This window comes from Falco rusticolus, chromosome 5 (assembly GCF_015220075.1).
Source record: "Falco rusticolus isolate bFalRus1 chromosome 5, bFalRus1.pri, whole genome shotgun sequence".
In the NCBI taxonomy this organism is placed as follows: Eukaryota; Metazoa; Chordata; class Aves; order Falconiformes; family Falconidae; genus Falco; species Falco rusticolus.
In genome coordinates, this window is record NC_051191.1 from 17,019,018 (window position 1) to 18,172,450 (window position 1,153,433).

The window sequence follows — 1,153,433 nt, forward strand, 5'->3', positions numbered from 1 at the left end:
CCTCCAGGACCCGCCGTAAGGCGCCGCATCCCGACCACCCGCACCCCCCAGAAGCGGCTCCCGGGGGCGCGGCCCCTCAGGCCCGGGGCCTCCCCCGCCGGCTGCGGCCCGGCCCCGCCCGCCATCGCTCGGGGCGGCTGCCTACCCTGCCCCCGCCTGGCGGAGCAGGCCCAGCGCCAGGGGCAGGGCACAGGAGCCGCACCGGCTGAGCACCCTGTCCCCGTCCCTGTCCCCGTCCCTGTCCCCGTCCCCGGGCAGCTGCGCCCGCCCAGACAGCAGCCCGCACCCCCGCCTCGCCTCCGCTCTCCGACTGCGCACTCAGCCGAGCCCACCGCCCCCAATCCCCTGAGAACCCGCCCCCTCTTCGCCACGCGATTGGCCGCTCACGCTGTCTCTCCGGCGCCTCGCCTGCCCATTGGGCGAGGCGGGGGCACCCTCCGCCCCTCCCCGTTCTGTCGGTTGAGACGAGCCGTGAGTAAATAGAAGCAGGAGCTCAAAATGGCGGAGCCGTCGAGCCCGATTCGCGGTGCGGCGTCGCCCGAGCAGGAGCCGTTCAGCACCAGACCAGCCCCAGATGCGAAGGTGTCCCGTGGGTCCCAGCCAGCCGCCAAGAAGATGAAGGGAGCCGATGAGAGGAGCCTGAAGGGTACTAAGCGCGTCAACGGTGAAGGGGGCGGCGGCAACGGCGGGAGCGGCAAGCAGTCGCTGCCGCTGCCAGCGGTCGTGCCGAGCTACAGCAGCCCCGCGGCGTGGGGTTTCCCCGCGCTCCCTTCTGGCCCCTCCGGCAGCGCGGGGGGCTTCGCTTTCCCTTCTCCGCTGCCCCGGAAGCTGCTGTCGCCCGCCGTTTTGCTGCCGTCGTCCGCCTCCCCCTCCTCTTCCTACCAGCAGCACCAGCACCGCCACCACCGGCACCGCCTGGCCCTGGCCGGCGAGGCGGGAGGCTGCAGCGGCGGGGCGGCCGGCGCTAGCGGCGGGAGCGCCAAGGCGAAGAGGCCCAAGGAAAAGCGGGACAAGGAGAGGAGGAAGCACGGAGCCCTGCCCGTGGTCGCGGCGGTGGGAGATGGCGGCGGGGCCTTGAGTGCGGCAGGCCGGGAGGAGAACGGCGAGGTGAAGCTGCTGCTGCCGAAAGGTGAGGGGCGGGCGCTGTGCGCGGCCCGCGGGCGATCGCTCGGCGCCCGCAGCCTGAGGGGCGGGAAGGAAGGGCTGGGAGAAGGGGCGAAGGCCGGAGGGGGTTTGGCAGGGGCAGCGAGCCGCGGCCGGGCCGGCTGGGCTCGGGTGCTGTGCCTGAAGGTGCGGGCAGCTGCGGCAGCTGCCGTGGGGGAGCAGGAAATGGTTGTGATGCGGGGCTCGGGCCGTTAGAATGGCTGCCTGCCCCCGCCCCGCCTCAGCGCGCTGGCCCCGGGGCAGCGCCGCCTCACGGGGCCTTACCTGGCTGCCCCGCCGCCCTGCCCGCTGCAGGGTCGGGGACAGCCCGGGATAGCCGGGGGTAGCCCCTGGTAAGGGGACCGCTGGCGTTGTGTAAGTTTGTGAAGAAGGCAGTGGCGGCTTAGTCTGCCGTCAGTCCTGTCAAAAAAGGGGGTGTGGAATTAGCGATGGCGTCAGCTAGAAGCTGCCAGAGGCCTTAGATTTTCTTACCTATTAGGGAAATCAGGGTGCCTGGTAATTTACTAGAGATCTGCCGAGAAAATCGAATTTCTGTTGTTAGGGGTGGGGGAACAGAGAAGACCACGTTACAAAAAACCCTTCCAGTTTTAAAATTAAATCCTGAGTAATCTTGTTTATTAGGCTGTTAATTTTTACAGGCTAAGTCATCAAGTATTAGGGAGCGTGCTGTTAAAATTCAGATACTTAGACTTACAAAATCTCATTTAGTAGCTGCTTCAGGTTTGCTGTCTTTCCTGAAGATCCCTGGGCTAAAATGTTCCAAGAAATGCTGGAGGCCTTCAGAAGAAGGGGAGGAGGGCTGGGTTAGTTATTTAATGGGGCTGGACAAAAATGGCCATACCGGGCAAGACAGGATATTAAAGTAGATTCTTGCTGACTGTGATCAGCAGTAGATGCTTAGTAAGTAAAAGATAATATATCAATACAATACAAGAATATATGCTTTTGTTTCCAGCGTATGCTTTCTCAGTCTCCAGTGACCTTAAACCAGATGTTGATGCTTTTGTGTTTACACTGAAATACGAAGAACTGGAAACATTCACCCCATCACCTAGTTCAAGCAAGTTTCCTTTCTTTCAAAGGAAAGATAAATTACAGCTGTTAATAGGCTTAGGTTACTTTGATTGCGGTCTGCACCTGTACTTGCAGGATGAGCCAAGCTTGTAAAGAACACACATTAATATTAATTAGCCTTTTTGTCTATTGATCACGTTGTCTTTCTGCCTTACTGCATTTTCCACTAATTTCCACTAGTATCTTAGTCTTGGATTCATTTACCTGTGAGTATTTTTTTTAATTACTTGTTCTTTTTGGTCAGCATGTTGCATGTACCATTTTGTTCTTGGGATCTCAATTGCTGGTGTACAAGTGGGCTTTGAGTTTGTCATTTCAGTCCTTTTAAGTATTTATTTTTTTTTTGTTCCTGTCCAAAAAATGACTTAAGAAAAGTCTGCAGAAATGATAAATTGGTGCATGTTTAATGTTGGTGAAGCTGCCATGTCTTCACGTATATCTGCTAAGAAACTCACCCTTTTCTTTCTAGCAAAGCCATGCAAATCGTAACTGTATTCATTCAGATTGTCATACTGTCCTACCACTGTTACGTAATCATGTTAATGAATCTTTGAGAGCAATATTACAATAACAGGGTGAAATGGTTTTTGCACATTGGTAATAGAAATGGTGCCAGCTGGATATAATTAATTGAACTCTCCTGGAAGCAGTGATTCATCTTTAAAAATTCTGCACCTTGTATCTTGAAAAGACATTTTCTTTGAACTTGTATACTGACAGGCACAAGTACTTGACTTTTTAGTTGCTGTTTGCTCAGAACAGATTTTTCTTAGCTTTCATTTAGTTCTTGAAATCCTGAGTACAGGCAACAACATTTTCCAGGGCAAATGATACCTGTGTGGCAGCTGGGTCTCCACGTTTCTGTTTAGAGGAAGTTGTTTCTGTAGCTAAAATTTTGTGGCGTAGTTTCCTTTATTGATGAGAAACTTTATATTCATTAAACTGTATTTATGCATCCTTCACTTTCTTACAGCCTTCTCTGTAAAGAGTCCTGCTGAGAGCAGCCAGCCTTTTTAAAGTGGTTCTGTATTTGCCTGTAGATCAAAGGGCAGGTTTGTGCTGTTAATCTTGGGAATAATTTACTTTTCAGAGAGGAAAGGAGAAATACAGTAATGATGCAGGGAGAATGACTTGGGCGGGGCGGGGGGCGGGGGAAGGCATGCAGAGTCCTAAGTATGGAGGAAAACTAAGAATGATACATTAAGGGGAGGGGTGGAATAGGCAGAACTTGTGCATTGGGATTGCTGGGACTATGGCATAGACTAGAAGATGATACCGTAGGAACTCTCATTGCAGCAGTGAGGAATGAGTGAATTTCACATTGATATGAAAGAGGGAGGAAATAGAATGCAAAAGCTGCACAAGAGGGAGGAGATTCTGATCTTGTTTTGTGGCAGAAGACACATGTAGGTACTGTAGAAAAGGCAAGGAAGGTTAGAGGAAGGGTAGGATAAAAGGCAAGTGAAAAATGCAGGCAGCCTACAGATAAGACATCAGGCTGAATTTTGAGAATTTTGTATAATAAAAAAACCTGAGATGTTTGTACACACAGAATATATAGGGGGAAAGTAGGAATAAAATAAGCTTCTTCAGGTGTACTGAGTTGATTTCACAGAAGCAGTCATATGTGCAGCTGGTAGTACTTTCTAAAAATCAGCCCAATGCAGGCAAGTGCAGTCTCCTTTTCCTGGAGTCTGCAGTTAGATAACCTTTTTGCTTTTGTGCTGTGGAAAATGAGCAGCTGCATGGAATTGACAATATTGACTGTTTTTCTCTCATAGCGTTCAGAACTGATACGCAATCAGTGTTGCACCTGCCAGAAAGGAAATTGTGCAGATGAATAGAGGTGCAGAAGCCTCTAAAAGAGGCAAAAGTCTCTAAAGACAAGCAGTTGGAATGGGTGTGATTTCCTTGACCACTTTCAGGATGGATAAACTCCATCCAGTGGAGATGCATTGCATGTGAGTGCATGGGATGGAGTGGAATTCCCAGTTGAACTTTGTACTGGTAAGGGTGCCAGTGTCCATGAATTGGGAGGAGTCATCTTTCTAATCAGTGAGCTGTGTGCATGCTCTGCTACAAATAGCAGTTATGACACTAGGATAAAAAGTAGTATGCTGGTGTGGGAGAGGGAGGGCCAGCACAGACCATAGTACTAGAGAAAATGAGGATTGAAGTTAGGGGGATTAGGGGGAAGAAAGGCAAAATTTGTCTCATGGGATTGCTGGGACTGTGATGTACACAAGATGATACAAGGAAACGGGGCATGCAGTGACAGAGTAATGGGAGAGCTGGACTTGGAAAACTGTCATCATAGGAGTTGGTATGGTACCAGTAGCATTTACCTAGTTCCAGTTTAATTGCTGTGATGATGCTAAGGGATATTGACACTGAGGAGGAAACTGTGAGAAGATTTTTTTCAACCAGTCAGAAAAGCTGATTATAGGAGCTTCTGTTTGTCCTTTGTTTGCAATAGTGATTACTAGATAAGAGAGCCTAGTTTTGAAGCACCTTTCTTTCCGAAGTCATAGGAAGATGTTAAGTTTGCTTATAGCCAAGATGGATGATGTGTTTGTAGCTCAACAAAATCTTCCTATTTTCTTCCTTGGATAAGTCTTCATTTATAGATTTCTCTGGTTTTCTGATTCATTGGAAAGACCATTAACTTGCAGAGTCATAACCAGGCCTTACAGTTTGTGTTTCAATTAAATCAATGGAGTAAAGTCAACACTTCTGAGATAATGATCTAGCATGCAGAGAACGTAGAAGAACATTTTGCCACATGCGTGATTTATCCTGCAGATACGAGGCTTACGCTGTTGAAAATCTTAAATTTCACTTGTCAACATCATTCTGGTAGTGGGATTAGAAGATCTGTAACTATTTTTGGTTTAAACCACGGTGTGAGTCTGAGATTGCTGTTCCAGTTTATGACTATACTGATTCAGTTAGTCATTTAACTGGTTCTCTGCTTTAGCAGTTGGTAGTTGAAATTGTTTTCTTAACAGTGCAAAGCTCAGCCTCTCCCCACTTCATGAGATTCATCAGCATTTTTTGGTTTGGTCCATAGAGTTACTGTAAGGTGTGATCCAGATAGATGAACAATCTTTTCTGTTTTTCTTGGCATTTCTGTGTGCATTTCCCGTTCCCTCCATTTTTTTTTCCTTCAACGATCCATTTGCTGGTAAGATTACCAGAGTGTGCAAGCAATTACAAAACTGGTATTTTTAACTTGGAGATGGGGGTTTCCCTCATGAGCAAGAAAGCTGAACATGGTACTGTAGCTCTTGGTTTTACTTCTAGTTTTGGTTTTGTTTGTTGTGTTTTTTCTGTCCTTTCTCCTGCTGTCTTGGACAGATTAGATCAAATTTCAGGTGGGCAGTTGCCAGTGGTTCTTCTGATAACTTTGTTGCTTTGCGTTGCATGACACTTCTGGGTTTTAAGCTTCCAAGAAACTGCACTTTTCAGGCTGCTGAAGTTTGATTTGTTACCTGGGATGCTCATTTAGTAGTCTGACTTAGCAAAGTAAGTTAGAGAAAGTTTTGGATAATCTTTTCCCACTTCTTCACGGCTGGGACCATGTTTCTTGCTAGTTAGGTTGTCTTTTTTTTTTTTTTCTTCCTGCTAAACATTCTTTTCTTCTGTTTATTTCTATTTCCTTTGCTTTTTTTTTTCTGTGTGGCTTGACTCACTTCCGCCTCTCCCCCAGCCAAACTCCTTACATTTAGCAGTCATTTTCATGCTTGTGAGGCTCTTGATCACGGTCTTCTGAATTCCTATTTAGATACCCAACTGTAATCAATAATGTCTAGAAAGTGCTTTGATTTTCAAGTCTGGTACACAAGAGGAAGAAGGAGTTACCAAATGTCTTCGGATATTCAAGATTTATATGCAGTTTAGTTTGGAGAGCTGTTAGTGTAAGCATCAGATGTTGAGATGAATTTGGAGCAGTGGATCTTTCTCCTGAGGGACCCTCTCCCCTTTTTGTTTCCATGAAATAACCATGAAGCTCTGCTAGGCAGAACAAAATCTTTCACTTTCTAAGCTGGAGAACAAAGCAAGCCCCTCCTGTACCCGAGAATCCAGCTGTGTGAAATCTACACAGCAGAAACTTACTCTGATTACAGAATAATAAATAAATTTTCTTAATTGAAACAAGATCAGTAGGCTGAAACACCAGATCTGAAACCTCTTGCAGAGGTCTTGTTTGCAGCTGTCACGTTCTCCTCTACCGATTTCTGATGCAACTCCCCAGTGCTCGAGCTTAAACTTGGCTCATTCAGTTCTGCACGTAGAAGGTCTCCTTTAGAAGTGCAACGCTTAGAGGAATTGTAAAGGTTAGATTTGAATTTCTTCTAAGTGTTTTGATTCTTAAAGGGGTCTGTCTTCCCTCCTGTTCACTGGAGGGGTTTGGGAAATGTTCTCGCCTGCCAAGGGGATTTCTTTTAATCATGTCTTGGATTTTAAACTTTAATTACTGAAAGGGATGTCAGCCAAATATTCCTCGTTATTGGAATGAAAAAGCTATTGTGAAACTTTTTTTGGGGTGTATGTGGGGGTGTGTGTGTTTGCATCAGAAATACTATATGGGTTTTTTGAATGTTCATTAAGTCACAAAGCCTGCTCTCCAGCATACCTTGTATGACTTAATAGAAGTGCCAGTGTGAAAACTGGTAACATACTGGTGTTAGACATGCTTTGTGTATCTGTGTAACCAGATAAACAGGGCTTCTTGAGGTTTTATTTTTATGGGTATTTGTACAAAGGGAGAAGAGTGGAAGGGAGGGTGACTGATATTCTTGTCCTCCCCTCCTCCTCCCCCTTCCCTTCAGTTACAATACTGTCGGTGTTGTCCCATAGCAGTAGTTTGTAAATATTTTGCCTGATGTGCAGTGACAGCCTTTAAATCAAAGGGAGGAGGGAGAGGCAGAATACTTTGAGCATAATCTGTGGCTGACTACTAATGTGTGTTACCATCTGGAAAACTGATGCAAAGCAGCTGCAGCTTTTGGCATCTGACAAGGTTGTAAACCTCTCCTCTTTCACTTCTGAAACAGACTTGCTTGACCTCCTGCATTGGTTTCAAGGTGTGAATTTCACAGTGTGACAGTGACCACGTTGCACATAATCCGCTACAGGGCATTTCACAATTCACTTGTACTCTGTGCACTCAGTTTACTTTTGTGTCTGTAAAAAGCTTGCAATAGAGGTGAAGATCATCTTAGATTTCTGAAATCTGAATGGTGTGGTCTGTAAACTTGTGTTTCTTTATGTGTTCCTTAGGAAATCACTGTAGTCATTATGAGAAGGTACCTACCTAGTTAGGGAATAAAAAAACCTTTTTCTATGGCTTTTAGCTGTAAATGGCTATTTGCTGTATACATACAGTATGTATTAAATTTCTTTTATTTATGTAATTAACTCAATATCCAGAAAAAGCAGAAGCTTTTGGATTTGAGGAGGAAGTACGCATATGACTCTGAATTAATTCAGTTAGTCATGTGGATTTACTGTAAAGTGAAAACATTCTTCAGATGCCATTTAAGAAGGTGAGGTTGAACACTTCTTCATAATTGGATTATTCCTGTCTGTATATAGCACTTGTTAAATATACTGCTGTTGCTGCGTTTCATTCATGGGTGAACTGTTCTGTGACATTAAAACCAAAGAATGTGGACTTTGTGGTGACGCTCATGTTGTGAACTTGAATGAGACATCTAGAAACCTTTTCATGTCTTGCGGGTTGTATTGTTTCCAAACAGGGATACTTACTCCTACAGAAGTCTGTATTTTAAATAGCATACACGTGGTATTTAGTAGAATTGTAGTGGATTTGCGTGGCAAGGTTGTGGTGGTGGGGCCGGGGCGGCCGCTGTGCGCAGGTGCCCGCAGCCCCCCCTGCCCGCCAGCCCGTGCCAGCCGGCTCCAAGGCGGCCCCGCCGCTGGGCAAGGCCGAGCCCTCAGCCACGGCGGCGGCGCCCCCGGGGGGACAGATCGCAGCGGGGGGGACCCCGGGCCGGGGCAGGGGGTGCCCGGAGGGGGCCGTGCCCCCGGGGGCGGGCAGCCCGCGCCGCGCCGGAGCAGCTCCCGGCAGCGGGGAGCGGAGCCCCGGCCGGGGCCGGGCTGCGGGCAGGGCCGGTGCCCCCGGGGGCGGGGGGCCCGGGCTGGAGCAGCCTGTGCCTGAGGGGCTGCGCCCCGCGGGAGGGCCCCGCGCAGGAGCGGCCCGGGCAGAGCTGCAGCCCCCCCGCGGGAAGGGCTCCCGCTGGAGAAGGGCCTGGAGGAGCGTCTCCCGCGGGAGGGCCCGGGCTGGAGCCGGGCGGCGTGTGAGGAGCCTCCCCCGGAGGGGGCCGGGGCGGCAGAGAGACCTCAGCCCCCATTCCCAGGCCTCCTGCACTGCTCAGGGGGAGGAGGTGGAGAAAATTGGGAATAAACTTACGCCTGGGAAGAGGGGAGGGGTGGGGGCAGGTGTGTTAAGATTTTATTTTTGTTTCTCATTACCCTACCCTGATTTGATTGGTAATAAATTAAGCTAATGTTTTTACCTCACTCAAGTCTGTTTTGCCTGTGATGGTAACTGGTGAGTGATCTTTCCCTGTACTTATCGTGACCCATGAGCTTTTCATCATATTTTCTCTCCCTTGCCCAGCTGAGGAGGGGAGTGACAGAGTGGCTTTGAGCCCCCAGTGCCCAGCCAGGGCCAACCCACCACAAGAGTAAAAAATGATAGAGACTTCCTTTGCTCAGGCAGTAGAACTTGAAAGCTAAGGCGTGGGCCTGACTCTCCTGGACCTTCTATAGCTGATGCCTACTGTGCTTGGAATTTCTTAATTTATTATTTTTTTTTAACCCTAGTAGGGAGTATTTACAAACTCAGTTTAGTCTGTGACTGGTTATTTCCTGAGCAGTGTGTTTCTCTGTCAGAAGCATATAGAGCAAAAGCACATTTTAATATGGGAAAAACTTCATTAAAAGATACAGAATTCTTCCATCTTTTCTCTGGGATACAAATTACTTCAAAATTTTGGTTTCTAGTGTATTTAGAGGTACATAAAGGAATAGGAAGCTTGTGTGAGCAGGAAGGTCACCTAGTACAATGAACAATTATGTGAGAAGACTCTAAAGGTTACTATGCTATAGTAATGTTTGTATGTATGAGAAATGTGTATGTAATTACTGTGTTTTAGTCATAGTTGTTCCCAATGTAGTTGTTAAGAAAACAGTGGGAAATATGGATTAATGTGGAGAGACCTAAATACATAATTTGCTCTTTAGAGCTAGTCCCTAAAACTCATCAAATGAACAGTAACATAATGTTTTGAGGAACAGTGACTTCTTTGGTGTTGTATGTCACAAGGAAGCTATTACAACAGTAGGAAACATTGGGTTAAGGAGAAATCGTTATTGGCTGTCTCAGCGCAATATAGCGAGTAGAAACAGAGGCATCAGTCATCCAGCTGTGTTCTGAACAGTTTGAGAATTAGTGCATTTCTTTAGGTTTTAGATGATTTTAAGACTAAGGATTTTGGTATGAGTGATGTGCTGATAAACCAGAAAGTGTTAAATTAAGTTTATAGTAGAGGAACTTGTATTTTCCCAGAGAAGCTTGTTCTGTTGCTGTTTTTGTTTTTTTGTTTTTTTGGCATCTTACTGGGTATTCTTTTCTGTCACTTGAGAAGTGATTCGTGTCATGATTGACTTTTTCTCCCAGTGGAAGAATGGAAGAACTGCGGTATGAACTTTTAAGATTTGGTGGTTTCTCCCTTTTCAAAGTAGAGTAGGCATAACAGGAATTTTGTATCTGTTTTGATCCAATAATAAATAAAAATTAATCCCCTCTCCCCCAACCAGATGAAATGTTAGACATTAGTAATAGTAGTAACTAAAAGACAATCTTGTGATTATCCCTTACCAGAACAACTTTGTTAAAAGGGAGAGAGACAATAGATCAGCTTCAATAAAACTGAAGTTTGTTGTTTGGCTGCTATTTTTAAATATCTACTGAAATGGAAAAGTAGTTATTGGACTTAAATATATTTGGATGGCTTCACAGAAAAATATGGTATAATTTCGATAAATTTTAAAAGGGTTATTATAAATGTTTTTGTGATTTCCTGCAGAAGGTTTGTTGGGCCTATTAATCTTTTTTTAAATTAACCATTCATTTAGACTAGGACTCTTTTTTTTTTTTTTTTTCTCTTCCCTAAAAATCCACCAAAACTCCAAACACACGCAGTCCAAAACAAAATACCCTCACCCCTGGGGAAAAAGTTGGACCACAACTGTTTGAGAAGTTGTTCCTTTAACTTGTGCCTTTGTTTACCAAAAAAGAAAAAAAGTACTATGATTGTGGACTAGGAATGTCAGACTTTGGCTTTAGTCGCTAGTACATTGATACATGTTGGCTTTTTAGAAGAAGACCTTTTATTAAAAAAGTTGCCTTCCCTGTTTGAGTCAAACTGCCCCTTCACCTTACTTTGAACTCAGATTATCTTCTTATTAGCATATTAAACTTAAGTTTGTTAATTGCATTTCTGAAGCTTTAGTTTTTTATAATTTTGAAAATTGAAACTATTTGAGTGGCAGTTGCAGTGCTGTGACATAAGGAGGTAATAGCTGTTGGTACTTAAAGGTCTCTTGTCCTGACCGTGGCCATTTAGGTTATGTTATTTCCCTGGGGACTCATTTCATCCTGTTGTCTCAGCAGCTCACACTTTTTTTTTTTTTTTTTTTCCTCTTAATTTGTTAGGAGTAGTACTGGAGCAATCTAATTGCAGACTATTCTGTGGACATGGCAAGATTAGTATAAACATCCCTACTTTTTACTGCTTTGAAATGCTGTTGTCCTACAAATGAAGCAGACACCTAAGGTTTTGGATCAGTGGTAGCTGCTACTAGTAAACCTCAAAAAAGCAGTATAAGTGTTCCAAGTTTTCTTAACTTGTTCAACAGAACAAGTTTTATCTTGTTTTTTTTCTTGCCAGCCTCACTTGCTGGTTGTTTATTCTATGACACATAGATTGTAAATTGCTTAATGTTGGATGCATTCATTTTAAAGCAGTATTTTCATGAAGAATTTTCACGTTTGTTGGTTGAGAAAGTGGGATTTGGACTGTTATTATGTATGGCTGGAGGGGATTGATACCTTATGTTAGAGAAGATACTCAGAGGAATACTGATCTGTGACACAATGGAAGGTCCTGAAGAGCCCTAGTCTGTATCTGTATGAGCTTTATTGTGCAGCATTATATGGTAGCAGCGGTTAGCATGGAGACTGTAGTTGGAGAATTGCACTTGCCCGCCCTTGTTAGGTATCTGTGCCATATGCATATTTTAATCATGTTTATTGACTACTGACTACTGGGTGCATCTAAATTTACTGACTTTGCAGAGCTAAGTTGCAATAGATTTAGTGGTAGACTAACTCTTAAAATAATTTGGTTGATTTTATCTTTGCATCCCATTGAAAGTTGTGGAATATCTATCACTGAGGAGAGTAATTTCCCAAATGTTGTTTGAGAATTGTGTTTGGGTTCTGCCAATCCAGACTAGAAGATACTTATTTTCACTCAAAATGAAGACATCTGAACTGAGAATTAAGATCAGATGTTAATCTGTGGAATGACTCTCATTTCAACTTAATTTTATTTTTTATTATGTTCTGTCTTCATGTCAATATTTAATTATGCTTTTGTTAAGGAGAACTCTTACCATCTATTACTTATGTATTCTGTGGGCTTTGAGGGAGGAAGCCTGAGGATTTGTGCATTTAAACTGTGATTCTCAACTGTTCTTTACTTGCCTCAGGCAGTACGCTGGTTTTGTTACAGTACTGTGATTTCTAAAAGGAAGATAGTTAAGTTTAATTTATTTAAAACCTTCCTCAACTGCACTTACATTGTACTTGCAGTCCCTTCGGGGATATGATTTGCTTGTGGCTGTTGCTGGAGGAGGTCACTGGACACTTCCATTGTTACTTTTGTCTGGAACGTTACACCATTGACTGTTAATTGCTTTCTAGATGTGAAAATAAACTAGAGGCTCTTTAAAAGGTTTCGGCTTGTTCTCTGTCCTTACTGATGTGTTGCTTCTGACAAAACTGGGAGATTGATTGGCCTGTGATGCTATTCATGAGCCTGCAATAAGGGATTCTTTCAGTGTTTTCTCTCATCCTCTTTCAACAGGGCTTAGCATTTGTATATGCTCTTCAGTTTTTCTTTGATTTGTAAGTGATAGCAGAAGTCAAGTATGCCTCTTTACAGTATGCAAATGTTGAGATAAAATCTAGGTCTTCCCATGATAATTATAATCCTGGCTGAGTTGAACATTCAATGCAGGTTACAAATCAAGCCTGTTGTTACTGCCTACTTGCCTACCGAGCGTCTGTTACTTAAACTCACGTTGTATAATTTATTTCCTACTTCATACTCTTAAATTGCAGGGGACTTAGAATTTGGGGGTTTCTTTTGGGGGAGAAATAGGAGAGGAAAATTAATGTCTGCTTAACCTATTCTTAGAAAGTACAGGTTTCTGTTGCTTGGGAAAACTTGTCTGGATTCCATGGTCTGCTATAAAGATGAATCTGCTTTGTCGTACCTTCTTACTAAACTGTTAGAAAGCTGTTCTTGGATGAGATTCAGTCACTTAGAACTAAGACATCCAGACAATTTTAAGCACAGCTACCTGATTCCTTATAATTTTTTGTGCCAGCATAGTTTCTGTCCTCTCCCCATTGCTTATCTTGATCTGCAGATAGGCAACAGACATACCTCAATTGCTATCTTTTTTAGTTTTTATTTTCTTTCTTAGACTTTTCCCAAAATACTTTCTTCATCCTGACAACTGCTAGGGTTCAAGTTCTGTAGCCTTACCGGAAGACTCCTAAAAGTAAAGATATGAATGCTGTGGACTCATTGTTACAGAATTCATTTATGTGGATTACTGTCAACCCTTTTCCCTTTTTTGTCTCTTAGCATGCTTCATAAATAGAGGACAGTATAGAGCGTCCCATAACCAAACTAGAATTGAAGGCTTTCTTTGGCTTGGTTCTGAGGAATATTTCTGATTTGTTAATAGTGAAGGTGCCCGCTGCTTCTATTTTATATGAATGCTTGAGGAAAAGTAATTGGATTCCTCTTTGCTTCCACGGGAGGTTTATAATGCAAGTACCGTAAATAAAACATCAGGATTGTCTCTCAGCTGTATTATTGAGAAAGCGTTCTGAAGCTTAACATTATGTAGAAGCTTGAAATCAGATTTTCTCTTTCCTTGTGGAGGTTAAAAAGCCCAGTAAACTCTTGGGGCAGGTACTTGGCCTCAGACCAAGAAACTAGTCCTATGAAGTGGTGGCTGCAGTGCATCTAAGCCTAGTAAAATCTGACTTGTCTAAATGCTTGGTCTCAAAAGTAAGTCTAAACTTGGCATGAAAAGATTACTCCATGAAATTATGAATTCCTTTGGGTCTAGTGTTTTTCATGTAGAAAGCATGCCTAAAGGTGCTGCTTTTGTATGACAATGATCTAAAAACCTGGAGTGACTTGACAAGAAAGTAAATGAAAAATGAGACTGCTCAGGTAAGCTGTTGCTGATTGTAGGTAAGCAAGGGAAGCACCAGTGCATTAGATCCGCTGTGCAAATACAGCGTTTCATGTGTTTCTAGTAAGTACGCGATTAATTGCTTTTAATGTGTTAGTGTAGCCTGTGAGCTTCATGTAAAAGATTTTGCAGCTGACAGATTGTCATCCTTCCAAGTTACTTGCAAAACCCTTTAAATTTTTAGCCTATGTGAAGGCAGTTGTTACATGAGGTTTCTGGTGTGTCTGTGCACCCAGGAAAATACAAACTGTGCTCCCCCCCTCCCCCATTTCTTATCTAATACATGTAACTTGAATTTCAAGAAATAAAAGCAGACTGCAGATGCAAAATAAGAGCAGACGGTAGTAGGATTAAGGAAAAATTAAGTGTATACAGTTAACATGTTGAGTTGTCGCATACAGTTCTAACATAATAGAAATGAAACTTGTCTGTGTCAAATAAGCTTATGTTGGATTATGCAACAGGTAAATATTAGCTTTTCATATTGTAAGTACTGGGATTTCCTTGTAACTCCTTCTTTTATCCTCTTAATAGAGCTTACATAAGAGTAATATGAAACGTGCATGCAACAATTAGTTTTCCGTTCCTACTTAATTGTAAAATATTTGCTTTTCAGCTCAAATCAAAGACAAAATTAAAGAAAGGGAAAAGAAGCAAAAAGAGAAGAAGAAGCACAAAATAATGAATGAAATCAAGAAAGAAAATGGAGAAGTCAAATTATTGCAAAAAGGTATGTTCAAACTATGTAGTAATATTTCATTTTGGTGTTTGAAAATTTTTGTTGTTAGTTATGATACGGGGTTTTAATACTGTGTTTTTAATTTAAATGCCATTTCCCCCAGTTAGTTGGTATGAGGGTTGTAAATTAAAATTTAGCTATAAATGTTAATTTTTTTGTCGACTGTGTTTGGTAGTGGAGGTAAAAAATACAGCTGTTACCACAATGTTGCTTATACAGTAGTAGTAAAGACTAATACTTTGAGTAATAATACTGGTGATACCTTATCTTCCCTGCAGTTACTGAAGAAGGTTATAACTTTATGTATTGTGAAGAAGAAAAATGAATCCATGTCACATCTTATATCTGACATTAAATGCACAAAACCGAGTGAGGAGAATAATTCAGGAACTTTGTCAAATAGTGAAAAACTGTGCAACAGGCAGCCTTAATTCTGGCTGATTTCTTCAACTTCATTTACTGTAATGGGATGTAATTAAGATTGTGCTGTCACACTTGCTCGTACATCCACTGAATCTTGGAATTGCACAGTAGTTTAGGTTGGAAGGGAGCCTGACTGGCAAACCCAGAACTTGATGTGATATTCTGGATGTCTCAGCAGTGGTGAGCAGCGGGGGAAGAATCATCTCCCTCAACCTGCTGGCAGTGCTCTTCCTAATCCTGTCCGGGAGGCTGCTGGCCTGCTTTACCAGGAAGGCACGCTGGTGGGCTTACGGTCAACCTGTCATCCACCAGGACCCCCAAGGCCACCTCTGTCAGGCTGCTGCCCAGCCAGCTGGGCCCCCAGCCTGTGCTGGCACACAGGGCTGTTCCTCTTTGCGCGCCCCTGTGATGACTTCATGCGTCCACAGAGTTGACCCATTCGTACAGCCTCCCGAGGTCACTCTCGCTGGCAGCACAACCCTGTGGTGCATCAACAGCTCCTTCTGGTTTTGCAACACCTGCAAAGTTGCTGAGGGTGTGCTCCGTCCCATGATGCTGGTCGTTAATGATGATGATGAACAGCATTGGCACAAGGTATCAATATCTGAGTTACTGCAGTAGCATCTGTCCTCCAGCTGGACTTTGTGCTGCTGATCGCAACCCTTTCAGCAGAGCAGTTAACCCAAGTCTTGAACCACCTCACTCTTCACTTGAGCAGGTCATGCTGCATGGCTTTTTCTGTGAGGATGTCACTTACTGAAGTAGACCAACTATTTATTTTTTAAATGTTATTTTCAGACTCAATGCTTTTGAAGTTAGGAACAAATTCCTTATATGTTTTTCTGTTATCTTGTCTGCTGTAGGATTTAATTTACAAACAAAAACCTGAACCCCCCCAAAACAAACCATTGTATTCAAAATACTTATAGGTCAGAGGCATGGAACCCTGTAATTACAGCGTCATGTATTATACTTTAAGCAGAGCTCTGAGTAACTGTATTAACAACTACAACAGCTTAAAACCTGTGGTGAACAATTGGCTTAGACAATGAGGAATGTGTAAGCTGCTGACTTCCTGTGAAAAGAACAGATGTGGCTTTTCTTTGCTGAGCATGAAAGGAAGTTGGTGGTTGTGATACTGGGCAACACACAACTGCCTCAACGGTGAGCTCTTCAGGTTTTGTTTGCCTGTGCCTGCCAGCCTTTTGGGGTTTTTTACACTGTGTCCTCTTTCTATTGTCATTCAGCTGATAAGGTGGAAGCTGCAAAGACAGCAAGTCTTGTTACACAGATCTAATTATGATACCTAATGGGGATATTTGGCCTCAAATGGTGCTTTATTTTCAATTAATATAAAAAAAGCCTATGTAGAGGGGCTCTGTTAGAACTCTTCTGGTGTTCTGAGCTAGTTGAGTAGCAGAATGGGTTCTTCTCACAGAACAGCGTTACAGCTTTGGGTGCCTTATTTCATAGATGTGATGTTATCAGCCAAGTATCATGTTTTAGGTGTTCTTTATGGTGTTGGTGGGAATTGTAGAGGCTATATTTGATTTGCCTGTATCCTGCAAAATTCGCTGCTATTTCAGGGAAAGAAGGGAGTGGTCAGGAGAGCAGTTGTTTAGAGCAGATGATACAAACCCAGTGGAGAGGATCCAATTCAGAACAGCAGCTCTGGATGTCTTCTGTGGGCCTCCAAAATCTGACTGATGTGCTTGTATGTGCTGTGAAGTTTGTGTAACGCTTCCTGATTCCTTCTGCTGATCTAGTTTTACATCCTGGAAGCTGAGGGCAAGGGAACAAAGGCAAAAGTGCTTTAAGATGAGACTTCTTGCATGTATTAGTGGTCAGTGCCTCTGACCTTCTCAAACGTTATTATTTCTTCATCTAATGTTATCTTCTTCCTGGGGAATAACAGTTCAACTCGAAGCCCTTTTATTCTGAGCTCAGAATTCCCTGTGTGGGCTTAGGAACAAAGGTTTCAAACTAATCTACTTTCCTCTTCTTTGGGTTTTAGGTTTTGTGGTTGTTTTTTTGTGCGTGTTAAGAGACTATACTGCTGGTCTCTACATACAGCTTGTTTCTTTGTAGGCATTAGATCTGTATCTTGTGAAATGTTACTCTTGACCATCTGCTGAATGCTTTTCTTCCTATGTTGTAAATCGTTAGTGTTTTGGGCTTTGTCTGTTTTGGTGGTTTGTTTTTTTTTTTTTTTTTTTCCTGGTAGTGACTTTCATTGAGGAGGTGGAGGTAATAGCCTACTTGACTTCAGGCAGTTAAACTAGCTGTCCAAGATAAAAGGTGGCTGTTTATAGAAGATTAGGTCAGTACTGAGGGACTGATCCTTTTTGAGGAAGAGTTGGTGGATAGAGCTGGTCTTGGTGCCTTGAAATGAGTGTGGAAGATTTGACTTGCACTGGGAAGCCTAGGGATGTAAGCTGTTCATCAGCCCAAACTTGAATTGTGGTTCTATTGAAAGCAGTGATAAAACCTGCTCATGCTGGAGAAGGGCAACCCCCCAAAAAATGGGTATTTTTGCTGTTCCTGAGGCTGTTAAAGGAAATATTTGGCTCTGATGGCTTTTTTATACATGCAGAATAAAAAGAGTTTTTGTCGTCCTTTTCTACTTGGAGCTGTGTTCTCTGTAGAATAAGGCTACATAATTGCTCCTTTTTCTCTTAGTTTATGTGGAAGGAAGAGCTCAGTTTTTGGAAAAAAGCTGCTTGGAACGTGGTTATTGTTAAATCACTTAGTTCCTGATTTTGTAAATTTACTTTTCAAAATCTGCATAATGAAAACATTACCTCTTTAAAAAATTGAAAGTTTCATTACAAAATTTCACAGCAGGACATGGCTGAGGGTTACTAGAGGTCCTGCAGAAAGAAAAAGGATTAATAGGCTTATCTGTATACAGTCCCATTTGTATTTCCCCTTTAAAAAGAAAAAATGGTATTTTTCTCATTATTATATCAGAGCACAGTGATTTCTAAAAAAGCAGTAGGAGAAATGCCTAGTGTGTGTTTCGGCAAGATTGAATGCCTCGGTTTATGGAACGCCAAAATGCAGGGAAGAAGGGAGAACCAACATCTTTATTGTGCTGGTATGAATGTCTGTAAGTATGAATTGTTTTCTAAAGATTTTTTTATCCTTCTGGGAGAAATTACACTTAATTGTACATTCTTAGGAACCTTTTAAATTTTTTTATAGGTGTGTTTTGCACAGAAGTAATTATAAAACCTGGTATATTTTAAGACGAGACCTACCTCTGAGTCATGCTGCATGCTTTTTTCTATCTGCTCTATTTTGTCTTTGTGTGCCTTTAGAGAAAACACTGAGGGATTTGTATGCAGTGTGTTTTAGTTGATGAGACATTGATAGGATGGGAAAGACTGGTGTAAGGGTGCAGGGGACACAACCCACAACACTGATTTGCCTGTAATACTGACTTTGCTTCACAGCCCTTCAGCAGCAAGTTATCAATTTTTACTAATAAAATACGTGAGTAAAACACAGGCGGAATATGTGCTATGAGATCACTAAGAGCAGAGCTGTTCTAAATTCCAGTGGGCCTCCAACATTTGTTCAGGAAGAATGTATTAAATTTCTTTACCTTTTGTGTAGCTGGTGGATCGCTTTTCCACATTTTCTGGAGCTGTTTGCTCTTGGTTCCTTCCCATCCCTTTACACAACTGATTAATTTCTACCCCTGAAGCTACTGCAGCCTCCATTACTCCTTCAGTTCAGCTAGTCCTTTCAGTTGGCTCCATAAATCTTTGAAAGCTAAAATGAACCAGCAGTGTTGGACTTGAGCAGCCTCTGCTGTTGTCTGGGCAGGGTGAGACACTGTCAGTGCCAGCTGTGTTGGGATGGAGCAGGTGGTAGCTGGATGGAGAGCTGTGCTCTAATAGCTTTGAAGTGTGCATTGCTGGAGGTGGGGATCTGGAGCTTGTAGCAAGGACTTCTGGTACTGCAATGAAGAACAAAACTCAAGTCTTTTTCTACCACTGCCTACAAAATCTATGCAGGTTAAAAGGTTTCCATATGTGTGACTGTTTTGTGTGTGTGTGGTTTTTTTAAGAATCTGAAATACTGATCTGAAGGCTGTGAGTATGAATTATGATAGCCTCTGTGTAGCGTATGCACATGTATTATTTGGTACTTCTCTTTATGGTGAAGACTGTGGAAATAATTGTAGTTTAATTACCTTACTTCAAAGACAAAGAATTAAAGACTCCAGAGAGAATTGCAGTGCTGTCACATTTATAGGAACTCTTTGTTTGAGAATAGTGTTTCTAACTCCAGCTTCTTGCTTAGTATAGGTAGCTAGGCTGGGTGCACAATAAATATTTTTTTTTGTCCTGTGCTTGTGTTGTATATGTAAAGTGGGTTTCAGTTCTGACTTCGATGCCACAGATAAAATACTGTCAGTCATTTAAAAAAACCATCTGCTTCTAATGTGGGTTACTCAATCGTCTTTAAAGTTCTTCCATAGGAGGATGAAAAATGCTGGTCAAGGAATGCATTTACTGCCTTTGCTGCTTGAAGTTGAAGGCTTCATTGAATTGAGATGATTAAGTTAGCATTTTTCACCCCATAGACTATTTTAAGATCCACACATGTGGAATTGCACAAAAAATTTTGCCCTGATTCACCTTATAGATTCTTATTGTTATACGCAGACTTATTTTGAACAGAAATATGCTGTTACACCTTCCCCTTCCACCAAGTTTCTATCCTTGTTTTCAGTCTGGGTGGGTTTTCTGTTACGGTTTTTAATTTGAATCTTAACTTATTTGGAGAGTAGAGATTTAGCAGTGTGGAAGGAATAATAGTTTGCTGTTTTTTTGTGTACTTTGTAAAAGTATTTTAAAGAGTCAATCTGTAATTTTACATACATGTATTTAATGTGGTAACTCTGGTGACTGGACTCTAGAGACTGCAAAGTTTACAACAAACACTATGAAAGTATAGAATTAACTGAAAGTATTTTAAACTTTAGATTTTTTAATTAATCACTTTATAAATTTCTGCTTATCTTACGATATCCCATTGAAGCTTTCATAAGTGCAGTTGTTGGAAAGAGTATGGGGCAAAGCATATTAGGATTTTCCTGTGTGGCTCTGGGTAAGAGGCAGTTATGTTAATGAGCTAAACATGGTAGGAGTCAATGTGTATCCTTGTAGCAGCTTTTAGGACATCCTGTGTTCTTATGTCTATAGGTGCCACTTTCTGAAAATCATGAATTCTCCAGGTCATTGTGACTATTCAACTTCCAGGAGGGCAGAAACAACATAAAATAGGATTATTTGATGTATTTCAGGCTTGACTCTTCTGATGTTTTATAGTCAAGCTTTCAAGCCTATAAATAGAACAAGATAGCTGTCAGTTCTCAGTGGTACTCCTGCTGTTTGGTTTGTTTCCTGGGCTGTGTAGTGAGACACCTTGAAGTTATACCATGTGCTGAAAACAAACATATTATCTTTTCAACCTGTCAGCAGTTGATCTTGCTCATTCTCCTTATTTGCAGAGTGACTGCAGAATTCTGTGTGCATGTTTTAACTCTATTGTTAAAGGTTGTTTTAACCCTTTTGAAAATCACTGAAAAAATTTCATAATACATGATGATATGTTAAAATCAAAATGGAAAATTCTGTCCGTTAATTATCTGGCTGCTACCAGCTTGAGGGCTTTTTAGGATCTAAAGGGCTTCTTGTGGTTTTTCTTGTGCTGGGTGGCTTTTTTTTTTGGTGTGGGTTTTTTTTTCTTTTTTGCTACTGTAAGTGGCAGTGCCTCCAAGAACACTTGCGCTGTCTATGCATATTTTATTTACTGGTTGGTGGATGGTGTCTTGGCTGCTCGTATTCTAAGCTATTTTGTAGTTGTTTGTGGTTATGAACTTTAAACTCATTGGAAGATCTGGGGGGACACTTGTGGTTTGAACTGGGATTTCTGTGTTGGCTATTTAAAGACTTAGCCTGGAGAGCTGTAGCAAAGCTGGGTTGTCATAAATTTCTAATATGTCAGTAGCTTTAGTCTGAATTGCAGTGAGAACACTAGAAAATGCTTGAGTCGCGTGTCTCACCTTGTGAGCCTATGGGAGGAAGGTGAAGATCATTAGTTGGAAGTTACTTTTTACCTATCCCCTTACTGGAGAGTACTAGGTAGAACTTCTTGTAGTACTACAGTAGGAGATAGTTGGTACAGGACCAAGCTAAAGATTTAAATAATGTCTTGTAGCTGGTGACAAGAATATTCAGGCTGATCTCTCACTGCAGAACAAGTAGTGTAGCTGCAGTTAGTTGATACTTCTGTGACTTTTTGTGTGCCATAGAATGAGTAAGATGCTATGCTCAGTTGAAAAATGTAGGAAATGTGGTCCTGCTTAGGGCTCCTCTGCACTGGTGTTCTTCCCTTTGTGCTCCTACACCACCACCCCCACCCCCCGCAGCTGCTGCCCAGCTCTGTTAAACTTGGGTGACAGAGCCCTCCTAAAGTGAGGAAGTAAAAACTGACTGGTTACTGGCTGTGTTTAAAAAAAATGTATATCCCTTCTCCCTTCCTGCTACTAGCTGTTAGCTAGAAAACTGTGGGAACAGAACAATCTAGTGTTGTTGCTAATGTTGGGGTGTGGTGGTTTGTGTTTTAGTGTTTTTTTAAACTTCTAAAGTTCCTAACCCTTTTGGGACTGTGACCTTGAAGTTGAGAAACACTGCTGTAGTTGAAACAACTGAAGTAAAAGCTTTGTGGCCCCTGCTTAAGTAAAAGTTCAGATCAAATGATCTCATGGACAAAACACAACATAAAATCAACTTCAGGTAATTTCTGAGTTTTCTTCTTATAAAAACGCACACTTGGAAGGAATCTTTCCAGGGTTTGGGCTGTCTAGCACCAATTTAAATTACAAGTACATACCATCTAGTAACAATGGAACATTGGCTTATTTGCGTAAAATTAGAACAGTTCTGAGTCTCAGTCCTTAATGATGAGTCTTGCCCTGTGAGTGACAGGGATATTGTGGCACCACAAGAAATAAATTTACTGTGTCAACCTTGAAACATCTACCCATCATGTAGATGTGTGCAGCAGCAGAACTGTTTGTGGTATATAAGGCCTGACTTGCCTAGAAGGTGGTTAAAAATTGTTTTGAGGTAGTTCTGTTATTGCTGAGTGTGTGCATGCACGAACAGAATGAACACAGGTTTCTATTCTTACGTTTTACTTATAAATCTTGCACTGTATTTTTAACTTCATCTTTGTGCAGATATTGCTAGCCAAATAAAAGAATAAGCAAAATTTTATTTTGCTGTTCTTTGGGCTTTTACACTCGGTGAAGTGTGAGCTCAGTCTGCTTTTTAACATTGGATCAAGGGGAAAGTTCCTGTAGATGTCTATGGGTGCTGAGGGTTTTTCTACCCACCCCTGTTACTCCTCATTCTTGGAGTCCCAAAGCAGTTCTCTCACTCACCCTAAATAAAAGACTTTTCTAATACAAGTGAAAATTCTTACTGCTCTTCTGTGTTTCTGAATCATGCAGCGAAATAAGGTTTTCATCTTGTTTATAGGTGTTTCCAGTAGCTGTGCTTGTCTAAATGCATCTGAGACACAGGATGTCGTGCATTGCAATATGGCTACTGTCTTGGCTGAAATTTAGATTCTAGCAGTTCTATGTGTGTGTATGTGTGCACCTTTATGATTGCTGGTGATGACTCTGAAACGCCTGTTTTGAAAGTTTTGGGTTGTGAGTGTGTGCCTGAATAGTAACAACTTAAGAGGTGGAGCAAGTTATCTTGCATGAAGTGCTGCGCTACTGCTGCCAAATCTTGCTTAAAACAAAGCTAGTTTGAGTATCTCAGTCTTTACAGTGTTTGGATTTTTATTTAGCCTTCTGGATTGCTTGCTTAAGTTTTCAACAAGTTCTGTATGTCTGCTGGGAGGTAACTTGATTACTGTCCTAGGGAGAAATTGAAGGTGACATTGAAGGCAGCTGGTGTGTGTGGTTTTTTTTTTTGGTGTCTGTCAGCCAAGTGTCAAAGCAGCATTACTGGTTTTGGAAGAAGCAGCACATTTTGCTTTAAAGTATTTTGATATATGCAGCAGAGTGGTGACTGAATGAGTGTATTTCTGCTCCTCTCTACAGCTAATGCAAAAGAAGGAATAAGATGAAAGTACTTTATTGGGCATTGCTGATAGCAATCCCAGTATTTCCGCAAATTAATTCCTTTTGCTATTGAAGTCTTTGCAATTTCTGAGCAGCTTGAAACACCTGCTTAAGAGTGGATCTTTGAAATTCAGCAGAGCAGAACCCTTAGGTAGAGATGTGCAGGCATTCTGTGAAATTCTATTAAAGCTTTGCTGGTAAATACTACTAGAAATCAGTTTTCCATTTTGTGTTTGTATTTCTTAGGAAAACTTTGCTGTATGCAAAAATAATTGAACACAAATATTCTATGTTTGGGTATATGTTGATATCAAAGCAGTATTGGGAACAAGCATTGTACAGCACCACCCACATGCTCACTGTAATAAGGAAAGAGGGAAGAAATTGCAGTCTGATCTGTATTACAGTTAAATGTACTGGAATGCTATCTTTAAAAAGGTAAATTGTGTAACTTTAACCTTAAATGTGAAAGTTCAAACTTTTGGGTTAGGAAGGTTTCTGTTAAGGTTTGATAGGAACTTGGTCCTACCTCATATACATGCTAAGTTAGTGTGGGGGGTGTGTGTATTTTTATTTTACCCATAAAAAATTCAGCCTTCAATGCTTGGGGTGGGCAGATGAAGGTGTAGTGGGGAATGCTGCTAAGTAGATAACGGTTTGCTGCCACTGTTGAGGGGTGGGTTCTGCTGTTCCTCATTGCCTGCTGTCGGTGCTCTCCCTTCTCTAGTTCCTGTCTGACAATACAGGGAACCAATTCTGGTCACTAATCTAGCAGCACGGTGAATAGTTGTCTGCTGAGCCATTAAGTCAGTTTACTGTGCAATCAGATGAGCATCAGTCAGTACCAGGAATGGTACAGGACTGTGTGCCAGGAGCACTGGCAGAGTGGGAAGTTGGACTTTTCCCATCTGTGGCACTGAGCTCTTAGATTGCTCAGCTGTATCATATAGCCACGTTTGAAGGCTGAACAAATAATTATGAGTTTTAACATTTTTCCAGTCTTCCAGTATTCAATTTAATATTGCAATCTAATTTCCTCTGCAATGTACAGTGCCTACAGTATCTAAAAAATTTTTCCTATGTACATCATTTACTGCCAGTGTGAAATGGAGTTCTTGACAGAACTTGTCCTGTGTAGGCAGTAGTGTAAGCTTGTGTAAATGTGAAAAAGTCTCAAAACTACTAATTGGTTTTTGAAGTCATCTTTCAATTTTTGCTTCAAGTGCTTTTAGGGAACTGTCTGACTCTTGTTGGTATATATATTTTTTTAAGTCTTTAATTCTAGTAATTTTTTAAAAGAATCCCATTTGAAATACCTTTTTTCCTGACTTCCATAGTTTAAGGCTTTTTTTCTCTCCAGCGGCATCAGTAACTCAGACCCTTGGAAGAAGAGATTACTTTGTCTCCTAAGGATATACACTCCCCACTGGTTTTTCTCTCTTCCCAGTTGCAAGTAGTAGTTCAGGGGTTTCTGCTACTTCCCATCTTAGATCTTCTGGTGATGTAGGTTTTGGGTTGTGTGTTTTTGTTGTTTTTTTTTTTTTTTTTTGTTACACAGCCTTTTGTTCTTTCAGTGATTGCTCTCTGGTTTCCAGGTGCTTCAGATTAACAATGGCCTCAGTTCTATCCTTGTTGACATGCAGAGATCCAAAACTTCTGTGGAAAAGAACAGAACTGTGCTAAGAGATGAGAGGCTGCTAGCAGATATTTATTTGGTTCTAAATTGTTGCACTGTTTTTGCAAGTTCTTACGATTTGGGAAAGTGTGTACTGATCAACTTCAATACTTGATATATGTGTAAATAGCATAACCCTTGTATTCTGTGGTCAAAAGTAGGAAGAGTCTATAGTATTAAAATGTTTTTACTTAAAGCTGAAAAAGAAAATTTCTTCTCAAGCTTGAAGGAGGACTGGGGTGGACACTGGAAAAATAATTTTTTTATCTTGTGGTTACGAGCATTTTTCCCTTTTGGAGATTTCATGGAGGTGATATGAAAACACAAAATTATAAATGTTTTTCACTTCAAAAATGTCTTAGTGTAATTCCTCCTAAAATATATAATAAACATTTATAAAAAGTTTGTACTCAAAACCAGTTGTAATCATATGTTTTATGTGAACTTCATATAGTTAGACACAGATTTAAACTCTGTCTGATTTTAATTTGATGTTATATTGGGTGGGTTGTGTTGTTGTTTCTGTCATAGAAGTGCTGCTGCTTTTGAGACCTTGGCTTTGCTCTTTTGAGTGCTGCTTATTGCTAAGCAGAATAAATAACTTTCAGCTGAAAAGTACCTACCACATCTAGTCCAACTGCTTGATCACTTCAAGGCTGACCAAAAGTTAAAGCATGTTAAGGGCATTGTTGAAATGGCTCTTAAATCACAGGTTTGGGGTATCGACCACCTCTCTAGGAAGCCTGTTTTGTAGTTTAGTAGTTTTGTAACCTTAAAAGGGTTTTGTTGTGGTTTTTCTTTTGTTTGTTTGTGGGTGGTTTGGTTTTGTTTTGCTATTTTTTTTATTGGCGTAGCTGCATCTGTGAAATACATTAAATGATGGATTAAAAAAATCAGCCACCACGTATTACCAGAGTTGTTGAATGAAATTGAATGTTAGTGAAACTTCTTGGAAGATACAATCAAAGGCAGGGAATGGGACAGATTGAAAGGGGAAATCGGATACTCTTCCTTCTTGTAATGTGGAAACAAAGTTGCAGTTTTTGAGGTAGTTTTGCACAGATACAGTTTCATACCCATATTGTATTTAAGTACTTTACATTTCAACTAGTAATAATGGAATGTAATAGCTGGATGTTCAGCAAGGGCATATAGATGCTCATCTTCAGTCTCTTTAAGGTTTTCTTCAGTGATTATAGACGTGGTAAACTATGAGAGAACAATTTGGCTCTTGCCATAGCAAATAGCTTCTTGCTTAGAAGCTGTTGTATTTATTGCCAGTTACATTACTGCTAATTGTACTCCAGTGAACATAAATCTGCAGCCTTTCCCAGCCATGCAAGAAGTCCCAGATCTGAGTGACCAGTCCCTACAAAAATCTGAACTCCATTTGAGAACAAGTCCAATGGGCTGACAGTTAGCCCCCCTGCTTCCCTCTGCCTCACGCTGCTGCAGCATTCAGTGCTATAATTCTGTATTTTCTATATTCAAACTGATAGAATATCTGAGATGTTTGACTTCTTTATGGTATCTATCACTGTAGCAACAAATTTTCATGTGTAGAGTGAAACAATTTTTAAAGGTAAAGCATTTTTAGGAGTTTGAAATGCCTTTAGACTCTTGGATGCTCTCTAGTTGTATGTTTCTGCAGTCAAGAGGTGGAAAGAAATGTCTCTGTATTTTGGTGTTTGGGTTGGGATTTATAAGCCCGTAATGCTGAACTCCCTACCATTGTAAACCATTTCTTTGTTTTTGGAACTGGTGCCATAATGACATCATTAGAATACCCCAGAAAGGAAGCAGTAGGTGATTTTCTTTGTTTGTTTTTTATCAGGTGACAACATTGAGGGTGCCAGGGCACTTGAGTGCAATGAACTGTTTTCAGGACTCCTCTAAGGTTGAGGTGGCTGGTTTTGCACGTGTTGCTGCTTTTTCTGGCCTGCCCGTGCCCACTAGATTTAGAGACTCTTGGGGCAGAAGGAAGAGGTTAACCAAGTAGTGAATATTGCATATACCAGATGAAGCAGTCCAGTTGCGGAGGTCCATGCTGGTTTTACATTAAATTGAGCCTAATGAAAGGACGGATTCTCATGAGGATACTCTGCCTTTTGGCAGTTGAACTTGGTCAGCTAAAAGTGAAGTTGTGCTCATAGAGTATGCCAAGACACATCTACTTTAAAGTGAAGGGAGTCTTTGTAGCTCTTAACTGTGTGGATAAGGTTAAGAAATCTTAGAGCCCACTTCCTTGTTTGGGCTAAATAAGAATTGAGTGACCCCAGGGCACACAAACCACCTCTTCCCCCTGCAGGATGAGAAGGTAGAAGCTAGAGAGATAACTAGCTCGACTGCCTCAACTTTAGAAATCCCAGAGGTATGTAGTTGCTGTCGTGAACCTCAAGAGGCTCAGACACAAATGTCTTCGTTGCTTGCTCTGCTTTCTAGTACCTGCACCTTCCATATGTGAACCTCTTAATTATCACTAAGAATATGTGATTCTATGCACCAACAGTTGTGAGTGGTTGGTTTGTTTGGTATTTTTTTAGGACTCTTGTGAATTACTTGGGCTGAAGATTGCAACCTGAAATTGGTCTACTACAGCACAGTAGTAGAGACTGGCTAACTTTTGTGAATTTGTAATTGTGTTTCATTGCAAAACTTAACTTCTAAACAGCATCTGAACTTGCTGATCTTGAATTCCTTGTTGTGAATATAATTTTGCGCTGTAACGTGACCAGTAATTTGATTTATCAAATTGTGAAATTATCTCAACTGCTAGACTTCAGGGCAGTGTAGTGACAGAAGTTTTTCTGGCTACTGCATTTATTACTTGCAAAACAAAACAAAAACCCCCAACCAACCCAAAACCAAGGGAGAATGTTTGCCTTGGGAATTGCTTGAACATGTTACCCCCAAATGAGTACTTTTTGCCTTTAGGCTATTACAGTTTGTTTTCTGTTCAGCTTGTATATTATGTAAACTTGAAGCTGATATCTCTTTTGTGAGGTTTTGGGTTTTGGTGATGGGTTGTTTTTTGTGTGGCTTTGTTTTAAGTTGTTTGGTTTTTGTGGTGTTTTTTTAGTATGGGGTCAGTTTTCAGATGTTTCCGCATACATCTTAAAGTTTATTTAGTTCTGGGAGAATGACCATGTAAAGCCATCTGACAAGGTAAGTTTTGGCAGTGGCATCTTGTGAACAGCTTGCTGATGATGGTTGATATTTGTTGACTGTAAACCCCTTGTTTGGTCATGTTTGACAGCTGTCACATAATGTGTCTCAACTTTCTGGCACAGTGATTGCTGATAATCAGTTAAAGGGTGTGATTAAGGATTGTGACTCATCATGAAAGCAGCCTTGGGAAACTTTTTTTTACCCACCCCCCCCAGCTTATTTCTCTGGCATAATGTGAATGTGGCAGGTGTCTCTTACTACTCATTTTCAGTAAGATAAATGTTGTGACCCTTGATACTGGTCTCTGGTCTGTGTGCCACAGTGAGGGTATTGGTAACTTTGAATCCTGATCTTTAAGTATGTAGTTTGTATATAAAGATAGTTAGATCTTTTTTTTCCTCTCAACAGGTGGGAAGGAGAAACCAAAAACCAGTGCAGAAGAGCTACAGATTAAAAAAGTTAAGAAGAAAAAGAAAAAGAAACATAAAGAGAATGAGAAGAGGAAGCGTCCAAAAATGTACAGCAAATCCATTCAGACCATCTGCTCAGGATTGGTTTCCGATATTGAGGATCAGGAAGCCAAAGGCATCATAGATGATCATCTTAAGGATTTCAGTGGGAAAAATATGGATCCCAAGAAGGACTGTGAGTCCAAGATACCAGAGAACAGTGAGTTTCCATTTGTCTCGTTAAAGGAGCCACGGGTTCAAAATAAACTCAAAAGGTTGGACACATTGGAGTTCAAACAGCTGATTCATGTTGAGCACCAGCCTAACGGAGGTGCATCAGTTATCCATGCCTACAGTAATGAACTCTCCCACTTGTCTCCTGTGGAGATGGAGAGATTTGCAGAAGAGTTTGTGGGTCTGGTTTTTAGTGAAAATGAAAACTGTGCAGCTTACTATGTAATGGGTATTGTTCATGGGGCAGCTACTTATTTACCTGACTTTTTAGACTACTTTTCATTTAATTTTCCCAATTCACCAGTGAAAATGGAGATTTTGGGAAAGAAAGATATAGAGACAACGACTATGTCAAATTTTCATGCTCAGGTAAGAGGTTATACATTTTACTTTCAAACAACTGTGGGTTTTTTTCAGAATACAGTTACTATTAGCTGTGCTGTATGGATGTTGCAGAACACTAGAAACAAGGAAATTCTTGAAGTAATAAGTTCTGTAATATGAAAAGATAGGGACCCTATTAACTGAGATAAAAAATTGCATTTTATGGGGGAGGGGAAGTGTCTGCATGCGTGTGTGTGTAGGTTTCGCTGCATTTGTTTCTTGCAGCTGAAGCTTAACTGAGTTTTGGATGGTTAAAATGATTTAGCTGTGGCTATCTGGGTGTTTGAACTCTAGTTTATCTGTATGAACTTCTTCAGAAAACTGAAATGTTTTAATACATTAGAACTATGTTATCCATAAAGTCTCTGTGGGTCACAGTTAATGAGTTGTTGTATTTGTACCTTGAGGGTTCTAAATTCATCCTTGACCACCATTAAGTTCTCCTTTAATGTAGCTCCTAATTTGATCCTTACCCCTCCACATTTCCCCCCAGTTAGTTGTATTCTCCTGACAGCTGTTATGTGGCAAAATGGCAGGCAGCTTTTGAATCTTTTTATTATTTTTGTTGGGTTTATTTTTTATTTACTGGAGAAATGACTGTATACTCTTTTAACAACAGCTGCTAATTAAACATAATTTCTGCTATCTATTAACTTGCTGTGGAAGATAACATTACTGTTTCATATAAATTAGTTCTATTTCAAGCCTTTTAAATTCAGGGGCAAAAAAAGTAGATTGCCACCTTGGTGATGAGGTTGTTGTGTAAAGCCCATACAGATATTCTGAAACCACTTACGAAGGAACTCAATCCTGTTTGGTTTTTTTTATTATATCAACTTTTCTCACGATTGTCTCTGTAACTCCCTAGTTGTAAATTTAGAGGTTGTATGAAGCACCTTTAAACTTCTAGTCTTTTAAGGTGATTATGAAGAGTTCAAGTGTAAGTTGTCATCTTTTTGATGAAAAACGTGTTTCTTTTCCTTCAGCTATGTAAACATTTGAATGGAATGCTATTGCATTATTGACAATTTTGAAGTGTGTGCTATCCACAAGGATATGCAGAACTGAAATGTTGCTGCAAGAGAGCATCTGCAGTGGTGGTTAAAAATCCATCCATTGCCATGGAATATGAATATTCTGTGAAACATACTCACTTTTTTCTTATTGTTTTCAGTACGAGTCATTACATTAATATTAAATACCACAGAACTTACTATGGGCAGGTACCCAGAGCCACCCTGTCTTAGGTAATTTATATATAAACAGCTGTATCTTTTCTTGTATGTTGTCCAATCTGTTGTCTTGGGCAATATTAATGCAAGTATAGCTGTGTGCTAGTATCTGCCCTAAAAGAACAGTTTAGAAACCCCCAATTGTAGTTTTGTGGATTACGGTGGATTTATTTTACAGAAAGGATGGATTAACTTGGTATTGCAATGGTATTGCTGTTATCTGTAGTTAAATCAGTCCTGTGGTCATTTGGGTTGAGATCATAATTTCCCATTTTTCTGTGAGTGATGGAGGAATGGTGGGAGAATGTAGTAGATAAAGAAGCCAAACTGTAGTGTTATGGCATTCAGCTGGTCACCTTCATCATCTGTTTTACAACCTGTATTTTACTTGGCTGGATGCTTAGTTCCTGTATCTTCTTTTCCTTTGTTTTCTTTCAGTTTTCCAGTTAGTTTTCGTAGCATTTTATCACCTGTCAGTTTGGTTGGTTGACAGAAAATGCTTGGCTGCTTGTATTTTTGCTAACGTAAAGTGTAATGTGTATAAATAATGTATGCAGATGTACACCAGACTTACTCTGGCGTAAGATCTTCCGTGCAGCATCACTGTTGCCTGAAATATTTAAGTCAGTATCTTGGTTGCCTAGCTGTTAATTCTGTTTTTCCTTATTTCATTATATTTTTGGTTTAGGTGATCTGCTACAGTTGAAAGGCTTTGTTAGCTTAGTATCTCCATTCTGACTGGAGACAGTATCAAAGATGTCTAGGAAGGAGTATGGGAGTCTAATAGTCATAGTGATGCTGTGTCAGAATGCACATCCTCCAGGGATATGACAGGACCATTTCGAATCGGAGTTGTGAATTTTGTGGTTTTAACTTTTCAGCTGTATTTTTTGCCGTGTGTGTAAATTTGCGTCATTAGTATGAGTTACCTCTGTTTTCTGCCTCTACCTTCCTTTATGAAAGGTACTAAACGATTGCATAACTGTTACATTTTGTGCAGATGGACAGTATTCTGTCTCTGTGAGATTCTGCGTGAATCTTTTAAAAGGGATTCTAATGTGCTGTTGCAGCGCATTTCAGTGACATTTTAAATGTAGTTTTCTGTTCCTACATGGCAAAAGCTGTGCTCAGTGTTGTCTCGAGCTGCCTGAGCAATGTCTAGCAGTTGTTATATAGTCTCAGTTGAGATGTGAGTAATTTTCTAATGTCTAAATAGGAGCTCAGTTTTATCGAGTCTGCTTTGAGTATCTATCTCAACCTTCTTTAGCCTTAAGAAACCTGGATATTGCTTCGCTAATTTTAACTAAAATACTGAAATGAGGCTCCCTTCAGTACATGGTGTTCTTTGGTTGTTTTTGAGAACTGATTGTAGCACATGTAATGTCTGACAAACATAAGCATTTAAAAAGTATTAAAAAAATAAAAAGGATAGATGAGCTAACCCTGAAATGAAGTATTATGTTTTATCAGGCTTTGTATTTTTCAAGGTGATTCTTTCAGTATTACTCAATCTTTCACCCAGTCTTGTGGCAGATGAGGTTTTTTTTTGGTTTTAAGTAACGCATATTTTCAAATCGGTGAGTTCTGGGATAAGAAGAAAATTCCACAGTGAATTCTATTGGCAAGATTAAACCTGTTGGGGTCCTCCTAAGTCTGCCTGGAAAGTCTGTATCTCTCAAGTAATTTACTTAGTTTTCACAATTGTGGAGTTGAAAATGAGCTCCTTTGAACTTCCTTCCCGATGTACCTGTGCCAGACAGAAGTAATGTAGTTTCACTTGTGAGGAGATCAAAAGTGGGCAGAAGCTTATGAGAATAGTTAACAGCTGGCACAGGAGAGAGGAGTTTGTGTTGGACCTGGTTCTGTCTCATCAGAATTAGCTTTTAAGTTGGGGCAGGGGGAGTGGAGTTTTGCATCACCTAGTTTGGGCCTATGTTTAAGTAGTCCTTAATTCTTTAAATTCTTTAGGTTAATGGAACAGTTCTGTTTCTGTGAACTGCCTACGGTAAGGCTTGGTCAGACTGTTTCAATAATAAGGCAAAATGGAATTGGTCTGAGTATCCTTGTAGCCAGTAGTCACTCTTTCAGGTGATGGAAAACTGTTTGCTCTAGGGACACCTCTGGGCTCCATCATTTTGTAGATGGTAATAGCTGCCTCAGTTACCTGATAGCTATGAATCTTACTTGCCAGTTTCTTACAAGGATTTCAAAGAACATAATCAGCTTTTACCACCTGCTTGCAGCTTACATCAGTTCAGTTAAGCTAAGCTGTTTGGTGTTGAGGCAAATGCTTCTAATATCTTGAATCCATTACTGTGCCCTCATGCTGGCCAACTGTAAATTTTTATTGCCTCACTGAAACCTCAAAGCACACATTTCATATTTAACTGTAAGTGTGGAGTCGATTGGATTCACTGTGCTTCAGTCTTGTTCCAGAGGCAACTTTTTAGTATATGTGAACAAAAATGCCCAACAGACCCCAAAATTTCTGTGCTTCAAGACAAGATTTGACTATTTTAAAGCTGTATCTGACAAGTGCTTGTCTGACTTGTTTGCTGGAGATCTCTAGGTGGTTTCACACTTGCCAAAGAAATCTGTTGAAAAATCTTTTTTTTTCCTTTGTCCTCTTATCTTAATCCTCCTGCGAGTCTGTTTATTCTGATCTTTAGTGGATAAGGCAAACAGTTTATGCCTTTCTGTCCTGTTCTCTTTATTTGAAGATTGCTTAACAGCTGCCCCGCGCGCGCCGCCCCCCCCCCCCCCCCGCCAGTTTGAGTCATTTGAGTTATTTCAGTCTACCATTGTGTTATATCCTTATCAGTCTTACTGCTCTCCCCTTATGCTCTCTTCATTCAGCCTTATTTTTCTTAAAATGTGCTACTGAAAATGGACAGTGTCTGCCTGATATATTGTCAAGGAGTACGAGAAGATTGCTTCAAGTCTCTTGCAAATTATTGCTCTGTTATCTATTCCTGCCTTTTTCAGAGTGGTTGAGGATCTGCTGTAGCAGCAGATCCTGCTAAGCTGAATCACTCCCTTTTTTGTGTTTATGTGGTTCATTATATATTGCTGGGTGTAGTTCTTTGCTTTTATTCAAATTGAATTATATCTTATGTATTCAGAGCCCTTCTCCGTTTTATCTAAGGTCTTGTTAGTTTTGATCCATTCCTGTAGTGGTCTTGCAGCTTTGTGTTACCTGCAGGTTTCATAAGCATATGTTGTGTTCAAAGGTAAGATCCTTGCTGCGTGCCCCACCGTTGGCCCTCTCATATTGATAGTTACGTGAACACAGACAAATTAAAACTGCCAGGGGTTTGCTGTTACTAGACCATGTTTCTGTAGCAGTTCTGAAGCCATAATGCAAATGTCAAATGACAAGGTGTGTACTGGTCTTTTGAAGAAGCCTATCCTGTCATAGAAAGAAAGGTTAGTTTGACTTGATTGGGATACTTTTTTGACGTTTCCATACTTATTAGCTTTTACAGTCTTAATTTCTAGGGGGTTAGGATGGGAGTATCTAGCAAACTTTTTTTCTGGAACTTGAAACTAGGCTAAATGGTGTCTGTGTCTTGCTTCTCTTGATACCTGCTTCTTTAAGATGGTATGCTTATCCTCTTTCAGCTTTGAAGAATCTGTTCCGTGTTTTTGAGTTGTCATTGATTTATTAAAGCTTGCTTACTACCTTCGTACTATGTGAGGATACTTGTCATTAAGCCTCTTCAGTTTAGGAAAAGTCACTTGTATTTTGCACTGCTCATTGTGCAGTTAGACAAATTGTCAGAGCCAGTCTAGCACCTGTTGCTGCTAAAAGAGAATGTCCTTGCTTCTTTCTACCCAGTTGCGTGTTCTTGTGCAAAGCTGTTGTGCTTCTCTAACTGGTGACCCAGTTTGTTTTGTGAATCCAGCAGAAAACTTAAAACCAGTCACTCAGGAGCAGGTTATTACTGAGTTAGAAAATTTTATTTACTATGCTAGAGGTAACTCAAGGATGAGTATGGGACTACACAATCCGCCCCATTCAGTAACAGCAGTTAATTTGTATCTTCAGAGAAACAATTTCTGTCGTTTGTTTCCTCGTCGGAAGTAATTTATTCCATGTTGCCTACGTTAACTGCGGTGAACACTGGATATTCAGATAGCATAAAGAATAAGTGTTTTGGAGGAAGAAATGCAATAGTAGTGATAGTGCATGTTTGTGTTGTGACTTTCAAATGAGTGGTTTTCCTCACTTCTTGAAGTTTGGGGGTAAAACTCTTTATCAGATAATTCATAAGACTATGTGTAAAAGACTTTATTGATAGATAACAGCAGCTTATTGTTTTCCAAGCAAAGAAAGTTTTCAGTTACTGGATACCATTCAACAAGGAATCAATTCACATGGAATGCCATTAGAAATCTACAACACATGCTCATTTGTTTTCCACTTGGAGAATAGTTATCTTTCTAGATTGCTTTTTGACAGTCTCAGCCACTAAATATGAAGTGATAGTTCTATGTTACTTTTTTGGTTGTATAGTTTGTATTAACAAAAAAACAAACCTAAAAAACCTCCTAGAGGTTTGTACTGGCAGCTTGGACAGGATCTGAGACTGAACCCTGTCCTGCTGAGTGAAAAGAGCATGATAGCTACTCCACTTTCACAAGATTATTTCCTGTGAAGGTATCTAATTGATGCTATTTTTTTTTTAAATTCCTTATAGACTGCTTCACTGTTTGTGTGTCATCAGAATTCAGAATAATAGGTTATCTTGCTTTTAAAAATGTCTGTCCATCCACTGCTTTACTCGAGCATTTCATCTGCAAGCTGAAATGTGAAGTGATAAACTACAGTCATAAAAGGGTACTGGTGGAACTATACTGCAGTAAAAACACTAGGGTTGTATTTCCAGAAACTTCCAATTGGGTAATTGTATATTTATTGAAATTGAAGCTTAAATGACAATGAATCACCTTGTCACCTTGTGATTAATGCTGTAACTTTAAAGGCATCTCACTTTGATATGAAAACCCTGACTTAAGCAAAAAAAGAGGAGGGGGGAAGTAGTATGAATTATATGTGGTTTAAAAGTAAATAGTAGCAAGTACATTTGCAAGTATTTTTAAACTCAGAGCCATTTTGATGAATATTTAAGTGAAATTTTGATGTTTCACTATCAGTTCCCATTTGGAACTGAAAATATATGTAAACATTTTAGGATTTGAAAAGAGTTGGCAAGGAACAGAAAACCATTTGGCACTTTTTTCAAAATGTTCCAGATAAGAAAATAATGCTACATTGCTTCTTCATGACTATAGCATTTGAGATACCAGATTTAGAGAAATAACAGTGAATGTGAAGCTGGATTTTTTTGGTTCTATGAAACATTGCTTGTGCACTTGCATAGTGAAATGAAACCTGCTATTTCCTCTGATCTCCCAGCATATTTTTATGGTGATTATGGTGATTTAATGGTTTTGTTTCTTTTGTTGGTCTTTGGGGCTTTCTTTGTGGGTTTCTTGATTTTTATTTTCCTTTCAGTGGGTTTGGATATTTTTTTGGGTTTTTCTGTTAGTTTGTTCTATGAAGGCTGCTTTTCCAGACCTCCTGGTTTTAAAGCTAAAAAACTGAAAGAAATTTAAATTTTAAAATTCTCACAAGAAAATGTTAGAACTTCAACTGAAAAAAACCCACCACCCTACTGTATTAAAAATAGGAATTCAGTTGTAACTTGCCCTAGTTCATGCGTGGGTTTTGGGGTTTTTTTGGTTTTTTTTCTGTGTGTGTGGTTTTTTTTTTTTGTTAAAAAAAAATCAGTCTACTGAAATGCTTGCTTTCTCTGGACACTTCCTTCCAGTTTGTTTCTCTTCCAAACAGAAAATGGAAACATCTTTAATATACAGTGTCTAAAATGTTTGCTATTTGTAGAATGATAATGCTAAAATATATTGTTGTCAATATTTTATGTGTATATATTCAGATTTAGTCTTCAGATTCTTTTAGGCACAAAGATGTTTATTGCAAAATATTTGCTTTTTAGCACTCCTTACTTAAAACTGAGCAAGTTCAGTTACACTAAAAAAATCCGTTGATGCAGTACTAGTTGTACAAGCAGGTAATTCTCAAGTTTTACTAATTCTAAATTCAGTGGTGGTTCTACTGTCATAATTTCCCGTTACCTTGATGCAAGAGAATGACAGTCTCCTTTTGTGTGCTTTTAGGTGACATACTTCAAATTTAAGCTATGCAAGAAGAAAGAAGTTAGGCTATGTTGTATTTATTTGGTTATATGTTTCTATTTTACTTGTCCGTTGTATTATACTGGATTTCATTCATGTTTTTTTTGCATATGTGTATTGATTCTGTTCACAATGCCTGCATGCTAGAAGAACTGCATGCTGTTTATTTGAGCACATTTATAACATTCTAAAAACATAGGCATACAGTAATGTAAAACGACATTGAGGACGATTATTTATAGAAGTTGTATAATATTTGATTTTTGTGGTCAGCACATAATATATAGAATTCAGTGAACAAGTACTGGTTTTGGTACATCAGTATTGTTTTTGTGAGTTCAGAAAAATACAGAGGAAACTTCCCTTCCTATGAACAAAGCAGCCAAAGGATGCTGACAGTAAAAGGAAAGTGTTGCTGTTATCTGATATGCCATAGATTAGACTTAATTTGTTGTTGTCTTTAAGAGGATTAATTTTATTTGTCATGGTCAAACAGTGGAAGGTGTTCAGTGTTTTCACATTATTACTTAGTAGCAGTCTAATTTTTGAGTGAGTGAAAATTAATTTTGTTTGCTAGCTAGTTCTTCCCTCCACAAATGACCTTACCTTTTTATATGTTTTTCTAATTCTTTAAGATAGTGTCATCTAAACAGCAACTCCTGATCTGAGTCTAGAGTTCAGGGTGCTATATTCCATGGAAGATAAGAGATAGGAGTTACTTTTCATTGCCAACAGCTGCCTCCTCTTCCAGATTCCCTCTTGCTCTCTCTGGCCAGGCATTAGTCTTTATCAGCTATGTCTTTATTTAATTCTTATTTACATAATGTTCTTAAATTCAAGTAATTGTGGGTTAAAGTCAGATCCATTCCCTAAGATGGCTCCCAGTCTACCTTTTGAAGACAGTGCTAGCAGGAAAGAAGGGAAAGAGAGGGAGCAGACCTTCCCTTTTTTCATCACCAGCATGGATTTATTGTCTGTTTGTACTAGGTCTGCATGGATTAAAATTAATTTTCTTCATAGTAGCCTATTAAGGGACTGTGTTTTGGATTGTGACTAAAACTGTTCATAATACATCGGTGTTTGAGCTATTGCAGAGCAGCACTTGCACAGCATCAAGGCTTTCTCTTTTTCCCCATTCTGGACCCCCTGGTGAGTAGGCTGGGGTGGACAAGAAGTTGGGACAGGACATGCCTGGTACAGCTGACACAAATGGGCTGCAGGAATATTCGATGCCATGTAACGTGCTAAGCAATAAATGGAGAGGGCCAGGGGGTGCATTTGGTTTGGAAAGTGGCTGTTGCTGGGAGACTGGCGGGATGTCGATCTGCTTGTGGGCAGTAGTGGGTGATGAAGAACACCACTTTGTGTTTTTCCTCTCTTATTCGCTTTCCTCTCTTGTTCACTTAGTAATCTGTCTTTATCTGGACCCATGCATTCCTTTGCTTTCCCTGTTGTCTCTCACTGTTGGGAGTGTTGAGTGAGCAAGGGGCTGTATGGTACTTTGCTGCTGCCTGGGGTTAACCCACCACAGAGTTCTTGAAACACTCAAACATTTTATTCTCTTTGCAATGATACAAATCTGAATATGGTCCCAGAAGAAACCATTTGTCCTGTAGCTCTGACATTCTTAGCATTATTTTTGGCATTTCACCTCTCCAAAGCTGGATCTTGAAAAGGAATCTGCTCTGCCTGTTGAATGAGGGGAACATAACTGGTCAGGAGAGCTAGGAGCGAATTGGGATGGACCAATAATGCTTAAAAAAAGTTGAGCTGATCTTTCAGTTTTAACTTTCACTGACATGGTGGTTTTGGGCCTATATAAGAAATTTCTTAATTGATTTACCTTAAGCAAGGATTATGTTGCACTTAAAAAACTCTGCTGATTTCATGCTTCACTGCCAACACCTAGTACATAGGCCAGATGGGTGAGTTGATCAGCTGAAAGCTGCGGAACCTCTCCTAACTTCAGTTCGTAATTTTGGGTGAAGTTGTAGAGTTTTCAGTTGGAGTAGTTCCACAGCTAATTTATCATATGCTGTGTGAATCCTAGAATCATTTAGGTTGGAAAAGATCTTTAAGATTGTAAGAGTCCAACTGTTAACCTAACACTGAAGTCCACCACCACACAAAGATCTACATGTCTTTTAAATACCTTCAGGGTTGGTGACTCAACTGCTTCCCTGGGCAGCCTGTTCTAATAATGCTTAAGAAACCCTGTCAGTGAAGAAACTTCCTAAGACCTGATCTAAACTTCCTCTGGCATAATATGAGGCAGTTTCCTTTTGTCCTGTCACTTGGTACTTGGGAGAATGGTAGTGGTAGCAGAAGAAAGCAACGGAAAAGATAGAAAAATGGTTCCCTCTAATCAGGAGCGTGGATGAAAACAGCAGCTTAACATCCTGGCCTGGAGTGGTGGAATACTTATGCCAGTAGAAGAAGCATCCTTTTGCATCTTAAATTTATCAGTAAACAGTTAACAGATTTATGACTATCTGTAGCTTTAGAAAGTGGGTTTTAGGGTACTTTGGAATTGGTCTATCCAGTAAGCCAATGATGTAATATAAGTCACACAAGTGAGTGTCCCTTCCTTGTCCCAGTGCTTTAGTTGTGTGACCTCCTGATGCTTTGCGCCAGTGCAGATAGAGCTGAGGACTGAGCTAGTGCAGATTTGGCAAAAGTGAATGCTTTCTGATGTTTAATCATAAAATCACCAGATGTCCATGCAAAAACGCTACAAGAATGTATGACTAAGGGTTTGGGGAATAGAGGAGTACTGCTCTTTTCAGTATGTCTGTGCTGACTTGCCATTACACTAGCTCAGACATTTTGTGAAATCCTACTTTTAGCCAGTCCTCACTTCCCTGGGTGTGTATGACAACTGAGATGATCTGAAGAAGAGTATTTAGTTCTGTGTATCTGGAATGAGTCAGGTTACCTCAGTCTAGCTTCTCAGCAGGGCACAGTATTGTTCCATGTTGTACGATTTAGTCCTGTTTTCAGAGGAAAGGATGCTTATTCTCCTCTGTCCTGCCATAATTACTAGGAATTTTAATGGTTTGTTTGGGTGAGGACCATAGCTAAACAGTACTTTGTTAACTGTTTTTCTTCTACCTTTTTTCTTGCTTTGAATGCAGAATGTCTTAGAGATGCAGTGCAAGAGCCTTACTTGAGTTGTGCAATAAACTATTTTCTCTTCCCTCTGTTCTGATCTGGTCATGCTTCATCTAATACCACTGTGTCTTTCAGCCTATTAAATAGGAGATTGGAAGCTTAAAGGGAAGTGATCCTCATCAATCTCATGCCTAAGTATTTTGTTGATGTAACACAACAAGATCAGATTATTGAAAAAAACCAAAACAAAACCAAAAAACCTGACGAGATGTTTCTGTTTAAGTTAAAAAGAAAAGAGTTTTCATGAGGTGAATTTTATAGCTGTTAAAGTTCTAAGGGAGTGTGAGGTGTGTTAGCACAGCACAGCAAAAATGAAGGAATAAGTGTAATTCTTTTCCTATACTAACTTGTAATGAGCCTTGTTTCCACTGTAATAAATTAGCTCCAGTTAACGTGCTCACACAGAGGTCATACTGGAGAAGATGATTAACAGAGTAAAAGTTCAGATGCTAATTACTTGTAACTCAGGGCTCTGCGTAACTGTTACAGGAAAAAGGTAAAAATTCAGCCAGTAATCAATTCAGTTGAGTAATCCAGGTAAGAATCCTTATTTACTAGTCATTGAGCAGACCATATGTTAATACCTTTTCACAGTTTCTACTTCCAAATGTTATTTTTTTGAAAGGCTATAGTTACTCAATCTTACCTTCAGACTTCAAGTAAAATAGAAGTTGTCTTGTGTCTTTAAGAGGTTTTGTCTTCGGTGATGAACTCATATTAATTGACTTCATAATAATCGGAAGTACACAGAAGACTGTAGGACTAATATCAGTCAGAAAACACAAACATGGAGATTAAGAGTGTTTACTGAACGTAGACTTTGAACAGTAGTGGACTCGGTATAACTTTTGTTGTCATATTCTACTTGTAGGTAAAAAGAACATACTCTCATGGTACGTATAGAGCTGGCCCAATGAGACAGATCAGCCTGGTTGGAGCAGTTGATGAGGAAGTGGGGGATTACTTCCCTGAATTCCTTGATATGTTGGAAGAATCACCCTTCTTAAAAGTAAGGACAGAAGGGAATGGTTGGGAGAAGGGGGACAATATACTGCTGTTCTAATAAAACTGAGAGTATGTGATCTTGCTTAGATAATTGAGTGGTCTAATAAATGTTTCCATTGCGACAGATAGAGGCTGCTTTTAAAATCTTTTTAAAGTAACTCACTTCAAAATTGTGGCTTGTATTTCCCATTAGTGTACACTGCCATGGGGAACACTTTCTAGTTTAAAATTAGAGAGTCGTAAAGACAGTGATGATGGTCCCATTATGTGGGTACGTCCAGGAGAACAGATGATCCCTGTGGCTGACATGCCAAAGTCACCTTTCAAAAGGAAGAGGTATGTTGAATTATTTTGCTTAAAAAATGTCTGGTTAGTATTCTTTCTCTAAAAACTAATTTTGTCCCAAACATTTTTACAGGTTGATACTGTATCTAAATATAAATTCCTGTAAATCTTCATCTCAACATATGCTTTTAAGTTACTTTCTTTTGTACGGATGTGGATTTTTTTGAAAATGTGTTTACTATCTAGCCAAGTAAGGTGCTGGATCTCTTTGGAGCTGTAGTAGGAATTTAAGGGGAAAACTGCAGGGAAATATGAACAGGCAAACAACTACTGATGCATGCCATGAGACTGGAATTAATACCCTGGTTCTTAGATGTGAGTGGATGTTTAAAGATCTTAAGGGACAAGGGCTTCTCTCTCATCTGAAAATTAACACCTCCAACATTAAATGACATCATTAAGCATTGCAGTGGTATGGGGTATAAGTACCAGCTTAGGAGTAGGGATGTTCTCTGCAGAGCTTGAATATTATGTCTTCAAAGTTCTCTTGTTCAAACTTCAAATGTAAAATAGGAGCATACAAGCAGTGGAAGCAGTCAAATGCTTCAGAAGAAGTATAGAGACGCTCCCCAGCCACGAAGGCAATACAGTTAAAGCCAAAGACCATCTGGTGCTGAATTTGGCAAGGGATGTGAAGGGCAGCAAGGACTTTTACAGGCATATAGACAGCAAAAGAAAGATTAGGGAAAGTGTAAAACGTCTGCTGAATGGGGCAAAGGGTCTGCAGGCACAAGGCAAAGAAAAGGCAAGATAACTCAATGATTTCTTTGCCCTTTACTCATGGGATATACCTTCAGGAATGCCAGGCCTTGGAGACATAGGAATATATGGGGCAAGGACTACTCGTCTTCAGTGGAGGAGAATCAGGTTAAGGAACATATGAGATGTACAATTTAGACAAAATCCCCATGGGACCTGATGAGATGTATCCACAAGTGCTGTGGGACTTGGCCAGTATCATTGCAAGGCTGCTCCTGATCATCTTTGAAAGGTCATGGCAATGGACAAAGGTTCGTGAGGACCTCAAGAAAGCAAATGTCACTCCAGTTGTTTAGAAGGATATGAAGCAGGATCTGGGGAACTGCAGGTCAGTCGGTCTCACCTTCATCTTCAGAAGGACGCCATTTCAAGCATGAGGGACAAGATGATCATTTGGAGGAACTGTTATTTATTTACAAAGGGGAAATCATACCTTATCCACCTGATAACATTCTACAACAAAATGACTAGTTTAGAGGATGAGTGCCAGGTGTGTGGTTTATCTTGAATTTAGCAAGGCTTTCCACACTGGACACCTATCTCCTGTAAATCGTAACAGACAAACGAATGAAGGACAAACTGGACTGGTGGACAGTGAAGTGGTTCAAGACTTGGGTTAACTGCTCTGCTGAAAGGGTTGCGATCAGCAGCACAAAGTCCAGCTGGAGGACAGATGCTACTGCAGTAACTCAGATATTGATACCTTGTGCCAATGCTGTTCATCATCTTCATTAACGACCAGCATCATGGGACAGAGCACACCCTCAGCAACTTTGCAGGTGTTGCAAAACCAGAAGGAGCTGTTGATGCACCACAGGGTTGTGCTGCCAGCGAGAGTGACCTCGGGAGGCTGTACGAATGGGTCAACTCTGTGGACGCATGAAGTCTTCACAGGGGCACGCAAAGAGGAACAGCCCTGTGTGCCAGCACAGGCTGGGGCCCAGCTGGCTGGGCAGCAGCCTGACAGAGGTGGCCTTGGGGGTCCTGGTGGATGACAGGTTGACCGTAAGCCCACCAGCGTGCCTTCCTGGTAAAGCAGGCCAGCAGCTTCCCGGACAGGATTAGGAAGAGCACTGCCAGCAGGTTGAGGGAGATGATTCTTCCCCCGCTGCTCACCACTGCTGAGACATCCAGAATATCACATCAAGTTCTGGGCTTGCCGGTCCAAGACAGACATGGGCATACTGGAGCAAGTCTGGTGGTGTTAAAGGTGGGCATGGGAGATCTGGGATTTACCCTTGAGAAAAGAAGGCTTGGTGGGATCGTATCCATGTTTATAAGCACTTGATGGGAGTTTGTAAGAAGGACTTTTCAGCAGTGCTCAGTGGTGTGACCAGAGGTGATGGGCACAAACTGAATTACAAGAAATTCCATTTAAAATGAGGAAGAAGAGAGTTTACTGTCTGGAAGGTTGAACACTATGACAGGTTGCCTAGAGAGCTTGTGGAGTCTCCATCTTTGGAGTTGCTCAAAACTGGACTGGGCACAGTCCTGAGCAACCCACTTGAGCTGAGTTGGGGCAGCTGGACATGTACCTTCCAATCTTGGCTGTTAGGATTATAAACAGCTCTGGGAAAAGTGTGGCAGACAATGTTGGCTCCAGGCGGCCAAGAAAATTGTCTTGTGGCTCTGTTCCTGCTCTGCAGTGTTTCCTTCACTTCCATTAAACCCTGAAGAAATAATCTTTTTGTGCTTCTCATGCCCCATTCTGTGACAGAATGAAATGCATTTCCCAGCAGCTTGACAGAAACACAAACGATGAAGAAGGACTTTAGGGACAGTAGAAATGTGTATCTAATAGTTGGGAAGTGGGAAATGTTGGCAGTTCCCAGCCAGGGGCTGATCACAGTAGGCCCCAGTTTCACAGTGCCTGGGGTGGGGCGCGGGCAGGTGGGGAAGGCCTGGGGGGCCAGGTTCAGCCCAGACTCCCACGTGTGGTGATGGGCATGTCTGAGTTCAGGCCAGGAAGCTGATCTGACAGTGAGGATCAGGTCCAGTGATTGCCCGGCAGATCCATAGTGACAAAGCTGTCTAGAGGTCAAACTGGGAAGCAAGTCTGTGGCCCAGCACACCTCTGGCTGAGGTCGAGACCAGCGTGGCTCAGGCCAGGACTGAAGGCCCAGGCCTGAGATAAAATGAGTCTCCTGGTCTCTGTGCCTGCATTTGTGGGTGGAGACTGTAGGTGAGGCTGCTCAGTCGTTAGGGCCTTCTAGTGCATTCAGGGCCCTGATGCTGTGCTCTTGTTGGTGTTGCTGGGGTTTTGTTGGTGTGTTTGGTTTTTTTGTTGTATAGGTGTTCTGATTTTTTGCATAGTTCATTAAATTTTTAATTTATACTAAGTGTTACTGCTCATCTCATTTCACTACATGTTCTCGCTGAACAGAGAAAAACCTATTGGCTATGGTGTGGAAATTAGGTAATAAAGAAAAAATTCTGTGTCACTAATACTGTTTTTTGTATACAGAACTACCAATGAAATAAAAAACTTGCAGTACCTACCTCGCACCAGTGAACCCCGTGAAATGCTATTTGAAGATCGGACACGAGCCCATGCAGATCACATCGGACAGGGCTTTGAACGACAGACTACAGCTGCTGTGGGAGTATTGAAGGCTGTGCGCTGTGGAGAGTGGTATGTGTTGATTGACTTACCTAGGTGTTTGAAAAAATTTGCCTGCATTTCATTTATAATTAGCAGAAGGAGCAGAGAATAGGTTAATCTAGTATTGGAGGTTTAATGAAGACATAATAGATACTGGACTTTTTTTTTTCTCCTCTCTATCTCTGTGGACTAGATGTGTTTGCCCTCTGCTAGACTGCATACAGGTTTGTTTTGTGGCTGAAACTAGTAAGGTGTTTTGCAATGAGTGTAATAGCTGTAACTGAGTTGCTGTAACAGAGTGAGTTAGATGTAAAAACACTTCACACTTGTTTTGCTTTAAACATTGCAAATGAACTGACCTGAGTTTCTGACTCAGAGGTGCACATGAAGACCTTTTGGCACTTCTTTGTGTTATCTGGAGATGATCAGAGTTTTTATGCTTCTGCTTCAAAGTCATGGCTGTTATAACCCGGATATACTTATGGTGGATCACCTAGAAAGAATCCTGTTGGAGGTTGTGTGATGTTTTTTGGTGTCTGTGTTTGGAATTCTCATATGAGAGTTAGGAAATTAATGTGTCTCATTTGAAGCTCTTTGCATTGTAGCCAAATAAAAAAAGCCCCTAATTATATGGGCTTCCTGGTCCAAATCTAGGAAGTGGTGTTCAGGATGTTCTGACCTTGGTTTGGGGGAATGACCTTAGTTTTGGAGGTTAGTTTTACATATGTATACAGTAAAACCACTTTTTGCTCTTTGTCTAGAAATTAGAAGGGTGAATTCCCTTTGGATGAAATTATGCAAATTTGTGTTACAGTGCAGGAGTTCATTGAGATAGAAAACTGAGTAATTACCGTTGGGGAAGAACTTGATTGTTCACATATTAATGTGTGTGCATTTTGGGCTCTGAGGTTTTGCAGTTTACTTCCTCTTCAGGTTGATGAAATCTGGAGCCTTAAACTTCCTCCTTTTTCTGATTATGAGAAGCTGGAGTGAATTAAGACTGAGCAGTGGTGGCAGTGCAAGAGCCGAGATACTGGGGCGGTGGCGGGAGGGAGAGAGAGAGAGCATGTGCTTTATCAAAGGAAGTAAAAAAAAAAACCACCAAAAAAACCAAACCCACAAACAAAAAAAAAACCCAACCAACAAACAAAACAACAAAAACAAACCACAAACAACTTACCAAAATAAAACAAACCCCACCAAAACCAAACAACAAACAGACCAAACAAAATTCCACTCCCCAAACCTCTGTGCCACTGGAAATTAGTAAGAATTTAAATTAATAGCAATTTAAATGTCTGTGGGAAATTCCCATTCTCATCCTGTATGTTCATAACAAGATCCTGCTCCCTTGGAAGTCATTACCTGTTCATTTATGTTCTAAAAACAAGTTTCCTTATCAGATCTAAACCCTCATCTTTTCTCGTACATTGGGACTTCTGGAAAAGCGTGTCTCTTCAACTTCAGTTAAAACTCCTATTAAACTTGAAAAAAATGAATGAAATCAGTAAAAATAAAAATTGTGTAGATTAAAGTATGATCTGAAAATAGGCAAAGCTAGGCAAAACTGCCCAGTTGGGGGAGGGGTGGGGGGGAGAGTAACTGTCAGCATTTCACTTCAGTGTAAGGACTGAAAATGTAGCTTTTAATGCAGAATAAAAAATGCTGGACTGACGTATGTGGAAGAGGAAAATATATAACACAACACAATACAAATAGTATTTCAAGTTTGATTTTTCAAAAGTTATTTCACTGTACTTACATGAAGAGAGATTATGATAATGAAGCATTATTAATTAATGTTACACTGTAATAATTTCATTGCTTTACAGTGAAGTTAATGTAAGCTGTGGGTAGGTGTATTTTAAAGGAAACAACATGCATGGAAGTTTTGAAAAAACTGGGTGGTGTTTTAAAAATCTTTAGTCAAACAAAACTGGAAGCTGGAGATATTCCAGGGATGACTACAGCACTATGGCAGTAAAAATGCATATGCTTTAATGATGAGATCATATATAAAAACCATGTTTTCTGTAAGGAGATAAGAAATAAATTCCTAGACTTGCTGAACCGAGTTGCTTCTGTTTACTTAGTATAGAAATGAATTGGATGTGCAAAAAAAAAAGTTTTGTAATCAAGTTGCTGTGCGTTTAAAGAAAATGGTATTTATTTAGTAGTTGAGCATAGGATGCTAATGTTAAATAGGATAACTGTTGTCTTTCAGAAATGACAGGAACAGAATTGCTGAAGGGCAAAACGCAATTTTTTGGGATAGAGGACAGACTTGGAAACAAAACATAGTTATTTGGAAGAACAAAAAAACTAATTTTTGCATTCCAAATATGACAGGCCCCTGATTTGAGATGTTTTTTAAAATTACGGGTTTATGATCTTTATTTCTGTGAATAGTCACAAATGGTAGAAGAGCTCTGGCTGTTGATAGCAAATGTTTTAAAAGACTGCACTGCATTGAAGTCTGATAAACGCTAGTGTTGTGATTATGCTGATTAATTAGTACCATTTTTGTAGGTGTTACCAGGTGTACTTTAGAACTTAGGAAATGCCAGTGAAATTTTAAATTATGGAAACAGAAGAATTTTATGTGGGAAATTTGGGTGGGTTTTTACAGGGACAGCAAAAGATACTTTATGGCATTGTTGCTGGCAAAATTAAACCCCTCTGTCCTGTGCCTCAGCAAGCACCTTTCGAGTCTGTGTTCCAGAGTGTGAAGTTGTTAATGCTTCTCTATATGATCACAGGAGTTAGTTGTGTTGCCAGACTTTATACGTTAGGTCAGAAACACTTATGGTAAAACCTGTAGTCTTGAATCTGTTATGAAAAGCTAGAGCAAAAAAAGTGCAGTCCTTCTGAAGAATGAAGTTGGAGAAAAATTTTTTTGTCAAAAATAATTGTAGCAGTGCTTTAGTAGGGACTTACAGATTTTTCTGGAATTATCTTATAGTTCTGTTTGCATTTAATGGCCTTTTGGACATCTAACCAAACTATTGTGTTACTATTTTGCTGTGGTGTGTGTGTCTGTAAACTTCAGGTTTTACAAAATACAGTCTCAAAGTTGTGCTAAACATCAAATCTGTGAATGCAGAATGAAAAATTATCTGCCAATATTTTTTCTCTGGTGTGTTTGCAAACAATGCCATGTTTTTTGATAGCAGCACAGAGCTGGTAATGCATACTGTTGCACATATATAGGGACTGAGAAAAGGAACGATCCAGAAATCATCAACTATACTTTGTCCTGCATAATTATAAAATGTAGAGGAGACACTGCTGTGAAAACATTGCTTTGGATTGAATTAGTTTTAGGATGTAAATATTCCTTATATTTTGATTCTTAATTGAATTTAAACATATTGTTAACTCCAGATGCAGGTACGTATTTTTTAAAAAATAAAACAACATACCTGCATTATAAAAATATTAATGCAGCTAATCTTTTTTTATGCTACTGATGAGACGTTTCTGTAAGCTTTTTGCTTTCAGTGTTCAAATCCTCTTCAAGAGTATATAGATCAAAACATAGGGAGACACTTTAATCTTTGTAAAATTGAGAGAAAAACATATGGTCTGCAGATTCCCCCCAGCATACTTTCAGTAGTTGAGCTGGGACACTTTTTTTTTTTTCCTTCTCTCTCTCTGGAAATAGCCTCAGACTGGTTATTTTTTGCTTTATTGAGGTCGTGACCTAAATAAACTAAACATGTCTCCTCAGTTTAAAAAGCCCAATAAACAGTACATCATTGCCTGCTTTGTTAATAACACTATATATAAAAAACTGATCTTGCTTTTAAGAGCACGTGAACATCCATTACATAAATTCTGGCATGTACCAAAGCGTTTTGCTGTATCGGCTTCTCCCTTGGGCCCCCGTAGATCTGAACTTGCAGCCTGGTTTGATGCAGGGGTGGTCCAGGAGCCAGCTGTGCCGGGCGGGTGGGAGGCAGGCAGGAGGACACCCGCTTGTTCCTAAGTCCTTTCGGCAGCACTTGGACATGCAGCCTGTGGTGCTGTTACTGCACAGCAGCCAGCTGTGGGGGGTGGTGCGGCACTCCTGTCAGCCCTGGGAAAAGTGCAGAGGATGAAGGAAGAAAGTCATTAACCAGCTCTTCCTGGCTGATAGATTTGCCTTGCAAAACCACTTCAAAGTGAGCTTGATCCTATATAAATTAAACCTTCATATAACATCTTCACATCTTTGAAAAACCAAACATTATCAAAACCAAACACATGGAGCTTAATTTTATGTTTCCATCGAAGAACTGTGTTTGGCTTTTAGATCAGAAAGTAATAAAGGACTGTAGCTGGTTTTACCTTTTGTTAGCTAATTCTAGATGTCTCTAGAGGAATCATATAAATGATGTGCATTTCCTTATGGGAGATGTTGGGGGACAAGAGGTGAATTCTCCTCACACTTTGAATATGGAGGCAAATTAATTCAGATCTTGCTCTTCTGTAGGTCTCTAGTGAGCACAAATAAGGAATGTTTTGTGGAAGATGCCAGTGTTTGCTGCTTACTAGCATTGTGGCAGCTTAATGTCGATTCAGCTTTACTACTAACTGAACAAAGTGTTTGAGGCAAAGATACTAAGCGATATTTGCTATAATAGTAATCAGATTGCTGCTTACTTTGAAGTACCTGATGGGCCGATCATGTTGACAGAGGAAGCCCGATGTATCTGGGGCATCTGTCTTTCAGTATCAAGGCAGGCAGAGGTCAAATAAAACTAAAAATTAAAATGGTGACCTTTTACTGCTTTTACTGCCACTTGCAGAGAAATTGTTAAACAGTTTAGTGAGGTTGTATTTGAGAATTAGTCATTTCAGTCAGCCTTTTTTCAAAAGGTAGGTAATGCTAGGATTGTTTTGTTGGCTTTTTTTTGTCATTTGCTTTATCTTTACTTGCAGATTTTCTTTATTGTCTGTTGCATGTTAGTTTCAGCCTCTGACTGGGCAATTCTTACTGTTCTGTAGGTCTGAGCAGCCTCGTATAACCAAAGATGTAATTTGTTTTCATGCTGAAGACTTCTTAGAGGTAGTTCAACGAATGCAGTTAGATTTGCATGAACCTCCACTCTCACAGGTAAGCATGCTATGAACTGTTGATCAGGTGTTCTCTGAGCCCTAATTCAGATTTCTCACTCTTTTTCTTTTGCTTCCCTTTTTCCTCCAGTGTGTCCAGTGGGTTGATGATGCAAAACTTAATCAACTGCGAAGGGAAGGCATTCGGTATGCCAGAATTCAGTTATTTGATAATGACATATATTTTATCCCAAGGAATGTTGTACACCAGTTCAAAACAGTTTCAGCTGTGTGCAGTTTGGCTTGGCACATCCGGCTCAAGCTATATCATTCAGAGGAAGAACTTTCTCAAAATGCAAGTACTGTTGAAGCAGAGACTTCTGCAGACACCAAGTCTTCGGTTGTTGGACTTCAGACTGACAGCAGAATTTGTACGATGAGCAAAAATACCTCCGAAGACACCAAATTTTCAGACGCTCTGCAGACGAAGTATCTGCAGCAGGAATTTATGCCGATAAAACACGAACCTATCGCATCTCACAGAATAAAAGAGGAACCCATGAATGTTGATCTTGCTGAAAAGACAGTGGCACCTAAGGACGTCGGGGGCCAGAATGTTCAGACTAGATTGGATCATGTTGAATTGACGGCATTTAAGTTGGAAGTGGATTCTAAATGTGAACCTGGCAGCAAGGACTTACAAGGCAAGTTATGCTCTGGAGGTCACGTACATCCAGATGATGCAAGACAACATAGTGCATCATATCCAAAACTGCATGGACAAAGAGAGGATGATTTTTTGTGCTAAATTTGTATATATGGTTTTAAATTCCTTTTTAAACTTAATGATGTAATAATGTAAAGATTCATAAATTCTGTGAGGCAAGTTTGCGACTTGCCTTCGCATCTGTTACAGAAAATAGTTATGTAGCTTTGTAACATTCCTCAGTGCCTGTCCATAACTGTGAAGTATCAAAGCACTTAGGGCCAGATGCACTGTAAACACTGCAGGTTTAACATAAAGAAGTCTTTAAATAATTTTGAGTTGTAGGTTTTAGAGTAGAGCTGACATTTAACATATATATTTTTTGTAAGATGAGCCAGAATTCTTTTTGACAATTCCAGGCTTTTCCATAGAGCTTATTTATACCAATTTTTTCATTTTAAATGTGTCAGCACTGTAGTGTAAATATCTTTTTTAAAAATCTTTTTAGTGTGATTTATACTGAAATGTGAGCCGCTTAATAAAGGTTCATAATAACAGATCGGTTTTATTTTTGGGTCTGCAAAAAGTAATTCAGTTAAACTGCCTCTCTAAACGGTTATGTTTCTACCTGCACTAGTGCATAGGGTGCCCTTACGCCATTGTGGGGTGAGGAGCTGTAGCAAACTGAGATAGAGCTGAGGCATTCTTTGTAAATCGACTTTGTAAAGTCAGAATGCAAAATCAGTCCTCCTTTCGCAGGATTCCTTATAGCTGCTCATTAAAGGCACTCCCCAAACGCCTGCTGTCAGATGTTAATGTGGGACAGACATACAGACCTTCTTCCCCTGTTGCAGAGGGCCCTGGACACCCAGTGGGCTCCAGGAGTGCTACCAGTAACTGTGTGCATCTCTCTTGATGAGGGGGTGCAAAGAGCAAACTCCTTTCTGTTTGCCTCTTCCCTCAGCTCAAGCCACTATCATTTCACATGAAAAGAAAACCCAATGAAACAACCAACCAACCTCCCGCCTCACCTTAAATCACTTACCTGACTAAAATTAAAGCAAAGAATATTTCAGTAGTTACTTACCAAATTATAAAGGCCTCAACTTCAGCAGTGACCTGTAATTCACAGAGACGCATCTGGATCTTGATAGCACCCTAGGGTGGTAGTGCTGGGCAATAAAAAGATACTTGCCAATGTGTCTGGTAGGAAGATTCCACATGAGTCCCAGTTTGAACACAAGAATTGTTTCATTAAGAAAAAAGTGGTGTCCAGGTTAACTGTTCTCCCCTCTCCCAACATACGGAATGCTTGAATTCCCTTAAGCTGTGTTCTGAGGGAAGAGGATTTCAAGGCTAGCTAGCACCTGATATGATAATGGCAAAAATTCTGTCATGTAACTTATTTAATTATTTGTGTAACATTACTGTATAGTTCAAACACCTCTGAATGGTATTTCTTTTTCAGGTAGCTACAAATAGCAGTAAACTGCCCTACAGCCAGTCCTTCAACCAAGTCTTTAAAACTCAAGATCCTAGGCCTGTTGTTATTTCCATAGCCCTCTGTATCTCTGTTTTTTCTATTTTTCCCTGCAACTTGCTGAAAGTTGTACGTCCTTACATACCCAGCTTATAATGTTTGATGCACTTAAGTGATCACTTTGGCTTCCTTTGTAGCAATAGAACAATGTGATTTCCAAGTGATGTCTAATTCAGCTACCTGAGGCCCTTCTGTTGCAAACATATTTTTTTTGGCTTATAGGTTGTTAAAATTCAGACTGTTCCTGTGTACTTATGCCTGGCACTAAAGTTAGCCATTTAACAGATGGATGCCGTGATCTGTTTAAAATGGGTCTGTCAAGGAGTTGCTAATTAAATCAATATTTTAACTGCTAAACATTACTCCTACATAGCCATAATTACATATTAGAGAAGCAATAGAAACACAAATCTCTTGAATGTGGCTAATATGTCCTCAAGTTTTACTGCTATTTTTTTGAATGCTGGCTAAGAGATTACTACCCGTTTTGCAGCCTCAGGGATCTTGCTTTCCCTTCCATGCCATGAGCAAATGATTCATGTATGACGTGGTAAGTTATTACTCTAGCAGATTCTGATTTGAAAAATTAGTTCGTTCGTGTAAGAATTTGAGCCTTTCTGATAGAAGTGTGGTCTCAGCTCCCTTTGTTTTCTGGATTATCTGGAAACTTCCACCCATAATCTCTTCTGCTTTATGAACATCCATGCACAATCACATAGCCTTCCGTTCCCGTTCTGTGCCAGCTGTTAGAATAGGAGCAGAGAAGAGCTGCAGGTTGTTTGCACCAAGCGTGTGGCTTTTCAAGTGCATTAGCAGAAGGCTCCAGCTTTATCCAAGCCAGCCTTGCCAGATACTGCTTTTAAAAAACCAAACCCCAATGTATCTAGTTTTCTTAAAAATAAACACACATACACACATCCCCCCCCAACAAACAAACAATTTTATTGGTGTGCTGGTGATCCATATGGTGATCGTTCAAGGATTTTTTTTTTTAAACATCTATCAGATTTTACTAAAGTTTAGATCCTCCTTAATAGCAAGCAACTTTCTGCACCATAGGCCCTGTCCAAAGTGGAAAAAATGGGTCTTTGAAAATGGCTTAGCAAACACAACTTTACATGTAAGAGTAAAACTTTATTTACTTTTGTGAAGACCTGCTCAGTGGTCTAGGCTGCTACAGCCTCAGGTTTCTGTTCAGGTATGTTTTGGTTCTGAAATTTTGCTTCTAAACTGCCTACACCTTAACCACCATCCCCCCCTTTTTTTTTTTTAGGTTAAAAAAAGTGGCAGTTTTTACATTTTTTTATGCACCCTTTCTGATTTTTGACACAGCCTAGATTCTCATTTTTAGACGGAATTCCTTGCAGATAATATGAACAGTACTGGGATTACCAATGACTATCAGAACTCTTGTATTCAAAGGTGTAAACAGTCTAGGTTGACTGGCTGTGTTAGTGCATGTATCTTATTTTGCTTTTTGCAACTACAAGATGCTTTTGTCTTCTCCCTATGGTGTACTCATTTTGATGCTGTTGCTTTTTAAGAGGGGAGTACCTTTTCTGAGAATTTCAGCTCCCAAATTGTTCTGTAGTCTGATAACGGTCTAGCTTTGGTTTCAAGTGGTCCTATGCGATGTTATATTCCTGCCGCATACAACTTCATATTCAGACTTCTGCTTTAGCAATAAATCTTTCATGCCTTCTGATGTACTGAAACCAGTCTTTGCTTATTGCTTCCTTCCCCCCCCGCCCCCCTTTCATTTTTTATATATAAGTATTTCTGTTATTTTGGCTGAAATCTCCAGTGTTTTAGTTGTCTCTCTTGGCCCTTGTTCTTCTGCAGATTGGAAAAGTCTGCGTAAGGCCTGTTGCCTGTTCTGCAGTGGTATTGACATCTGTGCGTTTGCAGTGGTGTTCCAGTTAATGACATGCTGTGCAGAAATGTAGACACGTTTTCCTAGATACTGGTACCATATTTGTGGGTAGCAAAGAAATTGCATTGTTACTGTTACTACCAATAGCTTTCAAGCTGGTAGCTACTTTTTTTTTTTCCTTTTTAAATTACTGGATCTTTTGCATTTCACTGGCAACTGACTTCATGTGTTACATACAAGTGTTACTCGGTGTTGTGTCATCCCCCAGCCCTTGAAATGCCTGCAAATTGAGTCTGAAACAGCATTTCATTACAGGTACTGCCGGCATGCAGATTTTCCCTTCCTTGTTACTATAGTGAATATTTCAATACTACTTTAACTGAAATATTAATTCTATCTAGTATTAGAAATAAAGATTATTTCAGAGGGTGATGATTTAAGTATTCATCTGTGAAAGAATTCCTTGGTGATAAATAAAATTGATTTTTAAGCAGTTATACATGTGCACAGTAAATAAGTTGGCATTGCGAATGATGTAGGAAATGGAAACAAAATAGCAGAATGCTGTGAAATGGATCTGAACGTTACAGATTTGGAAAATTGAATAAGTCTTCCAAGAAACACAGGACTGGTATTCATTGGTCAAAATGACTGTTTTCCAATATCTACATGTGAATAAGGATGCTGAATTGATTGAAATAAATCCATGTCTCTTCTATGCTCATTGGCAAAGTAAACTGTTGTGAGATAGTCAACTGCCACGTGATCCTACTAAGATGAAAACTGTACTAGTTGTGCTCAAGAGGTAAAACAAATTTGGAGGCTTCTTGCGTGTAATTTTATTATTTTTTCCTAGTGGTCATATATGCAGAGAAACCTTGTCTTTAGGCAGACTAGCGCCTGTTACCACCTTACTGTGAATGTATAGAAGTTGGATAATGGCAAGGACAGATTTTCACTGATGTTTGCTTTGCTGGGAATGATGCTGTTGGATGTTTTCTTTGATTGTGAGTCACTGTGTTCAACTAATTTTTTTTATTACTTTCTCAAACAGATGAAATGCACTTTAAGAACTGTGTAATAGGCGATACTGATATTTTGTGCAGATCCCACTGAATCCACAGCATCCATGGGAAGATTTGGGAAACTGATTCCCATCTGTCACTCATTTCATTTTTTGTAGAAGTGCAAATTATTTGGTGTTCTGTTCAGAAGCAGTGATTAACTTCACAATATCTAGGTTGCTATTCCTTTTACGATCATCAGGGATACTGACTTTGAAAATTTAGTGTATGATATTCTAACCACTGTTTTTCTCTGTGCTATGACGCTAATATTTCCTCTGCTTTGGAGCCGTGCTGTACTTGAGTGCCAGCTAAACTTTGATCTTATGTTCTGGTCACGCTGATAATGAGCCTACTGATGAGGGCATTAGTCCTAAGTAGTCCTTTAATATTTGGTGTACAGTTATGGTAATCTGATACAAACATTGATTAAAACAGCAGTTTAAACTTCTATTTTTATCAAGTTTGATTTTTCAGTAGCTTTTTTTAGATTTTCTTCTGCCAATTAATTTCCAGTCCAGCTGAACAAAATTGCAGTGTTTGGTAGAGCTTAGGCCTGTGTTTTTAAGGACTGTCCTTCTTAAGGCAGTTTTTTAAACGCTGGTTGTATTGGGATGAAATAGGGCAGTTAGCAAGAAAGCTATTCCCTAAGTGTCTCAAGAAGAATAAGAACCTTAAGAATTATATCTGTGTCTGGATCTTGGGTACTTGTCTAACTGATGCAGTTGAGAGCTTTTGTTAATCTCAGAAATGAAATTTTTAGACTAAAAACCACCTTTGAGCAGTGATTTTTTTTTTTTTTTTTATAAACTTCAGAGGGGACACAGAGATAAAAGCTAACACAGATAAACTAAGCTTGGGTTCTCTTCCCTGTTTCTTGCTCTTACACTCCTGTGCTGTATGAAGAATTTTCTTACATTTGCCTGCTTGTGACGTTGGTTTTGTTAGAAAAGGCAGAGTGAAGGAAACAGCGATAGAGAGTTGCAGGGTTTTTTTACTCTTCATCCAGCTTCAGTACAAGTAAAAAATGCTGAATTAATATTGAATGGTATCTAGTGGTCCAACTGCAGCGATTCCTTAAACTGCTGTAGTCCACAAAGCCTGAAGCTGCTCAGCGGCAAGTTGATGCTAAGGCTTCTTCAGGTCCTGAAGGCTCATACAGGAGACTACCTCTATCCAGACCTTAAAATAATAAAGGTACAATGAAAAAGGTACAAACACTCTTTTCTCCAACCCAGCATAGTTATTTTTACCTCAATCTTAATTAAATAATTTCTGTGCTAATAAATTCAAAGAAGTTATTTCTGAGCATGCAGTTATTCAGCAGCTTTGTTACTGAAAGGCAATTAGTTGTTCCCAAACCATAGTTTTGTTTCCAAAAAAGAGGTAACACCTGATGTTAGAATTCTGAGTTTCTGGGAGTCTCATAAATTTCATCAATACTTTGTGTTACCTAACTTTTATACTGGGCAAATGTGAAAAATTCTGTGAGGTTACTTTTAAGATTATTGGGGTTTTTGTACTACTATGCATATTTGTCAGAAAAATACTGCTTTCATTTCTTAAATCATTGTTTAACTTAGCCCTGTGCTACCTTTTTTTTTAGTAGTCACCTATGCCTAGCAGCGCATTTTGGGTGCGTGTACACGTGCTTAGAACACTTGGGTTACTTTGCTGAAGGTGGGGATGTGTATGTTGCATAATGGTATTGTTCAAGTATAAAAAGAACAGAAAACTGGATGCTAGTCTGAAATGGTGACATACCAAGAAGGCAGTATCAATAGGTAATTGAAAATTTTAGTTTCATGACCTTTCACACTTGCGTGTTGAGGTGTTTTCCTTAATCAGACAGAAGTAGGTACTCATCTACAATGCATGCTTAAGTGTTCAAGCTTGTATAAATGATTTGAAGAGAAATAATGATGTAGATTATGTATCTCCATATGCAGTATATATTAACTATATATAGCTCATCAATATATGATAAATATTTCCAGTTTCGTTTCAGAACAGCAAGCTTTTGATTTGCATTTTAAACCAAAGCTGGTGAAGGCAAAGCTCTCTGCTCCACATCCCCCATCAGCTTGGGCAGATAACGGAGGTGAGGGGCTCTCCCGTGCACTGGGTGCTTGCAGCGTCATTTCCTTCTCGGCATCAGCTTCCCTTTTTCCCTGCCAACTTCATCATAGCTGCTTTTCACTTCTTTTTGTTCTACGGAGTGAACATCAGTTGATCAGTCTAAACTTAAGAAAAAGTGTAAGGACAACTCATTCCATTTCAAAGCTGTGAGCAGGACTGCTGAGAACAGAGAACAGGCTCATTGCAAGTAGAGGTAGTTCCTGCAGCAGCTTCTGGAGGTCAGTGGGCTACAGCATAATTTGTATCGTAAATCCTTTTGAATGAAGTTCTGATACCACAAAAGAAGTAAGATTGCGTATACAAAGGTGTCAGTGCAGTTAGGTCAGTTAAATCTGATACAAACTATGAAGTCAAAAGGGATATTCTTCTTATCAAAGTATCTCTGTAAGGACTAGGAACTTGCAAACAAGGCTGAGAACTGACAAATGGCTGTGTCCTAGAAATATCTTGTGGTAAAGACAGTCAACTTGTGTGTGACTTCTGTAGGACACCAGAAAGAAACGTCTGCTTCAGCTTTAAAAATCACAGTTCTATATTCCAAGGTTAGTAAGCCCTTAAAAAAAAAAAGTGCCAGAATGCTGAAATTGTTGATCTTTTTCTATTGAATTGGAGGCAGCAATTAAAGGAGATTTGGAACAACTGTGTTTGATTCTAGTTAACGGGTGATGCCAAACTTTCAGATAATTGTTAGATCTGCGGAATGGAAGGGGTTTGTTAAGGGGGCAGTCACCATATGTGGCCCATCTTGCTAATAATACAGCAAGTCCTAATGAGGCTAGTTCTTTTTCCATCATTTGTTAAGTTATAATCTGTTAACATCATCATCTTGACTGAGGAAGGCTGCGGTGCTCTTCGGAGCGGTATAGGGGAAGGTTTTGGCATCAGCTGAACAAGGCTTTTATGCTTTTTATTCTGTGATAAGCATTGCATGGGCAAAGACTATAGGCACCCAGTTTTACATGTGGTGCTGTAACATACCAGAGGTGTGTATGTAAAATATATATGTGTGTATATATATCTGTCTTTTCCACAGTGCTTAAATGCACATTATGTATTTGCATCAGTTTAAGTGGTTCATGGAAGTTTACCTTCATTGGCGGTAGGTCTTGAGAAACTTTTTCCTTCATAAATTTTTTTAAAGCATCCACAAGGTCTAGCTTGCTTGCTGTGGGACACAGCTGGAACACTGCATCCCCTAGGAAGCTGAGTGACCCTAGTTTCCATGTGGCAGAACTGAAGAACTGCTTGAGACACCTAAATTGGATGTACAAATTAAGCATATTCTGTGCCATACATATATACGTATATGTGTACTTACATACAGCATGTAACTGTGCATGCTTACTCTTGCATTTTCTATATTCAGCAGGCCCAAGAGTGTGCACTGAGATGAACATTCTTTGCCCCTTCCCCACAGCTGACCCCAAGCACAAGCACCATTCTAACTTGAAAAAGCACAAAGACTGTGACAGAAGCCTGTTCTTCACAGGAACCTGGGCAAAAAATTCTGTCAAACAGAGCAAGGTCCTTCCATTAAGGATTTTTCAGAACCAAGCGTATGGTATAGATAAACCTCCCAGAAAAAACTGTTCCATATAGGCACTGAAGGGAAAAAGGATCTCTAAATGGTAGTTTCAGCTCCCCATAAATTATGTGATGTATTTATAATATATTTAATTTATAGGATGTTTATAAACTGGGGCTTAGTATGTGGAATTGCTTATTAAGTTGATGTGTAAATTTTATTGTAATAAAGGGGTTATAAATACTCTGCATTTTTTTAACAGGTATAGATCAGATATTTTTTTTGTCATTCCTTGCTTTCTTCTTCAGCAAGGCAGAAGTCAACCACAAGCATGACAAACTCTTTGTAAATATTGTTACCTGATGTTCTGAATAGAGAGCCCTTGCCTTAGAATGGAGCAGGTTTTCTTAGATAAAGCCTTTTCAGCAGTCTCTGACTGTATTTATGCCCATGTCTGTGACTGAACAGCAAGCATAAATCCAAACACTTCAGGAAGATTTTTTTTTCAGACAAGTACAGCTAAATGTACATAATTAAAATTTTATTTGTGAGATGCTTTGATGTAGTCACCTCCTGTTACCTTACACTTTTTTTTTCCCCGGGCTCTTGTCAGTCACTAGCCATTCTTTTGTACCTAGGAACTGTAAATGGATCAGTATCTCCAGCATGTTGGTTATGTCTTAGACAGCTTTTACATTTGAATTACTGTAGCTCCTGGAAGAGCATTTTCAGTCCAGAAAAGATGCTCATGGTTCCAGCTCTTTCTCTTTCCAGAAGTCCCATTCATTGAATTTTTCACTTGAAAAAGTTCATTTACTTGCATTTGAGTTTGCCAGTACTTCATAAAGCCACAGCTTCACCTCCAGAGATCTAATATACTGGAGCATTAAAAACCATCATCTTTGTTATACTGCTTCCTGCAGGTACAAATGCATTACAGAGCTCATCCTGTAGCTTCTGTACTTGGAAAGGTCACCATCACTGTCCCCCCCTTTTCTGGATCCTAGACTGCTGGCACCGTTCAGCTAGTAACTTTTTCCCCCTAGGTAAACACACTGGTTAATATCTGTTTCAGCAGCTTAAAAACAGTGCTTATTTTTTCCAGTTCTTCAGACTGGAAGTGGATTCTCACTGTCAAAAGTCACTTTTTTCCTTTTTTGCTCTTATTTGGCAGCATCAGTTGTTGCTGATTCTTAAAGCACATTTAGCACCTTACCGAAATGACCATTAACTGGTTATTTCTTCAGTGACAGCTTAAGTAGTAGAAAACTTGCATGCTCTTTCCAAGGATTGCCCCATATGCCAAATACTCTGGGGTAGAACATCTGCGGCTCCTTTCAGAAGAGCATCTACCTGCCTGTGAAGAGCCTGTATCTTGTTCCATGTAACATAATCGTATTAGAACAGCTTACATTGAACAAGTACTTTTATTTACAAGAGCATATGTGACAATTTTGAAATAAAAAAAATAGAACAAATCTACTTCAGTCTTCAGCCTGGTTTAGATAAGTCTCCATCTTGACTGCTTTCTTATTTGGCCTTCTAAATTAGAGATCAAGTTGGTAGCAAATTCCTGGATTATTACCATTTTGCCACAAATCTGTGTTGAAAACCATGTAGTATGGCTTAGTCTCTTCGTACGTAGAAGACATTATATCCAAGTTCAACCATACCCCCAATAAGCAAGGCCCACAAAGGGATAAATACATAGGCTAGTTTCATCGTAGTAAATCGTTGCAGTTTAGCACAGAGGGCAAGGCAGAAGGCTAATTTAAGTAGCATTGCAATGAGATACCAGGTTTTTTTCTTGATGTTTTGGGAGCCATTACGAGGGTCAAAGCCAGATTTACAGCGTCCAGCCATTTTTACAATTAGCATAACTAGAAGAATAGTATCAAATATCCAGACAGGAATAAAAATGAGGAACCAGTTCCATGGTGCTTTCTCATCCAACTTTAGCACCAGCATGATCAGGAAGAGTAATGTAAAAAGCCATGTCAGTAGTACTCTTTGTGCCAGGGACATTCTCATTTAAACAGCTTTGAGAAGAAGTCTTTCACTGTCAGCAACAACCTAACAAAACAAAAAGGGAGGAAAAGCATCAAAAGATGTCACTACACAATTATTAGGCATATTCCTTACAGGAGACGAATGTCTTGTTCTTGTTTTCCCACCCCTTCTAACCTCACCTACATAATGCTTCCCAGCATTCCTTTATTACTACCATTCCCAAAGCACTCTATAGTTTAGTCCTGTCCACCACTACTTAAGTGCCTGAAGTCAGCTGTGTAAACTGCCTTCATCTAAATTTTTTCTGTGAAACAAGTTGTGCTTTAATCCTAAACTGGCTGTCAAACTCATTTAGGGATTTTTTTATGCCAAGAATATGTTTAGATCAATTTTCCTCCAGTACTGAGGCACTCATAGTTGAACACTTGAAAATAAACCTAACAATTCTCTCTCTATAACAAAAAAGCCCAAACATAGTGAAGTGTGAACCAACCAACAAGCACAAGTATCAAACCATCTGAAAGATCCTGTACTCTACAGAGCTGCAGCTCAAGTGACCAGACCATAGGCACTACTGCTGCTCTCTGTCAAGCAGCAGTCTTAAAACTACTGAACACTACAGATGATGTTTGCTTTCTGGCAGGTATCTAAAGTATGCAGGCGCTAGCTGACAGGAATGCTATTTAGGTTTATTGGCTTGGTAGTGTATTTAGATTTCTCTGTAGTCATGACAAAGGAAAAACAAGGATACGTGCATCTGCCACTACAGCCATAAAAGTTTTTATATTCCTAACAGAAAGGCTTTTACCACTGCATGTGCCAGAAGATTTTCACTGGAAGTATAAAAGGCAGGGGTGAGAAGAACTTTGATCTTCCTGAAGATTTCATGCCACAAAGCTAGATAATTAATATATACCAGCAGAACAGTGCTAGAATAGATTTCTTAATTGAGATTTTTATAAGTTTGGTATTTCCCTTTAGAGCACTTATATTCTTTAACTTGAAATAATAAACTGAGTTTTGATTTGTTCCAGATTACAAAAATATTTAAATTACTGAAAGTGAGATGATATGTTCTGAAGCATCTAATTCTCACCATCAGCCACCACAAGAGAAGGACAAGACTTGCTTCCCCTCTCCCCTCTGTGTCCCGGCCACAAAGCTGCTGCTTCTTCTACTCATGCTCACAAGATCACCCGATTAAGCCTGTTAAACTCACTGAACAAGCAGAACTCTATTAGCACCTTTTTCTTTTTAACCGAGTTAGTGTTTTTTTGCCAGGTTTAGCAAGTTGAATCAACTGTGTGCTCAGATAAACATCAGAACCAGACAGGGAAGTAAAAGCTGTTGGCTTAACTAGTTAGGAGATGACCTGCTACATTGGAGCCAAGGGATAATAATTTTGTACACAACTAAAATTACCCTACAATGTAATTCTTATCTTCTGATACACAGCTCAACAGACCTCCTTTTTTGTTCAGTCTGGGTTTGAAGTTTCAATGGATTTGATTTTGTGGATAGCAGTGGGATTTCTCTTAAGGAAGAGATGCAGTTTAGCCTAATCTAAACTTGAGTTACTGTCAGCACATCCCCTCCCTTGTGACAGGGCTGACACCTGCATGACCGAGAGCAGGCCAATTCCTTGAGCTGAACTAGCCAAAAAAAAGTTTAAAATAGGTTTTCTGTAGTTTGCTTTTTGCTGTCTCAGTTTGGCTCTGATCACCAAAGGGTCTGGTGAAAGCCTGTTGGTGAAACCAGAAGGGTGGAACCCAGGCCACCTCCTTAGGGAAGGGGTGAAGCTTAGCAGTGATGCTCAATATAAGAGTTAATTACCAAGTAGAAAAAAAAATATGGAGGAGGTTTAGATAGCATTGCTCTTTGTTATAAACATACCTAAACCAGCTGGTATGTGCAGAGGATTACAGAAAAATTACTATCACCTGCCTCAAGGATTTCCAGGATTTTGAAAACATTCCCAATATTCTCAAGTACAAGTCTGCAGCTAAAGTGAAGAGTAGTTATCTGAAACAACGTTTCAACATTCCTTTCATGAGAAAGTTTTTGAAAAGTAGTTCTAGAAATCAGTGCTACAGATACGCGATTCTCTTTCTTGTAGTACTGGCAAACTGGAGAAAGTGGAAACCAAAGAAACAGCCTGGGAACTTGGGCCTCAAAGGAAAAAAAGGAATTCAACACTGTTAGAAGTATTACGTTAGCACCTTCTTTGAGTATCTGATATCAACTGTCTCTGGAAGACATAGAAAGCTACCAAAGACATATTAGATGTGGCTGCTCAATTTGAAGGTTGCTTACTTGATGAAAAAAGATTTTCAGTTTTCCTAAGTGTTCAGAACCACTTTGTAGCAATTTTAAAGAGCACAGGCAGAAAACTCAGCAGGGGACCTTATGCTGCCTTTCTCTGACCTGATTAAGAGCTGTAACTGCAAGACTGGGCAGGACTGGAAGGCTCCATTCAATTTTAGAGGCTTTTCTTCATGAAAACTCAAGAAAACCTAAGTGTACTTTTGAGATTTTATAGTCCACATAAAGGAAGCTAACAATTTTAAAGACTGGCAGCTGGGGATACAGCTGACAATGATGAAGGATTTGATTACACAGAGCACTTGACAATGTCTCACTAGAAAAGAAAAGTGATTACGGGCAGATTCTCAGTTAGAGCCCAGCTATCACAACATGATGGTTAACACTGGAAAAAGGATGCATATATGGCACGAGTCTTGAGCTAGCTCTTCCATGAAAACACTTGAAGGAACATCAAATGCAGTGTAAAAATAAAAAAAAGCGCTCTCAATTCCTTATAGAACTCACACAATTAGTAGGAAGTGAAAATTTTCAGTAATGAGAAACGCTAAATAGCATTACTGACCTTGATGGGATGAACTACGTAATTAGAATATGATAGCTAATTATGTCCTTTTTAGGAAGAAAAAAATAAAGAGGAGGGAAACTTACACATAACATTCAGCTCAATATTAATAACACAGATCTATACATTTAAATTTAGACCTTGAACATTGCCTAACAGAGTTCAGAAAACTCTATTATACAGAAACCAAATTAAACTCTCTCTTGAGTAAATGACATTTTAAAGCTAGTTCAGGAGGTATGAGTAATTTATCACCTAGAAAGAAATATTCCAGCAGCCCCACTTTAAAACTACATTTAAACTAGTGCGATTCGAATACAGGTTAGGTATTCACAAGTTTTCCTTGCAATTGATGCATTCTCAGTTCAGGTTGCCTACGTAGATTTTAAAGTGTAAATAAAGTCAAACTACAACGTCCCCTTCACTTGAGCGGTTGTTTTACCGCTTTTCAGCGAAACGGACTCCCGAGTGCTGAATCTGGCTGAAAAAATACGTATTGGGAGACTCTTCAGAAGAACAGGCCGAGGAAACCGGCAATCCAGCCGAGAGAGCCGGGCTAAGCAAAGCCGCCACAGCGATCTAACAGCCCCCTCCCGTCCTCTGCAACAGCCGGGCGGTTTCCAGCACGGCCCGGGCCGGCCCCGGCCGCGATCCTCCGCCAGGCAGCCCGGGGATGGCCCAGTGCCTACTGCCCCGGGCGGCGACAGCGCCTCCGGGAGCCCGGGCCCAGCCCCGCGGGGCCACGGCTGGAGCGGCTGCCGAACAGCCGGTGCCCCACAGGCCGCCCAGGCCTCTCGCCCTTGCCCAGCCACCAGAGGCCGACCCCGGGCAGCCCGGCCTCCGCCACAGCCCCGCTCCCACCGGCCTCGCCGCCTCGCTCGGTTCCTCCCGTGGCCGAGCCGACCGGCTCCCCCCGGGAAGCCCCCCTTCCCCCACCGTGGCGGAGGCCTACTCGCCTGAGCAAGGCCGGGCGCGGTGCGGCAGCCTGAGGTAGAAGCCCCCTATCCCTTCCCTTCCCTTCCCCACCCCCCCGCCGCCTACCGCACGGGCCCGGGCCGCCCTGCGCCACCGCCCTCCTCGCACGGACCCGCCGCCGCGTCCCCGCGCAGGGTCTCGGCGCATCCCCCTCCCGCCCTGCTACGCGGGGCCAGCGCGCAGGTGAGGGGGAGACCGGGCTCTGCCCGCTCCCTCTGCCGTAGGAAATCTACCGCCTCCCGCCCCACGGCCCCGCGCCTGGCTATTGGGCGGCGCGGACGCGCGTCCTACCGCGCCCTGCTGCCACTGGGTAGAGGCGACGTCGCTCAAATTCGTCCCCGCCTCCCCCCCTCAGCTACTCGGTCGTGAAGGCGTTCATCAAGGTAAGCCAGCCCCCTCGCGGCCGGCGGCGGTCAGCCTCGAGCCCCGCCCTCCCCGTTCTTTTCGCCGCCAATTCGTGCAGGAGGCTGCCTGTTACACCGGCCCCGCCCCTGCCCGGGATCTGCCCGTTAAGCCAGCCCCACCTTCCTCGCTCTCTCATTGGGCAGCGCCGCCGCCAGTCACGCCTGGTTCCCCACCCTCGGGGCGGAACGGGCGCCGTTGGCCACCGGCCCGCTCGCAGCTCCGCCCCCGGCTCGGCGGCGCGCGCCCTCTCGGGTGGCGCGCTGTTGCTGCTGCTCTGGCGCTGCCGCCGCTCGGGCGCGCGCCTCCTCATCCTCCCCCTCCTCCCTCCCCCCCGCCCCCCCCCCAGCTGTTGCCTCGCGCGCGCCCGCCGCCTCTCCGCCGTCTCGCGCTCCCCTCGCTGCCGTTGTCTGCGGCGCGCGCTGGCCCGCTCCGCCGCCTCGCCGCGGCACCGGGCGACCGGTAAGGTCGGGATCCCCCTCGGTCAGCGCGGGAGGGGCGGGGGCTGGGGTGGTGCGGGGGCATCGCCGCCCCGGCGGGAGGGGAGAAGCGGGGCGCCGAGTTCCCCGCGCCGCTGGGGAAGGGGCCGACCGGCCCGGCGGGGGCGGGGGGGCGGGTGGCCGGGGCGGCTGCGGAGCCGCGGCCGGGGCGAGGCGGCGGTGCCCGCTGGGTGAGGGGTGACGGGGCGGGGGGCGGCGGTGCGCGCATCACCGAGGGGGCGCGGCGGGGCCGCCTGCCGCGGCTGACCCTGGCCCCGGAGCGGGTCCGCCGGCGGCCCGCCGCCCCCCGCGGGGGAGCCTGCCCGGGGAAAGGGCGGGAGGCCCGCGGCCTCTGCCGCGCCGAGGTTCCCCTCAGGCGGGAGGCGGCGCGGCGCCCCCCGGCCCTTCCCGCCGGGGGTCCGAGGGCGGCCGCGGGGCGGGCCCTTCCCGCCACGCCGTGTCACCGCATCAGGTGCGGGCCGCGCCAGCCGCTGGAGGGGCCGCGCCGCGCCGGGGAGCCGCCGGGAGCCGCCGGGAGCCGGGCGCGTTGGCCTCCGATGGCCAAGTTTACGGGGTGGTAGGCGCTCAGTTACGCCTCCCAGGCTTGAGCTGCCGGCCGTTTCCGTGCGGTTTGTTCCTGCTCGCTGGGTCTGACTCCAGCTAAAACGCACCTTTTCCTTGGGAAGTTCCTGTAATGCATCTTGAGCTGCTTTAATACCCGTGCCAGGTGATAGGACCTTTTTTCTCCTTTCCTTTGGAGGTCCTAAATTTCGGCATCTTCACCTTCATCCCGACCTCCTCTCCCGTTTTCTTGTTTTTCACATGCCACCACCTTCTTTTGGTTCGTTTTTTCTTATTCCTTATCCCATTTTTTTCCCTTTTCCACCCTAACCCAATGACAACCTGTCTACCACTTCTGTGTTGTCCTTGGTTTTCACTTCGGGAATCTAAATGTTAGGCTACTTCCTCTAAGTTAAAATTTCTTCTGTCGTATTCGTTTCTCTGCTGTTTTATCTGCTCTCTTTTCTATGAGAAACCGAGGAGAGGGCTTTGGGAGAAGATGATTATGCTGTAGCAGAACTGTCCAGGTGTTTGCTTCTTTTACTTTTGTTTTTCATACGTGCTTCCTGAGTGTGTGTGACTCAGGCGTATCAGATTCAGTGGTAGGTTTAGTCCACGTTCTCAAACTCTATGCTTTTGGTATTCAGTCTTTCATTACTTTCACATGTTATTGGTCGCTTGGTAAGTAATGCTGATGAGTCTTGCGTTTTGCTTCAAATTTGCCAGTGTCTTATCCATCAGTCATATAATTAACTGAAAAAAGTAATTAATTGGAAAACCTGACTTGTTGAAAATACTTTAATTAATGTTCTGAAATTCTTTGTGATGAAACATTCCTACAGAAAATACAGCTGGTTTTACAATTCTGACACACGAGTGCTCTAATAGGAATGAGACTAAATACAGTGTGTCATCAGTAATTTACCCGCTTATATCTTCCTGTTGATGCTGTTAAACAGATGGCGGTATCTGTTTTATCAGGGAGAAGCGCATCACTTGAAATAACCTGTTAATCCTAGTAAGTGAATCCTCGTATCTTTAGCTGCACTTAGAGTGGTCCCTAAGTGGCAGAAGGATATATTTCTGTTATATACATTAGCACTTGGCATGAGACGTTTTTGTTTTCCTGGGGTTAGAGGCTAAAAGTGTTGTGTGAATATATCTCTGAGTTATAAATAGCTGTATGTATTTGGCTGTTTCTGTAACTCTGAAGGTTTTGGTGATCATCTTTGACATGTCTCTTTATTTGTGACTCCCTGGAAAGGATAATCCTCTTCTCAGAAGTCTTATTTTGTTCCAATAAGGTGTTTATGAACTGAGGTATGTATGCACATCAGACTTCTGCCAGTTTTGACTTCACCCCCCCCATCTCAGAGCCCTACTTTACAATATTTGCAAGCAATTTTTATTTCTGAAGGTGAAGGTTGAGAGCAATACTTGGAACTGGTGTGTTTAAGATCCTGATCCTTGTTTGAAGTGGAATGTTTGTGCGGTTGAGTTTTCTGTTGCTATGTTTTGCTGCCAATGTATGTTTTTATTCTGGGTATAAATATTAGAAAGGATAAAATACGAGCCTGAGTCATCTGGAAAATAATTTGGAAACCTAGTTAGTTTAATTCAATGCTTGTAGTAGAATTTTTTTTCCTCAAGTATTATGTGGAATGTGACATACAAATAAATTGTCAGTAATTGCTGGGAACTCCATGGAGTATTTCAAGTATTCTGGTAGTACTGGATTTCTCCCAAAGCAGAGTTAGCTCAGCTTGTCTCGTAAAGTTGGTCCCAGCTGTATTCACCATAGCTCCTGAATATCGGTGTGAATTCTGGGAGAACTCAAAATCCTGTAGGCCTTGAAATAGGAAACAGTATTGATGCTTTATTGGAAGGGAAGCATAGGTGCATTAAAAAGGCTTCCAGTCAACTTTGTTTGAGGCAGTTAACCAGGCACCAAGGGTGGAGCAGCTCTTGGAGTTGAACAATGCTGTTCCTTTCACAGCTGGCAGGGGTCACTGGAAAGCAGTGGACATTTACTTCTTTCCCAGTTCTCCCCAAAGTCACATATACCGTCTTCCCAGGCTTTTTCTAAATAATACAACTTCTACTTGTTTATAGTAGAAATCTTATTAAAGAAATAAAACCATCATTTTTTTTTCCTTTTCTGAGGACCCCTGTGAGTGAGAGTGATGACAGTCACAGGGTTTTAGTTTTTTTTGTTTTTGGTTTTTTTTTTCTCTGAGGAAGTTCTTTTCATAATAAACAGCATGCTCTACAGATTGATCGCTGAGCAGTTTATGTGAATTTTCTTCCTAGGCTTACCAAGGGCACAAAGCTTGTACAGTTACTTTCTTTGTGTTCTCCCATTTGAGTAAATTTAGTCGGTCAGATCACGAAACCGAATATAACGGCAACTGAAAGACATTAAGTACCTACACATTGGCAGATTTTTATAAAACTTGTGACAGGTAGTGACCGAAGTTAATATTCCCACCTGAAGAAAAGCAGTTATAATTGAGTCCTTTCTTCAAAAAGAGAGCAAGGGCTGGCCAGTGTCTGTGCTAAGCTCTTTGAGCCATTGTGGTGTGGTACTGCTACTGGCCCAGCCAAATAGTTGGGGCAGTTGGTAACATGGGTGGGGGGCAGGAAAAAAATGCAGGGTGAGGTGGAAGAGGACAATAGGAAGCCATGGGACACTGGTAAAAGCAGACAGACTTAATTGCTTCTGCCCACGGAACAAGGTAGGCCTGTTTATTCTGTAATGTGGTTTTTTTTTTTGTTTACTAAGGAAACAAAACAAAACTCCTTTAGGATACCTGGGTCAGAGGTACTGCCTCTGACTGTTCAAGGACCGTTGACCACTACTTACTCTAAGATATGTAGTGGTGTGAAAAATAAAAGACTTTGAAAGCTTTAGATACCATGTTTTCTCCCTTGAGTTTACTGTGCTGTTATTTATAAAGGTCCTTCTTGCTGGGTACAGAGGAAACTGTTAAGTACTTGAAGAAATTATATTCAAATTTGTAGGGAGAATACCAAGAGCTTAATAAATTGCCTATAGGGGAAGAAAGAGTTAATAGTAATTAGGGCTGTAATGTCTTACTGTGTAATGTTTGGGTATGCTTTGCATGTAATCATAGAATAATTCAGGTTGAAAAGGGTTGCTGAAAGTCATCTGTCTGGTCCAACCCCATCTCAAAGCAAGGCCAGCTTCAAAGTCAGAGCAAACACATATACAGTATGTAGAGATACCCATTATATTGTTAAGAAATGCAGAAATATAGCTTATGTTTGTGGTGTTGGTTTTTTTTTTATTATTTGAGGGGAGCATATTATAGTTCACAGAGCTGTTCTCTTGTTTCTTAATTTACATGTGTAAAGGGGATTTTTTCCAAGTTCATTTCTGCTGGGAATAATCTTTAAGTGAGACATGTAGTGTTCAGTGTTTAATTCTTTGTTCATTTGAGGTGGTCTTGGTAGATGTGCTCCAGAGAGACTAGATGGCTTCCTGGAATGAGTCCAAGCATTGGATTGAACTCCTATTTGCAAATACATTTGTGGTTCTTGTTCTTAAAAAATAAAATACAATTGCAAAGTGGGAGAAGAAATTAAAGTAATATAGCATCAAATATGAAGTCACGCAAGCCCTGTAATTTGGAAGTTGGCCAGCGCCAGATGCTTTTGGGGGTTAGGTGGTTGGCAGATGCCAGCCTGGCAGCTAAATGCTCTTCGTGTTCGGCTGTCTTAAGGGACAGTTTGTTCTGTGCTTGCCGTGTTGCTCATATTCTTTCCTTGGTATTAGCTACTGGCCGTTGTGGGGTGGGGTTGGGTAGGGTATTTGGGTAGGGCCAAATACAGCCCGAATGTCTCTTTGGACATTTTCTTGCATTCTGTGTTATGAAGCTTAAGATTCCCTCAGCCGAGTGTTTATAATTTTTTTTTCTTCTTATTGTGTGTTTAAATAGCTGCTTTCTTTTTGAATCTGAGTAAAATCTTGGCTTCAGTGGCATCCTGTGGTACTGAGTTTAACAGTCTAATTATGTGTTGTAATATAATATTTCTCTGTTAAAAGCTTGGCTTTGCTATCCTCTAAGCGCAGTTAATGAATAAGGTTCGCTGTATTTTCGGAAGCTGTTGTTTTCTTGACTGTGTTTTCTGTATATTTATTAAAGCTGCATTTAATTTATAATTCATTATTTTTGTGTTCATTTGTGCCTGTCTCAACAGGCTCTGTGCTCTTCTGACTGTAGTATATTGAATGGAAGAGCTCACTGACCTGTCAGCTTTCCTGTTTTTAAAGCTTTGTGGGGTGCACACAGTTCACCAGGCCCCCAGTATCATTGAGATTATTGGTACTAAATTCTGTTTATGTTGCCTAGTTACTGTTAAAAGTGATTCAATTCACAGTTAAAGTTGATCCATGTTCTTAAACTTTGCTAATGTAGGATTAGTTGTTACCTGGAAATGTTCCTACTTCAGGTTTTCTTTTCTGCTGTGATATATGAAAGATGAATATAGTGTGCGCTGCTGGACCTATTTACAGAAGCTTGAAGTTTGGAATAATAGGGCAGGGCTCAGTTCACACCGTTTAAGGACTTAATTTAGGCAGTACTTCATAAAAACTCTTAAGATACTGGTCTAAATAGAGGGAGGAGGCAAGGGGACAACAGTGTTAATGGCATTTCAGAAAGCTTGCTGATGGAGATGCAGTGTTCAAGTTGGCTTCTGTCAGAGCTGCCTCACTATAGGTGGTGGCATTAGTACTGTGGCCCATAGATCTGTGGAGCTAATTCAGGTGAAACTGCCCATTTACTTAGTAATGGTAGTCAGTCAGGTGAAGCCGTCTCCTGTGTGATAGGCTCCAATTCTGGTAAAAAGAGCGATGGAAGCTGGTGACTGAGGAGGAGGGTGGTCTGTAGTAATACTGGTTTAGAGTAGTTAAAACAGTTGCAAAGCCTTACTAGGCCACCCTGGTCTTGTCCGTCGGCTCTGTGTGGACATTGTGTGTCTAGTGAGTGATTTCTGCTGGAAGCTCCCCCTTAAGAGCGCTGGGAGCCAGGAGGAATGTGGGGCATCTCTGTTTGTAAGCTAGTGTTAGCTGTCAGCACCTGATGAAGCAGTGGCGTGATGAGTGTCTGTGTTCATCTTTCTCGTAGAGGTCTAATGTTAGTGCGCTTAGGAAGTTGGAAGTTGTAGTCCCAAGTGCTCTCATCCTGAGTAGCTTTAACGTCAAACCTCCAGAAAGAGCTAGCCACTAAGGCTTGTGTATGCTGAATGAGATCCTGAGTGTCGACCTCTGTCACTACAGGGTGGTCAGGTATGTGAAACCTAGTGGAACATAAAAGAGTGCAAATTAGGGAGAGTTGTTTCGAGTTTAGTTTTGGGACTAGGATGCTTCTGTATGCAGAACAGGGTTTTGTGGGCACTTTGCCTTGCACTGACACTGGGTGGAAGAGCTAGCAGGCCAGTGGTGTGCGGTCCAAGGAGCTTTGAGGCACCTGAGCAGACAATAAATAGGCTATTTTATTCAGATGGGATGCTGCTATTAACCCCTATTACCTGATGAGCCTGTTGCAATGAAAGATGTTGGCCTCAAATTTCTTTTTCAATATTCTGGCTGGTTTTTGATCTGTGGCAAGGTTCGCTTTTCACAAACAGCAGTCTATTTAGAAGTCTTTGACGTGTTTCCAAAGGCTTTTTGAAAGTCTGCGTCTTATCACTTGCTTTTGTTTATCAGTTTGATATGTTCAGAAGTATTGATAGACTAAGACGTGATCTTCCTTTGTAGAAACTGATTAGACACTATCAGATAGTCTTTCAGGTGTAATGGCATTCTTTTTTTAATGATTGTTTTGGGGATCTTGCCAGATACCCATGTAAGGCTGCAATTCCTTGCTTGATTCAGTCCAAGCAAGAGAGACTTTTTAAAAAATATAAGCTCAGCATTTGCTACTGTGTTCCCAGAACAGTGGCTGTTTAAAAAGAGACTGCAGCCTTTTCCTGACAGCTCAGCTACTTCATGCCTCAGCTGCTTCTAAAACTTGCTGGATAACTATTTGTAGAACATGATGCAAACTTGGTCATTTAGGAGTGGTTTTCAGCTTCCTGACTGTACTCATCGAGAAGCCACAACTCTGCTGTACATTGCCTGGTGGCAGATAAACACGTCTTCCTAAACACCAAGTCAGTATTTTCAGTGAGCAAGATTTATTGTTGCAGGAAATTACTGTTGTGTTTAGAATCACGAGGAGGAGAAAAGGAGCATAGCATTCTGTTTCTAAGTGGCCACTATGTTTGGCATTGGGTTTTTTTATTTTTTTAAGGGTTTGTTAAGAAGAATGTGTATATATAAATGAAAAACATAGTATTTATAGAAATTCTGTTCCTTAATAAAGTTGTTATGGTTCTAAGAGCGGATGTATACATGCCATATTTCAGAGGTTTCTCATTAGAAGGTTGTATATATGTTTAATGAGGTATGTATGTGTGTAGTATTCAGTACAAAACCCCAGGAATTAAAAAGAGCAGAACTTGAGAGCAACCATATATTGTGTTTCCTCTAATTTTTATTTTTTTTTTTAAAGTGCAGCATTTTCGGAGGTGTCTTGGCTTGTAGATCTAGCATGCTAACAGCAATTACATTTGGATTGACGGGAATTTTGAAACCAACATCTCTTATAGAAGAGGATTATAGTCCCCTTTAAGGGCTTAAATTTTTTACACTTCATTAAACAGTAGAATATGTGTAAATATTAGGAGCTTTTTGCTAATTAATAAATACTGCAGCAGGCTCAGAAGTAAATTACGAGAGGTGTAGAATCCTGAACTTCTCAGTAGAGTCCTTCCACCCGCCTCCCTTATTTTTGCAAGTAAGGTATCTGTGAAATCGTGTCATGTCACTTCAAATGGAGCCATGAACAGAAACCAGTTATGTAACAAAATTAGGAAATTTGCACAGACCTTAAGGCTGAGGGCATAGATTCCAGAAATGGCTAAGAGCAGTTGCAACAACTGCACACAATGTTCTTTTCCCAGAACTTGAAATAAACCTCAGAAATCTTGGTGCTCGATATTTTGCTACTATTTCAGACAGTTGTGTAATTCACTGGCAAAGCAAGTATTCCTTGGGAGACAGTTATTTTCTGTGGTAGTTCCTTGCTAGTTTGTCCTTCAGATATTGGTGTTTTTACTGTGGAAGTTGAGGCGGTAAAGTCAAGCCTGCATCCCATCAGAACTTGAAAACTGATTCTTGCTGCATGCTCTATGCTGCAGCTGCAACTGTGAGAGCTTCCTGCTTGGGATGGTGAGTGATAAAGGGCATAAGCTTATAAGGAAGAATAAATACACAGCGGCAGAAATAGGATCAGATACCATGGTTTGTGGGCAGAATACAGAGGCCTGAGAAAGTATGTTTGTTATTCAGTAACTGACAGCTTACTGGAGGCAGAGGCAGGTATGGACGTGCTGCCAAATGTCTGTATTTGTCATGATATATCATGTTTGGTACATCTGTGTTTGTAAAGAACAGGGCTTGATACACAGCAGCCAGCATAGGGTCTGGTTTGTATTGTATTGTTGCAGTTGTCTGCCTGATGAACTCCTCAAACAAACAACAAAACTCCCCAAATGTTTATCTAGGGATGTTCAACGTTTTTTTTCCACCAGTTGTTTGAGGGTGATGGTTTTTGGGGTGTTTTTGTGCGTTTGGTTTGTTTGTTTGGGTTTTTTTTGAGATGAAGAACAAAGTTTGAAAATTCATTCTCTTTCATGAGCAGTGTCTTAGGAATGCTGGTATCCAATTTTAGCAGTTGTTGGTGTTCTTTGGGGAAAGCAAGTATGTTAATTCCATTTTATTTACAAATTATCATGCTGTTCCTTTGGGAAAGAAAATATGTTAATTCCTTTTTATTTACAAACTATCATGACCTTGCATTGTAAGGCAACAACTTGGGGGGGCCTTGGCTGGCATGGCAGCAAGAGTACTTCTGCTGGTTGCTGGATATGATCCTTAGGTTTGCAAGTGTCTGGTTATGTTTTTCTTAAAAATTTATTTTTTTCCCCCTTTCCCTTTGGCTGCTTCAGATTTTCTTAAGGCTAGCTGAAAGGAACGAGATAAAATTTCCACTTAAAGGTGTGAACCTGGGAGTGACAACTTTCTCATTTGCTTGTATACAATTTGCAATTCTGAAATGCTGTTTTGAGAACAGCGATGCATAGATAAAGTACTTAAACAGAACACTGTGTGCATTATATAGTATTTGATGTTCCTCTAAAAAATGAAATGTAGGTTTAATGGTTTATTTGTAACGCACATGAAAAGAATGTGTCTTTTGAAACATTGCTTCAAGGGTTTAATCCTGTTCTTGGTGGCAGTGGAAGAATTCTCATGGATCTGAGCATAGGAAGGGTGACTCGTCTTAAGTTTTAGTGGTGTATCTGCATTACATTGATAGCTGTGTTGGTTTGTTTTGTCATGGCAGAAGCAGCTTTCTAGTCAATAGCAGATGCTTAATATGACTAAGTTGTTTATTTGGCTCATTTAAAATGAACTTAAAGTATCAAACAATATCAATGATTTGATGATAAAGTTAACTTCTATTTTGATCCTAGAAAGTGAGGGTTTTTTTCCTCATTAAAGTTACTTTCTAGCTATGCGTCAGCAGATACAATGTTTTACTTTTAAGTGAGTTTGTGCGATTACAGTTGTTGCTAGAAAATTATTAGTTTAGGCCATAGGCTTTACTCTCTTCTTACTCTTCGTATCAGGAAATCTTAGTGAAATTGTGCAACTGTAGTATAGATGATCTAATGTAATGGTAAAACAGTTCTGTTGTGGAAAGCAGTTGAAACCAAGTTCTAGGATTCTCACGACTTTACGCAGTAACTTTTTAAAAACTGCCTTTAATTTGCTGCTTCTTCTGAAGGTAATAAAAATCAATGGCGTTTTTAAAAACACGTTTGAGACAAACACCACAACTCTGCAATTTTACTCCTAATGGTGTCTAGCAAACATCTCAACTCATTATGATCATGGAGTGATGAAGTTGGCAAGGACGTTCAAGTCTTGACTCAACATCTGGATGGTATCCTGGCCATTCAGGTTGGGATTGTTATAAAGGAAACAGGTTCCTTGAAATTCTTAGTGATTCACAGTGTTTACAGGCAAGGAAAGCAACTATCTGCCTATGTTTCCTTGCTTGTGTTGTATTTTTGATTATGCCCTTTTGCTAGTTGACACTGCTTACACTTGTATATTCTTCCAAAAATTGTAAATATTTTTGGCCTTTGTCACTATGAGGAGCACAGTTTTATTCTGAACTTCTGACAGAGTTCAGAATATATTTCATTTTCTGTAGAATGTCATTTGGAAATGTATGTGTTTGTCTTGGATCGCCAAAACTCTGTGGAAATGAGTAAAATATTTTAAAATATACTTAGTCTGAATTTATTTAAATCTGTACTGTAGTATTTAATCCTATCTTATGCAATAAGCACTACATTGCTTAAATAAGCATTTAACTACCTGAAGCCATCTAAATATAGATTTCTGTGGCTTTTGAAAAACTGCTTATTTGATTGCAAGGTGTAGCATGTACTTACTTAAAAAGGAATATGATTATGCTCTGAAATGGGAAAAAACAGCCAAGAAACACCACTTTGGAATAGGGATCACTGAAACTGGGTAGTCATCTATTTTCAGTTTTAAGGAATTAATGAAGTTTTGATCAAAAAATGTTGCTTGTTATTCATAGTATTAACTGTGAGTTTGGTGAAGATGTAGTGAATGGCTCTGTTGAATGTCAGAGATGTTGTGATCAAGCTTTTATATTTGGATGTTCTGTCTGATCTCTGAAGTTGGAAGTATTTTTTTGTGTTGCTTTTAAATCTCCACTAGTTAAGATTAAGTTAATCTTGCTGTGGTTATTCTGCGCAGGAGTGCAAAAGCTGGTGGCTGTCCCAGATGCAGGTGTTCGACACAGAACGTGAAACAAATGGCTAGCTCTGGGCAGGATGGGAGGAGAAACAGGCAGAATAGGCAGTGCTCGCTTATGCTTGTGGATGTGTATCAGCTGTTTTGATTTGTTCACTTTACCCGTTTGCCCTTAGAGCCCAACTTGTACAGTCTGACTTCAGGATCAATATCAATACAAATTGTCAGCTGAATAACATGTTAACTTATAATGAATATGCAGAGTTCTGAAATTGTTGCAATACTTAGTCTCCTGGCTAGGTATTCAGTGAGCTGTGGGCAGATACAGAGTCAGAGCCAGGGCTGCAGCTTAGGTGCCTTGAATTGTTACCATCCATTTCTCATCCAGGTAAGGTAGCTTCAGGCCAAGTGTATCAAATTCATTACGTTGTCTCAAGAAAAACCACCCCAGAAACCCAAAGCACCGACAAATCCCAGCCCCTGCAAGCAAAAAACTGTCCCAAAATAATTAAACCTTTTCCCCTCCTTCCATTTTAGTGCTGTCTTAGAAATTGTTGTGTCTCTTTTGAAGAAAGCATGTTGCTATTTCCTTGTAGAGGTATTTTTGCTTGGTGCACCAAACTCTGTAAAGTCTTTTGAGACATCCATCCTGTGATTTTGTCGTAATTACTTTTGTAAGCATCGTCCTTGTATTCGTGTATGCAAACGTGCATGCAAATATACTTTAAACACCACCAAAGTAGACTCTGTGGAGGATTTAATGTAGAGAGTTCCTTAAAAATATGAAAACTCTGGGTAGTCTAAATAACAGGCTTATTGATAGAAATTAAATTAATTAATAATAAACCTACTTCATTATACTTACAGTCTAATTGTTTCTTGAGGCAAAGGGTTTCTGAGTGAATCTGAGAACTACTGCAAAAAAAAAAAGTCTGCTGCCTTTAAAATGGCTTGTCCAATTTTAGCTGTATTTGACACAGTTGGAAGTCTTGGATTCATAAGTTAGTGCTGGTTTTCTGAAAAATCATTGACCTTGGGGAGAGAGGGATCAAGTTATTGTAGCTGTTGAGGCAAAGGTTTCTGTGCATGTTCAACAGTTAGTTCTTTACTACTAATGATGAGTTTCTCCAACCTTTTTCTTATCCTGTCATTATGGTGGTAGGGAGCAAGGTACGTTGTATGTGAGAGTGGGTGTCGGCTTAAGAGAAATAAGGAGTTAAAGATCCTCCAAGATGAGTTCACAAAGGAGAGGATGTTGAGGGGTGCAGGTGTGATCAAAACCTGTACGGCATCCTTCCTACATCGGCCCCGCTGCGAGCACTGGGCCTGCTTTTGTTGTGACTGTGTGATGTAGGTCATATTATGCGTGAAGGCTGTGTATGGCTAAGGGTTTTATGTCACGTTGAGTCTATTGTCCATGTAGCAAATTACTTTAAATTTACTTAAACAGATTTTCAAATGAGAAAGCGAATGCTATTTTTAGCTTTGTATGGGTGAGAAAGAAGGGTAACCAGTCTGTGTAATATGCCAAGTTATATCAAAGTCTTTGTTGGGCTCCATGCTTTATATGATAGAAATATTTTTATATTTGTTGTGCCAGTGAATTCTTAGTAATTGATAGTTGCTCTTAGGAAAACTGCTACTATTATCAGAAACAAATAGGTCAGAAACAATTACAGATGTTGACACAGTCGTGGCTGCTAGCTTTAAAGCTGATTTGGTGTGACTTACACAACGGTATTATCAACAGTGGAAAAATTGCAGTGTTCGTTTGCTCAGTTGTACCAAAAGTCAGTGTCCTAATATTTCTGAAATTTGTTAGTGATTGTCTAAGCTCTTTCAAAGACATTTTTTTCTATTGTGTAGTAGTCTCTGTTTTATCTGAAGTTGTATAAATGATATTGGAGTGACACTTAGAAATCTTAAATAGTATTTCCTTTTGGGTATTTAATTTCTCTTATTTTTTGAAAAAGCTTTCGGAAACATGAAAATGAATGGTATTACGTTTCTTAGAAATCCTCAGGAGCTGGTATAGAAGCAATCTATTTGCTAAATCAGTCTGTATTGCTACATACATATTTGTGTGTGTGATGCGTATCCAGACATTAAATACAGTGTCTTTAAAATAATGCAACGCATAAAATATGAGTACATCCTTACACGAGTCAGGGAAGACTGAATAAACAGGTGTCAGTGCAGAACTGAGTCTTCTGGAAGGTCATCTTTTCTTTCCGAGAAATGTCTTGGAAGATGGCAGTGTTGATAAGGCTTTTGTAGAGGGAGTATCTGTGATTTTTGCAACAACAGCTGTTATGATCATGTAATCTAATATCTGCTTTTTTAAAAAAAATCTGAGATATTTGGTGATTAACAGTGTAAAAGTGTCACGAGTTATTCTAATGCTTAGGCATTTCATAAAGACACTTATTTTAATTTATTGTTGTTTCAGTTTCCATCCCATCTGTTGGATGTTGTATTTTTCTTTGCTATTCTTATCTGTGCAAATGCTGTAAACAAATGTCTTTTCTCTTTGTTTTGAAGACAAAGATCAGCTTTTATCTTTCACTATAAAACCTGCCTGCAGATTAATAATTCTTGTTTCCTTTCATGAAGAAATATAGGGTGCAGTATTGTTGTTGATACTGACAATGTTATGATGTGATAATTTTATCAGAAATATACCCCTTAATCATGTTTTTTTTCTGAGATCAGTCAGTCTTGGAAGTGTGCTTGATGCATGGCTTGGTGTTTGGGGGCTAAACTACCACTACTCCTCCTCACCACTGGTGAGGCCGTACCTGGGGTGCTGGGTCCAGTGCTGGGCTCCGCACTACAAGAGAGACACGGACATACTGGAGAGAGTCCACTGAAGGGCCATGAAGATGAAGGGGCTGGGATGTCTCTCCTGTGAGGGGAGGCTGAGAGAGCCGGGACTGTTCAGCCTGGATGGGGATCTGACCAATGTATGCAAATACCTGCAGGGAGGGTGCGGATTGGACAGAGCCAGGCTCTTTCCAGTGGCGCCTGGTGACGGGACCAGAGGCAACGGGCACACGCTGAAACACAGGAGGTGCCATCTGCACATCAGGAAACACTTTCTTACTGTGGGGGTGACCGAGCACTGGTACAGGCTGCCCAGAGGGGCTGTGGAGTCTCCATCCTTGGAGACACTCAAAAGCCGTGTGGACATGGTCCTGGGCAGCCTGGTCTAGGTGGCCCTGGTTGAGCAGGGGGTTGGACCAGGCAACCTCCAGAGGTCCCTGCCAACCTTAGCCATCTGATTCTGTGAAACTGTGTTTACAAAGTTTTGTTTAAGAAGTCTTCTTGTATTGACTTTATCAATTATGCTTGATTCTGGAATTGTTCAGATAGTAAGTCTGGAAAACTTGTTTAATATTTTGAAGTCACTTGTACTCACTTTTTCAAAGCCTTTTGCATAATTTGTTAGGAATTTATAGCTTTAGAGAACAAAATAGGAATTTCCTTGCATGCTGAATATTTGGTGCAGTTATATAAAAATAACATTCTTAAACTTTTCGCAAAAACCCAGGAGGGATGCTGACTCGTAGGTAGAGCTGAAGACTTAAGCTTTTACCAACTGATGTTAAATGTGCACCATTGACTTTTTATTTTTTTTTAATTGGACTTAAGGATGGCATATTTATTTACATACGTATATTTTTAAAGGGAATCAATGACGCAAAAGACTATTAAACACAAAAGTATTCAGATTTTTTGGCAAAGATTTTAACAGGTTTTTTTCATTCTTTCTTTTCTTCCACTGGCTGTGTCCTGCCTTAATTAACTGTTTGAAATGTAGGTACTAAACTAATTTAAATGTTATTAATCAGTTAATAGCTGAAGTAATTTATTTATGAAATATTTGAGGTTTTTAAATGATAATACATTTATATATGGAAAAACTTGCATATTATAATGAAATATCTGGAAAGGGTTCTGTAATTCTCACCTAAACTTTCCTTTGATTTTACAGAATGTCCAGCATGAGAGAATATACACAATTTTGTATAAAGACAATATTTCTAAATCTGAAGGTGTTTTTATATTTTTTTCTTTATTCTTACATTTTTTTTTCCTGAACTAACTCTGTCTGAATGATTACACAAAAGAATACTTTTAAAATTCATTTTCATAGTGGGAATGTTTTATGTAGGCTGAAAGGTTTTTCTTTAAATATTTTTTTCTTCCACATTGAAACTAATGATATTGACTTCAAAGATTAACTAGCACTGCTGCTATTTTTTACTGTTAAAATGAAAATACCACTTTTCCTTGGTTTTCCTCCTTTTGTCTTAGTTTTAGTCCATTGTTTTCGTGAGTATATTAACTTTATAAGTATTAGAGTTCTAGCACTGATTTTTTTTTTTTTTCCTCTTGAAATATATCTCATAGTCTGTATGACATTTTCTTGCATTTTATAACACAGTTATTCCAGGACTTCAGAATACTGCACTGTGGTAATAACTGTAGGTTGCTTAATTGTCAGAAAAAAAAAAGGCAAGAAAAAAAACCCCTCTCATGTGGTTCTCATGAGACAGTAACAGATCATCTCTGTGGCACCTGTATTTTACTGGGAAGACTGGACAAAACTGAGGCTTCTGATTTCCTGTAGCAGCAGATTTGTAGGTTGTTTGGGTTTTTATTTTTTTATTTAGAGGAGAAAAACCAAACTTGTACTAAAAAAATAATGAGACAAGCTGTAAAGTAAATATAGCTGTTCAATGCTTTGCAGGTAATGGGAGTGTTTATACATTCCCTGTTTTGTCCTTCATAGGGAAAGTGGAAGTAAAGTTCTGTCTTTTTCTGTTAACAGCCTAAAATGACTCTGTGAATTCAGTGGAATAAATGGCGTCCAAAGTAACTGATGCTATAGTTTGGTACCAGAAGAAGGTAAGTTTTCTATTTGTTTTTATGGTGGCTTAAAAAAAAAAGTTGGCTTATTGTGCATTATGTGTGAAGTATGATAAATACTACTGCATTATTGGTTAGCATTGTATGAGAGTGAGTAGCTTGAAACTTTTCTTCCAAAAGTAAATAAATATTTAGTGACTGTATCTAATAAAATAGTTTTTTGTCTATGTTCTGTGTTGAACTCCTCGCTTCCTTGGCTACTTGTGCTGTGGGGAAAAAAAGAAAGAAAATTTCCGTTCTTAGTAGAACGTTAATTAACCTATAGGAGAATGTTGTTTCTATAGCACGTCAAAGAATCCTTGTATTTAAGTAGAAAGTAAGAGCTGAAACATCTTTTCTGTCAGTAACAAGGAACTGTGTAATTGGTATCCAAAAGAAATAGGCTAGGGCTTTTTAGGAGTTAATACAAATAAAAAAATGGGGGGGGGGGGGGGGGGCGCAGGACCACAGGAGGAACGGGAGAGGAAAAAGGTCTAATTTGGAGATACGGTATCAGGTAATATAATAACTATGTATCTGTTGATGCATGTTTGCCCATAGAAGTGCCGATGGCTCGTTCTGATCTATTATTTACACCATTTCAAATCATAACTTCTTGATGTTAGTATGCCAGTTAGCTTATTCAGTTAAATTGCTTTTAAAAAGCTGAAAAATTTGCTAAATTTTGAGATGGATGTTCTTCTTTACTAAGATATAAATAAGGTGTCATGATTCCTCTTCCCCCCCCCCCCCCCCTTCCCCTTGGATTTCCAAGATTCAGTAAATTTCTCTAACTTACTGTTTTCCTTGAGCCTATGGCAGTCTTTTTAAGAGGGTACATCTTGTCCTCAGGAGAATGATGGCAAAGGTCTTCAAAACAGAAATTCTGGTTAACTTCTAGCTAAGTAACAATTGATTTCTAGAAATAAGACAATACTGGTATGCTTTGCTGAGGCCTTTACAACTGTGAATTAAAGGTACAGTTGGAAGAGCAGAAAATGAATTTTGCTGACTTAATTTATACCAAACATTCAATTACATATTAGAAGATTGAAAATAATTCAGAATTTAATGAGGGTTTTTTTTTTTTGTACTCTGTACTCTGCTTTCTCCTATCCAAGCTTTACAAAAAGTATTTTTGCAGAAGTATCAGTGGAATTACGCTGTGGTTTTGAACTGTGTCTTGTTTGAAGGTCCAATCCCATTTTTTAAAGATTTGGAGAATGACTTGTAGAAGAAAATTCAGCATAGGATCTTATGGAAGGGGAAAGTGATGCTGATTTTACCTTCCACTCATTCTGTTATAATTTCATTCTCTCACATGTTGTACTGATAATACTTGCAGGCACCGAGTTGTGTGCATATTTGTGCTGGCCAGGACCTCTTTTGTGTAATGCAAGAGATGCTGGCTATCAGATCCTCACCACATCCCTGAGGCTTTCTCATTGAGGATGATGAGCTAGTCTTTGGACAGACCTTTTAAGGTATTCAGATTTATATATAAATGGTCCTTTGATGCAAGAGTCTGAAGTCTCCGTAAATCCTAAGTGTCTCAAGTGAAGTTCATGCTTGTTTCTGGGTTGATTTTTTTTGTTTGTTTTTTAAAACTACATGTCTGCTTTCCTGTCAGTCATACAGGAAAATGAATGTCATATGTGATATGCTCCAACTTTCCATCATCCAGATGTTACAGAGGCAGGAGCTTCTGCTGATGAGTCACTGTGCTGTGATCTTACAGAGGGCAGGCCTTCTGGTTTTGGTATAAACAACCCATTCCACGGTTGTACTTCTCTCAGGACACTGGTCCTAACAGGATTGCTCATAATCAGTACAGGTCATTCTTTTAACCCTTGTTCTGTTTTTTCCAGTGATTTCACATGTTTCCATTCATTTAATTCATAGCAACAATATTATTTCTGCTACGAGTCTTTCTGCAGGCTTTTACAGAGGTCTGCTCAGCCAGAGATTGCATGCTGCCTTAATGGCAAGGTGTTGTGATGAGGTGATCCCTGTTACTTCATGAAAGACTGCGCTGTCTTCAGGAAGGGTAAACCAGATCTTGCATAGACCAGTATTTTTCCATGGTGTGAACTAAATTTAATTCAAGTCGACCTGTGGACTGGGGTCTGCCAAATGAGCAGGTTTTGCTTCTTTCTGTATGAGGAAGCGGAGTCTTATTCTGGGACGAATGGCTGCACTGCAGAAATGTTGCATCTCCTGCAAATGTTCATGATAATTAGGTGGCTGTTTCTTAAGTTCCATTTATTTGAACGTTCTTCTGGATCAGGCTGATAACGTAAAGGGGTTTTTATCTTTGTATGACTGCAGTGTGTGATCCTTTCCTGGGAGCATCTAGGCTTTTTCATCCATGTCCTTGAGTTTGTTGCTTATTTATTTATTTATTTACTTATTTATTTATTTATTTAAATCTCTTACATGGCACAGTATTTTTTTCCCCATGAATGTGTCCTTTGCACCAAAGATTTCAATTTGGGGGACAGGAAGAGCTATCATAGTGGTTAGTGGGTATCAGACATTTTTTTGGTCCTTTCTGGACCAATACTATGGACTTGTTTATGATGGCAAAGTACTCTGAACTGGTAGTTGGTTTCAGTTTTAAATCTTTATTTCAGACCTGTCAAAGTTGTCCCACTTACCTTGCTTTTTGGATCTGCTGATTCCTCACAATAGTAACTGAAATTGAAAGTGGGGAGGGATCAAAACAGCACATTCTGGCAGTAAAACATTGTTTCTGGGGTAAGAGAGCCAGTGTCGCAGTCAGTGTTGATCAAATCAGTAAGACTTGCCTATATGATAGAATGAGGAAAATAAAGTGTTATTTTGGGGCAGTATTTTCAGACTAATGAATTGGAGCATGAATGCCCTAAGAAAGAACATGAAGAACTCCTGATATTTCTAGTCATACATAAAGACGAAAAATATATTTGAGTAGGTGGAGGCTTTGTAAGAAATACTGAACAGATAACTTAGTCCTTGTGTTTCTTTGTTTTCAAATTTTAATGTATTTTTTATGTGTTTATTTTGTCTCTACTGAGTTTCAAAGATCTGTTAGGTTTCTCAAAAGTAAGGCATTTTTATATTTCTTTAGTGGAAAGAGTTAAACGATGGAGCTCTTCCAACCCTACTTAGGCAAGTTTTCCAAACACAAGTTTACTCAAATGACTCATACTATTGTCTGAAATTGAGCTCCTCACATGAGGATGATTTAGTAATGCACTTAATAGTTTAAAAGGTCAGACTTTTTATTACGTAAACTTGTTTTTTGTTGTTGCATTAGATTTAATCTGCTTTTAGTGCATCTTGATTACTGTCATGTAAAACACAATAATCTATTCTTAGTTATTTTAAGTTGGATTGTAAGATATCAGGTAGTGTATTATACCAGCTTGAGATATAAGATTGCCTAGACATCAGCTTTACTGCTTCCAGGGATAGTTTGTGTTTCCCAGCTGGTACAAATACTTTTGCAAGGCATGAAATCTGAACAGATAAACCTGGCTAGATACAGGTTGGCTCTGTAGAAAGCAAAATAAATTAAACCTCTGCTGGGTTTCTGGATGCGCTGGGGAGTGCAGTGCTGTGGTATTTGTGTGTCAGATGGGGTTTGTCCAGCTTGTTTTCAACACTTTCAGCTGCACTGGTTCTTGCAATGGAAGGGTGTGGCGAGGGTGTCTGCATTGCTGTCTGGAGTGGCTCATTACTTTGGTCAGAGACAGCTACTGAGCTAATAGTCACATATATGCACTTTGTTAGTTAATATCCTTAGGAGTATGTGCATTTATGAGAATGTTGACCTTGCTTCAGTTTTGGAATTGATGAACTTTATGGAGAAACCAATCATAATGTTTCCTCTGAAGAAATCTGACACCTCCATAATTATTTTAAAAAAATTTGGTATCTGACGACATACCTTTGTGATACTGATATTTTACACATACTTGAAGCATTGCTGCAGTAACAGTAACTGATGTGAAAAATAATGAAATTGTTGATGATCTAAAATAGTGCTTGAATTGCTTGTAACTTAAGCTTTTCACATTAATTTCTTAAAATACTTTCGAGTTTTACGGATAATAGTAGATGTGCAGTTTTTGGTTTCTAGTTTGGAGACTACATGTAAATTTACCATAAGAACTTCGTGATTTTTCAGTCCTCACAGAAGCTGCTAAAATGGGGAACTTTATACAAATTTGTTGGTAATATTGCAGAAGAGGATTATGTTGTTCCTTCTCTTGGGAATGATTCTAGGGGAAGGCAGGATGGAACTTAATGAATTGAACCCGAGTCTTGCACCTAATTGCATATCGGTTAATTTTGCCAGTGCAGCATTCTGCTGTTTTGGGTGTCCCTCCGGTATGGCTGTTAAAGGGCACAGTAAAACAAATGAGATGTTTTCTCTCTCATGGCTTTAAAGGGCAACATTAGAGTTCTAATTGCATTGCTTTAAGATCTGTAATATTCAGTGTTTTACAGCTCATTAGTCTAAGATTATACTTGCCAAGTTAATAAAGGAGGAAATAAACCAAAAATCATGTAATACCCTGAAACCACCTGATTTCCTTGTTGGCATTGAATTCATGTGAAGCTTCGATGACCCTGGCATCAAAGCCAGTTTTTGCCAAATGGTCGGGCTGTATGGCTATATTACCTAAACCTTTAGATGCTGTAACTGCATCAGTTTAAAAAGGGTCCACCTTCAAGTGCCAGAACTTGACAAGTGTTGCATCTGGCTCTTTCTGAAAGCACTGAAGAAAAAAACCCTGTATATTTTGAAGAGTTTCCTTCCATATAGTGCTGGGATTTGGTACTCAAGTTGTCATCTGACCAAATAGTGGGGATTGCCTTCAGCACCTCGTTTTGGTGAGACAAAACTCAAGTTTCTGAATCTTGTATGTAAGATCTCTGAAAAATTGGTGCTGTGGCTGAACGAAGCAGGCTTGCGTTTTACTTGCCTGTTGTCTCCCATGCCTGCTTTGCCTTCCCACAGACTTTCATATACTTATCTGGTGAATTTGGTTAAGGGACTATGGTTGAAACTAAGACTGTGAATCTATAAGGAGCTGGTGGGGTAGGGAGAGAAGAGCTGAAATCCCTCTGTCTTGAGAGAGATTCTCTGAGTCTTTGTTTCATTATGCCTTTTGAAACTTTAACCTACCATTTTTTTTTCTCTTCCTAAGGGATCTGATAATCAGTCACCCAGACGAATGCACTGACGCAAGGGAAGTGTGCCATGGGAAGTGGAAAAGATCAGGGGTGCAAAGGCAGTGCTGTTTTAAAATCTTAGTTGCAGTGCTGGTAATTTTCAGTGCTGGATTTTCAATGGTCTTCAGGGAATTACACTAAATAATGGGGCTGTCAGAGTGGTTTTCTTTTCCTAGTTACATTTTGAGGCTGCTTTGTTTTGTGCAAGTACATAATATAAAAAAAAATAATCTGCAGAGGTCTTAAATCCTTAACACTTGGTGAGTAACTGGGCTGTGTTAGCAATAGTGTAGCCAGTGGATCAAGGGAAGGGACTGTTCCCTTCTGTTCAGCACATGCGAGACAGCATCTTGGGTGCTGTGTCCATCTTTGAGCTGTCTGGTATAAGAAAGGCATTGGCATTCCTTGGGAAGCCAAATGGAGGGCCACCAAGATGGTTGTGGGGCTGAAGCATGTGATAGAAAATGACTCTAGGAGATCACGGTTTGCTCAGTCTTGAGAGAGCTTATTGCTATCACGATTACTGCTTTGGAGGCTGTGGAGAGGATGGAGCCAGGCTTGTCTCAGAGGTGCACAAGGATTGCATGAGAGGCAGTAAACACAAGTTGAAATGTGGGAAATTCTGCTGAGATATAAGGATAAACATGTTTAACGTGAGGTCTGGCAAGCACTGAGATAGGACCCCAGAGAGGCTGTGAGATGTCCGGTCTTTGGATACATTTGGAACTCTACTGGATAAGTTCTTGAGCAATCTGCTGTAACTGGACATCCTTTGCACGGGATGTTGGGTTAGATGACCTCCAGAGGTTCCAACCTGTGCAGTTCTGTGATGACTTTAGTTTGAAATTTTAAGATGAGTGAACGTTATCATAAGGGATTTTGCTGAATTGTGATTAATGACAGAGGTGGAATCTCATGCAGTTTGTGCTTCTTTTTAGGTTTTGCTCTGTAGTCCACTGAAGCCAAAGAAATGGTGCCTGACGTTATGCATAGTGTCCAGTTCATGTTACTAGGAAATGTCTTAGAGTAGGTGTTGGGTATTCCTGTACTTTCATTTACTTTAACCTGCAAACTGTTTCTAACTGTTCTTATGTATGTAATTTTCCTTTATATTTAATTGTGCAATGAAAAAATATTTTTTGTTTTTAGTAGATGCTAAAATTCATAAACCATTATTCGGGGTAATATGTAGGGCTGACTACTGTTACCAAGAATTAATCTGTAAAGAATGACACAAGAAAACTTAATACATAGTTGATTAATTATGTACTATTGTCCTCTGAAGGGGATGGTATCTTTGAAGTAAGCTTTGATAAAATTACTCTTCAGTGAAATGGCAGCAAGTCCAATGCTGTTGCATTTATTGTCAGAATTTAAGCAGGTCATTAGTTGGTCATTCAAACAGCTAACAATAAATAACTCTTGAAGTTTTGAATTGCTTCATTTTAATCTAAATAGTTTCAGCTCTCCCTTTGGTGCTGAACAGAAGGGAGGGGAATCCCAGAATGTTTTCGTAATCAGAGGTAACAATTCAGCAGTTACAAATCCAGAGCTCCGCACCTTAGGTTATGCAGCTTTTATCCCTTAATTGTCCTTCTCCATTTGAGTAAGTTACTGAACTCTTCACTGTTAGCAGACAGTGTACAACTCTTAGCTAATAAACCATAGACAGAAATCACTAAATAAGTTTTTCTTAGCTTAGCTTGTCTGGTCCACATATCCACCATAAACAAAACTGAAAAAAAACCCATCACCCTTGAAAATGAAAAACATCCTGAAAAAAAAATCAGCCTCCAACAGCGATAATTACACTGCTGATCTACTAGATTATTGCCTTTGCTGCAATAGGGATCAGTTCACGTGATAAATAAAACTGGATTTAAAATTCTTCATAATCCTGTTCTGAGTTTTGAGAAAATGAGAAATGATCTGTCTAATACCTCAAACTGTATACTTAAACATGAACTAAATACGAAGAATTTTAAAAGATATTTTAAATTAATAATGTTACATGTGTAGAAATTACTTATATGTAATATTAAAATTGATACATAAAATCATACAGTTTTTTGAGGAATGTTGGACTGTAGAAGTTAATAAAGCATATTAGCTGATATTCTACCACTGAATATTTTAATAAGGTGTTACACTCTTAATTTCCTTGATAGGCAGTCCAAGGAAGCAAATTTGTTTTTCATTTACCAAACTCTGTATCTTGTATTATTTGGATTTGTAATACTAATGTGACGTTGCTTGTAAAAGTGTGTAGACGATTTAAAGAGCAAAGCCTAGAATGCAGGTTTCATTATTGATAAACATTAAAGTTTTAAGATCCAACAGGAAATACTATGTATTCTTAGGATTATAGTCTTTGCTAGTCTTGCGTGGTCATAAATTATGAATGCCTCCTGAAATATTGATCGATTCCATTAGAATCAGAAGGCCTTGTATTGGGCTACAGGTTGATACCATCACTACATTAGCTTAAAGTGAATATCAGTGTCATTCACAAAGCTCAAATTCAATCTTGATGCACATATGGCTTGTTATGAGAAGACACTGGGAAGAAATATTGTGCAGGGCAGAAACCCTTCGTACTGGGCTTTATTTGAAGTAAAAATAACTGTGTTTCCAGTAGCTTAACTTTTTACTTAGACTAATTGCTATTAATGTTATAAAACCAAGTTGGACAGGTGCCAAACAAATTTTATATATAGAAAGATGTGATCAAATGCTTTCTGAGGTATCTGATTGTGAAGGAGTAAGTGCAATTATTTTAGGTAATTTCAAGGAAAAAAAATACTAGCTGCTTGAAGAATAGTTGTTAATTCTTCTGCAAATACATAAATGAGCAGAACTCCTTTCACCTTCTTTACTTGGTGTTTATTGAGGCATGATGTCTTTGAGAACTGAACATTTTAGAGGTAACTTGTTTGGATAGACTGGATAGAATCTTGGCATTGAGGAAGCCTGGGATGCATGATTTAAACTAAACGTATACAATAACATGCTGCTAGTTTATCTAGTTCCACTACAGGTAGGTTATACTGCAAATTTTTATATCTAACATATTACTGACAAGTTGCCTGCAACAGGGTTGGGTTGCCGTTGGTGCTTGGTGATGAAAGTTACATTTAAAAATGTTAAGATTGACTTGTTTTCTAACTTGAATTAACAAATAATTTAAGAAAGATCAAGGGAGATTTTTTTTGTTATTTTCTGCCAAATCTTAATGAATAAATACGTGCTGTAGAATACAAATTTCAGACCTTGTGTGATTACTTTTCTAAATTAAATCAGAATAAATTTCTGTGATAAATGGGATTAAAATTGGGGCATTGTGTTGTATAGTTTGCTAAAAAAACAACTATTGCCAGTTGTAGACTGGACTGATGGATTGAAAGGATCAGTGACAAGCTATTAACCAGTCTTAGCACTAAGTCTCGAAGAGATTTTAAAAGCATTGCTTATTGTTGTGTGCTTAAAAATTGGACAATCTTTGGACACTTGTATCACGGACTTTAAATTGTCTTTGAGGAATACTGCAGAATTTACAGCTATATTGGATAACATTCCAGGTGGAGTTGGGGGGTTCAGAAATATATAGGTACTTGAGTTGACTGGGGCCTTCATGTTGGCCTGACAGTTGCAGGCACAGGAAGCTAGAACACCTGCAAAGGGGCCCTGGGGACAGTTGCATATTGAGGGAAAGCTTGCTTTGATCAAGTTTTGTGTATATTTAAATTCTTTGGATTGGAAGCATGAATGATCTTATCTCTAGAAGGTTATTCCTTCATTTTATTTGCCCTTAGAGCAATTTCTTTGGCATTGCTAGATGCTAGGCTTTTTTCAGTATCCTGCAGGTATGTACAGTTTTAAAGAATTGTATGAATAGCCAAAGGCTAGAGCCTACATGCAAACATTTGACAACTTAATATTTAGATTTAACATAAAACATAATTTAGATGCAAATACTTGTAAATCTTTGAAGATGGAATTGACTGGTGCTCTCAATAATTTAAAACTGGGAAGGTTTGCTAGTATTAACTTACGTTCTTGAATTCATTCAGTAATTACATTCTTGAATTTAATTCATACAGGTGTCTAGCATTTCTGGTAATAGTTATATATTTAGCTTGTTGTCAATGAAAAATACCTTTCAATATATTCTGCAAGATACGTTTCACAAACTGTAAATATGTTTTCCTGACATAAGGTAGAGAAGAAAAAACCCCAATGCCTATGGTTTTTACTTGCCTTATTTCAGTAAGGCTCGTTCCACCTACTTTTGTTTAATTTGAGAAATGAAGCATGCCAATATGCTACTTTATAACGATGCCTTTGTTTTCATGTGTTTCCTTCACATTTGCAAGAGAAATGGAGAGGGAAGCTTATGGAAATTGAGTGAAGGGAAATTGAGTATCAGATCTAAATTGATGTGCTAAGCACATGTGCCTGCTCCGTAAAGTGCTTCTAAAACTTTCTTAAAACACAAAGAGATGAAATTAGGTAGTTTAGAAAAAAATAATTAAAAATCATGAGAGATTGTAATGATACTTGCTGCCTGTAATTATCCCTTTAATTCTTTTCAGTTTGCAGTAGTATGCCTGTACTTAATAGCCCTGTGCTCAGATTTTAATAATTAAAGTTGATCAGAGGTGACTGGCCAGATCCAATAGTCTAATAAAACAGTTGTAAAAGACCATCTCCCTTAAAGTTGTTTTGGGTCTCTCATTTACCTCCTGCTGGAAGAATTGCTTTATGGGGCAATGTTAAAAGAAAAATGTGAATGGCAAATTCTGTACTTGTCTTTTTGTTGAGACAGAAGCTGCTACCAAGCCTTGAGGGAGAAGAAGTGTTTGTAGGAAAATGTAACTAAGTCAAATTTTGAATCGGTCAACTTCCTTGCCTCCCATGTCTTTTAAGATCTGTGTTTCCCAGAATTCCTTTGACAAACAGTCCGTTATTTGTCTAAAAGAAGGACGCTCTTTTAAAGTCTCTTTCAACTCTACACCAGTTCTGGCTATGAATGGAATTAGAAATACAAAGTTTGCTTTGCAGCTTTATTGGCACAAAGGCTTCCTTCCACACTTGTTTCTTGTGTGATTGAGAGGGAGACAGGCTTGCATCCCGTTTTCTGTCTTTGTAGAAAGAAATCTTTTTTGGAAGTGAGGAGGGGAGGACACAATATTATGCAGCACAAAAACATCGCTTGGGGCTCTTAGTAAATTTCATGAAAACCAGGAAGGCCTGAAATTTCATTTAAACATATTTAGAGAAAACCCCAGAACAATTAGATATAAAAGTCTGGGTGGAGTAGTTATTCAACATACTGACTTCTTAATTGCTGGCTGTTATCCAGGTAGAGTTAGCTCTTGAACTTTGCTTGGTTTAATTACTTTAATTATAGCAAGTGCTTAATTCTGCCCAGTACAGTGCCTGGCTTCCTAATTATTTTCCATAGTCTAATGTTTTGTTTTGTTTTGTTTTTACCAAGTGAGAGGTGCAAAGTATTTATTGTTATTACCAAAAAGCCAATAGATTATTTTATTTTATTTTTTCAGGGGTTTAAGGTAGCAAACTATAGAAAATATTTGGGTGCTTAGCTGTTGTGAATGGGAAATATTATTTAAATTTGAATTCACTGTTCTCATGTTCAGTGTTAGATATGCTTTGGACTTTACTGCTATAAATTAGAATTCCCCCCTGCCTTGATGGGTCAAGTTAAGAGGCACAGAAAATGCCCGTAGATTTTCTGTTCATGGATGTGCTTCCCTGGATATCTTTTTGCATTTATGTTGGCTCCTTGGTTAAAAGATCCTTTTTAACCAAGAAAGACCTTTTTTTTTTTTTCCTTCTTCTTTTTCTTTTATAATGTCTTCTAATTTAACACTTAAGACTGAAATAGTAAAGGACAAATCAGAACAATGTTTTCCGGTTTCATGCTTGGGCCTGTTAAGTCTGTTGCAGTTTGTGAACTGGAATGAGAAGTCACACTCCCTGCAGTGAGATTGAATTTAGCGGATTCACTGAAATGATGGGGGTTTCTCTTGACTCTGTCTGGTGTCTGGTCTAAGCACCTTATATCACAGCCGGTAAAGGGACTCTGAATCTTGGGAAGTGCGTCTGTGTCTCCCTTGTGACCTAAAAGTGATCTTGCACTTAACTGCTCAGTTTGTGGTATGAATCAAACTCCAGATATCTAGCGGTGTGTGTACATGTCTAGGTAGAACTGATAGCATGGAAAAGTTTTAAAATTGACATAGTAAAAGGGATCATTGCTGAATATTGTATAGAAATACTATTTGTGCAGAATTCAAAGCAATCTGATGATCTTTGATAACTTTGTACAAAACCTTGATATATTGTCTCTTATATTGACTTGTTGTCACTATCTTACATGGAGTTTACTGAAGTTTGTTTGCCCTTCTTCAAAATATCTGACAGTCATAAAATGGCTTTCTTATATAAACAAGTACACAATAATTTCTTAAATTAACTGTAGCTACCCATATTGATGGCTATTTAAAATTACATAAATCATAAAAAATAGTCTTAGTGCTGGGATTTTAATAAGTGCTTGCAGGATCAACCTTTAGTCTTTCCGTGGTTCTGCTCTTATAAATAGACAAAGTTTTCTACAGTGTGGTGGTGAGGTTAGAGCCGGGGAGAAAACAATCCCCTTTTATTCCAATTTTTTAACTAAAAACTTGCTCACATTTAGACAAAACTAAGATCTTTAGAAGAGTTTCATGATTAAGTAGACTAGCAGCTTAATGAGAGTGAACGATTTGGGAATAGGTCTACTAGGAACATTTTTTCGTCAGTGCTTCAGTAGGGAAAGTGCCATTTCCCAATAATCTTTGCATTTTCCCTGGCCTGTAACCTAGCTGATTACCAGCCTGACCGTGTATGTTGCTGTGCATTCTGAAGAGAGAAAGCTAAAGACAATGTAACTGTAAAAGTTGGTGGAATGGAACAGGTAACACAGAGGGAGGTGGTTTAAAAAAATAATACATTAATTGAAGGTATGGGTCCAACTAGATGTACGTGGTATTTTCTCTAAAGTTAACCCGAAGACTGTGTCAGTGTTGCTGCTGTAGGTCTGTTCTCTGTCCGTACAGAGACTGGAATCCTGACCTGAGATGGGAGGGAGCGTGGTCTTCCCAGTTCTGTGACTTGCACAAGTCGTGCGATGAGGCTGAGGCTATCTGCTTGCTCACCTCTCCCCTCTATCACAACTCGCTTAAAGATTAGCTAGACCCAGTCCGATCAAGATGGAATGGAGAAGATAAAAGATTTCTTTGTATAGAACTCTACCCAAGGAAATAACCTGCTGTCTTCCTGCTTGTCTTGTTGAAGATTCACTGATTTTGTTTGATCAATGTCTTTTAAAACCTAATGCAGATTTTCTTTTTGTGTTCTTTTTAGATTGGGGCATATGATCAACAAATATGGGAAAAATCAGTAGAGCAAAGAGAAATAAAGGTAATAATACAGCATTTCAACATGCGGGGGGTTTTGGCACTTGCTAGCAGTGCTGTCTGTGGTTGTGTGTGCTGATGTAATATACAGTGTGTGTGGTGGTATTTAATACTGCTAAAGTAAAACTAGACTTCTGGAGCATAACCAGATGTAACCGGCATACAATTCTCTATTTATTTTACATAATTAATAACTCTGCAGCATTTAGTGTGCTGTATCTTTATGTATCTTAGTACATGTTTTTTCTTTTCAGTTATCTTAAGCCAGGGTTTAGTTGTTCTCCTACCTGTCTTTCACTTTTCTTTGTGATGAATTCTCACGTCAGTTATCTGAGCTCTCTTTACTTTCAGTTAGTTACCTTATACCTGCAGTTTACTTTTCCTCCTTTATGATGCTGTCATTGTTTTGTACAGTTTATTAGACTGGTAAGTACCTTCAGGCTTTGTTTCTCTGAACAAGCAGTTTAACAGTGTTCTTTGCATTTTGGTTTAACTAACGGTGCCATCAATGTCTGCCACATTGCTAAATTGTTTTGGAGAAAAAAAAATAATCCTATATGTAATAGTTTTATGGATTGTACATTATGTCATACTCCATTATGTTAATTAAATTAAACATTTTCTTGCAATTAACCTTTTTTTCTTCAAATACTGCACACAAGGAGTACGCTAGTGCTGCATGAGTTTGAAGACATTGCTAATTCTTAACATTAGCAGAATGTACCTTGCTTCAGTTTCCTTGTGGGTGTGTTTTTTGGTTTGGTTTTTTTTTTTTTCCTCCCCAGTGCTTAAATAGCTAAACAAAATGTGATGGTGGGGCGTGTTTTCATTGCATGGAGACTGTTACGGACCTGCACTACAGTGTTGCCGTATTGCTGTACAAAAATTTACACTTTTAAGTCAGAGCTGACAGTTTTTATGGAAGCGGTTCTGAACCTGATGCCTGAATCTTTGTGCTCCTGCGAATCCCCATCTGGCTGACCGCGCAGCAGGCCCCCCCAGCTGTGGGTGGCTGCCTGTCCCACTCCGCCGAGCCCTGGGTGGTGCGGTTGTGCCAGCCAGCTGGGGTTACTGGGAGATGCCTGGTGGGCCTTCAAGGGAGCACCCTTCCGAGCACGGCACTGGCGGGAGCCGGACGGGTGCTGTTAGTGCCAGCCCACATCTGTTGCGGGAAGATGGTGTCTTGCGGGGCTGTGTGGCTGAAGGTTCCGGCGAGCGCTTTCGGAAGTGTTCTTGACAACGTCAGTCTTAGACCCTAGTGTGTTATCCATGAAAACCAGGCGCTGTTACGGCAGAAGTTCTCGTAACTACTGTGTAGCAGGAGATGATTGAAATAATTTATGGCAAATAATGCCTTGTGCTTATTTGAAATGCATCTCGTTTGGCTTAGGAGTCCAGTAACTAACAAATTAACAGTGGTGTCTATATGTGTTGACTGAGTTCAGTGTAACACTGAAACAGACTGCTAAGATCTAGTATTGCACATCAGTGCTTTAACCTTAAAGCCACTACAGTACTGAACTTTACTAAACATCGAAAAAGTTACTGTTTTTCAGTAAAGAATCATTCTGATACTATAAATTTATAATTCATTTAGAACTATAATAGAATCTATTGAGATTAATTTTAAAGTTTGTGCAAAAGAATTTTTACAATAATAGCAACTATTTTTAAGCATTTTTATTTAATTTTTATTTTTGCTATTAGTTAGCTGAAATGTTTGGTGATGAATAGAAATTAGATGAACTAACTGGATGGGCTTGAACAGTATAAAACACTATGAATAATTTTTTAAATTAACCTTAGTTTGAAACATTGCTCTTTTCCACATACAGTACAGATATTTGTGATGCATTAAGGGAGTGGAGAAACTGCATCTTAGTACATTGATTTCTTTCACTGCATGTGGCAAGAATCATTGTAGTCTGTGGACGCTGAAAGTGTTTGAGATTTAACCAATGGAATTTTTAAAGAATATGTCACCACTTCTTTTCCTATGAAAGATGCATCAAGTTATACTGTTGACTTTTTTTTTTTCAGAATTCTTTCTTTAAAATGAAAATATTATTTTAGCCACAATGGTAATTTTTTCCTAGGATTGTGCATGTGTTTCCAGTGGATTATTGCTTCTAAGGAGCACATACATCTTTATTCAGACTTTCAAGAAAAATCTTGTGGCCCATTAGCAATAATACATTTGAACATTATTGTATCATTCAGCATTTTATTTTTAAGCTTTAGATCTTTTTATGAAGTAGAGTGGCTCACTTATGCAAGATTTCACAAGAATCTGTAGCCGGTTCTAGAATTATAATAATTTCCAATTCTAATTATGGGCTTGTTTTCTCATTCCACATGCAATTACTGCAGTTTTAAGACTGCTGTTCTGTACAAATCTTGCACATTAAGCTCTTCACAGTGCTTAAGTCTACGATACAACTGGTTTTCTGTATTTGTTGTTCTCGGAGCACATTTTGTCCTATCTATGTTTCAGTTTTATGTATTTTGTTTCAATCAAACTCATTTTTCTAATAGACAAGTTAGGTGATGACTATATACCTAGTCCATTGTGAACAGTTTGATTGCTTTTTTAAATTTTTATTTCAGCGTGAAAAATAAATCCAGTTGAATTTACATGTGAGGGATATTTTGAGCTGCACTCTATGTATTTGAACAATTTGTTTGATATTGTTCTTGTAAAAATGAACATTACCAGATTTCACTGATCTTTCATTGGTAATAATTTCATTTTTATGCTGAATTTAATGCTTCCATTTAAGTAATAAATGTTTTTACATGTGCATGAACTATGACAGTGGTGGAAATCTACAGTTCACCGTGAGTTCAACCGCTTTTTGAATGAAGCCAGTTAAATAATTTTTATCATAATTCCATTTGTACCTGAAATATTTTTTGAAATACTGTGGTTTACTCTTTATGAATCTGTGGAACTCTGTGTGAAATTCTGTGGAATCATCATTGGCTGATGTGACCAAGAGCCTAATCTAAAGGGATCAGAATAAACTCACTGCTGTCTCTGAGGCTTGAGAGTACAGCGTCACACTCTAGCATTAAAAACAAACTTGAAACTGTTGCAAGATAGCTTGGGTCTTCACTGAACGAAGATACTTTTTAAAAAAACAAAATAAGCTTGTTTCTTTCCCTGTTGTGTGGGGTTTTCCTCCCTTCCTTTTAGTAGGCTAATCTATATTCACTGTTAAGAAAAATTCAGTACTTTTCTAGAATTTGGATTTTGACAGTGGAACTTCTGATTAGTGGCTCTTGCCTTACAACATGATTTGCTATCTAGGTTTGGAAATAAGGAGTTACAATGTAAGCATTTTGTGAATTTTAATTACACATCTAAGGAGAAAAGAGTTTCAGGAAAGTAATTTGTTCCCAAAGTTCTGAAAACCTAATATAAATATATTACTAATTCTTGCAAGTGTGTGCATATGTTGTGTGTGCAATCCCAAGCCATGGGAGATGAGTGCTCTAGTCCTTAACTATGTTTGAAAAATTACCTAATGGGTCAGTAATTGGCTGGGTTTTGTTTAGATAGTAAAATGTGTAAAAGGCATTTATTATGCCTTGTTCCTTGGAATGTTTACTTTATAGTACTTTAACTCTATGAAGTTGACGTATTTGTCTGAAGTAGTATTTTCAGTATGTATTTTCAGTAGCAGTATAGGTTAAATGCAGTTACTGACCACATCAGTATTTTTTCTTTTGTAATGTCTGTTATCTGCATGACTGTATTTTGATAGTATTTGCCTATTGCAGGGTTTGAGAAACAAACCAAAGAAAACAGGACATGTGAAACCAGACCTCATAGATGTTGATCTTGTAAGAGGTAGGTCCTGAGCTAGAAAAAGCAGGATTTCTCAGTATAAAAATAATTGCCATCCTGTGTCTGGTTACAAGAATGTATTAATAGAGTTAAAAAACCCAAACAAACATAAACCCAACCCTACATAACTTTTCTCTAAAGAAGGTGGTCAGGAAATACTGTTAAAAGATATAACCTGTAGATTAAACTGAAGGCTTGATTTAAATTTTGTTCTATAGATTTAGCTTTTTAAAAAAAGAAACACATGGATTATTGTGGATCAGAGTTTTGGAGTTACTAGTTTGGAAGTCTCCTATTGCCATACATTCAGACTTCTTCCAAATCTTCTGACATCTAGAGGGAAGGTTGTGTTGAATTTTCTGGAGAGCAAAAATGGTATAGGCCTTGGAATATTTCTTGCCTGTTTTAAATAATAGAACAGTAACAGAAGGTCAGATGATATGACACTTTACAAAAAGTTTCTTTTTAGTCTTAATTTATTTTTATCTTTCCCTCATGCCTCATGAAGGCTAGGGAAAATATTATTTAGCTCTTTTTTTCCATGAGCCCAGCAGCCAGCACAGTCTTCTGAATCCGTTCCAGGTAGTGCTCTTTGAATTCAGTCTTGAATTAACCGAAGCGCCCTGCTGTGCTCTCACCCTCACAGATACATACGCAGGCACCTTCACACCTAGAGCTGGTTAGAGACCCGCTCACCCCCTTGCACCCAGATCGCTTCACCCCTTCACCAGTTAGTCTGGTTTGATCTTCGTTAGTGCTCACGTGCTCACTTTGCACACCTGCTCAGGCTGCTGGCACCACCACTGCCACATAGCCCCTTGACTCATGCTCCAACATCTGACTCCTGTTGCTGGCACTCAGCCCCTGGTACGCATGCGTGCACACAGAGCAGACCGCCCCTTGCCCATGAGAGTGTTAGAGGAATTTAATAAGATAGTACAGACTGCACTGATCAGGAGCGTGGCATGGCCAGACAAGCAGCATACTGAGCAGCAGCTATTTACGCAGGATCAGTCCCTTTTCGGCCCTTCCCTCTCAATTTCCCCACACTAGTTCCTCCCCAAATCACCTAAACCCCTCCTTTCTCCCACCCTTGGTTTCTTCTCTAAATATCCCCTGGTAAGTCCTGTGCAATCTGAGCTTCTTTTCCCCTGCATCCAATAATGAGCCCCCCATTCCTGAGCAGCAATCACCTTTTGTGTGACGGGTGATCTGAAGAGCAGCTTCCCATGGCTTATGGTGATGGTTTCACACCTGGACAAGGGACCTGATGGCAGTGCATGGACAACCCTGGGAAGGGCCTGGTCAGCTTGTTCCTTCCATGATTTGGATTCCCACCTGCCCTTGTGCCTCTGTCCTGCTCTGGGCTTGTGGAGATGGGCCTTCAGTGGGCTGATGGCTCCAGTGAAGGGGCGAGAACAGGTGTCCTCAAACTTTTTAACCAGGGGGCCGGCGCGTGGATGCAGTGGCAGGCAGCCATCTGTGGCTGCTTGGTTCCCCCCCCCAGCCCCCAGCGGGGGGATCTGTAAATACCAGGGGCTGGATTGAGGACCCTGGGGGGCTGGATCCAGCCTGCGGGCCATAGTTTGAGGACCCCTGGTCTAGAAGAACCCTAGCAGGGCATTTTTGGGGCTTCCCCTCCTGCTACTGTGTCTTTGATCTCTGCAAGCGTGCAGATAAACTTTTATCACATCGCCTAACAATCCAACTTTCTAGAAATGAGAATGTGAGAGAATGAAACAAAATCAAATAACATTTGAACTTTAAAGAAACAGAACTGAAAACTAAATGATTGTAGGAATTAGGGAGCAGCGGTAGACCACTTCAATATAGTGTTATATATAAGTAGCATTTAAATGACTGCTCTGCATGGACGCCTAAGTTGGCATTAAAGTAGTTCCAATACAGACTGTTTTACCTGTGCTGGCACAGAGCTCGCTAAAGCCAGTTCTGCTTGTAAACAGGATGGAGATGGTGTAGCAGCATGCAGTGGTTGCCCTTTCCAAGCACTAAGCTTGCAATAATTTAAGTCACACCCCCGTTAAGTAAATGTTACACAATTTTCTAGCTGCCAGAGAAGTGGGAATTTGCAGGAAGGAAAAGGAAATGGAGAGGTATGAGAGAGAAAGGATATTTGAATGAATGAGATGAAAAATTGTGTAGGAGGAGAGACAAAGATAAATTATTCTTTGGGTGGCTTCCCTGCTCCTGGAGCTAGTTCTCAGTTGCCAGATGCTCCTCTATACTTCTCAACCTTATTCCATTTTCCTGAATGACATGACTGGAGCAATTTATAGATGTTGATGTTTTAGACACTCTTGCTGTATTGGGAAAGGGCTCTGCCGTGCTTGCCCAGACATGTGGAGTTTTCATATGGCTTTCTGTTGCTTTCTGTCAAGGTTCAGATACCTCAGTGAAACAGAATAGGTTGTAATAACATTTAAAAATAATTTTGACATAGTGAAAAATGGCAATGTTTTGTTATTCACACATTCCAAAATCTAGTTATTTGCCATTTGTCAATGGCACCAACAGCGTACACAAATTTTGGATTGAGGAGATAGTGAAATGGTGAAAGTGATTCAAATAATTGTTTAATAATTGCTCCTTTAAATAACTATATTAACTACTCTGCTCTTAAACAACTGAAATTATTAACCATTGCAATGAAATGTATTGGACTTTATTTATTTATTTATTTATTTATTTATTTATTTTTTTTTTTTTTTTTTAAAGGATCTGCTTTTGCTAAAGCAAAACCTGAAAGTCCTTGGACATCTCTGACCCGCAAAGGAATCGTGAGAGTTGTTTTCTTTCCGTTCTTCTACAGGTGGTGGCTACAAGTGACGTCAAGGGTCATCTTTTTCTGGCTGCTTGTTCTTTACCTTCTTCAAGGTAGAGTTGGATTACAAGAACAGCTTCAAATGAATGCCTTATTTTAACCATATGGAAGCTGCCTTATGTTACTTGGTTCACTTTATGCTTTTAAGGTTCACTCCAATATTTTCAGAAACTATTGGAATGTCACTGTCCCAAGGATGTGTCTTTTGGTTAACGTTTCTTTTTACTTAATAAAGGAGACATACTGAAAAATTAAGGATTTCCTCCCAGGCTTTCTTCAGCATTTAGCACATGTGTTAGTTTCTCATGTCTATATATAATTTATGTTTTCAGGACTTTCTAATTTAGTTCAGGACTGAGCAATATCAAAGATGCTTTTGGCCTAGGCATTATGTTTTGTCTTGGGCTTTTGGTCTTTCTGGTACTTGTGCAGATCAAGAGCTCTGATCAAGAAGCAAGCAAAGCCAAACCTGCAAAGGTGTGTGCAGCTCGGTAGGATGATCTGTTTGACCAGTTTCCAGTTGTCCTTCCATGTGTTATTTTGTCACATCAGAGGCAGTGAACTTCTAGCTTATGCTTTAGTCAGACCTCAGCCATGCTCCTGAATGACTGGCAAATGGGAGGGCTACTGTCCTATGTGCCTCTACTATTTTTTCTGTTGCAGCGGGGAGACTATGGATCTTAATTTTATATTTTCTAGTTTATAGAAGGACTTTTGGGCAACTGTTAACAAACAGAAGGCAATTCACAGCTTTCAGGATGCTCAGTCTTGAGTTCTAGTAATCTGACTTTGTGCTTCTCTTAATGTAATATATTATTACATTATGTAATATTTTGTGCTTCTCTCAATTAATGTAATATATTATTACATTTCTTCTTAATATCTAATATATTAGAGGAAAATTAGAAAGGGAAGAATGTAATATACTGTGTCAGTATCTGACAGTTTGGAAGTCATCAAAAAATAAGTGTATTCAAAAGCATGTACAACAGAATGGAACAGAAAGTTAATGAAAGCTGAGAGCAGTTTGAGTACCCTGAAAATCTAAATGACTGATTAGGTTTTCCACTGAAATCCAATTAAAAAACAATATTACTTTTTAAATTTTGCCATCTGTCCTTTGTTGCTGATCACTGTATCCTTTGGAAATTGTATTTAAAGCAAGAAATTGAGTTTAAAAAGAAAAGACAGCAGTGCCTCTTGCGTGGTGGTGTTAGCAGCTATAAAATGAATTTCACGGTACCAGTGCCCTAAAGCTGGAAATGTTGACAAATGTTCACGTGGTGTCCTGTCAAAAACTTGTCCTTAACCACATTTCTGAGATACGTGCTTAAGAAGTATTGTTGCATATGTTAGCATTTGTATAAACTATGGTAAGCGATTCCATAGTGTTAATAATTTTAGTTTCATTTGTAGTAATATAGGTCATAAAATAGACAAGTTACAGTACATTTGTTACCATGTTCATAAGTGGCTTATTCTGCGACACACCATTATAATAATTTTTGATGTTCCCATTCTTTATTTAAAAAACATACCCACACTTCAATTGTGCAGCCTTCTTAAGACTTTAAAAGCAGCAAAATAGTAAGACAATGCGGGTTCTGAGTGCAAGTAGGTTTTTTAGGACATTCATTAGAGAGCTGTCTTGTAATTAACTTTTCCCCCCCTCAGGTTTCTTGTGATCTGTGATTTACTAAAGTTATGGTTGGAATGCATAATTTCCCTAATCTATATAGTATGTAATGTGACAAAATATTTCTGATACTTCTGAGGTTGTGAATTAACAAATAATGGAAAAGAATTAATAATATTCCATATTATACTACAATCCAAACACTTGTCATTTAAATTGTGCTGAATTAACTGCAGAGTTTTTGACGTTTTTTGAAATAAATTGAAAGACAACATACATGTATATGAAATTGACAACATTTTTTATTGGAAACTGTTTATAATAACCCCCCTTAGACCTTTTCCTTTAGCACTTCTACAGAAGTTTTGTTTATATTTTACTCAGAAGGTGTGTTCAGCTATTAATTTCATAGAAAAATGGTAAGGCAACACCAAGACATCAAGGATCTATTATGAAAACTTAACAAAATACTTTGATTCCTGTGGTGATATTTCTGCACTGAATCTGAATTTTGTATTGTAGCTGGGACTTCCTGTCATCATGACAGATTCTTCCTGACACAGTTGTATAATGTTCTGACTTTATTTTGTTTATATATGTTTAGTTAAATGATTTTATTTAATTATGAAAGTATTTTTTATAGCTTCATGAACTGCATTACTTGGAATTATTGCTTTGAAATTGATTAGCTTTAGCAGAATACTTGCTAGCATTTATGTAAGTCTGCAGAAAAGAGTTCTTCCCTTGGCTGTAGATTTAAATTCCAGATTTTATTTGCATTGGTTTCCTTTAGTACGTATGATTACCAAAACGTGTGATAAGAGAACTACAGAGAAATGTTTTTGTTCAAGGTCAAGGAACAGGCCAGTGAATTAAGGTAGAAGTAAACCCTTTTTCTTCTGTCTCCTTATCCATCTAGTTTATAGCATTGCCCCATTTTTACTTTTAAAAATGTTTCTATTCTCTAATAGGAAATTTATGTGTGATATTATAGTGTGTATCTCTATTGTGTATTTCTAAAGTATAAGACAAGAAACTTTAATAGTGATATAATTATTGTTTATTGCGGTGAGATACATATATGTGTATGTGTTTTTAATCTTGGTAATACAAGTATTTCAAAGCTTTAAATGCTATAAAAATAAATGATTGTTGGTCTTTGAAATGTACAGTTGCTTTCTTTGATACAGCTTTTTGCTCTGTGATATAATTTTATTTGTGTCTGTTTCACAAAATAAACCATTGTAATTTTAGAAAAATACAAGTCCAAATACTACAAATAAGTAAAGAAGTAATTAAAAGCAGTGTGAGAAATTATTTTCCAAGACCTAGCTGTTGGTAGGAGCATCTCTAGGATTATCTGAACACGTTGCATGTTGACAAACTTTGCAAAAAGTTCTTGGATTTCCCTTCCATCCTACTGAAAAGATCAGGAGATTGGTAACATTTTCTTAAATCTGTGTGAAACTTCATGATGGGAATCTGCAATCTACAGATTTGTATCTTCTGGAAGAAGATGATTTCTTCTAGATCACGCTGCTTTGCTAAATGTTTTTGAAGTAGCAGAAGAAATCTTGTGGTGATGTTTGAAATTATTTTGTGGAGGCCTACTTGTGCAAATCATTTCACTGGATCTGTGGAGCTCTGTGTTCTCAGAAGTGTATGTTTATACAAATTGTATGATAGGAGTCAAAAGTGGCTACCTATTTACACTTTATACCTTATGAAGCTATTTGTATGTGTGAGAAACTCAGATAAGCTCATTTAGAAAGAGGTATTTTTACCTGTACCTTTTACTATCTGTACTTTTTTTGGTTTATTTTTTAAGAAGTTGTATTTCTAATGCAAATTGTCCTTCTGAGAGACCTCATATCGCAAAAAATTAGTCCACGTATAGTAATAAAAGATACCCTATGTGTTTTATGTAAGGCTTCTGTGCTTTAATTTAGGAAAAAGACTGATGGGAAATTAGAAATAGATTACCACATCCAAAAAGAATGCCATTGTTTTGTGCATTCATTGTGTTTCTAATACTGGTTACCTTGCTAAGGATGATTACATGAAAAACGCATCTAACCTCTTTTCAGAGGAAAACGTCACATCCAGGTATCTGCTGTGTTAGGCCTGGCTTCATTTTAGCTGTTTGGATGTGGCACATAGATTTGCATGTGGCTGTGTTTTTTTCAATTAATTTCAGCAGAGAACTGCTGAAAGCTCTTGAACTTGTACCACGTATTTCTTGTGCCAGGAGTAGGTCTAAGTTATGGGAGTTTCACTTATTTGTGGCACAAGAATGAAACCAAGTTCTCATGGGATGTGCAAATGTTAGGCACAGAGACGACTTCCCCTGTTCTGTTTCTGAATTGTTTCTTGGAGTTTGTTTTGGTGGGTTTTTTTTTCTTGATATGTTCTCTCAGCTGAGTTAGATATCACAGCAATTCTAACCATAGAGGCAGAGCAACAAGAACATACAGTAAGCAGAGGAGACGGATTGCCTCTTCTGTCTGCTCCCATGCCTGTTGAATGTGTTTAGATTGTCCTGAAGCCTATAAAGACATTTCTGAGTTGTAGAAGTGGTCGGGCTCTGGGAACAGGAGCAAGAAGAGCTCCCTGGATGTTGGCTATATAGGAAAAGGTGGTTATAGGGTGAAAAAATGAACAGTTAACTATGGAATTGGAAGCTGCCCCTTTTCCAGCCACAACTGCTAGTTGGAGTCCTGGTCACTTCAGCTGGACTACCTTGTAATTTACATGGTTTGTCTTTGATCTTTTCTCAATGCTAGAAAACACACTTACAAATATATATTAAACGTCTACAAGATTGCACTTAATGCATGTCTGTCTAGCCGTATGGGCAATTTTGCCCTTTGACTGGAACACGGAGTTTAAAATACATTCTTCTAGAGAATATAGAGTTTCTAGTCTCAAGTCTGTTGGTCCTTGCAGAGAGAAATAGAACTATGGTTTCACAGAATCAGAGGCTACTTGAGGTTGGCAGGGACCTCTGGAGATCGTCTGGTCTGAACCCCTGCTCAAAGCAGGGTCAGCTAGAACAGGCTGCTCAGGGCTGCATCCAGTCAGGGTTTGAATACCTCCAAGGATGGAGAGACTTCAGTCTGGCTGGACAACCTGCGTCTAGTCTGGCTATGCTCACCTAACTTGTTGGATTGTACTGCTTCATTATAGGTGATACAGAATTAAATTTATTTGGGCTGCTTTAAGGATGACTTTTTTTTTTTTCCCTGCTACTGAAGTTTTGCTTTAATTGAAAGTTGTTTCATGACAGATGTAGCTTTCCAAGTGCCTTCCTCCACCTCCCCTTACTTCATTCTGCCACCTTTTTTTGAGCAACAGCTATAAGATCACAAGTGTAAAAGAAGATATGGATATAAAGACAGTAGGCAACTGTTTAAATCTTTATTACTGCCTATTTTGTTACAGTTATGTAATGCCTTCCTTTGAATTACGTGGGTTGGTTTAAAATGCAGGTAAAGGACTATATCTGACTGTTGTTTTTTTAACAAAAGCCGTGTAACAAATTGGCCATTTCAGACATTTGAAACATTGAACTCAACTTCATTTCCCTTCTTTTCCAGTTGCTGCTGTAGTGTTATTCTATACAGCCCAAAGCCCACATAATATACCTCTGACTGAAGTAATTGGGCCAATATGGCTAATGTTGCTACTTGGAACTGTGCATTGTCAGATTGTTTCAACACGAACTCCTAAGCCACCTCCCAGCACAGGGGGTAAAAGAAGAAGGTATAGTCTATGTTAAAGTTTTTATCATTTAGGATTGTTAAACTATTCTGAAGAACACACATGAAAAAATGTAGGGGTTTACAGTCTCTGCTTTGTAAGAGATGAGGAATTTGGTGCTCTGTTTTTATCTGAAACTTCAAAACGGGTGCTTAATTTTATGCGTTGACTAATTTATGCATTGTTTTGTTTGAATTTTGATGCAACGCATCTGACATTTTGTCTCAAAAGTTTGTATCTGAATAGTGGTGGAGTGACAGTATGTATATTACTGCAAATTTAGTCAGTATCGCAGAGTTCTAAAACTATCTCTGTCAGTACCATGCGTTAAGGGGAGGCGCTACTGGAAGCGTAGAACTTAATTCTTCCAGCGCTTCACTGAGTATGGTTTGCCACAGTGAATTGTCCCGTTAAAATGGGAGAACCTGCAACAGTTAATTTTGCGGGTCTAAGCCTCTGATGATGAGATGAAATGTATTTTGGGTTTAAGTGTTATGATAATAAGTGTTATGCTTAGTTTTATCAATTTGAGTTTATTAAATTGACATGATAAAGCTTTAATAAAATATTTTGAAATCTTGCTTGGTTTTGCATGCTTTAATTGCTGAACACATTGTAGAACAAGTAGATTGCACTTATAAAGCTACCTTCCAATTTTAATCTCTTCTGATGAAGGAAATTAAGGAAAGCAGCACATTTGGAAGTACATAGGGAAGGAGATGGCTCTAGTACCACAGATAACACACAGGAGGGAACAGTGCAGAGCTACGGTACAAGCACCTCTTGCAGTATTGGCGCTGTCTTCAGAGATATCTGGCATGCTGCTTTCTTTTTATCAGGGTTTGTATTTATTCAAGGCTATGTATGTGTTTGAGATGCACTATCCCTTTTCTAAATAAGTAAACATTGATGTAATGATTAAACTTTTGTTGATCTAGGTTTTTTTCCTAATAGTAAACTCATTTCAGTATTTGAACATGTACTAATGTGTTGTTTCTTGACTCTTGCAAATGCTGACGCAATAATTTTTTTAATTATTTAAATATTTAATTGAATTTTAGCTAAACTATGTTTTGATGTAGGAGTACTCTGTGTGGGCTATCAGGAACTAACCAACTCAGTTTCTCAATTTTAATGCAGTGAGAAAATTTGACTCTTTAATTTTACTTTATTACATTTTCTGCTTATTACTCTGAGAGAATGCTTATTGAACTCTTATCACTGTCATGAAATCACACACTTTTTCTGAAGAAAAAGCCTTCAGGATTCAAATAGGCATAGCATTTAGTTTAAAAATAAGCATCAAAGATATATTTTCTAATGATTGGAAGAAACTCCTAACCCTGTTATATTCTAGAGCTATTTCGCAAACGTTCGCTCTGCTAATGCAGTACTCTGGGCAATTTAAAAGTGTTTTAAAAAAACAGTCTGTAGCAGTCTGTGTTCAAAATATGCTATACACACAGCATTGTGAGTTCTATATATCAGCATCTATTAACAAGAGAAAATATGCTTATAAAATAGTATGAAATTAAGGAAAGGGATACTGCAAGTTATTACATTGATGCTTTGTTGTGCATGCTGCATCTTAAATATGGGTAACACTAACATGTCTGTCATACTTGTGGTATGTGCTCTTAACCACTGGTAAAGCTTAACCACTGGTAAAGCTTATCTTATTTACATTCTGGGAATATCTAGTTGAAATCCTGAATCAGTTTTAAAAATGTTTAAAGATATTGCAAGAGGAGAGCTCATTTGACTTTTTCTGTGTAGATTAAGCTACCTTTGACAAACTGTAAGACATAGCAGTAGATACCACTGCTGTTCTTTGCGTCTGTATGCATTACTTTCTGGTATGTTTGGTATGTAATCTTGTAAATTTTTGAATGTTTTCCATTCATTGAAGGTACTGATCTGCAATAAGTAGTGTTGGAAGATCATTTTTTTTTCCTTCCCTTCCCTTGTATTGGGCTCAGGGTGTTTTCAGTTGAGAAGGGCTGTGCGGGACTTGCTCTAAGGACTTGTTTAAACCATTTAATGAGATAGTGTATATATATATATAGATGTTAAGCCTTATGATTACTGCTTAGTATATACAGTATCATCAAAGGATGAAGAGCACAGAGTGACTGAGAATGCTGTAAGTAGCCCTTAGTCATTTTGTTACGTCCTCAATTGCAGAGGCACAGTTGTTTGTATGTCTGGAGCTGTACAAACAATATCAGGAACTTGTCCAGCTGAAAAATAACCTTTTTATTCCCAGGAGATCATGCAGATCAGTTTCTTCATGTAATTTTTTTCATGGTAATGCAAACAGTTTTGTCAGCACAGTGGGATGGCAGAGTGGGGCTTGAAATGAGTAAGCAGGAGCACTGACTACTTTACTTAGTGGTGTTGCTGGAGAAAATCTTATGAAAACTCAGTGTGAGGAAGCTGTATGGTGACATCTGACCTGTCTTTTAAGACATATTTTGAAGCTCTTTAGATAAGTACATTAGAATGTCTTGTTAGTGTTTATTTACAGCAGTTTTCCCGCTTATATTAAGCTTTGAGATACCATTTTCTGGAGTCTTAAATACAGATCTTAAATTCACGGTTTCAAAATTAACCTCAGAAATTATGTTCTTTGCTTCAGGGCAGGACCCTGTGTACCTAGACCATTTGCCTACGCTGGGGTCATTGGTAATCTGGAACTGTGTTTTTGATAAATATCCTTTTGAATGGAAGAACTCAGTCTGACTAATAAAATATAATTCTAAACTTTAATCCAGCACAGAGACAATTTTAAAAATACTAATTATTAATTTCACTGGAAAGGAGGGCAATATCCCAATAGGTAATTTATACAGAATTTAGTACTAATTTTGGACTTTGCTCTGTGTGTGTGTCCTTACTCCAATAATGGAAATCTCACAATTGTAACTTCTTTAAAAGTTTTGCAGTATGAAGAGGGAGAAGATTGTTTTGACCAACCCCAGTGAAAATACATGAGAATAGAATACTTGACAGTGAAAATATAGTCTTGCAGAAACTTGATTTAAATCTTCCTTAGTATTTTCCTTGGCTAATGCATGAATAAGATTGAACGTTATTCCTGACTTATCTTTTGCATTTGTTTGAGCTTTTTAAGACCTTGGATTTATTCATGGTGTTGTCCTGTCTTGCTCTTAAATAGTTCTAATTCTAAAGCATGAAACTTTAAAAGTGGATTAATTATGTGTGTGTGTGTGTGTGTGTGTATATATATATAGTGATTCTAGGAAACTATACATCTCTGTCATCTAGGGAAATGTTGTTCATGTTTATTCTTCTTCTTTTTTCTTTTATCATGGTGTAGTACACGAAAGCCTAAATTTAAGCCCAAACTTACGCTCTTCTGGCTTGAGGCTTACATTTAAATTTTGGGATTCTTACAAAAAATAACTGATTTCTACATTAAAAACAAATGAAAGACCTCAGTTAAGTTACCTGTTTTCCAAAACGAGCCTTAATTGGTAATCGTACTAGTGTTTGTTTTGCAGTTTTTACACTTCAATATTGCTTCAGTAGTGAAGTCCTATCTGAACAAATTATACGTACATACATACATATGTTCTTTTCTTCTCTTACCTGTTCCTACTCAAGTGTTTGAGGCTATTTCTTCCTAGTAGCTTGCAAGTTTCATGTGAAATGTGTAAAAGCTTCTCAAATCAAGGAAGAGTTGTCCTGTTGCTTCGCTCATAAAGCTTAGTAACTTGCAGAGTAAGTCTCTCTGACTAGATGTGTGTGTGTGTGTATATATGTGATGAGAACTGCATTCTCTTTTTCATTGTTAAAAAGAGATTTTTTTAAAAGTGCCAACAGTATATTAAAGCATTAAAAATTGGCCTCTGTGGTTCCTGCTTATTGCAGATAATATTAGTACTAGTTCGTTAGTGCTCACAACTGAACTTACTGAAACTATTTTACAATGAGTTGCCACTGAAAGTTTAGTACTTGCTTTATTGCAGTAGTGAAATGGCAAAATAAGCTTTCTCTTTCTTCAGTTGTCTTATCTTCATTAACTTAGTTAAATAACAACATTATGGAATGGCACAGAAATGGAGGTCTGACAATTTTAGTGTTGATAGTTTGACGTTTTTGATGAAAGCCTCAGTAATGTTTTAATGATCTTCTTAATGGTCCTAGAAAACTAAAAAACTCTGTGATCTAGCATGTTGGTAATCTACAAACAGGGGGCTTACTAACTGCTTCACTGCAAAACAAGTGCTAAAGCATCTTGCTATCACTTTACCTTTGTAAGCTTATAATAAAAAATAATTAAGGCAAATACATAATAATTGCATAAAATGTTTCTGCCAGTTTTGTGCTCATATAGAAATAAAGTCGGCTAAGAATTTTGGGAATAGGTCAGGGAATAGTAGTTGAGTTCTGTAGCTTCTTACAATTAGAGCAGCAGTTACTTTGTGGGTTTTGTTTTTTTGGTTTTTGTTTTTTTTTTTTTAAATGCTGTTAGCTTTTTTCCAGGAAGGGCTGAGGGAAGGTGGAGTGAAAATAAAGATGGAAAAGGAGGATGAAAGAGTTTAGTAACATTGTCTCTTCTCTTCATTATTTTGTCTGCATTTCAACAGATGAATTGTTCCTTTTTGGATTTTTCCATTTCATGCAGCACAACCTAGCCATTTTTTGTGTTCAGGTCTCCACTATATATGTGGGATACCTTATCTTGGGAGGAATGTGAGGCGACTATTCCAATTCTCCTGATTTGTTCAATGTACATATTAAAGAGGAATTTAATCCTCTGCTGTGTAATCCAAGCTCTCACAGAATACCTTACTCCTTAAAGAGAAAGACAGTGCATATTCCCCCATTAGGAGCACAAGACCAGTTGAACAGATTCTTGATAGTTTTATGAAATATGTCCAGTGTTCTACTTTTATTAAAAATAAAAAAACAAACCTGGAAACTTGATTCATAACACTTACCCACCCTGCCCACCCACCCCCCCACCCCCCCACCCCCCCCCCCGCCAATGTTCTGGGAATCTTAATAAACAAAATATAATAAACACAAGATATTCATTGCTTTTCTGATTCCTTCCCCCCCCCCCCCCCCCCATGTTATTTACTTTGAGAATACAGAAAACTTAAGTGTAGGCTTGAAGTAGCCTCTATGGATAAAGTAGCAAGCTGCCATTTCTTTTCATTCCTTCATCAATTGCACTTTCTAATTTGGAAGTGTAATCTTCCAAATGTTTGCTTTGAAAGAGCCTTTTTCTGGCATTAGATATTCTTGCTGCTACATCTATTGACTGGATAAGGGCCTTGACATCTAGAGACTGTTACAGAAGACTGTTCATCAATATTAAGTCTTAGTGATAATTAGTAATAATACTGAAGCTTCGTTCGTAAACTTATTTTGTGATTTGACGACCGGCTTAATTAGTGTATTTGTAAGGTAATTCAAAATATATTGCTAGGGGTGCTATTGGATAATAAAGTAAATCACCTTCTATTTAGCAGAGTGGTCAATAAGCAGAGTGTATTTAAAATGACAACAAAAAAATATCAGTGTACAGCATACTAAACAGCATGTTTGCAGCTTCAGGAGGTGGCATACTTCCTTTGAATTAATAACACTTAAAGAAACTTCTGGCACACCTCTTTTTTTGTTACAGTAGAATACAGAAGTTTCTCATTTAAATTTGAGGCTTGTGTTTCTTCTATTGCCAAAGTAGCTGTAAAGTTTTAGTTTTAAAACATAGGTTTCCTTTTCTTTCAGTAGCTAACGATGTAACTTTCTTCCAGACACTGTCAGTTTCTTTTGTAACAATTTTAGGAAAGGATAATGGGTGTTATTTAGAAGATGGAATAGTTACAAATACTGTATCAAATGAAAATATTCATAGTTTGTGGTCATCTTAGTAATAAAACTAAAACATGGATTGAGAGGGATAAGCAGGATTTAGACTGGGGGGGAAAATTTGAGAGGCTCATCAATTTAGTCCATATATTTGTTTCAAATACAGATCTAAGAAAGCAAAAAACTCAATAGATAAATCCACTGAGACTGATAATGGCTACGTGTCCCTTGATGGGAAAAAGACAGGTAAAAGCAGTGAAGAATGTGTGCAGGCCCAGGAACGTCGGTGTGAAGTGATTAAGCCAGAAGAGTCAGGGTGGAGCACTGCAACAGTGAGAGATGCCTTCAGCAATTACAGTCATCACAAAGTAAGTGTGCTTCCTTGCTTTCAGAGCAGGGTTGTTAATTTGATATGTGAGGTATAATTTTATGCTGCTTTTCAAGCATTCTTGCCTACCTAAAAATGTTTTTTAAATGAAGCTTTGGCTTGGGGTCCTGGGGCCAAAAATTATGTCAAGTCTTTTCATTTCATCCTCATATTCCTAGCCTTTCCTTTTTCTTGTAGGAGGATCCTTACTGACATCTAAACATTCTTTGCCATTTTGTATTTCAATGCACAAATTTGTGTGCTGTCTTGTATCTGTGGGGTTTTCCAGACAGCTAAACACACTGTACCTTTTCCCCTCTCAGTGATACTTGGGGCACAGGCTGTCTCTATGCTGAAATGGAACAAATTTTGGATTACTGACAGTGTAATTTTGAGGTCACTCTGAGCACTTCCCTGTGAATCATTTTCTTTTCCCTTTTTTTTGATTGGTCTCTGGAGAAGATGTAGAAGCACGATTTCCCTCTCAGCAAAGTAGGCAGGATTCTATAGTGAGGAATAAGGATGAGGTGGAAGCATAGGAAGTGTTCATGAAAGAAAGCAGAACTTTTAATTTGGCTGCGTCTGATTATCTCCTGGGTATTCTATTTTCATCTTATTGTTCTATGGAATAGCTTTTCCAAAATGTTTTTGCTGGCTCTTTTATCATTGGCTTTTGAACATATATTGACTGCTATTACAGCTCTTAAACTTGATTCTGTCTCACTAGTATTTGCCATCAATAGTCATAGAAAGGAATTTTCCATGATAGTATCAAAGGGAAGGGTTATTTACTGGAAGTCTGCAAGTATACATTTTTATAAAGGAAAGGTATCCTTTGTGGATTTTAGCTAAATTATTTAACAACCCCTTAAAGATCCATATGATTAAGTCAGAATGAAGGTGATGAGGGTTCATCTCAAGGCAAAATCTTAACTCTGTTGCTCTGCAGGAGGTGCTTTCTCAGCAGTGGTTCAGCTATCTTTAGCAATTCCAAGCATTTTGCATTCTTGATGAAAGCAACAAATCAAGCATTTTTAAGAAAAAGTAATTTTAAAGAGTTTTAAATGTCTTTGATAGAATGGATGAGGTTGTCTGTGTTTAGCTTGCTCGGTGAGTACACACCCACATTAAAGAGAAATTGGCAGAGGCTAGAATAGGCTCATCTCTTCCCCCAAAGGCGATCAATACATTTCAGTGCCACTGCAAAAGTCAGTAAATAAGACACCCCAAACTATTCTGCCTGTCCCTCTTTCTCTATGCAACTCAACTGTTGCAAAAGCGAAATGACCTGACCTTGAAGCACCTCAGAAAAGAGTTCAATTGTGGAAGGGAGAATGATGTCTGAGTTACAGAAGGGCAAAAGGTTTTGTTGTATTTACGGAAAACAGCTTTGCTATTTTTGTCCTTCTAGCATTTCATTGATGATAGAAAGACTCCAAAGGAAACATTACAGCATCCTGTCTGGTGATCTCACAACAAATGAGAATCTACAAAAAAAGTTTTTGACAGCTGAATGATCCTTTGCTGCGCTTTTTTCTTTCTGTTACTGTAAGGGCTACTTTAACTTTAGTTTAAAATCAGGGAAACGGAAAGCAGAATATATTAATGATCTCAGTATTCTACGTGCCATCTGTAGCACTTTATTGTTGGAGGACAAAGCAGTTGTACTGTATATGTTGATAATTCAATGCTATAGTGCCTGCTGTCTCAGTTTTGGTGGTGGCTTTTTTTTTGGTTCGTTTGATTTTGGGGTTTTGGGTTATTTTTTTCCCCAAGTATTCTGGATATATTGCCTCTAAGACTTTCTTGGTAGGTTAGATTTAAACAAAATCACATTTAAAGTAAGAATGTCGGAACTGTTCTTTAGTGTAGTATGAATTAGCCCTTCATCATGTGAGAAATGTCTATTTTGATATTACAATATCTATTTTATGATCTGTGCTGTACCACTTGTTTTTGACAATTGGAAATGCGTTAATATCTGACTTAAATGAGCATAGATGATAATGTTGCAGCAAGAAATTTGATTTCAGTAGTTGAGAACAAGGCCTCGTAAGCATGAGTGTATGTCTTACTAATACTGTATTTCTTGCACTAGGATACTCACAGGACTGTGACAAATTTATCAGATGAAGTTTCTAGTGAGGAAGGGCCTGAAACTGGATATTCTTTACGTCGCAATGTAGAACGCACTTCCAGTGATTGTACACTTCGAAACAGGAAATCTCACCATTATAAGAAGCGCTGTCCTCTGGAGGTATGTTCTTTTCCATTGCTGCTTTTCTGTAAATTGTTAAAACATCTTGGTTTCTTATTGAATAGATAAATTTTTCCTTAAACCCTTTTTCTCTTATAGTGGATTTTAGGAATCTGTTAATTGGAAGTCATGCTAGTGGGGACAGTGTTTGTTTTCTTAATGACAGCATTTTGAAATTAAGAGTTTCTTATTTAGCTGGTTTGAGCTTCATAATACTTCTCAGTTTTTTGTAAGGAGCCTAAAATATTTTCCGTAGATGTTGCATCAGGTTATGGCCAACTCTGTGGCTGCCTTTTGACACCAGATATCTCCTCTGGTGTTTCTCTCCATTTAGTTAATATTTTGGATTCCCTAGCCTTCTTGTGGAGAAGTCTAATTGATGCTGCCTCTGAGTTTTCATTCTCTTATGTTTATTGAAACAATCCTTTAAAATATTTTCATGAAATCTCAACAGATTTGTTAATGCCTAAAAATACTGAAATCAAGAGACTTGATGATATCATAGCTTAGAAGATGGGAATTTATAGATTTCATGTTACCAGAGTCCTTAATCATCCCTCAGATATTGAAAGAGAAAGGGATATGTTATTGTGTTTTCATTAATTTATTTATCATTGTAAAGAAATTGTGCTGCTCTTTTGCTAATGATATGCAACTTAAAAAAAAAAAAAAGTTCAATATATATATGTGTTAACGGCTGTATTGCCATTTTTTCACTAGCACTGAGAAAAGAGTGTAGAGTAATTTCAGTTCTGACAAAAGTCCACTTACAGATGAGTTTAATAATCAGAGCCTTGTGAGTAAACTTTCTACTTGATATAAGAAGCATCTCCTTAGAAGAGTTCTGATATTGCTTTCTCTGATTAACAATTGCAAAGACTTGAAGTTGATGCTTTTGCATAAGAACATTATTAGATAATCTTCTATTCCTTTATTTCTCACAGGCTTCGGTTAAAAAGATCCAGAAGGCTAACTGATTTGAGTGTTTAATGCCTTATGCATGTTTAGTTTAGGAGAAGTGAACAGGTCAATACTTGGAACCCTCTGCTTCATATTACAGAAGATGTCTTTTGACTTGTGCAGCTGGTAGTGCTTGACAAGAGGAAGCAGAAAGAGATGATTACAGTCAATTTTTTTTCAGCTTAAATACATCTTCTCTTGCATAGAATGCTTCAGAGCTAGGGAAGACTGTGTTTAGATAGCTTCAGAAACTGAAGAGACTAAATTTGCTCTGTGTGTAGCTTTGGCAGTAATATTTTACACTTGCTCCCCATTTGCTTATCTGACTGATGCCGTGAAAGAGGAAGCCTTTCTTTGTTGTTACCAACTCGCCTCCCCCACATGATTACAAAGGAAATGAAACAATAGTTTTCAAATCTGTGAAAGCTTTCTTTGTATTTAAAACAAAAATAATAGTGAAGTCAGTGGATATACTCTCAACTTCTGTCGTACGTTTTCTTTTATCTTCATGTTTCCTTGTCAACTTAATTGTTGTTTGAGCAAGCTTTTTGAACATTCTTACTTTATTAACTTCAGGACTCAATGGTACCCAGTAGTGACTACCTTCTATAAATACTATTTATTTTTTTTAAGAAAAAAAAAAAATAGTTCAGACTCTTTCTGCATTGATATTATCCCTTACTTTGTAAAAGAAAGGGAAGGTGTTCAGACCAATTTTTTTCTAAATATTTCTTTACAAAATTGCTTACATGAAATACATTAGGCATGATTTTCAGGAAGAACAAAGAGTATGTCTTCAGATAATAATGCATTACAAATCATATTAAATTAGTAGGTCTCCTGAAACATTGCTTGATTTTTATTTTTGTTTTTTTTTAAGTGTAAAAAAAATGTGTATATTCTCAAGAGAAACTAGTAGAAAGAAAGAAATTTTGTGTGAAGAGGGAAAGAAATTGCCAGAGGATGGTGATGAGTAGGATGGTACTGCTTTTAAGACTATCTACCTATCTTGCAGGATTTGGATTCTGCTTACTGTAGAAAGTAGTTTAAAGCTCTGCATTCTTGTTCTGAAGATGTTAGATTGTTTCATATGTATGCATGGGGAGATTTGAATGTCCCAAACTTAATATCTATCTATCTTTCTATCTATCTTTCTAAGGTAACAGTAAAAATTGAACATAATAAGGCATGGTTGTTTCTCAAGTTTGTTGGAAATAATGAAAAATGTCATGAATGACTGTGTAGATTACACATACACTTAGCATTAGCTATGTATGCTCTTTGTTATTTTTCTTCTCAATGCCTGCTGCCTAACTCTTCAAACAGGTGGGTGCTCTCTTTGTCTTTGAGAAGGTATGTTAGTAGTAACAGTGGGGGGATGTGATTTGTAGGGGACTTTGAGATTCAGTTCCTCTTTTATTACAGGCTCTTACATTTAGAAATGTCCTGGAACACATCAAACTTTTTTTTCAAAACTAGTTAATTTGTGTCCACACTGCTTGCTTGAAAGGCTATTTGAGTGCTTCAGGTCTTGAATGACTAGAAATGTGTGTCCCTTCCTCCAGGGCCTTGCCCTTTCTAGAGGAAGAATTCCTGATTACATGGGGAAGTTAATAAGTAGCTAAAGTACTTCGGTTCAAACAGATAGAGACAGAAAATTAAAATGTTGAATTAAAATACTTTGTGAACAATGCTTTTTTTCACTCCGACACATTTCTGTATTACAATTTTAGTCCAGTGTATAGCCTTGCTTGTCTTTCATATTTTCACTGAGGTATTGAAGCTGTAAAGTGTTTCGAAAGATGCTTAACTTGTAGCTTATAAAATCAGAAGTTTGAGACACAGTTGGAGTCTGTGGCTTGATAATTGCCGTTAAAGTTCTTTGTGACCCTCTCCCTGACTAACCAGAGACCATGGCCATGGCCTATTAACTTGTTTATACTTTTAAAGTGTAACTTTGAACTTGTTTTGTCTAAAAACCTATGGCCTTTTAGACATTCCTTGATAAACATGTAGTTCTTTCAGATGAGAAATATAATGGATTGGAACATAAAAAGCAGATAAACAGGGATTCACTAATTTGAACTTTATATCCGTTCTGTCAAGAAACAATGTAGAATTAAAAAAGCTGCATTAATTCCAATGCATATTTTAATTTCAGGACACACCTAAATCAGGTACTAGCTGCAGTTCTCGATGTTCAAGCTCCAGACAAGATTCTGAGAGTGCGAGACCAGAATCAGAAACTGAAGATGTGCTGTGGGAGGACCTCTTACACCGTGCGGAGTGCCACTCTTCCTGTACCAGCGAGACAGATGTAGAAAGCCCTCAAGTGAATCCATGTGTGAAGAAAGAATACAGAGATGACCCATTTCATCAGGTTGGTATCCACCATTTTTGATTTTTTTTACACTACACACAAATTCAGTATTATCAGCTTTATCATATGTAAGAAGGCCTGGGAGAAAGAACCGTATATTAAATGAAAGTAACAAAGCCAAAGTGATTTGATAGAATTAAAACAAGTAAAATTTGATTTCTGCTACTCAGTCATTTGTCAAATGAAAAGGATATGACAATATACTGAAATAGCTTACAGAATAGCAGAAAGATAACATACATGGTATCTAATGTTATATATATGGATATGAATTATTACATGTGTATTATATATGTCTAAATTTTATTTAGATATAATATTTTTGTTTTTACCTTAAAACTAATAATTTTATTTCACTACTTAATGCTATTCCGTAGCAACATATAGGCAGTAATTTCTGAAAATTTTAGTGTTTGTCGTGCAGCACTTCAGTTGCAGGCTGCCTTAGGTTGACATTGGACAGAATCCATTCATTGTTAATACTTTGATAAAATCCATTCAGATGTCACAGTGCCAGTTATATTTGTAGTACAAGTCTTATCTTTATATTGCATGTTAATTGCATTGTTAATTTGAACCATTTAAGTACACAGATGGAGAATGTGAAACATTCTTCTGGGTACACACGTCATATGTGTTGGTAGTGCACCATCAGTATGAGGAATGCCATTGAAGAGATGGTGTTAATACTAGCTGAGGAAAAGAATTTCAAAATTAGGTTTTTCATTCATAACCAGAATTGAAAATTATGTATTTGTTGATTTTAAAAAACACCCCCTTCTCCCAAAAATAAAAAACCAAACACAACAACAAACCCAAAAGTGATAGCAATTTGGATTTCACATGGTCTTTGCTTTTTTATTTTTATTTCTTCTTGCTTACATTCTATGTAAACACAGAAATGGAAGCCTTTCAATAGGGAGTTGAATTGCAGTATATGCACTGACTTTGTTTTTCTGTAGTTGAGTGTTTTTTCTGTTACAGATAGGTTATAGATTGTGAATTTTTGAGTTTCAGCTGCTGGTGTTGACACTCTCTCTAGAGGGAGACCTTGGAAATCTATGACTAAAAAAGTCCTGCAACTGATATTTGTGTTGTTTTAGTAATATAAATCGATGTTTTTCATCCAAGGGGGGGGGGAAGAAAAAATTGAATACTTAGCAAAACACATAGAATTCAGAAAAATACTGATAAGGTAAATAATAAAATAAAAAGCTTTAGTTTTAATCAGTGATAAATTAGATTTTAAAAATAATATTGTGCCCTACTCCCTGTGGTTTGATGCATGTAGTGCTAGGTGACCAGGCAGAGTTGAGAGCAATTCTAATCACCTGAATCGAAGAGGAGTGAGACAGGGATGGAGGAAGTCAAGAATTGGCCGCAGCAGAACCTGTCTCAGCATTTTTCCAGATCCTTCCGTTCTCACTTGGTGCTCTGTTTAGAGTAAAGGTGCCTCAGCCATAAGTGCATTCAGTAGATTAGGCTGGGATTGCTTGGCTTTTGGAGCAGCATCTATTGAGACTCCTACCACTCACTGAGTCTTGCCAGATACAGTTAGCATAGCGGGGGCTTTATCCATAACAAGGATTGTGAAGTACACAAATATCATTAAAAGCAAATAAAAAAAAATGTTGGCCTTAGGCTTAAGGTGAGAATAGGACTTTTCAGAATGTTATGGAAAGAATAATAATAGAAAAGTAAAATATTCCGTTAAACATATGGTAAATTAAAGATGGCTTGTAAGTACTTTTTTGGTTTTGTGTATCGCTCTTCTTTGATATGTTTGAGCAAAAAAGAAGCCAATTAATCCTCAACCACAATGTCGACACTTCTTAGAAAATGAAGTATGGGGAAGGAGAGATCTCTGTACTCACAGCTGTTCCTTGGAAAAGAATTGGATGATTTTGAGGAATGTGGTTAACATATAGTAGAAGTAAATGCTATATAACAATATTTGTGTTAGTCAAGTGTGGGTTTTTGTCAGCATATTGCTGAAATGGCAATAGATTTTTATCTCCAATGGAATGTATTCCTTGCCTTCCCCAGAGTCATTTGCCTTGGATCCACAGTTTGAATCCAGGACTAGAAAAAATAAGTGCAATTGTATGGGAGGGTAATGACTGCAAGAAAGCAGATATGTCTGTGCTCGAAATCAGTGGTATGATAATGAACAGAGTGAGTATTCTTTTTACTGTATGCAAATATTTTATTTAGGAGTCTAAGAACTACCAAAAATAAGCTTATTATGTGTAGGGATTTGTATGTTAGTTTGGGGTTTGGGACTGCTTTTTTTGTTTGTTTTTTGGTGTTTTTTTTTTTAAAGCCTGTTACTGACATTGTTGGTCCATGGCTTACATCACTCTGATTTACTTGTTACTAATAGATAAAAGAGCTACCAAATCTTAAGTGTTGTGGCAATAAAATGTGTTTGCATTGTTAGGTACTTGCTAACATAGCCAACCTCTGTTTTATTGTTCCAAAGTGATGTATGCTGTGAATATTCTTACTTATCTCCTTGATTTTGATGAACAACCAATGTGTTAGGTTAGGAATATACAGATCTGAGTATTTGAATCCTAATATTAAGACTGGAAAAGAAAGCTTTCCTATTTAGGAAACAAATATCTAAGACGATGAGTGGGATGTCTCACTAGTCCTCCCTTCTTTTTCCTAGTACTCCTCTTCAGGAAATGGTTGGAAAAGCATTTAATTGATGTAATACTTTTTTTCAATACCGACAACATAGGCATTTTGTAGAGTTGAACATAAAATCCTAGCATAGTTGAAGAAAACTATCACTAATTCTGACAAGTTGATACTTACTGTCTCCAACTTGTTAAAAAGCAGTGTATTCACGAACTTGGTTCAGGTCTCTGTACCTGACTCATGAGATGATACAGTTTTCGGTGCAATCCACAGCAGAAGTAAACTTGACAAAGCCATATCCAGGACAGTAGAACTCCAGTCCTGTCTGAACTGTGAATGCTTTGATTCCTTTAAAAAACATATAACCAAAAAGCAAAACACAAATAGGAGCAACATACAGGATGTGAGCAACACAGTCTGATTGATACACTTTGTTAATTCAGCGTTGAATGAATTTTTAATACAAGAACATGCACTGGAGTCTTTTAACTGCAGTATTATATTGTTGGGGTTTTAAATGTGATTTGTCATATTTAGTTCCTGTGCATTAAGTCCTTGTTGAGGAGTTCCTTTTCCTTAATAGTAAATTGTGAAGATGCTTAGTTCAAGTTTTCATATAACTTAGCAGGTTATAAAGTGTTCTTTGTGATGGTAAGACAGGAACATTAATAATTTATTGACTTAATTCAAAAGTAATTCCAAAATTTAAAATATCCCTGGTTTTCTTTTGTTTTTAGGTGAACAGCTATATACCAGGAATTGGTTATCAGATTTTTGGAAACATCATATCTTTAATCTTGGGTTTAATGCCATTTGTCTTTCGACTTTCCCAAGCTAAAGACTTGGAACAACTAGCTACACATTCTGCCACTGAACTTTGTATGACTGCATTTGGATCAAATGGAGATATTCTGGTTCTCTCAATGGTGGTTATAAGTTTTGTGGTCCGTGTCTCTCTAGTGTGGATTTTCTTTTTTCTGCTGTGTGTAGCTGAGAGGACGTATAAACAGGTATGAACAGCAAACCAAGAGGTTTCATCCAAAGCAAAACAAGGTTTACTGTTTGTGGGTTTTTGACTTTGTGGCTATTTTAAACTTGTTTTCTTCAGCGGACTACGATTCATAGATCAATGATGACAAGTACTTCAAAGGGCTTATAGTTTAGGAGATGACTCAGTTGCAATGGACTGAAGTCTGTACAGTCTCTGTAGATAACCTCTTTTCTTGGAGAGCATTTCTGAGGGAAAACTTCAATATTTTCTTTCAGATTTCTGGCTCAGTGCATTAACCTGGCTCTTAGTCACATCCAAGAAGAAGTTGTTTCAATAAAAGAACTCTATAAATGTCTAATTTGTTCTATCAGTCTGTTTCATTCAAAACCTTCAATTTAATTCAAAACAGTTCAGTGCAGAGCCTAGCCAAGGGCCCTGCCTGCTTTGCTAGCAGATCGGTCCCATGGCTGGAGTCAGCCAGAGCTGCTATTGAAGTAAGATACTTGTTAATTTATTGTTTGTTATTGCAATTTAAACTTTTAAAAGAATATCAATATCCCTTACTATCAGCAGAGTATAGATACTTACTAGTCTACAAACCAAAAATTTTTAAACTTTCTTTTCTCAAATTGTAGCCAAACTAGGCAATTTAGTACAGTAGAATAGTATTAACCTGCTTCTAATAATCATTTCTGTTGGAATGACCTTCTGTGATACAGGCACTCTCTAATGCAAATGATTGGCAGGTTTGATTTTCTCCCACATTTTAAAAGCATAGTTGATCTGTTGTCTGAAATTTAAAGAAAGGAACTCAAAGTGTAGCTAAATTTTGTTTATCATTTGACTATGAAGACTTCTAAAACTTTTTAGTGTATCTCCTCTTTTCAGTAACATGCTACTCGTATTTCTGCACTGTATTAACATATTTCAGTTTTAAGTGAAGCCTTTTCTCGATTGTCTTTTTAGTGTCCTTGAAAATCAATTAACAGTTAAAGCATTTTTTTTTTCTCTACAGAGGCTACTTTTTGCCAAACTTTTTGGTCACCTAACATCTGCCAGAAGGGCAAGAAAATCCGAGGTTCCTCACTTCCGTTTGAAGAAAGTACAAAATATAAAAATGTGGCTTTCTCTCAGGTCCTATCTAAAGGTAAAATAATGTATATTTTTGCTAACACTTTAAAATACCTTATAGGCTCTTGATGGAAGGTTGGTATCCTAGTCTGAATTTTTCCTCCTGTGCACTTACTGCTGTTGGTGCACATGCCGTATATGCTTCATTTTAGTGACTCTGAGCCAGCAGTGTCTGCAGGCAGCCAGATTGTAAGAAAGTAAATGCTTAGTTTTTAGCTTGGAGTAAAGTATGAGTGTGTTTCAGAGTTGGAGTCTTATGTTACTAATGCTAGCAGAAAAGTCTCTCAGGTGAGTATGTTGGGTAAAAATAGTGACTTTTAGTATAACACACATGATACCTTATTGTAAAATACCCACCGCTTAGTGTCATTAACACAGAAGGTATCTATAAAGCAAGACAGTTTATGTGCGTGTTTGTGCTGTGTTTATGTGCCAGTTGAAGCCAGAAATTATGCCCAAGTATTATCTGTAAGACATTCTGATCCCTCTATTGTATGTTCAGCTCACATTTGAGTAATCTCTTTATATCTCTCTAATGATCTTTTCAAGCCAGAGCATTTTGATGTTTCTTTGTAAAGGGATACATGTTCTCTAACTCAGGTTTGGTATTTTTTGTTTGTCCCCCACCCCACCCCCCACCCCAAGTTTTAGTCCATTTTTCTCCCTACATTAGGTAGTTCAACTCAGATGAAGCTAGGGTTTTCCCTATTTGGCTTCTATAGCAGCAGGTTTTTGGTCAACAGCAACTAAGAATCTCTTGCTAGTGGTGGTAATCCCCTTATTTCCATCTATGCTTTCCAACAGCAATTAAGAAAGGTTAGATGAAATTTGCTATCAATAATTTTTAGAAGTAGGTAAAGGATTATGAAAACATAAAGCAGTTATGGTGTAGAAACTGGGGAACGTGGAAAGCAGGAACTATAAACAGGCAAAATTTTTAATGTAAAGCACAGTACTAAATTTGAAAGTGCATCATTTTAAGAGGAAGTGAGGCAATTAATTGACAACACCCCTTGTGTTATGGAAGTATCTGTTGGGGCGGCTGTGAAAAAGAGGTACCCTTTACATTTTACATTTGAGAGACTCCTTTTTCCTTGTAGTCTGTAATGTGTTGCTGGCTGGGAGGAAAGGAGGATAGCATCACTTGGACAATAGAATGTAGTTTTGATGCTTTAAAGACTGCATATGGTAGCATTGTTGCGGAGAGAGTGTTGCCTTCTTTTGTCACAACCACAGCTTATATATTCCACTCTTTCTTATGCCACCAGAAACACTTGTATAGTTATGTGACTAAGGAAAAAAACAATCAGTGGTCAGAGGCAGGGGCGTAGAGAACTAACCCAACTGAAAAATACCAGTCAAGAACACTAACTTTCACCTCTATCTCTTGCTTTACTTGGTTCACTGGGCACATCTGTAATGCCTGTGCAAGCACAAGGAAAGGAATGGAGACAAGCAGCTAAGCAGCAGGGCTGCCTTCTTGCAGCGGTGCTGCTGGCATATACTGCCATAGCATCTGTCCAGAATACACTTGCATGTTACCTATCTGTATATATGGCCACCTGTGAAGATGTGGGCTGGGGTATATACACATCTCAAGTCTAGCAGAGGCAAAACTCTCTGACTCAATATAGAAGTAGTACGTGTGTACCTGCAGTAGTAATTTGTACTTCTCCCCCATACCCCAACATTTAAACTTCCTGTCTCGTTCTCCAAATTTTAAGGTTATATCTTGCCTATGTACACCTCCCATTCTTGTCGCATTTGTATAGTTAGTCCTATGTTTAGAGAACAAAGTTGAGCAATGAATGTCTGTTACAACTTGTACATGCTTCAATGCAGCACAGGACATATAGTTCTTTAAAAATAAAGAGGGGAAAAAGCTCAGTGGGTAGAAATATTTCATTGTACCAGTAAGCAAGAAAAAAATGTCTGAAAACAGTGTGGTTGTACCTTTCAAGACAAGCATGTTTTCCTCCTCCTCCTCCTGGGTGAGAGAATTATATTATTGCACCTACCACAATGGGACAGTGATTTACAGCTACAATTTTTATGTGTCAAAAAGAGGCAAATAATGGAAAATACCAACCATGTGAAATCATATTTTGATATCCTGTTGCAATCTGGTGTCCAAAACACACTTGTTAGTACTGGTTCAATACTTGGGGTTAAAGCCCAGTGCCATATCTGATTTTTTACATCAGAGAATGCTGCTGAAAGTTGTGTCATATAATGAAGCAGCTGACTGAACGTGTGGTGAATATTTTCTTTCTCATAATTACCTTTAAATCCTTGCATCTGAATTAATCTTGCACGCCTTTAGGGGTATTAAAATGCAGTGATTTTATTAGGATCTAATATTGTGTTCGGAACTTAGATTGCCGAATCGTGAGCCGTGATGAAACATAGGTTCAAGGTGTGATTCTAACTGGATATGCTAAATATCACCGTTGATTGGGTAGGTTTTCACTCACATATATCCATACCCTTTATTTTCAGCGTCGAGGTCCTCAACGCTCAGTTGATGTAATAGTTTCATCTGCTTTCCTACTGACTATCTCAGTTGTGTTTATCTGTTGTGCACAGGTAAGGAAATCTTGTATAGAGATATTTAAGTCATGGCTGTAAAATAGTTTTGAGTGCCTTTTGCATGGTGATTCCTATTGAGTTAAAAGACCACGGTGAAAAATCAGTAACAGCTGATACAGCTTTTCAGAAGATTAAGCTGCATTTTGTATTGTTCATTTTACCTACTTCAGAATATTGTTCTCTTAAGAGAGAAACTTATTGATAGCATAATTCCTAACATGATAAGATTTTTTTAAAATCTATGTCCTCTTTCATTTTTCATCGTGTATTTTGGAACACGGTGGGGGGTTCTAACTTTGCATCAAAACACATGTTTGAAAACTGTTGACCTTGGTTGATGATTTTTGTGAGAAACAGGATTGCTGGCTATATTAGCTTGCCCTCTAGTGGAATATCTTTTTGTAAGCAAATCTACGTTTAAGGATTTTTACCACTTAGATTTTTCCTTGAGCTTCTGTTTCAGAATACAGGAAAGCTTCTGAATGGCTTCTGGTTGTATTTTCTTTCCACTTTCTTCCCTAGTTAACACTAATGTGTTTCCCTGGTAGCTAACTATAAATATTTTAATCAGAATGTAATGTATCGGTAACTCTGCTTGGATTAAATTTTCTATATAATTCAGTACATTTGAGGGTATGTTTTGGTTTTTTATCCTGTATAGTGTCTTTGCAAGTTTGAACATGGGTTTAAAATTGGCTTAGAGTGGATAGTTTTTTCTATTGCTTTGAAGAGATGAAAAAAAATGTGTCTAAATTCTGAGCCTTTCAAACTTCATATATTTGACACACTGCTGATTTTCAATTATGATTCAAAAATATTTAATGCCTAAAACCAATCCCTGTACTGATTACTGGGGTTTTTTTCTTTGAGTTGGGGAGATAGGTTATTTTCTTATGTCATAATGTAATTATTAGTTTGATTAATTTTTTTCTCTTTTGTTTTCAGCTGCTTCACATGCATGAGATCTTCCTTGAGTGTCACTACAATTGGGAACTCATAATTTGGTGCATTTCACTAACTCTTTTTCTCTTAAGATTTGTTACTCTTGGATCTGAAACCAGTAAAAAGTACAGCAATACCTCAATATTACTTACTGAGCAGGTGAGAATTTCTATAGACCTATATTTTTCTATCTAAAGTATTTGGTAGGTCTCAGGCATGCATTTGAGATGTATTAAAATAGTTTGGATTAGGGAGTTAATTAGGGCGTAGTGGAACAACACTTTACAACATGAAGTTCGGTTTCTGTGAGAAGTGTATGACACTGTTTAAAAGTTGTATGGAAGATTGAGATGGCCATATCTCAATTGAGTGAGTGGACTTGGAGATATCAGTATATGTCGGCTGATATAATTTAAAATCTAACAGAACACAAACATAAAAAGTAGCTTTTAAATAGGAAAAAGACACCTGAACTCTCAAAGTGTGGGATGGGAGAATAAAAGATTTGAAAACAAACTTGCTCCCTACAAAGTGGGTCACTGTTTCCAGTCTAATAATTTTGACTGCTAGGTTGCATGAATTACATTTAGTCTCCTGTAGACTCCTTGGAGACTTCTTCTTTCAGCCGTCTGTCAAGCTTGGCTTTGGGTCTACCTACTTTTCTTCTCAGGAATGTTCTGGTTGGTGTTTGTACTGCAAACCTCCTTCTCTGCTCTGCCTGGCACTGATGATAGTTTTCCAAGCTAAGCATGTTCAGTTAGCATTAGGCAAGAAGCCATCTTTTCCTGCTCAGAGAGGTTTCACAATGGTGCAAGATACAGCATTCAGGGCAAGGTAAATAGGCCGTTCAAGAAACCTTTACACATTTCCTACAGGAAATATGTTCAAGTTGGAGAACAAAATCTTCCAAACTGTCTCCCAAAGTCAGGATGTGAAACTTAATGACAGATGGTATAAATGACTGCTTACCTATATTGCTCAGTGAGAATTCATTCTGTCTTTACTAAAGATGACGCAGCTCGACACTGAGAAGACAGACTGCCTATTTACCTTGCCCTGAATGCTGTGTTTTGCACCAGTGTGATACCTCTCAAGAGTTCCCGAGCCTGGAGAGCTTTGTATTGTTTGGTTGATCCTCAGAGTCCTGGTGAAGTGTATGTCCTCTGTTTCTGGAATGAAAATGAAGGGAAATGTTTCTGATAAGGATTAGAAAAAAATTATGGAGAGCAAGGCGCGCATGAGAGAGAGAGAATGTCAGGCCTTTGTTTTGCTTTCATAGGTTTCTATACTACGGTCTTCATGAGAGTCAGTGTTTAAATATTTTAAGCCAGCATACCCATTGAAAGAAGCACACCCTCTGTGTCCCCATAACTTAAAAAAAAACCCAAACAAACAACAAAATACGCCCAAAAAGAAATGCGGAAAGTACTGTCATCAGACACCTAGCTTTGTATTGAATCTACCTTATCCTGTTACAAGTAATTTCCCTTAAAAATGCCTGAGAGCTTTATGAAGTGAAAACCGGAATAGAATTCACTATTGTTTCTCAGAAAATAAAAAGGATACACGTCACCCTGAGTAGAACTCATTTTGGACTGGTTTCACATACTAGCTGGATACCACAGCATATTTACAGTGTTCTTAGACACTCATGAAAGTCTTAATATTTTGGCCTTTCATGACAGGTCAAACCCGAACAATTGACTGACACTCACTTGATCTAAAGGAAGCACATATGAACTGGTGTCCTTGAAAATCACATACTAATGTTATTAGGCTTACTGAGAAGAGAATGAAGCTTTAAAACAAAACAAAAAACTACAACAAAAACCCAGAAAGGACAAACAAGCCTCAACCCCCAGATTCAATATAAATGCTTCAGGGATAAGATGAAATTGCAAAATCTACTTTTTGTTAGCCAAGTTGCAGCCACATCTGTGTGCTTTATATTAATCTGTGAATTTCCCTGCCTGAGGACAGACATAAGCCCAGCCTTGGCTTATTGTGAAGGCTAGTGCATGGTAAGGGATGTAATCTAATCAAATTTGCCAGGCCTCCCCATATTTAAATTTCAGCCATTGTTCTCCATACCAGAGCGGCTTTAACGGCTTGGCTTTCTTGATTGTAGTACGTTTCACATTCATGGGTAACCTGTGCAATAGCATCCATGGTCAAGTTGACCTCTCAATGACAAGTGCATCTACATGTTGCATCTCTTCCTTGTTGGCCAGAGGTGTCACGGGCCCAAACAAACAAACAACTACAAGAAAAAACCCAAAAGGACAAACAAACCTCAGTCCCACATTCAATTTAAATGCTTCCCAGAAAAGATGAAATTGCAAAGTCTAGTTCCTGTAGCGAAGTTCCATCCGTTTCTGTGTTCAACCTATGAATTTCATGATTAGGAGTTATGATGGGAAACTAAAAGATCAATCATTTTACATCAAGGGATTTTTTGACTGCATGCTGTTTGTCTCTACTTTTTCAAGTCCTTCTGAAAGTGTTTCTAATTTGTCTTGTAAATGAAGTGCCTCGGTGGTTCCTTGTTGAGTAAAATATGACGTATGGTCTGATCAAAGTGGTCTTGCCAGTTTTAAACTCTCAGAATGGGTATGGTAGGTGGCTGTGCATATATATACATTCAAACTTCCCTCCTGATTCAAAATTTGTTATTGACTGTTGGGTTTTTTTCATAAATTAATGACAACATAGTAGCTGTTAAGAGATTTGAACCCTCCTAGGGTTTATTGCCTAGCGTTTTTTCAGACTTTCTAAATAGAGCTGTGGTGGTTTGACCCTGGCTGGATGCCCAGTGCCCCCCCAGCCTCTCTGTCACTCCCCTCCTCAGCTGGGCAGGGGAGAAGAAACACAATGAAAGGCCCGTGGGGAGGTAAGGGCAGGGAGAGATCACCGTCACAGCAAAATGGACTAAACTTGGGGAAATCAGTTTATTACCATTCAAATCAGAGTAGAATAATGAGAAATAAAAATCAAAACTTACAAACACCTCCCCCCACGTCTCCCTTCTTTCTGGGTTCAACATCACTCCCAGTTTCTCCACTGCCTCCCCCTGAGCAGTGCAGGGGGACAGGGAATGGGGGTTACGGTCAGTTCATCACATACTGTTCCTGTTGCTCCTTCCTCCTCACACCCTTCCCCTGCTCCAGCCTGGGGCCCTCCCATGGGAGACAGTCCTCCGTGAACTTCTTCAGCATGAGTCTTTCCCACAGGTTGCAGTGCTTCGCAAACTGCTTCAGCGCGGGACCTTCCCGCAGGGTGCAGTCCTTCAGGCATGGACTGCTCCGGCGTGGGTCCCCCACAGGGCCACAGGTTCTGCCAGCCAACCTGCTCCAGCATGGGCTTCCCGCGGGTCACAGCCTCCCCGGGCTGTGGGGGCACAGCCCGCCCCGCCGGGGGCTGCTGGGGAGCCTCTGCCCCGGGGCCTGGAGCCCCCCCAGCCTCCTGCTGCCCAGCCCGGGGGGGTGTCTGCAGAGCTGTTGCTCTCACATACTCTCACTTCTCTCTTCTGCTGTGATCGTGCAGATTTTTTTCCCCCCTTCTTAAATATATTATCACAGATATATTTATCCGGGCTCGGCCTTGCCCCGTGGTGGGCCGCCTTGGGGCCAGCTGGCACGGGCTCTGTCAGACATGGGGGAGCTTCTAGCAGCTACTCAGAGAAGCTGCCCCTGCAGCCCCCCTGCTACCAAAACCTTGCAATGCAAATCCAACACAAGAGCCTTTTTTTTTCTTAGTTTATTTCTGTTTATAAACACTTGAATTGTTGAAATCAGTAATTTTATATTAAAAACTGGAATCTCTTTGCCTCTAAAAGCATAATTTAAAATGAGTTTGGTAGTTCAGGAGCTTGATATGCCTTGGAATATATGAGGCATAGTTTTTTGGGTTTAACTTGTATAAGAAACAGTGACCATTTTAGGGAGTTACTTTGTTCAGATGTCCATGGCCCTTATTTCAATAACCATCTTAAACAAGGTGGTTAAATATATCATGGCATCATATAGCATCACTTCCTTTCTGCAACTTCACTTCTGTTGCTTGGTAAGAGTTTCTGTCATCTGAAGGATGCTTCAGCGTATTGCTGAATTGTTAATTTTTTTTGTTGATGAAGGTCATCATCCTAAAATAGTAAGTTCACAGCTTTTCAAGATATTTTTCCTTTGATTTGCTTTTGTTATGCATTACAAAAGAAAAACTAGCCTTCGCCTGGTCTAAGATATCAAAGATAGGTTATTTGAGAATGAAAGCTGATGTTTCAAAATTGCTGGAAGGGCAAAAGAGAGTTAATGTGTACTCTTAACTAAACTTTCTCAGAAACAATGACCTAAAAACATCTGGAACACAGAAGTGTTCAATGATGAATATACTGTTCTTCTACAGCAATGAAGAGTTTAATTAATTTTTCAGATATTTCAAGGCACTAGAAAGATTGATTTTTCTGCACTCAAAAGTGCTCATGAAGTACTCAATTACACTAAAATCTTTCAAAAGAAATTATACTTTAGCAGAATATTGGTTTAGCATTTCAGTCTATTCAGTATCTTTTGGAGTTGTTAAGCCTTTAAAGTCTACATGCTAGTATAAAGACCTGGAAATGAATTGACAAATCTCGGGTAATTATTGAAGGAGGAAAAAGAAATTATGCAAACCTTAACATATGGGGTTGGTTTTCTTGCCTAATTTGTGGACTGCATTGAGCTTTTAAAGTTGTTGCTGTAGTAGTGTCAAATAGATTTTGTTGTATCATAAAACATTGTATTTTCCTATGGCACTGGACCAGTATTTGCTCTTAAATATTAAAAAGGAAGCAAAAAATTTGCTTCCTTGCAGAAACGTCATCACTGTTCTGTTATATGACTGCTGACTAATCATTTCATTTTATTGTTAAATATTTCCGAATTCCTTTAAATTCTGAGTAAGTGGTGATACTCTTATTTTATTTAAATCAGATAAACTTGTACTTGAAAATGGAGAAAAAGCCTAACAAGAAGGAGGAGCTGACACTAGTGAACAATGTTTTAAAACTTGCTACTAAGTTATTGAAGGTAAGAATTAAAGCACTATTACAATATTATATGTAACTAAGAAGCAGAATAGATTGCTTAATGGGTCGCTTGGGTTAATTTTTGCGGGCAACGCGGTATGTTTTGGTTTAAATCTGCTCTGTAACTCTTTCACAGCAATGCTACTTGTTCACACGCTACAGTCTTGTTATGTTGCTATCATTGTGGATTACAAATTATTACTATATACAATAAATTTTATTCTTTAAACTATATGAGCAGCCCGAGAGAAGGTACTTCAGGATGGACAGGATGATGAATGCTTGAGAAATAAATGATGCAATGTTGTTGGGTTTTTTGGAGTGTAAATATCTGGTTCTAGTAATAAGCTGCTGGGGGATTTGTGCTCTTCCACAAAAGTAATTCCTCTTAAAAACTGTCAGTGGTTACCATTTCAAATTAAAACTAGATTATCCTTGATGTCGTCTTTACTTACTGTGATAGATTAATCTTTTTGGAAGACAGAGAGAAACTGTTACGTAGGTCCATTTATAAGTGAACTAAAGGTACAGATTTCATTTAATGTAATTCAAATGTCAGCTGTGCCCTTGAACTATTTGGCAATTATTTTTTGCATGGAATTTTAGTAGAGAAGTTTTTCGCTTATGCAATAATATCCTGTTTGTCAGGGAACTATATTTGGTGAGTAGAAGGTACTTCTTCATGGTGAGAGAACATGAATTTTTTTATTACTTTCCGTTTCTAGAATTCTGCAGAAGAAAAATCATCTTTCTTTCACTCATCTGGAGCTAGAGCATGGACCTGCTTAGGGCTTTTATAGAACAACTTCTTGTTGTTAACAAAGCAGTGGTTGAGGTTCTCGGGAAGACATTTTTGATCCTAAATTGCCTCTGCTGAGTTTGTCTGTTCTTTCAGACTCACAGATCTGTCATAATTTGGGAAGCAAGTTGTTTTGTTCTTTCATTTGTCTGGGAGCTTAATTCTTGGCCCAGAAATGTCTCATTCTCCTTCAGACTAAACATTTCCTTAGTCCAAAACTTACTTAAGGGTTACTTGAATGCCAAATGAGAGTAATAAACGTAACACTTGAAAAACTTATTTTATTTTAGGTTTGGCTTTTATGAACAAATAAGATCAGTTAGATTTAGTATTCTTAATGTGTTTATACACTAAAATTAACAGTATATAACTTACAGTTGACTAAAGTAGGCTTTCAAAGAGGAAGCCAGTTCTGATACTACAAAAAACAAACTCATGACTTGCCTCCTCACCTCTCTCGGCATGGTGTTTCAGTGCTTAACCACTTTGGCTGTTGTGAAAGCTTCAGCTTTCAGCATTTGGATCTTGTTATACATTCTGCTGTCATGGTAAAGTTCTTAAAGAGGCGCTACTGATTTGTTACTCTTGGACTCAGAAGTGAGGTAACAACAGTATTGTGATTTCTCCTTCAGGGAATCAACTTCCTCCTTTAGTCCAAGATAGAGTGGTCCCGTAGAACAGTTCCCCAGGAATGACTGGCAAATACAGAAGTGTTTTCCTCCCCCTCAGATAAACTTCCTTCAGTTCACACACCCCTCCCACCATGTTCGAGTATAGCACGACTGATACCGATTCCATGTGCAGAGATCCCTGTAAGTAGAGGGAATGGCTGGATTATCGTGCAGTAAACTTGAACCATATCTTTCAATGCCTCCATACCTTTCCGCTGCAGTCTGGAAAATTCAAGCCTCTTAAGAGAAACAATTGGAGGGGTTTGCGTATGGTGGTGCTTTAAGACCTTGCTGCCTTATTCTACCGTATGTAGAATTCTAGCCACTTACCCCATTGATTCCTGTGCAAGAAGGAGCAGTTCTTAAAATGAAGTTTAAACTCTGTTTAAACTAGTCAGTTAGAGGCTGAGATGATGGGGTATTTCTGCTAGTGTGTGTGGTCTCATCTCAAAAAATATGCAGCACTTTCATGAGAGGGCTGACAGAGTCAGGAAGAGTTCAAAGCGGACAAAGCAACAGCTTAGGTTGAGAGTTATGCTATAACGATGTGGAGAGCCTGGCTAAGTCAGTTATGAACTGTTTCTTTTGGTATAAGAATAAGGAATGGCAAAGCTTTTACGACCTGGTTTTGGAACAAACAAAAGGAAGTGTTCTCTGTGTGTCAGGTAGCAGACTTGTGCAGCTGTTGGTCAAAGGACACTGGATGCAGAAAGGTTATCTGGATTCAAGGAGAGACTGAACAAGTAGACTAGACAGATTCAGGGTATCACATGTGTTGAAATGTTTGTGTGCTGTGAGAATGTAGGTAGGGTAAGAAGCAGCTGCTGTTGGTGGCAGGATGCTGATCAACCCTTGATCTGATTCACTTCAGTCTTTTTCATGCTTTTCTCAGTGTTTGCAAAAAAACTGTTCGTGTTTTACTCTTTTCAGAAATGTGTCAACTGACATGACCTTTCCAAAGGGGACTTGACTTTTGTGGCACAAATCCCAGACCCAGGCCACCACTTAGTTACTGTGAGAATGTGCCCAAAAGTGAGATGGATTTCCAAGCCATCTAGTATGAGCTTTCAATGAGTTTTTGGTAGCTAGTGATCAATGCAATTACGTATTTCATGCCCATTAGCTAAATGGAATTGGTTTTGTTTGGTTTTTTTTTTTAATTTGGTTTTGGATGTTTTTGATCCTTAAGCTTTTACTGAAGACTATATTATGTTGAATAGTCTTACTGTTTTCTTACTCCCAAAATTGGTAAGATGAATCCAAAATCTAAAAACTTTTTCCTTAATGGATTTCTCTGCTGTTCTCAGAATCATGCCTTTTATAGCTTTTGTATTTGCAGCAGTTTTATACCATGTTACATCTAAATGAAAAGGTTGTTCATTCTTATGTAACCTCTCTTGAAGGAAGAGTCAGAGCTCTGACATTCTTCTTTATTAAAAAAGGGTTTATAAGGCGTTGTGCAAGGCACAGGATGTAGTGCAGGGGAGGGATGAAGATTAATTTAGAGCTAGAAAATATAAATGACCAAAGCAGTGATAGTTGTTATGCTTTATATAATCCACTCATATTTTAAAACTTTTTTTATTCCTTTATTTGACATATTTGTAGGCCAGAAATGTGTGGGTGACTTCATTAACACACCAGTAACTGAAAATTGGTGAAATAGCCGTTTTGTTCAAGTTTTGTTGCAGGTTAATTTTGGCTAATTTATTTGATCTTTCCAATAAAAAAAAAAAAGTAAATTATTAGCAGTTAAATGATTATTAGTACTTTTTCCCTTCATCTTCCTTTTCTGGCTGTGTTCATCAGTAATTATTCTCAAAATTAATGGAAAGGGAAATGCATTAGGAAAGACATTTTTGTTAATTTTCTATAGTAGTGAGGTAGCCTTCTGTCACTGTGGAAAATCTTTTCTTTTTTTTTTTTTTTCTGTTTTTTGTGGTTCTGCTGTCTGTCAGCTGTTTTAATACTGAAGGTGATTTCTGGAAAATTATAAGGAATTCTAAAATGATGGCACCTTAGGAAAACTAGTTCTCTATTTTCCTGGCTTCATGAGCAAATTGGTAGATGCTTTAGCTGGGTAGCCTCCAATTTTTTGAAGGGTTATTTAGACATCAGTAGTCAGTTAATGTGATGGGTATTTTCTTGCTCATTGTTTTTCCTGTGCAGAAGAATAGGAGGATGTTTTACTCAACTGTGACTTGAAGACTTCTTAAGCTATCGAATATCACTCAATACATATATGAACAAAAACATCTTTGTGTAATTTTTGCTTTTAATGTCATTGTTTTGCATTACTAGGAACTGGACAGTCCCTTCAGGTTGTATGGGCTTACAATGAATCCACTGCTTTATAATATCACCCAAGTTGTTATCTTGTCAGCTGTTTCTGGTGTCATCAGTGACTTGCTTGGATTTAATCTAAAGGTAACTACTTGTTAAGCATCCTTTTTTTTCACCATGGGGTTCAGAATATTATGATAGATGGATCATACGTTGCAGACTAATGTATTCTCAACTGTATTAACTAGAAGATCTATTGTTTGAAAATGGTTATGGCATTTAAGCTGTATCAGAATAGTGATGTATTTGTTCATATGCGCCAAGAGAAGAATCCAGGAAGACCTTATAGCAGCTTTCCAGTACCTAAAGGGGGCCTAAAAGAAAGCTGCAGAGGGACTTCTTACAAGGGCCTGTAGTGATAGGGCAAAGGGGAATGGCTTTAAACTGCAAGAGGGTAGAGTTAGATTAGATCTAAGGAAGAAATTCTTTACTGTGAGGGTGCTGAGGCACTGGCACAGGCTACCCAGAGAAGCTGTGGCTGCCCCATCCCTGGCAGTGTTTCAGGCCAGGCTGGATGGGGCTTGGAGCAGCCTGGTCCAGTGGAAGGTGTCCCTGCCCATGGCTGGGGGGCAGCTGTTTTAACTCTTTTTTTTTTTTTTTTTTTTTTTTTTGGTTTTTTGTTTGTTTGTTTTGGTTGTGGGGTTTTTTTGCATTTTTGTGGCTTTCTAACTTTATGTAGGACACATAATTACCAGGATTTCTTAGACATACAGACACATTCATACACATAAGTACTATACCTTATTTGACTTTTCTTTGTATCCCAGATCTGATTTCTGCCTTGAATTCCTCACTGTTGACTTTGTAGCTCCTTAAGGAATGCAAAAAGATGCAAGCTATCCTTGTCTTGCGCTGCAGTGAAGTATTATGGTAGATAGAGTATTACTGTGACCAATATTACACAGTGTCGTGTCATCGTGGCTGAAGGGCTACCTTGTTAGGCCCTACTCTCTGCCCCGCTCTGAACTGCAAACTCTGGAAGCTATTTCAAGATTCAGGTTAAGAGGCACATTCGTTTTGACAGGCTTGTAGCACGGAGCCCTTAATCCGCCACTGAGTTTGCTTACATCTGTCCGTTTTTTTCCCTGTTAAACAAATGTAAAATTTATTTTGCGTATTATAGAATATGCAGCAAATGCAGTAGGAAAAAAGAAAGTGGTGGTATTGCAGTTCTGGTAAACGGAAGACTGAGTTGAAAAATAATACTGATTTACTGCTTGAACTTTTCCAGCTCTGGAAGATCAAATCTTGACAATACATAAAGAAGACGAGATAACACAGTGTTATAGAAAAGCTCATTGATTGACAAAACTGCCTCAAAGCAGCCACTGAAATCTGTATTTCAGATGCTACAACCTCTTCAAGGATGTAATTTGGAAAATTGAAGTGTTTACATCTGACTGTCTTGTGCAATCTTTGTATTTATTTCAACTTCTCACTGTTTATGTTCATTTTAGTTGACATTTATATTTTCTTTTCAAAATTACTTGTTTAGCTTTGGAAAGAGTCAGCTTTGAGAAGGGTCAAAAATTGTGTGTCTGAGAACTTCTGTTGTTAAAGTTGAAGCCAGTGCTGAACATTTTTAGTTACGGTAACACTATAAGGAAGTCATTTGATTGTTGATAATGTGGTAAAATTGCTTAGAATATTTCATTTGCACCAATCATTTATGAGGACAACATAACATCAATAGATGTTTGGTTGCAATAGAAAAGTGAGACATATACAAAAAATAAAGTACTGACAATACAGTATGACAGGTAGCATAAACATTTTATATTAATATTAGATGCAAATGGGAACTTTTAATATTTTGAGTAATTCCAGGATCTAAACTCGTATAGGCTGCAGTTTAAATATCCTGGGATATTAATCAAGGTATTATATAACAAGTCAACAAGTGCTCTTTGATAACACTTTTATTAGAGCAATAATTGTAAATGGTTACCATGCTGTATGATATTTTGATAAAATTAAATATTGTATTTATTTGAAATACTGGGCTGTTCTGCGCAGCTCTGACTGTGCATGCTCAATATGTGCACTTTTTATTGTTACTTTTAATGAGAAACTTTATATATATACATATAAATGTATATTAATTGGAATATATTATGGTGAACTATGGAGCAGTATATATTGTATGTTGAAGCTGAGTATTTAAAGAAGCCGAAGATTTACTGGTGAAAGGAGTGCTATGAATGACTGAGCATAAGATAGATAGATGCTCTCCTCTTGTACACTATAGTATATGCCATTCATACCACATTGAAGTTTAAGAACAGCTTAACACAGAAAAGTTCCTCTGGTGAGCAGCAGAGCTCATGAAGCCTGGTAGTCAGCAGATTTGTGTCTTCAGATAACCTGCTCTCCTCCTGTTCCTCCCCAGCAGGTGTCATTCCCCAGCGCTTTCCTGGCTGGGGTTTCCCAGCTCTCCCTCTGCCTTCTGTCCCCTGCCTCCCACACGGACCAGTCATATTGACTCATGGTTCTTCAGCGTGACAAAAATTGATGTTCACCCATGTAGACTTAAGTTACCTGGAACAAACTTCCCATCTACAAATTATGTGGGAGGATTAATATCGCCAGGTGCAAGTATTCTTACATTTTGTGGTTCCAAAATAGTGTCTTCATATTGAAAAATGACAAGTAAGTAGATGACAAGAGTCTGGACATTGCACTACGCTTGCTAATCTTCAGAATCTTGAAAGATTTGAAGTAATGTACCTTAAACTTATGTGGTATAAAAATATTTTTATATATAAAGCAACACAAACAAGCATTTTGTATTTTATTTGCCTCTGTACTAACGTTTAATAATGACCAAAGTGCATTCTGGTTTTTGAAAGAATGTATTACTGGAGCTTTAAGAACATACTGTATTTAGTTTCTCATATGAAAACTTCAGCTGCATCTGATCTGTTTCTTCTTTCTCTGTTGTTTGATGTTGGGATTGTTTTTAAAAATCAAGTACATTTTATATACAGTTTTTTCCAAATTATGGTATAGACATACACAGAACTTAATTTTGCACAAAATGTATTTTAAGAAAAAAAAAGTACAGCAGGAGTTCTATGGGTGATAAAAGATAAAGCTATTGCTTTTTACAGCTTGTCACTATTACAGAACCATTCTTTGCTCTAGAATGGAATTACTTTTAGAAATGTAAAATGCTGAATATATGGCTTTTGTTACCTGAAAAAAAAAAAAAAAAAGAAGAAAAAAAAAAGAGGGGGGAGGGAAAACATTGCGGTTTTGGTCAGAGGTGAAATTAGTTTAACCACGTATACCTCAGCAACTAGCACTGTGCTGGATTGTTGCACTAACAAGTGGCAGCTTGGGGAGAGTAAAAGATTCACAAAATGAAATTAAAAATAATAAACCCCAGTATTTCCTACTATTAGGTATATTCATTATGTTAAAAATGGAAGAGGTTTATTTTCCATCCCTCAGGGTGGAAAACCCAGTATGAGAATAGAGGCAAGTAGAAATATGGCAGATCTTGTGTGTTAACTGTAATTTTTTGCCACCTGTTTTGTAACTGAAAGTGTGATCAGGCTTGGAATAAAGCTTTCTATGGTTGATGGTAAAAAAGAAGAAAAAACAATGGGTCAGATATGTCTTTTAGTAATATCCAGCATATTTCTGAGTCTGCCTGTTTTGATTTAAATCCATATATTCGATTTAGATTAAATTAAAGCATATTTGGTAGACAAATCCTGCACATGGAATGCAAATGATGGTTGTCAAAATTGCACTTCATTGCAAGAACACAAACTTTCAGACACATTTAGTTATGCGAAGTAGTTTAATCTTATTGACTACTGAACATGTGGCTTCTAAATAACTGTTTCTATTGGAAAAATATTGAAACGGAATTTAGTTCTATTTTACCAGGATTTAAGGGATTAATTTCAATCATCATTTTGGCTGTTTCTGTTTTGTTATGTCACAAGAAATACTTCCGTGTAAAAATCAAAATACAAGCAAACTAAAGTACATATTGAAATTAAAGTTAAATGCTTCAATAACATGTTACGGAATATTTGGACAGAATTAATGTGTGATAACATGTATTAGCTATTTGTTTACTGATTAGTGAAATAGTTTCTAACAGAAAACTGTTCCATTAATGGCTTTCAAACACCCTTTTTTATTAGCTTCATTTTGGCTTTCCCACAGCGTATTCTTTGGACTTTATAAACAGGTTTGGCCAGTGTTATCCCCAGGACTGACCTGGCAGTAGGTTACACTCCACACTTGCGTTCATTTGCTCACTTCCTAAACTTACTCTAAATGTAGGCTATTTACAGTTTAAAATTTGTTTTGATGGTCATGGAAGACACTACATGTATTAAGAAATTAATAGCTCCTGAGAGCCATCCATCTCTAGGTGATACCTCAGTGTGCCAGAATTCTTAGACGTTGCCAGAAAATGTTATGCACAGTGCAAGTTTCCGCAGTCCATACCCCATCTGTGTCTGAGTACCTGCCGAAATAGTTATGGAGCTGAAGATGATGGGATCTGACCGATGTGTTGCTGCTTGCTGGCTTGCTTCGGATCATGGGCCATTTTTTCCAGTCCTGATAGTCTCAAACCCATCCCGTCCAACAGAAAAGCGTACCTGGAACTGAAGCGGCTGTGGGTGATCAGGCATGAATTCAGCACGTGCTGAATGTGGCCTCTGTCTTACACCGATGGTTGTGATTGGGAAATCTTGGTACCTCCTACAGAGAGTTGTATTTCTACAGCTCATAGCATGGAGCTAAATTTACATGTATCCTCCCGAGTGCCACGTTTGGAATCTGAAGGGGTGCAAGACCTTTCAGGAAACCGAAGAAGTGAATTTTAAGAGGTTTTGTCGGTGTGCTGCTTGCTTGATATATGATTGCAAACCTATTTGTAAACCTGCTATCTCTGGTAGGCTCCAGTGAGCCATCCAATGTGTAGATTACGTGTATTGAAAAAAAAAAATAACTTACAGCTCTTTTCATGTTATCTTCTGTGGATAGGATATTTAAAACCCTTTGGGTGGATATAAAATTTAGTAACTTCCAAAAGCTTCCGTGGATTGCGAGCACATTTCATTCTAGGTAGTGCTTATTACTGGTTCAGATTTCAGAGGTCGATCTTTGGCATCCAGCAGTATGTACTAGAGAGACATTTTTTCTCTCTTTCTAAAGATGGTGACGGTGGGCTGATGCTGCTGTCTACTGGATACTTCAAGCCCAAAGGCATCCAGCTTACCTGTTGGAGGGGAAGGGAGGAAGGCGGCTGTTGGTAGTGCTGGTATACCCGCTGCTGCCTCCCTAAGTTGACTTTCGTTACCAGTTTCTCAAGCAGTGAATTTGCTGCAACATGAGAGAGAACTGAAGGAAAAGGAACACATGATACTTTTTTCTTGGTCCACAGAGCAATCTCTTTTTTTTTTTTATTGCATGACTGCACAAAATATATCTGTATTGGTACAGGAGATGGGAAGCAAATCTTTTAGTCATAAATAGCAACTGACAAACTCTATGGGGAAGGCAGTCTTCTTCTAATGCCATTACTTGCAAGATAGCAGAGGAAATAGTCTTCGGAAGGTACCCATGTTGTTTGGGTGGGTTTTTTGGTTTTTTTGTATTTTGTTTGGTGTGTTTGCGTGTGTGTGTGTGTGTTGTTGGTTTTGGGTGGGTTTTTTTTTAAAACAACAAAAACCAAAACAGCAATACACAAAGAACCTAAAACAGTCTTCACTTGGTCTTTGCCTTTCTTGTCAAATGCTGTCTTCTTACCTCGTCAGTCTTAAAAAAACTAATCAGGCCTTGCTGGGGTGTTTGGATCCTGCTTTGCTGACACTCTTCCTGAAAATCACCACCTTCTAGTCATCTGTGGTGGATGGAGCCTGGAGATGTCCTCTGAAGTTCCTGTATGAGGTATGCTCAGCCAGGGGGTGATTTTGGCAATTCTGCTGGGCCTTGGGGAATGTCTGGCCCAGGAGTCAAAAAGAGTGCTGCAAAACATCTGGAAGATTTCTGTACCACCCATATTCATGGCTTGGTTGATAGAGGTGTTTGTGGTAATACCTGTCAGCTCCACTCACCGTATCTGCTCGTATTGCCTTGCTAGTTGAGCAGGTAGACCCCACCGGTGCAGCACCCAAACAATTCTTCTGGGAAGGGGGAAATGTCCAAGGCTGCAATGGGGCAGTTTGTGAGGAGGATAACAGGAAAGGAAGGGAGTGTGATTTCTCCGTTATCTGGACCTACTGCACCCTGCCCCACTTCTGGTGACAAGTCTTCTGTCAGAGTTGGATATCTGCATTATGAAATATAAGCTGTGAGCCCAGCATTGCCTGGGGCTTGGCAGGGAGGGATTTCCTCCTTATTGCCTCAAGCAGCCAGTCACTGCTAACCTTGAATTTGGCATGTGGTGCGTGTTCTCTAGATGTACAGGCAGCTTTGAGAAGGGCCTTCTCTGTTAGGGACTCCAGGATCTTCCTCGTAGTTTGTTGCTAGTTCTCTTGATTAGGATTGAGGCAGAACTTGCAGTGAGTGGCAATGGGCAGTTCAGTGGCAGTAACGCAAAACTACAGAAATCACCGAGGAGGCTGCAGCTGTCGGTCTGATCCTTGTCACTTAGTCTTACTGTGGATTCAAGATGGTTATCTTGCAGGCTGAAGACGCTTGTCAACCTGTGGCTGTAGATCCTGTGGCTTACCCAAGTCATCTTGGGGAGGATAAATCGTGTGGAAAGATCTGTTGTAGTGGTAGAAGATCCCCATGGCCTGCAACCAGTCTCAAAGCTGGTCAGCTACTGCCACCGAGTGTTTGTCCTCTTGGTCATTTTGATCCTCACAAATACTGTACCCCACGGACTTCAATAGGTATGGGCAACTACAGTAGTCTTGAGGATGCTGTAGTCTATTCCTTGGTACAGGGGATGTTCCGGTGAAGGAAAACTTCTCACCCATCTTCTGGCTGTATCAGTAGTTGAATCTGCTTCTCCAGCCTGAGGCCAGCGCCCTGCAGAGAGCTCTGCCTGGGGCCGGTGGGGGAGCACACTGCTACCTCCACAGCAGCCTGGACGCGTGGCCGGCTGTTCTGCACTTCAGCTGATGCTCCATCAGGTTTAAGGCAGACAGGGCTTTCTGGCCCCTAAGGTCTTGCTTAAGGTCTGGCCCTAAGGTCTGGCAGGTCTTGCTTTAGTGCTATCGTACCAAAGATGCGACGGAATTTTATCTAAGCAGGTATGTAAGACCATGGATTTTAATTGTTATATATTAATGTAAAAGCCTGGGTGAGAATCTAAGTCCCATCTTGGTTTCACCAGGTGAAAACTTGCAGCATGGCAACAGGATTAAATGGGAAAGGGCAAAGACAACCATGTGGCTGATGCCGGCTGCATTAACTGTCAGGTTGCCAGTATGAGCTCATCATATCACCTTGAGAACTTCCCACTGTTAACTTTGGTACACGTCCTTACGGAATGGTGTAATTATTGAAGGACAAAATATATGTATAGAGTTAGTTTAGGTTAAATGTTGAAGAGTAAATATGTTACACCAACATGTTAAAAATAACTCTCCCAAAGCATTACTATGAAATAATACAAAATTAATTTTAAAAAAATTATATTGTTACCTTTTTCTTCCCTGTTCTTTTTCACTTTTTAAGCATTTTATGTTTGAACTGACACTTGCCATCTTTAAACAAAATTTCAGAAATCTGAAATTGCCGCAGATTGGGTTTCATGTTAAAAAGTCAATTCTCTGGGCTGTAAGCAATGCCACGTCTGCTATCAGTAATGGGATTCTCCGGAGAGAGAAATCGTAATTTTCTTTTCGTTTCTAGCTTTTGAGCGAGGAAGCTACAACCTTCAGTATGGACACAAGCACCACTGATAAAATAAACAGCAGTGATTGCTGGGGAGATTCAATTTTTCCAGTACAAGTTTGTCTAAGTTTATTATCTGGAGTAAGAGATGAGGTCATGCTGCAGAAAGATGTATTCTTTTTACTTTTGTTTTGTCCTATGTTTGACTAATGCATTCGAGCAAAAGAAAGCACATGCCGATTAGGGACAGGCTTCCAAAATTATTGCATTTGTTACTCATTTAATTTATTACTTTAGTCTTTATGTTTAAAAATTACAGTACTTCATGTTTAGGCATGCTCGTGTTCTTGAACGCTCACCCACCTGACTTTTTGCTTCTAGCCCTTACTTACAAACAGCTCCTGCCCCCTGAGTATGGTCTTACTGGTAATTAAATTTATCAGGGATTAGGTGGCTGCCTCCTGACCATATCACGATCCAAGCCCAAGCTTCTAGACGTGTGGTTGTAAGTTAAATCTTTTGCTTTTGCTCTATCTCATGCATGTGAATGAATGGGAAGTGAATTACTTGGCTAATTAAAAAATGTCGTTAAACACATGGAACCTAAGTGGTAGATGGCATTAAAACAGTGAATTTTGGGGAAACAGTAGTTTTCCTTTAGCATATTAAGGAGTGCTCTAATATTTCATTAACCCATCTCTACAGTAGTGTTGATTGGGGTCAAAGACCACTAAACCAGCTTAGGGATTAGGGTTTGACCCTGGTGAGGTGGTTCTCCAACAGCTCTGCATGCCCTGCTCACCACACCTGTGGCCATGGTCATATGCTTTGCATAGGGTCCGTTGGTCCGAGCTTCATCTGTCTGTAAGTTAGATGCTGAATTGACCCAGGGCTTCCTTTGCAGTCACTAGAAACACACATTTACCTTCAGAGGAGGGTTCATTCAGCTGATCGTTGACACTAATTTTAGTGATCCTTTGGCATATTTCTCTTGAGTGTAAAAGGGAAATAGTGTGGATAATTCTGAATCAGATGGGAAACTTTTAGCCAACTAAATTAAGGCAGATTAATTGTACTTGGCTGTTTGTTCTGCAGTGAGGCCTTCAGTGTTTGCAGCTGTGTAATTTGTTCAGCTGCCACTTTTTTTTTTATTATTTTATTGGTTTGTTCTTAGATAAAAAGATGACCAAACGTGAATTCCAAAATCCTACACCAGCGGTCAGAGCTGCGGTGCTGGGGGTGGTGAGCTGCCCACCTCTGCCCAGCCCCTGCTCCACAGCCTGGAGACAGCACAGCGTGGGCATAGGAACAGCACCAAGCAGACACAGCCAGCACTGGGATAGCACACAGGTGACCCAAAGAGATCTGTTTCTTTATTACTAAAATGCGTAATGTGAAGGTTGGGTAAGATCAGCTCTAAGCTTGACCCACTCATGGGGAAACACTGCTCCAGTTTGCAGGGAGCTGTAGGGGTGACGCTGCTTTCATTCTTGGCCTGTTACACTGAAAATCCTTTATGGCAATGCTGCTGCCAGATGTATAGATGGGATGTCATCGAGCTCTGAAACCTATCCAGAAACACAGAGCCCTCCCTGCTTGGCAAAGCTCCTCTGTGCAGAGTAGACACTGTGATGTGCATCCTCCGAGCAGCTGGAATCGAGGGTACCCTGTGCTCAGAGGAGCAGAGGTGGCAGAGACAAGGCTTTCCGTATGTCTCCTGTGTTATCTTCGGGCTGTAGTTTTTCAGCTAAGTCAAAGATACTCCTAGCAGGCCTCCACTGGCTGGCCAAATGATGTTTGCAGGGCAGATAAAAATAGTACAAAAAAATCTCCAGCTTGCAGAGGGGGAACCACTGACATTTCACCCCTGTCCTCCAGCAAGGTGTTCTGGTTCCAGTCTTTTGTAAACCCATGATGTGAAGCTGGGCTGCTTCTAAGTGTATTTGGGAAGTTCTGGCCTATGTGGATGGCAGAAATAACTGCAATGGCCACCGGAGGCTGGCACTGGGGCCCTGTTTCTGCACCAGGCTGTGGCCCTGGCACTTGGTGCTGTTGCTGTGCAGGCACACACACAGCGGGAAGAGCAAAGTACAGTCTTTAACCTGCATTTCTCGCCTCTCCTTTGCTCATCGTCTTTTAGAGTAATAGCTCTTGATAGCAGATATCTGGCACTGAATATAATGAGGTGAACCTATCCCTAGTCTTACGAATGTGATTGCTACCGTGGGGCGAGGTCTCTGGTTGTCTTTTGACTTCTGTGCTGTTGAGGGGTCTGGCGGTTCATGGCTCTTGCTAGTTTGTGCTGTGACTTGTTTTCTCTGCTGATGAAGCTGGCTTAAGCAATCCCTGCCTTCCCTGAGTGCAGCTGCATGTTTTTGCTGCCATGCTGTTTGCTGCTGCAACCCAGTTGTGGTTTTCTTGTAACGTGATTTATTTCAGTGGCGGTTATACCACGAGCGTTGGTACCGATACAGCGGCATGAGCAATGCACTGCGGTAAGGGGGTGGAAACTTGAAGCTGGCTTTTTGGCTGAAGAAAGCTATTGTGTAGCTACAAACAATAGCGATTACTGCCGTCAACCTTGGAATAAATAGGAGCCACTGAAGCTGTTGAAATGGGATTAAATCCCATTGTGTATAGAGTGGAATTAATACAGTGAATGCAAATAATGTAGATGGCCAACAATTTTGGCCTTGAGGTGACATAATGCTGCAGTTAAAGGCCGCCAGTATTTCCTATTCTTCTTTTCCTGCACATGGGCATATTGTGCATTTCAATTGCACCACAAATCCTGGCTTTCTGGATAAAAAATTAGAAATTCAAATTACACAAAAGAACGATTGTGAAATGATTGTTATAAGTTGGAGGAAGCAACAGATGTTTCACTTGTTGCTGGAACTCTCTGAAGAACAACTAATTTTCCAAGCATATCGAGTACAGCTACTGTACATGCTAATCAGAAACATTTTTCTCTGTGCGGCAGTGTAATGGTATTCCTCAAAATGTTCTTTGTGTTAGCTTAATAATGCACAGCCAAAGGATGCACTACTGGGACCAGCATAGCAGGTTTTGCCACTACCTTTATATTTTATTTCTTTCAAATTCTAGTCACTGGGCCAGTAACCTTTCTTGAAATAAAAGGCAAAACAGTTTATTAATGCTTGAAAATAACATTAAAAAACCCCAAGACCCGGCTGTTAAAAAAAAAATAAATTCAAAAATCTATGGTTTTACTGAAGATAAGGTCGATGCCTTGTTAAAGTTACTACTGATAACACAGATGTAACACCAGGAGCTCACAGGTGGGGAATATACTGAGAACCAAAATGCTTTTTTCTCCAGATCTGATCTTTTGGACCAACTCCTTCTAACAACATCTGTGACTTTCACTCATCAAGCTACCAGCCCTGCTCTACAAAACTAATAGCTATCATTGCAGTACAAGCAAATGATGTAGATTAGATAGCTTGGATTGTAGTTGTGGAACTGAACATTTAAAAATTTCTACTGACCTTAGATGTGGACAGACTGGAGAGGATCCAAAGGAGGGCCAGAAAGATGATCAAACCACTATCTGAACCTGCCCTATGAGGAAAGACTAAAGGAGTTAGGTCTCCTCTCCCTGGAGAAGAGAAGGCTCCAGAGGACCTCATCACAGTATTCCAGTACTTAAATGGCAGCTACGAAGGCGATGGATATTCTCTTCACCACGAGCCACATGGAGAAGACAAGGGGCAATGGGTACCAATTGCCTCTTTCAGCCACAGAAGATTTCCTTGCATACACAGATCTATGTTCTAAAAATGCAGACTTTCATTGTATCAGAATACAAAGTAAACCAAACGACAGTTGGGCGGAAAGGGACCTAATGAAGTTACGCAAAGGCAAGTGCAGGGTCCTGCGCCTGGGGAGGAATAACCCTGTGCCACAGGGCTAGAGGCTGACCTGCTGGGAGGCAGCTCTGTGGAGAAGGACCTGGGAGCCCTGGTGGGCAACAAGTTGCCATGAGCCAGCAGTGTGCCCTGGTGGCCAAGGAGGCCAATGGGTCCTGGGGGGCATCAGGAGGAGCGTGGCCAGCAGGGCGAGGGAGGGGATCCTGCCCCTCTGCTCTGCCCTGGTGAGGCTGCACCTGGAGTGCTGTGTCCGGTGCTGGGCTCCCCAGTTACAGAGAGACAGGGAGCTACTGGGGAGGGGCCAGCACAGGGCTGTGAAGAGGACAAAGTGGCTGGAGCATCTCCCTGATGAGGAAAGGCTGAGGGAGCTGGGCCTGTTTCGCCTGGAGAAGAGCAGACTGAGAGGGGATCTTATCCATGCATACAAATGCCTTAATGGCGAGTGCCAAGAGGACGGGGCCAGGCTTTTTTCAGTGGTGCCCTGTGACAGGACAAGGGGCAATGGGCACAAACTGCAGCACAGGGAGTTCCATGTGAATGTGAGGAAAGGCATCTTTACTGTGACAGAGCACTGGCAGAGGCTGCTCAGAGAGGCTGTGGGTCTTCTTCTCTGGAGACATTCAAAACCCACCTGGATGTGACTGTGCAGCCTGCTCTGGGAGGAGCTGCTTTAGCAGGGCATTGGACTAGATGATCTCCAGAGGCCCCTTCCAACCCTGACCATTCTGTGATTCTGTGATAAAAAACAAGTAAGACTACAGGACTGTTAATTCCCTGTGATGCTCCTTATCAAATGCAATTAATATTTGAGAAAATATTTCCAGAGCCTTTGGGATGTAGTTGTGAGCATAAGCCCAGACAAGACGCTGCTCTGACTGGGACTGCTACTGGTTGTGTGCAAGGCATTCTGAGGTTATTCAGAGTCTACAGAGTTATCATCCGGGAGCACCATTTCTTCTCATTGTTTAGGATTGTTCTGTGCTGTACTAATATACTTTATTTAATACCAGCAGCAAGATTATCTGGTGAACATGCCTGTGATACCACTGTTTTCTGTTGACGTGGCAGAGGAAAAAATCTTAGAATTACAATCAGGCTGAAGCATTTATAGAAAATTTTTGCTTGAATGTACATTGGAGTCCTGCCTTTTTCACTTAAGATGTCAGTTAGATTTAAGCAGCAGTAAGTTACTGAATCTTTGACTACAGGCAACTACTGTGTCTCTAAACTTTAGTGGCTATGATTTTGCAAATAGTTTAAAAGAGCTTCAATATGATCAAACTGAAAAGATCAGAGATACCCTGTGTGCAAGTGTCCACAGCCTGATTTACATCAGGATGCCCTAATGTTTGACAGCTGTTCAGGTGAGTGTTGTATCAGACAGTGGTAAATATACAAGATTGTACAGGCTATTTAGATGCGCCACTCATTAATATGTGGATTTTTTCCAATATATTTAGAAATTTTGAGAATCCACACTCTCCTTTGAATTAACCATCATCAGCTGACAATTTTCTTTTAAGATTTGCAGGAGATGCTGGCTTTGTGATGGATGTGATGGTATCTTGTTTATGTGTGAATGGACTTGGGAGCAAAGAGAGAGGAATTGTGACCTGGTTGGGAGGAGCGATCAGATTGCTGAGACATGGGGAAGGAGAGCAGTGTGTGCTAGGTGCACAGAGGGAGAGGAAAGACGTGGGACAAGACCAAGCATGACCAGCTAGGATCTTGAGGAGAACATGTTTTCCCTAGAGAAAGATGGCATTGCCTTTTTAGTTCAAGGCCGAGTACATGGAAAACTGATGGGTTTTACATGCATGTAGTTTCTGCGTGGTGTAGGGAGGCATAGGAGAGAAAAGATGTCAAGCTGAATGGAGCACAGGTGGTTTCCTTTGAGTCCTGGTGCCCAGGATTTCTTCCTGTGTTTCACAGGTGGTAGGAGGAGAGGGGGATGTCTCTCCCTCAGTCTTTTCTCCATGCAAGGCTGAGGTGGCTGCCGTGCACTCCTGGGCCTGGGTGATAGGAAATCGTAGAACCAGAGAATATCTCAAGTTGGAAGGGACCCATGTGGGTCATCAAATCCGACTCCCTGCTCCTTGCAGCACGATCTAAAACTAAACAATATGACTTCGAGCATTGTCCAGATGCTCCTTGAACTCTGACTTGCTTGGTGCCATGACCGCTTTCCTGGGGAGCCTGTTCCAGTGACCAACCACCCTCTCAGTGAAGAACCTTTTCCTGTTGTCCAAACTGAACTTCCACTGACGCAGCTTCATTCCGTTTCCCTGTGTCCTACCACTGCTCACCAGGGAGAGGACATCAGCACCTCCTCCTCCCCTGCCCGCCTTGAGGAAGGTGCAGACTGCCGTGAGGGCACCCCTCAGCCTTCTCTTCTCCGAGCTGAACAGACCAAGTGACTGACCTCAGTTGCCCCTCCTGAGTCTGGCCCTCGAGACCTTTCACCTGGTCGCCCTCCTCTGGACATGCTCTAATAGTTTGATGTCCTTATACTGACACTGGGTGCCCAAAACTGCACCCAGTACTCGAGGCGGGGCCACACCAGTGCAGCAGAGTGGGACAGTCACCCTTGACCAGCCGGCTGTGCTGTGCTTGATGCCGCCCAGGACACAGCTGGCCCTTTTGGCTGCCAGGGCACGCTGCTGACTCATAGTCAACTTGCCACCCACCCAGACCCCTGCATCGCTTTCCCTGGTCCCAGGGCTCTAGCAGTCAGGGAGAGCTCACGTGGCTACAAGCACAGAGAAGGTACCAAGTAGACAGCTGGTATTTGTTTTAAAAACAACCCTGGAATGCTCCACCCTCTCGTTAGTGTATTAGAGAGATATGGGCAGCATTTCTTGCTTTTTTCTATTTGCAGCGTTAGCAGTAGTACATCTCCGGGTACTTGTGCCATGTACTAAAACATATGGCAAATTACTTGCCCATATGGGTTCGAAGAGCTATGTGTGTTCGGCAAGATTACACCCCAGAACAATCAGAAGACGAGCTTTGCATTCCAAGCTGGAGAGCACAGCAATCATCTCACATTGTCTAGACTTTCCTCTCTCTGTCATTTTTACATATTTTGCAGCGATTACATTCATTTCCTTTGGCTTCCTTTCTGCCAAGATCCATCTGCAACTTAGAATAGGTTAAGATAGCTTTTCATATTCATGGTATTAGTCACTGAGCGTATTTGGAGCAAGCCCTTCTGATGCTCCCATCCATTTTTGTTATACTAAATTACTCCCGTTCTGGGAGGGTGAAGGAAACTGTTGTTTGGGGTTTTTTTATTTTTGGGGGGGTTTACTTATCGATGCAGATATAAATGAAATGAAAAAAAAAATCATAAAGCCAATGTTTTAAAATGATTAATCTCATTTTTTCTTAGAAGATATATTATCAGACAGATATGATAGAGAAAACTCATTACTTTGGCTGTAAAAATGTATTAATTAAAGGACTGTGACACAACAAAAAATGAAGACAAACTTATTACAGAGTAATTTTCATTAGAAATTAATGAAAGTGCAGTTCTTAACTAGGGGCTAATATTCCCCATTCTAGTTTGCTGTTGTTGATGGGATTTTAAATGGCTTGTGACAAGTTTGAATAATATTGCATACATTAGCAAGCTGTCCATCACCATGCGAGGAAGAGTGCTTAGGTAATGGTGAGACCTCCAAACATGAGGAAAGGCTGGAAGGTAGACCTTAATCAAAACCTCCAGGTTCCTTGTGTTTTCTCAGCTAAAGGGAATATTCTCTTACCTGAATTGAGTTGTACTTTCCTTTAGCCTTGGGCTGAAGCTAAAAACCTTGCTCTCAGTCACTGCTTCCCAAAGTAGGCAGCAAGGAAAATTTGCCTTTAAGGTATTACTGCCTTAGGGTTTGGGTCCCAATTTATCAAGCAGACGGTTTTTGGTGTAGGCAGGAGCTTGGTGGTTATCCATGTTCGAGGGAGCAGTAAGCCGCTGCACAGGTGCTACGGAGCATGCAGCTCACCTGTGTGCACCCCTCTCCCCAAATTCTTCATGTGTGTAGCCCTCTCCTTGAGCTGGGAATCTGGAATTCATCTGGTTTTGCTCATGCAGTTAACATAAGTAGCTTTCTGTGCAGGTAGTTTGCTTTCTTCTTTCAGCTGTTGTGAAATTCCAGTCTGGCATGAGACTTGGGAAGCTGCTGTGGTTTGAGGGGTGCTTGGGGTCACCAGAGCACTTGCTGCAGTCCCCCAGTTTCTGCAGGGCTTTGCACTGCCCTTCTCTGTGTCCCTGATGCTACCCCAAAGTATTACGCACTGCCACCCTCGTGCCTGCTCTGTCCCGTGAACACAAATGTGATACCCATCTGTGTATAGCTTTTTCCTCCTTAATTTTAGAATTACTGTTTTCTGCTATTTTACCAGAATAGGTGTCTATGCATATTGCAAACCTATACTTATGCCCCAGCCTGACTCTGGCAGAACTACAGAATAACTATTTTCTCATTTATAGCCACGTAAGGATGCCAGACCCCTAAAGCGTTGGCTGTTTCAATTGTGATTAAGCGATGAATAGTAGATAAGATTTTTCTCTGCAGATCACTGCCGTAATTTGCACGCAGGGATGGTCTTCATCCTGTACTGTAGTGCCAGGGCTTTGCCCTAGCTCAGCCCAGTGTCCCTCAGCCCAGCTGGGGTGCTGAACTGCTCTGCTCCATCCTGCCTGCAGATGGGGACTGAAAACTACATTTTGAAGGCACAGATACTCTGAGTGCTGCAGCTCGCTTCCAGAAGGCAATTACTCATCCCCTGCAAGCCAGGCTCTGCCTCCTCCTGAGACTTGCATTTCTTGAAGAGGGGTGCACAGTATTTAAAGCGCAGCAGTCCTTCCCCTTCAGTTGACTTCCCAGGTCCCCTGCTGAAAAACAGAAGGAACCTGAAGAACCAACAATGGATATAATTTATCAGTGCAGATGGCCGTAAGAAATTGGTTCAAACCTCTGTGACTGCATACAAATATACACGCACATATATGCATTTAGTATGCCCTCTTTTACAGACAATGCTAAATAGAAATTTTTCAAATAGAAGATGGTAGATAAACAAAACCATGGCCGAAGTGTCTCTCATGTTACCTATGCTGGGGCGCAAAGCAGCAGGGAAAGGCAGCTTGGCAAGCCTGCATTTGATTCTCTGGGAATGGGTTATTTGGACTGCAGATGATCCAGCTTGCCTTTGTTACACTGATAATCAGGAATGGGTGCTGTGCATCGCTCTGCTTAGCTGAGGCATAGTGCTGTGTGACTGTGGTTACACATATTCCCAGACCAGTTTAGCTTTGGGGATAATGTGGCAATGCATGGCCCAGCACCTCGGTGGCTCTGCCTGGAGGTGTCCTGGTTCCACTGTGGCAGGCCAGAGCAGTCCTGAAGCACCCAGCACTCCTGCAGTGCTTGTTTCGCTTTGGATGGAGCAAATCTAGACATTTGCATTCCAGAACATGCTGAAATCTTCCATGATATGTAAGAATTACTTGTCATTTTGGAGAGAACTGAACCAGGGGACTCAGCACCAGCTCTCTGGCTTTTATGTTCCTTGTAAAAGGCTTGAAGTGCTCGAGTAGCCCAGTACTCTGCTGGGGGTGCTTCCCCCTGTGCTAGAATAAACTGGGCATAACAGACAATTTATCTTCCAGGTGTTATATGAAATTCTGTCTACTCTGAAATCAGAGGTTTATGTTTGATTTCAGTGGAGCCAAGCTTTCATTTTTATTTCATGGGGAGTTTGCTCTGATTTATATGATTAAAAGTTTTATAAAACTTATTATTCTTGTAAGGATACAATTTTTGCCCCTTTAGAAGCTTCCTAAGCATGGAGGGACAGGCATACTCACAAATTGTATCTCTAAGGTGAAGGTGGTTTTGTGGCTGTAAGCAGTATATTGATAAACAGGGAGAAAACCATGACAGGCTGGTGTTGTGTATCGGGTCTGGCTGAGCCCCACAGCAGCCCCCGCAGCGCCGTGCTCTGTACTGGTAGCTGGAACAGCGGTGCTAACACACCAGGGTTCTGGCTGCTGCTGAGCAGGGCTCGCACAGCACCAAGGCTGCCTCTCCAGCCTTCCCCCCCTCGGCACCAGGATGGGGGTGGGAAAGATCTTGGGAGGGGACACAGCCAGGACAGATGGCCCAGAGTGACCACCGGGGTATTCCATACCATATAACGTCTGCTTAGATATGAAAGCTAAGAGAAAGGAGGCGGGGGGGGGCACTCGTTATTTATGATGTTTGTCTTCCAGAGCAACCGCTACGTGTACTGAAGCCCTGCTTCCTGGGAAGTGGCCGAATACAACCTGTTGATGGGAGGTAGGGAAGTAGAAAAATCTTCTGTTTTCCCTTGCTCCCACACGTGCAACTTTTGCTATTGCTTCGTTAAACTGGCTTCATCTTACCCACCAGTTTTTTTTCATCTTAGTTTTGGAGCCGGCTGGCACGTGCTGGCGGGCAGGGGGGGCTGCAGGCACCTGTGCACAACGGCCACACCTGGCCCCCATACCCAAACCTGCTGCACCAACTCAGTACAGTAATTGAATAAAAAATATAAATATATTTATATAAATATAAAATATAAAATATAAAATCAGATGCATACAAGCCTTTTTTGTGTTCATGCTATAGACAACCCCAGAAGGAGCAATGAACCTTTGCTTCAGCTTCCACAAAGCTGCTGCTGGATGGTGTCATCAGGGTGCTGCAGCTGCCCTGAGGTTCCTTACGAGCACGGAAACCCCATGTTCATCATCGGTTCTCTAAGGTTTGTGACTCCTGGCTTTACGATACACCGCATGTACTTGTATTGCAGGATGTAGGTCTCTGAACTCTGGTGGTGTCAATAGTTCTTGTTCCAGAGGAATAACATTACGGCAGAGCCCTGCAGGGACACAGAGTGCCACCGCTCATCCCACAGGATGGTGCTCATGAATGTCGATCTTGTGACTCGCCCCAGATTCTCTTCCTTCCCTTTCTGTCTCTTTGGTGTCTGAGTTCCCACCTGCATCACCTGTGCTGGGCTGCACAAGCTTTACAATGTATTTTGTTAAATATTAAAACCTTTTCCATCACTTTGTTAGCTTTGACAGGTTCCTGAGAGACTGAATTTCCAAAGCATTTTTTGTTGAACAGCCCAAACTTTCAGTCCCAGCAGTCCCTCCAATTTGTAGTCTCACTCCACCAGCAGTTACAGCCTTTGATCGTCAAAATTTCTATTATGCTACTTGATTAAAGGTATTCAGAACTCAAGGTGAGAGCAGACAGAGATTTATATTTGAAGTGATTTATTAACCCGCTGTAATTTAAGGTCATGCTAGTTTCAGAATATTGTTAGTCCTTAACTTCTGTCTTTCTTTGTGCTATCCACTAATAGACAACTAACGTTAGTTTAATTCAAAGGGGTTTTGCTTCCTCGGAGGAAATATTAGAAGGAAATAAAAATTCTAGTTCGTAAAAGGGATTAGAAAAAAAAGGTCCTTTTGAATTCCTGTTCTCAAAATCCCTAGGCTACAAACACAACTGATTAAGATACCACCTAGGTAAGAAATAAAAAATTACCTCTGGTGTGTCCCAACTCGTACACCACCCTTCGTGTCACCTGCTTAGTAGCAACAGTTTCAAACTGAGCCATGAATGGTGCAAATATATTGTAGCTACAGTCATTGCTTGGTAGTGCTACCATCTCCTTTTTCGTACGATTTGAATAGTCCTGGATGGGTTAATTCTAGAATAGACAAACATAGTTCAGCTACAGTGCTCAGCATATACTGACTGTAATATCCCACTCTTCCAGCAGCGCCACTGTATGGTGCAGGAGAGAGGGAAGTTTTAATTACTTTGTCTGTTAACCATCCCTCAGTCATCCTTCAGAAAACTGAGGAGTATCTTGGGATTCAGGCATGGTACAGACAGTGCTCACTAAGCACTCTCACTTCATTGTTTTCATATGGGTCACCTTTTATTTCCTTGAGAATGGAATAACCGTGTGATATGCATAAATACAAGTACATGATTAACCTAAGAAAAATAGTCGAATGCAAAATTCAGGTTTCATGATGGAAAACCAAAATGATCCCAGTACAAGAGAGCTTCAGGCCTGAATATACCTACGGACTTTACTGGTAAAACTCTCGACTGAGCAGAGCTGCTGGTGCAACTGTTGGGATGTGGTTTTGTGAGTGTGCATGCATGCAAAGACCCTCTTTGTCATCTTCTGTTTGGGCAGGAAAGTTTTGCTTCATTTTCTGTTCCTCACCAATCATACCACATGAGCAATGAGGTAGAAATAATTTCTGCTTCTGCGTCCCAAAAGGAAAAAGGGAGTACCCTGGTACTGATTTCCTCCATATCCTGCAAGGACCTGGTCCTATTTATTTGAGAGGCCTGGGCTTATATTTTTAGAATATCTGGTATTCTTTTAAAACAGGAAAAAAATTAATAGGGACTTTTTTTTTTTGGGGGGGGGTGGGGGGAGGGAATGCAGACCAACAAATGCAATAATTCAAGACATTTGCAAAAAGGAAAGGTAAACATGTCGGGGGTAGTTAGAGTTGGGACAGTGGACTATGTGTCAGCAACAGACCCATCGACAGGTTCTAGGCAGAAGCACCTGAGAGAAAGGACCTGTGATGACCCGCACGGGAATTGCACTCGGAGGAAATGGTGTGTGTGGTCTGTTGGAAACACGCATTTTTACATCTAACAGCTGTACACCGAACCCTGAACTGCTGTCTCTAGACACTTGAATGCACATCACGGTGCAAAGCAGTGTCATCTTGTTGGGAAAAGGACATGGGGTATGCGATGCAAATGTGAACTTTTGGAAGAGACACTTTAAGTTACCAACATGACACCTTTGCAAACACATTAGTAATTACTTGCTAGTTAGATGCACTGTGAAGTATTTGTTCTTATAAACCTGTGACATCTGCAGTTACTCATTTTTGTGTTACTTTCTGAGCATTGCATGTGTGTTCTGGGGCAGCAGCAGGCAGCGGCTGCACAGGCAGCGCGAGGAGTGCAATAACAGACACTGGGAGTCTCAGCTTCAGCAAGACTATCTGGGTAGGAAGCTCCTGATTGTCAGAAAAGCCTGGTCACCTTCCTGCCTTAGTACCGGTGGCAATAACTGAGATTGCCCTGGATCAGTAGAGCTGCAGCTCAGCTACCTCCACTAACCGCCCATGGGGCTGAGTCGCTTCATAGCTGTGGGCACCTGCGTGGAGACGTTGCACACAGGTAGTATAGCTCAGGCTGAACCCTCAGGGTTTCCCTGCTTATCTCCTTTGTGTAGCCTGATCCTATCGATACACTCAGAACGCGTCTGAAATTGAAGGCACGCGGGAACATCTTAGCAGGGATATATCTATCCTGACTTCAGAAATTGAGACTTCAGACATGGCTCAGAAGTAGTAACCCTACATGTTCTTTCTGTGGAAAGATTTAGATGCTTCTGCAGGACAATTAATTTCATCCTAAAAATGTCAGACAAATCTCTTTGTAAAGGTGCCTATTGGTCTCCTTTGTAAAAAGCCTAGCATGAGTAAGAGTTATGTAGATATCTAAACTTGGATGAGATGAATCCTGCGCTACATTTGTATTCCATCAGTCTCTGGAGCAGGGACTGAACTTGAAACACTAACATTCACCTTCCTAACCATTGGGCTACGGAGTACTCTGTCTCACTTGCTTTATATTGTATAAATGTTTACAATGAGTTAGGCAAGCTTTTAATCCATAATGACTAGTTATGCATCTGAGCACTGCAGCATCACTGAGTCATGGCGGAAAGCTGGAGCAGAAAGGACATGTGCACACACATACATTGCTCTTAAAATCCTGATTTCCTTTACCTGGTGACATAGTAAAAGATATCCTTGTACAGATGACTGCTGAGCTGCAGTGGCAGAATGTGGCAGATGGGAAATCTATCAGCAGAGCTCTTTGTCTGCTGGAGGTGATGGAGGAACTGCTGCAGATATGCAACAATGCTGATCATGTGTTCCTCCCAGCTTTTGAGGTCACATTCTTTTTTGGCCCACTAATTGGTAATTTGTGCTTTGTGTTCATGACCTTGGGAGCCCAGTGTCATCCTGCTCCTGTAATGCATCTTTTGAGGAATTCCTCTGCTGCCATCCTACGTTTATGCTTTCAGAGCTCCTTGCTATATAAGAGCAATTAGGAGCTATATTAGTGATTCCCAATATTTATTAAGGCTTGAGTTCTTGACTGTGACCCACTATGCAATGGTTGTCATGCTGGAAGAAACAGGAAAAGTCAAAAAAGTCTGTTTCAGAGTGGTAAACTGATTAAAAAGACATTGTATAATGAACACACAGAGAAGAAATTAGAGATTTTCTTGGCTGAAAAGCCTTATTCTTGTAAAGCTGACCCCAGGTGATGTTAGGCTGACCAGCACCAGGGAGACACCAGCCTGGGGGAGGATATTTCCTCTCTGCCAAAGAGTTGGAGTTTGACTCTTTTTTTTTTTTTTTAAAAAAAACAAACAAACAAACAAACCAAAAAAATCCAACAACAACACAAAACAAAAAAAAACCACCCTTGAATTTTTCATACCATCTTTACAAGTTTATGTAGTTGTAATTTTCTTTACTGTTTATGGATGATATCCATTTGGTTACTTAAGCTATAGGTCAGTCTATGTAACTGTGTTGCTGTGATTTGAGTTCTTATGACTTGGTAGTTTCTTCTGTGTCACTTTTATTCCATGTTTTCATGCCCTGATTCTGTTAGACAGCATAAAATATCTGGTAGTTCCCCTAAGGCTACATACTTACAAGATAATTTACAATATTTTTTTAAATGGTGCAATACTAGCTAATTATAAGAATTCTATGACTATGTATGTTATTTATGATTTAAAGAACAAAATTGTTTCCTCCCAAAGTAGTATGTTTTTTATTATGCTGGTGAATCACTTTTCTACTGAAGGACCATAGTAGAAAGTACGATGTTTGCATTTTCTACTAATGCTTACTGCTGAAGTTCAGAAGATCAGCGCTGGGTTGTAGAGTCTATTTTCTCTTGCCTATAAATACTGCACATAGAGTAGAAGACCTTTAGCAGGGCCATGCCAGTATGGCTGGCATACCCTGTATGCCAGTGGCATGGTCCCAAGCAACCCAGTAGCAAACCTGCTGTGGGCTGGAGTGCCATGAAGGTCACATGTCCGAGTTGTCCTTCCCCGGTTGTGAGGCTGCAAGGAAGAGTCGGCACGAGCAACAGAGCTGCCTGCTTCTCTCCGCTTTGGACCCACGTGTGTGAATGTGCACATGTGCTGTGTTCACAGGCCCAGAGCAATGCCAGCAGCAGTCTGTTTTGCCTGACTTTTCCCCTCTTCCCCATAGAGCGGCTCCCACCGTTTCTGTATCCTACGGAGGCTGGCCATGGGTGGCTCTTTGACATACAAAAACTATCTCTAGCTGCAAAAAAATACACTGTCCTGCTACCGGCTGGGATGGAGTTAATTTCCTCCTTAGCAGCTGGTGCAGCGCTGTGCTTTGGATGTGGTGTGAGGACACCGTTGGTGGCACACGGATGGTTTGGTTGTTGCTGGGTGGTGTCTGTACCAAGCCAAGGACTTTTCAGTTTCTGGGGCCCGGCCAGCGAGAGGGCTGGGGGGGCACGGGACACTGGGAGGGGACACAGCCAGGACAGCTGCCCGAACCAGCCGAAGGGATGTTCCATACCATAGCACGTCATGCTCAGTGTATTAACTGGGGGGAGCTGCTCAGGACCTGGGGGTCACTGCCTGGGGACTGGCTGGGCATCGGTCAGCGTGTGGTGAGCAGTTGTATTGTGCATCACTTGTTTGATTTTTTCTTTCATTCGGATTTTATTCCTGTATTCCTCCTTTTTATTACAGCTTTTGTTGTTGTTATAATTATATTTTATTTCAATTATTAAACTGTTCTTACCTCAGCCCACAAGTTTTACCTTTTTTGAGATTCTCCTCCCTGTCCTGGTGAGGCAGGTGGAGGAGTGAGCGAGCAGCTGCATGGTACTTACATACTGGCTGGGGTTAAACTATGACAGGGAGTAAGAGATGCCATTAAAATGAGTGGGTCAATTCATACTTCATATTTCACATGCTGCAACTGCCTCTTGGCCTTTTTATCTATTACTTCAATACAATCTTTTATAAAAAAGATGTAAAAGTACCTCACTGTCCCCCAGGCTATGCTGGCCAAGGTTCCTGCACTCGGTAGCTTGATGTGAAAGTAATTGCTGCTGTTGTATAGCGACAGCTTATACCACCCTGCTTTGACTCGTGGGGCCCATTTATTCCATCTGAGCTTGCGATGTTTACGTGGCCAGTCCTGGATCAGAGGTCCCCAACCACTTTTCTATGTTGGACAGGCCACCAGGAGGCAATCCAGACCTGGATGGTGAAAATCAGCATCTGATTTTCCAGGGTGGTTTGCCCCAGGCAAGCCTGCTCTTAGGTTGATGGTGGCAGAGCTGCATGCTGCTGTGCATGTTATTTACTGTGTCCTCCTCGTGTGAGGAAAATGCTTCAAATGAATGGTGAAATCAGGGGGGATTTGTCACTAGGTTGGTCCATCTTTTACTCCAGCTGGACTTCAGCAGCAGCATAAGCCATGGGGAGTGACAGATCCTGCAGAGCAGAGCATGGACACCTAAGTGGGAAGGTCTGACAAGGAGCAGAGAGCTCTGGTGGCATCCACACCCAATGCACTTGGCCTCTTGTCACCTCCAGTCCCATTGCTGGAGTGCTTGCTGGCATTTTGCTGTAGGTAATGAAGCTTAGGGATGCTAGTGCTTATAAGTAGGGATGAAATATGAACAATTTCTACGTAACTTGCAAAACACTTCAACAATCGGCCTTAAAAACATTAGCTATCAAACCTGAATTTATTTCAAAGCCATTTAGTCTGGGAAGGAGCTGCTAATCAAAGAACATAATGGACCTATAAAACTGTGAAGTAGAGACCTATTTGTTAACCTCAGGGGACCTAAGGTATGGAGGGGATCAGTTCAGGCTGCATTTGCATTTGTATGCCAGCATGAAAAACATTCAACATGAAGAGAACAGGATGAGAGAGAAAAGCCGGGAGCTGGGCAGAGGCTGCTTGAGGAGTCTTCCTACAAAGGGTGAGGTTGTTGATCCTCCAGAGATGCTTTATGAGCCCAGCCTGGGGCTGGGCTTTTTCAGCTTTGTTAAATGTGAAGCCTGTCTTGTATTTGGATGTGAAGTCAGGGCAGAAGCATCGCTGAAGCTGCCCTTTCTCAGGAAGAGTGTCTTGCTATAATTCAATATGGCAAATGACTAAGCAGCCAGGTTAAGGAGGCTGTATGCCCCAAAACAGGGTCTCAGGACATTATCTCAGGATAAACTGTTGCAGTTAGGGAAAGAGCTTTTGCTCCTTGACACAGGGCTGGTCTGGGGGCTTGTGCTGCTGGGTGCTAGTTGTTGGCAGGTGTCGCAATGTAGGACTTAGTGCCGTATGCCCAGGGGTGCAGAGCTGTCCGTGCAGCCCCATGGCCCAGGACTGTGACTCCCCTCTCAGCGAGGTGCCACGCAGGGCAGCTTTCTGTGCTCCTGGGTGTCAGGGGTGGGGTGGGGGATGCTGCAGTGCTGGTGTGGCAGTTGGGTGGGAAGGTGCCTCCAAAGAGCTGTGTGACCTGCTGCAGCTGCCACGGCACTCAGGGCATGTCTCTAGCCACAGCCACCCTGAAAAGCTGTGCAGTGCCAGGGACACCGGAGACAGGAGTCATTCGGGAGGAGGCACATGCTTGCATTCATCTTCCCTGGGGTGATACAAAAGCGTAGTCAATCAGTATTGTTTGTGATGTTCGAGGTTTGAGAGGTACTCTGAGATATTCTGTACTGACACATGACAGTGCTCTGTATTGCCTGCTGGGCTTGTTTTTTAAAACCTTCTGGAGTGAGTGAAGTGCTAATTAGAATAGGTGTTTTGCACATGGTGAGCTTTGTGGACTGTGCAGGGAAAGGTCTGATTTTCTTCCTGAATTAAATAGGTACCTAAATGTAGCTCCTTGTGCTTGCTGGTTTAGAGACAGGGTGAACAATTCTCTAGTTTATGGACTGCAATTCTTTAAGTACTTTAGTTAAAGCTCTTGGCGTAGTTTTAAATCACCTTGCAGAAGTACAAACACTAAAATTCATTACTGTCATACATATATATGAATAGAAACTTCAGAGCCATGGGCAGCCCTGATGCCTGGTGATGGCAGGAGGGGGTGTTTTGGGCTGGTTTGGTTGCCTGTTGCTTTTCACTACTTTTGAGCAAAGGGCAATCCAGGAAGCAAAACCTACATTTTTTGTGCAGTGTTAGAAAAGCAGTGTAAAAATTCAGGTGCCTTCAGTGACAGCAACATCCCAGCTTACTGGGTGGGGAAGGACAGGAGCATGCCAGTGCCCTGGTCTCACCCCGGCTGGGTCTCCTGCTGTAGCTGTGGCTCTGCAGTTGCTCAGAGCCTTTCTTCCAACTTAGAGCCACAGCAGGGCTCTCACTGTAAGTCTGGATTTGGCTTTCATGTTTTAGTTACTCCTCCCACTGCTTTCCATACCTACAGCATCTTTGGGTGGGCCACAAGGCTGTTGCTTGATGGTACACAGCAGCCCTGGGGCACAAAGGTAGAGAGGCATCATAGGGGTTGGATTCCCAGCCTTCTTACATTACAGGGAAGTAGCTGCTGCTGCGGGCCTGTTACTGCAATGCCAGCATGCTGCTGAGGCTGCCCAACACGGCTGCAACCTTTGGAGAAACTGGGGGATTAGGCTGTGTTGGAAGAGCCCATCAGCACCCCGGAGTTGCCCCTGCATGGCAGAGGACAGTGTGCATTCCTCCTCTCTGGCACCATCCCTCTCCTTGTGTTTGACCAGGCCTTTTACCTAAACAAATTATTTTTTTTTCAGACATGTAATCACTAAATATCCTTTCTTGCTATCCCTCAAATTTGCAGTGCTTTGTTGCAGCATTTGTCATGCTTGATAGGTCACCTTTTTTCATTTTTAAGCTTGAAGAAGTTGAAAATAGAGCAGGTCAGCAAGTGGTCACATCACGGAAAGCCCAGTCACTCCTCCTCTTTTTCCCTGCACCCTGTCCAGCCAGTTTTTTCAGTTTAAATATCTTCTAACTTGAAAACACTTACAGCAGTTCATCTGTGGAAGAATGATAGGTTTCTGGATCAGTTTGCATGCTTGTTGTTTTTTTCCGAGAGGGACAGCCACCCATCTCAGGCATGGACAGTTGGGAATCTCCTGGGTGCTCCATGCCCCTGCGTGTGCAAGTGGGAGTGGGTATTCGTGCACTGGTGTTCCCCCAGCAGTTTAAAAGAGATATATTTGTACCTTGTAAGCAAAACTCTCCTTATCAATTAATTGAACTGGCAAGAGTGACTTACTGCCGTAGAGGCAATAAAAGCAGGAAAGGACTGAACGTTATTTTTAGATTGGCTATAATTCAGAGATATGGCTTATGTTACTGTGTCTTGACAATATATTTTTAAAAAATTTGCTCTAAGCTTAGGTGCCAGCTATGAAGATAGGTGTACAATTATGTCATTGCTGTTATAAATACCGGGAAAATATTCTGGGGACCCTGAAGGCTGGACCGAGCATGCCTGTGCTGGCTCCGGGATAGTGATGTTCTATGCAGAGCCTACGGATACTTATTCGGTGGTAGGGAGGGGCTGTTGCCCCAAGGGAGAGGCCGGTTTTGGGTGCTGAGCAGGGGACCTGTGGGCTGTCCAGCGAGGGGCTTGGGGCACTGGTGATCTTTGAGTCCTGGCCCTTCCTGAAGCACGGCTCTTTCTCTCCAGATGGTGCACTAGATTTTCCTTTGGGAGAAATGGCTAATTAAAAAGGCTCACTGTTTTGATGACAGCTGGGAAGGTAAAGGTGGTGTTTGGCTCTGACGTGATAGATGGAGAAAGAGCCTTGGGGAGCCCTCTAGTCTAATAGACATGGAGGTGGGAGCTCTGCGTGACACAGCCATGGAGATTTTCTTCAAGTCCTCTATTAGTCATGAGAGTAGGCAGCCTGCCTTGCCTGTGCAGCCTTTTTAGCAACAATTACAGAGAATATCCTAGGTGTTGAGGGGACAAAAGAGGGAAAGGACTCTTTTGGAGACTTACAGAAGTGAACTCTGAAGTAAATCCCTAACGAGATCAGTCATTTCTGGACAAGTCCAAAGCCTTCTCTAACTTTGAGCTCCATGGCAGTGTACCAAGAAACTCTTCCCCTTCACAGCAAAGCGTCCCTTCAAGCAAGGAGAAACGTGGGGGGTGACATCCTCATTAGCTGAGGTGTGCTCTTCTGCTTACGCCTCTGCAGTTCTGGCCCCAGGTTTGTGCTACAGCAGCGGTATACAAAAAGAGTGTAGCATCTAAGACAGAAATGTGCCTTCAGCTTTGCCTGCCCTTGCCTTTGTAAAATGAATTTGGAGGCTTCCAGTAAAGATCATAGCATCTTGCAGCCACAAAACCTGGCCTGAATGCTTGAATAATTATCAGTACAGACATTTAGCTATAATAGCATTGAAGAAAAAACAGTATTAGTACTTGCAAAGGGAGTTACTGGCTGCATGTAGAGTTAGTATGTCTAATCAGTAACCACTGCCAGCTTCTGAAGGCCAAGGCAGAGGATTTGGGCTGGACTTCAACACAAGGTGTTGGGTATGTCTGTACATTTATATGACACCCAGGAGAATGTTAATGGCTTGTCCAGTCTGAGTAACTGGTCATGATGACTGTCATCAGAGGTGTCTAACGTGGAGCTGCTGAGACATGTAAGGTAGAGATGGAGAGTAGCAAATGATGTCACCTGGTGAGAGGAGGCCAGCAGGAAAGAGCAAAAAAGAGAGAGAGAAAATTCTGAGGGATAGAAATGGAAAACGGAGAATGGAAGATTCAATCCACTGCAAGACAGCAGCACTTAGTGGTAGGACTAAGAACAAGGGCAGTAGGGAGCTGTGAAGGAGAAGAAGAGATTCAGGATAGCTCTGGTGGTGCTGAGGGCACTTGAGCTGTAGAGGAGGCTAAATATGAGATGCTCATATTCAGCAGAGACAGTGCAAATCAGGCTGAAGCTGAACTTTGATGGAGATGAGAAATTCTTGGCCATTCTTGGTGGTTGGCTGCACATTCAGACGGGAGAAAAAACGTATCGGGAAAGAAGTGGGGTTGTGCTTGAACTTCTGCATCAATTCCCAGCAAACAGCTATCCACACTGGCAGTCTTAAGCCACAGAATAGGTAGATATACGGGCTGCAAACGTCCCTCTTGTTTATGGTGGGGTAGTGTAGCAAAACTAGTGCAGCCTGTGCTCTGTTGTACCTAAATGAAGAGTGCTGCTGTCCAGCAGCTTTCTGGGAGAAAGGATGTCATCTTTGGTGAGACCTTGTGGGAGCTGATAAATTTTCCGGCTTTTTATTTAAACTTATTTGAAGATCTGCTCTTCCAGGCTCTGCAGTTTGTGTGGACTTCCTAAAGCTACTGAGCAGAGAAATACCTGGAGAAAGAGAGAGTGAGATTCAGAGCCAGCATTTGCCCCTGATTAAGAAAAGGGCTGCACCAACATCTGCCTGCAAGGTTTTACCATGACTCCTCCCAAAACGTGCATTGCTGGTCACATGCAGGCAAGTTTATTTACACTGATGCACTGGAGCTTGGAGCAGAGAATCTGCATCAAAATAAACATCCAGATTCCTGTGTTAAGGCATAGGTATGAAAAAGTAGATAACAAGTGGTCATAACAATGGCAATGCATTGCAAATACTGTACTGCTATGTTGAAAAGAGAAAGGACATGTTATTAACAGAAAAAGTTAGATTGGGTAAGGCTATATAGCTTCGGCATGCTTCCCTGGGATACCTCTGGGTCTGAATCAGGCCCATACTCAGATTTCCAACCATGAAAATGTTGGCTATTTAAAAAGCAGCCAATATTTTTTGACTATTAAAGACACTTCAAATTTGTTGTGTGTTTATTGTAATGAAAAATGATGTTATTAGTTCAGCTGGTTGTAATTTTTTATGTGGAAGGTTAATCTTCTGAAAAACAAGGCTTTGCAGAAACTGACTCAGGGTGTATAAAGGCAAATTATTGTACTTTGAAGAAAATGATGTTTTAAGGGAAAAGGAAATAGTTACCAAAAAAATCAACATATTTGTGTGAAAAATATAGGTAGTTTTCCAGGCAGCACATCTTACAGTGCCTACAGTCTGTAAACTGGTGATATATTTTGCCTAACCGAAGGTAAGGAGCATTTTTCTGCTTTGTTCAACATGGGATGGATCAGGCCCCAGAAAAGACTGACAGGTTACCATTATTTTTACACCCTTTTGATGTTTTCTGAGACATTGTTTCTGTAAAGTGAACTGGAAATCAAATTATGGCCCCTTCACTAAGCTTGTAAACAAACCTTTCTAGGGCAAGTTGGGCTGCCCAGTTCCTTCTGTATACGTTGTGTGTGCTCAGAAGTTCTCCCTCGGTGCCGGGACATTGGCCATCCTGATCCCGTGTCTCCTGGGATTGGAAGTTCATGCTTCTCTGCCAAGGGAGAGATTTCCCTGAATCTGTGTAGCCTCATACACCTTAACTTGCCTATATTGGTCACCTACATGTATAATCATAAACTGAACCCCTCTTTGGAGTAAGAGGGAAAAACGGAGCACTCCCTTTTTTATAACACAGTAGTTAATTATATATAAGAATATAATTATATATTCTACTTATATGCATGTCAGTGATTAATTCTCAGTGTAAAACTGAAGCCTATGATTCAAAATTAACACAGACTATGTACAATTGGAAAAAAAAAGATTTTTGGATATATATTTTATTTGACAGTGGTTTAGAATATCATACAGTAAACAAGATTTCTGTAAAAGTTAATTTATCCATAGTGGTGCGTTTCATAAAAATAGTTGCTCACTTACAGCCTTTCTGTGACTATTAATACATGGAATTATATTTATAGAGATAGAGCTGTACAGGGTAAATTCACAGCTAACACTACACAGAAATATTATTTGGAATGGGGTTTAGATGATGTGCTGTCTTCACAGGTTATCGATTATAGCTGCATAAAGCAATTACTGCACAAGGAGTAGCTGTGATCTGTGCAAATTAGAGTTTATGCAAGCATAATCTCAACTGTTTTTCAGATTTCATTGTTTGCTTTCTTTATACATAAAAATAAGATACTGGGACATGCATCTACACTACAGAAGCATTGTCCAAAATCAGATTCAAATAAATTAATGGCAAATTATATTGGATTCTAGTTCAGGGGATAAAGATTTTTTTTTTTCCCATTAAATAAGTTTTATAAACAGCTACATGGACTTGTGCTTTTTTAGAAATTATAAATGGGGTTTTCTTTCTAAAAAAAATTGTTTGAAAGCTGCAAAATCCTTGACTTGAGGCTTTTCAAATAATTGGACAGGAAGAAACATGCCTATAAATTTCTCAGTCCAGTGCAATGTTTAAGACATACAGTAATGTGCTAATTTCTTGGAAGAAAGCCAATCTCAATCTAATTTTTCAGCAGAGCATGTGAGGAACTAAGATTGTTAGAGAATAATAATTTTTTAAGTACAAATTTTTGACAGTACTTAGCTTTATGATTTTTTTTTAATTACCAATGTATTATTGCCCAGGATTTTGTTTTGATTTTGACAGACAAATAAGCATATGCACACTTACACAGACACACACACATCTTTTTGAAACAAGAAAATGACTGATTGACTGAACTTGGAGTTATTTCCTGTGAAGGCAGACTGGAATGTTTACCTGGCACTTAAGGCTTGAAATTCAAAACAGACAAGCAAGAAAGATAAAACTAAGACAAAAAAAAAAAAAAATGGAGGTAGGGAAGAAATGATAAAATGGAAACCATTTAACCATTTAAAAAATGGAAAGATATCGAATTTACTGAATGAGAACACCGACAAGTGTATTTCAGAAACCAGTCTAATTATTGTTAACATGTGCCTGGAAGGCACCTGCTCTGCCAGACTGAAGGGATGAAAGGTGAGAGTGTCCTAACTAAATGCAGATGGGCGTGAAACATAGCACTGTTGATAAGTGAAGCTATCATCTTCTGCAGGAAGGAAAGGCCTTTCCTTAAGGAAACTGCAGCTTTTTCTCTGTAGCACTCTTCCTTTCATTGCAAGGGCCTTGCAGACATCTGGGGTTTGAGCCTGACCAATTGGTTTGTGTGCTACCTCGCAGGATTTGGGGAACCTGTAATAAATCGCTTTTGAGAATAATTTGCAAATACAACTCCACCCTAACTCCTTTCCAATGTACAGAAACATGGTTTGTTCACAAAAATGGCAGTAGAAGTGGTATCGCAGAAACTAATCCACTGGATTCCCCACTCCTCCCGTGTCGCCCAGTGAACTATGCTACAGGGGACCACGTGGACTATCCCAAAGCATTAACAGTGGAGATGTGTCATGGGTGTACAGTTCCAAACGATGCTTCAAAGAAACCCTTTAACCCCTGTCTAGATATGTCGAGAACAATTTATTTACAACATTTTTAGCTCCATGAAACGATGCTTTCTCGGTTTCAGCTTGCTCCGTGCAGTTTTATTTAAGGCGATGTTCCAGTTTGTGATTGCTCTAACTTGTTCCAGTTTCTTGATAGAAAGTTTGAATGAAATCCAGGTCCTTCATGCAGTGGGAAAAAAATGCTAAAGCTACACTGCACTATCCTTCTCTGATGTACTGTCCTTCATATTGTTTTGGTTTCTTCCATAGCTGCCAAAGTCCCTAAAATGGATCTGGGACTTTAGGGTCAATTTTAAATCTCCATGTTGACTATATGCTTTTGAACTTATTAGATACTGTGCACATTGTCATGGAATTACACACGAATGTTTTCATTCCTCAATGCTTTGTGTATATGTGTGATAGTTAAAATAAATTAAAACAAACCAATGTGAGACAAAAACTAAGAAGAATGTTCTGCGTCAGTTTGAGACAGTTAGAGGGCAACAGTCCCTTGCTTATCTGCTCATGGCAGAAGTACCAGACTTCAGTACGCTAGGTAGCTTATCCGAGCCAGGGATTTTCCACGGCCCTGGGGAGACCGTTGCCTTTCGAACTGTGGTGTTGGTGCTGCGAGTGCTAATGGAGTGGAGATGTCCCTTCCTGGGGAACTCGCTGGGTTTCCCGTCAGGGTCCCTCTGGCTGTGGTCCATATCACTTCCAGGTGAGCTGCAGCGGTTGCTACTGTATGTCTTGGTAGCACCTGTATCGAGCTTGACATGGTCGGGTGCTGCAGCTGACTTCTTCTCACTGGTATTTGCAGATTTGTGATCTTCTCTTTTGCTAAGAGATCCTCCTCTCTTGCTTTCTGGCTTCCTCAGCCTCCCAAACTGTTCATCACTGGTTCCAGCACACACATGCTCTCTTGCACCAGCCTCGATTGTGGGAATGCTGTGTCCCACCACTTTGCTTTCTGAGGTGGGCCTGCCACCGTCAGTGGTCTTATTTTTACCTTCTGAATATCCTTTCCAAGAAGCTTCTTCATGCTTTGACCTGTCTACCTTTTTAGGACTTGCCGACCTTTCTCTTTGTTCTCCTAACCTTTTCTTTTTGTGACCATTCACTGAAAGCTCCTTTGGTTTCCTTACATCGTGTTCCCTCTTGATATCCCATGTTGGCTCTGGGCTTATCTGGTGAGAAGGGTCAGAGGGTGGGGCTATGTGTGATGAAGATAATGGTGAGATTATGTCGTCGAGGGAAAGAGCTACTTCCGACAGACCTGGGGAGGTGGCAGAGGGAGCACTCCAGGAGTTTGGTTCGTCTGTTGTAACAACAAAGAGAAGAGAGTTAGGGGTGTATTCAGCAGCACAGGGCGCGCATCACACAGGCATCTGTATTCCGAGCAACGCCAATACCCAAACCACGTATCAGGCTTCAACTCCTCCATCTTAGGTGGGGTGAAACTCCCAGTGGAGTCAAAGGGGAAGAAAACAAAACCAACCAACCACCTCCCTGCCAAAAGAAACCCAAACAAACAAAAAAACCCCCGAGTTCAGAGGAAGCAAGAACCGCAGGACTGGTAACCACAAACGCTAGAAACCCCGGTATTTTTTCATACAGATTCTGCTTTCCTCTGCTTGCATTAAATTATTCTTAAAATAATAAAGGCACGTGCTCATGAAATCAAATTGCCTCTTTTGTAGCTGTATAATGTATTTCTGGGCTAGGCAATATCAGCACTGTCTCTGAGGACAAATGAGAAGGACTTTCTGCCATCTATTAAACATGTCCCTACAAGCATATAATAATTGACAAGAATCTGTAGCTCAGATAAGTTCATCATTGAATTTTGTCTCATATTTTTCTAAACAGATATAATATTGCAGTGTTTATGGCCCCACAATTCTTACAGGATACTTAGAAAGCTCTGCCTTTATATCATAGCATCAGCTGCTGAGGAGCTTGGCTGTGCATTTTGAATTTTTCTCCTGGTTACTTGGCCTCAACACAATACGGTTGGATGGTGTAGATCCTGTTTAATTTAGCTAAACAGACATCTCTTTTGCTGAATCATGATGATTTTCCTAATCCATTGGTACAAACCAGAATATTCTGAGATGCCTTTCTCTTGCATACACGGTCCTCATTTTTTTTGATTAACGTTCCGGCAGACAATGAATCCATCATGACTAATGACAGCCTGACTCCTATTTTTACCCGTCTGCATTGAGGTTAGAGAAATCACTGAACTTGGCTAATGTCATTCCCTATTTAGCACCACTGCCTGGCTCTGAACGGTATGAGCAATAATCCGTCAGAGATGAAGGACTATCTCAGGAATCCATGGAAACGAGGTGGAACTCATCGTAAGAGCTGCATATTTCATGGGGGAGAAAATGTAACCTCCTAGCTGAAAAACAAGCATGGACTTCTGCAGGTCAGGACCACGACAGCAACTGTCTTTTAAAAGATACATTTATTTTTCTTAGTGCTCTGGCTGCTTTCAAATTATCATGAAGATGTACATCATCTCGAAAAATGGAATGGCTTTTACTGCCCAGCCCGGGATCTGCAGCTTGGTTCACTGAGACGGCACTTTTAAGTTAATAGCTTGATTGAGTGATTGCCGTCTTGCAGATAAAAATAGGGGAGACAATAGTGAGGTGGGTGACGTAAAGGGAGGGAGCAGCGTGCTTGGTTGAGGAGCTATTTATTTTCCCAGATGGTGTTTGTCATATGCTTTTGCATAATGAGCATATGTGTGGAGAGGATTAGCATTTGAGAGGGGTAGAAAGTACAAGTTCTGTGTAAGACAAATAAACTTTGAGCTGAGGATCTAAATGGGCTGAGGGTCTCAACTGAATTTATTTTTTTTTTTTAAATCACACTTTCTTACCCTCCAGTTAAGGCTGAGTAATGTACCATCTGCTCCCTGCTTGGCACTTGAGGAAGAAAAAATAAAAGAAAGCCTCATGCATGTAGAGTGATCAGCTTTTAAGAACTTGCCTCCAAAAAGCATCTGCTTCGATGGGCTTGTTCCTTACTTCTGCTCTTCAGTGCCGCCCCCCCAGTACAGGGCCACGGGCTGATGGGGGAGGCTCTTTTGAGATCTGAAATCCAGGGGATCCTATTTTGGTTAACACTTGAATCAGGGACGTTGCATGGGGTCCAAGTCGCTTTCTCTGTTTCTCTGAAACTGTCCTGGGACTCTGCTGGGCAGCATGGAGCTGCTTGTGTGCACCAGCAAGGTGCCTGAGCTCACACTAAACAAGCCACCTCGGGCCTTAGAGAATTAAGTTTGTGCTTTCTGCAGCGTTGTTACACCTCCCCAGGACAGGGGTGGTGCTGAGTGTTAGCCTGACTAACTATTTGCCTTAATTATGGTCGTCTTCCCCAGCTGTTCATGAGATGATTGTGTTTCACTGAGTGGCAGTGAGGAGCAGCGGGCCATTACCAGAGCTCTGAGGGCACCTGAAGTTAGAGAAATAGCTTGGGAAGTATCAGCTGGACACCAGTGGAAACATCAAATGGCCTGGAGAGGCAAGATGCTTTCCGCTAACAAGATTGCCTCTGTGCAAAATGTGCCACTATGCCCACATCAGCTGTTTCTCCTGCAGGAGGACAAGCCAGGTGGCCACCATTCAACACCAGGGTGACAAACACCTCTTGCGGTTCCTCTGAGGCACTAAGGGCGATATTGTACCGGTTATTTGTGAGACACTCAGGGGAGGACACCTGACGGTGAGTGGCCTGCTGTTTGATTCCCTAGAGAGAACTGATTTGTTAATGGACTGTTCCCCTAGATGATTTTTTTTTTCTTTTTCTATTTTCTTTCTTGGCGGGGAGGGAAAAATCAGCAAACGTTGCCATGAGAAATCGTAGTGCGTTAGAATCTACTTCATCAAAAGTGAACCAATGTATTTGTTACATGTGATTATATATAGATATCTGTAAACTAGGACGTGCAATACTATATGCATTACCAGATTTCTGCCTCTCCCCCAGAAAACCCTCAGGAAAAGACGACTTGGCCAACTAAGCCAGAGGACTTGTAGCCATAGCTTAAAGGGAAGGTTGGCTTGGGAGAAGCCCAGCTGGGCTGCAGTTTGCTTGATATGCAGTGCCTGGCTGCCCGGCTGGGGAGGCACCTATATAGGCTGTGTTTCCAGTGGCTGGGGGAAAAAGCTGCCCTGCAATGAAACTGTGTCATTGATATTCTGTGGCCATATAGTACTTGCAAGTAAGAACTTGACAAAATTACTTTCTATAAAGTTTAAGTACCATCAATTTGAGATAGCCAAAACCCAACCTAAACCACTTTTGCCTTCAGATGAAATGAGTCATCCTCAGCCTTGGTAGATGTTAATGTCAACAAGCCCTTGCTGCAGTATGTCACCGGCTAGTGAGGAGAATACTGATCTGAGGGCATTGGAACTGACTTTCTTCTAATGTTTGAACATTATGGGAAAAATACCAAAATTACTGGAGTAGAGCAAAGTGCAGTAATGTATGTAATTTGTTGCTCAAAAGAAAAACCTTTTAAAGAGCTGTGTTCAAGCCATAAGGGTTCATTTGGACTTGATCAACCAGCAGTAAAATGATTGCTTTTCCATAACAAATATAAACAGGAGGAAAATGCAAAATTTTATTCTGTAGAGCAACTAAACTAATGATTTCTCTTTTTTTGCTTATTCCGAGCTTGTAGCTGCATTTTGGAGAGAGTTATTAATACTTTCAAATACATTTTTTTCTGTCATTTCTAAGCTTTACATAAAACCTATGTGTTAATTGTGAACATAACCTGCTTTTACTGTCTGTTATTTCAAAGTATCTCAAAACATTTTGCAAACGTACTAAACCAGGCAGAGCATGATTTTACTTTTTTCTCCCCCCACCTCTGGGATGAACGGAAGACAGCATTTGTTTAATAGAGTGTGAACTACTAATGCCCAAACAATTTACAAGCAGAAGTGAAGGACACTGCATTCAGCTGAAACTGCTGGAGACATTTAGTGATGTAGTTTTAAATTTTTTTCTGACTTCATCACTATGGATATCCTTACAGTGGGAGAAATTGTTTTCCAAAGGTATACATCTCACTGAAGGCTACTAGATGCCTTCCTCCCTTCTTTGAAGGGAGAAAATTTCCCTTGACCTACTAATTTAGACAAGATAAACGAGCTGGGACCAGCACTATAATCTATCACTGTGGTGGCATTTGATTTGTGTAATTTAGTAGGTGTTTTCTGGGTGGCTTTTAGTTTCCACAAGCTACTGTCATGCAGGTTGGCGGCACTTCTCCATGGAATGTGTAAGAGTGACTCACCTACAACCTGTTTTGCATAACTCCCAGGCAAGGAGCAAATTGCTAACTGAGTAAGAGACACCACAGACACTTGAGTGTGTAGGAGGACAAGTAGGAGATGAAAGCCATTTTGGAGGACGAGTGACAAGGGGAAAACATCAGGAGCAGAAGTTCTCTGTCTAAATGTTTTTTTGTTTGAGGTAGAACTGCCATTTACGTGAATTGTTGGCTTTGCTACATCAGCTTACACACGTTCAATGGAGTGGAAATGAGGGTACTACTCTCATGTGTCTACTTGCTCTTACAAAGCCTAGTCTTCCACCTGGATCCAGTGCTTGCTGATGGCTGACACCTGAACCACCAGCAAATGAAACCTGGCTTTACTGCTAATGGAGAAGAAGGATCTGCCTGTCTTTCTGAGCGCTGCCTAGGTACTAAGTCAGGGGAAAGAGCTCAGCCTACTGATACATTTAATTTCCTGCAACGCTCGTGTTTTCTTTACAGGTTGCCCTTGTAAGGGTCTGTCAAGTCTAGTCTCGCTGTGCTTATCTGCTCTGCCAAGATCTCAGGTCATGAGAGGTTAGACCTTGGATTTGTGACTAGGTTCTCCTTTCGCATCCAAACATTTTAAATAATAATGTGGGATTTTTCATCAGATAAAATTAACCATAAAGTACTAATATTAATTTAGTTTATATTTAGTAGTAATGTGAAGAGTAAAAAAGGCTTCACATTTTATTACTTAAGTACAATAAAATCTCAATGCCTTTTTAATTTACAAATTATGTGAAAAATGAACATTATATTAAAGCTTTGAGCACTTTCAGTAGTCTGAATTAAACATTTCCTGAAACGTCTAAGCAGCTGTTTTCATATCTTCCGAGAACTATTATCCTAGGGAATCAAAGAGTTTTTGATTAAATAAAAAATATGGTGCTTTATTTCCCCCCCTACTTTTTTCTGAAATTACGTATTGCCAGAAGGTGGCAAACAGTTCTTACAGATGCTGCTAATAACAAAAATGGGACAAATTGTCCCCTGGTGAGTATTCACTAATGTTGGCAGTGTTACACCAGGAATGCATTTGGCTCTTTCTCATTATAGCTTGACATGTCTGTGATGTTCCTGATTGCATTGGTCTCCTGCAGCTTGTCTTTAATGCTCTCTAAGGAGGGATATTTCAGAATATTTAAAGAATCTTTAATCTTTCATCCTGGAGCCTCCACAACCCAGGCATGCAGCACCCTTTGTCTCCTGAAATAAATGATTCTCTGAGGTTTTGATGGTTAGAAAAGCTCTTGGTACCTTCTGTCCAGCTGTCAGCCTCATGCAAACGTGACATGCTATTGTCACCCTTTTCCCCAGCCTCTCCTGGAAAGTGAGTGGCAAGGGGCTCTGCCTCCACCTTACAGGCTCCTTCTACTTCTGGCTATAAACTTGCACTTCTTGTTAAGTATTCAACAGTGCCATGCAAATACTTTCTCACAAATTACACTTTCTTGGCACAAAATTGCACTTTGATTGGCTCCCCTTCCACTGCATTTATCCACGTTCAGATCCCTAGACACCAACAGCTCTGGAAATAAACGTCAATGGATTTAGGCTCCTTCTGCTGTGATGTGGCCCTTTCTTTGCTCAGTCACCACGGCCACATGCAGGTGGGATAGCCTTTTCATCGTTAGCACTGCCCTTATGATTTTTTTTTTAAGCTATGATAGCAGTGTGCTATAGGTGAAAAATGTTGACCCTGTGTACAGAAATGATATACATGCCATATACATTTACAAAAATAAATCCAGGCTATACTCAGACATTTTGGCATCTGAACTACTTTTCCATTCTTACTCATGCAGTTAAGTGATCTGTTTGGTACTGTGAAGTCTTTTTTCTGATGCAATGAAAAACTAATCTAATTTCTTGCTATCTTAATTTACCCACATTCATTATACTGCTTGCCTGTTTGTACTTGGTATTGTCACGGTGACTCTGACTGTTTAGAGTAGCCTGTAAATGTAACTTTGCTTAAGAGTGGAATTTTCCTGCTTTCTAGTATAATTTGGTTTTTTGGCTTTGCACATTTGTTTTCGCAAAGGTTGAGGATGGTTGGTCAGGGTAACCAGAGTGAGTTAGCAAAGTCATGAAACATTACAGGAAAACAAACACGCATCTGAGAGTCCCTGCATCTTTTACTTCTGAATTTGGTACTTTGCATTTTCAGAAAAGTAGAATGATTAGTTAAGAAGGACTGATGTTTGGAGTGTGAAACAATGGCAAGCCTAGTCTCTCTGTCACCAAAGTCATTGTGCATTTCTATTTTTGTCACTGGTCTAATATTGGAAAAGGGGAGCACTACTGGGAGCTATTGGTGGCAGGCCTTCTGCATGTATCTGCAAGAACTGAAGAGATGTGACTGTAAAGGAGGGTAAGTGAGGAACTTCTCTGTAAACTTCAAACATTTAATTTTCATCCAGAAAATTCAGTCATTGACCTATTCCAATGACCAGGAAGCACAGCTCTACTTCCTATTTTATTCAGTTCCCAGTGCCATCGATACTCTGATGCTCTCAGAGTACTCTTTTCATGTTACTAATCATTACTGATGAGCTACAATTTAGTTCCTTTGGGTTCATTATATCCATCTTCCATTGCATACTTAACCTAGATATTATGGAAGACTCCTGAAATACTTTTACAGCAGAGATGGTGTCATAGAGTCCTTGCAAGGGCCGTCTGATGAGACTTTGAATGATCTTATGTCAGGTAATGTTCACTTTCATCACCATTTCTCTATTCTGTATGGAGGTTTGTTAGAAAAAGTGCTTTCATGTCCAGAGATCTAATTTGAGAATTATTGAAATGCACTTCAGAAAGAGCAGATTGTTAGTTACGCTTGGAAGACCAAATCTGCAGAAGCGCAGGAGATGATATCGCTTGGTTTTGGAGTTAAGGGAACAGAGAGAAAGGGAAAATTTAAACTTGGGGCAGAGAGGGCAAAACTGTATATTGCAAGGGAAAAAATTAAAAAACCCTTTAGAAAAATGCTGAACGCTTTCTTGAAACAAGAGATTCACACACATTGATTTGTGTTGGCTTTAATCTGTAGAAAGTACTATGGATGAAAGCACTTTTCAATTTTTGATGTAATGTATTCTTTAAAAATGGTTAACAAAGAGACATGGGAAGTGACTGATCTGACTTGAAGAGTTCCTATTCTTATTCTGCATTGTTCCTGATCCTATGCTATACCCAGTGCATCCTCGTAAATCCCTTCCCCTCAGTTAGCTGTTTAATTATGGCACTGCTTCACCACTATTTTACTGTCCTAATCACTTGAGATAATAATTTAATAGCCTTACAGAGTCAGAGAGAGGTGTCTCAGAAGACCTCTGGAAATACATGTCTGCTCTTCTGTTGAATGTGTGCACGACCAGTGTTGGGGACCTCCTTCCAGAAGCCCTTTTGAAGGCTGGGTATCAAAGCTGGACGGGTGGACACAGAGATCTACACTCACCGCCCCACAGCAGGCCCATTTTAGCAAGCACAGGTCACTGCAAGTAGCCTGAGACCTTTCAGGTTAATACGGGAGATAACTAATGAATGCAGAAGCAGTCCGAGTTTCTGCCCTGGAGAGCAGGTGAACTGGATTGTCTCCAGGACTTGGATGTTCTTGGGGTGCTGCTTTAGTCCTCTCCTGGTTACCCTGCCATTGTTCACCCTTAAATACGAATCACTGGCATAAGCTATTCACTAGGATTTTGTAATAATGCCTAAGCTCTGCATCATTTGGCACTCTCCAGCGTCAGTCACATCTTACAACAGGACTGACAAAATTTTAACACTGCCCTTAAAAGAGCAAGAATAAAAAAGGGTAATTTTTCTATGCAGCAAAAAACTACTTAAAGTCCAGAACGGGAGAGGGGAAAAATAACCAAAATCCACACTTAAAACAGGTTATATTTCAGACCTGGAAAAGGTAAATTGATTTAGTAAATCAGTTTACTAATTTACTGTAATAGTCCTCTGGCTATCTTAAGGTCAGATGATTATGAGTACAAATTTATCACTCATTTTAGCTTATTCAGTAGATATGCATCTAGTAAACAGTCTTATCCATAATATTTAAACCAATTATCATGATCACTAATCTAAATGAACGTGGTAAATTTGATTTTTCCTTGAATCAAGTTAATGTATCTGCATAAATGTTACAGGATTACTTACTAATAATGTAAACATCTGAAATGTACAGTGCTTTTATCCTCCACAGCGAGCTCCTCACTGCTGCCTCAGTGCTAAGTCTACGGACACCCTAAGCACTGGTCTTGAGTGACGTTGCTCTAACCACACATGAGCTTTCACCAGGTCCTCCAGGCAGTTTGGTACCCTTTTTGAAGTGTTGAGCACCTCGCATTATCTATCAGATCAGAGCTACTTAGGCAAAAGGACCTTCAGTAAAGAAGGTTTTATTTTTCCTGTGTGGTCAGGCAGTAAAGTAGAAGCTGCAGAAACCTCAGTTCTCTTCCAGAGCCATGCTGGAGCTGGAAAATCTACACTGCAACTTACTGTATAATGAAAAAAGATAATGACTTTAAAATTAGTTTTTATTAATAGAATTAAACCACATTAAGTCATAAAAGGTGTTCATAAATATGTTAATAGAATGTGTGGTATTAATGAAAAACATTCTGCAGAGACTGAATAATTTAAGAGTTGGATATTACACACTTAATTAAACTTAAATATTAAAATTATTAATTGTCACAGCTAAAATGGGCATTAACAGTCAGCATCACATCCTGTCTGATCAATAAATAGCTGTCATTATTAAAGGTATGTAGATAATATATAAAATGTATTTAATAAGTGAGGAATTCAGAGCATTTTGGCTGCATATGAAATTCCCCTAGAAAGTTGTTTCTGGCAGGCGCCAAGTGTTGGCGGTTCTCACTTAAGATCTCAGCAGGATCTTAAGCAAAACACATAACTTGGTTGGAATGCATCCTTATTTACAAAGCTCATGAATAAGTAATCCCATCCTGCTTAGGGCAGAAGCTGTAGAATTAGTTTAGTCTCTCTTTAGCAAACTCTTTTCAGACTGGAGGCTGCTGGGCACTGAAGGTGCAGCACTGACCCTGGGACCACGCTTACTGTGGGGGATGTTGTGGGTACCCAGTATCTTTTGGATGCTGAGACAATTTTCTCTAAAATCTGTATAATGAGAAGTGCACGAATGAATGAATGTCACATTGTAATATTCAGCTCCTAATGAGTAAACACAAACTACATGTTGTTAGAAAACCCAGATGTTTAAAATTCAGGGTTGCATATGTGTTGCTGTAGCTCAACAAAATACAACATGCTCTAAGGTCATGTTTGTTAAGCGTTGCCTGGAGAGTGACAGTTACATCATATTGTCAAAGTGAAAAAAATGCATTTCATTTTCTGAGGGATTTTTTTTTTCCAAGCAAGGAGTAACAAGCTGTAAGAAATCTGACAGGGGCCGTGAGCTCTGCTAACCTCTCCCTGTGGTCGGGTCACAAAGCAGCAGCCGGGAATTGCACCAAGGGATGGCAGAGCGAGAAGAGCAGAGGCGGGATCAACTGCAAGTCCCTCTACGGACAACGCTTGCCTTCTCCTCTCTAACGGTTAGAATAACAGCTTTTTTATGTCATTCTCTATGTGATCATTTAGACTTATCGAATTTCTGATGCCAACGATGAGGGTCATAAAAGGCCCTGTTAGTTTAATTTAGTCTTGGGTATCATAGCTCAGGCTGCTGGAAGACTTTTCTGATACAACTTGATTGCTTCTTGTTGTACTTTTGCATCATTTTTTTGTACTTTCATGGCTGTGCTTTTGTCCCTAAAAGAGCTGATGGCTGTTTATGGATTCTTCTAAGCAAGCTAAAAAGCCAGAATTTTTACACCTGAATAATCACAGATCAATTAAAAGATCACATACATAAGTTCAAAGCCATGATATCCGAAGTTCAGCTGATATTCTTGGAGATGGAGCCTTTGCTTGTAGGTGTGCAGATAAAATATTCTTGTTCATGTCACGCCAGAGGAGGACACACAATAGTTTCCACGTCCTTCTAAAGGGTATGAAGCGTGACCTCAAACCACAATTTACTTAGAAATATAAGAGTGGCTCTGCTCTCCTATGGAGAAATGCACGCCATTGCAGAAAACCGACTGTGCTGAAGAGATTGTCAAGCACTGGAACAGGCTGCCAAGGGAAGTGGTGGAGTCACTGTCCCTGGAACTATTTAAAAGATGTGTAGATGTGGTGTTTAGGGACATGGTTCAGTGATGGACTTGGCAGTGATAGGTTAATGGTTGGACTGGATGATCTTAAAGATCTTTTTCCAACCTAAATTATTCTACAATTCTACGTGGAACTGGTTTTAGATCCCTTAGAGCCTAGCCATTGAAGCGGTTATTGCACAGCCTTCGTGGTGAGAATTACTGGGACAGGCTACAGGAATAATGGTTTGTGCCTTCATACTGTTCCCTTTGATCTGTAGGTCTATACTGCACGGATACCACCATCACAGATGTGTAGGGAAGCTAACGCTGTTTAAGAACAAGTTGGAGCGATGCAGTCTTGCCATCAACTGGGGAACCATTGCAAATTTGCAAATGAGAAGGACTGCAAAATGAGCGGCAGGAGAGGGATTTTATGGGCTGGTACACTGCAACAGCAGGAGACTGTGCTTAATCCTATGGTTACTGAACTCCCAGATTTCCTATTTATCCGGATTGTATGAAGAAATGAAAAACTGATGCTGTGGAGACAGAGGGATGGCTGCGTTCTTTCAGGCCCTGTCTTTTGGGTGCTCGTCTTCTAATATTGTCAAGTGGATGGAAATACAGGAAGCCACAAAAAAAAGTTAGAAAAAGTTTTGTGGGTGGAACTTTCCCTCCTTGGGCTGGTAAGTCTGCTTGCTGGTTTACGTGAACAAAACCAGGGACAATGTTTGTTCATCTGTTTTATTCACTGTAGTTTAGCTGTAATTATCTACACTTTACACCATATTAGTAAATCTACTCGAGAATATTATATTATGATAATTAAGCCTTAGTAATAAGAGAACTTGCTCAACAGCCTTATTACTAAATATTTGCTCAGATGTGGGAGGACACTGCCAATTTTGGTGTGGATTAGAATGCGTGCGGATTAGTAAGGTTCTGCTTTAATAATAACATTGAGTAGTCGACTAGGAATTTTAATCTTTAAAGTGCTTTTCAAGCATTAAATAATTAATCCCCATAACACTCCCATGAGATATGTAAGTAAATATTACTATCCCTGTTATACAGATGGGAAAGTGTGGGTTAGGGAATTCAGCTGGACTGGCCAAGGCCACTGGGAGTGTAATTGCAAGGCAATGTTTAGGACTATGGAAAGGACTCAGTATTTTGCATTTAAAAAGTAAGGAAAAGGTCTCACTTCCCTGAAGCTCAAAAACATTGCCACAAACCTGAAAAAGTCTTCTCCTGTGTCCCTACTTTCTTTCAAAACTGTGTTTTCTATTGCTATATCAAAGGATACCTATGTAAAAGGTCTACATATCTTTTAAAATAGAAATTTGCTGTAAGACAGAAATAACTATACATACCCACATATACATACACTTAGACTGTTATTTAACAGAAGGATGTTCTACTTTCCTGCCAGCTGCTACATATTTATTAAATACTAAAGACATGTTTGTAAAACAAATTTTAATATTCAATTTTGTCCTTGAATAGTTTTTACCCATAGCAATAAAACAGCTAGAACCTTTGGGAGCCCATATTCAAATTGCCTGATGGTTTTAGACCAATTTTATTAACCACTATATTGATTCATTTTATCAGGTTTTTTTGTCTGTCTTTTTTTTTTTTTTTTTTTACACACCACAGGTTCCTGAAATTAAGTCGGTATTGCTAGAAATAAGAAAGTGGTGTTAGATATGCAGCAGGAATATGAATGAATGTTTGCTATTCCACCAAGGTGGTCACAAAAAGAAAGGGCACTTTTCCAAAATGACTATTGATTTTTGCACTCACAGCAGATGAATGATACATGGGGTGGTTCAAGTTTCAAATAACACCCAACCTCAGCTCTAGAGAGTTATAAAATAAGCATTAAAAATAGGATGAATTGGATTATCTGATCAGTAGTCTGAACAGGTAGGAGTATCTAGCTTAAATGTACAGGCCAAGATGCTTTTAGACATTTATTAGACACACATAAGAACTTCAGACATAGTAACAGAGTTACGAAAAAAGTTTCTGAAGGATTTAACTGTATTCAGTCAATAAAACCACAGTAAAAGCTCCCAATTTTTCATCTATTACTACAAATATAAATGCAGCGGTCACTAGTAAGGGCTACCAAACCCACGGTGCAAGGAAGCACAGGCACGTATCTCTTGATCTGGATGTACTTTCTAAACCACCTTCTAGCATCTGCACCTCTGTCTATCTTCAAGTAAGCCTGCTGATCATCTTCTGTAAGTGATTATTTATACAAAATGGAACAATTCCTGTGGGAGAAATGCAGACTCATAACAGACTGCACTACAACGCTCTGGTAGGGGTCTCTCCTAAGGCATGCTAGAATGGTCAATATACCTGTTCTACATCAGGAAATTTGACTTATATCCTTGGTTAGTGCTCTAATGAATGGTAGCACAGCCACAATTTTGGTGGGGAAAAGCCCCATTGCAAAAACCGGCTTTTTAGGAAAATCCTTCCCCTCAAAACTCTTTCATTAAAACCACCTGAAATGGAAACGTTGTATAACACATATATTTTCATTTGATGTGATGCTATTTTTTTATCAATCAGGTATTTCAGTTTTGGTGTTGACCCAAACTAAATTGCTTTTGATTTTCTGGATATATTTCACTGGGAAAAAAAAATCTGTCCTAACACTTCCTGCCAAGTAAATAATCAGAACCATTCACAGCTGAGTGACTGTGCAAAACTAACTGTTGCTGTATTTATAGAGAATTTATTTTTCTACTTATTTCAGGAAAAAAGGCTTATTTCCTTTGTCCATTATGCTATAGGAGGGGAAATGAAGATGATGCATAGAAAGCTGTGGTTATAAATATACTAACACTTGTAGTGGAACTGCAGTTCACTGAACTTCCTATGCTTGACAATTGGGACTTCAAAATGGCCCTAATGTCAGCCTGGATTTTTAACCTCATGATCTCTCTGGACTACTATAAGTGAAGAACAAAGCAGAAGAAAGGTGAGAATACAAGGAATGATCAATTCAGATTTCTAGACAATGCAGGAACTTCTTTGTTGCTAGGAGGTCTCCAATGATGACATAAATGCTTGAACCGCACAGGTACTGTTTTTAGCACAGTACTGTTTTTAGCCTCTAGATGGGTCCAGCTCTGCACTTGCAATGTATAGGGACAGGCCTGTGTTCAAAAAGTTCTTGTTTATAGACACAAATTGGAAATGAGCTGTAACTGGAAACACATGCAAGCAATTGATTAAACTACCCAGATTTGCACGCAGAAGACTGATAAGTTAAGCATAGCTTAGTGCCTGGGTGCTGGAGGCAGGAATTCTGTGGGCGTCACACTGGAGGAGCTGCTCAAAGCTCAAAGGCTAGCAGGATACCTTTGGGTATAAACTCCCTATTTCCAATTTGTGTACTTCAATAGTGTGAGACTGGCCTTATAATTTTAGCAAATAAACTACATTGTGCAAAGTCAACAGCAGACAGGCTGAATGCATCTGAATGCTTCTTCATTTTCTGTGATGACAGCAATCAATAAAAAAATAGGAAAAATAAGCTTTTCTTTTCCTTTGCTTTCCAGGTATCATTTCTGAGCCATGAATCTGTATTACAAATTTGATGTATCTGAACAATCTGTGCAGTTGGATCTGATTTATGTAGAAAATAGCACTTTGCACTTGATTTCAAGCTATGTGTAAATTCAGGGTAACCGCTGGGTTTAAAAAACGATTATTGCCTTACAGCATGTTCCAAAAAGTCTTCAATTTTACATTAGTTATTTCTTCAAGAGGCTGCATATAAATACTCTTTAAAATCAGCACCTAACTTCCACCTTCACATTACTAATATTTTTGCAAGACAAGTGCCGTAAGAAGGTGGGAAAATACAGCTTTGATTCTCAAAATTTTAAGGTTTTCTAACAGAAAAGTCATATTAAGGGGATAAACTTTTGTCACGAGGAAAAGCAGATATATAGCAGACCTATGGCTGCGTTTCTTGCACTAGCAGCAGTGTAACATGAAGAACCAGTTATCTGGGATATTAAAAGAGATTTGTAAAATGCATAGCTGCTTTGACAGATATCTAAGACCATCAGTTATGAGAGAAAAGCTGAATACTGCAGAAACTATTAAGTGAGCTAGCATGTAAGAAAAAAGTTGGAAAAGACTATTAACAGTTGTAAGAAATGAAAGCGTATTAGAAAGATAAACATGCAGAGTTTACAAACCGTGTCTTTAGGGTGGCCCAATAAGTAGAAATATGGGGACCCATGCTTGTCACTTTTCATGCACATGGAGAGACTGGAAGGTACCATTCCTAAAGGAAGGGGAGGAACAGCCTAGGACCAATCATTAGAATTAACAGAACCAGTGACATACAAATATTTTACTATTGTTAGAGCAGAGAATTCTTAGTAAGTTTAGAACAACTGAGTAAAAAGCTTATATGTAAACAGGAAAGAAGTATTTCTGTAAAGCTAAGACAAGTAAGCATGCTGTAAGTCTAAATATTAGTGGATGACTGAAACTACTGGGCATATATATTCAGAACATAGATTCATCTGGACTATGGATGTGGAGTACATCTTGAGGTGCTTTCTGAAGGAGTCATAACAAATCAAAAGCAAAAGGTTTAATGCATTTCAGAACTGTTCTGATTTATTTGTTTGAAAAATCCTTGTATTGGTATCAACTCTGACATTTTCTGGTTTTGTTGGTAAGGTAGTGCTGAAACATGAGCAGAGAGTTTCTTCCAGGCTCTTCAAAAATACCTTACTGCTAAATAACTTGCAGCTTTTATTTGTTAACCAGCAATTATTTTGTGCATACTGAAAGCTTATCTTTTGCATAAAGAACTCTTCCTCCCTTAAATATCAAAAACTGAATCTAAAGTCTCGTTCTGTAACACTACCTGAATGTCATGAACCCACAGGGTGAGTTTTGTATGTAATTTAGCATCATGTGAAGCAACAGAAATTCCAGAAATGCAAAATGCAACCCCAGGACATGTCTTTTAATGAAGTCAAGCAAGATGGGGAAGGGAAGGAAAGATCCACCATTGTGTAAATCCATAAAGCACCAACCAGCCCTGTAACACAGCTTCCTTATTCATCAGACCTCACTGATTCTGGTTCTCATGGCTCTGTGTGTGTTAGCACCACACCGTGACCTAGCACGCTCAGGGCCAGACCCAGGTTTCCAAGACAGGGCAATGGAAAAGTTTTCCATAATCTCAGGACGCATGGGCTGTAGTATCTAAAACTTACAACATTCTACAGGAGCTCTTTAGCAACTTAAAGCTAAGTGAAAGCACTGGAACAGGCTGCCCATGAAGGTGGTGGAATCACCACCCCTGGAGGTGTTTAAAAAACATGTAGATGCGGTGCTTAGGGACATGGTTTAGTGGTGGAGTTGGCAGTGCTGGGTTAACAGTTGGACTTGATGATCTCAGGGATCTTTTCCAACCTGAATGATTCTATGAAAAAATACCGAACTTGATAAAAACGATGATTCTGAAGTCCTGCTGTGGAAGCAGGAGGGGAAACATGTTAGCTTTCTTCTAGATGTTCCTCACAGGTGAAATCCAGTGTTTCCACTCCCTTTGCAGTGCCAGATGGAAAGCATCTGGGGCAGGAGGCTGTGCCTTGCTGGTGGGATGGAGACCATCCACAAGTGTTAACTGTGCCTCTGCCTCCTCCACCTTTATGCCCTGTTTGCAATTATTTGGTTATAAGACCCAGTGCTCTCAGGTCCTTCTAGGAACATACATATTTTAAGGTAGCTTTGAGTAACAGAAGCTCCTGTTGGGAAAGGCTAAGAGTAGTACGCCAGAAGCAAGCCGACAGGACTACTGGGACTGCAAACGAAACATCCCAGGCTTTCCTAGGGACCTTCTTCCACAAATAATTGCAGAAAACTGTGGTTGTTCTCAGAGAAAACTGTAGCTTCCTGGGGCTGATCCATCATTAGAATTTACTTGCCTCATGCAAAACTCCTTGCTAGATGGAGAGGCTGTGATTTGTTAGGTTTACTTCATCTTTAATGTTACTATTTTGCAATTTTGTGAACAGTTTCCCTGTGTTTTGCCTATAGGGATGCTGCTTCATTCCAACGTTCGGCTGTGCAATGTACATGTCTTTCTGGTGGTGTTTATACAGCTATGGCTAAGCCTGAAATACATAAGCATCTGTAATGAGGTTCCCACAGTGTGAGCGACAGATCTTCTGAAGTGCTGTGCACCCAGTAGCTCCTGCTGAAGTCAATAACCTTTTAGGCAGACGCAGCCACTGCAAGAAAAATCTTGGTCTGTCATCTTATTCAAATTGTATTTTATGCCGGTCTGAGGAGTGCTCAGTGCTACAGCGATGACGTGAGTTTTGTGTCCTGTGGCATGTACGGAACCACACAGTCCCCCCAGCCAGGCTCCCCATGCATTAAGTGCACTTCAGGAGCAGGATTCCCAGCAGTACTTCTAGTCTTTTTTGCGCAGTAATATGATTTCTTACTCTGACTTGGTTCTTTGGAGAATGTGGTTGGCAGACTGTTTCCTATGAAACATCACACTGATGTTCTTCGGGTTTGGATGCGCTGTGATAATTCACCTTCAGTGGAAGCACAGCTCCTCTGGCTAGTCTTAGCCTCAGCAAACATGTTCTGAGATGCTGAGTGATAGAACTTCTGTTTTCTAAGCTTCTTTTGCTGCACCCTGCCGGGAAATCAGCTATCGTTTTGGAGCATTAATCATATCCATGTGCCTTCCCACGAATTCTGATGCTACCATGCATGCTACAAGGGGATTTCTCCCTATGATGTGCTCTGGGATCTTTGGCATTTGTTTTCAAGCAAAATCAGCAGCTGGAGTTGAGGTAAATGATGCATTTGCAACACACTTCATTTTTTCCCCTCGGTTTGAATAGTGCTTCAGCCCAGCCAGAATTTTCTTAGATGTGCTTGCAGGGACAGATTTCCAGGGAGCATAAACTGACATAACTCATTCATGAGATTTACATCCTCCTAAGGAGCTTGTTCTTTGCTTCTTCATTGAGCGCTTTCTTCTTTTCAATACCCATTCTTTTCTTTTGCAGATCACTTTCTTACCATTGATGGTTTTTCCTTAACACTGCTTTTACTGGTGTCAATCACATCACCATTCAAACACTGATAGTTCTTGCACTTAAATGTACACCGCCATATTTTGTACTAACAGAAACATGGCTCTAGAATTTAAAAAGCATTGATTATATTGCACAAGGGAAATAAAAAAGTTGAAGACTGAAAGATGCTGTGTGACAGATTTTGGCTGGTTGGTTGAGTTGTTCTAGGTAATCTTCCTTCTTTTTAACACTATGAGTCTGAATGCCACTGCTGTTGGAAAGGTCTTTTAACACAGCGTTACTACAACTCACTTGGGAAGTCCCTGACCATTTTTCTTGACAGAGAATGAGAGAGAATATCCAGGAGAGGACCCTGGTACACTTGCTCTGTTTTTATATTTCTCCCTAGGCTTCTGCTGCACACCACCGTTGCAATCCAGATACCAGCTCAGTCCTCCAGCCTTGCATTTTTACACTCGACTAAGTCTTACTTCCCACTGATGGTCTCCAGAGCTGAGCCCTGGTGAGAATAAGAAATATTTCTGACAGGTACTTGCAAAAAGAAAAAAAAAAGAGAGAAAAAAAGGCTGATTATTTCAGTAAAAAAAGCTCCAATTACTCTTGCTACATCTCAACTGTGCAATTCTGGTGGGAAGAAGAAGGAACTACTAAATATTGACTAGTTTATCTGCTGTCCTCAGGATCTCTTTGTCCTCAAGCTTACTGTCACAATCTTCTCTGTGTTCAGTTTTCCATTATTCGCAATGGATATTCTTTCTGGCTTCTCTGTTAATACTCTGACCGACGTTCTTTGTGGCACAATGACTTACCCTTGAGATGTGGCCTTCTCAAGACTTGCCCTCTGGTTTTAATAATTTCTGTTAATTTCTGTTTTTAACTTCCTAAGCAGGCTGCTGTTGCTTTTTATGTGCACCTTATATTTGTTCTTAGAGTATTTCTTATTGCTTTGGGAAATGACCTATGAAGGACTTTAATATCTCAGCTAATTTCAACAGGCATCTTATTTTGCTTCCATTCTGCCCACAGACTGGATTCAGCACTAACATTTCTCTGCCTGCATAATGCACATATTAAGAATTGCAGAAATGTGGATGATATCCTTCGCTGTGATGCTTTCTATAGGTTGTGTGTACATTCCAAAGTAACTCCCGAACAGTTTTTCTGCTTTTTCAGTGCAGTAGGATAACACAGCTTTTTCAAGCACAGCTACTTAGTCCTCCTCCTGTACAGAGCAGTAAAGTGGTGATGCAGCTAGAAAAATGATCTGATTAACCAGCACTTCTTTGTAGTAACTTCTATTTTGCAGTAATCTGCATTTTTACAGATCTAATGTAAGCATTTCAAATGCTTCTCCAAATGGTGAGCATGGCTTTAAAGTGTCCTGTGAAGTTGTCTTGTTTCTTTCTGTTAGCACTATAGACTATGTCTGTCTTTTTGGTTGTTTATGTGTATTTTTTACCTATGTTCTTCTTGGGAAGGGGACGCCTGTGCACATTTACACCTTTAAGGAGACTTCCCCCCACCCCCAAAAAATGCTATTTACACTGAACATGTTTTTGCAGCTATTTACATTTTCTTATGATTCTGGAATAAGGTACAGATTTATAGGATTACATAAATATAGAAATCCATTCTGGATCTCCTGTAAACCTAGGTTTAAATGCCACCCAGAACTAGGATCTTAAGAAAGTCAGATTTGGAATGGGTCTGAACTGCAATCGATTCTTTGCTTATAGCAGCCTCCTGTGACCCTCCTGAGATTAAACTGTTTCCTGAAGAACCAGAGAACTGCTGGTATACAATTCTGCTGTTTGAGAGGTATTACTACCACTATACCAGTCCTGGTTGTTTGTTTGTTCTTTCCTTAAAATTGATTCATTTCCTCCTACAAAATAATTTTGGAGCTGATCTGAATCTCTGTTGGAGGTCTCTCTGAAAGGATGATACACTGGTTCAAATTGATATTAAATGTCTTAGTACCGATTCATCATAATCCCTGAAAGCCATTTTGGCTTTGTTCCTACTCACCAAAAGACAACTCACTAACTTTATCACCAGATGAGTGGACTATGGCCCATCCTTGCTGCCCTTATTCAGAAGCTCTTGAAAGCTGGAAAAAAAAGCAGCATACGCTATCCCGAGTATTGCCTCAGCCACAGAACTGGCTCCAGTTTAGAGAAGAAAATGGTGCAATTACCATGCATACTGACAGCTGGCAAAGTTCTGACTTTCACTAGAGCTGAAATTTAATGTCTCAAAGAGAGGTAATGAATTTATGTTGCTAACAAAGATTGACCTGAACCTACAGTTAAGACTAAGTCTTACTTCGAATTTTCATAAGCTACAGCAATTTCTGATTCTAATGGGAAATGTTGCTGGAACTTCAAAAGTATCATTACAAAAGTTTAATAGAGTTTTGGACCTCCTAGCATAAAGAAGTCAAGATATTTTCATTAAAAAGAACCCCTTTCCTGTGAGATTTCAGGCCCAGCTGTGCATATCATAGAACTTATGTAAATATATGACATTGTCACATCATACTTTAGAGTAAGCCCTGGTTTCAATTTTCAAAAAGAGCTTTTTGTCTTTGAAATTACCTTTGGATAATTTATTTTAACTTCTTGTCATTTCAGTAGTGAAATAAGGTTTCTATATTGTCTAAATGACTCACACTTTTTGAAATACTTAAAACAGTCTCAGAAGTCCTTCTGAAACAAAACATGAGAAGAATGGATCCTGCTTTCTCACGGCAATGAGCAAAGTCTCCTTTTTTATTCAGAGTGGCTTCTACTTGATCATCCGTGTGTATTGTCAGAGATAATATAAAGGGTGAGGTTGTCAAAGAAAGAAGTACATTGTTGTTAATGCTTTGAGTTTAAACCTGGGCCATTGCATTGCATGGCAACAAGATCATCTGCTGTGATTGAAAATGTGCAGAGAAGTACCAATCGAGGAAGAAAAGGACAGTTTATGGACAAATCAGCAACTCCCAGCACACTCAGAGATGTCCCCTAAAGGGTTCAAAGTGCTTCCTCCAGTGCACATCTTATAAGCCATTGCCTGTGTTGGGAGGGCAGCAGATGAGAGTGATGTACACACATATATCGTCTCAAGCCAAGGAAACAAACATGAATAAGTCCACCTCTACTCAGGTAAGCACTTACGCCCATACTTGACATGCCCCAGGACATCACAATATATAAATATCTGCAATTGCTACTTAACTCAAAAGCAATATAATTAATTTATATAGGCTCATGCACATAGAAAAACGTAAAGATGAAAACCCACCATATTCTGGGACCTGGCCTGTTCCACGTTTCAACAACAGTCGCACTCTCCTGCCACCAGACTTGATTAGCTCTATTGCTCTGGCATGTGTCATGTCCCTTGTGCTTTCTCCATTGATTTCAATTATTTGATCTCCTACCTGTCAGGTAAGAAGAATATTGAGTCAGACAGAATTGCAGTAAAATGAGCGTTTCAGAAAGAGACATATTCAATGGATCACAGGTTACTTGAATGACAGACAGACACATCAAGGTAAATTTGTTCCTGTCTGTCTCAGGGATATTACTGGCAGATTAAATAACCTCCAAAGTGGATTCTGCCTGTGGTGTATCAAATGTTGCTCGTCTTCTGCTGAAATCGGTGTAATGCATTTGGAACTTGCCTCACATCTTCTACACGTAAGAAGTTGATTTTTTAATTGCTTGATATGTTGGAATCACTGGAAACATTGTGCTACACCTTAACTTGTGGTCTTGTGTAGGTGCCAGAAGACCTTTGCTGCTTTTAACTTGCTATTTTCATAGAGAAAAGAGAGGTTTGAAGCACAAATACAAAGACCCAACATTTGCATATCTAAACCTTGGTAGTAAAGTTTCACACCAAATTAAGAGTTGTTATGAAACAATATATTAAACCAAGAAAGGTTAGTGCTATGGCACGGGCCATGTGTGTTTGCTGGAGTTCTTACAAGAGCATGCTTTGCACTATTTATCCACAGAAGGTTTTTTGGTCAGAGTAAGCAGAGCCCCTGGCTGCGCTGTCTAGTTAGAGCAGCCGACCTCACGGCTCTGGTTACAGATTGCTGCCACTCGCCTCCTGGCTGGCTTTCCAGTCAGAGTTAGCTTCATTATGATTTTTTTCTGCCTCTATTTCTACAGCGGTAAAGTGGGGCACTGATATCTGTGTCTCCCACTCACCCCAGCCTCCCTCCCAGCTTTGCCTCCCACTGGGATGCTTTGGTTTTGCTCTTCTCTCCATGGGGAGAGCTGGCTTTTGATGCTGGAAACCTTCTCCATGACCAGGGGAGCAGCTGCTTTCTGCTGTGCCCGCTCGGCATGGCATACGGCACGTGTAGGAAGCAGCAGCTGTACAGCTTGGTTGGTGCTGCGATACCGCAGCTGCTCACTTCTTTTGGGAGCGGGCTGAATGAGCAACAGGGTGAGGTGACATGTGAGCCTCATACCAGTGGCACCACAGCCTCTGGAGCTCATGCCTTGCAGGTGCGTCGCAGTAGCCTCCCAGCCCCGTCGGAGGGGTGTCCCAGGTGGAGCCCAGCAGGAGGGTTGATCTCCTGGTGCTGGTAGAAGTGTGGGGCCAGGTGATGGGCAGCCAGGAGGGGTGCACGAGGGTCTCAGTGCAGTGGCTCCAGCAAACTCGTTTATCAGTGCTAGAGGAGCACATCTGCACAAAAGGATCACAACTGCCTCGGTCTGCATCGACGGTTTCTTCACTGTGTGTATCCACTGCGCTAAAATAACAATGCCTATACATCCTAGAGAGGCTTTTAAGGGGACTGTACAGATTCCATGATGACGGGCAAATCCTTTTCCTCACACAAGCCTGTCTTGACAAAACCAGCTCTTAGCTGGCCTTGGACATTGAAATGTTTTCTGTTTTGTATGTTTTCTTTGCTACTATTGTATTTCTGTCAACTAAAAGTGTAATCCTTCAGAGGCTTTCCTTCCTTCCTGAGTTTGAAATATAGTATTTAACAAATAAATGTGCATAATATGAAATGTCAACAAGACTCCTAGCATCAAAGAAAACTGGAAGGGACGTCAAGAAGTTATCTAGTCCCTACTTTTGTTCAGAGACAGAATGCTACTAAAAGGGCTATGGCAGTGCTTGTCAATAAGAATTCATATTCTGGCAATAGGAGCTGCAGTGTATTTTAAGAATTCTCCCAGGATCCTGTATGCAGCCTATGCCAGTACTTAACTTAAAAGCATTGATCCGAATAAAACCTCTCAGTCTTGCTATAGCACTTTGTAAATGCGGCAGACTGAGCAGGGGGGGCAAAAGAACAGGATTATTTTGTGCAAAAAGGCCTTATTTTTGAAGTAAATTTCCCCCTTAGTGGATTTTCTCTGTTAGGAAGAACGCATTTGGTCATACCATGCAGTACACATTTTTAGACATTTCTGATGACCTGTAGGCCACAGTGACACACAGCGCAGGTACTCTCTGGGCTGTGGAGAGATGCCCCCAGGTTTGGCCATGCAAGGCTGTTTGCATCACTCTGACTTTTGGTAGTATGTAGTGGCTGCACACACTCGGAACAAAAATAGAAAATCTCTCTTACCACTTCCGTAACACAGACAGAAGATGGATTTGTAGCATCCCCACAAGGATACTTAGTCAGTCAAACAGACAAAATTCAACCAGTTTGGGAAAACGTGTTTCTAAATGTCATGAAACAATTAAACCCTGGTAGAAATGCTATAAAAGCAAACTCAGAGTTTCCAAAGGCTTAATGACAGTTCTTTCTTGTGTTATGTTGCCTGGATAGAACATGTTTTGCAGAAGGTATTTAAAATGATCTTGTTAGCATGTTTTGAGAGAAGTGCCAGATTAGATCAAATGAAGGAGGTGTTTTTAACACTCCTTGATAAATAGCCTTTAAAATGAGTACGATGAAAGCTGTGCAGAGCATGTACAGTCCTTCAAATAAAATCCTTTGCGCTCCAGAGCAGAAAGACAGGAAGAGATTTTAATACAGTTTAATATGTAAAAAGGTTAAGTTAATGTCACATTTTCCCCTTGCTGTTTGCCTTTCTTCTGTTCTCATTGGTCAACATGCAGGAATTCTCTTGTATTAATGTAACCTTTTCTGTATTTCAGTGGATTAAAATTTTTTTCCTCTAAAGGAAGCACGTAGCTGATTTGATAGTTCCTTTTATTATAAAATCCTATGTGCAAATAAACTGGAACAGCTTAAAAAAGGCCAGCATCTTTGTTATGCGACCAAAGGAAGGGAAAGAAACAAGCCTGCAAAAATTAGGTGTTCTGAAATTTACATCAGAGAGTGTGAGACCAGAGGTAAAACAAATAGTTGCAGGAGCAGTGGGTTAATTGTATTCCATGCATGTGTGTCTTGTGGCTGACTGATGTATAACTGAATTATACTGCCTTTGCAGCCCAAGACCAGCTCTGATTAGATAAGAAAAACAACAAGGAAAAGAAATATTGCTAACACTTTTATCCTGAGAAAAGCTTCATTAGACTTTACACTCGTATCTCGGGAATTCATACAAAAGAGAAAACTTTGTCTGAGGAGTGGTTCCCCATGTGCCTAATAAGGTAAAAATTCCTATTCTTATTTTGTCTGCAGTTAAACATTTATAACCTCCCCTTCTTTCCCCTTGCCAATGTAGATTCTGTTATGTCTGATATGGGAGAAAACCACGCTGTACGCACTGTCTCTGTCCAGGAACTCAAATGTGCTTCCTCTCCCATGTTTGCTATTGTGAAACAGATTTTTAGGTATCGTGAGGCTATTTCTGTCTCTTTTAAATCCAGTGATTGTATAAGAGCAGCTTAAATATACCCACATATTGAAGATACACCAAGGTGAGGCCAAAGGTCATGGTAAGCACAGAAACAGGTCTGAAAAGAAGCCAGTGCTTGTTATATGAAATCATCATTACTCTCTTTTCAGGATCAAAAGTTGATTCCTGCAGTTTTATACCACACATGACATTTCTCTATACTTGTGTTCTGGATCCTTCCAAGTCTGTCCACAGTCTCTAAACTGGAGATATTACTAAAAGGTGCGGAGTAGGCAGAACGGATCAAAATGATAACATTCTTCCCATGTGGGAGAAACACTTATTAATAATCTTTCCAGAATGAGACCTTCGACTTTTTTTAACACACGAATAGCTTGGATTCCAAGATTATCCCCAGCAGTATTGTCTAGACTGTTATCCCTCATTCTACATTGTACACATTGTGATTTCTCTGTCCTAAACCGAGCCTAGTGCACCTCAGTGAATTTTATCAGATTGACTGCTTTAGTATGAAATTTTCATTTTGAAATCTAAGTCAGTTCCTCAAAGTCCTTTTAAATCCTTTAAGAATAGAGACATCTTGGCATCAGCAAATTTTATTTTATTATTTATCAATAGGTCTCCAATTATTAATGAAATCATTGAATTGAGCTGTTTTCATCCTAGACCTCTCAAAACCACACTTGTAATTACTGTTCAGAAAATCATTGAGAGCAGCCTTTAAGAGGCTACATTTTCAGTAACCACATTACAGTGATTCCACGTAGAGTCTGTTTCCTCTTCTTCTGCAAATTTCATACAAGGTAGTATTGAGAGGTGAAAAGAAGAAGCCTTATACATTCTACTTCCCCTTTTCCCACAAAAATATAAAAATGTAAGCCCAAAATAAGAAATGAAAATTAGATGGGTATGACAAGGTTTGCTTTCCTAAATTTACATGTTGGTGGACTTTTTCAATTTATTGATAACCTGTCACAGATTATTTCTGGGAATGAAAGTTTAAGGAACTTTTCTCTATTATTTGACTTCAAAAAGAGGGAATATGTTTTCCTTTCTCTAGTCTGCTGCTAACCTTCTTGTCCTTGAATTCTTGGACATAATTACTAATAGTCTAGAAATTACTTTCTCATATTCATTGAGCATACATGAACATCAGCACGTTCAGCAGACCTGAATCCAAGTACACTTTAAGCATTTTTTTCCTTGTTCTGATTTATACTAATTTGTCTTTGTTGAAGTTGATGTAAGTTTACGGTCCTTCTGAACATCTCAGTGAAGACTGATACAAAGAAAGCATTGAATATTTCAGCCTTCTCCACATTCTCAGCAAGCAACGGACCTCTTTTTTCCTGTTCTTCATATTTATTTTAATATATTTGTTACCTTTTCTTGTTACCTTTTATACTTGCAGACTGCTTGGATATCATCCTTACACATTTAATCTTCCCTCTGCATCTAGCAGGACACCAGGCACCTAACAGGTGTTGCAGCATCAAGCTTTGACTCCCCTTATCTTTTATTGGGTATGACCCTGTGGCATTAGCTCCTGTCATGGACAGTGAGACATTTGAATATCAGACCATTATTTTTGAGGCATTTCGGCAAAGCTGCCTTCTATGGAGATATACAGCTTTTCAGATGAAATACCAGAGTATTGTAACAGATAAACTTCAATATAGCAACATCGTTGTTTTGCATGGCATTTAGGTCCTCTGCTATGTTACATTTTACGGATTTCATTTTTTTCAAGAAATTGACAGAAAAAAGTTCCCCAGATCTGGAGAGCTACCCATCCCTAAAATAACACCTTCAGCTCCCATGCCATTCAGGCACAGTTTTCGCATGACAGCCTGAGAGGATGCATGCATCCTAATCACCAAGTTTTAAATCCACAAACGGCAGGGAAAGCGTTGGAGAGCACAGCCCTTGAAATCCAATATTTTAATCTCACAAAGCCAAAGATTGCCTTCGGCTTTTTGGAATCAACTTTAATTTCAAGGTGTCATTCCGCAGGATCCGTGCACGGGGCTGCAATGAACGCAGCCCTTTGCAAGCCTGGCAGCTGTTTTGGTGGCCAGGCATGCGGAACAAATGGATGGACCCCTTCCCGCTCCCAACAGGCAGGCCCTGCATTGTGGGACACCCCCGAGACTGGCATCACCTCTGATTTGTAACCTTCCTGGCAGTCTTCAGCAAAGACTACAAAGCTGGAGGGATAGACCTCCACACCCTCCAGACGTTCTCACTGGCTTAAGGTTGAAGCGTGTTGGCAAGCCAGCCTGGGAAGCTTGCACGGCTGCTGCCTGAGCTGTATTTGTTTCTGAAGAAACGTGCTCTTCACAGCTATGAATCCGGCAATTTTACACACATTGATTTTGCATTGTGTTTCTTTCTTTCTGCAGAACGTGGCCCTGGCTGAATTTCCATGCTGTTTGGGACAAACGCCTACCCACACCCACTGCTTCTCCTTCTGACCTAGTGGCATGTGGTAAACAGAATGCTCCTCTATTTTATCCTTACAATGTGCAAGCACAAAGTAAACACTGAATGCTTCCCCCCTTCAATGTTTTTAAATTTACATATTAGTGATTTAAGTGTAATTATAAAAAGTAGTTTGTGTGTATGGCAAATGTCTCTGAAAAAGATCTGCTTCAGTTCAAGTTAATTCAGATGCTCCATTCATGCATAAGAACAACTGAGCTATAAAATTGGGCAGCATGTTTTCTGGCAATAATGAGAAGATAATATTCCTAAAGAATGTTTAAGTGACATCACTATTGATAGGTTAATTAGAAATAAAATTGTAAAGCTTCTCCGAAACATTAGAATAAAGTGCCTCTAATAAATGTGAGTTTATCTGCAGAGCCTTTGTTCTGGCTATATTTTATAGTAATTATTACCTGTCTCATTACAAAAACCCAACATACATATAAACAGAATTTCAGAAAAAGGCTAGATCAGAAGGAAATACATATAGCGTTAATGTAGTAAAGAGGCTTTTCCTTTCTCAAATGTATTTTTAAATTACTGATGATAGTCCTGTGTACATTTGCCTCTGACAGCACGTGAGGAACGGTGTCTAAGCAGGTGTCTAGTTCCCAGTTACACAAAATGAAAGTAATTGTGTATGCACATTTTAATTCTATGCTAAATGAGGAAATGTAATGATAAAAGCAGCCTCAAATCATTTGTGCAGAGGGCATTGCTGTCTGTCAGTTTAGAAATGCATTTTATAATTAAACCTCAGGAAAAAGACTAATTACGCTTAATTCCTTTTATATGGGCATCCTATTTTTATAACTGAAACATTTCTTGCATATTATTTGTTGCTGTTTTTATTGCTAATGAGTCCAAAAGGCTGAGAGATTGTCTGTACTTGGAGACTGAATAGCAACTCCAGAATATCTATTTTGGTGAATTTCCAAGTACTGTCAAGTCCTAATATCTTTGCCTGGAGTCAGGCACAGGCTGGATATCTGCTGTGCAAATTTCCTCACAGCAGAGAATCTGTACTGTCTGGGAATCCCAGGTGTAATGCATATCCTGAGCAAAGCCAGGGCATATTTTTAGTCTAAACCAGCTGTTTAAGCAGCTGTGGCTTCTTACCCCTGGCCACCCTGGGCCCTTTGCTCCCACAGAGAGCTGCTCTCGCCCCCTGCCCGAGAGGGGAGGGTGGGCTGCAGGGAAGAGGGGACCCACAGGACATGGGCTGAGGTGGTGCAGAGCAAAAAATGCCTTTCACACCACTCCTCAGCAGGTGCTCTACCTTTTTTTTAATTTTTTTTTCACCTTTTCCTGAAGGAGGGAGAAACATTATAAGTGCTATTACAGAAAGAGAGCTTGGTAAGTAGAAAATGTGTATGACCGAGTGTCTGTAGAGAATGGGGGGTGAAGGAGAAAGAAACGGAGTTTGCAGCGGTGGGTGGCTAACAAGACAGCAAAGCCGACTTCTGGTACTACAGTAGACTTTTTTTTTTTTTTTTCCCACTGCTGCAAAATATTCTATGTATATATGAATTAAAAGTGTCAAAGATAACGGAAAATTCATTATCTTATTGCAGTTAATTGATGCACCATTACTTTTTTAAAATAGAGATATGATGACTCAGTGCAGCATCATGTAATATTAATAGCATGTCCTTCATCCCTACAATCATGAATGAAAATGAGTAAAGGCTGCTAAAAAGGAAGAAGAAAATTTTCTGGTATCTTCTTGGTGGACTCGGGCAGTTCTCATTAGGCAAAACCAAAGCAAATTCCAGATTTTACAAGCTGATTTTATAGACCCTACATAGAAGCCTGGGCATGCAGACTGCTTCACTCAAAGCTGCATCCAAACAACAAAACAGAAAAGAACATGAACTCTGACAAATTAAAGGTAAAATGACAAAAAGTTTTTGAGGAGGAAAAATGCTAAAATATAAGACCTAAGAATATACTTTCAAAGATACCAGAGGTGTGGAGCCTGTCAGAGAACGAAGATCTCAAAAGATAGTTTGGGAGCAAGGTAGAAAAGACCACAGAAAATAGATTAATTCTTTGCTTCAATGCTCACTAAAGAGGAGGGCAGCAAAACTCCTGCAGAGGGTCTGCTCACCACAGGGTGCGTCTCAGGAGATGACTCCAGCTGCAGGGTCAGTGGCAAAGATTTTATAACAAACTGATGAAATGGATAGTAAGAAACCATCAGAAGTAGACAGCTTTCATCCTCAGCTCTAAAGGAATTCAGATATGAAGCTGCTGAACTAGTAGCTACAGGATGTAATCTACTGCCTCAATCAGTAAATTGCTGAACAGCAGCAGAATGGGAAGCGGCAAGTGTGACACCAGTCTGTAAGAATGGGGCTGGAAAGTAAGCAAGTGAGCCTCATGTACAGCTGAGCAGATGGAAGGAAGCAAAAAGGATGGTGAGTGTTAGCTGGCACATAGATAGTGACGTATAGCAGGGAAGGGTCAGCGTGGCTATTGTAAAGGGAAGCCATTCCTCACAAATTTACTGCAGGTCACTGGAGCTCCTGATGACTATATAGACAAATGCAAGCTGGTCAGTATACTTATGTTTTCAGAGAGCTTTTAACAGTAAAGGCTTCAGTAAAGGCTCTGCTGTGGGATGAGAAAGAATAGGGTCTTCTAGGTAAGAGATTAAAATCTAGGGAAAACATGCTTTAAATAAGTGCTCAATTTTCACAATCGAAAGACCTTACCGTAGTGACTATTCTGTTCAGCATATTTGTAAATGGCACGGTGAAGAGGTTGAAGATTGGGGTGATAAGATTTGCAGGCAACACAATAGATTGTCAAATAGATTGTCAAAGCTAAACTTAGAGTTAAAAGCTGTAAAAAAGACAGCACAATACCGTGTGTTAAAGCAGCAGGTGAAATTCAGTGGTGCTAAGTGCTAGGTACGGTACATGTGGCAAATTAAATGCACAATCACTCTAAATTAACCATTACCTTGAAGAGACAGATCTCATAGCCCTTGTGGTTAGTTTGCTGACAATGGCCGCCCAGTCCAAAAACCAACAGAATGTGAACTGAGAAACCATCATTATGGCATTTAAGAGCACCAATATCTTGAACATTGCAGATAGTTCGGGTGCTTCCACCTCCAAATGAACGTGGTAGATTGAGAAATGGTTCAGAGGAGGTCAGTGAGGCTGGGTGGGGTAAAGGAAAGCTCCCTTATGAAGCAAGATGAAATAGACTGGTAAGCGTCAGTGGGAACAAGGTGGACACGATATAGGTCAATAGAATAAGGAACAACATGGAGAACGAGGAAGAAATCATAAGATTATTATGTTGTAGCTACAAACAAAAAATGAAGCTTTTTTCAAACAATACAAGCATTTAGCTTTGGAATCCATTGACATAATATATCAAGGGTGTCAAAAGCATAAGCATATTCAAATAAATGGTTAAAAAACAGTCCTAGATACAAACTATGAAAATTCTAGCATTAAAAAAAAAAAATAATCTGTAAACTGCTGATTGCTAGGGGCTTGGATGTTGTTATATCCAGTGAAGAATCATTTCGTACTTGTCCTATATTCCTTTCCTAAGCATCCTCTATTTGTCCTTGTTGGAGTGAGGATACTGAGCTGAGTGGGCCATAGGAATGGGTTTAATATCTGTATTCTTTTACCTTCACAGGTGATCTCTCCCAGTTTCTACTTGTTGCAGTTTGGGAAAACACAGAACAGAGCCTGCCTCTGTCGTTTCTATTGCAGGACAAAGTGTTTCAATTATCCAAGCAGCATCATTTGGTGTGTTTAAAAAAAAAAAAAATTCTAACACTCTTGATTCTTCATTTTTTAAGTTAGGGCTAATTACTTTTTTAGACCTGAAAACTGCTATAAATCTTCCATAAAATACAGATTTAAATACGGTGTCTGCCTGCCAACTAAGTATTTTAGTCTTAAAATTTCATACTAAGGCGTTTTTAGCAAGATTATTAACTCGTTCTTTTTCACAGCTGTCTTGAATAATTTTGCTATTAGGCACAGAGTTACAAAGATGCTTTGAATGTGTCAGATTGAGTACATTTTTGCAAGAATGATGCTAATTACATGTGTGAGGGGAATATTTTTTTCCCCTTACCTTTCTGCAAACAAATTCTAAAAAACACACAGACCTGTTTGGAGAAATGCTGAATAATAGTTCACCTACAGTTAATTCACTCTTGATTTATTAAGCTTTCATACTGTCAAAATACATTCAGGATCCCTGAGGACCTCGGTTTGCAATTCTTTGTTGTGCAGACACAAGAATGTTGATCAGCTTTATGTCTGCATGTGAATATATTCTTCCTTGAGTTCTGCCAATTACACTAACCTGGCATTGAGCTCCTCTTGCCACAGGCTGGCATACAGCTCACACGCTCGAGTATCTCAGCGGAATTCCCAGAGTTCAGATCAATCACACCTAGTCTCACTACAAGTTAGGTTGGACAGTGATGTATGTAGTAGGGAATTGGCGTGTGAATGGGATTAGCCCACTGGGACGTGCAATTGGGTGGGAAAGCATAGATAACATCTTCCCCTACTGTTCAGATGGATCACAAATCACAGAATAAATGGATGGCACTAAGAATATCTTCGGGTTTGTGCCCCACTGTAATGGCAGTGTCGACATTCACTGAATGCTACTATGAAGGTAAGATTTATATTACTGCATAAAGCAAGCCAGGCATGCCGCAGGTTTTAAGAGTAAGTGCTACTTATGTAGAAAAGATTGGCTGCTTAACGGACATGAATCACTCTGTAGGCATTTGTCTTTTAGGTGTGCGCACAAGACCTGAGTCAAACAGAGGCTGGTGGAGCACTGTATGCTCCTGAAGTATACTTCTGTCCCTTATGTATGGGTGTAACATCAATATTTTATATCTAAATATTGACAAGTGTTCAGTGGGGTTTCTGACAGCCTTCTCAAGCCCTCACTCCTGTCAAGTGCTCAGCGGCTGACTCCCTGCTGCTCCCATCTGGAGAAGACCTTTTTGGCTCTTAGGACCTACCACTGCTCCTTGCACCTTTATGTTTGCTGTGACTAGAATAAACTTGCAAGAGGGTTTCCAACAGCAATATCCACTTTTCTCCTATATTCTCAACATAGGTTTCACTGCCTTTTAAGACCTGGAGATTTGCATAAATCATTCAGCAGTATATCTCAAAGTCTTCAGCTTTCTTTCTGATCCAAAATAGGAGTCCAATGTTTGCTGTGGCAAAAAAATAAGTATTATGCTGGTCAATCCTTGGTTTATTTTTGGATACAGTGATTGCCCTAAATGTTTGTAAGAAGGTCATGACTGATCAAGCCATTCTTGCCGCCTTCTCATTGCCTTGCTGCAGCTTTCTTATTGGAAATGTCTGTGTCTGTCATCTACTACCTCTACTGTGTGACAGCTGCTTGCCTCTTATTTTTAATACTTTTTGCTCTAATCACCATCAAGTGGAGATGAACTACTTTTTTTACTGTACTTACTGATTAGAACCTCAGGTGTATTCCACTGAAGACTGTAGGAAAGAACCCTTTAACATTGGGCTAATCAACAATGGAGCACCCCAAACATGCTCCGTTCCTCATTAACAAGAAATCTAGCAGAGGCTCTACACCAGCGAGGAGGCAGTGCAAATTGTGGGGGCTGCATGGCAACATGCTCTTAAACATTTCAATTTACTGTAGAGTAAGTAATCATACATTCTTCCTTTTGAGCTTTTATTGGATGGTCTCTAACAGTAAATCATCAGTCCTGTTGATGATCAGTGCTTTTTCATATTTACACCTTTCCTTTGGCAATAGGTCTACAAAAAGCTGAGAGAACCCTGCAAAGACTCTGTTCTGGAGGGATTGAATATAGTAGTAATGTGTGGAGAGCAGAATCACAAAAATTTGGAGAATGTATCTGTGTGCGAAGCTACAGGAGCTGCATGTGACTTCTGGTCCAAAATTTGGCCATAGAATGGGAATCTCACAAAGAGTATATGTGGTAGTCCAGCCATTTCTGTGTGGATTTTGTCTTCTCTGAGATGCAAGACAACAGCTACTAAAAGTACATTTAAAAAAGAATCCTGATTACACGTGGTGATATGGACTTAAAAGAAGTGCTTGTGGAAGCTATATTATGTTCAAACCTCAGACAGGGAATGATTCCTCAGTTGGTGGAGACAGATGACTTTGATCTTTTAAAAACCTAGAAATCAAGGTCTGCTAAAAACAGATATAGTGATAAACTGACTAAATGAACACCCAGCTAAACGTGTGCAACAACAAGCAATCAAGAAAGCAGAAATGGAAAAAACCCACGATGAACACAAAAGCCAAAGACTTCTGCTTTGCGTGGTATAAAAGCCTTTCCAAATGCTGTAGGGACATAATTAACTAAAGCTGCTGTAAACTTTGCCTACTCTTCAGCTCTGCCTATCTACCCATTGAAGCCAGAATAGCTCAAGTGATTTCTTGGTGCCTGACTTGAGATATTTGGGAGCGTCCTTCTCCGGGGAGATCGGTTTATATTCCCTTGTTAAACTCCACTGTTTTACAGCATCTACAGAGCCCAAATAGGTAGCTGTCTACACACTGCCTGTTCCTTTGAGAATCCTGAAGAGTTAGTCTTGATCCTAATTCATTTCTTCTGGGAGACACAGTTAGTAAGCCAGCTATTATATGACTGTTCAGAAACCTAGCCTCTATGCTTTCAAAGGGGACTTAGAATTATGTCTCCTATGGCTCAAGAGTGGGATTTAGTATCAGGGTATGAGTTTCACAGGTGCTGTCCCTCTTACTGCAAACATGAATGCACACATATTGTCAGAAGGAAAAAACCAGAAGAAGTTGCCTGACCTTGTGTTTAGGACAGTTAGAAAGAGGGAAATGTCATTTTTGAATGCTGTTGAGTGCTCATACATGGGTTTTGGACAGCAGTTTCAAGAGTATGCTTATGCCTTCCATGATTTGAAACTTCAGTTCTGTTTCCTTCCAGAGACAGACTCCTTTTGTCTGCCTGCCTTTTTTGACCCTTGGCTCTTAAATACTGAATTCTCTCTTTTTTAGCTAGAAATAGTTACTGCTGTAGGTGGATGAAGTTTCCTGAATAACCACAAATAAAGTCGGTGCAAACTGTTATCATGGGAAAGGACAAAATACGCAAATTGTGTGAGTTTGCAGAATGCCGTGAACCTGTCCACAGCATAGGTTGGTTACTGCTGTAGATCTCATCACTCTGCTGCTCACTCCACAAGCTAAAACAGATAAAGCAAGGCCGCACAGATTCCTATGCAACAACACAGGAGCTCATAACTGACCCTGTAGGAGCTTCCTGTCCTGTGTGCCTGTTTTTATCTCCAGGTGTGAAACAGAGAGGGGCACAGACCGCAGGAAAAGCAACAGGGAAAAGGACTGAAGAGTCAAAGGAGGACTGCAAAGCATGAAAGATATAAAATTCTGCAGTGCCTGTATTTCAGATATCTGTTCTGCAAATATGTAAGAAAAAATATACAAGCAAATGAGAAAAAGCATGCAGTATTAAGAGATACGAGGGAGCTAGAGGGAGGACTAACTGGTGTACATGGACTGAGAAAAACACATTGACAAGATAATAAAACTAGAAATGTCAGGGATGAGAAGTATGACCTTCGTGGAAGATGTGAAAAAAGGATGGAACTCACAAAGTGACAAAATGACACAGATGCACATTGTGTATAAAAATGCACATTTCACCCTCATTCTTCATGAGTTTCACATTCACTAAACCCATTTGCACAAGATACTCTGTATCTTTGCAGCCTGCAGCCACAGGCTCTTTGTTTGATGATGGTTTCAATAAACATGCTGGCTACAGGAGATATCATTCAAGGCCGTAAGAAATCTGTTGATCACATCTCACACGTCTTACAAACCCTACGACCATCCTTAACAATTCTGAGAGCAGTCAGTAGTTCCCCATCTTTAAGACGGGAAGGGATAGAGATCTGCTGGCAGAGCTCTGCTGATCATTGTCCTCAACTTGAGACAAGAATAAAACATGAGTTATCATCAGCCTTATCTAAATAGATCTATAAAATTTTTGCCAGTAGGGTTTGAATCTTCAAAGGCTGTGGGGACTGTGCTCCACATTGACTGTGTTAAGTCCCTCATCTCAGGTGACTGATTTAACTTGGTACTACCATCATGGATAGTGTGTGCACCGTATCCTTGCCCTACTCTGAGACTAGGCCTTGTAGCTGTATTTTTCAATATTGCCATCCCCAACTAGTCTCATCCCCCCCCCCCCCCCCCCCGATATTAGGATTGCTTGAGAAATGGAGTCCTGATATGCTCAGACCTCTGGCCAGGTTGGGATAAGTTATCAAAGGCATGAATAATTCTCCAAACTTTTCTTGTGGTTCTTCTAACACCTCCTAGTCTTACACAGCACAGACATGGTCCTATTCAGCCCTTTTTTGCCATGGTGTGGACAGAGTCTTGTATTTCTGGTACTCCCTCATCCTGAGGAAGAAAGAAGGGTGGAGATAAATTTCTAGAACTCAGAGCTCTCAGTGAGTCTGTCTGCCTTTTAGTCTTGTTTTCCCTTGTAGTCTTTTCCTTAGACCTAATGAAACTTTTGTTACTCCCAGTTTGTAAGATGTCTTGCTCTTTGTGAAAATTCATTTAGTTTAAGTATTGAGTCAAACGTTTCAAGTTCTGTAAACCTCTGTGGTGGTAGGCTTTTCAGAATTAACTGTTGCAGCTTGCTCTCTGCTCAAATGTCCAAATTAGGAGGGATCTATATTTACTTCCAGTGTAGCGATGAGGTTCCCCCCTAGAGAAGTCTTCTGTGAGGCATGTCCGTTATGTCTTATCCATGAATTAACAGTAAAATTCTGCTGAAGTTATTTGTGGTATATGACCTGACATATGGTTTTGTATGAAGTTACACACTTAAGGCTGTGGCTACCCAACACTGGTTGAGAACGATTTATCAACCATGCAGGCAGTGGACACATGAGAAGAAACACTTCTTCCTGTAGACTTCTGGGTCCTTTGATGGACATCTCCTTCCCATGTCTAGTGACAAGAATCCAAGTTAAACTAGGATGTATGCTTTGGCTTTCTGCATAGTCTATGAGCCCAAAGAAAATTCTCAATGCATGTAAAAGTGCCACAACTAAGAACAGAGTAATAAGCCTGTGAAAGCTTTAAGGGAAGAAGTTGTTGAACCTGAAGACATAACGCAGTGTCTATATAGGCTGGCAGAAAGGGATCCTTGAGTAGAAAAGCAATATGCTGGTGAGACTGATGAACTCTGTATGACATCAGCTCACTTCTCTCCCACCTTTCTGGTTGCCAGAACAATTCCACAGAAAATCAAAGTAAAAAGCTCCAGCAGTCATGAAGGGCAATTAAAGACTATCTTAGATCTCTTAATCCTGAAATGGAGTGTTCCTCAGTGGATTTGTTTCCAATAAAAACACAAAGTGCCTAGCATGCCATTCCCAGTGGGAAGGAAGATCAGGACTTCTGATTGGAAATGGTGGCGTGGCAACAAACTTCGTGAAAGCTTATTCTCCCTTCCATCAATCTTTTCAAGTTCAGGTGTTCTGGCAGAGCCAGTACTTCCAGTATTTGTCTATGAATCTGTACGCTCATCTGCTCCCAAGCTTCACTGGAGTTCATAAAAGGCTGAAACTCAAACTGAAAGTTTCATATGGATGCCCCAATTTTGGTTTCACTTTCTTCATGTTGTTTCACCATTGCCTTTTTCTAACTTTCTCTTTGCTCCTGCTGTCGGTATATTGTATTCCTTTCACACTTACCTTTCTCAGTAATGGATCTACTCTGCTTTCTTTTACGAGAGACAATTCCATACCGGTTCCTTATTTACATCTGATTTCCTATAATCTTATCTTTTACTTCTTTAGATGTATACTCTGCGTCTGTAATGCATAACACTTCTGCATGTATTTAGATCTCAGAATCTTTTGAATGTGTGCTGATAGACTTTCAGATATTTTAACGTGTATCCAAGTGGAATATAGCTGCTGGGCTCAACCTATCACTACGGTTCTGCAGTGCCCACTAACAGAGTACAACATGCAGACTTCTACTTGCCTGGAGCTGTTTTCAGTTAGAGATTGCATTGCTTCAATTACACAAATTTATAAACTCACTAGCATAGATGTAGCTCTATTACTTTAAAGTACTTTCTATCTTTTTTTATTACTATTTCTGTAAAGTAGGGAGATTTATATCAATGTGAATCTGCATTTAGCAGGGCTTTTGCTGGCTACAACTGCACTGACAGCAAAAACGTTATTTGTGGAATACGTTTACTTATTACATCTAAATGCCTTACAGGTAACATGTTTCATTGTATGATCTACTTTTAAAATCTTAACTGCTTTAATTTTTCTCTGCTTGGCTTGGTGAGTGGGATTAATGGTGGAGTTATGTGCATTATTTCTTTCTATAAGCATGATCTGCACATTGTGTTACCTGTTTCATGTTTTCCTGTAAGGCTCCAGTTAAAGAAGGCTGTTCAAGAATGAAGAAACAGGAAGCAAAACAATAACAGAGATAAGCAGATCGTGAGAAGAACTATTAGCTGCAGGTGCTCCTGTTAAGATCCTACCATGGTTTACAATCCCCAGTGATGAAAGCCTAGGATCAGATAATCTGATCTTTAAAGACCATGTGAAGTGAGAAGCCTTTAACAGATTTTTGCATATTTTGCTATAGAGATGCATCTGCGAAACAGAGATACAGAACTGCAGCAAGCAGACTGGTAGTGCCAGCCAATAAATAGGAATAAACCTGTATTATTAGCAGCAGATCTAAATTTAGGACAGGAGATAGGTGTACAGAGCTCTGCTTCCTTCGCTAGTCTTCCTATATACTCTATTCCTTTCAGCAATTATTATTTTTTATTTTGTTTTTCTATTTTTCTTTTGAAGAAGCTCTTTCTTGGGCTTCTGCTGTCCATCAGTTACAGGTCACTGGAGATAGAAGTCTTGCAAGTTCCAAACCCATCTGTGACTGACAGATTAAAATGGCTGTTAAACAGAATACAATACAAGACTCAGTGACAAGGCTGGAGGGTAAAACTGATTCCAAAGAACAACACTTTTAAAGGGGAGAAAAAACCTAGTTACAGCTATCTGGTCAGAATAACACTTGGCTATGTATTGTGGCTACATCAACAAAAAAGTTTTAAAATAAGTTCTTTTGGAAATATTAACATCTTTCATTGTAAAATTTGTAAAAAAAAAATTTGCACACTTTTTATATTTAGACTATTTACAGAGTGGATAGTGCAGCTTTATTTTGTGGTTTAATAGGTTAGTTTTCTGCCCAATACAGGTTATTATTGGAAAAGAACCCTCTCCAAAGGCATTGTTCTTCTGTTGTTCTGTATTCTTAGCCATGTGTTTCCAAATACAAGATTCCAGAGCTTACTGAAAGCACAACTTTTTCTCCAGCTTTAATCACATTACGGTTGCTAATGTACATCTTGCTGACTGTGACAGTGCAGTAATAGAGGAAGGTATGAAACCATTAACTGGAGAAGACATTCTTCAGTTAAAGTTCTAGCTGCAGCATGAATTAATCTCTATTTCAAACAACAAATACTCTGGGAGTATTTCTCAGTTACCAGTTGCCTGTCTGCTTGCCAACCTGGCTACCTGGTCCCAGGGACTGTTTATGCCGTGGCTCCCTTACTCCAGCTCCCAGTGCCAGGGGCTTGCGCTCCATGGTATGCCTGAGGACTAATGGAATGCTACAGCTCTACAAAGCGAGCAAGTTACGAGTGACCTGAAGCAGTCTCTGACTGTATATTTAGATGGGTGGCAATGCTTTTCTGTATTAAGTCAAACTTGATGAGACTCTTAAGATCTTGAAATGGAACCTGAGTAACAACCATGACATTTGCAAGATCTGCCATTACTCCTGTACAGAACACATTTTCTGTTGCCCATCTTTATAATTAAATATTGGTTCAACAAGGCTGCACTGATTAGATACATAAACAATTTTTTATGTTGACTCTTGGCAGTCTCACCTATGTTCTCTCCTTCCTTTTGTGTACTCTGTATTCTGCAAGCTATCACAACCCTTGATGAGTTTTTACCTCCTTTTTAGCACAACTGGAGATATTAAACCCACCTATTTTTTATTAGTTTTTTTTCTACACAGAACACATTTTTTTAATCATGGAATTTCTAAAGTGAATGCTTTTAGATTCAGTATTTGAACATAGTGTTACTATGACTTCTACCAATACAGGACTCAAATGCACTAAGACCTATGCAGACAAATAGTGACAACTGATCCCTACAAACAAGGCTGAATAAATAAAATTAGGAAACAACATGAAGGTAATTTGATTAAATTAGTAAAATAACACAGACCAAGTCTTAGGTTTCATAGTAGTCCAATAAATGTCATATAGCTATCCCTTTGCTTTTGTGATTAGAGACGTAACTGTTAATTATGCTGATGTTATTATCAAAGAAACATCAAAATTTTTGTCAGAGATTTTTAAGTTGCTTAGATATGAGTGAAAGAATAAGGAGAAAAAATGTATAATACAGTAAAAGCTGTTATCAACAAGAAGTAATATATTTATTCTGCAACAAAACTACACAGACCTACTGCTACGTGTTTCGACTACTTGAACTCCTACAGAACAAGTATATATAAAGAGGTATGTGGCATTGGTTCCTTAAAACCTGATTAGAGATGAAAACACTACTTTCCCTTTGACTCCATCACCAAACATATCTGCGAATGTTTAAAAAAATTGTTGCAATGCATTTTACTTACCCTCATCCTTCCATTTCTTATTGCTGGTCCATCTTCTGCTAACCTCAGCACATACAAATCCATTTTGTACTCCCTTCCTCCTCGAATACTAAACCCAAAACCTTTGGCTCCTTTCTCCAAATCAACGGTGAAATAATCAAAGTCCTGTATAGACAAATACAAAATGAAAGACAATTAACCATATGAATGTCATGGTATAGATTCCAAAAAAATTCATCTGTCCAATTGATATAAGCAATGGGACCTTCAAAGTGCACTTCTGCACTGACAGACTTTGGCAGTTTCTGAAAAGTGACTTTAGCAAAATGTAAATGCCTAAGTCCAAAACCACCCTGAAAGGGCAACTTCCAGCAGCTGCCTGACACCAAAAGCTCTCTAGATGGTTTCCATATTCACCCTCAATACTTTCACGGCACCCGAGTATAAGTGCTTATGTCTACGCAGAAGTGCTGATTTGGCAAGTGAAGTGACAGGCAGTTCCTGTATAAACATCATCACGATTAAAAATTAGTAAGAGAGACACTTCTTAAATTCCCAGCAGAACTTGACGTGATCAGCATGCTGGACTGCATGGACTCACAAAGTACAGCGACTCTTTTCACTCTGGTTAAAACATGTGCCTTGAGGAGGAGGGAAGAAGTAGATTTGTTTCACCCTTTCTGTGTCCTGCAGAGACTTAGATTTGTCTTTACCATTTTCCCTTGGTGGACCCTAACTGCCACCCCGTAGAGGGGTCTGGGTGGAAACTTGCTCTATTACTTCTGATCCGTTGGCAGCCACGAGCGCAAGAGCCATGCGACCAGGAGAAAAACAAGAGCAAGCCTGGGCTGTGTAGACCAGTGGTTAGAGAATTAAACTGGAGATGGTGAGAAACAAGCAGTCTAGGCATCTCTCCAGATGCTAAAAAGCATCTTATAGGGTATGCACATGGGGATAGGGATTTGCTAGTTAGATGCTAAAATGCATAACGTTTTCAGGGTTCTCTGGATCCCACTTAAGAATTTGGATATTTTCATTGATATGGTTTGTGTGTCTGGCTTCAAAAATATGGACATAGAGACCATCTATATATGGTTCCATCATATAGTGTTCAGAATTTTACAGTCTCTTATTTAATATATTTTTGACCTATGTTTTTTTCTGCCTTTATGTAAGGAGAAAGGAAGATTTTTGAAAGTCTGAACTTCGGGTTAATTCTTCAAACCTTCAGAGCTGTCAGTAAATATTTGTCATCAGCCGAGTCTTGTCCAACTTAACGTAACTCTTCATCTGCTGTTTATTTCTTTGAATTTGTAAGATCATGCCTGATGTCAAAGAAACTTGTTGCACAAGCTAGTTTCTCTTCATCCAGGCTATTACCAACAGAAATGTGTTTTTATCGGTAAGGATTCACAGTTATTTATCTATTTATTCAGATGAGCTAAAATCTTTGTTTTCAGCTATGCTGTAGAAATGCAGTCTGACTTAAGCACATACAACTGTTTGATGACTGTAATGTGTTCCTAGGAACAAAAAAATTCCTCTGGTGATGCAAAGACAGCTTATTTTAGAACTTTTATTTTAACTCTCTATTTAACTCTATCTCTCTATTGAGAGAGATAGTAACTCAGAGTAAAAAACAAGAAAGGTGCCTTTTTCTTCTATAATGTAGTATTTTTTACTGATATACATGATCTCTCCCTATGGATCCTAACACTTTCTTTTTATGCTCTAAGTATTTCAGTTTGTACCTGGGGCTGCCGGTACTCTGACAGAGGGTACTGCCTAGTGTCGGGTGAATGCTGCCTGTAATCCATCAAGGGTGGCTGCCTGTAGTCCAGAGGAGGTGGCTGCTGGTAGTCCATCACCGGAGGATGCCGGTAGTCCAGCGGAGGCTGTCGGTAGTCTGTTGAGGACTGCCTGTAGTCTGTAAATGGAGGTTGCCGGATATCAGGTTTCACATCCTGCCTGGCTTTTACTTCTGACCTATAACTGAGAAAGGCAAAATGATGTCGTTTCAGAAAGTGGCAGAACATAAAGAATATGTGTTACACACCGTATCGAGGAGTTAAAGCAAACTGCCTGACTACAAAATCGCATAAACCAAATTTTCACAGAGAAGCAAAAACTTTCAAGGGTAAATAGTTGAGGCATCCAAAAACAGTGAGTGCTTTTGAAACCATGAACATAAGCCATTTTCCCGCAGGTCATACGGTGCAATTTTCCAGGTCGTATCAGTGAGATCAGGATTAGGCTCAAAGGAACAGGAAAAGCATCTTGATTCCCACTTATCTTGCCTACTTGGAATACAAATGTGCATGTGAGAACACCCAAAATACTCGCTATGAAATAATGCGCTGAGTTTATAAAGTGCTTTTTTTCCAGAACTGAGATTGCTAGAGAGTAAATAAAACATCAGTGCAGACATTTAAAGCCCCTCCGTTTCATTGACAAACTATTCTTGTGAACTACTTAAGGTTAAAAAAGGATACATTCTTTGTACTAGTTATCAAAGAAAACCTTTCATTAAAATATCACATCTGTTAATAAAACAAATCCAAAAAAATAACTCCATCTCAGCCAAAATGAGCACAAGAACTGATAACAAGAAAAATATTGCTTTAATTGGTAACTGGTTACAGGAAGATAAGGCCTAATATTTCAAAGAAAAAGTGACTTTCTGTGACACAGTGACTACTTAACTAATTCACTTAGATGGGAATGAGTAGCTTCCTTACCACTAATCAGTGTGTAATGTCATTTCACACTTCAGGGTGAAGTAAGGACTATTTCTTACTGCAAACCTCTGTACCTCAGCTGTGTAACCTGCTGAATGGGCACGAAGGAAGTCCTGAAGCTTTTTAGCAAGGTGATTCTATAATAGTGGTTTGAGTTAGATTTAACAAAAGTTTTCACTTAGCGGACATTTTTACATTCTTGCCTAGGTGCCAAAGGAAATGTTTTTTTCCTATACAGGAAATACACATTTCAAACTCCGCTTTAATAATTGTCTGAAAGTTTTCAGTCGATCAAGTGACCATGTACATGTACATATGCAGGTACACGGACACATACAGACTATGAAAGGGGTTTTGAAATGTACTTAGTATTAAAAAAAATACATTCTGAAAAAAATTAGAGCATTGTTTTTGATCATGCTAATTTATTTTATGAAAAGATAATCTAAACATTTCAAAATATTTCAGACAGGTTTCAAAAATTCATTACTTTATTAGTGCAGTTACAGTAACACTATGGCAAATCTTCCTACACACTAGCTTTAATTAGCTGAATGTCTAACCAGACACAAAAATATCAGAACTATTTCCATTTGACTCTTCTGAGAAAGCAGCCTGCTGCCACATGTTCTTTTAAAACCTCTACATGACATCTATAATAAGACCTGCATGTATACATGCAATCCTCTTTCTTTACTCAGTATCATGGTGCTATTAAAAGAAGATGGAGAACAAACAGGCTTACCGTGATACTGAGCCTTATTCATATTTGAAGTAAAAATACTAGCTAGTATGCCTAAGGGTTGTAGATATCTAATAGCATTTTGATTCAGAAACAATGTACATGGCTATATAAACAAGCTGTAATCTGACATAAAATCTATTGAATAATGATACTATATGAACTAGCAATAACGGACCTTTTTCTGGCATAAAAGTCATCCTTAGGCAGGTTCCCAATACACCACCACAGCAGTATCTCAGAAGATGCTTTTATTTACACGTGGAGGCACTATAATTTTTGCTAAATATGTAAGTGGTGACATGACCAATTATAGCTTATGCTTTTCAGTCCAACTATTCCAGAATTTCTTTTTGGAACTTTAATTAGTAGTTTACTGGTCCTCTCTGAAAGTTCCCAATTCAACAGACATTTAATACTGACTTACAGCTGCACAGAGAGATTTTTGTCAAAGCTTTGCATTGGATTTTGTCAGAAACATATGTCTTCTAGGAGATGACGACTTTTGGAAAATTTACTCGATGAAATACAAGGCAAAAAAATTTGCCAAGTGTGACTAATTGAGAGAAAATGATTTCGGGCAAGTAGAAGTGGTACATCTGTTAAGCAAGGAGAATTAGAGGGCATAGTGTCTACATCACAACTGAACTCACGTTTATCTCCAGAAGCAAAAAGTTACAATCCTGTAAGGAGCATCTATTATTTGGGGAAAATGTTCTTGATTAAGTATGTTGGTTATTCAAGGTTAGCATAAAGACAGTCAGCGTAATCAGCCTCATTTAACATGCCCAAAATTAATGCAAATACTAAATAGTGTGGATTGGAGATCGCAGAAAGTTGTATCATCCCACAGCCTGAGCATGCTTTTTATATATACAGCTTTTAATACCAGCTGGTCAGATTTCTATCCCCCTACCATTTAATTTCCATTACTGATAAATTTATCAATGCATATGCATAAATTGCATATGAGAAATTGGCTGGGAAATGAGAAAATGACAGACTATAGACAAAACCTTTAATAAAAATATCTTCCTGACCTCGGAACTCTAATAGGGAAAAAAAAAAAAAAGTAAGATAATGAAAACAAAGGCTATCTCACAATCAGGTACTGATATACCTGTATTTTGTAAGTTGTAGTGATATATGAAAGTAGTATGTTCGCAACGAAACTTAGCAAGGAATACTGCCGTATTTAGTTCCTTGGCAAGCATCCCGATGGATGTTTGAGAAAGGTTGGCTAGACTCTTGTCATAACAACGTGTTTCATACCTGAACAAGACTTGCAGATCACCCTGGCACACACAACTCATGCCCTGCAAGTGTAATCATGGGACCGTGGCCTCTCAAAGCCCCGCAAGTGATGGCTCACAGCTGCCAGAAACAGCATAAAGACCCAGCACAAGGGTGTCCTGTGGTCCTTACAGGAGGCAGAAGCTGGAGGAGCTGCTCTTACCTGTTTTCATGCCCCTGCAGCTGGAGGGGCTGCGGAGGTGGTGGCTGGGTGACGGGGCTGTGCTGGGCGACGGGGCTCTGCTGTGCCAGAGGGCTCTGCTGGGCCAGGGGGCTGTGCTGCTGGGCCATGGGGCTCTGCTTCTCCGAGCTGGGGGCTGAGGCTGGGCTGTTCAGCTCTGTGTAAGGGGAAGCTGGAGATTAAAGACCTGTCACAGCACGGCATTTAATAAAGGGCAAAGGTAGACAATAATAATTTCTGGTCACATACTACCTCTGAATATTTATGCTTTGTCGCTTTTACTCTCTTGGGTTATAATTAGATTTTAAGACATATGAACCTAATGTGCACCTTTTGATAGTCCGTGGTATCTGCAATCTTGGTCACTTCTATAACTCTGGTTGACACCTCCATTATTTAAAACCCAATTGAACAAGGCAAATTGCTTCCATGTTTAATGTTTTCTTTTAAAGCTTAGAAACACTGATCATAGAATAGTTTGGGGTGGAAGGGACCTTTAAAGGTCATCTAGTCAATCCCCTACAGTGAGCAGGGACACTTTCAGCTAGATCAGGTTGCTCAGAGCCCCATCCAGCCTGACCTCAAATGTTTCCAGGGATGGGGCATCTACCACCTCTCTGGGCAACTTGTTCCAGTGTTTCACCACTCATTGTAAAACATGTCTTCCTTATATCTAGCATGAATCTACCCTCTTTTAGTTTAAAACCATTACCCCTTGCCCTATCACAACAGGCCCCCCTGAAAAGTTTGTCCCTGTCTTTCTTACAAGCCCCCTTTAAGTACTGAAAGGCTGCAACAAGGTCTCCCTGGAGCCTTCTCTTCTCCAATGCACTCAATCCCACTGACTGTCATTGACGACGGTATTATGTTGCAGCACTCTCAAAGCTAGCCAGCTGCAACAAGGCTTTTACCACCCCATACCAGGTTAACTTCAATAAATAGTTCCCGTGCCTTGCCTCAGCACGGCCACCAATCCCCCACAAGGTTTGAAAAGTTCATCTACTGTCCGTGCTGTTTCTTCAGCCTCTTCAAGCCAGTCCACTCTGCTTCTTGTCTCTTCTACATCCAGGGCACTCTCTCTCCTCCCTCTGCTTCTCCCAGTGCACTCTTCATCCCATGCTCCTCTTCCATACCCCTTAGAGCTATTTAACTACTTAGCAGGAACCAGCCACAGCTGCACATTATCCACGTCAGCCAACCCACCGCCCCTGAAGCCAGCCCACAGCTGTATATTATCAATGTGAATTAACCCGCCTTCATTCCTCTGTAATTCCTCTACAGTATCAAACAGCACGGGTCCCAGTATGGACCCCTGCGGGACACCACTTGTCACTGATCTTCATCTGGACACTGAGCTGCTGTCCACTATCTGCTGGATCAACCAATTCCTCATCCACTGAACAGTTCACCCATTAAATTTGTATCTCTCCAATTTACAGGGAAGAATGCTGTGGGGGACTGTGTCAAAGGCCTTACAGTAGTCCAGATATGTGACATCCATAGGTCTTCCCTTGTCTACTGATGTATTCACTCTACCATAGAAGGCCACTAGGTTGGGCTGGCAGGACTTCCTCTTGATGAAGCCATACCGGCTGTCTCAAATCACCTCCCTGTCCTCCATGTGTCTTAGCATAACTTCTAGATACTTGAAATACTTTTCATTTTGAAAAAAAATATTTAAAAAAATTAATATAATTTTTACTGTTTTCACCACTGTTATGGGATGACAGACTGTCGTCACAAAAGTTAAAACACTGGTGTGCTTGTGTTAGCTCCTGCTCTCTTGGAGTTCAGCAAGAGTTTCCTATCTTTTTTAAATCTTTGGCAACTGTGAACAGTAAAGCCAATCTCAATAAATTCTGACTAACCAGCTAAACCGATGTTTTATTTCACTGTATTGTGCCAAATGACGAGGGTTTCATATTGAAACACTGCAGAAAACCAGAATCCTTCTTTCCAAACAGCATAAAATTAAAAAAGACAGAGAAGCTGGGGTAGGAAATGTGGCCTTGTTACAAATAAAGGATGCCAATCTTCCTTCAGGCTTCCCACTGCACTTGGGGGAAGACACATTTGGCACTGGGCTCATATTGAATATATTTCTCCTGACACACTGGCAGTTATGTTGCTCATCATTTACCTGTTAAGAAGCGTAAATGAGAAAGACCCACCCACAAGAAGACAGAGCACTGCAGAAGTAATTGCTCACACATTATCAACAGCAAAGGTACACATTATATTTTTTTATTCCTGCTTGCAACAGAATGAGTGAGGCCAGTGTGGCATAGTGCAAAGCATCCAGAATGGACAGGCATATGGCTGAGCATCCCTAACAGCAACAGCGATGTGTGATCCAGATCTTGCCTAGTTTAATATTTGAATCTAGTTTGGATTTTGAATTATTTTATTTTTTAACATGTGAGTTTGTCCCCTATGACTGCACATTTCTAATGGCTCTCTACTTATTTAATTTATGCTCATAATAATTTTAAAAAAATTTGGTTACTTTATTAAAAATCTTTTCAAATTAGGCTTAATTGTCAAAAAACCTTGTATATTTGCACTCAAACCATTCCTCATGTAGACATAAGCAATACTTGTCTGTGTAATTACTATACTTAAGGCTTTAATTGCCCATTTTGCATCTGTGAGTCTCTTTTGTATTGCAAAGTTTCAGAGATGAAGACTGGGAATGTTGTCCCTCATTTCTACATTACTCTCATAACTATGGATGAAATAGTCAAATCCTAAGCTCTTCTAAAACTGCTTTGCATTTATATGGTATTTTTCACCTGAAAGTACATTACAGAGGTATTAGATTTTTTCCTCTAATTTTATAAGCTGGGAACCTAATATCAGAAGGCAAATGAGGTGTCCAGTGTCACATAGTCATGCAGGGAAGCCATGCCTTGGGCACAAATCGTTTCCCACCACTAGCACCCAAGAACATCTTGTAGCACTGCATCTCAACTGCACCTCTGCTTTCCTTGTAACTTAATGTATTCCTCTCTAACACTGAACTACTAGCAATTTGCTAATGAGTTAATCCAGGTTCCAAGGAGACAGAAACAAGCCGCACGGACTGCATGCAGCATCACACTTTGTAGATGCTTGCAAAATGGGCCTCCAGAGATTATAGAGCAGCCAGCTCTTTAGTGTGAATCCTGAACTTGTGTATGCTTGTGTTTTTGCCTTCACTGAATTCATTTAACGGAGTAGTTAAGTTCCCCCAGTGGCAGTCCCTGGCCAGTGTCAGGCTATTTCCTTGTCCTGTCGCTTCCTTGTCCTGTTGCTAGATGCAGCAGCAGCAGGTGAAGGTCATCTAACTGGAGCATGGATCATTAAGTAATTACATTACTTGCTGTGTGACATTCCTAGCTCTATCAGTATTTGTTGCTGAGATATAAAGCCACAGCCTCATTAATATGGCACAATTCATACACCAGCATGGCACATCGCTAACCTAAAAATAAGTCCTGAAATCAACCCTGAAACCCATGAAACCAACATCAAAGGATATTCACTGATTGTCTGTGGAGTAATGATCAGAATAACGAGTCTGTCCCCTTATCCTCACCCTACAAATGAGATAATTTAGCGTTCAGTTCTTTCCTGCCTTGTGCATTTACGGTGATACACGTGGAGGAAATTACCAAATTTGAACTATTCTTTCACATCACTTTTTGTCACAGTTAGCTGGTAGCTCAATGTGCCTGGTGACAGCCTTTGCAGTCTCTCTTTGCAAAACTTTTGGTTGGTTTATAGCAGGATATAAGGGAACAAACTCAACCTGGCTCTCTTGTCAGGTGCTTTTCCATGTAGAAGGCAGTTCTTACAAAAGACATTAACACTGACTCCAGTACTCAGCTTTCTCCGGGTTTGTTTTAAATACCCTTTTCATAACTAGAAACCTTTTCAAGAATTCAGACGTTATTTGAGCTGGTTCTAAGGCTGTAATTTTGGTGTGCTGTACATTACAGCTGAGAAAGCGAAACAAAAGATGTTCTTTCAAGCAGTGACATAATTCAAGCTAATTGGAGGCTACTTAAAATTTTCTTCCTGTTTTTAAGGGCCATTGACTTACCCTCCTGAGGAATGATGCGAAGAGTTACACTGAGACCCGCATCTTTAATTAGCTTCACAATATCTGCATGAGGCATGTTAATAATAGACTGGCCATTCACAGCTAAGATCCGGTCTCCAACTTTAAGTTTTGCACAGCGATCCGCAGGACTTCCATCAATTATCCGCCCTATTTTATGGGGTACGGCTAGACAAGGAACAATAGTCACAGTTAACATATGCTGAAACAAGTTGTGATGTTCAAGCAAAAGAAAATGTTTTCATTTTGAAGAAAGTTCTACATGAATTAAAAACAAGTTTGTGTATAAATATAGAAGAATATAAATTCTTATACAATGTCATTTGCATTAACATAGTACAGATTTCACTAAAAAATTCAGAATCCAGATGTGCATATATACGTGGCATATACATATGAAGTCCAAAATCAGTTTATACTTCAGCTAGTTTGCAAACCTGGCACGTAAGTAGATAATAAACAGATCAGGAGAACAATAAGGCATCAAAAGAGTGAAGGGGATAAATTTGCACATGAAGTAGTAGTCATAAATTGTCTCCCACCTCCTGGTTTACAAAATTTCTTTATTTGTATGTTGCAATAGAGGCGCTAGAAACACCATTTATTTTATATACAAATAGGTGTTGTTACTGAAAATGCCCAGGGTTCACTAAATTGTCCTCCTACTCCATTCAGATATGTTAATTGATAAGTAGAAATCATACTGAAGATTTATTGAGATGCTCAGCTTTCTAATTAGATACATACCAGCATGAATTTACAGTTAATTTTGAGTGCATAGACGCATTTATTACATCAAATAGACACACACTCCCTTCTTTACACATTACAGATCAACTTTGCTTCCCCTTTTGCTCTTGTCCGTGGTTCTCCACCTCATCCATTCTCTTGCTCTGTCTTTTCACTCATCTTCCATTGAATTTTCTCAATATTACTCGATCTTTCTCCCAGTGTTTCTTCCCTGTTCTCCTCTGGTTTTTAACTAAATGCATATACCATAGCTAACTCTTCTTTTCTCTGTATCTAGGGTCCCCCAAAAAGCATGTTATTTTTCTTCCTCCTACTCATAAATATGCTTGTCATAATTAAATTTTACTATATATTCTATTAATATCCTAATGGTAGAGTATCCCTCGCCAATCCCACACTTCAGTCTTGGTAAACTTAGCACAAAGCAGCTCAGCCTCACTATCTACCTGCAACTAGTGTTTAACAACAGTTGTGTGTGGGGGGTTTTTTTTGAAAAATAACATATCCTTAAAATTCTAATATCTAAAAAGAACTCAGAAAAGGTGAAAGAAAAGATTAATCAAACTTTTTTTGGCAAAAAAATATGCTATCAATGCTGAAAAAAAACAAAGCTCTACTAGGAGATGTGCTCAGAATACATCACTGCAGAACAAAATTCTCAGCCCTCTGATAAACATTCACTGAAGGTGATGGTGGCAAACACAGATTGCACATCTCAAGCAAAGTCACAATACACATACCTCAAAGTGACTTCTGTTTCTAGTATGGACGCAAGTGTTGTTTACAGTGTTAAAAATTATTTTTTTTTAGAACTAAAAATATAAGTAAGTACTCTGAAGAGCAAGCCATAATCAAACTGCATGTTTCTTTACCGCCATAGTTCAGACAAGAATATGAATTAAATTGTGGCTTTAGTAATACAGACAGAAGGAGCGTACTTCAGAGATGTCTTGCTGCTTAGGAAAAAAGCACCTAATTTATGTCACAATGCCTAAACCTTTCTATGTTTTAAAATACACTAAATATGAATAGCCACACTTTGCACAAAACCTGCATTTATTTTGCCCTCAATGCAGATATATAATTGCTGTGCATGCATTTCAATAAGTAAAGTAAAAGAATAGCTCAACACTGAAACAGTTTACATTCACATAGCGCCCTTCGCATTGAATCAATTCTTAAAGCACCACCAAGAATCATTTATGCTAAGACTAAAACTTGCCTGTTTCTGGTATATGTAATAAAAGATCTGTCTGAAATTACCATGTCTGTACTACACATCAATGGAGATCTGAAAATGAGACTGTCTTATATGAAAAAGCAAGAAATTTAGTAGGAAGAAAGAAGGGGAAGCATGATGGCCGAGATGCCATAGTTAAAATTCTCATGCTTGCCATTTCTAACTCTAAAGAAGATGTTTTTACTAGCCTAAACAATTAAGTAGAGGCATCCTTTCAGTAGTGAGGGGCGTGGGTGGATGGGTGGGAAATCCTATTAATTTGCCAGAACAATTTTTGTTAGACTTCTTGCACCTGACAAGTGAATACAGCAGATGTCTGCATGTTTGAGATATCTACTAACATCAAAGCTGGAGGTGGGAGAGAGTCTGATTCTGCTCCAAACCCTGAGAAAAGGGAAGGGAGGGAGAAAGAGGAGGAACTCTGTATTTAATTTTTCCTTCCATTTAAGCCTAATGGCCTTTACCTTCCTGACAAAGGTATCTAGTCTAAATGTTTTGGTATCACTGCACTCCCTTCATGCTGCCAAGCTAGAAAGGATCAACACTAGGTGACCTTCAGAGCAAACGTTGTGTCTGTCAAGGTACCTACCTTTTCTACCACACTTTGGTTTTCACGGATTTAGTGCTCCTCTTCTGAGGCTCTATTGGTGCAATGTGCTGTCATATGGTCTTGCTGCAGAGTGGGGTGTGGAAAGCTTTTGCAGAAGGAACCTGACTGCAAAGGAGACCACTGGTATGCTGTATCAGGATTTTACGGGCAAGTCCAGTGAGTTGGTAATGGAACTCAGAGCTGTTCAGCAGTAATATCCCAAAGAGTTTATGGTCTCTGCTTGCTTTTCCCAGTGGAGTTCTGCCTGAGTCTCCTCCTAAGCCACAATATCCTGGCCACTGTGGTCCCTGCTGCTGCCTTGGGAGGGGAGGATATATTTAAGGATTTATTTACAAGCATGAGTGCTTCTAAGGGATGCGGGTTATTTGATGTGCGGGTTGTTCACAAAAATATGAACATGTTAGAAAACTTACAATTTATAAGAGCCTTTGGAGGTGAAATACTTACTGTGAAGGGATAAGAAGGAGCTACTCTCATAGGGGATTCATTAGGTAAAAGCTAAGGAACAAGGGTAGGAATGAACTGTGAATTTCTGTAATGGAGAATTTTCATCATTCAGAACGGTCACATCTAAAACTGGTGTGGCAGAGCTGCAAAACTGCCAGTACTGAGTGGGCTGAGTGAAGTGGCAGACAAGACACCATGAAAAGAAATGCAAGATGATGCGCATGGGGAAAAAATAACCCTGCCTAAGCTTAAGCAGAGATAAGCCCTAAATGAATTATTACCGCTCAAGAGATCTTGAAAAATATTAACTCAGTAAAACAGTAAATAGAATTTTAAGAGTTAGAATAAGAACAGCAAATGAAACAAACCGTTGCTAGTTACTATGTGAACCTAAAGTCTGAGTATTGCTGATAGCTTCAGCGTTCTCATCTCAAAAATCATAGCGCTGAACAAGCAAAGATTCAGTGAAAGACGGCACGGCAGTCAGAAGCAGAAATCAGCCTCTGCTCCAAGGAGCAGCCCATCAACTTGCTCTTTGCAGCCTGGAAAAGAGAAGGTGGGGCAACGTTCTGGAGGGCCAGAAGAATTAAAGGATTAAAAAAGGGATTAGACAAATTCACAGGGATGGATCCACTGTTGATTAAATCAGAAAGCTGTGGTAGTGAAAGCTGAGGCGATGCCTGGGGAAGGTCCCTGTCTGCTGTAGGTGCCACCAGTCACGGCCACAGACAGGGCGGAGCTGTGTGGCTCTGATCTCTCCCAGCTTCACAGGTCTCTTCTTGGGAAGAAACCTCCTATGTTTGGCATTTAATTAGGGCTTTATTAACACATCACATTTTTTTCTTAAATTGCATCCTCAGTGCTTTATTTTTATCTGAGCAGGTAATTTAATAATGTAAACTTTTAAAGGAAGTCCCACATCACTTGATTGATGGTAAACGATTCCACTCACCCTTAAAAATTTTTACTAATCTGTTCACACCTCTTTTAAGAATTCAGTACAAGCTGTTCTCCAAACATATGTACGTTTTGAACAGTGGCAGCACGTGCCTGCATTAGACTGCAGAGAATTTGATCCATTTATTTGAAAACACTGAGTTACCTGAGCAGCATTAAATATTAGCAAGCTATACACAAAGACTTGGATTTTTGGGTTTTTTGTTTGTTTTATTTTTTTTTTTTCAAGAATCCTATTATTAATGCTAAGAGTGAGCACAGAAACCAGACTGCCCCTTTGCAGGACAATTCATTTCTCAGTTCCCTCAGACTACACAATGGATGAGACTGTAAGGGAAAAATATTATGGTAAAGAGGGATTTATAAAGATTTTTTTAACTGTTAAAAATATGAGAAATCAGTAAAATACAGTTTCTATATATATAAAACATAGAGTCATAGAATAATAGAATATCTCAAGTTGGAAGGGACCCATAAGGATCACGTCTAGCTCCCTGCTCCTTGCAAGACTACCTAAAACTAAACCATACAGTCCCTCAAAATAGCTATATAGGATTTTTCCCTCTAATACTATCAAGTTATCTAAAAGATGGTACTCGAGAGTGATATATATGAATAGCTGCTTTAAGAAAAAATAAATCTTTCCAGTCTAGCAGAGAACAGCAATGCTGCAGAAGCATTTCCTAATAACAGATCTTATGAGGGGATCTAAATTTTCTGCAGTGTGGTTTGTAAAAAAATCCTGACTTCAGGAAGACTTGAATCCTGAGAGCACCAAAGCTTCTAAGATACTTGAAGCCATCAACCTGTCCCTCTAAATCTCTCAGATATTTACAGCATTTGTGTCAGGAACACAAACTGACCTAGCACTGGCACCTAGCAGCTGATGCTTTCCCAGAAGGTAGTTAATTGTGCAATGATCAGCTGTAAGCTCATTATCCAAAGAGAACTTATATTAAATTAAATTAGAAAAAAATGATTCAAATGAAATCTTTGCATTTAGAAAGTGGATAAGGTCTGCTTTCAGAAACTTGCCGATAACATCAAATTCACATTTTTCTCTGTATTATTATTTTTTCTTGATAAAATCATCCACTTTTGCTCTCCATGATCCAAATTAACACCCTTCCCATACCTTCATGTCATAGAAAAGAGAGACTAAATCCTGTGGCGTTACATCTGAGGGTTCATATGCTTGGGTCAGCTGTACACAAAGCCAGAGCAGTTACTGAATACAGATACTGCTTTTAATACTGTATAGATCTATCAGCCTCTTGCTTTTTGGAAATAAAAATGATTTCTCCTCACTTGGGAGACCTATATGCTAGAAATAGCTGATTCTAAGAAGATGTTACCAACAAATAATGTTTTTCTGTTTGACATCAAGATTTTTTTTACATCTATTCAGTACTTTTAGACATTAAGTGTTGAGGCTGTATGTTGTAGAAAGCAACTTTCCTGTTTTTTCCCCTTTATAGTAGCTAAATGTCAAAAATGATCAGTTTAGGGAAAAAAACTGAACCTCTACTTTACCTATTAAACCCTCTGGCAGACAAATTCTTGCAATCTTTTCTAATGTTAACGGATATTGGTAGTAAAACAAGCAAATGAACCTTCCTGAGCCAGCTGTCCTTTTCAGTTATACAGCTGATCACATGAATATTTATCATATCCTCAATTCTCAAAATGTACAAGTGCTTTCATTCAACCAGAAGGCTCCAGCATATCAGATTTTAATTGGGAGAATATATTAGATGTAAACATCCGTAATTTCATTGCTACTGAATAATCCAAAATTTGGGAAGCTTGAGCGTGGTGGACTGTCTATCAGGGCTAATATTAGAATCAAGATAAAATATTTTCCTGAAATTGATGGGCAATTTTATGTGACACTCATTTAGAGAATGGAAATCTGTGGCATGCTGCATACTTGCAGATGACAATAATCCCTTTTGTTTATAAGGCTGATGACCCTATGAATTGAAACATCCCACTGTGTGCTGATACAGAGCATACTTACACGAATAACACAGGCATAAGAAGCTAGGTGGGAAGGAGGGCACACACCTTAGAAATCTGAAGATCTAAGAAAAGAATAATGGAATTTAGGCACTTTAATTCGGGATTCTCATGAAAGCAAAATGGGCCTCGTGGAATCATTAGCAAAACCTTGATTCTCTTCCCAGGTTTGTGCTAAGAAAACTCACAGAATCTATCTTTTGAAAACTCAAGAGCAGCACCACTAGGTTAAATGACGTATTCAGGAACGTCTGGAGGGTAGAAGTCATCTAGAGAGGGGAGTGATGTGGTTAAGATGCTCCATGCTCTATTTTCCAAGAAATATCAAGTAGCCAATTGAGTATTTCATGCCTGCAATCTGCAGCTATGTGTTTTCAGTGATATTAAAAATCCCTTCCACTTGTTAAAGTTAGTTCACAATTATTAGTTTGCATATATTGATTTGAAAAACTAAATCATGTAACAATTTCTTTGAGCTCCAAATTACCCTGTCAGTTAAACAAGGTTAGAAAGTGTGTTTTTGTAGCTGAACAGGCATAAGAACAGCTCAAACCTGAATATCAAAGCTAAGTAGAAATGAGAAACCAGACTCTTTGCCCACAAGTTGCAAGTACCTTCCACAGGGGACTCAGGCTACAGGTGGCTTTTCACTGCTCTGTTCCCAAGATCTCCAAGGTGGGGCAGACAGACATACCCATTTCCTAAGCTCTGTTTTCTTTAGAATTTGCAGATTGGTCACAGAAAATTGTGTCCCCAGGCACCATCTTACCCAGGAAGAAGCACGGGTGAAATCGCAGCACAAATAACTGTCTCAGATCATACAGTTATCATTGATCAATAAGCTGTTTTTTATCTCTAAACTGCAAGGCGTTCAAAGAAACTCTGCGGCTGAATGGGACTTATTTCAGAAAGCTGTTTTCTGCAGTCAGCAGAGGCTTATCAAGGATTTCTGGGTTTTATTTAAGACTGCACATTTTGAGGAATGAGAGAAACTTCTTTCATTAGACTCCCTTTTATCACGTTTCGAATATCCAGTAGTCATTAGTATATGCAGTGCAGGGGCAAATTAAATCTACAACTCCTCCTTAGATAAACAGGAGGAAGATCATAACAAGTACGTATAATCACCTGCCTTTAATTTTTTTTTAAAAAATGTTTATTTATTATGCTTGTATTTTCAGTTTGTTTACACTTCATAACTGTGCTAATTGACAGTACCTGCTACAGTAAAATTGATGGAAATATTGCCACTTTTCCAATTTCACTGGAAGTTGCCAGTTAATGAGATCTGTTTGCAACACATGGTTTCTTTCTACAGAAATTAGGGTGTTAAGAGATTTACAGGGGATCACAAGTTCTTCTAGACGAAGCTACGTCCCAAACACATGAAGTAAAAGCAGCAGGAAGATATAAAGTAGGCAGGAACAAGTATAGTCCATAAACATCTGGGACAAATGCACCCAGCAATCTCCTTTTGGAAATTTCCAGCTGCCTCCAAGTGCTTTTCCATGGGATGCAGATAGTGAACTTATCTTGATACCCTAAAAAGCTCCACAAGAATGGGGTTTTTACCGCAGAGGACACACACTATTGAGTATTATCCTAAATGTAATGTGAAGAGTAGGTTAATTAATTCAGTTTCAGTATTTTGGCTGCAATGTGCACAGTACTGTTGTGTGAGGCAATGCCACCCCGGGCACAGCTGTACTTCCATAGCCTCGCGTGCTGCTGCAGGATGCTGGGGACTCGGAGGGGACAGTCCCAGGAGGAGCCCTTCCTTGCAGAACCACACATGCTGCAAGTATTTTTATTGGGGGAAGCATGAAGGTATTCCTCATGACAGGAGTTCAGAAATGGGCTGCAGTTTGCTCATTTTCATTACTTGACTCTGCAACTGAACCAGGGCGTCTAAAAAGTGTTTGTAATTTGGTGGGCAAAGGCAGTTGCCTGAGAAGATGTCCACAGAGCTGTGAGGTTAAATCAGTCCAGATCCACCCCAAGCTAAAAGTGCAAAACCAGAGTTAGCTTCCAAGCATTCAGCTGGGAACACGACACTGAGTCCTCTGAAGAAATCCCACTGGAGAGGACAAAATTTTGATAAACTGTGTGTGGCCTGCATAGAAAAAGAAAGCATGGAGTAAGATCAAATTTAGGTGGCCTGTCTGGAGAAGGGATGAGAGCCAAAGCACCCTTTAATGTTGGGACAGGGTCTGGGGGAAAGTATGATAATATGCTCTAGGGGCAGTGGAAGTTAATCCTTTCATTAGGAACAGGTCAGGAGCCTGGCCAGGTGTTCTCAATCTCTTCGCACTCCAAGTTCCTCTGCACTCTGCACCAGCCAAAATGACTTGCTCCTGGATGTACGACCTCAAACAGTTTTTTATTTATTCACTTTATCTTTTTTTACTGGAACAATTTTGAAGCATGTCTGACCTTGTCTTTGCCCCTGCTTTGCCCTGTGAAATCTCTTCATTCAATCCTTGTCATTCATTTTCCATTCCAGATCTGCCCCACATCTGAACGGTAGTTTGGTGCAAGATAATCCCCTGTGCTGCGTTAGAGAACATTCCAAGCAATGCTTTGACAAAGGGGAGACAAAATTTCTACCATTATAGAGCAGAGGAAAAGAAAAGTGTCACAAGAATTGGATGTTTAAGCAAGTACCAGCAAGTAAAAATTGCATCCAGATCTAAAGGCTGGCTCCAAATTACTTAACAGCAATTTATTAAAATGACAGCTACTACAGTGCTGCCTGTATTTCAGAAAATGTGAAAAAAATAGTCTGCCCCCTAATCACGTCTGTAGTCTGCCCTCACTCTGTGCCTGTATCAAGCCTAAAAAAATACACAGTATTTTGAAATTTTCTGCAAGGCAAAGGCAGGTCTGTAAATCAACAGTAACAACAAATTCCTTGCAAAAGCATGTCTACAGAAAAGTTGACCAAGACCTTAAGCCTCTTGATACAGGAATGACATCCTTAATTTTGGGAGTTCCTGAGTCTTTCGTGGCTCTTTTCCCAGTCAGAGGGAGCATGAAGCACTTGTAATAGGCTACGTAGGAGCAGCGCAGCACATCCCCCCTCCGAGTTTGGGAATGGGATACGAGACTCAGCTAGAGCACTGCTACTCTGACTGCATGGGGTGGCCCTACAGCTTCCCAGCCAGAGCAAGTGTGAACTCTCCTGGCAAACAGAGGGTGTGCTTTTGTGCACCCCCTTGAGCTTTAGACCAACTGCAAAGCAGCAAACCCATGAACCTGTGGCTCTGAGGCTAGCAGCAACTGTTGGAATGATTGCCTCGATTTTAACAGTGCGTGAAGCACAAGTACCCAGTGACACAAGGTTCCTGCTCCTGTACTCAGCAAGAGCAGTTGTAATTTGTTGGATTATAAACCACTGTTTATAAGTGTGATTTCAAGAACAAGGGAAATACTTTCAGCGCTCAATTAATTGCCTTCTTGAATAAAAGCGATGATGATACTTACACTTCTAAGACTTCAAACCTTTTGCTTTTACAAGAAAGTAGAGAAGGGAATAGAATTATCAAAATAAATGTTCTTAAATCAAAGGAACTCTTCTTTGCTTTGCCCTGAGGATACTCCCAGTGAGCTGACTTCTTAGGGTATGCTATTCCTAGTAGTGTCTGGCACTACAAGATATTTCGTTTTCTGTCCTATTTTGCCCATTTTGATTCTTTCAGAATTGCTTTACAATTACAACATCAACATTTAACTATGTATGTTTAGCACAGGTCTGCGCGGCATCATGCTGTGCCACATAGGGATATATGAGCTGGCACCAAGCGCACAGTCTCCAAAACCAGAAACACTGGAACTATAGTACATTTCACCCAATTAACATACTGCTGCTATGAGTGACTACCAAGGTGCTTGACATGGTGCCTTGCAGATCTGTATTTCGATACCGATGTAAGCTAGATTTTGGACATTACACGTCCTACATCCAGTTGATGCTTTCCTACTGTTAATATGCTTTCTACCCCGACTGTGGATTTTAATCAAAATATTTCAGTTTTTTTCAAGATGGAAGGGACCTGAGGAGGTCTCAGTGCCTGCTGCTAAAGTTTTTCTGGTCTGTCTTCTACCAAAAGGCCACAAACTTGGATGCTGTTTTCAGGTCCTAATGAGTGCTGAGTAAAGTGAGATAATAATTTCCCCTCAATCTACATGCTATGCTCCTGTTAATGCAGACCAAATTACTTCACTCAAATAAATATTAAGTAAAGAAAATGAACCTTCCTTAATCTACAAATAGTCAAGGATTTTTAGACTGTTTTTATTACTGATGACAGATTATGTGACTTTCAGCTTATTTTTTCTACTACAGTTTTGAAACAGAATTCACATACAAAGGGTATTTTCTTCTCCGTTCTGCCACTGTTTAAAGCAAGTGTAATTTTTTTTTGGTTCATTGCTGTTCTTCTAAACTTAGGATTTGGGTGCTCTTTGGGATCACTGAAATTCATTGCAGTTATTATTTGAATAAATTTGCTTGTCACTTCCACAGTAGACTGTCATTTTCCTTTACTATTGGAGATGTTCAGCTGAGGTTTAACAGTGGCTACCTGTGTAGTTGCCTGGGGAGAAAGAGAAGTCCCACAAGAACAGGCTGGGGGGGGGGAGACAGAGCAGAATCTTTAACCTGGGTCTGTTGTCTCCATCAGAATACTCCAGTTGCAGAACATTTGGTTGCTTGGGCATTTTGTCTTTCTCTTCCTCTCCTCTTTCCTTCTCTGACTCCCCTAAGCACAAACCCTATCTGTGAAATAATTTTCTTGAAAAATTCATGACTGACTTAACCAATTAATATGTATGTATCCTGATGTCCTCTATGCATTATTTTTTCCCCTGTCTGATCTTTTGCAAAGAACTTCCAGTTGGCTATTACATTCAATAAAGTGAAAACTCACGAGTTCCAAGAGACTAATTATCCATGAGTTTGTTACAATTTTAAATCTGGAAATAATCGAATTTTACAATTCGGCTGAGGTGATATGAAAAGCAACTCTTAATAACTGCATGATCATGAAATACTGCAAAAAGTTTCTGGAGTTGATTTGGTATTGTGATCTATGGCTTTGACAGTACTCTCTTGGTTGCTTTTCTGTTACGAATTTAGAAGTGTGAAGTTTGGCCCTAAAGGTTGAAATTGTGGTTTTATTTCCTCAGGAACCAGTTTTAAGTAAAAGAACAGTTCCATTTAAACATGTTTTGAATGCAGGGAAAGGACTGCATTAGGTTGCAACTTGCAAAATGACGAACGTTCTTGCTTATCTTGGTTTTTCAGCAGTGGTTAGCATTCACAATTGCAGATGGGCTTGGTGGAAGATGTGAATGTCTCACAACATAAAGCCTTTTATGCTTCCTCCTTCCAATGGGCTCAGCTCTCAGCTGGTTAAATGCCATTTGAAACATCCAAGGGTGCCCCTGTGCCTGCAGCTGCCACTACCAAAGGGTCTGAGTCTCCTGTGGGTCCCATGTCACATCTGCCTGACCTCTCCCCAGACAGGACATCTCAAATGGCACCAGATGTCTATATTAAAGCAATAAAGTTGAACCCCAGGAAACATTAGTTTTCTGGACAGAAAGTGAGCTATAATTAAGGGCAGATCCTGCCACTATATACGGCATCTCCCTGTACTCAGTTGCAACTTTTATACTATCTATACTCCAGCCAGTTAAAAAAGATCAACCTCTCTGCACCAGCATTTAATCAGTTTTCCCATTTTCCAGTTGCTCTGCAGTGCCCTACCTGGACAGCTGCTGTCATGGGGTTTGCTGTGATCCAAGTTTTTATTTCAACTTCCTGAACTCCATCTTGATTAAAGTATAATTCAGTTGTGTGTGGGGGAATCATTTATTCATGTAACCCTATTGGTTACCTGCAGAGTGTCTCTTCGGGACACAGGAAAAGAGAAAATCTACTTTATAGGTGAATCCTGTTGTACTCTGACAGCCAAATGAGCATGAAGCACAGAGCCTCAGAGGCCAGAATAACCTTTGGTTTTGTCCAAGACACAACAGACATACAAATAGTGCCCCTGGAAGCAACCTTGAGAGTCTCTTCAATTTTAATCTCTGCAGCAGATGAAATTTTATTAGCAGATGTCATGGTTTAATTAATTAATCATTTTAAAAAATTTGGGGCAAACTTGGAAAAATATAAACCAAAAAATGTGTTTTACTTACTTATGGTGGACCCAGATTCGGGCCTGTTCAGTGAGCTGATGATAACAAAGCCAAAGCCTTCGTTCTCCTTGCGGTGGATCACCACGTCATTGGTTTGCAGGCTGTGAGAAGTGAAGCCCTCGGGGGGTGTAGCATTGCTACTAGATGCAGCGTGATTACTGTTAGCATAAGTAGCATAGTCACTTCTTGGAGAACTGTGGTGCGTAGACACCGAGCCTGGGCTTCTGCCATTCTCTGGGCATGGTTCTCCTACAACATAAATCACACTGGTATTACAGTCTGCCTTGCCCAGTGGCTCTGTGACTTACAGTACATTTGCTAATGCAACATGAATACAGTTGACTGTCCATAGCCCAGACTACTGCAAGTATTCAACTAGGAGCTGTAATAGATGCAGAGAGACAGAAATCTACACAATTATGCAAAACATTCAAGGGCAATCAGATAAAGCGAGCAAGAACACTCACTGCTAAGCTATCTTAGCTTAGAGGAAAGGAAAGTAAGAAACAGTGACTATCTGGATTGCAAAAACATTAGCAAGCGCTATTCCCTTGTCTGCTGGTTGATCTGTCATCAAGAGGAAAATGTGACCGTCTAATCCAATATGAAATTATTTGTGTCTGGATTAAAAGAATTCAAGCAGGCAGCTAACATACAGCAATTAGGATTAGCTGCATAATGTTCTTCTTACAAGTTGATTAGCACACTCAAAAGCTGTTCATGGAACAGAGCAGTGATACAATGAAAAATAATAATCACAAATAGTTCTTCTGTGGGTGTCGTGACAAAAGCAGTGGTCATTTAAAGGTTTTGAAGATGCTCTTGTATGGTGAGTTTGAAAGGGCAGAAGTGAGAATGGAGTCCATCTACACTTCAGTATCGCTTTGGAATAACAAGAACAGGGAGTAAGTTAAATCCTGTGGGATCACACACTTTTTTAGGAGAATCATTTTGGCAACTGAAAACAGTAAAGTTATTCTTCCAGATGGAAAAAAAAAAATTATATTCTTCACAGATCTAAGTTATTTACACAAATCAGCATTTATTGATAGTTTTAATACAGAACTTTCTGATGAATGTCAGTAATATGCTTTCTGTTCAGAGCAATGAGAGTGGCAGGGTCATTCTACTGAACATGTGAAGAGTTTATGCATACACACATACATCCTAGGAAGAGAGCTTGCAAATTAGACCTTCAGTGTGTATATATTAATAAAATAAACATCATCCAAGGACAAGCTGTTGTTTTCTCAGTCAGGTGTGTCCTTTAGCAGTCCTTCTGCAACTATGAAATAAAGTGATTAGAGAGAATAAAGAGGAAGAAAAACAATTATTATATTCCTGCATTAGAATTGAAAATCTCCAAGAGTTATTGAACCAAATCTGCAACTAAATGCCATAGTCAGTGACAAGAGAGATCTCATTTTCTGGCTGTCATGTTTCAGAAAGCTGAATAGTGTTTATGTCAGTGTGGCTGCAACAGAAAGGAAATTATCTTACCCTGCAGAATGACCAAGAGCTGGCTTGGCCACAAAAGAAAGCAACTGGATGCTATTAAGTGTAGGAAAAGAAAGATAAAGGAGGGAAAGTTTAAATGGCTATTCGATTGTCAGCTGTGAAATAGGTATTTATCAGGAAAATTCCATTTGGCTTCTGCCTGTGAAAAAATGGCATTTTAATCCTCATTGTTCTGAATACCACATTTTCCTAATCAAATTGTTTTCCAGAGCATGTGAACAGTGATTTTCTGTTCCAGATCTGGGTAAACATCTGTGCAGAAAGGTGATTCCAGGCAAGGGCTAAGATAGGTACAACGGCTGTCAGGCAGGTAAGGAACGCCCCAGATCCCCCTGTTGTATACATTTGCGCTAGCGAGAAATTCATATGAAATCAATTGGCCTGATGTGTTAGTACAACATTTTTCAGTCGTGCCCAACACCAGAGATTTTAAAATCTTTTTAAGCTTATGTCGTAACATGCTAAATTAAAATCCCGTTCAGCTCCTGAAATGCTTAAACATTAACGAGTTACACACTATACTCTCCCGTGCGGCACTCTCAAGGCCCAAGAATAACTCCAGGTGTTTTACCAGCTTGCCTCATCTTCTGTGCCAGGAGACCAGACTCTCTAATAGACCCTTTTATTTAATATTCAACAAGCAGCAGTGAAGGCTGGCATCCACTCTGTGCTAACCCTCTTGCTAATTTTGCCTGCAGTCTGTACAGCCACCTGACCCGGGAAAGGTGCTAACCGCAAGCACTCGGCGGATTACCTTGGTTATTGGCCATTTTCCTAGTGCTGGGGGAGCTGCGAGGGGGCGTCGCGCCGGACGGAGGGGGACCTTTCTGGCTGGAGGACTCTGGAGTCAGTAACAGAAGAAAGTCAGTCCCGCGAGAGTGCGGCTGGCAGGGAGCTGCGGCGCCGCAGTGGGAGGGGGACTGCGAAGACGAAGGTGAGTGGGAGGGCGGCTTTTTGGCAGGGGAGCGAAGGGGAACGGTGCAGGCAACGACAGCGGATCTAGGGCACGGGGAGGCAGGAGACAGGACAGGCTGGGAACGTGGGGCTTTTTTGCTCATTTCTGGTGCCTCAGTGAAGTGTACTCGCCACAAACATTTTAGAAGTTCTTAAATAAACTTCTTGCCTGGAGTAAGCCAAGGTTGCAACGGAACGGCAGCAAATTCTCCCAGTAAAGCCTCAGTAGATGCTGCCACACGTTTTACCGGGTTCCAGTGTTTTTTGATAATTGAGACCGAGCTAGTTTAAAGGTTTAATTTACTTCAAATTCTTCATATTGTTTTAGGTTTATTTTCTGAATGTAGCTGCTTGAAGGGAGGACCCGGCCCTGCTCCTAGGAGCCACCTGTGCCATACGAAAGGTTTTCAGCTAGCTTGTGCTGCTCTTGGAGGGGGAAACTCCAGGTGACATCAGTGAGACCAGAAATGGGCTTTGAACACATACGAGAGTGAAATGAGGTCCTGCCCTAAACAGTTAACAATCTTTTCAGCCTTTCTCTGATTGCTTATTGACACACTGAGCTTTAACAGCTTTAACTTAGGTGAATGCTTTGTCCCAAAAGAGAACAAGAGGAGAACAAGCACAGACCAAGACAGCATGGAACAAATCCGGAGCACTCATGAACACCACACTGGCATTGGCAGTATTGTTTCAACTTCCAAAGGAAACAACAGTCATCTATAGTGTTTTTGTCACAGAAACAAGGCACACACATACAATTATTCTTGCTTCAGAACAACACAAACATTCACTTTGATTTTAATTTTCTCTATTTTTTTAAAAAGAGCACCTCTTTGTGCTGCCAGCAGCGAGATCTGATTTTCCTTTCACCTTTCCCAGCCTTCACTCACCTGTGGGTAGCACCTTTCTCCTCACAGTAAGATTCACTTGCCCGTTTCGGGCAGCATTATGCATAAGATCAATCACATATCGGTGGGTTTTGCCAGCCACTGGAATCCCATCTACATACACCAGCTCATCACCAGGATGGAGACGCCCATCTCGGTCTGCTGAGCCCATGGCAATTACTGCTCCGATGAGAATCTAGGCAGCAAAGAAACAAAATCCTGTCATATATACACGAAGCTTCCAACTTAGTGCCGTGGATATTGCCATGATTTTCCCTTTCTTTGGAAATTAAGCTAGTGATTCAGTGCAGGTGAAGAGATCTGTGTGTGTCTGAAAGCTGTGCTCCTCCTCTGTAGGCATGGTGGAAGATGCTTCCTTGCCTTTTGTAAGAAGGCGTTTCCTACCTGTGTAGAGTGATACACCTGAGAATCCTGACCTAAGCATGATCTACCTGATACCTTCAAATCAAGACAATCGGTCTATAAAGAGTGTTGAATTTATATAGACTATGCTATGCAGGAGATCAAAACAGATTAATTCCACCTAAGGGTCCTTTTGACTTAAAATTAGTCAGTCTGCATATTTCTTATCAAAGGTTCTTCGCTGCTGTGTGATTTAAGCACCTGGACTAATACACTTGAGGTCAGTAGTGGAAGTGACTGAACTACACAGAGTTTACTTTGGGACTCTTTAGGGGAAAAGAAATACTCTATTAAATGCTGTTACTCATAATTAATAATTGCTCAGGTAGTGGTTGATTAACAATATGGAAAAAGAGGGAAAATGTCAGCTTACTCTGGGCAGATGTTGTTTTCCCAAATCAACATTTAAATGTGATTTGTATGGGACATAAGGTGGTAAAAAAATCTGTTCAAAACCTTTTAATGACTTTCTCCACTTTCTATGCACATAAATTCACATAATTTATTGGAAGAAGACATATATATTTTCCCTGTGGAATAACTGGTAGAAGAGTTGAGATTGATTCAAACAAAACCTGCTTTCTTTGAAAGAATATTAAAGCATTCACAAAGCATGTTCCAAATTTTCCTTTCTCTTGTTCAGAGTGAGAATGAGCACAGAATGATGGATATGACACACCATGTGACAATCTGCTTTAAATAATAAAAGATAAAAGCTATCAAGTATTTCTTTTCATGAGGATCTGCAAAGGCTAGATGTAGTAGTCATGCAGGTGGTCTGGTGGTTTTTTGTGGTCTTAGCTGCAGAGCTGCAAGTATCCCAGCAGCGCGTTTAAATGAAACCCCATGTGAAGCCTGGAGAATTTTGCGCAGTTTCTAGCCTCCCTTTGGCTCACGATTGCTTTCAAAACTTTGCAAAGAGAGAACACGATGCGGTGTTTTCCTGCTTCCTGGTGTTCCTGGGATCCTGTTAAGCAGTGTCAGGCTGAGTTGCCAGAGAGACTTTCAGGTTCTCCATTCTATTCATCAAATAGTGAAAGAATATACCTCAAAGCAAGCTTTGGAAAATACTTTGTGCAAAATCCAACTATGAAATATGTATTTATGCTTCTTTACTGAGCAGGAAAAAAGCTGTCCAAAGCTACATTTAGCTAGAATTGCAAAAGTATTCTCAAAACTTTTACATTTGGGCATCTCATGAGGAAGAATTTTTTCCTAGAAGAGGTGGGTGACAGCCCTCTGCAGCTTGGAAGGTCGTAGGGACTGCCTTCCTCCTTTGGTTTTATTGAGCATTTGAAGTTTCTTGATAACTGGCTGCCAAAGAATTGAACAATTTGTGCATCCTTAACCTTTGGAGAAACACAAATACAGATCACAGCCTGGCAGGTCATCAGTATCTACCGCAAAGTGAAAAAACTCTTTCCAGTTTTGACTAATTAAGTAATTATTGCTGGTACTTCACATGTCCACAGCAGAGTGTGATTGCATTACTCATCTCAGTGGTGGAACTGACTCCTAAAAGAAGCAGCAGAGTCCTACTTCGAACACTTCAGGTAGGTGTCTTTGTCAAGATAATGGCCACCATATCTCTTATTTGGTATATTTGATAGCAAGAATAACTTAAATTTTCCTTCTTTTTAATTTTCTCTGTCTGAACTTGTTTCTCATCCTGTATCTGTTCTCATTTTATGGCTGAGTAGTTTCCATCATAGTTATAAATTCTACAAGCAAAACACAATTTGGAAAAATATTTACCAGAATTATATTACCTCTGTAATGGAGTTTCATACTGGCATGAGATTGCTTTGAATGTGTGAGGAAACGGTGACATGGAGCAATATAGACTGTGTTGTAGAGAAAAGGGAAGGTTTCACCTACTGTTTGAGATTAAACATGAGAAATGTTTGGATTAGGAATATTGTGACAGAGGACAATCTGAAGTTGAAGCCTGAGTCTACTAGCTCATACATGTTAATTTGTTCTAATACTGAGTTTCTTTGTGCTTCTTGGTAATTGTTTGACCTTGTGTTTCAGTTTCTCTGGAACTGTTCTCAGTGGCTTCACAGGCACATAGTAAAATTTAAATAATACACATAAAAGGTGTGACTCATCTCACCTAATTTTAAGTGCCTGTGATGTCTAAACCCAGGGCAATCATCTGAACTCTAATCTCTGCTAAAAATAGGAGTTCCTAAGGTGTGGTCTGCATTATCCTGACATTTTGTTCTATGGACATCTCTTATGTCTTAGAAATGTCTGGTTTTTGGCACCAGTCATAAAAGGAATATAGACATACATCTTGCAGGCATTTTTGAGGAGAATCCCAGTCAATCTATGTTGAAAAGGTGAAACTCTTAGTGTAATTATGCATATGTTCCTGTGATTTTGAGTTTGAGCTGCAAAAATGTATCCAAAATACTTCTCTGCTTTGGGACAGCAATTTGCAACTTCAGTAAAGTTCCAATTTACATATATTTGCAACCTTTCAGTGATATTATAATTCACTGTAGTAGCATCAGATTCTCTTTAACTCCTCAAGTTACTGGGAGATGTGATAAATACCTGTGGTGGTATGATCTCATGAGATTTGAGAGGTGATTGGAACTGGCACAACCCATAGTCTTGATATTTGAGATTTCTCAATAAATTTAAGTCTTTCCTTTGGAAAGCATCCTTATGCTTACAAATATGGAAAGTGGAGTAGTCCAGCAGCACTTTCCCCATCTAAGGTGCCAGGTAGCTGATATAACTGGAAAAGAACTAAGCTGCAGTCCCCCTATGGTATTACCCTTCCAAAAAATCTTTGGTCGGATTCCACTTCTTTGCAAAACTCATCGCCTTATGCTGAAGAATCCATACTCCTTTTTAGAAATGAAACCACAAAGACAAAAGGCAAAGAAAGCTTCCTTTTGTTGTGCGTTACCTGACTGCACAGCAGGAGAGCTGAAACAAACATTTCAAAGCACCTCAGTTCTTGCTTGATAGGGAATGCAGGGGTTTGGAGGACAGGCAGAGACTGCCTCTCCTTTTCTGGAGGTGAAAGGAATGGGAAGCTGCAGGTGGGCTGTCCATGGGGGAGCAGGGAAGCAGTGGAGAGAAAACAGAATTAAGAAATCTTGCATTTTGAATACAAAACAGATGGAAACTAAAAAAGTGGAGTACATCTGTCATCTTTATCGCTGATGAATTTGACCAATTAAATCAAGTAGATGGGCAACAAAGAGGGACTGAGACTTGAAAAGTTCAGCAACACCTGCTCTAAGGAGGTACCTTTTTGCCTTGTAGGCTCCTCAGCCTCAAGCTAGGATCTTATTAATTCCTGAGGACTTTGAGATGTGGTTTGTGGGGTGACATAAAACCTGTTAGATTGAGATGTCTGGGGGAAAAACGCTTTTGTAGTTGCAAGTCCTGAAATAGATATAGCAACCTTGAGGCTGAGTGCAGGCTGAGAACAATTGTTCAGCAGGACAGTGAAGTGCCTTAGAAGGTGGTTCAGAGGAGGTAGCATTTTTGGTCCTGCTCTCCAAAAATAGCAAGGTGCTTATCTCTGCACTTGGTATCCAGCGATGACTCTTTGACTCTGGACAGCAAAGCCAGGTCAGTCCTTTGCTAAAAAGAAACTAGAAAAAGCTTCTTTTTTTATAACAGCTCAGTGCATAATGCATGTAGCTGGGAGGCAAAAGATGCATTTCCAAATTCCCACTCTACCGGATTGTTAAGCAGAGACATAAATTCAGGTCTCCCACAACTCCAGCATATATTCTTAACCATCAGAATATCAGATATTCTAAACCAGTTTTCTCACAGTCCTTTAGGTTGAAATAATTCCATTTTTTATAAATAATAATCTTTTAGATGAGGCACTTGAGTTGTACTTTGCCCCATGAGAATGTTGTAAACCTCCAAACCGCAGTGCCAATCAGACACTCAGTCTGTGTCTACTTAATTATCCATTTGTAATGAAAAAAGCACTAAAGGAGACACCAAGACAGACTTTCCCAGAATACTGAGCAGCCTTGTAGCCAGGGACACTTTCCTGGGAGGTGGCAAATGCCACTAGACGCTACTATCTGAAGCAGGTAGAGGGATGTTTCCAAATCTTCCACTAGTGCCAATTCTTTGCAGGTTAAAATGATAAAATGGGACATTTCCTCTAGCTCCTAACAGATTTCCTTTTTGGCTTCACCCAGTAGGTGAGCTTTGAGAACCTATACTGGCTGGGTGATCCAGAAAGGACAGGAAAAATGCTTAGTTGGAAAATGTGCAGATGATGGTTCAGTGGCTTCTTTTCACATGTGCTGGGGCATGCTCCGTGGAAGACAGTTAGGTGCCAGAGGGGTTTCAGGCACACTGAAACTGTAGATGATGAAACAGTGTTGTTTTGGACTCCTTCTGTGCAGCTATTTCTTATTTAGCTTTGAAAATCTATTCCAGAACACCCTGAAACAGGGTCTCTGCATTTCAATCAGCACTTCAAGCACTGTTTTTAGAATACAGTGCATTTGTTTGTTTTTGCAGGAGGCATCAATAAACTATTAATATTTATCAGTACTTCAACAGATGTTGACGGTTTTAAAATAGAGGACTCTGTTTCTCAGAGCCATGCATTGGTTAATGTTAATGCTTGAATGACAACTACACTGTTCTGTATAAATCTGAGTATGGAATGTACAAATCTATCAACTAGATATACATTATCTCAGGACTCAAACTCAGATTATGCATAAGGTTGTGATTATAAAATGTTATCATTATTGACTTGGGATTAGTCCTCACTGATAAATCATAGTTAGTTACATCATTAGAGTTATTCTGAAGGTGTACTAGTTCTGACTGCTGTCTCAAAAATTATAGTATTTATATAGATCACTAATTTACAATTACTATTTTTTATAAAATGTGTACGTTTCCTTTAAAAATTGTGTATGTGTTTTATTTTATATTTTATTTCACCTGCAATGTATCTACATTGGTTTTGTTACCTGTTACTTGATTACAGGAATGCCTCCATCCTAATGGTATAAAGCTACCTTCTTTGTGCCTGATGCATCACATGATGTTGTCTTCTAACCTGGAACATGGACTACAGTTCCCTGGTGGGGCCTTCTGTGTTTCTGGAAATACACTGCATTGCCAATGGTATCTTTTAACCTTATGCATATATATAGATATAGATATGGTCTACCTACATTGAACACAGTTATACAGCCTTACATAATCTGGTTTTTAAAATCTGCTATAACTCGGTTTTGAAAAGTCAAGATTAAGAGATGCTAGGTCACACTCTGCAGTAAAGGGCTGAGTGATGCACTGTTTCTAACTTAATTCCTTCTGATTCTCACTTAATGTACTGCAACATCTTTTAGTTGCAGATAACCTGGGAGTTCTGTCTTTTTCTATGGATGAATAAAAAAGACATTTTACTTACAGGCTTAATACGGTGTTCGTTTGGGTCCAGCTAGGTAGCAATATTTATCTGACTTTTACACACATTTTAGAGTTATAAAAAGGAAAGTCAGGAAGAAATAACTCACAGGCTGCCCAGGCTCATCTCCTCCCAGGATCCTGAAGCCAAAACCAGACTCCATTCTCCGAAGGTGAACATCCAGCTCCTTGTAATCGGGACCTGGTTTAAAGAGAAATCCCGCTGAGCAAAGCATTTTGCGTTTGTCTCAAGAGTTTTCACCGTCTTCCCTCCCACCTAATGGCATCCTGGTTAGAGCTGGTGAAAACAAATGGGACAAAATGTGTTGTACACAGACAAGGAGACTTGAAAATGTAGGTATCTCTTGGAGGATGGTTATGTTCAGCAGAACACACTAAACCAAGCTAGAACACATTCACAGGAGAAGAGTACTGGAAAAGTCAGTCCAAAATAGAGGTTATAAAGGCGTCTTCTTCCTACAACTGACTGCTTAATATACTGCTGTTCATCCACCGCTGGTATTTAATTTGTTTCCTTGCAGTTCATTAAAACCTAAAAAGAATGAACTGAAATGGGAGATAGAGACACATAGAAAAATTATCAGTCCAACTTACAAAAGATGAATAATCATTACAGGCCATTTTAGTCCCACATACAGATAGAAAGCAGTATGTCTTTTTTATGTAATGTAGCTTTTAATTACTCCACTTTCAGGTAATACTCTCAATAGTTTTGACGAAAGCTATCATTATAAGCCTCTGAGTCTTAGGGTTTAAATTGAAAGCTAACATCATTAACTTGAACTCCTTAATGCTACTCAATTAAAGTCTCAACAGCTTTGTGAATCATTAAGATTGTGCTTCCATATGCTTGTGTAACTTGCCTCTAAACATATATTCTGCCCTGAAATTTATCAGCTGAGGAACGTAGTGTTTTTTAAAAGTCAGTTTCTTATGAAGGTGTTTTTAGCTTCATTTGAAAATGTCCATTGTTTTGGGTCTCGATGCCATCTAAATACAAAAAAGAAATTTTGAATAAAATTTCAAATAGTATAAAGTGAAACCACAAGCAGTTAGAGGACTAAGAAGTTGCCTGTTTTGACTTTCGCTTTGTCTGATGTTCAGAGCTGCTTTAGGCTCATCACCTATAGCAGGACAGTGATTCACAGGAATGATCTTTTGTACAGATCGCACTCTGGTCTATAAACTGTGACAGCTTTTGGCCCATGTCAGCTTGTTGCCAACCCCATCAGACAAAAAGGGATGAGCAGGTTTCTTTTGGCAAACTGTTCACAGTGTCTCCAGTTATGCCTCGTTTCCTCAGGAGGGGAGGGACTACAGATGGCTGAAACACAGCACTTCAGTGACTGTCACTTAGAGATTCCGTCCCCAGAGCCAACAGTGGACACCTCACAAACTGCTGAGTGGGGCAGATCCCAGCTTTAGTCCGGGATTAAAGCTGATTCGGTTTCAGTCAGGTTTTGCGAGGGCAGAGACACAGGATGCAGTGGCTCTATACTACGCCTGTGCAATAAACCCCCTCTCTAGACAGCAGCATGGTACATTATTCCAGCAAGGTATGTTGGTATGAGTGAGTCTGAATCACAAATACTTAAATGAGTAAAATAAAAGTATTACCTTTCCCTACCAGCTTGCTTCTCGTATATTTAGAAGTCAAACCCAAACAGATCCTAACAGCTCATTATCCTGACTTTTTTCAAGACATTTGATAAGTGCCTCAACAGTGAATAAAAGAACAAATGAAGTTTGCACAGGTACAGTGTGTTAACTTAAGGCAAAGGTTGTTTCAAAGCTGCGAGAGGCAAAGGAATTTGAAGATGAAAGCAATACCTTATCTTTACCTGATCTGCTGTGCCTAAGTGTAACGAGGATGGGGCTTAGTACTAGGGAGAGGGCTTTGTAGACAGACACAGTAGGATCATCATTTACAGCCCAGGTCTAGCCCTCAAAGGCACTGTTTCCAGCAGTCTGTCCTGAACCAGGCACCACCTTTATTTGCGCACACATGAATGAATATGCACAGTTGGGAATACATTAAGGAAGTGTAAGAATGTCAGGTTGTGAAGAACACATGCTCTGGCACACTGAGATGAAAACGTCCCTCTAACACATACATTGACAAAGCTCATCCAAACTGATTTCGGCATCAGACTCCAAAATAAGAGGTACTATTTTATTTTATTTTTAAGAGGCTGTTTTACTACCCATTTAGAATGGAATAGGCAAGACAGGTTGACCATGAAAAGGTTTAGGCTAAAAATACTGTATATGGGCATACTTTTCTATGAATTCTAACACAGTTTGGAAGCCTTTGGATTAACTGATGATGCCATCACACTTGCTCAGAAGATCCTTCTTTCCTAAATAGCTGGAAGCCCACAGAGCCCATTCTCTGTCAACGTTACCAGGCCCACTGAAAACTGCTTTTCAAAAATAATGTTCTTTCCTGTCCCACCAAGCAAACAAAACACGGGACTGGGAAGGATCCCTGGGTCATTCAGTCCAGCTCCCTGTTATCAGAAGACTCTGCAAGCAAACGGCACACAGACCTTGCCAGTAAAGACAGGCAAAGAAGACACTGGTACCTGAGCTTCTTTGTGGCCTTTGTCACTAGGTCACCTGCCTCATTCAGAACTTTCACTGATTGAATGCACCCTGTGATTTTACTTTTTCACAGTAATATCATACTATCTCCAGTAACTGAGCAGTATGCTTTTCTTCCGCTGCTGTTGCTGGTTGTTTCAGCTTTCATGCTTGGTATGATACGCCTCCGTTGGCTGCACTGACCAGCTCCCCATTGCTCTGGGGACAACTGCACCACAGACAGCCGAAGTTACATGTCTGAATGTGGACCTGGCTTCCACCCTTAGTTATTGTGCTGAGGTCATTTATGAAAATAACACAGAAGGCTTATGCAAGGCTCTCCACTGATATTACCCTTCCAGTCCGGAAGCTGTTCTTTTAGTAGAATTGCTTCCCTGCTTTCTAGCCATTCCTTTTTGCATTGTGCGCTAAGTACTGTATTCTGCAGGCTAACGTGAAAGTGCTTCAATTGTAATTGTCATTTTGTACAATGTCTAGTTGAAGTCTATATAGAATTAAGCATGCATCACTTGTTTGGTGTAAAAAATCAGCTACCAGGTGAATCTGACACAATCAGCTGCTGGCAAACTTCACATTAGGTCTCAGTTTACCTCCATATTGGCAGTTAGTCTTAAACTAAAAATACGTTGTAAAGTTTTGCTGCTGCTGCGATCCTTTTTTTCCTGTTTCTGAAAGACTGATAAGTTGTTCACAACTATGTGGGTTTGTTTTTTTTTACTGCAGGAGCTCAAGCTCGTTAGATTTACTGAAAGCTCCTACTATTTTGTGGCAGCAGTTTCAATATCCCTGAATGTACATTGATCAAGTATTCTTAACCACATAAGTGATTACATTTCATCTGGTTTTTCTTCAGTGCTTGCTTCTCTAGGATTCTGGTACTCTTTTTTCCTTATGAAGGATTGTTAGATAAACTAAATTTTGCCTTTTCTTTCTAGAGCAGATTTTGAGTTGATCAGACAAAGAAAATTATATTTACAGAAAAATGACACTCCTGTGCCTTGCAATGTATTGCAAACTGTTGGTTAATATAACTTCATTATGGAAAATGTGCCTTTTTTTCTCCTTTGGTAAGCTAGATTACTACCTTTTGGTTTAAGCCATGTGAGAAGAAATGAATTGGTCTGCAGACACGGGAGTTAAGCCAAGACTGAATTAGCGTAGTCTTTTATAGTTTGCTTATCCTGAATGCTGATACACCTGAATGTCCCATCTCCTACCAATTTCACTTAGAGTTCCAGCTTAAAGCCAATATTTCTGACTGTGTAAAATGGGTATCCTGTGCAAGAATGACCATGTTTCCTGTGGTCCCTAGCCTCTCTGTGAATTTATATTAGAAAAAGAACTTTAGATTTTCTTGCTAGTAACTTCATTGTCTTTCTTTTTTTTTTTTTTTTTAAGTTATACCATTTTGTTTCTTCTTTTTGTGTAAAGGAAAACTTAACTGATAATTTGGCCTAGGAAAGGAAAAAAATAATATTCATGCTAGGTTATAAAACCAGCTTGCTCCCCCATGAATTTGAGAATGGTATTGGACAAGCTGTGATGTGATCATTGCTGCACAGCGAGGACAGTAAAGAGCATTGGGAAATTCTGTTTTCTGGTTCCTGGATGACCAGGAATTTGCTTTAAATGTAAAGGTACTGAAATAAATCGTTACTGAACAATAGTGAGATATCATAGGTGAAGATGTGATTATCAGCTCTCAGCTACATTTCTGTACTGTATTCATTTGAATTGCTAGGTGATTTACACGTTGATAGGCGTACATGCAATTGTTTCTTAAGACTATGTAGAGAAAATATATCCTTGAAAATGATTAATTCACCTTCTGTATGAGTCAGGTTGCATAAGTGCTATGTAATTTTTATAGTGATAAACCTGGTATTTGGGATGATGCTGTAAATGTTGAGATGGAATTTTTTTTAATTAAATCTCTTCCATATTGCAATTAAAACAAGGACAAAGAGCTTTGTTGTAATAATTTTACAGTCTTTCTGGGTGTATTCAACTTTCCTGCTAAATATAAAATATAATTTGGATTCCTTTGCTGAAGATGGTGAAGATTTTTGTTCCATATAAATCATTACTATGAATTATGAATGGTGATTGACACAAATCTACAATAACTTTTTATCTGAGTTTCAGATGCTTTTGAAATAGGTGAAAAACTTGAAAACAGTCATGGGTCTGCTGATCTCCAACATGAGTAGCTTTTTAAAACACATACATATTTCTTCTTGATATTTATAGAGAGGAAAAGCTGATAAATAAAGACTGCAGTATAAAAATCAGCAAAGCAAAAAAAAAAAAAAAGAATTGGTGTGCTAACAGAATTATTCAATGTATAAACCCTACTGGGGTATGCAAAACTAGTCCAATATCATATTTAATTTACGATGTCTGTCCAACCTGTGTAGGATTAGAACATAATTTAATAGGATTGTCAAAGCAGCCTTTTTTTGTATGGGATGCCTGTTTTAACTGTTCACTTAACATGATCACATTGGGAAACCGAATATTGCTGAGTTTTAAACAAGTCCATTGCCACTTTACAAGACCAATGTTGTTTCAAACACCCAGAAAAGCTTCTATTTTTCAAAAGTTTTTGCTTTTAGATTTCTATGGAACAAAACGTATGTATGGGAGCAAGGAATGGATGCGTCTACATAATACATCAGTTCTAGTCTTTTACAGATGAAGACAGAATTGATTTCAGTTCTATCCAAAATATTGCTTAAGCTTAAATTTGGCCGTGAGCTACAGGGATACATTCTAAAGTTAAAGAGTGAGCACTGATGTATGAAAGTACACATAAAACATTGTAAAACATACACAAAGACTAGCTGAGGAAAAAGAAATACTTGTCCTAGCTCAAAATGCAAATCTACTATAAAAAGTTTTAGAGTTAGCAGTCTACAGCCCCACAAAAGCTCATACAAAAAAAAAAAATGGTGACTGGGCAGTCGTGACTGGCCATTATCTAGAGAAATGATTAACAAAAGAAGAATAACTAAAACATAAAATGATTGACAACTAGTTTACAGAATAATGAATGCTGAAGAATACTTGCCAGAGGAATCCGCTCGAAAACCAGTCCTGGGCAGCACTTGTTCTGAATAGGAAAATGGGGAATTAAAGATGAAATACATTTCTCAAGTTACTCAAAGATGCAGCATCAACTTCTCTGATGTGTTTTGAATTACTCAAGTGCAATTTTTACTTTTTACTGCAGTTTGTTTTTTGTTCCTCCCCTGCTTCCTGACCTCTTAGGTAATACATGTACATATTCCTGCTAGACATAGACCTCCCTGTCCATTTCTATGCCAAGTGAAACAGATGGTAAGATGAAAATGTTCCTTTAACATCACATAGGTTATGATGAAGATAAAATTGTTTAAAATTGTGAAAGTTAGTGACAGTATTTGTGCTTATTCAATACAGCAATAAAAGGGAAAGTTTAATGGCTGTGTTTAGATGACTTGACCACTGCTTTAATTCAACCCAATTGTAAAATGTCTTTTATCATAAGAAGAGCAAGATTTTGCTAGATGGATGTATATTGCCAATAACAGCAACTGGTTGTACATGAAAGCAATTGAAGGCAAACTGATTTAATGTACTTTTCATGCAGGTAGTTTCAAATTATTTGCATTTCACTAGGTGAAATGCAGCAAATAACTTGATTTTTTTTCATATACAGCTACTTTGCCAGCATTAGAGGGAACTGGACAAGCCCATAGCTGAATTCACTGTCACACTTCCTTTACTGATTTTGAAATGTTCTGACTGAGAATTTATGTTTTATTATCTCTGCAGCATCCAGAGTGAATTGCAAAACATTCTAAACCAGAGGTGATTTCTAACGGCCTACCAACACAAAAAGGTAAATAAAGCAACAACACATTCATGAGACTCTAAATTAGAATATCGTACCAAGCATATGTCGTGGTATAAATGGGGTAAGGTCTGTCACATCAGCATCTGTAGGGCAGTGATGCAACATATGAATATGTATTATCTTCCTGAGCCAGAAGGAAGACAGAAGTGGATTTAATACTGTAAGTAGGTAGTTTCAGGCAGAAAGAAGGCAGAGAATGCACTGGAGGCCAGTAATTTTGGCTAATCCATCTGAAAATATGTGGATGTGGTGAGAGAAGTGAGAAGACTATTTCCTCTATGAGCAGCTCCTTACCACTTTGGAAGAGTTTGGACTAAAGCTACCTGCCTTCTGGTGGACTCTTCCTAGAGGCAGCATGGACTGTAATGGTAGCAGCTGAGTAATTAGCAGTTCACTTGAGTCAATACTGAACTAATGCTCTAGGGCAAAGATGTTTTCCCAAAAATGGAGATGGAGGCCACTGAGTGACTTATGAATTTTTTTTTGGTAAGAGTATTTATGTAACAGTCATGACCTGCTCAAATTCAGGTGACTGCTACCCTGCTTACCTAAAATACATTCTAGAGATTCCACTGGATGGGACCAGCCCTTTGGATTTGGTGTTCTTCTATTTGTGCTCACCGGCTGTGCTAAGCGTTGTGTCATGTGGGCTATGGTGTTTTATTTACAGGTGGCTGCACATCTTTGGTGGTTAAAGGAGGTAATACAACTTCAGATTTTGTACGGTGATTTGGGATCCTTCAAGATAAGAGGTGCTATCTAAATGTAAATTATTCTGCCGGCACAACTCCTGAAAAACAAAACCTTTGAAACTGATGCTGCTGCACTGCAAACTTGGAGAAATTATTTTTTTGCTCCCATCCTTTCAAGATTTTAATGGAATTCTTAAAAGAGACAGAATGATCTTAATGTACAGAAAGCAATTTCAACTTCATGGTCTCAATAAGATTTTAGGTTTAAAAGGACACAAGGCTTTTCTCTTGGTCATCCAGCCAGAATTACTCTTTGGAGCTGCTGTAAGATTGGTTCATTCTGTGTTTCCATTTCTGTTTGCAGTCACCCAGAACTGGCCTCAAGCAGCAAAATGAAAGAAGCACAACCATGCTCAATCTGTGACAAATTAGGGAGCAACTTGCAATGTTAAGATAGCCATATATTTTAAGTCAGTTAGCAGTATCTTTTTTGTAAACTATTGTTTGTGGTCAAGCAAAAGTGTCTGTCAATGAAGTAGTTTCCTTCAAAGCTAATCTCATTAAGTCTGATCAGACTTTTGTTCCTGAATGGGTTTCTTTTCTTTGCCTCAAAGAACTTCACATAGAGTCTCATGGTGTTAATTATCATCTTGTAATCAACCATTCCGCATCTAGCATTTGTTTTCTTTGTAGTTTAGGAATTCACATGCATGAAACTTGGAACTGTGCTGTGCTGAAGGTCTTTAGTCACACCTTAAAGTTCTTAAACGGATGATCACCAGGAAGATAAACCCAAGTGCAGACTTGCATTTTTGGTAATTAGAACAAGCAATATTCATTTTAGGAAGAACACTGTCAGCATTCTGGGTCTGTGTGCAGTACAGGGTATTTTTAATTATGTCACTGGCACATTGGAAATAGGAATATAACTTCTAAATATGGGTGCTCATGTGACAGGCAAACTGTTAGCAACTAGTAGAAAACTTCAAAAGAGGAAAGATCTGTGAAGAACATTTAACGTATAAGAACGGACTTTATTAGCAATGTCTCCCTATGTCAAATGCAATGATATCAGTAGTTTTTTTCAAAGCTCACGCAGTTCTGGGCTCAAAGACCCTACAGAACACCAGCTTCCAAGTGAAGATGAAGGAATGCTGGGACTGGTCCTCAGCCAAGCAGAATGCATGTCATTCATGCACATCCTGGTGCCTTGTATCTGCTAAGAACAAACTGATCGAACTGGTAATTAATGAAAAAGAAACAACCGAGAGACTCTAGCAAGATTTGTTTTATCAAATTGTTGATTCATTTTTACTAACCTGTATTCAAATTGCACAAGGCAATTTGAAACTTTCCATTTGCTTACTATTAAATTAATTTTGACATTTTCTAGACTTTTTTTACATAAAACGTCCTGCGTCCACCTCTTAGGAAATGAGGCAGCAGAAGGCATGTTTGGAGAGACCAGGACAAAGAGACCAGACTACGCAACACTGCCACCATGAACAGGCATTCAAAGTGCAGAAAGTTTTGAAAAGTTGACATAAGGTTTCTCTGTTCTCCACATGAAGTCTTTTTGGTTGAACTTCTGCAGCTGCATTGCCATGAGCAGTTGTAGTCTTCTACACAAAATAGGAATGAAATAATTATAAAGTAGAACTTGAATGAATAATCAAATACTTGGCAAATTTGCTGCATTGATTTTTTTAGTTCTGTTAGCCTGTCCTAGAAACAAGAATCGGGAAGGTAAAACTACGAATCCTTCTTCTGAACTACTACTTGTATGTAACTGTAATGGAAATAAATCTCCACAATGGGGATTACTCCATGTGCTCTGCAGAATGAGAATGCGGCTGTGCATTTTGAAGAGTCTTGCCATACATCAAAATTCCTTCGATATCAGATGAACAGAAAGCCAAAGTTAATTTTGCTGTTAGAAGATAGAATAGTAAGAAGCTTGCACATCCAGCTTCATGTTTAATCTAAAATAAATGACATTGATTTGAGTGTTTTGAAACTGAAAGCTGCAAAATACTTGTGAAAACAGATAAATAAAGATCTGGGACACAATCCTGACTTAACTGAAACCAATGCTGAAAGCACCAGACTTCTTTGCTGTCAAGATACAGCCCTAGGAGCACAGTTCACCTACAACATGACACAACATTATTCTCATTTGCACCAGTGGAGCCACTGGTATTTTCTAGAGGAACAACTATGCTAATGAAAGATAGGAAAGATAATATTTATTGTCCATACCCCATTATTTTCTAGATCGTACTTTGTGGAATGCTAAATACATGGCACAAAACTAGGAAACATATTTCAGCATCTCAATCCTAGCCATGCTTTAGGTAGATTGGATTTTTTCAAATGGGCAAAGATCATGCTGCAATGTCCCTTCCAAAGCTGGGCAAGCAGCAGTTTGAAACAGCACATAGGCAATGCAGTTGCCATCAGTCTCATGCACTTGTGACCAATTTCCCAATGCTTACAAGTCAGTTTTCTTAAATTATTACTTTGACTTCTTAAGTACCTCTACCACTTTGCAGATGAAAATCTATTTGTATACCTTTTAGTAAAGTGTAAATCATTCAAGGGGAAGGAACACTGCATCTTTAATATCACCATCAGTTGTAAAATTGACACTTTATATTAGCATAGGTCATTTGGGACCTACTTTGCAATCCAGCAATCAAAATCACTTTACATCCATAGTACTGTGATGACGATATTCTCATAATTCCATTTGAAAATGCTTTTGGTTTCACTGTCAGTTCTTATAATCAACAAATCCATTTTGTCATGGTGAGTAACTCTTTCTGCAGCGATGAACAATACAAAATTATTTGACTTTGGACTGCTAAATTTCCTCTTCTTTTGTTATGTATTGTCTCTTATTAAAAAAAAAGGGTTACATTCATTTAGTAATATAAGTTCTTAAACTTCTCTATGCTGTTGCTTGGGGTAGCAGTAGACGCAAGGAAAGCAACAACCTGCAATCTTTGGAAATTACTTCGAGAAATTACCGTCCTATAACTTAGTTGCTCATACTCTAGCTCAAAGAATAGTTCAATGATAATACATAATTAGTAATTTCCCAATACTCTTTTATTTACTAATTGAAGGCAGTCTTACTGATATAAGGGGCAGTAACTGGTCAACAGAAATACTGAAAGATATGCCAAACTGAGTTCAAGGAAGACTTGAAACTAGAACATAATTTTCTGTATTTATAGTACCAAACCCTTTGCCCCTACCACCCCCCCCTTTATATTTATATAATACTTCAGAATACTACGTATTTCATGCTATCATAGTGCTGCTTATATATGCATATGCTCACATATGTATCTATCTTTTTAAACTACCATAACAAAAATGTGAATTTTCTTAGACTAGAGATGAGCAAAAATGGGAAAAATTGTTACAGGGTAAATTTTTGTCAGGAAAATGCTGCCTGAAAAAATTGCAATAACAATTATATGAAAAAAATCCTTCAGTTTTTAAGACTGCAACTATGTAGGTCTTCAGCCAACAAGCACTGACAAGAAAATTCTGCTTAGCTGTAGACTGTGCCGTAGACCCCCGCAGGTGATAATAATTCAATTCTGTACACCTAATATTTTTTTAATGTTCCATGAGTATTGAATTTAGGAAATCCGGATGGCCTTAGTGTTTTTCTGCAAGAATGACAGTTTCAAAGTTACACATTATGAGTTCGTATAACGCTGTCCGACAAATCTTTCCTGTTGCTGATACTTAACACATATCTGTGCTGAATTCCTGTGGTGACATTCCAAAAGAAATGTAGCCTCTGCATATGTATTTAAATGCTTGCCTGTGACCCTTAGAGAAAGGCATTCATAAGTCTGCATAAGGAAACATCCTTATTTTATGAAGGCTAATAATGCATTATGCTAATACATTTTCTATTTACATATTTCACAGCTGTTGGTGGACTTTACTTTTTGGTTCTTTTCCAATTTGTCTAATTCTCTGTCAGCCAAAAAAAAAATGACAGTGCAAAAGACAGCTGATGGATTTGAAAGGAACTTGGGAAAATCATGATACTGTGGTCAAGGAGAAAATAACATAGGACATTTTGAAGGAAGGAACCTTTGTCCTTCCAATAAAAGGTGGAACTGTAATTGTTCAGTATTCAGTTTTAATGAGAGCTTATCACGAGCTTATCTCATTCTTCCTACTGGCATTTCTGTGTCACATCACCAGCCTTGGACTACCACACTAAGTGAAGGACAAACGTAACCCTAATTGCTGTAAAAAAAAAATGTTTTATTTTACTGCTTTCTTTAGAGCAATATAAACCCAAACTTCTATTATACGTTTTATAACTAGAGAAATATTATAGCATTTTGATTCCCAACAGCCTTTTGTGTTCTGCTTGACTAATGTCTGCCTTACGTAGGCCTCTGGATAAAGTTTGTGATAAACTATTTACAATAAACAGAGTTCAATATAAAATGTTAGAGAATTGATAAAGGCAAAAATGTTAAATTCAGGAGAATGAGTTCTCCCACTGACAGCTGCGGAGCTCTGGTTACAGCTGTAATGACTGGTGCATATCAAGTATTATAATTTTCTTCATTAATAGGAAATTCTTGATCTGATGTTCCATTTCCTAGCTTCTGTACATAACTTCCAAGGTTATCAGCAGAGTCATGCTGTCACTTACACTCCAAGATTTTTCATAAGGAGAAAGGAGTTAAAGGACATGGCTGAAATTAATAGTTGGATGGAAAAATGAAAAAGTATCCAGTTATTTGAGCAGCTCTTCTCCATTTCTGAGTTCTGCTAACAGCAGAAAGCTAGGCAGGTTCTCTTCACTAGGGAGAAGAAATAAGAGGTGTGTGTGTGGGTGTGCAGGTGTGGGTGTGGGTGTGTGTGTGTGTGTGTAGGGGAGGAGAAAAAATAGACAGAGAGATGTAGCTTCAGAAAGGAAAGAAAAAGAAAGAAGAAAACAATCTCCCTTCTTTTGCTTTTAGGCAGCTTTTTGGATGATGTGGTGATCTCCATCAGTCTTTGGAAACACTTGCTGCTCCTTTTTGGCTACTCTGAGCTGTTGAGCTCAGTTGATAGGTGACAGCAGAGGCAGCGACAGCTAACAGGTAAGAGCTGACAGGTAACAGCTAACTCATGACAAGCGACTTTCCAAGGAGCTATGCCTTACAAAATCGAGTTGTACTCTGCTTTTGTACTCATGCATCATTTGATTTGCCTCCAAGCCGTATTGGTATAACTGCCTCTATGAAATTGTTCCCAGTGTGGAAGCAGCTGTCCTTTGTAATTTGTATGTGATCGTTAAAAACTGAGATCCCACTATCACACAGCTCATGCAGGTCCTTCACGTTCCTAAGGTGGGAAAACATTCCTGTATAATGAAAATCATGCTTTTTCATGGAGACTTCCTTCCTGAAGCCCCTTTCTTGCTATCATTAAGTAGGGATGAGCATACCTAACAGCTGGAGCAGAAGCTTGTGAATCAGGCTCCTTGGGTGTAGTTTTTGCTTTGCTTCGAGTCATGTCACTTGTGCTCCTCACAGAACTACGCTGTGATGCATAACTTGCTCAGCTTCCTGGTAGGGAAGCAGGAGGCTTTGATGAGGTCCTGGTGAGTGCTGACTGTGGTAAGATCCTCTGATAAAAGGATCTGTAGAAATTCAGAGCTATAGCGGCACAAAAATGAACTGTTTAGTAACAGAGTCTCGCTGAGAAAGAAACAGAAATCTAGCACTATCTCTTTCTTTTCTGAGTTTTCCAGGTCATGATTGTTCGCTGCTTTGCACTATTTTTAGAAGACGAGTCTCCTTCTTTTGTGGTCTTCCCAGGAGATAAGACAAACTTGCTTTGAGATAGGAAGGACTTAACGAAACCCAAAGTAGCTGAACTTTTCCTGTGCACTTTAAGGGTATGTCTTTCCCAAAGATAACCAGCGTGACACAGCCATATGGTAGGAAACTGTGTACCTTGAAACTCTTGTTTCTATATACTCAGACGACAATTTCCTGACCCAGTAATGGATTTCCTGCCTGTTCCTTCTCCCTTCAGGAAACTAGCATGAAGTAGAGAATAAAAGCAATCAAAGAGTTGACAAATTGAATTTGCTAAAATGTGTGCCTATGGCATTCATGAAACAAAAATGTCAGGGAGAACAGAGATGTTTGGAGGAAGTTATTTATGACCAAGGAATATGCATGAATGCAGAAGAAAGACGGTTGGGGAACTGTGGAATCAAGGCTCAGAGGATATATTCAAAGGATACCAGCATCAGAGGAGGAGAAATTAAAGCTTTCAGGATTAGCTGGAAGATCAGGACACTGCTGGAAAACTGGGATGGGTGGTTACTGCAGTCTTGCTTTTCATACCTCACTTTCTTGGTTTGGTACAAGCAGCTTCATGATTTTTAATTCTTATTTTGTCCAGGTAGCTGGCTGAAAAAGGCTTGTATAAAATTTCCAGTTGCCTTTTGGACAGAACTCAAATACAGTGAAACCATTTAAACACAGGCTTTAGCGTAACTCTAGCCTACTAATTATCAGCTCTTCCCCTGGTGTAGCATATGCTCTTGAACACAGTAGATTATATCAGTAAAAGACTGGAGTCTGTGTTGGTCAAGAAAGTATGCAGAAAACTCCTAGAAGGCATCCATGAATAACAATGAATCACTTTGTTCTTTTATTGAATGGAGTAATATCTCTTCTGGTGTTAATCTATCATCTTTTGGGGTGCAAGCCAATCTTGGTAGTTGACAACAGATTTATATTCCCACAGTTTTATGAAGGGCAAACATGTATTGAGCCTATTTGCTTTCATTATTATTTAGAGCAATTCTGTAAATATAGAACTCTTCATACTGGGGATCAAGATGAAAGAAGATGCCATATAAATGTGTATCCCATATATGCATATGACATATGTAACTTTTTCTTAATTGCCTTACAAAGATATTTGTTTCAATGCAGGAAGCCTGCACTTACCCTCCCTCTTGGCTTGATGGCTTTAGGCACAGAGGATGGTTCTGACAGCTGAATGGAAAGTGCAGATTTTTTCTAAAATACTTCACCTATAGAAACTACTCATATGGGAAGCAATTATTTGCAAAGAGTTTCCCTTTCCTTAAAGCAGTACATGAAGTCAAGAGTGTTTTCAGTAGAGGTGCTGAACTAGGTAAACTCTTTGTTAACAATGGAATTGTTTCCTTTAATTTCCCTTTATAGTCTCAAATCCCAGCACTTTGGGGAACAACATTTCAGCTCTGGCAAAACTTTTTATTTATTTCTCACTCTAGCTCTTATAGCACAAGGGAAAGAGAAAGAGATAGAGGGAAGTTGTCTGAAAATTATTTCCAAGCTTTGCTCAAAACTAGTCCTACTTCTCTCAAACCTTTTTGCCCTACTCCACACTGTATCCTGATCCATATTTCAAGAGTTCTAAAATTTCAAAAATTATAGCCTCTGTTTGCACATTGTCTTGAGTACCCTGTCCAATCAAGAATAACAACTGGAACAGAGGAAGATGCTACATTAGTAAATAATATTTATTATATTAAAATACCAGCCAGCATGGGCTACATGGTGTTTGTAAATACATTGGAAAGCTTAGTTCCTAGGCCTAAGAGTTTATAATTAAAGATCAAATACTTTTTATAGGGGGTCTAAACTATGTTCTTAAGTCTGTATTTAGGATGAATAAAATACTTGGTACTGTTAAAAATGCCAGCAATTTATTTATGTACTTAGATTTAAACTTGGGATCTGAATTTCAGGCACCTATTAAATAAATAATAATTTAAAAAAAACCCCAAGAAACAACAAAACCAACAAAAACCTCCCCAAAAGATCTGGAACTATTGAAAGTGAGTTTTATGGTGACAATCTCTGCTGAAAGGTGTTCCACTAAATGGACCAGGGTGGCAGAAGACAGTGGCACTGGTCACAGTGGCAAAGAATTGAGGAATCTGAGATGCAGTTTAGAGACAAGATTTCAGTTAACTTAAGAGCTGATGTAAAACAAACCCTGGTGTTCCTCCAGCATATCCATGCTGCTGGGGACTGAAAATAGCAAAGCCACCCAGGAGATGCTGATGCTGTAACGAAATTGTAAGGGCCAAAGCACGTAAGGGCGGCACCAACCCAGACAGTGTTTGGGACAATAATGTGTTTCCTTTAGACTATCCCTTTGCATGCTGGTGAAATTTATACATTCCCGATCATGGATTGTGATAGTTTAGGTTTATCTCTATGTCTCTGGGCCCAACTAATCTTAACGGGCTAGTCTGGATCTGAAGCAGTGCAATATTTATGTGTAATTTATGAAGAAACTTGATCTATAGTCTAAAGTAATGAGTTGAAAGGTGGCATGTGCAAATAATAACTGCTATGAAAAAGCTTTCAGTAAAAAAATAAACTGTTTTGAATATTTGATCTTAGCAAATGCAAGAGCTCTGGACAATTTAGAATAATATTTTTGGCTAAAATGTTCTTTATAATAAGGAGTAAATAAGTTTGACCCTTATACCCTTGTGAAAAACATGTAGTATATTCCCCCAAAACACAAGAAACAAAATCAAGATGGGAATCCAGATGTCTCGGTACTGTCTTGTACAGCTCTTCAAACAGCACTTAATGCGACGGATTTCTTTCTAACTACCAAGGACAATGTGAAAACTTGTCATTTTTGTAAAAACAAATAAATTTTAAATTTCCTTAATAAATTTCACTTTAAAGTGAAAGTAAGTGAAATTATTTTTTATTGAGAAATTCACATCCTCCTATTAGTTAACTATGAAGCAAAATAGCACAGGAAAATGCAGTGGCACATATACTGTTCTACACTAAGGATTTAACGGTCAAAATGAGGAGAGCAAAAATATCAGGAAAAAATCCATGAAAGTCAAATTTCAGAATCTATGGAAAATCTAGGAGAACATTTAAGTGTAGGATTTTTGAATAATTTATAATGCCCTCTATTAACTGGGATTACAGTTACTTTCTTTAAATTACAAAAGATAATTATGGAAAAATATGTCAGCAATGACACATTCATAGGTAAAAGCTTAAAATATTAACCGGTCATCAGGGTGAACAGGACTTTCACTTACGCCTACTTTCATAAATAGCTCTTGATTTCTCATACAGCTCGTATGGGTCAGGTTTTCGTGGATCAAAGGCCTCTGTTGAATCAGGAAATGAACTCCTGTGGAGAGTGGGTGGATAGGGAATATTCTGTGGCATAGCTGGAGCAGACAGGCTTGTTTGAGGGCTGCCTTGATTCTCCCATCGTTCCATCATCTGGAATAAAAACATACAGAGAATAAAGATGACAATTTCCAAAAACTGTGACTTTCACAATGAGACCAAAGAAAGTGATTTCAGCTGAAGATCTGTTTTGCAAATTCAGCAACCCCCTTTGCTGCCTTTTGAGATGAAAGGTGTGTGTTGTGCTGTTTATAAAATGACTTGCTTGAATTTACTTGTTAGTTTGTTGCTTATGGGAAGATGTGATCTTTCTCACCTAATACAATCTCACATGGATTAGGGACCAGTGTTACCTCTGAAGCATGCTGAGTGCCTTGCACAGAATGTGCTGAGCTATTGGAAGTTATTCTGCTAAAGGTGGAATCTGTGGGTCCATGAAGATACAATTATCAGATTCATCAAAATACATAATCAAACGCAGCACTTAACAAAGAAGCGGCCAGACTGGGTAGCAATTCAGTGATCTTAATGCTGTATCTTTTGAGAATGCATGAAAATAGCTAGTTTCCCAGGGAGAAGCAGATTACTAGAACTGTAAGCAGAATTTAAAGCTTCAATTGAAGAAAAAAACCCTCACAAAACAAAGGGAAAATTATTACAGCAGGTATTTGAGTATCTGGTGACAGTCGAATGTTCAATGATAAAATACAGAAAATGGTGAAAGAAAAGTGGGCATTAGTCTGACAGACTCTTTTTCATTCCTTACTGTTTCTTTCTTACATAAAAAAATACATTGGCATCATCCAACCGAACTCCCAAGCACAGGATAAGCTTTTCAGCTCTTCCAGATCACTTACAGGGAAGAAGCACAGAGCAGTGTATTTACTATGCATGAAAGCCACCTCAGTCCATGTTTTCTCCAAGGCTGCCTTTGCTCTCACATCAAGCCAGAAAGTTGATAATATGATAGACCGTGCAAAAGAAGACTTGGAAATCGGCATTTTATTTTTTGAAGGAGTTGGCTACTAATTAAGTTGCATTAGCAGATCTACTTGAAGAAGCGAAGTTAAACAAAACCCAAATGTTTATCCCAGGAAACAAATATTTGGCTTTTCCTGTGACCCCTGAAGCAAAGGGTGGTAAAGGCTCCAGAACAGTGCGTCCTCACACATAACCCAACAATCAGTTAATTACACAAAAAATGACTCTTGGAAACAAACTGCACTGTAATTAAATGCCACCGACTTCTAGTGGTGTACCAGCAGTGCCTTATCAAAGATGATTTCAGGCTCGCTCTACAAATTCTGTGATTATAATTTGCCTTTACTTCCTTGGTTTCAGAAGGTGTTTGGCTCAGCAGGCAGGCTTTGCGCTCTGTTCTGATGATTAACAACATCAGGCTTTTTCCACACTCAGTATGTGGACTACAGGTATTTTAGAGTCCTCCTGGTGAACACGCTAAGTAACTCTCACTCTGCACATCCCAGGTGATCTGACATCCTTAGCTTCATACTTCCAAATAAACAGAATATGGATATTGACCATTTTAAGTTGTTGAGGACCTCATTCTTTGTATAAGTGGTTATAATTCAAGCTGCGCTTCTGTCAGAGTTTCAGCAGCAAGTAGGGCTGGTTCATTAGAATCAATGAAGAAAAGAAAGATCTAGGTCAGGCACAGGTTGACTCTCATGCACTAGTATGCATCGGGTATCATATTTAAGTCGAGAAAGGAAAGTATTAATGCTGTGAAATGCCGATGATGAGGATGTGAAATGCTGTATTGGACATTCACCAATGTTCAAAAAAGAGACATATATTTTGGGTCAGATAAAAAAGACGGCAAAGAGGATGTGACATAAGAAGGCACTATAGGTAGGTAGATCTGCAATACAGTGACATATGGAGATACCTGGGTTGTTCTCAAAATAGCTTAGGTACTGGAAACTATGTAGGGTAGCTTCAGGTACCCTTTATACCAAGACAAATTTATCCTCTGTTTTGGGCAAATTAGCCTACGCGGCAAGTCACATGAAAGTCATAATAATTCATCTGATAGCTCTTTTAGCTCTAAAGGAATAACCTCAGATATATATGAAGTGTATCACTGTATCATGGGAGTGTAAATTCAAAGGTTTCCAGAAACAAATCTGACTATGACCCCTGTGTCTAAATAGGAAAGGAGAACTAGGCTCAATACAAACTCCTTATGATCAAGGAAAGTAATGGAGAATTATGCTTAGGTTTTACTTTCAGTGAGGAATCTAAAAAAGAATACGAGTCAGTGAAAACAAACAATCTGTCTTATCACTATGAAGCAGAAATACATGGGGAGCTCTGTCCATCTAGAAGTGAAAGTTTCCTGATCTCTTGGACAGTGCCAGAGAAACAGAACACTTAACTCTTTCAAAATGCGAAACTGAATAAAATTAAAATATTTATAGAAGGCTTTAAAAAGAGAAAGGAAAATATAATTATCTTTAATGAGCAAATTTCTCCATTGAGAAAGGACAAGAAACTGGAGATCAATTGGCAAAACCCTTACTGGGTGCCATATGTCTACTTCTTGCTTGCTGGTTAGCCCTAAATCTTCAAGTGTGAAGTTAAAACCTGAGCAAAACATTCTTATTGTGGGCAATACGGCGAACATAAATAGCTACATAAACAGATAAAGACAAGGGGAATTATGTCTCCAGATTCATATCAATTAGTTAAATAGTCACATAGTGGTTTGCTTGTGAGTTACCACAATGCTAGCTCACAGATTAAGGCACTTTTGGAAATGAGTGAGCATAGTATGAGTGCAGTGCATCAAATCTAAGTTGGGATAATGGTTTGGTGACATTGCTAAAGTTCATTTTGCACTAATCAAATTGTATTACGTACAATATATATAATGTATGCACTATATACATAAAAATCAGAAATATCTGTCAGCCCAGGTTACCCTGGGATGTTGAGCACACTGAGATGCAGTGCATGCCATCCCTAAGCCTCTGCCTCAGGGAGAGGAGCTGGTCTCTTCCCTTCCAGCAATGGCCAGCGGTTCCCTTTTTCCTTTAAAGGGTGGTGGGTGCTTCTCCCCTGTGCGGCCAGAGGGGTGAGGGGGCAGCAGTAGTCACCCAAACAGAAAAGAAACATGAGTTTGGGCCATCAACAGTTTTTCTTTCCTGTTAAAAACCTACAGAGCTGTGCTGTGGTGTTGGGAAGGCTTTCTTATTGCTTCAGACTGCCTGCAGACACTCGGCGCTTCAGGGCCACTTGGCTTCAATCTTATCTTCACGTCTTGAGCACTAGAAATTTATGTCTAATTATTACTCTAGTTAAAGTGGTGACAGAATGTACCTTAACCTGGTTGATCATTTGTAAATTCTCTTGCTGGGACTACCCTAACACAGAGTAGCTGTGACAGGTTCGCCTGTACAGTACCTGCCCACAGTGGTGTTACACTCCTCTGTGAGCCCTGGTTTCCTCAAGACCATTGCATGGAAAACTGCATCACTCAGGTTGTTTCTCTATGTTCTAATTATTGGCAAGCGCTACTTGACCACAAACTGCTATACTGTTTATATAACAAAACTGTGCAGGCAATCATCAATAATATGGTGGTATTTATATATTTGGTATGTAAGTTCAGAGGGTGAGCGCTGGCAATGGGAGGTCTTTGAATGTGGATCTTTAACAAGTAAGTTCCGAGTTTTCTATTTCATCCCTTTTTACCTGAGATTAAAAGCAGATTGCCCCAGTCAGACAGAAACCTTAAACTGGGGATAACAAGCTAGCCCTTAATAGACAGATTTATTTTCACAAATGTCCTGCTACTTAGATGAATAAACCATAAACTTATGCAATACTTCATCCAATGAATTGCATCCGTCCTCTAGCCTTTTACATCAAAAACACCCACAAGCTGACGCAGTCTGATGGAGTTGCATCAGCTAATTAATTAATTGCTATTTGTACTTGACAGGCTACAAAAATTATATTGGTATGCATTAAACATGCCAAGATCCAGTATAAGAGGATGTGAAGCTGTCCAGATTCAAGATACAGCCCGCCCGCCCCCCCACCAAAAAAAAAAAAAAAAAAAAAAAAGCTACAAGTCCTTTAAAAAATATCGCTAATTTTATTTCTTTTGCTCTTAGAATCCTTCAGGCAGAGTCAGGGCTTTTTTTTCCTCTACTCACCTTTGATGAGCCATAAGCACTACTTTAAGGTCTTTACAATCTAAATAAAAAAGCCAAATTAAAAAAAAAAACCAACCTAACAAACAAACCCAAAACAAACCAGACCACCAAAACCAGTAGCCTATAATTTCTTTATATACTGTCAATTCTGTCACAACTTCAAAAAATTATGTAGTGTGGTATCAACAGAATAAATTCAGTCATTGCTTACAGTCTTGCAGCAGGAAAGGTCTTCATACCTTGATATTTAATATCAAAATCATAGAAACACAGAAATGTTGGTTAGAAGACACCTCAGTAAGTTATTTAGTCCAAATTCTCACTTGATGTGTGACTATTTCCAGCTCCGCTAGATCTACTAATGCAAGGAAGAATAACAATCGCTTTAAGGATGTGAAGCTCAAGCCATTTGTAAACCAGAAAAAGTGCATGTTATCTATTTATTTCAAAGAGATTGCCAGCTAGAAGGCCAACTAGGCTGATCTCTTTGTTGGGATCTTCTGCTGTCTTCTCCTCCAGACCCCTCAGTTTTGAGCTACTGCATTTCTCGTTCTTGACACCCGTCTTAACATTGAGATGTTCGCTTCTCCGGAGTGCTGCTGGCAGACTCCAAGTCAACAGATCTGCATAGGTTATCATTGAGGCCACCCCTGATGCGGTCTCACCTGGCTGGGGCACTGCTGAGAGGTGTCTCATGAGGTGGGAACAGGAGGGTTAGATGCAAATCTATAGAAACTTGCTTTCAGCGATACTCATTAACTCAATGTATATAAATTTGAAAGGGAACTTACAGGCTTTGGAGTTTTCCATGGAGAAAAGAAACCTGAAATAAACAAAAAATAACATTAGCAGGTTTTTCTGATGCGTAAAGAGTGGAGGCTAAGTGGTGTCTACACTCCCGTTTTCATTCAGGTCTGCAGGTAATACTGATATATATGAAACTTTTCTACACAGAAGGGGTGAAAACACAAACCACAGGGGATAATTTCTAAGAAAAAATATAAGCAAAGATATATATATATCTATATATATATGCACATATATATATATATATATATATATATATATATATGCAAGTGGAGCTATTGAGATCATTGCCATACTTTACAAACAGCATGGGATTAGGTTGAAATTAAAAGAACTGAGCAAAAGGACTTCCAAATGTCCTTGTGGACATTGGGAAAGACACCAAATGACCTGGTATTGATATGTCAAATACAGTCGCACCTTTAAGAAGAAGCAATTCAGAACATCCCATCAACAAAACCTAATAATACAAGAGACTTTTTTAGAAGAAAAGCCTGGAGAAAAATAACTGTTTCATCAGTTTAGAGAAGGTAGTCAGGTCTTGGGAGGGTTGCTTGTTTTGAGACTGTCTTTTTTTTTTTGACACAGGTAGCAAGTGGTAGACATGACTACCTATTCTATGCAACTAGTTATTTCCTTTTCCTTGCTCATTGACTGACAGATACCTTGGTTTACTGACGCATGAATTTCAAGTAATGTAGCTTACAAATTTTTAAACCTCCAGATATGTCCTGTTCATAAAAGGAGATAATTTGAAACACCCATTGTAAACACTGTTCATATCTTACGCAGCACAAGGTTAAAAACCTTACAAAATATTAAATAACAAGAAGCATTTCAAAGGATATAGAGAAACATTTGTTAAAATACCTGCTTTCAGCATAGCTTTCATTAAAAAACTCATTCTCAGTTTAATAGCAGGTAAAAAAAAAGTCTGTGGACCTTCCTCAGTAAGATTAAAAGCTAATAACAAAGAGTTAATTTGTTTTATCAGAAACAGAAATGGGGCTTAAATTGAGACATCTAATAGGAAGGCTGTTCTTTCATTTGAAAAAGGAATTAAGCTGTAAGAGTAGTACTGACTTTATTATATATTTTTCTAAGGTGAGTCTAGAAAAAAATTTAAACCACGAGAACACTAGGGCAAGTACCTTTCTACAGACAAGTCACAGCAGGAATTATATTTGTACATAGCATTTAAGGTTCCTAGAATTCTATGATAATGAGGTTATTTTTTTCTGCCATGGTATCTAATTCATTTAGACTGAAAAAAACTTGAAGTGAAAAAGCTCTTGAGCCATTTCCAGAGAAACACTGGCTGTTTTGTAATGCTGCTATATAAGCTGATAGTGCTTTTAAACAAAAAGTACATGGGGAAAAGTAATCCTCGAAAGGTTTATGTTTACTGACTCCACAGTCTCTGGATAAAAACAACTACATTAACAAGGAGTTTTCTTTCCATCTGCAAATTCAAGCTGAGATTACAGGCATCCTGTCTGGCTTGTACATCACATTCAGTATTAAAAATTCCATAATATAAACGTATTTAATAACTTAGATGGCAGATGGCTACCTTTTTATTACCTGCTATTGTTCTGTACAGCTAACAAGAGTGAAAGTTAGAAAGTATTTTTCCCCTCAGAGCTGAAGGTAGGACTTGAAACTTGCAAGGAGGTTTGCTGAAAGGTATCTCAAATCAACTTACTACCCTGATTTAGTGTTCACAAAATATTGGTAGAAGTAACACTCCCTCCCCATAACTTACTGTCAGCAAAAATTACTACAGGTCAAACTGATTGGTAATTTTTTCTTATTTATTTGCTGTCTCCACCTAAAAATATGTTTTGTTGGAGTTATCAGAAAATTTTATCATCAATTAAAAATATAAGTATATATAAAATCAATAATGACATATACAACAAGTGAGGTTTTAAAAAAACGTATGTGAATTAAAAAAATTCAATTACTTGCCCAAACAAGGAGAATATGGACTTATACTTAGCTATGTGCACAGACTGCGACATACAAATGACAACAGCTACACTTAAAACAAATAAAAGGCAGTATTTATTCACACAGTATGAAATTATGTTTAGAAAACTAATGGATATAGGATGCCATGGAAGTAAAAGATCCAAAGCAAGATTTTTAAAAACTATTGGGATATCCATACGTGTACAAAGGCATGTTAGAAGCAAAAATCTCTATAGGTGACAAACATTGGAACTAATATTAAAATCCATTCTTCAGATTTAAATTCAGCTATTAGACCAAGACCTTTTGTAAGATGAGATGGTCTCTCACATATCGAAGTCTAGGTGTTAGACTACAAAGATGTAGTTCCATAAAACAAATCCTATCTTATACCTTTCATGTATTTTATGGCATTTTTGTTGCCTTACATAACATATGTATTCTCAGCTGAACTAAACATCCTTTTTCCCAATCTAAACAAAACTGACCTTTAGAGAATGTACGGTGTTATCAGTTATTCAACATGAGACTGATTATGGATAGTTGTCGTGAACCAAACATCCAGAATTATCACTGGTATTTAAATACACAAAACAATTGCTGTAAATTCAAGAATACAGGAGTATGTGTTTATAGCATATTGTAAGTGTAAAAAAACTTCACATGAAAAAGCACAGAAGCCAAATGCACTTTCCTGTGTATTCTGCATGCTCCCTTCTAACTTCCACCTTTAAATATTGTTCTGCATAAGTACAGGACCAAATCCTATACCCGTATAAATTTGAGGCTCAGAAGCTCACCTGAAGAATATATCTTAATAATGTGTATTTAGTGCATACCCCACAGTATTGGCCTCCTGCATCCATGTCTACAGCTGGCAACGAGAAGCAATGGCCTGTCAATTAGTTTGACCTCACTTCACAACGCCACATTTTCCTTTGAAAATTTTCTTTGACTTTCTGGCACTGGTTCATTACATGCTGTGAGTATTCCCCACCAGAGACAGTGGGACCCCCACCTGGGTAGCAGCTGCCGGCAGACTGGCAGTTCAGTACGATTTAGTCGCAAGGGTGAAATTTGTTCTCCAAATAGTGCAGCTTTCAGCTTTGCTTGAGTATTAATGCAGTACTGACATCGCTCAACCTTCTAATCAACTCACATCTAACTAGGCACACATACCAGATAAACTCTTACAACCTCCTTATCCCACTTCCAGATTTCCAGTTCTCCCTCCCCAAACTCCCAACCCCCTACTGTTCAACTTGTGATGTCTTCTATACAAACCTGAGTAGCTGAGAACAGTGCATACATGTAAACACCCCTCAAACCCCATATTCACATACATTTTTAAAATCTGAAATAATACAAGCCAACTCAGAACCACCTAAACATACTTCATGCAGCCTCTTCTTCCCATGAGTGGCTTTCTGCTCACCCATGGGCCTGATAGCCATCCCTTCTTGTGATAGCTTCACCAGATAAGCTGTGGCTCACTTTCTGAAGACTCCCGTATCTTTCTGTTAGTTTTAAATAAGTCTTTATTAACACTCCTTGCAAAGGCAGCAGTACAGGTCTGAATTAATTTCAGAAAGGAGAGCGGGGTTACTGGCTTGTCTCAAAGAGCAACCACCACCACGCACACAGGCATTAGCAGGAAAATGCTACGGTCACCACCTAGTGTAATGTAATGTAACATGTAAGCATAACAGGATTAAAAACATAACCTCATACGCTTCTCCAAAGCTAGTTTTGAGAATGTAATGATCTGTTTTTCAAAGTTGGCCATTTAACTGTAAAAAGTACAGCAGCGGATGGCCAACACCTTTATTGAAATTGTAATTGATTTATTTTAAATAAATAAGCTGAGGTACAGTAACAACTATATGCTTTTGAAAAATCAGAATTACATTTTCTCATAAATCAGTGTTAGAAAGATTATTTTTGACATTGCTTTTTAAATTATATTTACCACCTTCCAAAATGAGCTTCCCTGGAAATCAGTGTTGTGATGGTTTCTATGTTGTAACTTTACTAAAACACACCAGTAACAGAAAACAGATTTTGGATTCAAATATATTTGTGGGAAACTTTTTTTTTCTTTTTTCAGATCAAGGCAAATTCCAGCTTCAGTTTACTGTACTTCCACTTTTCGATGAAGATATCCTATAACAAAAGACAAATCATATCACACTCATTGCAACTATTCCTTCTTATACACAAGTTTAAGTACGCTTTCATCATAAAATATGCTTACAGATTTCACATGCCTTACACTTCAGCCAGTATTTATTGTTGGAAAGTTTAGTTTTCTAAAAGCAGCTTATCAGACGGAACTTAGAGCATTTGCAAGATAGAGTCCTGATTTGGTTTTTTTTGTTTGGGTTTTTTTTTTTTTTTTGTTTTGGTTTTTTTTTTCCATAAAAATGCTGGATTTGCCATACTCTGTAAAGTCAGTAATACAAAACCAGCCTTTGGTTATTAGTCTGTTGCCATGTAGATGCTTCTTGCTGCATTTCCATCTCTATTATTCTCCCTATTTTGTATTGATCCTGGAAAAGTTCTTAAGACCTGCTAAAATCACAAGTAACTAAAGTAGGTATTGCAAAACCACAGGAACTGTAATGATGTTCACCTCTGTGCCAGATGTGTATGTATAATTAAACTGAAACCCGGGAACAGTCTGATTTCTGCAGTGACGATGTGTAGTACTGCTGCAGGGAGGAACTCAACAGGATCAAAGATAAAGCCTTTGAATCCAAAACAATGTTCAGGGCAAGTCAACTTCCCTCCACGTCACTTGTCACATTGATGATACAGCAAGAGTTTTGCTTTTGCTGGGCTTCTTGTTGGTTTGGGTTTTTGGGGTTTTTTTTTGGTGCTGTAAAAGCCTTGTTGCATATGGCTTCCTGAGCAAAGCTGTCCCAAGCACTGTGCAGAACTTTCTCACGTAGATGCTTGTAAGTCAATGAACAGATGGCTGATGAGCACTCCCAGAGTATGAAATGACTCCATGGGTATCTTATCAATGTCCATGTGACAACATTTCACATCAGCAAAAGTTTTCCTTTCTAGAAAGTCACTGTATATGTTTACTGTAACTAGATTCCGCCCCCCCCCCCCCCCCCCCCCCGCCCTGTGCTTTTCTTTCTCTTACTGGAATCCCTCAGATGTCTAGTAGTTGCCTACACCAGGGCCTCAGTTCCAGAGGCATCAAATACCCCTTAACTTCAAATGGATGTGACAATGGAGAACTTCTCTGAGAGTTCAGTCTCATGTTGCACACCATCAGCAGGATGCAGGGAACTGCTTCTTACCATTCGTGTTACACCTGGATTCTGCTTTTGTATGTTTACCTTTTGCTGAGCTACGCTAGGTGTGGTTGGATCAGGTGCACAGAACACAGGCCACAACTGGGCTCACTCATTAAGATGCAAAACATCCTCCAGTTAAAATTCCAGTAATTTGGTGGGAGAAATCTCTCCCAGAAATGGTGGGAGATATAACAGGTATTTTTTGGAATAGATAGAACAAATATATAACAATTATTCAATTATTCTTCAGATATTTCCCCTTTTTCAGGGAAACAAACTGCATCAATGAGAACAAGTAAATTCAATTCATTTATACACTATACTAAAAAAAAACTAAAAGGAAACAATGAATTAAAATAGATGGAAATAATACTTACAAAAACAAGCAAGTGATAAAAATTTGAATTGGTCATGTCATATTTACAATATCAGATGATGTACAGGGAATGACAATTAGTTCTGTTTCTAATAAAACCAATCATTACCATGTAGTAGTATTTTTTCAAAGGTCCATCTTTTTCAAACAGCTTTAAGTATTGAGCTCTTACTCTAGCAACAACAAAAAGTTGAATTACCTTGAAACAAAGAGTAGGTGTGAGAAGACTGGGAGCTCTAGCTCTTCAAGCATAGTTAGCTAGTCCTGTTGTCAGCTTTCCCTCAGAGTGATGGTGCTATGCTGTAGAGGATCCATTTGGTCTTTGGTTGGGATAGCACCTGACACAATGGGTCAAAAATCACTGCATCCCACATCAGAGCAAGATGAATGACCCATCATGTTTGGCCAGGCCCACACCATTACATATGGTTAGACCCAGTGTCTTTTCCCTCGCAGCATGGCCAGTAACTGGTGTAGCACGGTGCTGCACTGAGATGAAGGCTGGTTACAGTCATCAGTTATATCAAATGCAGGTTCAGATAAAAGCCCTATGAAATAGTTCTGTCTTCTTTAGGGCTATATTAAACAGTTTTGCCTGGAAGAGACTCGCAACAGCACAAACCAATCCCCAGCAGTTACTTGTGGTGGCATTTTGTTTTGTGCTCCACTACTCCATTGCTCCTGATCTCAGCCCAAGTGAGGCTGCTACGGCAGCAGTACTCCAGTCCGAATCAGCACTATTTCTCACTTTCTTTGGCCTACCACACCCGTGAAAAATGACTCCAAGGAACAAGCACATTCCTGCCCACAGACCGTCACTCTGTGAAGGTGCAAGGTAAAGAGCAGGCACAGTTCACAGGAAGGCCAGCTGGATCTTTAGATCCCATTGTGGTAGCACCTTCCATGGCTCATCTTTTCTCCAGGTGACTTGGGGGCATCGTGAGTCCAAATCTGTATTTCTTCCCTTCAAACTTTCAGATTTCTTGATGAGTAGCAGAAAGTGCAAGCTGCAGAGGTTTATCAGAAATGATGTGGAAGTAGAGGAGTACCTTGGGAAATTAAACCTGATCTTATCTCACCGAAGTCTATAGAAGTGATGAAGAACCATAATTGACTGTGAGATCAGGTACTAAATAAATATTCAGCTTTTTATACACAGGAGCACTTTTTGTGCAGCTCATGAAGTTTCACTGACCTAGCCTTCTTAAGTAACAATTTCTTGATATTCAGATCTTCACAAATAATTAGAAAAAGGATAGCTATTCAAAGCCATGCATGATAGAAGTACTTGCTGCTCAAGCTGGGACCCTCACTGGCTACCTGTGTCTATGAGAATTTCCTCCAAAATACACCAGGGAATCTCAAGCTACCATTAAGTTTTCACTTTCATGAATAGCAGAGTCTTTGTTAGCAAGAATACAGCTATCAGAAAAGGTCAGAAGCTGGCATAGTAATAAGTTAATTTACATTCTAATGGATATACAGCTATTTATTTTGCTTGGCTGCTACAGCTCTGTGAATTGCTTATCAGTCAGAGGTTTAAAATAATTTATGAAACTAGAAAAAAACAACAAACTAAATGCCATCTCCTCCTGAATAATCTGGATGTGAGGCAGAGAATTTCTGGATCATGGCTAAAATAAGTGCACAGGCAAATGCAACACTCTCATGGACAGTTTTGGATGCTTAAAGGTATTAGAGTTGGGAAAAATAATAAAAATCTACACAACAGCTTCTGGAAATGAGAAATACATTTTTGGAAGAAGTAGCTTTGTAGTAAAAAAAAAAAAAAAAGGTTATTTTCCACTGGCAAAGTTTGATACTAAACACCTATGGAATGTCTCATTGCGTGACACTTTTATAGGAAGTTTTCTGGCACCTATTACCAGAACAGTGTTACATTACTACAGATTTATTTCCTTGTTGATAGCAAACCATACTAACTGAAGGACAGCCATGTCTCAGAATAGAGAAAACGCTGGTACAGTACAATTCAGAATAGATTTTACCAGGAAAACTTGACCTAAAGAGGAAAAAGATATCTTATGAAACGGAGGAAGACCCTTGTCTCTTGCCTTTTATTAAAAGTTCAAATTTCTTAGGTCCAAATCCTGGTTTATGATTTGCAACACAAATAGTACTGAATGAACTGTTATTTTCTTCACTGAGTCTATAACATATGTATTTTAAGTAAATACTAACCCAATTAGCAGAAATCTGCATGCCCAAGTACTAACACATGGTGAGTGGAGAAAGGGATCTCAGAAGTTTGCTCACAGCTACCAACACCTTGAAAAGGTCAAAGTTATTCTTCTGTACAGACAAAAAAAAAAAAAGAAGAACCTTTTGTCTGGCAGAAGGAAATTTTCCTTGAAGAACCTCCAGTTTTGCTCATGCGTGTTATCCAGTGCTGCTAAAATCAGAGCTGCTGGTTCATGTGTCCAGGCGACAGATTACGCTCTCTACTATACTACTCTAATATTTCAAGAGCTAGTAACGCATGTAAGGCACCATCTTGGGTAAACATACTGTTGCACCTAACTCCCCCTGAGCAGAGCAGACACAGCAAGGTGAAAAGACTGGTATGTGTCACACACACTGAATCAGCAACATAATTTAGAATATAAAGTGAGTCTTCATAGCCCTGACAGCTCGTGACTTGCTTCTGGAAGGGCCTGTGAGTGTTGCCATGCCCATAAAGACTGTGTGCTTGCTAAGAACATGTCTGACAACTCAGCCTGGCTTTACTGAAAGCTAATTTAAGCTTCAAAATTAACTTTTCAGGAATACTGCATTGTATTTTTGGAGCTCTCTGACAGCCAGAAACTCTAACTATGCCAGTGTCTCTGCTCTTTCACATTTTTAGATTCTGCTTCCATTTAAGCTTTTACACTTTCTAAGCACATTAGAGGAATCTCAGTTTACATTATGGCGTGTCACTTTGATGAATATCAAGGCATGTTCCCAATATTTTCTGTTAAAATGTAGATGGAGCATAAGTTGTTTGTACACAGTGTCCTAAAGTCCTTTTCATGAAAATGCATTCACAGAAAGTCTTCAGCAAGTGAGTGTGTGTGTGTAAATATTCAAAAATAAATTCAAACCTTTGCTTATATGTAAGCTTCATATTAAGTCATTGATGAAAAGGAGTTACCAGATATTTACTGTTGACATCTATCCTGCTAGTTCCTCCTTTTCCAAATTCATTGATTGCATCCATGTTTTCTCTTTGCTGCCCCCTTCTCTAGAGGCCTGTCCCCAAACTCTCACAGACTTCTCCTTGTCCCCAGGATTTCCCTCTCTGTGTCCTGATCCTGATTTGAAAAACAGCTAATCCTTTCTCTGCAACAATGACCAGAAAAATCTCTAATAAAAGAATAAAAATAGGGAAATGTAGGGAAATGCCCTTTGTGTCTATGACTATTTCTGAGTGGGAGACCTGGCAATGCAATGCTACACTAACGTGGGAGACAGAAAACCAGCACATCACAAGCCGTGGTGCCACTGAGGCAGAACAGCTGAAACTGAGTCTGGAAAGATTTCAGCTTAACCAAACAGAGATGGCAACCTCACAGTGCCCTGAAACACTGTCTAGGCTCTGTTCTTTGTACTGAATCTTTTCCAGATATCAGCCCAGTTGCATCACCACCTAGTGTCTTTTGGGCTGGAATATGTATCCTCATGGTGTTGCCAGCTGTGGCAAAGGACCTGTAAGTGGGAGGTGAGGTGGGATACCCAAGGGCATCTCAATCAGTACAGGATGCCTACATTTACGCAGATTACTGAAGCCCCCATCGATTATAATGGACATACAGACACCTGCACCAAATTTAGAAATTGCTATTCAGACAACAAAATTTTGATGTCATAGTCTGTGAATTAGGAACTTAACGCAAATGCAGAACCATAGGTATGATACCAAGGGTGCCACACCTTATGTTAGTTGGAATCTGTGCTGGATTGGCAGCACAGATTGCCTGGATGACACAGAATCTATGGGAGACCTCAGAGCTTCAGCTGTCATCCTGGACAAACTTGAGTTTCTCACTGACTCTGCCATTCCAGTGAAGATTTCTTGATATCCCAGTGCATCTCAGGTGGTCCTGGATGCCTGTTAGTGAGCTCAGGGTCTCACTCCTTCAATTTCCTGCCCCCTTCCTGCTCCAGCACCAGCTTGACAGACCAGTTTATTTTTTGTTATAGGGATTCAGGTAGAACAGAAAGACTGACCAACAGTGGGAGACTGCAAGAAAAGACTAACTAAGGAGAAAAAACCTTATCACAAGATTCAGGTTTTACATGGTTGAGCCTTAGCTGTGAAACTACACCATTTTGTAGGAAAGTGGAATATCTGGCAAGGGATAAGTTAGTGGAAGGCCAGTGTCCAAGGAGTAACAACACTGTGAAGACAGTGAATTTATAAACTCTCGGTTCTCTGGTTGAACCTCCAGGTAATTCACTTCGAGCTGCTGAAGATCTGATACTGTCTACACTGACATGTACCTAGTAGAGATAAACTTCCTTGCTTTGATGTTCACCCAATCACGAGGTAATTATCAATATTCAACTTAATTATCAAGAAGAACAAAGCTGAATTAGTAAAAGCTTTGCAGAGATCTAAATCATAATGGTTAAAATGACGTGAAGTTCTGATTTAGTGTAAGACCACAGGAGCCTGAAAGAAAAAAAAATGAGCAAGAAATAATGATTGATGGGCCTGATACTATTGCGGTACAGAACACTAAAGAGTACAATGCATGACAAATCCATCAAGATGACCTGGCTTGCAAAAAGGGTTGAAAAAAGTCACATTGCCCTGAATTCCTGAAGGTTTGGAGATGAGCAATTAACATAAAGAAGACCTGTACCCTGAAGTCTAATGAGAGAGGAACAGTATTGATGTGAATTTTATGATGTTTAGACTGTGTGCTGGTCACACGTAGTCCTGTGCAGTACTTTCAAAGTTAATGAACAGAACACTAAAAAATGATGCTGATAAAGGATCCTGACAAGATAGTTGGGAAGTGAAAAGTATTAAATGAATGTGTTACAAGGAAAAGCAAGAAAAACTGTGAATAGGTAATTTTTTCCCCCTGTGACTGTGCTCTGTCTCTCAGAGGAACATAAATTTATTTCAGACTGTTGAGATTTAGACATGTCTAACATAATGGAAATAACCCCTCAATACTGAGAAAATTGGAACAGTAGATAAACATGACAAGTTAAACAGAGAAGATTATGGTGCTGACAACCGTGAAGCACCTCGTGGACCTCACAGCTGGCCTAAGCTAAAAAATTAGCATTTTTAGAAAGACTTATTAGGGTACCTAGCATGTATGCCCCTCTTTTTTTTAAAATCAGAACTTACTGCATAAGACAGCACACTTGGATCTGTAAAATGTCTTCTTCTTCCTCAGTATACCCACACACCTCAGTATGCCCGTATGATCACAGAACAAAACCTACGGATTTGAAGACGATAGCTGGCTGAAGGAAGCTGGATGAACAGGAACAGTACAATTAATCATTGATGGTCATCAAATTGGATGTGATATATGCTTTTTCCTTGGGCTTTCCTGAAGAATAGGTAGTTCAAAAGGCACTAAATGTAGATCTGCATGCTCTTTACCAAGTCACCATACAGTTTTGCTGGTGTAAAATCCTGACCAGCTAGGATAGGAAATAGTTTGCAGTGGAATATGCCCCTGGCTTTTTTTTTCTGTTTGTTTGGGGTTTTTTGTTTGTGGGTTTTTTTAATTGTTTTTAACCCTTATGAGCTAATTTTAAATGTATGATTCATGTCACAGGGATCAACAACAGACTGTCTACTTCAGGGGAAGGGGAAGGAAAAGGTTGATTCAAATTAGAGCTTGTTAGTGCTCTTCTGACAAAGGGAGTGTTCATCGGTGAATGGTGATTCACTAAAGCCATTCTTGTGCATAAAGCTGCATTTCCAAAATGTATTGAACATTTATTCAATTGTACATTGGTAAAAAATAAGTAAGTCAGATGGCAGGTGAAATTTCTAGTTAAGTTATAGAAAAAAATACCTCCTGACTATCTAATATTTAGCAGGACCATCTAATATTTAGTGAGCACTAAATGTTAGATGTTCTCGACATCATGGAGCCTGAAGTAATTTATCCTGTTCTAAGCAGGCCTTTGCTTTTCATGCCGTAAAGTTATTGATCCATCAGGCAACTGATAGTCCTAAACTAAGTTGCTATATTTCTCAGTGGATGTTCTCTTTGGTAAAAAAAAATTAAATATCTAGGACTCAGTCCTGGTGGGAGCTTTTTTAAACTTAATATTTCATAGATGAGGGAAGACCAATTACAATACCATTCTAGTTTCAACAAAATTATATACCGTTATATATAATCAGAAATTATTGCTGCAATTTGAAATGTATAGAACCGAAATCAAACAAAAATATATTCAGATCCTCCACTGAACACAGTTTTTCCATGAACAATGTTCTGAAAGTTGTGTTCTGCTATAGAAAGACCTTACATGGAAGATGTGATGAACATCTACAGTTCTCCTTAAACTGGTAAAGATTATTTACTGGCAATGAGAACTGAGAAAAACAGTGTGCAAGTAGCTATCCCATATTAATGAATAAAAATGGATACTTCCATGCACAAACACAAGTCATAAATTTTTATCCATCCCTTTCCTAGTATGAATGAGTTAGAAATGCAACTCAATGGCAACTACTACACCAGCACTCTGCAATAGATGCATCTTGATTTAATGACATAAACATGTATCTTGTTACGCTGCAGTTCTTTAACTATCAGACAAATTAGGGGAGGGTAAAAAAAAAAAGCTTTTGAATACTTCAGAATTAATACTCACTCTCTAATTGCTAGGTTTGATCCTCCACCTGGAAAATTTCACAGGCATTAATTTTTCTTTCCTTAATTTGTTTGCTTTAATTTGCAATGTTATTTCCAATACAGAAAATGGATGTTTTCTTACTTATTATATTGCATGCTAAACCACTATTATTTATTTTTATTTCTATTATTCTTTGGCATCTGTGTGTATTTCCAGTTATAATGTTTGTAGTTTTAAATAGCAAAAGGGAAAGTAGTAGCAGTATATTTCCATTTGGGGCTCTTTTTCTGATTTCATAATTACAATGATGCACATTATCTTTGTGTTTTATCACCCCAAATTGTAAAGCTGGTGTAATAGGACTTTTCCCTTTCGTAAAAATCTCTGAAATCCATAGGATTTCTGTGTTAATTTGTTTCTTCATTACTAACTCACATTTAATAGCCATAGATACTATGTCGGAGTTACAGCTCAGGAGGAGAAGCATCATCAGTCTTCAGTTCCAGCACTCAAGCCTTTGATCTGCAACGTGCAGAATATGTCAGCCTGGGATGCTGGTGAAGAAATTACTTTTTGTTTTGTGGCAATGTAGCTGGTTTTGATTTGGTGCTTTCTTCCCACCTGAGGTGTTATTCTAGGTTAGCCAAAGTTTTAAGCTACATCTACCTAGATTCTTTCTTATAGACAGCTCCAAAGGCTTTCTTATATATATGTGTGTGTATAGATATATCTAAAAAACCTCACCAAGCCCCAAACCACCAGGCTTTATTATAAGTACAATACATAAGTTTTCGTATAGTGAAAATGTAAAATGATTACCTGGAGAATATAGAAGCAAAAGGGGTTTCTGAACAGCCTGCCCCGCTCACTGTCCCTATGTTACAGGTGCTTGATTCCAGTGAAAACAATGGCTTACTGAGTTACTCCCTGCCAGCCCCCAATTTTCATCCCATTCCCTCTGAGGCTCATGTGTCTGCTCCTTGCTCGTCTCAGGAGGTTCCTGGATTAGGCTGCAGATCTTCAGCTCTCTGCCTTGATCCCACAGCCATTGGAAATGTCTCTCCATGAGGAGGACCTCAGGGAGAGGTGATCTGTCTCCACTGCAGGAGGACCTGCCTGACCCCCAGGTGCTTCTCCGAGGAAGGATGGTAGCACACACGTTTGGAAGAAACCAAACAGATGCTCTCCGTCAGACTGCTATTATCTATTTGACACTGAGGATGGCTGTAGCTGTTTTAAGTAAATCAATTCTCATATTACCCATAAATGTCTTTCAAGCACTTTTATAGCTGGTAGACTCTGGTACCCAGAGCGTTGTATATCAGGGACTGTGCTTCCTCTGCTGAAAACAAGGATCATCCCACAACATGATTCCTTAGAGAACTGTTTACATGGACTAAAACATATTTTCTGAATCTCTAATTCTTCAGTACCTGGTTTCTATCCTTTCAGCTCTGTTTTAGACCACTCTCCCCAAGCCAGGTCCTATTTTTTCCCATTTCTACAAGCTTTTAATGAACAAGTGCTTGCAAGTTCCTCACAGGAAATAAATTCTGAAACAATATGCTTAATTGCTTGTACAAGAAATGAGATAATTTATAGGAGCTGGGTATTAAAGAAACATCTTTCTATCTACCTTGCACATGGACAATTGAATCAGTCATTACTTTTGCTAATGAATAACCGTATGGAAAATCCTAGAGAAATCCTCCATTTCAGGTCATTACTAACAGTAAGAGAAACTTGAGTTAAGACTCCTGCAAGAGGCTTGGCCTTTGCATAGTATATGGAAGTGTCATGTTGTAACTTTGAAGTGCATGTGTAAAAAGCAAAAAAAGATGGGAAAATATGAATTTAAGAAGCAGAGGGAAAACAATCTAGAACAGGATCTCATCGATTTTGTTAAAATTCCTAATAAATGCAATAAAATATCAATGACATCTTACTAAGAAAATCATATAAACCCTAAGTTTTATTTTAAGAAATTGTCCTGATTTTGCCTTTTTCATTGTGATGCTATGCTTAGCTGATTATCCATAATGATTCAAAAGCACTTTGGCAAGTGTGGGCTGCATTCTTTGCTCTGTGTTTCAGGAAACACTTTCACATCAACTGTGTAAAAATGCTTCCTATTTGCTGATGCTTAATTTATTAAGTATTCCACACTGCTCTTTATCAGTAATGTGTCATCTGCCCAGTGACGTGGACCAATCTCTCTGCTATCTGCAAACTTTATCAGTATTGCTTTTATGTTTTCTACAGGATCTTCATAAAAAGTGAAATACAGTCAAAAGCCAAGAATTTATCCCAGAAGAAGCTCATTAAATATAAAATCCCTCACTGATTTCCTACTTATAATTATGTTGAAAGATCAATCAGTTAACCAATTCTTCAATTCAAATAAGCCATACTAATTTTACTTGTTTCCATTTTTAAATCGGGATTGAGGATGTTGCATGTAAGGCCTTACAAAAGTCCATTATATAAAACCAACTACATTTTATAACCAAACTTGTAATATTAATAGAGATATTAATATATATTTAATCTGAAACAATCTGTTTTCTGCAAGCCCACATTTATCACTTTCCTTTTATAAAGAAACCCGTATTTCATTCTATGGTAGCATAAATGGGATCCCAGATTTAGCTATAGTGCATGAGACAGATTCCAACTTTTGTGATAATACAGCTGGGGTTTTTAATACCTTCAATTCTTCTATGCTTGCCTCTGGTGTGTGGGCTGGACTCATCTCACTCAGCCTTGTCTTGCTGGCTGGTTAACTAAACTATGGTCCTCGGCCAGACTTCTCTGTCACCAGTGGCGCATGATGGGTAAACTCAGAGAACAAGCTGCTTAAGCAATGACTGAGCAAAATTACTTAAGTCATCATCTAAAAAAGCTGCCTATTTTCTGCCACTGACTGCAGGGGTAACTCTTTTGACTAATGTCGACTAGAAATCTAACTTTTTTACAGTTAAATTTGGATTCATCTGACCAAATGTGAGTAGAAATTTAAATATGAAACTTCGGTAGGAGAGTTTTTAAAAACATTAATAATCAACAGGGAAGAATAGGCTTTTTTAGAATATTCATTTCAGCTACTTTAGATGTTTACAGTAACTGAATGGCACCACAGAAGTAAGTGCCTGTTCTCCTCACCGTGCAGGGAGCCCTGCTCGCTGCCCAGCTCAGTGAGGAAGGATGCCCTGTAGCTGTCTACACAGGATGCCTGGCAGCAAAAGCTGAGGTGAACGTGGCTGTATGTGTTGCAAGGCAAACCTGGGAAGATAGGCTGAAGTTATGTAGCATGTAAAACAATTCCAGCTTCTTTGCCTTTAGGGACCTCTAAAAATTTACATTCACAATTAATTATCCTGAGATGCCTGTTTAAAAAGGGCCATTTTGACCAAAACTCTATATAGCTGGTTTGTCTTTTAGTACAATGCATCCTAATGTGCTTCTATTACAAGAAAGAACTTGATAAAGTTCAAAGTCTGGTATACAGTGAGTAAGTTGCAAGATAACCTCTTGCTTAATTAAGATTAACCTTGGCAGAAATAATCATTGTAGTTGATGTCCTTGTAGTGAACATTATTAGTTGGATCATACTATCTAGGTGTTCTTTTACAGCCAACCCAACAAGCCACTGACATCTCTCAGGAATGCTACATAATAAACAAATAAACACTGCATTATTTTTCAATTATAGTGTGAAAATAATTTGCTGTGTATATAATCTCAATGAACACATCTGGCAAGCTGAAATCAAACAGCACGTCTTCATTCTTTCTGTTTGCACCAATTTCTAAAGAACTCTCATATATAAAGAAATATATATAGGTTTAATATAAATATATATTTAATATGGTGTAATAAGGAGACAAGATTAAACAACTCCCTTTCTCTCTCTGAGAAGTACTGTGGAAGAAGTTTAAAATTATCCTGATGGTGATTTACTACATTTAGTCACAGACACTCTCTTTTGGAACCTCGGGCCCCCAAACATGAGAAAGATGGAGAAGCATAGAATAATTAAGTGTTTGGATTGGAAGGGACTCATTTAGTCCAACCTCCTGCTCAAACCAAGGCTAAGTTCAATTACTAGGCTGACATTCAAGAACGACAGCTTCTCTGAATTGCTTACATGAAGGAAAATGGAGCTGGAATGACAAACAATAAACATACAGACTGAGGAAGGACCTGGGTAAAGCATGGAAAAAGCTGGTGAAAATGGGCAGAAATTGGATGGAGATGACTGTCTTTGGCTCTGCCACATTTGTGGGCTCTCACTGTCCACAGATGAAAGCCCTGTGGACTTTTCCCCAGACTTCCCTCTGGAATGCTCTAGGACCTCCCATTGATGTAATCATCCTTCATTTTGGTTACACAGTTGAACTACTCTGCCAGAGTCTTTCCATCTTCTTTTAGTAATCCCTGATACTTATTCCTGAGAACGTTACACGTGAAATAGCGTGAGGTTTAAGAGCTATGCAAAAGAGCAGCTGAGTCTTCTGATACACTACCCCACTAGGATCACTTTTATACAACAAAAAGGAACAAGTTTCTCTACTGGCCATTACTTTTTTTCCTTAAGGAACAGATTAAAGCATCTTCTGTGCTACTTCAGAGCTATGATAGTGTTTAAACTGCAGTAGAGAGGTACTGCTTGGCCCCAGATGCCTAAAATAATCACATTTATTGAGATCCAATAGTTTAAAATACAGAAATTATTTCACATGGATAGTAAGAAAAAGGTGTTGACTTTGAAATGAAAAATGCATTAAGCTATTAAAATATATGCAGCGAATACTGCAATATTTTCCATAATCAGCAAAACTTTTCTACGATGCTAACTAATCCCTGAAGTATCACTTAATGATTTTTTTTATTCTTTAAGAAAAACTGCATTATTAGTAGTGCTATCATCATCGTCATCATCATTTATCCTTTTAAAATACTAGCAAACTTTCTGCTAGAGAAAAAAACTTAACTCATTGTCAAAATGGAAAATAACTGATAAAATTAGTTTAAAGATCTCTAAAGTATTTTCTTATTCAAAGGTTCTGAGTCTGTGTTTTTATTCAGGCATATAGAGTCTTCTTCTAATTATCATAGGATCTTTAGAAGTTCTCTATCTAAAACACAAGAAATGTAATAAAAATGCTTACATTAGAGAAAAATGTTCTAAAAAGTCCATTAAATATCATTTGCACCTAACTGAAATAGATACTAAAAATAAGGTGACCCTAGGAATGTGTGCATAGAAAGCTTGCCTTGTTTTAGCTCCTGGTAATAAAGGTACAAAATAAATAAAAGTCAAGATTTTTCTCATTTACCAAACAGGAAAACTGCACAGTATGTTTCTTATACACTGAAATACTCTTCCAAGTTATGACAAATCTGGCTTTGGAAAGCAATTTATTTCTTTTAGAAATCTGTTTTGACACACTTGGGAGTCAATTTTCAGAGCTTGTGCCTGACAGCTTTGGCTTCCATGTCCTTTTTTATACTGTAATCTGAAGGTCACACAGCAAAAGTGCATGTATCCTGGTGTTGGGTTTTGATTGTGTTTGAATTATGAGTTACCCAAAGGCTCCCTGAGAAGGGCAGTGTTGTATTTAATAAATGTATGCTCCTGGTTTATAAAATAATAATAATAAAAAAGAGCATTACACATAGAGGGCAAGCGTAGCCATTGTTAAAGCCTTCCCTCCCTTTTCAAGAATGTAAAAGGAAATTGCTTAAATAATTGCACAGGGATAAATACCTCATCTAGAAGACTGATTTGGTTTCTGCATTTTTACTGGACAGGCAAACCATAAGAGCCAAGAGAGTTTTGTGGCTCTTGTAAGTGGTTTAGGAAGTGCCTGGAAATCACGCCTTCCCGTCTCCCCAGTGCTGTGCCTCATGTCTGTAGCGCAATAGATAATGTACTCACTGGTTTCATAGTATATTAGCTTACTTTATTGCTACAAATATTGCACTATTATTACAAATCACCACATCACAACGTCTACACAATGTACTTTGACAACAGATTTGGAAACCCAACAGATGTTTAATAGGACATTACATTATACTGAACCAACAGAGACATTGTTCAACACATTTAGACTAAACTTTAGACAGGCCTCAGTACACAAGCACAGGTTGTACGGTACTTTTTCAGAGTCCAGCTCTGTAGTTCTCTTTCCTTAGGCTGAGATCTCCCAGATCTCCTCTGGGGAAGGCTAGATTCACTCAGAGCCTAGACTAGGGGCAATTAAGAAAAAAACCAAATTTCTTAATGCCCTAGTATTGCAGTAGGTTCTCCCATGTGCCATGCTTGGGAGGTATCTGGCTTTAAAAGATGCCATTTTTCACTGACATACACAGTCCAAGATAACCTGGCTGGTTTTCTGATAATACTGCTTGGAAGAACAGAGGAGAAACTTCTCTGGCCTGGCCAGATTCCAACCAAGCAAGCCAAAAAATCTGTTTTCTCAAACAAATTTTTCTTCAATTAGTATTAATCCACTCACTAATACCAGTAAGACTGGAATCAGCCTGCAGTGCTGCCAACAGAGCTCCTGGGCTCTAGCAGTGACGTGGGCTGCAGCCACCAGGCACAAACGTGCCCTGCACTCCTCAGCAGAGAGTTGCCTGTCCTGAAGGCAGAGTTCCTGCAGCCCTGCACCAAGCCTAGGTGCATGGCAAGTCTCTGGGTAGACCTAGTAACAATAACGTCTGACTGCTTACTGTAAGTAGTCTCATTTTGGGCATAAGAAATTAATGGTAAAATAGACATTGGAGCAATGGTAGTTACCTCTTTATGACATGCAATGGTAAGAATCTATGACTACACACTTGTATTTCTTTTTGCTAAAAGGTATTCTAAAGGGGCCTATTTCTCCAGTGTGCAAACTAACTCCTTTTAATATCAACAAGTTAGGCACACGTGTCCCTAGGAGAAGCGTCCCCATCATTTTTGAGAGAAGCACTGTTCAAATTTAATACAGACCATATAAGCCTACATTAGAAAACAGTTTCACCAATAATAAAAGGACTTTTGAAACAAAATGCTTGCAAACAGTCATTAAAAAACTTCTATGCAATATATGTAAAAAAGATTTATCTAATGCTTTGCAAAATTATACACAAATGTACCACACAGTGCACAAACATTAATAAGAAAGAAGCAGCAAAACCATAACACTACCACTTTGAAACACAATGCAATTAATACTACTTCCATTAATACAGTGTAATAGCTACTAACTATTATTGATGTCTGTTTTTTCAGGAATCCATATTCATTAAGGAGGTCTATGGTTTCTTTTTCTTTTATTCAGAAATATGGAAGCAATTGCACACTGTTTCACTGCTAATCAGTTATACAAGAAAAGATATGAAAGTCTCATTAGTGTGAATTTCAGGATAACTGGTCTCCTGCCATGACTCCCTCTGTTCAAATTTGTCATTCCCTCTGCTACTGAGAGGTTACCATTGCTCTTACTAACAAGATTTAGATTGAATCCCTTAATAAACAAGTCTTTATATGTAAGATATTTTTTAGTTTACCTGCTATAACATGTAAAATATTTATTAAAATAGATCTGATACCAGACGATTATAACAAGATACTTAAAAAATGATTTCAAGTCAATCCAAAGTATAAAACAGTCTCAATGGGTAGGACAAAAAGGATGTAAATAATTTGAAGGTTACTAGGAGAGTACATATCTCACGGCTAAAAATACGATACTCTGTAAGGTGAGACATGCTTTGTAAAAATGAATCTGGAATGCAGCGCTTCCAGGAGTTATGCTAATATAACAGCAATATTTCTTGCATGGTAACAGTATTTTCTAAAATACCTTTCAGAGGTTTTATTTCTGCAATTAAGACAACTGCCCCTCTCACAAGGCTGTTATGAAAATATCTTGCACAAAATATTGATTTCTATGTAGGGAAGGTAGGAAGGGAGAAGCGACCAAGGCTGGGGGTGGGGGAAAGGGCAACATGACATCTAACAGCAAAGTCAATGCGGTGGACGATGCAGCATGACTCACAATATTTTTGATCATTAAATATTTCTGGCATTACTAGCTAAGAACAGGAACAAAAATGAGCAAAAAATGAAAACAACCCAAAAGCCAGCTTGAGAATAATATATTTACAGATAACTCATGCTGAGGAAACTGTTGTATTTATGATGTCATATAAAAGCTCATAATTTTGACATGGAAAGGAAAAAGGTCAGCTACGAACCTTTGTTTTCCATCAGTTTTAAAGCAGACAGGCCCAGGAACAACAGAGCAGTTTAGAGAGATGACAAGGCAAAATGGTGTGGTAAATTGTAAAGAGAAAACTAAAAGAGGGTATTTTAGCAGCATGTTACACAGAAGAAGTTAATGTCTTTGACTCCTAGGTATCAATGGTTCACATGATTCGCTTCAAAAGGGCCAGTGGTTCACAACTAGGTTCGCGTGCACCTTCCCTTTGTAGAATCAAGTGTCCCTTAAACTCACAAATGATAGATATATACGTGCCTTTTAAGAATACAGCAGGGCTAAAAATGCAGATGTTTCCAAATGGATGCAAGTTCCTCTCAACATTAGAATACTCCCAAGAAACAGGAGAAAAGGGATCAGGAGCAAATGTACAGCTGGAGTAGCTGTCTGGAGAGGAGAAAGTATGGCAGAAGCAGGAGAGCTATCAGACCTTGTATCTCCCAACATCTCTTGTCAGAGACAACAAAAAGCATATCTTCACGAACAAATTAATCATGAACAGACTGCTATTAATTCAGAGTACCCATAAGAAGCCATTAAAGCAAGACTGGGGTCCTTTATGAAGCTCCTGGAAGGAAAAACCCCACCACTGACTCAGGGATGTAAAAGAGTAGAGACAGTAGGATGACAGCAAACTTCCCTAAGCCTGAAATCAAAAATCCACACCATCCTCCTAACAACTTCATTACTTCAAACCCTCAGTACTGTTGACTAGGAAGTCCTGAATTGGGGATGAGCAAGACATGAGATACAGGGTCTCCAGTTTGCACCAGGTACTTTTTTTGTATTTTGAAGAACAGCAGAAGCAGAGTCAAAGCTGTAGAGACCTCGGTGCTGGGCTGAGATCGTGGAAGCAGGAGATCAGAGCTGCCTGGGCCAGACTCGTGTTAGCAGGGTGATGGTGCTGCCCACAGCTTTATCTTGTGCGGCTTTCCCAAGAGAGAGGACAACTTGGAGAAAAGGGAGTATGAGCTTTCCTGACTAGAGGAACTGAAAGACACCCTACAGCAAGCTTGGACCAACAAAAAACCCACCAAATCAACCCAACCCAACCCAACCAAACCAAACTAAACCAATCATCTCTCTGGTAGACAGGTAAATCTGAGGTCAGTCCCTGGAAAGGGCACTGAGGGTATAGTATTCCTTCTATTGAAGTCCACCAATTTTGAGGGGGTAGGCTTATTCACTAGATTATGCAGAGATGTTTTTAGTGAAATTTCTGGCTGTTTTGGAAATTGCTGATGCTTCATGCGATGTGCTGATATCTGTTAAATGTCTTAAGGAGTTATAAACTTCTACTAGGGTTTATACAAAATCTAAGATACTTGGCCTTCCTTTTATTGTCACTGTTTACATCTACATAGTTAAATTCTGCCCCCTCACCCCGACTGTGCATTGTGTGTGCCCCGTGCTATCTCCCACATCGTGTCAGGGTGAAACTGGCTGCTGGCTTATTCTAGTCCCATGCCAGGAATGGGCTAACCATTCACCAGCCAGTATGGACAGTGAGTCAGTACTCTGGCTCCGTTCCATACCAACAGTCTCGGCTTCTCTGAGCCTGTTTGGATTCCACCATTATAAAACAGCCGTCTGATGTAGGAACTCTGTCAGGTTCCCACTTTTTCAGTTTAGTTTTAATGTTTCACTCACAGCACTTGTTTGGGAGTTGCCATAGCTTCATGAATCAGTCCTGGGTTGTCTTCAGATTTCCTTAACAACAATATTTCAGACACAGTCTTGATGGATCTGCATTTGAATGTGTCAGTTCTCTTTTTGACAGGAACACTTCTGGGGCCGGGCTGCCGACTACAGGTTCATATATTTCAAAGATACTTTCCAAAAGAGATGGCATATATCACATACTTGGATAGCTCATTTAGTAGAACATGCCAAACCCAATTTTTGATGTCCTAATGGGTGAATATTTTGCTCTACATAAATTTGGTGCATACTGCTTCAACCACTTAGTGCTGTTTTCCAGTAGTTCTGGGCTAATGCAGAATTTCTGCTCTACCCACCTTCAGAAAGGCTGATTTTTTAGAGTTCTTACACGTTATCTCAGCAGCCTATACTCAGTGCAGGCTGCTGCAGAAGCTGAGGATGAAGTATGAAGGCTGGAAAGGGGTAAATCTGTTTGGGTAACAAACAACAAACACTCCCATACCTTTTTTGTCCTTTCTTTTTTTCTATTCCCTTTTCCTTTTTTTTTTTTTTTTTTTTTTTTTAGCAACACTTTTCCACTATCTTTTTTTTTTCCATTTTATTTTTTTTTCAGTATGAACTCTTCTGACATATTACAGTAATCAATGGAAACTATACGGCTGGTGAGCAAAAACCAGTGCAAAGAAATCAAACTAAGCAGCACATCTGTGTTTACCAAAGAACCTGACTAAAAAACAGAAAGAAGATTGTAAGATCTCTAGCCATAGACTATCATAGTTGTCACCCAGAAAAGTGCTGCATAGTATTTTCTTAGATTTGCAATGATATTATGTCCACTTAAAATTTTTTTTAGCAATCAGCTAAATTACTACTTCTGCTTTAGAAATTTTAAAATGAGTATGCTACAAATTCAGTGGGACTTCCTCCAGTTAGATGGTACCCCATGACAAGTCTCTGGTGTTGGTTCAGACAGTATTCTTTAGTGGCCTTTTTACATTTGAGTACTGCTACCACCTCCATCTTTTTGAAACATGCAGACCTTTCCTTGCATGTTTCCTTGCACATACTCTGGCTGTTCACCTCCTAAGCTTGAGGGACAATGGCTTCTCAAATGCTGCAGCATGCATACTATATGCATACGAGAGCATTTTGTCCTGTATAAGGAAGTGAGAATGTATCTCAGCCAATCTCGATCTGTTTCTTGTCTGCAATGTAGATAAGATTGCTGGATGAGAAAGAGAAATTAAATCACTTACAAAAATGGATTTGCCACAGTGAACTATACAGTCAGGCCATATTCATAGCAGAGGCAGAATACATCACAAAGCAACACAGAACCTTATGCAAAACAAAGCCTTCCTCTTCCACAGGCAGGAATAGTACTTTGGTCTTAAACTTAAAAACGAGGTTTTAAAGACAGAATGCATAGGGTAATGATGGAACAGGATAGTATTATTCAAGTGTCATTACACATTAGAGATAATAAAATAAGAATTGGATCCATGAGTTACACAAGAGTATGCCTTGCTTCACCAGTGCCACAGACTAAATATTTTAGAATCATAGCCGGTTTCTTTGAGTACCAGGATTTTGGTTTGTATTCAGATTATCTCACACAACTAAATCTTATAATCTGCTTTTTATTCATAACATATGGGACAGATACGTACATTTGAACCAGTCAACCTTGACTCCCTTTATAGTCAGTCAAGCAGAATATATACTTTTAGGGTACACCTGACTTATTTGAAACATCTACATTGGAATGACATGAATTGCACCCTAGAAAGGCCTATTTCTGCCCAGGGACTATAAAAGGAGACATGTCGACTAGCACAGATCTACGTGCATTATAGATAGATATTTGGTCACATGGATTCCTTTTCCTGTGAAATCATGAAAAAAAACCCCAGGCTGCCACCTTAACACAGCTCTCCTATTTCTGTTAAGCTATGATTTAGCCATCTCTCATACACTCTATTTTTTCACTTCTTTTGAATCACTCAAATAAGCCTTTTCTTCAGTTTCAAAGTCTAATAGCCTAGCATTAGGGTATACTCCTTACATCTGATGTACAGAAATTTCTGACAGTAAACTTCCATTTGCTCTGTATCATCCCATTAAGTTTAATCGCTCTGTAGTACTTCCAAACCATTGTTTTAGTCTTAGCCATTGTTTTACCATGAACGAAACATGCTCTCTTTCTCTTGTGTTCTCTAAAGCCAACCAACCACCCCCTGCCCCAGAACAGAGGGTTAAGGCTCAAGAACACGTTACTGCATTCGGACATAGCATTCTGTCAGCTGAGCCAGGGCAACTATCGGTAGCTCAGTGTTCGACCTGACAAAAGACAAGACTGTGTAAATTTATACTGCTCTTACTGAGCGTTGAGATCAGCACGGTATCTCCTATCTGCCACAGTGATGTGTAGAAAATAACTATAGCTCAGTTAATGCGCCAGAACTTGTTAAACTATCATGTTGACCAACTTGTTTGGATCATGAATCGATGCTCTAAGAAGGAATTCTCTTGAGAGACAGGAATTATCCTCATGGGCTTGAGTATGTTGCTGCTTCAGGGTTTTTTTGCTACTGTCCTGCACTGATTGCTGAAATATCAATTTTGCTGTCTATTATTACTCAGGCTTGTTCAGCATACTGAATTTCACACTCCACTTCTCTCTGAAGATTGGTGTTCCGAATTGTTTTCCTCTAGAGGGGGATTAGCTTGTGTTTTTCAAAATAAAATCCCATCTTTCGGGGTTACATTAACCCTTCTAATCGCCTTTATACTCTTTTTTTTTCCTATGCAATTCTCCCTAATTTGCCAGCATTTTCAGAAAAAAAATGTTGCTTACTCCACTGTTCCAGATTCTTAATGGATGTTAAATAAAACCATATTTAATAACAATTAATACAGCATCTCTGCAACAATTAACTTTCTCCAAGTTCATATCCTAGAGTGACACCAGTTGGTGTTTACTTATCACTCTTAATTTGGTTTCCTTCCAAAGAAATGTCAGATCTATCTCTTAGAAATTATTCTTTCAAATATAGACATGAAAATACTTTATTGACTGTGAATCTACAGATATTTAAATCACCTTATGTTTATTATTTCCACAATTTCAGAAAATGATATATTGCTTGTTCTAAGGATCTGCAGGTTTTCCGATGACATACATTTGGCATATGCAAACACTAAAGCTTCACTTCCCAACCTCTACTCTTTAGAAGGAAAGTAATTAGTATTTTTGTATAGAACCTTTTTTTTTTTTTTTCTTTTGAAGCACAGAGTAACGTACATTCAGTGACATATGAATCTCTTTAGAGGAACAAAGATCTTTTAATTAAAGACTTTAAATTGTAATTCACTTCAGGTAATAATAAATTGTGATGGATGCTCATTTCAAACCATCAATGAATATTTGTTTGCTCAAATACTAAAAGCTATGAAATTACTTATCACTGTCAAGGTATTAAGACTTCGGTTGGTATCACTTCCTTACAGATGTCTTGAGTCTCCCCTTCCAGTGGTGGACATGCAAGCTTACTGCGTCAGGCTGGTCAGAAAAACTATGTTGCTAGAAGCTGGCTTTTTTTAAAACAGAGAAAAATATACTATGGAACTTTTTTGTCAAGAAAGAAACAAAACAACTGTTGTACAATACTTTTACAATGAAGGAAAAGGAGGCAAAATGGCTCAGCAAAACCAGTAACCTTGTAAAGGGCTAATCGATTGCTCTGATTTTCATCTACCTTAATGAGTAGATACTCAAGGATACACAATTATATCTAAAGCTTGCAGCACTGCTCTGGGACTATAAGAGTTTGCTGCAGACACCATACAAATTATTACAGGGTGAAAGGTCTGGAACTGCTCTAGTTTGATCCTTACAGAGAGGTGGGACCATTGACACTCAGAACACAAAAAGGAATGTACAACAAACTGTTAAATTTGCCTAGGATACTTAACTGCAGACACATTTTTCCAGAACCAATTAGTGTTACCTCCCGCAACATGGAAACTAATTTCCAACCTAGCACACAAGGATGTAGTGAGTATATGTATGTCTTATGGTTTAGAACCTTTTACACACATTTTGGTAATTGTACAGACTTTCCAAACTTACCTCCTCTATGGATAATCAAAGAAGTTTCACTTCCAACAGGACATTCTTTAAGTATATCCACTACTTCTGCATGGCTCAGGTTCTGTACATTCTGCTGGTTGATCTCAACAATGAGGTCACCTTCACACAAACCAGGACATCCCTGAATGTCTAGAATTTGCTTCACCCTCTGTCCTGTAGGACTGTCTGCTATAGTGAAGCCAAAGCCCTGGGCCCCTTTCACAATGGTTAAGGTCATGAGTTCAGCTTGGGTGGCCCCAGAAGAAGCCATTGATACATTATCATCATGGGCAGGTGGTGGGAATGTGCTATCAAGCTGACTATCTGCTGGAATGGAGTGCAAGGAGTGTGGTGGTCGATCTGTTACGTCTGGAACAGACTGAGAAGTCCTAGAAATGTATTCCAAATAAGTTTCATAGTTATGTCTTCCATTTACCACTACCGGAGGCCTCTCCATTACTGCAAGGGGTGGCACCATGCTGTTGGCAGGATCTTCAGGATCAAAGGGCAAAGGGTATCCACGACATAGCACCAAGTTGACACTCTGACCAATAGGAACAGACTGGAAGAGTTTGACTACATCTGCGTGCGTATGTCCAAGGACACAAACTTCATTAATATAGACAATGACATCACCTGGAAAGAGAAGAAAAAGTAGTGAGACTATGAGGCAACTTCAGTTACTATACATGCAGTGCAATTTTTTTTTTTTAATGAGACACAAGTCTACTACAAAATAAAATAAATTAGATCAACATACTGACTTACATAGTGAAGAAAAAAAAGTAAATTTTCTCTGCCATCAAATGTAATACAAATAGATAGTAACAGTACTATTTCTTTTCTGTGGAAGCTCACAGCTGGAAAATTAAGTTGGACCCAGACATACAACTTTTCTTAACATTTCATCCCTATTTTTTCAACTGCTTTCAGTGCAGTCCACAGATTATTTTTCAGAAGATACAGTGGAAGTTTATTTGGAGGGTTGGTTGTCAAGAAACACCATTGTTTTGTGAAGAGTAAAAGTAAAAAAAAAAGGAAATAGTCAGCACTCATGGACTTAAGAATCAATGGATAGGAATGCAAGACTGCATGCTTGTGCATGAGGAAATACTTTCTGCATTGATCATGATACTGACAGTTTCCTATTAAATGTCATTACTTGCCAACAGACATCCAGAACTACTACAGTAATTTCCTATTCTAGGCATGAATTAAACTGCATCTTGCATATTGTAGAGATGTTTAGTGGCATTTTGCCACGGCCATGATGGTTCAAGGACAAAGACAGGACAAATTTTGTAAGTAGTTATAACAGATTTTTATTTGAAAAAATCTAGGCAAATGTCTGAAAATCAGTTTAATATTTCCAGCTAAACCAGCTGGTCAAATAAAAATAAAGATACCATGTTTACCTCCAAATCTTGTCTCATGTATACTACAGAGCTACCAGTCAGAGTATATATGAAAGCAGAATACTTTGTCAACAGGGTATTTGTGGGTCTCCATATCATTCATGCACCAACCAGCTACTGTTACTGAAAAGTTCAGAAATAAGTTCCAGTTCCTTCTTGTTGTTAGAATGGATCTATATATTTAAATTAATGATTTTTTTATGGCACTGTTAAGGTGCATATTAAAATAAAAATGAGTAATCAGTACAAGCGATATTCAGAACAGTTTGATGAACCACCATCAGTTTCCATTTTAATAAAACAATTCTAACAAATGAGAAGGATGTTTTGTTAAGAGAACTGCACAAGTTAAAGTATTTGTCTAAGTGAAGATCATCTTATTATCCTACCATTAATTAGGAACAAGAAATAATTTACACAGACAACACTGAAGTGTCTACAAGGTACACAGTTCAATAACTGACCTATCATCACATAACGTTTTTTAACGGCACTTGAAAATTCAGCAATAAAATGAGAATGATTTAGGGAGGATCAGGTGGTTTGTGTGGAATTGCTTCAAGTGTATCTATAAAATTATGTCTTTCAAGTACTTCAGTCAAAAGATCTAATCAAGCAAACATCACGTCAGTGGAGGGGCTGTTTCTATGCAACAACAAAATGCAAAGGCTATTTCTATGTGAAAACGAAATGGTCAATTCCTACATGATTAGCTTGTCTAAAAGCCTGACAGTAATTAATTGCACATGTACATTGTGATTCAGAGAAAGATTTCTTCAGAGAGTGTCTGAGGAAAAAACATTAAGAGACTTTGTTTAAATATTTGTGAATATTATTCACAGAAACCTTAGGAGCTACAAATACTGTCTTAAATGTGCATCATAAATAGATTTAAAACCATAAGCAAAAGCAGTAAGGTCACTTCACAGGCAGTGCTGAAAGAACTCCAGTGCTCTATCTCAAGCAGATGAGAGTAAAATAATTTTCCAAAGTCAAGATTTAAAAGACAGAAAGAATGTACTATACTAAATTACTGTGGTGATGGCTGCAATTCATTGTGATTTGCTCATGCCCTGGTATAGAAAGCTCTTACCTGATTTCTCATCCCTGGCTCCCACATCAGCAGTTAGGCTGACATTGCTCATAACAGGACTGGTGCTGTTGAGCTGAGTCCTCTTCAATGCATACTCCTGTTTCAACAGCTTATGCCTTAATAGTTCCCTTGCAACTTTTAAATCCATACAGTATTTATTTCCCTGACTGCTGGCAATGCAGATATGTGGTGGGAGGAGACCAATCTGTTCATTCTCTCTTGCACTACTTAAGCAGGGTGCAAAAAGAATAATGCATTTATTGTGTTGGGCAAGTAAATCACTGCCTGCTTTCACTCCCTCACCTTATGCATTTGTACAGGATTAGCTATGATATAAAACTTACAACAATACGTTTTCATAAATCAGAAAATCAGATAAACTAGTTGATTACATAGGTCTCCAGTGAAATTAGTTTGTGCACAAGGAGTGCAGTCAGGAAATACATAAGCCAAGTAGCCCCTTTCCTGAGTCCCTAAACAGGCAAAACTGAACATCAGAAGACCTTGGGTAAGAACCCCTTCAAATAACAGCCCTGTGTTATCCCCCACAAGACAGCAGAAAATTCTCCAGCATTTTCCTGAATCAACATTTTCAAAGGTCTTTGTGATTTCTGAGGCATAACATGAATAGCATGTCTAGGCACACTCTGAAGTTGTAACTCACTCAAAGATGAACCATTTGGGGCCCATAATGCTGTACTGTCATCTGGAGAACATATGGATGAAGGTTAAGAGGGATGGGGGAAAGAGTATGAGTTACTAAGTTCAACTCAAAGAAACAGCTACAGTGGTGTTAAACTGGGAAAAAAAGAGTTTCAGGTCATGAGACATGAACGAGGAATGAAAGGGTTAAATTTCAGAAATCCTTTAAATAAATCTCTCTCCCAATCCAACTCATTTTCCAGGCTGAGAGTCCCTCACTGCTGACACAGAGAGAAGTACCCGGCATTTGGTGGGAAAATGGAGGTGAGTTAAGAGCATTACAGAGCCAGTGCCATTCTAATGCAAACTTCAAAACCCCTCTACTTTAGGAAAACTCCCTGAAACATTCCTGTAGCATATTTCTGCCTGTTCTCTCCTGCTGCTGCTAATAATAATGAGTGCATATGGACAAGCATAATAGCGATCCCCTTTATAATTACTGCCTGATTTTCTGAGCAAGCCATAGTCTGCCTCCAGAAATCACAGCTTCACAGTGAGTGGGTATCTCTGAAGTTATGCAGAACATTTATATTAAGCATCAAACTTTGCTTGGTTTTTAGAATTAAACCTACTAAAATGACTGGAGCTTGCTTACAGAATGACTGAGGTTGACAGGGACCTCTGGAGGTCATCTTCTCCAAACCCCTGCTCAAGGAGGGTCACCGAGAGCATGTTGCTCAGGATCACGTCCAGGTGGCTTTTGAGTATTTCCAAGGATGGAGACTCCACAACCTCTCTGAGCAACTTGTTCCAGTGCTCAGTAACCCTCACAGTAAGAAAATATTCTGTGATGTTCAGATGGCACCTCCTGTGTTTCAGTTGGGGCCTGCTGACTTGGTCCTGTCACTGGGCACCACTGGAAAGAGCCTGGCTCCTTCGTCTTTGCATCTTCCCTTCAGGTATAAACACACATTGGTAAGATCCCCCCAAGCCTTCTCTTCCCCAGGATGAACATCTCTGTACTTCAGGACAGTGGGATGCTAAGGTACAGAGATGTTCAGCCTGGAGAAAAGAAGGTGCTCTCCCCAGTTTTGCCTTCCTAAACAGCTTGTACAAACCCTACACACACCCTACCGACTGCATCTTACTTGAGATTGTTCAGGGATGGAGAAGGCTAGATGACGGAGCCACCATCTGAATAAGACTGTTGAGAGATGCCCAGCACAGCAGACAATAAATTATCCTGTCCTACATCTCAAACATCTACACCGTCATAAGAACAGATTCTGCTGTCCAGCAGCCAACGTCCAAATTCAGCAGAGTCAAAGAATGTTAGAGAAAACTGACAGCAACCAAATTTGTCAAACTGTCTTACAATTACTGCTGCTTTACTTAAGGCTTTTGCACTTCACTGACAAATTTAGGAACACAGGTCTGGAGGGGACTTCCTGGATGGCTGAACCTAGTCCCCTGTTGTCCAGGTACAACACCGTATGTTACACTTGATGAAATCTGATGACTTCTTCATAGAAATACCCATGAAGCCCCAGAATATTTCACTTCTTTAACTAGTTTGCTTTGCTGATTAAAGTTTGCTGACCATTATTTATTCTGTCATGTAATGTTAATGGACTCAATGTGTGAATACTTGGTTAAAGGTTACATTTTGTTATCTACATATTTCAAAGCAAAAACTAGATATAAATAATCATTATCTTTTGTTGGTTTAGTGACTAGTGAAGAAATTTTTGAGCTTCAACATCCTCTAATGACAGATTCTTACTTACATTCCTCTTTACAATAATGTTGCAGAGTTAAATCTGACACCCTGGGGATTTTCTGCAAGCATTAATTTTGCAAAAATAACTTTTTTCACGCTTGAAGTGCTCAATCCAAACAGAATCTGTTTTATTGACATAACTCATTTCATCACAAATTATCCTGATGTTTCATGCAATGCTACCAGCTCCATTTCCCTCCCTTCTAAAGAACCTGTATTATTCAGGGACTCCAGTTATTGTTTCTGCTATGTTTTTATTACCTCTAGAATGTCTGTGTACACATCTTGTACTAGGTAAGTAAAGTTCCTCCATTTTCTTACCCATTTTCCCACCATTTCTATACAAACACTTTGCTTATTTCTTATTATTGTTCCCTGTGCACTTGGCTTCCTGGGTGGAATTTTTTATGGTACCTCAGTGAACTGAATTGCCTACTGGATTGTTGTTCTTATTATTTAGCATTCTTTAAACTCTGGACTCTGAACACAGAGGAAAAAATGTAAATCATATCTTAGTTGTTAATTTACAATCACATTCGAAGTTTACTAGAAATGTCTCCATTTTTTCTGAGGGGTTTTGGATCAAATTGTTAGTATGTGTGTCCGTGTGCTTAAAATATGACAGAACACTGGGATGTGGTGGGGGTCAGAGACAGCTTTATTACGCCCCTGCAGCCCGCACAAGCCAACAGCAATGGAGCTAAAAGCAGCCCATGGTTTGGCAAACACCACCTCTGCATGACTCAGGCTGCATTTGTCTTTTTTTTTTTTTTTCCCTTCTTCTGCATTTATAGCCCAGGTAAACTCTACTAACTTCTCCAGCATTATTTAATCCCACTTGCATTTCTCAACCATATACTCCAAATTCTGCACATGCACACTTTGCATGAGCTTCAGAACTAGCAGTACATGATTACTTTATTGTTGAAGCTTTCCCTTCACCTGCCCACCCACATTATCTACTGTCATTACCAGCTCTTTCTGTCACTTCTCAGCAGTGACCTTGTTTTCTCTTTCTGCAAAGTGCTGCAAGATTGCTGGTACTGTAGCCTATTAATAATAAATTCAGAGGCATTAGCGTGTTTCCAGTACTGAGATATGAAACATGGGGGTAATTTTAATAAAAATGGCATGTGATTGATGGTCGTGAAAGGGGTGAAGATTTGTTAGAAATAAGCCAGTTTTACATACGCACATACAGTTTCTAGTAGCAGTACAGAGAACCAGTGCATGAGGGATCATTGAGTTAAACAGTAGCAGCCAAATTATATTCTGAAACTTTGAATCTCAACTTCCTTCCATTTGCCACAGGTATTATTCCAGTGTGTGAATAAATATCTTTTTGTTATAAATGAATAGAGGCATTTCTTTGGATGTAAAAGATTTTTAAAGGTTCTGCATAAACAAAAATGCTCTGTTTACTTGTAGTCTGAACTGCCACAGAACCTTATAAAACCAATTTGGCTCTAGCTGCTAACATCTGCACAACATAACTTTTATAGACAAAAATAAAACCTATGATCCTGCAGTTCATGGTAGCCCAATTTATCTTTTTTGAAAAATTCTGCTGTACTTTTTGTTAACAGTAATTACATAATTACCCTTATTTTAAAAATAAAAATTACTTAATTATAACTACTTCTTAAAGGAGACTGCAGTATAAGATGAATATTGCATATTAATACTGAAATGCTTAAAACACCTGCCAAGAAAATTCTAACTTATTTCTTTTAAAAAGTAACATTAAATTAACTGCTAAAACGTATAAAGAATGTAACCTGGGGAGAAGTACATGTATATAGTAACCACAACTACTGACTTGAAGAGCTAAATTTAAAATTGACCACTTCATTATTAGCTTTATGACAACTTTATGTGATAGATAGTACTGTGGCAACCACAGTGAAATGAAAAAAGCTTCTGGGAGACATAATGCTGAACTGCCTCTGCACTCAGAAATAATTTGGGGACCACTTGCTGGTATGTAAAAAGACTGAACAGCCCATTAAAATATCTCTGTTCATACAGGCATGGAAGAACTGGCTCCCACTCTTCACCTGGTACAGAAGGTTTTACCCATGTGCTGACAAACTGCAAAACTGACAGGTAACCATGACCCACAGATCCTCCTTTCACTCACTGGACTCTGGGAACTGAGGTTTAGGGGAAAGAATCAGGGTAACAGAAATTATTATTTACTACATTTGACAAAAAGTGAAATCCCAAAGTATTTCTAGGCATTCAGGCATTCAAACTTGCATTAGATAGGCCTAAATATTCCTCTTAATGAAACCTGAGCAACAGATGTAAATCAGCCGCTTGGCACATTTGTAATTCTACAAAGCATCGTTCTAGAAGTGGTTAAGTAGGGGTAAATCTGTTCCCATCACTGGAAGGACTGAGCACGCTGACTTGGATTCCAACTTGGCTTCCTCTACCAGGGCCAACAGAAGGATGTGACACAAAGATTTGTCTGCAACTTTACCCAAGATTCAAATCTGTCGAGTAAGCAGGTGCCATTTTTATACAATCAGTTTTTTAGAACCCATTTTAATTCTACTGTGACCCAATGCACATGCCTAATTAAAAAACTGTCTATTCAAAATTTTGTGCTTAACCAGCATGTATCGTGTAATTACACCCAGGCAGATGTGGATTAGTGTAAGAAACTATTTACATTTTATTTGTATTTTGCATATAGTGGTAAAAGCTATTTAAATAGAGGCATTTAACTTCTTTTTGGGAGAGGAATAAAATACATTTCAAAAAAATCTAAAGACCTTGATTATTTGCTGATCCAGTAAACATGAAACATTGCAGATTAAAAATGTAAGTAAAGCAATAGCAAAAGATTACTTAAATGAATGCTGCTCATAAAGCGCTAAAGAACAGGCAAATTCTTTCCCAGCCAGACAGTTTTTCACTTCTTCAAGCATCTGAAAGCATAGCATGGATGTTATAAATGCCACTTTACAAAAACGTCATTATTTAAAAGATGATAAGTCATTTGAAGGCAAGACCGCATAAAAGAAAAAGGTCCAATATTCAAGGCAGCCTTCTATTTACAAATTATTTAAGCCTGTTCTCTCTAGGTTTTGCTTGCAGGAACTACTTGCACATCCTGAAATGCCTGGTGTGAATGAACCGCGTGACAAAACATCAGTAGATCTGAAGAGCAAGATAAAAAATGTATGTCATGTTTGCATAGCTATTTGGGATCACTTTGAAAGGTGTCACTGTGTGCAGAGGCTCATGTAGAAATGAAATCTTTTTTTTTTTTTTTCCTTCAGAAAAAGGAGGTCAAAATTTACAACACATTTGCTTTTGTACGCATAACATTTCATTTCTGTACGCAGAGCATCACATTTATCTAGGCAATGGCTCCCAGGAGGGGGAAAGTAGCCCAGCCAGCCTCCCAGCAGCCTAAAGGCATAAGGGTATGGCAAAGCATGATGTAAATACCAAGCAGCCCCTGTCCCCGCCTGGGAATCCTGGCAACGTGCCACCTGTCCCCGGTGGAGGACATTTGCAGCAGCATTGTTGACTGCACACCATTGCCACTGCTAATTCTTGACATAAACTGCCGGAAATGAAAGAGGAAGATGAATGAGGCGAGGAACTAGAAGGAGCATTTACAAAGAGGCTGCAGCACAAGGACAAATGTCTTTATATGTTGAAATATATATGGAACTGGGAATTTTTAGTAATAGGCAGTCATGTTTTACTTGTGAACACTGTGAAATGGTTAAAGCTTTTTTCTTTCTTTGAGTAATGCTAGCAACATGAGTATGAGCAATGACTAGTCACATACTAAAGTAGTACTTAGCAAAAATAACAGTTGTTGGACACAAAGAATATGCGCAAGGACAGATGAGTAGAATTAGTCTCCATTTAAAATGTATAGAGGTATAACTTGAAAGTTGATTTTGATTTTAGAGATATTATGGTTTCTGAGGACTTTCCTTATGACTGAAGTGGACATAACTGCCAGAACTGGGGCGGGTTTATAACCCTGTTGTCTATTTACTAAGACCATGATTTCCATCATTGTTTTTCTTGCTCCGCTCACAAAGAGTGCTCATCAAGGTGCCTAACTTTAGCAGCTGACTCTCTTGAGATCCGTGCAAATCTGATTTCATTATTGGTCAGGTTTTAAAGAATTTAAGGTTTTTAAATTAACTTACATGTAAAGTTAGAGATTAAAAGCTTTGATTTGTGGAATTTTTGTGCATTCATTGCTCAGGTCCATGTTCTGCTGACCAAGCTCAATGGAGCTGCCAGCCCTCAGCACCTCTGAACATCATTGTGCTTATTTCAGAGCTAAACCATGGATGGGGAGCCAAACACCAGGCACCAAATCTGAAGGTGTTACTATGATGTATTGTTTAGCAAGTTCAATCTATTACAATAACATGCATCCAAATGCTTCCCATAGGAGATGTTTACAATTACTGTCACCCCAGATGCCGCTGCTAGCATTATAAATTCACTCTCAAACTTTATGCTGAAGAATCTGATTTTGGCTAAATATTTTGAGTCCTTAATCCTGCCAGTTGTAACAAACTTTGTGCTCATTCACTGCTTCATCCTAGTTCTTAGAGCTTCTCCTGTCTTGCCAAACCAGAAATTCAGAATATCTATGTGTGCGTTCATATTTGTACATATACAAAAATCCTCAAACCTTGCTGTATCTTCAAAGCAGTCAACTGGATTTACAAGGTCAGCACCTTGTCAGCACCAGAGATAGAAACAGATACTTTGAAAGAAGTCTGGTTTACTACAGGTTAATGGTTTTATGCAAAATTAAAGACGGGAAGCATTAGATTTTTATCAAGTAGAATTTAAACGTATCAAAACAGTGACATGACTTCCAGTTAAATAAGTGGATTTTTACTAATAGTCTACCGTGTATAAATACCTCAGTGCATTTAAAAGGGAGTCATCTTTGATTACCAGTTTATTAACAAATATCACAAACAAATGAATGGCTAGTGTATGAGTAATTCTCTACTTAAGAGTTTTATGAAGGTCACCCAACCTTTTAGGTTGATACATGCTTATCTTACGTATTATCTCTATTTTATCTTTTTTGATAGTAAAATCCTCAACACAAAAGCTACCTCTACTTCACAGAGCTTCTCACATAATTTCTATACTAAAAGATCTACTCAACAGCTTTTCAGGCCTGTATAAATACATTACTTGCTTTAAAATTGTATGGCAAAGAGAAAAGTGGAGCTCCTTTTGGTTCTCTCAGGTTTTGCTGTATTTTTCCAGGTTAATAGAGGGTAATGTATTATCAAACTGACCTTCCTTTCCAAGCAAATGTTATCTTAATATCTCTAGAGCCTCTTTCATTGCCAAGCACTTATTTTCAAGGACAATATATTTTTATTCTTTGCAAAAAATTTTAACACCTTCACCACTGATTAATTTAGGCTTTCTTTTCCAGCCTTTTCCTCAATACTACACTGAGTCCAAACTACAAAATTCAGCTTGCATAGTATTTTTTTTGTGAGATGAAGGAGGCAAAACCATTAACAGAAGTCCCACAAAGCCCCATTTTTGAGGCTGTTTTGTAACACAGAGAAAACTCTAGCCTTATAATGGTCAGGAAAAGGTCACTTTTCACCCTTATAGCTGCATGGCTAAGAACCACATTCTCCTTTTATGAGGAATATCCAATCTCCCACTCGCTATTCTGCCTCCCCGTATGTCTCGTTCACCTTCTCTATTTTCTGTTCTGGTCTGTAAGCTTTCTGAGAGAGAGAGGAGAATTTGCAGTACTCTGCAGTACAGTTTATAGCACTGAGGAGTCACAATTTCGTTATGACTTCATCTCCACTGCAGTAAATATTTGAACCATAATAACACCACTGCAGGGTAAATACTCTACCATTTTCCAGTGCAATGTAGGGGTCCAGCTTAATGCTTGGATCCTGACACTTGCCACAAACTAAGCTGCATTATGGATACACCAATTACTGCTCAGTAGTCAAACTTCAAATTTCATATATAAAGGGGCATTAATCCTTTGTTGTGTATGAGAACGCACCATATCTTCCCTTTAGAAAATAATTAATTTTCTGGATGCTTAAATTCATTAATTTGTTAATTAGCTAATGCACAAAAGTAAATTAAAATGGGTTATTATGAATGACTGTGATACTGTATCAGACTATTTGTTCAGACCGAAGAAGCAGTTTGCTTGCCATCTCCTAATGTGCTCACTGTGAATCATCCCATGGGTGGCCTGTAGTTAAAAAGCCCCTCCCCAAATGATCACTGTATCTGATTTTTCCTCAGAAGGCTACCATTTATTGTCATTTTCTTCCATACAATATTTCTATCCCGCTCCTGACAAAGCAGGTGGTACTATCTCTCCTGAGAGCGTATCGCTTCCCTGTCCATCAAAAATTGAGAGTAAGTTGTAGTCTCCCATCCGGTTGGGCATAGTAGCCAGTGACAGAAGGCAATCCATGGAAAATTACTCTCAAGCATATTTTATGCACAACTTACCCTGATTTGGTAAGCCTGTGAAAATGGTGGGCAATGGGACAGTCATTTCACAGGCTGCCTTCTGAGAACCATCTGCTGCACGAGAAGTGCACAAAGAAGGGTGAAAATACGCAGGGATGCTGCCATCAGAGAGAGGAGATAACTAAGCACGAGCAACGGATGAGCATGCGTGCTGTGGGATACAGGAATGGAAGGAGCAGGAGGAATCTGGGATGTGAATGCCAGCAGCAGAGTGCTAGAGAAAGCGGAAAGGAAACTGCTGTGCACTGGGTGCTTTGTTCTTCCCTGTCTTTAAAAATATCCTAACTGGCTGCGTGCCTGAGAATCCTGTCTTGCTTCAGGCAGGCACAAAAACTCTAGAGTATATTGGTGAATCCTGCTACAAAAATTAATGCTTTAAAAATGGATGGCAATTTGTATTGGAACTGCTTTTGTTCTTTTTGCTTCTTATGACAGTTCAAGTACGAAATTATTAATTTTTCAGGCTTGCGTGCACACAATGCTCACATAAATGCCCCACCAGAAAGCAATTTCCAGACAAAACCCACAGTAAGGTGTCAACTGTATATATGAGTGTTTTTTAGAAATACAGTGAAATGACAGCCATTCATTCCAATGGGGATTACAATCAGAAGAATTGTACCTAAGGTTAAACTAAAAAACCCAACAACTTTAGGTAGAAAAACGAAAGCAAGGCTCCTTGCCTATTTTAATTCTTTCTGCATTTACTATAATCAAGAAGATACAAGTTCATTAAAAGAAACCAAAAATTTTCTTTATGAATCACTCAAACCAAATCTGGGGCTGCTGACACTAAAAAGAGAGACATCACTACAAATAATATTGTCCTACCAGCAAAGTTCAGCATGGCTGGGTGAATGAGTTTGGTGTTTGTTTGACTTGGTGTGTTTTGATTTCATGGATTTTACAACAGATATAGCAGGGAGAATGTGCACCTGTTCACAGGACTATAATTTGTAAAGTAGGACAAGCTTTTACAGTAACGGAAAACAATGTACTAAATGTTACAATTACAAAATATATTTATAATATTTTCCCCTAATTATACACTAATGAAATGTATATATTATGTTCCCAGCTAATATTTAGAGAACGAATCACAGCATTTTCAAACTGGCAGCTTTTCTCAGTAAGGAATCCCAAAATTGACAGATTTTACATACATAAAGATGAACCAATCAATCGATATATTTAATGTCTAGTGAACCTGGAATACTGTAAACTACTACTGAAACATTGTCCAGACTGGATCTTCAGGGTTAATAGATAAGCAGAATTATAGTTAAACACTGTAAAGAATCCATTTCTGAAAAGTTCTACCCTTATATTTTCATTGAGAATGAAACTATCCAGTCTTTTCACTATGACTCCAAAAATATGTATACTACTATCCCAGTGAAGGAACAGCACTACTAGCATTCCCATGGCAAGGAGTATTCCGATTGACTGGGGACAGTGAAGGAGGTTCACACAATGCAAAAGTCTGATACCGTGCTGTTAATGTCACTATAGCACAATTAGTAACACCTTTTCTATGAACGATTTAATATGCTAGGGATAACTAATATGACTGTTTCTCAATGTACTTATTTTTCATCCGATGAAGACCATAAAAAGAGAGGAGAGTGACTTTGGTATTTGCACTGATGACATCCATTTTCTTTCTCAGACTTCCAGGATTTATTGCAACGACCTGTGGATTAGAAGCTGAATATCATGAAGCACCTCTAGCAGAACTCATCTAACAGGTACTTTTGGAAAACAGAGGTATGCATATTTTCACACTTATCCATATAGCTTCAGCTAGCTTCAAAGACAGTACTGATTTAGAAAGTGAATCAGTGGTCCCTGTAGTCTGAACACTGAAGAGTGTTTTGGATTCTGAGGCAATCCTGAGTTTATGTAACAGCAAGCACAGATGATTGTCTGATGCAGTGTTGCTGATAACCAGAGGTGGCACATTTTCTTCCAGCTGTGTTCACTTGGGCTTGAAGGCACAGGACAGCTTTTACGCTGATGGAGCTCACACCATCTGCCTCTATGTCCAGCTTTAGGCTGTTGCTATCAGAAAGAGCTCCATAGCACCAGAAACCCCTCGAAGCCAGCCTAATGCAAGAGGGCTGGGAATAGTGGAACTGATAATGTCATTTAAGTGATGTGTAAAAAGAGGAAAAAGCAAATACTAGCAGCAATGGAAGGAGAAACATAATGGTGTGGAGAAAATGTAGGATAAATCCCTCTGGTATCGGTGCCTACTGTTCCACATGCTGGACAAGAAAGCTGAAAGGAATTTCTGTATTTGCACAGTCCTTGCATGTGAGTAGATAATCTTGCAAAAAGCATGTTCCCCAAACCTATTAGTGTCTCTGTCCTGGCATGCAAAAAAGTGATACCATCATTAAAATGAGTAATGTCAAAGATGAGGTTTAGTCTTCTGCACCCACTGGGAAGAACTGTTTGCACATAGTAAACCTCCTCTGGAGTCCAGTCAGGTTCCACTTTGGATTATAACTGAATATCTTCCCAAGTTGGTTCTTACCCACTCTCTACATTTCTTCTACTGAAGCATTCTCCCCCTCTCCCCAACCATGAAAAGAAGTAGAACGAGTACTTGTCTGTATAGTTATTTTCATGTCGTTAAAGGGAATGTGCAAAAGCAAGACTGTTTAAGATGACTGATAATATATTCTTCTTCTTCACTTGCACAAACAGAATCCATTTGGGAAGGATGCTCTCGAGGCATAACAAAGATTTTGAATACCTAAGTAAGACCCAGATGTGCTCTGATACCAACAAGACGTGAAAGAGATTAAAAGCTGTTGCCATTAAAAGAAATTAGTTACGTGAGCATTCTGCAATTGCCTCAAATCCCTCACTCTCCCAAATTAAAAACCAGACGCGCTGCCTAATTCAAACAGAAAAATACGAGGTGTGCCTTCATCTAATGGCAAATTAATACTGTTGCATCAAGTTGACTGAAATATAAAGAGGTGAAAGAAAAAGGAATAAAAATTACATGAGCTTAATGTGATATCTGTCTTTTCCAGCTAAATCGGGATTTAAAAGAACATCTAATTCCATCAGTGATAGCAATATAATAGTAAGGCTACAGTGCATGAGAAATTTAAATTACTCTGAAGGAATTGGTTTGATGTATAGCCTATCCCTAAAAACTGCGATTGCAAGGTGCAAACAGAGGTGACAAAAACGTCATGGTAGCCCATGTTATTTCTAAGATTTAGAAGAACTTGCTGCCATTGCAAGAAAAGAGTAAAAATCTTGCTGAAGGCTGTTGAAACAGATGCATGTTATACTGTACAAGGTTATTATGCATCACTGCTTGCCCACTGGACAGGGCTGCTCTCAGCCACAGGAAGGCTATCAGGCACTGTCTAAATACGCTGACTTTCCCCTTCCAGTCTTGACTCAAAGAGGGATTGTTTCAAGTCTCTTTTATGTTATCTATTATATACCCCGAGAGAAAACTTTCAAATTCAGGATATGACAGATTAAAGGTCTCCTATGTGCATTCAATGTGTTTGCATTGTGCAAACAGATTTTGATACAGTCTTTACTGAGATTACACTTTATATTTTATCCTTTGCTTTAGGGCCCTTGTTCCAGTCCCTCGTTTTTCCTGTACTTGGTCTGGCTCTTCCCCTCAGCTGCATTCCAGCTATGTGTGTGTATGAGAGAGAGAGAGGGGACCTGATGTTGATTTCTATCACCACTGTCACTCCTGCACTTAACTGGCAGAAGACCTAAATCAGGGAAAGCCTGGCTTTTCCGTCAACCCAAGAGCATGTTCAATACAAAATTCATAGTGGAAGAAAATTAGCTCCTAATTCTAACACACACATGCAAAGTGAAGTTAACATCTATATGTGGATATTTTTCTATGTGGGAAAGTCAAAATCCGTATCCCTGGGATCAGGCTGATCACTGTAAAAGTGACTGCTCCATGGCATGGAGCCCCTCAGCGATATACCTGTAAGAATATTTGATATGATGAAATAATATAATATTTCATCTACCTCCCCTAGTTCCTAGAAAGAACTGCATTTGTTTTCTGAAATGGACTGAATTTTATGGGTTATATATATATAAAAACGTATATATAGTGACACCCACACATATGTATTTTTACACAGAGATACACCTTCAGCACACCTACCCACAGACATACACATAGCAAACCGCTTCATCATCCACATTCAACATCTGCTATTCATATTATAACCAATGTTATATTACCATCTATTTAACAGTTTTAGATACATCCAGATACCTGCACGACATATAATATGCATATCTTTGTTTTATAATGGATTATCTCTAAAGATTGTGCTTAGAAAAAGTATTATATATTTGTAAGTGTGACACAGAACTGGATGACTTGGGTCAAACCCTGGGCTTTGGAAATTGTTGTAAAAAGACCTGGTGTGCTGTCACCTTGGGGAGCGCTGCTGCTACCGGTGTCACTGCTGGAGCACCAGTAACGCTGCACCACTATGTCTATGCCTCTACATACACTACAAACATGCATGTTGCTTTACAAGCTTTAAGAAAATTCTTATCACTAGGAGCTTTGGTAAATGGAAAGATAAGACACACCTGGTAAAAAAGAGGTTACACAAAGAATGTGTTTTCTGAGAATTTTTTTCTAGGTTGGGGTTGTCCAAGAAGAAATTACCAGTCTGTGGCAATTTGGCTCAAATAGTTAAATAAAAAACCCTCTAAAAAATAGAAACATTATGGTACAGTTTTTCACTGAATTTTCCTAAGCTCATATTCTTTTCAGTTTTGAACTTTTTTTATTAAAAAAAAAATGCCCACATTTTTTGAAAAATATTACTTCCAGTTGACTTTAAATTACATATATTATGCTTAGGCAAAGCAGAATTAATTATTCTTGTAGCAAATGTAATGTTTAAAGTATCACAATCCTGCATTCAGAATGGACCAGACTATCGAAGGATAGTATTTACAACACTGTACAGTCTAAAATAAAAATCCATCAGCTCGGCACCTTGCATGGAGTAGCATTTCTGGCATGCACAATCGCTCAAGTGCAATTCTTATGATTAGCCCTATTTCCCAAAACAGTTCAGAACTGTTTTTTCAATAAGTAGGAACTGCACTAGAAACACTTGAATCTCTTATATAATAGTGAACTGCATTTCCTTTTGATGCAATCAAGTTTGGCCTAAAAAATACACTCTGTCTGATATACAGAAAATAATTGGAATAAGACAAACTAAACAGATTGCTATAAACAATCTACCAAAAACCCAGAAAGCTTTTTTGAACTCCTCAGTAATGATGCTGCTCTTCTAACCTGTCTGGAAAACAACCAGAGGTAGAATGATAGTATTTTTAACTTCACCTGTCTATGTTAGAACGACACCCCCCCCAAATAAAGCAACCTCCTAAAACGATATAAAAAGTATACATGCAGAAATGTAGTAAAACTTTTGGTACCATGTGTAGCACAGCAGCATTGCATGAACTTCATGTGGATTTTTAGAGGAATCTATGCCCAAACCCACCTACTAATTAAACAAGGTTAAATACGTGGTTGATTTGTGGTGCCAGTGATGAGGTCTGACGGGAGGCAGTGTCTGTGCTGTGGCTGGATGCTTTCCTCACCAGTTGCCTGAGGACAACCTGCCTGAGCCCACCAGGCTGCCTTGTGGCGCATGGAATTTTCTAGAGGTTGCTGTGGAAGAAAAGTCAGCCAGGTTCCAGTGAACAAGATGGGTCCTGAGAGCCCTGGCTGAGGCTCTGGCCAGTATCAGGGCAATAATTCTAGCAACATGATAGAGACAGTGGTATGATTAATGCTGCCCTGCACATCTAGTACGTCTTCCATTCCCATACAATTGCAATGATGTTTCTATAAAACTATAACCTGTATCTCTCCATCACAAGACTTGAAAGCATTGTCAGGTTCCTATTACTACCTCAATTTCCTCTTTTTCCAGTTTCCCACCTCTTTCTGCTGCCTGCTTTCTCTGAATCACCCCAGCACGAAACCACCATTTTTTCCTGTGCTCTTTCAGTCCTTCACAGTGTTACAGGCACCCCCAGCTCAGCCCTGCCAGCTTCTGCAGAGCTGATGGGTTCACAGGATTCAAAGGGGTGATTTCAGGCCAGTAACCATCAGCCGCTGATAGCCCTTGCTTATTGAGACGTGTTATTTTGTGTACGTACAGGTGGAATAGAAAAGATCACGCATAACAGAGCAGCAGCATAACCCAGCATGTGTCATGACTCACTATTAGCTTATAAATAAATTTTCAAGGAACACACCTATCAAGGAAAGAAGTGTCCAATATTATCTGGCTTTTCCTCAGCAGTACCACAAGTGATGCTCAGTATGGCAAAGAAAGTTTCAGTAAATACTGCGTACAATGATGCTGATTTAAATGCAGAAGAAATTAGTTGAATATAAAGAAATTTAATTTACTTTCATTAGGAGCTGAAGAAGAAAGCAATACATCAAAAGGAGTGAAAGTGCCAGTGTTTAAAAGATCTATACTCACATCCCTGCTCTCAGACCTTTCTCGCAGAGCTCCTTTTCTTCTCTTCTTTAGTACCTTGCCCTCCCCTCTCCTGCCTCCTTCTACACACACACAACGCACATAAACACCCACTCTCCAGCCATCTCTGAGCGTAGCGTTACTGCATTTTCTCCTTCCCTCCCTGCAGAAGAAAAACAAATTGTCTCATCTTCAGCTACAGCAAATCCCAGTCCAGTCAGTTTTCTCCCAGTCCTGCATCCACCCTCTGGTGATGGGATCCTCCTCTCCCACCACCCCCGACCTGGTCACCCCCTGAGATGGATAGATGAGACCTCCTGAGCTTCAGTCACCAAGAATTTCTGCAGGTCCTGTACACGGCACTGCTCCCCTGTGGTACCTACTGAACAAGGAGATGAGCAGAAGCAAGTGGGTGCTGCCCAGGCAGCTGCTGCAGCATGCACGGCACATAGGGTAGCAGCATTGCATCTCGAGCTCCACCTCTGTTCGCTGCCTCAGAACCAGTATGGCACTTGGGTGACTGCTGGAGAGGAGAAGACTTTTGTGGAGCAGAGAGAGAGAAGGCTGGATGAAACTTTCCAGGGGCTTCTCACATCGCATCAGAGTTAACTTCATGCCTGCCTACTGGTTTGCAAAGCACTCCTTATGTTATTGAGAAATTTTCATTATAGGTTTTTAAACAAACAAGCAATTTTTTAAAATGTCAGAATCATCAATTACGAAGAGGCTGCCGCATCAGTGCTGGGATAAACCTTGCTCTTCTTACAAAGGCTATGTGAACAGCTAAACAGGGTCATATGAGAGGTGATCTGTGCTAACATCCAGATTCTGGCAACAGGCAGTGAAAGATGCTTTAGAAGTGAACTGATAAGAAAATTGCCTGAAATGCCTCTGTAACCCCCATTAGTTAAAAGTTCACAAAGCTCCTGGAATATGATTTATATGCCTGGAAATGTTTCTTCACCTATAATGTAATTCTGGATTTTTTCACTTTATGCCATACATCAAATGAGAAACTCAGAGCCCTGACAAAAAAAAATGATGTACATGGGATTGAGCACAGATTTCTGTTTAAAAGTATATTGCACAATTGGACATACACAGTATTCGACCTAAATATCTTAAGCTGAGCTCCATTAAGCTTCTCTTAACTAACATTTGCAATTGTTATGATAGGAGTTGCTAACGACAATAATTATTGGACTTCACAAAGTTCTAAAATGACTGTTTCTGGTTTGGGATGAGGAATTTCAGGTACAGAGATGTTAAATAATTTGTTCCAGTAAAATATTTGCTAACTGTCAAGAAAGTATTCCCATTCTAAATATACAACAGAAACTGTATCTTAAAAGCCATGACTTAATTTATTCTTAAATTTTCAAAGGGTTTAAAATTCACTTTAAATTTTAGCTTTAAAATTTGTTCTTAAATAATAGCTAAAGGCAAATCAAGAGTTGAATTTCTGAGCTATCAGATTTTAATACAGATACAGATTGCATTTGGTAGCACAAATGTGGAGGCAGAGGTGATTATGCATTTCTTAATCTATATGATTTTGAATAGAAAATGAAAAAATATTTGAAATTCAGCTAAATGTTTACTTTTTGTTTTGATAATCAAATGGTATAAAAAAGACCTATATGCCAAAACAACAAAATTAGAAGAAAATCAAAGGTGGCATGGCTAATGATATTAAAAAGTGCAGTTCTAGATTATTAATTTCATTAGTGCAATATGAAGTTCTCACTTCCCCTGTCATTGCTTTATATAGAAAGAAGCTCCCCCCCCTCCCAGATCATTCTTGTTAAGAAACAAGATGTCATTCTTTATGGAATGAAACAGTACATGAGAAGATGATGACTATTATTTCCAATGTATATTTTTGTCTGTTCATACAAATAGCCAAATCATGCGAGACAGATGTTAATTACATTTGATAGGAAAAAAGTTATTTCTGCAACTGCAGCATTTTTGGCAGACACTGAGTTCATAGCACACTGCTTACTCAACTGGCGATTTGCAAAACTTACAAAAGTTGTCCTAATAAATGTGAAGATTACGACAATATATTTATCATCTCCTGGCCTATTTTAAATATCCTAATAGCAGAATGTGCAGATTTTGTGTGACAGAGTTCAGGTTAAAGAATGAATTTATGGGCTTCCAAGACTTGTCATACACACTTTTTTTGTGTATGACAATATGAACAATAAAACGGGATAAATGTATTAGTATCTGATAGTAGAGAGAAAAAAATCGTGTAACATTTCTTCTGCCTTTGTATTTTGCATAGTGCAATATGTATGACTATGTTTTAGTTATAGTATCCGTGTCTATGCCTTTGGCTTCTGTGGCCATATTTTCCATGGAGTCAGGCCTTGGATTAATAGCAATGTGAGGCTGCACATACCTGAATAGTTCATGTTCCAATTACTCTCTCTGTTTTTTCACCTTTACTCATATTTTACTTTTCTGTGTTTCTTGATTTCTCTATGATCTTATTCTCTGCTAAAGACACGGCACATCTGAGCACCAGATCTCCCATTTACTCTTGCTACAGAGAGCTAGACCGGTGGCTTAGGTTCTACAGAGCGTGTATGTCTTGTGTATATGGTTTGTGTTGCATTTGTCCATATGAGACAGGATTGTTTATATTATCATAGATTGCATCTGCATTACGCCCTCTCTTTCCGATTTCTTCACCTTTGGTTTCTGGGTTAAATAAAAACATAACTGCAGCGAAAATCTTGTCAAAGGTGAAACAGTCGGATAAAAAGACAGTAAGTGCTGTACATGTGGAATCTGGCATGGTTGGACACGCTCAGTCCTCAGCCATCTCTAATCAAACATGTTCAACTTTCTACAGCTGCTGCTGGAAGAGTTGTTTTAACGGCTTAACCTTTAGAATCAACTTACTAAATATAAGCAGACCTGCTTATATACTCTCGCTTGCTGAAGACTATGTGGCACACTTACATAACCCAGCACTTCACCTACTTACATGTTCAGTATTTTACTGTTTCAAGTAGGAACCACATATTATCATTCTTAGGACTGAGAAACATAGATCAAAATATAGTGTCAACAAATGTGAATTTCTTTCAAAATTAAATAAGTGCCATAAACCATGCATACCATGAGTTGTCTCCTGTGTGTAAATATGGATTTATCAAAGCAAAATGAAAGATTGCTGTTCTTTCCAGATTCCTGCTGCATTTCTGTGTATTATTTGGACTTAGAAAAAAGTCTTTTGAAGAACAGTCACTATCAGAAAGAAAACAAGTTACACATATTATTCAGTCCTAATATTGGAATATACTTTATGGGCACCAATAACATCTGAATCAAAATACTATAAGCACTGGAGACAAAAATGAATTTATAATCACCAGTATATGGCTGAACTTAATCATCAGGCTTCCTATAATGTTGTTTGAATGGTTAAATGAGAGAAAATTAAGCTTATTAAGTTTAAAAAGGTTTTTGCCATTTCTTGTAAGTGTTCACAAAACCACAAGTGTGAGCTCTGAATTAGGCTAGGGAAAAAAAATATCCTTAACACTATCAGAAAAGATTTATTTTTACAGTAATGAATCAATCACTGCTTCCTGCAATAGATGACACAGAACAACGAAGAAGTCTATTTACACACTCCTCTTAAGGCACAGAAGTTGTTGTTTAAGGCCTCTAATGTAATTTTGAACAGCCTCGGGCATTTGAGATGTTCATAAGGTATCACAGAGGACATACAAGAGACTGCTGCCTGGAAGGGCAGGGGGAGTCTATGTGGGATCTCTGGCATTTTTAATGGCACCAGACACCTAAGTTTATGCAACTGAATCGCACCCCAAATGCTGGCAGTCTCAGCTGTCTGCAGGAGGCAACCTCTTCCTCCCTACAGACACCACACTTGGGGATCTGTGTTCCTTAAAGTGATGTTTTGAACTGCCTTGAATTAAGGTACTAAGCCTAAAGCTTCAGACAGAAGGTTCCTAAAATTTCTAAATGATGGCAAACTTTAGGGCTAAAAACCAGGATATGGAGTCAGAGACCAGTGAGTCCTGTTTGGATGAGTAACCAGAATCATCTCATGGAGTGAGACAGCATGTGAGGTGAAGACAGGAAGTTCCTACAATTTTTTTTCTAATTATTCCTGTGATTTAAAGAACATATATTTTTAGAGCATTTTTAAATCCAAGTTAGATGCTCTGCTGTAATTGCTCTTGCTGTTTGTAGAAATAATTTTAATTGAAGACTTCAAGGGAATAGCCCAATGACAGGGCTAAAAAGAATCAATAACTCGCTTCATACCTCCAGGAATGTTTATGCAAAGTGGAATGGTTTTAATAGGAAAGATTTGTATGCAGTTCTTGATGAATGCTCAGTAGCTTCATGGATAGGCAACATGGACTCAAGCTCTAATGCCGTATCAGGCAGAACAGATAGTGACATATGGATTTTCTGCACCTCAGGGAGAACATAAGGCTATTGAACATCACACCAGCCAACCAAAGAAATCTGACAAGATGCACACAAAGACCTCAGATGCAGACAGTAACAGCATGTGGTATACAAAATATAGAGACATTTTTTTCAGTGTAGGCTCATATCTGTGCTGGTTATCATTCAATGAGGATCTAATAATCCAGCAAGTACCAAAAGAATAAAAATATGACGAAAACACTAGAGCAGGAACCTCACGGAGATTAGAATTCAGTAACTTTGTGACAGAAGCGGACACTTTTCTCAGGTCTTTGGTTGACATAAGAAATTTATAAATGTTACTGTGACTACTGTAGCGAGTTCATTTTATATGAAAGCAAGAAAAACACAAAATATAATGGAAAACTAATGTTAGAAAAAAATAGCATGAGTACTAAAAATTTCTAGCAACCTAAGTACTATCTTCCGGTCTATTTACATGCAGAGTTCAATGAATTATCTACTTTAAAATATGAAAGAAAGGGGGATTGAAAGAGAATATCTTTCTGCTACAAGTTCTTCATTGCTATTAATACTCTTAAAATGCAAATATTATTTTTACTGTCACCATCACGCACTCAAAACCACAAGTCACATCCCTTTCCCCAGCTAAAGTGAGCCTCAATACATGATATCAAATAAATAGTGAAACTGGCATTTTTTTTCTTTGCTTTCTGTTTGAAACATTTTAAATGTAATATTGGTTGTACTTCAGAGCTTTCCTCTGCAACTAAGGCAATAGAAACTTTTACTTGTCAAATTTAAACTAAGACTCACATTTAGTCACCTTTAAAAAAAATAAAGAGTTGCACTTTAAAGAATTACAGTTACATAGAGATTCAGGATAAAACTGTGAGGACGAGCACAGGACTGCATCAGTCTACCTTGGGAAGATTCTCAAAAGTCAAGGTTAATTTTATCCATGCATCTCTTGAAGAGTTTTGGCATTAGTTATATGACATATGCAAGCTTTTATAGTGAGAAATATAAAGTGGATTGAATAGAGTAGGGTGCTGTGTACTGCACAAATGAAAAAAAAATGACGTGCAGCCCCTGGATGTCCATTTGTCTCAGCTATGAACTAGCAGGGCATCTGTTAGCTCCATCCTTACGCAGAGTGTAAAGACCACAGCATTAACTTTGCAGTTCCAGTCTCAATGCTCTCTGTCTCTTCTCCTTGAAAAGCCAAATTGTGAAACGTGGGAAGACTGGCTTTAGAAAACCAGGATGAGGTTTTACTGAACAGTTACTCCTGGTTTGGCTCACGAAAATGTAACCACTATCACTGGTGAAAGGAACTCTAGGTGTTGTGGCTGAACAGAGAACACAATGATTTCAGTTGTACACGATGCAAATACACTGTTTCTGCTGCATTTTGCACCGTTACGTCAGCTGCCTCTGCTGGAGGATTTTCCTTCTCTTAACTCCATGGGATTAATAGCAACATCTGAAGACAGAGATACTTAGCTAGCCTTAGCTAGACTGAAACGGGGAGAAAAAGGCCACTGCTGGTTCAGATGAAACATCCTAGCTTCCAAACAAAGCCAAGGTGCAAAGGGAAGCTGATAACACAGGCTGGTTTTATGTATGCTGCTCTGCTCTCACAGACCTGCCACAAGCTTGCAGCTACAAGACTGACACTTGATGAGGTCTTTGTAGATATGAGAAGAGTGTTTTAGCCTGGAGATGCATAAGGATAATGAAAAGATACTCCTTCTTCAGCAGTCCAGTGAGTAGCACAATGTCTCATGTTCCTAATGCCATGCCTTAATTGTGGGAGGCCAGTCTTCCTGGTGCCACGGGATGAGGCGGTGTCAAGCAGGTGAGCTAACTACATTTCAGCCAGCTGCTGGTATTGTGGAAATGAAGTCCTGCACATGTGTGTGGCAAGCTCTTCACTGAGCTCCTGGTCAGTGAGCCTCTTGAGATGACAACTGTGGTAAACAGTTGGCTACCAGGGGGAGGGAATATTGTAAAGGCGAATATTGTCAGATAGATCTTGACATTCCCAGATGACTGCCAAAACATTTTTTAATTTTTTAATGTATTTACTTCTCTGAATTGAAGGCATCCTTTGTGCATATATAGTTCACCTTTTCTGGTGTTGCTGAAACTGGACAGCTTGCATCTCATCTGATCTGACATTAGGTGAGATCTGAACTGACAACGGACAAACAGGGAACAGAACTAAGGATCTGTTTGAACTTGTAAAAATGCATCCTTTTGCATATGTCCCCAATTCCTTCTACCTTAAGTCCTCTACTTTTTAAAGTTGCTGTGAGATATTAGCCTTCATGTGCAAAAATATGCATGAATAGTGGCTAGATAATTATTCCCCAAGCTTCATGTCACTGTAGGGCAAACCACCTGATAATGGCTTTAGTTTTGCTCTTATTCAAGTGAATAACAAAATTTATAACTTTGTAGATCAACAAGTGTGCAGTCCCTCCAATTTGCTTACATTTAGAGTAACCTCAGCTTCTTGAAAAATTCATCAGGTATAGAAGATTGTTATGGGCATTGATGCTATGCCCACAAATAGCAGCAATGCCACATGTCGGTACTTGCAGGATTTCTAACAGCTGGCTTGGACCGTTTGGAGATCTCTCAGGGGCAGTAGAAATTCTGAGTGGTAGATGTGGGACTGATCTCTAGCCTCTAAATCTCTAGTATTTAGGCTTCATCCTGAAACAGTCATCTAAAAGTGGTAGATGTCTAGTCATATGGTAGGTGTAGACATCTGCCTTGTAGACACCTATACCTGTTAGCTGAACCTTACCTTACATTTATAATTTTTTATCTCTAAAATAGATTAACTATTAAAGTGAAGCTTCTGTTCCTGAGAGAACAGCATCTAAAAAAGGCCAACTCTGCATTGTTTACAGGTGATCTGGCACCTTGGAGCTGGCCAAATGTATGCTTGGCTGATGAAATCAAAGAACATATTTCCCATTTCTTGATTCACACTGTTGAGATATGACAATTCATCACAGATGTACATACGTTTCGGGAAAATTCAACCTGCAATGATTCTAGCTATTCATCAGTCAGAAGGGTCATCAATAGATGCAATTAACCACTTATGCACTGTGTCTTTGAGCTGTTTCCTGGAAAATTTCACCAAAGGAACTGCAACTTGCCAAAATGCGCAGGTGAGAATCTTTCTCGAGCTTGATTACGTGGGAATGTTTCAGTTTATCTAGTCCACTGAATAACCTTGAAAATTGTAGGGAAATTTTTGTCTTTGCAGCTTGAGCTTTTATCCGACTCAGCCGCAGGCTTAAATCTTTGTTTGCCTTAGAACAGCAGTCATTCAGAATCACTCGCTGTATAAAAATCTTTTCATGTAGATGTAGTCTTTTACCAGTGATGTTCACTCAGCATTTTAATGGGATACAGGGGCCTCTTAAATGGAGACAGTTTTCCGTTGGCAGAGTGAGGTTTCAGACAAGACAGAGCAATGTAACCTCTCAGGAAAGAATGTGGTATCAGCTCCTAGGCTGTCCTGAGGTAGGCAGAGACTGCTATGGAGTGTAATGTTCATATCCAGCAGCTTGATTGAGCTCCAAATGCTAAAACATGTCCTAGAAAGGCATTTGCAGTATTATTAACAGCCATTAGCTCACAGACGCTAGATTTACGTGAGGGCATAATAACCCTTAGGAATTCTGAAACATCTGGCAAATGGGATCAGGAATGTAACTTTGGCTGTTTTTGACTCATTCAATGAGATGTGGGTCCTCTGAGTCTGCTTGTGAGGTTTGTTGTGGGTCTGGGACAATTACAGCTATCTCTTAGTGCCCAGCACTGGGCACTGAGCGGTGGTGTTGGATCACCAGGACCTCAGATATCTCTTGTTGCATCTCAGTGCACTCAGTTTGCCTCACTGCTTCAATTGCTTCATAGTATCACAGCAATGCCAAGTCATTGTCAGGAAGCTGCTTTCATGTTCCAGGGGATGAAATCCAAAATTGTTTCATTCTGAAACTGGCTTGTAAAATCACTGTAGTGTGATCGTGTCAAAGGGTGACAACAACATCTTACACAGATTCACTCTTCTCTTGGAATACCATTTGTATCTGACCCCTACATGAGATTTTAGGTGGAGAAGTAAACCAAAATTACAGTATTAGTTTTCTATGAGCTTGTTTCTTTAACAATTAGGATAAAGTACAGTATTGGCGTTTTCAGCCTGTGGCCAGGATCAGCTAAGATTAAATAGATGGAGCCTTTTCTTCCTTTTTTCCCCATATCTGATGCACGTCTGAAACACTAGGACTTTGTTTACCACTTGGCCAAAAACAAGTATCGGCCTTGCAAGGGAAAGGCTCCAGAGATGTATTACAGCTGGGAGCACCAGCACCTGTGGTTATTCCTTACACCCAAGTTACCTCAGTTATAGCACCATTGTCCTCAAGGTCTCTACTGTGATGCCCTACTGCCACAATATGATATTCTGGTAATTTATCAAAGCCTTCTATAACTGTGATCATAGCTACAGTGCACATAAATTGTACAGTAACATGACATGACATGCAGTTCATGTCAAAAGAACAAATAAAATTATTTTCAAATCTCTATTCATCATCCAGTAATGCCTACCTAACAAACAAAGGTACATATCTAATTCCAAACAGTTTTAAAACATAAGTTTAAAAGTTTTATGAACAAAATCTTATTGATGGAACCTGGGAGGTTTTCATATCTCCAGCTGATAAGACTGTAAAATGGCTGAATAGGGAGAGAAAATTCTACTTCAGGAAGTGTAAAAAGGATTGGATATCAGGAAATACAAGCACTTTGTGGAACAGTGCTTTTATAAATACTCTGACCTTAAATATCTTCTTTCAGTTTACCATTATCATATTTAGAAAATCACTTCAAATATTCATAGAAACCATGTTAGACGCCACAATCATTAGCCTGAGATCCTCCAATTACTTTACATCAGAACTCTGTCGCTCTTCTCGAAAATGAAGACATTTGAGGCCAGAATTTATTCTGAGATGTAATTTTGTATATATCAGGCTCACATAATTATAGAGTGATTATATATTTGAATGTACATTTCTGTCTTGCATTCTTAATATAGTTGAATTAATTACCTCAGAAAAAAATCAATGTTATTTCTATGCATTTTAAAGCACCTTTTTCCTATATATTCTCATCAAAATCCATGACTAAAATAATCACCATCAATAGTATTCAATTTCAACATCGAAATTTTATTAAGTTGCAGGACACTCTTTTCTAGAGAAAAGAACTCCAAATGAACAAGTTCACTAGCACCCAGCCCATGCTTCAGATGGATAAGCAAGTAACCATTTTGAGTCCTGGATCTGAGAATGCTAAACCATGACAAACAATGAAAATCTCTCATGCCGTGTATTAGGTAATATGAAAATACTGGGGAAAATGAAGTTCATGTTACTAGAATATCCTGAACTTCAGGCAGCCTGTTGTATCCTTCGTTCGCTTAATCAGCTAATTTAATTTTGCCTTTGGGAACCAAACTGCATTAAGTTAAAATGGCAACAAGAATTGAGAATTAAAAAGCTGTTAGACTAATTTTTTTATAAAACCAATGCCAACAATCTATATTCTATTTACTTCTTACATTTTGCTTCTTTATATAAATCACCTTTTATCTATTTGGCATCAGAAACATCATGCCACCTGTAATGTAAGGCTTGAGGCAAACTGAGTGTTTTTTTAAATAACCTTCATACTTCCTTCTTGCAAAGTCCTGGAGAGTCCTACAGAATAAACTAAAGATCAGGGTGATTTATCCCAACAGATGATAGTCCAGATCATTCCTTTATTACAACAAAAGAAGGATGAAAGGGAATTTCCAGAAGAATCACCTGGGACTGTTCCATCCACATTATTTGTGCCTGTGTGTGTTTATGTGTCTGCCCCCTGTACTGTAACACACTAAAAGGATCCTGCTCTGCTGCTGCGGTCCATCCGCAGAGATCTGTCACAGGCTAGGAAATTCTCTTTATCCTCACAATGACTCTGGACACCGTGAACTCAGTTTTCTGCAGAGGCAACATAAATCCCAAACTAGTATTTCTTTTATAAAGTCTTGGTAAGAAATGGAAGAAATATCATGCACATGTCCCAGTACCCATGTGCAGCCTGACTATTCTCTGAGGAACAAGGACTGCGGGGGAAGGACAGTACACAGCGATGGGGCTGCACCAACAGGACTACAGTCACTGGTTACCAGTTGCACCGGTGGAAATCCCAACTTGATCTAAAGAACAAAAATTTTCACAGTGACAGTGGTTAAGTATTGGGACAGGAGCTGACAGAAGCTGCGGGTTCTCCATCCTATAAAATCTTCTGTAGCCCCATGGATGAAGCTCTGAGAAAACTGATCCAGCCACAAATTTAGCCCTGCATTGAGCAGGAGGTTAGTGACTGGAGATTGCTGCCAACTTAAATGGTTTGATTGTTCTCTGCTTGTCTTCTCCTACAGGAGATGACAGCTGGCTTGGAAACTGAGTTCATCTTTCTCCAAAAATATTTCATCCATACATAGACCTGACATGACCCTGCAAACCCTTAAGACAGTGGTTTGCAATCTTTATCAGTCTGTGGATATGAAAATATTTCCAGTGACAGTCCAGATCATGGAAGCAGCTTTAAATCTCTTCAGAGGAAGTTTGTTTTATTTAGTTAGTTTTCACAGATGCCTATGGTCCATATGCCACACTGAAAATTTTTGCTTTGATGGTTCCAATGAGAACAATGTTGGATCAGATTTGGCTTTGATTATTCTGCAAAAACATCCTTTCTAAAGAAATAAATTTGCACTTAGTAATCTGTGCGCTCTCTGCCTGTCTCTTGTCTTTCCATGCACAGACCGCCCTTGAGTAAACTGCCTGTAAACCAAGGAACACCAGATCCCATCTTTATGGAAAGAATGCAGAGATCTTTTCTTTCTTAAAATATTGTGAAATGGGAAAAATTAGCTACTTGGCATTATTAGTAAGGAAAATTAGAAGCAAGTTTTATCTCAGAAGCTTATATTTTCTTACAGAGCAGCTGTTTACACATTAACACAGAAAGTTGTATGGAACAATATACACATTCACAGAAAGAGTGAGACTCAGAAATCTATGTCTCACTCTACATCTCAGATAAAAAGACAGAGGAATCATCTTAATTACCTGTTTCCATTTTCCCATCTTGTGCTGCAGGCCCATCAGGAATTACACTCTTCACCTGAAGAAACTCATCCGGCTCATCCCCACCAATGATGGTAAATCCAAAACCCATGTTGCTTTTCTTAAGAGTTGTGCTGAGGAAAGTCCCCTTCAGCTGTGATGCATCACGGGTGAAGAGTGGTTTTTCTACATCAGTCAACACAAACAAGAAAGACAAAAGTTCTGATCTAGTCACCACACAGGGGGGACAGCAGATAAGGTTACTGGCTGACAGCAGGTGACAGCATATGAAAACCAAGGAAATAAAGAGTGCAGGCATTCCAGGAAAAAAATATTTGTGAGTCCTTGTATTAATACAAAGCTTAAAATGTATTTCTTATCTATGGCAGATCAGCCGTAAGTACACAGTTATAAATATTCTTTCATATTAGAAATACATTTAGAAGTGGATCTCGTGTATCTAAAATAATTACAACCGTAAAATGATCTGTGAGGTAATTTTAAAACTTCTTTCCTAACCTTTAAATCCAGCTTTGATTACCAAGTAATACATTCTCCGTAATTTCCCTCGCAATTGCAAGAAGGAAAATATCCCTGGAATATCTTATTCCATTTGTTAACAAGCAGTCTAAATATTAGGTGAGTTTTTCTCTCCAACAACGTGGGGTTTTGGCATCCAACAAGTGACACACACAACCGCTGTGCAAGCACCGTGTCCCCTCTCCGCGTGCCTGGGTGTGCAGTGTGCGTGGTGGGGGCTCCCCATGCCTCTCGTCCATGCTGTGCTTGGGGAGGAAGGGTGGGAGGAAGGTGCGAAGGTTGTGACTCCGACTGCTCTTGCTACGCCCGCAGCGGCGGGGCTGGGCTGGCCGGCAGCGCAGGACATACCGTGCAGCCTGCGCGTCCCGGCGAGGTCGCACTGCCACTGGGACAGGTCATTCGCGCTGCGGGACCTCTTGGGAGCAGGGTGCAGGTGGGCAAATTTAGGCCTAGGTAAGGTTGATGAGGAGCTTTCTACTGTTACAAAGGAGAACAAGCCTCATTCTCTGGGTATAACCTTATGTTAAAGTTTATTTGTCTCTACCAATACTGTTTGCTGCTTATACAGCTCATTTTAAGCGCATTAATTTTTACGTTACCAAGAGGCTGCATTCTTGTGAACTCCTATAACACAGTGCTTGAGGCTTTTAACTTAATTGATGCTTGCTAGATGAGCTAGCTTAGAAACATACCAAACATCCGTTAACGGTAATTTAGAGAAAGTACAATTAATTATTTCAGTGTTGCCAACCTCGGGTGCTCAAAAGAGAGTTGTACATTCCCAAAAATAGAATTTATGATTTTATTTAGAAAATTACTTTGGGGCTCTTATTGCGCTTACTGTTTCTCAGCTTTTAGGAAACACTAGGGTCAACTTTTCTGTCTCTTCTCTGTGCCTCTGAAGGTTAAAGTATTTTAGGTGGCTCACGAGTCCCGCAACTCTGGGAACTCACATATTTAGGGGAGAAAAATGCTAGGAGACAGGTGATAACACTGTGAGCATTGGCAACACTACTCTTTAATCAGACTACGACAAAATCATCGTCACATCAACAGGAGAGCAGGATCTTTCATCTTAACTAAGATAGGTGACACGGTACTGTACCTCGGAAACCTTGGGCCTGCATAGGCTTTGTTCCAAGTTCTGCGTTGGGCATGTTATGCTGCTGTAGCTTCCTTTTTGCTTCTAGGACAGGGTTTTCAAATTGTGTTCTTCTATTTATGTGGCTGGAAAAAATTTGGTTTTGATTAAAAACTGGGTTCAGTTGGGGAAAATGATCATTTTCACAGTAGGATGCTGTATGTGACTTAGGTGTGTGTGGTTAGAGAGTGAAACCGTTATGAATCCCCAATGAGCCTGAGCGTGTCCCTTACACACCACCCAATTCTGTTGGGGCTGGGAAATGCACAATCCAGCGCACTGCATAATGAACAGCGCTGAAAAGTGTTCTGTCATTTCAATATGCTGAACTCTGCTACAGACAAATGGTTTTGATCTACGGGACTACATATTAAACAGCAGTACTGCTGAAGCATCTATAATTACAGTTTTTCATGTTTTTTGCACAAGCATTGTTCTGTGCATGATTCAAAGGATCTGAACCAGTTTTGTGCATTATTATCGATTAGTTGTAAGTGAAATTACTTCATCACTTACAGAAAAGGTAAACCCTAGAATACAGAGTGCTTTTATGATCACAGCTTAGAAATAAATGTAACACAGGAAATAAACTGAAGATGATTTTTTTTAATTCTATGGTATGTATCTGCTCAGCTATACAGAAAAATTGGATGTTGCAGAAACTAAGTCTGATGGTAGATCAGAACTGCGTAGATAAATATATGAAATATAAGAAAAGTTAATGTACACTTTTTTCCATGATGTTTTACATTTCCCACAACAGGTCAGTAAGCACATCTCCATCATGACACCACTAATTTTCTGTATTGTGTTTAGAACAACGATCTTAACTACACACTCTTATCATATCCTTGAATTTAATTCTTTACTTTAAGGCATACATTTTATCAATCAATGAGTAATCCTACAATCCTGTCCTGTGAGATGTTTCACATATTTTCTGAAGAAGGCAAAACAATTTAGTAGGCTGTATTAAACAACTCCACAAGCTAGGATCACAGTAGGATCACAAGGGAGAAAAAAGGCTTGTGCTGCAAGCATTGTTCTGGGGAAATAAATACGTATGTACAGAAGAGCAGGTTTTTAGACATGTCATTCGTTATTTGTTCTCACTGAGCTACTACATATTGAGTTCTGAAAATCCAATCCCAATCTTAGGCTTTAAGTCCATGAACAGGTGACCTGGGAACTTCTGAAACTATGAGATCCTAAAAAGGGTTGAACACCTTCAGTTTATATTTAAATGACGTTTTATGCCACATTAAGCACTTTTCAGGTCCCTTGGGATTCAGATTCTACCACTGGTTCAAAGTAAGTAAGTGGAATTGCCATTAAGAAGTGAGGTAGAGGAAAGGCAGCAAGTCCTATAGGAGTGCAATATACCAGGAAAACCAGGATTTAGCAGCCAGAGCTAATGAAAGTAAAAGATTTCCAGTCATGTGAAAGAGTATTTGATTTAATGAAATGAAGTAAATGTGATAGATCCTGGAGCTGCTACTTTGTTAATATGGCTATAACTCATTCAAGTGGCTGCTAACTTGCTCTTGTACTCCAAAATTTTGATTAATAGTTTTCTTGTAAATTTTAATCTATGTTGCAGACAAAGAAAGTCCCTTTTGTTTCTTTCCTTCTTTAAGACAGGCTGTTTAAGATTGTAGGCTTTCCTTTCCTAGACTTTTGCTTTCTAGTTAGACCATGCTGTAGTTGTCAGAGTCTTCAGCACCTTAGTATACTGCAACCCTGGAAACCTATGATGGAATCACAGAATCACAGAGTGGTTTGGGTTGGAAGGGACCTTAAAGCTCATCTAGTTCCAACCCCCCTGCCACTAGACCAGGTTGCTCAAAGCCACATGCAACCTGTCCTTGAACGCTTCCAGGGATGGGGCATCCACAGCTTCTCTGGGCAACCCGTTGCCAGTGCCTCACCACCCTCACAGTAAAGAATGTCTTCCTTGTATCTAATCTAAATCTATGTTTTTTTCAGTTTAAAACCATTACCCCTTCTCCTATCACTACAGGCCCTAAAAAGCCTGTCCTCATCTTATAAGCCCTCTTCAGGTACTGAAAGGTTGCTATGAGGTCACCCCAGAACCTTCTCCAGGCTGAAGAACCCCAACTCTCTCAGCCTGTCTCCATAGGAGAGGTGCTTCAGCCCTCTGATCATATTTATGGTCCTCCTCTGGACTCATTCCAACAGGTCCATGACGGAAGTGAGACAAACTTCACCAGGTAAAAATGGAGAAAGACAAGACTTACACGCATTATGAACTACTAACATAAGCATGAAAAAGGTAATTTTCATGCTACCAGCTGTCATGTCATGTATTTCAATAGTGTAAAGGAAATACTACTTTTGCCATTACACAAGGCAGATGAAACATCATGTGAAATACTACATAAAGTTCTGATCACACATGACCAAATAAAATGAATCCATAGAAAAGGTTTTACAGGAAGATGGGTGAAAGAAAGAGTCTTCTATGATAGAAGACCAAAGGAGTGTTAGCTTTTTATTCAAGCAGAATTAATTCTGATATTTAATTGCATTCTTTGAATACATTTGAAAATAAATGCTAGAATGTATTAAAGACACCAGGATTTCAGACTTGATATCTGTAGGCTTCTTACAAGCAGAAGTGTGAAATTATGAAACAGCTTTCAAAAGCAGATATGCTGTAAAATATCTAACTTGTTTTATGTTAGTATTTGATAATGTTAAAAACAGGGTTGCTACACAGTGGGTTGGGTTAGTTGCTTCAAAATAGGAATCATGTCTTATTTTAGAGGCTCTGAAGTATCGTGCCCTGGTCTCCAGCTGCCCTTCCAGAAGGGCATGGGTTTCCCATAGCTTTTGTGCCATATTACACAGATGTAACGGATTCCAGGATCACACATTTAGGACCTTGAACTACGCTCAGTGTCATGCTGTAATTGCAGGGCACATCTGAGTGCTGCAGCAGACCTCTTGCAGACCTAAGTTACAACTTATACGTGGTTCTGTGATATAAAAAAAGATGGGATTTTAGCTAATATAGGATGTGTCCATGGCTTAAGGAACATCAGTTCCTGGGTTATTGACATCACATCTAGAATCAGTTATCCACTGTCTCTCTGCAGTTTCTAGGCAGTTGAAGTTGTGGTTTAGTCCATTTACACAGAAATGTCTTCAGTAATGGTTATCTTGAAAATTACCTTTTTCTCCTAGCAGATCAGACAGAAAGACTAGCAGAGATACTTGAAGCACCTCAAGTTGTTGCTGCAACCTTAAAAATTCTTAGCTCAAATTTATTCCCATATTCTGAATGTTTTAAGGTAGTGTGCAGTCTCAAAAGCACAATGTGAGAATTCCAACAAATTCAAACTGCATTAAATACTGTGTTCAAGTGGAGTCAAAGAAAAGAGAATTATACTGATAATCAGTCATTTTTATCAGTCAGTAACACTGGATTTATATTCCTAGACTGATGAGACATGAAACACCTCCCTTTCATGCAGTTTTAAGTGCTATGCAGCTTCATGGCTAAATCAGAAAAATTGCTACTGGTGAGTTTACCTGAGAAAGAAGTTATTAAGCTAAGTAGTTCCCTTGAAAGGACATTCTAGCCTTTCATCTAGCTACTTCAACTGCATACAAAATAGATATTACTGACCTAAGTCTTAATAAGACAAGCCAAATGCGAGTTTTAGAGATGGTTACAAATAAGTGCTTTGGCGGTTAAAATAGATTTTGGATGTGATCCAAAAATGTATTGCTCATTGGACATAGTATCTAATTCAGTGAGCATTTCTATCTTCACTTTTCTTCCTTTATTTTATACAATACATATTAAATTCAAAAACCTAGTCCAAAGAGGAAAATCCAAATAATTTCTCCTAGTGTCATTGTGGCTGTACAGAAAAATCACACTGCCTTTTGTTTGCTTTATAGTCCTATGAACCTGAATTTCCCTCTGCAGAGAAGAAAGGGTAGTTGGTGCTTGTTGCTGTCCCGTGAGCTCACTGTATGCTACCTGGGGACAACCCCTCAGTGGTAGGATTTGATTTGGGGCTGCATTTAGCTGTGAAGTTGAAATACTGACTCTTGTGTTATGAGCAGGTACTGTCACCAACAGCCAGCCTATGAAACAGAGGCACCATTCTGCCATCTCACCAGTGAACAGGGGCCAGGCTAAGGTGTTTCTGTGACGGAGTTTCATGTTAGATGTGCTTAAGACAACCAAAACTCATTCTTCACAGATTTATGGGTAGTAAAACCTAGTATGCAAATTTTAGTTGATAGCCAAGATACCGAGCCCTGCCAAAAGGGTAGCACGTCTAAGTATGAGAAGAAGGAGTTTACCCTATCTCCTTTTCTTAGCTACTTTAACATATAGGGTTTTCTGGTAGTTTGTGACCCTAACTTTTGAAATTGTTGCCTATAACCCAACAAAGTAACTCTGAGGATCAGGATGCCTATAAGACAGACATTCTGACGCATAACTTGTTAGTGCCTAACTCCTGTTTACATTCACATTTTTCAGTTACTAAATCTTTATAATGACAAAAAGACCTGAAATAAGTTTTTCTGTTCGAGTAGTAACAGAGTGTTGTCAGAAATTGTAAGTCAAGGAGGTATATTTCTTCCAGAATACATACCTGTATGGCTAATTTAGCTGTTCTATTAAGGAGACCATGTCTGGAAATTAGAGCTCTGTGTTGTAGTTAATCATCCTTAAAAGGGGAAATAATCTTTTGGCAATTAGAATGCTGCAAGACCCACTGCACTCTAACAACCACATTCTTTCCATAGCCCTGCACAGCTAAGTGCTGCTGGTTCTTAGTTTATAAATTAAGAGAAAATTGCATAACACTTAACCCACTTATAGCAAACACTTCTCATTTATGTCAAATGTCTACACCTTACATATAAAGCCTAGACCTGCATAACAACACAAATGAAAATTTTAATAATGTCTCACACCTACATTCATGCATGAATAAGAGAGGAAGTTTTACTGGAGACCTTATTTTTTATCAGAATTTGCAAATATGTGAATAGTCTTTAGTAACTTTGCCAGTAAGGCCTTTGAGGTTTTTCTTTGGGTTTTTTTTTTTTTAGCTTTGCCTCTGGTCTCAGATTACATGGCTGGTCCTTGTAAGGTAAACTACAGTTTGCTCATCCTTACAAACTTCCCATGGGGTACAAATATTTCACTGAGCAGAGCAACAGCCCTTCTTTCATTGGCAGTTTTAAAGGTCTGCATGTAAAGTTGGACTGGAACGCATGAAAGTTCATAACCTAACTTTTCATGATTTACTCACATTTATGACATAATTAAGAGAGTTTATTGTAATCTGATCTTAACTAGTTAAAATTGAACTCATCTCTTGAATACTGGTAATAAAGGAGGCATGACTGCCACATTTTAGCATGAAAAATGGAACACAATTTTTGTTTCAAACTTACTGAGTTCAGACAGCAAATTAAAGTACAGCTACATTTTACTGAACATAAAACTCATGAACTTAGCATGGCTGCAGTTTTAATGCCATCCTGTTTACAACCATTCCACTTCTAAAAACCTCTGAGCCTGCAGTAGGTTTGATATATCTTTCCACAAATCTTATCTGTGGTAGGATTAATAAATTTGGCACTAACTGCCTTAAAGTATGTAATTGTATAATAACATCTGGGCCTGGTGCCTTGCGTCTGTTTACCTGCGTTGGACATGAAATAGAGATAAATACTCGTCCTGTTTCTGCCTCCGCAGTGAAGTGTGAGCCTCACTGGTGCCAGAACACCTTGGGCTGTGCTAACAACCAAGCAGGGTCTCAGTAAGAGATTAATGCACAGAAATTGCACAACACCTGTTACTCACCAAAATACTCTTAAAAACCACTGGGGCATAATTGCTTGTGTACACATACTCAGGGAGGATTAAGTAAAGAGAGATACAAGGACTCCAGCCCCTCGCTACTTGGGGACATCATAAAAGAACTCAGGCATAAAGAGAGAGGGCAATTTAATGTCATTACATAGAGACTTCAAAAACTTATCTTTTTGCTGGAATCTGGACTGACTAAGCTGATTTGGGCTGAGAGGAAAAGCAGATGGGGCTGCCGGCTCTTTCAGCTGAGGTCAGGGAACAAGCCGGGGACAAGGAAGCAGAGCTGGTGCTCCTGCATTTGGAGAATGCGACAGAAGGAGTCAGCAGGGCTATGGCCAAACGCTGTTTTCATTTGTTTGTTTGCTTTGTAGGAGGGCTAGAGAAGGTGCACGGGCATCCACAAGCTGCTTCTGCTGTTATAAGCAGTAAAGAAAGGGGCATCTTCCATCTTCTAACCCTCCAGAAATGAGGTTGTTTTTTGATCCCCCTGTCCAGCTCTACCCTGTGCACGTTAGCCACAGCACATCCTGAGGTCTGGAAAAGCGGCAGCCTCAGCATCTGCCTAGAGTGACCCTGCAGTCAACGTGCTGGTATGGATTTGAGACACCAAGGGACAAACAAAAAATTTTCTGGTTTGTATGAAACAACTAGAATAAAGTTGTTTCTGCTTAAGTGCCAGGATTTGAAGCAGAGATTTTAGGTAAGGAGCCACCTTCTCTAAAGATCTCTCTTATTTAATAAAAGAAACTAGTAGGTAGATCTTTCTGAACCTTTCAAGCACTGTCTGCACAGTGATGGGGAGAGGCTTTCCACCTCCTCTGCTATATACTTTGTGTAGACAGCCACAATCAGAACTGACCACTCCAAAGAGGTATCACTGTTGAATTTAGATTCACTTTGCCTAAGTCTCATTCACTGTATTGAGCTAAAAACCAGGTAACATTCTCTGTGATTTACTTATTTTATGCAGGAACTGGCCAGAACAGGTTCTACCTATTACTTCAAATGAAAACTTTCTGTTGCCCTTTGCACAGAGGAACAAGAAGTTTTTTCTTGTTTCATGAACTAAAATAAAATCTGAAAAAATGAAAGCAAGGATTGTGCTACGAAAATAGAAATTTATATTCTTTTATTTTCAGCTGCACTTTTAAGTACAAAATAAAACACGACGTTGCTGAAATTTTATATGCATCATATAAATAACCTCCCTTCTGGTACAAACAGTATAAACATCTGATTTGCAGCAGGAAGGACTACTCAGAAAAGGATCTTAACAGAGCTAAAATGATTATGTTTTTCCCTATTCATTGATTATCAAGATCTCTACCTTGTGGATATCCAAAGCTTACATAAAAAATACAACATTTATTTAATGAATATGATCTTTGTACAAGTATCAGCTGGAATGATACCTTGAAATCAGATCCTGAAGGAAGAGAATGACTGAATGCCTGAGTCACTGGTCTGAGACCCATTGAATGTATTTGGACACATTAGCTGTATTGATGACTGAGAATTCCTGGTATACCCTCAGTTTAACATGTCAAGTAATTGTACCCATGCCTTGCCAGGCTAAGCACTGCAGAGGATATTAATATTAGGTTATGACATATTAACAGCAACTTAATATTGAACTTGGGAACTTACTCAACATAATAAGTGCCATAAATGGGATCATCAATTTTCTCCCAGCCATATGGAAGCTCTGAAAAACAAAGAGTTGTCTCTCTCAGTAAATACAGTACAGAACACTAAGACTTCTAATAACAAAATTGTGGCTCTTTGCTGGTGTTGAGGGAAATTAACTTGACAGTGAAATTAGATACAGTGATCAAAGCAAATGCCAAATCTTGAACACACCCCATGGAAGCCACAAGTAGTATTAACGTGAAAACTGCATGCAAACACAGATCTCAGTTTCTAGAAAAACACATTTTCATTGAACTACTCTATTGTTCCAACAGCTGTACCAGCCAACAACTGCAGCACATCTTGTATGACATCACCACCGGAGGAAGTGAGAGCATTCTGTTTTCCCAAATAGGTACACACACACAAAAAAAGTAATTTGCTTTTTGAGCTTCTTTCTTTGCTAGGAATGCTGGAAAAGTTGTTCTAGACGGAACAAAAAGAGTTTGCTTTCTGCCATGTAAGTACAGTAAGTATACCTAAATGCTCCTGAGAAGTTTGTACTATTCATCTTACTATGATGGCAATTCCACAGCCTCCAAAGGCATCCTGTTCCAAAGCTTAGTTAGACATCAGGGACATCAAAGTACAAAGTAGTACATGGCAGTACAAACCAAAATAAGATATTACAGCATCTTCTGGCCATAAAACTAATTATATTTTGCAGAAATAGAGATCCCTAAAACATTCTGCTATTAACAATTAAAATTTTAACTGGATTAATTTAATGCACTCAGAAATCAATCTTTCATGTACAACCAAACTGTCATATATATATTCATATACATCCATACATATTTTATTATCACTCACAGTGAATGCTTAAAAAATTTTTATACTGCCAACAGAACTTCATCTTGTATTTAAAAGGCACCAGACAGATGTGACAAGTATCTCAGTCAACACGAAGAGAGTAAAAACCTTAGTGCCAGATGTGATGACTTTGATGGAGGAGACTCACAAAAGGATGGGCATTCCCATCACACACAGATACTGATTTCTGTGCCGTTAGACTATGGCACAATATATGGAGAGTGGTATTGAGATGCTGTAAGGAAATTTGATTCTGGAATTCCGTATCTCAGATTTTTTGTCCTTTTTAAACTCAGTTGCACTTTTCAAGTAACTTTTGGGAGACAATGAGTACCAAACTAGACAGAGCAGAACTGATGTAGTGCATACTGAACAAGTCATTAAACTGGCCATAAAGAAGTACTCCTGGATACTCCTGGATGATTTGAGCTTTTTTTTTTTTTTTCTTTCAGTGACAATGTGAATAGACAGTTATTGATGTGCTCTAAAAGGCAAATAGGAAAGTAAAGCCTGACTGGAAATAGGGAGATTAAAGACTTAAAAAAAAATCTTAAGAAATTGTTTTATCTCTGCCTTAAGACTGCTGTGGTCTTCATGTAACATTGACCTCAAAGAATGTTCCTGCTCAGCCTATTCCAATACTGCAATGGAAGATACAACCCTCTGCCAGAGACTGGCAGATGAAGAGCTCCCCGTTACTTTTTTTGTAACAAAAAGCTCAAGGACTTCCTTAATGTTGATACTCAATTCTTCCTCTTATTCTTAAAATATTGTTAGCATTGAAATCTTCACAGGTCCAGACTCCAAACTGCTTTTGTCAGGGCTATTTTGTTATTGTCACTTCGTAGCAATAAATGCAGCATAAGGTATTTAAGCAGGTCACAGAATCACAGAATGGTTGAGGTTAGAAGGAACTTTTGGAGATTATCTCACCCAACCCCTCTGCTCAAAGCTGGGTCACCTAGACCAGGCTGCTCAGGAACATCTCCAGCCAGCTTTTTAATGTCTCCAAGGATGGAGACTCCACAACCACAACTCCACAACCTCTCTGGGCAACTTCTTCAAGTGTTTGATCACTTACAAGTGAAGAAGGGTTTTTTTTTCAGAATTTCCCATATTTCAGTTTGTACCCTTTACCTCTTGTCCTGTCACTGGACACCACTGCAAAGAGCCTGTTTCCATCTTCCTTGCACCTCCCTTCATGTATGTATTTAGACTGATAAAATCTCCTTTGAGGATTCTCTTCTCCAGGCCAAAGAGTCCCAGTTCTCTCAGCCTTTCCTTATAGGAGAGATGCTCCAGTCCCTTAATCATCGTAGTGGCCCTTCGCTGAACTCTCTCCTGTATGCACATGTCTCTCTTGTACTTGGTAGCCCAGAACTGGATCCGGAACTCCAGCTGTGTCTCACCAGTGCTGAGTAGAGGAGATGGATCATCTCCCTTGATCTGCTGGCAATACTTGCCAGCTGCAGCCCAGGAGGCTACTGGCCTGCTTTGTGCAATGGCAGTTGTCACTGGCTCATTGTCAAGTCACCAAGCATTACAAAGCTCTGGTGTTGCTCTTTTCAGACCTGCTCAGAACTTGGGTAAAATCTGTGTGTAACTGACCCTGCAACGGTTCCCATAAAGTCCTGTATATCCTGAGACAAGACTATGTAATGTAATCCATAAATATTCAAAAAGAAAGCAACTGATACGCAAATTCTGTACTGCCCCTACAGTAAGTTTCATTCCCAATGCATGCAAGATAAAGGCAGTCATTTGCTATCAGAAAATTATGTTTTTACTTAACCCTATGACACAGAATGAATACAAAGTACCAATTTAAATACTATAGATACAACTTATTTTCATGTAACCTTACAAGGTTTTCTTCCCCTAATTAACTTACTGTTGCTTTCGTATCTGGCCATCTAAAATTACATTTCCTTAGAGAAAAGTGAGGCAAGTACTGGTCCAATCTGTACATAAAAATACTCACAAACACACATGCATGCATATGCCACACAGAGAGATATATGCGTAGATCCCTTTCCCAAAGTGTATTAGTAGATGGAGTTTTTTACAACTATGAAATAAAAAAAAAGAAAGTAGAGCTTTTGCCCAAAGTTAGAAGTTGGTATTTTTCTACAAATATATACACTTTAAAATATATAGGTGCAGAGGACATTTTTTATTTCATGTATTTATGAAAATCTGAAATAATCTGAGGATTTACTATTAACCTATTGGCCTACTTTTCCTAAAGTAATCATATATAACTGTATTTATGAACTGGCAAACTATTGAGAAGGTAAATGGCAAATCCCACTTTGTAGTGTAAAAGTCTGTAAACACTTAGTTAATTTCACATATTATGGAGAACTCATTTTTAAATGCATGGATTGAACCTCTGATTATCTAACACCATAAAACAGTCATGTGTTCAGAAGAAAGGAAATAAAAAATTACCTTCCTGTACCATAATAGATATAAACTCTATGTAAGGCAATGCTCTAATTTCATTTTCCCATTTGAGATGCAGCCTGTAAGCTATGTTTAATTAAAATTCTGTGTTGACCAGTAAAATGGAATTGCCAGAGCACAAAGTCAAGCCCCTCGCCCACCAACTATGGCAGATAAGGTTAGTGGAGCGTAGTTTACTACAGAGCTTCTGTTAGAAGAATCTTGTGCTACATTTGCTTTCAGGAGCACTGTGATTATTTTTCATTACACTAAATATCTATTCCATTTTGCACTATTGAAATGAAAGATTACAGGACAGAAATACTTTAGTGCTTCATAAAACAGGAAGCTAAGCATTTACCAAATTAGGGGTGAGGGCATTACAGCTTCTCTTTTCCATTTCATTGTACCCAGGGATGATCATTAGGGATGAGAGTGAACTGTAAACATTTATAAAAGAGAATTGTTATAAAACACTTGTGAAGGTTACTGTTGGACACCTTGATTTGAAATGGGAAAGGGCTATAAATTATAGCGTTCTCTGATATTCATTTGGTAGCACTAGCATGCTAGTTCATGTCTAATTTCTGCAACCAATTGTTTCATGGGTACTATGCTATATGAAGTCTTCATTTTCATGAGCTCAACACTGCTATCATTCATGCCTTTCATTCTGTTGACTCCGGGAGGCTTTCTCTATAGAAAGAAATCCTTCTTTCTACAGAAGGAAAACCCCCATAAATCTACAATTTATTTTCAGTCTCCAAAATCTTACACTGCATTCCCACAGATCTCCTTTCGTCCAGTGGAGGGCCTGTTCAGGAACATTTGTAAAATCACCATTTAAAAATCAGCAATAGTTTGCGCAGCAGCTGGCAATGCTGATAGCACGAGTGGACGGAAAGGTGCTGAAAGATTTGCATAGTATGTTTATACGCTCCGGTTTTCACATCATGCTTTATTCCTTACCACAGAAGCAGCATCTAGGTAACACTGCAGCAGTCATGCAAAATAAAAAAAAGATCAAAAAGGAACAGCTGATACTAAGACACTTTGCTCAGCATGAATCTGGGTAAGATTTCAGATGCAGAAGGAGCTGCATTTCTAAAAATTAAATGACCAATGGTAACAAAAGCCTTTATATTTTCAAAGAAATAAAGAAGGAAAGAAAGAATGAAAAAAAGACAGACTAATATGAATTCAAGCAGGTCACTTCAACAATCAGTGGTAGTGCTTCCCCATCACAGCCTGCTTATGCTAATCATCCAGATGCTCTTCTTCTGCCTTCTGAAAGCTGTTGTGTTTCACAATGATTTTTGATGGTGCCACTTAACCTTCTCTGGGGATGGAGGAAAAGAGTATGTTTTGGATCTCAATGTTCCAAGATGAAAAAGCATATTACCAATACTGAAGATTACTTTTTCTAAAGTTTATGAAGTACTAAATGTGTTAAAGAGAGTCATAAAAACCTCCGAAGGTTTCAGGACAGCTAGCATTGTGTCATTACCCTACTGACAGACTGGAAAGACAGACGAGGGCACATTTTTTTAATTGGCTGCAATCAAAATCTTTGTATAGTACAAAAGAATATAGTATGAGAGAGAAAAAGAAAATACAGTGCCTGCTGAAGATGTTGTCAATAAGGATGTGGAAGCTGTGGAAGTCACTGTGAGTTTGGTTCACCTGCCTTGTTAACACCCAGCCACAGGTCAGGAAGCCTTTTCTAACCTATATATGAGACTTTTTCCAAAAACTATTGTATCTTTCCACTCAACAACCTGTGTTTTATCTCTTGCTTTCTCTCTCCCCTTACTCCCTGTTTCAAATCCAGTTTTACCTTTTCAAGTCAGTTACTTACTACAGAGGGTAGGTATCAAAAGAGCTGGGTTAAAAGTTACAAAATACCATGCAGCTCCACAGTCCAATGCAGCTGCACACTCCAGTTTCTTTCAGAGACACGGTCTTTGCAAACATTTAACTGTAAGTCTAAAGCAGTGTTCTTCATTGCATAGTTTACAAAAAAAACTTGCCTGCAATACCCTAAGGCACAGCACACAGATTACTGGGGAGCGGATGCTGCTCAAGGCATGCTATGCTGCTCCCGCAGGAGCAGGGGGCTGGAGATGTCCAGTTTGAATGGTTTCGTTAGTGCACATCCACATTGCCCAGCTGATGATACATGAAAGAGATATAGTAGTTGTGTTGCTGCTCCTGAATCCTTCTGTTACAGCGTGCCATAAGGAAAGAGAGGATAATATTGCTCACCGAAAATCAGTATTTAACCTACTATCTCCGTATCTGTGTGAATTCTGCTAGGTCACCTATCTGCGCACCATCTGGGAGTTCCAAAAAACAACAACAAAAAATCAACATGTATATGCTATGGTAAAATCCTTCATACTACCTCAACAGGTTCTTCCATTGAGCCATGTTTAAAATGTCACTGCCTGAGCTGGAAAATGCAAGTACTAACATGGACTTCTCTATGCAAGCGTACAAATCAAAAGCTGTGGGAGAAAATAAATTAGATAAAAACCATGGAAGTTGAACTCAGTGAAATAACAACAAAGGCAGGGCGGACAACTCCACCTCCACAGCAAAAACAAATTCACTCTTCCTGTCATGGAAGACCTGGAAAACTTACGGAACATACCAACTCAAGCCAAGTCACCTAAGCTCAATTTCAGTTACACTCATGTTCTCCAACTGCCATTCTCATACCAGCAAAATTCACAAAGACATGACTGTTTATATTCTTTCTATAATGACACACCATTCATGTGTAATTTATTCCCATGAATAAAATGGCATTATGCATAATTTCTTCTTGCACAATGGAAACAAATGTCTAAGTAACATTCACATCTGATAAATGCGTCTTCTTCCTTCTGTGCAGCTTATTGTGACATGCTACATCCTTAATTGTGCAGAATGCAGATTACTATGTATTACTATCAATTCAATAATATTTTCTCCCAGCACTGTTACCAAGTGAAATATTGCCAACAGTAGGGATATTCTTAACATTAAGTAGAGTTGATCCCTCTGACATGCAGAACTGTGTAATGTCTAATCAAGAATTGCATTAATACAGTGAAAAAGTACCAACTGAAGTAGTGAGTTTAAACTAGCAAAACCAAGTTCATAAGGGGCTTGTCAGCTATTCAAATAAAAACAAAAGAAATGCAATTGAAAAGAAATTAGGGGAAGAAAAGACCTTATATGTTAATAATTTAGTTAGGTTATTGTAGACAGTACCTGAGATGGTTTCCTTAATAAAGCCTTGGTAAAGAATTCAATTCTTAAGTTTAGTGGACAATAGCTTAAGATGGTCAGACTACTCTCCATGGACCTTTCAGAGAGAAACCTTAGGGTTTCTGTTAAAAGATTCTAAACAAACTAAAAACTTCTGTTTTCCACATTTAGAAATAATAGATCGAAGGAAAGCAGTAAGTCACTGAAAAATATTTATTATTAAAACTTTAGATTTTTTCATCAGACCATGTTATCCCTTTGTCTTGTTCTCTGTCCTTACTCCTGTGTTATTTGTGCTGGGTACTTGGTTTGTATTACAGAATATTTGTGGAGAGAGAAGCTTAAATCAGCTCCTTGTTGATCTCACAATTCCCAGCAAAGTGACTAGCGTTTTGCTGGGGAAATAGAGGCTGCTAAGAAACAGTGAAAAATCTCCTTTTTTAGCTGTAAGTTCTTGCCCAGGAGACTGGATATGAATGTATCCAGGCTTCCATGGAATTATTAAACAGCTCTGCGCCTTAACTTCCAAGAATAGTTTGGGATAATTTCTGAATGCTGTGTTAATTACATGTTATCTCAGTTTTAATACAACAACGGGTACATCTCAACAGAGTCACTGAAACTCTTATCCTCACAGCTCCCAGCTTTAAACTAGCTAATGCGGGCGCTGCTAGGAGTAAAGTCACTTCAGGACAAATCTCGGTGCAGAGAACTCAGCTCAACCCCAGCCGTTACTCACACGCATGCCGAGGAGCTGCGATGGCACTGCTGGTTCAGAGATCAGCCATGCACACAAAAGGGACTGTCACTAGCACACCCATTTTACCAGCAGAAAAGGAGCCCCAAGTACATCAACTGCGTGCTGCATTATCAATTTGTATTCTGGAAGTTCAGCAGATCAGCTGCACTCCACGTACAACTCTAATGGGGAAGATTCTGCCTTTGAAACTGATTTTATTAACACAGTTTTTTTATGCTACATTCTTTAGACTTTGAAGAAAACAGACTGAAAAGAAGCATTCTTTTTGATCTTTTGGATGTTCAAATCTTTCAGTGCTTGTACCTCATTACTGACTGTATCAATTCAGCCTCGTTACAAACCAGTGTTTTCTATCTAATAACTGCCTGATCTCAGGCAGTCAGGCTTTTCTTCCTCTATTTGCTTTTCAGTCTCTTCATTTATTTATATTATTTCTTTTGCTGTTAAATGTTTAACAACCTACCCTGAGAATTTATGTAGTTATTGAATTTGCTGTTATTATATAACCTAAACCCTTCAGTTTGGCTACTGACCTAAAAAGACCCATAGAAGTATTTAGTTAATAATAGTGCAGGCTAGACCTTATGGGGGGCAGCTAGGTATTCTGTTACTAGCACCTCAAATTCATATATAAGCTTCAACATAAGCTAGCTATTCACCTCTTAACCTCTGGTATAACAAAGGGGAAAAAAGCTTATTTTTCTGTAAGAAACCTAAATGACATATTTTAATGTTATTTTCAGTGCCAAACTTTAATAAAGAGGATCTTGGTGGCTGTCTGCTGAATTCAATCCCCTGTATCAAACTGGATGCGGTATTGCAGACGCGCTCTAACGAGTCAGTTCCCAACCTGTACGGTTGCAAAATTCTCTTCCTGCCCAGGTGCAGGACTTTGCATTTGTCCTTGTTGAATTTTGCAAGGTTTCTGCTGGCCTGTTCCTGCAGCCTGGCTCAGTCCCTCAGTGGCAGCCCTCCCCTTGACCATCTTGACTGGTCCCCTGGGGTCACCTGCGAAGTTGGCTTTGTTACCTCCTTCAGACTGTACGTAAAGATGTCAGACAGGACAGACTCATCTATAAACTGCTGCAGTACTCCTCTTGATAGGCATTCAGGTACAGTATGGTCATTAACCACTACCTTCTGAGCCTCACCACCCAACCAGTTATTTACCTGTACAGCTCTCTATCCATCCTTATTTTTAATGCCCTAAATGTGATACACAAATACTGTATGAGACAAAAAATCTCGCAAAAGTCAAGGTAAATGACATCCACTACTTCTGCTTCATGCACAAACCCAGTCATTTCAGCATAGCAATCAAGTTGGTCAGGCATGATTTGCACTTGGTAAATCCACATTGGCTGTTCCCAGTGTACCAGGTCTGGGTGAGATGTAGTTCACTTTTTCCACAGCAGCCCCCGCAGCGCCGTGCTCTGTACTGGTAGCTGGAACAGTGGTGCTAACACACCAGGGTTCTGGCTGCTGCTGAGCAGGGCTCGCACAGCACCAAGGCTGCCTCTCCAGCCTTCCCCCCCTCGGCAGCAGGATGGGGGTGGGAAAGATCTTGGGAGGGGACACAGCCAGGACAGATGGCCCAGAGTGACCACCGGGGTATTCCATACCATATGACATTTGCTCAGATACAAAAGATAAGAGAAAGGAGGACAAAGGGGAATGATATTATTTATGATGTTCGTCTTCCGGAACAACCACTATGTATACTTAAGTCCTTCCTGGGAAATGGCCAGCCATTGCCTACTGATGGGAAGTACAGAATAATGGCTTTTGTATTCCTTTGCTTCCACATGTAACCTTTGCTTTTTCTTTATTAAACTGCCTTTATTTTGACTCAGAGGCTTTTTTCCATCTTATTTTCTCCACCTCATCCTGGTGGGGAGGAGAATGATAGAGCAGCCTAAGTGTGCACCTGGTATCTGCTCAGGGTCAACCCACCACACCCAGTCACCACCCTCTCCTTTCAGTGTCCAGAAATGTGTTCTCAGAGGACTCACTTTCTAATTTCATCAGGCACCTTGTTAGGGCCTGACAGCTGCCAGCATCCTGAGCTCCTCTGCCACAGCATCCTGAACTTCACTGTTCCATGGTCGTTATACCTAAAGCTGCCATTGACTATCACATCTCCTACTAGTTGTTGCTGCTAGTTCATAGCAGGTCCAGCTGTGCATCACCCCTCATTGGCTCATCTGGTACCTGTATCATGAAGTTATTCCTGAAAACTGCCAGATATCTTGTTGACTGCTTGTCTTCTACCTTGTTGCCCATTTAGCAGAAGTCAGGGATGTTAAAGTCTCCCATAAAAGCCAGAATCTGTGATTAGAGACTTCCTTGAGTTGTTTAAAGAAGGCTTCCTTGCCCTGATGAGGGGGTCTGCAACAACCCACCATGGTCTCCATTACTGACCTCTCCTCTGATCCTGATCCACAGTTTATCCACCAGCCAGCTGTCTGGAGAGCTCCATACATCCAAGCTGTTCCTCTGCACAGAGGACAGCCCCTTTTCCTCATCTTTCCTGGTCAGACCGGTTATTTTACTTTGTTTCTGACTGATTTTTAAAATAACAACACTAAGCTTTAATTAAAATTTCAATCAACATTAGAAAACATTTGTTCCATGACTTCATTTGTCTCAAGTCAACGTTTCAAAATAATGCACACAGCATAAGTTTTCTGTTTTTCTGCCTTGTTATTACACCAAATGGCAATTACCTGATTTTATGTGACAGGCCAGTGAGGCAAATGGATAGACATATTATGAAAAGAAATTGGAAAATGTAGCATCTATAGTGATAATGAAAAAAAATCCAGCCAAGAGCTACTTTGTATGCTTGCAATGAACTGATTGTCTGTGGGTGGTCCACAAATAAAAAGCTATCCTGCCCAGACTGTACAATTGCATAGGTACTTTACTTATTTGTGATAGGCTGCAACGGCCTCAGAATCATCAGATACGGCATGGGATAGACATCTGAGAGCAGATTAGATAAACTAGTGCTCTGATCAAGTACAAGACATCTTACATTTCTATATTTTATTTCCAAGTGGCCAATGAAGTTGTATGCAATCAGATAGAAGAATCCTCCTCAAGGTACTTCCTACATGATCTGTTTCCATGACTACCATGCTTTTTAATAATATGTTTTCGTTGTTCTGAACAGTAGATGGATATACGTAATGGAGATACATTAGCTGTTTAAATACTACTTGATTAAATAGATAAATCAATAGAATTGATGAAGGAGATTACATTGCACTGTGGAAAATTCACATTAACACTGCAGGTGCTGAGGCAGCAATTCTTGATTTATACTGGTGAAATATGATTAGAATCTGGTTTTGTCTCCTCAGTGGCTTAATTGCCTTTCAAGAGTGAGAACTTTACAAGTCCCATCTTTTAATACTTTTTGGCTTGTTGCACAATAGGTAAAAAGCTGCTTTAGTTGTATGCAACTGCTTTCTGAAACTTCTTGTTGTAACTTCTTCATCATTATGCATTAGTTATATTTATGAGGACACTCAAACTGAGTCACTCTGTACTTTAAACATTATGTTAAAAAATCCCTTGGCATTTGAATGACAAGGAAATATGTATGAATTCCGAAGCTTATTTTTCTTTATTTGAATTGTAATGCCATCTGCCAAAACTTTCACTATAGTTCTGTGACAGCATCAGAAAGGAGCTTTGCATGAGAAACAGGTGTGTGGTCCTTTGTTAATCTACCAGACACACTTTGCATTCATAAGGGCACTTTGTAAATGTAGTGTCCAATTATTACACGGATTTGTGACAATGACAAAATAATCAGGTTTCTAAGTCACTTTTCCTTCAAGAGTTTTAACTCTGTGGGATAATAAGACAATTAAGATCTACCCATGTTTTCTTCATGTTTTAATGTTCATTAATGTTGACATGTGCTAACATGTTACAAGAAGGAAGAAATAAAGGAAGGCAAAGTAGTACTTTCATGTTCATAATCACTAGTTTTTATTTTTATGCACTGCCATGTCATGGAAAGTGACAATACACATATTTTCCAGTCCCCTTTTCCCTCCTCTCTTCCTTCTTAGTGTAAAACCTTCATAAGGGTGAATAGAGTAGCAACTCAAACACTAAAGAGGGGACTAAGAGGGTGCTGTGTTAGAGGAATAGGATGGAGATGGAGATGGGACAGGGAGACGGAAAAAACCAAAGAGCTGGCTGTGGTTCTTTGTGTGTCTTATTATTAAGCATCTCCCAAAGCCCTTCAGGTTCTTTTCCCAAAGAAAAGAGCCCTTTCTTCCAAGAAGACCCAGATATCCTTCAAAGACAAGCTGCAGTCTGTTCCTACTTCCCCTCTAACCTAGTGGGTTTTTATCAAAATAATTTGTTCCTCCCCCTGCCTCCTCCTTGAGATTCCTTCCTTACAGCCCCACTGGTGATGCAGCCCCCTGAATACTGCTGGGCAGGAGCAACTGCTGCTGTACATAAACCCGAATATTTCCATTCCCAGAACTTCTGAGGAGAATAAGTTTATAAGGATAACTAAAAGACTGCTGTGGCTACCTCAGAAAAAGCATACCTACAACAGTTAATAGGAGAAGAGAGTGTCTGCTCACTTTTTTTCATTCATTTTAGCAATAGCCTGTTCGTGTAAGCCAGGGACCTTGCAGGTTACTCAGTCATATGGCAGCCTTTATCATAAGCATCAACCCAGACAAATGAGGAATCTGACTTTCATGATACCGCTAAATATAATTTTGGAACCAGCAACTGATCTGCTTGAATTATTCCAACAGAAAGTAACTTTTTCCTCAGTGTATGCCCTTGCACAGGTATTATATTAATTATTTAAATTAAATTAATTACTTCTCATTGGTTGAAGGTAGGTCTCCAAACTGAAGCTGTACCAATCCAGCGGCATAATACACAAATCTTCCATTTCAACTCCTCTTTTTCTGTTAATTTCTGCTCTTTACTATTCTCCACTGTCTTCAGCTCCTTAAATATCAATCAAGGTCACTACAAGTTCTTAAAATAAAAGAGACCCTTCAAACTGCTTCCCTACAATGTATCTCAAAAGATGCATAGTCTACCACAAAGTTACTACAGAACAGACCCTACAGGAACACCAAACACAAAGACTGAACAGATCTCTCACTGCAGTAGCTCATTTCAGCCCAGCTTTGCCTGAGTCTATTTTATACCTTTCTAATTCCTCCCTAAACCAGCTTAGAAGTAATCAGATATAGGCATAGAAAGGCATGCCTTTTACAGACTGACCTAGTGATACTTGACAGAAGTTTTTGAGGATTTCTCCCTCTGGCCCAAGAGAACAATTCAGACTGAACGCTTAGGCTGGGTCACCTCAACATCGGCACACCTTATTCAGAAGGTTCAGTAAGAAGAGCAGCAGCACGACTTCACTGACTGGAGCCTCAGTTACTTCAAAAAATACATGTACTCCAGCCTAAAAGAAATTATAAAAACTACTATTCAGACAAAGCTGTCCCTAAATCAGTAGAAAGGAGTCTGAGGATATCAGACAAGTAAACTGCAGAAACTGCAAGCAGAGGAAAGTGAGAAATTAGGCTGAAATGTTTTTTTAAGTCTGGTTTTGTTGTCATTGTCTGTAACTATGCATAGTTGTAATATAAACAGGGAAGAACAAATAAGCACAGTACAGAACAACTTTTTGTGGCTGGTTATATTTCTTTTCATTCATTTGCAGTCTTCATAAAACTTTATAAACTGTAGTGGCCATCTGCAGGCAGAACTCGGAGGATGAGAAATTTATTTGGACTTCTTTACTGGACAGGTGTAGAGACTATATTATCTTAAAGTCAAGCAGAGCTGGAAGGGATGTGATTTTACATCTCTCTTGATAGGCACTCCTGACATTGTAACTGTAATGTTTGGTACATAGTGCTGTAAAATGTGATGTTGGAATTACCATCCATAACTTTCAGATGCAGCCAAATTAAGTTTGTGATTTATGATACATTTGCGGTGTGCAGTAATAGCTAGTTATGTTTTTCCTTGGTGATCTTTAATTATTTTGAGGAAGATGTTATATGCCTACAAAATATGTGTGCTCAATTCCTAAGTTTATCTTTTGTGCTGAGCTACATTCAGGATTTGTAGATTTGAACTACTGCCTATTTTCTTCCTTGATATGTAATTAGGTGCCTGCATTTCACAGGCTTGGTTCACATCTGGTTCACTGGTCTGTTCTCACAGAGAAAGAATATTTCTGTGTCATGGGAAAAAATAAGCCTCCAGTCTTTTATAAAAAGGCTTACAAATGAGAGAACTGAATGTTACATGCATTTTAGGTGCATATTTTTCTCTGCTCCACTGACAAAGTCAGTTGTGCAACTGCCATGTTTGTAAAACAGTTGGGTCTCAGCACTTGCAACACCTGTGGCAGAGGCAGCCTTTGCCAGCCTTTTAGTACAGTGAAATGATAAAAATTTATTAGTTTTCCACTTTGCAGTTGCAGTCCTAATTACACAATGCAGCTGGTGCTGAAGGAAAATCCGTGTTGTTCAGCAGTAAAGGAATTTAAGTGGAAGGAGTGAAGATGGTGTTGCTTTGCAACTGTCTCTTTTCTTTTATCTCTTTTTTCCCTTCTACCATTTAAAAAGGACTAGATGATGAGAAAGGACAAAGGGACAAGGAGAGTACAAGAGACAGGTGGAAACAACTGAGAGAAAGCATGAGCGTTACAGTGAGGGGAGGAAGATACATTGCTACGATTGGCACAATGGCTGGGCAAGTATTGCTTGGACTGGCCCTGAATTGCTCGTTTCCCTCCATATACTAATACCTCCTTTATTTGTCAATCTCGTCTCTTTTGCCAGTTCTATTTCCTACATTTTTCCCTTTTTTTTGAAATTTCATTTTTAGATTCCTTCCCCCCCCCTTTTTTTTAAAAAAAAAAACAACCACAAACAAAAACCCAAACCACCCTGATCAATAACAAACAGGATAGCTTTTGGTTTCTTAAAAGTAATGGAAGACAATGGTATCTCCTGAAAGTTAAATAGGAACAAATGGACATGCAGTTTGTACCATACAGCCTAAAGAAGGGAGAATATTTGTGTTCACAATTTCAGAGTTTGCAGAAGCAGAATCTGGATATCTGCACTGAGTCTAAAAGAGAATGGGGATTGTATAATATGGTTCAAAGATCATGAGCTGGTTGCTCCTTTAAAACACAAAGAATTCTATGATACGAATACAGAATCATAGAATCACAGGATGGTTTGGGTTGGAAGGGACCTTAAATGCCATTAGTTCCACCCCCCGCCATGGGCAGGGACACCTTTCAGCAGACCAGGTTGTTCCAAGCCCTGTCCAACCTGCCCTTGAACACTGCCAGGGATGGGGCATTCACAGCTGCTCTGGGCAACCTGTGCCAGTGCCTCACCACCCTCATAGTAAAGAATTTCATCTTTATATCCAGGATGAATCTACCCTCTTTCAGCTTAAAGCCATTCCCTCTTGCTGTATCACTACATGCCCTTGTAAAAAGTCCCTCTCCAGCTTTCCAGTTTTTAACTCACTAGTGAGGGCTTAACACGACAAGGATTTTATAAAATTAAAACTCGTTTCGATGTCAGTCTAAGGTTCTCCTGAGAATATTAGTTTCCTTGTCTTCCTTTAATAAAGGATAATTAATACCACCCAGTTGTTTTAGGACCACAACTGCAAACAGGGTAAGTATGGGCTGTATCACGTCTGTCAATTTTACATTTTTCTAAAGTCTAAAGTTGTTAATCATTATGTGGTGGGTTGGCCCTGGCTGGACACCCAGTGCCCACCAAAGCTGCTGTCCCTGTCCTCCTCAGCCGGGCAGGGGAGCCACCCCCAGCCAGGCCCGCGGGGGTCCGGGCAGGGAGATCGCTCTGGGGGCAGGGGCCGGGGCTGCGGCCGGTCCCTCCCCCGCCGCCTCCGCCGCCCCGGCCCCCTCCGGGGGAGGCTCCTCACACGCCGCCCGGCTCCAGCCCGGGCCCTCCCGCGGGAGACGCTCCTCCAGGCCCTTCTCCAGCGGGAGCCCTTCCCGCGGGGGGGCTGCAGCTCTGCCCGGGCCGCTCCTGCGCGGGGCCCTCCCGCGGGGCGCAGCCCCTCAGGCACAGGCTGCTCCAGCCCGGGCCCCCCGCCCCCGGGGGCACCGGCCCTGCCCGCAGCCCGGCCCCGGCCGGGGCTCCGCTCCCCGCTGCCGGGAGCTGCTCCGGCGCGGCGCGGGCTGCCCGCCCCCGGGGGCACGGCCCCCTCCGGGCACCCCCTGCCCCGGCCCGGGGTCTCTCCCAGGCTGCAGGGGGGGGGAATCTGCTCCCCCGCGCCCCCCCAGGCTGAGGGCACAGCCCGCCCCGCCGGGGCTGCACCGGGGGCTGCCGGGGAGCCTCTGCCCCGGTGCCTGGAGCCCCCCCCCCGCCCCCGACCTCCTCCTGCCCAGCCCGGGGGGCTGCAGGGCCGCCGCTACCGCACAGCCGCTCTGCTCTTTTCTCCTGCTGTTGTGCAGCAGGTTTCTTTGCTTTCTTAAACATGTCAGTCCTGAGGCACTACTGCCATCACTGATGGTCTCGGCCTTGCCCAGTGGCGGGACCACCTTGGAGCCGGCTGGCATGGGCTCTGTTGGACATGGGGAGCTTCTAGAACCTTCTCACAGAAGCTGCCTCCTCAGCCCTCTGCTACCAAAACCTTGCAATGCAAACCTAATACACATGATTTGCTCAGATTTCCAATACCCTGCACTCTTATTATGACAGTCTCCGCGTGCCTCAAAAAAAACCAGGGACCTCCTGAGCATCGGGCGATCTACAAACATCAAGGCCCTTCTCATGGTCCTTCAGAACAGGCCTGTTAAAAGCAATTTGTGTCAGATGGTATCTCGGAGCTAAACTCTGCCCAGTGTTCGATTTGCAGGTCAAACATCTGCTGTTCAGGTGTTACCAAAGTCCAGAAATAATTTAGTAAAGTGAACCGAGACACTGTCTATTCATAACAATCTATCACCAGCATCCTTGTCCATACTCCGTTACAACAGTGAGCAGAAAAACAATGAAACAGCCAAGGAAATAATGAAGAATCCTGTATTAGTATTAAAGTCCCAGTAATCCTTGATCCTCAATCCTGTCTGTTCACACAACAAAAATCTGGAGTTTGGGGGCTGTTTTGACCTAAAAATGACAGGCAACAGCACCCTTTGGTGTAGCAAAAGTAATTCACTGCAACCAGACAACAATTAACACCGTTTCACAGCTCCAACTATCCTTGAAGGATGGGAGCTTGTATTCAGGCCTGCTTATGTTTCTGCTCTATTCTCTTGTATTATTCTTACAAAAGTTTTGCCATCTCCTTTCAGGATCTTCCTTTCAGGATCTTCCTTTCAATGTTTACAGAGGTTTATTTATTTTATTCCAACAGGAAAAAAAATCTTTAGAAGACTGGAAATTTTGCTCTATCCATGACTGTGCTATTCTGTGTAATCACACTTGTCCCTCAGGAGGAGAAGCTCTCAATAAAGGGCTCAAACTGTGATGCAGAGTGTTCGACTTCAGTACGGACGCTTAGGTTTCCTGCGTCAAGGTTACAGCACTAAGCCAAAGCCTTTCATGACACTATGCAAACCTGAGGTGATCTGGGTAATTCTGCAGGAATGAAAGAGAAGGGCTATTCAGCAGGGCAGAAGGACTGAGGAAATACAGACGCACATCATGTCGAAGTCACCACACTAGAATGACTTTCGCTCCCGGACACAGGCATTTGCATCTCCCGCTTGCAATAGCTTTCTGGCCCTAGGGGTCTTTGTGCCCGTGGGCTGCCCAGCCCTGGTGGGATTCAGCTCCGCAGCGGCAGCAGGGCAGCCTCTGCCATGCAGCACAGTTTGCTTCTCTCTCAAAGAACCTGGCCAGTTTTGCTACTTCAGGGGAAGCAGCACAGTTTAACCCATGGTGATTGACCATTATCTTCTCATATGACATGATCATATGTCTTAGAAAACAAGAACCCTTTTGACAGAAGGATTTTCCTGTCTTATTTTAGCTAACCTAACGGTCAGAAGGAGATGAATCCTTAAGAGAAAATATTGCTATTACCTCAGAGGTAGGCTTACCCACTTGTATTTTTAACTTTTGATAAATTGATAAGCATTTCTGTTATTAAGGACAATTAAACACTGTGACAATAAAAGGAAAAAATATAATAAAACCCAAAACCAAGGACATCAGCACTCGATCTTGTGAGAATAAAATACTGGATTAAAGAAAGGGAAATTCATTCAATTACTGCAATATGAATGGTCTTGAGATGCCAAATATGAATACAAAATTCAATTTTTCATCTATCTAATAGTGTATGTCTGCAGTCTTTGATTTAGACTTGTGTCTAATGCAAATTTATCAAGTAGAAGAAAATGTTTGGAAGAAAAGAGAACACAATAACATGTATAACCTCCTCTCTTCTTCCCCAGAATAAATCCTTGATCTATTATGAACAGCACACAGAGGCCCTTAATATTTTCCCTAGATCAAATTTTGCCTTGGTATCACTTTTTTTTTTTTTTTAATATCTTAATGGATATTTATGACAACCTTTGAGTTTTCTAGAGGCCAGAAAATAGGAATCTCTGCTGAAGGTTCTACTTCCAGCATTTCAAGTTCCCTTTCAAAGAGATAGAAGCTAATAAAATGAACAATAGAAATGAATCAAATGTGCATAAGCAGACTTTGAAAACAACAGTGTCATTTTCAGTTAGGACAGTCTCTTTTCTGTTGTCCATTCCAAACCATACAGTAGAGTGACAACATCAACAGATTATTTTTCACGTTTGCCAAAGAAAATACCTTGTAACTCCATTTTTATGCAGTTGATGCAAGATGAAAATGATCAAAATAACAAAACCAGACAGTGTTGCCATATGTTCCAGTACAGAAGCGAATTATAGTGCATTAACACCCCATCACTATCATATAAAAAGGCTGCAAAGATAAATGTTTCCTGAAAATATATCTCCTAAAGAATTAAAAGATGGGTGAGGTAATACAAAAAAATACAAAATAAAAAATAAAAAAATACAAAATATTATTTTTTCCCCTTTTTCATTCAATTTTTCTCTTTTTTTTCACTCTTCCTATTATTACAGATTAAGTCATCAGTTCCTTTTACTGTTAGAGATCTCGATGTTATCTTTGACTAGTAGCTCTGAATTTATTTTTCTTACAATTAAGTCTTCCAGAAGCTATAGTTTGAATAGCTCAAGAATATGCAAGCTTTATATATCTGATATATCAAAAAATCCTAGCCCACACATTAGTGGTCCTCAGAGACTCATACTGTAGTGTTATATACGCTGGTCTGTCAAAATGTCTTTTTTTTTTTTATGTCAATAGGAAACATGGAATTTGTCTAATTTAGTGTTTTACTAGAAGTCTAGATTTTCTCATTTCTGCCCCATTTCTTTTTACCATCAGATTTCTTCTTGAAAGAAATCTGAGACTAAGGTACGCTGTGCTTTGCTTTTCTATAGTTCTTTCTATGCATGGCTACTATTCTGGAATAAGAGTATCTTTTACTAGGTGAATCTTAGCTGAATACTGAACACTTCACAGAAGGATGGAATGTTAAAAATCAGCTAGAAATACAAAAAGGCTTAAAAGTCCCTGCATTCAAGGTTCTGCTTCCAAGGTATATAGATCCACTGGATCCTTCAGTTTCCCTTTTATCTTCAGAAGAAGGAAGATTAATTACCTATATACTAATAATTACATTACAAACTCCAATGGAATTGGAGGAAGGAGGGCTTTGAGCAACATGGTCTGGTGAAAGATGTCCGTGCCCACGGCAGGAGGGTTGGACTAGATGATCTTTAAAGGTCCCTTCCAAACCAAAATGTTCTATGATCCTATGATTCTAAGAGTAACTGGTAACGTGAATGGTTATAGAATGTAGGTATGTGGACAACTTGTCTCCAGGAATTCCAGTTTTTCTACAGGTGGGATACTTTCCTTCTTTTATTGATCCCCAACCCCCCTCATTTCTCTCTGCAGTTTCCAACCAGTCGCTGTTAAGAGATACTTTTTCCAGATTCCCAGTTCCATTCTCATACATCTTCCCACAAATGTGCTCCCTCTTTCTTTATAAAAATTATTTATATGCTATAATTTGGATCGATTCACCCAAGTTAGTGTGTGAATTGGCATGGGAAATTATCAGAAACCTTAAGAGGTGCTGTGATTTCCACAAAATTTGTCAAAAGGAGGTTTTTCTCAGGACCACTGGTTCTTGATGATGGTGTAGGTGGGCTTTTCAGAGATGCAATTGAGATGCAATTGTCAATACTTTTTTGAAGCAGACATAAGACAAATAATATATTAGTTAGTTGTATAGCATTCCAATTTCCATCAAAGTAATGATGTTAGAGCACCCTGAAGGTCTGTGAACTGATCTAGTGTACAGTATGCAAAACCTGATTGGCCTGACAACAACCGGTTTTCTAGTCAGGAAAGGAGGGCTATTTACAGGCTCCTTAGGAAGGACGGGCTGGGAATACAAGGAGGTAGAGTTGCCCTTTATGTGAGAGCATAGCTTGGATGCACAGACCTCTACCTGGGAATGGATGCGGAGCCAACTGAAAGCTTATGGGTGAGGATTAAAGAGAAAACAGGTAAGGGTGACATTGTAGTCAGTGTCTGCTATAGGCTGCCTGAACAGGAAAAACAAGTAGATGAGATTCTCTACAGAAAGATAAGAGCAGCCTCACATTTGCAGGGTCTGCTCCTCATAGGGGGCAATCCAACCACTCCGATGTCTGCTGGAGGGACAATACAGCAGAGGTTCCTGGAGTGCATCAGCAACTTTCTCACCCAAGTGATAGTGGAGCCAAAGAGGAGAGGTGGTCTGCTGGATGTCATACCAACAAGGAAGGACATGTTGAGATGTGAAGGTCAAAGGCAGCCTTGGCTGCGGTGACCATGAAATGGTGGAGTTCAGAGGTCCCTTCAACATCAACCGTTCTGTGATTCTGTTAGGGCAGAAGGTACTGGCAGTATCCTTAAGCAGTCTAGATACTTGGATTATGATTCATCAAAAGTATGAAAATAATATGCTTAACGAATTTTACAGAAACAGACACAAGAAAGACAATGGAAGTGTACAAAAAAAGTAAAATACATACACATACAAAAAGTTGAAATAAATTTAGCCTCCTTTTGTCCATTTCAGCTTCAGCCTTTGATCCTGGTTCCAAGATGTGTTTCAAACACACAGCCTCCTCAGGAGGCCCATACCTCCTGAAAACACTTATGCGTTGTTGACTGCCTGCTTTTACTGTCTAGATCTTTTTAATCTACTTACTTCTTACTGAAATTTGTTGCATATTAAAAAGAAATTTTCTTTCCTGTTTCACAAAAATATTTCCTTAATCCTTAATTGTACATGCTATCTCATTCAAATCTAAACTATAGGATTCTTAATGACACTCAAATACTGTTAGGTTCTCTCTAATCATGCAGGTAACATTTTATTGACCTGTTTCAGTTCCAGCTCATTAAACACAGCTGTTTAGATGTTTAAGAGAAGAGCAGAATGTAAAAAACAAATTAAGTTTAAAAGTGTAAAATTAAGACAAGCAAAATGGCCAATTTAAATCCTCTCATCTAACTTCTCTTCTCAGGTCCACCCAAGCCCTCTGTTTTTTCTCATATGAACTGAGGTGCATTTGCAGAATTTCCATTGAACAAATAGGACTAAATATTGCCCGCAGTCTGTAGCGTGTAAGCCCTAAGATTTGCAGACACATTTACACTACTGGTGTGAATGAGAGAACTTAGGTCCCAGAAACAGTCTGGCCATAGACTTGGCAGCACAAAGCTGCACATGCAAACTAAAATTTATCCTGCTACTTCTGATGCAGAGTAAGACCTTTAAGAGCTATCCAGGCATCCCCTAAACATGTTTTGAAAACCGATTTTATGCTGTTGACTGCATTGGAGTTGTCAAGACATGTCTTAGATGGCAAGTTCTTCTGGGAAGAGATCAGCTAACACTTGTTAGTTTGGTAACTACAAAAAAAGGCTTTCTTTTATTCTCTGTGACAGTAAAAATTGATAATCATACAGCTATAGTAAAAATGGGCAATAGTAACAAAATATTCTGATTGCTAAAAACCCAGAGTAATTGAAAATTATTTATTCTGGAAAACTTGTAAGCAAACACAATAAAGAAACACAGGAAGGATGTTGTAGAAGTTTTTACCTGAGAAATATAATGAAAAGAGTTTCAGCTATGACAAACAGCAAACCAGAAAACAATTCTATATTCTTATCAGCAGGTTGGGATGGAAGCAGATGGAAAAAATGATAAAAAATGGGATGGGTGGCATTTTAGCTTCTGAGCCATACTGCTGAACATTTTTGCTTTTCTGAGATTTCTAGGACATGCAGATTTGTTTCTATTCAATTAAGGCCGAATTTGCCTCTAGTTACAACTCAGCTTTTATTGAATTGCAAGGATCCTTATATTCAAGGTATTATGTGCTGACTTCAGGTAAATCGTACTTTTCTACAGCGCCATCCTCACTACTGAGGTATTTTATGTTTGTTCTTTAAATTACTTGCTCAAAGCAATACTTGTTTTTCAAATGTGTAGTTGAATAACTAATTTCTCCAACAGGTTTGCAGAATATTTTCCATATGAAGTGCCAAAACTGGTTACTGTGCTCAGCTCTCCTCTTCCACATTGTTACTGAGATGTGTTTATAGATTACTCCAAAACATCTACAAAACACAGTAACATTATGTTAAGGAGTATTTAGATATGGTAGCCTAAACTGTGCTTTTGATTCATGATGTTAAAACCAACAGATTAACTGATTAAATCTGAAAGAATAACTGCACCTGCTTTTGAATGTGGAGATGTTATTACTGGTGGCATCATTAAAGTTGCTTTGAGATTGGTAGCTACAGCTTGTACTGAATCCCTTGGATCTTGGCCAACTCACAGTAAAGTCAATGGAAAGGAGATTTGCTTGCACTGAAATTCATCAGAGATGAGCACATGACATTCAGAGCTGGCAAAATTGTATGTATTGGCTACTTAGTTTTCTAAAAGCATGGATGCTTTACCTACAGAAGCAATGATTATCTGACCAACTCTTGGAATGCGAAAATAGGAATACTTTCAAAGGCACAAATGGCATTCATATCCCTTGCTCCTATTAAAATTCTCTTTAAATATTCCTTTTAATAACATGTTTTGCTCATATAGGGGGGCAGCCATGCTCAACCAAAAAAATGGAAATTTTCCCCATTTTATTTAATGGGAAAAGCAGGAGCTTTATAATGCCTTTTCTTCAGAACCCATCAATGTTTTAAAATCTCAAATAAAGTAATAAAATATTATTATGCTTATTTTTGCAGATTGGGATCCTGAAGTGCAAAAAGATGCAATTTCTCATAGTCACATACTAAATCACTCACACACTAAATCACTGGTAATGCATGGGATGGAGTCCAGGACTCCTGACTCTGTGAACCACAAGACTACACTGTGTCTCAGCATGATTTACAGAGCCACCCTCAGCCTCAGAAGACAGCTTTGTAAAATATAATTTTGCAAAAGATTCTCGGCAGGGTTTCAGATGCAGTAGTTGTGACTTCTGTTTTTTCCATTCATCCCATTTCCCAGGTTTTTGACTTAGCATTATGCTCTGGGATTAGCTCTTGAGAACCTTGAGTTTCAGCCAAACATGGATTATGGATCAGATAACGCTAATTACAATTAATAATGTGGACAACAGTATTGTAAATTGAGAACTTACCAGGGAATTTATTTTGTCACTGAAAGTTGGAATGATGCTATAAAAACACAAAATCCATAACCAGGGACCAAAACATGAAAAAGATAGGATTTAAGCTTAACAATATTTGTTCTGAATGAAGTTGGATGAAAAGTAAATTTGCTTAAAGATCATAAATTGGTCACTTGATAACTATTCAGAAATAGAGAATAAGATTCAGGATAGATTTGGCTGCTCACATTTTTTCTTGATGAGATTTACAAGGGATAATATTTGTTTGATTTAAATGCAGAGTGCAAGTACTCCCCATCAATATATGGCTTTTATGTTCAGAGAAGATTTGTAGCAAATTTCCCACCTTCCAGACGTATAGCCTTACCAGTGTGCGCAATCAAAACCCATAGATTTTCATTTGGTTTTGCTCTTCCATTTCGTATTAGTATTTCTTTAACAGAGTAGAACCTGGAGTTTAGTATTTTTCTATAAGGGCAACATTCTCCGTACTAGGCTAAAAAATTACACTTACTGTATATTTCTACTGGTTGACTGTGTACAAAATGGCAGAGATTAAGCACAGGAGAGATTTAGAAATCAACTATGTACAAGGGCCTGGCGTTTAAACCTGCAACTGAGTAAACCTCTGCTCACACAAAGACTCTGATGATTGTGACGGACACGATATGACATGATGGACTAAACATAAACCATATTTGGTTTATATTTAGTATCTTACAATACAACATTCAGGCTACATAACAGGTGGATATGTAAATATGTGCCATTTCTATGTTCACATCAGCTTTTTCTTTGCTTTTCCCAGTGTAGGATTTAGCAGTCAGGAACTTCTATGTGAATGATAAGGTTGAATTCGACTGTATAGTGAAAGGTGATTATGACAATTTAGCAATTTGCTGCACTGTTCCTGAAAGTTATTCTTTCCAATCAGAGAGTAGAAAATTTATGTGTAAAATTCTGGAAGATGGGTAAATATTTATTTGATGTCAAAATTTCAAAATTGACCTCTGAAACAGAATGTCAAAACAAACATTCTCACAGAAAGAATGAGTTTCTAAGTGCTTAACCACAATATTTTAAAAAGTTTTTTTTGGCATATTTAATTTCATGAAAAATTATAAACGCTTATAGCCATTGTACAAGCAGAAAAGTATAACTTCTAAATAAGGTGTTCAATTATTTTCTCCAGTATCATTAGATATCCAATGATGATACACTAATATTTTCTCAGCCCTGATTACTGTTGTTTGAAATCATTACTCTTTTGTCCGTATGAAAATTAAAAGCATATGATGAAACCAGAAGTGACCACAATGATACTATTTATAACAGACCTTTCAAACAGTAAGACATATATTGTGCTGATTCTGTCATTAAAAAAGGTGAAAACTTTCAATGTTTATAGACAGACACTTCAGAAAGACAAATTCTGATCTGTATTTTTGAAACAGAAAATGGCAGATAAAATGATTACTGTAGAAATGTTTCAACCAAGCTTTACACTTGGTCACATTTCTTTTGACTTTCTTTCTTCATCCTTTCCCCAGCCCATTATGGCAATTATGTTACATTATAAAAATCCCTGTAAAACATAATATGATTCACTTTTTATCATTTACTGTGAAATACTGACTTGCTTATAAATCTTTTATTGATACTATTACATATTTACTGCAGCTGTACTAGAGTGCTTGGTGGAAATAAAACCATTGCATGTGTGCTAGCTATAAAGATTGTAAATTTGAACAAGGGTATCCAGCGTGTTTAATAAAATCTTGCACATCAATATCTGAAAACACTGAATGAGGCAAGAGACTGCAATGCCTTTGTGGCAAAATTTTTAGTTAATCTGGAATCCTTAACTATCAAAATGTTTTATTCCTGGTGCACAGGCATTGTCTGCACATAGTATCACAGAATGCTTAAAATTAGCAGTCCCTGGTGGATGCTTTGAAAGTATAGTATAAATACAGTATTTCACTTCTTTTCGGTATCAGACATAATGAAGCCCTAGTCAAAAAACAGTGGAGAGTTTGGAGAATGGCAGGTGAAATGAAAACTATGAAAACAGTATTACAATAAATTCACCTCTTCAAGGGCTTCTGAAACTGTACTGGCACTTGAATTGTTAGTGTAGCATGCAAAATATGGAAAAAACCTATAACTATTTTCAAACCAAAGTTATGGGGTGTTACGCTGTGCTTACTGCCCCTGTTAATGCAGTTACACACCTCCAGGAGCACAGCTGACTGAAGAGCAGCCAGACAAGTCTGAGCAGAGAAGGCATCCAAATATATATGCATCCGATTTTGTGGATCTAAAGGCACGCATTGCTTTGCAGGTCTCAGTCTTGAACCTTTAGACATATGAGGCCTGATTTCATAATGCAATGGGTCTTTTCACAGTATTACCTCTTATACACTTACATAATTTTCTCCTGTTACTTGCAGAAATACCAAGCTAGCAGCGAACTGCTCTAAAACAAATGGAAAACCAAACTAAAATTAAAAAAAAGAAATCTCAGTAAGGCTGTGACTGAGTGTACTATCTTACTGTAGAATATATTACATTTAAAGTTACAACGCAGCACTACCATCTTTAAAATCTTAAATAACCTCAGCTAGGCACTTTGGTTTTTTGCAGTCAGTTTTTTATGCAAAGCTATGCTGGAAAACAACCTTATTTAAAGAGTTTTAACTCAGTAGCTTTAAACTTCTTTGATACAAGAACACAGCATAAGTCAACAAAAGAAATAAAATCCTGTCATGGTATCTGATGCTAACATCTCCATAATAACATTTCTTAGAAGACAGAAATCTACCTGGTTTGTCTCTTTAAACTAAAGTCAAAAGGATTTCCTCAAGTATATCTAAGGCTTGAAGCGTGACTTGCTTCAGTTTAGGATCTAGAGGGAAAGGAGAAATAATTGGTCTTGATAACAAAAAAAAAAGAAAAAAAAGATCAGCATAGGAAAAAGAAACTGCAATGCAGAAAATTATCAGTAATAAAATAGGAGTTTCAACCACTGATACTCTGGAGCGGAGGCAGAGTAAGCATAACATGAATGAAAGCAGGGATGGTTCCTTCTGCTTGCAGCTGGGTCAGGCAGATCTCTCCAGCTCTAACCAACTCCTATGGCATCACTCTCTGATCAAGCAACGGAAAAGAGAAACTTTTCAGGAAACCTGTTGCACAAAGAGATATGTCCATCCTGTCAGGGCCATATTCACCCTCAAACAGGTCACAACTGTACTTTAAAGCAACTAGCCCATGATGCTGTGTCAATTGTGATGATTAAAATGTCGGTCATGACCTGGGTGGTTCTCCTGGCAGTGCTGCAGGCAAACGAGAATATTCCTGGGTAGGACATCAGCCTGGAAGACAGGTTGCCCATGGAGCTGCTTTGTAGTGGTTTGGGGGCAGTACCCTTATATTATAGGCAGCACTGGTCACACTTACTGCCTGTCACCAGGCTACCAGAAAACTCCCATAATAACCTTCCTTCTACTTGCTTGGAACTTCTGATAGAAAACTGAAATCAAAACCGTCCAGCCATTTCCTAGAATGAGGTCAGAGAAAAATACTTGGGACAATGATAGAAAAATCAATATATCTTGACTTTGAAATGCTGTAAGAAAGTATCTGTTTAGGACAGAACTTAAACCTATGAAGAGAATGTCTTTGTGTCAAGTAGGGTCTTTTGTAGCCTCAAAAAAAAAAAAATCACTAAACTTTTCAAAACCTGCACTTTGCACACGGCCATTGTCCTGGCCAGGTAAAATTCCTGCAGATTCTGTCCTTGCTGAGCGCATATATATCTGGCATCTGATGAGGTAGCAACGTGAGTCTTATTACCACAGCACAGCCTAACTGTGATACATGTGCACTGTCCCTCAGGCGCGGGGTAACAGAGGGACAAGTGACAAAATCAGACTCTGTAAGTACTTGTTCCTTCCAAGATAACAGAATCCAAGATACTAGAATTTTACCATTCCTTGACTGCTGGGAGCATATGTGTACTGTAGCTATCCTGCCCCCTGCTAACAGAAGCCCCTATAAAGTAGCCTACAATTTACAGCCACAAGTGTTCCATTGTGCTATCTGCTCACTTGAAAAAATCTGTTATTGAAGCCACTCCTTGCAAATCTGCAGATGAACCTTGTGGATAGAAATATTTCTATTTTTTTTCCTTTCTTAGCTTTCAATAAAACATACAGAAAGTTATATTAAAATCTTACTATAAAACCTGAAAATTTAAGATGGGTTCCAGAGCCTTGACCTCACCACCCAAACAATGAACGCCAACAAATTGCAGTGTTGGAATGTGGGTCTTCAGAGCTTAACTAGAGCAAGATAAATCAAGGATTAAACTGCCCCGCTTTGCTGTTCTTCCTGCAATTCCTTGCATTAAGCACTTCGCAAAAGAACCAAAAGCATCCCACAGCCACAAGTCTGATCTTCTACAGAGATGTGACTCACACCAGAGTACACCAAGGCTTGTCCTTTGTACTCAGTGAAATTAAAGTCTAAATGAAAAATACTTACACCCATGTAACAAAGATAGTATCACATCTATATAAATAAAAGACCTAAACTGAAATTGCACAAGGAACCCAAATTTTAACGTGTTCAGATTTTCAGGAGTATGTTTATTCCATCTTAATGGCATTATTTTGACATTATAGTTTTTTGGTGTGCGTGCGCTGATGTGTTTAATTATATTATCTAGGCCAAAGTTGTGTCCTGTCTCCATGTGTACAATAAGTTTCAGGAAGATAATTATCACATGGCAATTTCTTCATACCTGAAATTTCTCTCAATATACATTTCACATGGATATGCTCACAGAAAAGTCAACCTACTTCTAGAAATCCTGTTTTTCCTAAAAGCTCAAATGGGAGTGAGGTTAACATTGTGGTTTCAATTTTTGATTATTTGGTGGCATAACATTACTAAAATAAATTAATTAATATATACAGCGACATGGAAATAATGTTACCCTGAGGAAGGACACAAATCTTTAAGGTGCTTAGAAGACAGAGCACACACCTCTGAAGGCACCAGAATACAGCTGTGAAAGCTGGAAGAGGCAAGAAATAGCTGTATATTTATGTGCACAGCAACAGAAAAGGGAACTGGACAACCAGACCTCTTGGATATGTAGATTAAAATCAGCAATTGAGTTTTAAACAGGTTTTAACCCATTTAAAACTCCACACCACTACAGAGTAGTTGAAGCAGGTAAATAAAAGTAAAAAGCAGGTAGTGGATTACAACTCTTTAGAGATTCCATATAAAGTTCTACTGATTCTATTACTGGAGTTCCACATAATGTGATCTGACCTCTGAATAGAAATACTGTTAATGAATCTCATTCTGCAACATGCTTAGCAAGTAAGTAGTATCAAGCAACCAACAATATCACATTACAATATAAGTATCCCCAGTCATTAATTATTTTAATGCTTTGTACCATCCCAGCTTCTTTTTTGATAGTGAAGAAATATGTATAGGCTGAAATAGTGATTTCACAGTACAGTTAAGTAATAAAATCGTCTTCTTGATATTGGACATTTACTTCTCAGCTGAACAGGTGTAAAGGTACACAGCTGCTACAGCAATTTCACTAGCACTAATGAGACAGTTTCCCTTGAGCAGCTGCAATAATATGAGTGGTTAATTTGGGTTTAGAACTTTATAGCAATAGTTTTAGCTTATGTCTTTGCAAAGTTTAGGAAAAATCTCTAGAAATAAAATCCTACACCAAATGCTTTGGACAATGAAATGCTTTTTCCTGCCATCTTATCTAGGCACATGGAAATAAGCTACCCCCCCCTAGTGCAACAGAACTTGTAGTCATTGGCATATTTACTTGCTTTGGAAGTTGGTCAGAATTTCAGTGAAAGCCTCATAGGATTTTTCTGTAACAAAAACTACTAGGATTATGCAAGATAAAATATTCTGAAACCACACCAGTTGTACTGACAATGTAGTGTAAGAGCATGCTTAAGGCAAGGTTTAAGATTGAATTCACCAGCTACCCATCATTTTGCCTTCAGGAATGTTCTAGATGACTGCTCTGATGCAGCTCAGGTGTTACTGTTCTAAGTAGGAGCTTAAGATGCGTCTTGTGGTTTTGAGTATTGCTGATGTTATAATGCTTATGAACAAGACTTAAGGACAGTCCAGAAGGTTTGTGACTGCTCAGCAGCCTCCAGTCATGCCATTGGCCTGTGAAGTAAAACTAGCTAATTTGAGTAGGCTAGACTGCATATTATCTATCCTAGGAAGATGCTGGCATCACCTGTCACCGGGATGCATACAGCAAAGTCTTCCTCCTTTCATTCCATTACTCCTGCCCTTCTTCTGCACATACGTGAGGGGAGCCCAGCACCATGTCATCCGCTACTGAGTTTCATCTGGGAATAAGCTCTCCTGGGAACCACTCACTGCCAGTCGGCTGCTATGTGGCACATTAAGCTACTGCTCATCAGCTATCACAAGTGCAGTTACGCTGGAGGAAGCATCACTGCTGCAGATGCCCGCTTCCAACATTTCTCCCATCAGCACCATTTCCTCCTATCTTCTCCTGTGAGCTTTGGAAATATTTCTAGGAATATCCTGAGAAGCTGGACTAGGATCCACTCTTGGAGTCCTGCCTCTGAAAAACCCAAGCCCGTCAGCAAGGGCTAGATCTGCTGCAAAACCAGCTGGCAGGTAAAGGAGAGAAAAAGCTTTCATAGCTGTCTCTTCCAACTTCTGTGTGCTGAAGGAGATTACACAGGCAAACACTTCTGCCTGCACAATGCAATGGGTGTAGAGATAGCTTGGGGGACTGCTTGTGGTCCAGAGCTACCTGTGATGCAGGCCACATGTAGACAGGGTCACTGATCCTCAGCATCACACTGGGGAATGTGATTAGTATTACATAAAAAGGTAGAGGCAAATTCATTCTATACAAAGGAAGGTTGAAAAGATTGGAACTGTTTTAAATAGGGGCTGTTTTACAAATGGAAATACAGAAAATTAATTTAATGCGGTTACCTTCCTTCTGCCCATTTAAATAGGAAATTTAAAGGCAGTACATTTAAAAGTGACAGAAATAAATTCTTTTTATAAGACCTGGGGAACTCCCCACCACAGAGTGTCACTGAGACTTAACAGGACTGAAAACAGATTTAGCAATTTATAAGTATAATGAATATTTGTGAAAATAACTGAAGGAAAAACGTCCTTCAGATTGAGGTTGTATCACAAGCTAATGAAGGTTAAGAGGAAGCTTCCTTTAATTCAAATTAATCTTTAATTGCCACTCCTGGGTTTCCTGTGCTTTTCTCTGAAGCATCTGACATTGCTAGTGTTGATCAGCAAGAAGAGTGCCTACGCTCACAGCATAACATTCGGTAAAGCAAGACCACTAACGTAACACCCCCCACCCCCTAAAATTTCTATAAAAATGCCCTAGTTTCTGTTGTAAGAAATCACCAGTAAGAAAACTGCATATGTGTGTGTGTTTTAACTCTGATTTGGCAGCACGTTGTGGATTGTCTATGTCAGTCTTTCACTGATGGACTCTCCCTTCTCCAGGCTGCAAAAAGAATATTCACTAGTAACACTCTACCAGTCACAGCAAAATGTGAAACACAGGAAAGGCAGCATGCAGGGATGCAAGATGCAGAGAAAAAAAAAAAAAGACCGTATTGTGGGCGTGAGTTTTCTTTGATATGCTTTTGTCAGGCTGTCCCAAATGATTGTTTTTAACAGCAACAGGGCAATGGAAAACATCTCTTCATTTTTAGAATAAATTACATACAAACCAGGACATGCAGTTTGAAGTGTTCTGAGTATTTGTTGCATATTCAGTTTTTAAATAATCATGTTGAAGTTGCTCTGTGATGACTGTCCTTCGTGAGTTACAGAAATTATATTCCAGAATCTTTTTCTTCAAACAAAATTTATATATTGTATTTCAACCAGTGTAGCTTGGCTACTTGTATTCTTATGACAATGTGGATTGTGGATGTTATGACAATTGGATGTGGGTTATTCAGTGAAATTCCTATCTTGGTAAAGGGAAAACAAACCGTCACCCCAAGTTTCTCCTGATTAGCAATATTCTTTTCACTTCCTGTTCTAAAATCTTTCTTTATTAACATTATTTTTCACTAAAATGTTCTAATGTACCTCTAGGGGAACTTTCCCTTACAATATTATCCCAGACTGAAAATCTATTCTATTTTGTTAATCACTAAGAGAATATATAAACCACTCAGATTCCTGGAGAAATGGTAGAACAAACCTACAAAAATAATATTATTAGTACCAGTCAAATGCTTCCAAAGCTACTTTACAGTTATGACAACTAACAAATTCACAGACCATTTACATCAAGAAAACAAATTTGTGTGTGTCCATTTATTTTCTCCTTTACAACGCTTTTCCAAACCCACATTTTTAAAGATTAAAACCACTTCTCCTAAGGACAACTGAAAATTTAAGAAACCCCACTGTAAGTGGGTGTTCATGATTTTTGAAACAGCTCACCAGAAGCTTACATTAGTGGTTCCAGGATGTCATAGTCGGGGTTTTTTTGTTTGGTTGGGTTTTTTTTTTTTTTGGTTTGGTGTTGGTTTTTTTTTCCTTACTGACAATTTTGCTTCCTAAGAACTAAATAAATTTTATTACTTAAATAAGCGTATTTTGGTTTACTGCAAAACATATATCACATATTGACTTTCACCTAAAAGTTCAAAAAGAACATCACATTGTTGGGAAAGCAGGTCTCATGCATCTTAGGATACTTTTAGCCAAACATTTTACAAGCAAGCCCCCTGAGTTTGATGTATTACATACTGAACTGCTTTATAGGATTTGACTGGAAACTACAGAGACAGCCACGAATCTATTAGTGTACACACACACACACCTTCTCCCACAAACTTTTACACAATCAGGCCAGGCTATAAATTTAAATGTAAGTGCTCATTATCTTAGCTACACAAATCTTTAGTTAATTTTCATATACTATTATGGAATATGGGTCAACCTCATTATTTCCTGTCTAGCGAGGATAATTCCTCCTTCCTGTTCATAAAAGCTGAATGTCATAACCTATGAATTAAAATACTTGCCTTGTATTCTAGCTATTATTATTATTATTACTATGCAGGTTCCTCTAGAAACAGGACTTTTTGTTCTGTGCCTACAAGTTCAAAGCCCAAGGTGAAACTTCACACTAAAAATTATATGTGATTAAACTGGAACCTGGCAGAGACACTAACCCAACACGAAGAGTTCATCTCATTAAAAAAACATCAGGCAGGCAGGTGCTCGGCAGTTTTGGTGTGACCGAGTCACGCAGCAGATGGGGGTGAATACTAAGGGGCAGATCTTAGCTGGTGCATATTGTCCAAGCTCCACTGGCTTCAGCAGAGCTGTCACAGTATACATCAGCAGAGATATGCCCTTGAATACTGAACAGAAAAAAGCAGCTACCCATGTATGTGACTTAGAAGCCATGGTAAGAGGTATAATACTGTAACATGAGTCACAAAACTCCACCTTAAAATCTGAATATGTCACGAGGAAAAGTGTGAACTCAAATTCCAGATTTCTTTTTAATTTCTGCATTTTTCTCTTTTTATGTGTAGATTTTAAATAGTAACCGTCTCTTCTTATTTGAATGTTAAAAGTAAAGACTTTAGCATACAAACTGATTAAAACCATTATAAATCCTCCACTATTAACAAAGTTGTTGTTTTTTATTATTATTATTAATATTAATAATAATAACTGGTGTTTTCTAAACAAAGATGAGCAAGACTGCTTCAAGCTCTGGTATTTTTTAATGAGGTGTACAGTTGTCTACAGACATTTACAAAATGACCCTCTGAACCCTTTTAAAAAGTAAGACCTAAATTTAGAAGCTTATTTTCTGCAGTTTTAGGTCCAAATTCTTATTTCAAAGAATTTTCCTCCATTTTCATAGAGGTCTGTCAGCTATAATGATCCTATATACCCTCTGAGAGGGCTATTAATTTAAAGCTTTTGCCATCCTGGTAAGAGCATGTATGCTTCATCTTCCCAAAGTCCAAATGCTTGGGATTACAAGTGTCAAATCCTGTGAATTGCCTAGGCTCCTGACATGAGGAACAGCTGAGGGACCTGGGGCTGTTCAGCCTGGAGAGGAGGGGGCTCAGGGGGGACCTTACTGCTCTCTGCAGCTCCCTGACAGGAGGCTGTAGGCAGGTGGGGGTCGGTCTCTTCTCCCAGATAATCGACAGGACAAGAGGAAACGGCCTCAGGCTGTGCCAGGGGAGGTTTAGATCGGATATTAGGAAACGTTTCTTCATGGAAAGGGTGGCCAAGCCCTGGAACAGGCTGCCCAGGGAAGCAGTTGTGTCACCATCCCTGGAGGTGTTTAAAAGACGTGTAGATGTAGCACTTAAGGACATGGTTTAGTGGTAGGCTTGACAGTCCTGGGTTGACGGTTGGACTTGATGATCTTAAAGGTCTGTTCCAACCTAAATGATTCTATGATTCTACAGCAGGGCATGTGGGTACACAAATACTGTGCATATGAGAGGCATGTCATGTAAAGGGAATGGGATGCAGTTGTAGCTGGTCATCAAGATGTTGCCAAGGAGGATTCATTGCAGCACTGGACTGTGTATGACTGTGAACCCCTGGCTGCAGTGTATCTCCACAGTCTTTCCCTGTGCTGGGATCTTGTCTATCCCAGATCCAGCAGCCAGATCCTACATGGACATCATGAGGCTGTGCTGAGAAAGAAGCTGTGGGGCAATGGGAGGTGAGAGCTAGTAAACATATTGCAAGAACATGTGAGACTCAGCACATCTAAACTGGTTACCAGAGGAGAAATTCATGCTCCATCCCGGGCTGTGCTGTACTAATTGGAGTCGCAGGGTGCCTGACAGCTAGAGCCTCCTGCAGCCAATGGAACTTGTGGCTGAAATGTGACGATTCAACTGTAAAATTTCATCACTGCATACGATCTTGCAACATACCAGTCCAAATGAAAAACTCTGGAAAGCTGGAAAGCGAGTAAAAGTCTTGGAATATGCCAACTTTTCTTCTCAACAGGGTAAATTGGCACTGCTCCTGATCACAGTAAGTCAGCGCTCTGGTCAGTATTATCTAAAAGCAGATACAGCTCCTGGTCACATAATGAGCCTGTGGCTACCGTCAGATTGAACAGACCTGCAGCAATTTTTATTTGTGCAATGATCCTGTCCTACAAATTCTTAATATTACAAGGATGAACACATACCCCATCTAATTGTGAGCACAGTGTTATGCAGGATTGGGCCCACTGTTTGTGCTAACAGAACCTCTTCACACTGACTTACTGTGCTTCTTAATTAACATGACCTTGTAGGTCATCGTTTTCATTTAAGGGAAATGCTTAATGAGCACTCTACTTAGTTGTTCAAAAATAATTGCAGCCACTTAAAAGCACAAGAGTCCTTACAGAAGTACCTGCCCTGCCGTGCCCCCACATGCCTGAGACACTAATACCTTTTTTGCTGGAGCAGGGAGTTTTTTTGCCTCTTACCAGAAAAAGAAAATACTTTCAAGCTTCAGCTATTATCTGAGGGGGCTAATTCCTTCCAGTCCCCCCTCCAACATTAGGGAAGCATCGCTAAATCAGAGAGAGGCTGAGAGATCCAAAGCATCTCTGCCCACTCACCCCACCTTTCCCATTACTTTGCTGGAGTCAGTTTAGGTTATTTTGTTGATGAAGAGCAGAACCGTGATGCCACTAAGTCCAACCCAAGACAGCCTTTGGCATCCTGGTATCCGCAGGCAGTGAGTTTTATTTCACCTACCAAACCTGAGAAAAAGCCACACCAGCCACCCGGGCATGGGGTCTGCGGTGGGGCTGGCCTGACACTGCGGCTGACAACCTGTGATTTCTGGAACTTCAATGGCAACGTCACTCTTCATGCCCAGCTTGATTTACCCATCGTGACTTATGGACTATCTCAGAAATTCTCAGTCTGTATATCTTTGGCTCCATACAGCCTCCAGCCGCTGGCCCTGATTATTGCCCTTCCTGGGAACTGTTGCCCTGATGGGAAAAAGCCCAAACAATTATTAAGAGGGATGCTGCTATGCCTCTCCAATGAATGGAAAGGGTGTGAGGTATCCCAAGGCCAGAAGGTGGTCTACCCCGACTGACTTCTTCCTTGGGAGCTCTTCAAGTCAGGGAGCAGGCCACAAGTGTGTGCAGCCACAGGCAATGCACGCTGCGTACGCAGTAAGGCCAGGTGTGGGGTATGCCCAGCAGGAAAGGCAGCACGGTTTTACACTGTGCAAATTCAGTAGCAGTTAGATAAATCTCATCCTTTCATTCATAAGCACTATTTTTGTCTATAACGTGCAACCTCATACGGAAGTTCATGTCTCTTTTCTCACCTTTAACCTCAGCAAGTGCCTGTGCATGCACAAGCATGAACACTTGACGTCCCTTCATCACAGCGCAGAGCTGCGAGCACAGCCAGGAAAGCCCTGCTCTGACCGAGGTGGACTTCACGTCTTCCCTTTTTCCTGCCCAAGCAGTTTTTTCTGTCACCAAATACACTGTATTCTTTAGGTCCCCCACCAAATCCATCCCATGGTTGTTCCCGTTGCTTTGCTTCTGCTACTCCTGCTACTCTTGAGACCAGGGGCCTTACCTTAAACTGTGCCTCACAAGGGAGCAAAGGGGAGGAAAAGACGATACTTGTCAGTCAGTGAGGAACTTTCCCCTTCCCAAAAATGTTCCTGATCAGACAGCCCAACTCAATGGCAAGACCTTTAAATTTCCCACCCTGCAACAGGGAAACCTGCTGACATCCACCACCACCTCTACCACCACCCCCCTCCTCCACGCGCCCATGTTGAACACTCATCTCAGCTACAAGATTTGGACAATGTGTTTTGATCCCTCTTGATTACAGCATCCTACCATAGCCGAGAGATCATGATGTTTCTTTCCGTACATAATGCATTCATTCTTCATATCCCCATGAATCAGAGACAATGTCATGCTAACGGTCTGTGTTACAACTCTTAAGACTGAAATCAGACTGCTGTGGGAGGAAAGGTTGCAGGATCAAGTATATTACTCTCAAATGATTCCAAAATGGCTCCACCAGGTCAATTATTGCAAGCTATTATGGTATCTGTCTCCTGTGTTCATACAGACCAAGTGCAAAGCCTCATCTATATTACAGATTCGAACAGCAGTTACAACCTCTGCATAGAATTAATGACATACCACAATGCTTAAGTATGTGAGTTATTTTACATTTATTTATAAAGAGAAAAGAAGTAAGTTATCACCTAAGAATGAAGGTACTTGGTACTCTTAGCAAACAGATACTCCTTTTCTGGATGTTACATTAGTACGTGCTTTTACCAGTTGAAAACTGGATGGTACACACCAACACTTCAAATTAATTTGAATCCTTAATGAACCTATATTGCAGCCAACCTAACAAAATGAAACAAAACTGATAATTGCTTCCTGATAGTCTGTTAAAAGATAAACAGAAGATTGTAAAGGAACTGTCTGGTACAGCATAAACAACAGCTCTGACCAATTAAAAATGTATATCACTGAGACACAGACTTTCATGTTATGGAATAACTTTAGTGGGTTTCTATCAAAGGCTGTCTCAGTGGAGACCTGATGAGAGGGACAGATCTGATGAAGCTAGACAGATAGATATCATGAACATCCAGTGCCAAGGTAGATGTTATTAACATCAAGAACAACAAATACTATTTAGATGTCCATAATGAAGTTTCAGCATTTCTGCAGCCTTATATTGGTTGAACTCCAATACTGTACATGTCAAATTGCATTTCTCACATCAACTTATTTTTCACTTTCACTCTTCTGATGACATGCCTACCTTCCAAGCATGGTGATTTTCCCCTAATTTCCTTTCCAGCTAGTCAGCGAGGAAGACATCAGATCAGAGAATTTGGGAGATATATTTTAAGGCAGCTGTTGAATTCGCTCTGTGGCTCAGCATTTCCCATCAGTTGACATCTTTCTCTTAAAAAATATTACGAACTTAAATAATTAAAAAAAAACCCAAAAACAAACCATGGCAAAAGAACTAGTTTTGATCTTGTCTTCAGCTTGCCCTTGAGTTCAGGGCAAGGTATCCAGCCTGTCCCTCCCCTCCATGCCCTCCAGCCTCACTCCACCGAGCACCCTGCTCTTGCTGGCAGTATTGCTTTCCTCTGTATTCTTGGCAAGCAATCAGACATGATTCTGCTTTCCTTCCTCACTCAGACACGCTCTCAGAAATGACACAAGCCTCCTGCAGGGTACTGGGTTTCTAGATGGCAGACAATTATTGATGTTTCACTGAGATCTGGGTGTGCAAGGCTACTAATGTGTTAGAGGAGTGATGCGAGGATGCCTGAAGGACAGAGATGAGATCAAACTTTATTGCTATAAAGGGTTACAGACTGTGGAAGAATTTTCCCTTTTCAGGGGTAATTAGAACCACACATTCACTAGCATTACTTTCAAAGCAAACCAGTCCCTTGCTTTTGTTATAAACTAAGGCAAATCTACAATTTTTTAGAGCAATAATGTAACTTTCCCTTAAAATCTAACAGCTCCATGGGATGAACTATGGACCATAGCTAATACATAGCTAATAAATATAGGTTTCCAAATCTGGAATAAAAATACCTGATAGAGAGATTGCTTCCAGTTATACTGGATTCATGGACACAGGTGATAGGTTCTGTAACCAGAAAGAATCTAATTGGTGAGCTTGGAGAGCATGGAAATGGAACAAAGGCTCCCCAAGGGATAGGGGCAGTGAGATAGTGTGGGATATTCCCAAGGGATCTGACGCTTTGATGATAAACCTTTTTCTAACTCTTTCTGCATATGTATAGCACCACCAAAAAAAAATAAATATATATATATAAAAATAATCAAATAAGTTCCTCTGTCATTTTGGAAGTTTCCTGAGTTTTTGTGGGCTATCTAACCTCAATAGATAAAAGGTTGCATAACTAATTCACTTTCCCTATTTCAGTATCTGGTGTGTTTTACATTAGTGCTTCTGATATGGCTTTGTTAAAGCTGTAAATATGGAGGTGGAAGCACGCTTTCTCAAGCTATATTTATGAAATCTCAACTGACACTTTCTCAAAGGATCAAATGCAACTCTACAGCTTTGGAGACTCGACCCTGCCAGAGCTGGAAGTCAGCAGAGAGACTTGCTGGGGGAAGTCCCAGGTGCACCCAATTAAAATTCATCCACCTCTCTGAAGGGAAAGCTGACATGAACTTATCTCTGAAGGGAATTATCCTCTCTTGGGATCCTGCATCCTCAGTTCTAGGGCTTCTAGGCTGAAGAAATAAATGTTTCCTTCCCAAGAGATTTGCTAAGCACTTTGCAAATGTTTCTAATTTTGCCTTATCAAAATCAGCACTTCAGAATATCATGCCAGTTGTCTACCTGACATCAGTTAAGACTATCAATGATTAATGACAGCCTGGAGGAGAAAAACCTGAAAATTAAGGACCTAACATCACCTGATGATTTTCTTCCATTCTCTTCCAGTTTTAAAATTGACATTGACTCCAAAAGGACAAGGAAAAAAATCCCCTAAACCCAAGCAGAACTGATTGCATTTTATAATTGCATATTTATAGATTAGGTTTTTGTTTTACTCACTTGCAAAATACATTCTCACCTAGGATATTTCGCCTGCTGCCTTATATCACCATTTCTTCCTATGAAAGACTGACAATGGAAGCAATTGGCACACAACGAGAAAATACTAATAAAGCTTCCACAGTTCTATCACAAACCATAGTAAAGTCTTTTGGAAAACATCATGCCTCCGAATGGCACCAGAAAGAGATGGGACACACAACAGTACCTGAGAAACAGCACCTCAATTGCTAGAACACAATTTTAGTTAGTCGCTGACAGGCTGACTAGAAATTTAAAGAATTTAGTATTATCTTTCAACAAAATTGCAGTCTTGTTAAATGCTAAAGAAAAAATACTTTCCTTTGACCATAACTGAGCTGTCAATTAACTCAAAGTTGATGATCTTTCTTTCAAAATACCTTGCAATATTTAGCCACTGCTCTTCACATTGAGCATTTTTCCTTGTCATTAAAATAAGTGAAACTTGCTAGCACTTTAGAGAAAATGGTAAAACTGTTAGAAACGTCATTTTCTTTCAAAGAACTTGGACATATTAAAATACACTGTCCTGGTACCGGCTGGGATTGAGTTAATTTCCTCCTTAGCAGCTGGTGCAGCGCTGTGCTTTGGATGTGGTGTGAGGACACCGTTGGTGGCACACGGATGGTTTGGTTGTTGCTGGGTGGTGTCTGTACCAAGCCAAGGACTTTTCAGTTTCTGGGGCCCGGCCAGCGAGAGGGCTGGGGGGGCACGGGACACTGGGAGGGGACACAGCCAGGACAGCTGCCCGAACCAGCCAAAGGGATGTTCCATACCATAGCATGTCATGCTCAGTATATAGAAGCTGGTGGAAGAAGAAGGAAGGGGGGAACATTTGACATTATGGCGTTTGGCTTCCCAAGTTACATGTGACAGAGCCCGACTTCCCTGCGGATGGCTGAACCTGCCTGCCCATGGGCAGTGGTGAATGAATTCCTTGCTTTGCTTTGCTTGTGAGCGTGGCTTTTGCTTTACCTATTACACTGTCTTTATCTCAGCCACGAGTTTTCTCACTTTTACTCTTCTGACCGTCTCCCCATCCCACTGTGGGGCAGTGAGCGAGCGGCTGCCTGGGGCTGGGTTGCCGGTGGGGGTTAAACCATGACATACACATGTAAGGATGTAAAATAATCATTATATTTTAGTGTCGTTTAACATGGCAAATCTCAACTTCAGTGATCAGGTTAAGCTAGCAAGACCGAAACTTGAAGGAAGACCAAGGGTAAAGAGGTGGGATGAACAGATGATAGCACAAAGAAAAGCACAGCTATTGATGGCTTAAGATGGTGAATGCCTTCCATATTAAAATAATCTTTAATTACTTAAAGATTTTGTAAATCTTTAGCCATTTAACCTAACATTTTATATGCTGGGTGTCTGCCATACTAAGTGAGACCAGAATTTCTTTCTAATAAAAACATGCAATTAACACATATCTCAATTCACACAAAAGGGACTGGACTGCAGTTGGTAATGCATCCTGTTCTGGTGTTTCCTCACCCTTGGGTGTTTAATGTTGAAAACCCCATTATTAATTTAATGCATTTATCTATCTCGGACACAGTTTTAAATTTAAGAGCTGCATAAGTTTAGTAAGAGCTTTGAGAGACACATCTTCTCAATAATGTTACAAGGAACTGAAAACTAATACTGGGATCGCTGGTGTGCAGAACCCACACTGGGATTTCCCTGCGAAAAGACAGCACAGGGACCAGGGTGCTGCCTGGAGAACAGAATGAGGCTTAGGGACACATTTAGTTTTGCCAAGGGGTAGAGTCCATTAATTTAAAGAAAACAGACTTATGAAAACTGGCTTCCCACCACAGCAGAGCTTCCCAAGGAGTGCGTGGGGCTGCAGCACACCGCCAGCTGCCTGCCTCCTGCCTGCCTGGGAGCTTCTGGCTCCTCAGCTCTGATGCCCTGATCCTGGGACTGCTCCCAGATCCTTAGGAATAAACAACATGTTCCGTCAATATGAAACTGAAACTGAAATATTTTTCTAAAATTAAAACTTTTGAAAATAGATTCTTAGCCATTTTTTTGAAGGCTTCTAATTTTCTTTAAACTCACCATAAATAATGGACCCACACACAGAGTTGTAGATTATAGGAAAATACAGCACTGTAAGAAGCCCCCAAACATCTGATAATTACAAGGCATGTAAAAAATAAAAAGTACAAAGCATGTAATCTTGCTGAAAAAAGAGTGGAAGGTAAAATAGTGAACGTCCCAAAGCTTCAGCCCTTAAATAATCTCCATTTCTAAACCCTGGCACATGCCATAGACGGTTTTACTGGCCTCAAGGGGCATATGAGAAAGGTCTAAACACACTGAGAATAATTTATGGAAATCTTGGCTCTCTTGTAAAAGCACAAATTTTACATTACTCTCTAACACCTACAGACTGTTTTCCTCCTGGTTTTTGGGTTTACAAAAGTTATTTCTCATTGCTCATACAGGTACAGTTGTACAAAAGGGAAGTTCATCTGGTAAGGAAGATGCAGTTCATACCACAGGTGAGCAGATGCTCGAATTGCATCAGCTGTTTCAAAAAAAAGAAGAAAAAAAAAAGAGCTTTTTTTTTTTTTTTCAAAAGCACACTGTTACAGAGTACCTGGGAACTTGTGCTGACCTTCTACACCTGTGATTCTGTCTTTTGGAAGATGGAAATGGATTTTCTTTTTTAAAACCTATGGAGTACTAGAGTGCTGTTTGTTCTATAGCTTGTAAATTTACTAGAGCAAAAGAAATGAGAGCTTTAGTCAAATGTGAAGGCAGGCGTCCCTCATGAGATTACAGAATCAATCAGCTCTTGTTTACTGTGCATTGACAGAGTCTCCTGCTGTGGCTAAGTTGCAGAGACTGTTAAAACACTAAACAACATTACTAAAAACCTTATCTAGTTGGCTGAGTGAATTCAGTTGTCCCCTGACACACAAGTAGCTTTCTCATTGGCATATAGTTGAGCCAACAATATTTCAGCCTGTGGTGAGAAAGGCGTATAGGGGAGGATGGGAAGGGGTCCAGAAAGGCAAATGTGGATCCTTATGGTAGAGCACTGCTTTCCTCAAGTGCTTCACATTAACTTCTTGGAGTCTGGAGGACTGAGGACCAAGAACAGACAAGGAGCTAGTGGCATCCCTACATCAGGTATCCCACTCTCTTTGCAGAGAGTCCTGAAGAAATCCTGATTGTCAGTGAGGAACTGGAGTACTGAAGACATTATAAGAGATGGAGCTCTTTCACGCTTAGCACTTCAGCCTGTGTGCTGGAACTGATGGGACTGGAGTACACTGGTGTGCCTTTTTCTTTACCATAAATGCTATGGGACTCCTAAGGGCCAGTCTCATGTCTCTGGCAATTTCAGCAGAAAGTATCCCTATTATTAAGCTGTGCAGTTGGGTCGGGAGTGCCTGAAAAAACATGTTCCCTCTAACAAATCATCAGGACCACTTTCTGCACCAAGATTAGCAATCCTCTACTGACTTTACCTATACAGCAAGAGTGGAGACCCCAGCCTGGCATGTAACAGGTTCCTAAGGTTGCACAGACAAACAGCTTTACACCACCTTGATTCAAGGTGTGTGCATTTCATAATATACTTTTATTTTTTACCTCAAATTTGACTAAAAATTCCACAGTGCATTTTTTTTTGTTTAATTTTCACTGTTTGAAAAACTAAATCAGTAGTATGTCCTCAAAGGTGAGAGTTAGATGATGCTTCTATGGTCATAGATGTCCACCTAGATTTAAGATTTTTCTATGAAAAGATGGATTTTGTTGCTGTACTTAGTCACTGGATTAACTAATAATGCAGCAACTTTGGCATATATGACTCAGTGTAAATTGTAATTTTTTTTGCTCTCTCATCTGTGGTTTTAATCACCTAAATAACAAGTTCAGACAACATATTACGATTATCCTTTGTGGAGTGTATTAATAAAGACAGCAGGACACGATACAGCAAATTCACTAAAGCAGAAAAGCAAGTTGCTTGTAATGCACTTGCTTAAATGTTGGGGTTTTTTCTCTACTATTGACAGCATGGCATACCACCTATTGTTAACAATAACAGTGAAGAACTACACAGGATTTGTTTTCCATTTCCACTTATTTATTTCTCAAGAAAGATTATACCTCCAGTGTTTCTAACAAATACACAGTTTTCTTAAATATGCGTGTGCTTTAAAATCTATTAATTCAGGCTTATCCAAAGCAAAAGTACAGATGCAACACTTTCTGGTTTTGATGTCTGCATACAACAGAGCTGTTATTAATGCTAGACACAAATGCCAAATGTATTTTGTTTTGTGGTGATGGATAACTAACCTAGAAGCATTGGTTATTAAATGTCCCATATGCCTAGGCATGGGGAGCTAGGTCCACAAAGCAGAATTTAAGAAAACATGTAGTTCAGGGCTACATTATCTAGTATTGCATGTATGGTGCTTGGAGTGGAATGCACAATGTGGTTTAAACACCTGGTATGATCAGTATCTTCTTACTCAGTGTTCACTGAAATTTCCAAGGTGCTCTGCTCCAGAAAGAAAACCCAACCAGCAAGAGCTACAGGCTATCTATCTGCTTTCTCTGTACCGCTCAGGACAGTAGAACTATTATAATAACTGACAAACTGAATTTCCATACAGAATTAGATCAGCTCACCATGAAAGAATTTATTATGCCACTTCCAATTGAACATAAAAATGTTAGAATCAATACTTTCCAATCCCCCAGCAAAAGGCAAATAATGCATTTTGAATAAAATCAGCATTTTTAATGATAAAATCAGGAACAAAAACTAAGCTGATCAGTGTATAGCCTTGGTTTTGCAAACCTAAAATAACGATTTTTAAACTTTTATAACATCCTGAAAAAAACTCAGAAAATGTTTTTTCTGCTTTCTTATCCAAACTAAAACTTCTGCACTCTGCTCTCTTATCCAAACTAAAACTTCTGCACAAATGGACATACAGGTTTATCTTTTGCTTGGTACACATAAACATAAATGTTCTGCACCTGTTTCTGTATGATTTTTAAAGCATTTTTTTCCTTTTACTGCGTTGAAGTTCTTTGCATTGTTGAATTTAAAACAAACCAAAACAAAATCTCAGTGGATTAAAAAAGGCCCAATCAAATTAGTTGTTGAATTACTAGTAATTTCTTGTCATTATATAGAGATATTTTTTTTCTTCCACATCAAACCAATTCTGTAGAAGATGAATATGTTAAGCTGCTAAAAATCCTGAGCATTCATTGTTCAGCCATCAATGCTTGTAGTCCTTTAAAGTCTGAATCACTACATTCTTGAACTGATCTACAGAAAAATTATAAAGTGATTTCTTCTACTTTGCACACTGTGCAGATTTCAAATGTCAAAAACCAGAATGAACACTGCAAGAATCATACTGGAAAGTCTACTTAAATTTTTTTGAACTGAAGTAAGTCCTTCAATGTTTTTGTTCTAAATTTTCCTTTAGAAAGTATTAATGGTTAATACAAAAAAACCACAACCACAAGGCGGCTTTTTAACTAATGAACTGTCGTCTATACAATTCCTATCCATCATCTTTCTTAACACTACTGGATCCTGGCCCTTCCCCTAGGACTCTAGCAACTTGATTAGATTTGGGGTTCTGAGACTGCAGAGGAGAAGTACATGTATCACCTCAGACAGCATGGACAACATGTCTTTTAATGTTAACAAAACTGAAAATGGAAATGCTATCCATAGTTTATGTCTAACAGCAGCTACACAGAGGAATGGATTAATACTTTAGATAGAAGAAACAGAAAAAGCAGTAAACCATAGAAAACTAATTTGAAGAATAATGCTACTTTCCTTATTTTAAAAGTATTGACTGTACTAGCATTTAGAAACACTTTTTGTAATTTTTCGATATAGTCTTTTATTAAGAACTGCATTTTGTTTCACCCAAGTGAAAGAATTCAGAGGAAACCATGAAGGGGTACTTTATCAAGGCTTCCTTGATGAAGACAAAATCTAAAGGAGGAATATAAGAAGCTATGATTCTAAATATTAGAAGTCTTCAAAGAAGCCTAAGGATTACTTAAAAGTTCTGGGAAGTCAAGCGGAAGGAATATGAATACATAATGCATGACTGTAATTTTGTCCTAAATCTAGTAGCAAGAAACTGTATTTACCACATGTAATCATTACGGTGAATGTCTTGACCATTATTAGTTATAGTTTTATAGGGGTGAATGAGACATAAACCATATTCTTCTAATGCCTGTGTTCCTATGGGAAAGGAGATTGTTTCAATCAAATGTGTGTTTCATACAGTGGCAAAAGCTAGTGGAAGCAACCTAGAGCCATTCCAAGTGTGGGGTGACTATGCATTATGAAGTATTTATCGGTCAAGAGGTCATTTAGAACAAGTTGGTGTATATTGACACGACCTTGCCAGATCAAGTGTCTTTGAATAACTCTCAAGAATCAGAGGAAGAAGGTACACATCTCCCTTGAAAAGCCAGCTTTGGTTTGTTCGTACTATTCAGCAGCAGCTGATGGAGGCTAACTCCCTGTAGGGTGCTAGCGGCAGGGTTAGGGGCAAATAGGTGTAGTAACTTTAACAGGTATGTTTTTTTGTGGAGTAGATTGCATATGCATATTAAACAGCCTCATGACATATTCCATACACAAAATGAGCATTTGGGTATATTGGGGCATTGCTTAGAGAGGACCGAGTTAAAATATATGGCCATGATTTCTTTTCCCAGTTGTTTGGAGATTTGGGGTGAGAGGTACCTCAGCTGAGTTATAAGCCTATTTTTTGTCATTAAAATTCCTAGCATTCATCTGCCACTAAACATCCAGCATTTTACAAGTCATCATAACAACAGCAGCAGTGGAAGGTTCCTTGTCAACAGGTCTTTAAGGGAAAGTTTCATGCCTCCTTGTTTATAGCTGTGTGTCATGGTTTAACCCCAGCTGGTAATTAAGTTCCACGCAGCCGCTTGCTCACTCCGCCCTCACCCCGAGGGATGGGGAGGAGAGTTAGAAAGGAATGTAAAACTCAAGGGTTGAGATAAGAGTAATTGAATAATTGAAATAGAATAAAAATGACTATTTAGAATAAATAGATATATTTATATTATGTTTAGATAGGTAGATAATAGATAAATAGAATAAAACCACTGATGACAATAACAGTTGTAATGAAAAGGGGAAGGGAAAGAATAACATCCAGAGGGAAAGGAAGAAAGGAACACGTGGTGCACAACGCAGCTGCCCACCACCCGCCGACTGATGCCCAGCAGTCCTGAGCAATGATCTGCCCGCCCCGGCCAGGCCCCCAGGGTATATACCAGGCATGACATCCCATGGTATGGAATACCTCTTTGGCTAGTTCGGGGCAGCTGACCTGGCTGTGTCCCCTCCCAGTTCCTTGTGCCCCTCCAGCCATTTTGCTAGCCAGGCCTGAGGAACTGAAAAGTCTCACATCAAAGCCAAAACACAGCACCGCACTAGCTCCTAAGAAGATAATTAACTCCATCCCAGCTGAAACCAGGACAATGTGGCTATTTCCCAGACCAAGGCCACAGCTCCCACTACTGCGCTCTGCCTCTCTGGATTCCCTTCCTTCCTTTGGACAGGCCACTCTATGTTTGTTGAGCTATCTCTTCATCCCATTTACCTCCATCCAATTTTCCTTAACAGTAAGGTGAAATTACGTGTTCAAGCGTACTAGAAAATATATGTTAGCTTAGATTTATTCAGTATCAGTTATTTCAGCTGTATTTACCATCGGGATTCCTTGGTGTTTACTGCTGTAAGACCAGGGAGACAAACCTACCATATTACTGATCTTAGGACTTCCTTTGCAGTCCACATACAGAAAGCAGGCAGGATGCATTTAGATTGCCAGAAACTCTCTGGATGCTGTTTCCCATGTAAATGCAACATGTCAATCAACAACAAATACAAGTTCATGGAAGAGAGCAGAGAGATGGGCTTATGCACATCCATCTGGTCCGGCTAGGGTGAAGAGCGAGGTTCATAGCTGCTCTGTCTGCTGCTGACTTAAAATTGCTTTACTAGAGATACTGTGGGTGCCATACAATGGGTGAGGTATATGCTGAGTCTTTTAGACCATTTGGGGCATGCTGTAAGCGTCCAAGGAAAGGACTTATAGACATGTTCTTTCTTGAGAAGTATTAAATTTGCTGGCAATAAATCTATGATACTAATTCCACCTTTTCCCACTAGGAGGAATAGCAAAAGTCTAGCATTAAGGAGAAATGGGTTCTAAATGCAGCTTAGTGAAGCTCATTTTTGTGGCTCATGGGGGAAGAAAATGGATAGAAGGTAAAGGAATATGCTGCATTTGTGGTAAGCAAAAATCTACACCTGAATAAACTCCAGCTGAAGTACACAGGACTTCTGCTGATGATTTCAGCAGGAGCAGAGCAACTTTTTCTCTGGAATGCTGCTAGACCCTAGAAAATATTTGGTGTCTGAAAAAATCCAACAAGGTGAAGGGCAACAGTTCCTAGAGCACAGTTACAGAATCAGAACTAAGTGGGAACAGTCCCCATCTGTGTCACTGAAAGGAATAACCACATTTCAGCAGAAACTTCCTTGCTAGCCTTTGTTCAAAGAATAAAAGCTGTCAGCGCTATGGCATACCAGTAACAGAAAAAAAAAGACAGAAGAATCACAAAGTTGACAGAAATGGTACGTCTATGGTTTCTGCAGACAGCACTTGCCTCTATTTTCAATGAGAACATTGAAGTTTCCATTTCAGTTAGAAAAAGGTCAAAATCATATAAAACAGATAAGAAAGTTCTATTAATCAATGAAACAGGTCTTCCTCCCCAGCATAAGCTTCAGTCCATCTACTCTTCAATGAGCTTGTAACAGAAACCTACTGAATCAGGCTTTTATGTATCTTCCTGGGAATTCCCCCTGCGACCCAGCCACCTCTTGTGTGGGTGTCTGCGTAACTGCCTTCCTCTCATGGATGCCCCTCTCTTGCAGCTGCAGCTTGCGGGGCCTCTCCAGCCGCCAGTGATGGGGAGAGCCTGGCCTTTAGGTTCATAACGTGTCCCCGGATTGCTCATATCTGACCTTTACACCAGGCTGCTTCTGTCGGGGATTTGGGAAAGCAGAGTCACGGGACTATGGAGAGCTGCGATATGTAATTATGAATGCATTTATGTATTGCATTCCAATTTCAATGTCTGGTTCTAGGTTAAACAAAATAGCTGGTTTCATCTTGTTACCAAAATCTCGGAATGAAGAACTTATCAACACCAATGTGATGCAGATAAGCAGACACTTCTCTATTAACGGCCGGGTGCGTCAGTGAGTCCTCTCACGATCAACGCACACCAAGCTTCAGAATCATACACCATCTATAGAACTTATTCATACATATTCACTAAATATTCATGCATAATCATAGTATTTCCCAAAAATCACTAACATACTCTCCTCCCATATCTGATTCTGCAGAGTAAAGGTTAGAAAAGTCTAGAAATGGGTCTGGGGTATGATTTGGGTAGGTGGTATATGAGTCGGTGGTTGCGATCTCCCCCTGCCAGAATTACCTTTTACTGAAGTTCATGGTTTCTTGGCAGGTAACTACAAGTTGTTCCAGTCGACTCTCCCCAGTTCCCATTAATTCTATATTCTGACATTTCAATACACTTTTCTACATACAGAAGACTAGTCAAATACAAAGAAATCTGTAAAATCCCAAATTTGTTACCTGAGTTTTAAACAATGATTCTAGCCCATTCTTCTGGCCTTGGTACAAGTCTGTACAAAGGATTTCATAGCAGTTTTTACTGTACAACTACAAGTTTCATTAAGATATATTTCTTATCCCTCTATATTTCTATTAAAAATTATCTTATAAAATCAAATAAAGTCAATTATTTCTAACTTATTAGCAAATCTGTAACAATCTTGCACATAGCTTATTTTTTACTATCTTAAAAGACCTCTAGACTCTCACTGATTATTTTCCTTTCACTTTGTATAAATGGGAGTGGGTAGAATAATGCCGCATGGCTTTTACTTTCCTGTATTTGAAATGTACAAGTCCTGCCTGACTTAGACTAAATTAAGTGAAAGGCCATGGCACGCATGTTGATGATTTCTGTCATCAGGATTGCCTGTGATTGGCACAGTATAAATGTGCATCAAGGCAATACTAATTACTATTGAGATATAAAAACTCGATTGCTTTTCTTCATTCTAATCCCAAAGGCAAATTGTTCATAAATAATATTTGAGGTTAACACAGCTATGTGAATACCTATACAAATATTTAATCAACCACCAATTCAACTACTGGATAGCGGTAGTTTAACTACCACTTCTTAGGCACTATTGGAGGTTTTCCCTTGGAAGTCATATTTTCATTAGACTTTAATACAGAGATATAATTAATGGATAGCTGTCACAGCTGCTCTATCCGGTAATTCACTAAAAGATGCCTGAAAAATAAAATGTATTGCAAAAGTGCCAGCTGCAAGTGGCAAATTGGAAAAATGACATGTTAAATTATTAAATGAAAAATGATTGACTATGCATTGTAATACGCATTCGGATGAACACTAAGTTATGAATGAGTGTTCATTGTGATGAAGAAGCTGGTACAAAAGACCTGGTCTTCAAAACCCTCTGTACTTCCCTGTCACAAGTTTTAAGGACAGGTCTATACTGCAGGTCTAAGTCAGAGCAGACAAAACATCCACTGCCTTGTCCACTTAATAAAATCCTTCACTTATGCCAGGATACCTTTTTCGATTACCTGATTAAGTCCTTTCTCTCGGGAAGGTGAAACTCCACCCAACTCAGGGTCTGAGCTGTATTTTTAGATACTCTGTAGGGAATAAAGCACTGGGTACTCCTGGTGAGCTAAGCAGAAACTCAAGGCATAGTCAGATCTTTGCCTGTGCACCAGCTCCAGACAAGATTCTGCTGGGTGATAGCTTCCCCCGTTGAGGTGCAAGGTTTACCAACTTAACTATCATCATCCTTACCAGGGAATAGGACTGATTATGCTGTCAGGAATAGGTGAATAACAACTCAGAAAGCTGTTTATCTCTACCATTCATCCAGTTAAGTAGAATAATGTGGTAGAGACAGAAAAATGGCTGTGCAAGCACTCAAGGTCAAATTTCAGTGCCAAAATATAAAACTAACCTGTCTTTATCTTCAATAAAACTTGCAGATAGCTTTCTCCTCTCAGCAGAGAGGAGGTTACTAAAAGCTGATCATTTAAGAAGTGACCCAAGCCTAAGTGACAATTACAAAATGGAAATTGCTAAATAGTGCTATCTGTAGTGCCACAGAGATTCTGGAGCCGCTTTCTACTGCTAAGCCAATCCAAAGTCTATGTCTGACACTAGCCACAAGACTTGTGTGACAATTGCAACTGCAGAAAATTATGTGGGCTAAGGGTTGCGAGGATGTTCATGTAAGAGACTTTAAACTGCTGATACAAATGAGCTTATGTTAGGACTAGATGGCTAGGACTAGCTAGAGGTTAGAGCTAAATAGCAAAATAAACCTGCCTGGTAAGAGGTGATGGTGCTTACAGATGAAATTGATGCAAAATACAAAGTTTACAAACAAAAGTATCATACTGTAACAACAAATAAAAAAATCAACTTTTTTTTTCTCTTGGACTACACAGCAAACTTTCACAAAGATTATGGTATTCATTACCAACACAGTAACAGAAAATGTCTACATGAACAGCTTAAGAGCTTTGGACATGTCATTACATAACAGCCAAACAAGTGACTCTTTCGCCAATTGCCAAGCTATACATTTAAATTTATATTATTAATTTTATATACTAATGCCTGCTCTGCAGTGGATAGATTTTATTTTGGCCTTCAGTGCCTGAACAGTATTCAGATCCCTGAATTGGTATTTAAAACTTCTAAACTGATCTATGCCTTTTTTATAATTATGATTTTGAACAGGCATTTTAAACAAATAAAAGGAGCTGGGAAGGATTATATTCATGTGCTAGTGCACTAACATATCTCTTGACAGAACAAGAGCAAAAATAAACTGTTGGTTTTCTTTTCTTGGAGAGTGACAATACTGAAATTAGAGCAGTTATCTTGATAAACAATGGTAATGTTTTTGTTAGTTTTAGATAATTTAAACCAAAACAATTTTCTGGAAATGACTGAATCGGAAGCCAGCAGAGATAAAATCACCCTTCAGGTTTTCCTTTGGTCCATTGAGTGGAAGTCAGCTCTACATGCCCAACACTGTAAGCATGCAGCCTCCTCCTTTAGAGAAGGTCTTTATAGCTGCCTGGTAAAGACATCCTGTATCTGAGGAACCGGGTAAGAAAAACAACAAGATCTAGGGGAAAAAGTAATCACTGAGAGAACAGAACTGTTCTTTTGTCTGGATGAGTTAACATCCAGACAAAAGTACAAAAGTCAGCCTAATGACATCCCCAATACCTTGTACCTCACTGGGTACAAGGTCTGTGCCTGGGCAGAGGCACCTGCCTGCAGAAACCAAGGGCAGGCTACAGAATTAGGGGCTTAGAGGTCAGATAAACTCCAAAGAAAGAGTGACAATGGGCAAACACCTAAGTAAAAGCCACACTGACAAAAAAGGGGAATTTAATAAATAAAAGAAAAATCAAGAAAGCAAATAGGCAGAAGTTATTAGAAAGGAAAATGCAGGAGAAAATAGGCAGGGTTTCTGATACACAGCCAAATAAAAATATGTAAAGGTTAAGCTGCTAGAAAAAGAGGGGATTAGGGCAGAATTTAATAAATCATGCAAAAAAAAAAATGTGCACTGTTTCTTTCCCTTCTCATTCTGTCTAGAATTTTTCTAGTTAGCTCAGCATTGGATGCCTTTAGTTTTGCATTTTTAGTGATACACTTATAGTGGGTTTATTAGGGGTAGTATGCTGTACAAATACTAAATAAGCATGATTATAAGTGGTTAACAGTCCAAATGCCAGCAAACAGGGAGCCTCTGACACAATGACATTATGCAGATTAGCATATACCTGTTACATACTAATTCATCATCAGTGGTCAATCTACAAATACTTCAGCCGCCACCATTGAGGAAGATAAAGAACAGGTTGTATAGATTTTCCTTCTCTAAATAGGGGCCTGGGTAAAGTCCGTGACAGATAATCTGTGATCTAGGACTGACACTGCTTACTCCTGAATTACCAACATCTTTAAAGTCTGATAGAGAGCCTGTATCTGCTGAGCTATCAGTCTGATGTCTTGAGCATTTGCTAAGATCACTTAAAGGATGGGGAGGGGAAGAGAGATGGAAAAGGAAATATGATGAATAAAAACGAGGTAAAGGAAAGTTATGAGTCTGATAAACAGTTTAACAGTTCAAGCCACCCTCTAGTCAAGAAGAAGGAAAGTTAGGCTTTTTATGCATGTTAAATTACCTCAAAAACTACAGGTTTAAACCCCATTTCTGAAGATATATCTAGTAAGACTTAAAGAGAAAAAATATCCTAGTAAAACCATGACTAAGAGTGTCTGTAGGCGCATAAAACTGTTAAAGCTGCAAAATCCTATTAGAACAGCCCAAACCCAGATGCATTAATAGCATGATGCAGTGCCCTCGTGGTTCCTGCAACCTTATGATTGCAGTGACATTGCCAGAGCATAAGCAAGGGCAGCTGCAAACTTCTCCATGTTGAATAAGTTTTATGTTCTCAGTTACTATGGGGATTTCCTAGCCTGAAACCTACAGGATACAGGTGACCTGGTTTTTAGAACAGGGCAGCTGAGCCTGCCGAGCTCTGCATGGCTGTGCTGGCAGAACTCAAACCTGGCTGTTCAGAGCTGGGCACAGCATCTCCCTCCTGCACTGCAGTGAGTGTCTAAAATGATAGATGACTCCAGGGAAACCTGGGTCCTTCTCAAGCCAGGCAGCCCACATCTACCATCCCAGCAGGAGCTCCGCTCCTCCATCTCCTCAATACTGGTGTAGTGAAGGTTACAGAAACTGCAGTTTAGACTAATCCTGGTGAAAAGACCCACTGAAAAAGAATTAAGAGGAGAGAGAAAAAGGATGGCTGGGATTAATCAGGAGGTACTTGTCGAAAGACAGCCAGAATGAAATGGGAGCTGTCCCTCATACAGCTCAAGTGGGAATGGAGACCTACTTTTAAGTAAAAAAAATAAATAAATAGGTGAGCTATGTCCTTTAGACTTTGAGAACACCAGCCAGTCTGAAACATGGAACATCTATTGCTCTTTCCTATTTTAACTACACCTTCTCTTCAGCAGTCAGTACTTCTGCCTTGGAAGAGCACCAGCACCTCTATGCCAGCTTTCAGTCTGGTATATATTAACCCAATGGTGATAGGCATCTCCAGGAAATTGATTTTATAATGAAAGTAGTGCAGCGCTAACTGTAGTGGAACTCCAGAATGGCATTCCGATTGATAATAAATAACTCAATTTTCAGCCCAGAGGTGATGAAGTATTTAACACTAACAATTCCAGTACCAGAAGAGACTAAATTCTTTGTTTTGCTTTGGCTTGCCAGGTGAGGGAGTGGAAATCAGAGAGTACTTCTTGTCCTCAGAATCCAGTTTAAGGGCAAAAAGGGTAGTACCAGCCAATACATGTGGGATCCAGGAGGAAAACAAAACAGGCAAAGGCTCCTTAAGCAGCAGCCACTGCAGCAGTTCTCTGTAGAATAAATAGCATTTACTAAAAGAGGTGTTGCAGAACAATTTGCCAATCTCATTTTCCACAAAAGGGAAGTACGAAAAGTGCTTTGTGTTTCTCAGGACAGTAAGTTTGAAGCTCCTGTCAAAGTATATTCTCAAAAGGCTTTATTGAGCCTTGGCCCTCTGTGCTAACTAGTAACTTGAGAAATGAACTTGAGGATTTCAGTGAAGGTTTTGGTACCAGAATGCGCTACTCATGGCTAGCAGATGTATGTTCTCTTAAAGGGTTAAATGGCCAAGAGTCACAATGCTAAATGAAAGCTGTCTTCTCATCACAGGCTTAGCAATTTAAGTATAATAATTAAAAATGACAGCCTATGAAATTACTATACTGTTGCCTTTGCTACAAATATCTGCGCTCCTGTAATGGTCCAAAATCTGTAGGTCAGATTAAATTTTGTAAAAAGAGATCGGTTTTGTCCTTTCATTTTGGCTTAGTTAACCTACACAACATACAAAGGAAAAAGACAAAAAAGAATAAAATGCTTCATTCAGCCTGTAAATATTGTACATTGCTTTTATGAAATACTGTATATTATTTTAGCTTTCTCCATTAACTTGTAAACAAGCTGACATACTGATGATGCACACCTCTGTACATATATGTGCAATGGACCGTTTCACATTTAAGGTCAGGGAATTTTCTAATATTTATTCCTTTATAAAGGTATTACCTAGCTAAACTCAATAGATGATAAGAACATTCCAATACACATTTCATGTTCATATTACATTCTTAGCAGAGTGAATTTAAATAGGGTAACAGTAGGTCTTTGAATTTGTATAACTAAAGATTCTACTTTGTCCTTCTCAGTGTCTCTCAAAGGGTACTATCAGTTTGAAAAGCATATTTTTATAAAATGTCTTTACATGAAAAGAAACAAAAGCATTGGCTGAATGTACACTATAGTTTTCTGGTTATTTTTAAAATTTAAGAACATCATTACTTTATGTTAGTATAAAATATTAGAGAATTGTGATGCAGCCCTCTACTTTCAAATTCTCATGTGATAGAAATGTGAATATTCCAGCATTATTCCTGTACTTTAGTAGAATACTTTTCTTGCTTTACTGCACTACAGAAATGTACCTAAATATGTCAAAGAAATATGTCTGTTGCTCTGAACTGCTATAGAATTTTTTGTTGCTTTTGCATTGTATTTGAATTAGCACACTTCAGATCTGTTAGTGAAAATAAAAACCTTCTGTTTTATTTCCTTCAAACCAGAAGACTTGATTTAAGGTCAACATCACAAGATAATGCATCCTTTAGGAAGTTCCCCACTGCAATGCAGAGTTTTAGTAAGATCAGACAGGCTGTGCCCTTGGCCGTTCGGGAATCCCCAACTGGTAATTTAGCTTACAAGCCATTCTATTCATGCCTCTAATCAATGGCCTCTTTTTTTTCCAGGCCAATGACAACTTTATGAAGCAGTATCTCTCTCATGTCTGTAAGAAAAAAACAATTAGCCATAGCTACAAAAGACATTGACACAGATGTATCATCAAATTGCTTTTGTGGGCTTAAACTGCGGATCCAAAAGGTGTTGTAAATGACTTCATTGTTAAACCATTCAGATGTTAGATTTTACTAGGAGACAGGCTAGTAAAAGGAGTTATAATGTTTAGAGTAGGACTTGATCCTGAGAGATGCCGACCAGCTGTGGCATCCATTGACTCTGCTGAAAATTCCGCAGGTCTGTCCCTCTTTCTCAGTTCTGCACATCATGGCTCTGTAGTCCTAGTCAGCATTGTGCGGAGTGGGCACAAATGGCACTTTAAATATACCTGCCTCATAAAAGCATCAATCTAATACTTAACAGAGCTGTACATTTTCCCTTAGCAAATGTGTTTCCTCAGCCTCTCCTGGACCTTGTTTTTGAAGCATCTATTTTTACTGAGACTGTAATAAAGCCTTCTGGGAAACTCAACCCAAAAGCTTCTGTTGGTCAGTTAAATGAGTTTGGTTTAGATTCTGAGCAAATAAAAGACTCTATAAATGTTTCATAAAGCTGATATAGAAAAATAAGTACACCTAGTACTCATTTCATACTGTATATATTTGTATGTCCATGTTGTATAAATAGATGTGTGTATGTAGACATGCATTTCTCTTGTAACGCTAGCAAACTTTGTAAATAATGAACTTTCACAGATTTCACACTAATCAAATTACTTCTTGCTAATAGGTATCCATGGAGGCTGCTCCCCAGGTACTATAATTTTGCTCATTATGTTCTGTAATTTTTCCAGAGAGACAACTCAAGCAACTATTTGATATAGAATGGCTGTACCCAGCTGGCTTTCACTCGAGCAGTTGCTTTGATACAGCATCACATGATGATACTCATTACTTCAGATAAATTATTCAGAAACTCCCAGATGCAGTGTCCTGCAGTTTACTAAGCTATAGGAGAGTTTTGCTGAAGTGTGATGCTTTTATATCACAAACAAATCAGAATTTGTGAGTATTACATACTCCTAATAAGCCAAAAGAAACCATGTACTGGGTCACCAAGTTGCAATTAAATATTAGCATTATTTCTCAAAAAGTTCCTTTAATAGAAATTTTTTTTTTTAACCTTTTCTGAGTGCTGTCTAGGTTTACTTGGGAGATATAACACAGTAGGAAAAATTTACAGATCTACAAGTTTTATTTCCTGTAATTCTTAAAATTTTTAAATCTTGAAGAACTGTTTAACATTTTCAAAATTATAACAGTATTCGTGCTTCACATTTCAAAACTTAGCAGAGGATGAAGTTAGCTTAAATTTAACCCCAGATTTGTATGTTTTCATCAAAAGTTCTTCCAAGTTCTTACATGAGCAGATAATATCTGGAAAAATTGTTTTAAGAATGAGAAATTTTATATATCTATATATCTGTCTCACAAAATTTCCCCTTGACCTGCAGTGCTTACAATCGTCAAACACAGTACTGAATCCAGAGCTCTATCCCAGCATAACTGTATTGCCCTGAGGAACAAAACACCCAACAGATTCTAGAAAATATTCTCAAAGTAACAAAGTGAAGCCAGAAGCTTTTTCCCTAACAAATCTGCCTGTTGGCCACCTCCTACAGAGCTCCTCAGTAGCACAGCATCAACAGGAGGTTGCAGGGGAGTGGAGATAAAGACAAGTGTAAAAGGCTTGTCGTGTCCCCTGTAAGAAAAGGAAGGTCATGGCTGTTGCTGCTGTGTCAGGACAATTTTGTGGGAGACCCCACTCTAAACCAGTTTCTCTGGTAATCCTCCACCCTGGTTAGATACTTCAGGACCTTAATGGGAAGGCTTTCCCTGCAGCTTGCCAAGACTGAAATGGGAAGCATCTCACTTCAAAGACACCTCAGGGTCAATCCCCATTGACTCCCTTTACAGCCGCCTAGGAGGACAGGGGTGTCAGAAGGAAAATCTATTTGATTTAGCATAAAAGGTAAGGGTGAGATGAAACACCCTTTGGAGGTGCCTACAACTACAAAGAACCCATGGTGTCCAGCTCTGGATTTCAACATCCCACTTTTCCATTGCTAAATTGGGCCAGCTGGTTTCATTTCTGTGGAGTAATTAAATTCAGCTAATTAAATTGAGCTGCTGTTACCATGCATTCCTAAAGCCTCTGTTTCAGAAACAAGACGACTGTATTTACTCTCTTTCTGGCTTTTTTTAGCATGGTTTTAGTCCATTTCACTGGTGGATAAAAGTATGCAAATAGTCATCTTAAAGGATCAAACAAAACAAAGGTAAATAAAATTGCCACACATTCCTTCTCAGGATCTTGTGATTCTGAAGTCACCTTCCTGATTCTGAGATATTGATTAAAGACTCTGAAAGCTTATTCTGGATAATCAAATTAAAGCTGCCTGAAGAACAATCTCATAATACTGAGTGATAAAATGACAGATGAATCTTAATCTCCATAAATGCAAAGAAATACACAAAGGGAAAAACAACCCCAACTATGCATGCACATACATTAGTAATGATGGGCTCGAACGTAGTTATTACCACTCAGGAAAAAGATCTTTAAGACACCAGCTTAATCCCAGGGGTATTCAAAAAGCGAACAGAATGTTAGCAATCTCAGGAAAGGAATTGAGGCTAAAACAGAAAACCCTATTATGCCATCAGTAGTGCAATCACATCCCAAGTACTGCATCTAGTTCTGGTCATTCCACATGAAAAGCATGTAGCAGAATGAGCAGGGGTATAGAGGGGAACAGCCACTGTCAACAGAGTTTGGAAGACCTTGTTTGCAAATAGGAGATTTAGCAGACTAGGATTCTCCTGCTGGACAGATATCACGTAAAGGGGTGTGATAAAGGTATATGAAATTAGTAATGATATGAATAAAGTGCAAAGAGAATTATTATGTAGCACTTTTCAAAATACACATCCCCATGATTACCTAGTGAAAATATCAGCAAGCAGGTACCCAAGAAATAAAAGGGGTGGTTTTTTTGTTTTGTGTTGTGTTGTTTTTCTCTCCCCAACCTCCCTGCCCCAAGAACTCATAACTGACCTGTGGATATCATTGCCCCAGGAGGCCAGGAGAGAGAAAAGTTTAAATGGCCCTATAAGGGAATTAGACACATTCATAAGGCACAATTCAGCACAGTGATCCACAGGCAACCTCCAGCTCAGAGATTCTTTAAGATACTGAGAGACAGGACACAGGAACACGTGAGAGGGAGAAGATTATGCCTACTTTGTTTCTTGTAGTCTTTTCCCAACATTTTGCTCCAAGTGGTACTTAAAGATAGGACACAGGATAGGCAGAAAGCTATTCTGAGCCAGTAAAGCAGACCTTATGTTCTTACTATGTTTTCCTCACTATGAGTAAATTAGGCATTTACCTTTATTCAGCAGAAGATCCACCTTTCTTTCAGCTATGGAATCACAATAAAATGCCCAGAATTCTAATTCTACCATTCTAATGTAAGCAAACAAATCTGAATCACTTAATAATGTATTATTTTTTAAAACAATGTGGGTAGTTGCTAAAATAGAAAGAAAACCATGTTTCATTTGTCCAGGAATAAAAGCAGCTTTCAGACTATGGATATCTCTAGCTTTTCTGGTCAATATCACGCGTAAGTTTAGACCAAAAAGATACTGCAGCTTGTCGTCCACCTATGTAATAAAACATGTTGTAGGACTATACTTTCCCAGTTCTCACTGAAGTTCATAAAAACTATGAGCACTGAATATGCCTGAAAGAACTGAATGTATAGACTTGCTTTTATACAACCCTAGTGCATTATTCTGGTGCTGAAGGTTCAAGCAAGTCATCTTTCTTTATCTTCCAGGAAAAGATTATTTATAGCAAAGCACTTTACAAAGAAAAATACAACTTCAAACTAGGATAAAGCCCATCACGCAAGCAGCATTCTGTAAAATCCAAGCTGAGCCAAGCATTCCATATTCATTCCAATTGATTGTTAGCCATACATGATTTTAATTTTAACAGCAGCAAGGAATTTCCCATCTCTTGTCAGAGACTCTCATCACAACATGACAAAAACCCACCTTGTATGAGCTATGCAGCCTAGGAACACCTGATCACAGTTATCCTTTTGGTTCAACTCCTTTGATGAGCAATTTCCAAAGGCAATGTTTAAAGTTTGTGAAGAAAATATATCTCTGGCATTAAACTCAAAAATTTACAGTGATAGGAATGCATTACATAGAAGGAGAAGCCCCACATAGACATCCACAATTCTTTCAACCAGTTTAAAGCTTATCTTGCTTTGCTTGGTGTTGCAAAATTCCGTGTGCATGAATATATGCAAAGCTGAACTAGCGTTTGGGTACACATAACGTTTAAAAAATAAGAGCTGGGACTCAGTCCTCCTCAGAAGGATCAATTCCATGGTGGCTCTATTTCAACCCCAAATTCAGTAAAATTTCAGCTGATGGGCACTGACGCATCGGAAAGGCAATGTACAACAGCAGAAGCTGAAGGGCAGTATTCCCAGTTCAAACATCTCCTCTCAGTTGCACATGATAGTAATGAATGTCGATATTCTGCTTTTCTTACATAGCTCCCTGCAGTAACATCAGTGGGAGATCTGCTGCATACATAAGGAGAGCAGAATAGCAAAACAGAGAACCAGCGGCTCAGAAGTTACGGTGATTAGAATGGTAGAAACAGCTAGATCAGGTCAACAGGACATGAGATGAGCATGTCTTCGCTATTGCCTGAAGTATAAGCATTAAATTGACCACACTAATAACTGTGAATGCACTCTGAAATACATGCAAATTCATTATCTCTGTATCACATTGTGCACGCAACAGGAACATAAAGCACAATTAACTTTTTAATGCAAGTCGTGTTCTGGGGAACACAGGTATTTGTTTGCCAAGCAGGACATTACGTAAGTATCAGCTCCACCTTTCCCCCTAGACAAATATGTACAAAGTTTTCCGATTGATTTTTCAAAGCCTTCTGTATTTGTAATAACAATGCCTAACTTAATTACTATGGCAATAATGGGGCACATTTGCTGTCCCAGGAAAGGAATAAGAATCTGCCATTATGTCTTTTTCACAGATTAAGAGCTAAGCAACAAAAAATATTCTGAACACCCTAAACATTCTAGCTGAGCTTTTTATTAATCTGGTCATTACTAAAAAAACATTCCAAGGGGAGAAAAAGTTCTTAGAGTTTTGTGAATCTCAAGAACAAATGAAGGAAACATGAGCAGATTAACTCAGAGATGATGGCTGACAGAGAAATGTATGTGCGGGGGTTGGTTTTGGTTTTTCAAGTGTCCTGGTAACCATGGGAAGAAAGCCAGCACACATGCAATTTGCCCATCAGCCATTAATTGTCAGTGACCACTGCCACAGTCATTCAAAACCCATTAGAAATGAAAGAAGGAAAACTCATCACAAAGGCACACACAATCCAGAATAAACACTGCTGGCACGCAAATTTTAAATGTAGATTGCTCTGCCACCAGAATACACATTGTTCTCTCCGGAAAGAATATTCATGAAGATGTAATTAAAATATTTGGTGTTGCAAAAACAAAATCTCAAAATGCACACTCCTCATCTGAATAATGAACCCTTCACGTGAATCAATAATGGGAGCCTACGCTGAGAGAAAGGCAAAACCTCCTCCTTACAGATGACGTATCTTTCCTAAGCCAATGCTCTTCAGTGGATTTCAACAGAAGCTATTCAGTGGGGTTTGAAGCAGTCCCCTGACACCTTTCACTAATTGAGAGTTTATTTGGGATTTAAAAAAAATAAAATAGTAAAACTGTATGGTTCTTTCAACATCCTAAAAAAAAATCAGCAACTACAGGATTTGCCAATGTCATCTTTTGTACTAGTGTCACTTATAATCATACTGGTGCTTAGGAGATGAAAGCATGTTTATTACCTTCATTTATCCATAACAATTCATTCTAATTTTGCTTTTGCCAACCTAGTGATAGTGCAGATAGAATCAGTTCTTTACTAATGCAAACATTCCTTAAAGTAACAATTTTATTTCTTGCAGGATTAAGATTAGGGGGAAAAGGTTATTTGTTTTTACTTTCTGCTAGACCAAATTCTACTCCCTTTAACCATGTTAAGATTCCATTTCAGTCAGCAAAACAGCAGAGAATTCAAGCTAGGCATAATGAAATTTTAATGCAATACCATTTACTGAAACAGGTAACTAAGACTACATTTTTCTACCTAATATCACGTGTTCAGTTTATTTATAAAAAATTACCTGTTAATAGGTATATTACAGCTACAATCACGATTTTTTTAAACAAACAAAAAAAAATGATGTACGAATTCCAGCAGTGTAGCAAGCAGCAAGTAGGCATTATTGTTCTACTCATCATGATCATTTTACTAGGCCAACGAAAGTCCCAAACCACAATTTAACGTCTCAAAAATTAACCCCCACATTTAATGACTAATCTGAAGTACTCAGTGGATGTCAAATATGGCACTATGAGACCAGATATCAAAGCATGAGAACAGAAGGATGGAGAGAAGAAACTAAAGGTGATAAAATCCTTCAAGAATCTGGAAAAGAAAGACATGAAGGGAATAAAACACAGAAAGTTCAAACCAATTTGAAAGTCCCCTTTGACATGAACAGGTAATATATATCATGCCTAATCAGTTGGGAAGCCATACAATTTATGGTCTTTCCATACCATTTTTCAGTATTCATCAGAGCAACACTGTACAACCTTGTATATTAATGTACAGCTTGCAAATACTCTTTGAGTTGTGAAGAGACAAAGTAAGTCAAATAGTGGTGGGGACAGAATGCCCAGTCAGAAATATCATGGCAGAGAACGTGCCCACAGAGAACTGAGGCATAGTAAAGAACATGGAACATCTGACTCTGAACTAAGTGAACCACCAGAAAAAAATGGCAGTTTTAATGCATACTAATGGTGGCTACAACTTGCAATAGCCGAATAACCTTGAAACCTACTGAAAGACTGGTGAGACTGAAAAGCCTACAAACATGCCTGCCCCCAAACCCACCAGTGATAGCAGAGCTTTCCCACTTCCACACCTGAACCAGAAAGAAGTGAAATGATTCTTCCAGTCCAATGGAAGAAACCTGGGAATCAATTCCAGACAGAAACCCTTGAAAGAGGAATGTCTGAGTATACAAAATATACCAGTCCCAAAATAGCTAAAGTCGACTGTATTCACCCAGTTTGTAATGCTGAAAATTTCTAAAAACCTGACATAAATTGAAGATAAATTGGTGGTCAAGCAAAAGGCATATGAAAAGCATGAGCTCCATCTTGTGAGAGCAGTGGCAGATGCTTTCAGATTCAGCAGCTGCACATGACCATGATATATCTATCAGGGGTTGCTGTAGTATCTCTAAAAGTGTTTAATTATGAAAGTGATATACAATTGTTCTGGATCCTTTTTGGATGGAAGGAACAGGACATTCAGATACGGATAGAATGTTTCTATTTTTGTAACAGGAAAATTGGGATCACTGAAGTTTTCTTAAAGGAGTAAAAAAGTGCAGACTTGTGTTTTTCTGCAAGGGAAAACCTTGCTACCACAGGTAAGTGTTCTATTATAAAGAAGGTAAACTATAATCATAAATTCAATATGCAAAAATTTTTCTTGTCCAAAGGTAAATCATGGACTAAAGAGAAAATAGGTAAGAGAAATCCAGCTGGGAGTGAAAGAGGAAAAAGATATCTGTTCGTTTAAAAAAAAACATAAATCCAACCCTCCCTTACCCCTTTGCTCCTTTGCTCCCTTCCCCCCAAAACAGTGAAATTTCTGGACAGAGCAACTCATGTCTTTTGTGGTAGTGTCAAATCTGAAAGATGAAATCAAAATTTCTAAAACTAAAACAATTCTCACATTTTCAAAGTCCATTTGAGCAAAAATGCACCGAAGCAAAGTCCAATGTCCAGTACATTTAACTATGCAGACAAAAGAAGCTGTGGCTTGCCAGTTATCTCCAGTCAAGCAGTGCAAACAGTGTTATCGCTGCAGCGCCAGTACGGGAAAGGTTAGGTTATCAACAGTGAGATGTTATCTAGACTAAATAATTTCTCAGACAAAATTGCTAGTTTACACTATTGTTAATAGTTTTGACAGTAAGATATGATTTTTCCCCCCCTCCTTCATGCACCAGAAGGAAGAGGATCCAATGGAAGACCTGGACGTTACTGCTCACTGGGCAGCCTCTTGGCCTCAGGAGTTACCAGAACCTGGCCTGCACAGCTACAGAAATACGCATGGATGTAGATATGTAAGTAAGGCTCCTCTGTGTGTGTTTATGGCAGGGGACTACATTTATCTGGAATCCCTCTGCATTTCTTTTATACAGTTGCATAGACAACAAAGATCCAACGCTTCACCAGCATGTGCAATCAGAAATTACTATTTTGATGAAAAGTTAGACTATATTCTGCAGAATTTAATTAGATATAAAGATTTGACATGTCAAAGAAAGAAATTCTAACGTTTCCCATCTGGATTCCAGAATCCTCCCTGTTTGCCTCACCAAGTCCTTTGTTCCTATCTTTACCAGGTGCAGGGCTTTCTCACATTCAGAGAGCTTTTTCCCCCATTATCTTTCTATGCCGAAATAATTCCATTGTTTTAAGGCATCACAAATCCAAATCTGTTCTCACATAGCCTGCAACACGTTCTCCACATCTCTGCTTTTTATACTTCCCACCTTTCATAGCCACTTATTGTATTCCAAAGCCTTCTACTATGAATTCTGAGAATGCAGTTCTTCCCAACTGTTCTGCAATAGCCACCACATACTAAATGCCTGTGCATTCCTCCCACTCACGCAAATACACTTCTCAAAAAGCTTGAAATGTTACCACATTTTTTTTTTTCCCTCTCCTACAGACAGCACTTATCTTCCACTGGGTCCTCAAGAGTATTAGTCATGAAAGACAGTGGCTTTTTAAAGTGGTGTGTTATCTGTCAAATCTTAAATACAGGACATCTGTGCTCAGACAGGATTTTCCAGCTCTATTTACCAGGGACTCCAACACCCACTTTGAGGAGTTTAGGCTAGAACCAAAGCCCAGGTCTCACAAAAAGAAAATTACTGAAACCTTTTTTAAAGCATATTACAAAAAAAGGAAGTCGGGAAGCCATAAGTATAAGGAATTCAGTTAATATTAAGGAGCAACCCCGAGGTAACTGTATTTGTGAAGCTCAGCTGCTAAAGGTGCAGAAAAGTTTGGATTCACCTTCACTTATCTATAAATTTGTTGCATTATAAACAAAGACCAATCGAAGAATGTTAAAAAAAAAAATAATCTGCCTTTAAAAGTATCTGAAAAATAATGAGCATTACTAGAGATTTCAGCAAGTCATTATATTCCTTATCCAGTAGCAATGTGCTTTGAACTGATTGCCAGGAAATACCCAACAGGTCTGCACAACAAGGCAAACCTTCCATCAAAGAACACCAAATTGTTTTTAACTTCTAAATTCAATGAAATTGCTGACCTTCTGGATGAAATTTAAAATGAGGCCATTATGAAGATTAATTTTTAAAAAGGAGAAGATTGCCATTCCTTTTCATTAATTATCTCTGTCAAAAACAAGAGCTTTCATAAAAAAGCCGAGAGAGGAGGAATAATAAAAACGAAGGTAGCTGGACATACTGTAATGAATATAATCCCACAAGCCCCTCTTTGTTAAATCTATCATGCTTCATTGCCATTTAGAAGTTCAGGATTGAAGGATTTAGACTATAGAGAGAATAGGATTAAAAATCATGTACTCTGATTTCTTCTTATGATTAAATAATATTTCAGGAGGAGTTTCAACCTTTTGTTCTTTATTAGCATCAAGGCCTTGACTATGAACTTTCCTAAATACAGTGTGAATTCTTTTCTCCATGGAAAGATTTTTCTTTCAGAATTTCCCACATTGGAGCATTCCTTTCAATGGTCCTTGTAGGAACATTTCAGGCCACCTCTAGGCTCATACCACACAATGCTTGCATTTTAATGGCAAAAATCAACCTCATGCAGTCAGTGAGAATTTTGCTCGCTTCAGTGGCGAGTGGAATCCAATTTACAGCTCATTAAAGATGTGAATTGTTAAAACTGCGGCCCTGTTTCTTCTGATGAGTTTAAAAAAATTTCTCTCCCTCCCTTTCTAAATTTCATTACACATTCCAGCTGAAAACTACTTAAGCTTAGCCAGTAAACTTGGCAGCAAAATGAGAAAGGGATGCTATCAGAAACTGGATGTGAGGAACTCCACCAGCACCAGCAGAAAATCAAGCTACCATACCCATTTTGTGGTGGTCATGTAGCTTTGGACCATCTTTTAGTTGCAGTGTAGTTTAAACTGTGCTATCATGTTAGCTCCAGTTTACTGGCTCTGTTTTGGGGTACATCACTGCTGAATATATTTATTTTATTCTAAAATCAGATTATAATTTGAAAAAGTTTTACAAAATAACAGTTGAACTTTATTGCCATTTTAAAATGTATTATTTGTTATCTCTTACATCGCTGATGAACACGCTGCATTCCTTACAGTGGGCATTTATGATACATGTTACAATAAAGACTTAAACTGTAAAGGGCCAGATATAAAAAATAATACTCCGTATCTCTCTGATCTTTTTCTTCTGAGAATCTCAGGGCATTTTACAAGCAAATAAGTTTCACAGCCAAATGAAAGGTGTGTTTACATGACCCCCTTTCATAACACACTGAAACTTGTTTTTTTTTCATAACATCATGAACTAATTAGAATGAAAGCCTGTGATCTTTCTCATCAGGGACCATGGGACAAGTTAGTAGCTTCTTCAGCCTGCATTTAGCAACCTTTAAAACCAGCAGGTTGCTGGAAGAGTTACTATGGGGCTGACAACACCTGTAGGGACAGGGATCCTCGCAGCCTGTGCGGTGTCAGCACGCAGCCCCAGGATGCCCCCGGGTCCCTGACATCTCCCCATTTAAACCCAATCTGGGTGAGCAGCAAGAGCAGTGAGCGCAGGACAGCCAAGTGCTAGCTGAACAATCGAGGAAAATAGACATTTTTTTCTGTACTTTCTCATTCATTCTTGCCCTTGCAATTATCAACTCTATTTAAGATTAAGGTTAGTACTCTACAGGGATTTGTATGTCTGAGACTGTGAGAAACCGTAATGGTTCTGAAAGCAAAGTAATACTAATAGTCCATTACAGCTTAAAGGACTTATCTGTCAGGCTGGTAAGTGTGCTTCAAGGAAGCCTCCCTGCACCCCTGAGTTCCCCCAGGGAGATACAGGCAGGTTGCCCAGGGCTGGCCCCAAGGCACAGACAGCCAAGGTATGTACATGTGGACAGCTATTTTGTCCTAAATCTTATCCAAGGATGAAGAAGAATTACTCTTATAAACTGTGTCAAGGTTATCCAGAGAAGGGTCTTCTGAACTCCCAGAAAGAAACACTACTTGAGGTATGCCCTTTCTTATTTTTATGATCATTATTGTGACTTTGGCATTGAAGATTTTTTTTTGTGAATTAATGCCCAGCTGGTGTTGCCAGCACAAAATGCCCTTCCAAGGGTCATGACGGTTCAAGAGATTTTGTTATTGTTTAATTAACCCAAAATTGGAAATGCAAGCTGAAAAAAGCATGTTCAATATGTACTTAAAATGACAGAAACAATTAATTGTGATCAATATTATTACAAGCAATGCCAGCTCCATTACAAAACTGATGGCATTAAATGCTATTTACAAGTGGGGTTAATAATGTGCAAGAGAGAGTTCTAAGTAAAAACTCTGAGGTTTAAAGGTGCAGTATTCTTATCATCTAGAAACACCTGGATTTAGGTCAAAACTGGAAATGAATTTGGTAGTCTGTCAATCCGTTTCCTAATTCCTAGTCATTTGTTCGTATCACAAAGCCACCAGGCAGGAGTGTGTGATGGGCAGTCCCTACTCAGAAATGACTCAGGCCTGGAACAGGAAGGGTTTTGATGTCTGAATTGAAAAGCGTTTGCAGAGCAGTATCAAAAGTTTGCAGCAAAATTACTCATGTGTGCCTGGCGCTCTCAGCTGAACTCTGTAAGCATTGCTTACTTGCCCTTGGGAAAAAAACAAACCAACAGTCCTTGGCACAGCAGCTCAAACCATCCCAGAGGAGATGGTTTAAAATGTCTAGGGACAATACCATGCTCTACATTGCGCTCATATTTTCTCTCTGGACTGATTAATCTACATTATATTCTGCACCCCACCTGGCAGAGGAGCTTACTCAACATGTTTTTCTCACTTGCAGAATAGTATCTTTTCCAGGCTGTAACAGAGAAACTTGTTGTGTTTTAAAATAAAAGAAATGGGTCCCCACATGCTATTTCAGAAACAGTGTAAGCCATGTCCTCAAGAGAGGATGCAGAGGAGGCCAGAGTCTGGCTCTTAGATGGATGTGCTACTTCAGAGCCTTGGATATTTTGCTAAGCTCTGGAGAGCATCAAGATTCAAGATGCAAGCATGCTGATTAACCTTCCCTCTTTTCAGTTCTCAGCTATCTCCCTCTTCACTGCACAGCTTTCTGCCTTGTCAATTTGTACTGAATTCCCCAGCCACAAACAAATTCCCAACGCGGGATCTGGATTCCCTTTCAGGCACTGGATCACCACCTATCAGATGCTGCAGCAAGTACCTGGTAGGTGCCCACATCAGCTACAATAGGGAATTCTTTGCTTTTCCCTTCACAGAGAGAGCACCTCCTTGGCTATCCCTATCCATCGTGATTGTGCCTGATGCTTCCTCTCCCATTTGTAATCACTTAGCACATCCATATCGACACATAATGGTTCTGTGTTTTTCATGGAAAATATTAACTAGCATTTACAGTCCAGCCTCCAAATGGCTTCAGTGAAGAAGAATAAAACCCACTTTAAGTATTCCTGAAATTTCATGGGAGATGGACAGGTGGATAGACAAAGTTTTTTCAATGTGGTTGGCAGCTGTTTATTATTAACTGAGGCCAACAGGAATAATGGAAGATAACATAGGCTAGCAGAATTTTTATGTCTTGCATTGCTGCTGTGGACCACGGATTGAAATCTGTATTACAGACAGACACTTCTGTGGCCTTTATTTAACTATGATTTAGTCATATGTCATAAATTAACATTAAGCTAAAATTCTCCAAGACAGCTTTCCTGAAAAAATGCCCATATGAAAGGCTAATAAAATAAGCAAAGGTCTCTTTGTATATAGTCAGGTCCCTATACAGAAGCATTATTTTATATGGTGACCTATTTAATAACCAACAACATTCCAGCATTTGAAGAAAAGAATTAAGAAAGAATTAAACTATGCTGATACAAAATCTAAAAAAAAAAAATTCTCCTCAATGTATTTCCAACAGCAAATATAGTTCCCTGGAAACAAGGTTTAAAATAGTAATGCTAGTAGACCCTTGACTATAGTGGAACAAATGGTACCTTTTAACACACAGTGTAACTACCACTTAGCATTAGATATCAATCATGACTTGTATAACTCTAGGAGTACATGTTTTGATCAAGAAAAAGCCTACTTTTCTGAAGATGATATCTCTTACTGCTTTGGTTTCCCAGGGAAATAAATTTTATGGGTTCATACTGCCCGTCTCTTCATCCTTTCCCTCTGTTAAAATTTGAACTTCTTGTTACTTTTCAACTAAATTTAGCTGAGACACAGGTATCTCAAAGATAAACACATTGCCCCTGCATCAGATAATGTTACACCTCGAGCTCAGCAGGTACTTGTCTGACCTGCACAAGCCAATCTGGTTTGCAGACAACTTGAAAAGGGAAGAAAAAAACCCAAAACATTTCCATGCCACTGAGAGAAAAATTTGTATGAAGCGATGAACAGAATACCATGTTGAGAGACACAGTGCTTGGGGTCACACAGCACTAGACACAACCCAAAAGCCAGCCTTCTTTCCCAGTTCATATTGGGATCCGTTCATTCAGCAGAAACAGGGGTTAGATGTTGAGTTGCAAGATGTCCTGTAAGTGCTTTGTCCACTCAACAGCGTAGGGCTCTTCCTCATCATTCCATGTCCTCCTTTATCCCTGTACGGCACTACTCCATCCAAGTTTCACATGTAAATCTCTGACAAAAATTAACCCAATCAGCCAGAAAGCCGCACACCCCTTTGTACCCTAGACTGCTGAAAGATTTGGTTTCAAACTCTAGGCTACTACTACTTCAATCAAATGTAAACCTATTTTATATGCTACCAGTTGCCACTAGTAGGCATTGACACTCATAAACGGTATCCATATAAGATACAAGTTCACTGCTTGGTTTCCAGGGAAAATACCTGTAAAGGAACTGGGAAGTAATGCTTTACCCATCAAACCAGCATGCCTATGCCCAAATGCATCTACAGAACAGAAATATGAAGGGTTAACATGTCTTACTGCAGCATAGTGAAGAATCAGGTAAATAATGAATTTTTTTTCCTTATTCTGTTTGTGATTTACCTTAAGTTGCAACGTTGGATAGAGTTATGCAAATGTTTAACTATAGAGCAGCTCGCATTTGCTGAAAGGAAGGTGTATACAGAAAGGCATTCCACAGTTTGATCATGACAGAAATGCTCAAAAAATCTCTGTAAATAAAAGTGTGGCTAAAAGTACTGAAAAAACTGCTCATGTCATAAAGCAGTCTGAGTCACATCTATTCTTTTGAGGAAAAAATAATATTGATAGGTATTCAGTATGAATTAAAACAAGAAATCAAGCGGTCCAGTTTTGAGACCATATTTTTATCAATTTATATGTTCAGTTGCATCTTTAGAAGTGAAAGAAAAAAATTTTTAGAAATAAAATTTTTAAATAATAATAAAAAAATATAAATAATCCAAAACCAGTTCAAACACAAACAGATTTTTAAGATGCTCATCATGAAACAGGGATTATGGAAATTAATGACAATGCCAATTATTTATTCTTTCTTTTCATTATTTATTTTTATTCCGCATAAACAATCTTCTCAAAGGAAGAAGGAAAGTATCATTTAGCAAATACAAAAAAGAACAATTAATTTTAGATCTTGTTTTTACGCAGTAGAGTGGGTTGAATTTCATGCTTAATAATAATAATATTACCTCATAAATCTACAGAATCTTTCTTTGTGTAGGATTTATTTGCTGGAAGCTGAAGTTAAAGTGGTTATATGCAATGGTTCATTATGTGGTTTGAACTCTTAATAAGAAACTCAAAATGTATTAAATGTTAGCAAGATGAGAAAGACAGTCCTACATTTTATTTCTTTCATGCCAACAGACAAATGAAAGGTATTATGAAAAGTTACTAATTTTAACAAAGTCTGGTAAAATCTGAGCAAAAGGTTGGCTTGGATTCCTGTTTACATTTGTGGAAATACGAAAGTAGAGGCACCCATATAAACATTCCTCTGCCGTTGGAAGTCTAACTTCTACAGTTAGATGGTTTAGAGAGGGGGAATATCTACTGGAGACAAGCAAAATAGTCCAGACTGCAGACTAATTGCCGGGCTCCAGTCCTTTCTAGAGTTAATATAGGAGCATGTAAAAATGGTGAAGCGATAGCTTAGACTAGGAACATGGAGAGTGACTGTATGTTAAATGGTGAGGTTTTGAGAAAGAAGCATTTTTCAGCATTAAAGCGCTCATAAAATGTAAAGCAAAATGGTTTGAGAATATTTTTTTCTTAAATCTCAGCACCACTTAAAGAGGTTTCCAAACTGAAAACACAGTGAACAAAGGTGCTGCTGTGTCTCACAAGAGATGTATCCAGCTACAAATACTCTACATGAAGTTTCAGAAAAACAGTAAGGAAAAGTGGGCCTATTTACTCCCGTGAAAGTTATTGGTTTGCTGGGATAGTTACACCCTTGAGATTACAGCTAGCCTAATCAGTGATTGCCCTTATGATTCTGAATTTAACATTTATCTTCTGTTTTGCTTTTTTGTTTGTTTGTTTGTTTTTTTCTGGCAAGAATCAAATATATAAATACACATGTTTAAAAATTCAGTTATAGCAATAAAACTACAGCTTTTTTTTTTTTCCAGACGTTCAGAAATTCTGAAATGTTTAGAGACGATTGATGAAGATGATGATGGAGTTCTGAAAGAAGGGAGCTCAGTTCCTGACTTTGTGACTGCATGCGCACACTGCATGTGCTATGACACATGGCACGTGCCAAGCAAAGCCCTGAGAGGGAGCTCTGCTGTCTGGGTGAAAAAGTAAAAGGCAGAAGTCCCATATGCCATGAAATGGCAGGGCAAGGATCTCTGGAGGTGGAAAGTACTGCTATTAGCAAAAGGGAATTTGCTTGGAGGACTCGGGATGGGAGATGTCCAATGGGAGGCATCATATGTAGCATGAAACAAGGGGTCAGTCAGGAGAGAAAGACGAAGAGGACAAGGGTAGATGTGTGTGTCAATGGCATGAAGAAGAGCACTGAAGCTGTGCGTGGCAGCGAGCTCACCAAAAGGTATCGCCTGTGACTACAGGAATGGCAGAAAGGATAACCCAACAAGAAGTGACAGGACAGTGGGGCTCAGTTCAAGATGAAGACACTTAAATGTAGTATTCTGTCTACATACAGGTGTTTACATTTGAACCAGATATCTGTGCCCTCTAACTGTCAAACTTGAGCTGACATTCACAGTCAATGAGGTTTAAAGGCAACTCAGCTCACCCGAAATAAACATCTACATTTTGCAGTCAAGTTGGTGGGTGTAGAGGAGATGGAAAGACAGATGACGAGATGAATGCTAGGTGAAATCAAAGCTTTATTTATAGCCTTAAGCCTACTTGTATTTGGAAACTAAGAGATAGGAGAAAGGAGGTTGACATAAAAAGAAATGGAGGGTTAAGAGCGATGGAGACTACTGATTGGGATGGGTTAGTAATGAAATAAGTGAAATTTGTATTAATGAAATAAGTGAAATTTGACATATCTAATCCCAGGAAATTTCAACAGCTGTTTAATCTCCAAATTGGATAAAGAAGTAAATGCTCACTTTTCTCCAGAATGGAAAGTTCCCTAAAGTGAATTAAAAAATTTGAAAAATTTAATTACTACGTTTCGTAACCAAAAATGAACTTTCTAAAGCCTGAGCTATTTCATGTCATTAAGGCTGAACTGCCTTTCAATATTAAACTACATTTTTTACTGCCTGATGGGACTTGTCATTCTTTTCCATATTCTCTCCCGAAGAACAGACTCTGTTCATAGACCATTCACACAATGTACCTGCAATCATGCAAATCCTGTGAGTCTGCTATGTAATATGACTTTACAGAGAATGTAGGAACCAGGGAATCTAGCTCAGAGAAACAAAGGGGGCAGAAGTATAACTTCTGTTGTACTCTACAGATAAAGATTGGTTAACCGATTTTGATGTGGGGGAAAAAAAAAGAAAAAGAAAAGGAATAATTTAAAAGATGTATTCTAATTCAGAAAACCCAAATATTTAATTCATATTTTCAGGAAAGAAAATACAATTATTTTTAACAAAGTCAAGATTTTCTGGAAATCCATAAAAAATTCTAGCTCTTACTGAAAAATTGCCGTCTATTTTACTTACTGCTATTATGAAACTCAGATATGCACTATACAAACAGAGAGTAAAAGGCAATTCTTGCTTCAAAGACCTGCCATCTAAGTAGATCTGACAGAGGAAAAGTCAAAGTAATTTGCTGAAACTCGCACAGAAGTTCCATGACAGAGCAGAAATAAATATCAGCTCTTAAAACCTCCTGACCTGCAAAGGGGTTCAGAGCAGTGGGTGTCATTACAGGAAAATAGAAAGAGTCAACAGCACAGAGGCAAGGAAAGCTTGACTTGGTAGAGCTTTTCAATCCTTTGGCAAAGGCATGTGAAAATTTTTCAAGAGGAGGGATGTGCTGGAAGGTTGGTTTGGATTTTGCAAAGAAAAATGAGCAAGCACTGGGATCTGCAGATACAGAAGCCAGAGAAAATGAAGAAATCTTATTTGGCAAAGGAGTATTGAAGAGCTGAAAGTGGAAGAGAGGAAGTGCCTGGAGTGGAGGGGGCCCTCAACATCACTAGCCCAGAACATCAGGACTCAAACACTGTACGCTGCTTGGACATTGTCTGGTGTGGAAACTGCATGCTGGTGGCAGAATGAAGAAGACTGATTTGGCAGGATTTGCACTGAAAGGAGAACACAAAAGTTGGGTTGTTCAGAATGAAAACCTAATAGCAGAATCTGATAGGTGATAAAGACATCATAATGTATCTCAGAGAATCAATGCAAGTTTCAGATGTGACAAAATGAATGTCAATGAAAAATACAAGTTATGCTGATAGCGATAAAGAAGCAAGGTAAGTATCATTTCCTATCTAAAATCTGATGTCTTTCTAAAATTTTGCATCTCCGAGTAAAATGTACCAGAATAAATCATAAAGTGCAACAGAAAAAAAAATATTTGGCATTAAAAACCATCTACCAAGCCATAGCTGAAACACATGCGAAATTAATCCTCGATCTGACATTAAATCTAAAAAAAAATAAACTCCAGATCCCCATGTGCTGTAACAAAGTCCCTGGTGTTGGACCTCAATGACAAGGTACAGTCATTTGAAGGCATATTACTGATTTTTAAGAACATTTTCTTCTGCAAGTATTGAATTAAAAAAAACCCAAACCACACTTTTGAGCAACCGAAGAACCTTAGGAAAAGAGAGGATGTTGCAAGAACAATCTCTGTAAGAATAGAAAATCTCTCCCTAAAGTCTTTTATGCTTCAAGTACTTTGCATTAATGAGCTGAGCAACGCTTAAAAGAAGAACATGACCCAGCATACTATAGTAATTCAATAATCCAGCAGTCAAATAACTACAAAATAATGCTGTTTCTTGAATCCACCAATCCGAATTTTTTTCAGATACTTTGGTATTTTTTTTTTTTAATATTTCAGTGCTTGCTGTGATTTCTGTATACAACAGCTAACAGGAAAAGAAAAAAAAAAAAGCAACACATATTTATTCCAAGTAACTCTGTGATATGTTACTCCACAGATATCGGTGTATTTTTCTTCTGCTTTTTCCACTAGTATTCCTTAAGGAACAGGCAAAGACAAAGCTTCGTAGAAGTAATGTGAGATATTTAGAATGCAAAACTCCTGTGCCCTTGTTTTGTTTCAGCAACACACTTCTGTTGTATTCACTGTAGAATTTACTCCGGGAGCTAGTGTTGTCAGTGCTAGAATAAGCATCACAAAGTCATTCAGACATGTAATTTCTGATGTCAGAAGAGAACGTCAGAATTACTGCCGAAATAAGGAAGGGATATTTGGAATACAGCAATCTTTCAAAATGTAGCCATTTACAAAAAACCCAGGAAAATTCTCTACCAAACCATTGACCCTGCATTTCATAGAGCCAGCAACTCCTCAGTGACCTCTTTATCAGCCCCAAACGGCACTGAGTTTTCTTTCGGTTAATAGTTTGTACATTAACCAGATGAATGTATTTTGGAAAATTTGAAATAAATCAGATACAGTACATGAAAAACTATTAATATATTTAAAGAATTTACAAATGCTTTGAATTAATGCACATAGCATGCATGCATTTAATCCTCTGTATCTCACAATAATAAAATGAGTAGCAGTCTTTAGAAATCATTACTTAACTGGCTAATTGAACTGACACTGAACTATAAAACACTGGAAAAAACCCTCCTCAGAAAAAGATCTATTACAATGCCTTTTTACTTTGGCTATATTAAATCATTTTGATTCCTGAAACTTTACCAGAGAAAAAAACAGACGTTATACTGAATGCGTATAAGATACTTTGATATGATCTGTATTATTTCATATCTCTGAATCTGTCAACATAGTCGTCTCTCCTGCACAACAACTACAGCTCCTTTAAGCATCCTCAACAGTATTTAAGCTTTTAAATTTCAAACCATTAACAATGCAGTACCCCCCGAATCCAGCCTTGAACTCTGACAGACACTGATCTCTTTCCTCCCTCCCACACCCTGTTTTATCAGGCACTATTTTGTTTAAATTGGCTACTAAATAGCATAGCACTGTACCTTTAAAAACAAATCAAACAATATTCATATTCCCACGGTGCTGCTAGTTTCCCTTATGCATTGAATCGCCTGTAGATTAAAAGCTCAGAATCTGAAAAGGGATTCTGTTCTGCCGACCAAAGTTCTCTGTAGGAGATGAGGGAGAGGGTCAGTCCCGGAGTCACACACACAACAGGCAGAAAACACACTTGTGATCCTCAGCTTTGGATAGCATCAGAAAGGGGAATAAAAAGCAGAAACACATGGCACACTGAGAACTGGTATCACTTATGGCTTCTAACCAAAGCAGCAATTAAACACCTTTCATCATTCCCCCAAATGCCTGATTTTTGTAAGAACTGAGACACACACACACACACAAAGGCAAATCCCCTCTGAGCAGCAACGAAAACTTAATAACCTACCATTTTCTTTGCACTCTTCTGGAGGTTTAGCCTTTTTCGCAAGTCGTGGATCCAGCCATGATGTTGTCTTTGTGTTATGGCTGAAAAGAAAAGAGATCACTCTGAGCAGACACATACTGAAAGGAATCAAGTTTATTCCTTAAGAAAAAAGGGTTAGTCCAACAAAATTGCAATCGATACACTTAATTTGCTTACTGGTTCTAAGTAGCCCTGAAGGAGGTGTAAGAGTAATTGTGCAAGGCAGCTGTAAATTTGGCAACCTCAGCTCCCTGTCCTCAAAGCAGCTATTTTTATTAAAATCAACTAGAATGTTGCCAAGTTAACCTCATTGAAAATGCAGAACTCATCCAGAGCAAAAGGAATTTATTACAAATACAGTGTTCTCCCGTTGAATGAGTGCAGGCGACAGGATTCTGTACCATTCTCACAGTTTTCAGATAGAATTATTTTCATCTTAAACCTGTCCTTTTCATAAATACAGGTTTGTTATTTCTCACCAGCAGTACTGGCAAGGCATAGCAAAAGTGATGCAAATTACAGCATGCTCCTGCAAAGTCTACATTTCCGGACAGAGTGATTAATGACACTTTGTTTAACAAACCTTTATCTCTCCATATATAATCCTTCCATCGAGATAAAATAGATATGCACAAGCTGAATGAATCATGTGGCTCCTATCTATACTCTGAATAAATCTTTGAGGAATCAGCCATCAAATAGCATTGAACTGGCACAAACTGTTTTCTGGGAGAATATTATGCCAGATGAATGGATACTTAGCACAGCTAATGAGACTTAAAACCAGATCTTTTCTACTTATACCTTTCCCATAAGCATTTGAATTTGGAGCCAAATATTTAACATATATTAAGAAAGGAAGACTATAAACCAGAAAAGGATGTGATCATTAGTCCTCTATTTTTTTGAGATGCCTTTCCTACAGTACCATCATTCAGAGACACTCCTAACCCATGTTTTATTTATCTGATACATCCTAGGAGGATGCTTGTTCCATACAGTACTGAATTTTTTAGTTTATTATTAATTTGCTGTGTCATTTTAAAGTGTACTTAAGACTTCTTCCATAAACATTAGTATAAGGTGTACAAAATAGGGGACCTGGCAAAAAAAAAATGGATTAGCATGCAATTAGTAGTTGATGAGTTACTGAATAACTGATACAGTCCATGTGGTCCAAACACCACTGTTTCCCCAGGGGAAAAATAAATGCACAGAGCCGGTGCCCTCTCCCACCTTGACTCCCTGTTGAGTCCATGGCAGAGAACTTTTTCTCTGCCTCGATTTCTCTCTCTCTCTAAAACTGGAGGGATGCTACCTACTTCTCAGCATTATTGTCACCATGCTAAAACTTCCTCCACGTTTTGGATGGGAGAAAAGGTAGATGAGAGTTATGTAAGCATAAACTGGCAACTGAAATGAAAATTGAGGCATTTAAATTCCTATTTTAAGCATGCCCTAGTCTAGAACACCATTCACGACAGGTGACGAGGATAAACAAAACCTTCCCTTACTTTTAGAGCAGAGCTGTGTTTGCAGAGTATGAAGAATGATAAGCCAAAGGTACGGTAAATTTGAAATCATGCCAGCAGCCCCTGCTAGATTGCAAATGTAACTAAGATGCTTCTCTGAAGCTCTGCCTGCCTGTGGTCTCCTGTAGGATGTATTTTTATACTGCAGTCACAGCCTAACTGCAGCTTGTGCAGACATCATTGAGGTAGCTTTAAATTAACTAGGGGAGATACTGGCAGCAATGCCACTGCAGCAGCACCCACCCCAGGGTGGGCTCGTCACCCCAGCACCTGCCCAGCTACTTGGGTGCAGCCAACAGCACATGCTGAGCTCCACGCCACCACGGGTGCCCCCTTAGCAGTGCCAGAGCTCAGCGTGAGCTTGGACATACCTGTGTAAGCTTGCAGTCGCATCTCTGGAGTGTGGGCATGTCTGAACGACTGCCACCCTCTCCCAGCTACTAATTCCGAATGATTTTAGGGACCTCCACTGGTTGTAGGGGACTAAGATTCACAGATAGTTTCCTATGGCTTTAAAAGAGTAATATCTATGACTACTAGTAGTAATGTTTGCTGTGGTATAAAGCAGATCTCAAAGCACTTTACAAAGGAAATAAAAATCACCACCCCTGATTTCAAGGTGGGAAAATGGAGTCACAGAGTCCAGTGACTGCCCACAGCCACCAAACAAACCAGTGGTGGTTGGTACTGGACTCCACGCAACAGGACAGACCAATGCACCAGCTCTAAAAACATCCCTATGGCATTTCTGGAATAGACCCGAGAAACAAGTTTTCAGGCATCTGTAAAGACAGGTGCCAAGCTGAAAATAAGCCCAATTCAGTATTAGTGTTTTAAAAATGTGAATTAGTTGAATTACAGCCTCCAAGGCTTTTGTTGAAACATAACAACAAAAACAACCAAACTGTTATGCTTCCCTTCAGCATAAATGTGGCTTCCATAAACCCAGAAGGACTGATATCTTCCAGTTTTGTGCACTGTGGCCATTCTAAACAAAACCACAAATTAAAAAATAAACAGCTCCTCCAAAAGAAGAGTGATCCTTCAGTCTGCAGCAAAATTTCAGGGAATTAAGATGGTATCTCATCTAGATCAGCTCTTACAACATTCGGTCTCCTCTTCCAGCTACTGTCTCTCAAATCTGTTCATCTACTTAGTAAAAGCAAGACTCATCTACAAGGACTTTATAACAAATGACTGAAGGATCAAAGTACCTTTTGAAAATCATCCCTCTCCTCCTTACCCATCTCCACACCTTCTCCCTTGCCTTGCCTCCCCACCTTATCTTCTGTACTAAACACGCACGTTACCTCTTGCAATGGGACTTTAAATGCTTCTAGACAGGTGCTCCAGTGGGTAAAAAAATCTTTTCCTGCTCTGCAGACAGATCCTACTTGAAAGAAGGCATCATCAACCCCAGCTGCCTTCTAACAAACACCACTGCAGTACCATCAACGTCCTCTTCAGCGGTACATAGTGCTGGCTGCTTGGACCATCTTAGCAACCAGGTACACAGCACACACACACTCCTGCAAGGAGGACAGACATGACTACGTTTGTGCTGCCCTCAATAAAAGAGGGGAAACAAGTAGCCATGGATTACAGCATAGTCTGTTTTATGCACGTCTACTGCTGTCCTGCACAGGAGGTTTATTTGGCAGGGTACTCATCTAGACTCCCTCAGGCCAGCTTTCAAGTTGTGGGTTTTGGAACGATGCTACTTCTGCCATAGTGGATGCAATGCTAGCAGTATCGGCGCTGTTCAGAGTAACTTGTCTTCCAGCAAGGACTAGAACTGGAGTCAGCCAACCGCAGAAACAATAGAGAAGCAGCTTATTCCACACACAGGTAGGACACTTTGGGAACGAGAGGAAGAACCAAAGCCCAGTGATGATGGCATGCTGAATGTCCCAAGGCAGGCTGCAGGGACATCTCGGGAAAGATGCCACATCCCCTGTGTCCCAGGGCTCTACCTATTCCCCCGTAAGCTCTCCAATGGACTAGAATCTGTAAAAGCTAAAGGGAAACAGTATTTCTCTCCTAAACAGTTTTTAATATAATTTGAAAGAAGCCTTGATAGGAAAGCTTTAATTATAGGAAAGAAGACAGAAGGAACAGTAAAATGGCCAAATTAACACCAATGGCAAAAGTAACATCAACACATATCTGCTGCATGAGCTGTGCACGTTAATGCTTTTTGAGGACTAAAAACCTTGTAAAGTGTACTGTGTATAACCTGCCTGCTTACAAGTACACTAATCACATGCGTCCATTTGGGAAGTCTTATAGACAGACCAGAAGGAAAAGGGGCTGGGGACTTACAGATTAGTTATGAATGAATTGCAGATGAATAGCTGTGGCAGTTGTGGAATAAATGCACAAACAGGGAGTTGGAGCAGTTGTCACTGACTGAATGAGAGTGAAGTGATGCAACAAAAGCATCCTGTGAGAAATACAGCTGTGGCTCCACCAGCATTTTCCACTGGCCACTGCTTCTTCATTACTCAGCAATAACTGTACCTCATCATTAAAGTGCAGGTTTAGAAAGTCCATCCTTACACAATTTCAACGACCTTTATTACTAGCTAGGATGATTGAGCTAAGAGACAAGTCGTGGCAAATCAACTATGCATGTCTTAGAAACTGTCTTAAAATCAAGAGCAACTTCTTAATTTTAGAAACTTTGAAATCAGTCAACAAAGGTTCCCCTTGGTTTTGCTTCAAGCAGGTAGAGTGTGGGAATAGCACAACATTTTAAAATTCACCAAATTTGTTACCTCTGCTACATAAAATCTAAACTGCTTATAGGCCTGAAGTGTATTGCAAATTTTAAAAATAATTTTTAAAAAGTCACTCAGTTAAGCAGTGGAGCTTAATATTGTAGCCAAAAGTCAATATAATAATTACTGCTGAGCTAACTTAAACACTCCCTTTTTGCCAAGTATTTTGACCTGGCAGAAATAGTTTATTATACTCAGAGTCCTCTGCTATCAGTTATTGACAATTTTAAACATACGTGGAAAAAATATTCTTCAACTGGTTTAAACAGAGTGAAAGAAAGCTCAGAATACTTCCCAGAAGCCCTGACTCAACCTCCTGCTCTTCTACAGATTTTCTTTGTAGGCCTGCTTTTAGGACTTCAGAGACTGTTTATGCCCCAGTTCCCTGTTACCACCACTAGAGCTAGATACCAGCATCAGAGCCACTCCAGGAATCTCACCGGATACTCCTCCACACTTTTAGAAGTAAAAAGTGTTAGGAACGTGGCTTTTCTTATTTAACAAGGTACTATCTTTTTATTATAATTATTTTTTAGTGTATTATTTTAATTAAGATGAGTTGAATGGATTTGTGTTAGCAATCTGTCAGTTTAAAGCACTTTGACAGGTAAAGTTTCTTGTACTGACAAAGCCCTCAGACGATCTCTTGAAACATTTTTTAAGAGAATATAGAAAGTAGTTACTGACAGTTATAGCCTTAATGCCTTTTGAAAACACTGCAAACCTATTCTAAACTGTGACTCTCGCAAGGCAGGAAATTTGTACATTACTGTGAAAGGCATTTCAGAATGGGTATTTACCAATGTGCTGCTTCAGTGTATTTGGGGACAGCACATATGGGCCTGTTTGGGTTTTTATTGTGAATCCATTAGATTCAAGATGGTCCTCAATATAACAGCTTGAGCAAAAGGGAGTATACGAGACAGAGAAAACCAAAGTGCACTGTAGACTTGCAAATGCTTACTCCTCCCTTCTTTTTGTGTGCCTGAGACGTGTAGATCTGCACAGCTTTTCAGCTAGCAGAATAATGCTTTTCAAGTAATTTGTGTGTAGGGGGACAGTGACAGGAAAACAGAGCATTAAACCAGCGGTTTTGCAATTCATCCTTTGTGGGGTGCTGCCCAAACTTCTTGCACACACGTAGGACAGACACAAAAGGGAGTCGCTCTCCAGCCATGGTTTGAATGGCAGCAGCTGTGACAGCTAGCTTGCACTGCATTTCGTGCTGTCAGTCTGTTAGATGTGCTCAGAGTATGTACGTGGTCCTTAACAGACGACAGGCTCGGGGGTGCCCATCCTATGAACTGCAGATGGCCTTGGGCAGCAGATAAGCAAGGCAGTGGTGGTGCCTTGCAGGAGGCAGGAGCGTAAGACGCTTATGTAAGATTTTTTAAAAAATACATAAACGCCTAAAGTCTCCTATGGTAATTTCTGCCGTTTAAGTCATTCTCTTAGACTTAGGCAGTTAATTTCTGACAAGAATGGGCTTCATCTCATATGACTTCAGCCACCTAGAAATTACACAGCTAATTGTGTAGGATTCCTCTCTATTGAAGGGAGAGGCACCTATACAGAAAAATTGATCTTTCCTATCTTCCAGTTGGTCTGGGGACCTAACCATATGCTCTTAGTGACACACTAGGCTCTACAGCATCTCCCAAAGGCCTATGGCTCCCACTCCAGAAGGGCGCTGGTTTTCACAGGTTCTGTGCCATGTTCACGGAGATGTGTTGGGCTATTAGTATGTGTCTACAGTAGTGCTTTGGCTCAGATCAGGAGGTCACTTTTCAAGTGAATCTCTCAGTTACCTTCGTTTACACACTGAGCATTCTCCCAGCTTGTAAGCTGTTTTCACTTAAATTTAAACCTGATGGTACGCAGCAAGAGCCCACTTAATGCACTACAAGCTATTCACAGGCAGGCAGCCTACAGCCCCTGAAAAGACCTAGTGGCTGTGGATGCTGGGTCATCAGCACCAAGTGCTTCACTCTGCAGTCTACTGATATTGCTGATTTAGATATGGACATGGATTGGATCAGAAGGAATTCAGACTGGTTTTAACTCAGTCTTGTGGACTGAGCTCAGGGGTTCAGGGGTGGAAAGAATTAGAATTAAGTGCACTCCTAGAGATCAGCTTCTTAGAGATAAACTTTCTTTTTAGTTTCATCTGAAAGGAATCCAGTTCATGCACTCTGAAATGTGAACCAAATCACAGTGTGGTGCATGGAGGCAACCAGAAAACTTGCCTCAAAAGTGTTCTTCTGACACAAATTATATGCTACTGCAGACGCACCTTTGGATATCTGAGGGCACCTTTACTGGTAGAAGCACCTACATTTAGGCAAATTAATTCTGCCCTTATCTTTGGACAGGAAGAATCAGCCTCTGGAGGTAATTATCTCTCTCCATTGACCACAGAAGGAGTCTTGGCAACTGGTTTATACTGGATACCTAATGCTACATGGCAAACCAGGTGAGCTGAAGGAGAAAAATTACAAACCCATTGCAAATATCAGAGGAAAGGTTTTGGAAGAGCAAGCCTGCAGAGCAGAGCAGCAGAGACCTTTGGGGGAAAGACAAGAAATAAGAAGGTGAGGAAAGACAACAGGATTTGAGCTGGCAGTTTGACCTGGATGTCAGCATAGATAAAACCAGCAAGTGAGAGCAAGGGACAATACACCACTATTACAGACTGAGAATGTCTTTATAACACCAAAAGACAAGAGATGAAAGAAATTCAGCATTCCCCAAATTCTTTCAAGTTCTGCCATCTCCCCATTCCTAATTATTTTGTCATGAGGGAAGGAAGCTGTCTCAGGAGAAAGAAACCAAGAGAGATCTTTTCTGTTGCCTGTCCCGCTGTATGTCATGTTGAAGTCCAAAGAGCATTAGAGATCTGATCAGTGTTATGCTGAACAAAACTAATGAAGTCAGTACAACACGTAACCAAGGAAAAAGAATTACAGAAATCTATGATCATATAAGAGACCTGATGATTTAGAACTGTCCACACAATAAAGTCATACTGACACAAAATGGCTTGTTTCCCAAAGATGAAGAATCACATCAGAAGTGAATATTAAAACAGCATATGAAAAAAATTCCTTCATCTTAATTACTATTTAATTAAAGTAGCAGACAACTTCTCTTTAATGTCTTTGTTGGCAACATGGGCAGTGGAATTGAGTGCACCCTTATCACAGCGCTCTCCAAACTAGCCAGCTGCAACAAGGTCTTTTACCATCACATACCAGCATACTCTTCACACCAGTCCCTCTGCTGCCTTCTCCTTGTCTCTCCTCATCCAGGGCACGCTCTCTCTTCCTCGGCTGCTCTCTCTTCATTGGCTCTCAACCACTTAACAGAACCAGCCACAGCTGCACCTTATCTACATTGGCCAACCCACCACCCCTGAAGCCAGCCCACATCTGTATGTTATCAATATTAATTAACCTGCCTTTATTTCTCTACACACCCTGAGCAAGGCTGCTGATGACACCAAGCTGTGTGGTGCAGCTCCCATGCTGGAGGGAAGGGATGCTATCTAGAAGGACCTTGACAGGCTTGAGAAGTAGGCCTACCTGAACCTCATGAAACCCCATAAGGCCAAGTGCAAGGTCCAGCACCTGGGTAGGGGCAATCCCAAGCACAAATACAGGCTGGGCAGAGAATGGACTCAGATTAGCTCTGAGGAGAAGGACTTAGGAGTGTTCATTGACAAGAACCTCAACATGAGCTGGCAATGTGTGCTCGCAGTCCAGAAAGCCAACTGTACCCTGAGCTGCATCACAAGAAGCATGGCCACCAGGTCAAGGGAGGTGGTTCTGCCCTTCTGCTCCACCCTTGTGAGAGCCCACCTGTGTTCAGCTCTGGGCTCCCCAAAATAAGAAGAGCATGGACATATTGGAGTGAGTCCAGAGGAGGGTCACAAAGATGATCAGAGGCCTGGAGCACCTCCCCTATGAGAGAATTGGGGTTGTTCAGCCTGGAGGAGAGAAGGCTCCAGGGAGACCTTGTAGCAGCCTTCAGTACCTAAAGGGGCCAACAGCAGAGCTGGAGAGGGACTTTTTAAAAGGGCCTGTAGTGATAGGACAAGGGGGAATGGCTTTAATCTAAGAGAGGGTAGAATCAGACTAGATCTAAGGAAGAAATTTTTACGGTGAGGGTGGTGAGGCACTGGCACAGGTTGCCCAGAGAAACTGTGGATGCTCCATCCCTGGCAGTGTTCCAGGCCAGGCTGGATGGGACTTTGACAACCTGGTCTAGTCCCTGCCCATGGCTGGGGGGTTGGAACTAGATGAGCTTTAAGGTCCCTTCCAACCCAAACCATTCTATGATTCTATGAAATAACCATACAGCCAAAATGTGGTGAATTTCAGTATTATACAGTGATACACTAATGATGTAACATGCAGAAGTGCCAAGCTGGCTTATAAGAGATCAGGTAATTCCTGCAGAATATGGAAGCGATCTTGAGTGGGTAGGAGGGTGTACTTCCACCTCAGTACTTTTAGTATCTTCTAGTACAAAAGATAAAGTTATCAAATGTAATGGTGTAGCCAGGCTTAACTCATGTATCCTGTTTTCTCGTGGTGAACTGATGTAGCAACCAAGAACAGCTATCATGATTCTTCAGGTAAGCAAGATGTTAGGGTAAACACATTATCCCTGCAAACAAAAGACTTTCCTACATTAAAAACTACTAAGGAGAAACACTGATCCTATCGAAGGCTGTAGCAATATTCTCTAGAAACAAACTAGGTCAGAATTTTACTTTTCTAATTTGTAGCTGCACTTCTTTTCAGGTAACACGTGAAATAGTACCAGCTGTATTTGAAAACTTAGTGGCTGTTTTTTTACTGTGAAGAGTCCTTTGCAGAGGCCTATTTTATAGCTGTTTTGTAGTCTTTTATGGTCCTCATAAAAAAAGCAGCTTTAACAACTAGGAAAGTTATTACAACAGGTCCAAAAAAGCAAAGCTGACTATGCTGCTTGGAGAAGCAGGTGTTGAAGTACAAAGAGACTGAATGTTTGTGAGATGTACGGGAAAGTGGTTCGTTAAACCCCATGTGGCCAAATTCTCCTAACAATCATCACCACAAGTCAAAGAAGATGATAATTTAAAGATGTGTTACAGAGGTTTCAGTTTATTCTAGACTCTTCTCCACTAACAAAACAATTATTAATATAGTATAAGCAAAGAAAACCATATATGCTTTTGAACATATAAATAGCTTTAGTTATGGGCTCGATATCCTTGAGACTACTCGTTAAGGCTTAGTTGTAGCTCAGCTTAATGAACTGCAGATCTTCCTGGTTTAATGTCTTAATCTCCTGCACCCCTTCCAGAGAGCTCTGCTGCCTATAGGTGGAGAAAGGGCGGGAGAGAGAGGCAAAATCAATTCTGACTTTTATAAATAAGTATCACAATGTGTAACCGACTCTACAGAACACTCTGTAATGTAATTGTGTATGTGATGGAGTTGGAGAGTTGGGTGAGGGCCACATTTAAGGCTGACTGCACACGATAGCAGATGCACTGAGAATCTTGGTCCTTTTGTATTCCCTTCAACACTCTACCGGACCAACACAGCAAACATCGATTGCTTGGGATCCAACACAGCCAACGTATGGGGTTTGAAAGCAGTTGGCAAGGTGAGGTCTGAAGGCTATGGGGAATTGCAGCCTTTCCTTAGCCCTGTGAAAGGGAAAAACTAAAAATCAGTGATGCCTACAATTTATTTAAGCACGCTGAAATAGGTCACACTCGTCAGCTGTATTTAAAGTAGGAAAGAAGGAGCAGAACTGGAGGTTTTTTGGTGGTATTTCAATTTATATACGCTGTTTTAATTATTGCATGTTCTCATTAGCATATGTTCTCAATGAAAGCAAATGTATGAGATGGACTCCTGTCTGTGTGGTGTGTGCCTGTATTTGAAAATTCGGAGTCATATGTAAGGGAGACTGGAGACAGCCCAAGAAATGGACTTAAGTAGCTTTTCCTGGAAAACAGTGGTAAGCATTATGCAGTAAGAAGGGATGCTCTTCCTGTTCTGTCTATGAATGCTAATATAGGTAAATATAAGGTCATGCACCTATGTAAAAAAGGGAAAGAAAGGAAGAAGCAGACCAAGCCACGCTCTAAAATACAACCAACACCTGAATCATCTAGTGAATCTAGTATATTTATTTTTTTTCATTTTAGTCCTTGAGGCAGAGGAAATTCCTTCCACTGTGCTTTACAAAATGCTCACTGGGCCATTAATGATGAGCAAATAAATAATACTGTCTACAGACAGTTATCTTTCTTCTTACGAAGTCACTCCCTCTCTCACTGTAAATCCGCCACGTTACTTCTGATGGCAGTTTCGATAACTGAGCTTAGATACAAATTTTAGAGGTTAGTTTGAGGTGAACAAATTAAAATGCGATGATGAAATCTAAGACCTTTGGGTATACCTGGGACAACCTGGAACTTGAGATCACTTGCTGCTTGGAGTCCTTAGGGTTTAAAGGCACAATTCATATGAGCCTCAAATAAAGCAATAAAAGATGTTGCCTAGTATGACTTTTTTCCCACCCATTGTGATGTACATTTTAAAAATGTTTGGTTTTCATCTATTATTTAATAATCTAGTACAATCTTTACTACTGTTCGGGGAGATGTTGTTAGACAAATAGGTTTTTGTTGTCTTTTTATCTTTCCGTTTTTTGTGAAAGCAAATGGAGTCTCTTCATGCCATTAACCAAAGTGACTTGTAAACAAAGAGGCAATTTAACAGCATCCCCACAGCATTACATTCCTACTTAACCCTGTGAAGACTCTGCAATGTGAAAACTCAAACGATCAAAGAGTTGTTCCTTTGCTAGATTCTAGTAAATAATCTGGTATTTTTACAGATGTGTAATTGCACTTTTTTGCAATTACATTATTCAAGAATATAATCCCAAAGGCAAGGAGCCCTTACAACAGTCTGTCTATCCAGTCTGCACCTCTGATTGATTTCTCTGCTTTACATAACATTCATTTAGTGGAAGTGAATGATGAGCATTGTCAGAACTGCAGTGTAAACCAGAGCATTTCCAGGAAAGGAAGTAAGCTGTAACATCAAAGGGATTTGTGGAGTGGAATGGTTGCTCTGCAGAGCGGCAGGGCTATTTGCATTCACTGTATTTATTACAAAATAGACATTTATTTTCTATTAAATTGCCTGTTGCAGTATTTACCCATGTCACAGTTTCGTGTGTTAGTGGCCTACCCATCGTCCTGTCCCCCACCCCCGAAACATATCACAGGTTTTTGTTAGAAGTGATATAAAAGTGCCACATAATTCAGTCTGCTCTCTGTCAGAGCATTAAATATGTGCAGAAAAATTATATTTGGGAGTGAGGTAAAAGGGAAACAAGGGCTTGATCTAGCCTGGAAGTTATTGTAGTTTTTCTCTGCTTGCTTGGGCTAAGTTACTATAATTACTCTTTTTCTACAATGAATATATTTTTGCTCTTTTCAGCAAAGACACTTTTGTTTTCATACTTACTGCTCTTTTCAGCATTGTATGTACCAAAAGCTATGGTTGATCATACCAGTGTTCATGACAAATCACGCGCACAAACTTTATTCTTATAATTTGTTTACATTTCATGTGATAGTAATAAATATTGCATAGAATAAGGAACTTAAAGTAGGAGTGACACCTTCAGATGTTATTTTTACCTACTAATAATTCAAATAATGGCTAACACTCCAAATTATTTGAGGCAGCTCCTTCAAGAAAACATAAATGCCACTGCTGCCTCTGCAGGAACGTTCTGCTCATGGAGGTTTCTGGGTTTTTTTGTGGAACATGATGTTGTATGAACTCACTGATTTGCTGTGCTCTTATTCCGGTAATGTGTATTAATGACAGCATGCAGAGATGAAAGAACTTTTATATCCATTTGGTCAATGAGTGGGCTAATTAGCAACACGTATGTACAGTCTACCAAGAGGAAAAGATTTCTACACATAATAAATTCTCCTTATTGTCCACTCATTTGTTTTATTATTTCTATATATAGCATACCCTCCACCTACTGTTTACTAGCTAGTTTTTAGCCTTCCTATCTTTCTTCCCTTAAACTGGCAAAAAGTCCAAACCTCTCCACCCCTGTCCACAAAAGGAAGAACCCAGCGACTGTACTACATGCCTGAAAGCACCAGAACAGCAGAAAAATCATGCTTTCAGCAGAAGAAACAACAGCTTTAATTGCTTTCATTGAAGTGTTAAGCAGTGCAGTTACCTATCTTGAAAAAGAGCATGCTTCCTCGTAAATCAGTGATGCAGGGATTGCCACCAGCTCTGGGGAGTCTTGACAGCCACAACATTCCTGCTGTTATAATGAGGAGTGCAATGCTCCCCTCCACCACACAAACCATTTCCCCGCCCAGTTAAATATGATACAGCTATTAGAAAGAGAAGAAATAAGACTCACTCAATAAAGTAGACTTCCCCCTTTTCTGTATAAGCCATTTCCCAGTTATCAGGCAGTGGGCCCAAGTCATCATTGTCTTCAGGTTTAGTCTGCTTTGTTACATCCATATCCTCCTTTGCCTCTTCAGGCTGTGTATATCCTGGTGCAGAACAAGGCTGGGTGGAAGACACCTCGCCTGAGACACCTGTACTCTTCTCTTCATGTTCACTTGATTCTGGAAGAGAAGAAAAAATACAGGCTTTGGATATCCAAGTTAATGTTGGAGAATTTACCAGGTGCAAGTCTCCAAGGGATACTCTATGAACTGCAAGTCTTGACATAAAAAGGAAAACTCTGTTTGGTTTACACAAGGGCCCCTCTGATGAAACATTTTATCTGGAACACAATAAAATAAAGCAATAAAACCAAACTGAAACAAGAAACTAATAAAGAGCCAAAGAGTTCTGGCTCATTGTGTCCCAGGAATCCTTCCAGGCCAGCAGTATGCATCGAGCAGAAGGCAGCTTCACATCCAGCAGCACTACTTTCTTCTGCCTTAACTTTTCAAACTATATGCTATAAAGTAACTACCCTGCTGTTTTACTGCAGACAACAGATCTTTTTCAATTAAAAAAGTATATACACGGATTGCTTTACCTATATCCATACATCAAAGAAATCAATGTGACATCCATCAACTCATAGCAATGTATTAACTCTATAAGAATTGGTTGTTATTTCGTTACTGATTAAAATCTGTGGGAGGCTTAGTTTCCCACAGCCAATGCCAAATGCTTCCTATACCCAATGTGGTTGTGTCTCACTGTGGCTAAGAACATATTCAGGAAGGATCCCTCCTTTCCCATGTCCTTTTCAGTACTTGATCTTTCATTTTTATTCATTTTACTTTCCACAAAGTCAGATATTAGAAAATGTGGTGTCCAACAGTATCTCTACCACCATCAGTTCCCACCGTCCAGTCTTTTAGCTAAGCAAGTGTGGTAGAACTTAGCGATACTTGGTAAAACATCCACTGAACACAAACATAACACAGAATCACAATGATACCTTAAAAAAATCAGCTAAATGGGGATCAGCTGTGCAACATTAGGATTCTAAGTGTGCGTTACCCACATTGTTGAATACTTATATCCAGGCTTAAGAGTCTACATGTTCACCTGCATGAATGACTGTGACAGAGCAGGGCTTCCTTGCACAGAACTATTGATAGTGGAGGAAACATAATCTTTTCTTGACTATTAATCGTAGTCAAACTAGTCAAACACAGGACGGTTAAGAGAACTTGTCCTATTAAAGAAAGAGATTCCTTCATCCTTGGAGGTGAATAAATTTGTTTGACTGGTCTACTAGGTATGTAAGCTGTGCTTTATCATATGGTCTGCCTAGGAATTATTTCTTGAAAAAATGTGGCAGGAACCTGTTGCCCCAGTTGAAGAAGCTGTCATCCTTGGATTCTTTTTTCTGTTGCACTTAAACGAAGACCGATCTCATTGAAAAAGTAGACAGACCTCTACTTTTGTCCAGATGAACTGCAACTAAAATAAATGCATGATTTTAATGTATTGACTGAATCTCAACTATGATGGGATCCTAGTCAGATGGCTGAGATGACCCTACATATTAAGTTAGGTAAACCAAATTCAGTCCTGCTTAGGCTAGTTGCTCTGTTTCTAGACAGTTAAAATGGGGCGAGATGAATCTGAGACCTAGTAAGCATGGCTTTACATTAAGTTATGTGAAGGCTAATGACATAAGCTCCCCAACAGACATAAATCATAGGGACACAGACAATGAATATCAGAGAAGAACTGAGAACAAACTGTTAACTTGTACACCAGTATTTAATCAAAACGATACATATTTGGTGTAACAGAGACTAGACTGAGACTACTATAGCTTGTTCATAAACATATGTAAGGAATGAAGGAAGTACGTATGGTTTTGATTCATCAAAAATGTATGTATGCTTGCTCTGAGTAATATTATATGGACTATATTGAAACCTGTGGATAATTATATAAAAAAGAAAGAGTAAAATATGTTTTTAAAACAAGTCAACCATGTAGTTTACAATGAAGTTCAAGAAGATGACAATTTCTTTCATGAACTAACAGTACATCCAGAGCATGGAACTGTGCAGATACTTTTGTGAAACATGTAGGAGTGGAAGACAGCTTGGGTGAAACAATCTGATTTGTAGTGCTCGGGACAGTAAAAAAGAAGAGCAACAAAAAATTAACAATGGTCTTAAAATACCCAGTTTTTAGTAGACTCACAGAATTAAAACATTTGATGCTATGGCAAGCCATAGTAATGGAAAAGGAGTTCAGGAGAACTGGTAAAGATTAAATAAAAAATACTAAGGATACAAGCATGAATTATTCTAATGAAAAACAAAAATAGTAAGTATATATAATCAGAGATCATTTTGACTAAGCCATGATTTTTCAACAGTCTGCTACTTGAGATAGAATTGTACAAAAGGTGAAAACTAGATTAAATTGTTAAGGTTGAAGACAGAAAAAGCAACATAGGCATCTAATAGCAAAGCACAACAGTCAGTCTAGAAAATGGGATACAGTCAGGGATATTAGAGGTGACAAGAAAACTTTCTGTAAGTGCGTTAAGAAGACCAAAAGCAGAGTCATCCTAGTACGTGGGAAGGAAGGAAAGCTAATACTGTATGACACACAAAACCCCCAGCACTATTTTTCCCTCAGTCACTACTGCAAAAAGATTACCTGTGATTAAATGACTAACGTAATCAATGTCAGCAGTAGGGCTCAAGAACATGGACTAGAGTGGGCAGAGAACAGGTCAGGTAAAACTTAGATGAAGCTGCCATTCTTAGCTGGCAGAGCCTGATGGAATGAAACCTAGGCTGCGGAGGGAACCACTAAAGCAGTCTCTTGGCTAGTAATGGCTACACCACTGAGACTTCATGAAGAAAAGAAACTTAGAAAGGAGACAAAGCCCTGGTTTCAGCAAAGTATCTACGATTTAGGCTTTTACACAGCTTTATATTCCTAATTTCTGACCACCTAAATTCCTGATGAAATAATTTGCTTAATTAGGCCAATATGTCTTCTTGTAAAAAAGGAGGAAGACCCATGAAACTGTAACTGCACATCTTTCTGGTTTGAATTCCTCAAAGTACGTTGGGATCAGCAATCAAACCACCTACATGTAAGCTCTTCAAAGGTGATAAATAATTGTCAAGATTTTTCAGGAAGAAGTTGTGCCAAACTAATCTTATTTCTTTTCATGACAGAGTAACAGGTGCTGCTCCTTAGGGAGAAATGGTAGACATAGCTTTCATGATCTTATAAAAAGACTTTTGACACTGACACATGTAAAAAAAAAGAAAAAGATTGGTCTTGAACAGGGTGATGGTCTATAGGTCTACAGCCATATGCTACATCTCAATTCATACTTTAACAACATTGTATTATACTAATTTTTTGCTATTCGGAAGTATGAATCTGTCTGTGGGAAGAAACTAGTTAGCAAGAGACTCAGACACAAGTTTTGCTTGGTTGTAACCCACAGCAGAGCAGCAGGGTGCCTCCTGTCTACCAGTCGTAAATCCCTCTCCCCTGCCTTGCCTTTCCAAAATATGTGGTGCTTGTCTGGCGCAAAATGCCACAATCAGCTGTAAAAATACATGAGGGGCGGGGGGGGCGGGGGGGGCAAATGCCTCGGCAGAATTTCTACTGACAATACAATGGAGGTATGGGGATGTGTGACGGATGTCTAGCCACTATCTTCAGTCAGTAATGATACTATGGCAAAGAGAAACAAGCATCATAATCGGCAGGAAAAGTAAGCATGTGCAATACAGGTCCTTCCACCTTCAGCTACAGTAAGGTTTAATTAGGAGTATTGTGCCCAGTTTCAAAAATTTCACGTCAAGGAAAATGGGAAAGAGTCCAGAGGACAGAAAACAAGAGGAAGAAGAAAAAAAGAAAAAAAGGAAAAAAAAAAAAAAAAGGAACAGGAAAAGATTGGAAGTATGGCAAGACTGAAAAACAGGTGTGTCTAGTCTTGAGGAGAAAAAAACTGATGGATGGGGGAAGCATTTTAAAATATGTAAGTTTCCTGCAAAGCAGAGAGAATAATATGTTCTCCACTTCCCCTGAGAATAGGGCAACGTAATTTCTGATAAACTCTTTGTTGTTTTTTTTCTTATCTCTGCAAAACAAAAGTAAGTTCTCATCTGTGTCAAGCATCATTGACACACCTGTGAGCTCTATTCCTGAGGCTACCTGCAGTCTTGACCACATTTCTACTACAGGAAGGATGCCATACAGACTATAGACGGAAAACAAGACATAAAGCCACGTGGTACATATGACCACAGCAGAAAAATTAAATTTGGAGCACAGGTACATTGCACACAATGGCTAATGATCAACCGGTTGGTCTGATAGAGCACAGATGTGGCCACATTGCTGTGTCTTGGGATTTTACCACGATATCTGCAACAGGCGTTCTTCCTCAAGATCTTATTTTCAACAGGCCTGAAAAGGTCAGATTCTTTATTTTCAACAACATTATCAACAAATACCAGCCATTGCGATGGCAGGAAAAATGCAAAAATTAAGCCTTGAGGATTAGAAGAAATATTCTGAGCTTGTCTAAGACAGAGATTGCTATCAAAATTTAGATGGGAAAAAAGAAACCTGATGCTTATTTAACAACTTAAAATTATAATTATTTTAAAGCCAATCTCATGAATTATTAATTCCTGGATTGTTATCTTTTAATAGCTTACTTTGATAATGGAGAAGGCATCATGATGACTAAAACCCAGTCAATTAAGGTAGAATTGCCTAATGCCATTTAATAACATTGTTTTACACAATGGACATCCTAGTCACACTTATCTGGAATACTTACGGTGTCATCTTATCTTTTGTTATATTTATCTGTCATTCACATATGCCAGGTAAGGTAGATATTCACCTTTCTGGCTTTCTTTCTGCTAATATATATTCATAGATAATGTTGGATTTAATAAAAACCAGGAGTTCTTGTTAAAAGCTAGCAGTGTCTAAGTGTACAAATAAAGTTTAAAATACTACCATAACACACTGCGAGCACAAATATTTCTCTTCAGACAGTATAAGACATAAAAAAAGATCCTAAAATTGTACCATAATATGAGTCCAAAAGTATTTTTGTCACTAAAAAAACAATCAATTGACTTTACATCAAGTGAAATAGCCTACTAGAGCTGCTGTCTTGCTACAAAACAGATTACATGGTCCAGTTTTCAAAAGCAGTTTAGCGCAGTATCTCAAAAGTGAGTGTCCTGGGAAGTGACAGAATAAACACCAGTAAAGCACCAGCAAGTTATTACGTATGTGGAATACAAAGAACTTTGAGAACAAGATAACGTGTATGTTAAAAATACCAACTTATCATTAAGTAATGTAAGTTCATCTCTGTAGAATTTCAACTCCAAATAACAACAGATAAAATATTACTGGCTGATATAACATATTCTCTATACAGCTCCTCTTAAACAAGATGGTGAACATTTTTTAAAAAGCAACTGGTAATTATGTTGTGATAGACTCAGAATCTGAGCCTTCATCAATTCTGCTGCCTGCACGTTAAATTGTTTGTATTATTTACAGTCGAACTTGAAATCTGCCATCTAAACACGTAAGAGAACATCGCCATTTTATTCCTTTATTTTAATGCTGCGGATTATTCACGCAGTAATTTTTAAAAACTTATTCTTCCAAAAGAAACAACTCAGATGACCTAAGCGATACCAGCAGAGAACAAATTAAAGGAAATATTATTGAATAGTAATTTATGGAGTGGTTTTAGCAGCTCTTAAAGAAAATACTGCAACTCTTTATATCATTATTGTATCTCACTGACTAATTTGTTAAATTCTGCACAGGAACCAATCCATTGACTTGAAGTAACTGTTGGATATAAGAGTAGTTTAACTCCTGTTTGCTGAGCAATGTGCACCTATTTTCTTACAAAATTATCACTGCATCCTTGGAGCTGCTCCCTTTCCCACAGAGCTGTAGCCATCTTTGTGTTTTGGTTCTTTGCATGAAGGCACTGTTCCCCCTGACTACTGACACAGGCACTAGGAGCTGATGGGGAGGAAGCAAAACAGCAGACGTGGAGACTGGGTGAGCATAGGGCATTCTGTAGGTCTGTGACCTAGCTATGATAAATTGACTTTAAAGAACACACCTACAACAGAAGTATCAATGGAGACCAACTTATGTATTTTTTAAAATCTCATGGCTCTTGGATGCCGTGTGTGTTCTTTTCATGCATCTGACAGTTTCTGCTGTGTAATAATAGAAGAATGAACTCAACCTGTTTCCTGGGTCTGCTGCACCTTGCATGGTGATTGATGGCATTGGGACCCTAGCCTTTTGCTTCATTATCAACCTAAGGCATGGAATGATAATTCTGAAACTTTATGTCCTATCTGATCCCTCAAATACTTGGAGCCTGCCAGAACTTTCATCTCTGGGTGCAACTTACTGTTGTTCAAGTAATGTCAGAATGACGCACATACATAAGAATTCTTTCAATATTAGAGTGGTTCTTCTGGAGTTTGGATGATAAACAATCAGTCAAAAGTGTGAAGCAAATGTGACATGGCCAACACAGTGTCAAATCATGATCCTGGTGGTGAAGGAGACTGACTTATTTCTCTGCAGACACAAACAGCAACAGCAGTGAGAACTGAATGCCTGGCAAGCAGGTTGTAATTTGACCAAAACACTTTTAACTCTTTTGCCAACGCATCAGTTTTGCAGAAATCGTTCATTTCAATGCAGTGTCTATCAGGAAAGGCTTCTCAGAAGCAAGATGTCTCACCCAACAGAGACACAACCCAGAGCAGCCAGAAGTCCATTAATGTAAGCAATTGCACTAGGTGTGAGAAACCCAATGCTAATTCTAGACTGTGCCATATTAACAGCTAATCTATAGATGGTCTCTCATATACTGCTTGGCAAATAGTAGGATTCTTCATTTAAATATAGCTGTCTAGGCTCCTGTATATCTATAGGCTGATTTAAGCATTCCAGATTGTAAAGGTGATCCCCTAAAATGGGTATCTAAACCAGCTGTATTTTCTTACTCTTTGGAATTGCTTCTTTCTCCTTACTGTAAAAAGAACAGAGACAAGTAGCTCAAACAAAAAGTAAAGCATTTAGGCATATAATTTACTAAAGTTGGATGAGATAAATCCCATATCCCAATTAATACTCTTTCGCCTGAGAGAACTTGATCCAGGATGAGGCACTGAGAGTGCCCTATTCTAAAATGGCCAAAAGCCTCATCCTGAAGAATTGAGAAGGATTCCTGTTGGGTTCTGGGCTGAGAGCTGGTGACAAAAGTCAGAAAGAATAAACACACTGGACAGCACAAATTAACAAGAAGATGGTTACAGATCATGGTTGAAGATCTCCAGCCTGCCAATATACAACTGTCTGAGGGAAATCTGATGGCATATGAAGCAAGGTATGTGGAAGTGAATTAATGAAAAACTCATTCCTACTAACAAAGCTCAACAGATATATGGTTTATCTTAACAGACACTGAAAAGTAATCTGAAAAATCAGACCAAAAGTACAAAGATCTCTGCAACTATAGATGTCACTTATTGGTCTGATAAAGATGCGTTTATTTTCTTCAGATCCATCTTAGATCTGCTACTATTTCGACCTAGCAGTCCTAGGTGTTATAGCAGTCCTCTGAGTTGCCAGACTGATACCTTTGGCAGTTAATAAGCCATTAAGTTGCTGAGCATCTATAAAAATGTATCAATGTTTGAGATGTCCCAGGAGTCCTATGTTTAATAAAATACTCCCGATAGAAGTGAAGCATTTAAAATAAGAATGCACTTTCTAGAAGAACTGGAAATAACAAATCTTCTACCTATGTTGCTTCTTTATAAAAATTAGATTTCTCCCTCTACCAAGAGTTTAAAACCCCCACAATTCAACATTTCTGGTTTTCCTGACTGTTCAAAGACACAAACCACAAACGTACACACATTTTAGAGGTAGCCAAAGACTCTGTCAGCTCACAGAGAAAATGACTGCAGTAACAGGCTCCGTGGGAGCTACGCTGCCCAACAAAGGCAACACAGCATGTATGTACAGAGCTGCTTTGCTACAATCCCCAAAGTCCTCAATCAGTGTAACTGAACAACAAAACCCTGCTTATGAAACCATGAGAGCCAACACAGGCACTGCTTGTTCTGCTGGCCACACCTACAGGAATTACTTTGTGAGGGGCGAGGAGGGGGGAGGCGGGGGGCTCTTTTACACCGATGCTCATGTAGTTCATTTTGTAACACAGCACATGCCAGTGCTTGTTTCTTGGGTGCTGCCTAGTCATCGTTCACATAGAATTTGCTTGGGAGAAGCAAATTATAGGTGTACGACGTGAGGAGAAAAGCTGGTAAACATTGATCCAGTTCGAGCTGAAACATATTGCTCTGGAAATTGCTCCTCAGCAATGGTCCGTTATGCGACAGATTTCGAATAACTGCAAAGAATGATCTTTTTAATGATTTCTACAATACACATCAAAGACCAAATCCTGCCTTTGCCTCTTTCACTGTGGAAGTATCCTGGCAACGGAGCCAGTGCTGATGTTTTATGTAAGGATTTCTGGGATTCATCCTTCTCTGCTTAGCTGTGTAGGAGAGGCACTAAGCATCAGAGCACTGCTGAAATATGCAGTGTTGTGCGGAACGGATGAGCAAGGCTCGTACAGCATGTGATGACAATGGCCAGGGAGTAATGCCGAGAGGGGAAAACGAGATCCACTCTCACCCCACCACCCCCTGCCATCCCCCTTGCACGCGGGGATAGATTCTGCCCAGGGATTTGCCCTTACATTAATGTTATGTAGCAACAACATAAACACATGTGGCAAATACATCCCTGATGGGAAGATACTCAATTCGATATATTTTCTAATGCAGTAGGAGGAAAAAAATATTATATATAGAATCTGCAGTATGAAAATCCTTCTACAGTGCTTAGATGATTAGGTAATGGATATTTTGTTTCACATTAACATATACATTTAGAGAACTTGCAATATTCCATTTTAGCTTCTCATGCATACGATTGTCACTGTAGGCTTCTACTTCAATAATTTGTTTCTGAATTTCTAGGTTCACCAAAAAGGATTCACAGGGTTATTTGTCAGAGAGGTATAAAAGTCTGAATCCTTTAATTTCCTACCTCAACAACAATGACAAATCATTTCTTTAATGGTATTTCAGAATAAAAATGATTAAGTACTGTAAAATGATGGCTTACTGCAATGTTGAAGGGGAATCTGATTACCTGCTTGGGAAAAGGCTGGAGTGTTTCCACTCAGGATACCAGTCAGTATCTTAAGCCCCTTTTTTTCTGGAGAACTATGATCCAAGGGGTAAAATAAGAGCTGCCTTTCAGGACTAGATGTCTGAAACTTTTATCAACTTTATGCAGGCTCTGGAACATCGCTGAAAAGGGTTCTTCCTGATAGCTTTGCCAGCTAAGTTTCGTTGGCACTGCCACAAATTCTTTTATACGATAACTTTACTCTTGCACAATATTGCTAAGATTTCATAACAATTTACAAAACTTCAGTTCATAATGTAGTGAGCAGTCTTGTGAGTATCACTATTTGAGAACAAGGAGACCTGAAATAGAGAGACTAGGTTCATTTGACCAAATTACAGTTCTCCAGACTCCCCCTATATTCAGTGGACAGACAGAGGCACTTGTGACTGATTTCCTAACCTAGAAATCTAAACCAGGTCACATGAACTGTATTCAGAGAGCAGGTATTTTTCTTTTTGGTCTATGGAGAGGGTTCAGAGGGACTAGTTCAGAGACAGGTGTCTTTACAGTAGCTGAGGTGAGATGACTCCCCAAAATGGAGGTTAAAGTGATTTGGTTTAGGCTTCAGAGAAATCCTTTTCTTCAGAGAAGAAAAAATTTCCTTCAGAGAAATGATTCGGGATTCCTGGCTGTCAGTCTTGCCAGAACATCCTTACCTGAACGTGCACATTCTCCCTGCAGAAGGAGGTAAGGGAGGACTCTGTGAATAACAGAAAGGCATGGCAAAGTAAGAAGGAATGACAGACCTGGTGTTACTGTCACATCATTTCCATTCACCACAGGTCTTTCTTCCTCTTCTTCCTCTGGTGGCTCGATACCCGTCTTCTCCATATTGCTCACAGACTTATTCCTTTTACGTTTGCCTTCAGCCCCGGGAGTGGCACCTGGGAGGATCTGATCTGTTACATTTAACAGCAATGGAGCCGGTTCTGCTGGAGGCTTCGGAGTGCCGTAATAGTTGTCTGGGAAGAAAAGAAAAGAAATAACACATAAATCTGCAGAAATACATATGCTGCTGCTGCTTCTTTTGTTGGGATTATGTGAGGTAGGATCTGGTTCATCAGCTAATATTAAGATTAGTTCTCAATGTTTCCTGTGAAGTTAAATATTCACCTTTCATGAAATGGTAACTAATTTTCTTGGTGATAGCACCAGTGATCAAATGATGTTCACAAGTATATACCACATGAACACTTCCTGAAATGTAACATTCCTGTCATCCAAATACCTGCAAAATAGGCAGCATACCAGAGCTGTTTTCTTATTTCAAACTGTTACTTAGGATAAATCAGTTTTGCAACATTTATGCCAAAAGAGAAGATATCTGAAGGATCAAAAGGACTGTAAAAGTGCTGGCTCTTCACCATGTTATGTCATTTCCACCCCTCCAAACTCTCACATGCTAAGAAAGTAAATTATCAACCAGTGATTCAGAGATCTGCAGTTTTCAGTAATGCTTGCACTATCTAATTTTTCATATTTGTCAAAATTTTGCTATTCATGAGCCCCACATTTGTAATATTTAATGCTAATGTATTTTCAAAGAAAGTTGAAAACTTATGCTTTAGGGCTTAAAATTATCTCAAAGTACTAAGGTGTTCTGAGAAGACTTAAGGTGGCTGACAGATTACCCTCTATTTGTCTCATGAAATTTCTGGCAGCTTCCTCTGAATCATCTACTGCTGTCAGAAGGATTATTAGATTAGATGGACTATGGTCTCATCTTATCTATCAATATCTGTATGTTTGAATTTCTTGCACAGCTGGACTGAAAATTGGTTTATTACTGATGCCTCAAATTTGTCTTCAAATATATGGTTAAAAATAAAATATTAAAACAATTAAAATAAAAGAACATTAAAAAATAGCAAGTCCTTTCTAGAAGCAAACACAAAGAGTAGTATAAGACATAAAGATAAAAAAATGCTCTTTATGCATGCCTTTTTTTTTCATGTGCAAATTGCATTGAAGGGCAGTGACCAAAATGCTGCACAAGTAGATCTTCAGCAGTTAGTATGGGAAACTAAAAATAATGTCCAGCTCTGAGACAGTTTTCCAAAGAAAAAAGCACCTACGTAAGAATACGTTGAAGATATTTTAGACTGTATGACCATTTTTTAATTCTTATCCCACAATTTAGGGCTTCTATGAGATTATGTAACAGTACGAACTGGCAAAAATTATTTTAACCACATATGAGTGTGAAATAAATAAATATGTTACATATGCACAGTAAACCATCATAAGATGCATTTTGCAGGCAGAGTAAAAATTATTACTACTACTATTCTTGGGTGTTTCCCATGAATTACAACGTTCAGACACACAAACACCTCAATACAGCTAAGTAATTGAGCAGCCTTGCAACTACTGAATACTCTATGAATTTTTCACAGTGGTTTAGCAAAATTATATTAATAAAAGATGCTTTTGTAATTGTAACACACTAGAAAAATGTCCTGTGTTAAATGGCCCTCATACTGATAGCAGGATCCTCATTGCAGGATTTGGGGTCTAAGGGAGTAAGAGAAATCTGTATTAATCCACTCGCAAAACTGTACCTCCAAAATTTGTCAAAATCAGATTTGTCACAGTCAAAGTTCTACGCTCTGGCAATGAAGGATATTTTGAGAGTACTGGAAAACCAACAGCCTTGAAGGCAGTGCTCAGCTGGAAGTCTACTTTTGTATTTCCTTAGGAGCACGTTACCTTTATTGGTGAGATTGCATGTCTGAAACACTACATATTTTGAAAAAAAGATTTCCCAGTCTAGAAAATTCCTCTCTGACTTAAGCCATTTTACCACTCTGAAAGTTAATCAGTGCCACAGACACCTTTAGCTTCAAAAAACTTGTTAGGTATGCACTAATTTCCACTGATTTCATAAATACCAGCACACAAATCCCAGGGTCACAGGACCAGTGTGATACAAACTGTGAAACTAAAAGTGTAGTACCTTGGCTTTTTTTCCTTTGTTCTTAGTTTTGCCACTGTCATACAAAAGTGAGTGCAGTAGTAATTAGCAGTAATATTCTGAATGGTAGATAAGATGTTTTAAATGAAAGACATGCTCATTCCATTTTTGGATATTAAACAATTTTTCACTTTAACTGATGTATGTATTATTGGGAAACAGAGAGAAAAGTCCTAACAAAAAATTTCTATGAATATAACATATATAAAAATACAAGAAACAAAAATGCCCATTCAAGATTAGGAGACAAAGAAGATTGAACTCTTTCCGTTTCAAACTGAACATGCAGTACAATTTCCAACTTCTGTCCTCTAACATAACAAGTTATGTGCCTTATGATCTAGTAACCATTGACTTGATAGTTTTGCATTATTAGTTGCTACCTACCTACCTATCTATCCAAAATCCAAATATATGTATAAGCAGTGCAAATAAAACCAAGAAACTGTTCCACAGATATTGATATAATGACTGCATTATAAAGGTGTTCCAAAGGAAAAAATATATAGGATGCGATACCCAGCCATGTCAAAGAGGGTGCAATGCTCAATTAAAGAAAAAGCAGAACCAGTGTAAACTGTATCTTCTATCAAAAACTATTTCTCAGTGTCTTGAAATTCCTTGCCTAAGCCTTAGAGCATTAGAGCTAATGGAGAGACTCTAAATAGAGAGACTGTCTCATAAAACCTCAGCAATTGCTGTATCTGGGTATAATGCAGAGACTAAATGTTTTAAACACCACAACTTTTGTTGCAATCGTGTTTGGAAAATCTCTGATAAAACCAGCTTTTTTTCATCCGGCATGAGCAAAGGACAGGGCTGGTTCTAGATGTTGCTGTTGAAACACTAATCATTAGGTACAGAAATTCAACTTTCTGTAGGTACAAAAAGCACACCAAATAAATAATTTCAATTGTGTGCAATTAAAAAAAAAAGGAATAAATAAAACAAAGAAAGATTACTAAAAGAAAATATAAATCCCATGCTCACTTGCAGTCAAAACCCCCAGCAGTTAGGAGCATTATAAAAAGGAACGGAGCACAAAACAGAAAACACCTTTATAGCAGTACACAAAACCACATAGTACCCTCCCTTTTGTATACTGCCTGCTGTTCTGGTACTTGCCTCTCAAAAATTACATGGGGGAACTAAAGAAGGGCAATTAAAGCTTGGAACTGCTTAAATTGATTTGGAGTTTTCAGCTTGGAAATGGGACAACTGAAGGGGGATATGGCAGATATGTATAAAATCAGGAGAACCCTGGGAAAGTGCCTAGAAAACAAATGAATGGATGCTTGGCTTCTCACTACATGAGAACAAGAGGATGGCCAATGAAATTAGCAGGTTTAAAACAAGCAAAAGAAGTGGGTTCTTTTCACACAGCATAAGAGAATAGTGGCATTCACTAGCAGATGCTGCCAGTATCATAAATACAGTCAAAAAGCAATTATACAAAGTCATAGAACAAAAACAACCAACAAAAAAACCCAACACGAAAGCCACTAAATGTAAAGGTACAAATTCTGACTCAAGAGTTCCATAAAATACAGAACAGTGGAGCACAGAATGTATCTCTGCATGCCTTCCCCGCTCTTATATCTTTTGCCTTAACATCTGCCAAGGGGCAGTAGTAGAGACAGAGTACAGGGCTACAGTTTCCCTTGGTCTGACTCAGTGCAGCTGCTCTCTTGCTCGGGTGCCTCCTCGCTGTACTTCAAAAAGTGTGCACACTCTTCCGCCACCCCAGCACAAAGTCAAGAGGTCAGTTTAAGCCAGCAGAGCTTAAGCTAAGCTCTTTGCACTGGACCTGACTAAAAGCCTTCACGCAGACAGGCAGTGCAGAATAAGTATTTAATTGCAGAAAACCCACCGTGGCTTAATCCATCTTGCTGCTGTGCCTGATTGCCACAGTGCTCCCAGCCTGTTTCCAAGTGCAGCTGAACACCGAAGATGGTCTAACCTAACCTCTTTGACTTTGCTGCCGAAATGGCTTGGAAGCCACGGCACAGTTACAATTACCGAGCGTTCCTTGCTACCCCTAAGCTGCACAAAAAGGTCTGCCTGATTCTGCGGGGAGGGAAGTCAGATAAAATTACTGGGGATGTTCACCCTGACGACAGAGACCAGATCAGGGAGTCAGAAAGTCAGAAGCAGCAGAAAGAGGAGAAAATGAGGAGGACAAAGCAGCTGGTTTTTTTCTTAACCTGAGCTCACCTATGTCAGGAAGTAGTAAGACTTATTTTATCGATAAAGTGTTTGATGATGAAGCAATAGATCCTAACTTGCTTCCTAAGAAAAGGTAAGCCCTTACAGAAGAAAATAAGAGAAAATGTTTGGGTGGTAGTAAAGAAGCATTAGAATCATCATGATGAAATGGTAACAAGACTCAAATCTATTGACAGTCACTACACCGATGTGCTCAACACCCAGCGATCCCAGTCACTGGACACAGTTTTAAATGTGTCTCCCACAACGTGTCCCATTTTGTGCTACATTGAAGGGACTGACCTACACGCGCTTTCCTTTGCCTGGCTTTGCCAAGCACCTTCACCACCAGCCCCCCGAGCCCCTCTCCCCTTCTGTGAGGAAAGAACCCGACACGCAGCACAGAAGCACAGAGCAGCAGGAGGGTCCCTGGCTCCTGAAGCTCCACCGTTCTCATCTAAGAAATGTAAAAGTCGAGCGTGAAAATGTAAGTATTGTGAAAAATAAAGTGTGGTGGTGAGGAATTAAGAAATTATAGTAAGAATGAACAATCAGACAGAAAACAAGGTGTGTCAGAGCCAAAAGCTTTTAATACGAATGCTTCCAACTATGGTGTGACTCAGATTCTGAGCCCAGAATAAGATACACATTCCTTTTCACGCTTATTTTTAGAGTGGGATGAAACAATACCCAGCTACAAATACACCCCTGCTTCTGCTTATTCAGCACCCTCATTTAGATTGATCTGTCTGTACTGTTTATGCAGCTTGGAATTGCTGAAGTATCAGTCAAAATTGTGTGAGTCAGCCACAACTCTAGGAAATGAAAGGCAAACCTTATTTTTCAAGTTATTAGAACAATAACTGCAGGTGTTACGCTGAATGTTAAATTTCTACATATTGCTTTTGTGGTCACTCACTAGTGATAATAAATTAATGGCAAAGTACTCTGAAATTAATTGCTGTCTGGATATGAGAGTTACAATTGATATTTTAACAGCTCTCAAATACATATGGGGAAAAATGGATTGCAATGGTATGCAGAGTTTTAGGTAGGCAGAAATTAGCTTATTTTAAAATTAAAATAATAATGTAAATTAATTTGAATATTTTATTATTTGATGCAAAGATGATAGCTGCAATAGGCCTGACTAGAAGCCTATCGCATATATCAAGAAGCCTCTGTTTATAATCTATGTCTGCTTATAATCAATGTCCAGACGACAATCAGGGACAAGTGGTGTCCCTCAGGGGTCCGTACTGGGACCGGTGCCGTTTAATACCCTCATCAATGACAGTCAGTGGGATCGAGTGCACCCTCAGCCAGTTTGCAGATGACACCGAGCTGAGTGGTGCAGCTGACACTCCTGAGGGACATGATGCCATCCCAGAGGGACCTGGACAAGCTCACGAAGTAGGCCCGCGTGAACCTCATGGGGTTCAACAAGGCCACGTGCAAGGTCCTGCACCAGGGCCAGGGCAACCCCTGGTGTCAACACAGGCTGGGGGATGAAGGGATTGAGAGCAGCCCCAGGGAGAAGGACTTGGGGGCACCGGTGGATGAAAAGCCGGACATGAGCTGGCAGTGTGCGCTCACAGCCCAGAAAGCCAGTCATATCCTGGGCTGCATCACAAGAAGCGCGGCCAGCAGGTCGAGGGAGGTGACTGTGCCCCTCTGCTCTGCTCTGGTGAGAGCCCCCCTGCAGTGCTGCGTCCAGCTCTGGGGCCCCGGGCACAGGAAAGACACGGACCTGTTGGAGCGGGTCCAGAGGAGGCCTCAAAAACGATCAGAGGGATGGAACAGGTCTCCTATGAGGACAGGCGGAGAGAGTTGGGGTTGTTCAGCCTGGAGAAGAGAAGGCTCCGGGGAGACCTTGTAGCAGCCTTCAGTACCTAAAGGGGGCTTACAAGAAAGATGGGGGCAAACTTTTCAGTGGGGCCTGTTGTGATGGGACAAGGGGTAATGGTTTTAAACTAAAAGAGGGTAGATTCAGACTAGATATAAAGACGACATTTTTTACAATTAGGGTGGTGAAACACTGGAACAGGTTGCCCATATACCGTGCTAGATGTCCCGTCCCTGGAAACATTCAAGGTCAGGTTGAACAGGGCTCTGAGCAACCTGATCTAGCTGAAAATGTCCCTGCTCACTGCAGGGGAGGTTGGACCAGATGACTTTTAAAGGTCCTTTCCAACCCAAACTATTCTATGGTTCTATTCTATAATGAAGGTGTCAGAATATCACCTAAATGATAGTAAAAAAATAAATAAATAACACAAACCCCCAGATTTTGGAAGCAACAATGAAAGAAGATCTAAAACCAGTATCTCCATCCGCAGTAGCCACAGTCTGCAAGCCCTGTGACATCAAGCTCAAGTCTGCTGCATTCTGGAGTCCACGCATTGAGCATTCTTTGGATATAAGTTTACGTGCAGGTTTCTGGCAACCTCCAGAAGACAGCAGGAAAGAAAGCCTGTGTTTTTGGTATTGCTTAGATCAGGCCCAACACACTGGTAGTATAACCAGGAGGGTAAGATCATACATGGTTGGCAGTCTCTCAAACTTTGCATTAAATTTTCATGGCCAGCAAAGCCCAGGTGAATGGGTCACAGACACCTTTCAAGGATTTGGTGTCGTGTGCAATGGATGTTGAAGATAGGAAGGATTCCTAAATGCAGGCTCCATGGAGCTCCTAATCGCTGTGTAGACCTTCAGGAGCCAACCGTGGGTGCTCTCACTTCACTGTGCTGTCAGATCCACAAACATCACTTTGTCCGTGGAAGTATGTCCAGTCAATTGGCATGTTCATACAAAATTGTTTTACTGTAACATTTCTGGTCACCTGAACATGTATTTTAGAACATTCTTTTTTATGTCATAAAATGTGTTCTGCAGTACAAATACATAAATATAAAATATTTTAAAATTGAAAAAGCCCCCTCTCAAAATTCTCGCAACCATCTTTTAAAATTCCCAAAGAGGAAAACAGTCCATAGACATTGTTAAAGTAGAATTAGTTATGTATTTTAACAAAGTTCAAGACAATTACCACCTCCTTAAGGAAGCCTAGAAAACTTCTATTCACCCACTCACCCTGAGTAATTTATTTTGACGGGTGACTATACTATAATTAGGGCTTTTCTAATTATTGCTGTAAGGTTGCGTGAGTAGGTTTTGGGTTTGGGTTCATACATTTTCATGATGGTTTCGCAATGCTGCTTGATGGATCAAAGTTGCAGAACTCTTAGTGTGGTGCCAAAATAAGTGGAATTAAAAAATTAAGCTTTCTAAAGCCTTTAGATTTTAGATTTTCGTTGGTATTAGTTTTACTCATGATCTTGTGTCATTAAGATGGCGAAGAGGCTGGGAAAGGCTGTAGTTCAGATCTTAGGATTTAGGGGGAAAAAAGCTATTAGATATAGATTTGTGATTTTACTTCTTAACAACAGTGATTAACTTCTGTTGCGTTCTCTGAAATATTCACAAGCAAAGTTATACTTTGAGATCTTTGCTGCTACTTTTAGTTTCTCTGCTTTCAGCCAGAGACTGAAGATTCTAGAGAAGTCTTTGCTCTTCTTTTTCTAAGCCTTTGATTCCAGATTGCTTAGTTCTCTGAGCCTTGTTGCTACATTAAAGTCTGAATTAAAAATACAAATATATTTACTTTGGGAGTGCTGTCAGAATGAGTTACACATAATATACAGAACCAATTCCATACTTTTGGGATACAGAGATCCTCAGGGCTACGTGTTACAGTCTGATTTTCACCCTTGCTGTTTTCAAACTCTATTGGGCTTTAGCTATGGCTAAAGCCACTCAAAAGGAGTATTTTCCAGAGATCTCACGCTCTGCTAGAACAGAGGGGCCAGAGTTATTGCTCACGCATTCCCAACAAACACTTTGAACATTTTCTGGCGAGAGCTGTCCAGCTGTTTCCCAGAGGCAGGGAGATTTATGATGCCTTGTGCTGCTGCAACTTTCCCCAGGCAGAATTCTCATTTGGGTTGGTCTCTGCAGCTTCTGCTAACAGACATTAAGCAGATACACTAACTTCTGTGTCAACTAATGACATTTTAATAACCGGCTTCAGGATTTTCTATTCATCTACCTTAAAATTAAAACACTAATTATAGCTGTGGATTTTTGCCCAAGAGTGTTCTGGCCCCCAGTGAATGCAACAGCAGAGGAAGTTTCTAAACTCACAAATAGAGGAATGGAGACAGACAGGCTGTTAAACCTTCCAGCACGACAGAGCTGCTCTTCTCTTATTATAAGACCCCAACTGCCCTAGTAAGAATCCGTCTTTTCCAGACAGATTGGGAAAGACTGTAAAAGTAAGGATATATGAGTTTATTTCAATTTCTTATCTGGTATTTTTCAAAAGAAACAGTAGCAGCAAATCAATTTTTGTAACTTTAAGGTTCTGACAGAGTATATCAGATCTGCATAGGGGATGGCCTAAAAAAAAGTCTGATTTTCAGAGATTTTGAAAACCCCAAAATTAAGGCATACAAAGTTAATTCACATTTTAAAAAATGTATTTTCCTCAGAAACATCTGTTCATGGTTTAATGTATTTCAGAGTTCAGACTCCTAAGTTTTCTTTATTTCTGTTTCCATAGTTCCATTTTAGATACCTGATTTTTCTTTAAAGTATCCTCTTTTTTTCCTTCTTTCTTTTTTTATATACCAGAGTGGTTTTATCCTATAAATATTCTGCACTCCTTAGATTTTGTTAATTAATCTTTTAGCTATTTGCAGTAGCCTATCTACAAATTTAGGCATATATGCAAGACTAATCCCCAAAAATTCTGTGTAAGAGTACAAACAAGAAGTAAGTAGAAAGAACAATTCCACCTTTGAAGAATCAGATACTGCCTGAACTGTTTTCATCATCCCTTTAATTCCTACCAAGACCAAAACATGTGAACAGATACAACTCTCTGGGGCACTAAAATCTTGTATAGTTCAGAAATAATGGTTTGTCCTGGTTTCAGCTGGGATGGAGTTAATTTCCTCCTCAGTAGCTGGTGCAGCGCTGTGCTTTGGATGTGGTGTGAGGACACCGTTGGTGGCACACGGATGGTTTGGCTGTTGCTGGGTGGTGTCTGTACCAAGCCAAGGACTTTTCAGTTTCTGGGGCCCGGCCAGCGAGAGGGCTGGGGGGGCACGGGACACTGGGAGGGGACACAGCCAGGACAGCTGCCCGAACCAGCCGAAGGGATGTTCCATACCATAGCACGTCATGCTCAGTGTATTAACTGGGGGGGTTCCCTGGGGCTGGCCCATCGCTGCTTGGGGTCTGGCTGGGTGTTGCTCAGCGGGTGGTGATCAACCATATTGTGCATCACTTGTTTTCTTTCCTCCCTTCCCTTTGGATTTCATTCCTCTCCTCCTCTCCCTCCTTTTCATTATAACTGTTATTATTGTTGTTATTATTATTATTATTACTTTTTTACTTTATTTCAATTATTAAATTGTTCTTATCTCAACTCTAGAGTTTTACATTCCTTTCTGATTCTCCTCCCCATCCCTCTGGGTGAGGGGGGAGTGAGTGAGTGGCTGCGTGGAACTTAATTATCAGCTGGGGTTAAACCACGACATGGTTCTCCTGTCAGACCTGGAATCCCCTTGGTTGAAGCTGTAAATACTTTTTACACAATGTAACTATAAACCATCCTGTGTTAAGTCTGGGTGGAGCTGGCTATGGAGAAGGAACTTCCTTGGTTTAAGATTCCTCAAAGATTAATGTCCTGACCTTATTTCTCCCAAATATTCTTCAAGTTGGTATTCCTCTCCAAGAAGCAGAACAAATCAATTTTAGATAATGGCCTAGAAAAGAGATGACTGCTTATCAGATACAGCAGTGCGCTGCATGCACTGCGCATCATCACAGGTCTCCTCACAACCAACTAATATGAAGTGACCTTTAACTTCCATGTTTTGATCTTACACTGAGCACAGCATACCAGAAGTGAAAAAATGCAGATAGAGCTCTTTAAAGGCTACTCTTACTTATTTAAGGAAAATCATGGACAAAGAGACAGGAATTAATAATATAAAAGGGGTTTCGACTTTGCAAGCAAGAATCACAGAGGTATGAATGCAGGATCTTGGAACAAGTCTGTGCAATAATATAGCTTTATAAATATATTAGTAACTATTTTATAGTATTTTGAAGTTTTTAAAGCAATTATGTCATCTGACTTAATCTTCTAAAGAACAATACTACAATCTGAAACCTCTGCTTTCCAATAAAAAAGTCATGGTTCAATTCCTGAACAGCATATTCTTTACTGCAGCTAAGCAGAGAGAGAGGCTTCTTTCCATAGCACGTACATCTCTTTTGTTGTGAACTGGCTCTTGTTTGGATTGAGCCTTTGAGTAGTCGCTTGTCATTGTGTCTCATCCCTAAATTATATGAGACTAGGTTTCTAAATCATTTCACTTTTGCTGCATAGAAGTTAGGTGGTATTTTAAAGTAACCAGCTCTCTCTACCCACCTGACCTGGGTAGTGATCTCAGGTGGGATGAACTGACCTCTGGAAGTGTACATGGTTTTGGTTGCTGACCTTACAAGAAGGTCCAGACACCTTTTAGATGGCTAAGAATAGATGACGTGATTAAGACCTTTAATAACCAAGGTTCCAACGCACTGAATCACGCTACTGCTTTCTGGAATTATTTACATATTTAGGCTTAACAAACTAGAGATTGCCCACTTCCCTTGAACTCTGATTTTGTGTAATTTATACATTATTGCTAAGGTTCTTGTAGAAGTAAAAGTCCTTCGCGATATTAGAGAACAGCTTGCGACAGAGTCCCTCCCTTTTGACAGTATGCCTACATGGTTTTACATCCTTACAAATGATTTGGAAAGGAAATATGAGAAAAGACTAAGAGCATTTCTAGACAATATTTTATCTAGTTTAGCCTGGGCCACAGAACTGAATGTTTCTGAAGCTTCAGAAGGACTAAAAATAATAACTAACTAACTAACTAACTAACTAACTAACTAACTAACTAACTAAATAGTGTATGGGAAGGCATCACATTAAATGGAATTTATTATTGATAAATGCAAATCAGGGAGTCACAGGGTTGTAAAATGACGATCCTTTCTAGAGAGATACTGGCATTACTGTAGACATCTCACTGTACAGTCACAGCTTCCTTCTGCTAAATAATAAGCAAAGATAGATCCATAAACTGGAAGGCAGCTTATGGAAGGAATGGAATTATGTATAATGCATATGTTCAATAATGTGTTTAAAAAATTTATTGCACATAGTGTTGGCCCAGACTTCTCTAAAGAAAAAAAATAGAAATAAAAGATGTTTTGAGAAAAGCAAAGAAAATTATAAACGTCCTATAATAAAATTAAAATGTATTTCAGTTGTACAAATCAAATGTATTTATGTAATAAGATGGTGAAAAGGAAGGGATCTGATAAAAGTAAATAAATACAAAACTTAAATAAAATTAAACACGAGAAATTGAAGGTCAGTGAGAGAAGCACCTGCACTCAAAATTAATTAAACTGTAGAAATTTCGGAAGTTTTTCAGATCAAGTTTTGAATCAAAAATTGGAATGAATTTCTGGAACGTAGTTCCTACACCAGAAATTACCTGCATGTTAAAACCATCCATAGTTGCTACAGATCTATCTGAAAATGCTATGTATAGGAGGGGAACAGGACCAGGTGAAGTTTACTCAAAAATGTGTATTGTAGAGGTCTTAAAGTCCTGAGAATTGTCTGATCTGTCTTTTGCCTGAGACAAGGTGCTGGATTAATGCCCCACTCCTGATCTGATCAGTACTGTGTTGTCTTTTTTTCATAGAAATTTAGGCTTATTTTAAAAGCTGCACTTATAGACACCTTATACAATTTCAAAGTGGCATTTTCTCTGGGTTATAGTTGGAAGCCTGTCATCTCCAACTTCCCTGACAACCTGAAGAAGGCACTCTGGACTGCTAATTTCATCTGACATTTTATTGAAACTTGTTTTCTGAGAAGAGATCCCTGTAGTCAATCAGGTTTTGCATTCATTTATTCAAGTTGCTACCAGAGAAAGTAATTTTGCCAGTTGGAGAGGTGTGTGGGGAATCCTTGCCTTATGTGCCTAAAAAGGCATCTACAAATTGTCCTGGATAGTCATCTTGCGCAACATGAATAAATCAGATATTCCCTATTGGTTCTTCACTTAAGGAGTTGTCAGAATAAATAAAAATACTTCTCAGAGATTCCCAGTAATTCCAGATAAAGTAAATAAAAAAACTTCCAAAAAACCCCAGAGAAAAAACTATATAAATTCTGTTTTTATCAACAAAAGATTATTCTTTTGCCACATTAATGCAAATCATCAGGGTTTTTTTTTTAAGGTAAATTGTTATTATAAATCCTAAGTACTAAGCAATAACTGAACATTTAAGGGAGACCCCGTGTTCCCATTTTCCCTTAAAGCCGATAAGATATCTCTTTCTAACATGGTATTTTTTTACTCAATTTGCTGTCTACCCCCTTGGTCCTGATACGACAGAGATATAAAGCTTTTTCTCATGAGAGTTTTAATCCACAACTCTACTACCAATGAGTTCTTTGCTATAACAAGGCAATTTAGGTCTTTCAGAGCTCATTTGCTACATAAAGACGCATGGTGAGACAATCTCCAGTCCTAAAATCTGTCTTAACACCCCCACAACCTACCTATGTTGTAATACAACTTTCAGCCAGGAGGAAAAAAGATTTAAAAACTAATTATTTTTTAGTCATTCAGAAAGAAACAGATTAGAAACAAACTAATAGATATTGGGGAATGATGTAATTGATATTTCCTGGGGTGCATTTATCACATGACAGTGGAATAGAGTAGGGAAGGAGACAGTCCTAGAGTCTCTAACAAATAAACGTGGCCACACTTGATGAGTCTTCTTGCTCCTAAACTATATAATAGGCCATTTCTGGCTTGCTCTTCTTCATGCCCCACAAATTATAGGCTTCACAGTGTCACTCTTCCAAAAGGAGGACTGGAGGGTCACCTTCGTCCAGTAGCTAGGGCACTTTCTGGGAGTGCAAGGTGGGACTTCAAATAAATCCTGACCTTCCACCACCTCTTTTCTTTGGCACGAGGCTACCAGGAAAGTGGCCACGAGGCTATCAAGAAAGTGTCCTCACCACCGTGACAGGCTGGTCATTTTGCCATGCATCCAATTCATATTACACATTCTCTGAGCATGGATAGGACTGCTGTGGAAATGTGTGGGATCATTTCTCGACTATCACATATTTTAGGCACAAAAACACACTTTGGTCCCAAGGCCATGGAAGTCTTTGCATGCACAGAACTGGAGAAATGCAGCAGCTGTCAGTGCTGACTGAATTAGGTGTTATTGGAGCTGATGGCCCAAATTTGGCCCTTAATTTACGCTGGAAGGATACAACACAAATGGAATTTACACCGGTGAAACCTGTATGTTTAGCTGATCAACAGCTGAAATGGTTGTTAGAAGATGGAGAGAGCTTTCACCTTGACTCCCTAAGATGACGCCTAATAATTGCCTGAAGGCAGTTAGGCAAATAACCAGAAACAGAGGTAGAGTAAATGAACTGTTATTCACCAGGTTGACTGTTTAAATAATTTCAACTAACAAAAAAAAAAAGAAGAGCAGTAATAGCTGAAAAATCTGGGCTTTTTTTTTCCTCTGTCAAGGACAGCCAAATGTTTTTGATGTGTGGTCTGCACAGTCATTACAGATTGAAGCCAACATGCACAACTGTCCAAGTGTCTTATCTCTCTCTTTCTCATTGACACACTGTGTTGCTCCAGGCTACTTTTTGTTGGCTGTCCTTGTTTTGCCTTCCTGCTTAATTTCTGATCCTAAAATCCTGTTCTGGGGTAAAGGACTTTTCTACTTTGTCATGGGTACCTCTTGACTCTGCCCTGCAAGCCAGTGGAAGCAAGAGATGGAATTAAATGCACAAACATCTGTCTCCATGTGACTATTCTTTGAGCGCTGCACCTGATAAAAAATTCCCTGGTAATACTAAATGCTGGCCATGTCCTAAGGAAAAGCTAGAGGTTTAGTCCCCAGTCAACACTGTTCTAAGGGGAAAGAAAACAAAATAAAATATCAGTTCAGCATATGTAAATTCTTTAAGTAAAACAGGCATCTCTGAATGCAGGAATCTTCCAGTCTCCAATAATACTGTGCTGTAAACACTGGTACAATATTATGTTCCTCCTGTGAAATAAAGCAGTCATAACCTCAAATTCTAAGTCTTATCAAGTGACACGATGTTTTAATTCTAGTAAAACTTTTACAGAAGAACCTGTATTTTCCAGGACTTTTATTCCAACATGAAACTACCCTCTCACAGCCACAGATATCAAAGATCTGATTCTCTGTTCTCATCAGCATAAATCAGACACTTCCAGTGAAGTTAATAGATTTACTGTGTTATAAAGGGAATGCAAAGTTCAAGCATTTAAAAAGTGCAATTCTGTGAAACAAAGGGGCTTTTCTGGTAATCCTTGAGTGATTACTTATGACAGGATTCACCATATTTACTCTTGTAAATGGCAAATCATTTGTATTTAATTTTCATTCATGAAAGAAAATGGTGGGGAAAAGTCAGAAATTAATAACAACCTTGAACACTTATGCAACACTTCACATTTCAAATTGCTTCAGAAATATAAACCAATTAATCTGTCATTATGATTTATGCTAAGGGAGACAGGAGATACACAAACAAAGTCAAACAGAGATGCAGGGCTCCAAACTACAGTTCTGTGAATTACAAATCACAGAAACAGCTTAGGGACCTAGAGCTGGGCTAACGCTGGAAACTGGAAGATAAACCCAGGAGCAGCAGGCTGAGTAAGGGCTAATACAATTTTACCTAGTTACTGGTGAATGGTCACTTCTTTCCATATGCAACACAGAACACTTAAGTAAACCACTTGGCTAAATAAGCATTATCAGTTGTACTGTTCATCACTGCAAACATCTATCGTTCATTAGCTCATTAATGACTTCCTTGAGATATCTGATTTACAATGCAATTGCCCCTAGTAGATCTGTCTAAATTGATAACCAAAGGGCTACTAAAATCAGTACCCACACCAGACCATTGGATGATTTAAGGAGGAATATCTATGCTACTGGTTCCTTTTAAAAGTACATTGTTAACATTAGGAGCATAAATGTTAATTAGAGTAATGACTTCATTCAGCAATTCCTTTTCTACAAGGCCATTTGGAATCTAGCTCCTCTGTTTGAAAGGGCAAGTTCTTTTTAATTAGGACAGCTACTCCACTGGCACTAGAAATAAATGAGAGAAGAGATGAAGGTCTCACCCACCAGGATTTTTCCATTTTTTGTTTCTGTGTAGCATTCAGTGTTTCAGAAAAAAACCCCAGCTTTATTTAGAAAAAAACCAAACAAACAAACAAAAAAAAAACCCAAACAAAAAAATCCTCATTCTTTCAACGTTAATGTACATCTTTTACAAACATTTATTTGCAGCCCAGATATTCTCATATGGTCGTTTTTGAGATAAATTCTCCTCCCCGCATGCTTGAATGGGCATAGCAGTAGCTTTCGGTCATTGCTATTCCACTGGATCATCCCCCTAAGGCAGGGGTCTGTGCCAGGGTGAGACTAGTTAAGAAAAAGCTTCAAAGACTATTTAATTTCAAGCCTTCTCTGTTTTTGTGCATCTCTCACCCTTCAATCACGCTCTGACCCTGTCAACACACAAGCATGCAACTGGGAGAGGACAGGCTGCTCTTAGCAACAGTAATGCCCAATGCCTTGCCTGACCTGAGCTTCAAAGCAAAGGGGTTCTGATCTGAACCTGGAGAAATCAGAGCAAGGACAGAAGTAGCAAAAAATGTGTGGGCTGAGGCAAAAGAGCAAGGAACACACAGCTGCACTGGAAAGGCAGGAAACCTTTTTCCTCATCATTCTTGCCTAGGCTGGAAAAGCCTCATGAACTTTCAAAAGGCTACTGCCACTTTTCCCTCTTAAAAGTTGGGATACAATATTACAGAGGAGGTTGGATTCTTACCAATTCAGTTCCTAGCAATAGTTCTTAATTCTGTCCTTTTAGCTGCTGGGCATCTGTATGCACTGGGCATATGCAGTTGCAGGTATCAGTGCCAAAGGATGGTCCTGAGTCATCGGTAAGACCAAGGCGTCAGACAAGCCGTGGTGGGACAAGAAAGGATGTACCCGCCAAGGCATACCAGGAGTTGCCTATAAAGGTACTGCTTTTACTTCACACCCGTGATTCTGGGGTAAAAGGCAAAGATGACCCTACATTTCATTACAGAGGGCAATGACGAGGGGGCAGTTACACACTTACTCCCCATGCCAGAGCAGCAGGGTGCAAAGGGTGATAACTCTCAGAGGCTCTGAAGTACCATGCTGCTGCAGGTTCTGAGACCCACGGGTCACAGTCCTGTCCCTGAAAAAGCGAAGGATGAGAAGGACTAGACATGACTGGGACTAAACATGAGAGTCAGTCCAGCTAGTTCACAGGTACAAATTCCTTCTGGACTCTCGTGGCGGTCTGTGAGCTTGTGGGCAAATTATATGTCCAAAAGCATGATGCATAGTCCTCTACAGAAAGTAATACAAGGTAAGAATACTCTATGGAGCAACCTACGTCTCCTCTTAGCATCAGAAAGGATGGCAACTTATGCAGCCAGATGTGTACATGTATATCTATATATCTATCTATCTATGTTTACACACACACATACGGTAGTAATGTCATGCTCAGGCAATATTTCAACAACATGATCTTCAACGATCTTCAATAAGATTGCAAGAAAACGAGAGTCTGGAAAGCACTTCTTAGTTTGTCCCTAACTTGGTCACCATGAGCTGCCACTGGGAGTATGCAGAGGCCCTTAAAGAACTATTTGTTTGGGCAATACTGACAACCCCTTCCTAAGATGAAACACAGCAAGGAACTCTCTGACATAGATCCAGAACAGCATTGCTGAAATCAACGTCTTTGACCCTATAAATGACAATAAAGCTGAGATCCTTATTTCTAAAACGAGTATATTCCTTGTTCATGCCTACAGCCAGTTAACACTTGATCTGACTTGTTTGTACTAAATACAATTATGGCAGGCCAAGATTGCAAAATTAATCATTTAATATGAAGTGTGCCAAATTCTGCTCAGTTCTAAAGAGCTTTCATGGTATTGTGGCCAGTTATTACAGCTGAACTTGACTCAGGATGTCTAAACAGCAAAGTCTACAGAACTACAGATTTACCAGGTTGAAACTACTACAAGCATCAGTGTAATGATGCACTGTAAGTGATGCAGACATTGCCACCGCTAGGGCACTACCTATATTCTAAGGAAAATGTACAGCAAATCAAAGGAATAAGTAGTTACTTCTATGAAATAAGATGATGGTTCCCATGGTTTAACCCCGGCAATGGTGTAAGCCCTGCTATTAATGTTTCACGGCGTCAGAAGATCAAAGGTGGCATAGCCATGGAGAATGCACAAGAATGAGATCCTCAGACAGAAGGCAAGATCAGATGATTACTGAGCAGGCTGCATGGAAAAACTTACAGAGCTACTGTCAGTTCTGATTTTTAAGCTGGATGTCCCATATTAAAAGTGGCATTCAGAATGATCCTAAAAGTTGCTGCTGTGTGCCATTGGTTAAAGTGCTGTGTTAGCATATACTTCATCAGTGCCTCCCTGCTACGAAGTTTTGTGTTTTCTTTGGAAATGCTGAATTTCTATGCACATTTTCTTTCCTCAAGAGCTAAATTTACTGCTTTTACAGATGTCGCTGTCACTATATTCACTAACCTTGCTGAGCAAGACCTATTTTTGTGTAAAGTTCTCAAAATAGCTTTTGGACTCCAGCAGTGTTGCAAGTTTGGAATAAATCCAAGGTTAGTGGAAATTGTACCTGACCCCCATTCCTCATCATTGCCCCGTCAGGGGATCATCATCTTTACTGATAGTTCAGATGAGTGCTCCTAGCTGGTTTTGTCTGAAGCAGACCAGAAGGCTGTCAAGTACAAACTGCTCTGCTGGCAGATAAATGGAAATTGGGAAAGAGAGGGGTGGGAGAAAGTGACAGTGAGCAGCCAAGGTGGCCGGTTGTCCACCCGGGCAGCTGGTGCTGGGGAGGATGTCTGTCAATGCCCAAACACAGGAGTGAAATCCAGCTGTCATACTGCTATAATTAATTCAACTCAAACACAGCACAATAAAGGACCCAAATGCCTTTTAACCCATTAGTTATTTTTTGGCTCTAGCACTACCCTAACATCCAACTCTTTTGTTTACTATCTCTAAATCTCCTTTAGCTTCTTAAAAGCCTGGATTTTCAGGTTAGCAGTCAAAAAAAGGTTTTCTAAATGCAGAACTAAATGTCCTTCAGATGACTGTAAAACCAAGAATGTTGTATTCTGAGTGTATCGGAGAAAATACTAACTGGAAATCCAGAAACCTGAGTGGTAGTAAGTGTATGTGAAGTTGTATTGGGTAGATGAGAAAGCAAAAAACCAGGACTGCTTGATTTTGCCAGTACCTCCTGTAATTAAGAATGAGGTCTGGGACAGGTAAGTTGATCGCTTGTATGTCAGTCTGTCTGTTCACTAAACAGCAAGACTACTTATGGGAGAAAACCCTTTAAAACAGAATTAGCTGGTGAAACAGTGGTTAGAGACCCTTGGACAAAATCCATTCAGAGATTTTATTCATGGATTGCCATGAATATGGATATTTTTCTTACCCAAGTGGCCCGTTTAATAAATTGCCATGCTGATTAATGACTTGACTGTATTTTTTAGGAAAAATGAAGATATCTAATTCCTTTAAAAGATATGTTTTCTTGCATTTACTTTGTTTGCATAAGAACTTTCTTCACGAAGCTTTTGAGCTCAACGTAAATTATCTACTGTCAATGTAGATGTCAGTCACCAGGTGAAATAGCAGACTAAACCCACTAATAGCCACATGTTATTCTCCTTTTCCTTACCTCCCCAGACGTAACATTTCATCAGATGAAACTGAAAAGTTAACATCCAGGACTATCTTCTGTGAGGAAAGCTAGAAGGTATTTGTCACTCAACTGATTACATTTTAATTTAAGTAAGAACTGTTGAACTGAACACTTTCTTTTTGAAGGACTAGAAAAATAGTCAAATGTGAATTGTTTTAGCAAAACTATCCCTAAGATTTCACATACTTGCATCCTGATATTTTGCCTTTCTAACTTGGATTACAGCTTCTTAGCAAAAGTATTCTAAAAGAAGACATTTAGGAATAAGAACCATATTTTTAAAGAACCGTTTTGCCTACGCGTGCTTTGGAACTTACAGTTGTTTCCTACACTGCAAATCTTTATTTTTAAAAACATCGGTACTTATTTAAGCAAACTGAAAATGAAGCAATTTCCTGGCCAATGATGCTCTCTACAGAGTGGAATGGGGCAGGGAGTGCAGGAGGAAAACCAGAGGGAGCTTTTCGCTGGATGAAGAGGTCAATGCATTGGGCAGCTACAGTCTGTCGGACACCTCTGGCACCGCTGCTATGTTGGGAAAGTCCTGCACTGGCAATGCCAAACACCTCTGGCATTATAAAAGCCGAGAGCGCCCCAGTGTTCTTTAGGATCTACTGTGCAGAATTTAAATGGACAGTTTACACTTCTAGACTAAACAGACGGCATGTCCTTCTGGGACAGCCCTATTATGCAGTTGCTAAGCAGCCAAAATCTCACATGCATGTGGCCCATGTGCTGTGCGATACCCAAGCAGAGCGCCTGCATCAGACCCAGGTGTAAACGCACCTGTGCAGGCTCCTGGCACACAGCAGTGCCCCCAAAAAACTGGCTGTGGTGTGGTGGGACATGCCTGCACCTCACAGAGTGCCTTCTGGCAATGCCCACGAACCATACTAGCCCCTAACCATACTCAGCGTAGCTCTTCATGCACAAAACTGCCTGCCCCATAGAGTTACACCGACGGCAGTACACTGGGAATGCCAAAACTATTAGATGGCCCCATCTGCTGTGAATGCAGAGGATGCCAGAAATAGATTCCCTTGTGATGCTATACAACAGCACTGCACCAGGCTAGTCGCAACTTCTGACCTGCTCTGGGAGAGAAAAAGGACTCCTGCCACAGGGTGACTCCAGCTCTGACCTCGTCCAGGCTGTTGGCATTTGTCACTGCTGTGTGTGCGTGTACCAACACTACGAAATATTCCTTGTAGCAGGGTTCTGCAGGAGCTAGTGTGATTCCAAAGAAGTCACCTCTCTTCTTCTCTATAGGAATCTTATTAATTGGTAAGAGAGGATCATATCCAGGTTCTCAGACTGTAAAATAGCATGGTACCTTTGTGGACACATCCTTTGGTAAAGTCCCCTCAATTAATTGTCATTTGAATTGTTGGCTGCTTTTTTTTGAAAATAATCCAATCTTGGTTTTAAAAATTTAATACACGGTAACCCTGGGTATCTTATCAATTGCCTGCGTTGATAGAAACATGTGCTTTACGTCTGATCTGAACAGGTTCAAGTTACAGCCAGGCGATCGCATTATTCTTTGGCTGTGAGACTTAAGAACTATTACCTGGTATCTGTTTCTACAGACACTGCAGAAGTGCTTGCAAAGTGTGACAAAGTCACCCCTTCAGCTTTGTTTTGCTAAGCCAAACAGATTCACGTCTGAGTATCCCACACAAATCATGTTTTCCGGTCTTTTAATATTTCTCATGAACTCTTCTCCAGCTTGTCATCTTCCTGCTTGGACAGAGACAGGCAGGAGAGCTTCAAGCAGCTTCATCCACAAGGGTGAGGTAACCTCCCAGGTCCTGCTGGCCTTGTCCTTCATTCCACAGTCACATTCTTTGCCCTAACACCAGAATGGGAGCTCACACTCAGTTAATGTGGCTTGCTGTGCTCTTAGACCTTTTAAATGTCAACAATTAAGAGAAAAAAAAAAGTCAGGACCTGTATAAATTTGCCCCAGACTAACCGTTCCTTCATAAAAACCCTTCACGTTTACAGCTCATTAACTTTTACTTAAGATCATCTAATATCTAATGCAGGTGTCTCTGAATCAGTCATCTGTCATTTAGCACCCACCCCTCCACTCCATAAAACATCTGTTCACAGATGTTTGGATTTCAGTTTCTAAGACTGTGTAGTGTATGATTCAGCTAAACACATGTTAAAATCACATTGAAAGCACTGAAAGTTATGGCCTTTGCCTATCAGAAAACCACAATTTTTATGTACTGTTTTATACCTACTGATGCATAAGAAAGATGTCTGTGGGACTGCATTGCACAGAAGGAGTTGTGACAATAAAATCACTTAAGCTTAACAGTGACAAGCTAACACAGACAGAGAAATACCTTTTTGAAATATTTTGCTTCCTAACAAGTCATTATCACCAATAAACCTTCAGAAGGCTGGGTGTACAAAAGTTCAAATAACAAGAAGACCTGTGTCAAAGCCTTAGAAAACAATGAAATGTATAGATATATAAAAGCATGGATTCCACACTGTTATTGACAGCAACTGCATGACAAACTACTGGAGCAAAAATGATACATGAAATGATATTAGCTACCTCTACAGTATTGTGACTGAAGAATAAATGATATACAATATACTGAATGCATCACAGCCACTGGAACACTGTAACTTTGACCATGCAAGCACAAAGTCAAATTTCAATTAATCTGACTTTTAACTGATGTAAATGTAATTCTTTACACTCACTTCAATAACCTATTTTCAAGTGCTCAAGCAAAAGGTATACTATTATCAAGGCTTTCATGAACATTCCACATTACAGAAACTCCCTAGATATCTTGGCTCCTAGTTAGGTACCAAAATAATTAGCTGTTTATCATCCATGATTTACTTAAACAAATAGTTATTTAAACAAAAATTTATAGATTTATAAATTATATAGTAAATTATGCCCAGCATATATATCCAGTTTTGACTCACCTAGTTGTACATCCATCCAGGCCATAACATACTTGGACATTTGGTTATAGCTATAGCAAGTGCTGTACTGGAAGAAAGATTGGTATCACTTCTAATCCTCTTGACCTGCTGCAAGCTACGCTGAGGTACACTTGGTATCTGTTTAATGTGACTTACTAATGAAGGCACCGTCATAGATTATCCTGAGAACACGCTGTGGCAATGACACATTAATAAATGTAGCTGAAAAACTATATTTTTCACAAAATGACTGAAAAAGCCTTAGCATGTACATTTGTTTCAGACTGTAACCCGAATCTGATACTTGTTCATGAAAAACTGGCTTCCACTTCTCATGTTTATCTTTAGCGGACAACAGAAAGAAGAAATGTAAGAAGAGAAAACCAATGTGAAGACAGCAAACTTTGATGTTAGGAACCTGTTTGGTTTTATTTAGGAATAACTGCAATTCACACACTTTAAAATATTTTATGCTTTTTAGTGTTCCAAAGGATTGCTCAAAAATTATTATTTATTTAGTACCGTGCATCTTCCAGATGCTTTAATGACTAGAACATCACAAATAAGAGAGAGAAAAAACCCAAAGTATTACCTAGTTCAGTCCCTAGCAGCACAAAGTTTTTTTCTTCCACTGCACTTATAGTGCTTTCCTCAGTCTATTTTAAATATAACTATAGTATAAAATCAATCTTAAGTCATCCCTTTTTGCAATCAATTCCCCCAAAAGAAAGAAAATTATATACTTAAGATAAATTGTGCTGAGAAATAAGAAATCAGAATCTAACCAATATCCTAATTTGAAAAGAGCACTTTACACATTATTTATCCAGCCACTGGCCGAATACTCTGTTTCCTCATAGTGAGAGGTAGGGGGATGTTGCAACTTGGAAGTATTACACTGGAAGTGATAAAACCATTCAGGTTGCTTTGCTGCAGTGGTTCTCTGTTGTCACTATTTCCTCCCCTTGAAGAATGAGGAAAAAATATTACTTTTAAAATTAATTTACTGATGCTTCAACTTCCTTTTATGTACAGTTTAATTCTCAAGGAGATCTGATCCAAACAAGAATGGCAAATGAGCTTTAAATGACATAAGGCAATCCAGTGGTGAAATCTCTCATGTGCCATATAGCTTTAGATTTGGATTTGCATTTGTTCTGGTTTTGATTTCTAAACTCATTATTATTGCCCTTCAAAAAATACATATAAAGGTTTTCTTAAGAAATGTGGTGTATAAAGGGCTTTAAAGGACAGAATGGTTGAAGACTGATAAGATTAAGTCAGAAAACCCTTCCAAGCATGCAAGGGTACCAGTGAGGTTGTACAGATATTTCTGAGCAGAAGAGGACAGTTCTAGAGAGAGTGAAATATTCCTTGTCATTCCAGCCAGATCTCCATTCTGCTTAAATGGTGATGCACCACAGCGATGCATGTACAGAAAAAGGCATGGGAGATTATCTAAGACATGTCTGGAGAGACCTACAAGTCTCTCATATCTGTCATCTTTAACATTCCCTTCAAAATTCTAGTCAGAATAAAAATAAATAAATAAATAAAAATCACAGGCCTTTCAGGCTGCTTTTGAAGCACCTTGTACAATTCTTTATCTATTTACAAGGGAAGTTTATGATTTCATTAATTCTGTTTTTCAGCCCTGATACCTTCCTCCAATGCTGTCCTTCTGCAAGTCAGACTCAAAGTGACCCCAGTGTCCCATGCACTGAAATAAAAAGAAAGTGGTTTCCCTAGCAACAATATCGACACAAAAGCTCATGATTTTCCTTCTCGCTCCTGTGTCTTCTTAATGGCTTCAATAATCCAAATAGCAGAGAAAAGCAACATGCATCTGATCTTAATGAACTATAATGGCTAGAGACAGCATGAAAGCAAGCAAAGGTATCTGTGCTATTTATAAACTCGTGGATCAGATGACTCAGATTCACCAGCATTTGGAATTATTCATATCATTATCAGTGAGTCATTTAGGGAGATACTTTACTGTGTCAGGCTGTGTGCAAAATATTCTAATACTTCGTTTTTACCGGCAGTTTGATCTGATAGCTGTAATATATAGGAGATTAAGAGAAGCACGGGTCATACCTTCAATACCATCAAGAGATGGGGAAAAAAACAGCAGTTAATTAATTAATGGACTGTAGAATGGAGTGGCCATTTGGATCTGATGCTCTGAAGAAGGCTCAGACCAGTTTTTGGTTGGTTGGCCTTCAGCTGAATTCTCCCCAGACCTGTTACCCAGGCATCAGTTTCGACTGTTTTGCATTTCTCTTAACACTTCAGCTCTCCTACCAATAGGCATTCTGTCAGCAGATGGATTTTCCCCATGGCTATGGATGTTGCACAAAATATAAGGGAAACAAAATGAGAAAAACAAATTGTAATTGTTTGGATGGAGCTGTTATCAGTCTGTTTTTGTCATTTAGCCTTCACACCATCTTTTCAGCCTTTACAGGCAAAAATTAGTGTCAGCTTTTATAAGACAGCTCATGCTGTACCGATATATGCATCTTTGATGTAAGTATAGGTGATCAGGACTGATATTACTGTGGGAACACATAACATACAGGGGATGCTAATGGTAGATGTTGTCTTCACAGCTACTTTTACACCAACCTGTTTTTCATAATTGTTTCTGAGAACATCTATGTAAAGAACAAAGTAATACTATAATTTGTGTAAAGGAAACCTTCTCAGCCTGCAGTCATGACTAACGACCGAAGTTCACTCCAAAGTCTGGCTACTAGGTGCTGGATAAAAAGACAAAAAGATCGCAAGGTTACCAACTATAGAAACTTGAAACATTGGTCTACAATAAAGCAGAAAACAGAGCACTCCCAAATCTTCCGTAGTTTAATTCTACAAGTGCAAGCTAGAGGCATTTGACACACAGCCAAATACTTGTCTGAGATTTTATGTGATAAGCAATGTGTAATTAACAAAATTCTTTGCTGGTTCTGGGACTCAGAGAACATCTAACTATCATTAGCATTCACTGGATGCCAAGACCAAATGTATAAATATTACATTACTCAGACATGAATATAAATGAAAAATGAGGTATGTGAAACTAGAGCATGAAGTGAACAGAAACAATTGGGAATGTCAGAAATGGGGGTGGGGGTGGGGTGGGGAAGGATTCAGTTGCTGCAACAGAAAGTGCATTGTTAACAATAGCAGAGGTTGACACTGAATTTTGTAGCTTCAACCTATTTCATTGGATGGGCTTGGGCAACCAATAACATCTGAACTTAAGTGTCTACCTTTAGTGTATAAACTCCCAGGATACACAGCGGAGATCAGTATTACAACCCAGCTAAGTGCAAGTGCCCTCTGCAGCTTTGGACTCAGAAAGATACCTGGGACCTTCACAGAGGACTGGAAGATTTGTAGCAGCACCTACCGGAGATGTGCCCTCCTGGAACAGCGCTGAAAGATCAGTGGGATACACAAGGTCTGCACACATTAGCGTTTGGGTTTGGATCAGAAGCGCACATATGATGCTACCCCCATTGCTCCATTCACCATGCGTTGCTGTGCATGTGAAGCCATCTCAGAACACACAAATTGTAGCCCTTTCTGATGAAACTAACATTGAAGATGTCCTTTGGCCACTAAAGTGTGTTCAGCCTGCAGGACGAGAATGGATTATGACCCACAGGATGTAGGCACTGGGACCAGAGCACATGGGTGTTTCTCTTTACAGACCTGCTTCTATATTGCTGTACTGCCTACTAGGGCAAAGACTGTCTATGTTTTTCCAAATTATACTAAGAACCTTTGTTGAAGGAACTGAAAGCCCCTGTCCTGACAACTCTCTGTGGAGATGAGGAAATGATTTGGTTCAGCCTAAAGTTGACATCTAGTGGCTGATCAGCTGAATCCCTCTCCAGGCTCCCCTTGGCTAATTAACTGGATCTCATTAACTGACAGCAGCGAGACATCAAACTCCTAGACACAAGTGTCTTAGCACTGAACTGACTCCCACTCTTTGTGTCAGCATCACAAAATTTTGTTGGGGCGACAGTTTTGTTACATGCCCAGCAATGAAAATGAGAAGCTACAGTCTTCCCAGACACATGCTGTGTTGGCAGCGGTTGAAATAGTGTGGGTGATCTTGGATGTCCACTAGGTAAGTAATCAGAGCCCTTTGATGTTCTTGTCTATACATGCAATAACCTTCAAAAGCTCTACACTGGATATAGAAAGAAAACCGAGACAAAACATCAAGTACTACTGAAATATTTAATTAAGAGAACAAATTGCAGGTAACATACAAACAAGAGACATAGGGGCAGGTTAGTGCCTATGAAAATCAGATACGTGTTATTTGTAGTCGAATGTTAGTTTCCACTGTGATTTTTCATTTTAGCTCAAGACAAAAATTTTCATTCATAACACTAATCAAAAGCTGCTCAAAACTTGTGTAAAATGTAAATACTTATTCACCATATGACACTAAGATGAGTCTTGTAAAATAAACATAAAATCAGCATTTTTAATCAAAATTACAATGGAAAAGATTTATTTTGTTCTTAAAGCTGTGTTCCAGAGACACCTAGGATAAAAATTTCTCAAAATTATTTTCTCAATCTGTGCTTTAGTTTACTTTTGATTTCCTAAATGAGAAATTTTCTGCTGCTGCTTTTCAAAATCATTCTACACTCCAAAGGGTTTTGCTGTCAGAAATTAACCCTAAGAGCTAGATGTCCTTCCTTTTTAAATTCAATCTGGCTTTTCTACTAATATCCTAAGTAACCTCTCTTCCTTGTTGACATTTACACATTTCAAATATTTGAGAGTCTGCTTTGTAATCACATTTTTATCATAGATATAAAGACAATTTAATCTTTTCATTATGCTGGACTGTCCGGACTCAATTAAAAATTAAACTGAATAAATACATAAACACTATGAGTCATCAGGCAAAATTCCCAATCTACTTTATCCACACTGCTTTCAGCTTACTCCTTTCTCTGCATTTGTTTCCCAAATAATATTGTAAACCTTAACTTGAACGCAAACTTTAAACAGCGTTCCACAGAAAATCTTTTAACTCACCTTGGCACTTCTTTTTGCCACATTATTTTCAATCATCTTTAGTGCTGGTCATTTTTAACCTAAAGTAACTGGATTCAAAAGTCAGGATAAATCTTCAGAAATTGTATCATTGATTTAGTCAACACTGAGATAACTGTTAACAAAACTGCTTAACACTAGAGATGTGACTCCCAGTACAGGATCCTGAGTTTTGACAGGCTCCTGTAATCATAAAAAACTCTGACAATATGAAAATGTATGAGGAAAATTTATGAGCCCCATTAAGTGTTTGCTGTAGACAGTAAAGACTTTCTGCTAAGCAGTTGTGGAAAGATTTTTTTCACATTTAACTACTTTCTTAGCCTTATGATAGCCATTTCCTACTGGCAATAAGATGCTTCTAGTCATATATTTTTCACATTATTTCATGCAGACTGCATTCAGGTTTATTTCTCAAAACTATAAGAAGTTATCTTATATGATACAAATTTTACACTTATAGTGTCATCACGCATTCACCAAATAGATACTCCATGATCTGATTTCTAAACACTCAATCCATTCCTTGTTGGAATGTGGCATCTTAAGTGTAGGGCACTGTGAAAATGCTAAGTTTTGAATTTGGAATTAATATTTTAAACACATATAGAATAAATTTGAATTATCTCATGATTCTTTTAACTTTTTTTTTTTTTTAATAGAATGCATTGGCTAAATGATGTGTGACAACTTTGCCCCAGCAATAAGATGACTAGAGAAAGACACTTTCCATTAATGACTGTAGCTGCTCCAGTATGAGACACGCTTGGGAAGCCTTATTATACTGGCAATGCAATTGCAACTTATGGCTCACAACATTAAACTATGGATATGAATCTCCTGAATGACATTCCTGTGAATCTCCTGAGAACCAAATCCTGCTTGCCCACTCAGTTGTCCAGTTGCGTTCAGTAACACAAGTTAATTTTCTTTGCAGACTTATAAAATGCATTGTTTTTCTAAAAAAGCCTTTGGTTATTTAAATATGGTGTAAGTAATTAATTAGCTAGAACTTTAACAAGTTTATTGGATTAAGAAACAGTGACTATGAAAGGTGATACACATATTTTTCTAGCTTTAGATGTTGTACTCTAGATTATAAAATATTCAAGAACTATTCTTCTTAATTATCCAAAACACAGCAGATGCTCCTATACCCTCCACAGAACAGGCAGAGTAAGATCACCTAGATTTCTCAGGTTTTTCCTTAATTGTGAAATGACTGAGGACTAATCAGAATTTTTGTCACAGTAACTTGGAGTGTGAAAAAATATCCCTCACAGCCCCCTCAACTAACATGACTGCATTGGCAAAAAGCTGCAGACTGGACATATTTGGACTAGCAAAGAATGCCTTTTGTTGGGATAGCTTATCTTATTCAAGGAAGCAGTGGGAGTTCTGTCCTTATAAAATCTCTCTTGCTAACATAAGGTACATCTTCTCAAGAACATTTTGCTGATTTGAATATATCAGCAAATACATTTTAGTGTGAGGAGTCTTTAATTCAATGAACAATTAATACAATTCAAGCCTTAATGTTTTTACTGTATGAATTAATTACAATTAACTTACAGCACAATTATTATTGTTAGCAAAATATTACAACATATTCAACCAGAGTTCTAATCAAGATCCTAACAGTTTCAGAAGTATTGCACGTATCTCAGAATAGGTTTGTGTCCTTCACATACATTATTTTTTACCTTGTTTCTCCTATATGAAACTTTTTCTAATATTGAAAGCCCTCTCTAGACTTTGTTTGAACCTTCCAGGTTATATATGCACTTCCCTTCTTTATCTTTCCTTTCTTTACTCCCTTATTTGCCTTTCATTCTACTGTTGTCATTTTAGCTATTTAATGAATTGTGCTGTTTGGGTGAAAAAAGGAACCATATTTTTGTACTAGGGCAAGTTTAATTTGCCTGGAACTGAAATGAATTGCCTTGGGTAGCTGGAGACAAAGTGCTCAGATACAGTTCCTTTTCACACATGTGTCTGAAATCTTGTTTTATTGCTGTGCTTCAGAAGCAATATTATCTCAGCCTCATTGGTGTGTGTTTTACTGAACTTATTGCTAGCTTAGTTCATTGCAATTGCAATCCTTGTTCTCCAATTATAGGTAAAAGATACTAATTTTCTCATTGTTCATGTGGGACCGTTCAGGAATGTATCCATTATATAAAAATGTATCTTAAACACAGATATTCAAAAAAGCTCAGAAGTTTTCAAGAGGAAAAGGTAGTGCAAAGTGTACCACACAAGAACTTCAACAGAAAATTGCAGTCTAGAAAGTACAAATAATAACAAAAGCAAGAGAAAATGTGTCTTATTCAAAAGTATGAAATAATCAATAAACTGGTGAAAACTGGAATATTTGGTGAAGGTGACGATGAGCTATTGATTGCATTTATTAAGATATGGTTTCCATGAAAACAAAACCATTAATTTTGGGGAAATAAGTTCTTTGGGTATCTAACATACTTAGTCCTTATGGTTCTTCATAATGCACCATTGAAACCATCTAGCTGGTATAAGGCTGGGGAAGCTTAAAAGTTGCAAAGATAACTTTGTACCATCAAGCATCACACCTGAGGAACTAACACAATAAACAGGTAGAAAAGGTCCTCCAGGAATGATTTCTATTTGCTGCAATGAAAACAAGAACAAGAATGTGTCAAAGAAGGAGCGACAAGTCAATGAAGGTATGCAGGAAAAAGACAGCATCAGCAAAGGACAAATGAACTAATTCCAGCCAAGAGAGAGAAAGGACATATGCTGTACTTGATCTGACTTGCAAATACAATATATCAAGGGAGAATTGCTGGCATAAAGCAAAGTTATTAATAAGTAATGATAGCTGGTATCCAAGCCCCACTGGAGGTACAAGAAGGGCCTGGAGCTGAGTATGAAGCTTCCAGCCTGGCGCTGCGGGCAGGGTGTCCTTTCTCCAGCCTTTTTGGAGGGGAGGACAGGTGGTGTGGCTGCAAGGCCCCACTCCTCTGAGCAGCAGGTCTGGGTAAGGAGGACAGGGGGACCCAAGCAGCATTAATTCCATCTCTCCCTGTGTCACAGAACACAAGGCTTTTCTAAATTAATTCTAATGAAAAAAAAAAAAAATAAAGCACAAAGATGTGCTAGCTTTCTGTGCATTTGTTTTTTGGGGAGGAAATCCAAGTTATTTGCTGCTGCAATAAGAACAGTCCAGATTCACTTTTGTCTATCTTATATTTTCCAGTCATCCATAAATTTGCTGTACCTCCAAGTTTTGGCTTCTTCCAGACTAAACACCCTGCAATTTCCCATCACTCCCAAAGGATATTTAATTTTAGTACCACCTTTCTCCCTCTAATTTAATCTGTAAATATTTTTATTTTTTTCAGTCCTTCCATTTATTTTTTCAGCTGGGTTCCTCTGCTCCCTTCCTGTGATGCTTTGTGGTGAAGTCTCAGGTGACATACGGCAAACCCGGCCACATGCTAGCGAGGAGAGTGTTAAAGCAGTGAAGCTGGTGGAGAAAAGACAGCGAGCACTGACTGGAAGAGCTGCAGTGAAGTGACATATTGATAATTTACACCTCGGGTCCAAAATTGGAAGCATCTCGGTGCCAAAAACAAGCACAAAAAAACTCCCAACCCCAACCCCCAAAACTCCAAGCATACTAGGAAAGAATAACTTCAGAATACATGCACTAATTCTAGGAATACTTAGAAAGTATTTAGGAATAGTTTAGCAATAGACTGAACAAAATACAAGTCAGAATGCAGGGTGGGAGAAGTCAGGGAGGAATATATTCATTGCCTCTTTTAGGAAGCTTAAACCTAGATTAAGAAGAAAAATCATTGAAGATGGCCTCAGTGGATACAAATAGAAACAGCGGATTGACACTGTGCAAAAGGGTATCTCCAGCCAAGTATCAGGAAGCATTTTCTCACTGTTAGGATGTTAGATTACAGAGCTGTCTCCCAAGGGAGGTGGTACAAGGAGCTTCACTGCATGAGTCATTTAAAATTAGACTGAAACAAAGCACCTGCATATACCGCAGGCAACATAGCTTCGATGGCAGGCAGACAACCTCAATGACCTGACAAGTCTTAACCAGCTCTCCTTTCTATCATTTGATTTAATTTTAGGAATTTTAGTCTGTTTGTATTAAGGAAAACAAGAAAAAATAGCATTCTGTGAAACACTCATGTATATGTTTCCTCAAGCAACTGATTGCAAACGAAAAATATGTAAATTACCGTAAGTATTCAGACATCTGATAGGTAAAACTAGTGATTAACTGAACTATTCTCTGGTTTGTGTTATTATTTAGGATTTTCAAAGCATTCCCCCTCTCTCCCTACTGAAATGATGAATTTTCCCTGCCAGAAGGTGAGCCAGCCAGGGGTAATCAAATACATAAACAAGATTTAGTTATACCTGGAATGACTATGGTTAGAGCATTTATTTCTGGACTCCTACTGCTTGAAATATCTGCCTTTGCAGACACTCCTTGAGCAATGCCAAAGCAAAAATGGTAGCAGCAGAAAGGAAGATAGTGTTGGTAGAAACCATTCATGTCTAAGCAGCAAGACGTCCTAAATTTGCTCCCCTGAGTATTTCAGCTTGTATTTCAGAGGAATAAATACCTCATTTTATTTTCCTTCAATTCCAGCCGTCATGGTCTCAACAGAGGATGGAGAAGATTTAGCATGAAGTTTTGGGGGAGTTTACAGGAAAAGAACAGAGGGACCGAGTTGATAATTGATTCTTAATCCACTTCTGCTATTGAAATTCACTATTCTCTTTATTGTTCTTCACAGTTTTTTCCATGACTCAAAAGGAATTAATGTATCTGTAATTATATGTGGGGGGGGGGCAAAAAAGTAGAATGGCAAAGAAGAGTTCAGTGTTCTCAAAACAGGGATAACAGATGACCTCCATTGCAAAAAAAACCAGTACATGACCTCTTGGACTAACAGTGAGAATATTTAATGCATTTATCAAATTACATATTTGAAGAAGAGTAAATAAAATAATCAAGATTAAGGAGAGAGGGGAAAATAGCCAAGAACGCACAGACCCATTATTCTGACCTCAAAACTATGCAGGGCTTTAAAACACACTTTGAAGAAGAAACTTGGTGACTTGATCTCTCTTCAGTATGAGAGTTTTACTTTACATTTGTAAGGCGTTATATAAAAGAAATGAAAAATGAACTGGTACTTAAACATCATTTTTAATGCCACTTCAGACATTGTAGGTGATCTTGTGTAGCCTCTAGAAACTGTTTCAGAAAAGTACAAATCTTACAGGTTATGTGTAATACATGCCAGTCCCACATTGGAACTATGCTGGATAACATTCATACCCAAAGGTATCTCACAAATGCAAAAGACAATTAAGTTTAGGCACCTGATATGCTACCAAAGCAAAGTCATGTAAAAGAAATCCAGTACTGACATAAAACTGAATTACGTAGGCTGATAAGGAACAAAGGCCAGAAATTAGAGACAATTTTCTATGTAGGAGTGATATTCTAGAGCAGTACTTCTGTAGGGGATAAGGAGAAGGTATTTTATGATTGGGAGATAGATCTTGATAACTTTACAACAGCAGAAGTCCAGAATCCATTTCTTACTAAGACCCTAATGATGTAGAATGAGGGAGGAGGCTCTTGGGGCCAAAGCATGCAACCAGAAGCATGCAATGTGTAGGTAGATGTTCCTCAACAAACAAGACAGCAAGTGGCGGATGGGATAGGCAAGCTAAGAGCCAGGGGAGATAGGAACAGAAGGGACATGGCAATCAACAAAACAATGCTGAAGTGGAATCACTTTAGGCATAGGTGTATAAAGAAGGAACTTCCTGTGGAACAGTTTTGTGGGGAAGGCTTTTGAAACTGTTCTGGTGGATAAGCATGCCTGCCTGGGTGCCTCTCTGAAATACTTTGACACTAATGGACACAGCATGGGGAACCAATAGGAGGAATTAGATGTCTGTGTGCAGTTGCAGTCATTGAGCTAATGTAGACATGATGGGACAATTCACACAACTTGATTTCTGCAATGGTTAGATACAGGCTCTTTTGGAAACACAGGCTGGGAAGGCGAGGGCAGCATGTTGACATTTTTGAGAGAGTACAGCTGGAATGCCTGGAGCTCTGCCTGGGGACAATGTTCTGGTGAATTGGGTTATCCTTCCCCGGTGCAAGGCTTTGCATTTCCTTCTTCTGAACTTCATGAGTTTCCTCTCAGCCTAATTCTCCAGAACGGTAGCGCAACCCTCTGGTGTATCAGTCGCTCCCGATTTTGTATCATCTGTGAACTTGTTGAGGGTTGTCTAGATCATTAATGAAGATGTTTGAGGAGCAGTATTGGCCCTGGGATACACCACTAGTGGCTCACCTCTGATTTGGCTTTGTACTGCTGATCACAGCCCTCCAGACCTGGCTGTTCAGCCAGTTTTCAATCCACCATACTGTCCACTTACCTAATCCATACCTTGTCAGCTTGTCTATGAGGGTGGTGTTGGACACAGTGTCAAAACTCTTACTAGAGCCCAGGTAGAAAACATTTACTACCCTGTCCTCATTCACAAAGCTATTCACCAGATGATGTGAAGAGGCCCTTTCCAACTGAAATAACTCTGCGAGCCTGTGATCTTGAGAATGACTGTTTAATAGTCTGTACCAGACAAGGACAGTAGAAAGACCGTGACAACCTGTCTGTCAGATAGCAGATAGCTACTATAATGTCAAAGTGGTCGGCACTGGATAATATCAGGTTTACTGATACGAGTAAACCTGAAACCTGACCCTTACCTGTCAGGGAATTTTAGAGCTGACTTCCTCTAAATGTGTGCTCGTCAGGGCTGCTGCTGAAAATGGTACCATGTCTCTGTATCTGTGTCCAGTAGACTAAAACACGGATGCATTTCCCTGTCCTCTGATCATCAGCCCTGGAGCACAGTCCCTGTTCTGCTAAGGGCCTCTTCTGGGACCTTAAAAAAGTCTGTAGCTGTGTAAGTGTTGCACGTGCCCTGTAATTTAGTGCACCCAAAGTTAAGAACTGAAATTCGCAATACAGAATATAGAGAACAGAGAGAGTCAAATGCCTCTAGGAGGTGATTAAGAGCATTAAGCTAAACACTTAATGTTACATAGTGTGAATAACCTCTCAATCACATGCTGTTTTTCCTGGTGAATTCCTAATTCCTTCACACAATGAAAATGTACAGAAAGAAGTTGTTCAGTAAGAAAGATATGTATTCAATATTTATTTTTGTCTGACTGCTGTATGTCTTCAAAACACGTATCATGCAAACTCTTGCAGTTGATGAAGCAGTGGTGCTGTGAAGAATTTTTTCATTGCTTAATCAAAAAAACCAAAGAAAGCATTGAAAGCAGCTGGTTTGTTTTACCTTCTTTTGCTTTAATGACTTACGTGGAAGGGCACTTATGAAAGTAAATGCTATCTCACAAACCAATGTGTTACTGAGCACTCTCAGAATGAGGAGTGGAAAGAATGAGACAATGCAGCAAAGAAAAGTAATTATTCCGTAAATTGCAGTTCAGCTGCATGAAGACGACTATAAAAATATATCACTACACTTTGCCCAACCCTTTCTTACAAATAAAGATTATACTGACAAGCTGAAAAGTTATGGCAGTGCTGAAAACAGTGGAAACTGCAACCCATAATTAAACCAACAAAACAAAATCCCACCCCAGTTTTTATATACATTAACAGCATTCTGTAAGAACAATGCATTTCTAAGGGGAAAAAACAGTCTCAAAAATTTTACTGTCTCTGTAATGTAGGTTTCTCCCTGAATCTGGCTTATCTAATCAGACTACCACACTTCAAGAAAAAGGTCTGTTGAATCATACTAGCTGTCACCACTGGAAGACACTAGATAAAAATTAAGACTTTGTACAAGCCATGTGCCATTAAGGTAAACACTCCAAACACTCTATACAGAAGATGAGGAGCTGATGAAACGTTCAGAAACCAGGGTGGTTTTCCTAAGACATCATCCTTTAATCTTATGCCTGGAGTGACTTACTTTTTTCCCCTGTGTGACTTTCACTGACAAAATCACTAGTACCAAGAGTCAAAAATAGTTTAGGACACATTAAACTACTCATAATTGATAAAAACAAAAAACCCATACAGAATGTAGGTAGAGGCTGCTTAAAGCCCAGTAGGTCACAGATGCAGGATCTGTTCCATCTGGTTCAATCTAAGTCTCAATGTAAAAGATAACGCCAACCTTTCACCTCACAGCCCCTAAAAAAAAATATTTCTCCTTGCTTCTCTGGGTTTGCACTAAAGAGTGGAGGCAAGAGGGTTACCAAGCTGTAATCAGCTTAGCCTTCTCGTGACACAAAGCACCTCCTGTTGGCTGTGTTCCTGTTAGAGGTTCCTACCTTACCCTTCAGTATAGTGTCAGTAAGGAAAAGGCAACAGCCTCATCCCACCTATGGATGGCAAAGCAGTATCTTTACCCTAATCAGACAAGCGTAGTCTCTTCATCGCTAGGTTCTTCCATTAGCTAGAAGAACCCACCCTGACACTGACTGTAACTCTTCGATGTGGGGGCTGCAATGAGGCAGCAAAGGCTGGGGGTTGATACTGCAAAGGCGCTGCCAGGTGAGGTTATGAGAGAAATTTGTTAAATAGTGTTACAGGGAGTATTCGGTTCTATCACTTCAATTTGCTTCCTTTCTCTTTCCAGCTAAGCATATAATCATGCACATCTTCATACATCTGCCTCCTTTCATATTTTTTATAGCTGAATCAGTCAGAGTTTTCATTTGAATTTTCATTGATCTCAGGTTTTTTATCCTGTCTCAGACAGAGAAGTAAAGGTTTTCCAAAAATAACTATTCCAGCAGCCTACAGGAGATTTTGTTTCTGTTTCTTTTAGCTGCAGAGTTTTGATGCTCGGCAGACCAGCATCCAAATACAGCTGGGAAAAATATGACAGTGGAAGGTGTGCTAGGGATTACCAACAAACACAACTACTTGCAACCGAAATCTCCACAGGGAGATCAGGCAGAATTTTTCTAAACAGACTCTCAATTATGAAGTTACAACAGCCATGGGCTTTGACTAGGTATAACTCGTACAGAAAACTTCTGACTGACATATCCTAAGTGTCAGCTTGGTGAAGGAGGATACTGCTCCCCTTGGCACGTTCTTTGTCTACCCGTAGCTAGTGAAGAGCTCCTCACAACAGTGCTCGTGCAGGGTCTTCTCCACAGCCCGCGTCCTCTGCAGCAGGGTCTAACAGGACTTGCACATAGTGGCCAAGGGAGGAGGAAATACTCGCACCTTCCCCCTTGCCTCTGTATAAAAGTCTTTCAAAACCTTGTCGTAGAAAACTGTTAATGGGATATTTCGTGATAGCATGCAGACTGTGCAGCCTACTGTAATATAGAAAAGGTAAACTAGGTTGCTTTAGAATAATTCTTTTGGAGTTATTATGAACCAGGCTGACTATAATTCTTTTCAACGGGATTTGTTAAAAATGCTGACAATAACATTGTTCCATACCAGAAGCTGTGCTTTAAAGTTTTTTAGGTGGGAATTACCTCTCCCAGTGAAGCTTTAAGCTGTGAAACCGTTCAGCTTCTATGTTAAATGGTTAAACTAATCTATTTCTTGTAAGATGGCAAGAAGGCAGCTGTGAGCTACACCATTCCCAGTGATGGGACATTCCACCTCCTTAGAGTAAGAGGACACTGCACTCCTAGTCACAAGAGCCATTCAGTCATCACTGTATTTGCCTACCCTTTAAACATTCATTCTGCCACTTTTGGCTAATTTTGACACCCTTCTATTCATCACAGCACCCACCTCTTCTCTCTTCTTCACTTATTTTCTATGCTAGCTCCACCTTCTCAGCTGCATAACTCCTCACTCAACTCAGTATTTGCTTTCACCGTTCTTGTTACCACCACCTCTTACAAAATCTCTTTGTATCTCCCCCTTGCTCCTGACATTATATCCACACTGATGTCACCAACTTTATGATTTCAAAGAATGACAGAACACCTGAAATTGGAAGGGATCTCCAGAGGTCATCTCATCCAACCTCCCTGCTCAAGGAGGGTCACCTGGAGCACGTTGCCCAGGACCATGTCCACACAGCTTTTGAATATATCCAAAGATGGAGACTCTACAATCTCTCTGGGCAACCTGTTGCAGCTGCTTGGTCACTCTCACAGTAAAGACGTGTTTTCCGATATTCAGATGGTACCCATGTTTCTGTTTGTGCCCATTGGCTCTTCAATACTTCTCTTTCCCCGTTTCACACATCTTAAATCTCTCTCTCTAAGTGTTCCTATGTACAGCTGTGACAGCAATCAAATCACTGGTCTGTGGAGACCCATTGCTTGACATTTAGCTGCTTTCCCTACTGCCTGCTTTCATCTATTGTCCTTCATCTCATGCTGCAATTGTAAATTCCTGAGGGAAAGGGTTCTCTTTTTTACTCTGCTGCTGCAGCACCTAGCCAGTGTTTCCTGGTCTATGCCTGGGGCTCTCTGACACCACGTAAATACAAAGAGGAACAAGAAATAAAATCAGTTTGGTTCTTACATTTCAAGCTCCTGTAACCTCTGTGATTATTAGGGGAGATCATTCACATGCACAGAACAGACAAAAAACATGTACCATTCCCCTACAAGCAACCTTAATGTCTGTGGAGGACCCTGTAAATGTGTCTATCCATGGACAGAAAGGGTATTTGATTCTCAATCACCAGTCTTAAGGTTCATTATTCTTATCAGGCACATCGCTGTGCAACTCAGAAGGACTTAAAGATTTTTATTTTTATTGTAGATTTTTCTCCTGGAGTCCTGAATTCAGTGATAGAGAATGTAACATAATTTGGGGGTGAACTAAGATCAAAGCAAGATTTTTGTCTTTGCATTCCTCTGATCTTCAGCAGCCTTGAGGATGCTCTAAACTAGGTCAGATATCAACAAGCTGTGGTCATGGCTAAGTCGCATCCTATCTCTTCCTGGTGATGACTGAGGCAGCTTAGACTTACACTTAAACGAATCTAGGAAAGATAAATTTAAATCCTGAAAAGTCACCCAGTTTGCAGATGCTGTGGCACCTCTCCTGCATCACTTTCAGTGCCAGTGCACTGAATATATTGCATTTTCCTTATGCTAGAGTAGGTTTTTTCTGCATCAGTAGGATCTTCTAAAGCTTATTCTATGTCATTGGCTATTTTTTTCCTGTACGCGTGACATAAAATAACTGTAGGTCATCAACCGGGCTACAATATTCCACTCTGTAGCAGCATATTTGACCTTGATTTCTGATTGTTTCTCCACTGCTTTTACTGGAAATACAAGGGGAACATTCCATTGGCCAAAAAACCCTGTAGATCTATTTATTCTTTCATTTATACAAGGTAAAACATAGAGTAATTATTTTTGAAAACGGTGTAAACCCAATATACGGATTTCCCTACACTTGAAAGGTTTTGTTTGTTTGTTTTTAATATCTTTAGGGTTTTTTGCTTTGTTTTGTTTTTAATCAGAAACTGCTTTGCTTTGAAACACAAACACTTCTCTTAGTGCTTGGATTTTGTTGGTCTTTTATCTTGTTTTAATTAGCTCACTGGGGAAGTAATGTAACTCTATTGCAGAACAAGCTGTATCACTAGCTGATTCCATCTTTTCAATTAACCATATGAATCCAGGCCCTCTTCCCACACTTACACTGCATTATTCCATACTTGGCACAACCTACTTCTCTCAATGTCTTTCATTATCCTGAAGGTCACCTTGACAAGAAGCAGCCCGTTCCCTTGTTTCATGCCAGCAGGCAGCAGGATGCACACTTAGTCACATGTCTGGAGCCCACCACAGCAGCCATGACCTGGGTTGCATGAAGCACTGCGAAGTCCTAGAATACTTTGCTATTGAAGCAGAGTAACCCAAGCGAGATTTCAAAAAAAACCCTCAACTCATCCCAAGGCCATAAAAAGGAATTTTTTAACGTCTGGCTGCAAAACAATTTCTGCTGCAAGAACTGGAATACAGAAACAACCCACTCCTTGCTAGTATAGAGAAGCCTTGTTCTGGTTTTATGGAACATTGTGCAAACAAGGGAAGACTCAAAGGCTCAGTTTTGCTCCCAGGGAACTCCTCGCTATAGGTCTGTCAGGAAGGCAGAAGTATGGACAGGCAACCAAGGAGAAACAGAGATGTGTTTCCTGCATACACAGGGCAGAATTAGGAAGGCCAAAGAAAAGCTAGAGTTGAAATTGCTGAAGGACATCAAGGGCAACAGGAAGGGCTTCCACAGCAGCAGCAAAAGGAAGACGCTGGGCCTGCTGCCCGATGGAGTAGTTGGCCAATTGACAGACAGCATGGAGAAGGATAACTTGGTGAAGGACTTGATGTCCTCACTCCCTCAGCCTTTACTGGCAAAGTCAGCTGCTCACTCCCAGGCCTTTCAGGTCTTTGCTTAGTAGTAAAGACAGGCAGAGACAGGTACTACCTACATGGTACAGAACGATCAAGTGAGGTACTACTAATTAGATCAGCTGGACATGTGAAAGTCCATAGAACTGGATAGGATGCACCTGAATGCTGGGAAGCTGGCTTCATGTTATTTTGGGACCATTCTGTATCACATTTGGAAAGCTGTGGTGATTAGGGAGCAAAGACTAGAGAAGGCAGTTTTGTTAAAACTATCTTCAAAAAAGGCAAGGAGGACCTAAGGAACATACTCATAAATGAAAAATCCTTTGATTCATAGGAAAATGTTAACAGGAAGGTATTATGGAAGCTTCAGTATACCTTGTCTTTAGAAAATAAAACTTCAATATTTTTAGAAATTTCTTAAGTGGGCAAAGTGAAAGGACTTGTAGCAATGGGGATTTTCTGCATGTGTCTTAAGAAGAACCTCCCAAACACTTTTTGCACTGCAGTTTATGGTATTTAGCAGAATACTCTTTGCTGCCAGAAGGAAGGTTCAGTTCTCATCTGAAGCCAAATAATAAGGAAAATCACAAATATGCATGTGTAGTATCCAAGAGATATAAAATCCAGAGGAGCTTCATAAAGACATAATAATAACTGCATGTAAACTGGATATAACAAATACTGTGTTTTTCCAGCAATGCATTAAAAAGCGGAGATTTCTAACTGAGCAATGTAGCTAAGCGTTTCTCCAGAGCAATGACACATTATTGTGATTTGCAATTTAAGATGTTAAATTCTTTAACAACTTTTGTAATAACTACAGATAAACGTGCCTTATCAGTGTGATAGCCTGATAGCTTGGGCTGTACAGAGTTTGACAGTGTATGTCTAATACAGTCTGCATTTAAACTAAAACAGCGCAACACATACTGCAGTTCAGTTAGAAAATGTATCCAAAATGTGCACATTAACCAGTTGTGATCTGTTTTATAAAAAAAGCCCACAGTCAAAACCTAATGTGTCACATAGACAGCATTAATAAATACTATACTGAAGCAGACAGTACTATACTACAGCCTTTAATTACTCCCTCTACTAGTGCAAGAGTATTTCTACTAATAACAACTTTTAAACTTTGTAAGAGATAAAACTTGGATCTCCACCTCTGGAGGTGATTCTAACACTTAAATCACATCAGTATGAGGAAATTTGTTCTCAATATTAAATCCAAATGTTCATCTTTTCCAGATTCATCGCATTAGCCCTGGTTACTTAATTTGCCAAACTTTGAATTATCTTTATTCATCCACTGGGTTCACACATTTTAAATTCTCCGAGCTTCTCAATCATTACTCAACAAAGCCCTGTCTGAGGAGTTCTCTAAATTTATTCCCTATGGCTCTCCTGGTAATTTGCATTACTTTTGTCTGGACACTTCAGTTTGTTAATACCTTTCTGGTAGTGACTGCACAGAATTGTAAAGAATAGGGCAGGTTTATGTAGGTCTGGGCTAAGCTGACACACAAGCAACCCAGCTAAGAAAAAAGCATGAAGGCAAAGGCTATTTCTTGATTTTTCTGCAGCTAAGATCCTCTTGGTGGTGATCTAGTTTTGATACAAAAGAAAGTACTCTGGCAGTTGTTTCAGTGAGCCTGTTTGAGCAGAAAGGGTTTCTGGAGCATGCAGACCCATAAAATGTGTGGTCTGTGGCACCTGGACCTGCTCTACATTCTGGGTATGAGCAAAGAAAAGCGTTGTGTGCCTGGGGAACATAGATCCATCTGATTTCCAATGGAAAATTACCAGCTGATGGAATTTAAAGCAACTTTGAGCTGACAGTAAGTTGCTGCTTGTGGTAGCCACAGAATCTCAACAGAACACAAATCAGATTAATTGAATGTCCATGCACACTTCTGCTGAGGTACGCAGCACAAGTCAGCAGAGTTACGGTTTCCACCAAGCCATATGTGACAGTAGCTAGTCTCTGACCTTATGTCTGACACAACTGGTTGAAAGAAGCACTGCATATTGACAGGGAGCGCACTAGCCAGCCCACTGGGGTAGCCAGAAACACTGCTCTGGCCACCCAGCACCCTCTACTTAGGCAGCAGAGCTGTCTGACAGGACAGTCTGGGAGCTCAGTCTAGCAGCTGACTGCATCACAGCTCAGTCAAGTGCATCCCACTCACAGCCTACTGAACCCACGTACAGGTCTAGTCTATCCATGGCCACCCTTGGTACAACCATCCACTGGGCAGGGGATGGAGCAGAAAGAGGTTCCTGGAGACAGAGACAATTGCAGTGGCTGTTGGTTTTCTTTCAGCTGAACTCTGTGAGAAGCCAAGGGGAAGCCAGTGATCTCTTCGATTTCACTGGAAGAGCACAGGATGGAAAAGCCATCACATATTTGCATCAGGGTGCTGTCTGTTTAAAGGCAGAATGGTCTCACCCTTCTGATTTCATGCATAAAACTTGAGTCACATAAGCTTCTATTTCCTGGAAGCCTGTGAGCATGGGTTTGACCTGTACTGACACACATGGCCCAGGTGCCACTTTTTCATGCTACACTATGATGAACATCTGGATGTCATATTTTCTTACTGCTTACGTCCTTGCAGTAGGCCAAAACTGACCATATCTTCAATAGTATTCGCCTATCGACATGGCCTGCAGCCTCAGGTATCTGTAAGCTTTCCCCAACCACCAGCTTGGTTGAGTGTCCCCAGTCTGCTGTGGAGAGTGGTGACCTGCTGCAGAACCCACATGGGGCAGGGAAGACTCCGACCATAAGCCTTGTTGCAGAAAAGGGAGAAACGCCCAAGCTGTAGGAAGGACAGGACCACAGCAGTTTGTGTTTTGATGTTACCCATGTCCCTGTCTCTGGATGCTAGCTAACACAGAAGCCTGATTCATGAGATAGAAGCAACCACACACCAGGAATACCAATTTTTTAAATAATGAGCATGTATGCAGCCTCCAATTCAGAACACAGAGGAAGGCTAAATGTAGCACTAATCCTACATTTCAGGAAGCTTAAAAAGGCACTGTAGAAGTTATGAAAGTCACTTTTTATATTGAAACAGTATAATTTTAAAAAGCAGCTGTTTTTCATACAAAAATGAAATAATATTTGTTAGGTTCTGATTCATTCCTTATTACTTCCCTAAGAAAATGACAAAAAAACCACCTATAAAAAAGAAGTAAATGTGGTATTTCATGCCTTAAAATGCACTAACAAATGTAGACAGGATTCCTTATGTATGTTGATATATCCACTGGCATTACATTTTTGAGCTTCTGAGCATTTACATTTTTTGCATTTCATATTTAATGATGAGACTCAACATCCTCCTCTGCCCCAAGGGTAAGGGAGGGAACACAACAAAGCCCTTATTACAAAACAAACAAAACTTACCAATATAGAACAAGTACAAGAACTCAAAAAGACCATCAAGTCACTGCCTGTATTTAAGGTTTCTTCTCCTGTTTTTTGACCTAAGTGTCAGTATATCCACTTTTACATGCTCTCTGAATAGTGGAGAAGTGGACATCATATTGGTATGGGATCTACCACTTCAAGAGGCACTTTCAACAGGAATGTGATCTTTAGTATAAAGTATCTCATTTCATTTGTCTATGCCCTTGAAAACACTTTCCACTGTTAAAAGACATGGCTTTTGAAGGACTACTTTTATTTTTATCTGTATGTACCCACCATCATGATTCCTTTGTTAGCCATTTTAACCCAGAATATGTCATTAACTACTGTCTTAGGAGGGTAGTATTTTATTATCTTTATTTTGATTCATTTCCTTTGTATCCCTCTGCTGTAGAGTGCTCAGGATGTCCTGCTCATAAGGGAATGCTGCATACAGCAAGTGGGTGGAATTTTCAATTCCTTAACAGTTTTTACATGGAAGAATTGAATCAAAACTACAGGAATCAAACACCACCTCTTTATAAAACCATTATCACCACAATCCAGTAATTAAAAACTCCATTGCCTACATGGAACAGTCCTTAACTCATATTTTAAATTTACAGATAGTAAAATGAAATGTTAATTGAAAACGCATTTGCTGAACAGAAGGGTTGAGATCGTTTAGAAGGTTTTAGGCTAAATTTAGCTTAAGAGATGGAATGAAAGCCTATGTAAAACTTAACGTCTTCTTGGGTATGAGGACTCTCGCCAGATGAATGGAATCAGATCCCCTCCTGGTGTTGCTTACATGCCAGTGTGTGGTAAGAGTCACAGGCAAGACCTCAGCTCCAGCCCACATCCACTTTCCCATGGGAGCTCATCATAGTGGTGACTCAACTGAGCACATGTAAGCTGACCCCTTAAAACTGTTCCTAAAACAACTGTAAATTTCGTGTCCTCAAATAAACAAGTAATAACACTAAGGTTCTGCCAATGGGATGTATTCAGCCTTTTTTTTTTTTTTTTTTTTTTTTAAAGAAAAGAATAATGAAAGAGTTCTGGAATATTAAGGGAATTCCAGCTAATATTCAGCCTTCTGCCAAATAATACTCCATCAGTAAAAAAATACAGGGGTGAAATTCTGTCTGTATTTAAGCCAGCTGGAATTTTACCATGGAGTTCAGCGGGGCTAAGGGAAGTCCATGATCACATAAGTGGTTAAATAGCTTCAGTGAGCTTTGAATTTTTACCAGTGAATAAATTTGAAAGGTAATTCCCAATAATCAAACATACTGTAAAAAGTGGCTTTGGAACAAAATTAATAGCACAATAACGAAAGTAATTGTTTTTTCACGGGATAGATTAAGGACTGTTCTTATATCAATAGAAAATAAGATGTATTCTACAAAACAACTGTTTTGCTGCTCTTCAGAGGTGAACAAATTTTGACAGAAAAAAGAGAGTTCTTCTTACTACATTATTCATAGGTATACCGGCTGAATTAATTTATTTTCATAATTTTGCCACATCTTTAACAGTTGTGAACAAGCTTTTTTTATGTCTGCATTTCTCATAGATTTCCACACTGCTAAAATCCTTCTTGCTTTTCTGTATTTGAAATACATCTATGTCCTTGCAGATCATCAACAAACATGCCTCTTTTTCTTACAGCATTTATACACTGAACAATTCCTGTTATTTCTGGTACCGCTACTACATATGTTACTTTTTAAAGGGCAATTCTGCCCATAGCATGCATTACTCTTACATTAATACTTGATAATGATGTCTATCTTACCATAACCTTCAATTGTGTGCCCTAACATATCTGGGTTTTGGAAATCATATCGAAGCTGCTACATTTCTGCTTATAAGCATTGGCATTCTTAAACAATATACTTTTCAAATACACTTTCGGTCTACTGATATGCTGCACTGGCTAAGAAATTTTGCTGATCTAATAAAGGGATGGGAACAGCCTTTGAATTCAGTGATCCATGAAGTCTCCATACAAGTTTTGACATATCGGAGAGATGACAGTATACCGAGCCAACTCTCCTATTGGAGAAGTTATAAAAGACAGCACACACATATACACAGTTTGACTGTTCATCACAGCTTGGTTATTCTGCATTTTATAGATTTGCGCATACTGTGCCAATTCAAGGACCACCTATGAACTTCATTCCAGAAACTGGAAAAGCGATGTGTATTATTTTGCTGGGGCACATCCTCCTGTGCTACATGAATCTGCAGAACAGTGGCAGGTGGCTTTCACTCTGCACAGGAACACGTCCTCCTCTGGTGCAGAAGTATGGGTTTATTTTACCTTACCCCAATATCTGTGTTGGAAACAAGTGTTATTGCCAAAGAAGTTATCATTCTGGGCCAAATCAGAATTTCTTTATTCAGTACAGTAAATTGGGATTCTGCTAAAAAGAAACAAAACAAAACCTTTAGTATTTGGCTGCACTATTATACAAAGAACTCCAAATAAATGAGTTTGGTGTGCTTCAGGCAAATACTCCTTGCCTCAAATAGCAATGAGTTGGTGGAATTCACTGAAATTCTATTAGAAATTCAGAACTCACTGACAATTGCACTGAAGTTAACGTGATTTACTGTTAATCTGAGTGAGAGTGGAATTGAGCCCTGTATTCTTCTTTCTCTCATTCTGCATTGAATAGTGCCACCTAGATTGCCATTGACCTTTACCATAGGCAAGATGCAAAAAGTGCATCAACTGCTCATGTATCATTATGTATGTTTAAAATAATTCACATCTATAAACATGGCTTGGTCTTTCCAGCAGTTGCTCAAAAAGGCAGAAATGGAAAAGGTCAAAATACTAACAGATTTGGTCCTACTGAAACCAAATATTTTCATATTTGCAAAACTGGTAAAAAAAAGATTTGTTGAGTTTGTACCATGATCATACTGTTGCTTTTCTAAAGCACTTGGGAATACTATAGTCATTCACAGTTGTCGTAAAAGTGGTAGACAAAGGCAGGAGTATTCAAAACCTAAGCAGTAAGAAGGTCACAGATCCTATTTTTAATTCTCAAGCTTTTATAACTTACAAATCTATTTTAAAACTCAGGAAACAATGTGTGATTTAAAATAAAAGAACTATAGAACTCTACTTTTCTAAGAATATATATACTGGTTTCCCTTTTAGATTATAACCTGTCCAGGTTGGAATCACATCGGTTATTTGCTTGCACCAGAACAAAAAGTTTCTGATTGTTTACACTGGTTTTCTCATCACTGTGAGAAAATCTCTCCCCTTCCAACAATACTGAGTACTTTAATGAACAATACAAAGACTCAGTGTCAGGTAAATCTCCACTTGGCCTCCTCCTCCTGTGGTTTACCTAGATGTTTCTGATTCTCTTTGGAATTGATACAGTAGAAAGTAAATTGACTGAATCAAACTTTCTAGCCAAGAAGTGGTGAAAAACAACATGCATACACAGTCTGTCTTTTTATCTCAACTAAATGAGAAATCCCTTCTTCAAAACATTTTTCTCACAGAGACAAACTGGCAGATAGTGGCTGTCAGCACAGACCAACTCAGCTCAGCTACAGAAACTTAACTAAATACAGAACTATTTTTTCAAGACAAAAAAAGAAAAAAATAAAGGAATCTGCAAACCAATCTATTAACATTGAGATTCATTAAAAGAAGGCTGATTTGTTTCAGAGGCCTGAAAACCAGTGTTGATAAGGAGAGAAAATTAATCTCCCAGAACATGCATGCTCACGTAAGGTGCTTGATCTATGAAAGAATTCAAAAATCAACTTCTCTTAGTGGAGGGAATTGAAAATTTCTTTTCTCTGGTTGGTATAATTGTCACCAGTAAACTTAATTACTGCAGACTTAATGTGCTTAGGAAAACTTGTGCTGGAATGATTAGCAAAATCCTTCCCTGAGGAAGGTCCACAGCCATGAGGAATTAATCAGGAAACTGTGGGGGGTGAGGGGTGGGGTGGGGGGGTGGAGTGTAACTTTGCAAGATTGTGTCCAAAAGTCTTTTTATGAGAACAGGAGAAAAAGTGTGTGTGAACTAGGTATATTTTCTAATGCTTTACCTAGTATTTGCCATAATACACAGACAGATTATATACTACCTATTATGGGTTGGAATGCACATCTGGTGATGAGGAAACCTGGGAATCAAAGTGAGGATTTATACAGAAATTGGTCAGTTGAGGCTATATTGTTTTGCGTTTAGTTTCTGATTTCTTGGTTTAAGTGAACTTGTCATATGCGATCAGCGAAAGACATAACAGACATTGCCTAGTCACGACTTTGGACCTCTCTTCAGCTAGGTCCTCAGCCAGTTTAAGAAGTTACGCAGACTCCTCCAACCAATATTTCACCTTGCTGTCCACTCAGCTCTGGTAGTTGGTGTTACAAGACACCTCTCAGTATCCCTCAAGGGACAGAAGAGCACTGTGAATTAATTTAACCTAGCAGTTCAACCTCTACAAACTTGCTACAAACTAATGAAATTATATGGTCAAGCAATGACAGACTCGCGCTACGCTTAAGCTCCTTTAATGTTAGTTTCAAACACCTAAGGTAACAAAAAGGTACTTCAAGAAAGGCTTGTTATTTAATGAATCTGTGATAAATGTAAAATTGTGGTGGTGTAGTAATGTTTAGGTAACCTCTACCATTAGGTGTCTGACAGTGGGGAAAAAAGTAGAAAAGGAAAAGACAACACATTTTCCTTTATTTGACCTCCTTTAATGGAAATATTTGTTACAAGTTCTGTATTGGTATTACTCTTAATGAAAATTTATTTACTTTCCAATGGGTACTTTGTGCTGATTAGGTGAGAAAGGATTACCTTCTTTCCTGCTATTTATAACACAGCTAATGATTTTCTTTGGGGTGAATAGCTTCTTATTTATCTTCAGATGCTTTCCCTGACAGGGACAAAGTCAGGACAAAAAGGTCTTCATTGCTTCTTTTGCTACAAGGTAAAAATATGGGGCTGCTCCTGTAAATTGTTCTACTCACCCAGGTATTCTCATATGTATGGGTCATATTTTTCATGTAAAGGGTTCCCTGTCATTTTGAAGATCACAGTAAAAAGACCTATCCGTTACTCAGTTGTCTTAACTACTAATGTGTCTCTGAGTAGCATCTGGTTTATAGTATACCATTATTATGGTTTTATTAAAATGCTCTGCTACATAACTGCCCTTCCATTTATAGTAGTTTCACTTTCAGGATGGCTGTGTTTTGGAAAAGGTTTAAAATCAGATGAATCATCAGTTCTCCTGGAAAGCACTGTTCTGCATTAAGCTTCTGGCTCTTTGCCCCATATACAGACATTTTCTAATACAGTCATTAGGATAGTTCCTATCCCTCTGTCATACTACAAAATTAATGAGTTCTTTTCAATAACTTCACAAAGCCCATAAGACATGATATAGCAAATTCTTCCTGTTTTACTTAAACAGTGAGGTTTCAACCTCTGATATAGATTGGTAGTTGCAGGATCACACATGCAAAGGAGAAGTGTCAGCCTTACAGCTCATTTCTCTTTTATAGTTTGTTTGTCCTATGTTAGAAAAGCAGTCCTCAAATATTTGGCATAAAGAACTGTTTCTTTCCTGTAAGCGTAGCGTTTTATCCTGTTTCTCTTAACCAGCATTATATACTAAAATTACAATGAACCCATCTGCATTTTGCTTTTACATACAAAAAAAATAAATTCATAATTGCCATGTGGCTCTTCACAAATCTCTGGTAACAGTAGCAATGACACATTTGTATTGGGATGTCCCACTGCAATTCCAACAAATTAGAAAAATGAACAGGAAACATGAGAGCCATTAGGAGTAAAAGCATGCTTACCTTCATATGTTCCACTTTCTAAGAGAGCACCACTTTTCTCCAATTCCATAAAATCTTCAACAGTGATGAAAATATAGTCCACACCAGGGACTTCCCCCTCCTTATGTGGCCTTGTGGTGCCTATTAATAAGAGAAAAGACACACCATCAAGCACATGACCTAAATGTAGAAGGATCTTTTTGAAACTTTTGGAGACTTTACAAAGTAAACCATTTATACAACATATTCTATAGTACATCCTCCTAATGAGCGGGTCTTTCAAAACCACGTGGCTACATCTGAAACTGACGGAGGTATACAAGATACATGTTTAAGATCATGCCAGATGTTCTTTGGATCCATATTATTTATTCTCACTAATGAAAATGTATCATACTGCTGCTACTCTTTTTCTGTTACTAGAAAGACCCTCAGTGACACCAGGCACATGATATTCAGAGGTAACACAAATCTTCAGTGTGTGTTTTCTATGGCTTTAGACAAAGTCTTGTTCTACAATTGGTCTGCTTCATGATCTTTTAAACATTTATTTAGCGTATAAAAGAATAAATCTGTAAGTAAATCTGTAAGGGTTATATTCACATTGCTTGTTTCACGGCTATAAGTGGACTTAATAAATGGTTAGGCTTAAGGGACTGAGTGATTCAAATCACCCGCTAACCGTGCTGTCAAACTGCAAAAATGCTTATATTTAGTTATTGCCTCTACTGTCATCTCTGGATGGCGGAACTCCATAAACACCGACAGACAGTATTTCATACATGCTGAGAAGTGACTCGGCTTAGCTAGCAGAAGTTGAGATGTTAGCAGGGAAGCATCTGAATTTGACCTAATTTCTTAATGGTCCAGTTTACTGTAGTCAGGCTATCCCTACTTCGACTGAAACCAGTCAGTCAGTCTCAAAAGTCCATTTGGAAATGGAAGAGTTTTAGGACCTCCTCAGTCTCAGTGTTTGAAACATCCCATGCTGGCCAGTGCTCAGCTTTGCCAAAGCACTGGATGACCTTCAGGGTTGTCCAAACTCCTTGCTGTCAGTGGAGATAAGAGACATAATGGTGTCTTAGGTTATCCAGCCCGCTTGTCACAGACACCTTTCCCTCCACACAGGCTGCCTGAATGTCTATGGCATAGACTGAATGAGCCTGAGAAGCTAATATTTAAGTAGCTAACATCCGGAATAAGTTTTGATAAATCTGTAAGAGATTTTTCCTCGTTTGTCTGATTCCAATTCACTTTTCATCTCAACATTTAAAACAAAAAACTCATCTTATTTGGCTGTTTATTTCTGGGAATTTAATATTTCCATAAACGGGTTTCTTTGGATTATTACTACCGTGTTTCAAGAATGGCATAACACTTGGATGTTGAATTTACTCCCCATGGAATATCTGACTCCTGAGGATGCAGCAGCATTGTCAAAGAACTCCAGCCCTTTGCGAGAACTGTGCAGAAGCATAGGGATTCTGGCAAGCCCTGGAGCTCCTGTGAGCTCTGCTAACAGCACAGGCATCAGATGTTTGATCTGCATGCTCTCTCCTGAGAAATTTTTCACTCCCAAAGTCTATTGATAGGAACTGTATCTTCCTCATAAAACACCTGGGCAAATCAAGGCTATGTAATTCCTACACATGGCACAGAGAAGAAGCCAGCATATTAGATTAGTACCTCTAGTTTACTGTTGAGTCAGTGTTTTTTTATGTAGCCAAATTAGGATTACCAGAAGTTTATCATTCAAACAAAAATACAAGTTACATAAAATGTGGCAGTAAACCCTGCTTTGAGAGGGAAGTTGGACCAGACAATCCCCCAATGAGCCCCCTCCCAATCTAAATTTTAAATGATTTTATGATATTAAGTATTAATACATGCGTACATTCACCAGTCGTTAACAATCAGGGATGACTGCAACGTCTCACAGGAGGTCCAACACTTTGTTGGAGGTCCAACATTCAGTTATCCCTGTGTTTTCCTACTTTGGTCACAGCCTTTAGCCAAATTGCTTAGAAAAGTGCAATGGACTAAATTTTGGATTCTGAATTCCTATTTTAAAGTGAAAGCTAAAGACCTGATCTTTCTGCCCTTATGTGACCTAGTCACATTCTTCAGGATATAGTACATATATGATAATGTTTGCATATGCCCTGCACTATGAATTGAATATTCTGTCTAATCTGCTTCCCCTATTTCCAATTACACACACGGTCCAATTAGAGACTAATCCTGTATCCTTAACACACAGCTTAACTCTAGCGTGTCTGTTCTCCAGTTGAATTGCACATCACTTACCCCCACATGTAAGGTAGCCACGAGAGCCCTGTATTCAGAGCTGCAGATGTCATCACTATCTTGTTCTGTAACACTCTGAGATTTCAAATAGTTCCTATTTTGCTTCAAGATGAAACTAATGGATTTTTGTGGCAAAACCAAAATATCCAGAACTCCACTTTAAAATTGCCAGTGTGCTACTGTACACAGCAGCTTCTTATTTTAGTCTGCCTGAACGTCGTTTTCCCACTGATTTTCCTAGGTGACTAAACAGCTACTGGTAATTCTACAGTATGTTTTCCTTTCTCCATTTCTCTTGCAACCCATGGCTCCACTAAGATATTCCAGCATGGAGAAGAGGAATCCTTTGTCCTGAAAGTTGAACTGAAATGGGCAAATTACACAAATGAACATTTCTAAGGAGAAGCAGATTTTGTAGAAATTTTTTTCCCATTTCTGCTTGTAATTGCGGTCTCTGTCCTACAACGCCAGGAGATGGAACTGTCACTGAGATGGTAACACAGAACATTCCACCTTCTTTTCTTATAATCACTCCAAGAGCTCTGCATTGTATTATATACGGAGGGTTTCCTATAAGATGTCAACTACTCACTTCCACTTCCTTCACAAAAAGGAGAAAAGAGCAAATCATGATCACTAGTTGCATGTGTTCAGGGTGACTTTTACCCCAGGTACAGCAGTTTCCACCCCCACCAGAACTTCATTACTCTTGATAAAAACTTACTGAGTCCCATTTCCCTCCTGCATCTGTTCTCAATCCCTCAGCCCGGAGGACCTGAGATCTTGCAAATGGTTAAAGCAATTCCCTGGCTAATGGAATAATCAATAGTTATTGCTTCTTTTACTCCTTCACCCTGGAGAAACGGAGTTGCTGCTATTAATACTCCTGCCATCCTTTATACCTTTCTGTAAGCACCATAGGGTTTGCAATGTGCAGATTTGCAGACTGGGAGGCAGTTAGTGGAGAATCTTAAACACCCATCAAGGGTCTGAACATTGAGGTCTATATATAGGAATCTTGTAGACCAAAGGCATTTTTTTCTTTTTCCTTGCATTTAAATTAATGTAGAGTTACTGTTCTTAAGATATTTTGTCTTTAACTATATTCATATAGACAGATAAGCAGGTCTAAAAGCTATGGTGATTCAAGACTTAAAGGATTAATTCCAAGCCTCATATTTTTACAGAAACACAACACCTTTTGTTATACAGCATCAAGGCTTAATAGGACACACTTGCTACTGCTTATAATATTTAGCTTTTTATTAATGTAAAATGAAAATAGGAACCCAGTTACCATTTTGTTACCATGGTAACATGTGAAAAAATAATCTTTGAATTCCATAATGAAAGAACATGATACTTTTAGATCTTGCAGGATCAAAACCAGCAAGGGATATCTGCACCATGCATATTTATAAGAAACGCAATCTATTGTTACTGTGGAACAGAAGACACAAAAGGAGTAGCTTGCAAGTAAACATGACCAGTCCATAAAAGCGAGTGCTGTCACATAATGTTAGGTACCTTAGAAATTACAGGAGCTTGGTCTACAAAACCTGGGCTGATAGTTACCTTTGATTTCCTGAGCACCGTTTGCATTGTTCATCAATTTGCTCTCAAAAGCAGTATTAAGGTCATTCACTGAGCAACTACTTTGTCTGGATTTACAACTTCAAGATTGATAGTTGCTACAGTTTAGAGATATTTAAGCTATATGGCAGATCTTTAAAAAGAAGAGCCTTTGCCTTTGCAGCTTTTTTCTTCTTCTCTTGTACAGGGGAAACCTGGTGGTTCACCATACCTCATTGCAGGCTTTCCATACTCAATGTTATGTTATATGATGGTGCTACATTTCTGGAGAGGAACTAGGTGCTGTTTACATAAATAGCCTTAAAACACCATTTTTCTTTTAACTGAGTATAAGGCACCTGAGGGTATAAATTTAGACACCTAAGAAATCTTTACAATGAATAAGACCAGGAGTGTGTTAATTTAATAGCAAAAACCTATTTTTGAAATACTGTTTATATGAGCTTGGGGAACAACAAATAACATTTAACATAGAAGCTTTATGATGACTGCTAGTGCAGATTGAAAAAAATGGTCAGTTTATGTAGTGTTCAGTTCAGATTCCCACTATTACTAAAAAACTATAGAGCTATTAACTCTGGAAGAACTCCAGGGTTGGAAAGCTCCACACCAGTTTGTACAGGTAGGAGAAAACTAGGAATTGATATATCTCCCTTTAAATCTTAGCATTCAAGTACATAATTAAAATATTATTAGTGCTCACTTGGGAACAAGGTGCTTAGTTTGACTTTGAAAATATTTCTACTTCTTAGAAGCACTGAGTCTTCACAGTCTCTGTCCAGCTCTGCTACTTTCAAAAGTAGGAAAGGTGCTTTCTCAGTATTCCTTTTATTGCTAACTCCATGTATTTACGCATGGTAGGAAAAGAGGGAAATTTATTTACGTGCCAGCATAGGAATAAGAATGTTAGTTAAAAATCCAAAAACTCTGACAGGAAAGACTCAGAAAGGATGTTCTGTGCTTAGTACGATAGACACATTTCCAAGAACACTTCATCTTTGCACAGTAAATAATCTGTATTTTACAGTCTTTGGCAGCATTACAAGAACAATATTGCATGAGTAGTGTTCCTGTAGAGTCTATGTGATAATCAGGAGAGTAGAAGTAAAGGCCTTAGTCTCTCCATGGTCCAATACCTTCTTACAGATTTTGCACACAGGTTTCAATGCTCCAAGCTTATAGGTGTATTATAAATATTTATATTATACATTTTTTAATTGCAAGTTAAGGGCAAACATGGCACACCACTATCCAAACAACTTCACAGTTATTTACCTGATTTGCATTTGGATTCACAGATTGGTTCCTATTGCACGAGGTATATACAAAAGCAAAGGTGTGTCTTTGCCACAAGGATTTAGTGTAAATGAAAGGCACAGTAATAGCCAAACCCTTTTTGCGTAACAGTCTACTCCTAGATTTACTTTCTAAAGGTATGGAAGTAAGTAGGGTCTTAGTCTGCTTATTCGTACCAAATATAACAAACATAATGAGAAAAAAAAAATCTTTAATATGTAAAGTCCTTTCATTAGGCATTCTACTGAAAATTTGTTCTGTAATTCTGCTCTGTACAACAGCTTGTTGTGGAAAGCAGTACGCCAGGCTGTCATACATTACAGTAGCTGGAGGGATCCCTCCTGCAGAAACAGACTGCTAATCTTTAATAAACTTCAGCTGAGCCCTTGGTACGACCTTGTATACGCTTTGCCTTAGAAAAATTCAGCAATGTTTAATTAGCTCTTTTGTTTTTTTGCCAAATTACTCTGGGATACTATTACTGTGAGGAACTGAAATGTATGGGAAATTATACCTGTCTTGTCAAATTACTAACTGCATTAAACAGGAAAACACCAAAATTTGTCTTGATCTACTGAATTCCCAGCTGAAGAGAGTAATAATCATAATTTTCAAGTACAGTGATTTTAGATGTACTACAAAGCAGGAAGCTTCTAGTGTTTATGATACTTCCCATAACAACAACATAAACCGCAAGTGCACAAGCCCCTTCTTGCCAAGGGTCATGAAGAGGAAAAGATTTTTCTTTCTAAGTATGCAATACCAGCAATTTCTCTGATGCATCCCTATAAAAATAACTGCAGAAGCAGAAGAATGAATTCTAGATTCCTGAAAATATTTATCAGGGGTAATAGCTTCAAACTGCATTAATAAGCAGGTTGTTGGCAAATGTGATCCTGAAAAAGACCTCCAGGTTAATCAACTCAAACACCACTAGCAAAGGTGCTAAATGATCTACAGTGAGGCAAAGCCAGGGATTTAGCAGTTGCTGAGTTTTGAGACTGCAGCATTATTTGCAATGTTACCCATACACAGAGAGAAAAACCAGACACTATTTGGAAGAAACAGTGTGCTTTTAAGATCTCCAGGATTTTCTGACCAAATTTTAATAGAAAGGGAAAAGCATTAACCCATACTTCATCACAGAATTGATAGTTTCATTTCTGGGTGTTTAATTCATGTGAATTAAAAGGAAGTTTTCCAGTCCCTGTGCATCATCAGTATCCACTGGTATTAGCAGAAATAATGGATTAACTACATGGCTTAATCCAGTGTCCACTGAAATTTGGGTTATATCAAAAGAAACCCTTAAAAAAAAAACAACAAAAAACAAAAAGCCTGACTCATATTTTTAACAGTTTCTAATATACCTTGGGATTAATGACACTGTTTGTTACATTTTTATTTTTCCTGAAGAAGTAAAATGTAAGATTGTGAAAAGCAGTCTTAAGGGACTGTGTACTAGGTGGCAGTTCCCACGTTCTATAATACCACGATTCTCATGATAATACATTTTATATTTTATAGTGTAAAACAGAGGCAGTGACTTCCCCGACTTGAGATCTACAATGCACATAGTAACAGATAAGCATGTCCTTTATGGAAAGAATATGCATTCAGCCTGTGGTTCTTTAGATTTTCACTTTTTCAGAACTTGAGACATACGAACTAGATAAGCTAGATAAGCTCCTGTCTGGTGCTTAGCAGCATTATTACACTCCAGATGCCTATATCATTTCAAATACTTTTTTTTAGATTCAATATGCATTCAGTAGCTTCTGATTACACACAGCCTGGGTATATTCTATTTGTTCTCTTGCTTTTGTGCAATGTGACAGACACTGTACAATGTGCATAAAAACAGCCCAAAGATAATTTATGCATTTTAAAAATTAAGTCACATTGAAGCTGAACAGCAAAGTAAAATCAGGAGATGGGAATGACAGTAATTCTAGCTGAGGACTGCTGGTAGGAAGGTTATTTGTTTATTTATTCGGTTAATTATGAGAGGACCACTGGAACCAGCAAGACACCCAGAGAAGAAATGCAGCACAAGAGCTTTAGGCTGAGACAGATAGTTGAAGACATTTATTTAAAATAAACTGTGACATATCCAGAGCTACCCAGTATACCATGCAAGGATTTTTCCATGGCACTTTTATGCTGTGACAGGCACTGATACACTGGGTGTTCCCCCCACAGACGTAAGGGACTCACTGCCTGGTAAGCCCAGCACGAATTGGATCACTTTCCTGCTGCTGGTGAATAAAGTCTGCAGAGTACTTTCTTTTAAGAACAACTCTGACCCAGCATTAAGCCCAGCTATGCAAGTTTCATTGCCAACATGGCATCTGAGCAAATAAAATGTCTTTTTTTCATTACCTTTGCCAAGAGTATCTTTTAACAACAGACTTCAGAGATAAAAGCTAGTAATACAGAAGTGTGAATACTTTGTGTCAAGTTGGGCATGGAATATTGCAGAATATACTTGTAAAAACAATCAGAAAAGCTGTTGCTAATACAGATATCATGAACACTTAAAATATATTCTACATAATTCCTGGAAAATACAAAATTGGGAAATTATGAATATTCTGGCATTTGGAAGCGTAGATAGTACAGGGGTTAGCCAAGTACTGAAGGAATCTGATTTCCAGTGCTCAAAAACTGAGAAGATGAAGAGAAGGAAAACCAGTTATGAAGTTATGAATCATTCTGGATTCCACATTATTGTCTCAAAAGTAAGTTTGTTTGTTTGTTTGTGTGGTTTTTTTTTTTCCAATTAAGAATTAGAACCAGCCATGAAGCTCTGAAAGACACTGAGATTTTCTTCATAAAACATGTTAATGTCCTAGCAAACACCCCTGCAGTATATCCCAATATCTTTCATGCTTATTATAAAACTAAAACACTATATCAGCTTTCCAAACATTTAGGAAAGTAAGCAGTAAACTGCTCTAAAGAAACATTTGAGAATGGAAATTTGAAAATCTGGTGATAAATGGATGGTAGGTTGTAGTGGTAGGAAGTAGGGGGTTTGGGGGGGTTAATTAGGAACTTGTAAAGCTAATAAGTAACTAATAAGGTCCAAGATTATTTTCTATACATGCTGTAGACAACCAGTGTTGCTCTTCCATGGATTTCCACTCTTTCAGGTAGAGATATAAAATAAAATATGATAACAAATCTTTACCTCTTTTGGAAGCCTAGACTTTGATTCCCATTGCACGAAGTTGTTTACACTCCCCTAAACCTTTATTCTAACTAGAAACAACAGGTTTTTACCCAAAAGTGAATATATTTGCAGAAGAGAACTTTCTGAAGAATTAGCACATACATTAGGGCATTTTGATGAGATACTCATGTATGAATGAGCATTTATGTTTCCACACATTCTTTCAGATTTATAAAAGTCTTCTGCTAATGAGATCTAGACTTTTGATCTTACTAATAAAATACACCTAATTACAGGCAAAATGTTTTCTACTACTAGAAAAGCTTAACTGGAACATAGTTTCTTAAGGTCCTTGAAAGAAAAAGCCTCTTCTGGGAAATGTCTGATTTTCTGCAGCTCTTCAAGAAGATAGAGAGCTAAAGAACTACTTGCATAGTAGTCTGTTGGCGTGTGTAGGTCTGCCAAACAGTCCGGTATTACAGCTGCATTTCTCCCCAGTGTTACCAATTCTATCATTCCTACTGATGGTCCAACTGATTGGAGTATCAATGGAAATATTAAGTGAGATCTGGGATAGTTTGTTCAGCTGTGATGTCCCAAACCCCTATTTATAATGTACATCATTCAAATGTACCTTCAGAAATCCTGGAAACACATCACATCTGGAATAAGGGAAAACACTTCTGGTATCAGAAACAGAACCTGCTTTTATACCAGTTGATTTTACTAACATTATGGATAAACCATTGTGGATGACTTTTATTAGGCGCCTTGTACATACTACTACAGAGAACTGAAGAACCTGCTTAATTCATACACAGACCCCGGTGTATCTTGAATGACTCTGAAATGCCTGCGATAACAACTTTTAAACTGAAATAATACTAATATTCTCTATATATTTTACTCAAACTTAAGAAGCCAGTCACCCCATATAATGTCTGTTTAATAGTACATTTTAAAAGGATTTGTGAAGTTGTTAGCTGTTGCTACTAAATCTCTGAAAATGTTTATAAATGGATTTTCTAAATCTACAGTCTTACTTTGAAAGGCATTAAAAGCGGGACTGTGGAATAGGCTGCCATAGAAACCATCCAGAGATGTATTCCTAACCAAACTCACTTCAGCTGTTAATGAATCAACAGTATGAAACAATAACAGGATTTTAAGGGTTAGTTACTGATTTGGGCAGATGACATACAGAAAAATGAGAGGAGTTTATGCTTAAAATAGGAAACCTAGTTAATATGTGTGAATTAAAAAATAATAATCTGTAGTTAAAACAGGGCAGTATCTCTCCATAGTATCCACAGTTGTATTCTGCTGTACCTCTGAACAACAGCTATCCGACAAGGCATGGGAGCAAGCGCCAATCCAGAGCACATCACTTCTGAATCAAAAAGTACTTTGGAAAACTACAATGGATGGCGTCTAATTGGTAGAAGAGATTTACAAGTTACTTGGTTTTCTTTGTCTTCCAGTCCATAATTTGAGGGTTTTATTCCTTGGCTTTCACCCCACAAGTTATATACTGCCCAAACTCCACACCATTCACTGGACAGCTGGACCAGACCTTAGTCTGGTGACAAAAAATGCTGGTATGTAACAGCAGATACTGTTACACTCATTTTAATGAGCAGAGTTGAAAGAAACACACGAGTGTCTGTGCAGTACTGTGTGCGACACCTCCAGCAGATTCACAGCTGAAATCCCTGGTGGCCAACTGCTATCCGGGCAGCAGAGCAAATGTTGAACTGAGACACAGGGAACTGTATTCCCACAGTAGGGATTTCATCAGTGCTAGACAGGATTTCTTGTGGGATGCCACCACATGCTGCAGGAAAGCTTTGAGCAAAAGGAGAAGTCATGCTGTGAAACTGCTTCCCACGGCAGCGCTGCTCTGTCCATGTGGAAGTGCATTTCTCATGTGAAGGTTCCAGGCCGTCGATTGCTGTACCTCTCTGGCACACTGGCATAGCAAACACATGTTTTCTTAACTGCTTCTAGAGTGAGAGAAAGTCTCCTGTTCTCTCTTTCCTCCTCTTACTTTTCACTAAAACCAACAAAAGTAGTATATACACAATAATGATATGGACTTCCTGGGGGAAAAAAAAATTTCTATTATTCTTCATCCACTGTTTCTCACAGGGAATAAAGTTTTGATTGAACTATGAATTTATGCAGTAAATTCCAAGGAAACACAGTGTTTGATTTTTCTGTTCCAAAAAGTACAGTTTAAAACAGTGGGAGACAAAATGTATTCTTCTTTCAGAAAAAAATAATGCATCATGGAACAGTTCTATTTTGTTATTCAGAAATGTATTATTTTGAAATCACCTTAGTTTTTATATTACATTATTTTCTGTAAAAACATGACACCCCATAAAAACACAACTATTTGAAACAGATTTATTTCCATCTGTTTTTAGAAAAAAAAAAACTATTTGCAGCTTAACTCGTATTGATAATAATGAAAAAAATCATTCCTCAGTAACAAGTTGAATAAATTATTTATACAGGAGTCATTATTTTATTGAATACTCACGAACTTAAAAGTGCATGCTGCAGATTTAGATATTGTCACTATCTTCAAGTTTTTAAAAGAAATTTTAAATGCTTTGTTCATTCTTCTTTTGAAGATAGAAAAAAAGAAAGCTTAGATTTAACTTCAAAGGAGTCAAATACAGTGAAGGTGAGGAAATAAATGTCATGTAATTCTGAATATGGGGAAGCCCACTGCTATTCTTATCTCCTACAGGAATTATTTCCGAGGTGTAACTACAGCACTGGTGAAGGTCATTTCATGGGCACTACACACTCCAACTAATGGACAATTTCCTTACTCCAGAAGAACATCTAAAGTTATGTCTGAATAAAGAAAGGCTTGGAACAACCCAAAAGATTTCAGTCCCACGTATGACCTTGATGCTCTTCGTGTATTCAGCAGGGCTGAAGGAAAAGTTGTTGGTGAATAGCAAGTGTTATTCTGGTTGGCTAATTAAAATTGCTGCTTTTCCCATACAGTGAGGCTTCCTTTTCTGATATGATGAGTTGTAATAATCAACCTTTCAACACTTAATTCAGTAGTCACTAGAGATGAGTTAATTCCACTTATTTTAGCTCCAAATGGATAGCAAGAACTGGCATCTGTTGCTACTGATGATAACAGAGCAAATTAAAAGTACCTATATCAAATTGAGATACATCTAATTATACTACTTTTATTTTTATGGATGTAATTAATTGCTAGTTAAGATTTTGTAGATCTAATAATTAGTATCAGAAGAATGAATTCCCTGAAGAGGGTGGGTCAATGATTCCAGCTCGCCGGCTACCAGAGATTGTGAATAGTCCTCATTGTATAATTATGCTCTTTCTTTCCTTTTAAGCATCTTAGTATTTCTGCTTTTTCAAAGTTCATTCCACGAGCTCCATAGAGCTCCGTACAGTATTTGACTCGAATCATCTCTCTGATCCTAATCCTACACTGATGGGCTTTTTTCTGGCAACAGACACCATTAATACAGTGGTCCTTTCATCCCAATATGTAGACGTGGCACTGCATGCAATAGCAGTAAGATCTGAGATGAATTTGTAACTTGTCAATTTACTGAAAGTGGTGTACATGGCATGCACACATTGCCTGATAAATAGCTCATTCTGTTAACTTAAATATGTGCTTGTCATGAAGTATGGCTCATGTTCAGACACTATAGTTCTAGAAATCTTCATGCCAGCCTAGGAAGAAGCGGTCAGTCTCTCTAGCAGAACAGTTGCTCTCAAAAATAAAATAACTTCATAAATAAATACAGCATAATCTTTGTATTTTTACCATATGTTCTTATTCCCACTATATCTAGTAGCCCTAGGAGACTAAATCACTGTTTTGGAGGTATTATCCTTTTAGTCTCATCCCTTCTCTTGTGATGTCTAAAGACAGTTGGCAGATGCTCAGTTTCTCAGGGTAAGGGAATAACAAACAATTATAATAACTAGCCGTAGGTGTTTAAATTCACCTTTGGTTAAACAAAGTTTCTGACAACTGTTAAAGGTAGTCCCCAGTGCCTTGGCTAACAAAACCATATGTTCTTATGCCCACTCATGACAGAATTTGAATTCTGGTTATATGATGTAATTGTGGCATTATTGTCTAACACAGTGTCATGGAATTTCAGGGGATATTGATATTTACAGTTTGGGAAACCCCCTATTAATTCAACATACACATGTATGTATGACCCTACTTTACACAACTGATTCAGATGAAGCATCATTTGAAAACCAAACACACTGATTTTCTTCCGTGAATTGCCTAAAGCAAAAAAATGGTTTAATTTTCAGTGGTAATGTTTCAGAAGTACTATAGATCCCACATGTCAGAGTGAAAATCCACATTTAGAAGCACAAAAAGGCTAGCAGAGAATCTGGGAGAAGTGTTTATTCCTACAGCCTTGTAAACTGATTCCATAACTTTCAATTAAACTTGTCTGCTTATCTCATTATGTGTACTTTCATCAATGGACTGACAGTAACATTAGGAAAACTTTCACTTGCCCTTGAGTTTCTCTAACCATTCTCCCAGCTGCCTTGTACAAGGTCTCTCTCTTTTTCTCTTTTTTTTTTTTTTTTTTGTCCAAAAAAGAAGAGGAAAACCTCCAAGAAATAAAGGAAAGAAACAGAAGTTCCATTTTTCCAGTTTTTTTGTGATTTTTCTTTACTGACACAATACTGTTATGCTGCTCCATCCTAATTTTAAACTCCTAAAAGGAACGGCTAACTCCCACCGGTGGCTTCACTAGTGTGCTGATACAATCCCGTGCAGGCCTGTACTATCCAGCCAAACCTCTGAGGCTTCCTATGCGTTCAGCAGAGGGTGATTTTAGTTAGACTGACACTTCTAGCTTCTCCACTGGCTTCAGAAGAAATCTAGGATCAGTAGCCTCCTCTTACTAGCCTCCAATATGTGCTTAAAGTCAGGTGAGGGGAACCCACACTGAAGTGTTTTTCCACTAGGACCCAGCTAAGGAACTTTCACTAGATAAATCCAGCCCAGGCCCTCAAGGGCTGTGGTGTTCTCTCCCAACAGATGACTAGTAAGCCCACCAAGAAAACTCTCAAATTATCCAAACGTCACTTTTCTGGAAAGCACTTATCTGAAATACAGGCCCCGCTACTAGGAGGGGACAGTTCATACTTCTGAGCAGTTTAGCTGTTGATGAGTTGGAGTCAAGTGCACCAATGCAGCAGCGAGTCCACTGGCTTAGGAACAGCAACTTCAGTCAGTCATGCTTGTTTCAAATGATCTCTGGAGCTACAAGAAGTGAGAAAGCCTCCCCTGTTCTCCTCTGAAAACCATACCGCCAACAGGCCTGGCAAATTTCCAGCCAGTGCCCAATCCAACAAGTAGACCTTGTTGTCAGGACGCTCAAATAGTAACAGCTCACTACATGTTTTGTCTCTAAACAGAACGTGAATATGAATCAAGGCGTATAAAGACAGGTAGCCAACAATAAGCCACAAGAACATAATTTAGCTTCTAAAATCTGAAAGTATATTCTAACCAGGATAAGAATTGACACAATAAACCAACACGTCCTCAGCAAACATCTCTTTCAAAGTTTACCCGCAAGAAGGGATGCACACTGCCCGTTTGGCCTTGGGTAGAACATAGGACTCTTTTCTCAGTGATACTTCAAGAGCTCTATGTTGGTACATGGTCAATGTTATCGGGTGGCTGCTAAGTCAGCAAAGTGCACCTGAGAAGTGTTAAAGACCAAGAGGACATCAGCTGAATCTGACCACGTATGTGTTCCCAGTGTTCTAGCAGAAAGATTAAAATTCAGCTTAAATAAATTAATAATCAGACTAACTGCATTTCAAACAGCACTAAAAAGGTTGTTATAGAAAATTGAGAGGTGATTTCAGAAGCTGTTCCCTACTGCCTCTTCTCTGTTGCTTTATTCTTATCCACCAAACTGTGGTTTTGCCTCTATAACACATAAGGCATTAGCGACAATATTTCGCAATTGGTAATCTGATAATTTGGAACTGACTTCCCTAAAGTCAACAAGTGAAATAATAATAGGTCTCTCCTTTCTACTCCTGCAGTCAGTAGCAAAACTGCAATTCACTGAAATGAGAGCATGATTTGGCCCAAACATTAATAAATGAGAGCTACATCATAAGCATCAACACAGAATACTGTATCTACCAAATCATGAGCTCTCTGTCATGAAGAGTAAGTCATATAGGCGCGTGTCATTTACATAACAACTCAGCATTTCCTCTCTCCAGTGAAACTGAAGCAGAAACCTTATTTCAGCGTTCATGAAAGTAAGACAGTATGCCTTGAAGATACATCTCCACCAAAACTCAAGGAATGCTTACCCATTACTTAGAAATAAAAGGTTTAGTTTCGGCTGATATCAGTGAAAAATCAAAATTGGGAAATTAAACACATCTCAAATCACTTAAGCCCAAAGATTAATAATGTCCAGACATACAGCATGAATGTAGTAGAAACATTTGCACTCACAAAAAATAACGATGAAAATCCAGCAGAACAAAAGATAAAATTAAAGAAATGTTTTTATCTTGAAGAATTTTTAGAAGAGAGTTGTCTCCTTTGGGATAACTTTCCAGCATTGTGATCCTTTCTAGGAAAAGGTGATGCCCTTACACTTACACTGCAGAGTTGACTTGCTGCCACTGCTGGTGGTGTGATGGAGAACACGAAGACAGGCAGTTTATTTTAGCTCAGGCTCCTTCCTTTTGTGGCACACATTTGTCACTAAGCTGTTTAAACATGAATACTGCTGTGCTTACTCAGTACAAGTCAGGATATACTGCTGTATGCAAACTTGCCAAACCTCAGCTAATACTGCCGCTACAATTATGTCTCCAGGGTAGAACAACAATGAGCTCTGGAAGCATGAGGCATTGCTACAGTCTGTACTGGAACAGCGAGACATCAACACTACAAGCATCAGCTCTTGGGCCACCATACTCAGCAGAAGCTAGGAGTCATCTACACCTTGAGAAGTGACTTCTCGCCTCAGTTACCAACAAGCATCAAGGCTTCCATGCAGTAGGCCTTCTTTTATACAGCCGCTGAACCAGCTCACATGGAATGACACTCAAATCCTGTGCCTTCTCTGCCAGGTTACCAGATTAAATTTCAGCTTTAACTCCCTCCAACTCTGTAGTACTTGTTTACCACAGACCGGCCTGGAACTCTAGAAATCCTCCAGATAAAACTATCGACCCATGGACAACACAGGTGTACCACTGTTGGATCATCTTTGTCAATTGTTTAACAAAAATAGCGTATCTTCAATGATTAAGCAACTAGACATCAGTCTGTGACTTCAATGCCTAATCTGCATAGTTTAACATTAAGTTCACTGATTTATTACCTGTGTTTCTTGTTTTTAAGAAGTTAGCTTGGTTTTGTTTATTTGAATTCCAGTACAAAAAGCTCCTTGAATAAAGAAACATTAAATTTAATAACACTTCTTTTTAGGTTTTGAAAACATAGGCAAGAACTAGTTGCTGAATCAGTTGACTTTGAGGAAGATAAATTACTAGAAACAAGGCCTTTGTTGCTTTAGCTATAGCAAATGGCTTCCTTAAAGTAGAATGTAAAACAAAGCTTTGTGTTGACTGAACTTCACATGAAGAAAGTATGAAGAAGCAGAGCTTTCAATACACTGGGTTTGCTTAAGGCATGAAGCTGTCAAAGGCAGAAGCATATTTTTATCAAAGTAGTAGATGCGTGTGTGTATGTAAATTATGCTGGTTGGTTGAATTACATCTAATAAAGATAATAATTATAAATGAAGTAATACTATAATTACTACATAAACCCACCTCTTATATATCAACAGAATCTAATTTTTGCAAATGTATTGCTAGTGCATCATTCGTATAAGGAACATGGAATTTTAATGACACTTTAGGAAGATTTAAGGATGTAAGAATTAAAGCAATAATTAGTCTATTTATTGTTTAACTCACAGTTGCTCTTTTTGTGAATTTATTTTTATCTTATAGAGAAGATTAATCCACCACTGGTACTTTCTGTGATTCAGAGAATCTTCACAGAGAATGGAACTAATGATTGTGATGTATGTCCAGAAATCTTGCATTCAAGTACATCTAACAAAACATTTCAACTTCTTGAAATATTACTCAAAATGTGTATTGTGCACCATGTACCACCGGAACATAAAAGACTGCTTCCAAGTTTTACCAGTCAACAACAAATTCAATGAGTCATTTTATAATATTATGAAGATTTTGGAAATTACCTGCTCATCACTAGAGGGAGTATGTTATAATTGTATCTGAAATGATCTATTAACAACCTAAATTCTGTTTCACTTTCACAATCTTCTGTGATTCATCCAAATTTTAAAATAAATACACACCCATCTCATCTTTTCAAAGGAGTCCCAAACTGTCACTATTTAAGAAGGTAAAGGCCTGTTGGATTTTTGATCAACTACAAGTAAAAAATGACCAAGTTAAATGGGCTTAGCTGTTGCAATTCTCCTATGGGAACCACTTCTATAGTTCTGACTTTCTGAAGGGTGTCTGTGTGGCTTTTCTTCTGAAATAGCTGAAGGAAAGGATACAGCTATGAAGAAACTGAAACTATGTAATCATATCTGCAAGTAGCATAAATAAAAGCATTTTTCTTGATCTATACCAGCCAAGAAGTTAACCTGTGGCTTTAAAAATTTTCAAGTAATTGAAATCAAGCTCATAAATCATGCAGTACAATTTCCTTGTACTTTAATATTCATTTCAGACTAAAATTGTACAATAAATAACACTATCTTAGTGGTACTTTATCTATCTTATAATCTAATAAAGTCAAGGAATTCATTGCAGATGAATTAGTTCACTAATATCACAAAGAACCACTATATCACTTGTTAAACCTTCATGGATTCTTGTATAGAGTTTTGGGTTTTGTTTTTGGTGGGGTTTTTTTTGGTGTTTTTTTTTTTTTATTTGGGGGGGGGGGTGGGGGGTGTCTTTCTGTTTTTAAAAAAATCTGTGAACCGTACGAGATCCATAAATGTGCCCTTTACCTGAAATGTAGACAAATCCAAGTGTTTGGCAGAAGCAGCAGACTTCACAGAGAAAATGTTAGGAAGATAGAGCAATTAGTATTGCAAAAGGAATTGGTTTTGTATGGTAGTCATCTCAACAAGAAATACATTTTGCTGAATGAAATAAACCACGCTTCTCCTGAGAGAAAAAAGTAAAAAAATTAATAATAACCTAAGGTAAAGCATAATGGGTCCTAAACTCTTTCAAAAGTGTCCTCAGTATGAAGAAACAAGAATAGAGAACAAATGTACAAGACAACACCGAATTATCCGCCATCACCCCACGCAGCACCACCCCTGAAGGCCTTGTTTTATAGTAATGTGGATGTATCTTCATTCTCTGGTCCTTGGATGTCACTGACTACGTAGATGTGTTAATTTTTGATAACAGTTTCACCTGACTTTATACCGTTAGACAACTTAACAGTAATTATAACTGTCCTTCTAACAGAGAAAAACTGAACGGTGCCATAAATGTTCTCTTACTGTTGATCTTTCTTAAAAAAAGTTGAAAGTCAAAACGTTACAAAGGCTGAAACATATCTCCATCTTACTTATATTCACTAACTCTTTTCATAATGGAAATGACAACACAGGCACAGGAAAACCCGATGCATAGTTATACACTACAAAGGAATGCACTACCCATCAGAAAACAGAAGGAAAAATACAAGAATCATATGCTCATTCTTTATCCAGATGATCTCAGAGTCCCTAAAGATGTTGTGCTATTATAAGAACACATTTAAACACATGTAAAGTAAACGAACTCATAATATATTGACTCTGCGACAGCAAGTAGTGTATAAAGAGATTAACAGGAAGATAGGAGACAGATGAGTAAAGATAAGTATAAGGGAAATCAGCTGCAGGTGCAGGGCATGAACGTTCTAAGATCTCACAATGGAAAGATTTAATTATTTCAAATTTTACATTATGGAAAAGTGACTAATGTCTCCTATTATAAAATATTTTTAAAGCAAACATTCACTTTAATGAATAATTATGTGCCTCATAAAATGTCTAGTATCATGATCTATCATCTAGCAGCTAGAAACTGCACATTCACGCACTCTGACAAAAAAAAGGTGCACATTTTTAATACAGAGGCTAATTAGCTATTTGAATTTTTATCACGTAGTAGAGTCTCTGTATCTTTAAGGTTATTTTCATAGGAATTGGTCTTAATTGTTAAAAATGGTTGAAGGAATCTACTCTTTATGTAACACAGGAGGTCAGACAAGGTGAACATAACAATCCCCTCTGGCTGTAGAACTTCTGACTATGAATTCCGCATGTAGTTAGTGACGTATTTAGCTACAGAAGTATTGGCACACTCATTTTTGTGTAGTCTACCCCTACTCTTCCTCAAATTGCCTCTCAGCAAAGGCAGGTAAATGGTGAGACTGACACAGAAGCAGCAGCTTCCAGTCTTACGAATAGCTTACCTCCATCCACCCATGGAAAAATTATAGTCTACAGAAGATATACGACACTTATCTTGCATACTTACAGTTAGGGTTTTGAAGCCCCAGAGATTAAAACCTTCTCAGTGCTGCTCCAGAATTGGTGACCATTCTCAAATATTTTATTCAAGCAGACTCCTAACTGTCACTCTCTGGTCAGTCTTTTTCTCCATCTAATAAAAATATCTACTGCTTCCAACTGTAAACTGGATCTGCCAATACAGTGGTATTGCCAGAGACATCCAAGAATGACAGAAGAACTGACTTCCTCTGCCTAAAATCTCCCCTAATCATGCCACATATACAGGGGAAAAAATAGCTGACACTATCAATAAAGATGTTAGAGAGGGGGTTAAAAAAATGACATGGACTGCATACCCTTGTAGGTGCTCAAACTCAGCTTGACAAAGCTTGAGCAACACAATCTACCATCCAAGGTGGATGTAACTTTGACGTTGTTCCTGCTGTGAGTGAAGTGTTGGACCAAATGACCTCCAGAGGTTCTTTCCAGACTAATTATTTGATGAACCTATGATAATGAAGTTTATCAATGCAACAAGTGGCTGCAGCTAGTCAATTACAAATTCCCAGCAGGGTGCTACCTTTCTGCAAGTGAAGTTTAAATGCATCAGCAGCACCAGGGTTTGCTTGACATTTGTTTTCTGCTTTTGAATCTAGAATTAAAACTTGCATTTAGGAGTGACCATTCCTATTCCCTTCCAGTTAGATACTAGAGTGTCTCAAGCAACTTCCAAAACATGTCGCAGACTTCTCACTAACTACACCATGTACACTTAAGCCCATCCTGAATGCTTATTTACACCTACACTTTCTTGCCCCCAGCTGGCTAGCAAACAGGGTGACAGTTAAGAAAATGTTATCTGATGTAAAAATGGAGCCAAGGAATATATTATAATTTGGTTACAGGGAGCCAATCACTAGGAATGAAAAATAGGAAATTAAATTTATAGAGACTGATCTATTTATGAAAAAAATGCCATTTGCTTTCTGCTGACAGAACATAGTGCTGTAATAAAAAGTGAAATTTGTTACATAAAAGTAACTATAGTAATGTTTATTGAACAAAGAAACCCAAGATCTTTACCACTCCACTTTTCTAAAGCCCTGCAGCAGCCCTGCAGGAACTCATCCTTGTTGATTGGTATTAACAGAAGAGGTATTACCAACAGAACAGGTTGTACACAATTGTATAGGTGTATGTTTTCTGAGGCATGGTCATGTCATGTGACACTCATAAATAGGAACAAGACACAGATGAATCTAAAATCTCAACCTGTAAAGACATATCCCTTGTGCTGTGACATAATGATTCAGTATTGTTGATCAGGGAATACAGAACTAACACAAACAGGTTTACTGGAATACTAGTCTCTCTCTTTATATATATATTTATTTTTTTATATATAAAATTATTTTATGCTGTCAAAGAAAACTAGTGACTGAATTGGCATTTACCTCATATGGCTCCACAACACATTAGCATGAAAAGGCCCTAGAGGACACATAATTCCTCCATTTTCTTTAAGCTGCATGTTGTAAAACCATGATGGTACAGCTGTGAAGGAAACATACATTTTCCCACCAGCACCACAGTTTCTTACTTTTCTTTAATTAACGGGTTGGAAAATAACTTTTCATTCTCCCTGGACTTCTTGATTCTGCAGCTTATTTAACAAGATATTTTGATGCTGAACTTAAGAAGATTTGTAAAATATCATTATGGAGAAGTCTGCATTTCTGTTAAAAATATTTTCAGTGAGCTACCCATTATGATGTTGGTTGTAACACGTTTCTAAAAAGTAGCAGTTTTGGTGTAAAAATGTATCCAATATACAAAGAGATACTTGTCAAGGGCACTTTTGCATTTTTATTTTTTTTTTACTTTGCTTTTTTTATGAAATGCTTATACATGGCAATTTTATTTTGGAAGAGGTAATATTTTTGCTGACATTTTGTATCAAAGTAAAATAAATATAATGTGGCTGATCCTGTAAAACTTACCATCATGTCATATTTATTTATTGAGTGATTTCTACAGATTGGCTACTAGCAAGAGTACTATTTCTCTCCTGCTTGGAAATTAGGTCCTACTTAGAAAAAGGAGCATCTGCTTGTAATTTCATCCTTCTTCCCATTTCATTTACTACACTTTTCAGCTGCATTCCCCAAGGTGCTCCAGAATTATTTTACCTCACATTGTTTTGTCACACAAACATAAACAGTAAGAAAAAATGTAATTAATCATAAGATAGGCTGATGTTTCACCAAAGCTTAGATTAAGATTCTTAATTGTTTCATATAGGCCCTATTTTTAACTGTTGCTGTTAAAACCAGTCATCAGAGAAAAGAAACAATGCAAAGTACACAGCATAAAAATACATAGCATAAATATGACAGAAAGCAGAAAATGGCTTAAAGTTGACAACAGAAGTCCCAGTGCAGACAATAGTTCATATAAAATATGGACAATACAATTACTATAACTGTATTTAATGTAAGAATGAAGTTATTTTGTTGCCCAAAACATTTAAACTCTAAAGCTCAGAGGAAGTTAAAGTATAAGAAGCTTTTTTAGTCTTGAAAGGGGAAGAAGAAAGCATCACCTTATGTCTGAAGTGCAAACATTTCCTGTACTGTGTTAGAGGTACAAGTGATTACCACCACGGTGTCCTTCTTTGATATACTGGGCTTTTTCATATCAAGAATTTTTTTTCCCACATCCATTCCTTCAGAAACAAAACCGCTATTCATTGTATGAATTTTCTACACCAGCTGCAATATGACCTTCTGTATTTGGCTCACAGTATGAAGGGAAATCATTTCAACCTCATGTAATAAAATGTACTATTTCACCATTTTATGTTGTGTCATCAGAAATATTCCAGACTTTAGACTGGTTAGCAAGGTACCAAAAGAGGCAAAAATGAAAACCAGCTTGTTAATCTAATTTATTTTAAGAACATTAAGCGCAAAATGAAAACTGAAATTTCACTTTGTCAATTTATTAATATTTTTTTATATTTTTACAATACTTTACCACTATAGTGGTAAAATACCCAGTAAAAATATTGGGATAGCACAAATGCCTTCAGTTAAGTGTTCATAAAAGTATTCGTAGAAATCCATCCTGCAGCACAGTTTGACATACCAAATCTGGCCTGAAATAAATGCAAGGCAGGGCAGGGATGGACATACCACAACTGTTATGAAACCACTCTCTTTTCTTACAGAACTCCCTTCTTGCAACTCTGTGGATAAGCCTGTTCTGAAAACTTCAAACACAACACTATTCTACATGTAAGAGAACAACAAAGCTAAGGTGGCAGAAGAAAAATGTCTTGTGACTTCTGCTCACATGCGCCATTGAAAGGACCGACTGACTCTTCACAGATGAAGAGCACGCCATCTCTTCTCACTAACTTCTTGGTGTGCCCTTCCAAATGTGATGTTCTGTGGCCATCTAACAGATAATGGAATGAGGTCACCCATGTATATCCAACCTACGCTCACTGTGTCTCATTCACTCATCAGCCTGAACCACTGACCTGTAGGTGACATCCTCTTAGGACATTTGCATAAGTAAAACAGCTAGAATGTGCCACCTAGAGCCACCACTGCAGATTTCAGCTGGGTTTGAGGAACAGGACAAAAAGTCTGAAACAAAATTCTCAGCAATTCTGATTTTTGTATTTTAAAGTTTTATTTTGAAAATAAATGCTACTAGTCAGCAACAGTTACTGATTCAGGGACTTAATATGTAAATAGAGGGCAAATATAGAAAAACTTCAAGTTTTCCTCAGATCTTGCCCCACACTCTCAATGCATGAAGCTCACAGTTATGCTTTCACTTAAGTTTTAGGCCACAGCCACCCTCACATCTGAAAAAATCATCTGAAAGTCTGTTCTGTTCTGTTCTATTCTATTCTGTTCAAGTTTTGTTCATCAATATACTATGTCACTAACAGTGGCAAAATTACTAAGTATGTACTTATTTCCACAGAATGAAAACGCTAGAATGGATGGAAAAATTATTCAAGCTAAAAATTAATAACAGAAAAGCACGTATTCTTGATACCTTCAGGTTATCCTGCAGTGTTATGGAAACAATGGGTGAGAGGTAGTGAATGCAGTAGCTGATGTTTCGTTATGAGGAAGATCACTGAAAATACCATTTCAACCCCAGAAATATTTTTAACATGATTATATACACTGTGTTGTCCCGCCTGCACCCACCATTTAAGAAATGCATTTTACATGTGACAGATCAATCAAGGAAGTACAACCTACTGTCTTAACTGTGCAAATAGTCTGGGGCTGACACACTTTTGTTCAGATTATTTTCACCAAGAATATCTGTTGGGAGAGAAAATGAGCTTAGAATCTAGCTAACCATGAGGTTTGAGAGCAGAGAAAAAGACGTATACTGAAGACAAATGCAACATCCACAAAACAGGTTAACAATTCCCTAAATAAAGTGCTACGAGGTAGAAAGGGTGCAACTGTTCTTGTTGGAAAGACTTTTGCAAAACAACCAGAAGAAAACTCCAGGTCATTTTTAGTAAACCTCAACACTTGCACTATTAATTTCATCCCAAGATAGCTCAGCACTGTCTGCTAACTCCATAGCAGCACATTAATTCATTATGGATAATTTAAAGTGAAAGTCTGGAAGAACATTGTCGTTTTTATCACCCTTTGCAAAGATGCATACAGATTTTTTCATTCATTATCATCTGGCTGAACATCCCAAGGGCTGGTGAAATAGCTATTTTTGCATATTACATATTATTGCTGATTTTTATATGACAGATTTGTCTGCAATATAGATATGCACACACACATATATAATAATGTATGTTACAAAAATATGCCTGTAACACGTAATTCCCTTTCCTTATTCTTGATTTGGTTTAGAACACACATCGTGCTGTCCTTTCATGAATTCTTCCACTGTGTACATGATTGTCTGCTTTTATCAGGTTGGATTTAAAATATGGAATCAACTGGAACATACGTAAATCCCCCTTAAGGCAATTCCACTTAAGGACTCTGCATTGGCCATGTAGAAATATTTCTCCTGAGACTTTAAAAGACTTTGATGCTCTGAAAATAATTCCACCTACTCAGAAAGAGAAGGAGGACTAATTTCAGATTCTGTGTCTATGGCCAGCTAGAGGAGCTATAAATACGCCAATTTATAGGCATGAATAACTCACACTCCTGAGGATGGAGGTCTTGAGCCAGTGTAAGGAGGAAGAGGTTTTCTCTCCTGTAGAGCCATTTTGCAGACATTTACTATCACTGCTGTAATTTTTAAAGCAGTGCTACACCACCCTCTACCCATGACCCCTTTCTTCTGAAGGGATCATGTATCTACATGCTTGTACATTCTCCAGCCCACAGAAATGAGAAATTTAAAACGCTGACATTTTCGTCTTCTGCTGAAAATGTGCTGAGTCCAAAATCAGAAACATTTCAAGCTATACATGGTAGATGAGCATGATATAGTAAAAATAATAGCAAGACTGGCTGCATGTATTTACAGGGTTCTCATTTTCTGTTATCACTCAGATCACTGACTGACTTCTAGCTAGGAAACTGCTCCAAAGGTGCAACTTTAGCAAAACCCTGACTGATACTACTTTCATCCTGTTTGTTTGCATAAAATAACCTCTAAGATCTTCAGAAGTCTGCATATGTCCATAGACTATTACGATTCCCTTGCTTCTAAATATTTGTGTTACCTGCTCAATATACTTTTGCAAACCTCACTAAAGAAATGGCAAAATACAAAATTTCTCTGTAAATACTGATGGAAAGTTAAGTCCCTGCAGATTATGTTGTCTGTTTCAGCAACTCTGACTCATTCAAAACCACAGCTCTTTGCTACTGCTTACCCCATTTCTTCCCAATTCCCCTTCCCTCCTCTTCTTTATTATTTAATTCTTATGGCTTTATTATTTTAAAATATAAAGCATCTAGAGAAAAAGAAAGATTATCAACAACTTTGTTTTAGTTTACCTATGTAAGCACAGTTCTTTTTATAAAAAGTGTACTCTCATTTTAAAACACCCGTCCTGTAATTCTACCTGTACACAGAAACATAACAGTTCATAAACAGTCTTCAGGGGATGAATAATTACAAAACATTGACAAATTACTGTAGAGTAACCACACAGTAAACACCAATATGATACTGCTAAGAGAAATACTTAGAACATTTTACATCAACAAAATTAACTGAGCAGGCACATATTCAACTGCATCATTTCCATCATTGCCTCATCTCCCTTGACAGAGCCTCTAAGAGGTACAAATAGCACCCACACTGGTTCAGATTTCTTGGTAAGCATCAGTTACATCGGCAGTCTTAGTGCCATTTCAGAGACTGGCAGAAGTTCAGATGTTTATCTGTTTTCCTGCCTTCTGATGCTATTTCCATTTATTTATTATTGACTGGGAGAAATTTACAGATCTATTTAATCTATTTGCTGAAAAGAAGAAAACAATGATAATGCCATTCCCCACCAGAAACCAACAGTCAGACATTTTTCTAGATGTACTAAAGTGCTGACTCGTGCCTCCATATGTTGGCCTTATCCTATATACCAGACTTCAGTTTTTTATTTCCTGCAGAGGCAGGAAATCAAATGCACAGTCTGGCATGGAAGAGATAACTCATTTTATGGGAACCTATTGCTTTGCAAGAAGAATCCAAGAGCTTTGACAGCTCCTAAATGATAACACATAAAGGGCCAAATCAACTCCTAATGTAAATCCATTGGGTTCAAAACAGCAAAAACTATTTAGTCCATGAATCCCGTTTCCCTTAAATATAAATTACATTTCATATTTCAAACAACTGCAGCAAGTCCTTCCTCCTGTGGGTTCTGCTCAGTGCTTTCAAAAGCATGTGCCTCTCACTGAGATTCAGGGCAGGCCTGATTTTCACAGATGGAGATGTATGGTTGCGAACACCTGACAAGATTATGTTATATTAATTACAGACTGCATTTATAGACATACAAGTCAATAAGAAGCTTCAAAACCACTTCTTCTTCCCAAACAGGTGCATGCACATCTTTAGGTTTTACTTTCAAGGAAGTCTAGGGTTCTTCCGTTCAGAAAACCTCACGTATACACCACTGCAGAAGGGGGATATACCAGTAGCACAGATCTGGCCACATACAAGGTGCAAGCTGAGTGTTAAAGAACGGCAGAAAGTAGAAAGCCTCCAGGGAAAGTCTGACTTCTCCTCCATCTTCCATGCACAACTCCTGCCCTAGCCACTGTGGTGACCCAGCCTAGATTCTGTGGTTATGTGGTCTCAAAGGGTTTTACTATCATTGAAAAGGTTTCTGAAAGAGTAAGTACTTTAGTTTGAGCTACGGGGTGACAGCCAATGTTGGAATCACTGTAACTTTCTTAATCGGGTACTTTCACCTTCTCCATTGTCTTAATCAGAAATGTATATTTGGTATTGTTCACTGTGGATCAGCTCCCTGAGGTGCAGACCAGGGAGCATACAAAACAAAAAGCAGGCAGGAGGACTTCCTTCCAGCATGAAACAAACGCCCTTTTGTACCTCAGCACACGGAGTTGTGCCCCAAATGCTGGGACATACATGTTTGTTTCCATGCAGGAAAACTTAAGACCACAACAGTTAAGAAAATTAATGGAGGTGTAAACACCGCCCCACACACACAGACACGCCTTTCTTCCCTGTTCTATATTTCTTCTCTTTATCCTACACACTTAAAGACACCTTACAGCATCTAGGTGTAACAGCTGGAATGCAGGCAGGAAGAAACATCTCTTGTGCAAAAGAAGATCACTCAACAGCTTGGTGAGACCGCACTGTGAATGAGGACTCCAGACTCTGGGAATGTTGGCTTAGCCCCTGCTAGAGTTTATGGGACTTTTTTACATCTGTTACCTATAGCTAGATTTTTGTTGCTATACTTGTGATTTTCAAAGCTGGCTATATCTGGTCACGATGAAGCTTCTTTTACATATGTATTACAAGTCCTAGCTCTAAATACCTTCTCTATCAGCAATTTTGCAGTTTCCATTGGCAGAATATTCCATTGTGCAATTGTATTCTGTAAATATTATTTCTGCTGTTTAAACTTAAGATCGTATGAAGACTAAGCCCATTACTCCTAGTTGTGTGTTTATTAAGAAAACTAATGGTCACTCTTCTCTTTATGGTCTCTTTTATACATTGGTAGATAATTTTGGTGCTGCTTCTCTGTATTTTCTTCTGATGAACATGGCTAGATCCCTAACCATCTTTGTTAGTGCCTACTTTTCAAATTTATTCTCTTTATCTAACTGTTTTTTAATTTATTCTTTAATTCTTCACCCTTTTATTTCTCCTTTATCCCATACAGACTGAAGTCAATGACAAAGTTCCCGTGACTTCAGCAGTTCAGGATAAAGACATAGTTCCCAATACTCAGGAGAGTAATTTAAAATAAAATTTGCCATTGCTGATTGCATCATAGGTAACTTATTTTTAATGCACAACTTCTAACATGTCCTTGACATCAGAGAGCTCAGCAACACAAATGTGCAGTTTGTGCACACATTTCTCTTTGATTTAAGACATAATCTACCTTTTGTCCAAAAGCATGTAACAGCAGTTGACATTTTCTACGTATTTGGCTCTTTCTAAAGCAAACAGTAGGACATTTCTATTACTAAATTTTGTATTTTTGGAAGCAAACAACATCATACTATACCACCTGCATACCAGACCATGTTACAAACCATCAAGCACCAAAGACTTTTATTTCAAGTATATGTAAAAAAAAAAAAATAATCAAATACTATTAGACAAAGTAGTACTGAAAACAGTTCTACACAAAGTATTATATTATTTTGAACAGGTTACATTATTTTGAACAGCCTACAGAATAAATACCTCTCCATGTTTTGTCATGGTCTTCCTTAAATCATCTACTAGGATAGTATTTTCAAAAGTTATCTGCTCCACATGTGTATGTATTTTTACAAATTCTGCAACAAACAGCACAGTCAGAGCTATGTCTAGAGCTCGTCAACACCAAAATTGAACCCTTCCTAAAATAAGCAAGAAGAAATAGAGATATTTTGTACAATCATAAAGTAACCTGGCAAAACCAAAGACTTAACTTTTGTTTGGTTTTTAAAGTTTGCAACATACTGGGTGTCCTAAGTGAGCAGACAGGACTCTACTATCCATGCAAGTCTACTGATTTCAGACAAAAGGGGAATTTGAACTCAGGATGCACAAAGACAACTCAAATTATCTCATCTGACCAGATGGGATGTTAGACCATGGCTCAGTCTAGATTACTCAGAGATTCAGACAAAATTCTGAATGTTATTTATTTATCTGGGTTTTGTTAATTATTGTTGCATGATTGAAATACAGGGTCACCCCCCCACTCCTGAGATAACAAGACAACAAAATCCATATACTGTATTACTTGAGCTGCAATGGAGAATTGGCATCAATTCTCTCTCTAAAGAGTAAGGTGTGTTTGCCAAAAACTTGTTTGCCACTAAGAATTCAAGAGATTAAACACATGAGTGTACAATTGTACTGCTACGATTTACTCTTCACTACCCACTTGTAGAGAAAATTGCACAGGTAACACAATATAAACAGGAGAAGCTTGTAAGAAATCTTTACAGACATGCAGAGAGCCCCTGGTATTAACAGTAACAGATTCCTCAAAGACAATTGTACAATGTACCAGCTAGTTTCAGTTTCTGTAAGATCTTGCACTTGGTATGAACATGTCTTAGGATCAGACTCTAATTAATTTCCCCTCTTTTTTATCTGTTTATGTCTAAATCCCATTTAGACTTGATCGTTATTCATAGTAATGTTAAAATAGACCTCAAAATTGTTTCTGTGAGTAGATGGCAAAGAGAAAGAGACTCAAGACCATTCAATTGTAGATGCAGATTCCCTGACTATATGTAAAGTACATACAGGAGGACCTATAATATGGACAAATATATTATTACATAACTATATATGATTACTGCTGAGTATCCATAACATTCAGTACAAGATATGCTCATACTGCATACCTCATTCACAAATCTCCGAGATGGGTTAAGAACTACTCCTATTCACAGAGCTGCTATATAAAGACACAGATGAAATGAGCTGCCCAGTGTTATTCATTATCTGAGTAGCTAGAAATAGTCCAAAGCCTGTGGCAGAAATAAAAAGAGGAGAATTTGTGCTTCTTGATGAGCAGGTTTTGCACCAGACTGAAAGGACAGACTTCAACAGAGATTTCTCAAATACGATGAGCAGGAGGGGAAAGGCAGGAGGTAACAGTTTCTTTGTTGGTGGGTCAAGTCTCCAAGCTAATTTAGAAAATATTGCCATTTGTTGTAGTGGAATATTTCTGAATGCCCTGAACTGGCTGATTTTTTTGAGAGGAAACGTTTCTTACAGCAGGAGGACAAGGCAGGCTCTAATGCATTAGTGAACTCAGCGTGACACGTAAGCCAATTAAAATCACATCACATATTCCTCTTACTCAAACCATGAGCACACAGCCGTAACAAATCTAATTACAATGTGATGATGTAATAGGCAAAGGCTATTGTTTATATAGGAGGCCAGAGTATCTCTTTCTTTTTTTCTTTTACTTTTTTTTTTTTTCCTCAATTTCACATAGGCAACTTTCATTTTGATAGCCTTGTTAATAAAACAGAATCTGACTATTTCACCCTGTGGTCTCTTCTCACACAGCATATTTCTTTTGTGGAAGCAAAAATATAATATGAATACAAGAATCTCTTAATTTGTAAGATAGCTCACACATCTTCCTAGTATGCTCTCCGATAAACTGGTTAGTCTTTTAAAAGCCAAATGATGGTCCTTCAAACAAAACTTCCAATGATGTACATCAAATTTCCCACAAAGGACGAAGATAGCACTGGGACACAGCACTGGCTCTTAATATTGCAGAAAATCATATTCTAATCTCCTTTGTGAGTTTTTTTCAAGAATACCAGAAAGTGAAAAGAATATGTTAGCATTACCTCTTGAATTTTCATTCAGTGAACAAAGAATACGAAATGAGATAAACCAGTGAAGTAACAAGATTTGGTTTCTTCAGTTTAAACAGTGGTAGAGAATTTAATCTGTTTTCAGTATTTCTATTTCTCTGCCATCTAAAAAATATTATTAGACAAGGAACACGGATAAATTTTAAGTCAGGATTTTGCAGTTCACAAATTTTCACAGCTATATCAACCAGCACGTGACTGGCAACTTGCTTTACAGTCAGATGACTGAATAAAGTATAAAAAGGATTTAAGTTGAAGATTGAAGTTTTCTTTAAAAAATACAACCACAAACCAAAATGCCACCAGTCTCACCTTTCTCACCTGCTCCCATAATATTTATGGAAGGATGTTGATAAGGTAAGAACAGTTTCTTGTGTTGTTTTGTGGTTTTGTTTTTTTTGTGGGTTTTTGTTGCTGGGTTTTTTTTTGTATAAGAGACATTAAGATGTGTTCCTGACTACATTAGAGTTACTTATCCCAAGTTATATTTGACAGAAAAACCTTTTTGAAAGAACTGATGATTTTTTTTTGTGTTGAAAAGAAACACTTTGAAAGAATAAGCCATTCTCTAGATACTTTAACTGGAAAACTAAGAGAATCTTAATTACTACAGTAGAAGATTCTTCAACTGGAAAGACAGCTTCATTAAAATCAAAGTACATTGTCAGAACACGTCAATTTAAAAAGTTGTAACAAATGTGTGGAAATAAGGCATTAGGATGTTACTCTTTCGTCCTTATTAATTTTGACTTATGCATTATAATATTATTTTATTTATTTAATACTGTATATTTACTATTGAAATATTCCCAAATAAAACCTAAAAACCCAACAACTTTTGATGTTTCAGTCCAACTGGAATGAATGAAAATATCAAAACCCTTAGGTCTGCATATGAAAACTTCTGTGACTTGCTGTAATAGATAGCAAATAATTAGCTTTCAATTTTAAGGAATAAGTTTTCATCTCCAACTTTTACACAGTTATGTAAAGTCATGATCCATTGATTTGTTTAATTCATTAAAATGAACACAGAACCCCCTGCAGGTTGCTACCACCAGATGGGGTGCTGCTTTCTGTATGTTTGATGTTTCTTCAAATTTTATTTCAGGCCACTGCTTTGAGTCCAGCTGGACTTCGAGACCTGCTCAGGCTTCCTAAAGCATTTTCAGTTCATTATCGAAGAACCTCTGAGAAGAGAGCAATAAAATACATGACAACAAAGTGGAAACACCATGTCCTGGAAGGAAGCTTTCTGTTGTCTGAATATATGAACTACCATCTCTTTCTTTAAAAATTAATAAGGTGCTGAGCACTGTGAAAACTTCTGGCATGGCTTTGGAAGGGTTTATGAAATAAATCTCATTTTTTACATAAAATGTTTTGCTCAGTAGAACTTCTTTACTTTTTCACGTTGTTCTTTATGTACAATTTTGCATTGTGCCCTTATATCACTTAGTCTATAGTACACATAACAATTGCTTTATGATAATAAACATTGTCTAATCTTTCTGTGTCTTCCTCTCCAGGGCTATATTTCTACATTGTCATCCATCATCGGATACTTGCTTTGATATGTCTAAGATTAATGAAGCATTTATATTCAGTTTAGACGCTACAGAAGTTAACATTGTCTCTCCTGTTATGGAACAACAATGAGCTAACTAGTGACCTTCAGATTTTGGATTAAAAATATGGGGTTAGTTTTTTGGGGGTTAGTTTTTTGGGGTTTTTTTGTAATTGGAAACATAACAAAGCCAGCAAAAAAAAAGTTTAACAATAAATTGGCATATAAAAACCTTGTAGCATATTTCTCTGGGAGGAAGGAAAGGAAAGATGGGAAGCAGAGAAAGGAAGTACAGACAGTCAGATTCTGATTACAGCCACACAAAGAATTGACTATTTATGGATGAATTGGAAAAATATACGTAAAAAATCTGTTTTTACATTGTGTGGATCAAGTACTTTTTGATAATCAAAGTGAAATATGTCATAGGCTTATAACAGGTTTAAAAAAAAACACCCTGATTAAAATCTGATATATGTTATTTTCAAATGTAAGCATGATCTTGAAATAGAATCATTCCAATATTTCAGTTAATACTTTTGGATTTTTCTTCTTTTTAGGCTAAAAGCTTTCCATGTGATTTCATAAATGGCTATGGTTTCAAAGTAAAATTAATGTTTCTATTAATTACTAAGCCACAGCACAGTTAAAAACAAACAAACAAAAAACAGAGAAAGAGAATGAAGGAAAGGAGAGAAGAAGGGATGGAAGAAAAAGAAGAAAAAGGGGAAAGAGGAGGAAAGCAAGGAAGGTAGGAAGGGAAAAAGAAAAATCCATTCCAACCTTTTTTCCAAAGTTCTCTGCACATTTATTCTCCGTGCATGCTAATGTGTGTGAGAACTGCCAAAGTAAGACTTGCAAAGTCCAAAGCAGCTTCAGAAGCAATACTAAAGAATGTGTTTGTTTTCTTTTATATGCGGAATTGTCTATGAGTAAATTTGATGAAATATTGCAGATTTAAAAAAGCTAATTACTGTGTGGTTTTCCATGTTTCTGTGATTATGCTAACAGCTTTTCCAAGGAGAGCATTCTCCTCCTTTTAGTTACATCGTTTTTTAGTATGCTTAAAAAATAACTTTTCTTTTTTGTTATATTTGTTTCTAACCAGTTACTTGAAAAAACATTTTTATGTTTTATAAAGTCCCATTTGAAAGAAGTTTTGAATACAAGTTGATTGAAAGTTGCACAGCTCCTATGTGCACTGCAGGGATGAATAATTTCATAACCAACAAGCCAAAGCACAAATCATCATCAAGTATTACTGAGACTAATTGGTTTAGCTTAGATATCTATCTTAGCTGTAGCACTATGCTATCCTGACTTAGCCAGGCTGAAAAACACAGGAAGCAGACACTAAAATCTTCACACCACAAGAATCATAGACTGAAAACAGTGAAACTGTTTGCAAAAGGAAAATTACAGAAGAATCTCTACTGGACCTATTCCCTTCTTACAGTGTCTTGTTCCACTTTATTTTGTGGGCTTTTGGTTCTTTCATTAGTTTCCTCTGGGTGAGGTTGGAGGGGAGCAGGGCTGAAGAAGGGAAGTAGCTGAATTTTTGCTCAACCTGCAGATGTGGGTGTTACTGCCATCTGAAACAGCATCACTCCAGCAGTCTCTTCTGTGGTCACTGAGCAGCCTCAGGGACCACAAGCCAGGCAAATATGCAGTTCTAGTGTGGGAAAAAAGCTCAAAAGAAAAGCTTGAAAGCTCAATCAAGTCCTAAGAAATGGCAACTGCCTAGGCAGGACCAGTCCAGCCTGTGCAGAAAATCAGATTACATATCCCTCACACCCTGCAGGCTTATGAGGTCTTGCTTCAGGACTTCAACTAATAACCGAGAGCTTCATTCAAAGATTTATCCCCTTTATATTGATTTTAGCATACTTGAATGAAAATTTAGTCTGGTATTGCAGGAAAAGAGTCAGCCAGCCTCACCTAACTAATTTCTACATTTTCAATAGGAACAGCTCTTTTCAACATTGCTTCACTAATGGCATTTTGGTGACAAATTTGCTTGGTATATTTATTATAACTGAAATTGGCCAAAATCAGTAAATGTGCAGCATCTGTATAAATGTACTTCAAGGGTGAAGAGTCAAGAAAGCAGGGCAGAGAGCACAAGTTCTGTGTTGGAGGTTTTCCCACTTAGGAAGCCTTTAAAATGAAAGCAGGGTGTAATACAGAAGCTGTAAGGTTCAAGCAAGAACTGTGTCTGTTTGTGAAAGTCTGGGGTTTGTAAGGCACTCAGTTGCAACAGATAATTAAAATCACCACTTCTAGTTTGCGAATCAATGAAGGGTGGGTCTATGAACATTTGTAGCAAATGGACTTGATTACATGAAAAGATCCAACGGTGGATCCAACAAGTACCGATGACAAGCCATGCTGATGCCTGTCTGAAATGACTTAAGTATCAGATAGGCCAAATATTTCAGATTTTTTAAAAAAACCAAACAACAACATTCTCACCACTTTTCTATGCTTTCAGATTTTTTCCTATTTTCTGGCATTGTTAAGCACTTTTGTTATTTCTGAGCATGTTGAGGCAAAGCAAAAGATAGATCCATTACAGGTTTCAGCAACTGGTTGAGCTCCTTAGTTTTAAAACTGAGTTGATGTTACATGCTCACTTCTGTAACTTATTTCCAAAACACAAGCTTTTCTCCTTGAGTAACAAGGTTACAAACATATACTTGTGTGCAATTTATCAAACAGGTTACGCTTTGATGATTTCAAGCAATGGAGTTAGCTCATCTTAAGAAATCAACAGCTTTCAGCTGAAAACTGCCAGAGCTTGGATGACATGCAATAGCTGAACACGTGTATGTTCCCAGTCTGTTGCAATGCCAAGAAAACGGCTTAGCTTAAGCCATCGTTATTCTCAGTACTGATGAGCGACATCTATTTCTTCCTCTAGAATTCTCAATCATACTCCTGCATCATGATTAAATTCTAATATTAATGCATTTCATTCCCACGAATATGCTTTAAACTAACTTTAATATCCCAGTTCTCTATTATCGCACTAAAGTACAATCTCCTTTCAAGCTAGGCCTGAGAATAATTTTCTGCTTAAAGGTCAACGATTCTAAGTAGTCTAAAACCTGCAAAATTATTAAACTTCATTGTGATTTGGAGAAGGGAGAAAGGGGCAGAATTACTGATCCAGATGCGGTATAATTTAAGAAAGTCAAACTGAACGAATACACTCTAAGAACTGTTGCTCTTATGCCCATCTTCAGTCTGACCTTAGACAGTAAAATAAGAGTTTATATGGGGAAGGAATATCAAAAGTTTTATTAAAAGAAGAGAGAGCTTTTCTGAATTGCTGCAGGAAATGCCCTCCCCACCCCCCAGAAAATGTGTACATGCATTTCCAAAAAAGCTGATTTCATTTAACCTTTGGGAAACTAGGACCTTAAACCTCTGTTACATCCAGTCACACACCAAGTTTGAACGTCAGTCCTGGCAGGTGTCAGAGAAAGCTCTGTGCAGGGGACACAGAAGATAATCCCACTAGGAGGTGTGGAAAGAAAAAGAGATCTACTCTATAGACTTCAACTGAGTTGGTCATTTCAGATGTCAGAATAGCCACATAAATTGGGAGACTGCATAAATAAGAGTGAAATTAGATACATATTTTCATTTCTTGACCTTGCTTAGAAGTTTCTTTCCATATAACCAGCGATTAAAGAGCACTATGCAACTAAGAAAGCAAGTAAAGTAGAAAGTAGGAATCCTAATACAACATTCAGACGAATGTCTCCTCTCTCAAGAGCTATTGAAAGCAACCTGAACAATTATTTCAATTATCCCAGATTGCTTTATTTTTCAAAGAGAGAACATAATAGTTTTGTCTACGTGTGCTATAAATGAATTCTGAAGGTAAAAAATAGAAAGAAATAAAGAGTAAAGAAACTGATTAACAGCAGCGTTTAAAACCCCACTGTAAGGCTAATCTTCTGTTCTGAACTGCTCACCAGTCGCTCTCAGGGAAGTTTAACTGCAAATAAATCATGTGTGGTCTAAAATAGTCACTTACATCCTTGATGGCAAATATGAATCCATACTCCCATGTATTCCACACTGAAAGACTCACAAAGGTATAAAGGCAAAACTTCCCACTTTTTAAGGATTTAAAATGCATTTATGAGTTCTGCAGAGTGACTAACTCTTGTGACCTACTCTCAGGCACAGTACTCTCTCCCAGGAGCATCAATAACCAGATCAGTCTGTAAGGCGAGGCGTTTGCACACAGAAAGAAAGAACTTTGCTTATCTGGGGACCTGATGCAATAAGATGCTATTTTACCTCTCCTCAGGCTCCACCAATCCCAACTAACAAACCAGTTAAGAGTTCACAAACCATGAAAATGTTTTTTAAAAATGAGATTTTAAAATAAATCCACAGTCTTTCTGCTTGCCTTTTGGACTTTGAAACTTCAAAATCTTCATTTTTGTTATGTAAGGAGAATTAGCAATCTTGACTCATAATCTGTAATTATGAATAGTAATGATCAATAGGATTCATTCATATTTCCCTGACTCACAGGAGCCAGGATTCTGGGGAAGTGTTATTTGGCATATTCATTGACTTTAAGTTTGGAGGAAATATGTATTTGAGCATGGGTTTAATCCTGGAAAGATTCATGTGAAAGAACAGAGTAAAATCCATTTTTCACTGGAGTTCGTGAAATTAATGCTGCAGCATTTTCATAATGATCAGCTTGTATAGATTAGTGGTTTTCTCCAGCCCATCTTTTCAGAAGAACCAGATTCTACATCACTTTTAATTCTTTTGCTGCTGATCATACATCATTCCCCATTTTGAAATTAGCCCTTTCTATGTTTAGAACCTGGAAATGATCCAGTATCACTTGTGGATTAACAGAAGAATTCAGGACGCAAAACTCAAAACCAGACAAAGTGTTAGTACTTAATATTCCATTTTTACTGGATAACAACCTTTTATTGAAATACGTTAGGATAGTCTTCTAACACCCATAACCAGAAGAACGCCAACTTCCGAAAGCAGCTAGAACAGAAACATTGCTTCAGAAGATGCTACCCAGGCATGGGCCAGCTTCCAAATTAATATCCTCTGGTGTAAATTTCAAGTAGCCCCATTGACTTCTGCTAACTCCACTGGAGTTCCTGCTGGAGCGAAACCAGGGTGAAGTCAGCACCTGGCAGCTCACTATTGAATGCTGTCCATGTCACATGCTGACTGCTTTCTAAAAGTAATCCTACCGTAAGGTTAGCTGTGCTTAGTCCAAAATACACACTGTCTGTCTACTATGGGCTTTGTGATGGAGGTGGTTGGTAACTTCATACCTAAAATTTGAACTGAGGCTTAAAGGTGCTTTTGAACATTTGCCACCCAGAATAGTAATCCCAAATATGCACTGCAACCTTCATTTCTCTCTCCAGCCCCCAAGCAATTACGAAATACGTTCCCAAGCCTTTTTTTTTTTAAATACTCTGTGTGATGTCTCATTATTTTTCACTGCAAAGCAGCTCTCCACCTTCACCTGCCTATTACTAGAACAAGATCAGATTACATGACCAGGGCAAGCTGGTTCACAAAACGTCTATTTGCTATCATGATTTATAGACTGACTGAAAACCAAACTGACCTTAGTGTAAAGCAATGTAGTTTAAAAGAATAACTTAACATCAATTAATTTCATAGGAATACAGGGATTGTTCTGCTGTTTAGGGACTGCCAGCTGCTCTATTTTGCCTTGTGCCAAATCCCCACAGGAGTCTTCTTTAAAACTGGTAACTGAGGGAAAGAAGTAGCAGAAGGGAAGGAAGCATAAAAAGATTTACACCTGACATTTCTATCCTACATAATAGATTCGTTTTTTTGCTGCAGAAGTGTTATTAAGGGTGATCTCCAGGCCAGGGCTAGCCAATGAGCTTAGAAAACAAAGTCATTTGTGTTGCAATTGCCTTGCAATTGCATTGCAAGCCACTGCAAGAACTCAGACCATTGTAAAAGGCTCAGTTTTTCAGTTAATACTAATAATTGAAAATGAGTGCTAAACACTGTCTCTGCACTGTTAGAAGTCAATACCTTTTCTTGAAAAAAAACCACAATAGAAACAAAGTCTGCTTTCTCCCTTGGAGCACTCCAAAGAATGACAGGATGCACACTACCCAGTGTGTGAGTAACACTTTATAGTGTTTATTTCCTCTTCATCTGATTCTCTGCCTTTGAGAGTGAAGATGCATACACCCTTTTATTGTTTCTTTTGATACAAAGGGTTAAGTTCAAACAATCACCTGGTTGTGCCTTACTGTTACATATGGTCTATATATGACAGAAACTGATTCAGAGGCAAGACTTGCTCCTACAGCAGACATACTAATCCACTTACTCTCTTCTCTAGTAGGCTTTATCAGTCTCCACTGTTTCCAATTCAAGTGTGTTTTCCACAGAAAAGACAACAAAAAAAATCCCACCAAGCCTAAATGGACTGTTGGAGGGGGACTATGAACAAGGCTGCAGGGCACAAGCATGAAATCTTACGTACAAAACACAATGACCCGTTTATGGGGAGGGAGGTGCAGGAATTTTTGGCAATGCTGAAACATTCTAATAATGATCCTAACATAATAATTAAGCAAGACCTGTGAGTGACAAAGGAATTTTCAAAGTAGCCAGTTTTTCTAATACTGCAATACTATCTGTACAAGGTCAACAGATGGACCTCTAAAGCCAATGTGATGGCTCTTTCTGCACTTCATTGCCCAGTTTCTGCCCAGATCGAATTCACACCGTTCTGGCACAGTTCCTACTACCAACGCTTGGTAGAGACTGATAGAGGAAGAATAATGAATACTGACTAAACAATAAGTCTTGTATTGATCTGTAATTACCCACAAGTTCTTTTAATATTCTATAGATGGACGGTTCAGTGAATATACTTTCACATGCATATACGTACACAGGTACAAGCACTCTGAAAAGCCGCAGATGTGTTAAATGTGAAATTTTGATTCCACGCAGCATACAAAGTTTGACATTTTCCACTGAATCTCTGCACAAAAGGTAACAATTCCATACATATTCATTAATTTGGAAGCATCAAAAGTGTATCTATTTAGAAACTGTGATTTCAATACAAATACTTCAACAGATTGTATTTTATGTATATATCTTTTTATGACATAAGGAACTACATTCAAATGTGGAAAAATTCTGCGCTGGGTAATTTGCATCCTTATGTCCTATTATAGATTTTCCTATTTGGATTTCCATCTGGTCTTCAATATCCTTCTCAGTTTATTACTTTAATGAGATCATCTTGGGTTTACATACCTATAATTTTATTACTATTTGGAATTAGCATTACCTGCTTACCTATCCATAAACCCTTTGGTCTTACCTTCTCAGCATAACAATGAACAATGCTTGGGTAATGCTGCTAAGAATGAACAAAAGGACTAGAGGTGAAATAATCTTATTCTCAAGAACCTCTAATTAGGAAAAGAGAGTTCACGCCAACCTTTTTCTTAACCATTTGCATGCTGTTCTTGAAAAAAAACCCACAAAAAGTAGTTTAGGGTTTATAAACAAAGATCAAGGTCTGATGAGCCTCTATTTTAAACTTTGCCAGTGGCTTGTAATATACCCTTGAACAAGCGAATGTGTTTGTCTTCGGGAAACAAAAAACAATATATGCTCACTTAAAGGGATGTCAGAATGCCAGCCTTAATACAACACTGTGAATACTTAAGCGTTATATAGCTACTATGCATAAACATTGGTAGAAATAATGTAATGCTTCTGCTTTGTGAAGTTCATAGAAATCTGGGATAAAAACCCTGGCAAGGCATACAATCAAGACACATGATGTTTATTTGCATTTATGGTGCAATATAATGCAAGAGAGGTGACTGGAAGAGTTACCAAATTCAGTCCACTCTTCCTGTAGAGACAGGTCCTATTTTCCCTCTCATAATGCTACCAGCTTCACCTAAAACTAAGGTCTTACCCTTATGCTTGCATCTGAAAGACTAGTCTAGCACCTCTGAGTAATAAGGCACATCTTACAATTTCCAGCCAACATCTGTTCATGGCCAATTTATTCCCATTTACTCTTGTGCCAAAATTGCTCTTCTGGTAAAGTATCTTTTTTACCACTTTAGTGTTTACACCTTGGAACATAGCGGTCATTTATCAATACCCATTTTAACTTGTATCAAGCTCTTGCTCTTTCCTGTCATAAAATAGTCCCTCAATACAACTGGTAGAATGACATCTTTCTCTGTTCCTAACACAATTCCAATTTGTCATCTTAAATATTAATTACTAGCACCGTGCATAAAATTGCAGGCATGGTCACACCAGTTTAATTAGTCCATGCTGGTTTATCTCCATCAACATTTTATGTTGATGAGTCTCCAAATTGTAGCAGAAATATTCTCTGCAAAGGTATGTGATATTTTTGTTGGATAATCCCAGGTTTCATTTTATTTGTACTCTTTTATGATATTCCATTCATCCTTTGTACTGAAAATTCATCTTTCTTCTGCATTTTACATTAACACCATTAAAGAAATCATTAGATACAATTTGTCCTAATAACGATTCTTGTTAATTCTATTAATAAAATCCCTTTCAGACCAATAGTGCCCTTTTAGCAAAGCCTGCTATTGTTAGCTAGATCCCTTTATGGTCCACTGCCCTATAATTCTTTTATTAATCCTCATTTTCTGAGGTTTACCTAACAATTTTGTATGTGACACCATATTAAATGCTTTAGTGAAATCCTGACAGATTAAATTTAGCTTTGTTTGTAGAAAGCTATTTATTTCTCTTTTTTTTTACAGAAAATCAGTTATCTTATAAAGAGAGAGACAACCTTAGCATGCTCAGCCTTAGTAAACCCATGATGCATTTCTCATTTATCTACAATATCCCTAACTATTCTTCTTTTCAAAATTTGTTCATAGATTTTGCATGCACTCTAGGTCAGCTTCCTTTACATTCCAGTTCTTGTCTATATTAAAATCCTCTAGCTCTTCATTCCAGTTGACTTCACTAATTAGTTTTCTTAATCTTTCAGTCTTCCCTTTTCAAAATTAAGTGTTTAACTACAGATCTATTTTTGTTTATTCCTCTAATTTACTCATGAACATTCACTTTGTTTTCTATAACAACTTGTATAATATTTTGATGAAAATAAGTTCAAAAGATGATCACCTCTTCTTGGTCTGTTGACTATCTGGTGAAAAAGGAGTTTAACTGGAACTTACTGCAATTAGTAAGGCTAGGCCACAGCTGGATGTTTACAAAATTCCATTGTGAACAAATTTACACAGTTTTTATACCCCCTGTTATATGGCAGAGTTTCTGCTCTGTGTTCCAGTCAGACCAGAAAAGCCTACAGAAGAGTCATAATATAATCCAAACAGGGCCTCTTATCATACTTCCAGTAACAGTTTTTAACAGAATCATATTCTCATATCCTAGTTTTTATCGTTTCTCTGACATATCATCCACAACCCTTGTTCTTTTATGTCTACTGATCTCATTCAGTGTCAGCAATTTCTATTTCCTCATCTTCTGGTATTACTTTTATGCATTAATGCCATTTCTTACATATTACATTAAAATCAGCCCTGAAAATTACATGTTGGGGTTTTTTTCAAACTTATTTTGTGGTATGAAGCAACAAATTCCGATCCCTCCATTTATTTTCATATGCTTATAATGCTTTCAACCTTCTTCCCCAGGAACTTGAGGGATTTAACAGACTCGGGGGGGGGGGGGGGGGGGCGGGGAGGAAAAGTGGTTTCCATTGCTGTTTTTCTAACCCCAGCATGCTAAAGTTGTTTTCTTGTAGTGCAATTACATTGTTACATCATTTATATAGAGACAAATCAGGTACCAGAGAAAATAGCATGATAAAACTAAAGTGTCTATTTGTTAGATTCACAGATCCATTTCTTATTGAACAGTCACGCTTTTATCATCCATTTGTGCCCTTTTGTATCAAAAGTATTGATTTCTTGCAGAATGAGGTGTTCCTTAAATTAAGGCATAGTTAGTAGCTGGCGCTGAAAGATGTCCAACTTAAAAGTTACTCCCTAGGCACAAAGAAGAATCTTGGTAAACAGGAATTATAGCTCATCTCCACAACAGATATTTTTCATCAATAATATAGATAAACACATGGCACAATACGTGGTGTTTATGTCATATGTCTATTATCCTCTACTTAGGATGGAGCTAACTTTGGTTTTTTCTTAGTTTTTGTCTACCTGACTGTGATCACTTTGTCTCCTAAAACAAGGTAGGAATTTTCTCCTCAAATATATGTACCTTTCAGGGAAATTACTATCAATATTATAATACTCTGATATGCGTTGGCATCTCTACACAATACTGACATAGGAAGAAACTATTTCTGAAAGAGATGTATTTTTCAAAGAATATTGTAAAGAAATAAATATTAAATAAATGGTGCAGATTTGACTACAAAGTACCATGGGCTTCACATGAAACCTGACTTTTCTCAAAAAACCCGATTTCTTATTGAACTGCCATTGAAGTCAGTGAAGGCTGCTGTTTGATAAGGGTAACTTCTCCTTGCTGATAACTTCATTTGAACTGAAGGAGTAAGCATGTGACACTTAGACTTTGATCTTATTTTTATTGATAGTGTAGTGTAATTTCACTAGATTCTTCTACAAAATACATTAACATGTGGACTGTTATAACCGGGTGTACTAAATCACTGTTTTGAATCAGTCTTACTCAACCACTTCACTTTCAATTAACGTATTTTTGAAAAAAATAGATAGCCATACAAATCAGCTGCTTGTGTTATCCTCAGAAAGCCTTTGCCTTAAATTTTCAGCAGTCGCACTGACCCATGATGCATCCCACAGTATATCAGCCTGAAAGGGTGCCACCCAGCCAACGTGACCCCAAGATGTCCTTGGTTTCAACAAAAAGCTATCCTGACTCTCTGCAGATGCCCTTCACAGATATTTCAGAAGTTGTTTCTTAACAAAGAAAAACTTGCCTGCATTGGATAGGACTTATTATAGAGTACAGCGAAAAACAAACGCGAGATTATTCTTGTAGTGCTGCTGAACATTACAACTGTACAGAATCTTAAAACTATATTTAACCTTTGGCAGGTGAATAGCTGAGAAAGGAGTTCATGGAGGAGGGAAAGGTGCTTGTGTTTGTACCTCCCTGCCAGCTGGGCTGCTTACATGCTCTAGCAGCAGCAGCTAGTCTCCCCCAGAATAGCCATGAAACATTATATTTCATCTCTGCTCTCCTGACAGGCCCTCAGCATCACCCCCGTGATGGTGGCCGTCTGCAAGGGCACTGGGGTGCGATGTCTGCCCCCCAGTGCAGTGCCAGCGGCAGCCCAGGGAAGGGGCACTGCCAGCTGTGCCCTCCAGCTCCACCTGCGGAGCATCAGGGAGCACCTCCTGAAGGCAGGCAGTGGTCCGCTGCAGCAGCTTGGTGCCACGGATCAGGGTGCTTTTTGGAAAAATGCTTCACAAAAGCTACCCAGGAGGAGGTGCCATTTCAGGCTTTCTCCTAGGGCAACCTGACTGGGAGCCTAGCGCCCTCAGTGCTGTAACCCCCAAGGACCTGTCGTCCTGCCCACCAGCCCAGAGCCACGGAGAATGTTCCAAAACCTACCCTGGCAAATCCTACGGCTTTACTGATCCACAGTGTAGATAAATGAAGGGGAACCTGCAAGGAAGGGGAGGGTCCTGGACAATAATGTGCCTGAACATTTAGTCCATTACTTCTAAATTTTCTCGGAAGAGGTAATACTCCCATACAGGCTTTCACTCCAGTCCTCAACTGCATTAGGAAGATCGTCAGAGATGAAGCTTCCTGTTCCCATTTTTCCCACCTTCAAAAAAGGGCCCAGGGCAGACTTGCACCAGTGCCCACTACTGTATTTAGTACTTCTGCTTTTCCAGAGAGGCTTGGGTACAGTTCCCCAGTTCAACATGCAGTGGGTTTTGTTTTTTATTATTATTATTATTATTATTGATTAAAATAAATTCTAATAGAATATAAATAAAATAATAAAATCAAATAATGAAAATAATAAGCAAAGTACAGAATCTAAATTTCAAGGATGGTAAGGAAGTCCGAGCAATGGCAGGTTTTCGGGAACATTTCCTGAGGCAGCTAAGGTTTATTTTGGGGGACTGTCATACAGCAAACACAGTCATAATGTCTTGCATTGTTTCAGACGGTGCAAACACAGTGTTCTATAGGTTCACATCATTCAGCTTTGGAATGTGACTTGCAATTAGTATGTTATTTGTTACCAGGCACAGGACCAATTAACTGTGTGGACCTGGCAAGGATCTAAAACAGGCATAATACCTACTTTAAACAGACTTCAGAAGGCCTTACTGCATAACATTTAAGAAACAAATCCAAAAACAGCTGAAAAGTACTGCATTAGGATCGCTGCTTTAGAGTGTGTTACAAAGCTGATAACAAATCCTTAGCATGATCTATTTAAATATCTTTGAAAAGTATACCGCTATTATTAAAAACACCAAAGATTTAAAATGCAATATACCTTACAAATAAAAAGTAAATTTATTTTCATCTAGATATGCAACATGGAAGTGCTCAAACATTTCTTCAGAAGGTGCCTACTTACTGAATACAGCTTGCCTTTGAGCAATCTTCTGGAATATTGATAAAAAGCAAATCCTCTTGGTAAAGAGCTGAATGCTAAACTAAGGGGAAAACAATACACAAAACAGTAACCGAAGTAACAGAGTAGTAGATAGCAGAACTGAGCAGAGCACAGTATGAAAACTTGTATAAGTGAGATAAACTTTCATGTATCTACCAAAATGCTGCAATTTAAGATAATTAGATTATTGAAAGTGCAAATTAGTGTTGATAAAGTAGCTAGATACAGGTTAAAGACCTTGTAAAATTTTTCTGAGAATTTACTAAAAACCTGAAACAAGGTCTGAGATACTACTTACACCAAATAAAATACACAGTTGGTATTACCTGGCATATGATAATCTTTATATTTGTACAGAATGTTACTCTTGTCCTGCGTGTACTCCTTTAGACTTTGTAAATGTCACCAAGGACACGAGATTATTCTTACGAGGAAAGCCTGTACTGGTAAGTAATTGATTACTAGTATAACAGTTTCGTAATTGCTAAGCCATTTATCTAAGCAATCAAAACAGATCAGCAAACAATATGCTTCCCCAAGTGGAGTTATTTTATTTTTCCCTGAAAAAAGTTTCCACTCAATTATTACAGCAACTTTGTTTAATCTGTTTTTTGTTGTTTGTGTGTTATCCCAACAAAATTAAGAATTATAAACCATGACTTGAAAACAATTTATAAATTCTCATTTAAGTAAATTAATTTCAGTCTTTTCTTTAGTGATTCATCCTCAGCAGAGGAAAAAGAGGTCAGTAATACAGTAGTCCTGCATTTGAAACCTGCTGCTAACATTATTTCTTTATATCAGGAAAAGAAATATTTTCTATTAAAAAAAAAAACAAAAACAAACCAGAAATATCCCCCAGGTAGGTTATTGGTATATTATAACTTCCTCTACACTCCCCCACCCATCCACTCTTTTCCCCTCAAAATCCCAAACACCTAAACCACAACCAAAAAAAACCACCATAATTCAACATTTTGGCTACTTAAAGAATACGTCACTCCCTGCATGACAACTAGGTAAGAATGAGAGCCTCGGGGCAGATTTTGATCTTACTAACACCAGTATAAATGAAGTGATGAAGTGTCACTTTCTTGACCTCAACAGATTTACAGTTAACTAAGATCAGAATAAGATCAGATAATAAGAATAAGAATAAGAATAAGAATAAGAATAAGAATAAGAATAAGAATAAGAATAAGAATAAGAATAAGAATAAGAATAAGAATAAACCACTTCCAGTTTGGGGTGGGATGACAACCAGATGCTGCAATTCTCCACGCAGACAATGTTTGAGCACTGGCACAGGTTTGCCCAGAGAGGTGAGGAGTCTCCATCCTTAGAGATATTCAAAGCCATCTGGACATGGTCCTGGGCAACCTGTGCGACCTTGTTTGAGCAGGGCGGTTGGTCCAGCTGACCTTCAGAGACGCCTTCCAAACCCAACCACTCTGTGATTCTGTAATGACTGCTTATGGATTTTCCACTCAGTATTACCCTGTGATTACAGACAGACATAAAAAGATTCCATCTCTTAGGCCAAATAACTATGGAAATACTACAAAGTGAAAGCCTCATATTGGTTTCCCATCCCCGGGAAAGGAAAGAGATCTCTTCTGCTACCATTCCCATCAAGTCTTTCTTGAGTCACTATTTTAGCTGGCAATGCTGACTCACCAGTCAAAATATGTGCTTTTCCCTTCCAAAGGCAGAAACCCCCACAGGCAAACACTCTGTTTCCGTGTTTCTCTGCTGTAGGGCTGCTGCCTGTGGACGCAAGGTGTTTAGCCTGGTTTCCTAAGGAAGTGAGGCTTGTGCCACCTGCCCGCTATCCCCTCCGCATGCAACAAACAGCTTTTAAAGCTGTTTCTAATTTTAACAATGTTGAATTGAGATAATTAGATGTCAAAACTAATGCTTGTACACTGGCAGCTGTGCAGCGAGACCAAACAGGTAAGGGCTAAAGTGAGAGCTCAACATCTGCAATCCCTTTGGCCTGCTTGCTGGTCCATCAGCTCCGTTCACTGGCGCACAGCTGCCCCCAGACAGCCCCAGCACCAGGCATTCTTCATCCATGGATCTGAGCGACTCCCATCTGGGAGTCACATCCAGGGGTCTGGAAGAACTAATGGCACTGAAAGAGTAAATGTGGAATAAGGAGGAAAAAGGTGACTATGTCTGGGGTAGATAGAGTGGGAATGCAGGACAAACATCCAAAGCAAATCCGACTTTTTATACTCTGTTGCTCAATGGATCAACTTGTTTACTTCTTATCTCCCTGGCAGCCCAGACAGGTACTGATCCATTCTAATTCTCCATAAGGAGCTAATATTTTCTGAATGCTGTGCCTCGAAATGAAGGATAGCTCTTAATGGCAGTCCCAATTAGCCAACAGCCCAGTATAGACTGCTGTATTGAACCAACTGAAGAAAAAGGGAGGCTTTAGAGATCATTCATTCCCTTAACATTTGCTTTCCCTTGCTTACATCGTGCCCTTTAGCCCAGAAACTCTTTGCTGCAGATCAGGTACATTGAAGCATTATGATGAGTTGAGACATTGGGAGTGATGGGAAAAGGTCGAGCAAATCCAGTCCCCCTCCTTCAACATGCAACTCAAATGTGACGTTAGTCACTATTGTCCTTTATCATGGGACCATTATATGATGAAATGTCCAGCTTATTTGGGGGGAGAATGGCAGGAACTAGGGATCTAAACACTATGCTTTTATGTGGTTATGGTATGTTCATAGGTGGATAAAGCAAGATAATACTCAAAAATGTAAATATAAATCCCCGGAAAAAAGACACATGCCAGAAAAGGTTTTAAAAATGCTTTGTCTCCCATACTGAAATGACAGGAAAAGGAGCAATACCTAAATATTAAAGTTCCCAAGACATATCTGACCCCCACCCCCCACTCCCACTTCCTTTGGTCCAATTCAAATAGCTGTGCAGAGGAGAAAAGAATAACAAAAGAGAATTAATCAGAGAAACTCAGAAAAGTGAGAACATTCCCATCAGCTTCTGCTTTTATCCCTAGAGACACCCTCTCACCCATTCACCAAACCAAGTGTTAAAAGAATTTGCTTTAATTCTTTGTTATCACAATCAGCTTTTCCATCATAACTTTTTTTTTCCTGTTGTTTTCTCAGTGCTAAGCCACAGCAAGGTTTATGCTTAGTTTACAATTGACCTACCCTCTTTGAACATGCCCAGACAACAGGAAACTGGTTTCTCTGGAAACAGGAGCTACATGAAATCTTTTAGTACTCGTATTCATTTAAGGCTGTTCACACACATACAACAATAAAGCACCAGACCTTCAGCACGTGACTCAACTTTACCAGGCGGTAATGAAGGGGATCACTGCCAGTGACACACCAGGCTGGTAAAATGAATTGGTACCATTTAAACATGAACAAAAGAAAAATTCCAGCATCTAAACCACTTAGTCTATGTATAAAATCTCTTCGTGTTCACAATAATTAAGAAAGCAGAAACAGTCTCGGAGATAATTATGCTGTGCATCATGGAGATGTAATGTCATCTTTTTGATGATATGGAGACAGCATGGCCACATATACAGAAAGATCCTTTATGTAGAACAATACATTAGCTCCTGCTAGGACTAATAAAACTAGTTAAAAATATTCAAGACAAACCGAAGGCTTCCTCATTTCCCATTAACTCATTTTTTCAATTTTAAAGAGTGCAGTTGGTGACTGTCTTGGATACAGCAGACATGGGTGAAGGTGACACCAACACTTGCAGTCTACTTTGTGCTCTCAAGGCAGTTAGCAGTCCCAAAATAGGCATGTCCGAAGTAAAACATATACTAGTTTCTCAGGCACTGCCATTCATAGGGTGGTATTAACATAAACCTTCAGGTGCTTTAGGACAAAGCACAGGACTGTGAATAGCAGCGGCTGAGGAATCAGCACGGGAATATTGCTCTTGCAGCCATTGCTCTTGGGACAATAACCTTTAACAAAGTTGTGGGCAGAAAGTGAAGATGGTGACATCTTAATTTATGTCTGCTAAATTGAAAAAATCAAACAACCCACAACAAAACAACCTGTCAGAGCTCAGTTTCCTCACTTCCTCAGCATTTTTCAGCGGACAGCAAGTTTCCTGACTTTACTGACATTCCCCATAGAATTTTAGGTACGTTTGGATGTGCTTAAATCTCATTGTTCCTAAATTGTCTATGATCAAGAATGTTTACAGATCTTTATGGTGCCTTCACACTTAAATTAGAACAGCAGGATAGTGCATGGCAGGGAAGAAAGAGGTAATGAAGCCATCCTTCCCCACACTTTGCCCACAGAGAGATTCCAGGAGGGAAGGAAAGTTACAGATTTTGAGTAGCCCATGCAGAAATAATTGTATTTCAATCAGTGAAGAAAAAACTGAAGTATTTAGTAATGAGACATTTTAATTCTGGTGACAGAACTGGATTTTATGTTTTGAGGAGGAAGCAAAGATTAGTTAGGAGCTGGATACAAGGGTGGAGGAAGATGACAACTAAGGACAAAAGAAGAAAACAATCAGAAGTCTATCATCTGACAGAGACATAGAAGAAAACCATATTATTCACACACGCACATGATACCAACACACACGCACACATTCATACAGATATTTACATATGAAATGGTAAATAAATATGGTTCCGAAGTCTCAGGTGAACACTGCTTAAGAAGAAAGATCTTTTTCTAGTAATAATGGCTGGGTTTATATTTCAGGGGGGAAACTATTACAACAGGACCATGAAAACTTCAGACAAATAGATCCATGTTAAGGGACACCAAAAGCACAATGTCTGTAAGAGGAAACAGCCAGTCATCCCAACTTTTGCAGAATCAATCTGAGAAGACAGAACAGTATGCACTCAATTTAGTTTCGTTTGCCAGATCCTATAAACATATTAACAACATCCCTCGATGAATTCAGTTGAATCCTGCTGATAGACCTAAGAGCATGTATATTTGTCCTTAGTAGATATAAGAACATGAATCAGTCTAACTAAAATATTTTCCAAAGGTTCTCGGGTTTTTGGGGTAAAAGTAAGGCAATTACCTTACTTAAGTAGAAAAAGATTAGCAATAGGATAGCTGTTGGCAAGACTGCTAGTTTAGAGTGATATTTTCTTGAGCCAAGGCCAGATTATAGACTGTTTTAGCATTGCTAGTAGATTGCCAGCACTGAGGGAGGTGTTGACAATCACAGCTGATTGGAGTTTCAGTTACTTTTCACCATTTTTTCACTAAGGAAGCTGTGTAATTACTAGTGGTTTCTCCAGTTTTCAGGGCATATGTTTGCAAGATGGCCTCAATATAGTCAAAGCACAGGTGCAACTCTGAAATGATGTAGTGGCTTGGGAACTCAAAAAAGCCAGTGTCAGTTTTTCTTCCATCCTGTGGGCAGGAAAGTCATGTGGGCTTCCCAGGTATGTCCACCAAAAAAATGTGCTGCTCTGCAAAACCGCCTGAGTTCTCACATGAGCTATTGTAGTAGCAGCTACGACAGAGCAGACAGCCCTGCCGCTCTGCTTGGCTGTTCTGAGAGTTTACTTGTCCGTCCCAAAATCCTTTCTTACTAGGACAAACGGCAGCGCATGGAATTCTACAGAAAAATGTCTTTGCCACTGCAGAACACTAAAAATCTTACTACCACAAAGGCGAGAAGTAGGAAAGATTTTGAGGTGCCCAAACCCAGTCATGGTACATGTTTGAGAGAGAGGTAAACCACAGTCACTAACGGGGCTCCTTGATGGTTTGGTGACAGAAATGTAACTGCAGGTGGGATGCAGGATTTTTATACTGAAATGTGCCTTTAGCCTGAGGCTTTATGTTGCCAGTGTGACTACATCTAGGGAGGCTTTCTTAGGCAGCCACAGGGAAAAGGATCCTAACAGCATTGTTTTTCTGGATCTTCCCTGATGCAAGGACTCCAGAGTTTGTTCAGCAGAAAAGGATCTTCAGGCAGACTACCAGAAAAGAAAGAAGACTAGGAGGAATTGCTTAGCTCCTCAAATCCAGTTGCCTCCTGCTGGAGTTCACCACGTCAAATAACCCTAAACATCAATGGATTAAGCCTTCAGATGGAAGCTAGCAAGTTCTTGACCCTTATATTGGAAGTTCATTTCAGATCCTCATTCTCTGAATAATTACAAAAATCCTTCTGATCTTTCTAATCGTCTGACTAAATAAGCGTCTGCAGCAATTCCTGCTCAGTCCTTAGATTAGCCAAGAATTCAAGGAGTACGATGCCTTCTAACACAATTACCTGGAAAAAAACTCTCGATGAGAGCAAAGCTGAATTATTTCCTTGCTTTAAAGACATACTCATTAGTTTGGGATAACCTATGCTGTAAGTGTTTACAGAATAATATTTTATACTATGTATCTAATTCCCTTTAGAATTTAGGTCCATTCTCTGCCACTTCTAAGACCTATCTTCCCTAAATCACTCAGTCTACTCCTTTATGGCCTGTTAGTCATGGAATCATAGAACAGTTTTGGTTGGAAAGGACCTTTAAAGGTCATCTGGTCCAACCTCCCCTGCAATGAGCAGGGGCATTTTCAAGCAGATCAGGTTGCTCAGAGCCCCATCCAACCCGACCTTGAATGTTTCCAGGGATGGGGCACCCACCACCTCTCTGGACAACCTGTACCAGTGTCTCACCACCCTCATCGTAAAAAATGCCTTCCTTATACCTAGTCTGAATCTACCATCTTTTAGCTTAACACTGTTACTCCTTGTCCTATTGCAACAGGCCCTGTTAAAATGTTTGTCCTCATCTTACTTACAAGCCCTCATTAAGTACTGAAGGCTGCTATAAGGCTTCCCTGGAGCCTTCTCTTCTCCAGGCTGAACAACCCCAACTCTCTCAGCGCGATTCGTAGGAAAGGTGCTCCAGCCCTCTGATTATCTCCACAGCTCTCCTCTGCACTTGTTCCAACAGATCCATATCCTTTTTATGTTGGGAGCTGAAAGCATGACTTTTTAAATATACTCCTGTCAATGAACACAGAAGTTGACTTGTCTTTGAATAACGGTTACTTGACATTAATAACATTATGTACTCTTTTGTTTTGGTTTTGTTTTTTTTTTTTGTTGGTGGTGGTGGGGTTTTTTTGTTGCTGTTGTTGTTGTTTTTTTGTTTGTTTTTTTTTCCTGATGGCACCATAGTTTACCATCATGGTCCAGGCAATTCTGAAGATTATGCCTTGCACACCTATTATCAACAAATTCTCACTTTCTGCAGAATTTAGGAGCTAAATCCAGGGAGACAAGTAACCTGAGACAAAGCCAAAGAAGGGCAGGGGAAGAAAAGCTCACAATTGCCTAGCTGCTTTCATGGGAGAAACATATGGCAAAGGTGATCAGGATCTTGAATTATGGTGGACTACAATCAGTAGAAGATCACTGTCATTGTTCAAGACAAACAATGATAAGATAATAAAGGGAACTGAAAAGATCTTGATTGAGTTACATTTACAAAGAAATGTAATCTTTAAGTTTTCAACCTCTGGGTGACTTTATCCACATTAAATCAAATAAAAAAAATCTTCAAAAACTAATGAAGAAGAAGAAATAATTAGTTTTTAATAATGCATTCAGCAGTTAAATAAGGTGTGATGGCAATACCTCTTGTGTAAAAGTCTACATCACAGCATGGAGACATTCTGCTCATCCAAGAAGTTTTATGAATAGAACTTAAAAAAAAGGTCACTGGTAAAATCATAGAGCTCTGAAGAAAGCAGAATATAAAATTTGCTTTATTGAATATTGTTTAAATTTTCTGAAATAAAAATATGCATGCGTGTCCAAAGAGATATGGAACTGGATTATTTGATTTCTCTTAAAGCATCATCCTTGAGTTTGTTCTGTAAAAAGAAACACACAAGGGGTTTTTTTTTGTTTAATTGATCTGGTACATATCATATTCTTCTAAGACTATATTTTTCTATGTTATATGATAAATCTGTAGAGTAGACAGACTGAAATTCTTTAGTGGAATTGGCATCATTAAAAATATGTGTCCTTAAAACGTCATCAGGAGATGGAAATGGAGTATTTTAAAAAGTATTACGTTGCTTCTCATGAAAATTAAGACTGAATTAGTTCTGCAGTACAAACTACGCCTGGTGTTTCCAGTCCTATTTGTTCTCAGCTTACTGAATTTGTGAGATTTTAATAAAACACAAGAGAGATGTTTCTACTGGACACACCGAGAACTCCACATGCAAAACAAAATAACTACAAAATAAGACTTTTTTAAAAATTACAACCAGAGTGAGACTTGCCATATCCTAGTTTTCATGATAAAATTTTGATAAGAAGTTTGTATGTATTCTGAGAAATGCAGCTGTGCTTTGGAACAGAGGTCTGCCACCTCATGGAGTGACTGTGACAGATCAGAGACAAGCACTGTGGCTACCTTAGAAATAAGACTGAGTGTTTTAATGGCCACAGATAATATGTATGGCTCAATGCATTTAGGTGTGCCATGAAGCTCTTGTTGGAAGGTGAGAAGTGATCAGTGAAGAAAAACCATTATTCCTGTACTCATATTCCAGTTCTGTCAAAACATAGGCAGTATTTATGGCATGTCTTACCATTTGGCATCTCCCAGGCTTGCCGTGCAGTTGTACAGCCCCCCTCCTGTTATGAGATCCCACCAGCCTGCTGATGAGCTGTGCAGGGAAGTGAGGCCCACAGAGGCAGGCAAAGCTAGAGGACTGCACTGCCAGCAGAGGCTGCCTGGCAGCATGACCTGCTCTCCAAAACAAGCCCCACTGAAAAGCATGCCATCACAGAGCACAACATGTACTACATTTTGTCCTTCATTATGCAACTCAATTTACAGTGGTTTTTCAAGCAGCCAGGTCAAGAAAATTTAGAGACTGGCTAAATGTCAAAGGCTCTCACATGCTTACTGCATTGTCCTATGCCTAATCCTGACACAAATGCTTAATTCTGCAGCCCTTGCATAGACTCAGTACCTTAATGGTGTATGCAGAATCAAGCTCATGGATGGATCCTTGTGGGATTGCAGATTTTTGCGCTATTGATATTTCATCTGAAACATGGGAGATGCTAATTGCCAGCTTTGCGGTTTTCCCCTGGTGGCCATACTAAAAAATATGTTGCATATTGAAACTCACAATGTAGCTATGGCAAAAAAACCTTACAGCAAACAATCCCAGCAAGGAATCAAAATTCCAGTTCTCTGCAGCAAACATTTTCTAACAGCTCTATAAATTTTAGTCTATGCAACAGAAAAATCTTCCGTTTATTAATTCTCTACAATACAGTAAAACACACTCATGCTTGCTTTCTTTTCCTTTTCCCTCATTTGCCAGTATATATCAGAACTCCCTGGAAAGCTTAAAAGCAAACAATGTGGCTTTCTTAATCAAGAGAAATGCTATAAAACAGCCATTCACAGACAGAAATGTAAGTAGAAATTAATCAGATCTTAATAAAAAAAGAGAAAAGCTTTCATAACCATCTAAAATAGCGAAATCAGACATTTAAGATTCAGAATAAATTATAATATAGTGTAAATATGGCATAATAGAGAACAGGTCCAAATTCTTTCTATTATTACTAATTTCCTTTTTTTAAGTTATCTGCCTCAGCTGACTTTTGATCAGAAGCCCATGTTAGCACCTCATCGGCAATTCTAGCAGAAGATCCAGTCGAGGTCTGGGCAGGTCACCTGGAGTCATCCAGTTTAAAGTTTTTTGGTATGTACAGCAAACCCACACAAAGCTCAGACTGTATCTTGGAGGCCAGAAAGCTAAACGCTCTTGCTGCCAGGCTGACTTCCAGTGGAGAACAGCACTGGTCCCATTTTTGTAATTCTCCCCCTAACCTCACAGCACTGACGTGGCTGCACAGCGCTACCTCCCTGAAGTGAACGAGCACCATTCCTGGTAATTATGCAGCCCTTCAATCCACTTACTCTTAACTTTTATTTCCACTGTGCTATATTTGACACAAAATGTTTAATCAGGTTCATTTATCATGACTGGAACAGCCTGACTCATTTCCCATTTATAATTAGAAAGGATTTCATCTAATAAATGCTGAGCACTCTCAGCTCCCAGAGTCAGTGAATGAAGAGTTTGCTCAGCTCCATGCAAGGCCAAGGGCACCTAAACCTGTTTTACATGGAATTAGCAGAATACCAGATTTCTTCAGAAAACTTTCAAAATTTAAGGCAGTTAAATGTTACTTAGGTCCTCTGTATGAGGCCCCAGCCTGGAAATATGGAGGCAGCAGGGAAATCATGCACCTTTCTGCTTTGACCACTGTGTACATAAAACGGTGGCAGTGAGGGTTTTCTTCCTTTGTTAAGTACATCCAGGGAAGCCTAACTACTCATTTTCTATCTGTAGAATATTAAAAAGTTATTTCCTAAGCAGCTAATATCCCAAGCTTGTAAGAAGAAAATCATCATCATAAATTTAATGAAAACAACCTACAAAGAACATGTTAAAAAACCCCAAACCTATGGTCCAAAGGTCAAAATAAAACAATGAGAGATTTAAATGTTGGAGGATATCAGAGTGGAGACACAGAAAGCGACTCTTCAGTCTAAGGCCACCCTGCATTTTTCTTATTTTCCAGTGATGATGCTGTGTTTGCCCTAACCCTGAGCCGTGCAGCTTGCTTTAACCCAAGTCAGAAAAGGCAGGTCATTAACCACTGCCAATCAACTGAAACACTGCATGGTCAGCCCTGAAAAAAACCATGCCATGATTCCCTAAAACCGAGTCTTCATCAGTTCCTATTTTAAAATGAGATAAAGATAACTAGAGGGAAAAAGAAAAGCATAAAAGAATAACACAAGCAACAATGGGTGAATAATAATGAATGAAATGTCACCACTGCTGTATTCTCTGCCTGAAGGCCTTTACTGGGGAAGGCAAGAAATTGAATTGCGTGTGCTAAATTTTGAAGTTGTGTAAATTGGAATTTGGCAGCTGATAATGGCTAAATTAGCTGGATATCTTCTATGCTGGTAGTCATTTAACATAGATGGGGCTATAGCTTTAGCAACAAATCTTACAAAGTAGGAAACACTCCATAATAATTCATATAATGAAAAGACAAGTTTATATAGTATGAATACCTATGAAGACAATAAAAATGAAGTATATATGCTAGGAGTGTGAATTCTTCCTGGTAAGACTTTTATTTCTCAGATACTTTTAAGGAGTTTAGGCACTTCCTGGAAGATGATTGCTTTATTAAATACCAATTAATTACCTAACTTTGGTATTTGATCTAACTTCATGCATCAGTCTAGTGCTTAAAGCCAGGTAGGGTGAATATAGGATATACTATTTCATTTGTAGACTCCGAAGGAGATGAAGTTAAAAAATAAATAGCTTGTTATAAAGAGACCCTTGATTTTCATAGTATCATAGAATAGTTTGGGTTGGAAAGGACCTTTAAAGGTCATCTGGTCCAACCTCCCCTGCAATGAGCAGGGGCATTTTCAAGCAGATCAGGTTGCTCAGAGCCCCATCCAGCCTGACCTTGAATGTTTCCAGGGACGGGGCACCCACCACCTCTCTGGGCAACCTGTTCCAGTGTTTCACCACTCTTACTGTAAAAAATGTCTTCCTCATATGTAGTCTGAATCTACCATCTTTTAGATTATCACCGTTACTCCTTGTCCTATCAGAACAGGCCCTGCTAAAATGTTTGTCCTAATCTTTCTTATAATCCCCTCATTAAGTACCAAAAGGCTGCTATAAGGTCTGCCTGGACTCCTTTCTTCTCCAGGCTGAACAACCCCAACTCTCTCAGCCTGTCCTCATAGCAGACCTGTTCCATCCCTCTGATCATTTTTGAGGCCTCCTCTGGACCCGCTCCAACAGGTCCGTGTCTTTCCTGTGCCCGGGGCCCCAGAGCTGGACGCAGCACTGCAGGGGGGCTCTCATCAGAGCAGAGCAGAGGGGCACAGTCACCTCCCTCGACCTGCTGGCCGCGCTTCTTGTGATGCAGCCCAGGATATGGTTTGCAAACTTGGAAGGGTTAACTCAATCCCACTGTCTATGTTACTGATGAAGACATTAAACAGTACTGGTCCCAATACGGAACCCTGACGGACACCACTTGTCACCAATCTCCATCTGGACATTGAGCCATTGACAACTACTCTCTAGATGCAACCATCCAACCAGCTCCTTATCCACCGAACAGTCCATGCATGCAATCTGTATCTCTCCAATTTACAGAGAAGGATGTTGTGGGGGACCAGGTCAAAGACCTCACAGAAGTCCAGGTAGACAACATCCATAGCTCTTCCCTTGTCCACTGATGTAGTCAATTTGAAAATATTCTTTGTTAAGTCTGCTATTCAACTTGTTTATTTTATAAATTAAATGCAGTTTTATATAGTTATTTTCACTGACCGACATTCTGACAAGGCAATTATACCCTGCCTTTAAGTCATTACAGTTATGTCCCCTTCTTTAACTGACTCTGACCGTAGTAACTTTTTCCCCACCTATGGCTTCTTACAAATTCCTGATTTTCACTTCAAAAGATCAGTGTTTCATTATTGCCTCCCCCCAGGACGATTATTCATCCATTTCTGTCTTCATTTCTCCCACTTTATCTTCCCTTTGCTTTTTTCCAACTATTATGCATCGAACACATTTCCTGCCCTCCCTCACTGCTGGCCCCTTGCCTCACCAAAGTCAGACAGATCTCTCTTTCCTAATTCTCAGTACAAATCTTTCATGTCTATTGCATTGACTTCAGGAGGTAAAGCACAGAATTAAAATCCAGCAGCTAGACAGGTTAAGATGTCTGCCAACCATTGTGCTACTTCCCGGCTCAGTGCTGCCCTGTGTTTGAACAGCAACTTCCATAAGTGACACCACCCTGAAGAACCAACTTAACCTAACTCATCCCATCCTAGGGAATGCAATCCTGTTCTCCCACTCTGCACTGCTGTTCTGCCTTGCCCCCACGGTCAGTAAAACTGGGGACCATGAAGGCTGCTTTCTGCAATCCTAAATCTCTCACATGGAGTAAAACACAACAAAAGCTTGCCTCTGTATAGTACGTACGCTTGCTGCAAAGCAAATTATTCAAAAGAAGTATAGAATGGTTTTCATTTTAGTAGAGTAAAAAAAACCTCATGCAATTCATAATTAATATAACAAATATGAATTATATACTGTAGGTCGTTCCAGTTGACAAAGAAGATTTTAAATAATTTAAGATAACAAGTCTATGTATAGCCATTAGAAACACACAAATTAGTCCTTCATTTGAATGCATTGCTCAGCCTTATAAAGCTGTACAAAACGTTTGTAAAGAAATGGAAATATAAAACCTTGTAGATTTTCCCTTGCAATGAGCACTAAACAAGCAGAGACTTGAATTATAAGTGAGAGCGGTGACATATGCTAATGGATTTGTCATCAGGAGATAATGCAATGCCATTAACTCATCTCATTTCAGATTCTAGCAACTGCATGTCATGGTAGGTAACACAAGCTGCCTCAAGATCCCAGAAAAGGAATCCAGGAGAACAAGAATTTGCAAGACTATGGCTCATGGGTATATCTCACCTACAGTCAGAAATGTCTATTTTAACTTGGTTGGATTTCATGTGTAATGAGTATCGTATTCAAGAATGAGTAACTTGACTCACTATGTCCTCCTAACTCTGTTGAGAATGAATGATCAGTTGAATGCCATTATTTTTGTATAATAAATATGCACAGGGAGGAAACAAGGCTAATTTCTAAGTGTAGAAACTCAAAATTGTCAGAATCACAGCAAAATCAGAGATAAAAATTGCTTTTCATATGGCCTACGCAAGCTCTCCTTTAGGTTGCATCTGAACTCCCGTTCTGAGCAAAAATTTAAGGAAAAGAATCATTGAATTCTTATATATTCTTAGTAAAATAGTGTTAAGCACAGATAGAATTGCTCTTCACATAATAAAATCAAAGATAATTTCCTCTTTATTATATACCTTAATAGCATTATTGTTCATTTAATGTAAATAGTAGAACAGTCTAGACCATAAATACATGCATAATATTGATTAAAACTTAAGCTACTATAAATGTACTCCAAATGAATCTGTAACAATTTACAGCAGCTAAAGATCTTCTTCACCGATACCTCTACTATATGTTTATCTCCATCTCTTAAATATGTAATTATATACTTATCCAATGGACTGGAATGACTTGCAACAATTCTAGACTATTGGATAAATAGGAGTTTAGTTTAATATAAGATAAACACTGCTTCTATAAAATTCATTACTTACTGTGTAAATGTGTTTACATCAGCTATCAGAAATAGAAGTCGATGGCATTAAAAGAAGTGGGGAAAAAAGCAGGTATCAGTGTCTTTGTCTGGGCTTTCAAATAGAAAACTCCCATGTGTATGGTTCTCAACTCCCAGATGTGGTTCAGTGATAAAGTAAATGCAGCTTTAGGTTTCCTCGTACCAGATCAAAAATGTCATCACCATAAGACACAAAACACTGATCCTGTATTAACAAACATTGTCATTTCAAATGTGTCCAAATTTTTTTGGGTGGCTTATATCCTAATGGAGGGGTTTTCTTCCCCAAGATGGCACTGGCTGGCCAGGTATCTTTCTGCAAGTCTAACGTGTCTTAAAACCAGCATGAACTCAGTAGTGCTTGCTCTTGCTAGATCAGCAGAAATGCAGTTGTGTACCTGCTCTGGATCAAACATCAGCTGCTGGATGACCTGGGAATGCACAAGTCTGACAGGAGGGAGCAAACAACCCTTCCTTGAAACCCCTCTTGGACAAGCTTCAACATTGCACTTGCGCCATCCCGCTGATCTTCACGGAGCTACTGACAGTAGTACCAGCAGCGTCAGGTCTCACTGCATATACCATGGCCAGCCTTAAAAGAATCCCGTAAAGAGAAAGTATTTTTCAATAATTACCTTAAGCCATCATTTTTAAAAATTGTTTCTAATTCTGCATGATTGGCAAAACATGGGAGTTGCAAGCTTTATCAGCTTGTAACAGATTTGGCCGTACTTAAACGTAAACCTACTTTTTTAGATACCTCAACCTGCATGTGGGAATATTAAGCTGGGCCCTGATTTCAGGTGTGTTTATCACTGCTCAAACTCAGTTTTTGCAATGTCTGAAAATGTTGGTACTAGTGGTTTCCAAATAATAAAACAAAGTTCATTAGAATGAAGAAGTCTTAAGAGCTCCTATACCCATTTCAGATTCTACTTATTTAGTAACTATATTAAGGAGAATATTGCCAAAAGTCAATATGAATAATCACTTCAGTTTTAAGTGATTAATACTTGGCTAAACATGGATAGCTGAAGGCACAAATATAGATCTTTAAGTTTGCTGCTAATTATTGGAGTCAGTTACTAGTGAAAACAGATGTGTGGAAAACTTTTCATCATAAGTTTTCAATGGCAATTTTCCTATTTTCATTTGTAAATGTCTTTTTTTCAATTCAGTATGAAGAATAGAAACTTGACACCAACGTCCAATAACAGCATGGCAAAGAATTATCTCCTTACTGTTCTTCACATTTAATGCCAATCTTCCAAGAGCTTATCTGGGCTACAGAAACTAGATGTTCAACTTTGGAAGTGGTCTATCAGGGCTGGCATACAGAACAATGTATTACAACCCAGAACCACTCAAAGCCAGGGTGTACCTAAAATCTGGATGAGGATGTAATTCTTAACTGTGCACATCAACACAGATGCAGAAAGGCGAGCAGGTTACCTTGGCTTCCTCAGTACACTGGTACACTTTGTTCCAATAATATCAGATACCTGCTCTTTTCATGTATGTCTTAGAGCACACCATGGCTCTAAGCTGGAAGGAGGCTGGAAAATTGGTGTGCCAGATCCAAAGAGAAATGGAGAGGGAGGTGGTCCTACAGGTCATGATTAGAACTGCTGACGAGAAAGCAGTTGTGGGCTAAAAGTAAAGGAGTTGAACTTTTCAGTCCAACACAGGCAGCTAACAAGAAAGAAAATGCCAAAGTCTTCCTGCATAGACACCTGAAAAATAAGTGGAGCCTGGAGTATGCAGTGGGGATGTGGGAAAGGGTTTCTGCTGGAAAGCTGAAGGGCAACTGGTAAAAGTGCACAGAGAAAGCTTATGTCACTGTTGGTTTGAAGAGCCCTGTCTTTTGCATGAACTTACATGAATCTTCCTTTATTCTATTCCATGCAACTGATACAAAAAGTGTCCGTGAGCCCCAAACCCTACCTGCCTACCATTTAGTCAGATATTTTTACATGGAAATAATATTGGTGGTACATGGAACCTCTTTCATACCTTTTATATGAGGCTTTTTGAAGTCACTTGATGCATGAAAACAAACTGTTTCAACTGAAGCAGGGAAAGGAAAAAGTTCTGTTATTTTAAATAGTTGAGGCTATATTACTTTCTCCAATATGTAAGTCAGAATATCTTAAATGTTAAGCTTTATTATAGGAGTTAAGGCGTAATCCAGCCTGTATTTTTTTCATAATACCACATGGAATTCTTTGTGTAGTCAGAAGATTTGGTTGCCTGCTCACAATTTAGGTGCTTTCTATAATAAAAGTCCAAGTTCCCTAAATAACCCCTGAGGAGCTCCTTACCCTAACAGTAATAAGGAGGCATAAGCAGTAGGTCTCCAAGTACATCTTTTCAAACCTGGGCAGACAATAACCAGCAAAACTGAGTCCTTTAATGTTACTAAAGTGCTTACATAGGTCGTTAAAATTTCCATATCTTACAGGTTATGGAGGAAAAGCTTCTAATGTCACAAGGACTCAACAACTGCTGCAGTATTGTTTTCTAATTTACCTTGAATTTGTATTTTAACAGAGCTATAAATACAATATGTATGTTAAAAATTGCTGGGAAAATGCAAAGTTGATCATATTTTGATGGTCAGGTCAACCGTAGGTAATATTCTAGAAAAAAACAGCTTACTAAAAATAGGGAATGTGGGGTAGATAATATACCAAAACAATTACAAATAAGAATTGTGTGCAGCAAAACAAAGATGATCTCCTCAGCTGTGTCTTCAACTCTTGAGTGCCACAAATGTATAATGTATACAGTATTAAAATTCTCAGTTTGCTAAAGTGAATACAATATTTTATAAAAGAAGTGCTTGGTGGAATGACCTTGTTCATTTAAGTCCTTGGTTTGTTCAACAAGGCCCTGGTTCCACAGCTGCCCACAAATGGACAGGCTTCTGAATCTGTGAGGACTTCTCAGGTCTTTAAATAGGGATCTGATTAGGTGTAAGTGTCCTTCCAAATACCTGTCACTTGGCGGAATGGAGCCCAAATGGGAACAAAACAGGATCAATGAAAACAGTGTGAAATGTCACAATGTTGTAACATTAGTCCACCCAAACTTGCGTTGCTGTTACACAAAAATACACTTTAAAAATGAAGGTGCTATTTTATCACATAGCTCCCTCAGTCACAGGCTTAATGAGACTAATACAGATGACTTGATGCTATAGGCACCTGAGCACTAACAGACTGATAGAACTCATTAAATAATCAGTAGATACATTGCATAGAAATAAGCAACCAAAATCAATTGGGATTGATTAGACCTTAAGATTACACAGAGATTGTTCACTTGTCTCACATAAGATACTGAACATCTGTGTGGCATTATTAAATGTGTGATTGCATATTATAAGTGTATAACCACTTTTCGTCATTAGCTTCTACTGGCCTGCTTGTGAAGTGTTGACCTAAATGACAAATTATCTCTCAGTTTGTCTTCATAAAAGTTATCAGGTTCCTTGATTAACCAGTATTTTCATTTAAATAATGCTGTGTTGTAACAAATAGATTCCCCTTTAAGAACCAAAGTTATCGAAAAATAAACTGGAAATTATGAGAATGGGTCAGCAGACCTGTGGGTATGTTCAGTGCTTCATAACATATTTCACTAATTACACAGTTTCTTCAAGGAACTTCATAATAATTATTCTAAATAAAACACAGGACACCATAGGAATGTAATAAGCAGAAATTACATAAAAGCTATCAAACAATTCAGACTTGCTAATGACAGCACCTTAGAAGACCCTAATGGGTCGCACTTAATTATGAATTAGTTCAATAATGAAAGCATACAATTTAAATAATTTCAGAGAAAATCAAAGAGAATCTAGTTTTAAAGCACACATCACCTACAGTGGAGCAAAACAGAAACACTGCTGAAGAAAAAGTTGAATGAAGACAAACAACTTTTAATACAGCTTATCCTTTTGCAGCTGAACTGAATGTCTTAACAAATCTTTCAAAATCCACTCAAATGTTTTTCCTACAAAAAGGAATGATGCATCATCAATCTCTTCAACATATCCTTCAGAATGAGAAGTAACAAAAGTCTTATTTATGACAGCTATGGTGAGCATTTTTTCTTGAGACACTCTACCATTAGAAAGCTGTTAAGTGTTCCTGTGCTTTCAAAACCATTCTATTTCGAGAAAACAATGTCTCTGAGTCATTTTCTCTGTGTACCTCTGCTTCTCACATTATTGGGGACATTTTATCTCTAGGAATATTGAGTGAAAACAGGTTTAATTTCAGAGTGTCCTTCCCTCCGGTAGCTTGCCTGTAGTTCATCTGCCATCTGATAATACTCTCTTTCTGAAGGTAATACTAAATCCTGTTCTACATAATGTGATGGTTTAAATACTGCTATGAAAAAAGGTGAGGAGGAAGATTTATACTCAGAAACATTATCATTAGACAGAAAAGGAGATCCTGAGAAAGAAAGATAATACTGGTAGTTTTTTTCCCGGTTCCCCAAAAGGTAAGGAACATATTTTGTCAGTATTTGTACAGAGTTTTGACCCTACAGCTGGGGACCCAGCCCACAAGGAGACACATCAGCTGTTAAGATCAGACACACAACACATGCAGATACACTCAACAGCTCTTTGCCCACCTTTTTTCTCAAAGCGCTACCTATTCTGCTGTTAACGGCCTCCCATGACTCTCAAGTCCGTGGTATCAAACAATTCAGACTTGCTCATGACAGTATGACTTTGTTGATAAGAGTTCTTTTAATCCTGCTCAGTCATGTCTACTTCACGGTCTTTTGTGGTAGACATGGACTTAAGCACAAGGAACAGCATTTCCACTTTTAAGAGACTGCAATCTCAAGGAGCACCATTCACTTTTCACCCTCTTCACAGTGGATCAGTCAGAAAGGTATAACAAGCTGTCAAGTTGGAAAGGAAACTATTTTTTAGCAAGGCACTTTCCAAGTTTTCCACATGGTGTCAGTGGCTCCTCTCACTTTTTTCAAAACAAGAAGTCAGATTAAGACATTTGCAAACTCATCTATGTTGTCACATTTCCATTGTACATTGAGTCTGCAAGCACTACTCAGATCATACTTTTATCACTGATGCCCTGCACCTTAAAAAAATGTTGCTTGCACTTTAAATGAAGAATTCATTGTTAGTCATCCTCTTTAAAAAACACATTTGAGTAAACACTTATCTTTAGTGCCAAGCTTCTCCTTCTTAACCAGATCTGCTTGTTTCTTAAGATAGGCAAACAGGCACAATAAAGAATATCCTTCTTTAATACAACTTGATTAGCCCTGAGCAAACCCTACATCCAACACACAACCCATTGACAAAGTGCTACCCTTTTCACATGCTCAAGAAGTCCAGAATAGATGTTTTATTTTAATTGCACTAAATCAATAGACTGTCCTACAGAACATTCTTATTGATTTATGACTCATGACACACATTAAAGCCATGGCTATTTTTAGTGTCTTACTAAAAACAAAGTATGACTGTGTTCAGAACACAGGCAGCCCAATAACATGTGCATCGCAAAGGTTAAAATTGAATTTTAGATTTACTTCTTCTTAAAAATAAATTGCAGTAGGCTTCTTTATATTAAAATAATTGCAAGCTGCCTTTTTAAAACAGCATTTAAAATGGCATTCAGTGAATATACCTTGTGACTTCAACACCTGAGCTTTCAAGAACTCGTATGAAGAGGAGGACAAGAGGATTGCAATGTCATTTACTGCTACACCTGCACATGGTGCTGTGCTCGGGCAGCACACTCAGCCACCTAAACGTTGTCCTGATGCCACTTTTCCTGCTGGTGATGCCCAAACACATTTTCTTCTAAAGATAGTGTGTACCTGCATCAAGGGCCTAGCTGGCCATCTGTATGGACAGCATAACCTGTCTTAACTGTCGTCTTAAGATGCCCTTCTGCCCTTCAAAAGATAGTTTAGATACACTGACTGTTACCTACATGTTAAAAGCCCACATTTCCCTCCATAATCACTATATAATCCTTACTAGTATAGAAAGTAGTAATATTACTGTAACGCTCTTTATTCCTGCCTTTAGCCATAGACAGTAGTGAGCTAAGAACAATGGTCACCAGTGAGCAGAGGAGGGAGAACCTCCTTTCCCACAGATAAAATCTTACCTTTGTAAGGCTCCAGAGAATCCTGTGCAGAAAGATTACAGGTATGCTTGCTAATTTTTTTTTCCCTTATCTCATTTTTTTCTGTTCTAAGCTAGCTTCCAGTGAAATCTGACAAACCAAATACGGATGGAGACACTTTCCTAGATTTAGAAGAAACACCTTTTTCTTAGCCATAAAGCCCTTCAGTCTGGAATGCCCTGCTCAGTCAGTCATCGCTACCAAAGCACATGAAATCCTTCTCCTCTCAGGCATCCTCAGATTCCTCATTAAGATTACAGAGCACAGAAAATCTGGCCGCTCTATGGCAAGACATAAGAGTCAAGCTGGCACCCTGCCAGCTGCTCCTCCTAAATCTTGAAGTTCTGCTTTCCAGGAATAGTCTCCACTGGCCACGAGGGACAGGCACTCATTCCTACATGCAATATACTCATGTCATACTGCTTCTGGTCCCTTTGGGCAACCAAATATTTCTCAAACTGACCGTCACACATGCATACATACTTCTTCTTCGAGCATGCCTGGTGGTAACACCTAGTTCCAACAGACATGGTCAGCTCCAGCTGCACCAAAATATTAATAAACTGCAGACTGATGCTGTACCATCAGAGAAGACTTCAGGAGAATCAGATATTTCAGAACTCTGTAGTACCACTAATTTTGATTTTTAAAAGGCTAATGCACTCTGATTAGAGTCTCCTTGTGTGCATAATATGTTTAAAATAAAACACATACCTTTGCAATTTCTGTAGCTAGAAATTATAATAGGAATCATTAGTACCACTTTCAGTGTACAGAAAGTCCTATTATGAAGTATAAACTACACCTTTCGTTCTGTATGCAGTACATCACTTCTTAAAACTTTTTTTAAATTGACTATCAGTCACTTTGCAAGAACTGAGAGACGTAGATATATGAACTGATAACAGATTACAGACTGTTTTTCTTCTAGGTTAGTGTTGGAAAATCACTTCTATTCATAGCCTGCATGCAAGGAATTAGTGACCTCAATAAGTTACTGAAAAATCCATCCCGTGCTGAAAAGCCACTATTGCATTTATTATTATAATTAGTCTTACCATTACAACTTACTGTCAGGCTGCAGACAAAAAGAAATGTAGGGCTTGATCTAAAGCTGGTATAGGAAATAGAGTGATAGTGGTATGTTTTCTGTACCATACCTGTAACCAATATTTGTACTTGGTGGCCACATTTTTCAAAAGCAAGCACTTAAAGGAAGGCACCTTAGTCTGTTTCTACATTTTTCTAAAATTCTGAGCATTTCCCAACTCCAGAATCTAAAGAAATTTACTAAATACAAATATCAAGGGTTCATTCAGGAAGGAGTACTGACTGATGCTTAATTTGAAATCTCTGTTATTGAATAGTCAGAAAGTTTCACTATGTTTTACTTAGATTTTTTTTTTAAATAAGGAAATCTCTGGGGAAGAAAAAGAGACAAAAGAGAGTGTAAATTAACATCTGCAATAATGCAGAACCATGGAAAGCGAGCTGTCCCTCACTGCTGTATCCCATAGCAGTGTTACCTACTTTGTTTATCAATCTGAGCCTTAACGCTGCTCAGTTTCTCCAGGATATAGCTTGACTTATATTTTCTAACCAAAAAGAATTACAAAGCAAAATCCAAAAGTTACAGATACTCCCAAAGGTTCCTGATGAAAGGAATAACCCTGTGAAAACAGAGCTGATGTTGTAGTGTTACAATCTTTAAATCCATAACAGAGATCGATTGGTCAAAAGGTGGATACCACTACTACTAGAAGAGCTTTCCAAGGAAACTGCTGCATTCAGAGAGTGAAATGTAAAATGAATGTATAATGATAAACTACCTGTGTGAAGTACAAAATTAGTCTCTCATGAACCTTCTGTACAACTATATATATCTCATCATGTATATGACGATTATAACATACAAGATTTGTATCAAGGCATGGCTAAGAAAAATAAAGAAGTTGTTGCCTTGGAGCGCTATCACTTATGAACCCTGAATGACTACAGAGTAAGGAATAGGACAAATTGAGGGGGAAGAAAGTGGGAGATTACTACTACTCAGAGGAAACCACAGACATTCAACGTGCAAGGTGGGAACTCCTGACACTGGTGTTGACACCAGGGAGTAAAAGTTGGAAAGGGTACATCACACAGCTCAGAGCTCCAGGAGAGAGCAAGCAAAAACATATGGTCAACACTGTTACCAGTTTGCTCTGTGTAGCAAGAATGGAGCAACTGGAGAAATTCCTGCTTCCAGGAATTAGAAATGGCTGTGTGATTACAATGTACAATATGCAGATCATCCCTTGTAACCAGAAATTTCCATGTAAAGAAAATCTAAAGCTTTTTATAGGCCACTGGAGTATTTCTACATTTTTCTATTTTCTGAGGGTGAATGTATGAAAACTCATTTGAATTAAAATAAAATGATGCATAACTTTTTCAGCTCATTACATAATCACAACCTTAAGTACACTAGCATAATGAAGAAGAAACCTAATATTTTTTTATTTTGTGTGTGTGTGCAGCTTTGTACACTCACTGTGTACAGCAGGAAAAACATTATCCTTGAGTGCATCCTAAACCAGCATCAATTTAGAATGGCACATACATGGGATGTATAATTTTACATCCCTCCCATGTTTGCAAATGGGAGCAAAAGAAACACACCAAGGGACAAAATGTGATTCACTAAAACCAGATCCTGCCTTAAAGAGCTCACAACATACATAGTTCTTGCGGACAGTGAAGGCTATAACCTACCTCAGGACCTTGGGAAGGGAATAAAATCAAGGTCTGTGGAGTTTCACGTCTTTGGAATGTATTTTCCAATTTTAATAGGCGCGGCTCAGATTCACTGCAGAAAATATACCAGGGCAGCACAAGTTTTCACACACAGTGAAAATACGAGCAAAATAGAAAAACTAGTTTCCTACATTATTGACATAGTTCGGTCTGCATTCAAAAACAGTTTCTCCAAAGCAAGGAAAAAAAAAAGGAAAAGTTATGTTTCCGTTCATTTGTGCTATAAAAGAGACTACTCGGGAGCTAATAATACAACGTGCCACTGCAGATTTTACAGTCAGATTATGACTCCCCCTTACGCATGGCTGAGCCGTTTCGCTCACAAGTAGTTCTCCACAAACAAAGATGGATGACTTGGAAAGGCACTGGGCTTCGTGTTTGTCTCGGATGAGTGTAAATCAGGAAAAACTACAGTGAAGCCAACGGGATTACTGTACTATAAAATGGATGGGAGAGCAGGACACAGCTTCCCGCAGGCAGCGTACAAAGCGGCATTTTAAAGCCACACTTTTACTTCACCGATTTCTTTTGCTAATCTGGAACTATTTAATGATGATTTTCCTCCCCAAAGCATGACGGTGTGTCACCTTACTTCTTTTCTTTACATGCCCCAAAGCCTAATTTAGCATCAGCGAGGCTTGGTTAGCTCATCATCTGCCACTAAGCAAACCTTTGCAGGCGAGGTGCCCCCAGCCCGGCCCCAGGGGCCGCCCGCTCCCGCTGGCACTCCAGATGTGCCCTAACTCAGCATCAGCAGCGCAGAAACATGTTTCTGTGTCCGGTCCCCCCCCCGCACAGCAGCAAGGCCAGAGAGGGGCAGAGGAGCCTGTCCTTACCTGACTATATCTCCCCTGTTGTGGTGGGTTTACAGGGGCTGTGGGAAGCTGTGCAGGAGGAATGACAGAGGCATTTTAGTGAAGTGCATGGAGTGGCAGGAGGGCTGTGACACAACAGGCATTTTGAGGGCAACGAACAAAGAAAAAATGCATTTTCATATCAATCACACTTTAGAGAAAGGAAACAGGCAAGAGAGACAAAGAAAAGAGGGCATATTTCTGCCTGCTTTTGAGCTTCCAGAAGAGGCTCCTCCATGTAAGATGTGGTGCATAAGAGAAAGCACCATCGCATTTTCTGCTAATTATCCTACAGTGTGCACTGCGCTGCTGCTGCCTGCTCGCCTGGAGCGGTGTGATGGGCTGGCACTGGGGAAGCAAGCCTCATCTTTAAATCGTCTTTAAATTGAGATGCAAAGTATTTCATAAAGATATGCACAAATTCTACCAGAGGTTCTTAGGCCTAATAATGTTTCCTAATACAGTGAGGAAAAAATAATTCCCTCTGCTTTAAGGATTATCAGGTGAAATTCTGTGCTTAAAGATATGCATAAAGTTGGACTACTTGATCAGAATGGTCCTTCCTAGCTTCGGATATCGACACAGCTATCTCTGATCATCTACCTAGAGTATATAGACCAAATAATGTGTTTTCCTAATCTAAGATTAATTGCTAGAACTTTTCAAACAGAAATAATTTAGTCTTTGAAAAATAACACATATATTGGGAAGTATCTGGTTTTAAAATCAGTAGGACAAGGGATACTGCAGAGGCTTGGCTTAAAGTTCTCAAAGAAGAGAAGAAATTTAAAAATACATCATAGCTACACAGAACAATATGTAGACTGTAATTTAGATATTAGATATTTAGATAGTAAATTATTTAGCCGGCATTGTAAGTTATTTACATGTTAACATGCACCAGTATGTATTCTTATATTTTCTATAATATGTTTTGCAGGGATTTAGAGGCACTTCATGGAAGTGATATGGCTACTACTATGCCTGTCTTCACCTCCTCTCACTTTGTAACCAGAAGTGCACTTACACAGAGGATGGGCAGGTAGTCTGAACTTAGATCCCAGGCTCTGAGCTGGAACCACCGAATGACTCCATCACTGCAAATCCAATTTTGGCAGTCATGGCACGGGCTTTCCAAGGGATTTAGATGAGAACTTTAAAGCATTTGTACCTTCCACAGTGCTAAAGACCATGTCATGCCTGCTGATAGCAAACTGTGCGTTGAGATACAGTCATCTGAAAAGGAAGGACAGCCTTGACATTAGAATGGGTAGAACTGGATAGGATAGGATAGGAACAGATAGGAAATGCTCCCAATTTGTGCCCATTCCTGTAACATGGTTGCAGAGCACTTGCAGGAGATTCAACAGTATCATCATCCCAATTTTAAAACTAAAAAGCTGAAGATCGAAACTTATTACTGGTCAGGCAGAAAATCTGGGCAATGCTGAAGACTGAGCCTAGCCTAAGTTCTGCACCTGCATCCTTAGCATCAGTAGGTTGATTTCCAGAAGTACGTTGCAGTGGAGCAATCTTCTATGCTAAATATAATTTCGAATTTTGCATGAGACTTCAGAAATCATAGTGTTTCTGCTTAAGTCTTGTGGTAGCATGGTATTATGGACTTTTTTGAAAGGTATATGTATTCAGGGGCTTTGTGGATTCTTTCTGGCCTCATGGGAAAGTATATGTGTCTCTTTGCAAAAGAATGAACAATAAAATCTCAGATGTACAAAGCAGTGGAGAGGAATAATACTGCACTTCTCCCTAGGGAAGGACTACATGCTTTTTCTTTCTTTCTTTCTCTCTTTCTTTCTTTCTCTAATTTCTACAGGTTTGCAAATGCCTGTAAGCTCCATGAGTTCCTACTACTGCCTCTCTCAGCAACTGGCTTACCACTGAAGGAATCTGTGGCAGGAAGCGTTAGCAGAGTTGTAATGAATCCCCAAAGGCACAAATGACATATGCCACCCTTTTCAGCATGTTTTTGGTTTTTTTTTTTACACTGGGGAGAAAACAGTTGTCACAAGCACTTCTGAAAAGTAATTCGCCATCTGAGATTCCTGGGTTACAGGTAGCTGGGTAGCTGGTCACAATAGTTTACAGGTAAAAAAAAAAAAAAAAAAAATTCTTTGCATGAGACGCACTCTCTCTGCCTGTTTCCTGAGACTTGAAGACGCACTCTCTACCTGTTTCCTGAGACTTGTCACCAGTTTACTGAATTCCCTGCAGACAAAGTATTAACAAAACTATCATGGCATTTCTCATATTAGCTGATGCTAGCGATATATGGTCCCTAAAGCTCAGTGCATGGCAGACTCTATTTTCAGCTATTGGGTTATTCCAGACCATGGGTCACTTTGCCTTCCCCCTTAACCATTACCATAACTTTTTTACACTTTGCACGTGAACTATGCCCTGGGACCTCACGACGTGTGGGAACACGCAGCGGTCGCTGCCTGTAATGATCACACCTCCCTGCTTCCCCTTCCCTGTGATACAGGCAACGGCCCACATGGCGTGGCGCCCAGGGAGCTGCACGTGTGTGGGGGCTGCCACGCTTGCCGAGCCCCAATGCCTGTTTGCAAGGAGAGCGGCAGAGCCGGCCAGCGCGCCTGGGTCGGTGGGCAGAGGTGGGCACAGCCACAGGGGGAACAACCACCGGCGGGAAACTTGGCTGTGTTACTGGGAAGGAGCATGTGAGGAGTGTGCGGGAGCTGTGTTATAAAAAAAGGTTTGTTTGTGTTAAGATGAAAACATATGGCTTGGTAATTGCCTTCAAATCAACTCTTGACTTGGCAGAGTTTAGCTAAACCAAATCAGTCTTTTGGAGGTTAGGCCAAGAGCTGCTTAAATTTCACAGGCCATGTTGCATTTCATATGATACCTATTTATAAAATCCTAGCTAGGTTTGTAAAGTTAGCATAGAAACAAAACTTCTGGAGAACAACCAACTTTACAGGAACCATCTGTGTCCTTCCCCCCTTTAAACTCAGTCCACAATTTCAGCAAGTTTCTTAGTTCAATACGAACCCAAAATAAAACTCCAAAGTTGAAGGCCTCCAAACTTTCGTTGGTGCTGCTTCACATCAAGGCTGACATTTGCCACATTTTGTCTAATGAGAGAAGCCAAATACTGACATTTTTACCAACAAGATGTAGGATTTCGGAAACGATGCTATTTCATGTTAGTCTATTGGCCTGCAGAATTTGGGCTATAATTATTTGATTCAAACTTGTTCTTGTGTACAAGATATGTACAAGAAAATCTGTGTATAAAACAGATAAACACTTATTTATTCATTCATCCAAACCTGTTCTGATCTACAGGCTAGAAGTTGTGTGCAGAGATTAACGCTGTTACCAGAGACACCTCGCTGAAGTCATTGCTCTTGAAAGATCTGACTGAGCTGTTGTTTTAGACCAGGGTTTATGTACACATCACACACTTCCCAGCAATATTTGCCTGCTCTGTTTTCTTATGATAGTGGTAAGGTGAAAGGTATACGCATCTTGCCTTTGTGAGTACTTCACAGAACAAGAGAGTAGGATTTTTGTGTACTCCACTTAGATGTCTGCCTGCAGTAACAAAAGCACAGGGCAGTGAGGGGGGAAAACTGCTTATGTGCATATACTTGCTGTCATTAAAAAAGTTGAGCAATGGTTTCCTGTCATAACTAGAACTTGAAAAAAAAAACAAATAAACCATAAATCTGCCTAAAATCAGCTCTGCAAGCTCACGCTTTTTCTGCAAACTGCTTGTTAGATCCCTGATGAACCCACTGAACAGCTTTTGGATTTGATGTGCTGCAGCCCCTCTTCTAGGAAAAGGCAATTGAGGCGACTCTTTATGGCTCATCAGATGGCTGTGTGATTTTCTATTAACTAGACACAATGCCCAGCCCAGCTTCAGCATGTCACCTCTATGATGACATCAGCATCTGCATCTGATCTTTTTGAAGTCTATATGAGTTTTATTACTCAAATTCTCTGCTGAAAGGATTGGTTCTCTCAAGAACGAGAGACTAGAAGAGGTAATAGATTGCCTTCCCTATTTGCCATCAAAACCAGGAAATTATTAGCTTCTGACAGCTTTGAACAGTTCAGTAACTAGGCTGACTTGTTATTACTGCTGCTAGTCCTCCAAAAAGAGCACTTTGCATCTCTTACCTTTTCCCTTTTCTTTCAATAGTTGAGTAAGCAAGCAAATGTGGAACGTAAGCCGTAAGTATGAATGCCTGATATTCAGTGTCAATAGTACTGGTAGCACATATTTATCTACTACATTGTGTTGGCATTTATCCATTAGAGAGCATTAAGGAAGAGAACTATGCAAGCCCAGGGAACACTAACTCCGCAGGCAGCCAGACCTGCTCAGCCACGAGACCGGCACTGGCAATTACAGACACGCCTCCGGTGAGGCGCGCTCGTCTAAGTGAGCGCCCAGTGCCTCGTGTGCTGCTTCACACAGACCTCCGGACATTTAGCATCTCTTCGTCATACTCATGCAGTTGGCAGGTGTTACAACAAGGATGCAATGGCCTTTCTTTCCGGGACCTTTGGGGGAAAGGTCTGAAACGTAAAGCTAAGCTAATCATGGTACCTCCAAAGCAGCCGTTGTGCTGTCAGCTGATGTTCAGTGGAAGGACTGCCTCCGTATCTCCAGCAGAGAGGGAATGGATGTGAGCACAATGCAAATAATACCAAAGAATTTCTGAGGTTTTGCAGCCTCAGGAATGTGTCCCCCACTAAACAGTCATATTCTCAGCTGCAGAGCTTACACAAACCCTCAGCCACTCCGGTTAATGTAAATTTCCTCTAGCCCAGCGCCCTTCCTCCCCGATAAATCTCAATGCCTATGAATAGCTAGTGCATTCCACAGGAGCAGCCACAGGAAAATAAATTAATTTAAACACTAGCAAGGATTCCAAAGAAAGAAATAGAGCCAACAAGGTAGCGATTCAGACCTCAGTCTTCTGTTCTCCAGCATTGCATGCTCACCCCTGAGTTTACTTCACCATCCTACAGGCACCTCACGAGGCCAGAAGGGCCAGGACTTCTTTCAGCCCTCCTTTTTTTCTAACAGTATGAATTGTTTTTACTCCCCCCCTCCCCACTGGAACATTGCTCTGGCATAATTCTGTGATATAAAAATCTATATCTTACTATTTAAAGTTTTCACTTAGGGAACAGTGTGTGGAAATATTCACTACTACGCCAGAATCACAATTCTTAAGTCAGTATTTCATTACGGGTTAGGAGAAAAGGGTGCCTTTAAAAATCATTTCGCATTTTCCAATCTTGCCGACTTGCTGAGTTTTCCAGTCTGAGATCTGATGAATCAATATTACATTATTATTACTAGCACCTACAAAAACATAATTAGAGTGCTAAATATTATTTCAATGCTTTGAAAATCTCATATCAGTTTCAATCATCTGCCAGATGATGAGAAGGAGGTGGTGACTTATGGGGAGAGCAGAAAAAGCAGCACATTTCTCAGAGTAGCTCAGAATGATTCACAGGAGAGCAATAGTGGGAATTACAGGGCTCACAAACACTGATCAATAGACAATCTTGAGAGTGAAGTTCTTTGTGCAGCCACAAGATATCTACATCAGCTGTGGAAGCACTCTGTGTGTGAGGCCACGAAGCAGAGTATGAAGATTGGATCAGAGGCTGAAAATGGTGTGAAGCCCGCTGGATGGATCCTGTGGACAAACTGTACCAGTAAGCAGCAAGGGCAGGCTGTGTGGAGCTTGCTTGGTGTTGCTAGATAGGTAGGCTAGATTTGAGCCACACATGGCCCAGTGTGCTTTTGCAGCTGTGTCTGGCCAGCCTGCAGAAGGTGAGCTCCCAAAGAGTTTTAAAAAATATTGCTGAAAGCTGTTACAAGGGCTACAGACCCATTTGTCTCTTTTCAATGTTTGAATTCCTATAAAAATACTACCATTTAGTGCTGATACGAGATTCGCTGCAGTCTGTCGGAGCCACTGCAGCCAATGTGTTGTAGGTTGTGTTTGCTTTGGGTATCGTCATCTCTGACTTGCACACATGAAACAGTGTGAGGTATTTGTGAGTTTAATTTCCCCCACTGTTTCCACATGCCTGCAGATGAGTGGGATGGTGGCCTCCTTTCCACATTGCCGGAAAGGAGATGGTAATCCTTTTTCCCTTGGCTGAATGTCAGCTGCATGAAAAGCCTCCCCTCCAGCACGAAGCATCCCTCAGTGCATTAAATTAAGAGACTGGCCCCAAACAGGCAGGGTTGACCTTTCTATGCCCTCATACTGTCCTGCCTTTAAGGAACATGCCTTTTCCCTTTTCACTACCTTTTTTTCCTAATCTTTGCAGGTTTTTTTTTCCTCCCTAAGCAGCTTTTTACAGGTGGGTTGTGGCGTTACTGTCTACTCCAGATCCAGCTTCTCTGAGTCAGGCACAGGGGCTTCAGGCAATGATTCAGCATCCTACAAAGAATGTATATTCTAGGAGAAATGCTGCATTAGGAATTGTGGACTTTCTCTTTTCTAAAGTTGATGGTTAATACAGAAATTGGTTTTTTCCCAGCTAGGCTTTGGAGAGAAAATTCCTGGGGAAGGTTTGGGTTTGGGGCCTGAATTTTCCTAATCCTACACCACAGGTCCTCAAATATGTTGTCAGGCTTAAATATCAATTTGACATAACAGCCAAATGTGGCAGGGCCTCATGTGGATCCCTGAGCACGGGACTATCTGACTTAGCAGACTTTACAGAGAGGAAAGAACTACCCTAACGACGAAGACCAGACCAGCACCGTGGATTGGAGCTGCCTTGCATGCAGCCAGCTGCAGGACGGAAAAGTTTTCTAGAAGTAGTATATACACGTTACAAGAAGAGAGCTGGGCCAAAAATTATTCACTATTTATGAAAGCTGAAGGAAATTTCCATACCTGAACTAGAGACCTCAAAGTCAGCCTGGGAGTTTTGGGGAGCATCAAGGAGGGAAGGCTGAGCACCTGTGTGTCCCTGCTGCAGCCTACGTAGTAGAGCATGGTGATCAGCAGGGGTTGATCCCACTCCAGCAGCCTTGCTCTGCCCATGAGCCAGCAAGGGCAGGCTTCGTGTGCCAGCATACTCAAACTATAATTTTTGTGCATGTTTGGTTAGTGGTGACGCTGAAGTGACACACTGATTTATCTCTGCAGTGCGGATGTATTCTAAATTACTACCTAACTTGAAGAAGCAACCCTAGAAATGAAGGGACGCTCTGGCTCATGAACAATGCTTTGAGGGATCTCCTGCTTGCTACAATTTTAAAATGTCTTTGAAATATTGGATATCACTGTAATATTTTTAAAGAGGAAAAAAACGTAGGGTCGGTTTGTTTGCTTTTAGGAAAGTTCAGATTTCTGCTCTGTCAGGCTTGCAAGAGTCCCCTTAATAAACTCAAGACATCATTATCTATACAGGGCTTTTGCACAGGACGGGTAGAAGATAAACAAGCATTTCCACGGCTCCTCCAGAACTGCTGTTTCTATAGGCTGTAATTGTTATTTTAATAAGTGTCTTACCATGACATTCTCTTTTTAAAACGGACCTTTTCCTTCTCTTAACAAATAGGCTCCTGTCGAACACCAATCCAAGCATTTTTGAGAACTGAGATGGTGGCGGTTATTAGTGACTAGACACTTCTGACTGCATCCTAGTGCTTTGTTCCTCATAGGATCTCTTCCCAAGCTGTAAAATGCAATGCCTGATTTAGTTTCCAAAGCTAGAAGAATAACACTAATAGACAGTAAATGGGTGTGAGTTGTCACATACACCAGCATTACAGAGTATGTGTTATGTCTCAATTAGCAGCAGGCTTGAAAATCAGTGGGAACAGACAGCATTTTTCCTGGTTTCTGTTGCAGTTCTTGAGCTGCACAGAAACTAAAAGAAATCCAGTTTATCTTTACTGGTGAGGACAGAAATGTGGGACTGTAGTGCAGCCATATCCCTGACCTGCCTGCTTGGTGTTTCTGGATACTTCTACACCTCAGTCTATTCCCATGCACGCAGCTGAATGCTAACACTTAGGTACCTCACGGAGGCAAAGCTTAAATCAGGAAAAGCCAATGTGATTCTCTGGACAACAGATGTTAGGTATGTGCAAAGCACCACTGCTTCTGGGTATTGCTAAAATTAACTGACAGTCCAGCAGAACCTGTTTTGCATGTGTAGGAGTATGTAAGCCCCAACGCTACAGAAATCAGCTGGAGTTTTACCACTGATTTCCAGTGGGACAGAATAACATTTTCTCAGTTGTGACCTGTTTTCCAAAGTACACAATGATCTCATTTGCCTGCTAAGACAATGCAACAGCTACCAGAGGTTACAGGGAAAGTGAAATGAAGTCAACAGTTCATCAGTTTACCCTTGTACTGTTACTTTGGCAAAAAAGACCTTCAGAAGGGGGCAATGCTCTAATTCATGGGGTGTTGTTCCCTTAAAGTACATGAAACACATTTTCATATGGTTTAAACTGCTAGACATAAAGATGACATAACCTGCTCCGTAACTGAATCAACTGAGGTAATTTTAATATATCAGTCAGTAAAGTCATCAGGTACTAAGAAAATAATGTATCTCCTTTGAGAACAATATTTAAATATGCTTCTATTGAATCAGGGTTCATAGATATCTTTAAACATTTCATTAATTAATTACTTTTAATCACTGCACCATACTTCAAAAAATTCTATCACCTGCATAGTATTTCCATTGACTAATTTCCAAATGTATCAGAAAGGGAATTAACAGTCACTCTGCATAATACATTTCACAATTTCAACATTTCCCTTTTATTCCCTGAAATGTTGAGTAAGCCACAGACCAAAATGCATTTCCTTTGAGAATGTCACTGGCATGTCACCGGCAAAGCTGATAAAAGATCCTCTAACAGATGAAAAATTCACCTGCACCATTCAAGAAGAAAAGCCAAATGCTAGAAGTTAACAGTGGTGCAAATAAAGTTAATCCCCCAAAATATATTTAATTATGTCATATTTAGTTCTGCTTATGTTTATTTGACCCTTATCTGAGATACTGCTCATCACATTCATCAGAACGTGAAGCAATGAGCTAAACAGGGAGATGCTATGTGTTGTCTGTACACATTTATCCTCTTTTATACACTTTTAAATGCATTGACAAACCCAAAGGTAAGCAGAGTAAGCGCTAGCGTACCTCTTTCATATCTGACATCCTAGCAATATGATCCCAAAATCAAGAGAAGCAGTTAAATTAACAGAAATCAGGTTCATCGACTAGTGAGCTGTGGTTAAGTGGAACAGTCACTCTGAAGTCTAACAGTCTGGGTTTGTCCTCACTTAACCCAATTCTAATTAAGCATACTAGATATAACTGTCCAAATTATTCTTAAGCTTATCCACTTTACAGCTTGTGTAAAAGCTGATACCAACACCAAGTCAAAAAATAGCATATTTTCAGCTTTTTGGTGCTAAACTGAGAGCAGAACAGATCTCACAAAAAAATTCTTTTAGCAGGGAAGGCTTCATCCACAATTGAAAACATCAAACGAAAGGTGCCCAGAGCCTTTGCTATATTCTTTGTATGCTGCCTTTGCTACCCATATCTACAAGACCGCCGTAAATATACAGCGTACTGGTAGCATCAGCTGAGGCTAAGGAGTAATACGACATTTGTGTTTGGTGGACATATGTTATACCTGAGGCTGGGAAGGGGGTGCAAAACCATCCACAGTGGCTTTTCACAACTGCTTTCATTTACCAGCTCAGACACATAAATGCACCAGCCATCTCCCAGCGCAGCACTGAGCCTGACCTCACTGGGAACTGGGCATCACTATATGCCCGTTTCAGTGCAAAGCCATAAGCCCCACAGGATCCTGCTCTGATGCTGCACCCAGCCACAGGGGCATCACTGCCCAGAAATCACCAAACTCCTGGTCATGCCAAGGTGGGGCAGAGGCACTGCACTGGGCCGGGGGGGGACCCACCTAGCTATTAGCCCAGCTATTAGCCAGTGCTGTTCCAAAAGTAGTCCAGCTCTGCACTGGCCCTGGGAAGAGGTTCACTGGATTCATGCCGCGCTGTAGCTAATGTAAATCGCGATCTGTCTCTATAAAGAACTACCCCGGTATCTCTTTCGCTGTCACACAGTTAATCTACAGGCAGATAATTCAGCCTTGCTTAAAATTTGACCATACAAACAAATTAAAAAAGTAGCAGGAAATAACATTTTCCACCTATTTTAGCACATGATGTATAATTTATCCTTGCTGAACTTTTTCAACGGGTATCAATATCGTTACAATGTCACTCCAGTTGGTAAATACACAGGTCAGTTAAAAGTCCGGCTGGGACATATACATACCTCTCCACTTACCATCCTAAAGACCTGTGCTTTATTGCTGTTTGGAAAAACTGAATTATATTTTAGAGGAAAATAAAATGGTTACATTTCCCCCAATTTTCTTTGTAACTATCTCTCATTGTATTATCGCCTCTTTTTACAACCTTTTTGTGTCAGCTTGCACAGCGTGAAGAAAGCAAATGAGTACTGCTAATAAAATACACCAGCTTATCTGGTGTAGCCCTATATCTTCCTCAGCTTGCAAGAAGTTCATCTTCCAGCTCATAAGGAAAAAGGAAAATAACTCACTTATCATACAAGAGGCCCAAAGTATGTTCTTTCCTTAGACTGAGAAATCACAAACCCACTACTATCTTATGGCTTCTTACTGTTGGTGTCTGTGCTCCTAGGCCACTGAAACATAAAATTATACCTTTGCCCTTGATAAGATTCAGCTGCATTAACAGCACCCTAATAGTTACAGAGAAAACAGAACATTCATATGCAACATCAAAAGTAACATTAAGTTAGAGATTTTGGGTTTAAAGAGACTGGAAAGTTAGGAACACTAGTACTTCACATTTCTGTCTGTAATAATAAACGAATTTTAGAAAAATAACCCTAAATGAACCATCACTATCCACAGTATTACTGATAGACAAAAATGTCCAGTAACTTTCTCCAGTGTCATGGAACAAGTTAATTGGAGCCAAGGAAAGATTGTTAGAGAATTCTGATCCACTAATCCAGCACACAGTTTGAACTCTTCAGACACTTTGAAAAGCAATCAGTACAGTTGAGATACCGGATTTTGTTATTTTGATTTAATTTTTTGAGGGCAGTATCTTGAAAGAAGAAAGATGCTGCAAGGAAATTAACACCTTGGTACAATGCTTTACAGACATATGTTAGGTAATTCCTTGCTTTGAATATGAATTTAGATACATCAATTAGATTTAAGTTCTCTTCTGGGTATTTTCAACACATTGAGTTTAGGCATAATTGGATTTTTTTACCCCTGAACACTTAATCATGCCTAAATCAAAGAAAAAAATCCCTTTCAGAAAAATCTTGTAAAATACAAAGAGACTTCTCTATTTGCAAAAGATCTGCCAGCTTTATTAAGTTTCCTTCATTTAGAGACTTGCTTGTTTTTACTTTTATCCAATTAATGCATTACATCACTTTGATGTGTTGCTTTTTAAATACATGGTATCTGTGCTTATATAAAGTACTAGATACATCAGCACCATTCATTATCCCAAACTGAGATAACACTGTACTCATCTCAACCAGAGAGATGATTTTAAGGCGAGCTGATTATTCTCCCATTGTTTAAACAAACCTTTCATCAGTTTTAGAATGACATCGCTGAAGTTTTTTCTTCCCTATAGAGTGATGATTTCTATCAAGTTAGTAGGAGTCAAAGAGACCTCGAGTGAAAATGAATGGAGAGCAAGTCTTGTAAGTTGAGCATATACGAGAAGTGTAATCCTTTTCTTCCATCTTACACATCTTTCCCAATAACTTCCAATGCAGAAAAAGCCAACATATGTGAATCTTGTTAGAAATAAGCTCTCTTCTCCCTACCCTTGCACACCCAAAGGTGGATATTTATGGAACTTGTTATGCACCTGACAGAAGTGGCAGCATTTTCATGAAAACTGCAGACAAAAATAAGATTTGACTAGAATATTCAGCAACAAGCACTTAAAAATGAGCTAATCACTCTTTATGTAAGACAGCCAACAAATCTTACCTACGAAAAACTATAATTCTTATTAGTGCTAATAAAAATCTGGTTACTGTGGGAAAATGCATATTTGCATATTTCATCTGTCATTTTTAAGCATGTTGCACAGAAGGACTGGCATCATCATCAATGTCTGTTTCATAGGCAAAAGATCAAAAGCATCACAAACTTAAGTGTGATTATTGACTAGACCAGTATCAAGAAGAGATCCAAACAAAACTCGTCTCAACCCCAGCCCAATCTTAGTGCTGTCTTTGCCTCTAAAAAGTCAAGGCACAGCTTGCACAGCCCAACAGAGCACAGCCAAGTCACATCTCTGAGGGAGACAATACAAAGGACTTCCTTCAGAAAAATAGCTTTGCCGCAAACATTAACCTCTGCATCTGTATTGGCATATCTGAGTTAAGTATAATAACGTAACCTATTTGTATGGAAAGCTGATGAGTTTTGTTATACAGAGCCTATGTAAATACATAAGTCGGGTTTTTACTGATATAACTACATAGGACGGACACACACAGACTCATCTCTACCAAACGGTTATAAATAGTCAAAAATCAGACGTGCTGCTCAACCTGTGTGTATCACCTTTTGGGAGCTGCTGTTCAGTCGAGGTGGAGAAACTGTTGTATCTCATTGCCATGGCAACATGGGATGCGGCTTCCAGGCATGACGCAATCTGATAGTCCAACTGCTCCATGAACTCCTGTTCTGCCTGGAACTAAAAGCCATGCTGAGAAGGATTAGTACTTTCATTTCTTCAACTGCATGGTTGAAGAAATGAAATGGGAAAAGCTGGGACAGCCTTAATACTTCATGAGAGGCTTTAGCCTTAAGTAAAACCTCTAGCTAAGGTTATATGAAAGGTTCGAGAAGGAATACTGGAAGTTTCCCAACGAATCTGAAAAAGATGTATCTCTAGAGTTATACAACTTCTGTCACAGGCTATGGGTAAGTCTTTAAGAAAAAAAATATATATGAAAACCAGCATCCTTTTTAGGCTAATAACATGTATTTTGAAATCTTTTTCTGCCTGAGATATGCTTCTTCATTTGCGCATTCTGTACTTGATATATTTGAAAAATAAACTTGCTTTATGAGTGGCACTCAGCTTGTGTCAGCACTTTCGCAACGTAAACACAAAGTTTTACATTAATGTAGATTACAGTTGAAATGTCTTTCTCAAACTCCCAAGTATGCCTTTTTTCATTAACTATATGGATCTTAATGAGTGCAGAATCACTATGTAAAACAATAAGAATGAGCTGAGACATCCCAGTGACTCCCATTGCTTCCCATCCTCTTTCTGGATTGAGTCTTGTTTCACTTGACACAGTCTTACAGTTGAGCAACCCAAATATACTGCCCCATTAAGGGCTTGGCAATTACTCAACATTAGCATAGTGTAAAGCACCAGCCACTGGACGCCCCCCTTGTAATTTCTAAATTACTGAGTTTCTTTGTAGGGATTTTTGTGATTTCAGCTTGTTTAGAAATGCCTGTCAACAGCAGGAGTAGTTTATACTTGTTCCTTCAGTTGCTTATTGACCTTTGCAGATTTTGTTTCTACAATAACATTTTCTTTTCAGATTTGGTTTCTGTACTAACACGATCATCAGGTTAATGGGAAAAAATAATAATATCCTTCCTTTAGCAATTACACAGCTTCCTACTATGTCAATCTCTTTGCCATTTTCTAAACAAATGCACAACATTTTTCTTCATTATTTCCACATTTGCCACAAGCTGTGTCACAGGTCCTAACGCTTTTCTTGGAGTGATTTGCAACTTCTTTCATTTCTGTTAAAGTTGAATGAGCACTCATAGATGTAGGTGTACAATCCTTGTACAGTTCTCTTTTGGTTTCTTGTCATTTCATCACATTTCTTTACTGTGACTTGTTCGGAACCAAAATTAGTAAGTCATTCATTCCTGGGATGTCAATGTTGTGACACGAACCCATCCAGAGCCCCCTTAACGCCCACCTTTGCCAGTATAAGACAGTTCAGCCGAACCCTGGAGGGTGCAATGTGCTACCGGGAGAACGACTCCTGCCCAGGGCTGGGCACAACTTTTTTTACGTGATCGGGGCAGAGGCATAAGCCTCTGAGATGTCAAAATGCTGGTCTGCGGGACAGTAAGCTACATGGAATAAGAAGCATGGTACACCTCCTACTTCATGTTACATGTGTGAATAGTATTTATACGTATTTTAAAATTTATATTTCTAATGTCAGGTACAGAAATCTCCCAGTAATTTCTTCTGAGTGTTTACCAAAATGGAAGCTTTTGCAGAGCTTATCAAGATACACCCTGTTCCAAACTTCTTATGTGAAAATGTATTTCTCATTAAGAATTCACTGGTCAATGTGGTACTTTATATCCCCCTGTCACCTCCTCACAAGTCATACAACAGTTCTTGCAGGAAAAAAAAAGTGAGTGTTTTGGGAAGCTAAATACCTTCTCCAACCAAATGTGGAATAAATGGATTTTCACTTTGATTGTCTTCATTGCTGTGGCCATAAAAGCTTGGCAGCAGCTTTTATATATAGAAGTTCTAAATCAGTCACCTCTTTCATCAAAGGCTAGAGCACCCAGTTGCCCATATGTGGCGTCCATTTCTTGCTTCTTTTGTATCTGATTTTAGCCCACTCTCCCTTCTGTCACCCTCCCCTCCTCACTTCAAAAGCAGCATCTCAAACAAAGCATTTGGGAATGTGGCTTTTTCTCAAGTGACATCTCAGAGTTGAGAGATACTTGTGAATATAGCTAGAAGTTACCACTTCACTACCGAGTTCAGTCTTTAATTTCTCTGCAGGCGATGCTGCCTGTAACCCAACAAGTGGTTTGAATTCTCCTTGACAGAAGGGTCTAGAGATGGGACAGCATCTCTTGATGGCCAAAGTAACACCATTTTAAAGGACTAGATAAAGCAATCATTCAAGAAACAAGAGCTATCTCACCTACATGGCATAGTTTGTTTACATTATACAATTTCTGACGCAACCTGCAATCCCAACAACAGGGGATACTATTTATTTTGCCACAGGATTGTGTTAGCACAGTACCTGCACTGCTGTTAGAAATGTAGCTTTTGTTTTTCTGCCTGTCTGGATCTTTAACTGGGCAAGTCCCACACTGATGTAAAACATGCTTTTGCAATTATCTCTCTCCTTTTTCTTAAGAAATAAACCCTGAAAATTACCAATTTGCTTCCTATCTTGTCAGCTCCAGGAAGAGATCAAAGGATGATTTTTAATACGGAGAGTTGGGTGCTCTGTAAACCAAAATTCTTTCTTCATTGCTGTTTTCCAATACTCAAGAGACTATTCTAATAGTCTCATGAAACATTCATTTTAGTTGTCAGCTACGGACTTCTTGAGATCCCTACAACAAAACAGTGTAGAAGGAATGGCCTGCATTAATATTATAAGAAAATCCTTTAATGAAAGTCTGGATCAACCAAGGTTACAGGAAGATTAATTTAAGATAATTTTGAAATGTGGAAGCAAAAAAAAAAAAAAAAGAATAAATATAATGTGATCAAAGGGTTGTGACATAACTCCTTTTAAGTTAAAATCATGTGAGACTTAATGAAGAACACAGTGAACATCACAGTTAAAGGAGCTACACCTAATGAAACGTCATACATGCAGAACTGAGACTGCAGTAAGTACTACAATCATGTTTATACATAAGGGTTGTTTTACTGATCCATCGGCACCACAGATACAACCAAGAGTTCAGAAGAATATCCGACATAATGGCTACAACCAAGAGTTCAGAAGAATATCCGACATAATGGCAGTCTCACCGTCAAGCACTTTTAACAGCTTAAGAATGTACTTCTTCTTCTGTGGTACATGCTTGATTCGAGCACCAAGACGATGTTTGTTTGCATTACCAAATTAGATTTTTTTGACACAAACTGGGTGTGTGCTTGGGCAATTAAAGCTAAACCAACCTCTACTGTGAACACAATTCCTAAATTAGATTTATTTTTTAAACATAAATTATAAATTATTCTCCCTCGTATTGACTGACCCATCTAAAAATTACCCATTTACTTAATATATTATGACTATGATTTTAAAACAACAAATGAAAAGGAAAAGAATCAGTAGAGAGAAAATATGATCACGATGCAGCTAGACAGGTGGAAGAGTACAAAGCCGCAAATCTGGCTGCTGGGAGAGAGATTATTCTGCAAAGTGTCTGTATTCACATCAGTGAAGGTGATATGCCTAGTTAATTGGTGAATAAAGCACAGCACTGAAATCAATGAAAAACATTTCTAACAGATGAGAACATAGTTGGCGCTCTACGGATTTAGTGTAGCAAAACTGATAGGTTTATGCAAGAGATTATATGATACAGTTGCTCGTGATTGTAGGGAGACTGAACTCAATGGCCCAGAGGTCTCTCCCAGTTCTACACTTCTGAAAAACTGGTACAGCTATTTTAATTAAAAAGAAGAGACATAATCTGTGATACAGTGTTAGGACTCTGGTCATTTCAATGGGTGGCCACTATTTGGCATCTCATTAATAGGAAATTACCAAATATTCTAACATTTTGTCTCTAGTATGCAGAAAATCTTCAGGTTTGATTGCTTACTATTAAAAAAAAAAAAAAAAAAGAGCAGAAAACTATAACCTTGTATATCAACCTCAGTGCCTGTCTCCATTACGGATGGGTATGTTCTTTTAAATGCTTTAGTACTGCATGGCTTATACTTCTTTAAAATCACCCTTGAACAATCTGCTTTTATGTTAAGAATCCTGAATTCCTGGAAGAGTAGAAACCATTTGTACAGGTAGAGAACATGTCAAATGTAGAACTGCATGTTCACAACCCCTTTAAGGTAGACACTGAATTTCTCTTTATGAACATGTAAAAATGATACTGATCAAGATCTGTAGGACCTATTGCATTATAGATAATGAATAATAAGTTAATAGTCATCTTGATGAGGGGGAAAATGAATTATCAGGGAAGGACTAGTAAACAGGGAGCAACTTTCATTATAAATAGCATTATATTAATGTAAAAAAAACAAGAATGATGAGAGGATTAGGACTAATGGTCCTAGAAATGAACTCTTGTAATTATTTCCTGGAATATCCTCTCAGTTTGACACCACCACCTGGGATGCAGAAGGATAGTGTCTAAGCAAATAAAATTATTCACCTCTCATGCATATTTAGTCTTTGCCTCTTGCAAGGCCACCTGCATCTGTGAGATGTGGTCAGGTCGCCACCTCAATGTTACTGAGAGCTGTACTAACAGCCTGCTGACACACGGGCTCCTTTTCACTCGTCTTGCCCTAAAGTCTTACTTGCTGCCACCTTAAAAGTTCACTTTGATATAAACTCCAACACTGACTCCTCATTAACCACCATCTATACCTCTCCTCTGATAAACCCTGCAATTTAGTCATTACCCCGAAATGCCAAAAAACCTTGTGCAGCCCTGAACGTTACTGCATCTCTGTGAAAACTGAGAAAAATTGGTAGCCACATTACAGAGATAACTAGCTCTGCGTGTTTTTAATATGCATTTCCATGTGTTGGGAGACACTCCTCAACACAGAATGTTAAAGTAAAATAAAAGGGTGAGTTTTATCTAAAGTAAGTTTTCTGCAGTGTAACAGGAGGTTGAAAACATAATGATTTAACTTAATTTAGTATAATTGCAAAAGGAAGGTGATGCTTAATTCTAATCACCCAAATGAAAGTAAGTGCCAGCACTATGTCAGGGGAAGTTTACAGTGCCAACAAAATAGAACGAATTCATCCCTCTGGCTTGGGAGGAAGGGGTGAACCTGCTCTCTTCCACCACCAGGATAATACCACTGATTTTGGGTAATAACAGATTTACACCACCATGCCTGAGATCAGAATATAGCTGGTAATAAAGCTTCAACGTGTTTCAGGAGTGAAGAGACTTTTTCTTCAGGGACTTTAAGATTAAGCACACATTTTAGAGCTTTATTCAGGCAGGTTTCGTTCAGGCTGAGTTTCAAAGAACCTGAATGACAAAGTGCTAGAAGGTGACTTTCTATCAAAAAGCACACTGTTATCTCTTACTCTCATATAATAATATGCCATGAAGCAGCAGGGATTATGGACCATTTCTCTCACACTGTTTTCTTTCTGCCTTTTCTCATGAGCAGGGATGCTGGGTAGAGGCTACAAAGATTGAGCTTCTCCATCTCCATCCTCCCACCCTCTCCCACCTTGACAGCTCGTGGTTCACCAGGACGCTGAGAACCTGCAGAAGATCTTTTGCCACAGCAAGTGCTCTGACACTCTGATCCTGCCCAAAACAGCCCTGAGGGAGAGGAGTCTGGTACAACACGCCGGCCCCAGGGTCTCCTCCGGAGAGGTGAAATCATGCTTGTGGGACATGGACATCTGAGAGGGGAACAGCATGAGCACCAAGAGCAAGGAGCAGCGCCTGGGGCAGAAAGGAAGGACCCACCGCCCTGAAAACCTCTCCCACCTGGGGAAGTTTAACACTGGTTTAACTCTCTTGGTGCAGACCAAAGTACACAATACAGCTCACAACTACTTTTTCTTTTAAAGACATTTTTCTCCCTGCCCCCCAGCTCCCATAAAGAAAAACCATCCGTTTTTGTTAAGGTAGCATCATGGCATCTGGATGTCAGCTTTCTGCCACCTGAGTTAAACAGTAACCATAATGAAGGGCTTGTGAGAGACACTAACTGTTCCTGATGTCAAGCCTTCCCACAATGGGGAACTGCTTTTAAATCATTTCTCTGAAGAATAAAATAGAATAGTTTAATGATAATTGTTTTATTTCCATGGAGAAGTGAAGGAAAAGCTGTGGGGCTCCTATTCTTCACCATGACAGATTGAGGATTCGCATGAGGATTCTTGTTTCTGCTTTCACTCATTTCAATTTTTCTTTCTCAGTTCTCTTAATTTTGTTTTTGTTGCCCTCCCTGTTCTTCTATAAATTCTTGGATTTCTTTTCCTTCTTGGAGCTTTACTCCAAGCTCTCTGCTCTCAACTCCTCTCCATGCTCTGTCTTCCATGTTGCTCACTCACAGCTTGTTAAATGTGCTCTCTCCTATTGACCTCTCTGGTGCAGCGATAGCTGGTCACAACCCTTTGGAGACAACGGCCAATCCTCTCTTTCAGTGTGAAGGGTTCAAGCCAAAACTCAAGGACAGTAATTTTCAGAGAGGGTCAGTAATTCTAAGGAAAAACAGAAGCTGTGTCTTACAGACAACTGTACTGCACTCAAAAACAAAAAAGCATTTGTTCATCACTGTCTGTCTATTTTGATCCAATCTCCCCTCATGCCTTTTGAGGAGGGTGGGAGAACCCTAACAAGGATAAGCAAATCATCAAACCAAAATCATATGCACACTGTCAAGATGAACTGGCATTTGAAAGGCGTGCCTGCAAAAAGGAAGGATAAATGTTCCTGCAACAGAGAAAAGGTGATTTGCAGGAGGACTACTATGATCCCAGCAGAAAAGGCACATTCTGTGTCAAACACTTTAATAGATTTTTTCAGTAACTTCCCCAAAAAAGGTTTCTTCTGATTCTTTTTGTTTGGATTACAGTACTTCGCCTTTGTCGGGCATGACTCATATGCACAAAAATGTGTTTATCACAAATGAAACACATTTTCAGATTTATATGCTGAGGTAGCCAAAACTCAAAGCTTTTGACTTTTGAAGTTTTAAAGTATTTCTAATGATGACAGGAAGGTCTGATGTGCTTGAAGATATGGGGCTCATCACCAAGGCGGCAGTAAGCTCAAGTGAAGGCACAACAAACCAATTTTCCTCCATGACTGGGTCACCCTGTACCGAGGTGCAGAGGTCTGGTTACATGCACACCAGTGAGCATGTACCCATAGGTCCAACGCTGGAAATGACATTTCTTCTGCATTGTGTGGCCACATGACATCAATTCATGCTTTAAAAGTTGAATGTCATATCAATCTGAAAACATCACAGCATCTTGGCAACTTATACTGGAAATTGAGAGGTATAAAAGGAAAGTATTACCCTATACTGCCCTGGTGCTTCTACTTTTCCCAGTGTCCGCTACTGGCCAGTATGAAAAGCAGGATGTTGGGCCAAATAGCCTGCTGTTACCCCAGCTGAGGAAGCAAATTTCATATCAAACATTTAAGATATCTTAGCAATAATTCTTGTATTTGCTGTTCATGTGGAGTCTAGGCTGCCTGAGCATATATTCTTTTCACAGTAGGTAATTCAAACGTACTAAACTTTAAACACAGAAGTGATTATCAAATACAGAGTACAATAAAAATTAGTGTGTGGTAGGAAGGTAAGAATGTGTCCTCTACCTTCAAGAGCTACCACACCTGAATTGGTGGGTCTGGTGCACCAGCATTTTTAGCAATAATCACTCACAGCCTCATTCCCTTGATGTGAGCAGGGAGAAACTGGGAACAAACTGAGAGACAAACTGAGACCCTCGGTACTCCTAAAAGCCATGGTCAGTCCCATGAGACAGCGTGGGGGCACGTGAGACCTTCCTATTCAAATGAAAGTGGAAAGAAGAAACAAACAGGACAAGAAATCATGTTCAAGAGCTGATCACTGTGCACTGTGCCCCTGCCAAGGACGGTCTGCACGTTATCTCCTGGAGGTACGTAGTGACAAAACCATTCTGGTTTTAAGGTAGCTACAGGCAGCACAGCGTCTTATGCTGTGGACCGCTGTGGCTGTCCCCAAGACTCTTGGTAAAGGAAGCACCCTGGTATCAAGTACTGTAACGCTGAACTGAGATTATACCAAAGCAGCTAAGTTTTCTTGTGCTGTCTCTCCTATTACTTATTTCTTTCCTGCTTGTTATCACAACTATGCCGTAGAGAGTTTTCTTTGGAACATTCTTCTAAACACAATGGACAGCATACATTCTTTATCCTAATGGAAAAGTGCACGAGGTACCCACCGTATCTCACTTCCTCTGAATAATTTCAGGAGAGAACAGAGTGAGATAAAACCAGGCTACATTTTTTTATTCAGAAAGTGGTGAAACCTCATGAAGGCAATGCTCACATGAATAAGGCCGCAAAAGTAGGAGCTGCAGGACCTAAACCCTCCAACTTTTGTTTTCTCCTGTGCTACTGAGTCATGGTGGGAACTGGGTCCCGGTACTTAAAGACCAATCCACATAAAAATTCAAAAGCAATGGGCAATTAAGGCAACTTGTTAGGAAGGGCTGTAAGATCCTGACTGTCTCTACAGAGATGGCATAAAGTTTTGTCTATATAAAAATGGTCGTGTACTTTCTATGTCTCAGCCTCACAGTTTATTTTCACACTTATGAACACCTGAACCCCTAAGACTTTTTAGTAAAAGGAACTACACAAATGTAAAATACTAGTTGTGGAAGCGAACTGTCTGCACTGGGAATTTGACTTCTTTACATATCAGCAACAAGGTATTTTTATACAGGTTCCACCATATAAGGGGAAGAGAGCATTTACTACCATAAAACAGCACCATTATGTCGTTGGCACGAAAGCAGCAGCAAACATGCTTTCTCAGTTTAGTTTTGAATCCCAAGCAGAGCACACAGTATTTCACACAGTAATAGGCAGTAACTTCCACAGACAGCGAACATAATTACAGTGTCCTAGCTCCCAATGGCTGAAGGTTGTAAAGGATAATATATAGCACCTGCTGAATCTGCAGAAGAAAAAAAAAAAAACCAACCCACAATAAAGAGCTCCCTATCAGCACACTCCTTTTTCAGAAGGACTTTCCAATAAGCATACAGGCAGGTGTTTTAGGATGGTTACGTCACTGCAGCTGGTTTGACAACAGTATTTGACAGCTGCAATGAGAGAGTGGGAGGTGATGGGAACAAACTATGTCAGGTTTTAAAATCCAGCAATGCAAAAGGTAGGGAAGTTTTGAGTTACCCTTCCTTTTGTGCAGCACAGTCCTCTTACTGCTATCTAAGGGACAGCTACCACCCATCCTATAAAGATTTCTGAGTTCTGGGGTGCAGAACTTTAAAAAGCAAATGACACAAAGACACCCACACTTCCACAAACTCCTTACTTCTGCTTCCCAGAACCTCCTTCTATTGCATCTTCTGAACAAGAAACAAGACGACTTCCATCATTCAGGAGCTGCAGAGCTGTGAAGAGAGGCACACATGCTTCCAATTGCCCCAGTCACAGACAATGAACAGCTATGAACTGACCAGGCTCTAATTCAGCCTTCCACAAACCTCCTCAGATATTCTAGATTTGCAGAGTACTCCAGAAAGCTGGCTTCACATTTAAGCTTTGCTTTTAGATGCACTTGATCCCAACCATGTGGATGGGGACCCTTAAGTAGCCAGAAAGGCACTGTTCCTCACTCCTTTTTAGGTTATGTGCTAGATTACAGCATTGTTGAAATACAAAATGCTGGATTGTACCTGACTGCGTAATATTACAGGGTGATGCCAAGTTATTTTTTGGAGCTTCTGTCAAGAAGGTGAGTCTGAAGGTGAAAAATCATTAGACAAAAGGGAACTCTGCCCTGAAGGTCCTGTCCCTGCAGAAGATCTGCCAACCAACATTTTACTATGATCACTTCACCTTCTGGACTCATCATGGCTTCTGTCATCACGGTTCACAGAGATGGGTACAATCACTTCAACAACTTCAGCCAACCTCATGAGCCTTCCTGAAGATTTAAGCCAGGACCCTGGGAGCAAAGTCGGATGGAGAGCACATGCAACACAGGAGTACCATGGCTCTGTGTTCCCATCAGTGAAGGTTTCTCAGCAGATGACCAAGTCAGGAATGAAGCAAGCCATATCCAGTGAGTATGCTTGAGTCAGTCCAGACCCCGAGTTCTTAAATCTTTACTAACTTGCAGCAATCTTTACTTTCTATTACCTGGGACAGGCTTTTATAACTTATGTCATCTCTGTCATCAGAAAAGCACTCTAGCTGCAATAATTTTTCACACTGTACATCACTGCAATTTATTTATTTGACGGGAAAGGAAAGGATAACTCAGAAAGAGAGCTTTTATTGTGATGTGGTCTCTATTGCAATGCTTCCCACATCCATGCCCATTTGTATTCCATCACCTCTGGGTTATGAGCATTCCTGTCAATGGGGATTGTCATGGCTGTAAAGACAACTCCTAAAACCTTCAGATTAAAGAATTTTTCCCCGGCACTTTTTTGGTTCACATTTTTATAAGGCGTAACAGTTAGAGGGTTTAGAGGTTCACTGATCACCCACTGTCAATCCTATTTGCTGTTTTCTTTGCCAGGAAGGCGGTAAAACGCATTTAACCTGAGCCCCTCTACAAGATCAGCTTTCTTTCCTCCACTAAAGGTTCTCGTCTCACCTCTAGAGTGAAATTTGGCACCAATTTCATCAGAGGCAGAGCTGAACCCTAAATCCCACCCTCCTTCAGGATCACTTCTATGATGCTACAGGTATTCAGGACACAGATTCAGATGATCAAAGTGTCCCGAGAAAGCTATCAGCTGTCACCGCTTCCTTCGGCAGTTTTAACCACGGGAATATTGGCTAAGTTCTTTATGGTAGATTTGACTAATGTAGGGATAAAAAATAATTTATTTTATGTAACAGGGAGACTGAAGAGATGGAGAGTATCCACTGGCATCTGGAAATGCACCTCTGTACAACCTACTTCCCTAGCATCAAAATCTGACTTCACCTGGACCAAAGAAAGGCCACCTGGCAGAAAGTATTTCTCACCGTGCCAGAACATGGAGCTGGGGCAGGAGGGGAAAGACATAGATGCTTGGCAAGGTCCAATCAAAGAAGATTTACACAAAGAAAGAAGTTTGTGGAGGGTCAGGAAAAAAATGTGAAAGGAGAAAACCAAAGAAATTAGAAGGGTACACAGGGAAAAGACAGTAAGGTCAGATTAGACATATCTTGCAACTTTCCAGATGAGAGTGGTTTTCTTTCTTCAGCTGAAAAGTCAACCTAACCTTCCATGCTCAGGGAAAAAGCAAACCCAATCAGTACAGCTTTCAGCTGACCCTAGTGTTGATGCTACATTTCCGACAAAATAACGGACAGTCACTAATACATGGTATGCTCTGTATATAAACACCAAAGTCACACCAGGAATGAGCTGCTTCTTTATCCTACAGTGTAATATAGTCAGAAAACTGTTGCAACAGTGACAAGAGAAAGATCTGTCTCTGAAATTTTTATCTGGTGCTAGAAACAAAGACACATGGGTCTGGATCGTGCTATATACATGTGGAAGCAATGACAGAGGAATAGCTGGGATATTCTAATTTTTCAAAAGAAGTAAATTCTGCTGACCATATTCTTTTCTTGACTCTGTGGGCTACAATCAGCTCTGTTATGGTGGTATCATTTACAACAAACTTGATTTAAACTGGTTGCATTAGGGCAACCAGGAATCTACATGGGTTTCAAAGTTCTTAAGCTTATTTTGCAGTGAGAGCGTGATGGTTTCTGCATAGGCATTTGCTGCTGAAATGGGAAATAGGTGGGCTGTTTGCTGAGTCTGTCAGCTGGAACACTGACAATCGCTACTTGGATTGCTTCAATGTAAATATAATTTTCTCAGACTTCAGTACTCTGGGTCTGAGTCTTTTAACGTTAGTATACATTAGACCATTTAATTCTTGTTTTTTATTTACATCACAAGAAGACAATCCTGACCTTTATGTTTAACGATAGGATATATTTATGCAGCTTGTAGGAAGTGATGGTAAGAAATTTTTTAAGCAGCACCATTTTATGTCTATATTTCTTCCCCCGCCCCCCCGCCTTTACAGAGGTCCAATGTGTCAGTGCTGTGCCCTGAAGAAAATGCATATTTGCAAGCAAAGCCTCTGGGCAGTTTTCATTTCATAGTAAGAGTAAATGTCAAAAGTCTTGCTTCCTTTCTTAAACCAGAATTTCACTGTTAAAGCCCACTTTGGAAAATGTTGCACTTAATAATCACTTAATCGATAGACAATGCTACTAGTTGGGGTGTGTGTTTTTCATTTGGGCTAAGTTTGCTCATTTCATTTCTTCTAGAAACTTTTCTGCCTGTGGTGAATCTTCAATCCAGCTTCTCTAAACGTGTCCACTTAACTTCTGAAATCTAATTTGTTCCTGCTCAGTATTAGACTCCCATTCTTTCTGATTATGTTCATATACATCTGGAAATCAGCCTGATATGGTTTAGCTTCTAAAACTGCAGCTGCACTCCCTCATTTTATAGCTACGGTCAATGCGAATTAGGCACCTGGAATCCTTCTGTCACTCAAAGCATTTTAACTGTATTTATTTTGAACATCTCTCATTGGCATTTCTGCTCGTCTGATGGTTTGCAAGATGTTAGTTTCCTTTTTCACATTCCCTCGGTGCAATTGTGTCATTTTCCATGAAGCAAACTGTTTACTTCTGTCAGATTATCTACCTGTACAAAAGCAGTAATGGGATCTGCATGCGGTGGTAAAGTTCCATCTTCGCGCCTCTCCAGTGGCAGCGGAATTTCATACCGTAACTCCAAGCATTCAAGTCTATGAAAATTAATCTAAAAAGACTGTAACAAGTCTGGCAAGTAACATTTGGGGGGTTTATAAGTGCTGCACACAACATGCTTTCTAAGGTCTGATTGAAATGTAATGCCTCCTGCAATGGGTAAATGCCATAATATTTATACCATTCGCTTTTTGTGAGGGAAGCTTTTAAGGTTATTCTTTTCCTGTTGAAATCATATTTGTAATACAGAGAAACTATTACCTGAAATTGGAGAGAAAGTACAGGAGTCCAGTAAATACACTGATTTTCCAAAAGCCTCCGCAGGCACGATTAAGCAGTCACAAAAATAACACCGGCCGCATTTTCTGGAGAGGATCCATACTACTCACAACTTCCCACAGCCACCCTTCTGCCTCCTACTTGTCCTACTTCTGCACTGTGGAGCAGCCACCTTATCCCAGGGAACATTTCCAGAAGCAGTTTCCACCGGAGCGAACCTGGCAGCACTTCCCCTCCGCCCCACCGCGGGGATCCACGGACCCCTGCCCGGGGGCTGCCCCCAGCCCAGGAGGGCGCAGGCAGAGCGGTGGTGTCACGCTGAATGGCCATGCCACACTGGCTCTGTCCCCCAAGCACACCTGGGGGACCACTAAAGGAGCACCTTCCTCCCTCCTCCCCGCCCTGACTCCGTCCTGTAGGATTTGAACGTGAACAACTCCCTTGGACAAACACACACCTGTACCGATAGGCATACTTCTGGCCTTTAAGGAATTTATTCTGGTGCCTTTTTTTTTAGGATTTTCAGTTTTACCTGTCAGTTGCATTCACTGCTGGCTGGCTTTTCTTTCTCACCTGCATCATGGGCGGCACATTTTCTATGAAGACACATGTTTTTCAACCCACTTACCTAATTCCATCAGTACAGGCAGAAGCTGCCTTATTAGTAATATTCATATAACTCAGTTGTAATATTTTTTTTTTTTTTTTTGCTTGGTAAGCAGTAGTATTGGCATGAGGTTCTGATTTCAGGTGAAACAATCACTGCCCACTACAGCCCCTCAGCTAGTCAAACAGTCAAAGCAAGGAAAGCAAAACAAGCCAGTCAGACATTATCAGAGAGAATGGTGATTAGAACAAACAACAATACAGGGGAAAAATGCATGGCTATTCAGAAACCGTCTTTTGGGGACTGAAGAAGAGATGTGGAGCCATTTTTCACTAGGTTCAGGAGAAAATGTCAGCATGCAGATGCTACTGTACTGTCAGATTGCATCTTAATTTGGCCAAAGGGGACCCAGGCAGTCACCCCTCACAGACAAATTTTAAAGGCCCATTACAAATCTGATTTATTGCTTGCTAAGAATCTCCCTTCTATGGTCTGCAGATTTTACATGACACAGAGCTGAAATCCAGCTACAGATAAATGTAGCCTTCTCTATATGATTTAAATCCATCTGAATTCTGTACTTCTTGGACACTGGTCAAGCCTCCCCCCGTCTGCCCACCCCCCTTCCTCCATATACCTTGAGGCAGTTTACTTCAGAATGAAGCAGAGCATTAACCGGTACAAAATTGCTAATTTGTATATAACTCTCCTGCTGTCATTAAAAAAAAAAAAGCAAAACAAGCAAATGCCTTTTGTTCTAAAAAGGCAGGGAAAATTTCTAGGAACAAAAGAAATGCATCTGCCCAGCAAGAGAAATGAAAAATTGCTGGGATTTGTTTCAGATGTTTAGGCATGCCGGTGTTAACAACATCCATTCAAATAAAAACGTTAATTTGCTTCTGTCTTTGAATCTTCAAAAATATTCTGTTGGCTTTTTCCTCAAAAAAACCAAACCCCCACCACATTCCTTGCCTTCAGTGAAAAGCCAAAGATCGTAAGAGCAAAATACATTTGGAATTGCAGAAGAAACACCATTCAAACTTGCTGTACTTGAACTGCCCATTGTTACCACGTACAACAACCACAGCTCAACTTCTAACCGTGCCCGCATCACAAGAAATTCAAAGTCAACAGCTCCTTTTATTTCCATAAACATCATAACCAAAGCCTTCATTTGCAGTTTCCCTGGCAAAATCCTAACAGCATTGGAACAGTCATCTGACAATTTGTGAAAGAAGCATGCAGCTCGCCTTAAAGCATGGTGTTTCGTACAGGAACTACTCTAAACAAAGACAACATCAAAAGCAACACAAGAACCGCGCAAAGCAAGTCCGACAGCCCAAGTTTGGATCCAACATCTGGCTGAACACAGTAGTGCCTCCAAATTTGATTTTGCTTTGTGGGATTAAAAGCCATCTAATCTCTTTAACTGACCCCATCTCAGGTCCCAGCTATACTGCTTTACAAACCAAGAGAGAGAGAAAGCGAAAGGGGTGGGGGGGTGGGGGGGTAGGGGGCAAGAAGGAGAGGCAGAGTCTCATCCCACCTTTCCATGGCTCTCAGCCCGTCTGTCTTCGCGTGATCTGCAAACCACCTGTACTGATCCAGCCCATTCTGGGGGCAGAAAATACCTTCCCGGTAGATGTAGCCTCAGCTGTGCTTTGATTTTTCGGCACGAATGTCTAGAATCTTCTGCTTAAGCCAGACACAGCAACACAAAACTGCAGCTGAGCTCTTTTGTTTTCCCTCCTCCCCGGGCTGGAGCAGCAGCACCGCCGGCGCCCCCGCTCCCACCCCCGGCGGCCGCCCCAGCGCTGGCTCCGCCGCCGCCCCCCCCCGCCCGGCAGCCACCGCCCCCAGCCCTCCCAGCGCCCTCCCAGCGCCCTCCCAGCGCCTTCAGGAAAAGGGGCAGCTTTAGGTGGCGGTCAGGTGATCTTCCCGTTACAAACAGAAAGGATGCTCGGGGATGGAGCGCAGGGATGCGTGGTGGGTTTCAAACTAGCCATTTACATTACAAAGCAGGGGGAAAATACAGCTCGGAGGAGACCGGCAGGCGTTCTGCTTCCCGGCGCTCCTCTGGCCATCCGCAGGAGCAGGCACAGTGGAAGGATGCGTAATTAAACTTTTCAGTGGCCATAATCACACATAGCTTGTATACCCTGACACTTATAAATATATTTAAAAGTCGGGGCTTATGCCTAAATAAACATAATTATTTTTCATATTTCCAGAGATGGCTCTGTAAGTCCCTTTACAAACGTACTTTTTTTTTTTTACAAAGATCTTTTAAGTATTTCTGCTGAAGGCACATTTATTATCTCAACAGCAAATGGACCATACCCAACCAAAAACAATTCTTTGTTTTTTATTCACATTATTACATTGTAATTCAAAATATTTTTGACATAAGGGCCATTATGTGCAAACCCGACTTTCTGAATTGTAGCTTATCCAATGTCCCCATTCCCTGGGATTACCCTGATTAAAGCTACCATACTGTGCAGGGCTTTGGAGCTTAGACTCTGAAAGACTGAAAGAATGAAACTGTAGCCCCAGATCCTGTGAGAGTCCTAGTTATTGCCAAGTTTTCAGAAATACCCAAATAATGTTGCAAAAGTTAGATTGACTTGCAAACAACATATTGCAAGCAAATCTTCTAAGGAACAAGGACTGCCAAGTCTTGACAAAATACTGATTTTTTTAACCCCAGTTATCATTAAAATTTTTCTATCAGGTTTAATAAGACCAGAATTTCATCTGACACATCTCCTTTGCATTCATGACAAAATGTTAGCAAACAGGAAACATTTGCAAAACTAGGCATAAAGGGTAAAGTAGCCATCCATGTTCAATCAATATTTCTGAGAAACTTCAAATGTGTAGATGTATATATCGCCTATTCCAGAACAAATCCAAGCCCACCCTCCTATGATCATATTCGTAAAGTCTCAAGTGAAAGACAGAAATCCCACTCATCCATCCATTGTCCAGCGCAGGCACTTCTAATGCTTCCTGATGTTTCCAACAATATCACAAATAACCATTTATCCATCTCATATTAACTGCAGATCTCTCCAGAGACCATGCTTCAGTCCCTCTGGCACCACACACCGACAGAGACTTCCGCTTTTTGCTTTCCATATTATCACTGTTAGGATGTTAGGTAATTCTTTTGGATAAACACACCAAGGTTTAACCTGAATTTGGTTTAGGATACCAAAGAAAAAGAGCTATATGAGATACCATGGATGATCTGCACCATATTACAAAGCGATCTCTACAAGATTCATACTACCAACACTCTTTATCTTGCTCCGACTTTCAGAGACTTAAGGCTTTTAACTCTGACACGTCTTTACTAGTGATGCTGTAGGAGGAGTGCTTCACATCATTTCTGTCGTAGCTAAAGTTTCTGCCATAGTTCATGAGCTCTCGGGAGAAGCCAATACTGGCTCCAAGAGGCTGGTGAAATTCCCGTAACTATAATATAGGAATTTCTTTCAAAGCAGTCTTCATAGGGAGAAAAAAAATAAATAAATTTACTGCAGTTTTGCTTGTGCCAGATTTCATTTAATTGCATGTTGAAAAAATTGCAGAATTGGGACTCTTGTCACACCAAGGTAAGCATATCCTTGTAGAAAAATATTTAGTGCTTTGCACGCTTGAACACCTTTATGCTAATCCCAACAATGAAGGCCACAGGAACCAACAGAGGCCAGAAAACCCATACAATTCCACCACGATCATCTAAGTTTCTGGATGTGCGTGGAATCCTGCAGTTTTTTTCAGACTGTATATTCACATGTAGTTACTCCATTAATATTTTTTCCCTTCACCTTCCTGAAGCAACTATAGTGAAAGAAAGGTAATGACATATATTGGCTAGAATTGGTCAAACGACAGTCAGTTGAGAAAATCATCTGAAGAGGCTAGCATGGACAGTCAAATTATATTTCTTACCCTGATTGCTTCAGAACTCATAACACAGAATTGTATACATATTACTGTTTTCTAACTTTGATATCAGCAACAGTCTTTTATTGCTATAAAGTCAACATAAAACTTGTTTTTAGAAAAGAAACAGGCTTAACCTATTATTGCTGAAAAGGCAAATAGACACCATTATCCTGCCAGCCTGCAGTTACAATACGTGTAAATCATGGGGCTGCTCAACAAAATTTCCACCTAAAGTCAACTACTAACATGCAGTTGTGTCACTCTGTGCACAGAACTTCCACTGACAGTGATGAGTTTCTTGATGAGCAAGAGAACCATATATTATGCATACTTATTACAGCCACCAAAAATGTTCAGTTTAGCAAAGCAAAGTACACTACAGATTTTCAACAATGAAATGCTGTGGTCACCCATCTAGTGTCATTTAATCTCTAAGAATAAAGCAATGATTTTAGACTTTCCATAAAGCCTTTTATAACATCTGGGCTGCCACACAAATTCACAGGAACAAGAAACACCGAATTTACGTGTTGATGCAGTAATAAGTACAGGCCTCATGCACTGGAAGAAACTGGATTATTACCTTCCATCTAAAGGCTGTATGTATACGTACATATAGTTACACAGACATACAGTCATGTATACATAATTAACCAAACCCATATAATAAATATGGATGAAAACCTGTCTCAACCATGCAGATAACAATTTTGTTTTGGAAACTGTGTGCAGTAATACTTATCAAAATCTGAACAAACTGATATTGTACTCAAGAAGTAAATCGAGCGTTTTTTAATCATGAAGTTTATCACCTGTAATCCTTTGAGAAGAATTTGAAAGTTTCCCAGCTGAGTCACTATTTTAAAGTTATACTCTTTTAAAAATTAGAACTTTAATTTGAACAATAACACATACATAATCAAATTACTGAGGCATGACGAAAATAAATTAATGGTCGACTTTGTTATAGAAACAGTCTCAATATTTGCAATGTTAATTTCAAAACAGTAAAACCATGCATATATCAACATAAAATAACAATAAAAATTCCTCTTTTACTTATAATACAGATCAGCCTTACGGCTGGATTTATTCCTAAATGAAGCTATAGAACTAGGTTGCATATTTTTACAGTTTATTTATATGCAAGTTAAAAAGGTATATGCTTAAAAATGAAACTATGTCCAATCAGTAAGAAAAGGATATGTCATGTAACTGTATTTGTGAAGTCTTTTTGAATTTGTGCGGCAAACAGGCATGAATGCTTTCCTTTTCCATTACTCTTTAGACACAGAATTTGCAAGTCTGTCTTTCAAAAGTAATGCTAAAGGAGATAAAACACTATTAACTTCAGATCACTTACATCACTATTGCTGACGAGTGAAAATATCCAAGTGCACACAAGTTACGCGTGTAATTTATACAATGAAGAATCCACTACAGCAGTAGCACTGACAGGATATTAAGTATCTTGCACCTTCAGAAACACTGTAAGTTCTAATCAGTAAGGTTAACAATTTTGGTCTAAGTTTGGTTTGGTTTTTGAATGCACCTACAGTCTTTTGTGCTCATAGGAGAAAGATGACCAAGAGGAAGGGGAAAGAATGGAGGCTGAGGTAGAGATGCAGTCCTACTCCAGTGACATTATAAATAAGCCATTTGACATGTGGGGGCTGTGACCCGTGCTAGCGAAAGCATTTAGTGGAGGCCACTCTGTGGAATGTATTAGTCATTATCTTTGACTTTAAAACAAACATAAAGAACTGAGGGATGATGAGCAAGGTTAATACAAACATCCTTTGGAGCTCCTGGCATTTTCTTGTCAAATTACGGGAAATCAGAGGAAGAAATTACGGAATAATTCCCTTCCACAAAAACCTGATGAACAATAAAAACATAAGAAACAAAATTCCTTTTGAGAGTGAGAAGAAAATTCACTATTTAGCCTGGTAGAATGTCCATGCTGTTTTTTTCTTTATGGGAGCGATGCAGGAGTGACATCAGCTCTTGCACACTACTAAAGAAACTGCTTGGGCAAAAGGGGAGTTGAATGGAGAGATACTATTCAGCACTGATGACAGCAGCAGCCCCTCGGTTGCTGCTTTAGAAGACTGGGCTACAGGAAACCTCTCAACACTACAAAAATGAGGTTTTGGACTATGTGTAGCCATTGAAGTATCTCATACCTCTTTACCCATACCTCTCAATACCCATATCCTGGCTAGAATCTAGAGCTAGGCTAAACATTTTGCTGACCTGGACTGAAGAAAGAAAGATTTCATTCTTCACTTTGCCATATATACACGTGTGTACACATGTGCATGGTGATGATTGCTCTGGGTGACCCCTATCAAACCCAAGAAAGGAAAATGGTACTGCGGTGGTTTAACCCCGGCGGTGTCCGTGCCCCCCAGGCGGGCAGGGGAGCCACCCCCAGCCAGGCCCGCGGGGGTCCGGGCAGGGAGATCGCTCTGGGGGCCGGGGCCGGGGCTGCGGCCAGTCCCTCCCCCGCCGCCTCTGCCGCCCCGGCCCCCTCCGGGGGAGGCTCCTCACACGCCGCCCGGCTCCAGCCCGGGCCCCCCGCCCCGGGGGCTGCGGCCCTGCCCGCAGCCCGGCCCCGGCCGGGGCTCCGCTCCCCGCTGCCGGGAGCTGCTCCGGCGCGGCGCGGCGCGGCGCGGGCTGCCCGCCCCCGGGGGCACGGCCCCCTCCGGGCACCCCCTGCCCCGGCCCGGGGTCCCCCCCGCTGCGATCTGTCCCCCCGGGGGCGCCGCCGCCGTGGCTGAGGGCTCGGCCTTGCCCAGCGGCGGGGCCGCCTTGGAGCCGGCTGGCACGGGCTGGCGGGCAGGGGGGGCTGCGGGCACCTGCGCACAGCGGCCGCCCCGCCGCCGCCGCACACGCCTGGCGCACCAACACGGTAAATGTACCTGTCCCTCAGAGTAACACAATACCATCTTGAAAAGTTATACAAATAACTGACTTTAGTATCTAAATGGTCTTCAGCGATGCTGTTAACCTCTACACAGGCATGGCCTTCCATCCATGAAATGGCAAAGTCATTCCCTCGTGCAAAGTTTGTAGAGGGTTCAATTCAATTCAATTTGTAGAGCATTTGGGGAATGGAATGTGTAACTTTCAGCCAAACTTTAAGAAAAATTCTTGCCAGCTCATTTGCCAGCCAGTTTTGAGGTGTGTGTTTCAGAGAAGACTGAATGTCTTCATCTCACTGTTAAGCACAGTAATCTTAACAACTTTGGCAGAAACAGGTGGGTAGTGATGGAAATAAACCCCATAAAAATGTCTCGTTATTTTCTGGAGGATATCAATTTAACTTTCTTGGGACAGTTCGGCTGCTTCTCCCTGAGACTCTACTAATGCCTGTACAGGCCCATGATGAGAAGGAGAAGATAATTATAGTCCTCTCCAGACAGTGTGTTCATTAAGCATGCTATCTGGGATAAGTAAGTTTTTAATTGGTTTCCAGTGCCTGTAAGTAGGATGGCCTATAGTAGTATGGCAGTGAGGATCTGCACCCCTACTGCTTTCCCCGTTGGAACTCAATAAAGTTTAATTGGATTACAATGGGGGTAGCCACAAGATGTCAATTACTGGTTTATTCACAGTGTGGACCACTTCTTCCAGTGGCGCTTGATTGACTCACTCTGCACACTTCTCTTATTACAGGACCTCTTCCCCTTCTTCCCAGAGAATAAGTATTGTACAAAGATGCCATACTCTTTATTAAACAGCAGCATTATCACACAACTCCTGTGGCACTGCCTGCAAAAAATAAAGCTCTACCTGCTCTGAGTTTACAGCATGTGACCTACTTTATTTAAAGCCAGTTCTGGAATGTCCTTCTGCATCTCTGACTTTGTCCGTGTGCTGACTCCCTCCCTAGAACTGGGAAAAGATACCATTTTATGAATTAGGCAAAGTGATCCTTTGTCCAAGGGCTAAAAAATACATGCATTTTTGTTTGTTTGTATGAGAAAAGTTTGAAAAAATCTCCATAGATTTCACCTGTTTAAGTATGTTAAATAATAACAGTCCCTTAACCTAGTCTGACTGCTTCCTAGTCCTCTTTCATCCAGTTTAAGATCTGAATCCACAGACACCAAATGCTTTTGTTAAAAGCACTTAGTATGTTGCAAAATTAAATTCATTTAAAACTGGCCAAAGACTTTGCCAGTTCTTTTACATAAATGATGTTGTTCTTTCCTCTGTTAAATAGTCAAGCATAATGAGTTTTGATTTGTAAAACTTTTTCATGGAGAAAAATAATTTTGTGACCTGTAAAGGACAACTAAGGTGTAAATTTGAAAAATCACTGTGGTTGTATCAACATTAATAACGACTGACTGTGGCTTTACTCCAACATTATTTCACTCTGATTTATAAATAGCTGAATTACATGATGGCAAACATTCTTTAATCCTGTGCACAATACTGATCTGACCACTAGCAGGAATGACTCTTGATTGAGCCTTCTTACATACTTCTTATTACTGCACTGTGCTTCCAAGTTATTACATTTTTATTCATCTATATGTTTGCTCAGCACTCACTAGTGCCTATGTATGATACAAAACCCATTTAAAACAGTTCTCAAAATTCTAATTACAAATTTTGGATTCATATCATACTAATACTAAATAAAAAATCAACTTGTTAAGCAGAAAGTATATTAATTTATAATATTTCCATTCAACATTATTATGCAAAATGCTAGTTATCCATTTTGGTGTTCTATTTGTATATACTTTATTAATGTACTTCGTTTAAAATGGATTATGTTTATATGGGGATGCTATAGTATGTTTGCAAAATAAAATGGAAGCCCTATACTAGGGGTCCTCAAACTACGGCCCGCAGGCCGGATACGGCCCCCCAGGGTCCTCAATCCGGCCCCCGGTATTTACAGAACCCACCCACCCCCCGCCAGGGGTTGGGGGGAGGGGGGGGAACCAAGCAGCCGCAGATGGCTGCCTGCCACTTCATCCGCGTGCCGGCCCCCTGGTTAAAAAGTTTGAGGACACCTGCCCTGTACTATTTGCACAAATAGTGCAGCTCCACAGTTTGCTAGTTACAGAATGGTAGCACATTCACTATTGTAAACTAAAGACTATAATTTTCTACTGAAGCCAACAAACATTTCACTGATGAGTGGCTGATTTTAGATTTCAAATCTGAAGAGACCAAACAACTAGAAATCATTATGCTTTTTTTTCTTCTTCTTCTTTTCCCCCCCAGGTTATATGGCAAAAGGAGATAATAATTTTCCATACTATTTTTCTACCACTCTAAAAATCTTAATGTGGGGAACTCATTGGGACCTCTACAGGCTAGGAGTTTAAACTGAAGTTTGGATTTTTCCTTTGTTTGACTCAATAGCTCCTACTAACAAAACCCCCATAATGAAATTACTCAAAATATATTAAAAATATTATATGTATTTATTATTATGGGATACGATAGACACTGTGTGGATCAGATACTATTTTAATTATTTTACTTCACCTGTCCTATATTTTCAGCATTTTTACTATGTGTGGTAATATTTTCTAGTTAATAAAAATGTGCTATTATTATTATTAATTGTATCCATCTTTGTATTCATATGCTGTTTTAAAATACATGTCCTTGCATGTTATGTGCATTTTAAAACAGTCTGAAGAATTAGATAAGTTATTTCCTATAGGCACACATAAAACTGACGCTTATAGTTTTGTAGTTAAATAAATTATTGGATAGTTGTATAAAAGACCTTCAGACTTTCCTGGTACCATTTTGATGTTTTCTTTCTAGAAGAATTTGCCTAAAAAAAAAGCCCTTATATTCATAGTGTACATAGTAATATTCAATCTAGTCATTAATAGTCAAACACACACACAATGGCACATCTGACATAGGCAGCTGAGTTGGGAATTGAAACCATAATAATTAACAATAGATTTCCTGATCTCACCATGACAAGTAAATGAAACACTCTGCAGTGTGCTTGCCCACTGGAAGAGGGAATTAACTCAGTATGAAAAGCAGAATGGAAGCATATCACTGACTAGATCTAATGCACAAGGAATGCAACAATGGGAAGCCTGTGTCAGCAGAACACATCAAACTGTTTTCTAAATATTGTGCATGAGCACGCAAAAACGCAGACATACATATTCCCTATAAGAACCATCGCGAAACATCACAAGAACGCAATCCCAACTCCAATAAATAAATAAATAAATAAACGTAGTCTATGTTCTTACTTCCTATAAACAATGTAAGCTACTGTTGACATTTCTTCAGCAGCGGTAATTTTATTCTCGTTCAGTCCCGGTTTCCTCCCCAAACGGCTCCTCCCTGCCACCCCCCGGCGCAGCTGGCGGCGCGTCCCTGTTCAGCACCTCGGAGAGCGGCCGCCGTGCCCGCCGCCCCGCCGCACGCGGCCCTCGCGCTGCGCAAACCACCGCATCGCGCTTTCATTCCCCATAAAATACCGGGCCCTCTTCTGCATGTCTGCTATGACTGCTCCATCTTTCCTTTCCTCGTCCTCAAATTGCCTTTTTCTTTTATAGCGACATTTACTGTTGCAGCAACTTTCCTATTTGCCTGAAACAATACATCCTCACGGTCGCTCTTTAAACTCACCATTTCTTGGGTTTGGTTTGGTTTGGTTTGGTTTTTTTTTAAAGGCTGCTTATATTTAATGCTGACAATCTCATCACAGGACATGCAACAGAAGTATTGTATCAAGCATTACGGTTTTGTTCTTTAAATATATATGTGGTCACATATACTGCATTCTTTTACACTGGTACAAGACTTACTTTATAATAGCTCTGAATCAGGAATGATTGTGATTGTACCCATATAAATCAATTCACTATAGCCATAACAGTACAGTTGCAGTTACTAATCTTCCTTCACATATTAAACACATTTGAATTATCCAGATTCTCTTCAAAACTTGAAAGACCAGTTGAAGTTTGAAATTATAACTAAAAACCTGATTCTGCAAAAACTTACAAGGGTGAATAATCTCAGTCAGTTGACTGGAACTGCTCACCTGTACAAAGCCACATGATACATCCTTGCAGGGTCTGTACCTAAATGATTTCATTAAGGCTCAGAGTTTAATTAACTCTCAGATCTAAATCAAGAATGATTCCCAAAAGTCAGTACAGATTCACTGGTGTAACAGTGACATATTTTTTTGTGCTGGTTTCTTAAGGAAAATTAGGTTCCTGTGATTGCAGAAAGGGAAGCAAGAAGGTAGGAGAGGAGGATGTGGGCATGAGATGTTCACATACATACATTTGTCTGTCTGTCCTTCAGGCTCCCCTACTAAGCTTGAGCACATTGGTGAATTTCAAATTATTTTTACAGTGAAACTGACATCTTTAAGCTACCAAACTTTTACAAGTTTTGTGAAGATACAGAGGGGCAGGGGAAATAAGGAAAGGCTGAATAAAGAGCTCATTCTGGAACTCAACCACAAGATTCATAACAGACCAGTTTTGTGGATTTGCAAACATGGAGGCATTCTTACTTGTTAAAATCTGGGAGAGTTCTGAAAATCCACATCGCTCTTAATATTGTGGGTTTTGTATGTTTACTCTGCTCAATGGAATTCAGAGTGCATCCTCAGCCATTGTCTCCCCATCAGAATGAGAATCAGAAGTAGCCTCTCTTTCTGGACAACAAACAAAACACCTATTCAGTGTGCTTCAGAAGATTCAGACACAAAAATATCCTCAAATGAAAATGGTCAGACTGTGGAAATGTTCTGAAGAACTGCTTATATTGGCTCTGAGGAAACTTCTACCAGAAATCCACTTCCATTCATAGCACTTCTCAATACCCAGTAGGAAAATCAGGCATTATAAAGTGGAAGGTCTGAAGGGTAAAGCCCACATATCTTAAAAAAAAAAAAAGAACATGTATCCTTTAGACAAGGAGGAAGTCAAAGTCACATACAAATGCAGCCACATTCAAACACCATCAACAAATTATAGCCATAATCTGGATTAGTCAGAATTAAATTTGGGCTAACACATAGGTCACTATATATCCTGACAACTGTGGATGAAGTACAGTCCATCTGCCTCAGTCAGTCCCTGAAGACAAACTTCATGGGTCTGAGGTGAATGCCAGGGTCTACAAAGCATATTGGTCTGAAGAAGCAGCTCTTTCTTGAGGACATCTCACAGTGGCACAAAATCATACATCCTACTTCCATATACAGTGAAAGAGGAAGGCAAGCCATCCCATTACAAGGCCAGTAGCTCTTCACTGTGCCATTATTTATTATTACTAAGATCCCATGCCTTCAAATCCAAAAGCAGACCAAATAATGCATTCACTTTATAGGCACTGAAAGTGAACGTCATGTGGAAACCAAATCTGATGCAGTAAGCTACTAATTAATAATATTTTATCTCTAATGGCCTTTGTTTTTTCCTAGCACAAATAAAAATGTTTTCTCTATAAGCATCTTTGATGACTTGACTATGATAGAGATCGCAACTTTTCCAGAACTCACCAGAAGTTTTATTTTTCAATAGGATTCTAGAATTCAGCAACCCCACATTTGGCAAAAGAAACTTGACAAGTAAAGATTTTAAAGGAAATCTGTGAATTAAGATGTGTTCATGTTTAACTACAACTCAAGATACAAAGGCCTTCTGTAAATAATATCCACTAGTGGGGTTTTTTTTGCTTTTGTGGGTTTTTTTGTTTGTTTTTATATTAAAATAAATAGTAACAACTTATCTGTTTTTCTGTTAATCTGAGCTGAAAGTTATGACTGGTAATGGGTAGTGAATGGTACCAATAAGAAGACCTAATGTAGAACTACAATTAAGATTTCCTAGGTCTTACATTCTTTGCAATGAGAACATTAGAAACAGTTAAAACACAGATGAAGTGTTGCAGTTCCTATATGTAAAACCCAGTAATAATACTAAAACCTCAATCTTTAATGATACTTTAGGTGGAAATTTTATTATTTACTATTATATGCCAATTATGAATTGGCATCCCAAGCACACAGCTCAGTCTCCTCAGAAAGTAGATAGGACAGTTCCTAATTTTGCAGAGTCAGGCCTTTATCCAGTTGTCAGACTCAACACTAAGCGCCTAATCTTGCCCTTTCTTCTACTTTATTTTTCTTTACTCTGTGGAATACCTTTACACATGAAGAGAAACCCACTTTTGACATACATGTCAAGATTTTTATGTCACAGTTTACCTCACTGCACCTGTTCTCCACTGACAAGAAAAATTCTTGTGAACAAAGGTTACATATACCAAAATTCAGTCCATATTCATTCAGCCCTTCCAGTATTGGATGCTAGCTTACTTTCTGATATCAAATTTCATAAAATATTTTTTGAGCACCAACATTTGAGTATTGTTGCTAAAACTCTTCATAGCCTAGCAAGCACAAAATACAAATAGAACATTACTTTGCAAATCTTTCTGCCTTGCTACTCTATTAAAATATGATACAGAAGGACTTTTCATTGTAACAAAAGAGCAGGACAAAAGTAAGTTATCTATGACTACCCTTAAATGAGAGGTGAAACTTTGGCTATATTATAGATATTGACTGCTCATCTCATGTTCCCTAATGGATTCATAAAGGGAGTTGTGGATTTTTGCCTTGCAAATAAGTTTCATCTGCCTCCAGTGATGGTACAGACAGCAGTTTTCATACACAGAATATTAAGTGTATTTTTCACTGTGAATAAAGAACAACAGTTACTCCTCTGTACTAGGATGTACTGCAGATGCTACATGGAGCTTTTGGCATTCTTTCCCTGCTACTAGTCAACTTTTTCTTGTCATAGCAAAACACTCTTATTTTTACAGATAGTCTTAGATAAGTAAGAGTTGCTTAATCAATACAATGATCTTATTGCCTATAGAGTAGCCTATTGAATAGTATTGGCATTTCATCACAACAGGGAAAAAAGATGACTGAAATGCGAAGAACTCATTTCTTTAAAACCAGTCTACAGTCAGATAAAGTGTATTCTGAATTGAAAATTAGGTAATGAATGGCTGGATTGCTTCTGTCCTCTCTTTCAGAAGGTCAAGTAGGATATATTGGGAGGAACTTCTTTCTTATTTAGGGCATGGCTAAAACTGTCATCTATGTGGCTCATTTCATGAGATAAGTACCCCATAGGGAAGGAAGAGAATCGTTAGAGATGAGTGATGAGCTAGACCATCACTTCAAGCAGTAGTGACTGAAAGCAGGCAATGACTCCTCTTTGAAAACTGTGGATCTGTGTGGAGAAGATTTGTGCCTGCCTCATGATTCTGTGGCTACAGGTTTCAAAGAATCCCTATATCCCACCAAACTGCAATGGAAAACCCATGAGATAATTCATAAGAAACAAGCTCTTCAGCTGCCTACTAAGAGTATAAAACCACGTTATATAGTTCTTGTTCATATTCTGGATGGGTTCTTTTCACTTCCCTTCTTCAGAACCGTATTTTCTTTCAAATCTGATCATAATGCATACTTCTATTGTAAAATATATTGATATGAATCATTTAACCATAGCTGAGCTGCACAAGCATTTCAGGGGCAGATGCTATTTTAGTAGATTTAAAAATGAAAAAATAAAAGAAGCATGATATGATGTAGTAAAACGGCCTTGCTACTTTAGGACCTTCATATTATAACCAGTAACACTGTGGAATCGTTATTCCGTGAGGGAGAAAAAAAAATAAAAAAGGAAAAAATCATTCCTTAGGCTTCGTCACAATTTCCACCACAGCTCATTTGGCATAATTGCTCTTTTTTGTTTTAATTTCCTGACCTTAAAGTCCAACTTTCTCTTTTTCTGGTTATTACCAATGGATTAACAACTCTGAAAGTCAACGAAGCTCACACTGGTTGTGGTACAGTAGACTTTGGTCTTTCCTTAGAACACCAAGTTGTTCAGTTAGTTAAAGTTATTTGAAAGGTGATGAGATAACCTAATTAACTGCCCCTTGGTATAGTTTCTTATATCAATAACGCCTCTGGAAAGTTAAGAGAAATAAAAAATTATTCCCGTCAGAAATACAGGAAATTCTCGTGTCAGAAAATAGTTAAAAATCTGCACACACACACACACACACACACAATCTATCAGGTAAAATGACTGTATCTTTAGATACCCACATCTCAAAGCAGAACATTTAAGCCTCAACTCCCCAACAGCTGAAGTACCAGCAGCATACAAAAGAGGAACATTCCCCCAACAAGAAATAAATTCAGATGCTGAGATTACAGTCTCTATCCTAAAATTAAACAAACATAAAATAAAATAGATATTTGGACCTTGGTTAAGAATTGCACAGCAGAACAAACAGAATTAAGTATGCCTGGAAGTAACATAGCTGACATAATTACAGTAGAAAAAAAAATCAAAGAAATAAAAAACGTTCATGTACCATGAAACTTGTGCTTCAGCAAATATGAGATCGATGGATTATATGGCTTTTGAAGGCTTTCATTTACAGCTAAATCCAAACTGAAACACCAAAGCATTAAAGTCAGAAAAATCTGAATGTCAGCGTTTTTTTCAATGAACCAAGTATTAAAAGTACTCCCTAAGTGAGCACTTCTTTTGTTATATAAATCCCTGTGCACTGAACCGATTTCCTGTTAGTAGACTGAACCATGGATTAGGTACATTTGATTTGAAGAATGTCACTAATGAAACAAATCATCAGGAAAGGGAAGAGAATTTTAAAGTGTGCTTAGTGCACTGCAGGGTCATAGGACAAGGTTTTGTAGAACAGGGTAGAAGCTCAATAGAAAAAAATAAGGGAAAAATATGAATGTATATATATTATGATGTGGCTTTGGAAAGCTGAAAAAGGCACTTGGAACCGAAGTAGTTGATGAAATATAAATGTCAACAACCATTATAGCTTAATGCAAGTGAAACATTTGTAATACAAAGTTGTAAAGAAGTGTGGCTGTAGCTGAAGTCAGTCTGGGTTAATGGAGGCCATATGTTCTCACAATTCAGACCAAACAATTGGTAGTCAGAGCCCCTGGTTTCTATTGCTAATGTCATTACACTGGTGTAATTTTAAACAAGTCATGACTGCAATGCCTCAGTTTACCTATTCACGAAACTGGAATGCCATTTAACTGTGCTGCAGGGCTTAATTATGCTCATAAAGTACATGGGATAATTGTAGGAAACATTATATGCATGTGAATTTTTATGAGCATAACATCTGTATCAACAGTTCTTTGAATAATAAAAGACATGAAATCTGCAGGATGGCAGGTGTAATGAAGAAGGGATTTTTTTCCATCATTGTATAGTAAATTACACATAATTAGAAAAAGCAAAACTGAGATAAAATGGGACAAATTCGTAATTGTGCCAAGAATCTAACACTCATCATCCCAAACATAATAATCTGTAGCCTTAGGACATTTTTCTAGTATTTGTCTGGAATATAATCGAGGTTATGCCCCAAAATCTAAAAGTCCATTGTTTATACTGGTACAGATGACTTTGCTTACCACTGTGTGGCACAGACACAAACCATGATTGGCTCTTTGTTTCTATGCCAAATGATTGCTTTAATTATGACATTTGCATTATCATCAGGACAAAATAGTTCAGCAAATTATTTTACCACTTAATGTGAAACCCTCTATATATTTCAAAACACTGTTACATATATTCTCCTCTGGAGACAGTCATGGTGAAGAGGAAGGTGTATCCTCAGGAACTTTCTAAAGTGTCATTCTTGCTGCCTTCACATAGTGAGATATTTGTATATGTGGTGCCTTTGACTCACCCAACAGTCCCAATTCAGTTTTAGTCTCTTCCTTTTTTTGTGGTTTGTATTAGTTTGGGTAATTTTGTGGGTATGGTGCATTTGGGGGAGATTTTTTTTCTTTGATCCTTTGTTGTTGTTGTGGGAGGATCCTGTGTTTCATTTAGGTTTTCAATCTTACAGACAATATCACTGTATGGCAGAAATCAGATATAAATTTATATCCTCCTACATTAAGAAATCACATTCTCTGTCAAAAAACCATTGTCAACGCACATTTAAGACTATCACTAATAACTTTTACAGAGCATCACTTCAGAAAAATTAAACCTTCTGAAAAGCATAAAATAAAGAATTACAGTACATGACAGCTCAGTCTAACTCACTCCAATTCTACTTCTGCAAAAGCCACTGGGAATATCTGTGACAGCCTATCTCCAAAAGCAGTGCATGACAGAGTAGAGTGGTAAGAAGATACAGTGAGTAAAGGCGGGGCCGGTGGGGGAGTAAATACAGTGTTTCTGTGGAGTAGCTGAAGTGCTTTTTCCATAATTCTTGTATATTATCTGCAAAAACAGAATGCAAAATATATATGGCAGGCCACTGATAAGCAAGGGCAGAGCTACGGTTAATTTTATATTTCCTCATTTCCCACAGTTTGAATTTAACAGGTCAAGACACTGGTGTTTAGCTTCTGGAAGATGCTACAGAGGGAAATTTATAGATCCGCAGGTAACTTGTATATATGTCAATTCATTTGTTGGACTACTTTCCATAAAATGAAATAAAATTTCATTTTTGCGAGCTTTTGTGGGTACTAAAATGTAAGAGCAAAACCATTTTTATACCAGACTTGAAGTTGATTTAGGTAGCTACAGCTATTGCGAAAGTTGAAAGCTGAGATGCTGCTGCAATTAGGCAAACAGGGAAGTTTCTTTCCACACCTGACCACACTGCTACAGTGGAAGAGTGTCCATCATTCCCATCATTGGATGCTGGAGTTACTAAGATACTAAGAGAGAGAGACCATTAGTTTTTCTCAAATCTAAACCATGTCCGTCTCTGCAGGTTACACTACATCCACGTACAAAAAAGAAGGCAGATGTCTTACAGATCTCTACTTTTGGAAGAATATGTACAGGACTAATATTTCCCGGCTACAGGCTCCTTCCAGGGGTTTTTTAATGATCAGCAGTGAGCCTGGCTGGTGGAGCGTGCTGAGTTGCTGGTTCTTTGTGAAAGAATGTGCTCAGTCCCTGAACAGTGAAATGCTTATTAGTTAAGTTGTAATCTGTTACAGAGCAGCACAATATATAAATCCTACTTGATTTTTCCCCCTTATGTTTATGACTGAAATGCTTGACTATATTTTACACTGTTTTACATGCCTTCCCCTACCCCCTCTGCCCCAAATCATTGCAGTTACTTTTTTAATTGAAACAACCAACCAAACAAAAAAATCATCAGACATAATATAGACAGAGGTTGGATGAGAGAGTGCTGGACAAAATTAAAAATAAATCAGCAAAATGTATAGTGTTTAAGTAGCAGACAATTCCTATTTTTATGAAAGCTATCTAAAAAGGCTTCATCCTGTAAGTTTTCTTAGAGACAGATAGCACAGAAGTACTGTAGTCTTGAAAGGAGAGAAAAGAACTACAGAAAAATGTGTTGGGGGAACAGAGCAAAAGCTGTGTTCTCTATTGCAATTTTTTGCTATCAGATGAAAGGACGTGTGGCAGACTTGGGAGGAGATAGTTTTTTTCTAAAAAAAAAAGGCAATTTTCAAAATTGGTTTTGTCATAATAACAACTTGCCAAGTGTTAGTCTTTTAGAAAGTCAGCTCCAAGTTCATTTTTTCTGACTTCTGCTGGATTTTGGTGAAAGATTATTTAGAATAAATAACATCCTGCAAATTGAAACAAACTATCTGGCCATAAACCATATTCAACTTAAGGTGGAAAACTGAAAATCATTGTGGGCTTCCTAAATTATAGACAAATTTAGATAAGTCTATACATACTCAAGAGATATGCATACTGTTAGAAGTACCCAGTCCACAGGAATTTTAGAAGAAGAAATGAAATCATTTGAGTTTATCTAAAGAGGTCTTCAAGCACAGTATTTGGGTTACTATATTCAGCAAACTGCAAGTTGATTTGAAATGGAAATATGTATCTTTAGAGTAAAAGGAATGTGCAGATGGTCTTGGATGACTGAGAAACAAAATGAGTACTAGCACAAAATGAGCACAAACTGTTCATTTTATGAGTTGTCATGGAGAGAATTATGAATGGAAAATATTCTTACGTGCTAACGAAGGCAGGAGAGCCCTGAAAACTGCATTAATTATACTGTAACTGCATTACTCCAGTATGGACAATTTGTTGTACTATATTTCTTATTTTAAGTGCTGACAAACTACCTTGTAAAATTTGATGCAAACACATATAGTTTCCTGAAGAGCAAACCAAAACATTTAGATTGGAAGGAAGAAACTAGCTATTTGAAAAAAGTTTGCTCATTCATCGAAAACTACTTCAGCAAAAGTGAACATACCAAACCTGAGGAAAGGTCAGAAAGGACAGGAGTGCTGCATTTCATTTTCATTCCAAGGCAGGAGACTAAAGCAGAAGCAGAAATGACTGCGTTGACTTCTGTAAACCCAGAGTTGAACAGGTGATGCAGAGTATATTAACAAAGTACTGGTAAGAAAGACCAACTGATCATAGTTGGGGAGGTATGTTGAACCAACAGTCCAGGTGTGGTATCAGTATGATATTACTGACTGATGAGAAATCAGTGACTGAATAAGTTGCTAAAGTTACCATAAATTCATTCATTTAACAGTTAATCTGATAGGAAGGAAGATTGTGAAAGCAATATAGCGTGTCCCATTTCCAAATGTATCGCTAGAGGACTTGCAGTGCCCATGAAGAGAGAAAGCCAATGCCATCAACGTTGGGAATAGGATTTTCAGAAGTACCTCCACAACTGGGAAGGAAAATGCCACAGGAAGCCAACATTTGGGGTGCTCTGTTACCCACCCACCCCAACAAAGACTGAATGAACAATTACCTATTTAAGTACTTAAGTACATGAGATTCCATTTTAAATCAGGCATGTTCAGTATCCATTACAAACAGTAGGAAATTATGATGTAAAACTGAATATAGCAGCTTATGTTTGAGAAGGTGCTAAAATTAAGGAAAAAACCCCAAACCGCATTGCATTCTAGTCATCAGCTGAAAGCACCAAAACCTCCCTTTTGACAGTCATGTAAATTTGAAGAAGTTCTTCACCTTTTGTGACTGTGCTGGCAGGACAGTAGAAGCAGAAGCAAAAAAAAATCTGATTCTCACTTGATAGTTAAAATACACCAGTTCGGAAGCAGCATAATGCTGGTTCCCGAGCTGGTTCCCCCATGTAAAGTGGTTTTACAGACTTTGAGATCAACTCAATTTAAGGCAAATTCCCTTCAGAGTGTCACAGCTTATAGTCATAATTTTTTGAGTGCATTGATGGATACACAAATTAAAAAGCAGCATCCATTTTAGTTGATGAACTTGTGATGCCATCAGTAGTGGTGTGCGAACAGATGTGTATACCAGGGACATGGCCTTTTTCTTTAACAGAATCAATTCACTAGAAGGTTAGGTGCTTCAAGACCATGTAATACAAAATCATTTCTGAATAAGGAGAAATGATTGATCTTCTTATTCTTCAAACACCTCCAGAGGCAGTTTATTTCTCTAGCTAATCTCTACCAAATTCACATATATAATAAAATTAACACTCATGCCCAATGCTTGCCTCTTTCTGCATCATTTTCTTTGGCTATTTTATTCAGCCTGAAGATTCAGTATTTGCTTTCTTCCTCACCCTGTGTATAAAAGGTTTGTTATTTTCAGAGTTTGCATCAAAAGAGAGGTGAGAGGTGTTAGATGTGTACATGTGGCACACAGACAATAAGGCATGAATTTAGTCTCACTATTTGTAGAACATTCCTTGTTCACAAAAGAAAACTTCTTTTTCTTTTCTTTTGGCAGCCCCTAGTTTTCACAGCAAGTAGCCAGCCAGCAACGAGTAGTGGGTGTTACTAGATAAACCCATCAGGACCACCTCCCTTATCTATGTTTACATTTGCAGTAAATCCCTGTTCTGTATTATAAAAACATTTAAAATTCTTTTCCTTTTGTTTCTAGTTAATGTAAGAGGTTTAAAATAATTGTATACTCAAATACAGAAATGTAAATATTAGTGAGATAACTAAACTATTGGTTCTTCAAGGTCTTCTTTATTATATTTCACAGAACAAACTTATTTCTCTTTTGTTTAATTTTTTTTTCATGAATTCTTTGTAGGATTTTACATATAATTTTCAATATTTTCTTATAACATGCTTTAAAACCTGTCTGCTTATACTTAACTCCGAGTATGTATATGTCACCTTGGATTTACGGTTCATTGGGGCAAGAAGGCAGGTGTTTTGGTTTGATGTTTATTTTTGGTTAGTTTGTTTGTTTTTAATCAGGAGATCTACTAATAAGGTTCTCACCTACCACATGACTAAGGTCTCTTTAGCTGGTTTTTGAAGTGTTGAGCTTTCCACTGACCTTAGCTGGAACTTTGGATGCTCAATTTGGTTTAAAAATACAGACTTACTGTTTTGTAAAACAAAATTACACATTCAATGTTTTGGGTTTTTTGGGGGGTTTTGCAAATGTGTCTATTAGTGCATACCACCACAAAATAATTAAAACCCAATGGATTTGCATGGTTCTTCACATAGTTCCCCCAGACTGGCTCCTTTCTGGTAGGAGATGACCACTTGATGTAAGCAGAAAGGCACCTCAGTTTCCATGCCAATTCTATAAAGTTCACACTCTCTGCATATTACCAATCTACATTGGTGTCAATGACTGTGAATTACCTTACATGATTTCATTTTAAGAGTATTAGCAGAGAATAAGGAAATAAGATCCAATTTTTGCTTTAAAATCTTTGTTAACAACTGTAGAAATTGCCCTTTTAAGCAACACTTGCTAGAAAAATAAATGGACAATGTTTACAGACCAACATTCTTCAAAGAAAAATCATTACAGTAATAATAATACATTAAAATATGATGACTTTATTCATGTTAGGCTTCCAATTTTTTAAGGGACCTATATGTTACTGAAATAATTCCAGCTACATAACTCAAAAGAAAGACCAATTCCAGAATACAAATGAATGCTTAACAACACGATCTTGCTACTTAAATCTGGGAGGAATATTTCATGTAGAAATGCCTGCACTGCAGCCTTAGCTTTCAAATGGAATGGGCTACATGACAATGGCAAAGGCAGGTAAATGCTGGAAGCTGTTTCTGCATTAGCATGAATAATTCTTACTTTTGTTGATGCTTAATCCAGTTCTATGTTCCTTTCCATCCCCGTAACATTCCCATCACTCCTGAGGTCCCCTCCAAAACAAAATATTTATTCTCCAGTGTATTTAACTACCTAAAAACCTCACTTTTACACAAAAGTTTCTAAATGTCATACTTTGGAGCAGAAAAGCTGCAATCGTAGAATCACAGAATCTTAGAATTATTTAGGTTGTAAAAAACCCTTGAGATAATCAAGTCCAACTGTTAAGCCATCACTGCCAAGTACATCACTAGATCGTGTCCCTAAGTGCCGCATCTATGCATTTTCTAAACACTTCCAGGGATGGTGAAATATTTAGTTGTATTTAATTTCAAAAACCTTAAATTTCAAAAAGGTGAAGTAGATATTTCCCTTCCCTCTTTATAATTCATCTATGAGGTTAAAGCAAAGTTCTCATGTAGTTTGACACCTAAACTGCATTTTTCAGGAAACATATTATTCCTCACAAAAGGTCACCAATAGCCAAGCCTATTACTAACACTGCCTTAACGCTGCCTTGTTTTAGTTGGGTACACATTTAGGGGGTTGGGGGGGTGGGGGGTGGGGAGGGGTGGGAATTTTGTGCTGTTACAGTTTTATTCCTATACTTAAAAAATATATATATTTTTAACACACATTACAAATTGTAAAAAATATATATTTGAAAAGCTGAAACTTCTAAATTATCAAAACTGCAAGCAAAAGTAGCTGCTCTGAATTGCTCTCCTCCATCAAAGATTTGTTTCATTTTGTTCACAAAATCCATTGTTTCTGAGAAGTGTTCTAATTAACAGCTTAGCTACAGTTTTAAAATATTTTCCATGTGACTTACTTTTCTCTGGTACAAGACAGATAAGGAAATAAATAGATTTGCTGTCCCAGAATTGCAGTTAACCCTTTTAAGTCAGCTGATTCATTCCAAAGCAATTTTCCTTAATATACTTAGCACTTTATCCAACAAAAGGAAAAGAAACCAGCCTCACCTGAACATTAATAAATGTTTTCCTTCTAGCTACCATTCTAATTAATTACACAATCAATAACGGAATATTTCTAACCTCATGTGTAACACAATATAGATCTAGTTACTTCAAAGAGACTATTTCTCATCTCAGTAAAATTTACAACATATATGCATAAAGTCAATCTAATGGGAACATTTCAAAGCAGTCCCATTTCCATGTGAGAAGTATGACTCTGCCTAAACTGCTATTCCTTTCGACATTATTGTACGGTGTCAAGTGATTTATACAGTGAAAGGTAATCAGTCTATAAATAAATGAAAGGTAATTGAGGATATATTTGCAGCAGGAAAAAAAAATAATCTTATGATTTGCAGTGGAATAGTTGTGCCCGCATACCAGGTTTGTTCCTAAAATCTGGTGCTTTGATTTATACCTACAGTCTCACACTAAGAGAGGTACAGCAGTTTAAGTCAATGCAGAGCACATTTTCCATGGCTTCACCCTCTCTCGCTTCCTCCATTAATTATGCTGGTTCAAGATGCTGACCTGGCCCAAAGCTAACCAAAAGTACCTTTACAGGAATAATTCTGGGGCAGATCCACTTCCTAAACTTGCTTACAAGTCACACAATCCCCATGCCAGCACAAAGGTATAGACACTCCTTAAGATATGACTACCTTAAACTTACAACATAGTCTAATTTACCCATATACAAGTGTGGTATAAATTTCACAGCATCCTGCTAAGTAAGATGCTTTTGCTGCTTCATTATTACACATTACAGATTTAACTCAAAGGCTGGACTTTGAGCAGCTTATTACAACCCTTTGAGCCAGCAGTTCAACCAGTTTTCAGTCCATCTCACAGTCCATTTATCTAGCCCATACTTCATCAGTTAGTCCGTGAAGATATTATGGGAGACAGTGTTGAAAACCTTGCTAAAGTCAGGATAAACATAATCTCCTGCCCTCCTCTTGTCCACCAAGCTAGTTATTTCATTGTACAAAGGCATGATTAGGCATGATTTCTGCTTCATAAATCCACCCTGACTATTCCAAATCACCTTCTTGTCCTTAATACATTCAGTAATGGCTTCCAAGATTATTCGCTCCATCACCTTCCCAAGGACTGAGGTGAGGCTGACAAGCCTGCATTTCCCTGGAGCCACCTTCTCACCCTTTTAACAGATAGGAGTAACATTTGATTTCTTCCAGTCCTCAGGAACATCTCCTTTCAAATATAACCAGGAGTGGCCTTGCAGTGGCTGGCCAGCTCCCTCAGCACTTGTGGGTGCATCCCACCAGGTCCCATGGACTTCTGTATGTCCTGCCTCATCCCACCTGTTTAAACGTTCCCTTACCTGATCTTTCTTCACTGAGGATAAATCTTCCTTTCTGCAGACTTTCCGACTTTCAGGAACCTGGAATTGCTGAAGGCCGGTCTTACCAGCAAAGACCAAAGCAAAGAAGGCACCAAGTACCTCATACTTTTTCCCATCTTTCATCACAGGTACTCTGCACCATCCGGCAGCAGGAACACATTTTCCCTAGTTTTGTTTTTGCTAATGACGTACCTGTAGGAGCCTTCTTGTTGCCCTTCATGTCTGCCACCAGATTCAACTCCAGGTGGACTTTGCCATTTCTAACCCTGTTTCTGCACGTTTGGACAGTGTCTCTATATTCCTCCTAGGTCACATGCCATTGCTTTCATCGGTAAATACAATGCTTTCAATGCATATTTAGCTTACTTGCAGAGCTACAGTTATGTTTGGTGTGTATTTATAATTTAATTCCATTTAGCAATTTAGAGTTTAGTACAATTTTTTCTGATGTTGAAAACACCGTTGTTTTGAAATCCACCCTCTTGGACAGTTACATATTTCTACAAAATATAAATTGCAAAATTCATAACTCATTATAATTACCAAGTTAATTCTAACTACAAAGCAAAACGCCTCATTGCCAAATCATGGTTTTCCTTCATCCAATATAATCATTTCATTAGACATATTTCCCTAATGATTTTATTTTTTTCCTCTGGAGATTGAATTTTTAGTCTTGTTTTTCAGATGAATGTCGTAGCTCATAAAGAATCAACTTACTTCTAGCTTGTTCACAGATACTGATAATAAAATGGGGGAAACATCAAGGATGATTTATTATACCACATCAAGCAGTGAAGGAAAAAAAAACCCCAACCTTGTCAGTTGTGCTCACTTCTTTTTATTTAAATGAATGTGATAATGTTCTCCATCTTTTCCAAAGTAATGTTTATTTGCAGCTGATTTCTCAAAACACTGCAACATACAAAGGAATGAAATGGCATTTCTGAATGCAGAGTTAGTGGACTGAATATGTACTGGTGTTTACAACATTTTGAACTGGTCTTGAAACACCTGCATGCTATATTTCTAGATACCATTGTTAGTCCTCTTTAAGCACATTTTAAAATGTGATGTAAGCTATTAGAAGGTAAATTTTTGGGGATTGATAGGCAGCAATGGTATGCATCAGCGGGAGAGATGCAACTCCACAGGGAGCAGTGCACCACAGCACATCTCCCTCTATCTGGTGTGCTGCTTTGGGCACCAACATCTGTGATTCTCCATAGATTTCAGAGCAAACGTGTTCAGGATTTCCACTGACTCCAGTGGGCAGTGACTGCATCCATGCTTTGCCCCACGTGTGTGCAATCCTTTGCTGGACTGACCAAGGCTTCGCTGGCTCATGGTCTAGTTGCTGCGCAAGAAGGAAACAGGATGCAGCTGCCTTTCTCACATCAGCAACATCTCTGTAGGTTTTGGAATATTTTTTAGAAAATCCAAAACAACCTTCCAAAATGAACATCTTTTTTCTTACTATGTTCAGCCAATATGAATTAGAAGTAGTTTTAAAAACAGTTTCCTAATAGATTTATTCTTCACGAACAGAATGCATTTATTTCTGTTGTTACACATTATAGTAAAAAGAAATAAAATTCTGGGTAAACAACTTTTTATCTATACCTTTTTCCAGAAAAGTAGATTTCCAGTGACATATGGGATCCATATCTATTTTTGATGGCTTGCAAGATACTGCAGTGACCTCTAAGACCAAAGCAAACCCACCAGCTGTTTAGCAGAAGCCTTGTCTCTCAGAATCTGAAGATGGCCCTCCCTGTGCTGTCATCCAGAAATATCCGTCTTGGAAGGAAACTGGTTGTGCTAGCCCTTGGAAATTTCCTTACAAAGATTAATGGCAGAGGGGAGAAAAGGGGACATCTGTGATGGTTATAGCTCTGTCCCTTAAAGCATTGCCAGATTTGCTGCCACGCAGCATGGTGGTGGCTTTGAATACTGCTCATATTTCTAGATGAGCCACATTCATTCTTTCTCATGCTTCTAACAGACTTCTGGGGAATTAATAGGAAGAAAGAAAGGAGACTGTAGCCTTTGCCAAGCTTGGAAGCTCTCTTTGCCTGAATTGTCATCGGTGTAAGAGGACATCAGAAGCCCACAATGAAGATGACAGACTACTGTCTGTTTTTAGAGACAAAGTGGTAGAAACAGCCAAGAGTGAATCCCTTGTGTGCCTGTGTGCATAAGGTGAGAAAAAGGAGCCTGGAAGAAAAGCTTTATTTAGAAGCAGTATGTACGCTGCTTGCAGGCTTATTGCTACTGGGATCTTTTGTACTGAGAGATTTTAAAAGTAAAGTTAATACTTTTTTTTTTTTTTAAAGTTAATTTTCTTCCACATTCTCAAGCCCGACAGTACTTTAGGAATGAAGACAATGACCTGCATGCTTCCCAGCAGAGGGCACATTGCTTTGTTGTGGATTTAGGGAACAACACAAGCTCAGAAACAATATAACTGATTAACTAGATACAGGACTGAACAGCAGAATTTCAGAATAAATTTAAGAGGACATAGATAAATTTCTATCTTTAGCATTCTTTAAGTAGTACATGGTAAAGGTTTTTCAGCTCAACTTTCACACAGAACTGGCACTGTTTATCTATCAACAAGAAAGATAGATACTTCAGAGACTCTGAGATGTGACGAATGTCATATTAGACTGGTCAAGGCAAATAGTTCTCAATTAATGAAACTTTCACTGCAAACGATGGGAAATCAGACGGGAAAATGCTTGCAAGATCAGGATCAATCTCTGGGCTCTAAATCAGATTAAGGAAGATTTGAGGTTGGTTTAGGCTCTGAAAAGATAAGGATTCTGAACGTACTCTTAAGTAGTCATTTTTGAATACCGGCCCTAATTTTTTGAGTTTTAAATATGAGGAAAAAAATATATTGATGAACTTCATATAAAAAAGAAGAGACAATTTAAAGGAACGTTAAGGGGTAGATCTTGCCTGTTCTACATTGAGGAACACTTTACTTCACATGGAATCCAACAGAAATGTTTATGTCAATTTGCAGACCAGATGAAGGATTTATTTTGTCTAATTTTAGTGACGGAAATGCTAGATGTCAAATCTAAGCTAATCACCTGTACTGTCTTACAAAAAGAGACAGGAACATCCATAGGGCAATGTATTTCAGTCACCTTTAATACATACCTTAGGGTAGTTGAATTAGACTCTGGCAGCACCTCTCTCTTTCTGTCGACTGTTGGGAAAGCCGAGGTAACTATCTCAGGTTTATAGGCTTAGTTGATTGTTTCACCTTATTTCTGAAGTATTTTTAATGCAGCTCAGGAAAGAAAGATGTCTCCAGTTAGCTGACTAAGAAATCTGAAGCTTTATTTATTTGTTTATTATTTATTTGTTGATATACTTATTTGAAGGAATCAGAGAGGAATTTGGTACTTAGAGCTTCAGTGTGTCCTCAAAATGAGCACATCACTGAGAATGAAAAGGCGTCTCTGATACTTATAATTACAGAAGCACAACAAAGTTCTCTCACTCTACTTCTAAATTATACATGGGCTTGCAAAGATATGCATACACATAAGTCACTTGAAAATGCTTAGCCACTTAACATAATAACTAACTTTAGAAAGCAAGGGGGTCTATTCTGAACCTCATGACTCAAGGGGAGGGTCTCCCTTACCCTTTAAGTCTTTGATCCCTGTGTAAAATACTGAAGCTCAATTCTGACTCAATTTTAATTTGATTTTTCTTTTCGTGTTCTATTCATGCAATAAGTAATTGAGAACCTTACCATCGAACTTTGTGAAGTCACTTTTCCACAAATACATATGAAAACTATTTTGCTCACACCTTCAATGGTGATCCTCTAAGTGACCTAACCTAAACCACTCGCTTCTTGACAAACACTCAAGGTTTTCAGACATGAAACCCTGTTAGGTATTTACATTTTACTGGGTGCTCAAATACCCTTTTAAAGACATTTGAAAATCTGTACTGTTCAAAAGTCATGGACTGCACAGCCATCTAAATCTGTTGTATGTGTTTATCCTCTAGCACCAAAGTAATTGAATGATTCATGAAAGTCAACAGTAAGTTCTGACATCACTGGAACTAATAAAACATGATTTCTTATAGAAGTGTCTTCTGACTGATTGACCTTGATGTCCAACTGAAAAATTTATAAATCTGTGGAAATCTAATTATTTAATTAATTAGAGTCCTCTACTTCTGTCACACTCATTTAAAATATCCCAAGTTCAAAAGTTTCTAGAGAAAACACTCTCTAAAACACTCTCTAACACAGACACACACAGGCAGTGGGCATCTGTGATCCTTACCTCCCATGCAACTGATGTTACACAGAAAAAGCTCTGCTATGCTTGCAGAGACTTTGAGGTATTCAACCTAAAGCTCTAACTGATCATCACAACTAAAACAAAGAGGATGCAGTAAATACATCTAAAACAGGTCTTTTCACTTTCCTTTGCACTCTGGAGGTAAAGGTTATAACAGAAAAGAGTAGAGCTCCAGGCAAATGTCAGGGGATACAAATGGAAATGCAAGAGCAAAAATAAGACCACAGCTGCAGAAGTGGTCTGCTCTGGACTCCTACAAATAATGGCATTACTTACCCCGCCTCTAGCAGTTATGTCAAGTTAACCAACAGTAAAAGAAGAAATTCACCAGAAGGCAAAGAAATGTAAACACACAGGTTAAAAAAAATAATAAATTATCCTATTGGGTATTTTTCAGTCTTTTTACACACAAAGTCAAAATAGACTCTTCCAAGTATAAAGACAGTTTAAATGACAAATTTCTTTACTCTCTTATATCTACAGAATTACTGCTTGCCCATATAAACTGAAGAAAGGTGACGTCAAGTTCAAGTGAATTGAGAAACGGCTGACAAAAGGGGTGTCAAAATCCCCTGTCAGAAGCATTCCTGCGGGAGGACCTCTAAGGAAGGCTTCATAGCCGTGTATGGGTAACTGAGTACATGAGAAGTACCCTCGGTCAGCCTCCCTGAATAGGGCATTTTTAGGTACTAAAGCGATCACTGAGGTACACAGCATCATAACCATGTAGCCTACTCCATCCTACTACATCCATAACATGTAGCCTAAAGCAGTGGCAAACCTTCCACCAGCAGGTCTTAAACCAACAAAGCTTTTCTCAGCCTTTCGCAGGTCGAGCACTAAAACCAGCCACTGGTGATTCATGGGGTATCATTCTGTGTCTTTTTCAAATAGACATAACAGAAAATACCTAGCCAGAAAAATCCCTGAAGTAGAATTGTGTGAGTAACTGATGTAGAAGTGATGGACAGCCACCAAGCTGTATGGGAAAGCTCCTCAGTATCCACTGTGTCTGGAGGTTATTGTTGTAACCGGGGCCTATAGATCTACCTTAATTGCAGTCTCAGCTGTAGCAAGCTCATAAAGTGTTACCTAATGGGCAGGATGGAATTCTGATAGAAAGGGCACGAGAAGGCAACAAACCTCCGGATGAATGCAGGCATGAAGGACAGATGATGAAATCAAAGGACTGTTAGGATCTTCACCAACAAAACAGAATAAACAATATCAGAAATCTGTGCACTGAAAGAAGGATATCAGAAATGAGGCTTAAGGATGAATAAAATAAATTCCAGTCTCTCTTCCCTCCACTCCCCCCGTTTAGCTTTTCTTTAAAAAAAAAAAAACCACCAAAAAAACCCAAAAAAAACCCAAACTTAAGGATTCCTGGGCTAATCCTTTGGCAAAGGCCAGTGAGTCTCTGTTGTGGTCTAGAAATTCTGCCCTTTGCTAGTGAGCCCTGATCACTACGGTATCTAGACAAGCACAGCCACAAGGATTTCTGATTTGCACCAGGGCACCAGCAAAATCCTGTCTGACATGCATGAGATTTTGCTCCATTTTCCATTTTCCCTTCCATCCTCCTGACTACCTTCTTACTTTTTCCTCTCTTTACTCATCTCGCTTTCAATTTCACAGTGACCCTGAGCCTCACTACACATCACTGGCAAAACAGGCTGTGTCAGCTCCTGCAGAGAAGGAAAGAAACTTGCCTGATGATGTCTCAAGCCGTGAAATAATTGAAAATAAAGAGAGGTGTTTGTAGAGGACAGATTGTACTAGCTGTTGACTATAGCTGTGGGTACGACATTATAGTGCCTGTTTGTGGCTGTCATAGCCGTTTATACTGAGAATATCTTCTGCTCTTTCTACTATGGTTTGCTTTGACAATTTTGGAAAAAAAACAACCATTATTCACACCAGTCCACTCAAAATTCAGTGACAGGACTATTCTATTCCGACTTACATTTGTGCATGGGTAAAAAAAGCAATTCTAACCAATGTTTTCAGCCTGAAACAAGTATTTTAAAAATTTTTGAAGGTATTTATTTTTATTTTGCTTATGCATTCTGATTTCAATTTTTTCCCCTTTCACTCTATATTGGCATCTATATTATAATTTTACATATTTATTCTAGCTTTCATATGGGACTAAATTGGCTAAGGTCTCTGTAGTCAAATTCAGAAGCTATTTAAATGTTGAATTTTGTATGTAGTAGGGTCAAGTTCTTTGCTGCCATATTTCTATTATCTTGGGTAGAGTTATATTACAGATATGGTCAATTTGGTCTAAATGAAATACATTACTATCGTATTGCCCTGCTTCTGTATTCAAATAAATTCAACCATCAGCTAGGAACCTGGTCAATATTATACACATGAAAAATACGCCCACCCAACTTTCAGGAGTTATTCAGTGCAATGCTCTTTAAAAATAAAATACAGTATGTGTTTATATAGCTCCAGTGTATCCCTTAATCATCAGACAAGTTTTATTTTTTACTAACGTTCATGCTATAACTGATGACTTTTATGCTAGCTTGTGGGGTGTAAATGATAGCAAAGTAGGATAACAAGAGTTCAAAAAAGTGCAGAAAGTGAAGGATCAAATTATCTGGTAGCAAATCCCTACTCGACTCCATGGACTTTACTGCCAGACAGCTTTGCTGCGTGGAGTTTGAAATATAACCCCGTAGGAAATGGGATCAGCATAAAATCAAATTAAAGATAGATGCTGGTGGATACCTCTCCTATAATCAGGTAACATCAGAATGGGCTATTAGGCCAAAAGTATACGAAATCACAAATACATGCCCATGAACACATTTCAGAACATTTTGTTTCTCTTTCTTTTATGACTCCAGGTGGAGTATGCAGAATAAATAGAAACTGGGTGAAAAAGAGATGGCCTCACTGTTTAAATACAAGAGCTAATTAATGAAAACAACTACTGATCATTCAAATCTCCAGCTGAAAAGTCTGCACAACTATTTGCAGAAAGAACAAACTAAATACAAGATTACTGCCTTATCTTCTGTTCTCTCAAAGCTCTAGGTAGGTTTTTACACTTCCTTTAAATAATATGACACCAAGCACACTTTTGAATGAAATTTCCTGTAGTTCAAGATAATACTTACTGAACAAGATGTCTGATCACTACAAGTGAAAGAAACACAGGTTTAAAAGAGAGAGTGAAACCAGCTGGTTTTCCCAATTTATAAAAAGCACAAGTGGAGATTAACTTTGGTAAGTGCTCACAGCAAGATTTGTTTTGGCTGTTTAACTAAATTAGATTTAAAATATCATTCAGTTTTTCATTTAAAAGTCGGGAATGCTAACTAAACTATACCAACCACTTTTTAGAGATCTTTAATTGTACTCCAAATGGTCAAATAATTAAGGACTTAATGTTGTAATACAGTTTATTCTCAACTTAAACCGTGAACCTATTATCTGTTCACTCAGAAAGAAAATGGAACAGACGAAAGCACTCCACCAGCTCTGCTATACATTAGAAACTGCAGCGCTTACATTAGTTTTGTATCTTAATTACCAAAGATATCATTAGCTTTGTAGACTGGGACACTTCTCTTTTATTGCTGCTGTAATTTTATTTGTCAGGCAGTGGCTTTCATTGCAGAATAAACTGCTGTGTATTTTAAAATTTTGCCTTTAGTAACTTGCTTTGTTGAATCTCTCTTTTTCCTACTTATAAAATTAAAAGCAGCTAAAGCTCGCATCACTGTGTGATGGGACTGTGGAGGTCTGTCACAGCTGTGGCATAGAAAAGTGGGTGCAGAAGCTGTCTCAGAGTGGTGGGTTTTAGCAAGACTAAGACATTTCCCTCAGGCTCATTTTTAGGATACTAACTATGGAGCTCACCAGGTAAGATTAAGTAAAGTGCTCCTTTCTGTCTCTGTCTGGAAGAAAACCATAGGGCCAATTATACTGGTATGCTAATTGCCCACTGGAAATGAAATTGTTTAAATAATATACTCCCTCTATCATCTAGGAACACTGAAAAAGAGAAATAATGGAAAAAACTAGAGTAAGTAAGAACTATTGAAACTCTGCGAAAGATGCCAATTCACCTTTATAGCCATCTCCAAAAACAGTCTCTGAAGTAGAGTCCCAGGAGACAGATGTTTCAAGTCAGTTTGTCTTTTCTTGTGGCCAGATTACATGTGGACAAACCTTGTTAATATGATTTCCTCCATGTTTCAGATAGGGACATTTTCTTTACGATCAGAAGCCAAATCAATCTTGCCTCTATATTCATCTTATGGGAAGAAGGCTGCCTACAGTGAATAAATCCCATCCATCCACATAAAAAAGGTACTTTCTTCCAGGATGAGATTTATTCATCTAATTTCTTTAAGCCCTTGAAAAGATTAGCTCCTCAGCTTACAGCTCCACAATGGTGCCTCAGCTTTGATTGTTTGATAATGATGGCTTTAGCATTCAGTATGTTCATGTTTAATATAAGCAGAGAAAACTGCTGGCAGTTTACTGACTTATCCTATTGGCTTCAATCTCCTTAAATATATATCTAGATATATAAATCTAAACTCATACATGTGAATAATCGAAGAAAGTAAAAGAGTTATGAATCAAACAATTCCTATTAGATTTTTATCCTAATAGATAAAAATCTATTACATTATGGACATGGCCAAATTTCAGACACTAAAAAAAGATACTAATATACATAGAATACATGTAATAGTTCAAAGCTTACACAGACGGAAAAAAAAAAAGAGAAAAATAATGATGACTGAGCCCTTCCTCTACTCAAGCCTCTTTTTTTCATCCTGGGTAACTGGTGCAGCTGCAACGACATCCCCTTTGACTCCTCAGCACTACCTCCAGGTCTGAGTTTCAGTCATGGATCAACCCTTCCATTTACCACTCTCTCAAACCTGTCATCATCTGCTTTGTTTCTTTAACTGTGTCTCATTGGATGCATTTGGTCTCCTTCAGAATCATTTATCTTCTCCACGTTTATCTGCTCAGTACCTTGTAAGCCCACGATCTGTCAGTGTCCATTACTTCTTTACTACTTCCAAATTAATTTTTTCCCATTTTCTCCTTTAGCAGCTTGAGTTTCTTTGTCCATCTAATACAACACAACCTTTACTCCATTATCCCCTACTACAACCTTTCTTCCACATTCAAATTGCCTCTCTTGAGCCTTCTAAAACTAAAACACTGCTAAAACTCTTGTAATCTCGTGAAGCAAGCCCACAAACAAAACAAAAAATAACATTTTAGGCCATTTTTGTTGCAGGTAATTGAAGAATGATGTTCAAATGCTTTGCACGCACACATTAGTTAAGCCTAAAAACTCAGATTATGGAGAGATACATTGGAAGCAGGTATACTCTCCAGCCTCCTTATCCAGTCCATGCAGGTGTTGTGTGACTGAGGCATTTAATCATTGAGAAGGATTTTTTCTTTTAGAAAATGCCTAATAAAGAGAGAACACAAAACTGCATAGCCTGAAGGCTGTATTACTGGTAAGCCTGCACTTGTCCAGGGTTACTCATTCCTGTCTGCCACATGAAACTCTTTACTTCATGTTTTGGTCCGTAGTGTAAAGCATCATTCATGCAGTGTGAATCAGTCAATCTTAATATTGGCATTTGTAACCCAGAATAACAAAAAATACAGAATCTGGCATTTACCATAATTGTACCTTTTCCTAAAATGGCAAGAAATATGTTGTTACCTTCAAACAAAAAAAATAACCACATTGACACAAATGCGCTTTCTCCCACTACCACCACATTAACATTTGCAAGATTAAATACAGTTCATTTGTTTAGGATTAATCTAAATCTTGTCACATTAAGACTTTCTTATCTCAGTGCATTCTAGAGCAGCATTCTGTTACACGTCAAACAATTTCTATTTGCGAATGCAAACTTTTTTAACGTTTACATATGGATCTCAACTTGCATGACTTAGACAAAATGGGTGTACAGAATTATCTGTAAAATAGGTATGCAATTCAGTCCATGCGTGAAATGTAATCTCGAGCTCTCCAATGGGTCTTATCTGATGTTTGCACCACCTCTGCACTAGGACAAGCAGAGGAGTCTGTGGAACTACTACACGTCATATTCATTCGTACAAAAAGTAGAGGCTCATCTGGCTGCTGCATGGGGCAGGCTGTGACACTAACCTGTGGACACAGTACATTCCCTTAAGTAGTGCATCTTTGCATTGCAATCTTCTCTTCCATGAATATGTGCCAGGCACAGCTGGTCACCCATGTGAGATCGGCCAACCAGCTGCTTCTCACACCTGGGACCACAAAATGAGAAAAGGCTGGAGTGCTGAACTATAAATGCATGAGAAAGGACTTAATTATTGAACTGTGGAAATCAGTTGTTCACTCAGTGCTTGACATTTGAATATGCCACTTTCAACTGCATGAGCTGAGCAGCCTCACATACCATTGCAATTCTTGTCAGAGCTTCCCAGAAAAATCCAGGCACTAGTGGAAGAATATGGGCAAGCCAGTGGGAGGATTGCTTTCTAGCAATTATCTGACTAGGCCTCTGATGTCAGATAATATGAAAAATAAAGGCATTGACAAATGAGTGCTTTAAGCAAGCCCACGATAAGTCTAAAAAAAAAGTCATCTTGACTCCTGGCTAAAGCACTGTCCTTTCCTCTCCAAAATACCTGTCTGTAGAGAGGTACTGGTATATTCTGTATATATCAGTACATGTATTTCTCCTTGGAACTGGCTGTACTTTGGGTACAGGAAAATTATTCCAGAGAAGCTACATCTTAAGCCAGGCAAAGCAGCACTCCGTGCTCTTTCTAAGCTCTACATCTTCTTGCTTAGAGGACTCATTACTATTTTATGCTTTGTAGGTACACTATCTAGATAAAGATATAACATAACAAAGAACTAAGCCAAGTGCTAGGATAACAAAAAATAGCAGACATTACATTCTCAGACTTAGGCTATTCATTCTGTATGAGAGAATTCATCTAATGTATTTCTGATTTCACTGGTTGCCCAATAAGGACTGTTACTGGCTACCTGATCAACAAAATACTGATTCAGTGGTCCCTATCTGACAGCCTGGAAGACTTCTACGGTCTAGATGAGGTTTCAGGATGCTCCAGGTGCCCCCGTGGCCCCAAGAAGCATAGGGTTGGAAGGGCCGTTGTACAGCAATCTATAGAAATGCACACAAGAAATTTACGACTTGCTCAAGATCTCTCTACGTGTCTGGCATTAGAGATTAGGAACTAAGTGCTGCTCTAAATGCTACTGCTGTAAATCCAGGGTGGTCAAGACCATTTGACCTCATATTGCTAAACTTTCACTCCTCTCCTTTTGCCACTTGACAAGCAGTCTATCCAAAAAAATAAAAAATAAAAAATTGTTTCTCTGGTTTTTTCCACAACAGGGTTTTACTAACAGAATTATACTGGGATTTTGATAAGTGGTCTAAAGTAGGTAATCACCTCCTTTCGAAAGCTAATTCTACAGGAGTGCATAGCTCCCTGATGCTAGATCCGCACAATATTAGCCACTACAGAAAATATGAGAGATACATTGCTCTGACAATAAATGAATCTTGGCATTTTCCTTTTTTATCCATATAGCCTTTTTCCTCCCAGAAACATTGTCTCTTTTTTGGTCTCTGAGTTTCCCTTCATCTTGCGATCAGCATTTTGTCCTTCCAGTGATCACAGCTGTCCGAAACAGTGCAAAAACCAGACACAAAAAAGCAACAGAACATGGATGAAAAACAGAATGTTCTCTGTGTCCTGATGTACTTGTTAGGCAGTAGAGATTGCACAGAAGAAAAGTTTATTGTTGCATTCGTTAAATATAACCCAGGGCTGTTCATGCATATTCCCCTTGAAAGCCAAAAGCAAGCCAAGAAGGAAGGAAAGGACTCTTCTTTCTCTCAAGCACCCTTCAGAATTAAAAGGGCTGCTCCTGCCATTTCTCTAATGAACTGACAGATCTGGTAATCATGTAGATGTTGAACGGTAGCTACATCTATTTTTTATATTCAAATGTCTCTAACCAGTCTTAGTGGCTGACACACTCACTACGGGATGTTTGTTCCACAAGGATAAGTACATACAGCAGAATATGGTATCACACACATATATTTAACTGGGCAATTATAAACTGGCTCAAATATCAAAATGAAGATCACCATACCTACTGGTGCGTTTTGCCTGGGTGAACAAGACTTGCAGCATAGCCGAGTGTATTAGTACAGGCAAAAGGCCACGCTCAGACAGCTTTAGACCTTTTCCAGTACGTAAATTAGCACAACTGTTTCTACAATGAAGAGCATTTTGGCACAATTTCCAGAAATCCTCGCTTCAGGATCATTTAGGTGTAGTAGAAATGCCTGCAAGAATTAGCCTCCCGCCAAAAAAAAAGACTCACCCCACTATACAATTACCTTCATCTTCAGCAAAACGTATGAGCTTGATTTTCTTCCCCCTTACTTTGATTTTATACTATATTATTTAAACTGTCATAAGGAATCAGACCAATTATCCATCTAATCCACTATCCTATCTTTGACAGAGGCCACCACCCCACACTTCAAATGAAGGTGAAAGTAACTCTTTGGTTGACAATTATGAAGCAAGCAGCCCATAGGCAAAAAAATGCCATTAAAGTTTGCCCTAAACTCAGAAATCTATGGCTTTGTATCCTTTCTAAAAATGACATGCTTTAGCTGATATGACTATGGGTATTCTTCATAGTCACATGTATATCTTGGTGTGTTTTTTTAAATACTTTCAAACACTGAGTCTCAATTTATTCACAAATAGAATATTATGCAAAGGAAAGGGCAATCAGAAATAATTAAGCATGCTGTCACTCAATATTAGTCACTATTTTCAATTTTAGTGACTATTCCTTTTGTTTGGTATAAAGATAAAATATACAATTGGGGCAATGATTACATTACCAGTATTTCTTACTTATGTAAATAAGTATTACATCTTACTATTACATCTTACTTGTCTTGTATACAAGTTAGCTTCAGACCTCTCAAGCTCACTTCATGCCTTTCAAAGTCTATTCTGCTCCTATTTATTTTGGTCTCCAAATTCTTTCATTTTTTCTTAAATGAGGGGATTAAAATTCAGAACATTAAATTTCAATTTATAAGATGATATTGAATATTCTCCCTATTAATTTCTACTACATTTTTGATCTCTTTAACATCACTGTCTACTTGAACGCTCCTCTGCACTTAAACATTATTCAAAAATTCCCTGAAATGGAACCTTGTTCGTCAACAGGAACAATTCCAGTATCTTTAGGTCCAGTGAGGTATAGGGATAATTCAAGTATATATTTTAATATTCCTTCTTTTGCATTTGCCATCTTCAAATTTCTTCTGCTATTATGCTAATTATATAATGAAGGTTCTCAGGAGCTAAGTATGCCTAACCCTTAACTACTGTGATTTAATTTGTAAACCCCTTTACTCTGCTGCTGTTCACCTTTCCTGGAGAGTTTTGAAAAAATGCTGCTCAAAGAGTATGCCAGACATTGTCAAATCAAACAAAAGAATTCTCAAATCAAACAAAATCACTGCTTCTATAACCTCCTGATCCAGAAGCTGTGTGGTTTTGAGACAGGTGTATAACCTCAGGCTCAGCACCCTACCATTGCTGCCTGCCAAGTGGACCACAGCTGAAGAGTGGTCAGGATCATGGCTGGAGCAAACAGATTATTTACTGTGTCTACTCATGCAAAGATACCCAAATCAGTGTGATTTTAGTGGTTTTCTCATTTAGACTATACCGATGTAAGTATCAGGGTCAGTGCCTAGTAGAATTTAAGCACCTGTTTGTATGCTTGTACTTTCTGATTGAAAAAATAATAACATATATTAGTTTGAATCAGATTTCTGTCAGAAAATGTCTTTTGGCTTGGAAGTCCTCACAGAAAGGAGAAACTGAAGGCTCACGAAAACTGCAAGTTACATGAAAGCAGTAACACACTTCTGGATATATATTGTGATTTCAGGAGCATGGGGCTGATGCAAAATTCACTGATGTTGTGAACAGTCTGCCTGTGACTCCTCTGAGTTTTACACCAACTTGCAGGCATGTATCTTTCCAGGCACATTACATTTCTCATCTTTTGTCATACTTTTGCAACACTGAACATACATTACTGTCTGTATTTATTTCCAGACAGGTATGTTTACATTTTCTCAGCAGAATGTAAGGATGCAGGTACATTCTACCACCCTTTAAGACCGATACATTAACTTCAAAAACCTTTCAATATCAGAAATTCACATTATGACTACTTAAATTTACCATAGAAAAAAAAGGAGAAACAAACCAGAAAAATATATCACTTTTGAGTTGCCAGCTCCAGTGTGACTTAGGGTTTTCAAAAGAGTTTCTGCTGTAATTCCTAAGCAGTAAGGTCTATTGAAATCTAAAGGCAGAGAACTTCTAGGAGAAGGGTAAAGCTTTCTTTTTCTTGAAAAGACAGCTGGCACAGAAATTCAGAGAGCAGTTAGGAAATACTGAACAAACATTACTTTCTTATAATGGCCAAAATGTATTTTCATTTCCACTTCATTTTGTATATTTAATACAGTATGATTTTCAATCTACTGTTCATGCGTTCTAATCATGTCAGATGTGTGGGCGTCCTGTAATTCTTTATGAATAATAAGGAATGCAAATAGTGCTGTCTTCACACTCACAGTTGACTGCACTCTGTTGGCTCCCCATCAGCACCTAATTTATCAGCTACTAATTTTCAGAGATAATGTTTAATGCTAGAGGAATATCTTTGTGCACATAACACTACATGGCTGAGGGAGAATGTTAGAAGCCTCTGACCAATTACATGTGCTCCAAGACAGCCTTGTTTAGTGGAGTTAATTTTCTAAATTTCACTCACTCTATTTATTAAAACTGTTTATTATTATAGTCAACTGGAACTAATAATTTCTGCAGTCTCACAAAATATTCAGTTATCTCTCCGTTAATACAGAAATTCCTTCGTTGAAGCAATTATACATTGAAGTGTGAATGGCAACAGACCACTGTAAATGAATATTACAGAAATAAATGGTTAATATAATCAGAAATTTTTATTAACCTATGAGTAAATCTCATATGAAAAGAATTCCTAAAACTGCTAGTAGCATCATCAAGCAATGTTAGATGATGGAGAGGTATTGCATGTCTCACTATTTTCCATTTCTTCCTCCCCTACATCTCACAGACATTTCTGCAGAGTTAAATTGGAATCTATGTTTTATTTGATTGAGAAAATTGATTTATAACTTTTGGTGCAATAAAAAAATGCTTATATTTGCAGGTTTTTTAGATTTCAGAATGGATAAAGAGTAACATAATTAAATATAAGTTTGATATTGTCAATAAGTTTCCACCTTTGTTCGTAAGAATTTTACCATCTTACTTGTTTCATACATAAATAGCATTTCCTCACAGAAAATAAATTTTGAAATAACTTGGGGAGTTACACAACCTAATCATTCAGCTTGCATTAGCAAGTTTCCATGTTCATAGATGAGGGTACTAGAGGAAATCTGATACACAACTCAGCTCTACATTTATTTGTTTGGATGTCATATTCTAAGTCACTACTTTCATTTTATTGTATGTCTTATTTGAAATTAGCTTTTCAGGTTAGGAATTCTCTAGGCTTGGATAGTAAACAGCAAAACAGATCTTTAAATCTTACTGGAACTTTGAAAAAAAATATCACTCTTCAAATGTCCAGTTATTAACACTTCTGCTGCCACTACCTGCATTATCAAAAATAAAACCTAAAATCTGTCAGTCCATGAAGCATAGAAAGCCTTGTCTAATGTTTAGATTCTTTTAAACTTCTAGCAGAGGCACATGCAAACTATTTTATCCTTGACCTTAGAACATCTAAGCCTTTCAATGATGTGGTAAAAATCTTCACTTCTAATAAAAAAAAAGCATGAGACCTCTGCAAAGTCATACATTGCATTGAAAATTTTTTTCCCATATGCACAGGAAATCCTACATGTAATTAATTTAAAATCACTTTTAGGGCGCAAGGGGTTTTAAATTCTGAGCAAAACGCCTGGTCTATTCCTAAGTCTTCCACTACCTTTCAATGGGATATCAGCAACTTTATGTGACTTATTATATTATCAGGTTCACATCTGCACAAAGACATCCTGATTTACAGCTTTTCACAGTATTTTGATTTCTGCAGAAGAAAACATTCTATAAATACTAAAAAAATATTATTTACACCTTATCTGTAGAGATGATAAAACAATTGGGTAAAAGTAAAAACTTTCTGATACTAAGAATGGCTACCAATTTTTGCTATTTTTGTTCCCATAGCAGTTTGGTGTTTTGTATTTTCAATAGAACAGTAGTTTTTAGGGAACTGAAACATACTGGAAGGAAACAGGACCTCAGAAATAATAAACAATAAGTATATCACATTATTTGAAGATTCATTCTAGCCTTCTTATGAATAGATAGCAAAAGAAAAATGAATTAAATGGTATTCAGGCAAAACATACAATAGTATTCTGTGATGTGATGTATTTTTCCCATTATTGAAAACACTGCAGTGATGCTTTGCACTCTAGCAAAAATTGTTGGTTACTACTTTGTTCTGACGTAAGAATCTTTTATCAAACCAAACTTGTTCATCATGGCATCTTTTCTATTACCGTCAAAGAGAGGATGATATTTCCCATATCCTCTTTGATATCAGTACTCAGTTATGCAGTTGTCTAAACTCTGCCTGAATGCTGCCAATCCATGGACCCTTGGTCTTGAGGGTTTTGCAAGAGTTACATACTATATGAAGCCCATCCTTCACGTAATTTATCTGCAGAGCAATTATGCAATGCTTATAGTACCTTTTTCCTAAGCTTTTCCTGAGTAAAGCGTGCCATTTCTGTCCAGTCTGTAATGGTTTCGTTACATAAACCAAGTCACTGACAAAAGTTGATGTCAAACTCTATTGACTAGGGATGGTTTATAGCCAAAAGATCAGAATGACTTTCAACCAGTTTTGTCAGGACTGAGTGTCTGGCCTCCCTTACAGAGTTATGCTGGGTTCACTACCACTTTTGCATGTTATTATCATTCCAAAAGACTTGCCATAGAGATTTCTTTCCAAAAAGTATGAACAGCACTGGCGTTTTAATGTCATTCTTCATACTACAAACATAAACAGATATTTTAATATGGGACCCACTAACAACAAATTTATATTGCTCCACATTTCAGTTCATTTCAAATGATACACCTGCAAGTATTTTTAATTCTGTATTTAGTCATGATAGAAAGCCAGAAATTGGGGGGGTTTTCTAACTTCAAGTTTGTACTTCATAGTACTGAAGTGATGTTGCATCAATTTACATCATTTCTTGTTAATTTGTAACATCCTCTTATGCCAAGGAATACATTACAGAATAATTAAATTATAAGAGAAACTGAAGAGAGAGGTTTTGGGGAGTATTTTCTCTTTGCATACCTTGTCTGTGGAACACGCTAATTAAACAGATCAAACCACTGGGTAGAACGCCATTAATCATTGAAAAAAAGATAATGTTTACTCCCCACTGAGAAACAGGGATATAAGAAAACGCAAACAGTAAAAACTCTACCGTTACAATTTAATCTTGTGTACAAATATTTTTAAAACATCATTGTTTTGGCTTCTCAGCTCCACTTCTTTGTTTACCTGGTTTTGCTTCAGTAGAAGACACTGAATAATTATTCAAGTATTAGAGATACAAATTCATCACTTCAGGGATGAATAGAAATTGTAAATTTCAATGGATCAACTTGGGCTTTTTTTTAAGTGCAATTTTCTTGGTATTTTTAAATGTGTACTCAAGCTTCAGTAACTAAAAAGTCTTTTTCCTTATAACTCTGGAGGAAAAAGATTTTGATTGTATACAACAGGTCTTGGACTATTTTAAAGTCCATTGTTTTCTTCTCACATGTACATTTTTAGAGTGCCACCTTAATCCGAAAGTTACTTTAAAAAGTTGTCTCTCCTTCTACACCAAGTGATATTACCCAGGCATACTGGGGATTTTTCTGTGAACAGCTGATTTAATTAAAGAAGATACAGATGAATGGTGCTCGACCAATAGAATTTTCAACTAAGCAAAAACTAGTGTGATGAGGCTGCAAGTATACAGAGTGGATAGTTATGACTATATATTTATATAAAAAAAGCTACAAATTTAGATTGGATCTTTACATTATATATAAGTCATCCCAAGCTTCCATCTTTATAATTACCTTAAAAATGTATATGCTACTTTAATTTCTTAGATCACTAGGTGGTATGAAATTTGGTTATCTAGAAAGATAAATGAATTACAGTTTAGACAGAAGTGGAATAGTTAGGAGGCCAGTGGCAGATCTACTTCAGAAGAGATTTTCAGTGAGCAGTTACCAGCAATTTTCATTTTGCTATTATTTCACATGGCCATGGCTCCACAGAGCAAACTCCTGCAGACAGATCCCCTCGGCCACTAACACAGGTAGAGATGCTGGTGTTTGGTCAGTGGTTTTTCTCTCCTCCAGTTTTTGTTACTCAGTATGGCATAGCTCAGCATCAGAAACGATACTGATTTCAGTGACATCTCCCAAACCCACAGCTAACACTTTCATCAAGTTCTGGTGTCACATTAATGAATGGAAAAGTAATTTCACTCAGCTGGCTTTTTAGGGAGCACAGGCATACATCTGCATACGCAAATATAAATATATGGAAATATCGGCACAAACAGCCCCATGGAGTCTAATCCTTCAAGGAAAATTATGACTTTTGAATACAGTTAATCTTATATATATTATAGTTTTAAAAGACTTACAGGAGTAGAAGTTACACTTACATGAACTTTTCTAGTCTTTATTGAAAGAAAAACTGAGTTATGAATACGCAGGTCTAATGGAATGTACTCATCCATTTTAAAGTGTTTCAAAAATTTATTCTAAAATGTCGGAATTACCTAATGAAAAAGTTATGGGAAATAGATGGTTCCTTCCTGTTTGGTTCCATATTTGAATCTACACTTCTTCACAACCTAATTAATTAGTAATGATGATGATAAATTACATTTCTTATTGACTCCCAATTCAGTTCCTAAATTTTCTTCAGCAGTAATTTTCTGCTCGGAAAATGTACTGCTTTCTGTGTATCTTGGCTAGCAAGAGACCTTGAATTTTAGCAAAGAACAGAGTTTATATCCTTTATTAATACTAAGAAATATGGAAATATATAACCTTATATCATATAAGTGGGAAATCTATTTTCATTTCTCTTCATATTGCAACTATTGTCATTCTGGGAGATATAAAAATGTAAGTTTTCATACTCTTGTTCACTTAGAAATGTGTATGTCAGAAAATGGAAAACACTTTCAGGCCAAGTACTTGCATATCCTAACAATGGAGCATAATTCTTATAGCACAACTATGTCTGACTCAAAAACTGCTGAAATCCAAGGGATAGGCTTCTGACGACTTCAAAAGTTTTCAAAGGTTTTTGAACAGGCCCCCTAGTGTCTTATCCACTCTAATTTTTAACACCCCAAGCAATAAAACTCCCTCTGGTCGTCTTTAATTAGCTCACACTGTAATTTTGTGAATTATTTTAAATACAGAATCTATTTTACATCCTTGCTGATTATACAGTTACTTGCATAGGGCTCTCCTGTTAGCGCATTCTCAGAGAATTTAAGCTTTTTTCGAATCAATTCAGAACGCCTTTTCTTCCAGATGTAATCTCAATTTCCACGATCACAAGGATAGCTCTTTTGTAACTTAGGAAACCCTTTGATGCATGTTTGTGTGACTGTGTGATACCAGTAGACATCTAGACCATTAATATTTAATTTTACTTGGATATATTATACCTTAAAGCATCTTGGAAATATTTTTTCTCCCTCTTTTTCCAGCAGAGCTAATAGTTTGCAGTAGATTTTTCCAGTGCTTCTATTCAAAACAAACCAAAACAAACCAATACAAAAACCCCTGCAACATACCTCAATTGTCAAAACACAGTTTGCTGGAGTTTTGATTACTTTTGATTTATACTCTATATATATATACACACACTGTTAACATATCATTGCTTGTTATGTATGTAGTGTACACAACTTGTCCTTCTATGAAATACTGTAAATATTGACAATATATTTTCATTGATATTCCAGCAATAAAAGACATTACCCAAAGCTTATATTCGGCCATTTGGTCTCCCTACAGTGTAATTTGCATTATCTTTGAACTCATATTCAGAGGTACTGATTAAAACAGTATATTGCCAACATCTTAACCTCTCTACTGCCTTGCACTATTGGTAACGGTATCCTGCTTTTATATTGAGTCCTATAAATATGTCAAATTGTCCAAAAATAATTTCTCAGTACAAAATCAGATATGATAAACTCATTTCATTATTTTCCTAGCTGCAATACCAAGTATGTTAATCAAAACATTGCAAAGGCATTTTTCCCTCTTACACTGATATGAAAGGTACCTCTTTTGTAGCCATGCAATGACAATGCCTTTACTGTAGTCAATCACAAATCCAACACCAACCCAACTGAACGGACAATCTGGCTTTAAAGATTACTAGAGGCTTCCTGACAACGAATGACAATTATTCCTGTGCAAGTAAGCAATATTCCTTTAACATCCACATTCAAAGCTATTGTTCAGCGTGATGGAGAAAAAAATGCTAGGAAGTGTTCTGCCTCGCATAGTCTCACACCCTTAGTAGACCAATACAAAGGGTGGCTCACCGAGGCACATCTTTTCATGTTTGGTGTGTTCAATCCTTCACTCGTATCATGAGCTAAGATTTTAGACACATGACACCTATCACATGTAATATCATGCCAAGATCTAGGCTTCCATGGTGTAGCTGTTAGTGTTCCAAGACTCAGTTTTCTTATTGTAATATCTGACTTTCAGAGCCACATTTGATTTGTTTAAAAAGCATGGGCATGCCTTAAAATCTTCAATGGTGTCTATTCAGGAGCAAAATTATAATCTCAATATGCAAAATAAGTTAGAAATCACAGGATATTTTTTTCCTAGATGTCCTTAAGACTAATAAACAATAGTTTGACATTATAGGGGAAAATATTATTATCCTTTTTGTATCTTGGGTTTTAAAACAATGATTCATTTATTAAGAACATTTAAAAAACCTCCAAAACTTAATAGGCTGTCTCAAATTGTTATTTGATTTGAACAGATCTAAATGGGTAAAGTTTTCATGGCCTTAGTGGCATCTTCTTCTCAAACACACCGATGTATTTCTAAAAAGGATCTTCAACCCTCTTCTCCATCTTCTATGACTGAAATGCAATTGAGATAGCTTCTTCATCTTCCAATAGCTCTGGTAATAGTTAAACATCTGTATCATGCAATATACATAAGAATACTCTACCCTGAATTTCAAATTTTTCTATTGACACTCCTTTCCTCACTCAAATAAGTTGCTAAGACTGCTCAAACTCCCGTCAAGTCTGGAGGAAGCTTGTAGTGATTCAAGCAAAATCCTTTCACTTGATGAACAAAAATACCACATTTTTGTTTCTCATCATTAAAATACATGGAAATACCTGATATAAACTCACTGCTTAGAAAGAAAGAAATCACAGTTGCTTTCACCATGGAATACAGAAGCTAGAATACATGTTATATATAACTGATGGTGACTTGCAGAAAAAAATCCACTTTTTAGCCATCAAAACTTCTCAAGAAACTTTCTGACTGCCGCTTTTTTGACACTATTAACTTTTCCCCAGATGACTGACGCACAAAGTTCAATGAGAGGCTGAGAAGATACACTCTTAAACAGTGCTCTTAATGACTGCAGAAAACAGGTTGCTCATGTGTTCTTTATTAACACATCTCTTCTGTGAGATGTGCCATTTACATATCTATTTTAAATACAGGTCAGGTTCAACTTCAAAAGAAAACATCTGAAATCATGTTTAAACCAAAAATGTTAAAAACATTAGTTCAAAAACAGCTGTAATATCAGGTGTTCTACACCAGCTATGACTGCCTTCAGAGTAAACCCGTCCATATACTATTGTACTGTTCTCTGATAAGTAACTGTGAATTCTTCTTAGGGTTTGGTTGCTGTTTGTTTGGGGTTGTTTGGGTTTTTTTTGTTGGTTGTTTTTTTTTTTTTTTTACTGGTAGGACAGAGAAGTAGCCATTCCTCATCTCCTACCCTCACCTAAAACGGAAATGGGGAATCTGACCTGGCTTGGACAAATTCACAGACATATATCACCCTTTGAAATCAGCCTCTTGATCTTTGATACTTACTGCTTTCACTGCACCAACTTGTTGTTTAGCTTGTGCCAGTACACACACACTGGAACTCCCTGCCTCCACACCAGCCACTCACGATTCCCGTTACCTTTGGAGATTCCTGTGTATATGGCACAGCAGTTTCACCCATCAGTCTGGTTCTCAACACAGCTCATGTAAATCCGGTGCTCTTCTTACACCGGGTCTGGTGCAAGAGGCCAGCAGGTCCCAGGATACTTGAAAATTATGAACGTTTCCCCAAGAAGATGGCTTACCTCACGACCTAGCCTGCTTCGGGAAAGTTTAACCTGCTTTGGAAAAGGTAAGAGTCTTACTTTGGTGGTGGTGTTTTGATAAGGAAGAGACTTGGAGTCTGGGGACCCCAAATAAACATGATGGCTTACCTAGAAGCAAACCTTTTGAGAAGCGATGTTCTGCAAGAAACACGGCTTGTGAGGCTATAGCTAAACATGATGTGGCTGCCAATCCACCGCCCAGCGTTTTACGGAGAGCCATGTAGCTAGCGAGTTACCCCTACTGACACTCGGCTTGCAAACCACAATCTCAAAACTACAGCGCAGTCACCTGTACTCAGTCAAATGTTATCATGCTATTTCTTGTCCTTGACAGCTTTAACATCACGATGATACACTACAGTAGCTCTGCTAAGAGTGGCTATTTTTAACGCCCTTCTAGTAAAAAAGTAAAATAAAAACCTGAAGAATAAAAAAGCAAACAGTCTACTTAGCAGGAATCTGTGATTTCAAAATAGTACAAAATGAGATTAATATCCTAAGACCAACTGATGAGATGCAAATGACAAAAGCAGGTCTTTAATTTCTACAGAACCACAACTGTATATGACGCGCACTGCATCTTACTGGCAGTCTGTAACAAGGCCATTTGCCACACGGGAAGAGATCTGCTCAGCCGGAACCCCAAATATTTACTTAAAGCAACTGGGCTGATGATAATAAGCATTTCACAATAGCAAGCTCCAAACATTTGAAGGAAAATAGATAATTGTGTATATTTTATGGAAATACCGTATTTTGATCCATGTACAAGAACTCTCCCACATAACACCAGGAAAATGTCCAGAAGATGAGCACACCACCACCTATAGCGTGGTACTGTGCGAAGTACATAACTTGGAAATGGATACGAAAGCTTTTGGGAACTGCAGCTAACATACTCAAAACCAGTCATCTGGTGAAAGCAAAGAATATGTAATCTGTAGTCATTTATCCAAATAAGCTGCATTCCTATGTGCCATTCTACGTTTTCATTTTTTTCTTCTATTTTTATAAATTTTTCAAAAACATCTGAAGAGTTTTTATTTGTTACAAAATTCATACTGGAAGATATAAAAAAGATATTTTTAACTTTACTATGCTATTCAGTGGAGTATATAAAATATGGAAACATATAGCCTCCACAAAATATTCCTGTACTTCAAAAATAATACCTCATATTAAGAATCTTCATAAACTTCTGCTAATTAGCCTTTGAAACATAGACCATCAAGAGGTGTAGAGAACAGCGAGAAAACAAAGGCAGAACAAAGAAGATGACTTGAATTACTCCACGTCTGAATTACTATCAGGCAACAACTCGTGTCTTCTGAAAAAAATGAAAACACTACTTGTTGGCAGAACAGTGTTTTGCACTTTGGCCCTTCTTCACATACCAAAGGATGAAACTGATTTGCCATAATTCAGGGGTTCAAAAGTTAAATCTGTTACTCTGAGCCAGTCACTGTAGGTTCTCTTCACTGTTGTCAAAGAGAAACAAGCACCTCCAGAAGATAATACGTTTCATCCTAAAATAGCTTCTAAAGTAGGCCAGATTATTTATCTTTCAGCTATGCCTATTTATTCCATTTACCGGAAAGGCAGCCTGTGTGACTAGCATGAAATTAGACAACTCACTTTAAGAGGACTAAAGTTACATAAAATTCAACCTGTTCAAATGATCTGTCTTTCATTTAAGGATTGGCATCCTTATGCCAATGGGAATACATGTATTTAATACTGTATGTGGTTTTATATATGTAAGGATTTTTAGACAGTTAAACATTAATGCAATACCTCATTGCACCGTACACAATAATGTGCAGATTCCTTACCTGCGTTAAATACATTAAGTTAATGCTGAACCTGCACACAAGGTCTATTAAAAGAACTTTTCATTGGATCAAAGTCCATTACTTTCAATTAAATATTAATTCCCCAACATACCGGTTATTCACCTACTCTAAGTTTTTCCTCATCTCTCAGCAAGGAAAATTTTGAAGTCTCTCCACTAAAAGCTTTAAGAGTGCTCTACAGCCTTTATTTCTCCAGGGCCTATGGGAAGAGAGATCAAATTCTGTCTAAAGAAAAATCCATGGCACAGTAATTGACTCTGGGCTACCAGGTGAATATTGTCTTCATAGCATGGCTCCACAAAAGTGGTCATAAAACCCAAATACATTGACAGATGTCAGGTACCGTACTTTCCTGTGCTATGTCAAACAATTTATTCAATAGTTTTTTAAGCTAATATTTCTATATTGATTTCAGCAAACCCCAAACTCTCTTCATTATTTTTCTCCATCTATCTCTTCATTCTTTCTGTAATTTCTCCTTAAATTTTTCTTCTTTCTTTTACGTTTAATCACATTTTTTTCTGGAATTGTCTTCAGACTTTCTGCTTGTTCTCTTTGCCCAGTCTTTTCTAACAGTGGGTCATCCCCATATTTCTTTACACAGTATATAACCTATTCACCACCTAAGACAACAGCACCGGGCAGAAGCCAGTCATACATTAAAAGCCACAGCTTTTCAGGCCCTGGAGGTTACCTACAATGCCCTTCCCAGCTCGCCTCTTCTCTCCTTTTTCATAATTAACTCTTACCTTATATTAATAGACTAACTATCCTGTGCCTGGGAGATTTCCACACCATAACCGTACTTAGTGACTACTTAAGCTGTGTATCAAAAGTCTATTCAGGCACACATCATCTTTGGTACAACCCAATGGCAGGGTGTAATTTCAGAGGATTTATTCTGGTGATATTTTCTGCAGCAGCTAGCAGTGCAGCAAAAGCACAGAAACAGGCCCAGGAAGCATTTATACGGCTTGACAATTTCCAAAGGACAACCAAATACACATCTAAAGCAGCTTCCAACCATCTGAGCTTGGCCAGTCATACGGGATTTTCATCTCTCTCCATTTCCACCCACGATTAAGTTTTTTATGGGCAGAATAATTTCTACAATGAATGGATGTATTTAACTGATTTTCATCTGATGTTCCTGTTTTCCAGCCAGATAGGGTCTCCTGCCTCTCATGTAAAAAATGTAAACCCACTCAGACTGGAAGAAAACGGCACAGGCAGTTGGATTTCACTTGTTCAAACTGTACAATGCACTCTGGGTATTTGTGGAGGCAAAAAAACTTTCTGATGCTCAAAATAATTTTCATTTATGGTCAAATAAAGAAAACTGCTTTAGGCAAGAAGTGATTTCATTCAACCTGGCTTTGAAAAGGGCAAACCCCTTTAGTTTTCTAAGTTTTTCTGCAGGAGAAAAAAAAGCTGCTTTTGTAAGATTCTGTTGTGCAACATTTCAAGGGGAGATGATGTTTATCGTATTTGTATTAATCATTTAAGGGCAACTGTACCTTCAAAATGTACAGCACAAGGCTAGACTGACAACTAAATGAAAACATAGATCACTGGTCTTGCAGCAAGACAATTCCTCTGGTGAATGGGTTAAACTGTCGCTGTCAGTTTGAATACAATTAGTACAACTGATATGCAAAGAATTGCTCTGTCAGGAAATGTCACTGTCATTGAGCACTGTTCCCAGGCTGCCTTCAATTTTCTGTCTGGCTCAGAAAATTTTAATAACAGGTCAGAATTCAAATGCAAAAATTTAACCAAAGTGCGTAGCTTCTCCCCACCTTCTACTTCAATTTTCATTTTCTGCTCCGTACATAACATAATTTTTTGGTTACCAGGAAACCATTCTTAACTACCCATTTTCTGATTTCCTTCACTCATCCTTTCTTGTTCTCATTAACTGAAACTAACAGTTTTTATTGACATTCCTTACACAACTTTTTCTTTTCATTATTTTTTAAATTAACCCTCTGAACCCGCCCCAGACAACAGAAGTACAGAGGCAGAAATAATTAGTGTTTGTAGAACAACACCAAGTATCTATTCACTGTAACGCCCACCCACACCCTGCAATCATGTCTCTTCCTACCCTTTATTTACTGCAGTTCCCCAAAGGTTGCGTTTGGTGCTAATCTTTTTTTTCCCCTCTACATTTTCCTGTTCAGCACATGATGCATTTTAGGATCTGGTACCTCTGTGCTAACCCCTCCAGATTTTCTTTTCTATTTCAAAGGAAGTTTTCACCTTTTCAGCTCCCTCCTGGTACTTCCCAACAGGTCCCAGATTCCTGCTGGCCCTGTGCATGCACAACGCTCTGTGCAAAACCTGTGAGTGAGTCTGTACACTTGCAAAGAATACGCAACTAAGCAAATGCTTGAGATTAGCTCTGCAAGGCTGGTGGTCAGGGAATAACACTCTGGGAAGCTAAAGTGCTCTCAGGCAACTGGGGTGGCAATGGGTCAAAGGGAAGTGCCTGTTCCTAGAGTCAGGCTCTTCTGTGATCTACGAAGGCGAAGGCGGCAGGGAGAAGTGCTGTTGTGATGGCAGGTAAATACCTGTTGGGGTAAGGAAATGGGTGATCAACACAGCCTTGCAGCTTGAGGGATTTGGGAACTGCCGGCTGGCTGAAGTGCCGCTGAGTGATTCACGGATGGCAGTGCAGAGGGCAAGCCTAAAGCTTCTTTGAGACCCTTTCTCCGCTAACCAGCCCTTGCTAAAAAGCATCTTTTCTATCCCCCCAGGAGGCTCAGAAAGCATCTGACTTGCAGCTTTTCCAGTGTTGGCCACTCAGCTGCCCTTGCAGATGGGCAGAGCAACGGCCACCTTCCCTGTCAGCCCCGTGGGAGGTTTGCTGACCTGCCTGGGCTGAGAACGCAGCTGGGATGCCTGTCACCCTTGATGCTGCCTTATATAACCACTGAGAAACCTGAACTTGTCACTTCCCATCCCCTCCCTCTTCCCATCACTGTGAGCAAAGACATTTCCTCCTACGCGACTCAAGCACACAAGTTTACCAGTGTATTTAAACCCATACTGTCATCAGGTTGTTGCTAAATTACAGACTCTGACCCTTCATCCAGAATCCCGCTTCAGGTATGGGCTAAATTCCCTCTTTCTAGGGAATAACATCACAGTGCAATGAATAACCCTACTTTAACTCACCTCCTGGTATGCGGAGGCAAGCACGTTTAGCTAAAGATAAATTACCTTTCTTACATTCAACTTCAGTCATTCTTGTAATAATCAATGGCATTTTTTAACACTGACTTCTACCAAGAAAGTGACAACAACTAAATTTATTTTAGTGCATACCCCTGCATACAACAATACTGAGGACCATCCCTTTTCTATCTTCAGTCGTCAAATCTCTCATCATTCTCATCTGCTCAAATCTCTTCAATCTTTTCTTTACTCATGAAGTTTAAGGTTCACTTAACGTTCACTGTGTTTTTTATTTGAGAGCCCCTTATGTCCAAGTAAACCACACAGTGAGCTACAGGAGCAGTAATTGCCATCTAATTAAAAACCATGCTGCAAAGCAAGGTCTAAAATTTCAACTTTAATGAATTTAAATTTCAACTTTAATTTAATTATGTATCTCCAGATCTTTTCTCTGTGAAGGTAAACTAAATATGTGAACACAATGTCTTCCTAAAAGCACCAGCTTTGTGAAACAGAAGGACTCGGGGGCAAGCAAACCATCCCAACCATCTCAGTGAAAACTTAGTTCAAAACTGATACTTTTACTTCCACTATTACTAACTGTAGCACATACATCACTGTAGTGGAACGATGCAATTGATTCCTTCTAAGTGGATGTAATGGCAGATAATGGGGCACGACCTAGGAAAACCAGCTGCCGTCAAAATCCTCAGAAGCTGGGGAATGAGATAATCCTTCTCCCCAGAATAAAGAAAATTGTTTCCACTTCCTCAAGATGGGATAGAAAACTCATCCTTTCCTCAAATATTAAATGCTTCAGTAACCTCTAGACGTGTGAAATAGACATCCTTCATGCCAAAAGTCCCAGCTGTCTACTAATCCCTTCCAATATCTCTTTTTTACATACGCCATCATACTCATATGGAAAGTGCTATAAAGTACTGTATAATATGATACATACATAAAACATATAATTATGTGCTGCAGGCTAACTTATAATGAAACAACTGAAGGCTCACCTGTCTTCCTTTTCTTTATTACCATTTTTTCTATATTTCACTAGATGAGTGAAATTTGAGCTAAATCAGATAACTAACTACGCTAAATGCTAAATACATATAAGCGAGTCATTCCTATATAATATTTAATCCAAATATTTTTATTCATGAAACACTGACTACAAGAAAAGGGTGACATTTTCAAATTCCATTTCCTGGTCCAGATAAAGGACTCCAAAGTAATTGTCAACAGAGAAAAGAGCACCACAATTAATTTTTTAAAAGTATGATTTTTTACTCAGCTTTGAGTGTAGTGTTTTATAAGGAAACCTTGGAGTTCTACCCTATTCATCATTCATTCAGTCAGTGGCAGGTAAGTAAATTAAGAGCAAAGTCATACCTGTAAACTGATTTTCTCACTAAATTATAGGCCTTGATGCCTTTTCAGCATGTGAGTCCTTGAAGTAAGTAAAACATGTTAATTTTATTGCATGAATTAGTTGTGAAACAATTATGCTTACAAATATTGAAGATTATATACTAAAAAGTCAGTCAGTTTATGGAAGTCATATCTCCAGTTTTCAAATAACTTCAGTAATTAACATAATTAATTCTGCATGTTCTGAATTTTTTCTTATTTTTGTATAATCCATTTTTATATATTAAGGTGCCCAGGGGCTTTTGCTAGTGGACTGAATCAAACCGTCTTATTAACAATGTTCTTGTTTCCAGGATCATCACTTAAGATCATAAACAATTTTTTCTTTCTTTCTAAGGAAGAATATAATTACCCCATAAATGAATTCTCAATCTTTTTGATAGACAGGTTTTGTATGCTAATTTTCTGGTAGATAATTCAAAACCTGCAGATCGATTTGTTTAAAGTGCAACAACCACTCTAGCCTATGACAAAGAAAATATGATTGCTTTAAATCTCATATATGCAGCTTCCCATGGGAGTGGAATACAGATGAGCTGCAAATGAAACACCCTCATCACCACACTGCCCAAAGCAATTTTCCAGTGTGCCCCCTCCCCTCAGGACATATTTTACTCCACCTTTACTACGTTTATAACATGATTTACATGTTAATGAGAAGTGACAGGGACTAAGTAATTAGGAAGCAAGACTGTAGCTTGTCATGCATTTTAAATACTGTACACTGCAATTCTGGAATAAATATTCAGCCTCTTTCCTAATTTTCTCCTTAATTAGAAAACACAATCAATTTAGTCTTTATAACTCCAATACACCTTCCATAGGTAACTAATACAAAATAAATGCATTGCTACAATAAGCATGGTTCATCAGCCCTAGTTCTCTTATATTTGGTCAATCTTACTACGTTTTGTTTACTAAGTTTGGACAATACAGTGAGAGCAACGTAAGACCTAAAGAAGAAGCAGTCCTTTCACTGAGGATGTGACCATGACTATGCAAAGCAACAATGGTTTGCACTGGATGGATCTGCTACATGCATGTGTGTCTTCCTTGGATAATTTTGTGAATTAGTACTCTGTCTTGTGACTGTGGAGAACATCCCTACCGTGGGGCTATCAAGGCCCTATAAGGTCTGAAGGCATCTGCATTTGAGCGGAATGATGTTCAGATGATTATTAGGAAGAAAAGTGAAGAAATGCCGGATTGCCAGCTAGCCCTGTGCAGAAAACGCAAGGAGTAGGAACTGCCTAAGACTACAGACATGTCCATGGTAGGGGTGTAAGTGGTGCCGAGCAACCACAATCTCTTTCACCTCCTCCATCTCCTTCCACATCCCTCCTCTGCATGCAGTGTTTTTTCTTTCCAAGTTTTCCTCACATGGTTCTCTTTGTAAAGATCAGGACCTCAGTAAATAATGCTTACCATTTCAATACTAATTGTCTATGGTGCCGAGTGAATTAAGTTTCAGAATACACTTCTGAAGTACAAACACATTACCATTCTAATTATTCAGGTCAGAAAAAACTCAGAGCGAAAAAGTAACTTGCTTCAAAAAAAAAATTAATTCTCCTCACAGAACTTCACAGTTCTTTGTGCCAAATATATAACAAAGTTTAAAGACCGCTGCAGCTGTATCTGTTGGGTTTACATTACCATTCTACACATTTTGTATTTTGCTTTCAAATATTAAATGTTTGCAGTATGTCATAGCTACGCGGTGCTTTTTCAGTAAGACATGCAGAAGTAAACAGGATGCATATTTACTGAGCCTTATTTCATTCCTGAAACCAGTTGTGATGGTGCACAGATAACGGAGATTTCTGGGTAAAGAAGTGGCCATAATGGAGCTGGCAACTATTAGTTATGCGGTGATAGGTATAGCACCCCTTCTCTGAGCAAGAAATACTATCAGTCCCTTTTGCAGTTTGTGACTGCCTGGGAAACTGTTCATCCTGAAAGACTTCCAGATTTTCAGATGCTTACACAGTATTAAGAAATCTAAGCATTCTCCAGGGGCACGGCACATTATGCTATAATTGCTATACATGCGAGGTCTTTACAACCATTACCATGAAAAGGACCTTGTTGATACAGGATTTGAGAACTAATCATGCATATACTATAAAGATTGAAGTGTAAGTAGACTTTACCCAAGTTGAAGTGCTGAGACTACAGTGATATATGCAAACCAAAAGAAAAAAAAAAGTGTAAAAGTTTACTTACACCTATTTTTTCAAAGAAATATGTTCATGTTTTCTCTTAGTAAGACAACCTATACTTTAGTTATCATCATACATTTGAATGTCCAATCATAAAATATATATAAATGAACATTAATGTCAATCTGAGAGCTACCAAAAGGCAAACATAACATGGCAGTGATTAATTGTTTTTTTGTTCGCAATTTTCATGGGAATACAATCTAAAAATTTCAGCTTGAGATACTTGTCTCCCTTGTTTATAAAATATGCAAAATAACTAATTAGAAAGGGACAGCCAAGCTATTTCCAGTTCCATATTACATACACCAAACATACATGGAAATAGTGAGCCAGAACCTAAAAGTGAAAGGTAACTGGCTAGCACAGAATTTTCTTGTTATTCCCTCCGGTTTCAGCTAGCCAGATAAGAATAGATTGCAGTCTGTCTAGCCATTGAATATGGGAAGATAAAAGATGAATTATTCCTTTGAACTCATCTTTGACAGGTAAAGTGCTGGCAGTATTGTGAGACAGACTTTCTCATCTTATTAAAAAAAATATTAATAAGCTGACTTGACCATCTTTTTACGTATTGTATTGCTGCTACTGTATCTGAAGGAGTTTGAACATTTGATAGAAAAATGTCCCTCATTATAATCTGTTTAGTAAGTTAGTTTTCTACAAATGAAGAAAGAAGAATAATTTGAAATGTAGGGCTTCTAATGGGGCAAAATAAGATAGTTCTGGAAGTTGAAGCAAGTATACTCCACAAAGAAAGGTGGATTTACACAGCGCTAGCGAAGGAGCATTTCTATAAATTAACCCAAGGCCTATGTCTCATAATTCACTTGACAGTTTATCAGCCCTGAAAATGAATTCAGGCAATTTAGATGAAGGATGGAGGCAGTGGCTTCAAAGCACTATGAGGCAGCTCAGAAATATTCTTTGAGTTTAAGCTTTTCGTGTTCTAAAGGTTAATGGTCCCCAATCATGCCTTCCACTGGGTTTTATTAGTGTAAAAACCAGCCTGCAAGATAATCTGGGTGCAGCACAAGAAAGGTAAAAAGCATGAAAGATAGTTGTTTTTAAATCAAGTTAACTTGTTGTGTTTGGCTAAGGGAGGATGGGTTTATGAGTCTTCAAAGCCACCCTGAGGAATGACCAGGACTATGGGAAGAATCATACATTGTAGCTGAGCTTTTACTACTGTTTGCCAGGTCCTGTCAGTATCCAAACAAGATTATATTTAGAACAAGACTTTTCAAAATTGCAGTATATACAAATGTGTCTTCTAACCCCTCCCTAATACTATATGAAATCCCATGTATGGTCATTTAAAATCAGTTAAAAGTATTTTCAGATATGCTTTTCATATTTCAGATATCATTTCAGATAGGTCTGATCCACTCTGCAGACATTTGCAGTTTTGGAGTCAGTGACCACAAACTTACCTTTTGCAAGCTGTGCAGCTACATGCACAAAGAACTCTTTTTGTCGGCAATGTAGTTTTTCATATACAGAAAAACTCAGAAAGGATTCTTTAATTCATATCTCCCCAGAATTAAAGGGACAGATGTCACTTTTTTGAGATAAAATTCCGTCAGTAAAAGATAGGTTTACTAACTGAGCTGATGGAACATTTCTGTTATCTCTTTTTCTTTCATTTCCATCGCGTTACAAGCTGTCTCAAACAGGAAACACAGACTGAATACCCTGATACACATGAAAATGATAGTAAGCAACACGAGTTTGGTTGATACGTAAAATTCTTAAATATTTACTGTAATGACATGGATTTTCCTCTTCTATTTTAATTTTTATTTCTGACTATCATGAAGTGGTGGTCTTTTCTGCATAAGGTTCTACTCTACAGCAAAATTCTGTTTAGAATTTTACATGATTAGGGTAGCCTTTATCCCTGTTCCAAATGGCTTTATAGTATTTCTACGCCCTAGTAAACTGCCTTACGTCCTACTGCGAGAGCACATGAAATGATTCCTGGGTGTGCTGTGGGTTAAAAGATCTAACACTGCCATCATATTCCATTGTGAGTGTCACTGCATGGTTCTGTCATATGAGTCATAAAAGTTACTGCGTTTAATCTGTTTAGTTATTCTTCCTGGCCTAATAGTTCTGCTCAACTATGGGGAAAAGTTCCCCATCTTCACTGATGTGCACAAAACTGTAGTTGAGGGAGCTGTTGCAAGCATCAAAGATGATCGCTCATTGCCTTGGTCTTCTAGCTCCAGTGAGTTCATTAGGAAGAAACTCAGTCAGAGAGTCAGGTTGGACTGAGATCCCTGAAAGGGAAGATTTGCCTGTCCTGGGCTTGCAAGAACCTGTGCTGAAGGACTGGTGGGGCAAGAGCAAACCTAAAGACATTTCAATAAGTTGCAGTTATGCCTTGAGTCACCACTACTTTTTTGTACTGCAGTAAAATGATTTACAGGGTCCTAGATTTCTTTTACCTTTCTTCAGAAGGGCAGCGGTAGTACTGCCAATACCATTAAAAGCTCTTAGCTTTCCGTTGAGCTTCACATGTTTTCTGTTGTATAAAACACAAAGAATGCCAAAGAAACTGCAGGGTTTCTGCGTATTTTAGACAGCTGAAAAAGTTACGTACTTTAACCTTTTTAAAATGTACACAGACCTAGTACTGCTGTAATGGGGGGAAGTGTTGACAACTTTGGTTTTAATCACGGCATCTATTTTAAACCAACACTCCTAGAAGCTTCTTGATAACAAAATGGACCAATAAAACCAACACTGAAGTAGCGTTTAAAATATATATATATATCCATCTCCCTTCTTGTAAAGTTAAACTGCTGGCCTTGGCCCTTGAGCATGCACATCTACTCAGAGAGGAGGGTTGAACACTTCTTCAGCTAAGTAATAGGCCTCCCAGTTCAAAATTCTTAATCCAGTGAAATTTACATCATCCTTTGATAATCTCTGTAATGTCTTGTGATAAGAATTTTGACTATATTTTTCAGACTTCGTACACTAAATAAATACTAGCAATTTCACAGTAGTCAACAGAGGTTATTGCTTGAGGATGTTTTTCTTCCTGTTGTAAAAACATGTTATGCAAATGATTAGAGAGCATTACAATTGTTCTATTTTCTTTATAAATGAGAATGAACATACTGAAGTAACACAAAACTGATGAAATGATTCACTCACTCTCCAAAAACACGATAAACAAAATTCAAAGAAATTAATACATATTATATGTATAAGTGAAATAACAGCTGCAATTTCTCTAACTTTATTAGAAATAAAAAAAACATGCAATACTTCCCCAGTCCTAAAATAGACCTTATCTTTTCACTTCTTCACAGAAACTGCTACTAGTTATTTAGTCATAGACTTTTGTGTGGCCCAAGGGAACCACTGTGATCAGCTAGTCTGTCTGACCTCCTCTATAATCTTTTCAACAAATTTTCCATCCTAGGAAATGTGCACAGAGAATTGCACAGAACAGAATATAATTTTTTTTTTTTTGACTTTCCTTTCCTACCAAAGGTATTTCAAAGCACTTTACATAGCAATAAATCAAAAGCTGATCAAGCAAGCAGTTAGCAGAAAAAATCCACCACTGTTCCAACAGACTACCAACCTTTGGTGCTTCATTGGAAGTGATTAAATGTCAGAGACAGAGATGATTCAGAACTTTAAAAAGAAGAGAGGTGAACTTCTTAATGAACTAAAATTTAGCATTCATTCACCCTCTGACATATTTTAAAGCCTTGCAGAAAACATATTTAATACATATTTTTCCCTAATTTGACCTTTCAGAATAATCCGTAATTTTTACAGAACACAATACATTTTATTTTAGTGACTGAAAGGGAAGAAATCTCAATTTTTCAACACAGCAAAGAATGTAAGTGGACACTGGGATGACCAAAGAGGAATAACAATTGAAACTGAAAATTCAAAAATTTTGAGATTTGCTTCACATCAGCTAGAATAAAAGAATATTGTGTTTAATCCAGAGATCGTGAAAATGGCATAGGACTGCATTAAAGTGAAAGAATATGCAGCATTATTTCTAAAGTACTATGGAATGGAATATTTAGGTATGTAAATCTGCGATTACTTGGTATATTGAAACGAACCAATGCATTGCATTTTTCACATAGAACTTCAACATTTTTATAGTGCAAAAATATATAAATACAATGGTTTCTTTACTATTTTTTATTTTAATACTTTTTTATCCTTCTTAAAAAAAGGTGTTTTTCTAGTTAAAACAGTACATATGAATTATAAGGTATGTATTTCACACCAAAGTCTCTTAATAACTCTTCATTTGTCTTAATTTAGAAGTATCCTAGATGCTAGCCCCTAACATGGAAGCAAACTTGAACACTCCTGATGGGCTTACAGGCTCTTAATGTTGACTTGGCCCCCATCATTCACATGTGAATTCACAATGTGAACGGGACACCAGAGCAGCATATGGCTTTTACACATTCTCACTTGATGCGTCAGTACTCAGGAGCTCCAGGTAGTCCTGAAAGTTGCCCAGTACATTCTCAGTCCTGCGGACACAAGCACACCCTGCCTCCACGCTCACTTGGAGCCTTCTGAATCAAGTGCAAGGCTCAGTACTTATCTGCAGGGTAAACCATGACTTCCATTTCTTTAACTTAAGTGCAAAAAATGTATGGTTGTTAGCAAAAACACCCAGACATACACAGAACAACCTGAAAGCTCAGCTGATATATTAGACAAAGTGTCAAGAAAATCTTTTATTATTCCTACTACTGACGTAGGCACGGCTACTGATTAATAAAAGCTCCAGGCTGTAAGGAAATACATGCCTTTCACCCGACGGCATGACAGATTAATCTGACCTTTTCAATAGCATGGCCCATACAGGATTTCATACAGTAAATCCTGTATCAATCGTATGTCTCCTTGACTTAGAGAACTTTCCTTAGAAAAACATGAAGGGAACCATTTGCTTTGAGATTTTTAAACCTGAACACAGGTGTCTACACTTAAGCCAGCTATTTTAATTACTGTTACATTCATCAGAAATCGATTCAACGCAATAAAAGACTTCTACAGTCTTAACAAGCAACTGAACAATCTACTGCTGCCCTTCCTCAGAGTGAGCTGCAGAGCTATCTACTCTCCTTTGTTTTCCTTTGGATCTGCCTACCTCTGGACTCCAGCTACAGCTTTTGTTCTGTCTTTGTCTTTTGAAGTAAAAAAGCTTCTGCTCTCAGAAACCACTGTTTCCCTGAATACTTCTTCCTTAAGTACTTGCATGATCAAGTCATCTCTTCTTTTCTCTTTTGCTATACCATATATGTCCAGATTCTTTTGGGTTTATGGCAGGTTTTCTAGAATTAGAATCAGCCTTACTGTTATTTTCTGAATACTTCATAAATATGCAGGTTTTACTGAACGGAATATAACTTCTACTTCTGTCACAAAACTTCTTTTCTCATAGACTATTGAACACTCTAAATGATGCTTTCCAAGTAACTCCAGCTGAGAACTATCATAGGCTTTAAAAATGCAGCGGCATAAAAACACACAGTTAAATCTGTTTTGTTTCAGTAGCTTACAAACCTCACTAAATTGATTTTCCTTTTCATATGAAAGGCATAGACTGAGAAAGCAAAAGTTCATCTTTAACTTTATGCATATAGTCAATTTCAATGATTTCAAAAGGACCACTCATGCCCTAACCTCAGCAGTACACAAACCTAGTGTAAGGATGTAGTTTAAGAACCATCACAGCAAAATTAAATCAAAACTCAACTGCATTCTCAGTATTTAGTATCTCATTGCTTACATATACGTTCAGGAGTGTTGGGTCTATCCTAAAACCCTCTGGCACTGGAAATTTAGGCTAAAAAATTCCAATTAGCCCTGTCGATAAAAGATAGGGGCTTTATATTCCCCAAATAATCACCAGTCAAGTACAAACCGGACGGACTGCTGCTCAGATTGAGTGAACTAGGTCAGATGGGTGATTGCTCTGCTGGCAGGTTTCTCACCACTACTGAATTTTCACGAAGAAACAAGGCAGGATAAAAAGAAGGACAGAAAAAAAGGGAGATAGAAGAGAGATTTTCATTGATAGAACTTAAGATGTAAAAATTAGAGAGTTTCACTGCTGAAATGGGAAAAAAAACCCCTCTCAAATATCTAATGGAATTATTTAGTTAGTATGGAAAAGAAATAATTCATGCAGTCTGTTCATTTGGCTCAAACACAAAAGCATGAAAGGTAATAAATTCTAGCAGTTGAAGAGGTTACCAAGAGAAACAATATTAACTCAAGTTAGGTCAAAATAGTACAAATCTTATAAATCATGCTTTTTGTAAATGTCACTAGTATTTCAAAGAAAGCTCTTTTACGTTCTTGAGAGTTGGTTGATTTTTTCTTTTTTCTTAGAAGAAGAAATGCAAAATTCATGATTGGAAATAATGCTATACTGCGTAAACGTTGCATTTCTGTTTTCTTGCAATTTTCAATCCCAGACTTTGCAACTGAAAACTAAAAGGCACCAAGTTATAAACAACTTGTAAATACATACTTCCTTTTAAGAAAAGCCTCAATTAATGGAATATCTATGCTATTTCTGCTTAGGATATGGTGAAATGTTCTGCCAAGAATATTACCACTTTCTAAATGAAGCCATCAAAAATAATACTGCAGCAGCAGTTCAGAAAACTATATGGTACGTATATTCTCACTGGCCTAGTTATAACACATCAGTTTAATAACTACATGCCTCACGTTATCTACACATGAACATAGAATTTAGTTGGTGACACTCTTCTGATACAGAGTAGGTCAGCCAAAACAGACGTAAACAATTTGTAAAATATTGGAACCAAATGTATTTCCTATGAGTGTACCAATAAGGACATGCTACGTAGATGCTGAAAACAAATCCCCTCTTAAACTATGAAAGTCAAAAACCAGAAAGCTGAGAAAACCCAAACATCCACATGAATGGATGCTGGCTCTCAAGAAACGAAGAATGTTGCTGCGGGCACTTTCATCCTCCTCGTCTGTCAAATTCACCAAGTATGCCTAATCAGATCTCTCTGCTTTCTGATGGTAGAGTGGCTATATAATGTTTGATTAAATGTATGTCATTGAGATGTCCTGACTAGTATTTTTGTCTAACTTGAACAGAGATATTTTGCTCATGGGACTTCTATCATCTGGCCACATAAAGTATTGCTATCGTATTATCCTATCAGGTCAGTGGGCACAGGTAATTTGACAGCTCTAATGAGTTATATACACACAGTCCTGAAAATTCAGTAGAATTTCCATTCTAATTCATTCGAATAAAAGGTCAGTTTACATATTCTGTCACATTGTTGTGCAAGAAGTGTATAGTATGTAATGACTAAAGGCCAGTTCCTTCAGTCATTAAACATATAGCACCTGTGGCATTATAAATTCCACAGTCAAAAAAAAATTTATTTATGGACATTTTTCTATGGCATTTATTTCCTAAGAACCACCTTGTCAATAGAAACACTGAAAAATTTTCCTCTAAGTGCTTATTATTGAAAGTTAATAGGCCTTGCTTTGATAGAAACAGATTTTGTGTTCACTAGGGCAGCAGTATAATTCCTGGAGAGCTGAAGGCACAGAATTCTGAGGGACAGAGAATATACTGATATCCAGAAAAAAAACCATATCCCAATATATTTTATCATTCTATAAATCTATACTTTCACAAAAGAGCAGTATTTCTTCTTTAGTATTCAGAAAACTTATTTGAAGAACCATAATTTTTGTCATAAAATATGTCAGAGAAAAAGCAATGGCATTTTCTCAGTTTGAAAACACGAAAAAAAGGTTGGTTACTTATTTTCGCGCATAAATGGCCCTTTATCCCCCAAAAGTAAATTACTCTATGGCATCACTGACAGAAGCTCTGACTGTGTTAGCAAGTATTGATGCATGTTACTGGACAATTTCTAATTAATTTGGCGTGTCTCAAACCGTAACACAACGGAGTGACAGATGGAAATGACCCAGTAGTAGGATGGGGAAAAAAATAATGTTTGCACATACAGCCCCAAGCACAGCTGATCAGGAGCAAATACTGCACAACAACACAGGTACGCGGGGAGGCTTTCGCAGGAGCTATTTCAGTGTATTTGGATCTATGTCAGTAATCATAGTACCCTAGCCCTCCGTTTTCTAAATATTCTGTTCTTGTATCAAAAACTCCCAAGCCACGAAATATTTTTGCCGTTAACATTGCGCAAAGAAGATATTCAGAACTGAGTTATATGAAAAGAACTTTCTAGTAAATGGTTTCAAAACAGAAGATGACTGTGAAAAACAAGTGTTCTAAAACACAGTAAGAAAAGCCTTGGTTTTAAATCCACAATGGCTTATCATGTAAACCTGTATTCAGTGTCCTCTCCACAGGTTTTTGAAAAGGGAAAATGTCACTGTAAACTGACCTTTTCCTGAAGCATTTGCTAAAACTTTACAAATGTCAAAACAGCAGTTCGAAATGAAGACAGCATCATCAGAAAGGAAAACTCCAAGGGTAGCTGTGTAATTTAACAAAGTAACTGATGGCATAAACTCTGTTTTTACTTCCATCTGTAAGATCCCCTTCACACTAATGATTTTCTAGCTATATATGAGAGTAAAATGTAGCAAATATATTTTTCCACCTTGCAACATTCAACAGCTTTCCTAGCACTAAATGCTCTTCAAAAAAAATAATGAGAAAAGCAAACTAGTAAGATTTAATTGCCAGTGAGTAACATGCAGTACCAAATAACATGATGAAATTTCAGAGCAATCAGACAACAGTATACATTGTCCAGGTTTTTTTCTCCTTTTTCATCTTTTATTGTAAAACTTTTTGCCTTTTGTATCAGCCAGCATTAATACATTTCTCTGTCACCACAGTAAATGAATCCTCATTTTGTTTTTGAATGAGTATTCGCCACACATCAGGAAGACCTGTCAATTGAAGTGGAAAGCTGAGAGAAACAAAAATGTGTAGAAGTACTACCTATTTTTTATCCAATCTTGTTTTCTCAAAATTGCATGACCCTAGGATGATGGCTAAGATTATAGGTTTCTTCTATTTAACTATCAAAATATCAGAGATCTAGAATGGAGAGCAATATAACTGTGTTGGAACCTAACAAAAATGTCATTACCTTTGGGATTACTAGGTAACTTTGAAAAAGAACTCTCATGAGAGATTCTTACAAACATCTTTGATTGAATGAATCAAACAAAACCCCTCAGTGTTAATCCTAACCTCATTCTTTTGGATACTTGTCCATCTCCTGCCTTTCATATTTGCTGTTATATGCATGAGCCTCACGAGACATTACAAACCCCATGTTCTTCCAAGTTACTGCAGAAAATAAACCCATCCGACCACACTCATGAAAGCCTCTAAAATCACTGAGCTTTATCAATTCACTTAAGATGCAGGAATAAGCAACATGAATGAAAGCCAAGCCACCAGAAAGTTCCAGTGACTGAAGCTTGCAGGGCAGCAGGTAGCACAGTAGTCTCAGAATTAATAGCTCCAATATTAGTAAGTAGAAGCACATACATGCAAATATTTCTGTGCAATGACTTTGAAGAAGATACTACTTTAAAGTATTTATCCTAATATAATTCCAAAATACTAATTTACTACAGAGATGTAACGAGTAAAGTAAAATACCAAATACCTAGAATTGCCATGATCCTTATGGGTCCCTTCCAGCTTGAGATATTCTATGAGATCCTAATTTATCAGTACAGATTTTTGAGGACCACTGGAGGTAAAATTATGTATACATGGGATATCAGGTATATGAAGATTCTGTGACTGGTGGATGCACAGGTTTGCTGAGTCTTTTTCTAATCATTCAAATAAAGAAAATACTTACTGCAGAACGTTTATACACCCTGTAATTTTCATCACGATGCCTTTTACCTGGGCCTAACATTTTAGACCAAATCACTGTCCTGCAGCCCAACTTCCTGAAGTTGCTGGGTTGAAAAAGTGTTGGAGAAAACCAAATATGACCTCTAACTTAAGAGGGATCATGAAATAAAATAATTTCTTGTTAGGGAAACTTAAAGGGTAGGTTGATGAAATACAGACTGATGGGGACTGATAAATCCTCACAGTATAACATAAAGATATCCAAGCTGGTAAATGAATGCATTCTATTAGAAATATATCTTATACAAAAGTGTGAGGCACTGGAAATCTGTAGAGAATCAGATTGAGTTGGATAATCAAGAAACACTAGATGTTATATCCTGTTTGAAGAATTATGCCTGCTGCACAGCTTTATGGCTGTCTAGAAGCCATTAAAGTGCATTTAGCTGGAAGTGAAACAATATTTTTCAGTGTTCAAATGTGGCAGTTTTGAGTGTGAGACAGAAGACAATTTAGGAACCTCTGAAACACTCGTTGGCATAATAGCAGTGATCTATCCTCCCTAAAGCAGCAACTGATGTTTTAGTTTTCTCCTCCATTTAACTAGCAAAGTGCTCAGATGAGCTTTTGGTAAGCCCTGGTTTTGCAGTGGCTGAGCTTGCAGGTCTTGACTCCCAGGATGTTTTGAAGGCTCACCTGTTCTTTACAAAGCTTTGTCCCCTTAATTCATGCATTATAAGGCATTTCCTCTGCCTTGTAAACAAAGTGGGAGTTCGTTTCCATAGAAACAACAAAAAACCTGGAGCTGTTCCTGTTTCCACTAGTGTGAGGCCGGTTTGTCTCCTTAGGGAAAGTGTAAGGATCCCACACCATGCCCTCCATGGAGGGGATGCAACACCAGTACTTGCCCAGATCAGGTCTAATTCTCTTAACTTTTATTTGAATCATAAACTGATCTTCCTACTCCTATGTTTAGTGGGATGTAAGCTACAAATTTTATATTTCATAATTACACTCTTATTACCCCATCACCATATTACAGCTTTTGGCTCCAACAAAAGTTTTAATATCATTGCACTTTAATCAGAACTGGGCCCTTTCACATTATTTCTTTGGCCAAGTAATAAAATTATTCAATAATGCCAACATTCAGCACAAAAAAACCAAGTGTCAAAACAATCAGGTTACCATATCATATAGAAGCTGACCTAAATAGAAGGAAGTCATTTTTATATCACGGTTTACTTTTCCTTTGCTTTTTCCTTTCTCTGCCCATACTATACACATGAAATATTAATTTCTGTTTGCTGCATCTTCACTAGTATTGCAGCACAGCAAACTCTGAACACTTTAACTCCTTTGAATCCTCAACACTTGTTTCACGTAGTGATTTCTAAGACTACAGGACTGACTCAAGTCCTTAATTCAAGTCCCTGATAACTATGGTATTTAGAAATTAGTAAAACTTTATTTTTTTTTAATGGCCATATATTTACACTATCAACTCCTTATTTAGCTGCTTCTACCCGAGCCCAAAGCTCTAGATTCTGCCCTGCCCTTATATGCATTCAACATATGTGCATCTTGTTTCATAACACAGACATAAATTATTTGCACAACTATACCATAATCCGACAGTAACATTCATTAGAAACACAGGTACTCTGTGTCTTCATCAGCAAGTGATGTGAAACAGTACAAAGAAAAGATGTAAGGTCTTTAAATATGGAATATTACAGTGCAGTTTTCAAATTCCATATTTTTCCTTTGATTTTCATAAAATAGCTGTTTTGATAATGAGACCTAAGCTTTTTCTCAAAATGTGCTAATGGATCATCATTCCTGATCACATACTTTTCCATCTTAACTCTTCTGCTGGTTTTAGTATCATTCTCCCTTTAGTTTTTATGTGTATTGCTTGCAATCCATACTCATTCATTCCTACTCACTGGCACTATAACTTACCTGAATTCATTATAATGTCTGTCCTGTTAGGATCTGTTTTTCTGAAAGTTTACACTATTATTCAGCTGACTGGTTTAATTGACTTCAAAGGGCAAAGAGAGAGTACTAGTGATTAATAAGTACTCAACACAAACCCCAGGTGCAGAAAATCACTCCACTTATCTCTATTTTCTGCCTTGTCCCCTTTTATGCATTTTTAAAAATTTCTGAACTTATGAGCTGTCTTTGTGACGCTCTTTACAGAGCAGGGAGGACAGTCTGAAATAAAAAACAGCAGGTCATATCTCAACAATTCTAAGCCTCAGAATCTGTACTGAGACACAGGGATGGAAATGGGATGCAGGAAAGGAATTCTGCTCTTTTTAGGGCTCAAATGAATGAAAAGGATACTCGAATCAAAATCTCTAAATCGATTCACATGTTCTTCAAGTCCCTGTACAAGACTAGCCTTGACTATGCTGCAAATCTTGGCAAACCAGAGGCTTCTCAGAGATATTCTCGATCACATGATTCATCACCTTAGTTGACTTAAAGGCCCTTATGGAATACGATAAAATCTCCTGTCTCAAGACTTCACACATCATTTATAGAACTACAAAAAGAAAGTTGGCATCACCTTCAGCAGATTCCCTAACTAGACAGAAGCATGAAAAAAATAAATCTACCTGCCTATCGTGGTTACATAGCTTTTAACTTCAAACAACACGACACACACAAAAAAAAACCCAACAAAAAAAACAAACCAAAAACCGCAAACCTTCTACTCCAGAAAGCAGAAAACACTCTGTGTGCTACAGATTCTACTCTTACTGGATAAATTAGGATAATCTTCTCTATAGTATATAAAGCTCTACTTCTTTCAAAATTACATCAGGAATACAGGTCCAGTTGTCAACTGCTCCATCACAATGCTTGAATTACAGAGAAAGACTTGAGCTTGTGACATCTAAGAAATTTATAGTAAAGAGAACACAGTTAGAATTCATATTGTGTATAACATCCATAACGAATCACAGGGTGGTTGTGGTTGGAAGGGACCTCTGGAGATCACCTAGTCCAACCCCTGCTAAAGCAGGTTCTCCCAGAGCAGGTTGCACAGTCACGTCCAGGTGGGTTTTGAGTATCTCCAGAGAAGGAGACCCCACAGCCTCTCTGAGCAGCCTGTGCCAGTGCTCCATCAAACTCAGGGTAAAGAAAGTTTCTCCCCATACTCAGATGGAACTTCCCATGCTGCCGCTTGTGCCTGTTGCCCCTTGTCCTGTCACTGAGCACCCCTGAAAAGAGCCTGGCCCCATCCTCTGGGCATTTGCCTTTAAGGTCTTTGTAGACATTGCTATGATCCACTCCAGGCTTTCCCTTCTCCAGGTGAAACAGTCCCAGCTCCCTCACCCTTTCCTCAGCAGGGAGGTGCTCCAGTCCCCTCATCATCTTTGCAAAGTGGACACAAATGCTTCCTCATAGCAGCTACTGTTCTCAGGAATAAAGAATGTGACCAAGTCACAAACAGCAGCATCACCAATAAAATACTGGGGAAAAAAAAAATCATAGCAAGAGTTTCCTGTTCTTTTTTTCTTTTTCTCTATCTTGGAAATGTCAGATAGTGGGCATTTTTTCCAAATATCTGGTTTCTCAGTTGTCTTCACCTGAGCTGTCTTAAATGAATTCCTCATGGTTACAAAAGCTTGCACTATTTGTCAATGAGACCATGTCAACGTTCGCTTTTGAGATAATCCTCCAATCTCCACTGACAGTCAATGGAATAATTATCTCTACAATAGATTTTTAATAAGCAGAGCCTAAAGTGACTAGTGCTTGTGTTCGTGGCCACATCACAGGTGCTGGAAGTTCAATGAGATGAATTTCACTCTATAATGTAGATCTGTACTGTGACAGGTATTAAGATCATTAGGTAAGAATGTAATTGATGTCATGGATGGACAGGGCACTTCAGTGTTTAGGATGCAGACCCAGGAATGGGAAGACACCACTTCAACTTCCCGTTTTGCTCTGGTTTGGTCTTGGCCAAGTTATCTAATTGCTTTGAGAGAGATCTGGCTTAATTAATCATCTTCTCCATAGACATCTCAGCTAGTTATCCAGACTCCCTGTGTGATTAATAGGCCGAGAAGACTCATGCCCTCAACACCCATTTCTCTGAGGGCTACAACAGGAGTCTAGCAACTAGTTCAAATGTAAAACTTGCATTATAAATGTAACAAGGTAGGTGAGAGGTATCTCATTCTCTGTTACAGATCTGGCTAGACCAGACATACCGGATATAAAAGAGCTTCTATTCTATCTGAATTTGAAAGCAAAACTTAAAAGTCACTTCAAAACATACAGAAAACTGAAAAAAAAATCCAAAAAACTCTGAAACATGCTAGACCCACTATTATTTCCTTAACCATTTCCTAATGGTGTGCCTAAGTTCCTAGTTGAATAATGGACCAAATTACATTTTCTTTCTTGCAAAGGTGCTGTAAATCTATACAATAAAAATAGTGAAGTACCCAGATAATGTGATAATGGGACCATATAAGTACCTGGGAGAGCTTTTGTATACAGCACTACCTGTATATGATCTTGTAAAGGTGCTGAATGGCCTTAAAATTGAATGAAATAAATAACTTGTATTATGTCATTATGCTAAGGCTGAACATAATAAAAAGCTATGGTCAGAAATGAGAATTTTAAATCCTTTATATTCATATTTTTGCTTTCTGCCAAGGCATGAGTGTCCCCAATATGGTTTGCACATACATTATTTAGAAAATTCACTATTTGTGATTTTTCACCAAGCAAACATTTGGGGAACAAGCAGACTGGCAAACAGATAAAGTGAATGGAATAATAGCTATTTTTACAAATGCTTTTGTGACCTTCACAATTCATTCATCAAATGCTGATTTTCTTCTTCCTATTTTATATATAGGAAATTTGTACACCTCTTCATTCTGCTTCGTTAAATCAGTTAGCAGAGGTTAAGGATTACTGAATTCTTTCTTGTCTGCTATTCAAAAGAGCAATCCTATTTCACATGGGAAAAAAGAAATATTACACTAATGGTTAAAGAAATACACTTAACTGAAGCTTCTAGAACATCATGCATTCCCCATCAGTGGTACTTGCAAGAGCCTTAGACCCACTGATCCATGGGGCTATGGTGGCTCTATCAGTTTTATTTATTTAAGGGTTTGTAGGAAACAGATATGCATTCTGGATTTTTGTACTTGAGCAGGTACATTGCTTAAGGCATAATAAGCACTACAAAATTATCTTGTGGTTTGAGTGCATCTTACTGGCTCAGATTGCAGAGGGCAGTATTCACAGAAGGAAGTGAAGATTAAGCATGGCTGGGAATGGACGCCAAATGCCAAGAGCTGCTTCTGAGCTACTGCTTGGAACATCCAGTCTAAACTCTCTATGTGAGGTCAGCAAATGACAGGCCAAACTGTTACTTAATCAGGAAATTACCTCAGTCACATTTCTGTACCACAGTCACCAAGGTTTATATGCCATGCCAGACAAGCGCTTGGGTTTTATCTTATTTTGCACTTCAGAAAGACAAGAATTGCAGACCTCCTATTTGTTCAGCATGTCAGTTACCTTCTGATGCAGAACATTCAATAAATATTATGTTACAAATATAAATGTAGAAGACAAACCCCCTTTGAGTTAGTAATCATGTATTTAATATAAAACTATAATGTTGGTTAATACATTGGATTTAGTCTCAGCTTCAGTGACAAATCAAATCACTTGCTAAGAGCAGTAGCTTTAAAAAAGCCTGTTGCATATTTTCCAGTAAAACAGATTCAGCCATGCCACCGTCTGTATCATTGGCATCAACTGTGTACAGGGTATAGTATAATCTATTAATTAGTAACATTTCAAGCAACTCAAGATAGTAATAGTTTTAAAAACATCTCCATGTTTTCTTCAAATATAGCAATATTGACGTACTGACAAAATTCATTAAGGAAATCTATCATTCCTGAGATCCAATGCTAGTACCGTATATCACAGAAGTCATAACCAAAAAAAAAAAAATCTATTATTTCAGTGTTTGTCCTCTTACATCTGTCCTATTGCACACATTTTCATTGGAAACATAAATACCAACGCTCATTTCAACATGCAGAATATAAAATGCTCCATATACAAGAGAGACTCTGCAAGCTTGCTGAACTGTAAGCAACCATGTGAAATCTTTAATACAAATCCATAAATCAATGTACAGAGCTTCACCTGGTTGCTTATCATTAGTTCCTATTTAAATGGAAATGTGCTTTAAATAATTTAACAGAGATCAGATTACCTTCCTTGTGTACATGTGGCCCTCTACACATTTCCTTTAATATTGTATGATGTGCCCTGCATTTACTTTAGGAAATTATTATCCATTCCATCACTTAGAGTAACACAGTAACAATCCAAATCAATTTCTAACATGGTAAATGGGAAATAATTTCAGATCCTAGCAGTAGCAGGAATACTAGAACGTAAACTGGCAATCTATCTGCACAGATTGACCATGCACTGCATCTACAGAAAAGGGTTTACCACAGAAAAAGTAAAGGCTTCCTACACAATTGGTAGAAGGCAATGAAAGGGAAATGTTCTCTAGAAAATGCAAGTGCCACACAAGCAATCTTCAATCATTACAGCACTCCTCCTACAAAGAACAATCCATTTATGAACAATTCATGAAAATAAGTCCTTACACATTTTCCTATCTCCCCCCCCCCCGTCATCCTGCTCACTATATACTGCGTTCTTATCTCTGTCAATACCAATTAGAATTGACACCTTGGAGGAGACACTGAATTCAATACTAGATGAAGTACTTTTCTTGCAGAACAAACCTGCTTATTTGATCAAAAAGATGCTATGGGAACGTTTGGTGCTCATTAATTGCCTCTAGACATAGATCAGAAAGCAACAAGCGAAAAAAAATCAGCAAAAATTATCCTGAATCAAACAACAAAAGTACATACACACAAGACGTGGTATGTCAAGGCTCTACAACTATTGTCATTTAGCATTCGTACTTCAGCAGCTAGAGATATCTGTCAAGCCTGGTGCTTTCAAATTATTTAGGTGGATAAATATGCATATACAGTTTCCTATTTCTGAAATTGTTTTTTCTAAATAAAGCAAGCTATCCTGCTTTGCCATCCTGAATGGCCAGCGAATAGAAAACCCAGCCTGAGAGTAACATTATCACAGCACAAGTCTGCTGAAGAAGGGTCATATGCTGACTGTCCACTTTATGCCTAACACATAAAATGAAATATCTGGCATTAATGTAATCATTCAGGGAGCCTAAGTGATGTTTTTGAGACTGACACCACTGCAGCACTCTCACCAACAAGTCCAACCTCGCTGAGGCATCTATTTCTCCCTCTTGATTGTAGACACATTTAAAAGAGGATTTAAGGCATTTAATACATTTATTGCAGGATGTATCTAATAGAAGGATGCTCCACAGGAAGCTAATACAAAACATTAAGCACAGGGAACTTATCAACAGGCATGCAGTCTGGTGCCCCTGGGATATCCTTTTCTGGTTACAATTCAGAATAGCAGGGCACTTAACAGGAATGGTTAACAACATGGTTATTACTACCACAGTAATACTGCGGATCTCACTTCTGTATCTGGAAATCAACGCATATTCTGAGTGCCCATGAAGTAAAGGGTAAACATGAAGTTCATTCCTCCTTATTTTTGGCAGGTTTAGCTACAGCGTTCTCAGGACATCCTGAATTGACCTCTGGAATGCATGACTTCATTTTCTCCTAGGTTTTGTGCTACATCATAGAACTAGCATTTTAGACTAATTCCTAGTGAAGCAGGATCTGCTTCATCCGAACTCAGTACATTATTTGAGTACAGAGAAAGACGACATTTCTATACCTTATTTGGTTCAAATGTTCTTCAGAAGTTCTACTCCACTGCAATTACAAAGTATTTTTAGTAAAAATTACATGAATACCTGCACCTTTTTGCCTCTTGGTTCTGCAGATGCTAAAGAACAGCTTTGCATTGACTTTAATGGCATTAAAGATCAGACTTTACATAAGGATGCAACCAAAATAAACCCAGTTCCCTGAAACTTCCTTTATTAACAACAATTTCTAGACGACCCATAATGACTTCTTTTCCAAAAAAGTTACTACCTAATTAGAATGGAAAGCTAAGCTGAGTTTCATCTGAAAAAACCAACAAACAGTACTTCATCGCACTTCACGAAAAAGGAGGATTAGCTAGCTACTATGCCAATCCTTCTGCAACTTTAATTCCAGAAATGCATAGAAGCAGAGCAGAGGGAACTGTATTGTGCTTCAGCAGGCATGGCTGAGGCACTTGCCACGTCCACAGTGGATGCTGGGTTTGACTTGTGCTGTTTCACAGCTGTGTAAGGGGTCTGAAATGCTGCTACTGGAAATATTAACACATCATATGTGCAGGGATATTTGTCCTTTCTGTGGGAATAAATACTCCTTAAAACCATTTTACTCAACCAATTCTCATGTGAGATCCTCATACTGAATGCCTCAACCTATGTGCGCATATTTTGAAAAGAAAAAAAAATATCTTCAGTGATGTCAGTGAGTTTTGCATTTTTTAAATGTTTCTTTATCTTTTATAGAAGCCCACAGAATACCTCAATGGGTAGAAAAACCAAATTGTCTCAATGTAGTGTAGGAGGAGAAGTAAGGCTATTTGATGAAGACAGGCCTGGGAAGGATCTGAAGTTCAGGTTGCAACAGAGAAATGTTGAAATGTTACATCTATTTCATGCACTTGCTGACTTTTGACAGTTCAGAAGAAACAAGAATTTTTTTCTCTAAGAAACCTATTTAGTGATCAAACCGCATGGTGACATTTTATCCCTAAAGGAAAAAAAAAAAAAAAAAAAAAGCAGTAAATGACAGAATGGTGACTGAGTGCAAGGCATCAAGCCTTAAAAACAACGAAACGGTGATACACTAACTGAAAGTATATTCAGGTGACTAAAGGTCAAAAAGGAAGAAGGAAAAAGGAAAAAAGGAAAAAGAAGAAATAGGGAAAAAAAAAAGGAAAAGGAAAAAAGAAAAGGAAAAAAAGAAAAAAAAAAAAGAAAAAAGTGAGTTCCTTTTGGGGACCTTCCATAAAAGGCATCTTCATATAATGCTGGGGGTTTTGATGACTACTATGTCTTACAGTTGTAAACTGTTCCTCTCGCCTCCAAAGGACATGTGCCAGTCATTCTAAGAGAGACTACTATCTGCCATTATGTCACATAATTGTGACATCTTACAAAATAATAATAATAAAAAAAAATCACAAAATTCTAACTTTTTATTCTGGCCAAATGTCAACTAAATGGAATACGATCTGTAATACTTATGAACTATTAAAACTGTTTTACCGTCATTGGCAATCCCTTCCTTAAATTTGGCAAATGTATGTAAACTGTTACCACAGGATGCAAGGAAAACAAAAGGAAAGGAAATAAGCCAGCAGGTATAAAATCACTAAATAATACATGGGACATATGAGGTAGATACTTTGCTTTACACACGATACATGACATGAATACGTTTTACACTTTGTCTTGTCTTTGTGATGTTACTCTATTCTGCAGCCCCGGGTCACCTGCCATGTACTGTATTAGAGTTCCCTCTACTGGCTGAGTTACTGAAGCTGTTCCTTGAGAATTTCCAAAGTTTTACTGTACTTTTACTCACTGTGTTTACTGACTTGAACTTCTTACACTGAAACATTAAAACCTTCCCTTGATGACATACTGAACCAGAAGACCAACCCACATATAGACAGCAGCAGATTTTCCCGGTCATTTTTATTAGAAGGAATATATTGTTCGGTTCACCAATAATGTGGTGTTCAATATAAGTACTGACCGGGGAATGTATTTATTCCACAACGGAAGCTTAGGAAAATTCCATAATCTGAATGCCTCAGGAAGGTGTGAGGATTTGAAATGGAAATAGTATCTCCAATGTCAATGATATACGGGTTGAATATGCAGGTACTTGCTTAGTCAACAATTTAGAAAGTTATATTGGTTTTAGTCATTGCACAAGAACTCATTGGGGTGAAGGAGGATCCAAAAATCTGACTTCCTTAAAGAACTCTGCAATTTTAACTAGGCCTAATCCAGACTTTTACTGCATTCTAATAAAAGCAGCAATTTCTTGGCCGTGGTACTTCACAGCTACTGTTTAAAGTTTCAGGTCCTCTGCTACCACTCACCTCTTTCATCTTTAGTAGCAATTTGACACTTCCAGAACATATTTTGTGCCAATTGTTTTTCTGGAACTCAAAATAAAGAGTAAGCCAGGTGCCACTCACAAGCTTTGCAGGTTTCATCACTTACTCAGTCACAGCTGACTACACCTGAGGATGGTGGATGAGTTACTAAAATTGTTGGAATTTCACCTGGTACCTGAATGTTCACAGCACAGAAATACACGAACATGCTTACAATATTCAAAGGCATATGGGGACCACTGCCACACCAGCAGGAAAAATCCACTTACTAAACTGTGACAAAGGAAATATCCTGCTTAGAATATTAACTATTGGAAAACTGTAAAACGCCAAGCAGTCGTAAGGTTCTTTCTAATTTCATTCTGTTGCTAACTTATCATACAGCATTGAAATCCACAATGAAGTCTAACCCAGGCTCAACTTCTATCTCATATACCAGTTGAGATCTACTGCCTTGTCTTTGGGAGCTTGAATATCATTGCTTAATTTTAGAGCTTTATGTACTTTCATGTCCAAATCCTCTGTACGAGGACATTCACACAGTTTGAATGTCAAGTATCTATGTGGAGGAGCGGAGGTGAGAAGGAACTGCATACAAATTACAGATCAGCTAGGAAAGAGTTGCACAGCATTAATGAGGCTGTGTGCTTCCTACAGTCTTAATGAAGAAAGGATAGATTACTAGAGTTGCACATATTCAGATTTTGCCCCAGAATGAATTTGCTTTTAAAAGAAACACCTCATGTTTAAAGTTTTAGCAAAGATAAAGTATTAACTGGATTTTATAAAGTTAAATTACATGCTGCAACAGATTCCCAAATCCACTGTCATATGTTCAAACAGTGCCAATGTAAGACACTATACTGACACCTGCAACTGAGTCATTCTCTCCTGTCATGTCACGGGGAATGTCCCTATCCTAAGAATAATTAATGAAGATACTATGTAGGGCTTTGCATTTTTAAGATCTTAAATTCAATCCTTGTTGATAGCGTGGTGGCTGTATACCTTACACATGACCAGACATTTTTTTACAAGATAATTCTCTTAAAATTTTATCCTTGAAAACCATTTAAGAATATTCTCCAGGTACCTGTATGTGGTTTCACTGATGTTAATAGGACAACTCACAGATTTAAACTAAATTGTCATTCAACTGCTTCTGGTACATCAGGGTCTTAACTGTTTTTTTAAGGACTGATGTATTTTGATGGTGTCAGTTCAGTAAACTTGCCAAAGGTTAAATCATACTTAAAAGTAAGCAGGCAGTTTCATGTATTATCTGTTTTTAAATAGCTGCAAAGACAAACAGACTATTCACTGTCACCACACGCATTAAAATAAGGCTGACTGGCCTGTGTTATGAGCATGTGGTCCTTCATGAGCTGAGGTGACAGAACATAGAGATAGCTAGATGGAGTGTTTGAAACCTATCATGGAATAGAGGTAAGAAAGAATACAGCAAAAAGAAAATAAGAGGTTGGAAGGATAGGAGCCAGGCCAGGGCCCAGTTTAGCAAATCCATCTACAAAGCACTCATTCTGCATACAAGATGACACCAAATGAACCAGATGGTCCGTAAAGAAAATGCATAGCCTAGAAGAATGGAATGGCCTACATGTTAGTTAAACTTCTTGTTTTCGCCTCAAAAACTGAAGTAATTGAGATTTTCTGGTAATTAAAAAAAAATTAAAAAATGTGTAGAATAACTTGCCTGCCCCTCTTAAACTCACTTGTATTTCAGGTAGTTCCTGAAGCAGGTTTAAAGATAACAATATTTTTGCCATTAGGAGGTCAGCGTACCTTCTCACACAATAGAATTCTGCACCCTTGGATTCCTGCTCCTTGTCAACTGTGAATGTAAAAAATGCAAGGGTTTAGCTAGACAAGCAGAAACAGTGGAAAGACAGGCAGCCAGATGACAGCATCAAACAACTCTCTGTGCTGTGAAACTGCTGACCTGGGCCTCCAATAACAGGACAGTGGTAAAAACAAAAAGGGGCTACATGCTTTGTACCATTAAGGATAGTGGTAGGAAGACCATACACGAAAGCATGCAGAATGAAGGGCAGAAAAGCTTTTACAGTAGTACTAAAAAAAGACAAGAAGTCTGGTTTTGGTTGACCTTAACGCTAGTACAGCATGATATGAATTAAACAACTCAATGTTAATCATATCTGCTGAATTAATTTTGTTCAGATATGCCTTTCCTTCCAGGTGGATTTAAATTCACACAGCCCTCTAAGGAAACGATCTTTTTAACATTAAAACAAAAATGTCTTATGCCTAATTCATCTTGAAGCTTAGGTTTCTCAAATGAAACTATTGCCTAAAGCTAATGTTTGCTTTATGTGATAGTGGCAAAAAAAGGAGCAGAGGAAAAGAAGAGGCACGTGTAAGCTGAGTTTTCATATATGTGGGTTCAGATATGTTAGTTTAAACATTTAAGTAGTGGAAAAGTGGAAGAAATTTGAAACTGAATGGCTGCACCAAACACCCACCTTCATTGCAGTTGCTCCCGACCTGCAGTGAAGACAGCCCCAAAATATTTGGCATCCTGTTTTTTGATGCCAATGGCTGTGGGAGAAGGGATCTGTTTTGAAATCCCTCTCTCTCCTGGCATATCTACATTGAATATAACCACAATAAGTAAAAATAATTTAATGGAATTCTTAGCTTTGTATGAAACGTGAATTATTTTTGAGATCCATTCAAAACAGGTGGAGATATATGGCTTTCTGCGGTAACAGCATGACTTTCCACCTCCTAAATTAAAAATAATACTTCACAGTCCTCAGAAAAGTATTATTTTCAATATGCATTTCTAGAGAGGCATTATGATGCATCATCTACTGGGTTTCAATTAGACAGAGATATGCTAATGAAGTGCTGTGTCATAATTTCATAGAATCAGGTTTTGCTAATTTGTTTCACACCAAACTTCCTAGCTTTCATTAGCAAGAAGAAAATACCCATTCAGCCTGATTAAAGATCCCCAGGTACACTCACGTCCATCTGAGGAGGTTCTTGTGAAGATTATGATAATGAGTAATTATCTTTGGATAAAAGCTGGTTTTATTCCATTGTTTGGAATGAAGAACTTGAACTGGTTTCTCTCAAGAAAGAAAAAAAGAATGAAATATTACGTTACATTCAATTTCTGGTTGGATAGTAAAATTTACCTCTGCATTTTCTCTCTACTGTTTTTTTTTAAAGAACTTTTTCCATGACTTATGCTCATACCCTACATATTGTGGATGGTAGAACCTCTCTCCTGCTGAAGACTGATAGAGATAGTCTCCCCGGATGTATTCACATGCTCTGTAATGGTTTCCTTTTCCTTTCTACTTTTTTTCTTTTTCTTTTCCATGTTGCACCTCTTTGATAAATACTGACATTTTTTACCTAGATCTAAAAGGGAAGAAACCACAACTGCTCCTTTCACTGCTTAGGAAACACAAATACTTTTTTCACATGTTAATTTTAGTGGTACTGAGCTCTCTTGCCAAGTCAGATGCCTGATTTAAGGTTTCATACAACCTAGAAGTACAGTCATAAAACGCCATTTTCTGCTGACCTTATTTTTTCTCAGATACTTTTAATCCCACATTACTAAGCTCAAGAAGATGAAAGAAGCCCTCACAGAAGCAAGGGTAAACTGGAAGACGACTTGCCATCTAACACATCCCATGGAGGAAAGCGCAGGTTGGGAAGCAGGCAGATTGCCTACACACAGGTAGAAAGCTAGATGCACACCATCGTCAGCCCTGGTGTCTTGGTGTCTCCAGACTGGAGATCACCAGTTCCTTTCTAGGTTAAGCTCTTAGGTCTCCTTTCCACAAAAAAATAGAAGTAAAAATAACAAAAAACCCGAACCTCCTCAAAACCCCCAAACAAGTTGGGGGAGGGATAAGTGCTTGCCTGGGCCCTACCCTATTGTGGCATTTTGACGTGACTAGGTTCCTATCTGCATTTAGGAATGCCGCAATTGACACCAGTCCGCTCGTCCAGACAAAATCTGAGTGCCACTCATAAACTTATTTTTGTTTTTAAAAGGGAATAATCTCCTTCATCTTCTTGGTAGTGGTGGCGGGATGCTGAATGAGTGTGAGAGTGTGCATGTGTCTGTGTGTGTGCGTGTAACCAGAGAGAAAGAGCAGACAAAAGGTATTATCCAAAGCCCCCTTCTCATGACATTCACTCTGCTGGGACAAAGAGTTACTCCCCAGCTCTTGCACGCCTTGTTTGGACTGATCTCACAACTCATTCCATGATTTCTTATTACCATAGAAAAATGGATTGGGATTCATCCTTAAGGAGAATATGTAACAAGTGCTCTAAGAAAAAACAAGATCTGTGGACAATATTTCCCTATTAATTTTTAATTATTTTTGCATATCACGCTAATTGAAATTATGCTTGGATGCACAGCATGCGTTAGGTAGGATAGCAGTGGAGAAAGAGTTGGCTGAGAGGAAGTGGGGAGAGAGTTGGTCCTTTAAACTACCTGCTTCCAAGTACTTCAACTCTTTGAAACTGTAAAACATATCTAAAGTGGTTAAGGACTGATTAAAGATATATACCCTCTGTTACAGCGTGCAAGCACTATGCACATTAGCATATTTTTAACCAATCTGTTATCCATGGGACAGGTGGAAACAAAGTTCGTACGCACAGATCCACCCTCTCTTTGTATTGGTTCTGCATTTACTTCTGCTTTAAAGGCCAAGCTTGTATTTCAGTGTTATCGGGTCACTATCAATGTCACCTAGCTTTGCATCAGGATAAAAAATGTTCATTACTGAAACTGCTGTTGCTCCAAATGAAAAGACCCGCCTGTAGAGATACCCTGCTGTGACTAGTTTTCTTGAAAGCAGAGAGGATGCTGAAAAGGCTGTTCTACCCACAAAGGCACTTTCTGAGCATTGAGAGCCAAACTCCTGCTCGTGGTGCTGAGTTGTTTGGTGACAAGTGCGTGCCCACGACAACCCTGCGGTAGGGTTCAGAATGGCTGTGAGACTCAACACCAACAGCCTTCCATGCAAGGGAATTTTTAATGAGCTGTTATTACTACAGGATTTTCATTTTCCTGAGGTGGAATGCTGGTGCATCAGCTTCAATGAAGCTGACATCTGTGGTTATTCTGACTCATTTGCAGTAGACTCACGGCTGTGTGTGCCAAAATCCACAGCTGTTTTACGCAAAGTAAAACCTCCTGTGGAAGACTGGCATTTGCAGGTCGAGTTATTCAGTCAAGTGGAGTTTGGCCTTTTCAAAGTCTTTCAGGCAGATTCCTATAAACACAGAAACGCAAAAAGCAATACTGTCACCGACACTGTGAAAGCTAACTTAGAGCACAACAAACACATCCATGGAATCACGCTCTCTACCCCAAAAAAATCTTGTGCTGATTGGTTTTCTTCTGATGTAAACGCCTCCCACTGTGTGCTGCTATTTCTTATCAATCAAACACTTTCCAAATAAAAATAATCCAATGCAAGCTCTGGACACACAGATAAACCCATTTCTTTCAAAGAAACAGTTTTCTCACCTAAGGTGGTAAAGAAGGAAGGTAAAAGCCCTGAGTAAAGACATTACATCAAAGGCAGTATACCCAAAGAACTATGCAAGAAGCCCCAGTTTATTTTCTAAAGTGACCTTCACTGCCTGCCTGTACCGGAGTATGACAAACCAGCATCTCACTTGGGAAGAAGAAGTGGCAATTGCCATGGCAATAAGCTCCTTGCCATCACACTGAGGAACTATAAGATACCTTGCAAGTTCCTGGCTCCCAGGAAGGGCTCCTCTCCAGCAGGAGAAGTCATTTGTAGCTGTTGCATTTTAAGGCTTTTTTAAAAACTTTATCCCTAAATGCCTCATCTACGTACAATTACAGCAGTTCCCTGGTCAGAAAATGGTGGTAGTTTCATGAAGTCACTTCCCGTCAATTCACTGGAGGTAATTAGCAATCTGTCGAGATAAACTGGGTACCTGCCATATAACATGGAATGGGAAGCTCTTTTAAAAGTTTCTTGTAAAATAAGCAGTCTAGTAATAGCCATTGAGCAAAGACAATAGGAAAATCCAAAACCAGTGCCTCAGGTAATTACCCAGACCCTTTTCACAATCTCCCTGCTCCTGTGGTTTTGAAGCTCTTTGGATTAGGGATTTTTACTGTACAGACTAGGCACATGTACAGAAAAAAAAACAAAAAACAAACAAAAAAAAAAAACCAAGAAAAATAAAAAACCCAACACCCAAAAAAAGCCCAGCTTGATCTGTTTCTATGGTATTATTACTTTGACTGAAATATAGCTGCAGAAGAGGGGGTTTGGTTTGTTTGGTTTTGGCTTCTTTCCGTTTTGGGTTTTGGTTTGGTTCCTTTTGTTGTTGTTTTGTTAGAATTGGGGTTTTTCTACTTTTTTACAGGAATACTGAACCCTTCCTTAGGTCTTAGCAATTTTCTAAAAATGGCCAGTATGGAAAGTTGTTCTAGATGCAAGAGAAGAGATGGAGAAGATCAGAAAGCCTATAGCTACCCTGAGAAGACCATTAGTGGTTATTAGGTGGTTCTGCATAAACTTCATGGGTCAGGTAGCAAATTGGCTTTGAGTGCAGCTTGGGTGATGCAGGTCACTTTGAAGTAAAATTTCTGTGATTCAGCAATCTCAGCTGGCATCTCAAATGGCCAATGTATTAGCTTGTACAAGAAAACAATTAGACACCACTAAGAAATTTTTAGAATACTTCATTCGGTACACACAATGAAAAGCAAAAGGAAAGGAATGATGAATGCAATAAGTACTCGGAGACACTATCCCACATTATTTTTTCAGCAAATATTTTTAAATCATACTAAAAATAACATTGTTCTTTACTCTTCTGCATTAATAAAGATAAATGACAAGCACTCTTTGTGAATGAATTATCAGAAGGTACTGTGGTAGTCATGAAGTAATGTGTTCTGCAGGAAACAAGTAGTTCTAAGGATGTCCAGATACAGTAGGCCAATTGGGTATGCAAAAAACTTAATTAAAATTAGCAATAATTCCTTAGGCCATTTCCTCTTAAGTAAATATTCTACATCTTTCAAATTCCTACATGATCTACTCTGACGGTTTTGGAAGGGTTGCTCTTTTTAACAGACTGCAGTCTAACCCCAAAATAAACATTTAATAAGAGAACATTTTTAATGGAACAGTTCATTTAATCTTCTAGTGGAGCCTATTAAAAACACATTCAGTTTAAAAACAAATAAAAGCAACATTATTGAAGGCTTCAGTTCAGGAATTAAGAATATCCATTAATTTTTCATTCAAAAAAGCTTCGTATTTATTCCATTGGCTTTAATGAAGGCATTGTTGGTATAAATCTGTTTGGTTTGGGTTTTTTTCCCAATTGCTCATAAGTTTTATTCTTCTCTTTACCACTTGTTTTTCTCTGCATTACTTTATGCACAGTGGTTACAGTAGTATTGGATCTCGTGTTTTCCTAAAAATGGTAGGCACCAGCCTGCATAACTTACTTTAATATTTGGGTACAAAAAGCCGGAGACGTGCAAACTGTCTGCTGGCACCAGTATTCTGTCATGTTTCAGCTAGAAAAGGGCAAGGCACTGCTATTCACTTTAACTATGGAGCAACTGTTCATCTCACATCTCTCTAGTTAAGTCTGACCCAGGTAAAAAGGGAGCACTCCTGCAACTGAAACCTTTAACTCAAGAGACATTTAAAAAGGAAAAATATAAGAAGTGTTACATTGTATAATTCCATACTCTACTCCAGAAATTTCTAGAAAATAGTGGCTTTAAATATAATTTTAATAAAAATAATGTTGGAATAAATGATGATTGTATGCACTTTTAGGTTTTGTTATGCAGGCTATTTTAGAATTACTGAGAAGAGCCAGTTGCCACACAGGTAATTGCACCTCTGAATAGGGCTTTCTCAGAGACAGCTGAAAGCAGAATTCAAGCTGTTAAAAGGTCTCTAGAAATGTCATAGGTACAACAAAAAAAAGAAAAAGTGTTCCCTGAGGGGTACCATGTTTTTCTGTGGGGAAAAAGTATCTAATATTGCAGGAGTTCACCTGGAGAGGACACAAAGGCTGCAACCTCCCTTCATGGTAGGGCTGAGGGCACACCAAAAAGTGGGTCCCTGTATTTTTGGAAAGAATCCCTACCTAGAACACCACAGGCTGCCCATATCCACTGCTCCTGATTTTCTTCTCCCCTGATAATATCACTGCTTCTGGGACTTCATTTCCTTTAAATAAAGCTTCATGCTATTTTTGATGAAGGAGAAGATTCCCTTTAGTAATCAGCATACAGCTTGGTAATACTTGTGAGCTGAGGAAGACAAAAAGGATCAGGAAGCCTTGAAAAGATGGTAAAATTCCATGCCCCACTACTGAAAACACGGGGAATTACAAATAAAAGGCTTCACCATATATTTTGTTCAAGTAGGCTATAACTTCACAACAGTGCAAGAATAAAACATGATGTCAACATGTCAGATGACATTTTAACATCTCAAAATTGTCAATCATGTTGTTCAATATTTTTCTAAGGGCAGCAATTCAAAATTATAAATGACAGTATAGCGATGTTTAGAGCTTATTTAAGTTCCCTCAAATTAAGAAAAAGTAAAAAAAGCCACCACCCAAAACAATGTCTTCCCTTCCACATGGGTGTATTTGGTTTTGCCTTCCTGACTGTTTAGGATGTTCACTTGTGACATCTCTATCACTACGATTAACTAAACTCTAAGCTGAGTTCTCATTTCTAGCATATTTTTTAATTCTTCCACCATTTCTTTGGCATCCCTGTTTTTAAAAATGAGGTGACAGAAAGGAAGTTTTCCTTGTGATTCATCATAAAGAGAAGTTAATTATTTTATGGATACTATTCCTGACACTCAATTGTTGTTATTTAATAGGCCAAGGCCTGCAATTTCATTAGGGCTAAGTCAATACTAACTTTTTTTGCTGGTGTACTCTGGCAATCAGGTGTTCTAAGTCACTTAAGGCATGACAGAATTGCTTTTTTACCTTGGGACTGCTCTGACACAGAGAACTGAAACCGTCCATGATTCAGCTCCATCACCTTTCTGCTGCCCTGCACCATGGCACCCTCGATACCCTCCCCCTGATTAGCTTGCAACTGGGGTACTAGGTAGCACTTACCCTGCTGATTTGGGATTTTTACACACATAGGCACAGCTACATAGGCATCCGCACTAAGTTTTATTTATTTACAACTAAGAGCCTCTTAGCTTAGTACTGCTCTTTGAAAATTTAATCTGTTCCTGCTGTTCACTCTGTAGTCAAAGGATATGTCAGACCCGCAGGCTGCTCACTACACCCAGTGCAGGAACACTCTTTTCCATCGTGTGCTCATTTCCAGTGCACCCATTTTAGCTCACATCCTTTGTTTCAAGCCTTGGTGACACACTAATGGAAAGCCAGGAAAAGATGTACCACTGTATCGCGAGGACTGCGAGAACAGTTTGACATGCAGTTATCTCAGATAATGGCAAAATCACACTTCTACATAGCTTTCTCTCTCAAGTAGATTAACTTAATTTTGCATGCTAGCTGCCTTTTCTTCAGCTTTTACCTACCCTCTCATTGCTTTTACTGAGCATGCATTCAAACTGTCCTGCTGCCCATCCAGTTCATATTTATTTTTCACTTCCCTGGTGACAAGATTATCCTTCTTACGTGTCTAGTAGACATCTTTCTCTGACCTGGAAAAGCCACATTTGTTCTCAAAATCCAGCTCCTCCTTCAAGTAATTGCCAATTTCCTCCACCAGGAGCTCTTCCATTTCAGCGAAGGCTCAAAGCAGAAAGTAAATACTACTTTTCTTGCAATTACTTTCGAGGTCAGTAATGGGGTCACCTGCAATTAGCATCTAGAACGTTTCTAACCATTTCTGGTTTTATAAAAACAGGGAAATCTGACATCCTTCTGCTTGGGGTGGATTACATGTTCTTACATATTAAAACTCAGAAGACACCTACTACTTCTAAACTAGGTGGCTATCATCAACTTTTGCTTTTAGAATGAAAGCTGCTGCTTACTGCCTTTCACTCTTCCAGTGTCCTGAAAAGACATTAACCAGGTAGCACATCTCTCATTTCTGACTGATGGTAACATTTTAAAGTTGCAATTAAAAATAGAAAACTGAGTCAACTATAATAGTACTTATTTATTTTGTGAGAACTAATTCAAATAATGAAAAATTGCAACCTTCTTTAAATTTTTGATATTTTTTTTTTTGCTATAAGCACTTTGTTTATAGCAATAAAACAATTAATACCTTACCACTACTTAAACCATGGCAATACTTAAATATCTGGTCATTATTGTTCTGTTCTGAACTTCATGACATGAAATGATGAATTAAATTTACAGATTTGGTTAGCTGGCAATGCCTTCATCTGTTTTTTGAACATGAATGAAAAATAAAGTAGAAGAGTACTAAAATGCAGTTGTATTTCTGAAACTCAAGCCACTCTTGCTGATGAGTGTTAGGTATCTCAAATTTTTGGCACAGTATTAGGCCAGAACAGTTAATCTCATCATATTGACAAACCTATACAATGCAGCCCCAGCAAATAATTCAATTTAAAGAAAAAAGAACTATTGTTTCCAATTACAAAATTAAAAATAATTTTATAACTGAAGAAATTAAAATTCTTTCCAGCTTATGTGGATGGCTAGCTTGACAAGGAGAAGCACAGAGGAACAACCCCACACACCAATACATGCCGGGGGACGCCCAGCCAGAAAGCAGCTTGGCAGAAAAGGACATGGAGGTCCTGATGCACACCAAGTTGAACATGTGCAATGTGCTCTTGTTGCGAAAAAGGTGAACGGTGTCCTGCACTGCGCTAGGCAAAGTACTGCCGGCAGGTCGAGGGAGGTGAGCCTTCCCCGCTACTCAGCCCTGGTGAGGCCTTACCTGGAGAACCGTGTCCAGTGCTGTGCTCACCAGTACAAGAGAGATGTGGACACATTGGGAAGAGTCCACTGAAGGGCCATGAAGATGAAGGGGCTGGGATGTCTCTCCTGTGAGGGGAGGCTGAGAGAGCCGGGACTGTTCAGCCTGGAGAGGAGAAGGCTCATGGGGATCTGACCAATGTATGCAAATACCTGCAGGGAGGGTGCGGAGAGGACAGAGCCAGGCTCTTTCCAGTGGCGCCTGGTGACAGGACCAGAGGCAACGGGCACACGCTGAAACACAGGAGGTGCCATCTGCACATCAGGAAACACTTTCTTACCGTGGGGGTGACCGAGCACTGGTACAGGCTGCCCAGAGGGGCTGTGGAGTCTCCATCCTTCAAGATATTAAAAAAAATAAAAATCATCTAGACGTGGTCCTGGGCAATTGGTTCTAGGTGGGGCCCTGACTGAGCAGGGGCTTTGGACCGAGCAACCTCTGCAGGTCACTTCTAACCTCCACCATTCTGTGATTCTGCAATAACTGACTGAAAATAAAGATTAATTTCTCATTTTCTCTGATCAGTTGTTCCAAAAACAAATTTTCAGTGGCAAACTGCCCTCATTGTTAGGAGGTAGCATTTTATTTCCAATCTGAATATTTCAAATTTCTGTTTCCAGCAGTTGGATCTTGAACTATTTTTTGCCACAGACAAAGATAGGCTACTCAGGTTTCTCTCCAGGAAAAGAGAAAATGAATTAGTGTTATTACTGATTCTGAAATGCTCGTATAATAAATCTGTTCTCTAACTCTATTCAGTGGCACACAGATGCCAGCCACCACACTGAACAGATGAATGACCAATCATCTTTTTATTTTCTTCCTTGGAAATGGTAAAAATGACCGAGGAAAGTGATTGTTGTTTTTTCCAAAGAGATTATTTTGAAATTACTCCTAAATTGAAATCATAAGCAGAAGTAATTTGAGATGGCTTTAGTTCTGCTATAGAAGATTCCAAACAGGGGTAATTTTACATCTTTCAGGTTCAGAGATCTAAAGAATGGGCATCCCAGTGTGGTGACATTTTCCACAAGCTATATGAAGACTGGGCGTAACAATGGAGTGATTCCTTCCTCACCGTTATTACACTGCAACTTGTCAAGCAATTATCTCTGACAAATGCACAAAGCAGAAAGATCACACCCTTCCATACTCCTAGTACTGAGGTTATGATGAAAAACAAAACCTAAAATACACAGAGACAAGACAGAAACAATATGACACCAGGTTGTAATTCACTCGTGAACATTTTTTAGCTGGCTCTAACTCACATTTTTTAAGACCTGCTGAAACATTGTTGAATTAAAAGCTTTCTCAATAGATTCCTTTGCCATGACAACAGCTTGGAGGAGGCTTCAGAACCATTTTATGATACAATTTTTGTGCTATGCCATATTATTTTCATGCAAATGTGGAGCATGCTGTAAGGAAAATATTCAAGTGCCTGCATCTTTATGGTATAGTTTGTGGCAATAACAATCATCCCTTTTTGTGCTGGTCTCTGCTGCATGCTAGAAGTGACCTTGATTCTGCTCTATAGTCTTTGATTTCAGATGTGTAATCTGCATCACGGCCAGTTAGCCAGTAGTAAAAAGTTCCTAGCTGACCCAGTTGCCTAAATGCCCTCAAAACCAAATGGTTTCTTTTCTAGAAAACAATACTGTATTCAAATGCAAGTTGACTAAAAGTCCCAAAGGCATGGAACTTCTCACCTGTGAAAAGTATGAACAATTTTCATATGCGGCAACAGAAGCAACTGGACCACTGTATTTTTTTTCTGTATTTCAAGGGACAAATGATACATACGTTTGTCTCGTGTCTCTACAACAATTCTTCTTTAACTAAAGTTTTTGAAGAAATCACGTAAACTTACTTGCCGCAAATTCTGTGGGCATCCTGCCTCGCACTCATGCAAGAGGAGGGGGTGTTCCACACACCTCAGAAAGTGATCTATAACTCAGTGACCTAGACTTTGGGTGCTTTGTGCATTTAATAATTACATGATCCAGTTCATACCAGGATGCCATTTTAAATCATTGAAAATATTAGGAAAAGTAAGGAGAGTTAGTTGTTGTCTAAACAAATAAGCACCGTGAGATAAAGCTGTACTTTGTTTTTCTGTTCTCTGAAGTCTTCTTTTGCACGTGCACATTTGATAAATGGATGAGGTATCAGATAACTTACTCCTTAGTCCAAGAGAAGTTTTGCATACTACCCAAACCTTTTTTTACTACCGACCCTACCCAGTGAGACAGATTAACGGGGTATCACCATGTTTGACAGTCAGGGAAAAATTACATTCTTTATTTTTTATTATGAGAGTATTTCATCAGTATTTTATTTGTGGCTCACACCAAACTAATTCTGAGTTACAGTACGTGCTCTTTTAAAATTATCAGAAATACTATGAAGCTGTCAAGCTTCAGTGTCTTGATTTGAGGGAAGTGTTAACTCATTATTTTAACTATACTGTCAGTATAGAGCTCTTGTTGTATGGGACCCACACACAAAAAAAAAAAAAAAAAGAAAAAGAAAAAATCAGACTGCAAGAGTCCATAAAACTAAGACATCAATACTTTAAAACTGCATGTTTAAAAATAGCAGCAGCTGCTGCGACACACCATTTTTAAGACTTCCTACAAAAAATTTGCAAATCGTATGTATGTTTCTGGCTTGCATCCAAAATCAAAAAGATGAACCAAGTACATGAAATGCAAAGGATTGGGAAACCACATAGAAATTAACTCTGGTTCTCTTCAAAATTAGAACCCAAATATTGAAATGCCAAAGGTTTTCTTGTCCACCAAGGGTCAGTTTCCAAATTTATTCAGACCACTTAGAATCTGTCCCATTCCCTACACAGCACCTGTCCCCTGTAAATATATAGGGGAACAAATAGGCATCTGTGGGGGCCTTTCACGGCCAACCCTTGACAAAATGGCCTGGGTAACCAGGGCTGTTAAGAACATCTGAGCAGATGTCTTCCAAAAATTAAGAGAAGACGATCATTAGCTGGATTAAACAGTAATGGGGACTTATAAGGAGACTTTCAAAACAAAGAAGGCATCAGCTGTAAAGAAGTCTAAAAGAAACATGGAAACTTGTAACACTGGGGAGAGACCTGGGAGCGGGGACAGCAGCGGCCAAAATTGGGTCCATCACTGCCAGCGGTTGCCCCACAGCATCATGAACTGCCTTCCCAAGTCATGCTGGGGCAAACAAGCACCCCACTAGAGAAGTGACTGTGGGGCAGCACCTGGGGACCCATGCCAGGACTGGCGTGCCTGGGACCTCGTGGGGGTGGCCACTGCTTGATCCTGCACAGTTTGCTGACTGACAGAAAATTGCATGCTGCTAAAAAATAAACTGCTTTGATCCTGACTTGGTTTGAACTACGTGAACTGACAAAGTTTTCCTTGTGACAGGCATGTATGGGATCTCATCTGCCTCTCAACTTTGTCTAAATTGTAAGCACTTAGTGAACCAGGTTTCTCAAGTACCTTATTGAGCTATGTAGTGAATAGAAAGAGGCAGACACCTTTAAAGGTCTTCCCGGCTAATTTAGGGGCAGGTAATCAAATGGATATGATTCTCTGAGGGTCTTCAAAGATACGCGCAACGTAAGTTTAACTATATGAGATACCTTTGTCTTATGGCTTGACTAGGTACCCATATGACTGAGATTCAAGTTAGGTCCCCATGAAAGCAGACTGAGTTTTCACCTAAGCTTAAGTGAGATGAATGAAGGTCTTAATGCAGAAAACTATAACCTCTAAAATAGCCAATTCTACAATTTTATCCAGCTGGAAGTTGCCTCATACCTTCAACAGCTACTGATTTCAGTGTCACAGAAGGCTTGAATCTTACATGAAGTCTTTATTTTTGAGGTATTTGCTTCCAGTGAGCAACTGATAAGACATCAAAAAATGGAACTGACAAATATAAAACCTGTATGTATAGGTTGCTGACGAACACCTTCATAGATGAAGACAAGTGTGTAACAGTTGATGCAGTACCTGCTCTCTCATCTCTTACATTTCAGTCTGTATGTCAGAATTTTACAAGGATGTTGTTAAATCCCCAGACACCGGAGATATTTTTCAGAAAACCTGACAGCCCCTTAATTATACATGTCCTAGAGGACACTGGTACAATACCCATTTTGTTTCCTTGGTAACTCACTCATGTAATCATAATGTATATATTCTACCACAGCATTATTATGACATGCCAAAGAAAGCATGTCATTATTCAGTCTGGCAAACACTTAATAAAAAGCAGCTGTACATTACTTTAGATTTCTTTAAATTATATCAGGTGTTCTCCTTTCATTTGACTTAAAGAAAATGGCAGCAGTAAGTCAGAGAATGCACATGAACTAAATTAAGATTATATCAATTACATTTTTCACCAGTGTTATTTTTATAATCAGCTGTATACAGTGGTATTTCTGAAGCACTGAGAGGTCTCAGTGTTCAGTCACAAGTCCTGTATGGACACAAAAAAGATTCAGTTGGCCAGAAGTAGTTTGATAGAACCCTGACCTCTTCACTAGGAAAAGAAAAAATGTCTTAGTCGTAACAAAAATATTTGCAATCTCAAGCTCTCATTAGCATACAATACAATATTTCATTTACCTCAGCTTTTCCCCCCTGTTCTTTTCTACCTCCTGGTAAATAGATGAAAACTGTTTTTTACTCTCATATGACACATAGATTTTAGCAATGTCTGTTTAGCTATAGGGTGTTTTCTGAGATCCAAAACGGATGCCTGCAAAGAGCACACCTCAGAAACGGCAGACTTACAGGGCAAGTTTACACTGTGTTTCATAGCTTTGTAACTTTACCACATTTTGGGAGCTATGAAGAAACGTAAAATAAGTTAAGGGGATAAGTACGATCCACAGAGTTTGAACAGATGTGCATCACAGCAAATAAACTCCATTAATTCCTACTGCAGAAAGAATTTCACTTCCTATGGAATAAGAGTCAATGAAAACAGCACTACTGATGATAGCATTTTCCAGGTTTTTGGGGGGCAGGGGGGTGTTGGTGAGTAGTTCACCTGCTGAGGAGTCAGCCACAAAACAGCTCCATCTGCTCTCTGGCTGCTTTTGGCAGTATTGAATGCAGTTCAGTACTTGTTCAATTTTTAAAATAAGTTCTGTGCATTTTCCAAAGGTTTTACATTATCCTCCTTTGGAATTAACTTAGAACCGGTTGAAGATCACTTACATAATATATACAAATGATTTTCTATAAATATCGGATGCAAAAACCACTACAAGGGAGGCATTGCTGGGAACCCATTGCTGCAGGGTTTCTTTTCCATGTCCAAGCTCACCTTAGAGAAAAAAGTCCTGAAGAAGAATCAATTGTAACGCAGTTTCCTTCATCTATACTTCAAAGTGAATTAAGTTTTCTTGAAAATCTGGTGTATAAAAGATTTTGGCTATTGAAAAAAACTATCTTTGTCAAAGGGCTTTTTGACAGCCAAAGAATTTAAAATACCTGCTGAAGGAAAAGATGAAAAATTTACTAAGCAAAAGCGAAATGAGCATCATGAATACAAGGGGGAAATTAACAGACTAGTGACACGATGGGGAATTCATCCCCTTGAACTTCATTGTACCTAGACATCCGTGTCTAAGACGCTTACTTAGCCTATGTGTATAGTTGTTGAAAAGAAATGAGCACTTTTTCCCAAGGCAGATGTCAGAACAGATCAGATGCATTGCTTGGAATATGCTCAGAAACCAAACCAAACCAAACCACCACTGTACAGTGGTGCAGCCTTGTTGCCTCAGTTGAGACCAAGGCAACATTAGTGTTTCCATAACTCCTTAATGGGATGTGACGAAAGAAATATTTTGGTACTGAAGGAAGAAGTGTTCACTGATCAATTTGGAATACCAAAATGATGTTTTGGGGAAAGGATTATGGCAGTAGTAAGCAAAATATAAAAACATTCCTAGAAGTTGCTGATATTTAAAGCTATTGGCACTAAGACGACAGGCTGTGAAAATGGCATTTTTTCATGCCAAGTTCAAAGCTGGTAATAAATAAACTTCACATATATGAACATATACATAGAAGAGAGATTCTTGTAAGGAAATCTGCTTATTAGATGTCTGCATCATTTTAGTTGGGGGGTCTGGAACAAAATTTTTATCACCTAAAAAGACTAGCTCCTCAGGTGAGGTGTAGCCATCAGATCAATGTGGCATGCTTGTACTAGGTGGAAAATACAACAGCTTTTAGCTCTGCCTGCACCGAGATGATTACACCATGGCTTAGACTGGATGCTCCTCAAAGTGATGAAGGGATGACTTTGGGCTCCTCCAGGAGTGAGGGGAGGCCTCTGAGGGAGAGGGAGAAGAGCATAAGGCAAATAAAAAGATAACAGTATGTAGGTTCCAGCTTGAAAACTGAGAAGGGAAACTACACTTCTCTTTCTGTGAAAAAATGTAGATCTGCAATGATAGCAACTGTCACTACCATTGATGGGTGGTAACAGAGCCAACTAGACTGGAAATTCCTCCTAACTCATTGAGTAGATTTCTGAATCTATATGAAAGACACACAGTTTAAAGCCCATTAAAAGGCTCCCTGAAGAGCTTTTAAAGTATTTTTGAATGTTTCCCTTTGAAAGACTTTCATAAATCAAGACATTATTTTTATTATTGAGAATGTTCTGTAATCACTGAGCAATTCTCAAGTCAGACAAACACATAAGAAGCCAGTCAATAAGAAAGTTAAAATGAGGATAAATATATAAATAGATATGGCATTGCTGATTTTCTAGACTGATTTTCCTAGTAAAAATCCACGATGCAATGGAATAATTATATCATATTTTAAAAACTTACTATTCAAAGATACAGAAATTTAGCAGAAGGGTTTAATGTCCACAACTGAAACTCACAAGCAATGCTGCCACCCTGCCATAAGAGAGAATGTCAAATTTCCTGTGAACAGATTCTGCAGTCAAGCCCCTTTCTTCGTGGGGCTGCTTTTTTGCACTTGACGGGGGGTGGGGGGGTTGTGTGTGTGTGTGCAGTTAACAACCACTTTATGTCAATGTAAGGTCTTCCCAAAAGTACTAATGACAAATTAGTGTGTTTGATGGCCGAAGCGTATATAAATACAGTCAAAACCGTAACTGATAAATAATTGTTTTATAGATATAATAAGCAAGGTTTCTAATTTTCAATAACAAAACCAGAGTGATACAGATGGAAATGAACAAGTTTTACTAGCAACCATTCCCTGGAGTCAATAAAAGTAATTATGTTGGATTATACACACTCCACGGATGACTGCTGCTCAATGAGCTAAAGAGCCTTAAAATAAGGCTATCACCTGGGCTAGTCACCCTATCAGTAACTCCTAAAGAGAATCACTACTATAAATTCTATGTTGAGACTTTTGTATCTGGAACTCTAGAAGTAAATACCTAAATTACTATTGCCAGTGAAATATTCTTTATTTTTCTTGAGTTCTGGGTAAAAAGATTGCTATTCAAAATAACAAAAGCTTTGTGCTATTACCTATCAGGGCACTTATCTCTTTCTGGATCATTAAATTGATATATTTTTCTTTGTTTTTGGCAATGACAGTCTGTGCAAACAACCTTTTGGAGGTCTGAGCATATTTATGCAATTTCTTTGATGACTGCAGCCATATTCCTTCTACTGTACATGATTTGTTTTAATGGAATCTGTATTTGAAGCTACTTCTATTTTACAAAAATGCCTTTTTCCTCCAGGAGACTTGGTGCATTGTGTGGGTGACCATCTGCACTTCTGTACTGATGAGATAACATTAAAGAGTAGAAGTGTTGTGTTTTACCTGCTTTCTCAAGCTCATTTCTAATAAAAAGTTATTTAATTAACAATTAACTTGTACAATTTTTAATTTGTACAGTTAAGTTTTAATTGATTTACACACACACACACACACGAGGGAATAGGAAGGGAATAGGATAAAAATATTCATCTGGTATCAGGGAAAGTTTAACATACCAGTCTTTTTTTTTTTTCTTCTTTGTACGAAACTGTACTACACAAACTACCCTTCAATTTTGGATTGACACATTTAAATCTTCATCTTTAAAGGCCCTTCTTCACTAGACACAGCTGATGGGGGAAATAAAAGGTGTTTTTGCTTATGAATACTCCCTCAATCTGCCTTACACTCCACTCACTATATTTATAACATTTTTATTTAAGATACTTTAATAACAACTGTCTTTAACTGGTTGCATGGCACTTTGTACATTAGATCCTTTATGCTATGATTAAATAAACAAATAAAAATCTAATAGAAAAAAGAAGTCACCATGTTCTGAAATGTGTTAAGTGGAATGAACAAAATTAGCTGCCATTATAACATTTTTTAAGTTGTTGCCTTACCTGCAAGACATTATAACTTTTTTCCCTAGCTTTCGTCTAGCTTCAGTGAAAACAAAGTCACATTTATCCTTTTCCTTCTCACTACACCAGTATCCCACCAATTATCCCAATCTGAAGAGGTACCTGGTTTTAATAGAAGCTGCCAAAACATAAACACATGTACATCTGTCTATTGCTTCCTCTGTTTCTCACGTATGGCACATACACACAAAATTACAGTAGTGACTACATTTCAAATAATTGACCGTAATTCTCTATACATACCATCGCAGCATATAAACAGCCAAGTTAGAGAGCAGCTTACGCTTCTGATATGTTAATAATGGCTTCAGATAATGGATTAACATAAGCACTGTTGTGTTGTCTGGTACGAACAGATGACAATCACAAAACTGTGAATCAGATCTGAGGAAAAGCTTTTTTTGAAGGGCTGAGATACTGTCCCTCAGAGGCTGTATAGGTAAAGTCCTATCTTTACAGGGTTAAAATATCAATGGAATGGTCTATATCCAGGTTTAAACAAAAGAATGACGTATTTCCTTTCTTTAAGTATTTCTGACACAAAAATATATGTTTTAGTAATTAAATTCAATTAACTCATTACTTCCCTGGGACTTAAAACATACACTGAAGTCTTTTGCTGATCTGGACTAAAACTCCTATCAAGAAGAATCCCAGTCCTGTCAATGGGGCTATGGCGCACACACACATAATTGAAGATAAATGGCTGTACCACATGTGGTATAGGAACACAGAGCTAGAAAGAAATTCCTCCTGTCATCAAGTTCAGTCTACAGTTACAGGGAAAATATAAAGTAGCTTCTCATAAATTTAAAATTCGTTTCTTTTTGCTCCCTTTAAACCAAAACCCATCAGACATTGAAAAGTGCCATTAATATACAGCCTTAATAGATTTATATTCAGCTTTTACCTATTTCTTTAACCTCTTCTTTTTTTTTTTTTTTCACTTTTGTATTCATTCCTGAACCTACGTATAGAAGGTGAACAAAACCCCTCTTACACAGTGATCTTTACTTTACTAAAGCAATTAAGCTATTTCAGTAAGACAGGTACTTTGCTGAACAGCTTCATATGTCTTCTGAGCACTTCTGCCAATTTACATCTTTTTTGAGCACAAGCACACAAAATATTAAAAAGAATTTCAGATGAGGTTTCACCAGTCTCCTGTATAGAAGCTTTACTCCTCATCTCTCCATACTGACATGACAACAAATTGCAAGCGGATTAATTCCATAGTGCACTTCCTCAGCTGATAAAAATCAGTAATTCCATCAAAGAACAGTCAGATTAGTCTTGACATTTTAACCCTTTAAGAAAGTTGTGTATTTTATCTCATTTTCCATTCATCTCTATGACTACTTTGTCAACACTTCGAAATTATTTTAAAGTTTTACTTTCTATAGATTTGAATAAATAAATACATAGTTTCCTAAAAGGTGTTTTTCTCCTAAAATGAGTTATATTTGCTATTCGTAGTATTACTTGTGATGCTATAAATGTGCTAAACATCCCAGATGTCAAACTTTTAATTTCATATTTAAGCTCTTCAGTTACTCTGACATGTAGGCAATCTGCTCCACTACATCCCAGTGCTCCCCTACATCCCAAGTCAAGTACTTGGGTTTGCTTCTCTCTCAGACGAAATAAATTGCTTACCAAAAAAAAAAAAAAAAAAAAAAAGAGAGAGAGAGAGAAAGAAAAAAGAAAAAAGAAAAAAATCTCCAAACCACCCAAACCCCATAAATTTACACCCTTCCTCATTAGTCATTCTTCCTCCACATCTAGTTTCTGAATGATACTTACCGAACATTTTTTTTTTTGTCTGGACTATATCAAATGCTTGCCTCCCCCTGCTAATGAAACCCCTGTCTTTCCTTATTCAATTTCTATTTATGTGGTCAAAGAATTTACTGTTTTGTTTAGTTCTCTGGAAGGTCTAATTAATCTTTATTTTTCTCAACCTTACTTTCCAACCTCTAGAACAGAGCTTACCTTCTTGGCTGATAAATGTCTTCTCTGTTCTTTGTATACTCTTCACTTCTATAAATGTTTTAGGGTAGTTAAAGATTAAATCTTTCTCTGATTTGCTTTTGCCTGAAGAAAAATTTGGATGGTTTTACATACTCATCTTACAGAAGCTCCAACCAACCCCCTGGCCATGAAATTTCCCGAATGAACTCAAAGTACAGCTCCTTAATTTCCAGAAAGAACATCTTTGAAGAAAATGTATAAATAATTAGAGTATACACTTTAATATGTGAACATACATGTACTTGTTTTCATGCTTATTTGTCAAAGTACCCTTCAACCTGGTTTTGCTTTATTGATGTTCAGCTGAGTCATACACTCTAGTCTTTTACTACCATAGGATAAAATAAATTGGAAAAAGTGAAAGACAGACTTTCTTTGTGTTAGTGAATGACATTTTTCTTACCTCATTGATCAAAACATAGAGTGTTTACTCAGTGGAAAGTTATGATGCATCATCCATCAATGGAAGTTTGGAGCTTAATTCACACGTATGTGGTACATCATTGAAATGATACATCATATTTTTCTTAGTTGTTACTTTCTCCTATAAAAATGTCTATGGTATAAATGTGTAATTGAGGGCCTTCATAATCTAAGTCACTGTGTTAGCTATAAAGCTTTCTGTGCAATAGTCCAACTGGAGATGTTTTTATCTATAGAATAAGCATTATTTTTTAACATGGATTACAAAAAAGAAACAGGACTGATTCTTGTCCACAGAAGCTGTGTTTCAATGTGCAAGTGGCAATAACTGTATACTTAATAAAACAGTTCTCAGGGTGATGAACAAAACAGGTCATAGCACTTCTAACAGCTTTATCAACCTCTACTTAAATATTTAGAATTATGAATATGAAATTTAGTGAACAAAAATCAGAGATACTCTTAACTGTAGCAGAAATGTGCTAAAGACCTATAATGAACTCACAATCAGCAAATTTAATTGCAAATCTTTAACTCAGAATTGAGTAAGAGCTAAGAACTGGACTTTACCTCAGTCAAAGGTAGTGCAGAGTTCCCATTTAACTGAAATTCTATTAGCTTAAACAAATATTGAGCTATAGATCATTCCTGCACTTAGATCCATCTTTAAAGTCTGATATTTGGAGAGCAAGTCTAAAATTTTTGATTTATTTTTCTTTTCTCTTTTTTCATCATACTTAGATGAAAAATAATCAAAATCGATGCACTAGTAAAGGCCTAAAGTACCTTTTCCTCTATGACTAAGTCTAAGCCTTCACGACTTAAGGGTACCATGAAGTTAAAGAGATTACTCACCTGAAGAATGTTTTAGCATTTTTCTCAGTAAACATTCTCCCTCTTGAAAGGTATGAAATCACTTGTTTAATAACCATAACCATGAAAATAAAAAACATGTTCTTGGATGAAAAAGAAAAAAAAAAAATCCAGTCCTTCCACAATACTAAAAAGTCTTAGAAATTTAGGTTTTAACAAAAACACCCTGCTCAATGATTCCAATCCATACCTATTGTGACTTATACTAAAACACATGATGAGGAATTATTAAAGAGAAAGGGTGGAAACAAAACATAAAAGGACTGCGTGTAGCAGCATGTCATTATCTGAAATATACCTGGGGAATTTTTTTCCTGGTCTGAGTTATTTTTTAGTTTGATTTTGACATTACTAACTAAATACATTTAATTTGATGGCATGTTCCACTTTACATTACATTTGGTGATACAAAACCATGTTATGAATCTTCATTAATCTGTGTTTATAAGAAACCTACAAAGGGTATTATTTGTCTTGCTTTGTATATGAATAAAATGAATTTGCAGCACAAGTTTAGTGACCTTATTAAGGTCACAAAGGAAGCAAGAGACCTCCTAAAATGAACTAAAACTTTTTTTCACCCTAAATAACTTTCACCTCTAACCAGAGGTTGGTGTTAATTTCTTACAGCACATACAGCCAGATCCAGCATAAAATCCTGTGAAGCCTTGTCAGGTTTGTATTTCATATTGGGTATTTGAGAGCAACGTATCTCAGTCTGTTCCTGTTTTAACTATCGTTCTTGCAAGTAAACTGATGTCTGCATCTTGCCCGTAACAGAAACCATCAGATTCATGATCACTTATTCAAACATGTTTAAATTAAATATGGTTAAATCTTTTCACTACCCATTAATGTGCATACCCTTGGTACAGTAGGGCTATTCTATGACTAAAATGCACATAAAAATACCTTTTAAAAAACATTCTTCTATTGGGCCTTCTGACATGTGACAGATCAAAAATTCCTCATTGAAAAGAAATTCTCAATAATTAACCAAGAAACTATTCACAGGTACACACTTTTATTTTGCTCAGATGCTAATATATTGCGGCAAGAAAAATACAGACACACAGAATAAAGTCAAAGGTGAATGCTGAGTAATAAGATTCAACACTGATATTTTTTGTAAATATTCAGCTACTCTAGAAAGCTTTAACTCTCCAAAGATAAAATAAACTAAATACGGACTTTTTCTCTGTAGCAATAGTGTGTAAGTTTCACCTTTACTGCAAAAGTTTGGTCAAAACCATCTCATCTCTCATAAGGAACATCTTATTTCCCACTCCATTCCCTCCTGCAGACCTTGGAGTCGTTCCTGATTCCTCACAAGAGGTGTATGGGACCAGGACATGTCTGAGCACCTCTGACGGTGAGACAGTCCATGGACATTTCTTGATAAGGAACACCTCGTAGTACCACTGTGTGGAGAAAACTCCTTGAAAGCTCAGCTCACACTACCATTTAGACAAAAACATTTCTCAACTCAACCTGCATAACATTGCAATGTATTTCTGAGCTTCCCCAGAACCCACAATGCATTTCAAGTGCTCCTGATTTTACCAGAAATCCTGGAGAAATGTTTGAGATTAAAAGAGCATAATCCACATTAACCGACAACAAAAAAATATTAATTATTGTTCTTTTCCTTTACCATAGCTTCATTGTACTTTTCTCAAGACGCTGCTGGCTTCCCCAGCTGGTATATGAATGCCTGCTTGGCACAAAGATCATGAACTAGTTCTCTCAGATTTTATTATTTCATGGCTCACAAAAGCTTTACACAACTACTGTAAACAAACGACATAATCTCTGTTTTATGAACACTGGGCTAGACATGCTCTAAGCAAGCTTCTAATTTTTCAGAATCTATCTTTGTTTTCTGTATCACTCCAGACTGTTAGCTGCAATTGCCAACACATATTTTTATATTGCTCTTTCCTCCAACAATGCCAGAATGATTACATAAAATTAATTAGACATATAAAAAGAGTATAAATCTATGTGTAGAAAGTCTCCCTGATAAGGCCAACTAAAATCTTTCTTTTAATATTTCAAGTGATATTAGGTCTTCTACTAAGAAATTGTTTCAACATTTACATTTACTGAGAGCTGTAGTTACTTTACATTAAAATGAGTTTTAAAATATTTTCTTTCCAGAGCACTGTTTAGTGTTGCGAGTACTATAAGCAGGAACAAAGACAAAAATCTAAAATTTCTTTCCCTCCTCTCCCAAAATGCTGTTGTTTCCTCTAAGAAAAAAAAAAAAAAAAAAGAATGACTATCTCTACTCTGTAACTTATAACACAAGAACATTATTACACTTGTAAACTATAGCACTGAAAAATTAGAAAATATCATAGTATAGCAGTTGTCTTCATTAATCTCCTTTTGGACTTCTATTATATCACAATCTTTAATGATCCTGTGCACAGGGTTTTCCCCTCAGGCTTGTCACTTCATTCAGTCTTGTGAAATTTATACCTTTTTTTTCCCCATTTACCTTAGAGAACCTCATGCCCACCTCCTCCATCTGCCCTCCTGCCGCCTCTGAACCCCTGGTCACAAGACCCCGCAGCCTCCTCTCGCTCTCTTATGATTCATCGTTCTCCTGCAGAACATCAACGCAAATGAGCATGAGCGAACACAAGCTCAACCTGCCAGCAGTCTGGGTGGGAATCTGGAGAGCAATGTTAGTTCGAGGCACCATACCACACACCAGCTGAGGGCTGTACTACCCCTGGCTGATGCCTACGCTAGTGCTGCATCCCCCCAGACCATCCCACTAGCTCACAATCAGCCAGTACTTCCTGAGGATGCTCATGTCTTATCAACACACCTGCACGTCCAGCACCGTTTGGGCAGCTGCCACCTCTCAACAAGGCTCCTAAGTTTCCTACAATGCCTATCCTGAATTGGTCCAAGCTGCGGATGTCTGTCACCTTCTCCTCTCTTTCTGTTTTGAAGCCTTTCTCCTGTAGCTGCCCTACTCCTTCAGACTGTTCAATTTTATCACTTCCGCCTATTTGTTTATTGCTGCCACCTACAGCCAAGCCATAAACCAACTCCATTAGCCACCCTCCTGGACTGCTCCTCTCGCTTCTCCTTTCTGTGCTTCTCAACCAGTCACATTCATCCTGCTGACTGCAACAGCCACGCTACAACATATTTTCTCTCTCTCATGTCCTTTTTCATCTAAAAGGTATGATTCAACCTTTCCACATTTACATGGCTTCTGACTTTCCAGAAGCAGGTCAGACCTCAACGGTTGCATCTCTTCTCCATCACCTCTCCATCCTCATTCATCACTGCCAACTTTCTATTTCTTTCATTCTTTTCCCCTCCCGCCTCTGTCCCTGATTACATCTTCTTTACTGAACTTTGTCCTGGATCACTCTCACCTGTTCCTTTAGACAGTGCTTGTCCTGTGGTGAAAATCCCTGAAACAGCTCTGATTTCTTCTCTGCAAAAGTCAGTCTTAGTCCAAGAATCATCACTGAAGTAATTGAATCCTGTGACTTAAACCAAGAGGTTTTGAGGGGAAAACGTATTACCAATTTATTCAGCAGAATGGTCAAGATAAAACAGGAACCTTTCTCTTGTCATAAAAATATCCTGTCTCCCTCCAACATCTCCTGTTCTTTCTTTCAAGGAACAACGTTTTGCCTATATGAACAGCCCTAGCCCATGGCCTTACCACTCTGCCTCTGTTCACAGAGGCACACGTGTGCTAAAATAGCCCCAATGAAAATAGTATCTATGAAAATGTGGCCACAGAGAATTGCAGTTTTTCGTAATGCCTTTAACTGAGATCAGTGCACCTGGGTTTAGCAGCGAAGCCTGCACCAATTTTGTAAAAGGAAGAGTAGGTAGAACCTCAATTACACATCCATTCAGCCATGCTATTGCTTATAACAGTGTCTGAGAGAAACAGGACATTTATTTTCAGAGGTCAAGATTAAGGAAGAAAATGAGGGGAAGTAACAGAAACTACCTTATCAAAGGTATCCCTTCCCAGGCAGCAATTATGGCAATCAGACTTCACTGTGCTGCAAAATTACCCTTTAAAAGTGAATTCTTTAAAAAAAACCCAACCAAACAAAAAACCCAACCAAAAGGCCCCACCCTGTTTTCTTAATTTGAACTTGAGGGTGAGTTTTTTTCTTTTTCTTTGTGGATTTTTTTAACTATTGAATTGACAATAACAGCATTATTTAAAGAAAACAATAAAGCCCACGTTTTTCACGTTTGCAATCTTTTACAGTTCTATAATTATACTTTTACCCAATTTCTTTTGTAATTCTGGAGAACAAAGCAATTTACAAGTCTCTGTAGAAAAATGCTGCAAAACTACCAATTTAATTATTTTAATATTTCAGGAACATATTCAGCTCAGCAGTGATCACAACTATTTGTGCCAATCTATATCAGTAAAATCAAGAGAGCTGTTAGCATTCAGTAACGATTTGGAAATTGAACTTGATGTTTCCCAGCTATCATAACAAGGTTAAAGCCTGAGACAGTGTTAAACTCCCAAACTCCCCAACAGTAATGAAGTTATACTGATTGACATCGGCGGGGAATTGTTTGCTGCTATACGTTCACACTAACGGAAACTCTTAGAGAATACAAACTTAAAATTCATAGTACAGAATAAGTTCTAAAAGAGGATGAGAAGAATTCAAGCTGCACAACTAATTCAGCTATTAAATCAGTAAGGTACAGCTTTTGACACGCTCCAAGTCCCCTGTTCCACCAAAGTCCTTGTGAGTACTTTAGACCTTGACCTCATAGGATGCTGTGTGAGGCTCACCAAGGACGCATGGATCCCTTCACATCTACAGTCCACGTAGGCATTGCATTCTTTCTACACATATGAATACTGCAGGCAGTATGAATAGGCAAACAACATATAATCATCATTAATAAAACATTTACATAGATTCAGACACCAGTGGATAAATAGAGAATTCAGCCTTTTTAGAATGAAATAGAATTGGGACGCATGCTTTAGTTGTCATGCATTGGATTTTCATTTGAATAATACAACAAAGAAGAAAAAAATGAAACAGAAAAGAAAATTAAGAAGTGGCTTATTTGGTTGCCAACTCCTTTTCATTGCATTTATGTAAAACAGGCTGTTTCCTCAAATCACCAAACAACTCTAATAGTAATTTTTATTTTCATGGCCTTCCTTATCTGAGAGATCTTGCAGATTCCTGACCCATTCAAGTGTTCTGTATGAACAATACACAATAGCAGCATTATATCAAATCAACAGCTTTATTGCAGCACTACTGTACTCATGGATAGAGAAATACAGAATCAAATCCTTGCCTCTGTGGATGGCAAACAAGCCCAAATTCTTAACAGTGATAGTGGTGCTCACGCCACCTGCAGAGACTGAACAGACAAATTCTGCTCATTTATTGATGCACTGATGTATCGATGGCTTAGTGAGTGAACCCATGTAGTTACACTGGACTCTGATTATCCATACTCATCTCTTCTCTGTGCTATCGCAGAACTCACTTGTGGAGATGGAGAGCGATGGCAAGGTGAGGTTAAATTCTCCTTAGTGCTAGTCTCTCCCATGCTATAGGACTGTGGCTGGTTTTTCCTCTGCTCAAGCTTTTTAGTAGCACAGAAAGAGTAGTACATAGGCCAGATTTAACAAAGCAGCTGGCCAGAATCATGAATCTAACCAAGGACAATGGCAGCATAACCCAAACTCTGCCTCCCAATCTGTTAAATAATCCTACACAGAACAAGAAAACAAAAACAAAAACAAACTAAAAAAAAACCCTAGATGTGTGCTAAGGGATACATTTTATAAGTTCTATAGTTGCTTTGATGTAATAGCTGCAGAATAATATTTGCCAAGATGATGCGATATTCTTCAGCTCCCAGAAGTGAAAATTGGGCTGTATCATTCATAATCAGTTTTCTCATCTCAAACTTGGCAGCACGTGTCATTGGAAAATAAGCTTGGAAGTACACTTCAGTGAGAGATTCACGGAGCAGTGGAGACAAATCTAATGGAACGTTTAATTATGTCATATGTTTTTACAAGTGGAGGTGAAGGGAAAGAAATCCCCATCCATCTGCAGGGTCACTATTTTCCATTCATCTCAATGTGGTGTTCCTAGCACCAAACACAGCCATCACCTTGAACAGGCTGGAACTGTGTGTTGTTGCCACCCCATAACTGGCCAAGGAAATTGTTCTTTAAATGCTCCCATGTTTTCTGTGGTCCGTCTTTGGGGTACAAAAGGAGAACAGGTGTATGACGGGAGACTGAAGTGCTGCAAAGAGTCCTGTACAGAGACATGTTCCTCTACCTGCTACACACTGCACTTCTGTGCAATACTGTCTGCACGGAGACAGTACACAGCCTGGGGAGAACAGAGCAGCTCTGCACAACGACCTACATACGTGGTACGAACAAAACCACAGATCAACCCATTTCAAACCTTCCTCTCTCTCCAGCAAATCCCCATTTTCACCTCCTTCTGTGTTGTTACGCCACTAAATTAAAAGCAGTTTCTATCAGGGATTATTTAACACCTCTGATGGAGCACCTCACAGGAATAAAACACATTTTCAACCTTGTGCCATGATCCTGCACCAGAAGTGGACTGGAAGAATGCAGTAGCAGAGCACTGCAGAGCCTCCTGTGCATGACTTCTGGAATAAACAGGCTGAGAGTCTAGTTTCTGTAATTACTCATGGTTTTCTTCTTTCCATGTAACCTACACCGTTACTAATCCTTCTGGCCAGCAGCGTGCTTTGTACTTTGAATTTAATGGACCTGATGATATCAATCTGTTTAAGCTTTAACTTGGAAGGATGGTTAGTGGGGTGCAGATCACATCTTTATAGGTGCTATATGGAATCACATAATGAAAGAAAATTCAGCTCCTATAAACATCACTGTATTGTCTGGGGATGCAGTGCATTATTTTACAAGATGCAGAAAGTTAATGCCTGCAGTAATTTAACAAAATTCTACCAGGGACATAGACAACTAAATTAATTCTCACTTCAACTGAATGAAAGTTTGTGATGATACTTCACTTGAGCAGTAAAAATTGCACTCCAACTTTGAAACTGTACAGAGACACAGTAATATCTAACTTTGCTTACGCTCTTATCTAGTAGGTTAAAGTCATACCTCAAATGACTTATGGGCTTTTTTCCAGTGCCTAAGCCAGGCTAAGGTGGTAGCGTTCTTCCTCCTCTTAAGATCAGTCACAGCAGAAATGGGGAAATAAAGAGTAATCACTTCAGAAAAGGCTTCAAGAAATGAAACACAGTGTTCTGCCTTATTTTTTTAACTGTATTTAAGGTGATTTTCAGTCTAAAACAATGGTGTGGTTTCAGACTGAGTTTCTAAAAAATTCAGAAAACTGTAGAAAAATTTAAATGTGTCACAGAATACTTTATAAATTTATCTTCTGAAGTCGCCCATGCATTCCCTCCACCACCCAAACAGCTTCACAGAAAACTGCCACATGGTCTAATTCTGTGTCACTGCCCTGGTTTCAGCTGGGATGGAGTTAATTCTCTCCTCAGTAGCTGGTGCAGCGCTGTGCTTTGGATGTGGAGCACATCCGTTGGTGGCACACGGTGGTTTGGTTGTTGCTGGGTGGTGTCTGTACCAAGCCAAGGACTTTTCAGTTTCTGGGGCCCGGCCAGCGAGAGGGCTGGGGGGGCACGGGACACTGGGAGGGGACACAGCCAGGACAGCTGCCCGAACCAGCCAAAGGGATGTTCCATACCATAGCACGTCATGCTCAATATGTAAACTGGGGGAAGAAGGAGGAAGGGGGGACATTCAGCATTATGGCGTTTGTCTTCCTGAGTAACTGTTACATGTGACGGAGCCCGGCTTCCCTGGAGGTGGCTCAACACCCACCTGCCCATGGGCAGTGGTGAATGAATTCCTTGTTTTGCTTTGTCTGTGTGCAGCTTTTGCTTTACCTATTACACTGTCTTTATCTCAGCCCACGAGTTTTCCCATTTTTACTCTTCCAACCCTCTTCCCATCCCACTGTGGGGCAGTGAGCGAGCGGCTGCCTGGGGCTTGGATGCTGGTCAGGGTCGAACCATGACAGCCATGTACCCTGAGACCTGGGACATCACTCCGTGGGAGTGTAAGAGGTACATTTTTTTGCTCAGGGTTTGCTGTCTCTCCAAAACCATAATTATCCTCTTAAAATTCAGCTTTCATCTAAGTCTTTGGTAACTGTTTGTGAGCACAGACATTTCCAAAGCAGAGCAAAAAAACAGTTACCGTACTTTACATTGTAGACCATGCTATAACGCATCTTCAATGATAACAGCAATGCTGTGAGCCTCAGAAAGCACTCAGAAAGTCAGAAAAACTTCTGCCCTTCTACAAGAGCATGATATGGCCTCTGGCCGTAATGTATTTAAACACACCCTCAGCAGCCCCTCCACGTTTCCAAACTCAGTGAAATTTACCATTAGGAAGTTGTAGTGACTAATGAGCTGTACGGAATTTATAAGGGGAGTTTTGCTTTTTGAAAATGAAAGTGATATACGTAGCACATAAGTGTTTAATGTCTTTTTACTATGCTTTCCCCATGACCTTGAAGGCAACTCTATAAGGGTTGCTCCTTCAGTACAAAACATTACAACCTTATTTCTAGAATTTCAGTTAGAATATCTAAGTTTTGAAGTCATCATTAGGTTCACTTGACCTAAGGTTACAAAAATAAATATATCATTGCCACAGTATCATGGAAACATCGGTATACAGGCAAGCTGCTCACCGCATGAAACCCTTACTGAAAAATGACAACATCACTTCCAAGGTCTGTACTGAGTTAAAGGACAAAGCTGCACTTGAGTTTCCTCCACAATGTATCTGCGCATTTCAGGCCATTCCACTGTCTGATGGACAAAAAATACCAGGTACAAGAAGCATTTTGTTTTTATAACAAACCCTTCTACTTTATCTTTTCTATTTTCCTTTATGCTTATCTCCTTTAAAGGTTCCTTCTTTTGTAGAAGGGAGAACTTCAATCTGTAACAGGGTTTTTAAAAAAAAAAAAACTTTAATCTTTATTCAGAATTCTCTTTTATGATGCTAATGGAGGATTACACAATAACTAACATTTTCTTATGTTTATTATTGTTGCCAAAGTCTTCTACGTTTAATAAAAGAGGGACAAAGAGAGACAGTATAATTGCATCTTGCAGAAGCCTTCTCTTTTCTTTTAGACTATATGGCTTTTTCAGATCTTCTAAAAGAATTTTAATAAAATAGGAACTACTTAACAGAAATAAATTCTTTAAAGTGTAGAGCTTGTATATCTTCCTCAACTTACTAGGCAAAAAAGCTCTTAGCAACACAGTGCCTCACGGACTTCAAATATTTTTGGGAAAAAACAGAAGCTGGTGGAAGCATGGTCACCACTGAATCCCTCAGATATCCTGGCCTTTCTTCCACTTCTTTTCTGCGGTTCAGAATGAACAGCTCTGATCCAGGCCATAAATAATCTTGCACCTTACTCAGAAGAGTCTAAAAATTAAAAATCTCTACAAAAGCTGACCAGACATATCAGAGTTAGGAGATGCAAATTGAAGATAATGACAGGAAAGAACAGGAGTAATTAAACGCACTCTTCTTGTGAAGATGATGAAAGGAAGGACTTTCTCCAAAATTCACCTCTCTTTTCCAGAACATAAAGTACAAAACCAGAACGACAGCTATTCTCCAACAGCTTTAAAATCCAGACCAGTTAAATTGTTTCTGGCTCAAATTGCCATGTTTCTGAGTCAGTACAATTTTAACTGTGTATTTAAATAGTAGTGAGTTGGTGCACAAACCTTGATGAAGGTACAGATGCATTTGCATCATAGATAAAACTGAGCGAGGATCTCATGGCAAGTTTTGAAGCACTATAGGAAATTGAATTTATTTTTGAAGGACACAAAGATACAAATTAGCGAACATATAGCTATCCCCTTTCTATATGATGAACAAGGGAAAAAAAACCCTGCCCCATAGCTTTTGGTAATCAATATGGAACTCTACATTATTTGACATATTCCTTGAATTAAACCCTGAATAGTAAAATGACTCAGCTGTACGTTTCACCATCTCCTTACAGGACTTAGAAGGAAAGAAGAGAAAGAGAGAGATATGAAACCAGCCTGATTTTTATCCTATCCTTGAGAAGGCAGCTGTACTAGATTATCTACAGGACATAAACCTTGAGGTGTATTTGGGAAAGAGCCTTGGTACTTGTATGGACTAGACTTACAAAAGTTCCATCACCTGGGCATTAGCTTTAGTGCAAACCACCTTCTCTCACCTATGTAACACCTTCAACCTCCAGTCATAAGCATCTTTTCCCTGCCTAGTTGCTGAAGTCTTGGAGTCAGACACCAAACCACCAGCTTGCTGAGCAGAGAGTCAGCCAGGGTTTTAGTAATATTGAGTCAACAAGATAGGGTGTTTCTCTCTTCCCTCCACCAGCATTTTTTTCAAACAAAATTAATTACTACTTCTGTGCTTTGTACGGTTCCTGCTTTATTTTACATGAACATTTAGAAAACATGCTCCTTGGGGGACCTGAATGTTTGCCTTAATAGAATCAATCCTGACATGAGCTAGGACATTCACGTGACTCTGCAGATCAGTGTTATGTGTGCTTAAGTACTTGTACTGATGAAAACTTAAGCAACTAAGAATTTCATTTCTCTGTAAGACTAGATGACAAAAGCACATAGATTTTGATGACCACAGATACAGACAAGACCCACAAGCCTACCTAAACCTACCCATATCTGTCTGTGGTTCTAACCCAGAGGTCCGTTACATTTCTATGGAAATATAAAGTAAATGGAGTATGAATAAGAATGATGGCTTCAGGCAACTATGGCAGTTTTTGACGTACAATCAAATACATCCTTATTTCATTCTGTTCAGACACATGGAAACATTGAACTGTAAGCTGTATATACTACCAAGATGTTGTTTTAGCTGCAACAATACCAGCTTCTTCACAGCAGGATTCTGGTAGTGTTGGCCACTAAGTGCATGTGATAGGCCAATTCAGACACAATTGAAGAATCTGAATGCTTTTAACCTATTTTTAATATACCCTAGCACCTCCCAAATTTTAGTACTGTATTAGCATCATCTTCTTTAATTAAAGATTCTCTTTGTTGCCTCTACTTCAATTTTTTTTTTAATTTTCATCTGAAAAATGCAATTGCAACCCATATTATTCTATGTTATTCTGATTAGATAACAGTACAAGATGGAATTAACATGCAGAGTATTATCTTCTGCTTTACGCTTCTTATATCAGAGGTATTCATAAGAAAATAAGAATGGTCAGGTACTGATGTTGGCAATATATAGGTACATGGGCTTAATGATGAATGATAAAATGTGCACTCCACAGATATGGTATAACCAAGTATTTCTATTAGTGCAAGATTAATTCCTTGCAAAAAGCTGTAAAACAACTGGAAGAGCCTCAGTCTGCCCATGATGCTTTAGATTACCTGCACTCATGCACATGGAATGATTTTGCCATCTTTCGCACATAGTTTCTATTCAGACATGAAGAATAGAAAGAGTATGCAGTTAGCTGGGCCTCATGAGTGCAGTTGAGCAAAGCACGGAGCAATCAGGAGAAGCAGCACAATGACTGAGGGGCTTTGCACCAAGTTGTGCTAACTTGTGTATATTGCAACTATTAACTGAAAACGTCAACAACTGTGTAATAGCACTGTACAGAGATGCGTTCCCAATATCCTCTTTTTCCCAATTGCTCCCTCCGGCAGGGCAAAAAAGGGAAAGCCTTTTTATTATATGAGACTGCACAGAACAGAACAGCTACAGGGAGGTTTTGCATAAGTAGAATGAAAACGTAGTAGCCCAGCTCTTCATGCATGTGGTACCCAAAACTGTGGAGGGAAAAGAGCTGCTACACCAGCAATGCAAGCCCCGTCAGCAAATGTAGGTAGTGCTGATAACGCCACAAGCAAACAGAACCTGCAGTGGCTCAGAATCACTCAACTTGTTAGTGTAAGACAATGCAGAACATCTCCAAACTAACAAGATTTTTTTTTTCTTGTTTTCTTTTTTTTTCCCTTTTTTTTAAACAGATGCTGCTGCTGCTACTTCTACCAGGAAATCTTATGTAAAAACAGCTTCTGAAAGGAAATCTTGCCAAATCACCATTTTGAATGCTACCATAGTTTACATGTTCCAAAAATTCTAGGTCACAGGATGACTGGCTATTCTCCGGATTCTAAGAGCTTTTCAAGAAGGAGTGCACCATGTATTTGCCAATTGAATTTTTCTGTGAAATGAGGGAATTATAGCAGGACAGAGCTTTACTGCATGACTCCTGACACACCTGTGATCAAACTTTCCGTGAAGTGCTCCACAAATTCATCAGAGAATAAAAAATAAAAAAATTCTATTTTTGCAAGAAAGGCTAGTGTATTTTCAATTTAAAGCTTGTGGGGGCCTGGGGGAACCCTAACATTTCTATTTTTCTCTAAGATTAACAAATGCCAAACAGAATGACAGGTCAAGCATCCAGTCAAGTCGGTACCAATACAAGTTGAAGAACTCGCATCGTATCAAGATGAGTTGAAAAAGAAAGCTTATTAGTCTGTCAAAACCAAAAATGGTAATCAGAAAATACAAATGACTTGAAATGAGTGGTGGTGTGCGTTCTGTCATTAGCTAAAGACCACTAGAACGCACGTAGTGCCTGCACCGTCAGCAGCCTGCAGCGAATTTCATTCTTGCCTACATAGAAAACGATCCACCCTTCTTGTGAACAATGTGAAAGTATCTTAGCAACACATCGCATGTATTACTGATTATTTTCAACAGAGATACAAAGGAAATACATTGATAAAATAATGGCACATATAATTTATTACCGTGAAATCTGATACTAATCTCTTAACTGGGAAGCATGTTGTTGTCTCCCAGGCCCTTTTATATATGGTCCATGCCAACCTTTTAAAATTCAAACCCAAGAATTTTAAAACTGAAATTACAACAGTGTTCTGCATTTAAATCCAGATCACTGCTTTCATTTGAAATACAATCTGGAACTTCTGCATTATTATAACTATTTTTTTAAACCAAAATATATTTCTGCTGTCTCCACAGTAACAACATTTGCCTATTCAGAATAATTGAAATAAATTTGACAGAATGATTGGAACAATCCATATTAGATTGATAGCTAGTCAAGAGGTTGATGTTTTAATAACAGTAATAAATTGAGAAAAGAAAAGTTCATTGGGTAGAATCAAAACCTCGAGATACAGGAGTATTATAAAGTTGTGACAAACTGTCATGGGACATAAACAGGGCATCAGTACCCACAAGATGAAGGGAAATAAAAAGGAAAGGACTTGCAGAAAAGAGTTGTCCTCAAAACAGTTTCCCACCAGTAAATTATAATTTAATCTCACCCCTAAGTGGTGAAACCAAAGTTTTATTCACTATCAGATGTTAAAAAGCACATCTTTAATCTTCATTCTCTATTTTACTTTTTTCCTCAAAAGTATGTATTATAGCCAGGCTACTTTTGAATCTAAAACCACGGTGCCACCAGAGGCACTAGTCCTTTGACCTTGGTCTAACATGCACAGAAGTTTTGAAATTCTTTTTTCATAAGACACAGAAGATATGAACAAGGGGTACCTTGTTCTCTAAAGGTAGGGGCATGACAAAAATCTCAAAGCCTGAAAAAACCTTTACAGTAGCCTCAGTTGTGTAATTGTGGCATAGAGCATGGAGTCCAAACAAATCAGCAAAGACCTGGGCTCCAGTCGGTGTAAGGAGGCTACTGAATGGCAGGCACACTTCAGAGACACAGATGTGAGCAAGCTGGTCATTTGGTGAACCCAAACTTGGCCAACTGCTTAACAATCCACATGCATTGCTCATTATGCACCGGATGATCTATTCACCAGGAAGCCCATCCTCACTATCGCTGATTTTCTTTTGTGTGATTGTAGATGAAAGCCCCAGAAGAGAAAAACAAAAGAACACCCTGCCAAAATTCATGCTGGACCTTTTTATTCAATGATGCAAATATGGATTTAGTAGCTTAATTTGGTGACCCAGTTCTGAATATTGACTGTTTTACTTAACTCCTGTTCTTCTAGTCCTGTTCTTTTAGTTGTGTTGCTATTGTTCTGAATTTCTAGGATCAGCTGTTGGTGCTCCATGTTCACTGTCCCATTGTTCTTCAGATGAAAGTCACCAAGTAAAGATTACCTGTTTGTCTGACAGTTTGTCTTCTATAGAATGAGACTGAGAGAAGACAATGAGGATCAAGGAAAAAAAAAAAAAAGCTTTACATGATACTAAGAAAGGCAATAAAACCAAAGGTCATCCAAAGACATGAAAAGTTCCAAAATGAAGAAGCTTTTTGAGGCAACTTCAGTCTAAGCAGTTCTAATGTTCCCAGGTGAATTGCATTATCCATGCTTTATCATAAAACTTGTACAATCTGGCATGAGCTTCTGCCTTTATGTAAAGTACCTCGGCTTCCCTCAAGAAAAAAAAATAATCAATTTTTTGACCTATTTGACTGCAGATGGAAGCTAAATTTATCTACAGGATATATTTTAAAATCTTTTAATATCAAGAAGACAGTTCAGAAAGATCATGTAGTAAATAAAAAATGGTTTAGAAATCATAGGAATACTTACATTCAATAATGCTGGACCTTCTGTTAATCATATCTGTAAGTATCATAATTTCAAAGATAATTTTGTTATTTCATGAAAAAGGTCTATCTAAGGTCATTTAAGACCTTGAGGCTGGAAAAGCCTACTGTCATAGGGTGATCTAGTCCCTACCCAGACTTAGAGCTGCTTTAGGCGAGTCCAGAGCTATGACTTGTACTTGTAAAATAAGGTAATTGTGGCCTCCTCTATTATTTGCTGTTCTTGTTCTGCAGAGACAAGGTACTTTATCAGATTTATGCTACTGGCCCTCCAGTTTCCTGCTAGTTCTCAAGTAATCAATAAGATTAGTGCTATCATCAAAATTCATTTACAACTGCCACTATCCTTTAGTTATGTGAATTAGAGAACTCATTTTGCAATACTAGAAAGCCTCCTCAAAGTTTAAAGAAAATGGATCGATTCTTGGGGGCAATTATCACTAATATCACAACTGAACTTCTCATCTGGCATTATGCATGTGTTATATCACACATAAATAATTACAGATAGATATGATTAGCAACCGAAGCTTCTTACCAGACATTATTTTTTACATCACATGCCAGTTAACTTAAGAAATGTGATATACTTTTGTAGAAAAACTGCTTTAAAAAGGTCAAATTTGCAATGCCGTAACTTTTTCCTGCCTTATCTCCCAGCCACCACTCCCCCCCTGTAAAAACTTCAAAACTTCTGGTGACTTTAGTGGTATTATATCAATGTTCCCTCTGGCAGCGCATCAGATTACCTGTTACAGAATAACTTATATTGGTGCTGCAGTGTATATATATATATATATATATAAAAAAAATTACTGATGTACTGATTTTGGATGATTTGATTTTGAAAATGGGAGAGAAAAGCACAGTGTTTAAGGGAACAGAAAGGAGGGAATGAAAGAGTGGGAAGAATGGGAGTTGGGGACAGAATTAGCAGTCTCAGTTTCTTACAGATGTGATTTGGGTGCAAGAATCTCAGAGAAACACAAGCTGTTCTAACTGTATAGCCAATGAAGATATCCTAATGTCTTCATACAACTTTTATGGGACATTCAAGCTGTAATATCTTAAGTGGCACACAACTCCTGCTCTTCGTTTCGTTATGTCTTCTCACTTCATACTGCAATTACACCACATCAGACACATTCCATCTCCCCTTTGCCTTGAACGGTATTTATTTTCTTTGGATACCTTTTATTTTAAAGTATTTAAACCAGATATATTAGTCACAGAATAGCTGAGAGTCGATGTCCTCAGTATGTAGAGCTGAGAAATTTCTGAGAAAAGGTGGCAGAAATTAAATGTTTTCTCTCTCAGGACTAACAGTACTGTATTTTCTAGGAGCATTGCTATTTATAGTTCAGGCATCTGTTTATCCTACATCTTAATTAAATATCATAATTCACGTTGATAAATAAATAAATACCCCAAACCTGTTTTTTTTTTTCTTTGGTTTTCTCTTCATCCGCTGCTTCCCACCGATGGCAGTGCAGTGCCCGCAGCCCACACACGCTCTGACCCTCAGCAATACTTTGTGCCCCCGACTGAGGGACAGCACAGTACCGACTGTAACCTTTACCACCTTGCTCTGAAACAGATAAAAAGCCCCATAAAACCACAACAGAAAAGTCAATACAAAGACACATAAGCCAATCTCTTTTAACCAGACATTCCCCGTGTCTGCACAGAAACAGATCAGTGTACGGTGTACACTTCTAGGAGGTAATTAGGAATCCTAAATGTAGTGAAGAAGAAACCAAGGTCTGTGGGCACCAGGTGAATCACTACACCTCATGCAAGTCAACCCAGGCACTGCCTGTGCAGTGGGTTTATTTGTCAACTGTTCTTTGCCTCTTATTTAGGCTGTCAGTTATTTGAAGCAGTGACCTCATCATCATCTTCTGGTACACGTGGATGTGCTGCATATAGCACAGCAGGGCCCTCATCTCATGTAATTACCTGATTTTGTTTAATTTTGCTTGAGGTACAAAAAAGGCTGAATATGCATGCCAATGTTTCCATTTTAAATACATCTTGAAGGTGTGCTCCGTTAGATACACAACAACAAGAACATTTCCCCAGAGCTCTGCATTGTTCTATTCTGAGCCATCAAAGACAAGTCTAAGCAATAACTAAGACTGTCTGAAAGAATAAAGTAGTCATTAAAGTTAGGTACTGTTATTTCCAGTGATGTAGACATTTCTTGACAGTATGGTGTGCTAAGCACAGGTTGTTTTATCCTAACATTAGTACCATATGATGTCAAACTGGCAGATCTTTTAATTGACAATATCTGGACTTCCTGATTTGCTTTATTTTAAGAACAACGCTGTGCGCTGAATTTCCACCCTTTAAAGAAACTTTTGACACTGAAGAAACTTATAAGAAAAATATATGAAACCACTGGCAAGTCTCTTTCACACATTTCCCTTTGAATGCTCTTGGCTATATACTTTTTAGAGGAGGAAGGAAGTATTTTACAAACAAAACTTGAAAGGCCTCATATTTGTCCACTCATAGATCAGTCAAATATATCTTGCATCCTTATTCAGAGTGGCAGAACTACACACACAGAGAGTTGGGTGCACCCTCACCAATACACAGTTATTGCCCACTTCTGCAAGTCTTTCCTCAGCTTGAAACTCAGAAACCTGAGATGAAAATCTGGGTATGTAACTGTGATATCCTTCAGTATTTACTCATCATTGTCACTCTCTTGTTATAGTGACCAATATGAAAGGTATTAGAACTAACGCAAGCTATGATACACCTACTAGCTCTAACCCCAGGGAGGAAAGCTTCATCAAACCACAATACACGCACCCAGAAGTTTCTTACTTCTGATTAGTACCCATGAAGATGACCACGAATGACTGTGGTTCCCTAATATAATACATTTCTCTGCCAGAGGGAAAGACCTTGCTCCTTTTGTAGATGGAAATTTCTCCAGGGCTGAAAGTGTGGAGTGAATTCTCTAAGTGTCTCGCCACCCCGCCACACTTTATACTTCAAGTAGAAACACATTTTATCAACTTCATTATCTCACTATGGTATGGAACTAGCTTTGCCATACATGACAAACAAAAGTCCAGAAAAAAAATAATAACCACTGCATATACTTTCTCTTCTGGCAAGAGAACTAGACAATAAAAAGAAGCATGCTGTAACATAGAACACTTCAACAACACACAGACAATACTGCAGCATGTAGGTTAAATTTGTTTATACATAGATCCGATTATACTAAAACAGAACAGAACAAAACCATATTTGAAAATGAGGCTCTTAAAGTCACTCTGAATGACCCCAAAGTCTAATTATTCATGGAAGATGAATAAAAATAAGAAGTCACAGCAGAAAGGAAGGATATTAATTGTTCAAAGGTTTCATATTTCCGGTTCAGTGCGTTAACTATATTCACCTAACACAGAGGAATCATAACGTCAATAGGCAAACTAAGCAAAAGAAGTAATTATTATCACTGTTTGGTACGTGGGGAACTGCAGCACAGAATGACTGCATTTCTTGCCTGTGGTCACTCACGTATAGCACAGGCTGAGTCACAAACAGAACCTTTTTTTCCTACATTGCTGACAAATGTCTCAAATAAACCATCCCTCCTCCAAGACTTCTGTGTTAATAGTAATACTCCATTATCCACTGCAGTAAGCCTCAGCCACACACCCAGTTCTCTCCATTCTTTCACCGTTATTTTTATCTGAACACAAAGACTAGGAAAGAAACTTCCTCATCCCCATAACTTTTTTACCCACCCACCCACCCTTTTTTTTTTTTTGTTTTAATTCTTTCACATTATCACTGTGGAGGATGCATTTCAGGGCTACATCCTCCACTGGAGTAAATCGGTGTAGTGGAATAGAGTCATTCACCTCAGCTACTGTCAATCTGAGGTTATATCCCAGAGGATCTCTTCAGATTAATAGATGATGTTTTACTTTTCTGAATCAGCTTGTCATTGTGATTAAACAGCACTGTAAGAAGTCAATGTCTTCCACTATCATTTCATATTCCCGGTCTCAAAGGAAGCATACAGACTCTATTTTCAACCACAGCTCCACTATTTTGCCAGCTCTTAAAGAAATGTAATTTGCAATTGCTTGGAAGGACGTATCAAAGGAGACAGGTCTGACCATGACTGTCACTACCAAAACTGCTTTCCTGTCATGTACTCCCCTAAAGCTTTATTCCTGCAATGACACAAAGTTATTGCTATCCCTCCTCACGTCAGTGAAGAATGGAAAGCTGGTTGTCCACATGGCAACTGCAGTTCGCCAAGAGCATTACCAAGTAGAAGGTGCAGCATGACTAAGTTGTTGTCTGCCTCTGGCATTCAGAGTCTTACATATGTTTCTTGGCCTTTCTCCAGATCCCTGGACTTGGACAGAGAGTGTCAGATACTGCTTACCTGTGTTTAACAACTGCCACTTCTTATGGCTGTATTTCTGTACTGTTGGAGAACTTCAATGGTCAGTGCTCCTAGATAACTTCAGGAATAAGTTTTAAGGTGCGCAAACTATGCTAAAAACCCACACAACAGAAAACAGGGAAGAAAATGCACGAGACAAACTTCAGTCAGGTCTTCTGAACCTGGAAAACTGTGCACCTTTCTTTCCCTCTTTTGTAATTTTTCATTTTCCCCTGAGATGCTCAGCATATTTCTCATCTGTGTTACTTTTTGGTTTCCCAACACTTGAAGTCCAGTCCTCCTGCCTGCTTTAAAGCAAGAGCTGTGCCCTGACAGAAAACCACTGTCCAGCCTTCCTTCTTAAGTGCACATTTTCTTTTATATTATTTCTATCTATATTATATTATATACTGTATCTTCAAAAAACTTCCATTTTCTTGACCTTGTCTGCTGGAAGCTTTATTGCTTTTCTAACTCAGTTTCAAATTAACTGAACTTTTTCTTCATTTTCTTGTTTATGTATCAGTTTCATTACTGCTGGCACACAGCTCTAGGGACAGAGCTAGTTAACGGTTGCATCCCGACTGCTGCAAATACAATCGCACATTCAGCCCTGGGATATATGCGTGTAATTTCTATTGACAATGCAAGGAAAATCAATTTCATATGGCACCGAGAACTGCAACCGCTTATGGAAGGTAGCATTTGACTTTTAGGGTTACATGGTCATTTCTAATTTGGTAGAAAGTGGCACTGCATTAGTAAAAATAGAGAAATGTAAGGATCAAAACCCCAACTGATTCATCCCATCCACACTGGCCACAATTTCCAAGGGCAGAATTGATCCATTATCCTCATTTCATGTGTTTTTGGCTCTTCCATTCTTTGTTGCATGCAGGGACGTACACTGGTATCAAGTACAATCCAAATTCTTATCCAGTAAAGCACTGGTTTCCCTGTCCTAACTACATTTGGCTTATTCTGATTTGAAACAGGTGTGAATTTAGTTCTCTGCTTCCTAGTTTCACAGAGGATACTCACTCATTTAATGTAAGTGAAAGATGTCTTAGTCTAACCGAGAAGGCTGAGAAACCAGTAGCTATGCCCACTGTGCTGCTAGGGCCAGTGCTGTCAGCCTGAACAAAATGCAAAGGACAGTAAAAACTCAAGGTCAAAGACTTTTTTATAAAGGTTCTCTTAGTTTCACTTGCAATTATACTTCTATAACTGAGGAAAAATTGTAGGTGCATTTTTAAAGAGAAAAGTTTGCCACCAAGTTTTCAGATTCTTTTCCTCTTTATGTGTCCTGGTTTCAGCTGGGATGGAGTTAATTTCCTCCTTAGCAGCTGGTGCAGCGCTGTGCTTTGGATGTGGTGTGAGGACACCGTTGGTGGCACACGGATGGTTTGGCTGTTGCTGGGTGGTGTCTGTACCAAGCCAAGGACTTTTCAGTTTCTGGGGCCCGGCCAGCGAGAGGGCTGGGGGGGCACGGGACACTGGGAGGGGACACAGCCAGGACAGCTGCCCGAACCAGCCAAAGGGATGTTCCATACCATAGCACGTCATGCTCAATATGTAAACTGGGGGAAGAAGGAGGAAGGGGGGACATTCAGCATTATGGCGTTTGTCTTCCTGAGTAACTGTTACATGTGACGGAGCCCGGCTTCCCTGGAGGTGGCTCAACACCCACCTGCCCATGGATGGGCAATGGTGAATGAATTCCTTGTTTTGCTTTGTCTGTGTGCAGCTTTTGCTTTACCTATTAAACTGTCTTTATCTCAGCCCACGAGTTTTCCCATTTTTACTCTTCCAACCCTCTTCCCATCCCACTGTGGGGCAGTGAGCGAGCGGCTGCCTGGGGCTGGGTTGACGGCGGGGGTTAAACCACGACATTGTGTTACAACCTTGTCACTGGAAATAAAATACGTTGCCTGCAGTTGGCTTTCTCTATATATTTGTCTGCACAAGAATTTGAGCAAATAGAGCGCTGCTTTTGCTCTTATGGCATCTGTTGCAAGATCTGTAATAAGCACATGGTTAGTCTGTACTCATTATGTGAGTTTGTGGGCAAGGGCTATAGTCAGTTAAATATTACTGCTGCATACTAAAGAAATCTCTCTACCTGTTCTAAAGTATAGTGTTTTGATGGCTAACCATTGCAACAATTACTCTTAGCGTACAGACAGAACTTAAATTAAAAAAAAAAGGACCATACAAAGTAGGAAATTGAATACCAGCACCCTTGAAAAGTTCACGATTGAAAAACTAGTTAAGTTATATGAAAAAAAGAACACATTGAGAACATTTTCCCTCCTAAACATGAATGATGGAGATGGAATAAAATTTCATTAGAAAATATTAACTGCCGTTACGATTGAGGGGATATCTGGGTGGCAATATATGCAAGTGTCCTTTTCATTCACATGATTATGGAAACTTCTTTAGCTAGCCACATATCACCGTCTCTGCATTTCTTAGTTTCTTTATTTTAAATAAGTTAACTCCCACATTTCAGAAGGGCTACTTTCACAGGATTTTCAAGAAAATTTCAAAGAAAATATACCACATGGGCACTATATTTTTTTCTTTTTTTCCTACCACCACTATTGAAGAGTCTTCTACTTTATCCAAGAATATGCCTGCTTACCCAGCAATTCAGCTGCTGTCATATGCACTACTACGCTATTTTTTAAAATCTGGTTCTCACTTAAAGATGCTCAATATGTAATATGATAACAACCTAAGAATCTAACCATGTAAAGTGACACAGAAGATGGATAAGTTAAAGCAGTGTTTATATGTTCCAAATTGGGATCTTCATGGTTGCAGTGCTACTTTTTGAACAATAAATTTGCTTCTTTAAGTCCTGTGTTTTACTTGACAAATGAAAACAGTTTATTATTGCCTTGATTAAAAACAAAACAAACCCCAAAAATATGCATCATGCCCATACTGCCAATAAACAGTATCTGTTACATTGTGCAGCAGTCATAATACTGTTGGGTTTTCCTTCTTTTCAGTCTAGATCTCTGTCATTAACAAGTGTATGCTGGGGCTATAGTAAGTATACTCCTATGCTAACGACTCTCTCAGACATCCTAAGAAGTGGGATTTAATCTCAAAAGCATATTTGCACTTGCATTTGCACTTCAGCTGTGATTGTTTCTCAGCACTTTCAGACAAACCTAATCCATCATAAATCTCACATAAATGTAACGGTTTTGATTTCTGCATACAGGTAATATTTTTTAAATGTTTTTCTCCACCTTCCTTTCTAATCAAGGGATTAATGTAACTTGTGAAATTAAAGACTTTATTTATCTTCACCTTCCAAAGGAAAAGGGAAATGCCTGAGCATCGTTTTTTGGTGGAGCTGTTCAAAGCTTCATTCTTTAAAGTAATGAAAGAAAAAATGTACACCAGCACTCACAACACCACAGCTTTCACTCACTATCATGTAAGTAGCACAATCATTTACTCAGTGTACCTTCCTCTGCCCATCATTCCAGTGTCAAGCCTGCAAGTTCAAAGGTGCACTCTTTTTTTGCCTAATCTAGAAGGTCCACTTTTTGTCTACCAAGTGATTATTTCATAAGGGAAGAATAATGGAACTTACCCACTTTAAATGATATATTGTCTGTCAACCAAGTAGATCTGCTCTGAAAGACACAGCCCTGACAGTCAGACAAGGCTTACGTTACTCTGCTTAATTCCACGTCTACTGCGGAAATAGGTGGCTAATGTCAATAGCTATAAAAATTATTTTAGAAGTTTCAGAACATTTCAGATACAGACACCATTGACTTATGTAACAACAAAAGAACATGTGTGCAAGGCAATATGAACTTCGATTGCCATGCCTGCTGCACCTAAACAACAAAATTTCCTAGTTTACATGTTTCCTCTGTTGCCCTACTGTATTCTAAACCCCAAAGCATTATTATGTAAGGTATAAAACTGTTAAACACAAGGCAGATCAAACTCTCTGTCTGACATCAATTTAACCAGCCCATAAACCTCAGGGTTTCTTTTCCTTCAAATGTGTGCTTTCTGAAACTGCAGAATTAAAAATATTACTACTCTAGAGCCACAGCTTGTAAGACTGCAACTTCAGAAACACCATGCATTTTCAGAAATTAATTCAGCATTACACAGTTCAGTTTCTCAGCAACAACGCAGAACACATGAACCAAGCCACAGACCTATTTACAGGAGGACTGCTTCATCTAGAGTCCACCTCTTCACACATTACAAATGACCTCAGCAGCATTAATTCAAATAATCTGTTGCCACTAAGAAAATAGATTTGTTCATCCCCACCCTACTCACATGGCACTGTGCGGAGGTAGAGATTGTCTCTTATGATCTGCTGGAGCTCATGGTCTACCGAACCCTTCTGGAACCGTAAATTGAGGTAGTGACGAAGGTCCTTATCAACAATGCCTCCTGTCAAGGAAAAGACAAATGAAAGCATGATTTTAAAATATATTGCTTTGACGGAAGCAATGAATCACTTGTAAAGTCTCAGTGGCTCATTTTCCTTCATGTTTCTGTCACAATGGATGACAGAAGCACAAAGAGCTTTCTGGTTAAGGCATGCAGTAGGTATAATGTTATTTAATATTGGTAACTGTAAAGGTTAAAAACAGTTAATGACAACTAAGTGGCCAAATCTGTACAGTTCAGAAAATACATACAGGATTATAGTCAGTAGGATCAATTTTTTTTCTGTACAAAACTGGAACATGTCGTTATTATACCTACACATATATCCAAATAATACATTATTACATATTATGTTCCCCATGACCTTGTACCGATTTCCCACATGCTTATTAAAACAAAAAATATTGGTTCAAAATGTCTTTGAAACATTCGGTGTTTTCAGTCCAAGTGTAACCAGAATGAAATGTAGCTGTACTTGATGATCATAAAATCATAAAATACGACATAATCTTTTGTGTTATTTATTTCTAATAGTACTCATATCTGAAAAAGGTACTATAGCAAGCAAGGGTACACATCTTATTTCTACTACTGAAAAGAGTCATTATTAATATAACACCTTAGCATAACACTGCAAAAATGGGGGGAAAACAGTTTAAAATCCTCTATTTGCCACTTTCATTACAAGTTTAGGATGAAACATCTTAAAATATTATTTAGCCACTGCCCATTGTCCCAGGTTCCACTATTAAAGGCAGGCCTATCAATCTAATCCAACATGATTAATAAAAATGTCCTGATATAGTTCCTCTCCATTTCTTTAAACTTTTACATTTCTTTTAACCTTGAGTATGGATCATTTTTATAATTATGGAAAAAAGTCTATAAATAACTCAATTTCTTCATTCTCTGAAATTCTGACATAAGGAAAAAATACAGAAAATCATTACTACACTGAGTTTGGGCATATATTCTCAGCAAGAAAAATTGCAGGCAGATAGATCCCTAACTTGTTGCTTCACACATTCGACCTTAAAACATTTTTTCAAACGGCTTTTGCTATTGAAACCTTTGCAAGAAGCCTTATTGACACACTGCATAAAGATTTTCCTGTAAAAAGGCACAAATAACATCCCTACCTAATTATTTGAAAATCACCGCAGAGCATAAATAGCTGTAAATTAAAACATTTCTCCTTACAGCTATTCCTATCAATCTGCCAATTACAAGTCCATAATCTTATTATTGCTGCTTTTTGTCAATAACTTCAAAACCTTTTGTTCCAGGTTTTTAAAAAGCTCATAAATAATTATTCTCATGTTTAGCTAAAGGCAAAAACACAGCACACTCTCATAATCAAAAGAAGAAAAAAAAAAAAGCCCCAACTCATAACAGACACAAAGAAATACCTGTGTACCCAGTTCCCAGAGGCTGAGAACTTCCATGCAGATCTCCAGTCTTCCAGGATCCCAGCTAAGCCACTTAGTCTACTACTTTGGTACCACTAACATTGTTTCTAGCAACGGGCTCTGTTTGCAGACCAGAACGTCCTCACTCCTGCCAATTTCTTATGAGATTTCAGAGGAGGTGAGGGCTAGAGGGCTAGAGGAGGCTGCAGAGAGATGCTCTGCTCCTGAACAGGATCAGCTGTCCTTTCTGACTGGCTGCAGAGAGTAAAGGTCCTGCAGCTCTTGCTCTTCTCACTCTGATATACAGGACATGCCCAGTGATGCAGATGCTTTCTGGCAGCCTCAGAAAATGCCAGCTCGAGAACAACAGCTGTAGCCTGCCCGCTGACAAAAACCTGAATCATTCAACTCACGACACAAGTAAGTTTAGGAACCTACACAGATTTCTGACCCTCAAAGTGCATTTTTTATTTACAGCTTTTTGCTTCCAGCACAGCCATTTACTTCACCATGTGTTAATGAATGCACTAAAACCTCCTAAGCACTTAATAAAAAGAGTAACCTGATATTTTTTGCAAATTGCATATTCCGAACTAGAGCATAAAATATATATATTTACAAGAAGAGATACCTATAGCCTTCTATTTGTTACATACAGATTCAAAAGCAAAAGTTTGTAACAGAAATAAAACCTGTACACAGTGCAGAGGAAAAAAACTTACCAGCTTCCAAGCAAAAGGGAAACATTATTTTTTTCTTAATATCTGAGTATATACTGCAACATTAGCAAAGCTAGTTTAAAGAGCAGTCAGATGAACTACAGACAGCACATGTACTATTACCAAATATTCTTCTTTGAGTCATTCTGACCCAACGTTTTTCAAACCTTAGGGCATAAGCAGCCTTTTTTTTTTAGAATCTGGTAAAGCAATGAATTTTACATCCTGGCAAGTGTAAAAAATGAAGTAGTTTGAGAATCCTGAAGAGCAAATAGAATCTTTTTAATTCATCCTTCCAATTGTCATTCTTCTGCTTTTCATCCCTAAAAAGCTCTGTTGTTTTACCTGATGCTTGTCAAAAGTATACTTCACTCCAAATGTGTTTTCCAGGTATCTGTAGTACCTGAGCTTTTCAGCAGCCTGATCCTTTTAAATTACAAGCGTAACAACATCTTGACTGCTAGTATGGGGCCATAAGACTTTCTGCAAGAATCTATAGTGAGTCGCAAGTATGTAAACCAGCCTTGATTTAGCAGCACTGAATTAGATCTTGTATTATAGACTATATAAATCAGGAATAGCATGAGTAATAACAACAGGACTGTGTCTTCCAAAAGGCAGAAATAACAGGCAGAAAATGTTATCATTTGATTTACTCTGGAGGGAAAAAAGAAACTTAGTGACACTGTCAATAAGTTCATAGAAAAAGAGGCAGAAATGAACTGTTTTTACAGGCAGTAACAATACTCCACTATTTAGTGGTCCAATCCAATCCAGTAGACATGTGACTGACTTGGTTTCTATAAAATTCAACTTTCCTTTATTTTGCTTTTTTGCATTACACTGAAAACCATTTACATGCTGGAAAATCCCTGACATGAACCTAAGCCCTTAGTTTTCTATTACTCCCAGCCAGCACACAGTGAGGAGCTCAACGATGCTGAGGGGCTGCCAGCACCTGTCACTTGGTACCACCAACCCCACCACAGCCGCGCAGCAGCTCACGAAGAGGAGCTCAGGGAGAACCAGCTCACGAAGGCCACATCCTGCTCGCTGTGCACGGCATGAAAAGGAAGAGCTGTTGTGTGTCCGAGGTATTATACAGCACAAGCTTTAGAAACCCAAACCCAGAGACCATAATTTAAAACGTTTGTTGGCCGCTGCCATGGGAGGAGGCTGACAACTGCACCATAGAGTATACCCTGGCTTGTAGCCATGCAGGGCTTTTTTCTTTTTTTTTTTTTCTTCCCCCTGGCTTGAGGCCTATACTCCGTTTCAGTTTCATTTCACTCCAATGAATCCCATTGCTTTGATAGCTTGGAAATATAGGATGTGAATTAAATACTTCCAGTAATAATCTCTTGCATAATGTATGCCTGGTTTAGGTACAGCTACCAATCATGATGGCAAACTCATAACCGTGACTGAATTTGATTCCAGAGGTTATAAAATTAGATACACTTGGATGAACTAAAAAATGCTCTGTTTGCATGTTATACTTAAGAATTTAATGAGCAAAGTATATCTTTTTACAGTGTTTTAATGTATTTCTATCAAGTTTCCTTCCCTTTATAAAATGAAGTAGCAAAGTCCAGTCAGAAAAGAAAGAACACACATACAAAACGGTATTGAATAGTGTGTAGCTCGTTAAAAGATTCAAAACTGAAGAAGATAATTGCCATTTCCGAGAAAATGACAGGGATAAAGGTTTATAATTTTCTCTAGTCCTAAACATTGTAACTGCTTTTCTGTAACTTTCTATTCAGTAACTCGCTGATGCTGCACCTGGAGCCCACTCTTGTATTTCATTTTTCAGTGAAAGACTACTTGCAAACACAAATGTCCCTCTTGTTCTTACCATGTTAGCTCTAAATAATTTATTTCCTACCCTTAACACAATTTTTGCGGTTATAACTTCTCAACAAACATTTCTGAGTATTCACTGATTACTATTTTCTCATCTTGTATCATAACCTTTCAGCAAATTGACTTTCCAAAACCTGATGTGGTAAATTATTTGTTTTTCAACAGTATAATCAATTGCATCTCAGCCAAGAATAATTTGCCTTAGATATTTTATTTGCTGGGATTAAAATTTAAAAGATTCCTGTTTCCCTGGGTTCTATAAATATTCCTGATTAGAAATATCTATAAGTAAGACTCACATCTAGATTTGCATCTGTACACAACCTGTGTCTGAGGAAAATAAAGGAAATATCTCAGGACCTGTACCCTATGAAAAGACAAGCTTATAAACTTTTAGTACAAGCTGCCTCCCTTCTTCTGTTGCCCTGCTTGCATCAGCCTGTCTCCCCTTGTTTTCACCAAGCTCCCACTCCTGACTGTAACAATAAGACATGTATTTGGCAAACTCAAATGCCTTGGTGGACCAGGTTTTCACCAGCTTCAGTAGGACTATTGTACTGGAGAGTCTCACCCCAAATATTTACTGAGGTGCTACCTGAAACTTTGCCTTAATACTGTGGTATGCCTCCGTGGGCATATGACAATATCTCAGGTTTCTTCTGCACCAGTAGAAGATACATAGTTCAGTGCATGCTAGACTAACTTATCTTTCATCATTCACAGATGATCTAACTGACCACCTGAATTATTTAAACCAGATATTAGGAATATCTGCTCTATTAGTTCTTTTCTCTAGTGATAATATAAGAAAGGCTTTTTCCCATGAAAGTGGATGTAAGAAAAAATTTTTGGGTGACTCTGTCCAGGATATAGCAAGAAGATCACAGCCATCGTAAATAAAAAGCTGCGTACATGGTTTAATTGATCATTTCCGAATATTTTTTTAAATGGCTCCCTAAGAATTCAGAATATCTGTAATTATCATATACAACCCCTTTCAGTCATCCCCATCAATTCAGTGACATCATGGCCACTTATCCATAAAAAGCTCCATGAATTTTCATTCTGGTATATACAACCTAACCCGAGGTGACCTGTAATTCCCCTCCTCCAGCCTTGTTCTCCAGACCCACACAGCTCTAGGCTGGTGTGTGCACAAAAATCAGCAATGCAGGCTTGAGCAGCAGCGAGGGTCTGGCACTAGCCAGCTGTGAGAGAGCCTGTGCCAGCCAGGGCTCCGCAACACACTGGCCAATACACATTTCTCACTGTGAGCTTCCTAAAAGTAACTGAAAAGATTTTAAACATAAAAAAATACTAACTGCCACATCCTCTCTTCTCTCAAAGTTTCTCCACATGGTTCTCTCAGGAGAAGAACATCAGACTTTTTTTCTTCCATAGGTCCAGTGATATTTTATTGCATTAACTTCAAAAAAAACCTTAAGAAAGCATTCATTAATGATGGATTGATGATTATCATTACTCATATGAATTGCAAGTGTTTGTAGCACAAACAATACTTTTAAAATAAATTAAGTATGTCTTATCTTAGTACTGGATCAATAAAGATGTCATACATTTAACATTTCTGAACCAGTAGGAGATGGTCTGCTTTAATAATTTCTTCAACTGGCAAAAGTAACCAGAAAAATCACTTTTAAGTAAGAATATGAAAATTCCAGTATCAAAAATCTCAGTTGGATTTTCTAAGCGTTTGTTATTAAAATACAGCCTGCAGCTAAGCCTATTATTTAAGGGAAATTATTCTCAACAAACCTATCCAGTTCTCAGAGGAGTATAAAGGTGAGTGTTAGCATTTCACTAACCATCGTACATTGGGCATATTCAACCCTGGAATTTCCTTCAGGTTTCCATGTAAAATATGAAAGCACTGTAACAGCAACCTGAAAGCAGTACTAAAAAGGTTTAGTAAATTATAAGGAACATGTGTTACATTCCAGTCATTAGCTGACGACTACACATTTTATTTTTAAAGCCTTCCTATCCCTAAATTAAAGTGTGTGGGTCTTTTTGAACTTCTGCCTTCCTTCCACCACTACCTTCAGCCAAGTCTGCCATCAGACTTATCTGCAAAGTCTCAAACCATCAGGGTTGAGCTATCATCATTGTGGAACGTGTGGCAAGATGAAGTGTGATGGAAAACCAAGAGGGAATTATGCAAGAAAATTAAGACTCCTCAAGAAGAAAATTAATTTCTTTCTTACTTGGGACTACTCCAATAAATTCTATTTCATGATCTTTTACTGAAGATCTAAACAAATTGCAAGAGCAAAGGCTTTGGAAAAATGTACATCTTTGAGTTCTTATACGTGCCTTATATGACGAAAAACGATTTAAGATACAGTATACTGACGGGGAAATGGCCTTCTCTTTTATAGCCTATTTTTTTTTCTTTGTTCATGGATTATATTACTAGCCTCTTTGCTTATTGATCTTTTATATCATGTATCATATACATGTGTATTATATTTATCGCACATTTACACTTTGATCCTTAGATATACCCTTTGATTTCTCCCTCCTACCATTTTAAATTCAAAGTTTTCAAATACAGGAGTGTAGTGCTTACAGGATAAATTCCATAGGGATGGTACTATATACAGACTATAGATTGTATTAAAAAAGCCCAGCAAAATCTAGCCAAACAATGAATAATTTTCTCCATGATGAGAATTCATTTTTGGATGTATGTCTCTGTACAAATATGTAATTCCCTAATCTCTACGGGCAATGTATTTCACCAGCTCTCCTCAGACATGGAGACAGGCTGAAGTTTGCATACTCTTTGATCTTCACAGTGGAAAAAGTTTCCATTTTCTCTTTTGCTGGGAAGGGAGGAAACCCTCACTGCCTAAGGACAACCTGGGTTCAGTTCACCGTTGGGTTACACTTGTCCCTGCAGTACCTTCTACCCTGGCAGTCTGAGTAAGGATCAGATCAACAGGACACCCTGAAGCAGCGATGAGACCAGCAACGCCAGGCGTAGACTGATCTTTGGAATACTGTGAAAGCATATCATGCCCTGGATTTATTTTCTTGGATTGGGGCTAACCTTAAACCTCTGTTTGAAATACGAGACCCAAGTGTGCACCATGCCAGAAGCAAAAATGTGGTTTGTAATGATACAGGAAGACTATATCAGCAGCTGAGCCAAACACATCTGCGCTCTGTACCGTATCTCAGACTACTGAACTTCAGTTCTTATGGCAATAGTAGATCTCCAGTCCTTGCGGCTGGAAAAACAGCCTTCCATTGTGACGCCAGTTGCAGCATCTTCCAGAGCCTGCTGGCAGCATGCAACATTGACTTTGAGATAGGCACTCCCAAGTCAACCTCAAAAAACTGCCATTTAACTAGTAAAAGCATTGCGTAGCTTTGCTATTTAGAGGTACTTGGTTTTGTTCTCACCCAGCACAGCTCTTGGCTGGAGTTTCTGGGAAATACCGTGACTGGTAAAAAGAGGAAAGTTTGGGGCTCTTTGCTTTGAGAATACTTATTTTTTATTTGGTGTTCTAGTTAGTGAGTGCATAAATGAAATAAAAAATTATGTTTGAATACTGCCTGCTTCTCTACAAAGCCTGTCTGATAATGAACTGCCTTTTACTCTGGTTTTGAAATTTACTAAAGCTAATTATGAAACAGCTGTTTGTAGGTGCCTCTGGTATAATACTGATTTGATTGATAATTTACACACAAACATTAATGATTGCTACTGAGATATTCAAAAGGCTGTGACTGCTCCTATAAGTCTTACCTTTACAGATGTTTTTGACAAACACTAAATTGTAAGGGATTATACATTTACTTCCAAAGTGAGAATGTAAAAAATGACACTCAACCTGCGCAGTCACATATAGCCCAGCCAGTCTGCAAGGACAGACTTCTGCTCTTGAAATGTGAATGTATTTACAGAAGTCTCACTTCAAATACTACCTGGCATTCACATGTTCCCACTCACAGAAATCTCCTTTGATTTGGTCAAAGGGTACCACAACAGAGCTTGAAACTTGTTAAGGCCCATGTTTGTCATGACAGAAAGGTCCCAACTGACTTCAGCAAGAACGGTTGGAAATGGAAATAAAGCAGCTTATTGGTATTCTTCTAAAGGCAAAACCTCTTTGAAAATTGATGGCACAAAGACGAAAACCCATAGAATAAGGTTAGTAAGAGAACAACTGTAGCATACTGAAAACATTTGAACAGAACTAATAAGGCTGGATTTGGCTTCAGAAAAACATTTATATTGTTATTTACGTTGCATAAATTGCCAGGAAGCTGTTTTGAATTTTAGGAAAATCCACATCACCCACAAATGTCCAATAGCCAAGTTGACTTAAGGGGGGAAAAAGGCATAAAGATGTAAGGTTCTATTTTTTAACTGAACTGCAGTAAATATTTTTGTGTGTATATACTTGGAAAAAAATACCCCACGCTTCTATTCTGTGTGCTGCGTACCGGCATGCTCATTAGAAAAAAACACAATTACAAATCAACTTCTCTGAAAAAGCTCAAATGCAACATTAATCTCTGATACATAATAACGGTGATTATGTGGGGCTCATTCATTCTGCCTGGGTACAAATTAAGCATCAATCACTGTGTCAGTTTAATTCTCTGTGCTGCAAGGGTGAGTCACCTAACACTGAAACCCTGCAACCTCTCTTGGGGTCATCTGGTGGAACAGCAACTTCAACGCTCAGAACACCTACAAGAAGGGCATGTTCAGACAGTGTACGTCAGGAACCAACCACACACATCTCACCTGTACCCAAAGCCAGCCCTGCTTTCCACATCCAGAGCCTCTAGAGCCCTCTCTGTGCTCGCCTCTGAGCTGCCTGCTCCTGAAACTCTGTGTCAAGAGCTACACAGAAAGATTGTTGGTCTTCAGGAAGAATCTGTTGCAGGTTTTATTATTCAACCAAAAGTAGAACTTACAAGAGTATGTTCAAAATTGTCTTACTGTGAACAAACACTCTCCTGTCATTGCTTTGCAATGGGCAAAACAAACTCCTAAAAGTAGACAGCAATTGCTCCTCACCTTTAATGGAAAAGTTACTGTTCTGTTTCATACTCTTTTTCTATGAATACAGCAAGACAATTGCTCATCTTCTAGGGACGGAAATGATATTTTTCTCTAATACTCTTAATTTTATCTTCTTTGTGGAAGACAACTGTGATAGAACTTTGAGTTTGAGATGTATTTGAATAAAATATGAAAGACTGGATTGGAATAGTAGCACAGTTTTACCAAACTTGAATTATTTCAAAGGTATTTTACTGAAATCATAGCTGCACAATTTTAATTGCTTGAGACAGAGACTTACTTTCCTTACTTCTGGAAAAAATATTGCCATATTAATAGGCTGTGAATTGTGTGCTGACATTTTGCAAAAAGAGAAAGATTAATCTGGGTAAAATAATCCCAGTAACACACAATTTATGAGGGAAGCAAGCTGACAGAAGCTACCATTGTGTAAGTTCTAATAATAGTTACAAAATATGATTTAGGTTGGTATCTGAATCATGGGAGCCCAGTTTTTTAGTCTTTGCAGCATCTCAGTCTGAACCCATAATGTACCGTGAAAAATCACTACCATAATACATTACTTTCTGGCTTTCCTAATAGCTTGCTGCATAAATAGCAGAACACCATTTTGCAGACTTTATACTCACAAAACTTCTCAGCAAACTCGACTACCAATATATAAACTGAACTTTGAAAGCAGAGTTCACAAAGTTATTACTAATCTCTGAGACTGAATTGCATATACATTATCAAACGTATAACCTTCACCCAAAAACTATTTTCCTGATTCAAGTGTCATGGCATTCATATGAAGTTAAAGCAAAAGGAAAATGCTGAGAAAAATTAAATCGGGAGGTACTTAACAGCTATTTTTCAGTAATGGAAAATTAAGACAACACAAAACATGCAAATAAGCCTGAGGTCAAAAAGGTGTTCTCTGGCTTGATACACAACACAGTACTCAGCATAAATAAGTGGCATGGTCTTCTCTGTTTCATCCCTGCATGATATTACTTTCAGCCTGAAGACCACAGTGATACCACCTTACACATGTCACTCAAGTTAACCAGGGTTGTGCCCAGCCACTAACAGAACAGAAAAATTCTTAGCACATGAACCTAAATGAAAGTCATGCTAGAAACTGAGCAAGTGATGCTCTTTCTAAGCCAAGTGTGGGCAAACGCCTCCACATGTGGGGCTCACAGGACCAGTGGATGCACTATTCAGTTCTTGTAGGCTAGTGTTGAAGTGTTGATACATGCTACATGCTAAGAAACCTGCATTTCAGTCAAGACAGAAGAGCAGATTAAATCAGTGGAGTATTTGGAAATTTCTGGAATGGCAGTTACAGTACTAACTGAACAGGTCATTATTAGACTTACATCAATCAGAAAGTAAGTAGACTAGCAGTGGACATAATTAGAGCTTTACAAGAAGACTGCACTGTTAATCCCATTGAAAGTATAGCAGGCACATTTCTAAGGCTATATATTATCTAGGTTTTCATTTTGATCTGGCTTGGAAATTAGAGCCTTTAGTTAAAAAGTTTTCTTTCCAGCCTGGGGCAGGGGGTGCATTCTCTCTAAGGCATCCAAGATGGCTAAATATTATATAGGTGACTGTTAGAAAAAAAAAAAAAATCTGTTAAAATGTATATAAAAGTCAGAAATAATACACAAATTCACTATAAAACTATTTTCTTAAAAAAGCTAACTATACCTAGAAAAATCTCTATAAAAAAGGATTTACTGTTTAAAATGACTGCATAACCACGCATAAGTAATCCTATTTTCTTTTTTAAAGACATCCAAAACTTCATCATCCTTAGTTTGTGCAGTCTTATAGAGCAATTAATAATCTTACAAGAATAATTAATAATTAGTAATTAACATTAAGAAGTAAAAGACTGGTATAAAGAATAAATTTTAGTTTGGGAAAGAAAAATGAAGGTATGAATAAGGCAAGGGGGTTGCTTGGTTTTGACGTAAGGTTGAAAGAAGCATTAATTTGTCAGTGAAACACCTTATATCGTGACAAACCTGTCGTAGCGCAACAGAATGACAGATAATAACTGTTACCTTAATATAAAATCCATTCAGAGTATTTTCTGGCACCATCCATCACTCTAGGCAAGCTTTGAAGATGTACAGTAAAAATACAATCAAAGCAGTCTAAATTTTGGTAAAAGATTGAGTCATATTTTTCAATATGAAAAATGAAGATGAAGTTGTTGAGGCCTCAATAGCCCTGTGCAGAACCACACATTGGGTTTGCTACAGAACATCTCCAGAACAACTTTGATGTTTTGCCCCTACTTATGCAAATCTACCAATTAAATCCAGCAATGTTTGTCATAAAATCACTCAGCTACAGGTATCAGGACATTTCAGATCAGAACTGCTGCTGTGGGTCAAAGCTCTGGGCCATTACACTTAGTAGTCTGTCTCTGGTAAGCATTTTGCTAAGGCAAAGGAAGAACAAGAACCAAAGTGCCCATCAGAGCCTGGATGCTCCAGCTGCTGCAATGTGGCAGGGCAGCCATCCTCTCCAATTCTGCCTCTGGACCACTCTCACTGAGGGTACAGTTCCTACAGTCCCTCTTTTTTCCACATATGAAAACCTTCCTACTTTTTTCAATGAGAAATCAGCAGGATAAAATTCAAGCAAACAAGTAACTAAATACCAAATACAACAGAGATCTGTAGGTGACCAAGAAAATTACTTCCACGTACTTAGTGCTGACAGTGTTTTCTATGCAGCAACAATATGGTTTTTCACTTCTAGGCAGGGACACAGACTGTATGAACTCACATCTCTGTATCAGTCACCCGTAACACATCCCCAGCACACAAAGATAGGTAGTATCAAATAAGCTTGCTCTCAGAAACAGGTTTGATTTTTTAAATAAAAGAAAGAAATTCTTTATAATATCACTCAATAAGCACTTTCAAATTACCGTGCGTTGCTACATCCAGCCAATAAAACAATGTTTTTAGGCAATCAAAGGTACCTTTTGTGTAGTACAGTACTTGAGCATGAAAGGCAGCACTTGGTCATGGAGCACCGAACCAGCTGCTCAGAGCACGAAGAAGCTGTTATATTCTGGGACAGTCTCAGCTGGTTAGCTGAGTCCCCTTGTGTTGATTTAATTAGCACTGCTGGAAAATGTAAATGACCGAAAGAGACACTGTGTGTTGTGCAAAAATTACACTGTACAAAATATGTGTGCTTACATAATTTGTTTCAACAAAGAAATAAAATGGTCTTGTTCCCAGGAGCTCTGGGCAGGCAGATGGTGGGTACTCCAGCAAGATCATGCACTTCGCCTGCAGAGATGTGATGCCCTCAACCTCTGGGGAAGAGACTGCTGCTGCACTTCTGTAATACCCTGGTTTGCTGATCCACAGAACAAAACGCAGGATTACAGCTGCACTACAATTGCTCACTCTGTATTCCCAGAAGCAGGAAGATGTCACAACAGGGGACAAAAATGAGATGACAGAGTTCTAGGTTCACTTTGTTACCCTCCAGGCACATTGCCCCCATGGCTATGATCTACTGGACTGAAATCAATATAGTCTGGAGCTCAGAAGTACGCTTAGTTGTTTCATACAGAATTTATTACATTTTCACAGTTGTTACTTAATTAAAAGAGAAAACTAGTGGGCTAAAACCATGGGACAATAAAGAATTTGGCAAGCCACTGAGGTGTGGATTAATAGCTACACATTTCCAGCTTTATCTGTGCATGTTGAGGTCAGTATCAGTGGGCATATGGCACAAAGCCATTAAAAGTGCCTCAGATACAAATATTGTCAAGGAGGATGTGCCTGTAATTTCACCTGCCTTTCTCTGTTGATACTTTGATACACATCTCACAAAATACTAGATTCGTACTTTCCCAATGCCATTTCCTTCTTCTAGTGCTACAGACCCAATATACAAGTAAGCTTTACACCATATAAGAAATGCCAGCAGCTCCCTGCCCCTCCTTCACCCCCTCCCCAGCTTGATATTAATCTAGCATGCAAAGATAATGGAGAGATTTATGTTTTCAAATCAGAAAGCTAATAAAAATTTATCTTTCTATAAGACTGCAATAAAAAAAACGAAATTAAAACAATAAAGGGCCAGATTCTTGGATCCTTATGCAGCTATGGTAAAGAAAAAACTTCTATTCATCTCATGGATTCTATTCTATACACAACTGAAAGGAAACACGAACTTCAGCAGCTGGCTTTAATTATTTTACCTATACCTGTTTTAAAACACTGCTGTGAGGCCTTCTAGGACATATACTGATGGACTGGGTCTCATATGCAGAACACTACTAGTGTGCAAGCTGAGTTGTTTACTCACCCTATACTAATAAGCTCAAATAATGCTTATGCCAGAATGGGTCCGCATTCAGATTTTGGGGTATAAGATGTCAAAGCAGAGAAAACAGAGATGCACCCAGAAGGTTATATTTAGGCAATCTGCAAGCCTCTTGGTTGCTTTAGGAAGACAGACAAAGGATGATAACACAGGAAGAAAAAAATTACTTCTCTATGCATATTTCATGCAATAAATAAACCGTATCATTCCCCGTACATTAGGAAGGAATGCTTTTGTTCCAGGAGTTCCTTCAGACCAAAATGTGGTAAGCATTTGATTTCAATGTTGAGGTTGCTTTCTGAAGGCTCCTTGAACTGCCAAATGATCCCCCAAAATCATGTTAGTTTATAGGACAAAAGAACTGAAAGACTGCATCAGACTTAGTCTATTTAAAGTTCTCAAAAACTGCAAGGGTATCTGAAAAAATGATGTGGCTTGGGGATCACTGGATGTCCTACCTGTTGACCTTCCATATATTAGCAGTTCTGATAAGGAGTTATGCTTGGCCTGAAACACATTGGACATATTAATACATGAAGAATTTTGCACAAAAATTTGCATCGACACTACTATTAATTAGCTCAGTGAGCTAGCTAGAGTAATTTAAATATTTGAGACTTCAGTTCACAAAAATGCAGCTCACTGCTTAAGGGAATGAAATGTGTAACAAGACCCTGCCTAGAACGGCTTTCTTTTTCTTCCTTTTGCTCTTTAACCTTTCCCTTTACCTTGAACTCTTGTTTCCTTCTAGTCTCTTCTTCCCTTTTTCTTCCCATTACACTCTCATTTTGCCTTCCCCACATGTCCTCCCTGGTTTTGGTGCTCACCGTACCTGTTGGCTTTCTAGCATGACAGGACAAGCCTGCCATAAGGTGGTGAGTGCTGGCGCGAGCACCAGTCATGCCAGTCATACTGAGTCACCTCTGAAGGGCCAACGCTCTTGATGTCCCAAACAAGCAAGCATGTGCAAGTATTAGAAAGGTCTGTATATATCTGCATGAATCCAATGCATCTACATCCTTATACCTGTTTCATGCAATAGGTGTCAGAGCTCAAGAAATACCTTATAAAAAAGGAAAGATCTATATGTGTCTGTATCAGTATAGTACAAGCCAACAGGCTTAAGGATATTCAGATTGTATCATCGACGTGAAAAAAAATGCTTTACCTTGCAATTCAATAACATTATAAATGAAATATCTTTTAGAGCCTCTGTTGACGATCACATTTTTTTTGCAGAAATACCTACAGCAAGTTGCAATAGCGTTAGCATGCCAGTTTAACTCTGATACAGTACTAGCTTTCTGCATCAAAACAGCCAACTCCTGAGAGGGAATACTTCGAGCTGAGGAACTCTTATTTTAACTGAGAAGGTGAGGGAAGCAAAAATCATGTTTTCCCCAGCAAAAAAGAAAAAACTCAAAACATATCAAGAAGTATTTAAATGTGTAATGTTGGTTGAAGCTTGGAGCAAATCATTAGAAAGACTGGCTGGCTGTTTCAAGACAGACTTCAGTTGAAGCTATGCTCTTACTCATGAGGTAAATTCACAGGTATTCCACAAAGGCTTCTGATTTTTGGTGTTTTGATTAAACAAATGGAGGAGAGACAGCTCAAACAAAACTGAGTAGAGCACTCTCTCCTGTACTGCAGTCTACAGACATCCTTCCAATCAGCAAAAGACCAAAGACACCGGGAAAAAAGGATCTGGTTTTTGTTCTGAAGGAACAGATAAAAGATGTACTAATTCACCGGTTGTCAAGGAAGAGCTAGCAGATGCCCTAATTCAGAAAGGGAACTGTCAGTGTATGGAGTTATCAGTTTTTTCGGTTGGAGATATTTCAACAATAAAGGCAATGCTGTACATCAAGGAAAACCAAGAGGAAAGTTAACAACCAAGGACACTACCAGCACTGTAGCATCTCCTAAAAATAATCAATACTGCATGCTTTTGTGAATGGCCAAAGAGAGGATGTATCTATATCCCTTGAAGTGTTTAAAAAAAGTGTAGTTCCAGCGCTTAAGGGACATAGTTTAGTGGTGGACTCGGCAGTCCTGGGTTAACGGTTGTACTTAATGATCTGAAAGGTCTTTTCCAACCTAAGTGATTCGATGATTCCCGAATAGTGCAGTTCAGTGGCAGCAGACTGGTAGAGCAACTTGGTTGACGACCTAATGTCCAGACTTTATGTGCTTTAGGGGGGTTACTTAGTACTTGTTCTAGTCTAATCTCTTGGACTCAGTGACCACTCATAGCTCGTCACTTCCTGGTTTATCTTCAACCAAAATGAACCCAGTCAGTATCCTGTGAGACTGATCTGCAGGATGAAACACAACAAAGTAGGGACCGGCAGGATATTTAGTTCCAAAGAACATTCCTGATCCAAACGGAAATGCAAATGCATATGCAGCCACACTTGCTTTCTTGCTTATTGCAAGTACACTGAGCTTTGAAGAACAATGCAATGACTTTAGATTTCATCTCTCCATCTGGCACCTGTGGAGATGTAGAACACACACATTCCACTGAGTGTTTGAACAAAAGCAGTGACCAAAGCAGGTTTTGATTATATTATAACCTTTTTCAGTAACAGTTCAGAGTAATTTAGATTATGATCATTATATAAATTTGATAAATTTGTGCTGGAAATAAATGACTATCCGTTACTAAATTAGAACTGTTCTGGTAATAATATAAAAATAATTTCTCATTGCAAGTAGATTTCTCCTGCTACAAACTCTCTTTTCATGCTATACAAACTTACGCAATGCCTCTTGTTTTTCCTTCTATTCTACAGGCAACACATAAAGCTTATCTGTTGCCCTAACAAGTACCTGAAGAGATACTCAATACTATTGCTACTGTCTGTCGTTGTTGTTGTTAGTAGTAGCAATAACAACAAGCCATGTATTAATTTGTGCCCAAAATAGAATACCGCAAGGTGAAGAAGGTTCTATTTTGGGATGGCAGCCAACTACTATACTACATATAAGAAAATCTTACTGAGAAATACTGGGTATTGTAAATGATTTATTCAGAGTTTCAGATTCAAAGTAGCCAGGCTGCCAAAGGCTACTGAAACAACAAGTGGGGTAAAAAAAGTCACAGAGTAATTTGTATGTCTGTAAATATAGAACTAAGCACAAGACGAGCTCAGTATTACTTTTTCTTTAAAAAAAATATGTTTTAAGGCAAATCAAATTTTCTGTAATTTCTGCATCACATGTGGAGAAATCAAAAGTGTCACACAGAGACGTTAGATCAATCATTTGATGGTTGCAGATTTGGAAGGATCAAAAACTGCTCCAAAGATGGGCAAAGGCATGTGGTGATATTTCAAGATTACACATATTAATGCTTGATGTTCAAGGTCAGAAAAAAACCATTAGTCTGACCTTCCACATGCTGCAGGAAGTGCTATTTCAGCCAGTGACCCCTGTATTAAGCCTATTAATTTATGCTGTTATAGTACTTTCCAGAAAGGTTTGCAGGCTTGAACATAAGAGAAGATGGAGATCCTCCCCACTTTCATTAGTAGTTTTGTTGACCTTACTCTTAAAAACACATGCCTTAATTTTATTTTAAACATCTCTGATTTCTATTTCCAGTCCTTGGCTAGAGTACCTCTCCTTCCCTGCAACAATTAAATACCTGGAGCTGCTTCATGAAAAAAAAAAAAGTTTTAAATAAAACCACTTTTCTTTGTTTCGTTTTTTCTTTTTTCTCCCTGTTATTGTTGAGCTGAACAAACCAAGGGACTGAATTTCTTTCATTTTACATCTCTTTGATGTTTTTCCCAGCAGCTGATTTCTAATTTGTCTACATCACACCTGAAGAAAAGAGCAGAGCTGCACACACTGACCCACCAAGAGCTGCAGAGCACCCATGACTGTGTCACCACTGAAACTGCAGGGAGTTTAATGCCTCTTTATAGGGGCCAACTGAAATGAACTTAGCTCTTCTAACAAGCCACCTGTTTTTCCACACTGCCTTAGAATGCTGTATATTTAAGTGTATTTCAGTATCAGAAAGCTCTTTATGGTAATGCTCTTCCAACTGGCAGTTACAGGACTCGGAAAAAGAGAAGGTGCAAAGCAACTATTTAGGGAAGGTAAAATGTTGGAAAGTTAAAATACAAGGTTGGAAATATTTTACTAACACCGCCAATCATGCTGTTCAATAGCACAGGTGACCAGTAAGAAACATGCCCTAAGGCATTATTTGAAAAGAAAAAGATATTCACTGGGATTTCAAAGTCAGGCACTAAAATAGGAGGTGGATCTCTATACTATTTTTTTCTGATCTGAGCCTAGGAAACTTCAGCATGACAAGATAAAAAGGAGGGAGAAAAGGTGGACTAAGTTAAAACAAGAATGGTTGCAGGAAGTAAGAATAAAGTCTTAAAATGTTATTTCCTCTACGAAATCTAGACTTGCACATTTCTGCACGATTATACCTAAAAACTCTAGTTTCCATTTACTCACATAATTCCATAATTTTCAAGTTGCTTATGATGCAAAACAAACTCTGTATTTTACAGCGCAAAGATACTATGGTGGAATCACATTTCTCATTATTCTTGAGAAAGTATTTATTTAAATCTTTTAAAGCTAAAAAATAATAAGAAACCACCATTTGATGAGAAAAATTGGTGTTTTGGGATGCGCTAATCACTGAGATCCCCCACCCCTTGGTTTCTTTTCTAGCAGATATTCGCACAAATTTAAAAATATTTTAAATCTTACTCACTTAAATTGTACACATAGTGGGAAGGCCAATAGAAAATCAGCTCCTTTTCATTTTTAATAGTTCTGCTATTATTAGCCATATGTTACATTAGAGACAGATCTGAGGCCACAGAAGAAAAATATGTGACTTTATACAATATTAAGTGATAAACTGTAAGCAATCACATCATTAAGGAATATCAGAATATATATGCGCACAAGGGACAGAGTTAACTATTCATTCAACCTTAACTAGCATTTCACTGCTTCTGAAGGCTTAATTGTCTAACGTTAACATCCTTCTCACACTCTAGGGATGTCCTTTTTTGCTAGGGCAAACGTTACTGCAGCTAGGATGGTTCCCCCCACACCATTCTGTAGATTAGTTCAATAGCTGCTACACTTATAGAGGAGTATATGCGTTGCTGATGAATAGAAGAAAATAACGAGACAATTATTCTAACAAACACAAGCTACATCTTGAAATGTACAAGCTCATTTCGGCACACCACAGAAGACAGGACACCACTTTGCTTAACAAGATTACATTAAACATTCTACTTAACACGTGATTCTTCTAAATAATGTATGATTTCATCTTCATATCTGCTTTTTCTCAAGATCTATGTCCTGAAAAAAGGAAGGTATAGCAGTCAGCATCCCAAGCACCAGATCATTGATTACCCCATACCATAATTCTTAGGTTTTAATAAATTTATCTCAGCCTACAGTAAGAAATTTTTTTTATTTGCTTTTCTTGGACCATACTCTAAATTACGGCACATGCCTATAATGATGGGTATGGTCCAGCACTCCCACCTTTTCTGTAACCAAGACCTTTTCCATAACCAAGCTTTTCTAGGAGCAATGGTCCTCCAGTGCCTTCCCGCACCTGAAAGACTGCTGTCTTGGTCAACTGAAGTGCTGTTTTTCTGAATTGCTCCTATGGCATAACAGGTCACATAAAATTAATGATACTCCAGCCTCGGCAGATTTTTGCTATAACTATGTTTTTTATCTTGTTTGTAAGCACTGCAATTAAAAGTTTTCATCACTCAAGGCATTAAGATGCCTTCCTTCAGCATCCAGAAGTCTCACTGCTTTTAAAATTAATTGATTTTGCCTTGGCCTCCATAAACAGGTAGGATCCTTTCTGACGGGTATGCTCATTTTTACGTTCCAAACCAGTTAAGACACCAAATGCTCTTTGCTGCAAATAATTTTCTGCATTTTAAATAAAGGCACTTTGGTTGGTTCTTTCTCCAATAAATATGACCTATCGTTCCCTTAGGAAAATGGTATCAGAGAGAGAGGCTTTTTGACTTTTAAGCCTGTTTCACAACCAGGATTTTTTCTTTGTTTGTTTCCAATGCTGGTATGATTAAGAAAGGAAGCACCAAATTTAATTTCCACCTGTTTTATTTAAAAATCTTAAGAAGGAAAGCAGTAAATATGGCTTGCTTGCTTTAATTACTTAAAGTTTTTACAGGTTTTATTTTAAAAGCAATCTAAGTTTGGATATAAATGGTATTATTTTTCAGTAACAATCTTCCATTGATTACAATTTAATACATTCCTTAAAAAAATATTTTGGAAGACGTTTTTCTTGACACAAAACATTCCTTTACACCATATTTTCATTACAAGATATAGAGCATCAGTGAAATGTGTAACCAGATTCTTAAAAATAGGATTTCACACACTGCAGTGCTGTAGCTGGTGACAGGCTTTGAAAACAATTGTTTAAACAGGAATTCCTGGAAAGGAGCCAGATTTGTTACAGGCACCATGTCCACCGCTGGTGAATGCATTAGAGGTAGAAGAGACATGCTGAAAAATCAGTGGACGTCTCCTTACCTCAGAGTAGTACGGATGACCTTTCTCTGCAAGAATGAACAACTAACAAGTGATAAAAGCCTATAAAAAGACCAATATAGCTATTTATTTGATATTACGGCTACCTTAAAAATGTTAGATGCACGAGAAAGCTGAAGTATCCAGCAAAGTATTTACTCTTTTGAAAAAAAATCTTGTTCTCTTTCTGTTGTATATTAGGTGGGTCAAAAAACTACTTGCATTTATGTGCCGAAGGTCAATTAGAATGATGCTGTCCTCCCGTCCATGGAATGGAATCAGTTTAAGTATGCACCTCCTGGGCTGTCTAATAAGTTCCTGCTGAGGTGCTCTCTGAGAAGATCATTCACCAGCTTCTGCATTTGAAACCACTATTTAAAACCAATTTGTAAAAACAGCATGTTTACAAAGTTGCATTCTGGACAAGGCAAGGGCTAAATTTACTGTGTTTGGAAATTCTAATTCTACACATACCTACAGAAAATGAGCAAGATCAAGTTTCACAGATAATCTGCTGCTCTGCTTAATAACATGTGATTTGCACATGACCATCTTTCAGAAAGATATCTCAATGGTGTTTTCACATCGGTAGGTTTCAGCTGTAGCATGCTACACTTTAACAAAAAGAAAATTGTTGCATTGTTAACAGAAATACTTTGACGAGTCTCAGAAAAGTCCTGAGAATTCCTCCCAATAGGATTTTTACCATACCTACAGAAATACTATCTTTAGTTTTCTTCAAAGCAAGCACTCTACAATCTCACAGATTCAACTGTACAGAAGTAGAGGTATTAGGCTGCTAGCACTTATTCTCCTCAATTGGTTTGCTTCTCCCCATACTCTTTTCTCCCAACGTAAAACAGCATTGTAGCTCTTACACTGAGTAATCCTGAATAAAAATACCGCATTTATAAAACAGGGGAATGACAGTTACAGAGAAAAGGTATTACATGACTAAACTGAATTATTTTTATTCTACTTGTTATCCATTTGGGTTTGTCCCCACTTCTGAATTTCTCATCTTTCACTTCTGTATTTATAGCAAAAAAAAACCCCAGAACTCTATGTGGCTTGTTATCTGTGAGGGTATATATTTCAGATGCCCCTCAAAATCCCTTTAGAACAGTTAGTCACAAAACTGAAGGCACATATTTTTTTGATGCAAAAGAAGATACCCATGTCTAATCTTCTGAAGTTATAAACTCCAAACAGGCCACAGAGGCCTGATGGCTGATGCCTGGCTGCTCTCCGGGACCACAGGGCATCACCCAGGCTACCTGCAATTCTTGCAGAGGTCCTTGTTCCTCATCCTGTTTTCCCTGTTGTATACTACTTGCTTTCAGCCTCTTTCAGCTTTTAATTTCTTAAAGGCCTCCCTGATGTAGTTTTGAATCATCAGGGAATTAATGCTACAGATATTGGAAAAGGAAAATTAAAACTGAAAACAACTCAAACCACTGAAGCTGAAGGATTCATGACTCTCACAGCCCCACTCATCTTCCATTCTTTGCTTACTGGGGATAAATGAAATAGTAACATTGAACAAATATGATTCATCTTTAAGCTATCTAAAAGTCAGCCATCCAGTCTGACCTAGTCATTTGCTCTCCCTCTGTATTTAACGCAGCGAGATGGGTACCATCACCCCAATACTGAAATAGAGGATGACTGTTTTGGACAGACCGTGTCTTTCCAATGCCAGTGGGGGGTCTGAGATTTATATGCCCAACTTTTACATGCTTAAACAGAGAGGAGATACCCCACGCAGCACCTCAGCAGTGTACAAGGAGACCAGTGCTCAATGCAGCTGCAGCAGCACGAAGTTGCGCCCACGTTGCAAATCCTGCTTCCCAGCAAGGCTGATCTGCTCAGGCACTACACAGTGCCGTGACAGTGACGGATTACTTCCACTGCCTGGGCTAAGCTATGCAGGGTGAGTTACAAGGCCTGGCTTTCAGACACGCCTTTCAACAGGATAAAAGCAAAGTGGGATTAGCAACGAGAAAGAGCAAAGATTTTATCCTAGGCTAATGCAGGAAAATGTGACACTAGCATTCAGAAATCAAAGCGTCTCATAAAACTGCCCACAATGAATTTTTTGTTCTCCCCACTACCAACAGCCTCCCCAACCCTTCAAACACACCTCTTCCCACCCCCAGCACTTCAGCATCATTCCTAATTAAACTGCATTGTGGGACAGTCAGTTTCCTTGCCAAACTATCCATCAAAAAATTTCCAAAGTGTCCATCAAGCTTCATTTTCAATTTCTTATTAGAATACCGTATGGGAAGTGTTGAAAGTTTTTCTTGTGTTTTACTGAGAATATCACCTTGATTCCTTACCTGACAGGACACAACAGGGATGAAGTGACATAGAAACTGGGAACTTTTCATTCATTCTTTTCAGGCATCTATAGAAATGTTAAACCTGCTTACACCACACTACACAACAGTGTGACTAATATCTGAATTTGGTCCTAAATCTGTACGGATTACTCATCCAAGAGGTTTAATTGAAGAAACTGAAATCAAAACAGTATTGGTGTCAACAGAAGTGCTATTTTCCAGAGAGCATTATGAACATTCAATAAGGCAGACATATGGATGCACTTTACCCTACCAAAAAGTAATGTTAAAAATCGCCTCTAGAGTAGAGACCCAAGGGTGACTTGAGAATCCATTAGAAGCTCTTTTGGAGGGGTGGAAAGTGAGGTATTAAAACAAATAAAATATGTATGAGTTCTACAAAGTCATCTTTCCAGTTCCTTACCTTCTAACCTCTTCTGAAAACCTTAAACTCTGTTATTTTTCTACAGAAGTTTCTGGCAGAAAGACTGACTTTCAAATCAAGGTGTTCTGCACTGCAACCATCAGTTGGTAACGCTTTTTTGAAATGCTTCTGTAGTGACCCACATATGACTTAACCATCATTCTTTGTCTTTTACTGCAAAACTATTTTTGTAGTGTGCTTCTGGCAGGAGTATGGTGATTTAGATGACACAGTACAAGTTAATATTATAAACTTCAGTTCATGGTCCGTTGCACCAGGAAGACCTATTAAGATAACTGTACAGATCAGCACAGAGAAAATAACTTTTAGTAAAGACGACTGACTAAAACCCTTGGCTGATTTGTTATTTTCTACTTTCTGAATAGTCAAACGCTCGCAACAGCCTTATCCTTCGATTTGAACCATTTATGGCCACACAGCATGACCTGTCCAGTACTTTAAATTACAATCCTTACTTTTTGCATTACCATGGGAAACATCTTAAACTGAATGCCTCATAAAAAAATCTTGATTTCTAAAGCACAAGCACAACACAAAATACTGATAAAAGGAACACCTCCCTCAAATTGCCCCAAAAGGAGTTACTACATGCAAAGAATTTCCAAGTCAGACAGAAATATGTGAGAGGAAGCATTAATGCACAAAACACAAGCTCTTGTGGATGAAGTTAAAACATATCAATTCCACATCTGACCGATTCATGTTAACATCATTTGACCTTTCTCCTGGTGTCCCTTTTTTCTAATTGGCGGTACCAGAAGGAGACCATATCTATCTGATGCTATTGAAGAACTATGATAAACTGTTTAGAGGTCCTTTTTTGCTTTGTAACTGCATATTATGTGCTTTGAGCCCAACAAAAAGAAAAAGATTTAACATAACTCACTGTGTTGTACTTTACATACAAAAAAAAAACCCAAACGAGAATCCCACAGCAAAGCAGCATTTGCTTCATGGTTTGAAAATTCCTCAGGCACAAACACTTGGTTCACAACCTCTGTGGCTATGGCTGAGCAGAAGGAGCAGAGACCTAAACAAACTGCATCTGGATCTAGAAATTAGATGAGAATAAAAATCCCTTCCTTAGGTGTACTGAATATACTCCTTCTTTCACATTTTGAACATTAAAATTATGGCTGCTTGAAGTAGTTCTCCCTCCTTCTACTTCACAGAGACAATCTGGTTGCTCAACTCTGTCTTTAGATTCCCCTCTTGGGATTACGGGCTTAAAATGTGACAACTACTGTTCTTAACCTGCAAGTACTGAAATCCTTTAATGAATCTGATTCTAAACAAGTCTAGTCAAACTTCATCTTGCAAGAGGAAGAGTCTACTGAGATTTTTTTGGTAACTTCTCATGTTATGTCTGTAAGTCCTTCTACTTACAGGTAACTTTAAAGCTGAGATTTCTAATCATGATTTCTAATCACCAGATGAGTCGCCATCTAAAAGTAGGAATTTGCCACGTTTTTTCTTCTGAATTGGGTATTTTTAATGACAACGCTGAAACACAGAGAGTAGTCCGATCTAGGCATTTTTTCAACAATTTAAATAACTTTTGTAACTAAAAAGCAAAATTACCTATTTGCAAAATGTTAGAATAAAAATATTCGTTCACCTTGTGCATGAATAAGAGTGTACCTAGAGGGAGCATGTAGAATTCAAAACCAGGTGCTATTAAAATGCTATTAAGAAACCATAATTATATCTTAATCAGAGACACAAAGAGAAGGGATAGCTTAGTACCTCAGCTGTGGAATAGCTACTGAGGATAAATGTACTGAACAAACGAACAGAGCTTCCACCTTACAACACACTGAAGCCACAGCCTCTTGTACATAATTACCGAAGATCTATGCAGCTGCTCAGAAAAGCTAAACAGCTAATACTGGCTGAGCAGTTTACTCACAGTTCTGGAAGGCAGTCCTTTAGCTTTTCTCAAGAGATGGTTTCAGTTTTATCTGCGTATCTGAGTCAAAAGACTTCTGAGGTGGGTGTAAGAGCCAATTCTCTATTAGAGAGCTCTTTACTAGAGCTAATAAACTGGAGTCAATTTGGAAGTTGCAAAGACCAACTCATTTCTCCTTCTTCCCCAGCATCTGCCAGGGGCCATGCCTCTCACTCTAGGGCACTGCCTGCCCTGTGCACCCTGCACAGGCACAAAACCTGTGACAGAGAGGAAGAAATTGCGGAAGAAGAGGTTTGACCCACAGGAACAGCTCTTTGCTGTCTTCCCAGAAACAAACAGGATTTGCATCTGGATCTATACTAGGAACAACCACAATCAAATGGTGAAGTAACATTCCATATGCCACCAATTGCAGTTGCTCCCAGTGCAAAACTGTGTTCCACCTATTTCAAAAATTCTCTATTGTTGGGTTTTGGTTTTGTTGTGTTATGGCTTGGGTTTTTTTCAAATTTATTGGCTTGGTTTCAGGAATCATAAGAACATTCATGCAAGATTTTGCTGTATCTGAGCTATTTTGAAGTTCCAAGAGATATTTTATAGAGGCATACTTCCCTGAGAAAAAGGATATACTCACTTTGAAATGTCTGAATACCACTACATACACATCTGCTAGTAAGTGGGTCCACCAAAACTGAGAAACATGTTTGTGTATTTATGTACATGAACAAACTCTCATAATTCTCAACAGGAATATTAATACTTTCCACATTATACAACTACATGCTTGCCTAAGAATCTGGTAATTTCTTCTTTACTCATAGATTAATTTAGAAAACAGCAGTGTCTCTTGCCAAGAAAGAAGTTCAGGTAAAGACCAAAACACTATTATGGGAACTAATGTTATAATAATATAGTATAGCAGCTTATATTTTCCCTGTTTTCTAAATAAAGTTTTGACCTAATTCTCTGACGTCCAATGTGAAATAATTATTACCACTTTAACAAGTCTGCTAACAAAAATGATAAATTTGGTTTGACAACTGGATATTCTCATGGCATGCTGTTGACATGTGTCCCCTCACCGGAGTCACAGGCCAACATTTTTTCATTGTTCTTTAGACAGAAAAAAATATTTGCACACAGCAAACATTCAGGTCTTAACTATATATATATATATATATATATGTTATTTAGAGTTAAATTTAATCAGCTTCATATTTTCTAAATTGCAATTGGAATAGAGTATGTTTAGTGTGAAAAAGAGTCATTTTTCTTCAGTGCAGAAGTGGGAGTCTTAGAAAGTACTTTTCCAGAAGGCAATAAAGCTTACCATAGTTCAAACCCACTGGACAGCCAGTGGTGTCTCTCAGTATGGCTCAGTAACTTATATGGTTTGTGTTATGAATACTAAAATGTTTGCACTAATAGGTCCCAGAGCAGTAAGAAAAATTGCCTTTTTTTCTGTACAGCTTCATAACAGTCACTAGCAAAACATGATGGTTTGTTGTAAACTATGCTTACAAGGATCTGTGCAGCCTGAAATTAGTGCCGACTAACGAAGACCTATTTTTCCGTGCTCTTATCACACAGAGCAAGATGCTTGAGCTTCAGGAAGATAAAGCCCTGCACGTGCTGTGTGCTGATGTTGCGTGGCAAAGTTGGGAAGCCTCATGCTGAAGGCAGAACAGCCCTTGCAGAGCCACCAGCGCACACAGTGGGGAGCATGCAGCTTTCCCACACACGCCATTCAGACCTACCTACTGCTGAGACCTGTGGGTCTGGTTTGGCCTTTGGTTACTTAACAGGAAACCAGTAAAGATGCTTTCTTGGGACAAAGCACATCTTATGACCAACTTAACAAGAAATAAAAAAGTTGATACATTGAGATGTTACAAATGACTACATAACTACAACGATTTCTGAGAAAAAAGGAGATAATCACAAATGACAAATGCTTCTAGGCAGAAGCTGCCTTTTTTTTTTTTTTTTTTTTTGGTATGGAGGCTACATAGCAACCATATAGAAGCTCCACCAAGGCACTCTAAAAAATGCTATTTTTCTTCTTATGGTGTATATATTATTGCAGCTCATATTTAACAAAAATAAAAGATGGGGTTGCTTTTAGGGTCCACTTAGTTCAATGAACTGGGTGTAGCTAATCTCGACGCTTTGAAGAAAAGTACAATAAAGGCAGCATAGATATTATGAGATTACCTGACTTTATGTCTGTCTGAATTGCAAAGTTGCATCCTAACTGGTAATTGCATACTTCACATGCTGAACTATGATAGGTTGCAATTACTTTTGAAAATACATAAAAATTAGCAGGATAATGCTGCATGTTTAACCAAAAAGAAACTTGTTAATTTAAAAAAAATACACAGCTCAGAGCTTACATTATTCAATTACTGATGAAACTGAAAGCTCTAACTTCATCTTCAGTGCTACCCTTGATCCTACCTGGGTTCCCTTACTATTGTTTGGTTCATTCCACCCTTAAATGAAAGTATCTAATTTAACACTTGTGTGACAATAACATGCACATTTTTATTATGATAAATATTAGCAATAAAAAATTCAATGGTAATGTCTGCTTATGAAAGTACATTTACATGGCAAACTGGCTAATAAAAAAAGAACACTGACAGCATTTAAATCTGATGAGCTACTTCATTAATCCGTTCATTCAGATTAAATAAGAGGTTGTAAATCAGCAAGAAGTAATAAGCAAGGCACTGTTTCCAGTGTCTGGCAACGTTCTGGTTTTGGTCAGGCGATTCCTACTCTCGTCCTGTTCTCCTGTGTAGCATCAATCACTGTTGCTCAGCTGCTTGTTCTCAGGTGGCACACGAACTTGTTGTTTCTTCACAGAGCACAAAAATAAAAAGTTCTATGTAATTGTAAGATCTTATTGCCAAGCATATTCTAGACTGAATTCAGTAAAATGATGCTATTCTTTGGTCAAGGTGCCTTGGAAGTGCCTGGGTTTATTTTTGGTTTTTTTTTCAAGATATAGCATCAGCACTATTGTACAAAATATACTGTCCTTTCTCATTTACTTTGAGGGTAGACTATATCCCTGAGAGATGAATCGGATCACACACAGGTAGCAAAGCAAGCAATGAAAAGAATACAAGGAAGGAGCAGATGCTAAACTGTCTTTTGCTTCTTGAAAAAATAATTTGCACATCTGTATATTCTATTTCCATTTATTTTAATAACCTTCAGACTTTCAACTGAGATTGAAGCACTTCCCTGAGCTGACAGAAGGTATGTGCTCTGTGGTTCAAGAGGTCTGGTCATATAGGAAAAGGCTGGAAGAGTTCAGCACTAAAGGAATGAAGGAACACACAGCTTTCTCTCTTCTACCACTTAGAATCTACAGTACCAAGTGAGGTTGATGGTATGGACAATGCTGAGAAGAGTCAGATGCTACAAAAGAAAGAGGAATTTGCAACAGATATGCTGCGCGTGAAATTACATAAGGTAAGGCATAGGAAACCCCAATCTCAAACTCCACCCGTGCTCTGCAATGTACAGGAACCTTGTCCTCCAGGCACGGAGGCACCTGGCCCAACCTTTGCAGTTACATAGGAGCCCCATCTTTCAGGAGCCATGCAGAAATGAATTCTGTCCTTCAAAACATGGCTGAAGGAAACTATGACTGCTGTTCCAGTGGTACTTCTCAGCCTTTCATTTTTTAAGAAATGTGCTCAGAAATGTGTTAGGAGGCCTGCGTTCAACTCCCTCTTCTGCAGAAAGTGATTCAAACACACTCAGGTTCAGCCCAACTAACATGGTTTGCCAAGCGCAAGCCCGTATGGTATTCTTGGGGGGGAGCTGCAGGCAACTTTAAATCATTCCTGGTTTCCATTTTGCATAACTATTTGCTGGATAAAAGACAGATTCCACACAAGGCTTAGTTTTAGGGCATTTATATGTGATGGTAGTTCTGGGTTCCACCCTTGCTGTACCTATTCATTCAGCATTTCCTGAAACCAGAACTTGTGCTTCTCACTGGTACAGCTAATTAACTATGACAACCACATTCTTCTCCTTTTTTATGTTAACATTCATTAATGTTCTTTCTTTTTAGCTAGTGGATCTTAATCATTTAGGCCAAGTCAAGCAGCCCTTACGAAAGGAATTCAGAATAAATCCCTCATCACAGAATTGTTGATGGCCTAATTATTCTCCTACACAGAAAACGGAGACATTTACTTATGAGGTAGTTATACAGACTTCCCTTACAGTAAATGGGGAGAAATGAGCATTTTTAAACATAAGTCATCGCCATCCTAAGGCAGCTGCTTAGTATATGCCACACAAACCACGCTCTACAAATGCCTGCAGATATCTAAAATTAGGTGAACCTAATCACACCATAATTACCATAAACTTCCTCTACAGTCAACAAAAGAAATAAGAATTTCATCAGGAAAGTCAATGAGGTCTGAATTTTCATCTGGAATTGTCCCTCTCTGTTTCCACTGCCGTAGTGGGGAGCTAATGCTCTTCCGAAACACCCGTCAGCGGGTGCAATCAAAGGAGCTGTGAGCCTTCAAGGGTAGGAAGCCTCAAAAGTCAGTTTTCTGCCCAGGCCTGTCAAGCAGACAATAAGTGGACCTTAACTGTCTCCCTCCTTCGCCAATGTAGTTCCCAACATGTGAGCAAAGGTAAAGTGGCAACTTCAAAATGCAAAAAGCTGACAATTTCATTTCTTTCTTTCCTAGAGGACAACAATACACTAGTATTATTTCCTAGTATAATACAAAGCGCATGAGGCATTTTACAATGCAACTTAAAAACAGAACACCCACTGATACCACTGCTGAGGAACTTAACATCAAGAGTAATAAAGTCTTCAAAATACTCATGGCCATTGCTACATTTCACGTTGAGCTACTAAACAAAAAATTTCAGCTCATTTCTAATGAGATCCTTTGGAATTGTAAGGCTCCAGAACAGCAAGATTAATTCCTTGGAGATGAATCAGGAAGCCTGAAACTAAAATTATCCAACTGAACAAATCTCTTCTTAAGAACAGGGGACACAAACCTGTAGATGCTGAAAACTGCTCACAGACTGATAAGTTTTGGTTTGGACACAGCAGTGAGCCACTGACTGATGTGAGCTATCAAAACCAGAAGGAAATTCAAGGTTGTTTCTGCATGAAATTCTAGTTGGCTCTGTATCTTGCTCCTACAGTAACAGGTGCTTCAGAAAAAGATGCAAGAATCCCCTATCATACATATGTGTGGTAATCTATGTTTGATCAATATCTATTTCTAACAGTTGAGATTAATATAAACCCTGAGATGTGTACCTTCACAGCCTTTAAAAAATGTTGAAATTAATTATGATTCAATATTCTGAAGACCAATACATAATTTTTTACATTATTAGGTCATCAATTCCAACATACATTTTCATAATTAATTCCCATTGTAAAAAAAAAAAAGTAAAAAAAAAAAATACCTCAAGAGTTTTTCATGCTTTTTAAATATAAGAATTTCCTCCTCAAGGTCTCTGATCATCTACATTACTTTTCTATGAAATCCCTCTTGTTTAGTTGCACTCTTTTTGAGAGGAGGTGATCAGCACCGAGTCAATTTTCTTAGACTGTTATCCATTCTTTTATTTGATCTGATTTTGTTTGGTTTGCTGTCAGTTGTAGGTGATGCAGAGGTCTTCACTTGCCTATGAACGACGCCATTTTGGGGTGGATTTGGGGTAGATGATATAAACCCATGCAAATTATATTAAATGCAGAAGTATTTCGAGAGTAGACCTAGCAGAAGATGCTGCAACTCATACTTCAATTAAAAACAAAAGAGAAAGAAAACAAGAAAATGTTATTTTTAGTTTGTATTCTTCTGTTGCTTTTCTAAGTAGACCTTTTCTACGCATTTATCTTTACATACTCTTTTTGCCTTTGCAAAGAAGCATGATAATTGTTTTGTTATCAAATTACATATTCCAAATATATTTCTGATACTGCAATTGTGGCAAAGTATCAATTTGTTTAACAATTTGTTTTACTTCTAAAGAAACAGTTAATTTTTTTTAATAAAAAAGTATTTCTGAGGTGTAAAGGAAGTGGATTGTTTCACTGTCATTTCCTTAAGTTTTTTTCTCATTAGAAAAATTATCTTACTCTTGTTACTACAGAAAAGTGAAATATTTTCTTGCTGCATTTCTTAATTAGTGAGGATATGGAATATTGCTTATCATAGTTACAGTGTTCTGTCTTGCTCAATAAATTTTTTCATCATATTCAGTACAAATTGTCTGAGCACAGCCATAAAAACTTTTAATAATGCAGTTTGGAGGACCTGAACTGCTTTATTATTATAGCTGTGACCACAGAAATAAAGACAAATTCACAACCTGGCTTTTTAACAGAGGACTTTGGCTGTTCCTTTAGCTCAGTTCAGCTCCATTATTTTGATATTTTATATTGTCCACACGCATTTAAACTGGGGTTTATGTATGTACTCTGAAACACAACTGTGAAAAAGCAAAGCTGACATATCTGGGATTAAAGAACACTGCAAAATCTATAAAGAAGTCACTGTTCAACAAACTACTGGGTACTACATGGTGTAATTTTTGTCCCTAAGAGTAACTGGCTTTAGCCTGAGGTTTGCTGGACTGGATCTGCTTTGTCAGGGTAATTGTGTTTTGCTCTTTCTCAGTGCTTTGGCAATTTGGTCAGTAACAACCTGCACATCCTCTTGAGCTGGGGCTGACAACAAGGGTTATCAGGTAACATCTGTAAACAAACAGGATCTATAAACCCGCAGATACCCTTGCTGACCTTTGTTAAAGCCTGCCACCTATTCAAGCTGAAAAGCTTTCCAGCTGTGTAACAGCCTAACCAGCCCTTGCTGCTCTTGACCAAAGGCTCCTGCTGCACTGTCCAAGCAGCGTTACAACGAACAGCGGCAGCAGCACAAGTATGCATCTATTTTCAAATTCAAAGAGGTGAACAGCAAAACTGTTGTGTTTATTGTTCAGATCCAACAATTTCCCATACACCACGCTGCACCCACGCCTGAACAAGAGACCGCACACCCTGACCTACCTGATCTGGGTGGGAGGGGGTCCTGCTAAACTACTGTATTTGAAATTAGATACAGTGCTTCGCAACAGCAAGAATATCAAGTCTTTTAAGATTTTATATATTTAATTAATGAGGCAGAGCGATACCTCAACAAAGTTTGGCTTCCTCTTTACATCTCTACATTGGGATTAAGATTTAAATTATTTTTCTCTCAAAATAATCTTAAATCTTTCTTTTTCATTATCCTGCAGCAACTCTGCTTTAACAAATTCTTTTTGTATTATCTCTCTCCCTGCCTTACAATTTCACAGGTGTCTGTGTTGCACAACTTTCCATGGGAACCAACACAGCTGTTTGAAAGATTTAAGGTTTTTTCTACTTGATTGTATTGTTTATGTTTTTCAGAAGTGACTGCCTAATTTTGCTGTGGGACAAGAAACAAACTCTCTTTTAGACAGAAAATGAAAATTATGCATAACAGTTGTAAGGACTGTAAGAGTCCTAGTGAGTAACATGACCAACAAGAAAATTAAATATGGTTTTGAACAAAAGGAGCTGTAAGTGGCAATATTCTGCTCATGGATTTTTATTTCTTCATCACGAATACAAAATCTTAAAAGTATATTTATTAATATAAAACAAATCAAAAGAGAAATTCCTTTATCTGTTTGAAGGGTGGTTTCTTGATTTTATTCTGGTTGGCCATTTGGTAAGTGACTGGTGACTTAAACGCAAATTATAATCGAGCAAGATCTCTGCTATTTTTCCTTCCAATAAAACACTGTTAGATTTTCCAAATTTCATTAAGGCATCCTTACATGCTTCCTGCTGCTGGCATATCTCCTATAGTAAAGATATCAACCTACTTGTCAAACATCCATCAGCTTTCACATCTTTGGAGCCCTTTACACAGATGAGTAAGGTTAGACTCCAAGAAGACCTAAGACCATGCAGCAGGTATGTTTTGAAGGACAAACAATATTACACAGGTGAAAGGATTTTGAAAGATCCTTTTTGAAAGATTTGAAGGGTTTTCTTTCATAGCGTGCGTTCAGCAGACTACACAAAACGCTGGTGGTATTTGCCTAGGTGTGAAGGCAGAAGGCGCCACATCCTGCAAGTACACTGCCAGCGCCTGTTAGCAGCATTCAGGGAGCACTCGAAGTGACACCGGGCTAACCGCATCCTCAGATAACACTGCCAGAAAGGAACATATTTCTGAGGCTCAGCCAGGCTGATTGTGAAATCCTGGCACGCTGAACTCAACAGGGACTTTAACATCAGCTGAACGCATCTGAGAATTACCTTACACTTTCTATTTTTAATTATATTTATATAAAAATATAATTCATGGTATAATATGTGATGAATGTATGTAAAGATATTTTAGTCTTAAATTACATTTTGGCTTAAACATAATAGTGCTGTTTATACATATTGAAAATTTATACATAAAATACAGTATGCCTAAGAAACCGCTTTTATTTTTACCCATTTAAACAGTACCTTGAGTCATCTCAGTGAAAGCTACAGTCTACCTAATAAAAATTATTTGCACAGATGATCATTTATATAAAAGAAATTCCAAATACTAAAAGACAGTCTTTAAAGAATAGGAAAACCTGACATCTGCCTTTTCGTATAGCTTTTATAAAGCATGCCATGGAATCAGAAAAGCAGTTTTATTATAAATCTAGCACCTGAGGTCTCTCAATGTATTTCATACTGGATGTCACCTCCTAAACTATTGAGAATTAAAGGATATGTCACACACAATTTAAAAGTAATTCTTTAATAAAGTCTAGAATTTGACCTAAAACCTTAATGCAATACTCATTTAGGCATTTGCAGAATACTTGCTTCCTGGACGGATACCTTGGCTGCTATTTACCTAAGGAAATAAATGCAATGAAAACATAAAAAAACCCCTACTATTCTAAGTCATTTTCAAAACATGCATAAAATTTAAATGATACAGAAATACAGCTAATGCATTATAGATCAATGCAAATAAACACAAATCAAGCAATAGTTTATTCAGACTTCAGTATTGGATTGACTAAGGGAAAACATCTTGCTGTGGTTCAGTGCTGAAGCCATGACTGACTCATGTTTTTTCCTACAACTGACCTATTCAAAATACACTGTCCAAAATTCACCGAGGTATAAGTATGAAACTTAAGAAGCCTATCTCCCATACTAGACACCAGTTACTTGAGGGTAGTTTTTGCAGTACTTCAGGAACGCTTATTTGGAATTTACTGGATAAGAAGAACACCAAGTGCACTTAACAGTCAGACATTGCTGCCTTCTGAAATTAATAATAAATAATAATAAAAATTCAGAAATGTTTAGATTTTGCTTGTGACCACTGTCTTAGAAGAGCTCAAATTTCACTTGCATATAAACCAGAATCCCCTTGTCATTTTTTATAAATTTTACTGACAACAAGAAAGTTCAAATGGCTAAGAGCAAGGCAAGAAACAGATTCCAGAAGACAGCTTTAAATGTTAGTCAGGTATAACAGATTGCTTATGTACTTTAAGAACTGATTGCTGCCCCTTTCATGAAAACTGTTTGTCACCAAACCACACCACAACCAGAGAAATAAGAATTTTAGCTGTATAGTTATTATTTTAAGGTGACTAAAGCCTTATTTATATAAATGTGTAGTTTTAAAAATCAGTCATGCTGGACAACTGGAAAGAAAACATAACCTGGTAGAATAGTTTCAAGTTTTAGACATCTATTTGACAAGTTGTAAAGGAACAGACTTTATTTCATTATGCTGCACGTGGCACATCAAATACTGGAATATTGCCCTGCTGTTTTGTACCATGAGCTGAGATGTATTACAGTAATGACAAACAGGGACTTAATCACTCTTTTGGTGAAAATACTTTTGCATTTCAGTAAATGAACTTCCACATTTTCCCATTTATTATCACTGCACATAATTGTCAGTATTTATCAGTGCCAAGCAATTTCATTTGTTTTACAGGTAACTTCTCTCAAAGCCTTTTTCCCATACAAGTGCTAGGTGGGGCTGGATAGCACTTGTCCCTCCTGCCATGCCAGGCAGCAGTCTTGTCTCTGCTAGCAAGCTTTTAATCTTGACAGTAAAGGTTATGCAAGAGAAGAATCAGACATTTTTGCTTCTGTGGCAACGGATATATCAGGCACACTGAACACCAATGGCAAGAACATGGATAAAATTGTTCCACAGAGAGACTACTCCATAACAATTAACAGTGAAGAATTCAGCCCTGGGTCTTCTACACAGAAAATACTAAGGATTCCTCCTCACATTGCAGGATCCTTAGGGCAAAAGACTGTTAAATTAGTATGGCTCCAATCCTAAAAGTTTTTGAGACCTCTTCAGTAGGATCTTTTAAATAGGCAAATCATGTGCAAAGCTGTAGAAGAGCTTAAACGGGGGAGACAGTAGTTCTTTCTGCACTACATGTGACTTTCCCATGGGAAGTGATTCCCACCCCACTTTGGCACTGGTGAGGCTACAGCTGGAGCCCTGCAGTACATGCTGGCTTGGCTCCCCAGCATGAGACTGACATCCATATATTGGAACAGGTCCAGCGAGGGACACCAAAGTGATCTGAGAGCTGGAGCACACAAGGGGTGCAATCAAGAACTGTGACAAAGCATAGCACATCTGACATTTTCCTTCTCCCTTCCCAATGGCATATAATAGATGTTGTTCATTATTAGCTACTCAGGTGCATTTCCCTGAAACACATACTATCTTGATGCTATTTTTAAAATATGACTAACAATAGATCTTTCTTTTGTTACACTACCTTCTCTTTGTGGATTATCCTTTAGAAGTACTGTTTTCCAGCACCCTATGAGATACCAAAGTATTCATTATTATCCGTAACTTTCAGAGAAGGAAATTAGAGTTTAAGTGAGTGACTTGCTCAGGGGCAGTGGATAAGCTGTTAGAGAGTGAGAGAAGACAGAACACAGGTCTTGTTATTTTAACCCATAGCCAATCTTCCAGTATAAAAAAAAAGCCCTGTTACACTGAAACAGGACCTCATGTTAACAGTCCACTGATTTTTTTTTTCTTTAATAATAATGTACTGCTGTGCTTGTAGCAAGAACCAACCAATTGATAACAAAGAACAGAGGCTACCAAACCCACACAGCAAAAAGGACATAAGCACAGAGAAAATCATATTTGTATTTAATGACTTTCCATGAAGATTACATAGGACACCAGAGCTGACCTCCCTTGGTGGCAGAGAATAACACGGGAAAGATTTTGAAAAAAATGGGTCTGATCTGTTTGATCTGCTTGGAGTATGTACTCCAAAGTTTCGGAGCACACCTAATTAGATTATCCATTACTTAGAATATAAAGATTAATTGAAAAAAACACTTCAATGTTTGTTTATGTCAGGCTTCAAACTCAACAGTCATGGGTAGACAGACTGTGAATAACACTCTAATAGTCACAGAAAAATCAAACTTTACCCAGTGCTTGGAGATGCACCCCACATATTTTTACATCTGTGCAGAAAGGTTGACAAAACAAAATAAAACTGTCTTCAAAAAGTAAATTTGAGCATTCCAGTCCAAAGGATAAGGCACTGGACTGTTACATGTAGCAGAACGTGAAGAATTGATACTCAGGAAGTGGGCTACCTAGACCATAATCCATCTTCTCCAAAAGGCAATGTTGTTCTTTGCTGCTGCTGACGTCGTATCAGGCCAATTATTACATTTATCACATTGTGCTTTTTGTACAATACCATATACATCATCACGAGATACAGAGCAAAATAGGGTTTCTGCTCTATTCTAGAATAAGAAAAAAACAGTGCTGGAAATCGTTAAAACTTGATTCTGGTGAACCTCCTAACTCATCTGAATAGGGGTAAGAGGAAGAACTGGAAGAGACAGGGAAAAAAAAAGCTACTGCAGTTGCTTCAGTGTGGTGGTATTCCTCTTATTTGAAAGAATTTTCGGATCATTTCCTTTCTGTGATAACCAGTAAGAGCAGTAAGTGGTTAAGATACTTTGCCCATGGGATCCATTAAGAAATGCTGTAACATTATACCAAGTGACAGAAGATAGTCACTGTATTGTAATCCTTCATTTTCAAGACACCTTTCTTTTTTTATTCCCAGAGTTATTGATTGCTACTTTCACACTGTTGTGCTACAGAAGGATGAGACTTAAAGCCAACACCTTTGAAAAGCAGCACAATAGACGTAATATTCTCTGATCTTTTCAAATTTCATTCTGATCTTCTTATAAGCCTCATTAAATACAGTAAAAGACAGGGGACTTCCATGGAAGATAAGAGGATTTAAGATACTGGAAAGGGGACTAAAAACATCAAGATTCAAACATCAAAGGTGGCGCAAACCACTCCAATCTCTACGTGATTGAGGATGTAGGCAAATGATCAAACAAGGTCAAGTCACAGTAGGGAATAAAATCATCTCTGAGCAGCCAAGGACTGTCATCAGTTGCAAGGACTCTCCCTGCCTTTCCAGTGAAGGGTGATGAAGCAAATGAATATAACCTCATGACTGAGCAGTCTAAAAATACATGCATTGTTCTACAGCTGCTCAGCATTTATTTGTTATACAACTGTAACTCACTTGCTTTCAAACATCAATCCTCATGTCTGAGTTGCCACCACCAACTTTTTCTTGTCTCACCCATCCAGACTGCAAGGTCTTCTGCAAGAACTGTCTCCCACCATGCACTTTTGAAATGCATGGGAAAATATCGTGCCTGCTTAATTTGCAGAATTCTAGCTGATGGTGAAACAAAAAATAAACAAACAAACAAAAGTAGAATACTGCTTCATATTTACTATTTTTCCTGCCTGCATTTTTCACACATATTCTATTGTGTTTTCACGGGGTGGCAAAAAAACTTCATCTCAAAGAAGGCTTTCATGTTTGCAAATATCACTCTTGGATTCACATTTTCTGGTTAGTCCATAAAAGCAAACATCTATTTTGCATAGGACTCATCCCTATCCATCATTTGTATAGGTGCAAGTGACAGCATTCAGACAGAAAAAATAACTCTAATGCAGTTGTATCTGTAGCTCCGGTGAATTCTGTATTCACGGCACATCTCTACTATAGTTCATTGCTTGTAAAACACTTTGAGCTACAGTACATGAAAACCACTAAATAATCCGTAACAGAATACAAACTGAACAATCTGGTACTTAAAAATTAATGTTTCTTCCAGCTGAATAACTGTCATACGGAACTATCTCTGTTCCTGTGCAGCGGCTGTGTTTAGATTGTGCAAATTAAAAATAGAGACAAAAGGGTAGTATGGTATATGGCAACATTTTGCTTTGGAACTATTTACCTGCATCACACATGCTCAACAGGGAAGTAATGCGTGAATTTTAAAAGTCCTTAATTTCACTATTCTCTAATAGAACTAGTTGTAATTTTTACATTAATTTTTTCTCCAACTGCTTAACATTTCTTTAGCTTATTACAAATTTTCATACTAGACTTCTCACACCTTACTATCTCAAGAAGGTCCTTGTAGGTTTGCCTACACAGTGAAATAAAACTGTAATGTTAAAAGCAAGTCTGGGATAAGACAGCCTGGGAGGCACAGAGAAGCACATTCACTTCCACCATCCCTATAAAAAGCTCAGGCAGTTTTATGAGAATTTGTAATTACATGAATGACAATTGCTGAAACACTGTCCCAACTCCCCCATTGAAATTGCAAAAAATACCAGACGTAGGAAAAAGAATTTCTACTTTTGCCACCAGAATATCAACACAGATGAGACCACCTCCTCTGCTGTTTTACTCTTCAGTATCGAAGAAACATTAAATCACAATAACCTTGTAAATCATTACACCTTGTAATTGGCAGCCATCATGTGTTGATATACAATAAAGGCTGATGGCAGAGACAGGAGCTTCTAGGTTTTGAAAGAAGGAAGCTCAAAATGTCACCATCCAGTACAAACGCGGAATAAGTGCACCATCAGCATCCCCAACTCTCCCCAATTTCATTGGCAACAACAGGAAGAACACATCCTGAGGTTAAATCAAAGAGATGCACATTCTACAATGCATTCTACAAACCAGCTCCTGTTTGAGGTGCACATCTATTCCCTTGAAATCTTTCATTCTATGTGAACGTCCACAAATGTGCAAAAGGATTGCTATTCTAATCACACACACACACAAATTGGTGCCCAGGAATATTAAGAGCTATTTAATAAACGTTGCCTAGCAGCCTGAAATTATCAATGGAATCACAGAGGAAAAATGCAAACAAACATATGCCACACCGTTCTTAATATCAGCAGTGATTTCAGGCTTTGTTATGAACTCAAATTGAATTAAGAGTGAGTACTGTCTCTCCAATTTCCAAATAAGAAAATATTTTGGGTTTTATATTAAGCTCCAAATGCACTGAATAGGCAGATGCAACCTGCATTATTATTCTCTACTACTGCAGTACCAACAACTGTAGCAAGTGTACAGTTTTATGCTATGTACTGTAGGATGCCTGCATCAGAAAAAAGATTTAGCTCTGAAAAGCTGCGAACCTTGCCAAAACTGCAAGGAGGACAGAAAAATGGTGAAATGAGCAACACAGAACCTTAAATTTGAAAGAAGAATCTGTCCAAAGATGTGACCATGGGACAGCAGTACTGATATTTACAAGCCATGCCCTGACTTCGGACAGCATCACATATTTGGACAGTCAACGTGGATTCACCAAAAGGAATTCATGCCTCAACAATCTAATAGTCTTTTATGATGGAATGACTGGCTGGGTAGATGACAGGAGAGTGGTAGATGCTGCCTCCCTCAGCCTCAGCCAGGCTTTTGACACTGTCTCCCGCAAGACCCTCGGAGGGGAGCTCAGGCAGTGCGGGTTGGACGAGTGGGCGCTGAGGTGGGTTGAGAACTGGCTGAACAGCAGAGCTCAGGGGGCTGAGATCAACGTGCAGAGTCTGGCTGCAGGCCTGTAGCTCATGATGTTCCCCGGGGGTCAGTGCTGGGTCCAGTCCTGTTCAACTTGCTCATCAGTGACCTGGATGAAGGGACAGAGGCACCCTCAGCGAGTTTGCTGGTGATACCAAACTGGGAGGAGCGGCTGATGCACCAAAGGCTGCGCTGCCATTCAGCCAGACTTTCATTGTATCAGAATACAAAGTAAACCAAACGACAGTTGGGCGGAAAGGGACCTAATGAAGTTACGCAAAGGCAAGTGCAGGGTCCTGCGCCTGGGGAGGAATAACCCTGTGCCACAGGGCTAGAGGCTGACCTGCTGGGAGGCAGCTCTGTGGAGAAGGACCTGGGAGCCCCGGTGGGCAGCAAGTTGCCATGAGCCAGCAGTGTGCCCTGGTGGCCAAGGAGGCCAATGGGTCCTGGGGGGCATCAGGAGGAGCGTGGCCAGCAGGGCGAGGGAGGGGATCCTGCCCCTCTGCTCTGCCCTGGTGAGGCTGCACCTGGAGTGCTGTGTCCGGTGCTGGGCTCCCCAGTTACAGAGAGACAGGGAGCTGCTGGGGAGCGGCCAGCACAGGGCTGTGAAGAGGACAAAGTGGCTGGAGCATCTCCCTGATGAGGAAAGGCTGAGGGAGCTGGGCCTGTTTAGCCTGGAGAAGAGAAGACTGAGAGGGGATCTTATCCATGCATACAAATGCCTTAATGGCGAGTGCCAAGAGGACGGGGCCAGGCTCTTTTCGGTGATGCCCAGCGACAGGACAAGGGGCAATGGGCACAAACTGCAGCACAGAGAGTTCCACCTGAACAGAAGGAAAAACTTTACCCTGAGGGTGACAGAACACTGGCACAGGCTGCCCAGAGAGGCTGTAGAATCACTTTCTCTGGAGACATTCAAAACTTGCCTGGAAGCAACTCTGTGCAGCCTGCTCTGGGAGAACCTGCTTTAGCAGGGGTTGGACTAGATGATCTCCAGAGGTCCCTTCCAACCCTGACCATTCTGTGATAGTTCACTGTTGAATGTCTATTAGCAACTGTTTTCACTTTTAGTCATGAGGAATTCTCACTATGACCTATACAGATGCAGAAAATTCATTACATTCAGACCTTTCACTCAGATGCTGCTGCTCTAAGTGCCTATGAATGATTTTAATGTATTTTGTGGTAGAGGAATTTAAAGCAAGACATTTACCAAGATCTGCATTTGTCCTATACACATTGCACTACAAGTGGAATTGATCTATGGTAGCATTCAGACTCAGAAACCATGGCTTAACATTTCTATGTTATTAAGGACTTCGCCTTTGGCTGTCCGACCTTAAAAATCAATTCACTACTTTAAACTTTATGCTGCTGATGTCATTTTTTATTGTTGAACTCAACAAACTGAAAACTTCAGAGAACAAGACTGTGAAAAATTGCTTCCCATTTACCGCAATTTAAAGCAAAAGGTGACCAGGGTTTTCAAGTCTTTGGTTTATCTTTGTACTTGTACAGTCTAATGTCTTGTAAGGATCTCAACTTTGTGATGAGTAGAACCACATTTTAATCTCCATATAAGGGGTTTGGCTCTCACACGGTCTGTTCATACCCTTTCCACATTAACAAACTCCTAATAACTCTCTATATTTTCTGTTTTACGGCTAAGTTTTATAGATCAATTTCTGCTCTCAGCTATGCTTACTACTGAAGTTAGTGGTTTATAGCGATATAATCAAGATCAGATTTTACTTCAATGCCTATGAAGCAATTTTCCTAAACAAAAAAAAAAACAAAAAAAAAACCCCTGTACTTCCGCATCTATGGTTCCTAAACAATTCTTGGCAACACTTTGATACTGGATCTGATTTTCTTAATGTCTCAGTCTCCTTTGTGTCTCAGAACCAAGATGCAGATTGCATATACCTACCTGAAATGTTAAACATATAATGAAAAATCATTCATCTTTACCTGGGATCCACTGCTTCCTTTTCCTTATTCCTTCAGCAGAGGGGATAACTTAGCTGCATCGTCCAGCGATACCAGTAAGCCGCAAAATTAAGTTTTCCCCTCCATTTTCCAGACCCCAGGCTCACACTGCTCCCCTCAGAGCCTACCAAGCCATGGTTGGAGCTCCACTCATGAGCCCCTCCAAGCCAAACACAGGGGTTTCTTACTTGCATACGCCTTTTCCAATCAGTAGGACTGCCCTCTCTCACCCTAATGCTGCCAGGCAATTAAAGGACGTATTATCACTGTTTTTGTTTGAGAGGATAGAGAACAATTTTAGCTAATTGGCAGTGTTTTCACCATTTGTTGACAATCAGCAGACTGGATCTGGCCTGAAGTCCTCAATGCTGAAAATGCCTGGCATATACTTTTCATTCCTCACGGTGCTAAAATTAAATGAGTGCATATTATAAACAGATACTTGGTGAGAACCTCTCCATTACTCATTTAAGTTTTCTTCTTTAGGCAGGCTTTTAAGTTTCCTTCCATTAGCAAACATTATCTTCCCCCCCACACCTGTATTTATGCAATAGATGGTTTTGTATTTATCTAAATGCTTTCTGTCATTCTAAATTGATTGCCTCGATGACTGTGCCATTTGCTGTCTGAAATTAAAGCTCTGAAAATGTCTGTGTGTAAGCTACAATATCTTAGCTTTACTTATACCGGTCCATAGCATCTCTCCTCAGATTCTTTTCTTCAGTGTGTTTGAAAGGAACTATAAAACAAGGCTTCTGCAAGATCTAGTAGGTCAACGAATGGTTATTGCTTCAGTGGGAGCAATGATACATTATCACAGAATCTGTCAGATGGACAATGTTAATTCTTTGGTGTTTGGCTGGTAATTACAAAGCACAGGAAAGTACCTCTTAACCTACAAGCAGAAACGCAAAGGGCAGTAACTACAATCATTGACACACTATAATAGCAACTCGCTGGTACCCTGACCAAGTTGACAGTGAGATTAGTGTTCCCAAATTCAACAACTGGCAGCAGTTATTGAAGCATGTGTTGCAAGATCTTGTGGAAAGACAGAATAAGGAGTAGCTGCTTTCATTCAGATACCGTGGCTGCATTTATTGAATTGCAACTCCTCTTTCTCCTGTTCATGGAGGCACAAAACACTTTTTTCCTCTGTGCAGGCTCTGTAGCCGTAATGGTTCTGCAACGCTGATCCGGAAGGATCCATTTCAGAACTCCCAATTGTGGTTTTGCATTCAACAGGACTTTTTGATTGACAAATTCTCCTGTTTCTACCACAGTTCCTAAGCTGGGGAGGAGAGGCAGAAGCAACCACTCTTTTGCGGATGTGGAAGCGTTTCACCCATTTAATCACACACTGATTTAGGTTGGAAGGGACCTTTAAAGATGTAGTCCAACCCCCAGGACATGATTTCAGATCCTCTCAGCCAAGTTCTCTACCCCTTTCAAGTGTAAGGCTTCGAAAGATGAGCCAAATTTCTGCCTGTCCAATTGTTTCAACAAACAATTGCAGAAGACACACCTGGGAGAATGGGATCAGCAATACCAGTGCCTGGGCTCATGGGACAGCTTTGGGGCAAGCCAAAGGCAAGAGCCAGTGGGCTCTGGTTGGGACCACTGCACACACACATAGTCAATTCAGCAGCCAGTGCTATTCTCAGTGTGAAGCTGTTATATATATTGCAAACACATATGCTTTTTTTCTTATTTTTCTCAGTAATACCCCTTTTCCTCCCCACTCTCAGCAACTACACCACCAGGAAGTTTATCCATGTCCTGAACAGCTTTAAGGACAGTGTTATTTGATAAGATGCTTTTAAAGCACATCTGATTATAATCTGCAGCAAAGTGAGAAGCTACTAGAAATGTGTCATGTAATTGCAGTGTCATATACAATTGTTTCAATCATAATGCTACTGCTTTTGTGATAGTGCTGGAAAGTTTATTTTAAACTAGCACGACAGAAAATGTTTCTCACATTAGTACCAGCTGCTCTGGAAACTTTTGAACTTTACTTAAAATAAAACTCGAAATGAAATATTTTTGTTTTCCATTCTGTCATATTGCTGAAATTGGTTAAAGAGTAAAAGAAATGGATGGTTGATATTGTGACTAAAAACTGGACAAAACCAGCAAGAAGGAACATCACTTTCTGACTGGTCTTGGATAGTAGGTAAGAATTCCCAGCACATACTGGAGTCAGATTTTTTTAAAAAATCCTCCCCTTTTGAGATTTATACAGTAAGTTTTTTTAGATAAATTCAGCAGTAAGGATGCTTGATCTTCAGCATCCCAATAGAAACAGCTGGCCTAACAAAGGCATAAGAAGCTTTACATCTCTAAGCCCCTGACCGAGTTAGGCAATGATCACAGACTTACCATATGGCTGATGTTAAAAAGAAATATTGAGTAGTTACTGATTCAGTGATCACCACTTATTCCATGCTCTGACTGAGACAAGAATTTTGTGGAGAAAACAAGGGTTTGGAGGGGTACTGAGGAAGAAATGAGGAGGCAGCAAACTGTAAGCAATTTTCTGTATTAAAAAAAAATGAAAAGAACATTTCTAACGGTGCTATTCTGGGACATGACTCAGACTAAGATAGTTTCCTCATGCAGAAAGCAGTGGCTGGCAGTAAGAGGACATTCTTTCTATGTGGACTTTCTACTCAGAGAGGAACGCTGAGCCAATTTAGGGCAGAGACAAAACAAGCAGATCTCCACAGTGGCAGACTGTCCTAGTAAGAGGTGTCCATGCTGCCAGCTCTCCTCAACGGCATGGTCCTGAGGCGATGGCTTTGCTATTACTGCCATCAACATGGCCTGAGTGTGTGGGAGAGGATGGTGGAAACAGATGGAGGTGTTCCCACTCCTGCCTCACACCACAGCAGCCAGAGCGCACAATTTTTTTTTTTCTTTTACATAGGGAAAAAATACTCTGTTTTGTGTAAACCCCCAAGCAGCACCGAGCTGGTTCCGATGATGCACATTTTTCATTACAAAGCAGTGCTGGGAAATAACAGATACAGCCTTCAGGGCTGGCAGCGAGCCTGCCCTATCAGTGGTGCAGAATTTTGCCATACCATCCCTGGCTTTTCCTTGCCCCCTGCATCCCTTACTCCAAGTTTGTGAGTCTTCCAGCCTTACTCCAGTTTCACTTCAGCAGTTACTCTGTTTTGGCTCCTGCTTTTCTTTTCCACCTCTGCTGAACCTTTCCTTTCATCCTGTCTTGCAGAAGTTCTTCCATTTTCCATTGGATCTTCTGCCGCATCTGCTCCTGCTTTCACTGCTGTACACCTAACCCTGACTACACTTTCCCCACAGACTCAGAGCTCCCAAACGGTTCAAGTCTGAAAATATTAAGGTTCAGCAACAAAAAGCAGTTCTGCAATAGGCAATACTAGGCCAAACCAGACCCATATGCACCTGAACCCAAAGCAAAGTCAACTAATATTTCACAGCTTCTTACTCAGTTTCTAAGGTAATTAAAAATTAGGTATTGTCTAAACTTCTCTCCATGTCAAATAGTCCCATTACTCCCCTTTACTCAACAAAGCTTGTTGAATAAGTATCTCATATGCTTATTTGAGCCTCTAGACAATCTTCTGAACTTTCACCAATACTTGCAGGATCATGTAACAAATGACGTAACAGTGACTTAAAGTTTTTGAGAATACTTTCTTAAAATACACTGTGGGAGGGAGAATATCACTGGGTTTCCATTCTTGCACAATAGACATACTTGCGGCTGCTGCTTTAAGTTTTCTTGATAATCAATTATTGTTCAACTTAAAATTCTGAGGTTTTTTATATAAGCTAGATATCAAAAGCTGCAGCTCGAATCATGAATGTGACAGAAATCACATTCTTTTCTGTGTGCCAAAACTATCTCTCAGAAATATCCTGTGAATAAGCCTAACAGATTTTTTTTTTTTCTAGTGGGCAAAAGTCAGATTTTATTACAAACAAAAAAAGAAATTGTTGTTAAAACTAATGGCTACTTTTCATGCTTACTGCCAACTCATAAATTCTATTAATGATAATGAGTTGCATGCATTTATTAAAAAGGGAATTATCTACCTCTATAAATAGATATACATAATGGGTCTGTGCTTTGGCTTTAAGTACTTTGCTGGAATGGAGCCAAAGTCATAAACCCTATCACCTTCTCTAGCACAATACCAAATTCCAGCATGTCATTCTCACCTTGAAGACCTCACTGACCGCTACAACTCCTTGTATGTTTGTTCCCACTGTTGCCTTCTTATGCCATTCATTTATAACCGGAAAACCAGACCACGCCCAACAACAGTTCCTGCACCAAGCTTATTTGGTTTAACTATTTGGGGTCTTCACACAGTAGAACATACTCAGAGATGAAGGGTATTCATAAAAAAATATTAGATGCAGCTCATGCTGACATTTAGAAAAACATGCACAGCTCTAATCCTTAAATAGCAGGCTAACATCTTGGGAACAAAGTGGATTACAAAGTAAACCAGAATGGAAATTTAACTGAAAATTCTCACAGGGAATTGTATAAACCACTCTTAAAGCTGCCCGCAAACATAATACTTAGAAGGTGTAGATGACCAACTTGAAAATCTTTGAAGCCTCAAAATAAGGATGTAATTTATGAAAAACATCTCTAAAGTGAAGAGATTTTTTCAGTGGACAAAGTGTAAGGGATAGGATAATCAAGTTTCCAGAAGTACAGCTACCACCACTGTCTGACTGGAAGGTTATAGCAATAGGGATGTGAGCGAGACCATGCCACCTGCTCCAGGGGCCAGAGAACAGACTTAACTTTATGTTATTATGTAGAATAGAAATAGTCTTTGAGCTTCACCCTCTAAATGTCATGTAGGATTTCTTCAACTTGTAATCCATTAATCAATTGGAATTGTTTCTATTCTACTGAGAAGAACACGGTTCAATGCTATTAGGGACACGGCTTTGCCAAAGAACTTGATTAACAGCAAAGGAGGTTTCTACAGCTTTAGCCCTGGATGTCATTATTGTAGATACAATCCAAATATGCCCCATAAAATCAATAATTTACTCTTAAGGTAGGGAGTATTAGGATGTCCCGTGGATTACATTTAATACTAGCTTCTCCTTTCTTTAATCCTCACAGCTAAGCAGTATCAGATATTTTTTATAAAGCGGTAGAAGTATTGAAAAGAAGTAATCTCAGTACAATCAAATCACCTGATGTTTCTAATTCTTTCACTTCAGTCTCAACTTGGCAGTGACTCAGTTGCTTTTCTGACGAAATTTTGCACAGTACAAAATATGTGCACAAAACATACAAAGACATTGCAAAGAAACATCAAAATATGTCATTTAGACCCAATGATGCTATCTGATCTAACAAAAAATATGAATAGTTTATGTTAAATTCCTGATTTTATTAGGTAATTAGATACTGTCTAGCAGTAGGAAAGATGACTGATCCCAAGGAGTTCCATGGAGTGCACATATCAGCGCTATCACATCTTTAAAATGGATTCAAGTGGATTACAGAACTCACAAAAGAAAAGAAGCTGGTGGATTTTTCACTTCTGTAAATTATTCAGTACTGAACAGCTTGTCTTAATGGGAGAGATGAAATTGTGGTGTGTACTTCTGTTGTGCTGAATAACTGCAGCGAAATACAACTTCTGATTACAAATGGGTTTTATGTGATTCATCTTTTCTGATTCCAAAGTTTAAATTGAAATAGCCAAGAGGCAACAAGGCCATAAATTCCTGCATATCCTTTCTCACTGCCAATGGAACCCCAAGCCCATTAAAATCTAACGGACTCTCACCATTTTCTTCAGTAGCAGTGGATCGCATCCTTAACAGAATGAAATTATTATTTTTCAGAATTAACAGAGACACTGAATAGACAATAACATGTAATTACAGGTTTGAAAGACATGTATCTTGTATTTCTCTCAAAGCGTTTAGACTGTGTCTTGAAAAAAGCGAACCCCTCATTTTTAAATATAGCTTTGGGTTTCTTCCATATGTAACAAATGCGATAGCCACATCAACTGTGACTGAATTCAGCATAGCCACAGAAAAGACCTGTAACATAAGGCAAAGGTGAGCTCCTACAAAGGGAAAGAACATGCTGTACATTTGTATTCACAGGAAACATGGTTGGGGTTTTTTTCTGTTTCCAAAGGCAGTGATTTCAGTCATATGAAAGCGTTAACAAAAATATGTTGCATACTATTCTAAACAGTAGCACCTTTATTCTGAAGATTAGTCCATCAGTAACAATCTTGATGTGCATAAATCTTTGCCTAGCACATCAATGTGTCAATTTTCTCAAAGATAATTTATTCATCTAATAAAAAACATTAAGGGATTTTAATCTAGTCTAATCCTGCTATATTTTTTTCCCCTTAAAAAGTAATCTGTAAAATAGATCTGCTGCCTTTTTTTCAAAAAAAATATTTTTGCTACTTAATGATTCGATTCACTTTTCCCAAAATTTTCCTCCAAACATACCCATTATCTCTACCTCTGCCCTCACAAGCCCCATAAGACCTCTACAAAAGGTAAGGTGAAACAAACTGTCAATCTCGACCAGTGCATCCTAATCCTGTTCCTTTAGGGATTCATTTTGCAGACATTTTTTACTTGCATTCAATCTCCAGATCTTTCCACTAAGCACCCATGGTCTCTAAAATTCCTAATACTTTTAACTCTTTATTGCCATTGTTGTTTAAAGAAAAATATAAAATATGTATTACATATAACAGTTGCCTAACCCCATCTTCTCTCCTGGAGACTTGGACAACAGGAAGGCAGGAATTATTTTTATGAGAAAGGATTATCTTATCTTCCACAATTTGTGCCATCCCTATTTACAAGAAATCTTCAAGGGAGCAGGGGCAAAAGAAAATTGTAAGTGGGTGGAGTGGTAGATTCATAGTAAAAAACTCTTCCTCAGTTCAGCAATCCGTTTTTTAATTTATTTTGTGAAATTAACTTGAGAAAATGTCAGAGCGCAGTTAGTATCTCAGTTGAGGAACTCCAACTATTAGATCTACTGAAGGTGTAGAGGAACTGCTTTAGTGAAAAAGATGTCAGGCATAGTTTTAAAATTAAAAACTATTTTTGCTCAGAATGCTCTGAAGCACTTCCTAGCCACAAAATATGCATGTGATTTTTTTTCCCCCATGAATATTTGAGTACTTATGCTCACAGATCACATCATCTTTGTCCTTCAGGTTCCCAGGTAGCAATAACAAATCCTATCAAAGTATTGGCAGTTTCCCTCTCTTGTTGATTGGGAAGGTTTTCTACAGTAGAAGTGATGAACCCTCAGGAAATCAGAACAACATCAATTCATGTTTGGAAGATTATCTTTATAGCAATAAATATGTAGTAATTTATTTCTGAAGCTTCAAATCACTCAGGGCAATCTTTACACTTGAAAGTGCAAACAATTCCTAAGCCACAGCAATTCGAATAGGGCATAAAAATCCCTGAATGAGGATATTCTACAAGCTTCAATAACCAAATTAATCTCAGGACCTTTTGAATTCAACGTTTAAATTTAATGGATTTCAACAGGGGTTTTTTGTCTATTTCTGACAGATACAAAATGGCCACAAAAAACTAGGCATTTTGTCTGAAGGCTAATGATGTTTCATTACGGAAATATCTCTGCCCTCCAGAGACAGAACATTCCTATAGCCATTATTAATTCTGGGAAACGATACCTTGCCCGACTGCAAAGGCAGTGGTGATGCTTGGTGCCACTGGCATGGGGATGGGGCTCGGCGTTCAGCTGGATCACTGCAGCCCTGGAGCTAACAGCTCTTAGGCATTTGCCACTGCTACACAGCTCCTTAATGCCAGTGTCAAAGCTCTCCCCATTTCCATAGGAAGAGTTTTATGGACAGATCTATTAACTACTGGCCAAAGAAGTTTTTGAATTTACTACATTAATTCAGTCATGCCTGCCCGGGTCATTTTCTGACACCAATCACTGCACTTAACTCTCTGAGCTGAGCTCACAAGAAGGAGCCTACACTGAAAGAGCTTGTGTGTGTGTGTGTGTATGTGGTTCAAACACAATCTCCAATAAGCAGGAAGATGGAAGAGCATGTGATAACATGTAGGACATCTAGGTATTAAAACCACCCCCCGATATTTTACACCAGTCTGACAGACCTGAGGAAAACCTAGATATTAAAATAATAATTGAGCAAACCTTAAGATGGGCAGATAACCTTAAAAGAAATTTCCCTTTTCTTCTCTGATGCAGGTACATGCTGTGACAAAGCACTAGTAAGCATTTTCTATTTCACCTGCAAGTTGGCAGGTGGCTGCAACAAATACCTGCAGGTATGCACATCCGTGTTTTGACCTGCAGAGCTCTCTGGAATGTGTACTATAAGATACCTTCATTATTATAAAAAGATACTCAAACTCTTCATACTCGCAAAACAGTATCTTTTAAACAAACTGCTGTAATCCCCACTCCAGGGAAATACTGTTGAGTGCCAAGAGGATGCATGCATTCACAAACCACCACTGTCTTTCTCTACTTCATATGAAAAATATTAATATGGCACTTCTACCATTAAAAGCCTGCAGTAAACCCCACACACTTCTTTCTAGAACAACTTTCAATCTGTCCTGAGCTGCTGTTTGAACAAATCTCTACCACTGTGATTTTATTTCAGCACATAAATGGAATCAATTACACTTCACCGAGTTCCTATTTTCTCCGTCTCTTTTTTTTATTATTATTATTTTTTTAGATAATGTAACTGTCTTAAATTAATAGGCTGGTTTCAATAGCTTATGAATTCCATCTACCCTTTAAATACAGAAGCACATTCTTTGCAGTTTAAACTTGTTTGCCCATAGTATATATATGCTTCCAAAAACTCATACAAATAGAAATAGTACACTTCTATTCCAAACAGCACTTAAAGTTAATGGCCTTTTGCTACTGCACCCATTTACAATGTCAAATACAATACTCCCAATCTGATTAACAAACTGTGCTTCCAGCGCTCCACTTGGATGTTCAATATAACTTCTATTCTTATTAAACCTAGCAGCATTTGCTCTTCATTCCAGTTCATCCACAGTCAATGCAAATGAAAGAAAAAGTTAAAATTTAATTAAGATAATGTGATTTAGGTTTGCGTAAGAATAGCAAGAGGGGGTCACAGTCCATTTGTTTTCTACATTCTTGATGGCTACAGACTAAAACATTCATGATTTAATATTATATGTAAAAGCATCCGCATTTAACAACATGATGATGAAGCTTTATCACAGATTATGTGGAAAAAACGTTCAAGAGATTGTTCCAAGGAGAAAGTCATACAGAGATGTGGTGGGTTGGCCCCGGCGGTGTCCGTGCCCCCCAGCCAGGCCCGCGGGGGTCCGGGCAGGGAGATCGCTCTGGGGGCCGGGGCCGGGGCTGCGGCCAGTCCCTCCCCCGCCGCCTCTGCCGCCCCGGCCCCCTCCGGGGGAGGCTCCTCACACGCCGCCCGGCTCCAGCCCGGGCCCCCCGCCCCGGGGGCACCGGCCCTGCCCGCAGCCCGGCCCCGGCCGGGGCTCCGCTCCCCGCTGCCGGGAGCTGCTCCGGCGCGGCGCGGCGCGGGCTGCCCGCCCCCGGGGGCACGGCCCCCTCCGGGCACCCCCTGCCCCGGCCCGGGGTCCCCCCCGCTGCGATCTGTCCCCCCGGGGGCGCCGCCGCCGTGGCTGAGGGCTCGGCCTTGCCCAGCGGCGGGGCCGCCTTGGAGCCGGCTGGCACGGGCTGGCGGGCAGGGGGGGCTGCGGGCACCTGCGCACAGCGGCCGCCCCGCCGCCGCCGCACACGCCTGGCGCACCAACGCCCTACAAACCAAAATTAAATATTTAAGATAAATAAACATAATTATTATATATAAAATATACATTTAACCGAAACATTCATCTGGGTGGTAAAGCCAAGTGCAATGAAATCACATCATACAGGACCATTAAATCCTGAGCTGTGTTGTAGGCAATAACGCATGGTTATGCCACCAGATAGGCACACAGATGTGCTAAGCACAAGTGCTAACCTAGACCATGCCTACAACATTGAGCTGCCACGCACAGGAACCAGAGGTGCCAAGGCATGACACAACAGAGCTTTTTCAGGTTGCAAGTCCTTGCAGTAACCTGGCAATAGCTCCAAATGTTAAGTGCATATACAGCGATTCGGCTATAAAAGAACCAGAGCTAACTGTGCAAAAAGAAGTAGGCACCATCATTTTCCTTTAAAACAAACTTTCCCTCAAGGTGCATCTCGAGCGAGCAAGCACAGATTCCTAAGAACATCTGTGGATATCAGCTAGGTACATCCCTAAGTTTCATACATACAAGCATGACTAAGAGCGAGCAGAACAGAAGATTACATTGTAATTAACGCAAACCCACCATCACAAAGCCCCGTGACAACACAAGCCAAAATCACAGCCTCCTTGACATGGAAGCAACAAGAAAGCAGGTCAAATATCAGCAGGGCCCTACACATCACACACAGTGGTGACACGGGGAGCTGTTAGGTGATTTCTTGCAGTACATCTTGTGAAGTTATCTACATAAAGGTAACTATATGTGTAAAAAAAAATAATCCTTGGTTGTTGCAGTATTACAAGAAGCATTAAAGTGCTCTAAGAGTTCCTCCAAGTGCCTAGCACACTTTTGGGGGCCGTAAAAATTATTAATAATTATACTGGTAAGAGCAGGTAAGACATTGCTCATTTCTCGCTGCCGCTAACCTACCACTAAACACATCTGTGTTTACAAGACACCACCTAATGACAGTGACCAACCGTATGACCAATGGGTAAAATAAGGAGAAAAAAAGATTCATGCATGCCTCATCAGAAAATTATTTGCTGTATAAACTGCATTGCCAAAGGTCATCCTTCGACTCTTCCCCATTCTCCCTCTCCATCCCCCTTCAGGGCAGGGGAGTGAGCAAGCAGTTGCATGGTACTCTGTTACCAGCTACATCATTAAATGCTAAAATACACACCTCACAGGCATTTCCCTTCCTTACAGAAATGCAAAATTCATGTATTTCACCAGAAACATATAACCTGCATGTTAGAACTGTACAGGGCCTGTATCATTTCAATCACATGTCCTACATATAGTAGGATGTCTATATATACTTTGTGAAACTAGGAATATCTTGTTCATATGCCTATTGAGCTCCTCCAGTTCCCAGGAATCAGGAATCTGAAAGATTCTATTCTTTCAAATGCAGTGGCTTATGAAATCCCATTTACCTTACGTAGCTTCTCTTTCACCTACAGCAACCTCACCCACCTAACAGTCACCTCTGTGGGTGAAACACAAAACAAAAAAAATATCCTATTTTCCAGGAGTCAGATGTCAACCTTGGTAGAAAATAAGCACAATCATTTGTTTTGCTTGAGTATTTGCTCTTTTTTTTCTTTATTTAGTTATCTAAAAAAAAAAAGTAAAGACTGTAATTTGAAATCCAGCAAACCATAGTAACGTGTGCCATATGGGTTAGGATAGGAACGTTTAATGTAACTTGCTGAAATTTCAGCAATGGATGTCTATGCAATTTGCTGAAAACTAAAAACATCACCTTGCTTTGATTACTAGTTGCAGAAGTAGGAAAGAAAGAAATGGCTGTGTTTACACTTTCTTTAACTGAACAAGGAAGTCTTGTGGACAGGTACCACAGTCATACACCAGCTATGAATACCCATCCACATATTGGCAAACGAGAAAGAAGGGATATGATTTAGTCTCAGATACGGGTCCCACAGCATGAGCTTGACTGCTTCATCAGCTCCCATCAGCTTAGAGAGATGCTAGAGGAACAAGGTCTGCTGAGAAATCTCTGAGCGGTCTTTACTCATGCATGTTGAAGCACTAACTTGCTACCACAGTTTATTTGAACACTAAAATCTGCAGGACTTTCTCTTGAGATTTATGTTACTAATGTAGTAAGGAAAGATCTTTTGTGCCTTATTTGGGTGAAGTATGTATTTATGAATTAATAAAAGCACAATGTCTTTTGTGGACTATCTTTGCAGGTCATCAGCAGATTTTCTGCCTCTGAAGATGACCACAGAATTGGCAGAATATTCAACTGAAGCAGGAAAAGATCCCTGGTGTGTGTATCGGAAGGCAGATGTTCAGCTCTTGTCTTGCTCCATAAAGTATGCATTTGTATCTGCCCTCCATTAATATGTCTACGTGAAAGCAGCCTGTAGTAACCTAACACTTGCCTAGACTGAGGTATGATGTGATGTTTAAGGATTAAAGCACATGCAGTATAAAGTTATGCATCAGGTTTTTGATGTAAACACACAATCATAATGTACTGTATTGACTGAAAATGCAGTTATGCATTCGAATAATTTCAGACAGACATTGTCTATGACTAATCTGTAACAGCTATAAGCAGTTTGCTTAGTTACCACTTTGAAAAATCATTCAAATTTGTAACGAATATTAGAAATGATCTTACCTGAGGAAAAACACTGCAAAATATGTCATTAATTGTGTGCTTTGCAGCTCAAGACACTATAGGTGTAGCAGAACACATATAACTCCATAAGCAGATGCCTATGAAGGCAGTCTGAGGGACCAGGATTTTTTAGCTCAGAGAGAAGGCTTCAGGGGTAGCTACCGCAGTCTGCCAATACCTAACAAAAGGATTACTAAGAGTAAGACCCAGGCTTTCTACTGGAGCGCAGAAAAAAAAGAGAGACGATGTGCATAACTTGAATCAGAGGTATCCTACTAGGTATAAGAAAAAATAATAAAATCACTGTGAGGATAATTAAGCACTGGAACAGGTTTCCCCAGAAGCTGTGGGATCTCCATCCTTAGAGGTTTCCAAGGCCCATTTGGACAAAGCCCTGTGCTGTGTTCAACAATTCAGTGTTGCTCCTGCTTTGAGCAGATGGCCTCCTGAGATCCCTCCCACCTGGGTGAATATGCTGCTATAATTACCTCATGAAGTTAAAAGTTTTCAGTTAAGAACTGTAAGCTGGTCAAAGGCTAACCGAAAGAATACTCTTACGTGAGAAGAGTGCAGGTAAAGTTTTTTCTCTCGTGCCTTTAACAAAAGTAAAATAAAATTACATGTATTTTCTTATGTATAAAAAAGTAATGTGGTATAAAGACTTTTCCCCTCAGAGACATTATTTTTTTTTAAAGAAACAAGGCAAGGATTTAGACAAATGGCTGAAAAAAGAGAGATGCACAACAAAGTAGTTCAGAATAAAGATTGGCATTCAGTCCCTGGGAGGTTTTGTTCATTGCAATCACATTACAGAAAAACAGCTGTCATGAACGACTGTGTCCCTATCATCACATGATGCATTACAGATCTATATGCAAGATGAAAATAGCTGCTTTCCAATGTTTTCTTATAATAAATATATTTCAAGTCCAATAACTAGTTAAAGCTAAAGCTTTGGTAGCAACAAGAAACATTTGCTTCGGTCTAAACAGTACAATTCTCAAGGCAAGCCTGGTTAAATTAAGCTTTTTCAGTTTGCTTTTCCAGTGACAGGATGTTTTTGTATTGGACTCGGGTCTGCTTCCATTTAAGTCACTGAGAAAAGTTTTGTAGACTTAATGGGAACAGATTGGGTCCTCATGACTGAACCATTTGTCATGAATCTTGAAATATGTGGAGAAGAGACACATCTATTAAATTAAATGTATATTTCAGGAGCTGTAGCCCTGGAGATCACCAAGCATCTCAAGTAGTGCAGAAGCCATGAAGCAGCAGCTCTGCTCAGCACATTATGTTTGTTGACTCATCTTTAGGTCTTGAATTCAAGGACACTACACTGGACAGTAGTTGCTGGAGGTTTGGCTCTGATTACAAGGTCCGAGATCATGACATAGTTGGCTAAATTTGACGTAAAATCAGTCTTCCAGGTGCTACCAGTCCATGCCTGCAGTCTCAAGCTCATAGTACTCCAGTGTTCACCCAGGTCCTTTTCTGGATAAAAATAATGCCAGTGACTGAAATGGTCTGGGACAAAGAAAGCGTGCTCATCATTTGGCTCATGCACTTAGGTGCTGATACATTTGCCTGCCCAGCCCTGGAAAGCTGGTTCAAAAAGGGAGGATATGATTTTCAGGTCATTATCTGTGAAGATTTGTTTCATATGCTTTGAGCAGTTCTGCTAATTTTCAACACAATTATGAATTGTTTTGTGTCATACAAGTATTCTTGTATCTTTCACTGGGCCAGAGAGCAAGAAAATGAATCATTTCAGATATTTAAGGTAAAGCACACTGCTTCATTACATTAATTTTTTTGGCATGATCCATCATTATTTTTTTCCCCAGAAGCCCAAGACTACACAGCTTGATCACCAGGGTCCTAGTCACAGCATCAACACCAGAAGCCTCTGTTCACTTCAGTCCTGGCCTGATCGAGTCTGCTATCCATTCCGTGGGAAAAGGAGCTGCAACCTCACTTCCACAGTGGGTTTGAGCCAGGAATGGATACATTCAGTTGCAACAGGACTTCAGTCTGCTTAACTAGAAGCAGAGTCAGGAAGTCCTCAGTCCTGTTCTTTCCACAGTTCCTTGCCTCCCAAGCCTCCTGTAGAGATAAAAGAGATTTGCCAGAGGGAGGGAGAGGTCTTAGGAGGCCAGAGCTTATGAAGAAAAAATTAACAGGCTAGCTTCCAAGCCCGATGTAATTTGGAACTAGCATTGGTTTAGAAAAATTGTACAAAAGCACTCTTGCTGCAAAACCCACTGGTCTCCCTTGTCAAGGCTTCTTTTGAGAAATGAGCAAGCCAAGTCAGATCCAAGCCGGCTCAGAATTTAAACGTCATCACATCCATAGCTTGAAAGTTTTGCTTTATGTTAAAAGTGTTCAGTGACATATTATGGATGTGGATTTGTTTGAAAATGTTATAAACTAACAGTATTGGTTCCCATCTACCCTGCAAATACTTTTAATGAAAATATTATCCTTTCTGTTCTTCCCCCTACCTCAAAATTTTAAAGATTCTTATTCCCATTATGTTCCCCTTTTATCTTTCCATAATGGTAATAACATACTTACTGCTTGAGATGGCTTTTGTAGCTCCAGCTACGCTTCAGCATTTAATCAACTATAAAAGCCATTTATTGCTTCATAGACTCAATCTCCAGGAACATATTCACTTAACTATATGGTTACCCAAAGGAACAAAAGGAAAGCTGTCCATATAATATGTGCCCCATTCATCTTTTTCTGTAGTTCTAGTATCCAAGAATAAAATGATGGCTATTCTATATCCTTAGTAATGTAACTTAAAAAAAAAAAAAAAAAAAACAAACAAAAAACCAGTGAAAGGAAATGCACCTACTATGCTCATACTAAAACTATTTTTAGGGAAAAGCACCAGCTAGTAACTTCAGCTCCCAAATTATTTTTTAAAAAAGAAAAAAAAAGAAGAAAAACAAAGCATCCCAGATGTTTTACAAGGCATAGAAACCACAGCAATGCCATCCTAGTGCTCACTGCTGAACCAAGTGGGGAATGTTTCTCATTATTTGCATAATTTTTCATTTTTCTATACTGAACATCCTGTCATCTGCCATTGGAGCCCCAGTTACTCCGTGTGGTTCTTCAAGTTGGCCTTTGTGTCTTTGCTATATAGACTAAATTACTATCATCAGCAAGTTTTACCACCATCTTCCAGATGATTCATGACCAGGTTGAAAAACAGAAATTCTTTTAAAACTCTATCAATTAATACCCTCTAATATAAAAATCATCATTCTTATCCTGTTTCCTGACTGCTTTTAACCAATGCAAACATGTTCTCTCTAATCTTATTATTCTCTTATCTTACTCTTCTATAACCTTGCCTACTGCCACCTTGACTTGAGGCAGATTCTCTACTTCTGTAAAGAACAGTTCCAGCATTAACAACCTCCCTAGGCTCCTTCCAAGTGAAGGCGGCTATAAAATAAAAAAGAATTCCCTTAACTACCCCATTAGTCTTACCATCCTTGACTACCCCTTTAACTTTTACAGAATAAGGCCTCTAGAATACAAAGGCTGTATCCTGCACCTCCTCCCCATTTACATTTTCTCTGAAGACCTTGGAAGTTCATTTTAATGGCATGTTCCAAATACCCTTGCACAAGACAAGCATAGGCTTTGCACTTCTCTTCCCTGTGTACTTTTTCTTCCTCATGTATACTACGAGTCATAAGCCTTTTTATACTAATGAAATAACCTGACTTGTACTAAATAATTAACTAGTTGATCCTTTTGTGACCTCTTAAGTCTTAATGTAAAATTTCATTTTTCTTGAATGTTAAAAAAAAAGTTTCTGTCTAAAAAAATCAAAAGGAAGTCCTGCAGCACTCTTCAGCTTACCAAAACCTGATTGTATTCCTGCTAGTAACTTTCCAGAAGCTCTTAGGTAAAGCTTTCACTAATCACCCACTGAATCTTGGTAATCCAAAAGAAAGCTCTTCAGCTTTTCACAAGAGTGAAGGAGGTCTAAACCATCCACTTGACATGTGACACCCTCACATCGTGTTTGGTCTTTTCTCTAGAAAATTCACCTTTTTTTTTTCCTAAAGCTGATTAAATGCAATGCAGTCCTGATCCTCTGTGAAAAATCATGAGTAGTTTATAAATCAAATTACTTATTTTTATCATTTACAATTCCATAAATATTAGGATTTGTAATAACATTTTTCAGAGTAATCACCCCTCAGATCAAAACAAGTCAGATGAAGAAACACAAAGTCAACATATTTCATTCATAGTTACCCACAGCAGTAGTGTAGTTTGGTTGGTTGGTGGTGGTTTTTTGATGGGGTTTTTGGGGGTTTGTTTTGGTTTTGTGGTTTGGTTTTGTGGTTTGGTGGGGTTTTTTGTTTGTTTGTTTTTACAGTATTTGTACAGTATTTCAGTCCTGCTCCTTCCATAACTTCACTAAAACTGAAGGGAATCACTCTGCCTATTACTGAAATTCACAGTGATAAAAGGCAACAGATGCTGAATAACACATATCAGCAGCTGAGGATTAAAAAAAAAAAAAAAAAGTAGAATTCATTTACAAAGGCACCCCAGGACACGGGATATTTGTATATCTATACCAGTAAAGCCTCTGAATTCAATGGACATGCTACCCAGCACCTAAACAATACTGTATCAACCAGAAGTGCAAAGCTTGCTCATGTGCATTAAACTGTTCATCTCCAAGAGAACAGAGACTCCTATTAAGAAGCTAGAAAAAACATTTTCACAAGCATTAGAAGAAGTCAGACTCCCTTTCCTTGTCGCTGTACTCAGCCAGTGTCACTTCTCTGTTGAGAAGGCTGATCACAGAAGTGTGAGGAGGAAAAGGCAATGGCTCAGCACGTTTCAGCTACATGCTCCACTTCTATCTGCTCCTGACTGCCAGAACATGGGACAGGATCCAGTCTCACCTGAAAGACCCTGTTGCTTTCCTATGTCAATTTATTTCAACGTAAGCTCAAATTTGATAAACTCAGCATACCCTTCCTCAACTATGGCAGAGCACTCTCTGTACCAACTGACTATCTCAGTTCAACACCACCATCCTTCTTTCAAGTAAGGTACAGTTTTAGCACGACCCCCAAAAAATAACTCTCCTTCAAAACTGGAGAAGACCAGACTCAACATAGTACAGCAAAGCAAGAAATCAGCAAAAAGCCTAAGACACATATAAGCGTGTTAAATAGTCACTTATGTCTATGAACTCATGGAGTGTAAGAGGCAACAACTACTTCAGCACCAGGCAAAGTCACATTTCCAAGCTGTGGGAGCAGGCTGGAAGATCCTTAGTTGAAGCTCTTGATGGGGCCGCTCCACATAAACCTGTAACTAGTGTGCTGTACATAAAAAAAGAATACTACTCCTAGTACTGAAAGTCAGATTTTCAGGCAACTTAATGGATTAAGCTCAGAAGACCTATGTTCTTTTAGTGTCTTTAGGAACTTACACAGTCTACAGCTAGTTAACAAAGGCAACAATAACAACATACATGATGCAACTCCTACCATAAAGATAATGGGAATTTTTCATAGGTTTTATGGATCCAGGTTTGAAACAGGACTAATGCAGGTTTCTTACTGCAAACTTTAGTCTTCAGCTTCCTGCAATGATTTACAGCATATTTGATCAATGAGAAGGAAGTGACAAAAAATGGATTTCCACATTGATAGTAGGTATTAACTAGCTCAAACTGTTCTGATCATACTACACCAAAGCCAGGCAGAAACAGCTGTAGCAGAGAAAAAGCAATCTGACATATACGTAGGGCTGGGCAACTGAAAGACATATGCATCATCAAAGCAAGGGGAAGACTGGAGCATGAGCAAGGTTAGTGTATATTCTGGGTCTAGGATAAGGAGATTTAAGAGGGAATAGATAAGGGGATGTGGAGAGATAACAACTTGCATGAAAGCAGGAATGATAATGAAGAACGCAAAGCTGACTTGGGCACAGAAAAAAATGTAGAGCTGAAATGTGAAAATGAGGACTGTGAAACATTTCAGGGGATTAAAGAGCTAAGGGAGGTGCAATATAATGATAAAAATAATGTTGAAAGAGAAAGAAAGGGAGAAACTGAGACTTTGGGCACTTAATTTGTGCATATAATTAATTTGGAATTAATTTCAAGGTAAGCAGGCAAGAATTTTGCTCTGTTTTCTGCAGTCCTTTTCCACAGCCAGAAGCACTGATATCCGACTATGTCATGAAGAATAGCAAAGATTTTTAAAAAAAAATTTACAGAATGTATCAGCTGATTTACTTAGTATTTAAAGATAACAGATTAACCATGTCCACAATCAATCAGCTCCACTAACATGTCTGCAAACCCTAAGAATTTTGCTGAATGCTCAATAAGCAGCAAAATCTTCAGCAGGAGCTAGAAAAGACAATATTCTTATAATGCATCTTGATGCACCTATACAAGTGATGCCAAATACAGATTTTGTCTACGATTTCTATGTCCCTTACAGTTTACATGCAAACAAGAGTAAGTGTGGAAGTCCCTGTTTAAGTTCCATGTTGGGAACATGCTTCAAACCTGATGAATCATGGGCTGCTCCTGGCATGTAACTCAGTGCAGGTTAACTAGCGAGGTTCACATCTTCTGCATTAGATTAGGTAATAGAGTTAGTAACGAGAGTCCAGGCTAGGTAATTTTCCTGGAGAATTAATAATTCTAAAGACTGGAACTGGAGTGAAGGCATATCTCATGTTTAACTTCTGCACAGGAACATTTATGTGGTAACCTCACAATAAAGGCATGGCTGAGGTCAAATAACATGCTCTACCTTCATTTCAGCAAATTTCTGTGAATATTCTCTTTGCATTTTTCCCAACACTTTTATGAATAGAAGGAAACTTGTAGATAGCTGTAGATAAAATCCTGTGGATAGATGCCAACTTTCTAGTATTACAACTGCAATGTTAAAAAAAAAAAAAAAAAGCTAGCTACTGCAAATGCTTAATACTACTTTCTCAACCAAACAGAAATCACAAAATACTAGACTTAAAAGGTGCTTGACTGAAGTACTGAATGAAGTAAGTCTAAGTGTGTGTGGGGGGAAAAAGCTAACTGTCAGCATTAGGGCACATGCACCCGTTTTGCATGAAACTGTCTTTATAATTTTAATCTGTTATGCAAAAAAGGTCTCTGAAAAAAAATAAGGTTCTCAAAAGCTATGACAATCCTCTACAACTTTCTGGGCAGAAAGACTGTGACAATATCTTCACAGAAAGTGCAACTGCATCACAGGAACAAACTCCAGAATATATAGCCTAATTTAATCTCTCTCACAGATGAGAAAATATTTACTTGTGTAATTCCCAATTCTCAATAATTGAGCAGCATCAGATAGCTCATGCAAATAGATTTAATCATCTTCTATATGAGATATAAAGGGAAGGAAATTTAAGGGATAATAAAAACTGACTTTAAGACCACACTATTAGTTTTATTAGAGAATATATTTTAATTTCCATTACATTTCTCTGTGTTTACTGCAAGACCTTTTGAGTTCTAGAGTCCATCAAAAACACATCTGGGAATTTCCATTGCTAACACTGAAAACCCAAATCTTTACTGAAGCTTTAAGTCATTTTTCAGATCGTGAAGATGACAAGAAATCTTTGGTGGATAAAGACTTGGCAGCGAACCAGGGATTGCACTTCAGACTCTCCCACAGGCTTCAAGATTAACCAAGCTATTGTCTGTCAGCTCAAGCCACCACACGTGTTTATAGCCAACCATGAATGGGAGGTTTCACTAAAGTTTAATCTAACATACTGTATCTTCCTTTAGCCATGAAAACAGATTAGCTAATGTGTCTTACTACTTACTTCCAGGTGACAAGAGTACATGCAGAACAGTTTCTCAGGTGAGGCGTTCTCAGATGAGGGAGAAGGTACCTTGATCATTGTCATTTTATGAACATACTCTTATTATACATATACAGAGCCTCAAATAACATTCTTCTCACCCGATCCTCTGAACAATATTTTTTCTCCTTTCTGCCACTCTATTCCTTTATAAAATGAGAACTGCCTTCTCTCAAGGGGATTAGAGCTGACATGCACTGAAACAGCTGCAATGATGAGTTGCATAGTTCTGCCTAAAAATAATGAAATTGCATAGTTCTGCCTAAAAATAATGAAGAATAAGTTGTACGTGATGTTTTCAACCTTATTTGAACTTCCTACAAATTAACAAATGAGTATTTTAACTTCTAATATTTCAACAGCTGCATAGGGATCTCCTTCGCACTGTGAGAACATCCTGGCACCCTGCAAGGAGTAAGTGCCAATATTTGTTACATTCCCATCCAGAATCCCCAGGACTTTCCAAATTAGTTCAAAAAGTACAGTTAAAATAATTCTGCATATCTGTCTCCTCTGTGTTTGCAATCTTTTCCCATCCACACAAAACAGTTCTGCCACCCAGATACTACACACTATCTGTTGGCACCAAACTAGACATAAGCATTTCCATGACTTCTTTCTAGTATAAAAGACAGAAAATTGACATCATGCAGTGCAGTTTTCATGACATTCATTCCTCATCTAGACCCTGAATAAGAGTACTGGATTATTTTTTGGGGGGGTTATTGTTCAACCAAAACTGTTGAAATGTATGTACTTAAGCCTGTTTGAGAAGATTTCATCTGACAGAGATTGGAATGAAACACAGCATAGCTCCTTTAAACTCTAAATACAGCTTATGCCACAGTAATCCTCTGCATTCAATGAGCTCAAGATGAGTTTGGCTCTCCCGGTATCGCGGCACCACCAGCTGCTGCTGCGCACCACTACGTTTGATGTGCTGAACGCACCTGCATAAAGCGGCACCACCACCTCTGCAGGAAGGCTGTGGGTACAAGAGTCAAGGTGGGGATTTAAGAGTCCGTATCTAGGTTCCTAAAACTTTTATAATTGATAGATAAACATACATAAAACTAGCCGAAACGTCACATGTTCCACAAGTATTCCCTTCTAAATAGCTTCCAGAGGGTCAGTACTTTTGCAGAAAAAAAAAAGAAAAAAAAAACCAAAAACCCACACCCAAAACAAAAACCACCACACACCAAACAAAACCCCACCAAACAGGCAAACAAAACTCACCCAAAAAGGGGTAGTATGATGCAGGCGTAATGAGATGGAATAAAGAGAGCAAAACATCTGAGATCCACCTCTCTCTGCGAGACTGTTGTGCTAACTTAGGGTGCAGAGGCCTATCGTGCCTTCCAAAAAGATGACATCTGGGGCTCTTTTAGGTGGTTCTTGGACACCTGGCCACCAAGCTACCCATCCAGAACAGCACAGGTCTCCATTAGCACCTGTGCCACATCAATGTACTCTTTGCAGATGCCTCATATAGCTCAGAACTTCTGAAGTGCCATCAGGTGTCCACATTCAGGCAATGGAGTCCTACCTCAGATGTTACATCCTGGCTATTTACTGATCTCTTAGTTTGCAGAATTATTCAGGTTAACTCCTCTCCCCAAATATCCATCTATCTCAACGTAAGCTACTCCTGTGCGTCATTTCCTTCAAACAAATAAACTCCTTTTATAATTGCAGAAATCTGTCTCAACTCTGAAATAAAATAACTGGCATCTTAGCGCACATCTACTTCTGAAAAGCAACAACACTGAGTCAGACTGAACAGTGGGTTTATAAAACACAACTATTGTAGTAGAGAGTAAGAAAAGACAACATATTGTATGCAAGACAATACAATAAGACTTTTTTGTATTTTTTTGTAAGTTATTTATTCCCACTCAGCTTATTGCAGTTCTGTTTTAACAGTATTTCCATATGTGTAAATCCCCTTGAAAACCTAAAACAATAAGATGTGAACAAGTCCATACAGGTAAAAAATTCCCAAGATTTTATTTAGACCAATGCTGGTTTTAATATAATAAGACACTTCTCAGAAGAAAAACCCCTCTGATAGAAGTAAAATATGAAGTAAAGAAGGGACTAAACCAATGAAAGCAACACCTCTGGAAAAGCAGTATTATGGTTTTGACCAGTTAGGAAATCGTATCAAAACAATAAAATGGAAGACTGAGGTTAATTTGAGAAATGTACAGTCGAGTTACTACTCCACAGGGATCTACCCTAGTATTAAATTCCATTGCAGCTCTAGATTACATTTCTGCTCCTTGAGAACAAGAAAGGCAGAATAAACTCAGACAATACTTTTTCTGCACTGCAACTTGCTCCAAGTCAAGCCCTTTTTTATGCTCAAATGAGCAATGGACAGGCTATCGCTGCTCTGACAGCACTCCCCCAGGCTGGTCTAATAATTAAAAATAACTCCAGCAGTACCATGACAGTATTTACAGAACATTAGTCACTGAGAATGCTTTGGTGACCATCGTCTTTACTTTTAATATTACATTTTAAAATGCATGCTTGTGACTTCTGAGGAATCCTATCAAGGAGGAAAAAAAACATAATTAAGACATTGCAGGAAACAGCTGTCTGCAGAATCATCCAGAGTACAGTGCTGGCAAACAGTGGTACTAGGGATGTATTTGAAGGCCAAGAAAACACAGCCAGCTCCAAATCTGTAGGTACTAAACTCAGACAAAGACTGGCTTTTTCTTTTGTTCTCAGGGCGTATTCTCTCCTCTGAACTTTCCTACAACATTCATTTTCACCAGTCCTTGACTACCTACCAATGCCTGAGATCCATCACCTACAAAGTAGGACTCCTAAGCCTACAGGGAGATTTAATGGTACTTTTTGCAGCATTAAATAAGGTGGTGAAAAAAAAAAAAAAAAAAAAAGGTTTGATCTGAGATTGAAGCAATGCTTATTTCATTAATGTCTCTCTTCCCCTGTGGTTCCTTCACTGTATCTTGGTCATACTCTTTCCCTCTTGATCATCACAAGGGTCAAAGCAATTTTTTTTTTGAGGAACTCTGGAGGTCAGATGAAAAATAACATTCATTCAAAACACAGAGCATACAAAGTTATCTAAGACCTCTGAGTTTCTTTCTTCTGGGACCCTTCATCTTCAGTTTTACTCTGCGTCTTAAGAACAAGCACACAGGAAGGTTTGGGTTGGTATTGTTAATACAATATTTTACCTCACAATGATTTCCTTTAGGCATATTTCAGGTGTTCCAATTCATTAAAACTGAGCTATTTTCAGACTAAAACAAACATAGGGAACTGTGAATAGCTAAAATTTAAACATCATTTTCAACATAAACAAAACCACTGATATCAGCAAACCTAATGGACTCATTTCTTGACTTGTTTTCTGTTTTCAAATTAACAACATAACTCCGCAGAGCTTGAATTTTTCTCCCAGGGTTGGTGTTTAAACATTTCCTTTTAAGGTTAATTATCCTTCACCTACTTTCCTCTCTTTCCTATCTAATTTCTTTGTTCTTCTATCTCAGGACCAGAGCTAATGAGAGCAGGCTAACCTGGCTGCCCAGGGAGGCAGCAGATTTGCCCCCTCTCCTACACCTTTCTCCTGCAGAACACTGACACACCATTGCAGGCGCCCCAGGGGGTCACTCACTGGCAATTCTCTCCTGCCTTCTCTTCTCCTAGCAAGCAACAACAATGTAGGCACTTCTGTGGCTCTACAGATGAAGACAACACCATATCATAAACACTTTCATATCATCTCATGGCAGACCTACCCATCTCGCAAATTAGAAACTTCCACTTCCAGTAGAAGATTTTAATGTAAATAAGAGGCTCACAGTGATACTAATCAGGTATTTAAGACAGAAATCTGGATGAAGAAGTAAGGACAACTACACAAACAAAGGGTTTCTATCACTATCACATTCCCCACAAAGTTATGGAGAGGTGTATATTCTTCATTCAGCATTTCTCCTCTTCCTTACTTAAAACCAGCAGTCATCGAAAGCAGCAAGGACCTGAGTAGCAGAACAAAGTAAATTTTCAGAAGGTACCAAGCTAGAAGGAACCACCAGTACTCTTAAGAACATGATTAAATCTTGACAACTTGGAAATACACTTAAAATAAATGCTGCTACTCAAGTGGATCAGAGGGGACAGGGGACTAAGCAGAAAAATGAACTGTAAGAAGGATCAGAGTTCCTTATATATTTTCTCAGGGATAAGAAACAACCAGCTCAATAGTAGTAGAAAAGGACCAATGGATTCCAATGGTACCACCATCCACTGGTCAAAAACCATCTCAGGCTGTTGTAGAACGGGCAAACATGCTACTAGGAAGAGAGCATCAGGCATCTTTCCTTTCAGTCCATTCAACCCAGGTAAACTGTCACAACTGTGCTGTAGTTCAGCATTAGTCAGTATCCCACACAGTATGTTAACTCCTTAGGTACTGAGAAGAGTGGCTTTTCCTCCCTACCAAACACACACGTGCGTCTCGTGGGCCAAGCTCTGATTTCCAGCTTAAAGACTTGAAAAGCTTCACAGTTAAGACGACTCAGATAAGGAGCAGCCTTTAGGAAAGCCCTGTTTTGAAAAATCTGCATCCATTTCAAAACTGCAACTCCAAATTGTTGTAGCAGTCTCTGCTGGCTGGCAGAAAGTATGACTATGTCCATACATCAAGGCAGATGTTAACCACTGGACAGAGTCCACATGGCAGCAGTAAGAATAAACAGAAGGGGGCAGGGAGTGAACCCCAAACCAACAATCAATCAGGATAGTTTAGTCTACAAGTAAAATAACTAATGAAGAGACAGATTGTGAAGTCTCCAATTACTCAAAAGGCTGCTACCAAGAGTAAGAAAGTAGTGTTTACTAGAGATTATTAGCAAGTGATAGACCTACCATCTAAGAATAATTATTAAGAAATGAGATTACTAAAGAGCTCACTTGAAAATTTCCTCTGACGCAAGCCGAACAGCATGGTGTAACTGTTTCTGATTTGGTTTTGTTCCCCTCTGCCAGACACTCTTTGAATGTTCAACAGGATTGTTTTGTTTGGTTGGTTTTTAGTTATTACTTTTGGTATTGTTTCATGACTATGGAAACTCTCACACAACAGCACTAAGACTGCAAAAGCAATGTAAGAACTTCACATGTTGACTTTCAGGAACGTCCAGTTAAGACTACCAAAAATTCAGTCATTACTTTTCCACTGTTTGGTAAAAGCTGTATTTTATTTCTTAGTTGAAATGTCACAACATTTATAAAACAAACGGAGTACGAAAAAGCATGCCTATTTCCTTTATATCTTTGACAGATTTCTACCATGATTCATGTTTTATTTGTGCTCAGGACTTTCAAATGACATTTGAAGTCAAAAATCCTTATAACGGAAGGAAGATTATCAAATGAAATATTTAAAGAGAATTTTTACAGTATTACAGACATTAGAAAAAAAATCTTCTTTAGGCAAATCAGACAGCAGGAGAAGGAGATCATCTTTTAAACAGATACTGTACTATGGGGTTTTTTAGTACTTTATTAATTTGTTGAGACTATTAGGGAAAAATCTAATTTAAAACAAGTGTTAATTTTTATATTTAAATAAACATTTCATACAGCTTTTACTGGATTTGCATAACTGTTGGGTTTTTTCAAACCGACTACGATAAGAAGACCTGAGTGGGGAATCACAGAATGGCTGGTGTTGGCAGGGACCTCTAGATATCCACCCTTCCAACCCCCTGCTCAAAGCAGGGTCACCTAGGGCACCTTGCTCTGGTCCAGCTTTTGAGTATCTCCAAGAATGGTGATTCCACAAGCTCTCCCAGCTACTTGTGTCAAGCGTTCATCCGCTCCAACAGTTTAAACAATAACAAATAAAGTTATTTCTTATGTATGAATGGATTTTCCTACATTTTAGTTCATATCTATTGCCTCTTGCCCTGTCACTGAGTCGAGTCTGACTCTGCCTTCTTTAGTCCCCCATCAAATATTCATATATACAGATAACATCCAGCTGATCCTCCTCTCAGTGAATTTCTACTAAGAATAGGATACAAATTCCTGCTTTCAAGAGAGATGTTATAGAAATCAATTCTCGTCAATGCATGAGGTCAGAGACAGCACTTAGCCTGTTCCATCTATGCTAAAGAATCAAAGTACAAGTTGCACACTACAGTAAAAATAAAGCCCTTTTTAGGCCCCAGAACATGAGAAAAATACAACTGGTACAAACTTGCGGTTCATTGAGTCTGACAGGCACAGGTACACATCACACAACGTACAAGCTGGCAATCAGAGGTGGCTGATGCACTGCTGCAGTGCTGTAGATGAGCGCACAGGAAATCCAGTAAGGATGCTTCTGCTAGTCTCAAATGCTAGTCTTAGTGGAAATTGGTGGAAAAAGTCCCACTAACATCACATTTGACTTAAGCCAGGCAGCTAGGAATAATGAGAAGTATGAGGGAAAGAGTTCAGATGTTGTAAGAGTCTGGATCGCTGAGTAATGTCCCGCTGTTTGTACGCCTCTGTTCTAAAGGAGTCAGCCCTGCTGAATCCACTGGACGGTGGACTGGTACCAATCTGCTTTCTCCTCTTTCTTTAATGTCAGCACATTCATAGATTTGCCCTCCAAAATCCTACAGACCACATCCCTTCCTTCACTTTGCAAGACTCCTCACCTCTGTCGGCAGTGTATCAGCCTCCCGCAATACCTGCACACGAGGGAGCGGGATTCCCTTTTGAAGGCTAATGAAAGGGGTGAATTTCAGTTTAACGTCCGCAAAGCCTGTCTGGGGTGCACATCCAGCCTGCTCTTTCAGGGCAATGGATTTGACATTTAATAGGTTTCCAGAGGTTTAATAAAAATGCTGTTTCTAATATCCCAAATTACCTGGAGGCACTGAGGCTGATAAACTGAGCTGAGGTTGCAATTATGAGACTTCATCTTGATTTGCTAACATCGTTTGCCCGTGGTCAAGCTGTTAATTCTGACCATCCTGTCTCATAACTGAAAGCTACCCCTAAAAAACCACGTCATTACACTTGGAGTCAGAAAACTGAGGAACGCTCTGAAATGTTATTTTAAAACTGTTATTAAAGACAAAGCAGATTGTCTCAGGTTACCTGCTGCAGAGGTTTTAAACTGAAGCTCTTTGCTGCCCTCTGTAGATACAAGCAGAAACTGAAAATTCGGGACACTGCCAGTTCAACCGCATTTCCGAAGTTTTACACCCCGACTTACTCAAGGGCATGCAATATTATTTAACATACTGAAAACAATTACTCTCAAGCACTGTATTTCACCCTCCCCTCCCCAAAAGACACATTTACCTAAGTCTGTTTAAGAGTGACACTGAAGTCAGAAGAACATCAAATCTGTGTGGGCATTGAGCTGTAGAAGGTGGGAAGTCCATGAACAAATCCAAACTTGAGCTCTCTTGGTTCTGTTCTAGTGCTCAGCATTTCAGTAGTTTTGGAAAAGGCAAAGGAAAAAAGAGGAGCTGGCGTGAAATAAAGGACAGTTGTAAAGCTTTCCTGAAAATATTCTTCTCCATACATACCCTTCTCCTTTTTACTTTAATCCTAGTGCTGACAGTGACTCCCTTCATTGCCTTGGGCAAATAAAATACTTACTGTATCATGGGGGTGTTGTGGAATTATCATTTGTAAGGCACTTTGAAGCTGCAAAGTGCTAAGTATTATTATTGTTACAGATGAAAGGGCTGTTGAAGCAAATATGCAAAACTATTCTTATCTTAAAACTTAACATGGAAGTCTGAAACCCTGTAGGAATAAGCACTTTATAGACAGCCTTTCATTGCAACTGTTCTAGTCTTTGTGAAAACTGCCAAGGAAACAGCCGCTCTTCTACAACTCAAACTGGATGTAAATAACTATTGAAGGGATCAAATGGCAACTTAAAACACTTTTTCCTTCCTTTTTCCTAAGTCTCAGACAGTTCCTGGACAGAAGAAAACATTTCCCATACTTCTAAGTACACCTGCCGTTTCCATTTCAAGTACGGTCATAGTATTGGTGAGTATTTGACTGCACCAGAGAGATTTATTGCCATGCAGAACCAACCACCAAGTGGACACAGAAGGCCTATGGAAAGTTTCTGTCAGACTGTTTGCTAGGCTAAATCCTCTACATGGTGAAAACCAGTATTATGTGAGGGACAGCACATGATCCGATTTCTCTTCCCAACTCAGGCATAACCAGCCTTGACCATGTTACCTCAGGATCTGTAATTCTGCCTCCCACTGCTAGTAGGAGACAGCAACAGCAGAATACTTCTAGAGATGCTACACAGCGTACAGAAGAACAACAGGGCGCACCTGGACACCCGCTGATGGAGCTGGGGGCAAGGACAACCCCCAACAGGAACAAAATCACTGCTTTGCTGTACTGACAAGTGAGGTACTGTTGTTACTTGTAGATTCCGTGATTTAATTCACAGCTTATTTTCTTTAGCTGAAAGAGGAGTTTTAACTTTTTTATGAGTATTTGCAGCGGTGCTCCTTTTGTTAACCTGAAGCTAGGCAGGGTAGCACCTGAAACTTGAACACTGCAGCCCAGTATTATAACAAAGGACCTTAATGGGAGAAGTGATCAAGAACTCACAATACTATTGATCTTCTCAAGGTTTTTGTTGGGTTTTTGGTTTTGGGTTTGGTTTTTTTTTTTAATGATTCTACTGCAGTTGTAACAAAAATAAAGCACAGCACTAAGACACACAAAGCCCTTTTATCTTTAAGGGGCAAATTAAGGAGAATAAGCACCTATACATAAAAAGCTCTCTATTGTGTTGCAACAGAGTGAATTTCCCATTTTTATGAGATGTATGAATTGTTACTGGGCAGCAACTATCCCAATAAAATCCTAAAATTTCATTCCTGTTTTGGAAAAGTTAGGGTATACACTTGATCACACACTGACTCAGTAGAGGGCCTAGAATCCCTGAGAGAATATGAGGAAACAGGAAAGTAATTTTCCATTACTACAACATTCAAACACTGTCATAGGAGTGAAAATTTTATTTGAAAATACAGAAAAGGTCTTTCTGGAGCTGCACTTTTCAATAAGGCTGAAAAGATTGTCTATGTTTTGTAACACAGATGAATTGTTATTATAAGATAGCCTACCACAATTATTGTTTTTGCCACAACACCACCTTACTCAAGCTCACTCAAAGCCCATTTGATTTATTTTTTCTTCCAAGAAAAACATTTAAACCTCAACAAGCAAGGATGCTCTATTTCCCCTTTAAATATCAAACATACTCATACAAAACACTTCACTATCTCAAAACAATTTTACAGTATAGAATATCTCCTACAGAAGTTCTGGTCAGATTTAACAATAAGAAGAATGAAAATGTGGCACAATAAAAAACTGAGAATTTCTTATAACAGAGTAAAAGCAGCAGCTAACAGAACTGTCTGCCGTTATTACCTACAGCTACTTAAACAGTAGTCGCTAGTACCTTCATTTGTGTTAAAACAAGGAAAGATTTCTAAAGAAAAATTAATCCAAGATGTTCACCACCCTTACAGGAATCAGCAGTGGCTTATTGTTACCTGCTTCTGTCAAAACACAGCCTCCTGCAGTCATCGTTTTTGTCGGGGTTTTTGTTTGTTTGTTTTTTCGTTTGGTGGGGTTTTTTGTTTGTGGGGTTTTGTTTTGGTTTGGGGGTTTTGTTTGTTTGGGTTTTGATTTTGTTTTTTACCAGGTCTGTAAAAGAACATGCTTTTCAAGCAGAAAGTTTTTTTTAACAGAAGGGAGTATGGAAGAGAAAAACATGACCAAGAAAAGACCTTAAGTAGACAATTCACTATCACATTCAGTATGCTCCTCCTAGCCAGGGAAGATGACACCCAAACATGCTATTTTCCAGCTGCTTTTTGTTTAGTTGTAGATTTTGTATTTAATTCACACAATAAATTCTTCTTGATTTCTGGCTTTTACAAGTCATTGCCAAGTCTTATCACCAACATTCAAAACTGTGACTTTTGGATTATGTTATGTACTGTGTAAATCACAATCTTAAAAATTACAATTTATTTATTTACCTAAAGTCAATGGTTTAGGATGGAAAATGTAAATTCCTTCCTTCATAAGGGTATTAACAATGGTAGAAATACACGAGTAAACAATACAGTACTAGGCAGTTAGCTGTTTGTTTTCAGTATAGAATAAGACAGGATGAGCATCTCAGCCTTGCTCCCACCTCTGCTGTCATCCAATAGGGACCCAACTAAAAAAAAAAAATGCTGTGGTCAATGGACATAAGCAAACACCCTCAGGGGTTCTAATTCACATGACATTTAAACTGTCTGTGGCTGTAACATCTCTTCTTTAAGGCTCCAAGTATTGCTAATACAGTAAAGTTTCAGTCATAGGAAACTATGCTTTTCTAATACAGAGCAGGCCACTGGGCTAGATGTTATCAATCAACTATTTCACTTGCACAAATTCAGTGTGGTGGCACTGACAAATAGAACAAACTGAATTTGGACATGCTCTTACCCAGTCAGCTGGGTGTTCCTCTGACAAAAGCGCTTTTAATGATAATTAACTGCTTTCTGTATGTCACCCACTGCTCCCCAGTCATCACTTAATAACCCAAGACCAGATGAAGGAGGAGGAAGGAGGAACTGTCTGAATGTAGGGCATGTGCACTCTGAAGGTGGTGAGAACAAATGGCTATTAAATCTATTTCTAGAACAATAGTGCTTTTTCAAGAAAAACTCAGGCTCTTGTAGCCTTCTGCAGTAACACTAGGAAAGTGGTGCCTATAGCCACAAAGTGCAAACGCACAGAGCGCTGGAATTTTTCATAGGGCCTGCATGCCCTCAGTGCAATGAGCAATGCTGGCAGGAAGCCTCTTTGACTACACGTCCATCTGAAAAAGAAAACATGGAGTAACATATCTCCTGCCACACAGGTGTTAAAATGGTTTAGTGCTTTGCTGAGTGATGGTACTGATCTTGGGGCAGGGCTGACTTATTACTTGACACTTGGATTTTTCTTTGGTTTCTGAGGGACAGAATTTCTCAATTCTTAACCTCACACAAGTCTATCGATATGAAACAGCCTCTTAAAACTTAATCCAATGCATGAGACTGAATCCTGCAGGATTCAGCGGACTTTTCTTCAGGCTGCCTTTCCTCTGAACCACGTTGCTCCTGGCAGTTGTACAGGAAAACACAAAGAGCTTTCTGCCCCTCTCACCAGTGGGCTAATTACTCACTGCACATACCACAGGGCTCCGTCCTTTTTACAAACCCATCTCAAATAGAGTACTTAAACAATCCCTCTATTATGAATATTTCAAGAGGATAAATTTACACATTAAACGTAGAAAAAATACCTTATAAAAGGCATTTTTATTAAGAAATATTATTGATACCATGGAGGCAGGGTAGCCATAGCGCTAATAAACACAATTTACTCACTGCTGCCTGCAAGATTAAAATATCAAACACTCCTGCCAAAGACTTAACACAGACTCAAGGCACAATAGCTCTTCTAAACTTCTGGAATATCACCGAACAAGAAAGTTAAACTTGAAGGAAAACTACAATTAGAGCTTTCTAAAACTGTATCCTAAGAGCACCACACTGTTCTCTGGTGCCTCATCCTCACTGCCTTTCCATAAAAAAACCACTAAGAAATAGGTACAGCTTTTTAAAAAATTATTTCTCCCTACCTGCAGGGTGAGCTGTACTAGCTTATCGGATGCTTTTCAGTACTGAGTTTGATTTTATTTTGAAGCCAACACAAGAGTGCTTGTATCCTCATTCTGAAACTGTATACTCACAGAGGCACACAAAGAAATCTAATTTGTAAAATTTGTTTGGGAATCAGATAAACCAGTCTGAGTTGAAAATACAGTCTTTCAGACTCATTTTCTATTAATTTTAAGCTTTTCAAGGCTGATTACTCAAACAAGAAAAGGAAATGGAAGTGTTTTTTCTTGCTTTAATTTTATAATGTTTCCAGGGGTAAATACTCAATTCTCCCACCATTTTTTTAAACACATCTTTTAGAAAATAATAACTGTAATAATATAAAGCTCCCTCTGAAAAAAAAACACTCAGGAAAGATGGTGTTCAAATCCTTAGCACATGCCTAGCACAGCCACCGAATACATTATGAGGTAAGATTAAACAGGACACACTGAGACTCCTTATCACAATGATAAGCATCCGTGAAAAGATTTTGTGAAGGGAGATTACTAGCCATCAATGCAAAGTTTAACAGACCATCTGAAGTACAGGGAAATTTCAGTCACCAGATGCCAGTTACCAAGGATGCGGCCCATTAAAAAAAGGCTGCCGGACTTGCCTCTCGGATGGCACTTCTCCACTCACTCTAACACAGCTACAGCGGGCTGTGCTCGGGGAGGCTGTTACACCACCATCTCCATTGATCTGGGGTCATTCTTACTCCAGACTTACTTCCAGGCTACACAGTGCTCACAGTGATGGCTGGAGACTTAGGTACCACCCTTCACCAGGGGAGCTTTTCCAGAGCGGAGGCAGCCAGCTCAGCACCGAGACAGCACTGCTCGGTTTCTACTCCCAATACTCATGTAAATCTGGATCTCGTGTCTGGGTCTCTTTCAGCACAGTTCTCTGCCGTGTTTGAAGCTGTCCCTCCTCTTCCTGCTGGACTCCACTGGCTGCAGGGATGTTTTATTTGCCTGACCCTTGGCTCTGCACAGCTCACCTTCAGCAAGCCTTGCTGATACCTGCTACATCCTTATCCTCGGTACGCGCCCAAAGCCTAAAGCTCAGGTTTAACTGTAAATAGCCCAATCATTTGGGTTTGGCTGGCTAAGAGTACTTGGTTCAAAAAGCCTTCAGTATTATAGCAAGAGCATTAATAAGCACAGTCTGTAAAGAATTTTGATAGAATTAAATCCAGCTTGATGCAACGGGGTATTTTTTTTTTTACTTAGTAAATACTAGCAAGGTTACGATTGCTTGGAGAGACAAGAACTATGAAACATTTCTCTAGAAACAGACTTGGCGTCTAAGAAGTGCTGGCTTTAAAGGAACTGACCTTTGAAATGTTCCTTTCAAACAGAAGTTTCAGTAGGGAACAGCCAGAACAGCAGTTTCCTGTCTATTTTTCAAAAAAATAGCCCTGCTTGTTTTAGGACTACATGACAATGGGGTAGTTTTAGATCTGAAGGAATCCCAATGGTTTAGAAACTTCCTGGTCTTTCGCTGGCAGCTATAAGAATAGGAAAAATTATCTCCTTTTTGTACGTGTCATGTAATTCACACAGAGGAATACAACATTCCCTAAGCCTTATTACTTGTCCTCTCAATGTTATTTTCTATGTTTCCCTGGAGAGAATTAAAGAAGAAAATTTTAGACTATTTTGGACCTGATTCTCTGAATTTTGAGCCTAACATAGCCATTGAATCCCACTTCTTACATCTGCTCCCACTGGCACAAGTGATTACAGAAGGTTCACACTGCCACGATGTAAAACCTACTTCTTAGACATTTATTTCCTTGAACAGTCTTCTCAAGCCAGTGAAGTCATTAAGATCTGAAATTTCAGTGCAGTACTCTAACAAGCAAAATCCTACAGATGCTTTCAAAAATTAATTTTTAAAGCAACTATTCCTTTTAAAAATAACTCGAAACCAAGACTTCATCTAAAAAGTGCACGCTGAGCATCACATACCTACTGCATGCACTCCCTAGGGCTGTGTTAATAGTTCTAGAGCTAACTACAGAACCTCTCTCTAATAAAGCAAACTTGGAACATAAATCTCCATTACAGTCTCCACTTCTCAAAGACCAAAAGGCATCAGCAGAGTAGCCTTAACAAAATTGTTGTTTGGAGGGTCAGTATCAGCTAGAACCCCTTAATACTTGCATTTGCCAGTGCAGGTGGCTTTAGGCTAGGAATTCTTCAAAGCCGTCAGTGTTACTACAAATGTAAATTAAGCTATGCATCTGTGTACAAACATCAGAAAAATAGGTGTCAGGTATTAGGTATAGACTTCAAAACTGATCAGAGCAAATGCTCAAAAAAGTAGCATTATGGCATTGACTTCTATGAGGGAATCAATAGAGTATTTTGTACAGTTAAATATCTTCTCCAATTTAAATTTTATGTTGCAGCTTCAAAACCAATTAGGCTATGTTACAGTCTGATGATTTGCCAAATTATCCTTTTGAAAACAAAAGTAGGTTTTGACCAACAGATGCAAAGGAGAACTGCAACTGCAGCATTTATTTTCATTTTTATAGTGTAGTATACCTAGGGCTGCACTGCAGTAAAGCCATTTAAGCATATTTGTAAACTCATAGACATGAGAAGCCCCTACCAAATCACTATTTTAACACAGTTGCTTTTCCATTGACTTATATTAGACTGGAAAGTAATTTAATGGGTGTACTTGTGTGTGACAAGTAACATATATGCTCAAGTTTGTCACCCTGATACAAAACTCCCTGAGTTAAAACAAAGATAGGCTTGTAATTCCCAGGGCGGGGGCAAGAACGGCAGTGCATATAGTGGAAACAAGCCAACAGAGGTCAGCAGTACATAACAGAAAGATCTTTTTAACAGCAACCATGTCAACCACACTTACCCACAGTCATCAAAAAAAAAAAAATCTTAACGGATATTTGGCACAATTTTTTCTGCAAAAATTAAGCATTTTATATAATGAAAATTATTTTCCTATTTTGAAAACCATCAGTATTTTATCACTTTACAATACACATAGCGCAGCTTCAAGGTTTGCTAACTGTAATTTGCAAAGCTTTTGTATTGTGATACTCCTTGGATACTGGCTATATAAGGGTTAAATAAGTAGTTGCATATCTGAGACATTCACAGCAAGAGGGCTTGGACTGGAATAGTTAGTAACTCAGACACCCCAGACTTCCATCTCCTTTTCTTTAGGAAGTTATGTTTTCAGACCAGAGATTTGGTTTTTTACTTCTTTGGTAAAGGTATGTATTTATCTATATTTTAACAATAATATTTTAATCTTGATCATACCAGTATCACAAATTAGATTATTTTTAAAAAATTAAAATTCAACACACCTTTATTCTTCATCTCAATTTCCATCAGGTGTGACTGTTTCTTATGGATAAGATCTTGGATATGCACCTGAACTCTGACACATATTTAAGGATTTTTTTTAATTTTTAAATACCTCTGAAGAAAAATATAGTTTTAAAATAAACTGAGATTGTTATGAACAACAAGCATTCTCCTTTAGCTCAACTCTAATGTCTATTTTTGTCTTATGAAGAGCAAAATTTGGATAGACAAATCCCTTTTAATGGATATCTACTTGAGAAACACCACATTGGAGTTGCCCAAACAAGTGGCTGCCTGCAGTCTGGCAATCATGGATTACAGTTAACTAAAGTAGTATTAAGTTTGGAAAGTAACAAAGGCAGCATAAAAAGCAACTGCTTAAAACAAAACCTTTAAAGAAGGCATAGAACTAATTACTTTTTCAGCAGGCAAGATTGTTAAAGACTAATTTGCCACCTGCTGTCACAGAACAAGTGTTGATCATCTTAGTACAGAAGTAGTCAGCTATTTGACTGTACAAGTTGGAGCATGTTTTAACTTGGTGAGGGATAAGACTGCACAATGAAGCAACTGCAGAAGAAAAGCTTACCACTTCGTAGTTTATTAAATACACATTCCTTGTACCTATTAATGTTCTGGAAATAAGGCAGGACATTAATGTTTATTTGTGTGTATCTATGATAAGCATGTTTATTTTAAAAGCATGATCAAAGAGGTACTGCACTTTTAACTTTTTTTTCCTTTAAAAACAATGAATTTTGTTAGTCTTTCCTCTGTATATCAGCTTACACGTAACTTTAGAATGCTGAAATCTTTCAGGTTTCAACAGATGTACTTACATGCATTACACCCACTGCTCTGCTGAATGAGCACCAGCTCCCACAGAAACCCTGGCTGATGTTTCTAAATTGGCCCAGGGAATCAACAGAATTTCATCCATTAATTTTCAGCCTACATGCTTTAGGGGGCTTTGAAATTTAAACATTTATCTCTAACTTCCAGAGTGCAAAGACATAGCTGGAAAAATTATCGTGATGCTGTGTGTGCATTCTTCTTCTCCAAGGATTTAATTCACTAATAGAACAGCTGTGCAGCTGGTGGCCTAAGCTAAGCTGTAGACCTGACAGCGGACTATGAATCAAGATCAAAGTGACATTAGGCCTTGAACATGAATGCTTTCCTTTCATTTTTGCATAAAATGTACCACCACAGCTGAGTCATGAGAAGGATCATTTCTAGGTTATCCCCAGCTCAGAGATGGTAGGACAAGCTTTGTGCTCCCATATTTTACATACCTGCAACTTCACTGACTCATGCCTAATTTACCCTATCTTCAGACTGGAATCAGAGGCACGTACAGTCTTTCCATAATGGAGCTATAATGACAGTCATTTTAGAATACATTAATAAGTATGAACTGAAACCTACAGCCCGTATCCAGATGAAAACTTGCACTAACTTTGGTGATAGATTTCACTAGTAGTTTTAACTAAGCAAAGATTGCAAGTTTGGGTGTTATAGAACTAAACTTTTCATTTTAAAATTGTACATAAAACATTGAGCTGTACATAAAAATATCCCAAATTTTTCAGAAACAAACATCCCTGGCTTATTTGTAGGACTCCTGGTTCTCCATGCTCACAGTTATAAGTACTATAGCCATTTAATCTAGGCTTTATTAATTGAAATAGGTGCTAAAAATAATTACATTCAGTTGTAACACTGAATTTGAACTACACACCTATTCTCTAGCTCTAGCATTTAAAGTTTATTACACTTCATTTCTTTCTGATGTGGAGAATAACTTCATTTTCAGGGGTGGAAAGTAATTTTTTAAAAAAAGATTATAATGTCCCATGGTAACCAGCAGAATAAAGGGGTTTTTGGGGTTTTGCTGTTTCATTGGTTTATTTTTCCCCAGAAAAATCTTTCCCTGTCTGCTGTTAAGTTTTGTCAGCCTATCAATAGGGAAGCAACATTTAAAATTCTATTTTTCCCCAGAGCATTTACTTTATGTAATTGTTTTATTAAATATGAAAATATTATTGAGGTACTGGCTTCTTATTTATAAGGTATGGTCTCCTGTCAAAAACTTTATTACATGTCTAAACTGTTTATAAATGAAAGTACGGAAGTTTTTCTGGGAGAAATGCAACTGTTTAAGGCAGTTAGACAGCTGAAGCTGAGCACATGATTATTAAAAGAATCTGAATCGGTCTTTTATATAAAAGATGCAGCAATATGTACTGGATTTTGACCAAGGTATTTCAGTTCAGCTTTCCAGATGATTTTGCAATCATGAAGGTATATCTACTGACTCAAACATCTGAAAAGCAGAAATAGAGCATAAGTTGGATTCGTATGAGCTCAGCCCCATGTCTGTTTCCTAAAAAAAAAAATTACACTTTCATGAATGTTACAGTGCTTCACTACAACATTTTTCCATGTGGAATCTGTATCCAAACAGGTCATCCAGGCATAAATACAGCATCAACTGGCTTTGTTCAAAATAACCCTTATGAAGAAACATCTTTTGAAAATACTCTCATAAGCAGTTAGAACATATATAGCCAGTTATCAACAAACCAACAAGTTTTTTATCACATTGGTTTTATACCTGGAACTATTTTTGGTTTTATTAATATTTAAAAAAAAATATTGCTATGAACTGCAAGCATCTTACTTCATAATAGAAAAATGCAACAGAACATTCCAAGTCATTCTTTGGTTACAAATTATATCATGTAAACTCTACTTCTCATTGTCTGCATTTTCTCCATTCTAACATAGTCAAAGAAAGTGATTCAACACTGAGAACAAAAATAATAATGGAAGTTTGGTATCAGTATTCTTTGTGAAACTATAAGGGAGAGGAAAATTTTACAACTTGACAAAAGCTGTTGGGAACTTAGACAGCTTGGTTTGCAATCAGTTTTCTGTAACTGTCCTTAAAGCCTGCATCAAAAGCATTTTTAAAATTTGAATCTAAACCTTAATGTTTCACAGTTAAAGCATATCATAAACATGATAGCATATGCTCCTTACCTCACAGGCCTTCAATAAAATGTTTTTCTTTTTTTTTACTAGATGTCACTGTCAAATAATCATGTGAAGTGTTTATGTATATCTATCTCCACAAATCATGGTGTTTCTGTAATACGTTCTCATATTCACTGATGAATGACAGGAAAGAAACTCTGGTTTAAATTTGCCAAAAAGATGTATTTCCTAGACAAGCTGCGACCTGCTTCAAAACTACTTTAAATGTTTATTTTGGATGTTTCATGGAAGAAGTCTCCTACAATCAATATAGGTCTTCTTCCATTTTAACAGGTTCAATGAAAGCCAGTGTTTTCCAAAATACACAAAAAGCTAGGGTTTTCAATATGAAAATTAGCAAAACCGCCCAAATAACTAACTTAGTTTTCCAAATTGCCAGGATCTCATGCTTTCAAAAAAACCCAAGCCCATACCAAAAAAAAAAAAAAGCCACCCCACAAAAACCTAAACACCTGCCTTACTCTGTTTTTCAGTGGTCTAATTTAGGAACCTTAATTACACTAAAATTTCTGCCAAGGGAATCTGTGAACTGGAGTTACACACACCAAACAAAAAAAAAAAAGAGAGAATGAAAATATGTACAGCACAAACAAAGCATTTAAAAAAAAGGCTCAAACAAGAAAAGAACCTTAGGAAGACCCAGTAAGAACAGCTTCATTATAAACTTTCTCAGCCTATAAAAGTTTGCTTCTCCTGTGATAAATTTTTACATCCAAACACATTCAGGTAACTTTCAGCCCCGTTTCTGCCTCGCTCTATGATCACACACTGCAAGCTGTAGTTACAAAGCCTTCTGATTTCTTGCACGTAGGTCAGCCACTTTCTTTCAGTTATCCCTTATTTCTCCCTCAATCATCCATCCCTGCTTAGCCACCAGGACCCCTGACAGGCTGAATTAATTCAAAAGCTCATCAGCAGGATCGCAGAGAGCTAAGGGTCTGCATCACAAACTAACCTGAGAGTACTCTTGATTTCAGTCTAAGGAAGAACCAGTTGGAACTTTAAGAAAACACGCTATCAAGGCACAAGGTGCTGTGGTCTGAAAATGTAGAACAGGATGCTCTGTTTGATGCCGGTGAAGATACAGGTCAAGGGGTTGCCTGGATCTGGCAAAAGACAGATTGGGTCCTATCAGCCATGGTCTACTGGAACAACTAGTCTGACCTGGTGGAAGAGACTGCTGCTGGAAAGGCAACAGCATCTGCACGACAGTGTGCCCCCAGCCGCTTGGTTTTTGCATTGTGGAATTCCCAAAGAAATAAGAGTTTTCAAAGGAACATTTTTAATGTCTTTCCTGAAGAAAGATTCGACTTTGTCTCATGAATAACCCAAAATGAAATGAGAACAGATATACCACTAATTGGCTACTTTCACCTCTTCTGATGTGCTGCTTATTTTCGCTGCCTTTTATCCTACAAAATCAAAGGTCTATTACATTTGTTGGTACTGCCCAAGTATTTTGGTCACCTTAACTGCAACCAGCACAGAACCTAAGCTGAAAAGATCACAGAACCAAGAGTCTGTAACACCAAAGGCGTCCTTAAAATTACTTCTTATACATCTGGATCTTTGTGGAGTGGGTTACTTTAGAGATTTAGGTTTTTAGGATTAATTTCAAAAATACATACATGCAACAAAGGCAGTCAGAAGACGTAGACTAACACATCTTTACTGGGGAAGCATCTTTTATCTGACAGTGGCAGTTACGAACAGGGTGAGTATAAAGCCATACTGCCATGATGTACCTTCCAGAGTGTGGCAACTCACTGCTTCGAGACTTTGTAAACTGGAAATTGCATTTGAGAGATGGCAATAGGTCTCTTTTAGTTACTTTTAGTGAACCTGTCCAATCACATTGCAGCTTATTTCTACTCAACATGTAGAACATCCCATGGTAGCAAGTTCTACAGTTCTACAGAACTTAATATTGAAGTTCTACATGAAGTATTTCATGCAGTACTTTGTTTTCTTTTAATAAATACCTGAAAATTTTAAACTGTGACTCTGTAGGAATTTTTATGAGGCAGTCATTTTCCTCTCTAGCCATTTATTCTTCTGTAAAACTCTACCGTACCTTACCTGTTTAATCATCTCTTTGTTAAACTGTAGGCAAGAAAAGACTCCTCTACAAATCAGAGCAGTATGGCTCTCAAAGATCTTCATGTTCTGCCCGAGAATCTTTTTTGCTTAGGATACTGTTAGAGCTTCCTTCCAGAAAAGCCTCTGCCATCACTGAGTGCCTTTCCTCTTCAGTTTAGACCACAGAATTAGTGGGCAATTTCAGACTATTCAGGAAGAGTTCCCCCAAAAAGTTATCAGAGCTTGATACAGAGGACTCTGTACCACTGCTCTGGAAAACCTCTTCTGGAATGCATATTTTGTTTTATTTGCATTACCTACAATATATTAACTCTCTTCATGTCTCCCCCAAAGGCAGTTTTGATTAATGCTTAATTTCACTTCTAAATACAAGTGAAAACTGTACTTTGCATTCTGTCTTCATTTACACAGACAGTTAGGAGCGCCCTCCTCGCACTTAATTCTTTTTTCCAGGTTAAAATGCAGGCATAAACAGGAAGCTCTAAAATCCTCGGCACATAACGCACTTTTGATGCATGTCCACTCCAGTCAATGAGATTAAGTAAAAGGTTTTTCTTATCCTCTGTTTTAAAATCAAAGGCTTCTGGCTATGACCCACTCAAAAGATGTCAAAAACTTGTATCAAGAAGTAGGAATTGAGCAATTTCTTTCTTAAAGCTTCAGATTTTCCTTTCCCAAGCTTCTGTTCCAAGAGAGGTATTCCTGATGCCTTGGTTTGCTACAACAAGGTGGTCTCAGGGCACCTTTGTGGTTGCTCCCTGCAAGGGCAGGTATACCTCTATGGCACAGGGATCCAGCTGTCAGCACAGTGACAAGCAGAGATGGAGAAAAAAATGGAACTGAAAACAGGCTGAAAACACTAAAGGCAGAAAGATGAAACCAGGGTGGTTTTTTGAGAATGTTTACAGAGAATCAAAGAGCTAGAAGGTATTTCTACCCATAAACGTGCAGATATAGTGAAATACATCACACTTGTCGTCAAGGTGGTCTCAAGATACTACATTTGAGACAAGAGCCAAGTTTTCAGGGAGAGGTAATATCTGTTCCTAGACTGTTGGTAAAGTTGTGGGCCAAAAAGCACATATATTACCTCTTGACTATGTAAGTTGCTCTTGATTCACAAAGTGCTCCCAGATGAACATTAATATCCTCTGTTGAGAAGTCCCTCCGACACATTCAGAGCCACAGGGACATTGTGGCGGTGACTTGTATTCCTTTCCCACACCCCAAGCCCTTTCCAGCCATGGCCGTTCACCCTCCAGTTCTTCTAGCCTGATAGCACTTGTCTGCAAACACTTCTTTTCCAAAAGCAAGCAGTGAGCTCTTCATTTACTCCGTTTCCTCAGAAGGGTGTTCATACTGGAGATCCCCGTACCTAACAGCCCTTCCTGCGGCAGTAGGAAAAAACAACATGGAAATAGAACCCAGGCAAAGTTTAGCAGGCACATAAAAAATGTTCCCAATCAGATTTTCCTGGAGATGTGGTATTTTTGTCTCAAATCACAACTCTGACAGCTTTGTTTAAATACTTTTATGGCTCACCCTTAAATGGAGTCCTAGTTTTTAATCTAAATACCAGACCTTTTTGATATGAAAACTTGATAAAGGTAGTAAAGTTTGGGATATGATGAACTGCACAGACTCCAAATTCTTACAAACATTCAGGATAAGGTTGGACAGGGCTCAGAGCAACCTGACCTGGTTGAAGATGTCTCAGCTCATTGCAGCAGGCTGGACTAGATGACCCTTAAAGGACCCTTCCGACACAAACTATTCATGACTCTTCAGACACTACTCACAGACACAATTACAAGTTTGTCAAGTTCAGGCCTTCTCCCCACTGTTCTGTGGGGTTGCTAGTATTTAGCTGGTATTTGCAGCTAAGCAATTAACTGCTTAGTTAACTTTGCAATTTAGAAGATATAGCTTCCTTATTAACATCCATTAATACCAGCTAAAATCCAAGATTTATTAAACAGAGGTCATTTCTTATAATGTAGTCCACAGCACACAGGACTACTTTTTTTGACTTAACAGCTACAGAATAATTGTTATTAGTTTGCTACAAACACCTCTATAGAAGCACAAAGACTTCAAGACATCAAGTATGACACAAAATAATACTTGGAAACATCAAATATGTTACAAATTCTGGAATAAATGCGTGGTAGTGAAGAGATGAGAGGTGGATGAGGGAGATTTAGGGGGAACTGGACTCCAGCTGTCATACCAGTGGGCCACTGGCAAAAGTCTTCACACCAAAGCTACAAAAACTAGACTCTAAACCCATTTACGCAGCATGAACTTTTCGCAACTCAGTACTTCCAAGCCCACAACCTGCTGAGAAGGATTATAACCCTCTTCCAGCCCTGACTACGAGGATCCCTCTTCTAGTAGCAAAGCCCTGCAACATGAGCCCAGGTCACGAGCTGGGCCACACAGCACCGCTGGAGTGGACAACCCACCATCACCTTACAGAGGCAAGTGCAGGGTTTGAATTGCCGAGACACATATATGTCGCGTTTATATGGCTTGGGTCTCTGCAAAACAGATGCTCACAGAGCACAGTAAATACAAGGCCTAAGAAACAGCGTTTGTCTCCTCTTCCTACTCCCCTACAAGTAAATAACAAGTAATAAAAATCAATATTGATTTTGCTTAGATTTCTTCCTCTCCCCCTGCACCTCCACAGTGCTGTTTTTCAGACACCTACGTAAGGGTATATCCACATTTGGATTTTAGGGAATCCCATAATCTGAAAGGTGAATGAATCCTAATCAAGTAGAAAGATCTACATGATCCTTGCTTGCAGAGCAGCATAATTTATAAGACAGAAAATTTCTATTTTAATTTTTTTCTTAACATGTCATAGTCTTAACTTCAACTTTCTTGAATTCAGAGGGGTTTTGTTTTGTTTTTACCATAGCTACTGATTTTAACTTCATCTAGTTTTTTTTCTTAATGTTTACTCCAGTATGTCATGCTCTGTTTGAGAGGAATAATTGGTTCATTCCCTTAGGGGAAAAGCAAAACACAAGCAAATACAATATTTGTAGATAACGTGCACACATATTTTTGATCTAAAACAAAAGTTAACAGTCTTTATATCCTCTAATATTAAAACCACAAAGTCTTTGCCCTGGTGAATATACTGTTAATTGTTTAAAATTTATGGCATTATTACACCATAGTTTAATAGCGTTTCTTACCAACTGAGGGAGAAAGCTGAGCTACACTAAGTCAATAATACTAACTACTGCAAGGAAAGAAAATGCTGTTCCCGTTAAGGCAGTGGACTAAGATTAATAAGGTCTTAAGTTCCAAATTCTGTCACAGTCTTTCTGTGTGACATTGGAAAAGATATATCTTCATGCCCTGCCTTTAACTCCCTTCTATAAAACAGAAAAATAAAACTATAAAACTATTTGGCAGAACAACATTTTGGGTTTGTGCTGAATCACTGCCTAGTATAATGGGGTGATAATTTTGGTTAGGGCTTATCTGCCATACTACAACAATTAATACACAATAGTAATCTATCTTCATGAATAAAAATACCTGGATGAAGACCAAAGGGCTCCACTGCATTATTTAAGAAACCAAGTTAAAAGGGTGTCACGTTAATACTGAGAAATGCAAGAAGCACGAGTACCAGCCCAAGGACGAGAGAAGGCAGTGCTAAGAACTACCAACCACAAATGCTGAGAATTTTGGTCAGGTCACTAAGATATCTCTCACTATCTATATAAGAGACATCAGTGTCTTCCCACTATCGTTGCCAGCAGAGAGGCAGGGTCTCGCCATGCAATGAAGGAGTGACTGTACTGCTGAGGAGCGTACGCACTCGATTAACCATCACCCTGTCCACACCAAACCCTGTGGCCCCACCACCACCACTGGGGCAGCAGCAACAATTCAGATCGGTGCTTCTGCACAGGCTGATGCAGCCTTGAACCACAACCTGCACCACTGGTTGGTGCTTCTTCCATTTCCTACGCCATTTTTAAGTGGTTGCTACTAAAACCAAATACCCTTGTTTCTCAAAGGTGCACTTGAAAGAATGAAATGTTATTTTCAAATGCACTGATCATTTGTAGCCTATGGGCACTGTGAAGAATCTGCGTGTGGCACGGTTGGTTTTGGGTTTAATGTAAAGGAGGTAAATCTAATCAAATAAAATTAGTCTTGTACAAAATCCTGGGCATGTTTTGCACTCATTTTACTCTCCATAAAGTGGTAGATAAATCACTGCACATGTTCTCAATGTTTGCTTATGGATTTAAATTCCCAGGTAAAACTGTACGCAACCGCCACCACATATAAAATACCACATCTGCTGTGGAGAAAAAAAAGACTGATAGCCATTTTATTTTCTTTCCTATGTGGCTTAGTAGTCTCACACAATCTGTAATGGATTTGACTGCCATAGATTATATTTGTTCTGTATTTTTTTCAGAAGTGCTTAAATACAGGAGTTCATAAAAGCTTCAGAAAAAGATAATAACACTCCAAAGTATTAAAAGGAGCAAGACAGCTAGAAGTGGAACATATACAGAGCAATTAATTGCTCTCCACTTATTTTTGCTGTTCTTTCTAGCAGAATCTCCAACAGTAGCCAGGATGAGTACAGTAATTAATCTTTTTTATCATCTGAGATCAGCATGATTACTGGGCACACCTTTTAAATGGAAATCTAGTCTGACATCCTGCTCTTAATTATTAAGAGCCATGATTAAATTTTATGACAAAACCAGAAAAAAAGAATACTTGCACAATACAGACTTGCAAAATTCCACTCACTAAAGGGACAAAACCCAAAGACCATCGGCAAGACTTCAGTCACAACATCTTCTGCATAAAGTCAGCCAAAAGCAGGAGGGAAGTAAAAGATCTGCAAGTATTCAAGGCACTACTGAGGAAACAAGACTCATCAGATGTTGCTTCTAGCCACGCGGAAGGTAGCAACCATCTCTCTTACACGTTGCAGAAACAGAGGGACTGAAATGAAAACATGTGGGAATGCAGTTCACTGAAGTACCTTTGACATAACTCATTTATTTGGATGATTGTATCATTTATTTTGACAGCTGTAAATTAATTTTCAGTATGAATGTAAGGAAAGGTATCATATAGAATGCTTAACAATGTATTTTCTAAGACTAGCATAGCTGTGTCATCGCAGCCTTGACTATCACATTTTTGCTAGTGTGTGTACTCCACGCTTAAAGGAGTGGAGTCTAATGAAACGTCAAAGTTCTCCAATTTAAAACCAGTAACTTCTGAAAAGCCATTCACTACTCAACAACTGTTCAATACCTCCCACAGTCCTCAGTTTTCTTCTAGGCATACAAACATTATTTTATGCTAAGTAGTAAGCAAGCCAGATGTATGCAAAACACCAGAAATACAAGCAACATAAGACAACCCTAAGAGGTGTTGCCTTAGATATTCTGATTTACTTGTCACAGTATACAGCTTATAACTTAAAGCAATAAAGGTGAAACAGAAAACTCAGAGATGCGCTGCGCAAGTTATACATGTGATTTAAATGGAATTATTTGCAGGAATCAGCATGTGGAAAAGCTTTCCAAGCCTGGGTAAGCTCACTTGGTAAAGACTCAACTTTATGATGATACACAGAGATTGGTCAATGGCAAAATTGTACATGTGCTCAAACTTATTTCTTACCAGAAACTGACAGTCAAGAGACTAAATTTCCAAATAACTATCTTCGTAATATGGGTCTGAATTGGAATACAGCAGATTGTCAGCACAGGGTGGGCAATTTACCCACTCTTGAACTGATGTGCTCATTTCCATCATTTAAATATAGTAATAATATAATAGTTGGGACATGATAGGATTTTTCTAGAGTTCTTCACAATTCCCTAAGGAAACTAAAGAACACAAAACAAGCCAAATCTAGACACAAACCACAACCGTACCTCCTGAAAAATGCGTTAACAAGAATTAATGAAAACTACAGTTCATGCATACCAAGCCCAAATTAGAACTTACTATTCTGACCAAGTAGTAACACAAACTTAGTTTTCCAGACAAGCTCAGATGATTTGTGCAATACGAGGCAAAGAAAGTAAGATCAGAAGAATAGGCTAGTTTTCTTAAAAGCCATGAATACAAAATTATACATTTGGCTTCTCATAACACCATCTTTTGATTAAGTATTAATAATAATGTCAGACACTATACCATACAAGTCCTAACAAAAAAAATTTGATTGTAGGTGAAACTAAGGGTAAAGAATGGATCTTTTTAGCTATTAGGAAACATTTTCAGGAAACCATTTTTAACAGTGCTATTAAGTGGTGCTCTGGTATGGTACAGCGATACACTTTCCCACCCATCTAGAATATGTATGGGAGCATTTGTACTTCAGCATTGCAGAGATGCCCTACTTAGAATTGAAAAGCCACTGCAACAGGTAATAAGTGTATGAAGTAAAAGATGTTAGGCTAGTAAGATGTGCATTTTGTTCCAAATCAGCTCTCTAACCCTGTATTAAAAGACAAGACAGGGAAAAGCAGAACCTGCCCTGCCCCCAAAAAAATACTTAGTTCTGCAATTAACCCTTCCACAGTGCACTGCAGTTATGCCAAATAGATGGTTTTAAAAAAAACTCAGGGTACCATGACCCTGTAATTTAATTTAGGGGGCATGAATGTGTCAAATGAAGTGGTAACAGGTTGACAGAGGGAACAAAAAAAAAAATGTAGCAACCCCATGCAAAAGCCAAGAACATACATGAGTAGGAAAACACTTCATGTTGACCATCTGTTGGTTCTGTGACAGAGTAAGTACAAGGACAATTTACCTGTCTCTCTGAAGTTATCAGCCATTCTCCCTTGCTCTCCAATGGCCACTTGGCCTGTAGTTCATGGTCCTTGTTTTAATTCAAACAGCTGGCTTCGCAGAATCGATAGAATAAATCAGAGTGCACCTTCATCCATCTATGAAGACAGTTCACTCTGTTTTCTCTACTCGGACCAATGTTTAGACAACTGTGTAAGAAGTTAAGTGAATTGTTTACAGCGGCACTGGGCACACGCAGCCAATGCTGATTTGTAATGGGGTTAGATCTAATAAGCTGAGGCTGTGACAGACGTGTGTCCCCAGCATACTTAATTGAGTCACTGTTGTTCTTTCTAGTTGCTCAGGCAGTTGCTCTAAGTACACTGCTCATTAGGGAGACGGGTGTCTTTTACATTTTCTGGGGAAATAACAGAATAAAGAAAGTTGCAAGTGAAGTACTGCATCTAAGATGCATTTAGATTAAATCCTTTTTATCACCGTGTTGAAAAATTCTTATCTATTCACGTAGATATATAAATTTCCTCATTTTAAAAGTTGACATTTTTCCAAAGAATTTCATCTTAATTATTTATTGAGCTCAGTTAAACTCACAGATGATTTCCATTTCCACAAAAATCAATTTAGGAAAAAAATAATTGCATTTCCCAAACAAGATGAAAAACATCTCACATTTTCAAATGGCATTTCCTCATCTATCAAAACTGTATCAGTAGTCACTGTTGGAAGTTTATCCATTATGCTTTATGAAAACCTTTCGAAACTAAGATGCTGGATTGGTTTATGTGGCTCACCCTTAAGTTTGCCTTTCTTTTGACTGATAACCGATTTCTAAGCTTCACTTATCATCAGAACCTAAGTCAATGTTTTCCATTTTCATTACAGAGGTATCAAACACCTGATATGAAATATCAAAGCCTAAATCTGCTAATACAGATTTCAGTGAAAACACAGAATGAGTATTCAGGCCCCAATTTGTGCTCTACGTTCTTTTATCCAGCCGTTAGATAAATTGAGAGGCCAGCAGTTTGAGACTTTATCAGGCATTCATACACTTCACCAAGTCAACTACTACAGCTACATTTCTGCAGATTTGTTAACACTTTGACATAACATTGTTTCCTGAAATAAAAAAAGACATGAACCTATTGTTTTACTCAATTTTATGTGGAATCAGTTATTTTTCTGCTTAGGGCAGTGAATGTTTTGAGCATGGAGAAGCAGTTCAGTGTCAGGGTGTCCCTCCTGCCTGCCAGCACGTAGCCTGGGAAGAAGCTGCAGAGACCAGCCAGGCACAAAAGCCACTCTACGGTGAGCCTTCAGACACCTAAAAAAACTTCCTCAGTCTTCCCAAGACTTTCTCCACAGTGAACTACTGCTCTCTTTCCATTTCCCTGTTCCCTCAGTGGCTTCATCTGCTTCTCCTTACCTGGATTGCCCTGGTTCCCCAGGCACAACATGGGGCAGGGGCAACTGCCAGCCACTGTCATCTCCAGCCACAGCAAACCCCATCCCTGCCAAACACCCACTCAGTATTTGCTCTTGGTTTTAGGCCTAAGAACCAAGCCAAGCAGCCCTGTACCATTCAAAAGGTTTCAAAGTGAAGAAGCAGAAAGAGGTGAGGATTTGGATAGTTGGGTTCTCAGAAGAAATAGGGGAAGACAAAGTAGAGAAGTAGGGAAGGATCATTCAATTAGTGGTTTAGCTTTCCAAGAGTACTGTTTTCATGCAATAATCAAGCAAATGAGAGGATATTTTATCTATGTAGCCAAACATGACCATACAAGGTTATAAACATGTCTGGGCTAAGAAATTCTCTGATTAGTCTACACAATAAAAAGGAGAAAGACTAATCTATGCAAATTAAAACATGCAGCGAAGCCTTTGTAATATCCAAAGCTGCTTAGTCAGGCTTCAGAAAGACAACACACAATTTATGGTTGACACACAAAGCAGCACTGTTGGGCAGTTAAAGTACCAAATCCTACAGGTAGCACTTAGCTCCCCACAGCCAGCTCCTGACACCTGGTGCAAAGCCTTAACAGCACATTCTGGCAATACACTTGGCTGCTGCCAGCAGTCCTAGCAAAGGCATGTTAGGAGTCTTTGTTAAGTAAACTGAATATTTGTTCTCTCCTGGTTTTAGAAGACATAGCTGCAACCAAGGCAGTATTTTGACCCTTAAAAGCTGAAGATATAAGTAGTACCACTGAACTTACTAATTTTAAAGGCATCACTGAATAAGATACAATTCATTTTGAAGAATGACTAAACACTGAAAAGTGTAGAAAATCTGGCAAATGTTATTAAATACTCCACTGTGGCTAAACTACTGCCCTAGTCAAGGAACTCAAATACTCTTAACATCTATTCAGGCACATACGATTAATTAATGGATTTTATTTTAAAAGCTTTGCTGAAGTTTTCTTAGGTTATTAAACTTGTGTAACCAATCTTGTCATTATGTGTTCCTAGGATTATTGCTAATGGTAAAAAAGTAACTGGCAGAGTCTGAGGGATTAGGGATGCTCAGATTCTAACAGAAGAAAGCAAAAATGTTAAACAAAACCACCTGGATTTTACAGAAAGGATTACCAGAATAGTTTGAGCAACAAAGGATCCTGACCTGCTAGACCCTAAGGCTTTGTGACACACAAGTATGGGCTGTCTTCACCAAAATGAAACCCTGGAAATTTTTTTTTTATCATTTAAAACTTACGAAGCATTCTTTTTCAGGTTAAATTGCTTTTGAGTACCTTAGGGAAAAAGAAAACAAAGAAACAAAAAAACTCCCTAAACACAAAACATTTAAGCTTACAAAAAAATAGACCTTGAGTGAAGATGTAATATTATCTACATTGTTCTCCCATGATAACGAAACTTTCAGTGATACAGCTGCTATACGTGATGACAGATCCTTCTTAAATTGTCAACTAAGTCAATACACTACACTTTGCATACTCCAAGTTAGCACAGAGTGTGGCTTCCTTTAGGATATAGTGATGGGGTCTTTACCAATGTATAAATCATTTTTTTGGCCAAATATAACCCAAGTTATCCAAAATTTTATAGATAAACACAGGCTCTACAATAAGTTATTAAAGCAGGTTGCAGATGAATGGTTCTTTTTGGAAACAACAGGCCTTCTTCTGACCCTGAAAGTAAACAATGAAATGTTCAATGATTAAACAGTACAATAACTGTAAAAGTAAAAAAAAAAGTTTTAAATGGTTATTTTACTGCAGTAGAAATAATCTTCCTGCTCATCCTTTAGAAAAGTAACCTACATAAAAAAAAATGTCTGGGCTAGAAGCATTCAGTTGCTTTTTGTGAATGGGAAACAAGTCTATGAAAGTTTCCGATTCCAGTGAAACCGATTGTTTCTTTTTGAAACCATTCCTCCCATTTCACAACACCCATTTGGTGAGCAAGCAGTAACCAGCGGAGCTCCTTGTAATGTTGCCTTGAAAAGCACGTTTGTGACCATTTCATTAATAAAGAAAACAAACGCTGCAGGATGTGAGCACTAATTTAATACTAGGGGGATGCATCTTAAATGACAGAATATTCTAAGAGGTGCATTGCCACAGTTGTTTAACGACCTGTACCTAGTGCCTGAAAGTGGGGAAAAAAGTTGAGTAAACACCGTGACATAAAATGTTGTTAAATGATGCATTAGTTGTATCTTTCAAGTGGTTTTAAAGGATCAAATTTAAGCTATTTACTACACCTATAACAGTTTACTCTAAAAATATCAGGGACTAGGCAACAGATTTACAGACAATCTATAAACTATCAGTTCAGATGAAGTAGCTTGTTAGAAATACTTGCTATTTCTTGTAATGTAACTATTGCTATCATAGAAGAAAAAGCCTCTGCATCTGCAGCCTCTGACCTCCTAAAACAATACCTCAGCAAAGCCATATCATAAAAACTGATGTCACTGTTGGCTCAGCAAAAGGTGGAGGAAAAACCATGGCTGACCGATCTGCTGTCACCCTGGCTGCCATTTCCCCATTCCCCTCTACCTCTGCCAGTAAGCTTGCAGCATCTGCATCTTCTCTGCTTTCTGATATTAATACCTCTCCTGCTAATTGCCTTTGCAGTATCTCCTCTCATCTTTGCTGTGTCTTGTTTAGGCAGATAATTTCTTTGGTGGGCAGGCAGAATAGCCTGTCAGTGATAAGAGAAGGTAAAAGTGGTATCTCAGAGCTGTCAATGTTTAGCCACAGGCTTGAGTCAAATTCGCATGATGCTTCAGGATGTCTGTTCAAGACAGAGATGTTAATTTTATTTTCTCTTGCATATTTACAGCTAGAACAGCAAAAAAAAAAGAGAAAGGAAGAAACCACACATAACCAATAAACCAAACCAAGCCACAGGGGCAAGTTCTATCCGGATGAGAGAATGAAATTACAGCAATTATGGCAGTGGAGAATATAAACTATTACACAGAGTAAAGACAAAGGCCAACTTGATATGTTGTAGAATTTCAAGACATTAAGTAGTAAGACAGGCAAAATCAAATATAAATGAAAGTGAAGTGACACGTGAGAAAAAATAATAATGTATGCTGTGGCTGGCTCTGAAATAGTTATCGCCACTGAGGAATGAGATCTCAAGGTTAGAGTTTCAAAGAAAACACATACACACACATCAACTGTTAAGTAGTACTGAGGAAACTTAATACCAAACCCATTAGGTACAGTAACTCAAACTGAAATGATGCAGAACAGCAAATACTACAGAACAGGACACAGACTGTACACACTGGGACTCCTGAACCTAGAAAAGATGAAACTGGAATGGGACAGGAAAGAAATCTAACAAATCTGGAACAATGAATGAAGTTAATGCTTGTTCACTGCCTTCCTATACAAGGATTAAGGGGCATTAGAAGATGGTATCATATGGCAGGTTCGAACAGAAGCTACTTCTCCACACATCTTGCTGTTAAGCTATGTTATTCCCTCCCAAATGACTTCTAACGCTAACCTCAGTTCACAAAATGACTGCACAAGTTCATGGAAGAAAAAAAAAAAAAAAAATCTATTGACAGCTATTGAATACCAACTCATCTCCAATAATTTATGGAATCTGTGAGTTGCAATGTGCTGCAAGCCATCAAAGCATCCTGGAGAAGTATCACAACATGACTATCCTGTCCTCAGAGGCCTTCTTAAACACCTGTGGCAGCCACTGCAGAGGACAGGGACGGATCTTAGAACTGGGCTTAGTACAGCCAAAGCCAGGTTACTCGGGTAGGAATGACCTACTGGTGATCCTTTTTTAGACCACATCTGTTGAACGGAGACTGAATTACCACAACAAGACTGGAGCAGGACTTGCATGGAAAAGAACAAGGAGCATTTCTGCAGCTGGAATACTGAAGAACTGGAATTAGGGGAGACTGGCATGGTGATACAAACCAAAACCAAAAATCACCATGGGAAGCCATGCAACACTGTCCAGTGCAGGACTCTTGACAAGGTACAAAAATCCTACTGAATAAAATTGAATGCCTGCAGTAGCTAAGGTTTAAGTCATTGCACTGTTCTCAGTAGAATATTCAATAGCTGTCCACAACTGAGGACTGCTGTCCAACAGTCCCCATTTATTTATGGTGAATTGATTTCAACTACCTGCCAACTTCTTTTCCACGGATGAAGACTGCAGCATCTTACTTGGATACACATGGCGGACATGCCTGTGATTAAACAGTAACAGTTCAGCATGGCAAACTGCATCTAGCTTGGGACACGGAGGAAATCTCAGACCTTTAACTGTATGAGATGCAGGTCACAAAAAAATAAAAATTGAAAATTCTAATTTACTTTGATGCTTGATCCGCCCTTGCCTTCTGCTTCGTTCCTGCCTCTTTGGGCCCTCCCTACCCCTATGCTCTAGCCTGGAAGCAGGGGGCTGAGGAGCTGCTGGATCCCAGGGGATCAGGGCTCTGGGACTCACATGTCCTCCCCTCTGCAGTCTGCCAGGGCCCTGTGCGCAACCAGCTCCAGGGCTTGCTGACACTGCTGCCTGAGCATATTCCATGTGGGAATGTTTAAAACATCCACTGGCAGGCTGCAACGCCACCACTGCTCACGTCCAAGCTAGTGGAAGCACTGGAACAGTGCAGGGCTTGCTACGAAAGCCTGCCAGCCCATCCATCTGGCTGGAAGTGTTGCAGATGTATGTGGATAAATCTGCAGACTGTCTTCCATCTCGGCAGTGCTGCCATAAAGGAGCATCCAAGCATGTATCTGGGGGAGTGGGGGTTAAAAAATTAAAAGGAATTTTTACCAGCAGTTACTTAATAGAGCATTTCTATTAATTTCTTTTAGTCTTTTATTTATTAAAACTTGAAATTGCTGGGGTTGTCCATGAAGTTACTTGCATGGTGCCTTCCCCAAAAGCAATACTTCCATTGTGCCAGAGACTAGAAAACAAAACAAAAAACTCACAACCCCACAAACAAAAAATCCCCAGATCAGATCACACATTGATTAGCCATGCTTAATTCTGACCTTTGCATTAAATATCACAAGTTAGAGACAACACAGATAAAGATATAACAGTAATTCTTTCTATTGCAGTAATACGCTGTGGCATCCACATAAAAACAAGGCTCTCAATTTTGTGTAGTGTGGAAGAAAGGAGAAAAAACTGCGGAGAGGTCAAAAGAACCACAGGAGAGCCACAAGATGACATGGGAAGTGAAATAAATAGCTGAATAGATCGGTTTAAATACATGCACAAAATTCAGCTAAATAACAGCTCATGAAGGGACTTGTAAAGCAACTCTTTCAGTATTGGCTTTTGTCCCTTATAAAACTGTTTCCATTAGCCCACGGATGTGCAATTAGCTGAGTAAAAGACAAAGACTGAAGCTGAGCTCAGAAGTTATCTTCAAAACTTTCTTAAACTGTGAAATAATTGCTTGAGGGAAGTTGTGGGAACTCTACCAGTTCTGAGAGATTTAAAAACTACAGAGGACATAATCCTAGAAACAGCATTTTAAGAGGAATTTTTACCAGCAACTACTTAACAGAGCATTTCTATTAATTTCTTTTAGCCTTTCATTTATTAAAACTCAAAATAGCTAGGGTTGTCCAGGAAGTTACTTTCATGGTGCCTTCCCCAAAAGCAACAATTTTTACGAGGTTAGGTGATATTAGTGCCACCAGATTAACACTATATTTGAGAAAACCTACATACAGTGTTCAGCATTTCTTCAGCATTCACCAATAAAGAAACTAGTTTACTGCAACTCGGGATTTTATTTTCTTATTGCTTTAATTTCCCATTAAGCCTCTTAAAGCTCAATTTCCTCTTCTTTCAAACCTTACATGTTGTTTTTTTCCTTCTCCTTTCTATTGCTTTTTTATTCCAGTTTTTCTGTTGTTCCCTTAATCTCTATTACTTTCTCTTTTCTTGTCCTCTCCTGCACATACTGCTCTGTTTTTTTCCATCATCATCGTCTTACATGCCCTACCAGAACCCATCTTTTAGATTCTCTGCTGTGTTTCCACCCCCCCCCCTCCATCTACCCTTTTATTTTTCAGTTTTTCTCCAGTCTGCATGGCTCCCTTTAGCATTTTTCTTTAGAGACAATGTTGACATTTGGTTGTGTAACGCAAAGCGATATCGTAACTCAAATAATTTCACACACACACACTTCTCCTTATGGCTGTCCTTTCTTGTAGCTTCTGTTCAGCTAGTATACACATTTTATTCAATTTTGTTTAAATGCCACAAGGACATGAGCAGAATAGCTTTCTCATTTTAAGGTTCCAAGAAAGCAAATTGAACGGGAATAAAACATTTCAGTAGGAAATAAGATGGCTTTTTAACTGGTCGCCTGTCAAAGAGAATAAAAATGAATAAAAATAGAGTAAAAATAGGCTTAGAGGTCAGTTACCAAGGATATTTTTAAAAAAAATGGTTATCTTTTTACTTCTAGCAGATAAGTTATGAACAGAAGTTTCCCTTCACCCATTCCATCTTTCCACCACACGCATTTTTTATTTTTATATAAACTTGGGAAGTACTCATAGAAAAACTCATGCTTCTTCAAAACACAGGTTTTTTCCTCTAAAAATTTTGTCATTAATCATTCATAAACACAGAATCCAGAAGTATCACACATTTTTCTCACCTACTCAGCTGTTCAACATTATCTCTTAATCCACCAGATGTTTTGTTGTCTCGCAATCATTGCGGGTACCTGAGAATGTAGTACAGATGACAAGCAAAAAAACAGTCCAATTTTTTGGAGGTTTTTTCTCCCCCAGAATAGTATCAACACATTTCTGGCACCTTTTGAGCATTAAAAAAATTTTAAAAATTAAAAGTAAAATAAAAAAGTGCTTGCAACAGCAGGAGGTTAGAACATCAACAGAACACAAAATCATTTAATCTCTCCCTGGCACATGGAGCCACTCCTCCTATTTTAAGAGCCTTAGTTGTATCTGTACAGAGAGATGCAGAGAAGCTTGGTTGGCCCTGGCTGGATGCAACAGGCAACCAAGAGTTGGACCAAGTGTGCCACAGGGCTGTCCTTCAACATCTGCACACTTGATCCCTACTTTAAATTAATTTATATCTAATTTCCCTGCTTAGGATAAAGGCAATGAAAGGAGAAGCTGCTGGTTCCTCTTTCTTTCAAATGCTCAACCAGAAAAACTCAACAGCCCATCTTGTATCAGCCAGAATAGCATAAATGTTACAACTTTTAAAATTATAGCACATTATGCATATTTGACATTTCTAATACATATGCAGGTAGCTAAAATAATAGCATCCTAATAGAAAAAGTATAATAAGAGGAGGAAAGAACAAAGACTAGTTTGTTTCTCTTCAAAAGAGAACTGAGGAAAACAAGAATCCCATATAACACTGATTTCAGTCTCATCTCTATGCCATTCTCCAATGAGAAACAGGGACAGGTGTACTTCAAACACAGCCAGGTACATTTCCTTAGCTGCTGTGCTTTAGAGTGCTCTTCATTTAAGTAAGAAACTAGCCTCAGGCAAGTGCCTCACAAGAAATACTAATAGATGCTCAGCCCTGCATCTTTGCTCTTAAAATTAAGTAGCTGTCGAAACAGATTAACCAACTGTCATGCAGAAAAGAAATGCAAACACAGTGGCACTGCAAAGACAAATTACTAAACAAATTTGATGCCTAGATAACCCTCTAGTTTTAATTCAATTATTTATACAGTTCAGTGCCTTTATCTAAATGGCAAATACCAGGTACTACTTTCTTAACACTAGCTGCAAATAAGAAATGAAAAACATTTGGCATAAAACCCATCTTCTCCAGCAAAGCCAAAGGTAGAAGATACAGAATGGGTATGTTGCAAAGAAAAACACTGTAAGCGTTTAAAATGTCTGGAATAAAACCAGACAACAACTATTACAGATTACTTAAAAGCATCTTTGTACAAGATCCAAGCATTTATACCAGACCTGAGTTTTTACTGTTGTCCTTGCCCATTGTACCTAACAAGCAGCAACAATTACACTATGGCAGAAATAGTAAAACATTTTCCTGCTGTAAACCCAGGGACTAAGCGGTCTTGAGCTGTGACACAAGTGGTGGTACGCTTACATGTGGGAGAAGGGAATTGTTCATTCACTACTTTCTGTATGCTACAGTATTGTGTGATAATCACATCTTGCACCATTCTTGATGGATTTGCAGGCCACACCTGAATTACATCGGTTTGTTTGTTGTAACCAGAACAGTGGAAGAAGAAATCTTGCTCATGTTCAGCGAAGCTAGGAACTTAGTATGTAACATTTTTGCAGATATAATTACATCAAAACTGGGTAAAAATAGAAACTAAAGCCTTTAAATAGAGCTCCTAAGGCTCTAAAAGGCCTGTAAATTATTTGCTTAGTTTTTTTAAAAAACAAGTTCTTCAAAAAGCAGTGTTCAGGAAAAATCTAAAAATACAACATGTCTTTCAAAGGAATAGATTTTTTTGAATGATTAGTTTCAAAACTAGACTACAATGACTTTTGCCATAAGGCAACATACTTCTGGAATCATAAGGCAGACACCATCACCACCGCCTCTCTCGCAGATCTTTATGAAATTTTGATTCCTTCCTCCAAATCTGTGCCCCAAGTAATGCCTTTCTGTCTTTTATGCAATGAAGAGTCACTGATTCATCTTACATCCAGCAGGTGTCATGACCTTTTCTTCTAAATTCCTTGTAAATTTGAAGCAGCCAAGTGATGCTGGAGCTGGAAGTACCATCGATTTTAACCTCAGAAATGCACTGAACGTGAAAGTGAAGCTGGTAGAGACTGTACTGCTTCCTGCATGGACTTAACTAGCCTCATATGTTATCAATGAAATATATGCTACAAAAGTTACCTTGTTTAATACCTTTAGTGTCATTAGCATGAGTATTGTGATGGATTCTGAAAATACGTTCCAGCTTGAGGTCAGCAGCAGTCCCAGAAGAACAAATATTTTTGTTGCCCATTGTCAAACTTGGTCTAATGAAACAAAAATCAATATTGAAATCCAATAAAACTACTCTAGGTAGCAATATATGACTGGCTAGCTCTACGCTTATTTGCCTATATATCTGAGCTGCGTCTGTGTTTAAAGACTAGAGACAGAACTGGTAAAGGCTCTTTTTTTTGTGTGCGTTCTGCTGAACTACTGAAATCACTCAAGGTTAATACACTAGATGATGGATAAAGTTCTTGATGGATGAGACTGCAGTGACACTGAAAAAAGCAGTGCTCATTCTATTAAGAGATATTTCTGCATCCAACACAGATTAAGGGAGGTACAGATATGAATATGGTAGTAGCTGCAAGAAGAAGAAATGGTTTCATACATTCGTAAGCCACTACAAAAGACATCTGAATTGAGACAAATACCGGTAGAGGGATCATCTTTTTTCTTATGATGAAGAAGGTGAACTCAAGGGACAGCATTCACAGACTATGTCAGAGCTGTGAAATCCAGGAATGTTCCTGTGGTGGAATTTGCCTGTGAATTTCTTCCCTGTTGAAAGGAACTGAGAGGCATGGAGGATGGGGCAGTGCCGTCTGTGGGGACCAGGGTATACTGTGGAATGAACCTACTGGCAGGCTGGAACAAGACTCCCAAGATGCTGCAGACATACCTTTTTAAGAACTTTTAAAGATAACATGAAAGTAAAAGGTGCTTTCTCACGTGCATTGATTACACAAGCTAGAAGTCAAATAAGAGTTTTTAAAAATAAGCTTTCATATTTTTCCCTAAAAAAAAAAATCTACAGACAATAGGATTAATATTTACAAACTTCAAAAGTAATATTTGAAACAGAGTTATGCTTCAAAAGAAGCCACACAGAACACCACACTGCTCGCAGCTCTATTGCTGGCTCCCTATGCACATGTGAATCTCCCTAGAACCAGACCAGACACAGAAACAAGACAGGAGAAGTTGATGAGATTGGTTTGACCTGTATTTGCTAACCTTTTCTTTGCAAAGATTAGAACAGGAAAAGTGTTAGTGTATGCACCAATCCAGCATGGGGCATTTACACCATTTCTTTCCCAAGTGAATTCTCCATGTCTAATGTCATTGCGTCCAAACTAAAACTGTCTATCCTGCAAAATCAGTCACAGGAAACTCATCTTTCTGTCAAACCTGGCTTAAGTTGGACAACCACTTTTGAAGTTATCACCTCGCCTGCATCCCGCTACCTGTGTTCAGAGACAGCAGCATGACTGCAAAAGTCTCATTTTATCAGGGGAGATGAATGGAAATGAGCTACTATTGCTCATTAACATTTTAGCACAAAAAATGCCAAATTTTCAGAAAACCTCTCATGCCCTGCAGGGAAAGCATACTTTTTTCCTCATGCAAATTACTTTGGCAAATCCACAGCATTACATACTTTCTGCTTGGAAGTCTGTCAGCAGTTGTAACTTTACAAAACTGTAACAGAGTAAGACTCCTACCCTACCACAGCTGTAAACTACATACACTTTTACTGGTTTTACGCCCTTTAGTAACGTTTGCAGATCCATTTAAATGGATGGCAGCTTTCCATCACAACAATAATTGTCACATTCTCCTGCTAATATCAAACATCCCTAGAAGTTAATCCACTGATACAACTTGTACAGCCATAACTCCACTCTGCTTTCCTAAATTAGAGGAGTTATGCCTACTTGGTGTTTTTCTCCTTAGCGTCTCATCACAGATCACAGGCATAACAGGTCTCCAGTTTAATACAATGACAACTTCTGATAGAAAATTACATTTATAAACTGGGAAATACTCTGTTGACCAAGCAAACTTTTTTTTTATCTATCAAGAAAAGAAAAAGATAATTTTAAATAACTAGAGTTTGGTTATTCTTTATCATAATGATACAAGAAAAGTTATCAAAAGAGGATTTTCATGGCATCATCAACTTCAGTATGTTAAATACAATTACTCTTTAAATATGGACAGCTCAGAATTAAGGATTATTTACCTCTGGCCTTTGAAAAAAAAAAAAAAGACACCTGCTCAAATTTGTCACCAAGTGACCGTTATAAATAATCTGGCAAATGCACATATTAATGTTTACAGTCACCGTGGTATTTTAACAAACAGATCTCATTATAGAACATATGATTTCCCCACTTTCCTTTAAGTGTACTGATGATCTTAATGTTTATGCTTGAAAGGAAAAATAATTATTTATCACATTCAGTGAGGAAATTTGCGGTTACAGCTATTAGGAGGACTTTTCCAAAGTGCAAGTATCATTCTGGGTCTCATCCAAGAAGGCTTCCAACACTACAAGTAATCATAATAATCAACGCTTTACTTCAGGACCAAAAAAAGTATGCATCAACTATAAATCCATATAGGTAACACTGCCAGAAGGGTTTCCAATGGGATACACTAACCTCTTCAGCAGATTCTCTTCCCTCAGTAGGCTAAACATACATCTATTTAAAGAGACCATGTTGATAATGTGTAAAAAAAAAAAATGCATTTAATGCAGCAATACAGCCAAGACATCCAAGTACTAAGATACTAGACACAATATGTTCACATTACTGCTTAGACTCCAACAGGAAAATAAGATGGGTTTGTTAGCTTCACTATAAAGTTCATTAAAGCGACGATAGTTTCATGCAGCTATCTATTTTGAATTGCTATGAACTGAGAGCTGAATTTGATAACTTAAAACTCCCTAATGAAGAAAGAAGGATGCTGGAAATCCTACTCTCATCCTAATCAGCACTGCAAGCCAGAGCCTTTTCAGCAAAAAAGGCATGGGTATTACTGCTGCTGCATTCTTCCCGTATTTTTCCTGGCTCTGGAGAGCTATGTGAAGATATATAGCAGCAAACTTTCCAATCTGTGAGACACCATTTATCACCTGTTCAGATGAGTTCCGACACTTGAAGAGACCACAAGGTGTTTTATAACTGGTACCAGTACATTAAAAAAAAAAAAAAGAAAGAGGACATCAAGTTATCAAGTTGACTTACAATGCACGAGGATATTCTGGGGACAGGCTTTTCTCTACGCTATTGGACCTGTAAGCCTTGGTGTGAGTTTTCTCCTTGGTACTACTACCTAGTCCAAGAAAGATGCAGACTTTTTTTTCAGCTGCAATGGGCTATTACATATCTTCCAACTTCTTCATGCAAAGCCTGCCAGGCACACTGGCTGTCATAGCAGGAACAAAACAGTTACTCATGACAGATGACAATGGCCTTTTGAGGTTCAGGGGATATTACACCTTCTCCATTAGATACCCAGTTCCCAAATTATTTCATTTCACTACTCCAGTAACACATGGTTAAGGATCATTTTTCAGCTAAATAGGTGAATCTCTGAAAACAGATGAAATTTAGGATCTTGACTTCTGCCAGTAGGGTAATACAATGCAGTAAGGAGGAATTACTGGAGAGGATTAACATGAATACCAGTTCACTGAAGCATATTTGTAAATGAAATTATGATTCCCAGACTGTTTCCCTAAGAGCTGTAGTTTTGTTTCTGACACAGACAGATCTTTATGACTATCTTCAATTAACATCCTTCCAAGATCAGCTTCTACAAAAACAGGCTGCATATTCCATCCAGGCTTCCTAGGATAGCCCTTACCACACTAGGTCCGGTTTTTATCACAAATAATGATATTGCATAAGAACATATTGTTATTTTTCTGGCTCTGGAGGGAACAATGATCAGCAGAACATGTTTCCATCTTCTGGGTTTTTAAACACTGATTTTAATACTTCTATAACTTGATGAGACTTTTGCCTATTCAGAAATATTTTTTCTGTGTAAGTGAAAATCATTTACATTGGGCAAAGAAAAGCCAACGCCCTAAACTAATAACATCACATGCGTACTGCAGGACATATGGACAGTGAGTGAGCATTTAACAGCAGCACACTCAAAGATCCTACGTCCTTATGATCCAACGTCCACGTTGCATGGCTTCTACTCCACTGGCATATTTGTAGGAAGATTATTGTATAGTTCCACAAGTTTCCGCCTCTGAACAGTGCTCGATTCCCTCCTTTTGGCTGAAGCTATCGTCAGCTGCCTGTTCCCAGACTGAAAGTTCCTGACTAGCTGCAAGGATCATCTCCAGGAAGGGTGGGTTGGGAGCCATACAACTTGCTCTGAAGTCTGGAGTTATTCCAGATACTGCTTGCAAAGTGATACTCCCTCTTAGATTGCTTTGGGGACTGCCTCAGACTTGCCACTCAACACACATTCCCTTCTGTGGATTCTGACAAAAGGGGCAGAGCGAGGGCTCGCAAACATGACTGATTCTGGTTAACCTCATGCTTTCTGCGAAATGTTCTGCTCCAGCACTAAGCTGAGATTTGCCAGAGCATCTAATTTCAGTGCCTATATATCACATTCAAAAATAAACCTCTGCAATGGAAGAGGGGATGTGGGAGACTATTCACAACACACTGACACAGCTGCATCTCACCTTTAGTAAAGTGGTTTTGGTTTTTATTTAGAACTAGTAGAAATAAGTTGAGTGGTGCTCACTTGTGAAAGCAAGGGGACAATGTTACATGACATTTCAGGCTTTTATCTTCATTGGTATTAGGCTGATGCCAAACATTTTGTTTAGAGGTTTGTTGAGGTTTTGTTGGTTGTTTTTTTTCAAGTGTACAGATATGGAAGCTGAAGTTTATCTTTGATTTGCAGTCTGGGAAGGGTTAAGATGCAAAAGGACAAACACCTCCAAGTTAAAAACAAGGAAGAAACCCTTTTCAGATAGCCATCTACATCACGAGTACAGATACTAGGACTGATAAGTTCCAAAGCCTCACAAAATATAGGGAAGACTGTGTGTGTTTGGGAGATACAGCAGAGAGGAGGTTAGGCTAGTAAATATGTTGTAAGCAAGACTACACTATTCCTGTATCAGGTCTTCTCCCTTTAGTCACAGGACAAGAAGAGCAGAAATAAAAAAACTAATCTGCAGCAGCTGTGCTACTGATACAGGTATAAAGGCACAGAAACTCACAGTGGCACTGGTACTTTGTGGAAACAGCTAGATACTAATTTAGTTTTTCATGAGTGGCAAGAAAGCCTTCAGTTCCAGCTTCCCAAGCAACCTGAAAAACAGAAGTGGCTATAGCTTTTCTGGGGCAGCTATACTCATAGTCCTTTTAAGTATATATTCATAGTCTTGAAATTCCACCCAGAAGAATAACTACCTCATAAATGCTGCTATTTAATCTCCCAATTCAGATAGGTGGCTTTTCTCCGTGAGGAAGTAAAAAAACCACCAAACCAAAAAACCAAACCACACATCCCTGAGTACATACCTCTCAGGTAATCAGCTTAGATCTACGCCTTGTTCTTTCTCCTTCAGTCTCCATCATTCATTGGGAGGGCAGAATGGGAACTGAAAAAGATTAGCCCTCCCTACAGGAATGCAAAGGTAAGGAAAAAACGTGCCAAGGTATAATCTTTCAGAGCACATGCCCTCTTTATATACTTTGGGGAATATGTCCCTATGATTCTCTTGTGAAAAAATGAGCAAAACTCCACTCATTTCTAGGAGTCTACAGGTGTCTCAGCTTTCCAACAAACAGGACTCCTTTCATTTTCCTCTGAACAACCTATGATACACCTGAAGGTCAGGAAATCGTTCAAAATCAAGACCCAGACCCTCTGATCAGCATTGCCTCTGAGGAACTGAGATATTAGGACAGATCTCCTGAGAAGCCTGGCATGGAGCAGGAAGGCCACCCTGAACTGTGGCTGCATGCTCAAAAAGTTGAGTTTTTCAACAAGATGAATAACTCTCAAGACAGCTGTCAGGACACGGGTGTCTCTTCACTGCCCCACTGGCAGTAATCAGTATAGGGAAAGGAAGCAGGGAACCTTTCACACTTGGACCAACAGCTACATCACTGTGTACTTCCTCTCCTGACCAAAGCAACTCTAAGTGGCATGAAAAGCTACTCAGCAACACAAGTAAGAATGACTGGAGTAGGCAGGTATCTCTGTTTTTTCTTCTGGCTTTCTCTTCCATTCAAAACCACTGCTGCCAGCATCAAGTGAGAAAGACTCTGCAAAAAGCAAGAGCTAGACTTGGGTGACTGTTCTAAATTATTAGTCAAAAGTTGTTAAGTGAGAAGTTTTTGGAGCTGATCCAGTGCGCGTTTAAAAAGCACGGGGAAAGCCTTCATCAACACTTTCATAATGGTAGCGATTGATGGTCCCGATCCGTCTTTCTTCTTTGCTGTCACTGCTCACGCTGTATCACTCCAACCATGATGTCAAATCATAACTTTTAAACAGACTGTAAACTTTTGTCCACCAAAGAACAGCACATGTTACTTAAGATTACAAGTTTTATATATTACGCAAAATATACACCATATGCATCAAGCTGCGCCGGAAGAAACCACTGCATTCAATTACAGTAATTATCTCTCCAATGGCTCTGAGGCCAAAAGGTCCCCTGCTTCTGTATTACTTGAACACCCTCTAAGCTTCCACAAGCACTATACTATTCACCTTTAACGAATTCAGGTATCATAAGAAAGAATTCTCACTTCACTGCAAGATTATTTTATTGAAAACTTTAACATATTCAGAATTGGGAATATCATTTTGCCTATTGCATACCTCTTCTCTGAATATCATAAATATGTAACTTAAAGTGCTCTGGCTCAGGACAGTCATTCTCACAAAGGTCTGTCTAGCCCGAGATCCTGTCTCCAACAGGCAGCAAAACTGGATACAGAAACAGTGTGAAAATCGTGTAACACTATACCTGTCTAGCATACTCTGTTTCAAAATAGTTTGCAGCTGAGGGAATTCCTGACCCACAGGTCATAACCCTTTTAACCCTTGCAAATTAATACCCACGGCATCCTGTCATAAGTAAATCTCTTAGTAAATAGGAGTCAATTCACAGAAGACTTCTATCAGGCTTTCTGGAGCACCACAAATGCTTTGTCATTACGTTCCTCAGTATTCCTCATCTTTGTAAGGCAAAAGACATGAACAGCATATTACTACCTAGCATAATTATATCAACATGTTAAATTTTTAAAGAGATCTTGCACATATCACATTTCCAGAGCCAAAACAAAAATAGGTAAGATCGATGCAATTTTATCTACCAACTCATAAAAAGAAAACCAGAATAACAAATTTTACATTACCCAAGCTTGGAACAAATAACTTATCTCTTTCCCAAGAGCTGCCATGTGTTACAACAACGAAGGCTGATAAAACTAGAGCGATGAAAAAAACAGAAGAGCGTTGTGTGCACAAATTAAGATCCATTCACTGCCATGCTGGAAACCCTCATCCTAATATCAGCACCAAAGACTGGAGTGTAAGAGTTTATCAACCTGCTCATGGTACACACTCCTCTGGAAAAAGCACTGCCCATAGCTCCCATAATGGCCATGTTACACAGCTTCTACATGGCTCTACTCTTGGGCAACAAAGCAGATTGTGGTCTCAGTACAGCAGAAGAAAACCCATCCTGAGGGCTGACAGAGATGCTGCAGGGGCAAAAAGCCCTTGGAAAAAGAAGCAGACTAGTCAGAGCAAGCAGATTAATGCTACCTTCCCCTCATCCCACCATCTAACCTCTTCATGGGTTTTTATAATCTGATATGGTTTCCTTTAAGAACAGAAAAATTAACTGAATGATGTCTGAACACACACAAGACTGAAGGAATTTGTAACCAGCAGGACAGCCCCCCTGTTCAGAGCTACCAGTGCAAGAGGGCTGCACAGGGCCAGATCTCTAACTGACAGCCCTTCTGTAATTAGAATATTTTAGCCAAACAGTGCAGTTCTTTAACTCCATTCCCAGTGGGATTCAAAAGGAGATCATGCCAATCAGTTCAGTGTGCCAGCAAGGAGGTAACGAGGAATAAATCAAGAGCCAAACTTTACTATTACACACACAGTTTAGGGCCACAATACAGTGGAGTGAGATGGGATAAAGGAATAAATAGATCAAAGGGGACACATCGTAGAGTGACACCCAGAATAATCTGGAGAACACTGAATGAAGATGCAGATCTCTCCAGTAATGAGAAGAATTTCAACAAGAGAACAACAACAACAAAGGTATTCTCTTTGCAAACCAAACCAGTGATGAAATGTATTTGAAATACACTTCAAACTGGAAAGGTCAGTTTTGATATCTTTTTAAACCAGCTGTTGACATTATTATATTAGAACTTAGATTAAAAAAATAGTAAGTTATGTAGTCTAATAGATTTTCACTACTCATTTTACATTTTGCATAATGATGTGTTTTACGGACTTTTTGTTAGACTACCTGAGATACAAAAAGCAGACTGCCAGTAAAAGCAAGGATGTCTCTGCTCTTCAGAGCACACCCTCTCTGATCAAACTCCCCCAGCCACTTCCTGCCTTTGAAGCCACTGAGGCCAGTCAACTCTTCAGATACTTTGTTTTCGTGTTGCTCAGGAAGAAGCATAGAGTGTCTCTGATGTCCTTTCTGTGTGATAAAGGCTGGACGAGACACCATTCTACTTAAGCACAGTAATATTATGGAAGAGAACAACCAGGGCTTTTCATAATACAAGCTCTTTGAGTTTGAGATTAATCACAGAGTTCAATAAAGTGCGACAGAACACCTCCAATAATTCCCTGTCTTCAGTTTTAGGAGACTACGGAGCTCATAATAGGAACAGGTACTAATTTAAAATGGCTAGATTAAGGTTTTTTACTCTCCCCCATTGCTTTAGTCACTGTTTCTATGTTTAGAAATTAGTCATGTGTACAGACTAAAATGATGCTATTAAGACAAATACACAGTTTAAGGAACTAGCAGAAATGATCACGAAGTTGCAATTAAGCCTTTTGAAATAAACATTCATACTTGGGAAAAGACCATAACACATTCTTCAACTTGCAATACAAACTGAAGTGAATAGACTTAGCACTCAGCTCCGAGACAGCAAGAGCACATACACCACTTCTATCCAAACTCAGCACAGCTGGAATCCAGCTGCATGCTCTGTTATTCGAGGAACAAAAAAAAAAAAAATAAAAATATCCCTAGTCCATCTAGAGCACAGCTGTTGCCAGAGCCACCAAAGGGACTACAGCCATATATCTACACAGGATGGCTCACTTAGATGTCTTCTAAAGCCTGCTTTTCTCTGAAACATTACTGTACAACATTATCAGAGTCTATAATTGTTTCAGAGAAGAGAGACAGTCACAAGACTGCTTATTTGTAAGCCAATGGGCACATTTACTGTCAATAGTTTCCATAACAGATAAAATGATGTTGCACAGAGTTGGCCTCAGCTCCTAAAACTCCTCTTAAGCTTTTGCGGTGCACGGCTAATGGCTCTGTTTTTTCCAGCGGTAAAACTGCCCGTTATGTTAATTTCTGCCAGTGCTAACAGAAATGCAAGACGTCTGTTTGCAAACCTAGCACCTGAGTGCCCCCAGGGGCCTTAAAGGCCCCAATATCCCTGCTTGCCCCAAGGGCTGCCCCACCATGCCCGTGGCACTGGACCCCATTCCAGCCCCCGGGCCATCAGTGCCTGCCCCAGTGAGGCTGCACAACATCATCTCCAGCCATGCCAGACCACGGGCCCCACCAAGCCAGGCACCCCTGTGCTGGCTGGCCCACCCCTCTCCCCACAGCCTTGCCCATGCACCCTGGGCTGGATCTGACCCCAGACTCCCTCACTGGCTTGATTCTGACCCCTACCCACAGCTCCCAGACCCCTGGCCACAAGGAACCCCCCTGACAGCAAATGCTGCAGTTTTTCCATATACTACATTTTGAAAGCACATAACTAATCTACACGTGAAGAACATCATGTTTGAACACAGGAGCCCAGAACCACAAGCCCACATCTAAACCAGAGACTATCTGATTCTTCTCTTCTTCAGTTCCCCCATGTGCAAAAAAGAAACGGCAACAGCTTCCTACCAGCCAAAAAAAGCATGGGCAATGGCCTGACCTGCCTCCAAACACTTCTGTTTGCCAGCAAGCGAGAATACACCAAACCATCTGCCAAATTTAACAGTTGTATCTTGTAGATAAGACACTGACTGATTATTTGACCTTTCCTCTGGTCACTTCACCAATAAGCAATCCCCATGCTACCTGTATTTTACTGTTTTAGTGTAGCATTCTACTAGGGAAGGGGGGTGGGGGAGAGTGGAATCCAGAAGCTGATTATTTTTCATCAATACATTTAAAAAAATAAATCTTGCAACATGTACTAAAAACAACGTTCATGAGAGCTCACCAGTGAAACACAAACTGCCCAGACTCTTTATCAAGATGCCTTCAGAAACAGCTACTCGTATAAGAAAGGTTTTAAATGAAGAGGGTAGTTGATATCATAGAATGACAAGTCTTACCGAGTAATTTAAATCCTAAAGGTGTTTTAATCATATTTGAATAAAATGTTTTCCAGACTAAAACAATTACGCTGAATATCACCACCTCCTTTTACACACCATGCAAGCAGTTACGGTGGGAACAGCTCCGCTGTCATTCTGGTGGTGAAGAGTGAGGAAATCAGGAGTCTAAGAAAAGATTAACACGCTGCACTTCACTCTTTGCATTTAGTGTTCCAAAATGAGGTGTCCAAAACAGGGCCGGGGCATAGGTTAAAACAAAAAATAAAAATCACTGACATGGACACAATGAAAGAGAGTGAAAGATCTGAACAGGAGTCCTCAAATAGTGCTCAGGGAATATCCCTGCAATGGCAAGGTCATTGCTGTTTTGTGGCAGGGACCCTGCTGACTGGGCATCACTAAAAGCCACCCAGTAGAAGGCTGGTCATCCGAGGAAAAAAGCACTTCAAAAACACCAGGCCCACTGAGCACATTTTCTCTTGATAAGTTTGGGATTTAACTCAAGTTCTCATAGATGAAGCATATTGGAGTCTGTTCTACTTTCTCTCTTCTCCACCCCATCCCCCCAGATTTTTTTGCAGTTGGGAAGGGGGGGGGGCGGGGGAGGGAAATCAATGCTCATGAAAGCTACAGGATAAGGACTTTGGAGAATAAAGGCCTCTAATTACCTAGGAAAGCACAAAAATCTATCCTCCTCCATTTAACCCCAGGAACGCCTCAACCCCTCTTTGCAAGGATCACCTCCCTAGGAAAGGAAAAAAATTGAAAGGAACAGTTTGAACTTGAACTTTCTGCTAAGCCTCTCCCAGAGATGCTAATTACTGCCAAACCTGGCAAACCTTCTCATGGCAATGTCACCTCACTGCTAGAAAGCACACTAAAAGCCAAGTCACAGGAAAGCGGTCACTGCAACGAACAGCTCATTCACCATGGGTCTGTACAATATAGTCTAAAATCACTTTGCTCTGAACTAAAACCAACAAAAAAATATTTTAAAGTTTAGATTGATCTTTTTCTTCCCCTGCCCCATAAGCACAAATGATTTCTATGGATTGAGAAAGAAAAAAATGTGTAACAAAAAGCAAGAAAGCATTCTAGAACAAAAGACTCCCCAAATCAAAAGTCCAGAAATGTTATCAAGTTTTATCCTCTGGTGGGATCTGAAACTCAAATGCAGAGCCTTAAAAATACATACTGGATATATTAAAATTAAACACCAAACCTAGACATTTTGATTTAAAATTATTCCACTCAAGTTAGACCAGAATAGAAATAATTTGAGAAAGCTACATTGAACACACACATGCATCTGCTTCAGCTGCTAACTCAATTCTGAAGTTTTAAATATGCATATCTACTATAATAACTTAAAATTGACAGTTTCCAGGAATTTCTCACACTTCAGACAAATGCTTGCTATTCAAAAGGTGTAGCCAGACACAGTCACCAAGACTGCTAAGAAACTGTCATAGCACAGGGGGAGAAGGGAGGTAAAATTTACAGTATTGTTATTTAGATGAGCTGGATCCAGAATAGATTTCTACCAGTGTTCCAATCTAATAAAGCTATAATTTAGATGCACAGACTGATGCAAACTCATACATTACTGCAATATACTTGGTTAGCGTACCTGTTGGCAAAGTACTGTCAACATCATCAAAAAAAAGACTGTGTGTTTCCAGTTCTACCCATCTGGCTTACACGGTGTTACAAAAATCAAGAGCAGAAGTTTGCACTGAAACGTACTGAAAGGCAAGTCTGGTAATATGGCACGGCAGGAGGCTTTTCATTACCAGCAAGGAGTGGTTAAATCCTAAACCACTAAGCAATTCAAAATGTTTAAAAAAAATAAAAGTGTAAACCTGAACTTTGCTCAGAGGCAAAGCAGTACTATTAGCTTAACAGCTAGCGAGTTGCACCTTCAGCTATACTACTTATTTAACAGTACTTCACTGAAGACTTTAACCTGGATTCATGCTACAGTTTTAACCTTCACAGAGGCTTCTCCTCCTCCTGACCCATCCAGCTTTAGAGATGTTATCAAATCGTTGAGTCATGTCAGAAATCACTTTTCAGTTCAATCAAGGCTGGGAGCCATTCACCTTGAAGGAAAGATACTGGCACAAATCACTAGCGTTCAGTTGTCTGTACAATACCCATCCTAAAATTCCTCTCATCTCCCCAAGGACAGACAAGTACTCCTGCAGCACACAGTAGATTAACAGTGAAGTATTAACACACACAAAAAATCACCACCACCCCACATGCACAAAAAAAATCTTCCAACAACAAAAAAAACAACCAAAAAACCCAAACCCAAAAAACACCCATCAAAAAAGCAACCAAAGCAGAAGCCCATCCCTGCACCACACAGATCAGTGCTGTGCCTTTGCACCACCACAGCTTCACAACAGTGCTGCTGCATTAATCTAATGCCAACAAACAACAGCTAAGGCTAACAACGTTCAAACAAACCCCATAAATGTCCAGCACAGAAAAGCTTTTGTTGCCATGTACACTAAAGCATACACAACAAAGATAAATCCAGTAGTTTCATCTGCATTACCAAGTCCTAAGCGGGAATCAATCAGTCTATGAAAAACCTTGAAAAGCAGCAGGAAGATAACACAACTCCTATTCAGATTTTACATGCAGGTAAAAATGTATTTTTCAATATTTCAAAATATTTCAATATTTTAAGCAGTGTAGACCTTGGATGGGCTGACCAAATTCACAGTTGAGAACTGTCTATGCAGTGATTTGTACTCCTGGCACAGACTCAACTATCTCTGATCATCAGTTACATGGGTAAGAAAAACATATCTAGAATAAGAATATATATAATTTAAATTTTTGTTAGGTTTGTTTTGAGTAATTTGAAAGCACAATTTCACAGTCTATATACATTGATATGTACTGATTCACTCTTGAATCATCAGTTTAACAGAACACTGTTTGGAGCAGAGCTGCAACATAGAACACATACAGACTAAATGGGTATGGGGCTGTAAAAGGAAGAGGGCAGAATACATTTAAAAAAGCACAGTAGCAACTTCAGCTATATCTTAATACACACTCAAAAACTTATATAGTGTCATAATGAAATGATAGCTTTCCATGTGTACGCACTAGGCTGTCATTCTTAACTATATATATAGTTAAGAATTATGTATATGTATATAGTTAGTATTCTTAACTATATACATATAGACCATATACAAACAGGTCTTCTGCAAGACCTTTTCCCATTTTAATGTAAGACATGGATGGCAACACTTATTCAATGAACAGATACTTAAAATTTGGCTCCTCAGTGTTCACTGTGACCATATGCTTCAGTTTAGCATGTTCCATTCAAACATGCCCTGCAGACAGAATGATTAATTTGCTAGTGGAATTTTTCTAGTGTTCTTCATACAGTATCTAACAGTCATAAGTACTAGTTCATTTTCACAGACTCCTTATAGGATGGGAATTATGTTATCTGCACTTTTTATATGAAGAAATGCAAGACAGGAAGAACTTAAAATAGCATATATTTAGTGATTTGGTGACCAGTTAAGTAAGGAAAATAGATATTTTCCTAGAACTCTTCATGTTACTTGGGCTTTACGTATCCAAAGCATTCAAATTCTGTCAGTTTTGAACGCTCAGCAGGCCTATAACAGATTCCAGCTCCTCCTTTCTGTGAAAATTCAGATTTAAATAAGTTAATACAATATAGGAGTTCTGTGACAGTCATCGCGATAATCCAGCAGGTGTCCTCAAACTTTTTAACCAGGGGGCCGGTGAGTCGATGCAGTGGCAGGCAGCCATCTGCAGCTGCTTGGTTCCCCCCCGCCCCCCCCCCCAAACCCCGGCAGGGGAGTCTGTAAATACCAGGGGCCGGATTGAGGACCCTGGGGGGCCGTAGTTTGAGGACCCCTGATCCAGCCCTTCAGAGCAGCACTGAACTTATTAAAACACAGGACAGTCCCTTCACTTCCTACCTTCTTGCTCGATTCACTCAGTATCTTCTAGTTTCTGCATCAAATGAAGCAGAGTTATAGATGTCATCCACAGTGAATCACAGGAACCCTGAATCTCATTGTTCTCTATTTCAAAAAAGTTCTCCAACAATATTGCACTTCCTGGGCTGTAACTGTCCTGTTCCCCAGTTTCCTTCTCTCCCTGTATGCAGGAACCCTTCTGCCTAAATCCCCCTACCCTGTTCACTGATGCATCTACTGGTGTCAGAGCAAACAGCAAGTGGGCAAACTCACTTGTCTGGCATGTCAGGCAGGAGAAGATTAATTCCTTCCTGCATACATTAAAAGTAAGCAGACTATCACAAAGGTTTTGTCGCAAGTGTACCAACATCTACATATACCCTGGCTTCTGCTGGTAGGCAAGCACAGCTCAATGTGTCACCACCACCACCTTGACACCAGGTCACCCTGCAGCCAGGAACCCCAGATTCATACCCCCATGAAACAACACAAGACCACCGGGATGCAGCCTGATGGCCAGCAGCACCGAAGGGGCTTTACTCACTGCTCCAAAGCAGAGGCGGTGTTGGTAATCACCTGGCTGTATAATATGACATGCATAATGAAGTCCTGGGATACTTCAGGACATGTGCCCCCTTCCCCACCCAAATGCCATGACCTCACACCCTGAGCTGCATACTGCATAGCAGCCAGCTTCAACAGACAGCTGGAGATAGGAGTGATGCTTCTCGCCTGGACAAGGTAACAGATGGCTCTGCAGTCTGAAACACTGGTTTGAATCCCTTTATGCGGGAAGTTTTGATCATAAAACAGCTGCAAACAGTGAAGGATACCAGTACCTCACACTCATCCATACCATTTCTAACCATGTTCATCATGTCTGCCTCAAGGAGTGGATCTGGAGCTCTGCAGCCTGCAGTGATCTCCTGAAATCCACTTTGGAGACTGGCTGGAATTTCAAACCCTCCCTCAGGCCTGGGAGCCAGCTAACACAAAATACCAAGTGTTTCCTTAGCTCTGGTCACAGCTTTCCAGATCAGCAACCACAGCTGCTTCATTCTCCCCCAGGATCACCAAGGAAGCCTGGGAAACAGCCCACATTTGGGATTCTGCTTTACTGGGGAGCTGTCCTGAATTTCAGTGACATATGAACTATGGGAGCCCAAGTTTTGTTTTTTTGCTTGCCCCTGGCTCCCCAAGTCAAGCAAAGTATTTAAGGTCCTCCTAAAATAAACCTGATGCATCACCTGTGTGTTTCTATATGGTACATTTTTTTTTCATTAGTGATGTTTAATGTCCTGTTGAGTTTTACAGACAAGCTTCCAGCAGCACGAAGAAACAGGATTGGAACTTTGAATTTATATTTCAACCTGGCTGCTGACAGAACGGTCACCTCCGTGACCTTGAACTTTATTAATATGACTAAGATTTAATTTAATGTAATCTAAAAAGTTACACAAGTATACCGGAAGGGAACCACAGCTTTATGCTCCGGAGCATGGTTCTGCCCAGGAGATGGACCTGGAAGCAAGCTTCCTATTTGAAAGTAATGGGTGGGTGAAACTACCACAGCTGAAGTAATCAAGATTTCAACAATCATTTCAACAAAACCAGGGCATAGCCTTAAAAGTAGAAAAAAAAACACCCAACCCAGACCATAATGAATGAGATTAGATCTCCAGCTGGAGAGCCCTCCAAGTTCTCAGCATACAGGCAGACAAAAATATTCTGTGCTTGCCTCCATCACTGCTTCAAGCTCACTTGAACACCACAAGCAGTTGAATTTCTTAAATTCCTAAAGTGTTTTCTTATGCCAAGAGATTTTATTCTTTATAGTAGTTGTTTTTTTTCCTTAAAAACTTGAATTATTTCTATTGCAGCCATCCTTTTGATCTCTGTGTTATTTTTGCTGCTGCTGTTCAAACTACTCCAACATTTATCTGCTTTCTTAGAAGCCAAAGAGGGAAATTTGTTCCTGCCAAGTAAAAAAAAAAAAGCATTCCTCACAGTCATGTTTTAGTATGGGATTTCAACACTAACATTAATTGAACAACACCTGTTTGTACAAGCTGAAGAACTGATCCCATTAGATTTAAAAGCTAAAGAAAAACAGGATAAAGTTAAAGACAAACTCCAGTCCCAAAATAGCTGAATTACACATATCCGGCCCTGGCTTCCTTCTCTGAACAATCACAGGGTTTGAGGGATTTAAAACAGCCTAAACTGCTTCCAAACACTCTCTCAGCTGTTTCCAATTTTTGTTATTGATAAGAACTCAAACACTATAAAGTAATCCAATCTCCCCATCATATTTTTCTTCAGTTTGATATTAAGGAACGGAATTATTTGACTTCTCTTTTCTAATGCTCGTTTCCACCACCCTGCTTGCATCTTTCTGTCACCTTTATTTTGCCAACAGTAGATGGCACCAGTAATTTCTATATTCATTATAATACCAAGGAGGTTTGTTGTTGCTTTCACGTCCATGGTTATATCTTCCTGACTACATTCTATGGCTCTCTTTAATATATCACCATTACAAAATTCTGCTTGTGAAGTCTCTTAATTTATCGGCATGTGCTTCATTTAAGTAATTCATTAAGTTATTCATGCGTTTGGGATAATATTTCCTAGAACTATAGCTCAATAAAGCACCAAAATAGTAATATTCTGCTTTAACTTTAATTACTTCACTGAAATTGCATTAATTCAATACCCGCAACTTGGATTCCTGCTAGCAATATTCTTGTTTTCAGAGAAAAAAATATTTTCACTACATAATTTAAAATGATTCACAACCATCTTAGCTCAGGATGTATTTAAAACACAGAAACTATTTGTCTACAGTAGTAGCTCTGCTGGCATTTAGGCCAATGCTTTATTTTACCCTTATACTTATCTATAGGTTCGTACTTTTTGTGCTATTTGCGTATAAGCTTAATTATACAACCACAGTTGCAGCAGATTTTTAATATGTGTGCATATATATATATATGAGCACACACAAAAATACACACATGCACACACTTCTGCACAAGAATACAACTGCACCAAGAATTAAGTTCTGATTGCCAGTGTAGGACACATTCTCTTGTTTCTCAAATTCAACCCCCACCACTACTACCCCCCCCCAAAAGACACCCGAAAACAAACCAACCTTAAAGTCTCCATTGCAGATACATGTATTTAGCTGATCACTACATGTTCCCTTCATATTCTGTGGGGATATGCAAACACTTTTAGGATGCATTTTAGTTTACTACATTTGGTCAGATTAATTCCACCTTTTATTTCATACTATTAAAAATAAATTTATTATTAATTTTGCAAATACTTTAATTTTACCGGAAACAAAATTGTAACTTGGGTTACTACATACATATATACGTTCCAACATAAATTGCAAGTGACCCCAAGGTAATGGCCATAAACAGAAAAGGTTGAAAGGACACGATTCTTCAGAATCACTATGATAAAATATTCCAGTGCATTGGGTAAAAGCATCACTAATCTAAAAGGGAAGACTGTCTCTCATGACCTACACTCTGTATAGATTGCTCACCTATTGAGTTAGTGATCAATCTGCTTCCTGCATCTCAAGGATGCATACCACAGGCACTTACAGCGCTCGGATCAATGGGGTTCCTTTCCCTACGATCCACACCACCAGACACGCATACAAAGTTAATGTTCATCCTCACTCCCACCCCGAACTAACGATCCCCAAGTTCCTGTTCCCGCAAGAATGATCCAGGTCCAGGTCTTCATGTAAAAATCCTGCCACCCCCCCAGAGAAGAGAAAAAGGATGTTTGCAAACAGTCATAGCCACTGAGATACCACAAAAATAACTATGATAAGGAAACAGATAAAAGGAAGCTGAATGCCACAGCTCTGAAGCTCGTGAGGGTTTCAAAGTTGGCATAGAACAGAAGTTACAGATGTTTTATACTTGTTACTGGCCTATGCCTTCTGGGCAAAGGAAGCCATAGAAAAATAATTGATGTTTTATTTTAGAACATTAAGAATAAGGGCAGTGCAGGGACACCATGTAACAAGTTATTGGATCTTACTGATGAGTATCTCTGAATTTGTATTTCATTCCACTCTGACATGCTGACCTTAAAGTCAGGAGAACCCACTGAAGTCACACGTGTCTGTACTGCTCTTAGAAATAAATTAATAGAAATCCATCTTACATTTGGGAAAAGACTTTTTTAAACATTGAGAGATTAGTAGTGACTCAAAAAAAAAACAACACACCACACCACAAAACCAGAGGCATTACTGTATAGACTATATGTTACTGGTGTTACAGGTGTTGACTGGGCAAGAGGGATGGATGGCTTTGGGTGACAGCAATCTGCCCCAGCCAGGCTGTCAGAACAGGCTGAGCACATCCTGTACTGCCCACCGGAGGGTGGCACGGGCAACCCCCTGCCCCCTCACCCCCTCTTTTCTGTTCAGATCACGGCTACTCCTAGCCCTGCATTTGGTAGATCACAAATGTGTTGGCATTTTTACATTTCCCATTTGGAACAGGCTAGTGTGTTTTTTTGTTGTTGTTGTTGTTTTGGGTTTGTTTTTAATATAAACAGACTTTCAAGCTAATCAAGTCTCTATTGTTAAAACCCCTCCTGGGATACTCTGCAAAACAGTCTTGTCCGAGATCTTTCTGCTTCCATCTTATACCTTATCTGTAGTCCCTTATTTCAATAATATAAATTTTTAGGATCATTCTGCTTTTGTTCCCAGACAGAAACAAAAAGAAAACAAAACCAATCAAGAAGCCAAGCACAAATGCAAATTTGATGCATTCAATGTAATTCAGTACATCTAACACCAAGCTGAAATTTCCTCTCAATTTAAAAAAAGGGAACATGAAATTTTCCTGCTTTTAGAACTCCAACATTACAAAAAGAAATCAAGATCAGTGAAAGCTGGAAAGGTCTAATACTTGCAAGTCATTACAAACTGATTTTAATGTTTGCTGCAATCTTTAAATCAAATCCCCTTCAATCTCTTAACAGGTTCCTTATAATTCTATATGTACACCAAAAAGATTTCCCATATCTCACACTTTCTATAAAAATATCACCCAAATTAATACAGAACATTGCGATCTGTATTTTGTTTTAATGTTACCATACATGAAACTTAGAACAAGTGTATAATGTGTACTTGGAGTAGTACAGCAATGCCATGTTATAGAACGGCACAATCACAACCTTTACATGGTTAAAAGCTCTTAATATTCTAGACATTTTCTGTTCTTCTGATTCTGGCATGACAATCAGTGACATCACAAGTATCTGCTATAAGCAGCTATAATTAAGAGCTTAATTAAAGTACTTCAAATCTCTCTCACCCTAAGTGTTGATATATCCCCTAAACTACACTTTCTAGATTTCAGTATAATCCTGGGTTAAACATTAAGTGAAGAATGAACAGCATTTAACCAACAGAAGTAACTTTAAATGAAGCTGCTGCTACAAATAATAATAATAATAATAATAATAAAATCTCTTATCCTCTTGTACAAAATGACCTTGAACTGCAGTAATGCAGACTCAGGTTAGAGCTGGAAAAAACACCCGGTTTTGGTATAAGAGAGGCACCAGAAAGGACTGCCTGGCTACAAAGACTGTGGCTTTTCCACTACTGCAAAATCTTTAAGAAAGAGCCTGACAGATGTTTATCTGGAAGTACCTAGGTATAGTTGATCCTGCCTCCAGATAGGAGGGGAGCTAGATGAACTCTGAAGTTCCCAGACAATGCTCTCCTTACTCTAGGCAACAAAAGACATCTTTTTTAAGTTTTTATTAAGTACTGCAATGCTAGTGTAAACTCTTTCCCATTTCTAGTTATTTTAGCGGAAACACCTGGTATGCTCTCACTGAAGAATTCAAATGTCACCAAATTTTTCTTTGCCCCCCCCCCCCCCAAAGAAAAGAAGACCTCAAAACCCCAATAAACTTCTAATTAGTTTTTCTACAATATTTTTTCAGTTAACTTTTTAAGTCATAAATACTATTTTTAGAAGATATCTACTTAATTTTGGCTTGTATTATAGCAGTTAAAATAAAATATGATTGATTTGATCTTTGACATTGACATAACAGTTGTCTTGAATGGCAAAAAGCTAGCAAGAGATCTCATTTTACAGTTAGGTAAAATTAACAGACCAGAGCTTTGTAGCTTGAATGATCTAATATTCATCAGAGAACAGCATTGTCTATTTCTTTGCCAAAAACATACATGTGCACACGCGCTCATACAACTACATGGTTTAGAGTTTCACTCCTAACAGAGATGCTGCTATTTACTAAGTATTAGTCCTTGCGCTGACTTTTTTTGTGGGGGTACACACATTGCTGGTTTCTCCCTAGTGCTCTTTACCTTATCACCAATTTGAATAGAAATAGAGCATCTGCATTTGACATTACAGTGCATTAGGAAGTTTAGGCCTCTGAAAAGCCCCATTAAGTAAATACTGCTTGTGTTCACAGAAGTTGGGAATACACACAAGAGTCCTGGTGGATCACAACCTCCATGAGGTATGCTTGAGAGCTTATCAGTATCTTCTTCCTCTGTCTACAGCAAAACTGTAAGGAATGAAATTCTTCAATTATTTACACATTTAAACTATTTAATCTTTGGTCACCTGGCGCTACCCTAGGCCTTCATCACCCTCCCTCTGCAGGAGTAAACAGTATCACTTTATTAACACATTTCCTTTTTATCATACAGCTGTCATCTGCAGCTATGTAGACAAATCTGCCATTCCTACTCCCAATATATAATTTAGAGCATTGTCAAAAACATCACCCAAGAACAAAAGACATTTACTGATGTGGAATGTCTGTAGGGCTTGTGGATTTGGACTCTGCCCAACATTCCTCCCTGCCCCCCCTTCTCTGATTTTAAGTAGTTTTGGTTTGGTTGGTTTGGGTTTTTTTAAGCAAAACATTTACACCCTATTTCCCAAACCACACAGTTGTGATAACTTTAAAATCTTTATTCCCCTTCCCCTCCTCTAAAAAAGGAGAAAGAGCCACAGCTGTGCCAGATTTCAGAGGAATTTGGAGACTTCTAAAAAAAAAAAAAATCAAATTTCACAGAAATGTTTACATTCATCTGTCCAAGCCAGGTGTATATTGGAGCCAATCACCAAAACTGCTTAGATGCAGTCAGATTACCATTCCACAGCCAAAAATCTTTTCTTTAATGGGGGGAGAGGGGGATTAGTCTCCTCACCAGTTAATCCTCTAATTTCCCTTTTACCTCAAGGGACATGGTTTCTTGTTTCAGTTTAATATGACACATGGAAGCAAGCTTGTGAAGTGTACTCTTCTACTTTTCTTGCAAACTGAATATGGCATAAGAGATGTGTAGTAGCAAGTTACCCTAGAGCTGGAGAAGGCACTTCTGCTTCCAGTTTCCTCCTCTTCAAGACCTGAGATCTTCTAAGAATTGTCCTTCTAGACCTGGCCCTTTCAGCAAAGGTTTTACTTTAACTACCTGACCCCAGCTAATTCTTCCCAGCTCTCACCCACAACTGAATTCATACAGTCCGGCTGAAGCTTTTTCTGCCTTACACAAATGATCTAGAGAAACTGGCTGAAGCTATGATGGCAACAGCAGCAGCAGCGGTTCTTCTCATCCTTTTGTAACACACGTTACATGCAGCGTTAGTCCTGACACAGAATTAATTCTTCAGTGAAATTACTAAAACTTAACAGAACTCAAAAACACCACCCACTGCGCATCCCATCAATTACTACAGCTCTAAAATATTCTTAAATTATTTACTACACCACCTTTGCTCACAAGATAAAAGCATACCTTAAGTCAAAGCTACTCCAACTGAGGAATCTGTTTCAGGTCTTTACTGGGTATTATATTTAAAAGAAACTTCCAGGTGACAAGCTTACTATAACAAGTACTTATGAAAACTTAAAAGGTTTTACATAAGAATTTTAATTAGGCTCTAGTGTTTTTGTCATCACAGTACAAGTAATGCAACCCTGAAATATCTTCAATATGCTGTCATATTTTTGCCAAATTTCAGGGAAATCTTTGCAGTGAGAGGCTGTAGCTGTATTTGACATCAGTGAAGATGCTCATTTCATCATTCTCAGCAATTTTCATTGCATCCAGCCGCCACTCATTCATTCATTGTGGTTCTGCAGGCTTGTAGAAAGGAATAAACCAGCTTACAAACCTTCTGCTTTGCATAAGTCACTTTTTAATTTCCAGATCAACACATGGGATCTCTCAGTTATGAACATTACATGTTCTGACTAACCTGTCTGCCATGTCAGCCAGACGAGCCTCCCACTGTGTAACAGGTTCAGAGCATGCTGCCACCCATGCTGGGTGCAGTTGGGATCCGTGCTTATGACAGTCCACCACTGCGTCTTCCCATGAGCCACATAAAATGCTTGGCATGCTAAATATACTTCCCTGGCTCCAGCCTGGCTTCCTTGGGATGACAACCCAAAAGAAAATGATAAAACAAAATAAGGCATGTATATGTGAAGGATTTGGGGAATATGGAGAAGAACCTGAAAAAGCTCAAACTCAGTTTTCACAGAGCTTTACTCCACCCCCACCCATAGGATTTTTGTGCAACTACAAAGGAAGCAAAACTAGAGCCAAAACTTGAAGAGCTGATGCTGCTTAACAGAGATTGATGTTTTCCTAAGTATTCTAGCATGAAAGCAGATAATACTGCTTTTGCTTCCCTGAAGCATGACAGATTCAGCTGGTTCAGTCCTACAACTTTTACTCAGGAATGATTTCCCATCACATCTGTGGGAGCCATGTCTGATTTGGACTCCAGGATTTTAACAATACGTTTGTATTCAGTGTGCAAAGAGAATCTGGAATCAATTAAATCTGTAAAACAAAAATGGACCAACACTGAGGAAGATCCAACAGCTCAGTCATGCCTGGCAGTCTCCCCTTCCAGAAGCATGTGACCTAATTACAATTCTAATAAAATGAAACACGAATATTCCATTATGAAGCACTTCAATAACAAAAAAAAACCCACAAACCAAAAAGCACACACATTCTTCCTGAAAGCAGTTGTGCTCCTCCAGCCTGCCTTGTTTTATATTTAATGTCTCCCAACCAAACCTACTTGAGGAAGGTCAAGATTGCAACTGCAGAGACAGTAACACTGTCAGACCGACACCTTCATTTCATTACAAAGCTCACATGCAGATTTTCATTTTGGAAAGCAGTCTGGGCCTTTTAAAACTTATTATAAGCAAATATACGAGTCACAATCAAGAGTTCACAGGATTCAGTGCTCGCTTTCTTTGAAGTACTGGGCAGTCAGATAATGAACTATTTTACTAACTTTAAAAAGCATTAGCACGAAGTAGGAAACATGCCACCCCCCAAATGTGCTTATTTATGCTTCTCTCAGCAAGCAAAATGTAAACTGTTAACTAATATTACAACTTCACAGTTATCCCCATAGAACTGGTTTATTCTTCATCATTTCTTGTTAGACATGGCAACTATAAAGCAATCCCTCATTTGGAACAGAGCACTTTCAAATTTTCCACGAAGAAGTATTTTTAAAAGAAATTCATTCTATGTATATATGCAGACTTCTTCGAAACAGCTTGGGGTTATATATTAGTAGACCTTAACTCATGCAAAAAGAAGAGCTCAGCAGCACCATTGCAGCTTTTGCTGAACCAGACACAGGGCTGAGGGGAAGAACCAGCCTGCTGAACGTCAGTGCCCCAGCCACGGGTGCAGCCCCGCTCCAGAGGGCTCTGCTACGTGGGGCCAAGCTCGCTGCCTTGGCGGAGTCCAGGAGCTACAGAGACTGGAACAACAACATCAAAGATGTTCAGTGCTTCACATCTTGCCCATAATATCCTGTACGTGTGTTTCAGTGGGAACAGCTGAGCACACATCCAGCGGATTAGGGCCAGCACTAGCAATCAGCAAGCAGACAAGCGTGGGAAGCAAAAGAGCAGCAGCTCTCTGCCTGACTGGGACACCTGGAAATGTCAGATAGAGACCTCTGTCAACACATCGTACTCCTATACTCACTCCAGCCAAGAGAGAGGATGAGACAAGGGCAAAGCAGTACAATTCTGACAGACCTAACAAATCGGCAGCCAGGTACTTGGATACGCATGCCCCGATGTGCTCAGACAGCAAGGATCAGGGGGAACCGCCCTGCAAAGCCAACACAAATGCCAGGGAAGGATCAACAGCTCCACGCAAGTGCAAAGTGGATTTTGGAAAAGCCAAAACTATTGGCTTGATCCAGTGTGGCACAGAAGAGACTGCAGTACGGAGCGATAGACTGTAGGAGTTTGATGCTATTTGTTCTTCATTCAGTAAGATGTTCCCCAAAACAGAGGAAGGGAAAAAAAAAAAAAAAGTGTCTGAACAACAACATTTTGGTTTAGAGCTATGCAAGTGTGGGGGACTTTTCCTTTTATAGGAAAAGTCTTACAGGATCCAGAAATATACCAGAAGTCCTATAAATATATATTTCCCTAACTATGTTTTATTAAAAGCAAAGAAATAAAATTTCAATGAAGTATTAAAAAGCTTTTGCCGCTCTTCTCTTCCTTCTGCTTGTCTGATGTGTGCGTCTATTAAAGCTTCAGTGACAACTATTCCAACCCAGTTATAGAATAGTACAGAAACAGGCCTAGCAATAAATCCAGCCTTTACAGATAAGGGCTCACTGAAGTGACAGTTTCTTACAAATTTGACATTTTCCCATTGTTATTGGGGTAGTCAGCTTACACCCACCATCAATGGATAGAAGTAACAGTGATTCTAATGTCCTGTACCATGAGGTATTAGTCAGTAAGCAAGTAAAAAAAAAATAATTTGCTTTTCCTTTTGGAAAAAGGAAAAAGCAAGACAGATGAAACAAAATTGCACTGTCAAGAATTACAGAGTTTAAAAATCAATCCATCACCTTCAGGAACACTCCAGAAAGTATTTGTTACTACAGAAGCGGGTTTGGTTTTGTTTTTCTCTCTTCTCTCCTGCTGTGCATTTAATGCCGTAATGTTTCCTGCATTTGTCTTGTCAAATGGGACATCCTTAAACTAAATATACTAGAATTGTATCTGTACGGCATATGTGCGTGTTGACACAAATGTGCACCAAAATAAGGCTTTTTCTATATGACATCACATGTCCTAGAAAAGGCCCTATTCCAGGCACTTCAGCAGGACAATGTACGTTGACAGCTACAGCCCAAGTTCTGCAGCAGTCTCCTGCTGTGAGAATGGGAGGGTTGGCATAGAGACCCAAATGCCGTGCACACCTGCAGAAGTCTGCCTCAGACATGTAATTCAGTGACCTCCGATTGTTCTTTCTCTGTCCTGAAGCCCAACTGCATGAATCTGGCATCCTCTCTTCACAAGTCTGGAAGCAAGTTGGCTTTTTCTTAACACACACAAACACGTTCTCCTCAGGTAATGATTTACTTGCTGGTGAGCTCAAAATCTATTCTTTGGACAAGTCTTGGTACCTTTATCCTGGGAAAGCTCATCTTGGTAAAAGTGAAAATAGCTAAAGAGGTTGCAAGGTACACTTTACCCTTTCCTCATTGCTAATTTTTCTTCTAGATTAAAAATCTGCAATATTGTTACAGCTTCCTACAGGGTACGTACAAATTAAGGAGTACTATTCAGTTATACATTTTGTGTAGCAGGCTCAGCAGATGCACTTAATAGCCTTGATTATCACCCTCATCATAAATAACACCATTTGTAGCATCTCTGTCATGCACCATGCAGCCAAACAAAATCACAGATTACTTATTTCTGTTTCTGCAGTAGTTCACTTAAATCCTAGTCCTGTTTAAGGGGTGTCTTTAGAGCTAACTTCACTCGTTGTCTGCTATTGTAACAGTGCTCCAAATCCACAGTTTCATCACACTCCAGTGTACCTTAGGAAGTGGAAAGATGCTTATTTGATCTCTTGGTCTAATGTTACACCTAGTTTAAAGTCTCTTCAAACAACTCATTGGAATTGGGCAAACATTGCCATGAGCTATCAGCAGAGAGCAAAGCCCAGAAAAGCCCTGAAGGATCAGGGCTCTATCTGTTGTACTCCTTTTCTAATCCATTCTTCGGGAACAGAGGACGGTAAAATCATCTCCGAGTCCCCAGTTACCTACACCATGAAGAAAATCACAGTGAAAACATATTTTGCATTTCAGAACTTGGTGACTTTTCCTCTCCTCACTGACTTTACAGAATCTCCTAGTCAAGTTACAGTACGCAGAGGTCTGATTCCCATCCCTCTCCTCCATCTCTTGCATTTTGTTTCTTCAACTTGAATGGTCTACCAGTGGTAACAGAAGGCATCATCACTTTCTCTGTTACATTCTTAACTTCAAATTCTGTTAAAATTCTGGCCTCTGAATGTCTTGTGTCAGAAAAGCTGGAGATTTGTAGTTTTTTGGCTTTGTCCCTGGTGCAAATACTCAAGGAATACTCACCATAAAGTAACATTTCCACAAAGCACCCTCCATACACTGCTAAACACAAAACTGACTCACAGCCCAAAATTTAAGTCTCTGGAAAGGACACCTCAAAGACAATGATTAATAAATGCTATTAAAAAAACAGTGGGGAGCCAAAAAGATCTATCAGGAGTCTTATTTAAAAATATTTATCAAAATACTAAAATTGGGTACTTGATGAAAATATTCTAATTCAAGCTATCTAGGGTTTGCTGAGAACAAACTAAAAATCTCACTGACCTTCCTCAAGGTTAACAACCCTCCTTTGTTTACATTTGCTGCACATCCCTTTTATATCATTATGTTGTTCCTTCTTTTATAATAATAAAAAAAAAAGAACCAAGGGGAACCCTGCCCCACCCAAAAAAAACCCGAACACACAACACACAGCAAAGAGCAATGGGCTCTTAATCTATTCATTGAAGTGCAACACATGCAAACTTCAAGTCATCAACTTCAAATCCATGGTTGGACTCTATGATCTTAAAGGTCTTCTCAAACCCAAGTGATTTTGTGTACTTAGTACACGCTAAATAGCCATTTCTAATACTGCTAAGCTTAAATTATCATTACTCCCTGTACAAGAGGAGCAGATCAAGTATTCCCCTACCTACTATCCTACAGATGATTTATACATATTTGAAGGAAAATGATACCACAACCATCCAATCTCCTTCCATGGCTGTAAAATGACTGCACAAAGTTCAAGGTGCAAAAGTACCAGTTCCTTTGGGATCAAAAGGTTCACAAACCCACCTTATAAGGTCATCCACAAAGTTTTTCTCTTCCGGATGATTTTACTTGAATAACAGCATGACAGCAGACTCAATCTGGATAAATGCTTCCAAAATAAAGGCAACATGAAAGCACTAATTCCATGGGTAATTCATAAATGACAAATCTCTTTTTACTTCACTACAAGGCTGTAAAATTGCATAATAAGGAAATTATTTTCTATGTCTTTTCTCCCTCCTATGCCATTCTTGATAACTAGATTTGATGCCAGACTTCACAGGACAGGACCAGGAAAACTGGTGGAGGTTACTCATTTTTCCATTTGTCTGCATGTGTTTATTGCCTGGGATTAAGAGCAACGGTTTTCTCCTTGAATTTACTATGGAGAAAGTAGGTAAAAATCTAAGATAAAGGGAGTGGTAGGAGAAGGGACTCATACTCTATTTTTCCAAAACTGAGACAGTATTAGTTATTAAATGGGCTCAACACTGGACATGACACTTTTCATAGTCCTTCCCAGACACCTCTACCAGCAGAGCAGAAGCCCCAAATAATATATTCTGTGCATTGAGTTCCCTCTCACCTATGGGCTGGCCTCACCAGCCCGTGAGGAAGCTACTACTGACACCAGTGCACATTCTGAAGTTTCCATTATTCTTCAGAATCCACCCAAAGCCTTTCCCTAAAACAGCACAAATAACAGTGGCACCTCAGGAGAGGGGCGGCCACACTGCCTTCACCATCTCTCAAAACTTGTAACTGGTCCAGCCCCACGTGGATCCATCATCCAGGGTCTGGTAAGGGTATGACCTTCCTGGGACTATGACACTTCCATCCATTCTGCCATCAGATGAACAACACTCTCTTCACTGAGCTCAATACCAACACATGTACAGGACAACAAATTTAAAGGCCTATAAACTGAACTGTTTCACATAAGCTACCATCAGTCATATCTAACACTTTTTCTCTGGTCATGTCTTTTTTTTTTTTTTTTTAAGGACTTCAGGAGAACAACTCACATTAATCATTTCTTCTGCATCATTCCCTCTCAATTACTATTTCTGCCTATGCTTTTTGCATCCTTCTATACCTGGAATTGTCCCTTTCCTCATGTACTCCACTTTCTCCGGCCTTCCTCTCTACTCACCCTCTTGCAGTGGAACCCCTTCCAAAATTAAGGTCTCTCACAAAGCTGAAAATAGGCACTATTTTATAATTGCTTCTCATCTTCCGCTTCCCTTCATCTCTACATCACCTCAAACCTGCATCACATCTAAACATGGGAGCTCTCCATGATCACTTCTGGTTATCCACACTATGCTTAAGAGGTTATCCTCTGTCCCACCCCATCTTCAATCCCCACAACCATTTGCATTTACCACAGAATCTTACAAAGTGCAACAGCAGATTTTTAAAATAAAGTGCAACCTATTTGTTGACAACTAGAATATGATCAGCAGCATCCCTCCGTTCCTCCTATACGGGCAGCTAATAGCCCGCACCACGGAACACAAGGGTTTGAAATCTTTAAAAAAAACACCAAACTAAAAAAGCAAACAAAAAAATATTTCCAACTAGTTTTCACAACTGTTTATTTTGGCCGAGGTCTCAACATGATGAAGAATATCCAACTCACACTCTAATACTCAGATGACAGCCACATCATTATCATTTTGTGGAATGGAATAGAATTGATAGATAGTTCAGGGGAAGAAAAGAAAAAGTAATAAACATTTTAGCCTTGCATGTTTATTCTCTAGACAAATTTACATAGGCATTACCCACGGGGGTGAAAAAAATCCACATCCCAGAGGAGTTTCATAAAAATGTTATCAGTGAACTACTGAAATCGAACTTCCATGGAAGGTTTTAGGATTGCATCGATTGTGGCAGAACAGGAGCGAGCCTAAGTTCTGCCCTTAAGAGGTCACATAAATACAATGAACAGCTGTCAGAGTGTACTAGCTGTAAATACTGTGTTTAAACCACAAATTCCTGGACAGCTGATAGTTCTTCTGTAAATGAGTGAAAGACCTCACCATGCAGTACTCTGAATTCCTGATTGCTTTAAAGTGAATTTTAACATTTACCATTCTGGAAGAAGAGAACAAAATTCACTCTTTAGCTGAAGATCATTTTAGCTGCCATGTTTTACAGACTAAAAAACCCTGCAAGTAAGAAATAAAGGCGGCTCAAAAGAAAAAACCTCAGAACCATCTGAATCCATGCACAGACTGGCCCGTCATCCTTAAAACAAGACATTTGCTGGAGTTTGGCAGGCGAACAAAACAAACACAAGTCTGGCAGAAGCAACCCACTTGGGAGAATAAGGAATAAAATATGATTGCTCATTCTGGTAGAGGTGGGGAGAGGCGGGTTTATAGCATGTGAATTTTGTAACTGACCCACAGAGTAGGGTAAAAATGAAAACATTTGCAGACATGAAATGAAATAAATTAAAATAAGTAGGAGAAAGATATGCTCAAGTCAAATTGGATTCTGTTAAGTGAGAAAGTTACCCCCATCTGGCCCAATGATGGGAAGTTTTTTATGCATTTAAGAATCACAGTTCAGAATAATCAAGAAAGAGTCGAGTGATTGAGCTATGCATCACTAAGTCCTTTTCCTCAATTTAATCTGTTTAAAAAGGAATGGAATAAAGCATCTACCTGGTAGCGTACATAGCATAAACGTATGCATATTTTGAAACCTAAGAGAGGTCAAAATTAAACCTAAAATTTTAAAACATCTGAATTTGCTGAAGATTAATATTATTAGATTCTTTGAAAATCTATGCTGGATATTCTACCAATACTGACTCCATCACATTGTTTTAAGAAAAAAATAGGTACAGAACAAAAATTCCATTTCAGCAAGGTGTCTGAGCACATCATTAAGCAAAAGTCACAATTTCTCCTTTGACGGAAGGATAGGCAGAAAATACAATTAATGTAACCTACATGTATCTAAAACCCTCAGATTTTCTCTCCTTAGCCTAATCAGCATTTCTTTTTTCCCCACTGTCAGCACACGAGTAGATGACTGTGGGTAGGATAAGCTACCAAACTATCATTCATGAACTTTCTATATACCCATCTATTTGTACAATTATTATTTGCTTCAGTTCTGGAAAGACTGAAGGATATTCTGTATTCTCTAGGTTCAATGTGACTTAGGAAGATGCTATTGATTACTCTTGCATAGCAGCCTAAAGGCCAAAGGCTGCTTAATTTGGAAAAAATACCTACACTTCAGTAATAATGCAATAATGGGAAGGGGCTACAGGAATGTCCACAAGATGTAACACAGGTGCCTTTACAGCCATGAGCTGTACTAGATTCTATAGTACATACTAGACCTTTAACCTGCAATAAAGAGCGCTTGTTCATCAACTTGTATTTTTCACTTAAACAATTTATTATTTCTTCAGTAAATGGAAACCATCACCCAAATTTAAAATAAGCTGTAAAAGAATGATCACTAATTTTGAGAAACTAGGTAAGAAAATAATTTTCATAAGTATAAAACTATTTAAATCACGTTATTCCTTAAGAAAGCTCTCTCTGGTCATGTTTCTAATGGAAAAAGAATTTAAGTAGAATTTTTGCTTGGGAAGAAATTTAATTGCTCAGTTTACATAAGATTTTGGATACCATCTCACAAGATATTTATACTTTTACAAAGTACATATTCTCAACTTTAAATATTCCAGCTAATTGATTCTGTTATGCCTCTTTTTTTTTAATTCAGGCTACTTTAAATGGAACAATATGAAACAAAGAAAAAACTTTTAATATGTTGCTTTGAAACCCACTCCCAAAGGAAAAAAAAAATATTAGAAATAGAAACAAATCTTTAATGCTACATACATGGAACAGGGTAGCAAGTGCAATATTTCATCAGTGGAAAAGGGTTATTTTTAATTGAAAGAAAGCAGCAACCACTTGGCATGACACAAAAGAGCATCAGAAAAGACAATCAAAAGGAGACACTAAAAGTGACTGACCAAAGCGTTAACAAAGCCACGCAGCACTGCTCTGTGGCCATACAAATAATCTGGAATATCTGGCATATATAAGCACAAGAAGTGCTGACCTGGACAGATGAAGCTAATAACACGATGAAAGAAAAGGCTTTTCCCCTAGGTCTCCTGTGTGCCTTGTTTTGTCACAGAAGTGGCAGGGGTATTATAGCAAATATTGGTTTAGTTACTGTATTTAAAAAAGAACACCACACACAAAACCAAACCACGACACAATCAAAAAAACCCACCCCAAAATCCCAGTGTTCCTTCTAGACCATCAGGGCCTGGAAGAAAACAGGTCTTCAGATAACTGAAGGGGAAAAAAAAACACCTAAGAAAAGTCTTTTTCTTAGAAGGCTTCTGCTCTTACTGACTCCCCATTCGCTAACTTGTTTCAGGAAAAAGTGTGCATGTTCCCACTATTATTTTTTTTTAATTACTTCATGCCCATAGCAGTTAGTAGAAATATTACTAATAATGTTGTTTGCTGTGATTAGAATGATACATAACTGTACTAATTTAATGTTGCTTCCTACAGAGAGTTTTCATATTTTGTATTTAATGGAAACATCAATGCTAAATTATTTTAGCTCCTTTTATACTCTATACTGCAGCAAAATCACTGCATGTGAACATTCGTTCTCTGTTCTGGAACCATTAGATACAAACCCTTGCAAGGGAAACAAAGTCAGAAAGTCAGTCTAGACTCTGGTCTATGATTATCTGGAAGCTAAAGTAACGTACATTTTGGCTTGGAAGAATAAACTGCTCGGAAATGAAGCATTAGGATAGCTGATGATAAGCAGGTTTACTGGCGTTGTTTTGTAAAGAAACGCGTGTTCTGCATAAGCAATAAGGGTGGTATTCGCTAATGCATATCGTTAAGAGTGAGCAAATGAAATCAGAAATTACACATCTCTGAAGTAAAATTTGGAGTTGAACAACACTCAAGTGACTAATTTGTAAATGCATATATGTAAGTATTTAAGCTCATGCAAACTGCTAGGAAAATTAGGGACACAAAACATTTGGTGACAGGGCCAAGAAATGCTCCCTTTCACCCTGCCAATGGAGGCACCAGTAAATGCTCAAACAGAAAAAAGGCAGCAGCTGTCTCCTCTCATGACTAAAGCCCTGGCAGATCCTTTACTGGTTTGGACTGATGCTAAACTAGCCATTTTGCAGTCTGCATCTCTTATCCTTCTATGCCCAACCTTCAAGTACTTTGTGGGATATCAGACAAGGTCCTGGTGTGGCACCAACTGAGATCTGGACAGAACTGATTAAGCTCCCACAGTGTTAGACCTTCATAAAGGCAGATGAGTAGCTATAGAGCTGGGAATGGTCACAATATAAAACAGCTAGGTCACAAGCATTTCTGAAACCTCATAATAAGAAAGCACTACACTAGAACACAGCCCACTTCCACATCCTTATTTATATTCTATCCTCCTTTCAAAAATTTTCTTTGCATAAAGGAAGATAGGTCAACTCCTTTGAAAAGTCATGATACACAAAGGCATTCAAGAAACCTGGGTGTATGGTGATACTATCACAGGTTCCCAATAGAGAACACATTTTGTTTGCCCTAAGAAAGTATATGAGCATTGGGCGATAGAATGAGTAGATTTTTATAGTTTTTTGGTGTAGTTTTATTTTTCTTTTAATTACTAGCTCATTAGCTTGTTGGTCTAGATTAAAGTATATCAATGTCAACATTTAAACCCTTTAATGCTAAAGGTCATCTTTGAGTTTATATAAACATTTATATTTGACAACAAAAGAGCACACAAGTGTTTACCAAAAGCACATGTGAGCAGGCCCCCAAGATGTGAAGTCCTCACAACACCCCTTTCTGGGTGCACAGGACGGCCAACACATGGCCAGTCTCCTAGGGCATCTGCAATTGTTTCCTCTAATAGACAAAGTTTTTCTGATCCCAAGCAACAAAAACCAGTTCTGACACGTTAACTCTTATTCCGAAGCTTTTTAGAATCAATATTCCAATAGTCTCCTTCGAACATTTAGGAGGAGATTTAAACCTCTGTGGCAAAACTAAAGTTTTAGAAGTACTTTGCTTCATGGCTAGTTAATTGAACACTCTAAACAATAATGCTCTACTATATTTTCATTTGAAAAGCAAGTTTTAAAGTACACTTATGGGAACACTATTTTAAAATAATGTCTTTGTGAAATTATCTGTTTTCTTTGGTATTTAGAAGATGCCACTCGAACAATTTTAAGAGACTTGTATTCTACCTCACTTCAGAGCCACCTCAGCACTGAAATCAGAAGAGAAATGCAAATTTTATTTTCTATCATTTTAGCACTTCAAAATACTATGCCTGCATATTCTAAAATATGAATGAAGTGGCACAAAAAGTAAAATTTGAAGTAGATTTTAGATCTGTTTTAAGAAATAAGAACCAATCTCTCCTGATTTTCTAATCAATGCTGTATTTCCACTGCTACATACATGGCAATAAAATTGTCAAAATACCGTCTAGGAATGATTTAGCTAACTTTTTAATGTGTTTGCAGATTTTCTTAATTATAGAAATGCAAAATACAGCCCTTAAAAGAAAAATAATCCAGAAAAATACTAATCTTCAAGAAACCAAAGAAAACATGTAAGCATCAGAAAGGCATTACCTCAAATACAGCATCATCCAGACACATAGAATCCGTCTCCAAACAAGCCACCTCTAGGCTTGAATTATAAAAGCCACTCCGGTGAGAGCCTGCATACATTTACGCTGGGGCATATGGGAATACACATCTGAAGTCAGGAATTTTTATTCCAGTTATCTCAAATTCCCAATTTACTCTAACACGTCAGGAGGAAAGCTGGGCTGGCTGAGTCTAGCAAGGTCCATGTGTCTTTCCTGGGGGTGGGCTAGCAGGGGCAGAACAAGAAGCTAACCTTCCCAACAGTTTGTAGGCAACTTATTTACTGTTGTTAGGTGTCCTGCAAAGCAAGCCACGTCCAGAGCTCAGATGGGTCCACCAGCATAAATTAGTTCTGTCACAGCCCAGCATTGCCACCACTACTTTTTCTCCAGCTTTGGAGCTACTGTCCCTGCGCTGCACTGTGCTGTAGCATTTAGGTGCATCATTCATGGAAAAAGCAAAGAGACAGTACTAGCACAGTAAAATGACAGTACTTTCTCCTACTAGGAGGAAAGTTCTGCTCCACTTCCTCCAGAAAATGCCTGATACCAAGGTTTCATAAGTACCTTCTTGGGACCTTTTGTAGCACCATTTCAACTGCAAGTGAAACAGCTATTTGATAGCACACTTTCCATACCCACATATATTTTTCCCCTTAACTCTCACTTTTTCTGGAACATAGTTGTGTGCATTAAAACTAAGGAATGCATCTCCTCTTTGAACTTTTGTGTTTCTAGCTCCTCATCCACAAAAAAATTCAAGCAGGCAATAAACTTTTTCTCCCTCCATGCCATTACTCGTAATGGTAATCTGTTCGAGAAATTGCTACTGCTGAAGTCACACTAACCGGCTCATTTGCAGCAAGGCAGTCATATTTAAACATAAAATGCAGTAGAATGCAACCTCTTGAGACAGTACCATATTAAAGCTATAATAAAGGCCTCGAGTTTTTCCATTAGAAGTACAGTGACTCTCTCCACTCAATTCAATGCAATCTGGACTGGATCTAAGCTACTCTTTTTAAACACAAGGTCAAACTTTCATCATGTGCCCAGGGAGAAGACTAGTAATTCTACCCTGAGTCTCCTTTCCGCTGCGCATTAACCAGTTTTTACACTCTGTTCATCTTGAAAGATTACAGCTGTACAGTTATAAGAAACCGCTTTTCTTAAGAAAAATAAAGAACACATTCTAATCAGAAAAAAACTAAGCCTATAGAAAGCTGTATAGTTTTGAATGTTTACTTTATTTACTTATCCTGGTCAAGATAAAGTAAATCAAAACCTGTACGCAAGTTAAGCAAGTTATGGCTCTTTCTCACCCCTTTGCTTTGAAGCAAATAAAAGAATGCCATTAGAAGGGGGGGTGGGGAGGAGGACACGGGATGACCACAAACCCCAAACAAAACCCAAACCAACCACAATTCACTATCGTAGTTTTTGCTACAGTGCTGTAATGGCATCTTATTTTTCTTTAGAAAGTTTCTGTTGAAGCCTAGGAGCCATTGCTTAGTGCGGAAATCAGGCATTGCTGTACTTCTGCTATTCTGCCTTCCAGAACGGTATTGTTCAGCTGACATTCATAAGGAATGTAAGTCAAAAGACAGACATTTCTTGCTTCAGACCTGAACTTCTATGCAAGGTACAGGTGAACCTGAACAGAACAGCAGGGAAAGGAAGATAACTTCTGCCTCGAGCTAGAGAAGCTACCTAATGACTGGTGACCTACTCAGCTGTTCATGGGCCAAAGTACAATGATGTTGATGCACGAAGGGAAAAGCATACTTCCTAAAGTCACAAAAAGCTTTATTTCCTAAGCTAACAGATGAGTCACAAAGGAGCTGTATGTTAAATGCTCACTTGGCTTCCCTATGTTTTCACTTCAAACAACCACGACAAGCTGTGTCAATCAGCTCTGACCCAGTGGGTCAGGGCACGGAAGTTAATTTCAGCAGGTTCAGGTTCCACTGACACACCATCTGATTTTCACTTTTGCCGGAGAACTACCTTTTCCTTTACGCAAAGGATATTTGCAAGAAGAGAACAAATAAAAGGCCAATTCATGTCCTGTCTAGATTATATTAAAAAGAAAAATGTCATAAACTTATTAAGGTCTATGAAGGTGTTTCTAAATCACAGCAAGCCAAAATGTTTGCATACAGGAACAGATGTAGAGTATGAAGACGTAGGGCAGTAATGACACGGGGGAGGGGGGGGGAGGAGGGAAATCACAGGAATAACCCATGTACTTTCAGACAGACAAAAAAAAAAGGCGGGGGGGAGGGAGATTACAATTTGTCCTCGCTAGGTGACTATGGAAGGAATGCTAAATTTATGTGAAAGTAGTTCTTGTCTTATAGAGGATACCAGGCCAAGAAAGCACTGAGCAACTGCAGCAGCGTTCCAAATAAGTCTGGAGATACTGGAGGTTCCCATACCTTGGGCTGCAGGCAAAATAAGGCAGGCAGATGCATAGCATCCACATGCATAGCATCCACTTACAGTATGCATAATGCTGGACCTCCTAAGAGAACAGAGTAGACACACAACTCCTCTCTTCTTTTTCAGACCTTGGAAACTCATAAATTTGGTTGCAAAAAGCTTCAAGTTTCTCCACTGACACCAACGACAACCTGCTAGCTCCTCTCTAATTGCAGCTGGTAAGTTCAGTTAGAAGTTATAGAAAAACAATTTCAGGAAAGCATTTTAATAGATCTTGGTTTAATCAATGCAAGTATTTTCCACGGTGCAAAACAAATGGGAAGGTGGTCTAGCCCAAAACTAATAGAAGCTATCACAAGAATCTTGGCTTTCAGGGGTATCCAACATAACCAAACGACTGAGAAGCTCTGCCTCAGCATATGCAAATATTGCTGAGGGACACTGGACGCATCTATATTAGCAATTTTAATGCACTGAAGGCATTCATTTTACAGGAAAAAGAGTTTGTCTTGCATCTATATCCTGTGTCACGTGGTTTGTACTCAAGCACCCTTGACATACTTTATCTCCTCATAGAACTCAGGCTGAAGTCACATAGGAGACTGCATCCAGAACGCCCAGGCTGTCTCTCTCCTTTACCACATCAAGGCCATCCCACCCAGTCTCTCTACCCTCTCATGTTTTTCTCCAGCTGCAGTATAGTCTCCTCATGCAATCCAGCTCCTCACTGGATTTCACTTCATCATGGCCTTCCTTCAAGACCACCAGTTCAGCCCCCATCCTTTGCTCACCCAGAACTTCCTTCTACGATCCTCATCTAATCTCAGCCCTGCTCCCACTCTTGGTTATCCATGCAGACAAACACAACTTACCACTTAAACAACAGCTCTCACCCACCTGCCCACTTCCTCTCTTCTGAAGCTTAATCCTCAATATTTAATTCACATTGATGTACTAACTGATCTTAACAGGATGCTCACTACAAAACAGGACAGGCAAATCCCTTGATCTCCGTTCATCTGGTTGTACTGGTCTGACCTGTCCAACTCAGCAGCAATTTCAAGGAAAGTCCTACTCTGAAGGAGGCAAACATCCAGTACATACGTAATCTTTTGGAAATATAGCTGCTAGAACATCTAGTAAGACTTGACCAAGACTGTGTGAAATGCATTTTTTCAAATGTTTATAACTTTGCCAAATGTGGGTGGATTTTTGCAGACATAGTAAAGAAGCATATCCATGCTGTAAACTTCATGTCCCTCCAGAAAGAATTCCGATACTGCAAAGATATTCACTGAAAGTTTGCCAGTTCCACCCAAACTGTAAACTGACAATATAAGAGTTGCAAGTATTAATATAAAAATAAGCTCCAAACCCAGAGTAAGACACATTTACAACCCTTCACCATAAACATGAAACTCTCTATTCAAGGTACTGTAAAAGGCTTTGCAATTTCTTTTACCTCTGAAGAAGCAAAATTACAATAAGTCTTAATGCCAAACAGGAACCTCACCAGGTCCATCACATCATCCGGTAGCCTAAAAATTACACAGCTGGATTTAAGAGAGGCCTAGGATTTTAGCTCCTATATTTCACCCGTTAGTGTACATTATTGTCACATTATCAAGTGTTTTCCCCACCATTGTGAGGACTAACAACTTCTACATCACACCTAAAGTTCTCTCAGTACACAACTGTATCATAGAACTGGGGCTTTAATTAAAAAATACTCATAACACATGAAACAAAACAAAGGTGGTTGCTCCATACTATCTTGTGAGGGTGCTCTGGTGGGCCAAAAATATATATAACTTGAAGGTACTTATTTACCCCCATATAGTGAATACTAAGATTTGGAGACTGAATAAAAGCTGTAGAGCAAATGAAGTTCAAGAGGGAAAGCAATAACATCATAACAAGGCCTTCAGGATAGATTACAATAGTTGGATGTTTTGGAATGCCTTGCTAGACACTAAAAGAAGGTGTTTTAAAGCTTCCCCACATGATCCATGACACAGGTATGTTAGTTCAGAGGACCAAAGGAAATTTAAGACACAGCACAGCCACAGTGTGGCACGAATACTGTAGTATCAAATAACTTTGCCAAAATATACAGTATGTAAAACAAAACTAAAGAAGTGAAAGAGTAGTCATAGACATTTGATGAGACAGGCAATACAGCCGCAATAAGGTATGACTTCAGCATTTCATGCTTAAAAGCAGCCACAAGCGCTACAGCGAGAGCACAGTCTCCTTTGGATAACAGTGGTCACAAAGGCTGTGCGCCCTCCTTGGCTGGGTAACCCCATATACAACTACCACATTAATATTTCTGTAAGTTGTCCTTCTAAAAGCTACTGCTACTTATTAATGAATCCTACTGAAATTCATCGTTTGGAGAAGAAACAGGCTCTAGAAGAGGAATGGAATTCTTTAAAGCATCAAGACTTGCTGATGTGTAAGTGACAGATCCAAGTCTTTGCTGCGTAGTGGCCCCATTAATAAAAGAAATGTCTACCATAAAGGACAACTCCTTATATGAGTTCCATCTCTTTAGCACGAGTGGTGTTGTGTAGCACAATCCCTGGATCAAAAGAACAAGCTCAAGTACAATAATGGAACAAGGTGCCATTTGGACAATAATGCAGACACACCAACCATGTTAAAGATTTATACAGTGGGCCTGTTTGATAAGACTATCTTGTTGGTTTTATTGTTTCTAATTGGACAATCCAAATGATTTATACCTTCCTGTTAAAGAAATCTTTACTGAGCAAACTGCTTGTACAGATGCAAAGCAAGCCTATAACTTTGCAAGCAGCAGGCATCCTTCCTGAGCATCACCCCTCACTGAAGCTCCTCTTTCCTGTAAGGTAGGATAGCCAAAAATCCACATCACTCCATTTTTCATATATGCAGTTTCTACAACTACTAGCCAAGACCACAGCCATTTGTTTTCAATTTTTTCCTAGCTATTGAGAGCATAAATTCCATCTTGGTCATTATTGTACTTCCAAAGGCCCCTCCGGGTTGAATTGTCTTTTTTTCTTTAAAAAAAAAAAAAAAAACATATTCCATAAGCTTGAAAAACTTTATCTGATCTTTAATACTTCCCAGGTAAAAGCAGCAGATCTGAAAAATGTTTCTGGAAAAAGGACAAGCAAGGTTTATAGAATTAATTTGGACACGCTCAGGTCTCTGCAGAGTAACATTAAGTTAAAGATATGCCAAACTTAGGAGAGAGACCAGTGAGCATAATTGTTAGTAAACCACTGTTTGAGCTTTGACGGCAAAAGATTTATTATGATCAATTACAGTGAAAACTGGAGGCATTTATACCAAGGTTTATAACTGTAACAGCAGCAGCTAGGTAGGGAGCAGTAGTTAAGTAGGGGTAAACCCAGGGCAATTGCTCTCTCTAGTGCTGCCTTCTGTACAGCGTTGAACAAATTTAATGCACAAAGCCAACTTCTCCGTTTACGGATTAAGAGTCCTGTCTTCGCCAGTCTTTCGCTCCATGTGCTGCTAATCTTATATTCACCACTACTGATGCAGCCTGCGCACAGAGGATATCTGGCTGCATTCCTAGTACATTGTACCAATAAATATTAATTCCTCTACTCCCACAAAAGAGCTCTGCATTTTATATATATATATAATTTAATGTATTAACCTGTTTATGATCGGCATTTATGAGAAATCAGGCTTTATTCTATAAAGTCCTGATACCAGACTAGAAAAATTAAGATGAAGTGCCACTATGCCAGTTAATTTCATTTGAAGTGAACTCTCAGCATTTTTTATTTTTTTTTTTTTGGTCCAGAGCTACAAGATTACTGTGATGGCAGGTATATTTTCTGGCATTAACTGTTTTGACATATTTGATTATATCTAGCTACAGAACTACGTTGTTAGATAACAAAATAGGCAAGCCTTAATCTTCATCTGTCTACAAAATGATCTTTGCTCCCTTTAAGAGGTTTTTTTTGGTAGGCTAGATTTCTCTCAGAGCACTTTTACACAAGTTATTTGAAGTAAATCCTTTGCCTGACCTAAAACATGAAAAGAATTTAAAATAATTATTAACACACATCACCAGTTAGCCCTGAGATTGACATCAGAGTATTAGGAGCAAAGTGCCTTTTGGTCAGCTGACAGGCACAAACAAGTGACTAGGTCACTGAAGAGGGAAATGTATTTTCCTAGTCACTTGCCAAAGGAACAAAGGTTATAGCTTCAACATAAACCTACTCTTTAGAGTTGGTTTTGGGCAACTGGTGCTCAAGCAACCCCTCTGAGCCACAGGATAGAGTGTGTGAGATTTTGCAGAGGCTGGGCACAGCTCACTTGGGGTGAAAGGCACTCCAAGTTTGTAATTCTGTGTATTGATTTGTCATTCCCAGAGCCAACAGTGAAAGCCAAGTCATGAAATAACATGATTAATTTATAACTAAACATTCTGTTCTGATGATGGAAACAAGAGGTGGAACAGAAGATCGTGAGATGAACAAAGTTGCTACTACCAAGCATTTATCAACAAAGTTCTTCCTTAGCTATTTTGCAGTCTCTGGGAGTTTAGAAGGCACAGTAAGACCTCCACCAAGAACTCCTTTCCCTTGGAGCTTACCTTGAGTGCACATCCACCCTGCCTCGGACACCAGAGATGGCTGCTGGGCCTCTCAAAGCAGTTCCTCCGAGCAAATTCTTTCTTTTATTGAAGGACCTCTTTGCATGCCTCTTATCAGAGCTTTTATTATCATCCTCTGCAATGACATTTTGGGAAATTTATTGGAGGAGACTGCAGGAGCAGCTATGTTTAACCCCAAAGAGGCTGGAAATGCTACACTAGACTTCTACATCCTCATGCATTGTGGCTGGGAACTGCCTGGGGGGAAGGGCCTGGGGGGGCTGGGTGACAGCCCTGGGCAGGAGCCAGCCGTGTGCCCGGGGGGGGCAGAAGGCCAGCAGCGTCCTGGCTGGCATCTGAAACAGTGTGGCCAGCAGGGCCAGGGCAGTGACCGTCCCCCTGCACTGGGCACTGGTGAGGCCGCACCTCGAACACGGGGTTCAGCTTTGGGCCCCTCACTTCAGGAGGGACGTTGAGGGGCTGGAGCGTGTCCCGAGAGGGGCAACGCAGCTGGTGAAGGGTCTGGGGCACAAGTCTGGTGAGGAGCAGCTGGGGGACCTGGGGCTGTTCAGCCTGGAGAGGAGGGGGCTCAGGGGGGACCTTACTGCTCTCTGCAGCTCCCTGACAGGAGGCTGTAGGCAGGGGAGGGTCGGTCTCTTCTCCCAGGTGACAAGAAATCAGACAAGAGGCAATGGCCTCAAGTTGCACTACAGGAGATTTAGATTGGATATTAGGAAAAATTTCTTCACTGAAAAGGGTTGTCAAGCATTGGAACAGGCTTGAACCCAAGGAAGCACTTGAGTCACCATTCCTGGAGGTTTTTAAGAACCATGTAGATGCGGTTGCTTAGGGGCATGGCTTAGTGGTGGACTTGGCAGTCCTGGGTTAATGGTTGGACTCTATGATCTTAAAGGTCTTTTCCAACCTAAACGATTCTATGATTTTGCCCCACACATCCCCCCTTCTTTTATCTATAGTTAGTCTACCCGAATGCCACAAAGCAGAATCTGCTCCTTTCTGCAACTGTTTCTAAGAATGTTTGGTAACCGACCCATGAAGTACATCACAATGTAAAAAAGAAAAAACACACAAAACTCCATTATACTGATTACCAAGAACAAACAGATTTTTATCTTACAGTGGTGTCCTAGAAGTCTCAGAGCATTACAGTGATAATCTCAATAGGGCAAAGCAATAAACATCACCTGATAAATCAAACGGCAGTCAAGCCTACAAGAAAAGCAAGCATTACTTCGTAAGGATGCAAAGACAACACCATCATAAATCCAGGAGAATTTTGTCGATCAAACCCTTCCAAGAAAACCACTTGTTACTATTAGCTATATAACACAAGGTCATCCACCAGAAACACTGGCCAATTCCTTATCCTCTAGTTAAATTAGGAGTAAGATGTACAATTATTATTACCTGACCCAGAAGCTATAAAAAAGTCAAAAAGTAGGAAAAGTATCAACAAAAAAATTATATGGCCTAAAGCACATTCAGAATGATGGTATTCAACAATACTATTAGACAGCCATTGATTGTTCTGGCCAGCCACGTCCTGAAAAGCAGAAGTTAATAGTTTAATTAATTTTATTCAAACAAGCATAATGCAGGGTTCACACAAGACCTTGAAAATGTTAAAAATACTATGACTTGTACAAGTAAAAAGAGACCATTTGCTTACCGTGAGACATTTAACCAAAATGGGTTCCTTTTAGCAACAAAGGATGAGATCTATCTTTTTCAACTTTAGAAAGCAAAATTCAGGTATGTAAATTGAAGGTGGTCTCTCTGAGTTCACCTACTCATCAGTGGAGATATTCAGGCACTTCTGAAGGGTTAATCTATTAGGTCTGCATTAACTTCTTACCTTAGCATGTTCAGGGGCTGAGGGGGGGATAAAAAACCCACACAAAAAAGCCCAAAGAAAACAGGTTGATCTGGGAGGCACCTAATTCAGTTTGTATTAACAGGGAGAGGATAGAGGTGTACCTTTTGTATTACTCTTCAGAAAGCCTCAGGCACTTTCTTCTATACTCGGGTTAATACATCAGCACCTGCTCTAAAACCAGACACTCAGTCTCCCTTCTTGGAAGTCCAGGAGTCATAATTTCATTTTAAGTTATAGCCAGTTGCCCCAGCAAACTTTTATCCAGCAGCTTCTCAGAGCATTATGTGGACAAATACTACAGCTAACTCCAAATGTAGTAACTTACTTCAAGGGACCCAAATCCCTCTTTTACAGGCATTCCCCAAGTCTTGTGGTATACAGAAGCCTGGTCCAGGAACTCCCTCAGTTGCAAGTGCTCCTTCAGAGCCGACATGCTTTGAACCGCTGAACCAAGAAGAAAGCAGCAAGCTTAGGCATGAGTCCATGGCCATAGGATACTTGGATGAAAATGGGAAGGTTGGGTTTGCAGTCTCCTTAAGGGCTGTTTGATGCACCAGTAACTAAAAATCAAAAGTAGGAAACAGAACTGGACTCCAAGACTCTCCAGTCACATGTGACTAACGTATCTGCTCTCTTAATTGCTCTTTTTCTGTTTCACTTTGATTTTTCCACAAGTCTGACAAGTTAATCCCATTGAACAAAATACAGTAGAAGTGTCCCTCCACCTTCTTAACCCACTGTCTACTTTACAATCAAGTAGGTATTTGAATTGCCTCCACCTGAAATACGAGTACCAAAGTGTTCTGATCCTTGAATCACTACGTGAAAATGAGAGGTAAGAGGATCAGCTGTGTTATAAAACAAAGCCATACTCTCCACATACCCTTCAGTCAAAACCAATTTGGTGGAGATCTCCAAGAGCCTATATTGAACAAGGGCTGTCAGATAACATGTTTGTTACTCGGGATTCATGACCATTCCTAATGGGAAGTTGAGGCACCTCTCCTGTGAACAGCAATGGAAGAAGCGTGAAGATTCAGATCTTTGTAGTTACAGAAATGTAATTGTCACATTCCTATATAGGTATCTTTACACATCATTCATGTAGCTGTTTTGTTCCCTTGCTCTGGAATGGCTGTATCTGTAGAGTTTCATCAGCTGTTGGTTGCATCCTTATATGAAATCTGACAGTTTAGTATTATAGCAGTTTTAAAGAGAAACCATTTCAGCTACTATCTAGACTAGATCTTTACATGTATCTGGACTGGCTTTTAAATACAACATTCTACTGTTAAAGAGACAACAGCAAAACAAGAAGGTATCTCCTGCTTAAATACAGTCAAATGTGTATTGCTGTAGATTAACAGGTATTGAAAGCTGAGGTTATATAATAACCAGCCAGGCACTAAATAATTCTTGTAGTAAAAATATTTAGAAACTAAACCTGATACCTAGTTAGCACTGCTCCACAACATTTCTGCAAAACAAGTTGTAATAAACTTTTATTACATTCTTCAGAAAAAGGCCTGTTGTCATTGAAGATAACTATTGACTATTCTTTGTTGAATCAGATCCCAACAAACAAGGAACAGTCTTGCAAAATTTGTGTCAGAGGGTGAAGCTCAGGACACTAGTTGTGAAGATATCAAGGTCATAGGTATCCCAGTACTTCCCAGCACCTTGGATAGCAAATGCCTTGTGAGCACAGGGCTTCAAGGTTACACTGAAATTCTGAGTGCAGAGCCAGTCAAATCCAGAAATCTTCACTGACCCAGGACTAAAAAAAGTGCTCCTCTTTCTTTTCATTAGTTCACAGATTTTAATAGTGATCCATCTACACAGATATTTCATACAATGAAAGCCTCCTAGGGACACTGCACAGAAGTTTTCCAACTTTAATTAGAACTCAAAGCAAATTAACACTCAGCCAAGGAGCTCCCACCCTTCCCTCTACCACCTGGTGCTGTGCCCATCATGTACTCTGCTTCACAGCACCAGTGGTTCACACCAATGGCCAGGGCTTACCACGCAAGCATTGTGTCATTTTCAAGAGGAGAAAACACAAGTTAGGTTACATGTAGCTTTCAGTACCTTTTAGGTTAACCGAGGAAAAAAAAAAAAAAAAAAATCAGAGTTTGTCTAGCACTAATTTATTGGAATTAACAAGTGTCACAGGTGTACAGCCTGCCACAAGCCTCTGAGAAGTCCTGCACCATGACTAATGCTAAGGGACATAAACCTGAACATCCAAGTCTCTGCAATATCATGAAAATTTTTAGAGAACAAAGCAAACAAAACTCATCTAAAAAGAGGTAAATAATTTCAATTAACATGCTTCCATCTTTTCCTATTTAATTCCATCGTAACAATAGCATTTTAAGCTTTTTGAAGGCTCAGTGACAGCCCCAGCTCTACTACCATGTCAGTTTAGGACTTGGTCCAAAGGCAGCTTTGAGAAGAATCCTTTCCAAGTGCACTGAAGTGTTCGTCTCAGTGAAACAGATTTTCTCCTCCGGTCTCCCAAAGACTCACGTTTTTGATCATGAGTATTCTCTTCATAACAAAAGTACCATGATACTTGTGAGATGAAAAACATACGCATCTCAATCCTTTGTGAAATGGAGGCTGACTACAAATCCTCTCAGGCTTCCCAGAACTCGAATAACATGAAATCAGACCCACAGATTTCAATTTTGTGCATTTCCATTGGGTAACTAAAAAAAAAAAAAAAAGGCAAGAAGGCAAAAGCAGAAATCAGGGGGAACACTACTCCCAAATAAAAATAAATAATAATTAAAAAACCCACCCAAAAACAGTGGCTCAAAAAAATCTGTTCAACCAGCAGGAGCAGAGACAACCTCGGAGAGCTGACAGGTTGCAAAGCAGATTGCCGGCACTGTGTTTTGACTTGACAGAGGCTAGGACTGACAATTATGACAACAGTCTCCCTGCAAATACTGCAAGCAAGGGTAAGGGACTTTAAAGCAGACTTTAGCAAATCTTTGGGCGTAGCTGAGTCAGGCAGCAAGGCAGGGGTACACTCAATATATTCTGAAGTCTCAAGCCTCTAAAAATAATTTTTAAAAAGGCATAGAGAAAGCTTCCCCCAGATACACAGAGAGGTGGGCTTCTTTCTAAGGTTGCCTGCCTGTCAGTCTGACAGAGCAGTAATTTATCTGAAAGTTTCAGTTGCAAAGAACTTCATTTCAGCCTCTCTATTCCTCTCTTTCCCTCCAATTACCCAAAGTATACAACATTTCAAATCATAAAAATCACCTGAATATTACCCAATTGTGACAACACAATAAAGCAACTGGAATTAAGCTGCTGCAGCATGTGCACTTCTTAATAACATGCTCGGACCTCATTTAAAGACCATGTTAATGAACAAAAGCAAAGATTTCTTTACGTCCACTTAATCAACCCACATATGTAAAGCAGCTGCGGGAGTGTACAGGCTGTCACGTTACTGCAGTTTGAGTCAGCCAAGTGCGATGGTTTCAAAGCACGTTCATTAAAGTACGTACACAGCAAGTACATGGAATGGGAGGAGGGGGCACCCCACACTTCCAAATGAAGCTTTACAACAATGCAAGCCACCACGCCTTTGTGATCCATAGGCTCTCTTATCACAGCGACTCTAAAGCTCTGCACACCTGGCCTGAGCTCTTAGGTCTGCTCCCAGTTTGTTCTCCATGCCTCAAGTGCTGGTCTTCACCCCGCTCAGGGAACTACTTTTATTGCAGAACCACCCAGCCTCACAGCACCACTGATACATCTCCCTCACCCTGAAAAGGTATCCCTCCAACCCCTTTCAGTCTAGAATATTCTCACATTCAGATACAAGTTACCCATCTTAATCAGGATTGATTATGACAAAAACATTAAGTAAAAGCTGGTAGAAAAGTAACCTCATTGTAGTGTTTAAACTGTTTCTACAGGCAACTCAGGATTGTTTCCAGGATGAAGTGAAAGACAAATTTGTTACTATCCTAGAATACTTTCATTTTCTACATTAAGAATAAAACCAAATTTAGAAACGGAGTGGGGAAAGAATCCAGTGAATAGAAAGTGACAAACAGACGTTAATGAAAAATCCCACAAGTCCTTAAATTCATACACAAAGCATGGGGCAAAAATACATTTTATTATGTTAGTTTATGCACATGAATTTATGTACTCCTTGTCACCATGATCTGTGAAATATTTACATCCAAGCTAAAGTTGCAGGACCACAGCATTTTCAAAGAAGAATCAAAAGCGACGTTACAATATCCACAGCCCTCCCCCCTCTCCCCCCCCCCCCCCCCCCAGGTAAATCAAATAGTTGAAGTTCGGTGAACATTCTTGAAGCCTCTCAAATAAAAGCAGATCTTCTACAACATACACAAATGCAACTTGGAAAGCAAATTAAGATATACAAACACAGAGAAAGAGACAACAAAAAGCAAGAACAGATAATGCTCTCTGCCAATTGCCAAAGGTGACAAAGCAGAAGTTAGATGGGAATCCTTTCCCAGACGCAAATATTAAGACCCTGAAAAGGAACAGCAATTCCTCAAGAAGAAAACCATGATTGTACATGCATATTTCAGTGAGAAGAAAAAAAGGCAAGCAAAACAAGATGAGCTCAGAAAACAAGAAGCATATCCAACAACAATCAAACTGCCTCTCAATGGATACTGCATGCTAATACTAGTAGCAGTATCACAGCCGATAGCATGAAAGCGCTGACAAGGGAACACAGCCGCAGATTTTTACTGTAGAAATCACCTAGCTGAGCACTGTGAACATACAACATGCTTGTGACCCTCATGACCTCAGGAGAAAGCCTGTGGCCAGCTTACAGAGAAGAAAGAAAAAAAAAAAATGCTGTTTTTCTTTTCTCAGCCTGTCTGGAAAAGTAAATACTTTCCATAATGGTGAAGACTGAATTCAAATTGGAAGAACACTTGAAAGGACAGCTTTGCAAGAGAAATATTAAGGAGAAAGACCTGCATGGGGTACAGCACCGAGTTAACACCCTGAGAGCAGCAATGACAGCGCCGAGGAAGGCAATGCTTAGCCACACAACATGCAATATTTCTTTAGAAAAGTTCTGGGAGATGCAAGTGAACCAATTGGCTTCACAACAGGCTTTTCAGGAGAAAGCAGCTTTTCAGTAACGCATGCAAAAAAAGACTTTTTTCTTATAGACAATAATGCATAAGTGTATCACAGAGAGCTAAGCACAATTTATATTATTGAAGTATAGCTGTGGAGAACAGATAAACCATTTCACATGGGATAGGGCAACTCCACACATGAGAGCAAGTCCAACCAAGAAAAATAACAATTTAAGATTGAAGACAATGTATAGAAAGTATAAGTACTAATGTCTAGATTATTTTGAGTAAAGTTACAGTACAGAGATTTATTTGATAATACAATCTGTGCATAGTTTCAATGCTGCCTATTAGGGTCTATTATTGATCAATTTTAGAGACTTTCTTTGAAGTCTGATAAGTTTGGTTTCTTCAGAGTGTTGATCTGTCACATCCATAATGAAGTGATTTTAAACGGGAATTTTATTGACCCAATTACTATTGAAAGTCTTAGGGCTGAAATATGCATGGTACTTTATAAACAACATGTGTTCCAGTCTAATGGTACCAAAAGAGATAAATATATTTAGAAGACTTAAAGTTGAATTATTTATTAGATATATATAGCAATGTTTGCGTGGAAGATTCAGTCAGTCTTTTCCAGTTATAAGATCGTTGCTTCAGTACAAAGATCCACAAGGACTGCGAAGTTTCTGGTAGCCATACATGCAGTCTATTTTCTTAACATTTCTATAAACTTTCTGTTGGGGGGGGGCGGAAATGAAGAATGTATTCAAACTGATTTGTGAGCAGACTAACCCAATTACTTCCACAGCATAAATTCCATTCCTATTTGTTTGCATTTCTCTTTTCCAGTTCTTCATTTAAAGGATCATGGACAAGTTTGTTATTCCTAAAGGACTGGAGTAAATTCAGTTTGACATATTCCACAGAAGCCTTTTATTTATCCTTAAAAGTCTCATTTGCTGTAGTGTTATGAGCACTACACGGCAGTGTTGTTTGTCATCTGGCACAACTTAAAACAGAATAATAAGATGGCATTCCTTAGCAGCAATAGAACATTATTTACCTTTCCACAATTATAATAATATACGATACATGTATTCAGTGAATACAAACAAACCCCCAAACCAGTGGGGGGGTGTAGATATTTTAATTAAAAATTGTAACCCTTTACCAGCATGTTCTATACAAAAGTAAAAATAAATTAGAAATAGCCAGTATGACCTGGTTGCTGTAGCTCTCAGATTCACAAGAAGCTTCTGCAGTTATCGCTAAAACACGCAATGAAAGAGTTCACGAGACGAACTCGGTTCCTAGAATGAACAATACTCATGCCTCTGAAGGAAGTATGTTTCTCAAATAGACCAGCTTCATTTAAAATCAGTATTTCAGAGTCAACAGCTGGGCTATTTTACACACTCAAACACTGAGATGTAAGGAAGATCTGCACTTCCTTGAAAATTTTAAATCAGTACTTTCTGGCTTATAAAATATTCACAATAGAAATAAACCAGCTGAATGCTCCGTGATCAAACATTCAATTTCTGTTTGTCAGCTGCATATGCTACTCCACATTACACACAGCAGCAACTCCCAGGAGCCAATAGTTTTGGCTTAGAAAGAGACTTAAGTTTGACTCAAGAACCACAGAGACAGCACAGAAAGGAGAGGGGTTCATGGAAGAAGACTAGGAAATCATTAATCTTTGCCTCTTTCTTGCACTATTCTGTTGGCTGATGGAGTATAAACATAGCAGGTTTCAAAGGAAGTCTCCTCAGATCCCGTATTATGGGATGCACGGTATACAACAGCTCAATCCCAGAACATTCCTGCCACCTACCAAAAATGTAGCTTCCTGTAAGTGCTTTGTGCACATTAAGTATGTGCTACTTACCATAAGGTGACCAAATAACTAAAATAATCAATAACTACCTTTCTGGCAACAAGGACATTGATTCCAGGATACTGGTAGCAGCACCAGGACACACATGCAGAAATCCAGCTGCCAATTCCAGTGGATAAACACTGGGCAAGTAGAACTTACAGATTTACATCATTGCAACTGAAAGGTAAAATAACTACTTGCAGCTGACTGTGTGTGTGCTTTACATAGATATAGTCCACAGCTTAAAGTCTCAGAGCCAGACCTGCCACACTGCCACTACAGCAGCAGCCGCCTGGTGCTGGCGAGAACACTGGTAACAACACTGAGGAATCCTGCCACACAATTTAATTGCAGCCCCTAGCCACATTCTTCACTTTGACTAGTGCTGAAAAAAAAAAAAACCCCAAACAAACATTCCTCTAGAATTTCAAGATTATACTACTGGACAAATGTTCTTGGAGCTCTACCAAAGATGTCAAAATCAGAAGAACCTGCATTGGACAATCATCTTCTGTGTACGCAAGTTACACCAATTTGTTTCTGCAAGGTAAAAGGACTATGAAAGAAGCATTGCAGCCAATGCAAGCACTCCAAACTTTTGTGAACAGTTTACCTTCAGGCTTTGAGAAGGCCTCTATTTAACACAAATTATGTTTATACAGGTATGATGCAGTCAGTCAGAAATACTATTGCTTTCTTAGTATTTAACAACTTCTATCTTTTCATATGCATGCTTATTCAATAACAACCGATTTATTAGTTTCAGCTTTTCAGTAGGCTTCTCCAAGCGCCGTTGAATTTTATCTTATTTATATTCTCAAGTTACTGAATGTATGTATTGCTTTATATTCAAAAATATCCATCAATAAAGGCTCAAAAGAAGTCAAAAGTATTCTGCTTATAATGTATTTTGGTCATCTTCACCATTTTTAAGTATCTGTTTCAGTAGTTTGTATTACTGATTCTGAACTCTTATTTCTAATTTAAAGATCTTAACAAACATTGCGTGTCAGAAGATGGAGAATGTAGAAGCAGCACAGCAGCAGCAAGGGATGCAACTGTGGCTTGAGAAACACCAAAATCTCCAACTGCAGTAGAACAAAATTTCAAACATTAGAAATTTTTCTTTAATCATGCTGTATTCTATGTAAACTGTACTGAAGTAAGCAAAAGCACTGGATTAAACTGCCACATGATATTTAGCAACGTCGAAGTTTATGCTGCTCTTCAAGTGCTGATGTATTGTGGGAAGAAAATAAACAGTATTTCATAATCTAGGTTTCTCAGCCAAGGAGTATTATATATTCAACGAGGACAGCAATAATTTGTAAGATGTACCCAAGAACATACTCCATTCTTTATGAGATGTCACACAACAACAGATTTAAGAGTGAACAGGTACTTTACTGAACAGGTTTTGCAGGAAAAGCAATGCAATTAAGAATCTTTTTTCTTTATTTGTGGCACGATACTGTCCTTAGGAAGATCAGGACACAAAGTACAAGACTTTCTTACAAGGTAATTTCCTGCTCTGAAGAATTTTTATTCAAACTGAACAAAGATTGATAAGAACATTTAAGGACAGTGATTAAAGGAAAAATTTCTGTGTTCCTTAAGCACAACAAATTTGTCAGTACACATTACAAGAAAAACCCATGAAACGAGATGGATTCCACCATATGTACCGCAGTAGCAGAACTATCTTCTGCATCTGTAAGCGAAGTTGCAGGTAAATTAAAAATACAATGTCTCAAAGAAAGAAAAAAGGGGGGAGAAAAAATAAAAGAGACACCAACACTTAAGTCTCAACAAAAAGGGAATTAGTAAAATATAGATTCATTTCAGAAGCCTGATTCTCCTGGCATTGACTTTAGCAGGACAATTTCCTTTCCATTCAGAGTTCTAGTATAGAGAGATGGGTGTTTGAATGTGAAGGAGTCTGTGGAGTAAATCAATCTGTCAGGCAGTATCAAAGTACATATTTAAGAATTCATGGGCTTTTCATGGTCGGCATTATATAACACAGAATACATTTCAACTGCTCAAGTGGCTTGAATGTGACTCGAGCTTTAACTAGCTGTAGAGTTTTCTAGCCCATCCTTCAACACACAAAAGGAATGATTTAGAAGCCTTTTCACCAATCAAGTCTTCACAACACACTCAGAAGTTTATTAAAAAAAGAAACAGCAACCTCAAAAAAAAGTATAAGAAGATATAAATGCTTAGTTCTTTCAAATGCTTTTAATTAAATTCCAGTTCTTGAAGTACAGGCTGAACACAGGGAAAAAAAAAACCAACCAAACTTAAACTAATGACAACTATCTAATCCTCTCCTTGGAAACTGAGTGATGCACAGGGTTTGAATATTACAGATGCATAATCACATTTGTCTCCAAGTTGATAGCAGCGCTTCCAAGTGAGATACCAAAAGGTACTTGCACCTTCTGCTGCTTCCCCACCACAGACCAGATCAGACAAAGTACTCTTTGAATATTCTTCTGACACTAAGCACCTCCAAGATGTACACGCTCTATATAATTAAGAACCAAATTTACTTATTTGAAGATTGGCAGAGACCTATCTCCTTCCCTTATGTTCTAGGACTGCTACTGCAACTCAACAGAGAGAGGCAGGCATTTCCCTGGCTGTGATGCATCAAGAGAATCATGAGAGTGATCAGAACCACTCCTGCGGAGTTACCTGGTAAAGAAGAGTCCAAACTAAGCCAACAGTATATGTATTATGATCTTAGGTGAATAATTAAAAAGCAGCTTGCAGCAGGTAGGTATAAAAGAAACATAAGCAGTAAAACCCTCAGAACAGAGCTTTTCATAAGTATACCATTCCTGAATGGGATCTAATTAAACGCCATGTAACCTATAAATCAAAGTCATGACCCTTTGACTACAGTCAGACCTTTACTTGCTTCTGTAACTAGTCTCTACAAACATAGTTTCCAAAATGAGATACTGAGTGAAGAATTTGAGGTACTGACTCTAGTTGAGTCTGTAACATTAATACGCACATCTACAGATCAAACCCTCTCATTACTTTATTATTAGAGGAGAAATGTTCTGCCTCTCAGAGAGAAGAGAGGTAATGACCACAACACTTACGCCTCAGTATTGACTTTGTACATTTTGTTAAAAACAGAAGATTAATTTACTTGCAATCATGCCCTTAAAACAATTAAACTTGGATTTATTCATAGTTCAACTAGGAATAACTGACTTACAAACTACTCAAGGCTTAATTTCTTCTTGATATAGACTGCATGTCTCCAAAACAACAAGCCCCTCTACTACCATTGAAAAAAGAACAAAACTTTCTCTTCATGAAAGACAACAGTAACTTAGAAGAGGATATTCCTTTTTTGACTAAGCTTCAACATGTTTCCGATTTTTTTGTTTCAATATTTATGATATTTTTAACTCAGCAAAGACAACTTTTATGACCTTACCCATTCCAATTAATACTCCCCTAAACAGAGCAACGCTCAGACACTCTTGGCAACTTTTACATGCATTTCTTCAAATATAGCTGGGTAGCTACTTGAGCATTTGATTCTACCCCACAAGCAACGTAAATGTAATTGCACTGTCGTTAAGTGCCAGCAACCTCATCTGCCAGTAGACTAAAACAAAAAATATTTTTTTTTTTCAATTTGCATGAAGTTACATATCTTTCCAAAACACTGTGCCTCCTGGCACAAGTTTTGCATCGCCTTTCTCCCTCCACCCAAAAATACAAGTTAATTGGTTCCACACACTACAGCCTTAAGTTCCTCCTGGAGCTCCGCTACTCCAAATTAACTCCACCACTATCAGCCCCACAAAAACGCACTCCACAGCCTCTGCTCCTTCACAGAGACACCCACCCCCACATGCCCCAGGACAGACCCTCTTTACCTAAAAAATTTAAAAAGCACTTTACCTTCTCCAGCTTCAACACAGGGCAGGAGAGATGGAGGATCAGAAAGACTAGCCAGCAATAAAGCAGATAAAGGAATGAGCTATTTAGCCTCTAACGCAGGGTGGAGTAATTACTTACCTATTTACACCTTTGTGCATATTGACTGCCTCCCGCCCTGCAAGCATGGTAATAGAAAGGCCAGCCATCAGCCAGGTGCTTTACGACCCAATTAAAGTGTTAAAGAAGGTAGGTAGGCTGCAAACGCTATCAATATCTTACCCCAAATTTGCTTTCAACTATCTTTTGGCCTCCCTATATGCCAAGTTCAGAAGGCCAGATTTAAACTTACACTGCTATTTGTAAAAATCTATTTGGGAAAACCAAGCAGGGGTTTTCATCTGAGCAAGGAGATGAGCCTATAAAGTGTACTTGAATTTCTAGATAGTGATCCACTGCTTTCCAGAAACACCTGAATTCATTAGGTAATTCCCCAGTTAGTCTGAAAATTCCTTGTGTGCTTAAATTTAATCACCCAAGTGTGTGATGATTTGATGATACCGGCGTTTCTGTATCTGCAAACTGGTACAGCATTTTATGCTGCCACGTATTCCCCGAGTAGCTGCTCCTGGTCCACCCTGAGGGAGCGGTGAAGCCGGGCAGCTGCCCCAGGCAGCCCGAGGTGAGCGATGCAGCCCTCGGGGAAAGCACCCGGGAAGGAGCCTGGCTTTAGCCCCGTGAGAAGGGGGAGACAGATCCACGCTTTGCTTCTTGGACCAGCTTGAGGTTTTCATACAACAATAACGTAACGTAAAACACGCTGAAGTTCTGGGGTGCGATGACTATGACCTTAATTCGCACAGAAGTGCGGCGCTCTGCACTGTGATTTTAAGATTACTGACAATTAGCTGTCTTTTCCTTGTTACTTTTCACGGGTTCCTTACAAGCCCATAGATCCCCATGGTTTGAAAAGCATCCTTGTTAAAATGCACAAGATGGTTTCTGGCACTCTGCTAGCCGCTGCTGAAAAGGGCTGGGCAGACTGGGTGCCAAATGCATTTCTCTAACGTGTGCTGTTGTTTCCCTCTATTTTCAGCGAAGATGGTTGGCACTTAATCTGATTGAGTAAGTCTCTCAAGGTGCTGAAAAACCCCATGCAGTCAAAGGAGAGTAATAAGTATTTAAATGAGGCAGGCTGGATCCTGTAGATCTTCAGAAGTACCTCTGTTGAATGCACAGGGGAAAAAACACAGTGATGGTAGGCAGGCTGAACTGCTCCCTACAACAAGCGTTTCTGCTCCTTGGGAAGCAGCTGGTTATTTAAAATCGCAGACTGGATTCTGAATTGCATTAGGGAATGAACAGGTTCAGCAATGACTCATTTAAAAGAACAAAGCTTCCAGATGAAAATAAATTCCAATTATTTTGAATTATCTCTTAAGGTAAGCAAGTATCAAAATGTAAAAAATATGAAGTGACTTACTATAATAAAAGATAGTATTGACATCAGATTTGTCAGGCTCTTTTGGCAAGCGAGATACCCAAGATGAAACCATTATACAGGAAAAGCAAATCATTGCATCTGCTAACTGACGAAAATCATTCAAACATTGCATAAATTAGTCATTACTTTAGTGGTGAAGGTGGTTTTCTTTTTAATGCATCACAGGAACAGGGTTTTACTGATTAATTGTCAGAGAAGACAGAAAACGTTTCCTGCCTGAGACAATCAAGAAAAAAAATGGAAGTCATTTTATCAAGACCTCTGTATTAATGAAACAGGAAAAGGTATATGCATGTGACAAACAAAAAATCCCCTTCTGGTCTAGGGGGGAAAAAAAGTCTAAAGGACAGATTAGATGCTATGATGCCTGGGTTAAAAAGAAATTTCTTCTCTAAGGCTTGTAGTTGTATAACTTGCATACTGAGGGAACGTAACATGTTTTCGTTAAGCATTTGGAAGGGGTTGTTGCAAAATGTTGACTGAGATGAATGGCTGAGCTGATGCACTGTGGCAGCGCTTGTCGATCCTGGAGCTGTGTCAGGCGGTTTCAGCCACTGTCCTGCCTCCAAAATGCTAAACAGGAGGGAGGTCTGGTTACCAAAAGGTTAAGTGTACACGTGTGTGAAGAGAGAGGAAGGATGAAGAGGTATTCTGATAGGTAAGAGTGGAAAATCATTATACTAATGATAAAGAAATCCGCTGATTTTATCAGCTTCCGATTCTGCCCAGTTGCCTGGATAGTTTGTCATTACTGCTGGCCTCATTTACTTCAGGCAGCCTAGGACAGACCAGCTGAGAAGGGAGCAGAGCAGGGAAAGACGGTCCAAGGGCCCTGAAGGTCTGCAGGGGAGGGCGTGCTGTGCCATGTGCCCCTATGGGAACAGCAATTGCTTGGTACAAGGCACCTGTAAGTCTTTTCCCTTAGTAAGCAAAGCACCTGTTCAGTCTGACCTCGCTGGCAGAATGGACCAGGTGGGTGGGCGAGTCAGACTGACAAGGAGCTCTCTGTAAGGTGAATGTAGCAGCTTTCCATCGGCTAGCAGTGCTTTCACAAGTTTTCTAGGTACCTTGTGGAAGATGACATACACAGGAGTCCAAGTGCTACAAAATGAATTTTATAAGCACACAAAAAAAACCCTAACAGTTTATTCATGAGTATTTCTATTCCTCCTCTCCTTTTAATTTAAGGCTTTGTGCATACTTTGGTCCCTTGGGCACAGCAGTTTCTCTCTGCAGGCAGTTCCTTCAGCTGCTCACCGGGCTCTCCAAGGGCAGGAGCACCTCAAACCAGCCCACCCCGACTTTTGCTCTGCCCTGGAGAGATGGAACCAGCTGATTTGAAGATAATGCAACACCTACTGAGAGCGGTCTCTGCAGTGCTGGTATGTAATGCAGATGTATGGGGGCAGGCCCCATGGTAGTTCCATGCAGCCCACCGTGAGACATGGTTATAGCCCTGCAGCTCCCCACAGCCCACTGCAGCCTGCACCCCACCAGGGCGATGGCAACGCTGCCTTTCGCAAGTGAATGATCCAACCCTGGCACAGCGAGAGAGAAAAGGGGGGAAAACATCTCAGAAATAGGAAAACTAGCAAGGGGATTATTAGCAGGTGTTGTATTGTCCTTCCAACTCTGTTTTTAAAATGGATTAATTTCCAACTGATGATGTTCCTGTAAACCAGATTGGCAAAGCAGACCACCAGCTGTGAGAAAAGAACTTAGAAGTAAAAAACATCTAAAATATTTATAATGATATTTTTGTATTTAAGGACCGACAAAATAATACGTCTAAAATGTAAATGGTATGTGAATCCAGTAATTCAGCTGTTGCCATATGCTGCTCTAACATAAGGGCGGTGTATGTTTTTTGGTGTAAAAATTGTAAAACACCATTTACCTCTTATTTAGTAGTATGAATTACTCACAGAAGCTACTAAATAATGACAGGATTTCAAGTATGGGTCAGATCCAGAAAGGGGTAAAGACAAGAGCTGCGATCCAGACTGGTTTGCTCCATCCCTAGCTGCCGCTCCCTCTGCAAGTCCCTGCTGGGCTGCGCCCTGCCCTCGCCCAGAGCCACCTGGTTGACCTGACGTGCGGAATTAGACTCTATAACTCAAAAGTTATAAAGTAGGTATGTTTATTGCGCGCAGATGCACTGGGGATCGCTCCTCCACAAGCGTGCATGCCCGAAGTGACGAACCATCTCACATTTATACAATAAAACAAATGAATATTCAATTAACGCCTATACATATTCGTTACCTAAACCCCGCTTCGTATGTTAATTAGCTTATCAGTCCTTTGCCTGGAATGTGGTGGTCTTGCAGGTTTGTAGGTGATTCATGTTCTTGTGACCATCCGATCTTCTTCAGCAAGGAAAGGTGATTCATGTCCTTGTGACCATCCGATCTTCTCCAGCAAGGAGACTTAGCACTCCCTCCCTCTAGATAGCATTGGAATATCTCTCATCCTTTTCTCATTCTTTTTTAAATAGCCCCTTTGTTAGAGGAAGAAGGGCAGGCGTCTCCCCATCTCCCCTTTGTTAGAGGAGGAGGGGCAGGCGTCTCCTCAAAACTGTAATTGTCTCCTCAGAGCTGTGTGCCTATGTGACCAGACACCGCACACATGACTAGTCACCATACCCACATTCCTGAGTAGACATATACAATCACAGTCGGTGTCCATTGTCCCCATCTCACACTATTTCTCCATATCAGACCTGGCAGATGCTCTTCCCCTCACACCACACCGGATTCTGAGCTGAACAGGGATGCTGAAGTTCCCTGTAAGACCTCTGCAAGAACACTCTTCAGTGCTGGATTCAGGCAATGTAAGAAATCTCCCAAATCACAGAGCATCACAATCTCTGTCAGGGGTCACAAGTCTGGAAATGGGCACGGAAATTATTTCCCCAGCTGAGAAAAAAACCCTGGTAGCCTCTGGTCTACGCAAGAGAACCCTCTCCTGGGAAAAAAAAGATGACTTTGGACTGTACTGCCTCCTTAGCCTGAGGCGAATGGAAGTCACGTTTGCCAAGACAGGGTGTGAACTGGCAGGCTGCAGGGCAGCCTAGGTGGAGAAACATCCTTGTGGATGCGGAAACAGAGGCATTGCATTGGCAGGAGCCAGGTGCTGTGGGGAGACAGGAAGGTAAGGAATGGAGGAAGAGGGAAATCACCTAGAAAGGAGTAGTCTTGGTCCATGGTGCCAGGTCTCAGGATAGTTTCTGTATTTTAACCCTCAGTTGTTTCACATAAATAAATATCTGGAAGAAGTTGAACTCCAGACTCTGCTCTCTCCATGGCTGGAGGCATACCACTGCCGGATCAAATGACAGAGATTAGCTCTTGCCATGGGGTAGGAGTGCAGATACTCTTCTTGTACAGTCTCTGACAGCTAATTTGTGGTGACTTCTCACTCAGCCTCAGGTTTTCCAGTTGCCTTTTTGAGCTTCCCGTTTTCCCCAGTCTGTTTCCTGGAGCTTAAGCAGCCAGTTCTCACTGCAGCATTTTTAGTGGGACATTACGTCCATAGCAGCCACCGACACGCTACCTTGTGGATGTGTCTCTTATAAGCCTTAGCTCTAACTCTGTTCAGTAACAACTTTCAGAAACATATAATGTTTTCATCAAATTGTTTTAATGTGGTTATGCCCTTCATGTAAATAAAATACTTTTCTATTCCTTTCCTCTATGGAACAAATTAGATTTTTTATCATCTCATTACAACATCTGTTCAACAAAGTGCAATACAGTACTGAGGTCAGTTCCTGCAGCCTGAGAAAACAGAAAATGTTATTATCCTAATTTAGCAGTGATAAAACGCTGAGGGCAGCAATTCATGTTCAGAATTCCCTGACATGCTCAAAATTCTTTGATTTTGGATAGTTCCAGAGCCAAAGAACAATGTCATTCTGTAGAGGGGAATTCAAACAGGGCAGAAATAATTTGGTTTTGGAGGACTCATGCTAACACAAAGGCACCTGAGGGATTTAGTGAAGGATCAGTTTCATCTACAACCTTAAGACGTCATTTAGGCTCATGTTTTGCAAATAATTATATATGTGCTGAACTTTAATTATGGAACTGTTAAAGAAGACACATAATATGCTGGAAGCCTGGTAACATTCAGAACCAAAACAGTGTTACCGATGTGAGAACAAAGCTACGCCATCATGAGCACCATCTACTGGCATATTCCCTATTAGCTCACAATTTGCTTGTAAACAGACCTCACACTATCACAGAAGGGTTGTGGTTGAAAGGGACCTCTGGAGGCTCAAGCAGTGGCTCAAGCAGGGTCACCTACAGCACATTGCCCAGGACTATGTCCAGATGGCTTTTCAATATCTCCAAGGATGAGAGAGATCTCAAAAGATATTTTGAGAGGATCTCTCAAAAGATTATGTGCACATATCAATGCACCACGTGGGATTATTCATTTGTTTACAGTTAAATATATATATACACACACACATACATTTCAAGTAGGGTATATGGTTAGAAGACGCTATTATGTTATTTTGCGTAGTTCCTTTATGCTAAATGAATAAAGGCATGAGGTGGAGATTCAGATACAGAGTAAGAATCTAGATTTATGTATCTGCATATAACCTGGGCCCTGAGTTTAATTGTCTAAAGGATTTCCAGCAACACTTGGATGTTTTGGGTATCCTTCCCGTACATCACCCTGTGTTCTACCATCCTACTCTTCTGGATGTTCTGTGCCACAGACTACACTACATCTTGCATGGTGCTAGGATAATGCATGTAGGCAAATTTTTGAGTACTCAAGATAGAATTTCAAGACATAAAGAAGAATTTCTCCTTAATAAGATCAGAAATGGGAGAAGCACTAATTGTAACTTTCAAAAGCATCTCCACAGGCCAGTACGTTCCTGCCTCAGAAAAAAACCCCCAGTAATAAACAACAATAAAAGTAAGTTTTCAAGGTGAAACCAATGTACAGGAAAAATATGGATACATTAAAGCCAACGGAAAAATTTCCTTTGAGTTAAACAACACTAGGTGGGTTTTTTTTGTCAGTGTTTAAAGTCCCACATTACAAAGATACATTGAGATTTTACGCCATATTGAGGTATATGTCCTATGAAACTGGCCTAAGTCTACCTAGAAAACATCATTTTGAAGTCCTAACACTCTGAAAATAATGCAGTTCTTTGTGTTTGAATGCTGAAGGGTGTCAGCACATACATTTATAACTTTGACCATTCAGCAGTATGCCCAGGGAAGCAGCTGTGCTTTAGAACAGTGCCACCTTCACTTACCACAGGCAGAGTAACTCCACTGACCCCACGGAAGTTATGCTGAAACAGCCACGGGCACTTTTTGGTATAGGTAGTTGTCGAGAACATTTTCTTTCCTGTGTTTGTAAGAGCTAATGTATCAACAAAATCAAACAGAGCTATGCTCTGCTGAAAATACAGGGCTAACATATATTAACAATTTCTTGCCTTTCTAGGTATAATTTTAAGATGTTACAATTCCTACAACTTGTGTGATTTCACCAAACTACAGCATGGGTGTCACTCAAGTATTCAGAGATCATGTTTATCGTATATCCAAATACCTACCAATTTGAACTAGAATACTAGTGTGTACTCACCAAGTTTTGTACTGTTTTACTTGGAACTTCATTACTGCATTAAAAGTCTGGTTAATTCATCCACATTTTAATAAATCCTTTAATCAAATAAATTAATAGTGCATAATAAATTACACCATTGCAATCTAATTTCTGGTCCAAATTCTCTATAACGTACAAATCAAATAAGGCCAAAGTGCTTACAAGTTACGAGCAACTTATGGAAAGACATTGATCCATCTCTCAAGTCTTCAGTTTTGTACAATTTTTTTATGAATTGTATTTTCAGTGCCTTGTGTTCTACTTAACAAATGACAGAGAAAGTTGAGGACAATCTAAAGATGACTATGGACTTTCTTCTGTGTTTGAAAACTCTTTATGGAAAGGCAAATTATCCTTTCCTGGAAATCTGCTATTAGTTTGCCCAAAAGCAGAACGTTAATTTAAAATAATATCCTGCCAAGAAGAAAACACCTCTCAGAAAAAATAGGCTTGCAAGTTTAAATAATGCATGATTATACTGTCTTCTTAAAAAGTCAAGATTAAGCATGTAGCTGAGGCTTTTTGTGCAAACAGATATTAGAAACTTATCATCATAATTTTTTATGCATATGCAAACTGTCTTCAACAAAAGTTTCACTTTATTGTTTCTATGTGGGAAACCATGAGGGCTTTTTTGTTTGTTTCTTTGGTTTAAATCTGTAGTGGCAGCTATATTATTTCCAAGTGCATCACCTCATAACCGGACAAGGCATTGTTCTTCCCCTAAGACCATATGCACCATAATGGATGTGATACTGCATGAGCAAGCATGGAAAAGCCTGATGGCCCTTCTTATCTAGAAGTCAAGAAACTGAACAAAGATTAAGTTTCCAGAGAAAAGAGCCGTTCATCATTTTCAGCCAGCTTTAAGCTTTGATTCCTATATTTATACAGTTCATTACTTTTTCACAAGAAGCAAAATGTTCTTGTTCCATAGCTGAACCAAGCTTTTGAGAGTTTAGAAGTATATGTATTAATCATGGCATTCTCTTCATTTTTTAAAAGAGAATATGTAATATGAAGGGGAAGACAACAAGTTTTATTCGCCGAGAAAAAGCAACAGCTCAGCTTCACAACATTAACTTTGACAAATATTCATGAAACCATAACTTACTGGGTCCAAAAAAGGAAATAGCTCATATTTAAATGAGTTCATTTTCACAACTATTCTCATTAATCTCTTCTCATGTAGGCTCATATTTTAAACATAAAAGAATTCCTTGCTTCCATTTCCTATGCTATTTTAGCTTCATGGTTTCTTAGAAAAGCTGTGGCCAACTTCATATTTATGCAAACATTTTCTTCACACTATTTTCCAGCTACTCTTCCATTAGTTTACAGGTGTTGTTAGATGTAGAAAGCACACTTTTCGAAAGCAGTAGTGAGAGCCAGGATCTTGGTTGTCATTGAATTTTAATCGTAGATGTGATTTCACCGTCTTAGATCCCTTCAAAACCAGTTGTTTTACAGAACAAGAGCAAACCTGTTCGCCTCTACAATGTCACTTGATCTGCAAGTTATTAATTTTATCTTCTGATGGATTTAATATAATCATCCTTAGTACATTTCCTTATTATGAAACATTATATAACACAATATATATTACAATTAATGCAATGGAACCTTATGTCAGAGTCTAGAAATTAGACCATCTAGATAGGATTCTATTTCTGTCTATGCCACTGCTTTGCTGCACTCTTTCCTTATACCCCCTATGGCTCAGTTTACTCAATTGTAAAATAAATATTAAAAAATTAATTACAAACCCCCCCATTTTTTAAAAGGTTTTGGATATATTTGCACAAAATTTTGAATAAATACTCAGACAGAATAATGCAGGTTATCATTCTGCAGATGTTTAACCTGAACTAAGGTTACACAGCCTTTTATGAGCACCTCTCTTTTCCAAATTGAACTCTTGGGTGTTTTCTGCCCTTTGAAAAGTATTATCTTCTTTACAAATATTTTATGATGCTCCAGAACCACTTAGCCTATGGAAAAACATGGACATTCTTCTTTGCACAAAATCTATAGATCTGACCATGAAAAAGGTGATTCTCCTAGCAGTACATGCAAATCTGAAAGATCTATAAAATCATTCTTGCCTTGCAGAAACTGAAGAAATCTGAGCTCCTAGAAAGCATATTATGACAATAAGAATACTGTCCAGTGTGACAGAATCACACAATCAGAGCACGGATAAGGTTGGCACACACCTCTGGAGACCATCTCTTCAAGCCCCTGCTCAGAGGTGAGTACCCCGGTGGGTTTTGTGTATCTCCAGGGATGGGTACTCCACAGCCTCCCTGGGCAACCTGTCCTGCTATTTGTCTACCTGACCATCAAACGGGCTTTTTCCGATGTTTAAATGGAATTTCCTGTGTTTCAGCGTGTGCCTACTGCTTCTTGACCTGTCACTGGGCTCCACTGGGAAGAGCCTGGCTCTGTCTTCTCCACACCTCCCCTTCATGCATTGCTGAGGTCCACCTGGCCCTTCTCCTCTCCAGGTGGCACAGCCCCAGCTCCCTCAGCCTCTCCTCACAGAAGAGATCCTCCCAGCCCACCTGTGTTTCAGTGGCCCTTCCCTAGACCTGCTGTAGCCAGTTTGTGTCCTTGTACCAGGCAGCCCAGCTATGGACACAGCACGTGCCACTGTCACATATTTGTTCCCAAAAGGCAGATCCTCTTCAGCGGTTCAAAATAGTACAGTTACACCTTCATTTATCCTCTTCAAATGAATTTTCATTAAAAGCTTTATCTTTTACCACCCTTTTACAGATTAAACACCTTGTAAAAATCAATGAGTGTTTAAGGTGCAGATCAATGGTATAATATGGCATTTAGTCTTTATGTGAGAACAAACGGCCCTAATTGGCTACTCATTTAGTCTTAGGATCTCTTCCTGGCAGACTTGGTTAATGCACACTCTCTGTCCTTCAGATTTGTACATTATATTCTTTGACTTTTGGAACAGTTTTTTTCTCAGCTGCTTCTTCAGCTTTGCTCTTTGCCTTTAACTCAACAACACTTAGAGGCAATAATGAAAAATACTATTGTGGATTTAATATTTAAAGCCTTATCTTTAAATTGTTCTATATGGAAAATTCAGATGGAGGTAAGGGGTACTGTGGGATCAGACTGACAGCAGCCTATTTAACTTTGTGGTAAGGAAAATATTGGTAGGAAAGGATTTAGGTAAGAAAGAAACCGCAAGCTAAAAAATATTTCACCCCAAATGTAAGAAAGAATGCACAATAAAAACAAAAGGCCCTCTAAAAATCCCTAACCTCATTCTCAACAATGATGGTTAATGCAGTAGAGAAAGCAACACAAGTTTCAGCTTAGCCTAAACATTTCTTACATTAACTTTCATTGTGCTCTATGCTCCTCAGACATAATACCAAGCTGGTTCCACAGACAATTAACTGGTAAATATTTTTTTGCATGCAAACATTCTTCTTTCTAAATAAAGCTCCATTTCTCTACAAATTTAGTAGTGAAAACACCGATATTAAGAACAGTTTTCATTTCTTTGAAGAATCTTAGGAGTATCATACACATTTAAGAAATGCGAACTGAAAAACAAAGGGCAGATTTTTTTATCTACTGGTACAGAAGGGATAGTGAGGCCATAAAACCAGCAGAGGATCCTAAATAAAACTAGAGAGACAGCAAGTCCCAATTGCACAAGTCCATGGGAATTCTTCAGGCAGACAACAACCTGTGTGTCATCTCAAGGCAGAGAAAAATCGTGAGTTTAGTTGCACAGAGGCTGCTCTCTTATCTAAAGTGTATCTATCTCCTGCGTAGCCTGAGGGGACGGATAGGTAAGTATTTGCCATGAATGAAATCAGCAGCTCTCCAATGGAACTGATTAAACCCTATTGCAGCAAGCTGGAAATTTATTAAAAGTTATTTACTTCAATTATGGATGCACCACCTATACATATGAAATACTGTAGACTCATATAGGAAAAAACATTAAAAACCATGATTTTACAACCGTATTAACTATGTAATAGGAAATAATTAATGGAAACCACAAAACCTTGTGGAAAGAGTACAGCAGGAGAAAGTTACGACAAGCTTCGTAAGCAGCTAATAGATGCTAGCAGCTGCTTAGCTCTGTGGATGCGCGGCAGCGTGCCGGGAAATACCGAGAAGGATTTGAATGGGGACAACACAGCAGCTAGGCAGACGTTAGTCAAGGAAACAGTGCTTTCAGTAAAAGTTGCTCCGTTTATTTCTTTTCTTCCCTCAGGCAGTGAAGTTTTGGGTGTGAAGCAAAGGGATCCTTAATAGGTCTCTGATTGAATCAGCAACGTTTTCTTTAACTAAGAACAGGTGCCACATGTTACCTTCTGTGAAGTGTGCCAGAGTATTGGACAAACACTGGGCATATGTTTCATAAATAAGCAATAGGCATATAGCAAATATATTTGCAATATGCTGTAGTCACCAAGTACTGAGGATATCATGAGATTTCATGATAAAAATGTTTTGACAGGGCAGGAAAATAAAAGTATTAAATTTTAAGCTTGAAAATAAAATTAAATCAGATATGACATAACAGAAAATTTTATATGGTTTGGGAATTGATGTAGCACAGAGTAGAAAATTCTGTAAAAAAGACCTCTCCAAATTTCAGGATACCAAACGATGCAGTTATAAACAACAGCAAGTTTGTTTGAATTTAGGTTGCAAATGCTAGCAGACACCCAGTACCACTATCAAGGCAGAAAATTCAAAATAATTATGAGCATCCAAGAGTTGGGCTGTTTACTTTTGTTTACCTTAAAAGTCCTCCAGTTATGATTTATATCTGTTTACAGAAAGACAGCTACAGCAGGCTATGAAACAGTTGGATAGATTCTTCTTCAGCTCAGTGCTCAACACCAAGCATCTTTTTTGAAAGCCTGTGTAGGCAACACTGACAAGATTTACCTCATTTCTCCAGAAAACACGGATGTGTACAGAGATGAACTATGAAAAAGACCTTATTTTTAATATCCTTTCTAGTTCCTACTTCTGGAAATCAGTCTAGCTGGAGATTGCAGTAGAAAGATACATGAAATCATATAACATTTGGAAATCTACTTTTTAAACGAGGATTAAGACAGGAAAATGCAGAAAATATGCAATGGGTTTGTGATGCACAGCAGGTCATACAACATGATTAAATGGTCCACATTAGCTCCGAACCTCTTATCACTGTTAGTATAAATATCATTCTCAACTTCTCTCAAGCATTTTTCCTAAGATGCAAAGCATCCAACCATTTGGACAATGTGTCTTCTCTTAAATCTCCTAGGGAAGTTTTCTATGCCTTTTCAAGCAAAATCTGACCCTGTCCACACTTTTCCTTCTGTAACCAGCAAGGTGGCTGAGCTAGAGCACCGGGACCGCCTCTTATGATGGCCTGTTGACCCACACAGAGATGAGATGACACATCAGCAGTCAGAGAATGACAAGCAAAGCAGGAAACCGTTAGCAGCAAGAGGTATGCATCCACATCCAACCACCAAGTATAGAGTGAACGGCAAAGTGAACAGTCTGAACTTCGATGGGACATGGTCATAAAAAGTGTTCCAGGTGTTGAATGCTCCTGGAGCAGGAATGGAAAATAACTGAATAGGATAGGCAAGCAACCAGGCTGTGCCATCAGATAGGCTCTAAGGATCAGGAACAAGTAACATAAGCTGAATCAACCAGCAGGTCCAATCCAGGAGAAGCAGGAGTATGTGTAAGAATGGCAGGGATGGATCAGTGGGTGTCCATTCCACCAAATGAAAGATGTGTTGGGCAGAAGCAAAAAGCGGCGTGCACTAGGAAAAACCACAAAGGACTATTAGGCCACCAACCTGAAAGACCTCATTCCTAGAGCAGGCTATTTATGATGGTCACACAGAACCAGCTTATTTTCTCAAACAGCACAATAACTAAAATGATTGCTAACTGGAAAGAAGTAGTAACCTGTGTGAAAGCTGACAGAGGAAACAGGTTAAGAAAGCAGAAGAGCTATGAAAAGGCACTATAAAGTCCCAGTTTCTTACCAAATGAAAACAATGTTAGTGGAAACTGCAGCCTCTCTGTAAGTAGCATCACTTACCTAAACACAGTTTGCCCTTGCAGACACAGAAAGTGCTCATGTTGCCACCCAGCACACTCACAGGGAACACCTTACACAGCCAACCTACAACTTCCTTGGGTTTAAAAAAGACAAACAAAACTCCATCAATAGCAATTTTTTTTTCTGCATAGTAAATGGCATATAGGAAGGCAAACTCAGTAGTAACATTATGTCAAAGAAAACACTGTACTTCCCAATCATATCCTTATTTGTGTTAAGGTTGAAATACTACCTTCAATTAAAATGGTTAAAACCTCAGATCAGAGTTGTGGTGTTACATAAATGAACATCACAATCACAGTTATTAGAGAGTTGCCAACATTTAAATGTATCAGAAGTCTGACGATCTTTTTTTTATCCTTGAGAGAGAATTAATCTACTACACTGCACACAGCTAAAAACCAAAGCAGTCAGAGAGTAGCACATCCTTAAAAACTATTACAACAGACCTCAATATTTAAATTATCACTTGCAGTGTTGAGCAATTAAAACTGTCACTTATTTCTATTTCAGCTGCCTGTGAGTCAAAAGAACACCATCACATGGCACACTGCGTCTGCCAAAATGAATTCAAATCTTTATTCACGCTGGGTACGTCTCCACCAGAGTCTCCACTAGACGTTAACACGAGGAGGATTTCCTCACCTATACCTGCCCGTGCTCCTAAAGTCTCTGCAGTATTTTTCAGATACTTTCTTATTACCCAATACCATTCCATTACCCAGCTCAGAGTTATCAACACCACTGCAGTCTCACTGCAGTGCTCTCCATACATTGGTACAGACAGATATTAGCTTTGCACCTGACTTGCAGGGGAATTTATGAGATCCAGGCATCAATGCTGTTTAGAGAACTCCAAATGACTCAGCCGAAGGCAGGATTTTAACTAAGGCATCTAAATGGCTCCCAATGTATGAAGTTCTTATAGTTAAGAAAATGATCTGGATGAAATATCATTGTATATCCTTAAATAAGTCACTGAGAACAATCATGTTTACTATTTATACAGGTACCATTAAGAGCTGCAAGCTGCTCCAGAGCTGCATGAACTAATTGATACTTCCAATGCCTTTGTGAGGGAGATTGTTACCCCCATTCATTTCAGCACTGAAAAAAGAGAAGTATAATCTAAGTGACAGCTAGTAATGATGAAGAATGAGCCAAAGACAACTTTGTGGACAGGCAGGTCTATAAGAATAGATTTACAAACCATTCCTTAATTTTTTAGATTTTAGAGACAAGGTCAGGGGAAAAAAAATCCTTTTGGACTTAAGTTTCCAATGGTAGCTCAGATGCACAAATACAAAATCAAAGTGTCTCTGAAATGTATTGTCCTCTGAAGAACCACACCAGTGGTTATTAAGCAGCACCATGAGAGAGTTTACACACACCAGACAGGGACTCCATTCTCTTATTTGTGTCTACAGCTTCATGCAGACACTTGACAGAACATCAAAACCTTCTCAGTGAAGTGGTTAAGGTTTATAATATCCTTGTGATCTCAAATACTATTAAAACCACAGAAATTCAAAAGGTCACATTAAAAACTTGGTATTTGTTACCAAACTATAAGAGGATTGTCTGCACACTTCTGGAGAAAAAAAATAATCTTCAGCATAATGTTCAGAGGAAATGTTTGATAAAGTTTTGTATACCATATGAGGAAAAATAAGTTGTAGTTATGCTGTGGAGCTGGGGCATTCAGCTTCTCTGATGTTTGTTTGCAACCAAAGCAGTTTGTGCTGACTTTCTCACCTGTGACAGAGGTGCCCTTTCATTCACTGAAGGGAAGGCACTCGTCCTGGATGAAGAAGAGCAGGCATAAATATTCTTAGTCACAGTTACTATTACAGAAAATATTTCTAGCAGCACAACTAACATTAGTCAGTTATTTAATTACCTTTTAAAGAAAAATGCAACATAAAATACATGGTATTTAAAAAACAGTTCTCTGTTTCAGTGAGATGCACGGTAGGGGCTGAATTCAGCTCACAGAACACATCTAAACTGAGACATCTACATGTGAACTAAGGCCATAGTTTACACGTAGGTGTCTGGTGTCACTTACATGTTCAAAAATCAGTCCACCTGGCCTTCAGCTACCACTCTGGAAGGCATGGGCCATATCCGTGAGCCCACGCAGGTATCCTGGATGTCTCAGATACCCTAAGGCAAACTCAATGGCTCTAGCTACCTATGTGTGGTCAAATGAATCAAGTTCTATGTGGTTACAGTGCTGTCATAGTCAAGTGATCTAATCAGAATAGTCAATGGAGAGCTAGACGGACTCTTCCTAGCGAGCTGAGTAGTCTGTAGGCTTCACTGGATGGGACTTGGTTGCTTAAGCGTCAGCTCTAAATGCTTTTAAAGACATCCTGCCTGGCAGATGTGACTGAGGGACTATGGGGTGCTTGCATGCTTCTGGGTAGCAACTGGAAGCCATACACTATATTCTATGTAATTTTCAGCTGCGTTGTCCACTTAGATGTAGGCATCTGAATCAAGCCTTACTGACCAGACCTCCAATTGCTATAATGGGAGGCAATGCATACAGTTCATGCAACACGTAGAGTCACCTGTTTTAACCTCCAGACAGAACCCCACCACAAGATAAACACAGATATTTCATGCCATCTTCCTGGATAGTCTTCCTACCTCCAGCTTTCAGCCTAAAAAGACTCCTGAAGATCTTGGATGATGTCTGTCAGCCCTGAGAAACCACTGTGGATACCCTCCAGCATCTCTAATAACATTAGGCCTTCACTGCTAGGCATATGGGTCATTCACCGTGCTTCTAACACTAGAGAAATGATGTTGTTTTATTTAATGACTCCAATTTTCAAGTTTCACTTCCAAGATGTGAGTGGGAAAAAAAATACCCTTAATGTTGTTACCAGACAAGCAGTTAGTATCGGAACTGTATTTTGCCAACTTTGGTAATGCACCAACTTGCTACAAAATAACTTATTTGTCTATAAGAAATCATATGTTGCACTGGAGGGTTGGTAAATACGTTCTATGTTAATGATTATAAAGTTCTGTTCCACAGGTGGTTTTCCATAAATCGATGCAGGATGTGGGGACCCAAACTGCTGCCTGAGGTGAAGAATGCTTTGATTAGCACAACGATGGCAGCAGGCTCCTAAGAGATTCTGTTTGGGCCTCTGATTTCTAAACTGTGCTCTCCCAACCACCAACAGCCCCCAGTTCTGCGATAAGAGGATTGCAGCTGAGCCGTGCAATTGTATTTCCTAATGCTGAGAGTACAGATGGAGAAGTTAAGAGGGTTGACAACACTCTGTAAGCCCCAAAATTTGGAGTCATTGATCACGCTGGTAAGTTCCATAGAACAAGTCTGCATTAATAACGGTACCACTGGTTTAAGTTAGATGGCATCATTTCCCTTACTGGTCATTTCTGTGATATACAAACTGGCAGGAGTAATGACAGGGTAAGTTCTCTGCTTGTGGTGTAATTCCATCGAAATAATTGCATTAGGCCCAATATATTATTTTAGGATTTATCATAACCATTTCTAAGATCTGGTGAAATATTTGTTTCATTGCATACTAACTTCTGAAAAATCAGGAGCGGTAATAGAATGCAGAAAATTCTGCTATTAGTAAATGAAAATATGTGATTTTAATATATAAGCCATCTTTGTGGACTTAGAGTAAACCTTTCATAGTGGAAAAGAAGCGGAGCTCTCAAAACCATGCCTGGAAGGTACTAAAGTGCCACCGAACAAATGAAATAAGCCACAGCCATGTCTTCCTCAGAGATCACTCTTTTTTTGCCACTGCAGTGTATGCTTTATGCTTCATGAAATATTTTAACCATAAAAGAAATGTAGAGGGGCGTTGTATGTTTGTTTTAGCACAATTTTAAAAAATTACTCCCAACACCTTAGTTACAGAATATCATTCAGTCAGGGGATGTTCTCTCCTGTCTAGGCTCTGGTTCAACTCTGACAAGACAAACATTCAAGCTTTAAAATTTATTAATTTTATTTTCTATTGCTCTGAAGAAAGAAAAAGCGAGGAATGTAAGAAGACAAAAAATAACAGCGCAGTGTATGATGCAACACAATAACTAGTGTTAAATGTCATTTAGCATTCTGGAAATATTTGTGGCCTTTCACACTCATAAAAAAGTGACTCTACATAAGCAGTATTTCCTCTTGCGAACAATACCAACAGCCTTTGATTTAGCAGGGGAATGGTCACAAATGTGACATTACACTGGAATTAACTTCTTCTTGATCAAGATTCATGTCCAAAACTCATAGTTCAACAACACAAACATATTCCTCCCTTACACAACGAATGATACAATTTTCTGATGATTCCAGTGAAAACTGTTACCGACCAGAAAGTTTATTCCACAGTTTCAAAGCATGCCTGAAGGTCATCCAGTTGTTCACTGCCATACCTTTAAAAAAATCAGCTCAAATATCATTAACAGCAAGCCAGGCACACAGTCAGAGCAACAGAGCACAACAGATGAACCGTGAACTATTGGAGAACCAATACAAAAGGAATTTACAATGCAAAGCAAAGGTAAAGAGCAGGATTACCCCGGGGGACAGCAAGAATCTAGTAAATGAAGGAATGAATAGTGTTTATTGCCAAAGGTGCAAGTCTGAAGATCTTAAGCAAAAAGTGATTATTCAGAAACAACTAAGAAAATAGGAGATGGTGTAAATCTTTCATTAATAGGGGATTTTGTTTTGTGGCAGGAGATAACATGTAAAAAGCAGAGTGATAAAAACAGCTAAGAAGCATCTGGTACAGTCACAGGAGCTAACAAATAAACCAAAGGAAAGAATATGATAAGGGAATAGTGAGGGTCATAAGTGACACAGTAGGCACGAGGAGAGAACGGAAAGAAATGAGTAGAAATAGAAGCAAGAGAAGCCAATAAATATTTTAATAAAACTCAGGAAGTATATTAGAAATTTCTTGCCCTGAAGATCTTTTCCCAGAATACAAGGTTTCATTTTCATTAGATTTTTCAATGAAAAATATTGACTTTTTGTCACAGAAAACAGAGCTTTCCCTTAAACAGCATTTCCCCAGAATTTTCTGATGGTCCTTACAGAAAACTGTTGCCATCCTCATGATATATGTATTCTACTACCTTGCCTATGAAGATGTACACCTATAAACTTTACGTCAGCTTAGGTACCAGTAACAGCTGTGGGACCGTGCGATTCAGTGCAAACTATTAAACCCATCTGAAATACTGTGTGTCATGGTGGCCCCACGCATCAAGGTTTGCATTGCCAGAAATATCCATACTAATTTAGGATTTACTTCTGTAGGACAGGTGAGGCTCTACACTGTGACTACATTTTGGTTTGCAGTTAGACTTCAGTGATTTGCTCCAGATTTCTAAGAGCTTGAAAAGCTGTACCATTTCTTTGCATCCTGCTGACTGACCTAAACTCCTTCTTAGCAGCCTTCATCAGGAGGACTGGAGCCTTTAGGACCAGCAGGAGAACTGAGTAAGAAGCGCTTAGTGAAACAAGAAAAGTTTGAGCTATGAGATTTTTCAGATGTGAGAAAGCAAAAGGACAAACCAGTGGATAAGAGTCCACCAGAGTGAAATCAAGGACCAGGAGGATACAAGGTGGGGACAGTGGCTTTAGGGAAACAAAGCTATAGAGCAGGGATGGAGAGAATGGAAGGCTCTTTCCAGATCTTGCAAATATCACCTTTAAAGAAGATGCTCCTAAGAAATCCTTTTCAGATGGATAACAAATGTTCAGATCAACTAGGGATTTATCGGGAGTATTAAACTACTTTTACCTAAAACATAAAATAATCAGTAGATTGGAACAGTTTGATGCCAAGCTCCTCTACTGGAACAGCTAATGAATAACCTGCTGTGCGGCAAATCTCTCATCCTCCACGATGTTTTACATCAGGAATCACTGCTAATAAAGTGGGAAGAAATAACATCTATTTTCAGAGAAGCTATTATCAGAGTGGAATTACTCAGTATAATTTAAATACCAAAAAAAAAAAAAAACCCCAGCAAAAAAAACCAACCAAAAAACAAACCCAAAAAAACCAAAACCCAACAGTAAAAGGACTTTAAAATAAGGGAATCTGAGCCAAATGTCTCCAACCTGAGACAACAATTAATCTCAAGAGAATATGTACTGTCAGTCTCTTCAGTTCTTCCCCAGTCTGCTTTCACTCTGCACTGAGTAGCGTAAAAAGAAGGAAATTGAAACCTCTGCCTTCTGGGATCAGTAGATCTAGAGAAAATACATTGCTTCCGAAAGCATTAAGTAACTTCAACATTCAATAAGCACATCAGTGAAATAACACAAATGAAAAAGCCCAACCAATTACAGTAGAAAGAGGACTAAGTCTTCATGCTTGGCTCTGGCAGCTTTTAGTTGACACAGAGATGTAAATACAAAACTCCCTAATAATCCCACGATGATTCTCCAGACCCCATAAATCATTAGCTATTACTATTATTATTATTTGCTTAGTATTTTGGGATAGCAACTGAGATCAAGTAAGGATCTCATGTGGGAAGGTGGAACCTTCATAGTCTCCATGCAGTGACTATGGAATGATACCTCAATACCAAGAAACCTACCTAGCAACTATAGCTAATTTGAAACAGTCATTAGTGTCGGTACCTTGCTAGTAGAGGATCAAGAGCGTGGAGAACTGAAGATTAAGCCCAGAACTGAGAATCAAGCCCCAAAAGTCAAGCACTGCTATTGTGACCTTTCTGCATCCAAAGAAATTCCCACAATAAGCCTGTGTAATGCTGGCTACACCTCTAGTAACTAAATCTGGAGAACGTTTTCAGGTATTAGCAGTACTGCCTGAGGTCATTCATATGATCTAGAGGACTCCTTTGGAATTAGAAATCTAGCAGCCAGGTTTGTTTAGCAATTCAAACAGTGTGAAATAGCCAGAAGGTGTGATTTCTTTAGATTAATAAAGAATAACCCAAAGGACTCTGAAGTCAAAGCACAACTAAAGAACCAGTCAAAGCTTCAGCACTTCATCGCATCAGAGTTTTGACAGTATGTCCTGGGAGAGACTATTTTATCTTCAAAGTGACACAGACTCTTTAAGTTTTGTTCACTGAACCAGGAATCTGGTGCGGAACCAAGTGCAGTCACATTACCAATACTGAAATTCATTTTAAATACTGACCCTCAAAGGGCACAATATCTTTCAAGTTCTGCGGTTTGGTTTGTTGGGTTTTTTTTGCTTTCTGTCGAAGAGACATTTCTGTCTAACTAAACCTCTATGTGCCAAAGCTCTTTTGTAACTACTGTGACTTAAATAAGCTCTGACTAGTTATAGACCTGAGAGTTACTTCTCTCCCATACACAGTTTATTTACAAGTACAGATAAAACAATGTTAAGGGAGCTTTTTTGCCGAAGAAAATAAAATCCAACTAAGAAAATCGTGTCATGTCCCACTTCTACAACTTTGTTTTACTCTCCCATCAGTCTGGGAATGCTTTCTCCCTCATTTTATAGCCTATACCTCCCTCTCAACATTGTGGTTGTAAGACAGCCTTGTGTCCTAGTGACGGCGGAGAATGCTGCCAGAGAAAAATGCCCCAAATCTTCATTTCCTCCTTGGCTGGTACATAGTGGAATCATGGCAAAACAAAGCATGTTCCACTTCCGGTACAAATGCTTTTATCCCCTGCTTGCCAGTAAATAAAAGTACAAACTAACAATGGGTAGTGACTGATGCCATAATAAGTGATTTACAAATTTTAATTGAACATTACAGCATCCCCAAGAACTCAATTCAAGATTATTTTTTTTAACAACTCTGGCCTTAATTCAGCAATGTAATTAAACAAATTAAAGCTTTAAAGCTTAAAAGTTTAAGCTGAAATCAATAAAAGTATCACATAATTATACACACACACATAAAACTATGCACATGCATAAGTAACTTGCTGAACTACAGTCTTTGCAAAGGAGAAATAAAAGCCTTTGCTAAAAGTTGCAGATGCCCTACACTTCAGAAAATATATGTATTATTCAAAATTCAGCATTCAGCAGCATCATTCACTACTTGTAGAGCACAAACCTGAAATATTTCTGTGAAAATTATGCATTTATCACTCTCAACTGGGGTACACGATTAATCACAATTAAACTGAATATCCTGCTTTCTGAAATTTTGGACAGTACACAGAGTGCTGACTTCCATCACTCATTACAGTTATTTGTCTGAGAGATGCTTAGTATGAGAGATGGAATGGCCTTCTTTAGCGAGTTTCTAAAATGTCTGTTGTAGGGATATTCAAGTACAAAACAGAGACATCAGAACAACATCAGTAACTGTACAAAATACATCTTCAGCTCTTTCACTTTATCATTTCAACTTCCTTTAATAATTTGTTTATTAATATTTTTTTGCTACTCATTCTTTTCACATCACAATCATCACCATCATAAATAAGCCAGCTTATTTTATCAGAAGATTTGTCCAAAAGGCATGTCCTCTGTCCTTGCCAACTCAGAGTCACCTGGATTTCTTCCCCTGGGGAAACCAGCATCACCTCCTGCACTCTGCCCTTCATCCAAGGACAATGAGAAATGCCATTCCAGGACGACCTCTGGCTACCGCCTTGGTGCTGAGGTGGAGCGAGTAGCAGTCAGCATCTGCATGCTGAGGACATGGCTCTCAGCTTGTGTTCTGTCACAAGCTCATTCTACGTAACACTTAATTTCTCACTGTAAAACAGGGCTTCTCCTTTTCTTAAGACCTGTTCGTGCCTTTTGTTTTAGGCAAGCTGCTCTTCTATCCCAGGAAACTCAAGTCTTTGTTTCCAGTCAGCAGAAAAGAGAACAAGGGATGAGGAATAAAGCAGCACATCACACTACCCTGAAAACACCGTATAGATTGTCTCCTTTAATGAATAATGAATCACAAGCACACATCTATTTGGAATTTCTCCAGCAGGTCATTCCCGTAGCCTCAATGACAATACTACTGGGATAAGAAGTTACAGCCAACAATGTCATGGAGATCAAAACAGCCTTAAATAATGTTGACTTCTGTATTTTCAGCTCAGACATCAGCTTCTGGATACAATGAATTGGCACTGAGCAAGAAATAGACCTGTTTCAGGACACCGCATCTTTCATGGTCCAACAACTTCTTCAATAAAAAAACCTCAAATAACACCACTTAGCCAAATTCTGCACAAAATACCTCATAACTATGAGACCGTTACAAAAATCATAACCCTATAAATGAACCGCCTTTCTTCTTATAATCCGTGAAATTACAACGCGTATACCTCATACAAGATGTTTCATACAGGACAACCAATCAAACAAAAAGTTAGCAACAATTTTAGGGAAGCATTTACGTTTATGTAATCGTGCCAAGTATTATCATAAGATGTGGCTGACCTGATATTTGCCCGCTTGTATAATTCTTCTACAAGAGTCTTCAAAGAAATTGTACCTCCTCTAGGCTTCAGTAAACAGCATCCCCCTGCAATCCTCCTTTTTCTCACCTGGTATCCAAAGACTTTCTTGTCCTGTGCCAATCGACTTGAACCATCAGTACACGTTTTTCTGCAACGACTTATGTGGATAAGACTATCAGTATATCACTCCAAGTAATGAGAAATTGGGAACACTTTGAAAACCATTTCCTGTGCATCAAACACAAGGTGTTTTGTACAATGTCCATTCAGACCCTCTCCACCACATCACCCAGCATGGGCTGGGAGGTCTGAGCTCTCAGGGTCTGTAGGATGACTGCAGGGATTGCAGCCCTAGGAATGGATAAAGACTGAATCACTGATTGTCTGGTGTTGGTGTGACATCCACTGAACAGTTCCTTGGACTGCTCGTTTTTTAAAAGGTGGTTTTGTTTAGGATATGTAACACTACCTTTTTCTATCTAGATTATCTGCCTTTGACTTGCTTGTATTTCTGACACACGTATTAGACTACTGTGAATAAGGAATACAGGAATTTAAATGAAGTAGGCTGAAAATATTGCTGGCAAAATAATAACAGTAGGAATTTAAATTACAAAGTTGTTCCCTTTATATGTCATCTCAACATCCCATGACCAATGTCAGGTTTCTCCACTTCAAATTAATGGCCTTAAATATCTTCTTTTAACATAAAAAAACCTTAAAGTTTGTGGGCTTTTTCTCCCTTCACTTTCAGAGGTTAGATAGTAAATAGAGATCTAAATAAGCCATCCCTGTCCTATAGCTTTTTAACACTTGTGTGGCATAAAGAACACTGGCGCTGGAGCTGCATTATATTAAATCATCCACTGACAACATGCAGAATGCATTTAAAGATAATGAATCCTATCTTATGATCCTACCGAGTAGCTGTGCTTTCACAGCCTTTCCTATTTAGACAATATCGTTCCATGCCATCAAAATAAATAAATATACTCACGTACATGAATTATGTATTAAACTTCTTAGACTGATTTGCACATAAAGAAAGAAAATTACGGTTGAAGCCAACAGTATAAATTGCCTTTTTTGAGGTTTTATGCTAAGCTCTAGAGATATATCACTTGAAAAGTGGCTCTTTTGGTCATATTTATTGACCTTAAACTAGAAAAAATACATTTATTTTGGAGAGGTTTTGCCTTTTAGTGATTTGAGCAGCCACATAAAATGGCAAAGTTTCTTGTCTTTGCCCTCATTTTGTGTAATGTTAGCTGCCTTTGTCTTGTACTGCAGTGAGGTAAGGAAATATTTCTCTCTTCTGATTATCCACTGGTGAATAGAAGTTCAAATCTGGTGCTGGAAATGTGCTTTATCAATGATCTGCATATTTTACAATCTATACAGCTCATGTAAGCATGCTTGGAAGGGAGAAGGAATAATTTCCACCTGTATTTGAAGGATTCTCCATGTATAGTGTCACTGCACAGAGAAAATGCAGTTGTCTCTGCGGTCCTGTGCTCCTTTCTCACACCACCGAGAGAGACCACATCAAGGTCACAGAAAAGTGAAAGATGGAAACACGGACTTGGAAGATAATTCTTCTTCTGGTCTAAAACTTCCTAAAAACCCCATAAAAATGTGCAAACTGTTATATGTGCAAATCTTTTTGCAGCCTTGGAGTCACAGCTCCTGTATTTTAAATGGCATGAATATGGAAATAAACTGAAGCCCAACACTGACCATGTGGCACAGGCAGCTGTGGTGCATGATCCATGGTGAAACACCTCTGGATCTTGAATAATTTTCCCATCTGCAGAGGCAAGAGCAATACAGCCTCTTAGGAACAATTTGAAGAAAACCTACTGACAAAACCTCTCCTTCCTCTCCCTTGCTCCATCACCATTTCCACTGTTTCTCACCCTTCTCGTCTCTCCACTGATACTTAATCACACAAAGACAACTGGGGGCTACGTTGTACCAGGACTTCATTATTTTATTTGAATTCTCGACAGTATGCTTTCTGGTGCTATCAGCTGTCCTTGCATTGTCCCAACTAATTATTCACCTTATTCTTTGTCATTATTGACATTATTATTAAAGTCATTATTCTTTGTCAGTTTATTGGCCATACGTTATCCTACTCAGTCACGCAAGGTGGTAATTGCTCTGGGAGGACCACACCAAAGCTGAAGTCCATGTTCAGCTTTCAGCATCCAGACAATCTTAGCAAGTCTCAGGCTGGATTTGTGTAAAATCTGGCGTTTCACAATTTCTCCCAGTCACTGGGTAAACTCTTGGGTTACATTTTTTTGAGTTTTGATAAAAAGGACAATTTCTTCACAATGTGCTCATAAACCAGAAAGTTCTGCTTTCCATTGAGTTATCCTTATTCAGATGCACTTCTGGGGAACAATTTATTGACTTCTTTTTGGATATCGGCCTAGGTCTCTGGTTGTTTCTGCATCCCTTTATGCAGACTGTTGCAAAGATGTAACTCAGCCATCTGAACATTTCATTCTTCCATCTATGTGGTACATTATTTTTACAAATACCGGACAGTTGCAATGCATGAACTTCAGAGGTTTTCTGGAGTCCTTATGGATTCACAAAGCAAATTAAGAGAGACTGCAAGGTGCTAGATATTAAAATCCAACTTAAGGAATGAAAAAGTTTATTCCAAAAAGCTTTTACCCTTCAAGGATGAATATTATGCATTAGCTTTTCAAAACATAGACAAACTATAAATTAAACAGATTTATCAGTGTTATTATTTCTCCCTTTTTTCTTCCAATTTTAACACCAAAAAATAGAAGTGTGAAAATTCCTTACTTTGAATAGAGGTCACGGAGCTGAAAAGGTTGAGATTTAGAATACAAGATGAGACAGGCACAATCTAGTTGGCCACATTCCATTGCTACATTCTGATGATCCTGTGTTTTTTCATACAGATTTAAATTATGTGTAAAATTTCTAATGGCAACAATTTCATAAGGTGTTCAATCCAAAATTCCTTCAAGTCAACAAAGGTCTTTGAGATTACAAATCAAAACATCTATTATCAAATTAGAAAATAATGTACATATTGAAACAGCCTTTAAAAATCCTTTTTAGGACTGCAAATTGTTTTCATTCTTGAGTTTCATAAAATAAAAGATGAAAACAAACATAATTTAAAGGTTTTTAATCATAAACAATTTCTACCTTTTTCACAAACAGGCTGTGCTACTTTGTTTTCAAATTTCATTTTCCAAAGAAACTATTATCAGTTGTTCAAAATGCAAAATGGAACCAATTTTAATTGTATATGTCATATCATGTACATAACAAGATACTATGTCAGGTCAGCTTAAATCCCATAATGTAAGGTAAGCATCAAAAATTAAAAAGACTTATGTCACCTATGGTTGTTTGCATTTATATTCTGCCAGGTGCTCTATTTTCTAAGTGTTCCAGATAGTCATTCCCAGCAAAATTTAAGAGTATATTTGTATTTCTCTGCACAAATCCCACAAAATCAAGGCAGGAGTCTACCACTTCATTTCTTAAGTACATCAAACATGATTAGCAAAGTATAAACGGTGAAAACTCCTGAAGTTCAGTACACTCTTGTGGTTTTTCAGTGTCACAGTAGGAAAGCATCAGAACTACAGGCAAGACTTCTCACGGGGCTTTGAGAGATCAAAGTGTCAAAAAAAGATATTACAAGGATTTTATATACTTTAAGTACACAGGACCAGATTTCCATTAATGTAAACCCATACCAGCAGTTTAGCAACCGAAAACCTCATGCAACTTAAAAACGAGAATAGTAAATTCTGGATTGAAGAAAACCACTGTTAAAGATAAATAAAACAAGGAGTCAATGAGGGGATAAATTTTGCTGTAAATGAGGGCAAATCTGGAAGAGGCATTTTTGGAATTTGTTTTTTTTTTTTTACACGGGAGCAAATTAGAAGCAGGATATTAAATGGCAAAGGGACCACAAAGCATACATCCTATCCATATGGTTTTTTGGATTGTAAAAAATTTCTGTGCATGTGTATTCTCCCCACTGCTGTGCACTGTGCTGTAATACAACCACTGATTTTTCTTTATCCTTGTGAGCCTTACATTTCTACACTTCTAAAGCTCTGTGGCTTGTGAAGTACTTTGAGTTGCAATGTATTACACTAATGCAGTCATCATTCTTACAACGATGGACATTCTCAATACAGAAGGACAAGGATCTTGGGATCCGGGAGTGTACTGAGGTTACAAAAGCAAAGATGATGGTATTTATGATACCAGCCTGAGTCCAGATCTGGTGTACAACTGACCTGCTGAACGATTCTGTTCTTACAAACTGTGGATGAGACCCAAGCAATAACTAACAGGAAAATTAAGATAGGAGAGCAACTATGCTACAGGGGGAAAAGAGAATAATACATACCTAAGCTCGTATGAAAAGAATGCTATTAATCTGACATTAATAGGTTTTAGACTAATTATATAAAACTGATGTGCTTTATTTACATAAAGCAAGAAAACTTCCATAGGGATGTGTGCCAATTAATACTTGCCTATGTACACTTCATAGTCTGAACTCAAGGCTGAAATGTGGTTAGATATTGCTTAGTAGCTTTCTGTTAAAAAAAATATTTTAAAAGCTGAAAAAAGTGCCTCTCAGCCTTATAAAATAAGACTAAAATTAAAAAGACAAGCCAAGAAAAATACTTGAAAGAAAACCTGATGTATGAAGGCTGCAAAACCAATTCCAGACCCTCAGTTCCTAATCCCGAAACAGGAGGAGCTCTGTACCAACTGGCATCTGACTCAAGTGCTGTTATTGTTGAACTGTTTGAACAACACAGGGAACAATTCCTGCAGGTTACTGGTGAGGAAGCGAGTGCCCTGTTACCTGGAGGGCTTTTGTCAGAGCTTAATGAATTGTAAATGTAGGGAAAAAGCGAAAAAGTTAATTCCTTTCTTTTTGTCCTACTTTCTATCATTTTCACTGTTAAACTCTTACAATCTCATTTTCTTGAGGAATTTAACCGTGTTTTCTATCTTAACTGTTTTATTTATGTCTTCGGTTTCTTCTAGCATTTACAGAAAGGCTCTGCCGAGGCCCAGGTCCAAAGGAGAACATCACTCTGAGTGCCTTCATATCCTAACCCAGGCTGGTTGTCTTCACCCACTATTCCCTTAGGTAAGTAATACGCCTGAAAAAAATAAAGGTGAAAACGAGAAAAAGCAGAGTTCTGAGACAGCTTACTTTATTTGCATCCAATAGCTAATACTGAGGTTTTTTCTCATCTATCTTCTCTCATCTCAGATCTGTGATCCATTTTCAGATCTCACAAGTGGGGTAGATGTTCACTGGCAACAGCTGAACTTCATAAAAACAGTGAGGATGTGGAGGGTACTTTGCCTGTGTGTGTTCACTGTGGGTTCTGATGTCTCCTTTTGAATTTTCCAGATGAATTTCCCAAGAGGAAAGAAAACCGCAACTAAACCCTGCCTCTTTTGGTACTATTCCACTGTCTCTGTATCTCTCTGTTGAGCCTAGGAAGAAAGGCTGATGAATGAAGCATCAGAGCTGAGACTAGACACGTAACACCACAGCTGAGGTCTGCAAAGGGTGGTGGGAATGGGATAAGATGCTGTTCAGGCACCGCACGTGCTGCTTTGGAGATAAGCCATCAATGACAGATGACTGCACTGGGAAGATCCACAGCATCTTTGGTCTGTGTGGTACCTTTGTTCAGCGCTGCTGCTGCGGTGACACCGTGGCTACTGCAGCAACTGCTGTGGTGACAGCGGAGGAGAGAACGGCAGTCCCTGGCCAGAAGAAAAGTCACTAAACTGTTTCTAGAAAATTTCTGTAGCTACTGGGTTTGTAATAACAGGGTTGTATTATAAGGCACATTGTGAACTGCCAATGGCATAGTGGTGACAGCGAAATTTTGTCTTGGTAGACAAAGCTTCAGAAGCAAGAAGCCAGATTCATGATCATCACACAGACCAGATGCTGGAAAAGGTGTAAAGAGTCCCTGCTGGTCTGAGGAGTTCTGGGGAAAGGTGTAAAAGGTAAGGAGCCCCAACCTGCAGAGTCTGGAGGGCAGGACAGACTTTTGGAGTTTCATGTTCACTGAGAGAATTTTGATGAAGACAAAGCGCAGCCTTCAGAGCAACAGCCTGAACTGTGAGCTGCTATTGCAAGGACTTTGCTTTCAATCCTGATAATAAAGCAAACCGAAAAGTTTCCCCTAGTCTTGGAGGAAGAGAAACCACTTGCTCTGTCAAGGCTGGTTGCTTGTTGTTGTTTTCCAAGTTTTTAAGTTTTCCTTTGCCACTGCAGAAGTCCCAAAGGCATATAAACTCCCAGGAGACTCAGCTGCAGGATTAGGTTAGTTTTTAATACCTGGTGAAGGCACATCTGGTGCAGATGACAAGAAATGTCAAGAACAACTGGTTCTGATGCAAAGAGCTAAGTCCATGTCACCACTTTTTTATAACTAGCATGATTTCTGCCATAGGCTTTTTAACAACAAACCCACAAAGTATGTGAGGAAACACTACCAGTAGTTGCTGCTCTTTTCTAGTGTGTGAAAAGGCAGGAGACTCAATATCTCAGAAATGGCATTCCTCAGTATGTAAAATACAGTCCCCTTTCCAGTTCTGCCAACATGCGAAGCAATAGGTGCAATGCATCTCGTATTGACATATTTTATGATTTATACATTTCAAATTAATTATGGAAGTAGACATAATCAGAATTTTCCTGTCCACTCACATAAATACTTGTCTCATGGGGGAAAGCATGGACTAAATACATAAGCCACCCTATATCCTCTTATTTTTCTTTAAAAATATATTCCTTTTTTCCTTGAGTTTTACACTCCAGTTTCTACATGCCTTATAGCACTTACTAGTGGTAGGCATCCTCTTAAAATATAGCTTCACTAAGGTTCAGATAGGTTAGATGGTATAATTTATCACTGTTGAGCATGCAGAATTTTGGACATATGATCTCCAATGTAATCTCCACTTTTACATGATTCTACTTTTAATAAGAATTTATAATCTATTTGCCCATAAAAAGCCAGCTCAACAAACTTACGTCAGAGATTACTCTGCTATGTGGCTCAGCAGTGCTTTTGAAGAGAGAAATTGCTTTGCCTGTTGCAGAAACAGTTCTAACTCCTTAGGAACTGATGGAAAATCCACGGAACCAATCCAAAAAACAGGCGTTCCTTCTTAAAGGCCCTGCCTATGCCTATACAGCTGCAAACAAGCAGTCACAAAGGGTGGCTCCTGCCTGTTAACTCCTGAATGTCTTGGAAGGAACCATTACCGACCTTGTGCTTCAAGCCCATCTGGCCACATGCTCTGTTACCCACCTGGCAGGCAGGAGCCTGAGATGCTCTGACACACAGAGCTGGCACAGGCTGCTATAGATGCCTGCGTTTACATCTAAGTGAAAAGCTTGACTCGCCCAAATGCTAACCTGCATCTTCAGTGATGAAGCCGGTACATAAACGATGAACACTATTATAAAGCAATATGACTTCCACAAGAGGAAAAAAAAAAAATCCTATTGTTTTGGGCTGTACATGCATATGTACTGTCAAACACACAGAGGAGTATAATTATGTTAAAAATGTGTATCCTGTTCCTGAATTCAGATGGGCTTTGTGACCTCTTCTGGGATGGAGTTCCAAAGCCTGAGATCTATTGCAGAAGATATCCTAGCCCTCCTCCTACCCCATCTCGACTGATTCAACCCCACTATAACACAATTTCTCTCTCCAAGTACCTGCAGCACATTCATAATAATGGGTTTGAGCTACAATGGCAGTTTTTTACTGGTGTGACTGAAGGTGTGGGCATATGTAATTCATCTGCCATTTCTATTACAGGGCTGATCGTACCTTAAAGTGCAGCAGCTATTTGCTACATAATCATGAGTCAGTGCTCATTGACTCGGTGAGTACAGATCATTGTTTTCTCAGAAAGAAATCGTCTTCTTTCAGCAGCTCCAGAATTCTCACAGTAGCTTCTGACCTAAAAAGGTCTATTTGTCCCAGTGCGCATGACAGTGATGAACAGGATATATACTTCTTCCCAACACACTTTTCAAACTACCATAATTAGTATCCATAAAAAGGAATGAAACAGCAATTAAACTAAATAATGCATGTTGTTCATAAAAAAAATATAAGTTTTCTAAAAGTGACTCAAATTAAAGCCCTTGTCACCACTTCCCATCATCCTACAGGTTACTCATCCATCAAGCAAGAAACCATCGTGTACTACCCCAGATACATAACTTTCCCATTGAGAGTTAGAGCACTGTCTTATACAGTGATATCTGACCACTGAAACACTGCTCACTTTTACTCTGCTAAATGGTTTATGGGTTGTCTTGATTAATTCATGCCAGGTCAACCCAGTTAATTCAGTGCTTTCGATTCCATTAAAGTTCCTGGAAGCTAAGGGTGCTCAGCACCTTGAGAACACTGCTCAGCTAGATCAAACCTTTCTAATTTTATACTACAGTAAAAATAAAGAGTCTGGATCCCTGGCTGGTTTTGTTAACAATGCATGTATGTGCCACCAGACTCAAAGCTGGAGTCACTGAGTTTTATTAAGAACATTTGGAAGCAGACTGATGAAAGCAAGATCTTCTTCTCCATCTCTTGTAGGAGATACATATATGAAAACACTCTTACGTTAAATATAAATTAAAAGGCTTTATGTTGCTAATTTACAGATGGGATATTTTTAATTAATATGGGCACTACAGATGAAGCACAACTCCTAGTGCTGAATTGCAGAGGCACCGTAGCCTATTTCCAGGAACTGGTTCAATGCTTATAGTCATGCCAACAATTGAATACTCAATACTACAGGAGATGAAGTACTAGGATAACAAAATTCAGCTGAATTATGAGGGGATTGTGGTATGTTGTACGCAGGGATTAATCATCAAGAACAATACTGCCAACAACAAACAGGAAAAGACGCTTGGCACAGAGCTCTTTTGGAAGCTTCATCACACGATGAACCCTGTGGGCAAAGGGTGTGGTGCATTATGGGCTGAGAGCTACAGGGAATACGGTATTGACCCCACTGGTTTGTTCATGCTCTGATTTTGCACGGATGCTAAAGGATACTGCTAAATAACAGCAGAAAGGCAAAAACGGCTCTGCCCCACATTGCCCCCTCCACCAACAGGATAATTCAAACCCAAAGGATCAATACCTGTACCTGAATGTCGATCCCAACTCCGGCAATGCTGTCTGTCCTCATTTCACATCTGGTGAAACCGCCTCCATGAACAGCAGCACGGAGAGCGAGGGAGTCCCTTGGTGGCTAGTATCACTCCACCAAGAGCTATATTTAGGGACATACTAGAAGAAATGCCGATCTATCATGGCATCAGCCTTGATAAGGTCCTCACCCTCACATGTCACAGGAACTGAGTGTTTTGAGTGCTGTTTAGGGAGCATGGAGAGATGCACAGGCATTCAGCCTGAAACAGTCATTTAAATTCTTGACTGTCTGGGGCTGCTCTAGGGACCCAGCTGTGGTATAAATGATTCCCTCCTTAAATCCAATTGCAAATATAGTCTGGGCAGGAGGTGAGTGCTTATCTCCGCATAACAGGAATCCAGAAAGCTTTCAGGCTAGGAAAGGAGATGCTTACCAGGCTGTGCAGTCCTGGAAAGTAAATTTGCTGGATTGCTGTCTGGGTTGGTGGGTTTTTAGCCTCTAAGGATTTTAGTGCACTGGATTTTACTTTGGGTCCCAGCATCTCAACCCCAGCCAGTTCTTTTAAGGTTGAGGAAATCAAATCCCCTGACAGAGGGAAAGGATGACCTCAATCAAATTAACATTTAGTGAACCTAAGATGAGTTTTTCAATTTAACCTTGCAGTTCAGACAACTCCATTTGTGTTTATTAATTCTAATTTAATTTCTAGGCCAGAAAAGGTCTAGCTGATCACACCCAGAACACACACACAAAAAAGTATTTCTGACAGTATTATACTGTTTCATATTCTGCAATTCTTATACTGTACCAATCTATAGTTCTGTATTATTATTCTAAGGACAGAAATAAGCCTTCCAGCAAATCTTTCCAATTTCATATAGCAATCTGTTCTCCTGTTACAAAATAATTACATTTACAACTTCTCCCACTGAACAAGAAAAGTTCCAGCATTATAAATACATCAAGTTCTACTGCTCAGAGAAAAAAAAAAAAAAAAGAAAAAGAAAAAGATCTTTGTGCAGGGAGTTTTACACAGCTATGAGTTAAAGAGCTGTGCCCTTTATATAATAAGCTTCATTCTGCTCCTTTATATATAAAAGAATAAAGGAACATATACCAGAACGTAAGAGATTTGGTAACTGAAAAGCAATCACACATCATGTGCACGACAAGGCACTGCCTCCATATGGAAAGGCATTAAAGGCTTCCTGAAAGGCTGTCTTCATTTAACTCTGAAAGGCCATGAAATACATGCACTAATGCATGGAACATTCTTGTTTAAGTTCAAGGCACATGAAAACACTGTATATAGATGTCCACACTTAACCAATAAAAGTATGATCGTGCCAGTTACAGTCCAGATGTACTTCTTGTTTCCAGTAACAGGATTTGTAATGGGTTAAAAAAAGAAAACATCTCAAAATTCAACAAAAATACATTTAGTGCTGGCTCTGTGATTATATAAATGCACAGGTATACTCAGCAAAGAACATACTGCAGGGGAAAAAAAAGAAGACACCATTTATCTTTTTCAGCACACTCTCCCTTGAGAAAAAATCTCAGTACTTGCCTAGTATTTGTTTAAAGTTACTGAATTAGTAATAGGAACTGCCATACTAACTGATCAGCCTTTTGAAGAGGAAAATACTTTAGAAACCTTGAGCAGATCAGTGCAAGGAACCTTGACTCAATACCGTGAGCAGCCCCCCTAGCCCCCTTTCTGGGCACCGGTACTATGAATTCTCTTCTTTGGGAGAAGAAGAGATGGGAGGAGGAGTTTCCAGTCTCCAAGAGAGAGCTAGCACCAGTGACTCAGCTGCAAGCTAGAAAATGTTAAGCACGGAAAGAAACAGAAAGCCATAATTATGAGTATGACCTCTCAAAAGGAAATACCAGAGAAGCTCTAAAGCTTTTCCTACCCTGTAAGCAAAGCAAAAGCTCTGTCAGCCTCTATCACAAGCATTTCCAGGACACCTTGCCAGTCTTTTGGCACCAACATAAGCACCCATCCCACTGCGTATATAGTGACGGCATGAATGTACAAATACTGAAGACCAAAGGCCTGACCTTGAGAGGTGTAAGTCTTTTCCCACTGACAGCAAAGGCATTTGAAGGTACTCAGCACCTGACAGCATCAGGGTCATGGAGAACTGAGATGGAAGTTTTGTCTCTGAGTGTACCCTAGGTAAGGTCTCCTGCAGAGCCTCCCTTTTGTACAGCTTTTCCTTTTTAGCACAAATGAAGGATCTTCTATAGCACTCTTTATGGATGTGTTTTAAAAGTAACCCAGCACCTGAGGCAGCTCCTATTTCATGCTGTGCCTTGAGGCTGTCCGAGGTGGGTTTAGTTGGGGCATCTAAAAGAAGGGAAAATCTTTCTCACTTTTAAGCAATCTGATTTACAGAGTCTGATTAAGATTCTATTATAGTTCATAAACTTCTCACAGACTAGAGGTATAAACCCCTTGCTCCCTAATTCCTCATGGCTGCAGCTGAACTACCTTGTACGTAAACTTCCAGATACAGAATATCTGCCTAGCAAATTATCAGAACTGTTGAGGTAAATTTTTCTGAACCATATTTAGGTACTTTCCAAAAGGTACCTACAAACCCAGGGAAAAACAGTAGATCCAGACCACTGTATTACTGAGTACAATGAGACTGTAGGAATTGTAACCTGCAAGTTATTATTCGGTTTGCATGTGCCAGTGTCCAGGACTGGGTTTTGTCCCTGTTTTTCCCCTTCTGAGTCTAGATTTCAATTAGAAAAATGAGCTGTAAAAAAAAGTCATTAAAAACCAGTCACTAGCTCTGTAAAATATCACTATCACTATGTTTAGGCCCAAGATTTCTTGGTATTTTCATAGTAATTATCCTGGACAAATTTGGCTAGAATTTTTTCCTTCTCTTCTGAAAAAAAGAAACCAACAATTGGTCTGATATTACAGCCACACTACACAAGTTTTCCAAAGTTGGCCTGCTACCAATGTTTTCTGTAACAACATTTTTATAATCATCTATAAAACCCAGCAAGTATTGGGACACTCTTACATTTAAGAAAAAAATCAATAAGGAAGGCTTTACTTAAACACTCAACAGTTATAAACTCCTCAAAACTCCCGTTGTCAAGTACAGGAGTCCTATTACCCACTCTACAGATAGGCGATTTAATAAATCCAAGAAAACAAGACACGGAAACCCTACTTAATTGCACAGCCTCCTGAGATCTCACAGGCATCTTACTTTACACCAGGAAACCAAAACAGCACCTAGAGGTCTCTAGACTGCACACATCTGAAGTCGCCACCATGCTGCCTCAGGAGAATTAGCCACTGCCTGTGCTGGTGGTAATTCAGACACACGTGCTTGCATCCCCCTGGGGGTGTAATTTGCTAGCTTGCTCCAAGGTTACCTGCTATGCCCCAAAAGTAGCATGTTCAGTCCAGCTGAAAGGACAGAGTCCCTTTCTTCCCAAGGAAGAAAAGACTTGGCCACTACCCATCTTTAATGCATGGGCAAGTATGAAATATTGAACGTAAAGTAACGTTTAAGGCATTCAACCAGAAACTGGAAGAGCAGGGACTAATTGAACACCTTGAGAACATTAAGCAGACAGCCCCCACACCATCCTGGCTGAAGCTCTTTGGGCTCATGATTATTCTCAAAACTTACAAAACTCAGGACTGTAAACTGTCACTTTGTCTTAAGTAATTTGACACAGAAAAGGTAACGAAACCTACGATCTACCCAATTCTCTAAAATTTCCAACACCCTTACTAAACCTGAGTTTAACTAAAGAGTCCAATCAAACACCAGGGTGAACTGCCTGGACCTGCACTGGCAGGTACAACCTCTCAGGGACTTTCAGGGAGAGCTGCAGGTTACACCGGCCCACTTGTGTCTACATCACTGACCTTGCATTCTGCTTCTCAGTGTGACACCAAAGAGGGGAGACTTCCAGGAACCGCAGATACTGCACAGTGCAGCGTGCTCCACCCAGCTCTCTTGGCACCTGCCTGTTTCACAGGTAACCACGTTATCCACCACGAAAGGCTTGGTTTGTCCGTGCCCTCCTGCCTCCACGCTTGCTGCACTACCATGCTATGACAGGTTCTTGTCTTGCTGGTAGTACTTGCAAGGTTCAGTAAAAGCAGGAGGGAGCTAAAGGCTCCACGAAGGGCCGGGCAAACAGAAGAGTGCAATCATCAGTGTTGCAGTGACAGGCACTGGGTTTATTTTAAGGGGTTCCAAACTCTTACATTGTCAGCAGACCTGTCAGGCTTTTGTACAGGCCATTGCTGTACTGATTGTGACTCCCTGTTGAAGATGTGCAAAGACAAGAGAAGCAGTAATGAGCAAGGGTCCAAATGTGATATATTTCCCCCTTCAAAGCTACTGGAGGAAATATATGATCATTATGATGATAAGAGACATAAACCCATCACACAGCCTTCAGAAATCTCCATGATGATGTACAAACTCCACTGGTAAAACCATGTACTTCTCACACATGTTCAGAGTTCCAGCAGGTACTTTCTGGGACACACTGGTTCCTTGTTCCCATCACAGAACAGAAACTGCCACCAGGTGAGAGTGGAAGTACTCGTTTTCATCGCTGGCAAAGCTACCTATTCTCTAATGCCACCAGCAGAACGTATGATCCTTTCCAGTGACCACAGTGCCCAGGAGTTCCAACCATTCATCAGCTTCTGCTGAATGGCATTGCCTGAGAGCTGGTCTGGAGGCAAATATTTGCAAGACAATGTGAAGCCCTTAAAAATCCTGCTGGGGCTGTCTCAGGGTGAGGTACTAGACATAGTCCTGGTAGCGCAGCACCTGCAAGCAAGGGTGATCTGCAAAGACTCCTGTCCACCACCAAGACCCCCCTATGCTAGCATGGTGCACCAGCTTTATTTTGCAGCTTCAGGCTCACCTGTTTTTTCCAATCCTTTCAAACTCTTGTTTTGGTCTTTTGAACAGTTCTTGCCCTGTTTTCTTCACATTTCTTTTTCTGGTACAGCCAGATACAGACTATCACTGTCTCAAGAAGACCTGGAGACAACAGACTGTTCTTCCTCTAACTGCCATGAAAATGGACACGAGCTTTGTTAAATGTTAACCAATGTCAGTTGCCTACGTCTGTGCATCCAAAGCATTTTTTTTTAAAGTAGGAAAATTCTTGTTTGAACTCTGTAGCCACAACTTAGGGAAGCTTGATCTATCCCAGGGGTTGTGGGAAACTACAGAATTGCTCAGCAATCAACATAAGGAGCAGCAGCAAATGTCCCAGCTGCCTGCCAAGTCCACAGATTTGCCCAGAAAATACCAGTCACACGTTCGCCAACATTCACTTCTTTCCTCAGTAACAGCAGCTTTACTGAGGCATCAGGTCCCCTCAGCAAATGCCAAATTCCTCATTTGTCTCTAAGAAACTAAGAGTTCATCCCAAAACTGTCCACCAACCCTGGGACAAGTGGCATTTAAAGTCATAAAGCTAAGAGTCTTCCCAAAAGACACAGAATACAGAGAACACTCACATACTGTACAGTGCAAATCCCCCCACTTTATCACATTTGTTTTCCTGTTTGACAAGTGCAAGGCAACTGTATCAACCTTATATAGAAGAGCTGCTGGCAAGGAGCAGACCTGAAAGCCAACCACTAGTTAACTCTGTGGATTACCTACCACAATGGGACACTGATAAGCAAAAAAGAGAAGACATTTCTGACTGGGACAGCTGCTCTCGCTGAAGCCAGTACACTTAGAGTCCACAAGAATTGCCCCACACATACATTTTCATACAGGCTACCTTTGTTCACTAGGGCCTTAAGTTCAGACAAATTATGTGCACCAAGGGGCTCTCTTTGGGCTTTATCCCTCTGGCTGATGACAAAGAGAACAAAAACATTCCATATTCTTAAGGGTAATCTGACAAAAACATATACCTATAGCACCAGCATATGTCTGTTGAAATGCACTCAAAATATGAAGATTTCTAGTCTTCTCTGCCCTATAATAATGGTCTATGAGTCTGTCCACTTCCTCGGTAGTTTAGAATGTCTCCAACTTTAATTAGAAATACCAGTCTGTGACAGGGTATCTCCTCCAAACGCCATGTTGCCAAAAGGCAACGACGACGACAACACTTAAAAAAGCAAATACTGTGACCTTCAGTCCCATGGCTATGAACATTCCACTACCGGCATCAATGAGTTTGTAGGTGTCCCCTCCAGAGCTGTATCACCCATCCACACAGCTATTTGAGTTGACTTCCTAGACTTGAGAATACGAAAGCTCACCAGTGAGCCAGCAGACCGGGCACCATAAACACTTTCTCTGCTTGGAAATGGTGTGGGATGCCTGGCTGTTTCTACATGATAGGTGGTTATTGAGTTTCCCAGGAAACTGAGAGTCAAGCTCTCATATCTGGAGTGAGAAGTGCCAGGAACTCCTCATGCCCCACCAGGTTCTTCTACCTCAAGGGCTCCCAGCTGCAGCAATCCTCCACTCTGCATGGTCCTGCTGCAGCTATGCTTCCTGCTTATCGACCCTCCTGGCAAACTTTGTTATGGCCTGGTGGCAATCTTACAGGTTTACTGGAGCTGAGAGATCTGGTGTGTTACATGGTTGGTGTGCCCTCTGCAGCCTGGACTTCTGCTGGAGAGGGAGTGGGATGCAGGAAAAGCCATCACACTGAGCCACTTTGCCTGATGGCTCTGAAGAAAGCTGTCACTCCTGACTGACTGTTCTGACCAGAGATGAGTCAGACTCTTGCACAAGCAGTAGCTGAGCAAGTACATTTTTCTTCTAGACACCCTGAACAACCTGCTATTCCTCTGAGAAGAAAAATTTGTATGGTGCTAGGTCCAGATCATGAAGAAGACGCAGTTCTCTGAGCCCAGCCTGTCCTTGTCCCTGCCTTGCTTGATGTGCCTACAGCCCCTGAGCTGCTCCCTTTAACATTACCTAAAGGTACTTATCAACTTATCCTCCCTCTCCCAAACACGAGACAACTCACCAATGTCCAAATCCTGCTTTTGTCCAGTAGAAGGAAGGAAGAACTTTCTTCTGCAGGATCTGGGCTGGGTGCCTGGAACAAGCCCTCCTCCACATCAGCTGGCAGATGTATATGATTCAGTCAGAGGGCTCATAGCCAACTGTCAGGTGGTGATGGCCTGAAGATGAACAGTTGAGTCCTGCCTGTGAGCTGGGGCCTGCTGGCAGAAGGAGGAAGAGGAGGACTGGCTGTCCCAACGCAAACGCTACAGGTTGGAGTGTCTCAGGCATAAGTGGTGCCTGTTTCAGGGTGAGGATCATGCCAAGGAAGATCTGACAATGCTTCCGGAGAAAGCATGAACTGAATGGCAAAACTAGTGAGCTCTATAAAACCTTACACTGAGTGCAGAAGCAGGTATCATCCATGAGCAAGGGCAGCTGTACTTCACCATTCTGTAACCTCCTCCGGCTTTTCTGCCCTAATGTAGCACTGGTGACCAATCTGCTGGAATACTCCCAGGCAATGGGTTCATTACACAAGTGAGGCTTTGGCAAAGCTGTTGTGACAGGTGCATTCTTCCCATGTGAAGAACAGACACAGGTGTCCTCTGGGACCAGTTGGCACTGGGTCACCTGTGCCAAGCGAGCTCTTGGAGAAGACCAACAAGAGAATGTAAAGACATGGAAGGGAGTGTGATGGCATCGGCCTTTCTGCCTCATAGAAATCAAGCTCTTCCAAGGCAAAAAAGCAAACCTCCTCCTTGGTCCTTAGGGATCACTTGTGGCACTCCAGCTGAGGCTTCTAATGGCTCAGAGAGTATGGATAATCAGAGGTTTGGGGTCTTACAGACAACTCTGCAGCTTTCTTGCAGAACAGGGTAGACACAGCCATTGCTCTACATTCTGTACAAACCCACGCCATGCCCCATCCCTGCAGTGCTTGCACACCTTTTGAATTCTGGTACACAAGTGCCAGAATCTTTGTGAACTTCTGCTTCTACTTCTAAATTTTTTTTTAATGGCTTATCGCAGCTGTCTTTGTTGCTGTATGAACATTTACTGCCTCGTTGTAGCCTTTAGAAATACGATTTATCATGCAAATGCTGGTAGAATATTAAGTATAGCTGAAAGAATGGGTAGTACTGTAGTAGCCTTCCCTAAGAGGTATTGTGCCATAGCTGCTCACAACAATCCAAAAATAGAATGGTTGTTCTCAGAATCAGCAGCACACCCAATACGCATTGTTCATCTCTCATCACAAGGGACACTTCTGTTTTGTACAGCTGGATTCTTTCTTGTCTAGATTTGACTGGTCACATGCTACGTTAAGTTAGTGTATTTTGGGGAAATGTTTTTGTTTGCTTCATTGTGTCATTCATTTTGTCATATATTTCCACTACTTACATTTACCTATGAATAAAACACCTATCATATCAAGTTATATCAATTGCCTGTATCACTTGGAATCCTGCTTTCAGTAGTAACCAAAGGGGATTTTTAGAGGAAAGCAATTTAAAAATGTATGTCTAGGTACCACTGCAATGCAGGTGCAGAGAGAGCAGTGGGAATTCTGTCCAGGCGCCATCCACACTGTCAGCTTACACAGTAACTAATGGGCTGCTCTTTCATTACCTTGAACTGCTAAGTATTTTCCTCATATTTTGCACCATATAAACCCCTGTTTCTTGAAATGCAAGCACAACGCCTTTTTGGGTGACTTCATACTGCGATGAGTTAGTTTTACTATATGGGACTGAAAGCTGCCAAGCCTTACACAGCTCTGAGAAGCCAAGAACTATCAGGACCCTCTGGGATGTGAATCTCAGACAGAAAGGGGTGGGCATTTTTCTTCACGCACTGGCTTCCTTTCCTTTTAGTGAGCATGAGGTTCTTGTTGCACATGATGACAGAAAGAAGAAACTGAAAAGTTCAACATATACAGTCAGACTTCACTATTTTACTTGCAATGCTCAAAAAGATTAAAAAATGCAAAAAGAAACCAGACCTGAGGAAGAATCTGTGTGCCCAAAGCATGGCTAACAAACTTTCTATTTTTGTGTTGGTATAGCAGTTTTCTGACAATCTCTCCCCTAAAAAATCCTGCCTCTTGTATAATCACAAACTACAATTCTACTACTACAAAAGGTAGTTTTTTTCCTTTTATAGAAAAAGTGTCTGCCAATTTTTTCACCATTAGTGCCTCCTTCCCCTCAGAGGCACCAGTACAATGCTGCCCATTAATTTTTTGGTAATCTGAATTATTTCTTGACATATCAAATTTATCCATTAAGTCTACCAATGTATTTCAATTTTTTAACCTGGCAGATGGAAAAACATAACTAACGTTCAGAAGAATTTAAAAATGTGAGTGGTGTGGGTTTTGGGTTGGTTATTTTTTGTGATTACTGTTTCTAAAGTTTGTTTGCTACTCTCCAAAACAAACAAACAAAAAAATCAACTATCAACTAAAAGCTAGGAACAGCCTGTGCCTGAAGTTAGGTGAGTGACTCCTCTTCATTTTGATGGGACCAGGAAAGATCCCTACAGATAAGAAAAGTGAGAATAATTTTTTATCTGGACCAAATTTCCCACATTGCCCCAAAACTAGATACCACTTGCCAGTGACCCAGAGGTGAGAGATACCTGCTATAGAGCAGAACGTTAATACAACTTTTTACTCCGTGTAGGTGAACTGTGCAGCTGTGACTGTTTGAACATGGATTAAAAAATGTGAGACATCGATTGAAAGAGAAACCACAGAGGGTGCCTAAGTAGAAACAGATTAACTTCATCTGCCTCACTATTTTTGTATCTAAAACAACATCAACAGATTTAAAAGAATACAGTCCTCATTACTTTTCAATTATTTTCAATATATTAGACTAAGATAAGGATTGTACACAAATAAGTTGCCATGTGTTGAAAACCAAACATCAGTGAACTTTCACAGAAATGCAGTCTACCCAAAAATGAAGCTTTGGATATAAAAGCTGCTAATTAAGGGCCAGTTCTCAAATATTATATGTACCCTTCACTCCTGTGACTTTCCTAAAATGCTGGGTGTTCAGATTAGGAGTATGTTCTTTTGATTCACTGACATAACAAATTTAAATTTGATAGGCATTTTCAGCTGGAGACAGCCTTCATGAGAAGATTTATTTTTTCTTTCAAGAGGAATGCTTTGAAGTGCTGCTAATAAATTAGCCATTTAGAAAACTGCATTTTAGAAATAGTGTAGATAATTAGCCATCCCTTTTAGCATCCTACCACTGTTATCATCTCTGTAACTTCTGATATATAGTCAAGAATAAACTACTGAATTACAAACTGTAATTAAACAGTTATATTAACTTTCCAAAATGAATATATGTTATGAAATGAAGATTCAATCACAGGAAAAAAAGCCTAAAGCAACCAGGGCTAAAGCAACCAGGTGCATGCCAGTTGAAAATGAAATAAATGGGGACACTCCACACTCGCACAGGGCAGAATCTGAGCTCATTTTTAAAAACTTCACAGTTCTACGTATAGAAGAATTCCAGTAAAAAGTATTTTATGGTGTCATGGAAGGAAAGAGTTTTACCAAGCAGTCCCACTACTCAGACATCACTATGCACTGGACCACACTGCTTGCACAAAAACTCCCCGAGATCAAGGCGCCGTAATGATAGCTGCTGTGTGAAAAAAAGCCTGCATCTTAAGGAGCTTACCATCTAAGCAGACAGACTATAATCAGTATGGTGTCAATTCACTCTGTACAGTATTTAAGCCCAAGTTTGTTTTTTTTTAAAAAAAAGCTACATTACCCACAAAAAAGATGTGGGCATGAAACTGGACCTGAATCTCAGCATCCAGTCATTTATTCACATGCTTCTTTCAGTTTGCAGTACACACTATAAAACATTACTTTTGCCCTGCAAGCCTTATTTTTCCTGAAATTGTAAGTTCCTTCTAAGCTACTTCTTTCCTGCAGTGAAAGACACTATATTCCAAAATCTGACCTAATGCAAGCCTGTGCACTAAGCAGTACAGGGCAGACTTACAAAAGAACTCGCAGCTGCTGAAAATTAAGAAAAATCAGAAGTGCTCATATCCATAATTCTTTGTGCCACATGGGAGTAATTTGGTGCTTAAACAGTCATTGCAACTTTGGAGTAAGAACTTAATTACTTGCTATAACTTTACTATTTATATAAGCATGGCATACCTGGTAAACTGTGAGACTGCGTGCTGAAATACAGCAGTGATTTCCCCACCCCTATGGAGAGTGGCTTTTGTGCCACTTCCAGAGCTTTGTTTACATAAAAACCCAACCATGGCAAATGTACAGCATGCTCAGCACACTTACTGTAAATCTTAATCCAGGTAAGGAATGCTAATAGGACTCATGTGCTGGCCCCAGGCTGATTATTTACCAAATTCAGGAGATAACAGTTCTCGGTAATTCAGATAATAAAAGCTCAGATCAAGACTAATTCACCACTCTGGCCAGTTCCCTAGCGCTCCTATCAGACCACATCAGACGTCAAAAGACTGAGGTTCATCATAGCTTCTTTCAGTAACGACTCTCCATGTAAAAGCAGAGGAATTTGAAAGATCACTAATACAACTGGCCACCAGTGACCAAGGTTCTGCATAACTCTTCATCTGACCTTCAAATCAGAGAGCAAGTCACCGCAGCGAAAAGTGGAGCGACCTCAGTTCACATGATAGTCACAGAAGAAGAGGAACGGAGCCAACTAATTCTGACATTTCTCAAAAGAAAAAGGGTTGTTGAATGTTTTCACTGCAATTGAAAAAGGGCTGTTGCATGTTTTAACTGCAGTGGCGTAAGGCAAAAAATATTCACTCATCAGAATTACATTTTGCAATCCTTGCTAACACTAAAAAAGGCTTCATCTTAAACATACTACAGCAAGATACTTCACTGGTGATATGCTAAAACATATTAATAAAATAGAGACAGGAACCGCAGGTTTAGGTTTCCCGTAGATACTATGTTAATTCTGTCTGCATAAGCCATGACAAATTAGGTTCAGCAAATTCTGACCCATCCCCAGATCTCAAAAGAGCAACCACCTACCACGCACAATTCAGTAAAATACTCTTCTTATGTTGATTTATATATAGAACAGTGGGTTGGATGGTCTTAAACATTTTTTAGGCTTTTGATAAGTTCATACACCGAACAAATTATTTAACTGCCTGAAAAGAATGATTCAGAATTAAAAGGGCTCAACTGGGATGACGCCTCCATTGTATGTGATAAACAACTGTAGGAGACAATTTTAACTCCAAAGACTTCACTCTTTAAAGGCAAAATTAAACAAAAAGTACACAATGAGAAAGCAGACCAGCCTATATTCAGTTCTTCACAGTCATATAATTTCAGAAGTCCTGTGGAGAGCGTTTTCTCCCCCTATAAGTGAGCCTGGCATCTGGGGTGAGGGCATCTGCCTAGAAGGTAGCAAATGAGGTTTTAGATCTCATCAGGGAGAACAGCACTTGCAACTTGAGCCTCCCTTCTTCCCGGGCAAGGGATCTGGTCATTAGGCTATTAGATATAAATAATGCAGGCTAGCCTATATATGCATACACAAACACATACATATATATGTAAATGCCACCCTTCTTGAGGTAGCTTTTAAAAAACAGAGTGTATCACCTGTATCCCAAACAGCTACGCAAAGAAGTGACTCCTGCCTCGTGATGGTCCCCTTGCATCATCCCTCCAGGAGAGGGTATGCAGGAGGACACACTGAGGGTAACAGAGGCATCTCCCACCCTGCACCACACAGGGTGTTGTGGATCCTTCTCTCAGGTTCGTAAGTGTCCCTTCACAATGCCGATGGTAAATTTAAGGCTGTGAACACCATTCTCAAGGACTGGCAGACCCCAGACAACAAAACAGAATGCTGCCACACTCCTTGCAGAAGGAGAAATAGGGAAATAAGAACCATCAGCCACTTTCCAGCAGGGCTATGCTGAGGCAACTTTGCATCTTATCAAAAAGGGGGGTGGGGGGGGAAACCCACACTACCCGAAGCCCTAGTTATTCACAGTTTATGTTTCCTCTTTGCTCAGTAGAATAAATGTGCAGAGTACTACAGTGATAAGATATAAAAACACTACTTGTTACACTGACATGCGCTGTAGTAAAAACTTTAAAAATGGAAATAATGCTGCTGAATTTCTCTCATTTATGATTCTAAGCCACTGTATTCCTATCTGCCATATCATTCTTCTTGCCCTGAGCACCTTCTTGATAGTCTGCTTCTTAAATTGCTTTTTATAGATTAAATATCTTTCCTTAGCAAATCACACCCTTTCGGTATGTCAGCCATGAAAATGAAGCCAGAGGGGAGTGGTGTGCATATCAAATGAAGGAGCAGGTCATCAGCTATTCCAGTTTAGCAACACTGACGTTCCCGCTCCCATCTCCTGCCACTACACCCTTTATCTGATCAACCCCCTTCCCACCTCTCTCTCTGGGATACCCTCTGCAAATCCCTGCTATCCTTAACATCTCTCTCCACACCACCCAGTCTCCCTCCTGTATTCTTCAGAGTACTACTCTCATTTAACCACATTTTCTCTTCTTCTTCTCTTCAGTCCTACCTTAATGCCTCTTGCCTGCCCATTCTTACTCCCCATGAGTGGCAGACCCACTGAAGTCCTATCCTCCCTCGTGCCTCCTGTATTATTTGATCTTGATGTGCTTGGCCATGGGAAGGTAATCTGGACCTCCTCTCTGCATGGCTGACCACCGAGCTGGCCAGCCACAAGGTGTATCTATGCCAAGCTATCAGATCAGATCTCACATACTGTCTCCCAGGTTAGCTAAAAAACCTGCCATGTCCTTGTACATTGTGCAAAGCTGCCCTAAGTGATTGGACATGAGCTATTGATGTATCTTAGGGAATAGGGCAGCTCAAAGCATCCTACACTTTCCAGCTAAGATCAAGCTTCAGCTGCTGAGGCTGAAGTCCAAGACGTCACCAGCCTAATCCAAGAATTACAGTATGGATTTCCAAAGCGGTCTGACAGCTGTATTGCCTTCGCTTGGATGAGTGGTTATGGCCAGACCAACCCTGTCCGCTTGGGAAGAAGATGGACTACTTTTTTTTTTTTTTTTTCCTTTTTTCTTTTTTTTTTCCCCAATATCTCTCTACAAGTCATGGCATTTGAGTGGAATATGGCAAACTAACTGCTTCACTACCCTCTCAAAACCTGGACAGGGAAACTGTAATTAGAAGCCTAAGCTCACTGACTCATCAATTACTTTCCCTCCTAACATAATTTTGTCTTCTTTTCGTACCATAACTCACAAAAATGCCTATGCCTAAGAGCGGCTTAAGTCACCACTAATGACTGGGTTACTAATAAAGGGCATCACTTCATAATGATGTAATTCTGTTTTCTAAGTTTTTGGATGGGGACAGATGCCTGTTAGTAAGGGATTTTTTTTTTTTTTGTCTGCTAAGAAATGTTAGATATTTGACCTCCACTTTTTTTCCCACTGCAATGGTCAGAATGGTTACTTTTACATGCCATACTTCCAACTGTAAAAGTAACTATGCATGATAAACATACACATTCTGGAGCATGCAAGTAAGGGGACAAGGTGTGGTTTCACAATTCACAGCTCCATTCAGGCAGATTTATTGCCTAATTGGGCATAAATCCTATCGTTCTTTGTGTCTTAGAATAAGAAGCTGTATAGTTATATTAAATGGTGGATAAGAAACAGTGATCCAGTGTGAAGATCATCACTGAATGGATAACAAGGTGAATATTCAAACAGTGCTCAGAATTGTCATTAGCATCACATTCTGGCTTCATAAGATCATTAGTGGAATACTGGGCTCAACTGTGGTGTCTGTATTCTAAGCAGATGTTGAAAAATTAGAAAGAGTTCAGAAAGAGATACATAAACAACTTGAGATCTGTAAAATGGATATTCCTGACTAAAGTTCAGGTGTGTAGTTTGTACATAGGAGGTTAAGAAGCAATTTAGTCGTCCTCTCCAGATGTTAGTATGAGGGTATTTTTGGTACTAGACAGTTCTTTTCCTTAATTTTCCTTCAAATGCCTAACAAAGTTCAACAACTGGAAGCTGAAGCTAGAAATATACACTAGACATAAGGAAGGTTTTTTAAGAGTTTGAATAATTAACTGTGGAACACTTCGCTTATCATGAATTTCTCATCCCTTCAAATCAAGATGGTACATATTTCTAAAAGATAAGCTTGAGCTAAAAAAAAAAAAAACCACCACCACACAAAGCCCCCCAAACTCACAACCTTCATGGGAAAAAACCCATCTATTAAAATTACATGGTAAGTATGAAGTGGAGTCAATGGTGTGACTGTAATAGACCTGCCTAAGCTAAAAAGCTATGAATCCCAACATGAGACATGCTACAAGATGTAACCCAAGAAAGGCCAGACTCAGCTGAACTTCACACTGATAAACCCCCACGTGCAGAATCAATGCCTCTGCGGCTCTGGGAGTGGTATTGCACCATCACGTAACACGTTACCGAGCAGAAGGAACCTTCACACAAAAATGAGTATTGTTATAGTACCTACTATACAGTTCTGGAAAAAAAAAGGCAAAGAAAACAAGGAAGTCATTTAAATGTAGCTCTAAAGTTATATAATTTGTCAGAAAAATAAAAGCTGTTTCTGTTAAAGGTGGACCATACATTTTTGTACTTCTTTTTTTTTTGAGGGGGTGGGTGTGTGGGAAGGGAGAATCGCCCACTCTTGTAGTTTCTTCATCCCAGACTCAAGCAAATATTTTCGTGACTTCCACAGCAATCGAGAGCAGTTGGCTAGAACTGAACAAGCAGGTTTTGCAGCCAGCTGCCTTAAAGAGCATGGGCTGCAATGACACCTCTGCCAATTAATGTTACTTTGCAGCCTTAGGTTCCCACCAAACTGATCACTGTAACAGAGACATCCAGGCAGCTCTGACTGTGAGAATATTTGTCTCAATCTGCTGCCTGACATAATGCCATACCCCATTCCACACAGTATGCAGAAGGTCATAATTATCTCCCTTTCCTTGACTAGACATTCCCGTAAAACACACCACGACCACAGTGAAGGCTCATACTTCGATATGATGCTCAGGACGTCTGACTGTATCTGCAGACTGCACCTGCCTGCCACTGGCGAGGGGAGAGGTTTGGTCCAAGAGATGAAGTCTTGCAGAAGCTGGAAGTGGATCACCAACACAAACCAGAACGACTGCTGACGTTACCGTACGCTGAACCGAAGGTAAACCCAAGTCCTTTGTTTTAGCTTTACACAATAACCCCTTAACATGCCTCAGAAAACCCCACAAAAGTATCAGCAGGTTTCAAAAGTAGAGAGCAAGTGGCTGAGTATTGCCGCTCTTTCCCGTATTTATGGGGGAGACATTCAGGTAGTAACCGAAAACCTTCAACTCCTTCTCTTCCAAGTACAAAGGATTCTCTTTTGAGCCACCCTGCTCTAACATAAACGTACAGCAACATGTATATAGCTTAAAAGAAACCCAAACCAACAACCAAAACCAAACACAAAAGTCTTACAAAAATACAGCGCTGCAGGCATGATTCTTCCCTGGGGAGAAGATGAAAGAGCAACATGTGACAGATGTTTGTCATGGCGTCTTATATACGATTCAAATCCACTCAGAAACAATAGTGATGAGAATGATATACAGAGCTAAACAGAGCAGACTGAAACAAAGTGTTATGAAAATCACACTTGAATAAGAACAAAAGGAATTAAATATAGAAAGACCAAGAAAGTGTTTTGAGGAACCTTTGTTGATTTTTTTATGTCAATTTAAAAAAATAAAAAAGAATAAAGTCTCTTTTAAGGACTCTCTCAAATCCCAAATCTGTCTCCATTATCTGCTGACTCAGAGACTTCACAAGACACTGTGGCTGGGAAACTGCAGGGGTTGCTTCCGACATAATATAGTATTGATGTACCACTGAAGGATGTAACAACACCATGAAACAGAGCATCCTCTTAGCCTGCAGGGTTTCTAGCTATTCTCTTATGCTCTGTATTTCCTCCCTGCAGCCAAAACCTCATTTTCCCTTATGTAAAACTCCTTTCTATACTAGTTTTATAAACAAGCAGATAAAAAGAATAAATAAATTATCCTCTGGGAAAGTGGCTGAGCAGTGAAATGTCAGAGTGTAATGGATACCTGATCATATAGGCATAAATTTCAACTATGAAGTGTAAAGAGAAGCAAGACAGTCTAATAATTCATTCACTCATATAAATATGTATGAAGGCAACTTAAAAAATTGTTCACCCAGTTTGGGCAGTATGCTTTGATTTTTCAGGCTGCTGCTATTCACTAAGACAGTGAAAGCATCATTCTTCAGTCTGAACTGGTTATTGGTATTCCATTCTAGACCTGAGATGCTGAAATCATTTTTCAAACATAAGCTGTTAAGCAGTCTAAGCAAAGAAAAATCCCGTGTAGCTTTTCTTATTTGTGTTCAGGTATTTGGATTCTGCAATAATTAGATTAGGAGGTATCTCCAAACAGTTCCAGATACTTCTACCACAAATGATAAGAAAACAAAACTAAAATGCAGTTTACCTGTAGATGCTAGAAAAAAAACCCGACTACCTGCCACCATAAAACTTTCTTCCTTACAGAGGCTCAATAGCCGTGAAACTCCACTCTCATCAGTAGCCTGTGCTTTTGATCTCAGCATAAGAATTATTCTACACAACTTGTTCCCAAGCTTAAGAATGTACTTCCACCCATTTCCTCATTTCTGCAAAAGTAACAAAAGTTTTCCAGTGTAAGTAAACCCCTCATCAGTCATCATTAGGGGGTAGTGCTGTTCCAACCAACTCATCAAAAAGCTGGAAGCCAGCTGGGTAACAACTTTTTCCTCTCTTCTGCATCCATACATCCTCAGCAAACAAGTTGAAGAAAGGACACCCAGTCAAACCACTGAAGAAGAGATCCCCTCTGCTTTTCAAAAAGGAGCTCCACTCCACTTTTCTTTAATTCATTTAGGAATTAGAACTGGTTGATCCACATTCTTACATATTTAGGTTAGAATAAAATAAAGGCTTCCCATTCGTAATCCCATATTAACACACACTGGGGTATGTCTGGAAAAGTCTGTGAGTACATAAAGATGCAGCTGGCAAGTGAAGTTTTCCAAAGTGCCTAAACCACCTGAAAATCCCACTAGCTGCTTTTACACCTTTCAGCGCCAATCTTGAAAAATAGGGCTGATGGTCCTTGGTCAAGTAATCAAGGATTGCAAGATCATACCCTGATTTTGGAGTACTTCCTTAAGCTCCAAGAGGATTATCTGTTCCAGTTGCTACCCAAAGTGATTAAGTCACATGGTTCTGAGCACATCACAAATAAGAGCCCAAATCTGCTTTTCCTCCATGCAAAACATTTTCACAACATGTGAATCAATACCACATGTAAATGAGGTACACTTTATCCTCAGTGGTCAGACAGGAGTATACAGAAGGGGCGATTAATTTATTCTTTTACCACCACTGTTGGTTTTTTTAAAAAACCAACAAAAAAACCATCAAAACCAAGACATAAATTCAGTCTCTGCCTCTGTGTTCTCTTAATTGCAACTCACTGGAACTACACTTTCTAAAAAATGCCCTTTAAAATGGATTTAGATTTTTTAAACTCAAGTAATTTTAAGATTGTCAAAGTTAAAGAGAACTCTTCTGGGTAACAACTCTGCAGATGAAGTTTGAATTTCTTGCAAAATTAAACCAAGGAGTTATAAATGTAGATAATAATTTGGACTCTGACAGGCCTTTGGCAATAGTTCCCTATTTTATTCTTATGCATTAAAATCTGGCTGTTTGTTTATCGCAGTTAACAGGGTAATTTTACTTTTCTCCTCCACTACTAATGCATCTAAAGCTCATGCGGAGTCATCTATGACCAAACAAAAGAAAGAATCTTAGAGCCTGAATCACGCCAATAAAATAAAACAGTATTGAACAACACGGAGACACCAATCCATTGGGTCATCTTATTATGCTACTGAAGGATCTAAATTTTGGTCTTCCTCCCCCAAATATTTATTAAAAACAGATTTATCTAATTTAAATTCATCTCTTTTTTTCCCCTCCTAGAAAAGGATGCAGACACTGAAACGCAAAACTACTATTTGGGTTGTGATGGCAACTTTTACATATTTCATTTTCACAGACTATTCCTGGTCATTCCAGAAATATAATCTAGATCTTTTAATTTCTTTTAAAAAAACAACTTATCTTTGCATATCAGGTGGTCAAATATATCCTAGAGTGGCAGTGAGTACAAGATACTGGAAATGGCAGTAAAATTAGATAACAACTGCCATCGATACCTCCCAACTCCACCATATTTACCAGTAATCTGCTCTTGTACAAGGGAACCACAAAGTTTTTTAATTCTTATGGTTACTGGGACATGCAGAAATTTTATATTAATGGCTGCAGGAGATAGACAGAACAACCTGACCATAACGTGTTCCAAAAGCTACTAAGAGTCACTCTAGGGCATACCAGATACACCTCAGCAACACCATTCTCTCCATGCATACTCAGCACCTGCAGCCCAGGTCTCCTCAGACCTGCCACCCTGGGCACTCTGCACATCTGACATACCTACCCATAGTAATACATATAGTTATTTTATATATATTATAGGTAGTAACCTATGTGAAAATTATTTTTCTGTTTCATTCCAAATGCCCACAAAGCAGCATTCACACTGCAAAAGCCACCAGGTGACCTTCTCAGCCAGAGGTGAGGTGCTCTGTTCATGGTAGAAGAAATATGCTCTGCTGCTCCATAAGTGCAGCATGACAGGTACTGTCCAACACTTCTCAAGTGCATTTCCCCACAGAAAAATCATTGTGCTTTACCAAGAGCAAAAAGACTTGAATACACCATGGTCACTCAATTATTTATGGTGAATGTATGACACTCATATTAAAAAAAAAAGCCACACATTCTCACTTCCTCTTCACATTATCCAGTTGTCTCTTCCACAAAGATAAAAAGCAATCTGTTAGCGTCCTCAAGATGTATGGCCACTTCCTTTTCCCCTTCTGTAAACACCGATTCTTGTTTTGTATGTGTATACAACGAAGAAATAAGATCAAATGTTTCCTCCCCCTGAATCAGGTACTCTGCAGAAACGAAGACCCATATATTACTGAGTAGAATTACACAGCACCAAATGCAATGAACTGGTAAAAAGGTCAAATGACTCTTGTAAATTAATAAATTGGTGAAGTAAATCAGGCACTATGGTGAAAATCAGAATTGCTAATAACCCTACCATTTTTAGATCGCGTACTGGAACCCTGGAGAACAAGAGACAGTTGTGATGTCGACTGAGCTCAAGTTGCATTTATTGTCAATACGTGACAAGCTTTGGCCTCAGCCCCTAGCGATCACCACTGCTTGACAATCCCACAGCTCTCCCAGGGTCCCCCAGTTCATAAAAGCATTTGAGGAAACCAACACTGTGCTAACCAAGCACTGAAACCTTCATCTCTCCATAGAAGTTTCAAAAGGACTACTATATTCCAGCGATTCCCTGTTCCCTCCTGTCCTTTTGAAATCCCCGTCTAGGCATGCCTTTCTCTAGGTCTACACACTGTAGTACCCCAATAGTGAATATTCTACGTCAAAACCTATGATTTTCCAATGTCCTAAGGTCTGAGCTGCCCAAAAATGTAATATGGTTTTAAAAAAAACATTAGATGTCCATATTTCCTGGTGAGATTAATGACAATTCAGAGAAGCTATGAAACAAGCTCCATTTCACCTCAACTTCAGCACTCCCTTTAACAAATGGATTTAGATGTTTGACAACAGAGCTTACTATCCAAAAACATCAAGCACCCATAAACCTAGCATCAATAAAAGCTAGAACTGCTCAACATTTAATAAAAACAAATGATTAAACCAATTTTTTAAAGAATCCAAAATACTCCCGATTTCTCAGGTGAATCTTAGGTAGGATTGTCCAAAAAGATTTTAAGTTTTGAGTGGCCTTTGATAAATTTGATTAGATTAAAGTCTTACTTTTCACATACTTTACTCTTTCATTTATTATATATAGAAAAATTTTGTATTTCATTCTAGGTAAACCTGATACTAATTTTAAATACCCTACGAATTAACCTGTAGTAGAGCTTCTTATTGCTGCTAAACTTCAGGGTTTATATTAGAACACTGGAAATCTCTCATCTGAGAAATTTGTAATTAAATTATAAAAATGCTCTCAAGATACATACAGTTGCTTGGCAAAATCTGCTTATTTACTTGCATGGCAGTGGATGGGGGATTCCTAAAATCCAAATTCTGAGAAGAGTTTGAATTTTGCTCAGAATGCAAAAAAATGGCACATTACTGCTTTGTTCCCAGATAATGTGATCATTATATCAACCTTAAGCAAATGCTTCACCTACAAACTGCTTTTTCAGCCACTGTGATGCAGCCACCTAACTTTATTTCCAGTTCTTCAGTCAGCTGTGGTGCTGTACAGATCCCTTCTGAACACAGGTTTGCCACAGTAATTTACCGTATAGTGTTAAAAAAAAATAATACTTTTCTATAATTTATGTGTTGGATAAGAGCTTGAGCTGAGGAAGTGCAACTGGACTTCACAGCGTCGTTCATCTCAATTGCTTTGTGGGCAGCAGATTACACAAAACTAAGGATAATGAAAACTTACAATACTGGCTCTTGGTTTGTATGTGAATGACATGAATATTTAATAGGTTAAGACATTTGTAATTGTGTAGAAAGATGGAATCAAAGATCACTCCAAGCCAGAGTTCAGCTTTCCATGCTCCAGAAGAATCAAATCTTTCTCCCAGAACTCCTCATACTGAACATTATGATAAATAAAAACCCAGAAATACAAAGCAGAAAGATGGAGTGCCTGAAAATTAATATTCTGGTGGATGATAGTTTGCTGTCCATCAAAGCCAAACATTTTGGTTCTTTTTACTCAATATAGGGAATTCAACCTAACTTATGGGGATAAATAAAAATCTCAGAAAAAAATCTAGAAAACACCTGTCTTCACTCAACTCAGATATTGCTCCTGTAAAAGAAGTAATGAGAGCCTCTAGTACCTTAAATTATAAAGAACACAGTGTTATTGTGTTATAATAGATAAATATAATAGATATGAACAAAGAAAAATTGTTTATATATTATATATGTAATATACATACTATCATATATATTGTGTATATATAGTGTGTATATATATACACTAATAATATATGTGTTATAAGTTTCATTCATGAATCCAGAGCAATTCCACAGCAGATTTAATCAGGGTTTACAGTGTCTTAGCTGACAAGAGATTTTATCCCCAAACTGTAAGTAAAAATCTCCAAATAGAAATAATCTATTTCAGCCTTTTTACATCTTGTATTTGTTCAGGGAGATGGACTAGTTTCCTTTAAAAGAATTGTTCTTTCAAGACTATCCAAATAAACTAACCATAGTTTTGTAAAATCACTTTGAGGCAAAAGGAAAGAAGATGATATCCTGTCTCACCTGACATCTGAGAACAATAAACGACTTCAGCTCTGGAATCCAGAATACTTAACAAGCTACTTAACAAATGCAAACAGTTTGAAAATGCATAAAAGAATCAGTATCATCAGAAAAATGCAAATTCAATCTCTTTAACATAAAACACAAAAATCAAAGGAGTAACTTATAGTTTTTTTCAAAACTACCTTCATTTGGAATCAAGTTTAAAACTTGGTTGAGAAGTGGGGTCTTGTCTTTTTCTTGCCTTTATACACTCAGCGCTCCTGAATTTTACTGAAATATTGCAATCAGCCTGTAGGATTGGGGCAATTAAAATCCAGCAAACATGGATCAAAAGCTAAATCTAGTTACTTTTAGCACTGACTCTGAGATGATGATTTCTATAACACTCTTCACTTTCAGTGATGCCTCTACAACAAACAGAAGAATGTCCACAAGTATGAATTCAGATGAAGTGTAAAAGCTCAAAAAAGCAAAGAAATACAATGCAGAAAGTAGATTACTTATATAAAGGAATAAAACAGACAAATCACAGAATGATAAAAATGTAGAAGAAGCGTAACAAAGCAACACAGAAATGTATTTTTGGTCAGATAACTTCCAAAGTGTTTGCATACCCTCTGGAGAAAAATCTAGTGCAAAGATAATAATCACAAACAACATTAACTTCTAATACTACAGTTCTGTTGGGAAGTAAGGAATTAAATTGTCTGGAACTGCCCCAGAGTCCAAACATTTGGCCATAGGTATCAAATAAATGTTTAAATAAAACCTTCAGCACACATGTTACCCTGGTGAAAGGAGAAGGGTAATGCATTCAGTGAGCATCCTCCACACCTCTCCCTGCTAGCACAGAAAAACTAACCCTCTGGAAAAGTAATAACAGCAGAAATGACACTTCTCAGCTAAGGGAAAAGCCCATAGTTGCCGTGCAGCTAAATAAAATAATAATAATAATAATAATAGTAATACACAGTAAAAAAAGATCACTGACTTGATCAGAGTGTTGTCTCAAAACTGATACAGGAAACATCTTGAGCCAGTGCATTATATGTAGAAAAAATGAACAAAGACAGATACACCCTGAAACTGAAAAAAACATTATCATTTATCTCATATTTACGTAAGATCTGGTTCAGCTTTCAGAGTACAGTTTTCAAGGATCAGGTCAATATTGCATAATTCGCAATTACACGTCTCTAAGTCATATTAAATATGCTACCCTTACTATTATTGCAGGCAAATGCACCACAATTATTAATTGAGTTACCCTCAGAACATCTTTCTGAGCAACAAACCTATTATTAGTTTAATACTCTATATGATTTTATTATCATTTGGGAACTAAGACAGAGAGACTGAGCAATTTAGTTAAGGTTTCTAGAGAGCCAGAGCGAGCCCAGATAGCCTGACTGCTTGCCCATCGCCTAATCTATTTGAATACCTTGAACTCTACCCCACCACACATTTCAAAAACCTCACTGAAAACACTGAAACCACCCATAGATTTGTCACTTTAAGACAGGTAACCACCACAATACCGACATTATCATATCTTAGCACTGTATTGAATGAGATACATCATAAAGCGCTGTTCTTTTGTCATGTCTATAACACACAGACCCCTTGACATATGCAGCTGCATATAAATAACTACAAAAGTGAGCTTTCAGAAAGTCCTAGTACAAGAGGGAGTGGTTATGCAGCCTACCTCCAAGCCTTCCCCCACTCGCCCAGCCACCACCACCACCGCCACCACCACCACCGAAGCCCCCAGCCGCATGGGCACTGCCCTCCCTCAGCAGAGGCACCCTGGGTCCCTCCACCTTCACACGGCTGATGAGCTGCAGCAGAAACATCCCCTGCTGCAATTTAAATACTGCCATCAGGTTTTTAAAGCATCACATCACCTGCAATGGATTAATCATGGGTTTAAATTATGGAGTCTCCCAACCCTCGTCTGAATGCTGTACGTTTTTATTTTCACCTTCTGTTTGTCCTTTTTTCTCATTGGTTTTCTTGCTTGTGGGTGGCTTTTTTTGTTTTGGGTTTTTTTTTGGAGGGCTGTGTTTACATCTTTACTCCTGGAGACAGTATCTTTATCAACACTGAGCTCTTCAGGAGCTACAGTCGTTAAACACCATGGATAGCAACAACACAATACTTCATATATTGAGTGTTCTGGCAGTTGAGCTATAGAATAAACATTATTTAAAACATGGGCCAGAAGTGTGAAAAGAGCCAAGAGCTCCAACATCTTTGAAACACAGTGAGATTATGCACACAATTCCTTTCAAATCACAGGACCAAAAATGGTGATGCAGAAGTGTTTATCTGGTCGATGCTGAACATACTCCAACGTGCCAGTAAGGACCCAAAAACACAGCACTGGGGGGTTGCTCTGGGCCCATTTCGACTTAGTACAGAAAAACTGAACCTCTTCCACTGATAAAGTGAAGAAAGCATGCCCTACATCTGAAAACAATCACAGTGGAGATTTTACATGGATAACATGCTTAACAAAATTTGGATGAAAAGACAAATTTTGGGTTTTATTTGGAAATTCTTGATTCTGTTGGTTTAAGTCAAATTCTTAATGTTACTTTAACTTAACAACTTATGCATTAAACAGAGTTTCTCTAAAAGTTTTTGTTACACAGATTTGTAGAGGAATTGTAAAGGAATTACAGAGGAAAGAAGGCAGGTTAATTAACACTGATAATACACAGCTGTGGGCTGGCTTCAGGGGCGGTGGGTTGGCTGAGGTGGATAATGTGCAGCTGTGGCTGGTTCCTGCTAAGTGGTTAAATAGCTCTAAGGGGTATGGAAGAGGAGCATGGGATGAAGAGTGCACTGGGAGAAGCAGAGGGAGGAGAGAGAGTGCCCTGGGTGTAGGAGAGGCCCTGGGAGAAGAAGGGGGCCTGGATGAGGAGAGGCTGGCTGGAAGAGGAGCTGGGACATGGAAGGAATCCAGGCACAGCAGAGGCAAGAAGCAGGGTGGGCTAGCCTAGCCTGAAGAGGCTGGAGAAACAGCACGGACAGTAGATGAACTGTGGAAGCCTTGTGGGGGATGGGTGGCTGTGCTGGGGCAAGGTGCGGGAGCTACTTATTGAAGTTAACCTGGTATGGGGTGGTAAAAGCCTTGTTGCAGGGGGCTAGTTTGGAGAGTGCTGTGACACAGGTTCACAAAACTCAGGAGGCACATAAAATTTTTTTAGACCAGGCTGAATTATATAGCATGATGAAGGACAACACACAGCTTTAACAAGCTGTTAAGATGAGCCTCTTCCATTAATACCTGGGTGTCAACTTTTGCTCCCAAGGTGCCACGGAGGAGCCTGCCAAGAGCACCGGCTTCTGCCATGCTGCCCAAGTCCCTGGGACACGCTGCCTGGTAGGGGCAGGCACAGCGAGGAGCCCGGCGGTGGGCGAGCCCTCGGGGTCAGCAAGGTGGCTGGCTCCAAGCAAAGCCAAAGCCTTGGAGCCGGGCTCCGACGCTGGGTGGGTGCAGGCGGCACAGCCAGGGCAGGGCAGCACTTCTTGGCAATGCAGCATGAAGCCTGTGGCAGATTCTCCCCCTCTAGGTGCCAATCCTGCTGAAAGGGATGTTGGAGGAAAGGGGAGAGGGGAGGGAAGCAAAGTTCCTCTCTGGAGATGGGCAGCAAGAATGGTGGGGAGGCAGCTGTCCCAGGGCTAAGAGCACAACTCCCCTCCATCTCCCAAGGTTTGCATGAGCACAAGGGGCTGGAATTGTCTCCCTGGGGAGAGCCGCCTCCCTCCCTTCTCCCCTCCTGTACCCAACGCTAGGGCAGCAGCTCCAGGTCTCTCCCATTTCTTGGGCTGGGCTGTAGCACCAGCTCTTCCCGTGCATTGGAGCCAGGGCTCTGAAGGCAGGACATCTCCGGTTCCCACTGAGAATTCACAGCTCTTACATTAGATACTGTCCTTTTTTTTAAAAAAAAAAGGACAAAAAAACCCCAAAAACACCCTGAAGAGTCCTGTGCTGGGGTATGTAATCTGAAAAGATGGAAATTCTCGGCAGTAGCACCAGCACTGCAGGCCAACAAATCTCTGTAGCCTGTTAAGCAACTGGATGGAATTATTTAGCACTGTCTTCCACCCCTACCTCTTTTTTTCCCTCTTACCTTACTTTTTCTTTGCCGGCCAGATTATTTCTTTGCATTTATAATAAGCAATTACAGAAATAGTTTGCAAACCTTTCTGAAAAAAACCCAAGACAATTCAAAATGTCCTTGTTTCCTAAACAGTTCTAAGACAAAAACAAATTACAGGCATTGCTTTCAGACAGCTTTAGTAAGCAAAACTCAATTATAAACCTTTAAAACATAGCTCTAAAACATGGAAATGCAAGATCTACAAACAGTTGATTGGCAATCCTCCTACAAGAGAATGGCAATTCTCCTACAAGAGAAACACAAAATATTCCACGCTGTACTGTGAACTTGATAATACTGATAGAAAATTGCCCCAAGTAGTTGATATTGGCACATGAAAATAAAGCAAAGCTCAGCAAGACGTGAAATTCATGCATTTCCAATGTAATTCCAACCTGTACAGCGTAAGTCAGCATGGGCATGTAATTCTTGGCTGTCTTGTTTGACATAAGCGAAGCAAAAATTATGTGTTGTTGCAGGTGTTTTGCAAGCAAACATGACACCCAGCTGATAGTTCACAGACAAACTTTTTTTCAAAGGAAAATAAGCCGAAGGAACAGTCAGAAGATACTGTGTTATGTTAGGATGGCACTGGAAGCAGGCTGCTCCGAGGGGAACTAGGAGCAGGCTCCAGCAGGCTCGTGAAGCATTTCTGGGGATGACAGCCGCTTCCAGCTGGGCCAGCTGCTGGGCTGCTCAGCACTGGCAGCTCCAGTTGGCTCAGACGTACAAAAATGCCTCACCCTGAAAGCTACAGAACACCTGCAATTTATGCTCTCTGAGAAATCTGCAGTTTCTAGCCCCTCAAAGCCAAATTCTCAAGTTATCCGACCTATAATATTGTTAATCAAATTATATTAATAATTGTTAATCAAATTTATTATTTCATTTTCCAAATGTAAGGGGTTCTTTGCTGCTTATACAAAGCCCCAAATGTGTGAAACACCTTCAGGTCCTAAAGATGGAGCCTCTCTGCTACAGGTCCCTTTTCCTTTTGAAGATATGTTTTACATAAAATTCAAAATGTTCCAAACAGTGAAACAGCCCTTGCAGTGCACAGGTTAGAGCCGCAAGGGGGGAAAAAAGGGTGAGAAAAAAGTCTGATACTTGTAAGGTCACCTATTCTTTATAATAAGATGTAGCCATTTGATTTAGAAAAGAATTATTGCAAATTTAACAGATATACTCTTCACAACAGAAAAATATGAAAAAAAAAAAAAAACCAAAACAAAACAAAAAACCTGGAATCTAAAATGTAAAGAGGGACTCCTGACTTGCAGATCTGGGTGAATCAACTCAGTTGGGGTTTTTTTCCCTCTCTTTTCTGCTGCCCCTCTGAACAACTCCTGTGCAAAACACACATTGCAGGTCCACCCTGCCTAACTGCAGGCTGTTTTCAGGAGACAGCAGTATCTGTGACTGCCAGCCTAAGGGGACAAAAAAAAAATAATTAAGAAATGCTATAGAGACACAGAGGCTAGGCTGTCCCTGGATTTGATCAGAACTTGCCTCTCAGCAGTAACACACAACACTGTTTTCGAGCAAAACATGAATAAACATGTGCATAAACTTTTGACTCTGTGCAATGCTGCACTAGTTCTGTGATCCATCTGATCTTAGAAGATAAACATGATGTGATGTAGTTGGCTCCTGCTAGGAAGGCTTCCAAATAAGAACTTAAAAGCTGCAACTAGTTGGTGATGGAGTAGATGGCACTCCTTTGCATAGCCTGTGTCCAAGCAATTTGGCAGGGAGCACTTGCTCTCGAGTTAAGACAGATACAACCGAGCTGAGAAAGACTGGTCAGAAAACAAGGATTCTGCTTAAAAAAAGAAAAAAACCAAACAAAAACCCTTAAGGTTGGTATTTGGTTTCATTTTCTGCTTTTAAAAAATAAAACTGGATAAAGAAGGAAATTTTTCAAATATTAGTTGAGGAATTCCTACCCAAGCATAGGTCCCACACTGAGGGTCACTGGAGATTACAGACCTGTTCCATGGGACGGCCTCCAAGCCTGATGAGGAGCCCATTCAGGTTACCTGCTTGCAAGGCATCTTCAAGGACACCTTTGTGGTGCCCCATATGACATTCACAGACGGAAAGCTCAGGTCCCCTAACACCCAGATAACTATCCATTACTCACTCATCTGTTTTGGGATGTGGCTGGGTCCAGCACTCTGTGCAGGTTCAGCTATGCCATCCTTCTGATGACAGTGGGAGACACACACATGCAGAAGAAAAAACTCAAGTGTTCTCCAGTGCAGGGTGACCCCAGCACCCTTCAAACAGAGGTATTTTCCTCTCCTGATATGAGGACACTCGGCATGCCTGAACACCCCATCATTGGCTGAATTCAGGACACTGAAGAGCTGGTCATGGTCCTGGAAGAAGAATGATCTCAGCGCTATTCCATCAAGTACAGCTTGGACCTTTTCTTTGCAGGAGTATGGACTGTTAACTTTGGTACCCCAGCCAAAATCCAGCTCATCTCACCTACCCCCTGGTGATACTGGCTGCACTGAATATCACACACATCTGCAGCAAATTGTTGCACGGTATCGCCAGGCACTGCAAACCAGCTGCCCTTTTCCTGGCCAGAGAGGTCAGCTTTTCAAGGTTTCCTTCATCCTTAGCCCTATAAATGACTTCACCTGTAAAACACCTTGAAAAATTAATAATGCAAATGCAGCGCAACCGTGTGCTTATGGTCAACTTCAGGACCAAAGTCCTATCAGGCTAACTACACAATGAAGGGTGCTGTGCGGCAAACACATGACTTTTTTTCACCAGCTCAGGTGTCCATAATGTGCTGCACTGGCTTGTGCCAGTTTTATTTAAAGGACTTAGATGTTCTGTGGTACTTAAAAAGGGAGTAAAAATAGGGTTGCAGAACCTCAGCTGGATGTCATCCTTCATGTTACACAGCACCTTTCTCCTGAAAAAGGAGGGTGGATTTGGCAACATCTAAGACTTATTGCTTGTACAAGGCAAAATCCAACTCTGACCCCTCACTGGTCATCTCTTTAACTCTGCACAAGCCCTAGGCACTGGAAGAGGAGGGCACAAAGACCTTCTAGGGGGTCCTCACAGTGAAACGTACTCCAGCAGCTCAGGCAGACATTCCTCACACTGGGTAAGTGCTAGGGAGTCTCCCCACTTTCCTTTCTGCCAGCCTCTCCAAGGGGAGCGGGAGGGAAGAGTTTCCAGTGAGAAATGAGAAATCGATGCCAAAGAGAAGGATGCAGAAGCACAGAAAGAGACCAACAGCTCTCCGCAGAGGGACAAAAACACAGAACCAGAAAGTGTAACCCTTGGTGTCACTGCGATTCAAACAGCCTCCACAGAGCCCTGCCTAGGAGTGCCAGATATCCTCATAACATCAGGGCAGCCTCACTTCTCCACGATTCCTCACTGATTTGGAGAGATGTCACCTGACAACTCTGAAACCTAGCCCTGACTTTTTGCAAGTTGGGCTAAATCTAGGATTCTGCCAACAGCCCCACTCAGTCTGGGTAAAAACCCGGCACCATCAGGAATCTGAAAGAAGCCACCACCCGGAGAAGCTGAGCTAACTCCCTCAGCACTGTGAGATGCTCCTACTGTTTTTTTCATTACTATTTTGTATGTGTCACTTGGCAAACCAAACTTGGCCTGCGGTAACATTTTTTAGGACTTCTCATATTTCCAAAACAAATGAGGAAGTTTTTTAAAACACAAAGAAAAGGGGGGAGGGGGGGTGCATGGAATAAACACCCCAGAAACTCCCCAAAAAAATTATTTATGATTTGCCACTCATCAGGCAGTGGCTTTAACAGGCCAGAAGAATTTTAATGTCTCATACAGTGTGGTTGATGTACCTACATGTTCAATTAGCACTGCAAACAAACATAAATATCACATTAAGATATATAAATGCATGTTACTTTGGTTTCCTACACTTTACCGCTTCCAATATATCTCTGAAACGCATTTTATGTAAGGAGACAACACTCCATCACTCACTCTCCTCTGTACAGACCTTGGCATGCTTGTGCTTCTTTGTTATTGACAAAGCTTCTGCTTTACACAGGATTTGTCATGTGATTTAAAATAAATACCTATAAAAATATTTTACTCAAGCAATCAATAGAAACCCTCATTGAACAGGAGAGGGGTTTTTTTTGCAGTTTGTGTGCCTGTACTTGGACGCAGTACTGCTTGCACAGACTTTTAAATTACATTGCAGGGTTCTTCACCTGTTATTGACTGATCTGAGATTTTTGGCAAGTCATTTCACCACTGTGCGGTTCTGTCTCTTCCTACCCATCCACTGTCTCTAATTAGCCTTTATAAACCCTCTGGGGCAGTGACTGTTTCTCACTGCCAGCTTGTAGTACCTGTCTCCATGGGATCTGATTTTAGTTGTCATGACAGACTAATAATAACATACATGTTTTAAGAGCTTAATTTTTTAAAGAATAAAAAGTAGAAACTAAGCAATCACATTAGAGAAATACAGTGCCAGTTCTATTGGTAAACCATCCATATTTTGACAGATCCCCTCTAAAAAGCTAGAAAGGCTTCAAATAACTTAAAAAAACACAAAACAAAAAAAACCCAACAACATAAAAAGACAGCACACATGATGAAAATACATTGCACAGTGAAAATTTCACTGCAATTGTGAAACTGCAATTTCCCAAGAGTTTTTAAGAACAGGATCTCATAGCCTAGATCAAGACACCAGAGATGTGAGGAAGTTTTTGCACAGCCTCAGTTTCCCTCCTCATACTGAAATTCACAAAGGTTAGTGAGGACACCAAAGGTAATACCCTGTTGGAGAAGTCTGAATAAGCTGTTTTTGTAAAGGATTTTTACAATCTGGAAGCTATTCAGATAGTTTAATAACAACAGTAATATTAATGTCTAGAGGGATACCTGTGAAGACTTCTGTTTTAATGTCTCAGCTGCAAATCTCTTTCCCAGCAGCATCCTGCAGATACGGAGGGAGGAATTCTGCAGCTGACTGCAACCAATTCCTGCAGCAATCAGTGAGAAAGTTTCTTACTGCTTACTGGAAATCTACTTAACATTGACCTGAAAGAACACTATTGGATCCCAACTGGACCTGCTAAATTTCCTAAGAGGTACTTTCTCAGGTATGCAAAAAAAAATCTTCAGTTTCCCCAACTTTTACATTCAGAAACATTAATTTTACTACCCTTAAAACACATACACTGACATTAATCTTTATCAAGGCAAAGCAGCTGTTATACTTCTGCAAGTCAGATTAGCTGTACACAAAACCCTACAATATTTCACACATATTTAAGGGAGACATTTTTAAATTTTATGGGTTCATCTGTTCTGAAGAGTATTTCAGTACATAAGTACCACAGGCATGACATCAAAACAGCATAAATATGAATCCAGACCTTTTAATTAATATCTCAGTGACTTTTAATTTTAATTAAGAAAACCCAACATCTTGATTTTACTTTATTTTCCCAACAAAACCTCCAGTCCTGTGATGCATCCTTTTCCTGAAATCTTTTATGCTATTTTTACTGGAAAATTACCAAATAAGAGCGACTGTTGAAAAAAACTCTTTTTACTGGCTTACCAGAAATTCCAGTAATTCTTCTAGAAGTTTATAGGGGGAAAATGTTCTTCCACAAGTAAATGGAGCAGATGAGAATAAATTTCCCAAGTAATTTAGTTTTTCTTTTCTGTAGACGGAATAGCTAAGGATTTCTGAACAGGCTTCTCTGACAGTAGCTGTAATGGAAAGACCACGAGAGAACAGACCAGGGCTAGCAACACCAGAAGCTCCACGTTCATCGTAACTAGGTAGTTTCTCTTAAATCATCTTGCTCAACTTGTATCCACTTTACAGCTCTATCACCAAGACTGAAATATTGTCAATTTGAGTTACAGATCCTATGCTATGATACACAATACTTTCAATAACTATTACCAAGAAAGTCATTACGGCTAACTCTGAACTTAATGTGAATACTTCCTTACGTTGCCATAGAAAACAAAGACTCCCAATTGTCATGCTAGTTGCTATAACAAGAAGGCAGTTTCTCTCACCAAAAGGTTTCAGACTTTATGCATCAGACAACAGGCAGACCTAAGAAACCCACATGGAAAGAGAAATCAGACATACCAGCAAAAACAATCACTGTCAATATAATGAGCTCACCACCCAGTACTGTCAAGTGCAGAGCAGGCATCTCAGCGGATCTGAGCTGCAAGGAGAGTTTTACCGAAGAATGGCATAGTGGCTGTGCAGGTAGTTTGAGGGGATAATTACACTTTACCTAACCAAAGTGCACTATAGTTTAAATTGAAGTGTTCACCTCCTGCCTCAATCTGCTACAAGAGCTGAGCTGCCTTTCTCACTCCCCCCGGACAGCACTTCAGTGCTGGGAGCACCTTATGTTTGCAACAGCCTTCTACAACTATTTTAAATATAAAATGCTGTTCTTATAAAAATGCAAGGGCAGAGAATTAAAATATAATGGGATCAATCCTTGTTTATACTAACATACCATTCTGGAAGCGTAAGAAAGGCTTATGTGACATTTATTAATGCAGGTTTAGCACAAAGAAGGACTTAGCAAGTAAACAACAGAAACTAAACCAGCCATTTCATTTCATACCAGTTAAAGAACAAGCCACTGTGAATGCAACACATTAGAAACTAAGCAGTGTAACTCATACACTGTAAAAATAGTACCATCCCTCAGTTTTCAATCTGAGTTTAAAACCAAGCAAACAAAAAATGTGTGTGTTGTAAGATCTTACATGTGAAATGGATGTCCTGGAATGACACTGATGCCCTAATTTTGTTTCCTTTCAGCTTCTGTAGCACGAGTTAGGTGTAGTTTTATGAAATAAATATATTTTAGCAGAAACATGCAGATTAATTAATGATTGCCATGAAGAAAACAAAGCTGGAAGAATATTTTTATTAAAAAAAACCACCATAAAATGTGCAATTTAACAAATCATATGCCACATTTCATTCTGATAAAGGCAAGGACAATGTGAGATTTGAAGATAACAAGATCAAATAGATAAGTAATAAAAGGCAACTGTTACCTGTTTCCAGGAAGGATTTCCACTCTGGAATAATGATGTTACATTAACACAGCTAGACAATTTACTTGCTAGTATACACTGTAGAAAATTTTTCTCATTATGTTCCTACTATTATTTTCCAGTTGGTTCTGCTATTTATAGCAAATCTATCAGCACTACTATAACTGTAAAAAATACTTTGATTTTTTTCCTTCTTTTCTGCATACCGAGGACGGAGTATTTAATCTAATCTGGGTTTTTTTTAAAAAAACAAACACGCTATAACTCTGCAGAGTGAGTGATCTCAATTTTTTCCTCCGAGCCTGACCTAACAGACTTCCAAAGTAAAATCCTGGCCCCCAGTGTAATAATCTGGGGACTCTGTGAACAATTCAATAATTCTGGATATTCAATGAAATGACTGCCATCACTGGCTATAGAGTCTACCATATGTTGTCAAGGCTGTGTCACATATCTCCCAGACCAGGGACAATGGGAGATTGTTATACCAGGCTTGCTCCCATCAGAACAGGAATGATCTGGAATCATGGAATGCCAAAATTCTGGGCCAAAACAAGTTTCTGCACACTTTCTGAAGTAAATTCAAGCATAGAGGTAAAAGTACCTCACTGGCAGAATAAACTAGTTGGTACTAATGTCAGACCTGAAAGATGCACTACTTGAAAGGGTCAAGGTGAATTTCATGGTCATGGGAAGCCCTGAACAAAGATGCTCAAATAGCAGAAAAGCTGCAGATCAGGTGAGAAAGGACACTGGCAGCAGGTAGGGCTCCATGGTCTGTAAGGAAGAAAAGGTACAGGGGGAACTCCGCGAAGTACACTGATCTGAACCAAGGATGAGTCAGGAGAGTCAGAAAAAAATGTGATACAGAAATGTAAAAAGGCATTATTTCACCTATGGATTTTTCCTGGTAGTGGACATAGCCATCCTGTTTTGTCTGCAAACCATAAAACACATGCGTGCTCGGTTTTTAATTCCATTTTCACATGGTCTTGAACACCTGAACTGTAACCCTTGTTTCCCAAGATCAGAGGTCGGAAAGGAAAGGCACAGAAGTTACATGGCATTTGTAGGCCAACACTACTTCCGAGGGTCAGTGACACCACAGCTGTTTTGGTACCAGAGAACGAGGGTGCAGAAAGGGAGCCAGGGAGGACAAGGTGCCTCCTCAGCAGCAAGGGACCCTGAATGCAGTTCTGGGGTGATGGTAACTAAACGCTACCTGGTAAATCTCCACTTCTCTAGGATTGTCACACACGTACGGAAGTCATCCTACACAAACAGGTGTCAGCCAACACAAATATGTGTTTCTCCCCCACTTCTCAGGGGGCACCATTATTTCGCCCTACTTTGATGATAACTTGGGATAGAAACACAGATACATTAAGAACAACTTACGATTTCAGCTAAAGAAGAAATTCTGGTTTCTTCATGGCAGTAAGTCAACTGTGGGTATTGTGGAGAGCCAGCTGCAGCCCAGCATTCTCCTGGAGAATCTGGCTGCTCATGGCTCAGGCGGGTGCACTCTGTGCTGGGTCAGAAGCTGGCTGGATGGCCGAGCCCAGAGCGGTGGGGAACGGGGTTACATCCTGCTGGCGGCCGGTCACAGGTGCTGCTCAGGGCTCCGTGCTGGGGCCAGCCCTGTTTAATGTCTTCATCAACGATCTGGACGAGGGGACCGAGTGCACCCTCGGTCGGTTTGCAGGTGACACCGAGCTGGGGGCAGTGCTGACCTGCGGGAGGGCAGGGGGCTCTGCAGAGGGGGCTGGGCAGGCCGGGCCGATGGGCCGAGGCCACTTGTAGGAGGTTCAACAGGGCTCAGTGCCGGGTCCTGCCCCTGGGTCACACCAGCCCCACGCAGCGAAGGGCTGGGGCAGGGGGCTGGGAACTGCCTGGGGGGAAGGGCCTGGGGGGGCTGGGTGACAGCCCTGGGCAGGAGCCAGCCGTGTGCCCGGGGGGGCAGAAGGCCAGCAGCGTCCTGGCTGGTATCTGAAACAGTGTGGCCAGCAGGGCCAGGGCAGTGACCGTCCCCCTGCACTGGGCACTGGTGAGGCCGCACCTCGAACACGGGGTTCAGCTTTGGGCCCCTCACTTCAGGAGGGACGTTGAGGGGCTGGAGCGTGTCCCGAGAGGGGCAACGCAGCTGGTGAAGGGTCTGGGGCACAAGTCTGGTGAGGAGCAGCTGGGGGACCTGGGGCTGTTCAGCCTGGAGAGGAGGGGGCTCGGGGGGGACCTTACTGCTCTCTGCAGCTCCCTGACAGGAGGTTGGAGGCAGGTGGGGGTCAGTCTCTTCTCCCAGGTAACGAGAAATTGGACAAGAGGCAATGGCCTCAAGTTGCACCAGGGGAGGTTAAGATTGGATATCAAGAAAAATTTCTTCCCTGAAAGGGCTGTCAACCATTGGAACAGACTGCCCAGGGAGGTGGTTGTCACCATCCCTGGAGGTGTTTAAAAGACATGTAGATGTGGCACTTCAGGACATGGTTTAGTGGTAGGCTTGGCAGTCCTGGGTTAACGGTTGGACTTGATGATCTTAAAGGTCTTTTCCAACCTAAATGATTCTATGATTTCTACATATTTTGAGGAACTAAGACAGACCTAAGAAATGCACATTCCCTGTGCTGACTTTTGGCTGCACTGGAGAATCTCCCCCAGGGCTGTACAGTCTCTCTTGAATATGACACAACATGTGATTACTAAAATTGGTAATATTTTAGTTTATTAATGATTTTGTTTATTAATGTCTGATTTTTTTTCCTGGGGCTTTCTTTCCCACATTTTACTATCTCTGTTTTGTTCCTTGTCTTACTTTCCTTTTTCTGGACTTCCTGCATTGTGGAAATAATCAAAGACGTGCAGGAGAAACGTCTGAAGCTGATAAGCAGAGTGAAACAGCATTATTCATATATCGCTAATCATAACAATATATGAATGAGAAGACACCTGGAAGTGCTGTGTTGACAGCAACATACCTTTTGATTAAACTCTCTGGATCCTAGCACTCTGCATGCGCTGACTGAGAGTTCAGAAATAATGCGTTTGTGGTTCATTTACACACTGTAAAAAGGGTAAATACAGGGCAGATACACACAAACAACAGCCTTTCGTCAACTGAGATTCTAGTGAGGTTTCCAAATTATGGATAGGTTTCAATAAATAAGACATTTTAGGCTAATGTTAAAAGAACATTCAAATCGTAAGTACTGTTTTAGAGATTATCAATTACCAATAAGGATTTCTGTCCAGTTTAGGAACACTAAATAATATTCATTTTTAGTAAAGACTTTCACTCCCTTTCTTTTCTCTTCCTTCTATCTGCCATCCTATTTTCCATTATGGTAGCTTCAGCCTACAGTCAGAAAGCTATAGAAATGGCCAGCAAAACTATTACTCCTTTTTACTGGATAGATTTCCATAAGGCTGAAAGAAAGCTGGTTTGTAACAAATTAGGTGTGCTGAAGAGAGGCTGTTGGGATCACAGCCCCCCTGATTTTAGAAAATTCAGTTAAAGCCAGCATTGCAATGACATTCAGCAACAAAAGAAATCAATACCTTCAAACTCTGCGCTACAGACTACGCCTGCTTGGGCAGGCAAACATTCTAAAGTTTACCATCATTTTACTTCCCGCTGCAGAATACTGTGCCATACTGCACATTGCTTGGCCACCAGAGTGAAAAGGTTCATTGTAACTATCAGATACATATACATAGGCTTCAAAACTCGTATGAAAAATATTCTAGGTTAGTACTGTAGCCCATACATATCACTATATATTATTGCATAGCAATATTACACAGTCTTACACACTCTCAACGTAAAAAGTCCTACACATAACTCAAAAAAAAATAGATGTCTATGTATACTCATATATTCATAAAGATGTATTGTATGTATGGAAGAAAAAAAAAAAAATACTTCCAGAACATTAACATACTCAAGCAATAGCACTATGTCCTTTGACCCTTGGCTTGATGCTCTCCAGCAAAAAGTTTCCCTTTTTTTGTTTATACCACTATGATGAGAAGAACAAGAAACATCTGCTTCTACAACTACTGCAGCACTTTCCTCTCCATCACCCTTTCTAAATCACAGTTATGACCACCTCCTCACATAAATCCCTTCTGAAGGAGCACATTTTCCATGCATACACCACTTCTTGTACACAAAAAAATGTAGATGAATAATTTATCAATTCTTTCATGTCATAAAAGGAGCTTCTCATCTATAAGGAGCAAGGAGAAGATCATGAACACTGAAAGCAAAAGCTCAGAATCCATGTATTTCATGAAATGCTGAATTAATGCAGGTGAGGTTACAAGATGCATACAGTAAGTCAGACGCAGTTTCACCCCCTCATACCAGTACCTTCCTTTGATGTCAACAGTATCAACAGATGGGCAAGTGTTAGTGTGAGATGAACTTTACCATATGCAATTCAACAGAACTAAGCAGAGCACTCAATTATTTCATTTCTTCAAGGAAATGATGCACTAACAAAGTCATGGCCCCGTCCTTTAATGGCACATTTGTAATTCCCAGAGAAGGAATAAGACTGATTAATATAATTCTACTGCCAGTGAACACACAGAGTTCCTGACGTGAAACATCACAATCTCTCTGGAAGAGCTGAAGAATAAATCACTAGCTACATGAGTCAGAAGTCAGCTTCAATGGTCTTTAAATTAAGATGGACAAGCATATGAATGACATAAAGTAATGGCAAAAAAGAGAACTCTGAATTTAATTTCTAGAGTTGGTAAGATTCTAAGGAGCACAAGTTAGGAAAAAGGAGTAGGTCTGAAGTACAATTGATTGTCAAAGACCATCTTTTCATTACATACCACAAGTGCAACCACGCAGGTTTTCATAATTCTTTGGGTTTGGTTTTTGCAAGACCCTTGTGATATTTTTTTTGTTCAGGAAAATCATGCAGCTTCCTACTGTAAAATATTGTTCTTTATATTGGTGAAGAAAATTTTATCCAACATCCACATCTTAGAAGATAGTATATAATGATACCCAGGAAGAAAAACCACAAAAAGACATCTGTGCACAGTGTATTTCAATGAACGTAGAAGAGAATTATTGATGAACTTAAATAACCAAAGAAATTTCTTAAAATATAACTATCATAAGAATATGTGTATGAAAAAGTCCGTATGAAAATGGTAACATTTTAACTAGCTGACATGGTATTTACGTGTGCAGGGAAAAACTGTGGAAAACCAACACATTCCTGTACTTCTCTGTTGAAAGGCTTGTCACAGATTTTTAAAGAAAAAAAGTTAACTGCAAGCTAGGTTTTAATTGCAAAACTCATGGATGAACTCATTAAGGAAAAAAAAACAACCAACAACAAACCCACTAGAAGGCTACTAAAACCCTGAGCCACAAATCACTGGGTGCCAGGACAGGCCTGTCCTGCCCTTTTACTCTTGGCTGGGAAACCACTGTCTCCACTACCAGGAATAGGATGCAGAGGATACAGGCCTGCAGTCTGCCCATACTTGGTGACTCTTGTATCCATCCTAACAAGGGTCCAAATCTTCTCCTGACTGGGAAAGCACTTGCAGATATGCCCAAGTCCATCTATAGTCGGCAAAACACTATAGCGTATGCTTACTGTCCACTAAATGATTAGACTCAGAAAGTAAATCTGGTTTTAAGTCTCTCCTTACATTACTGTACTAATTGCCTTTTTGCATAAGGAACTAAAGCATCGTGGGTTGAAGTTCAAAGTCAGATGACTTAAGAGTCCAATCAGTGACATTAGAAAGTGTCAATATAAAGTATCAATGTTATTCATATTTCATATGGTCATACCACTAAATACTTCCAAAAGTAAATTAAATTGCTCAGTTAGTCAGATGACCTGGTTACTTAGTATGTCCAAATCATTTTCCTGGAGGAAGAAGTGTGTCAGGCAGCAGGACAAAATCCGCTGCAGCGCTCCTGAGTTCTGAAATCCATGTTTTCATACTGTTCATTGGGATTCTGCAGAGGGCATCTGTGGAAGTTTATAACTCTATGAAAAGAATAAAGATCCTGGTTTATGCAGTATGACTGAGTGGGATGTTCCTGCAACCCTTCAAACTAAAAGCAAAGCTGTACTGGAGTCTGTGCACATCATGGCCCTGCACATCATCACCTACTGATGGGAATTACTGCAGAAAGATAGTGTGGATCTGAGACAGCAGTGATGAACAGAGAGTGGAACTGCAGACAACATTGCTCCTCACATGACTCTTCCCCGTGTGACTGCTTATCCAAATTAGGATGCCTTTCCTTAACACATCGCTACTTTTTACAACTACGCATCTGTGCATCTGTGGGAAGATGATAGTACTTAATCTAAACCGTTCTGCATGTAAAAACAATCACATGTGAAATTCAGAAGTATTTCTCTCAGAAACAGTCAGGCTTCTTTCTTCACCAGAGTGAAGGTCACAATGCATAACATTTACAAATATGCCCAAGTACTTTGACTGCTTTACAAAGTTCTCCCATGGAAAGGGTATATATTCAAAAAAGCATAGGACTTTACAGAGGAAATCCTGCCTTCTTCATTTGACATCAAGGCCAGCTTTGCCATTGACTTCATCTGGGCCAAGATTTCACCCTATGTGTTTCTAGAGAATCTCTCGGATTCTGCCAACAGTAGCACAGTTAAGTGGCTCACAAAAAAAAAAAAAAAAAACAAAACAAAAAAAACCCAAACAGGAAACAGTCTCCATTCTCTGTGAACTCTTACAATTCAGATCAACATAATAATAGTAGTAGTAGTAGTAATAATAATAGCTTCTTACAATCTTTTCTCCCCATGCAAAACCAGGCAATAATTTCCTGCATGAAATCCTCATTTATTGGGTGTCATACTTAGGACAGTTCTACGTCAGATCATATTGTGGAACTGCTAATTAGATTCTCATGATTACTCCTCCTGATAATATACAGCAACTCCCACATTGTATGATTTTTTTTTCCAAAGTTAGTATTTTTAGCTTAAGACGTTCAGCTTACATAAAACAGCAATATTCCATTGGACTTTTTAAAAATAAATATTTTACCTTGCAACATGATAAAAGATGAAGTATTTCATTATTGCAAAGAGGAGGGTGTTTAATCAAGCACAATGTAACGGAAAATCATGAAAGCACCTTTATTTTCTGTACTTCAAAAAAGCTAAGCTAATTCCTGTAAACCGAATCAGCCATTCCCTGATTTAATCTACAAGTGAATTTTCACTGCTGAGTTATCAAAACTTTCAAACAAGAGAAATACTCAGAGTCTCTTCAGCATCGAATTATAAATAGTCGTGTCCTACCTCCACAATTCTCTCTGACTTCATTCCTAGGCAGCACTGAAGAAGCAACTACAGTCACATGGTGCATTCAAGGTCATGCTATTCTAATTTACAGAGTTATCATTGATAAATTATGCGGAAACAATGATAATGGAGTCATTAACCTTGTTCCAGCCCACTAAAGGTGTTTTACAATTAAAAAGAGAACAAAAGTTACAAAAACATAGAAAGATTTTATTGCCCAGCTTTTTCTCTCCTACACACTGCTGCAAAGTACTGTTAGGGAATAGTAATCTGTTACTGTAACGTAGATGCCTGCTGTCTGTGCTTTGTAACCAAGGGGTGCAGAGATTAGACTGAATTACACTGAAGGATTAGTCAGGTGATAAAATACACAAACCATTGACTTTTTTGTAAAAAAAGGAAATTGGATGCAGGTGGCCTCTCCCTTTGGAGAAGTAAAGGATGCCACAGCACAAGAAAGATCATTCCAGCCAGGAAGACTCTCTGAGTCCAAGAATCTATGCAGAACTGTCCCTTCCAAAAAAGCAGTCATCTGACCAGTGCTTTGAGGATCTTTTGAGCATCAAAAGTGTAGTGTGTTAACATACTGAAGTGAAACTCCTCAGAGAGATATAAACTAGGCAGAATTTAGAATTCATCCTCTCTGTCTCATTCAAGAAACCTGCAGTAATCCACAGACTAAAAGCCTGACTAACGTCCCTAATTCACACATGACAGATATCCTTATTAAGGGCGCACACATTAATGAATCACCGGTGATTGCTTTGACTTAAAGAGATACATTAGAAAAACATTGTCGAGGTGGGACAGAGACTGTCTCACATAGTAAATGAACATAACCTGAAACTGGCATTACTGTAAAGCATCTATAGGATTTCTGGGGGGAAAAAATAAATAAAAATTTAAATAGCTTAACAAACAACGTACCCTTATCTTCTTGACGCTTCCACTGCTGCTTCTTTTTGAATCCTGTCACAGTAAGACCACTCACACTAGAATTATGAATAAAAATAAAGAAACTACAGAGCAGGTTTCCTGGAGTTTGGCTGCCCAGAGATGACACTATACTGCAAGACAGAATCCATTACACTCCTTTCTAATCTTCACTTATCACAAAGTATTGTGTCTCCCTGCATTGCCTGGCTATCCAGATTCAATCTACAACGTATTGCACAACTTACCCAAAAGGACAAATAGAAAAATCCCCGATCATATCAGCATTTCGAGGTTTGACCTCATGTAGATAACTGACAGCATCGTAAAGTACATTCTGAAGGCCTGTGTGAAAGTCAAACTCTGTCTACTGATTCTCGCGTGTCAGGACAAACTAACAACTGGCAATACCCTTCGAGCATCCAGAAGTAGCACGAATGACACTTGAAACAGTAAGCCGCCAGTTACAATCAGGCAGGTCAATTACAGAATTATACCAAATGCCAGAGGAACTCTCCTCCGTGCCCTCTGAGCTGCCGGCTGTAGTTCCAGAGCAGAAGCACCGCTGATGCACGGCACCTAACACCCTCACCGGGCAGAAATGCCCAGGTTTCCCGGGGCCGATGCTGCCCGGCGGGGAGCCGTGCTTCAGCCCTGGGCGCCCGGCACCTCCGTGCCCGAGGGGCACCCGGGGCCCGGCTCCCCGGCGCAGCCCACCGCTCCTCGCTTCAGAAAGGCGGGGGGGGGGGGGGGGAGGGTAGCAGAAAGCCTTTCTGCTGCAGGCAGCCCAGCTCAGCAGTTTACAGAGGACACAAACAGACATGTAAACGGCATCCGTGGCGTCTCCGCTGGCTTTCCTGGAAACGCACTGTACCTATTACGGTGCTGGAAAAACAAACGAGGAACAGAGGAGAGGCAAAAGTAGCCCGTCCTCTCCCAAAAGTTTCTTCCTGCCTCTCCCTCCCGCTTCTCCTCAGCTCCCCGTTTCCCTAGGATTAGCGATCGTTGTCAGCAGGGATCAAATGAATGACTTTTCCGCTAATGACACTTACGCACTGCTACAGCCGCCCTCACCGCCCGCGGGGGCCGGGCGCGCAGCGGCAAGCCCCCGTCCCCAAGCCGCGGCGCCCGGAGCGAAGCACAACCAAGGGCAAGCCCCGCTCCGCAGCCGTGCCCGGCCGCCCCCCCGGTCCCCCGGCAGCGACAGCAGCAGCCGCCGGAGAGGCGGCCGGGGCCGGCGCGGCGGGAGGCGGCCGGGGGGTGCCGGGGGTGCCGGGGGTGCTGCCCGGCGGCGCGGCCCCCCCCGCCCCTCCCGCCGCATGGCGAAGCGCTGTCACTGACGCACATTTAATTCGCCCGGCTGCGGGTACCGCGCAGCGCCGCTCGCATCCTCCCCCGCCGGCGGGCAGGGGGCGGCTCCGGCGGGGAGGGGGGGAAAGTCAAACTGCAGCAACAAAGTTGCTGCCCCCCACTCCCCCAACACAGGCCCCAGCCCCCTGGGGGGGGGGGGGGGGGGCGGAGGGGGGCGCCCGTCCCCGCCTTACCTTGCTTGACGCACTTGAGCCGGATGGGGTCCTTGCAGTGCTTGATCACGGCCAGCACATCCCTGATGGTAAGCCCGGCCACGGGGGTCTCGTTCACCTCCAGCAGGAGCTCCTCCGGCACTAACTTGCTGCCGCCCTCATAGGCCACCTTGCCGGGCTTCACCTCCCCCAGGTAGGGGAACTGCCCGTTCTCGGCGCCCCCCTTCAGCTCGAAGCCCAGCTGCCCCTCCGGGTTCCTCACGATCACAATCTCGTGGACTCGGCTCGTCCAGTGGCTTTTCTTCTTCAAGCCCTTGGACATTGCCGTGGGGATGCTCTGCCCGACTCCCTCCCTGTACGCCGTGCTTCTTCCCTCCCTCCCTCTCTTCCCCCCCCTCCCCGGGGCAGCCGGGCTCCTCCGGGGCAGGCTGGGGGCGGGCGGGGAGCGGCGGCGGCTGCTGCCGGCCGGCGGGAGGGAGGGCGCGGCGGCCCCGCGGGGCTCGGCAGCTGGGTCGGGGAGCGCCTCTCTGCCCTCTCCGGCCGGCTTTAGCTGATATCCATGGCAGCCGCAGCGGCCGGGACCCTGCCTGTGCCTGGATGTACTAGTTGTAGAGAAACTGGCAGCGGGGAGGGCGGGCGGGAGGGAGGGACGGCCGCGGCGGGGGGAGGAGGGGGAGGAGGAGGATGGCGAGGAGGAGGAGGAGGGCTGTCGCTGTCGGTGCCGGAGCGAGGCGGGCGCTGCCTCGCCGCTCCCGCCTCGCCTGACCCGGTAGTGAAGGCCGAGAGAGAGGCTGCCTGGCACGGCCGGCAGAAGGCGGAGAGCGGCCCGGGCCGGGGCGGTGGAGGCGCCCGGCGGGCAGCCGAGGACACCCGCGACCCCCGTCCCGGCCCCGGCCGAGAGGGGGCGCCTGGGGGCAAGATGGCGCGGGCAGCCCCGGCCGTCCGACGCCGGCTCCCCGGCTGCCTCAGGCGCTCGGCGCCCGGCCTCCCCCTGCTCCGGGCCGCTGAGCCCCCTGCCCCACCGCAGCCCCCGGGCGCACGCCGGCTGCAGCCCTCGGTGTCCTGCTGCTGGAGCTCCGCAGGCCGGCCGAGGTGAAGAGGAGGGGGGATGCGGTGGCCCAGTAGTTCTGCCCACGGCAGGGAAGGCCCCAGCGGCTGGCGAGCTTCGAGTTGCGGCCAGGAGAACAAGCGACAGCCGCTGATTGCGAGGGAGGATCTCCGCGTGATGGGCGCTGGCAGCGCGGTGCCCCGTTCGGAGGTCGCCCGCTGCAGTTCATTGCGCGGGGCAGGGGCGCAGCTCTCCGTGCTGGTTGCTGCAGCCACCTCGGGCAGATGGCTCAGGCGGGCGCTGCACCTGAGGGGGTGTAACAGGGCAGGGCTGGCAGGTTTTTCTAGAAAACCTACTTACCATCACCTGCCAGATGCTCACTCGGTTGCTGGCTGCTCCTTGGCCTTAAACCCCAAGTGACTGTCGTGGCCAAAGCGCAATGCCTGCAGGCCCCGGTGCCCCGCGCGGGCCGGGCTGTGGGGTCCCTGGCTCCGCGGGTGACACTGTGACCTGCCCCTCCTGGGGGCCAGCCCTGTGATTCCTCCTGTCGTGTGCCTAACGTGTGTGAGCAGCGGAGTGTAGCAGTTGGCATGCCTTCCTCAGAAGCCTGCCTTGCCTAAAAAAATAGTTTCCGTCTGAAGGGGAGCTTGACAAAATGCAGGCAGAGCAACCTCCGGACTTCAAGAGGCATCGCTTTTGTGCCTGTGGGATATGGGGGAGTGGGCTGTGCGAAGGCCAGGGTCTGCAGACAGGGTGCTGGATGGGGGAAGGCAGGAGAGATTTCGTGTGTGTTACAGCACGTGATTTAAAGCTGCTCAGATATTTTTAAAATTTCAATAAAAGTGACTCTGCAATGAAATTTTTCACAAATTGTATTGCTGTTTTCCCTCTAGGTTCCTATGGAAACAGGCCTTTATGTGATCATGCTTGGCTGTGTCTCCTTTACTTCTCCAATAACTTTTGAAGCTGTTGGGCAGTTTCACCCAAATCTATCTCAAATATAATTAAGCTATTTCATGAAAATAGGCAGCTGGTAGGGCTGAGAGATCCTGTAAATGTCCCAAAGGCTGTAACATGAACTTGCCTCTTATTAAATGGTGATTCACATGGTTGAGAGACCATATAAATGTCTTGGTAATGAGAAAAGTTTCAATTACAGCTCATTATCAGCCTCAGTATAAGTCTGTGGGAAACCAAAGTTCTTCAGTTCATGTCCTCCCAGAATTACTTGTTTAACATCTCCGTGGGCTCAGAGGTGCAATAGACACATGCAGGGGGGGAGAAAGCAATGAGAAATTTACTGAAGTCTGTATCCTGCAAGTCATTTCACCTGCTACTCTATGTGGGCCTGGCCAGTGCTGCAAAGCTTTGTAAGTGAGGGGCTTCTCAGAGGTGGGATTGAACAATAAAAAAACCACTAAACCAATACCCCACAAAACTGGAAATAAGAGATCCACAAGCACAGATGGCTGAAGATGGCAGAGGAATTGGAAACCTACTTTGGAAGGTACTAAGAAGTTTTCACTGGTGGGGCAAGAATTACAGTAACAGTCTCCTTTTCCATAGACCATCAGCAGTAGTGTCCTGCTGCCACTAGCAGCAGGGTCTCTGGTCTGGGCAGAAATGGGCTAAGACACTTGGAAAGACAGCAAGAGAGTTTTGCTTTTTAGTTCAGAAGTGGGGTAGGAAGCGAATAACTAAACCCAGGAATTGCAAGGCACAACATCTTGTTACCCTTCAGTTTCCCAAACGTTTCCACGGTTGCCTCTTTGCTGAGCTCTCTGTTCTACTACAGCCCATTCTAGTAGGGTGGTCGTCATTTCTTAATTTAGAGTTTATAGTCATGCTTCTAGTATAGTATTGCAGTTGTTGATTCCTCTGATAATTAAAAGTAAATTTCTAAATAACTCCCATGTTCACGAGAATATCTGTACAGCACTAGGGCATCTGCCAAAAACACAGCTTTTAAGAAGCATGTCAGGAAATATCTGAAATATTTCTAGGAGATGGGAGAATGGAATCCTGTGGGTGTTATTTACCTATTTCTTAGGAGTCTCCGATAATTTATTGATTCGCATTTTTGAAGTGCTCATTACCATTTCAAGTCATATGACATTATCACTAGGTAATACATAGATGCCTTGCTAAATAAGTGGTGGTGCAGACTCCCATTTTAAAGGGCCTACAGTCAAAGCATTTCTGATTTAACATGCGTTGTGAACAAATCAAGCTGAATGAACTCTTAATTTCTAACTGTTTTAGATAGTTGTATTCATCTAAAATAATACCATGTGGGGCTGGTGGAAGTGGTGTTAACTTTGCTTTCTGAAGGTGGGCAGCAGTGTGAGCCAGACCCCAGCGCAGGCATCCGCAATTTGGCAGAGAGGTGGGGGGTAGATGGAAGGAGCCTTAGCAGTTTTCCCAGAACAGAGCTGCATGTTAGTTGATCTTTGTACTAGGAAAGTATGGCAATTTTCAGGTTTAGAGATGAACAAAAGTTGGTGAGCAGAACGGCAGGTCATACCTGTTAAGATCAGGATAGAGTAAAGGACGTTGTAATAAAAGGGTGGCTGAGGGATACAGTTTTTCTCTGCAACGTTCTCTTACAGGGGGCATAAGTTTTTAGAGTTTTGGGTTGGCTGTGTATGGATAAAGTCTTGCCATTGTATTGGCACTGGTTTATCTTCTTGGGTTCTAGAGCAGTAATGCCACGAATGGAAATGCATAGTTTGCTTTGGTGTTCTATTTGAAAATATATCTTGAGGAAATTAAACCTCATCTAAGGTCCTTTTGCAGCAGCTACACTCTTTCAGATTAACTGTGTTTGTTTATACAGTAATAGAGGGATAACTGTAAAATAAGATTATCCTTGTCTCTGACAGAGCAAGTGTCCCAGCATGTCGCTGGGCGGTGGGGTGGGGGTGGCGAGTCTGCAGTTTCTGCCTGACCCCTGAAGAGCCTGAAAAGGACTTTGTGACTTGCCAAGATCTTTCTGTTAGTCCCTTCTGTTGGGTTTCATCCCAGGAGGGCATGAACTGATCCTCAGTGTGAATGTAAGGGTATCTAACACAAGGGATTTCCTGTGCGTAGAAGTAACAACAGCACATAATGAAACACGTTTAACAAATACAACACAAATGTCTTTTCTTATTCCTTTAAATCTGAGCCTGTAAACAGAGGAACCATTGAGTCACTGTGCTTTTGGGAGTAAAGTTGAGCACATGAGTAAGATGAAGTCTGAGACTTCAGTAAATAAATGTATTTTGTTGCTGGAAAGTAATTCTTCCTACTGTAACACTACAGATTCGGTAAAAAAGTAACTGAGTTCCATTTGTGTTTTCAGTATGGCACTTTTTTGGATAAGTGAATTCGTCAAATAGAAACTGATGTATCACTTGCGTCAAAGGGGAAAAATACACCCATTACCTGCAATTATTTATGCAGGAATTGAGTTCTTTACCTTGTAATTGTGTTTGTAACATTGGACTTGAACTCAGGAGACATTAAATTTCCTCCTTCTTTGGCACATGCATCCTATGTGACTAGATGCTAACTACATGACAATGCCATCTCTTTATTTTTTCCATTTTAGTATGGGCATAATTTCCATTTTCCCTCATAGTTTTCTATTTAGCAGGTCAGCTACCCGAAAGTCTTAACTCCTGCATGAGGCTTCTCAACACTACAGCCTCGCTGCACCACAGGACGTATGCTCATCTAGGACTTGGGCAGAATTCAGATGTTTAAATCCAAATTCACAAATATTTTGCCTATGCCCTCAGTTGCCTGAGAAGGTTGTAATAGCTAATCTTCTCACCAGTGGTGCTCCAGATTGTCTTAGCTGATTTCACTGCCTTCTACTTGGAGTTTTAAATGCTTTCCTTGGAATTCTGAGAAGATTCTAAGTCCTTTCTTCCTTTGGATAAAAATTGCAAATTCCTAGCCTTTGCAGTTGCATATTTCACCAAAAGGTCACTAAAAGTTTGTTAGAACATTCACTGCTGCCACTCATGACTTCTATGAGTCTAGTTTTACCAGTATGAACCTAGTGTTATTACTAATTTTCCAATTTCCTGGCTTCAGATTTTGAGAACTTTTGCTTCAGAAAGGCTTAAACCTCAGGCTATTTATCTAAAATGTCTTTTCCAAAGTCCTCCACATTCTGAAAGTTTTAATAAAAAAATACATGTTTTATTGTACTACAAAGCCAAAGAAGAATTTTTGTGTGGTTTTTCTTTTTTTTTTTTTTTTTAAAGTCTTAGACCAAAACCTTCCATCGTTTTGGCCATCAGTGCTTCAAAATAATCTTTTATTTAATTGTAGACTTCAAAACTTTGAAAAATGTATGTCTAGTTAGAATGGAAAGTAATGGGAAATACTGAGCTTTCTCAACCCATTAGAGGATTTCTGTTGTGGCAATAGCTCTTGCAGAGGGCAAATCTGATCACTTCTGTATGTGAAGAAAATAGTCTTCATGCCTATACAGAAAAACAAACACAGTCTTTGGGAGTGAAGGAAAAATTAAAGAGAGGAATTAATCTAAATACTATCTTTTACAATGAGTTTGTAAGATTGCAGGACACATTTTGTTTTCTCCTGATCATCTCTGTATTGGTGTTTGATTTAAATGTAATCTTTTCCAGTTTCCTTTCTCTCTTATCTTATCAAAGCTCGGTATTATATACTTCCTGTGCTGCTCTTGCTGGCTGCTCACGAATTGATTAAGGTGAGATATAGGAAACTTGTTGGAGGTCAAAAACTTCCCCAGGGACAAAGTTCTGGGAGACGGGCTGTCAAAATAAATTTGGTAAGAGCCATTAAAATAAACAAATTATGGCCTCTTTCCACAGAAATGGAAGTTTAAATTGCGCCCCAGTAAATACCCATACTAGGAGACGGAATAAGACAGAAACAAAACTGCGCAGAATACCCTATTGGAAAATAATCCTTTACATTTGGCCTGACACCAGAAAGATAGCAAACCTACAAATATCTGTTACTGCAAATGGAAAGAGAAGTGTGAGGCTTGCACAGTGAATTACTGCTGCTGAGGTCCTCGCAGCACACGGGGCCGTGGTGGCTGGGATTCTGAAAAACATTAAATGAAGCAGCCAGATAGCTGCCTGGGTTTGCAGTGATGACTTCTCCACTGCATTGGCACTGGTTTGTGCACTCACTACCTGAAATTATCCGGTAAGCCTCACTGGATAGCACTGGGATATCACTGCACTGTAGTATCTTTCATTGGATTTAAATATCTAGTATCTTCATTTCCCATTATATTTAGTATTCAGTGATTTATCTCACCATCAAGATATCTATAAAAATTTAGGTACTGCTCTTATATGATGATACCTTAGATTAACAAACTACAAAAGATGCATTCTCTCAATTCTTTTTTCCTTGTTGCATTTTAATTTCCCTTGGATTAGACTGAAATAAGACTTTCCTCTTTCATGTCTATAATCAGTTTCATTTTATGTGTCATACGAACTAACAGTGCCGCTGACATTGATCTCAAAGCATAGCAGGGAAAGAAGATTAATATTTTATGAACTTATAAAAGATAAAATGAAATCATATTATTCTAGGGATGTATTGTTCATGTTCCACATACAATTGTGACAGCATGTCCATTCAGAACCTTATTTGCACACCTCTCTCATCTCTTTGAGAGGAACCACCTTTCCATGTCAAAATTCTTGCCCTTAATGTGATTGGAAAGACTTTTTTGCCATGAAAATTAACAAATACCCCTGAAGTTAGAGGTAGCGTATTTTCACGCAGACATCACCATGGAAATTTATAAAAGGTTACATGTTTTGTAGATACATTTCCATAAATATTAAAGCATGGTGCAGTGACGAGATTAGAGAAAATGGCTCTAACATAAAACCTGCACAAGCTCACGCAGTACTTGTCACTGCCTAGAGGCCAAGCATGAGCAAAAATTGTACGAAAGACTTACACCTCAGTTTAGCGCTTCAGTGCGAGTGGTGCCAAAGCACTGAAGTGGCCAAATTCTCAACTTTCTTACCTTAGTAAGCCTGAAGCTTTAAAGAACTTAGTTGGGTGAGGCTGATATCTTATTTCCATTGCTCTACCAAGTTTTTAAATTCCGCAGAGTTGCTGACTTGTGCTGCCCCATGACAGCTGGAGGGACAGGGCCTGGTCAGAGGGTGCTGAGGACCAGGATCCAGCTAGTCTGGACTCCCTGCTGTGGATGCTTTTCACAACTCCAAAAACATCCAGAATGCTTCCAAAAGCTGGTCGTATTCGAAGATTACCTAGTGACAGATGAATGTTTAAGTAAAAATATCACCACGCTGAGGGTAGTGGCAAGTGTTTTTGAATTACCAGGGCTTCATTCCAGAGTGATACATAAATACACCAAAAACTTGTATACTAGGATAAACTTAGAGGCTAGTAACCTCTTCTGCTCTACACCCAGTGTGTGTGCTCCAGATGATGTGACATAAAGGTGTTTGTGCCACCATGCATATGCATAGCATCTTTATAAAACCTCATCACTGACATTTTATTAAATTTTGTTTATGGAATTGCTGCACGCATGCTTAAAAGCAGGTAACGAGCTTTGCTTTGGAATTAGGATGGTAAACAAAAGTGCATTCAAGGATGATGAATTATGTTATTGTGCAATTTTGGCATTATTGTCAGAATATGGCTTCATGCTCAGTCATGCTGATGGTTGTACATGAGGCTCGGTAAGAACATTTCTGCACAGGTGCCTCCATCAAGCTCACAGAATAGGACTGCACTGTATTGCCAGGTCACCAATGCTGAAGGTCTGTTCTCGGATGACTTTTCCAGAAAAGAGAAGCTTCAGCTGATACAATGACCTAAAGCTAATGATTTGAAGACAGAAGATTAATCAAGATTTCAAATAAAGTTTTTTGCTCCTGTAAATTATAGGTCAAGTCCAGTCTCCAGGATCATTTGAGGCTCAATCACAGAACCCCAGCTTATTCTGGGGAAAATTCTCAAGATAGGCACTCACACTGAATTTGAAGAAAGAAGTGTGCCCCAGCCTCACGAAGCAAGATAGGCGCAATTTAGTTCTTACTACATTCAACTGAGAGATTTGTGTTGAACACATACAATATGAAAATAGATCTTACAAGTTTGAAAAGTCAAGCATTCTGATTTTGTCTTTGGAAATGTATTTGCTTGTGCTGGGAGGAAAAGATACTTTTGCCTTGTTTTATGATAGGTGGAAATGAAAGAAATACTGTGTTTGTTAGACTGGCATAGGTGTTGAATTTTTTATCACTATTCAAAGAGAAAAAGGTTCTTACTAACTGTGTAGTTGAAGCACACATAAAAAAGAAACACTGCATGAACAATTAGATTATTTTGGAATTTTTCTGCAGATTACTTAATTAAGCTGAGATACTTCAATCGAGGACAAGCATGTTGCTTGCTTTCTACCTAAGTAATGTTGGAGCTTTTATAACCTTCATACCATGATGGTATTTTGTTCTCATAAGGATTCTTTATTTGCCAGTCTTGTTCTTTCTTGTCATAGCCAAGGTCTGGGTTGCTGTATCAGAAGACAGTAACACTTGTTCTTTTGTCCCTTTCAACTAATGATGTATGAATTGGTGCCTCCAATCCACAGTTCTGCTGCTGCAACACAATGTCCTTCCCTCAACCGTTTTTCACCCCAAAATTAATAATGAGGTAGCGGAATAAGCATGAACATATCATCAGGTAAATAAAAAGACTAACACGTACGCTGAGATTTTAAAATTAGTTTTTTAATAGGGTCGAGAGGAATAGGGAAATAACTACTGTCATTAGAAAGAAGTTTAAAAAGAATCAAATTACTTCCCTAAGTCATTGTGATGTAGATTGATTTAGGATGAGTCTTGTTTTCGCTTTAGCCTTCAAATTGAATGATCTAGGCAGATACTGTTACTTGCATTTATCAAAGGACTCCTACTATCACCATGGGCTTTGTGCTATGCAATTATATCTTAAGAGATGATTTATGCTCTGAACAGGTTATAATCCAGATGTCATAAGTAATATGGGTAAAAGCAGGCAGGATCACAGCTCCAGGATTACTTTCTAGGCATACAACAGGTGTTGAGGGTGTATGAACACTAGAACAGGTTGTGCAGAGAGGCAGTGAAGTCTCCATCTTTGCAAGTACTTAAAACCCGACAGGACTCAGCCCTGAACCACCTGCTCTACTTGACCCTGCTCTGAGCATGGACTAGATGATCTCCGGAGGTTTTGTCCAACCAACCTCAGCAATTCAGTGATTCTGTGTGATAATGTTAGGGGCAGAGTCAACCAGACCCAAGTCTCTTATGGCATAACAGTTCATTGAACCACATCATCTTAGCCATAAAGTTGTACAAAACCAATATTGTTATGGATGGAGATGGGTTCTGTGGTTATTAGATTGAGTAGTACTTCTTTATACCAACTGTCCCATTGACTTGGGTATTAAATTGACCTCTGAGCACCTCTTGACCTGAAGGTTAAGCTGTTAACATGCAATTCAATTTAAAAATTAATTGGCACTATTAAGACACTTCTTCCAAACCCAGATTAATTCCCTCTTAATTTTCAGACCTAGGAGCCCTGAATGAATTAATAAATATATTAACTGGGTTCATATATTGGCATTCCTAGAGTAATAAATGGGTGCAACTGGTCTCAGCTGGTCTCAGATTGCAACTGATCTTTCCCAGTGACGAGAGGAATGGTAATTCATGTGACAGGATTTTCTGTCTTGTGGGATACACTTCTTAAAGGAGTACTGGAAATAGACTAAAATGTTGCATCATCCTACACAGATTAATGAATTAATTTTTTACTTCTTTACAGCAGGTCTCAGTAGGTGAAACCAGATTTTCAGTGGGACCCACATACTGCTCCATTTAATGTCTGACTTAAATGTCCTGTATGCATTTTTACATGTCAGTGGAAAAAAAATCTACTGCCGTTGCTGCTTGCACTTGGAAAATGGGTGCTGTACTGGCAGCTGTTTTCCTGCACTACTGGTATGAGAAAAAGTGTGACCTACTCAATAAACAATACTGTTTTCTCAAGTACTTCAGTGTCTTCCTGATATTGCTCCTTGATTTTTGGTATTTAGTAACCTCAGGATGCTCTTCTTTCAGAAAACACACAGGTTTTGACCTGCAGGTTTTGTGTATCCACTGATCTTTCTAAAGCAGACCTGAACACTGTTGTACCTTGGCTCCCACTAAGGTCCATCAGTCGTAACATTGTCTTAAAAATAAGTAAAGTTAGTCAGATGGTTTTTTTAAATCCTTTTTGTGTATTAAAAAATATGGAAAGTTACTGGTTTTGGATTGTACTACTGCAAAATTTGAAATACTTTAATTTTTAAACTAATATCTTCTGAAGTTAGCCAGTTAATTTTTAATAAAAAAATCCAAAGCAAACAAAGAATTAGACTAGATTTTTCATGGTGTTTCTATTGCAGAAAGACTTCCCGAAGAACACATTTTCAGTCATTGCAAAAGAATAAGAAGTCACCATGTTTCTTAGACAGCAGCAACCAAAGTGATAAGAAATAGGTCAAAGTTAGACCCTTTCAAGTTTGGTTTGGGTTTTATACATTCAAGAAAAATATATAAATGTTGTGATTTGGAATCAGCAAGTCTATTCTAGCCATAAAGAGCAAGTCATTTACACTCCTCCTTCTTGGTCTAAACATGATGGTATTTAACTCCATTGAATTGATTTATATAGCGTGTACGTTATAATTAATTATCAAAACAAAGTCTGTGTTAATATTAACAGATTCACTTTAATCATAGTGGGGAAAAGAGTTTAAGATTAAACTTGAATTTCTAATTTTAATGATTTATTCTGAACTTCAGTTTTATACTATATTTGCATACCTCCCTCCGTTTACCTTTAGTTTGACATTTATGTGTTGTCTGAGTAGTTAGTTATGAGATTAGTTTGTCACTTGAAAAGTGGGTGATTTTGTTGGATAATTGCTGGAGATGTAGAAGGCAACGAATTTTTTACTTTCATCTGACAAAAAATGTAACTGCTTACATTTTTATTTTTTATTCTGAATGGCAGATTTTTTCTTTAAGGTTCTAGAATTTATGATTCAAGCAGCAATTTTAAGTGTTATGAGTGCTTACTCTTTATGAGCTCACTCCTTCTTGCAAAACCATGGCACTTGACAGTATTTGCTACTACCAGCACTTGGCTTTCTGCAGCGATCAGAGGACGGCAGTAGGCAGGTGTTACGCTGTGACTACTACTTACCAGGAAAAACTTGCTCCTTATCCTAGCCCTTATTCCTCCATCTGCTTACTTCACTCAGTTGTGTCTGGCTATAATCCAGATTTGTAAACTCTTTTGGGGACTTGGATTCTTTTCTATTCTATGCTTCTAGATGACTTAACATAAAGAGTGCAATAAAATTATCTGTGCCTTTAAGACTAAAGGGCAAATATTGTACTCTGCAGTCTTGCCTTCCGACCATCAAAATTTAACAAACTATAGGACTGTATTGTGCCTCATCCCTGACCATGCAGCTCACTTCTCTTGTAATAGGAATAAACCTCCTTAAGTGTCCTTTTTAGGTTACCAAATAAAAATTTAAAAAAGGCATTGGTGTATCTAATACACCAGAATAAATTAGTAAAGAAATTTAGCCATTTATCATCACTATATCTTGGTGTTGGCAAATTTAATTTAATTGAGCCTTTTTAGTTAAAAGAAGAGTCTTGCAACTATTAACAGTTAACTTAAACTTCTCAATTAATCAATGAGCTATTCTTCAGGTAAAAAAAAAAAAAAAAAAAAGGTGTAGTCAATACTCTTGAAAACAACCTGCATTTTTTCCAAGTATGTTTCATTGTTTCTCATTTGGGTTTTGGATGTTTTTTCCCCAAAGATTTAACAGTTACTTCAGCCTGTTGTAAAAGTGTCATTTATGGCAATGTAAAACAATACAAATGGTTTTAGACTCAGAATGCACGCATCTTTAGATGTGCACTGAACTCTAAACAAGCGGTTTCTTTACTTGGGGGGGTAACTCATTAAAGAAGTACAGAATTCCTGCAGGTGTTTTGAAGATTGGTGCCCTAAATACTTACATTGATATAGAAAATGATGTTGATATGGCCTTTAAGAAGCCAAAGGGGAGAGAATTTGAAATTATGTTTCAAGTGTACAAAATGAATTAAAAGATACTTTATCTACAGAGTTCACAAACCTTTCTTAGGCTTTCCTTCATTTTCTTCAGATGAACTCTAAAATAATTGTTACTTTTTCTAGCATTATTCTTGGGCTCACTTTACCTCACAAATTTTACAAGTACATATGAATTTTCAACTAGTACAGTGCCTTATGAATCCATTATTCCATTTTATTAGCACAGTAATGAACGTCCGATGCCAAAGTGTTTAAACTTAAACAAATGAAATATTTCTGAACCTACAGGCCACATACTTGGGAAAGAATCAGCTAAACAGAATGCTGTCCCCATGCACCGCCCTTTGCAAAATACCATCCTCTATTATGTTTGTTTATTATCCTTTTAATATGTTTTTGCACTCAGCCAGGATGTTTATGTAACAGGACAGAAAAATAATTTGTGGAGTAGTAAACAGAAGCTAAAACACACTGCTCCCTCTGTTAGACAGTATTTAGTTAGAAACCTAACAGAAAGGTCATGGAAAGTGTAATTTTCCCTGTTTTTCTCTTTGTCCTAATATCTTCTGTTTCTTCTCTGTACATGGGGTATTTAATCAGATCCATCAGCCTGAAGATACCTGCATCTTTAGATATCCCTTGTTTGAAGAAATTAACGTAAACCTAGCCAAGCCTTGATTTGAGCAGGGGATTACTTTAAAATTGGCTTTGAATGACAGTCATGTTTGACTTTTTTCTTACTTAGAATATTAATATACCTGTCATACTAAAAATATTTTGATAGTAAATTAGAAATTATCCTGTTTCTTAAGGGGAGGCACTTTAGTTACCTATATACACAAATAACAATGTACTTATTATTTAGAAAAAAAAAAATTACTACTGTGTCCAAATACAAGTTAGTATAATACTTCAATCATCTATGATTATTTCCAAAACCTGTTAACATGGAAACATGATCAAATCTGTACTGTGACATACGGTGCAATGTTTTTTAATGCAACATGATAACTAGGTGACTGAAAGAGATGCCTATTGATACATGATAATATTATTAGGAAGTGGACTTGTTTTCCTTACTGTGTGCCTCCTCTCTTCTCTAAAGTGTTGGATGTAAGATTCAGGACCGTGTCTGTAAAGTGCTGGTGTCCTTTCTTCCTGCTTAAATGAGTAGGTATTAAATTCAGTTTTGGTGTCTGAAGCTTTCTTTGATAACCAACTAAAAACCTGCACCTACTCAGCAAAGTCCACCCTATCCAGACTCCTTTCAAGCACCTTTGGCAAGGCTCAGAGAAATAACAGCTGTCAACAGAAAAAAGGTGGGTGGAATCACTTGGCTATAGGGTTTTAAGTCCCTTCTGAACATGTGGTGTTGCATCAGAGAGGTGAGGTCTTCCCCTGCTCAGTAGGTCTCAAACTGGGTGGTCCTACCAGCACCCTCAATCACACAGCTCAGCCAAGGCTGTCTCAGGACCACTGTGGGGAAGCAGAAACTCTCCGGTCTGCAGGAGCTGGATGGAGACCTGCAGTGGGAAAAGGGAAAAGGGTGTCCGCTCGGGGAACAGCTACAGCAATGCATGAGCTCCCAGGAGCGATATGGAAAGAGCAACAGTGAGTCAGGGCTCAGCCAGGTTTCATTAGAAGTTGTAAAATGCTTTGAAAATTAAACTTCCTAGATATTATTCCTTTGTTACTGTGCTATATTCCTGCATAGATAGATATATGCGGGTCAAGTATGGGTATATATTTGTCTCCTTGTTTGTGTGGGAAATCAGAACCTTAAAATTGATGTCTGTAACAGGTTATGTTCAGATAAATTAGCATTAGTAACTGCAAGAAGCATATACATAACTCTTTATAAATATAAATTCTACTTTTCTTAATACCCATAACACTCTGCTGTACTGTGGGCAAGATTCCAAATGCTGTATTTCTGTAGAGCAGCTACTGAAATCAACTATTGTTCATTTAAAGTACATTTGGAAACCTGGTTTTCATGGAATTATGAAAACTTACTTGGGAAAAAATATTTAATTCCATATACTTCGTAAAATATTGTAATGAATCCAGATCCTGCAGATAGCAGATAACATGGCTGTGGTGATACTTTCCAAGAAGGACTAAACAGGTGGTGTCCAAAGTCCCCAGTCAGGATTATAAATAATCACCTTGATTTCTAAAAAATCCTGCAGAAGAGAATAATTGACTGATGGGTACTAGACCTGGGTAGCATCTTTCAAAGATACATTACACTTATTTCAGATGCAGGACTCCAGAAGGACTTGAGTCTTGCAGCATTATAGTGTTGCAGAAGTCAACTACAAGCAGTCAGGGGACTCTTGGAGCTATATGTCCAGAGATGTATAAATTATACATTATTAATTGGATGTCTGTGTGGTATATAAGAAGAATTAGGTGCCCAAGAAATAGATTAGCTAATGTCTTCGGCATGAACATTAAAATTGTTTTGACATTCTTATGCCCATATACTGTTAAAATTGTAAGAAAGGATGTTTATCTGCACAAGCCATCTTCTGCATTTCATTTTTCCAACACCTAATGGTTAGTCTTCATTCAGTAAGTGGGATCAACTCCCTTTGACGGCCTGATGACATGGTATATGCCTTTCTCAATTTCTCATGATGCAGCTTTTTTCTTTCACAAAGAGTAAATAACTATTAGCATTCAAGGGAGAGGAGGCATGACATTTTGCCCCCCCAGTTAGAGTCCTAGCTCTGGGTAGAGAGCACGCATTAAGTTTTGTATTGTCTGTATTAAACAGTACTTGGAGCAAGGGCTGAAATTTATGTACTTCCCAGCAGGTACTGATCGCCTGTATGTTTGTAAAGTATATATCATATCACACATAACCTCTGTCTTTGGTTTCGTCAAGCAGCTATTTCTGTATGTCATGCACAGTGGAACAGTTTGAAGGACTGAGAAGTTCCAATAACCTGGTGTTTAAAAGCATTAATGTGGAAACCTTGTGGCAGGTTCAAAGCTCCATGAACAGAAAAAAAAGACTTTTTTCTTGTTCATCACACTAACACTCTACTAGCTGCTAGGTAAGAGGGAGCAGTTTCTATCAGCTCTTACTTCTGGGGATGGAAAGGTGATTATGCTTTGCTTTGCTATTAAAGCTCCTTGTAGGAAAAAGGTGATGGAAAACCTAGTATAGAACTTTCAGCAAGGGTTAGACATGGTGCTGGATAGGGGACCGCAAGAAGGAAGGAGTATACCCTGCCTAAAGTTGTTCATAGTTAGGCTAGCAGTTGAGATCTAATCAAGTTTAGCAGTAGCTGCAAGTCCTTTCGAGCTAGTTTCACATAGCACGTACACAGGCAGACAGATCAGGGCACTGTTTGAAGGAAGACCTGGAGGAGGGCTAAAGGCGTAGGAATGGAAAAAAAAGAAATCCTCACTGAACAAAACTGGTGTGGGTGGCTATGAGTGGGGAGGGGAAGTTATGTACATTTTTCAACCTTGTTTTGCAACTAGACAGAAAACTCCATATTTTTTTTTTTTAAGAACACAGTCTAATTTTCACTCATGATAGGAGGACATGCGTGAAATCATTTTAATGAGCAGCTGCTTAAAGGAAACATAATCAGGGAGATTAGGGTTTTCTGTACTTTTTCTGCTTTTTACGTCTGTATCTACATGTACGAGAATTTTCAAGAATTAATCGTTTAGTTTAAAAATGCTTTAGGCTTTTCAAGTAATTCTTTTTTAAAGCATTGATGTAGCCACATATTTTTCTGTTCATGGTTCAGAAAGAGGATTTGCTTCCCTGTTTTTTTATCTGTGAAAGTCAGTAGGAATCATAAGGTATTTATGACATAGTAACCAACTTACTGCTTTGCAAAACACAGTGCTGAAACTGTGAGTGTAAAATGTTCAGCTGTTTCATGACAGCCTAGAGCTCTCTGCAAGGAACACATCCACATAGTATTTGGAGATCTTTAGCTCTCTATCTCTATTTACCTCAATACAGAAATATTTAAGCAAAAGTTATTAATTTACCGAACCACTGTCTCCAAGTCTAATGATTATTTAGGCCGTTGTTATAGTGACTGACTGAGCTGAAAGGAGACTACAGTACCATTTTGAAGGATTGAACACCAACCTAGAGCATCCTAATCAGCCAAGAAATGCAGTGGAAGAACAGGTTTTTGCTTGTACAGTAGTGAAATTAGTATTTGGAATATGTCAGAATTTTCCCCATGTTTTTGTTATTGCCATCAATTGCTTCAGCCTAGCCAAAGCAGCCATTCCTCATAAAGAACAAAGGCATACAGTAAATTCCTGACCAAGAACACAAACATCTGCTACTCAGTTGCAAGCATAGTGGGCTGACATGGAGGAGAAAATGCTGGGAATAACAGGGAATAAGGGTCCAGAACCTGCCATTATGAACAAAGATAATTAAAAGACTATATGAAACCATGGTGGACAAGAGGTTATACTGGAAATTAAGAAGAAAGCCTAGTGCAAAATACTTCATAAAATTCCCCAGGAAGTGTCAAAACCAGTTATTTTAGCTAGGTTTTACTCTTTCTGCTTTTATCCTTTTTTCATTTTATTGGGGGTGGGGGGGGTGGGTATGCGGTGGGGAAGCCTTTAAAAAGTACTGATAGCAGCAAAGTCGAAGTTCATGCTTGGAGATGAGGGCAAGTGGAGGAGCGCCCGCCGTCAGCGCTGCGAAGGGCGCTCAGAAAATGTCGCCCATGCGTGTGCGTGTGGATGCGGCACCAACGCACGGCATCTCCCGGGGCAGGGCCGCGAGCAGCCTTTCTGAAAGCAGTCGGGAAACTCTTGCTGCTGTGGGAGTCGCCAGCCCTCTCCCAAGCTAATGAAAAACCCCAAGTCGGGATTCAGCGCGCAAGGGAAGCGTCTGCTCGTTGATCGTCGTTACGTACGGAGCAGGAGGGCAGCCGCGGCTCCCCGCTGCGGGCCCGAGCATCTCCCAGCCACAGCGCCCCGCCTCCGGCCTTCCCGGGGGGAACGGCTGGCCCGGGGTCCCCAGCGCTGACAACTCGCTGCTTATTCCCTTCACTCGTGCCTTGATTTTCCTTCCCGTTCCTGCTGGGGCGGCTCGCTGGGGTTCGCGCACCAGCTCGCGGACGGTGCCGCTGCGAGGCGCCCAGCGCGGGAGGGGGGGCAGGACCCCCGCCCCGCTGGCAGCACGGGGAGCGACAGGGACCCGCCGAGGGGGCGCCGCGGCCCCCAGCCCCCTGCCCGGCGGCACGACCCCTGCCGGCTCTGGAGCGCCCTCTGCTGGCAGGCGCAGGGCGTGCGGCCGGCGCGCTGCGGGCGGGGGCTGGGCGAGCGCCGTGACCGCGGGCCCGAGCGGCGATGCCCGGTCCTTCCCTTTGCCCGGAGCAGCTTTACAAACCCCAGCTCACGCAAGCGTTGTAAGCACTGCAAGCCTGCACTTCTACCAGACGTTTCTGTTCGACACAACCCGTTTACAAACAGTACTGTTTCTCCCGCTTTGTTCCTAGCTCAGAATTAAAGGGATTCAATCTATATTTCCTTTCCATTTCTATGGAAACAGCTAACCCTCTTCTAATGCAGCTGTTCCATAACATCTGGACCCGATTTCCCTCTCATGAAGGCCGTTTGTAAGCCAGCACGGAGCTGTCAGTCCTACCTGCGCTCCCTGAAGCGGACGATGATCATGGGGGAGCATTGGGATCTGCTGCTCTCCCAGCACATGGCAAGGAAAGGCACCAACATGCATAATGTAAGCAGGTATTGGAAAACACCTCTTACTGTCCATCATTCAGTTCTGATAGCCCCATGTCATGGTTTAACCCTGCCCAGCAACCAAACACCACACAGCCTCTTGCTCATTCCCCCTCACCCAGAGGGATGGGGAGTAGAATCAGAAAGGAATGATCTTATCTCAACCCTTGAGTTCTACAATTTAATAGGCAAAGCAAGGAATTCATTCACCACTTCCCATGGGCAGGCAGGTGTTCAACCATCCCCAGGGAAGCCGGGCTCCATCACTGGTAACAGTTACTTGGGAAGACAAATGCTATAATGTCAAATGTCCCCCCCGTCACAGCACTTTCCAAACTACCCCCCCTACAACAAGGCTTTTACCACCCCATACCAGGTTAACTTCAATAAGTAGCTCCCGCACCTTGCCCCAGCACAGCCACCCATCCCCCACAAAGTTTCCACAGTTCATCTACTGTCCGTGCTGTTTCTCCAGCCTCTTCAGGCCAGCCCACCCTGCTTCTTGCCACTGCTGTGCCTGGATTCCTTCCATGTCCCGGCTCCTCTTCCAGCCAGCCTCTCCTCATCCAGGCCCCCTTCTTCTCCCAGGGCCTCTCCTACACCCAGGGCACTCTCTCTCTCTCTCTCTCTCTCTCCTCCCTCTGCTTCTCCCAGTGCACTCTTCATCCCATGCTCCTCTTCCATACCCCTTAGAGCTATTTAACCACTTAGCAGGAACCAGCCACAGCTGCACATTATCCACCTCAGCCAACCCACCGCCCCTGAAGCCAGCCCACAGCTGTGTATTATCAGTGTTAATTAACCTGCCTTCTTTCCTCTGTAATTCCTCTACACTCCCATTCCTTCTTCTTCCCCCAGTTTATATACTCAACATGATGTCATATGGTATAGAATATCTCTTTGGCTACTTTGGGTCACCTGTCCTGGCTGTGTCCCCTCCCAACTGCCCATGCTCCTCCAGCCCTCTGGCTGGGAGGACCCAAGGAACTGAGAAGTGCTTGACTGGGTGTTGCAGCACAAACTAGTAGACTGCAACAAGGCTTTACCATTGATCAGATTCTACTGTCTGTGCTGTATCTCCTTCCTCCATAAGTCACATCACACTACTACTCCTCCATCAGAGCCACACTCCTCAGAGCTATTTAACCACTTAGCAAGAACAAGCTACACCTGCACATCATCCATGTCAATCAACCCACTGCCTCTGAGGCAAGGCCACAGCTGCATATTATCAATGCCAATCAACCCACTGCCTTCATTCCTCTACAACTGGGTATAAACATCACCCAGCATGAACTAAAAACATCAGTATCCTATCAGCATTGTTCTCACATCACAGCCAAAACACAGCTCTCTACTAAGAAGAAAATTAACTCTATCCCAGCTGAAACCAGGACACCCTGGTTCTAACTCCAGAGCTAGAACAGCTACACATTCCTGTTACGTTGTTCACACTGACCTGCCAGCCGTGAAGAATCAGCTTTTCTGTATTAATTAGGAATATGGAATTAAGAGTTGATTTTCCTCCAAAAGCTTCAGAATACTTTTAATTCAGGATCAGAATTGCGTTTGGGTTTCTTTCCCATCTGCTTTAAAACACATAATGCTATGTGTTTCAGAATTAAAAGATGTTCATGATTCTTCACCCTCTTATGTGCTGGCTTGGAACAGAAGCAGGAGAGGGCATTGGAATTTGTTCTTTGGTTTAATGCTATGTGCCTTCCTCAGAAAAATGCAGTGGTTTCTCTTGGGGTTTTCCATCTTCATTACATTTGATGCTGAAATGAGACTGGTATCAAATGGGTTTGAGCCTCACATCAGGCATTTGTGGCCCCCACAGAAATCATGGATGATGCCTGGAGAGCTGGCTGGTTATATTATGATTACACCTTTTATATTTCTAATGAGTGAAACTGTGTGAAAATTTAGGCAAAAGGTAAGTACTTCCCTAAAATGGATTTTCTATATTATTTGGTCATTCGGAGACTGGATAGAAAGCTATCCCCCACAGCTCTGTAATAGTCAGAGCAGGAGTGACTAGTAGCTCTGTAGGCTTCTTGCAGATCATGCTCATCATCTCGTGATCTCCCTGGTTGGGAGGACTTGTGATCACTTCTCCAGAGCTGGCAACAGCAAGGTGGGGCTGCATGCATTTAGCTCCTGGAAACACTCTTGTTCCTCTTGCTGTGGCTGTGAAAAGAGCTGAAATGTGCACACGTGAGGTGGGTTCTCTATTTCACTGTGGCTGTCACCATGGGGCAAATTGTCTTTGAGTCTTATTTGTGCAGTTACCTAATCGGTTAAGTACAGACTTTGGTTTGTGTTGATTCTTGTTCTCCTGAATTGAATCAACCCATGGGCCAATTCTTCTCTGTGCTACTTTAATTTTATGGTAGTAAATATATTTGCTAATTTACCTTAAAGTCACAGTGCCTTAAAACCAGACCAATATTATGGAAAATATGTTCTTGACCTGTAGCTTATAATATTTTGTCTGAAGACCTAAAATATACATAACACTAAAAAAGAGACTGGTTATATCCTAAATAGATCAAAGGGGAAAATAAGAACAAAATATTTAAACATCTACTGAAGCATGTGAAATATATATAATTTCACATTTTCAGCTATATTATACCATAGACATACTGACAAATCCATTGCTACATGGGAAAAGTTGGGGTTGTGGTAATATGAGCAAAGAAGAAAATATGGCAGGTGGCAACCTATGCCTGATGCAGCTTGGGGAAGGGAGGGTGTTTAATTTTATTGTTGTTTCAGGGCTTTTTTTGTTTATTTAATTTATTTATTAATTCATTTTTATTTACTTATTTATTATATTGTCCCTAGAGTACCGTCATATTCAGTTCTTCTTTGTGGATATATCTGCGGAGAGACCTGACAAGGTTGATATTTGCACTGGACAGCTTTGAAACTCTCAGCATAAAACCACTTCTTAATGAAACAAATGTGCCTGGTGTTACTCTCTGTTGTTGTTCACATGGAGGTTTTGGGTCTGAATGAGCTCATCTTCCTAGCTGGGGGGTACTCTTTTAACAGGCATTTGCCTGGGAAAATACGCAGAGGCGCATTCAGACCATCTGCTTTTCTCATTAAACCGACATGGGAGATTCATGTCGTGGGCCAGGTAGCAGGCACACAATTTACATATTGCGATATATCCAGCTCCTATGAGGCAACGACGGGAGGAGGAAAAGAGTTGCTGTGCATGGACCTTAGTAGAAAATCGCATTCAGGTGGACTCCTGTGAATGCAGGACCCTGGTCAGGCTGTCTCAGTCCCAGCCACCGCCCAGGGATGCAGACTGTCCTGCTCTACTTCTCCATGCTTATTCATACAGCATAAATATCAGATGCTGGCTTGGTGGGTGGCTCATGGTGTCAGTGTCAGGCATGCATCATGGTGATGTTCTGTGAGGCGCAGTATGGAAGTTATCAGTCGTAAATTAGGTTACTGATTAAGTTAATCTCATCACCGTTTTAATATCGTAGCGGCATGCCCTAGTACCACTGCAGTTTTTGGGCTTTGCAAAGTGGGCAAGCTTTTCCTTGGTGGGGAAAAAAACATCCAGGCACTTGGGTGATACTGAGTTTCTCTTGCAAAGGCTGGGTCAAACACACACATCAGGCATGAATCCATGACCATATATATCCAAAGTCCACTTGCGTTGGTGCTGCGACGATAAAATATGAAAGCGGCACAAGACAGCTTCCCATAAAAGGTTATCACTGTAATTCAGAAAAATCGTGTTTAGAGATTTAGAAATCCATTTCTAAGGTCTGTAAGTCTTTCTGCCTTGAGCCTATCTTTTCTATTTTATTTCAGCCTCTTAATTGTAGTTCAGGTTTACTGCTAAGATGTTAACAGTACTTGGAGGGACCAGTAAAATCTCTTGTGGTACTGACCATTCATTGTTTTTAAGCTGTGTAAGCCTGTTATTATTTAAATGCCTGTCCTTTGTTTTTACTTTGCAGAAAAGAGGAAGAACTCTTTCTCTTTAGGGTAGCGTAAATATAGGTCATATGACATTTAGTGCCAGCAGTTTTCTGGACATTGCAGGGGCCCACTCCATAGGTGAGAGTGTCAATATCTCCTGTCATTGCACATGGCAATTTTTTTTTAGTTTTTTTTTTGTTCCTTAAAGTGAAAGGTCTTAAGTCAAATACAGTGGAGTGTTTAGTGCATAGTGGTACAAAAGATAGAGGGGACACCCTTATGCACCCTTCTGGCCTTAGTGACAAGACGCTTTCCTGAGATTATGCAGGACTGGACTCAGTGACCCATGTCATCTCTTCCAGTGTTAGTTAAGCTGCCATATAATTTCAGGAACTGAAGTGTAATTTAGTACAGTGCTTGCCGAGCTGTGATGTGTGAACCACTTGCACCTGCGAGGCAAAGAAAATGCTCAGTGATATGGAGAGTTGGAACTGGGCATGGTCCTTTGCTTTGGATGGTCTGGGAGTCCATGGCCAACTGGCAGGGAACCTCAGATAAATACAAAAGCTGCGTATGATTCTTTAGGCCAGATCCTGAGATCTCATAAATTGCCAACATCCTCAGGATGTGACCCTTTGTCATCTGTATAAATAATGTGAAATATATGGAAGATATATCCATAGTGGGTCTAAATCTGCCTACATCTTAAATAACCTAATAATTGCCTAGTGTTCATGCATCACACAGCTTCAGAAATCAAATGATCAGCAGTCACGAAACAGACATGCTCTTCCTATAGAGCCTTTCTGTGTAGCATTATAAATAATTGCTTACCATCATTTACTATCTAATTTAATGCAAAATGGAACTTCTTATGCACACTGGCGTAAAGCAATGTTCAGGTGTCTCTGTAATTTCACTGGTTTGTAGAAGTAAAGGCATGACTTCAGCTTGCTCAGATAACAAAAGGTGATGTAGCTCAGTTATAATGGTAAAAGACTATAGCTCAGGAGAGGCTGCACCCTCTAAGCACCAGAGCCTGGATCTGCAGTACGGAGTTGGTCTGATGCATGACATTTCAAGGAGATACACAGCTCATCTGGAAATATCTGATTTTCAGAGAGAGCTTTCCAAATGACTTCCTCTTTTTCTTCCAAATATGTCCAGACTTTGGTAACTCTCAGACTACGGTCTTCATTGTGTCACTGCGGATCCATGTTAGGAATGTGTTTCTTATGTCTGCTTTCTTCCTTTCATACATTGCCAATTATTTTTTTTTCCTCTTCATAATTTGAACAAGAAAGACAGACCATTATGCAAAAGCTTACTTGGAAAAACAAAATGCCTTGAACTAGTACAGCTGCTTTCCTATAAATAAAGTTAAATTTACTGGGGTTTAAACCTAACTGTTTCATTAAGTTAGATTTGGAAATAGTCTCACTAGATACAAGCCCAGTGCATAATATTCCTGAAGAACTTATGTTTTCTACATATTTCAGTTCTTGTAAGCAGAAGAATGCAGGAACAGTTCGTTATGAACTGTTATTTATAAATTACAACTTCAGGTACACAAGAGAGGCACTCCATTAATACAAGCAGTGTGAACACTGAGAAAAACGGAGATGGACCTGCAGTAGTGTTACTTTTGAATACCCCAGACATCTGAGAGATTGTGATCTGCTTAGATCTAAAATCTTGAGGGACTGTGTGATATGAAACAATAACTACTTTTTACGTTTTAGTCACTTTTCAATAATAAATGCTTTTGATACATGATTTTTTCTTCTTTGTTCAGAACATATGAAATAATTTTGCATAAATAATAATTTTGCATAACTGAGATGTCTGGCATTTTGAAATGGATTCTGATTCCTGCCAAAGCAGGAAATCGTGAGTAAAACAATCAATAAACGCCATTCCTCACTTTCTAGCACAATAAAAGGAAAACAAGTTAAGACAAACTGTATAAGCTTTTAAATGCATATATCTGTGTGGCAAAATGTTGCATAAAGATCCTATTTGTTCTGTCTGCAGTGTTTTAACTAAATGAAAAACATCAACTTTTCTTTAGAAAAATAAGTCCAGATTGCGCAAAAATAAGATGAAAATAGATAGCTTCATCTGTAGAGTTTTTGGCTTCTTGATTTTAAAGAGTGATGACAAGGATGACAGGAGGCAATGAAAGCTTGTTGGAGATTTTAACTTAAGCTTGGACACTCTAAGACTGACTCACAGTTTGAAGTTTGTCCAGCACTTATAGCTGACCCACTCCTGTCTGGTGCACGAGGTGAAATTCAAAGGTTCCAACATTTGGGGACTGGGAGACTTGGAGGGGTGTGAGAAGATTTAGATCTAGTGCAGAGCTGTTGAGCTTGATCGCACATCCAGTCAGAACTATTCCTCAAAATTCAAGAGAGCAGATGTTGCCCATGGGAGTATGACCTTTACCCTGATGTTCAGGTTTTCTCTCTTTGCACCAGGGATAAGCTAAAATAAATATATTTACTTCGGATTGCCTGGGGCCCAAATGGTCTAAAAATACTGAAGCTCACTGCAGCATCTCAGCAGTGAGTTTATTTGAACAGAATCAGCATTATTTTTGTAGAACACAAAAATATTTTACATACTTCTGAGTAACAGAGTTTGTTATTAAAAAGCCTTCCTCAGCTCTCCTTCAAACTACATAGCCTCATGCATAGAGAAACAATTATCAACTCAAACCTTTAAACAGTTTCTTTACAGCTTTTAAAACACTCTTTGAAAAGCTCCGAGCAATGTCAAAAAATAAAAATCCAGTTACTAGCCAAGCATGGAGCAAATATTTTAGTTTGAGTATCAGTGACATACACTGTCAAGTAGTCCCTGAGCTCTCGTCATCAGGTATCTGGTACGGCAGAGACATCCCCACTCAATACTACATAATTCTAGACCTGACCAAGCCCTTAAGAAAGTATAAGACCTTGAAGGCTCTCAGCACCTTTGCCTCTTGGACTCCAGGCATAGGGCATCAGTTCCTGTAGAAGTCAGTCTTTTGTTAGCAGGAGGCTGACAGGGTGCTGTCCAACTTTCTTATCCATTCTCCAGAATATGTCCAATCATCTCCTTGTTATTTTTCTTTCATTGCTTGTTCCTTCTGGAGCCTAAAGGCATGACATTTAGACAGCGCTTTTCTTTATATCCCTGCTTACAGTCCTGGTGGCTGCCTTCCCTACCTGCTGGTGAGGGCCTGGTACAGCTTTCAAGGACATTGCGTGTGTCAGCAGCGTGTTTTTCTTTGGTTTTCTTACTCATTTCGGATTGGTACAGATGGAAGAAGAAAAAATCCTGTAAGAAAGGGAAAAAAAAGTATTGTGTTGAAACACAGGGTAATTAGGATGGTCAGTGTAGGAGGTCCTTAGGCAAATTCCTGATGCTCTGAATGCCCTTCAAGTTCATGTACTCATTTTGGAGGTGTCCAACTTGAGAAATCATGGACATGGTGTCCAAGGAGGCCATATGCTGTTTTCTTTAGCTGAAAGAGATAGAAGATTCAGACACACAGCACTTTTTGATGAAGTAACAGGTAAATTAAATTGCACAAGTTTTATTACATTCACATTAGAGGAGCAATTTTGACTTGACCTCTCTGTACCTGAATTTTCCAATCAAAAAGGGAGAGGTGATAGTTTCTTCTCTATCCTGCACAAGTGGACTAAGGCTGAATGTGCTTATTTGTGTGAAATGGGGCTCATCTGCACTGAGTTTGAAGCGCCATGGAAAGACCTGTGCCTACAGACAATAAATGCATTTCTAAGCAGCTGCTAGTCAGGGAGAGCATTTTCACTTCCCTGTGCCAACCCTTTGATAACTTTGGAAATATGAAAAAAGGGCTGAGGTCTACTTGTGTGGTATTGTTACGCATTTTGTTCATGTTGCACTTCAAGCAACATTGAACATAAACATTTTTTACATATTTTTGTCAGTAATTTTTCCTTGTGGTAAATTCTTAGACTCTGACATATTTTAGGCTTGCCTTCAGCAATCCATACACATGTTCCTTATTAGGATCTCCCTTGTTACATCATTTATTATAGCACTGTTTTGCCAAATGTTTGAATTAGGAAAGGCATGCCATTCTGATGTTATTCAGGGATGCATGCAGGGAAGTAAGGTAAGATATGCATGATACTCTGTTTTGACCCCATAAGCACAGACTTTTCTGATTAGGGTTTTCAGCAGCTTATAAAACCAAATGGGATTTGATAGAAGCTAGCTATAAAGGAAGTTTTGCAAAACTTCTTAGAAAGATTTGAATCCTTAATTTGTATGTATTCCCAGCTGAAGTTTCATTGTGTAGGGAAATGAATATGGGGGGCTGTTGCATAACCAGCAAACTCCAATTCTGATTTCAGAGAAACATAATAAAGTGAAAATAAATTACATGGTAATAATTGCTTTGGACTGCAGGGTTAGTGCAACTTCCAGGGAGAAAAACAAAAGCTCTGATTCACCATGGTATTACTCCATTTTTATACTGATTTATCTATATTGCATTCAAGGAAAAACACTGGCAAAAAAATTAGAATAAGGGCAAAGATGACTCAGGTCCCCACAGTGGTGGTTTATTTCTTATTATACCAAACCACATACAAAGAACCTATAAAAAAATGAGTGTACCTCATTCGCTTGACATTTTCCAGTGATAAAGTCACCATCCATCTGAACATATTTTCTTTTTAATATATGGTAGGTTGTTCAATTGTACCCATCAGCACAATATCTGGATAACAGTCTCCCACAGTGAGGCAGAAAAATATTACTACTTCATTGCAGACTGAGGCAGAGAAAGACTTAAGAGACTTATTCAAATTCAGGCAGGAGTAAGGCAGAGACAGGAAAGGAAACCACATCTACTATTTCCCAATCTAGTGCCTTACTACAGAGTTTGCCTTGTTTCTTGAAGATGGCATTCCTCCATACTTACGGCACCAATGGACCACTGGTTCTCCCTGTTCATCCAAGCACATCACATTTATTCATTCATTTTAATGTATATGTCTTCCATGAGCCGCATGCTAGTTCATTGCAGAGCCCACCATGAAAAATGACCCACGTTAAGAAGTATAACCTTAATTTCAGGGTCGCTTATTCTGTGCTATGCTATAAGCAACAGTCAGAACAGATGAATAAATATGAGAGGCATTGAAAAGCCTCCTTGGTTTGCTTGCTTTATGCACTGCCAGGGTTTTCTCAGCCATTATCCTTCCCATCCTGCTAGTCAGGCTCAGTGACTGCCCAAGGACTGGGAGCAGAGTAGGATCCCTCCCTTCAAGCTGTATTGCTTGAAGCTGCATTTTGTAAAAAATCTAAACCTATTATTTTGTTAATCATGGCACTATTCATGGAACAATTAGCACAGACAAGTTTTTATTGCTGCGTCTATGTTCCAGCTTCCACATGCTTTATTTCCCTTTCCAAACAGGAGGTATTCAGCTCCACCTGGCTCTGCATGCCCATTATATACTTTCCAATGCCAGTTGCTAACTGCCAGTCACATACAGGTGTTACCACCCGACAGAGCAAATCCAGCTCTCCTAGCCTGAGGCAGACCTCTCAGCTGGACCCACTTCCATCCCTCCCTCTGCAGGTTTCCAGGGAAGTCTACTAAGGGCAGTATCCCAGTATAGCAGCAGGGACACCCAGCAATGTGCTAATTAGCTCTGGGAAACTGTACCCACAGCAACTCCTCAAAAGGAGAATATTTTAGAGGAAGGGCAGTGTGAAATGTCAGATAAGGAAAGAAATACATAAGCTGATCACTGGAAGAAATGACTTTGATATCTCTCTCTTGTGACTCATCTTGCCGATTAAAGACGTTGTCCTCTTGTTGTGCCTTCTCTTTATGGACAGTCCAATATTGGTACTGAAGATTAAACCAGTGCTGGTTTTGCAAAGCTCACATTTTCAATCTGCTCATCTGACACTAATATTCATTTGCTGTGCTGAGAAAGAATATTGACAAGAGAGACCTCTATTTTCATACCTGTGTACAGATGACGTCCCCAAAACTTTGCTATATTATCAGATTCCAGAACAGAGAATCCTAGAATCATTTAGGTTGGAAAAGACCTTTGAGATCATCATGTCCAACTGTTAATGCATACTTTACTTTGTCTGTTTCTGTCCAGAGGATCACTTTGCAGTTACAGGCTGTCACCGTACTAGAAATACATTGACTTTTACCATTACTGCCACGAAGATGAATACAACAATATCATTAATAAGAAAGAATTTAAAAAGTCAGTTTCCCAGAAGTTTGTGTCTAATCTGGTCCAGCCATTGTCAAAACCTGTATGTTACATGATATTGAGTGCTTTGTCAAATTATAAAAAAAAAATTCCTAGGAGGTGTCTAGGGGACCATGGAGGCTGTCCCCAGGGGAATCCAATGGAAGGTCTTCCTTTGTGCCAGGGAGGCGGAGAGCCCCCACCAACTTCTCAGCAGCAAAACTGCTGTTCTTTCTCTTCACGGCAAAGTTAATGAGGGAATTGGTTTCTCTGACCAGCTGCCATGTCCAGGGATCTGCTGGTTTGACGTAAAATTTGCACTGATTTGCTGCCTCATTTGATTCAAAACAAAACATTTTTGGAAAAATAAGTCTGCAAACTGGAAACTTAATTTTTACCCAGAATTACTCTGTTTTAAAAAAAAAAAAAATATCAGGCTTTTTTGTCCTTAAGTAGGATGAAAATTATGCAATACCATAGGTAGCCAAATATGAAAACATAACTGTATATATAATAAATTTCTACAGTTTACAAGAAAAGCCAGTACCACAAATCTACAAATAGGCTACATGTCAAAAAGCTGGGTATTAAAAATAATGATAGTTTGGGGGATTTCAGAGTCTCTTTTCTGGGCCCATACATTTCCAAACTTTCCAGTAACATTGTAAGGATTAGGAAATTTCCATTAAAAAAAAAAGAAAAAAAGAAAACCCCCTCAACATTTCCTGAGGATTTAGGAAAAATGCCAAATGTTGTGATGTTTACAAACGCATGGGTGTTAGCAACATCAAGCGCAAGAACAACTTTCTGCATGCATTACAGACACTGCTGTTCTGACAAAAGCAATGGGATGTATCTTGAGGAACAGCTTCCTTTATTATGCACACACGCTGCACTGGCATTTCTAGAATTCTCTAATTTGCATGGTGCTCACCGTTTTTACACACTACTTGTTTTGTCCCTCATTGTTTTCAATTATGCAAAGTAAAATCATCCACATTCAAAGTAAAATTTAACTATATGGTCTAAACAAATGCTAGATCATGTTGCTTACTGTATAAGTAGAAATTGCATTAGCACTTTATAAACTGGCAGGTGTGGTAAAATACAAGTAAATAATGACGGTGTACTGTGACTGGCAGGTGTGGTAAAATACAAGTAAATAATGACAGTGTACTGCGTGTTTTTCAGGTACTGGTGATCAGATGGAGAAAATGAACAACGGCTGAAGATGTCTTACACCCAACCTAGGCTTTGCCATCTGTATTTTACAATACTAATGCTTAAAACGGTCATTCCTAATTTTTGCTGCATGCAGAAATATGGCACGTTACCCAATAGCATGGGCCTGCTCCCAGCTCTGCCGACTTTTATCGCTGCAGATCTGGTGCCTGTGTGTGGATGAGCTGTCCGCTTTGGCCGTGGTGTCCGAGCCTGGGCAGGTCCTTGTCCTAGAACCTGTCTCACTGTACGGCGTTGGTGCGCCAGGCGTGTGCGGCGGCGGCGGGGCGGCCGCTGTGCGCAGGTGCCCGCAGCCCCCCCTGCCCGCCAGCCCGTGCCAGCCGGCTCCAAGGCGGCCCCGCCGCTGGGCAAGGCCGAGCCCTCAGCCACGGCGGCGGCGCCCCCGGGGGGACAGATCGCAGCGGGGGGGACCCCGGGCCGGGGCAGGGGGTGCCCGGAGGGGGCCGTGCCCCCGGGGGCGGGCAGCCCGCGCCGCGCCGCGCCGCGCCGGAGCAGCTCCCGGCAGCGGGGAGCGGAGCCCCGGCCGGGGCCGGGCTGCGGGCAGGGCCGGTGCCCCCGGGGGCGGGGGGCCCGGGCTGGAGCAGCCTGTGCCTGAGGGGCTGCGCCCCGCGGGAGGGCCCCGCGCAGGAGCGGCCCGGGCAGAGCTGCAGCCCCCCCGCGGGAAGGGCTCCCGCTGGAGAAGGGCCTGGAGGAGCGTCTCCCGCGGGAGGGCCCGGGCTGGAGCCGGGCGGCGTGTGAGGAGCCTCCCCCGGAGGGGGCCGGGGCGGCGGAGGCGGCGGGGGAGGGACCGGCCGCAGCCCCGGCCCCGGCCCCGGCCCTGCACCGCCCCCGCAGGGGGGAGGCTTCGGCCCGGGGAGAAGGGAGGGCTGGCGGGAGGTGTTGTAAGATTTGGGGTTTTTTTTCTTTATCCTACTCATTCTGTTGGTAATAAAACACTTTCCCCGAGTGGGGCCCGCCCTCCCGTGTGGTAACTGCTGAGCGATCTCCCTGCCCTTACCCCGCCACGGGCCTTTCGTTGTGTTTCCTCTCCCCTGCCCTGCTGAGGAGGGGAGTGACAGAGCGGCTGTGGTGGGGCACCTGATGCGTAGCCAGGGTCAACCCACCATAATTAGCCAGAAGGAAAATAATCGTCAGAAAAAGGTCCCGTATACAGGCCCAGGACATAGTGTGGTACTTCAGGGCTCTTCCGTTGTCTTCTCCAGCCTTGTCACTACAGAGTGAACCGACAAGTGAAAGTATTCTGGAATATCATCCATGGTTTAATTTGTTTTGAAGCAATTTAGCATTGCAAACATTATTCCGAAAGAGGAAGGTCTGGAAATGTATGTTCGCATAGAGAAGCTACTCTACAATAGTTGTCACAGAGCAGCTTATTTCACTGTAATAGCTATGGCAGTTGGCATCCCTGGTCAGAAAAGACTCAGCCTGTGAGAAACTGTTACCTCAACTTTCTTGGTGAGTCATATAGCAGCCAGACACTTCTTGACTGGGTACCTCACTCCGCCAGTCCCTTAAGAAATTGTTTATTGGAATAGCCCACAACTTGTTGCTTCTTATTTTTTGTTGGGAAGAGGAACCTAATTCTCATTTGGATGCCCTTTTTTGGCTTCTGTGAACAATTCAGACAACACTGAATTGTATTTATGTGTCTACAGTTGGAGCCTGCACTTGGTCTTCAGTGCAGCTCAGGAAGCTGTATATTGTATAAGTAGTAATAAGACATTTCCTAAACAAAATTGTAAGTCGAGCTCTGTTAGGTGGATCCCAGAATTCTATAGCTTTTTATTTACCTAGAAAGCTAAACATGAAATGCATTGCTGTATGTTGCAGAACTATCTATAAAACTATTAATGCAACAGTCTACTTACATTTCCCATGTTCCAAATATAAACTCCTTCAGCGCTGAACTTGGCTCATATACCGAAATAAGAATCTTCATGGAAGCAGCCTAATCCTTTACAATCCAGCCTCATGGGAAAAGCTCAGCTGAAGTCAGTGGGAAGGACTCAGCCTGTTGGCATCGGTTGGAAGTATGTGGATCCATCTCAAGGATACGAGATGAATTCTAATTCTAACCAGGCACATAAGATTATGAAAGTAAACTTTTGGTTAAAGAAATGTGGGCGCTCTCAATTGCAGTACTAAAAGGTGAAATTTAGTTTAGTAAATACAATTTGTATTTTATATCTGATGATTTGCTTCATTACTTGGCCATTTTAATGTTGCATTTGATGCTAAGGACCGTAATAGTGTGGACAATGAAGGGAATAAAATCCTTAGACTTCCTTTGAAAATGTGTCATACTTTCAAATGTTTTTTACATCCTTTGCAAAAAAACATTACTTGTGAAATTCATCCATTGAAAATGAGAACACAGTTGAGCATTTCTTTGCTGAAATGTTAGTATTCTTCAGCAGCTAGGCAACTGGCGTATCTTGGATCTCTCCAAATAGGAATTTGTTTATTTTTTTTTAGCAAGTAATATAGTCATTAACAACAATCTTGGATCTGCAATTGGCAGCAACTTGTGTCTTCTGCTACCTTATTAATGCACATTATTATTCACAGCCTCCTGCAGATCTAAAATACTACTGGTTTCTGAAAACTTAAAACCTATGGGAGAAATGTTAATGCACAGACTAAGAAATGAACACTGAGGTCTGAGGACGTAAGATTCTGCATTGTCCTGTATTTTGCATCAGTGTCATCTTATACAGTGTGTATAACACGTGTTGAGATTCAGCAACATTTCACAAGTATTCTGAATTTACTTTTTAGAAACCTTCATGGTAAATCCAAGTGCAAGTAGAAATCAGACCCTTCAAAGTTCTGTTATAGAACCAAAGGACAACTTACACACCCAGTGAGAAAATATGGTGCACTAGGACGGTATGGATGCAATTATGATTATGAAGATGGAATTAATTTAACGCTACTTTAAAAAATATATATACTTACTTATAGATGGTTTAAAATAGCTCGATAAAAATCTGTGTCTGCACAGATGACTAGCAAAACACATGTTTTGCCACTCAAGACTTTTCTCAATTAGGAGGAGAAAATGAACTTTTATTTGCTGCTTTCATAGGTGAGCGGGTTGTCTGTTAGACTAATAAATAAATGGGGATGTGGAGAAAGGTGAAAAGGTATTGGCAATTTGTGGCATTTTTCTTTTTCTTTTGAAAAGGACAACCTGCTGTTGTGTGTTGGTGTGGCCTGAGAAGATTTTTGTGTTCAAATTTCCCAGGGAAAAAAACAAAGAAGCTCCTATCTTTCAGTCACAGTGTGATATGCTGGAAGCCACGTGCTGAGGTGCTCAGCACACTAGTGGTAGTTCAAAATAAGCCCAAAGTAAACCAGTGTCTAGAGAAACATTGAATAATGTAGAATAATGAGGCAAGCCGGAAATGTAGGTGTCTCCTGGACTGCATTCAGCTCTTCTGTTGCTTTCAAATTTACATTGTTTTGCATTCAATACCTGCATTTTGCCTTTGCTGGGCTGAGGTGGCCAAGCCCTTCACTGGCTCTACACCTTGGTTCCTTTTCCCTCCTAATAGCACATGGTGACCTCTCAATAACAAAAAGTGCCTGTGGTTCACCTGATTTTTATGCCTCATTCTAGTTGGCTGCAAATCTTTTGTGGTGCATAGCAACCCTCTCAACCCGGTTAGGAGCCATCTAGTCAACTTCAGAAACTTAACAATTAGCTGTTGGTTCTAAACTACCTGTGGAAAGCGATAGGTGCCTTGAAGGACTAGTTTGTACCTTTCAGACAATGGAGGATGACATGAATGATGACTTTTCTCTACATACAAAATGAATCTAGATGATCAGCTTAGGCTGGATACCTAACTTTAGATGACTAAACATACTGTTTGGGAATCTTATTCCTTAAAGACAATATTTCTAATGGCTTGAGTCAGTTCTCTTCAAACTCAAGAGAGAAAGATAATTCATCAGGATTATCCATTTTTCCTAGGTGCTTTTACTTTTCTCTAAAGGTAGCTCTGGCTTAGGGTTTTAGCTACATGCTGTCATAAAGCTCGATGTCTGCAAATTATAATATTATTTGAATTCTCTAAAGCTTTAGCCAAAGCAGTGGGTTTACATGGCTTGTTATTCTGGTTTTCAGGTGCTTTCCAGAATTCCTCTGAAAAAAAGATCTTACCAGATTTTGGATGATTTTTTTATCCTCCATGTATGAGCAAGTTATAATGACTCTAAATCCTACATGATAATTGGAAGTACCAGCAAATGAACAAACCCTGGGTGTCTATAGCATATGATATTTAGAAAACATAGCTGACTATAGAAAGTGAAATAATTTGTCATTTTATACTTTCAGAAATCTTTAGATACCATTATGAGCCATTTTCAATTTACTAAGAGACTGAAGTTGTATTCTCCACATACAATTGGTAACAACTGCGACAGTGATAGTGGATTTTCTTCTCCTTCTTCTCCCATCTGTCTGTTTCCATCTAACCCCATAGTGAACCAACTTGCCATTAAAATTTGCAGCCAAGTAGAGGAGGAGTGAATTACTACCTTCTCCTATGGGAAAGGCAAATATGCCCACAAGTTGGTTGATCAGCATGCATGGCTGTCAATCTGTGTGTCCCAAACTCAGAGGCAGACAACGTGTGTGCTACCACCTACCCTGAAAAGTCATTAGGGATGCTGCCTGGGAACTTGCAATACAATGTACTTGTTCAGAAACAAAGGGGCATGTGACATACCTACAAGAACAAGCCCTCTATGGCTCACATATTGTTCCTCTCTTGCTAGTGAATATGAGAAATAGAGCAGCCAGAAATAACAAACTGTTGGTTCTTATGTGCTTGAAGTTGTGATGGAGGGTGTGCATGAGTACATGGTATCATACAACTGAGAACCAGGAATCAGAGGTGAAAATATGTATTACATACTAAAGGGCAATGTATCGTATTAAGTAGAGAAGTGAGCTGAGAATTTTTATTTGAGAAGTCTCTATTCTGTTTATCTTTACCATTTTCAAGGGAATCAGAATGTGGAACTAAATTGCTATGGCAGCAGAGTATAAATAAAAGTAGATAACATTATGCTACAGGCATGATCAAGAGTTCAGCTGCAGAAGGCAGAAAAGACTGGCTTGCCTCTGCCATGTATTTTAGTTTTATAGAAGACAGGTTAAGAGCTCTCAAACCTCATGTTTGACTGGTTATTCCTTTTGTATCAAAGGAACCTCATCACTGAGAGCCATGACATCTTATTTGCCACAGCTTCAGATATGGGTCCGATTTTGTATTCCTGGAGAGGATAAGTGCCTATATAGTTATTCAACAATAAGACAAAATGATACGCACAATCATATGTGCAGTTCCTATTCTGGACAGTAGCCAGGTTAGCTGAAATACTTCATATGATTCTCTGCTGGAGCCATAGGCTTTGATGGGAAACTGTCAGGAGATACTATGGTCTTCCGGGTGGCACAAGATCTCTGGCATGGATGCTGTCCTGAAGATACACTATGCTGTGTTGTGCTTTGCCATCTTCTTTCTAGAACAAAAGCTTGCAAGTTTCTCAAGGTCAATCCCTTGTTCTTTTAAGTCCCTGACTGTTGAAGTGGCTGCAGACTTAAAAAGTGAAGGAATCTTCAGAGGTACCTCTCTGAATCAGTTTGTCTTATAACTAGAATACAGATTTGGGAAAGAAACTAGAAGAAACTCTTTGAACTAAAATACTTCTAGCATCTGTGACCTTAACATTCCTAGACACTAAATTTATGGCTGCTGGCCTCAGTCTGGACACCCATGGATTTTTCATTGTCCTAGGGTTGAATGTCCTCTTCTGCCAATGGAAAATACTGCTGTATTCCTTCACCTCAAGGGCCTCAATTTAGAGGAAGACTACAATTTCAGTATTTTTTTCCACAAGTCATAATATCACAAAACACATTATTCTATCAATTCTGTATGTTAGTGTTTATTAGGATGAACGTATCCATGGCAATAAATACTGAAGTGCAAGGCAAATTGGACTTCATTGACAGTATGATTTCCACAGTGATCATGCCCTGACAAGATCTATAGAGATAAATATCAGAGACTCCATTGTTTTGTTTACTGTGTTTTTTCTTAAATGAAGCCCAGACAGAGGAAATGAGGGAAGGAATAGAGACTTGAAAACTTAAATACAAATAATCTGTTCTAATCAATATATATTCTGACTAATAAATGTTTTCACAGAATGACTGATAGGTCTGCAAAACTGTCTTCCAAATGTTACTCTAACTGATTCTGTCACTGCAAGTTTTGAATGCTTGTGAGGTGTGTTTTCTTTTTGTCTTTGTCCACCATGAATCACAAGATATTAAAATGAACAGAAAAAAATTACAATAATCTGCTTCATCTCAAGTCACATCAGGATTGTTTCTTGCAATGCTTTAATTCATATTTTTCCCAGTGTGTTTATACCTATTCCTAGAAATGTGGTTTCTATTATTTCCCTTTAAAGACTGTTCCACAGTCCAATAGACCTTATCATTATTATGACTTTTTTTTTCTCATATTCAGCTTGAACTGCTCTCTGTGTATCTTCTTATTACTTTGTGACACATCTCCCTCCTTGATATTTATACACCTCAGCTGTTTAGAAATAGTTACAATGTCTTCTCCTCTTAGTTTTCATTTAACACACATATGAATGTGATATATATTGTGCAAAGAGTGTATCATAAAAGAACAGGTTTTATACGGATGAGGAATCGTCTTAGCTCAGCTACAGCTAAGAGACCTTTGGTGCTTGTAGTGGAAGATAATTTAGCTCTTTAAAGTAATTAATGTGATGTTATTAGTGCTTTTAGCCAATGCAGCTACATTATTATGTAGTGGTGTATACATAAACAATATTTAATCTTATTATTTTTCTTGCATAGCACTTTCTTGTGAAAGGAACAGCTTTGCTCAAAGGATTTTCTCTGAAGATTTATACACTTATAAACATTTTAGACTCAATACTCAAAATGTGTTTGCTGTAATTGTTCTTCATGATGAATCTTTCAGTATTTATGCATTGTTCTTTTTCAGACATCTTTGCACAATTTATTTGTCTTAATATACTAAGCCTGAAAACATTTTACTGCGTGAGAATTTTTAAATTATTAGATTAGCAGCTTCCACTGATAGAAAAGGGAAGCTGAGGCACAGGGGAGAAAATTATTTCCTCATAGGCACACATTGAATTTGTGCTATTTGGCAAATCAAGTGAGACAAATTTAGGATGGGAGCATAAAATGCTTAGATTAATGTCCATGTCTATGTTCACATATATGAGAGAGAAGTTAACAATGGGAACTCTGTCTTTAATTTTTGAAACTACATCTGAAATCACTTTCCTCATTCTTTTTAACACGAACTGTGGAAACTTTATAGGTACTTACCACAGATTTTTGCATAGTGAAAAATGGTCTTCCTGGCACACTTCCAGAGTCCCAAACATTTCAGTTGTAATTCCACATTTACCTACAATGCCCATTTGTGTAATTTCTCTCTTTGGGCCAGAGTAAAATCACGGGATGTCAGGTGCCCCAGGTGGCAGGTGTGCTGTCTGGCTAGGACAAAGCTGAGCAGACACTCACATTCAAGGCAGAATCTGCCCATCACCCAGCCTTCCTCTGAGTGAGACTTTCAGGCTCAGTGAGAAAGAACCCTCCAGAAATGCAGCGGGGCATGTTTAAATTAACACTTTGCCCTTGCAAGCAGTGTGGACACAACTAGTTTCACTCATGTGTCAAAGAAAAGTTGGGAACACTGCTGGGTTTGGCTGGCAAAGACTACTGTCTAGATAAGACTGCTGTGCTTAGATGCTTCTCTAAATCACAATGAGTAGGTACTTCTCAGCATCTTAAGGGGCTCAATTAACTACCTAAACCCACCCCTATGTGCAGTTCTTCCCTTATGGTACTGTAAAAGCATAGCTTATTGTCTGTGGACACTACCTGAAGATGGCCTGTGGAAATGACAAACATCAGCAGGGCACAAGAGTACCTTATAACATCAGAATCTTATGGATTCAAAACTGGGTAAGCAGTTCCCACTGTGAGAAACCTCCACAGATATAATTTCAAAATCATATTCTGACCGCAACCTACTATGTACAGTGGAGAGCTAATTAACTTGCTAATAGTAACAATAATTATTATTATGGAAATGTAATGTTAAGCAAGAATCTGTTTGCTTTGTTGTCAGGGAGGTTATACCCCTAGCATTATTAATGCAGAGCCTTTCCATCTTATTATTTGCCTTTCATTCCTGGCTCACAGTATGACATGCTCACCTCAGTGTTTCTAATGCACCAGGAGCACTCAGAATATTCAGTCCTTTGGCCTCTTGTTTCACTCCTCAGTCCCAGCCCCAGAGGTTGTATTACCCCATGAGGTATTGCCAGGAGTGCCTTACCACTCAATATTAGTATAAAGCACAATGTTAAATCATGTTCTAAATAATTCTGAAAAATAGCTGTTATCAACAGACTCAGGTTAAGTAGTTAATGTGTTATGTTCATGCCAGATGGGATACAAAAACCTGTTGGGTGACAGTACTTGATTAAGTACGAGAGAAAAGATGCACTGTGTGTAAACAGGATTGGGTCTGAAGGCATTGCGAGGCTTCACAGAATGTATGTAGGTGGGATTTTTGATCAGGGGTACAATGATGTCAAGTGAAAGATAATTAAAATGAATCTTTCCAAATGATAGTGACAGAAAGAACAGATATATTTAGCGAAGTACACTCGAACACTACAGGAATGGGAAGGGGGAGAGAAAGACTGTCCAGAAAATTTAAAATGTGTGGATTAAAGAGGAATTGGGTCTCACCTGAAGTCAGTGCTGCTACTCTTGTGATGGACTTCCAGGGTTTGAATGCGTGGGTTAAATATCAGTTCCAGGAGCTTGGTCTCCATTTGATCTGATTACAATAACATCCATTTCTGGTATGAATTCATGCCCTACATTCTCCACCTCAGCTCGTCTGGGGGATGGAGGAGCTGGTGGTTCTGGGGGATATGGAACAATCTTTTTGTTTCCTTCAGGCTTCAAAACTGCACAAGCACTGTTCTGTGGTGTGGGAATTTCCTCCTATACTCTCATCCTTGCTTCCCAGACTCAGGTACTAGCACAATTCTGGACATACAGGTTGGTTGGCTACCATTAACATACTTGTTACATACATCAGCATACACTAACATACTAACTCCTTGTCAATTCTGGTGCATTGGGAAGGGCTGAGAGAAAAAAAATTTTGCTGGCAATGCATAGTGCGTAGCTTCCTTATTTCAAGCTATTCCTCACCTCACAGAGAGTTCATATTAGAAATTTTAATATGGCCATTTTAATTGCTTTGCAGGTTGAATGGGAAAGAGCTCAATCTATTAGACTATAATCCTTGCTCCACTAAGAAGCCATTAGAAAACAGATCTTAAAACTTTGTGAAAGTGCGGATATGAAAACTGAAGTAAAAGGCTTGTGAAGGAAAAAAAAAAAAAAGATAAAGAATCACATCTGCTTTCCTGGGACTAGTCACTGCTTTCATTATATGATGTTGCACATTGGTCTCACTTGTCTTACAATCCACATGCTGGAGGTAATGGCAAAATGGCATGCAGAAAAATACGCCAAAAGGAGCAAGCACAAATAGTGTTAGAATAATACCAAACCCCTCTCAAAGACCAGGGCCCTATTTTATTGTCCTCATACAAACTGAAGTCAGCTAAGGGTGTGAGACTGCATGTCTGGAGCAGTTGCAGCTAACTTCACACACCTCACTCAGGAGCCTCCATGAGACGTACGGTGGTTGTAGCATCCTTCTTCATCCAGAGGAGAAGGATGGACACCTCTGAGGAGCACTCAGCCTACCCAAGCTGTGAATAGCTTATGGGAATTGCTTGTCTTTCTCCATTGCTTTTACAGGAACTGACAACAAGTGCTTTCACTTACATTAGGTGTATAAAAATAGGTGAGATGAATTGAGCTGAAGAGTCAAATGGGCAACGCAAATCATCTGGAATGATGAGGTAGCAAAATGATCAGAACTAGTGGAAATACATATCAGTGTCTCTTTGCAGCCTGAGGTGATCTGTAGGTTTTTTGAAAGGCTTGCTGAAGAGTGCTGGACAATATGCTGGGGAGTGGGTGTGCTCAGGGAGTCTGTGGAGTCCAACGAATAGGAGTAAGATGTCATGAATTCAAGGACAGAATGCATATTCTGTATTTAGGAAGTGATTTTCCTGTGGCAAATATTTGAACCAAACAAGCACAAAAGAATTACAGTACCGTGAAACAAAGAGTTCTTCTCTGCTGATTAGTTAGCATTTATCCCATTCTCTTTTTGAGTCACTGTGTTAATGGTCTCATAAGTGCTGAACTGGAAATATTTTTTGTTTTGTTCTAACTACCTGTAAGGCTTGAGAACCAGAGTGAGTCTATCATTTGCATGAAAAGCCAGTCCAGGGAGAACTGTGGCATGATGGTAGTTCACAGAAAATGAAACTCAGTTTGGAACTGTCTTGAGAAACACACCACCAGGTTCCTGAGTTGCTAACACAATTGGAGTCAATGGACTCGCGGAGTTCACCCCAATTAATTCAGATGTATTTTGGTAGGAGATCAAACCCAGGTCTCATGGATCTGACAGAAATAAAATGTTTCCACTTAGCTCGGTATCATTGTGAATCATTAACTCTGAGATGACCTAATGATACCACTCTTAACTCTTTCATTTTACATTGTTTTAAAGTGAAACTAAACTGTTCTTGGATGGACTGGCAAGTGATGAGTGAGTACCAGATGTGGTTAGAAAAAATATGACTGCTAAAGTAATAATGCTTGAAGTTCCATTTAAAACCATTTCAAGACATAGCTGCCCAAAGGGGTGAAAAGATTCCTTTTGCGATATAAGTTACTCATTCTTTCTTCCCTGGAGTATCATAGGAGTGATGGAGAACATAATATAGCAATTAGGTTCTGCAGCTAAATTTCTCAGCAGAGATGTGTATTGTAGCAGGCAAAAAAATAAGTGTTTGCTATAGTTACAAAAAATATATAGAAACCTACTGACAAAAGCTTGTATAGAATCTGGATGATCCCTGTGGTGTTTTATACAACAAATAGTGGAAGGAATGCATATAAAGCCAAACAGAATCACCTGCCAATTTCTGCTTACCTAGAAGATCCTTCAGTATTTTACCTCAGCTTAGGGGATCTTGACCTGTGTTAGTCTGGAGAGCCGTCACTTCAGGGTAATGTATTTCTAAAGCTTTTTAAAAATCATTGTCAGTTGTTTCTCAAGTTATGCAGGTGGCAAGAAGAATTACATGTAATTATGTAAATCAAATGTTGCAATTTGGTTGATAAGGGAAGTATCTGATATACCAACTGCTTTGAGAGTCTTACCTAATTGTTGTGTCAATCTGACTTGTTTGTTGAGGCAGGTGACTTTATCCCACTAAGACATTCTGTATCTGTTTTCAATTGCCAATTTCTCAGCTGTATCTCATGGGGGAAAAAAGCCCTTTTAAAAACACGAACCACATTCTGTATGTGAGTTGATTAATTCAGATGAATGGCATTATGGAAAGTTAAGAAAAAATGAGCTCTGACTGACAAAACTTAATAAGATTACTACTTCAACATACTATCATTCTTCATTTCTTTCTGATTTCTATTTCCTTTTGGAAGAAGACTAAAAGAAAAAATGAAAAATATCAAAGGCAAGCAAACCCAGATTTGTCACAATGGATTATTTTGCTTTTATATGGAACTTTAAAAATTATAGATTTGTGACATAAAGTTCTGATTTTCCTTTCACCTGACCGTGTCAAGGTTACAGTGTAACATTTTCGGAATATCATGAAATAATAGCCAAGATTCTGTGAAGCAGTTAGCACAAAGTAAAGTGAGAGAGGCATTGAAACAATGAATCCTTCATTTTGAAGTAGCTGATTTGTGAATATTCTTGACAGGAATTAGTTAAGATGTAGTAAAAGTGTCTCTGGGCGTCTGGGCTTCTAGTTAAAGCTTAAAGCATAACAAAATAGGACTTTGATCAGTCTTTCTTGTTTTCATTAAATCCTGTATTTCCTATGTAGGCATTGCTTCCTCAACAGACTTTGCTTTTAGAAATGAGCTGCTGTTATGTCCTCTCTTCTTTAAACTGTTGGCAGGTTTCTGTAAAATACAGTGGCCATAAAATACGTGCTCTGCTGCTACAGGAATACTCTGCATCACTCCAATATAATGGTAAAAATACTGGTAACTTTACTAGTATTGATTCCAATAAAGAGGTTTGATCCCAATAAACTCTCTAGTAGTATTTCTTTAGACTAGCGCTACACTTTATCTTTTCATGCATTCATAGAAATAACAGAAGTCACAAAATATTAAAGTCATCCTCCTTTTTGGAGATCTCAAAAAGCATTGTTTCCATAAAAAAGGACATGATATGTTAGTAACTTTAAACTTGTCATGCATTAAAATGCTGTAAAAACATTTGTCTTTAGAGCAATATACTGTGGGTTTTTTCTATCTAAATGAAGTTATGGTCTTAACCCAGTTTTCAGAAGGAAGGCACTAATCTTCCTTGCTTTTTGACCAAATTGACTTGTACATTTGTGTCCTTAAAAATGGCTTTTTTGTAACAGACAGTCAGTGAACCTAACAGTAGAGAATACCAGCTAAACTGATGGTGTGTGACCAGGGAAGGGTGCTGCAGAGAAAAGAAATGAAAAGAAGACAACATCTAAAAGTTACATATTTCAGTTCAATAGTTTGCTTTTATTAGCGTTGTATTTTAATATGTTCTTGACTAGCCAGGCATTTATTTTCTCATAGAAAGCTCACGTAAGGACAGAAATGGATGAAAGATTAGAGCTGATCTTCAAAGAAACTGGCACAATATTAACATATGAATGGAAATCTAATCCATATTTTAGATCAGTGAAGAAAACAAGTAAATGTGAAGTGCTTGAATGATAATGGCTCCAAAAAATACATTCATGTGGCCCAGGAAGAAACTGGAAATGGACAACAAATGTTTAGGCTTTAAAGATGTTGAAAAACAAAAAGTGATGTTTTAATTCCCAGAAGCATGAAATATATATATTCAAATTTCCATCTGCTGCTAGGAAGTCACGCTTAGGACAAGTCCAAACCAAAATCCTGATTCTTCTGGTTCTACTTTAGACGTCGGAAGAACATGATGAGAACAAAATTTAACCAATTTAGGACACCAGAGATCTTACAACGTAAGCCTGCAGAATTTGACCATCATCAAAGCCAAACCTATATAACTCAGGTCTAAACTTTGAAGCCTCATCTGCAACTTAAATCTGATCTGTACAAAATCACTGCCCATCTATCTATAATAAATATAATGAAAACAGACGGGAAACCTTTCTCCCACACAAGCTGTCCATACAGTTCAGCAGTGACCTATTACCACTGCAGCACAACAGAAATATCTAATAGGATTAAAGTCGACATCATTGGCACTGAGAAAAGGTCATCTAGAACCTGAAAATAGCCGATAAGGACTCCAGCCTGTCCATTTACGTGTTTTGTAACGTTGCCAGTTGCTCTGATGTCTGACAAATGCCTGGGAAAACAGATTGGTACTAAAACAAAACCTATCATGGAGATGTTAAGTTTCTGGATTTTGCCTACTTCACTGTATAAATAATTTTTTGTGCAGTTGGATTTGGGGCAATTTAGGAAAGGGAAGGTTATAACTTCCTTTTAAGTATTTTTCTGTGGAAAAAAAATATTGTAGTAGTTTTAAGAAGCATTGTCTTTTGATTGTCAGATTCTGGTTTTATCCAAGCCCAGCTGAGGACTTCTTTCCTAGCTAAAGAATGCTCCAGTGTGCTTCCTAAGCCATTTTTCCTTAGAGAAATGGTGAAATATTCATTTCTCTGCTCGCCGGCACATTACGTAAAGAATAAATTAGCAATTGGTCAATGACTGGAAAATATTAGATTTTAGGTTGTTTAGTATTTATTTTTTCAAAGCATACTTGTTTAACTGAGAGCAAAACTAAGGTCTAAAATATAACTTCATTCTGTGAAAAAGGAATTAACTGGCAATTCTTCCAGTGTGACTGAAAGGACTATTTTTTCTGAGTTATTTCATTTGCAAGTCAGATGTAATGTTACAGGAGTCAGTGAAGATATTCTAGATTTAAAACAGCAAAAAAGTTGAGGAAAAACCTGGCCCCAGAGGACCAGGCTTATATCAACACTTCCAGACTAAAAAGGAACTTCCAGGTCTTACTACTGACATAGGAGGCACAATTAAGGTCTAAGAATCACAGTCTGTTCCTGGAGTATTTTTCCCAGGCTGAATCACGCCAGGCTGTGTGCAGAAGGGGCCCTGTGCCACAGGGAGATGCTCAGTGAGGATGGGGTACTCCTGTGGGGGAGAAGGTGGCATATCCCTTATATATAACTCTCTAGTTAATCTTAGTTATGAATTATTAATCCCTACACAAAGATGAAGTGCTAATACACTCTCAGATTTCCTTTTTCACATTTAAACAAAATACCTTATTCGTTGGAAGAATGAGGCTGAAATGTTTATCCCTGAAACTATAAGAGAAAGAAGCTGATGGAAGGATTTTAAATGGCATTTGAGGATTTATCCTGGCTAGAGGCAGAAATGTTAGCTTTACAAAGACTAACCCCATACAAGGTGCTGATTAAAAAAAAAAAAAGGGTTCAGCATCCAGAGGTCACCACTCTGCTTAGTTGCGGGGCTTTACCTGCTGTAAGACTGGAGTAGCAGTGGAGAACAAAGCTCTATGGAGGGGAATTGCAGCATTACAATGAAGGGAATACCTGCTTAGTTTTGCAGTTTAAGCAATGATAAAAATCAAAAGAAAGGAAACAGCCTAAAAATATAATTGGAAGAAGTGAGGGGCACTCAACCCTGGTTCTTGACTGACACCTGAGTGGCCAGTGCCTATGTGGAACTGCAGCAGCTTCTGCTGTGGTTGGGGGTCATCTTGAAGGAAACTCAGGATAAGGATGAGGCCTGGGGAAAAACACAAATGCAGATACATCATTTTAAGCGTATAGATATACCTATTAAAGAAATAAGTAAAAACCTTGTAAGCTTGATTCAATGGCATTGCTTATATATTGAAGCTACTCATGTGCTTAAATGACTTCCCTGTACTGAGGTCTGAACCTGACACATAATGAGGGAGTGAAATTTGTTACTCTCTCGAGACAGCTTTGTGATCCGTAAGAACAAAGCTTAATAGGATCAGAGAAGTTTACAGTGGACAGGTACCCTTTTCAGAAAGTTACCAACACATTTAGCCTCCTTCACAGTTGGAAGAGACCTCTGGAAGTCACCTGGACCAACAGTCCTGCTCTAGTGGGGCTACCCTGCGGAAAGCCACATCACACTGTCCAAAACCTGAGCAGGAATGTCTGTTGGGGTAGTTCTTTTAGGTCACGGCAGAAAGGCATTTATGGGGCTGTGCATTAAAAGCTGCTTTATGGCATTTTTCATTTTTATGGGTGTAGAAAAAATTTGCAGATTTATCATTTTCCCCAAAGACTAAATTCAATTAAAGGAACAAAATCAGCAACAAATAATTAAAGACCAGTATTTAATCCTTAAATTTGTGTTGTCTGTAATAAGAGGAATCACACTCTTAGTTTTCTCTACAGTTTTCTTAAACTTTTTATAAAGCAATCTGGGCATACTCATAAGAATTGACCATCAGGCTCATTCTCTTGTGCATGTTATTGCTAGTTTATTTTCCGTCTTGAAAATGTTCAGAAATGTCAGTTTTCAATAAAATCTTCTTGAGTGGAAATTGGAATTCAGTTATGGCGTACACTTCTAAGTCAAAAAGTGAACCAACCAATTTTCAGTGCACTATCTCTCCATGCAGTCACAGTCTTACAATTTTGGGGTTTAGCAGAAAAAAAAAAAAAAAAAAAAAGAAAAAGAAAAAAAGAGGGCTGTGAATAAGGAATAAAAGACCTTTGCCTGCTGTTCATCTTCTAAATTATCTGAAAAATTTAACAACAAAATTGCTTTTATTCCCTTCCTTTAGTAAAACATTGTTTGAGATTCAGTCACCTGAATACCTGATTTGTCTGTATTTTCTGTTTGACTTTTTTGTCTATGAATACTGGATAGGATTTTCGTCTTATAATGGTTTGAACTTTAGAGAAACAGTGATATATAAACAAATCTTCTGATTATTTTTCACAGTTTCCAGCAGCATGAGAATTGAAATGTAAATGAGTGGCTCTCCCAGCTGAAAGAAGAGAACATTTACCACTGTGCTGCCTCTTAGAACAGACCTGTGGGAACTTCCTTGTAGGAATTAAAAAAGACAATTCACATATATTAAAGCAGAACAAATGAGAGAGACAAGGTTCAGGGAGATAAGAATAACAATCCTGCTAACCGTAGGTGATTTGCATTTAAATATCAGAAGCTAGAGTGAGCAAATAAAAAAAAAAATTCCTCACTTTTTTTCCCCACGGTTAGTGCCAAACAGTGTAAAAATAAATGGTGAGATGGATTCTTAGTATTGTACGTACACAGGAGAAAATGCAGCAGTACAAAAATATATTTGAAAATTCCTTTAACTGATGTTGGTTCATGCACTTTGATGTATAAGTTGTGAACTCCCCTTAGTCAGGAGTCTGTTAATTGGAATTTTTTCCATAGCTCTTATTCCAAATAAATTGTACAGAGAAGTAATGGATTAATGAAAACACACACACATACACACACACTTACTTTCTTAATGCAAGGTTGAATACTACCATGTGTTGTTCAAGCTATATGTATGTGAAAAATTAGAAGAATTGGCATTGTGTCGTATTAGGCCTACATAACAGCTCATAAAATTCTTAGATAAAGTATGTACACAGAGCTTTTTGAATGTATATTTCCAATTCTTAGAATGGGATTTCCCACCCTAATGTTCTCACTTGCCCTATTTATCCTTCCGTCCTTACATTATTCATCCTTGTGCCTGTACAAAATGCAGAGCTTTCAGTCCATGCACTAAAGTTAATCAGGTCAGGATTTTCTGCAGATTGTTTGCTCCTCGAGCATAAGTTATGTGTAGGATCATTTGGCCACTCTCTTAGAGCCTGATGCTTAACATGTTACAATCAGTTTTTGCTGAATTATCCATTTAACATGTTTAATCCATCAAATAAGGACATGTTAATGACTGCTTCTCACAGTGGAATTGTGTTGTTCACTTTGATCTCGTAACAGTAACTAAACAAGCAGCTGCTTTAGTGCTGTTCTGACTTAAAATGAAATTTTGTTTTGCCTTCTAATTCTGACCTTGAGTGAGTTAAACTCAATGTATACTGAAGTCTTTTACTGGACACCTTATAATTTCAGAGATTATTTTTTAACCTTTACCTTAAACAGTTTGGTGTGTAAATATTCCATCTATTAGACTGGAAATCATGTTGATGTGGTTCCTGCCCTGCCTTCTGATATGCTGAGTGACTGCGAGCCACTCAGGTGCTAAACTGTATCTCTCATTGCTGATTTGAATGTTGGTTCACCACACAATAAATCCTACTAAGTCCAAAAACGCCACAGCTGGGGAATAATAAACCCCTACAGAGACTACACATGCAGATAATTCAGATGCTTGACATATAAATGCTAGTATCTCACTTAGGTCAACTTTAACATTTTCTGACTAACTGCAAAGCAAATGCAATAATGGATTAGGTATGAAAATTGAATTTTTATTGGTTAGTGAATTCTTTGAAACTGTTACTATTCTTTTTTTGTGAATTAAAAAGAAATGGAAGATCTTTGCTTAAAAGATTTCTTTTATCTAATTCCATTTTCAGCTATTCTCACGTATGTTCATATATTCTTATAAAAGCTCATAACAGGAAATTTCCAACATTTCAGATGATCCCCAAATAAGGCCGAGATGGGTTACCCAGCTCACTGGTATAAGATAGAAATTGGATTGTCTCTGTGGCTTTACCAAAACTGGGATGAAAAGTCATAGTCAGAGCATGTGAATCTGGAAGAGTAACCTCTGCAGCTGAGGCAAGCACTCAGCTTTTCTTTCCATGTTGTCCTTGTTACAGACTGAAACCTTTCCTGGCACGTTTTAGAACAGACAGTTTACTTTAAAGAACATAATGGAAAATGGGCTCTGGGCTGGCTGACTGTACCTTTCCATCTTTATTCTCACCTATAACAAAGATTTCCCTCTGTCATGAACATCCTTTATTTGCCTAGCCGAGAGAATGGGGATCTGAGCAACAGATTTCCGTACAAGTGGTATTAGGTGCATCCTTGTGATCTTGTGAAGAACATCAGGATTTATTGTTGGTCTAGGAGTATATTGACCTTGTCATCTCCTCAGTTAATATTTAACTCCTGGGTCAATAGATCTGGATATTCACTTACTCAGAAGTCACTATCAACTTAATTGTTATTGGCAGGAGATACCGTAAAAGCCTTTGGAGGCTGATAATTGAGTATTTGTTACTACATGTTATGATGAATGTCATAGTAAAAACCTGATGCAGTGATGAAAAAAATTATGTCATAGTCATAACATTTTTTTATATGGAGCCACTGGTTGTGTTTGGGTAGAAAAAATGATAAAAAGTAGACACCAACCGCAGTACATGTTTGGGGTTGGTTCTTTTCTTTCTTATATTTGTTTAGATCAGTAGTAGCAGAAATTATTTCAGTGAATTAGGAACAAAACCAAATTTCTAATTCCAATTAAAAATTATTATATGGTAATTAAATGAGTACATAACCAGTATTTCAAGGGAGGACAAGTACTTCATTCGCCTATCTGCTTGGAAATCTGTTAAGCATATGCACATTCTGAGAGGGTTTTGGTTTGGTTTTTAATCTTTGCATATTCATCACATACCAGGCAAACTAAGGGCATTGATCCACTTCTGTAGATACCACAGTAAGGCATCTGCTAATAACAGTATCTTCTTCTCCTGGTGTGGCATGATCTAGCTACAGAGAAAGAAGTGGGATCTGAGCTGACAGCTCTCGCTATTCCTATGCTTGTAACCAGGAGCTATGATCTCCTGGCTCATGAAGTGCACTTCAGCTGTGCTGAATTTCTATGAGATGGCTATAGCAGGTCACCTGCCCAGCTACCTTCAGAAGTGGAGGAGCACTGGATTGTAATACAGAGATAATTCTTCACACCCAGCATTTCATTTTCTCCTTCAGAACCATTATTGCATTTTCTTCCTCCTCTTTGACACTGAGGCTCTCCGTGGGAATGATGGAGACACCTTTGTAACTAATTACTTGAATAAAAGGGATGTATTATATACTTTCCAATTTCTGCTAATCAATGGAAATTCATTTAAACTTCTGCTTCTTGGAGACGTCTCTCAGTTAGGCTGCTTTTAACATGCTGTAAACATAGCCATGCCCACTGTGAGATTGGTGGAGGCTTGGGTACATAGCTGTGACCAGCAAGACCCCAGTGAGGTCTGCTTGGTTCTTCTGGAGGGCTGCTCTGTGTGGCACTGACAGACTCATCTCTAATGAAAAACAGAACCCCACACTCCCATTGGGAGTAACAGGAACATCATTTGCCCTGTACAGAAACAGAGGATGGCAATGACTGCATCTGTTTGCATCTGGGCACACGCATGTTTCCTGCTGTTTGGCACTCTTTCTTTCAGCCCCTTTCTTATGTAGTCCTGTGATGGACAGGGAACAAAAATGGAGAAGGAATGATCTTTCTGGAGCCTGTGTGATGGTCAGATACCTGACACATTACTACATATTAGTAACTTCTACACAGTAGAAAAACATTAGTCCTTTTATGGCTTTTGCACCAGCTTCATGAGTTAGCAGAGTATGAAGATAAAAACAGCTAAACAGGTGGCAACAGGCGGGTTCAAGAAGAAACAAAGATTTTGTTATATATAGATAAGCTAATACATGTGTTAAGACACATAAATGTTGCTTTTATAAATAGAAATCAATTAGTCTTCTGAGATGTCTAGCTTAGTTAATTAGTATGATGGACATATGTGTATGCATGCATGCAAAAATGCTTTTGAGATATATGGCATTTCTGAGTTCACACTGTGTTGATGCCAAACATATAATGATACTGGCCAAGTCGAGCTCTATCAGCACGGTGACCCTAATGATGTTGTTAGTGTTGAAGTGATGTAAATGCAAGGTCTAACAAATAAAATAGGGTATTTCAGGGATCATGCCAAAATACACAGGTAGTAAGAGTTCACAAGTGAAAATGTACTTACTATGGCTGTGGGGCTAAAGGAGCATGACCGAGGGACAGGTTTTCCTGCAGTTCTTTTTTTCAAAGATAAATTCGTTGGTATCTGTTTTTCCTATCCAGTCAACAGGACTTTGAGTATAAAGGAAATAATCTTTATAATGTTTTTTCTCCTTTAAACCTTAGATTTAATGAAATTTACCATACTTAAATAATGGCTAAATTTAGATTAAGGAGATGTAAAATCCCTGAAAGAGTCAACAGCAACCTAGTCCATCTATTCTCCAAGAATATTGCCCCTGTAGGTGCTCATAATCATAACATGCTCTTCTGTTTAGCCAAGATGTTCCCTGAATGCCTAAGTGTAGTTCAGTTGCATGGAGTAGTAGGAGTGAGGTGAGCTCCCATACCCTGCCTGAGGGCACTTTGTAGCCAGATAGGCACCCATCTCTAGAAAATTCCCAGACAATGCGCCAACGTTAAAATGGGCAGTACTGCAACTAGTAATGACCACCCCCCCCTCCCCCTGCCTTATTATTTTTTTGCAATAATTTAGTAATTAAAAGTTGTATGCCAAGAGCTTGGGTTCTGTGCCCATGCTTCATGGACCCTTGAACTTACATTACAGGGTATCTCACGTTTCATTTCTGTTGTGCAAAAATACAGTATTCTTATAATAACTCTGACAGCTTTCTGTGACTGTTTGCTGGGATTAATTTAATCAAAGAATGGGTGCTTACCTGGCTTATCGTTAATAGTCAACAGATGTAAAAGGCTTTTCCAGCACGGTAAAGAAAAAGAAAGGTGACTGCTTTGAAGGATAGGGAGGACAAGTTTCCTTTATCGACCTCTAAATAGTTCAATAAATGTAGTGTGTGAGGATCCAGCAGACATTTTAAGGTGAGGTAGAGCAACAAGCGATGGCTAAAATGGCATCAGTCAGCTGATGGAGTTTAAAAAAAAAGCACTGAACGCGTTACATTTACCAGATGTGGTGGCACTTAATGAAATTGCCCTTGCGCATCTGAGGCCGTGTGTCTAGTGCCTGATGCGTAACACCTGGGATCACAATGCTTCTGCTCTTCTCCCTCTCATTACACTCACATGCTTAGTAACGGTGGTGAGCAGAAACTTTCCGTACCTGGCTGGCACGGTATTCTTGCAGGTGGATGTAATTACATCTGCTCATTTTGGACAAGATTCCTAACAACGCTATGACTATATCTGTTTACATTTTAATTTTAGGAGAGGAAAGCATTCTTGCACTCCAACTGGCAGCATGGTGTGTCCAGGGCATTTCTTCAGCTGGCTGACATGGGAACGGTGTGCTCTGCTAGTGCTGACACCAGAGCAAGCCTGTCTGCAGCAGTCGGGAAGCTCACAGTTACTTGTGAGCTGAACAACTCACGCAGCATTAGATCTGCCACAGAGTTGTCATTTATGATACAAGACTTCCATTATACTTATGGGGCTGAGTTCAGATTTTGTTGTATAAACAGAATTCCTGTACAGAAAAAGCAGCTACCCAGTTGCCTAGTCTCCTTCTAGTCATTTAGGTCCTGCTTTCTTGACTGGCAGTGGTTTGGCTTCAGCAGGAGGGGGATAAATGGAGCTGATGCAAGAGACTACCTGTGCTCCAGGAATAATATTCAGTGCTGTGGATACAGGATTTTCACTTTTTTTGGGTCACTGCTTTAATTACTGGACTAAAGTGCAAAGGACTCAGAGCAGCAGTCCTGATCAATTAGGTTCTTGTCCTTAGATAAAGGCTGAGTAGTCTGGTTAACAAGTGGATGAACAACTTTTTGGTATTTCTTACTGATTTCTTGTACTCTGCTAGGGCACTCCACTTTAGGCCAAATTACTTCCCCTCTGCCGGTTTTCAGCAGCTCTAGTTAGGGCACAGAAATCTGAGGCAGATATTTTAGGCATCATGGGCTTCCCCCAGAGCCAAGTGTTTATCATTTTGGTAAGATAATGCTTATCTTAGGAACTTCTGTGAGCAAACAGGATTCTGCTTGGAAGAGATGTGACCAGCAAGCTCATACGTATGTGTACATCCCAGGAAGCAAAGAGGACATCCCCTTATGGGACCCTGATGATGAGACAGTCATGTAGCCACCAAATTGGATCTCTGTGTTTCTCCCCTGATAGCACAGAAAGCAGATAGGACTCGGGAAGTGGCATCTCCCAGTCCTCAAAATCACCTCCTCTGCTGAAGCTTGCTGAGAAGAGCACTTGTGCAGGAGTGGCTGGATACTGCTGGGATATTTCTGTTTAACACAACAGTGTTAATATTCTGCTCCGGTTTGCATATAGCAGTCACCACTCTACTACTAAAGCCTTTTTAAAGAGATGTAAACAACATGATGATGTACCATCATGTGCAGTTCTTTTTTCCCCCCAACTTTGCACATGTCTTTGAAGGTTATTTAATAGATACTATGCATACTGTGCAATCTGTGCTTGGAAACAATGCTAGAGGTATGTTTAGAAGAAAAAAAAACGAGCAGAGTTTCTGATAGTGTCATTGAATGGTGGTGCAGTGGTCTGAGCTTGCCTCTGGATGTCCTGCCTTCCCATTCCCAAGCAGTAAGCATGTACTGGGCAGCTCCCATCAGTGTCCCCAGCAGCAGGGCTATATGGCACAGTCCCTCCCAAAGTCTGGAACGTGCTAGGACTAGGCAGCTCTTCGAACGCCAGGCTAGTTTTGCTAAGTTGACTACATTTGGAATGGCTTCAACAGAAGCTAAAAACTTTGAATATATTTCTAAACAAGATTCTCTCTCTAGTTTTAGGTATGGAAGATGCCTGCATTCTGGAAACAGCCTTTCACAGGGTGGTCTGTCAGGAATAATAATGCCTGTTGAAAGCTGAACTTCCCAAGGAGCAAAATGGCAGGTTTAACAACAGAGGAAGTGTTGAAATAACACAGTGTTTCAACACCTTCTGTGTTACCACCCTGAGTACCTGGCATGAGAGGATAACAGCTGTTTCTGAGGCATTTGTGAAGATCTTTGGTTGTAGTCTTCCTTTATGGAGGAGTGAGAAGAGTGTGATAGTGGCAGCTTTAAAATTTGTAGTGAAATCTGTTCTTGTGAAAAGCACCTGATCAGCAGAACAGGAGATGCACATCTCTTTTAGGAAGATTGTAAGGTTTTGTTGCTGAGGCAACAGTGGTACATGGGAAATGCAGATTCAACTTTTGACTCCATTGCAGATTTTCTGTGTATCCTTAGGATCAGTTAGGCATTGACTTGATTTCCTGGCGGTGTGATTGATAGTATGTGTTTAAAGACTTGGTCAAACAAAGACCTTTTTTCTGCCCACTTACTTTGTCTATTTTACTTGTAAGCCATGTAAGCTCCTCAGGACCGGAACTGCCTCTCACTGTGTGTTTGTGAAAATACCTAAAACAGAACAGGTCGGTGGTCAGGTAGGTCCTGGGAAGCTAGCATGGCACACAAATTAACAGTGGCAGTAAACCCACATAAAACTCATTCAAGGTAATGGAAAAACCGCTTTGACCTTTTAGGTGTTTGGGTTTTCCTTTGCAAAGCCAAATTCCATGATGAACTCTCCACTGAATATAAGTTCAAACAAGATTTAATGCCTAGATCATCAGCAGACCCATTGGATCAGGCCCTCCTGCTGCCAGGGCTTCACCTGTCATGGCTTGGAGCAGTCATGTGCTTGAGGGACTTAGAAGTTGTGTTTCCATGGTTATGTAGCTCCCCACTTTCTTTTGAATAAGCCAGACGAGATTTGTTAATATTCACTACTGATAATGGGAAATTATAGAAAAAAATATCTCCCGTGGGCTTTGGATTTTGTTCTGCACTGTGCAAAGAAGAAACGTCAGGTGAAAAAAATAGCACTAATTCATCCACACAACCTAGAAGCTGCTCAAAACCAGCAAAATGTAGCTCTTACTCCATTGCTTGTGTACAGCTCAAAAGTCAAAGCACAGCACATCTGCTGCTGTTGTAAATGAAATCCGTCCCAGTCTATTTACCCTTGGTGGCAAATTTGTGAAGAGCATCATGATATAGGAAGTGTTACTGTTGTAGTCAATGGTCCATTCTTTGTCTGTGATTGCATCATATTCCAGGGATCATCATAAAAATAGACACTTTACCTATGAATAATATGTTGAGAGAGGCTTTTTATGAATCTTCTGCATGAGGCTGTATTAAGATCCTTATTTTCTGTAGTCTGTAGAACACTAATTGATGTTAATGATCAGAACATGAAGTTACCAATATGGGGTTTTTATGGCTTTTAAATGCAGTGCTGAAGGGTGAGTGATTTCATGTTAATATCAGCTATCTTTTCTATGCTAAAAGGGTAGTTACCAAGGAAATAAACTGATAAATTGATAAAAAAAAATCTGATTCCATATCAGAAATATTCTTGGATGGGAAGCCTTAAACAGCATGAAAATATATTCTGAAAAAAATAACATGAAAAAAATGAATGCAGTACTTACCAAAGTTCATGACAGCTGATGGCAGAAATGGAGTTGGGAAGATCTGGTTTGTACTATCAATGCCATTACATTTCCTGAGTTTCAGGATGTCACTTTAGTGAAAATGTTCACACTTTTCACCTTGATTTTTCAGAGGCATTGAAAAGGGTATAACTTAATCTAGGGTTGTTCAGCAACCTGGAGAAACAAACCTCACCCTTACATGGAGTTAGAAATAGCATTTGAAAATTATACTTCATGCATCTAATTTCAGACAGACACATTTGATCTTATAACCTATATGACTGGATTTTCTCCAATAATGATAAGTAACAATGGGCAATAATGGATCATTTTTAAGTGTAAATTTGTTTTTATGCAGTGCACTGCAGTGTTTGTATACAAGGAATTACTGAAGTGCAAAATAGTATTTGATATCATAATTGTTTCAAATTATGTTCTCATAATATTAAAGGAATTCAGGAAATACAGATCCAGCTACTTTTTTAGGATTCAGTTTTATTAAACACTTGAGGAAGAGCTTAATTTATAGCCTATAAGCTGTATCATTAAAACTATTGGTTTTAATGACAGTCTTAAGTATTAGTGGCCATCCATAGCAATTAGAGGACCGATGCAAGTACTTGAATGAAGGTTTTGGCTTGTGAAGAATGTACCATGCTAAAACCATATTTTAGTGGTGATATAAAATGATCATTATCAGAGCCTGGGTTTAAAGTTTCTGAAACTATTTTCAGTAGCATTGGAAATATATTAATTATGTTGAGCAGATTAAAGGAGGTAGATCTTCAAATGCTAATTCATAGATAGCTACTTGTGGCTCATAATCTTGCCTTAAAGCTTTTAGAAGTAAGACTATCCTTTCACTGAAAGAGAAACCACAGTTAACAGTGTTCATGTGTGATCATTGAAAATGTTTAGAAACTTTCTTAGAATCATTGCAGTTTATTAGTGTTCAGTGCAAAAAGGAAATCAATATTCTTATCCAAGTGGTACACATGTAATGTGTAAATATCTCATTAATCATTTTAATACGTGCTACTTCCAGACCTATATGCCATCTGACTCTGTACAAAATTTAAATACAATGTCTCAGGGTAGGACTTGTTCTACTTTTTTTATTATCCAAGGATGCCAAATCGATAATTGTGTACTTAAAAGTCACATTTTAATCAATATATCAGCTGTACAGTTATGAAACCTTAAATATACTACAACATTTTTTCCCCAAATGGCAAAGTTCTGCTTGAGGGGAATTTTGAATTTGTAAAGTTTCTGTTTCTGATTGTGTTTACTGGCTTTAAGAATGCTAAAATGATCATCTGAAATGAAGAAATGGTGACGTGCCATGTTACATGGCAAGGATGCTACCAAATGTCACATCTTCTGAAGGTAGGATGGGTCAACATTTAAGGAAAGGAATAAGGGGATCTATAGGCTGCAGCTTCAGATAGATAAATAGATACATTCAGAAAAGTAATTGGTTTTGAGTCCAACCACTAATGTCCATTCCTTCCAGAAGAAAAGACAAAATTTACTTCTGGGGCAGATGCATAGCTAGATGATACACATGGAGGTTTAAGACTTTATTGCAGTCTGAGACCCTGAAAGGATTACCCTACAAAGTGAAGGTGGGGTTGAAGAAGCATGAGAGCAGCAGAGAAGGGTACTGAAGAGGAGACACTTGAGCTGATGTGTGGGTCTCCCATCAATCCTTTACTAATGTGCTCCTGCTGAATGGAATTCACTGATGTGATAGATTTGATCCTGGGAGAAACCTGCCCTTTCCTTGTCTCTGAAAGTCAAAATAGAGTTGGTAAATCTCACAAATGAAAGGACATAATCTGTTACTGTTTCAACAGGTAGAGCAGAATTTGTTCCTCGCCTCAGACTAATTGCAGTCTTGAATTCTGGTCGTTCTCATAAGAGACAGGGCTTGCAGATGTGAGTCCTCTCATGGTGTGAATGGAACTGGTCCTGGCTCTTATCCAGTCATAAACCCACATATCCGAAATAGAATCTTTATTTTTCCTGGGTTATCTCCTAGTTGCAGGGCTCAGTGCACACAACTGAATGTTTTCCCAGGCACAAGGTTGCAGAAGGAACATGTGGCTGTGGTGGGGGGAAGAGTGGCACGGCCCTGTTCAGAAGGGCAAAACATGGGAAGCCACTTCTGCCCTTCGTGCTTTAAAAGAAGGAGGAATGGCTGTACCAGCTCAGCTCACGTGGCCCAGTGCAGTGTGTGCAGCACCGGACAGTTCTTAATTTCTTGGATATGCATCAGAACTAGGACAGCACATGCTCTCTCAAGTGTAGGGATTTTTGATTTGGGTGTTTCATCGACTCTGTACTAAAGGGGACTGCTGGCACGTGTCTGTTACTCTAAGTAGAGAGTAGCACAGGTAGGAGCTGAGTTAGCTATCCAAGTAAGGAACGCGTAAGGTACACTAGGGACAGATGGGATTTATGAGATACCCCTATCTCCTGTGGGTCCTATTATGTTTTGCTGGCTCTGTGCTGACATAATTCTTATTGTTGGCACCACTTTGAATTTCTCAGAGGGTAAGGAGCCAAAGAACATAAACATTAGGACATTACAGTGCTCAGTGCTACAGTGACTGTTTTATTTTATTTTTCCTTGGAACAAGCTGTACCCCTAATGAAATATCTTAAACCTGATAATAAATATCCTGTTTCATGACATAGGCATTAATTACGTTTTCAAATGAGCAGGTTTTGAAGTCCAAGGACTAAGATCTAGTTCCAAATCACAAGGTAACTCTCACCTCTTCAAAGGGGACCAGAAGCAGATTAATGAGTGACGAGGACATAATTTACTTGAGGGAGAAGTATTGTGTGAGGTGCTGTGAGAGAAGAAACATTCTCTAAGGCCAGATTCACTCAGGCTTTTAAGTACTGATCAACACTGAAGAATTGTGTTCAACGAGACACTTCACATGTTTAAACTGAGATTTTTTTTAATTACCAAGTTGAGCTGGAGTCAAGAATACTTTGCAATCAATAACATAATGAAGCATAAGAAATATTTTCTACTAGTCAAGGAGGATTTGAACAACAGATACAAAAGCCAAAGTCCTGAAATCCAAAGAGAAAATGGTGCAAATTAGTCTGGAAGGAATTATATGAACTTGACAAAGAAATTTATTTATTTTTAATTGAGGCAAATTTACGGATATTTCAGAACCAATAAACATCAATTTGTAAAATAATGATTTACTCATCTCAGTCACAATAGACTTAATCAAGCTGTTCAGAGAGCTCATACAGTTCATAAAGCTCTGTTCTTTCTCTCCTGAAAAAGCTAATTCTGGGATGTTTACCAGAGAGAAGGTATTTAAAAATGTCACGAATATTTATTGTAGAAATATAATAAAATAGAGGATACACAATTTCACAATTTTTTTTAATCTTAAAAAATGACAAAAGTGATTTCTCTAAATAATTGAAAAACTCTGGCTCAACAGAAAATAAAGCAAAATTTTCTAATTTTGTTAGTCTTTATTTTATAAAAAGATGGAAATCTGAAGTTCATTAGAAACCACAGTTTTTACTGATGATGTTTTACCTGTTGAAAATGCTGCTCGTATAACAAGAGGTTATTCCATATCAAAGCAATTTAAGCGTCTTCCCCTTCCCAGATATGTAAAACCTTTAATAACCCTTACATCTCTAAATCACGTCCCTGTTTCAGCTATGCAACATGATTTCTTTCATGGGACAGTGATCTCCCCTCATTCTGAGAGACCACAACTTTCCATGGCCCCTGTGGTGTTGCATAGGTAATATCAAACTGAGAGCTGTCTGTGATAGAAAATAAAGCTGGATAGAAATCTTGAATTAGTCATTGTTAGCTGTTTAATTGCTTAATATATGCATGCTGATTGATTTGAAAGCTGATTATGTGGGTTTATAGATGTCTCCAATATTTGTGCCTCCAGGTCTGATCTTTGTCACTTGTGGTTGTTTAACATATGCAAAAACTAACTGAATTATTTTGGTTTATGTTATGGTTAGTCTCTCATTTAAAAGAGATACAATGACATTATTTCACAAATAACATAACTAAATTGCATACATCTTGACTTCATCCTTTTGCTGGAGCAGCTGGGACTGCTAAATCTTCTTAGCTCTTTTTGGAAGCCAGAGCATCGTCTTTGGCTGCAGTTCCATTGGCAGCAGTTGATTTAAGCAGTGCCCATCTCTGCTTGCCCTGTTCTTGTACCACCATTCGTTATGGCAGCTTAACTTTTGTGGAGCATGTGGTAGACCAGACCAGGACCTGATAACCAGGAACAAACAAGTGGTTTTGGTTAGGTGATTGCTGGTTTTCTTTCAGAGTTATTTTGACCATGGCTCTAGTTCATCACCAATGGTTCACAGAGTAGTTGCTGTTCACAAACTGGTAAACAAGTGCAACTGAGGAGGAGGTGGTACACAAAATTTTGTTTATGGGCAAAGAGGAAGAAGGCTACATATTTGTAAAGCCACAAATTTATTTTTAGTGTAATGGAAATCTTAACAGTCTAATTCAAGTATCATATTTACTCTGGATCTATTTATTACATTAAAAAGTGAGTAATAATGCAATTAGACTACGTCTATACAGGAAAAGTCTCAAGAATAGTAATAATACAATTCAAATGTCAACACACAGTTCTTAATTTTCTGTGCTTTTCTTGGGGAATGCTCACCCTTGCATTTCTCCTCTGAACTGATAGTCAGAGGCTTTGTACTGCTGGAGAGGATGAGGCCATAAGCCATCAGCCTCTGGACTCCTTCACTAGGAACAATCCAGTGTTGGTGTTCCTGGTTTCTTCCTCTTTACTCTACCCATTTTTATACATTTACTATCACACATTGGCACCTTTCTCTTTGTTCGTTGTTCTGCGCTCCGTGTTACATCCCACTATCCACGGTGCTCTTTATGTTAGATACTACTGTTTTCTTTTTGTTACTGTTAAAACCAGCTTTGTTCAGGTCTGCATTGCTTTGCCTGCTGGTGAGCATTAATAGCTGTGGGCACGCCAGTGCCGCCTGTGCCCCATCTCTTATCAGCCCAGATTTACACTCCTCCGTGCCGTATCCCGCCTCTCTGCTTCTCAAGGTCTCTGCTGTTGTAGCAGGCTTGTATTTCTTTACATGACGTCATTGTGTTAGAGTTGCAAATATCTCATTCTACACAGAATAACTGCTCATTACAGCTCTCTGTATAAAACCGTGGTTGTACCACACAAAGATAAACAAAAGTAGAATGAATTAGCCATAGACACCTTAGATCTGCAGGCAGATCAAGAAAAGTTCAGGCAGAGCAGACCTGGCAAGCCTCAGTCCTTGTGGCCTCTAATTTGGTGATGGCAATACGGTCTTGCAGGGCTACGGGGCGCACTGTGGTGAGGAGGGAGTGAATGGAGAAGCTGCTGGGTTAGGGGCTGATGGAGCCAGCTCTGTGTAAGAGAAAATTTCCCTGGCAGTTTGGTTTTAAATCTAAGACTATAAAAACCACCTTGCTTTTATATCTATCCGTTATAAAACCTACTAGATGCTCTGTAATAATGCAGGTGTTAGTGAACCTGAATCAACTCATACAGACTGAATATGTCCTAATTTCTAGTAGCAAAACATTTAATACACATGGAAAAGGTATGAATTCACTGGCCAGGCAGCTCGAGCAGATTCACTCAAAGCTCTTTTTGAGATGCATGTTCCCACTTTCTCTTGTGACAGCACTGGCAGTTGCCCAGCCAACAACAGCAGGGACCTAATCCAGCTGATGCCACCAAGGTGAGGGACTCAATTGAATCGAGTCCTTAACCTTTTTTCCAGCTTGGTTACAAAAGTTTGGGTGATCACAGACGAAGCAGTTGGAATAATTCACCAGGGTCAGGGGCAATGGTGAGACTGCTTGTTCTGACAGGTTCTTAAACTGCTGTGACACTCCACCTAAAGCTTAACAAGAAGCTATCAAGGATGTTTTTTTGGCTACCACACTATCTAACTGGCAGCTTATGGGCATTTTTAGCTGAGTTCCTTTACCCTGTATGTGTTGTGCGGATATAAATACACAGCTCTGTCTCCTTTCCACTGTTTCTCTCCTCTTTTTGTCAGGACATGACATATTAAAGCTGGCTCGAGGCCTGTTAGCAGCAGATGAAAATACAGTAGCTAGATGAGGGAATAACTAATCTTGTCTCAAAATAGCATGTCAGTTCAAAAATGCTAAAAAAATATTGTTGGATGAACTTTGCATTAACTAGGGTTTCTCCACAGCACAAATCAAAGACAAATGCAATATGAAATGTGGGCATTAAAGAATGCTCTGGGCTGTATGCTAAAAATAAATCATCTTGTAAGAGTAATTGTATATAGATGCTATTTTGAACCACAGTGTAAGTGCTATGGGAATATTACTCAAAACTCATGCTGCCATGTAGAGAATCAAATATTCTTTAAATGGCTCTAGCGGTCTAGGCAAAGGACTAATGTGTGAGGAAGGCACATCTCCGAGCAAGGTGATTCTGAGTCAGCAGCTCACTGAGCCCTAAACACTAAGAAAAACACAGTCCCGTTCTCCCTCCATGATGACTGCTGGGTGTAATGTACAGCTCATGGGAGAGGCTGAACTTCAAAAAGAAGAGTGCCATTAAGACTGTGTATTATTTCCTTTAGAGACTGGAAATGTGAAGTATTGCTATTAGCAAATGTAATGTGGGACTGTGGTTTGCATCAAAGCTGCTCTGTGGTAAAAGCACTCCAGCTCTCTTTCATTAACAAATACAAGGAGCACGTTTCAAATATACTGTGTTAAAAAACCCCTACTGTCTTAACAACCTTGGCAATGAAGGGTCAATATACCAGTATTGCCCTCTTCTGTCTGGTATCCTGCTTTATGAGCTGGTTACATGAGATACACGCTTCTTCGGTGGTGAAGCTGGCTTTGAAAGTTCCCATTCGCCTCAGTCAAAGCCAGATTTGACTATTTATCATGCTGTCCTGGCACAATCAGCTGTGTTTTGTGTTGTGCCAATTTAACTATTTGTGGTGGTGTACTGTAGACAGGTGCATGGAAATTGGGCTTAAAGAAACCCCAACAAGCCTTTTATTTTTAAAGTGCTGTCTTTGACCACATCCCTTTCAGGAGCTTGGGCCGGTTGCCCTGGCACAGTTGTGCTACACTGTTCTGAAAATGGACTAACCAATGGTAGGATTTCAATCATATTCAGCAAATGCTTCTTCCTTTCCTTTTAATTATTTCAGAAATAACATATTTTGCTTCTGCTAGGGATAGTGTATGCTTATTTTACCAGTAAATTTGGTGTGGTGAAAGGATTTTTAATAAAATCAAAAGCAACAATGAAATAAAGCCAGTGGCAAAATACTGGTGGATTAAATGAGCTTGGGCTTCCACTCAGAATAGATGTTAGCTCCGTATTATTATTATCATCATCACCATCATCCATTCTAAACTCTTGAATAATACATGCCATAACGCTTACCTGAATAAATTTTCTTGAATTAATTATTCCTTTTATAAAAGAAATTAAAAGAAGCAAACAAAACCCAACAACCTAACAATATACCTGACAATAATCTTGTTAGGTTATCTCAGTGGCTAATTATCCCTTTTCTTAAAATTTTCACCTTCTTTTATTTCTGTACCTGAACTTTCCTTGCTTCAATTTGCAGCCACTGATTCTTCTTTTATCTTTATCTACAACGTTGATGAGCCAGCTACAATCAGATTGTTACCCAAATTAGAATTTACAGCCCATAATCAAATCACCATTTCTTTTAAGCTAAATGGATTCAGGCCTTTGAAGATTTCATTGCAGGCAATATTTCCCAATCTTTCAATCATCTTGAACCCCCTCCATTCTTTAGTTCTTCAATCCTATATGGCAGGAATAGACATAATATTCTAGTAACAGCAGTACGGCTGCTAGACAACTGATATAATGCCTCTACACAGACCCAGTATTTTCTCCTTTTATATCAGAGAATCACATTAGTCTTTTCACTCGGTGCACCCTTAAGGGTGATCAGATAGTCAGTTAACAATGATTGCTCCTGTCTAACTTGCTGTTACTTGTAGGGCCAGAAAGATGCAATATTTTCTGCCCCTGCAGCACGTTCTTTGCCTTCTCTGAGAGCGCAACAGCACTCCGTGAACCACGTCCAAACTGGAGAATTCCTGAAGAGCCAGCCCACCCTATACAAGTGCTATTATCTTTAAAACTTTGTTTCAAAGTGCGGTATCTGGAAGAAGAGAAAAAAGGGGAGAGAAATTAGAGAAAGGAGGAGAGAAGGGAGAAAGAAATCAAGGCAGTTGGACAGGAGTTCTATATGTGCCACTTCATAGACTCACACAGAGAGATTATACACCTTCCCTTTGATCCCTTTATGCACTGCAGACTGCAGGTTGCCTAAGACATTCCAGGCAACAGTAAGCATGACTATCTCTAGACTTCATTTCTACACTTCTCTTGACTATTTGAAAAACAAGAGATGAATATAAATCTTTATCTTCTCAAATGTCTCACATAGGGTAGCAACAGGAGTTACTACCTGTTATATTCCCTTCCACTCTTCCAGGCCAATGTGGAATAAATAGACCTCAACACTCAAATGCAGAGTAGGAGTAACATATTTTGTAATTATCTGAAATCCATTAGCATTTCTATTTTCTGGGCCTAAAACTGCTGTGTTGAAATCCGGACAGATTGCTTTGGTATGCCCTTCTGCTTTGGGGACAAGTCAGTTTTTAATGCCATGGCATATGACTATCCAGCCATGGCATATGACTGGGATCAGGTACTAGCTGCTTCATTCTGGTGCCTTCCACTGCTAATGAGCTTGGCCTTGGCTTTGAAATAAAAGGACAGGCAGATACGTCTGAAGAGGCTATAGAAGGCTTGCATTTTCCATTTTAAAGATAGGGGTTTTTTGCTTCATTTTGGCTCATGGTGCTGTATTATATGTTATCTAGTGCAATCATTCTGGATTTCCCAATATAAGTTATTTCAGACCTGACCTAGGATCTACTGCTTGGACTGTTCATGCTTGACATCACACATTCACTGGATTAAAAATTAGAGAAGGTCTGTGGAGTGGATTCATAGGTTTCCACCTTTCCAGGTGAAAGCCCTAGCTATCATTCATAAAGAAAGCCTTCTCTACATTTATTCCTAGCTGTGCAACATCCTAGTTTCAACAGAACAGGGTATCCTGGCTCAGTGTAAGCAGCCTGGTGAGGTACATAGAGATTTAAATTTTGGTAAAATTTTATTTCGCCTACCAGAGTAATTTTTTAATGCTTATGTTAGCCCGGGTAACTTGGTCAGATTTCAGTGGTTTGTGCAAAATACGACAGAACCATGCCCTGTTTCTGCAGTTTTTTAACTTGAAGTTAAATTATTTCTCTCTGCCAAAAGAAAGTCCAACAAAGGATTCTTCTACAGAGGGGATGTAACGAGCTCTGGATTAGGAAATGGCCATCTGTAATAGAGATTCCAAGGGTGTGCACCCATCAATTGAGATGCAGTGTGCTGTGATAATCTGGCCTTTTTATCTGTATGTTGTTGGAGAAAGTCATCTCCTTTTTAGTATAGAGATCGCAAACAGAGACCAGTAGGTATTACCAGTCTTGTGCTCCACCTGGTGTACTGGCACATATTCGTGTCCTGGTTTTGGCTGGGATGGAGTTAATTTCCTCCTTAGCAGCTGGTGCAGCGCTGTGCTTTGGATGTGGTGTGAGGACACCGTTGGTGGCACACGGATGGTTTGGCTGTTGCTGGGTGGTGTCTGTACCAAGCCAAGGACTTTTCAGTTTCTGGGGCCCGGCCAGCGAGAGGGCTGGGGGGGCACGGGACACTGGGAGGGGACACAGCCAGGACAGCTGCCCGAACCAGCCAAAGGGATGTTCCATACCATAGCGCGTCATGCTCAATATGTAAACTGGGGGAAGAAGAAGGAAGGGGAAGGCATTTGACATTGTGGCATTTGTCTTCCTAAGTAACCATTACCAGTGACGGAGCCCGGCTTCCCTGGGGATGGCTGAACCTGCCTGCCCATGGGCAGTGGTGAATGAATTCCTTGCTTTGCTTTGCGTGTGTGCGTGTCTTTTGCTTTACCTATTAAATTGTCTTTATCTCAGCCCACGAGTTTTCTCACTTTTACTCTTCCAACCCTCTCTCCATCCCACTGTGGGGCAGTAAGTGAGCAGCTGCCTGGGGCTGGGTTGCCGGCGGGGGGTAAACCATGACAATTAGGCAGTGAAGAAGTCAAATTAGTCAAGAAAAATGTCATCCTGGGAATGAGCAGTGGCAGAGCATAATATGCTTGAAAACTTAAAAATTAAAACCTTAATGCATTATGGAGCTTTGACCATTGCAGAGTCAGGCAGCATTTAAGTGCAGAATTCTTAAAACCAGGGATTTGAAGCTGTGCTCTTAAATCCTATCTAAATCCATGTTCAGCACCCACATCTGTTGTGGGGGGCAAGACTCTGGCTGTTAAAGCTTCACAGAAAATTACTGGGTCTTTGGTATAAGTCAAATGGGATTTTGGTCCCCAGCCCTAAAAGCACAGATCATCTTTGAAAACAGGATCTATTACTTTCTGAGACTGCTGCTTTGAAAACAAACAATAACATAATTATTATACCTATATTTACAAAGCAATATTATTTCAACTTTTCAATAAATTTCTGTTAAAAATATGCAAGGGGATTAAAAATCTGTCTAGTTCTGACAGCAATGACAAATATATGCTATCAGTGCTGTAGAATTACATGCAAAAATGACTAGTGGTATGCTGTATTATAGTTAGGCATTAGAATTAGAAGTACAACCCATGATCTAATATGCATGGAGACGCAAGTAATAGTAAATCAGGCACATCAGTAACTGAAAATTTCAACTTTCTGTATTCAGTGGAATAAAATTTGTGCATGTTTAAACAAGATGCTGGGAATGATAGAAAAAGTTAATTCTAGGATTGCAGGGCTCAAGCAGCAGAGGACAATGTATTGCACAATCAGCATGATTTTTCTTGAAGAAAAACTTCTTCCAAGATGTTAACAGAAGTTTTAGAAGAGACAATACTCTCAATATTATGTATGAACCACATTTTGGCAGGAAATCTTCCATAATTTGTATTTTAAATGAAGGAAGGAAAAATACTTTGGAAATGTTAAAACAGATACGAGTGCAGTAATGTATCTTATGAATGAAGATGATTCAGAGAGAGGAAAGAAGAAGGACAAACGCATGAAAAAACACACAGGCTGTGTTGTCCATGAGTGCTGATCAGATGAACATCACCTAGAATAGGTGCTAAGTGGGTACATCTTGGAGTGGAGACTAACCCAAGAAGGAGGATGGGTACAAATGAAACCCAGAAACATGGTACAGATGAAGAAAGAAAAAAATAGAAGTGAAGAATTTTCATGAATCAAGGAGAGACCGGGATCAGACAGAGCTGAAGAAGCGAAGAAAAAAAGTACTACAAGAAGGGAAAGTAAATAACAGAAAACAAAAATAAAAGCACTGTTCTTGAGTTCTGTGAGGAATATAAACAGTGAAAAGTTGTTTATCTAGCTACCAGACTGGACACGTACAGAGAAAAGACCCTGACACACACTAATGCAATGCAACAAAACAGAACAGTACTGGTGAATGAAGTGAAATGAGATAATACAGGGGTGTCAGAAATATACCAGAAAAGAAGTTTGACTAAGAAACAGGGAAAGAACTGTTTGGGAAAGGCAGGAATAAAGATACACATGATAGGTTGTTTTGCATATTAATCATAAAACAAACTGGAAGGATAAATGATAACACAGGTGAAACAGAATTTCTCTGGTTCACATTGTTTTGGGGACAGCAAAACTAAGGGTCTGCAGTAGGTCTCCAGGACAGGATCCACTAAGATAAAATTTCTGTAGAAGAGAGAGGAATACCAGGTGTAGGTTTGGCTTTAGCTAACTGTGACTGTTACTGTAGTAACTTATGGCAACCTATAAGATCAGCGAAGGATTGTTTCTCATATGGGAATTGTTTCTCAGATATGGGAAACTGGACTCAAATGGATAGCAATGAGAGGCCAGATTAATCAAAGCAGTCAAAGTGTTAACGATCTGAGCATACTCATAGATGCTTAGTTGCAGGTGGAGCTAGAGGCACAGCTTCCAGCTGTACTTCATCTTTCGGGGGAGCTGCATGTCAGCGGTTGTTCAGCCTGCAAGAAGCCATTGACGTGGTTCTTGACAAACTGGTTGAATAAAAGGAAACCTGGTTATCGCTCAGCATGGGCTGAGCTCAATGTCTGGAGGAGTTAGAGAACAGGCTGGTAGGAGAAGCATGGTCTGGAAGGGAAGGTTGGCACCAGCATCCGTCATCTCCCCTGTAGTTTTTAGAAAATGAGTGATGAATGTGCCTGTCCATTTTAGGTAGAAGCAAAGTTCCTGTGCTCAGTCTGGAGGGAAAGAGTAATGGGCATTGCTTAATACTGGAAAGAACTAGTACATAAAGTTTCGAAGTCAGCAGAAGAAATTTTATTGACTATGTCAAACTGGGGACAGTACAGCAGTGAGAACAGAATTACAGTAATGATATCCGAGAGAAGGAAAAATGTAATCTTGAAAACTAGAGATCTGCCAGTTTGACCTTAGTATAATGAAAAGCTTTTGAACAAATTTGGAAGAGAAGAATAATTAAGACATGGGGAGAAATGGAAAATGGGATTAAATGCAATATTGGTTTATGAAGTCAGATCAGTCCAAACTAATTTGCCATACATCATCTGAGAGGTGCCTGATTTTCTAGAAAGGAAAAATATAGTGTATCTCATCTGCTGGGATTTCAGCAGAATGTTTGAAATCTCTAAGCCAGTTAAACAGCATATTACATGCCCAGCCTCCTTTTTAAATACGCATTTCTGAGTAGAATGAAACCCAAATCAGACTTGTTTGGGACTATGCATAATATTTTTAGAGCTGACCGTAGGTAAAAGCCAATCTGAAATCCAATGTTTAACCAATTATTCACTCATCTTGGAACTATTACTTCTTATTTCGTTACATTAAGGAATATCAGGCTGGATAACTTCAGAAACCTTATTAAAATCAAGCTATATCACATATTTTTCTTTTCTTCTTATCTAATAAACTATTTAATGAAACTAGAGTGGTTTCATATTAATTTTCTTGACAAAATCACGTTGACTGTTGTTTATCATCTAATTATCTTTTGGACACCCACAAATTGAACCTTTAATAAGTTTTCCAGTATATTTCAAGATCTGAAACTAGGCTGATTAGATTTGTATTTCACTGAGTCCTCTTTTCTCTCCATTAGTTTGGAGGCAGAGAATTTGGTAGTCGTTTTCCAGCCCTCAAGATGTTGTAACTCTGTCACGAGTTCTTAAAGATAGTAATCAGAGCTTATTTTGTCTATTTCCTTCATTGTCCGAGGGTGAACTGAATACATCTATGTCAGCTAAATATTCTGTAGTGTTTTTCTTAGTCTGACTTGTATTCTGATTTCCTTGAAAAAATATTTTCATTATGTCTGTTAGAAATTAATTATTTTTTTATAAGAGCCAGAGCAGAGAAACCATGGAAGTTTTACTCTTCTTTGAATCATCTACATTCTTCTAATTTTATGTGTTATTCCAATGTAATGTGCAATTTTGTATATAATTTGCAGTACATATCCTTCATGATCTAGCTTTAAAAGCAACTGCTATGCTCTCCTGTGGCTCTCAAAAGGTTATAACAAATCGTGTCCTCTGAAAAGCTAACCTTAGATGTGACCATTCTTTTTTATATCCTCAAATTAGTCTGTTCTACAGTTATGCTACCTGCCAAGTATGATGTGGGTATTTGCGTTTGAATTTAAGTATTTCAGAAAAAAATATTTTCCCTGTGACAAATACGAACAGGCAGGGGGAAATTATTTGGCTTGTGTTTGTTGCTTTGTTAGTGGCATATCTTCTTTGGATTTCCTTGGCAGGTAGTGCAGCATTTTTGATTGCTACATTAGTCTCCCTCACTCCAGCATCCTCTGATGCAGCATAAACTGGCTGCTTACTCTGTACAAATTTGCATTTCACTATTGTAGCCAGCTCCACAAGTACTGATTACTGAGGCTAAGGTAAATTAGATCTACAGAGGTTTTCTAAATACAATTCTTTCAATAAATCAGTGCCAACTCCATTTTTTATAGGCTTTATATCGTGAACTTTCCTGCTTTATTTTCTGAATTTTCAAGTGTATTATTTCTTCATGTAAATGCCTTTTAGAAATTAGCCTTGGCTTTCTCCCATGTGTTAAAATTCAGCATCGTAGATCTTGATTTATCGTAGGTGACAATCATGAAGAGTTTGGAAGCACTGCACAGTCATGTGAAGCGTTAAGTTTCTCCAGCTGAGCATTGTAGTTCAGTAGTTCATCATTTTCCACCATTTTACATCCTGTAGCCATACTATGAAACCTCTCTTTTCACATTATTTGCAAATCACACTGGCACTTGCAAATGTTAAAAAATGCAGATGTACTCACTGCTGTGTGTGTCTCCTATCTAGATGCCATAGCCACATCTATGACAACTGTGGAAATACTGTTTGTACTCAGATTTCTTAACAAAGATCTTTCACCAGCAGATTAAGCTGGCAATGCTTGTAATTTACATTAATTTAGAAGAGACATCTCCAAAATGCAGAAGACAGAATAATATCAGACTTTAAATGTAAATCTTCAACAGCTAACAATGGAACTGCAGTAGATTTCAAGCTTTTCCAAATGAGATGTCATTTCCTGCATATAAAAACAGAGCATATACGCAATATATGCACCTAGATGCATGATTTAAATTGTGATGATTTTAAGTATCATTTAGATCAACAAGCATTGATTTAAATATTTATACTTTTTCCTAAGCTATTCTGCAAAATAAAGTCTAATTAACTGATATAATTTGATAAATTTAATGAAGCTATTTGCTCAGTGAAAGATGCATGTCTGCTACATATTTGTCTAAGCTGTTATAAAACTACATGCATTCATTGTGTTTCTTGGTACTTACAGTTTTATTAAACTGGAAATCAATGAATAAAGAATTGTTTATTTAGTGGATAATTTATCATTTTAATTTTTGTTTAAGGTTACATTTGAATGGAAATTCAGTTTAATCGACACTCATGTAAAAATGAATCAAACCAGTATTTTTATACTGTTTATTGGGGAAATAAAACTATAAAAAATGCGAAAAAAGGCTCCTCAAACGAAGCTTTAATGCAGAATTAATTAACATATTAAATAAAGAAAGTGTTAGCCATCATTATTCAATTGATTATTTTGGGCTACCATGTTCTTCAAGTTTTTCAAATGGGTAAGTCTCATCATTTCACACCTCATCATTACTTACAAACTGAAACTGGAAAACAAGCATTCCTCCTTTTTCAGTGTACTCTGGATCTGACAGATTTACTTCAGCTCAGTATTAAACTAAATTAATCAAACTAAGTTGAAAAATACTCTTGTGCATCTTCATGAAAAGCAACTGTTGTCAAAAATTAGCTTAGCAACTTCAGTAGACTATGGCTTTGGTTTTTTAACCAATTAATCCTAGCTCTTCATGCTCTGATTTTGTTTAAACTGTGATGGACAACTTGCAGTGCTCAACTGAATGTAAATGATGTTAAAGGGCCATTCAAGAGTCAGAATGTAAATTATGTTTTCTTTTAAAGGAAAAAATATTTCATTTACATTTGAGAATATGTATCCTATAGAATGACTCCTTATCTGTAGTGATCTAATATACAAACACGGGTATATACTGTGTGTATATGTACCTGTGTAAATAATCACTGGTATTTATGCTTTTATGGTACAATTTCAAAGTTATTCTATTCCAAAGCTACTATGTTCCTTGAAAAGCAGCTTTTTCACTGGATTTACATAACCAGCTGACAATATTTTAGGAATTTTGCCAGAATGCCAGACAATCGAAGAAAACCTGTGATGCTCATTTTATGCTGTATAGCCTGCCTTGTCCCACAGAAGCCATTGGAAAGGGAATGTGAGACCTTGCTGTAAAGAAGATCTAAGGTGACTGATGGGACATGAAGACACAGGAGTAGCACCTTATCTAGGCATGGAAAGCAAGGGAGGAGACCAGTTGTAAAGGAGCTGGTGAGACAGCTACTTATTCGTGGACGGGTGGGCAGTCACGGGGGATAGAGCTGTAGTTAGGAAAATAAATAGAAATACACAAAGGGAACAAAAGGAACAGCAATGGGAAGTAGTAGAAAGGGAACATGTACATAGGGGGTTAGAAGAATGAAAGGAGATGGCTTAGAAGGGTTAGAAGGATGAAAGACAGTGGGCTTCATCTGTGGAATCAATCAAGTATGTGAGAGTCTTGCAAAATTATAGGTATGTTCACATGAGGAAATAGTTCTTCTGTTCACCATGTGGTCACCTGTGGTAGGAGATATCTCACCTAAATTTGAGATGACTACAATGTAGCTTTCTGTATCTCAAATAACTCTCTAAACTCCTTCTATGGTCACTGGAAGCAACCAGGCATTTTGATTACAACCCATCTTGTACATGTCTACAACGATCATCCGTGTAGCATGGTGAAAATATTTTTCTGTTGACTGCAAAAGAAGTCCAGACAACTAACTCGGTATAGACACACTGTAAATATCTGAAATTAACCAAAATGTATCTCATATCCTGTTGATAAGACTTCCAGCTGGCCCAGGATTGATTCCAAAATCTATTTGGCCAAAGTGTCCAATCCCTTGTATCGTTGTTTAAAGCTCTGTGGCACATGTGAAGTACTATTGTACTGAAGGGTGTCTTCAATGCCTGCTGAATTCTGAGGTGCTTAATTTCAGTTACACAACTTTAAAAACATCTTCTCACTGGTTGCCCCCTTGCTACAACACAGGTCCAAGTGTGTTGCTTTTGGATTCTAGAATCCCACTATATTCTTTGCACAGAGCCATCTTATCTTTCCACCTTAACTTAACTTCTTTTTTTTTTGTACTTGGAATAATAATTTATTTACTCACTGACAAATAGAATGACCTTGTCTCCAGGCGTTGCAGATAGTTGTGTAATGTTTTGCAATCTAGAAGTGCAGACTGTTAACATGGAAGCAGGTTTTTGTGGAACTGTATATATTTCTTATACAGTTTATGGAATGTTCTAGATAAATACTTGCAATTGGACCAAACAGCTTTATTCTGTCATGGATGGTGTTGGGATCTCATTGATAACAAAGTAGGCACTGTCTTTGGCAAACCATAAGCTCATAAGAACATAGGTCCTATCACTTCTGTCCTGGACAAATGGTCCTTCTAAAGCATTGATTCCAACAGTGGCCGTAAAGAAACCTCTGGGGAAAAGTAAGGAAAGAATCAGCTGTATAAGGACAAGGTTCTTCCTAATGCTTTCCTCTCAGTGGACAGACTGAGCCTGTTAAAGTTGTTCTGTTTGCTAACCCTGCATGGGATGTCTCTTCCAGAATTTCATCCAGTCTCCCCTTGGACATCTAAACATTCTGCATGCAGAACAGCCTTTGGCAAGTAGTAATACAGCTCCACTGTCCATTTTGTAAAGAACCACCTCCTCTTGTTTTTAAAATGCCTCTAACTTCATTTTATGACCTCTAGATCTGTTATTGATGTTGAGCATTGATGAAGACTGAATATTTTTTGTTGATTGAATTATTGTTGAGCAGTCCCTCCCTCTCCTTCTTCTCCAATGTCAACATGATTTCTGTCATATCACTCATATCATATATCTTTCAAACCGAAGGGCACAGCATGGTGAATTGTGAATTGATACAGCAATAAAGAAGTGCTTTTCTTGTTTGCTGATGCTTGTCCAACATGTTCCTAACATGCACTTAATTGGTTTTTAATTTTTTTTTAACCCCTGCTGAGTACATAGCTGGTATCTTTGTAAAACTGTCTGTCAAACCCCAAGTTCTCACTCCTAAGAAGTAAAAGCCAGCTCAGAATTTGTCTTTTGTCTGAAGCTACAACTTGGTTTCCATGTGGGTATCACTTTATATTTCATCTGACATTTTACTGCCCAGTCAGTCTTGTTAGTTCTGCTGCAACACTTCACAGCTGGCTCTCATCTTACTACCTTTAATAACTTTGTATCATCAGCAAACCTTATCACTGATTACTCTTTTTTTCTAGGCCATTTACAAATATATTAATCAGCATAAGAACAGGTCCTTACAGTATCCACTACTGACACCCCTGATCTGTAACAACTATTTATTTACTCTTATTCTCAGTTTTCTGTATTTTATTGAATATTTTAAACATGCCGGGACCTTCTCTCTTAACCCATTGCTTCTCATTTTCCTTTAAAAACTCTTTGGAAATCAGGATAGATTAAATCAGTCAAATAATTACTATTCACATAATTGTTGACCCCTTCAGAACCCTCTAAGACACTTGTAAAGTAGGACTTCCCCTCAAAGAAGCAACATTGACTTTTTAATCAGACAGTATTTATCCACAGTTCCACTAATACATCTTTTATGTGTGGTCATACCACAGTATTTTCCACTGTTATTTTGGTTTCAAGCAGATTCTCTGTGGACATCCTTGCCCCAAGAAAAGACTTTCATGCATGAATGCCCCAGTTCTTCTAAAGTGAATGCTCATGCCAAGCATTCATCTGCCTTCTTCAATGGACTCTTCTTCCCTGAGCTCTCCTTTATACTTGGGACCCAGCAGGTTTCTTCTTTAAGTATCATCCCAAACAATGGAACTCCCCTACCATTATATTTTAAAAGTTCCCTCACAACCTTCTTGATTTTAAATGCCAGCTGGTTTGTTCCCTTATGGTTCATCTCTCCTGTTCAGACTGCATAACTTCACAATGGACCTGGAGTAATTTCCTCTTTCTGTCATCATCTCACCAAGCATTTTCCTCCCCTTTGCCTTGTCCTGTTGGGGTTGTAGGTGATTCAGGTTCATTATGATGTCTACCGCATTTGTGATGAGCAAAAAGACAGCCAGTATATAATCATCTACGAGGTAGCAAACACATCTATCTTTTTTCCTGATGATTACATCTTTTACTCCTTCCAAACTTTCCCCTCCTTCCAGTTTGGATTCTTGATTTCAGAGGTGTATCCTTAGTGCTGGATGCTAGATTGATGTTATCTAATGGAGAAAACCTGCCACTGAGATGTTCTATCACTTTTTCCAGCTTCTCTGGTGTTCCTGAACCTCTCCTTAATGAACAGCTCCACCTCTCAGTATGCCTTTTAAGTAGGACTTATGCATGTGTGAAGATTAGATGGCTCCAACACGTCCCTGAAAGTGCTGTTGATGAATTTTCCTGTCTCTCCCAGCTCCTCTAATTCAACCTTCCAAGTCTCATGGGCTTGAATTCTCACACTGAAGCTATCACATTGCAGATAACCGTTGCTGTGTGCCACTTTCCCACAGGGAAGGTGCTCATCATTTGACATGTCATAGGGTAAACTGGGAAACTGTTTCCCTTTTGGCTTAGCTTCCCCTTCATTTCTTCTCCCTATGAATGCAAAGGTGACTTCCAAAGCTGTTCTGTATGTCCACATGATCTAATTCACCCCACTTGCTACTGAATTTCCTTAATACAAAAGCTACAAAGCATGAACAAATATTGTAACAGTAACTGCTGTAGTAAATATATGAGGTTTATGTTTATAAAGTATCAACCGTGAAAATTTATTTGGCTTGATACGCTTTTCTTTAATGATTAAAATGATATTTAGGCCCTTTTGGGGATGGGAAAAAAAATTCACATCTTACATCATCTGAATTTTAAAAGATGTCCTTAAAATCAATTTCTGGAAAAAACCCCAAAATATTTTAGAAGGGCAACTTCTCATCTCAGATAAATTCTTAAAATTCCAAGAAAATTCAATGTCTCATAAGAACTTTCCATATGTATTCCCCCCAAAAGAAAGATTTTAAAAAATGTTCTAGTCAGTCTGTATGCAAAAAATAGAATGAGGCTGTTCTGTATGTCATTCTCTGGGAGTAACATTAAACATAAATTCCTTCAGTGTTTCTCAACTTGTAACAATTGACAAAATACCAAAGGAAGATAAGAGTATCTTGAAAACTCTGCATTTGCAGATTGTCCTTCCTAAGACAGTGAATGGGAATATTAAAATATACTACCAAGGGTACAAGATGGTGTTCAATACTGAAACTACAGCACTTCTAGAAGGTACAAAACATCATCAGTGTAAGGTGGTCTAAATGGTCCAACTGCAGAGTTGCAGGACTGTAGGCTAAAGTTGTAAGATGAGGACTAAATCACAAGTGAGTCTCGGTGCTTCTATTTGCAAAATAATTGAAATTGTAAAAACAATGTTCATCAAGGTGCCTTCCTTGGCATTCAGATCTTATTTTTTAATTTGGCAGATCTTGATTTTGAAGTCTAAGCCAAGCTGAAATATGGACAAATATCCAAAACATTGTGAGGTATACATTTTTTAAATGTTTCATGTGAAGAGTCAATTTAGGTTAAATGTATAATATTTGGAAAAAAAAAAAAGAAAAAGTTATCTGTTTTTTGTGCAGTTTCAGCACCTTGAAAATACTGCCCTGCTCTGTGCTGACATCACATGATTTTTTTATTGCACATGATTTTTTTCTTGACTGGGTAATTTGCAAACAACTCTGTGGTTTCCTACAACTGTTTATGAGCAGACTGCATTAAGAGTAACTCCAACATCTGCTATGTAAAAATCATCTTAATAAAAATGAAAGCTGCCGTTATGCAGTAACATGGATAGCTCTCTTGCATCTGAAACTGTACGGTGGAAATTGGTGCCTTGCTGTGAAGCAGCTACTGAAGGGAGCCACAAATAGAAATGGACATATGACATTCCAATTACTTCATATGACAGAGATTAAATCTACAGCTCTGGTTTTACCTGGGTACATGAACAAGAATCTCTAATAGCAGCAGCAGCAGCGATACCCTTCTGCACTGCAGATTTAAAGATTGTTCCCCACGTTGTTGTTGCAGGTGCAGGTACAAATGCATCAACCCCGTCTCCTGTGAGCAGCCTTTCTGACAGCTGGTGTGTGGAACTTTTCACAGACTCACAGAATGGCTGAGGTTGGAAGGGGCCTCTGGGAGTCATCTTGTCCAAACCCCTGCTCCAGCAGGGCCACCTAGAGCCAGCTGCCCAGGACCTTGTCCAGACAGCTTTTGAATATCTCTGAGGGGGGAGACTCCACAATCTCTCTAGGTGACCTGTTCTACCTGGAGTAACTACCTGGAGTTTTCTGCCTAGAGTTGTTTCTTGATATAAATTTATTTTCATTTTTTTTGTAAGCAAAGCATATCTGTTGAGGTGTCAGCATATTACTGTTAACGATGGGAATGAAAATGAAAGAGAGAAGGGGTCCTAGCCACTGCCCTTCATGCCCTACACTGATTAGATGGCTTGCAGACCAGAACTACCTTGTACTAGCCTGTCTTTAGGCAGGTACGCAACTCGGCGTCTGCGCTGCTCTGCCTTTAGCTCATCACGTATTGTTGAGTAACTGCAGTGGCAACTGGAAGAAAAGAGCACAAGGCGAATGAGGACACCACTTAACTGCATGAGTATTAGGCAATATATGACAACACATCCCACAGAGCACGCGGGCTTTCTGGAATAACCTGACATCTGTAGCAAGAACTGTCTGATTTCCAAACAGTACTGATGAAAAATTTTAGTTTTCATCTCTTCATTAAAGTGCTTTACTGTCGGCCAGGCCACAGAGGACTAATACGGAATTAGGAGGCAGCTATACAATTTTGTACTGCTGTCCTTTGGGAAGCGGCAAAGTGCTTGTCTACGTGAGAGAGGGTCCGACACAGTGGCACAGACGTCCCTGCATGCCTGTTGGCAGGGAAGGTTTGTACAGAAAGACCTGTTTTCCAGAACGCATGGTAGTTGCCAAAAGCTCTGTTAGAAGAATGCTTCACTGAACAAATTGGGTTTAAAACGTGTGTGTGATTTGTCAAAATTATAAACTGTGGGGGTGATGCTCAGCTGACTCTGTATAGCTGCCTATTGTAGAAGGCTATATTTGATCTAGTCACTCCTGCCTCCCTTTGTAGCCAATAAAGATAAATAGGCACGTTTAGATCATAACTGACCTATGCTTAAAGTAGATGCCATTTATGCCCTAATACAGAAATGCCTGTAATTAGCTACAAGAAAAGTTGCTTTTGTCTGCCTTAGATGTAGACACATAAAGTGAGGTGAAATAAATCCCACCCTGAGGCACTGTTGTTCCAGCATGGCTCTTCCCACAGTAGTCACAAATAGGAGATGCGTAATTCAACAGAGAAAATGTGTGATTGATATTTCCTCTATTAGTGCAAAGCTACAGATGTTAGGAAGCATGTGTCATTTGTTAGAGGAGGTCAGTTAATGACTAACCAGCAAGAAACAAATAGCCAAGGAAAGATCTGTAAGAGTACACTGAATATATAATTTGATGGAAATCAGGCTGGGTAATGTGCATTATTTTTACATGACAGTCCGCTGCAACGCAGCAATACTAATAGAGCTGAATTTCTCTTACTTTGAGTTTTATTCTGCTGTTATAGCACTCTTACACACATGTAACTGCGTGGTTTTCAGTGGAATTACTCCTGGTTTAGGCAGTGTATATGACAGTGACATTAGTCTTCTACTGGAGTTTGCTTCTATTCTGTTTGTTCTTAGTAAAAAAGATTTTCTGTCAGTTCCTGCAATGCAGCTTTGTGCTGTGTTTTATGAGGTGATTTTTGTGCTAGTATTTCCAATGAAACCTTGTCACTAATACTTTGTTTTATTACTAAAAATTTACATTCCCCTTTTGATCTCCTAAATACCTTCTAAAATTAAAAATCCCATGCTTTTGCTCTTGAATCTTCATCTGCTTTTTTTTTCTGCTGTTCTCCAGGCTGTGCTCTGCAGATTGACATGACTGACTCAGCTGCCTTGATGCTAGGGAGATTCAGATATTATGGTAATGAGCATGATAGGTACATTAGACTCCAAGAAGGACTTCAGGGTCATCACAGATAATTACCTTAACACGAGCTGTCTGCAGTGACTAAAAGGAATAATGTGAACTTCAGAATTACATTGAGGGGAAGATCTATCAAGCAGAGGTAGGAAAACATTCTGAGGTTTGTGTGTGTGCATCTTCGCCTGAAGCATTGCTTGTGGGGCACAGCTGGAGGCAGATCATCAGCACAGCTCTGTCAGTGCTTTAGCAAGTTTTGGGGAATCCATGTCCTTAGATGTGCTGTGAGTGTAAAGCAATCACACATTCATGATCAAGGTGATTATCAGAGTTTGGAAGAACATGTTCCCTTGGGTTGGACAGGTTAGTTTGGGCTGTGGCTTGGAATATTTTTTTTCTTTTTCTCTCCCCCCCTCCCCCCTTTTTTTTTTTAATTCCTAAATTTGGCTTTTGCAGTGTGAGGTAAGGGATATTCAGTTGTATTTCTTCTGCTCAGTGTCCTGACTCTAAAGAGCTCTCAGACTCTGATGGTACGTCGCTCTTTTCTTCTCCCCTTGTTCTTATTTGCAGGACTGAGGGGCTGGGATCTTACAGCCCAACACATAGTGTCTGTATAAAGCTGAGTTTCAAGTGACAATAGGCAGTCAGCCTCATGGCCTCATTGTTTCTTCTTGTCTTCATGGATGTGGCCATGCTGAAGGCCGGTGTGTTCTGCATCATGTCCCATAGCTTTAGTCCCCATGTGGTGGTTACCAGCGTAAACATTTTCCTCAGTTTTCTTTGGAAGCAAACCTGTTAGGCAGGCAGAAAGGCAGCTTGCATTTTGATAGATTGTCTATATAGGTAACCTGGGAAGAAGGGCTGTGCAGCAGGCACTCAGCTAGTTTCTAGGGAAGATTTACATTTAGCCTGCTACCTATAGTCTGTAAACCACTTGAGTAACTCCTAGGAGAGGATCCATAAGAGCCTGACCTGTTTGTGTAAGAGTGTGACAAGTAAAATGATGTCCCCAAGCAGTCCTACAGAAAATTCTTTACTTTCTTCCACTAATATATGTTCTCATCAAAAAGCCTAATATGATGCCTGTAATTCTGAATACTGACAGCACCAGCAGAAGCCTAGGAGTTCAGGAAACCATGTCTGAATTTATGTTGCAATGTTGATGATTCACATTCACCCAACGGTACTCTAGCTAAACTCTCAGCTGGAAAACAGTTCTGCACTCTTGTTGTTTTTAATTGAATGCCCACTATTTGCCCCTTTAGTACAGAGAGGGTCAGTATAGTATTCATTTTGGAGAACACAGCTCTGATTTAATGAGACCCATGAAATCAATCAAAACCTTTCCCTAAGTTTCCCAAAATTACCAGTCAGGGACAGAGAGAACCAGAAGCAGCATTCCTAGCTTCCAGTTTAAAAGCTTTTGGAAATTGTGTATTTCTTTGAACTTATGTCTGAGCTTCCTTGGAAGTAGTTTAACGACAGAGGAAAGTATTTATATTAAGCTTGCAAATATGGGCTAGAAAGGGAATCTGCCTAGTACGTGACCTCAAAGATTAACACTATAGCATTATCACGGGATCACAGGGTAGGAAAAAATTGGGTAACTGTTTTAAATGGCAAGTCATGTCAGACTAACACCAAGGACTTTAACAAATGAAACTTTCTTGTTAAGAAACTGACATTATTGTATTTAAAGGTCAGCTGACAAAAGGGTATGACTCCCAGGCAATCTCTCACAGGCTGTGAGCAGCATCTCCCTGGGGAGACACTGACCTTTTCCATGGGAGGAGCTATCAAGGCTGATAAAAGTTAGTAATTTCCAAAAGAAATATAACAATAGTTATGCACTGAACTAGGACTGGACCTCTAATTGCTGTGAGGATATTCTAGGGCAGAAGAGACACTATGGAGTCCATTGGTTCCCTTCCTCTGCACGCTTTGCATGGTGGCTGCATGTTGATGGGTGCACTGATGGTATGGAAGCAGCTTGCAGCTCACATGAGAAATGCTCTTGCCACAGAAGCTTTCAATAAGCCCCTTCCAGGTAGCATTGCATTGCAGGAGTTTTTGAAGATGACTTTTTCCCCCTCTGGTTACAATGGATTTTCTTGCAACTTCCTTGACTTTAGTAAATTAAACCAATTTTGCATCAGCTGAGGACTAAGACTCATTGCCTTGAATAACATGAAGATGAAGTGTCTTTTGCAGCCTCCATTTGAGCCAATCTGTTAATAAGAGTGTTAGCTGAATTGTTGCAAGCTCCTTGCACCAAGCTAATAGTTTCTCAGATGCCACACTAACCCTGACACAGCTAAAGGAAGAAATACTGAACACCCACAGAAAACTGCCTCTGATTTCCCTTGTGTGTTCAAATATTCCTGTACCTAGATGCGCAGCAATCACGAGTCCAGAGTAACTATATCTGACAAAGAGTGAGACAGAGCAGAAGCTAAAGAAGGGATCAGTCACATAGACTGTTCATTACAAATACAGCCTCACTTCAGAAGTGCATTTGTGGCCGGCTACGCGTTAGGTCTCGTATTTGTCAGAGGTGATACTTGCACAAATAGTCAAATAATATCTCCTGTAGCAGAGCTCAGTGAATAGTGTAACAATGTAATTGCTTTTGAAAAACAAGTTCAGTCTAACTATATTCAAAATAAGATGTGGAAGAATGCTGAAACACAAACTCCAAAGATTTTAAAAAGAAAAAAAACCCCAAAGTTTTTAAAAGTCTGAGGTTATTTGCATTTTCTCAATGCTTTTCTAGCAAGGGAGCTGCTGTACAGCATTATGGAGCACACTGGGCTACACTGCATCATCATTATGGAAAACTCCCATCATTCTCAGGGTATGTACTCTAGTTCAGCTGTAAATTATTGGATTTGACACTGGAATTACTTGTGGGAAATTCTGTAACCTGAACTATGCAGGAAGGCATAAATGATAATAATAATAATCTTTTTTTGGCCTTCAAATTCATGAATCTATGTTCATTGTGGACTGCTTTTTCCCTGCCAGGGATACGTCTTTTACACTGAGACTGTAATTCTGCAGGGGAAAGCAGCACTGCAGTGAGATTTTATCCTGCTTTCTGCCTACCGTAGTCCAATTCTTCCTGCAGTTAAATGAAAACAGGGTTGAAATCCACTGATCTACCTATGAAAAAAAATAATCACAGTGGTAATAAAATGAGGTCTTCAGTATTTAAAAGAGCCAGTAATTTGACCATTTAAATTATCAAATTAACATGTACACTGAGACACAGAAGCTCAAGAGCGGTTCTCCCTGTACGGCTACCAGGGACTCGTCACCTATATTTGTTATGCTGCACAGAGACTGAGGAGAGACCCTCAAATTTCCTGCATGAGCAACTGGTGAGGTTCCGTTCTCCCTGATAAATGATACTACCTGTGTTTAGGGACTCTGGTTGAGACTGTTTGGGCATTTAGACTCGTGGAACAACTTTGGTGACAAATGTGTGGCTGGAGGCCCTTGTATTAGTCTGGAGTCTCTGGGCAACTGAGCAGCACTAACAGCCACTGAGCAGGCAGCTGCACTCTGACGTTCTTAGTTGAGCCAGATGTATGTCTCTGATGGGGGAGGATCGCTGCACATTTTATTCTAGTGTTGTCAGCTATATGTTGAAGCCTATTGCCTGCCTGAGTCTGCTGATCATCCTACTATGAACACCATGGCATTATCCATGAGTGCTGTTTCCTGATACCTCCTCTGCTGAAACGTTCATCTTAGCGCATCCATCACAGCCCTCATCTCGTCGAGATTCACCTTGCTGACCCAAGCTTATTTAAAGCACTTCTTGCTCCTCTCATGCTGTACTAGAAATAGAGGCTATATCATCCACCTCATTAGTCATTGCCAGTGACTTCACATGCAATTCAGGAATCTGGTGCAAATTACTCGAAGATCTAGCTATCAGTAAAGCAAACCATCCTAAACCCCTACCAAATTCAAAAGGAGTGAAAGTGTCCAGCAGCTACTAAAATGTAATAACTCTTGATTTCAAAGGCAAGCTTACTTCTTAGGTCTATTTCTCCACTGTCTTCACCGTTTTTCCTATCATTACCCAACTTTTCTAGGCAATTCCATTTTCCTAACTCTTGAGCAGGACCCTTCCTCTGTGGTATGCCTACCACATGAGAAAGACCTCCTTGTTTTTTAATTTCATGGATTTGTTGCAAATATTCTACTTCAGCGTGACTTTTCTGTTTGAGTTTGTAACTGCTTTGTGCACACTCTAGAACATCTTGGAGATCCTGTTTGTGTCAATGACAATATTAATCTGAAAATTATGTTAAGTAGGGGGCTTACTATGCAAGATATAAGATCTACTTATGAAAAATGTCACAAGATATTTACAAGTTGTACAGGTTATAGGCAAACATTGGTACACTTGCACAGCTCATTCCTATGCTATGTCATGTGAAGTGGTCTGTCATCCCCTCTGCTGCTAAAGAACAGAGCACTGGCTGTAAGTGAGGCTGCATTTATTCTCATCCTTGTTAACGCAGAGGTTTTTATATAAAGGTATCTGCAACATCATTATTCAGTGTTCTTGCTGCATAACATCAGTTGTATGACTATTCTCAATATCCGACTGAGTTCTCACATTCACAGTTCCCATGTTTTGGGTGAGCAATGGAAGATCAAGTAATTCTGCCTCTTGTACTCACCTCCTTAGAAGCAAATTTGCCTAGGGTGTACTGCAGAAGGTGTAACACTTCCTCCTTTTTGCAGAATATCAGTGAATCATAATTGTCTTCCAAACCTGCATGACTCCGGTGAGGCAGATTGAGGAGAGAACTGCAGGCAAAAATAAGTGCATGGGCTTGCGCCACTAAAGTGAATACAAGTTTTACCATTGACTTCAGTAGATACAGAAATTCATCCTAGATTCTTTTCGTATCTTTTAACAGTACTGGCTCATGACTCTCTTTTTGTGCATTGCAGCTGTATCAGTGGTGCTTCAAATATCACAAACAGTTTTAAACAAATAGTATGTACGAATTGCTCCAAATATTGGTATGCTTCATATTTGGTAACCGGGAGTTACTACTAATGTTGATGGCTTCACAACCTATGGCAAACCCCTGACGCGTATATACCTACTTTTTGATACACAAGGACAATATTAGTCCATCATCCATATATTCTTTTCAGCAGTCTAGAAAGCCTGTATGGAATCGCATGTTTAAAAATCAGTAACTTTTCAAGTTGTTGCTACTCTTTTTTCATATATCTCAGTAAAAGCTACAGAAAAGCCAAGACTTAAACTTTACGTTCAAGTTTTTTTTTTCTTACTGTGGAGACCATTCTACTGAATTACATCAGCAAGCTGTGCCTACATATTCAAAATGTTTATAGTAAGCTCAACCAATTTTGCTTGAGGGTCTAAAAACACTTCTCTTCAGGTTGAGAGCAAATTAGGGCACAGTTTCAGAAAATGGGATTTTTCAACATATAATTGTGAGCACTTAAAAATATGGATGATTCACAAAACAAGAGACCTTTCATACTTAGCTATAATCATTGCTATTACTTTCTTTAGAAACGTATATTCATTTTCTCTAGCTGTTGAAAACATAAAGCTGTATGTGTAGAAAGAATTCCCCCTGCCTGGGAAAAGAGATCTTTTCAGTTGAATTCCTAATTGGCTTCATTTGTGCAACCTGAATATTTTGACAAGGGCATGTGCTCTTTCTGTTCTGTTCCACTCTGCTCTATTCTGTTCTACCCTACCCTGCCCTGCTCTACTATACTCTGTCCCCACCACCATCATTTGTGAATGCCTTAATCTGGAAATGATTAAATGCTAAAATAAGAAACAAAAGATTCTTTTTTTTTTTTCTTTTCCCCTAAGTGTTTCCTCTGCTAGACTGTTGAGCTTGGTTTTCTCTTGAACAGATGGCTCCAGAATAACTGGAAATTGTTCGGTGGCCATAATTTATCCATTTAAAATGTAAATGTTACTGCAGATCATTTGAGAATTTCAGGTCCTCCTATGATGGAAAATGCAGTAATCAATATTATTGATATAAGAGTATCAGAATACAATTTAATTTCTTACCTTGGTGTCCATTTGGACGGTTAAGGTTGAGTGAATCTGGTGAGAAATGGATCCACTTGGATTAGGAACCTGCCCTGATATGAGCTCTGTCCTTAACAGGTACTTCGAAAGAGCAAGGAGATGTATCAGTAACACTTTTCCTCTTTCTGATTAGCCACTGTAAATCACCAGTACTGCTGAGCTCTTGTCAGGCTTAGCGAAAATATATTAGCTGTTCCTAAATCTGAGAGACAAGTTGTCTGTAATGTGTATAAAGGTGAGGCTCATCCAGACTATACTTTTCTCCCAAATCTGATTAAGTTGGCACACAGCTCTTTTTTGAATACATAAGTCTTTAATTACTTCAGCTACTAGGCTGCAGTTGAATGTTCTTGCTTATTACAGCATGCAGTGCTTTCTTGCAAGGTTGTATTGGTTTTACAATTTAAGCAAGGGCAGGTGCAGGATTGCTTTAGATTACTTGAGGTTAGGAAGACACTGATTTGCATAGCTTCGGGGCTGTTGGGATCCTTTGGGAAGTGAAAGCAATTTTCTTTTATTTACTCTCAGTTCTAAGGTTCCTTCTGCCACTTATTCTCAATGGGTCAGCCTTTCCCTTTTCTAATGTTTATGTCAGAACGTTGCACCAGAACTACACAGATAGATTTCACCCAGGGTCATGAAAGGACAGCATCAATTTTTTCCAAATTCAAAATTTTGCCTCTTCTGTCAGAAAGAAGTCAACAAATCTCCTTCTGTTTCTTCAGAAGAAAAAAAAAATCTAAATTTTTATGTTCTGTCAGCATTTTCTATCTATTCTTGTCCCTTTTTGCCTCACTATTCTTCCCATTTAGCTCCCTTATGCCTTCCAACATAAAACTGCCCCTAGTTTCTTCTTCCCTGTTGCTCCCACTTTTGCTGCATCTGTACCCATATGGAGTATTTTGATAGTTACCCAGGTAATGAGGTCACAACCTTACATAGTATTACTCTGTTTCTTGAGCAGTGGTGGTCTTGCGAGTCTCTGCTTCCTACAGGTCCCCCTTATTCCCCCACCAATTATCTGTGAAGTCTGTTCGTTTCTCACATACCTCCTCCTTATCCCTTTTAAAATTTCAGATATTCCTCAAAGTGCTGTTACTTTTGTCATCTTCTCACATCCTGATTTGTTAAAACCCAGTGTTTTTCTTATGTCTTGCCCAGCAGTTTCTCACACCCTGTTCAGTTCACTTAACCTCATGCCAGCACCTAGCCTGCATCCCAGTCGCCTGCCTGCGACCCTAACACTCCCCTGCCTGCAGGTCATGCCCCAGGGAGATGCCCCCCTCCATCTCTGTGCCACTGAGCCCAAGCTGCAATGCAACTTCTCACCGTTGCCAGCACCAACACGACCCTTCAGAGGCAAAACAGCATGTACGCAGGGGGGTACGTCCGCTCCGTAACGCTCCTGTCGGAGTACCAGTGTGTGCACCTGTTTGTTCCTCTGGCTTCGCTTCACGTCTCAAGTGAAGTGACCTTTGCTTGGATCCCATGGACTGAACACCCACTAGATGGGTATTGCTCACTTTGAAAATGTTCTTGTGTGCTCTGAGAGCCTCTGTGAAGCAAACCCCAGAACAGTAAATGAGAGTGATGAGATTAGCTAAAGTGCACTCCTGATCTGAACTAAATGCTAATGCAGACACACTAGCACCATAAAAACAAATAAGCTTAATAACCTGTCTCTGCACCTGGTCTTTCTTGAATATGGGCGATGAGAACTAGATACAGGATTTCACTTAATGTCTTTTGTACCTTACAATGGCACAAGGGTTTTGTTATTTTACCCCAAGAGACAGCATTTATGTCCCAGGACTGGGACCACTCTTGTGGTCACAAAGCAGAGTGTTCCCAAAATTGGTTGGACTAGCCGGATCCTTCTCTTCATTGTATTAGACACAACTGAATACCCACATCAGATGTTAAGATGTAAAGACAGACAGGTGAGGCAGTGCAAATGATTATGTCAATATCCACAAGGAAGCTGTACAGGCAGTGATAAAATTAACGTACCAAGTGCCAGGAGGAGTTAGGAGGAACAGGTTACCAGTAACTAAACTAGGGTGCTTAGGCTTGAGCTTTTGCAAACTATGTGTGTAGTAATCAGAAGAGATACATGTTGGAAACCTTAGGGCATGACAAAGGCATGAGAGAGCTGCATACCCAAGGCACTGGTATGTAATTCTGTGCCATAGCTGGTATCTCAAATTCAACAGGAGCCAGTATTCTGTGTCCTAGGGCCTTCTGCAGCCTCTGAGTTGAGTTCCTCCAGCTGCTTGGCCAGTGATGTGCCAGTGTGAGGCTTTTTGCTAGACTTCCTAAAAAAAGGAAAACCAAGTGTCAGTTCCGAGTATGACTTATGAACTAAGAGGACAGAATCATTGTCTGACAGAGGATGGGGGGGTGGGGTGGAGTGGGGGTGGGGAAGGGGAAAGAGGGGTGGGAGAATCTGTTTTTGTCATCTACAAGGCTGATGTTCTCTATCTCATTCTTTACTAATTGACAGCAAACATTTATGCTCATTGTCCCTAAATGCATTGTGCTGTATGTTGTACTCTTGAATTTCATCCTGTTTCTACTATTCATGCACCATGTCTGTCTTGCTCTTCCCGTATGATATTCCAGTCCTTCTCTGTGCTGACCATGTCCCAGTTCAGCAGCATGCCACTATCCTTAGTGTTAGGTTGTCGAAAAACATTTTGAAAGATCAATGGTAAAGAATGGTAACCTCTAACCAGATTGGTATTTCCCCCTCAAGTGTGACCACTGTCATTTTCCATAAGACATTTCCTTTTCCCATCAGAATTCATTTGCTAATTCCCACACGCTCAGGCTTTACCAACTGTTTTCCATAAAGCACCATATTTGAAGACCAGATAGAAAAAACCCTACTATACTTAAATTTACCTATAAAAATAGTTTCTTACTGAGATATCAGGCAAGCCTGGGACAACCTGTTATTTGGTTAATGCACATTATATTTTGTCTGATTTTTGATTTATCTGCATGTTTTCAATTATTTTTTTCCCCCAAAGTTTGTTTTAAATTCTTGCATAATATTAAGGTCAGAAAAAGTGATTTTCTAGCTATTGATGTCTCTTTTTTCCTGTGTCATATGGTTTCTATTTTCAGTATTCATAAAGGTGAACTTCTGGCATGTATATTTCCTAAAAAATACTTACACTTTATCATTAATTTTGCCCTGATTGTATTTATTTATTGTCCAGTGAAGGTTGCACAGTCCTCCTTAAATGCTAAACTTTTTTACTTCCACCTCAGATGAAAAATTTGCCATCCTGCTCTTACTTAGATTTTTGATAAATTTCAGCATTTATTTGATGGATCTGTTCTAGTTCAGTATTATTTTAAAAATCGATTTCTTTCTCTTGCACTACACCCTATTTCTTATTTCCTCTGTCTCTTTATGTTTATATGGATAAAACCAATTCTGTTTTTTCTGCTAGTTCGTATTTCCCACAATCCTTTTCAAGATTTCACTGAACATTCCCTTAGACAAATCTCACTTTATCGCAGTATCACTTTATTTCTAACACCTTAAATATAGAACCACAGCACTGAAGGGGACCCCGAGAGGTCATTTAGTTCATCTTCCTGTCCCAAACCACCACTGTGACAGGTTTGTCTAACCTGTTCTTAAAGATCTCCAGTTACAGAGGTGATCCTGCTTCCTCAAATCCAGTATTTCACTATCATTTCTATCAAAATATTTTCTGCTGTTTAATTGTAACGATTCTTGTTTGAATTTAAGCTGATTACTCCTTGCATTTTTTTGCCTGTATCATGAAGAATAGATTGTTTCCTTCCTCTTTGCAGCAACCTTTCACAATTTTTAGCAATTATTGAAGTGCCACTCAGCTGTCTCTTCCTCTGGCCAGCCAGTCTCATTTTACCCCAGGGTGAACTTGTGTGCGTGACTACAAATTTGCCTCATTATTCTTCTCCAGACTTTGTCTAGCTGATTCTTACTATGCTTGAGCCCAAGAACACCCACCAGCTGAGGTTTCTAGGATGTTGCTTCAGGTACTTTGGAAACTCTGTTCCTGCTTGCAGATCCTAAATGGTATTTGGCTTTTTTTGAATGATGCTTGATTGATCCAGGTTGGTTGTAATCCTCTTTAAGCCATATACCCCTGCAGAACTACTCCCTGATCAGTTGTCCTCTTTCTGTATTTTTGTAGCTGATTACTCCTGCCCTGTATTCAGTACCTTGCTCTTGTTCCTGTTTTGTAGGACATCCTTATGCTGTCTTCTTCAAGTAATCTCTTGAATTATCAAGACTGTCTGAATTCTGGGTGAACGTACTTGCTGTTCCATCCAGGATGGTGTCATTAATGAATGTAAGAAATATGCTTACTGCCATCATTCAAGCCATTCTTGAAAATATCAATTAGTATCGATCCACAATAGACTTTTTTAGAACCCCATGCAACAAACCCTTTCATTTTCAGAGTGAACCATTGAAAACTACTCTGTCAATCATTTGTTTCAATAACATGTTTTTCTATTTTTGTAGGCTCTGTTAGATGTGAATCCTTTCCTACAGAATTACTCCCTTGGATAGTCTTAGCACTTCTGACTTTGAGCCATTCCAGGCTGAATGATCTGAATTCATTCTTTCTGACTAGTTTTTTGGTTTTATTTATTCTTTTTTTTTTTTTTTTTTTCATTTAACTTTGACATCAAAACATTTTTTTTTTCTGGAACTACAATTGCTTACACTTTACTCTGTTTTCCACTACAGAGTTAGCTAAGAGTCTTTTTTCACAGCATCACAGGATCCGTTGATTCAAGTAAAACAAAGAGTCATACTTGGGAGAACCCCTGAAAAAGAGTAAACACCACCTTAAAGCTGAGAGCACACAGCAGATAAAGCAAAGCATATAGGCCATCCATTGCCTTATAGACTAGTTAATATAAGCTGATTATTATGTGTGCAAATCTATATTTGCAAAAATTACTTGCTGTCATCTGCATCCTGTGAAGATTTTTTCTTGCATTTTTTGATGCTACCTAGCACCACTGATGATTTCTAGAAAACGTAGTGATGAATGGAAAATATGATTTCTTTTACTATTAATTTTTTTTAATACCTTGATCAGCTGTACATTCATTTCCAGTCTCCCTCCTTTTGCTTTGCCTGACATTTTTGAAGTGATTGCCTTTCAGCTATAGGCTCATTTGTGTAGCAATTTTCTCACAGGGAAGTTTAGTGTGATTTTAAAGCACAACACGGTAGTAGAACTGTCACTGTCTCAAATGACCTATTAATGCTGAAGTCAAGTTTAGGCATTGTACTTACATTGCTAGACCTTTGCACCCCTTTTGAGGGTCTGTATTCCAGGTTTTGCCCAACCTTTTTGGGATCATTTGTTTCTAAAGCACCATGCTGAATCAAGGCCTTTTGTATATTACAGGAAATTTCTGTTTGCATACATCCAACCAAATGCAGTAAGTTTTATAGCTATGCTTCAGTATATAATTGCACTCCATGGAAGTAATTTGGATCCTTAAGTCCAATGCACTTCTTTTTCCAATTTGTCCCTTTGTTTTTACAGTGCAACATCTTTTCACTTAATTCAGGTGATGTAAAGATTTGGTATTAACTGACTCTTCTTCTGCATCACTCCAGCTGGATTTGCACAGTTCATTCCAGATTGGCCATATGACCAGCTCTGAATTAATTTGTAGTAAGTCTGTATTATATTTTTACATGATGCCTACTAGGAAATATTTCTGCACACAAATTTAGAGTAGATTCTACAACATCTCTCTCACGACCCCGAATTATGACCTTTAGATTTAATGGTTCCTCTCTGTGCCATCATTAATTCAGTCTTTGCCACCTCAAAAGTATTCATAGGCTGATACCTGAACACTTCATGGTTTCAAATTTACCAGATTTGTCTACTGAATTCCACTATTTAGTACATTTCCCCATTATTTTGTTCAAATTTCTCTCAAGTCAATTTTTGAATAATTTTGTTGTTAGTTTTCAAGCTGAAGTGAAAATCCATGTCAGTGCTTCTTGTCCCATTTATCTTTCATGACACTGTAATTTATTTTTCTTTTTTTATTGTCATCACAGTGGCAATTAATTTCAAGGGACCTTTTGACTTGATCATGTATTTTCAGTTTTTCCACTTTCTTTCCAGCAAGTAGTGAAAATCCTGATGTTTAACCAACAAAGGATAGGGGAGTTACTTATTTTAAGCGAAACACAAATAATTGTTTCTGGAGAAAGAAGGAAGTAGTATTTTCCAGAAGGAAATCCAAACCTAAAACATATTTGCTTTATGAATTTTTGCCTTGCTTTAGCCCACATATTTATTTTAATTTCTCTGAAGCATACCTTTGGGGTACACTCACAGATTCTTATATTTCATGTACAGATTACACCATAATGATCATGTAGTCTGATTTCTTCTGTTACACACAAGGCACAAAATTTATCATAGTAATTCTTAGCAGAAGCCCAGTAACTTGTGCTTGAAAGGCCCTTTACATGGATCTGTCAACCAATTGATTTGATCAGTACAATCAGTACAATCCTTTGGGACTCCCGGAAAAATGTTTAAAGGCAATTTGACCCTAATACACATCTCACAGCCTTTGAAAAGATCATCCTTCCACCTCCTGCTGTATGAGACAAGGGGCAAAATTTCTTCAGGCTAAGTCATAGTAAAGAAGCTGGCATATAAAAGCATATATACAAGGCATATAGAGTAAACATATTTTCCCTGGAGGCTGTATATTGTTTTGTCTTTTAAGTTTGTTGGGATTCTGAGTGCCATTAGAGAGATTGAAAAGACTGAACTACATTGTCTGATTAATGTGATAGAAAATGCTCGTTCAAAGTAGGGAATATACAGCAAATAGTGGTATAAACCCTGAAGGAAGAAGTCCTTTTTTCTTTATAACCTAATGGAAGACAATTCTATGATATCTATTAAATACAAAAATCCATCAGATGTTCACAGATCTACTTTTAAGTGGCAAAATGGAAGCATTTGTAAGTATCTTTTTCGCATGATCATAAGGTTTCTTCTAGTGGTGACTGATACGTATGAATTAATATAAAAGACTTTTCCATTTTAAATTTGAATACTATTTTAAAATAACTTAAAATTATGAACTAGAATAATGTTATTTTTCACATATATGCAGTTTTATTGCTAACTATGCTGTATTGGCAAGATGAAGCTAACTTCTCTCTTGGCCATGGAATTGGCTTTATTTGTCTGGGGTGGGTGGTTGGTAGGTTTCACCATTTGCATACATGAACACAAGTCCCACCATTGCTTAATATACTAGACAAAATATCTTTTCTTTTCCCCTAACTCTGGCTGCCACCTCTGGAGAGTGCTTTGTGTTCAGTTTATGTCCACCTCTGAGAATCTCTCCAATGCTGAGCTGTCTGTGACAATTTAATCCACTGGCAACATCATAGTGTTTCTGCTCCACTTTGGACCTGAATCTCTCATTATTTTTATTTTTTTTTAAAGGTGAGAATCCCATGAATAGTAGCAGTAAACAATTACACATGATCTCTCCCTGGGCCTCTCTAAGTATTAGAAAGTGGTTTATTGAAAGTTCCTTCAATACAAGGCATGACAATAAGACTGAATCAATAAGCTGTCCCTTCCCTTATCAGGAGATCATTTCTCCCTGCAGGTTATTCTGGACAGAACTAATTCAATCTAAGAACGCAAATATTTTCATCCTCATACCCTTAATTTTCCAATTAATCATATTACTTTTAGGATCAGGCACTGTATGTTTGAACATACAGTCCAAAGAGCCACTGTCCTCAGAGTGATATGAGAACTTTTCATTCCCTGTGAAAAATCCAAGGGACTGGTGATCTACAAATCAGCTGACGGCAAAACTCTCAACTCATGAGTGACACTGTCCATAGAAACTTTGCGGTTTGATCTGCTTCTTTTCTCTGTCAAATTTGTCTTTATTTTTAAAGCTCAGTAGACATTTAAATGTTAGTAGACAATTTTAAATGGTGACCCACCGGCAGATTTTTTTTAACCCACTCTGAATTTAAATCCATTATATTGCTTTTAAGACATTAATGAGACCAGAAGCAACAGCAGCACACAAGTGTCCATTAGCACAAATTCATGACGGCAGGATGTAGGGTGCCATTGTAAGCAATGGATAACAAGGTGATCTGGTCCTATGGTCAAGTCTGGTCACCACTGTAGAGGGTAGGTTGACATGCTTGTTAAGACAAAATAAGCAGTTATAGGCAAATCTTTTGTATTATTTTGTTTTGAGTTGGGGTTTTATCTTTTTTATTATTATTACCTTGCAGGATGTAGTATGCAAGAGTCTTTTCCAGGTTTTTTTGCGGTAATGCCATGTTTTAATGAAGGATGAGGTAGTTTAAGCTGTGTGTCTCCTGGAAGGGCTTGACCTTGGCAGTAGAATCAACAGCTTCTTGATGTTGGATATGTCTAATTTTAAGGACCTTTATTAAATATTTAGTTTGCAGCAGAGTTACAAAAATTATAAGAAATCTATGTTATTTTTGAGGGCAATACCGATGGATGAATGCTTTACTTTCCATGCCATAAGAGAAACAAAATCTTTTTCTAAGCACGGCATGCCAACACGTCACCAGAGCTGCAGGTATCTGTAAACCAAAACATTTTCAGATGTTAAGACCATAGATGGAGATGCCAAGACACTACTTACAAATCCATGACAATAACCAGCAATCCTACTAAAACTGTAATAGAAATTAGAAATATTTGTTTTTTGGTAGTTGAACAGTTTTGTTCTGGCCATCTGGAACACTCCGCTTTCAACATTTAGACATCAAATAAAGTTTTATCTTCCAAGTATTATTAAAGGGAATTTAAGTGAGACAAAAATAAGTCTCACCATTGCTAATGATAGCATTTGATAAGGAAACTCATTATTATCCAGAGTAGTAATTAAAGTAACATTAGAACTATCAAAACCAAACTCATAAAGGGATTAGTTCTGTTTGGTCTAAGAAAGAGATATAAAGGAGAAATCATAATAATGGTATTGTGGTTTGTCAGAGGTTATAATAGAAGAGAATAAGCTATTTTTGTAGGTGCCTATAGTAAGTAGGAAAGTGAATTAACTTTTGGCATGGAAGATTTTACATTAAATATTAGGAAACACTTTGTAATCATTGTGAAAGTGATCTATTTAAAGTCATAGAAGAAGGCTGCAAAATCTCTTTACAGGTTTTTAAAAACATATCAAACAAAGACTCATTCATGAGCACCACAAGGTACTGCATTAGGTCATCTCCAGTGGCTCTTTTTACATTTTCTCTCTAAACCTTCATTTCCAGATTATTCTTTAGAAGAGTCTTTCCTTCACTGTGAGTGTAGCAGTTGTGATCAGTGAATATACTGTTCACAAGTGAATTCTTTAAGAAATTTACCATTTTCCTGTGTTGGCTGTTAAGAGTTGTATGCATCTAGTACGTTCCAAACTGTGAAACGTGAGGGGGCTGGCTATATTATATCTTTAGGCTGCTGCTGACAATGGATTTGTAATGAGGACCGAGTGTTACAGTGTCTTGCAAAGAAGAGTATTTAAGGGCACGGAGAGGAATGAGCTCCCTGTTCACAAGTGGTCAGTAAAATCTCCTTTTTCCCAGTCTTCCTTTCACCTTGCCTCTTTGTACTCTTTTTAGATGCACATAAGAATGATTGACAATATTTACGTAAGTAGATGATTTTTCTGCCATCCTTTCCCACCTCTGCTTCTGAAAATATGAATTACACACCTTTGGTTTTCTTCTGGTGTTTTGAGCCTAGAAATACAGAACAATTTTGACTTCTTTTTCTCTTCATGAAAACACACATATGTAGTACAATGTTTGTGAGCAAGATTCCCAGCAAAAGGCAAAATAAGACTGTCTTCTGTCTCAGTCATTCTAGCATAATCAAGAGTTAATTAATATTGATAGGAAAAAATGTCCAAAAATAGATGTATTTTTTGAATTACTGTATGTTAATAATCCATGATGAGAGCATGAGAATCTCAAGTATTCTTCAAAAATCAATATGATAGGAAGCATTTGCCAGGAGAGGTTTTACAAAAAGATCCAAATGAACTGTAGTATAACCTCATAAAAGTGGTTCATATTTTAGCGTAGCAATGTACTGCAACATTGCTCCCAGAAAATGTCCCCTTCCAAATACCAAAACATTAGGCCATTGAATCAAGAACTATTTTATGACTCGTATACAGTTTACTGCATATGCAAGCTACAATGTGAAAAGCAGGAGGTTTTGTTGCAATTTATTTTTTAAGGAATTCACGGGTATAGAATTACATTATGGAACACAGCAACACACAGGTTTCTTCTACTTTTTTTTCTGCTTGTAGTCTACATTGTCTTTTTAAGATCTTACACTCTTCAGGAAATGCATACAGTGCAAATATAGGTAAAACAATCTGTGAGAGAAATGTATGCCTGTTTATCACCCTCAAATAAGTTTTGAATATTAGGCTATATTAATTTTTTATTATTTTGTGATTACAGCAACCAGCATCTCAGTTCTCTTGAGATATGCATATTATTTTACCCAAAGCACCAAAAATAGTTCTTGCTTTGTGAGACTTTTCCATATGCAAAGTTGGAGACACAGAGAAGTATTCACACTGTCAAAATGAAGACACACATCTGAGCAAATACATAAACGTATTAAACAATAACCCTTTGGGGCTACTATGCAGTGGATGCAGAGTCCCTGCACAATGTCAGACCCGTTGGACGTTGTGACTTGTACCAGAGGATTAGTGACCCAGATGATTTCCACAAAACACATTTTGCTCATAGCACTACATATGAGCTGTGGACATGTGTGGATTTCCAGATACATGGTAGTCCTTGATGAAATATCTGGCACCTGAGCACGCTGGCCCCTGGTGATGTTTCTTCAAGCAATGTTAGGCCATTTATGAAGAATAAGGAAGACCTGTGGCTGGAAACATGGGATCCTCTAAATCCATTTGGACCTAGGGAAAGCCTGCTAGGTAATTATATCAATTCTGTAATTTCTGTTATCCCATGGGACTGTACTAATTGCTGTGTTACAGTTATGTTCCTTGTGCCTCCAACTATAGCCAAATGTTTTGAATTGCTTGATGAACAGCATCATCAGGAAGAGTGGGGAACACTCCCAGCCCTGAGTGCAGACCCTGGTACTCCATTTCCAAAACAGAGCTCTAAAGGCAAATGCCTCTTCCAGGTCTGTTTTAAAGGGAAGCATCTGGAGGTACAATTTTAGAGATACAAAGTCTTTGTAGAGTCCCATGGGGAACTTGGGTAATGCTCCATTGAGCCTCCAGTCCTGCTCCCAGATGGGTGTGAGGTTGGCACCTGGATTCTGGCACTGATTTGACCATGGACATGCATAAAACCAGAAATTCAGGTGTCTGGGAACCTTCAGAGTAAGATGGACACTTACGTGTTAAGTGCCTCCATAGTGGGTGGTCAACATGGAAGATTTCCTACAACCAGAGGTTTTGATTTAGACATTTCCATCCTGCCCAGCTTTGAGTGAATTCTCCAGTCCAGGAACTCAAGATCTTGCATGTGTTTTTACAACCACAGTTGGCCCCGAGTGAAAATAAGGATGCTGTACTTACAGAATGGCATGCATGAATAAATGGTACAATCTCCTTTGCTGCTTCTGTGATAGGAATGTCCCAAACCAAGAGACCGGGTTTTTTAAAGAAGTGCTTTGTACTGCTCATTTTATCAGTTTAGAAACTACCGAATCCCAGAACAACCTAATTTCAGTTAGAAAGTTGGGATTTATCTCAAAAAAATACTGTACAGTAAATATAGGAAAACCGCTTACATTCGCCTCAATAAAAGGTTCCTATTATCTCTCCCATTTAACTTTGTGTGCAGTCTTAGTTTTTCATTCATTTCAGGTTTTGAATGATTCAGTGAATATTGTCCTTGTCTTCTCTCCCTCTCTTTCCATCTCTCCGATAAGTATTTTCAGCTGTTGCTTTTTAGGTTATTAGAAATGTCCTGATAGAGATTCAAAATGATCATCTGCCAGATCAATAGTTGTGCTGTGTGCTGTGATACCAGTTATTTTTCCCTCTCCAGATAACTTGCCTTCTCATAAGCTGGTCTATGCATCTTGTATCTGTGTCAATGGGAAAAGGGTGACTGAAAGCCGAGTTGCTGAATACTGAACTAATGAGCAGAACTTCTGCTGTTAAAATTAGATATTAGCCAAGCTGGTTTGCAAATATGTTCACAAAATTTCAGCTGAACACAGAGCTCTAGCACTTAGCTTTAGTACTTTAGATTTAGATATATATTCTCAGATGATTATCTCTGTACTTGCTGGTATATGCGTCAAGGTCATCTAAACCCACTTTTGCAGTTGCTCCAGACAGGGGTCTGCCTGGAGCTAGTGAATTTTTAGAGCAAAAGATTAACCTATGCCATCTGTACATGACCAGTTTCTTGTTATAGAATGCACTGCTGTAACCTCTTTGGGTACAAGAGGATATAGCATGTAGCAAACAGTACCTAAAAGGCTTGGGTTTTTTCCTCCCATTTGGAAAGCAACAGTCTTGCACAATATTCACTAGTGGGCACTTTCAGAAAGTCTACTTATATTAACTCTACTGACCTGTCAAATCTGGAGTTTGATTAATTTTGCCAATTTAAGATTCCCATTGCAGCTCCACCTAGTACGTTTCATTTCCTCTAATAGAACATTGTTTAGAATTGATTCATGCTGTGAAAAAAAGTCATATTTCACTCCAAAGTAATTTCTTTAAGGGGAAAGTGAATCTTTTACTGTTTTTGGCCAGTGAAGTGCCCTGAAGTCATTTTGAAGCTTAAGCATTAGGAGCTCAGGACCAGATCCAAATGTGGAGGTGTAAGAGGAGCACTTGAGCTAGATAGTGTTAACGCTGGCAGGAGGTTACTGTCCCCAGGTCTCAGGGACAGTAACTGTGCATGCTTCCAGTTCAAAGCAGCATAAGTCTCCACTGATGGCCTGTTGATCCTGAGCAATAGTTGGACTTTATTGCTTATTTACATGGATATATTTTCCTGTAGAAACAAACTGTTCCAGTAGAACTGATGAAACCTAGTTTTCCATGGCTTTGTAGCCTAGCATACTCTGTCGACCAAACGTCTCTAGATCCTTCCTGCCCCCAGACCTCTGCTTCCTACAGGCCTTCCCAATAACTCCAGTTTCCTCTTCAGTTCATTACTCTTGGCCTTCCTGAGAAGCACTTGAGATAAGCTGTGGCATCATCATTTGCATCTGCAGTACTGGAATAGAACAGCTTTTTGTGTGTCTTAAAAATTAAGCAGTAGAACTGGCTTCCAGGCTAATAGTAAGAGTTGTAAAATGCAAACAATTAAATTTAAAATTAAAATTAGCATGACTAAAGGATTTCATTTGCAGAACAGGATTTGAGCTGTAATTTGGCATTTGACTCTAAGCGAAGACAACAGGTTACAGACTTGAGAATAATAAAAACTGCCTCTGGAATTAATTTTCTTTTACATCTTGTGGCAACACATTAGACACATACATTATTTATCATTGCATGGATCTCAACAAACTCCAAAGTGTTGACCCAGTCACATTCTCTACTCTGATTAGGCTGCAGCAGGAGATAATTATTCCAGGAACATCTCTGTGGTGGGGTTTCACAGATATTGCAATCTGCTAGAACAACTGAGTTAACATAAACATTGACAATAAATAAAACCAAGGGATCTCCATGTTTTACCATTTCTTGCCAGCAGATACTCCAGAGAACTGAGCAAAGGCAAGCACTGAGACCACAGACTACTTCTTTCTCCGAGACTGCTTTTGTATCTGCACACAAATGCAACCAAACTGACTCTAGTGTGGAATGAGACGTAAGGAGATTTCTGAGATCCCCTCGGGAAGAAATGCATCCTGCTTCCAGACCTTGTCTGTGCCAGCAACAAAATTGCATTCTGTTTAAACCCAGTTATACACCACTTGACCACTGCCTAGTGGGAGCAGGACTATTACAGGTGCTGACATAAAATGGTCTGAATGCCCAGAAAAGGTTGCCACTGTCACAGTTTGCAAAAACGGCTCTGGACTCTCTCCACTAATGCTGGGAGAGGATCGTGATCCTGGGACCCCTTCCCAGCAAGCATCAAACATGAAAGGTAGAGCGCACTTCTGCAACTGAAACATAACAGTTCACTATTCAATTTCAGCTTAACTTTGGTTAGGAAAAAAACAAGCAGGAGAAAGAATAATAATGCAGTCATATTGTAAACCCATCTCATTCCTAGCAAATATAAACTTCTTACAGGAATACAGAAGAAATGTGTATTTTTTTATTAAAAGAGACAGTATGTGGACGATGAGAAGAGGTTTTCTCTTCATTCTGTTACATCAGTTTTGCTCTGGAGTAACTCCATAGACTCAGTGGTATCAAGCTGACAGCTGAGAATCAGGCTTCACATTAATGAGCTCTCATGGGCTTGCCTGGTGAGACAGTAATTTTTGGAACAAGAATATGAGGTATCTGAATACATGCAATATTCTCTCAATTCGGCTGTTCAACTTGGACCTGGGTCTAATGCACACAAGGTGAGAGCTAGGAAAACTTTGTAAAGAGGCTTCAGAACATGACTACCAGGGAAGTCAAGTGACTTATCTGGTTGAAAACTAATCACAGAATGAGAGAACAATTTATTTTTACCTGCTGAACTACAGTTATCCCTATTCCTGGCAGAGCTCACATAATAAGTGATATTCCAGAAAGAAATCTTATTTTATTTTTTAAAGTGAATTTGCTGAATTCCTGACTGAATCCATGGTGACACTTTTTACCCTTTTTCCTGGATTTTAAGGGTGAGGATTTGTCTTGTTTCTAACAATATAATCTCTTTCATCAAATGTTAAGGATTCACCATATAAATAGGAATCTATTACACACTAAGGAACAGATGGAATTTGATATTTTGGTGATAGGTAAACAGTTTGGTGACAAAGAATATCCTCCCTTACTTTCTCCCTAGTATCTTCTGGATCACTCCCCATGCTGTGAGGAAGAGAAAAAAAGAATTGCAAGAGAAGAATGCCTGTGAGGAGATAGGACAGGATAGGGTAGGATAAGAATAGGAATAGGAATAGGAATAGGAATAGGAATAGGAATAGGAATAGGAATAGGAATAATAATGGAAATGGTAATAAAGTAGAATGGAATAGAATGGAATAGAATAGAATAGAATAGAATAGAATAGAACAGAACAGAACTAGAATAGAACAGAACAGAACAAAACAGAATGGAACAGAACAGAACAGAACAGAACCGAATAGAATAGAATAACTATTTCAGTTGGGAGAGACCTATAGTGATCATCCAGTTAACTCCCTGATCACTTCAGGGCCGACCAAAAGTTAAAGCATTTTGCTAAGAGCATTGTCTAAATATTGAATGCTGACAGGCTTGGGGCATCGTCCACTTCTCTAGGAAACCTGTTCCTGTGTTTGACCACTCTCTCTGTAAAGAAAAACTTCCCAATGTCAAGTTTAACACCCCCCACCCACCACCCCCCCGGCAGCTTTGGACCATTCCTATGCATCCCGTCGCTGGATCCCAGGGAGAACAGATCAGCACCTCCCTCCCCACTTCCCCTCCTCAGGAAGCTGTAGAGAGCAATGAGGTGCATCGTTCCCCTGGCACTGGCCTTGCTGGTGTGGACCAGGCTGCCCACACAGTTCTTTTCTTGGTTTCCATCACTTAATGCATGAGGAATAGGAGCCTGCCGCCATCTCCCTCTCACTTCCTCAGGACCCAGCCCTGCTCCTTTTAAAGCCAGTGGCAAAAGGCACACATCTCATTTGCTCTCAAAGACACTTTATGCAGTTCTGTACATGTAAAGGGCCTGAGTGCCCCTGACATTTAGGTACAAGTATCTTTTGCAGTCACCAGCTCTGTGTTATGTCTCAATAAAGTTTCTAAGAGTCCCTTATAAAGCAGTGTATGGGTGGACAACATTGACACATATCTTTAATTAAAGACTAGGAATTTCCCAATGGGGAAAAAAAAAAAAAAGATTGTGCCAGTATTTTCCATCTAGCAAGAATTTCACTGAGCTGAAACACACAATGTTTTTAAGAGAAGAAGCTTCCTTTGACATTCTGTGTGTAAAGAAGCTTCTTTACTAAAGTGTCATAAAACTGTCCCAAATGGAGGATTACAAGACACTGGCTTGTAAAATAACCCATTAATTGCCTCTAAAAATTTCCCTTTTAATAGCTTAAATTTGGCTATTATAGACTCTTTTGACGTTTAGCTCTGTAAAATAGCCTAAAAGAACTGTTCTTTTTAATCTTTCAAATATGAGAAAAACTTGAAGTTGGAAATTGTTAGTCACCATGAAACTTGTTATCAATTCTGAAGATTTGGTCTGCTGGATGGGATCCAGAATTTTAATGCCAATAAGCATTTTCTCACCAATTTCACCAGCTTCTGAATCTGAACATTTGTAGACTCCATGCATGGTTTCTGCTGTTGCTAATCATGAAAATAGTTTTCTAGCTCTTTTTTTTTTTTTACAAATACGTCTGCTCAGTGCTGAATTTTTAAGAATAAATAGATGATGAAGTCAATGCAACCTCAGAAAACATTGACTCAAAAATCTGATGTTCTGTGGAATGTCATTATACACAATCCAAGGTCCAAAATTACACTAGCTTAATCTAAGCTGTAGAATTAAATGGGGAACCCTGAAATCTGTATGTGAGCAAGTATTCCAGTCCAATACTGATTTTCTTTCTTTTTGGTATAAATTGATTCAGAATATTTAAACTAGATTAAATTAATCCCAAACAATAATTTTCACACAAAAAGATCACACTTATTTAATTAAATTGGATAAACAGATCAGATTTTGTTAGCTATACTGGTTAAAGAAAAGGAAAAGGAAGGAGGAAGAAAATCTCAAGTTCTCTTCAGGTAATGGAAACACTGTTATGGATGCAAGACAGTTAGGATCACACCCCAGGGGGGTATCAGCAGAGCCTCTACCTCAGGAAATATTGAAATGATCGACGCAATTTTTTGCATTCCAGAAAATTTAAAGATATTTTGAAAGTAATGTGCATACCTATTCTAGTCCAAGTCAGGTTTTTAAACCAGAGTAACTTGCCACTGGCAAGCTGTGTTCTGTTGGAAAAGGGCTGTGAATGTTTGCTGCCTCAAACATCTTCATGCATCCCCTGCCAAACACGTGTGAATGTTGACACAAAAGCATGAAATACATCCAAAAGCCATATGGCCAAGATATTAATTCCCGAACTCCAAATCTGCTGTTTTCCTACCTACTGTTAGAATCAACAGGGCTACACAGGCAAGGTTTGTGCTGATAGTATCTCATGAATTGCCAGGAAAGAAAAATAACAAATATGATTTTTCCCCCTCAGCATTGCTCATCAGCTGATTTTTACCTGCTTGTCCTTTTTTTTTTTTTTCTATCAGGGAATGGAGTACTGCTGGTACAAGTGGTGATCTATCTGCCTCAGTTCTCTTAAATATAAAAATATCACATTTCTTCCAAGATATCTCTGAATTTCAAATAGTGGGAAGGTGGAAAAATATTCTGGGAAAATCATTATGTGCTTATGCCTCTCCCATATGCCCAGGGCTTTTGTTTTGGCTACCATCAGCCACAGGATACCAGGCTGGGTGGACTTTTGTTCTTATCTTATAGCACACATATATGTCCTTATATAGGACATATCCACTTGCCATTATGATTTTACTGGGGTTCTTCTGCAAGCTTTCTGCTGGTGGACATTTTCCTTACTCAAAGCATACAGCAAAGCTAACAACAGGCATTTTCAAGTTGCTTTGTGTTGTAAAAATAGAATTAATGCAAATATTGTGTGGGTTGGAGCATCTGAGTTTCTGTGTGCATTTGTGTATTTGTTCTCAGACTTGACTATGGTCTTCAGATTGAAGTCAAAGTGAAGTTTCCAGTTGGGCAGGTCAAATGTATTTATGAATACTTCAGTTTTCCAATGTGTAAGGACTGTCTTCAGTAAAAATCACACACACATACAAAATAGAAAAAATTTAATGTATAGCATTATGAACAGTTTTTCTGAACTGTTTGACCAAATAGTGATTGAATGACTTGGAAATTTAATTCTATGAACCTTTTCCTATGCAGCTTTCAAGCAAGTACCATGACCAAGACTTTTCAGTGGTTTTCAAGGAAAAGGTTAAAGTAACATGTAAAAGAAAATTATGTTCGTTGTAATTTCTTTCCCTCATTGTAATTTCATCTCAGATATCCAAGCTTCAGAGAACTTACTTATGTGAAAGTTTTCTAATAGATTATTTGGGCCACACATCCTCCCTCTCTTCACATTCTCAAATTCATAAATTCTGAGTTTTACATGTATTCTGAACTTGATGAAATGGATAGCCTTGCTGTGTCATACCAGGCTAACTGAAAGTAGGACTTAGACATGTGTTGGCCCTGAATCTGCATTAATGAGGTAGTCAGAACATTTTTGTTCAGTCTTTTATTCCAAGAATAAGATATTGATACAAAATAAGACACAAAAGGGAAAGAGTTTTTTAGTTTGTTGTTGGGGTTTTTTTCCCTAATAACAACAACATCAGGCACCAACCCTGGCTTATCAGAGTTGAATGAAATAGAACAAATACACCTGGAACAAGAAGCAAAATTGCATTAACAACAAATATGTACAAGCTGTCCTTCTTCCTTATGTATAATTAAATACAGTAACCAAAAAATACCAAAAAAAAATATCTATTTCTATGCTTGTGTCAATATGATGGAAATATAGTAAACGAATTTGCTAATTTGAATCCCAGCTGGAGACTTCCACGAAATGACTGAGATACGTACCAGTGACAGCAAAAGACTCCCAGGACTTTATTACTCCCTTATCTCATGAAAGTTAGGAATTAGGCTCACTGTCATCATCACTTTCCAACACAGAATTAAAAATACTAGGTGATTGTCTGAAACTCCAGCCACCTTGAAAATTAAGTATTTTATTTATAGTTGCAAGAGCTTTCCAGGTGGGAATTTCAGATATCCCTGGAGATTCCACTGGGCTGCTCCTGCTCTGTCCAGTCCAATTTATTTCCTTAAATCTATTGATTGGTGTCGTGGAGTGTCACAGAGATTCTTGCTGCAGGATCAGTGAAATTGTATGTGGAAAAAATGTGTAAATAGACAACAGAAAATGTTCCTACAGATGCAGAAATGGTCACATAGGGAAGCTGTTTGGTAAGGTATTTCAGAGATGTTTTGTATATAGTTGAGACAGTCGATAACGACTTATTACACATGTGCTGAAGTGGTCGCATACAACCACAGGCCAGCTAGATTATGTGAAATGAGCAGGACAGCATATCAGGGAGTCTCACTCTACCCAGCTGAAGATGTTGCTGTGAGCACCCTTGCAACAGAGACTCCTCTTGCCACCAGAGAGCCGCAATCCCCTGTGCCCTGTGCATGAACCTGTGCCGCAATCTGAACAAATTAATTTCTACACGAAGAATTCTGTCTCTGAGTGTCTGTGCAACACCAATACCAGGTGATGTAACTTGACAAGAAAGAAAATAGACAATTTTCATAATAAGTCAGTAGTAAAGAAAAGCAGGACTCTGTCTGAGTAGTCTTCAGGACATTGAGACTGAGATTCACAAGAACAGTCCAGTGCTAGATCAGGCTTCCCAGAGAGGTTGCACAGTCTCCTTCCTTGAAGGTTTTTAAGATGTATCTGGTTAAAGCTCTGGGCAGCCTGATCTGACTACTGAGATGACCCTGCTTTGAGAAGAAGGTTGAGCTAGAGTCCTCCTGATGTCCTCCCATCTTTTTCATACGGTCCTGTGATATGATAGAATATGGCAGAAACACAAGATGAGGTTTACATCTGTATCAGAGGTGAAAGCTCCACACAGAAGAAAAATAGAGACTCCTCAGAATAAAGATGTTCTGAACTATGTTGCTCAGTGACAGTATGTAGAAGGGAAAGAGCAGCAGACAATGACTGGACCCTCTGGGACACCTGTAGGCACCTGGATGACCAACAAAAGGCCAAATCCTAAAAGCTGAAAGAAAGCAACAGTTCAAAAATAGAAGAAGACAGTCCTCACCAAGGAGTGGGGGAGATGGAATACTTGCTTTTTTTGGAAGCGTCAGACAATTTGATATGAGCTTTTTTATTAGGTGTCCATAGGCAGATGTCTTTGAAAAGGGTTTCTGACTGCAGAAGGAAATACAGTAAATGATGCATATTAAGTATTTAGAACTGTAAAGGAGTAAAAGGAGTAAGTTTTTGGGGAGGCAGGAATGGGGAAGAGGCTCAGGTCACCTTTAAAGGAAGATTCTGTGTAGATGGAAAGGAGTAAGAGAGGGATAAAGGGATGAAATGGGGCAAGTAAAAAAGAAAAAGAGGAAACATTTTACCTCACCAGAGTGCCTAGGCATCTAGTCAAGGTTATTTCACAGGAATAAGAGTCTAATATCTTTGTAGAACATCATAAAAGTCCTTTGACTTCATAGAGACTTTTCATTCACATTAAGAAAGCTGATTATATTTAGGTATTGACTTAAAATACAAAAGAGTTCCCAGTAGTGCCTGGGATAAATTTCAAGTCTCTTTTATAGCCTTAGCTGTACTAAAGCCAAAAGAGGATATTAGAAAAGAACTAATTATAATTATTACTCTGAGAGACAATGATAATATCAAAGGCATTTCAATGTTCATCCATTTCAGAGGACCTCATAAAGTTCAGGAAAAAATCTGACTCGGTTTATAATGGGAAACCTTTGCAAAAGTACCAAAATGGTTTTGAAGCCTGAGTGACTTAGGTCCCCTGTACACCCAGAAGAATTGGCTGAAAGGACACGAGTCATCCTTCTAGAGCATGGATGGGTGCATTAGGAACATCAGAATAAATATTTGCTATTATTTTACAGAGTATTAATATTTTTTCTACTCCTCACCTATTTCTGTGAACAGTATTTTAGCTAGACACAGAATTAATTTGTCCTGGACTACAGCAATTTATTTTTGTAAGGAATACCATACCACTCTCAACAAAACAGAGGCTGTGACACAGTTCAGTGGTCTGCAAGTAGGAAATACATTGGATCTATGATTCAGGAGGTCTAGGGTCCTGGGTTTAGTCCCTGAGCAGCATGACCCAAGATACACTGATTTTCAAAGTCTTTTCCTGTGCTCCCCTTTCTCTTCCCATGCTTTTCCACAGGCATCTTTGAAGTCTACGCCTCCTTCAGTGGGGGAAGGAGGTGGGATAGTAGTGGTCGATTTTTTGGGAGCATGCAAAAAAAGCTTACTCCTTCTGCCAAATCCTCTGCTCTGTTCCCAGCTTTCCCCCATGATATTTTTCACCTTCCCCTGAGGAAAGGGAAGGAGGGAGGATGGGGACCCTGTGCTTTTGGGAACCTGGTGAACTGGAGACTTATTACATTGATGCACACATCCATGAGTCACCAAGACATGTGTATTCCACTCTGGTATATCTAGACTGCCATGGGAAATAGAATATTTTCTGCTCGGGGCCACCTGTGCAATAAATTTCTAGAGATCAGTGTGTGCTGCAGACAAGTTTAAAAGCCTTCAGTAAAGTCTTTTTTTCAGAAGAGATACTGATAACAGCAACATTGCCTAGGATTGCACTGGTCTGTCCTGGGTAGATAAAGAAGCAAGAAGAATCTAAGAACCAACGTAACGATTTGTCCTATGTGCTATTTAACATGAAATGCTTGAATGCAATGGCGATAGGAGCAACACTAAATCATCACAGTCTGAAGTCAAACAAACAGGTAACACAGAGGGAGTCCTGAGTCAAATCTTATTTGCATCACTTTTTTTAGCAGTGAATTATTTTCAGCTTCAGTGGATTTTGTTCTGATTTACAGAATGAAAATTTTAAAAAAGGGCATTAACCTTTTCTTCTTCATTCTTATTTCTGAATTCATTTCAGCCTTTCAGTCAAATACAGCTGTGATTTTTGTGGAGCAAAAGTCACAAAGTCTCTTAAGTATTTGTTTTTCTGGATAAAGCATTTTAAACTGTTCTCCACAAGCTATTTTCCACCTTGAAGGGGCACTGATCAAAGTAATGGAATCGACACCAAAGCAAGAATTACTGTGACTAGTTCCATTAAGTGGTTTACATATATTACCTGTTTAGAAATCGTTTGTTTTTTGTTTTTTTTTTAAACACTGAGGGTTGAAAAATATACCTCTCTAAGTAGCATTTACTATGTATAAAATTTCTTCTCTGGTGCTTGCTAATGCAAAGATAAACATTCTTCCATACCAGCCGCATAGCAACTAGCAAGGTAGTATGTGGGATATAGGATAGCTTCAGAACATATTGCAGTGCGTCTGACAGAAGACAGACTTAGGCTGATGGTCCTGTCAGTCTAATTTTGGACATCTTTTAATTAAGATGATGAGTATGACTACCTTTCCAGAGACATTACCAGACAAGTAAAGATACTGAAATTGTATATTAAGTTCTCACGAGAGATCTTGAGCAGTTTTACTGGCAGTGTGTGTTTCAGTAATCCAAGCCTGTTAGAATACCAGCTCAAACATTCATTTCCTGCTTTTCATTTGACTTTTCCAAGTGGGTTACATCCAAAGTAGACATGTTGGATTTTAGGAAGTTCACACACAGAATGTTATTCAAAAGCACTGTAATGGGTTGCTGGCATGCACGAATGCATGTGCGTGCACACGTGCTTGTACATGTGGCTGTGTGTGCATACCACTGCTGTCTGCAGGGTGGCATCAAAACTGCCTACATTTAAATCAAAGATCAAGCAAATAATCATTTTCCTTTAGCATGAAAAGAAAGAGCTTGAGGTTCTACATTTTCCTGGTATGAAGTGTCTATCCAACACATATAAGTGGTTTCTGTGCCAGCAGCTTTAAAGACTCTGGAAGATATTTGAGCCAGAAAAGTTCTCCTGTGACTTGTTGAGCAAATATGGTTGTATCTGTTGAGGAAGATCTTATTTACGAGTTTCAAGTAGGTGAACCAAATCCACTTCATGTGCGCAAATTTTGTTGCAAACCAAACTCTGCAAGGCTAATGCGATCTTGCATAAAATAATTTCCTTCTCTAGTCCTAAAATAAACTGTTCCTTTCCACAAATACAGCAGCATTAGTTGTGTGATGGACAAGATGCTCAGCTTCTCTGAATCTGCATGTCTCTGCGGAGTTTAGCAAGATGCAACCATGTATAAAAGCTGAGAATCTGTTCTGTGAATTGCAGTCTGGCAGAAATCTGTATTTGTATCTTCTTATCTTCTTAGCACAGCCTGAATGAGGGAAAATTAAAAAACTCATGAAACGAGTTATACTTTGTGGTGACTGGATTGGTTGGGAACACTGTTGGAGTTTTATAGGCTTTTATAATTCTAGAGATCATTTAAGACATACCAGTTCAGCTGGATGGAGTCGTCACAGCCCCCTGCCTAAAGCACAAGTTACTTTCCAAACCCCCTATCTTCCTTTCAATTACTTTTATTTTTAATTAAATCAAAAAGGCCCTAAGAAGGGACTTCAGGCTTAGCCTTCACTGTCTTGAGAGGTGATGCCCTTATCTCTGTAATATCAAGAGTGAATCAAGAGAATTTCTCTGTTACCCTCTGTTGGGCTGCTCCTGCTTAGAAGCATACTTTTGATTTACCATTTGAGGTGAAGAACATAGTTCTTTTTATGTATATCCGATCAGTTCTGTGATAAATGGCACTTAAGATTTTATTATTTACCAGTTAGTGACCTGATGTGTGTTTATTTTTAAGTCCTTTAGGCTTCATGACCATTATTTTTTATTTAGACACATTTTCCCTTGTCCCTTTGTTTCACCTGCCTTTAATAGACTGCTATCATTAGCTTTAAATGGATGTCAGATGTGCTCCTCTCCACAGGAAAAGTGCTTTTAATCTTCATTGCACATTGCAACCTCCAGCTCTTTCTTATCCATCCTTCAAAGAAAACAATACTGAATGACTACAAGGCTCACATCTCTTTTAAGGGCACTGATGGTCGCTGTACTCTGCTAGAATGCTTTTTCATGCTTGTATCATCCCTTCTAGCTGAAAAATTGACAAATTGACAAGATAAGAACTTACAAGAACTGTGATGTTTTAACAGGCCCTTTATCTCTTATACTCTATAATCCTTATGCAGTTTCAGAAAAGCACGCCTAGGCAGAAACTGAATAACCAAATGTTCTGAGTTCTGTTCTGACATCCACTAAGTAAAACTGTGCATCTTTTCATCCAAATGAAATGGAAGTTTTTGACTGAAAGCTGGTTGGTATTCTCTTGATCTGTGGAACTGCACAAATATCACAGAATGTGAAGGGTTCTGACCTTTGAGTCCACTTCACAAGCACTTACTAAGCTAGGAGGTGCAACTGTGTCCAGAAATCCAGTAAGTGTTAAAGGATATGACCCGTAAGAAACACTGTGTTCCCTTTCAGTGTTACAATGCTTTACAGATTCAGGCTAAACAATGGGATTAAATATAGGATTATTGCAGAATTAATCCCTTGTCACAGTTTCACTCCAGCAGGCATCTCAGCCACAGACAAGCCACTTGCTCACTCGCCCACAGTGGGATGAGGGAAAGAATCAAAGGGCAGAAGTGACAAAACTCGTGGGTTGAAATAGACAGTTAATAGGCAAAGCAAAAACTGCATGTGCAAGCCAGGTAAAATAAAGAATTCATTCACCCCTTCCCATGGGCAGGCAAGTGTTTGGCCATTTCCAGGAGAGCAGGGCTTCATCACGTGTAATGGCTAGTTGGGAAAATAAATGCCATAACTCTGAATGCCTCCCCGCTTTCTCCTTCTTTCCCCAGCTTTTATGGTATGGGACATTGCTCTAGTCAGTTGTGGTCAGCTGTCCTGGCCGTGCCTCCTCCCCAGCTACTGTGCCCCCCCAGCCTCCTCGCTGGTGGGGTGAGAGCAGAAAAGGCCCTGATGCTGTGTAAGTGCTGCTCAGTGGTAACTAAAACATCCCTGTGTTTATCAACACTGTTTTCATTACAAATTCAGAACATAGAACCGTACAAGCTACTATGAAGAAAATTAACTGTATCCAGGCCAAAACCACTGCACTTCAGAATCGCTTGGGGTTCCTCTGATGCTGAATGCATTCAGAGCAGCAGGGATGCCCAAAGGCGCTGGTCAGGTGCTGTGCGGGCTGTGCTGGCTGGCCAGCAGTGCCAAAAAGGCCATGCAGGTGTGCTTTGTGGGGGTGGCAACGTGTGGCATCTGGCTGCCGGAAAGCAGAGACAAGGGATGCGTGGGTGCTGCTCTGTGCCAGGCAACCTCTCTAATTCCACCTTCATAACTAAGAAGGTGAGGTGGACCCTCTCTATGGAAGAGCCTGTGTCTGTAGTCTTTTCCTAGTCCTCGGTTCTTTCTACCCGTCACTTTTATGTCAGACTAGTAGGTTAGTAAGTGAGAAGGCTAAATGCTCTGCTGGCTTTGGGGACATTTGTCCAATACACTGTTGCACCTTCACCCTTCCTCTGTGCTTTGGTATCAATTTGATATCAATCTTGTCATGTGGGAAGGCTGGACAGGAAAACAGACACACACAGTCATTGCTCTTCAAAATACCGATTTCCTTAACCCGGTGATGTAGCCTGAGATAACACTTCACTGAGCTGCCCTGACAGAATGTGGCAAATCAAACAGCAGAGCTCCTGCTCTGCTGGACGTGACAGAGGAACCACTGCAGGTTTGCAGCAGCACTGATCAGGTGCAGCACCTTTATTCAAGCAAGGCAGGGCTGCAGCACTTCATCTGTTTCTGTGCTTACCCTGATATCATCTGGCAGGAGGCATGAGTGGTTTATATCATCCCGTTACCACCTTTGTTTCTTCACCCAGTATGGGATGTATTTCCTCTTGGAAATATGTTCTGCATTCTCTTTGCTATGCTCTAAAAATGGTTCCATCCAAACCCCTCAGGAAACATTTCTTTAGGGACCAGAGGCCAACCACCTGCCTATCATTTCTGTTTATATCCTGAGTGTCCCTGGTATCACCCTGTTCCTGTGCTCTCCAGGATCTCTGTGGTCGTCCTGCACTTGCACTCTCATGGGTCTTTGCTGGGGTCTGACGGGCTGCAGCAGCGCTGAGCTCGGTGTGAGAACGTGCGGCTGTGGGATGCACAATGGTGGAACTCAGGTCTTCACACAGGTGTAGGACCTCATGCTAGGAAATCCAGAACATCTAATGTGGTAACGTGCATGGCAACAGCCCTAGGATTTCCCCTCCAGCATAGGTGCTATGACAAATTCTGGAATCTACCAAGTTTCCTTCAAAACCATGGCACAATTAGATGACCAAGGAATCTGGCCTGAAAACTGGAGCACAAATTGCTCTTTAGCGCAGTGCCAAGCAGTCAGGAAGAACATAACTGCACTAGTATAAGAAATATACACAGCAGAGCAGCAAATAGGTGACATAATGAAGGCATGATCCAACCTTATGCCCCTGGGAGTCACACCTATCCCGGTGTTCACCACCAAAACTATGCTGAAGAAGTCAAACCACAGAAAGAAGCAATTGTCCTGCAGCCTTTCCTCTGATTTCATAACATTTCCAGCCACGTTACTCGTTCCCTGTTCTACATTTCCCAAGGGTTTCAAAACTCTGACATTTCCTTTGCAGAAAGAAATTTTAAAAATTAAATACCTGGTCTTACAATCACTGTAAATGAACTTTTCAGCTTGTTTTTACTTTAAAAGTACAATCTGCATTGGCAAGAGATGACTTAGTAGTTTTAACCCAAGCTCTCAAAGGCACAAATTAATGTGGAAAAACATAAATTCTTTAATTCTTTCAGTCTGGAAATCTGCTCAGCCTGTGTTTTTCTGACTGATTTTCCCTGGATGATGAGTTGATAACACGATTATGTTATGGTTTGGCAAATAATGAGTGTTGAGAAAGGGATTTAATTCAGGTGGAAAATGGAAACTCAGGGATTCACTGGGAGGCAGGAGTTTCTTGGAGAACAGGTTTATTGAAGACCTGGGAGGTGAAACCTGTCTTCTGAAAGAGGTTTGTCTCTTCAAAAAGAATTAGATTAGATTTGCCATTCCTGGAGATTTAACAGAGCCACAGGACTGCTGAGATCTGCACTTCCATTTTCATTTCACTTTGTGGCTTAGTTCACAAGAATACATCATGCTCACAAACATGATTCTTGATTCTCTCCCCACAAACATTTTTACTATCTTTTCAGATATTATTTTTTTTTCTGTGTCCTTATTAATGAGAGTGAGGTTTCTTTTGAGCCTGTGAGTGAGCTTCAGTACCAGGTGTTTTCTGTGCTGCTTAGTCAGCAGTGAGACAGTACACAAGCCTTAATGCTCTGCTGGGTGTCCTCCAAAATGGCACTATGATTACTTTTTTTATTTTCTGGTAGGTGCTGGAGAACATATCGTTATCCTCCTATAGTGGTGCCTTGCTGATTCTGTCCTTGTGATTCCCATTGTTCCTATAACAAGCTGTATTTTAACTGAGTGAGGAAAAGGAAGAAAGAAGCAGAAAATGATGAAAGAAGCTAAAAGAAGATAAGCCAGATATAATATTATCATCTTTCCGTTGTGAAGGACATTCTGCGACCATTTCAACTTGAAGTTGACTTGGAGGCAGAATACAACTGGAAAACTCATGATTTCACTTCAGAATTAAAATTCTGTCTACAGAAGTACATGATGATTTTTCCATGGGATCAGTTGTCTTCCCCATTCTTAGGGAAGGGAGCAAACTATGTCGAGCCTCCCAATTGCAGTCTGGGTCCTGTGATGTACAAATACCTCAGTACTTCTGATACATATGGGATATGCTACAAAGGTACTGCCTCCATGCATTGCAGCTGATTTTAGTGCATATCTGGAGTTGCTGAGGAACCTGCTTTGCTATTCTTGTGGCTTGAAAGTTTTTTCTTAATATTCCACCTGGATGACCATTTGTTGGTCACGTGGTCAAAAAGACCATTTGTTGCAAGTTAAGCTGATTTGTTCTTGGCATCTTCCCAGTGGCCAAAGAGAACAGATGATGGATCACCTCTCAGTTTCTAACCTCTGCTGTGTACTGTAAAGCTGTTACCATCTCTCCTTTCAGTCTTTCCTTTCCGGGTGCTTTTCAGCCTTTTTCAGTTTACAGCTCCTGAAGATTTTTCCAGTGAATGTACTGACCCTTGAATGCTTGAACTCTACCTTGAACACTGATTTTGGCAGGTTATATTTTTCTAAGCTGCCTTTTGACCTGTGAGAACGTGTACACAAACCCTTGCACATCTGAGGACCACAAACTGTGAAGCAAACTTTCTTGGACCCTAAATCAACCCTTTTATGCAGAACGTTTTCACTATCATTTTATCTGCATACAATATTTTTTATATTCTATAAATATTTTCTTTGTTGCCTTCTTCTAGTCTTTCTCCAAATGATTAATATTTTTCTTAAAATGTAGGTGATGAGCTAGATGCAGAATCCAAACTGCACTCGTCAGTGCAAAACACAACAATATGTATTCCTGATCAATTATTACAAAGTGTGAGATGTCCTTTTGTAAGTAGATCTGATTGCTAACTTGTATTTTATTGTGTTTCCAGTAAAACCCTTGGGTCCTTTTATAGCATATTGTTATTTAGATGGGTAGTTATAATTTCATATTTTAACCTTTTTCAGATAGGACAACTCTTTGGGGGCAGGGATAAAGCCTATGTTTTGCTTTGTTTTTTCATGGCAGGACAATGAGCCTTCCTGGTGTTTCTCATGTAAAGCTGCCAGCATGCAGCCCTTGAAACAGGCTCACTCAAACTGAGGGTATTAAATGAGAGAAAAGGCTCAGGCACATGGTAATGCAAAACATTTCTGTGTTGAAATTCTAGCCAGTAACAACATTGTTTGAGACTTAATTTTATGGTTTTAAAAGCCACAAAATCTCTCATGTGAGTATGGATAGGTATGACACAATTGTTATTTATGTTTACTTAACCAAACAAAGGATGACCTTGTTGGTTTACAAGAAAAACAGATTTGAGCACATGAAAACACTGGGGATATGTGGCTGTAGGATTTAAAAGATACCATTTGAGTTTTTGCTTTCTTGAAGTGTCTGGCTTTGGGAGACTTTTCAATCAGTAAGTATGCTGGGATCTTAAAAAGTCAATCAGTACTTTGAGGAATACTTAATTAACAGGTTCTTCCTCACATCTCACTTATCTTTCCTACCAGGGCTTAAAACTGTAAGGGAAGAAATGTAACTTCAGAATTTACTTTATTTTCAAAGAAAATTTTGCTGCTTAACACTAATGATTTAGGACCAATGGAAAATCACACTCTTTTTATTTTTTTTCCTAAAACCAGACAGAGTAAATGACTGAAATATATATCAAAACCTAAGCTAGACAAGCTGTATGCAAGAATATAAATTTTGTCCTAAACCAGCAGAATCAAATTAAATATCGTACATTTAGCACTTCTGTAAAGATACACGCTCTCAGATTTACAGTGCAATATAAATGTTCATAAAGAAGATTATTCATCCAATTTTGAAACCCAGAAATAAAAAATTAAAATTAAATGAACTTAAAATGAACATTGATTACAGTATTTTTTCTACCCCACATAATTTACTCTGGTAAACCTAGAGTTCTGAAGACAGGACTGTTATTTCAGGGAGGAAAGTTGCCTCTTCTGTGCTACTTTTTAAGTGGTATGAAACCCATGGTTCTGGAGGGCAAAGAGGGGGGTTCTTCAGTGCTAAGAGCTGTGCAGGGTGAACAGGGCCCCAAGAATGTTTTTGCACACCTTGAAGTACTGGGTGCACTGGTGAAGGGGTTGTGTAGCTGTAATCTCTTCTCATGGTGGCTTCATGTTCTAATAGGACATTGCTCTGCAGTCCGAAGGTGTCACAGCCAGTCAGGTAGACCTACAGGAATTACTTTTAATCACCTTTGGTGTTAATGGTGGTATATCTCCAGCGATGTAGAGCTAAGCTGGTCAGTAATGACCCAGAGTCCAGGACGTGGCAGGCACCCTGAGCCCTATTCTGTAGCTACATTATTCACCTGAATGTACTAAGTGAAACACAGCTCAGGCGTGTGCCGTACAAAGATTCTGCAAATTACGGGTGTTTATGTGTACAGAGAAAGAAAGGATTTGACCTGTATCTCATGTGTTAGATTAAATATCATTTATGGATTCTTTTCTTAAAAAAAAAAAGAAAAAGAAGAAAAACACATACCAGCCTCCTCATTGTCAGGTACTAATGTTCAGTTAACTGAATTGCTCTCCAAGGAGCAATGATTCCTTTTAAGTTTCCATTTTGTAATGAAGAGAAGAAACTTCTGGCTTGTTAAGAAAAACTTTTTTTGCCCTTAAAGTTTACCTAACATTCTAAAGTGAATGCATCATTACGTTTGTGCTAAATATTGGAGAGAATTTGGGAATCCTTGGGTATCACTTCCTATCACAATGGAAAAGACAACTGTCAAATGAAGAGAGAGGATATAAAGCTCTTCTTGATATGCATGATTCTGCACGTTTCAGGCAAGTGTTCAGAAGTGGGAAGATGGTGGCAAATTCCATATCAGCACAACATGGTAAAAAGAACTCCAGCCATGTCTTTGGTGGCAGTTCAGATGTCCCTTTAGAGATGCAGAACACAGTCTTACCATTAAATTACAAAAGTGTGTGGCCCTGGTGCCTTGAGCTTTTGTTTTATCAATTATTTGAGTGGAAATCACTACTATTTTAATTTAAGACTATCTTACATCCACTTTGTATGTCCTGCAAATCACTAAAAAATAATGGTAATGCAGCGTCAGACCCAGGGATTTTATTTTATTTTTTCACTGCACTACTTTTGTGACAATTATTTGGATGAATTAAAACAGAGCTTTTCCAAAGACAATGAAATGCTCAATGTGGCTGCCTGACAAGGTCATGCATACAGTAATAATTTGCATGAAGCTGGAAGGAGTACATGCCTTTCTAGGGCATAAACAAGCTTTGAGGATGCCAGAAATTATACAAGCAAAGTAATTATAACTTGAATCAAATCAGCTCGCTTCTTTTAACCTTCCCACAAATTCAGCTAATTTATTAAACTCTGGGCATTGAAGTCAGGGCTCCAAAGAGCTTTTTTGTTCCATTTTGCTGCACTCTACTGCATGAACGATCAGGGAATATAGCAGTGCTCTTGATACAGATATTTACAAATCACAGACCTGTAGTATTTGACTATCTTATCAGCACACATGATGTGGATAGGAACCTGTACACAGCCATGGTAGCACAGAGAGACATTGCCTGAATTACATTACTTGAAAAATTGCAGGGCTGTCTTTCAAAAGCCATGAGGTATTCCTTTTTTAAAAAAAAACAGCATATCCACCTTATCAAGCCTTTTAACATAAAGTTAGTAATACTTCTGATTGTAAAAGTACATTATTATTCTTAACATGAGAAAGTAAACAGAAACCAAACAGTTAAAGGCACCGAAAATATTTCATCTGAGCCTGGCTTGATACTGCAGCAAGTATTATTTTTGGGTGGCAAAAAAATATTGCTCTATTTTCTGGTAGAATATCATAATGAATTACATGATAATGTGGTTGATGAACGTAGGCCTAATGTTAACTCTACCCTATGATATATTCGATGAGATGTGGGTTTTGTTTTTGGTTTGGTGTTGTTTTTGTGGGTTTTTTTTATTTGTTTATTTGTTTGGTTTTTGTTTGTTTGTTTGTTTTTTAATTTAGTTACACATTTGAAAAATCAGATTTTATATTATGTTTGTAAAATCCGTGCCACGATTGTAGCTGATAATATTATAGGTATATTCTTCACAGATAGTCCTGCCTGATTTACCTTATACATCAACCTCATGAAATGTTGGCCAAATTTGTAATGAAGGTGGTGTCTATGAACTGGCATGGTGGACAGGACTTACTGGAACATGTTTCTGTGCCAGTGAAATCACATGTGTCTTGGATAATTTGCTGCATATACAACCTGTTTGGTCTGGGAGGGTAGTGAACCACTGTATGACCCAGCTCTACGCTGACATTGAGAGACTGTGATGTCTGGGAGAAGGATTAACTTCGGGTCCCTATTTGCTTCTGAACGCCTGATGTGATATACATACAGCTGTTGAAAACGTTGACAGCCTAGATCAGATAGCTGTCAGAATAATGCCTCTAACCCTCTGTCACGTAGATAAAACCTGGCGAATCTCTAACAAGGTCTTGTACCAAGTAATCATACCTTAGATTAGGACTGGTGGATGGGCAAACTATTGAAACTATGTCTTGGCATCACAGAAAATATGTGACAGTGCTCGAAGAAATGCAGAATTCTAGACCTGAGCACCAGCTTTACAGAGCTTTGTGTTTATTATTAATAAATGTATTTCCTTAAAAATTTTAAAGTTGTTCCATTAAACTTACAGAGAAAATATTCTGTGTACACGTGCAGGCAGGAGAGAAAAATTATGGAAAAGAGAGCACGATTACCTCTGCTACCCAGCAGAGCCAAAGGCTGAAGCATTCACCCATTAAAATAGTTCTGTGGTATAAAGGAGATTAGCTTGAAATCTCTTGTCAATAGACATATACATGTAGGAAAGCAATTTAATGTGTCCTCATTTGCTAGCCTATTGAATTAGACAGAGAATTTTGGCATTCACTGAGAGCGAGTACTTTTCATGGCCTGATGAGACTAGCTTATTGATCAGTTAGACACATTTTCCTATAAAACAATGGTCCCAATCCTTTTGGTGAGAGAGATGAATTTAACGTGACCATGCAAAGTCAAGTCAGAAATGTGACGCTCTGTCAACTTGATGGTGAGTTCTTTTCAGTTCAGGCTTTGTTTGGCAAAGCAAGATATGTAGGGCAGCCAAAGAAAGAAAAAAGTACAGATCCCTGGCATATGAAAAGTCATCAAGGGTATGCTTGCCTTTGTTCTGCTAGGGAGCACAGAGAGATCTGTGAAACACTATGGTAGCACTTTGCTCCAGAGCTGGCTGCAGAGCAGTGATTAAAATCCCTGTTATGAGTCAAATCATGATGTTCGATTCTTTGAGACTTAGAAATATCGCAGTCATTGACTGCAAACAAATACACATATGGCCAATGTTTTTTCCTAGGAGCATTTATGGATCTGAAAACATCAAGAATTTTACCTCAAATTTCTTTTGAAAGTTCCCATCAGAAAAATGTTATTTATAATCTGATACTATTTTTTATCTCATTATTTTAAGTATTCTTTTTCAGAGAGAGAGAGAGAGAGAGATTGGCACGAAGTAAGAATGACTTTTCACATTCAGCTTCCTTGCCTAAAGATTGATTGATACCTTTCCAACCTATTACTTTAAATCTCCACAAGGAAATATTTCCCTGTGCACAGTACAAATATACTGTACATGCATAGATCTGAATTTTCTGGACATCCACATCTTTGCTAAAACTCCTGCCACATTCTAGGCAGCATTTGTGTGAGCAATTACCAAGCTTGTACTGTATGCTTAAAAGACAATCTGACTTCATATGCAAATATCTCATGGAGATTTTTGTCCTATCTAAATGTATATATATTTATATACTTTCAAGAATTCATTTCTCTCTCTCTCTCTCTCTCTCTCTCTCTCTCTCCATATATATATATATATATATATATATATATATATATACACACATATATTCCTGGAAGTCAGCATGAGTATGTAGGCTTCTGTGCATGCATCACTTTGATAAGCTGAACATACTGTATGGAGAACATAACTCTCCAGGTAGAGACACAGTAATTGTAATAGAAAGTACTGTAGGTCAGTGCAAGATTTAACATTTTGTGCTGCTCTCCAAATAAAGGAGAACTTCTAACTGTTCTGTCCTATTAGCAGTCTGGGAGAACCCCTGTTACCCTTTTGCTCGGCAAGTTGTTGAATCTCCTGAAAGACTGTGATTTACTCCTCTCTGGCTGCTGGCTTGTTGCTCACGGATGCCAGGATCCCCCCCATCCTCTCTGCACGCTGTTGTGCTGGGGCTGAGGGGCAGAAGCTCCCAGGCAGGAGCAGAACAGGCTGGGGGGCACCAGGGCAGCCCCAGTCCTGGGCATCGGGCATCTGGGCACGGGGATGGACGTTAGCTATGGGTTGCCCTGACTCAGCATAACCCAGGGCTGTGGCAGGGCTGGGGACAGCATCCTACAGCCTCTCTGGGGCAGGCACTGGTGGCCCCAGGGGCTGGAATGGGATCCTGGGCTGTGGGCAGGGTGGGGGGAGCTCCGAGAGCAGGCAGGGGCCTAAGTGCCCATGTGTGGACTCTGTCACTGACAGAAAATGTGGCAACGATTTTGGGGCAGTATCTGCTGCTTGTTTGCTGTGGAAATCCTAAACTGCACGGGAACACAAAGGAAGTTTCTCAATTTCTTACACGACCTTTAATAAGAAGCTTGTTCTAGCAAGAACATCACTGCAGTTGGAGCAAAACCAGTGGGAAATGAATGCATTGCTGTTTCTCCTATATAGCTGATTGAAAAGCAATCATACCCCCAAAATCTATTGGTCCTCTGTTACCAGGATCTTCCTGAGTTTTCCCTGTTCCTTACTTGAAGGTGACTCTCCTAAAATGTGCATCAAAATTTATTGACTTGATCGTACGATTCTTCAGCAGACAAAGCTCTGGATAAGTTCAGCTACTGTTACTTATTATTGTCTGCTAAAACGAGCCTCATCTGATACTCTAGCTGCATGTTCAATATATGCATATGAGAAATAGTCAAGAGGTTGTTAATGTCATGTTTTACAAACACTTCTGTCCACTTACCACAGCTTCCCACTTTGGAAAATCTGAATTTTCAGTGAGTCAGACTCAGGATTTTTTTGTGTGAGGACTCTCACGGCCATTAATCCAAATTAAAAATACAAGCTTAAAGGAGATGAATGGTATTGAATACTTGATTGGGCATCCTTGTTCAGAATTCAGGTGGGCACCATTTGTTTTCACTTGTTTCAGTTTGAAAGTGAGTTAAACAACTCACATGGGTTTAATGTCGTTTAACTAACCAATGTTCAACCCGAATTCACATTAACTTTTAGAGTGTCTGCGTGTCAACAAACTGCGGCTTAAAGGTAATATTTTTCATAGGTACAAGATGACTTTACTATATGCAGTGAAAGACCTTCTTAGTTGAATTTTTGGTGCTTCAATCATAAGAGAAATGTACATTTAGTTCTTGGAAACAATATGTTTCCAGTAAGATTGATTTACTAACAGAATGCCCAAGTGAAAGAACATCTATGGGATTTTCCAAATAAAAGAAAGGAAATTCCAAGTCATATATATATATTTAGAAACTCCTGTTCCAACCCCTGTCCTTCCATTCCTTTTGTTTTAGCCTGATTTTGTGTATCTTAAGCTTTTTATCTTGTTTCACTCCCCATAATGTCACACAAGCAGACAGGAAGAAAGGGTACCTGCTAAATCCCTGCAATTTAAAACGAGCTAGCCTCTGAGAAGCTCTGTGCAGTTCTTTGCCCTTTCTAATGGCTATTCCTATTTAAAGGATACAATAACTCAGGCATTACACGTTTATGTCTATAAATTTCACTCTTTTTCCTTAGCATGATGCATTTCTCTGTATGGCAAACGATATGATGTTGCCCTTAGAAACTCTGTGAAATTCAGCATAGACAGATTTCATATAATTTTAGTGTACCAAAAGTGTACATGGGGGGGTTGTTTTCTGCTGAAGCAGACAAGAAAGCTGAAATGAACTTGAAAGTGATATGGGCTCTTGGCTTCATGAAAGAAATTGAAATGAGATGTTTAGATTGCTCCCTCCTGAATTGCTGGGTGTCATGCTTGGGTCAATACAGCTAACAGCCTGAGTTCTTTACAGCAGTCATGAATTTATGATTAGGTCAGCAATGAGGTAGAGAGATTTTGTGGGTCTGAGCAAAAGGATGTTCAGTTTCAGATCCCTTCAACTATCCACCCCTCTAAGCCCTGGAAAGAGACAGACCATGACTTGAATTGCACTCTGTGACCTGATACTTTAATGAGAGGGGGACTTCCCCTGGTTCTATTTTGGTCATTTCCTGGTTTGATATGGGCGGCATGGATTTCAATTCCACTTAAGAAACTGGCAAGAGCAAAAAGTGTTACAGAATCAGCTCTTGCAAAGCTGTAATTATGTTCTCTCTATTTTAGCTGGATTTCTCAGAGAAAATATTTTATGATCTCTGTAGCTTATGAAAAAAAGATCTATAATATGCTTACCTATAAGCAGTTTCAGGTGCTTTCTCATGGATGAACCTGCCTGTGTCTTATCTGTCCATAGTGCCTCATTAGGAGCACAGGACTTGAGAGTGATTCTAACCCTGGAATGCATAGTCAGGATGATGCTTGGGATGGGCTCAGATGCAAGCTTAACTGAGCATGTAGACACATTGTGGACTCAGCTCAGGATTGTAACTTGCACACCAGCGACCAAGCTCTCTTTGCCTCTGTAGAAGCTGGCATGGTGGGAGTTCACTGGGGAAAGCATACAGAAAAAATAATGGGTTTTGGCATGACCTTCAGCTCAAACTTTTGGAGGATCATTACTCCTTGATAACAGTATAGTCATGTAAACTATCTGACATATAACCCAAAAAATGTAATAGATTAACAGCCATGATTAAGACTGAGATTTTCACAGATCTTACCAGCAAATAGGTGTTAGGTCCTATTTGAACATCAAAAGAATCCACATGCTTAACCTGTTCAGCCACCTCAGCCAAGCATCTGAAAAAAGAGGTAGGGCGAGGCTAAGTTAATTTCAATTTGTTAAAAAAAAGTTCAGTGAAATATACAGTTCAAATACACCTCCTGTACTTGAGTGATAGCACATTATAAGGTAAGAATTTTTACAGCATGGGACTTAATAACCTAAAGACAAAGTGAGACCAAATGGTGAAGTGACTGTCCTACCGTAACAGACTAATAACAGCAACAGGCAGGATTTAACCAGGTGGCTTAACTCCATCAGCAGCTGGCACCTGCTACTCCACAGCTGTAAGGATGGTACCTCACACATCACCAGTGTATTAGCGTAGCTTCTTTCTTACTCCTTTGTGCAAAAGAAATAGGTACTTCTGGACTAAAGACCTGTGCCACAGGTTTGCTTCTGCCACACGAATGAATGGGCACCAGGTGCTTCAGCGTGTCTCTTCTGCTCTTTGTTGTGGGGCAGTGTGGTCAGCTTGGACAGAGACCCAGGAGTAGAATCCCAGTTTTCTTCCTGTTTTTACTTCCTCTGATAAGCTATGTGGGGATCTCTCACAGAGGTTTTGATTTGTAGGATAGGGAGATTTTATCCCCTGCCTATTGGAGTTAGTGTTGCTTACAATAGGGAAAGAAAAGATCAAAACATCAGTGAATAGTGTGTTGCTGTGATCAAGATTCAAGGCACAAATAATGATATATCATAAGCCTAATTACTAGTTTTTAATTACAGCACAAAAGAAATACTTGCCCTAAATAAACTGATTCCTAGAGCTTTACCTTGCTTCAAGGCTGAACTTTGTGACAGTGCCAAGAAAAACAATTTGCCAAAGATCAATCTGATTTTGAATTGTAGTCTATCCTGCTGAAATTGCATCATCTGTACACATATTATGGTACTCAAAAAATACATCATTTATGTTTCCAGAAGCAGAACAGAACAAGCTTTGAAATCGTGGAATTATGGAATGGTTTGGGTTGGAAAGGACCTTTAAAAACCATCTAATCCAATCCCCCTGCCATGGGCAGGGATATCTTTTACTGGACCAGGTTGCTCCAAGCCCTGTCCAACCTGGCCTTGAACACTTCTAGGGACTGGGCAACCACAGCTGCTCTGGGAAACCTGTTCTAATATCTCACCACCCTCAGTGTAAAATATGTTTTCCTTACATCCAATCTAAATCCAACTTTTTCAGTTTAAAACGATTCCCCCTTGTCCTGTCACTACAGGCCTTGGTGAAAGTCTCTCTCCATCTTTCTTATAAGCCCCCTTTTATACATTGAAAGACTGCAATAAAGTGTCCCCAGAGCCTTCCCTTCAACATGGGTGTTCCCTAGGCTGAACAACCCCAACTCTCTGAGAGGTGTTCCAGCCCTCTGATTATATTTGTGGTCCTCTTCTGAACCCATTCCAACAGGTCCATGTCTCTCCTGTTCTGAGGACCCCAGAGCTGGCTGCAATACAGCAGGTGGGGTCTCACCAGGTAGAGCAGAGGGGCAGAACCACCTCGCTTGACCTGCTGGCCACACTTCTTTTTACACAGCCCAGGATATGGTTGGCTTTCTGGGCTGTGAGTGCACATTGCTGGCTTGTATCCAGTTTTTCATACACCAGTATTCCCAAGTCCTTCTCTACAGGGTGTCTCTCAATCTGTTCATCACCCAGTGTGTGTTGATATTGAAGATTGCCCTGACCCACAATGCAGGACCTTGCACTTGGCCTTGTTGAACTTCATGCGGTTCGTATGGAGCCACTCCTCAAGCCTGCCAAAGTCCCTCTAGGTGGCATTCCTTCCCTGAAGCAAATCACTCAGCTGGGTGTCGTCTGCAAACATCTGAGGGTGCACCTGATCCCACAGTGTCATTGATGAAGATAGTAAACAGATTTGGTCCCACTGCAGACTCTTGAGTGACACCACTCATTATTGGTTTCCACTTGGACATTGAGCCAATGACTCTTTGGACACGACCATCCAGCTAATTCCTTATCCATCTGACAGTCCACCTGTGAAACTCATATCTCTCCAATTTAGTAGCAAGAATGTTGTGGGAGAGCCATATCAAAGTCCTTAGAGAAGGCCAGGCAGAAGACAACCATAGCTCATCCCTTGTCCACTGACGCCGTCAGTCCATTGTACACATCCACTAGATATGCTGATATCTATTTACTTCTTCAGTTGTTCTACCCCTAACTTGCTACTTTAGGAAAGTGGTGTTTTAGAAAGGAAAGTGGAGGAGAATATCCCCTTCAGGGAATCCGTTTTTACAACACAGAGAAACAAGAGAGGTGGTGAGGTGACAGAGGGTTAGACTGATTTTCCTGCCCAGTTCCTCTCTACAACCAATGGGAGTTGAGTGTCTTAGTATGTGTTTGAAAATACCAGTATTAGAGAACAGCTATCACTGAAAGTTACTTCTGTCTGATGGAAGTTCATTACTCTGTAGGAACATGGTTCCGATTGACTTTCTAGATGTTCACTTCTTTTGCCCATCAGAATGCTTCCATGGGAAATCAGTGTGAAAAGGAGTGGTCTGCAGTACCTGTGTATAAAGCCTTACCATTATGACAACAGAGCAGAAGGTATAATATTTAAAACATCACTATTCCGGTGAAAGAGTTAGCGTAGACATTCTTACACTACCATAAGGTGTTTTTAGCAGTAGCATTTCATCTAAGGATAAAAGGCTATACTTTTGTTTTGGTATAACTATCTAAACTGGAAGCCAGTTTTACTTTTTTAAATACATCAGAAAAATTCAACCCCCCCAAATGTTATTAATCAGACCTATAGAGCAAGTGAGGGCAGAAATACCTCTGAACATGTTTTCTTAGGTGTGTGGCTTTCTACCTGATGGAGAGGTTTGGACAGTTATAAACTTCATTGCTTGTGTTCTGAGTTGTCTGAGTTGTCAAGCAGTCTCCATTCTTGAAGCCAAAGAGCTATATTAGCGTGTCAGTATCCCAAGATACCTTCCTCTTTCACCATGGCTAAATGCCTTCTATATCAGAGCTGATTTGCATCTAGGCACGAGCAAAGCTTTCCCTGTATGAGCCCCTTGCAAACATCCCAGCATCATTCATTAAAGTGTATCCACCCCGGAGCTGAAGTATCACCACCCCTTCATCTCTGCTTGACAGACTGGTTTTGACCATGGTCACACAGAGGGTGTACAGAAGTACACCCCTCGCCCATCCCTCCTCCCAGAGGTTCTCACACAACAATAAAACACAGCTGCGCTGCTTTGCAAGGCTGTGTAGGAAAATGCACCCGTGCTGTACCTGTCCTGAGTATTGGCAGACTATCCCACAAAGCCAGGCTGCCATCCTGCATAAGTTCAAGAAATATGGCAGAAATTTCACTTAAAAATATTACAAGAAATCCATGTGGTCTACATAACTGCTAATGACAGTCATTCCAGTGCTGGTGACAGAGCTTTTTGTATGTGACAAGGAAAAAATGGCTAAAGATATGTGACAGCTGCTTGCAAACTCATTCAAACTGACAAAGCTCTTGAAGTAACTGCCTGCGTACACAGTGGTGAAGAGATTCACTGCAAAAGCAATCACTTTTAATTGTAAGAATTTCAGTGGCTCATGATTTTGTTTTGCACTGAGTCAGATTTTCTTAAATCAAGGGCACATTACAGTTTAGGCTGCAAAGGTGTTTCAGGTCTATCCCAGTTTTTCAGCCAGAACATTTCCTGGCAAAATTCTTTGTCCAATTGAAGTATTCTTCTAAAATGTGAGCAAAAATATGTAAACAAACTGTAAATTATTTTATCTTTCTGACCTATCCTTTATACTCAGTCCATCTGCATAAACTTTGATACTGGAATTTTTACATGTATCTAAGGTGGCCAGATGCACATCATGAAATTTTAATGGAAATGTGATGCCTAAGAGTATTTCTACATTGCTTCCCCTTTACATGACATTTTTTAAAATTTACTCTCTCCAGGACAGAGAGGAATGTTTTTGCCTCGTTATGTCACTCAGCAATGTCTGCCTGCTTTACCCAAGATACCAGGTGAATTTTGCAGTTTGAACTCCGTGCTCCCATGGTATGTGACCTACCTGAGTTTGCTAGAGTTCATCTACAGGGTCAGTAGTCCTATCTTTAACTGCAGTACCCATAATGATAAGGTCTTTAAGACTTGTTTCAGAAGCTTGGATGTGGGCTTAATTATTGCTAATAGACTGTGAAGTCTTCTTGGGGAAATTCAGGAACTTTGAACATGGAATCTCTGGAACAAAAACATGAAATAATGTTGCTTTCGGCTCTTATCATTCAGATTAGCACAGAGTTGAATTATCTATAAATCAGGTGCAGAAAGGGACACTCTGCAGAGTTACTGATACTTTGCATTTATTTTTGTGATTAATTGCAGCAAAAGTACTAGTGATTTTAGGAAATACACAGGTGTACACATACAAACTACTAGGTGGAGGGAGTCTTGGGAACAGTAGAGACTGGTGTGTGCCAATCAATACATAAAACATGATAAGTAGCAATAAAAAAGAAGTTAAATGCAATGGTGAGATGTAACAGATCATAGAAGTACTAGTGGTTGTTCAAGATGCTGGAGAAAAACCATCTAAAATATTACAGATTTTTCTGGTTATTTTTTTAAAAAAGTTGAATCAAAATCCAGATCAGAAACATAACAGCTACTGGGATGATCAGTAGAATGGAGAGCCTTTTTATAAAATGTCACTAAAAAAAGCTTTGCTTGTTTAGTCTGTCAGATGAAGTCTCAGAGAGGATATGACTGCTCTATAAAGATCCTTGATGGGTAAGCATCAGGAAGGGAAAAACTATTTATGGTAAAGGACAGTGCTGACAAAGAATAAATGCATATAAACTAGCTATGAATGCAATTAGGCTGGATATGAGGAGATTTTTAACCATGAGAGAAACAAAATTCTGGAACAGACTTCCAATTAGAAGAGTAAGGCTATAAAACCTAATCGACTTTAAGATAGAACCATATTGCTTTACGAAAAGAATAATACAATGTATGTTATTAACAACTGGACTTCAGGAGCCAGGCTTATGTTGCCTTATTGTTATGCATAGGCATATGTGTGGTTTACAAACTGTGTAGAACACCGATATTTCTTTCTATATTTTATAAATTTTAAAGTTGTTATCCACATGTAATTTTAATCCATTACTACTATGCCTGCATGGTACCTTTCAAACTGAGTAGGATTCATTTTGACACAGTAAAAGTGATTAGTCATCAAAATAGTTTTATGAAATAACTAACCAAATGGGATGATGTGACTAGCACATTATCACCTCCCATTTGAAATTCAAAGCTCACCTGTCACAACAGAGGAAAATGCGAAACACAGAGACAGGAAAATATGAGCTATAGAAACCACAATCTGATCAATGTTATGGTGAAAGACTAGATACTCATATTTAATCAACATGTAACATCCCTTTTCCCTCCACTGAAAATATTTGGGATGCTAAAAGTTTAGAGCACAGCAATCCCTCGTAGAATCAATGATAACTTTCTGAATCTGATACGCATCAGGACAAATAAATCCGTACTTTTTCCTGAAATCTGTGATAATTAGGTTCATGGTTGAGGAGGCATGAAGGGTGAGACTACATTTAATAAACAACCTGATGTGCTTTTCCATCAACAAGGGCATCCACTATAATGTGCAACTTTGGCCTTGTAGAAATAGGTTTTCATATTCCTGTTTATTACGTATGTGCTGAAATCTAAGATTAATCAAGAATTCCATCTTTGAAGCTTTTAATTAATCTCTGATTTTTGTAAAAGAAACCCCCACACACCTTCAGCACTGCTATCTGCATTGTTCCTCTGATTCTCACCCCAGTACTCCCACTTCATTACAGAAAGTAAAAAAAAAGATCTGTTATTGGAACTTTGGATTTCACACCTAACTGTAGTTAAGAAAATTACATAGACTTGCAGGTTTTTAAAACTTAAATTACAATAAAAATATCAATACAAACCCTCTATGGACTTTAATTTAATAGACGTGTAGTTGCATGTTATTTACACAGACTCAAACAAAAAACCCTCAAGTATAAGTAAAGGCTTCAGTCATGCAGCCAAGCAACAGGAGAAACTCTGCTTTGCCTCTCCTTATGACCCAAACTGTAAGCTTTCCCCAGAGCTGTCAGATCAATAACTTCTGTATGCATGAGAAGATCTCATAGCAGCTCTGCAACAGTGGTTCTGCGCTTCATGGAAAATGCCATTCTGATGATGCCCTTTCCCTTAAAAGAAAAGGTGATCAGTTTGATCAGTCAGGCAGCTAATATCACCCCTGTAAGTACATCCAAAGGAAATGAAGTGATCTTCAGACAGGTGTGTTCTGTGCTGTCAGGAAATGCTTGGCACTCAGCTGCCTCCCTTGAAAACAGCTGGAAGACCATGAGGCAGCTAGCATGGGCTGGACTCTCTTTGTAAGCCTCAATGCAGATTTTACAGCATCATGGTATTGTGGTGGAGCCTTGTGTTTTGGTAGTCTGATTTGAAGGTGTCCTTGGCTGAGATAAAGATAGCAAGGTCACATCTAAAACGAGCACTTGCCCGTTACCTGTGTCAAAATAGCCAAATGGACTCCACCCAGATGAACGAACAGCATGTGCCTAGGGACAGCGTCCAAAGCTACCCTTGGTATGCATCCTCCTTTGCCTAAGAAGGGCCACAAGCTTTAAGTCAAAGAGGCTGGGGTTGCACCACCATTTTCTCTGCTTCTCCAATATACGCAGCTGAGTTTGAGCCAGCTCTTTCATTCCTGCCCACTTCTTGCATAGACGTTGGCTGAGGCCTGACCCACATCAAGGAAATGGAACAGAACATACAATTTTATTGAATGTAGACTTCATAGAGATGCTGCATCCTAGGCCTGCTGTATGGCCCCCGTAGCCATGATAAATAAATGAGCAGCTGGGCTACCCTACCTTCGCTTTCCCTTGGGTGGTGAGACTATTGTTTGAAACCTCAGTGCACTCGCAAGCCTGTTGAGATCAAGAGTGATGCTGCGATTAGGAGTTTTTACAGAAACTGGTTTCAAAACTCTTCACTGCTCTGTATTCATGATCTAATTCTCTGTACTCTGTTTCTCAATTACCTTTTTTTTCCCCTGTAAATTATCTGATAAAACTGAAGGAGCGCTGGTAACAAATTCCATTGTATGAAAGCCTAAAATGCTTTAATTGTTGTCTTAGCTAAGGATTCAGCAGCACCGGCTTCCATTAATAGGATCTGTACCTGGTGTCATCTCACATAGTTTTGGTGTCTAAATGTGTTTCTGTTTTTAATCAAGATAGACTTATGATTGGTGCTAATTTATTGATGAAATTAAGACTCAAAAAGCACTGTAGAGATAGATACAATAAATTAAAGCTGATTTTAAAGATGATTTAATCAAATGGGTTCAGTTTTAAGATTGTGTTAGCTTTGCACAGTTGAAAGCTTCACTGATTGCATTAAAATGGTTTTAGACATGTGGTGTCAGACAAGACGGAGTCACAAATAAACTGGATTTCTCCATCAGAAAACACATTTCATGAAATTTTCAGGACATCGCTCATTATACATTTCCTTTTGGTGCCTTCTTGAAACGTTCCTCTTCAGATACTGAAAACACAATCAAGATCACATACTCTTGGAAGTATTTTCTTCCTAAATGTACTGTCCCTGATTGTGCTCCAAATCATGAGCATATTACTTTTACTTACTGATGTGGTCCTAAGCTGTTTAAGTAAAATTATAAATGATGCTGAAAATGGCGGACATAAGGGAAGGTAGAAATCCATTGCTATTCTACAAATCCCAGATTCTGAACCTTTAAGTTGTCTTGCTCTGCTCTAGACTGCATACATTTTATAACTCCAGTCTCGAGGGATTTAGTGGGTTGAAGAAAAGTAACTGTTTTTGTAAAACATTAGAAGCTGTGGCTGAAATCATCGGAAGAGTTTTTCTTCCTGTTGCGTATAAATGCCACGTTTCTACTTCCCTGAAGAAAACATTGCTCATGCATCAACATGGCCAACATTTTATAGCCTGGACTTTCTTCCAACACACTGTGCAGGTAAATCAAAAGCAGATGAAATTCTAAATGCTTCTGGCTGCCTTAGATTAAACATTATTTCCCATTTCTCAGGACTGTGTAGGATCAAGAACACAGAGCATCAGAGCTGACTGTCATGAACAGTCAGAAATGGCCATAATGTAAGACACCGTGGAAGGTTTTTCTGTCTCAAGACTCTTCTGGAATCTGCAGTCCTTTGGATCTTCTATAGCAGTGTGAGATTGAATCATGAGTTGCTTTTGCTGCATGTCAAGGACTTCTGGTCTTGTTGTTATTAAGGCCTGTAGCTTGCTGATCTCCAGTATGTAATAGATAAACATGTCCCTCTCCTCTTGAAAAACAACATCAGTTATAGTATTGATTTTCATCTAGCACTGTTGTATTGATAAAGCACAATGCTTCCAAACAAGCTCTGCTGTGCTCTAATTGGTGTATGGAACCAAAATCTTTGGATTAGAGTTCATTAAAGCCAGTCAGTTTTTTCTGAACCGCAACAATGAAAGTTTATTTTTTAAAAGACTATGCTCATTCTCATACTCAGTAAGGCAATAATCTCATATATGTTGCAGCCTCCACATATTGAGCACAAGATTAATAGTAATGACTTTATTCTAGCACCAGATTATCTCTGTTAATACTAAGAAGTCTTCTGAATTACAGTTCATGCTGTACCACAACAGAGAGGCTTCATTGCTGTTCTAAATAAAGATCATCCTCTTCATAGATTTCAGCATGTCAGACTGAAGATATTAGCACATTGCCATACCTTACCTGGTATGGTATGATTTTGGTTGTGTATCTATAAACTAACCATAGACACTCCTTTCCTTTAGAAGTGGTTGTTAAACAGCAGGCTGTCGGGTTTTGGTTGTTTTGTTGTGAGTTTTGGTTGTTGGGTTTTTTAATATTCTTAAAAGCCTATGTTGCTTTGGCATCAAAATTGTTACCAAATAATAAAAGACCCTTAGGGAATAGTGTTATATGACAATGATCATAGTGTCACTTGTGCCAATCAAAACCGTATAAATGAAATTCAGCTCTAAACCAAGACATTTAAATCTAAGCATTTATATGTAGGTGTCTATATGACAGCTACGGCATCTAAGATTCCTTATGTAAATAACTATTAGAGACCAACTCAGTTCTGGGAACAGAACTCATACAGCAGTTCATCTTCCATGGACAGTGGTACCTAAGGCTTGATTCTGTTGTCCAAATACAGGCAGAAGGGTGCTGGGTTCCTCTGTAATGTCTGCCACCGCTGTGTGAGTGTCTCAGATACCCCAGGGTATCTCATCCTCAGACGCTTATGTTTAGGTCAAGACCACTGACAGTGGCTAGTCTGCTTTTATAACCTTCCCAGTCACCAGTGTTATCATGGGCATAGAAGCTGTCTAGGTGAAACTGTTCAGAGCTGGAGTCTTTAAACATCTCATAGAGAACATCTATGAAAAGCTATTACTGACCTAGATCAGAACGTACCATATTATTCAGCAGAAATGTGCTTTGGAAAACAAAAGATACCCTTGTATCTCCTTAAGGGCAGTAGGCTACTTATCTTCTTATGTAAGGATTAAGGTGGGAGAAATGGGAGGAGGAGGGGGAGAGAGAGAATGGAGGAGGTGGAGTGAGAAGGAAGGATTGAAAGGAAAACAGGCTGGAAGCAAAAGTGACTAAAAATTGCTCAAATGACTCTACAGGAAAATGAAGCTGCTTTTCCTCTTGTTATGCTTTTTAGATGGGTTGTGATTGTTGTTCGTTAATTATTTTAGGTAGATGGATTCTGCTAGAGACTGTTCCTGTTCTTTCAGCTCTAACTTGGAGTTACAAATAATACTAGGAGCCATAAGAAAATTTGCAAATGGTCACATACGCAATGCTTGTGGTGAACCACTTATTTTGTTGTATACACAAAAGCTAAGCTCTAAGGAGAGAACCTGGCCTTAAATGCAATATCCTGATGCCACTGCAAACAGTTGTGAATCTCCTCTGGATTTAACTTGGAACAAGATTTGACCTTGAGAAAATAGCTTTGTGTAAAAAAAAAATATGTCCATCACTGAATACAGTGTTCTGGAGCATTTTATTAAAAAAAAAATGTGCTGTATTCATACCCTCCCCCCCCCCCCCCAAAAAAAAAAAAAAAAAGAAAAAGAAAAGAAAAGAAAAGAGTTTCTGCTTGCCATAGTGTTTCAAATGCATATCCACATGGGAAAAAACACCTAGGAGCTGTAAATCACGTTTTGAATCAAATAAAAGCCTTGAAAAGGTGGGGGAAGGCTGAGCCTTCCTGGACCTGCTGCTAGCAGTTCTCATATTTCTGTAAAGTGTAATCGGTTGTGGCACCAGCAGCACGAGAGCCGGATGTCAGTGCTAGCAAAGGAGCTCCTGTTGTGCCTCACAACTGGCTAAGCATCTGAAGGGCAAAAGGAATCCTTCTGCTTTAAATATCAAACATTTATTTTAATCTTTAAACGTGGAAGCTGTTCTTCTGAGGAAGGTATTAAAACTGGTAGACGCATGGCTTATAGTGTGTCACTGGGGAACTATGTTACTCTCCTATAGCAGGGTATGTTCAGGATAAATAAGAATGCTTTGCTATTTCAGTTCTTTGTGAAGCAATATTTTAGGGCTACCAATTACCTTGGTGGTATTTTGTTTGTGCTGTCTGTAGGAAAAAGGGTACCGTGGCATGAAACACTGGACGGCCAAAGGTGAACCACAAAAGGAAATCAAGGGGCTGGAAGGGGGATTTGAAGAAGGATTTAGAAAGGAAAATCTGTGTATTTAACTTAAGAGGTGATGAAACATTAATCTAATTTATAAAATCTTTGATGAGTGGACTTTTGAGGTAAAGGAGTGTTCACAACAGTGCTCCGCAAAACAGCTGAAAGCAGAGCTGTGCAGAGAAGGGGTGTGAGAAAACACAAAAAAGGAAAACTCCCTTGAGAAGTATCAGCCTATAGAATAGTCTCCAATGACAGTGATAGAGATATTACTATTCTGAACTCATTATTAACATTTCTTTACATTACAGTAGTAAGCAGACTTTCATGGGATCAAAATCTTTTACGTTGAATGACAGCTGAGAACAAAATATGTCATAGACATAATCCCTGCCTTGGAGATCAGATGAGATTGATAAGGCAGATAAAAAATGAGAAGAAAAGTAAAGGCAACAGAACTTTCTGAAGGTTACAACCTAAGTCAGTGATTGATTGATTGATTTATTACTAATTTATCTAATGAGATAAAACCACAACACATGGGCTTTAAAATTATAGCTGTGCACTAAAAGGAGATGAACTGGACAACCCTTTCACCTGAAAACCTCCCCCATTTGCTATCATCACCTCACATGAACAAGCAGAGTAACGCTGTGGCATTTGGAGTGCATTGTAGGTTATTAGCATTTACCTTGTAATCAGGTGGTGTCAGACAACTCTGAGTATCCTAAGCTCCTCTTACAACTTACAGCTGATAAATAAATTTCCCTCATTGTTTCCTACTGCTGAAAAATGCATGAAATCTGACTTAAAAGTCCCTCTAGCAAGGATTGCACCACTCTAGTGAAAGCACTGCAATAACCTCTGATTCCATGCAGATTATCATGCCTTTAATAAGCATATACTTATCTGGGAAGATCTTATGATGCTTTAAAATTTTTAGGGAGCCTGGGAAGCTTTAGTAGTCCTACAGATCCCTGTGGTTGCAGAAATAAAGGCTCTGTCTGGCAGGAGTGCCATGTTTGGCAATCAGAAATACCAGAAAACAGCAGATTTACATGCTGACTCTGGGCTGTTAGAAACAGTATTTATGTCAACAAATGTATTTTACCACATATCAGCAACTGCTACAGACATTCCTAGTTTTCTTTTAATGACAAAACACTGGTTCACAGCCTCAGCAGTACCCTATAAATTATACAAATACAGTTTTTACATGCTGGAAGAAGATGCATTAAGTAATACACCTCACATTTTGCTAAATTTTTGTACTCGCTACTGAGATAAGGTAAAATAATATTTAAGAAAATATTTGCACAGAAGAGAAAGTGTTAGCAGGCTTATATAGCCCTCTGGCAGAATAGTGCAATAGCAAGATATATTTTATGCACAAAAATATTGTGCAATTTATTTTGTAAAATTACTGTTTCTCAGAAAAAAATGATTACTCATATGCTTCCCTGTATGTAGGTAAATAGGGCTTGTGGGGCTTGGTCTTCCTTTCCTTTCCTTTACATTTTACCCCCTTTTTCTCTTTTTTCTGTGTCTAAATTTCTGTTTGTCCTTTTTTTCTGTCCTTTCTCAGAGTATTTGTTCCCTGCACATTCCTTCTGCCTTACATGGCTTGCCTCCGTATGGTTCTTCCCAGTAACCGGGAAAGAAAATCAGCACAACAGAGAATCAATGAGTTTTAAATGAAACAGAGTGCTGGTGTGGCATTTATCACACATTTACATGCCTATAATACACTTTTTTTTAAAAAAATAAACCTAAAAATCTGTGTTTGTTAAATTCCTTTTCAAGTTTCAAGACAGCTGAAGATGCCCAACAAACATATTGGAAAAACAAACCCCTTAAATACAAATAAATCATCATTCAGTATGATTGTCTTGAGTTTCTTGGATACATGAACAAAATATGCTTTCTGTTTTCCTTATCTTACTGTGTTTCCCTTCTTTTCTTTGACTGCAGGTCCTGAAATACGCTAAGCATTGTGCATAGAGAGGCACAGATTCTGCTGAAACACATGTGCAGTCTAAACAGATGAGAGAGAGAAGTGACACTCCAGGCAAACCCTTGTCGATATTTCCTTCCTTCTCCCAAAGGTTTTCTCCTGACTGTTCCTTCTCTCCAAGGGCAAAATGTCCCTGGACAGATGTTTACAGGTATTTTGCTTTCCTTCACCTCAGATCACCATCTGTTCGGCACGACTCAGTGAGAGAGGAAAGTCAGATGGAAACTGGCACACTGATGGTTCTGCCTAAAAGGCAGGGACTTACCCACCCTTTTCTGCACTCCTCCCTCATGGTTTCCTGTTCTTGTGACCACGTTCATCCACTGCTTACATCCATCCACGTCTCAGGGTGCCTGCTGATTTGCTGTTTTCCCTTTTGCTCCTTTTTTTAGCTTTCACATCTGACATGAAACCATTTTGCCTCCACTTTTTATTACATTTTGTTTCCTCCTTTCTCTAGTTGCAGGCTCCTGTGGTGCTGGTGAATCCTACAGCACCTCTTCTCAGAGGAGACCAGGATTCAGCATGAGAAGGCATGGACATCCCTGCAGTTTAGCAGCTGACAGCAACCACAGCATGTGCTGTCTGCCTAAGTTGTCTCCAGTTCTGGTCTGGACTACATTTAGCATTGATCGACTTAGAGCTAATTCCCTCTCTCTGTGCTATAGTCGCACTCCAGCTGAAAGAAGTCATCCATCAGAAGATGCTCGCTATGTCACATGAATCTTCAGTGGACTACTCAAAATGCCACTCGCTGTTCTACCAGACACCTGCTCCTCCTCACTGACCAGAACTAGGATCCGTTGGCCTCAGGGGGGCCCTTCTCCCCCTGTCTTTAGGATGGAAATCCCACCTGGCTGTTGTACGCTTCATGGGGCAGCGGCGTGCAGCCCTCTGAGAGAAGTCCATGTGGGAGCACAGGCGGCAGCTCCATCCTCTGCATTGCAGCTGCACAGAAACTGTCCTTTCTGTGTCGTTCACCAAAATGCAGAAAACTTGTAAAATATGCAGCTGTCTCAAGATTATTTATGTGCAAACTCAGGAGGAATGCAATGAGCTCTATTGGGAAAGAGTAAAACTAGGTAAACAGGCAACACCACTGGAGATGAAATTGAACTTTGACAAGTGCAATATAATGCGCATTGAAAGGAGTGATTTAAGTTATAAGTACACACAGATGGTCCCTGAATTAGCTGCAGTCTCATGTAATAAAGTATGGGATTTTGTGGCAAACAGCTCCCAGTCTGCTCAGAGAATGGGAAAGAAAAAGCATTTAGGTGCTTTTAGGAAGAAAGAAAATGTGTTCAAAATCAGTGGTTGTACATACATGTAGACATATGGCAATGATTTCCAAAGTGTTTAAATAACTTAGATCCATAATCAGACTAGTTTTTCACATCAACTAAAGTGAGATTAGAAAATCTGTATGCAATTAATTTCATGGGAATAAGGGAGAGCTGTTACTTGTTACTGATCTGTAAGCACCAGCGTGCTTGCTTTCAGCCCTCATCAGCTGAAAACGCGCTGAAGACCAGATCGCCCTTTATGGGTAAGCATTGCTACCTCTGTCTCTCACATTTGGAGAAAACCAATTTAAATTAATGGTCTGGCATTATAAGCCTGAACTTTGGGTTGCCCTGTGCAGGGCTGCGTCTGGGTACGATTCAGACCGTTGCCTTCCTGGGCTCCCTTTTGCACTGGTTCTAGGCAGCTCCCTGATGGATGTGTGGGAAGCTGAACTGCCCTGTTAGGAAAGACAAGCTTTATATAGCCAGAGAGATGTGTGCCATCTGAAAGCTTCTGGGAATTTCCTTCTGAGAAGTAGCTCCTCATGTTTGGGTAGGGATCCTGAGTATTTAAGGTAGATGCAATGAATCAGTCTTTTGGACCAAATACTTGTCGCTTATACATCTGTAGACAGTAATTTGAACATTATGGAGTTCATGTGCTACTGAATTAGCAACAGGTATGTGGCTTAGTATCCCCGAAGATCTGAACCTGGCAAAACACCTAAGTCATGAGTTTGAACTAAGATTTTTTTTTAAGACTGGAGTGTTCCTCAAGAAAACACATTTCAAATGATGAGAGCTACTGTGAAATCAGAAAAGTTGTGACCAGTGAACAGCTGCAGCAACTTAAATCCTGGATATAGCTGGAATATTAACAGAAGACCATTGTGGCACAAGAACAAATGACAAATATGACTCATTACAACCGAGACCTCAGCTTTAAGGAAAAATCTATTCAAATCAATATCCAGAAATAAAACCAGAGCAGAGAATGTATGAAAATAATTTCTACCATGCAGCACATGCATAACTGAAGGTGTGTGCTCCCTTTCTGAAACCACAGGTTTATTTTTATAAGTGCTTCAAATCCATGTGGTTAATCTCTAGCAAAGTATGACTAATGGCCTTCAAACAGGAGTAATTATACAAAATAATAATAAGTTGCAACATGGGTCATTATTTGAAAAATAATTTAAACCCCCACCACATCTAAATTCCCTCGCTAGTCCATTTGCCACCCAGTAATTCTCAAGTAAGCTGAGTTAATGTTCCAATAAAACATGCAGGCACAGTGAAGCTGAAAAGCATACACAGCACAAAGCATCTTTTAAATAGTCCAGAATGGTATTGCATATAATTAAAAATGGAAGATGTAATTTAACTGCACATAGAGATATGGTATCTGTAGCAGAAACCTGTATCTGTACGGGTGAAGTCCAGGAAGGCCAAACCCCACCAGTAATACCATTTGGCATGGTAGCGCCACACCATTCTGCTTGGAAAGGAGCTTCACTGGCAAAGTGATGTGGTGATTTTTCTGTGCATTTTGATTGGAATCACAATGTTACTTCTCAGGAGCCTCAATGGACTTGTTTTTATATTTTAATGAGATTATATATTGGAAAGCTATCTGCTTACCTAGAAATAACTATCTATGCTGCTTTCTGCCCATCACAGTAGTGCCTTCATTCCTTTACATTTGCAGTAAAACTTCTTTCCAATGTAATCTCAAGGAACAGTGATTTTATATTAACTTAAATGGGGCCTGCTAAATATATATGAATACTCTTCTGCCTCCCCAGGACTGTGTGTTAATGGCAGCATAACTGCAAATATATCTCAAGAAATAAAAATATAAATTTGTACGTTATAAAATGGATGGAAAGAAAAATGTTACTATCCTTTACTCATGTGCTTCATGCTGTATGTCAGCTGGCAAAACTTGCATAAACCAGATAGTTGAAAATAATATGAACATAAAGATTTCATTGGATTTTATTTAATTCACATACTTATATAAAAAAACAAGATATTGCTAAAACCACAGAAAAATGAATACCAAAACATAGCAAAAGTTCAGCTCAATGTACTCTCTTACCGGTAAGCTCAGCAATTCAGGAGCTCAAATAAATACACTGTTGCTTCCTACATTTCCTAACCTTCTAATTTCCTACACTTCCTTCCCCTATTAAAAAAAGTCTTGGGATAGAAAATGAGGCTTGCAGCCCTGAGGTCACCAGGGCCAGGGTGAGAAGGAGAGAGGCAAGGGAATTGCTGGGTGGTGGGGCTCCTACAGGGAATATCCAAGCAGCCACTTCTCACCCATGCCAGGGAAAAGATAAACACAGGGTAGGCTTCTGTTACTAATGCAAAAAGGCACCGTCTTGCGCATAAAAGCAGGTCTTGAATAGTTGCAAGTTGACTTTGGAAACAGAATGTTTGAGCAAAGGGGTTCTGATGGGCTTTGTAAGAAAACTAGGTGAGCAGAAACCTCTTTTGCAAGCCCTGTTCTTGGGAGTGTTTTGCCTCTATAGCATGTGAGCACATAGTCACCATCTTGGGGTGTTATATGGGGTGGACTATATCCCAGTGCAATGTTGTTAGTATGAAACTGTAACTAATAAAGCAGCAGAGAAACACAGCCCATGTGTCTGGGCACTCTCACATGCCTGGCTTGTCATGGCCAAGTACCAACATGCAGCTCTTAATTTTTCCCTGTGCTTAGAGCCAGGTGCCTACAGGTAGGCATGGCGGTGGTCTGGTGGCTATGGGCTGCATGGGTGTCAAACCATGTGTCTGAATGGTTTCTGGAACAGAAGCTGGTTTGTGCTGCCCTTGGTGGTGAATTTAAATGTAGAGGAATTACAGAAGGCAGGTTAATTAACACTGATAATACACAGCTGTGGGCTGGCTTCAGGGGCGGTGGGTTGGCTGAGGTGGATAAGGTGCAGCCGTGGCTGGTTCCTGCTAAGTGGTTAAATAGCTCTAAGGGGTATGGAAGAGGAGCATGGGATGAAGAGTGCACTGGGAGAAGCAGAGGGAGGAGAGAGAGTGCCCTGGGTGTAGGAGAGGCCCTGGGAGAAGAAGGGGGCCTGGATGAGGAGAGGCTGGCTGGAAGAGGAGCCGGGACATGGAAGGAATCCAGGCACAGCAGAGGCAAGAAGCAGGGTGGGCTGGCCTGAAGAGGCTGGAGAAACAGCACGGACAGTAGATGAACTGTGGAAACCTTGTGGGAGATGGGTGGCTGTGCTGGGGCAAGGTGTGGGAGCCACTTATTGAACTTAACCTGGTATGGGGTGGTAAAAGCCTTGTTGTAGGGGGGGTAGTTTGGAAAGTGCTGTGACATTCAAACACTATCATGGTACCATCAGTAGCTGCCTCAGTTTCTCACTTCTTTTCTACCAGCACAGATGTAAGAAGGCCGTGGTGTGGTCCCTTCTGAGCCTTGGTCACCAAATGTGCTGTCATCTGAAGTTAGTTTTTCCTGGTTCATGCCTTGCCATATTGCTTTTATGGCTACCTTCATCCCTCCTGGTGACAAGAGGGAGTCAGCAGCAATCCCACTTGCTACCTTTAAAACAGCAGGGAGTCATCCCCTAAGTTCTCCAGCATTCCTAGGCTAGGGCCACGCGCAGTCCCACTCCAGGGGCTAATTCTGTTTGTTAAATGAAGTGCTACAAAGAAGCAAAATATATTGTCTGACATGACAAAAAATAAAGTAGGCCTTTCCAGAGTTAAATGATGTAAACTGGGAGCTATAGGCATTCAATACACAGATGGATCTATGAGGAACTGCAGGACAGGGAGTTGTGGCAAGCTGTATGCTTTCATCTAGGAATCAGAATGTGTGGCTGAATATAGCTGGCTGAGCATAAAGCCTCAGCACCTGCAGCGCTTGCAGTGGTACTTAAAGGAAAAGTATTATATCTGAATGAGAAAACCGCCCTAAAATAGAATTACCTGTATAAACTAGAACATGACGCTGTGGGGGGATTGAAAACACAAACCAACTCAACACAATGCCAGTGTAAATACAATTTAGCCCATGTTTAGAGGAATAAATTCAATGATCTATAAATTGGTCTTTTGATAGGAAACATCATTTAGAAAAAAGAAATAACGTTACAGTAAAATAGGTCTCTAACCTTTAAAATCACATAACAATGAATAAACACCAGATAATATGGAATATGCTAAATTTAACCTTCAGTGAGTGTGAGGAAGCTATATCAAGGTTGATGTGAGAAGAAGAGATTGGGATTCCTGTTTGGTGTGATTGGTTTACACGATTACTAGTTGTGGTTTTTTTCTGGATTAACTTTGAGGATGGAAAGGTTTTTCTGAATCCCATGGCATGAAAATGCTGTGCACAGTTTGGAGCTGCCCACTGGTATGTTGCCAAGATAGATACCTTTACCTGTTTCTTTAACTCCATCCTTAGAGATAGGCACCGCCAAGACTGTTCTGTTTACCACCTTTCAACAGGGCTGTGCAAGTCCTCGTAAAAATGTTTGTAATGTTAAGGAAGCCATCTTCAGCTATGTGGTGTGGGTTAAAAAAAAATAAAAATTCTGCTTCTGTTGGTAACCCTGGATTTTGTTCTCCGGATGCTTCCAGATTATTGCCTTTAGTACTGATGTTATTTAATACATGCAGGCTGCCAGCAGATCTTGGGTCTTTACATGCTGAGTCAAATAAATTCAGCTCCTATGCCCCAAAGATAAAACTGCTTGTACATGTGTCATCAAATAATACTTCTGGGATTCATTAGTATGGAGTGCGATTCTCTTCTCCATTAATACCGAAAGGCTTATTAGAAATTGAACTCATACAGTAGCAGACACCATACTTCTCCTTTGGAAAAGAAAGTTTATTATTAAGACCTTCACATGACATGCTAAAGGCATTTATAATATACTTTGGTCTTACTCTCTTATAAAGTTTTCCTGAAATGCTGACACAGAACACAACCCAGAAATGCAACTTAGCTAATCAAGAAATAAAATAGCATTCCCTCTCTTTTTTTATAGAAGATGAGTTCTAATTGCTGATCAGTTTTGGATTTCATTTTTCACCTGGTATTATTTATGGTTTGAATTTTGTTATGTTTTTGTAAAGTTGTTAGGGTGGGGGGGGTTTCCTGCTTTAGTTCTACTAATTGTGAATTGGCATGTGAACTACTTAAAGACAAATATTTGCTTTGGTTTTGAAATGTTTCTCAAGGAGAAAAAATGTTGTATAGATTAGCAGAGAAAAGATTATTGAAAAAATGTAAGAAAATATGACATTATATTAAGTATGAGTATTGTGTTAAAGAGATGACTATCATAATTTCAGGATTTATTTCTGATGCTAAAAATTGAGCAAAATATACAAAGCACTGGCTTCAGGATAGATTGTAACACATGTTATTTTTTAAATTTAATCAAGAAGTTTCTGTACATAAAAAATGGGAAGTAAACTTCAGATTTTTACAGGCAGTTCATCAAAATGCAGACAAAGAGTCCTGACACTATTGTATGTGACATACTATAAAGACAGTTGAAGCAGAACAGTTGGTATGCACTCATAAAAATGAGAGGATTTTTAACAAAGGTTATGGAAGTTTCACAAAGATGAGAGAATGAACTTGAATAATAGCAATGATGACACATTCCCAGCAAATCTAGGATGGTAATCGAATAGAGCAGCGGCTTTTAAAGGTAATACCATTTATAAGTTTAGCTGGATGGCCTGAAGTTGAATATATGGTGTTGCTGATATTCGTTGAATTCAGCTTCTTGTGGAATTTTCCCAGATCTGAGTGGTAGGTGTAGGAAAAACAGTATTTATCATGTGAAATAAAACTAACAAGGTGATTGACTTGAACAGATGAGTTCTGCTGCAAGGTTCAAGGAAATGGTCCATGTAGAAATGTAATGACTCTGGGACTCCATTTGACTAGACGCTGAGATGCTGTGGTTCTTTACAAGGTACTAGTTTAGAAGGGACCAATGGACTTTGTAGCAACTGTGAGTAGCCTTTTAGTAGCTCTGTGAAGTTCTGATTTCTTAGTGAAACCAGTGAGAAGCCCCTTATATAGCACCTTCCATGCACTCAAACAATACTTTTGTCATCAAAGTCAGTGAGTTAGAGTCCCTATGTGTAATGTTGCACAGTTTCATTTCCCTTGTTCTTTCTTGAATTATTAGTATTTTTACAATACACTTTCAGGGCAGGCAGCTAGTATTGTAAATATTCCATATATATGTCCACACTCTTGCTTTTTTACAAAGTCTTTATATTGTTCACGTTATTTACTTTCTTATGTTTTGCAAAAGGATTATTTATATGATCAGACTATTGGTATCAAAATATACAACGTTTACAGGAGAAAAATATGTTCCCATGTATGGATGTGTTTTGGATAAGTTGCCCCTGGGCCAGCAGTGTGCCCTTGGGGCCAAGGAGGCCCCTGGGACCCTGGGGGGCATCAGGAGGAGCGTGGCCAGCAGGGCGAGGGAGGGGATCTCCCCCTCTGCTCTGCCCTGGTGAGGCCTCGTCTGGAGTGCTGTGTCCAGTGCTGGGCATCCCAGTTCCAGAGAGACAGGGAGCTGCTGGAGAGGGGCCAGCAGAGGCTACAGAGGTGATGAGGGGACTGAAGCATCTCCCTGATGAGGAAAGGCTGAGGGAGCTGGGCCTGTTTAGCCTGGAGAAGAGAAGACTGAGAGGCAAATTTATCAATGTCTACAAACATCTTAAGGGTGAGTGCCAAGAGGACAGGGAGAGGCTCTTCAGGGGTGCCCAGCAACAGGACAAGGGGCAACGGGCACAAACTGCAATGCAGCGAGTTCCACCTGAATATGAGGAAGAACTTTACTTTGAGGGTGACAGAGCATGGGAACAGCCTGTCCAGAGATGCGGTGGGGTCTCCCTCTTGGGGGACATTCAAAACCCACCTGAATGTCACTCTGTGCAACCTGCTCTGGGAGAGGCTGCTTTAGCAGTGGTTGGACTAGGTGATCTCCAGAGGTCCCTTCCAACCCTCACTATTCTGTGATTCTGTATATCAAAAATATATATGTAAGCTCTGAGATCCTGCACAGATAAATAGATGTACTTACAGGGATTCTTTAAATGGTACTAAAGGCAATTGCCATAGCAGGGAACCTTTATAGACAAGTTTGCTGTGAAGATGAGGCAGATGCAGTTTTGTGTGAGCAGGCAGTGAAATCGGACACAATACAAGTTAAAATGACATTGGGGTCCTTGAACAAAAAAGAGGTCTGCTGGGGAAGGAAATCCTTGAGACTGAGGCTGTCTGTCCATTCCCCACATTGTGAAAGCATCATTAAACTCAGAGCATTACTGTTCAGAGCAGATCATGTAAAAAGGAAGATGAGCTCATAGGTAGCTCTCTTTAGAAAATGATGGTATAGGCAAAACTGCAAACTGTTCAAGTGCAGAGGATGACAAGCAGAGAGACTGTTGCGGCTGGAGCAAGAGCTGGCAATATGGGAAGGATGTCTAGAGATGGGCAAATTAACCTAAGTTACCAGGGGCAGGTCAGTAGAGATAAGCATCTGTGAATAGCAGCAGGAAGCACAAAAAAGTACAGAATGAGGTGTGGCTTACAAGGGGCATTAAGATGGACAAAAAAACATTCTTAAGTGCCTTAAAGAGATGAAGAACCCAGGGAAGTGTTGGTTGGCTACTGAGTGGGGAAGGTAAGCACATCACTGTATCTAGGTGGCACAAGTGTTGTGTTGTAACTGCAGTCTTCACAACAAAGTCAGCTGTGTCAGACAGCTGACAAAATTAGGGCAGAAAAAATACAAACTCAAGCTCTAAAAAAGCCCCAAACAAACCACAATTTAAAGAGTACTTACACTTAATAGATATTTGAAATTGTTGAGTATTTGAACATATATATATATATAAAAGGGAGGCATCACAATCGATAAGGTTTCACAGGCTAAATCTTAGCTCTTCTCTCTCAAACACAGCAAAAGAAAACCCGAAGTACCACCTAACCGTTATTTTAACTTCAGCACTTGGAAAAATAGAGGATCATATAAAGAAACTATAGATCTTCTGTAGAATATGGCAAGGCAAGTAGCAGCCAAGCTTGACTTTATGAAGAAAAATCACATCCAGCCGTGAATGCTTTGTGAACTCCTGGTCAGTCCATCTCAGAGAAGATTTAACAGAACAAAGCTGATCAAAAGTTCAAACAACTTCTATAAAAGAAGGTGATTAATAGAGCAGAACAATTAGATTGGAAAAGAGATGATTTAGGCAGTTTAGATAAAAGTCTATAAATTCCTGAAGAAAGTGAATAGGAATTGATTATTCACTGTTTCTCATGATCCGACAACAGCAGGGCAGCCAAGAAAATAAGGTGTAATAGGTTTAAAACAATAAAAGGAAAGCCTTTTTTGAGAGAACATCACTGAACTGTGGAACATATCGACATAATGCACTGTGGAGACCAAATGGGATCGGTTAAATTCATGGAGGGTTTACCTATCAGTGACTACTAAACATAACAAATAGTAAGGAAAGTTGTAGAGAGTCTAGAGGGGACCAGGGATCTTGGAAAGCTGGCCTAAGAAGAAAAATTGGAGAAATTATTGTTGTTCATGCTGCTTGCTGTTCTTATTATTATGGACTACAGAAGAAATGCCTGGTAAGAGATCTGATTATCTTAGAAAACCCTCTTTAATATGGCATTTTTCAAATAGTTTGTGTCCTTGTTCTAGTTCACTGATAAGTACAATACTGGAGTCAATACAGAGTCATGATGGACTTTGCTATGAATTTTTTTATTTCTACTATTTATCTTATTATTATCCAGTTCTTCATCCATGAAAAAATCTTTGCCTTTTATTCCAAAGACATTTTTCTGATGATTTAAGTACATTATCTTGGTGACTCCTCTTTATTTAGCACTTTAGTCACTTGTCATTAATTTGTTCCTCATTAAAAAATACTAGTATTATCTTTTTGTAGCATTCATATAGTTTATCAGCTTCTTTTAACATGTGAGTAAGAAGAACTTATAAGATACACTGCAAGTTCTTAACTCTTGGTGTCTGCTACAGAAAGTAGCAAAAGAGTGAGAGGAACAGATAGAAATGTAAGCAATCATAGATCCAAGACACATAACCTGCAAGGATATGCTGAATAAAGTAGAACTGTTTAGCATAATAAAGATGTAATGGAGATGTAGTAAAAAAGTGAGAGATTCTGGTAACACTCTTTAAATACACGAAAAGCTGCTGCAAAGAGGAAAGCCGTTCTCCACGTCCCTGGAGGGTAAGAAGGCTGTGTGGGTTGGGTGCTAGGGGAAGGGTTTTCATGGCAATATAGCAAAAGTAAGGAATACGCTGCTTGCAGAAGTTCACACTTTTCTGCCATTGGCAATGCATTTGGGAGCAGGTTGGACTCACTGCTGCTGTGAAAGGGGCACAGAGTCACTCTTGAGGATCTGTCTGGAGTTCAATATGCAAAACTCATTAAAGCTTCCCAGCAGCCTTCCCTCATTAAGCCCTGAGGGGAGTACTGTGAATTCTTTTACTCTTTAGGAAAAAAAAAAAATAATCTTTTTGCTCACCTTCTGGCTGTTCTCTCTTTTAGAGGAAAGAGGAAGCGCTGCTAAGTGATCACATGGGTCATGACCCGCTTTCTATAAAAGTTAATGGGATTTTTGTTTCTTCAGAGGGAGTTGGACCAGAAGCTGAGGTAGCAAGTTTTGAACTTACAGCTACAATGAACAGTGAACACTATCTAAAAGAAAAGCTGGAACGAATGTGAAGGTCAAGTGGACAGATTAAAATCAAATGCATTCCCCTTGATCTTTTTGTTTCTGGCCCTACAATATGTTCTACAGTTTCTTTTGTTGCGCTGCCTCAGCTTTCTTGAAAAATAGGGAAGATTAGGGTTCAGTGGTACCTTTGGCAGCAGGACAGGTACTTTCCAGCCAAACCAACCTGGGAGCCCGGGTGGCAGCCCCTGGATTAAGAGAGCAGTATATGCTGTTGGCCAGCGTGCTGTGCTTTGCATTAGACATAGGAAGTTTAAAGCTTTATCTATTGATTATGGAAATGGTTCAAAAGAAGAACTCATTAATCATAAACATTCTTTGTTTTTTATGACTCTAATTTGTAAAATGCTTTTAATAATGTGCCATGAATTAATCAGTGTCCAATCCTATTTATTATTAATAACCAAGAGGATTATTTTTGTAACAGCAGGCTCATTATCATGTTACTTGATATAAATTTCCAATGTAGTCTTGTCAGAAGCAGCAAGCAGTCCTGAAGATCTTTCCCTAAGTCATGGTTGTGAAGACACATTTCAGTTAAAATTATATTGTTTAAACAAGTACCATTCTTCTAATGACTAAAGTAGGCAATGACTGCAGCTGGTGTTCTGACAAGATTTTGAGTAAAAGTGACTGAATCGCCTTTCAGTCTCATTTCCAGATTAAAATTCAAAATGCATAGCCTGAAAAGTCCAGAAAACATAGGATATTTTTTAGCATTCTTAATTTTTTCTTTTGAACGTGCAGAAGTGTTAACTACTTAACTTCTGGAGCATCCCAAGGTACTGCAAAGAAGACTTTTGCAAATTTTTCAGGTGAGACCTGATTCTGTTGTTGCTGCAACAAACACTCAGACAGTTCAGAATGGAAATTTTTGAAGTTGCCATTCTAAAAAGTCACACAGTATAATATTTCACAGTGACATAGAGCATTTGCTAAGGAAGGAACAGTAGAATTGCTTTGCTGCAGCAGATACGCAAACTACTGTGTAAACTTCGTGTAGATGTATATTTTAAGCTGCAGTCAGCATTTAATTCCAAAGTTGTTGTTTGTTTGCAGTTGGCAGTTGAGTGAATGCCTCCAGTGTCTTGGAAATCCACATTCTTGTAATACAGGAGATACATGCAAAAGTATTTCTACTTAGACAAAGCTGTTAAATTGGTCATCCTTAAAGAGATATATCCCCTTTCATGTAGGCATCTGCAATATCAGTGTTCACAGACACCTACTCACCTAGGTTTCCTTTACAGATGGTGGAGAGAAACAGGCCAACTTGCCAGTTGGGTCTTTGGACCTAAGCAGGATCATCTATGTCACATTAATCCAGTCTGTCCTCAGGAACTGGCAGCAATGGAGCTTCCACAACCTCCTCAGCTGCTGCTTCACCTGTTTTAACGTTAAATATTGTAATTACACCTAGCATTCATACCTCATGCTTCAGTTTAAGCACATAAATTCATTTCAGACATAACTTCTTTGGGGGCTAAAGACTGACAGTCTATAACACAAACCTATAGGCATAAATAGAAGTGGGGACTGCATCGAAGAGCAAGTGCAGAGTGCCAGCTGTACCCAAAGGTCTGTGTTGCGATGTAGAAATTTCCAACCTGCTTCTAGTATATGCGCATATATACATGTAAGTGCCATGACCTTAATTCTGCAAGGTTTTGCAAAGAATACCAAAAATACCCAAGGTTTTTGTTCAAGACTAATTCAGAGGCAGATTGCAAGCTGGGCTAAGTGCTTATTCTCTGCAATATGAGCTCTGTGCCCACTCCCTGCATATGCAGCTCACCTGGAGGAAAGGGACTGGGCAGAGGTGATCAAAGAAGTTTATAAATATGTGGATTTGTGCTATAGAGCTCGGTCTGGTGATGACGTACTTAGTGATGTGTAACTGTCCTACTCATGCTGCTCAGTTCCTGTTAACACAAGATCAGTACCTCTCTTCTATGTCTCTCCTGCTCCTCTACTTTTAACTTGTATTTGCATGCGTTGTTTTGATTTCTGCACTCTTCAGATATAAATGAATGCTTTAATGGCTATAATAAATCACAATCACATGAGCAGTCTTATGGGAACAGACTATTAAAATAAAACAGCATTATTAAGAAAACATGGGGACGTTAATAATAGGAAATACTCATTATCTGCAATATATTTACTAAGTGTGGATCGGAAAGTTTTGGTAAATCAATTGCTCAAGCCATAAGATGTGGTGTTTGTCACCGGTTTTCATAGTTTCCATAATATTTGTATCTCCAACAATAGCATTTATTAATAAGCAGTAAAAATATTATCTTTGAAAAGTATGCTGAATGACTGTCAGGTAAGACATACCTAATGGCTCTCTCCCTGCCTCAGCAAGCTCAAACTCAAGGCCTTTGACAATACCGTCAGGCTTTCCCTTCGCTTCACCAGATACTGGAAGAGTTGGACACAAATAAATGCTTCTGCATCCTTTGAGTCAGCCTCAGACTAGATGCACTGGTATTGGAGAGCTGTCTGCCAAAATAATGGTTGCAACAACAGCAAAGACAGTTGAACTGAAATCCTGAAACTCTGAAATCCTGTCTTGAAACATAAACCACTAAAAAAAAAAAGTCTTAAAAGAAACTACTAGCAACAATTTCTGAATATCTCTGCTTTTTTTTTTTGATATCGTACATTATGTCATCTGGTGCAACACAGAAGGTGAGGAAAGAAGTGAGAATTCTCAGGAGTGAACAGGGCTCAGCAGCTGATCCAAGACAACCTAAAGAAATAGCAAAGAGATGAAATGAAAAGTTGACTTACGTATTGGTCTCACTCTTCCAAGCTCTGCAGGTTTTCCAATCTATTTAATAAATGTGAGGTTGCAACCATGCACTGCTGCCCGGACCTCTGCTGCCTGTGTCCTTCCCAGGGATGCGAGGGAGCAAAGCCTTCCAAAATGCTGTACAGTGTCGGCAGTAAACCAGAGACAAGGTGGCAATTGTGCTGTTAACCAGCTCCAGAGTGCTTGTTTGACACTGCTTCCCTGTTCTTTGCTGAATAACCTGCTGAAGGGCTAAAAGGAGCTGAAATAGCTGTTTCAAACTCTGCACAGTGTACCTGTCTTCACATCTTCAATGCTGATGAATATGCATGATAAATATTGCTTCCCAGAAGTATGCCTACATAAGCTTAGATCTGAATGGATGTATATAGCACAGAATACCTTCTAGTTACTAAGAGAGTGAGTACACAATAGAAGCACATCTGCAGTGAAGCCAGCAAGCATCATGTTGCATTCCTGCGGTGATGTTAGTTGGAGCCCAGAGGACAAAGTGGAGCCATTTGTGGTTGCATGAGTCAAACAGTGGGCACGCTGAACCTGAGGCCACGCAGTGTGCAGTGACAACAGGACAGTTCTGCAGCTGGTACCCACTAACGTGACATCAGTTGACTTCAGTGGAGGTAGGCCAGGTCACATCAGCTAAGGATTTAGCTAAGACGTGGTTTTCTGCATCACTCTTTATTTCAGCAACTGATACCAGCCATGGTTTTATTTCTGCTCTGTCTCTGAACAATTTCATTGCACACATGGCAGCAATATGACCACTTCACTCTCACCTCTAGGTACGGATGAGGTATGACGACTGATGGCTGTTCGTACCTTTTATCATTGCTCCAGCTGTCTAAGCTAGGAGCAGTAGCTGACCATAACCCAGTGTGGAACACTGCAACTATCAGCTCTGAAGGAGAGTTTAGGTTGGCAAGAAGCCATCACCTAAGCTTGGAAGTAGGTTCAAGACTCTGCAGATAGGATTTTATATTTTCTTTGGGGAATACATTTTATTCTTCATCTCTTCCAGCTATTTGGTGGGAATAAGAAAAGATGTCAAGTCAGTAATAAAAGAAAAATAAGGTATTACTGAACACATGCTTATTCCTCGTAATATTGTGCAGTTTATTTTAAAAACCAGGGGACTCATTTATAGTTGGTTTAAATTAGTGGAACCACAGGGCTGAGTCAGCCCTCATTAAAATGAAGGGGAGTCTTTCTCTGAACTTCACTGGAGGCTGGAGTAGCCTATTAGGTGGTATATGCGGTCCTTTTGAAAGAATCGGAAAGAAAATGGTTCAAATTCCTTTCATTGCATGTACTTAAACAATTTGCCTATTACTTTAATGCAATAGGTCAATGTATCTGAGGAAAGTATTTTTCTGAAAGCATGAACAATTTGAATTTAAGGATTGCAGTGTATTAGATGAATTAAGTGGAAAATTACTGCAGTAATCATAGTGGTCTGAAATCAAACCTGCTAAGACTCACATGCTATTTCTCATTTCTAATGTAGACTCATTCTTCAATGTTGGTAAAGCTGTTCCTTATCTCCATTACATTAGCTGGGATGCACTGACAGTGGTAGCTAATAATTTAGTTCAGAGATATATAGTTTAAAGTTTGCAGGTTATGAAGATTTGTGAGAGGATATTTCATCCTATGACAACGATACTTTACTTAGCCATGCTGATTTATTCCATCAGTCCTTAGCACATAGGTTCTGGACCAAGGTCAGAAAAGTCAATGGTGCACAAGACTGCCTTTCTACCTTTGTGCCACTTGCATTGCTCACCCATTTCCAGGCTTCTGGTGTTGCTCACAATTACTCTAAATGATTGGGTTTTTCCTCTTTATACTTTTTCACAGGCTATTCCTTCTTGGGACTGAAACTAGGAGTCACGTGTCAATGTCGTATGCCATCAGGAGTCAAAAATCTTGCTTAAAAGATCCTTATCTCAAGAGATTTACAGTTGAGGAGGCTCAAGAAAAATAAATATTTCTAGGGCATGATTCATCCCTTCCTAAAATAGTTGTCCAAGACAGATGTTCAAAGTGCCTGTTTCTCTCCATTGACTGGAGAGGTGAGGCTGGCTAGTTCAGATTTAAGTATTGCAGAAGTCTGAAGTTAAGTAAAATGAAGCTACACCTTTCTGCACCTGTCTCTTTTCAAGACATCCTTGCTGAATCTATAAGCTATATGAATGTTAAGTTCCCTCTTTAAATCAAAAGCTAATTGTTCAAGCAAGGGGAAGCTTCATTATCACTGAGTGAGCTGAAAGAGACATTTGCCCTCAGAACTATGTGTTTGTTTATGCCTCAACAGTTGTCACTTATGCTTTGTACGTAACAGCTGATGCCTCATTTGGAGTTACTTAAGACTGCATTTTGCTCATTGTGCACCTTTCATGTATTTTTTTTTTTTTAATAGCTGAGACACTTCTGATGATCCCCAGAGACCGGTGCAGCTGCTAATACCAGAAATATAGCTGTTTTCTCCTTTTCTATTTTTATTGTTAAATTTAGATCAGCAAATTGGCTTATTGTCCAAAGTATATTAAAACCCCTCATCCTATGAGTTAATAGAACCAAAGAGACTTGAAAGGAGGTAATATTGACACGTGGTTTTGGAACTGTGTCAGAGTCTGTCACAGCTAAGTTCAGACAAATAATTTTCTCTTCTTTGTTCATTGCACTAGTAATTATAGAAAAAGTCATTCTTATATCATTCAGGTGTGCCTTCCTGCACTGATTTTTGGCAGCCATTCTGACATATTCTCATACCTGTGCACGTACACATGCTCACACTCACACCATGCATGTAAGAAACTGCTGGCACCAGCATCAGCTGCCTCCTGTGCTGCAGTCGCTGAACCAACAGAGAGCTCAGGGACGTGCCTTTCTTTCCCTCTGCCTTATTGCGCTTCTCAATTACAACACTTTGTAACAGCTCAGATCTTTTTGTCTCATAGCCTTCTGCTGCAGGAAGCTGTGATTCCTTGATGGTTAGGGCTTTTAGGATGTGTTAGTGCTTAGTTTCCTGAGCTCTATGTTGCAGCTGCAAAAACCCAACCACATAAACCCCCCTAAAAATAATTTTTAAAGAAATAATCAATAAGAAATAATAAGGTTTGGAAAGTGTAATTCTGAGAATTGAACCATTTGTTTTAGGTATTGCAGATATGTGATATAGTTAGATTAAATCTGGCCTTTGGGACAGTAAAGGCTAAGAAAAAAACAAGCAGAGCTGTGTCAGAGAAAGCAAGTACACGTCCAGACACATAATTAAAGAAAAGTTGTATCAAAGTACTATATCACTCTCTATGAATCTTTGTTACTTACGTTCTCCTCTATTAAGCCAGGCTTTTTATGTCGCTATAAACGAATAAGGTCCAATAAATCCAAATTAGCTAATCTATATATATTTTATTTTCTGCAGGGTGTTCTATTATTATTTTTCTTTGTTCTACACCAGCAAAACATGCTGGAACAGCAGACAAGAATTCAGTTGTTCATCAAAATTCCTTTTGATTTCTGCTTCTTTCTGAATTTCTTTTGGAAAAGGCAGCAAATAGGCTTTCCATCAAAAAGCTGCATTTCATTGCAGCCAGGCTACAACATGAGATATTTCTCATGAACAGGTATCTCCTTTATGATAATATTTAAAATTTCATTAAAGTCACATGCAACACACATCCTTCAATGGATCTGAAATCCTTTGGTTGGGTTTAAGATACTTTGATTTCTAGTTCCAGCTCTGTCACTAACCTTGACAAAGCCATTTGACTGCTTTGCACCTGTATTTATCAGCCCATTCACTGTCTTGTCTGCTTACATTGCAAGCTCTTCATGATAAAGACAGTTTTTAACTCTCTATTTTATTAAGTTGCCCTACAGAGCCTGCATATGTTCCTTTTTGATAAGCAATATAACCTCTGTGGTGATTGTACCCCTATTTCTTCTTGCCCTAGTTTGACATAGGCTCTAGCTACGTAAATTAAAAGAGATTTCAGCAGTTCTATGGGTGTTGCTTATGCTGGTGGCTACTGGTGTGGAATGACATAGGTATTCTTCCTCAGGGATCATACCACACTGATTCCTCATCAGAGACCATCCTCGTTCCAAGTGGTTTCTCGGACTTTTGGGTATTATAAATCCGTGTGAAGTGATGCCGTGAAAATATACCTTAATATACACATAGATAAGCAAAGGCTCAATTCAGATTTTGTAGGAGTTATCAAAAATCTTTTCACTGAGTCTAGTGGGGTTTAGGAAAGAAGCATTGAGAGAAAAGTCAGAAATGTGGTAAGTTTCTTATATAAGTTAATCATCTAAGTTCTGTGGAAATGGTGGGAGTGTGTCTAATAATGAAGCTTGATTTTACTTCTTTGCCACAGCTTTTCACTTCCAGTATTAATTTCAAGAAAATTGTTAGTTTCACGTTGCAATCATCCACATTGATTTGAAACTTAATGGCCTATTTCTCCATAGTAAAAACTCCATGGTGATTATTTTAAGCATTCATTTACTGAGCATATCACAGAGAAACAGAACAAGAAATTAAAATTCTCAGGAATAAATAGTTAGATGATCAATTACTGTTTGTTGATGGGGAATGGGAGAGAATCAGAACATTGTGTGAAAGTCTTTTCAGTGCATCAGAAAGAAAGATGTTTTCTTTATTTTCATGTGCCTTTCCCATGAGTACTGAATATATTTTCCAGAGGTGATAAAAATTAAAAAAAGAAATAAGATAGGCTCTGAGAGGGAAAGAATTTTAAATCACAAACATGAGTATTGGTTATGGATGCCTGAGACCACCTAGTTCTTTATTTGACCTCTCAGTCCTATGTCTTCTGGAACAACATATTAAAACTGATTGACTTACCTAATTTTCTCCTCAATGGGATTTTGACTCCTAAATCATATCTATGTTTTTAGAAAATCTATCCTGTATTCTCACCTATTTTAGCTTCTTAATATACTTTTTGTCTTTAAAGAAAAAAAAAAGAAAATCCATTGACTTGCATGGTTTGTTTACCTACATTACTAACGTTGCTTTTTGTATAGCTAACAGACTAGAGGGACACACAAAAGAAAAAGGGGAAAATTTCCATTCTCAGTTTGCTGTCAAGAGATAACAAGCATGACTTCTACTGCATATTTCAACTTTCTGTCCTCATGAACTCCAGCTCATTTCATGGGCCACGCAGACAGCTGGTTTGCTCTAGCAGCTCTCCTTCCTGTTGGAAAAGCCTGTTTCCAGGGTCTTAGTCCCTAGAACTTTTATGGAAATCTTGGAATTTTGAGTGATTTATACATGATTACATTTGACATCTACTTAAGAACTGATAAGAGGAAAATTAGGGAATACAAAATGAAATGATAAGTCTGCAGGAGGATAAGAACTGTGACCATAAAAACAATAATCCAAACAATCCAGAATCCACTGACCTCAGCAGCTGCCCAATATTATCTGCCTTATCTGCTCTTTCTAGCAGTCCATGATACATTTGTAGCCTGAAGTTAGAGAATTCCTCTCAATTTGAAAGCAAAGTTATTGTAGCTGAAATGATGAAACAGACAGTGAGGTCTTAATTCCCCAGGGAACTGACCTTTCCCATTCTAAAATATAGGAGTCTAGCTGCCTCGCTAAAATGTTCAGTAATGATGTACCAAATTTAAACATTTCCCATTATTTTAAGAGATACCTTGTCCATTACTGCACAAATCTGAGACTGCACAAATGTTCTGAGTTTGACTTGCCAGGATATTCTGTTCCGGTAATTTTATGTGCATAACACACAACAGGTTTTTTTGACAGAAGATGCACCTTCGACTGTGTTTGTGTAGCCCAAAGAAATAGGAATCTTGAGTGAAACGTCCAGCTAGTCAGTAGTGCTATAACATTCTATAGCTATAACAGCACAAGGCATTTTGAGAATTATGTTAATGGGTTAAATTTCTTCTTTAAAGATGTTACCCACTGCTACTTATGAGGTATTTAATAATACCTACCCAAGCTATAGTTCTGCCCTCCAAAATTTTTAGTTTTGTGTAGGACAGAGGGTGAGGGAAAGGGATGAAAAAACAATTCCCTTAATTTCCTCTGATCTGTCTGGATGAAACCAACGTCTTTGAAGGTGCTTCACAGGCAAAATAAAACAAAACAGCCTGGAAGCCCAGTAAGAGTGTCTGACACCCACCCACAGTGGAGCAGCAGGAAGGAGGACTGCCGCTCATGGATCACCATAGCCGCCTCGGGTCTGTCAGGTTTCAGGTTCCTGACTTCCCCTTCCCTGCTGTGGAGACGAGGCTTTGCACCACAAAAGTATTGCAGGGTAAGGCTCTTTTTTTCCTGTGTGTGATAAAGAGTTCCAGGGTGAAATCCAATAACTCTTCCCTGTGAAAGCTGTGCAGAAGTCACAATGTTGCTTTGCAAAGCGTTTTGGAAAATCCGGACCAGCTCGATATTACAGGCACATTCTACAATTGATGTTTGTGGACTGGCAATTCTGTTAAAAGATGTATTGAATGCAAAGAATATGTTTTCCCCATTCCACCATATTCTGCTCATGTAATACAGAGCACAATTTAGACCAACTCTTATCAATTTTGATTTTACCAAATTAGTTCACAATAGATCAGGTGGGTGAAGGACCTACCTCGGAATTACATAAAGGTATAGCAAACCCAAATAATAGATGGAACAGCTAATCAGTCACACAGTGCATGGGAAACGTGTTTAAATCAGAAACTAAACTGCAAAAGTGTTACAATCTTTTATTAAAAACTGCAGCGGAGCATAAATACTATTCCAAATGAAAGAGAAAATTAACATATCTTAAATAATTGATATCTTAATAATCTTCAGGGAGTAACAAATAGTTCTTTACCATATACATCTATCACACACCATTATGTAACAAATGTAGAATTCTCTTTAGGGCTGACCTCTGAACCACGAGGGTATGTAACTGCTGACTACATTGGCTGCTCTTAATATGTCCAATTCCTTGAAATAATTGCTATTTTGGAGACTTCAGTGGAGTTGATCAGCTTTCAAATGCTTTATAGGCATAATGGGGCAAATTTTTTTCTCCTATTACTTCAGTCAATTTGTCTTACTTGGATATATAATTATTACTGTTGATAAATTGCAATATTACCAATGCAGAATATAAAGTAGAATTTATAATTCCAGTGCCTTCAATAGCTGTAGAGATTAATTTATCTACATAGTAGGTTGTGGGTGGGTTTTTTATTAAATACTTAGATGAAAGGTAGATCTGTTACGTACAAAACTTATGGACAAACAGAAAAATATAATCCATAAGTTTGAAATGTACTTTCAATTAAGTCATTCTAAAAGAAATCTAATGCCATTTACAATACTGAAAATTAAAATGTTAGTTTCATAAATAAACTTATATATATGTATATAATTATATATATAAAATTATATAAAGGGATTATTATTATTTCCATCAGTTCAAACTTTAGGAGTATTATGGTTCAAAGGAGACAGAGCTCATTACTGATTTTTTAAATAAAAGATTTCAGAGTATATCATTCTGCTTTCTCCTACTATTTTAGCTTGCTCTAATCTTAAAAAAACAAATCACCACATGTTGAAATATAAATGTTTCTGTGGAATTAAGATTCTCTTCTCTGATTAGGTATCAGTTTTGAACTGTTGGTAAATTTTCTCATCACTTTAGGGGGTTCTGTGAAAATTGAGATCATCATACACTCCTCCATTGTTAAATTACAGATTTATTTCTCATTTCTTGTATGTGACTGTATTATAGAATTCTTAGAGTTCAGAAATTATCAAGCTCCTCCTTGACTACTGTAGGCCACTTGGTAATTGGTATATGTAGCTGCTGAGGAAATTCTATCTCTTTCCCTTAAAGCTGACTTTCAAAAGTGTCACTGGGAAACTTAACAGAAAAGGAAGAAAAAAAAAAAAGCATTGAGGATTTTCTCAAGTATATTTCCACAATAGTTTTGGAATTTTCTATCGTAGAAAATGTTATTCTGTGAAGGTATTCCTAACGAGGCCCCATTTACAGCACATTTAAATCTGGGTATGTAAACTTATGTTAAGTTCAAGTTCGTATTGCAGTTCATTTTGCAGTTCATTTTGTGGTTGGTGTGTTTATAAAATGTAGTGTTTGGGGTATCTCAAGTAGGGGTGATCTCACATTGCACTTCACATAATTTATATACTTTGCATACAGTCTGTCCACTCTATTTTCATAAAACTTAGTGTCTGTGAGGATTTTCATTTTTTTTATCATCAGGTGAAGTTGCCAGGAGTTACTAAAAGCCTTCAGGCAGTCCAGACAGCAGGCGACAACCATGTATTCAGAGCGTTATGGCTGTGTTCTGTAGGAAACTGGGATATCAACCAGCCAAATGGGCCTTTCTCTGCAGAATGGTGATTCTGCATTCCTCCCCTAATTTTCTTCAGGAGCTTTTACATCTAAATTATTCCACAAACTCTAAATCAATGGCAGCATCCCACCTGACAGCCCTGGGAATAGGGCAGAGGTGGGATCTGTGTCAGCAGATCACAGCCTCTTACCCTATTCTCTTCCTTCTCCCAGTCCTGTAATCATAACAGGTTATTTTTTTGTGACTTCAAGTCGGCTGCCCTGCCTGGTGTATCAAGAAACAATTTTTCATTCACATGTTTGGGAGAAAGTTAGCGTCATTTTATCTGTTACTGTCTTCAGAGAATCATCACTGCATGCTTCATTGGACCTCGTCCTGATTCTGTAGCTGTCTCCCATTAAGGACAGCTATAGTATGGTCCGTAGCAGTTAGTGAGATTCAGAGTGCATTGTAGATTGATCTGGCTTTGGAAGACTTTTTTTTCCCCCTTGAGCTGTCTGTTCTATTAACTACAGTACTAACAGAGAGAAAAATCAATTTATATTAATCACATCTTCCCAAATATTCACTACATGAACCCTTTTTGTTAAGGTGTTTGCTTTCACTGCTCATTCTGTGTGTCATTTCCACCGTCAGATATTCTGTCACTTGACTATCAGAATAGAAATTATCCATTAGTTCCTTTGAATCTAGAGTGCATGCATTTCTTTGATCCCTAATACTGTGAATGTGAAAAGGCAGTAGCCATCTGCATGTCTTTCTAACTATGTATCTCAGTGAAAAATACTCTATGGCAACCTGTGATGGATAAGGTAACAACAAACTTTTCAGCCTAGAATGAGTAGGGAGCCCTTTCTTGCAATTATTAACTTTTTTGTCCTTCTTTCATACTTGACAGCTCTATTTCATATATTTTCTTATTAGGGAGTACATCAATGCTGCACATAAATAATTAATATGTAATTTTAATAATTCAATATAGAAAATTCAATATAAATATTTAGAATTAATGCAGCTATTTTTCAATGCAACACACACTTGTGTATTGCAGAATGTTAGGAAAGCTTAATATTCTGGTGTTTAATTTAGGAAGGACTTTTGGTATTTTATTATCTGTTAAAGCTGAAAAAATAAGATAGAAAAATTTAAGATGCTGTAATTGTTGTAGCAAACTAATCCTAATGTTATCATGTTCCACCACAGGAGTTTCAGAAGCACTTCATTAAGTATAATTAGCAAATGGAAGATGCACTTAAATCAGAAGAGCGTAAAAAAAAGGTGTTAGTAAACTGTGATTACGGAGAGAATGCTGACCCTGGGTTTTCATCTGGAAGTCTGGTTAGATTCAGCTGCAGGAATGAGAATGGAAACATCCTCCAGGTGACTCACTGGGATGGTTTGCAGCTTTAGGGTAGGTTTTTATATTGCAACTACTGTGATGTGGATGCCAGGAAGGGTCTATATTTAGTTTATATTAGCCTGGGAGCTTGGCCATTGGTAAGCAGCCAGGAAAGCTGACGTGCTCCCCTTTGACTTATTTCACCATAAATAATAGAGTACACGAGCCCAGTACATGCTCAGCAACAGCCTTGGGGTCGGGAAGGAATTCTGGCAAGGCCAGGCAGGCTGGTGGGCAAGGGTCAGGCTTTCATTCTGGGGACACAGGCTGCTAGAACAACCTCTTTGAAAAGTGCAAGGGACTGGGATTCTACGTACACAAGATTCCCTGCCCCCCAGTGCCCCCCCCCCCCCCAGCCCCCCTTTTTTTGTCTCCAAGAATCTAAAATGGACCAATCCAAATTAGTATTGCCTGAATGTGATACACAGTGTTTCTCAACACCCATGCATTAGACACAGGAATTAGACCTCAGCATAAATATGTGATTAAGAATAAGGTGTGTGATTATGAGTAAAGTAGCCTGAAGATCAGTTGAACATCAGTATCGATGTCAGCCTTTGCCAGTGTGCCCAACTTCCAATCTGTCTATAATATTTTATATGCATTTGGAAAAGACACAGAATGTGGTCATTTGCAATAATAATAATAATAATAATATTAAAGCCTCGCTTCATCCATTACAAAAATTTGGATTAATGAAACCTAAATGTTAATAGGTAGAGGGATACTTCAAATCTGTAATGACCAGAGCAATTGAATGGGACTTAATTGTCTACTTTAATTGTATTACCTCTCAGGCAGCAAGCCTGCAGATACTAGGAATAACAAATGGAACTGTGAAAATCATAAACATTTTACTATGATTTTTTTTCCACATCTAGCTTGCTTCAAAATTCAAGATCTCACACTTCTTGTATCTATATAAAACACAGCTTTATTTGTTACTTTTTAAGACTGCAGCACAATTTCTTTAGCTGTGATATTTCAGTGCTTCCTAGTTATTACGTGTTTGTGCTGTCCCCAGACAGGCCATACCACTATGATATAGCATTTCAGTAATTAGGAGAATAGCATTTTCCCCTTTTAGATGGCACTGATAATAAACCATTACATAGTGCATGGTAGTAGTAGAAGTATCACATTTTAGATTTGTTACAAACTGTAAATCTTGGGTTTATGATTACTAAGGAGACAAAACTCTTTCACGGGTTGAAAAACTCTGAGCTCAACTTCTGGATTTGTGATTCAGCCTAGGTCCATCTGCTAGGCTTCTCGCTTTTTTGTCTTCATTTACTTCAACAAGTAATATGGGGTCTTTTCTTGTTTCTTGGATCTTCTTTCTCAATACATTTTCAATTGCCCTCACCCGAGTTATTTCCTACTGACTGTCTGAACCCTACTTGTCTTTCAGTATCAACAGTGATCAGAACTTTGCCCATTAACAGAGAAAATAAAAAGAATAAGCAAAATCCTGACAGATTTTAGAGGTAACTTAAGGCAGGAAGCAGGTTTTTCAGAAGTCTGAGCTTTGCAGAATATATGATTTTGGCTATCTTACAGCCTGAGGAATGTGAGGCCATGTATAACAAAAAAAAAAAAAAAAACCCAACAAAAAAACCAACCAACCAACCTAACAAACAAAAAAAAAAACCCAAAAAAGCAATCAACTAATAATCAGAACTCTGCAGGAAATTGTGTAGACATCAACTATATTTTGCTGTGAGTGCCAGTACTAAAGCAATTAAAAGGAGGAAGTCAGCATGTTTTGAACATGTAGTCAGATATGAAGGAAGCTGAAGAAGCCAATTATTTAGGCACATGTGGGAGAAGAGAGCACACTTAGTAGAACATGGAGAAAGGGCACAGAAGAGTGAATGAAATTGGAGATTTAGGATTCAGTTTAGAAGGTTGAAAATGAGCAGCTGTGGAGATGAATCCACTCTCGAGTCGAGTGTGCAATCTGCATATTAATTGCTAAGTACAAGTTCAGAAGTGTTGAAATTTCCTATCATTTCTTTTTTAACCTGCTGTAGTTTTTTTCCTATCTGTTCAAAAAATGCCAGAAAAATAGATAAAAAATAGATAAAAAGCAAGCACCATAATATATGCCCTTGTTTTATGTCTTTTATAATGACAAAGCACTCTGGTATTGTGCCTTCAGCTTTGACAAATATTTTTATTGCAATAAAGCTTACATGAAAATTCAAATAGATGTTATGGGAACTTCATCTTCAGTTTCATCCCACCATATCAAATATCTTTGCAAAGTCAATGAAGGAGAAAATGATTTCTCAACAGAAAGATTTTGAAAATCCTGTTGGATGGAAGATGTTATGTGCTTCTGTGATATATTAAAACACTTCTTTAAATGACCATTTTCTAATCTTTTTGTCCTTCAGTTTTCTTTTCAGGCACAAAGATATGTGAAGCTGGACTAGAGTTATTTGATAGTCATGACCTCACCATGTGTTCAGAGTAAATCATGGGAACACTGCTTGGAATGCAAATGTTGTCCAGCTGGCCAGGCATCTCACCCAGCCTTCCTTTATGGTTTAATTCTTTGCTAAGCTTTGCTTTCATGTTCATTTCTTTCACCACATTTTGTGCAAACAGACATCCTTCTAATGCTGTTGCTTTCCTGGACAGGAAACCAAAATTGTCACTTATTAGTAGTGTTACTGCTGCTGTTATTAACGACATTGTAATTTTTATTTAATGATACAGGTAATTAATTCACACGTAATCAAGGCATGCACAACACTTCAAATACCTGTGGACAATAACGTTTTATATGTCAGAAAAGCTTGTAAAATTCCCAGCAGCCTGGAACTTTAGAGTCTTGGAGGCATTCTTTAGATAAGGAAAAAACCCAAACTGTTGCCGTAACAATATTTTTTCTCTCCTAGACCTGCAAAGAATGATTACCTGGCTGCTTACAGCATACAGAAGGGTTCAGCAAAGGCTCCTTGTTTTGCCATACAGCACATGTGGAGGCTTATTGATCCTTTTCAGAAGCTATATACAATTTTACAGTGGTGGGATTGTGAGCTCTATTCCTCCCCCATGTCACTGTTATGATGCCAATTGCCATTACCTACTAGAAAGGGAAAAACAATTTTCCCTCTGTCAAACCAGGGAGCTAGGAGTTTTCTTATGTTTCATCTCAGCCACCCAGTGATCCCACTGAGTAGCTGAGTGTATAGAATGTGTTGGTGCTGTTGTACATTCATCACACAGATTTTTCAGTCAGTAAGGGATTTCTTCAGCTCACAATAAACCAGAACTGGTATCAACACTAGGAGAATATACTACTTGAAGGATGTAGGGAATAAAGTTTGTGCACCTGTATAGCTAATGCAGCTGCTGCATAGATCTTTTTCCTCATGTCCTCAGCGTCATGAGGAGCACAGAAGAGGTTTGAATAGGGACACCGCAAGGAGATAAAACGTTTAGATTGATGAAACTTGGTCTCTCTGAATGCATTCCTCCTGATAAAAAATCAAAACAAAAAGAGAGAATGAACTCAAGAGCTGGACCCTTCATCATCTAGCTTGTTAGCTTAATCCCCAGTTGGTTTAAAACATTTAACTCCCCAGTTGGTTTAAAACATTTAACTCCATGAGATCATCTTTGTAGAAGAACTGGATATTTTGACTATTTCCTGGTAAGTCTGAAATACAATTATGTTCTCCATTTCCAGTTCTTCTCCATGCAGGGCAGCTGAAACATAAATATATATATAAAACATGCAGGGCAGCTGATGCATTGCATGGAAATTTCAGCAACATCTTCCTGTGTGGCTGCAGTTACATCACAAAATTTTGAGTTCTTTTTCCTTCTGTCCAGGAAGCTCTATCACCTAAGCTAAAACAGATGTAGAGGTTTGCATTGCTATTCTCCTATTCCTGAGATTGAGAAATATTAAGGTATAATGGAGTATGAGTTGTTTTTTGATTGAATTTAACAAGCACTTTTTATAAAGAACTGATACAAGCAACACTGGCATATTCAGAAAAGAATGCTTTACTTTTTGAGAAGATTCAAGCCGAGAAGAGTCCATGTAATCAGCATGAAGAGGGCCTAGTGATTAATTAAGCATAGAATTTTTTGGAATTAACATTTAAGATAAGTATCTCACCCCTCATACGCTAGCCTGGACTATACAAAATGTAAAACAGCATTGCCCCCCTCAGAAAATCCTGACAGTATTAAAACTCTCAAAGAAATAGGGAGTCGTTAAAGTAATTTTTGAAAACAGTTGCTACTAAATGCTAGCAGCCACGCACTGAGAAAATGGCATATCATGCCATGAATCAGAAATGACAGGATGTGTATATAATATGTCACCTGCATGTATGGTCCAATGCTGCCAGGGTACAAAGGTGTAGGAATTTCTGCGAAATTCATATAAAGGATTGATAATGATACTAATTCCTTTTTCTTGAGCTTCCAGTTCATCTAATGTTTGTAGTTAATCTTTGCTTTCCTTGCTAAGTTCCTTTAATCAGCCTCATTCACCCCTTTGCTGAAGTTCTGTGGAATGAGAAGAGCAAGTAGCCCTACATTTCTGCCACTGTATTAAGAGGGATTCCACAGAAGGCACTTTCCAATAGTTAAGACCACCTTTTCTAGTTCATATTTATTTTTCCTTACTGGTCATTGTCTGTGTTATGAGCTAAATTGTCAATCTAGATAAACTCCATTCATTTCAGCTCGGCTACGATAATTACATCTGTCTTGGTTTCAGTTGTGATGGAGTTAATTTTATTTTTAGTAGCTGGTGCAGTGCTGTGTTTTGGATTTGGTGTGAGAATAATGTTCATAACAGATGTTTTTCGTTGTTGCTTGGTAATTGAAATTGAGAGGGGATACAGACAGGAATCATAGAATTGTTTAGGTTGGAAAAGACCTTTAAGATCATCCAGTCCAACTGCTAACCCAGGACTGCCAAGTCGCCACTAGGCCATGTTCCTAAGCACCACATCTACACATCTTTTAAACACCTGCAGGGATGGTGACACAACTACCTCCCTGGGCAGCCTGTTCCAGGGCTTGACCACCCTTTCAGGGAAGAAACTTTTCCTAACATCCAACTTAAACCTCCCCCTGGCACAACTTGAGGCCATTTTCTCTCGTCCAATTTCTTGTCACCTGGGAGAAGAGACCGACCCCCAGCTGCCTACAGCCTCCTGTCAGGGAGCTGCAGAGAGCAGTAAGGTCCCCCCTGAGCCCCCTCCTCTCCAGGCTGAACAGCCCCAGGTCCCCCAGCTGCTCCTCACCAGACTTGTGTCCCGGACCCTTCACCAGCTGCGTTGCCCCTCTCAGGACATGCTCCAGCCCCTCAACGTCCCTCCTGAAGTGAGGGGCCCAAAGCTGAACCCCGTGTTCGAGGTGCGGCCTCACCAGTGCCCAGTGCAGGGGGACGGTCACTGCCCTGGCCCTGCTGGCCACACTGTTTCAGATACCAGCCAGGACGCTGCTGGCCTTCTGCCCCCCCCGGGCACACGGCTGGCTCCTGCCCAGGGCTGTCACCCAGCCCCCCCAGGCCCTTCCCCCCAGGCAGTTCCCAGCCCCCTGCCCCAGCCCGTCGCGCTGCGCGGGGCTGGTGTGACCCAGGGGCAGGACCCGGCACTGAGCCCTGTTGAACCTCCTACAAGTGGCCTCGGCCCATCGGCCCGGCCTGCCCAGCCCCCTCTGCAGAGCCCCCTGCCCTCCCGCAGGTCAGCACTGCCCCCAGCTCGGTGTCGCCTGCAAACCGACCGAGGGTGCACTCGGTCCCCTCGTCCAGATCGTTGGTAAAGATATTAAAGAGAACTGGCCCCAGATCTGAGCCCCGGGGAACAGCACCTGTGACCGGCCACCAGACAGATTTAATTCCATTCACTACTGCTCTTTGGCCTCAGCCATCCAGCCAGCTTTTTACCCAGCACAGAGTACACCTGTCCAAGCCATGAGCAGCCAGTTTCTCCAGGAGAATGTGGTGGGAAATGTTTTTTTAGAAGCATCAAAGGCTTTACTAAGGTCCAGGTAGGCAAGGGACCCAAGCTAGCCAAAGGGATATTCCGTACTGTAGAACATCATGCGGTGTATAAATGGGACAGCTGGCTGGGGCCTGCTGATCACCGCTCAGGGACTGGCTGGGCATTGGTCAGCGGGTCATGACCAATTTGATTGTTCATCACATGGTTTTATTCCCCTCTTCCCTTCAGATTTTATTCCTCTCCCATTCTCCCTCTTTTTCTTTGAAATTATTATTATTATTATTGTTGCTGCTGCTGTTGTTGTTTTCATTTTATTTTATTTCAGTTATTAACTTGTTCTTATCTCAGCCCTCAAGGTTCGTGTTCCTTACTGATTCTCCTACCCATCCACTGGGGATGGGGGTGTGTGTGTGTGTGTGTGTGAGTCAGTGCCTCTGTGGTACTTAGTTACCGGCTGGGGTTAAACCATGACAACATCCTCTACCGAGCTGCGCCTAGGCTAGCATTTACCAACCTGGTGCAAAACCTCTTTCTTGTGATATGAGTCTGTTACTTTGATTTTCTTTGCTTCTAGAGTTCTCTTGTTCAGTATTGATTGCTGGTCATCCATTATAGTTTGTTGTTGTCCAAACATGTCATGGAATCATAGAATTGTAGAGAAGTTTTGGCTGGAGGGGACATTTAAAGGTCATCTAGTCCAAGCCCCCTGCAGTGAGGAGTGGCATCTTCAGCTAGATCAGGTTGCTGAGAGCCCCACCCATCCCGACCTTGAATGTTTCCAGGGATGGGGCATCTACTGTCTGTCTGGGCAACCTGTTCCAGTGTTTCATCACCCTCACTGCAAAAATTGCCTTCCTCATGTCTAGGAAGTGAATCTACCCTCTTTTAATTTAAAACTGTTACCCCTTGTCCTATTGCAACAGGCCCTGCTGAAAAGTTTGTCCCCGTCTTTCTTATAAGCCCCCTTTAAGTACTGAAAGGCTGCAGTAAGGTCTCCTCTTATATAACATGTCTGTTATGGTAGATATGATACATGATTACTCTGCTTTGTTTTTTCCAGGCACTGATCTCATTATGAAGATGACAAGCTACTGCTTCATGATGACATTATTAAATGAGAACATAATGGCAAGAGTAGTTAGTCATGTCACACTGTAAAGAAAGAACTAGAGGAAAAGTTGTGCTTAGCAGTGACAATGAATGATTAAATATTTACCTTATTGTGAGCAAGAACACAATATTTCTGGTGCTGGGACTTACTGCTTAAAGTAAAAGAAAATTTTGGTACAGCAAAAAATATTGTCCTGCCAAAGCAGGACAATCTTATTGCTCTATTTGTTAAATAAATGTAACATTTTAAATTATATCATAATGGAGCATAAAGAAAAAATAATCTTGCTTCAATCACAAGAATAATTACAATACCAAGAAAAAAAAATTATCTTTTCAAGCACTCTATTTATTCTATGATACATTACAGTGTCATTGGAGCCAGCACTTCCTCTGTTCTAATCTGGTCAGAAATACATTGATTTGAAAAGGATCATCCTTATCGTTGAGAAGAAAAATGCCAAGAATTCAAGTAATAGTGAATTGATGTAACTTGAGCCAAAATGTCACAGCAATGTTGGTTTGAAAGTACATAAAAAAATCATGAAAATAGGTTTAACTTTAGATGGCAAATAAGACAAATGTAAGTATGAGGTCCATGAAAAATGAAATATGCATGCATTGCACCATTTTTAATATTTTTTAAAGCTTTCCAGAAACAAATAGGTTGATTGTTAAAAGGGATTAAAGTACATTTAAAGTGGTTATCTACCAAAGCAGACTAGGGCACACCTCTTAACTATATCCTTTAAGCCCACTTATATCTATACCAAGAACAAAAGACACTGCATTGCTACAGAGACCTCTGAAAACATAAAATATGAACTGATCTTGTTGAACAGCTTTTAGCACTCCTGAATAGGCAACTTCTCTTGATATATCCAATACAAATGACCTTTTCCCTCACAGGTTTTTTAGGTTTGAACCAGGATCTGCTGCACAGAAAGAAAATGTGCTAATCAGAGTGGCTTTACTGTGCCTCAGGCAGCGGATAACATGCAGACACGCATGATCTGTGTCAGTAAATACTCAGGGTAATTCAAACACCTACAACATCCTTCTGCTAGGATGGTATGTTCACGGCCTACCCCATAAAACCAAATGTCAACAGGAGCTTGAGAAAAAAAATCAGAAAAGTTTTCCAGCTCTGTGCTGCCTGACCCATATGCTGCAATAAGGCACTTCACAACACAGAGGTGTTAAGTACAGAGCATCTCTGTTGCAACACAGTCAACTGCATTTCTCCCTGTTGTGATGACCCTCATTCCTGCAGCCAGGGTCCCGCAGCATCATGCAGCCCTTGCTGGATGACGCGGTGGAAGATGCAGCAGACAAGGCAGAGCTGGAATCATCAGTGAAGCAAAGCTGGAAGGAAGCTCAGCAGCCCAGCCAGACTCCTCCGCACAGAAGGCAGGGCCAATTAACCTACCCTTTCCCTACATCCCTTAGATAGCTGGCTGGAATATTTTTCAAAACTTTGAACTTCAAGTAACAATGATCCAACAATACTGATAAGAATCCTGCTGTGCTAAACCGTTCTCACTATTCCATTTTTTTTCCTAGATTATTAATTTAAATCTCCCTTGTTCTCATTTAAACCTGTTACTTCTTGACCTTCTGGCAGCAGATATTTAGGATAGGTTTTTTCCTTCCCCTTTAAGGTCAGGTTTATGTATTTGAAGATTCCTAGTGTATAGATATACAATACGATATGACTTTTGCTCTAGATTAAATAATACAGGTTCAGCCACTATTCATGAGGAGTCTTATGAGGCGCAGCTGAGGGAACCAGGGTTGTTTCGCCTAGAGAAAAAAGGAGGCTCAGAGGAGACTTTATCACTCTCTACAACTACCTGAAGGGAGGTTGTAGTGAGGCTGTTATCCCGTAGGCAGGTTCATTACCTGGTGCACAGCACCAATTGACACACCAGGTCGAGGTTTTTCTTTTCCTTCATTCTAGTCTGCGCAAAGTAGAGAGTTAGGTGGTAACCCACAAGTGCCTTGCTCTCCCACTGTCAAAACTGTACAGTATTTATACAGTTCAGCAAACAAGGACATCAGCCCTCATTGCTTACAAATTACATAGTTCTTTCATTACTTACTTTTCTATTTTTCAGCAATTCTTGCACTTCTTATGTTAATTAATCCACATGCTCCGTTTCTGCTTCTCTTTGGCTTGGGGCAGGGGTGTGTGTCTTGAGTTGGTGGTCAATGAATCAGTGGTCATTATCTTCCTCTGTTGGAATTACCTTTCCCCTAGTTAGTGCTTCTTATGGTAAACTTCCAGTCAGCTCATTCATCTTGTGGTGGTACTTTCCTCGGTTATACAAAGAACTTGCTGATGCGTAATGAAGTGCTTAGCAAGGCATTCAAAAATGCTTGTAACCTGAATTAACCATTAATGACTCATTTGTTCTAATTGTCTTAAAATCCAGTTACTAACAATACATTCAATTCTACCAATCATTTGATATCAAGGTGGGTGTCAGTCTCTTCTCCCAAGTAATAGCAACAAGACAAGAGGAAACGGCCTCAAGTTACACAAGAAGAGGTTTAGACTGGATAGTAGGAAAAATTTCTTCCCTGAAAGGGTGGTGAAGCGTTGGGACAGGCTGCCCAGGAAGGTGGTAGAATCATCATCCCTAGTGGTGTTTAAAAAACGGGTAGAAGTGGTGCTTAGGGACATGGTTTAGTGGTGGACTTGGCAGTGTTAGGTTTATGTCTGGGCTCAATGATCTTAAGGGTCTTTTCTACCCCAAATGATTCTATGATTTGTCTGTGGGTTATATATTCAAGAGCTGTAAACATTCACCTTGTTTTCCTTTAATCTTTATGCAAGCAGTCTACATTTGAACTGTATGCCCTAAATTAAGCACAGGACTCCAGCTAAAGAAAGCAAGAAAATCACTCCATGTGACAGTTCTGTTCCAGATTCAAGTATATTGTTTGATTTCTTTTGCAAGAGCAAATTTATTAGATTTCTCTCCAATTTTGGATCCGCTATTACACCTCAACCTCATACTGCAGTAATTCTACCTTTGTTAATAATTTCACATTCTCTATTCTTGCTGTTGCTTTTTCTTGTCAAAGGATAGAACTTTGTTATTGAATTGCATGCTGGTTTTCCAAAATATGTCTTCAATTTGTCAGTCTTTTGAACTGCCTTACAACACACTTACAGTCACTCTAAACTGGATAACATTTAAAAACTTTGTAAAGTCACACTTTGTTCCATCATCCAAGTCATTAATGAAAATATTGAATAGTATTGGACCTATAACAGGGCTGTGAGGAGTGTCATTTGTTACATTTTCCATTTTGTCAGCACACTAATTATTATTTATCCAGTACTGTTATCTGACCCATTTGCACTGACCTTGTGTTAGCTTCCTCTAGTCAACACCTTCCTATCTTGCTTAAGTGACAATATGTGATAAGATCTCTGACAACTTCTGCTTTTGCTTTAAGCAGACTGAAAAAAAATTATTTATGACTGTAACAGGCAGTCTTCTTGGGACAGGTGTTTTCTTGCTTTACTGAGGAAGATACAGAAGCCTCATGAGCTACGCCTTGGTATGGAAACTAAGTTACAAGACTCCTCTGTATCTTGGGCTGTGACACAGGCTTAAGGTAGCAGTGTTATTGAAGGGTTAAAGAAAGCAGAGACATGTTACATACGTTTTCAAAATCACTGTTACAAAGTCATCTGACGCAGCATGTGGAAGGAGATGTCAAGCGTACCACTAGTCTTGTGCACTCTAAAATGTTCATCAGCCATGAACAACTTGCATTTTTTGAACATGTTGCACACTGGAGGAATCTATTCCTCTACACAGAGACCTAAAAATGGCTATTGCCATTAGATCAGGCAGATGTCTCTCACTGACTCAGTTAAGACCTACCTATTCCTCTCATCCAGCGTTTATCTATTATTGTCAGTAAAATGATGAAAAATCAGTGCAACATGCATAAGCACGTAAGTGCAAGAGGGAAAAAAGCCTATATATTCACATGCAGATCAATTCAAATGGTATTTCTGTAGACAATATTGTTTTCTTGATTTTTAATTTTTGCACTGGTGTGTTTGCGATAGTGAGGTAGCATTAAGAATTTTTTCCTTCTGCAATGCCAGATGTTTCAAAGAAATAAGTAAGTTTTTAAAAGTAATGAATAAAAGGAAATGAGCAAAGAAAAAAAAAATAAAGAAAATGAAATAATGGATCCCATAAGACCTTGTTGTAACTCTGCGTAGAGAAACCTGAATAATAGCCTTGCTTTTTGTGATGCTGTTTGTGCCATATTTAGATCAGATGGACTATTTTACAAATGAATTCTGTTCAGAGTTCCAAGTTATAAAACTAACAGCAGAAATTCAGGTCATCCATCATGCAGTGCACATGTATGACCACCCGAATAAAAATATAAGTGACAGTTGTTGTAGGATGTCAAAACAATAATCTGAACCTTTCCTGCAGTAAAAATACCACTAGACAAACATACATACTTCTGATTTAAAAGTTGAAAGACAGTAGTACTGGATACTTTAGTTTTTCTCAATAGAGCTTTAGAAATGTGATTGCCCAACAGTGCACACAATTCCCTTGGCATAAACAAAGCGACAGAACATAAGAAGGTTTATTCTTAAAGACTACAAAACATTTTTTTCAACTCCTCTCAGTTAAGGTGGGAATGGAGCCAAACACAAGTTTAGCACATTACTTGCCAGAATTCTCCAACAGGTGAACAGGACTGGGAAAAGAGGAAAAATGTGGATAGATTAACAAAGGAGAGATTAGCATGGGATTTTCTCCTAGGTATAATTTTGCACTTATTATTGTAATGACCAGTGTCGACACAGTGATAGTGACTTGCAATATGAATTACGTTAAACTTGAAGCAAGATAACTTGCATCCAGTAACTTTAAGAGAGGTGGCCAAGTAGCTTTCTGGCTCCTTCACACTGATTTTCATCCAGCCTTGGAACACCACAGGTCTAGAGCACAGGAAGGAGGCAGACGCTACAGCATTGTAAACAGGGCATTAGAGGCGTCATCTCAGCTCTCAGTCCTAAATTCAATAACACTATAACTGTGAAAACGCAATTAAAAACTATTTAAAAGGGGATGATGTACAATTGATTAAAATTAATTTGTTACTTCTTTTTAAGTTAGGGTTAACAAAAGGAACCATTTGAAAACTTAGACTTCTGTGAAGTATTCAAACTGAGCTTGATAACCATTTTCACTAAGAACTCGGAATCTACGCAGAACAGTTTAAAAGCAAGGCAACTGTGATATCTCAACATGCCATGGTAAGCTGGGTCTTTGTCAGGGTCTTTTAGAGACTGGTTCTAGGCTTCTTGTATTCTACACTGTATTGCTGACCTGGAAGAAAATCTAAAATTGCTACTGACTTTTTTGTCATGTGAATGGTAAGTAAGGGTGAAGATATGTTACAGAAAGAAACCAATCACAATCATTACTTGATAAATCAGGCTGCAAGCCATTAATTTGGCCTTCAATAAAATCAGCTGTGAAATTACCCATTTAGGGTGAAAGAATAATACAGAACCTGATTACTGCATGGGAAGCTCTACCCACATAAAAATGGGTTTGAAAAAAACTTACTGAAGCCACAGTGAATAATCAGCTGGATGTTGGCTCCAGTACAATTCTTTGGCCAAAGGGCTAATGAAATCTTGGTTGAGTCTGTAGGAGTTTATCAAAAAGAAAATTACAAGCAGGGATCTAATTGCCTTTTTAAATATCTACATGTGGAAGAGAAATCTGATAACAAAGGAGGCGCCTCTGTTCCACAGAGACATGTGTGAAAAGATACAAATGCTTGAAAGTAAACCTAAAGGTTAGTCAATAAGTAGAGCACACACTATTAACAGCAAAGGTCATTAATCATTAGTACAGTTTAACAGGAGTTGTGGTAAATAGCTTTCCCCTCGCTGGAAATTTAAAAATCACTGGCTACTCCTTTCATTTCTGCTGTAAGTAGAAGTTAATCAGGAAAATGAAATTATTTCTTTTATAGGGGTGTGCATTTTATAGTGGTCTCCTCTGTCATTGCCGTGAAGATTACTTTGCAGTTATGAGGTTGTATTATCTTCACCTCTAGGCCTTCATTTTAATACCAGACTTTGAGACCTCTGTACTCTGCCATACAAAAAGGCAACCTTTTTTTTTGTATTCAGCTCATGCAGGTGAAGAGTACAGAAAAAGATTTTACTTTGAATTTTGTCTTGTTTTGATGTTCTGTTGATGTGATGCAAACATGACTGTGAGTAAAGTATGGGAAAATATATCTTGCTACTGAAGTACTAGAGAGTTCAGTTATGGCCTTGCTCTTAAATTTATAGATAAATGTGCAGGTATGACACAAAATATTTATAATGAGCCTTTGGCAACATACATACTGATGTTTTAGTCAGAGCTGTGAACAAAAGCATCGTTCTTTCAAGGTTTTTTACATACAAAATTAGCACCTGGTAAAAATTTCAGTGTATTGGCTTTCTTTTGCAAACATCTGGGATCTTTCTTGTTAATAATATTAATGCTGTATTAAACTAGACTGTCTATTCAGAATATGTTCCTGTGGTCAGCTAGCTAGTTGTCTATGATGTTAATCTATAGTAAGTGATACTAGAGCTGTATTTCATCTGAGGCAATAATAAATGTTGGGATAAACTAATGAGAAGAATTGCACTGTATGCAGCAGCACCCACTCATAAGCATATATTTGGCAACTTTATACAAATCATCTTTGTTCTTTCAGAGAGTTTTCATGTAGGGTAGACTGGTTCCTAACTTGTGCTGCTGGTGATTGCTATTATGGCTAAGAGATATTTTACTCTTTCTATGGTATTAATATGTCTTTCCTAAGTAAGACAAGTTACTAATGCGATGCCATGAGAAGAAGAGGACCCATATAATTAACCTTTCAGAAAAGGAATGAGTGACCCAATCCTTAGGAGTTTGCTTTTAAGGTCCATAATGCCAGCAACTTCTATGGAAAAATCCTTTCAAGTACAAACAAGTTGCATCATTCAGTAATAGCCTTATGCTAGTTCTAGCTCAAGCCTCAAAGAAAGCAAAAGAGGTAGCAAAACTTTATTACGTTGCCCCTGAATGCGTTACAAATACAGACTGCTATCATCCAGAATCCATATCACACAAATATAACCCAGAGTATACCACCCGCTTTCATCAAGTTACTTTTGTTATCATTTGAAACATGCAGCTTATTCTAGGTAGTAGAAGGTATTTTAGAGTCTAACAGCAAATAATTGCTAGGAGATGTTTTTTAGTAAATTGAAAATTTATAAGAGTTTTTAATTACAGAAGAAAAAAAGACAGCTACCATTCTAACAGATAAATACAGCCAGAAGCTGCCTGAATATATGCAAATGTATGATAATTAGCCAGTGTTCATGGTACAACATTTTCAAGAGTTAGTAAGGCATTTTTTCATCTGATTAAGCAGTGAATATGCAATAGTAAAAGGTCAACTCAATGTGAGTCTGTCACATGATGTTCTAATAGCATCATGCCGATTTAAGTGGGTAGGCATCATTTAAAGTAGAAACTCATTTTCTCGGTCATCATTTTCTGTAATGTCTCACAACACGAGAGACCCATTCAGGAAGCAGAAAGAAATGTAAGGTGACTTCAAGGCATTTTTTTATTGCAGACATAGTGAAATACCGAGAAAAGTATGATAAGACACTTTCAATCTCTGTGCTGGCAGCCTGAGTGACCTTGGAATAGTACAGGATGAAGTGTACATAACAAAGGGCTATTTGGTGAGAAGTACCTGCCTTTGAGTTTGTCTTTTGAAATCAAATATTATTACTTTTATTTTGGAGGTGTGGAAGCTTAGGCAAGCAAATGACATGGCTACATTCACTCAATGCTTTAACCAGGCTAAAAAAAAATGAAAAATCTTGACTTCCAAATATCTGCCTAAGGCTCCATTTTCCTGATCTCTCAGTATCACCTGTCCTTTATCTGCAGTTTGCATAGAAAGTGGTTTTATTCTCCCTAAAAGGGGTATCCTCCATTGTGTGGCTGTTATATAGCAAACAGCTGTAGTTTAAAACCAAGGGTTGGATGAATGAGCCACATATATTAACCTCTTCTCTCTTTCTTTACGAGGCTGGTGCTGATCCCAGTGACCAAGATTTACATCTTGCTCCTTTATTTTCAACTAGTGTTACACAAAGTTTCACTTCTTGCTCTACTTTCTGTTTCCTTCTCCATCCCGTTTTCCCCTTACCACTGCTCACCCTCTTTCTGTTCCTATTTGCCAGGGCAATTATTGAAAATGGTTCTGAGACTGTCTGTGAGCATCAGGAGGTCCTTTCAGTCTTCTCTACCAGTAGATACATTTCCCAGAGATGCCTTCCAGGAACTTCCAGGCCTACCTGTGCTACTGTACCCCTATCGCTGTAGGTTTAGCTCCTTCAGAGTCTGTTCTTGCTATTGAAATTCTCACCAGATAGTTCCCATAGTGACATATTGTTGCCTGATATTGGAAAGTCGTTGTTCATAGCAGCAGCTCTCACAGGGATGTGATTAAACATGTGATTTCTGTCTTCTGGAATCAGGGTGTTAATAAAAATTAAGGACATTTTACACATCATGCTCAAACTGGGTATGAGAGTTACAGTAAGTGCTATGTTGTTGGCTACACTATTAAGCTGAGCTCTGTGTATATGTGCAATGCAGTAGTGCAGTTTTAATGAGAAACTCCCTGAAAGTTATTACTGAGAAGCAAAGCATTGCTATGCAGTTTTATTGCCAGATCATAGAATTCATCTTCTCTCCCTTGGCCTGAGCTAAGCACACAGCAGAAGCAGCCAAAAAAACCCCTTCTCATTCCAGCAGTGTCTTTGAAGTGGCTTTCTTATCTTGAAGGTTTGCTGCTTTAAGTCTTTTGATCTATTTCTACACCTGTCTGATTTAGGGTGTCCACATGCATGTATCCATCCCACCTGCATGGGATTTTTTCCTCCTGTACCTCCCCCAGCACAGCACATACTGGCAGGTTGCCAGCTGGTCACTGCAGAATGCGATTTGCATTGGCAGATCTGCGGTATGAAGACATTTTTAAGAGCAGAACAGCAGCACTCCGATAACTACATCCGATAACATGGCTGTTGCTACAATAGTTTAGAGTTAGCCACCCAGGTTTTGTTTCTTAAGATGTTGTCACACAATGGAAATCAGTATCTTTGTCTGCAGTTGCAACTGACAGGCAATGAGGGGGAAGCTGGCAGGAGATGCAGCTGATGAAGAGCCCAGAATGAAGAAAGAAAAATATGGCAAAATTGATAGGGAAGAAAGGATGCAGATGCTGCCGTTTTGATTAATGAAGTAGAAGCCATTAAAGATGCTCTAGTTAAAGATTGCTAAACAATCTCCAATAAATTACATCCTCAGCAACCTAGTAGCTCTAGTGTGGGTGTGACAGGCACAGCTCCTCTTATGTAGGCCTGCAGAAAAGGAATTGCAGAGTAAAGGGCAACAAATAGCCAGTTTTCCTCTGCTCGGATAACTGATCGCTGACATCACTCTTTACCTGTGTTGTTGTTTAACCCTGGCCAGCAACCAAGCACCATGCAGCCACTTGCTCACTCCCCCTCACTCAGAGGGATGGAGAGGAGAATCAGAAAAGGAATGTAAAAGTCAAGGGTTGAGATAAGAACAATTTAATAATTTAAACAGAAGAAAGAGGTAAGAACAACAATAACAATAATACTAACAATAATAATAATAGAAAAATGGAAAGGTGGGGAAAAAGGGTAAAGCAAAAGCCACGCATACAAGCAAAGCAGAGCAAGGAATTCATTCAGCGCTTCCCACGGGCAGGCAGGTGTCAGACCATCCCCAGGGAAGCCGGGCTCCATCACGCCTAACAGTTACTCGGGAAGACAGACGCCATCAGGCCAAATGTCCCCCCCTTCCTCCTTCTTCCCCCAGTTTATATACTCAGCATGATGTCATATGGTATGGAATACCTCTTTGGCCAGTTTAGGCCAGCTGTCCTGGCTGTGTCCCCTTCTGATTTTCTGTGCCCCTCCAGCCCTCTGGCTGGCCAGGCCCAAGGAACTGAAAAGTCCTTGATTTAGTATAAGCATCACACAGCAACAACTAAAAACATTGGTGTGCTATCAACATTGTTCTCACATCATAGCCAAAATACAGCACTGTGCTAACTACTAAGAAGAAAATTAACTCCATCCCAGCTGAAATCAGGACAACCTGATTTCTTCACCTTGGGATATGGCTTGGGGGACTCTCAGTGTCTACATGTTTAGCAGTGTTGGTGCCGTGTCCTCCTAAGGACTATGCACAGATACTCTGAATTCCTGCCCTCCTGACTCATTCTGTGTTCTGGAGCAAGAAATGCAATTTCAGTGTTTCAGTCTCCCCCACATCATTATCATTACCATTTTTTTATTGGAATGTATGCATCATTCATAGAGGTACTGTGGCAAATCATTAATTAATATTTGAACAGAACTCTAGTAATAGCCAGTGTTATCTAAATATTAAACATTTATTTGACATTCCAGCAGAAATAAGAGGAACAAACAACATAAGGAATTCTCTGTGGCAAGAGTCTCCTTCATGAACTAAGTGTCCCTTTTCATAAGCACTGCAGCTGTGGCCAGATAATCAACAACTGTAATTAAGTACATGGTGATTTATACCAGGAAATAATCTGGCCTAAATCTATTTCTTTTGAGGATAATTTGCTATGAAAACATTGATCTCATATGCAACATTTAGTTTGCTCCATGTTCCTTAAAACCCTTATGGTATCTATGCTTTCCCAATATGTTCTGTAAAGTAGTCTCAGCTTCTGCCCATGATCTCTTTTTACCAGCTGTCAGACTTGAAGCTACAGATGTGTTGACTGATGAGCTGATGTAGATGTCTGTAACCGTACCAAATAATCCAGATTTTCCATTGTAGAGGTGCTGGTTTGGGTTTTCCTCCTCTGTAAAGTGACTATTTCCAAAGAAGTTTATGGGAATGTAGTACTTTTGGGACATAGTTCCCAAAGTCAAATCTGATTGAAATTGGCCAATTGGTTCAAAATTTCTCAGGAATTGACAGATGCATTGGCAAGATACAGAAAGACAAGTGGTTTCAGGAACATCAATTTTATTTCCTGATATATCATGGAAAAGGAATGAGAATTCTCATTTTTCTGAAAGCTAATTTTTATCAAGAGCGCTGTTAAAGTTTTGTTTCTATATATTTTTAATAAAACAAAGAATCTGACTAAAGCCCCTTCCCACCTTAGACAATGAAATCTGAATTAGAGGTTTCTTATATATCCAGTAGTTCTCTGATAAATTTCAGTGCTTTTCTGCAACACAGGGAAGTGCACTTAACATATACAATGTGGAAAATAATTTAACAGAAATTCTGGTCTTTCTCTATTCATCACATAAGAACATAGAAGAATCTAACATTTTCTTCTTTTTATAGGTCACCTTTACATTTGCATACATAAATTAAAAAAATGCTGTGATACAGCCAATAATCCTTGGGGGATTCATGCACTGCTGGAGATTTTTCTTCACAAAAATCAGTCCTTGCAATGATAAATACTTTTGTTAATGAGATATAAAGAAAAAGTAAATTATTTCTTCTGTATCTGTACAATTAGGTTAGCTGAGCTGCCTCTATTAGATCCATGTAGCAGTTAGCACAAGGCCCAAAAGACAATAAAAAGGGGCAAATGTCCATAAACTAAGGAACTACAGCAGCTTAAACTTCTTCCAAAACAGGATGCTCAGTGAGCAATGGTAGATAAACTAAGGGGCTGATCCTGTGATGTACTGAATATTTCAAAGTGCTAGCATGCTGAGGACTCTCAAGGAAATATTGTTGACTCTATGGTTGGCTATGAAAAATGACATTACTGTGGATTCTCTGCTTGCAAATAAATTACGGTCTCACTAATCAGACAGGTCAGAAAACCCTTTTCCAGTACAGAAATACAGGCTTATTCAGCTGCTCTCTGCTGAAGGAAAGGACCCTCACAGCTGCTGTTGAGCTAATAAATGTACTTTCAGCAAATGACTGAGTTTTTAAAGCAAGCTCTCTTTCAGCAGCTAATAACAGATCATCTTTGACTTGTATGGTATGGGCATGTTTTTACAAATGATGATTCTGCTTCCACTGCTACAAGTTGTGTACACACAGCTTAGCTACCTTGCAAAAATGCAACAATTCCACAGGCTGGGCAGCCAGTGAAGAGGGAGCAGCCAAGGAAGAGAGAGGAGGAGGAGAAGGAGGCACATGCGCATGCCCTGGATGAGGAGAGACTATGAGAAGGCAGCAGAGGGACTGGCATGAAGAGTATGCTGGTATGTGATGGTAAAAGACCTTGTGGCAGCTTGATAGTTTGGAGAGTGCTGCAATACCATATCACTCTAGTCTGCCCAGCACCTAACAACATGTAACCCCAGTTTATACTGCAAAACCATGTGGCAACTTTGGCAGCACCAACACTATGTTGAGATCTTTGAAATGAAACCCACACCCAGTTAGGGCCTCAGTGTCACTAAGTGGTGCTCAGTGCAGCCCTGGCCAAGCAAGGTGACACAGCTAGTGTGTCTAGGAGGGACCAGCCTGGAGCAGTGCAGATGTGAGCAGCTCTGTGTTACTTGATCAAGATCAACTTCTAGGTGAAAATACATTTAGCAGTACACAAAGCACAGCTTTCCTTATGTGGAGTACAGCTTCACTGCCTTTAGGGTAAAGCCTGATCATGGGTGTAAGAAGAGGTTGCTAGATCATCAGGGTGTGACGAGTTATGTGATGCTTGAGGCCAGAGTTATCACAAACCATGTCAGTGCAGCTAAATGTAGTTTCAGAGGAGGAGGAGGTTCTCTTAGCATAGTCAAGATCTTGTGTAAAGCTTGTGTAAGGCCAAGAATGAGTTCCTCAGCACCCTGTTGCCACCCAGTACCAAGGACAGCTGTGAAGCAGAAGGAAGCCCAGAGCCTTTTGCTGTGCATGGCAGGAGGCTGAAGCTTGTGTTGGAGATGTGAGGAGTTCCCTGATGCTCCTCCTCTGCTGTCAAGATAAAATTCACTCAGGCAGAGAGCTTCATCTTGTAGCCATGACATTCTTCTGATCCTGAAATTTGCTGCTTGTCTGAAACTTGTACTGTAGCCAAAGGAAGTTTTAGTACATGGAAAAGCTGCAGAATATGGGCCCAAGGCTACATATACATATTTATTATCCATCCAAGATGTATAATTGAAGTGGACATTCTGGCAACGTGATAATGATCTGATTACATTTTTTATCACTGTTTCTCAGAGTATCCAAAAGGCCCCAAAATGTAAAATTTATCTCCTCCCTCCACATTCCACTGCAAAGCCTGCCAAGGCATGTAAGCCCCTGCATGCCATTTCTGAGGGCTTGTTGTGGTAAGCTTCTTTGTTATCTCTGCCTTATGCTTGGGCCAAGAGATCTCCTGGCTATTGGCCTAAAACAGACTCAGTGAATGGCAAATTTCTCTAGGCTTGCCAGGTACCCATTTAATGCCTGGTGCAGCCTTGTAACCTATCAAGACTTGCCTAAGGCATCTGCTGCAGTTAAGGTTTTTGTCTGGGAAAAATGAAAGGACAACATTTTAACCATATGTTGTAGGTTTTGAATGTGTTCAAGTTGATGAGACCAAGAGTAAAAACGAATTAAATGGGGAAAACTTGTAAAAATAGTTTGCATTAGAGCAAGAAGACTATGAACATAAGTTTCTACATCTACTATGAATATAAGTTAATTCTACGTTGACTGTATTACTATTTTATAGCTTGGATTGGTTAATGTGTAATTTCACCTGACACCAAATCTCCATTTTTAATAGAAAATGTAAATTGGATTCCTCAAAGTGTTATTTAATTCTTTTCAAGTTTGTCTGTTTGAAGTATCTGGAAATAGCAGGATTTTATTGCACTTTGTTTTACAGTTCTCATTAAATAAAATAAATGCATTTATTTTTTCATCTCCAAAAAGGGCAAATAGAGGCAAAAAAGCATTCAAATGAGCTGAAAAAAAATATTACAAGATCTTGGAACACACTCAGAAATCTTCTGATTTTGGACGCAACACTTTTAATCACAAAGTCAGCTTTTTATAAATGTAAAATTACATTTTTCTTGCTTATCTCATAAAGAAAACTCAAATATATGGGGGAAGGGAACTGTTATTTGACATAGAATTGGAATTCTGTACTTTTTTTTATCAGCACATTGCCAGAGGGAACCCAAAATACCTGATAATCCATTTCCTCTTACAGTGATTTTTTTATGACAGTCACATTTTCATCTTTCTGTATACAGGTGATCAGATTTTCCTGTTATCTGTCTTATATTTTAATGGGAGGTTATAGTACTCTGTGGGACAGGGATGCAGAAATTCCAGATTGGGCTTCCTCACTAGCTCTGCTTGTGGCTTACTGTGAAGGACAGGGACATCAGCCCTGGATTCAGCAGCGTTGAGTAGTACAGAGAGGGCTTAAATCTGTACAGCAAGCCTTGCTCAGTATTGCTCCTCAGCTTTGCCTTAGCTAAACCCTGCCAACAGCTACACATAAATGAACTCTATTAATTTCAAATCCAAGCTGGCATATTTGCACGGAATTGTACACTCTTCTGGTTACTAGCTCAGACCTGTGCTATCTTAAATCTCTGTACACTGCTCCACAGCATGAAATAGATTTGGCCTCAGTGATTGTGATTGATAAACTTCATTTGATGTGTCTCAGGTCATTTGCCTCTGGAACGGGGATTAGACAGATTTGCTTTGCAGGTATGAGTCAAAGCGCAAATGTCCATAAAATCAGGAGTTTCAAAGGGAGGCTGCAGCAAAGCTGTACTTGCTGTATTAATACCCTGCATTCACACACCTGCAAATTCTTTATCTACTTGTGTGCTGAAATTTTCCATCCCTGAGATCACCTCTTGAAAATCAGTATTTTGGAAAGTCTGAGGAAAACAAAATTTACATTCCAAAAATTAATTTCTGGAAATGAGATGGCTTTTTGGAAAACAGTAGTAGCACTGTGCCTCAGCAATGTGTGGGTTGGAACATCCAGTACATAATTATGTGTCTTTTTGACTGTCAGAAATGAGGCTCCAGATTTAGACACCAAATTTAGGTGTTACAGAGTTGGTGCCTATGTGTGTGATAGGTATAGACAATTATAGACAATAGGAATCTAATAAACATAGTGAATCCAGAGAGCTTTTCAACTTCCCAAGGTAGGTGTCTGTTCTCAGAGAAGAAGAATGACACTCTAGTGGCAATATTCAGCTGCCAAGTCATTGTCTAGTGTCAGTTAGATGCTGTGGGCTAACGTGCGCATCCTCCTGCTGCTGCTGCAGCAAGGACCTGGTCTTCCTCCACGATGGAGTCATAATAGTCCAGTCCTGTGTAGATGTACGACACCCTCCGGGGCATCTCAAATGGCATTAGATATCCACATTTAGGTGGCTGAATCTTGTCGCATTGGCTGCATTGAATAAAACTTCATTAGCTGTACTGAGGGTTGCTGATAAATCTGAATGGTCTGTAAACATATACTGTAGACACTTAAAAAATTTAGGTGGAGCTCGTTAACACTCTGATTTCATATGTACTCATGAGTGTATCATTTCTAGTCAAAACAGCACAGCAATCTTATTGGGTCTGACAGCTGCCCAGCAATAGTGAGTGATGCTGGCTGGGAGTTTGTGCTGGAACACCATGACTGAATCATTCATCTTTATCTTCACTAAGTTGAATGGAGGCCACAGAATGTGCATGATATTTCATCAGATTTCTCTAATACTGTCTACAAAAGCAGTGAGTTGGGTTTTTTTTCAAGACTTGTTGTTTTCCTGTGGGTTTAAGACAGCACGGCCGAGGGCTGTGTCACTTCTCAGCAAGACTGATTAGTCTGCATGAAGCACTGCCCTGAGACAGACACGCTGCTTCCAGTTCTGAATGATAACTCAGGCATGCCTTACTGGGTAGACAGCCCTACATGTCTATGCATCCAAAGACTATATTAGCCACTACATCACACTAAGAACATACACCTTACTGATAATCAAAATGTTTTTCTGATTCACTGCCTTCTAAAATTCAATCCTTCCTCCTGCAAGTGCAATTGAAATGTGAATTTGCAGGTGAACACGTCTTAGGAATTATCTTATTTTGCTTTACAGAACTAACCTGACATTATTCAGGTTCCCATATAGTGCCATTAAGGGCATTGCTGGACTGAGGTCTAAAATGCTAACATCACTTCCAGAAGCAGAGGGATTTTTGTTGGAATTCTGACGCCCATTTCTCTAGCAAGCATGACTCTGCTCAACTTACAAAAGCTGACAGCGGCTCTGAGTTGGGAAGACTGATTCTTGCTTCTTTATTCTTTAACTAACCCATTCTCTGCTGCACTGTCTAGTCAATATTAATGTGTCCTCCTTGAACACATTGCTGCTTACCCATCACACTATCACAGAATCATAGAATATCGGGTTGGAAGGCACCTCAAAGGTCATCTGGGCCTTACTTTATTGGCAAAAGCATGGTCTAGACAAGATGGCCCAGCACCCTGTCCAGCTGAATCTTATAGTATCCAGTGCTGGGGAATCCCTGGGGAGATTATTTCAATGTCTGATTGCTCTCTTTGTGAAAATGTGTCCTCTTCTGTCCAGCTGGAATATGCCCAGGAGTAACTTGTACCAATTACCTCTCATCCTTTCCATGTGACTACTAATAAAAATAAAGTCTCTATCTTTTTTGTAGCCATCCTTTAAATACTGGAACATGGTGATAAGGTTTTCCCTAAGTCTTATTTTCTCAAGACTGAACAAACCCATGCATCTCAGCTTTTCCTCATATGGCACACTTCTCAGTATTTTCATCATTTTTGTGCTCTGTCTCTGGACTCTCTCCAGCCTGTCCACATCTTCATTGCACAGCAGGAACCAAAACTGAACACGGTATTCCAGGTGTGGCCTGACAAGTGCTGAGTACAGTGGGATAATGACTTTTTTATCACTGCTGGTGATGCCCTTCTTGATGCAATCCAGCACCCTGTTGGTTTTCTTTGCTGCAGTAGCACACTGTTCACGCATATTGACTGATGGGCCTGTGATTTCCTGGATCATCCTAGAAGCCCTTCTTGTAGATGGGGCTGGCATTAGTTTTCTTCCAGTCTTCAGTGACGTCCCCTGGACTCCATGGCTTCTCAAAGGTTATAGAGAGGGGCATTGCAATGATGTCAGCTAGCTCTCTTAACACCCTCAGGTGAGTAGCGTCAGGGCCTATTGATTTGTAAGGGTCAAGCTCCTCTAGCAGTTCACACACCGACTCTTCTTTCACTGACAGTGGGTCTGTGTTTCCATCAACCTGGATTATTCTTCCACCTGCTGGCTCCTGGCAGGGCTCTCCGCTCTCTGCTCTTCCTTGGTCTTCCCCAGTTGTGGGACTCCCTGGTACACCTCCATCGGGCGCTCTGCCACAGGACTTACCACTGCCACGTGCCTCACCACTGATTGATCTGTGCGATTGCCGACTAGGTGATAGTCCATTGCCAAACAATTAAAATACGCCTTTCTCTTTTCTTGCTTTTAATTAACTTACTACATTTTATGAGATGGCAGTATTTTATTTTACAAAATCAAATTATTCAAATTCATTAATGTTGTGAAAGTGAGCAAATATTTGGAATACAGAAAGTGTCTCTGCAGTTGTTCACACAGAAAACCCAAATATTTGCTTAGCTCTAAAATGAATTATTAGCAATTGGATAGTTTGCCTTCTGCTACTTATGCTAAACGTTTCTGACAGATGAGTGAAAATTGGAAAAATCATACGCTTTATTTTAAAATGTTAGTTCATGGAAAAGCAGCCAACTCCATCAAAATTCTCATCTGAGTCAATTTTTTTCTAAATTTTTTTCTAAAAAATCCTGGAAAAGGTATCCTCAACATTTTCCATTTACATTGAGTGTTTTACCAAAACTAGATAGGTATTTTAAAAATACAGGAAATTCAGAAAGAATAAAGAATCTATTTCCGTCCACATAAAATGAAAACTTTGAATTATTTTTTTTCTATATCCAAACAGACTGTTTTTTTCATTTATGCCTAAATATTTATTAGTTCTACCTTGCTTTTGTAGTGCACTACACTTAAAAGGTTAAGTGTTTTATCATTGTAAATAAATTTAAAATCCAAATATTTCTTGTAACTGAATACATTTGACAATCTACCTAGAAAGACTGCAAAATCTTTTAAACTATCAAAATGAAATTAATTTTAAATGCTCAGATGCATAAAAATTCAAAAAGAATAAACTGAATGTTCTAAAACTTCTCTGTATATGACACGTTAGCAAAATTATTCTTATCCTTAACCACATGCTCCAATCACACTAAATAAATACATAATCTGACCATGAAAGTGAAGCTGAATTTATTAGCGTTTTTGTGGAGTAATGTTTTTGTTTAATGGCTATTGAGTTTATGACAATTTTATGCCTTGTAAATAAAAAAATCAATGTAAAAGTTTTAGTTCTGTGAAACTAGATATTAAAGCAATACATGAATTACATGCAAATCTAAGTATATCGCTGGCTTTAGGCAACAGAGCATAGGCACAGCACAAGGCAAAAACTAGTAGGGTCCAACAAGTTTATTAGCTGTCTTAGAGCTGCCGTTCCATGTCTGTCAGCTGAAGAAATCACTGCCAGTCTGCACAGTGCAGGCACTGTAGTGCTGGCAGTCTGAAAGGACATGTATGTATATAATAGCACATTCAATATCGGCTATTATTGTAATGTCAGACAATGCACTGTCTTCAGGCACTTGCCACTTGCAAAAGTACTCTACCTGAGCACTAAGCCTTGGGGAACAACTGAATAACTTGTTCTTAGTGTATTGTGTTAGACACACCGATGACAACCATTTGCAGGAATTAAATGAAGTTCAGCTAGTGATGGCTCTGGTTTTAGTCCCAGCGTATAAAAAATCTAGTTGCTTTATGACAGAGATGCAATGGAAAGGTGATATCAGAACTTTACATTTCGTTTACTGATAAGCAGAAGCTGAGGTGGAAGCGGAGACCTACCCACACCAACACTAGGTCACTGAATAAATGACAGGTAAATCTTACACTCCATTCATTTGGAACCTGATTGATTGGGAAATAGAATTCTCCCTTTTGCAGTAGTTCATTTTTGGTTTTGCCATCTCAGCATCCTGAGCTGTATTATGCTTTGTGCATCTTCACAAAGTCGGTGGAGTTCTCTAGGGATTCATCAGATCATCTGTGTCCATGAGACTGAGGAAGAGAAATGAAATACAAAATATGAATTATGAAACACGAAATATGAAATGTGAAATATGACTTTTCCAATTTATTTTTCTATTAATAGAATCAAGCTCCTGGTTTATGATATACTTCAATAATAACCGGGTGAGTTGATTTCTACCTATGATACTCAGTAATCATCTGTAATCCTGTCATGAAAGGCAGTATCTTTTGCCTCCAGTCTGGTGGACATCTGTATTCAGCTTGGCTATACTTTTCCACTTGCTCGTTATTAATTATCAGCACACTGTAGTCCATTAAAGATATGTGAGACTTCAATACACAGCTTTGGTCTCATATTCTATTATAGCATTGGACAGGTTGTACCTTACAGGGCAAAGAAAGTAAGTGCCTGGTTTACAGATAATTGAACTGCTTATCATCATCATGACTGATTCATCTAAGTGTCTGCAGAAAGCAATTAAAAAGTGCTGTAATATGAAGGGTGTGATGTTGGATGAACTGTTAATTCTAATTGGAAATGTCTTATAATCTAAATGAAGTTCTGGGGTTAGCTGTGCCTTCCCACTTCCATTCTGAAGTCACTCTTTCCAAGTGACAGACTCACCCCTAGATGCCTTTGGGGTCTGTCATCTATCTCACATTCAAACATCCAGATCACAGGGCTTTTCTCCACTATTTGAGATTTCACAACAGGCACCGTCTGACTTGGCTCCTTGACATTCATGTAATGGTCAGGATAAAGGCCAACCTTTTGGATCAAGGTATAACTCATGTATTTATATCACAGAAAGTTAAAAATAATGAAGATAGAAGACAATCTCTGCACAGCTAAATTTCATCCTTCCCTTGGAAATCTTGGAAATCTCCTCTTTGACCCACTTGTTCCCCTGGGACCTGGGGCAGAGCACAGGAGACATTCTTCAAGCTCTCAGTCTAATTCTCAGATGCTGACCATGCACTGTCTGGTGTGATCTTGGTTGCACACCCTTTCTCAGGCTAGACAAATTATATTGAGGATATTGGAAAGCCACTGGCTTCTTGAGATCTGAATCTGGAATATGTAATAATATGAAATAGTTTAGTACAATCTTAATGTTCACTACCTGACATTGTTTCAAAAGGGGACTTACTTGTGCCAAGGTGATTAATATATTTACATACACAACCAGAGACTTCAGCACTTTCCAGAGCTGTCTAATTACAATCCAAAGACAGACAAAAGGCAGAGACACGTAGAACTGAGAGTCAACTTATTCATAGCCTTAAACAGACCAGCAGGCTCATATACCAGATGTTTCCATCAATCCAATCAAGCAGGCTGATTGAATTGCTCAAATTTAATAGGTGAAATACTGTAATAGATGTATTTGCCCAAAGCATATATATATATATACTCTGAAGCATACTATTGTTCTTTAACAGTTTACTGTGAAAGTCACTAAATAGCTATTTTAAATTTGATTTACTTAAATCAGTAACACTGTTTTAAAGGTTGTCATTGTGAAAGCTGTTTTCTCTTTACAATTTGCTGATAAGAAACAAGAGAGCAAACTGACTGAAAACTCAGATACCTGTGAAATATTTTTATACAGGATATCTTCTACTCCTTCGAACTATTTCTGCCTATTTTAATGATATGTCAGCTTTTTCATGTCCTGTCTGGAAACTTTGGGAAGAGACTCTTGCAAGTCATAAAAAATGACACCTCAAGCAAATCGCCATTATCAAAAGATTTGTTTGTTTGGAAGGAAGTCAGCACAGAGAAGAAAAAGGAGAAAAAACATCAGTTTTCAGTGAATCCTGTATCTCTAAGCATTTCACAACTACCATGAAAGACATTTGTTGTCTCTATGAAGTATAATCACATACATTTTTCAGTGTTGCCTTGAACCTAGTGAAATCTGTTCATCTTCTTTCTTGTGATTTGTTTTTAAAACTTTTGAAAATATTTGGAAAGGCTGTGTAATTGTATTGTTCCAATCTGTTGAAAACTGGCTTAAAAAATATCATCTGATTGTGCAAAACCCATTGCCAAATCAGAGTCTAGATCCCAAAACAGTGTTTGCTAGTTTGGATCGCACTTCTTTTTAGACATGAAGTATTACCTCAGACCACGATAAATTTACCGAATGCAAAATGAAGGTATAGTCACTGATGGCCATGAGGCGTACCACAGGATAAGGCTATATTTTTTCTTGTAATCTCAAGACAGCTGGTAAATGTTCACCTATACTTATTTGTATCCACAGGTCAGCATTTGCCTAGAACTGGGTAGATGGCATACAGATCTATCCACCAGCTATCTACCAACCAAAGTGTATCGCTTTTCAACATAAGGTCACAGGTATCATTTGCACTAAACACTGTTCTTTGCAACTCAAGTACCCATCCAGAAATTGTGTTGAAATTACCTACATGCAAAGCTTTGCAGCTCGCACCTGATTCCTTCTCCACTGTCATTGGAGATGTCTACAATTAGTGTTTTTCACTTGTAGCAGATAAGTGATTCTGGTAGGTTTTGTTTTAAAGACTGAAATGTTGCATCACAGCCAACCATATTGATTTGCTTCTTTTAGATATGACCTGGTAGAGCTTGGGAATGCAATCTTTTTTTAGCTCTCTCTTTTTGAAGAGACATTTTGTGAGCAGACTTACAAGACAAAAATGTAAGAGGAAGTTGCAGTGAGTAGTGACTATGCTGAAGTTCTGTTTATGAAGGCATTTGAAACCAATCTAACCAACACAATTGTACAACTTTTTTAATGAAAAATATCCATATTACACTTCTCTCATATGTTCTCCATAGGGACCTGGTTAGGATAAATAGGGCAAATAAACCCCAAAATTTTGCTTTTGCTTTGCAGCCTAGGGAGACTTCAAGTTCAGGTTATGAAAGTAAGAGGGAATATTGAGATCTGCACTGAGACACTGTTCTGAATCATAGCAAACTAGTTTAACTACTAAGTTCAGTGGCTCATCCTCCAAGAATTTCAAGAAAATTCTGAAGAAGAGATATAGAGGTAAAAGGGAGGTTATCTGTGATCAAATGAAAAATAAATGTTTTAATGACAACAATTTTTGAGACTCAATAGTGGAAATAAACAGGGACAAACTTGAAGCTAGTCTAAACTGGATTCAAATCAGTGGTCCATAACCATGTATGACAGTGAGATATTTCAAAGCAAGACACAAAAGTTCCCAAATCTCATTTTGAAATAACATATATAACTAGAAGACCTCTTCCTGACCCACTAATTTTGGAAGATGTTAGTCTGTGACTTTCTCCATAATGTTCGTAAATTGATGGAAGAAACCAGGACCTGGTCATCACATTTCTGCCTGGGATTTCCTGGGCTGTGATACACACACACATTGCACAAATGCCTACTGCATGAGAACGAGCCATATGTGCTCCAGACCTGTTGAACACACAGTGAAAAATCAGATCAGTTGTAAATTCTGTACAAATGGCCCAGTTCTTGTTCATTTACTTAAAGAACATTTCCATCGGACTGTTGTAGAGGCTGTTGCGCCTGCTAGTCCAATCCAGGAGTCAGGACTTCACTTGACCATTACTTCCTTCCAGATCTGCTCTGGCAAGATAATTGTTCTGCATCTGCTCGGAGACAGACTGGTACCTAGCTCTCTAACTGTGATCAAACAGAGCGTGGAGTAAAGAGTTCCTTAACTGTTCCTTTCGTAGACATGCTGGCAATGTGGCAGGTCTTTGAGGATTACACCTACACAACGAATGAGGCAGGAATACCTGCCCACAGTTCAGCAGCTTACACATTTTGATTCCTCTGTAAAAGTGCTTAAACTGGACTTCAATGATTAGACTGTATTTTAGTACCAGAATCCTCATATTTCTTGCATTTTACTTTCTGAAGCAAAAATCACCAGGGATGACATTTTTATTTTTTTCTTTCAATGGCTTAATCACTTAAAATCCTTTGAAAGACTTCGTCAAAGCAGAGTCCACAAAATCGTTTGAAGAGAGCTTAACAAGAAACTAAATGGAAACTATGGCATACAATTGTATTGTTCACAAAAAGATAACATCAAATACCCATTTTACACAAAGCAACCAGGAAATGATCAGCTAGATTCTGATACTTTTACTGCAATAGTGATACCTAATCTGGTAAGTAGCTACTTCGAAAGAAATAAAAATAAGCTCAAAGTTTTCACTTTAAAAATAAGTGACAATATTTGAAATTAATTAATGTATTTTTTTGAGAATATCGATCAATAAATGAAAATCATGATTTTCTTATAAATCATTGTTTAATCAGTCTTTTGGCTCTTTGAATAAAAGTAGATCAATCCCAAGATCAACACGTGAAAGAAAAACATTACAGTTTAAGCAAGTAGGGGAATATATTGGTCATTTAAAACCTATCCTGATGAAATTAATGATTTATAACGAACTGTAAAAATCTCTGTTTAGAATATTAACTAAAGGAATATGGCTTTACTTTATGTATCATTCTAGAACCTGCTCTAACCAAAAATATACCAGTAATCTGTCAGATGTCACAACTATGTCTTCAGCATTACTAGGGAGATTACACAGGAGTCAGTATAGACTTTGGATATTATTACCCTTTCTTGATTTGGGATATTTTGTGGGGGTAAAGCTAAGGAATATTGTCTATATCCAAGGCTGAGACCTCCAAATACCTCTCGTGAACCTGTTTGATAGCTGAAAGATTATACATGGCTATTGACAGAGTTTGGATTTAAGAATCAGATTTAGGTAGACTCAGTTGTCTTTTGGGGGATAGCTATGTTTTAATTCTGACTTTACAGAAAATTGGGCTTCCAACTTTATCTTCTCTGGATTTCACCTGAGGCAGGTGCCTGAACTGATGTTAACTTCCCTCCCCAAGTGACACAATTCTGCATAAGAAGTTAGTGGCACCTTTTTAGCTGCAGATATGACTAAAATGCCCTATTTTCCCTTAGCCATTCTGCCTGATTTTTGCGTGTCACATTGTCATTATATTCTGGATTTGTTGTCTAGGTTATGACACACAGTTATAACAAAATTCTTTGCTGGCAGCTTATCTTGTAATAATGAGGCACTTTCACATTAATTGCAGAACGTAGCACTGGAGATGTTCAAGAGGGGTCAAAAGGATTTGAGACAACTGGAGATTCTGTACATAATTTTCAGACTTGATTGTTCAAATTTAAGTTCTTCAATCCCTGTATAGGAACTGTAATATAAATGGCTTTATTTTCAAAGGAATTTATACTACCTCAGAATCTCCTTTGAGGAGTCTACCCATGCTTATATGTGAGATTTAGGTGTGTATCTCTGACAACTGGAATGAAAGCATATTGTGGCAGACTAACTTTGACCATAAAGATGCCTGCCTTAAGTTAGAAGAACGGTATCGGATCTAACAAGCTTCATGTCAAAACAGCAAAAGCCTTCCTCTTCCTACAATGACACTAACAATAAATAACACATCCTCACTTCTTCCATGTCTCAACACAAACTGTGAATGTGGGACTTTGCTTCCCACTGATCAATGACAAGGGAAGAAACTGTGAATAATTCACCTGCCTATGTTCCCTGGCACTTCCCAACCATATAGTGTGCAACTGAAAATGAAGGCGATTGGTGTAGCATAGCTATGGTATACCTAGTGGCTATATTTCAGCTACGGTGGCTCTGTTTCTCCTCAGAACCCAAAGGAATTGCTGTGACATAAATTGCTATGTACAACACTGAGGAACTTCTCCACACTGATCAATCTAACTGCAATTTATGTGCAAGAACCATGAAATGATGCTAAGTTATTCTGGCACCTAATAAGTGAATAAGATGACATTTTTCTCTGATTGAAAGCCCACAACTCTTTAATTATAGAGCACTGGGCCAAACCCATCTTCATTTCATGCATTTAGGTTGACCATAATGGGTTTTCTTCTTCTTATTTGGATCAAATTTTCAGCTTACTTCTTCATTCTGAGCCCCTTGCAAAGACTTTAACAATGGATCTTCCAGCACAGACATCACTCTTGGTTACCTCTCCAAAATCATGGCAGAAAACAGTCTAACATCCTTCTGATCAGCTGGGAGGGCTGATATTAATAACCAAAAGGGAGAGTAAATTACTTAAATTATTTGTTATATTGTCTCAGTTTCTAAATTTTGGATGCTAGCTGTAGGTGATATGCTAACATGCACTGATGTCAGTATTTGTATTGCTGCTTTTCTTCTCAAAAAACGTTCTCAGAGGCAGAGAATAGTTTGTGTCTTCAGAGACAGGTCATAAATTATTCAGGTAATTTATTATTCTGACAATTACCTTGGCATTTCCAGCAGTTCTTGCAAAAATTGGTAAGTAAAAAGACCCAAAAAATTAGTTTTTGCACTACTCATGACAACACCATTCAATGAACTTCCTTGCTTATTGTGTCTGCAGAACACCATAGAATCATAGAATCCTTCAGGTTGGAAAAGACCTTTAAGATCATCCAGTCCAACTGCTAACCCAGGACTGCCAAGTCGCCACTAGGCCATGTTCCTAAGCACCACATCTACACATCTTTTAAACACCTGCAGGGATGGTGACACAACTACCTCCCTGGGCAGCCTGTTCCAGGGCTTGACCACCCTTTCAGGGAAGAAACTTTTCCTAACATCCAACTTAAACCTCCCCCTGGCACAACTTGAGGCCATTTTCTCTTGTCCAATTTCTTGTCACCTGGGAGAAGAGACCGACCCCCAGCTGCCTACAGCCTCCTGTCAGGGAGCTGCAGAGAGCAGTAAGGTCCCCCCTGAGCCCTCTCCTCTCCAGGCTGAACAGCCCCAGGTCCCCCAGCTGCTCCTCACCAGACTTGTGCCCCAGACCCTTCACCAGCTGCGTTGCCCCTCTCTGGACACGCTCCAGCCCCTCAACGTCCCTCTTGTAGTGAGGGGCCCAAACCAGAACCCAGTATTTGAGGTGCGTCCTCACCAGTGCCCGGTGCAGGGGGAAAATCACTCCCCTAGTCCTGCTGGCCACACTGTTTCAGATATAAGCCAGGATGCTGGTGGCCTTCTTGGCCACCTGGGCACACTGCTGGCTTATGTTCAGCTGGCTGTCAGCCCTCCAGCAGATCAGGGCTCCCTCCCGACTTGGTGGCATCTGCAAAGTTACTGAGGGTGTACTTGATCCCCTCATCCAGATTGTTGATAAAGATATTAAAAAGAACCGGCCCCAATACTGAGCCCTGGGGAACACCACTTGTGACCGGCCACCAGCTGGATTTAATTCCATTCACTATTGCTCTTTGGGATTGGCCATGCAGTCAGCTTTTTTACATACATAAACTATACCCATCCAAGCCATGAGCAGCCAGTTTCTCCAGGAGAATGCTGTGGGAAATGTTGTCAAAAGCTTTGTGAAGGTCCAGGTAGACAACATATACAGCCTTTCCCTCAGGCACTACGTGGGTCTTCTTGTTGTAAAAGGAGATCCGATTCATCAGACAGGATCTGCCTTTTGTAAACCCATGCTGGCTGGACCTGATCCCCTGGTTGTCCTGCACATGTCATGTGATAGCACTCGGGATGTTCTGCTCCATAACTTTCCTGGCGCTGAGGTCAGGCTGGCAGGCCTGTAGTTCCCTGGATCCTTCTTCCTGCCCCTCCTGTAGATGGGTGTCACACTGGCTAACCTCCAGTCTGCTGGGACCTCCCCAGTTAGCTGGGACTGTGGTAAATGATAGAAAGCAGCTTGGAGAGCCCCTCCCCCAGCTCCCTCAGTGCCCTCGGGTGGATCCCATCCGGCCCCATAGACTTGTGCGTGTCCAAGTGGAGCAGCAGGTCACTGACTGTTCCCTCCTGGGCTGTGGGGACTTCGTTCTGCTCCTCATCATCCCTGTCTTCCAGCTCAGGGGGCTGAGTACCCAGAGGGTAGCTAGTCTTGCTATTAAAGACTGAGGCAAAGAAAGCATCGAGTACCTCAGCCTTTTCCTCATCCCTTGTGGCTGACGTCTCTCCCTGACAAGCCATCAGTAATCACACCAGCCATTTCACCGTGTTGACAGCCTGTTTCCGATGCACAATGAGGGACACTGAATGAATCAGAACAATGGGGAAGTGTGACAATGACATCACTCTGTCAAGAAGATACAGTTTGGAGGGCATAACGGCAGTGATATGTTTTAGTCGTCAAGGTAGCAATGTGTTTGTTGACAAGAATGTTTTATATTAGCCATAAAAACATATTCTTTATTGCAGGTCAGTTACACCGAAGTGTGAAATGGTGCAAATTAAAGATGGAGCACTCATTGTTAATAATTAGTATCCTATTTTTAAAGCAGAAGTTTGCTATAGTTCTAAGAGAATTTTCACTTCCTTTTTTCTTCTTTTCCCTTTTTTTCATCGAAGTGTGCTTTTATAGTTCTTATTATTATTGGAAAGTACCTGTTTTCTTATGAGCAATATTGACTCATTTTTTTATTTCCTTAGGAAAGGGCTACCATTTAATCCAGAAACAGTTTACAAAGGAAGTAAATCTTCCATTGGATTTTTGGATGGGTTTACTTACACAATTACAAATAAATGAAAACGTTCAGAGTCCAATTTGAAGTCTGCTCTCCATAAAATGCACAGAGACCCATGCTGGCAATTTCTATTAATACTAATGGAAGTTGTTAGGTATGTCTTCCCCAGGCATTGATGAGAGAATTTCCTGCTCATTTGCAAAGTGGGTGAAAGTGAATGATCCTCCTGTGATATAGCTTCTGGAAATGTGCATTAGGTATGTCTAAGAACATGATGAAGGAAAATGAAACAGGCTGTTTCTAGAGGATGCTGTGTAAAGGTGGTAGAAGTTAGAAAATCAATGGATGTGGCAGTGTACCAGATCAAAATATGACCTTGGCTGATATTTGTGTTGCAGTGAGTGTTGTCTTTGATAATTGACTCTTGTAAATCAGACAGAACGCTGTACCATCCCATCTGAGATAAAAAAGTTTAAGTGCTCCTGATGAACTTTATAAATGCCAGCTAGCAGATGCCCTGGGGGCTATTAACATTCGTACACTTTATTATACAAATGAAACATAGAAAATAAATTGGTAGAACTTCTGATGCCCAGAGAGGAGCACCAGTCACCACTGGCTGCTGAAGGAAGACATATGCCTGATACATCATTAAGAGCAGGCTTAAATAAATTGCACATAAATTGGCAGAGGAATTTTGAAAATAATTTTGTGCATTGTCTCTTAGAGATGGGTGAATGATTTGTGTGCAGCTATTCAGCAAGTCTTGTTCTCCATGTTCTTACAGGTTACAGGCACTCAATTTGCTTTTTAGCAATTTATTCAGGCACAGGTTTATTCATTTTACCAAAACAGAAGTGCGTACATCCTGCGTTGTATTGCTACTGAGAACAGATTTCCCAGCTGATTCAGGTTGTATTGTGTCTCTGTCCTGGCTAGCTCCATATTGCTGTGGGATAGAATAGCAAGCAATCTGGGCATTTCCTTCTTCACAGATCAGTTCATGTTTTCAGAATGTGATAAATCAGAATTATGTTTAAAATCTTTCTTAAAGAAGAATTATAGATTTGACTATGGCCAAAATATCACTGCTAGAAAATATATATATCTGTTTATATTAATTTTATGTAAAATGGTGGAGCAATATTTTAAATTTTCCTTTGTTCACTGGTGAGTTTTACACTTGCTCTGTATTAACACTATAGCTGAACTCTTCCGGACTGATTATCTGCAATGTACTAAAAAGGATAAAAAATTAAGATCATACTTATCCATAAAGTCCTATAAGTTAATTGGCAAATTCAGAGCTGCTTTTAGTTGTGCTCATCCAGAAAGAAGTAGCTTGTAGGGAAAGTAAAGGACAATTTGGTAAGTTTTTAATGGACATAAAAGGAAACTTCTATCTTAAGGAGGAACTAGAATCTTTTGAATGGAAATAACTTCACAAATCAGGATTTCAAAGCATCTAGGGTACTGTGGAACAAACATGGCTGGTGTAATTGTTTAGGCATGTGTGGACAGTGTTCTGCTGTTCTGCAGCTTTGAGGTATGAAGACAACTAAAACATCAAATTATTTTAAAATCACTTTATTACTAATTGTCCCAGCAGGAGACAGCATGTGTATGATATTCATTCTCCTGAGAGGTTTCACAGAAGCAGTTTGCCTTGATACTTTCTATAACAACCTCTCCTCACCTTGTTGGAAATATTTCATCTCTTGAACATTTTGTGTTTTTACAATGGGTATTTATATTACTTAATAAATATGGAAAGCAGTGTCTATTTTTCAGAAGATCTTACTCTTTTTACTCATGCCTTACAGACTGCCCTGCTTGTATGCAAACTGGAACAACACTGAAAATGTCCATTCATATTACAGACATTGTGTACAGACTTTCTTTGTGGAAAAACTCTTAAAACAAAATTCTGATTTGGAAAGCTTTCAGGATTTTCCATTCCAGAGTCATAAAGAGCCTTCACTTCCCACCTAGGCAGCAGCAAAGCAATAAAAGATTTAGAAGAACAGGGAAATAATAGAGCACGCTGAGAGCTTAAAGCTCTGTTTATCAAGAGCTGCTTCTGCTTTTCACATAGTTTTACTGAATCTTACATTTTTTTGAATCTCATTTCAAGTTCATGTTTATAAAATAGGATGTGTAACAGATGTACACAGTGACGGTATCACAACATGTGGGTGTCATGGTTAAGGATTTCTGTTGGGAAAACTTGAGGATGTACTAGGATCATACAGCTGGCAGAGAGATGAAGAAACACAAATTACTTCAGAAGATGAAACTTCAAGTTAGGCCATACTGCTTGGGTTTTGGTCATATTTGAAAGATTTTGTTTTCATTAAGGAACATAAGCCATACACCGAGTCTGAAGTATATTGCATGGGTAACTCAAGCACAAATCAATATATCAGAGTAAACCTATTCATAATTTCCTGGGCGCTGATGGAAATGATGGCTGTGCAGTCAAACTAGATGAGAATGTATCGGAGACTTTTACATGTAATGCATGAGGCAAATGCATATCTTTAGTTAAGCATGGATACAAAACCCCAAATTGAAAAGTCTTGTGCTAGGGCACAGAAAAGTTCATGCAATTATTTCTCTCGTTTTCTGCTTATATGTTCATCTTGTCAAATTTTGTTTTGAATTTCAAGCTCTAACAATCCCTTCACCTCAATACCTGAAATTCACTTGAATCTCATTAGTTTCACAAGGGGTTTATGTCATCATAAATCCATCCTGCTTTTGTTACAAGGACTGAAAGCACTAGTCTATGTTCCAAGTAGGCAGTGAGACCCCCAGGTGTTGGTTAGCTGGTACCTGACATATCCTTTGTGTCATGTCTTAACTTCAACAAGATTTTCCTTATGGTCTTCTAGAAACAAAGTATGGCTCAGCACGATAAATCAAACTAAATCAGGAGATACAGCTCATCTTCATTGGATCACAATGCCAATGAAAACTAAAATGCTGCAGTGAAACAATACTACTGCGTGTGAATGGAGCACTGCAAAGCAAATAAACATGATTTGGGTATTTTTCTGTTATGAATACTGTAATACGTACTTGTCTGGCCTGGGACCCTTTCACTGACACTGAAAAGCAGCAGTCAAAAAATGTATATGGACAGGGCAACTAACTCTCAGCCTCTAGTAATCCGTACCTCAGGAATTTCCAGGTGCCTTTGTATTGAATAGGTCTCAGTGGGTTTCTTCTTTACCTTTGCCTAATGGTTTCCTAAACACGTGAAAATATCTGGTAGCCAACAAGATACAGATGAAAAAAATTAACATGTTCATTACATGAAGAAAAAAGCAGCAATGTAATACAGCAGTAGCAGAACTACTGCACTCATGAATAACACTGTTTGCTAACTCTGGGCTAGGCGAACATGGGTATCTCCTTTGGGGTCTTGCAGCTGTGCCCACTTTCTAAGTCTCAAGCAGAAAATTCAAGGTGAATCCTTTCGCTACTATGAAGAATAAAAAGAGAAAATAAAAGAGAAGGCAGAGCCTAGTTTACACTCGATATGCTGAATCCCTGCTGTGGCCATATACACTTGCAGTTGAAGCAAACAGCTTGATATGATCTTCTGTTTGATCTGAATCCACTTCCTTCATGTAACTGGGAAGTTTCCTTACTATTGGACTACAAAAATCATGTTTCCTCTTGGCAATGTTGTAGTCTGTACAAAACACCATCAACATTCAGCTAAAGCAGGCTCTGCATTTCAGGTGTGTCCAGTGAGGGGTATAAATGGGGGACTAGAATGTGTTTCTTAATTTTCCTGTCTTGCCCAAGAGTTGGAAAGCAAACAACACACAGCAACCACAGAGCATTAACAAATGCTTCCATTAACTGATGTAGGGCACCCTGGGTTAGCCCACAGACAGACATCACAGCTAAAGAAGAAAGCAACACAGCTGACAGCAGCAATTTCAGCAATTGGTTTGTTGCTGGAACAATGAATAGAGACAAATAGGTAAGATATGCAATGTAAAATTAAGCAAATTAAAGCTTTAGGAAACTTTGTTGAGATGGCTGATTAGTGGGAGTTTTTATTCTGCACTCCACAGCTGCCAAGGGCTCCTACCAGAGCATAGATTGGCCTCTGGGAAGAACCACCAGGCAGAGCTGGACACGGCGCAGCTCGGGGTGGAGCTGGCAGGGGCACTGCCAGGCATGCCACTGGTGATGCTGGGCATGCACAGCACCGCAGGAGCTCCGGCCCCTGCACACACAGTGGCCGTGGCTGCCGTGCCCTACCGCCTCATTCCCAAGATGTTTTGGCATTGCTTGGTGATTGGCTGGTTGCCGGTTTTGAAAGCCAACAGGTTGGCTCCCTGTTTCCTTTTTGCTAGGAAGTGATTGTATGTAAAACCATATGATTTTACATATACACATACAAGTTTCTCCTTCCATATATAAATATACTTATATACATATTATGTTACCTATAAAGCTCTATATAAAAGAATGTACAAATATGCATATTTTATTTATATATATACAGCTGCATATTACATATCTATATGAACAATTAACACCTACATTTGAACATACATAAACTAAATATAGATATCCTTAAAAATGTAGGTAAGTTACGAAAAACTAATAACAGCAAAGTAAATGAGTAATTAAAATTGAATGTTAATAGGGAGTAATTAAACAAAATCAAAAGGCAGGTGCAGGGCCCCCAACTCCAAAGGCTTCTGGAGAAGCCCTCAAGTTTCTGGTGTGGGGGAAGGTGACAACAGTGGGGAGGTGTCAGATGGAGGAGTGGTGATGGACACAGACATGATGAAAAGTGACCTAGGTCTATGGACCTGTCCCAGAAGGCCACCAAGAGGCCCTGCACAACTCCAGGCCAGGGCAGTGCAGAGCCCAGCTCTGACAGGCCTCTGATGGCCCCTGTCCCACAGGATCCTGTGGTGCCTCTGGGCAGCCTTGGGTCTCTGCTTGGGGCTGCCCAGCTCAGGCAATGTGGCCTGCCGAAATGGAAATCCAGGACAAAATGACAACAGTAGAAGAATGTGTGCATGGACAGTAAGGAAAAGCCAAGAGGATGCCCAGAAGAGACTTTGTGAACCTGAAGAAATGCTTGATGGATCCATGGATCAGAAACTGCACTTCCAGGGAAGTTTCACACAGAGGGCAAGTGGTGGAATCCCTCTGCCTATGGCTGGGAGACCTTACAGCACCTGTGAGACCTTCATGGGGTGCCGCCTGTTTGCCAATGATGATCTTGCAGAGAGCTTCAATACTCTGGGGCAGGCTGGCAGAACAGGGAGAAGATGACCTGTGCCATTAGAGAAGCTGGTGAAGGCTGTCATGGGGCAGCAGAGGTCAGAATGCCTCCCCAACCTGTTGGGGCTTTGCTGGTCTCTGTCTGCCCTACTGCATGTCCTGCTTCTGCTGAAATGCCCTCCTGTGTTGGGGAGGATCAGAGGACACATTTTTGAGCCCCTCCCCACACCTACCAGGAGCTTGCATCTTCTTAGGAGCTTGCTGCTTTTGGTTATGTCTCATTGTACCCATTCAGGAGCTGATGGTGACTACATCTTTCTGCTGTGTCCCACTGTTGTGAGTTATTACTGTTTAGGCACTGTCTCTGCTTCATACCTGTTCAGAGAAATTGCAGGTAGATGTGCACTAGGATTTGGTATCCTGCTACAGAAGGCCTCAGTGACACATGTAATTTTTATAGCCCTTCTCCTGCTGGTATTTTGCATCCATGTGTTCACATCCTCTCTCCACTCATATTGACATAAACATGTTTCCTACAGTTTTTCACAGCCCTAGAAGATTCCCAGGCTTCTATTTCCTAATACATTGTAGGCACTTCAGTACCTGCTGGCAAAAATTGACAGCTACCTCTAATGATTCCACAGTTTTCTTCTCAAAAGTCACTAGACCTGTGGTGTTGCCACATTTTGTCTATAAACTCTATCTGATCCTGTCTTCATAATTATCTGTTTTATTGGATACTCATGAGCTTCACAGTGTTCCTGCTTTCTCATTGTACATTACTCACATCATCCCTTCTTGTCCAAGAAAAACTGGAAAAAGGTTTGAGAGGAAGAGACACTTGCCATTGACAGACCAGACAGAAAGAAATCTGTTGAGTAATGGAAAAAAATATTTCTTTCACTTTTCAACAATATTCTAAATAATCTTTCCCTGAGTTATGATTTTACCAATGCTTTTGCTACATATTATCAAGGGCTACCTTGCTGGCTAATCAGAAATGTATTGGTATAATAGAGACATCATTTGACATCAGATGTAGATGTTGATCCAGGTTCAAATGCCACATTTACAGTTGGAAGCAGCAACTGATGCTTTCCTGATATTAGCAGCATAGTATTCAATGACAGATGGTTAATATTAAACTCAATTGCACAAATTTGTTGTTATCAGAAAGTTGAGGAAAACTGACCTGAGCAAGAATCAGGGAGACATTCTTAGTGAGTTCATTAGCGAGAAGAAACTTCTTTTCTGCCCATGATTCCACCCCGGAGCTTGTCTCATGCAATGTTAAACATTGAAACATGGCTTTAAAAGCTACACAGTGTTTGTATCTTCACTCTCATGTTCTGTTAGTAACAGCTGGAGAAATAATATTTCATAATATGAAAAAAGAAACTGTTCTAATACTTTATCGTCAGACTAATTAAATAACTTGGAAAGCTGCTTCAGAGTCATTAGAACGATCATGAGAATCTGCTAATAAAAGTGTGTTCAAAGACAGATTCTTTCACTAAAGAGCAACCTGTGCAGGCCTTTTTATCAGTAAGGGTTGTTGTCATTCATAACAGCCCTGATGTGGCATCCAGCTTCAGACACTAGAGTTTGCTCAAAGGTAAAATAAAGAAACAATTAAAATGTGTTCTATATGTCTCTGCATGTCCCTGCTACATCTCTTGCACCCTGACAGACTGGAAGAAAGCTTGAAAGCAGTGATACCTGCCAGACCAATAATGCAGGATTGTGGCACCTCAGTACAATTTTACAAATCAGGTACACAGATAAAGGAAAATACTGTCCCGAGGCACTCATGTGACACAACTAGTGCAAAGTTTATTTCCTTACTGACCTCACACATGTTTTGCTGTTGGCATTTTGTCCTGGATTTCCACGTTGACAGGCCTGTGTTGCCTGTGCAAGGCAGCCCCGAGCTGAGCCCTGAGGCTGCCCCAGCACCACTGTGGGGTCCTGTTTATGCTCCCCTGCCTCCTCATACATATATACTATAGTGCACATATACAAGAATATATGTATAAGGTGTTCCTGTGTACAAATTAAATGCATATTTGTGGATATCTGTACACTTTTTTCCTGTATATATTTAGAAATGCAAACAAATACGTATGTCTAAAGCAACATATCTTTAGACAGGAGAAATTCCCAATGCAAAGGGAAGGGGCAGCCAGCCAGAGGGTGCTTTTAGATCACTTGAGTGTGTCTGTTCCAAAAAAATAGCAACCAGCCCATCACAGAGCAGTGCCAGAAGCCATAGGTTATCGAGTCATAAATGGCGCCCCTGAGCTTATGGCGGGTGGGGCTTCCCACCCTGAGGTACCGCCAGGCATAGTGGGTGGGGCATCCGGTGCTGCCAGCCAATCACAGACCGGCCCGAGAGCAGGCGGGAAGGGAAACATTACAAAATGGTGCCTGGGCCAGGAGGAGGTGGGTGGGCAGACAGAGCGGTGGGACTTATGGGGGCTGCAGGCAGGGGACTTCTGGAAGTTGGGGCATGGCAGCCACGCTGCTTGATGCTCTGGGGCCAGAGCACCCTGTCCTGCTGCAGCCGCCACACGGGAGAGGGCAGGTCGGCACCCAGAGAGTGATAAGACCTTGAGGGAGAGAAAGGGGTGGCAGAAGCCGCTCTGGGGCACCACGTCTGGATTCAGACACCCCTAGCCCGTGGGCCAGCTTAGCCCTCCTCACCCGCTTGCTCTGTGGCCTGGGCCCTCCTCAGTCCCCATGCCCCTCCTCAATAGGACTCTGCTCCGTGTAACAGCACCCTTCTGGAGGCTTATGCCCCTCCAGCCATGGTAAGCAGCAGTAAGAAGCAGCCCAGCTCCCTGTGGCACAGCCCTGGCCTCCCTTCTGCACACTGGGCCCCAAGGCCTCCCGAGGCCCTCGTGCAGCCAGGTGTTCTCCTCCGCAGCCAAGAGGAGGAAGCTGTCCTCCAGGCAGCAAGCACTACCAACAGCTCTTTTGAGTCACCACGCATAAATAAAATTATTTTTTGACTCCTTTTCACTCAAAATGTAAAATATCAGCGATCAAATTATTTCCAAGAAGATTCTCTGTAACTAAATTTTCTTCTTCAGCAATTTCTGTTTAAAATAATTTCCTGTAATGGGCTTAAACACAGACTTTGTTCTTTCCTGAAAAAAAAAAAAAACCCAAACTAAATTTTGACAATTCTTTTCATTGCCAAGTGCAGTGTCCTCCCTGCTGCCTTCATGATTCCAACTCTGTCCTTGCACTGAGAGGAAAACACCCCTGTCCCATAGCTTCAAGAACCCAACTTCCTCTTTTCCAGTGGAGCACAAGGTATGCTAGCTGGTACTAGGTGACCCAGGCGTGTTCTGTCCTGTCACAGTTGTTGGAGGTTTTTCAAGTCTTCTCAGCTATTTGCTTTCCATTTACTGCACAAATGGCTTTATGCCTGGTAAAGACAGGAGAAGGTACATTCCACATCCCTGTATGCATGAACTGGAAGGGAAGAATCTAATTTCTCACATTCAGAACCATCAGCTGGAAATTCTTTACATCCAGTCCCCTCAAGTTGCCAGACAACACAAGATGATTTTCTTAAAAAGTCAAAGATGTTTCTTGATTAAGAAACCGAGTTTAGAGCTTCCTGCCTCTCATGGTCCTTGAGGGTGGTGTTAGGAAGTCATTTAGGTGCTCTTTAACTTAGTTCTGTTTTTATAATTTGAAAGTACAGCTTTCCCTTGATCATTAAGATTTTCAGCTTAAGAGATTGGGATCTCTTACTAGGGGACTATAAAATATCCTGTAGAATGAAAGTTCATAATCAATTGGGATTTTTCAATGCTGCAACAGGTATAAAGAAGAATAGCAGTACATTGTACTCTGGCATCAAATTGTATAAAAGATAAGAATTCCAGCACAATGCCTCTGCTGTAGCAGTTCACATCCGTCCATGCTCTGAAAGCAGAGAAAACTGTCATTTGAGATGTGCAGTCACCTATGTTTTCTTTGTTCAAAAGGAAAAGTAAATCCCACACAGATGAGGGTACACTGATAATTAGTTAGCTGAACCCAATTTCTGACCAAAACAGAAAGATGGTAATATGTCTCTTGCAATGGTGCTTGGAGGAAGTGTCAGTGGGTTGTGTAGAAATGTGCCCCAGAATAGCTAAAAATGGAGATGGGCTATAAGAGAGAATTGCTGTAATGGGAAAACAGCAGTAATTGGGAATCAGGAAGGGAGAATAACTCTTTTCCTTAGCAAGAAATGTGTGTTAGCTAACAAGTTTTCATCCTAGTATAGACACAAAAATTTGTTGTGTCTACATACAGCCACTCACAAGCTTAACACTGGGGCAGAGCCTAAGGTTTATCCTCCCCTCACATCAGTTGAATAGCAGCATAACCAAAAAGTACTGTTACTAAGATAAAAATATACAACTTCCTCAAAGTAGATGTGGCTTAAAAGTGTGATGATGTGAGGTGTCCACCATCCCTGACATAAAGTCGAATACAACATTTCTGTGGCTTAGGAGACTGGGCTCTGTGCATCTTTTAAAACTTCTGTAATCTGCACTAGGTTAGATAATGAAGTTATCCAGACTGTGGAACTCCTCAGCACTTTTTTTTTTCTCTCTCTCTCCCCTCCACGCCCCGCCCCCTCCCCCCCCCCCCCCCCCCCCCCGAATAGGAAGAATGAGAGCTGCTGGGGATCAGCTGTGAATGTACTATTGATTTCTCTCCTACTGTTATCATGAATGAGAAATGTCTTGTAAAGCATTCTCATTTAGTTGGAAACCAGGGCTTTTCCAGCAAAGTGCAACAGCACCACCACAATGTTTCCAGCATGAGGGAGGGTATGTTCTGCCAGAGATTGTTTTTGGTCAACTGCACCAGTGAAGTGATACAGAGCTATGTACTTTTCAGCCTTACCTAGACTAAATCCCTGGATTTGTAGTCAGTAATATTAATCATGCTATAGGAATGTCACCATAGGTGTGGAGCCAAGCCACAGATGCATAGCATTTGTTTGCAGCAGCACGTGGTAGTCATCCACACCAGTCTTCTCACTTGGCAGTGTCAGGCAGCATCAGACAGGCTGCATTTGCTTGGGAATTCCCATGAGGCAGCAAAGCAGATGGGGGATAGTTAAACCATGCAGCACTTAAGTTTGAGCTGTGCCTGTTATCAAGAAAGCATCTTGGAGTATTTCCAATTTGAAGTACTCTTTTGGGAGGTTTAGGGGAGGATAGGGTTGTGTTTTCCCTAAGTAGTCAAAGAGTTCATGGGGAATTAACAGCTTAGTTTGTGACCTCTGTTACCTTTTCAGCCTCTTAACAAACAAAGGTATTCCTGTCCAGAGTTTTGGATGCTGCTTCAAGCAATTTTACCATTTCAAAGGGAATATGCTGAAATAGGAAATAATATGAGTCTTGTACTATTCCAGTATGTTTCAATATCAGAAACGCAACATGCTTTTAGCTTTAAAAACAGAGCTCTATATCAAATTTGTATGACTGCTGGACTACATCTGTTGAGCTTTAGCATAATGTTTCCTCAGTACTCACTTTAATATAGCATATGATGCTTTTGGCAGTGTAGTTATACTAGAATGCTTAAAAAATCATTCCTTTTGTGCTTTTACCTGTACCAGATCAAAGAAGGGCAATAACTAACCGGTTGTTGCTGCATATATTTGTGTCTGTTTGTGAATCTGTTTACTTCAGTCTATTTCAAAGAAACACTAAGTAAAACAGTGTCATTGTGAAAACAGGGAAATGGGAATAATACAGCACTGTATTTTTATTGTTAAGAGATTTAAATAAGTAACTGTGAGCAAATCTACTTTAAAAATATGAAGTCTGTGACTGAACAACAAATTGTTTCTAACTCTCATCCTCTTCCAAAAAAAGCACATCAAAATTTATTCTCTGTACTACTGCTTCTTGTATACTCAGCTGTAATATTAGGTTAGTGTTTAATAGCATGCAGAGCTATGAAAGTGTTTCCAACTCCCATTTGAATGAATTAAAGAAATCTAAAGGTTACAGTACAGTGCCCTAGGCCTCACTGTGCTTTAAAAAGTAACAGTAAAAGGGGTTTAGATTTTACAGCGGAAATTATTCAATAATCCCATTTTTGTTGTGTTTCTTAAATTACAGATTAAAAACCATTACCGTTAAAGGGTAGCATTTTCAATAAAATGTAAAGGATATGAAATTCTGTGTAATTACACACACATGAATAGGAAGACAGTTTGCCTCCTTTGACTGCAATTCTAACAGAATTCAAGGTGTCAGGGATTATTTCCATAAAATGATGGTCAGAAGTAGCAGCTTTTGAATGAAACCCTGTCTATTTACAGAAATTCCAGGCAAAGCCCTATTTCTGCCAACATAACAGGAACAAACCCAAGAAGCCTGTCCCCTCCATTTGGTTCCTGCGCTCTTTCCAGGCAGTGCCAAGGATGCTCTCTTCACTGTCCCCATGCCAGAAATGCCTATACAGTAGTATCATAACTTTCCAGATTTGTTGTGTTTTGATTTTATAATTTTATGGCTGGTTTTGTGCCTCTGCCTCTAACAGAAACACACAGCCACAACCTGATCAGCCCCATATCTCCATTAGCACAAACCATGGGGACACTTAATTAACCCCTTCCTTCAAATTGAACTAAAAAATGTTTCAGCAAAACAGTAGGTTGGTATTCCTGTGTAAATCGTGCCACAATTTTGTTCCTCACATTTCTGGTGGTTTTAAATGAATCGGCCCCTAACATTTTGCTCTTCCTGGGTACTGCAGCCCCATCTTCAGAGCTAGAAGAAAAGTCTTCATTGTTGTCACCATCCTGGGGAACCTCAACACTGAGCCTTATAGAAAGCAGGTTTTGTTCTACCTGACTTTAACTGGGACCATACTTAGCATGTTGTCATCTGTGCTCTTCAAAGCACACCTGAAATCTGAATGACCCTCTGGAAGTGTCTTTTACTTCTTCCAAGAGGTGGAAAATTGGACAACAGCTTTCCTAGTGTGGGTCTCCCAGGTCATTGCTTGAAACAGAGAGGAATGACTCCAAGCTGGCATCAGATGAATCCAAGACGGTATCTACAATTGGAAATCTTGTATTGCTTACTTAACTCTTACTTCTGGGATTCTGGAAGTCCATCACTTTTTTTGTTTATGTAATTTTAAGTTTCAAGGAAATAAATATAAATTGTTTTTTCTAGGCAAAAGTGGGTTGTGCATTTAAATTACATTTAAATTAAGCTGATGCAGCTTTTTAGAATTGGGCAGGGGATGGATTTGGGGAATGATGGAGTTTCAGGTTAATCTCCCATGTTTATCTTACTGTAAAAAGGTCACCTTGAGCCACTTCCTGGAATTAAAAGTCCCTGTTTGAAATGCCTGGCATCGGTAATTAAAAACTGATATTATGAAACAGCTGTATAGAAGGTATCTCATTTCCTACAGATAAAATGGGATCTAACTGCTACAGCTTTATAATTTTTACAGTTCACTGTAGCAAGTAGGAACTCTTCACTTCTGCCCTCAAAAGTCTGAAAGTGTAACATTTCTTCCTATGAGAATGATTTGGCAGCCTGAACAACTGGAAAAATACATTTAAAGAACTTCCTAAGGAAATTTATTTTCCCCGTTACATCAAAAAATAACTTTACTAAGAAAAATTCTGCAGTGTAAAAGAATGTGGGAGAATCTGAGTGTGAAAAAAATTCTCCACCAGAAAGGAATGAATTAACAGAATTGACCAGAAGGGTTTTGTTTTATTAATCTTTTTTTTTTTTTTTTCCCCAGTGGTATTTATTTGTCAAAACTGAGACTTTTATAAATTCATAGTAAGTTTAAACCAGAACACGTCTTGCTTTCACAATTTCACAGAATTAATTATTTCAGCAATACTTCAAAGATGACAAAAATGCCCATTTTAAGATTTGTAGATTTATTTTCTGTGTGGTGGAGTGAAAAAAAAAATCAAAATTATCAAAACCTAAATATTTAGAAACCAATCTAATATTTTAACTGCTCTGCTGCAGTCAATTTTCAGAAACCATGAGCGTTTGGCTACTACAAATGTATATTTTTTTTTCATCCCTTTTTGCAATAACTAATTTTTAACATCTTCAGAACTTTTATTAATGGAAAATCTGTTTCACACTTACATCTGCTAATCAACTCAATTATTCTTACTGCTTGGAAATGAGAGATTGTCTCATATATGTCAACTGTGTTATGTATGCCAGAGACAGTCAACTAATCCATGAGCCTAAAAGAGGGAAAGAACATTAGAATATATTAAAATTAATTTATCATTAAATTTTTATTATAAAAAATGTGCTTTTATGCAGTCTGATTCTCTGTTGTATTGCATAGTACTAACTTGATATCAGATAAAATACTTTGCTGTAATAAAGCTAATTCCCTGTTTCCAAGAGGGATGCTGGGGTTTCTGGAGTTAATTTCTCTTTGCTAAACCAGACATACTGCCAAACCTGAAATATTTCTAGGTACAAAGAACATTTAAACCTGTTCTTTTTCCTAAACGTGTTATTGCTAATCTGTTTTATATATATATATATATTTATATATACACACACACACACACACATATATATTTATACACATATATATATATATATGTAGTGTTAATCTATATTCCAGTCTATGTTGGAATTCACATGTGTGCAATCCTGTTGCAAAAAGCAAGCTTTGCTAATGAGTGCAGAAATTTTCCCTTTTGAAATATAATGTATCTTAAAAATTACAATGCCAGAATCGTGCTAAATGCACATGTTCTACCACCTCTTGTGAGTCACTTTTGAGTGGTTCATTGCAGAAATATATGTATAATTTTCAGGAGATGGAAATACCACTGCCATGTTACATAAATTCAAAATATTTCAGAATTTAGATTTGAGTAGGACACGCTGGCTTCCCATCCATTTACTGATAGAATTTATGTTTTCCTGTAGAGCATATTGGAGTAATCAGTGAAGAGCTCTAAAAGTATTAGGTATTCCTCATCCAAAACTATGTAAAGGAAGTACTGGTGTAGAACAATAAAAAAGTCTTCAATCACAGGGTAGCAATATAAAGGTTGCTTATATTAATATTGTAGCCTTTTGTAAGTTTTCCAGATAGTTTCCATTTATGTCATGGAACTAATAAGATACAGTATTTCTATGTTTACCTTATTGTAATGGAAATTCTTCATCAAAGTTTATTCTGCTTAAATTCAGCTATTTTTCTAAAGTATTTTTCATGGGAAGTTTTACTACTTTTGTCAAAAACTTATTTTTTTGAGAGAACATACAGAGTAAAACTTTCAGCACAAAATTTTTATTCTGGGAATGTGGAGAAATAAATCTCTTTAATTTTCTGATTATTGTTACAAGTAAAAAATGGAAGTAAAGTAACCATGTAATTATAAATATTCGTTTGATTGAGCCAAACTACATTCCTGTACTCTAGTTCTTACACAATTTAGTATCTTTTCACATATTTCCATACATTACAACTTTATTTTCTTAATTACTAAAAGTAATTTTTTGCCAAGTAAAGGGGAAAAATGTTAGACAATAACAAGCTTAGGAGAATAATTGTGTGTTTTCCACACGCACACTTAAATACACATACCTGCTTAGTCTCTTCAACACCAATAGAATAACTGATTTATATTGTCTGATTTATATTGTCTTAACTGTAAATACGTTAAATAATTCATAGGCTTAAGTATATGCAGGACTGGGCCATAATATGTTAAATGACATGAGTCTTTAGATACCTGGGGATTTTTGTTCTTTGAATTTGATATGTAATGTCCATAAGTACAACTCCCATGTTTCTGTAGTATCTTCTGGCACAGAGTTTTACCAGAATGTCTCTTTACATTTTTCATCGTGTAATTCATATTAAATTGCACTGAATAATGCAAACATATAGACTTCCGTTGCAAACTGACTAAAAGTCTATCAAATTCTGAACTGTCTAATGTAATCAAAATTTCCTTGCTAAATCTGATTCCTTCCCAAAGCTATTTATACATTTGCTAATGTTTTACTTTGTGTTACACTAGATAAGTCACATTGCATTATGGTTGTGTAGTGTAACATGTCATAAAAAAGCATAAGCAGGTGTGACAGTGGAAAGCAGTGACTGCAATGTGATATGTTAAAAAGTTTTCCTAAAACACTATGCAAGAAAATTTCTACCTTTGTTTTTTATTCAGCACGTATATATATTTCACGTACAGTACTTAAAGAATCTGTTGAAAATTAATGAAGCCCACTTTTTGATTGCTGATATGAAGATCATCAGATGCAAGATGCATTTCAGGCCTGGCTTACAGGGTGAAAGTCAGAAAACAATGTCAGTTCATGTGCGATATATTAGTCCACCTATGTTATTTTTACTGCTATAGCCTGCTAGTATATGTGTTGGATCTTACACTGATTTAGCTTATTTCACATCACACACTGCAAGACATGTACCTGTATAAACCCTTGTATACCTGTGTAACAGTATTCCTCCTTACATGTATCTTAACTATCAGCACAACAAAATTTCCTGTCACAGACAAGTTTTATTTGAATGTGATCTTTTGTGTATATGTCACGTTACATGGCAATGAAGCCCTCATAGATTTCTTTACGTAATCATTGGCATTGTCACAGAGTTGTAGATGAATTTTCATTTACAATTACTGTGATTCCTTTAATTAAAATTAATTAATCTGAAAAAAATTCTGAAACTCATGGTACATCCTGAAGCGATCAGTTCCCCACACTGATGATACTGGGGCACCTCAACCCCAGCAGGAAGATGTCTGCATGAAATACACATCTCTGTAGTCCTTGACTCCCTGACCCTCCTGCAGAGCTTGCCAAGGATAGAATGCCACACTGTTGTGATCATGTCCTTTATGAGCAGGGTAGCTTTCACTAGGAAAACAGATGGAGATTATTAGGTAAGGAACATCCTGGGTTTAGTAATAATTACTTTCAGACACTACTAATTTAGATAACATTCAGAATAAAGACCTCCATTTTTACAAGATATTTCTGAAAGGAAGGGTTTTCATAGTTGTATAAAATTAAGTAGTATTGCTTTAAATGTATGTTCTTACTGAATGGGACCATAAAAGAAATTTTAAAAGGGTAAAAGGGAATTGTGCACTGTCTTGTGAAATGCAGTTGTTGTTCATATCTCAAAACTGAATACCTAAAATATGTGTCTATGTTAGAATAAAAAAGCAACTTAATTATTTCATGTGGAAGATGTTCTGAACGTGCCAAAACATGTCCCCATGTGCCAAAAGACAAGCCAGTGGGGGAGAAGATCGGCTGAGCAGAGCGCTTCAGCTGGAACTCAGGGAAAAAAAGGAGAGCTAACTACCTTTGGAAGAAGGGGCAGGCAGCTCTGGAGGACTATAAGGATGTCAGGAGGTTATGCAGGATGAAGACTGGAGAAGTAAAAGTCCAGCTAGAACTCAGGCTGGCCGCTGCCATGAAAGATAACAAAAAAAGTCTTTATAAACACATTAGAAACAAATGAGGGTCAAGGATAATCTGCATCCTTCATTGGATGCAAAGAAGAACATTGCCACAAAGGATGAGGAAAAGGCTGAGGTACTCGATGCTTTCTTTGCCTCAGTCTTTAATAGCAAGACTAGTTACCCTCTGGGTACTCAGCCCCCTGAGCTGGAAGACAGGGATGACGAGGAGCAGAATGAAGTCCCCACAGCCCAGGAGGGAACAGTCAGTGACCTGCTGCTCCACTTGGACACGCACAAGTCTATGGGGCCGGATGGGATCCACCCGAGGGCACTGAGGGAGCTGGGGGAGGGGCTCTCCAAGCTGCTCTCCATCATTTACCAACAGTCCCAGCTAACTGGGGAGGTCCCAGCAGACTGGAGGTTAGCCAGTGTGACACCCATCTACAGGAGGGGCAGGAAGGAGGATCCAGGGAACTACAACTTTTAATATCCAGTTGTGAAGGTATCTGATATTTTTTTCATTTAGAAATGTTTGAGCAGCAGGAAATTTTAATGAGCTATAGGATTTGAGACTTGCTTAAGATTAAGAGTTGTTTAAAATAAGATGGTGTCATGTGACGATCGAGTACTTCTCTTGGTACCGCATTTTCCCTCAATAAACATTTTAGCCCTCTGGAGTGAAAGAAAGGAAGAGAAAGGGAAAGAGACACAAAAGATATGTCGCTGCCTGGAAGATACTGTTAATATAGATAAAACATCATTAAACAGGCTACATGAAATATGCAATGCTCTTTTCCTGCAGATAAAATAGCTGCTATATTTATCAGCATTCTCTAGTGTTTTAAGATTTCTTAGTTAAGTCAGTGCTTATAAAAGGTGCAAGACTGACAGCACAAGAATATGAAGTCCTTTGTTTCCTGGAAAAGTACTGAGTAGGCAGCAAAGTCCTGTTTCTCTTTTCCTTTAAAATGATTTGTCATTTGTGTCAGTGTTAAATTTGCTGCGTGGTTTGCCTTTGATTGACAAAAATAATTCAAGGAGTACCTGCCTCTATGCACTGTAGTTCCATTATATATCAAATGAGCATGGAAGGCAACATTAAAAAAAGTGTCTGGTTTCTGTAGCTATTCTGTGTCTTCCAGCACTGGACCACAGAAAGAACCTGATGTTCCAGGGAGCACACTGAGCAAGCATATATCGGTTCCCCATCCCATAGGTTGTGAGGGGATGCTGGCACTTGAGTGTGATACAGGACCATCAATGCACAGGGGTGCTGCGGCTGGGGTCTCTGGACAGGCAGCAGGGAAGGCTGGCTGCTGGATGTCTGGAAATTCAGCAAAATGCTTACCAAAATGGAGCTGAAGGGCTGGTGGCAGTACAGTAGTTAGAGGTGCCATGCAGTCCTTGGAGTCTATCCAGATACCTCCTTTGGGTGTTACTGCACCCACAGTTTTGTCATGTGGACATTTTTCTCCAAGGAAATGGACTGAAACTGCAAAGGAATCCCATAGAGCAGAAAGAGATAACAGTCCCCATTGCCTATGCCAAAAGCTCAATAGGCATCTTAAATATTTCTATGATAGATGCTGATATCCCACCAGCTGGTGCACAGAGTGCAGTGTGTGCCAGCTGGGCTGGGTGCAACAGACAGTTACATACCAGCATATATATTTCCTACCCACTTCATGGCATTTTGTCTCAATTGCCAGCATTTCTGGAGTAGAGGATTCATCTGCCAGCATCCCTGCTCTTCTGTGTGGTGTGAAGAAAAGATTCAAACTCTTGTTAATATTCTAATTTCACACTCCAGAAGCCCATTCTGGTCACTAGTGATGCCCAAAAGGTTAAAAGCAGTTGTGAGGAGGTGTGGATGTTTTGTTACAAACCTGTAGAGGATAATGCCAAATTTGGGAAAGGGGGAGTCACAAGCATGGGGCTGTGAATTAGCCAATTCCAGAAGTGATGGGCTGCAGTTGTCAACCAAACCCTATAGATATTTAGAGTGAAGCAGATGGCAAATTTCAATACATTCTGCATTATGAGGAATGTGCTTTTTTTTTAATGAGTTGCTAAAATCTGCAGTGAAAAATCTCAATAAGCAAATAAATCATCTGCCTGGATTGTCTGTCACCAAAGCAGTAGGAACGATTTGGCTGCACACTGAAGCAGCCCAGTAGTTGTTGCAAACCTGTTGATCTTTTTTAAAGAGTTCAGAATGGACCATGTCTTAAAAGTTCAACTAAGCTTGAATGAAATCCCAAGAAGTAAACTACACTTAGGCAGCATTTTCTTGCCTGAGGGACTCTTCAGCATGCTGATTGCTCCTACAGCCTCTGACACTGTTCCATCTGCTCCATCTGTTGTTGTCCAGTTAACACTGAGGGAGGTTAAAGCTGTACTCTAGTCTGGTAAAAGTGCTTTTCTAACCTGATTGTAAGACCATTCATAGAGTTACATGCAACAGAATGGTCCTTCCATAATATAAGCAACAGAAAAGCAATCCTTCCTTTTTTTTCTTTTTTTTTTTTTTTTTTAATAGTTGCTCTGTGAACCATTCTGCCTGTCAAGTGAAGATCAGAATACGGTCTGAAAGCATATAGCTTTCTCTTAATGTTGGGAGTAACATCAGCTGAGGTCGCAACCACTAAATTTTTTTGATTCTTCAGCATAACCCAGATAACTCTCTAGTATGCTGCTTATTCCTTAGGAAGGGGGCATGGAAAGGAAAAGTTTTACTCTGGTTTCTCCTTTATAATGTTCCATTCAGGTTTGAACTCAAGACAGGTGATTCAGATTCAAGGTTGAATTGATTTGGAGGCAGAGTTAAGGCAGTGGCACCCTGGCCCTCTCTGTTTGGTCTGCAGTGTGATCATGACTGAATCACACTGGAGTATGATCATTGCTGAATGACTCCTGCAGGACTTACTTCCTTAGGACACTGGTTTAGCCTGTGAGAAGACTGTCCAAAACTAGTGCAAAATAGTGCAAAAACAAACAAACAGCTTTGGACCTGCTGTTTCTTCTCTCACTTAGTCAGCAGTATCCTTTCCACCTGGCAACTTTAATTTTAGCTGCCAAAGAAAAAAACCACAAAAAAACCCAAAAAACCCTTTGGTTTTGGCTCCTATATATGTCCTAACCTGCTTTTAAAGGCTCTGAAGGCAGTGAAGGGATGAGTGAGTGGGGAAAAAGAATTAATTGAAGGGTGGAGTTTTAGAGCCAAATTTTGATCTTACAGCAAAGCCACTGGTTTAGTTGCCCCTTATCCTGCATGAAAACATACTTGAGTCTCTTCTTAATGCCATTGCAAAAAATTAACTACAAATAGGAAAACAGCTTGTTATTACTCTGGAGTGGCATGAGTGTGATTACAGTGAATTGGAACATATGTGAGAAAGGAAATTTTTCTTCCATGCAAAATCTTACCTTGAAGAAATTTAATGAGTAACTGAAGGTTCATGCAAAGATGCATTCAGGACTTTTGCATGAGTCTGCAGTCTTGGGAGCAGAGAGCTGAGAGGGAGTAATCACAGATATGAGTACATATTAGGACTAACTTCATGATGCCAAAAGTTTAAGTGAGATTAGAATCAGTCCCTTTAGCTTCAAAGCAGAGACTAGCATTTTGCTAGAGAAGTTTTCGATCAGGCCATATAGACTTACACCTTAATAAAAATCCACATATGTTATCTAACTCTTCAGGAGGAAGCATAGATATGTGATAAAACCAGAGCTACAGTATTACAGACTGCTAAATGCATTCCCTAAGTCTGGAGGAGTTTAGTTCACAAGAAAAAGTCTTTGCTTTCCAAGTAAATGAGATCCTGCAGCTCTGTAGGGAATGGCTTTAATTAAAGAGTCCCATTCCTTGCCTCTCATGTAAATAAATCATGGTACTTGAATTTTGTCATGGCTTTTGTCTAGCTTGAGGCCGACACCAGTCCAAGGTAATGCTGTGAAGGTTAGAAATAACACAGTGGAGGCAACTGTCACGTTAGTACATTCTGTAACACTGTAGGTAAGACAGCAGTACCTCAAGCTGGGACTGGGGTTTTACTTTGTGCCTAGCTGATCTGGATTGACATACATGTGTGTTTATGGGTGCTTGAAACAAGAGCTAGTGCCCTGTATCAAAGCGAGCCATTTAAAAAGCTGATGGAAGCCATAGCAGATTGCTACGATATACCCAAATGGTGTAACAGTGGTAAAGTGGCCTAAAAGAACTCAAGCACATTATCTTAAAAAGATAATAATATAGGAAAAAATAAATGCAATGGTAATGCTGTGTTTGATTGGGAGTAAATTTTCAGTAGGATATAGCAAGCTAGAAGAAGAATAAACCTTAGCTAAACTAAATATGTGTTAAGGCAGTGCTTATTATTTCTTATTGAATTGCATTTTAAAGTGCAGTCACTTAAAATAACACCACCTGCCCTCAATGAAGGTAATGGTGATGTTTCTGTTGTCATCAGTATTTTCTCACCCCATTAAAAAAAAAGCCTGTAACTCTGCAATCATTTAAGAAAACAAGGATTAATGTATTAAAATTATCATTGTACAAGGAAAAAATATTATTTACTGCTTGCATTACATTGGGTTCCACAGTGTCTTAGGTGCTGTGCAAAGGCAGCAAACAGTACATTCCCAATATGAAAAAGAAAAAAAATCCTCACAGTTTAAGCAGCAAAGTAGGAAGCAGGATAGATATTTTTTTTTAAATTATTCTCTGAAAACATGGGAAAAGATATCTAAACTCCCACAGAAACTCACTTTCATCTTTACAGTGGTTTTTCTATTTGTGATGTAGATGTGTCCTTGGTGATACCATGGGGAAATATACGATTTTTCCATGTCTCCAATCCCAAAATATCCTCGATACATTAGGGGAAGTTATTAATAAAGTTGTACTTTGAAGCTTCTGTATTATATTTATAAGAGGGAGTCAGTTAATCTACTGTGTCAGACTAGTTTATACATTGGAAAATGCCATGCTTTTCATAGTCAGAGTTTACTATTTGTCTTTAAATCTTCATGGATATATATTTACTTAAGTGTTTTACTTAAAGAAGTACTTACAGAAGTTTATGTTACTTTTCCCAAGAGCATGAACTATCCTATCAAATCATGATTCATTTCACTTAGCTTTAGAAAATTGAGGCATGTAGCCTAAATCAGTGCTCTGATCTTCCTTTATAGCCAACAGATTGAGGCTGGTTCAAGCAAGTTTATCCACTAGTTATAGAGTATTTTAGATGAACTGCTCACACTGGCACATGACTTTCACATATCTGAATATAAATGAGTATCACCCCCAGTTACTAGTGTAACAGAAAAGTCCTGCATTTGGTTGAAGAGCATGAAGCCTTCTGCTGTAAGATGACAGCAGCCACAGGGAACTAGTTCAAATAGCAAACTTACCCTAAGAAACCTAAGAAACACAACTGTCTGAATTTCTGGAATCAGAAATTATTTCCCTGAGGAACTCTCAATAAGCAGCATTTCCCCATTCACAAGCACTGAGTCTATGCGTGAAAGAACAAGAACTTTATTATGGACATTAGAAAAACTACATGAGTGATAACTAAAACGAACTCCATGGTAACTTTGTCAGCAGCCCGTAACTGCAGTTTCTTTCCATTCTGGTGATCATGTAACAGGCAAGTACCCTTAACTGTGTAATTTATTTCTTTTTTGGGTTTGTTGACACTATCACATAATTTAGTTCCCAAGTTCACTGCGGGCACTGGATCTTGTGCCCTTACTGTCTGCATTGCTTGGGTGTTAGTTTGCTTTTGGGATTGCTTTCACAGTAAACCAACCAGAACTACTGACACAAAACTTGTGCAGCCTGTGTCAGGGACCACCTACAAGTCTGCATCTCTACCCTCACCAGTCTTTAGTGATAGAAAGTCCTACACGCTCCAGGACTTGCAATGCCTACCCTCAGTTCCAGACTATAAAAAATTCAGGAAAGTGGCCTGCAACACAACCAAATCCATGTCTGAACTGATTTTCACTTAAAAAAACTCACAGAAAAAAATTAAATCAGCATGTCTCAAGGCGACAAAGTTGCTACCTAGACAAAGCTACTTCCAAGCCTACTTAAAAGGGGCTAGCCCTGATCAGCAAAAATATTTTTCACTCTTTGCCAGTTTGCTTAGGGCTATGCTTAATTCCTTGGGTTGGATGCATTTAGCAGTAGGGATGCAACCTGAGCATATTAAACCCTGCACGCAGTTTGTGGGTAGTGTATACCCAGCGTCTTGAGGTGCAGGCAGGCAGAGCTGTCTTCAATTCTTTACAGTGTGCTTCTCACTGGCATTGCTTTGACTGCGTAAAAGTCTTTTATGCTTTTGGCTGCATAAAAAGGCTGCAGAATTCAACAAGTGATGCTGCTCATTTTCCATCAAAGGCTCATTCTGACAGTCAAAATCCTCTGCGGATGTAAATCAATAGCATACAGGACTTTTAGGTGGAGGCAATGAGGAAGTACTGCTTCTCAAAAGCAAAAATAATATTCTTTTTCTCTTATTTCAATTATGCTGCCTAATCAGTTCTGAATTTCTCACTATTTAAAATAATTCCCAAAGTGTCTTGGAAATAATCTGCGAGAAAACTCCTCAAAATAAGCTCCTTCTGAAAGCTATTCAAAGTCTCTCACCCATACTGGGATACTATCTGGAGTTTTAAGAGGAGCTCATGATGAACAAGGGTTTTTTTACTGGAAAATGCTGTTTCAAAAAACCTGGGGTGTTTTGAATAAAACATTTAATTTCAGTGAAATTTTCAAGAGTTTTAAATAGTGTTTAATTTTCTTTATTTTTGTTTCATTCTGTTTTTAGTTTGCTTTCTTTTCAACATTAAGTTTTAATCTCACTGAAACTTCAATTATTTAACTTTTTTTAAATATTGATTTTAAACTGTATCATTGCATGTTACATTTACAGTGACAGCATGAACCAACTTGACACCAACAAAATAAAGCGTTCTGGTGCATTGTAGAATTTTCTAAAATGAAATGTTTTTGAATTCTTCTTCTTCATAAATTTAGTAATGGATGTACTCCACTGGGTTTTAGGAGAAATATGAAAATGTCAGGCTTTCACTGGAAGAAAAATTGTTAACAATGATCTTAATAGGCAGAGAAAGCAGTTCGGCATCTGTCCACCCACTGGTGGGAGCCCGTTACCTTGCAGAGGGCACTGCATCCCTTAGGCAGAGCAGAATTGAGTTGCCTTGCTGAAATCAGGGTTGTCCAACACACCAGTGTCCCATTGCACATTCTTGTCACTCACTGTGTATCTGTAACCAGAAGGAGGTTTAATATAGTGTAACTAAAGCGTACAGCATCTCCTTTGACAACAAGCCAGAAGAGGAAGACTGAAGGGAGGTGGCATTCCTATGTAAGCTATGAGCAAGAATCTCTCCCTTTAGCCACAGGAATAGGAAGCATTTTGGAAACATACTCAAAACAGTTAAATGCTAGAGAGTTTTTGGAGGGTATTCAGCCCTGTGCTGAGGTACCTCATTATGCTTGAAATTGTCCCCTAGGTTTTACAATCATATAGACAACACAAAAAAGGGTAGCCATGGGGAAGTACTTTTGAAATGGGAGTCTGAGGCACAGGGAGATGGAAGTTATATATGAGGCTTCTTGCAGTAATAGGAACTGTCATGACTCATTTCAGAGGGAGCTGAGGGGAACAGACAGCCTTATGGCCCCAAGAACCGTGGCACGGAACGACCCTCATTGCAGCAGGTAGGTACACATCTGGGCAGGAGTGCTGTCCCTGTGCTCAAGGGCGGTGTAACTGCAAGTCATTTAGTCTGTTGTATAGACCGATGAGGCATCAGGAATGCTGCACTACAGCTTCTCTTAACCAGTTTTAGGCAGAGACGGTATTTCTTAGTTTCTGTGGTAATGCTTCATACATTGCTACTATGTGCAGGAAAGTGCCTGCTGGGCTCCACCCCAGAGGAGGTGGCAATTCAGACAAGTGGTCCCTGTGGCATACTAAATCTGATGGCTTGTAAAGTGCTTTAGAATCCCTTCAGGGGAGAAAGTGGGTATTTAAATGGAAAATGGTTGTTATTTCTCCCATCTTTCCTGTTCCATCTCATGCAAGCCTTTTGAAACAAAAATAATTTCATAAATCTTGATTATAATAACATCTAAGCTTCTTCTAAAATGTTTCTCCTGCTAGTTGGTCACTTTAAGCAAGAAAAAAAAAAGTTATATTCTCTCAAAAGAAAGTGTCCTCTCTTCACGATTCTTACTGTCCCTGCCTGAAAAAGTCCTACTAATTTTAAAATAAAGCACATTGGGGATCCATAAAACTTCATGGTACATAATATATTTCAGAAATACAGTTCATAAGCTCTGTTTTTTTGAAAAGTAATATTTGTAGCACAAGATCATTCTGTCCATACGCATCACTCTTAACTCCCTCTAGCACTCACAACAAAATCCAAGGGAAGAATCCAAAAATCTGGGCAAAGGACAAGCATCAGTCTAGCACTGAACTCTGCCATGAGCCAGCAGCACAGACATATTGCAGTTCCTTTTCTTTCTATTCCTGCAGCTCAGTGGTCCAATTCATGTCATGTATTTTAAGACTACCAGCAGAAGGAAGTTTTTCTTTTGGTTTTGGTGAAAAATCAAAGCAAAATACAGCAACAACTGTGTAGGTACAAGCCATTGTTATGCTGTAAAAGTGTGTGGAGTAGAAATAAGACTCAGTTGTGTTTACTGGTTCTGTTATGGGGAAAGGCTGGCAAACTGAAAACATTTCATTGCAAGGCTGGTCTGCAGAAATATTCCTTCACTGAGCAGTGATGCTTCTCCTGTACTTTGAGGTCCACGGTAGATAAAGACCCTCTGTAAGTATGAAGCCACTTCTACTGCGTTCGTTTTTAAATAAAACCCTGAAAATGATTTCTGCCCCATTTGATGTGCTACTGGAGAATGTGCTAAAGAGGTTCAGGAGGAGGGCAGTCCTCGCTCGAGTTCAGTGCTAAGCTTTTATTCTTTTCTGCTTTGGTCCTTTGAAATGTGACATGTTGTGGCATGGCCTGAGGAAGCTACAGCCTGGGCTCTTGCTGATCCTCTTTGTGAACCTGTATGGGTGGGAACTGATGCTGAGAAAATTTTGCTTTCATGGGGAAGTTTCATAGAAACAAAGAGACAATAGAGATCTCTAGCTGGAGCTGTCAGACCACACTTCTGAATTCTGCAGCAGGAGCACTCTGGCAAGTGTGGGACTACTATTAGCCATCAAAGGACACAGCTGCCTCTGAAGCAGAGTAAGAGTACCTAACTCTGCAGCCCCCATCACCATCAGTGCCACAGGTTTCAGACTGTGACAGCACATGCAATCTCTGAACTGCAGAACATTAAGCATCAATTAGTAAACTATGTTGTCTACTTAAGGACTCAATACTTTTCCTATTAAATTGCAGGACTCCCTCTGAATCCAGTGCTGAGTTTTGAACTGTGATGGAAATAACCATTACAGAAAAAGTAGTCATTTCTTCCTGGAAGTTTAATCAGCTCAGTCATAATTATGGTACATCTGTTGTTACTAGATTATTTGCTAACACACATGTGCATGCACACACTCTGATAAAATAAGCACATGCTGGCATTCTTCTGAGATGTTGACAGAAAGGCAATACGTGCAGGCTGAGGCATGAGGCATCCTCCTCTTCTGACTATATTGTTGTTTTAACTCCCTGCATTATTACCAAGGAAGGAGAACACAGCAGGTCAAAAACACAAGTCATTTAGCCTTATGGCTATTCTAATTTAGAATGTTTTTTTAATGCCCCATTACAGAAACAAAAGGAAATTCCTGCAGTAGTGCTGAGCTGGCCACTGTGTATCATTTTTGTCCACTCAAAATGCTGATTTAATTCAAGCCCTCACATGTGGAGTGCTATCTGATGAATTTTATTCCTGTATACATCATCCTAAAGCTTCTGCTCTGTGTTTAATTTGCAGTGAGCAAGCAGGTTACTCTTTATTATTTACTCTAAGTCATAGATTTTTATTAGCAGATACCAAAGAACAGCTGGTTTGCTTTGTGCTTTACACAAATACTGAAACAATTCAACATGGAAATTCAATCAAAACACAATTTCACCATGAAAAACTCTCTAATGTTACATTGACCTTATATACTTCAATGATTGTATTATATACTATAAATAGAAAACCACCTATAGACCAGTAATAGTGTTTGTGGGAACCCTTAGATATTCTGTATCTAATTCTGAATGCCTGTGAGACAGTAACTTGATTAGTATTTAGGCTTCTTAAAGCCAACAGTACTGATTTTGAGAACAAAAATTATTTGAGACAAAACATTAAGTATCCCAGATTTGTTGTAACTGTTCCCTGCAACTCATTTCTGGATAGCACTTCCAGTCAGGAGCCTAAGGATACCAATTTAGACTCAACAGAACGCTAAAGGAGTGACTAGAAAATTGCAAACCTCTTGCCAATCTGCTGTGATGACTTTCCCACTGAACCCATATTCCAGATTCTGCATATGCTCATAACTTAAAATAGACCTGGAAATGGTAAAATTCTACAAGTCCAGTGACTAATGTATCTCCAGGTGTGTTCAGATCATCTGATCATTTCTGTTTACAAAGCAGTCTGCAGTACTGTTTAACGAAATATATATCGGTGTTGCCTTTCCCCTTGATAACTGTAAAAAGACAAAGCATGTTTTGTACCATCACCATAATCACAAGTTTATTACTTATGGAAAATAAATGCTTGGCCTATGCTTGGCACTGATCCCCTTCCAAGGTGATAAAGGGTAAAGCTACTTAAGGGATTGATCTACTAGACAGAAAATCAGCTCTTGCTTGCATGCCAGGAGAAGTTCTGTTAGCAAAATTCTGCACATCCTAGTTGGAGGCAATGATTTGGAATTAAAGCTGCATAAATAATAGCGGATTCATTATGGGATAAATCAGAATGTTTTGCTTGACTTCAGAATAAAGGATTAAAAGCTTTATTTATGGGTTATTTAACCTTTGTCGTAGGTCTTTTTCTGTAATCATTGTAAATTTAAAATTGAAAAATGGTGTTTTAAAATAAGTAAACCATTGAATAGATATTAAAAAATATTCTTATATGAAAATTCATTTAAACATTTTTTGTTTTCTATCATTTAAATATAACCTCTCTACTGAAGTATTCAAAGTAGCATTTCTGCTGAATGCACAGTTTGGTGGAGAAAAAATATTGTCATCTACTCTTTCTGATTTACTGCTGGTAAAAAGCTTACACTGGCAGAGAAGCTAAGAAGATCACAGTGGGTTGTTGGGTTTTTTTCTTTATACCTAGCTCTTATAGATCTGTGATTGCTTAAACTGGCTCGGTTTGCCTGGGTTACAACTGGGTGGCACAGCATGGGTGCCTGAGCCTGACCTGACTCTCAGAGGTGTGACTGTATTGCTGTTCCAAGACATTGCCACGGAGCACCATCATTAACCATCATTGGCAGGGCTGTGAGTGATTTTCAAATGGCAGTCTGACACAGACAATTCATGTGGGAACTGAAGAGTGGTTGATAACTTGGGTCAGAGGACCAATATTTTAAGCCCAAATATATAAACACTTCAGATTAAATCTAGCTATAAGTACAAGAACTTTCCCTAGTCATAATTGCATTAGGACTTTTCTAGCCGTAGAACTAGTTGGTGGTATCACTCTCATTTGTACCTGTGTAATTTCATTGCCTTCCTGAGTGATAGTTTATACAGCTGCAGCAAAATAAACAACAAAAAAAGTGTCAGAACAGCCTGATTTTTCCAGGGGCTACTTTTTGTGCTTTGCTTAGTATATCTTTAATTTGCAAAATGTTAATACTCCACCATGTTCAGCATTACTATTTTTCACAACCTAATGAATTATGCTGTGACATACATCCTGATAATTATCCAACACAGCATCTTTCCCCTTTATATCCCATTACTCCTAATTACTGTTTTGTGCACCTCACTAAATAAGTATTCAACATCACTGCGATTTTTTTAAACCAATTAATTTTATACATTAATGCCAATGCATTTTTTTAACTCAAAATACACAAGTTTTTAACTTTTAACCTTAATGGTATGATTTAACCTTTCAGGTGCTAGATCAATTTTGCTGCTTTACTCTGAATGCTCTAATTTTGCTACAGTCTCCTGGTAATTGTAATGATGGGTACAATCACAGCACTTCAGATGTGAAGATACTAGAATTTCCTAGGGAAGGTGTATGTGCTTGTTTCTTTACCATGTGATGCCTTGATCTAGAATTGATAATTTTTGTGTGTCCTGGTAGCAGTGCAAGCTCTCTGCCTGATTTACTGCTGATTTGGGGCTTTTCCTACACATTTTATGCTGGTGGTCATTGAGTGAGCAGCCTGACAAACACATCAGGGAATGTGTCTGTTGTTTCTGTACGTATGATCTGAATGTGTTTCTGTTACTTGCATGCCAAGCCACCGCATGAGCATTTGCACTACTAAAGACCAACAGAAAGGATAAGATAACAGAGACATCATTCAACATATCAAGTTCTCTGCTAGCCTGTTGTAGGACTTCAGACTTTCCTAATAAAATGCAGTCAATAACAAATTTTGTAGCTGCATTCATACTTGAGCATAAACAATAAGATGTGGGTGTAAAGTGGGATACAGCAAGCTGGATTTTTAAAGTTCACTGAAACCAGCTGAATTCTGTAATACAAAAGAGATGAACATTTGTTCTTGCCCTATGCTATAGAAGAAAAGAATCAATTTTTTATCTGGACCAATTAAGTTTCAGAGACACTCTTAAAGTTGTTTAATATTTAATAATATTAAAATACCTCTTATGGAATATTTATATCAATATACATATCTGCATCAATGATATTGAACAGATATTAAATAACTACTGAACAATTATTTGTACAGCTGGTAGGTAGAGATAGTTACTTTAATAGCCTGGGATGTCTCCTGTGAAGGAGCAAGCTATGGAGCCTTGTGCATTATTGCTCCCACAGCAGAGGCACGCTGTAAAAAGCACAGTTTATTGCTGCAAGAAATCTTGTTGACCAAACGTAGTATTCAGGTTTCATTAAAGTCAGAAATGAAAGTCCTAACGGCAGGTTCTAGGGAGAATCCTCTGTGAATTGGTATTGATCCTGGATACCCCATAACCATCTACATCTCGGGAGAGGCTGTAAATGTACAAGTCATTTTCAGTTACTGGGATCTAAATCTGTTCTGCAAGAAAATTAACTGAGAGCTAGTGTTCTGCTTTATTAATTATCTGTTATCTAAAAAGTACAGGCATCATTGCTAAAGACACTTCTGGGTATGGCACAGGGTGGGCTCAAGGTGGTTCATCAGCCCCTGTGGAGAGGGAGAGTGGTGAGGGAAGGGAGCGTGCGCCGCCTTTGGAGGAGGACACCCTGCCAGCCCTGGGGACAGGGGGTTTCTCAGGCCTGCAGGGCCTTGCCATTGTTCCAGTGGAGCTGTGGACCCTGCAGGGTGAAACCCATGGACAGTCGTTCTGCTTCTCATAGTTACTTTTTGTAACCCCCTTAGTAATTGTTCATAGACATTCTGGATGTTCAGAGACCAGTTTAAAAAAGAACACCAAAAAGAACAAACAACAAACCCCTGAGACTGATGTAACCAACTCTTGAAAGCAAGCTGGCTTGGAGTAGAGCTAGAGGTCCAGCTGTGAACCACACAGCTCAGCACAGGAGATGGGCATTATCCCAGTCACTAAGATCCTGAAACTCCTTAGGGGGGTCCTCAGGCCCCAGTTGGCCTCCACCTCTCTCCATCTTCCCAGTTGCACACTCGCAGAACTTGCCAAGGGCAAGGGGGCTCCCACAGGTCTGCTTTTGCAAGGCCTGCATGTTGTCAGGGTGCATTGCCATCAGCATTGGGAAACCAAATTAGAGATGTGATATCTAAGAAATGTCAAGTCCTTGCTGTCCAAAGAGCCTTGGCGAAGGAGGAAGGCTGCACCTCTTCCCCTACTGAAGAAGGGTGTGCATTCACAGAAGATGGAGGAGTAAATCACAAGCTCTCAAGACCATCTCCTGTTACCTGCATTTGCAATGTACCTCAGGGTCCTGCTCAGTGGCTGCAGCAGTTCAGTGCTAATGCAAAAAATATGAACAAGTGGGGACTAGCTCGGATATGCATTAGCCGTTTTGGATGGTGGGAGCACATTCAGCTTATGCCTACAAGAAGGTTTTCTGACAGGCTACTATGATGAAATGTTAATCAGCATATTTGTTTCTATAATATTTGCAAAAGCATCCCACAGGTTTCTGCTTTATTGACCTGCCATTTCCAGCATCCAATGCAAATCAAGACTAATGGTTGTGTTAACAGAAACTGAGTTCAGGGTAATATGATATATTCACTGAATTTTTACATAGCAATTAATTACATAGCTTTTTGGTAATAGACCTTATATATTTTAACACCCTCAGCTGTTATCAGTCATTGGCCCATAGATTTCTTTAATATGAGACTATCTGAATGTGTAAGTTATAAATTTTTCTGTATTTGCACAGGCTATGTCAATTCTTAAAATATGTCCAGTATTCCCCATGGTGGGGTGTTAATTGTTTGTATCCTTGACAAAAAATTAGAAATGTGTTTGCACTTACACATTCAAGCAGACTCATAAGCCAAGTAGTATCTTCATATTCAGCATAAAAGCAAAACTCCCAATGGTAATTTGAGTAACAATGATTAGGTGGCTGATTGATACATTAATTAATTATGTGAGCCTGGTTATGGTATGTCAATTAACAGCTCATCATTTAAACTCTTAAAATCTAATTCTTTTTGCTTTCTCTATTCAGTTAACTAAGGAATTTAGAGAGGAAATTCTGCATGAATGCTCATGAATTGTAGAACTATTTTCCAATTAAAAGGTTTGCAACCAAGTAAATTTGACAGATAACAATCAAGGATTGTTAGCTCCTTTCTAGCAATTTTTTTCCATAGTTGTCTTTGGACATGTTAAATTGACGTTAAATCCCTGCAAGACATAACGTATCAGGTGGAATAAGTTATGGAAAACCAAAAAAGTTAATGAAATACTACATTCTGAAGGCTAAACAAAACTACAGACATGCACCTGTGTACCTCAAACAGTGTGTCTACAAGATGCTATTGTAAAACACAGCGTGTTTTACAATACACAATGTGGATTACACATTATACCACAATTATTGCATGTTATCTTCCCCTCTTCCACTCAAGCTCAGAGCCATAGGCAGAAACACAGAAGAGACAAGTGATTCAGGCCCTGCTTATGACTTTGGTCACTACTGCGAATGCTCCTCTGGAAGCAGAGTGGAGTGGTCACAGTAGTGGACAGGTGGCAGGGACAGCAGCAACTGGAAAAACTGCAATGGTGATGTGAGCACAAACCAAACCACCGCCATGCACAGACACACTTGGCTGAATTGGCATGGACTCAAGAAGTCCAAGACTAATTTAAAAAAAAGTTGAGTAAATATTGAACTTTGAAGTTTGAATGTTTTCTTTTTCTTTTCCTGATTTCTTTCAAAACCTTGTTTTCTTTTCAAAATAGATGCAATTTCTTCTAAGGATAGAAAATTAACAGGTTTATGACCTCAAAATTCTGTGAAGCCTTAGGAAAAATGGTATCAACCTAAACTATTTCTTTTCTCCCCATGTTGAGCCACTGAACTATAAAATCCATTATTTTCAGAGATCTGGCACTATAATGGGCCACAGGGAAAATCAAAGAGAATATTTTTAAAGTTCTTTCTGTGTCTGAAATGTCTTAGAAGTCAGGTACTGGCAAGGAAATGAAGCATGTCTCTTCCACCGTCTCTGCATCTTCTTGCCAGAGTGCTTGATAAAGCACCAATCAACATAATTGCCTTTACATATTACTGATACAAAGAACAAAAAATATGTGCCCAAGTATGGCTCCCATTTTGTAGTGAGTTACTTATGTGTTCTTCATTGTTCTGTGTGCTGTGTAATCAGGAGCTGCATCTTGGAATTCACAACAACTCTCATCTATGCGCTGAACAGTTTATGGGATTTGCTGCCATTTTTATAGGTATGGTAAGTAAATATAAACTGAGAAAGTGTCATAAAATATAAAACTCATCAGCAGATGCTGATTAAGGAGATTCATTATATAAGCTTTATATATTTTTCCATTTAACGTTTAGCTAGTTTATTAGAAAAGGCTTTGTACGGGAAAGGTATGACACAGCAAAGATAAAATGGCAAGGCAGAGGGTGAGGCATCAGAGAGAATAAATGATTGATTCAAACCGAGCAGATTGCTTCACTGGGGCAGTTCTACCTCACCAGCTGTGGAGGTAGATGAAGCAAGATGCTACAGGTGTCCTCCCAAGGGGTGGTAACAGCAACGCATATTGCCCCTGTCCAGTGTGAGGTCTGAATGAAAGCAGCTTGCAGAAGAGACACCTAAGATCCCAGGATGTGTGGATATCAATGGAAACATAACTTTTGAAAAACGTTTACATCAGATCCTTGTTCACTAGAAAAGAATCAAAGAGGAATATTGGAAGAGATGATGTGGTTTGACCTACTGTGCTGTGCGTAGCACTTTTATTATCATGAAAGTCTGTGGCCAGGCTCATTGGCAACGATCACTTTCAGCAGTCAAGAGATTAAGCTTTGTTTAATTGTACTTCAATGTTGTACAACTGCTTTGCTGGGTCATCCTGCAACATGTCAGGAGCTGAAGGGTACAGCAGACCCTCACACGGTGTAGAAGATAACGGAGACATTTAGAGGGCAGAGTGGGAGATGCTTTTGAGGGGAGCAGGCTTTGTGGCCAGGGCCAAAGGGACTGACTTGAATGAATCCTACTAGCCCATTTTTCAGTCGCATTTAGCCACCACGTTTTCTTATTGCAGATATCAGCCTTCAGAGATGAATGGTTCAAGGAAGAGACGCTGCTGTCTGGGCTGCAGTTTCATTTGCAGTGCTGAACACCTGTTCCATGCTTTCACCTGCTGAACATGGGGGCTGAGGAAGGCTGCCTGTGAATCAAAGTGAGAAGCAGGGTTTGAGGACAGAATATTCATGCAACAAATTACCGTTCCCTGAGCTTTGGCACAGTGAGCTGAGCTGCCGCAAACGTGGGCTGCTTTTGCAGTCAACTGCAAAAGAGCTAATGACTGTGTCGCCAGAAAGAGCCTGTATTTCTGCAGCTGAAGTTGTAAGCTATGGCTGTTACAGGCAGTGGTTTTGCTGCATTAGGAGCTACACATTCGGCTATAAAAGTAACCTAATTGCTGTTGGACAGAAGCGTTAAATACACAGTGAGTTCATTTCCTGCAGAACCGAGTAATTGCCATGTGCAGTTTTACACTTACAGGGTCAGATTTTGCTGTGTTAAAATTATACAGTTCAAAAGTGATTGGCTTTCCTCTAACACAGAGCAATTTGGCTCCAGCAGAGGATAACATAACCAGCAACACTCTGCTGCAGCACTGACTCAACTGCAGTATTTCTCAGTTACTGGTCAGTATAAATCTACGGTTGAGGGCTTGATCCAAAGCCACGTTTCTGTCACTGGTTCCAACAGGCACTGACTCAGGACCTAAAAAAGAAATCCATGGTGAAAAACCAGAGAGCAGAGCATATGTCCTACACAATACAGCTGACTATTTCTGTGCTCAGCAGCTGATAGTGTAGGGCTGCAATATTGATTTGTGTTACTGTATTTTATAGCTACTATGTTACAAGATTAATTTTGTGCTACTCAGCATCTGCTTTCTCCTTGGGAAGTTTTTTAAAGAAATCTGCTGACTGTTAAAGAATTAACTTTTTTTTTTTTTTCTTGCAAACCAGCAAAACAAATCCTTTATAGCCTGCCCTTCCAAACTTCCAAAGTATAGCATGACAGATGCTCTTAAGATGATTATACTATATACTTACACGTGCTTCTGTGCTCACAGGCTAACATTACAGGTCAGCATCCTTGTTCAGTCTTTCTTCTCTCACTTACTTTCAGCCAACGTTACTGTGATAGATTATTAATCTGTTAGGGTAGGCTTTGGGTCCTGTCTAAAAAAGTGATACAAATCTGTACCTTTTTTCAGATTAATATTACACTCTTCTTGCATTTACTCATACTTTTAAATGGGAAACAACAGGGACTGGATATGGGCAAAAGGGTGGAGATTCAGTTCAATAAATAAATATGTAAATAGTGCAATAATAAAAAATGTGGTATTACCATGAAAAAAATTTGCCCAGAGGGACTCTGTTGATTTAGGTGTATATAGATATCAATGAAGTGATGTCTAATACTGATATCTAGTATCTTATCACCGAATTAATATGAGCAAGATTTTAAGTACCTCTGATTTGGCTGTGCCTCCCTTTGGGGGTCATTTAGGAGCTGGCAGTATGTGACGGTTGGCAGGCAATGTACTGGGTCTTTACTCAGCTTAACATCAGCCACTGCAATGGGCAGGGCTCACTGCAGAGAAGGGGAGAATTAAGTTGCATTGTTTCAAGGTCTGTCGTAAATTCTTCTCCTTTGCTTCCAAGGGAAGGAGCTGTGACCCCATTTGTTTCTAGACAGAGCAGTTTGCTGCTGCCTTTGAGTGAGAGTGTGCTCCCTTGCACTGTGCGGCTCTGTACCCCTTCATGCCCGCGCTATGCAGTAGAACATAAACCTCAGCCTGTTCAGCTTAGCTGCTGAATTAAAAGCGATAGCAATGTGAATAGTACATGCTCAGTCAAAATAAGAAGAGGAAATGAAAGCATGGATGCTTCTTCAATTTCCACCCAGGCTGTGTCTCAGAGGCAGGGGCAATGACAGATGCTTTTTAAGGAACCCTGAATGTATTTCTCATGAAGATCTTTATACGGATGTTTCCTCTGCCTTGCTTGAAAATTGTTCTTACAGGTTTTTAGGGAGTGCCGCATGGTGGTAGGGCTCAGAGAAGGGCAGAATTACAGTGCCAAAGGTTACAAAGGCTAAATCAGATCATCTCTGAACATAAACCACCATGCCTGAGGCTTCTGCAGTAGGAGCATGCTGACTTCAGCCCAATGAAGGTCTACTGCTTTCAGGTGGCAAAGTGCCCAAGAGCTAGGGCTGGATGACAAACTTTAAGATGAGTTTTCTTTAGGAATCTGGAAGCACACAGGTTTTAGTTCAGAAAAAACAGGGTAACTGCATCTTGCCATCAGAAATCCATGTCTTTCTCATAGCATAGGCTGTACACCAGGGCAAAGAGGACAATTCAATAAAGTTAGCAGTGTGTGAATGAAATTGCCAAGGTCCTTATCTCAAAAATGTACATGTAAGTAATCCTTCAACTCTAGAAACTGTAAATAAAGAAAGGTCAAGAAGCCTTGACAAGGGATCTATGGCAATGTACTATGATCTGGGTAAAGGCTGCTGTAAATCACTTTGTCTGATGATCACTCACAAGCAGAAATGGTTTAAAATCACTAAGACAAGAATAATCTTGGGAAAACAGACTGCAAACAGGTGGTAGATGGTGGTAAGTCTTGGGAAAGGAGTACAATCTATTTGTCACCACACCATAAATGAACACAGTTCTGCAGCAATAAATAGGCCGTAAGTCTGATTCTACCCTCAGCTAACAAGGCCCTTAGCGCCGACCAGAGCTAAATCCACTACTGCCGGGCACTTCCTCCTCAGAAATAGTCTCTATCCATGTTGCCATCCTCAGCTCTACAACAGAAGGAAAACCACTTTGGTTCTCCCAGAGTATTTTTCCATTTTTTTCCCAGTGTTATCTTCTTAACTTTCCAAATCATGAATGTAAATAGATTAATGCTATCTGACCTTAGATGTCTAAAAGTTAGTGTCTGGAGCCTTTGTGGGTCACAGGGTATGCCCTTCTAGAGGCCAATTCACCTGATAAATGTAGCTGAACTGACCCCTTTCTGTTGAACACATTGAATATAGATCAGACTTTAGTCCAGATCAAGACTTCCAAATCAAGGTGTCTGTAATGCAGGTGTTTACATGTGTACTAGCTATGTCACGTCCTATGCTAGTCTTTAGAAGTGAGGTTAATGCATCCAGTGGAGCCACAAGAGAGGTTCAGTTCACCCCAAATTCAACATCTCTTGATCAGACACTCAAGTTAATTTCCAAGCCTCATTGACTGCATTGACCAACTCTCCTTTGACTGCAATGGAAATTTGGGCATTTAGCTCCACTGTGTACATCTAAGTGAAATTCAGGTCCCTGAAAAATGGGTACTTGATGTTTTCTGACATGTCCTAGGTTGTCAAAAATTTCGATGTATGAATGACAGGAGGACACATTGTTTACAGAAGACTTGTGTCCTTCTGGAGAGGCAGCAAGAAACCGTGTGGAATAACCCCAGGCACCTCAGGCAGTAGCAGATCCTAAAGTTTTGGCAACTGAATTGTTCCCTTTTACGTAGATGCTTGACTTCACACAAACATGAACTGTATCCATCCCCTAACTGCTTGTGTTAGGACAAATCAGTCCCACCTGTTGTTACATTTGTTCTCTTTCATCTGTGGTATTGACAGGCCTTATATCTTGAAAAATCGAAAACCTTTTTGTGGTGTTAACCCCTGTTTCTGTATATTTTCCATTATAAAATTTATTGAAGCCTTTCAGCTGGTACCAAAAGGGCCCCATTGAATTTTCTAGTGTGGGAGGCAAGTGCTACAGAATTCTTATCATCAACAGAGTGATATGCATTGGTCTTGAATTCAAATTTTTATAAACTTATCTACAAAGCTTACAATTACTGCAGGCTCTGTTAGAAATAAAATTTCCAAATGAAAATGATCTTCCCTAATCCATGCTGTGCATCTCCTTTTTGTTGCAAATATCATTCACTCCACGTACAGATCTCCTGCAGACATGTAGGGAACAAATATGCAGTAACAGAAGATAAGTTTGAATATGTAATTTCAGAAAGTTAAAACAGCAGGATCCTTGAATTAACATGAAAGAAGATTGACTATCAGAAGAAAACTGAAACACATGGTGATGGAGCCCACTTCTTATTATTTGGTTTTTTTAAAAAATATATTTGTTTGATAGTTCCCAGATCTACTCTAGGTCAGGACTCTCAGTATGCTTATCGTTATAGAAACAGCCTGAATGGGACGAGTGTACTGTCAAGTACAGTGTCTTACCTTCTTCCACTCAAATTAGCAGCATTAGGATGACAGCAGTAAACTTTAAAGGGATTATACAGAAGAGGAAGAAACCCAGAGTGGGACCAAGACCTACAAAGATCTCAATGGAACGAACACTGCAGGTTCTAGCACTTACAGAGAAGACTTGATCATGCTACTTGGTTTCTACCATTACATGCTTAAAAGACTGGATATCAGCACTCAGTGTGACTTGCAGTCTCACAACAAAATTGGAGAACAGGTTGCTGAAGACAAGATCTCCTAGAAGTACTGACGTTGCTTTCTGAAAGATAAGTCTCAATTACATGGCTAATTACCTGTAATTATGAAGGCCATGGTCATTAAGGTCAAATACTGAGACGTTTGTTCTATATTCTGGCAAAGTCATCTTTCAGGAAGTCCTTTAGGCTTTGGACCACAGACAAGAAAAACAAACATTAATGAAACCATTGCAGAATATCTTTTCATCTTAACTCTGTGTTTGTTTCCTTTGATATCAGTGTTAGCAGTTAATAATGAGACAGGTATTAATTACATTTTTAAAAACTGGTTTTGATGTACAGGGGTGGAACAAACTGGTACTTATGCCAAGCACTGATGGTAATTAGACATAACCTTATTTTAATCCTAAATCCATCCATTATAAAATGTAGCATCAGCGTGGAGACAATAAATCACTTATAGATAGTATAAAGGTTCATTTACCATTGTAGAGTTGCTGTACAGGAGCCTCATCTGAGCAAAATGCTAAGTTATTGCAATGAAAATTAGATTTTTGGGCACTTGTGAAAGTAGATTTGCACAAAACATTTCCTTTCAAGATACTACTTTTTACATACCTTCATTTACACCTGCTTATAATTTTTGAAGAAAATATTGTTCTGCTTTTAAAAAAAATGTATTTCAGCAAGGACCATGATACCGGATACAGAAGGAAGTGTACAATATACGCAGGCATGATGGTGCAGACATTCCCCAAGAGTTAGGATAATCCAGGTGCGGTGCTTGCCCCTTGCACTAGATAGTTTTTGAATGAATGGGACACAATAAACAGTACTGACAACTTAATTTTCACTCTCCCTAATGGTGTGGCCTAGGAAAGGAAAGGCTGGATATTTTGGAAAATGGGGCTGTCTAGCACATGTCATAAACCCAGTGGACCAGCACGTATCTACTCTCCTTGCATCACTTTCCTCTATTTCTGCCTTTTTCATTCCCCCAGCCCCCCTGGTTCCATCTCCTCATTGCTGGCTCACTAAACCTGTCCCCAGCGATCCTTCCTGCGGACTCTCAGCCCCCACATCAGAATCAGCCATACACACTCCTTACACCATAGCCTCTGATTTTATTCTCTCCCTGGACATCTGGAGATAACTGAGGTCACTGGGGGCATGTAGTATCCTGTGACATTTGCCATCCTGTCAGGCAGTTAAGGGTAAGGTAATTAGGTAGGCTGAAACCTATGGCATTCAGTCAGTGTTTTGGGATGAAGGAATGCTTCCCTGACACTTAACACCTTCTATTTGTTGGGTATCCTTTTTTTTTTTTTACTTTGAGGTTTGCTTTTTCTTCTCTCCGATAGTGCTTTTCTCTATAACCATCATTTGCATCAGAGATTTGACTAACTGGTTCATTATCAGTACCTACATACTGTGTCCCCAACTTGAGCTGCAGGCAAGAGGAATAATTACAGAATGCTTGAGACCGTTCCAGGTTGTGTTTGGGACTGTGTCTGTAGCTACTGGTAACACCCCCAGCAGTCCAGAAACACCAGGATACATGTGAGCATCACTCGTTGCCCACCCAAGTTGCTCTGCCTGGCTAACAGGTTAGCATGCAGGCAGATGGTGAGGTAACTGGCTGGTTTGTGTCACAAGACAGAGCTGGGGTTGCTGCAGAAATATGTCTGACAAAGCTGGGCTTGGCCAGTGAACCAGCATTTTGCACATAGGAACTTCCCGGCTCCAAACCTGAGTCTGGCATGTGTTGAGTGAGCAGGTTTAGTTGCTTCTGTGCAGTGGGTTTGAAGTCCCTGCTTGCACTTATTTGTCTGGCTAATTTGTGTGTTTTCATCTGTTGGTTCCTTGTTATTCAGATTTGTTTGTTAATTGTAAAGATTTGTGTTTCAGTCATATTGCAATAAAAGAGGAGCTCTCTAGTGGAACGCAGCAGCTGTTTGTATCAGCAGTATGCAACCAGCAACGATGCAGGGCAAAGAGCAATACCCTGCTCAAAAACTTGGGAGAACAGATGGAAAATATACTACCCGAGGCTGTAGAAATCCCAGCTTTATAAAAACTATTGTAGGACTTTAATGGTCACTCAATGAGTCATGGTTTTACAAAGATAAGAGGCAGTGCCTCTTGGAAATCTGTGCCAGAACGGAGCTCGGGCCCCAGCATGATGTATGAGGTCCAGAGTCACAGATCATAAAAATAAAATTACCAAAGTTTTTCTCTTGAGGGCTGTCATTTGAGCATAGCAGGATCCTGCTTTGCTTGTGCAAAACTGTCAAGATTGGAGTTTGCAATGGTTTAATTTCCTCTGCACACAGTATAATCACCGAAATAACTGAGCTAGCTACAATTATTGGCCATGCAATTTCATGCATCCATGAAAATTTATTGAAGTACAAATCCTTGCATTTGCTCTAATTTGTGCTAATGAAAGAGGTTGGCACATTTGCTAGTAAGTCTTATGAAGAAGAAGATTCAGAGGGAATTCAGAGAGAATCACTGTAATGATTTCAAATTAGAATAATAAAATTGACTTTATCACATTAAAATTAATAAAACTGTTGTTAGTGATTTGATGTTTCACTACTCTGCACCTAGTGTGGACTATAAAGATAAATTTGTTTTTCAGGAGGTTTCTGGCAGTCCACAGTTGGAACTTTTGATCAAAGCAAAGCTACAGTTTTACATCTCAGCATATTTCTTCTTCAGAAATTTTACTCTGAAGGAATTATTACAAACTGTAAGAAAGTGTGAGTTACAGAAACACAAAGGCTATCCAGCTGCAGAATGATAACAAAGTTTAATGAACATTTCATTTAGAATTTGACTTATGATGTGATTAATGATGCAGAGTTATATTTTTCCTCCAGATGACAGTATAATCAGAAAAAGTGATAAAGTTGTCTACTGTACTAGCGGTATGGATATAGTATCTTTATTTTTCATACCTAAATGCCACATTTGCCTGAAAGGCAAACATATTGTTCCTGAGTTCAATGAAGCTGGTCTACAAGCAATATACACATTATGCTCAGCCATGGAAATACATCTGTTTGTCCTTGGTGTCGTACGTCACCGTAGTGAAAATCACTTGAAAGCAGAAGCTTTCAAACGTGCTTTTCCTTTGTGTCTTCACAAACACAATACATTCCTGCATGAATGAGGACAGAGGAGGCCAAGATGTACAGAACACTGCCGAAATTCAGCTGCATTGTATCCTGCAGCAGGAGGATGCCACTTGTCCAGCAGAGGTGGGGACCACAAGACGGCGTGCTGCAGGGGAGGCACTGGTTGGGGCACAGGAGGTGGGGGTGGGGGTACAGCTCTCAGTGGGGTGGCTAACTCTGGCTTGAAGTTGCACCCAATAATAAAATAGTGCAAAGATAACAGTGCAAAAATTATTCTGATTGCAGTTGCAAGAGAAATTGAAGAGTCCTGCTTTGGCACCAGGTGGGAAGGTAGATGGGGATGGCTGGCTGTAGGATGGCCTTTAGGAAACAGGTTGAAAAGAATGCAAAGCAGAGATGCACTAGTACTGCAGCAGCTCCTGTTTTCTCTTCTCTCTCCTCTCTCCTTCCTATTAACCTCTAAATTCTCTCTTCCTCCATCTTTTTGCCATCTCCCCCTAGACAGCCCTTCATCTTGCTGCCTCTGTCTAAGTGTTTTCTCTGTCTGGCCAGACCAGTTACTCAGGATCCCCCTTGCTGTACGTGCACTGTCCCAGGAGGACTGTGACTGTGATCTGGAAGTACATGGTCAGAAAATCCAACTTTGTGCCAATAAATCACTGCTAGAAGAGCAAGGCCCACTCTCTGCTCCTGAGGGT

General features: G+C 39.3%; 4 protein-coding genes across 17 annotated transcripts; 2 read left to right on the forward strand and 2 right to left on the reverse strand.

Moving 5' to 3' along the window:
* Positions 1-425: 425 nt before the first annotated feature.
* Positions 426-54,036, forward strand: RSBN1L (round spermatid basic protein 1 like). 2 transcript variants are annotated; one of them, XM_037387488.1, is made up of 9 exons: positions 426-1,129; positions 14,447-14,560; positions 28,399-28,659; positions 28,978-29,042; positions 40,548-40,685; positions 40,875-41,017; positions 44,250-44,417; positions 49,377-49,485; positions 49,576-54,036. In XM_037387488.1, the coding sequence occupies exons 1-9, from the start codon at positions 499-501 to the stop codon at positions 50,230-50,232; spliced, it is 2,286 nt and encodes a 761-aa protein (XP_037243385.1). In that variant the 5' UTR covers positions 426-498; the 3' UTR covers positions 50,233-54,036. The 2 variants fall into 2 exon arrangements, with proteins under 2 accessions (XP_037243385.1, XP_037243384.1); XM_037387487.1 differs by having other exon boundaries at positions 28,399-29,042.
* Positions 54,037-59,679: 5,643 nt separating this feature from the next.
* TMEM60 (transmembrane protein 60) lies at positions 59,680-64,379 on the reverse strand. Of its 3 annotated transcripts, none has more exons than XM_037387490.1 (2): positions 64,256-64,379; positions 59,680-60,344 (listed from the first exon to the last, which is right to left on the reverse strand). In XM_037387490.1, exon 2 carries the CDS (start codon positions 60,300-60,302, stop codon positions 59,898-59,900), a length of 405 nt encoding a protein of 134 aa, XP_037243387.1. In that variant the 5' UTR covers positions 60,303-60,344; positions 64,256-64,379; the 3' UTR covers positions 59,680-59,897. The 3 variants fall into 3 exon arrangements, with proteins under 3 accessions (XP_037243387.1, XP_037243386.1, XP_037243388.1); XM_037387489.1 differs by having other exon boundaries at positions 64,210-64,374; XM_037387491.1 differs by lacking the exon at positions 64,256-64,379 and adding an exon at positions 61,378-64,005.
* Positions 64,380-64,893: 514 nt separating this feature from the next.
* PHTF2 (putative homeodomain transcription factor 2) lies at positions 64,894-138,124 on the forward strand. 2 transcript variants are annotated; one of them, XM_037389188.1, is made up of 18 exons: positions 64,894-65,007; positions 80,345-80,421; positions 93,076-93,132; positions 96,912-96,981; positions 99,715-99,873; positions 105,053-105,218; positions 105,891-106,055; positions 111,226-111,427; positions 113,525-113,683; positions 116,805-117,023; positions 119,070-119,198; positions 120,407-120,679; positions 121,676-121,807; positions 124,291-124,377; positions 125,326-125,481; positions 130,293-130,388; positions 134,159-134,284; positions 135,432-138,124. In XM_037389188.1, exons 2-18 carry the CDS (start codon positions 80,377-80,379, stop codon positions 135,450-135,452), a joined length of 2,262 nt encoding a protein of 753 aa, XP_037245085.1. In that variant the 5' UTR covers positions 64,894-65,007; positions 80,345-80,376; the 3' UTR covers positions 135,453-138,124. The 2 variants fall into 2 exon arrangements, with proteins under 2 accessions (XP_037245085.1, XP_037245086.1); XM_037389189.1 differs by lacking the exon at positions 105,891-106,055.
* Positions 138,125-164,777: 26,653 nt separating this feature from the next.
* On the reverse strand, positions 164,778-920,226 carry MAGI2 (membrane associated guanylate kinase, WW and PDZ domain containing 2). 10 transcript variants are annotated; one of them, XM_037389569.1, is made up of 23 exons: positions 919,641-920,225; positions 689,943-690,059; positions 472,324-472,443; positions 423,053-423,268; positions 412,909-413,122; positions 400,107-400,186; positions 324,554-324,611; positions 317,002-317,123; positions 315,360-315,542; positions 285,688-286,323; positions 259,098-259,129; positions 254,026-254,215; positions 237,800-237,891; positions 231,846-232,038; positions 230,753-230,839; positions 228,481-228,729; positions 216,233-216,418; positions 212,131-212,320; positions 208,946-209,186; positions 207,216-207,359; positions 188,413-188,551; positions 182,236-182,324; positions 167,590-167,771 (listed from the first exon to the last, which is right to left on the reverse strand). In XM_037389569.1, exons 1-23 carry the CDS (start codon positions 919,939-919,941, stop codon positions 167,715-167,717), a joined length of 3,936 nt encoding a protein of 1,311 aa, XP_037245466.1. In that variant the 5' UTR covers positions 919,942-920,225; the 3' UTR covers positions 167,590-167,714. The 10 variants fall into 10 exon arrangements, with proteins under 10 accessions (XP_037245461.1, XP_037245460.1, XP_037245470.1 ...); XM_037389570.1 differs by having other exon boundaries at positions 167,663-167,771; positions 182,236-182,346; positions 919,641-920,226; XM_037389564.1 differs by lacking the exon at positions 182,236-182,324 and having other exon boundaries at positions 164,778-167,771; positions 212,131-212,305; positions 919,641-920,224.
* Positions 920,227-1,153,433: the final 233,207 nt, after the last annotated feature.

Excerpts from the sequence above, each read along its gene's own strand:
- RSBN1L (XM_037387487.1), top strand. The coding sequence starts at position 499 with ATGGCGGAGCCGTCGAGCCCGATTCGCGGTGCGGCGTCGCCCGAGCAG. Across the intron at positions 29,043-40,547 it reads TGTCAAATTTTCATGCTCAG|GTAAAAAGAACATACTCTCA; the intron begins GTAAGAGGTTAT and ends TTCTACTTGTAG. Across the intron at positions 44,418-49,376 it reads GCTGTGCGCTGTGGAGAGTG|GTCTGAGCAGCCTCGTATAA; the intron begins GTATGTGTTGAT and ends ACTGTTCTGTAG.
- TMEM60 (XM_037387490.1), bottom strand. The coding sequence starts at position 60,302 with ATGAGAATGTCCCTGGCACAAAGAGTACTACTGACATGGCTTTTTACA.
- PHTF2 (XM_037389188.1), top strand. The coding sequence starts at position 80,377 with ATGGCGTCCAAAGTAACTGATGCTATAGTTTGGTACCAGAAGAAG. Across the intron at positions 80,422-93,075 it reads TAGTTTGGTACCAGAAGAAG|ATTGGGGCATATGATCAACA; the intron begins GTAAGTTTTCTA and ends TGTTCTTTTTAG. Across the intron at positions 96,982-99,714 it reads AGATGTTGATCTTGTAAGAG|GATCTGCTTTTGCTAAAGCA; the intron begins GTAGGTCCTGAG and ends TTTTTTTTAAAG.
- MAGI2 (XM_037389563.1), bottom strand. The coding sequence starts at position 919,941 with ATGTCCAAGGGCTTGAAGAAGAAAAGCCACTGGACGAGCCGAGTCCAC. Across the intron at positions 324,612-400,106 it reads AGAAGAGTGCAAAGAAAATG|AGCTTCCATATGGCTGGGAG; the intron begins GTAGGTTATTAA and ends TTTGTTTTTCAG. Across the intron at positions 259,130-285,687 it reads TTTGATTATCCATAGAGGAG|GTTTCTTTTCTCCATGGAAA; the intron begins GTAAGTTTGGAA and ends TGTTTATTTCAG.